Source organism: Rhinolophus sinicus, linkage group LG10 (assembly GCF_036562045.2).
Source record: "Rhinolophus sinicus isolate RSC01 linkage group LG10, ASM3656204v1, whole genome shotgun sequence".
In the NCBI taxonomy this organism is placed as follows: Eukaryota; Metazoa; Chordata; class Mammalia; order Chiroptera; family Rhinolophidae; genus Rhinolophus; species Rhinolophus sinicus.
In genome coordinates this window covers 58674545-59827977 of record NC_133759.1, presented here as the reverse complement: position 1 = coordinate 59827977, position 1153433 = coordinate 58674545, and the positions used below count along the sequence as shown (strand labels likewise).

At 41.2% G+C, this 1153433-nt stretch overlaps 3 protein-coding genes, 1 long non-coding RNA gene and 2 pseudogenes across 27 annotated transcripts; 5 read left to right on the top strand and 1 right to left on the bottom strand.

Moving 5' to 3' along the window:
- The first annotated feature begins 60315 nt into the window (after nt 1-60315).
- Nucleotides 60316-176651, top strand: LRIG1 (leucine rich repeats and immunoglobulin like domains 1). 3 transcript variants are annotated; one of them, XM_019757172.2, is made up of 19 exons: nt 60318-61206; nt 99170-99241; nt 108553-108627; nt 138828-138965; nt 141300-141443; nt 142990-143133; nt 145460-145603; nt 148553-148696; nt 150816-150896; nt 156688-156759; nt 157553-157624; nt 161584-161747; nt 169795-170115; nt 171399-171680; nt 172209-172628; nt 173191-173316; nt 173830-173976; nt 174571-174855; nt 174953-176651. In XM_019757172.2, the coding sequence occupies exons 1-19, from the start codon at nt 60986-60988 to the stop codon at nt 175210-175212; spliced, it is 3312 nt and encodes a 1103-aa protein (XP_019612731.2). In that variant the 5' UTR covers nt 60318-60985; the 3' UTR covers nt 175213-176651. The 3 variants fall into 3 exon arrangements, with proteins under 3 accessions (XP_019612733.2, XP_019612731.2, XP_019612732.2); XM_019757174.2 differs by lacking the exon at nt 173830-173976 and having other exon boundaries at nt 60316-61206; XM_019757173.2 differs by lacking the exon at nt 99170-99241.
- Nucleotides 176652-177412: 761 nt separating this feature from the next.
- Nucleotides 177413-330600, bottom strand: SLC25A26 (solute carrier family 25 member 26). 3 transcript variants are annotated; one of them, XM_019757175.2, is made up of 10 exons: nt 330339-330600; nt 316312-316468; nt 310866-310975; nt 282482-282586; nt 281026-281073; nt 206418-206462; nt 190031-190100; nt 183850-183914; nt 182651-182724; nt 177413-177808 (listed from the first exon to the last, which is right to left on the bottom strand). In XM_019757175.2, the coding sequence occupies exons 1-10, from the start codon at nt 330369-330371 to the stop codon at nt 177691-177693; spliced, it is 825 nt and encodes a 274-aa protein (XP_019612734.1). In that variant the 5' UTR covers nt 330372-330600; the 3' UTR covers nt 177413-177690. The 3 variants fall into 3 exon arrangements, with proteins under 3 accessions (XP_019612734.1, XP_019612737.1, XP_019612738.1); XM_019757178.2 differs by lacking the exon at nt 316312-316468 and having other exon boundaries at nt 330339-330566; XM_019757179.2 differs by lacking the exons at nt 310866-310975; nt 316312-316468 and having other exon boundaries at nt 330339-330568.
- A 28535-nt stretch (nt 330601-359135) lies between these two features.
- Nucleotides 359136-391297, top strand: LOC141567243 (uncharacterized). 2 transcript variants are annotated; one of them, XR_012489738.1, is made up of 3 exons: nt 359136-359419; nt 361951-361992; nt 391092-391297. It is a non-coding gene; the product is annotated as an uncharacterized LOC141567243 (long non-coding RNA). The 2 variants fall into 2 exon arrangements; XR_012489739.1 differs by lacking the exon at nt 391092-391297 and adding an exon at nt 369933-370683.
- A 21345-nt stretch (nt 391298-412642) lies between these two features.
- On the top strand, nt 412643-414470 carry LOC109461177 (protein CNPPD1; annotated as a pseudogene).
- Nucleotides 414471-418975: 4505 nt separating this feature from the next.
- Nucleotides 418976-419958, top strand: LOC109461174 (nucleoporin NUP35; annotated as a pseudogene).
- Nucleotides 419959-498675: 78717 nt separating this feature from the next.
- On the top strand, nt 498676-1090707 carry MAGI1 (membrane associated guanylate kinase, WW and PDZ domain containing 1). Of its 19 annotated transcripts, none has more exons than XM_019757195.2 (25): nt 498676-499618; nt 855222-855338; nt 970755-970874; nt 984374-984580; nt 988622-988826; nt 997798-997880; nt 1003117-1003155; nt 1008651-1008708; nt 1011140-1011273; nt 1013006-1013098; nt 1018448-1018630; nt 1019193-1019813; nt 1047689-1047720; nt 1057021-1057237; nt 1061159-1061242; nt 1064119-1064210; nt 1065651-1065843; nt 1068363-1068656; nt 1071592-1071795; nt 1079185-1079278; nt 1079412-1079472; nt 1080326-1080469; nt 1083011-1083149; nt 1085202-1085290; nt 1087167-1087358. In XM_019757195.2, exons 1-25 carry the CDS (start codon nt 499306-499308, stop codon nt 1087221-1087223), a joined length of 3873 nt encoding a protein of 1290 aa, XP_019612754.2. In that variant the 5' UTR covers nt 498676-499305; the 3' UTR covers nt 1087224-1087358. The 19 variants fall into 19 exon arrangements, with proteins under 19 accessions (XP_019612754.2, XP_019612756.2, XP_019612755.2 ...); XM_019757197.2 differs by having other exon boundaries at nt 498677-499618; nt 988625-988826; nt 1003120-1003155; nt 1071595-1071795; XM_019757196.2 differs by having other exon boundaries at nt 498677-499618; nt 988625-988826; nt 1003120-1003155.
- The last annotated feature ends 62726 nt before the right edge of the window (nt 1090708-1153433 follow it).

Below are 1153433 nucleotides of genomic sequence, written 5' to 3'. Positions count from 1 at the left end.
TTTCATAAACACACTATCAGCCCCGAAGTGTTCTGCATGCTCACACCAGCATCACCAAGTCTTGGATTAGGCCCCTAGAATATGAAACATAGCAACCACCACTTTGGAGGGCTTGCCAGGGGCCATACTCTTGGCAAGCCCTTCCCAAGTGTTACCTTCATGAATCCTCACAAGTCTATAAAGCAGACCCATTTTACAAGTAAGGACAACTTAAGGCTCATTCATTTGTTCATTCCATAAATATTAATTGGGCACTTCCCATGTCAGGGACTCTGGAATACAGTGGTTAAAAATCAGGTGGGGAAAGAATTGCTAAGTGGAAGAAGCCAATCTGAAAAGGCTACATAGTGTATGATTCCACCTATATGACATTCTGGGAAAGGCAAACTCATGGAGAGAATAAAAATACCAGTGGTTGCCAGGTGTTCCAGGGAGGGAGGGATGAATAAGAAGAGAACAAGAGATTTTTAGGGCAGTGAAACTATTCTGTATGATACTGTAATGGTGGATACACGTCATTAAGCATTTAACAAAACCCATAGAATGTATAACACCAAGAGTGAATCCTCATGTAACTGTAAACTTTAGTTAATAATGTATTAACATTGGCTCACCATTGTAAAATATGTAACACACTAATGCAAGATGCTAATAATTGGGGGATTTAGAAGAGGGGGTGTGATGGGGTATATGACATATGGGAACTCTCTGTATTTCCACTCAATTTTTCTGCAAACCCAAAGCTGCTCAAGAAAATAAAGTCTATGATTGATTGATAGGTGACAGAGAGAGAGAGAGAGAGAAAGAGACAGGAGGGGAGGACGACAGCCATTATGAAGACTGGAAGAGAGTGAAACAGAGAAAACAAGGGGGAAAAGACATAGCAAGAGCTGATACTCTGTACAATGAAGGAAACAAAAAAGGCATGTGGCCATGCTTGCATCGATGGTGGTGTGGGGGGAGGAAGGCCTCTCTGAGGAAGATGACATCGAAGCAAAACAGGGGAAGGGTGTTGCATATGGAAGGAACAGCATGTGCAAAGACCCTGAGAATGAAGGGAAATCTAGGGACACAAAGATCACAAAGCTGAGCGAGAATAGTGGAGTCAGGATTTGATTCTCCTTCTGATCCCAGCGCCTTACCCCTGCCTCTTATTTAATCAGCCACTGTCTTGAATATTGAACTTAATCTTTTTCAAATTTCCCCTGTATTCTGTTCCTTGTGGTGTGGCTGGATAGTGTATAATTAGTTAAGACAGGAATAAACTCTTCCATCACCGATGGCAGTGTTCCACCCCAGTCTTCAGTCAGCAAAGAAAATTCCAGGCTTTGCTCTCCCAGCTATCTTTAAAATCTGGGGGGGGGGGGGCAGGAGGGGGAATCTTGTCATTTGGATAAAAGGTCATCTATTCTTCATTTTCCAAAAATGTCCAGCACATACTGATCAACTCTTATTAGGCGCATCTCTTTGCATTATGAGAGAGGTTCCTAGGGTCTTTATAAATATTTATGATACACAACTGACCATGTTATATATACTCTGCTTTGCTAATATTAGCCATGGCTGAAAGTCTTTCTGTGCACAGAGCACAGTGATTGTGGAAATGTGGAATGGCATCCTAACCAGGGAGAAACACACTCTTGCAGTTGTTCTGCAGATCTGCTTAAAGAATTTGCACACACCCAAATCAAAATGCAGGTACTTCTTTTCTTGAAGAATAAAAAGGAAAAAAAAAAATCTGTTTCAGTCCCTATGACAAAGCATTTCAAAACTGAAAACATGGCATGTAAAGAAGAAAGAGGTAAGTGTGTTATTTTAAATGGAAAAAACAGCTGCTTGAGTCAGATAGAAACCAGATGGGAGACAAAGAATCAGAAGAGTAAAGCTGAAATGCATTCAGGAAAAAGACATCAGAGGCAAAATGTGCTCACAAGTCACAGGATGGTGACTCCCAGAGTTTTCTTCCTGTGGTGCTGGACCACATGGCTCACAGGAACATGGAAGAAAAACTGAGGCAGGCACACCAAATTATCCAAGGAACTGGTCCAAAAAACAATCCAGTCACACCCCCCATGGCTGGGTCTCTTCATTAGGGAGGTGCAGAACTTGGCGTGTTCTTGGAGGGAACGGTTAGAAGCCCCAGAAGTAAAAGGATGTGTCTACGTGTCCTCATCCAGCTCCAGTGCTGGGGGAAAGAAAGCAGACAAGGAGAGTCAGGCCTCTTAAACTCGTGTTTAGAGGAGTTCCCCTTTGTCACAGCCCACCTGTCCTTTAACACGATTCTCCACGGCATATGCATTGCTGAACTCTGAGGCCTTGCTCCAATCCCGGCTACGGCAGCCCTCTTGCCCAGCAGACCTGAGGTAGAAAGTTCTGGTGGACTGTTTTCTCCGTGCTGGGTTGTGGCTTTCTCACACTGGTGGAGCATATTATTTGAGTTGCCACATGCTGACCACAGGCTTCCGGCTGCACCACATGCTGACCTCAAAGAGAATGGCTCATGGTTGTACTTCCCGCCGGGGCTTGCTGTGGTACTGGAGGGGGCGGCGGCCGCCTGGGCTGTGGGCACAGTGTGTGCCCACATAAAGCTGGACACCAGCCTGCCTCTGGCCGTTGAGGAAGCACACCATGCCCAGACTCTGTGATTCAAACAATCCACTTCATGTGGACAAGAGTAGTTTTCTTTTCTACTTAGCGTTACCTTCGCTGCTAATGATGCTTGAACACGCCAGGTTAGGAAGAAGAGTCAGCAAGGAGGACGTCTAGCCCCTCACCAGCCACAGAAGGAAAAGCTGGTGTCCAGGCCTCTCAGCCTAACCCTTGAAGAGTGAGGGTTTGTTTCACAGATAAAAACAAAGCATCGTATAAAGAGTAACACAGGCTGTATTCAAAAAGCTCTATAACCTAAGCCAATCACTAAACATCTCTGAGCCTCAATTTTCACATTCATAAAATGGTGATCATAATAATGTCTATCTCACGGGGTGCTTGAGAAAATCAAGTGGGATAATATATAAAAAGCTTATTATAAACAGGATCTTTACAGTTGAAACTATGAGAACCTCAACTTGAACTAGTTTAAACAGAAAAAATAAAACGTACTTACTGGCTCCCATAAAGTGAAAAGCCTTGGAGTGTATCTGGCTTCAGGCATAGCTGGATCCAGTTACTCAAATTATTTCTTCCAGATGCTTGTTTGCTCTTGTATTCTGTCTCAATCTCTTAATCTCTCTCTCAGTCTGTTTCACCATACCTTCCTCTCATTCTTACTCATGCTTTCTTCTTTTGTGTTCTGCCTTCTTGTGTGTTGGCCTCATACTCCGGCAGCCTTTCTCAAATGCCATGAGAAAGTTCCAGGCCAAATAGTTTTCACAGAATAAGTGAGACGTCTATATGTCCCATTTCATGGAGGGACTCCAGTTGGATCTGGAACCCACCTCTTGATCTTACCAATATCTATAAAATAGGCATGGGGAACTATAATTGACCTGGCTTAGTCATGTGCCTTCTCCTATACACACAGAGTGGGACAGTGGGGGTGATCTATCTAGGCTTTTTGACTGATGGTCCTGCCAGAATCACGTGGGGTAGAAAAAGGACAGTTCTCCACAGACACAACATATGCTCACAGAAATGGTTCAGGTCCCCATAAACAAGTCCATGTAATTACTATTGCTCTCTTCTCTCTCTTCGTATCAAAATATGCTCACCCTGGATCTCAACTTTCCTTTTATTTAGCTGTTACTTTAGAAAGGAATTGGATAGAAACTGGCCTCTATTCATGTGATATGGAAAGAGTTTCTACTAGAAGTCATAGACCTGCCTTCTAATGCAAGTTTTGCCACTAACTGGCTTAATGACTTTGGGCTGATTAGTTTACCTCCCCGTGGTTAAGGCTCCCCAGCTGCCACAAACATGAGGTTTGTTGTCGGTAACCTCCAAGCCCCCTTCCAGTTCCAAAGCCCATGTGTCTATTATTTCATCCTCATTGTATGACACCACTCAGGGGTACTCACATTGTGGCAGAGACTTCCTGAAATGGCAATGACTTGATACAATGAGTGAACCACCAACATTGGAAATGTAATAAAGATACTTAGACAAGAGAAAGCAGGAATCTCTTTCCAAGCCTGTTAAACATAATTCCACTGGGGCAGGCACCTATTTCATGGTATTGAGTTTGCTATTCAAGTCAGTCAAAAGGGTGGCTTGGTTGGACTGTGTCAACATTATGGGGTAGAACAGAAGGCTGAATGGCACACTGTAGCCTGCTTTCTTCGGACCAGATTCTGGACTTTCTGTTTCTCCTGTCAATGATTCTTGTCCTCCTTTGGGGTGATCTGAACAGACCTTCCATGGTCTCCCACTCAGGTTTGTCCTGGGGCTCCTTCACCAAGCTCTAGCCTCCAACGTGTCACTAGCCTCCAAGACGCCACCCAAACACCCCTGTCCTATTTCCCGTCCTTTCCAAGTCCTACACCCTGCTAAGTGGCAGACATTACATTCAATAAACTCATTGCTTCTGGCTTATGAATAAGGGCAGAAAAGTTATCCTCTAAAATAATATATGTACGTATGCTTCTCAAGGATCTTGTGAAGATGATGCCCTAACACAAAAGAATGTGTCCAATGGGGGAATTTCAGGACTTGTAACAGGTAAAGAAGGAGTCAGTTTAGAAGCTAGACCTGGTAACCTCATTTCCAGAGGAGCAATTCAAACTCATTATTTTATACACCTCTTCTTCCAAACAGTATTGGAGGCCACCTGTGACTATAAGAAAGACACATGTACACAATGATAGAAATTAAATTTTAAAAAGGGAAAACATAAGTCAAGCCCCTTGGCTAATATATTTACTATGAGTATAAAAATCCACCCTAAACTTCTCAAAAGCCAAGGCAAAAGTAAAACATGGTAGATTAAATCACATCCAGCCACCAGTTAAAAGGAAAAGCACCAGATCTTGGTTATAAATTAGCAGAGGAATTCACATGAGGGACTTTAAAAACAGAATAAAGAACAATGGCAAAGTCTGTAACATGGAGGTAATTATGTTCTTCTCACCAGCTTTGGCTGGGCCTTTGAGAAAAGATAACTTCACAGGGCAGAGAGCTCCCTGGTGTTCTCATGTGCAACTCTGTCTGCATCACACAAAGTGAAGTGGAGGGTTATCAATTATCCCAGGCAACCAAACTTAAGTCTCCTGCCTGATTTAAAGAATGGAGGTTTGAATTATCATCGAATCCCATAATTTCTATATCCTAAATGCTCTCCAGCTAATACATACACTACTCTTTTTCACCATTGCCCCCAGCCTCAAGTCAGATCATGATGACCTCTGCCCTGGAGCTAATTTGTCTCTCTACTTCCAACTCTCTAGTCCATTCTGTGCACAGAGCAGTCAGACATGACCTTTCCAAAAGGTGAAGCTGATGGTGCTACTTCAGGGCCCTCCCGTTACCACCAAGACACGAAGGTCTTAGCCTGGCTTCCCAGGCCCTTCACGATCCGTCCACCCTGCCAGACCCATCTCCCATTCTTCTCCGGTCCCACTGCTGCACATGTCTCCCATCTTCTCAATGCCCTGTAATCTTTGCCTGGTTCTTCTTTCTCCGCCTTCAGATCTCAGTTTAGACATCCCGTCTTGCACAAATTTTGCCTCATCCTCTCCCGCCAGCCCTTTCTCTGTGAATCTGATCTTATCCCTTCTCAAACCCTCTCAGAATCACCTATTCATTCACCTGTTCATTCACTGTGTAAGCTCAGCGTCCGCAGCCATCCCATTGCTCCACGGTCCAGCCGTATGATCCTGAACAACTCATTATAGTCCCTTGTGCCTCAGTTTCTCTGTCTCTAAAACTGGACTCATAATAGTGCCTGATTCATACCGATATTGTGAGGACTATATGAGAAAATTCATGAAAAGCACTTATGTTGATTGTGTCAAGCACATAGTAAGTATGAATAATGTTAGTATCATAAAGAGTACTATTGTATTACACAGGAATTCTATCTGTCTTATTCATTGTTTTATCCTCATGCCCAGCCCCAAATCTGGCACAGAATAGGTAATCAATAAACATTTGTTGGATGAAAGAATGAATGAATGAACATTGAATTATCGGGTTTCATCACGTACATAGTTCAGTCTTCACTTTATCTGGGTCTGCAGAGACCAAAAGTTCCCATTGTGTTAGCACCTCCTTCAGTTTGTTTGCTCTGGTGTCTTTTCCATTTACTCTCTTAGAAGAAGGATTGCATTTTACAGAAAAGGGAGGATGGGGCGCCTAGTTCCAAAAGCCTGTTTGTTCTCATTATTAATCTTCCTCTCGTCTTCCAAGTAGAGTTTGAATGATTTTGAGTGTGCACTCATCTGGAACGCACCCTCATTCTCTCGTTTCATGCCTGGCTGCAATGAAAGTCAAAAGCAAAATTTTAAACACAACTTTATTATATAGTGAAGAAATTGTTGATTCAGGGACTGGCCTATAATATGAGAACGTTACAAAAAAAAAAAAAGAAAGAAAGAAAGAAAGAAAGAAAGAAAGAAAGAAAGAAAGAAAGAAAGAAAGAAAGAAAGCAAGCTGCCAGTTTGTGGGTTTGGTCTTGCAGCAGAGATTCGAAACTCCAGAATCAATAACTTGGGTAACTTTGTTGGTTTCTAACACAATTACAAGAATTGGAAAATTGCCCAAATTCTCAAAAAGGAATTAAAGTTCTACTAGAACATCCCCGCACCCTTTTCTAAAGAAGTACTAGGAGATAAAGGCAAAATAACTGAATGGGGTGGGGCTCAGCGGTTTTCAAGGTCAGATCAGAGAGCTGTGGAATTTCAGAGTTGGAAGGAAGCTTAGAGGTCATCTCGAGGCCATTTCACAGATGAGACAACTGAGACCCAGAGAGGGAAGGAATTTACCCAGACTCACACAGTGGGCATAAATCTTGAAGGACCTCGATGTTTTTCATTTGTGCGAGAAATATTTACTGACAGTCTGGGAACGAACACTGTACTATAAGCATAAGTCAGCCAAACAACCATGTTCTCTGCCCTTAGAGAGCTTATATTCTCCTGGGAAGGCAGCCAACAAGTAAACCAACAAATGGGTATGTGATAATCGGCCAGAACTAAACAGAGTGCAGTGGCTGAGGGCTACTTCTCGGATGGTCAAGAAAGGTGACTCTGAGGAGGGGACATTCTCAGACAACACCTGGGAAAAGAGAGCTAGCTCAAAGTCCCTGAGACAAGGAAGAGCTTGACAAATTCAAGAAATCAAAGGCAGAAGAGTGAAGCTGGGGCACGGTGGATGATGGGACATTCTCATCCTGACAGCACTTGTTACACGCTCCTCCTAATAGAGATGCCATTGGCCTTTGGCAGAAAAAGAGGGGTTGGAACCCCACTTCTAACGCACTTCTCCCTGAGGGCTGGGAAACCTGAATTCACCACCACATACAACAGACCTGCTCATGTCACTTGTGAAAGTAGCTTTCCTTCACGGAGGAGGAAAAAGTTTGACTAGACATAATAGCCAGGCCTAGCAGTCAGCTTCCAAATCAGGGCAACTCCAGGCCGAGGAGAAGGTGGCTCTGGTGAGGAAGGTCAAGAGAGGAAGTTCCAGGATAGCGAAGTAGTCAAGAGCACAGACTCTGGAGCAGACACCCTGGGGAGAGGCCAGGCTCAACCATTACGGAGCTGGGCAAGTTGTCTAACTTCTCTGAGCTGTGCCTATGAAGTGCTTAGCACCAAGCAAGCCCAGCCCTCTCCCTGAGCTGCATACCAGCGTTAGCTGTCTGCAGCATGCACACTGACTAGCATTCTGCTTTCTCTGCCCAGCTCAGGCCCCGATTCCACAGCCCCACTTTATTAACCTGCCTTCAACAGTGACCCACCAGAGACCCACCAGAACAAGAAGCCAACACTTTGAGACCCAAGGACCATATGGCACATGACCCTGTAGACTGCCTGCCCACCCCCACCCTCCAAATCCCACACAGAAGACAACCTCAGCAGAACTAATAAGATGAATAGCACAGTTTTTGTTTAAACACCGATGAGGTGATGTCTGCTTTTTATTAAATATCGTAAGTAAATTATTAATTCATACCAGAAACAAAAGTATAAACGTGGCCATATTGTAAGCTCTGATGCTGACAAGTCTGTACATCACGCCAAGGGCCCCAAACGTCCACAGTGCAGGACCCACAGGCTTAGTGGACGTGAGGTCTCAGCAGCCCTGAAACCCAGCAAGCAGGCGCTCAGAAGGCCATCCCTCTGCTCTGCTCCACACAATCCCCTCCTGCAAAATAGCCATTGACCCCCTTCCTCAACACTGAATAATAATGATGATGATCATTTTAACAATAGTAATACTTACAAATATTTCTATGTGCAGCACCACACTCCACCAGATCAGCCACCAGCCACACATGGCAATTCAGTCCCTGAAATGTGGCTCATCAAAACTGAGATGTGTGATACTGGGGAGATCACTTCACAAGTTATATGAACGTCTAATCACTACGTTACACACCTGAAATAAATGTGATATTGTATGTCAACTGTAACTGAAAAATTAAAAATTGAGATGTGCTATAACTGTATACACTAGATTTCAAAGATATAATATGAAAAAGGTAATGTAAAATATCCCATTAATAATTTTATATGGATTACATATTGAAATGATATTATTTTAGATATATTGGGTTGGATAAAATACATTAAAATTAATTTCACCTGTTTTTACTTTTTTAAATGTGGCTACTAGACACTGTTAAATTATTTATGTGGTTTAGCAGCTAAGTGCAAAGCATAACACATGCATTATTCCTTTGGGCTTCACAGTAACCTCTTCTGGTAAAGACAGTTATTACCCCACCTAACAGGTACTAATACTGAGACTTAGTAGTTCTGATTTTAATCCCTCAAGGCCTGGAAACTGTTGGAGTGTTTTATAGATATGTCTTTCCCTAACGTTTTTTTCTCTAAATTCAACTTATTCTCAAGGCTTAGAACTATGTTTTGCTCCTCTCCTTGGAAGTCTTCAAGGATAATTGGAACCCTCACAGTTCTCTCCTCTCTCTCTCTCTCTCTCTCTCTCTCTCTCTCTCTCTCTCTCTTCCAAATGCTTGAACACAACACTTCTCGCCTGCTCCCAACAACTGAGTGCTTAAATTCCATCTGTCCTGTCTTAAATTCTTGCTGTCTCACATTGGTTGGCTTTTTCTTTGCAAAGTATGTTGTCATGCAGTGTTTTTCAAACTATGGATTTAACCTAATCATCAGTGGGGTGTAAAGTTAATTTACTGAGCCATTAACTAAAAACTCTCAAAGGATGAAATAGTGGAGCATACAGGAAAATAGAATAGAAAAAAAAATCAGAGTACATGACATGGTTAAATATTGTTTCCTAGCACTTTTTTATGTGTATCCTGGGTCATGATGTAATTTACATTTCTGACTGCAGCTCAGTCCAGAAAAGTTTGAGAAACAGTACTGTGGCAAAGAGAATGGGTTCCGGAGCTGGGCTGTCTGCATTTGAGTCCAGGTCTAACACTAGAAATGCATTTTGAAATCGTTTTCTGATTTGATTTGTTTGGCATTATAGGAGGCAAGCCGGTGCTAAGTAATTTTAAATGGTTACATATGCAAAGATGAACTGTAAATCTTCATTCAGGAATGTATATTAAGGTTGTGGAATGGGTGTAAGACTATTGGTAGAGAAAATAAAAGGGGGTATGACTAAATGAGTCTTTTATGGCCCTATGATCTGTTCTTTCCTTAAAAGTTTTTGAAAAAAAAGTACAAAGGTCATTTTGTTGAGTGCCTCTATACTTGTTAGACCAAAAGAACAAGTCCCAGGCCCTACAAATGCTTTTCACATTTGAACTAAATATTGTTAAACATGGGGGAAAAAAAAGAAGAAAGGCTGTGTAATATTCTCTAAGCTCACACCTCCTGGGGTTGTTAGAAGGATGAAATGAGAGCACGCATGGGAATTGCAGGTAGCACAGGAACTGACACAGAAAGTTACCAAATTGGTGTTATTGTGTTTTTTTCCTTCAAAATAATGCATTGTTAGGACTCCCTTGCTCCTTATTGTCTCCTAGATAAAGCGTTGGCGTCTGATCCTGGAATTCAGGCCCACCTCAGTCTGATCCTAAACTCCCTGTGCAGGCTTGTCGCCCATCTGCAAGAAAAGGCCCGCCTCTCCATACAGCCACACTGGCTTTCTGACTGTCCTATGTCATGCCTTGTCCCTTCCTCCCTCCACTAATGCCACGCTCCTCCGCCTCCTAAATGATCACCCTGTCTGCTCTCTACCAGGTCAGATTCTACCAGCTTTCAGTACCCAGCTAAGCCCCAACTCTGCAGTCTTCAGCGCTCTCTTTCCCAATTTCTTAACGAACTTACTTGTCTCAACTATTGTTTTAATTTCAGGAGCTAGTCAAGACATAGGGTTGTGGTTAAAGTAGAGAAAGGCAGAGAGGTGGGATGGTTGTCAAGCAATAGTTGTTAATGGATCAGAATCACCAGGAGATCTTGTGAAAACATGGATTGCCGGCCCCCCACCCACAGAGTTTACGATTCAGTGGGGGGGGGGGGGGGCAGGATTTGCGTGGTTAACAAGCTCCAGGGTGATGCTGATGCTCTTGGTCAGGGGATCACTCTTGGAGAACCACTGGTGAAGTGCTTGAGGATATGGGCTCAGTTAAGGTGGACCCAGGCTAATACGGGGATTCCCCACGGAGCAAAAGGCTCTACCAACTCAAATCTGGTCATATTTTTTTAAAGTTGATCTCTGCTTTAATAGCAGCATGTTCTATAGCATTCTTTGGAGGCATCTCTGCACATACACAAGACCAAGAACCCCAGAATCTTACTGAGTCTGAGAGGAAGTACTCTTCCACCAAAGGCGCGAATAACTACACTGATCCGGTTACTACCGCCATTGCTTCTCATGAGCACACGGTGGCGCTGTTGAAGACTGGTCCTGCACCACTGCTTGTGGATGGCCCGTTAGTTACTGAACTGGGCTGTCCCCATGGTCCAAGCGCCTGCAGAAGTGCACCTAAGTCTCATTTCGAGCTTTAATATTACAGCATTTTCCCGTTTACACTTTCAGATGCAGCACCCACTGTGCCAAGATGTCTGGCTCAGTTCATCAACCAAATACTGTGCCCAAACCAGCCCACCTCTGCATTCTCGGCCCTTTGAGTTTGTACTTAATCATTAGCATAATCTCCTCGAGGTAACTATTTTAGGGACTCAGTTGCCCTGTCCCACCATTGGTAGGGACCATCCTGAACAGCCCAGATCTCTCTAAAAGAGACTGGAGCTATGTACCTAAAACCGGTCAATTTTTCCCATGCACCAGCTTTTCATAACAAAGGGTGGGGTGGCTTTTGGTAAAGCACTCAAAAGAACAAAAAGATGTTCTTTATTCCCTTTTCCAAAGCAATCAAAGCCTATTTACGCTTTCATTTGCACACTAAGTAGGGCTTTTCAGGGGCCTTTTTCTGACCTGGTTGATCTGCTCCAGAGGCTTTGAGCCTGACCACTACCCATACAATTGTTGTTTTGTTGAGCACGAAACCCACCTTTGGTTTAGGCCTATAGCTGTCAATCTGCACAGAAATACTCTAGTGGCCACAACAATTTAGAGGATTGCAACCCTACCATTTTGTTTTTACTGAATTAAAATAGAAAGTAAAAGTATTTAGCAGCTTGTATTAAAGAAAGAATTGATATATGGAACTTTTGTTTCACTTACATACAAAAATGTGCCTATACTGACTCACGTCTTTTAATGAATTTAAAAAGGTTTGAGTCCACTGCTATCAGCAAAAGGTCTTTCTGGTACTGAGACATCTTTCTGTCTTTTTTGGCATTCTCTGCCTTCTTTAGGCTAAATTCTTGGAAACCTGTTTGGGTCCCCTCTTCCCATTTAAGAGCCTGGCCTTCAAGCTTCCAGAAGATCCCATGGGTGTCTCCAAGTACCATTGTCGAGTTGTTTTTGCAATGATCTAAGTACTCCAGGACCCCTCCCTCCTCACCCTTTCACCTTCTATAGACCTTGAGCTCCTTGAGGCCAAAGCCTGTGTCTTAATCTCCATTGTATCCCCAGTGTTTGTACACAGCACTTAGCACAGTAAATATTTGCTAAATGTCCCAACCTGCCCTCTTCAGTTGTTGCCTTTGGCACCTTTCAGATACCACCTTGTGTTGATGTTGATAGACAGTTTTCTCCAACCTTGCATTTGGTAACTGTGTACATTTTTATAGTTCATCTGTTTCCCATATTAGAATTTGAACCCCTTGAGAGCAGAGAACATTTCTTATTCTTTGTATCTTAAGTCATCAGAGAAAACTGAATGTAAAGGTGGTGACCTGTTCATCCCAGTTGACTCATGGAAGGTTGCGTTGAGCAGAGGACAAGAGATTAGGCCTATCTGACTTTCTCTTTAATTATATCTCAGCTTATTCCAGAAAGTAAGGGTGCTCAACAGGATACATTAAATAAAGTAAGATAACATAAATTAGAAGCCAATTACCACACTTGATAAATTAACAATAATTATCTAGTACTATTTACTAGCCAGTAGATACTCAAATGTCCCCAATTGTCTCAAAAGTATCTCTTCACAGTTTGGTTTACCCATGTATTGCACTTGATTGTTATGTCCATCCATAATCTAGAACAGTTTCCCGTTCCTTTTCTTTTTTCCATGACCTAGATTACTGGTTAAATCAGCTGTCCTATTTCCTGGATTTATTTGATTGCTTCCAAAGCCTGGAACTATTGAAATTTTTCCTCTCTACCCTGTGGTTGGTTCTGGGGGCTTGATCAGCCTTCACCTTTTCAGGCAATAATGTGTTATACTTTTTAATCATTACATGGATTATCTCATTTAATCTGCACAGCAAGTCAAAGATGTATGCTCCAAAATCAGTTCCATTTTGTAGTTGATAAAATGGAGGCCCAGAGCAGTTACATGCTTTGCCCGAGTATACATGTCTAGGAAGTAGCTCTCTGACTTCGAAGCCTTAGATGTGCCTCATAAATGGACAAGATGGTAGTTTCTACTATTTGCCACTCTCTATGGACCCTACATTTGAGGCAGTAGATCCTTCCTGACCTGTTTATCTTTCACAGCCTTGCAGGCAACGATTCTCATGCAGGCAAACAGTCCACCAGCTCCAAACCTGAGGCTTTTGTGTGAAGGCCTGATGGAGAGAACGCTTTCCTTCATTAATCTGTGGTAAACAGAGAACAGATACTTTATACCATCACACACGATACATGTGAATGCATCTATACAGACATATGTATATATACACACTCAGTCAATCCTCCTTATTCATACATTTCATATTTGGAACTTCACCTGCTCGTTAAAATTTGTTAACCACACATTCAGTACTTGGAGCACTTTGGCAATCATTTGCAGAAATATGCAGAGCAGTGAAAACTGTGAGTCACTGCCATGAACATTCCCAGCTGAGGTTAAGGAAAGTGACACTCCACCTTCTTGTTTCTGCTCTCATACTCTACAGAGGTGTCCTCATGTGCAGTCTATTTAGCACCAGGTTTTTCACATTTTTGTGCTTATCGCTGGTGATTTTGCTGTTCACAATGGCCCCCAAGCATAGTGTTAAAGTGCTATCTGATGTTCCTCAGTATAAGAAGGCTGCAATATGCCTTAGAGAGACACTGTGCGTTAGAGAAGCTTCCTTCAGACATGAGTTAGAGGGTGGTTGGCCACGATTTCAATTTAATGAATCAACAATATATATGAAATAAGATGTCTTTAAACAGAAACACACATGAAACAAAGTTGTGCATTGACCAGTTAACCAAACGTTATAGCCAAAGGTTGCAGGAACCTAACCCAGTATTTCCCCCTAGGGACAATGTTTCGTTACTCACTAATTCAGCGTTTGCTGCAACTTTATAGAACAAAACTGTTACAAATAGTGAAAATAACTGTGTATGCATACTCACTCACCTTAGGGTTTTTCTTTTGTCAATTCTACAGAATCTGACTAACATTGATTTCAAATTAAATATTTTGAATCCGATTTTTTAAAAAAGTGCAATGGGGGTGGAATGCACTGAGCACATGATGAGGAGTAGGAGTTTAAAAATATGTGTATCAGATTTTGCTTTCTCTGCTCCAATCAATTCAGGATAAACTTCTCTACCGAAGCATATCCTGACATTGCTGACTTTTCCGAGGCGAGCTGGCTTTGGGGAATTGGTTGAAGTCTGCTCCCAATTTAATGTTACTCAGGGCTGAAGTATTTATAACTTTGTTTTGCTGAATCATTATAAAATATCTGAGCAAAAGAAAATTAATCAATTCCTGAAGTTTTTCTGCCTCCAGACTTTTGGGGGAATTAAACTAACAGAATCCTCTTTTATTACAATTAACTTTCAGCCTTCATTGGAGTTTGGAGCCCTTAATGTAATTAATTTCATATTGATTCTGGATTTTCCCTTTTTTAGTGAAATTTAGGTTCCATTGAGAATTCTCAATATTCTTTCATACTTACTGCTAAAGGATAGTGAAAAAATAATTTTTTAGAAAGCAATAAAGAAGTGTCTGTCTCCCTTCCCTAAGATACACAGTACGGACTTTTTAATTTGTGTTTTCATAAGTGAGAGCCTTTAAAACATAACATTCATCCCAATGTTTCCATATTTAGAGCAATCCTTCATATTGTTTTTACTACGTAAATTTTTTCTTATTAAGCATGTTTAAAAAACGTAGAAAATGACTTTGATGAAAACCATGATCTGAAGAGCTGTTCTTTAAAACCCAGACAAGTCACACCTGTAACCCTTTACTTCCAAGCAGTGTTTCCTAGCTGCAAGTTCTGAATCCTACCTTCCATATAAAACTGATTGAAATTTTAAAAATAGATAGTGAAAGATTGAAATGATCTTGACAGAATTTACCAATGGTTTTCAAACAAACAATTTGAAAAGCTTAGGGTGATTTTTTGTTTGGGGTGTGTGTGTGTGTGTGTGTGTGTGTGTGTGTGTGTAATTGTAAAACAGTTTTTTGACATTAGCCTGACACAGTCATAACCTTCATTTTTGCAAATGGCTTTTAAACAATAAAGGGTGGTGTCATGTAAGCTCTCTGAATCCAGAGCTTAGCCCCTTCTCTTACTGACTGTGCAACTTGGGCAAGTCACTCATCTCCAGAGTCTCCTGCTCTGTAACGTAGAGTCCTGACAACTACCTCACAGCATTCTTCTATGTCCTGCAATTTATCCAAGCGCCCAGAACATAATGCTCAATACAAGGTGGCCGTTCTTAAAACTTGCACCTCCAATAATCAAATTTACAATGGGATAACTGTTCTCACATTAGGTAGAAAAAAGGCCAATTATACTTTAACCAGCATCTGTTTTTAAATGTCCAAATTATATAATGAAGGAATAAATAATAAGAATTTCCACTTGAAGTTTTGTTTACCAAATATCCCTGGACAAATACGGGGTTGTCTTTAAAAAGAAGAAAAGAAAGGAATGGTCCCAAAGAAAGGCAGCATGGTGCAGATTTTCTAATTAAAAAGAGGATTGGGGATTGGCTACGAACTGTTTCCTGTGGCCACCAAAGCTGTAGACTAGATATCATTGAGACTCCTGTTTCTATGACCTGATTCTTCCTCAGGATTCTTCCTGAATCATGCCCCATGAATGCTTCCTTGGATATGTGAAGAGAGAAAAGCTTCTTCTCAATTTTCCCTCTAAACTTCCAATAAGAGCATTTCTTTGAACAACAAAAAAGCAACATGGGGAATGATTGCCAAACCCACAACCACCACATTTCCTTTAAACAGAACTCTTTCCAGGCCACAAAGTGCAGAGCCTCAGGGTTGACCCATGACTGGTCTAAGCCAGTTTTGACTACCCCACTCCTCTTGGCCAGTCATTGGTCTAGGGCAATGGTTCTCAATGCAGGCAATTATACACATGCACACACACACACTCACACATTCACGCCCTCACACACATGCACAGGACATGGGCAATTTCTGAAGACATTTTTGTGTTGTCATAACTGGAAATATGTCCCTGGCATCTAGCGAGTAGAGGTCACGGATGCTGCTAAGTGTTCTGCCATGCCCAGGGCAGCCCCTACAGTGGAGAATTAGCTGGCCTGAAATGTCAACAAAGCTGAGCTTGAGAAACGCTGGTCTAGGAATTGACACATGGCACAGTCTGGACAATGAAATGTGACAGGAAGGAGGTGGGGGAAGCTGTGGAATATAATTTTCCTCCTGAAAAAAGGAAATACATTTTTGCTCCACCTTCTCCTTTTCTTTTTAGAATGCTGGGGTGTGAAGATGTGATGCTTGGAACCACTGCAACTATCTTGGGACGCCAACAGGAGATATCACCAACGTGACAAGGATCTTTGAGCCCCTGTATCAACCTAGAACTACTTGACTCCAAACTTCTTGAAAATTAATTGCTTTTACTTTTAAAACTACTGTTAGTTGTTTTTTGTCGTTGTTATTTGTTCTTTTTTTGTTTTTTTTTTACTTGAAAGTATCATAATTGTTACATCTACTGTGGTATATAATTTTCCCATAAAAGGTCCACATTAGGTTAACTAGAAACCAGCAAAACATTTCTGAAATTCAGATATTGCTCAGTGAGCTGGGTTTAGTCACTAGCTAAGTGTCTTGCTTCTTGCACAAAGCCCCTCACAGCAAGTGAATGTTAATTTATGCCCCTAAAGAATGACAAATGACTTTAAATCATGGCTCATGAAAACTGAAAACCATGAAGCCATCCTGTTTTAGTTAAAATTCAAGCTCTGCCACCTAGCAGATGTGTGATCCCAGGTAACTTTACTTCTCTGCTTCTTCATCTATATAATGGGGATAACAGCGGTGTCCTTAGAGGTTAAATTAGTTATTACATTTAAAAAAAATGCTTTGAATGAGTGTCTGGCACATGCTAAGCACTATGCTCATGTTATCGTTATTGCTGTTGTTATTATTAAATGTTGTATCTGAGCCGTGAGTCTGCTGAAGGATTTGCATATGTGAATCTTACCTGATCACATGGCCACCTGTCAAAAATTGAAATTGACAACCAAATGGGGATTTTGTGTGAGCTACTGATGGGGAAATGGATTCATAATACTCTGTCTAGTCTTGCCAAATTCCACCTTTGTGTAGGGGCACAGCCAGGTGGTTTGGGCAAACACGTCCCAGGACAACAGTGACGTGATGCTAGCAGATCCACTGCAGGTATGTCACTGGCTGGCAGAGGAGCTAATTTCAAGAGATGTGCCACTTTGTCATCCATGATCATTGACCCCTTCACTCTGCCAGGTGTGGACCCAGCTGGGTGGTTTAGCACTGTACATAGTTCAGCTTTAAATTTGCTCCTAACCCAGTCAAACCAACACCAGGACGGATATCATTAAATTCCCGGCTCCTACATGCTCTCTGCACAGAGTAGCCTCCCTTAGAGGGTTGCTGCCTTCCTCTCTGTCTTTAAAACCCTGTCTGCTGTCTGAACATCTGCATAATGGGGCTTTGGCTTGAGGCATGCTGGGATTTGCATCCAGCTCTGCAGTGAAGTTGCCCTGTGACCTTAGGCAAGTTACTGTATCTCCCTACATTTCCTCATCCTCAAATGGGGCTAGCGAGACCCCCTTTTATAGAATCACTGTGCATAAGCTAATAGTAAAAAGTCTCTAGCAAGGCTCTTAGCATAAGGCCAGCGCTTGATAAACGGTTGTGGCTGGTAGTAATTCTGTTTGGTTCTCTCCAATCCCTGTTCTCTTGTTTAATAACAAAATCAGTATTCTAGCATATTTGAGGGCTTGGTGCAAGTTGATTGCACTGAACTGTGCTGAACCTCAGCCAAATTTTATGTTCCCTTTTCATAAATACCTGAGTGATACTTTAACCCAAGAAGGCAGAGAAAAAGCAATAGGACCCAGGAGGAGTCAGCTGAGAATCCACTGCTTTGTGTACTCAAAGTGGTGCTCCTACTGTCCCAGAGAATAAATTGTAACCTCTGCAGATCTGTTCTTTTTTATAGACTCCAAGCCCCACAGCTTGACAAACACTTTAATTGGTTGCCAGGTCTCCCTGGGCAAAAGTAGTCCTATGCATGATGAGGTTTCCTATCTTGTGTAAATGTTCCAGAACTTGGCACCAACATGTCTATTTTCAGCCTTCCTGGAAGGAACCAGCCCCTTTCTCCATCTGTCCCAGGCCACAGGGTACACACTTGTCCCAGCCTTGAGACAAAAGCACCAGCAAGTATTCATTTACATCCCTCCTTCCAGTGCTTCTCCAAGTAAGTGGTACCCGTCGCACTGGGGAATCTGCAGGATGACTTTGGACAGTGCATAATCTTTTCAATATGAAATTCCTTTTAAACTGAACGTTGATTTTTTTTAAGTGTAAAAATACTCAACGTAATGCAAATGGATTTTATAGTGAGTTAATTTTAAGTACAAACAATGTAATTTTAAGCAACTTTCTTTGTAGCTGACATTGATGGAGTGTTTAGTACATTCCAGGTACAGCTGTGCAGGCACCATCCCCACTGCCCTCCATGGTAGGTGCTTCTGTTATTCTCACTTTACAGATGAGAAAAGTGAGGCTCAGAGAGGTTAGGTACCTTCTCACTTATTGTATTGGACCTGCCTTGATTTCTATGCTATTCTGTTCTGTTGATACATTCACTTTAAATTGTCAATTTTTGAAACGAGACGCCAATGCAACAGAAGGTCTGGTATTGGCCCCGCAATCTGTACATTTACCCCAACAAGTGTTCATGCAGCTCTCAAGGTTATCTCTGCGATCCTCAGAGCTGGATGATCTCTACAACCCCTTCCACCTGGAAAAGGTAGCAGCAAATGTCATTTCTTGAGCACAACGTGTGCTGGACACTAAACTAGGCATTTCTATTTGTACCTTTAGCCAGTCCTCTCTCCCGATAGTGTTATTTTCTCCATTGCAGAGACGGGAAAAGTGAGGTTGACTCTTACACAGAGTCCTGGCTCTCACGTGGCTGAGTCAGGACTCAAACCCAGTTCTGTTTTTCTCCAAAGCCTATGCTATTATTTTCTATGATGTAATGCTTTGAAAATGTGGCTAATAATACCTGTTTTTTCTACCTCTTAAGGTGGTTATAAAGATCAAAGATAATCATGTATGTTAAAGTAGTTTATAGTGTCTATGATGCCATATTTAATCATTCAACCAATATTTAGTTGAATCATGACATTCCCCAACTAAAACCTTACACTGGCTCCTTTCTCACTAGAGGTAAAGCCACAGGGAGTGGACCAGAAGTCCTGCCACCGGCTGGCTCTCATTCTTTGCTACTTTCACTCTCTGCTCACCAACCACTCCAGCCTCCTTGACCTCCTCAAACACACAAAGCATACTCTGGCCTCAGGGCCTTTGCACTTGCTCTGCCTGGAAGGCTTTTCCCTCACATATTCACATGGTTTACTCTCTTATCATCTAGGGTCTTTGCTTAAATTTTCAGTAAGGCCTTCCTTAACCTCCCCAGGTAAAACTGCAACCTTTATCAACCCTCCAACCTCCTACTCTTTCTCTCTGGTTTATTTTTCTCCAAAGTACTTATCACTATGGAACACACTATATATGTGATTGCTTGATCTCCCTCCACTTAGAACATAAGCTCCTTGAGGTGAGGGACTTCTGTCTGTTATGTCTCAACTACTTACAATGGTACTGAACCTAGAGTAAGTACTCAATAAATAGATGTGGAAAATGCATTGAACATTCTTATTTGCGAAGCATGGTGCCAGGTGCTGGGGAGTCACAGATGAAGCTCGTAGACTCAGTCTTGGCCTTCCTGTAGCTTATTAAAGGATTCATTCCTGACTTTTCTTTGACATTCAGTTTATTTCTGGATTCTTAAATGCAAAAGCACAATATGTAAATATATGTAACCTGAATAAATCTCTGTTTCAGCTTTCTCACACTGACAAAAACAAAGCCTAGAAGTGCAGCCCCCAAAATGTCTACAGTACTGGTCCTTCCCTGTCCCTACCTCAGTCCCAGAATTTCCCCTTTTTCCTTCCAGGAAAAGCCCCAGATTCTTTTGGCTTCTACCCAGCTCTCCTTCCCCCAGGGAAACCAGAATTCAGCTGAAATTCAACAACGGTAAACACTTGACTTTTTTCCTCTGGGGATATGGCGTCTTAGTCACCCCATAAACATTTAATTTTATTTAGCCATATTTTATAAACTGGCACATTATCAGAGCTGTCTCTGTTGCCTCAAGTGCCACTGTTTGAATGTACCCATAATGCCTCTTAATTTTATGTCACTCTTTGTCTCTAGTAAAATGTGGGATTATACAAGAGAATCTAGGAAAGGCAGATGCTGGATGTGTTAGGCAGGAGGGCCTGTAGAAATCCCTCAGTGGAGGAAATATATGCTTGTTCAAGTGCAGTGTCTTTCTCAAGGGGTGCTCCTCTAATGACATGCACCGGTGGCCTTGGCGACTTTGTTGACTACCCTCACCCCACCTCATCCCCATACAAGAGAGTGATTCTGTTAATCTGGGGTGGGGCCCTGGAGTTAGCATTTTAATTTTTCTTTGCGATATTAATGTATAGAAAAGTACAAATAAGTGTCCCCCACACACACCCATGCAACCAGCCATATTGCCCGCACCCCAGAAGTTCTTCGTGTTCCCATTGTCACGATCTCTCTCCAACAGTTACTATTAGCCTCACTTATAACCCATAGGTTAGTTTTGCTAGTTTTTGTGCTTATATAAATGGAAACATATACTACATACTCTTTGGTGTTTGGTCTCTTTTGCTCAACATTGTTATTTGTGAGATTCATCCACATTGTTGCAATTTATTCATTTTCATTGTTGTATAGAGTTTTAATGTTAACATACCACAATTTAAAAAATTTTATTCTGAGACTGATGATAGACATTTAGATAGATTTTAGTTTTCAGCTATTATGAATTGTGCTGCTATGACCATTTTAGTACATGTCTAGTACATGTGCCCACAATTCTGTTGGTGGTATTATCTAGGAGTGGAATTGCTGGGGCAAACCAGCATTTTTAGCAAGCAACTCAGGAGATGCTGAAATTTAAAAACTATGAATAGACAACCAAGCAAGTACTATTTCCCAATTTGGCTTGAATTGTGTACTTCAAAACAAAAGATGTGCACTGCCCTCAAAAACCTTACAGTCTCATTGAGAAAACAAAACAGACTCACAAAGCACATATTGAAGCAAACACTGTAGAGAAAATAACTCAGGGACTCAATCCAGATGTCTGTTCCAGTTTGGAGCAATATACACATACATAGAGCAGAGTTGCAAATTGGCTTCTTATTGGAAAGACTCTGGGTTTTGTTTGGCATAAACTATGTTTCAAAAATCAAGAAATGTCATAAAAAGTCTGTATTTCTGATTTCTGTTCAAAAATTAAACTCCAACAGCACTGGGTCCTCATTCCTACCTGGCAGCGTGTGGCTGGAGCTGAGCCACAGCTGTCCCCTTTGTGGGACATGTGGTCTGCCAGCCACCGGACTCCCCACCCATCCCTGTCCTCTCATTCTGGCCTGCTCCCCTCATTTACATTAGCTGCCTGACTCCCATGGGCATTTGGCGTCCCAGTAACTAATATAGAAAATGACATTTTCCCATACAATATTTGAATTAATCTTCACAAGAATCCATAAGATCATACCAATTTGGAAGCGGAGGGAAACTGAGGCTCCAAGGGTAATTGAACAAAACAGCCAACTAATTAGGCAAAAAAAAAAAAAAATGATTGAACAGTTGCAAAACTAGCAAGTGGTGGCCTTCTATTTTCTAACCAAGGGGATATTTTGAGTAGTATTTAAAAATTGAGTGTATTTTTTTAATGTTAAGTGATAAATAAATCAAGGCATGTGTAATAATATGTTCATAATAACGTTCAGGGAATTTTTTTTTTTTTTTTTTAAGTATCAGTGGTGAGAAAAAGTTCTGTGGACTAAAATGATCGCAGACGTGTTTGTGGGGGAAGACGTGTGATGTCATCTGGGCCTTGACCAATGACTGTGAGGACCGGGAGTGACGGCATTCTGAGCAGCGGCTGGGCTGGAGCGAAGGTCAGGAGTCACGAATGAGCAGATGGGGAGGAGGTAGGAATGGACTAGAGACAGGCTCAGAGGCGGATGGAGAATTAGCCTCCTTACACGGGTAGCTGTGTTGCCTTGGGCAAACGTCTTCACCTTGCTGAGGCTCTGGGGCCCCTTAAAGTTCTCTACCTCACCTGGTTTGGAGAGGACTAAAGGAAATTCTGTAAGCAGAGTTGGTTGAGGTTTATTCATCCTCATTAGGATGAATAGCACAGTCCTGACACTGGCAACCACACAAGAAGTAATAGCTAGTGTGCTATTTCCATCATGATGTTGATGGTGAGCACGCTAGAGTGGAGCTCAAAGGGGAGAACTGAGGGACTCCCCAGGGGTTTGATCTAGCAGCCAGGAAGACCTCCATCCTTACACCATGCCCCCTCAACCCAACCTTGTCCAAACCTCCCTTTTCCTCCCCTGCAGGGGCAGGGTTTGCTTTATCAGAACTATCTTCTTCAACTTTCCTCTTTAATTTACTCTTAAAGTCACTGCCAAGAAGCATCATCCATTTCACAGAAAATGTTCAGTAGCAAAGCCTTCCCTAGATGCCCCCACATCAGGTCTAGTCCTGTGGTTCGTGCGTGCGCTTTGATGCTTAGGAAGGAAGGTAGAGGTATTGTGGAATTTGTGTGAGTGGTAGGACCTGACATGGGTTTGATTCCATGTACGTCTTCCTACCATGTGGCCTTGGGCAAGCCAGTCCACCTCTCCCAGTTTCAAATTTCATTATCTGAAAAATGGGAGAAATAGTACCCACCACACAGTGTGACTGTAAAGGTTCAAGGTAAATATATAAAGTGACTGCCACGTAGTAGGTGCTCAGTTATTGTCTCTTGTTATTGTAGTGCAAGGTCTTTATTAGAAGAGCCTATGAATTCACATACTTAATTCTGGGGAGCCGGTCTGGGCACAGATCACAACACTATGAACACATTAGGATCTCAATCATATTAGTTGGTTTTCTAGTCTCAGCGCTGTTATTTAAAAAGCTGTGTGAACTTGAGCAAGTCCTTTAATTCTTTTAGGTCTCAATTTCTACATCTATAAAATAGGGGACTGCAGGAGGTGACCCTGAAAATCCACTCAAGAACTAAGGTTTAAAAAAAAAAAAATCTATGTCTGTGATTGACGGCTGACAATTTCACATCCTTCTACTTCTTGTGTCTGCCCTGTATACAGTTCCCACCCTCTTTCTGGTGGTGACAAACCAGACATCACTTCCACTGAACACAGAGGTGAGCACATGATTCATATGTCACCTCCTTGACTAATGATTGGCCCATGAGGTGGGGATGTAATTCAATTAGGTCAATCAGGGTTCTTCCCTAGGCTTTTTATAACTAAAGCAAAGTGAGAGAGACAGACAGATGGACAATCTTGGGTCGCTGATTTTTGTAAAATCAGACAGGGCTTTTTTCCGCATTCTGTGCTATGCGAAGAAAATCTTTCTGCTTTAGGAGACAAGGAGGTGACAGTCAGAGCAAAACAGAGCTGAGAGAGGGAAATGGAGCAGCCAGATGAACATCCGAGGTCAGCACCCGAGGCCTTGGACTCAGCCCTTTGGAGGCCTGCTCCTTCCTTGTCTTCCACGCACTGGACCAAATAACCCTTGTTTGTGCTTAAGCTGCGCGAAGAGTATTTGCCGTTGTAACACAAAGTACCCTTGTACTCTGTCACAATCATGTAAAAAATATAGATCTAGAATACTAGGAGTACCCAGGGATCACAATAAAGGGACATCTACAGTCAGAAAGTCTTTTCTTCACCCTGCTGTCCCCACAGTCACCCTCTACACACACGGAGTTGAGAGCTCAGTCTTGATCTTTTGAAAGAATGGGTACAGGTGCTCCTGAGATCTTCCCAAAGTTTATGGTTTTGAAAGCCAGTTGTCACATTCTGGCTTCCCACTCGCTGGAATCATTACCAAATGCTCAGAGACACAACGGCCAATTATAACACCTCAGTTAGTATCCAGCCCAATAAAGAAAGTGTGCAGAAAATGCTGTGGAAGCTGGCAGGAAGGGTAGCCAGGGCAGCACGGCTAGTGCTCTTCCCACTGGGTGCTGGCCTGAGGGGCACGGGGAGAGGCTGCCCAGCCCTCAGGATGAGCTTGTCTTAAGACTTCTCTTCAGAGCAAATTATCTGCCAGGAAGAGCTGTCAGTGGGGCAAGGCCAGGTAGTGTGATGGAGTCATCATTAGGCAAAACAGGAAAAGAACTAAGATAAACATAGCAAGCAAATTTTGAAATGAAATTATCTCACCAATAAGAAGTTAGGAACATTAAGGAGGTTTCAGGGTTGCTTCCAAGACTCAGCTGTCACTGAGAACCTAGGTGTTTTCATGTCTTATCTCTGTCATCCTCTTTGTATTAATGATACAAAGTGACTACAGCTCCAACCGTCACATCTTTCCCCGAGAATGTCCGAAGACCAGAAGGAAGGGCAGTGTCTCTTCACGCATTATTTGTTTATATCAGGGAAAAAGTTCTTTTCTCCCAGGCATCCTCTTGTGCCCACTGGCTCTAGTTTCACAATCTGGTAAAGGAAATAAATTACCATGTTTTATTTAGATCAAAGTTTCTCAATCAGGGTACTACAGTCGTACGCCGCATAACGACATGTCAGTTGACAGACAATACACAGCGGTGGCCTGATAAAGTTACAATGGAGATGAAAAGTTCCTGTCAGCTAGTGACGTCTTAGCACATGCTTTACCGTGGGGTTTGTGGTGATGCTGGCATAAACAAACCTACTGTGCTGCCAGTCGTAGAAAAGCACAGCACATCAGTTATCTATGTAATTAAGTATATAATACTTGCTAATGACAGTAAATGACTATGTTACTGGTTTATGTATTTATCACACTTTTTATGGCTATTTTAGAGTGTACTCTTTCTACTCATTAAAAAAAGGTTACTGTAAAACAGTATGCCGTGTTACACCGGTGGCAGCCCCATATATCTCGAGTTTACTGCGTCTCTTGAATATATCATTTTCTCTTGTGCTTGACTTAGTCTTGTGTTGTTTTATAAATCTAGTGTAGCCTAAGTGTACAGTGTTTATAGAGTCTCCAGTAGTGGACAGTCACGTCCTCGGCCTTCACCTTTACTCACAGCTCACTCACTGACTCATCCAGAGCAACTGCCAGTCCTGCAGGCTCCATTCATGGTAAGTGCTCTATGCACAGGTATGATTTTTTATTTCTCGTACTATATTTTGACTGTACCTTTTCTATGTTTAGCTATGTTTAGATACACAATACTTACCATTGTGATACAACTGCCTACAGTATTCAGTACAGTGACACACTGTACAGGCCTGCAGCCCAGGAGCAACCGGCTCCACCACAAGCCTGGGTGTGCAGGCGGCTGCACCGTCTGGGTTCGTGTAAGTGCACTCTGTGATGTTTGCACAGCATATTTTTCAGAATATATCCTGTCATTAAGCAGTATGTGACCATGTGGACATTTTGGACAAGATAATTCTTTGTTGTGGGGGCTATCTTACACATTATACAAAGTTTAGACACATCCCTGGCCTCTACCCACCAGAGGCCTGTAGCAGCCTACTTGTCTTGATAATAAAATGTCTTCAGACATCGCCAAATGTCCCTTATGGGGCAAAATGTCCCCAGTTGAAAAACCACTGATGTATACTAATCAGCACTCAATCCTTTCTGGAGATGGAGAAAGGTCACCTTCCCAAAACACCTAGCAAATTCAATACCTGACACTGTCAGGTCCCGCCAGCAAGGAACAAAGCAGAGGGCTTGAGAAAAGCAGAGAAGGTGATTCTTGGGTCTGATTCAAATAAAGAATTGGGGAAAGAGCTAGAGGTACCCATTCTGGAAGTGAGAGGATTTCAGAGAAGAGACCGGTAACTGATACCAATGTTGGTACATTGGCCTACAGAGGGAAAGGTGGGTGGAATGAACATTTACAGAGGATCGATCTCCAATTGCCAGTCCTATGCTGGACTTTACATAGATTTCACTTTTAAACCTGAGTGTTCTGAGGTAAAGAGACTAAACTTTGGTTATTTAACTCCAAGAGGGTTATCACCAAGACGAATGGGTGAAGACTATAGGACACAGATTAACTTTTTCTTGTTCCAGGGACCCCTTTGGCATTCTGGAGAAGCCTAATGGATCCCTTCTTAGGATAATGTTTTGAGCTGCACAAAGCAGAATGTCAGTACATGTACTTGTTTCAGGAGAGTAAAAGGATGCCAGCGAGTTTCTTCTCACTGAGGACTTAGCAGGAGTAGTTGGGAACATCTGAGGGGAAATATCTGCTCCATACGAGTTTGGACTTTTAAAGCTCCCTCCAGCTGATTCCTTTTAATTCTTATTTTTCTGGTTATAAAACTAATGTACCTTGATTTTTTAAAATAAGAGAATACAGAAAAGCATAAAGAAAAAAATATCATTCATATCCCCATCACCCAGAAAAAATCACTATTGACATTTTAGTAGGTCTTTCGCACTTGTATATTTATATACATACATATTTATGCACAGAGCCATACACAGAGATAGACTTTTTTCACCAAAATGGAATCCTGCGTAATTATTTATAACCTGCTCTTGCTCATTTAGCAATTCAGGAATATTTTTATATGTTAGAAAATAGTTCTCTCGATGAGGGACAGAAAATTAGGGCCCACAAGCCAAATCGGGCCCTCTGCCTGTTTGAGTAAAGTTTTATTGGAGCACAACCATACACATTTGTTTACATATTGTTTATGGCTGCTTTCTCACTACAGTGGCAGAACTGAGTGGTTGTGACTGAGAAAATACGGCTCACGAGACTAAAATACTTATTACCTGACCCTTTACAGGAAAAGTTTGGGGACCCATGAGCTAGATCATGGGTTTTAAACCTGATGATTTATACATTTAGGTTAGGAAACAGATTGCATCTTTATTTTCACTGATTCTAACTGAAATTTAACATTTCTTCCAATGATTGATATAGGCAACAAATCAGTCATGTTAGCAGTACCTATGAATTTTAAGCTGTTACAGATATATTGATTTGTTTATATTTACCGCTACCTCAAAAGTACAACTATTAGACCTACCACTAGATCTCTTTATTTTATGCCTTTAAAAAGAAAAATCACATTTACTAATATATTACATTTTAAAAATATTTTGATAACTTATTTCCATGCAATCTGTTTCCTTTGTAATCCTGTGTATTCTGTTTTATACAGTTGAAAACGTTATTCTGAGAAGGAATTCATTAAGCTCCTCCAGATTGCTACAGGGTCCCATGGAACAAAAAAAAAGGTAAGAATTCCTAATCTAGCTCACTTTTAATGGTTGAATATTATTCCACTGTTATTTCTGTTTAGTCAATATGTATGGCTATTTCACTCTTATTAAAAATAATTTAAATCCCATGATATACACAGATCCTTGCATTTTTGTCCAGTTGTTTTCTTATGATAAATTCCTTAAGCTGAATTATTGGATCAATAATGATACATATTTTGTAAATTCCCTAATACCTGTTGCCAAATGTTTAATAATGATGATGATGATGGCGGTGGTGGTGATTTTGATGATGTGAACATAGTGCTTACTATGTGCCAGATGTTATTCTAAGCACTTTTCGTATAAAAATTCATTCAATCCTCTGAGGACCCTTATTGTCCCCTTTTACAGATGAACCTGAAAGAAAGAAGTAAACTCTCCCAGAGTCACACGGCTGCCTGGTGACAGAGCTTGGATTTGAACTCAGGCAGGAGAGCTTCACAGTTTTCAGTCTTCATGAGACACTGGGAAAACCCACTGCCAAGGGAGCTGAGATATGGGTGACAAGGAGGAGCCAGCTGGACAAGACCAAGCTGGGAGAGTATCCCAGGAAGAAGGCAACAAGATAGGAGGTACAGCGTGGCCAGTGCCCAGGGAATAAAGCTGAGAGTGGAGGAAGATGAGGGAAGGGGAAAGCCCAGGTCATGTAAGGCCCCAGGAAGCCATGGATGAGTGCTGAGCAAGGAAGTGATGTAACCTAACCAGAGCTGTGGAAATACACCTCCGACTGGTATAGAGACTATTCTCTGGGGGAGGGCAAGAACAGCAACAAGGAAACCCATTGGGAGGCTGTTGTGATGGTCCAGACTAGGGTAGGTATAGGCAGGTGATGCCTCGTCGTCATAGTCATGATACCTTTGAACATGAAGCCACCCACTACTTCTATGATGTATCCTCAATCTGTGCCTGTGATGGATCTTTGTCTACTGCCTTTCAAAATAGTTTTCTTTCTGAGGGATTGTAGTGTCTTGAAATATATATTTTAAACTCATCAGATAAATCTGTACTGTCTCGAACATCACTGTCCTATATAATGCAAACCACATATGTGATTTTAAATGTCCTGGTAGCCAGTTTAAATAAAATAGACACGGGTAACATTCATTTTAATAACATATTTTATCCTTAAACTTTATTTAGATATTTGACCCAATATATTAGGTGGGTGTCAAAGTAATTGCGGTTTAAAAGGTTAAAAATAATTGCAAAAACCGCAATTACTTTTGCACCAGCCTAATAGTATCATTTCAATATGTAATCAATATTAAAAATTATCAATGGGATATTTTGCACTCTTTTTTCTTTTGTGTACTAACCTTTCAATATCTGGTGTATTTTTTTACCCTTACAGCACATCTCAATTCTCTCCAAGAGCTTTTCATATTTTCACTGCAAAATATAAAGTGAAATACACTTTAAACTCATTTGATAAATTTGTCCTGTCTAGAACAGCATTGTCCAATAGAAATATAATAAGAATATATACGTAATTTTAAATGTTCTAGTATCCACTTTAAACAAACAAAAAGGAACAGGACTAGCCACATAGCAAGTTCTCAAAAGCCACATGTAGTAACTGACTACTGTATTGGACAGTGAGACTGTAGCACCATAAATTCCATTCGAAATAACAACAAAACATAAACTATTTAGAAATAATTTCAAGAAGCAATGTTAGAAGTTAGACATATATTTTAAAAAGCATTAGTTGGAAAATCTCTAAGGACTTGAAATGATTAATGGCTGCCTGGGGCTGACTGGTGTGATGGAGGAATTGAGGTGCATCTCCCAAATAGTATGGAGTTTATTACCTGAAAAGAAACTTCATAAAAATCGGTTGTGGTAGTGACTGCTCAGCTCTGTGAATATACAAAAACCATTGAATTGCACAATTATATAAATGGACCAATTGTGTAGCATTTGAATTATATCTCAGTGAAGCTTTCCCCTCCCTAAAACACATTTATCTAACCATCTAAGACCAGAACATGAGTCACGAAGCATGTGATATATGATACTGGAGAGTGTAAGACGGGAACGCAAAGGTGCTTTCCTGTGACCATGTGAGCTTCTGATCCCTCATCTGTTAACAGCACCTCCACAAGAGTAATTGAGATCATGTGATAACTCATGCTTTCATGTAAGAACTTACTGATCATCTACTATGCGCCAGGTATTAGTCCATGCTCCGATACAACAGTGCACAAAACACATTCATTCTCTGCTCTCAGAAAGCCTTTTCTAATGGAGAAGATCGGCAATAACTAAATAAATATAGTGGATGATGCTAAATGTTCAAAAAATAAATAAAACCAGGTAATGAAATAGCAAGAGGGGACACTATTATACATGCATAACAACACATAATACAGAAGGGTGCTATTCAGAGAAGGCCTCAATGACAGGTGGCATTAGATTGATTGGAAAAATAATATAAATGCGCAAGTTTTATCAACTGCATGATATTAAAGAATATTTATTACTACTGCTGATGAGAACCATACATGTATGTACTCTGCAAGACATAACTATAAATTTCAGATACTTCTTTATATCCACTATCATGTCTGTTATGAACTGAATTGTGTCTCCCCAAAATTCATACGTTGAATCTTTAACCCTCAATGTGACTGTATTTGGACATAGGGCCTGTAGGGAGGTAATTGGGTTTAATGAGGTGATAAGGGTGTGGCCCTGATCCAATATGACTGATGTCCTTGTAAGAACAGGAAGAGACACCAGGAGTGTGGTGCCCAGAGGAAAGGCCAAGTGGGAGCCAGCAAGAAGGTGTACATTTGCAAGCCAGAGAAAGAGACCTCAGGAGGAACCAGCTCTCCTGATACCGTGATCTCCGACTTCCATCCTCCAGAACTGTTGGGAAATTATTTTCTGTTTTTCAAGCTACCCAGTCCATAATATTTTGTGATGGCAACCCTAATGTGTCTTACTCTGAAAAAGTTTATGTATTAAACATAGGAATTCTATTTTTTGAAGGGTAGAAAACCTCACTTGTTTGGCCTTAGAAGCTACTTTAGATAGATAGATAGATAGATAGATAGATAGATAGATAGATAGATAGATAGATAGATAAAGTAGCTTCTAAGGCCAAACAAGTGAGGTTTTCTACCCTTCAATATATATATATATATATATATATATATATATATATATATATATATATATATATATTGTAAATAGTTCAATTTTCTTTTAGGGTGATTTCATAGTTTATAGTCTCTCAGATAACCAGCCGTGTCTTTGACATCCCAAACATATCAATAGAGAAAAGGACATCGGTTTTTCCCTTGCTCTTTTTCATTTGAAATTTAATTTCCTGTGTTTTCTCTCTTTCTCTGGGTGAAGATTTCTGGAGATTTGTCTATTTTACTATTTTTTAAGCTCATAGAATTATGTATCAATTGTATGGTTATTCTTTCTCAAATCTACTAATTTTTGTTCAAATGTTTATTTTTTTCTTCTATTTTCAATATGTATATTTTGTCATTTTGATATGTTTTTGTGATGAACACTTATCTCATTTATTTCTATTCTTTCTTTAGGTTTTATTCTATTCTTTAGGCTTTTGACTGTTCTGTCTTTGCTGTGGATTCTAACTTCTATCAGTATAAAATTATCTCCCTTGTCCTGTTAATGCTTTTAGTCTCAGAGTCTAAATTGTCAGAAAATAATTGTGCCACCTCTGCGTTCTTTTTGTTTGCATCTGCTGAAAAAACCTTATTCATCCTTTCATGTCTATTTTTTATTTTTAATTCCTTTTAGGTGTATATTTTGTCTTTGCTCTTTTAACTTTTGTCCATTAGTTGTGAAGAAAGTGTATTTTACTTTTTCTTTTGAGGAAAAACGCTGCACTGTTTCATGAGAACCATAAGTTGCTTTTGTAATCCTGCACAATTTAACTTACAGTTGGTGCAAATTCCTCTGATGTTTTGCATTTGATCACTTATCAAGGCTGGTTTCTATCTTTCTCGTAATTTTCGTAAGTATTTGAGTGGAAGTTTGCAGATACCGTGCCAGGGCCTACATTCAGATGCCATTTTAAATTAGAGTCTGCATGGCCAAGTATTCATGCTTCATGAGATAATAATGTAATAACTTCATCCATAAATAACTTTATAACTTAACCTAGGAATCAAGTCACTGCCGGGCAGGCGTGAACTCTAATCACACGCTCACCTCCGCCTCTTTCACTCAAGTAAGCCTGATCATGACAGGCAGATGAGGTAGCTATTCTAGATGAGGTGATCAGGAAGTGACATCTGAGCAGTGACCTAAAAGAAGTAAAGGAGCAGCCAGGGAGAGCTAGAGCAAAACGAGTCAGGAGGAGGGAGCCGCATTAGCACCAGGGCCCTAAGATGTGAACACTCCGCTGCCAGGAATGCACATTAACATTCGTTCCTCTTGTGACACTCAGTCAAGAGTCAAAGCCCTGGGCAGAAGTAGTCGAGTAGCTGCTCCTGGCTCCCGTGCTTCCTCCTGGCATCTAAAGGGACAAAGGGGACAATCTGTCATCTCTCCCTGGCTTCTAGAGTAGGAGATGGAACACATACAACTGGCAATTGCCCAAATTAGAAAGGGAGTAAGCTGCTGAACAAATAACGGTATCTACTACAGTTCACTCCTTTAGCTGCCCAACATGCCTTTCCAAACTTACATTTAAAAATATATATATTCCCAGCTAACATTATGAATCCAAATCCCATAGAACCATGAACATCTTCGCCCATTTCCCAGAAGAACGCAACACAAAGTCTCTTCAGATCCTGTGTCCACAGCTCCAAGTCCAAGATTTGTGCACGATAACCATTTCTCTAATTCTTTGGATCCCATCTCAATATTATGAAATCTTTGAAGTCAATTGCAAAGCTAACCACCATCACACATCCTATATAAAAATAGTAATGGGAAGAAAGAGAAAGAAAATTAACGAATACAAGCATATATAAATAATCATACATTTTATTTTAAAAACATATTAAAGGATACCATTTTCCAAAGTAATTGAGCCAATTTACATTGTCACAGGCACTATCTGGGAGTTTCTCTACAACCTTGTCAATATGTATTATTGTCTGTCTGTTTTATTACAGCCACTCTAGTGAGTGTGAGGGGTATCTCATTGTGGTTTTACTAATGCCCAATGACATTAACATCATATATATTTATTGGTCATCAATATATCTTCTTTGGCAAAACATCTATTCAAATCTTCTGGCCATTATTTAATTGGATTATTTTTGAATTGTAAGGATACTCTATCAGATAGATAATTTACAAATATTTTTCTTTTAGTATTTGGCTCATCGGTTCACTTTCTTAATGGTGCCATTTGAAATGTATGAATTGTTCATTTCATTGAAGTCCAATTTACCAATTTTTTTTTCTAAATTGTACTTTTTTTTTTCTTACTCATCTCCTCACCACTTTTGAATAAGACGTATTATAGTGGTCCATTCTTCTAATCTAGTATCTGCTTTTCAGGGTGAAAAATGAAACATTTTCTAATTAGTGCAGCCTAAGCATGCAGGTCAGTTGAGTTTTCCCTATGTATCACTTATTGTCTCTCTATACCTTCTATCTGATTTCCTGGATAACTTTGTGCCATTGGCTTAGTTCTGTAACACAAGGAAAATGCTGCCTTTTGAAAGCAAAGGTCAGACTTTGCATATTCAGCCCCACTGAACCTAAAATAACACAATGGAAAATGAAAGCCAGTAATATTTCAGAGCCCACCTATACAGCCGATAGTGTTGGAGTTGCTGCTCTAACACTTACTAGCAATAAGACCTTGGGCAAATTCTTTAGTGTCTCTAAACCACAGGTGGTCCTTGTATAAGATGGTAACAGTTATAGTTAGACCATGCTGCCCCTGTCCATTCTCCATAAATGTCAGTCATCATTGCTATTATAATAATTGCTATCATGAATATTTAACTAGGACCAGCAAGAAAGAACCCCAAAGTGTCAACTTTTAGAAACTTTTTTTGAATCCAGGTTTCCAGGATCCTTAGGAAATCAAAGATATTCCTTGCTACTCAATGTGGCCCCAGGACCAGCAGAATCAACATCACCTGGAAGCTTGCTAGAAACGCAGAATCTCAGGCTTCACCCCTATTGGCTCAAATGGAATCTGCATTTTAACAAGGTGTCCAGGTGATTATGTGCACATTACAGCTTGAAAAGCACCAGATTCTTCCAGGCTTGAGGGGAAATGTGAGCACCCTGCCTACTCATTTACCTCCTTCAACTCCACCATCATTTGACTACTGAACAGTCCTTCCTTATTTTAACAGGTGCTCTTCAAGGAGACCATGTTTTGGTCATGGCTTTCTTTACCTGAGTGAAGGAGGCCAGGGAGAGTCCTGTCTTATCTTAGAGATACCATTACAGTTAGTCAGTGTTTCTAGGAGGCCCTGTCCTGAGGGAGCTTTCTGTACCCTTTGAAGGAAAAGATAAACAATTAGCATAGACAAGATATGGATAGATAAGAAGTAGGAGGGCTAGTTTCACCTCCCCAGGAACCAATTAACAGGCTAGCAAAACCAGCTATCAAAGCTCTCAGTTAATCTTTTAAAGAGTCAACATCTGCTTAAACTGCTTAAACATGAAATGAAGTATGGCCCCTCGGAAGGGTATTTGTGGATTAGGGCTCTTCACCAAATTAGAGACTTTTCACCAGAGAAGGTCTTCTTTTCCAGTATAAATTAATAGAAAAGATAACATTTGAACCTCACTTGGCTGCCAAACTCATCGGTCCCCAAATCTTTGAAAACGCAGTGCCTGTAACTGGATAACAGAGTCCCTTCTCTTACTTTTTTGATTTAGAAGCCCCAAGGAAAACTGTGGGAAAAGTCACATCAGAAAATCGCATTCGGGATTCTGTTTTGCTAAGTCAAACTAGGACTTGCCCCGGAACTTCTCAGATCAAGGGGGAGAGGTAGAGAAGAGGGAGCATGTTAAACGGTAAGTTCTACACGCAGTGGAGCAAGGTCTCTCGAAGTGTTTCTTTTTCTTAGCCCTCCTCCCCCATATAAACAAATATTTAAAACACAGACCGGAGAATTGTAGCAACTGAGGCAGCACGCACAAAGGATTTAGGCGGGGAGAAGGCATCTAAACTGAATCTTGCAGGACAAATGAGTAAGACAGAAGGAGAGGAAAAGTGGTCAAGAAGACAATTTTTAAACTTGAGCTATAATTCACATACCATAAAAGTAATGCTTTTAAAGCGTACAGTCCAGTGTTTTTAGTATATTTATAAAGTTGTGCAACCATCACCACTATCTAAGTCCACAACATTCATCACTCCTAAAAGAATCCTAGTCCCATTAGCAGCCACTCCCCGTGCCCTCCTCCCCCAGCCCCTGGCAACTAAACTACTTTCTATAACAGGACAATTTTTAAGACAGAGAAAGAGCCAGATTGCAGGGTGATGAGGTAAATGTTCTTCAAAACTAGTCAGAATAGACCAAAGGTATCCTTCTACCTTGTTTTAAAACGTACTGGGATTGTGTTTATTCAGGTATGGTGATACTACTGGTTGAAAGTCCGTGTGTGGGCCTGAGACTTCAAAAACTCAAAACATCAGAGTTTCCAGTAAGAAAAGGTTTATTGATTGAGAAGGTGCCAACCAAGATGATGGGAGACCTAATCCACAAATCCATCTTGAGAAAGTACGGAGTTCAGACTTCTTTTACGTCAAGGGAAGGGAAAATAGGAGGGGATGTTTTTGTTGCTGTTTGTTTGTTGCTGTTTGTTTTTTTGTTTTTTTATTTTTTTTAGTTTCAAGTGCACAAAACTATGTAATAGTTAGAGAGGAGCTGTTTTTATAAAACTCAAGCCACAGGCTGAAATCCTCTAATGATTGGCCTGTCTGTATGCAAGACAAAGCAGAAGCTATTAGCCTGAGGGCCGTGGCTACAATACAGGTGTGAACAAGATGGAGTCAGAGGGCCTGAGCATCTTACTGTTACACTGCGGTCAACAGGTCAGGAGCTAGATGCCACTGAAAAGATAGTTTGTTGCTGACAGTTCTCAAGAGGAGGGTACGCCATGCCTTGCAGGGTTACATGGGGAAGCACCAGGTCGGTCAGGAGGCAGGAAGTGAGGGAAAGAAGGGCCAGATCCTTTGTCTTGGTCTTCTCCGGAAGAAATGGGCCAGTCTGGGTAGGCAAGCTGTGTGAGTGTGGGATTAGATAGTTTGAATAATTTCAGTGGGCTCTGGGCTGTAAGGATGGTCCCTCATTGTCCAGTACTTGGTTCTGGGGTGACTGAGGGCAGGGGATAGTGTGCCAGACTGCAGGAGACTGATAAAAGGAGAACAAGGGATTTGGCCTCAGGATTGATTGGGTTGCATATCAAAGTGTGCTCTTAGGAGTTTTGCTATCTCTAGGAATTAGCTAACCCAGGGAGGGGCAGTTCCTCCCTGGATCTGCCAGGCCCCAAGATGTTAAAACATCATAAGATGTAGAAAATAACATGATTACTACACACCAGTCAAGGTCATCAGCTGGTATACGCACCTTAGGAAATCAGACCAGTGTCTAATATAAAATGTTATCATTTTTGGTTCTACTTTCTTATTCATTTATTTTTGGTTCTGCTCTCTAAACTGAAATATTTTTAGCCTCGCTTTAAGTAACGACACGTATGAAATCGTGGATTTGATATGCTTAGTATATTTCCCAAGTAAATATTAGACATAACAAAATTACTTAAACCATGTCACACCACCAGTGTTTTGTGTGTCCCAGAATGGGAAATACTGATCTATCTAGTTCAACTTCTTTATTTTACGGAAGAGAAATATGAAGCCCAGAAAGGGCAGATGATTCACGCAAGGTCACTTTACTACTGTGGCAAATAAGAATTAAAACCCATCACACTTGACTCCCTACCCCAATGGCTTTCTCCTCTGCAGGATTCAAGTTCTACAGGTGCTAACAGAAAGCAAAGCAACCACTTTGAGTCACTTCTACCAGGAACTCCTTGTGTTACTCTAATTATTTCCTGGCCTAATCATCTGTTTAGAACTACCAAAGTCATTTGCATGAAACCAGAAGCACGTCTCTGGTATATTTCTGTGTTGTTCTTTACTTGCTACCTCAGCTTACTATGGAGAGGGAAGGTCTTCTCACCTGAACACCTGAACGTTCCAAAGACAGACACATCCCGTGCCATGAGAATTGGGCCAGGAGTGCCCATTGTAACCCTGTCCTCAAAAAGACTGGTTTAGCTCAAACATTCCAAAGATCAAAATTCAAAAAGGAAATGACATGAAAGCAAAACTGAAGAGAATGCCAAAGATGTAGTATTTAAGAGCACAGATGCAGGGTTTGAAATTTTATGTATAAATGCCCTAATATTTCACAAAGCAGGCACAGAATTTCATTAATATAATGCAGGACAAGAAACAATCTAGTGCACTTGGCAGGTTTTTCCACGAGGTATCTGTGGTCTTTTTAACATTAGTGAGAGCTGCCATTGCATCCTTGGTTTCCATCAGTTACAGATGTAGAGCCGCAGAACATGTAGAAGGCACTATGGTTCTCATTTTACAGTGAGGCTACCACCGTGAGAGAGGTGAGTAACGTGCCCAAAGCCAGGCTCATTGTAACCAGCAGACTCGGATGTTCACACAAGGCTGTCTGACCCCAGAACGGCGATGGTAGCCACGCTATTACATTGCTCCTGGGAAAGGGCTTCTCCCCCACAACAACAATTTTCTAGGAACTCATGTGCTTTGTGTCAGGACCCCTAACTCAAATTAAACCGCCTTGAAAATATTGAAAGGGTCAGATTTAGAACGATTCCTGGCACAGCTGTTCGAAATGAAACTGCTCCTGGGTCATTAAATGGAATGAATGCAACTCAGGTGGACCGGTTGTCGATATTAATGGGTTTCCTGTTACCCATTTCGGCTCTTACTCAATAGGAAGTTCATTAAGAATTACTAGGAGATCCTTGGCCCTTCCGCCACAAAGTTAGGAGAGAGTTTTGGGTGTCATTTCTTAATGAAATAATTACAAGTATAAGAACACATTATCAAATTAAGCGTTTGTTAAGCCTGTGTGGTCAGGGAGTGGGGTCACAGGAGAGACTGGTTTTTTGTGTGTGTGTTTTTTTAAGGTTTAGAAAATTTTTTGCCCCTCACCTTCTTTCCCCCTTCTTTGCTGCAACTGGTTCACCCTCAACTACTTCAGGCCGTTCTCCAATTCTTAAAACTGCTCAACTTCAGTACTAGGAAGAATGTTACCCACATCTAGTTCATCGTTCCTACCACCATGAGTATTGTGACACTAATAGGAATAATTCACGGCTGATATTTATAAGATATGATATATTTCTTGGCATGCATTATGTTAATGAAATTCTGTGTCTCCTTTGTAAAATATTAGGACATATATACATAAATTTTCAAAGTCTGCATCTAAGCTCAATAAATTAGAGTAAAGATAAGGCTATCCCTGTCAAAATATCACTTATATTCTAAAATGATTTCTTGATGGGGAGAGATAAAATGCTATAGCTAGAACATTGGAAACTTCCACAAACCTAAATTATGCCCATCAATGCCTGGCAGATGGGAATATTCTCTGTAAAGCATGTCATGGTGAAAACAATACTAAAGTTTAGAACCACTGTTCTTGCTCAATCCCCTCATTTAATAGACGAGGAAACTAAAGCTCAGAGAAGTTAGGTAACTTGATCAAGGCCACCCAGCTGGGTAGGGTCCATACCAGGACAAACAGCCAATGTTTCCATGTAGCACTGTCATGCAGGGTGTCATGCGGGGTCTCAGCTCCCACTCCCCACATAAGAATACAGGACATGGTGAGGCCAAAAAGGAACACCCACGGAGCCATAGGTAGGGGAGTCATACCACTATAGTCTCACGGGCGGCTGGGTTGGAGTCACAGGAGGCAGGAGCCACACAATCCACAACTTGCCGTCCACTTGTCTCTGCCACCCAACCTCACTTGCTAGCTGCAATCCGCCTCTCTGCAATCCATAACCCACACTCCGCCATGCCACACCACACCATGCCATGGCAGTTATATTAGTGACCAATGGCTCACTGGTTACAGCTGATGGCCAACTAGCAACAGATAATGGCCATCCAATCACAGTTGATGGCCATTTACTACCCGAACCAGCACCTTTCCACGTGAGGCCGAGAGCCTGGAAACTGCACTCCTGGCTCTGTCTCCACAAGCATGAAAATAGAACCATGGCCCAAAGAAAGATGAAGCTCAGGAGAGACCTGTCCACCGTTGGTTTCTAACGCCCTGAGCAGTGCTGCTCAGTAAAACTCAGTCACTCACTGATCTCTGTACTCGTTTTCTATTGTTGCCGTAAGTTTAGCAGCTTATTAAAATAACACAAATTTATCATCTTGCAGTTCTAGAGATCAGAAGCCTGACATGAGTCTCACCAAGCTAAAACTATGGTGCTGGCAGAGCCGTATTCCTTCCTGGAGGTTCTAGGGGAGTATTTATTTCCTTGATCTTTCAGGGTTTGGGGAAATTCAGTTCTTCAGTTTTAGAACCAGAAGTTCCAGGTTTTTTTGTTGACTGTAAACAGAGGGCCTAACAACACTGCATTCCTTGGCTCATCACCCTCTTCCTCTATCTTCAAAGCAATGGCAGGTCAAGTCCTTGTCATGTTGCAGCTCTGATTTTTCTCTCGTGGTCACATCGCTCTCTGACCACAACTGGGAAAGGTTCTCCATGTTAAGGATGCATGCAATTAAGTTGTGCCCATCTGGATAATCCAGGATCAACTTCCCATCTCCAAGTCCATACAGTCAATGGATCTGCAAAGTCCTTTTTGCCACATAAAGTAGCATATTCACGGATTCCAGGGATTAGGATGTGGACATTGCTGGGGGCCATTATTCTGCCTGTCAGTCCAATTCTTCTAGTACTGCACCACTACCCCAGAGAGATGTCAGGATGACCCTCCAGCTCTCCAAGTGCTTGACCGCCTTCCTTACACTCACTCCCACTGGATTAATTTCCTTCAAGGCACAAGATTAACTATATAACTTCTCTGTTCAAAGTAATGGATGGCGCCTCTTTGCCCAGTTCATTGACTCTAACGCCTCCACTTGGCTTTCAAGGCCTCACTGATGTAGCACTTGGTTCCAGGCTTTCTTTTGTTCATGTCACCACCATTCTCTTTTGCAACCCATTTTCTTCCACCAAAACGGAGCTCTCAGTCTACCCCACATGCATGAGACACAGTCTCACCTCTGTACCTTTACCCACATTATTTTCTTTCCTGTAATGTTATCTCATCTCTGAATTTTGTAATCCTAAAGTTTTCCAAACTCAACTCAAATGTCACCACTTCCTTGAAACCTTGCCTGTTTCCTCCACCATCATTAAGGCTAGAAATCAATTTTCCTTCTGATTTTTCATGGCCCTTGCTTATCCCTGTCTATTAACACTAAGCATGCTCTAGTTATCTATTGCTATAGGACAAACTATGCCAAACCTTAGTTGCTTGAAGCTACAATTTATTATATTTCATGATTCTCCGGGTCAAAAATTTAGTCAGAGCACAGACGGGATGGCATTTCTTTATTGCATGATTTCTGGATCCTGGGCTAATTTGACTGGAGTATTTCTCTTGCTCACTCTTTCCACAGTTTTTCCACATGCCTAGCTGGGATCTCAGGATAGTCGAGTGTTTTACATGGCAGCCGAGGGCTACTGTACACTAAAGAGAAGCTGCCAGTCCCTTCAAAGGCAGGCCTGGACCTGGCATACCGTTATTTCTCCTGCTTACTTTATTGTGCAGAGCAGTAACGCACTAGATTCGAGGGAAGAAGTGGACCCCATTATTCCATGGGAAGAGGATCAAAGAATTTGACGACATCTTTTAAATAACACAAATCATTTCCTAGGTACTTTGATAGGTGCCCGATCTTTTCTCCAAGACTGTTGTGTTCTGGAGTATGACTCATTTTGTAGCTCTGTGTGCCTAGCACGGTGCTTGACCCATGACAGGAACTCAATAGTTTTTGTTATATTAATGAATAAACATGTTTAGTAGGTTCTTCTTGCCAAAGGTAACCACATTTAATTTTACATTCTCTAGAGTGAAACAATGTTCGCAGGGGGCCTAGAATTTTTTTTTTAAGGACATCTAAAATTTTTTGAAAATGTACATATGTAAAATCTATGAACGTGTTCCTTAGGAGGCAGACTGTGGGCATTACACTGTAGCATTTATGATAGGAATTATGAGTAATCAATTTGGGGCTGTAGTGAACCAATCTTTCTAATTGGATTCCAATAAAACACCTGTTTTCTGTCAAACTCCAGCTCATGAGCCCACGAGTCACACAGAAACCCACTTCACTTCGATTTTCATTGTGACTTAATAGTTTATTTTGCTGACTCAATCAAAATTTAAATCTGTAATAACCAAATAGTTAAAGAGCTTACCGTTAAATTGGTCTTTATCAGCTCTCTGCTCCAAGGTTACATAGTATCAGCTTTTAGAAATTAAAACCCCCTCTTTAAATATACAAATTTTCTTCCAAAATGCATTTAACAGCATCTCTTCCAATTTTAACCATTTTGTATCATAAAAAACAAACTACCTTTCTTTTTTATAAGAAGAGTGTTGAAAAGGCTTTTCAGGTATAAAAAATAAATTTAATAAGAGTAGAAGATAATACAACAATAAGGCAATTCTAGTTTTATAAAGAGAAAATTATTAGAAGGCACTGTGAAGAAAGCACGGACTTGAAAGAGTGCCCTCCTGGGTACAAATCCTGGCTCTTCCACTTTCTAGCAAATTGCCTAATTGCTCTGAGCTTTTTTCTAATCTGCAAACCAGAGCTAATAATATTTAACTCATAGGGTTGTTGAAAGGATTAAATGGGCAATGAACATTTCTGGCACCTTATGAGTACTCATGAGTACTCAGTAGATGTTAGCTATTATTATCATTTTTATTCTTTTTGATGGTTTCTTAGTAAGGGTACTGTCCCTAAAGAACTCACATTCTAGGAATAAAGAAAATACAAAAAGCATGAAGAAAAAGAAGGAGGAAGAGGAGGAGAAGGGGATAGAGTGAAAGAAGGGGGAGGAGAGAGAGTGGAGGAGGGAAAAGGCATAAAATTATGAAAGATTCAGAAGACACAGGAGGGTGAAAGACATCAGTGAGATGCCTTGGGGGTACTAGTGGGCATCAGTGATTCTTTTCAAAGGATGCTGGCCCTGAAGTGTTTTGACTGAGAGACAGAATATACAAACGGACAATGTCAAGACCATACATGTCAATCGAATTCTGACAGTGTCTGCAGCAGCCACCCTGGGAAGCCAAACCACAGCCTCTGCAGTCATTGGCCCAGAACAGTTAAGTTTCAGTCAATGATTACCTACAGCTCTATATTTTGCCCCCACTTCCAGCTAAGAACTATTAATAATATGAGAAAGCAAAATATGCCCCAATCCAATCACGTGAGACGCCCTGCCTCTAGCTAGCCAAACTCTAGCTTCCCATGCAATAGCCTCCAATCAGAGCATACCTGAAGCCTTCCCTTTTTCTCGCTACAAAGCTTTCCCATCCCTGACAGCCTGAGAGTCTCCACCAAATGGAAGTGATAGTGGCTGACTCCCTCATATATTAGTTTCCTGGGGCTGCCATAACAGAAGACCACCAACTTGGTGGCTCAAAACAACAAGCTTATTCTCTCACCATTTTGGAGGCTAAAAGCCTGGAATCAAGGTGCTGGCAGGACCATAGTCTCTTAACTTCTCTTAACTTCTGCTGTTGAGGCTAATCCTTGGTGCCACTTGGCTTGTAGATGCATCACTCCAATCTCTGTCCCTATTGTCACATGTTCTCCCTGTGTGTCTCTGTCAGCTCTCTTCTTGTAAGGACACTAGTCATTAAGGGTCCAACCTACCCTAGTATGACCTCACCTTAACTTAATTCCATCTGCAATGACCCTGTTTCTAAATAAGGTCACATTGTGAGGTTTGGGAAAGGACATGAATTTTGGGGGGTAGGGGGAACACAATCCAACCCAATCTGTCATGTTATAAATAACCATGTGTTTCCATATGGCTTACAACAATAGCAGCAAAAGGTTGGCAAGTTGAGGCAAAACAACAGGGAAAGCATAGAGCAGGTAGCAAGGTAAGCTATCTGATATAACAAATAAACAGACTTCAAAGCTTAGTGGCTTTGCATACTAAGTTTATCCTCGTTTATATCACAGTTTATTGTGGGTGGCGGTGACTTACTTAGGGACCCAACCTCCTCCATCTTAGGCTCATTCCATTTCTCATGTTCTTGGCCTGAACTCAGTGAGACCACACCAATTCTAAAGGAGGCAGAAATGTGGCATAGCTGCATGCCCAGGCAGAAGAGGAGAACACATATTGGTGGTGGCCTGAAGCCCAATTGTGAAGAAGGAAAAGGCTCATCTCCTCTGTTCACACTCCCCTCCCCTTTCCTACAGCCAGATGTACCAGAAACCCAAAGCTGCAAGCTTTATGAAGGACTCCTTTGAAGGGCATCTTAAACTGTGCCCACCTCCTGGACCATCCTTCCTATGCTCTCCTTTATCAATATGACACTGAACTGTTCATGAAGGATAAAGGCATATTGTTTCTCTGAGGAGGCATTTACAATTTATCAAGAAATCTATATTTCCCCCAAAGGAATGAATCTCTAATGGTAAAAAGTCACAGGCTCAGAAGTAAGACTGTGAGGTAAGGGTTAGGGAAAAAGATCCATCCGGGAAGGCCCTTCTAATCACAGTGAGTAAAGACCTTCATTCTGTCCCTAAGCAATAGGCCAACCTAAGAGGGCAGAAGAGGCCCTGTCAGAAGAGGGTTAGTGGGCAAGTATTTGGACTTTAGAGCAACTCCAATTTAATCCCCAGCTTTGCCATTTTTACCAGCCATATGAAGTAACACATATTTCTTTAACATCTCTGATCCTTGGCTGCCTTCTCTATGAAATGGGGCAAAATAGAACCCACTTTGTTGGTTGCCTGAGAGAATTAAATGAGGTAAGACCCAAATTACACACTCAGTAAGTAAGTCATTGGTAACCAGTAAAAGTAGCTTACTTTTTTTTCCCCCAATGATGATGGAAATTAAATTTTAAAAATCCCCAATTCAGAGTATCTAAAAATCAAAATACATTGTCCAACACACACATCCTTTTGCTCCAGCACAGTGGGACCCCGTGGAGTTTGGAAACTCCAGCACAATAGGACCCTGCGGTCTTCATCTTTGTATCCCACTTCCCACCCATTCCCCTCGTCCATCAGCCTATTGCCTTGTATGTAATAAATGCTCCGTAGGAGCTCAATTAAAGCTCCAGGTGCTGAAAAACAAGAAAGTGATCCTTGACTCATTTTAATGAGTTCAATTAATGTGATGGATGAAACAGAGTTAATGCTTTGAAGAAAGCTGTGCTCTCTGTCAGAGAGAGAAGCAGATCCTCACTTTGGAACCTTGCATTCAGGCATTGCTGCTTTTGCCCCAGTGCTCACAGGATCCTTTGGGACTTTGTTGTCTGAAATAGACACGCAAAGCACACAGCATCCGTCACTCTGCCTCAGGATTCAGGCCTCTAGGGTAAAACCATGGCTATCATTTTTCTTTACTAAACTCCCCTCAGCCTGAGAATTTGGTATGGTCAAGTCCACATGGGAATAACACCACCTGGGACGTCGTGACTGTTCAGGGAATCAATCAGGTGTTTAGTGTTCATGGGGCCACACATCTTCCAATACTGAGATCCAGTCTCATCCAACCTTCAATCTGCAAGTGGAGGACAGAAGCCCCTCCCAATGTCCCCAATGTCCTCAGTGGGAATGAAAGAGAATGCTGCTCTCTCTTCAGTGTGGTTTAAGGAAAGCTTCCTTCCATGAAGTAGGGGCCCCATCTGTGCCCTTGGCTGACCTGAGGGCTTGAGGGGGAACTTCTCCTGTGATTGTAGGGCCCGTGGCTACTGCTCACCAAGCTTTAACAGCCCAAGCTTGTCCTTTCATGTATACGAGTATGCTAGTGCCAGTCTGTTAGGAGTCAGTTTTCGTCACACCCTGACGTTGTACAGCATTTAAGAGCTGCTTTGATGTCTTATTTATTTACATAAGAGCACATAATGAGCCCTGGGTGTTTAAGCTTTTCATAAGGAAATGTAGAAACCCTCAGTTTAGCCCAAAATGAAATTTTTGCTATCTAAATAGTAATTATACCTAGCCCTAAGAATTCTCTACATTATTCGATTATGACCATATTAATTCATATTTCATCCAAGCCCTTGGTATTTAGGAAATTCTATTCTATTCTATTCTAGACAAGACAAGTCAGGTTGTTGTTGGGTTTTTTGTTTTGTTTCGTTTTGTTTTTTCCCTAAGACCTATAACTCTTGTGGGCTGTGGCTGGGTAATACTTCATCTTTGTAGGCCCTGAGCTAAATATAATGAAAGGCTTGCTAGAGACCAATCTATACAAGGAATTATAAGTTGTAGTACTGAAGAATTTTGTCTAGTCATTTACCCAAGTACTCAACCTCTGACACGACATTTACTGTTTAGGCTCTGAAGAAACAGCAAAGAAGAAAACTGACAAGCTCTCTGCTGTCGTGTGGAACCTATATTCTAACAGAGGAAGAAGATATGCAATACGCAAATAAACTAATGGATGAACAAGAAAATCTTAGAATAGTAATAAGCATTATTGAGTAATTTTAAAAGGTGATGGGAGAGAGAGGAACAGGAGGAGGAAAGGGGCAACTTCAGCTAGAGTCTGAAAAGGCCCCTGAGAAGCCAGAGCTGAGCCATGTTTGAGGCACAAGATAGCGCTCCCCTGAGAAGATCTAAGACAGACGGTGGCAATCGATGGCCCATCACCAATCCCACCTGACATCAGTTTTTGTGCGGCCTGCCAGCTAAGAATGGGTCTTACATTTTCAAATGGTTGAAATAAAATCTAAAGTAGAAAATAGTTTGTGGCCCATACAAACAATACGAAATTTAAGTTGTAGGGTCCATCAAGGTTTATTGGCACAACGCAATGCCCACTCGCTTTCACATTGCATGCTGCTCCTTTCGTGCTGCTGTGACAGAGAGGAGCAGCTGCAACAGGATCTTATTGTGCCCTGACTCTAAAATACTTGTTTTCTAGCCTGTGCTAGCTCCTGGTCTAAGAGAAGAGCATTCAGATAGAGGGAACAGCACATGCTAAGTCACAGTACAAAGACCTGGAGAAGGGCAGGGAAGCTAGAGTAAGGGGGAAAAATGACTTCTGAGGGACTGCTGGAACAGAGACTACATCGAATGGACACAGGATATTTTCCTCATCTAATCATGTACTACCATATGTTATGGGCAATATACTTTGGCCTAACTCTATGCTAAACATTTCACATTTCAAAAAGCAAGGTCAATGTTTGCTCATTGTAATGGACAGAATGCTACCCATCCTCCTTGACAGGGTTCGCCTGGGGCTCATGAATCTTCCTCTTGCCTGCCACCTGCTCAGAGCAGTGGTTTACCAACTAGAGCAGAGGATCAGAACCCCAGCTCTGCTGCTTCCTAGCTGTGTGACCTTAACTTCTCTGTGCTGCAGTTTCTTTGTTTATAAAGTAGGGCTACTACTACCCATTCTAAGGATTTCTGTGAAAATTAAATGAGACAATACCCATAAATCATAGTAAGTTCTGCGATTAGCTGCTGCCATTATTATTACTATTATTAAACAAAAATGTCACTTGGCAAACGTAGATCCCGGCCCCACCTCCAGAGATCAGATTCAGTAAGTCTGGGGTGGGGCACAGGGATCTGTCACAAGGTGTATGAGCCGCACATTGAGAAATACTGCCTCAGAAAGACAGGTGTGGGGCCATCTGGCCTGGCAGCCTGACCTGGCCTAAAGCATCAATAAATTGCAACTATGTGTCTTTGAATGGGTAGAGAGTCTGGGGGTGTTCTTTGTTGCTGTTTTTTTGCCTATGCAAACCAAGCCTTAGGTTGAACAAAGAAATGGAGGTGGAGGTAAGGATGAGCATGAGGTGGGCCTCAAACTTATACCACTCTTCAAGAATAATATTCAGTGCTCTCCCATTGTAGGCAGGAGCCTGTGCAGAAAGCCGGGTATGGAAAGAGAGTTTTCTTTCCTATTTTCCTGTGAATCCAGGAATCTGTGTGTGTTTATTTCCACCCTTATCCTGTGGATGACTGTTGTAGTCCTTGCTTTGCACTTCCTGGGGGAGATATCACAAAGGGAGGCAGGGTTTCTCCCCACTCCTTTGCCCCTCCCCCCGTTAGTCAGAGCCACATGGACTAGGAAGGTAAGGCAGGATTGGTGTGAGGACTGTGACATCCAGGGAGCATACCTGCCCCAAAAGGGACAGCTTCTCCTCTCCAGCCAATTGTGGTCACACAGGAATGCAGACAGACAACGACCAAATATTCCTATTTTCCAAAAGAAGCCAAATATCCAAAATTTTTATGTAATATATTCCCATTAATAAATGTTGGCAAGTAATTCAATTCTTTTAAAACTGTATGTGGGCCAAACAAAATACATCTGCTGTCCTGAGCTAGCATGTGGGTGGGCCTTCAATGTGCAAATTCTGGTGGAGACTAAAGGATTCAAGCTGTGGGACCTGCATCTCCACCCGAACCCAAACCTGTGGACTGACTGAGGGGTAGGATCCACCCTAGGACCGTGGTTCTCAACCTTACGTATGCATTAAAATCACCTGGGGAGAGAAAAACCCTATGTGCAGGCTGCATGCCCCCAGAGAATATGCACCAGAATTGAGCTCCTTTACAAGATCAAGACCAAAGGGCGTGTTTGGAGAAGGAGATGGTCTTAGGCAGAGGGTACCCGGAAATCTGACAAACAGGCCAGGCTAGAAACTTTTGTGAAGGTGTAACTTTCTGTGCTTCCACCTTATCTATGAGGAATGGTTGTGTAAACAGTTATGAAGAGTTTGACATTATAAGTTTTGTCTTCCAATTTCCATCAGACGCCTAATTTTCACAGCCTAGTACAGCTTTATGAGGTGGGAGCGGTGGTGATGGTCATGGTTTTGGTGGTGGAAACAAGGGACAAGGGAAAGACATCTTGCCCCTCGTGCTCCCCTCCACTCAGGCTCCCCACCACGCAGAGAAGCTGCAGCCCCTGATGGAGCGGAAGCCTGGAGCTCCACGTGACAGACAACAGCCCAGAGGGAAGATTCTGCAGCACAGAGCTGCTGAGTCAGGCGGCCTCAGCTGCAGTGTCCAGGCACACCACCTCCTTCCCAAACATCCCGGAGGAAAATGACCCTTACAGCTGGGGTGGCTATGTGAGCTGGAGTGATGAATTCTGTTTCAATCTTCGGTATTAACCCAGAGTTTGGCCCATGGTGGGCTATAAATGCGTGTTGACAGAACTGGAGGAAAGAAAGAGAGGGAGAATGGAGAGAGAGAGAGAGAGAGAGAGAGAGAGAGAGAGAGAGAGAGAGTCAATGGTTGTCTTTATTGCCTTTCTGCCTTTTGAGGGCAATTCTTACTCTTCTCCTTCCCTCTCTATGAGCAAATGGGGAGTCTGTATGAGAACTGGGTCGACTAAACTTTTTTTCCCATCAGCTGCTGGGCTTTCCAGCAAGTTCATGAGTTGCCAGGGTGTTTTGTACAAAGGCTTCACTCACATATATTAATTGGCCTTTAACACACAGGAAGACACCAGTGAGTTTTTATAGTGTGTGGATGATTTTTGAACCAGGAACCAGATTCCTAGTTTTCCCTGCACCCACTCTTTCCCCTTTGAAGTCAACAGGAGCCCTGCTCAGGGTTTCTAGAAAGAAACAAGGATCTGGTCTAAATGAATTGTTAGGAAAATGTATTAAAGCACTAACATAAGATTAAGTTACCCAGAGAAAATACACTGTGGCCTGAAGAAATGCCATCTGAGGGGGGTCCTATGGTCAAAGTAAAGAAGAAAACTCATTTTAAAAATGCAATTAATGTGTTCAGTTGCCTCAGAGGAAATAAAGACCCATTGTCTTTTACATATTTAAAATATGAATTGCCAATTAATGATGTGATTGGCAAATTGCTCTACAATTAAAAACATAGAAATGTTGTCTGAAGCAATTAGAATAATTGTCATATGTTAATTATGGGTTGATGGATTTTGCATGCTCCCAGTAATTACCTTTTGAGTCTGAGCTTTTCTGAACAGAATCCAAATCCATAAAGACATTGATATAATAAGAACCGTCTTCCTTGTTGGTGCGTCTGCCATATTTTTAGTGTCTTTTAAGGTATGTAATTATTTTTAATTAGGTCTCCAGAAGAAATTTTCTTCATACATGTTTTACTAGGTCATCATCATTAACGAACCTTGTAACCAATCTGAAAGGAGAGTGGAGTAGAAAGCATACAGACTTGGAAGTCAGGCAAACTTCGGTTTAGATATTTACTAGTTGGGTACTTTGGGCAAATTGCTTAGCTTTTCTGGACCTTAGAGTAAAAGCAGGAAATATATATACCTGACAGGGTTGCTAGGAGGGTTATATGAGATAATATTTATGTATTGCCAAGTATGATGCATGATGCATAGCAGAGGCTCAATAAAAGTAGTTATTGTTTTTCTAGAAATAGCGGGGATAGTCTCTCCAGCGGGGATCTCCTCTCCACTATTTCATCATAGTGCGATGGGCACTAATGGATATTAAATCCTTGCAGTTACTATTCTCTCATGGAGGACTGTCATACGTGGCCATCCAGACTGTGCCCTGCACAGCATCTGGGGCAGTTGTTGATGTTGTAGTTGATGCAAGTCATGCCCCCTGGGGTTGTGCAGTGTACAAACTTCATACCTGTACGTGGCTGCTCTGCTTGCAACCAGGATCCTAAATTTAAATCCTTTTTAATCTTTGGTCCTCGGATAAGCATGTCCTATTTTTGTTCATTAGACCTCCTAGTTGGGCTTTTCCATTGGTATTGATCAGGGGTTAGCAGATTCCTACCTGAAGATCTAATCTGGTCTGCCGCCTGTTTTTGTAAATAAGATTTTATTGGAATGCAGTTATACCTGTTCATTTATGTGTTATCTACAGCTACTTTTTGAGCTGCAAGGACAGAGTAGAGTAGGTGCGACAAAGACTTATGGCCCACAAAGCTGAAAATGTTTACTATCTGGCCTTTACTGAGAAAGTTTGTTGAACCCTGGTATTGATGATTGTCTAGTCAAATATCTGTTTATCTTAATTCCAGAAAAAGTTAATGGCTGATGCCTGTTTTTCGTTTGTTTGTTTGTTTATTTTTCCCTCACTCCTGTTATATTACTGGGCCAGGAGGTGGGGTAGATGTTTTTCCTGATTCTCACTGCCGCTTTCAGACTATTCTCCTCCCTTCTTCCCCCAAATCCCTAGAGCTCTGAATCTCATGATTTTAGTTTCTGCCATCCACTCTCTGCTCCTTGTGGCAGTCATGTACTGGTCCCTGAAAAGTTTAGCTCCTAGCTCACTATCACTCTTTCAATAATCTTCCCACCCTGATTCTTGGTAATTTCCATAACTGTTTTCATAAATGATCTTCCCGTAATCCTGGCCTTTCAGATCTTGAATCAGATCATCTCCAGTGATTTTGCTTTCATTCAACCTTCAACACGTATTGACTGAGTGCCAGACCTCCCCCTTCTATGCTCTCAGCTATATCCCCAGCCTGGTCTTCACTAACTGCAGCAGCCCTTGCCCACTGAGGCCTCCCTGCTCACTTCCCCCAGCTCTGACTTCAATGATGGCCAACACTCCTGGACCCATTCCACTACCTTTTCACTGACCTTCATTCACCCCTTTCTGTCTGCATACCCCTTGCTGCCTAGCTTAAACATCAGGGCCTTTTGTTATAATTACTCCCTACCATGTATTTTCAAGTCTTCTTCTCTCTTCATCGCTCCACAATGCTTTTCTGGCAAAACCTCAGTCCTGGTTTTGTCCTGGTCTGGTACTGGACCATATTTGCACGAGAACTTGACTGAAGAAAAACATATAACCCTACTGACTGGTCTCACTTTAATTCATGCCCTCTAATCTTGAGTGGACATTTATGTTCCCTGGTAATTGTACTGCATTCCTCTTTTTCCCACTCTCATAGATGATTATTTCATCCATTCTCTTGGCTCATTCAACCTCTAACACCTCCACCCTATTCTCTCTCTCAACGATCTTGCCTCCTATTTCACTAAGGAAAAGAAGCAGAGAGAACATCCACCAGCTCCCACCACCAGAGGTACCTGCTTCTTGGCCATATAATCTGCCTCCCAGCTCGTTTAAGGTTCTGTGGTTCCAGCTAAGACCAGCCTCTCCATTTGTCCGCTAAACTCTGTCTCTTCTTCCCTATTCAAGAATATGGCTCCCACATCTCTCCCCTTCCCTTAGTACAGTATTGATTTTTCCCATTTTGTACAAGAATATTACAAATACCATGTTATTTCTCCCATCTCAAAGCAAAATAAAACAAACTCTTTTGATTCCATTTTCCTCTCCAACTACCACCCCATTTCTCTGTTCCCCTTTACAGAACAACTCCTCAAAAGTGCTATCTATCCTTATTGTGCCGAATTTTTATCTTCAGTCCTTTCTTTAACACTAATCATGCTTTTGTTACCTTTACTTCACCCAAAGTGCTCTCATCACATCACAAATGAAATCTACATTGCTAAATCCAACAGTCAGTTCTTACTGCTCACCTTGACCTTCCAAAAGTGTTTGACATAGTGGACTGTTCCTTCCACTTAGCTTCCAGATCACTGTGTTCTTCTGGTGAGAGGGAGGTTTGAGTCCTGGGAAAGAATCTTCTAGGAGACCCTGGGATACATTTGGGTTGGTTGTACTACGTACAGGAGGAGACTCCTTTTCATAGGAGCCTCATCATTATATGGCACACACTTCAGCTGAGATGAGATGGTCCTCTCCTTCCCATGATGCCTCGAGAAAGCCAGTGGCTGAGGGGATGATTGGTTGGAGGGGTGGAGGCAGGGAGAAGAGTTAGCCCTGATTTCACTCTTGTTCCCTGACTTATGAGCTTGTGACCTTGGCCAGGTTGCCTGTATATTCCAAGCCTCAGGTTTTTTAAATTTACAAAGCATAGATGGGAATGTCTATTGCATAGGTTTGTTGTAAAGCATAAATGAATTCATGTTAGAGAAATCCTGTGACCATAGTTGTAAATTCAATTGGCTGCCAGAGTGGGCAGGTAGAAATATAAATTAAGACAGTCAAGAGATGGCTACCTCCTAAAGGTGGGTCAAATTCAATCTTTGAAAAATAAACGCACCAGACCAATGAATCCCACCTGAAGGCCAAGTCTGACCCACCTTTTACCTGGATGGTGGCTGAAACATGGTAGGTGTTTGGTTAATATTAGATTTCTTTTGGAAACCCACCTCAATCAGTTAGTCTTCAGTCAGCAGCTACTGCTTTCATGCCTATGTCATTCATTCAGCACATCTGTCCTGAGCCCCCTCCATTGGAGGTGCTGTGTGAGAGAGGTGGTGGTCCCGGCCTCAGGCTCCATTTCTACTGTTAGAGAGCAGGTGTGAAACAGGCTGACAGATTTTGAAAATAACTGTGAATTGTGAAAAGTGTTAAAGAAGACTAAAGGATGAGATGAAAGAAAAAGTGAAGGAGGAGTTGGGAATCCACTCTAATAAAAAGAAAGTATTTGAGAATGATGGTTAGGAACTCGGGTTCTGGGGTCTGATTTCCTGGCTGTGTGACCTTAGGCAGGTTACTCATCCTTTCTGTGCCTCAGTGTTCCATTTTATAAAATGAGGATAATGATTGCTCCTACCTCTTAAGGTTATTGAGAGGATGAAAGGAGCTAATGCATTGAAAGCACCCAAGTCGTTCTTCCCTGATACATAATGAGTACTCAGTGGAGTTAGCTAGAGTGCCGGCAAAGGTTCTAGACGAGAATTAGGTAACTAGGGTTCCAATTAAGGTGACCAACTTGTCCTGAGTTGCCCAGAACTTTCCCTGTATTGGTGCTGGAAGCTGCATGACCTGGGAAATGCCTCAGTTCTGGGCAAATCTAGATAGTTGGTCGCCCTAGTTCTACTTCCAGCTACTAACAAGCTTTGTGATTTTTGAGGCCATCTTATTCCTTCTCTGGATCTGTAAAACGAGGAGGACAGAATAGATGGGTGTTTCTGAAACAGGTGCATGAAACTCGTTGTTACCACTTGGAATGCTAGGCCTCACCCCAGGGTTTCTGATCCAGCAGGTCTGGGGTGGGGCCTGACCCACCGCACTAGATGAACACAAAGGTCCATTTGTCTTCTAACAGTCTGTGATTCTATGATTGCCTCCTGTGACCTGCTTATGGTCTTCACAGGAAAATGAGGTTCATATGTTCAGTTAATCTTTTTTTTGACACTATTCATTGAACACCTGCTATTTACCAGGCACCCTTCTAGATGCTGGGTATCTAACAGTGAACAGAAGCATAAGATTGTAAACTCCTTGACTGCAGTGACTCAGCTAACTTGGTTTGCTGGCCTGCACGGCCCTGCCCCCCCCCCCCCCCATATTATATACCATGAAGACTCTTAACAGATGAGAGCTGGAGAAGAGTGCAATATAATGCATGAGGAAGCAGTAAGCTGTGCCTTGCCTGTCTTACACCCAGATGGCTACTGGGGAGGTGAATTAGCCTGTGCCCCCAAAATACAACCCCTACCACCCTCCCTCCCTACTAAACATACACACCCAAACTCTATATCTCAATGTCAGTTTTATGGCTGGGATTCCATTTTCTGAGATTCGTCCATTTGTCTCTTATGAAAAATTAATGTAAATACTTGAAGTCTTATCTGATAATTTCAGGAAGAATATGATAGAACTTGAATTATTTTATCCTTTCAATGATTTTGTTTGACTGCCAGCTAGATGGGAGAATCTACCTTTTATAAATAAGCAGATGCCCTGCATTTCTCTCATACCTATTTCCATGAGAGGAGGAAGGGCGCTTGTTTTGTGGCTGAAGAACCAGAATATTTATTACGCAAGAACTTTTGTTCAACTGCATCAGCCAGTTGGCATGTTGCGTTCAGTCAAGGGTCTGACGAACGTGTCAGGAAGGTCAACTGATAACACTATTATTTTGACACTCCCAGTGACAGGTTTATGTGATTAGATTTTATTCCTCCCGAAATCTACTCATGTTTTATTGCATGTCCACTTAACCATGCTTGTTGTCTCAGGTGTCTATGGCTGCATAACAAATCACCCCAAAATACAGTGGTTTAAAACATTTTTATTGGTTACCATTTTGTGGTTAAGAAATTTGGTCAAGGCCCCAGGAGGATGGCTTATCTCTGCACACATGATACCAGCTCGTTCATCCATATAGTTGAACTTAGCTAGTGGCTGCACTGGGCTTACAGACCCCAAATGGTTTCATTTTTATGTTTGGGGTTATGGTGCTGGCTCTTGGCTGAAATGCCCAATTTTTTCCCACACACAGCCTCTCTCTCTTCATGGTCTCTTATCCTCCAGGGTCTGTATGTCTAGGAGGAGTGTCTCAACTTCTTTACATGGCAGGGCAGGGTAGGAAGAGCGTGAGAATGAAAGCTGCCAGGCTCAGAACTGGCACAATGTCATTCTTACCACATTCTACTGGTCCAAGCAAGTCACAAGGCCATCCCTGATTCAAGGAGTGAGGGCACATATACTCCACCTCTTGATGGGAGAAATTGTTGGTGGTCATCTTTACAGGCAATTAATCTACATACTTGCCTTCTCTGAATCTTTGTGAGTACACTTCAGATAGAAAGAATAGTGTTTTTTAGGTGGGGTGGTCTGGTGACAAGACAAAGACTTTGATTTACAGCATCTAAATCCAAGAAGAGTGTCAGAACTCCCTCAGGTAAATGAGGATATGTGAATAGTTATCTAAAGAATGTAGTTCGTGGATAAGAATGCCAGCAAAAAGCACATAATATGTGTATGTCTATGTGTTTATGGTAAATTTGAAATGTGTCAAAAACCCAACTGTCCTATTGGAAACAAATACGACAAGCCATAAAGTTCTCAAATGCTTCTTGTTAGTCTGAATACATGTCAAAGAAAAAGAGAGTTGAACAGCAAAAGAGGGTTTTACCAAAATCTCATAGGGAGCAGATGTTTTGAATGCTCTTCAGTTAAGGGGCAATATGCCAAACATATGCTTGCCTATATTTTTGAAATTATTCTATTAAACCCCTGTGAAAATATGGAAAATGTAAATACACACACACAAGCACATAAAAATACATAAAGTGCAAAGAGTATGGTCTGTCCTCATGGCAGTGATGAGGGGACAGTTACAGCAGGTGAGTATGTGGGGTACATGTGGTGACCCAGTGCCTCATAATCTCTTTAAATGTGCAAACAAATCACCCACAGACCTCATTAAGAGGCAGATCCTGACTCAGTGGGTGTGGGGTGGGGGCAGAGATTCACATGTCTGACCAGCTGCAGATGGCATTGATGCTGAGGGTGCCCAGATTCAAAGGGCAGCTTGTGTAAGATGGGGGAGGGGTGCTTGATAAGCCCCCTTCCTTGTGGAGCACACAGGGCTTGGGCAACAAATGTTGCCTCTGTGCCTACCATGGGGCATGGGGCTGAAACTGTGCCAACAATAGGAATACCAAGATAGGGCTAAGACTCGGGCTCTCAACTTAATGAACTGCCAGTCTAGAAGGAGAGAACACAAAAATAATTCAACTAGAGAATTTCTTATCACTCACTCTCTAGTTGAATTATTTTTCAACTAGATTGTGGTGGATCAACTGTCAGTATAGGCTTTGGGTTCCTGATTCAACCTGTAACTAGGACGTGGCTTGGATAAACTGGTCAACCAGAGTCTAAGCATCTTTATCTATGAAATAACTTTACAGTACCTACCTCATGGAATTCTTATGTGACTTCTGTGAAATTAAGCCATAATGTGAAATAATGCCTAGTGCATAGTTAGTGCTCAGTACTTATTAACCATTATTATTATACAAGTGCTACTGTGCATGGTGAGGGAAAAGGCTAACATATTTATCTCAATTTTTTTTAGCATGTTAATTATAGAGGAAATTCTAGAACGCCATTAGCAAGTATGGAAAAGGAAAAAACTATGTCCATTCTCACAATATCCTTGAGAAACAAGTATGACACATCTCATAAGATACACACTCTATATAAAGTGTGTGTGACAATGGTTGAGTTGGAAGTTTGATTTAAGGTTCTGTTTATTCTTCACCCTGTGTGACCTTGACACAATCATTTAACCTCAGCTTTCACATCTATAAAGTGGGAACAATAACAACTGTCATATTGAAAGTTTATGAGGCTCAGATGTCATAATTGATCTTTGGTATCCACAGAGCTGGCTTGGAATCTTGGCCTTGTCACTTATTAGCTTGTGTGGGCTTGGGCATTTTTCTCAACTTCTACCTCGATGGAAAAAGTATATAAAGTATTCAGCCAAGTGACAGGTATATAATAAGTGCTCAGTAAATGATACCTGTTGTTATGATGTGATGTTGTTTTGAAAAAATAAGGTATGTGACTTCATGAAGATTATTATTATAAGTTATGATACATGTGCTGTTCTTTACATGCACAGAAGTGTCCCTTCTCATTTGTTGGCAGTAAGGCATACACTTTGTTTCCCACCCCTGTCCTCTTTTGGGTGTTGCTCCGAGTGACAATTGGAAAGGCAGCAGAGTAGGGGTGAGAAGTGCAGTCTCTGGTGATGATGTAATTGGTCCATCTCTCCATCACTGGAGCTAAGAGTCTGCCTATTAAACTACCATCGCACCAGAATCTCAGAATTTTGAAACGCTCATAGCTTTCATAAAATTTTTCTTTATCCTTTCAGTGAACCAGTTAACATTGCAAATTCACAAAGCCAGGGCAAATGTGCAGGTCCTAGTTTGTATCAGAAGGTGGATTCCAACGGTTTTTGGCCACGGTTCATGATGCTCTCTCTGAAGGGGGTAGGGACATGCGCAGGGTTGCAGTTGAGCTGAAAGCATTAGCCATTCTTGCTGTGGAAATGCAGCAGCTGCAGCTTGGCACTGGTTGGGCTTTACCCAATATTCCAATAGCCAGAGCTTGCACAATAAAACACACCTCTCCCTACCTCCACCAAAGAAAACTCTGGGAGTGGGCAACAGAGAAATCTCAGAATTATCTCTTCTTATGTTCCATCCCCGGACTCACTAGCTTCCTCCCTTACCTTCTCCACCAATCCATCTCTCTGACAAGATTATTGCGAGGAAGGAGTTAATGAGTACACAGCTTTATTTTCCTTGGAAGAGAGATACAAAACAGGCTCAAAGCAAGGCTGTCATCACCCTACAAGTCTCCAGGGATTTTATAGGTAATTATTAACTCTTTGTGGCATTCCTGAAAAAAAGAAAAGAAAAGAAAACCTCTATGCTGAAAGCACCTACTAAGATTTTTCATCTATAGCGTGTATATGAACTCAGTTTTTCCAGAGTTCAAATTCAATAACACCTTAAAAATAAGCCTTAGTATGTATAGCCCTAAACAGTTTATGGTCCCTTGCATCCTATATCAAAATGATCCTTCCTTAACTGTCTTAGCACTCAGGTTAGAAGTACCATTACTCTTGTTTCCATTTGAGAAAACTGAGGCTTAAAGAAAGGAAACGAGTGGGCAAAGACTTCATGGATACTAAAGCCTGGCCAGAGTCCAAGTCTTAATACTGCCCTGGTGCTCTTCTAATGTGTTGAACCTAAGTGAAATCTCTTCTAACAATAAGAACGCACCTCTGAATTCCAGCACTCTGTAAAAGCACCAATTATCACCACCCAGAGCTGTAACAAATTGCCACAATTTAGTCCCCTGGAATTTGTGATTTAAAAAAAAAATCCCTGCACTCAACCTCCTTTCTTGTTATTTTGTCATTTGCTTCTCTCCCCACTTGGTGATTTGGGGCTATTTAAATGTTGGGTTCCTCTCTTGCAGTGAGTTGAAGATGATTATCTGCTAAGGCTTCTGCATTTAAGAGAGACCTACAGTCATTCTCATTGGGGATTTGATTCCATGCTGACCCTGGAGTTCGGTCTCTGGTAGATTAAAACAAACTGGAAAACCAAAGTCTCTGTATGACCCCTTCAAGAAATAAGTAACTGATCAAAATTAAGAAATTGGCAGTGAAGGAAAATGGGGACCTGGAGGGCCCCTATCAACCATTGCTCTGTGCTGAATGGACAAAGACTGGTTATTTTATAAGCCGGGACATGGCCTCACTTAGAAACTGGCCATCGTTGTTGGTCAGAACTCTCTGATTTCAGGTTGTTGCCACGGAGGAATTCTCTCCTGAGCTCAGCATTGCTGCGCTCCAGCCACACTCTCCTTTCAATCACAAGCAGGTTATATGTGGGCAAACTTCCATACATGGTATGGGGAGCAGACATGACTTCATGCTCTGCTGTAGACGAGAGGAACTGCCAAGGCTCAGGCGCCCAGTCCCCCCAAGAGTTCCTCAGTTTTGGAATCCTCCTCTCTGGCAGCAGCGTGGTAACCAGCCTACAGGGGATGCTTTAGATTTGTGGGCACACCCTTACCTTGCGAATTCTTACACCTATCCTCCAGAACTCTCCTGTCCCTAAAAAGCATCGCATGAGTACACCCACAAGCATTTGGAAAACATTTGACAAAAAATATCCATTTTACGATACAAATAATGGAACAAACCTGAAGAATAATTTTAGGTCAGCAGCTCAAGTTCGATTTCTTTTTGGTGCATATGCTGTTTCATTGGTGGCAGGTGGGGGCTGGTGGAGGCGGCAAGGAGAATCTGACAGTTTTGTTTAAGGAAATGTTCATGGGCATTCTGCTTTAAATTGCTCTTTGGTGTTCTTTGGTCTTGGAAATTTTAAGAAACTGACATAGAGGACTTCATAAATTTGAGGTCCTTTAAATTCAATTTATCTGCTTATTATAGAGGACTTCATAAATTTGGGGTCCTTTCAATTCGATTTCTCTATTATTATTATTTTACCAAAAGGCATTACAACAAAGAGATGTATTTCTTCCTGTCCAGATGGAAGGTGTGTGTTCATGTGGATTACAAATGAAACATAAAAGCTGGTTAAAGCCCTGGATGGATTGGGTCAGGCGCAGCATTTTTCTGATAACATTTCTTGGGAATCATATTTGGATTGATTTACACACATATTTCATCACGGCTTTGGGCATCACTGCTGAGATGATGCAAAAGAAGAGAAAGAGGGCTAGGGAGGAGGAAAGAGAGCTGGAGATACGAGGCACCATTATCTGATAGCATAATGAATCAGAAGAAGGCGGAGGAGGAAAAAGAGGGCAAGGAGGAATGCGAAGAATAATAGCAATCACTTGATTACCAAGCCCAAACCCAGGTTTGGTTAAAGAAAAGAGGTGCTCTCATGGCTGAGGGAAAGTTTAACGTCCCAATTAAAGCAAACTCCTTGAAATGTGTTAAAAATGGAACAAAACTCTTTAACCATTTTTGCTTTTTCTTCCTGAGGAACATCTCCTCCCTTACGTTTCATAAAACAGAAGTCAGATTTCATTTGCTGGAGCAAATGTTTTTCAACAGACTCGACTTGCTTAATTTTCCTGACAATGTGTGCAGTTATAGAAACTTGCATACTCTTGGGAAGGAACATGAGACACCAGTAAACCAAAATGCCCAGAGGGGCAGCTATATATTACTGTGTTAATCTTTTCCTTTTTCCACTGTGTGTGTGTGTGTGTGTGTGTGTGTGTGCCCGTGCACGTCCCTCTCCCCCCCACCGCCTACCCCCCCACCCCCCTCCGTGGGCGCCTGCCTTACTGTTTCAATGCACTGTCATAACACTTGGCTACTATGTTCCAACCTTACTATAAGCGTCAGTGTTAGAAGCTTTGCAACAATTATTTCTCTTTGTACTCTCTTAGGAGTACTCCATCCATGGCTTCTTGAAAACTGGCTTTAAAAAACTGATTTAAACAAACAAAGAAACCCCTTTGTGGAAGGCTGGAGTATTTCCTGCAGTACCATTCAACTCACTAGGGCATGAGGTGGGGATAAGACTGGGAGTGTGTGCACCTTTGAGACTTGGTTTTTGCCATACACATTCATTTTGGTAACCAAGGATATATTGCCGGATTTAAGAGGTCAAAACAAGTCAGGAGCAGAAAAGAGCTTTTGGTTGTGCGAGGAGGAAGGCTGCCACCCCTAATGAAATAACTAAAGATGTCCCAATCAATAGGACATTTTTGAAGTTTTAAATCTGTGTCTTTGCTCCTAGAGGGCACTGGAAAACGGTGCAGATATGCTCTAACTCTAGATCTCCGGCCCTATTTGCAGCCTGGGAAGGAGGAAAGGAACCTTGGGGCCAGATAGCTCCAAAGCAGGGGCTTTACCCTCCTAACCAATTTTCTCTCCTAGACCCAAAGGACATAATCTTTACTCCTCTCTCCAGTCGGCTTTTGCCTTCTCCGCCAAGTCTGCACGTCCCCTTTAAGAGCTGGAGGACGTCTTTCCCTTTCTCCTCCCAGTCCCCCTCCTCCCCTCCGCCCTTCACACCTTGGGTGGGAAAAGAGCGCGGGGCGGGGTAGAAGTAGAGGGGGCGGGATCGTGGTGAGCGGTCCAATGGCCGTCCAGGCTGGCCGCCGTGAGACTACGGTAGCCAATGAGTAGAAGGTGGGGGGCGTGGCGGGCCGCCCTTGCAAAGCATCCAACGTGGGCCAGCAGGAGGCCGCGGGGTGCGGAGCCCAGGGGGGTGTGTGAAGGCGAGCGGCCGGGGGCGGGGCCTCGGGGACCGGCCCGGGCTGGGCGGCGGAGAGGCGAGCTGCGAGCGGCTGGCTGATTGTTAGGCTGCTCGGTCGGCGGGGCTCTCGCTGCGCGGAGGAGCCGTGTATTGCCCGGAACTGCGCGCGGGCGCGCGCTCTGCCTTGGGTGTCTGCACAGTGAGGCGCACGGGGTCCTTGGAGCAGTGCGGGGGTGGCCGCGCCGTCCAGCCGCGGGTCTACTGCTGGGCGCGAGGAAGATGCCCACGGGCGCAGAGCTCAGGCTGCGAGGCTGAGCGCCGTCCTTGCAGCGGCGGCGGCACTTGGCGTGCGCGAGAGCTCAGAAGCCGGCCAGGATCGTGGCGGGAGGACACGGAGCGCCGGCCGAGCACCCTTTGCCCGGATCTGTGGGGTTCGCAGCAAGCACTGGCGGGTCGGCCCGGATGGGCGCGGGGATCGCGGCCCCCTCCGCGCGCTGCGGAGCAGCCCGGGCACTGGGGGCCCGCTGAGTGCCGGAGTCGTCGCGGTGGGGAGAACTTGTGGCAGTGGCCATGCCCCGGTGCGGAGCCTAGTACGAAGCTGAGTACCCGCGGGCCCGCTTGCGCCCGCGGTCGTCCCGGACCTCACAGCCCCAGCGCCCGGAGTTCGCAGCGCGCTCCAGACAAGATGGCGCGTCCGGTCCGGGGAGCGCTCGGGGCCCCGCGCCGCTTGCCTTGTCCTCTCCTCCTGGGGTTGCTGCTGCTGCTTCGGCTGGAGCCGGCAACGGCCGAGGCCGGCCCGCGAGCGCCCTGCGCCGCCGCCTGCACTTGCGCTGGGGACTCGCTGGACTGCGGCGGGCGCGGGCTGGCGGCGCTGCCTGGGGACCTGCCTGCCTGGACGCGGAGCCTGTGAGTGCCGCTCTCCCCGCTCCCTGCGCCCCGGGCGCTGTCATTGGGGAAGGGGCGGCGGGGGTTCTTATCTGGGAACGGGGTGCGGGCCGAGTCGTGTGCGAGTGAAGTTGTGTGGCCTGGAAAACTTAGCGTGGATTGTGGTGGTGAGATCGTTCGTGGGGTCCGGAGGAGAGAGGGCGTGCGTGAGAAGTCTGCAGGAGGGAAGTGTGTGCCTCTTGAGGGTTTTGCAGGTGAGCGAGCCTGGGTCTTGAGAGTCTGGAGGAGAGAAGAGTGCCTTGGGTGGGGGGGGGGGGGCTGGAAGTCAGCGAATGTGGGTCATTGAAACCTGGAGGTGAGTGACGTGTGTAGGTTGTGAGGGCGATCTGGGAGTGACTGAGTGAGTGGGTGTCTGGTGTCTGGAGGTGAGAGAATGTGAATGAAAGTCTGGAGGCGAGGTGTTTGTGTGTGGGTGGAGAGTGGGAAACATCTGGAGGGGAGAGTGTGAGGAAGTCTGGGGGTCTGTATGTATGTGTTCCGTTTTTCCTATCCTGTAACCCAACTCTTTGGTGTCTGAGCATCTTGGCCTTCCTTCCAGTGGGTAATGAATGAAGGTGACTCTTGGCTCCAGTCTTGCATTTTCATTATTTATTAGTGAGAGTGTGTGTGTAGCCGTCTTTTCATCCCCCAGGACCGTGGTGGCCTGACTTGGCTCTCGCTGGGGCAGAAGGCAGCCTTCCCTGGAGGACCCCTGAGTAAGGGGGCTTTGAGAGTTCCTGGAAATCTGTGACTGCTGAGAGTTTGGCCTTTTCTGCCTGGTTTTAAGGAACTGTGTTCCAGACCATTCCTGTCTATTCCCTAGGGGCCCTCTTGGGCTTGATGATCCGGTGGGGTGCCCCCCCCCCCCAGTATTACCCCCGCCTCTGGTATTTCTCCTCTGTAAATGGTGCAAATTAGTTTTGGAGTAGTGCTACTTCAGGAGAGGGTGCCAGGGACTTGGTTGATTTAAGAGTTTGCTTCACCCAAAAGAGACTGTTTTCTGTGTTGTCAGGATTTTGGCCTATAGAACTTAGTGGGACACTAAGGATTTGGCAGGAAAAAATACATTAGACTTTTCTAAGTGTGGTAGACTATAACAGCTTTTAAAAACTTTTAAACAGCCTGGTCCACGAGTCAAAATCCTTTCCAGTTATCAGTAATTAGTGTCTCTGCAGAACTTTTAGTGCCTTCCAGAAAAAGCCTAGCTTGAGTATGCCTTTTCAGTTGAATTACTGGGTCTCTTTCCTTGCACATAGAAGAGGCACAGTAGTAACTTCAGGCATGAAAATCACAGTTTAAAAAAGAGAAACAAAACTGGTGACACAAGTTTTAACCAACACCTGTGGCATGATCTAAGAAAATGTGGTCTGGATATCAGGATGCTGGGGTGGGGGTGGAAAGAAGAGAATTCCTTTCTAATTCGAAGGTCCTGTGCTTCTGAAAATGGGGCCCAGATCTCTAACGTGGACCACATTACACATTGTGTGATGATCAAGTACTACAGAGTTCTGAAGCTGGACCCTTTAGTTATGGTTAGTTTTTCTCTTCCACATTCTGCTGCTTCTGTAGAATTCACTGACTTAGTGACAATCAGTGGTCATAGTGTGTGTTTTAACACAGGCAGTGGCTGTGTCAAGTCGTGGGACATAGAGCCCAGCACTGCCATTAGGTAGTATTTTATTTAGTCAGGTAGCCTGAAGTATTGTGCTTTTTCCTTTACATACACTTAAGGTTGTTTTTTAAAAACATGAAGTCATGTGGGCAGAATCAAAATAACTTCTTCAGTGTTCACCTGTTGGAAGAGTGATTCCCAGTGCCACGTGTCAGTGGCATTGTGGGGAAGGCTTTTAGTTCAGAGGTGGTGACTTCCTGGAGAGGGCAGGGTGTCCTCTTATTTGCACTTTCCTCTGGTCACACGATCCACTTTACCTTGCCCTTTAATTTTTGGGAACAAAACTACTGGTCATTTTTTGAGCTTTCTGTTGTCTAGTAGTAACATTTCACATGGCGTAAATACCTTTGAAATTACAGTCTTTTCTCTCATAGTTTGAGGATCAGTAAATACCAAACTGGGTGTTTTGAGCTTCAGTAGACTTGATTATACTGATTTTGGTGTTAATTGTTTAGATTTTAAGATATGAAGAGTGTGACTTCTGGCTAGTATGTGGCAATAGAGTGCTCAGTTTAAAGTGAATATGCTTTGAAAAATATTCGTGAAGTGTTTTTCTGATTAAAGAAAAAGCAAGCTATTTTTTTTTCTCTCTAGACTTCAGATTTCCCATTTAAGTCATTAGTCTTACTCTGAATTTTCCATCAGGATATTTATACCATTTATATTCCTGGCTATGATTCAGCAAGACTGTAGGGAGAAAGTCTCTGTATATAATATAATAAAACATGTAGTTTCACCAAGTTTACACCCTCTGAGTCTATTGTATCTAGAAAATGCTTTGACCTAAATTATAACCCCATGAACAAGATTTACTGCAGTAGTTCAATCAAGTTCAGGCTATGGATTTGAGACAGAAAGGGACCTGTGGCTTTATGGAACTTTTTTTTTTTTTTTTTTTTTTGACTTTTGTAAACAGTGTGTCTAATTTTGGAGTTGTTCCTAGGGCTAGCATAAGGAAAGTAAAACTTTGTAATAGGGAATGTAAATGCAATTTGAATAAAAGAAATGGAGTGGCGCTGGTAGAGGGGAAAATACGTTCATTCCTGGGGCCTGAGAATAACTTCTTCGGCACAATAACTTATAGTTGTAGTAGTTGAGCCATAACTGAGCCTGCCATCCCATTACGTAGGTGAGATTGGCATAGTCCAACCAGCACATTCATAAATAGCAGCAAGTACTGCCAAGCCTTATTCCAACTTCCCAGAACCTCAGAAGAAGTTGAACTTCTTAGAACTCAGATGTTTGCTTTCTTTGAAATGATTCTGCGAGCACGGCTTCAGAAGCTGGACGTACTAAATGCCATTTGCCTCAGACTCTTTCTTACCTGTGGCATGAGTTGAGCCCAGTTTTGCGAGCTTACCTGCCCTGGAGCTAAATGATGACGGCGGGGGAGGGGGGGGTGTTGTAATAGGGAGGAAGGGAGGCCCTGGAGGAAGCACAACCCTGGGGCTTTTTCTTAGTGTGGATGGAAGACAGCATGGCATTCAGAAGCAAGGACACTCACGGAAGGGCCACATGTGGTTATCCTGTGCCACATGAAACTAAATGTGTTGATTTTGGCCTCTTGCTATTACGCCTCGTTTTGTGTTTGCAGTACCAGACCTAGGTGCCTTAAATCAAACCTTGTTGGTTTGGCACATCAGTGATGCTTGTTACATTATACAGTAAACAAAGTGTAGTTGCCATTGTAGTTGTGAAGAAAAGAGGGCCTTTGTCTTTCCAATTTTACACCTGTGCTGGGAGTCTGAGGTGTGCAGGGTGCTGTGAATTAAGGCTTTGGGACATACTTCCCATCCTGTTTATGCAAATAAGATTTAAAGTGCTGATGGCCAAACTGTTCCAGGACCAGGACTTGTGTGTTTTTTGTTTTTTGTTTTAAAGTAGGTTATTGTCCAGAGGTCTTCCCTTCTGCCATTTCCTCTTTGTCTCTCCATCACTTAGCAAGGACTCAGGACACACTGAACGTCTTCCCACTTGTGGGGAGGGGCAAAGGGGGGTTTGGAATAGTGAGCGGTGTACACACGGTCATGGCGGAGGGAAAAGGGGGAAGGTGCGAGGGCTTTCAGAGTTGAGGGAGCTTTAGCTGGAGCTCGAGAGTCCTTTGCTTTGCAACAAGTGGCAGAAGCCTGGCTTTGCTTCCCCTCTATGTTGGACCACTGGCCTGTAACTAGTTCTCTGACACCTTTTTTGAGTAAGGGGAGGCCTCTGGCAAATAAAATTGGTTGCCTTGAGAGAAAGTCCCCCTGATAGGAAATTATGGCCATACATCTAATTTTTGAGTGCCCAGAGACACCCCTCCTGGGGGCCCAGTATAAACGGTCTGTGTTGGCACAGTGTCCATCTTGCCTTTCGGACACGTCAGAGCTGTTCTTGCCCTCTTTTTCAAGGGACTGTTTTAAAAAGAAGTGTGTTCATCTCTTTCCATAATTCTGTTTGTTTACTAGAGTTCCCAAACTTTGGCTTTTGGGGTGTATTGTCGGCAGTCATTTTCCGTCTCCAGAAAGATGAGGAGGATGCAGTGTAGTGTAATGAGAGCTGGTTCCTAGTGGGTGTCGGCCACCCCACTTTGCTCCTGGGCCTGAAGGTTTCCCTCCCTGCAGTGCTAATTCCTTGGCCTGGGTTCCCCAGGCAGCCTTCCCTGAGCATGTTGGGATGGCCTCCGGCTGACCTTTCTCTCCCCCAGACCCCGTGCTCACAATGAAAGGGCCTCCCCCACTTCGCAGAGGTGTCTCCTTGGTGCGGAGTCTTTTCAGCATCCTCCCTTTCAATGTGGCCTGGAATGTGAGAGAGAGCAGGACGTTTGTGGGACTCAGCAATGCACCTGGCCCAGTGTGTGCACCTGCTGAAGCCCTCAAGCTCTGTTCGCTGTGGAGGGCCAGAAGGAGGCGAAAATAGCCGGTGGTTATTTAAAGGTGACATCCACGGGCAAGGGACATGGAGAAAAGGGATTCGCTGAAAGTCACTATAAGCACTAAATATTGTTGACTGCCCCAGGTTTTTTTCCTTCTTTTTCTTATTTAAAACTCAAAGGGATTCCTCCGACTTACACCATCGGTTGAAGGACTTTAAGTTTCATGAGCAAGCCTAACTTCCAACTCTTTGTGAATGAGCTTGGTGACATTTACTCACTGGGGACCTTCCTCCTCCTCAGCAACTGCAATTTGAAACCCTGGGGGTCCTTTAAAAGCCTACATGACTCGGGGCTGTGTTAATATTCAGAGCTGTTTACAATGGATGCAGTTTCAAAGGCTGAAGGCATTGTCTTGAGACCGGAGGGAGGAGGGGTAGAAGAAAAATTCCCAGGCATAGGAGGAGAAATATTGAAAAATCCCCAATGTTCCCTGGCCTCTGGGAAATTCAGGGACCGTTAGTGGTGTGTTTTTAAATTATTTACGCACGACATTGAGCCTATGGGGTCCATTCCATCTGCCTCGTGGCTTCAGTTCGTGTTATGTCAGTAATGTGCTTGTCTCCTGCTTTGTTTTCAAGTGAAAGTGTGGGAGTCAGAAGCTCAGATCTGGTCTTATCTCCCCATGCAAAGAAGTAGGACTTTGAAGACCAGTGGTTAACCTTTTCTCAATAGTTTATCCTCTTGGAACCTGCACTTATTTTTTTATGTAACTACAGAGTTTAGAATAGCAGTCCAGACCAATCAGTTAACTGGGCAATTACATGACTGGGGCTGAGAAATTTTCTACTGAAGAACTTGATTGTTGTCATTTAAGCAAAATGAGTGGATAAATAAAGATTGTAGACAAAAATGAAAATTGTGGTTTGTATATTATCCAGTTGGAAGTTGCCAGTTTGTATCCTGGTGGGGGGGAGAAGGTATGCTTATGAATTTTTCTTATCCCAAAGCTTTATGCTTTTCTGTACTATTATGTTTTATATAATTTAATACTTTACATGTGGTTTTTATCCACATGTAAACCCAGTCTGTTTATAAAAATCACTCCATTTTTAAAAAAGCTGTTTCTCCATTTCCCTGGTTTCACGCTTTTCATGTCCTGCCTTCAGTTCTTCTCTGTGTCCTCTAAATGGGCCTTCGCTGCCAAGCTGTACCCCAGGTCTTGGATTGGGTTACTATGGGAAAAACAGTTGTGAGGGCGAAGCTTTCTTCACTTTTATTCTGTTAAGTGTGCAGATGTTCTCATCCCTGGGTATCACGTCCAGTGCACACTTTTCCGTGGGGACAGTGTTGAAGAGGTTGAAAATTATTTCCAGGGTCCATTCCTGGCTCCTCTACCATCCTACAGCTCTACGGCCATATATGTGTAATCTGGGGCGAACCTCTTTCCTTCATTTCTTAAAAGGGAACGTAATATTCTGTCTTATTCCTGCTGTGAGGACAAAGTTAGATGACACACGTGTTTAGCCCAGTTACTTAGTGTGGGTCGATCTACTTGCTAATGATTCCAGAGCACGATTTAAAGGTTAGGGCACAAGCTCACGTTTTGTATCCTCTCTCATGTCCAATCTCTCCAACTCAGATTTCCTGGTGACAAAGGCTTTCCTGGGAAAAGTTTACTTTTCTGATATGAAGGCGTCTTTTGGAGTGGACAGGGTGGCAGGGCTCACAACCCAAGCAGCCTTCTCCTGTAGTCAAGTTTTTGGTGATACGTGTAGAGAGAAATGTGTAGAGAGAAACGAGTGAAACTTCATGTGCCCTTGGCAAGTTCAGAGAAACAGGAGGGAAGCTAGGAACAGTTGCAATAAATTATATAATTAGCAGGACTTATTGAGGTGGTTTATAAATGTATTTCAGTTGTGCAAATACTTCTGTCTATTTAGCATTATCCTTTTGGGAGATGGGGTGTGGGAAAGAGGCAGGGAAGTGAGAGGCCCTTAAACTAATAATTTTGTCCTGTTATTTCCCAGGGTTTCATTGAAACTGAGCCTCACTGAGATGCAAGTAACTCCTCTTGGTCAATAGCTTGGAAAAATGCAGGTGTGCTCCTCCAAACATGGGTTAGGTTACAGACTTTGGGGCGGGCTGAATCCTGCACTGTACCCACTTCTCTTTGGAAATATTTGAGGGAGGAGGAGGTGTGAGGGGAGGTGATTGTTGGATTGTATGCAGAGAGCTGGAGAGCGCTGACATTTTTCGTTTGTTTTGGTTTGTTTGCAGTCCTTTGTAGGGGACCATGGGCAGTGAGCACAGAGTCATCTGAGGAATCTGGCAAGGATGCCACCTGAAAAGCCTTTGGCTGTTGCTTCTTCTGCACCTGTAGCTGCGTCCCTTCCCCAGTGAAAGGCCGTGATTCACAGCCTTGCCCACATAAACGGCTATGATTGTTTGCGTCTTTATTACTATGTAATCTAGCACAACCAGTAAAGCCCATTGTGCGAACAACCAATCCGTTCATCTCTGAAAGTCTAATACATCTTGAGTTCCTTACGAACCAGGATGTAGGTTCCAATCACTGCGTTTTCAGTTTGTTTTGGCAAAAGGTGCCATGCAGAGAGTTTAAAGAAAGCATGGCCTGTCTCTTTTTAAGTATTGATTATTCTTTAAACTGTTGTGGTGCAACAGGTCTCCAGTCTTTTAAGATCTGCAGATTTCTTTTTTGTTGTTGTTAGGTCTCATATTATTAGGAAGAAATGAATGAAGTGAGTGGGGGTCTACTCCGCAAGCAGAATTAGCTGCATGTCGAGAAACAAGATGGAGATAATAGAGGGTTTTTTTTTGTGTGTGTGTTTTTCAGCTGATAAAAAAATTTCAGGACTTCACCTTTTAAGACTCCTTTATGCAGCATTTAGCAAGTGCCGCCACCACCACCACCACTTCCTGCCCTTTGCTCCTTCAGTGAGTTTATAATTTGCTGTTCAAATAGTTTGCCACTTAGTATCTTTGGTCAGAGCACACATTGCACTGATAAATTTGTTCTCACTTGAGGGTAGCCTGTTAGATACAATGAGAAGAATTGAGCACTTTTGAACTGGGGGACAGATAATCACACTTTAGTTCCAAACCTTGTGGTTGCAGAGCTCTTTGTTTGAAAGCATTTGTATCCTGAGACTTAGCACTTTGAGCTGGGTGAAAAGCAATGGACAGCTGGGCCCTGCCTAGGCAGTGACAACTACCAACTGATTGATTGGGAAGTAGATTGTTGCAGGTATAGCATCTTTTTCTTCTGAGAAGATCTTAAAAGTATGATTTAAAAAAGAAAAAATCTGAATTACGGAGACATTAGATATGCAGCCAAGTACTTTAAATAAATTAACCCACTTCTGTTGGTATGGGGTGTTTTTTTCTTACCTTTTACTATGGAGATAGCAGAAATTGACACAATGAACTCTATACCATCCCTCAGCTTCAGCGATTACCAACCCCTCTTATTGGATCAATGCCCCAATATACTTCTCCTCATCCATGTTTTTTGGGAAGCAAATCTAAGCATACCATTTAATCTGGAAATGTATATATTTTTTTAATTAACAGCTTTGAGATATAATTTACATATTATACAATTCACTAAAGGCTGGTTTTAAGAAATGTGAACTTGAACAACTTCTGAAAAAAAATCAACCTTTATTTTAAGTATTTTTTATGCAAAGGGAATTTCGGTAAGTTGTATATTTGCAGAATGTTTATTGAGCATATACGGTGTGCGCTCTTAATTTATGTTTTCAGAATACAGTTCTTTTTTTTCCTCTTTTGGGAGGGGCTTAGAAAGTCCTTTTGTCCTACAGTCCTTTGCCAGAAATGTGTAATTCTGATGAACTCTTCTCTCCCATTGTTGCTCTAATTTGGAGGTTTCTACTATGCTGTTTGTTAAGTGTTGATTGGAATCTATTAGTGAACAAACATAATTACCAATGGGTCATTTAAAAACTGATATTTCAGATATTGTTCCTTAATAGAGGCATAATTAGCCATTGGTTGTAGTTAGTAACTCTGAATTGAGTTAACTATTGTTTACTTTGCAAGGCCTGACCCTCCAGCTGTGGCTACTTGAGGCTTCTTTAAATAGTTAGAGGCACCCTGTAAGAAAATCCTCAAAAAGAAAAGAACTAGGTTCCTGGAACCCTCTGTGCTTGATTTAAACTTCACACAGATTTGAAAATGCTTTTCTCCAAGTAGCTGTAAAATGGTTTTGTTTTGTAAAAGTCCATCATTTTATTTCTCTACAGCCTGTTACTTGGTTAGGAGACCTTTTTAGAATAGATTTCAATAATGGCTGCAGCTTAGGAATCCAAATGGGAATTATGCAGGCATCCAAGTGCCATTCATTTGATCATAGTTTATGGAATGATTTCCATGTTATATTTGTGAAAACCTAATTTCCTATAGGTTATGGAGTGTTCAGTGCTTTTAAAAGCTTCCCAGCATGGTCAGGTTAAACTCATGGATATATTCAGCTTAATTAAATTTATATAATATCTAGTGGATTCTATGTTTAGGAAAGTGGAAGCACATGCCAAAGGTTTTAAGAAAAATGTATGGGCTAAAAACTTACCATGTGAGAAATTCCGCCTAGGAATTTGATTTCTATTTTGCAGATTGGGAGAACTTCATCCTTTGATCCTATTTCAGCAGTGTGGTACCTTGGTCCAGCACTATGCATTTTGCTTGCATTTTAGTTTACATTTTATTTTTAATTAAAAAAAAATTTTTTTTTTTTTTGGTCTGATTTCCTCCCTCCACCTGGGCTGGTGTGAGTTTCTGGCACAGAAGCTCCCAGTGCTTGCAAAACTTATAAACAGCCAGAAGAGCTCATTGCTTCCAGGAAGTTGGTTGTTGATGCAGCGAAGTGATGGATGCCTACGCTGCAGCTTGAATGGGATGGGGTTTCCTTTCTAGTTTGGAGAAGAGGAGATCCAAAAAGCAAACTAAAGTGATTTGCAGCTATGAAGATGTGCCTTCTCCCACATTCCTCTGAATGTTTCCTCAGATTTGGTGTCTGTAGTACTCTTGGCCACAGGTGGTTTGGCCTCATTGAGGGGTGTGCTTTGCCCAAGAGAAAAATCAGGAACTCTTCTATGGAGATTTTTGGATTCTTTTACAAGTTCATTTGAAACAGTACTTAGAAATGATTCAATTATATTGAATTCCAGACTGTCCTAAAATAAAGACAGGCAAATAATATTTTTTGGGGTGTCTAGGGAACTTTATTATATGTGAAGTCTTAGAATTCAGTTCACCTTTCTGGGAGAAAGGAGCCCATATTTTCATTAAGCTTCTTAAAGGGGTTCTCGACTAAAGAGGAATGCAAACTACTGACTGAAAAGGAAAAAAATAATTTTCTTAAAGCTGTGAAGGCAGGAATGTGGTAGGATGGGAAAATAGCCCATGGCTGGGTCGGAAGACCTTGGAGTTTTGTCCTGGCTCTGCCCCTGATTGGCAGGATGACCTTGGGCTAATCAGTTAATTTCCTTTCTATAAAGGGATGTATGACTTCTAAGACTCCTCATTTTCAGGTTTATGATTCTGTCCTAATTGAAGCAAAGAGGGAATAAACTTACTACTCATTGGATGGTAAGAATTAGTGAATCAACCCGTGTGTCTAGGATATTTCCTTAAAGGTATTTTTGCATGTTGGGTGCTTCTGAGTAGAATCTCAAATGCATACCCTGAGCTGCGAAGGGAAGGTAGGATGTGCGTGGGGGACTTTCAAAGACGGAACCTTTTGTGGGTCCTTTGGTGGTGTTGAAGGGGAGCAAATACTCCCCAGTATTTCTTTCTTTGGTCAGTGCCTTTTTCCCTCCAACCCCCCCAAAAAACAGTGGAAGCTGGTGCAGACCTACTTTAGATCCTTGATTTAGGTTTTAAGAACTTGGGTGAAAAACAGCAAATAAATTGAGCACATATTTTCCCAAAGTTGCTTATCCTTGCTTTTCTTAGGGCACTGCAGGCAGCGTCTCTCTCAGGTAGGCCTTATGTATACAGCTGGCATGAGTGCCGTGCAGGTGATGGTGATAAACTGCAGGAAGTGACAATATGGGCCACCTGTAGCAGATTCAATAGGAATCGCCAAAGGGAAGGCAGCTACACACCTCCCTGTGTGCCCCTTTTAAGCCGCTTGCCATTGACTATATGCTGAGGACATGGCAGAGACCAGAGGAGCTTTTTAGCCCCTTTACCGGGGAGATCTTTCATGGGCATCTTTCAAGGTGGAAACTCAGCAGCCTTGTGTGTACACAAGGCTTGATTTCTTCAATTTTGGTCTTTTTTGGGGGGTCACATTTATATCACGTCTATCCATCTGCCTGGGTTTTCATTGGTTTCCTCTTGGCCAAACACTGTTCTTGAAAATCATGATCCCTGTTGTCGTGCAGGGCGTCCGGTGGGGTCTCTGCTCCCACTCCCCATACAAGAACGCAGGATATGGTGAGGCCAAAAAGGAACACCCACGGAGCCATAGATGGGGGAGTCATACCACTATATTCTCTCTGGCGGCACTATACTCTCACTGGAGGCTGGATCCACACTGCCCGCAACCAGCCATCCTAACTGCAATCCGCGCTTGCCAGCCCAGCCACCATCTTCTTGCTAGCCCCCATTTTTTCTCTCTCCTCTCTCCTTCCTCTCCTTCTCTCTCCTAGCGTAGCCACAGCAGTTATATTGTGGCCAATGGCTCACTGGTTACAGCTGACGGCCAACTAGCCACAGCTGATGGCCATGCAATCACAGTTGGCCATTTACTACCTGAGCCAACACCTTTCTATGTGAGGCCGAGAGCCTGGAAACTACTTTTTTGGGGCTCTGCCCCCACACTCCACCCCTGCAGGCTCTCGCCTCACAATCTACGCGACAAGCGTCTTCCGCGAGGGGACCTGTGCGAGGAGCCTCGGGGTGAATGCAATATCCTGGACACAACTAGGCTCTCTGGGCACAGCCAGGGTTTCTCAGGGCACCACCAGTGCTTCTGGGCACGGCCAGACTTCCTGGACTTCTTAGGGTACCACCTGTCTTCCCGGACACAGCCAGGGATTCTCAGGGCACCACCAGTACTTCTGGGCACGGCCAGACTTCCTGGACTTCTTAGGGTACCACTAGTTTCCCCGGGCACAGCTAGGATTTCTCAGGGCACTGCCACTCTCTCTGGGAACAGCCCGACTTCCTGGGCACAGCCAGGGCTTTCAGGGCACTGCCACAGCCACACTTCCTGGACACAGCCAGGGCTCTCAGGGCACTGCCACTCTCTCTGGGAACAGCCCGACTTCCTGGGCACAGCCAGGGTATCTTCAGGGCTCAGCCAGACTTCCTGGACTCAGCCAGGGCTCTCAGGGCACTGCCACTCTCTCTGGGAACAGCCCGACTTCCTGGGCACAGCCAGGGTATCTTCAGGGCTCAGCCAGACTTCCTGGACTCAGCCAGGGCTCTTAGGGCACTGCCACTCTCTCTGTGCCTCTCAGGGTACCCTGCTGGAACAACAGCGACTCACAATCAAGGTGCTTACATATTCTCAATGGCGGCCAGTCAAGAGACAAAAGCAAATATCCCCCAGTTCCACTAACAACAGTTCCCAAACAAACAGTCAAGCAGTCCATTAAATTAGGGATGGAAGGCAATTCCCCATAGTCCATAGTCATTCACCAGGGCTGCCCTGGGGGTGAGGGACGACCTGGACCTCACCCTCATCTCCCATGGAGGACTCAGCAAGCGTTACCTCCTGGGACTACAAGTCCTGCATCCGGGCTGCCCGAGCAGGAACTTCCCAGCCCACAGGGCTGCAACGACCTTCGCTTTCTCCGGCCTGTGCTGGTTGGGGAACCGTCCACATCTTTCCACCTCTCCACGGGGCTCCATCTCTCCAGCAGCTGCATGGCTTTTCCTGTGCTGGTGGGAGAACCGTCCACGTCCTCCCACCCCTCCACGGGGGTCCAGCTCTCAGTCAGCTGCTCCTCCTGGTCTTCCTGAGACTGAGTGTTCATACACACAAACTGCTCCACTGTCCTTTGGAGAGCTTTGGCCAGCACCATACCCTGCTCGCTGCGCCATTTGTCGTGCGGGACGGCCTGCGGGGTCTCTGCTCCCGCTCCCCATACAAGAACGCAGGACATGGTGAGGCCAAAAAGGAACACCCACGGAGCCATAGATGGGGGAGTCATACCACTATATTCTCTCTGGCGGCACTATACTCTCACTGGAGGCTGGATCCACACTGCCCGCAACCAGCCATCCTAACTGCAATCCGCGCTTGCCAGCCCAGCCACCATCTTCTTGCTAGTCCCCATTTTTTCTCTCTCCTCTCTCCTTCCTCTCCTTCTCTCTCCTAGCGTAGCCACAGCAGTTATATTGTGGCCAATGGCTCACTGGTTACAGCTGACGGCCAACTAGCCACAGCTGATGGCCATGCAATCACAGTTGGCCATTTACTACCTGAGCCAACACCTTTCTATGTGAGGCCGAGAGCCTGGAAACTACTTTTTTGGGGCTCTGCCCCCACACCTGTCATAACTGGACGACTCCTTAAAAGACTTTATTTATCCTGCAGAATCGAGAATCTTTTATTTTCTGTGTTCTGAATATCCACCTTTGTTCCACTTGGAGTTTGTTAGTGCCTTCACTGGAAAGTCTTGGGCTTTTGACTTCCTGCCACTCATTCTTTGTCATGTAAATTTTCACGAGGCAGAACCTTTGGATTTTTTTTCTTTAGAACAAATTCTTGGAATTTGGAACCTTGTTTGGGGATACAGCTAAAATATAGTAAAGCTAGAGCCACACACAATTAATAGTTTGGAACTTCTTGACAGGAAGTTTAACAGGAATTAGGAACTAATTTAGGACTAAAGCAAATAGTCCAAAGAACTAGACTTCTTTTTTCTTTTTAAACATTCTTCCTTTAAGACCTAAAGATGGCCTTTTCCCACGTGCTTTCTGAGTTCAAAATAGGCCAAATAATCCCCCCACCGTCCCATGAGTCTCTCTTGTCAGTCTCAGACATTCCCTGTTATTCAGTTGACCTTTTTCTGGTGAATTTACTATTTTTTTATCTCGTTGTCTCCTAGAGGATTCTCAGTCTATCTACTTAGGTAAGTTTCCACACATCCGTGGCTTTTTTCTCTACTTAGACTTGAAAGCATCAGGGATTGTTCAATTTCATGTACCTAGGAGTCCCTCGATAATTATTTATTACCTTATAACTTTCCTTTTTCGGGCTTGGTACGTTTTTTTCTAGGCAGAAGTGATCTGCCCATGTTTTCATTGTTTTCTCAAAAGGGTTTACTCCTCAAGTGTGGTTACTTCTAATTGACCTGTGTGGAGGACTTAACAGAAGTGTTTTAGGAACTTAGACATAAGGAGTAAAAGACCATTTTCTTTGTGCTGAGGATCTGTGTTGCCGAGAAGAGCCAGCTGAAGGGTAGAGGGATAAATTCAGAGGCTTTCGTCTGGTCTGTCACGGGTGCTCCCTGCAGCAGTGCAGACAGACCTTTGGTGAGAAGTCATAGCTTGTAGGTTGTCTGTTATTATATGTCAGAGAGAACTTCTAGAGAGAATATTTGACCTAAAACAAAAGTTATGAATGTTCCTCCCTTCCTTTCTCCTTATTTTCTACTTTCTGCTTGAGAACCACTTCAAAGAATCAGATGTGTTGGTGCCAGACGCCATGCAGTTATTGTTAAAAGAATTTGGAAATATAATTGAAAACAAACTTTGTTGAGCAAAGCAGATCTAGGCGAGTTCTTACTTTGAGGGAGAAGGGGATTCCAAGTTTTTCCTCTATTTGGAGCTGATGTCTCCGAACACTTGTTCTGTGAGATGAATCATCTGTGAGTTCTACATCTGGGAGTTATATATTGGGAAATGGCATTCTTTTTAAATGTAGAAGAAACACAAAAGCTTAAAGTTACAGTGTAGTTGGAAAATTCTAGTCAGAGTTTTCAACAGTGAGCATTGAGGTGAAATTGGCCGGATAATCAGACATGAGATTGTGATACCTAAAATAGACATGTCCACATATGGAAAGCAATACAACAGCCACACTTATTTATTGGGACCCCTTCCCTTTGTTATGAGATAGATGACATTTAAAATTTTTCATAAATATCACATAATCATTAATTAAGGTGAATGTGACTTGCCAGTCTGAATTTATTTTAGCATTTGTCTTGAATTCTTTGAATAAGTTCAAGCCGTAGTAACCAGTGAAACGCCCAGAACAGTGCAGTGTTTCAGGGTCTACTAGGGAAGATAACGCTGTGTCCCCATCCTCTCCAAAGCCCTGCTTTGTTCCACAGGTGTGACTATGAGGGGCTGGTGGCTGTGGGGATGAAGCAGCCATGTTATTAGGTGGCACACTGGTGAGAGTGTGGTGGCCCTGGAGCCCAGCTTCCTGTGTACCTTTGGGCAGTTTAGTCAGCTTCCCTCTGACTCAGTTTCCTCTTCTGTTAAAAGGATAATTGTAGTGCCCACTTCATTAAACTTGTTATGACGACAAAGTTGAAATACTTTATGATTTTTAGAAGAGGGCCTAACACATAGCAGAAGCTTGAGGAAGGTTAGTTATTAGAACTATCACGATAGTAGCAGTTCATGCTTTTGCGGCAGGACACGTGCCCAGTGACTAATTTAATCATCCTCTGAACTCTGAAATACATTACCTCCATATCCTACTCAAGGCCCGGAGCGGCTGAAGGACTTACCCAGGGTCTAGCACTTGCCCGAGTTGGATCTCAAACCGGACTCTGCCTGACTATTTGGAAAGAATACTGTAAGACTTAGTACTGTCCACTTCCTTGGGTTTGTCTCCCGGCCCTTTCAGATCTGAATTCCTCGAGGCCGGTGATTGGGCCTTCAGCTCTTTGGTGGCCTGAACTACCTGGCACAGCTCTAGCCGTAGAGCTAGTGCTCCATAAATGGTGTCTTGACTGGGATTTGAAGAGCGTGGTTCCTCCTTGGGAGAGGCTGGTGTGTCAGAATCCATTTTTGGTGTGCCCCTTTGGTGAAGGGGGTGGTAGCACACACATATGTCTCGCCATCTGTTGTTTATTGTTTCTGTTAGGTTGCGGTTTGTGTTCCTGTTCCGTGTTTCTTTGGTTTCTGGAGCAACTGCGAATATTATATGCTTGGGGATCAAAAAAAGTCAACTATTTATAAACAGTAAAGTATCCCTGGGTTTGGAAAGTGTTTTTCTCAAATGCATGTATATTTGGTGGCTTTATTATAATCTCACTGATGTATCATTAGACAATTTGCAGATTGAGGTACATTCAAAAGACGGGCCAGTCATAAGCCGGCCTTGTGTAACCAGCGTACAAACAGCTTTGCTGATAAGGCGCTGGTGTTAACGCTGACCTGACTGGTGTATTTTTAACTCCAGAACATATAAACAGTTTAGCCCGCTGATGGAGTTTATGCGGTGCCTGAAATCCTTGGCATGCCTTGGGCTGTGTGGCCCTGTGGGATATCCGTGGTTCTGGGAGACTGCTCTGGCACCTGTGACCCACTGCCCGCTACCCTGCATTTTAAAAAAGGACTAGAGCAGAGAGATGAAAGGAAGAACCGTGGAGTTTGTCAGTGATCTTGAATGATAAATTTTTACATTCAACACTCTTCTGCACTATTTCTTTGTTTTATGAACACTTTTGGGCGATAGAGAGCTTTTTACTCACATCTGTTGTAACCCCCTTCCAGCCACTGTGGGTCTTTGCAGAGATGACAATTGGGGCACGTGACTCCCACTGCCTAAAGCTCTGGCTGTCCATCTACCTCTCCACCTTCACCATTCCTTCCTGCCGGGCTCCTTGTGCCCCGGCCACCCTGTGAGACTTTTCCCAGGCTCGTATGTGCCTTACATCCTGTTCCCTCTGCCTGAAGACGTTTTTCCCTCTGCCTTGCAAACTCCTACTCATCCCCTGGAAATCATTGCTAACCTTCCCTCTGAGTGGGACTCCCACCTGAGGACTTTGCAGTACTTCATACAGAAGTTTCATGTGGTATTTAGTTACTGTCTCACTTCCCGGTTTATCTGTAAGCTCCCTGAAAGCAGGGACTGGCTTTGTCTCTGATCTATTGCTGTATTCCCGGAACCTGGCACAAAGCCTGGGACACAGCAGTTGCCCAGTACAGATACTGTTGTCGCTAGAGCTTTTGGCATTCATTCTATGTAGTCCTGTAAGTCCTATAGAAATGCCTTTCCCAGACATTTGGATGAGCCCCTGTGAGGCCCGAATTATCCTAACTGCACATATCCTAAATAGGCCTCATGTGTGATAGTTTCCTCCATCCCTCACCAGATACTGGTGTGGAGAAACTTAGAGGAATGGAAAGGAAGAAGGAGCCGATGGAGCTGAAGTGGAAAGATCACAGGTAGCCAGTTTCCACGCCACACTAAGAGTTGATGGTCTTTTCAGTCCCTCTCTTGTGGGAAGGTGGCTTTTCAATCTGCATTGAAGTATTGTTACTGAAGCCCCTTGCAGTGGAAGCAGTGACCTGTATCCCATATGGGGTCCCGGGCATCGTGCCCCGTCTGGATCTCCGGTGGCTGTTCTTGGCAGGTGGGCAGCTCCTGCAGCTCTCCTTCATGTTGCGTTTGGCGAGGAAGCCCACAGTGTGTTTCCCAACTGTCGACATGGCCTCTCATCTGCTCTTTTGCTGGAGCTGATGTTGGGAGTCTGCGTTTTCAGAGTTGACACTGTAGGGGAGAGTTGCTTCTTACATAGACTGAGGCTGTCTAGACGTCCTTCCCTTGTGGTTATTCTGCTCAGTTTATGCTGAGCCCCGGCCAGGCAGCTGGTTTGGGCTGCTTGGCTCTTCGTTATTTTGCTAAGTACTCCACTTGGACAAAAAGCATTGACCAGGCCAAGGTTGTTTTTCTCCCTCTTTGCTGGCAGAGAGAAAGGCTGCTCTCCTTGACCAGAGCAAGCTATGAGAATACCAAGGGCAGGTTACCATGCCCTCGGTGGTTCAGTCCAAACTAGCAACTTAGATTTATAGAAGCTTCCATGCAGGAAACTTTGGGCAGATAGATTTCTAAATATAGCCCCTTTTGGCATTGACCAGAGACGGTACCGAGAGGCAGTGGGAAAGCTGGGTGCTGCCCACTGATCTCTGCCTCAAGTGTTTATTTTAACGGCATAGAGAGGTCTTGGGCTGTGATGCTGAAGGAAGGCCCTTTTGTACCCAGTGAGCTGTGATGGTTGGGGAGGGTGACTGTTAGAGGGGTTTTGTGCTATTGACCTGTTAGTCTAGTTACCTGCTTCTATTTTAATTACTTTGAATTTTCTGGTGACACATGGTAGGTATGTTTATTGAATAAAGAGGAATCTACAAAAGAAGAAAGAATAACTGATCTCATTAGCCAGTGATAAATATTATCACTTTGGTGTATAAATTTCTAGTAATAGCTGTCGTTGAATACCTGTATTGAGCTATAGTTTTAAAAGCAAAATTGGGGTTACTACTCATTCGTAATTCAGCTTTAAATTTTTTTAAATTGAGGTGTAATTTGATAAATTATATTGGTTTCAGGTGTACAACATAATGTCCACTTTTTTAGAAAGACTCAATAACATGAATACTTTTCTCCAACTGTAAACATTTTTTAAAAATACAGTTGAAGTCATAGTGAAACTTGCCCTGATACCGGGCGTTCAGGTTTTTCCTTTGTCAGTGGTACACGTCCTTATAAATATATGTCTATGTATTTCTTATTTCCTTAGGATCAGTTACTGACTTCAAATTGCTCTGGATATGCAAATTCTTAAGACTTGGCACCAGTCCTCGTTAGAGGCCCCCAATTTATGTGTGAAATTGTGCCCTTTGTCCCTGTACCCTCACAAAGATTAGATACTTTTTGTCTGCAACCATATACCAGTTTAATACATGCAAATTGCACTGAATTATTTTAATCTGCATTTCCTTTTTAAATTTTTCTGATGCTCATTTAGGCAAATAAATGATCTTAGTGTCCTAAGCTGTGAACTTTGGGCTGAAACACAAATTTGTATCCTTAATACAAGAGATGCTGTGTTTCTGAGAGTATGAAAGGCTTCTTCCCCCCAGGTGTCATTGCACAGACAACTGCTCTGTGTGGGCGTGTCACAGAGTTTGACTCTGGACTAGGAAATGTTTTGTGTTCTTCTAAACCCAAGTGTTCCCTGTTCTGGAGGGGAATGCTGCGGTGGCTCTGTGATGCCCAGGTGTCGCCCCAGCCCGCTGCCGCCCCTGTAGAGCCAGCCTGCCTGTACCCGAGCCCGGCCCTGTCTGTGGCCGGCTTGCCTGCTGCCTACAGCTGGTAGGAATCAGAGCAGATTAGTGTGGCAGAGAACCCTTCAGGAACAGCTTCCAGCAAATGGAAATTATTTTAAAACAAATTGATGTGGTTTTTCTGTCAAACCTACTTGGAGCATAAACAAGGTCGGACTGTAAGCTGCTTCCCTTCTACGAATGAGCCTGTGTTTAGAATGTGGCTTTCAGCAAAGTAAACATGGTCTTGAAAGTAAGTTGTCATTGTGTTTGTCTGATTTGAAAAGTAAAAGTAGTGCAGTATACAGCATTCTCATAGTTCATAGTCTGATGGCGCTCAAGACATTCCTTCATTTGTCTTCCTGCCACAAATATCACTACTTCCTGTAAAGGTTTTAAAGGTAAGGAATAACTTGGTGTTGAAAGGATTAAAGGGAAAGAAATGCCTGGTCAATTTCTGTGGTGAGATAAACACTTTAATTTTGACCTCTTTGCCATGTAGAAATATCAAAAACATCTTGTGAAATACTTAACTCTGTGTGAGTGTGTGTACGTGTACATACCCTCCTTTGATCTGGGCATCTTGGAGTTCTCTGCCAGTTGCAAGGTGGTTCCCCACCCTAGGGACAATGTCAGCTTTATTAAATTGTCTCAGCGTGCCCCCGCCCCTGCCCCAGGAAGGTGAAACAATGCTTTTAATGTTCTGATTGTATATTAATGAACAACCAGGCCAAGGGACACTTGCCAGCAAAGCTACAAAGTGAGAAAGCCACCAATATCAGAGTGAACTTTGCACTTGGAAAGTGTGAATGATGATGGGCGAAAGAAGTTTATGGCATAAGGGGAGCAACTGGAATCCCTTTGATGTTGGTTAGCATCCTGGGCCCATTAGACTTTTGGACTTCCCAGTTAACTGCCACTTTGCTGGCAAAGCAGCACATGGTGTGGTATGAAGTCTGGGGAGTCCTGCGCTGGTCCAGGAAGGACCAACATACCTGTGTGTGTGTGTGTGTTGGGAGGGGCAGGATGGGGAGGGGGAGTGGAAGAGCGTTGGTCATTTATATCTGCTTTCAGTCAAGTTCAGCAAATTTTAATCTAAAATGGAAATATATAGTCTCTCACCCCAACCCTCCCAACTTTTCCTCTGGAGGGACTTTTCCAGAAATAGCATGCTATTCTAAAATCTGCCTGCCCCAACCACAGAAAGGGGTTAGTTAGATCTTGATCAGTTAGACCTTAATCTAACTAATTAATTTTCTCCCCATTGTGGTGACATTTCTTCCTGCCTTCTGGCTTATTCTTAATTTTTGAATGGCTGGCCATTGGGAACCCTGCTTTCCTTAGCCTTATTAAATAATTACTTGAAGTAAAGAAAATGCTGTTTTGAAATCCTGAGAATTTTGTTTTCTGAAAGAGGATAAACTCCACTTGAGGTTTTTCACTTCTGATGGCTTAATGGGCAGAGCAGTGGTAGAGAGTGGAGTAGTTTAGGAAGGAGGAAGGAGTTGGTTGGGAGGGAGGGATTTTTGAAGGTGGTATCATGGCTTTAGCATCTGAAATGTGGATATCTTGCCTGCACCCCACTTCATTGATCTAGTAGCACTTAGAAGGAAAGGTTATTTCTACATTTTTGTGGTACAGAAGTAGCTATGTGGCATTTTCAATCTGGAATTTTGAAAGCTTGCTAAGACAGCAGGTTTCATCTGTTCGTTTGTTTGTTTTTAATAATACCAGCTTTATTGAAATGTGATTTAAATACCACAAAAGTCATCCTTTTAAACTATATGGTTCAGAGTTTTTAGTATATTCACAGAGTTGTACACCCATCACTACTAATTCCAGAACATTCCATCTCCCTAAAACAAAACCCTGTACCCATTAGCAGTCCCTCCCCACTCTTCCTCTCAGCCCCTGACAACATCCACTTCCTGTCTCTATGGATTTGCCTATTCTGGAATTTTATATAAATAGAATCATACAATACAGGGCCTTTTGTGTCTGGCTTCTTTCACTTAGCATAACGTTTTCAGGGTTCTTCCATGTTGTAGCATGAGTCAGCAATCCTTTCCTTTTTATGGCTGAATAATATTCCATTATATGGACATACCACATTTTGTTTATCCATTCATCAGTTGATAGACTTTGGAGCTATTTCCACTTTCTGCAATTATCAATAATGCTGCTATGAACTTTGGTGTACAAGTCTTTGTAGGAATGTATATTTTCCTTTCTCTCGGGTAGGAGTGGAATTGCTGGGTTATGTGGCAACTCTGTTTTATTTTTCGTTTTTTTAATTAAAGCTCATTGGGGTGACAGTTGTTAGTAAAGTTATGTAGATTTCAGGTGTACAATTCTGTATTACATCATCTTCTGTTTAACTTTTTGAGGAACTGCCAGACTGTTTTCCAAAGAAATCGCATGCACCCAGAGTTTATGGAGGTTCCCGTTACTTCACATGGAGTTTATGGAGGTTCCCGTTACTCCACAGTTTCCCCAATGCTTGTTATTGTCTGTCTTTTTAATTATAACCATCATAGTGGATGTGACGTGGTATCTCATTGTAGTTTTGATTTGAATTTCTTTAATGACTGTTGATGCTGAGTATCTTTAATGTGCTTGTTGTGCACTTTTATGTCTTCTTTGGAGAAACATCCATTCAGTTTCTTTGCTCTTTTTTAAATTGAGTCATTTGTGTTTTCATTGTTCAATTGTAAGCAGAGCATGTTTTAGTAAGAGACAGGCGGTACTGTTTTCAGTAGTTTGGGGTACTGCCCAGGTAGAGATGCTTTTCTCTGTGTTACCTTCCTTAGGTGAACAGAATTTTATTTTTAAGATTTTTAAGACTTTCAGGATCTTCAGGTAGAAATATAATAGACGGTACTTGCCTGGTTTATTTGGTTTACTTGTCTCCCTGTTTGTAATCCCAAGCAAGGGAGGAAATGTGGCACAAGTTATTCTTGCAGGGGATCCAGATTTGAGACTCTTTGGGGGAGTTCATCGCACAGTGTTCGCTGCTAGAATGGAAGAATTTTCCCTCTTGGAACTTCAGGAATATGCTGTGCCTACGCATTTATAGCCAGGTCTGACCGTTTTCTCTGCATTTCCTCTGTGCCAGTGCAAGCCTGCCTTTTCCGACAGAGCCTCGCAGCTGTAAATTAGACAGAAATGCAGACCTGTACCCCTTAGCAGTCCCAACGCAGGCAGGGTCATTGCTCTGGACAGGTTTACAACAGGGAGGTGTGAAGTGTTTGGTGGAGACCGGAAGCCACGGGGGAGGGAAGACATACTGAACTTGGGCAGCTTCGGGGTGGTAGGCTGACACAACTAATTGAAAAGTATGGCCCTGGTGGCTTTTAATGGAAAAGGAAGCTGAGGCCTTGCAATGGTTTTCTTTGTAGCAAGAAACCAGAGGGAGAGTGGCTCTCTGAGTTCCTCATGGGTTAGTACTGAAACTCTGCCAGCATTTCGAATCTGGGGACTGGGTGTAGAGGATCAGGTCTTCTGGTTTTGTTTTTAATTTCGTACTCTTTAGTCCCAGTCTGGGTGAGCTGAGTGGATGGAGGTGGGGATTCTGGTGGTGGTGCGGAGCTTGAGAGAAGGCCTGCAGGTACACGGTGGAGAAACACCACAGCCCGCCTTTGCGATCCGCCGGTTTAGGTAGACTGGTCAGTAGGCTGGTCTGTCTAAATAAATGAAATTGTCATTTCATGGTGGCGCCCTGTTAGTCTTCCTGGCAGCCAGGAGGCGTTTTCTACTGCCTCTGTTGACTGTGGAGTCTGAATTTGTGGCGGTAGGACCCAGGAATCTGCATGTTAACTAGCTCTACGTGGGATACTGTTTTGGAGGCTTAAGTGTGAGGCCCACGGCCCGAGATGGTGGGCTCCCTTAGGCTCAGCGACGAGAGCCTGTGGCTCCGTGGCCTCATTCCCCTCCCTCCTGCCGTCCTCTGTGGTCGCCTGTACTGGGGGCTTTCTGAGCTTGGGCCATCCAGACTAGGTCACTGCTTTGCCAGTGAGCCTTTCCCTCCCTCACAGGGCCTTTGCTGTGCTCTCCCCAATGTGCCTCTTCTGGGTGACTTTCTCCTTCTGGCCGCAGGTTAAACGTTTCCTCAGAGAGCTTTCCCCGGAGTGGCACAGTGAGGGTGGCCGCTGCCTTACGCAGGATAGTAGCCTTTGGGACACGGTTCTGGTGGCCTGCTCAGTGTGCCTTGCCCTCCTGATTGTAAACTTCATGAGGGCAAAGACTACTTACTGCAGTGGTCCTGGAGACCAGCGCCATTCCTGACACCCAGGAAGCGTTTGGTGTGAGGGACCACTGGCTTTTCTGCGGTGCTGTACTATCCCAGGCGCTGCTTCCCGTGTCCCTGAAACGTGTACACACATGACGGTAGGAATAACCACTTGTGGGCCATCCAAACATCTGCCCTCAGGGTTTGCTTACTTTCTGCCCCTCGGGAGTTAATTCGATGCCTTTTAAGGGCCAGCCTCACTCACTGATGTTAGGTGTTTATTAAAAACAAAAACTAACAGTGGGCCCATCTGCATTTATTTCCAACTCCATGGTAGCAACTTCCAGAAAGCCCTTTCAAAGGTAGGGTGTAAAAGGTATAGAATGGTGGAGGTGATGGATCTTCCTTGAGATGTGTGGTAGTTAATGTGTAACTTGTTTAACAAGGCCTGTGGCCTTGCAGCTCTTGGGTTCATAAACCCATGCCTTGCATCCTGTGTTTGTAGGAAGTCCATGGCTTTGCAGATAACTCAGATCCCCAGGGTTTAATTTCTTTTGGTGGAAAAACAACCACCATCTACAACTGGTAATCCTTCTGTCCTGCTGCAGGCGGGAGACACTCAAGTAGTGGCTGGAGAAGGCTTCCTTCAATTCCCTCTCTCTTCTCTGTTCTCAGCGTGCACATGTGTGCACGCGTGCACACACACGCACACACACACACATACAGACACACACAATTTTAGAGAGAGTGAAGTTAAGTGAGATTAAGAAGGAGAGCTGGAGAGCATAAGGTCGGAGGGAGAGGGAATCAGGCCCTCCTTTTTTGGGGGGTGACTGAGTTGGAGAGGTATGTCTTCCTCATGTAGATAAAACAGTCTGGTCTGAGATCCAGGCAGCTTGCCTCTTGCTGTTTCAACCATACTTACTGCTCCTTCGTGCATTGGTGTCTTTGGGGATTGTCCATTTGGAGAGGTAGGATTAAAAATGAGAGAGCATGATTACAGTAAAATCTTACCAGCAAACTAGGATAATTTTGTCTAACTGTTCCATATGAGAGGAAAATAATTGCTGGAGTTTGGATTAACATAAAAACCAGAGACTGGGGGCTAGATGACCTGGGTAGTGGTGTATCTGGCTTAATAAACAACATTTTGAAGTGCTACCTGCCCCTAACGGCAACAGAAACCATCAGTTAAATAAACCAGCTGTTAAGTAAGAGCAAGAACAGGAGTGTTTGCACAAACCACCTTTAAATTTTCTGATCCTTGATGAATGTCAGTTGGTTTGTGAATTATTAACTTCAATGTGCATGAGGAAATACTGGCTGCTTAAGTGTCGTGTATATTTCTATGTATGAAAAAATAAAACCGACTACACCCTCAGCTGCTACCATTTCGGGCTCAGAACTTGCCTGCTTTCACTCAGCAGGCGTATTTAGGGCAGAGGTAGGAATGTTGGCCCCTCGCAGACCACACGTGCATCATATATCATAGCTTATCACTTTGCAGTGCATTTTGCTTAAGAAGGAACCGAAGTGATTTGCAGCCTGTTGGCGGATATAAGCTTGATGATCCTTCCTGGGCTGCGTGGGGTATCCAGCATCCAAGTGAGGTGTTTGGTAGGGACACCTGTCTAGTTGGGAAGAATTGTGTGTGTGATCAGAAAAGTAGATTTAGTGGAGCATAGGAAGCTGGCTTAACAAGTCTGTTTAGTGTTGCTTCTCATCAACTTTGCAAGAGGGCTTTTAGATAGGTCCTTTAATTTGTTACTGGAGAAAGAGCCATCTCTCTCTACTGCCTTGATTTCCTTGGTATGAAAACCCGAAGTTGACCTCCACCAGGCCACCGCAGGGTGTCCCCTTAGAAGAAGCCAGCACAGCCGGTTGAGGGAGCTGCAGTTTAGCACCCATTGCAGAAAGGGGATTTGAGGACTTTGAGTGATGGCGGGAGACGTGGAGGAATCCATTTGTACACCTGGTTTCCACGAGGCACTGCTATTCTCAGAGGTCCCAAGGGCCTCCTAACGTTGATATTAATGGACTAGTTATCTCTTCTGACTTTTACATGGGGAGGGGAATTGAGTAGAGACCTTTATTTGGAAGGAGAAAGAGACTAAAGCAGGAAGACCCCATAAAGGATGTAGGAGGAGGGTGTTGGGAGAATTGGAGCTGACCACACAGGGCTGCTGAGTAGCAGCTCTTCCTTTGAGCCTCACATACCTACCTTTGGGTTTTGGCTGCTGGATGAATTCTGTAGTGTGAGTAAAGTCACACTTAGAAATGCCTGGGTTGGTTACGTTTCGGCAAGGTCTAAGCCTTGTTCATTTCCAGTGCAGAAAACATGCATGCCCCGGGAGTGGAGAAAGCAGGCGCCCGCACCCCCTTCCACCTCTTTGCTGTCCTCGAGTGCAGTGCCCTTTGATATTGCAGTTGTGCATTACACTGACCGCTTTATTCTCAAACTGCCGGGATTATTACTGACATGCACTGTGGGCCCTGCAGCCAACCTTCTGTATGGAAATGGAAGAGAAGAAATTCAAGCTGTAAACGAATCTGTTTCGGGGCTTTGTAGTGGCAAATTATGTGAATGAGTGAATTGAAAAAGTGCCTGGTTTTTACCATCGTGAATACCTAGACCTTAGATAAATATTGACACCAGCAGTGTGACGGGCCTACCATTTGTGTCATACTCCTAGGAATAAAAGATCTTGTCTGAGGTGCTTGTGACCTTATAAACCACTCTGACGAGTTTGTGCAGGTGCTTTCTGCAGTAGCTCTTTGGGTTTGAGAGTGGGTGGTTTTCTCTGTGCTTGTGCAAGCTTAAACCTTACCACATCCAAACCTGCTTTGGCTTATTGATCATGGCTGCGTTTGCTGTAACTGAATGTAGTTGCCAGCATGGTTTTGCAGAGTCATGCTTGTGTGGCCATGTGGACCGGACCTGGGATTGGAGCTCCTTGTTTTGCTTGGACAGTATTTCAGAACCGAGAGTGGGGGAGTGAAGAGAAAGGAAAGCCAGCCTGGGGAGTCTTAGCTGGAGGACAGGCTGGGTGTCATAGCTGAATGCCATATCGCGTAAACTGTGGCACACCCTGCACCATGCTTTGTTTGATCCCCTGCATCTCTGGGCTCGGAACCGATCTGCCCTCTAGTTGAGGCGGGCTTAGGGTGCCAGTTTTGTTAGAGTGAAGTATGCAGGAGGAAGTCACCCCCTTCACTCTCACCCCCAAGGTATACTGCTTATTAAAGAAAGTCACTTTGGAGTTACTTGACTCGAGTAAGCTGAACGGAGACTTTAATGAACTGGGACTTGATTACATCATCTCGAAAAAGGAGTGGTGGTGGGAGCTGGGGAGCGGTGTGTTTATCAGATAACAAGTGTTAGGTAAAGGAGCCCTAGCTGTTCATAGGAAAGCTGCCTTGATGTAGCTGATCTCATCGATGTCTGGCTTTGGTGTGACCCGTGGGCCTTGATTTCCTGCTGAGGTGGGAATTGAATGGCTCGTCTCTCCCTAGCACACAGAGAGGATATGGAGTATCCAGAAGTCCATGGGGGTGTTTCTGAGGTGTCTGCAGCCTGTTACTGGGACTCCGAAAGGAGTCACTTAGGATTTGTTTTGGTAGAACTTTTCATCACCCTTGCTGGTGATTTTCTTTAAAAATGGACTCACATCCCGCAGGTACCAGTATTCATTGTTTGGTGAACGTGTAGTTTAGCAAGTGCAATTTACTGCTAGGATCCATCCTTTAAGATGCATCTTTGGGAGTAAATTACTTGGAACTGCACACTGTGTGTGTGTGTGTGTGTGTGAGAGAGAGAGAGAGAGAGAGAGAGAGAATGAGAGGAGCTCTTGACTTAGGATGCACTGGGCCTTGGTGAGTGTAGACAGATAGACCATGTGGGGAGGTGCAGCATCACTGTTAGAGGACTTGGTGAGTGATTTTGTTTTCTAAAAAGGAAGAAATGAAAGTATATTAACATAGTAAAATTTTAATATGTTCAAGGATGGAGGTCACATGCATCATCTGATTGTTTATGCTTATAATTTCAGTGAAAAGGATGTTGCATATTTTAACAGCAGGAAGCAGTCTGTGTAAAATAGTGTGTGCTGAAATACTATGTGGGTGTTGCACTTGACTTAATATTTTCTGAGCGATTTCAACAACCAGAGCCAGAGAAGTTGCCATGGCCCCGAGAAAATGATGGAGACAAGCTTTTAAATTTACAATGTTTCATGATATCTTAATATCGTAGGAAGAAAAATGTTGCCTTTTGGCTTCAGCTAGACATTTCATGACACACATAAAACTTTAAAAAGCGCAATGGAAAAATTGACAGAACGAGATCCCAAGTCGATAAGCTAACTAATAAAGTCAGCGACATAACTGTTAGCCAGGAGGCTGACCTTTAAAACTGTACGTTTTCTTTAAAAGGTACTTAGCTAGAGACACTTGTGTGCCTCCCTATAATACAGCGGATGTATTCTTGAAAAGTTGTGGGTAAATTCAATTTTCAACTTCATACCAGGGGTCTGTTCTGTGTATTGAACCATCTTCATTTTTAAGTGTTGAGGTAGCCGGGAAAGGAAGGGAGGATAAACTTAGGCGATAATAATACTGAATATTTGAAACCTAGAAGATGATATTAAAAATGTAATAAGAGAAGATAGTATTGAGAATGTTTGATAATATTTGAAGGAACCTTGCACTTAATCCATTTGTAATGCAGAGTATCGTGGCAAATGCAGGTAAACCTGGATTTTTGTATTAGCTGTATAGATTTTGGATGCTTGGGCTATGCATAGGCACAAAGAGATGTTAGAGACATTAGTGAATAGTGGGTGTGATTTCAGTTGGAAAAATAAAAGATGCGTGTAACTTCCAGTGGAAGCTGACAGGGGACTCCAGCGTACACCCCGTAAGAATCTCCGGCTTCCCAAGGGATTTCCTTAAGAGCAGCCCTAGCCTGGGAAGGTAGTTATACCCACTTAGGAGGTGTGATCAAACAATATGGTGAATGCTTAAATTTTTAAAAATATGTATTACAGTAAAAGAGACATTGCCATTAATCCCCTCAAAATACTCCCCCTCGCTTTGAACACACTTATCCCATCATTCTTGCCACTTTCTGAAGCAGTTCTGGAAGTCCTCTCTCGTGAGTATCTTTAGTTGTGCTGTCATGGCTGCCTCGATGTCCTGAATCATTTTGACTTTGGGGCAGAGCCAGAAGTCGCATGGTGCCAGACCCAGTGAATAAGGTGGATGAAGACACACCGTAATGTTTTTATGCGACAGAAATTGCCGTACCAGAAGCCATGTGTGACATGGAGCATTGTCATGATGGAACATGATTTACGGCACACTTTAAAACACACCTTCCCTCAACCGTAGCTCACACCTGACTGACTGCACTGAGCAAGTTGAAACTTGTCACACACTGTTACTAAGGTTCCACATGCCGCTTCTCATATTAAAGATCCTTGTCTTTCCATTGGATGGCACTCGGCAGCAGCATTCACTGTATTTTTTAATCATTACAAGGAAGTCTCCGTGTCACCCATCACTTCTGGTACGGCAATTTCTGCCAAATAAAAGCATTACAGTGTGTCCTCATCCACCTTATTCACCACATCTGGCACCGTGCGACTTCTGGCTCTTCCCCAAAGTCAAAATTACCATGAAAGGTAAACATTTTGAATCAATTCAGGACATCGAGGCAGTCACAACAGCACAACTACAGACACTCATGAAAGAGGACTTCCAGAACTGCTTCAGAAAGTGGCAAGGACGATGGAATAAGTGTGTTCAAAACGGAGTATTTTGAGGGGGATTAATAGCAGTGTGTCTCTTACTGTAATACATTTCTTTTTAATTTAAACATTTACTGTATTGTTTGATGACACCTTGTATGTCATATGTCCCTTAAAATTTTTTGTGCGAGGAAGGAAAGAGATGCTGACAACACTAAGGTAAGCTGTTGTTTGTCCAGATGCATTTGCTTGGAAACAAACAAACCCAAAAACACTTTTATTTCCCTCTTTCTCCCCTTTAAGGGCCAAATAGGCAACTTACTATATATTGTTCTTTCGTAACCCAAAAGTGTATTTGCCTAAAATTGCCTTTCTAAACACGTTTTTAAAAAACAACAACCCTGATCATTACATGTCTAGAGGTAAGTTACCACAAAGTTTTATTTTTTTATCTTTTGGAGTACATTTCTGTAACTTGAGGTTTGTGTATTATTATTTTTGTTGATTGGATTTTATTAGAGAGTGCATTGTCAAAAATGAGGGTTAAAAATCCCACAAAATGTCTTGATCCTTCCCTGGTTACAGGAAACATCTAGACTAGAGTGTTTAGAATGGCCTGCAATGACTCAGAGGGAGGTGAGGGGTGTTTGTTTGTTTTTAATGTTTTAATGTGTGTCTGTTACACTCAGGGGAAGTAACAGGTTATTGGAGGTTTCATTTCTGAAGAATCCAGTGTCACTAGTATAGTTTCTTTATCCCTCTATCCCAGTGAAATCCTTGGTTGTACTTTCTGCCCGAAACACAGGTTTGGAATTTGTCCATGCTGTTCTTGTGACCAGGACTACTTTTCATGGGGTTGTGTTAAAATAGTTGTTTTCCTCTCAGGTGTTCCTCTCAGAGCTTGAGGTGTGGGCATGAAGTGCAGGAAATCACTCACTGTAAAGTGGAGAATCATTTCAGTGTTGGGAGAGGAAACTGATCACAGTGTCACTGATGATTGGTGGTTGCTTATACCACACTTTTACACAAATTTTGTTGGGTGACACATTCAATCAAAGAAATGTTCATAAGATGTAGCTAGTTTGCATCTTTCATATGTAAACCCAAAGTTAATGAATTTTAAAGCTACATCATGCTTTTAATAAACACCCTGTATTTTGTAATGGTTTCATAGGGAGCTAATCTCCTCAAAGTGGACATTTGTAGGGGCAGAGAGGTACAGGTGGCAGTGTTAGGAAAGCAAAAGAATTCATGACCAGAGGGGCATCGGTGGACTTTACAAAGCTCTTGGCAAACTGAGGATTCCAAATTTATCTACTGGATCACTTCCTGTCCCTTTTGCCCAACTTGTTTTAACTACTACAGAAGCAAGAGTCACCGTTTCTTGCCTCAACAGAGCAAGGTTTTCATTTAGGAGAATCCTCCGTCTTTTCACTGAAAAAACTCCAGTCTCTGAGTGTGTCGCCAGAGGTGAGCACAGGTTTTTGCTGCACTTTCTGTCCCTTCTGGGTCATGATTAGTAAGCCTCTGCTCTCACTGGAGCAGCTGGTGCCCTAGGAGGTGAGGGCCTCGGTGGCGAGGAGATTGATGGGGAGGGAGTGCCTGGCTCCCTGTTTCATAGAATGGCCGGGCTTCCAAGTCAAGATTAAACTTTGTGCTAGACGGGTCCAGCAAGGGTGAAAGGGTCCTGTTGTGGAGGTGATGAGTTTGGAAAGTCCTGTAGAGCTTGAGGACTCTCTGAAAGGGCGAATTTGTGATCCCTTTTTGGAGATGATAAATAGGGAATAGTGGCCAAACCCCTGTCCCCTCTCCTCCCCCTGCTCATTTCCAAGTCTGCAAAGCCCCTTCTCCAATAGTAAAACCAGTGGTAGCTGTAGGCACCTCTTCCCTGCCTACATGGGAGCACGTTCCCTTTGTGGCCAGCAGCTATTCCCTGTGCAAATTCCCTTTGTGAAATGCCCACCAACTGCAGAGGTAATGCTGCTGGATGCCTCCTCTTGATTAAATTAATTAATCTTTAGGGGTTAATGATGCATGTATCATATTTCATGAGAGACTGTTATGGGAAATTTGTGGGCTTCCCCCCAGTGCCACCCCACAACCAAGCATGAGTGTGCTTAAATAACAAAATCACATCACACCCAATTACCTTGTCTCTCTTTAGCCGAATCTCAGTTTGATAAGAAAAACAGATCCTAGAATCTCTTGTTTTAATGGATATTCTAGGAAGCTTTCAGTGGTGGTAGGCCTCTGGGCTGTTTTAATTAAAACTTTAAATAGTTGAACAAGGAGGTATTCTGCTCCTGTGGAAATCAATTTTAATGGCCCCATCAATTGACGTTCACGGGGGGGGGGGGGGGGGGGGACCTGGCACTGAGATTTGTTAAGGTTTGTATAACCCTTGACTTACCTGCCTGGTAGGTTGTGGATCTGCCAACTCTTCTCGACTTTGCCCTACAACACGTGTCTCTTGCCCGTCTCCTTTCTAGGAGGTCCTGACTTTTTTTTTTTTTTTTTTAAGTTTTACACCTTCTATACCTGATTTAACTTTTCTGACCCTGTTTCCTGGTACTCTTCCTCAGAAACCATGTTCTTCTACTTTTCTTCCTGGTTTAACTAAGGTCTTGTATTTTTCTGCTAAACCTTTCTTATGACAACTGATCTTTCCTGCTTGGAACCCACCTGGGCTCAGTGGCATCCATGCCAAGAATGCTGGCCCAGTGATTATTTTCAAGAGAAACTGAAACTTTTGTTTTTTTGGTGAAAACCTTAGGTTTCTCCAAACACTATTCAGTCAGAAACAAAGGTGTCTGCTGCCCAAGTTTGGCCAAAGAGCCACGAGTTTGCAACTCCTGGTCTACCGTTCACAAGATGCTTGCCATATCTGGCTAGAATTATTTGGTCTAGAGTCTTATCTGACCAGTGGGTTGTAAACTCCTTAAAGTCAAGGACTAAATCTTACCCTAATTTGTATCAGAACTTACCACAGCGCAGTAGACAGTGTAGGCAAACAATAAATGTTTGTTGAATTTGATACCTGTTGGGTGCTAAAGGACAAAAACTTAGACCTGTATTTAAATTAATCGTGGGCTGGGGTAATATGGGTGACCTGGGAAGGCAGGGGGCACAGCACATATAAGACATGTGGGATTATGGAAGCAGGCCTGGCGACTTCTCTCAGATAATGTCTTAAGCTTCAGAATTCAGAAGTTCCGCTAATTTCTATAGCTGATTTTAAAAAGTAGAAGTAGGCGGTCACTCTGGGGTCCTCCTATGGCTGGTGTCTATTAGCTCTTCTTTTGAGTTGCTTATAAGCCTTATTTGCATAGAGAATTATCTATGTAACATTTTCAAAAATTGAAGTAACTGTGATTCATTACTTTCTTAAATATAACTGACCCAAAGCTTACAAGATGAGCTGTGTATGTCGAGTTAATGATATCTGAGTGGTTTTGCTTAGCTTACTGAAGAAAGATGGTCGCACTGCGGGACGTTCTGCAGTGCAGAGTGCGGATTCTTGGATGAGGAGCCAGAGGAATGGTCCAGTTTAAGATGCAATTTTATTCTTAGTATAAGCCTTTAATATGTTTTATCAGGCTGTTGAGTGGTGGCGTTTGGTTAACGAGGGGGAAACAGCGCAATAGAAAAAAAGATAAGGACATCTGATAGTCTAGATTTTAAAGGAAATCTCTGATTCTCGTAAAACCTGATAATGTGGGTCTAGGGAACATAATGTGGAGATTTCATTGGAACTTGGTGTGTACTACACATAATTCCTCAGAAGGTAAAAATGCAGCAGAAACAACCTTCAAAGCTGAAGGGATTAGATAACTTTAATAAAGTCGTATGTTCTTCCCTACTCATGCCCCTTGCAATTTGAAAGGACCAACCCTTTTTTTCCCAGCTAGTCCTAGGCAGGTAACCCCTTTTTAAATGGGGGGTGAACAGTGCAGTTTCTAGGGTTAAGAAGAGATGTCCAGCCGGAGCCCCCAATCTCCCGAGATTCCCGGGCTAGTCCTGGGCCCCCAGTAGCGCTCAATAATTGGGTCATTGGATTGCTTCACACTTTTCTTTCCGGCTGGATTATTCATTTAGCAAATATCTGATAGCTTAAAAAATGCAGAGTACAGTGACGTTCAGGAGTCCAGACAGGGCTGAGTAATGGGAAATAGCCTGGCCTGGAAACTAAACTGAATATGAAAACCTCTGTCCCCAGGGAGTGCTTGTCACAGACTTAGGGCTCATTCCTTCCACCTTGAATTATGATTCCTATTAATGTTGTAAAATACAGCGATGCGCTGTGCCGCCCTTCCCAGCAAGGGGTTTTGTCTGTGTTGTCCGTGGTCGGTGAGCAAAGCCTGATTTTGAGGATGAAGTGCTAATCACGTTGTCCGGCTAGTTGGGGTGATTTCCTCCTTACAGCTTACTCGAAAGCCAATGAACTTTTTATCCCTCAACTTCCAGGGGGTCAATGCATTATTGATTGCTAGCCTTGAATATTCTTTGCCAAGTTTATAATGTGGGGTTCTGGTTATAATCCAGGAAGATGCTGGTCAGATTATGTAAATACTGGTTAAGTCTATAGAATTTCACTCAGAGGGCATTTTTTATTATGAGTGTCTTCCCAGAGAATTGAGTTTTCTGAGGCCCTGCCCTCTTTTGGGATGGTTAAGAACTTTGTGTGCCTGAAAGATGTGGACTGATACCCCTGTCCGTTCCCCCACCACGTTTTTAAACAAAGCTCTTGAATTATTGGGAAATTCATATGTATTGTTAAAATCCAGCTTCTCCTACAGATGCCATTTCACTTTCAATATTTGTTGATGATTGAGAAATATATGTTGGTTATTCCATGATACAGCACAGTTGAAGAGACATTTCAGAGATGATGGAAATGCCCTCTGTCTGTATGGTGCAGTGTGGTCGCTAGTCACATGTGGTGTTGACACTTCCACTATGGCAGATGTGACTGAGGACCTGAGTTTTTAATTCTATGTAATCGTAATTAGTTTCAATATAAACGCCAATAGCCCCCTGGCTAGTGGCTGCTGAATTGGACAGCACAGGTTTACATATGGTGGGGATTTCTCAGCTATTTAAAGCCTTAGCTCTTCTAAGTCTATGGGGTTGGGGAAGGAGCCTCTGAGGAAAAAGGCTCGGCAGGCAGATTGTTGCTATGTACTGTTAAATAGTTCGTTTTTCAGAGCAGATAAAACCTGGGTAAAACTTGAGCTGTTCTCGGCGGAGGTGCCTCTTGTGTGTTCTGCAAATGGTGGGCTGGACCTTCGTCTTTCAGCAGATTAGCTGAAAGAATATCTCTGGCTGGGCTCAATTGTTCAAAGATTCGCGCACCCTTTGTACAAGAATAAGGAAAATTTGTGTTATGACAATGGCTGACAAAATGTTTAATGAAAGCTGCAATTGGCAGTAACTAAATTCCCTGAGGTTTCTTGCCGCTTCTCTGTGCTACTGAAAGGTGCAGAAATGCTTTTGACAGCATCTGTCCTGCTGACAGATGAATTGTTTTGACAGGAGAATCTGAAACCTTCAACTTAAGAAACATTCAGATGTCCGGCCGGGTAAGGGGTGATCATGTTTGTAGAAATAAGTGAGATGCTTTAGATTTGTGTGCATGTCAGCTGCCACCTGAAAGAAAGGCCTCATTAAAAGTTTTTCACTGATTAACCCTTTGATTGTTCCTGGGAACTGAGATGAGAATTCATACCCCACTCCTCATAGTTCTTGGGCTGAATAAATGTATTTCCTTAATCATTGAAAAACGAGTGTCAGTAAGCAATTGCAGTGAAAGGATTAAGATAAAACATTTTGTGTAAAAATAGTGCGGAAAAATTATACCAAAGTTGATACCAGCATTTTTCACCATAGCCAAGAGATAGAAAAACCCAAATGCCCATCAACTAGTGAATGGATAAACAAAATGTGTACACACACACACACACACAGGAATTTTATTAAGCCCTGAAAAGGAAGGACATTCTGACATACATTACAACATGAATGAACCTTGTGGACGTTATGCTTAAGTGTAATGAGCCTGACACAAAAGGACAGACAATGTATGGTTCCCCTTACAGGAAGTACTTTGTCACATTGGAAAGACAGAAAGTAGAGCGGAGGGTGACAGGCCTGGGGTGGAGGGTAGCGGAGGATGGGGAGTTAGTATTTAAAGGTGGAGAAGATGAAAAAGTTCTAGGAATGGATGATGGTGATGGTTGCACAACAGTGCGAGTGTACTTAATGCCATTGAATCGTATACTTAAAAATGATTAAGATGGTAAATTTTACATTATATGTATTTTCCCATGATAAAAAAAAAAACTATTATGCTGGGAGTTTGCCTCCCTGAAATGAGCAAACAAGAAAACATCTCTGAGGATTTTATTTCAGATTACATTCGTCAGGGAGAATATAGTAAATATTTTCCCCATTTCTTGATAAAGCAATTGATGATCAACAGCTTGCCCCAGGTTGCAGGACTAGTCGCTTCTCAGACTGAAAAGCGAGGCTGCTCTGGTCCAAAAGTGGGAGGCATCCCAGGGGGCCTGCGCTTCCGCCTCTGTCTTCTCTCTGGTTGCTGATAGGTGCTCCGAGAGAATTACCTGTCACAGCCAGCCTGCTCGACTCTCATTTGTTGATAATGGCTTTTCTAGTTCATTGAAGGTCAAAATGTCACCGCATCCAGGCTGACCCAGTGAGGCTGAAGTGTCCACTTACACTTCTCTTCATCTTCATTGCTACTTACTGGGATCTCAGTGTTAGGTCTTCATACTATTTGGCTTCTTGCTAAGACTCGATTATGACAGACCCCTTTTCAAGTAGCCTTGAGGTGATTTCATTCCAGATAGCTCAAAATGGGACTGGCAGTTAGTTGCCAGGGACCCAGATCCTGTGAGCCCCAGCTCCACCCCTGGGTGTGTAAATAAGCCAGAAACAAATCATTTATTTCGACCCTCATAGCCTCCAGACTCAGTGGATTAGAAGAGAGGTTGACACTTGGTGGTCCTCAAGCCAAATGTGGCCTGCAGATAGGTGTTGTATGGCCCATCCAGGGTTACCTTTTTTTTTTTTTAAGACTTAAAACGATTTCACGTAATAATTCAGAGTTTGAGCTTCTCTTGAAAATGGAGAAGACTCGTCTGCACTGCCCTTGTTGCTGAAGACAGCAGCAAATGCCCCTTTAGATGGGCCGGCAGGTGGGCACTGCTGTGTTGGCCTCCTTCCAACCTGGCAGGGCCACCATGCCTTCCAAGCGCTTGCCTCTGTGGCTTCTGAGTTTTTCTGGCAGCTTCCATTACCTGAGATGATACAAATGTTACAGTCCTTATAAACTCAGTTATCTCTAGACCAGACACGATATTTCAGTCCCCCCTTTTTATGATAATGTGCTCAAAATGGAAGACACTTCCAGTCTGTCTAGCCCTTTTTCTGATGTGGGCGAATTCTCTCCATTGGTGGGTGTTCTTTTCCATGTCTAACCTGTTGATTTCTGTGTGCCCAATCATAAATACCCCAAAGTGCAGACAAGCTCACACTTGACTTTAATATGTGGTTTTAAAAATTAGCACCATCAATTTTTGTACAGTAACATAATCTCTGGACAAATTGCATTTAATTCCGGCTATGCCCCAAACACTGATGTACCATTAATTGCAAATGCAGTTTGACTTTTATTTAGATGAATGTCTTGAGTTGACAGAGAAATGGCTATCAGCTCTAGATTAGTATCGATTAGAATGTCTCTGGAGTAAAAGCTAGTTGCCACTTACGTGTCGCTGCGTACCCCTCCAGAGCTAGAGTTTAAACTCATTTCTAGGAGTACCATTAATTGGTAGTTCTGTCAATGGAGTTCATAGCTGAGATGAAAAATGTTCACCTCTTTGGCTTACAGAGGACTGGGTGTATTTTAGTGGCAGGGACCAAGGTACAGTGCGCAGTAAGAAGTTAGGGCCCAATTGGATCACATCTCTGTGGCTTCTAGTCCAGAAAGACTCATTAACCTAGTCTGGTTGTGGGTGTGATCTGAGAAGCTCACCTGACCACACATTTCCCAGCTTGTTGCATGTCTGCTTCTAAGGGTACAGCTGGGAGCGGGGAGGTGTCGAAGGGGAGAGAGAGATGTAATTCTGAATAATTGTGACAGATGCCGTCATCTTGAGAAGGCTGCTCACACGTGTGGCTTTCACTGCCTTTGATTAATAGCAGCCGTGAGTTTCCTGTGACTGTGGCTTCTCTCCTATGTGACTGATCACTCCCTGTGTGTATTCATTGATGGTACGGATGGGGTGTTTGTACATGTTAGGTTGTTGCAAAAGTAATTGTGGTTTTTGCAGTTATTTTTAACCTTTTAAACCACAGTTACTCTTGTGCCAACCTAACAGCTTTATGATTAGGCTCTTTCAGTGTTCACTTTCTAAACAGTCCCTTCGCCCTTGACTGTACATGTACGAGAATTTTAGTCTTAAGTTCTTGTTTAGAGCAGGGTTTCTCGACCTCTGCATGTTGCTGTTGACACTTAGGGCTGGATGGTTGTAGTTAAGGGCTGTCCTGCGCATTGTAAGATGTTTAGCAGTTTCCTTGGCTTCCACCCACCAGATGCCAGAAGCAAACCCCCCTTTCCCCGCAGTGGGGACAACTAAAAATGTCTCCAGAGATTGCCAAATGTCTTTCCAGATTGAGAACCACTAATTTTTAGACAGGGATGGGTTAGTACTTCACCCTCTCTTTTTCTTTACTTGATATTGTTTGATGCTTTAGAAAAATGTTAATAAAAAAGTGCCATTTAGAATAGCCTCGGACTTGACAGGTTACAAAGCATTTGGACCAGCACACTTCAATGTAGGTAGAGGACTAGTTTACCTTACAGTTTCTTTGAAAGTTGCCAAGTGGTGAAATGGTATTGATTAAAATTCATTTGAGGTTAGTCAACTTCAGGTGGTTGGAGATTTTCACAGCGACTTGTTTATGGATGCGAGTGTGGAGGAGGTGTATCTGTAAATCTCAGTATCAGTAGGTTACTTAAAATAATGCACGAGATGGGGCAATCATGAGGGAGAGGACTGTTTTTTTAGCAGGTAGAGTAGAAGATTCCTGAAGTTTGGGTGTAATGTAATGTTGATTCAATTACTTTCTTCTTTCTTTACCAGAAACCTGAGCTACAATAAACTTTCTGAGATTGACCCTGCTGGTTTTGAGGATTTGCCGAATCTACAGGAAGTGTGAGTGCTTTTCCCCAAACCTCTAGGGGCCTGGAGGGATGGAGAGCTCCTTGGGAAAACCCTGGGGTATTGCAGCATCGCTCTGTCTCCCACACCAGCAGTCTAAACTTGTCACGTGCGTTCAGGTTGTCAGTGTCTTAGCCCATCTCTTCTTCCGAGGCAGTCAGTGATGGGTGTGTTGCAGTCTGGTAGGTACGGACTTACAGAAATCACAGGAACATGGTGGGTGTATAGGAGAGTCCGCTGGGTTGACACACCTGGCCGGTACTTCTCCACAGTCCCCAGGCGGGTGGAGCAGCCCGCTCAGCAGGGGCATATGAGTCAACCCAGCTCTTCTGTTTCCCAGGAAGTGTGGACAAGTATTGAAGTATGGACAATGGAGGTGTACCTTTTCTCTCCCATCTCCAGAAAGAGCCAGGCGTTACTACCTTTGGAACGCTAGGCTTGCTGCCTCTTGCAGTGTCCTTTAAATCAGGCCTCAATCTCTTCTTTTTCTTCTTCTTCTTTTTAAATTGGATGTTAGGATTATCAGGAATTTTATTTCTACAGAGACTTCAGAGACACTTTCACATAGGTCATGCATACACACTGCAGAAAATTTGGGAACTGGAAATATGTAAAGACTAATTAAAATCACCAGTATTATTACCCAGATATAACAATCATTGTGAACACTTAGTGAAAAATATATATCTCTACACATAATTTTGGGATCAAACTGTATATCTATTATGGTTTTTATATCTGTTCCCTACATATATTTTTTAATACTTTATTGTGTAAATTAAAACTTTTTTAATATCCCATTTTAATTTTTATGTAAAACTACATACTATACACATGGCTATTCCATAAATTATTCACCCAATGCTTCTATTGTTAGACATTTTTATTAGATGTTATTAGGTAAGTGCTTTACACATTTTGGTTATTATATGTAACTGATAAAAGTCCTTATTTATTATTCAGTGATTCCATTGTTAATAATTTATCTAAAGGAAATTTAATTTCATCAGCTGGTACAATTGGCAAAATACTTGTATCGCCTACCCCATCTCTAAACTCTCCACATTGGCGTTTGTGATTTCTGTGTCTGTTTAAAAAAAGTTTAAACTTCCAAAGCTGGACGGGGCCCTTGGCAATAATGCTTTGTCCCAGGCCCTCCTTTTCCGATCGTGTCAACAGGCCAGTGGTGGGAGCAGGGAAGTTTGAATTGTGTCATCGTGTTAGTTTGCCGTAATAAAACATCACAGACTGGGTGCCTTAAACAACAGAAATTTTTTTCTTACGCCTCTGGAGGCTGAAAGCCCAAGATCAAGGGGTCAGCAGGGCTGCTTTTCTCTGAGACTCTCTCCTTGGCTTGCAGACGGCTGCCCTATTGCTGCCTCCTCACATGACCCTTCCTCTGTGTGTGCTCATCCCTCGTGTGGCTTGTGCTTGTCCAAATGTCCTCTTCTTAAAAGAACTGTAGTCATATTGGATGAGGGCCCATCCATATGACCTCATTTAACCTTAATGACCTCTTTAAGGACCCCATTTCCAAATACAGTCACATGCTGAGGTTTTGAGGGTTTAGGACTTCAACATGTACATTTCGAGAGGGCACATTTCAGCCTGTCACAGTCACCCAAGATGATAAATCAGTTCATAAAGGAGCAGTTGGGTCCCTGATCCAGGCTGCTTCCAATGCCTGTGGTTAGGATACCCAGCTTTTTGTGTTAAGTCTCGGCGCGTAGTGGTTTCTTTTAGAATTGGACAAAATTAAAATTGGGGTTATCATTCAAGCTTTCATTAACATTTATTTGAGTGCCTCCTATGTGCCCAGCCCTACTCTAGATGTGGGCGGTACAGGGATAAGTAGGACCGACACACGGATGGGACTAGGGTGAGGCAATGAGGCATTTGCCTCAGGTGCAGAATTTAAGGGGCACTCACAACTCAGCATTTGCAATAAAGGATATTTTAATGCAATATTTAAAAAATAACAGTGACTGCAAAGACATCCATGATGAGCAAAACAGAAAAAGTTTAAGTGAAGACCAGGTCAGTGTTACTGAGTCTTCCGTTTGCCTCAGGTTGCAGGGTGGCTTGCTGTGGCATTGTTGCTGATCCTGCCTTGATGTACAAGCATTGATATTTTGTTCATCATGGATTTTGTTGTACATTCATTTTGATATTTTAAAAATAATTGCTTTAAAATATTTTTTTTTTTCCTAGCCACTGGAAATGGTATGCCGCCCCTCAGCCAATACCAGCCCTACAGACAAACCTCTTAGAGTTTACATTATGATGGGGGAAGACATGCACGCACAAGGAAACCAGTGAGACTTACTAGTGATAAGTGTTAGGGGAGATAGAACAGCGGGATGTGAGGAGTTTGTCTTTCGTCATTTTGGAGGGGTGATGGCAGAGCCGGGGGTGGTCAGGAAGGTGATGACTGAGCAGATGTGTGATGTGGAGAAGGGGCTGTAGATGCAGGGCCTTAGGAAGGAGGAGGCTGAGGGCCTTGTGTCTGGCCTCCCGAGGGCAGGTGTGTGGCCAGGTCCTGGCATCGCCCATGGCCCAAAGCTGCAACCATCATGAACCCCCATCTGCTGGGGGCGTGCTAGATGCTCCTGTGCACATTTTCTGTGTTGTGTTCTCTAGATCTCTCGTTCCTTCCCCAAACAAGCTTTCAACTTTCGTTTGGTTCAGCTCCCTTCACCTACAGCCTTCAGTCCCTTCTCCTTGGTCCTTTTTAGAACTTATATCTCACCCAGGTCACGAGCCAAGAGCATCTGACTTCTGCTTGTTCTTCACTGGGGATGCTGGTTATGAGTTGTCTTTTTTGTTGTTGTTGCTATTTTATTTATTTTCAATTACAGTTGACATTCAACATTATATTAGTTTTAGGTGTACAGCATAGTGGTTGGACATTTATATATCTTATGAAGTGATGCCCCCAAAAAGGCTAATACCTATCTGACACCACATGTCGTTATTATAATATTAGTGACTATATTCCTTATGCTGTACTTTACATCCCTGTTGGTTATGTCTTACAAATAAATTTCCCACGTGACAACAGCCACAGCAGTCCCCACAGCACCATGCTAAGCCTTTGGTGAAGGCTACCTCATTGATCCTCACACTAGCACTGGGACATAAATTATTTTCTTTACAATCATTTTCTCCCCTTCACAGAACAGGAAAGAGGAGCTCAGACAAGTGAAATAAAGCTATGCAGTGTTACGTGGTTGGTAAACCTGTGAGTTGAACTTAAATCCATTTGATTCCAAATCTTAGGCATTTAACCCTGAAACTGCACTGCCCTCAATCCCCACGTCCCTCATCTTAACTTGCAACGTTCAACTGAAGAGTTTTCCAACACAGAACATTCAGTGTTTATCGACTTGTGTCTCTTTCTACACCAGTCTTGTCTTTCTAGGCACAGAGTGTTTCCTCCCACGCCTCCAGACCTCTTTTCCAAACCCACAGAATCCTCCGAGTCCAGCTCCCTTCACCGTCACAGCTTGGCTTTCCTCCCTCCCCTGCTTTCCTGCTGTGTCTATGGGCAGGACAGGACCCCTAACCCTGTCCTGTGTGTGACATCTCTCCTTCCTCCTGCCAATGCACTCGTGCAGGTCGACCATAGCTGGCCATTGCGCTAAGCACCGTACTCATACTGCCACTTGTACTTCTTTCAGACAGCTGAAGGGACCAAGGCACCGAGAATTGGCTGGAGTTGCACAGCTCGTAAGTGGAAGGACCGGGCCTGCGCACCCCCAGTCTAGTACCATGCTCTCTGTGGCAACACTACTTTCCTGAGTGTGGGAGTTGAAAAGGCAGAGATTGCATTGTATGGTGTAGTGGGAAAAACACACACTGGTAGCAGACAGACCTGGGTTGGAGTTCTAGTTGGTTCCTCACCTGAATGTGTCCCTGGACAAGCTACTTAGTGCCTCAGTGCTTCCTTCCCCTCGTCTGCAATGTGGACACAATAACACATTATTGTTATAATTATTAATTGGAGGTGACGTCCAGGGCCTTGTACATGCTAAATACTCACTGAATGTTATTTCTCTTCTGCTACTTTTCAATCACTCAGCCACCCAAGTTGGGTGCATTAAGAAACACCCAGGGTCGATAGGTTGACCCTTTCACCACAGAGCCTGACTCCTGTCCTGGTATCACACTGTCAATGGGTGAGACAAATTCCGTGAGCAGAGCAGCACAGCTTATCCCTGATTAAAGATCCAGGTCTTTCCTGAGGGAATTCCGATACATCGTGGAGGCAGAAAGAGGCTGTCAGGAGTGAGGGCTGGGAGGTAGGGAAGGATACTGAAGAAAAAAGAATCATATTTGAGACACAATTGCTTCTAAACTAACTGGGCTCAAGGGTTTCCCAGGAGCTGTCAGTTCTTCTCAACGCTGCAGAGCCATGTGAGTCTGGACACCTCAGTGCGAGGGGAACCACAGGCTGGCAGAGCCGCAGGCGGTGGTTTTCAGCAGTGGTTTTATTTTGGAGGCTGGAACCACAGAACACCGTGGGCTGGTTGGAGAGAGAAAGCGAGCCCATTGGAGGCCCCTGGAGGACATGAGGACACTTGTGCAGCTGCTGCCAAGCCACACAGTCTTCACTGCCCACAGCCTGAGGAAAGCCCACCAGGGAGGGCCCCCAGCCAGGGGTCCTGGACGGCAAGGCTCCTCTATTAATAAGAGGGGCTATTTATACCATTCTCTTTAAAAACTGCACTGGGATCATGTTACTGCTGCCTGGCTCGAGAAGGCTTCATGTGGGTGCTGTCGTGTGTGCTTTCCAGGGCCATTGACCTAAAATGTTCCTGCAGGCAGCGAGCGAGGAGGCCTGAGTGGGCCCTGCCTGTGGGTATTTATGGCTCACCCTCTTGTGTCTCAGACTTATGCTCCCCAGTGTGTGTGTGGTGTGCTAACAGAGGGGTGGAAGAACGAGGGGGTATCATTTTGAGTCACTGCTTTTTGGCTGTGAATTGCCACCACCTGTTAAGCATTTACTCTATATCTGGCTGTATCCTAAGCTGTTCGGTTTAATTCTTTCAGCTGGATCCTGCCAGAAACCTGTGAAGTTGGTACTTGTGTTAATCACATTTTTTAGAAGAGGAAACTAAGGCACAGTAAGGTTAAGTGACGTGGTAAAGGCCATTCAGTGGGTAAGTGGTAGGATTGGGGTTGAATGTACCTAGGGAGTCTGATTTAAAGACCTGAGCTATAAAATCCCCTCCTAATAATTCCTGCTGCTCTGTAACTGTGCCTCATTTTCTCCTGTTAGGGCAGGGCGATAATGTAGTACCTTCCTCAAAGGGTTCTATGCCATTTAGTGAGGCACTGCACATACAGCACTCAGCTCAGAGCCTGGCGCAGAGCAGACGTTAGCCCTTCTTGTTGTTGCTTACCACCCAACTATCGCTGTACTACAACATCTGTATGTGGCCATCTGGTACACAAACCACATATCATAAAGACTCGCCAGTTATTATTTAGTAAACCCTACTGTCAAGTAACTGAAAGCACTGATAATAACTGATGGATTAAATGGCCCCAACTCCAAAACCTGTGCTCCTGCTACTGTCAGCTTTCTCCCTTTTAAGAAGTAACAGTAACTGACGTTCCAAGCACTTGTTCCTCTCTGTTACTAATTGCAGCTCTCTTTGTGTTTGGAAACAATTGAAGTGTCTACAGACAGCGGGACGGCTAAATTTATGGGTCATTCATGCTGCTCATGACAGCAGAGGAGTACTCGGCAGCTGGTTAAAAGAGTTATGCAGAGCTCTGAGAGATACTACAGTGGGAGAAACTGGTACAGAACAGTCTGCATAGTACACAAGTATCGGTGCAAAAGAAAACGTGTGCATCTCTAGAGGCTGGCCGCAGGAGCTTCCTCTCGGAGGCTGACCAGAGGACCGAAGTGCGAGGAAGTTTTATGTTTCACTATATATTCCTGGTATTCTCTTGAAATGGCTTGAAAATTTTACTGTGTGCATATATCAGCTATTAAATAAATAAATAAATAAATAAGGCAAATAATAAGCAAAATATCCCCCAAAGCTCTATAACCCAAAATTACTCCTTGAGTTTGTTTTTCATTGTTGGTTGAAGCCTAATTTAATTGGGTAACAGTAAAGTACTCTGAACGGCCCTTTTTAACATTTTGCATCTTGGAGAATGGGAGGACTTCTTAACCAAACCAAGTAAATGGGAGTTTTGGAGCGAGCTGAGGGCCCTGAAGCCCGGGCTGGAAAGAAAGGCCCACCTCCAGGTGTGCACTGGGATCAGGCGGCCCATGCGGCCCTTGTCTTTCTCACACGTCTGCTAGTGCCCAGGGTGCACCACAGGCCCCAGTCATGCTGTGGGTGTCTGGGCACTTCCGGGTCTGGAATCATCAGGGAAAGAGTCAGTTAAAGACATGGTAGAGGATTTTTAGGGCCTTGCATGGAAGCACACTTGGGGGGAGTATGAAGGGCAGAAGACTGCACAACCCCAGATATTTAGGACATTTCATTAAACACAAGCCTAAATTCCTCCAATCTCCTTAGTGGTGGAGACTGCTCAACTTCCCCAGGGCCGTTTCCCTCTGGCTCCGGCTGCGCTATTTTTGACCAGTCTCCATTTCAGTCTGGCAACTTGCTCATGTCTCAGAGCCAGTTCAGCCTCCATTGCCTTCTGAGGATAGTATTCTTGTTTCAACAGGGGACAGAGCGAACAAAGAGAAAGTCATACTGTGGGAGCTGACAGACTTAGTAGTTATTGGTTCTTTTTTCATAGAAATGATCGAGAAGTAAGCTGGCCATGCAGCTCTTCTTTGGGCTCCAGCTGTCTTCCTCGAAAATCACGCTGCCCTGTTGAGATTGGAGCCTGCACTTCTGTCTCTGCCTATTGATTTGGGGCTGCTGACCCCAACATAAAATGCCCCATTTACTTTTAGCACTGATCTGCTGCACCTGTACATTCTGCTCCCAGCAGATTTTCAAGATTTGAACTCTTCTTATGATGGTTTTTTTCTTGTTCATTTATTTCTGTGAAATTGGGGAGAGCCGTTTGTCATGTGTGCAGCAGCACTCACCTGAGACAAAGCTCATTCAGCAAAAGTTCTGCTGCAGAGACGTCCATATTGTTTTGTTTCAGGTTTAAAGTCAAGTCAGAGCCTAAGCAGGCTGGAACACAAGTATACAGCTATGTTCCCTGAGGGATTAGGAGCTTTCCACGTGCTGGCCTTGTCGCTTGTTGGTCTCCTCTGACCTGCAGTTGTACTCGGGTTCAACTCTTATCTATGACCCTGGAGTAGTGACTTGAACTGAAACTTAAGTTAGAGAACTTCCCTATAAGGTAGGGAACAGTACCTGGTACCTAGCTGAGGGTTGTGGTAATGAAGATACGTAATGCATGTCAAGTTGTTGCTGTACTTATAATGAAATAGAGGTAATGATTAAGAATCTAGACTTTGGGGCTCAACTCCCAGGGCCACTGCCACTTACTGCTGGTGGCCTTCACCCAATTATTTAACATTTCTATTTTAGTGTCCTCATTGGTACCATGGAAATGTTCATGGGCTCTATCCCCTAGGGGGGTCAAAAGATGAGTTAATACACCAAAGAGCTCTGAGCCATGGCTGGCACATAGTAAACCCTCTATTTTACCAATAGTACCGCCATGGTCTGTGTTTTAGAATAAATCTCTAGGAAATGATGAGTTCTTCAGTGGGCAACAGACCCCTGACCTTTGTTTTTCTTGCTCTGTTAAGATCTGAGGGTGTTGTTTAGTCATAAGTACATTGACGGTACTATGAAAACTTATTAGTAGAGATTCAGGCTGATAGTTTTCAGTATCCCCATACCGAGAGAAGAGTTGGATCACGGCAGGGTTGGAGGAGAGAAAAGGTGAAGCAGAAACAATCTGATTTAGGGGGAGTCAGATAAGCGACTGTTAAAGTAGTTAATTGTCTACTTCAGCATACCAGCAAGGGCCCTTTAAGCGGAGGAAGGATTTGCCACATGATACAGATCTGCCAGATGCTTCAGTCATGAAGCTATTGAAACAGACATTCTGTGTCCCATGGCCCAGTAATTGCCAAGCTTCATCTCTAACTGGCTGTGGCACTGAAGAAGGCAAATGGGATAATTCAAGGCCTTTTCCTTTTTTTCTTTTCCTATTCATTTCTATAAAAGATGGCAGACAATAAGATTATTCTATTCAAGCAAATGCTAGCTGTATACTTGTCTGAACACAGCTGTCATTTCAGCGGTCTCGTCTTCAAACAGTAACAAGATGGTCTATGTAAGACATACTGACTTAAAAGAGAGAGAGAGAGAGACTAAGATAGCCCAGCTTCATCCCCTTGATTCTGCATCTCAGATTCAATTTTTCAGCCCATTACTGAGCAGAAAGCCTGATCACTGTGCTTTGGCTTTTTTAAGGATTCTTGGGCTCACTTCACAAGTCTGATTTTGGATTCTCTCCCCAGATTTGGAAATACATGTCCATGTAAGGAGGCCAGATTGCACAGCCTCTGGGGGCAGCCTGGGCGAGCCGTGTTTTGGTTTGCGGGCTTACCCTTCCATTAAGAGATGTGAACTCTGGATATACAGATGTAGAATGTTCCAGCAGTGGAGAGCATCTCTGATCTGTGGAGAGTTTTCAAAATGTCTACGTGCAAAAGTGTGTGTCTGTATGTGTGTACTCCTGGAAAACATGTCCGGAGGCTTCGTCAGAGTTCTGAAACGCTGGAATCTCAAATAGATGAGAGTCTCCAAGTTCAGCTCCCTTGTTATTACACAGAAGACACATCAGAATAATTGCCCCACACATCCAAGCCCCCAGGAATTCCACACACATGTCTGGGTCCCTGTGTGTGGGCAGAGCTGCAGTTCGCAGACCACCGTGTCACAGATGTGTAAAAACATCCATGAGGAGATGGTCTTTCTACTTCTAGCCCTCTTCCTGACTGGCTCCGCCCACAAGGAGTGCCCCTGGATGGTCTGGGGCACTTTCGCTCTGCATCGTGTTTCCTGACCTGCTGTCGCTGTTCCTTGTCTGTTAGTCTTGATTTCTGAGTTAGAGTGGACGCTCCCGGAAGACAAGAGACACCCCTTGAGGGATGTTTCTAAACCACAGGTGTGATCGTTTTTGTGATCTAACATGACTGCTCTCCCTTTCAGAACTCGCTTTTAAATTCTTCCTCTTTTGTTCAGCATTCCTGTGGCCAAGTCAGTACTGTTTTTGTAATTTCCTTGTATGTATATGATTTCAAACTACTAATGGAAACGATTTAAATGATTGATTTCTCTGTGTTGTTACAGGTACCTCGGTAACAATGAGTTGACAGCGATTCCGTCCCTGGGTACTGCTTCATCTCACATCGTCTCTCTCTTTCTGTAAGTGGTGCATTTGGGGGACCCTGGGCCGGTCGGTGAGGTTGTGGTATCATCTCGCTGACATTTGGTGGCAGGAAAACTGTTCCTGTCCTTGCTGGTGAAAAACGGCCTCGCTTCATGTAGTCCTAATGATTATGACATGCCTTGCTTGCTGTTTGGGGTTTGTAAGAATTAAAACCTGGAAGTTTGCCTCATCCCTAATTTGGGGAGGCAGTTGGCCCTTTTAATGCCTGGAGGTACCTAGACTTAAATTTCTTGGCCCTAGAGGTTAAGACGCAATTTGGGTGAATAAACTGGAGTTAAAGGAAGCTGTGTGAATTATAAGACAGCTCATCTTTGTGCCAATGAACTTGGTAACGTAAACCCATACTTATGGCTTTAAAAAAGAAAATACCTCCAGACCCCTGAAATCAACATAAAAGTAAGGAATTCGTTGTCATGATCAAGTGCAAGATGACAGGCAACCTGTTTATTATAGACACTGGAAATGCAAGGGGACTTAAGTGAAAAGGAAGGAAGGAAACTGGGGGGGATGTTGTTGTTGGAACTGCTGAGACCTTTTGCTCAAGAGTTACTGCTCCGCCAGCAGTCACCCAGAAGTCTTTCCAGATAAACCAGTCGTGAGTCCAGCAAGTTTCTTGACCAGATCTAACTGGCAGCTTCCTCAGCAGGGCTCCTCCCTCTCCACGACAAATTTCCTGTTTCCACTCCTGTCCTGCATATTTTTATTTGATTTAGTTGGCGTTATAACTCGTTTGCTCACCTGTATTTATCTTTTCTCAGCACCGAGGCTCGGCAGGCTGAGAGCAGGACAGCACCATCCCTTAGATTGTCGGTGTCGCTTGCAGATCTCAGGGTTATACTGGTATCAGGCCCTGTGTTCAGGAGGTGCTCCATCCTTGTGAAACAGCATCTGAGGCTTAACCCTTTTCAGCCTGAGGGGTTGTGGAACAGGGGGTTAGAATTTTAGCCCAGCTCTGTGTCCCAAACAGACAACTTCCTCTCTCTGAACCTCATCTTCCTTATTTAGAGAATATGTTCTGGACTCATTTGTCGTACGCGGAGGCCTTCTCGCCGCGCCATCTTTCAGGCGGGGCAGCCTGCAGGGTCTCTGGTCCCGCTCCCCACACAAGAACACAGGATATGGTGAGGCCGAAAAGGAACACCCACGGAGCCATAGGTAGGGGAGTCATACCACTATGGTCTCACTGGAGGCTGGGCCCACCGGACGCGTGACCTGCTGTCTGCCTTTCCGCCAACCAACCGACCGACGACTCTCCTCCACTCTCTCCACTGTTCCTCTCTCTCGGCCCTCCTCTTCCGCTCTCCTCGGCCCTCCTCTTCCGCTCTCTTCGGCTCTGCTCGGCTCTGCTCGGCTCCTTGGCAATCCTTCGTAGCCACAGCAGTTATACCAGCAGCCAATTGGCTAACCGGCCACAGCCGACGGCCAATCAGCCACAGCCGACGGCCATTCACCACCCGTGCCAGCACCCTTCCACGTGAGGCCGAGAGCCTGTAAACTACTTTCTGGGGCTCTGTCCCCACATCATTTTACAGATAGGGAAAGTAAGGCTGACATTTAAAGGGAGTGGACTGTCTGTGAATGTCCTGGCATCGTGCAAACACATAGTAGGTATTTGACACATGGTGGCTGCTGCTTCTGGCTGGTGGCCAGTTGACACATAGCCTCTTGTGCCTTGGCATGGTCTCAGGATATAGGGGCCACAGGATTTGTGAGTCAGTCCTTACTCCTTTGAAGTGCTGGAAGGAAGGTTGTAGCTCTTTGTCCCACGATGGACAGGCAAGGGTCTGACTTTCTTTCTGTACCCAGTTAACCTGTGTGCTCAGCATGTGGAAGGTGTTTCATTGCGGCTAAATTAAATGAGTTACCTCACCTGAAGCTAATTAGGGGCGTGCTATTCCCTGGTGCATTCATAGAGCAAAGCACTGGAAGATTATTTAACTCCGTGCCGCTTAAAGCATGGCTCCTGAATCAGCAGTGTCATATCAGTGCTGAGCTCCTTACAAATGCATAATCTCAGGCCTCCTCCCAGGCCCGCTGGGTCGGTACCTACTCTAACAAGGTCTCCTGGGCTTTTGCTCACTTACTCGGTGTGAGGAGCACTGTTTTCAGCCCCCTTGCTCCTGTCTTGGTTGGGAAGCCTGGGCCACAGAGAATATCTTTGTGTTACCAACAGGAAACGCGGGCTCCCTGAGTCCCTGTAAACTGACAGTGGAACTGAGACTGACACCAACGCCTGTGTCTTTATCCTCCATGCACTGGGTGCAGGAGTGTGGCAGGTGACACTGAACCACCCTGTGCCACAGATGGGCAGAGCCCCCAGCTTCCCCTGAGGGCCTCTGGCACTTTGAATCACGCCTTGGTCTACTGACTAAAAATACATTTCTGTTCCTTGGCCCCAGTGCCCAGGGCAGTGGGGCTGGTTGGCCTTCTTCCTGCTATTCCATTAGACAGCGTTAAAATATGTAAAGCAGGGGGGAAATCGCCTCCCTCCAGCTCCAACTTTGGAAAATGCAGGTTAGTGTTGGCAGCACCTCTTCGGCCTGAAGCTGGTCTCCATCTGACTTGGTCAGTGATTTCTCTGCAACTGCAGGCACTGAAGGGTCCTTTATCTTCCTTTTCTCTGAGAGTCCTTGTTCCCTGATCTTGGACTGGATGACTGGATGTAGTGCCTGCAAAGTTAGGTTAGCAGTGTGCCATCCGGGTGGCAGGATTAGAGATAATTTTGCTATCATCCTTCGTGCCTTTCTGTATTTCCCAAGTGCATTTTGCAAAGGACAGGGGAGGAAACTAACAGCGGGCAGGGCTGAGCATTACTTTCCCATCCTGTTGTGTGAAAGCAGAGTACTTAGCATCTGCTTGCATGTGACGATTCTAGCCACTCAGGCTTCGGAAAGCATGTTTTGCTGAGTGTCTGTGGCTTTGCAGAACCATAGAATTAAAAGGTGTTGTCACATGTTCAGCAAACATTTAGTGGGTACCTTCTGTGTCCCTGAAGTTGGAGTCCAGAGGCCCTCTCAGGGTGACCTCCAGAGGATTTAATGCCATCACATGTGGGAAGCCCCTGACATGTCTAAAATGGGGTAGGTCAGTTAGCTCAGTCAGTGTTCACATTGGTAGTCCTTAGTCTCCAGATTCTATTCCTGTCTCATTCCCCCTTTGCGGTCAGGAAGAGGAACAGAAGAGTAATAAAAAGGGAGCAGAACAAAGGGATTAGATGGCTGAGGCCATCAAGAGTCAGCGGAACCACGGCAACTTATTAGGGCGAGCGTACAGTTGGCTCTGGAGCAACATGGGTTTGAACTGTGCTGGGCCACTTACATGTGGATTTTTTTAATAAACACATAGCCAGCCTTCTGTTTCTGCAGGTTTCACATCCATGGATTCCACCAACTGCAGATTGAAAACAGTATTTCCGATCCACAGTTGGGAATCCGCGAATGCATTGCTCTCTGCCATTGTCTGTGATGGACTTAAGCACATTTGGATTTTGGTGTCTGTGGGGAGTCCTGGACCCAATCCCCTGTGGATCCCGAGGGACGGCTGTTGTTAAGTTTTGGGGGAGGCAGAAGTTATACATGGCTTTTTGACTACACAGCGGGGTTGGGGAGTGGGGTTTGATGCCTCTGACCTGGAGTTGTTCAGGGGTCAGCTGCACGAGCAGCTGCGTGAGGGAGAAGGGCAGACTCAGGGACATCCAGCTCTGTCTCATGGTGGTGTCACCTGAGACAAATAGCTTTTGTCTCATTTGTTGAATGGAGGGTGAAACACATGGTAAAAGTACTCGCGAAGCTTTCATCTTCCTTCTATGACTCAGAAACTGAGAGTCGGGCAGTAGCGTCACAAAAGAAACAGTACTGACCCTGCTGCCATGTACCCATGATTGCTGCTCTATGTCACTTGCAGAAGTAGCAGGTTTGTGGTTTTCAGCTCAGACACCTGTAATTATAGACTTTTGTCTCTGGAAGTTGCCTCTTCGTCTCTGTTCGGTTTCCTGTCCCCTGAGTCTGTGCCAGTGCCCTGGCTCCGTGCTCACGAGACAATGCTCTGAGCCCCAGACACCGGGGCCTCCTTTGCTGGGGTCACAGTTGGGAGGGCCTCATGGGAAAAGGGTTTGTTTTGCATCTGGCTGTACTATCAGGGCTTCAAAACAGTTTTCCACTATTTGGGGGAACTGGAGTCATCGAGTAAAATTTCAATTGGTTAATACTTTCAGATTAAGGAAATCTAATTCAATTAAAGTATTTGTCAAAAAGCAGATTTATTTGCATCGTGTTCTGAGGATAATGCCAAAGCCATTTGTCCTTAATAACAAAAAAGCATTAAAACTCAAGGAAAGCTTTTAATAGGATTGGGTTGGAGCAAGGACACCAATTTCATAAAATAGTTCTCAGAAAAAGCAACAGACTTTTGTTAAATATGGACAAAATCTGCCCTTCGATTTTCACGTTTGAGAGTTTTGTTGTTGTTTTTTTAATTTGAAATCCAGGAAACTCAAGTTACAATTCCCAAGGCAACAGTAATTTTGTGTGATGCGTAAGTGACATTTCTGGTGAAGAAAAATTTCCGCTTTTCCTATGGTGTTACTGCACTTGTATCATTGAGAAGATTGGTTACAGTGGAAATTGTTGGATATTTTTCAGTCCTAGGAGTAAAAAGCTTGCTGTGATATCAACTTTAGTTTTAAAGCAGGCAGCTCTTTGTCTCCTGCATATTGGTGGCAGCGTTTTTCCCATATGGCGCTTGGCTTTGTCCACATAACTTCTTTTCCAGTTGGTGGTATATGTTAGACCTTGTCTTAACCATGCCTGTTTAGTTCCCCGCCCCCTCCCGCCTTTGGCCTAGATCAGGTAGGACAATGAGATAAAAATTAGTTGCACACAAATACTTGTGTCTCTGTAATAGTACTATTATATAATCCCTTAGGTTTATGTTGTATATGAAAACACATTGAAATACCTTTCACTTCTAATCTTGAAAAAAAATTTTTTGAAAACTATTTTTTTATTGAAATAAAACTAACATACCATAAAACTCACCATTTTAAACATTTTAAAGTGTGTAGTTCAGCAGCTTCTAGTATGTTCTCAAGGTTGTGCAACCATCACCACTATTGAATCCCAGAACTTTGCCGTCACCCCAGAACAGTCACTTCCCCTGTCCCCTTCCCCCCAGCCCCCTGGCAACACTAATCTGAAAACTATTTTTTTGTTTGTTTTAGGAAAGTATTTCTCTTGTGTTAGCAAATGGAGCTGGAAGACATAGAATATTAATTGTTTTAATTTAAATGAAAATATCAGAAGTGGATTTGACCACACGGTTATATTTTGCTGTAACCTCTTAGCTAAAGAAAAACTGATTAAACAAAAGTAATGGAATATTTAACACCTCTTTATTATTACTTCCGGAGAATAAAACATGGAAGGAATGAAACCTGGTGGCTTGTCTGTGACTCCATTCGAGGGAGTTAAGTGGCAGGAGCCCCAGGTGGGGCTGGTGGAGCCTGGGGCTTTGAAGGACGAGGCTCTTCTGCTTGGATCTGCCGGGGAAGTGAAATGAACCACAAGACTTAGCTCTCCGTGTGCCTAGCAGGCCCTCTGAAAAAGAGGGGCCAGTCAGTCTTCTTTGCAGGCTCATTAATGTGAAGATCAGTCTACATTGAAGCATACTGGAAGAGCAAGCCTTTGAGGACAACGGGAAGCAGTGATGAGCTGGCTGCTGCCCAGGCTGGGGAGAGGAATCAGCATCGCAGAGGGCCCATGGGAAGCAGAGGAAAGGGAGGGACCCAGAGCGCAACTTGCGACAGTTACGGCGGCTTGGGGACCTGAGCTGGGGCTGTTAATAATCAGGCGTAAAGCACAGGTGAAGTTACACTGAGTAGTAAGCAAGTCAGCTGGCACTCCTAAAACTGCGTTTGTGTTGGGAGGCATGGAGGGTGGAGGTTTTAAAGAGTTGTGTTGAGGCCTTTTACCTTTCTCTTCAATTAGCTGCCCTTGACTCTTTCTCTATATCACCTCACCTGAAAGAAGCTCGTCATTTGCAGACATAATAGAGAATTGATGTTGAAACCTTTTTCTTTTTAAACACAATGTTTATCCCCAGGAGTATGAAATAATTTGTCTTAAAACGTTGAGTGGTAATCTTGGACTACGAAGCTCTTCGCATATTGATAACATAGCTACACCTGTGGGGAATGTAGGTGTGTGTCCTCGGTGAGGTGGACGTAGCGATTCTCCCCAAGGTGAAGGATCATTCGTCCGTCCTGTGGAGGAATTTGCTGGACCTTCCACAGGTCGTCAGTTGAGGAGTGGACGTGGTAAAAAATGAGGCAATGGGTAGCTCTTATCCCATTCTGCTTCAGAGAGGCATCCTCCACCTCAGAACCCAGTTTCACCTTGCTGGTGAATGCAGGCCAGCTGTTTGGATGTGGCTGTAAAAGTGAACGCTCCCAGGGCCGTTCTGCACTCTAACTCCAGGAGTGTGGAGTTAATAGTGACGGAACACTTTAGGAAGAAACTGTGAACAAAGTTGTGTTTTAAAAACCCCAACTCAAGTTTAAGTGAATGTCCTTGTTCCCTGAGCATCCTGTGACCTATTTGGTTCCCAGACACTAAAGGGACGCTCTGGCCCTCGTCAAAAAACAGCACAACTGGAGAAAATGTAGAAAATGGGGCTGCAGTTTCTCTTCTTGTTTTCAGAGATGTGCTCACTTTCTGCCTCATTTGCGCAGATTTTTGTTGGTGTTAATGGATTCTTTCCCCTGGATGAAACATCACGCCCATGCCCGTGGGAGGTGGTGTCTGCTCCATCACCTGTGTGGTTCTCAAACTGGACCATCCATCAGAGTCACCTGGAAGGCTCACTGAGCTGCAGATGGCTCGGCCCCAGCCCCAGGTTTTGACCCAGAGTGTCTGGAGTGTGACGAGAGAATTTTCTTTGCTCACAAGTTCCCAAGTGATGCTGAGGCTGCTGGCCTGGGAACCCCCATTTGAGAACCACTGCCTGGACCTGTAGAAGGGGTGGGGCGTGGGAGGCAAGGTTCAGTGCCAGGTTCTTACCAAGCTGCTTAGTGTATGGGGGGCAGTCAATTATTGAGACGCATTCCTAATATCACAGGTGTGGCAACAGGTGTTTGGGCCCGTGGGGCTCAAAAGCACTGAGTGAGTGTGGAGAGAACAGATCTGGCTGTGGCTGTGGGTTTGAGGCTCAAGATTGTTATAAATTTGTCTCTGCTTAATTTGCTATTTATTGGTGATCATGCAAGTCACCCCAACAGCCCTTCGTGAGCAGCCACGCCTGGAGAGGGCCGTTGTTACCTCAGTGGGGTATTCTAGGCTCTCCTTACAGCCCAGCCTACCTGGGCAGCGGGAGCCAGCACAGGGAGTCACTTAGCAGCACTTACCTTACTGCTGATTATCAGTTCCTATCGTCAGATACATCTTTGCCCTACCTGAGACTTGAAGGGCACCGCTTTGTTGCAGGTGGAAGTTAAAAGGAGTGTCTGAAAGGTGGGCAATTCTCCCTTGCCCTAATGGAGGAATCAAAACTCAGGGCCCACACCAGGCCCCCAACCCTCATTGTGTATGACCCGGTTACTCACCTCCTGTTTTCCTGGCCATCTGCCACTGGGAGGCTGTCGCCTGGTCGTCAGAGGACAAAGGGGTGAAAGGAAAGCAGTGGAGCCCAGGTTGGTTCACGATGGAGACCAGGGGCTCATCTGCAGGGCAGCTTAGGCCACTGTGAGTTGTGCCGGCACGTTCCCCACATGAAACCCATATGAACATGCCCCACGGACCGGAAGTTCCTGTCGTCCAGGAACTCGGAATCTAGCTGCAGGGAAAGTTGGACAAACAGGCAGTGGGAATACAAGCACTGGCTGGGAATGTCTGAGGCGCTCCTCACTGCTGTCACTGATGGCGTGCAAGACAGGGAAAGTTCCCAGATGAAGTGACATTTTAGCTGAGGCTCCCCCTTATGTGGACCTCCTGTGTCTGCCCCCTACAAGTGAGTGTAAGTTGCAGGCAGAGGTGGAGCCCGCTGCGTGCTCGCCAGCACATTGGGTGCTGGGACGAGTACTGCGAGGGGCCATGGCTAGTTCCAGGTTCTGTCCGGTTTGCCCCCTCCCCACGTTTTCCTTTGTCAGTGAGAGGCTGTTCAGGAGAGCCAGAGAGCAGAGCAGGACCCTGGTCCTTAGAACGCATCGCAACCTCGTGGCCTGCTGGATACCACCAGCGAGCCTCATAGAGAACGTTGAATGCCCACTTGACAAAGAAAGCAGGTCTGTCCCTGAAACTTCGCAGGGTTCCTGTAATGCAGACGGCCTCAGTGAGGTTTTCGCTGGGAAAGGAGCTGGCGCTGTGGCCGCCTCAAGCCTGCCAAATTACACAGTCATGACTTGTCATTTTCCTTCCCTTTTTTTCTTTCTTTGAGAGTGGGGGTGGTGAGGCAGCCAGATGAGCGGTACATCTGCAAGTCATTTGCTGAGAAAGTGAAACGAACACCAGCTGTGGGGTCTCGGGAGCCGAGGAAGGGGAGTGCCGGTGGGATAGGAGCTTGGTCATGGAGGCCACTGCCTTTTGAGGGGAACTTGGAGCTCAGGTTCTGTTGTTGAGAGCTGGCTTTTGTCGTGTGTTTGCCCGCCCCCCCCACCTCATTTCTTCTGACAACTGTGTAAGCTTTAAATGTAGTTGAAGATCGAAAGATCCGGTGGGAATAGATGCTGGTGAAGCATGCACGGTCTGGAGGGCAGTGCCTCCTGGAATGGGTGCTGAAAGCCTCCCGGGCTAAACCTTCCTGGTTACTTGAACTGGAGCCTAGAAGCAGAGCTGCTCTGTGGTTGCACAATGTCCCCTGTGAAAGGGGCTGGCCCTCGCCCATATCAACAGTCTCCTTCCAACTGGGACCATTTCCTCCTCCTCCTCCCTCTCGCCCACTTCCTGCAGGTGGCTTCTCTAATCCACTTACCTCTGGGGAAGCCTGGGGAGCCTGTGCACCTAATCCGAAAATGGCTGGCTTGACTTTGACCTGTGTGGTGACCTTGCAAAGAAGGCAGGGCCTATTGTGTCTGCTCACACCTGGGAGCCATTTTCTGCTTTTATAGCCCAAGTGGAAGAAATGTGTTTGCGTTTATGCCGGGCCTTCCTTTCATAAGGTCTGTCATTATTGGGCGATAAGAAAGGAATATTCGTTTCACCCTGCTTGTTCAAAGGCAAGGGTCTTTAAAGATAGAATAGTCTACCCAGTGTATTAAGTCATACAAAATTGCCATTTTTTTGTAGTTCAAAAAGGGTCACAATGTTGGCAATCTCATATGATTCAGTCTTTTGAGATGAAAAATCTCAGTGGTTGGCATATGTGATACACTGACGTTGGCAGACATTGCTCCTTTGGCCTTCCCAGGCCTTATTTCATTGTATTGCCTCTGCAGTCCTAGGAGACACAGGGTCTGTTGTGAACATATGTTACAGATGAGGCATGTGAGGCACAGAGAAACTTGCTAGGGGGTCACACAGGAAGTGGCAGAAGTGGGTCTTGATCTCATTTCTCTCCATCTCTGGGGTTTGTGCTCACTGCATACTTGGAAGTATATGGTCTGGGAGCATCTAGTCATTTCGAATGTTGACGTCAAATTGTATTTGGAGGGGGGACCGTCAGGACTGGGGCCAAAAGACTGCCTGTTGCTCTGGGGCAGGGCTGAGAGTCTCCTCCCCAGGCAAGGGCACATCGCAGGCCTCTGTAAGACTGGCCTCAGGGGAGCTGTGGGCAGCTCTCGGGATGATTTTCATTAACTGATGCAGTGACAGGAAGTGCTGCTCTGCCCTGAAGATGAGGTGACCACTGCTCCGCTGGCCTCCTGATCCACCCACCGAGTTAGTGCTTCTGGGCTGGCAGTGATCTCCCGTTAAGAGCACAGGGAGGAGAAACGGTCTCGCCGCGGGTCTCTGCAGAGCCCAGACTTGTTCCAGTGTGTCGGCAGCTTCTCGCATCGTGGCTGTATGCCCTCGAAGACATCACTTCAAGGTGAATTCCTCCACCGTTTCCTCACTTCCTGCATGCCTTTCAAACCCAAACAGCTGAGATAAAGGTGCCAATTTCTCAGGGCTTTTTTTTTTTCCCTCTCAATTTCTTCACTCAGAAGATGGAAGTGTGTGCTACGAAGGATGGCAGGGGCATAGGACGCACCTGTGTGGCATTCATGGGGTATCCTCTCCGGGGCCTGGTGTCTGCCCAGCTGTCTCTTTATAGAGTCTCCAGGGCTAAGAAACATGCTATGGTTGGGGAAGGCTGCTGTGAAATGAGTTTGTAAAGACCAAGTAGCTGTAGGAAAAAGGGAGGTACAACGGGATATCTTCCCCTTGCTGATTTGTGTGTCACAGGGCTGTTTTACAGAGAGCGGGGAGTTCTGCAGAGCGGTTAACTGAAGGTTTGGATCAGACGGATCTGGGTTTGAGTCCTGCCTTCCTCAACCTTGCTGTGCTTTCTTGAGCCTCAGTTTGCTCGTGATGTTTGCCCAGGTAGTGAGTGTCAGGATTCACTACATACTCCATGTCCTCAGTACAGTATCTGCGGTCTAGTGAACTGGCACCATGTGCTGGACACGGGCCACGACCATGTTCTACCCAGCACTTCCGGTGTAGGCGGGGCTGGCCCTGCTTTTGCTGCTGTGTTGTGAGGGAGTTTGGTTTCTTCCACAGGGAACCGAGAGCCCTGATGCAGGAGATGGGGGCAGAAGTTATTTACACCCCCTAGAAACTGATCTTGTAAACCCTTTGAAGTTCATAGATACTCCCCATATTTGTGTGTGAGTATGAGTGTACAGCCTCCTCTGTCTTGTATATTATTCCTGTCGTGGGCCCGTTAAGTACAACGGTGAAGTTGATTTCCCTATTTTCTCACGGCCCCTACCTCGAGTAGTTGCAGCGAGCAGCAAACACTGAGCAAATAGTAAGCAGTGGCTTGCCTCATAGTAGAATGACCTGGGGAGCTTTACAAAAACCCACATGCCCAGGCCACATCCCAGGCCATTAAATCAAAACCTTGGGCTGGGGTCTTTTGCCAGGAGTGGCAGTGGGCACAGGCATTGGTGTTATTTATTTACTTTTAAAGCTCTCCAGTTCATTTCAACGTGCAATAGAAAGCTGTAATGAGCCACAGCTGGGTGATCGCAAGTGGAAGGCATTGTCCTTCTTTTCCCATCTCCTCTCCTACCTGTCACTTAAAATGCCCCGGCTCACCTCCCCTTCCTTTTTTTTCTTTTTCTCTCTGGGTGGAAGGGAAATCAATTTACTGATGATTATGGGGGTCCCAATTACACGTTTTAGTTACCTCTTTTCACCACTGATTTAATTGGAAGATACTCTGAAGTTAGCCACTCTAAGTGACCAGCAAACCGCTTGCCGTTGTAGTGTTGGGCTCATTAGACACGGCCACCTCATTTGGTGATCACAGAACGTCACTGTAGATTTGTTGTCTAATCTGGGTCATTCATTTCCCCTGAAAGCCAGCCCACCCAGCTCTCATTTGCAGTCTACCTGTAAATCAGAGAAGTCTCATTATGATGGTGAAACAACAATACAAAACAACAAACCCTCTTTATAGTAGAACGATAGGCAAAACCTACCAATTGCAGGCTCTTTAAAATGCTTTCTCTTTATAATTCCAAAAGTAAGACTTAGCTCTTAAAAAAAAAAAAAAAAGAAAAAGAAAAAGAATATGTGAGTATGTGCTGTGGAAGTACCCTCTGATCCCCCCCAAAGTTGTATTGCGATGGAGCAAAAGTCTAGTGCTAACATTGAGTTTAGATAATTTTATGAGGCTTGTATTTGGAATTGGACCCTTAGATTAGTCGCAAAGAGTAACTAGAATTTTGGAAATGAGAAAAAAAATCCCTTTGGACTTTTCGGAAAGTGATGTTTTCTCCGAGTTAAGTGTCTTTGTTATAAGTGGAAAGGAGTGGTTATCAACGTGTGTGGAGAAGTTTTTCTGGCTGGTGATTGTTGCGTGGTTCTGGGGGTCACTGTGAGGACCACCCCTCAGCCCCCACCCCCTTTCCTGGCCTTGCCAACGGCACTGATAAACCCTTGTCACCACTGGCTCCTTAGAGGTCAGGCTGGCCCCTGCCCCCTCCTCATTCTCTAGTGTGTGTTAACAAGAGCCCTGATTTGGTGGTTCTCCGGCAATTACGTGGTTCCAAGTGAGAGTCTCATCCTGTCTTCCCTTTCCCCTGTTCCCTGACAACGAGCTCCTGCTCCTGAGAGATTCAGTGAATTGTCCAGGGAAATGGATGCAGGAAACGGAGCCCTGCTGTGCACTGTGGGTATCATCAGATCCGTCTCCTCCATGAGCTCAAGGTTCACCCTCTCCCTGCCTCTGTGGCATGGCCTCGTGGGTCACCTCTGGCAAGAGGAAGCACCTCTCAGGTGGCCGCTCCTTTGTGGGTGTTTCTGCAGACAGCCCTGGGCCGTTCTTGACCCACCTCGCCCCGGATGTTGGATGTCGGGGTGTGTGGGGTGACTTCTCTGCTGTCAGGGGAAGCCCCTCTCACCGCCCTCTTGTCAGGATATGACCCAACAAGTGCATCGTACCTGTGGATCCCAGCATGCCAGTCATCATACAGTGGGGGTGGGGGGGGTGCCTGTGCCCGGGAATGGGGAGAAGCAGCTGTCCTCAGGGCACATGCCCACCACCCCCAGCAGCAGCAGCAGTGCTCAGAAAGGAATCAGCGTCGGCCCTTCAGTTTCTAGTCCTGACTCTTTCAACGCCTCACTGTAGGACCTTTCACAAATCACATCTACTCTTTGGCTTCCGTTCTCTCAGCTGTAAGAAAAGGGCCTGGTTCCCTTCCAGCCACACTTAACCAAGGTCAAGGATATACATGGCTGCTGCCCCTCCTGTAGACATGGTGAGGCCTGGGGGGTTGGGGGGGTGGGTGTCCTGTGGAGTCAATGTCCTCTCTAGTTGAGAATGGCTGACCTACTAGCTGAGACCCTGGCTTCCTGGTAGAGGCTCAGATGCCTGTGAGGTCTGCCTTGTGGGCCAGTGCGCTGTGTGCACCGGTGTTGAGAGGTCTGCTTAAATGATGCCGATGCCGGGAGTTAGCACCTGGCCAGCGCTTCCGCTCCTCTGCCAAACCTGACACGTGTACCTCGTCTCTAAAGGGGGTGCTCATGGCCTTGCTCCAAAGGAGCCCAGACTGGGCCCTTCTCTTCCTCCCCTCGCTCTCTCCCCATGTGACCCCCAGAGAGCTCTAACTTCTTCCCTCCCCACTCCACACCTCTCACCCAGTGGAGTGCCTGCCTGTTGGTTGCCTCACAGTCAGTGTTTTGTGAAGAAATGAATGAAGTACCCCTTTGAGGCTTCCCCATCACCTATGAGATAAAAATCTTAGCTCTTTCAGAATTGGGCCCTAGGTCCACTTCTTCCTGGCCTCTCTTCACTTCCTGCCTTGAACTTGACCTCAAGCTGCACAGAATGAAAACTCACACCAACCATGTCTCTTGATTCCATGCCTTCGTCATGTTGTCACCTTGTCTGGAGTGGCTGTTCTTCTCCTAACCCCTCCCCCACGATACTGTGCCCCATCTTTCAGTGTGTCCGTCATATGTATATTTTTCTGTCTCCTCAACTCCAATGTGAGTTTTGGGGCGTTGGAGGAATGGGGTGAGGGGGACGACCATACTCTAGTCAAATACGCCTTTTTCTCTTAGCAGCTGCACACAACAGGCACCCCATACATGTTTGAATGAATAAATAAATTCACTAAATGAGTGCTTGAGGCCAAGAATAAGTGATTGTAGAGTGTAGGGCAGATATTGGATAGTTTTAAACATCTGTCAGCGAGGTGAAGGGGCAGCTTGGGGCAGGTAATAGCAGGCATGGCTTGTTGGGTGTTCCTAGAGGGCATGACTCTTCTCAACCAAGAGAGGGGTCTTGCTTTCCTTGGTTGATTGAAAAGCCGGGCAGAATGTTACAGGAGAGGAAGCAGTAGAAACTGCTCCGTGGAAGGCAGTGTGGCTCCGAGGGAGGAGTATGGGCCCCGGGCTCCCATCATCCAGGTTTGAATCCTTAGCCTGCCATCTTCTCAGAGCAGCTTTCCAGTCTTCGGTTGGCTCAGGGCTGAATTTGCCCTTCCCCTGGCATGGGTGTCAGGAGAAGGGCTCTCCTGGTCTCTGCTCGCCTGTGAGGGGCCAGTAGGTGGTTTGGGGAAAGGTTTTCTCCAAAGCGAAGATGGATAATCATGGTTGGTTGTCTGTGTGTGCAGCCCATCCCAGAATTAAAGGTAAGCCTTAGCCCTCTTTGCTACAGGACATGACAGAGCCTTTAGTGATGAGGGAGTGAAATGTGGTGTTTCCCACATGAAATGAGCCACCTGGAGCTCTTGTTCTGTGAGGTGTCATAATTCATGAAAAAGGGGTCCTGTGGTTATGTAAGGATAGCAGATACAGAAGTGAGCAGAATGGAAGGTATCTTTATTAGAGCCCTCATCAACACTTTTCTCTGGCTGACTTGCCTTGGAACTCTGCATGGCCCCAGAAGGGAGGACATATGTTCCAAAACCTTTTCATGGAACTCTGCCCAAGGCTAGTGTCCCAGGCATGGCACTTTGGGACTCTCATGTCTGGCAGTGCAGGCCTGCCCTGTGTCTGCCACCATCTAGGCATGGATGCCCCGTGAGCCCTCCTGCTTGGCCAGGCACTGCTGGGCTCAGCTGAATCGCAGGGCACAGAACTGAATGGTAACTCCTGACATACCAGGCGGGGGCCACACCTGTCTTCTAATAAGTGTTATCAGCAACACCTTTCTCACTAGGAGTCCAGCCCAACCCACCGTCCTTTCCCAAATGGTGGAAGTAATTCAACAGGGCACGATATCCCTAGATTTCAGGAATCCTGCAGAGCCCAGGCAGTATTTAGTGCTTGGCCCTGAGAACTGGTTCATACTGGGTACGTTTCTGCAGGTTTGAAGGAAATGCTGGAAACCAAATGAGGTGGCCGGCTGGCTGCTTCCGCCTCCAGGTCCCCTGTCTGATTCCACTGTAAATGTCATGACATGCTTTTTTTGTTGTTTTCATTACACTTTTTGTTCTGCGAGAACTGTAGATTCCCGTGCAATTGTAAAAAGTAATGCAGAGCGATCCCTCACGTGCCCTTAGTTTCCCACAGTGTCAGCATCTGGCAGAAGTTCCCATCACCAGGGTACTGACATTGACACAGTCAAGATACAGAACATTTCCATCCGCAAGGAGCCCTCCCGTTGCCGTTTCATGGCCGCACCCATTTCCTTCCTGCCCCCACACCCTTGGCAATCTCTAATATGTTCTCCATATTTGTAATTTTTCATTTCGAGAATGTTAAATAAATGGAGTCATACAGCATGTAACCTTTTGGGACTGGCGTTGACTGTTGGCTTTTGGGATTGTGGTATGTATATACCGCACTTGGTGTAATCATTCACCTGTTGATGGACATCTGGGGTGTTTCCAGATCGGGGCTATTACGAAGAAAGCTGCTGTGAGCATTCATGGATGGGCTTTTGTCTGAACATACATTTTCAGTTCTCTAGGATAAATGCCCTAGAGTATAATTGCTGCATTGTGTGGTAGTTGTGTGTGTAGTTTTTTAAGAAACGGTCAAACTTTTCCAAGGGGCTGTCCTGTTGTCCATTTCCACCAGGGATGTGTGAGCGGTCTGCTTCTCTGCATCCTCCCCAGCATCTGGTGATGTCAGTTTTTTTGTTTTTTGGTTTTCATTTTAATCTTAGCCTTTCCGGTAGGTGTGTATTGATAGCTCATTGTGGTTTTAATTTGTATTTTCTTAATGGCTGATGATGTTGAACAGCTCTTTTCATGTGCTTATTTGCCCTTTGCCAATTCCTTTTGTTAAAATGTCTGTTCATGTCTTTTACCTATTTTCTGATTGGATTGTTCACTTCCAGGTACATTTTGAGAGACTAGTTCTTTGATGGACGAGTAATTTGAAAATATTTTCTCCCAGTCTGTAGCTTGCCTTTTCATCTTAACAGGGTCTTTCACAGAGGAAGTGCTTTTAATTTTCCTGAAGTCCAGTGTATTAGTTTTTCTTTTTATGGATTGTGTGCTTAGTGCCAAGTCTAAGAACTTTGCCCAGCTTTAGATCACAAAGGTTTTCTTCTGTTTTTTCCTAAAAGTCTGTAGTGTACATTTTACATTTAGGTCCATGATAGTATGTTTTTTAAAACCTAAAGCCAAGAAGAAAATCGAAGCTTGTGGTTTCAAGAAAGAAACAGAGCAAGCGGTGGCTCCTATAGGAACCCTGACTGGGCAGGAGAGTGGTGGTGTGGTTCTGGGTGGAGCAGCGGTGCTGGGGACGGTGCCATTTGATGTTGTGGGAGTCTTATCTTCAGGGTGGATAAGAAGGACTGCATTAAAGGGCCGGCTCCTTAATCCCAACCATTCACATCCTTCACCCCCCACCCCGCCCAAAAGTGCAGTCAGATCCTATGCTGAAGGCTTGGGAAATTGCGCGATGAGAGATATCCTAAATCATATGATCAGGAGATCAAAAGTCTTCCAGATGGGGAGGGAAGAGGCCTGGTTTTATTTTTAAAGGCACATCAGTCGTATCACTCCCCAGAGAGGGAGGGAGGGCTCTTTCCTTGCAGCCAAGTACTGAAGCAGCTTCCTCCTTTGCTGGAACTGGAGAGCTGCTGAGAAGCTGGCATGGGAAGTGCAGGGAATGTACCAGTGGCCGGCAGAGGGGAGGCTTCCTTCTGTGGCCCCGAGAGGATATCAGGGGAGCCCTGGCACCCACTGTCCCATCTCTGTCATCATAGCCCCAGGCCCTCTGATATAAATTCTTATGTCTCTCGCCTTCCAGAGAGTGCACAGCCTGGGCTCAGGATACCTGGGCTCACCAGTTGGGTGACCTCAGCCTGGGGCCTTCGCCTCTGACTCTGTCTGGGTTAGCAGGCGCCTTCTCTGGCGTGATAGAGAGTGATGGGTGAACAGTTGTCTTCCGCTCCCTGGAGGAAGCCTACTTCTGCTCTGTCATACTTACTGCCTGAGGAAATAACAGCCACTCTCACTCACCTACTTAGAGACCATAGCGGTATCTTAAAGATGAATAAGGGAGGTCTGCCTGTGCTCTGAAGCAACTTATGTGTGACATACTGAGGGCCTGTGAGGCTCCTGTGTGCATGCGTATGCGTGTGTGTATATGTAAGTCGGGGGGAGGGCAGGGGCCATGAACAGTGGCCCGAGGCAGGATGTGTGCCCTCCACATCTGCAGGGTTGGGTCTTGCCTTTGTTAGGTCATAGATTGATGGGGTGGCCCCAGTGGGTGCCGAGAAGAGGTGGGAGGGACAGGGTGCTGTCCAGAGAAGCCCTCTTCCCTGGGGTTCTTCCGCCCACTTCCATTATGAGGCCGTTCCATGGACCAAGTAGGAGTGTGGCATAAGGATTCATGTGTGAGCGCCAGTCCCAACTGTGCTGCGTGCTTCCTGCTGCATTAACTGTCCTACGCCTTAGCATCCCCATCTGTGAAATGGGGATGGGAATAATGTCCTCCTCTCAGCTTGTCATGCAGACTACATGAGCGAAGCCAGAGCCTGGGTCCTGGTGGGAAGAAACAACATGTTAGATTTGAGGCCTCTATTCCCGCTATTACAGCTGCTACCACTCCAGCTACTGTTTCTGCTGAGAAGGACGTGTAGTGTGCCTCCTGGGTGCTCAGTGGCAAGGGGGAGCTTCTTGGGAGGTTCCACTGCCCAGCGCAGCCGAATGTAGCGTTGGAACCATTTCTGAGCTGCTGCAGCTGGAAAGGTCCTTTGACGTTTCCATCACATCGAACAGGCTGTGTGCATGGGAAGCCTAGGATTGGGGTGGTGGGGTTCAGGAGGCACCTCTGGGACCCAGCATGTCCCTGCCTGGTGAGTGAGGAACGCTGTGGTGGCCCTGGGGCCCCACCTGCTTGCACCCCTTGAAGGAAGTCCTCTGGGCTGGCTCGCCCGGAAGGCCCTCTGCCTCGCCACTGTCATGCAAGCCAGCCATTCCTGAACTGCAGGATCACATCCCAAAGTTCAGTGTTCAAAGTCACATTCACTGCTTTGGCAAATATCAATTTAATTTCTTTACTTAATTGATAAACACATTAAAATAATATGCAAAAGAAAAGGGGGAAAATTCTGTTGTCATCATACCCTGTTTCCCCAAAAATAAGACCTAGCCAGACCATCAGCTCTAATGCGTCTTTTGGAGCAAAACTTAATATAAGACCCGGTCTTATTGTAAAATAAGAGGTCTTATAGTAAAACAGGACCAGGTCTCATACTAATTTTTGCTCCAAAAGACGCATTAGAGCTGATGGTCCGGCTACGTCATATTTTCGAGGAAGCACGGTACTATGTCTGAGAGCAGTGTATGTATTATAGTGGTGCCGGCTTTTTGTCTGCCAGCATCTGAGAGAGGGTGGCAAGCATGTGACTTGATCAGCTCTACATCCTTGTGGTGTGGACAGTCTCCTGAGTGCGTGAGTACTGCAGGCACTTGATGCCCAAGGCTGAAATGGGAGGGTGGCCATGAGAAGAAGGAAGTTAGGTTTCATTTGGAAATTTTGAGTACGATCACCATGTTGTTTCTCATTGGTGGTTCCATTTATTCAGTTCCTGGTTGGTGAAGTCTACAAGGAGCAGAAACCCTGCAGCTGATGACAAAGCCTGCTGGTCTTAGATTCCTGGTGACCCTCTGTGCCACCGCACCCCTACCCCAGTTGCTGATAGCATTTATGGAACTGGGAGAGAGGTGTTTGCTGTCATCACATGGTGGGGCATGGGACTCCCCCTCCCCCTCATTTGTGCAGAACTGTCAGTGTGAGGAAAACCACCCGTTGCAGCTCCTTCACGCTCTCCACGAGGGGCTGTGTGGCCACTCCTTGGTGAGAATTTCTGGGGTTTGAGCCTAGTCTTAAGAGACACTCTTACCACTGTTTTCCTGATTGCTGCCATCCCTCCACCGGGCCCACCTTCCTTGGCCGGGGCCTTGCGTGCTGGTTCTCCTCCCTGCTCCCCTCGAGGGTAGAGCCCATTGGGCGCAGACACATGTAACTGTAACCGAGAAGGAAGCAGGTGAGTTCCTTTCAGCCGTGGAGCACGCACGGGCCCCGGGGTTGATTCCACATACAGCCTGGCAGCCTGGTACCCGGACTCTCATGCTCTGGGAGCTCCAGGGCGTCCAGAGGACCAGCACCTGTGTGCTGGGCGTGCAGGCCAGCAGGCGCCCGGAAATGGGAGAAAAGGAGACAACGGGAGGTACTGACTCCCTTGAGAGAAGACAAAGCCAAGAGGAAGAAGGGGCCGTCCACGTTGGCCTTGACGAGGAGACAGAAATACGGCTTTTCTGACCCAGCATGCTCATACGTGGATGCAAATCCAGGTGGAAGTGGTTCATTGCTCTGGCTTTCCATCTCTTGGCACGCCTGGTGCCACTCTGTCCTGCCCAGATGCCAGGACAGCTGACCTCCCCACAGTCACATAACTGACTGCCCCCAAGCATGGGCCAGGCCTTGGAAGTCCCTGCCAGTGTTAACACAGCACAGCCTTTCTCCTGGGGGCTCCAGTCCAGATCAGGCTCGGAGGGCGTCCTCGGGTCAGCAGTGTGTGACCAGAACTCCCTAGTGGGATTCCTCCTTACCTTTCTCTGCGGGGGCTGAGGCAGGAGTCGGAGGTGTGTGTGTACCTCCCGACTCCTGCCTCAGCATAGCTGTGATGATGGCTGTGATGTTTGCAATCACCTAATGAGGGCTGAGCTGCTCTTCCCTGAGGAGGGGTGGTCTGCGGGAAGGAGGCATTGTTGCTCCTGCATGACAAGTAGAGCTGCCACACCTTCGCCAACCCTGGGAATCAGTGAATGTCTGTGTTTGGGGTTCAGTTGAATTTGGGCAAAGCACAGTTAACCAGAAAATCCATTCTATTTGACATTTTCTTTCAACTATGTCTGCCAGCTTCTCTACCTAAAAAAGTTAATTCTATGTTACATCTTTAAAAAAAAAATTAATAGGATGGTTGGTCTTGCCTCAGACTGGTTTTTTCTGAATAGCATTCCTTTGTCCTGGTTTGTGGTGGTTAATGTAGGAGACTAAGCTAAAATTGTAATTCATTTGTTTATTTAGCAAATATTTTACTGAGCGCCTTTTATGTTTGAAGCATCGTCCTCAGTGCTAAGAATATAACAGTAAAGAAGATGGGCTAAAAATCCCAGCCCTTGGACAGCTCACATTCTAATGATGTAATGACCTTGGGACTACTTAGTACCTTAGGAGGTTGTGTTTTGTTCTGTTTATAATTAATAGACTTTTAGAGCAGTTTGGGGTTTATAGAAAAATGGAGCAGGAGGTACGGAGACTTCCCATATACTCCCCTTCTCTAGTTTGCACTGTTGTTACCATTATGCATTAGTGTGGTACATTGTCACAATGGATGGGCCAGTATTACATTATCATGAGCTAAGCCCACAGTTTACATCAGGGTTCACTGTTTGCGCTGGACATTCTATGCGCGTCTGCAAATGTTTAATGACATGTGTCCGCCGTTGGAGTGTCATACAGAATAGTTTCACTGCCCTGAGGGTCCCGTGTCCCTCCCACTCATCCTTCCCCTCCCTCTCCACCCCCCACCCCCGGCAACCACTGATGTTTTTACTGTCCCTGTAGTTTTGTCTCTTCCAGAATTTCATATATTTGGAATCATGCAGTAGGTAACTTTTTCTGATTAGCTTTTTTCACTCAACAGTGCATTTCCTTAGGAGGTTTTGTTTCTGTTTTTTTGTTTGCACATCTTAACATGGAATGCAGAACCTTGTAGTTTGGATCGGCTCCTGGTGACCTGTAGTCATTCCTGGGTCGGGTCACTGCAGACCTCACAGGACCGTTGTGGCAGACTCCTCACCTTGCCTGGGTTTCTTCCTCCCGGTCCTGGGCTTCCAGCTTGACGTGTATAAGTCAATGGGTGGGAGAACCCAGCTGCCTGCGTCCCTGCATTCCCATGGGGGTGCGATGTCAGGTTCCCTTTGCAGGGAGTTATTGGAACAGTTTATTGAAGACTCCAAGGGGAGAGTGAGTCTAAAGGAAGTGACCGGGTTGGGAGGTTGGTGGACACAGCCCAGTCCTGCCCTCCAAGGGGGTGACCTCGCCTGGCGGAGGCTGCTGATCCCGCCACTGGCTGCTCTTGTGTTTTATCCCATCTCCACCTGAATAAACAGATCTGGAACAGCATCTGCCGCCAGGCTGAGAATCTGCCAACATTCCCCAGGGAGCTAGTGATTCACCAGCAGTGGGGGGAAAGGCAGAGAGAGTGAGCAAGAGAGAGAGCAAGAGACCTGCTTATTCTGATTCTCATTTCCTGTTAGCAAATAACCCAGGCTGGGCCGTTCCTATGAGGCACCGGTTTCTTGGAGCAAATTATCGATTTATGCAATAGAACAGATGGTTTTGGTTTTAATTTTTTTTTAAGAAGATGAATGTAAAGCAAGCTAGTGAGAGGGTGATGCTTTCGATTGTCATTCTGAGAAGGGAAACTTTTCTTCAAGTTGGCCTAGGCAAGCCCTTCTGGGCTTATTCTTTTTAAAACCTTATCTTCATGTCCAAGTTGCATATGAGCATTGACACTGGGTATGTTCACACTATTTCTTGCCAATTTGGGATTTAGAATTATTCTAATTTTGTTCCATTTTGGATGCTCATTAGGCCCCCCAATTATCATAAAATAATTCTGTTTGACACCTGAACAAGATTAGATTGAGCTTGGCTATGCTCTGTGGCCCCAGGCTGTATTCCTAATGCTTTTTTGTGGGGGAGGGGTGACACCAGAGGGCAGTGGCATCTGAGAATGTGGTTGAATGAAGTTGTATGAAACATGGCACTTGGATGAAATGGCCTTTCGGATTCATTTCAACTCTGGGGAATTTGGTTTAAAAGTAAACTCCCAGTGCTAAGACATGCCTGCTCTGTGCCTGTCACAGGCCACACTACACCCTGACACCTGCCAGAAATGCGTGGAAATATGTCCTTTGCTGTGTGCAAAGGACATGTCTGTATTGATAGCTGTGATGTTTGCAATAACCCAAACGGGAAATAACTCAGTGACCGTCAAGAGTAAAATGAAAACCAAATTGCTGTGTATTCCCTCCATAGAAATATTACAGAACGATGAAAAAGAATTAATTATTGCAAATGTGACAACCTGGATAGTCTCATAAACATATGTTGAGTGAAAGTAGCCAGGTTCAGAGGAGTATATATATACACACAGAATGATTCCTTCGTATAAAGCACAAAGCTAGTCATTGGTGGTAGAAATGAGAGGTTCCCTTTAAGAATAACAACCATCAAAATGGCAGGAGGAAGGCTGGTGGGATGCAGAAAACGCTCTGTATCTTGATCTGTGTGGTGGCTGCATGGATGCGGCATTTTGTAAAAGTGCATTGAGCTCTGCACTTGCAGTTTATGCACGTCTCTGCTCCTGTGCTATTGCAGTAAAAACATTTACACACAGAACAGCTGCCACCACTGGACCATGTGGCCTGTTTGGTAGCACTGTATTTTTCAACAAGGAGAAATCATTGTGTTCATGTGTGCTCTTGAAATGATTAACATCTTTTGGCACTTGCAATAGTACAGAAACCCCCTGAGGTAGGCTTCCGGGCCACTCTGCCCTGTACTGCACTTCACACTAAATCAGTAATACTGGGGTCACAGATTGTCTCGCATTGTATGGAGGCCACACTTGGGATGTCACATTACCCTGTAGCCCCAAGTGGCACTTACGGATGCGTGCGTACCTACCTCCATCCTTTCTGAGCAGACCTGGGAGTGCCTGCTGGGGGGGACAGGAGGGGTAGGTGCTGTGATGCACAGCCGCAGTCAGAATTCTGGGGCCGCACCGTGACAGGCCGGGGCAGAGTGCCGCTGCTGCACTGAGGCTGCCCGGCCTGGAGTTTGATTAGCCGTGTCTGCCAGGGGCACCGTGGGAAACGGGAGGGTGGCAGGTGCATACCAGTTTCTCCACATTTCATGGCTAGATTGCGTGAAACTATTTCTTAGCTGAGGTTCAAGCAAGGAAAGAGCTGTAATTTGAATTTTGTTGATTTGTTAAGTAAGATGTTTAAAAAGTTTGATGTTGAGGTAACAGTACGGAAAATTTGTTGTTTCTAGTAAGAGTCAACACTCCAGGAGTTGACAGTGTGACTTCTGAGGCACCACATCATCGGGAAGGGCTGATGCCTGCTTGGAGGTTAGGCCTGGGCCATTGGCTGGCTCCGGTGTGTTTCTGCCTAATGGGAAGAACTAAAAACAGAATATCTGTTCTCAGGAAGACCGTGCTGTGTTCCCGCCTGACCCCACTGGCTCCGGTACAGAACCTGGGTCATTGATGGTCTGAGGAGCGTAAGGATGGAGACTTATATTTCATTTCACTTCTTGAAGCGGGAAGAAAAGACGTCAGTGGGAAAACTTGCACTTAGTGACACGGGCACCGAGGGAGGGTGGGAAGGCTCTGTCTGCTGTAGAAAGGCCTTTAGCTCCATTTCGCAAGGGGTTAAACCAGATACAGAAAGAGTGATTTGTACACCGTTCCAAAGCTGCATCAGAGCCAGAATTAGAATCTGGGTCCCTGCCCCCCAAAAACCCAAGTGACTGCTATAGTAAACTACAGGCAGTGGGCCGAATCTGGCCCACAGCTTGTTCTTATAAATAAAGTTTTATTGGAACACAGCCACACTAATTCATTTACACATTGTCAGTGGCGCTTTTATACTCCAACATCAGAGTTGAGTAGTTGTGACAGATACCGTAAAGACCCACAAAGCCCAAACAATTACCATCTCGCCCGTTATAGAGCACGTTTGCTGATCCCTGATGTAGACAATCGGTGCATAATTTCAGGAACCAGCTCTAATCCGTTTGACCCACCTTGACCCTGATTCCTTTGATCCCCTCACCCTTTCTTCCTGGCTGTTATCTGTGACATGAGATCTTTTCCACCACCAAAGGGAATACCTTGTAAACCAGGCTTTCACAGAACTGTAGTGGAACAATCACTTATGATAAAAAGTTTTAAATGCCTCTGTCTGTTTTACTGTCTAATTTAACATCGGCTAAGAAAATGTAGCCAAGTGGCAAGAGCTTATCTTACCCGCTCCCCGCCTTTGAAGACTGATTTTATTTTTGAAGCCTTTAACAGGTGTTGGTTTAATAGACTTCTGCTGTATTAAGTTCTCCTCTCCCCAGAGGACAGCCTGAGGGGGAAACCGACACTGGATGGAGGCGAATGCCATGTGACCACACGTTTCCTGCATCCCGTCACTAAGAATTTGTTCTAATTTTGTTTGGTGGCAGAGAAAGGCTGGAGTGCTCCTTTGATGCAGCCAGTTGGAAGTACGCCCACAATACTGAGCTGCCCCCTCCCCGCTCCTCACTTTCTTTTTGTAAGCTTAAGGGCATCCCTTTGTGGCTTTCTGACTACCTAAGAATAAAGGTAGTCGTTCCTCCTTCCAATATAGGTCCATAAAGGTGCAATCTCAAAGGAACCCATAGTATCCGCGGGTAAGACCTTCGGCTTCACCTGCCTTCTTTGCTGAGATTAGCTGCACAAAGCTCTGCAAGTTTGCTGCTCATGGGGGACTCTTGGCAGCTGGTATGAAAGCTAGGCCTGGCTGAGGCCAGTTACTCAGGCCAGTCTGAGCCACCCAGGAAGTAGTCAGCTAGCAGTCAGATCTAGGCAAGGTTGCTGAAGGGTTGAATCTAAGGCACTGCTTTTAAAATTCTGCCTCCAGAGTCTCTTGGATGGGCTGGTGGATAGTCCTGTTCCCTTGGGGTTGCGTGCTGGCTCCTCCACTTCCCAGCTGTGTGACCTCGGGAGAATTCCAGCAGACCTCTGAGCCTCAATTTCTCTAACTATAAAGTTAGGGTTAAGTATAGTACCTGTCTCATTGTGATTTCACTGAGACTTCACCCAGGGCCTGCTCCATGTAGGTGTTCAGTAATTGGTCAGCTATTGTTAAAAAGAACTGGGACAAGGCTTCAGAGGTTATAAAGATGAGTGTGGATCTTCTTCTGAACTGAGCAGTTAGTCACGTTAGAGGAGTGACATCATGACCACATTGTTGCACATGATGATAAAAAAGAAGACAGTTTTATGAAAGTGGAACACTGGTTTGAATCGGGGCAGCAAACACATTTTCACAGCCATCCGCTCTTAAGGAGGAAGTGGGAGGCTTCCCCCGAACACTGGCTCTAACCCTGGTGGATGGCTATCTGGAGGGGCTGTCTCGGGCAGGCCTGCTACCCCTGGTGGGGTTGGTTTTAGCGGGCCAGGAGCAGGGCCCCGAGACCCACTTGCTGCAGGAGTGAGAAGGGGAACAGAATCCAGCTGGTTGGGGATCCATCAGATCTCTAGCCACCCTGAGTCCTACAGACGTTTTGGTCTGGGATTTGCTTTGAAGCCCGGCTCCCTGTGGCTGGGTTTGATACTCTCCAGCTGGAGCAGGCTTGTTTCCTGCACAAAGCTAAGAGTGAGAGCTCTGAGTCAGTCCTTTGTTCCTGAGAGAGGACCCAGGCCTGCCTGTTTGCATTGAAATGTGGCAGAGGAATAGACAAGGGCCAGATATGCATTTCTTCATTCTTTTTCCAGAGTACCTCTTGCAAACTAGATCCTGAGCCTGACTGAATTATGACTAATAAAAACAAGGACTCATTTTATTGAGCAACTGCCACATGTTAGGTCACATCAGCTCATAGGGTATAGGAACTTCCCACCCCACTTTACAGACACGGCTCGTCTGAAGTTCACCGCTTGCTATAAGTGGTATAACCGGGATTTGAACTTAGGGTATTGCTCCTGGCATGTTCTTCAGTGCTATGCCATGTTCCAGGAAGAACTCCTGGCCTTGGGAATTGCCAGGGTCTACAGAGATACCTATCACAGTGTGATTCTTGCTCTGCGAGAGATGGGAGACACAATTCTGCAGGAGCACAGAGTCATGTGCTCAGCTTTCCTGAGCCCACGGAGTTCAGGAAGAGTTTGATCAGGGCTCCAGGCTAGAGTCTAGAGCAGAGAGACCAGCTATAAGGGAGGAGATTGGCATGCACATGCTCAGCAGCTGGGAACAGCTATGTTTGAGCCCCAAGGACCTCTAAAGCCACTCTGGGCTAGGTTGTTTGCATCTGGGCAGTGCTGCCACAGGGCAGTTGACAGACTCTTCCCTTCATGTTTCCTGATTGGATTCATCTGCTTGCATGGTTTTCTACTTAAATGCTGGTGAGTCCCAAATCTGTGTTTGGCCTCAGCCTTGCTGAGTTCACCCCTATTCATTCTTTGTGATTCAGTCAACAAATATTTATTGAGCACCTATTTTGTGCCTCATACTGTTCCAGTAGTTGGAAACACAGTAGTGGACAAAACACACAGATATGTCTGCCTTCATGGAGCCACATCCTGGTGGCAGAGAAGATGTTAAACTAGAAATAAGCAGTCCTGGATATCTTAGATGCTAATTAGAGCTATTGAGAAAAATAAAGCATGCAAAGGAGTGGAAAGTGTGTGTGTGGGGAGGGTTGAGGGGGTGGGGAGGACTTGTGGTTTTAGAGAGCATGGCCAGGAAGTCTCAATGAGAAAGTGACATTTGAATAAAGATGTGAAGGAGTAAGGGCATAAGACCTGTGGATCTCTGGGGGAAAAGCATTCCAAGCAGTGGCAAAGGCAGATGCAAAGGTCCTGAGGCAGGAGTCTGCCTGCCACGTCTGAGGGCCAGTGTGGGCAGAGCGAGCCAGGTGGAGGAGTCAGGTGGGTATGAGGCAGATCATCTGGGCCTTGGAAAACATTGTAAGGATTCGGTTCTAGTGAGACACCAGGGCAATTGTTTGAGTTGCAGCCAAAGCAGTCCTGTCAACTGACTTGTTTTTTGCTTTGTTTTTAAATGGTGGTAAAATACACATAACATAAAATTTACCATCTTAAATCATTTTTTAAGCATGTAGTTCAGTAATGTTAAGTATACTCGTGTTGTGCAATCTCCAGAGCTCTTTCCAGTTTGCAGAACTAAAACTCCATGCCATTAAACAGCTTCCCATTGCTGCCTCCCTGCAGCCCCTGGCAGCCACTGCTCTACTTTCTGTTTCAATGAATTCGACTATTCTATAGGTACCTCATAGAAGTGGAACCACACAGGATTTGTCTTTTTGTGACTGGCTTTGTTTCACTTAGCATAAATGCCCTCAAGATTCGTCCATATTGTAGCTTGTATCAGAATTTCCTTTTTAAGGCTGAATGATAGTTTGTTGTACGTGTTTGTTATACCGCATTGTGTTCGTCCGTCCATCCATCCATCCATCCATCCATCCATCCATCCATCCATCGATGCATACTTTGTTGTTTCATCTTTTGCCTGTTGTCAAAATAATGCTGTTATAAATATGAGTGTACAAATATCTCTTTCTGATCTGCTTTTAATCTTTCTCGATATATACCCAGACATAGAATTGCTAGATCTTGCTAATTCTGTTTGAGTTTTTGAGGACCCACTATTTTCTTCAGCAGCGCACCAGGGTTTTATAATAATGTCTCCACATCCTGGCCCATACCTATTACATCTCTTTTTTTGATAGTAGCTGTCCTGTGGGGTGAGTGGGGATCTCATTGCATTTCCGTAGGATCAGTGATGTTGATCATGTTTTCATATGCTTTTTAGCCATTTGTATATCTTCTTTGGAGAAACGTCTATTCAAATCCTTTGCACATTTTTCAATTGGGTTGTGTGTTTTTGTTGTTGTTGAGTTGCAGGGATTCTTTATATAGTCTACATGTGAACCGCTTAAGAGATGCATGATTTGCTCAGGTTTTCTCCCACTCTGTGGGATGCCTTATCAGGATCTCTTCGGCTGCTGGGTTGGGGATAGACTCTAAGTGGGCAAGGATGGATGGTGTAGCCTTGTTCCCTGCTAACCTGGTTGTCTTAATATTTCCGAACTAGAATATATAGGCTCACCATTCGATGCATCTCCAGCTGTCACCTCCAGATCCTTTGGGTCCCTCTGGCTCTCGGGTGTCTGTGTGCCGGTGCCTGTGCCCTGGACCTCTGTGACACGATTCCCTGCTCCTTAGCCTGGCCTGTGAGGCGTTGCCTGACAGGGCCCTGCATACCCTCCCAGCTCCAGGTGCAGCCCTGCCTCTGCCCCAGCATCACCATCCTGCCCTCTGGAGCTGGCCTGCCAGATTTCAGCACTGCTCGTCTCTTGTTCCCAGCACGTTCATCCGTCCTGCCTCTGTGCCCTCACTGCACGAGCCCTTGTTTCACATCTCCATGGCTGCCTCTTCTGCTAAGTGGGGAATTCTTTCCAGCGTGTGAAAGAGACCCGTCTTCATCACAGCTCTTCCTCCAGAGCAGGCCTGGCACAGAGCAGGGGCCCAGAATGTGTTGGATTTTTTCAGTGACTGACTAGACTGATGAGAAAGAAGAAGAAAGGTGCAAGGTAGACGACAGAGGAGAGAGACAAGGGGGCCGTGGGAGAAGTGTCGGGGGCTTACAGCAGCCGCCCTGTGGCCCTGTCTGTGTGTGGGGGCACTTTGTGTGACTGTGGGCCTAGGGCGCCCCTTCCTCTTGTCTCAGCCCCTCTTTCCCCGGCTCCGGCACTGCATTCAATTCCTGGATAAGGCTCAGCCCTGTCGCCTTTACTTCTTGTTCTTTTTTTCCCCATACTTTACATAATAAAGGTTTTCTTTTATTTTCTTTTTGAGTCAGAAAACCGAAGAGACTATCTTTATAAAGAACTTAATAAAGAAATCAAAGGAAATAGCTTTGGGCGGGGGTAGTACAGGAGGGGACATGAAGGGAAAAAGTGGTCTTTCATTCTAGGGAGATTTCACTGTGTGTTGAGTTTTGCCCTCGTAAATGGAGTTGTGGGTTCAGGGCCTGGGAGAGTTGTGAGAAAAACAAAAGAGTCGACGAGAATCCCCAGAGCTTCTGGGAAAGAGGGCCTTGTTTATGCCTGTTGGAACTGATTTGGTCAAGTGTTTGTTTAAAAGAGATGCCACTTGGTAAGCGTTGCCTGGCTTACTTGTGTTGTGTTCAAGAATGCTTTGATTGGCCAGGGACCCTGACACTGTTTACTCAGAAACTGGCCGAGTGAGTGCCTGGAACCCAGAGGCCCAGCGTACCACCCGACAGATGCTTATGTGTCGGAAGGTTGGCAGTACGGCTGCGGTGGTTCGAGTCTGCCAGGCAGAGCCAAACCCACGAGGGGCTCTTCCTCAGTTAGCATTTGTTGTCTTTCTCCTGATTAATAAATACTGATTAGTTGGTTAGAGTGCATTTGTCAGCAGGAGGATTAAGGTACAAGTGAATCCTGGTGGTAAAATGCCTTTCTTGGAGGGAACTAAACACATTTATGCTGACATCAGCCATGCGCTTTAGTGTGGCTTCAGGGTGGATCTTCTGTATCCCTAAAATAAAGGGTTGTGGCCCATCTTCCAGATGAGGAAACTGAGGAACAGAGTTACCAAGGGCTAGAGTGAGGAGCTTCAAGGGATTCGATTCCCGTCAGACCCAGTGCTGAATTCCTGGTTTCCCTGTTGTCAGGATTTTGTCTTCTTCTTGTTCTTCTGTTTTCCTCCTTGTACTTGTCTCCATGCCTGGTGCGTGGTAGGTGTCGGTGCAATGTGAGGAGTGCAGTGACTGTGAGGATGGATGAAACTGAACCGTGGGCTCCGCTGCCTGCAGTCTTGTACATGATGGGCTGCACGGGGTCCCGAATGTTGGAGACCAGAGCCGCGCTCAGAGCTGGCTGGTTGCACCCAGCATACCCCCCATGGGAAGAGCCCCATGAGTTTTGAGTTCTGGTCAGGCTATGCTGCTGTCTGCACTGTCTGAAATATCAGCCCTGTGTTCTTGCCCCTGAGGAGAGCAACGTAGGCTTGAAACTTGGACAGACTTGTCACAGAGAACTTGGTATTCTGTCTAGCACCCATCATCCAGTGGGTGATAACTTGATGGAAAGAAGAATGGGAAATCGCATTTAAAGAGTGTCACTGCATTTATAATTATCTGAAAGAGAAAAACAGCTAGGAAAAAAGTGTGTCTAAAAGTAGTGGTGGTGGGGGGAATAATAGTTTCTTTGCAAAAAGACATGCTCAAGTCAGCTCCCTTTGTGTGTTTTAGGCAACACAATAAGATTCGCAGTGTGGAGGGGAGTCAGCTGAAGGCTTACCTGTCCTTGGAAGTGCTGGATCTGAGCTGGAACAACGTCACGGAGATCCGGAGAGCCTGCTTTCCGCACGGGCTGCCCATAAAGGAGCTGTAAGTACCTCCGCTCTGCCATTGGCACCCCGGTCTGGATGCAGGGTGGGCAGTGCCGTCTCCTCTCAGCCTCAGCCTGGCTTAGGCCATGGGGACGGCCACAGAGCTCCTTGGCTGTCCTCAGCAGGGGAAGGCAGGGGAACCAGGTTGTGTCTTCTCTTTGCCCATTTATAGAGCATCCCAAACCCTGCAGCATTATTCTCACCTGACGGATGAGGCTGCTGAGACACGAAGAGATTGAGTACCGTGTTTCCCCGAAAATAAGATCTAGCGGGACAATCAGCTCGAATGCGTCTTTTGGAGCAAACATTAATATAAGACCCGGTCTTACTTTACTATAAGACCGTGTCTGATGTGATATGATGTGATGCAATGTGATACCAGGTCTTGTATTAATTTTTGCTCCAAAAGACGCATTCGAGCTGATTGTCCAGCTAGGTCTTATTTTCGGGGAAATACAGTATTAGCTTAACAGACCCGCCACTTAAGAGGAGATTCTAGCCCTCAAATACAGGTGTATCCTGGCTCTAAAGCCTGTTTTCTTTCCCATTTACTGGGCTGCCTCGCTGGAAAGCAGAGAGGAGAGAATCAGGGTAGTTAGAGGAATGGCAGTGGGAGTCCTCTTTGCAGAGGCTTAACCTGTCGGTGCTTATCTTTCTAGAATCACGCACTGTTGAAACACATCATTTGGTTTATTTGAGGGAGCAGTTACTCCCTTCTGTCGGTTCTCAGAACCTTCTAAATTTCCTTGTGGGTCTCTTTTGCTTTTACCCACCTTAGCGCCCCCTTGTATACCCAACAGATGGTGGACAGGAGGAAAAAAGTTAAATCCTATTTAACCCACAGCCTGTTGGTAGGAAAAGGTTGCTTTGGGGAAGAAACTGAAAACCCAGGCTAAAGAGATGTTCAGAATGACATGTGAGTTTTTATTCCTTGCGTTATTACTGTTCCTGACTAATTTTGGAGATTATTTGCAAGGGTAGTTTAGGGGTCATTGTGACCCATTTGTTCAGGGAAAGCAAGACGTGGCACATGGATTTTCCCAGAGCCCCAAGGAGGGGAGTGACTTCCTTCTTAGGCTGCACCAGGGCACCAGGATTGGAAAGGGGAGGCGTTGGCCTTTGGTGAGCCCTGCGGCCGTGCTTTGCCCCCCGGTGAGGGCTTCCCAAAGGTGTCCAGCTGCCACCTGGTGCTTCGTGCTTGAAACAAAGAAACCACCAACTGCCAAACGGAGTTGCGGTGACCTTCTCTCTCTGCATGAGAGCAGGAGAGAACTTCTCTTTTGGCAGATCCTGGCCGGTATACCTTCATCACACAGACTGCTCTTCATTAATCTGGCATGTTAAGAACAAACAGTCCAGCTCCATTTGGGAAGAATCCTCATGTGCCCTGTCCTGGGCTACTGCCTGATGGAGAGACCAGAAATACCACATTTCCCTTCCCCTTTCTGTTGAAGAAAATTCTCTCTATTTTTTCTCCTTTTTGCTTACACTTCCAAAGACAGCATTTATTTGAGGAAGGAAGGAGAGGTGTTGGAGGTGCCTTCTCAGAGGATCATCAGAGTGTTCCTCCCTTTTTTGTCTTTTCTGCCCTTTATTCTTATTTGATGTCACTTACGCACAACAGACGGCACAGGTCTGAGCTGTGGGCTGCAGCACATTTTGAGCGGAGGGTCTCATACTTACATAATCCTGTATGCGGAGGTCCCCGTGAAGTATGGCCTGTTTCCTAAGGGACTCTGTGTAAAGCCTCTTTAACTAGAGTGTTTCTTTGAGACATTTAAAAGTAATACAATGAATTGGTTTGTGCACTTTTATGGCATAAGTAGTACAACGAGACCCACTTCAAAATTCAAGGCTATTTCCCCAAATTGTGAAATCCATCCTGACCTTGCCTTGCAGTTCACTTTCTGCTTCCTGGGGCTTTCTCACTAACCCTTGGGTAGTGGCGTGTTGTGGAAGGTACCCTGCAGGTGGCCCCCACCGGCAGGGAAGGTGTGTGGGAATGGCCCGCGGTGGAGGTAACTGACTTTCATGCCCCCCACCCCCACCCCGGGCTTGCCAAGCACCACAAGCACAGTGTGCTCCGCGCTGAATCAAGGCTTCCGTCCAGGTCTCAAGTGGACGGTCATGACATGGCCCTGCGTTTCCCTGGCCCCCACGTTGGGGAGTGAAGATGGGCTTTGCAGCCTTGGGATGACAAAGATCTCATGGGAAGTGTGTTTCTCTGGGTGTGTTGTAGCTCATTTTCCCAGCTTGGCCGGGTCTGGTGTGTGTAACAGAACGAGGAAGGCCTCCTCCTGACCACTGCATTTTCTCTCCCGAATCATTCCAGCAACCTGGCAGGCAACCGGATCGGCACCCTGGAGTCGGGAGCATTTGATGGTCTGTCACAGTCGTTGCTGACGCTCCGCCTGAGCAAAAACAGGATCACACAGCTTCCTGTGAAAGCATTCAAGTTACCTAGGTTGACACAACTGTGAGTATAGAAACCTGCACTTTAATTAAGGTCAGCCAAACTTTATGGAGGCCAGATTTCCCCAGGGACCCCATGCCAAATGCAGCTCCTTCCTCACCCCCGCTTGGTCAAGCTCTGCATAAACTATCATTAATGACTGTATGGCAGCACCTAATAAAAGCAAATTAGAAGCTGGGTCTGGTGCCTGCGGGCTGCCTCAGGTTGCTGAGGAAAAGATCCACTGCAGGTCTACCTGCTTGTCTTTGTTGGAACTTTCCAGAATGACATGAGGAATCCTGCTGGTCCTGGCGAGGGCTTAGGCTCTTTGGGTTAGGTTCCTTATTGATCTTAGAAGTTTTGGGGTATGTGTGCGTGTTTAAGGAACCCAGAAAATCTGTGCCATGGGCATTAGGGTATCCAGTGCTTCTTGAGCAGTTTGAGGGGAAGTTAGGTGTAGCCAGAGGTAGTAGTCAGCAAGAGATGGGCCATCGTCTCCATCTCCTGAGTCATATAAGGTCGCTGATTTATTTATTTCTTGTTGAAACAAAGGATTTATTTGTTTAGTTTTTTGATGACCAAGGACGAGTGCCCTCCAGGAATGGCACAGGGTTCGGATTCAAGAAAACCTCCATTTACTAGAACCTGATGGATATTCTTTACATTTTTTTCTGTCATCTTTGTACCAAAGAGTGTCTCTCAGGAAAATAAGCCAATCCTGGAGAACTGGTTTAAACAGAACGAAACAATTGTTCATGGCCAGTGTGGCAGCAAGAGGGAGTGTGCTCAATGATCTCTCTGCCTGTGCCCCCGGTCCCCCTGCTGCAGCCATGACAGACCCTGGGCTCTGCCCTCTTCCTCCTGGTGCTCAGGAGGTTTTTTGTAGGGCAGGGTCATGGGGCACTACAGAAGAATTTGGGGGAAAACCAAGGGCTTTCTGGTCAGCCCTGTGTTCCCCGCCCCTTTCCCCGGTGTTCTTGATGGATGCAGCCCACCCAGATTCCCAAAAGCTTTGGGTTATCTGAGGTTTGCCCACACTGGGACTAGAAGCCAAATGTGTGTGCTTCATGGTGTGTCTAGATCCCCCACAGGCAGTAACTTCTCTGTCAGTAGAGATCCTATTAATGCCCGAGTGAAAGTATCATTGCCATTTGATACCCAGCGGTTAGCTCTTTCCTGGGTGGAGGCAACTCGTGTGGGTTTCTGTTGCTGAGCTAAGAGACAGCTCACCCAAACTTCGTATCCTGAGTCATACATACCTACCTCCTGTCTGCAGAGTCGTGGACATGCTGGGAGGAGATGGGAGCGCTGGCTCATTCAGGAGCACAGGGAACCAGCTTCTGGAGAGCCCCACACCTCCTGTCTCATTCATTAGCAGGGTCAGCGCCTGCACGTGGGCAGGAGCTGCCATGAGATGCCAGGAGGCTCCCGCTGCACAGAGGCTGCACTGGGACCTCTTCACTGCGATTTTCCCTGCTGCCTGGGAAACCCAGCGGGACTGCGTGGGAACGGTTGTAGGGGGGTGCATGGTGGGGGAGCTGCTCTGAACGCACCCGTTTCATCTCTTTAGGGACCTCAATCGGAATCGGATTCGGCTGATCGAGGGCCTGACGTTCCAGGGCCTGGACAGTTTAGAGGTTCTGAGGCTTCAGCGGAACAACATCAGCAAGCTGACCGACGGGGCCTTCTGGGGCCTCTCCAGGATGCACGCGCTGTAAGTGTGGGCGGGTGCTCGGGCAGGGCCCTGGCTGTGCTTGGGCACCGGGACTCGCGTGTGGTCCGCCTTCGTCACACACCCATGTGTCCACTCAGGCCCCTGCCCCGAGGATCGTCTAGGACTCAGCCGGTGCCAGCCCCTCCCTTCGGGACTTCAGCCGGGCCTAACTCAGTGTCTTTGGGAACTTTGCCAAATCTAAGGGTGTTTTCCTCCCAGGTTAGGAAAGTCCGCTGGGGGCAGGCGCGGGGGTGGGGTGGGGTGGGGGGGTGGTGGTGGGCGCTTAGTGGATTTGGTCAAGTTAGTTGCTTAGTGAAGATGGAAGAGGGAGCCTATTTGCTGGGGCTGTTCTCCCCTCCCCGTTTCTGCTCCCTCACGCCCGCCCCCTTCGCTGACTAGAGCAGGCTGCCTTCCCACATCCTCTCCCCTCTCCCACGCGCTACAGGAAGTTCCTTCTCTCCCGCTTTGGGTTTGACAGTCTTCCTTGATGTGCAGGTGGGCCAAAAATGTATAGTTCTTCCTGGACATTTATTTATGTTTAGTGAGCTAATCAGGCCACTTGGTACAGATGTTCCGCTTTTATCAGGGGACCATTCTTCCCTCCAGATGTGTCCAATCGCAGAGCTTGCTTTTCTGCCAGATTAACGTAAAACAACAAAAAAGCATGCCAAGAAGGGCAGAAAAGGCAGTTACTGATCTTTTACTTTTAAACATTTGAATTTGTTTATTGTTAATCAGAAGTAACATATACTCATAGTTGAATAAAATCAGATTGTAAAGAAAAGCAGTTGTTGCCCACCCCTCCCATCCACCATTGCCTCTTTCCCTCAGTTCTGCTCCCAAGAGGCAGTCCCTTCTCATTTCTCTTTCTGTGTTTTTCTGTTTGTAGTTTTGCTGGTGCTTACTTCCACTTACACCACTGTCTCCATTTGTCAGCTTGAGATTTCTTGCTGTATGGTCAGTGATTTAACTTGTCCGACACATCCCCCCACTCCCTTCCAGTCTCTACAAGTTATGTCAGGATGTTCTTGTCTTTTATTAGTTATCTTTGCAACTGAAACAGAAAACAAAAGTTGTATGTCCATTCCATCAACTCTATTCTGTGTTTCACCGATCCACGCCCCTCTCTCTCTGCCCCTCCCCCCTCTCTCTCTGTGCAGCGAGGGCATTAGCCCCTGGTTTTGCTTTTTACTCTCTTCCTTGTCCACTTTTGGTTGGCTGTGCCTCTGTTTTTACATATTCAAGAACACTTTTACTAAACGGCCTTAAAACTATCATTTTGGACTTTGAAATCTAGGTGGTCATGTGCTGGGTGGACTGAGATTAAAAGAGAATTCTCAGAAAAAAATGGAGTTAGCACATACCATATGGTGTTATGTTAAACAAATTCACACAAATTGGGGGCGATGAGTTGCCTTCGAGGTTATTGATAAATTTAATGCTTACTTTTTGAGCAGAGGCAGAAAGTGAGGTGGGTAACAGTAAGAAACACATGTTGCCCAAAGCAGTCATGCTGAACACAGGTGACATTTGAATGAGTAACTTGTATTGAAGTGGTCAGTTGTGTGGGGTGGAGCCATCCTTGGCCAGGATGTGCAGTGTCGAGAAGGGGGTGACAGTGCCCTTAACCAGTAAACTTGGTGGGAGCTGAGGTTCACAGCACGGTGCTGAGATTTGACATGCATTTTCTTATTTCCTTCTCGTAACAGTCCTATGAAGAAGATACCCTTGGATGTCTCCGTTTTCTAGATGTTCAGGCTCATTCAACCCACAAAGTGGCAAAATTGGGGTTTAGATCCAAGTACTCTGACCCCAGAGCCTAAGCTGTGTCTCTTGGCACAGTGGTCCCAGTGTCCACACTTAGTTAGCCAAACCTGGATTTGGATTCTGGTCCCTCATTACATGCCAACCTGTGGAATCTTAGACAAGTTACCTAGCTTCTCCCAGCCTCAGTTTCCTCATCTATAAAGTGGGGATGATAATGAAAACTACCTTCTTTTCTCTCTTCTTTCTCTTCCTTTCATGGACTCTGCCCTCTGCTTGGAACTCCTCTGCCCATCTGTGTGCCTGGTTTACCTATGCTCAGCCACAAATGTCGCTTCTGGGAAGCTTCCTTTCGCCCTCTGAACTCTGTCCATCTGTTTGATTTGCCTGTCTCGCTGCTCCCACCCACGCACCCTCCACGGTTCCCTCATGCAATGTTGTTACACCCTTAGTGCTGACCAGTGTCTGCTTCCCAGTGGCTGCTCACTTGCTGTGTGTGCAGTGGATGAAGGAGTGGCTCGGGGACGTGCCATCGTCATCCTGCGTGTGCTTGTCATTGCAGGCATCTGGAGTATAACAGCCTGGTGGAAGTGAACAGCGGCTCGCTCTACGGCCTCACGGCCCTGCACCAGCTCCACCTCAGCAACAACTCCATCTCCCGTATCAGCCGTGACGGCTGGAGCTTCTGCCAGAAGCTGCATGAGTTGTGAGTGGCCCCTGGCTTTGCTGTGTGCCATTTAGAGACACTGCCTGTGGGTGACACTCCAGTGCCCAGGAAGCGCTAGGCCTGGCACATCTCAAAGTGGACGTTGGGCGGCTCAGGTGGGGAGGGGCTCAGAGCCCTGCAGTGGCCTGTTTGAGGGAAGACAGAGCCCAGTGACCAGGCGCAGAGCAGGACCCCGAAGCCCAGTCCCTCAGTGATCTCACCGTGACTCCTTCCTAATCCCCTCTGCATCCCCGATTCCAGGTCAGCGAGGGCTCCAGGGGCAGCCCTAGGACCCTGCGGAGCTTAGGCCCCAAGCCTCCCTGGGCGGGTGAAAGGCCCTGCTTGGAGTGCTCTGCTCTGCTCTGCTCGGCTTGGCCTGCGAAGGGAGGGCAGCCACAGAAGTGTTCCCCTTGCAGCCGTGAGAGCTGTTGTACACCAATAGCTACAACGAGTAACACAGACTTCTTTAGTGAAGGGTCATTTGGGCTCAAGCATAGAAAGGACAGTGAACCTGAGAGCTGACGACGCCCCGAAACCCTGACACCGGGAGAATTGACCATGCTCTGCTCTGCTCGGCTTGAATTTGCCCCCAAATACGACCTAACTGGAAAATAAGCCCTAGCCTGGATTTTTAGGATGACATCCCCTGAACATAAACCCTAATGTGTCTTTTGGGGCAAAAATTAATATAAGACCCGGTCTCATTTTCGGGGAAACACAGTACGTGCCTGGCAGTGTCTGCGTCCCTGCCTGAGACCCATGGCCCTGGCACTTGCTCCTCCCCTCCCCCTTAGCATTCCCTGACCCACGGGGAGACTCCTGTGCTGATGTGACTGTGTGATTACACTTCACTTAAGGATGGACAGTTCCCTCATTCCTTCGGGAGACTCCCAGATGGAGCTCCCAGGCTGGGGCTGGGATCTAAGCTGGTGCCCAAGGTGGCTAATAAGGTAGGACAGACTCTCTGGGAGGGGCTGGCTTGGGCTGTCTGCACTTTAGGGGGGGAGTGTTAATGACAGCAGCCAGGGACTCGATGGACATACCCACGTCCCCGTGTTTCTGTCCCATGTCTACAAGATTCGTTGTTTGGAGGAAACAAGTGTATTCTCAGTGTGTATGTTATTTCAGTTTAATATGTTCAAGGTTTCTGAATTCTACTTTAGTCCACTATGTTTCTTCCCTTCCCTTCCTTCCTTCCTTCCTTCCTTCCTTCCTTCCTTCCTTCCTTCCTTTCTTCCTTCCTTCCGTTTGGATGGGTTTTCTTTTTTCTAGGCTTGACTGTAGGAAGAGATTCACCCACGGAAGCAAACAGTTGTTCTGAGTGCCAGGCTTCTGTCCGTCTCGAGTCTTTTTCTCTCTTGACCTCACCAGGCAAACTTAGGGGGATGTTTAAAGTTAATGTTGAGTCTTGCAGCTGGTGTTTTTATCTGTGCTTCCGTGTTTTCCCCCTTGCGCCTCTCCTCCCCCCATATACCCCACACTGATTGGAGTTTATATTTCAGGGAATCCATCATTCCCTAAAGCACAAATCAATAGACCTACCTCTTTCCTTTTGCTCACTTTCCTTGGATTTTGTGAATGTATACGTGTTAGTGTTAACCTTTTGGGTTTAGCTTCCGGACCCTTCAGGGCAGAGCAGTTGCACAATATTCTCACGTGGTACTTGGTGGCTTCTGACAGGCTCTTTGCTTTGCTCGGGCTGTGACCCACTAGGGAACTCCCAGGACCCATGGTTTTCTGTTGTCCAGGCCTGGGAGCAGCGGGGAAGCAGGAGGGGTCTTCTCTAAGTCCCCCAAACCCAAGCCAGTCCAACTACTAAGGTGAGGGGTGGTCCTCTGAATCACTGGAGGTGTGCAAGCCCTTGCTGTTGAGGTGGTGGTGGTGAAAGGCATGCTTCCTGGGCCCCTTCCAGCTGGTGGGCACTGCGGCGCGGTCCTCTGCCCTCTAGACAGGCAGAGAGGGTCACCGAGTGTGCCCTCAGCAGCTTAGCAGTTTGCCCGACATCTAGGTAACCTCAGAGCCAGGCTTAGGACTGCTTTCCAGCATGTTTCCCGCCCCTCCTTTAAGCTAAATTCTTTAATTGCAGGTGAGGATGTAATTTTGATCCCCTGCCAGGTCTTTGCGACTGACAGACACAAGGACTTATTTCTCCAGGAGGGAACGAATGTTACTCCCTGCTGCCTTTAAAAACTCATTAATCTTCTCCAAATTTATTTTCCATATTCCTACCCCAGACCAAATTTCCCATTTTTCAATGATGGATGACTGACATGCCAAGTAAGCAGCCCAGGGCCGTGTCAGGGGCAGGAGGCATGCTGGGAAGAGGAAGGTTTGATACGCTCAGGGAAGGTGTATGATTTGGGGGCACATTCCCTGCCCTGCTTGCAGTGGGGGGGGGGGTCATGCTTAGAGACTGTCTGTCTTGGATGGGGGCGAGTCTGGATGGGAGACTGGTCAGGTGGGCACTGCCCAGGTGAGGCGTGAAGTTCTGTGAGGAAGGCTTGTTCCAGGTGGTGGCTAGTGGTGCCCTCTGCTGGCCAATGTCAGGAGTCTAACTGGGCCGCCCTGCTCACTGAGCACCCGCTGGGGTCCTGTCCAGAGTTGCAGGCCATGGCCGTGAGAAGCCCTTCATCACATGGATCAGAACTGGCCACAAGCACCGGCATGAAGGGCTGGAGCTTGGAGACTTCTTGAGCTGTGTGGCCCCGTGCAGTCCTCCCAGTTTCTCATACCTCCTGGTCTCCGTGACCCCCATGAACATTCCAGAGTCAAACTGGGTGTTGGGCCCTGATGGGTGACGAGCTGCCCGACCACTGTTGCCTTGGGGTTTTGTGGGTGTGTCCCTTCCCACTGAGACCGGCTTAGCGTGCCTTGCTGTTTAGGAAAGGACAGGGGAGGGCAGTCCCTGTGACCTGATGGTGACATTTGCTTCCTCTGCCCCTTCCTCAGGATTCTGTCCTTCAACAACCTCACCCGGCTGGATGAGGAGAGCCTGGCCGACCTGAGCAGCTTGAGCACCCTGCGCCTCAGCCACAATTCCATCAGCCACATCGCAGAAGGCGCCTTCCGGGGGCTCAGAAACCTGCGTGTCTTGTATGTCTGTCGCTGTGGCGTTGACAGAATGAAGGGGTCCCCAGCTAAGAGGGCGGGAGGGAGCAAACCAGCTGCTTTGTTGAATTGCTGAAGTCCCGTCTCATTGGCTGTGAGTCAAAATTGGATCCAAGGCTGACTGTTACGTGTGCAGGGTCTCAAACTTTTATATTATCAACTGAAAAAAACTGGTTGAGCAGAAAAATGTCCCTCACTCTCCCAAGATGGTGCCTGTAGAGTGACGATGACTCAAAAACAACTTGTTGTCAAGTGTTAATTCCCACTTGTCAAACGCTTGCAGGATGCTGGGCCCTGTTGTTGGGGAAAGCTGCCCAGGCGAGTGCTGGAGCAGCCTCCAGACAGCAGCCGTGGGGTCAGCCTTTCCAGGCTTGAGTCTTCTCTCTGCAACTTCCATTTTTAAGCCCCAAATATTTTCCGTCCAACGGAAGGGAATGCTGAGCTCGTCTCTTGGGGTACCATTTACACATCTTCAGCATACCGTGTCCACGATGCCCCTTTTCCAAGACAGGTGGTTAGAGAACCCTCTGTTTTTCCTTGAGCCTCAGTAGGGGTCATTTAGCAGAATGAACAAAATGGAGTCGATAATGTCATTTTCCTTTAAGTCCCTAATTAGCTGGAGTTGCCAGAAATTGCTGCAGGATGCTTTTGGGGACTTAAAATTTTTCAGTTGTTGGCTTCAGAGAACTTCAAAGCAACTATTGGAATAAAGTCTCTAAAGAGAAGCGTTTGGTTTTCAGCAGTGGCGGGGTTTTACAGCCTCCTTTCCAGGGGTGCCCCTCTGCGGAGACTGGGCCTGTCCCTGTACTGGAGGGAGGAAGGCCTTTGCACTTGCACCTGGTGGAGAGGGCAGGGGAGGCTTTGATCCCCAGCTATTGTTGGGGAGTGTGAAAGAGCCGGACGCAGGCTATTCAAGCTGAGGTCAGCCTTCCAGCCCTTGCAAGGCCAAAATAACAAGGCTGGGAACATTCAGGCTGAGCAGGCCAGAAAGAAGAGAAAAGCTCAGCAGCCAGGGCTGGAAGCAGGGAGACAGGCACACAAAGCCACAGCCCTGAGTCCCCAGTTTTTCAGTTTGAAGATAATAGGGAGGAACCCGTTGAAAGAAGTCCCTTCCAGCAGCAGAGTCTGGGCCCTTTGAGCTTCTTGCTGTAAAGTAAAGGTCAGAGCAAGCGTTTCACTTGGCGGTCAGAGCTCCCTGCCTGCTTCCTGGCAGCGTCGATTCCTTCCAACGGCTCTCATGGGAGCCAGTGCAGCGTCCCTGTCTGCTCCTGGCCCATGTCTGCAAGGGCTCGGAGAGGAAAGTATAGGAACCGAGAACCTAGGAGAGGGCTGACCGTGGCAGAATGGGGGCCTGGTCCCAGGCAGGACCTGCCCTTAGAAGCTGAGGGAGGAAGCTGAGCCACTGGCTTGTGATTTGCATTATTGAGGAGACTTGGCTGAAGCGCTGGCCTCATCCTCTCATTCTGGCAAATGGGTCACAAGTCTGACTCGGCACCCACATGTCGTTCCTGGCTCAGATTGAAAAGGTGGGGGCTCCAGGCTCCAAACCCACTCCAGTTACCAGCATGGAACTGGCCCCTGGGAAGGCCCCAGGCCGGAGCCTCTTTCTTCACCATCCTTTTTCTCCACGTGCCCTTTGCAGGTTCTCAGTCAAGTCCAGGAATGGGACTCTAGTTGATGTGAGAGCAGATGCGAGCTTGTGGAACCTTTCTGGCTGATTCTCAGTGCCAGTGGCCAGATGTCCACTCTTTAGGGGTGGAATACAAACAAGGCTTTTCCCACGTGCTATTTGCACACTCTCTATCCCCTGGGGCTCAGTCTTGGCCGACAGGAACAGCAAGGTGGAGCTGGGCTAGCTGCTTGCTCGTAGCATGTGTCAGCTTTGTGGGCAGGCTGAGGAAACCAGGCCGCACTGCAGCGTGTGCAGCCCTGAGCTCCCCGTGGCTCAGTGGGCGCAATTCTGTGATCGTATGTCACAGCTGGACGCCTAGATGTTTGAGCTTCACAGTGGCAGACAGGTGTCCGTCTGTCCCTCCAATTCATGTTGAAGAATGAGTTGAGAACTCACACTGGATGGTGAGCTTTCTGTCTGTCTTCTCCCCAGGGATCTGGACCACAACGAGATTTCAGGCACTATAGAAGACACCAGTGGCGCTTTTTCGGGGCTCGACAACCTTAGCAAGCTGTAAGTATCTCACATTTGAAGTTCTGGGGAGCTCGTTTTATCTTCTTTTATTTGGGAAGAAAAATCTGGATCAGAGAGCAGGAGAGACACCCAGCCACCTGCTGGTCAGTGGCATGACCACGGCCATGGGCATTGGTTTCTTTAGGGCTGAAGACCGGGTGTCTGGAGGCCTGTCGGGTCTTCTCCCATTTAGTTCATGACCGACATGAAGACAGACAATTTTTTTGTTGTTCTTTGCACAAAGGAGTCTTACACAATTTCTAGAAATTGTATGAAATGTCTAAAGCCGAGTAACTCTTGAAGGTTTTGAGTCTTCGGTCAGTATTTTTGTTGTTGATCATAATCTTAAACAGAAACAGTCGTTTACCAAGGGTAGTATAGTAGCTATTTTTTATTCAAGGCTTCTGGTGTTTTTGTTTTGCTTTTCTAAAGCTCCTAGAACTTGACAGTTATTCTCTGAGGTGCACGCACATGCTCGTGTGTGTTGTCTCTGACAGTCTCGTGAGGGCAGGCTCCACTATGCAGCCTCATTGCAGTGGAGGAAGCAGAGCTGAAGGGATTATGCCCAAGACCACACATCTGGGAGGCAGCAGGGTCAGGATTTGCCCGTGTGGCCCCAAAGCCTGGGTTGTATGTCCCTTGCCCCACCCTCTTTCTCTCTGCGTCTCCCCAGTACTTCGTGCAGATGCCACCCAAGGAACATACAGGAATGGGGATTGGAGCAATTATTACTGCTTAGCAGCCTCTCAGAGGGAGGGTTTGAAGGAGACCAGACAGAGAAGGCAGTCACCAGTGGCTCCATCTCCCCGAGTCTGTCCCTGACAGCAAGCTGCGGAGAGGGTAAAGTAAATATTTTGAAAGCAGCAGTGCAGCGTGAGGTGTAGGAAAGCCTGTGGTGGGGAGAGTCTTTCTGTACAGTTAATGTTTTTGATTTGTGTTGCAAAGGGAGGTTCTTCACACCTTTTATACTCTGAGAGTTCTGAGTAAGAAGCAGCTATTTGGGCTTTCTGAGGATTGTCTCTTCTCGAGCATCCTGTATTCTGGCGGCGTGTCAGTCAGAAACGCCTGTCAGTCTTTCCTCTTCTTCCCTAAAAACATGCTCCCTCCTCCCTCACCTCCTGGCCCCTTTAGCCAGGTCAGAGGCCTACCCTGCCCCGAGGAGCCTTGAACTGGGTGGGCATTGGGCTGCTGGGGCGTGGGGACCCTGGGCAGCCATTTGGCACACTCTGCACTGCGATTCCTCAGCCATGACTAATGGATGGAGGGGTGGGGACAGTGGATGGTGCCACCGAGTCCTTTGCAGGGCATGTCCCTCCAGTGGAACCTGGAGCTGCTCTTGGGTGTCATGGCTTCCAGGAGGCTCTTCCTCCCCCTGTGAGGGATGGCTGGCCCTGGCGCAGTGCCAGGGCTTTTGGTTCTGCATAAACCATGCTCATGCTTAGCCTGGGGCAATTACTTCTAAAGTCCCAAGAAATTAGCACAAGCCCCTGCATTCCTTGTTTGCACTGTGCTGTGCCAACGGGCACCCCAAAAGCAGTGGCTTCCTACCGACTGGGTGCTGAGACTCAAGAGAGCTTGTTAAAATACAGTCTCCAGCCACCACCGTCCCTGCTCCCCCCTCCCTCTTGACCCCTCCACTGATCAGAATCTTGGGGCTGGAGGCTTTGTACCTGTTTCAAAAAAATGGAGAGATGCACGTAATTGGGCGAAATTGGAGCAATAATAATTCCTTCAGATGATGAAATGTCTGCAGTCAGTTATTAGGTGTGATGGTACGGTGGTTATGTTGCCAAGATGAAGAAGAAGAATCCTCTTCTTCTTGGATTAAAAAAAAGGGTGTGATGCCTATGGTTTGGTTCCCAGTCGTCTGCTGGGCTGGGGAATGGGAAGTGGGTAGACGGGCACGACTGAGTGGTGATTGCAGCTGTGTGACGGGCACGTGGGGCTCGTGACATTCTTCCGTCGGCCTGTGAAGGTGTGAAATCTTCCACGTTAAAAGGGAGAAAGAAAAGCAAGTGCTTTCCTGTGATTCTGGTGCACAGTTCTGGAAGGTGTTGAGTAAACATTGTAGGGGGGGGGAGGAAGGAAGGGGCTCCTCCCCACTCGGTCTCCTCAGAGCACTGCCTGGGGACTCCTTGGCATGGTCGTGGCTGAGAGACACGGCCATGCACCACATTGCCTCATCTGAGTGGCCTGGTGGCAAGTCTGTTGGGATTCGTTAGAAGTGGGCAGCGTGTTAGCATAGAGAAGGGTTGCCCCTCTAGAGCTGTCGTGTCACAGGAACATTCATCATGTGGTGCTGCCATCAGTGCTCTGAGTCCCTGTGACCTGCCACGGGCTTGCCTTTGACGCACTCTACGGGTGGTGTTCAGGGATCCCCTTAGAACGGGAGGGGAGGGACTCTCTGGCCTTCACTCAGTTACTCAGAACCCAGGGTCCTTCTCGCCATTCAAGAAGCCAGACCTTAAATATTGTCTAAGAAAGGAATGAGTAAGTGGCAGAGCCGTAAAAGGTTTCCACTATAAAGATTGGATTGGTGTTGCCCTGCCCTTAATTTTGTGGTTTTGAACACAAGTATCTTCAAACTGGAGCTTCGTGGCAAGGCCAGAATGTTCCTGACTCTTGCGAGTGCCTTTCTCCCTAGTTTGCCTGTGATTATTATACTCACCCACCATGACCCCCTTCTTGAATATTTATGGGCCCCTGCTGGGGGCCTGCACGGTATCATCGCATGTGAGGGGGGTAGAGAGAACTTCTGGAGCACAGACTAGCGGCAGAGAGGAGATGTAGTCTCTTATGTACAGTGGGTGACGCACGTTCTTCCCCCAGGGTTCCAGCTCTCTCCATGACATTCCTCGGAAAGGGGGGTTGAATGGCACGGGGGCATGCGTGAACGGGGGCATAGGCAGAATTGGATTATGGGGCCAAGCCTCTGGCTTTCTGTGGCGTGGAGTGGGCCCAGGTGGGTGCTGCCCCCAGCAGGGAATGACTGCCCCACCATTCTCAGCGATACTCACTGTGGGGGGGTCGGGGGGGCTGCAGCCCCCAGCGGGGAATGACTGCCCCACCATTCTCAGCGATACTCACTGTGGGGGGTCGGGGGGGCTGCAGCCCCCAGCGGGGAATGACTGCCCCACCATTCTCAGCGATACTCACTGTGGGTGGGTGGGTGGGGGGGCTGCTCCTAGTCAGACGAGCACTCCCCAGGTCTGCAGGATGGCTTCAGCAAGATCCCAAAGACCTTTGGGAGCCTTTGGCTGGGCTGGCCGGGGGATTCATGAGAGGATTTGCTCCGAGTGGGTGGTGTGGCAAGATCAGGCCAGCTGTCCCTTCTCCGGGAGCCGTGGATCAGATACGGGCAAGTCTCAGTTGCCCCTGTGGGACAGAATGAGCACCCTTCTGGCCGGCAGTTTAGCTCTGCTTTCTCTGCACAGCAGCCTTTTATTGGAACTGTCTCTGTCCCCCAGCCCCGGCCCTAGATGTCTGCTGCAGGAATATAAGGACCGATTTTAATCACAAACACGGTGACGAGCCCCCACGTAATTGAGAATTTGAGAATCTGTTTTATTGCTATTGTCACCATTAGAAATAACAGTCTGCTCTCCTTGTAAAAGGGGTCAGTGTGATTAATATTTAATGGATGAAATAAAGCATAGCTTTTTGCTAGATCTAGTTCACGGGAGATCGCGCTACACAGTTGGATACGTTTTACTAGGACCTAGAGGATGCAGGGCCCCGGCCTGGGGAGCTGAGTAAGTGAGAAGTTTGCAGCATTCTGGAAGCTTTGAGTCTCAGTGCCCCATGTGCCGTTATTTGTTCAGCCCGTTCTGTGGTTGGGGAGCCTAAGCTAGCATGGTGTCTGTGTGTCTGGTTTATTTGTTTTCAAATAAAAGCTTCAGATTGAGAGAGGCTGTGGAAACCCTTTCAGGATGAGATTGTTTTCACATCCATGCAGACTGCCTACAAGAGAAAGAAAAGGCAAGGGGTCTCTGGCCTCTGTGCCCCTTCAGCCTCCCGAGGCAGGAAACAGAGCTGGCTTTGTCTGGAGGCTGAACTCAGAGTTACTGGTGGGGGCTGCTGCATTGGAGGACCCGAGAGAAGGAGCCTGTTCCTGATGAAGTGGGGGCATCGGGAGGCCCTCTGGTGTGGTTGCCCCAGAAGTGGCCATGCGGGCTTGGGGTACCCCAGGAGCAGGTTGAGAGAGCACCTCCTTCTGCGGCTCCTGGCGTTGACTGGGTCAGGCCCACATTTGACCCGTCTTCCTGAAGCTGGGAATTTGTGGAGGTTGCCCAGGGGCCCTTTGCAGCTAACATTTAAGCTGGGCTTTGCCATCGTTGAAATTCTCCAAAGCTCACATTTCCCTTCAGCAGGGAGGCGGGTCTGGTGCTCACTGTTTTGTTCTCATGGGCCCTAATCTTAATGTAGGTCTGAAGGTAGAGCTGGCCATTACTTGAAATCTTTCTCTTGATTCTCAGATGAGGAGTCCTCCCCGCTCCCCATCCTTGCTCTGAGGGGCTGGACCAGGCTGGCTTTCTCCAAAGGCTTCTGCCATAACGTCTTGCACCTGTTGCCCAGGAGTCCCTGTCCCAGACCTGGCCATTCTGAGATTCCCCAGGAGTTGGCTCCCAGCAGTCCACGTTTTGAACAAGCCCTGCAGAGAACCCTGGTGGGCGCCGGAGCCCCCGGAGCTGACTGACAGCATTTTCTCTGGGTGCTCGTTGGAGGTTTCCTGTGCTCATGGGACTTGGAGGCAGCACCCTGGCGGCCTCTCCTCAGAGTACCTGCTGAGGAGGGAAAACTGAAACCTGGATTCTTTTCATTCCCAATGTCCAGCATACTTTACGTGCCACTCCTTGCCCCCACCTGGTCCAGAAACAAACGTTGCTTTGGATCACACAGCCCCGAGGAAGAAGCACTGCTTTCTTGTGTATTGCAGGGGGGTGATGGCGGTGGGGGTGGGGCCGATTTTGGTTCCTAAGGAAACTCCACAGTTACTGCTCAGGTTGGGATTAGAATTGCCTAAAGCAGGACCTTCATGGGTAGGCGGCCCAGGGGTACAGGCAGTAGCTAACCCAGGAGGGTTGAGAACATGTCTGTCTGGGATTTAGTGAGCCTGGACCCATGGCGTCATCGACAGACAATCGGGGTTCTTGCGAAAGAGGCCGAAGCACTGTGGCCTGCAGGCCATAAGGGGTCTTCCCGTGGGTGGGGGTTGCAGTCCCCTGTGGAGCTACCTCAGGTGTAAGAGCCAGGGAGCCATCTCCCTGGATCCCCGTGTCCCTGCCCTCTGCTTGCCGCCTTTAAACCTTTATGCCCAGAATACAGTTTCCAGAAGTGGGGGGTAGTTTTTGGTTCTGGAATTTCCATTACCTCCTCTAAGTCTGCTTCCTCGCGCTGACACAGTGATCGTTCCCTCTCCTACGAGGCCATGGCTAAATGTCAACCCCCCCCCCACCTTGGGTGGTCCTTGGAGAGAGACGGCCGGGGCTGGACAAGGTGATTTCCACTTAAAATCGCAAGGGGCCTTTTTTAGGCGAGACAGTGCCTGCAATTCCAACCTGTCATCACTGTTAAATTCTAATAAAGATAAAAGTATTTCATTTCAGAAAGGGGAAGGCCTGCATACTTCAGCCCCGTAAGCTCAGCGCAGGTCAGATTTCCACCTGCCTCTCACTGGACAGACTTATCAGATAGCACTCCCCTAATTGTGTGTTCTCTTTCTCCCAACCCTCCCTGTCTCTCCCCGCCCTCCCCAACGCCCCTCCCGTTTTTGGATGTTGGGAACCTGCAGGACGCTATTTGGAAACAAGATCAAGTCTGTGGCTAAGAGAGCGTTCTCAGGGCTGGAAGGCCTGGAGCACCTGTGAGTATCTTGTCAGACCTTCCCTGAGCCTAGGCCTGCCAAACGCGGCTGCGGGGAAGTCTGCTAGCAATTTAATCACATCTTTGTAAACCGAGAAACAGGCGATTTGGAAACGCCAGCTGCTTCCTTCTCATTATAAGGCGGCTTCAACTTTGGCCTTTATTTCGCCTATGCCAGGAACAGTTACAGAACATATGGCCAGTTGGTGAGCTCCCAATTAGTGCAGTTGGTGTTTGGATAAAGCCCTGCCACCCATCCGGCCTCACCATGGCACTGGCCCCTGGTTACCTTCCCATCCCGAGCCGATGCGTTATTTTGGGCCAGACTAGTCCCTTCTCTCAAGCAGCTTAAATTTGTTGGGCTTCGCTGGGAGGTTTTCTCCTGCTGTGGTCGCTCAGAGCCTGGATGGAGAAGGAGGGAACAGCACTGAGCTGTTTGCGTTGTCACCATCTGAGGTGGATGCCTCTCATACTTGATTCTTCCTTTATCTTGTCCTTGAAGCAAGTTTGACTTGGATTCTGTGGGTAAAGGTTTGCATGTTGACTTGCTAAAGCGGCCTTAGCCCAGCTTTGATGCGGCCGTTCAGTCTGGCTTGCTTCCAGAGTCACGCCGTGTGCTGTGTCAGCCTGTGTGAGACGGTGCCCTTTACAGTGGCATTTGGGGGTCAGCCTAGTACCTGGGGTTCCCTGGGTAAGACCAGGGCTGTCCTGAAAAGACCCTGAGCCTCAGCTCACACGTGCTGACTGCAAGGGTACTGGCCTGCTCCGCGTAAGTAAAGAGTGTTCTTTTGCAGGAACCTTGGAGAGAATGCTATCAGGTCTGTCCAGTTCGATGCCTTTGTGAAGATGAAGAATCTCAAAGAGCTGTAAGTACCTGGGATTCAGGGCCCAGTTTACACGAGTAGAAAATTTCAGAGTAAGAAGCACCTTACTTGCATTATGCCTTGTTTTATGTAATAGTTGTGATTGTTTATAGTTGTAAGTTAAATTGTCTTTTTTTAAAAAATGCCCTGTGGGGGCTTATTATGAATCAGGGGTAAGCACACTTTTTCTTAAGGGGCCACATTATAAATATTTTTAACTTTGTGAGCCATAGGGTCTCTGTCATGGCAACTCAACTCGGTTGTTGTAGCAGGAAGCAGCCATAAATAATACATAAGCGAACGTGTGTGGCTGTGTGCCAGTAAACTCTCATTTACAAAAACAGGCCATAGGCCTGCGGGCTGTAGTTTACTTACTACTGTTCTGCATGATGTGAAATAAACTCTCTATGACGTATAGAACCATCCCTTTAATTATGCCAAGGGCAAGTTTTCATCTTTTGGGTTTGCTTGAAATGAAGGGCCTATATTGAGAGGGGCTTCTTTAAAGAACTTGGTGGGCTGTGAGCAGGGCAGAGATACCTGTGGGATGGTCACAGATAATTGTGGGGTACTGAGGTGGTGCCCAGCCCACATCTGTCTCCAAGGCCCCCTTCATAGTTCATGGCGGTGGTGGTGCCACTGCAGACTGTCACCGTGGGCCCTTGGGTAAATGAAGAGGGTTAGAAGAGTTGACCCATGTCCTCGTCTGAGGCAGAGGAGCTAGTGTAGGTATTCAGGTAGCAATACCCAAGTTTCCTTTCTTCTTCCTACACATAATCTGATTCTGGAGTCAACAAGTCCTACCATAATATTAGTTCCCTAAAGGTGTAGCTTTTGGTTCTTACAAGTGTTGACAAAGTGGCAGATGCCAAAGGATGGCCATCTTTGCACCCTGACCTCATCCTTGCTCCTGAGGCCACTCCCGGTGAACCCTAGATTCTGGGGGAAGGGGGTGGCATGGGAAAATAGGGAGGTGCAGCCCCCGTGGTTGGAAACCAAAGCAGGAAGCAGGCCCCTGGTGACACTCCAGGGTAAGTGAGGGGAGGAGAGGGGACCCGGTATGGGCTTACCTCCTCTCACCTGTGACCTTCAGTTTGCTGGGAGATTCAAGTCTGCCAGGTAGATGCTCTTTTTCAGAAGGGTCATGACCTTAGAATGGGAGCCCACAGAAGGCTGGGTACACGGGTAGATATGTGATAAGCACACAAAGCAAAGCAAGTATTGTAAGTGGTGAGTGAGTGTTCACAGTGCATTTCTTTCAACGTTTCCGTTTTGAAACTTTTCAAATATAATGTTGGAAGTAAAAAAGATCTGATTAAATGGGAAGAGGATATTTTGAGAGAAAGAGGGAAGGACAGGGAGAGGAGTTTCCTTTTGGTCTCCTAAAAATTCCTGAGGCAGTTTTCTAGTTGGGATTAACTGGACCCTTCCATGTGTTTGGACACCCGCAGCCTCCCCGCCCCAGATGCTTCTGTGAGGTTCTGGAGGCTCCGCTGGGCCCTCTGCCTGGGTTTCCCATCAGTCACTGCCTGTGCCCAGCTGTGGCTGGCCCTGGGCTCAGCCCTCTGATGGGAGAAATGGTTAATTCTGCTTGGCTGTTTTCTTCCCTCATCGGATCCAGGCAGGTTGTGCTGTGCACTTAGTCACCCTCTGGGTGAATTTCCACCAGCGATGATTAGAAACACACTTTGAGTTGGAATCATGAAAATGCATGATGTGAGCCAGCAGTGTCAGGATGGCTGGAGGCGGGAGCCGTGGAGCCTGTGCCTGTTAGCAGTTGACAGGGCTGCACGTTCAGCTGGTGGAGGAAGTGGTGGGAGTCTGCAGAGCGCTGGGGCTGCCGGCGATCGCCTTCCCCAGTCTCTTGGCCTAGCCTTTGTCTTTACAGTCATGTGTGTGTGCATGCGTACACGCGTGCATGTGCATGTGTGTCTGTGTACATGTGTGTGCAAGGCAGCTCAGGGGCCAGTGTCCTCACTGTCTGGCTCCATTTCCTCTCCATCTGTCCTGTTGGGCCTAACTCTTCAGGAAGCTTTCTTTCCACCCTGAGTGCCCACTAGCTTGTGAGGTCTGGACACTGGTTTGAGATGAGTTTCATCGTAGAGGAAGAAGGAAATCCTCAGGGGACCTAGGCCTAACAAATACACTAAGTGTGTGGCATGAGTCTTAACCCTTTCCACATATGTTTCTGATCAAGGACAAATTGTCAGTTTTCCCCCCCAGTTTGTTCCTATGGCTCCAGTGCAATATGTCCCTGTCCCCGTGTAAGTGCCTAAAGTCTCACAGTGATGGCCCAGTATCTTCCTCTAGACTCATGTGCAGTAGCTCCAGGCTTTCCTGCTGACTACACAGAAAGGGGCCTCCGGGATGGGGAGCTGGAGGTGCTTCTGGCAGGAGGAGAGTCCTGCCCGCTCCTCACCTAGGCTGATGAGTTGCCCAGGGCCAGGCGGCAGCCTTCCCATGCTGCGAAGCTCCCAGAGGCTGAGCAGGAATCAGCCATGTCCCTGTGGTCAGCTGTGAGAGCCCCGCTGCCCCTACAATAACTACGTGATAGAACAGCCCTCCAGTTAGCTCTAAGCACAGAGCGACCTGACCATCAAATAAAAGTACAGAATCTAATGCTGATTCTAAGGTCTAACATGGGCAAGCATCCCAGTTATAATGGCTTTGAGATCAATTATTTCAGTCTTTGAAAAAGCACTTCCCAAAATGATTTTGATAAGTTAAGACGCCTAACTAATCTGGGACCGATGAGGACCAGGAGGGAAGAAATTTTACTTACTTTAGTTAGCCTTGGGTTCTCAGGCTTCAATTTCATTCTTCCTTGCTGTTCACTAGGTTTATAGCTTCTCTGCTCATTAGAAGGCCAGCGTGAAATAGAAGAAAATGAAAAAGCGGCCCGTTTGCTTGTTTTTTTTGACAAGTTAGGAAAATGGTGGGTGGAGAAGGAGGCTATTGCCATAATACTGGCCCATGTGACACTGTGGAATTCCTAAGCACACTCGCACCCCTTTCTGTCCCCATGTACTGGAGATAGATTTTTTAGGGGAAGCCCCGTCTTCATCCGTGCTGTGGGCTGGCCGCCACTCTTTAGCTCATGGCCTTGCGGTCCTCCAGGAACAGGGCAGCTAGACTCCTTGGCTGACTTATCTTCAAGTGACTCCACAGGAAGGAATGTCCACTGAGATGGCAATTCCGATTTCTGTTTAAAAAGCTGATCCTCAGTTGCTGAGAAATGAAAAAGAAAATATTCTCTGTTTGGGTTGGAACCTCACAAAACCAAAGTTGTGCGTTCTCATGCTCCCCGGGCATTGGCAATTAACTAACGAGTGCTATTTAGGGAGTGGGGCCGAGATCTCGTCTCCTGAGTAGCTGGTGTGGAGATAAATACACAAACAAGAGCGAAGCGCCTTGGCCAGGCTTACACTTGGGAGAACACATGCAGCTTTGCCAAATAAAAAAATAACAGTCCTAGAGAAATAGAGCCTTTCTCAGGACTTGTTTCGGAATTTAGATCAAAGTCTCAGATAGAATTTAGAAGCTCCTGGTGGCTTACCAGGAGAGTGGGAACAAGCAGAGAGGGGACAGTGCCACTCCTCTCTGTTGGATGGTCAGAGGCCCGATAAGTTAGCCAGCGGTCACATAGGAGCAGTGTCTGTCTTAGAACATGTATCAACTCCAGTGGTGTCAGCATGACCTGGGAGCTTATTAGCGATACAGAATCTTGGGTTCCACCCCTGACCGACTGAGCCAAAAAGCTGCATTTTACCAAAATGTCCAGGTAGATGATTTGTACTGCTCTGCGTCATTGGAGAGGAACTGTAAGAAAAATCACTTCCCATTACAGCTTGCAGCAGTGAATGACAGAAGCTGCTGGGAGATGCTCGATCGTTCTGTATTCTGAGAGAGTATTCCTTTTTTGTCCAGTCACACCTCAAACGTCCCTTGTGTTTTTCTTTCAGCCGTATCAGCAGTGACAGCTTCCTGTGCGACTGCCAGCTGAAGTGGCTGCCCCCGTGGTTACTGGGCAGGATGCTGCAGGCCTTCGTGACAGCCACCTGTGCCCACCCAGAGTCACTCAAGGGCCAGAGCATCTTCTCTGTGCCACCAGAGAGTTTCGTGTGTGGTGAGAATGTCTTCGTGATTTTGTTTATGAAGGGAAGGAGGCCAGGAGGAACTAACTGTTCATTGTGGCAGTGATTCCTACGATCAGGGTTAAACCCCAACCCATGGTTACCAATCAGCTGCTGGATGCAACTCATTTTCCACTGAAACCGCACACAGCGCTTACTGTACAGTCACCTCGTTATGTGGTTCCTGGAGTACACACATTCAATCAGAAGGGAGCATGAGCTGCTTCAACTACACATCAGAATCTTCACTTACAGGAAGATAGCTGTGTTGTTTCTAGAGGGCTGTGGTGCCCGGATTTAGCTGTGAATTTCCTCAGCGTAAGAGGCTGGGGTTTTAATGTGTGTTTCTTTCCAACCCCAAAAATGAAAGGTTAAATACAGGAAGAACAAGTCTCAGGAGAACAGTTGCTGCAGTAAAAATAATTCCTTGACGTTGACTTGCATGGTTGCTGTTCTCCAAACCACTGAAATCTGCACTTGGAGCTTAACATTCCATTTTCCTTCTGATTGTTGGAATGGAGCTCTTGCCATCTTTTTGAACCAGGGATGGTTGGGATCCAGTGCACTAGCTCAGATAGAAATAATGCAGCCTCATGGTCCGTAAGATGTTGTCAAAGAATGTGATGAATTTTGGGTTGTCCCTGGTTTCTGCTCTGAGCAGCAGCGTGGGTGGAATTTCGAGGCCCAACTGGAATTGCTGGGCAGGTGAGTCCCTGCCGCCCTCCGTCCCCAGTCTGCCCTGAAGACCCTAACCAGTACACCCTAGCAGCATGGGGACCCCTGTGGCCCACTTTTCTTCCTACTTTCTTGGGCATAGCCATAGCTAGTGTGTCTGCTGAAGTCAAGATACAAGTGCCCCACTTCCACACATCCACCTACCACCACCAGCACCACCAGTTCTGAGAGCAGGCTTGACCACCATCCTCCTGATCCAGTCCAGCAAAAAGCCTTACAAACACCTTCAACGTGGTAGCAGCTTTTCTTACTGATCAGTCTTATGGTAACATCTGTAGACTTGAAGGGACATATAGCTGCCATTCCCTAGGACAAAAGGGCTGTGCAGCCATTGTGCATCAAGTATTTGGTGGTCCTTGACCACTGAAATTGTTTATGGAGCTCTTGGAGATTTACTTTTCTGCCCCTTACTCCTTCTTTCCTGCCATAGGGCATGATCTTTCCCTTTGGGTGAGCCAGGGTAGGACCTGACATGCCACATGCAGCATCCAGCCTATGGCCCTGGCATATTCTGGATTACAGCAATTGTTGATTCCACATCTCTTCCCCCACCTCTGCATGTTAACTCAGGCTCCCACCAAAACAATCGTCAAGTGTTAATGGGAATCATGACTGCACCTGGCAGGAGATCAAGGTTCAAGCTCTGTGGGAGACCCTCACTCCTTTTTTTATAAAATTGAAATAAAACCACTTCATACCCACTAGAGAGATAGCTAGCCTGAAAATTCAGATAACAAGTTTTGGTGAGGATGGGGGAAAATCTGAACCTTCCTGCACTGCTGGACAGTTGCTAGTTTCTCAAACAATCAAACATAGTTACAGTATGATTCTACTCTTCCATGCAAGTCGAAGAGAAACGTAAGTATATGTCCACGTAAAAACATGTACCTGAATGTGCATAGCAATATTATTCGTAATAGCCAAACAGTGGAAATCACCCAAATGCCCACTAAGTTGTGAATGGGTAAATACGATGTGGTGTAGCCATACAATGGAATATCATTTGGTTATAAAAAAGGAGTCAGTCATACAACACAGATGACCTTGAAATATTATGCTAAGTGAAAGAGGTCAGTCACAAAAGGTCACATGCTGTAGGATCCCAGTCACATGAAATGCTCAGAATAGGGAAACCGATTCAGGTGGGAGGTAAAAGTAGTGGCTACTTAGGGCTGGGCAGGGATGGAAGAGAAGGGACGATCACCAAAACGTATGGGGTTTCTTTCTGCGGTGATGGAAATGTTTTTAAAATTGACTGTAGTGGTGGTTGCACATACTTGTGAATATACTAAAAGCCATGGACTTGTATACTTTAAATAGGTGAATTGTATTTCTATTAAGTTGTTTTAAAAAGAGAAATATAACTTATATACCTTGAAATTCACTCCTTTAAAGTGTACAGCTTGGTGGATTTTACAATATTGAAAATTGTGCGACTCTCACTACACTCTAATTTTAAAAGATTTTCATCACCCCTCAAAGAAAGCCCAGCGCCATTAGCAATCACTGCCTTGTCCCCAGGCCCTGCAGCCACTACTCGACAGCAGGTCTCTATCAGTTATGTATTCTTGATGCTTCACAGAAGTGGAATCCTACAATATGTGGTCTGTTGTGACTGTCTTTTTTCACTTAGCATAATTTTTTAGCATGTATCAACACTTCATTCTTTTTTAAATGGCAGAATAATATTCCATTGTCTGGATATGCGTTTTATTTATTCATCAGATGGTGGACATTTGGGTTGTTTCTACTTTTTGGGTATCATAAATAATGCTGCTGTGAACATTTGTGTTCAAGTTTTTGTGTGAATTTGCTTGGGAACATACCTAGGAGTGGAATTGCTGTGTCCATATGGTAACTTGATGTTTAACTTTTTGAGGACCTGCCAGACTGTTTTCAAAGGTGGCTGCACCATTTTACATAACCACCAGCAGTGTGTGAAGATTTTGATTTCTCCACATCTCTGCATTTGTTACAGTCTTTTTTATTTTACCTACATACTAGTTGATGTGAAGTGGAATCTCATTACAGTTTGGATTTAAATTTCCCAAATGACTGATGGCATTAACTATATTTTCACATGCTTATCGGACATATGTGTATCTGCTTTGGAATAATAGCTGTTCAGATCCTTTGCCCATGTTTTAATTAGGTCTTTTGTTTCTTTATTGAGTTGTAAGTGTTCTTTATATAACGTGTTTCCCCGAAAATAAGACCTAGCCAGACCATCAGCTGTAGTGCATCTTTTGGAGCAAAAATTAACATAAGACCCAGTCTTATTTTAATATAAGACCGGGTATAATATAATATAATATAATATAATATAATATAATATAATATACCAGGTCTTATATTAATTTTTCCTTCAAAAGACGCATTAGAGCTGATGGTCCAGCTAGGTCTTATTTTTGGGGAAAGAAGGTCTTAGGGATACAAGACCCTCATCAGACATATGACTTGCCAATATGTTCTCTCAATCTGTGCATTATAATTTTTTCTTTCTTTCTTTCTTTCTTTTTGATGGTCGAAGCACGAAAGTTTTAAATTTTGATGAAGTAAATTTCTCTTTTTTTCCTTTGTCATTTGTCCTCTTGATCTACGAAACTCTTGCCCGAGATAGGGTCACAAAGATGTGCACTTGTTTTCTTCTAAGAGTTTTATGATTTTAGTTCTTATGTAGTTCTAAAGTTTTGTTCTTTTTGAAGTGTTTTGACTATTGTGGTTTCTTTCCATTTCCTCATTAATTTTTGGACCAGCTTGTAATCTCTGCATAAAGAACAACTGGGATTTTGAAATAGGGATTGCATTGAACCTCTAGATTAATTTGGGGAGTATCACTATACTAAATCATTCCAATCTATGAACATGGGATTGTCTTTCCATTTTTTTATAGCTTTTTTGTAATTTCTTCAGTGATGTTTTGTAGTTTTCAATGTACACTGAATATTTTAAAATTCTTTTTGGTGTTATTTTAAATGGTTTTCTTAATTTTTATTTCCAAATTTTCATTGCTAGTTTATAAAAATACAATTAAATTTTATATGTTAATCTTATATCCTGCAGCTATGTTGAAATCGTTTATTCTAATAGTTTTTCAGTAAATTCCTTAGGATTCTCTTTTTATGTGATCATCATGTCATTTGCAAAAATATAGTTTTACTTCTTTTTTTTCCAGTCTGCATGCCTTTTATTTATTTTTCTTGCCTAATTGCCCTTGCCAGAAGCTCTAGTACATTGTTGGAGATGGTGAGGGCAGGCATCCTTGCCTTTTTCCTGATCTTGTGGAGAAAACATTCAGTCTTTCACCATTAAGTAGGTTAGCTGTGGGTTTTTTCATAGATGACCTTCATCAAGTTGCAGAATTTCCTTCTATTTCTAATTTGTTGAGGTGTTGTTGTTTTTTAATCATGAAAGGGTGTTGGATTTTGTCAAATGCTTTTAAAATTTTTACTAAATTTATTGGGGTGACATTGGTTAATAAAATTATATAGGTTTTAAGTATACAATTCTATGATACGTCGTCTATGTATTGCATTGTGTATTCACCACCCAGAGTCAGTTCTCCTTCCATCACCATATATTTAATCCCTTTTCCCCTTCTGCCATCTCTCTCCCCCCTTACCCTCTGGTAACCACTAAACTGTTGTCTGTGTCTATGAGTTTCTGTTTCTTGTTTGTTTGTCTTGTTTTCCGTTTCTTGTTTGTCTTGTTCATTTGTTGCTTTCAATTTTATATCCCATATATCAGTGAAGTCATATGGTTCTCATCTTTTTCTGTCTGACTTACTTCACTTAGCATGATAATCTCAAGATCCACCTACGTTGTTGCAAATGGCAGTATTTCATCTTTTCTTATGACCGAGGAATATTCCATTGTATACATGTATGTACCACATCTTTATCCAATCACCTATTGAAGGACACTTGGATTGTTTCTATGTCTTGGCCACCATAAATAATGCTGCAATGAACATAAGGGTACATATATCTGTACGGATAAATGTTTTCAAATTTTTTAGGTAGCTACTCAGAAGAGGGATTGCTGGGTCATATGGTGGTTCTAGTTTTAAATTTCTTTTTTTTTTTGAGAATTTTTGTAAGAGTTTATTTGATAACATATGCCAGGGAGCAAGAGCTCAAATGCTCCCTCTAGTCTTAATTTTTTGAGGAACCTCTATGCTGTTTTCCATAGCGGCTGTGCCAGTCTGCATTCCCACCAACAGTGTATGAGGGTTCCTTTTTCTCCACAGCCTCTCCAATACTTATTACTTGTCTTCTTGATAATAGCCATTCTAACAGGTGTGGGGTGCTATCTCATTGTGATTTTGATTTGCCTTTCCTTACTAGCTAGTGAAGTTGAGCATCTTCATATATCTGTTGGCCATTTGTCACCTAAATATAAGATCTGAAACAAAATACATAAAAGAAAGTATAGGTAATAGACTTATGGACCTTGGTCTTAGGATTTTATGAATTTGACCTCAAAGGCAAGGGAAGTAAAAGCAAAAATAAATGAGTGGGACTATATCAAATTAAAAAGTTTCTGCACAGCAAAAGAAATCATCAAACATAGAGGCATCCAATCGAATGGGAGAAGACATTTGCCACCAATGCCTCCAATAAGGGGCTAATATCCAAAATATATAAAGAACTTATACAACTCAACAACAAAATAACAATCCAATTGAAAAATGGGCAGAGAACCTGGATAGATACTTTTTCCTTTAGTATTTCTTGTAAAGCAGGTCTGGTAGCAATGAACTAGCTCAAATTTTTTTGTTTTTAAATCAGAGAATGTTTTAATTCTCCTTCATTTTTGAAAGTTTTGCCAGATATAGGATTCCTAATTGACAGTCTAGTGAATTTTTCTTTCAATGCTTTCAATATGTCTTCCTCCTGCCTCTGACCTCCATGGTTTTTGATGAGAGATTATCTGTTACTGAGGATCTCTTGTATGTGATGAGTTGCTGTTCTCTTGCTGCTTTCAAGATTCGCGGTCTTTCTCTTTTGACAGATTGACTATGACATGCCTAGGTGTGCATCTTTGTGTTTATTCTATTTGGAGTTTGTGCTTCTTGGATGTGTAAATGCACGTTTTCAATTTGGGTAGTTTGGGGCTATTATTTCTTAAAATACTCTTTCTGTGCCTTTTTCTTTTTCGTGGACTCCCATTATTTGTATGTTATTATGCTTAATGCTATCCCACAAGTCTCTGTGGCTCTCTTCATTGTTTTGTCTTTATGTTTCTCAGGCAGGATAATCTCAGTTGACCTGTCTCCAGTTTACAGACCCATTCTTCTGCCAGCTCAGTTCCTCTATTGAGCCCTTCCAGTGAACTTTTCATTTCAGTTATACTTTTGAACTCTAAAACTCATATTTGGTTCGTTTTTACAACTTATATCTCTCTATTGGTATTATTTGGTGGTAAAGGATTCACCTACTTTAATTTTCTTGGACATGGTTCCTTCAGTTCTTTGAAATGTTTGTAGAGCCAGTTTACAGTCCTTAACAAGTCTAAGGTCTGGGCTTGCTCAAGGACCGTTTTCTATTGGCTGCTGTTTTCCCATTTCTTTGCATATTTTGTAGGTTTTTTGTGTTGAAAACTGGGCATTTAAAATAAAACACTGTGGCCCCTCTGGAAATCAGATTCTCCCTGTGCCTTCCCACAGGGTTGGTTTACTACAATTTGTTTGTTTAGTGACTTTGCTGGACAAATGTCGAGTCTGTTCTGGGTAGCCATGAAGCCTGTCCCTGGGTAGTAAGTCCTTAAATCATTTCAACTAAGAAGTCTGCCATCCTTTTCCCAGTGTCTCTGTTGTATGTTGGGGGTGTGCCATCATTTCTTGTTGGCACTGATCGTCCATGGGGATCAGTTACAGGGAAGAAATTAGGACTCTCTGGGTGTGCACATAGCCCTGTGCATGCATGTGGCCTTCTAGACCCTCAGGAATATGTTGGGCCTTTTCAAAACCCACTTTCAATATCTCAGTGACCTGATTTTCCATTTTCATTTTTTGGCCCGCCTCTCTTTGGCCCCAATTGATAGTACTGCCTCAGCCGTGGCTGCTGAGTGTTTTCATTAAATGCCCTGGGAATAGGGCTTCTCTTGTTGAGCAAACTGTATCAGGTCCAGTAAATACACGCCCTGAGGATGGGGTTTTGGGGGAAGCTCCCAAACCATTCTGTGCCCCTCAGGAATTGCTAGGCTGCTGGGTTTCAAGGATACCATAGAGTTGGGAAGAGAGGGGTGGGACTTAGGGTAAGTTAAAATGCCACACAGCTCCCTTTTCCTCCCGAGATTCAGACGTTACCTTGATCAACACTCCATGGGTTGCTGTAGCCTTCAATTATTTTACAGAATTCTGAAAAGGCTGATTATGATCATTTTGCTAGTGTTTTCATTGCTTTATTGGAGGTGCGGATTTTCAGAAGTTCTTATTCTGACATTCCTGAAGTACCCACTCTTTTGGAGGAAAGTTTATGGGTCAGGTCTGTGCAGTCATGACTGCTACCGTGTTTCCCCGAAAATAAGACCTAACCGGACAATCAGCTCTAATGCGTCTTTTGGAGCAAAAATTAATACAAGACCCGGTCTTTTTTTTTATTTTTTTATTTTTTTAATTTATTGGGGTGACAATTGTTAGTGAAATTACATAGATTTCAGGTGTACAATTCTGTATTACATCATCTATAAATCCCATTGTGTGTTCACCGCCCAGTCAGTTCTCCTTCCATCACCATATATTTGATCCCCCTTACCCTCATCTCCCACCCCCCACCACCCTTACCCTCTGGTAACCACTAAACTGTTGTGTGTAAGACCCGGTCTTATTTTACTATAACCCGGTCTTATATTTACTATATTTACTATAAGACCGGGTCTTATATTAATTTTTGCTCCAAAAGATGCATTAGAGCTGACTGTCCAGCTAGGTCTTATTTTCGGGGAACCACGGTAGTTCCTGACTCTGTGTTAAGTGTTTTGTCTTAAAATTAGCAAGTAAAGCTGATTGTAGTTTTATCATGGAAACTGCTGATTTCTTTGATAATTGAGTCCTGGTGAATTTATTTGTAATCAGAGTGTGTGTGATTTTAGAGGCCATCAGTGCTCATGAATTTCCAAATAAGGCTAGATATCCATGTTGTGAGTCCCTCAGAGTATTCGGTGGAGCTGTGGTTGTGCAGGTTTCCTGAAAAAGCTGGTCCCTGCTCAGTGTCTGACTCCATTTTCCGTCTGCTTGGACAGCAGCTGGTCCCTGTACATCCTAAGAGCCTGGGGACTGAGAGTTGGCTCTTTTCTCCCCAGACGATTTACCAAAGCCACAGATCATCACCCAACCGGAGACGACCATGGCCGTGGTGGGCAAGGACATCCGGTTCACGTGCTCAGCCGCCAGCAGCAGCAGCTCCCCTATGACCTTTGCCTGGAAGAAGGATAACGAGGCCCTAGCCAACGCCGACATGGAGAACTCAGCCCACGTCCGCGCACGGGATGGGACGGTGATGGAGTACACCACCGTCCTGCACCTGCGCCGTGTCACTTTCGGGCACGAGGGCCGCTACCAGTGTGTCATCACCAACCACTTCGGCTCCACCTACTCACACAAGGCCAGGCTCACTGTGAACGGTATGGAGGTGCCATTGTTTTTGTTCTGTGCTGGGTTCTGACGAATCCACACGCGTAATCCTTCTCTCAGTTACCCATCCGTGTAGGGCCAGGAGACACACTGTAACACTGCCTGGCTTGTGCCCAGGGCAGATTTTGAAGATTGAAGCATTATTCTCAGTGGATTGTGTTTGGTGACTTTATCCAGTTATTAAGTGAAATTGTGGGCCCAAGCCTTGTATTTTTATGCATTTATTACCGTCTATAAACCAAGATGTCTAGTATCCAGATCCAAGCATAGCCTGATCCCGGGGAAGCTGCTGCCCTCTGAGTAGATGGCACAGCGTTGGAGCCAGAGGCCAGCCTGGGTGGAGCCAGGTCCGTCAGTGGTGGGGGCTGCCAGGCGCCCACCTCTCCGGACGCCGTGGAGTGCAAGGCTGGTGTGAGTGCTGGCCTGACAGCGGTGGTCCTGCAGGTGTCAGACAAGGATTCTTGAGTTGGTAACAGCTTTCAAACCTGCTGAGGTGGCTTTCTTCTTCAGGACTATTTGTTGTAGTGAGTTTAGGGTAGAAGGAGAGGTAAATAGCTTGAGTAGTTAACCTCCCCAGCCCCATAACCTAAAGAGATTTTCCTGATTATTAAACCTCTAATTGAAAAATGCTGGAACCGAAGTGTTCTTGAAGCCCTCACAGACCACAGAAAAACACATTCTTTACCACATTCTGGCTGGTTGTCTTGGCTGTTCAGAGGGAGTCCTCCGTGTTTCTCAAAAAACTCAGTGAACTGTTAGACTCTCCACCAAAGCAACCTTGATGGGAACTATAATGGTTCCTGACATGTGGCTGGATAGATAGTTGGGATAAATGCTTCAAGAGGGAAGAGCCATCCCACTGCTTTCCCCAGGGTGAAGGCATGTCCTCCTTCCCTCTGTAACTGCATCTTGCTGCAGCAGATATTGTTTCCCAGGCTCCCGCCTGCTGGCAAGCGTCCCGTCCTCACCCTGATGGGGTATAACCTGATGGCCATATGAGGAAGAATAGGGGAGAGGTTTCGTTCACAGCCTTCATGTGAGGAGGTTGTAGCCAGCCTCGGGGTGAGGATGCCCCGGGGAAGCTGGGCGCCCTTGGAAACCTGCTGCTCCTCATTCAGAGGTGGCAGTAGTGGCCCTGGGCAGAGACTGGCATGAGGGGTGCTGAGGTGGTGAACTGACGCCAGACAGAGTGTGGGTCTGTTTCCCAGAGGATTTTCCTGGCTTTTGCATCAAGCTTTCCTGTAACCCGACCCTGACTGGATGTATTTTACAGTGTTGCCATCATTCACCAAAATGCCCCACGACATTGCCATCCGGACTGGCACCATGGCCCGCCTCGAATGTGCTGCCACCGGCCACCCGAACCCGCAGATTGCCTGGCAGAAGGACGGGGGCACAGATTTCCCCGCTGCCCGTGAGAGACGCATGCACGTCATGCCGGACGACGACGTGTTTTTCATCACCGATGTGAAAGTGGATGACATGGGGGTTTACAGCTGTACTGCCCAGAACTCAGCCGGCTCCATTTCAGCGAACGCCACCCTGACCGTCTTAGGTGCGCCTCTTGCTACACGAGTGTGTCCGTGTGTGTGTGTTTTCCTTAAATATCACAGGTACCCAGAGGCAAGGTTCTGAGACTGTCCTGTGGGGCCTGAGGTGGGGGGATGTGGTCAGCTGCTGCTACTTGAACACTTTAGGCTGCTTTCTGAGATTTTCTTGAACAAGTGGTTCTATGTCTTAAAAAGATAGGGCTTAGGTAGAAAATACTGTAGGTAAGAACTGCTCTGTGAATCGGGAAGCATAGGTGTGGTCTTGGCAAAAAGGAGACACAGGCCCATCGCAGGACAGCTGGGGGACGGCAGGGGCTTCTGTGGCTACAGGTTCATTCAGTCTCCCCGTAGGCGCGAGCCCCAGCATGGCGCTGATCTGGTCGTTGTGTTAGAAGGGCTTCTGAAAATCTTGGCACCCTGGTGACAGACGTCATGGACCTCACTGATGTGTGGGGTTGTCCTTTGTCCAGATGACAAAGCAGATCTCCAGCAGCTGAAGCCCATGTACTAATCGTAAGGCCTCTGACTTGCAGAAACCCCGTCCTTATTGGCGCCCTTGGAAGACCGCGTGGTGTCCGCCGGAGAAACGGTGGCTCTGCAGTGCAAAGCAACCGGGAGCCCCCCGCCCCGCATCACCTGGCTCAAGGGGAACCGCCCCCTGAGCCTCACGGAGCGGCACCACTTCACCCCCGGCAACCAGCTGCTGGTTGTGCAGAACGTGGTGGCGGAGGACGCAGGCCGGTACACCTGCGAGATGTCCAACGCGCTGGGCACTGAGCGAGCGCACAGCCAGCTGAGCGTCGTGCCCGGCCCTGGCTGCCGGCGGGACGGCACCACCGTGGGCATCTTCACCATCGCCGTGGTTTGCAGCATCGTGCTGACGTCCCTGGTCTGGGTGTGCATCATCTACCAGACGCGGAAGAAGAGTGAGGAGTACAGTGTCACCAACACAGGTCAGCCCCGCCGCTCTTTTGCAGGGGAGGAGTAGGCGGTGACATCTGCGAAGGAGGCCAGCTAGTGCAGCGGCTTTCGGAAGAATTTCAGTATGTTTAAAAGCCTAGAACTTGGGGAATGTGGAGCCATTCTGGATGCTGGCACTATGTAAACTTTCAGGAACTTAACAGTAAAGGGAGTTCTCTGAGGTATAAGTACGTTACGAACTCTGCTTTTCTTTGCAAGTTCAGAGGCGTCCCTGGCACAGGCGTGGCTGCCACGCAGTGGGTTACCGCTGCAGTGACCTCGGTGTTGTGCTTCTGTCCCTTCTCTCCCTTCCCATAACTTTCCTGCCTTTTGTGGACTCAGACGTCTGATGTACACTCCCGCACTGGGTGTACGGCTAAGGGGGCCCTGGGAGGCCCTGTGAGTGCAGGACCCCAGTGTCTGCACTGCCTGGGCAGCTACCATTGGGCGTGGGCGGGGGGCATCCTGCATCTGGGCCCGACATTGAATGTGTGTCTGCATTTCTTGTCACCACAAAGGATTGGGACATATGGTGTTTGTCCTGTCTCCTTACAGATGAAACCATCGTGCCACCAGATGTTCCGAGCTACCTCTCTTCTCAGGGGACCCTTTCTGACCGACAGGAAGCTGTGGTCAGGACCGAGAGTGGCCATCAGGCCAACGGGCACATCGAGACCAATGGTAAGGCCTCAGTCTGAAGCAACTGTGCCCACGAGCCGGAGCAGCCCCTGGACCCTCCCCAGGGCAGGTTCAGAGCGTTCCTTCAAGCACATCTGAACTAGAAGGCTGGGTGACTCAAGCTTTCTATTGGGATTTTGGGACTTGGCCTGTGCCACCTAGACAAGGGTTAAAAACCCATCCCCCAGGGAGTCACTCGATTGGGCTTAGCTTCTCTTACTCGAGTTTTAGCTCCTCTCATGCTAGGAAGCACTCCCGGGCTGAGCTCCTCCAGTGGGGGACTGAGCCCTGGGGCAGGGCAGGTGTGTCTTCCCCAGAACTCGGTCACATGGCTCTGATTGCCGAAAGGCCTGCCTGCTGGGAAGGCTGGCAGAAAGTGTTCCTTGCTGGACCAGTGATCTACCCTTATAAGGAACATTTTCAAAATGACTGTTCCAGCAGCTTTGCCCGTTCTTTCATTAGGCGTACTGTGGCATGCTAAGCCCAGCGTTTGTAACAGGCGGTACTCTACTGCAGGTGTCTGTCCGAGAGACGCCAGCCCCTTTCCAGAGGCGGACACTCACGGCATCGCGTGCAGGCCACCTAAGCCCTGTGTGGGGTATAATAAGGAGCCGTGGAAAGGGCTGGAGAGAGGCGACGGGATACCTGGGCCACAGAAGATGGGTATGAGGCGCTTCGTCAGGAATTTTGTTCTTGAAGTCAGAACTTGGGTTGACCTCATTAATGAAAGGGGGAGACGTATTATTGGTCTGAGACTATCTTGGAATTTGGTATTCCATATCTAAACAGGAAGCTGTGTGTGGCCGGGCTCTTCTAGTTCCAGAGTAGGCTGTCTCTTAAACCTATGGTGCAGTGAACCTGAGCATGAACTTTCCAGATTTATAAGCAAATTAAATAAAAAGGCGAGTCCCAAACACAAGTACCTTTCACGAGGGCTCTTTGGAGGCTGCATTTCTGATGGTTCAGAGACTTCTAACACTGCCTGGTATCTCATTCAAATGGGATTTTTTTTTTCTGTGATCAAAGTAGTATGACTGCATTGTCTGATGAAGAAATTCCCCTGAAATGGTTAAACATGGAAGACCCTGTTCTTCATGAATGGCTTGGTGTTTGTTTGCCCAGTCCTTTTTCTGTGAACATACGGGAGTCAGGGGGGTTCTGGTGGAGCTGATGTAAGTGGGGTGAAGCAGCCTGCTCCTTGTGTGGGGTGGACACCTCAGGGGCGATGGCTCTGATCCGTCCATCTGTGTCCTGTAGAGCACAGCGGCCCAGCTGAGTGCAGCGATGGCAACACTGAGATGGACAGTTACTCTGAGGAGCAAGCCTTCTGTCCCCAGCCCGTGTCCAGGGACAGTGCACAGCCAGGCCCACCAAGCAGCCAGGACCCTGGTCAGGGGAACCGAGAACGTTCCCCCCGGGCTCTGCACAGTGGGACTGCAGACGGTGCTCACTCTGACCGCGTGCAGTCCCTCTACCCCAGCAACCATGACAGAATGCCGGCATGCTCGAAGGACAAGCCGGCCGCCCCTCACGATGCGAAAGGTAATTGTTTCCTGTCCTCCCAGGAGCCCCCAGAAGCTGCAGGGAGCACGCAGACAGCCAGGTGAGAGGGTCTGACATGCCTTCTTCTTTCTCGTAGGGGCTTCTTCTTGGACGTTAGCAAGGTTGTGTGAGCCAGACTCCAGAGACCTCCAGCCTTCCTCTGTGGTACCTGCAGGCAACCCTGAGCTCACACCGGCCTCCTTGGGCTTTCCTGACGTCCCCAGCGAGGGCCAGCACTTGCTTCTTTCCAATGGACACCTCCCCAAAGCATGTGACTGCCGTCCTGAGTCCACACCACTGACAGGACAGCTCCCCGGGAAACGGAGTGTGCCACTGCTGTTTGCACCGCATGTCTAGCTTTGTCTACCTCAGCTCTTGTTGTGTCAATCTCTACAGGAAAGAGAGGTAGGAGAGGCAGCTTGCTTCAAGCGTCACTGATTTGTACAGTTGTAACTTCCATGTGGAGTACCCGTAGTTTAAAGAACTTGCAGCTGAAGCGCACAGATGCAAGAGGCTATTGTGTACAAAAGGCAGAAATGTGTTTGATACCATTGTATATAAGAGTTTTCAGAGATTTCATATATATTATATATCTTTTACAGAGGATATTTTAATCTTTAGTGCATGGTGAACAGAAAACAATTGTACAATTTTGACAATATTATTTTTCATATCAGGTTGCTGTTTAATTTTGGAAGGGGGGATAGTTCTGGTGCCTTAATGCATGAATGGAATTTATACAAGGACAAACCACATTTGTTCCCAGGAGGTTTGGTGGGGAGGAAGGCTGGAAAGACCTTGGACTTATACTGCACTTCATAGGACAGACCCCGGGGGTGCTTTACAGGCAGAGACTTTGTTTGCGTTGTAAGTGGCTTCATGTCAGCATTGCCCCGCGGGGATGTTCCTGCCGCAGACCTCCCGTGGGACCAGAGGTGCCGCGCAGGTACCTCTGCAGCGAGTGACTTCGCGAAGGTTTCAGTCCTGTCCTTACCAAGCACGATGAGGGTTGTTTATAATCCACCACAAGCATTTGGTCCAAACAATTAAGCACTGCCTTTCTTCCTTCTATGATGAAAGCAAATGTGGGCTTGTCAGCATCACTCGATTGTCATTTGAGGCTTTTTAATACGATAGAGGCTGCTGCTGTTGGTACCTGTGGATTTTTCAATAGTGATGTTTTAGTTCTGCCAATATACTTAACATTACATTGGTCTTAGGGGAAGAGAAGGGCTGAGTCCTCGCGTTCAGGGCTAGCGTATCTCTACTGAGGAGCCGGAGCCGGCCTGTCCATGTCCTTCCCTCGCACACAGACCCAGGCTCGGACGGTAGAAGGGTTGGTTAGCCCTTGCCCGGGCCTCTGGGTATATTTGCACTTTGGAGACCTGTAGCTGACCATCTTGTGAGTGCCAATGTAGATTTCAGGAAAAATTACATTGAAACTAACAAGGTCCTTAAACACTCAAGACAGCGAGGTCCTTTAGCCCAAAGCTGAAGGTAGATATTGACAAAATGGTTACCTATGTTAAATTTTACTGTCAAATGTCATCACTGTTTCAAAAGGTAAGCACATTTAGAGTTTTGTTCTCAACAGCTAACTGATTAATGTTACTTCCACGACATATGTGAATTTGCTGCTTCTGAGAGGCAATGTGAAAGAGGAAGTATTACTTTTATGTACAAAGTTATTTATTTATAGAAATTTTGGTACAATGTACATTGAAACATGTAAAATATTGAAGTGTCTAACAAATGGAATTGAAGTGTCTTTAATAAAGGTTCATTTATAAATGTTATGTGTGTGGCTCGAGTCACTCTTCTACGTTAACCAGCATTGTTTCGTCCCATTTAATTCCAGAGATTCCCCAACAAATGCAATCATTCTGCCTTTAATTACCTTTTTGCTCAAAAAGAAAAACAACTGTAGGGAAAGCGGAATTGTATACTGTGGCTCCAGAGGAGACACAACACCACCAAAATCCTGAAAGTCTGAATTTTTCTAAAACCTGGAGCATATGAGTCAAGCTCTAAAATGGTGACCTTCCCGTTTCAGCCCTTCTATTTCCAGCGTTGCACTTGCAATCCAGACAATAAACCTTACTGACTAGGAACCAAGAAACAACAGTTTGCAAAGCCGGCCCCAGCCCTCCTGTGAGCTGATGTGGAGAAGAGAGGGGTTCAGCTCCTTGTCACAAGCTGAGTCTGCCTTCTTTCTCTTACACATGGGCCACGGGGCACGGCCCTGCAAAATGATATGTGTGTGTTTTTATAGGTTAAATCAGAGGGTAATTCAGAACAGCCTGGTTACCAGCAAAAATGGTCTTTGTGCACCTGTAGATCGTTCTCTTTAAACAAAACTGTAAGCTTACACAACAGTAATTAACCCAGGGGAGAAACCCACCCACTTATACAACTTTTCCCCAAGGCTCCTTCCTTTTCCCAGCCTAGCCATTCTTTGTAAATTAGAACCATCCCTGCCTTCCGCTGACGCTGCTGTCAGGTGGCAAGAAATAAAAGAGCACATGCACATCAAATGAACATTCTGGAGGGCCTGGACTCAGCATTACCAAACTCATTTATTAAGGGTTCTGAGAAAATGGTTCAAAGTACCGCTGTGGACATCATTTTCTCTTAACTGTCTGGCAAATAGGCTGCCAACATCATTTCGGCCAGCCTGTAGCACGGAAGACGCATTCTCCATGTTGTAATCTTAGCAGAACTGGGTTTGAGCGCTGTGTTCTGTTGTTCAGATGGCCGAACAGCTGCTCCCCGGAAGGGAGGCAGTTCTCACAGCAGCCCCCTTTCGTGAAAGAAGTGGATGCGGGGCCGTCTGATTCATGGGCTCTCGCCGCCAAGTTCCAACAGCAAAGTGCGAGTTTGGTCATAAGCACCAAGGAAGATGAAACCTCCCAGACTGATTGCTGCCATTCGAGGAAAGACACCTGCAAATAATCTAGGGGGTAAAAAAGGAAAAGTAGAGATTTTTATAAACTGTGTGTGTAAAAGTTAAATTCCAACACCCACAGCCTGCTCAACTCCACACACCATGCTCATTAAACCCCATAGAGCATTTAAAAATGCTTTTTTTTTTTTTTTTCGCTTTTAGAATGGCACTAAATTACACTCCCAAGTAGACTTGTTGAAGTCTGAGCCCAGCTGTTCATTGGCTAAAGTGGCTACATACCAAACGGCTTACTTGTGAGGGCTGACAATTAAGTCAAATAATTAATTAGGAAACAGTAACCCTGTCCCCACAACAGTCCTGTTTAAAATTTCCAGACCCCTTTTGTCTGTTGGAGATGATGAAATTGACATGTATAAAGGAGTTGAGGGGCTGAACCCTCGGGCAGGCTGGAGGGCACGGCCGCCCTGGAAACGTAAGGAGGTCTGTGGGCGTGAGAAGGGGTTTGGACAGCTCTGCCACCCCTCCTGGTGACTCAGTCGCATTTGTCCTTAGAGACCCACAAATACAATGCCACCGGGAGCTACATCTCCGTGGATCCTTGTTTTCTTTCCCCTCTGACGAAGGGCAGGAAAGGTGGCCAGGCCGCGGCTGGGAACGGAGCACCTCCTTCCGCAGGTTTTGTCCCCACGCACTACAGACAGGCGCTGCCAAGGCCAGTCACTGTCAAGGTGCAACTTTGGAATAACCGAGGAAATGCCAAGTAAAAGAACAATGTTACTGGGGCCGTCAACGGGTTCGTTCTTTAAAATCGCTCCCATAGCTACGCACAGGTGTTTGTTCAGTGGTCATCGTGGCAATGCTGATAAAAAAACTAGACAAACTGCGAAGAACTGGTTACATAAACCGGTACAACATCCACACGGGGAGACTACGCAGCTGCTAAGACTGAGGGAGGCCACAGGTACCAGCACAGAAATACGCACATGTTCTGAGGACGTCAAGCCCCAAAAGCTGCGTATGTGACAAACAAGGTAGGGACAAGTCCTCAGCCTCCTCTGGAGGGTCGGATTACAGGAAACATCCCCTGCCTGTATTTTTGTAGTAACTGAATGTTAGTTTTGCCAAGAGTATTACTTTTGTAAGCAGAAAACCAAAATGACAAAAAATCAGAGCTAGTGGATTTTCTAGTGAGAAAAACTGACTAGTCAAAAGATCAGGTGTAGGGAAGAAAACTGAAACTGGTCAGGTTATGCCAACAGTAGTTTGTGTATCTTTTAAGATAAGGGGCAAACCTCTGTGATAAGCTACCCTGTGGCCCCGCCAAGGAACGGACAGGAAGGAAACCCCTGCTGCCTAGGTCACAGCGGCCCTGCCCACATCCTCTCTGCAGGACTTAGAGGCAGGGCAGCTTGGCTCCCGTCCGTACACAGCACCTAGTACTTCTGAGGAAAACGGACTTAGAGACGTTCTAGGGGGTTCTTTAACTAGCTACCTAAGAATTTAAATTATTAAACAAAATACTGCAAGTAAAATTAGAACCTTTTTCTTGTCTGGAAATAGCCATGAAAATTCTACAGAAGACCAAAATACACTTGTAAGAAACGAAGTTGTTCGGCTCGGCATCATGCAAATTGTTTTCGCATGAGGTGGTTGGTGAGGACAGAAACTCATAAATTATTGCTTTGAGGCCACTGTGTCCTTCTGGCCTGAGAAACAGATTCAGCCCCTGCCCCTACCCTACAAAAGGCGGGAGGCGGGGGGCTGCTGGAGGGGAGGCCAGTGGAGCTGGTAGGTGGGAGACCCACTGTCAACGGAATCCTCCCGCCCTCACTCCTTTCCTACCTCACTCAGTTCTCAAGCCAGTGTCTCGGTTCAGCTTTTGCTTCTAATGAGCTCAGCTGCTCCTGGCTCGAGGCAGATGGAAGTAGTTTATGGTTTCACTAGATGACAGTTGAATCTATTAACATAATTACAGCCTTAAAGTAGAATGATTTGTATAGTGAGCGCCCCAACCAAACTAGGAGGCAACGACCTGAGTAGAGCAGAGCTGTGTTCTGGTGACCACGGGTCAAACGAGAGAACAAATGTAAAGCATTTGGCACAGAGCGGGCACAAGGAAGGCGCACATGGCAGCAGCAGTTAACACAGTCAAGAAAAACAAAAAGCCAGTTGATTCACAGAAGAAAAGCAGGATGGGACAATGCAGGATGGCAGGCTTCCCATCTGCTTTCCGCCACTGGACTGATGAACATTTCAGAGTTCCCATTTTGCCCTAGAGCACAGGCCCCAAACAAGTGCCAGAACATGGCGCTCCCCTGTGTGAACCAACATGGGCCGATGAGTGTCGCCACTTTACCCTGAGGTGAGCACTATTACGCTGCAGGATCGAGACTGTACCTGCTGGGCAACCTGAGTATTCGGTCAAGGGGGCAGGTTTGCTCGGGGTGATGGAAGGTGCCAGAAGGGACTGTGTGTGGAAACCGGGCAGAGGAAGCCGACTGAGACCCCTGCAGGACTAGCCATCAGAACATCTGCACACATTTCTAGGGTTGTGTTTTGCTTGCTTTTGGTTACAGTTCTTTTGTCAAATTATGTGTTGTCTTCTGTCACTTTACTAGGAAGCTGTCACTTCTTAGGCGACGAGCTTCGCTGCCTGGAATACTCCGCTAAGAACCATACTGTGCACACAGGCACACCTCGTTTTATTGCGCTCCCCAGCGGTGGCATTTTTACAAATTGAAGGCAGGACCCTCCACCAGCAAAAAGATGATTAACTCACTATTGCAGGTCTGGAACCAAACCCACAACATCTCCGAGGTATGCCTGTACTTAGGAGAGCCTGAGACTTAAGAAGCTTCCAGAATACAGGCAAAACTCCAAATTACCTTTTCAGGGCTGACAGAGATAAGCCCTTGGCACGTTTCTGACACCCATCCTGTGCCTGTAATTCTGGCACTGCCTATTTACATAGTATCAAGTACACATCACAACTGGGACAAAAAAGATTTAGTTTCAATCATCCACTCAAGGAAATTCCTTCTCTACAAGCTTTCAATGGCTACGGTCTTGCCAGTCATGCCACACATCACACACACATCTCACCACTTTCTCAAGAAAGGCAGGTGGGCTGCAGCCCAACACCAAATCCGCAGAGCTAAGGTCAAGAGCAGTGGTGTGGGGACAGAGCCCCAGAAATTAGTTTACAGGCTCTCGGCCTCACGTGGAGGAGTGCTGGCTCGGGTGGTGAATGGCCGTCAGCTGTGGCTGATTGGCCGTCGGCTGTGGCCGGTTAGCCGATTGGCCGCTGGTATAACTGCTGCGGCTACGAAGGATTGCCGAGGATTGCCGAGGAGCCGAGCAGAGCCGAAGAGAGCGGAAGAGGAGAGTCGAGAGAGTGGAACAGAGTCGAGAGAGTGGAGGAGAGTCGTTGGTCGGTTGGTTGGCGGAAAGGCGGACGGCAGGTCACGTGTCCGGTGGGCCCAGCCTCCAGTGAGACCATAGTGGTATGACTCCCCTACCTATGGCTCCGTGGGTGTTCCTTTTCAGCCTCACCGTATCCTGCGTTCTTGTGTGGGGAGCGGGACCAGAGACCCCGCAGGCCGCCCCGCACGGTACGACAAGTGGTCTGACCAAGAGTTGCCACAGAATCTAATATGAAATATACTGAAATAAATAAGAGTGACATTTGGCAGTTTGACTTTAGGATCTATTGCCCGCAACATCTCTGTGTGGCCTAAAATTATCTGAAAACTAAGACATTTACCTGCTACTAAATAAGCTGCTTCAGACCTTTTTCTTCTCACGCCTTTTCTTTGTTCAATGTGGAGCTGGTGTCAGAGTCAGTGTGGTCAGCTGTGAGCAGATCCCCATTTCCTCCCAATATATTAGCCCTAAATGGTCGACCACAGCACAGAAGCCCCCTTCCCATGCTCCGTTCCTCCTTTCTGTTAAAACCTATTCTTGTCTCAAAATCTTCAAGTCCCTCAGGCAACCAGCATCAATCCACCAGAGTTGTCACATTCACTACAACCACCCAACACTACCTATGGCTCAAATGTGCAGCTGGAAATTCTGAGTAGAGGATGGGGCTATTCTCCTGCAAAACCTAACCCAGGGCCTAAGCAACATGCTTCTCGGTCCCCTACCAACTAGGTGAAATAAAAACCCGCCCAATGCCTAAAAACTACAGTCAGACACACCATAGACAGGCTCACAGCACTGCTGTCCACACGTCACTGGGTGCACTCCCGACCCTCCCAAAACGAGGCTGCTTCTTGGCTCCCAGGAAAATGCTGGCAGACGATAGCAAAGAGAAAATCATAATTTCACACACCTGTACAGATCCCAACATTCAGACCGGTTTACAAGTTTATGTCGTAAAAGCACTGCTGAAATAACATTTTGAAGAGAGCTTTAGGATCCGATGCTAGACATCTGAGGTGCTCAGATGATAATATAGAGCCAGTGGGTTTCAAGTGGTGACATGCACTAAGGTATGTTGAAAGTAATTTGTTGCTAATAATAGTTAAAAGTACCCCAAACCACAAATGCTTTCTTCTAACAAAGTTACCCTCGCTCACTTGCATTCCTGCTTTATAGAAGCAGAAGCCTGCCTGTCTTCTCAATGCTGCAGCTGGGAAGCCAGCAAGCGCTACCTGCATGTCATCTAACATCCAGACAGACGAGGCTGGGAATCACCTGGACAGACTAGGTGCGCAGTTGATTGCACAGTTATGTCACATAAGCAAAATCAAACATGTTTTGTACAGTATAAGTAGAGATCCCAATCAGGACACAAGCAGAAGAAAGGAAAGGAAAGCCTCATGTCAGGCTCAAGGAGGACGAGCTGGTGGACAGAGGAAGACGGCGGAGCGTTGCGACTGCTCTTACCCTGACAGCCCCTGCGTCCGCCAGACCCCGTGCAGGGCAGAGAGGACATTCCCACTGGCAGTGCTGGAACCAGCCTGCATGAAAACACAAGAGAAAGCCATTATCTTATGAAACTCCCCGTGCACAGCTGGCCCTCAGATCTCCTCAGATGCATGGCTTCCTACCTACCACCCTCATCTAGGACAGTTTCAAACAGATGGGAGTGTTTCCCGGGAATCAGAGGCCCTTACATTCAAACCCACAGGCAAGCACTGATTTGGCCCATGCCCATGGAAAGCTGCTTTTCTAGGTGTTTCATTATCAAACTAGGAGCACCGCTCACCCACATAATTTACGTACAACTACTGAATAGGAAAAAGACTGAAAGCAGTAGTAATTGTTCTGAGAAGAATGGGGAATAATCAGTATATATAGTACAATTATGAATCTAACTTAAGTAGCTAACAAACATTTAATAAAGAGTCCTATGTTCAATTTATTTCTTAATGTTTTATTTTTCAATTACAGTTGACATACAGTATTATATTAGTTTCAGGTGTACAGCATAGTGATTAGACATTTATAGGACTTACGAAGTGCTCACATCATTACGTCTAGTACCCACCTGGCACCACAAATAGTTATTACAATATTATGGACCATATTCCCTATTCTGTACTTTCCATCCCCAGGACTATTTTGCAGCTACCAATTTGTATTCCAGATATGTTGTATGTGTGGAATTCTCCAAAGTCTCGGTCTAGCTTTTTTAAAAACAAATTTTCTTTGTAATGAAACACTTTTAACAATTCTGACTCTGTCCTCATTCACCCAGCTGAGACCAAGTACAACCTAAGGTGATCTAAGTGCAGAGCCTCTGGTATAAAACAAGTGACCTCTCCGAGCCTCGGCCTTGTCACCAGGGAAAACAGATGATGTGAACGTGGTCTGAGCAGGCAGGGGCCCTACCAGCCCTGCTAGCTTACATAAGGCAGTTGAAAATGAGGACGAAGAGGTCAAAGGCCTTGCAGAAACTGGTCGCTGCGGTAACTATGGATATTGTTTGTTCCAAGTCCATCTCATTAGTGGTTCAGCAAGCAGCACACGGTGCTAGGACAGGGAAGTGTTCTCCATTTTTATTTCCTTTCTCTGCAGATAAGCCCCGGTGCTAACAGACAAAAGTGTCTGTCATGTCTACATTGCGCCCTCTTCCCACTTACCTTTGCTAACATGATTCTTGTTTTCGCGACATCCAGAGGCGTGGTGACAGCAGCAGCAAATCCACCTGTGTGTATAAAAATACCCAAGACACAGCGAGGTATTGTTTACTGTATTACATGGTATTTCATAATTTTCATTTTCTAATTCCTCGTAACTCTGCCAACATCACTTTATCATTATGTCCACCTGACTGATTCAAGAATAGGACGCACATGCTCCACTGCTTCTGTAGTGACCTCGAACTGTACAGAAAAGAGGTAACAAGAGAATGCTTTACCTCCTCGGGTAAAAACAAGGCCCCACACATATCTTGCTCTTATGGAGCAGTGAACAAGCCCGAGTGGGTATCCACCGTGGGTGTGTGTCCACGGGCAGACCCCTCCTTTCAGCAGGAGGCTGGGGGCTACCCTGCCTTCTAGGGGCCCCTGTACTTTAATCACAACTCCAGAATGCTTTTATCATTCTGCTCAGAGGCAAAATGGGCAGACAAACGTGTGTCACCGGGGAGATTTTGGTGTAAATGGCTGGACTCTCCAAGGTAAAAACGTGAAAAGAATAAAGCTTTCTAAATTTCCAGGCTTCTGACAACAAAGCCAGTTAGAGTAACAACATTTCTCAGCTCCTTTCTGCATCTTGTTAGAGTCGGTCTTGATTTAACAGGCATTCTTCCTTATGGCTTCCTTCCTACCTCATCTCCCATGCAGGACTGTAACTGCCAAACTGATTTTTAAAAACTCCACGCATTTTAAAGGGGTCCATATCTATGGACACAGGAATCAGAAGACTTTTTTTGTTTTAAACAGAAACCACAGTATATGGTGCCAATATTTTATTTAATATGATACAAAAATGTATTTTACACCTCAAGAGGCCCAAAGGAGGTAGAAATAATAAACCCAAAAGGGCTTTCTCAAGATTCCACATCCATGAGCTAGGGTGAGACAGGCAGCTTTGGAAGTGGGCTGAACAGAACACACGTGTGCGAAGGATGCTCCAGAAATAGCTCTGCGCTCCATCCAAGTTTCGTGGCACGTGCACAAGGTCACTTGAGCTCCGCCAAACATCTTTCTAACGATGTTGCTGAAATAAGATCATTACACTGAACCTCCTCCATTTGGTAACGTTATGACACTGACTTTTTGAAAGATGTACCCATTTATGCTGCTTTGTTCCATTTTTAGTGACCCACAAATGATACCCGCCTTAGGACTACAGAGTATCAACTAACATGAATGTTAGTCTCTTTTGTTTTAGCCACTTTTGTGTTATGAATATGTGAAACGTTTTCTCCAGATCCAAACATTGCCTGACTTGCTAAACTTCCAAGTATTTTAAAAATTTGTGGACCCAGTCCCAAAATCCTACTCTTTTAATTTTTTTTTAACCACGTAGTCTATACGAAAGCGGTAAATATGCTTTTAATTATAGAAAAGGGTCCAGGAAGGCTTCACATCCATAAACATACATATAATATGTATAATTATATTATATATATTTTATATATATATATTAGATGTATGTATGTACATATATATATACACACACATATATATTATATATACATATATATATATATAATATATATGTATGTTTATGGGTTAAGGTATGAAGAAAAAGGACAAAGGAAACAAAGGCAGTGAACCTGTACCATCCCAAACCTCCCACCCCAAATCTTATATTCGGTTTTGTTTCCCTTGCTGGCTGCAGGGTCTGGCCGAAAGAACGCTTCTTTTGGTTCAGAAAGACCAAGGCTTACCTCCCTGCTCTACTGGTTGACTGGCCTTAGGTAAACTACTTATTCTCCAGGTGAAGACCCCCGTGAGACAGGTGTTCTTGTTACCTCACGCTCCGGGTGGGGAAACCGCAGCTCCGAGAGCTGAAAGAACTCATAGGTTTTATGTGGTTTCGCACTGAGACTCGAACTTTTCTGTCTGACTCCACAACCTGAGCTCCTGGCCACTGCGTCTTTGTGGCCTCAGTGTTTCATCTATAAAATGCAGATGGCAACACGACACAGGGATTACATGAGTCTGTGCGAAGCGTCTAGGAGAGCGCCTGGCTCATACTAGTTTTCAAAGTAATTAGCTCTTTTCTGGGTGGGCAGAGGTTATGTGTGATTTTTTGTCATGTCTCCAGCCCAGCGCACACAGTAGGTACTCAAAAATGCTTACTAGGTGCCCTGGACAAGTGTCTGCAGTTTTTACAAACTGAAGATTTCAACTTGTCCTCTAAAAGGGATGGGGGAAGTGAAGCTCGAAGCTAATATTTGTGCTTAGTTTGTGTCTGGAACACTGAGACTATGCTAGTACTTTCATTGGTTATTTTATCTCATTTGCATAGGTATTATTGTTGCACTTTTCAGACAACCTGCCCAGGGACACATAGATAGTGTGGAGCGGGGCCTCAAAGTCACGTGTAGCTGGGCTCCAATAGCGCTCTTTTCCTACATAATCACTGTGCTATGTTAAGACATTAAAATTTGTCCGACTATCAAAACTCAGAAGTGCACACACCATTTTTCCTATTTGAAAATGTTCATAATCTGTCCTAAACCAACTTAAAAAGACTTAAAAGTTGGCTGTCTGACCACTCAAGCTTTTATGAGTCATCTATGTTGAAAAGCACTTGCCTTCTAATCAATCTGCAAATCAAATTTAGTTTGGCTATTAGCAAAAGTGCCCCATTCCTTTACTGTGGATGCCTGCCCATGTCCTCTTAGAGATTTGCTTCATCTAAGTGACAAGAAGAAACATTAAAGACAGAAACACAGATGCTTCAATAGGTCCTAATTTTACTACGATGGAAACTGCATTTTATGAACGTTACTAATAAATCAATTTAAATATCTTCAAATAGCAAAGATTGCTTTGATTCACAGACCTCACAATGTTTTTTTACAAGTCTGCAAGAAGCACTTGTGAAGATCATGTAATAGAATAACGGGTCATAATGAGATGGGGGCAGAGCACCTGTACTTTCAGTTAAAATGTCATTCTTTTCTACATTTTACTTAAGGGAACTGTAAACTGCTGGTGATAAACACAGGGAACATGCTAAGCTATTAGCCAAGAAACATGATTTGGTACAGCAACTACAGACGCTTCAGTGTTCAAATCACATGAAACCATTTTCTATGGGCTCCACTGCAGTTAGGCTTTTACTGAATGTTCGGTTAACCGCTTTCAAGGACCAGATTCAGGGGAAACTAGATGTCATACGTGTCCTTGAGAAGCAAACGCTGATTTTTTATCTTCTTTAGACAGAGGGCCACCTTCCTACTACGGGTCTGGAGCTGTCACCTCCCTTGTGCGGGGACATCCGTGGGCGGCCCCACACTGCCGCTCCCTGTCTCTCAGGGTCTCCCTCCTCTGACAGGCCTGGGACGAAGAGCACCTCCGTGTACCTCTTTTGCAAGATCTCCAAACAAGTGTCCGGACGGGTAGGGCTTCAGCAACAACAAATGTGGTTTTGTTTGTGTTTTAAAGATTGTTAGGCCTTCTCATTTGTACCCAGATAATCCTTTGCCCTATTCTAGAATTCCATAGGAAGATCTATCTATCTACCGATCTGTCCATATCTGTCCCTCTCCTCTCTTAGAGAATGCAAAGTCGTGTGTTAATTATTGCAAGAAACAGATCGAAGAACATTAGAATAGCAATCATCACTCTCATAGCAAACGTCATAATTACTTAGACTGAATTATGGTTTTGTGTTTAGAAGTTAACTTGGAAGTGAGGAAAATGGCAAAGTCCTTTTTCCCCTACTTTAACCCCTGACCAGATGCTAAAGAAATTTCTGAGCAGGACAAGCCATCAACACCTCGGATCTCAAGGGCCATTTTTGGGTATTTGTACTAAGTAGTTTATAAAACAAGCATGGGCACAGAAGAGTCTTCATCCACGATGACTGAACCCATTTAGAAACTGGAAAAGCACGCAGGGACGAGAAATTGGGTTTCTAATGTAAGGGCCGGCTTTCTGGCCATGCAAGGCGAGCGTCTGACAGAGCAGCGAGTAAGCATCAGATCCAGGGGCCGCCCCAATGGCAGGTCATTATTCTCTATAGTGTGTAACCCGCAGTGTTGCAGAATATCACTTTTCCACAATCTGGAATATTTTCAAATAATGTTTATCTTTCAGAAAGATTTTAAAGTAGTAGCCTAGTTCCTGAGGATCGACATTTGTACCAACTACAATTTCAAACCAAGAGGGACATAAACAAGGAATGTATTTATCTTTTGCTAGATACATGTGGATCTACTGACAATGGATTCTTGGACAAACTCCTTCACTTATCAGAACCTCAGCTGAAAAAACATGATTGTCGCAGAGACGATTGTGTATAGTAACTTTATTAATATTCTTTCAATGCAACTGAAATTACTGTGATGATAACAGCTTTTCATTTTTGAAAGAGTAATAATTCCTTTTTTATTGAAATAGTAATAATTCCTTACATCTGTTCCGTTTTATCAATGTAATAGGACTGTTACATACATTGTCTCACCTATCCCAGAAGTACTGTGAGCCCTTAAAGTAGGGGGGTTGCTTCTGAGTTACAGGTAAGGTGCTGGTACCCAAGAAAGACCCCAAGTCTCATTCCTTAGCTGGAGGCAGAACTGAGACTTGACAGCTCTGTAAGTCCAACCAGCTGGGCTGCACGAGATGCGTAACTCAGGGCAAAGCCCTTCCCTGCTCACATCCCAACTTCTCCACGGGCCCTGGAGCACGTGCCGTGTGCTGCACGCCTCAGTGGGCCACTTACTGACAGGGCCCGCGATCCAGTGGATGTCTGATAAAGAGTTTCTTTCTTTCCCCACTTCTGACAAATCTAAGTGCTTAATGCCTATTACAAAGCATTATTCAGAAAAAGGAATGATAATGAATGCAAATTTCCTTAATAGAAGCCATGCATTTGTAAGCAAATCTTTGAGGAATAGGACCAGAGACTATATACTTATTTGAACACATGGCAGTTTTTTGGTATTGTTAACTTTAAAAAGTGGCCTTTCCTTACCCAAGATGACCACATGTCCCCAGGGCCCAGGAAGGAGTCAACAAGAATGCACATTTCATTTAGGGGTTGGGGGGTAAAGATGCCTGACCTCTGGAAAATGAATCAAGACCACCTACTCATTTAACACAGCTAATGACCATGTCATGTGGAAACAATTACCTGTCATAATCAATCTGAGCAGGTTTTGTGTCTAGAGGCAAGATTCTTATTTCTGATGATCAGTTCCACAGGTCAAATGGGTCCAATTATTAATAAAGAATCCTGCAAAATGTATGTTTTCTGGTTTCCTAATCACTGCAACAAAATACCCAACCCAACAACCATTAAACAAATTGGAACATAATTCCTTTCTAATAAAGTTAACATCTAAACCTACATATCTATCGATTTACTGGCTTCCCATCTAAACTAGCATTTCACAACTTTCTGGCAAACCTCCACTTCGATTTATTTCCACTGTAATTCTAACTCACCTTGATTCGCAACAATAAAATGTGTTTCTCTTTCACACTACTAAACCTATCATTTATTAAATTCCGTAAAGCATCTGAGTTCTCATTGAAACCTCCCTGGAAAATTCCTATGACTTAGTGATGGATGACACAATATTGCATATTGTCACTTTGCTCTGGGTTGAATGTCTAGAAAATGCCCAGATGTTTAGATCCCCATCCTTTCTACACAGACCCGTTTAGCCTCCAGTAAGCTGGGGAGCAGCTCTGTTCTCCTGACACTAGTTAATCTACGGTGCTGTCAAACATGTCACACGAGCCGTGAATCACCGCCGGCTGCAGAAATCGCTTAAACCCCCAAAGCTCAGCTCACGGCAGACAGCTGCTCAGTCGGCCCTGCACCCACAACAAGTCTCTTCCCACAGAGGACTTTATAAATCATCTTTAAGATAATCCACGGGCCTGAGTGAAGGCTTTAATAAAGATAAAAAGAAAACAAAAAATTTGTCAAAAACAAATTGGTTGTCTTTCAAGCAGACACCTTTATAGCAGTTTCTTTTTTTCTAAGACACTTTCTTTTCTCAAACAACTGGTGGAACTCTCTTCATCTAAACAATCTGGAATTTCTAAAGAATGTTGTTTTTGCATAGTTAATATTTTCACATTTTTCTCCCCCTCTTGGTCTTTCCCAGTATCATATAATCCTTTGCACCTGCAAAAGCTCCACAGACTGCTGACTGCCAAGAATCCACCACGTGACGCTGCCTCCAGGACCAGAGGGCCTGTGTGGAAGGAGAAAGAAAAATACGAGTTATTAAATATTTGAATTTATCGGAACCTCCTGTGGCTTAGCTCTAGGGATGGGAACTTAAGTGAGAAGCTATTTTGGTGGCATTCCTCACTGATGACATAACTGATTTTCCCAAGGACTTCGCTGCATTCTAAAGTAAGTCAAAGGAAGAAGGGTGATAGCTGCATTAGAGTGCTCAAAGGAAACACTTTCCAGGAAGTATGTATGACATACACATACAAACACACACATTTGTGTGTGTAATATGTGTGTAAATAAAAATAAAAATAAAGCTACACCTTTAAGACAATGTAACATTTTAAATATTTCCCATATAATTCTGAACATATAAATACCACAGTTCACAGATTAATCCAGAGCAGTGTATGCCAAATTCTTCAGTTCTGTTTTCAATTTTTACCACCCAGGTTGCATGTTTGAAGGATGCTAACTCTGTTAGTTAACTATCAATTTAAAATTTGTCCAAACATTTTTTTTGTACTGTCATGAAGTTAAAGATTATACAAATAAATACCCATGAAGTAGGCAAAATGATGGCAGGGGCTTGGTGGCTTGCTCACCAAGAGTTTATGATCTAAGAGAAGACAGATACAGTCACATCCAATGGGGGGCAGTGCTCTGGTCAGGCCCTGGTCCAGTCTCAGAACATATACTAAAACCCACCATCCTCACAACAACTCTAAGAGCTGGGTACTGTTATTACCACCTTTTACCCAGGCTTTCTAACAGCAGAGCCTGTAGTCTTCTTTTTTTTTTTTCTTTAGCTTTACTGAGGTATAAGTGATGTCCAATAAATTACACATACTAAAGTATGCCAGTTAAGTTTTGACATACACATGACATATACATACACGACATATACACACATGACATACACACGACATAGACATACACATGGCATATACATACACATGGCATATACATACACATGACATACACATACACATCACATACACATACACATCACATACACATACACATGAAATCATTGCACAATTAAGACAGTGAACAGATCCATCACCCCAAAAAGTTTTCTGTGTCCCTTTGTCATCTCTTTCCTGCCCTTCCTCGCCACCCCCTAAACCATCTGATCTGTCAACTCTAAATTAGTTTGCTTTATTTAGAATTTTATATAAATGAATTATACATTCATTTTTTAAAACCTGGATTCTTTCCTTCAGAATTTTTATATGATTCATCCATGTTATTGTGGATGTCAATGGTTCATTCATTTTTAATTGGTAAGTAATATGCCACTGTGTAGATATGACATCTATGTATTCACCTTTTGATGGACATTTGGGATTTTTCCAGTTTGGGGCTATTACAAATAAAGCTGCTATGAACATTTCTATACATGTCTTTATATGGACACATGACTTCATTTCTCTTGGGGAAATATCTAGGTACGAAATAGCTGGATTGCACTGTAGGTATATGTTTAACTTTTTAAGAAACTATGAAACTTTTCCAAAGCAGTTCTACCATTTTACATTCTAACCAGTCCTCATTTATCCACATCCTTTATTTTCAAATTTCAATCATTCTAATAGGTGTGCAGTATTTCATTGTGCTTTACATTTGTATTTCCCTAAGGACTAACGATGTTGAGCTTTTTTTCATGTACTTTTTTCCATCTATGTATTTTCTTTGGTGAAGTGTCTGTCCAAATGTTACATTGATATTGGGTTATCTGTTTTCTTAATTATTGAGTTTTGAGAGTTATTTATATATTCAAGGTAAAAGTCATTTGAAATATTTTTTTCCTAGTCTGTGGCTTGTCTTTTCATTCTCTTAATAGTATCTATCAAAGAACAAAGTATTTAATTTTGATGAAGTGCAAATTATTATTTTATGGATCTTGCTTTTGGTGACATATCCAAGAAATCTTTGCCTAACTCAGGCCACAAAGATTATTCACCTATGTTTTGTTCTAGAAATTTTATGTTCTTAGGTTTTACATTTAGGTCCATCATACATTTTGTGTTGATTTTTACATATACCACAAGGTATGGATTGATGCTCTTTTGTTTTGTTTCTACATATGGATATTTAATTATTCCAGCAATGGGAAAAGTCTATCCTTTCTCCAATGAACTGCCTTCTCACTTTTGTCAAAAATCAGTTGTCCATATATATGTGGGTCTATTTCTGGATTCTCTATTCTGTTCTAATTTACATATCTATCTTGATACCAGTTCAATACTTTCTTTTTTTCTTTGTTTTTTTGTTGGGGAGGGGGAACAGGACTTTTATTGGGGAACAGTGTGCACTTCCAGGACTTTTTTTTTTCCAAGTCAAGTTGTTGTCCTTTCAATCTTAGTTGTGAGGGTGCCGTTCAGCTTCAAGTTGTTGTCCTTCCAGTCTTAGTTGTGGAGGGTGCAACTCAGCTCCAGGTCCAGTTGCCGTTGCTAGTTGCAGGGGGCACAGCCCACCATCCCTTGCGGGAGTCGAACTGGCAACCTTGTGGTTCCAACCAACTGAGCCATCCGTGAGCTCAGCAGCAGCTCAGCTCAAGGTGCCGTGTTCAATCTTAGTTGCAGGGGGCAGAGCCCACTATCCCTTGCAGGACTCGAGAAATCGAACTGGCAACCTTGTGGTTGAGAGCCCACTGGCCCATGTGGGAATCGAACCGGCAGCCTTCGGAGTTAGGAGCACAGAGCTCCAACCCCCTGAGCCACCGGGCCGGCCCCCAATATTTTCTTGACTACTGTAGTACTATAATAAATCTTGAGATGAGGTAGTACAAGTATATTAGTTCTCCAACGTTGTTCTTTTTCAAAGTTGTTCTGACAATATTCTAGGTTCTTAGCACTTCCTTCTGAATTTTAGAATCAGCTTATCAATTTCTACAAAACAGCCTACTCAGATTTTCATCTGAATTGCACTGAATCTATAGATCATTTTGGAGAGAATGAAGGTGTTAACAATATTGAGTTTCTGACCCATAAACAGTGTAATTCTCCATTTACTTAAGCCTCCATTATTTTCTCTCAAAAGTGTTTCATAGTTTTTAGTACATAGGTCTTGCAGTTATAATATCAGATGTATCTCTAAGTACATCTTTGCTTTGATACTATTGTAAATAGTACTGCTTGTTTTTTAATTTCAGTTTCTGTATGTTGCTACTATGTAGAAATACAGTTAATTTTTATATACTGATCTTGTTTCCTACAACCTTACTAAACTTTCTATCTCTAATAGCTTCTTTGTAGATTCCATCAAATTTTCTATACCAATGATCACATCATCTATAAATAAAGATAGTTTTATTTCTTCCTTTCCAATTTGGATTACCGCCTTTTATTTCTTTTTCTTGCCTTACTGCACTGCGTAGGACCTCTAGCATAATGGTATGCACTGCAGTAATGATGACAAGTCTTAGAAAAAAGACCTCTTGAATATATTAATTAAAGTGGTTAGAATAGTGTAATGACCTACTGATGGCGGCATGACATTGTTAGGTATGATCAACTATATCACAACTGAAAGAAGAACAGTAAAGTTAGTAGTAATTCCTACCCTCCATATTTCCCCACTGAAAATATACCTACAAGGTTGAGAGGGTTGCTAGAGAAATGGAGATGTCATATTAATAAATCAAGACATACATAGGGCCCTGTTTGTCAACTTTAACAACTTTTTAACGTTAATTTACTGGGTTTTTTCTTAAATTGTATTTTTACCTTTTGACCCCCTTAACCCAATACTCCAATGCTCCAGCCCTGCCTCTGGCAGCCATCAATCTCTTCTCTGTTTATGAACTTGATTTTTTTTTTTAAGAGTCCATATATAAGAGAGATCATGCAGTATTTGTCCTTCTCTGACTTATTTCACTTAGCATAATACCCTCGAGGTCCATCCATGTTGTCACAGATGGCAAGATTTTGTTCTTTTTAATGGGTGAATAATATTCCATTGTGTATATATGAGGTCTGACAATGAAGTTTGAGAACTCATTCTAGAAAAAGTGCTAAATACCTCGTTGCTGAATATCACTATGGTCACCTTCGAAGTACTCCCCTTGGGAAGCTGTGCACTGATACCAGTGCCTAGTCCACCTTTCAAAGCAATTTTGGAACTCTTTTTCTGCAATGACCATCAGAGCTGTCATTGTATTACCCTTGATTTCCTGAATGTCATCAAAATGTCTTCCTTTCAATATTTCCTTTATCTTCGAGTAAAGAAAGAAGTCATTGGGGTCCATATCAGGTGAGTAGGGAGGGTGTTTCAATACAGTTATTTGTTTACTGGCTAAAAACTCCCTTGCAGACAGTACTGTGTGAGCTTGCGCATTGTCGTGATGCAAGAGCCATGAATTGTTGGTGAAAACTTCAGGTCGTCTAACTTTTTCAAGCAGCCTTTTCAGCACTTCCAAATAGTAAACTTGGTTAACTGTCCAGTTTCTCCAAATTCATAATTAATAATCCCTCCCTCTGATATCAAAAAAGGTTAGCAACATCGGTGCAACAAGTTCTCGAACTTAATTGTCCGACCTTGTATACCACAATTTCTTTATCCATTCATCCACTGATGAACACTTAGGTTGTTTCCCTATCTTAGATATTGTAAATAATGCCGCAACAACATAGAGGTGCAGATATCCTTTAGAGTTAGTTTGTTTTTGTTTCCTTTGTATAAGTACCCAGAAGTGGAATTACTGGGTCATGAGGTAGTTCTATTTTGAAGTTTTTGAGGACGCTCCATACTGTTTTCCTCAGCGGCTGCACCAATTTATGTTCTCACCAACAGTGCACAGGGTTCCCTTTTCTTTATATACTTACCAACACTTGTTATTTCTTGTCTTTTTGATAATAACCATTCTAACAGGTGTGAGATGATACCTCATTGTGGTTTTGTGATTTCCCTAATGATTAATGATGTTGAGCATCTTTTCATGGACATGTTGGCCATCTGTATGTCTTCTTTGGAAATATGTCTATTCATTTATTTTGCTCATTTTTTAATTGGATTATTTGGGATTTTGTTGTGGCTATTGAGTTGTATAAGTTACGTATTTTGAATATTAGCCCCTTATCAGATAAGATTTTCAAATATTTTCTCCCACTTAGTAGGTTACCTTTTCATTTTGTTGATGGCTTCCTGTGCTGTGCAGAAGGTTTTTAGTCTAGTGTAGTCTTGTTTATTTTTACTTTTGTTGCTTTTGCTTTTTGTGTCAGATTCAAAAAATCATCACCAAGACCTAGGTCAAGGAGCTTACCACCTATGTTTTCTCTGGGAGTGTTACGGTTTTAGTTCTTACTTCAAGTCTTTTAATCAATTTTGAGTTAATTTTTGTATATGGTGTAAAATAGTGGTCAAATTTCATTCTTTTGCATGTGCTGTCCAATTTTCCCAACACCATTTATTGAAAAGACTGTCCTTTCCCCATTGTATATTCTTGGTTCCTTTGTCATAAATTAATTAACAATGTATCTGTGAGTTTATTTCTGGGCACTCTATTCTGTTCCATCGATCTATGTGCCTGCTTGTATACCCATACCATACTGTTTTATTTACTACAGCTTTGTAATATAGTTTGAAATCAGGGAACACCTTTTCTTAAGAAGACACCTAGTTATGTAAACTTTAGATATATATAAGCTAACGAAATGTTTTTTTTTAAAGAACAGCTTTCTAAAGACAGTCTTGTCATTAAGTGTAGTATGTGGTATTTCTTTAGTAAATGCACTAAAGGGTGTATATTATCAGGCTAATGCCAGTTTTAACACTATTACTTACTTTGCTGACCCTTTAGAAAAGAAATGTGAAACATAAACTGAACTTTTGATGATGACTGAAGGTCATCCTCAGTCAATCTACTAATATCGTCAAGGGTTCCAAAGAGCAAAAGTTTGCTCAAATAGACTTAAAATATTAATAATGCTGAGTTTATAAGCAACCATAAAGAACAAATAACAAGATGTGAACGACATGTCATACAAGAGGAAACAATCAATGATGTTATGTAATTCATAATTTCAATATTTACTGAGTACCTACTAGGCGTCAGGCACTGTAGAGTCAGGGGGAAAAAAACCAGTAGCCCCAAGGTCTAATATTTGATGGGGGTACAGTGGGAACAGAAGAGGATTATAACAGAGAGAAGGGAGGTGATGGAGAAAGCTTCACAGAGGTGCCTGATGCAATCCAGGAGAAAAAAAATTTGGTTGCCAGGGGAAAAACAACACTTAATCAAAACAGACTCCATGGCTGAAGACACAGTTTAAAAATGGAATCTCCATAGATAAGCATAACTTTCCATGTTAACCTGGCCAGGATAATTTAGTCTAAGAACATATAAAGAAATCATTTTCTATTTGAAAAGGATAATAATAAATATCTTAAAACAAACGAAAAAGACTCTAGAACCAAAAGGTTTAGAATCAAGTGAGAAACCTCACTGGCAAACACAGAGCATGATTAAAAAAAAAGCGATTATATCAGCAACCACAATAAACACATCCAGAACTTACTACGTTTAGGCACTAAACACTTTATATACATTGACTTGTGTAATCCTAACCCTGATCTTCTGAGTTATGTGCGTGCCATCTTACTCTCATTTCATAGACAAGGAAGTTGAGGCTCAGAGAAGTTAAGTAACCGACCAAAGTTTGAGCAGGTAGTTAATAGCAGAACTGGGAGCTGAATAAGACCGTCTGGTACAGAGTATAAATACACTTAGATTTGGATCTACAGGTTATAGTGGCCTCCATAGCAAATAGAATGGAATTTATAAGACACTTTACTTCTACATACAGATCATAATGTTTAATGGAATATTATTAAAATACCCAAGTGAATGAATAAACTATGTCAATGCCCAAAACAACTTGCTTTAAATAATATGAGTTTGTAATTTTTTTTCTTTTAAATGAGGAATTTTCTGAACATAGACACTTTGGGGAAAAAAATATTGAGACCAAGCAAAAAAGATGAGTGTTCTTTACAAATTATTCATTTGGGAGCAACTTTAAATCCATTAGAACACCACCACCAATAACAACAAGAGTCTGACTGGTGAAAAGCACTGATCTGAGCGATGCACGTGTTTTGAAATCACACATCTGCTTATGTCTGTGGAGGGACTCAGGGATTGAGATCAACAAGAAACCGGCTGGAAAGGCAGGGAAACTTCCTCACTAGAACTGTCAATATTATTGTGTATGACTTTCAAATAATTTAAGAATAGACTGGAAAATGGAATAAAAATACAGTGCAGGCAACAGTATAAGTGATTACTATTGACAATAGTAGTTACCACTTGCTAAGTAGCTAGCAGGTTCCAGGCACTATGCTAAAGATTTTACATTTCTCATTTAATGTGGGGACGTGTGTATTCTCCTCCACAAACACAGGTGTGGGCAGATGCTAAGAGATGTGAAGTAACTCGCCTGAGGACACACCGAGTGACTTGGGAGAGCTGAAGCTGGTTGTTCGGTTCCCCAAAGCCGTGTGTCTTGTAGACAGAACAGTACGTACGCAACATTGTAAGACTGCTCACTACCATACACAGCTCAGTTTCCACTGGAGTTACATTATAATATGCATGTTATTAAAGAAAATATTTTGATGTCAATAAAAGTTGTTTAAATAATGTGGGTTTGTAATGGAGGATTTTTTAAGGGCCTATCTGAACACCAGAAAATTTTAAATTACCATAATTTCTCAAATAACCATTTCCACTGCCAAAGAGGTCTAATGATCATTCCTGTAAAATGCAGATAAATGACTCGGGGGCATGGAGGCGAGGGGCAGAAAGTGAGTCCAAATGTGAAGAATCATATGGTGGAGGCTGTGCACCAAAATAAGTAAGAATAAAAAGCAGGTGGTCATTTTTACTTATTTATTCCAATTCAATGTTCTGCGTCCTTTCTACTTTCAAATAAAAAATGAAATTTCCAGATGAATCCATGCATGGGTGTTTATATCTAAGGTTAACAAGAAATTTCAAGTTGAAGTAATGAGACTGGCAGTCAGACATGTTCTTAATTTCACCTCTGTGGGTTTTTTTTTCTGTTTTTCTTTTGATTAGGAATATCAACTAATAAGTGACAAGAGACCAGGACAAGCATGGCAGAACTGCAAGATTCAAACATGGCAGGAGCAGTCATGGGGCTCACTGCCCTATCCTCGGCCCCTGCCTGCCTGGTGTCTGGTTCATAGCTTAGTCTCTAGGGCTTTTCTTCAGTTTTCTTAACATAGGTTGATTGGAAAATATTTCTGAGAACTTATTAGAAAATTTCATTTCGAAATAATGTTAGACTTACAGAAAAGTTGCAAAAATAGTACAGTCCCCATATACCTTTATCCAGCTTTCCCTAATGCTGACATGTTCTAGAACCATAATACAATTACCAAAACAGGAGATTAAAATAGGTACAATATTACTAAGATACAGACCTTAATTGAATTTCAACATACACATTCTTTTAAACCTTTAAGGTATGTAATTTTTAATCATTCGCCTGTTGTTTTTTTTCAATTATGATATTTCTACTGTCCATGAGACTATTCTGAGAAATCGTGAATATTTAGCGGTATCACCACAAACACAATCAGAATGTTCTAGTTTCCCAAGTGATTCTTCACTCATCCTTCAGGCCTGTCCAAGGAAGAACAGCATGATGCAATCTGGCTGTCCCCGCCCCCCGCCCCGGGGGGACAGCAATTAGCTCCAGGATTCACTCACAGGCTACGGCAAACACCTGGCAAGATGCTATGAAACAGAACAGCTAGAAGTCAGAGTCTGGATCAGGCATTTCTATTAAAGTAAAGCACAAAGAAAAGGCTTTGCTTTTGGTTCTTACTTCAAAAACCCCACCCAAATATCCACTATTGCCTTATGAATGAATAACAAATTGAAAACAAGTGTTCTGGCTTTAGTTCAGGAAAACTTAAAATCGGGACTTCTTCAGCTGTTGTATTCAAAAGTAGTTATGTGTTTCCCATTTTGCAAGATTATGAGATACCAAATGCTTTTTTTGGTACAAGGATAGGTATGTGTACAGAATCATCTACTCAATTCCAAATTAATAACATCAGATGATAATTTATTTGAGACAACAGAAAGAAATCCCCCATGTAGGTGTCACTGCTGTCAACCTACCGACATAATTTTATAACACATCAAAGACAGCAGACAATTTCATGCAAATGCTCTCCAGACTAGTAGATCCAGCTCCTGTGTAGCTTCTGCACATATACTGTAAAAACAAAGCTTCATCTCCCTAATGTTTTATAGTCAATTAAATGAACGATCTCTCTGTAAAGTACTCATATACTAACATGTCTGAAAAAAAGATTTCCGAAGCAAAGTTTTAAACCAAAAAGAATATAAAATATAATTCGGAACCACAATTAAGCTTTTACCTTTGACATACAGTGGTTCTTGCAATATAGTCAAGTGGCTAAAATAGATTTCTACTATAGAATTAGTTTCCATAATTAAAATTGGATATACCTAACTGATAACTACAGATCATTTAAAATACACAGGCTAATTTCTATTACAAAGCTATAATTTTATCTTAGAACATCATCAGCACAAGGCCATAGTCTTAGCTAACCAAACTCGTTTTATTTTCATTTTGCTTCAAAGTTGCATCTGAGCTCAAAGCTTGCATTTCTACTAGCTATTGCTTTGCAGCTTTGTAACACCTTGTTACAAAAGTTAGAAGCAAAGCTATTTAGACCTAGCAGCTCCTTAGCAATCCTTTACACTGTACTTTTACACTGATGTTGAATATTCAGACAATAAAAAAGTGACATTCTTATAAGAAATATTATCTTTATCATGTCTTTCAAAATATGCTTATTGTTTAAGCTGAGTAAATCTGCTACAGCTGTGAACATACTTTTAAAAGAAACTAATTAGAAACAAAACAATTAAGGTATAGTTAGCCAACTTTGCATTGAACTTGAGAAAGAATGTTAACCTTCAAACAATTAGTAAGTAGTTATAAACACCTACTGTGTAAAAGACAGAACTATAAGGAATGTAAACATAAACACAAACGAGCAGAAGACAAAGTCCCTTCCTCCAATAAGCAAAGCCTGTGAGGAATTAAACAAAAGCCGTGGGAAACCGTGGTCTCCTCCACTCATCACCATAAACTCTCCGTGCCCATGGTGGCTGGTCACTGGGCACTGACTTGTGAGGTCAACACTGTTCAGCATGGGCAGCAGGACCAGGGCTGTTTGGGAGAGCTGGTCTGGGAAACACTAACCAGGGTTTTTAAGCTTTACGTCATCAACTGAAGGAATCAACACTATTTGCAGAAATGCCTTAAATAAGCTGATGTGATATAATAGGACCTCGACTTTTTAGCAACTTTTGAGCATGTGAAACAGCGAAAACATTATGAAAGATATCGTGCGCTATGTGCAGAGTTATGAGTAAAATCATTAAGAACATCAACTCTGCAGTCAGACTGCCTGGTTCAAATCCCACCTGTCCTACTTAATAAGTAAATCCCCCCAGCACTGGGCAAGACACCATCTACAAAATGAAGACCATACAGCACCCAGCTCACAGAAGTGTCCTGAAGATTAATTTAAGGAGATAATCCATGGAAAGTGGTTATCACAGTACCTGGCACGTTGTGACTGAGAAACGTTAGGTATTATGATGGTTTTTGTTATTACAGGTATCATTAACGATGTTAACACAGTAAAAGGGTGCTGGACAGGAAACCAGGGACTTGGGGAACTAGATGAAGACAACTCTCTGAGCCCCGGTTTCCTTGTTTAGCAGGGAGAACAAGGCTGACTTCCCTGGGTTTTGTAATGAAATGCTACTAAATATCCAGTTGACCCTCAAACAACAGCGTTTGGACTGTGCGGGTCCACCTCCACACGGAGTTTTTTCAGTAAATATGCAGTCACCCTTTGTACTCCTGGGTTTCCCATTCGTGGATTCAACCAACTGCAGATCAAAAACAGTATTTCCGATCCATGCATGCGGAGGGTCACCTTCAGTCACGCGCAGGTGTCCGGCGGCATGGGGTCGGTGTCCTTCCCCGTGCTGTTCAGGGGCCACCTGTGTGCTGCTCAGCCTGCACCCGGCACCTAGTATCTGCTCAAGACACCGGGGGTCTTCCAAGGACATAGTCAGGTGACAACAAGTGCATGACTAAATAAAGTGTTATTAAAACGCTAGGAAGGAAAGAACCAGGTGTTGTGATTACTGAGGAGGGAAGAAGGGAAGGTCCCACTCTAAGAGGGGTGGATAAGAAATGCCTCTCTGAGGTGACACGTGAGCGAGGACACATGATTGGGGAACGAGGAGGAGCTGGACGTGAGAAACGCCCAGGGAAAGCGTGCGCAGAAGTTCGACGAGGGACAGGTTTTGGTCACTCCTCTTTGTCACTGTATCGCCAGACCCTAGAAAATGCCTGGCACATGGCAGGCACTCAGTCATGGGATACTTGGTGAAGAAAGAATATTTCTGACAGAGGGCACGACAAATGCAAATGCCCTGGGTAAGTACAAGCTTGGCATGTTCAAACAGCACAGAGAGGAGGCCAGCAGGGCCGTAACGCATACGCAGACACACTGCGGCTGGAGTGCAGAAGGGGAGGCATGGGATGGGACACGGTCAGTGAGCAGGTAGGGGCCAGGTGAAGAGGCCACTCTCAGCCACAGTTAAAACTTCTTTCAAAGAGATGTCACTGAAGGGTTTTAGCAGACAATAGTATGACCTGGTTTATTTCTTTATTTCTTTAAAAGCTCACTCTGGCTGTTGTGAAGAAAAGACACTTTAGAGAAGCAAGAATGGAATCAAGGCGGCCATGTGACAGGCCAACGCAGCAATCCAAGCAAGAGACGAGGAAGGAACAGGTTGACGAGAAGGAGAATAAACACCAAGAGCTCTGTTCTGAACAGGTTACCCTACGACATCTGAGTGAGGGTGTCAGCTGGGAAGTAGTCATATGAGGCTGTAACTCAGCGGCTGGGCCCACAGCGAGCTGCACATGTGCAAGTGATCCACATAGAGATGGCATCCAAAGCCAAGGGACAATATCAAATAATAAGCTCTGGGTCTTTATCAGTAAGAAGAACCAGGTAATCTCTCATGTTCTTCTTTCTGTTGGGCTGTCAGAAAGTTCCAAACTCACATAAATCCTAAAGAAAAATTATCTCAGAAGTTCTGGATATGATAATCTACTCCTTTTACTTCCCTCCTCTTTATGGTATCTAGTCTTCTTTCATCTAAAATCTTTTTTATAAGCATATGTATTATAAATACACACACACACACACACACACACACACACACACACACAGAGGGTGCCAAAAAATGTATACACATTTTAAGAAAGGAAAAAACTGTATTGAAGTTATGCTGATGGTACCACTTGGAGCACCTCTTGTAATTGTAGAAGTCAAACGTGATGTATTCATCTTTTGTTATCGGTGCATATTGAGTATTACAATTTCAATACAGTCTTTTCCTTTCTTAAAATGTATATACATGTTTTTGGCACCCGTCTCTATATATAAGAAATGAGAGAATACAGTGACATGATTTGGGGAGGCAGGGGGACTGGCTCCCACATTACCTGAAGAGTCTTCAGTTACAGGCACTTTACCGTGACATTACCTGTGGGTGTGTACCTCTCTGATAAGCTCTAAGTTCCCAGGGGCATTAACTATGCCCTACTCGGCTCTGCAGTGCTGAGAAACGGAACAATGTGCAGCTCAGAGTGGGCGGGCAGCACATGTGTCCCAACCACACGTGTCACTTAGGTATAAATGAAAGGGGATGAGGCCTTGTTCAAATACGCTAAGGCTTAACTGCTTAGTTCTGAGATGTTTTAAACATAATATAGGGCACGATTAAATCAAAATCAGCAATACAGCCAAATGCTAGGTAATAAGGGAAATCTTCAGAGCCTGGATTAAAAGACTTCAAACAAAAGAAAGAGGAGAAAAAAACAACAACTGAATTGGCTGTAAAAGACGCATAGTATTTGGACCCGCGCAGGCACATTTCAGAAAGGAGCCAAAGAACAGGGGCAGTGAAGAACCTATTCTGCTGGGGGAAATGATTTTGCAAAAAAATATGTAAGTGGAGGGGAGCTGGGAAAACCAGAAAGAACACAGTGTAGACATCCCTCAGCGCTAACAATGTCCTGTGTTAGTTTTAGAAAGTTATACATTTCTGAGAACTTCAAAGAGATGTTTAAGAAAGGTCACACAAATTGAAGGTGTAGAACAGATGAGAAGATAGAGGAACTGTTAACTTAGTCCAGAGATAGTAAGTTAATAAGAATCTGGTAAAAGGAGGCCACAGGCTCCACACAGTTACAGTCAACCAACTTGGTGAATGACATGACATGACATGACATGACATGACATGACATGACATGACATGACATGACATGGAGAAAGACAAAGAAGAGAATCAGATTGTAATTTGGGTTTTGAGACTTCAAGGAATCAGGGGAATACCATTAGATTGGTGCAAAAGTAATTGCGGTTTAAAAGGTTAAAAATAATTGCAAAAACCACAATTACTTTTGCACCAACCTAATCCTACGATTACCAGAAATCAGGGAGACAACAGCAGAGTGATTTTAGAAGAAAGGGGATACCTTTGATTTTAGGCAGAGTAAGGCTAGGATGAAAGTGGCAGTCCCCACCTCCCGATTCCCACTCCTCATAGCACAACGTGCACACAATCTGCTAACGTCCTTGCTGAGAAAATTTTTCTGAGTTGAATTTCCACATGAACATAATAGAGATACCCTTCCATATAATACAATCTCTCTGTAGTGGCAAAAGCAAATTTAAATGGGAAAATCATAAATACAAAAATAAAAGAAATGCCAAAAATTGTATACTTCTAAAAGGCACTACGATTTCACATTTGGATATCTTTTTTAAACAAAAAACTATTATATGAAAAGATATTCAACATTATTTAGCCATGACAGAACTGCAAATTAAAACCACTATGAGATACAAGTACACAACTATTAGAATGGCTAAAATCTGTTTTAGAATCTAATAATAACAAGTAATGGCATGGATGCAAAGCAACTGGAACTCTGATACATTGTTGCAAAATGGCACAGCCACTTTGGAAAACACTTTCACAGTTTCTTACAAAATTAGACTTACACTTTCCCTATGACCCAGCAACCCCACTCCTAGGTACTTATCCAAGAGGAACAAAAGTATACAGTCCATATAAATACCTTTATGCAAATATTTATAGCAGCTGTATTCACAATCATCAAAATCAGGAAACAACTTAAATGTGCATTAACTAGTAAATGGATAAACAAATTGTAGGACATCCATACATTGAAACGCTACTTAGTGACAAAAAGGAAGAGACTACTGGTATAAGCAAAAAAATGAATCTCAACAGAATCATATTAAGTGAAGCAAGCCAGGCACAAAATACTAAATAGTGTGTGGTTCTATTTATGTGATATTATGGAAAAGAGAATGCTACAAATATTCTATATTTTGGTTATGGTGGCAGTCATAAACATAAAAATGCACACTTATAAAGGGTGAATTTTCCTGAATGGGAGTTATTCCTCAATAACCCTGACTTAAGCGTGTGTACCGTATATATTTTAACATTTGCTCAAAGAAAATGGTTAAAGCTTAACATTTTATCTATGATTACTCTGAAAAAGTCTAGATATTTCTTAACTAGCTAGAATACTACAAATGTCCTTGATACTGAAAAGAAACCCCAGACTTTCCCCTTTTTGGGCCTCAAAACATTGCTATGCATAGATAGGGCATGGACGTGAGAGAGTGTGCAGGAGCTGCGTGAATGCCGCTTATTGAGACACTAATAAAGTGAGTCTTGTTTGGGGACAGCTGTTGGCTCCACTGTCCTTTTGTCGCACACAAAAGAGGAGAGCTGTTATGCTCAGGGACTGTGACCTTCTCATTGGATAGCTGTTACATCATGCCCGGAAACCCTGCCGGAGAAATCCATTCTCGCCACGCACCACAGAGAAAATGGTAAAAACAAAAACAAACAAAACAACAACCATGAATGATCCCAGAAACTACATTAAACAAACTGTATTACGCCTTAAAATCTGATAAATTATAAGATCTATTTCTCAACAGTTAACAGGCCAGAGTTTTTATGAGTAATGTTTTGTCATTTTATCCTCAGTATAGAATCTCAAAAGCATATTTTTTAGAGTCCAAATAATTTTTGTTATTCTTCAGAACACGTTCTGCACGAGCACTCTATGATGCCCAATCCCACATGCCTATGGGAGTAATTCCTTTACTTTCTGTATTACCAAATGCCTACCTAGATACTTTGCCATTTTATAGTTTGGTCATTTATAAACCATTTCACTTGAACAAAGGCTTTCAAATTCTTTTGATCATTATCCAGTGAGAAATAATTTTACATTGTAACCCAGTACAGAGATGTGTATGTACAAGAGCATACAACACTGAAGTTTTGCAAAATAAGCCTTATCCTTACTACACAGATGTTCTCTATTAATAATTTTCTTTTTTACTCATCTTTAAATTGTTGACAAACACCCATACAATTCATATCATGACCCACAAGTTTTAAAATCATCGCATCAGAAGATAAAAAAACAAACACATCTCTGCATATCTGAACACAGGTTTTTAAAAATTCATTTGTTTGTTTTTAAACATGAGTGACCTGCTGAGGCTTACTCACAATTCACCACACTCTGTGCCTTCTCACTGGGGGCTCGTAGCCCTAGAAGAGTGAGCAGCAAAGACGGAAGGGGCTGGCAGGCAGGCAGAGCAGCACGCCCCCTGCACTCCTTTCTGCCCACCAGTAGGTGTGGGGCGGGAGGTCTGGCCTAGGACTACAAATACTTAGGGCCTTGCTTTCTTTCATTTTCCACTTACCCTCATTGTTATTCCTTAACTTCTACACACACACACACACACACACACACACACACACACACGGGTGAGGGCAGGAAGAGACAGAAAGACAGAGACAGAATGAAGCGAAATAAATTCAACTGGGTGGAAAAAGAGCAGCAATACAGAAGAAAGAAAAGCAGTTTTTCCTTAACATCTGAGGATTTCCGCTGCACCCATATGCTTATTTCTCAGTGCCGCAGACACCTGAACAAGTTTAGAAGACTGAATTGGCGTGTAAATCATACACAAAAAACATTTTCAACTCTTAATAATTTTGAGTTTTTAAACAGTTAGTCAATATTATATTCTACCATTCCACACTGAAACGATTGGTTATTTATGATAATTAGAAATTTTATATGAAGATTGGAAAACTTACTTTTAAGGACTCCCACAGGGGAAACTGGACCAACGAGAAAGGAATCTGAAGAGAGAAAAAATTGAATAAATTAGGCAGAAAAGATTAGACTTTGCCTAGCATTACTATATGAACCCATAATTATTATTTAGAAACATTATTTCATTTTAACTTTATATAATAAAGCTAACATTAAACAAATGTATAGGTTTAGTATATACAGATTTTAGAAAACAAGTTAACTGTAACTGCGTTTAGAGTTCTACTGGAGCCCAAGTCACATAAAATGATGCTGTGACATCCTTTTGAAATGGAAAGAGAAGCACAATATGGAGTGCTTCTGAAATGACAAAATAAATATTTCCCATCACAAGTAATAAAGACTTTAAGGACTTGACATTTTTCTGCTTAAGAGCTAGAGCTGTCTACTCCTTGGCATGACATGTGTTAAGGATCAAAAGGGAAATGGGATGAGAAGAGAGATGGAGGGGAAGAGAGAGGGTGAGAGAGAAAGAGTTGGGAGTGGGTGGAGAGAGGGAAAGGACCAGAAAGGGGAGAGAGAAAAGGAGAAGGGAAAGAAATAAGAAAGGGCAGAGAGGAAAAGAGGAGAGGTGAAAAAGAGAAGGAAAGAGGGGCAGAAAGAAAGAAAGAGAGGGCAAGAGAGAAGAAGAGGATAAGGAAAGGGGGGGTAGATGAAGGGGAGATAGAAAGAGGAAAAAGAAGTTGGAGAGAGAGAAGAGTGTGGAAGAAAGGAAGAAAGAAAGAAGGAAAGGAGAGAGACAAGGGGGAGATGAGTGAGGAAAGGGTAGAGAGGGCAAAGCAGGGGGATGGAGTGAGGAGGTGGGGAAGAGAGAAGACAGACAGAGCCACTGGCAGGAGGAAGCTGAGAACAGGACTAGAGGAACAGAACACTGAGGTTGGAAGTCTGCACCGCTCAAGGAAAGAGCAGCTATCACTGTTGGAGGGGTGGAGGGCCCCAAACAGACGGGAAGTAGAACAGGGCCTGAAAGCCTGAGATACGTATGAGAGCGGTACGTAGGAGAGAAGATTAACGTGTAGTAATGAAGTATGAGTGGGGGAGATAATCAACAACACACTTACATAACAAGCATTAACAATTAGTTGTATGACAATAACAGCTAGAATTACCAAGCACTTTTCATGTGTTGGGCACTGAGCTAACAAGCACTTTCTTAGGTTTTATTTCACTAAATCCTCACAACCCTAAAAGACGTTTAGGTATTATTACCATCCCCATTTTACAGATGAGGAGAGGGAGATTCAGAAAAGCTGTATAATTTGCCTAAAGGCACACAGTTAGGAAGTAAGAAGTCCAGACAACCTGACTCCAGAGCCCTGACTAGTATTCTATCTAAAATACAACTAAGTAAATTTATCTGCATATAGTAAATTCACCCTCAGTATAATCTACTTGTTTTTAATTGAACTTTCTAAAATTCTAAAATAGAAGCCACCTCCATATTTCTTAAAGTAAAAATACCTTAACTCCAGGGCACCCTACACACCAGCCAACGGGCTCGTGCTAGGGATGCTGCTGTCACAAGCCATGGCTCCAGGGTTGTTATTCTGCATTCAGCTCATTTCCAAGTGAAAAGTAAACGTGGACTGTGAACATTGACAATATGGGTATGTGAGGAGTAGGTAAACGCTGCGCTTGCCTGCTCTCACGACCACACTAAAATTACAACTAGCCTGACGTCTAGCTGAGCAGAAGTCTTAAACAGAAGTCACATCGAGACTGGTAGGAGTGGTGGTGATGCAGAATGGGCTGGTCCCCACACACATGGGTGGCAGTTAAAAATCAGAAGGATATCTTGGCTGCAGCGGTCCCCCCTGAGGAGCAAGAAGTCCCAGCCCCACACCAGGCTCCTCAGCCCAGGGTTCCAGTACCAAGAAGGGAAAACTCCACAACTTCTGGTTGTGAAAAACAGCAGAGATTGTAGCTGAGTGAGACGGAGTGTGGCGGGAGTCCCAGGCGTTTCTCTTAAAGGGTCCATGCACGGACTTACTCTCTGACACACTCATTCACGCTGAACTCCAGCACTGGGGCAGCCGCTGAAAAGGCACCAGGGACGTAAGGGGAGGAACCAAGTTGTCTGGCTTCAGAGCAAAGGCTGGAAGGGCAGCTTTCTCCCAGACAGAAGTGCTGGCAGAAGCCATTGTTCCTTTGTTGAGCCCACCTCCCTCCAAGCGTGTAGACACAGGCAGACATCATTTCTGAGTCTCCATCAACGTGGCTAACACTATTTGCCTGGCCCTGGTGATTCCCAGAGACCCTGCCCCTCCCAACTTTTAGGCACATCAACTATGCTTCCAGTGGCTTTTCCACACAAACAGACTGACTTGGCTCATGCCACAGACTTTCCTAATACCTCTCAAAGGCTCACAAACTCCAAACAAGCAGCTTCTGGCCTCAGCATACCCCATACCTCTTGCTAAGCAGCCCTAAACCCGGAATTGGTGGCAACTGGCCTCAGTTTGCAACTTAGCCTCTCCCAGGTACCTCTAAGCCCAGCATAGAATCATTTGTTGATTCATGCCAGGTGGCCTCAGGCAGGGCACAGGCTTTAGCTGAATGTGGCCTGTGGCAGAGCCCCTCCCAGGAGTTCCCAGGGCCAACACGCCCAGTGGCCACCTTCAGACTGAGCCAGAGCACCACCTGACTGCTTCTGCAGATGACACACCCAAAGGGCAGATTGGGCAGGTATGAGAGACCCACTAAATAGAACCCTGCTCCACAGGGTCAGCCCCTGCACACAGCTCCTCCACTGCAGTCACAGCCAGTCCTCACAACCAATCAGTCTGAGGGTCAATCCTCCCACTGATGTGTCAATATCAAGGCTCAACTACAATAGGAGGCACATACAACCCCCACAAGGGACACACATGCAGCACCCAGCTCAGGTGACCAGGAGACTGTGCCACTGGGCCCCACAGGACACCTACTACTACATAAGGCCACTCTACTAATACCAGGAGATATGGCAGCCCTACCTAATACCCAGAAACAAACATAGTCAGGCAGCCAAAATGGGAGGGCAAGGAAACATGTCCCAAATTAAAGAATAGAAAAAAGTTCCAAAAAAGAACTAAACAAAATGGAGACAAGCAATCTACCAGATGCAGAGTTCAAAACACTGGTTATAAGGATGCTCAGTAACCTCAGGGGGAACTTCACCAAAGAGATAGGAAACATAAAAATGGAGATAGAAAACATAAAAAAGAACCAGTCAGAAATGAAGACTACAAAAGTGGAATATATTAGAGGGAATGAACAATAGATTGGATAAAGCAGAGGTTTGAATCAGCAATTTGGAACATAAGGTAGCAGAAAACATCCACTCAGAACAGCAAAAAGAAAAAAAGAATCCCCCCAAATGAGGAGACTTTAAGGAGCCTCTATGACAACATCAAGAGTACCAACGTTCACATCATAGGGGTACGTGAAGGAGAAGAGAGAAGACAAGTAACTGAAAACCTATTTGAAGAAATAATGACAGAAAACTTACCTAACCTGGTGAAGGAAAGACATAAAAGCCCAGGAAGTGCAGAGTCCCAAACAAGATGAACCCAAAGAGGCCCACACCAAGACACATCATAATTAAAATGCCAAAGGTTCAACTCAAAGAGAGAATCTTAAAAACAGCAAGAGAAAGCAGTTAGTAAACTACAAGGGAGCTCCCATTAGACTGTCAGCTGATTTGTCAACAGAAACTTTGCAGGCCAGAAAGGATTAGCATGAAACATTCAGGGTTATGAAAAGTGAGGACCAACAACCAAGGGTAATCTACCCAGCAAGGTTATCATTTCAAATCTAAGTTCAGATAAAGAGCTTCCCAGACAAGAGAAAGCTAAGGAAGTTCATAACCACCAAACCAGTATTACAAGAAATGTTAAAGGGACTTCTTTAAGAAGAAAAAAAGATCAAAAATATGAATAATATTAATAAAATGGCTATAACTACACATCTATCAACAATTACTTTCAATGAATTAAATGCTCTAATCAAAAGACATAAGGGGGCTGAATGGATAAGAAAACAAGACCCTTACATATGTTGCCTAGAAGAAACTCACTTTAGATCAAAATACACACATAGACCAAAAGTAAAGGGATGGAAAAAAAAATATTTCATGAAAATGGAAACAAACAAAAGAAATCTGGAGTAGCAATACTTGTACCAGACAAAATAGACTTTAAAACAAAGGCTATAACAAGAGACAAAGAAGGACCCAGTTATCCCACTTCTGGGCGTTTATCTGAAGAAACCCAAAAGAGTACGTCAAAGGGACACGTGCATCCATGTGTTCACTGCAGCATTATTTACAATAGCCAGGATATGGAGGCAACTTGGGTGTCCCTGAATGGATGAATGGATAAAGAAAGGGTGGCACATAAATACTATGGAATAGTACTTGGCCATAAAAAAGAGTGAAATCTTGCCATCTGCAACAACATGGAAAGACCTACATGGGATTTTGCTGAGTGGAGTAAGGCAGACAGAGAAAGATAAAAACCATATGATTTAACTTATATGTGGAATCTAAAGAACATGATAAACTAACAAACATAACAGCAACAGACTAATAAATACAGAAATACTTTGATGGTTGCCAGATGTTAGGGGAGTTGGGGTGGGTGAAAAGGGGGAAGGAATTAAGAAGTACAAATTGGTTGTTACACAGTAGTCATGGGGATGTAGGGTATAACATAAGGATTATAGTCAATAATATTTTAATAACTGTATGGTATCACATGGGTACTAGATTTATTGGGGTGGCTACTTCATTAGTTATATAGATGTCTGATCATTATGTTGTACCCCTAAAAGTAATATAATATTGTATGTCAACTGTAATTGAAAAATTAAAAAATATATATTTAAAAAATATAGGTATTTGAGTGTGTGTGTTTGTGTGTGTGTTTGTTTGTTAGAGACCACAATTTTGAAGGAATTAATGGCATTAAATTAACGGCATTAAACCTTCCCATGAATTAAGGGCATTAAATTACTTCTAAAATATTTATTATACTTAATCAGAAATTAAGAGTCTAACATCATTTCTCTTACTCTGCTGGAAGAAATGATGGTCCTGGGCCGGACAGTGGCCACAGAAAGAAAATCTGTCTTCCATGCAGACAGGAAACGGCAGTGAGGGGGAGCGGGGGGGGGGGGGAATCAATGTCAATAGATTAGTTTAAGCTGACAAACTAGAAACTAGAATCTTAGAGAAGTTTGTCACCTTCATAAGCAATACCCCACCCCATATGTTAAAGTTCTACAATAGGAGTCAAATTTAGTTTAGTATTTTTGTCACCAAACCATGAAAGGATCTGACACTGTCCATTCTGAAACTAACGTGCTCAATTTCCAATTAATTATCAAAACCCAAAAAACTGTATAATAGTTTTCTAAAAGCTTTACTAAATTTTTAAAAATACACAATATGTAATAAAATACCCAAGAAGATGAACAGGCAGATGATTTTAATGTTCTTCTTTATACTGGTTCTTCCCAAATGTATCACATTTTAACAAGAATGTAAATATTTCACATTTACAAGATGAAAAAGGCCTTATAACTTATCATCGTCCATGCTAGCATTTTTCATTTCTTGATTAAAATAACCCATAAAACTGCATTGTATGTTATGTGCACTTTTCTGGTAGTTAATAAATAATATTAGCTTTTGAATCCTATAGATGAACATTTTACCCGTTTTACTCTATTTAAAGTTATTCGTTAAATGGTTCCTTTAATTTAAAGAACTAATTTAAAAATCACACATTTGAAATGGCCAAACTATCTCATTGGGTATTTATTTTTAAAAATTAGCTGACAGTAAATCCTGACTTTATTCTCTAAAACAAGACTAACTGACAGTCTAAGGTAATTAAATGTGCTATAAATGTTTAAATAATTAAATTTATTTTTGGTTCCTGGTAGTAAAATATCCCTCTAACTATCCCTCTGAATGTGTGAAAATTTTTCAAATATTCTTCACGTCAAAGTCTTATTGAATGCGTCTTGTCATTTATTATACGAAGAAACAATAATGAAAATGTGTTCCCCACATGTGAAAAAGTACTGCCAGCAAATATGGCTCCACAGCTAAAACAAATACTTCTCCCAAGTTCTACAGTCCCCAACATGGCCTGTCAGAAAGCTAGCTCCCTCCCCATGTCTGGTTTGGAATTACATAACAGTGATGTTTCTTCAAAATGTGGAATTTTAAACCCCAAACAGATGTAAGCTGTTATTCTAAAATGTTTTATAGATGAAGAAAATGAATAGCTGCACTCAGAGGTCTTATATTCCAAAACACAACATACCCATTTTATTGCACCAAAAGTTACAAAATGGCTCACTGTTGTGACCTTTTTAATGCCTCAATTTAAGATGGTTTTGTTTGAATAAGGTTGTTAAGACCCAGGGCACTAATAAGTGAGCGGCAGTAAACCCAGCTACCATCAAAGAGCAGATGTAGAGGGGAAAAAACCTGCTAAAATTTAACATGGATTCCTCTAGTAATTAACATAGTAGTAATTCTATACAAGAGTGCATCTGAGGATTCCACATGAAGTAGATAAAAAGGGTGTGGTAAACAGGGGAAGGAAGTGCAGGGCATTATTTAAAAAATAAAGAACGTATAAAATTACATTATGAGCATGCTTTTCCTATCACCAAGTACTGGCCTAGAATCATCCCTGAAGCCAATAAATGTCTATAACCTTATAAGTCCCTTAACAAATCATGTGATTTACAATGCAACTGAGGGGATATGAAGAGACTTCTCAGATATCATTTAACTCTAAAATTCTGTTTGTCAATGGAAAGATCAAATTAGAAAACAAATGCATTTTTTTTTAAATAAGCCTTGATTGTAAGCTGGAATGAACATAGTACCACTACAAGTGATCAAGGAAGCCTAAGGAACAAGAAAGTACATGTAAAAAGCTGTGAAAGCTATCATACTTTCAGAAACAACCAACCCCAAAATTCTCTCGCAATAAAACCAAAACACAATAGAATCACTGAAACTGTTTGCTAAGCCCTCAAATCAGAAGTGGCTTGAAAAATAATAGCGTGGAGATCGGGGTGGGTCCAATGACGGGCCCATTTCAATTTTCAAGGGATCCTGTAAGTGAACCACAGGGTAGTTCCTCTTTGTTGTGTGACAGTGTCCAAATTTCTGTGCTTGATTTAGTATTTTCCATTCTAGTATCACACAATGACAAAGCCATTTCTCCTTTTAAATACTCTGTGCCTTTTCCCATTCAATCCCAGCAGTAACCAAGGACAAATAAAGGTGAAGACCTGAAAGGCTGTGACCTCAAAGTGACCTGTTACTAAATTTCAAAAGTGAGACCTTTACAAAGCTGGTCTGCTAGCACGTGACATACCAAGAAAAAAATTCTAACAATAAATATATAGTGTTTTTTAAATTTAACAACTATAATCCATTTATGTGCTCTGCACAGAGAAAAGAATGCAAACCTAATAAAGGAAATTAACTGAAAAGTTGGAAAAATTGAAAGTGAATTACTCCCCACATTTCTAAAACATACTAAAATTCCTGAAGCATCTTTCCAACGAAAGTGCACAATGGACATAAGGATATGAAAATCTAATACAGAAAAGGAGTGTGAGCAGTGTGATTCTGAAGCAAACCTATTAGATCTCAAAGGCAGGAGCACTGAGAGTATTAACACTTACTACAAAGCTATAGTAAGCAAAACAGTGTGGTAGTGGCATCGACACAGGCATACAGACCAATGGAATAGAACAGAACAGAGTGCCCAGAAATAAACCCTTGCATAAACGATCAAATGATCTTTGACAAGAGTGCCAAAACCACTCACTGTGGAAAAGACAATGGGTGCTAGGCAAACTGGATATTCACATGCAAACGAATGAAGCTGGACCCTATGCAAAAATCATACCTTATGCAAAAATTAACTCAAAATCGATCAAATATTTAAATGTAAGACCTAAAACAATAAAACTCTTAGAGGAAAATATTCATGACATTGGGTTTGGCACTGGTGTCTTGGATCTCACACCAATCCACATGCAACAAAAGCAAAATTAGACAAACGGAACTACATCAAAATTTCAAACTTCTATGTCTTAAAGGACACCACAAACAAATGGGAGAAAATAAACTTCAAATTAAATATCTTATATAAGGGATTCATGTTCAGAATATATAAAGAACTCCTACACCTCAACAACAACAACAAAATAAACAACCCAATATTTTAAATGGGCAAAGAATTTGAATAGACATTTTTCCAAAAAAGATATACAAATAGTCAGCAAGCATATGAGAAGATACTCAACATTACTAATCATTAGGGAAATACAAACCAAAACCACAATGAGATATCACTCATTAGGAAATTACTATCAAAAAACCCCCCAGAAAATAACAAGTATGGAGAAGGATGTGAAAAAAATTGGAACCCTTATGCTCTATTTGTGGGAATGCACAGTGGTGCAGCTACTTGGAAAACAGTATGGAGGTTCCTCAAAAATTAAAATAGAACTACCATATGATCCAGCAATTCTACTTCTGGGTATATACACTAAAGAACTGAAAGTAAGATCTCAGAGAGATATTTGTACATTCATGTTCATAGTAGCAGTATTCACAATAGCCAAAAGGTGGAAGTAACCCAAGTATTCACTGATGGATGGAAGGATACACAAAATATGGTATATACATACAATGGAATATTAGCCCTAAAAAGAAGGAAATTCTGACATGCTACAGAATGGATGAACCTCGAGTACATTACAGTAAGTGAAATATGCCAGTCACAAAAAGACAAATACTGTGTGACTCCACTTATGCGACGTATTTCATATGAGTCAAATTCATAGAAACAGAAAGTAAAATAGAGGCTGCCAGTAGAATGGTGGCTGGGAGAAGAGGGAGTATGGAGTTACTGCTTAATGGGTATTGAGTTTCAGTTCTGCAAAATGAAAAGAGTTTGGAGGCGGGTTTCACAACAATGTGAAAACGCTTAATACAACTGAATTGTACACTTAAAAATAGTTAAGATGGTAAGTGTTATGTGTATCTTGCCACCATTTATTTGTTTAATTTTTAAAAAGATACTGTTAATAGAAAGGCAAGCTACGGACTGGAAGAAAATATCTGCAAAACATATCTGACAAAGGATTTCTATTCAAAATATAAAAAGAAATTTCAATACTTAATAGAAAAACTAATAACCCATTTTTTTAAATGCACAAGACTTCAACAAATATTTCACAAAAAATGATATACAAATCACTAATATAAACACATGAATATATATTCAACATCATTAGTCATCAGAGAAACGTTACTAAAAACACACTGAGAAAACAGTCAGGTGGTAGGTACCTCAAAAAGTTAAACATAGAATTATCATATAGCCCAGCAACTCCACTCCTAGTTATAGACCCCAAATAATTGAAAACAGGGACTCAAACAGATACTTGTACATAAATCTTCATTGCATCATTATTCACAATAACCGAACAACCCAAGTGTCCTAAACAAATAAATGGATACACAAAATGTAGGATGCCCATACAGTGGAATATTATTCAGGCATAAAAAGGAATGAAGTTCTGACATGTGCTAAAATATAGATGAACCCTGAAAATATTGAGCCAGATACAAAAGGACAAATATTGTATGATTCTACTTATATGAAATAGCTAGAATAGGCAAACTCATAGAGACAGAAAGCAGATTAAAGGTTGCTGGGGCTCCAGGGAGAGGGGAGAGGAGGTGGGGTTACTGCTTGAGGAGCACAGTTTCTGTTTGAGGTGATGAACAGTAGTGATGGTTGCACTACACTGTGAATGATGTGTACACTTAAAGTGATTAAAATGGCAGATTTCATGTTATATCTAATTACCACAATTAAAAAAATATTTTTTAAAAGCACACATTGAAGTACCATTATACAACCGCTACGATGACTAAAATGAAAAAGACTGACAAAACCAAACAATAGTACTCTCATATTTTGCTGATAGGGATTTAAAACAGAAGAATCACTTTCCAAAGGGGTTTTCTAAGTTTTTATTTGATCCAGAAATTCCACTCCTAGGTATGTATTCAAGAGCAATGACGATATATACCAACAATAAGATTTGTGCATGAATGCCACAGCAGCTTGAATCACAATAGTTAGTATCCATCAACAGGGGAAAGGCTCTACAATTTGTGGTATATTCATAGAGTAGACTATTAGGAGTAAAATGGAAAGAACTACTGATACATTCTACAACACTGATGATTCTCACACACATTATGTCAAGCAAAAAAAAAAAATCAGACACAAACAGTTCATACTGTATAATTCAATTTATATAAAGTTCTAAGAAGAGGCAGAACAACCTGAGTGGGCAGACTGACTGGGATGGGATACCAGAGAATGTTCTAGGGATATGGGAACATTCAATATCATAGTCGGGGTGTGGAGTACATGAGCATATCCGTTCAAAAGTATATATGATTTGTGATTTCAACGTATACAAATTTTACCTACAAATATACCTATAAAAAATTCAATAGTAATCAAGGTGAAGAGTAGATGAAGATACATAAATAAAATATTCAGAATATTGATAACTGTTGAAGCTTGGTGGTGGGTACTCTGGGGTTCCTTATACTCTTCTGTTTATCCTATGTTTTAACTTTTCCTTAATAAAAAGTAAATGTACAAGTAAAGCATGACTGTTCTCATCGTTACATGACTGTTCTCATTCACATACAGAAGCCTGGAAATAAAGGTGAAAGTGAGCTCCCTATCTCCAATTAACCAAAGTTAACTGACATTAACAGTTTGGGTTATGCCTTCTCATTTATCTGAATATACTTAGGGTTTTTTCAAATTAGACATTAGTGTGTATATAGTTCCAAAATTTGATTTTTCCCCCTAAACAACATCATAGAGATATTTCCTTGTTGGTTAATATAGATCAGTCATTTCTGACCACTGCATAGTATTTCATGATATTTAACTATTCCCTTGATGGTTTATTTCTAATTTTTTCCAGATAAAACACTATTTTTTGTTTAATTGATAATTTCTAATACATAGGAGATTATAGATATAGCATAGATTGTAAACATATAATTTCTGAGCATATCTAATAACATAGAAGGCTAAGGGCCAACATTAGCCCTGCATTAGAATAACTGTCCTTAAAAATGCCTGGTGTTAATATTCAGGAATATCAGAGCGCACAGATCCTCTTTTAGGTATCAAGTTTAAGAAATCAATCAAAATGAAAATCTGAAAGTCACAATGGCTTTCTCATACCAAGTGAGTGATTCTAACACACCATTCAACATTAACTGACTCCTAGTAAATGTTCAGTACTTGCATTAAGATTTAATCCTGTTTCCACAGGTCTGTAAACATTACTTCTGCAGTGGAATTATGGTGTCAAGAATTACTAACCTATGCCTGACTTAGGAGAATGTAAATACGAGGTCACAAGTTGATGCAAGTTGTGCACTTACACACACTTCCCCCCCACCAAAAGAAACTATTTTTGGTCGTTGGGAATTCTTAAGAATAAAATTAGAAATACTTTAAAAAGTTTTCCTACCTTTATATACATATACACACATATACACCGATTCCTTCAGTGATCTATTTATTTTCATTGGCTTCTTTAATGAAGTGTGGATTGTCCCACAATTCTTATAATAATCAGCAATTAGAAAGATTCTTGCTAATGAAACCTGAAATTTTCTTTTTGTGTATAAGCAGCAAAGGAAGAAGTTCCTTTTCAGTTCTTCACAGAGTCATTTCCAATATGTTAAGCAGTGTTGATTTAAGCCTTCTAAGAAAACATCCACAGAGTAGTTGAGGGAGGTACTTGAGACTCAGAAATTTCAAAACCAGAATTCCTGTCAAGATGTTAGAACTCTTGCACAGGGTCAGGAAACAGATGTTTTCAGTTGGAATTTGCATGCAAATTTAATCCCTTACAAAATATAATCAGGTTGTTCTTAAGATGTTTTTCTGCAGCTGAGAATGGCATTAGCTTGTATAGTTCAGTTGTCTTTCCCACCAACTACTCCTTCCTTCCCTTGCAGCCGGCACATTTAGCTCTTTACTCAGGAAGCAAAAACGGGGCTAGGAAAAATGAGTAACCACCCCCTCAATAAGTCCTACAAGAGAAAGTAGATTCTTTTACTTATTATTCTACCAAGTGTCCTTGTAAACTAAGACACATGCTTATTTATCCAGGTTTTCCCCATTTCTAAAGCAACCATTTTTTTGGTAATAAAGATGTTCTCTTTCCCAAACTCTTAACAAATAAAAATAAAATTAATTAATTAAATTTAGAAGACTAACCAGGAGCAATAAACATCTCACCTAATATTCAAATCATCTGTATAGGGCCAGCCTGCTGGCTCAGGCAGTTGGAACTCCGTCCTCCTAATGCCGAAGGCTGCCGGTTCGATTCCCACATGGGACAGTGGTCTCAACCACAAGGTTGCAGGTTCGACTCCTCAAATCCTGCAAGGGATGGTGGGCTCTGCCCCTGCAACTAAGGTTGAACACGGCACCTTAAGCTGAGCTGCCGCTGAGCTCCCGGATGGCTCCGTTGGTTGGAGCGCGTCCTCTCAACCACAAGGTTGCCGGTTTGACTCCCGCAAGGGATGGTGGGCTGTGCCCCTGCAACTAGCAAGGGCAACTGGACCTGGAGCTGAGCTGCGCCCTCCACAACTAAGATTGAAAGGACAACTTGTCTTGGAAAAAATCCTGGAAGTACACACTGTTCCCCACTAAAGTCCTGTTACCCTTCCCCAATAAAATCTGTAAAAACAAAAAAAACAAATCATCTGTATAGATACTATGGATACATTCTTTGGGTGTTTACCCAAAACAAAATAAGTCATAATTAAAAACGAATCATGAAAAACAAAAATAGGTTGTATAGTGGTTTAGGCTATGTGAGTAGCTCACTCGTTCCCTCTCTCCCTCCCTCCCTCCCTACTTACCTCTCTCTCTCTCAGCACCACCACCCAACGTCCCCAAATAATCCAGTGCTAGTAAAAATGTATTTGAAACCAGCCCCACTAACATAACATGACAAGAAGGAGGCTGAGCAGTAATGTGGCACTGACCAATTTATAGTACGGTCAGAAGAAACAAGGGGCTGAGTGAGCAGAAGAAAATACAGTAAGCTTATGTGGGGACAGAGCCAGGATTGCAGTTTCCAGGCTCTCAGCCTCACGTGGAAAGGTGTTCACTCGGTAAATGGCCATCAACTGTGATTGGATGGCCATCAGCTGTGGCTAGTTGGCCGTCAGCTGTAACCAGTGAGCCATTGGCCACTAATATAACTGCCGTGGCTACGCTAGCAGCAAATGGGGGCTAGCAAGAAGATGGTGGCTGAGCTAGCAAGAGCGGATTGCAGTTAGCAGGGCGGATTGCAGTTAGCAAGTGAGGTTGGTTGGCAGAGAGAAGTGGACGGCGGGTTGCGGATAGTGTGGCTCCTGCTTCTTGTGTCTCCAACCCATTCGCCAGCGAGACTATAGTGGTATGACTCCCCTACCTATGGCTCCGTGGGTGTTTCTTTTTGGCCTTGCCATATCTTGTGTTCCTATGTGGGAAGCGGGACCAGAGACCCCACATGACACCCCACATGACAGCTTGGTAAGGGCAGGAAGTTAGCGGTGTCTGGCTTACATCTGATTATATCCCAGTGCTTGGCATAAATGAGTGCTCAGTAACAGTAGTACCTCGGTTCTCGAATGTCTCCTTTGATGAACATTTTGGTTTAGGAACGCCGTAAACCCTAAATTAATACTTCAGTTTTTGTAAACGCCTCGGAAACTGAACGTGTCACGTGGCATTCGCTGAATGCAAGATCCTGAGGCCTAGCTGTCGGCTGTTTTTGAACGTTTCAGAACTTGAACGGTCTTCCGGAACAGATTACGTTAAAAAACCGAGGTACCACTGTATTTCTTACGTGAACGAATGGAGGAAAAGAAAAGGAAAGAAGATAGGGAAAATAAGGTTGAGGGCAGAATTAGGGGAGAACCCAGGTCTCCTGGCTCACAGTCCAATGAATACTCTTTCTACTCAACTATTGATTCACAAATACTAGTTAGAACAATGTTCTGAGAGCTTAATAATAAGCAAAGTGAATACTGATTATATAGAAAAGGTATAAAATATAAAAATAAATCTCATTTGTTATATTTGTTAGTTAAGTCAACAAATCAGAATATATATATATATATATATATATATATATATATATACACACACACACACACACACACACACACACACACACAAACACACATACATATCTGTATCTCCCAGGAAATAGAAGCTAGAAGCTTTGGAAAGCCACTCTAGAAATGCTTCTCCAAGTAGTCAACTCTTATTTATTTATGATAATAGAAAAAAGCATTAAAGCCCAGAGGTTGAGAACTACAAGTAATCTACTCTGTACAATTATAGAAGAGGACTGATGGAAACTTGTTATACCTCTTAAAGCTCTGCTCAGAACGAGAACACTGTCACTTCTACAGACATTCCACTTACCAAAACAAATCATAATTCCAAGCCTGACTATGGGACAGGGACGAACTGCAAATCCTTTAAGACGGTAGGGCATATAATAAATCCTCTTACAGAAAAAGAAGCAGAGTTGAGAATTATAATTTATCCCACAGATTGTACAACTTCCATGCCTAATGCTTTTCTCTCCACTGTTGATAAGTCTAGGTAAAAGCATACATCCACAACCATTAAAGGAATGAAAAATCCAGGCCTCAAAAAGATGCCGGAAGATGATGAGATGAACTCACCCCCCTTTATCTCCACTATCATTTTCAATCTGTCTGCCGCAACAGACATAGGCCTGGAGCCTACAGATAGCTAAATGGAATTGAAGGCTTAGGCTCTTTGGAGTGTAAAGGAGAGGACTGGAATGTGCGTGGTTTTTTTTTATTTTATTTATTTTTTTTTTATTTCCTAGGAGCTGGGCAAGTGCCTGGAGACTAGCTTCTTGGAACCCTGGAAAAGGGACGATAAATGGTTCTAGAAAAGGTCTATAAGGGACTTTAAATGGTTCTAGAAAAGGCCTGGCATGTGAGATCTGATGACCCTTGGGGAGGGAGGGGTTTGTCTCCTTGAATCATTACAGGCCAAGACCACAAGTGAGCCCTAATGAGCTAATAAGGAAACTATGACAACATATAAGGAGGCTAAGCATCCATAAAGACAGTGACCAGTCAGAACAAAGGAGCAAACCCACAAGCAAACGGAGCTGCTTGAAAAGAGAGAGGTCAATAAGGGTCAGAAAAATAACAAGGGAACTTATGGAGATTTAAGTACAGCAGAGAGAATTCTTCCTGCATCTACAACCATGATTTTCCCAAGAAAACCATACAGTAGGATAACTGAAGAAAAGAAAGGATCATGGGAAAGATCCAAATTTGTGGTCTGTGAGAGCAAATGGAAAAAATAGCTCAAAGCAGCCAAACAGAAATCATGAAAGAGAAGATAAGAGATTTGGAGGACATATCTCATGAGATGAACAGTGGTTCCAGCAGAAGAAAGATAAACAGATAGAAGAAAGGCAATAACAAAACACACACCGGTAACAGAAGAAAATATACTTGGACCAAAGAAAGACCTCAATCTGCAGATTAAAAGAGTTTACTTTATTCTCGACACAGAGCTATGCATAACCTAGTAAATTCCTGAACTCTGTAAGAAAAAAATTTACAAGCTTGCAGGTAAAAAGAACACATTACTTACAGAGGGGAAAAGTTCAGAGAGGCACTGGACTAGTCATCTGCAACATGTGAAGCAATAGCAATGGTTCTAACAGACTACTGAGAGAAAAGGGGTGGCCAAATACCACACCTGGCAACTATCAGAAAAGAAAAAAAAAAGATGTGTGGATTCTCACAAAATCTATCACCCACATACCTCACACAACAAAATATCTGTGAAAGAACTGTGACTAAAGAGCAAATTAGAACAGAGACCCTCTGGGGGAAGGATGGAAGAGGGAATAGTAGCAAGAAACAGACTTTGTACTTGCACTTGCTTCTTCCTTATATATACAGTTTCAGGTATCTGTATCAATTCCACTGACTCTACTAACTATAAGAACAAGTGCTGCCAATTTAATTGTAAATCTAATTCTAAGAAACAATCAATTATAAGCCACATCTCAATCTCAGAAGTGCTAAAATGCAAAAACAAAACAAAAAAACAACAAAAACCCCTGCCTTTTAGAATTATGACACATGATAGTTTTATACACAGTTTAATCTAAATGAGTAATGATTAAGGGTCTGGCAGCATGTAATAAATTCTAAATCAGACCTGTTGAAACAAAACAGATGTACAGCAAAGCAATATTTACTAAGAGTTGAACTAAAAGTATTAGACTGTCTCGGCAAAATCTAGGAGTTAAGAGAGGGGCTAAAGGTAGTAGGAATAAAAGTATCCTAAAGTTCTCAGCTGAGCATGGGAGAGACAGGAAAAGAGGGAAGTGAAATATTCTAAAGTTCTCAATCTTACTGAGGAGGGGTGGAAGTAGAAGATATAAAAATGAACCAACCATCATAAAGTTAAGTCAGTGGAGAAAAAGCATGAGTATCTTACAATCAAATAATGGTAAACAAATATTTCTAATTAAAAGTACAGGGAAAGAAAAGGTAATCATTAATGGAATAGAAATGTTTAATAGAATTTCCAAAGTAAGAAGATTGAAACAAAAGAAAGGAACCCAAAATAATTTGATCAAACAGAAAAATAAGGGATAAGAAATCACAAGTAAAAATGTAGCAAACAAAGCAAGTTAAAAGAAAATCTATTTATACAACAGGTGAAGTAAATTATTACATTAAAAGATCTAACTATATTATGTTTAAAATAAAACAAAATGATAAAGAAATGCTTAAAATAAAAGGGTCAGCACAGAAATTAGGTTTAAAAGGTTAATAATGACTAAATGGGATTTCTTTTAAAAGAATATTAAAAGCCCTGATGAAAAAGATATGTTATAGTTAAAAATGGCCATATTACCCAAAGCAATATACAGAATTTAATGCAAGCCCTGTCAAAATCCCAATGGCAAAGAAATAGAACAGGTTTGTTCTATTTCTTTATCATCAGATTTGTATAGAATCACAAAAGACTCTGAATAGCCAAAGCAATTCTAAGGGGGGGGGGGAGGGGAAGGCTGGAGGTATCATATTCCCTGACTTCAATTTACACTACAAGCAACAATAATCAAAACTGCATGGTATTGGCAGAAAAACAAACACAGAGACCAATGGAATAGAACTGAGAACCCCAGAAATAAACCCACATATATATGGACAGATAATTTTCAACAAAGGAGCCGAAAACATACAATGGAGAAAAGAAAGCCTCTTCAATGAATGATGCTGGGAAAATTGGAAAGCCACATGCAGAACAATGAAACTAGACTGCTGCCATTTGCTATCTGTCACCATATACCAAAATTAATTCAAAATGGATCAAAGACCTAAACATAAGACCTGAAATAGTAAATTGCATAGAAAAAAACATAGGTACTCAACTTATGGACCTTGGGTTCAGAGAGGATTTTATGAATTTTAGCTCAAAGGTGAAGGAAGTAAAAGCAAAAATAAATGAATGGAACTGAATCAAACTATAAAGCACAGCAAAATAAATCAACAACAAAATAACAAGGCAACCGACCGAATGGGAGAAGATATTTGCAAACAATGCCTCCAATAAGGGGCTAATCTAATATCCAAAACAACTCAACAACAACAACAAAAAAATCCAATTGAAAATTGGGCAGAGGACCTGAACAGACACTGCTGCTAAGAAGACATACAACTGACCAACAGATACACAAAAAAATGCTCAACTTCACTAGCTATTAGGGAAATGCACATCAAAACCACAATGAGGTATTACCTCACACATGTTAGAACGGCTATCATCAACAAGACAAATAATACCAAGTGTTGGAGAGGCTGTGGCGAAAAAGGAACCCTCATACACTGTTGGTGGGAATGTAAATTGGTGCAGCCACTATGGAAAGCAGTATGGAGGTTCCTCAAAAAAATTATGAATAGAATTACCATATGACCCAGCAATCCCTCTTCTGGTTATCTACCCCAAAAATCTGAAAACATTTATCTGTAAGGATATATGTACCCCTGTGTTCATTACAGCTTTATTCACTGTGGCCAAGACATGGAAACAACCTAAGTGTCCTTCAATAGGTGATTGGATAAAGAAGATGTGATATATACTGGAATATTACTTGGCCATAAGAAAAGATGAAATGCTGCCATTTGCAACAACATGGATGGATTTTGACATTATTATGCGAAGTGAAATAGATAAGTCAGATAGAAAAAGTAGAGAACCATATGACTTCACTGATATGTGGGATATAAAACTGAAAGCAACACATGAACAAGACAAACAAACAAACAAACAAAATCTCACAGACGCAGAGAATAGTTTAGTGATTACCAGGTGGAAGAGGGTAAAGGGGATCAAATATATGGTGATGGAAAGAGAACTGACTCTGGGTGGTGAACACACAATGTGATATACAGATGACGTATTACGGAAATGTACACTTGAAACCTATATAATTTTACTAACCAATGTCACCCAAAAAAATTCAATTAAAAAAAAGGTATATTATAAACCTATACTCAACCAAACACGTAGCAGTTAAACGAATTAAAAACTAAAACTAGATAGGGATGCTGCTGTCAGCATATTAATCAACATTCCTTAAAGGTTCTGATGAACATAGTAAGACAAGAAAATGAACTAACTGGTGGTAACACAGGAAAAGAAGTGAGGAAGGAGAATGGAAAAGAACCCTTCTTATTCTCATACATGACTTTTGCCTTAGAAAACCCCAGAGTTTCTAGTAAAACAGTTCTAGATTTAATCAGAAAATTGAGTAATGTGGCTGGTTAGAGAGAAATTTAAAAGTCAGTACCTTTTGAAACCTATTCTATCAATAAGCTCCTAAAAAGAAAATCGGGGGAGCGAGTGAGTTCACAATAGTTAACAAAAACTAGAAATAAATACAAGAGGGGCATATGACCTATAATGTATAAACAAACTATAAAATTATATCAAAAGACATCAGAAAGGTCTGAAAAATGTAGAAACTATACTACATTCTTGTCAGTTCTCCCAAGCTTAACATACACATTTCATATTCTTTCAGTTATAAAGCTGTCTTTTTAAAAATTGTATATTACTCTAAACATTTACATGAAAGAATAAATGCCCACGCAGAGCCAAGAATATTTTGAAAAAGAAGAACAAAGGATGGGTTGGGGAAGGGGCAGAATTCAGGTTCAGATATCGGAATATATTATAAAGTTGCTTTCATCAAACGAATTCATTATTAGTCTAAAAGTAGATAAAACTATTAACATAACAATAGTGAACCAAGTAATAAATTTCAATATATATGGAGATTTAACTTATATAAAAAGTGGGGAAAGGTGCTAGCTAATACACTAAGGGCACCTAGAAGAAAAAAAGGACCCATCTTACTCCAGGCACAAAAAATAAACACTAGACAGATTAAATGTGAAAAAGACTGTTTTGATAAGAACCCTGCAAAAAAAAGTCTAAGAGAACATATGTACATTATGCAAAGGAGACCTTTAACCCAGAAGCTGTAATTGAGAAGACAGGCACATAAAAGAAATAAAAATTTACTACATAAAAGAATTAAAAATTTCTATAGCAAACAATGAAAAAGCAAAAAGCACAGACATCTTTGGGGGAAATATTTCCAATACAGAGGACACAGGCTTAATATTTATAAATACAAAGAGTTCTTACCAACTGAGAAGATTGTAAGACAAACATGGCAGAGGACAGAAAAGGGGCAAAATCACAGAAGAGCAATTCCCAGCGGTCACTGTTACCAACAAATGAACAAGAAGATACTCAAACTCAGGGAAATGCAAACTGAACTACCAAGGAGGTACCACTTAACACCAATGAGAATGGCAAGACTGGCGAGACCTGGTGTTCTCCCTACCGCAGGCAGGACACAGAATCCTCTGGTACACTGCTGGGAGATGTGTACATTGCTGGTTTTTAAAGCGTGTTCTAAACTAGAAACATCTATTTAAAAAAACATATCTTTAGATATGGCAAACCCACTCTCAGAAATTTATCCCACAAAAATAAAGCATTTCTGTAAAGGAGTCTTTACTGCTGTTCATAGTGGCGAACACCAGAAGGAAAATATATGAATGTCATTAATAGGGAAATGGTTGGACACATAATAATCCCCTACCACCGAACAGTAAACAGTCATTTAAAAGAATGAATTAGAACTATAACAGTTGACATGAAGAGCTTCTATCGGTATTGTTAAGACAGAAAACCAAAATATAAAAAAAATATATGTATCATGTAAGCCATCTTTTACAAAGCATAAAAACAAAAACTGTATTTGGATATTATTATGATATAAATAGTATGGAAGCAAATATAAAAGGATACACACAAACATTCATACACATATATTAAGTTATGAATATGGGTTATGGAGGGTGGATGGGGAGGGAAGTTAAGCAAAGGGAAAAGGGAAAAAAAAACTCATAGCAGGTATAACAGAATCATCCTCAGGCATTTTAAAAAATTTACATATATAAATATATGAAAAATTATAAAATTTAAAAAGAAAAGGGAAAAACTAGAAAGATACACCAAGAGAGGATTTTAGGAAATCTGAGATGTCAGAAAAATAGTATTGAATTTATCCTGTGTCACCTTGGAGCCCCAGTGCCTACCAGAAATGGTGAGCACATTACAAACATTCAAAAAAAAATGTATTTATACTAACAGAATAAAAAGCAAAAAAAAAAAAAGGCAGGGTGTGGAGAACCTTGGAGAAATGGCTGATTCTAGTACCAGGGCAGGAAATCTACAAGATGAGACTAGAGTGTCTTGTAAGGCCAGAAATTAAGGAAATACTCAAAATCAAAAAAACCAACACTCATATTGATGCGGATTTGTCACAGGGACACAGGAGCCAACTAAAGAGAGTACCCAATGGCCCAAACTGGAACAATTCAAGCAACAAAATTTAAAAATGTAGTATTGGATTACAACCCCCAAAATAAAATAAATATCCATGAATCATATTAATATAAGTGATTGAATCAATGAGTCTATTAGTGAGAAGAGACAAATCTGCACAAAAGAATTCCATGTAATTCATGTAGATAAACTGCCCTCAAGAAAGTGGAGCTTCACTGCCCTCTCCTTAAGGGAGGGCTGCACACAGTGACTTCCTTCTAAAGAGGACAGTGTGGAAAGGGGGTGGGGGGAGTAACTGCACAGGGGAGAAAACGGACAAGTACTACCTCAGCCAGGTGATCCAGCTCAGCACCTACAGGAGGAAGCCACGTTGGAACTATGTACCCTCACATCAGTCTCGTCAGGAGAAAAATGTTAGACAAATCTCAACAGAGAGGCATCCTATAACCAGGGGAGTTGGCCAGAACTCCTCAAAACTGTCAAAGTCACCCAAAACAAAGAAAGTCTGAGAAACTGTCATAACCTAGAAGATGCTGTGGAGACATAGTAACTAAATGTAATGTGATATCCTGGATGGGATTCTAGAAGAGAAAGAAGACATTAGGTAAAAACTAAGGAAATCTGAATACAGAAAGTATAGACTTTAGTTAATAATAACGTATCGAAACTGGCTCTCTAATTATTAACAAATGTATCATACTGATGTAAGATATTAATAATGGGGGAAACTGAGTACAGGGTATCTGGTGATTCTGTATTATGTAGGTAATAATTATGTAAAGTTCTATTAAAAAACAGACAAGTACTCTAAGTAAAAAAAAATCGCTGGAGCGCAACTATAAATGGGCATAATATTGGGATGATAAAAATTAGATTGTGTTATATAATTCCAACTCTGTAATTATACTAAAAATCATTGAATTCTACACTTAAAACAAGCAAATATAATGGTAAATAAATTATATCTTGATAAAGCTGCTAATAAAAATATCCTTGTATAAAAGGAGAAAGGTGTTTATATGAAGATATAATTTTATTTGCATTTTGGAGCACATTCATGACTGGAAAAAAATCTACATTTTCTCATCTCAAATAATAAAGACGAAGCCTCTCGAATACATTAAAACCCATAAGCCTGGAAATCATCATTTGATTGCCCCCCATGGAAAATATTCATAAATGAGAAAGTATGCTATTTGATAATTCGATTTCATATTATAACTACGGTAACATTTTAATTAAGTAGCTTCCTTATTTAAAAATTAGGGACATGTGATAAACCTACACAGCTATAAAATGAGTGAAAAAAGTGACTAATATTTTAAACATTTAAAAGCTATTTATAATATGCTCAGAATGAGAAACTTTGAGACTGAAGTTATAGAATAATAAAATACCACTGAATTGTCTATAGATATAAAAACTGAAATCATAATTAATAAGCATTTTAAATGACGCTCTTCTCTTAAAACAATCCATATATTTAAACTATATCTAAATTATAATATAGTAAATCTAAGACTTAAAAATTGATTGAGATAACAGTCTAACAAAAACTGTCACTCACAAAATCTGACTGCTCTTTTGCCCTCGCAAACCACATCCTATCTGTCAGGAACTTACTGGGAACTCCTGAAGTCAAGAGTGGCTGGAAGAGTAAAAGAAGTTAAGGACCAAGTAGAGGTGAGATGTCTTAATGAATTCAAGCCCCTAGAACAGCATCTGGCATATAGTTGGTTTTTGTTTTGTGTTATCTACCCCAAAAAAGATCCAACCAAAAAGGTCTTCTGATGGGTTCTGTTCTTGAAGGACTAATTGTTATAGGCCAGTGGTTATATCTTGGATCTGATTCCTCATGTGAATTTGGTTATTCCAATATCAAAAGGATTTTCTTATAAGGTAATTTCATATTTGAGGAAGGCTTGCTGAAAAAAAGGTATAAATAGAATCATCCATGGCATTCATTTAACTTATTGAATGAGTAGGAGTTTGTGTGAATGTACCAGTGGGCTGCAAGTTTTGATTGTATATTCTGCTGATTAAAACAACAATAACAAACCCCACTCCATGTCTATATATTTGAGGATCTCTTATATAGTTATATATACAACATACTATCATCATTAGCTAATACTAATACCGCACATTGTCTTCCACAGAAGTAGTATATATATAAATATATAGATGTACATATAGATAAATGTATAAAATGTTATATATATATGCTTTTATTATAGACAATGTATGTGACATTTAAAACACACACATATATAACATTTAAACACTATGATAATTTTGAAAAATTCTGGCTGACATCTTGTCGCACCTGATTAGAACATCAATGTTCCTCTCCGTTGTGTAAGAAAAACACTAGTGTTCCTCTTTTAAGCTCACACTACTATCACACTCACAACACTGACACCAGATGTGTGAGGTGTTTTCCTACACCAAGCAGTTCTCTGGGACACCAGCTGGGTATCCTGTAACTCAATGCAATTCTGATACTAACTGGAGTTAAAGCAGACCCCACAGGTTGAGGGCTCAGTCCCACAAGACTGCCGCCCACTTTAGATGCCAATTGCAAATAGAGTCCCCAGGTTACCTACAACCGCTGTCCAACTTGGCAAATGGAGGTTCCATGAACCTCCGCCTTGGATTCAATCATTTGCTAGAACAGCTCACAGACCTTAGGAAAACACTTTTGTTTATACAGATGAACAGCCAAATGAAGGGGTATGTAGGGTGGGGTCTGAAGAGTCTCTAGCTTCTGGTCCCCTGAAGTTGGGTGTACGACACTCCTCGTATCCCAGTGGATGAGTCCATCAACCTGACAACTCCTCAAACCCTATACCTTGAGATTTTTTATGGAGGTTTCATCACGTAGGCATGATTGAGCACTAACTCAAGTCTCCAGTTTTTCTCCACTCCCCAGAAGATGGAGGGTTAGGTGGAAATTTCCAAGCTTTTAATTATGGTTTGGTCTTTCTAGTGACCAGGTCCCATCCTCAAGCTATCCAGGAGCCCATCAAGAGTCACCTCATTATAACAAAAGACACTCTTTCAACCCAGGAAATTCCAAGGGATTTAGGAGCTCTGTGTCAGGAACCAGAGTCAAAGACAAAATATTAGAACAAAAGATGCTCTTACTACTTAGGAATTCATAAACGTTTTAAAAGCTCTGTGCCAGGAACCAGCAACAGAGACCAACATATATATTTCTTATTATTTTGCACCTGCCTACTCAACATTTCTATTTGGATGTCTAATAGACATCTTAAATTGAACATGTCCAAACTGAACTCCTGTTCTTCCTCCCAAACCTACACTATCTATAGTTTCTCCCATCTTACTTAAGGGCAACCATGTAAGTCCAATTCTATAGGCCAACTAGACCCTGGAGTCATCTTTGACTGTTTTTTCTCTTATAAACCACATCCTATGTGTAAGGCCAACTTATTGAAAACTCCTGAAGTCAGGAGTGGACTAGAAGATTGGGAAAAAGTAGGGAAGTTAAAGATGGTATGGGGGTGAGGTATCTTAATGAATCAAAGTCCCTGGAAGAACATCTAGCATATACCAGGTTCTTAGTAAATATTTCTCAAATGAATAAATAAATCTCAGAAAAAAAAAACAAAACATTGTAAAAGAATAAAATACCACAGCTATTAATTCCAGAAGCTGACATAATCTCCATCTAAATCAATATTAAAATAAAGTGGAGAAAAAAGAATGGAAAAACCTGCCACAAAATATTAAAATGAATTGTCTTCTAGTAGTTTTATTCATTCCATTTATTTATATTTTTAAATGTAATAAATATTCAATTCCTTTATAATGAAAAATTCCTTTAAAAACCCTAATGGAAACTCAATTCAATTTTGTTTAACACAGTCTTAGGAGGGGAAAAATGGGAAAGGGGGAGATGGATTTTTAAAAGCAAATTTACTGCAATATTCTTAATTATTAAATAGATATGAGGTGTGAAAAAAAATATGGTGAATAAAAAAAAAAAATATTTATTTAAAAAAAAACACATTGCCATCCCCCCCCAAAAAATCCCCCCCCTTTGAACACACACATATCATCATTCTTGCTTTTTTCTGAAGCAGTTCTGGAAGTCCTCTTTCGTGAGTGTCTTTAGTTGCACTGTCATGGCTGCCTCGATGTCCTGAATCATTTTTTTTTTGGGGAAGAGCCAGAAGTCACACACACAGATCCAGTGAATAAGGTGGATGAGGACACACACTAATGCTTTTTTTTTTGAGAGAAATATATACCAGAAATGGTGTGTGTGTGGGATCGTTGTCATGATGATGGATGATGATTGGCACACACACAAAAACACACACTCTCTCTCTCACACCACACACACTGCTGACTGCATGGAAACAAGTGAAACACACACACACAGTGTACTGAGATTTGATGTGGGCACTTCCCAAAAAAAAAATCTCTGCTGGTGGGGGGGGGGCAGCAGGCAGCAGCATTCACCATTTTTTGTGATCACAATGGAAAGCCTCTGTGTACACATCACTTCTGGTACAGCAAAAAAAAAAAAAAAAAAACATTGTTGTGTGTTTTCATACACACCTCACACGGATCTGGCACAAACTTCTGGCTCTTCCTCAGAGAGTGACCATGAAAGAAAAACATTTTGAATCAACTCAGGACGTCAAGGCAGCCACGACAGCACAACTAAAGACACTCACGAAAGAGGACTTCCAGAACTGCTACAGAAAGTGGCAAGAATGATGGGATAAGTATGTTTGGAGTGAGGGGGAGTATTTTGAGGGGAATTAATCGCAATGTGTCTTTTACTATAATAATTTATTTTTTTAATTTAAACATTCATCATATTTTTTTATCACATCTCATACAATACAGCTTCCTTGTGGGAAAACAATCCTTTGCTTTTCCAGTTTAGTACCATTTAGATGCATAAAATTTGAATGGCTTTCTAAGTTATTTGGTTAACAGAAGGATGCAGAATTTTAAGAAAATAAGTATGACATGTTAAAAAAAATAATCTATCTGAAACCCCAAAAGGAGGAAATGTAGAAAAACAAGTTATTATGGCATACATGCAAATTAAATATAGAGATAGAAAATCTTTTGTACAGAACTTTGGAGTAACCTATAATTTTATCATAATGACCACTAACAATAGGGAATTTCAATGTAAAAAATCAAAAAAGGCATTTTGTTCCCATCTGTAAGATCAAGATAATAATGGAAAACCCGTATTGCTCATGTGCCAGGTACTGTTTGAAATACTTTACATACTTTGCAAATAGGTTATAATACATATCTAATGCTAATGAAACTTACAAAAAAATAACTGCATATATTTTAGTTTTTAACAAAGATTAGCCAAGAGAAAACAATATTGTAAATCACCTGTTCATGGATTTCTGGTCAAGATGGTAGAGTAGGTAAACACTGTGATTACATCCTCTCATGACCACATCAAAATTACAACTAAATTACAGAACAACCATCACTGAGAATCTCCTGAAGTCTAGCTGGTCAAGGCTCTACAACTAAGAACATACAGAAGAAGCCACCTCGAGACTCATAGGAGGGGCAGAGAGACTGAACAGGCTGGTCCCATACCCACGTGTGACCATTAAAAATTGGGAGGGATATCTTGACTGTGGAGGTCTCCCCTAGAGAAGTGAGGGGTGCCAGCCCCACATAAGGCTCTCAAGCCCAGGGTTTCAGGGTTGGGGAGAGAAGTCCTCAGTAACTTGTTGTGAAAACCAGAGGAGATTGTGGCTGAGTAAGATGGAATGAAGCTGCAGACCTAGGCGCTCCTCTTAAACAGCCTGTGCACAAACTTACTCACTGATGGAATCACTCACTCTGAGCTCCAGGGCTGAGGCAGCAGCTCAAACAGAACCAAGGACACACAGGGAGGAACTGAGTTTTCTGGCTTCAGGATGAGGGTCAGAGGGTCAGCTTTCTCCCAGGCATAAATGCTGGAAGAAGCCATTGTTTCTTTGTTAAGCCCTCACCACTCCTGGCCTGCAGATGTGGCCGTCATATCTGAATCTCCATCAACCTGGCTAAGACCATTCATTTGCCCCACCCTGGTGATTCTGGGACTGCACCCCACCAACTGTTGAGCAGACCCAAACTACTTCCAGTGGCTTTTCCATACAAATGGCCTGCCTTCACTCATGCTGCAGACTTTCCTAAAATCTCTCACAGGGTCACAAAATCCAAACCAGCATCAGGCTTTGGTATATCCCGTCCCTCTGGCCGAACAGCCCTAAGTTGACACGAATGACAGCCACCCTTGCTTCGCAGCTTGGCTTCTCCAGGTACCTCCAAGTGCAGCGTGGGTAGCAGCCATCTGTGGATTGCTTTGTAGCTCATTCCAGATGGCCTTGAGCAGGACACAGGCTGCGGCTAAACTTGGCCTGCAGTGGGTCACCTCCCAGGAGGCCCAGGGCTGGCATATCAAGTAGTCAGCTTCAAACCCAGCCACAGCACCACCCAGCTGCCTCCATGGGTGACACATCCAAAGGTCAGATTTGGCAGGCCCCAGAGCACTGCCAGAGTGAATCCTGCTCTATATGGTTAGTTCCTGCACCACAACTCTTCCACTGTAGTCATGGCCACTCCTCACAACCAATCAGCCCAAGGATCAATCCTTCCCACTGATGTGCAAACAGCAACCAAGGCTCAACTATAACAGGAGGAAACACACAACCCACATAAGGGACATACATATAGCACTTAGTTCTGGTAACCAGAAAGACAACACCACTGGGCCCCACAGGACACCTGCTACATAAGGCCACTCTACTGAGACCAGGAGACATAGTGGCCCTACCCAATACTAGAAAAAACAAACAAACAAACCAAAAAAAACACAGAGAGGCAGCCAAATGGGGAGACAAAAAGAAAAAGTCCCAAATGAAAGAACAGAACAAAGCTCCAGAAAAACAACTAAACAAAATGGAGACAAGCAATCTACCAGATGCAGAGTTCAAAATACTGGTTATAAGGATGCTCAGCGATCTCAGGGAGAACTTCAACAAAGACATAGAAAACATAAAAATGGAGACAGAAAACATAAAAAAGAACCAGTAAGAAATAAAAAATACAACAACTGAAATGAAGAATATATTAGAGGGAATCAACAGATTAGATGAAGCAGAGGATTGAATCAGTGATTTAGAAGATAAAGTAGCAGAAAACACCCAATTAGAACAGAAAAAAAAATCCCCCCACCCATAAAAAAAAGAGGACAGTTTAAGGGGCCTCTGGGACAACACTGAGTGTACCAACATTCACATCACAGGGGTACCAGAAGGAAAACAGAGAGCACAAGTAATTGAAAACCTATTTGAAGACATAATGACAGAAACTTCCCTAACCTGGCAAAGGAAATGAATATTCAAGCTCAGGGAGTGCAAAAAAGATTTACCCAAAGAGGCCCACATTGAGACATATCATAATTAAAATGCCAAAAGTTAAAGACAAAGGGAATCTTAAAAGCAGCAAGAGAAAAGCAGTTATTTACCTACAAGGGAGCTCCCATAACACTGTCAGCTGATTTCTCAACAGAAACTTTGTAGGCCAGAAGGGAATAGCATGAAATACTGAAAGTGATAAAAAGCTAGGACCTAAACCTATATTACTCTACCTAGCAAAGCTATCATTTAAAATCGAAGGAGAGATAAAGAGCTTCCCAGATGAGAAAAGGCTAAAAGAGTTCATAACCACCAAACCAGTACTACAAGAAATGTTAAAAGGACTTCTTTAAGGAGAAGATGAAAAAAAAGATTAAAAATATTAGCAATAAGATGGCAAAAACTATGTATCTATCAACAATTACTTTCAATGGATTAAATGCTCCAATCAAAAGGCAAAGGGTAGCTAAGTGGATAAGAAAAGAAGACCCATACATATGCTCCCTAGAAGAGACTGACTACAGATTGAAAGACAGACACAGACTGAAAGTAAAGGGATGGAAAAAGATATTTCATGAAAATGGAAACAAACAAACAAAAAGCTGGAGTAGTAATACTTATACCAGACAAAATAGACTTTAAAACAAAGGCTATAACAGAGACAAAGAAGGAACTAGTATTCCCACTTATGGGTAGCTATCTGAAGAAACCGAAAATGCTACATCAAGGAGCTGTGTGCCCATATGTTCATTGTAGCATTATTTACAAAAGCCAAGATATGGAGGCAACCTGAGTTTCCCTGAATGGATGAATGGCTAAAGAAGAGGGGTACATATATACCATGAAATACTACTCGGCCATTAAAAAAAGAATGAAATCTTGCCATCTGCGATAACATGGACCTAAAAGGTACGGTGCTGAGGTGGAATAAATCAGACAAAGACAACTGTCATATGATTTCACTTATAAGTGGAATCTAAAGAACAAAATAAACAAATGAAACAGAAATAAGCTCATAGGTACAGAGAACATTTTGATAGTTGCCAGATGGAAGGAGGGTTGGGAGTGAGAAAAGGGAAGGGATTAAGAAGTACAAATTGGTTGTTACATAGAAGTCACAGGGATACAGGGCATAACATAGGGAATATAGTGAATAATATTGTAATAAGTATGTATGGTGTCAGATGGGTACTGGATTTATCGAGGTGATAGATAGGAGCGGTGTTAGGGAGCAGGGTGAAAAAGGTAAAGGGATTAAGAAATACAAATTGATAATTACAAAACAGTCATGGGGATGTAAAGGAAAGCATAGGGAATATAGTCAATGATATGGTAATAACTATATATAGTGCGAGGTGAGTACTAGACTAGGCAGGGGAATCACCTCTTAAATTATATAAATGTCTAACCACTATGCTGTACATCTGAAATTAATATAAAATAATACTGAATGTCATCTGTAATTGAAACATTTTAAAAGGGGGAAAAAGGTGAAGGAATAAAAGGTTCAGATTTCCAGATATAAAACAAAATAAGTCATGGGGGTGTAATGTACAGCATGGGGAATATAGTCAGTAATATTGTGATAACGTGGTACAGTGTCAGATGGTTGCTAGACTTATTATGGTGATCACTTCTTTAGGTATATGAATGTTGAATGACCATGGTGTATATCTGAAACTAATACACTGTATATTAGCTATGTTTTACAGATTTTTTTTTATTGGGGAAGGGGTACAGGACTTTATTGGGGAACAGTGTGTACTTCCAGGACTTTTTTCCAAGTCAAGTTGTTTTCCTTTCAATCTTAGTTGTGGAGGGCGCAGCTCAGCTTCAAGTTGTTGTCCTTTCAGTCTTAGATGTGGAGGGTGCAGCTCAGCTCCAGGTCCAGTTGCCCTTGCTAGTTGCAGGGGGCGCAGCCCACCATCCCTTGTGGGAGTCGAACCAGCAACCTTGTGGTTGAGAGGATGTGCTCCAACCGAGCCATCCAGGAGCTCAGAGGCAGCTCAGCTCAAGGTGCCGTGTTCAATCTTAGTTGCAGGGGGCGCTGCCCACCATCCCTTGTGGGACTCAAGGAACTGAACTGGCAACCTTGTGGTTGAGAGCCTACTGGCCAATGTGGGACTTGAACCGGCAGCCTTCGGAGTTAGGAGCATGGAGCTCTAACCGCCTGAGCCACCGGGCCGGCCATAGCTATGTTTTAATAAAAATCTTTTTAAAAAAATCATCTGCTCATAAGGTAATTTTTCATTACTCTTTTCTCTGAATCCAGTAAGAAAATGTTAATATTTTCTTAAAATATTTTAAATGATGGCATTTAGAAAACAAATGGAAAATTAGGAATTCAAATCTAAATGCAAACAATTGTATTAAAAAATAAAGAAAAGGAAAGGAAAAAAGAATGAAAAGAATGCATACTCTTATAAGCCATTTCTTGAAGACAGTTTAAGATAAAAATTTTGTAATATAGATGACTTGAGCAGCTCTAGATGAATGGAGGTATTATTAAATAGGAAAAAGAAGTGTGTCAGGTGGCAAATCCTTTAGTCCCATCATTAAAGGAAAGAGAAAAACAATGAACCATATGAAAATATGTGAGCTGTTCAGAAATATATCTATCTATCACAGATGATCCACTTATTGGTAGGTAATGTGTTAGACCAAAGCATTGTGTTTAAGTCCATGACAGTGTAACACTGATTCACGTGGGGAGAGCCTCATAAAAGCAGTTTTTCATATTAAATAAAACTTCAGAGGAAAAGGGTTGAAGTCTAAGTACAAAGAAAAACCTTTTCTATGAAGTAATTCATCTTTTTTTTTGAAGATTTTTTTTTTCAATTATTGGGGAAGGGGAACAGGACTTTATTGGGGAACAGTGTGCACTTCCAGGACTTTTCTCCAAGTCAAGTTGTTGTCCTTTCAATCTTAGTTGTGGAGGGTTCTGTTCAGATTCAAGTTGTTGTTCTTTCAGTCTTAGTTGTGGAGAGCGCAGTTCAGCTCCAGGTCCAGTTGCTGTTGCTAGTTGCAGGGGGCACAGCCCACCATCCCTTGCAGGACTCAAAGGATTGAACTGGCAACCTTGTGGTTGAGAGCCCACTGGCCCATGTGGGAATAGAACCGGCAGCCTTAAGCACGGAGCTCTAACCGCCTGAGCCACCGGTCCGGCCCAAGTAATTCATCTTTGAATTGCATCTTAATAGGACTTTTACTTTTTCATACCATTATGAAAAGATTGCAACATCATCACAACACTAAGAAAGATCAACATAATTAAAATAGTATGTGAAGAACTTTTCTTCCTAATTAGAATTGTTAATAAGACACAAGGAATGAGTAAATACTCATTCATGAGAAAAACATATATTTTCATAAAATATTTAAGTGTTTCAAATTCCTAATAAAACACAGTACATTTATTAATATAAATCCAAGGCATGGTACCTTTATATTTTTTCAAGTTGATACAGCAAAAGATTTTATTACATGTTAATACTTTTACTTTCTTGATGACTAAATTATTACTTGTCTTTCTCTCATTAAATTAGAAAAGAAAGAAATGAGTGGAAAGAATAGTCATGACAGAATGAACTAAAAAACACTGAGTCCTTTACAAAGTACAATTTTTTTGTGGAAAAAAATTTTAAGTAAAGCACAATATGAAAGTTCAAAAAGACTTATGTAGTTTAGTTCAATCTCCATTAACACCCTGAACATTTACTGAAGGCCCACTAAGCATCCAGTGCTAAGGTAAACCCTGGGGATAAAGGATATTTACAATAAGGTCTTTGGCCTCAAGGAGCCTATAATCTAATGGTATTTTAAATTTTTCTAAGAACTAACTTCAACAGATGTTCTCCACTAAATAAAAGTGACTGGCTCCATATCCCACAAGAATCACTTCGTAAATGATCACTGAAGCAGCTGAACTGAATTACAGCATAGCTGGAAGTGGCACTGAAAAAGTTCAATAGCATATAGGTCGAGGCCGACTGACTATCCTTTCTTAAGCATTGATCCATCTCAAATTCCAAGGCTCAGAAAACAATGAGACGGATGTTGGTGTTTTGTGCACACCCTTCTCCCCTCTCCCCTCCCCCACAGCTGCAGAAGCAACTCCTTGTTTCAAGGTTCTTCTCTGCATACCAGTTTTGTGGTACCCCTTGATAAGAAGAGTCAGATTCCAAACCATGGGAAAGATAACCAGCCTTTTTCATCTACTAGTTTAATACCAAAGATGAGAACTGGTTTTCCCTCCATGTTTGCAATTGTTACCTATACATTAGGAAAATAAGAAAGTTTGGGCAGATGGCATTGTAGGTTTGCCAAGTAACTCCATTTCAATTTTGGTCCAAAAAATAGGAAGGAATTTGCAAACAAGGAACTTTACAAAAAATTTTATGGCAACAGGGAAACGGGATGAATGTGTGCGTGTGTGGAGGGGGCGGAGTATATATACACATTGGTTAGTGTGTGCTTACACATGTATACATGAGTATACACACATACATATAAAATATCTGTATATATCTGTACATATGTATGTGTATATACACATATAAAAACATATACACCAAAGACATATAATTATTTATATAATAACAACAGTATCAATTGCCAAAAGTTGAAAACGCCTTAAGACACAATGCTGTGAGGTAAGCACGATGATATATCCATTTTCTACTTGTATAAGCTACAAAGCTGTGCTGAATCTACAGCACATGAAACTACTAACCATGGATCTGCTTGTTTTATTTATGAAATTGAGGAAAATATTGATCTTTTCAATGTAAAGCATAAAAATAAAATAAAAATCCCTGATAGTTAGAAAACAAACAAGGGAGTAAACCCAAGGGTCCACATAATACAGGCAGGAACTCTGTACTACGTGACATGGTAAAGCTGAGCTGGAGAAGCGAGAAGCTCCAAACTTGTATTCTAGAATGTCAGGCTACCTGACCTGCCCCAGACATCACAGCTTGGGCTGGGCGTTGGGGGTGAGAAAGGAGAGAGGTTTATTAGTGGGAACCGGACCATTTGTCCACTCTTGTGATGGGATCAAGACAGGCTGACGAGGTTGGTTGGTTGGTTGGTTGGTTGGTTGGTTGGTTGGTTGGTTGGTTGGTTGAAATACTGGCAGAACCAACAAAGGTGAAGTAGGCAAAGGGTAAGGGGCCTAGGTCTCCTTCCCAACAACCTCCTTATCAGGTGAGATTTACAATGAAAAGACATCTCTGATAGAATTCACAAAACAGGTATTAGCCATCTGTGACTTACGAGAGGTTGAAGAAACCTGATTTTTAAGCTTAGTAAAGCCTCCACTCTATTGCTTTGTGTAGTTCAGTATGTTCCATCCAAGGAGAAAGCAACGGTCTCCATGGCTACCTTCAGGCAACAGAACCCTCGGCTAAGTGTGAGAAACAGAGCAAGGAAGGGTTCTTTCTATGAATTAAGGAATCCTCTAGTACAGGTTTAGACCTTGCTATATGTACTTTTGTAACGTAGACACTCGGCCAGGGTCCTTCAAATGAAAACTATTATTGTCAGGTATTTCATAAGTTAACCAACCTGCAATGTGATTACGGCTAACTTGTACATATATGCATTATACTTTATTTAGAAGTACTTTTCAATAAATTATAGATAATACAAACTGAAGTAATCATTTTTGCAGAATAACTTAAATAGAATATAGACATACCAGTCCCTCCAAAATAATAAATTCCCAAATGATTCCAGTTTTCAAATCAGACCCACTTCCAAGCCCTTGTGACTCTAGCTACCGTCATTTATCATTCCCTCCCTTAGGAACCAGGGACAGTGTCGAAAGAGATGAGAAAACCAGAAACCAGATACAAATGGCACAGTGAACACGTGTGAATGTTGAAAAAAATTATCAGAAATCCAAAAACATGTACAGTCTTAAAATCCAAATGACTGAAACAAATGTAATGTTCTCTTAAGAAAATGCAGCTTTGAAGAAAAAGAGCGACACAGTATTTATCTCACAAACAGCCCTCCTCCAAGCTTCAAAGCCTCATGACCGAAGTACAGATGCGTGAGTAGGGGCACAATACTGCAAGGGCAAGAGGAGAACTTGGGCAGGAGTGACCGTCTGTACCAGCTGACAGGAGAGGCGGCTGGCTGTGAACACCGCAGAGTGTGCTGCCGGGTGAAGGTGGAGAGTGGGCCCCTCTGGTGGAAGGCACAAATGAGTAGGAAAGTGCAGGTAAGGAAACGGCACAGAGGAGCAGTAACTCATGTGGGTTAGCTGGTGTGGGACCTCAGGGCTAGCGGGGCCTACAGAGGGGAATGCGTGGGCTGAGGCCCTACTGCCTCACCATGGAGGCCAGTGTGAAGGGCTCTTGGAGGACAGGAGGCTCTAGGAGAATTCAGGTGGGGTGAGCTGAAGAGGGACTTACGCACAGTGGTGCTTTAGGAAAAGACCAGTTAGGTTACTGCAACAGTGTGGAAGTGAAGGGAGACTGAACTAGGCTAGAATGAGTAAGACGCGGAGACAGGAACAGGGTAAAGGTGTTACAGAAGAACAGCTGATGGAGCTCTGGCAGTTGGACGTGATGCTGGAAGAGAAGTCAAGATGAGAACAGCAGTGCACTCCAGGAAAAGGAGGGACCAGGAAGGTGATGCCTGGTCTACATCTGCTTTGCTCACGAACAGGACCTGTGACCTTAATGTCTCTGTTTCTTTATCTATGAAGTAAGACGATTGGCCAAGATTTCACAAGTCCTTTCCCACATTAAAGTTTTAGAACTTCAGGTTCCAAGGTTGTAAGTGTTGCTGAGAGAACTCTGGGACAGGGACACAGGGAAAGCAACAGGTGCTACTGAAACAGAGGACACTCCATGCATCTGTGGGACCATGGTGGGGATACTTCAGAAATGATTTTCAAATGACTACAGATTATTATTTTAGTTTAACTGTTTTCTGGATGGCAACAGAGTTATTGGAAAGAGTAAAAGCTATGAAGCCAAAGAGACTTGTGTTAAAATCCAGATCTGCCAAATGAATTTGAGCAACTTACTTAATGTCCCAGAATCTCGGTATTTAACCCACATAAAAGAGAGGCTAACTGAGAGGGTTAGAGACAGAAAGAGCTGTTTGACTGACAGCAGACCTTCAGTGAATGGTCGCTTTCCTACAGATGACCTTATTTTAAGGTTATCTTTCCATTCCTTCTCTGCTGTCATGTAAGATGATTAAATAGAAAAGATTTTATTAGCATAATCTGTGACATTTGCAAATTTCTGTAATGTTGGGCATCCCAATAACAATTACAGGACTCAACAAGCTGCTGGTCAACCCAAGCAGATGTTTTCTTTAAAAACCCATCTGAAATTTCTCTCTCTAGCCCAGACAGCTCCTCTAGGTGCTGACCCATATGTTCAACTGCCCACTCAGTATCTCCACCTGACTACCTCACAAGCAATTCACTGAACTTCGGTATGTCCTGCAATCGATCTCAGTCTAACGCCCCAACCTCCAAAGCCCATCCTGCTCTTGGGTTCACAATATACACATCCAGGTGATTGTGTCAGAGACCTGTGGCTCGTTCTTGGCACCTCCTCTGCCGTCAGTGCTAGTGGCCAAGCCTATCCTGCCAACTTGTTCTCCTAAATACCTCGTTCACATGTTTCCCTCTGCTGCACCCCCAGTCCACGCTACCATTAACTTTCTCCTGGACAACTGCAATCGTCTGACTCATCTCTGCCTTACCTCCTTCTCGTTCCCTCCACCCCACCCACCACGATCCACTCTCCAGGAGAGCCCGAGGCAGCATCAGCAAACAAAAAAAGCAGGCCAACAAACAAAAGTGATCTGCTTCTGTGTAAAGCTTTGATGATTTTCTATTATGTTTAGGATACAGTAAAACATCATTCCATGGTTTCCAAGGCTCTGCATGAAAGCCACTTGCCCCTCCTGCACGCTCTCAGCTACCCTGAGAGCCTTCACCCGATTCCCTCTGCCTCCACTGTTCAGCCTTACCTGAACCCCTTGTCACCTACCTAATTACTATTCATTCCTTGGAACTCAGACCCAATGGCATTACTTCCCGGAAAATGCTATTACTGATCCCAGATTAGAGAAGTGTTCCCCTCTTCTAGCACTCACAGCACCCGTGCTTCTCCTTTGAAACACTCATTATATTCAAAGTAAACAGTATCTGTTTCACTTGCCAGACCATGAGCAAGGCCAGAGCAAAGAGGAGCAGGAACCACACTTCGCTTGTTAATAGGTGTCCCCCATGCACAGTGCCTGTACGGTTGAAGGCTGAGTGCACACTGGTAAACAAATCAATGAACTAACCAGCCACTGGCCCATCGATCTGCAAAACCTCGTGTCGCTGGACTTGGCTCTTGGTCTACAAACCAGGTAGTGCCCATCACCTCACCTTTCCTTCGAGTTTTTATCTTTTATTTTGATTATCTTCTCTTTTTCCTTGAATATATATGCCTTAATCTCCCACAAACTAGAACTGTATGAGTGTTCTGAAAGGAATGCTTATACTGGAATTGTGGAAACATCAAACGAGACCAAAATAAAGCAGGGGATTAGGGCAACCCTCCAGCATAAAGAAAGAAAATCCAAATGTAAGGGGAGGGGGAGGTAGAAATCAAACTGTTAAGCTGAGTTGTGATACGTAGCAAAGGAAGAAAGTACTCGAGCCAACTCAACCTTTCCATAAGTTTCTCTTAATTTGCTCTTAAAACTTAGGATGCCTAGTTTTAGGTAAGCAACCTTACAGAGTAATGGATGCACACTCAAGTTTGACAACCGCTGAGCTAAAGCATAGAAAACAATAAAGCAATGTGCAGATCTCTGAGCATTCAAACCCTTCTCCTTTAAGCTGCTATCAAGTTCCTAGGTGAAAGGAAGCTGGAACAGTAGTCTAAAGTGGCCAGCTTGCCTCTGGGTTTTATCCATTTTGTCTTATCATTAAACCTCTTTAACCTTAATATAGGCTCATAGGTAGATGTGTTGGCTGTAATTCAGCAGGTTTCTATTTGTGGATTGTACTAGCATAGGGGCTGGCACACAGTAGGTGTTGGATTTGAATCAATGGTTTGCCAGATCAAAACATAAATGCTATTCCTCGGAAAGCTGTAGAAAAGAACACAGTTAACTACTTCCTGTGTGTCCTGGTTGGCGTTTCTTACTACAGGCCCAGTAAACAGCCATGCCTCTCATGCCTTTGGAATGCTCTGAGTAGAGTCTCACTTTACACGGGGTCCGCTCTACAGGTCTGTGGGTGAGTTAAAGGGCCACATGATGTTACTGTACATACTAGGACTTCCTGCCAGAAACCAACGCAACTAAGATCAGAAGAGAACGGGCAACGTCGGACGTGCGGTCGGGAGCCCTGGCACACCATGGCGTCAGTTTACAGGCCAGGCCAGGTGGCTGCGCGGACACTGTGAAGCAGTAATAAGAGAATTTCTCCTTCTTTCTGTTCCTGCCACTTCACCTGATAGGTGGTCAATGCCAGCATGTCCACGAGCAAGAAAGGGGAACTGAGAGATTCCCACACTAAATGTGTTTAGGAATCCAGGGGTAAAAGCACAGGAGCCCTGAGCAAAAGGAGGGACTGAGGATTGGTCCCCTGGTGGCGCTAGTTATTGACACAGTGTAAGCCAGTGTGAAAATACCCACATGTTAGTGAGTAACAGAAACAGCAGTCCCATCTTTGCAGAATCCTATGCTTTCTATGATATTTGATGTTGAAGACATTCTAAGCACTGTAGCTTTTCTACAAATGATAACGTCCAAATCCCTTTCCCTGTGGTAATGCCATTTTCTAAACAATTCTCTGCAATCATACCATTTCGCTTATCAAGCTAAGTACAAATGATGTGAGCACAAGAACAGCTGTCTTTAGGGCGGTCAGTAGAAGACGCAAATATCTTAAGGGTCTCAAATACCCTCAAGGATGTGATTTCCAGATTTGCGTGTAAAAAAGAAACTTAGAGACAATAGATCACTATTCTCCCACATTCTTGAAGAAAGGGTAAACTTGTTGTTTTTCATTTAAATATAACCAACTAAATTAAGACACACAAAAAGTCCCTTCTATGTCAGGACACTTAAATAAAACCACGACAAAATTTTACCTGACAATACCCTCTACCTACCTAAAGAGTTTACATGAGCTAAAATGAAGTTGTTAAAGGAATGCACTGATCTGGGAATAGAATAATTGCTTTCCCTAAACAATAATATGTTTAGATACTGGGATATGCTAGGCATACTAGGCCTTGACCTACTGTCATATTTCCCAGAGCTGTGTTTTGTCACTCAATTACACAAAATGATATTGCTCACACTGGATGTTACGGTTTGAAAATGAAGTAAAATAGAATTTTTGCTAAAAATATGTAAAACAAAAAGGATCTTTCCAATAAGGGAAGACTAATGACTGCATGCTCCTCATGAGAGTTTTACATTGGTTTAACCATCTTGGATAAGAGTTTGGCAGTATCTATTCAGTTAAACATACATTTTACCCTGTGACATAGCATTTTGACCCATATGTATTCACCCAAGAAAAACGAGTACCTAAACACACAAAAAAGTCATGTACAAGAGTGTTCGTAGAGCTTTATTCATAATAGCCCCAAACTGCCAGCACCCCAAATATTTATCAATAGGAGAGGTAATATACAAATTGTGGTATATATTCATGCAATGGAATACTACAAAATAAAACGATGAAAAAGAACTACCATAAATATAACATGCCTGAATCTCAGAGTGAAAGAAGACTGACAGAGAAGAACACATAGTGTGTGATTCTACTTATATGAAGGCCAGGAATAGATTAAAACATCTATGATGATGGAAGTCCAAACAGTGGTGAACTCTTGAGGACAAGAGGTGTGAATGTGAAAAGGTGAGGGGCCCTGAGAGAGCATCTGGGTGATGAAAAGTTTTATAACTTGATCTCGGTGGTGGTTAAGTCAATATACACGTAAATGCAACACACTAAGCTGTACCCTTACGGTCTGTACACTTTGGAATATGTAAATTATTCCTCAGGAAAAAAAAAATCACAAGCCTTTTCATAAAAGCAAAGGAAGAAATGATGACAGAGGGGAAAACTGTCTACATTAAAATGTAAAGCTTCCGTATGGAACATAAAAGTCTTGTGGAAAATTAAAAGACAACTGACACACTTGGCAGATATTTACAATGTACACGATACAAGACTGATATCCTGAATTCTAGTACCTCACATTCTACGTACATGTAAGTACACACAAGAGTAAGTACATCTCAAATATAAAAGGAAACAAGGACATCAACAGGCAAGTTAAAAGGAACAGGAATACTCCGACGTGACCCCGGAGCAATTGTCTCAGACGCAGGCAGTGTACCAAGTGAACACGTCCTCGACGAGGCTGACGTGACAGCCAGTCCACCGCTCTGCCCCAGGGCATCAGCCATTGCCCTGTAACAACTAGGGTACCTCAGCGTTTCCTGGTCCTCTCCTGGGGGCAGATGGCATTTTCCTAGAATAATTATAAGACTGAGGTAGTATATCCTTCCTCCAGCAGGAGCCAACCTCGGCCTAGGACTGAGACTGGGGAGGAGGGGACAGGGTTATTTGCCCTCCGCAGCAGGTGACTTTCCCTATATCTCAGCTGTGGGTGACTTTTGTGCCTGTTTCCCAGTGACAGCTGATCAACACCTTACACTCAGGCAGGTCCCTGGGCACAGACGGGTTCTTCTGGGTAACCCTGGTCTACCCTTAAACTCAGTACCTCGAGGGGACTCTCTCGGGTCTCCTGCCCTGCCCCCAAATCCTCCTTATAAGTACCTGGTAAGAGGAACATGAAAATGAGTGAAGGAATGGGGACCGATTCTCCTGGTTGCTGAGACGGCCAGGAATCCTAAACGACCATGCTAGGCAACACTGAACCTTTAAGAACGTGTAATATTTCAGTTATTTCCTTTTTACCCTTCTTCGGGCTGCCACCCACCTCTTCCTGTGTACCAAAGGTGACAGTCTGTGTGTCCAGTCTCTTCTTGGAAACGCTTATGACCCTTTTGTAACTCAGTCTGCCTGGTTGCCTTGCAATCTTAACCCTATGATAGGCTCAAGAAAAAGAACTTTTTTATACTACCTTTATATGTTATCTTTTATATATTATCTTTTTTTTCCCTTGCGGCTTCACACATCCTATGTGAAAGGGATTTCAGAAAACACTGTGAAATGAAAGAAAATTAAAATACAACATATCAGGATTTGGGAGATATAGCTAATTTGGTGCTTAGAGGAAAATTTATGAATTTAAACATTTACATGAGGGGGAAAAAAGGAAGATCTACAAATCAAAGATCCAAGCTTCCAACTTAAGAAGTTGGAAAAAGAACAGCAAAGTAAACTCAAGGTAGTAGAAAAAGGAAATGATAAAGATAAAAGCAGAAATTCGTGAAATAGAAAACACACCAAAATAGATTAAATCAATTTTTAAAAAATGTTTCTTGGAATAGATCAATAAATTCACAAACCTCTAGCTATATTGACCATGAAGAAAAGAGACAAGATACAAATTACCAATACTGGAAATGAAAGACAGGACATCACATTAAAAGGATAAGACACACAACAACTTAGATGAAATGGACAAATTCCTTGAAAAAGTACAGTTTAACAAAACTGATACAAGATAAATAGAATATCTTAATAGCCCTCTATCTGTTAAATATTTTGAAATTATCAAAAGCTTTGTCACAAAGAAAACCTGAGCCCAGATGGGTTCACTGGTGAACTCTACCAAACAATAAGGAAGAATTATTACCAATCATACACAAACGCTTTTAGAAAATAAGAAAGAAGAATATTTTCTAATACATTTTATAAGGCTCGCATTACTCTGAGACCTAAACCAATATGTTACAAGAAAAAAAAATCTACAGATCAATATTCCTCATGAACATAGATATAAAAAACCTTAACAAAATATAGTAAGTTGAATAAAAAAATATATAAAAATGATAATACATCAGAAAAAAGTGAGGTTTATTCCAGGAATATTAGGTTGTTGCATCATTCTAAAATCAATATAATTTGAGTTTAACAAAATAAAGAAGAAAAGCCACATGATCATTTCAATAGATGCTAGAAAAGCATTTCAAAAAATTAAACACCGATTATAATAAACTAGGAATAGCAGGGAACTTTTCCAACCTCATAAATAATATCTATAAGAAGCATACAGCTGATACGCCACATTTAGTGGCAAAAGACTGCAAACTTTCCCCCATGAGACTGGGAAAATGGCAAGGATGTCCACTGCTGGGCCCTCCATTTAGCAGTTTATTATACTGGTGTAGCCAGTATGGTAAGGCAAGAAAAAGAAACAAGAAGAATACATATTGGAACAGAAAAGCAATAAAGTAAAAAGACTCACTCGACCAAGTGTTGGAAGGATACAGAGCATCTAGAACTCACATATAGCTAGCTGGGAGAAGTATATTAATTGTACAATCACTTTGGGAAAAGTTTGGCAGTTTCTTAAAAAGTTAAAGACGCAACATATGGCCCATCAAAGTGGGCCCACTTTTAGGTATGACCCACAAAGTCTAAAATATTTACTACCTGGCCCTTTATGTAAAAAGTTTGCTAGCACCTGTTCTTTATCTTACTTGGGGATGGGGTTACAAAGTTGTATGAATATGTCAAAACCTACTGACCTTATATTTAAAATATATATATTGTATGTAAAGTATACCTCAATAAAACTGGTCTAAAAGGAAGAAATACTTTGAAGAAGATGAATCATGATATAAAGACAAGTAGTCCAATTAATTTTTTAAAAAAACAAAGACAAACTATAAAGCAAAAGAAACATGTGGGGACAGAGCCCCAGAGAGTAGTTTACAGGCTCTCGGCCTCACGTGGAGAGGTGCTGGCTCGGCTGTGGCTGATTGGCTGTCGGCTGTGGCCGGTTAGCCGATTGGCAGCCGGTATAACTGCTGCGGCTCGGCTACGGAGGAGAGCCGAGGACTGACGAGGATTGCCGAAGGAGCCGAGCAGAGCCGAGGAGAGTGGAAGAGAGGAGAGGAACAGAGTCGAGAGAGTGGAGGAGAGTCGCAGGTCGGTCGGTTGGCGGAAAGGCGGACGGCAGGTCGCATATCCAGTGACTCCAGCCTCCAGTGAGACCATAGTGGTATGGCTCCCCTACCTATGGCTCCGTGGGTGTTCCTTTTCGGCCTCACCATAACCTGCGATCTTGTGTGGGGAGCGGGAGCAGAGACCCCGCAGGCCGCCCCACCTGAAAAATGGCGCAGCCAGCAGGGTCTCCCGCACAACAAAATATAACTGGGCTTATAAATGAACATTAACAACTGAAAATACCTTTAGTACAGGGGTGTCCAAACTTTTCTCAACGTTTTTTACCAAGGGCCATATGCGGTAAAATACACAAACAGCCGGGCCACTCACTTGAGGTGAAGTACGTATTGCCTCACCTGGTTTATTTAAGTAAACTAAATATATTTTTGGAATTTGCTGCGGGCCAATTAACATTGGATCATGGGCTGCAGTTGGCCCGCGGGCCACAGTTTGGACACCCCTGGTTTAGAACATACAAAGCATTATTTCTTTATTTTTAAATTAGAATATCATTTTTATTGTTGTAAAGCTGATTGGAAAATATTGGTTCAGATTAGGCAGACCCTGTAAGGCGAGTGGACTCCACGGGCCTCTGTGAACTGTCTCTCTCATTTCCCCACCCATCCCCCCTCACGTGCCATCCCAAGAACCACCTGAGGGAACAGACCCATTTACACTGCCTCATGCTGGACCGCCACTGAGGGAAGACAGAAGAGAGACTCTCCCCCAAGCCTAATCCTAATGCTCAGAGCAGCTACTAGAGTAAGTTCCTGCTTCAAAAGCTTTATTTGCAATAGAAACTTTGTAAAGAAGTAAGTTTTATGATATCAAAATTATCTTGAAACTGTCGTTTTTATGCAAAATAAACTATAATATTTAAAAATCAAGAAAGTAAGAAAGAACTCTAACCTTCCTACTTTAATCATAAAACCTGACTAGAAATGTACTATTAAAAACATGCATAAAATTGTTTATTGACAAATGTATGATTTTCAATCATTAATAGATACCCCAAATAACTGACCCACGGAATGAAAAATTTCATATAGTAACTGTGGGGACAGAGCCAGGAGAGCAGTTTCCAGGCTCTTGCCCTCCCGTGGAAAGGTGCTGGCTCACGTAGTAAATGGCCATCAACTGTGATTGGATGGCCATCAGCTGTGGCTAGTTGGCCGTCAGCTGTAACCAGTGAGCCATTGGCCACTAATATAACTGCCGTGGCTACACTAGCAGCAAATGGGGTCTGGCAAGGGCAGATTGTGGATTGCGGATTGCAGAGGGGCGGAGGCCGCCAGCGAGACTGTAGTGGTATGACTCCCCTATGTATGGCTCTGTGGGTGTTCCTTTTTGGCCTCACCATGTCCTGCGTTCTTTTGTGGGGAGCGGGAGCCGAGACCACGCATGACACCCTGCATGACAGTAACTGCTAAATTGTTTGACACTGGCTGAGTGCTGAGCTATCAACTGACTTAGAAGTTAAAGTCATGGTATATGTATAAAACTTCAAATTCTAATTCAACATTCATTTGCCCATGCTTATTTCTTATTAAAACCACATGTTGGCATTGAATCATTTTATGGTTCATTTGAGACAAACATGCAGAAAATTGTGGGAAACAAACAGAGTACTGGAAGTCTGTTAAAGGCAAGACACTCCACTCCAATGCAACACATTGTGAGGCTTTATGAAGCCAAAGCCAAAATGTGTATCTGTGGTTGAAAAGAGGTTTCTTTTAATAAGAAAACTCCACTGCAGCTGTAATGAGATTGTAACTGTAGCAACCACTGACTAAGTTTTTATTTTTATCCCAGAAATTGGAAAACATGGATCTGAAAGGGTTCAGAACAAGTCTCCCCAGAACATGCCACTTTGGCATGCAGACTATTTTGAGCTCAAGACAATCAAGGCCCAACAAGACATAGGAGGAGCTCATTACCTCCCCTTTAACTGCCTAAAATAATTTAGATAGAGGGTCTGGCCCAGAAAGAAAACTATCAGCAGAGATAATATGGGCTGGGCATGGTGGGCTGGGGGTCCTAGGCACGTCTGAGCTCACAGTTCTCTCATGTCCCACTGCCTCTGCATGGCATGGCAAGTGTTTCTTTACCAAACGTTTGCTCTTTCCAACTTGTTGTGAATTGTCTTTCTTCCCTTTGAAGCCCCAAACCCCTATACCCTTCTCCTTAGATCACAGTGGCATATAAGCCTTTTGTGGCCTGATTCCTGTGGGGCTCATATTCTTATGGGGCCCCAGGACATACATAAATTTGTTTTTTTATCTCACCTGTTAATATGCGAAATATTAATTTGATCATTAGACCAGCCAAAGAACCGAGAGGGTAGAAGGAAAATTTTTCCTCCCAACAGATCCCATTACTTGTTTAATGACAGAATGTGTGCCAAACGTAGATGGTATTTAAAATTTGCAGGGTAAAAATGTCCTATTAAAAAAAAAAATCTAAAGCAGGTATTGAATTAGTGAATAGTGAAATACTGATGCAAAGGACTACTTCTTCCATGAGAGACATTTTGTTAGATCTTAAAGAGAAACACTGAATCCCACACAACTATCTTCAAAGTTCATTTCAGACAATCTTGTATCTTTGATTCTGAATTCTTGATAGCAACATATCACTGTTAAAGTAAGAGGAAAAGCAATGAAGTAGAGAGGAAGCTAAGTAACAAGAAAGTGTATATAAAATCCCACAAGAAAAATAATTTTACTTTAAAACTACCTTTTGCCATGGCCTCTCTCCCCTACCCCAGAGGTTAACTAACAACTGGCTTCCTCTCTCCTGCCCTGTAATTATTCTGTCCACACCCACTGGGGAACACAATTCAATTAACAAACCTTTAAAGAATCTCTACAATTTGTTAAGCATTATGACAGATGAAGACGTGAAAGAGATGCAAATCCCTACACTGAAGGGCTTCTCAAACTGGAGGGGACACACAATGAACTATCAGCACTCCTGCCAGGGCACGCTGGGAGTCTGGGCGGACGGTGGCCGGGGCTCCAGAGGGAAGCCTTCCTGGAAGGGGTGGCACAAGCTGCCACACGATGCAGGGCCTCTGACAGTGCTGGGGGATGACGGAAGCACTCCCAATGGAGAGAACGGATCACCTTTGGTATGCATCCTGTGGAGGGCTTGTTAAGACACAGACTCTGGCTCCTATCCCGAGATTTCTGACTTAGGTAGGGCCTGAGAATTTGCATTTATATGAAATCCCAAGTGATGCTGACGCTCTTGGTCCATGGACCACACTCTGGTAGAAGCAGAAGAGCGTGACTATTTGGAGAATCACAACTAGTTTACCATGGTTGGACACAGGTCGGCGTTAATTTATCAAAAGTTCCTTTTTTCCCCCAAACAAGTCTTTCTATTTCATTAGTTTACTTTTTTTTTAAGGTGGGCTACACACACTTTAAAGATCATGATGATTGGGATAAAAATGACCAATGTTAACATATAAAAGAATTGGAGCATCTAACAATATTTTATGTAAAATATTTTAAAATACAACAATTTTTAAAAATTTTTGAACTCGGGGCGTTTTTAAACAAAGTTTAAAGCTTTCCTAAACTATCTTAAATTTACTTTTAAACATTCAAGTGGTTTACCACTTCACCTCCTAAAATGGCTATAATCAAAAATGGAAAGAAACAAGTATTGGAGAAAAATCAGAACCCACATATGGGGTTGGTGGGAATGTAAAATGGTACAGCCGCTGGGGAAAAGTCTGAGAATTCCTCAAAAAGCTAAACATAGAATTACTACTACATGACTCAGCAATTCCACTTCTAGGTATAAACCCCAAAGAATAGAAAGCAGGGTCTCAGACACTTCTACACCTCTGCTCACTACATGCTCCAGTCAGAATGCTTGTGTCCCCTCAAAATTCCCATGTTGGAATTGTAATGCTCAGTGTGATGGTGTCAGAAGGTGGAGCCACTAGGAGATGAGTAAGTCATGAGAGTGGAGCCCTCATGCATGGGATTACTGCTTTTATAAAAAAGACCCACAGAGCTCCCCAGCTACTTCTGCCAGGTAATGATAGAATGAGTGTCTGCAACCCAGAATAGGGCCCTTACCTGACCATGCCTGTCTCCTGATCTTGGATTTCCAGCCTCCAGACTGTGAGCAGTAATTCTCTGCTATTTATAATCCACCCAGTCTGTGGTATTTGTTATGCAGCCCAAAGGGACCAAGACACTGCAGCATTATTCATAACAGTCAAAAGGTAGAAGCACCTCAGTGTCCATCAGCAGATGACTGGATAAACAAAATGTGGTGTATCCATACAATGGAATGTTATTCAGCCATAAAAAGGAATGAAGTTCTGATACACACTGCAACATGGATAAACTTTGGAAATATTGTACTAAGTGAAATAAGCCAGACACAAAAGGACAAATATTTTATAATCCACTTATATGAAACATCTAGAACATCCCCAGACAGAAAGAAGTCGATTAGAGGTTACTAGAGGTTGGAATGAGGAGAATGGGAAGTTACTGCTTAATGGTTAGAGTTTATGTTTGGGAGGATGAAAAAGTTTTTGAAATAGATAGTGGTGATGGATCCACAACGCTAAGAATGGAATTAATGCTATTGAATTATAGACTTAAAAACGGTTAAAATGGCAAATTTTGTATTACATAGATTTTACCACCAAAGAAAAGTTCGAATGGTTTAATCTCAATTATTTGTTCTAAAAGCCCACTGGAGATTACATTACTGATATTAATATTTTTATTTCAGTTTAACTGAGCCCTTAAATTATAAAGACATGTCATATTGGTCCTATTTTGTCTGGATTTATATGCTCACAAAGAAAACCCACTTGTGGGGAACTAGGCAACAGTTTTAACCCAATTTTGCTGTGAAAGACAAAAATAGTTACAAGAACTAGCTCACTAATCAGAGACCAGAAAGGTACAAGAATGCTAGATAAGTAGAGTCTTGTTTCAAAGAAAAATTATCTAATTTCATTTTCTCCAAATATATGAAAAGTAAACTGCCTAGTGCAAGCACATGCAGTGTTTTGATAAACAGACTGGCAGGGTGCATCATATATCAGAATGGTATCACTGCCCATAGTTTTTATTTCCTTAGCCATAATATGAATTTCCAGTTGTATGTGGTCTCACTTGCTTCTGGCACCGCTCAACTTTCAATACTTTTGGTACTTGAAAAAAAATTCTATTAGACTCAAATTATATAACGAGGTTCCTGCTATATAGAAAATTTGTGATAAGCTGCGCACTTTCCTACTTCACTAACTTTGATTCTATAAGCTCTAACCTACTTTAAATGATGCTGACTCTTGATTTTCTACCTCAGAACTGTAAGCTCCTTGAGGGTGGCTGGGACGCTCCCTTCACACTTTGTGTTCACAGGCTCTGACATACACAGAATTCATCAGTGTTAAGTGAAAGCTTATAAGCAATGTATAAGTCACATGAGGGGGAGGTTAAGGGTCACTCAAATTTATTAATCTAAAAATCCTTCTGTCTTTCATATATAACGTTGGTACCTGTTAATATAATCTTAAAATCCTAATCAGGAGTTCCCGTTTTCACATAACTGATTAAATTATCCAATCATGTTACTCTTAGTCAACCATCTTGGAAGAAAAATAAGCAGATCCACTTGAGAAAAAAGACAAGTTTTCATATGTCTTCAAATTACATTAATACACCTAACTGTGGAAAAGGACTCCATTCCCAAAGTCTAGACACTGGTTCTCTAAACTTCTTGCAGCCATGAGAACACCAAAGATAGGCATGAGAACTCAAGAAACTTAATGAGCTTATGAATTATTATTTGAGCGAAGGGGGATTAAGATCATTTACAAATAGCTGTGGCTTTTGACAGGTGTAAGTGTAAAATTTTAGCTCCTAGGAAATTGTTAATTGCGTTAATAAAAATCCCAGGATTCTAACTGATACCTCTGTGACATATACCACAAGATGTACTTTTCAGTGACAATATCTCTCATGTTTCTTAACACTATGCAGTAAAATGTTGGTGAGTTTGTCAGGTCTTTTTGACCCTAAAAATCATAATATATGTCATAAATCATCTTCCTGATATTAATATATCAATACAACCACAGGAAAGAAATACGCCAATGGCCACGTGAGCTTAGCAGAGGGCCAAGCCCCAGATGAGATCATGGCCCTGGCTGACACCTCAACTACTGCCTTGTGCACTTCTGTGCAGAAATCCAGCCAAACCGTACCCAGACTGCTGGTCCAGAGAACTGAGATAATAAATATCTGCTGTTACAAGCCACTAAGTTTGTGGTAATTCATTACACAGCTATAGAAACTAACACAGTCATCTAACGCACCTCTAGATGGTCCCCTAAATGAATGTGACATTACATGACACCTTATTGAGATCATTCATTTTAATAGGGTGAAAAATATGTGCTACTCTGGCTATATGATCGTGACTATTAAATGTTTGACCTCAAACCAGGGACTAGCCAAAAGTGTGTGTGGGGGTGTGTGTGTGTGTATGTGTGTGTGTGCGTGTGTGCACATGCTGTTAAAGCTTCGGAAATCTACAGCATTTTCTGACTTAGAGTCTAAATTTTACCTAGAAGGCACCTTGACCATTGTCTAATGCAACCAGCTCATTTTCTAGACAAGCTGCAGAGAGGGTGCTGACATGCCCGGGCTCCGCGAGCTAATGAGCAGTGGAGGAAGAGAAGAGCCCGGGTCGGCACCACATGGAACTGTCCCCTCAGAAGTCTGACTGGGGGCCTCTTCTTAAAGACATTAGTCGTGGGGTTTGACTGTAGAGAGGGAAAAAGAATAGTTCGTCTTTCTCTTAATGCATTAAGATGCCTACAAAATAGATACTGCACACTTTAGAAAAGTCGGTTTTAAAGCAGCTATTGGAAAAGATTCAAAGACTAAAAGGAGCACAACCACTGTGTTATAACGTCTTCCATTCCTTTAAAGCAATGGTTCTCAACCAAGGAGAATTCTGCCACCCAGGGGACATTTGGCTGTCACGACCGGGAGAAGAAAGGAAGAGTCTGTGGCATCTAGTGAGTCGAGGGCAGGATGCTGCTAAACGTCCTGTGACACACAGGACAGTCCCCACAGCACAGAACATCCGGCCCAACGTGCTGACAGCGCGGAAGCTGAGAAAGCCAGCTTCAAGGCATCACAGCTGTCCCTCGTGAACCCCGGTGACCACTTAGCACTGTGATGTTAGCCTGTGACTTACCCAACTGTGTTCTTATACACTTGGAAAGCAAAGCTCTCCCACGCCCCAATTTTCTGTGGCGTGGGCTTTAATCCTTTTTTCTTAGCTTCAGCTTAAACCAAGGTTAAATTTTTCACCTCTTATTTTCAGCAAATTGTACCCTGCTGATAGCACAAGGCATCTGCAGAGCGCACGCTTCCTTCTGACAGACAAAACTGAACTACTACGACGTGTACTGGATTTTAACAATGGCTTTTATACACTGATCAAAATCTGGCTACCTACCAGGAAAGGACTAGTGGGACGTGAGTGTGTGTAACACACACTCACTGAGAACCATTGCTTTGTCTAAACTGCTGGCAGCAAATAAATATGACATGGCCCAAGCCAATGATATAAATGGCTGAAGCGAGGAAGGTGTCAAACACAGGAAATGGCAGAGATTCTGGTGATCTGGAGAGCACAGCTTCTGTCTAAAGAGCAGCTAGAACTCAGTTCAAATCAACTGCTGCCACACAGCAATATTGACTCAATATTGCCTGACATTCTGATTTTCCAAGAAAATTTGAATATCTGGAGTTGTGTTGCAACCACTTAATTTTAACATTTTGGCTCATAGTTTTAAAAAAGTTTATGGGTCCAACATTTTGGACCACCTCTTTGAAATTTATGGTCTAGAAATTATAATAAAGGCAAATGAAGAGGCACCAAATAGACCGAGTTCAGGGCTTATTCAGGGACTCCTCAGTACATTAGATGGAGTACAAGGGACCCTGAGAATGAAGCAAACGATGAGGGTCTTGGATGAGGCCAGCGCGCGAGTTTCCGGACGGCTCCAGCAACGAGGATGATCTCATCGTAACAACAATAAATCATAACAAACACCCCTACGGGACTATGTTTCAGGCACTGTCCTAGCCACTGTGTCTGTATGAACAGACCGTCTCAATACCCTTATGAAATAGGTAGTATTTTCAGCCTCATGACACAAATGAAGAAAATGGGATAAGGGAGATTAAAGGACTTGCCTGGGGACACAGACCCAGAAGCACTGGAGCTGCATCTGACCCAGAGTCCACGCTCCTGGCCACCTATCCCAGTTCTCCGTTTATGTCTGCAGGCATTAAGTTTCCTATCTCTAACCATCTGGAATATAGATAAAACGTGCTTCATCAAACTAAGTTCTTACTGGCAATGCTTAGATAAGAAAAGGCTGAAACAATACTCAGTGCACTCTGTCCTAACATGCATGGAATTGGAAGCATTTGAACAAATGAAAATGTTAACCCTCTGATCTCTAGAAATCACGTTGGCCTGGCAGGATTCAGTCCTTCTGGTTAGTTGAAGTTTTACTTTCCTAATGGTAATCTGGGCTCTGCTAACATAAGAATACTGACAGTTGGAGTTGTCACACTCTCTTGCATTTGTCAAAAGGCATATAAGAATTGGCCATGCCGTCTGGCCACTGTGGGAAGCACCATGGCACACAATGCTAAAATCCACCAAACATTTATGGCGTGAAGTTGTCCTACACATGGCAATTGCACAGACACTGCCCGTGACAGCGTCGTTACTAAAATTCCTTTAAATGTACGTATTCGAAATTCATAACAACTTAGCAAGCAAAATTAAACTTCAAAGCAGCTAGTACATAAATTAACTTTACATTTCACTTCACTTTAAAACAAGAGCCTTTGCTGTAATAAATTCAGGGAAACTGGCAGTTTTGAGTTGAATTTAAAAAAGAAAATACAATTTTCACCTTTAACAGGAGTTCTGCTATTTGCTCTTCTTTGTGAACCCTGCTTTCCACTTCAGAATCAAAGTTCCGAAAAAGGAGTTCTGCATTTCATTCTTGCAACCCAAAACTTGGTCCAATATTATAAAAATGTTTAGACTTTATTTAGAGATGAAAAGGAATTTTAAGTATTTTAAATGTCATTACTCTCAAATCTGTTTAGAAATCCAAACAAAATCTCATTTAAAAATAGAAATTTAAACTAAATTTTAAAAAAACTCTGTACATACAGACAAGTGAATTTAACAAGATGCTAACATATACTTGTGTTAGCAAATATTTTGAAGAAAATGCTAAAAATACCAGTATAGTCCACCTTCCCTTAATACATGCTGCAATCTAAAACATTTATATTTCCTATTTTCTCCCAAGTAAATAATACTGTTAAAACATTTTTCTTTAATGAAGCAAAAAGGAAAAGAACAATCTCAGAACAACAGGAGAATATGCATCAACCATAGCGATGCTAACAGGAGGATGTATTTTAAGTCCCTGCTCAGTTTTGGATCTCAAAACAAACAAACAAAAAGCAAGCATCAGCCACAACAAAACTGAGGACTTCTTTAAGAAAGTATTTAGGATTTAATTGTTCAAACTGTTAAAAATGAATAGGAAAACATCCCCTGAGATATATGCAAATAAGGAGAAATTTGACTCGAGATTAACTCAATATATCCTTTAGAAAAGAAGAAAGTTCAAATCATATTTACCAATATCAACAGGAGAAAAATCTCTGCATTACAAAGATCTCCCTCCCAAACTGCAGTCAATAGCACACTCGTGTCAGTAACGTCGAGAATGGCTGAGCTCCAGTATAACAAAAAAATTACAACTTAGCCTAGAAGTCTACTGGAGATCACTGTAACGGGATTTGAGCTATAATTAAATTTGATTAGTTTGGTTCAAACCTCAAGTTCAAAAGAATTATCAGCATGAATGGATGAAAAGCTCTTTTACACGGGCATTTTGAAAATATGAAAAGGGCTGACACAGCAAGCATCAAAGACTTTAAAAGCAATTGACCCTTCCCAGAGCAAAGGAGAAATGCTAACAGCTGAAACTCAGATGCTGCGTGCAAAGAAAATAAAATTCCAGATGGTTTAAAAAGCCTGGTAGTTTATTAAATATTAAATACTATTATTTTTAACTGGGTTTTGCCCAGGGATAGCCAAATGTGTCATCTATAAAATGTGAAAAACTGAAGCAAATAAATACCCCCTGACAAACTGAAGCAAATAAATATTCCCTTTCTCAAAAACTGCTAGCATGACGAAGATTGCCAAGGAGGGCTATGACATTCAAAGAATCATGATGTTTAATATAATAAAAAATAAAAACAAAAAACACCTATAATCTAAAAAGCCAAACCTGTTTATCTGAAGAAAAGAAGACTTCACAGAACTTACCATGTTATTTGGAGATATTTAACTCTTACTTTATAATAAAGGATGCATATTTTGTCCCTCTTAAATTACATTATATTTTTGGTGCATTTAAAAAGGAGAAATACTTTTAAAAATTAAAGAGGAGAAAGTAGAAGCAACCAGCAAAATAAATTTGGTCTATAGAATTCTGTTAGTGACTGATGGGTACCACAGCTTTCAGAAGAAGTTAAAAAAATAGTATTAGAAGATTATATATATGAAAGTTTGTTGTATGCATTTTTTAAAAATATACATACATATATTGAAATGTGTCTATACACATTCACACACATATCAAATGAGCTGTATATATAAATGTATAAGTGTATGTATAACAATATAAGTGTGTATGTGTATGTTGTATGTGTATATACACACACACACACACACACACACACACACCCTACCCCACCCCCAAAGGTTCCTTTTCAACAAAACGAAGTTAGTTTGGTTTTATGCCCTGCATTTTCAGATGGCACCTCTAAGTGAGTTTTTATGTTAAAAGTTTTCTCTTATTACCATGCTATATTTATATACTTTGGGATTCGGGGAATGGCAAAGAGTGTTTTTCCAGAGATGGAAACAGTCAATGCCAAATGAAGCAGGTGTGAGATATCTCAAAGATGAAAGCAATTCTCCAAATAACAACGTCATCCTGTAATGTCTGCTTGACATGTACAACTTTGCTATTCCTCTCTCTGAGATTTACTACAAAGCACTGTGCTTACGATCTGTCCTAACAGATGAGTTGTCTGACTGCTGCTCATTTCTCGTGGTTGTTAGCATTGAAAAAAAAAGTCAATTCAACATTGATCTCACTTAAAATGGGTAAGAAAGGCAGCCACGGCAGACAAGTTATGGTATCTCCCTAAGCGATCTTTTTTTAAAGCATTTACTTTATAAGAAAAATAAGTGTTGATATAATTATTTTCTTCTGAAATTTTTTTATTTCAAATCATTAGTTTTAAAATAACTCAAAGTAATCCCAAACCATGAAAAGAAAAACATCACATGAAAAAAATTAATCATATTGTTTTCTTTTTGACCAAAAAAAAAAAAATTATGCTGAAGGTGACATAAATGTATCTTTCAGTAATTTCTCATTATAGTAAAAAAAATTTGTAAAATTTATGACAAAACATTTTACTGGAGAAGGAAAAAATGTTAATTTCTCTGGTTTCTGTAATAATATCTATCCCGTACTTCATTTTTGTCTTGATTTACCCAACAGTTGTAGAATTTAAGTTTCTTCATTATTTCAAAATAAAACAAAAAAATCTTTTAACCGAACTTGATCTCTAGACCAGTTGTTCTCACACTTCAGTGTGTATCAGAACCACCTGGAAGGACTGGAAAGCACAGGTTCTGGGCCCCACTCCCAGTGTTTCATATTCAGAAGGTCTGGGGTAGGGACTGCAAATTTGCATTTCTAAACAGTTCTCAGGTGACGCTGCTGCTCTTGTCCAGGGACCACACTTGGAGAACCAATGATCTAGTCAATATTTTCTTTCTCTTTATAATGATCAAAGTTGGAATTGGGGGAAAACAAACACTGAAACATGGTAATATGATATACTATATCCTTAACAGAAATAGAAACTTCTGATCCTTAAAATTAAAAGAAAAAAAAGAAAAAAGAAGAAGCTGACATAAAGAAAATCTACAACAGGAAAAGTGCAAGACTTACAGATGATCTAGTCCAAGATTCAGCAAACTTCTTCTGCGAAGAGCCAGAAAATAAATATTTTAGACTTTGTGGCCCATAGTGTCTGTCGCAACTATTCAACTCTGCCACTGTGGTGTGAAGGCAGCCACAGATAAGACACAAATGAGTGTGGCTGTGTGCCAATAAAACTTTATTATAAAAACACGCTGTGGTCTACTGTAGCCCACATGTTTACCAACGATTTTAAAAGTGAGAAAACCAAAGCCCAGAAGATTAAGCAATGCTAAAAAGCACAGTATAGTGACATAATCACAATTACAAATTTGGTATCCTAATGCATGCTGTAGTAAAGAAGCTTCTGTTATGGTACTATTTTGATAAATGAACACCACAAAATGCAATGTGGTGTAAAACCTCATGTAGTTTAATGACAAAAAAAAGGGGGCTTCACTAAAAGAGTATGGTTAGTGCTCTCTAATTAGTGCAAGGCACTATTATTTGGATTTCTCATACTATTTCTAAGGAGGAGGCTTACACATAAAGGACGCTCGCTGCCCGGACTCTTGTCACATGATGGCTTTGCACCTTACTCTGGGAGAAGCAGGGCCTGAGATCAAGCCTTCTGCTCAGGGACTGTGGAAAACGGGGATTCAAGGGTTTCTTGGTTCTTACCCTCTTGGTCTTTTCTTCATCCTTCCCTCCATTCATTCGATACCATTCCTTCCAAAAATTAGCCCAGTGATACTAAAGTTTTCCCACACGAAAACCAGAAGAGGTAGTAAACTGTGACAAATTAAAAACAATGTTTTATGCAGACTACCAGGTTTGCTCTTAATTCTAGTTACTATTAAAGTGAAACAGAATATTTAGTTAATAAAAATAAAGCAAAAATGGTCTCTTTACCACACAGATAGCTAAAAGTATGCAATTATATGTATACAAGTATATACACATAAGCAATGTGTATCTGTATGTCTATATACACACATATAAACACATATTCTTTATGCTTTCATAGTTGCCTAAGCTTTTACCCTTAAAACTGACATTTGAATAAGTGAATATATTTTAGCAACTGATAAATTCAATTTTATGCAGCACCTTATAACTATTTATTCCAGTTTATAAAAAATAATAATCCTCTGCATACATACTATGAAAAATATAATATCCTAGCTTTAACTATCAAACACAAACTCAAAAAAGTTTCTGTTCTAAAATGGCTGTACAGTTACAAATGTGTATATCCAATTCAGGATAAGAATGATGGGTCCTAAATCTCAGACAAAATTTTAGACATGTTTGATGTATCCTGAACCATGCATGAAAAAACATCTGTTATTTACAGATCAAAGTAACCCTGAGTATCCTAAAACAACTAGAGTGAAAAATGCCCAAATCTAATTTCATCCCTGTCCACAGGCTTCTTTGAACTAATAATTCAGAGAATTGGTCAGTATGTTGAACTAATTAGCATGCTTAACGCATGCCAACTTTGATGACTCCAATTCTTTATTTTAAGAAACAGAATTAAAAAATAGTTTTAAAACACACACACAATCAAATTTGAGAAAATGCAAAAATTAGTCCAAGTTAACAGTCACATATATTGAATAATGCCTCAAAAAGCTCCAGAATATGAGTGACACCTATTTAATACTTTCTAAGCTATGAAATGGGTTGTAAATGTTTTGGGGTGTTTGCTTTGCATAAAATGAATTCAACATTTTTTTCTATCCAGTCTTTTTTTTTTTTTTTTTTTTTTGAGATTATATCGAACTTTACTTCAACATCAGGAATCAAAGTAAAGTGCTACAGATAAGAGGCTAACACTTTGTTTTTATAGTTGCAATGAGAGTAAGCTCATTCAAGATCTTTTAGGTGAAATCCCACATGAGAGCCAAGAGCAAAGTGTATGCCTTTCCTCTTCACACATTTGAGCCTCATGCACACCTTTACTACAAAAAGCCTCCTAACATTTACTTGCAGTCATCAATGAAAAACCCACTGTAAATAGGTTACTAAGTATTAAACGGAGAATGTTCATTAGCTAACATCTCCATAGTTTGTTTTTGGTTTTTTGTTTGTTTTTGTTGTTGTTGTTGTTGTTTTTTGCCTTGTAGCACATGGAGTTTTTAAATGTTGATATTCTAAGAAGATCCATTCCTATAATTTACATGAGAACATTATACAGAGCCTTCTAAGCAAATTTCACCTGTGTTTGCAATTCTATTCTTCCCTTCTAATTTAAGGCAAGAGCTAGGCATTTAATAATAATAATTTTTTAAAAAGTTAGCATAGGCCCACCCCCAAAGGGGGTTTGGTACATGAGAGTGTAAGCAGGAAGTCCAAGCTTAGTGTTTCAGTACCGCCGGAAGTATAAGGTAAAAAATAGTCTTTAAAAAGCAGTTAGCATGCTTTTTTAAAGAATGTTTCCCAAGATTGACACATCAATTCCATTACTCTCCTCTACCTTTTTCTGCTTTGTAAAAGGGTTACCCAAAATTCACCTCATCCAGAGACAAGGATTTACTCCCAGACTGACTACTTACACTTGCCAGCATTTGAGCACTTTGCTATTATTTTCAACTATTGATAAACCGCTTTACAAATGCATATGTGTGCCCTTCCACGCACAAATTACAGAAGCTCTCTGAGGGTAAAATCTGTCTTATCATTATACATTGCTAACTCCAACTGGATTACCATCTCAGTAACAATATTTTTCTCACAACCACAGTCAACTACTTTTGAGCTGTAGGAAGAAAAGAAAATTCCATAATCTGTCTTTTGCATTAAGAGCTTCACTTAATTCCATGGTTTGTAGACTTTCCATTCTAGGATGCAGTGCTGGATTAAGAGTCAAATAATCTGAGTTCTCGATTTATCTTCACCACAATCTAGCAGAGTAAGTAAGTCATCTTGGTAACTCATTTCAGATCTTGTGTTTTATAGAATATTGTGAAGAGGATAACTCTCAAAGCAAACATGCTTCATGCCTGGATAAAATAAAATATACATAGCACCTTTTCCGTCTTCAAATATGTGAACGTCAAGATCATTTATACTGGCAATGAAACAGCAATAACAACAATAAAAAAATGAGTGGCCCAATCTGAATAAGGAAATAATATTAACTACATGTTTAATCAAAGGTAGATAAAGAACTTAGCTTTTAACCCACTGATGTATACGTATTAAAGGTAGAGTAATTTAAGAAAAAACAGGTCATTCTCAGAAAAATGGAAGGAAAAACAGGTACAAGATACATAATTTGGGGGGGGAGAAAAGATGGAAGAGATAAGTTTTAGGGTCTTATTAGACAGCCCTTCCTATCAACGAAAAAAAAGGAACAAAGGGAAATGTCTTAGAAAATCAAAACAACATCCTGCAATACTGGGCTATTCAAAAATAGGAATACATATGAAGTATGACAAGGAAAAGAAAAACAAACACATTACTTGGCACATAACAAGGAGCCAATACAAGTTTGTTAAAGATACAGACCCACACAAATATGGCCAACTGATTTGTAACAAAGGTGCAAAAGCATTTCAATGGAGAAAAGATAGGCTTGTCAACAAATGCTGTTGGAACAACTGCACATCCATATTTAAAAAAAGAAAGAAAGAAAGAAAGAAAGAAAGAAAGAAAGAAAGAAAGAAAGAAAGAAAGAAAGATCCTTGACCTAAACCTCACCCCTTAAAAAAATGTCAATTCAAAAGGGATCATAGAGGTAAACGTCAAACATAAAACTATAAAACTCTTCGGAAAAAACATAAGCTAAAACCTTAATGACCTGGAAGTGAAGTAGAGTTTTTAGACATAAAAGTATAATTCATTTAAAAAAAAAAAGTTGATAAATTGGACTCTGTCAAAATTTAATTTTTTATTTTACAATACTGTTCAAAGAACAAACATACAAACTACAGATTATCAGAAATTATCTGCAAATCAAAAAAGTGACAAAGGACTAGTATCTCAAACATAAAGAACTTTCAAAAACACTACAGTGAGAAACAAACAACCTAACTGAAAAATCAGCAAAAGACACTTCACCAAAGAACATCCTGGGATGGCAAAAAAGCACATGAAAAAATGTTCAATATCATTAGCCATTAGGGAAATAAAAATTAAATCTACTACGGGATATCATCACATACCTATTAGAATGGCTGAAATAAAATATCCTGCCAAAAACAAGTGCTGATGAGCATTCAGAGAATACACTGCTGGTGAGAATGAAAAACTGCACAGCCACTAGAGAAAAGAGTCTGGCAGTTTCTTACAAAGTTACCATACGCTTACCATGTGACCCAGCAATCCCATTCCTGAGTATCTACCTGGAGAAATGAAAATTTATGTTCATGAAAAAACTTGTACATGAATATTTGTAACAATTCTCTTCACAATGGACCCAAACTGGAAAGAATCAATTGTCCTTCAATACGTGTATAAACAAGCTTTGGTATATCCAAAATTGGACATGATGAATTTCAAAGGCATTACAGTGATAGAAACGAGTCTCAAAAGGTTGTATATTGTATGATTCCATTTAAATGACATTCTCAAAGAGGAAAAACTATAGTGATGAAGAACTGATCAGTCATTGCCAGGGGTTAGAAGTAGGAAAACGGATGTGACTACAAAGGGATAGCACAAGGGAGTTAGGGGGTGATGGAAATTTTTTTGTACCCTGATTGTGCTGCAGGTTATAAAATCTGCACATTTGTTAAAATTTATAGCTCTGTAAAAGAAGTCAATTTTACAGTATCATACCTTAAAAAAGAAAATAAACTAATTATTTGTTGTTCTTGCTTGAGATAAAGAAATGGAAAGGAGGAATAAAACAATGTATTTAATAGTTAAAACCTTTTCTACCCAATACAAGAGCCTAGATGCAATAATACACCTAGACTCCAGATCTTAGTTTCTATCACCATTCCCCAAAAAAGGAATCAAGGGTTCGTTGGAGAGGCGGCTGATTACAGGACTGGGGAGGGAAGTACAAAGTAAGACTGGGACATCTTGTTTTATCAGTAAGGAAGTTCTCAAAGACTAATGGGGAAATGTAAGAAGATAATAGGCTTGAAAAGGCTCCCACTGGCCAAATGAGGGGCACAATGAGCATCAAAAAGAATAATAAGGTAACGTATTATAATTATTGAATGAAAAAGAGTACACAATTGTAGTGACAGTTGCACAGGAGGTCTGACAATTAAGTTCATGAACTTGTTGCAGCAATGTTGCTAACTTTTTTTTTATATCAGAAGGATTATTCATTATGAATTTGTACCAACTGGACAAACAGTTAAGCAAGTTTACTGTTTGGAAGTGCTGAAAATGCTGTATGACAATGTTAGACGGCCTGAACTTTTCGCCAATAATTCATGGCTCTTGCATCAGGACAATGCACCAGCTCACACGGCACTGTCTGTGAGGGAGTTTTTAGCCAGTAATCAAATAACTGTATTGGAACACCCTCCCTACTCACCTGATCTGGCCCCCAGTGACTTTTTTCTTTACCTCAAGAAAAAGGAAATATTGAAAGGAAGACATGTTGACGACATACAGGACACCAAGGGTAATACGACAACAGCTCTGATGGCCATTCCAGAAAAAGAGTTCCAAAATTACTTTGAAGGGTGGACTAGGTGCTGGCGTCAGTGCACAGCTTCCCAAGGGGAGTACTGCGATAGTGATATTCAGCAATGGGGTATGTAGCATTTTTTCTAGGATGAGTTTGCAAATTTAATTGTACAACCTTTGTATATATGTGAATATACTAAAACCCACTGAATTGTCACTTTAAATGAGTGAATTGTATGATACATGAATTATATCTCAATGAAACTGTGAAAAAAGAAAAAAAAGAACCCATGAGTCCATAGAGATACTAAAAACAGAAGCTGGCGATGGTGGAAGAGGAAAGCTCTTTTTTTACCAAAGAATGCCAACTAATAAATTCAGAGCAAAATGACAGTATTAGGAAAATCAATGTTTTGTAATCACCAATGTAATAAATATTTCAAGCAAGAAGCATCCACAGATGTTAAAACTATTGGGTGAAAGATTATTGGGAAACAGGATAATCACATGGTCTCAGGATATTACCCCATAGATTGCTTCTTAGTAACAAAGGAGAACTGAACCGTTAGAATACAGAAAATTAGAGAACACCAGCTTAATCAAGTGATTAAACTGAGCTTCACCAAGTATGGGATATCATGTGCCTCCTGGTAAATGCAATACAAAGTACCCAACATCATACGTAGATCCATGGAGTATTCCTGCACACACACACACAAATTTAATCAGAATATAATCATAACGAAATCAGATATTCCAGGTTATGGGACAATTTACAGAACTGCTCTGGACTCTACAACGAAGTTAATATCATGGGGGGGAAAAGTTGGGGACAAGTAAAAACCAAATGCAATAAGTAATCCTTGACTGAACATTGCAGAGAGAAAAAAGTTATAAAGCTTTTATTATTGGGACAATAGCAAAAATGATAAAACTGAACACATATTAGGTAATATTAATGGGTCAAGTTCTTAGGTATGGTAATGGTATCGTAGTTATGAGAAGCAAGACTATTCTTAGGGCACATATGCCGAATATTTAGTGATGAAGTGTCAACATGTCTGCTACCTACTTAAATATTTTAGGAAAAAAAAATAGAGCAAAAAAGATGAAGCAGATAAGGCTAAATGTGAATCAGTGAATCTTGGGGAAAATATACACTTCAACTTATCTGTAAGTCATAATTTTTCAGAAAGTTGGTGAGGTAGAAGAAAGAAAAAGTAGGTGCTACTATTCATTTTAAAACCTACTCACATTTTAAAACCTACTCACACCCCCAACAGAGAAAAGGAAATATGCACATAGTTATGAAAAGAACTTAAGATTTCAAAGAATTCAACTCTGCCCTCTATTAGCTGTATTATTATATGTAGATCAAGTTACTTACACCACTGATTATCAATTTTCTCATTGGTATTAAATAGGCAAATATCTGTTATTTCGTAAAATGGTTTACTAGATAGACAAATATAGATTGGTTGGGAATCATGACTGGATATGTAAGAGGTATGTATTAGGTTGCTGCAAAAGTAACTGCGGTTTAAAAGGTTAAAATTTGCAAAAACCGCAATTACTTTTGTACCAACCTAATACTTTCCAAGCACTCAGTTGGCAATAGTAATTCTTTGTACAATTACTATAAATATTAAATGAAAAACACATGAAAAGTACCTGGTCTGGCAAATGGCAGATGCTGGATAAATTCTATCTACTTCCTCCTTCAAATACAGAAAAATATATGTGATGAGAACTTACCAAGAGGATACTACCCTTTGGTGTTTTCATTTAGTCAAAACTAGTCCAAAACTTAATGATTAAGATGTGTTATCCATACAACACACAATTAACAACTGTGTGAACCAACAGATAAATCAGCGACGTAACTACCACAACATCTTGGTTGCTCAATACAAGACATATCACAGTCTCCTCTATACATAGATCTTATTGATGTTTTCTATCAGGCAAAAGACAGACCTGATTTACCCTATGAAGAAAATAAACTTGATCCCAAAGTGATTTTTAACTTGGTCATCATCCCATTTCCCAAACAGAATTATGGAATAACTCATGGATAAACAATTGGGAAAACTGGGAAGACGCATAACGTGTGGGTCAAGGTACAGGAGAGCTTGATTAGAAAACTTGGTACCAGTTTACAAGACTAAACACAAATTTAATAACTTGTTTCCCAAATATAATCAGGATGCACACTAAACTGGTAAGATTAAAGTGCTTCTCTAAGAACCATAATTTATTAAGATAATTCCTTCCTACTTAAAAAAAAAAATCAATGAAACACATTTGAGGCTAAAGAATCATTATGAATGGTTATCATCAAGTGTCATTAATAAGAATCTTTGTAAATTATACACTCATATATTAGCCCCTAGAGAAAGATAATTACCTGGCCAAAATATCATGATAAAATACAGATCTTCAAACAAATCAGCTATATCCTTATATTTATTATGCCTTAAAATGTTTTTGTTAGATGAGGACAGTAAGGCACCAGAGCTGTAAACCTGTCGGAGGCACAGCGGTGGGGAAACCCAGGCAGTGTGGCTGCAAAGCCACAGTCTGAACCACTAAGGCCTCCAGGACACAGCAAACTCAGCCCAGAAAGGCAGGAAGGAGGGCCCAGACACACTGAGCGATCACTCCAGATTAGAACAGGAGGATAGAAGGAAAAAGAAACTCAGTACAAAAAAACACATGATTTTGAGATTATCACACTTAAATGAATAAAAAAGGCAAATAATGCACCCCAAAAAGGGCATTAGAAACTCCAAGAAAAAAAAAAATATAAGCAAGTTCATTCCCTCTGTGTTCAGCAAATTAAATCATTGGATAAGTTTTAGGAACTAATGGAGTGCAAGAAGACAGTCTATTTGATTCTGATGTTGGAAACATCTCTTTCGGGGAGACACAAGACCAATACAAAAGGCAGCATAACTCTACACACACACTACCTGGACCATTCATGAAGTCTCAAATGATACAAACACTAGTTCACTAGTGTTTCACTTTTAGAATCAATCCAGAAAAATCATGGAAGAAGTGATTGTGGGTGATAGACATGATGAAACTGTCAGCCATCTTGACAATCCAGGACAAAAGCACAGCTGTGAAAGTCATTCCACAAAGTGGGATTTGAAAGTTAAGGAGGGTAAGGTGGCATAAAGGACCTAACAAAAAGAAGATGCTGAAAGTTTGTGGGATGAGAAATAAAAACACAAATATAAGACTAGAAGTTTCTAAAACAATCAGAGGTATGAAACGCTAGGATGAGATAAGGTTGGGGAGGAGCATAATGTGAGCTAAATCGTATCTTCCATCCCAAGGCTTAATAGATTGTATCTAAAATTAATAAGTTAAAAAACAGATGTTTATATTATCCCGAAATATGGACGTAGTAAGAACTAAAAATAGAAAGTTAAAAGAGGTTACCTCTAGAGAGTGGGACTAAATGGAGAAGAACGGGTCAAAAAAATTGCTTTTCATCATAAATTCTGTATTATTTGAATTGTTACTGATTGCATGTATTACTCTGATAAAAAATCTTTTTAAAGAAATTAAGTTGTACATTTAAATTGTCATTATTTTAGAAGATCGTTTTCAAAATAAATATATCATATAATGTCCAAATCTGGCACCTTTTTTCAGATTTTCAATTTTTGAAACAATTTATAGACTTTCATAAAAGTTGCTATATAGGGAGTCCCCATATACCCTACACCTAACTTTCCTAATGTCAATAACTTAAATAACTAGCTATTAATATTGCTACAATACTAACAGCTAAATTGTAAACCTTATTTGAATTTATCCTTTTCTGTTCCAGGATCCAACCAACCCAGGATCCCACATGGCATTTATGTGCTGTGTCTCCTTAGTCTCCTCCTATATGTGACTACTTTTATCTTCGTCTTTCAGGACCTTGGTTGTTCTGTAGAATGTCTCTCAAGGTGGATTTGTCTGATGTCTTCCCATGATCAGACTAAGCTTATGCACTTTTTGGCAAGAAGACCAAAGAAGTGACATTGTATCCTTCTTAGTGCATCCTACCAGGGGTGTACGATGTCAACAGATCTTATTATTGGTGATGTTAACCTTTATCACTTGAATACGGTCGTATCTGCCAGTTTTTCTGACTGTAAAATTATTGTTTTCCTTTGTAATTGAAAAATAGCTTGGGGAAAATACTTTGAGACTGTGACATTCGTTATTTTTCATAAGTTAAATAAACTTAGTTCTTATCTTTTAGAGATGCATAATGAAGTATTTCAGGATTAACTAAAATAATATTATTCAGGAATCTTGGATTGGAAAACACCATTTATTAGGCATGGATTTTCATTTTTTAATTTGAACCACTTGTAAAGGTGCCGAGCAATCAACTCAAGAGCCTCCAGATTCTGGTACACTGAAGTTTCTGCCACCAACACTTAAAACACAGGCATTGTGTGCCCTCTAGTGTGTGATTCTGTAACACAACTTTTGCATCAAGTTCAATAACAAAAGGCAGAGTGTTTTCACAAGACAAAAGAAACATCCTTCTCTCTCCCCAATTTCTGCTTCTACTCTAGCCAATAAATTACTTGTTAATTACTCGGCTAAGCACCAACACCATTTCAATGCCAAAGATGATCAACTTTTTCCCACCTATTGTGCTGCTGTTTCTCAGAACACATGCTGAAGCCCAGGCAAGAAAGGGGGACAGAAGGCTCAAATCAGTCAAAGCATTTTTAAGCAGCCTTGACAAAGGCTAGATGAAGGAGGATGTTGAACTCAATGATTATTGCCCAATTTCGAAGCATCTCTTTGTGTTCTGCCTCGCAGATGGCTCCACTTCCATCTTTTAGAATTCTCCACTGCTCTGAAATTGTGGTCCATTTCATCAAGTTCACGGATTCAGTCCAAGCCTTACAGACATACTACCACTTTATTTTCCTATGATTTCCTGAAAAAGCCTGCGAGGAATGAACAGTGCATTGACCTGCGGGACATGAGCAGGAAGCCAAGTGTGATAAGAAACACAGACTTTGGAAACACACCGCTTAGTCTCTGCTCCCAGTCCTGCCACATACTAGCTTAACTTTGCTTGACTTTTACAAGCCTCAGCCTACTGATCTGTGAAAAAAAGGTTAATATATTACAGTTGTATCTAAAGATTAGAAAAATAAATGCAAAGTACATGATCAGAATTCAAATTGTAATTATTATCATCATATGATGCCAAGGTAATATGCAAACAGGTAGTCAAAACCACAGGTAAACATTTTCAATAATTCCCTTCAACCACAATCCTTGAATTACACATAAAAATTCTAGATTTTGCCTTTATACTTGGTTTTCTTAATACAGAAATATAGTGTCTTGTTAATACTCCTTGTAAGATGTTGTTCAGTCAATAAGAGAGTACATAGTACTGAGAATCTCAAGAGTAATTTTGACCCACATAGTATTTATTGTACATAATTTGCACATACCTGATGAAGGATTTTCTTCGTGAATAACTTGTTTACTACTGTCCTATGTCATTTCAAAAAGTGTTTTACATACATAAAATATTCATAGGAGCAACCCTTAACTAGAAATGACAAAATTAAAATAAGGGCTGTTTGTGGAAGGCACAAGAATACCAGGAAATATTCTAAGACAAGGAGAAAATTAACCTCACTGGAAGTGGAGAAAGTTTATAAGGCAGAAAACCACTAACTAGCCTGGGAATTAAGTGAGGCTGCCACAATTCTTGCCAATGCTTCTTAGCCTGAGCACGTGTTAGAGATTTGAAATATCTAAATATGTAAAACTAGTCTACTTTTGAGACGCATGTATGATTAAGTCATTGGTTTGTTCGTCAAATACTTTCTGAGCGTGCTGCAGGACATACTGAGCACTCGTCAGGTACTGGATTAAGAGCAGGGAACAAAAGACCGTAGGTAGCTCATGGTGTGGTGTATACTCTAGTGGGGGGAGGGAGGCAGGTAATAAATCTGTAAACCAGAAATGAAGATAATTTCTGATAGTGGTTCATGCCAGGGTCCCACATGAGTGACCGGGGTTGGACAGGTCGATTTGGGCTAGAGGGGTCACAGGAGACCCCCTCAGAGAAGCGAAGCGAGAACTAACACCTGAACATGTAGAGCGAACCACGCCGACGTCGGGATGCCGTGCGCGTGCGCGTGCACGCCACTGTTCTTCATGGACGTCTCCATCAAAGCAAGACTCTGCTTGTTTACGGCCTGATGACTTTCGTTTTCACGTCAGGTAGACTTCCAGGTGCTGAGAACTTATTTTCCTAACTTCTGGCATTAATGCCTACCCAAAGGTTTAACGACTGAAGAAAAAAATACATATGGGCTATTAATTTTAAATATCTACTTTCCTCCCCAGAAAAACGTATCAGCACATGAAGTGCAAAATTCACAGCTCACTGCAGGCATTAAGATCATAGGCTCTGGAGCCCTAGGTGCTCTCCCTGCTCCATGTGAGACAGGTGACCCACAATCTTACTCAGCCTCCGTCTCTATAAAGCAGGGATCATGCTTCCGTTATTGTGAGTTTTGAAATGATGCTTGCAGAGAACTTAGTAAGCATAACCTAGTATTTCAGTTGTGATTTACATATTTTGCAAGGGAAGAGGTAACATATGACTATATCAATACAGGTATTCTGAGGTTTTAATTTTAAAATCAAAACTGTATAAAAAAATAAGTAACTGTAATGCAGGGTCTCAGCTCCCGCTCCCCGCACAAGAACGCAGGACATGGTGAAGCCAAAAAGGAACAACAACGGAGCCATAGATAGAGGAGTCATACTACTATATTCTTGCTGGCAGCTGGTCGAGACACAAAAGCAAACATCTGCCAGTACCCCAAATGAGGTACCCCAGTCTCGCTGGCAGCCGGGCAAGACACAGGAAGTACGAGCAACACGATCTGCAATCCACAACCCACTTGCTAACTGCACTTGCCAGCCCCCATTCGCTGCTAGTGTAGCCATGGCAGTTATATTAGTGGCCAATGGCTAACTGGTTACAGCTGATGGCCAACTAGTTACAGTTGATGGCCATCTGATCACAGCTGACGACCATCTACTACCCGAGCCAGCACCTTTCCACATGAGGTCGAGAGCCTGGAAACTGCTTTCAGGGACTCCATCCCTACAGTAACTTTGAAGTAAACTCCTGTTTTCAGAATAATAATTCAGAGAGAACACCAAATGATTTTTAAAGAAGAGCTTCCCATGTGCCCAAAAGAACAAAAGTGGCAGAAAAAGAATAAAAATGGACATCAGTTTATGGAGTATGATTAAATGTCTAAACATTGTGATCTAGACAAATGTTCTGGATGTGAACAACAGGGTACCAAAGTATGGGGCTGAAACCAGAGGTACAAGAAAGGGTGCTAGGCCTTGAATGGACAGAATATGGTAGACACAGTGGGGTGACTCAGCGACAGTGGTGTCCACTACGTCTTAGACGGCCTTTACCCACTACCCTGAAAAACTACACACATACTCAGCTTCCCAATCCCATGCAACTCAGGGAGGCCCTAAGCACCTCACCCAAAAAAACTTCTATCTTCCAGGTAAACAGATTGACAGGTAAGGCTAGTATTGCTTCCTGCCCTTCCCACTTTGTGCTTGGAAAGGGACCACAACGCCTAAAAGTGGAGCTGTCATTTTGTAACGATGAGTAAGTTACCAGGCTTTTAAGGTTGACCAAGCAGAAGGAAAGAGCCTGGATCCTCAATGCCCTCATTTAACCAGCACACCCGCCTTAGAGTATTCTTGTTATAGAAGGGGGGAAAAAACCCTTATTTGGTGCAGCCACTGAAGTGAGATTTTCTATTATCAACAGCTTAAGTGCAATCTAAACTGACACACAAGATGAAGGAAGAGGATATTTCACATGGATGAAAAACACAAATAAAGGAACACCACAGACAGACCTACTTGAACAGTATGGTTTATGATACTAACATTTAAAATGAAGAATTAACTTCCACCTTTATCTAATAGCTTCTTAGGTGTTTACACTGAAGAGTCACATTACTGCACTTACATGGCAGCAAACCCTATACTGGGGACTGGTATGCCTTCAGGGTGACATGGCCAATGGAAACATGCAGCCTTTTCCTACTGCACAGTGCAAATGAAATGCGTCCCAGGAATGAGAAAAGTAAATAGCAGCTGGTTTCATATAAACAAAACATGAGAAAATATGCACTGAAGGGCTAAAGTAATTTTTCTGCATTAAAATAATTTTACTAAATTGCTCATTCTAAATATGTGTGTTTAGGAGATGATGAAACACTGCAGGCTACAATCTATATTTGAGGAGCAATAATTTAGGTTCTTGAATTAAAGAATGAACTATCGTTCATTCTTCATAGAACATCTCTACAGAAAAGTTATAAGAATGTAAATGCAATTAAGTGACTCATTTTATAAACTTCTGTGATTAAAGAGAATATTTCATTTTTATTTGTTTAATATTCGTATTAATAAGAATGTCTCATTACACATTTACTGAAACCCTGAACAATAAAACAGTGGACAAATTCCAAGAACAAACAGATTTTTTTCTTTTCCCATGAAGCTAACATTATGGAATTTTAACAGATGTTCTATTTGGTCATAGTTAATAAAATGAATTATGTAGGATTAAAATAAGGTTCAATATGTTTGCATTGGATTTTAACTGAAAAACAATTTCACATTAAAAGTTTGGAAAGGTTTATAGTCACTTTTTTCCCTTTTCCTTAGCGGAATTACTAAGATGTGGAAAATAAGTGAATTAATTATAGCACTTATTACTTTTCTAATGAAACCAAGTTTATAAAGACTACTTTTTCAAGGTTTAAGAAGACTGAAATCTTAGAAAATTATATACTCTTTGGTATTTCATCCCTTATCTAAAGCAAGAACCTGACAGTGTGGTGTACCCAAAGGCGGAACCACCAGCCTGCACCATTCCAAGCCCCCTCAGAGCTCCTGAGCATTCGGAAATAGTCATGGTGTCTAGTAGCATCTGAACAAAAAAGAATCAAACCTAAAGGAATAAAAGCAACAACAAATATCTCCTGAGTGCTGACTTACGCTACAGCCTGTGCACGCTACAAAGAGGTGAAAATCCAGCTGCGGTTTTCAAGAGGAATTTATACGCAATCTGAGAAGACAAGGCATAATTATATGTAGCCAGACAAAACTGAAACGTAAAGACAATCAAAAACAAAAGGAAGAGGTAAATCAAAGAAAACAATTTCATACAAACGCACAGGGAAATAGATACACAGCACTCTGATACAATGGGGAAAAGTTCTTAACAGATAGCATAACCTTTTTACTATCATAAAAGCAGGAACTAGTACACAGGCTTAAGGATATTAAATAAGTAATAAAAGTTCTAGCTATAGATGCTTCAAAACATTTTTCAACAGAAAACATTCAAGTGTTGCAATCCCAGTAAAAAAGCCTTCCTCTAAATAGGTAATCTTATTTGGGAAATAAATCCCAGTAAATAATCAAACTGACCCAAATAAGAATCATCATAAAAATTTTCCAGCCCATTTATATTAGTAATTTTGATTAGCACAACCATCAACACACTTCAATTGCAGCTGAGAAGCTTTCCAGGTAATGACAGTTAGCTGACCTCTGGTTCAAACACGGCTATTGTTACCCATTATCATGAAACGGCATTCACATGTTTAAATGCAGACAGATCAAGGTCCCATCCCTGTTCAAGAACCGACCAAACTAGAGGCGGGTTTCTCCATTTCTGAACCTCCGGGCAGACCCTATTGCTGTCATACCTCCTTCCTGAGACTGCTGTGAGATTTCAACAAGAGAAATCTATGCCAAGTCCCTAGCGCAGATAGGCAAACTCGGGCTCAGAGAGGTTCAGTAACTTGCCAAAAGCAGACAGCTGGTAAGAGCGAGTTGCATTTCACACTGAGCTGTCATTTCCTGTCAAAAGCCTTTTCAGTGACCAAGAATACTAATAAGCACAGTTAACATTTCCTGAACACCTACTATGTGACACCTACTAGGCTCTACAGAAAGTACTTCATATGACTCTTCCTCTCTGCTTACAATAACTTTAGCATAATTTAAATAATTAGTAAAGGAATAATATAGTTCTCAGATATGTGTTAACAGGCCCAGTCTCACTTAAAATTAAAACTACAGCACCTCTTAGGTTGCTAGTACTGTTAGCGAGTCAAAAGAAAAGAGAGCTCCTGCACTGTTGGCACAAGTGCCTACTGGCACTTCCATGAAGGGCAATTTGATGATAGGTATCAGAATGACAAATGCCTATGCACCTTTAACCAAGCAAGTCCGCTTCTGGCATATAACCTGCAAGCATCCTCGACCATGTACAAAATGACGTGGGAACAATACTACCCATTGTAGCATGTTTGCAATACCCACCAACGAGGACCTGGTGAAATAAACAGTGGCTCATTTATACATCGGAGCACTACCCACTCAAAAAAAGAGAGGGTGCTCTTTATGAAGTGATGTAAAGTGAACTCCAAAATATTTTGGGTAAGAAAACAAACAAGGTACAGAACACCTAGGATAGAGTGGCTCTGGAAAAACACACAAGAGACTTACATAACTCTTACACGAAGAGTTGGGGAAAAGGAACTTAGTGGGCAGACAACAGAACTGGGAAAGAGACTTTGAAGAGCAGTCCCTGAGGCTTTACTCCCAAAGGTTTCTGTTTCCAGCCACTAGATTAGGGGAAATTTCCACCACCTGAAATAGACAATAAAGTAAGTGACTTTGGAAAGCTGCCATATCTACTTGCAAGTGAACTTTCCAATCAGAAAGGTAATTTCTGCACCTAAGGGACAGTCTGAGCGTCTCAATGAACTTACAGAACAGGCTGAATGACTTATTTTGGCCTGCTTGATTGCCTGATTTTGACTGCATGTGTAATAGCATTTCGTGGGAGACCTGCTTTCATTGCAGCTTGGTAGCAAAACTGGGGAGAGAGGGGGAGATAACCCTCACTGATCTCAAACCTCTTTAGTGGCCACTCCTATCTATCAAAAAGAAGCCAGGAGTTATTCATCACCAAAATGGCAAAATCCTGACATCGAGGCAGGTACAACCAGCATCTCACTGTCAGATTTGTGCAGATAAGAGTCAAACACCAGTAATTCGTCCTCCTAACTCCAGGAGACATATGTCAGACTCTTCCAAGGGCTTTTCCACGTGCTCCACTCCAGTCCCCTGTAAACATCCCTCTGGGGAGAGATGTTCAACCTCTCCTCCTGGCAAGTACCCCACTTGGTTGAGTGCTTTCTTGAAGTGCCCTCACGAGGCTTCAGGTAGTGGGAAATCACGTTTGCCTCTTCCATAGCTGTGAAAGACCCAATTCTGCTTAGATAAGCAAGGTATATGTGTTCTTTCACACTCTGTGCCTTTGCTCGTGTTGTCGCCTCTGCCCGTCTCCTGGAATACTTCTAATTGCCATTCCTTCAAGAAATAAGTCAAAACTAATTGTCTAATGCAGCAAGTACTAACCGGTACCACTCAAGCACTGCATCCTCTATCACCCCAGCTGCAACTTGCTTGTACACACACCATTTCATTACAGCACTATTACACTGCGCTGGAGTGTCTACTCCCCATGTTTTCCCACCAGAATGTGAATCCTTCAGGGCACAAACGTTGTATGTGGTGCCCAACACACAGGAGACACTCTTCAAATGATCGCTGAATAGAATTTTTGGATAAAACACATTTGCTGAGCTTAATTTATTCCTACTGCTTTTGAAATAACTTGCCTTCCTCCGCTTTCTTCCTTTATAGAAATCCTTCTAATTCACATCCAAGCTCATGAGGCGGCTCTCCACAGAACTCTCAGGACAATGGACCCTTTGAAACAAGCCTGGCTATGAAAGCAGCTGTGATTTTGCTGCCCATTTCCATCTTACTGCAGTAACACCACCGCAGCACGACGCTTGGCCACATCTAATGCGGCCAAGATCATGAGAAAAATGAACACTGAAAGGGTGAGATAAATAGTATAATCTGTTGACCTTGCTTAGACTCAGTCTAAAATTCACAGTAACTAAAATAATTTAGGAGAACATCAGGGATAAGCATGCAATCTCCACAAACATCAAACGTAGTAAAAAACATGTGACAGCATTCATAAAAATCAAAAGAACACACAATCTATTTTATAATGCATGAATTCAAACTTCAATCTCTTTCTAATGGGCTACTGCTAGGGAGATAAAACTATTTTAAAGAAAACAGTGTACACAGAATAAATATATAAATTTCCTGGTGATTCTCACTAAGGCTTCAATATACTTTCTTACTGAAACAATCAAACAAGCTCTTGGCAAAAAGATTTGATATTGGTGTCAGAACAATGCAAGAATTGAAACTATTTATAATGCAAAAATTTTGTTTAAAGCAGATATATCACTTCTTATTTTTCTCATTTTGAAAAGTAGCTATGTATCACTCGGCAATAAAATTCTTCTCTCATTCTATCAGAGAATCTGTACAAAAGCAATATTTCAACTAAAATCAGTTCTGAAAGATCTTTTATGAATACGGATAATGCAAAAGACCCCAATTAAATTTCCAACAAAGCACTGCCATTTTGAGTAAACAAAGTCATTTCAGTAAGGTCACATTATTTGTAAGAATTGCAGCTTAGAAATTAATTACTAGTGTGACATATGTCAAACCAAATTTTTAAAAGAATAGAATGCAGTTGTAACCATGTGTTTCATCTACTTATTTGTATGCAAAACCAGTATTCGCTGGAATGTAAATAAATTCATTTATTCAGCATCTCCCAGAAAAATAAAAAAGTTCACTGCCCCAACCGCCCTTGCATTTTTCTAGCACCCAGGTGAAATCTGAGTAAATAACACGTGTTTAGTAAGTCAGAAAATAAGTACAGAATGAAGATATAATGCAGGTGACGTTTTTGAAAGGCAGAAGTCATCTTCACACAAATGACTAATTTTACTAACAATTGTCACCCCAATAAATTTAAAAAATAAATTAAAAAAAAAAAAAAGAAACATTCAGTTTGCCTTCAAGAGAAAGTTTTCAAAGACAAACATCACCCACACCACACCACACTAAAAGTCGTTACCATGTGCAAATAAAAGCTTTAAATAACAGTTCTGGTGTTTCATAAAGAATACTATAATCTATAGTAGAAAACAAACAAACAAACAAACAAAAAACACCTGGGACTAAAACTAGGGATTTCAAAGAATTTCAATGTCCTGCTACTTATGACAATATTTATTTAAATTAAAAACATTTTCATAAATGAAAACGTTTTAGCATCCAAAGAACTACAAATAGAAAATAAACATATACAGATGCTCTTTTGCATTTTAATAGAAATTATATCCCAATCCTTTTCACAAAGTATACATATGCCAAATTATGTTTTATACTTTAAACACCTGACAAATTTATTTGTCAATTCTATTGCAATAAAGCTGGAAAAAAAAAAAAAGAAATCCTTAGGATTTAAACTCATTAAAAAATAAAAAGAAAATTATGTCCCAAACTAAAGACTTCTCTTATATCTCACATATATATAAATCAACTTTTGAACTTCAAATTAGCCTTTTCTATTAAGGCAAAAATGAAAACATGCTTCCTGCAGTACTATACTGAAATTCCTTTGCTTTTTCAACCAAAGGAAAAAGAAACTTACTACATATTAAACCACAGAATTTGGGAGTTGGAAGGCTCAGGAGGTGAAATGGCTGCTCTGGGCAGGCGGCCCTGCAGGCCACCTGCAATGCCAGGACTCGGCCGGGCGGAACTGCCCAGTTCCCCATAATCTGTTACCAGGAAAACAAAGCTGAGTGCATGGCACAGACTTTTGAGACACTTGTCTCTTAGGCTGCTTCTTTCATTACCAATTTTTCACTAACTCTGTGTATTACAGTAATTAAGTTGGTATCTTTTGTAGTTATTTTCTAATATTTCAGCTACAACAGCCACTCTCTAATTACAGTGAAGCTACATAGAGGATGGGCCTTTCTGACTACTGGACTGATCATTCAGCAAAGCCATACCCATTTGTTAGAGGTAAGAACCAACGTAAGACTTAACAGCGTTTTAAAAAGTGATCATAATTTCCCTTTTTAATTTTTAAACCAGTTTCTCCAAATAAATTCACTGAACAAAGCATATCATTTTTTGTACTTCAGTGTTGGAAATTAAGTGAGTTACCTCTCTTAAAACTGTGCTTTTGTAGCCTCGATACAATCCTTGGATGCCCTGAAACAAACAAAAGGCCGAAAGCTCAGAAAGTTAGAATAGCAGAGATTCTGAATGACATCCTGAATAAATCAGGTTTACCTTTTCTAAAGTTTCAGTTTTAAAATGTTGACAATGGCCACAGTTCTGTAAGAGGTTAAAAGATTTCAACTGACCTAAGGTACATAAAGCTCAGGTCAGCTCCTTTAAAAGGGGAACATCTCTGATAATAAAACTGACTACATATTAATTGAGCTTTAGTTGCTTTCAACATTTCTTCTCCTGAAAATAGTACTTGAGATGTTTTAATATACAGAGGGTACCAAAAAAATGTATACACATTTTAAGAAAGGAAAACTGTAAATTGTAATACTTATATATACCGATAACAAAAGATGAATACAAGCCACATTTGACTTCCACAATTACAAGAGGTGCTCAAAGTGGTTACCATCAGTGTCCAGACACTTCTGATTACGGCAAACTACTGCTTGAGCAACGTCAACCAAAGTATCCATTTGTATACATTTTTTGGCATTCCCCTCCGCCCCGTATTTCCAAAAGCAAATGCACACAGAATGCTGATTATCTTGTCATATAAAAACAGAATTGTATTTCATAGTTTCAATCAGAAGACATCAGAAATTCATTAATAATTTCTCAATAGTGATAAATAGCTCTGGACAAGCCTTGGCTTATTATCTATTTAACTGTCCACATGATTCAATAGGAACCCTCTATTGGTCTGATCTCATTCATATACTTAATACTCAATATCTCCTCACCTTGGTGACAGAGGGACCATTAAGAAAAATTTTTCTAAAACCAAGGTTCATTGAAATTTTCATATGATTTATTTTTGTAAAAAAAATAAATTTTTTTAAGGTTTCTGTAAAAACTATAAAAGAAAGCAGCTCAATGGTCCCTAGTCACATGGCCAGCAAGGTGAGTTCTAACCCACTGCTTAACACTAACTAGTAAAAGAGCAATCACACTTTGATACAAACATTATGACATTGGTAACAATATGAGTCTGTTACTACATTTCTCTTCCACAGGCCCTCAAATTCTGTAGTGATGTTTTAATATATCTTCACTGATTTTACATATTTACTATTTGTTCCATGTCTGATTCCAAAAGAACTATTGGATGATTACAATGTAGGACACACATAGGGTGGTGGCACTCAGTATGTGTTTGTTTAGAAATTTGAAAAAGAAATAAAAATTAAAATAAAAATTCAAAAACAAAGGAAAAACAACGATAATCTTAGCATAAGAAGTTACTATAACTGGAGTAAACTTATTACATTTAGCTTTAAGGTCTCTTCTAGAACTCCTGATACGAGACTCAGTGTTCTTATTAGCAATAATACTATAAAATCTTTCTCAATAAAGAAAAAAGAGCGAGCTTAAAAACACATCTTACCTCTTGATATAAGATGTTAGAGAAAATTTGAAATGTTCTTGAAGAAGCAGAAACCTGTGCCCTCTGCTTAACTACTTCAGAAGGAACTCGAATCAGGCAGGCAACCTAAAATATATAAATTTAATTACATCCTAATAAAGTAGTAACTGTATGAAAACTGAAAATTCTCATAAGCAAAAATTATAGTATAAAAAAGTATAACGTACAGGCTTAGTGCAAGACATCAAAAGGTTCTGTGTTTTTAACCTAAAACACTTAGAACACTAATGGACATGTGCTATTTTATCAGCCCCAAAACCTTTCCTTACCTTGTTCTGTATAGATCTTCCCACCTCCACCATGTTGTTGCAAGCATATCTGTCTATAAGCCCCAGGAGAGCAAGAAGCACATTTACTCATGTTGAACCCCCAACACCTATGGATCAGCATCTGGTCTTTAAACAACAGCCGTTTCAAACATGTCTGATAAAAAGAATGAACCAAAGGGCTTTTGCTTTACTGGCAGTAATGCACCTATTGGTGGAGGCAGAACTGATCATCAGCTGGTTACCCCCAACCTCCCCTGTCACCCGCCGGCAGCCTCAGCCAGCTCCCGGCCCTAGCACCCCAGATCTCCCCACCACCTAACAACTGAGGAGTAACTCCAGCCACTCTCAGACCTTGTTCCAACATTCAAATTGACACAGGTCCTGGGTGGTCCATACTCACATCCTACCCGTCAGCAAATCATTTTAACATCATCCTTCGTGGTATGCCAGGGAGAGGTATATGCCACCTCAAACTCATGCTTCCAGGACTCTGCCTTCAGTAAGCTACTTATTTGCAGATATTAGAACAATTAAAAAATTGGTCAATTACTCACACCTGTCATCAAAACGACAAACGATAACAAGTGTCGGCAAGAATGTGGAGAAAATGGCACTCTTGTGCACTGCTTGAGAGAATGTAAATTGGAACAGCCACTATGGAAAACATTAAAAATAGAACTACCATATGATCCAGCAATTCCCCTCCTGGGTATATAGCCAAAGTAAATGAAATCACTATCTCAAAGAGGTATCTGCACCCCCATGTTCATTGCAGCATTATTTCTAATAGCCAAGACATGAAAATAGTACGTGTCTGTCAATAAATTAACAGATAAAGAAAATGTGGTATACATATACAATGGAATATTATTTAGTTATAGAAAGGAAATAAATCCTGCCATTTGTGACAACATGGATGGATCTTGAAGGCATTATAAGTAAAATAACTCAGATGGTAAAAGACAAATACCATATGATCTCACTTATATCTGAAATCTAAAAAAACAAAAACAAAAAGTCAAAGTCATAGAAACAGAGAACAGACTGGTGTTTGTCAGAGGCTGGGCAGGGGTGGCGTGTACAAAATGGGTGAAGGTGGTCAAAAGGTACAAACTTCCAATTATAAGACAAGTTCTGGGAACGTAATGTGCCTAGGTGACTATAGATAACAATACTATATTGTATATTTGAAATAGCTAAGAGAAGTAGCTCTTAAAAGCTGTCATTAAGAAAACACTTCTTGGGCCGGCCCGGTGGCTCAGGCGGTTAGAGCTCCGTGCTCCTAACTCCGAAGGCTGTCGGTTCAATTCCCACATGGGCCAGTGGGCTCTCAACCACAAGGTTGCAGTTCAATTCCTCGAGTCCCGCAAGGGATGGTGGGCTCTGCCCCCTGCAACTAAGATTGAACACGGCACCTTGAGCTGAGCTGCCTCCCGGACGGCTCAGTTGTTGGTTGGAGTGTGGGCTCTCAATCACAAGGTTGCCAGTTCAGTTCCTCGACTCCCGCAAGGGATGGTGGGCAGCGCTCCCTGCAACTAAAATTGAACATGGCACCTTGAGCTGAGCTGCCGCTGAGCTCCCGGATGGCTCAGTTGGTTGGAGCATGTCCTCTCAACCACAAGGTTGCTGGTTCGACTCCCGCAAGGGAATGGTGGCTGTGCCCCCTGCAACTAGCAACGGCAACTGGACCTGGAGCTGAGCTGCGCCCTCCACAACTAAGACTGAAAGAACAACAACTTGAAGCTGAACAGAACCCTCCACAACTAAGATTGAAAGGACAACAAACTTGAAGCTGAACAGAACGTTCTCCTCCACAACTAAGATTGAAAGGACAACAACTTGACTTGGAGAAAAAGTCCTGAAAGTGCACACGGTTCCCCAATAAAGTCCTGTTCCCCTTCCCCCCCAAAAAAAAAAAAAACAAAAAAAAAAAACACACTTCTTTAAGAGGTGATGGATGTTAACTTATTATGGTGATCACTTCTATATATATATATATAGAGTGTATCTCAACTCATTATGTCATACAACTTAAATTCATACAATATGTCAGCTATATCTCAATAAACTGGAAAAAAAAGAATTTGTCAAAGCAAAGGAACTGGCTACAGAAGGACAGGAGGCAGGGGTGGAGAAAGGACCTCAGGCTACAGGGAGGGAAACATATGATCTGATCTTTTAAAACGCTTTAATGGAAGACCTGCCCTTACGACTCTCCACACGAGGCAGTCTGCCAAAGACACAAATGTTTTCTGCAACTTAGATTTCATGCACCTGACTCTGGTGTTCAATCTTTTGCATATGGTTGAGGCAAGTCATTTTAAAACTTTGAGACTTTAAAAAATATAGACAGATAGATGTTTATAGATACATATGTTTATATGGGCACACACATGTATAAACATATAACACATATAAACACATATATATTTGAGTCACAGTAAGAAATATGGGCAATCTTTCTTCAGTGACATGTAATAGAATGGAAAAAGCAACAAGAAATTTAACAAAACCATCCCACCAAACAGAGTACACAAATTCAAAGAGGTTTGTCCTTTTCAATCTGTAGTCTCCTGATTCCTAAACTGAAATTGCTGCCCAAATGTATATTACTTAAGGTTTTGTCTTTCCAACACTAAGTGGCTTTAAGGTGTAGATCAGTAAGCTTTTTATGTAAAAGATCAAACAGTAAATATTTTAGACTTTGCAAACCACATGGTCTGTCAAAACAGAGACCACAGCAGTGCTGCAGGAACACAATAGCAGCCACAGAAAATTATATATAAATGAATAGTGCAGCTGCGTTCCAATGAAACAACAAAAACAGGTGTCGGTTTGCCAACCATTGATCTAGGTATTAACACCGGCAAATTCTTCTTTGGTATTAGCCTTGGCAGGAGCCTAAGCACAGAACAGACGCAGGTCTCAGCACCCCAGGATACAAGGGACAGAGACGGCTGATGTGACGTGACGCCATGGTGTCAGGTAACATGGGCATATGACTATAAAGCACAGCTCAAAAGTAACGATGCTTTACGTTAAGGCACTACAACGCATAAGATTAGAACAAAGAATTCATTCCCTGAAGTCACTTTTCTCCCAAAACTTATAAAACAATATAACCTGATTTCGATTTCTTCATACATCAAACACTTGAATGCTTTTCATTTGCAAAGGTATCTACAATTTGGGCCAACACATCTTCCCACCCACAGTCTCCCTAATTCAGGCCAACAGAAACACACTGCGCCCGATACTGCTGCGTGGTAAAGACGAGTAAGACGGTGCCCTGGCCTCAAAGCACCCTCAGCTACATGCAGGCAACTTCAATCAATTCAGTAATATACGGCCAAAACAAGAGGCATAAACAAGCATGGCAAATGGAGAAGAGAGGATTTAGTGAGGCCACAAGACCCAGGGAAAATACCAGAGGTTATGCCTTCACAGAACCTTCAAATGAGCCAGAATTAGCTGGCAAGAAGGGTGAAAGGGGCATGATGGGGAGAGGAAACAATAAAAAGAAAAGCGCACAAATACAAAAGCAGGTGTTCAGGGTAACAGAGCCATCCCATTTCAAGAAAGCATTCCAGTTTGTATCCAACCATGCCACTCCATATTACCAAAACATCAAGTTTAAGGCCAGGAGTCAGGGAAAGTAAGACTGGACCAACAGACAAAGAGGCCCTATATGCCACGCTAAGAAGCTTGGACTTGACTCCGTAGACAATGGGATAAACTAAAAAAAATGTAGGCAAAGGAATGACAACCTGCACTTTAGGGAAACCACTGTGGCTACAGTGGGTAGAATAGTTGGAGGATGGGGGACAAAAGAAAGGTAAGAAGCAAAGAGGAAAGATACAAAGAAGGCAGGAGACAAGTGATGAGGCTGTTGCAACAGTTCTACAGAGAAGCCAGGAAATGAAAATGGCTTAGAAAAGAAAAAGAGTCAAATCTGAGGGAAAAGTGAAGAGTCAAATGAAAGGACCCGGTGACTAACAGGAGATTAGAAGGAAGTGAGGAGCGGATACGATGCTCGTACAATCCAGTGGCGCCAGTAACCGAGATCAGGGGTCAGAGGAGGAACAGCGGTTTTAGAGGGAAGAGGATGAGTTCAGACTGGGAATGCTGAGCAGAGTCTGTGGGACAAGGAAGGGGCTGCGTCTAGCCAAGAATGAATATGCAGCTACAAAGCTAGAAATTAACAGGGCTAGAAATACAGATATGTAAGTCACCAGCATACAGGTGATGGCTAAAACCAAGAGTAGGTTAGATTACCCAAAGAAAGAGCAAAACGGGAGACCGCAGGGCCACGAATGAAACCCTGAGGAACACCCCTTTTTAAAGGACAAACAGAAAACCTGATCAGAGACACACAAGTAGGACCAGGAGGAAAGCACCACTGTAGTGAACAGCTGTCTCTTCGACTGCCCAGTTTTCTTTTCTCCATGTTCTTCCCAGCTCAGGAACCAGAGTGTCAGTGCCTCCGCCCTGGGCCTGGCAGGGGGCGCACCGTGTCACATAACGTGGTCCAAGGCAAGAACAGTCAGCCCGTCAGGTTGGGCTCCTCAGTTGGGTCCACCCAGGAATCTGACTCTGAGCCATGCTGACCAATGCACAGGCTGCTGGCCACAGGGGGCTACAGAGCACTGGCAAAGGGGCTAACAGATGAGACGTGCTGTAGCTATAAAATACACATCGGATTTCAAAAATTTATATGCAAAAATAATGTAAATATCCTATCAGTATAGCGTTTATATTGATTACATGTTGAAATATTAATACTCTATGTATGGTTTAAAATGTTATTAAAATGTCATCCAGCTGGTGCTTTCACTTTTTTTAATGTCGCCACTAGAAAATGTGTCTATGGGACAGTGCTGTTCTAACATCCATTACAGCAGCGCCGCAGGGCCCAGGACGCAGTCCAGTGGGCAGTGACAGGCCAGCGCCCCAACCCCACTGCTCCTAAGTTCTTGCCACAGCCTCCTTCCCTTTCATTCCCCCACCTTATTCTCCGCTCTTCCATGTATTCTAAGAGCCATCAAACAGTGTTCTAAGTCAATTACAGAAGTAACAGCATTTTGGGATACAAGTGGCAGGGCACCAACGAGTGCCTCCGACAACGAATGACACATAATGACGTCAGCTAGCAGGTACTGGGTGCGAGGCAGCTCAGCATTTAGCGCAGACCCTCAGCAAAGAGAGGCGAACCCAGGCTCTCCTGTCCTGCCATCACACTTGGCAGATTGGGTTCTCCTTCTCAGGCTTGTCGCCTCATGAGTAGCACGGGTCTTACAGCCTCCAGCATCACCTTGTCACACAACGTGGTCCAAGGCAAGAAGAACAGTCCTCCTCTTTTTTCTTTGATGCCCCCAGCAGTGTCCACTTGTATGTGTTGGCCAGAATTGTATGACATGGCCACCCCCTAGTATGAAGACGGAGAACATGTCGATCTAACAAAGGGTTGGTGACATTGCCATCCAAACCAAATGAGTATTCTGTTAGCAGTGAGAGAGGGAAAGGCAACTAGAATTGTCTGCCAACCTTCCAAAAAATCCTTTTTCCATAAGTTACCCAAGATCAATTTCAACAGCAAGCAACCAAGAACTTGCCTGATATTCAAGAGGGAGGGAAGTCTCAAGTGGAATTTTGCAGAGCAAAGGGTCAAGAGTCTCAAGCAGTGTACACATGAGGATTAACAAAGTTCCCCGATTGTTTCAACAGAGGGCTGAGGCAGGAGACCCGTTACAGAGAATTCATAAGGAACTTCAGCAGAGAGACGGGCAGATGTAGACAACTACTACAGGAAGAGGGCTAAGACACTGGCAGATGGCTTCATAGCTAAAGGTGGTTCCTTGTCTTGTTTTATGTAGGATGGCAAATATCTGCACATACGATGGGGAAAGTGGTAACAGCAAGGCAGAAGCTCACAACCTAGGAAAGAGATGGGGTGATAGATGAAGACCCCAGAGGCTACGAGAAGAGGCCATCAGGAGCCCCAGCACGTGACCACACTGCTGTCACTACCTCCCTTTGCCAGACTGCCTGCCTCTCGCCCAGGGCACCATTCCCCGGTCAACACTGCGACTTTCCTTCAGGGCTCAAGTCCAGGAGGGACTTCAGACCAGGCTGGTCCCGGCTCTGTCAGTGAACTTGGAGGCATTCCCTTTGCCTTCCTCGGTCTAATTTTTCTTATTAGACTTGGTCCAGAAATCTTTACAGTATCCTTTCAAGTGTTGATTTCTATAATTCTTAATTTTCCCACAATCATACCTTCTGTTCTTTACCTCAAAAGAGTCCTTTATTTTCCATATAAACTATTTCTTCCTTATTCTTATTGCCCAAAATAAACTCTCTTACCTGATACTTTTTACTTATTAACTTACAGCACATAGTTTTTCAAATATATTACTTTATCTTCTACTAAACCATAAACACTGTGAGGGCAAGAAGAAAACATGCGTCAAACTTACTAATCAACTGGGGAATGGAGCAAACTCTCTACTGTACTTTTTCCCCCAGCTTTATTTAGGTATAATTGACAAATAAAATTCTATCTACTTTTTTTTGGTATTATTTTATGTAGAAAGCAAATGAAACTACCCAAGAGGAGGAATAAGACCAAAAATCAATCATTTCCACAAAAATGTCCTTACCAATACTCCAGAGTTTTAAAAATATATATATTTTTCTTTGTATCGAACAGACTGCATATATATACATATGTGTGTATATATATATATATATATACACACATATATATATATATACACACATATATATATATATATATATATACACACACACACACACATATATACACACACACACATATATATATATATATATATATATATATATATATATATATATATATACACACACATACATGTATATATTTACATAAAGGCAAGAAACAATAGAGTGGGATTACAGGTGATGTTCCTCCTTCTTTTCTGCCTTCCTATATTTTCTAAATTCTCTAGAATGAAGATGTATTATTACTTCCTAAGTTTTTTTTTTAACATAATTTCAAAGGGCAAAAATATTTGCTATGGACCAAAGATTGAGTAAGCAAATAAAAATGAAAGGGCTACTTTAAAATGTGTTTTTAGATGCAATCCTACTTATTGGCCTTGACAAAAAACAATATTTGTTTTTAATTTAGTGACAATAACATACATAAAAACATATTAAACAGCTTATCCAAAGGCCTAAAATTGGGTCTAAGTTATGTTACTCCTGACAAGAGTGAACTTTTAAATCCATCCTTATAAAACCAGGACAGAATATTAATAAAGTCTTGTGAAACTTACATGAACCTAACAGGACAGCTCCCCGCATCTAAAACTCATTAAAGAAATGAAAATAAATAAATAAAAAAGAAGATAAAAGAAAGAAAAGGGTACACTAACTCCTTGTACTTTTCAATTCGAGAGGTCAAGAGAGAAATATGACCCCAATATGTCAAGAAAATAGGAAGTGTCTCCTTTTGTGACTCGGCATAAATATTTATGGAACTTCATGCTTCGTAACCCTTCATGTTGTTACATCATGTTTTTATTTCTTAAAAATACAGAAACAAAAGAAAAACTTTGAAAAGGTTCTCAGATGAAAACCAATCTAACTAACAGAAGGGGTACAAAGCACGCAGCACGGCTCCTTGACTTCTGTGGTGTGGCACTTCTGGCATGACAGAAAGGCCACAAAGCGATGCCTCTACTTCCTCCAATAACTCCGTTGCCTTCCATTTGGTTTTCTATTAACTCTGATCTTTCTTAGATTTGAATTTCAGCTACAGCATAGTATTTCGCTACACAAGAACAAAAACCTGTTACAGGACTGTGGTTCTATGAAAGAAAATAAAGGCAATGTCATCTGTGCGTCTCTTGGTAAATCCATTCATTAGCAAATTCTTTCCTCCTAAATCTGGGGTTCAGTTCATTCCATGACACAGGAATGGCAGCATTTTCATTAAACCCAAGAATGTTTCACATGTTCAAGTTCTATCAAAGGACAAGAAAACTAAGGTTTTCCATAAAGAAATCACACATCCCCATCTTTTATCAACACATTTAATACTGGCTTCATCATGTTTAAGCATACCAAAAATTTGATGAACTTCAGATTAAAAAATTGCTTGTAATCATGAAGCTGCTACTAAGATTTTTCTTTCTTTGACATAAAAACTTTTCTGATGTGATTTTATTTATTTTTGCAATGGAGAGCTGAATATCTCCTTGAGTATTTATTAAACACCAAAATGCAAAACTACAAGTCATGAGCCTAAGTGTGTGAAAGGGGAAATGTTACAGTAAACTTCATCTTCACATTGGAAAACATGAGTGAAGGCAGGGAGAAACAGGGTAGGGAGAAAGAGACAGATGCTGCTAAACTCTCTAGTTCTTGCACTGCCACAGCCAAACCCCACTCCACACGTCACGTGCCAGCATTCCACAGCCGTGCTTCCAGCCGATCGCTCTCGAAACTCTCTTCAAAGCCAGTAGGCATCACGAACAGCACTTACATTAACATCATATCTTGTCTCCCAACTATTTCAACATAGTTCACAAAAAATCAGCTGATTTAAGTTTTTTTTCTAAGAAACTTAATCAACAACCTGTGAATATTCTTCTGATATTAGAAGCTACTTATGTCAGCATTTTACACATAAATCAATCTGAGACAGAAGTTACTGAACGTCAGAGAGCTACTTGGCTTAAGGAGCAAAGATGAAACCCAAAGCTTTTGATTATCATCCCAGAATTATTTTTCATAAAAGGTATATCATATTTACACACATCTAAAGGACGTAAGTTTCAAGGTTTAATATTAGCCAATTGTTAATGTTTAAAAAGGAAAATCTATACTAGGTTCTATAGAAACTTAAACTGAATAGACCAATCAAAGTAAAAAGCAAAAAAAAGAAAAAACTGCTTTGAACTTTGCAGAGTTAACTCAATGTGGCAAATTAATAAGAGAGATTTTTGAAATGCAGTTTACTTATTTGTATTAATATTTTATTCCACATTCTTTGTGTAATTTCTAAAATTCTTTCTTGAAGACAGGTGCCCAAATTAAGAATACCTAATATATCTTTCTATAAAATTGAAGCCCTATAACTGAACAGTTCATCTGTGTGTAGATTCTGCCATCTTCTGGTTACAAATGGAATCTCGTCTGTTGATAAAAATCCAAACAATTTATCAATCCTAATGCACCCTCCTTAGGGTTTACATTTTACCTACTGATACTAGGGCACCTTTATCACACCTTTCTTCCTTTTAAGACCCTTTCCATGTATACAAATAACCAATATGTAGAAGAAAAAACTTTTAATATCCAAATAGTCTTCTCAACAAAAATAATTACATTGTCTATTAGGCCCTTTATCTGAAGGTCGTTCACATCATTTTAAACATCCCAAGAGGTAAGTTTCAACAAAGTAAACATTTTTGCACCTTTCCTTAACAGAAATGAACCATGACTTCACATTTGGCAACAAAAGCTTCATGGATAGAGTTCTACCAATATAAAATCTGAAAACGGAGAAGGTCGTAAAGATAATTTTATTAGTTTCCTATTGCTGCTATAACAAATTACCACCTAATTAGCGGCTTAAAACAACACAAATTTAGTCTCATAATTCTGGAGGTGAAAAGTCCAAAATGAATCTTACTGAAATAAACCTGAGGTGTCCGCCAGGTGGCATTCCTTCTGGAGGCTCCGAGGGAATGTCTATTTCCGCGTTTCCAGGAGCCACCTGCATTCCGTGGCTGGAGGTACCTTGCTCCATCTGCTAGCCAGCAGCGTGGCACCTTAAAACCGCTCTCTCTGACACTCCTGCTTCACTCTTATAACGACCCTTGTGATTAACTCGGCCACGTGGATAACACAGGAAAACTCTTCCCAGTTCAAAATCCTTAACTTAGTCATATCTGCATGTTCCTTTTGCCATGTGAGGTAACATACTCACAGGTTTTGGGGACTGGGACATATCTGGGGGGAAGGGGGTATTATTTTGCCTATCGTAGTAACCAAGAGCAAATTTTAGAGCCTGACCTTTTCTTATTTTAAGAAACCCAAAGTGATCTGAATTTGTCCTATTATCCAAGTAACACGCTCCTCATCTCCAGTTCTATATCAGTTCTGCCATTTTAAAAATATTATATAAAAAGTAGAAGACAAAGGTGCTCCTGGAAGTACACAGAGAAATATTTGTCTGACTACTAATTCTGCAATGGTATTTACTGTCCACGGCTGCTGGGTAACCTCAAATGAGTCACTACACTTCTTTGAATTTCAACTTCATCTTCTGAACTGATAGCCCTCCCAAAACTATGAAACTCCAAAAATGTGCTACATACAGCAATCTGTGTGACATAGGACTAGAACTGACATTTACTGGGCACTTTTTGTATCGGATGCTAGGCTGAGCACTTTGTAAGGGTTGTATCATGTAATCCTTATAAGACTATGACAGGGTAGCATTAACGCTGTTTTTCAAGACCAGGAGAATATCAGATAGCTACAAAAGTAACTGCGGTGTTTGCAATTGTTTTTAATCTTTTAAACTGCAATTACTTTTGCACAAACCTAATAGCAGTTCAGTGAGGTTAAGTAAATGGCCTACACAGAGGTCACACCAAATACACGTACAAGTCACAATTCCGACCCTGACCTGTGCAACCTGACAGCACAGGATGCATACACTGATTCCTTACAGAGGCCCTCAAAATATTCTCCAGTTATTTAAAAAAAAAGCATATCCAACTCATTTATACAATCCTCAAGAACAATGATCATAATTTTTATTTAGTCTATGTTTCTTAGCATCAATCAGTGTTAGATTTACAACAGGCACTCAAGTATTGAAAAGGATTGTAAAACTGAATCAAGAAACCTCATTCAAGATGGAATTGGGAACCCATGAAGGGAGAGCTCTCACACACTACCACTCGTAGCAGCTTACATAACCACCAAGAAGGAAGAGGTCTTCCTTCCTTGTCTCAGCAACAACAACTGCCCTCCACTTCCACCAATAAAAAAACGACACAAGCTCAAACTCTCAATCCCCACCAAGGGACTACTGATCAAAACAACCTTCCCTGGTATTAAATTCCCTGACTTCAGATTATACTACAAAGCTACAATAATCAAAACAGCATGGTATTGCCATAAAAATAGACACACAGACCAATGGAATACAGAGACCAGAAATAAACTCACATATATATGGCAACTAATTTTCAAAAAAGGAGTCAAAAATATACAATGGAGGAAGGAAAGCCTCTTCAATAAATGGTGCTGGGAAAATTGGAAAGCCACATGCAAAAGAATGAAACTAGATATACTGTTGGTAGCAATGAAAAATGGTGCATGTACTGGAGATCCAGTCAAGATGGCAGAGTAGCTAAACACTGTCCTTGCCTCCTTTCATGACCACATCAAAACTACAACTAAACTACAGAACAACCGTAATTGAGAACTGCCTTAAGTCTAGCTGAACCAAAGCCCTAAAACTAAGGACATACAGAAGAAGCCACCTGGAGACTGATAGGAGGGGCAGAGGGATGGAAAGAGCTGATCCCACATCCACATTTGACCATTAAAAATTGGGAGGGATAGCTCAGATGTGGAGGTCCCCACCAGAGAAGTGAGGGGTCCCAGCCCCACACCAGGCTTACCAGCTCAGGGTCTTATGCCAGGTAGAGAAATCCCCATAACTTCTGGCTGTGAAAACCAGCAAAGATAGTAGCTAAGTAGGACAGAGGGTGGCTGGAGTCCCAGGAGCTCCTCTGAACGGGCCAGCACATGGATTTACTCACTGATGGACTCACTCACTCTGAGCTCTAGTTCTGAGGCAGCAGCTCAAAAGGGGCCAGGGACATGTGGGTTAGAACTGAATTGTCTGGCTTCAACGGAAGGGCTGGAGGGGCAGCTTTCTTCCAGACAGAGGAGCTGGTAGAAGCCATTGTTTCCTTGTTGAGGCTTGCCCCTTCTGGGCATGCAAACAGTGGCAGCCACAATATCTGAGTCTCTATCAACCTGGCTAACACATTTCATTCACCCTGATTCCATGAGATCCCACCCAATCCAACTTTCAGGCCTACCTAAACTGTTACCAGTGGCTTTTCCATAGAAACAGCTTGGCTTGGCTTATACTGCAGACTTCCCTAAAATTTCTCAAAGGTTCACAAAACCCAAACAAACAGCACCTGGCTTTGGCATGTCCCAGATCTCTGGCTGAGCAGCCCTAAGTCCAGCACCAGCAACAGCCAGCCTCGATTCACTGCTTGGCCTCTCAAGGCACCTCAAGCCCAACGTCGGTGGTGGCTATCTGTGGATTGCTTCGTCGCTCATGCCAGGTGGCCCCAGGCAGGTCGTCACAGGCTGTGGCTTCACTTGGCCTGCAGCAAGTCCCTTCCCAGGAGGCCCCAAGGATGACATGCCAAGTGGCCAGCTTTGGTCCCCGCCAGAGCATCACTCGGCTGCATCCAGGAACAACACACCCAAAGGGCAGACTGGGCAGGCACCACAGCCCTGCTGAAGCGAATCCTGCTCCACAGGGTCAGACCATGAGAACAGCTCCTCCACTGTAGTCATGGCCAGTCCTCACAACCAATCAGCCTGAGGGCCAATCCTTCCCATTGATGTGCCAAAAGCAGCCAAAAATTAACTACAACAAAAGGGCACACAAAACCCACACAAGGAATACACCTGGAGTACCGGCTCAGGTGACCGGAAAGACTATGCCGGTGAGTCCCACAGGACACCTGCTACATAAGGCCACTCTACTAAAACTGGAAGACACAGCAGCCCTACTTAATACACACAAGGTCTGACAATTAAATTTGCAAACTTGTTGCAAAGATGTTGCTAACTTTTTTTTATATCAGAGGGATTATTCATTATGAATTTGTACCAACTGGACAGTTAACAAAGTTTACTATTTGGAAGTGCTGAAAAGGGTGCATGAAAAAGCCAGATGACCTGAACTTTTCGCCAACAATTCATGGCTCTTGCATCACAACAATGCACCAACTCACATGGCACTGTCTGTAAGGGAGTTTTTAGCCAGTAAACAAATAACTGTATTGGAACACCCTCTCTACTCACCTGATCTGGCCCCCAGTGACTTCTTTCTTTACCCAAAGAGAAAGGAAATATTGAAAGGAAGACATTTTGATGACATTCAGGACATCAAGGGTAATACGACAACAGCTCTGATGGCCATTCCAGAAAAAGTTCCAGAATTTTTTGAAGGGTGAACTAGGCACTGGTGTTGGTGTATAGCTTCGCAAGGGGAGTACTTCGAAGGTGACTGTAGTGATATTCAGCAATGAGTTATGTAGCACTTTTCCTAGGATGAGTTCACAAACTTAATTGTCTGACCTTGTAGAAACAAACACAGGGAGGGCAGCCAAAATGGGGAGAAAAAGAAACATGTCCCAAATAAAAGAACAGAACAAAGTTACTAAACAAAATGAACTAAAGAAGTTCCAGAAAAAAAGTTCCAGAAAAAGAACTAAACAAAATGAAGACAAGCAATCTCCCAGACACTGGGTTCCAGACACTGGTTATAAGGAGACTCAATGATCTCTGTGAGAACATCAACAAAGAGATAGGAAACATAAAAATGAACATAGAAAACATATAAAAGAACCAGTCAGAAATAAAGAATATAATAACTGAAATGAAGAATACTTTAGGGGGAATCAACAGCAGATTAGACGATGAAGCAGAGGATCGAATCAGTGATTTAGAAGATAAAGAAGCAGAAAATACCCAATTATAGCAGGAAAAAAATGAGGACAGTTTAAGGGGCCTCTGGGACAATCTCAAGCATACCAACATTGTATCATAGGGATATCCAAAGGAGAAAAGAGAGAGCAAGGAATTGAAAATCTATTTGAAGAAATAATGATGGAAAACTTCCCTAACCTGGTGAAGGAAATAAATACACAAGCTCAGGAAGCACAGAAAGTCCCAAACAAGATGAACCCAAAGAGGCCCACACCAAGACACATTATAATTAAAATGGCAAAAACAAATTAAAGACAAAGAGGAAGCTTAAAAGCAGCAACAGAAAAGCAGTTAGTTACATACAAGAGAGCTCCCATAAGACCAACAGCTCATTTCTCAACAGAAACTTTGCAGGCCAGAAGGGACTGGCATGAAATATTCAAAGTGATGAAAAGCAAGGACCTACAACCAACTCTATGCAGCAAAGCTATCATTTAAAATCAAAGGACAGATAAAGAGCTTCCCAGATAAGAAAAAACTAAAGGAGTTCATTAACACCAAATCAGAATCACAAGGAATCTTAGAATGACTTCTTTAAGAAGAAATAAAAAAAAAATCAAAATTATGAATAAAATGGCAATAACTACATATCGTTAACAATTACTTTGAATGTAAATGAGTAAATGCTCCTATCAAAAAACAGGGTGATTGTATGGATAAGAAAACAAGACCCTTACATATGCAGCCTACAAGAGACTCACTTCAGATCGAAAAACACACAAAGACTGAAAATAAAGGGATGGGAAAAGAGATTTCATGAAAATGGAAACAAACATACAAAAATAGTTGGTATAGCAATACTTATACCAGAAAAAATACACTTTAAAACAAAGGCTATACCAAGAGACAAAGAAGGACCCAGTGATCCCACTTAAGGGTATTTATCTGAAGAAAACCCAAAACGCTACTTCAAGGGGAATGTGCATCCATATGTTCATTGCAGCATTGTTTACAATGGTCAAGGTGTGGAGGCAGTCAACGGATGAGTGGATAAAGAGAAGGTTGTACAGATATACATAATGGAATATTGCTTGGCTATGGACAAGAATGGGTTTTTGCCATCTGCAGTGGCATGGATGGACCTGGGGGGTACTGTACTGAGTGGAGTGTCAGAGAAACACAGATGCAATATGATTTCACTTATATGTGGAATCTGAAGAACAAAATAAACAAACAAAATGGAAACAAACTCATAGATACATAGAACATTTTGATGGTTGCCAGAAGGGAGGGGGGTTGAAGGTGAGTGGAAAAGGGGAAGGGATTAAGAACTACAAATTGATTTTTACAAAGCAGTCATGGGGATGTATTGTATAGCATAAGGAGTATAGTCAATAATATTGTGATAACTGACAAACGGGATGGAGGGTGAAAAAGGTGAAAGGATTAAGTACAAATTGGTAGTTACAAAACAGTCATGCGCATATAAAATAAAGCATAGAAAATACAGTCAATGACATGGTCATAACTATGTATAGTGCCAGGTGGGTACCAGACTAGTCAGGGGGATCATTTTTAACTTATACAAATATCTAACCACTATGCTATACACCTGAAATTAATATAAAATAATACTGAATGTCAACTGTAACTGAAAATTTACAAAGGGGGGGAAGGTGAAAGGGATTAAGAGGTCCAAATTTCCAGGTATAACACTAATAAGTCATGGGGATGTAATGTACAGCATGCGGAATATAGTCAATAAGATTTTGATAGCATAGTATGGTGTCAGATGGTTGCTGAACTTATCATGGTGATCACTTCTTTAGGCATATAAATGTTGAATAACTATGGTGTACACCTAAAACTAATATACTATATGTTGGTTAAATTTTAATAAAAATCTTTAAAAATGAATGAAACTAGACTGCTGCTGACACCATATGCAAAATTTAATTCAAAATGGATTAAATACTTGAATATAAGACCTGAAACAATAAAATACATAGAGGAAAACATAGGCATTAACCTTTGGACCTTGGTCTCAAAGGGGTTTTTGTCAACTTAACCCCAAATGCATGAGAAATAAAAGCAAAAATAAATGAATGGGACTAAATCAAACTAAAAAGCTTCTGCACAGCCAAAGAAACCATCAACAATACAAAAAGGCAACGAACCAAATGGGAAAAGGTTATTTGTAAACGATACCTCTGATAAGGGGCTAATACCCGAAATATATAGAGAACTCATGCAACTCAACAACAACAAAACAATCCAATTAAAAAAGGGGCAGAGGACTTGAACAGACATTTTTCCCAAGAAGACATAGAGATGGCCAACAGATATATGAAAAGATGCTCAACCTCACTAGCTATAAGGGAAATGCAAATCAACACCACAATGAGATACCATCTCACACATGTTAGAATAGCGGATATCAATAAGACAAGAAATAACAAGTGTTGGAGAGGATGTGGAGAAAAGGGAACCCTCACACACTGCTGGTGGGAATGTAAATTGGTACAGCCTCTATGGAAAATGGTATGGAGTTTCCTCAAAAAATTAAGGACAGAGCTACCATGTGACACAGCAATCTTTCCTCTGGGTATCTACCCCAAAAATTTGAAAACACTTATTCATAAAGATATATACACCCCTATGTTCACTGCAGCATTATTTGCAATAGCCAAGACATAGAAACAACCTAAGCATCCCTCAACAGGTGATCAGACAAAAAAGATGTGGCATACATATGCAATGGGATACTACTTAGTCATAAAAAATGAATATCGCTATTTGTGACAACATGGATAGATCTTGAGAGTATTATGCTAAACGAAATAAGTCAGACAGAAAAGAAAAGAAGCAGTTGATTTCACTCATCTGTGGAATATAAAACAGAACACAAATGAACAAATAAAACAATAAACTCAGTCACAGACAATAGTACTGTGGTTACCAGAGGGGAATTGCGTCGGGGGAGGATGAAGAGGGTGGGGAGGTCAAATATATGGTGACAGAAGACTAGACTTCAGGTGGTGAGCACACAATGGAATATACAGATGATGTATTACAGAATTGTACCCCTGAAACTTACAGAATGTTATTAACCAATATTACCCCAATAAATTTAATTAAATAAATTCTAAAAAGAAATTTTAAAGTAAAAAATAAAAACCCAACCCTCCCCAAACTCCTCCTGCGACCACTAAAAGCTGAGCTCCCTTTAATCTCTTCAGACTTGCCAATGGTTCACCATAGGTTGCATGTCCCGAATAACAATCCCTCTGCTATTCCCAAACAAATTCATTTATTGCTCGATACCCTTTGTTGTTTAATTTTAAGGTTGACAGTATATAATCACAAATCAAAGCAAACTTGGGACCATGGCATTTAATTCATTATGTTATCAAAACCCTAATCTTAACACAGCAGTATCTTAAAAAATGAAGATTTGTCACTGACCAAGTGCAGACGCACAGAGTGGCTAACCCTAACTTCAGTAGTTTGGTCCTGGGAGAGATGTGGTCAGTTCTGTCACTTACAAGGTAGTGGCAATAACTGACCAGGTAACACTCTTGTGGCTTGAAATGGTTTCTTCAACCTCATCATCCTATGTGAAAATTAATTCATTGTTTTCATAAAGCTGAAGGTAATTTCATTGTTTTCCATACACTGACACTGCTCTTAAATAAAAAGCCAACGCGAAGCTTCCTTTCCCTCTTGTCCACTAACTAAATAAGATAATCAATGAAATGCACTGTCTTAAGATCATGAATCAATACCATCTGAAGTAATGTTGCATACTACATTAAGGAAAGAAAACAAAGCCCATAAAACAGAAACAATGTGAAATGTGTTAGAGAAGGTCATCCAGAAACTGGAAGGTCAGGGTGGTCAATGTTCCTTTATGAGAGCCTCCCTGAAAAATCTCTCAGCACACTCATGCTTGCACTTTAAAGGAAATGGGCCATCACCCACGCCGGTCATGCCAAGCCCTGACCCTCTCCCCAGCACTACCTTCTCTCTTTCCTCTTCTGCCACTTTGTGAATATTCGCTCAGAATAGCTGGAAAGCTGGGGTGTGCTTATTGAACTTGGCTCAGTGAACTCCATTGGAGAGTTGAATCATGTGCACAACCCACAAAGACACAACACACTAATGGCATCCACGATGACAGAGGTACTGAAGGGATGCTGCGGCAGGGCTTCGGAAAGAACTACCATCTTTTTGCCAGTTCCACCTCTTTAACATCTTCTGAGCTTACCTTCTCCCTCTGCTTTGCCCCGCCCCTGCCTTCCTGCAGGCCTGCCATCTATCTCTCAGGGGACTTCTGGAGTAGTCGCCTCCCCTCCATTCACACACCACGCCCATCTCCACACAGCTGCCAGCAGACATTCTTAACATACCTACACATGGTGCTCTTCTGCTCAGCTGCTCAAAGGATAACAGCCAAACTCCTTACCATAGCCAGCAAGAACCTCCAGCTGTCCCCAACCATCACCTCGCCACCTCATTTCATAATGACCCAGTCACAGCTATGCTCCATGTGGAACTTGAAAATGTCTAACAAAGGCTTTCCATCAATACCCCTCTGCACCAACACAGGTAACAAATAGTCATATTCTAAAATACAGTTTAAGGATTAGCGGCTCTATGCCCCTTCCCTGAAACAACACCCATCTGCCCACTCCAACCCAGAAAAAACTGACCATTCCTTTCCCTTCGGGCTCTCACTGTACCTTGTAATTACTTTTCTAAAAATACCTGTAACATTTTACTGCACTTACACAGTTACGTATCCATCTCCACCTGTAGACCGCAAGCCTCTGAAGGGCAGTATCTTGTCATTTTATCCTCAATGCCTAGAACATATTAAGGATTTAGGATCGAATTCCACACTGCCAGTTAAGGGCAACAGAAGAGGCAGAGGAAACCACGAAGGGCTGAACTAACGCAGCCTGTACAGCAGGAACCGAAGAGGTCACGTGAGAAAAGGATGTAAAAAGTGAAAGCTCTGAAGATGGCAACAGAAACCTGGTTATTTTTTTATATTTTTGAGATAATATTTTGTATCATTCTTATAGCTTGGGGTTTCCAAGAAGAAATTTAGAAGTCTGTCTGAATTATGTACTTCATGTCCTGAAGTGAAAACAGGCTCCTAGGCACCCTGAAAAATGAACAGGAGAACAGGGGAAAGGCCCCTGAGCAAGGCACGTGCTCAGATGCATCAAAAAGTGCTTCTGTGAGTGTGGTTAGGAACCTGACAGTTCGGTTTCCAGCAGCTAACTGTACAACAAACTTCCTAGCAATACCTGTGCATTCTGCTTCCATTCCACCTGCAGGACTGCCGTGAGCTTCCGGCTGATGCAGTAACGACACTGCACTTCACAGACAGCCGGCTCAGTTCCTTCTCAGCCAACCTCCCATGACACTGTCATACAACTGCCCACGAGCTTGGCAAACTACTACCACAATTGCAAATGAAAGTTAATCTATATTAATTGAGGCATGTTTCAAAACTACCATGATTATTTCAAAAGATACAACACATTTCGAAAGTTCTCAACCTTTCTTCTATTATTTTGCTCAGTGGTTCTTCTTAGAAAAAGCCAGTAAAGATCATGAAAAACACTATAAATACACCTTAAAAACGATATGAACAGCATAATAAAAAGAGCTCCGATCCCCACGAGGGACTGTGCACCGCGTTTTGCAGCTGACAAACACTCCTGACAGCATCAATGCAGCAAACGCTCCAAGCAGCCAGTACCATGAGGAAAGTGAATTACAACGATGGACTTCACTGATATGCTGATATGCCACAGGCCCCGGACAGACTGTAGGACAGAGGTCCACTGGCCTTGTTAGCTGCTAAAGGAGCGAACCTGTAGCAGAAGTTGCCTTCACTTCCACGGCTCTCCAATGGCACGGGCCTTGAAGAGACCATCAGAGCTGCATGCACATGCACTCTACCTCCAAAATCCAAAACTACGTGTCTCCATATACTGCCACCCTCAAAACCAACCGGTTTATTAAACTGGGAATCTCAGTAGGTCTAAAAGAATCAGAACGTGGCCGTCTTCATGTTCTGTACCTAGTAAAATATTTTTATGCATGGGACTGCCAAGCCCATTCTGTAAAAATATTTACTACTGGGGTATAAATTACATTTTTGATAGTCCTAATTCAGTGGTACTTAGGTACCAGCAGCACCAGAACCATCTAGGAATCTTGTTTGACATGCAGGGTCCCTGGGACCATCTCCCAAAATCTGCACGTGTAACCAGCTGCCCAGGCAATGGATTCCCAAGTAGGTGCTGCTTGGTCTACACTTGCGGAAGTTCTATTAGAAGCTGTGAGAAAAGCATTTACAAAGCATTATATTTATTTCCTAGCTTTCTCATACCCAAGTTAGAATGAGAACGAAAAGGATAATCTACCAGCATCTATGTGTGTGAGGACATCCACACGTGGTCACCCATGGACACTAAATTCCCAGTGGCTGCTTTTGGCTACAAAGAAATTTCAACATTCTTTCATGTCTGAAAACAACATGAACTATCGTGTTTCCCCGAAAATAAGACCTAACCAGAAAATAAGCCCCAGCATGATTTTTCAGGATGCTCATAATATAAAATAAGCCTTATTGTATTTCCCTGAAAATAAGACCGGGTCTTATATTAATTTTTGCTCCAAAAGACGCAGTAGGGTTTATTTTATATTATGAGCAGCCTGAAAAATCATGCTAGGGCTTATTTTCTGATTTGGTCTTATTTTCGGGGAAACACGGTAAGAACAAAAGTTGGATAAGAGTGGGGAAAAATCTAATCTTAAGGCCTTAGAAAACAAATCACTACCACTGTAATGTTACAGCATCTTTTTGTTAAAGTAAACCTGCCCCAACCTTTCTGATCTAATTACAGATTCTACTTCTCACAGGGCTTTTCCTGTGTCTGATGAAAACTGAGCTGTAAAATAATTGAGGTAGGGATTTAGGGATTTGGTATAGCAAACTTGCTAATAAAAATGGCACAGACGGGACCCTTCTTACTGTTGTTACATATTAAATCTTATTTGATCAATATTACTGTATTCCAAATTACAAACATAAGGTAGAAGGTTGTAATTATAGTTTTATTGATTCATCATTAAGTTTTAATCAAGCTGCTGCTACAGGGATTGGTTATTATGGCAGGTTTCTTTTGTTTCTAAATTTCTTTCATACACTTATAGTTGCTGCCACAAAGTAATTGTGGGCACATTCATAAGTTATTGTTTCTAAGAAATCTGTCTGCAACATAACCTTATGTCAAAACCAATGTGTACAGAACAGTGACTGCATTAAACTATTTCTGATTTTCTCTGACCATTGACAGCTATATGTTTTTGTTTTCTATTCCTTTTTATTTTACCTATGAAAATTTGTTTCTTCTAAATTCACCCATTTCTTTCTTTCTCTTACTTTAAGCAACCACACTTATATGAATCTGAAACCAAAAGTTTATGCTCCACTAAACTGAAAGAAGTTACTAAAACAGGAATATGGTACAAACACTTCTCAAGCATTTACTGAGAAAAATGATATTAAATGGTTTGGGGAAGTTTTTAAAGAAAGATCAAATATAATTGGAGCATCAGAACCAACATTTCCACAAACTTCCTAAACTTGACAATCTTTTCAGCATACTAAACTACAACTGAGTTTAAAATCAATTAAAAGTCAACATCGAGAGATGTTTCACCTTTGAAGTCAATCTATGTACTTGATAAATTCTCCTTTTAAAGTTCTCCAGGCACCACAGAAACTATATTACAATAAAAAGTCTCCCATATTTTAAATGTCAGTTATCAATATTAAAGTACAGAATATACAGTATTTTCCACAAATGAAAAGATATATCATTAATATGAGTAATCTCAAAGCTCTCATTTGCCCTGTCTCATTATATCACATTATATACTCTGGGTAAGTCTAAGAGACAGTTTATAAATTGAAGAAAGCCGGTCTTTCAACAAGGCCAACTTGCTTGCAGGCAAGATGGCCCTATGTGAAATGAAGTAAGTAACCAAGTTTTATTTGCTGCTTGTTCTCAGCAACATACTAAAAAACATAAACCAAATATTGAACTTATGAGAATATATTGAAACTTAAAGCAACATGTAATTCTAAAACAGAGGCAAGGGCAGATTTTTCACAACCTGAGAGACACTGAAACTCATACAATTTGTCATGCTTTAGTAATATACTCAAAACCAACTGCATGTAATGAGATTCTAATTTCAGAACAATATCACAAAAAAATAATCTAAACCAAGGATAAATGGTTAAAATATTTTTTTAATTAAGTGTAAATTGCTTTCAAACTGCAGTTTAAGCTAATTTTCAGATAGAATTCAAACACTGGAGCTCTTATTTTGGGTAAGAGTTAACATGTTGCGTACGGATCACGAGAATCTTCACGAGGGATTTAAAGCCCGCCGTACGCAACGTGTTAAGAAGAATGAAAATCCTCAGAAATTGTACGCAAATGTCCATATATGTTCACTTTACTGGAGAGACAGCAATAGTTTTCATTATATTCCTAAAGGGGTCTATAAAGGTCATAAAAGGAACTACTACTTTATGTTCTTTGCTACTCAAAAGTTAATATATCGTTAGTCCCGTTACTTATATAACTTTAGTAAATTATGAAGGCAATTTTTTTTAAAATCCAGAGTTAACTTGGGTTATGCAAAATCATTTTTAAAACCAATGGTAAAAGGAAATTTTATTAAAAACACTTCAGTGATTTAGTCTCTCAGGCTAATTTCTTTCAATATTCCCCCCGAGGAATTATACAACTGATTTCTTAGCTCAAGAAATTCATTTTACAGCTATTAACACAAAGACAAGAAACAAGTGTTGGAGAGGATGTGGAGAAAAGAGAACCCTTGTGCACTATTGGTAGAATGTAAACTGGTACAGCCACTATGGAAAACAGTATGAAGGTTTCTCAAAAAATTTAAAATAGAGTTATCCCAGGAATGCAAGAGTGATTTACATTTAAAAATCAATTAATACACTATACCGTATCAGTAAAATTAAGAAGACCCATGATTATCTCAATACAGGAAAAAAGAGTACTAACAAAACCCTTCAAAATTAAAAAATAAAATTCACTCAACAAACTAGGAATAGAAGACAACTTCTTCAACTTGGAAAAGGACATCTACGAGAAGCTCACAGCTAACATCAGATTAATGGTGAAACACTACTTTCTCCCTGAGATCAGAAACAAGATAGGGCTGTCCACTCTCACCACTCCTACTCAGTGTTGTACTAGAGCTTCTAGCCAGGGCGATTAGGCAAGAAAATTAAATAAAAGGCACATAGGTTAGAAAAAAGTAAAACTATCCCTACTTGCAGATATCTTGCATATAGAAAATCCTAAGGAATCCACTAAACAACTTTAAAACTAATTAATTAGTTCATCAACATTGCAGGATACAAGATACAAAAATCAATTTATTTCAGCACAGCAGCAATGAACTAAATGAAAATGGAATTAAGAAAAATCCCGGAAGAATTAATATAGTTAAAATGTCCATACTGCCTAAGGCAATATACATATTCAACGCAATTCCTATCAAACTACCAATGACATTTTTCACAGAAATAGAACATATAATCCTAAAATTTATATGGGATAACAAAAGACCCCGGATATCCTCAACAATCTTGAGAAATAAGAACAAAGTGGGAGGTATAACAATACCTGACTTCAAATTATACTACAAGGCTACAGTAATCAAAACAGCATGGTACTGGCATAAAAACAGACCCATAGATCAATGGAACAGAATAGAGAGTCCAGAAATAAATCCATGCCTATATGGCCATTTAATCTATGACAATGGAAGCAAGAATGTACGGTGGGGTAAAGACAGTCTATTCAATAAATGGTGCTGGGAAACTTGGACAGACACATGCAAAAAGATGAAGCTGGATCACCTCCTTACACCACATACAAAAATAAATTCAAAATGGCTTAAAGATTTAAATGTAAGATCTGAAACCATAAAATTCCTAGAAGAAAATATAGGAAGAAACTTCACAGACATTACCCGGAGTAAGATTTTTACTGATATATCCCTACGAGGGAAGTAAGAGAAAAAATAAACATGTGGGATTACATCAAACTAAAAAGCTTTTTCACAGCAAAGGAAACCATCAATAAAACAAAAAGGGATCCTACTGAATGGGAAAAGATATTTGCCAATGATATATCTGATAAGGGGTTAATATCACAAATTTATAAAAAACTCACTCAACTCAACTCCAAAAAAACAAACAACCCAATTAAAAAATGGGCAGAGGACATGAAGAGACATTTTTCTAAAAAGGACATACAGATGGCAAACAGACATATGAAGAAATGTTCAACCTCACTAACCATCAGAGAAATGCAAATAAAAACCACAATGAGATACCACCTCACCCCAGTCAAGATGGCTATCATCAATAAATCAACAAACAACAAGTGCTGGCGTGGATGTGGAGAAAAGGGAACGCTGGTGCACTGTTGGTGGGAATGCAGATTGGTGCAGCCACTATGGAAAACAGTTTGGAGGTATCTCAAAAATCTGAAAATGGAACTACCTTATGATCCAGCAATCCCACTCCTAGGTATCTATCCGGAGAAATCCAAAACTCCAATTCAAAAATCTTTATGCACTCCTATGTTTATTGCAGCACTATACACAATAGCCAAGACCTGGAAACAACCGAAATGCCCATCAGTAGATGACTGGATTAAGAAACTGTGGTACATTTATACAATGGAGTATTACGCAGCCATAAAGAAGAAAGAAATCTTACCATTTGCAACAACATGGATGGACCTAGAGAACATTATGTTAAGTGAAATAAGTCAGAAAGAGAAAGACAAATACCATATGATCTCACTTATATGCGGAATCTAAAGAAAAGAATAAGTGAATGAACTAATCAGAGACAGTTTTGGAAACATGGAGGAAAAACAGAGGGTTGCTAGAGGGGCGGGGGGGTGGGGATAAGGGGAAGGTGAGAGGTTTTGAAAAATAGGCAGTAACCACAAGATGGTCATGGGGGTTTGAAAATTAATTTGGGGAACGTACAGAGGGATAGTGGATGAGGGGAGGGGGGTTCACACAGTGTGAGGGATATAAATGATAAACGTCTAAGTTTTGCTTTGTCTTGTGCACCTGAAACTAATAAAAAAAAAAAAGAAAAGAAAAGAAAAAGAATTGTTAGCAGAGAAGCCATGTATAGAATTAAATAATTTCTGCTTTTTACTAACTATGGTTTAATATCACAAGTACTTCATATTTCTGAATATACATTAATAATTTTGTTGTTCTTTCATTCTTTGGAATCTAAATTTTACTGTACTTGGTAATCAGATAAAAATTTAAATTTTTGATTAAAAAAAAAAAAAAAGATGATCATGTAGGGTTTTCCCCTTAATTAATATTCAAATAGTTAAGCCAAACTTTCATTCATGGAATAAATCCTAGAATAAAACCCAGGTGTATAATTCCTTTACATGTTGCTGTATTTGGTTAGTTAATGTCTTCTTAATGATTTTTGTAGCTATGTCCATGGAAAAAAGATGTTGCTATGTAAAAAAAAAAAGAAAGAAAAATCCCATTTACAATAGCATCCAAAAGAATAAATTAGGGATAAAATTTTAAAAAGAAGTATAAAACTTATACTTTGAAACTACAAAACATTGTTGAAAGAAATTAAGATCTAAATAAATGGAAATACATCTCAAATATGGATTAGAAAATCTAATGTTGTTAAAATGGCAATACTCTCCAGATTAACTTGCAGATTCATTGCAATCCCTATCAAAATCTCAGTTGCCTTTTTTGCAGAAATTGACAAGCTAATTCTAAAATTCACATGGAAATGCAAGGGACCCAGAATAGGCAAAACAGTATTGATAGAGAATAAGCTGGAGGACTCACACTTCTGATTTCAAAACTTACTACTAAACTGCTTTAATCAAGGCAGTGTCACACTGACATAGGGACAGACATACAGATCCACTGAACAGACTCAACAGTCCACAAATAAACCCTCACATTTATAGTCAATTAGTTTTTGACAAAGGTGCAAGGCCGTTTAGTGGAGGAAAAACAGTCTTTTCAACAAATGTTACAGGGTCAACTGGATATCCACATGCAAAAGAATGAAATTAGACCACTACCTCACACCAGATACAAAAGTTAACTCAAAATGGATCAAAGCCCTAAATGCAAGAGTTAAAACTATGAAACTCTTGGAAGAAACCATAGGTATAAATCTTCATGATCTCAGATTTGGCAATGGTTTCTTAGGTATGACACCAATGCACAAGCAATGTGAGATAAAATGGATAAATTAGACATCATCAAAATTAAAAACTTGTGCTTCAAAGGACACAATTAAGAAAGTGAAAAAGAAGGCGGGTGGCCGGTTAGCTTAGCTGATGGCACCAAGGTTGCTGGTTCGATCCCTGCTTGGGCCACATGAGCTGCACCCTCCTTAAAAAAAAGAAAAAAAAAAGTGAAAAAGAATGGGAGAAAATTTTTGGAAATCCCATGTCTGATAAGAGGCTTATATCTGGAATATTTAAAGAACTCCTACAACTCAATAACAAAAAGACAACCCAGTTAAAGAATAAGCAAAGAAATCTGATTACCCATTTTGCAAAGAAGATATGTAAATATCAATAAGCACATGAAAAGAGGCTCACAATCACTTAGGTAGTATTAGGTGAGGCGAGTGGGGAAACTTTTACTGGTACCCTTCTCCTCTGTTAGTTTAGGGAATAAAGAATAACCCTGTATTATTTTTTAATTACAAATAATTTATCGCTTATATTATGATTTCTTTTTTGGCTCATGATTTACAAGAGAGGGTTAGACAGTTTTTTAAACACACAGTAGGGATGAACTGGTTATGTTTTTGTCATTACTTTCCAATTTTGCTTCGTTATAATCAGAAACAAAATTATCTATGTGCCATTGTCTCCACACTATTTAAGTTGCTTTGTGGACTACTGGATCATACATTTTTATTAATATTCCAAGTAAACTTCATAAAATGAATAATCTGTAACTGTTAGTTGCAGAGATCTATACATATTCATTAGATCAATCTTGCTATTGTGTTGTTCAAATCTTCTATGGTCTTAAGTTTATGCCTGTCTGGTTTTAAAGACTTTCACAGATAGATGCAAGTATCTTCAATGAAGATTATATTTTTATTCATTTTTCCTTATAATTCTGGGAATTTTTGTTTTGTATTTTGAGACTATATTATTTAGTCCAGATTCAGGTTTATTACATCTCTCAGGAGAATCATTCCTTGTAGCATTATACAATGGTCTCCTTGTTATTTGCTTTAAGTCTTTTTTTGTCTGATATTAACATTATTCTATCAGGTCTTCCAGTTAGTATTTCTGTATCAGAGTTGATCAGAGAAGTAAAACCACCGTGAATGATAAGAATAAGAGGTTATCATAGGGATGTGAGCAGTAACTGTGGGAGCTGGTTGAGCAGTATATGTAGATCTGTTGCCTCCGAATCTAGTGCTGGGACAGAAATCGAAGGGCAGGCAATCGGGAAGGAAATACCGATGTGATACAAGGAAAGCAAGGACTGACTGGAACTCCCATTCTCTCTCACCAATCTCAACGATACGGGTGACCTGCAAGGTAAGAGGATACCCTTCACCACAGCACCCACACATCTGGACTCAGAATTCAGAGAAGCTACAGGAGAAGACCCTGTGAGGACTCAGAGGAGCTGGAAGCCCGGCGGTTGCCTGAGGCCAACAGATCAGCCATGAGGTGTGTAAACTGCAACAGTGCCTGATTCTACACCAGCCTTCTGAGCATAAACGCATGTGCTTCACTTCCACCTTACAAATCTTGTGCAGATGTCCCTTGTGGCCAGCCCAACCTGGAAAGGGAATTCTAGGAAAGGGAGTTCCACTCGGGTATGCTGACATAATACAAAACCACCACAATTGGCATGGATATTTTCTTCCACCTCTTTAATTTTATTCTTTCTGTATAATTATTTTTTAGGTCTGTCTCTTATAAATAGCACATAGCTGGATTTTTCTTTCATCCTATCTAGACTCTGTCTTTTAATTATCATGTTAAATCCATTTGCATTTATTGGAATTTGTGATTCTCATAACTTAAAAAAAACTTTTATTTATTTAAAAGAATGAAATAAAGTAATCTCTGTACTGAATATATGCGCATGATTTGCATTTGTGAATTATTTTATACACATAACTTGTTACTTACCACTTCTCCAGCAGAGGCAGCCAACATATGCTTCACAGGCATCAAATACGAAGATGGATCAGTGTGCAAAAACCATTTCACGTATTCGTAAGTGATAAAAAAAGCAGCAGCTGAAATTTGAAACAAACCAGTCTTTCACAAAGTTTAAATATATATTCAAGCTGTTAAGAAAGACGTTTCTCAAAAAAGTTACAATTCTAATAAATTATGAGATAACGAATAAAGATAATAAAGACATACTCTTCCCCCACACCCCTCACTCTTGCAGAATTTATTGAGCCCATGTTATATGCCTAACCCTGGACTTACGAAAATGCTGAAGACATGATATCTGCCCCAAGGCAAACTAACAGCTAACCTAGCATTTACCATTTTGTATTAACAAGTCATTTAACATTTTTTAGTAAGCTTTCTAGAAAGGGATATAAATTTCTGTGATCCAAAATATCTTTGTGTCGTGCAGGAGACCCTGCTCACTGCGCCATTTGTTGTGTGAGGCGGCCTGCGGAGTCTCTGGTCCTGCTCCCCACATAAGAACACAGGATATGGCTAGGCCAAAAAGGAACACCCACAGAGCCATAGGTAGGGGAGTCATACCACTATAGTCTCACTGGAGGCTGGATTCACACGACCTGCAACCTGCTATCCGCTTCTCTGCCTGCCACCCAACTGACTCCCCAACCAGCGCAGCCACAGCAGTTATATCAGTGGCCGATGGCTAACTGGTTACAGCTGATGGTCAATTAGTCACAGCTGACGGCCATCTACTACCCGAGCCAGCACCTTTCCACGTGAGGCCGAGAGACTGGAAACTGCTCTCTGGGACTCTGTCCCCACACTTCGTATACAGTCATAAAATAATCAATTTCATTGATTTATGCAAACATATACATTAACTAAGTAAAACATCGAATGATAATATTTTATTGCTGCTTACTCAGAATAACCATGGATACTTTTACTACATCAACTTACTTTTACATCAAGGAAACAATCAACTATTTAATTAAAACTGGAACTCAAAAAGGCTACCTCTATTACCATGAATTAATCTTAGCTACACAAGAGGTCTTGAAGACTTAACTGTTAATCAAAAGATGTTTATCACTTCCATAAAGGATAAGGCATGAAAGATAAATGAATGACCAATTCATCTTTTGAAGGACACTTGAACATGTCACATTGAAGTCTGAAACACTTAGGAAAAGAGTTCAATAGTACAAATCAGTTCTCCACAGTTAAAGGAAGTCAACAAGCTTGTAAACACTCCTCGGGCTGCTAACAAACAAACATCGGGACAAGTGAAGAAGCACATTGTCACCCAGGAGTAATAACCAATGCAGGTAGTTCTGTGTGGTTAATATAGGGCCTTATTCCCATTTGTGGTTCTTTTCTGACTTTGCCCCACTCACTAAAATGTACAGCTAGAATATCTCCAATTGCATTACGTTCCACCTGCTACAAAATCCACCCTCCCACCACCACCCACAAGGAGAAGGGAGAAAGACAGTGTTCAAAGGACTATGATATACAAAGTCCTTTGGAAATGTGAGTCCCAAACGCTCCTAGGTGCCACCCAAGAAAACCCTTGCTAATTGGAAATGATGGCACAATCAGATTCCAAAGGAGGCTCTAGGCAAGTTATTATATAACAAAGAAGGGGGTTGGGCTATCTGATACCTACAGTCTCTTCCAGCTCCTCTAAAAAACAAAAACAAAAACCAACTACTATGGTTTTTCATATACCTTTCTAAATAGGGAGTAAGGTTTCTGAATATAGGTCTTTCTGTCTCCTCTTTCGACCTTGGTTCCCTTCCATCCCCAACTCCTCACCCCTGCAGAATACTTTCTCAAAAAAGTCTACAGCCACTGAATGTTACACTGGTATACTGTACTCAGACTAGAACCTTAACCAATAAGAAAAGAAAAAAAGTTCCATGGAAAGTTTCAATTCACCGAAAATTTACAGAAAAACAAAAAAATCATTTCTGAAATCCTGGCACTCTGACTATGTATCCAGCATTTCACATTCACTGATGGTCCATGGATGGCAAAAACGAAAAGCCTGGCAAGAACACTACTTACACACAATAAAGTTCAAAATCACATTCTGTATGTAATCCCTGCTGGCAAGAATCTAAACTAGTCCTGCGAGCTTAAGGTAGCAGCACGTACCCTACAGACCATTGCTAATACTACATCTACCAACAGCACTTCCTAGGTGCAACACGCAAGAATAAAAGATCTTTAGAGCAGTGAGGGAGACACCATAAAAACTGATGACCAAAAGAGAGGGACCTAGTAACATATTCCGTTGCAATTCCCAAATTTGTCTGCATATTAAAACCACCTGGGAATTATTTTTTAAACTTCCAACCACAAAGCCATACCACAGACCAAAAAAATCTCTTCAGGAGACCAGGTAACTGCAATGTGGTCAAATTTAGGATCCACGGTCCCTCTCCCACATAGAGAACTATACTTGGCATTGAGTGGGTGCTCGACATGCTGTAATCAATTATTGAAACTATTAACACAAATGAAAATCCAAGAAGAACCTCAAAACAGTTTGCTGCTCTAAGGACTACTAGAGAAGGAGGAAGAGGAGAAAGAAACAACGGAACCAAAACATGATTTTTCCCTTTGCACTACAAAGCTTTATGTGAATGCTGTTGTGGGGGCAGAGCCCCAGAAAGCAGTTTCCAGGCTCTCGGCCTCACATAGACGGGTGCTGGCTCAGGTAGTAAATGGCCATCAACTGTGATTGCATGGCCATCAGCTGTGGCTATTGGCCGTCAGCTGTAACCAGTGAGCCATTGGCCACTAATATAACTGCTGTGGCTGTGCTAGAAAAGAGAGAGAGAAAGAATGGGGACTAGCAAGAGGATGGCGGCTGGGCTGGCAAGTGTGGATGGCGGTTTGCGGACAGTGTGGATCCAGCCTCCAGTGAGAGTATAGTGCCGCCAGAGAGAATATAGTGGTATGACTCCCCTACCTATGGCTCCGTGGGTGTTCCTTTTTGGCCTCACCATATCCTGCATTCTTGTATGGGGAGCGGGAGCAGAGACCCAGCAGGGTCTCCCGCCTGACAAATGGCGCAGCGAGCAGGGTATGGTGCCGGCCAAAGCTCTCCAAAGGACGGTGGAGCAGTCTGTGTATATGAACACTCAGTCTCAGGAAGACCAGGAGGAGCAGCTGCCGGAGAGCTGGACCCCCGTGGAGGGGTGGGACGACATGGACAGTTCTCCCACCAGCACAGGAAAAGCCATGCAGCTGCTGGAGAGATGGAGCCCCGTGGAGAGGTGGAAAGATGTGGACGGTTCCCCAACCAGCACAGGCCGGAGAAAGCGAAGGTCGTTGCAGCCCTGTGGGCCGGGGAAGTTCCTGCTCAGGCAGCCCGGATGCAGGACTTATAGTCCCAGGAGGTAACGCTTGCTGAGTCCTCCATGGGAGATGAGGGTGAGGTCACGGTCGTCCCTCACCCCAGGACAGCCCTGGTGAATGACTATGGACTATGGGGAATTGCCTTCCATCCCTAATTTAATGGACCGCTTGACTGTTTGTTTGGGAACTGTTGTTAGTGGAACTGGGGGATATTTGCTTTTGTGTCTTGACTGGCCGCCATTGAGAATATGTAAGCACCTTGATTGTGAGTCGCTGTTGTTCCAGCAGGGTACCCTGAGAGGCACAGAGAGAGTGGCAGTGCCCTGAAAGCCCTGGCTGAGTCCAGGAAGTGTGGCTGTGCCCACAGAGAGTGGCAGTGCCCTGAGAGCCCTGGCTGTGTCCAGGAAGTGTGGCTGTGCCCACAGAGAGTGGCAGTGCCCTGAGAAATCCTAGCTGTGCCCGGGGAAACTAGTGGTACCCTAAGAAGTCCAGGAAGTCTGGCCGTGCCCAGAAGTACTGGTGGTGCCCTGAGAAACCCTGGCTGTGTCCGGGAAGACAGGTGGTACCCTAAGAAGTCCAGGAAGTCTGGCCGTGCCCAGAAGCACTGGTGGTGCCCTGAGAAACCCTGGCTGTGCCCAGAGAGCCTGGCTGTGTCCAGGATATTGCATTCACCTTCAGGCTCCTCGCACAGGGCCCCTTGCGGAAGACGCTTGTCGCGTAGATTGTGAGGCGAGAGCCTGTAGGGGTGGAGTGTGGGGGCAGAGCCCCAGAAAGTAGTTTCCAGGCTCTCGGCCTCACATAGAAAGGTGCTGGCTCAGGTAGTAAATGGCCATCAACTGTGATTGCATGGCCATCAGCTGTGGCTAGTTGGCCGTCAGCTGTAACCAGTGAGCCATTGGCCACTAATATAACTGCTGTGGCTGTGCTAGAAAAGAGAGAGAGAAAGAATGGGGGCTAGTAAGAAGATGGTGGCTGGGCTGGCAAGTGTGGATGGCGGTTTGCGGACAGTGTGGATCCAGCCTCCAGCGAGAGTATAGTGCCACCAGAGAGAATATAGTGGTATGACTCCCCTACCTATGGCTCCGTGGGTGTTCCTTTTTGGCCTCACCATATCCTGCGTTCTTGTATGGGGAGCGGGAGCAGAGACCCAGCAGGGTCTCCCGCCTGACAAATGGCGCAGCGAGCAGGGTCTCCCGCCTGACAGCTGTGCTCACAGATGGACATAGATGGACACTTAAATGTCAAAGTAACATGAAAGAATTTCTCATGAATCATCCTAGAGCAGAGGTTCTATCAGTGAGTGAGTGTGTGTGTGTGTGTGTGTGTGTGTGTGTTTTGTTTGCTTGGTTTGCTTTCAAATGCCACTCAAAGCATCAGTAAACAATTAAAATGAAAAAAGTATACTAACAAGTGGATTAAGTAAAACAGATGATACTGATTCTAGAATAAGGCCATACATCATATAACGTGACTTCAAATCCCAAACAAAAGCAAGAAAGGAGGGTATCCAGGAGGTTAGCAGGAATCAGCTGCATCATCAAAGAGCAATTCAGTTACGAAAGGAAGGTTTAATGCCTCTTAGATTCCTCTGCTCCAGAAGACTCTGAGGCAGTAGTTATTAAACTCAGCTTTACACTGAAATCACCTGGGAAGCTACTAAAACCCCTGATACTCAGGCAAAGCCCAGGCCAATTAAACTTCTGGGAGTAACACGGGCACCAGTAATTTTTAAAGCTTCCCAAGAGATTCTAATGTGCAGGCGAGGTTGAGAAACTCAGCTCTAGGCATTACAATCAATGTTAGAAGAATACTTTAAGGATTCTAACTGGGGATTTTAACAAAAACCATTTTTAAAAGATTGCTCTTATTTTTTTCTATTACAAATACAATGGAATGGGTTCTACATCTGATTCAAAAGTAATGGGGTTAATGAATAAAAAACAAATTCGTAAGATAAGCCACAACACATGAAATTCTATCTGGGGTAACACCACATACCATTCTGAAAATAAATTCTATTGTCTTAGCTTTATAGCAGAGAAAATATCAATATAATTTTTACCATTAGGAAAGGATCCAATAGCAGCAGAAGGAACGCCAGCATATATTCCACGAAAACCACCAGCCTTATTAAATCCTTGGGGACTCTGCAGCCTCGTTTTAATGGTATCCAGAGGAAATAATATCAAGTCAACAGAGACACCTGCTACCCCACCAGCCTTTAAAAAAAGAAGGGGAGAGGTAAGAAAGGAAAAATAAGGTTACAATAAAATAAACTCTCTGCCATTTGGGGGTAGGGATAAGAAGGGAGTCTTTAAAGCATATTTCTCATACCTATCAGTCTCCAGGCTATTTGGCATAGTCAAAGGACCTTCTACCTAAATCTAAAGATTTTCCTGGGAAAATAACCATTATAGTGCTATATTTCCAAATTGTAAATTTTTAAATACATTTTTAAACGAATGTTTTAATAAATTTACTTTAAAATACATTTTAAATTCATTTTTAATACTCTCACATGGTTCAAAGAAGTAAAGAAGCAAACAAATTCAGAAAGGTAAAGAGTTCAATCTCCTTCCATGTTCCTACTGTTTCCTCGAAAATAAGACCTAGCCAGACAATCAGCTCTAATGCGTCTTTTGGAGCAAAAATATAAGACCCGGTCTTATATTATATAAGATCAGGTATTATATTATATTATATTATATTATATTATATTATATTATATCATATTATATAAGACCCTGTCTCATATTATAGTAAAATAAGACCGGGTCTTATATTAATTTTTGCTCCAAGGGACGCATTAGAGCTGATTGTCCGGCTAGGTCTTATTTTCGGGGAAACACGGTAGTAACTCAGGTAACCACTTTTATTGGTTTCTTATTGTATCCTTCCAAAGTTACTTTAGGCATACACAAGTAAATATGAATATGTATTTTATTTTCCTTTTCAAAAAAATAAAAGGTGTATACAATATACATAGTGCTGAACTTTATTTTTTTCACTTAATTTATCTTGGTGACCTTTCTATATCAGACCAAATGTTATATTTTTGCCTTTTTAACTAATGAGTAGTGAATCTGTAGTAAGACTTTTGGGGGCAGGGACAGATGGGGAGAGAGGGATATTTCTATTTTGAAACAGGTAATGATCCTTCTGAATCTAGATCTGTATTTTAAGATTCACGTATCTAATTATTAGTATTGTATTCTATTTTGTGTATATTTGAAAATTCCTTGATAATTTTTTTTTAATTACGTGAATAAATGGAGAAAAAATAAGAGCCAAATTCCTAGAGGACGTTAAAACCTGGCCCAAACCAGTCATCTCCCAAGAGACACCATGTTGCTTTGGAAAGCTGCACTTTAAAAACTAAGTTTGAACCTCATAATTACGTGGAGCATATGTAGACTATTTCAAAACTGATTACACCTAAGTCGAAGCAAAAAAAATATTCAGAAAAATATGAACAAAAAGAAAGTGTCAAAGAAAGGTCAATACCCAGGTCTACAAGTGTCATTTAAAGATGTGAATCAAAACCAGTTTACTGCAAGCTGACGGAAGAATTTCAAAGAAATAACTCTCAGTATGGTTCTTATACAGTAATTTTTAAACTGAATTGTTAACTTTTCTTGTCTTCTGAATTTTGAACCATGTGAATATATTACTTATTCAAAAAGTTAAAATATACATTATAAATATACATGTATATTCCAAAACATAGAAAAATTCATATTATTCAAACATAGGCTAAATTCTAAATGATCAGCTGTTTCCACCCTCTGGGTTTACAACATGCTCAGGGGGCACAAAGCTTAGTACCTAGCAAACACTCCCTAGGTACTAAGGACTTACCACTCACCATAAAATCACTGGAAAAATGAAATTACTCCGATGAGAAATCCAATAATTAACTAGCAGAGGTAAGTTATTAAAAATTAGTTTATACGAGAAAAGTACATTACCATAAGCATTAATACTATACGATATGATCAGCCTGAAAGACACGACAGGACCTCAAAGACCATGGAGGTCTACTCTGCGAAGGACCTACAAAGATATCACCAAATAACACAGATGTGCCAGGAACGCACCGCAACTGGGAGTAAAAGAATGACAGTGTGGGATTTCTCTGTGGATATAAAGGAGGCCTTTTCCTAGTCATGGGGAAAGGGGGGGGGGGGGAAGCCAACCTTTTCCAACGTTTTTCTCACTTATTTTTAAGGATTTTCTAAAATTCAGTATGTAAAGAAAATATTTTGCCTGCCTCTTCATTTTCTCAAAACACGAAAACTAAAATCCTGCTGAGAATGTCTAATAATGATTGGATTCATTAAAAACAGGCTGCACTTCATTCTAATTTTCTCTTTAATCTTAGGAGAGGGTTCAGAGAGATGCTTACTATCTACTCCTAAATTTTAATCAATAAGGTAATTACTCTTTCAATCTATTTGGCTACTTTGCATGCATTGATTCTCTCACGCTTCTTTCTTCAGAATTCTTATCTTCTGAGAATAAAATGACCAGATTGAATCTACTTATCTAGTAAACATAAATCAAAAGTTACTAATTGCTTCTGCAGATTTTAAACTTCTGTAATTCAAATGTCATTTAAATTCATGAGACTGAAAAAAAAAACAGCTAATAGAGAGCAGGAAGAAGAATAAGAAATACCTATATTTTTATTCACACAGCAACATATTTAAGATTTAAACAAAATCTTTAAGGATTGCCTATCATTTTGAATCAATGTTGTTTTGTACATAATTATGTACAAAATAGACAAGCCAACATCAGCTGAATTACAAGGAACTTTACCAAATTCTTTTATTTTTTTAGCCTGAGAAATTTGTTTTATTTACGATCATTTATCAAAAGGGTTATCAGACAAACGATTAGTTTCAAGATTTATGGTAGCTGACACTGAAAATGGTTATGAACTAGACAACATCCAAAGATATAGAACATAACCCAGACAACCAGCAAGCCTAACTACAGTGTAACAATTTATTGCAACCTTGATATAGTATAGATAAAATACACATCTCTACCTGAAGTTAATAAATATAAAAAGTACTGGCAGTTTGTAGAGAGGAAGTGTCTAATTAGTGCTTTCACATTACTCTGGGAGTTGAAAAAAAGTCAAGATTACATGCTATAAAACCTTTATTCTGCAAAAGGAGGCTGGCACCATAGAAAAAAATCATTGCTGCTCAACCACAGGAAAAACTCAAACCACCTGTCTAACTAAGCAGAGCCATTTCAGGCCACTGGCCTAAACGGCAGCTAAGAAGAACCAGAGGAAACATTAACATGGGTTCGGGGGGCGGGGGGGGGGGGGGAAGGGGGGGGACATGCCTCCTGACACTCCCAGTTTTCTCCACCAGGAAGTGGCCACCAGACTTTAAGCACCTCCTCCTTACAGACCTGCTGCCTCTACTTCCTGTTACTCTGGTCATCTTTCCCATTCACCACTCGTCCTCCCTGCAATGCTCTTTGCCACTTTTATACTAATGGCAGAGACAGTTTGTAAAATGCAAATTTCAATTTCATTTTGCCCCTCTCCAGTTTATATTTCCTCCAAACTTTCCAACAACCCTTGGGATGAAGTTTGGGACCCCATCTGCCTGTCCACCCTCAGCTCCCCCATTTGCCCTTTGCTGAGTACCCCTTGCCACTTTGAGCTCTCTTTTCCTCATCTGAGCTTCCTCATTTCTAGGACCTTGTACAGCTCTTCTCTAATCCCCCAGTCTAGGAGTAGACTCTCTCGTTTCCACACGCTGATCACAATTTTAATTCTACAACTGAGCATCTAACCATTGCCTGTATGTCCCACTAGACTGTAAGATCCATACCTGCTTTGATCACCAGTATGTTCTCAGCTCCAGTACAGTGCAGATACCCAACTATCTGAAGAATGAATGAATAACTGTAACGAAGGGCTGCTACCCATATTGTAGAGGGCACTACAAGTCAACCTAAAAAAAGGGGCTGCTACCCATATTTAGAGGGTCAACCTAAAAAAAGTACATCCAATTTTTTGAAAATTGCAAAACACGGGACGAAGCAATTCCCAAAAGGAAAATGTAAATGGCCAACAAAATTATGAAAATATGCTTCCCCATCATTAATGGTCAAATAAAAACAAATTAAAACATTTTCCCAATAAAATTTTAAAAGGTTAAAAATATGAAGACTAGTAATGGGCACTATGAAGGAAAACAAATTATTATAATTTATTGAAGGGCAATGTGGCAAAATGAAAATGTTAAATTAAAAAACCCTGATCCAGCTATTTCTAAACATTTCTCCCACAGAAATAAATGCATAAATATATAAGAATGTTTACTACCTCATTGTTTGTAACAGTAAAAAACTGGAAATAACCTAAAAGTCTATCCTAAGGGTCTTGCTGGAAAAATTCTTATATCCAAGTGATGAATTGGTATACAGTCTTTAAAAGAAAGAAGGCATCTGAACTCACTGGTACAGAAACGTGTTACAGTAGTAAATTAACCAAATAAGCTATAGAGCACTGCAGGCTTTGTAATCCCACCTTTCAAAGAAATATGTATCTATTTATATACGCATACTTAGAATTCTGGAAGCATACACACTAAATTGCTAAAAGTGATTACCTTTGTGGGAAGATTCAAGATGAGTATTTTTACTATCTTGTTAATTTTTGTATTGTTCAAGATTTGTAATGAGTATTACAAACATAAAAAAACAAAAGCTATTCAAAATATCTCCCATCAAAAAAAGCTCCAAATTCACTGGTTGCAACTGGAATGTAGGACGCACTCAGTAAGGGGTAACTACGGAGAACCTGGACCCGACGATTCTGAACTACCTGTCCAGCTTCATTTCACAATCTAACGAACCTTGAGCATCACCCAATCTGACTATTCTGATTTCCCAACATGTCGGAAACTTCTCATTTCCGTGCTCCTGCTTAGGCTTTCTCTCAACAGAATGCCGTTCCTATACCCTTGTCTCCTGTCTACACAGCCAGCAGACCACTTGCTCCCCTGCCACCCACGCCGCCATGCACGCACGCACGCCAAAATCCTCCTCATTGTTAAGGCTGTGACCAAATGCCACGTCCTTCCTAATGCCCTTCTCAATCTCCCCGAGTTCAATGCTACTTCCTTGACTCCCCCATTTAACTTTGTTTGTATTTCCCTTTGGGTACTAACGATGATATCAACATCAAGATCCTTCAGAGTGGAAGCCAGGACGTTTGCCGTCCTAAATATCTAATCCAGCACCTCGTGTACAGCAGGGCTTCTGCCTTGTTTATTGGTTTGAATCAAATGGAACTGAGTGATGAGCAAACACTTTATAAAAAAAAATTAAGTGTTCAGAAGAAAAACTGCATTAAGTCACTGTTTAGTTGTCTGTGTTGTGGTTTGCCACTGCACTGTGACAGTGAAAGCTAGTGTTATCTGTCTGCTGCTGTACTTAGTAACATTCCACAACTATACCCACAGCTTTGTGGTATATTCACAGTAATTTCTCCAGAAATCCTCTGCTTATCATCACCTCCCAATGGAAAAGACTGTAGGTTCAGTTTTGTTCAGTGAGGCTGTTCTCAAGAATCCAATGGTTCTAGAATCTAACTTGAGTATTCTTCCATTTCTCCAGAAACTCTTTCCGATTAAATATTGCCTAAGACCACAGCTTTGGCATCAGACAGACACACCTGGCTTCGGTCTCAACTAGGTCTCCTTAGGAAAGCTATTTAACCTCCCTCAGCCTATATTTCTTCATGTATGAAATGGGAAAAATGGTACCTATACTTCACAGCATGTTTGAGAATTCAGTGACATCAAATGAGAAATACAATTACATGAGCCTGCTATACGCTTAGCAAAATGTCCATCCTTAATCAATTATCAACAAATATGAGTTATTTTTAGTATTATGTAACTAGAAATATCCTTCAAAGCCTGCCATATTTCTGACATGTCAATATTAAAAACCATGCAAAACTGACATGTAGTTCACCAAATACTAAAGATTACATTCATATATTAAACTTAATCAAGTCACATATAAAATCTGTAAGTTCCAGTCTTTCATTAGCAATAATGAATTAAAAGCTCTCCTCAGATTCTGCTCCCTGAATAAGAATCACCCACAGACATAACAGAAGCCAAATACATAGCAGGAACAAGTCAGCGTTGACTTCAAAAACTCGAGAAATACTAGTGCTCAAATTTATTTATGACCCTTGGATTTGAATTTATGGGTTAATTTTTAAAAACAATACCAAAAAACACTGACTACAAAATTGTAACCATATGACCGGATAAGAAAAATTTGCATAAGTACATGTTAAAATGGTCAGTAAATGGTTAGTTTTTATCACCATTTGCAATCACATAGTTAATTTTTATTTCTGTTTAGCATCTGCTCCTACATGACTGTAAACCCATGAGGACAGCGACCATAGCTTTGAGGCACTCTTCCCAGGTACAAAAGCCAAAGCTAACAAAAGTCTGGTTTAAACAGGTTAAAAGATACCAGATTTGTGGAGGTGGAAAAACTGTGGGTACACTTTTGCCTTTCTTCTACTTGGCATTCCATTAACATTACTGAAATTATGTCTGTATCATAAAAAAATTAGTATTTAAAATTTATATTTGCACATATAGCATTTGTTTTGGAAGTGGAAACAAAAGCATATTCACAAGTGATCTCCTTCTAAATTATCACATACTAAAACTTTCCCAATACCCCCCTCTTATACTGAAAGAAAAATAAGAAAGGAAAGGTAGTCCCATCTTCTGGTACTTGAGATGCAAAAGAGATGACTTCATCACAGCAGCGGCTCTCAACTGTGGTCCTAGATGACTGGTGGTCTCCAAGGGTGCACCACATGCTCCACTGAGTGATCAAAATTCAGAATTCGTATACGTGTGTCTAGCTGACTGCCAGCTCAACACGAAAGCAAGCCAAAAAAAAGTCCTGCTCATTTTGACTTTAATGCCAAAAGGAAACAAATTACACAAAGCAACCTTGAGAACATGAAGTATCATTCCCAACTCCTTACAGATTTGGAGATAACGCTTCATTATCAGACACTAACTTCTCTTTACTCCAGATTGAAGACTAGGAGGCTACCTTCCAGAAAGAAAGATTTGGGGCAAAGAACGCCGAAAATTTCCCTTAAAGGAGGTCCAACACTTCGTTCTTATCTTTTCTTCTATTTTCTCAACCCATCTAAGAAGCCCTAGCAACTACCCATGCCCTTCCCTTCAAGTCCCCTTCTTCAGCATAAGGGGAGATCCAGTGGCAAGGCACGGCATGAGTATTATGAAAAAGCTTTTTCAGAACCACCTCAAAAGAGAAAAAAGAAACCACAAGACAAACAGTCCTTGAACCTTGCACAGTACTCACACAGGAATTTCAGTTACCTACCACAAGTAACATAAGCCCTCCAACACCACGGTTCAAATTACAGTTATCATAAGGACATTTTACAAAACGGCAATCAAGAGAGGGAATTGGCCAACAAAGATAAAAGTGCAGCAAATAAATGAAAAGTGATAACAATGAAAGTGAAATTCAAGTCAAACATAAATGGCGTTATAGAATAGCTGGCTATGGGATATTGACACTTCTGTCATGTGAGAGACTAGATATGCAGCCAGAGGAAATTAGTGAAGGCAACCTTATCAACATAAGGAGGAAAGTGGTTGTGACAAAAAGGATGAAGTCGTCCCAGAGGAAGTTCTGCCAGCAAAAATCTTCACATTAAAGGGACTCTTGGAGCTATTTCACAACATTGAAAGTACATAGGATAAAATGTTGGAAGTTGATCCAAAGTTACAAAGCAGTATACAAGTTCCGACAATTAAGTTTGCGAACTCATCCCAGAAAATGTACTACATACCTCACTGCTGAATATCACTAGGGTCAACTTCAAAGTACTCCCCTTAGGAAGCTATGCACCGACGCCAGTGCCTAGTCCACCCTTCAAAGTAATTTTGGAACTCTTTTTCTGGAATGGCCATCAGAGCTGTCGTAGTATTACCTTGATGTCCTGAATGTCATCAAAATATCTTCCTTTCAATATTTCCTTTATCTTCAGGTAAAAAAGAAGTCATTGGGGGCCAGATCAGGTGAGTAGGGAGGGTGTTTCAACACAGATATTTGTTTACTGCCTAAAAACTCCCTCACAGACGGTGCCGTGTGAGCTGGTACATTTTCATGATGCAAGAGCCATGAATTACTGGCGAAAGGTCCAGGTCGTCTAACTTTTTCACGCAGCCTTTTCAGCACTTCCAAATAGTAAACTTGGTAAACTGTCCAGTAGGTACAACTTCATAATGAATAATCCCTGATATCAAAAAAGGTTAGCAACGTCGTTGCAACAAGTTCACAAACTTAATTGTTATACCTCGTATGACATTTGCCAAGGCCTAAAAAAGATACTTATTCTGTAAATTATAGGACTAGAAAACAAGTACTGTTCAAATTATTTTTGATACATTTTTTACAAAGAAATACATTCTTAATGTTTCCAATGTTTTAAATTACAATGTACTAAATATTAGTTTTACTATTTTTTCATTTCCCTATACCTTTTTACAATCAACAATGATTTTACTTTTTAACACCGACAAGAATTTTTAAAGCTCATTAAATTATCATAATTTTTCTCATCATTAAGACCACTGCATGTGTCATGCAGAGTCTCAGCGCCCACTCCCCTCACAAGAACACAGGATATGGTGAGGCCAAAAAGGAACTACAACAGAGCCATACATAGGGGAGTCATACCACTATATTCTCGCTGGTGGCTGGGTTGGAGACATAGGAAGCAGGAGCCACACGATCTGCAATCTTGCTGTCCGCTTCTCTGCCAACCAACCAACCAACCAACCAACCCCCTTGCCAGCGAAGCCACGGCAGTTATATTAGCGGCTAATGGCTAACCAGTAACAGCTTATGGCTATCCAGCCACAGAGGATGGCCATCTGATTACAGCTGATGGCCATCTACTACCTGAGCCAACACCTTTCCACGAGGCCAAGAGCCTGGAAACTGCTCTCTGCGACTGTCCCCACACTCCACCCCTCCAGGGTCTTGCCTCACAATCTACATGTCAAGTGTCATCCGCGAGGGTCTGTGTGAGGAACCCAGCTCATGAGAAAAAGTTTCAGTCCAGTTCAAGTAATGTCCCAGGGGGTGTCCCTCGATGTTCACCTACTTTCTGGGCACAGCCAGGGTTCTCAGGGTACCTCCAGTCTTTCTGGGTACAGCCAGACTTCCTGGACACAGCCTGGGTTCCTCAGGGTACTGTGCTGGAACAATAGGGGCTCACAGCTAAGGTTCTTATATATTCTCGATGGCCAGTCGAGACACAGGAAGCAAACATCTGCCTGCACCCCAACAAGGGGTCCTCCTGCACCAACCAGTCTCGCTGGTGGCCGGGCAAGACACAGGAAGTAAACTTCTGCCAATTCCACTACATGGTGGTACGTTCCCAAGCAAACAGTCAAGCGGTCCACCAAATCAGAGATGGAAGGCAATTCCCCACAGTCCATAGTCATTTGCCAGGACTGTGTGTTAGTCTCACAATGTGTGCCCTCTCTGCAGGGCGAGGGATCCAAGTTCTCCCCAAACTGGGAGTGAGGGACGACCTTGACCTCACCAGCATCCTCCACCGAGGACTCAGCAAGTGCTTCCTCCTGGGACCACAAGTCCTGCACCTGGACTGCTTCATCAAGCACTTCCCAGCCCACAGGGCCGCAACGACCTTCGCTTTTTCCAGCCTATGCTGGTTGGAGAACTGTCCATGTCCTCCCACCCCTCCTCGGGGGTCCAACTCCTGAGAAGAGTGGCCACCAGGCACCAAACACTGTGTGGGGGCCACATGTCCTCCTGCCCAGGGGCAGACGACTCCGTTACCTGACCAGGAGAACCCTGCTTGCTGTGCCATGTGTCATGCAGGGTCTCAGCTCCTGCTCCCCGCACAAGAACGTAGGACATGGTGAGGCCAAAAAGGAACACCAATAGAGCCATAGATAGGGGAGTCATACCACTATAGTCTCGCTGGAGGCTGGGTTGGAGACATAGGAAGCAGGAGCCACACGATCCGCAATCTGCCATCCCCTTCTCTGCCAACAAACCCCACTTGCTAGCTGCAATCCGCCATCCGCTTCTCTGCCAACCAACCAACCCCCTTGCCAGCGAAGCCACAGCAGTTATATTAGTGGCTAATGGCTAACCGGTAACAGCTGATGGTCACCTAGCCACAGCTGATGGCCATCTGATCACAGCTGATGGCCATCTAATAACCGAGCCAGAACCTTTCCACGTGAGGCCAAGCCTGGAAACTGCTCTCTGGGACTCTGTCCCACAGCATGATTTCCACTTGCACATTCATTTGTACAGCCCCACACTACCATGCAAAGGATTGCCCGTACTTTACACTGCATAGCACCCCCACGTGCCCAAGTTCTTTCACCTGTAATTTAAGTCTGGTTACAAGTAACTGCAGCAGGGATGTTTTTGGTTTCATTCAGAACAAGCCAGGTGAATACATGAACTACGAAGTCAGTGAAATAGTTAAGTACTGAAAGTGAGAGAGAGAAGAGTCAGGCATGTGATAAAAGATGTGCTATTTTTTAAAATGTAAAGTACTTTTTTGTATTAAAAGAACCAGAAGGAAAAAGGTACAGGCATATCTCATTTTATTGAACTTTGCTTTATTGCACTTCACAGATGTTGCATTTTTTTATAAACGGACGGCAAGACCCTCCACCAGCAAAAATTAAGACTCGTTTTATTGCGATACCCACTTGACTACAGTGGTCTGGAAATGAAACCACAATTATCTCCACGGTGTGCCTGCACTCGCAATATTGCAGCAGTTGGAACTACTATCTGCAACGCTACTATCAAAATTATTTCATATCAATGCTTTTTTTTAAATGAATGGAACAGTATTTTTACACTTTTAATTAGGCATGAACAGATGTACACATGTCCTGTGTTCTATTTTTTTTTTATACTCTCATAAGCATTCTCCATGTTGTTAAAGCACATGCTCTTCACAAGCACTATTTGAAGGTTCGCTGAATAGTCCATGAAATGCATCATCTATCATCGCTTATCTCACCATTCCTCTTATTTTATATTTAAGTGGCTTCCGATTATCTTCACTGCGTTAAATGTTATGGACATCTTTAGGTTGCTAATAGTTATTCCAAACTACATTCCTAAAAGCATGCACCAGTCAATGTACTCTTTGAGGTTTGTTTTGTTTTGCTTTGTTTCCTAAATAGCCCACTCTACGAAAAGGTCTGGCAATTAAGTTTGCAAACTTTCCACCATGTAAGCGTAAGGTCCAAATGAAAACTAACAATATCCCAGAGGCTCTCCCCTTCTTCAAACCTGTAGCCCTTCAATGACCCTCATGAAGATTTAGGAGGGGAACATTTAAATATCTGCTACGTGCCAGGCTCTGCACTGCATATTTGAGGTTATTTCCTTTAACCCTTAGAATACTATTTCCAAGACTTCAGCAATCATCTAGGCCTACCTTTCATTCATTCACTCAACAATTAGTGTTGAATGCCTACCAAGGGTCAGGCTCTACTAACACGGTAGTAAGCAAAACAGTACTTCCTCAGGTGTGCTCAGCCTGTCTCAAAGATGCTGCCAACCTTGAAAAGTGGCCACTCCATTTCTACTCTTTGATAATAAAACCTTCTAACGGCTTCCGTTATGCTTCAAAAAGAATCCACATTCCTTCCCATGACCCCCAAAGACTCACGTCAGCTGGTCTTGTCTACCTCTCCAATACCATCCCCTGCCATATTACTCTTACCCAGTAGGCCTCAGCCCCCACTTAAACATTCTACACTTTTCCATCTAAGGGTTTTCTCATGTGCTGCTTGCTCTAAACTTTCCCCTCTTCACATCAAAATGTCTTGCCCCTTCCTGTCTTTTAGGTCTTAGCTTACATGTTACCTCCTCAGTTTCCTTGGTTACTCCCTCTAAAGTAGGTCCTCCGAGATTATTCTCTCTATCCCACCTCAGTTCATTTCTTTCAGAGTACTTATCTTTTGGGTTCGGCTTGTTTGCCACCGCATCTCCAAGGGTAATCACAGTACCCAGTGGGCAGAATTCATGGCAGATAAACTGTGTGCTGAATTAATAAAATGATTTGGTTTTAGCTGGAATGAAATCTAACTTCCTTGAAACTTATACCCACTGATCCCAATTTTACCCTTGGTAACTACACTGAAAACAAGTATACCTTCCTGCATGTTAACCACACTTTAAAAATTTTTTAAAACCATTATTATTTTATTAATTTGGCTCTCACATGTTTTTAGCAACTGCTACTGACTTCAGATACAGTATCCGGGAGCAGTTAAGAGCATGGAATCCCATGTTACAATGTCTGGGTTGGAATCTGACCTCCGACACGTACACACATAAAATGGATCTCACCTGTGTGATTCTGGACAGGTTATCTAACCTCTTTGTGCCTCAGTTATCTCACCTGGAAAACCAGAATACGACTTCAATTGTCTGACAGAATGAAATGAGATGATGTATGTAAAAAGCTTATCCCAGTTCCCAGCACAACAAAGTTAATTGTCAAAACTACTACTGCTATCTCACCAGCTAGACAGGAAAACTTGTAAGTGGTACCCTAGTTCTTTGCATGCATCTCTAAAACCTAGGTTACACAAGTCTCAAGAAATCTAGATTGAAAACCATCATCCCACAAGTCTGGCTAAGGCGCCCCTTTTCCATACACAAGTCTCAAGAAATCTAGATTGAAAACCATCATCCCACAAGTCTGGCTAAGGCGCCCCTTCCCTAACACTTTCCATAACACTCATGCCATTTATTTTAACAGTCATTTTACTATTCTGTCTGCACCACCTGACTCATGTGGGCAGGTCTATTTTGTTCACCATGCTATCTCCAATGCCTACAACAATAAACATTTGATAATTAAATGAAGAAATTCCTCTGGGCCTCCATTTTTGGTAAGAAGCTTTTTAAAAGTTAGTCTGCTTCTGTCCACTCCCCCACAGCAAGCCAATCCCTGTCTTATCCCGTGCCTATCTAGTATCCCCTCCCTGGCCTACCATAAGAGAGGTTTCAAAATATTTGTTGAAGGATTTTTTTTTCTTTTTTATGTTAAAAAGTGTTGATTTTTGTGGTTTTCTAAGGAATTAAGCACTCCTGTCTTATGGTTCTATAGCACAGCTTTTTCTGCTCATCAGTTGTTCCCACTGAGTCCAAGTTGTTCCAAGATTTGTACCTGAAAGCCCACAAGCCCAAAGAACACACCAGGTGGCTGAATGTGGGACATGGGTTTATTAAGACTTAACAGACGGGCGAGAGTCTCTGGTGGCGGCTGGCCAGAGCCCTTTGCACTCAGGCAGAGAAGCAGCAGGATCATATAGGTACAGCAAACAAAGCACACTCGGGGAGGAAAAACGATCTGGCAGGCCCTGCCGGCCCGCACGCAGCGTCCCAAGAAGCGAGGAGACCTTGACTGCCTGCTAGCTCATCTGACTGTGGGCCAGGTCCCTACATCAATATACCCAAAACCTAGCAGAATGCCTGACAGCAGAACAAGTAGATTAATTACATACTGAAGGAATGAATGGATGTCATTTTCCGAAACTGAAAAAAAGATACAGCAAAATGACAACCACAGTCTGGGACAGGAGGGCTCTGAGTAATTTAAGTAAGCATCTCTTGCTTTGTTACATATATTTTCTTAATTCCCAAGTTCTCCAGATTGTAGTTATATTAATTGAAGCTTTTTTTTTCTTTATGGAGAAACTGTCTTCGTGCGGAAGACAATGAGTCAAGTACTCCCGAGTCCCCCGACTCTTTCTGGTCTCAACATACGGCCTTGAGAGGAGACCCGAAGGCATCCCAGGAGCCCCGCGCTGGAGTCCCAGACCGGGTGACCAGGTGACCTGATACAGTCCAGCGCGCAAAACCGGAAGAAACTGCTAGTGCAGAGACGTTCCCACAGGCACCAGTGCCGGACTCCGGCACTCCGAGCGCCGCGCTCTACCGCCCCGCACTCACCACCAGCGAGGCCGTAAACCCAGGTCCGTCCATGGCCCAGCAGACACCTTCAAGGTTACAATTCGAAACTGAACCGAGGAGGGTCGTGGACCCATGCACTGGGCGCCGCCATTTTTGAGGCGGGGCCTGAGGTGCCTACACTTCCGTGGTCACGTGAGGGCGAACTACAACAACTACACGTGCAACCAAGAAAACTGGGCCAGGAGCTCCGAGGAGGGGCGGGGTCTGGGGGGGGTGTGATCCAGCGAAATCTCGTGAGTCTTCTCTGCCTCCGTTTGCTGCAGCAGCGTGTGATTCCGCTGGAAGGAGGAACTCTCGCGAGCAAATAAGCCTCGGCTGAGATCCAGGAGCCTGGAGCCCTTGACTGAGAGCCGGGTGGAGATAAAGTGTAAACCGAGGAGGCGTGGCGATAGTGGAGGGCGGGGCATGGAGGAGTAGGACTAGTTTCAGGGGGCGGGGTTTGTGGTTTCTAATCAATTGTTTCTTTTTGGTGTATCTCTTGGTTTTAGCTGTAAAAATTTTATCTCAATTACTATAAAACAGACTCAATATCAGAAGATTATTGAAGATATAGAAAACACTTTAAAAATTTCCATACTGGAGCTGAAAATTAGCATCCTCCTCTTCTCCTTACTGGCAGTTATTGCACTTTAAATTATTTATTCAATTATTTATTCGCTCGTCTTCTTCACTGTGGTACCAGTATACACCTCAAATACCACTTTATTAAGTACTTAATAAAAGTTCCTGGAGTGGACCTACCTTTACATGTATTAAATACCTTCTGTGTTTCCATACATTAAGAGACAACTACATTTCAGACATGGTGATAGATGATAAACACAGTTTCTCATTTAATACAACCATTTTGTAAGGTCAGCACCATTGCCATCCTCCTTTTACAGAGGGTCCTGATGCTCCAAGAGGTTCAGTAGCCAACCCAAAGCCACAGAGAACATAGGAAAGCCAGGCTTGCAATTTTACTATGTGCCTTCGTCATCTTTCCTGAAAACCCTTTCAATAGCCCTAGCAGGTTCCTTGTCTGCCCTTCTTCAATCTGTCTTTCATGACACTGCTGGAATCTTTACTCTCTTCTAGATGAGATGATCTAGAAATGATTAGCAGAATACTTTAGTGTTTTAAATTCTGAGCTATCACCTACTACGTTAGGGCATAACTTCTCTAAGATTGAGTTTCCTCCCTTGTAAAGAGGGGATAATGATAGTAACTTCTTTGGAACTATTATGGATTGAGACAATGCATGCATGTTAACTTAGCACCTGGCTCATAGGAAGTGCTCTCTAGAGATGATGGTAATGTCACTTCCCTGTTGTAAATGACACCTTTTTGATGCCCATGTGAGACAGTCCAGCTCCTTAGCATGGTATTCAACCTCTCAGATGGTGTCTCTTGTCACTCTTCCCACTGGCTGGACTACTCACAGACTGTACACTTTCAAGCCTCCTCATTTTACCCATGTTCCTTCTACCAAGAATGCCTTTCCCTGTGCTGCCTGCAAGACACAGATTCTCTCCTGTTTGTCATATGGCACCCTCCAAAGGCCATCTCAAAACATGCTAGTTCACTCCCTCAAACCCAGAAGGAGAATCTGTTATGCCGTTGTTTGCTACTTGTAAGGGCTAGCTCAGGCCCACCCAGGATAGCACTCCTTTTGATTAACTCAAGTCAAATGATTAGATACCTTAATTAAATCTGCAAAATATCTTTTGCCATGTAATACACATAATCATGGCATTAATATCATACTAACAGGTTCTGGTCACACACAAGTGAAGCAATTATGCAAAACATAAACATTAGGGTGCAGGAATCTTGAGAGCCATCTTAGAATTCTGCCTACCATACTTTCTCATAAGACCTTGCTGGTAACCTCCACAAAGGTCATCAAGGTTCTATCAATAGGCTTTCACTAAAACTCCCTTCAAAGTCCTTCCATTTTTCATCCACTACCTGATGTCAAAGCCACTCCCACAGGTTAGATGTTTGTTACAGTAACACCCCATTTCCAAGTACCAAAATCTGTATTGGTTATCTATTGCTGAGTAACAAACTACACCAAAATTTACAACAACAATAAGCTTTTATTACCTCACACAAGTTCTGTGGGTCAGCAATCTGAGAGTGGCTAAGCTGAATGGTGTAGTCTCAGGGTCTCTCTCATGAAGTTGCAGTCACAGCATTGGCTAGGACTGTATCCAAAGACTTGGTTGAGACTGGAAGATCCACTTACAAAATGCTCACTCCCATGACTGGGAAATTAGTGCTAGCTATTGGCAGGTGGCTTCAGTTCCTCACCATACAGACCTCTCCATAGGGTTGCTTGAGTGCCCTCATGATATGGCAGCTAGTTTTCCCCAGAGTGAGTGATCTAAGAAAGAACAAGACAAAAACTACAATGTCTTTTATGACCTGACCTCAGATGTTACTCAGTTGTCATTCCTGCAATAGCCTATTGGTTATACAGATCATCCCTATTCATTATGGGATTGGACTATACAAAGCATGAATACCAGGAGATAAGGATCGCTGGGTGCCATATTGGAAACTGGCTCCCACATCACAGAAATGCAGGCAAAAGCCACAGTGAGTTATGAGGTGTGATCAAAAGATACGGCGAATGTTTAAATTAAAAAAATTATTACAGTAAAAGACACATTGCCATTAATCCCCCTCAAAACTCTCCCCCTCACTTCAAACAAACTTATCCCATCATTCTTGCCACTTTCTGAAGCAGTTCTGGAAGTCCTCTTTTGTGAATGTCTTTACTTCGTCCTCCATCATGACAACGCTCCATGTCACACATCACTTCTGGTATACGGCAATTTCTGTCAAATAAAAACATTACAGTGTGTCCTCATCCACCTTATTCACCAGATCTGGCACGGTGCGACTTCTGGCTCTTCTCCAAAGTCAAAATGATTCAGGACATCGAGGCAGCCATGACAGCTCAACTATAGACACTCACGAAAGAGGACTTCCAGAACTGCTTCAGAAAGTGGCAAGAACAATGGGAGAAGTGTGTTTGAAGTGAGGGAGAGTATTTTGAGGGGGATTAATGACAATGTGTCTTTTACTGTAATAACTTTTTTATTTAAACATTCACCATATTTTTTTATTATACCTCGTACAACTATGTACTCACTAGAATGGCTACAATAAAAAGATAAAAAAGACCAGTGTTGTTGGCAAAGATGAAGAGCAACTGGAACTCTCAGGCATTGCTGTTGGGAATGTAATACAGTACAACCACTATAGAAACCAATGACCCTCTTATATTTTTATATGTGTTTTTATTATCTTTTAATTTTCCCCTATCATTAAATCTTCTCCAAATGCTTCTTTTTTTATCCCCAGCTTTCCTATGCTCCTCTTAGGTATTTGTCCAAGGGAAATGAAAAGGTGTCCACACAAACACTTTTACATTATTGTTAAAAATAGCTTTATCCATGATTGGCAAAAACTGAAAACCAACTACATGTTCCATCAACTGGTGAATAGATAAATATCTGTGGTGTATCCATACAATGGAATATTACTCAGCAATAAAAAGAAATTAATTACTGACACATGCAACAACATGGATTGATCTGAGCCTTATGCTAAAAGTGAAAAAACAGACTAAAAAAGAAAAAACTACATACTCTGTGATTCCACTTATATCAACTTCTAGAAAAGACAAAACTATAGTGACAAATCATGTCAGTGGTTTCCAGGGGTCTGGGGTGGGGGCAAAGTACTGATTGCAAAGGGAGCACAAAAGAAGTGGTATCATTATTGTGGTGGCAGTTGCTTCGGTATATACATTTACCAAACTTCTTTGAATTGCACAATTTAAATGGACGCATTTTCCTATATTGAAATTATGCTTCAATAAAGTTGATTAAAATTTTATAATCGTATTTATCCTACAGGATGGTCATGATTCAATAATATATGCATGGAAAGCACTTAGCCCAGTGCCTGGTATGTAGAAAATATTTCATTTGTTCAGTTTTTTCCTACTGATGTTATAGATTCTGAATGTGATGAATGAGAGATACATTATTAAGGAGCATTAGCACATTGTGATACATACTACTATGCCATCCTAAGAAAAAAACAGATCTTATTTCCAGCAAGTAATGATCTTAGAAGTTTTAGATACAACTCTTCCCTTACATAAAATTTAACCCAGACTATTGATTTTAATTTTGAGATACTTCCTCTGATCTAAAATTAAGGAAAAACTGGGCTGCCGGATGGCTCAGTTGCTTAGAGCGCCAGCTCTCAACAACAGGGTTGCAGGTTCAATTCCCGCATGAAATGGTGCGCTGCACCCCCTGCAACTAAAGAATGAAAACAGAAACTGGACTTGGAGCTGAGCTGCACCCTCCACAACTAGATTGAAGGACATCTACGTGGAGCTGATGGGCCCTGGAGAAACACACTGTTCCCCAATATTCCCCAATTGAAAAAAAAAGTAAAAGCACTTCTATAAAAATATTTCTTTAAAAATTAAGGAGAAACTCTTTTCCCCTTCAAGTCAATGATTGTCTTTAACTCTGTAAGGAGAAATTGTGTTGATGCCATTTTCTAGTAATGTGAAGGATAATACCAGTCATCAAGAGCTGTTCAGAATAAAGAAGAAATGTTATATTCTCTCCTGTACAAAGGTAAAACCTTCATCAGGTATTCCATGATGTCATGCCACTGGAAGCCCTTTAGATATTACAAACGTGACCTGGGGCCTCCTTTTCATGAAATACTAACAGGAAGATTATTACTATTTGTGCATGACTTTTAAATGGAATATTTCAATGCATTGTCATTGTTACCACATTGCAGGCAAAGTCATGTCCTCAAACGTTTGATTTTTTAAAGATATAGGAAATGAGGCAAGCAATGACTTGCATTAAACATGTAAAATCATACTAATAATATTGTGTTCCTCAGTTAAATTTACCACTGTAAGCCAAGTTTACTTTTAAACAAGTTCTAAAATCTTAATAGTATTTATGAAAATTAGCAGGAGGTCAAAAACATACATCAAAAAACAAGTTAGGCCTAGTTTAGGGGAAATGAAGGACATAATCTTCACCCAGGACTAGGCCCAGTTCCAAGCTCCTGTTATTGAACTTTACTGGAAATAAAAGTAACAGAATCATTTTTAATAATGATATTCATGAAAGTATTTTTTTTGGCATTTCTTTTTTTTTTAAATTTATTGGGGTGACAATTGTTAGTAAAATTACATAGATTTCAGGTGTACAATTCTGTATTACATCATTTATAAATCCCATTATGTTCACCACCCAGAGTCAGTTCTCCTTCCATCACCATATATTTGATCCCCCGTACCCTCTTCTCCCACCCCCCACCCTCCTTATTCTTGAAAGTATTTTAACCCATCTGCAAAGGATAGCAATATATATAATGGGAAGGAAGTCAAATGAAACATGTAAAAAGCTTGTTCTAAAGAACAGTTTTTCTTTAAGTAATAGGATCAAGGGTATACTTGTCATGTGATTCCATTCAAAGCAGTGAGGAAAAAAGATAGTCCTTTCAATAAACAGTTTTGGGATATAACCATTTAGAAGCAATTAATGTGTCAATCCTGTTTTCACTTTACCTGAAAAATAATTCCAAATGGATTAAAATCCTTACTTGACACAAACTATTAAAATACTAGAAGGAAAAGGCAAACATTTTAATATTCTTGAAGTAAAGAAATAGGCTCTGTGCATAAATTTTTTTCTGAAAACTGGAAAAAATATTTTCAGTATATGCCATTGAATTCTTAATACTGAATAGCCCTTATGAATCAATAAGAAATAATACCAATAAAAAATGGGCAAAGCTCACAAAGAAATATAAGAAGCTAATGAGCATGTGAAAAATATTTTAAATTCATTAGTAACACCAAAATGAAATTAAAACAACAATAAAGCATATTTTTTTAAACCAAATAGGCAGACTTTTTTTCTGGTGGGAGGGTCAATTTTTCTGAGTAATATGGCAAGATGGTTCAAAATCCTAAAAAGTGCCCTTTGTCCTCAACCATGCTACTTCTTACATTGTTCTAAGGAATTATTTTGATTTTGATTTGATTTTTTAAAAATTTTTATTGGGGAATAGTGTGTTTCTCTAGGGCCCATCAGCTCCAAGTCGTTGTCCTTCAATTTAGTTGTGGAGGGCGCAGCTCGGCTCCAAGTCCAGTTTCTGTTTTCAATCTTTAGTTGCAGGGGGCGCAGCCCACCATCCCATAGGGGAATTGAACCAGCAACCTTGTTGTTGAGAGCCCACACTCTAACCTACTGAGCCAACTGGCCGCCCCTCTAAGGAACTATTTTTAAAAGTCCATGGAAATATGACTTTAAGGATATTCATTTCACTGTGTATGATAGCAAAAGAAGGATTTTTATACAACTAAAAATGTTCATTGGTGTGTGATTGAGATAATTTGACTATATTACCTATATATAGCTATTTAAAACCATGATGTGGAAGACTCTTTTATGATATAGAAAGATAGTAAACATAAAAACAGCTGCATAAGAGCATAAGCATATGCTGGTTTTTCACTTTCTATACTTCAGCAGATCCGTTCTCTACTTTCTCTCCTTTGTTCTCTGTCCTAGGGAGCAGACCCCTGGGAACTGTCCTCTGGTTTCCAGTTGGGTTTGGCCTGTAAAAGTCCTGGGCAAATCTGAGGATGGCAGGAGAAAAAGGTCAGGGCATTTCTTCTCTGCCCTCCTTGCTTGGACCCAATTCAGGCTGGTGTTTTGTCCCTCTACAACACTTCTATAAGACAGCCAGCCCTCTGTGGCTCCCTCTCTCCTTGGCCTCTGACAACATCTCTTCTTTCCCTTTCTCCTTCAAATCTAGGGGTGATAATGGCTTTCCACTGTTGTAAGTCCTGGCTACCTCTTTATACCTCATTCATTTTCTTAACATTGCCCACAGTTCTCTTTAAAAGCCCAGCTAATGTGCTCGCTTCAGCAGCACATATACTAAAAGCCAGCTGAGTGTCCTCTATTTGCTAACAAAAGATACTGCTATCCAACTTTAGTAAATATGTATATTTATATGTTATTTATTGCAGTATAGCAAACTACCTCAACTCTTGGCAGCTTAAAACAACATACATTTACCATGTCAGAGTTTCTGTGCATCTGAAATCTGGATGTGGCCTAGATAGGCAGGGGTGGCTCAAAACTTCTCGTGAGACTGCAGTCATGCTGTCACCAGGGCTGCAGTTCCATCTGAGGGCTCAGATGGGGGGAGATCCACTTCTAAGATCATTCACATAGTTGTTGGCAGGTTTCAGTTCCTCACAGGATGTTGACTGAGGCGCTCAATTCTTCACAGTCCACTGACTGCAGGCCTCCTTCCATTCCTTGCCACAAGGGCCTCTCCACACGGGAGCTTGCAACATGGCTTTCACCAGAGTGAGCAAGCAAGAAAGAGTGAGAGAGAACAGCAAAGATGGAAGCCACAGATATTTGTAACGTGTTCTCTGAGATGACATCCCATCCTTTTTGCCAGCCCACACTCAAGGGTAGAGAATGACACAAAGGCATAAATATAAGGCAGCAAGGATCAGTGGAAGACAATCTTAGAGGCCATATATAATTTATAAGTGCACAGAAAAAAATCTGTATGATGATTGGTTATTTTGATGCACAGTAAAAATGATCTTTCTGTTTTCTGTTTGCATGATTGGCCATTTCTAACAAATAATTACGACTGCTATGGCAGTATCATCATATGATACTTTTGTTGCTGATCTATCTCTAGCTGAGCAAGTTGATATAAACCTGCCCAGATTTGACAAGCAGTGAATCAATTATCTGCCATAATTGGGTTTTGACCCATGATAAAGCTCTAACTTGATTTCTAAGACATACATAAAAATAATTGGGATGAAATTTGCTCAGCTACCACAGTTTTTACATTCTCTGACAAATATCTCTGCTCTATTGCATGTAGAAATTATGCCAAAACGTTGTGTATTGTGTATTTACTGCCCGTCAGTTTGGCAAGCCTCTCACATTGAAATACAACACAGAGATGCCCTTGCTATAATTGTTCTCATCTGTTAAAGTGGCAATAGATAATTATAGGTCACCCTTGTGACACTTACCTGACACAGATGATGACAACAAATGATTTGTCTCAGCCACTGACTATTGCTATATTCAAGGGCAAATTGAGTTATTTTTACTTTGTGGTACAGGAAATAACGGGAAGATATAAATGGGGTTCATGATCTTCTCATTATAGGAAATGAAAACAAAAATGTCCACTACTAAACCACATCTTCTGGATACGCACAAATAAGAACTTTTATTCTTCTTCAAATTAATCCCATCAGCCAATGGGGAGCACCAACTACATGTCCGTATGGTCTTTTTTCTTTATAAACATCTTACCCTCCTAACTTTATTTTTTATCGTGGTTCCATGTTTCTTCCAACCTGCCAGGTTAACAAGCCTGCCTCTGGTACAATTTCTTATTTATCCTTGATACTAAACCATTACCTGACCCTTCAGAGATACCTCTCTCCTTCTCTCCTTTCTCTCTGTAAAAACTATGGTTTAGGCCTTCAAAAACTCATAATTTAATAGTTATGATTAAGTCATTAAAAACCTTCTCCTGATTCCATATCCTCATTTCCAGTTCACCTGACCAGTTATACTGAGTAAAGAAATTACAAACATTTTATGTCAGGCCCCATGTAGATGACTGACGATTTCCCTGTTTACTTTCTCACTTGATCCAAACTGCTACCCTGTGACTTAAGTTTTCTAATGAAGCCTAGACTCCTGGTTTCTGAAGAGAAAACAATAAAACCCAAAAAGAAGTCCTTGCCACTTCGGAAGACAGCTTGGCAGTTTTTTTTACAAAGGTAAAGATAGTTTTAGCACATGATCTAGGAATTATACTCCCTTGTAGCCACGCACCACCTTAACCTTTTGTTTCCTTGAACCTGCCCCCAAAGAAAGGAGAGTCTGTAAGACGGCTCCTTTCAGGGACTTTGCTAAACCTTTGTGCTTGCACCTTATGCCTCCCTGTTTGGTCCCAGAAAGATGACTGGACAGTCAATGACGAGTAAGATTCCTCACGGAAGGAACAACTCAAGCCAGATGCAGTCGAGTGGGGACCAACAGGAGAACCCATGGGGTTCACAGAGGTGGGCACAGCCTCCCACCTTCCCCAGGCTAAGGAAAGCCTCAGCCTCTGTGGCTGCATTTCTTCCCAAAACCTGCAAGGGAAGTGATTCAATGAGGTGCTCTCCATCTATTCATATGCATAAAGGTTTTGTCCCTTGGGGAAGTTGAGACTTAAGGTCCAGCTGTCTGCAGGCAAGGGTGATTGACTGGAATCATTTTCTATTAAGATGTATGGGATTCACAGACCGTGGAATAAATAACGCTAATGCCTTATGTGAATATCAATAAAAGTCACCGGTTGGCCTGAGTCGAGGCTCCAGACTTCCATGACTGCCAGGCCCCCTGGCCTTCTGAGATTTATCTGCATCAAGTCTCTGCTTCTTTCTTTTTCAAAAAACTTAACCTAAAGCCTCCCTTTTTCGGTCCCTCACTGCCCGTGTTGCGCTGGACGTAACACTCCCTGGTACTGAAATGAGTTGAAAACTATGTCCACACAAAAACCTGCACATGGATGTTTATAGCATCTTTAGCCATAATTGCCAACACTTGGAAGCAACCAAGACGTCCTTCAGTAGGTGATGGATAAATAATCTGTAGTCCATCCAGACAATGGAAGAGTATTCAGTGTTAAAAAGAAATGAGCTCTCAAACCATGAAAAGACATGAAGAAACCTTAAAAAGACATTACTAAGTGGAGGAAGCTAACATGAAAAGGCTACACACTGTACTATTCCAACTATATGACTTTCTAGAAAAGGGAGAACTATGGAGACAGTAAAATGATCAGTGGTTTCCAAAGGTTCAGGAAGTCAGAGGCGAGGAGAGATGAACAGGCGAAGCACGGAGGATTTTTAGGGCAGCGAAACTATTTTTTATGATGCTATAATGGTGGATGCGTGTCATTATACGTTTGTCAAAACCCATAGAACGCACAATACCAAGTGATTGACCTAAATTATGGATTTTGAATGACAATTATGTTTCAGTGTAGGTTTGTCAATTGTAACAAATGCACCACTCGGGTTGAGGATGTTAATAGTAGAGGAGGGTGTGTGTGTGTGTGTCTGTGTCAGGGGGCAGGGGGGTGTCAAGGAGTTTATGGGAACTGTCTGTAGTTTCTGCTCAATTTTGTTGTGAACCTAAAACTGCTGTAAAAAAATTAAAGTCTATTAGAATAAAAAAGGAAGTCATTGTTCTATTCCTTACGATTCCCAATGATAACATCCTTTAGTCAAATTATAATCTTCTTCTACCCAGGGAGAAAGAAAAGGAGGGAGGGGGAAGAAAGAAAAAGTAAGATAATGTAAGAAAAGAAGATCATGTATTGCTCCATGTTTAAAAGACCCCTTTTCTCCAACCCAAATGTTCATCAGCAGATGCCTGGATAAACAAAATGAGGTGTATCCATATAATGGAATGTTATTCAGCCATAAAAAGGAAGGAAATTCTCACATGCTACAATATGGATAAACCTTAAAGACATTATGCCAAGTGAACTAAGCCAGACACAAAAGGACAAATACTGTATGATTCTGCTCTTCAGAAGTACCTAGAGTAGTCAAATTTGCAGAGAGAAAGTAGAATGGTGGTCACCAGGGTCTGGGGGTGTGGGGTGTGGTTAGTGTTTAAGGGTACAGAGTTCAGCTGGGGAAAATGAGAAAGTTCTGGGGATGGATGGTGGTGATGGTTGCACAACAACATGATTGTACGAATGCCACTGAACTGTACACTTAAAATGGTCAGTTTTATGTTATGCATATTTTACCACCATGAACAAACGACACTTTTTCTTCATAGGAGGTGGAACACATTTAATGCATTTCATTTCAAAGATGAAATGTTTCTTAGTCTCACAAAAAAGCTGACACACAATATTCTTTAATCAACTTTAATCAAAGTTCTCCCTACCCCTGCAATGTCATTTTGCTTCATAAATCAGAGTTGCTGGAGGGAAGGAGAGAGGGAGACAGCAATCAGTGAAGCTATACTACGTGCCCCAGGTAATTGACCGATATGGAAAAGTTTAAAAGAAAGATAGGTATTACTTAGAATTTCCACTCACCAACTCCCTCATTACGTGCCTCTCCCAGCTCAGTGTGCCATTTTATTCCTTCCTCATTGCAAACCTTCCGAACAGCTCTGTGGCACTGTGGTCTTTTTATTCATTACCTTCTGTCAAACAAACAGCAGTCCTCCACTGCAAAGGGCACGACCTTTTCTTCTTCTAGGCTCCCAGCATGTGTCCTAAGTGAACACTCTAGGCGCCATGCTGCAGACCAGACATTCATCTTCTTGATCTTTCCCGAGGTGGCTGCCCTTAGAATTCAAAGAATCACTTGAAAAATGTGAGTTAATACCTTCATGTTGTCATTTCTCAGATTCAATGCTGCTGATATTGCAAAATGGCCACTATTCCCCCAAATAATTACAAGACAATACATCACCACTATAGGTGATGTGTCAGTCAGGTTCAATTCCACATTCTCTGTTAGTTTTCAGTTTAGTTCCTTCTGCAGGTGTCTTTCAGGGTGTCAGCTCCCACTCCCCACATAAGAACGCAGTACATATTGAAGCCAAAAAGGAACACCCATGGAGCCATAGATAGGGTAGTCACACCACTATAGTCTCGCTAGAGGCGGGGTTGGAGACACAGGAAGCAGGAGCCACACGATCTGCAACCTGCCATATGATTTTCTACCAGCCAACCAACCCGACTTGCTAGCTGCAATCCGCCCTGCTAAGAGCAATCTGCGTTTGCTAGCTCAGCCATCATCTTCTTGCTAGCCCCCATTTTCTGCTAGCGTAGCCATGTGACTTATATTAGTGGCCAATGGCTAACTGGTTACAGTTGACAGCCAACTAGCCACAGCTGATGGCCATCCAAACATAGTTGATGGCCATTTACTACCTGAGCCAGCACCTTTCCACATGAGGGCAAGAGCCTAGAAACTGCACTTCTGGCTCTGTCCCCACACTATGTTTCTGCACTTGTGTGTGTTTTTTTTTAACATCTGTCTCTTGATTATAAAATCCATGAAGATGGGGACAATGTCTATCAAGTTCAACACTGTATACTCAGCACCAGACACATAACATGGGCTCAGTGTTAGACTGAAGGACAGAAGGGAAAGGCGAGAGGAAGGGAGGAAGGAAATAGAGGAGACCATATGACACGGTTGCATCTTTGGTTCCAAATCCAAGCTGATATACATTCATTAAAAAGGTTCAATAGGCCTCCAGACTCCTAGAAGCCAGCACCCGAGGATTTGTAATGCTACTTAAATCTTCAGGGTGTCTTTTCTCCAGAAAATCATCCTTCCGATATTTTTGACCAATGGAAAACAAAGGATGTCAGTTCGCAGCATGTGTTCCCGGCAAAACAGCATGTGGAATCCATACAGCAATCCCTGTCCTATGCCTCTGACCCTCCTCCTCTCCCAGAATTCACTGCCAGTGGCCTGCCATGATCTCATTTCAAGAAATGAGCTGTCTCAGAATCACAGCTGAATCTAACCAGAGCAATGAGAAATCAGTTCTGTTGAGACCCTGTTGACAATAGATTGGCCATTTCACAAGAGCAGGTTATCATCTCTCTTTCTGAAAGTCATTATGATGATCAATGAGACTATATGTTGCTTGCAGAAATAAAATGAGAAAATCAAAGAAGAACCTAGATTTTTATCTTCGTAAACATGGGGAAAGAATGATTAAAATAAGTTTCAAGAAAGTGAGAATACAGTTGACTACTCCCGCAGAAACAAAGTAATTTTTCTATACTGTTCTAAATACAGTCTTTTCTCACGCAGTAGGTAAGTTACCCTCAGTAAGTACTTAGAGAGTACTGTGCTTGCATAAGTACTCACCGTAAGTTCACTTTATGCTTGCATATAATGAGTTGTAATTCAAGGCAGAACTACTTCTGTCATGTTGATAAACTATGTTTCAACAATTGATCAATAGCAATAGTAAATGATCTATTATGCCACCTTTCTTTTCCACCTCTATTTCTCAACTTCTAAAATAGTTCTCTAAAAGAAAACTTAAACAAGAAAATTGGGACAGGACTTACAATCAAGATTTAAAATTAAGTTGAGAAATATATCTCTAAAATATGTATTGTGTGCCTATAGCTTCTATTCCAAATATTCTGTAACTAATAATGAGACTAATTTATAATTTTTTTAAAAATTGGTTTTAACGATGCGTTTTTTACATGAAAGTTTACAGTATTGTCAATTGCTTTGGGTAGGAATTTGGAGATGAGGGCCACAATATGCATTGTGTTCTTATTCATCAAAAAATCATTCAGACTATTGTGAGTAAAATGTTATTAACATCAAGCTCTGGACTGAAGCACAATCTGCCTTTGAAACAAATTCAGAGTTTGTCATCTTATAATACTGTCTCATTGGAAAGGACAACTTAAGGTACATGTGGAAGGTTGTGTCTGGCTTGTTTGCTGTAAAACCTCTCATTATTGTGACCATGCTGAGAATGGAAGAGGCTTAAACTGGATAGATCTACAGAATTGGTGGGAAACTGAGGTTGCAGCCTCTCTGTGCTAAGGTGACACACCTATACCAGGTATGTGTGGCAGCTATACGTGTCCTGTGTAGGTGAAGAAAGCTGAAAAGCTGGAAATTCAGGTAGCAGTTGGGCCTCCCAATGAGACACAGATGCTGTGCATGTGGTCCTGTATCCATCTAAAAAGCTAAGAAAAGATAGAGTAAGGTTAAAGCCTGTGGGGTCTCCCGAGTCCAATTGCCATTTAGAACTTGTAACTATTGCTGGGCTGAAGCAAATATATTAACTGAACTCTCTTTTATTCTAAAATGTTCTCTAATGCTTTATAATAATTTATTCACTCTTCCAAAAATAATATCTGCTCTTCATAGGAGGATTTTCTTATAAAGAGAAAGTGTGTATACTTTGCAGATTGCGCATGGCTCCGAGGAATGCCAATTATAATGTAGTTCATGTGAAATGTTTCACAGATTGTTTATTATACAGCTGTGGGGACAACAGTTACTTTCAGTCTCTATAAGTGTCAGTCCCTGGAGTTATACAGTGCACAACCTACACGGCCATACATGGCAGCCAGGATCTAGCTCAGTCTGGGGTTTCCTAGCTCCAAAATGAACCCTGCTTTGGAGTAGAGAAAGCAAAAATTTTGCTTTCAAAATGCTATTGTCACCCATAACACTCACTTTCCACTGTATACTCATCTGTACATTTATATCATGGGCATGTATTACCAATTTAAAGCAGATTTTTTTAAATCAAGGGATTAATTTATACATTTACAGAATATGCTTTCAACTATCTACAAGTGGTTCTACTGTATCTTAGAAATGGTAAATTACTGAGGAAAAAAGCTACAAAATCCAAAACTTACATCTGTGTGTCAACATATTCATCAATGTAAATAAATTCATCTATTGTTGTTGTTGGAACAAAGTAAAAATAAATAAATAAAAGATGCTATTGATGCACTGCCCAATATCTCCGTGGCTCACCTGAGTTCACCTGTAGCTATGGTAGACAGTCCCTGGCACACTGACAATATCTCAACTCAGGACTCAGGGTCTCTCATCCTCTACCTGAATGTTCTCTCCTGCACCATGGGAGCTTTGCAGGTACAGTCTAGGTATTTGCGTAAATAAATGCCCCAACCTTTGTTCTGACATAGTTGGAGATGCCACATAGTTTCTCGGAGGATCCCCAGGAGAATTGAGCCTCGTTGCCTACAGCACTAATCTGCTGTAAAAGCTTTATGCATGCTTTATCACCTTTTCCCCTCTCCTGTCTCACTTTTTCCACTTTCTTATTTGTGCTTCCAGGGATTGTCTTCTCTCACAAAATAAAACTGCCTGCACCCAAGTCTTTGTCTCGGGGTCTATTTTAGAAGAAACCCAAATAAAAACAGACACCATGAGAAACAAATGACCTTAGTTGGTTCTGTAATTTGAGTGCTGGCCCAAGTCTAAATGTTTATTAAATGAATGAACAAATCATTCTTCAACAGGAATGTTGGGTTGCCTCCACTTATTAGGATGGTGGGAAGCAAGAAGAAAGGGTTAAGCAGTATGTTCCATACCTCAAACTGCATGTGTGACAACGTGACAGAAAACTCAATTGCCCCTCATGTGTGCAATAAAGCATGCTCAATTCCAGATGCAAATGAATGCTGCTTTGTGCAGCACTGACATAGTTCACGTAATTTTTGACTTGGGAGAAGTATAAACTCTTTGTATTTATGCTATGAAATGTCTCCCTCCAGCCCTTAAATTTTCTTCAAGCTCTTAATAAAATACATGCAAACACTTTCAATCTGATCTTGAACGCAAAGCCTTGAAATTCTCTAGTTTTGGAATGAATATGAGTGCATCTGCGTCCTAACCAGAGAAAGATGTAAGACTCTGGGGACAGGGAATTATAAATCCATTTCTTTGTTCTTTAAAATCATTCCTTTATCTCTTAGCCTTAACACTGCTTTTTCTCTTTCTCTCTAATTGGAGGAGGAATACATGTGCAAAGAGTATAAAATTAATAACACAGTACATGCACAATCGCAATAAATAAACGTGAAAACCTTTTCATTGTCCATCAGTCCCTTCATTCAATTATGAAATGTTAAAACACTACAGCATTCCACAACCTAACATTTTAATTTTTGGAAAAACAAAATAAACAAACAAAAAAGCCTAGCAAATAATAAAGCTAGAGTGGATGGAAAAGGGCCCCGCACTACACCTGATAAGCTCAGAGGAGGCCAGCATGGTGGGCCCTATAAACTCAGAGACCAAAATTAACCACATAGAAATTCCTAACTAAAAGCAGGTGGGTAGTCACATCCTAGGCCTGTAGCTTCTGTGACAAAGGTCAATCTTTACCTTAAGTCAGCCTATCTATTGTCTTTTTGCATCTAAAATAATCTACCCTTAGAATGTCAGCGCAATCTCCTTTTCCAGACCCTTCAGGACACAACCCACGGCACCAGAGCAGGAGAGCACAGAACACCTTGTTGTTCCCTGAATACCATCTCCATGAGCTGCAAATGTTAATTATTAACTATCACCAATAGTTAATAATTATAGCCACCAATGTAAAAGAAGTATGTGTCTCTCCATTTTACTTTTTATCCAATTCCAGAGATTTTCCCACTTTTCTTTCTCTCTTTAATCTATCACTAATGAATTTCATGTGACGTTCCTTATGTCTCCTCCTTTGATTCTAATGTATAAAATAAGCTGCAAAACTCATTTTCCGGAGCATTTTCTCAATCCGTTGAGATTTTGCTTCCCAGCAATTGTCGTCAGTTTGGCTCAAATAAACTCATTAAAATTCTCTACAGGTTTGGATGTTTCTTCCATTGACACTTGAAATTCTTCCTTTTCCACCGAGATACTCAGCCAAAAATACAGGCAGCTGAATCTGCTTTCCAGAATTCTCATTTCCACCTCCGAGCCACTTTAGTCTTCCTAGTCAATACTCTTCCTCACCCCACCCCCAGTATCATAGTCTTCCTGTTAGCAGTCAACTAACTGTCTAAAATGTTAGCAAGAGGAGTGCTTTAACACATTCATGGCAAACATGTTACAACGTATTCACTTTGCATTATTGTGGCCATGGCAGACATTGCTAATCTATTGCTGAAATAGCATCGCACTCCTCAACAAAGTGCAGCCAGCAGCCAGCAGCAATCAATCAGAGTTGGTACAAGAAAGTTATCCTTTCCGCTAACATTTACTGAATTCTTACTATGTTCTAGTCACTGCTCTGACTCTAGGAAAATAGTGATGAAAAAACAGACAGAGTCCTCGATGACACGATATAGTGTTGAACAAAACAGACAATATCTTTGCTTTTCCTGTGGCCTCAGCTTTTTAATAAGTGCTTTTGAAAACAAAAACCTGAAAACCCAAAAGAATAAACCTCCAGAAGTGAGTGGTATAGGTATTTTTTGCTGCACACTCCATCAAATAGCTATTCTTAATATTTTATGTAAACTTTCAGCTATCAGGCCAGCAATTCTAGCATTGCATTATTAGGTCAATTATCTCTTTACTGATAACAATTCAGATATAGGGGAAAAAGATAAAGAAACTGGGTAGAGTATTTCTTTCCCCTCTTTACTTCTTTCCAACACATTGCCTGCCTACCACGTGCCAGGTGCTAAATTACGTATAGGGATGCAAAAATGATTAAGTTTCATTCTCTGCCATTGTAATGCTCACAATGTAATGAGGGATATGGGATAAGAAACTGGTGAACTCATAATAACACTGTGGAGTACTAGGGCCCGGGCTCACTGTGCCAGCTCAATAAGCTGACCCTAGAATGTAATCAATCCACTGTAGAACTGCTGTTGTAAATGCTCTGTAAATAATACAATACTTTTATGAATTACACCACAAATAATTACCATCTTTAAAGTAATCCATCTTTTTTTCTCTAGACACCCAGATGACAGAAAGTTAAAAACCATTCTGGTGATTTTGGGGGAGCATTTATCTCTTATCATTTAAAAGAAAAACCAAAGATATATGTATTATCATCCAAAGGTATTTTCACTTTTTATTAATCTACTGACATTTTAAGAAGCAAGGGTAAATTAAAATTATCTTTAGTCAGCAGTTTTAGTATTTTTCTTTTAGAAATTATAGGCATTTAAAAATAATTTATTAAATTAGTTTTAAAAGTTAGTTAAGAATCTGGAAATTACAATTTGATTAACGTATTAGATCTTTATGAATTGTATTACTGTTGGAATTTTATAAAACTAAACCATCTAAGAAGACATCCACTATTATGTTATTTAGTTAAATACAATTTTATATATACAGGGGGTGCTACAAATTTTAAGAAAGAAAAAAACTGTATTAAAATTGTAATACTCAATATATACCAATAACGAAAGATTAATACAAGTCATGTTTGACTTCTGCAATTACAAGAGGTGCTCAAAGTGGCTACTATCAGTGTAATTTTTTTATTTATTTTAATTAAAGTTTATTGGGATGATAATTGTTAGTAAAGTTACATAGATTTCAGGTATATAATTCTGTAGTACATCATCTATAAATCACGTTGTGTGTTCACCACCCAGAGTCAGTTCTCCTTTCATCACCATATATTTGATCCCCTTTACCCTCATCTACCACCCCATTACCCTCGCCATCAGTGTAATTTTAATACCTTTTTTTTATTTCTTAAAATGTGTATACATTTTTTTGGCACCCTCTGTGTGTGTGTGTGTGTGTGTGTGTGTGTGTGTGTGTGTTCTATATATTATAAATATGAAATTATATATATACATATATAATTTTTAATTGTAAATTTAACCTTGGTCTTGAACAAAGCACAATCTTGTGCTAACTTTTTTTACAGTAAACTATTTGTTAGAGACTGAATGATGTCTGAAGCTTCAGGGTTGCCACTCAAATACCACTAGAGTTATTTAAATGGAAAATCCAGGTAATTTAGCAGAATTCCCTCTTTTTTTGTGTGTCTTCTTTCTTTTTAAAACGGGATTTCTTAATGGCTTTTCTTAAGCCTGCCGATGTGTGCGATCACATGGGGGTGAAATTCGAACTGCCCAAAGGGTGTGAGAGTCCTGACTGTTGAACAAGTTTCTCAGGTGATTCCTACGATACAGCACATTTAAGACACTTAAATATCCGTATTAAAATGAACTTGGCAATAAGATTTTTTTTTCTTTCTTAAATGAGCTTTTATAGGAAGCTCATCTACTTTCATAGTTTTACAGCAGTTATCATTTGCTTCTGCTTTTCCTCTCCTGTCCTATGTAGTGTAAAATACTCTATATTGGGCCTGTGTTTCTTAGGTTTTTATAATTTAATAGTGCAGCTATCTGCCTTGTCCATTCAGGGCTATGGAACCTGTGGCTACATAAGAAATACTCATTGATGATGTTGGTGATGAGGCTTACAAGCAAGTCAGAAATGACATGACAAGATCAGTTCCTTCTGTGCACTATTTATAGTGAAAGGATGAAAACCAATTAACTCATTTGGCAAGCTGAAAACAGATTCTATTTGATCAAGAACAGGCTCCATTATTATTATTATTATTATTATTTTAGTAAGTCATGTCCATTTCTTCCTCTTTTTTCTAATATCTGGACTTTTTATTTTTCTTACTGGTTTTGATTTTCCTCTGGTAAGAAGAAAACAGTAATGCAGTCAAGAAAATCTGATTATAATCATGAACAATCAGTTGTCTTTTTTCCACCCTGACCATTGTCTGCGCTAGTGATCTGCTGAGTTATTGTCTAACACAGAAATATCAGTCTTCTCATTAATGATATGCTAAACTAACCCTTTTGTAGCCAAAGCACCCTGGGCTGGCTCTGGTATGCAGGAAGCATTCTGAACTCTTAAGATATTTTTTTCACTTCGTCAATTGCTCTAAATTAGTTGAGTGGCATTTTCTTCTAAGAAAGTTCTCAGTGGAAACCTTTTCCAGTATGAACTTTCTGAAGTTTACGTCACCTCTAAAAGTAATTTCTGATTTTGATTTTGTAAGATGCATAGGTTTGTGGCCTGTAAAGCCATTTTATTTTTCAATTTTTAAAAATAACTTGTATAAAAATAGCTCCTGAAAACATAAGCAAAGGTTTGTTTGTGTTTTCTTCTGCGAGAGATCATGAAACTGCACTGAGTGTTGACCTCCTTTGCTCCTGTTAGGCACGACTGATGTGTGTATTATCATTCTCTATGGCAATGCATTTGTCAAGTACCCACTGTAATACCTTTTATTTAGTAAAATGATGCTAAAGAATCCATTGCAGTGCCTACAGCACTTAGGTCCACAGCCGCAAGCCACGATCCAGGAACCGAGTCCTGGTGTCCTGTTCTCTCCTCTCTCCCTTGCTGCCTGGATTGTACGAGCTGATCTGCCCCGCCCACACTTGCCAGGGGAAAGGTATTGAACCATGTGCCATGGATGGGGCCAAGCATGACCATGGTCTCCCTAGCCAGCCCGGTGAGCTTCTTAGGGGGCTTGAATTAGTGTGGAACCCGGGAAAAAGTTTGGAACCATTTTTTGCCCTCTCACCCTTAAGCCTCCTGAGGGATAATTTACCATAATAGCAAATAGAAATAGTAACAGCCACTGTATATTTTCTTTTTTAAACCTCATTGTATGAAACCTTATTAACCTGAACTGAAGCAGTATATTTGAAAATAAGCAGTACAAGCATAAGCAAGTTGTTACATATACATAGTTCTCAAAAGTATATTTTTATTTCAAGTTACAAGAAACCTAGATAAAACTAGAGGGTGAAGGCATGCCAGAAAGTGTCATGCTCAAACTCAATTTTGAGATGATGGCTCACATCAGGGTCCAGCTGTGGTTGAAGGAAGGTCAGGATTAGGGTCACTGTGAGGGTCCAGTCAGGGTTAAGATCAACTTCAGGATGATAGCGAAGGCAAGGTGTAGGGTGAAGGTAAAGTTAAAGTCAGGGTCATGATGAAGATCAGGGTCAGGCTCATGACAGGGTGAGGGTGGGGGTCAGAGTCAATGACATCGTGAGGGTGAGATTCAGGCGCAGGGTAAGAATCAGGATAAGATCAGTATCAGGGTTAGGATCTGGGTCAGTAAAGGGTTCAGTATCAAGAGGCAAGGTGAGGGTGAGTATACATTTCAGGGTCAGTGTTGGTATAATGGTGACAGGGACAGCAGGGTCAGGCTGAGGACCAAGGTCACTGTCAGGGTCATAGTGAGAGTCAGGGTCAGAATAAGGGTCCAGTAAGAGTCAAAGTCAGCTTCAGAGTCAGGTTAGGGTTAGGCTCAGAGTCAAAGTGAGAGTGAAGGTCTGGTTTGGTATAGGGGTCATTGTTCAAGACAGGTAGGACTAAGAGTGAAAGTCAGAGTATGGGTCAAGGTCAAGTTCAGAGTTAGCGTCAAGAAAGAATTAATGTATGATTTAGTTCACACTTAGGGTCATCATAAGGATCAGGGTAAAGGTAGGTTTAGGATGAAAGTAGTGACAAGTTCAGAGTGAGAGTTATGGTTAAAGTCAGGGTGTTGGTCAGGTTTGGGGTATTGGTCAGGGGTAAAGTTCAGTGTCAAGGATAGGGTAGGAGGAATAGGGGAGTCAGAAACAGTGTCAGGCTGACATCAAGGTCAGAATCAGATTTGAGGATATGGGTTATGAAAAGAGTGAGGATGAATATAAAGATCAGATGAGGTTCAGGGTCTGATTCAAGGTCATCATCAAGGTGAAGGTCAGAGTCATGGTAAGGATGAGAGTCACATTGAGGGTCAGTTTCAAGCCAGCTCCAGGGTCAGGGTCAAAATCAAGGTGATGATCAGGTTCAAGTGAGGGTCAAGGTAAGATCACAGTCAGGGAGAGGGTCAGGATCAGAATGAGTTTAAGGATCAAAATAAGTTTAAGGGTCAGAGTGAAAAGAGAATTAAGGTAAGGATCAGTGTCAAAGTGTGCTATTGTGAAAGGGTAAGTGTTAATGTCAGATTCAGGATAAAGGTCCAGTAATGATAAAGGTTCGGGTCAGGGTCAGCAACAGGATGTGGGTCAGGATCAAGTGAAGTATCAGGGACACAGTGAAGGTGAGGTCTGGGTCAGAAAGAGGTTAGGGGTGTGGGTGAGGGTCAGCATCAGGATCGTGTTGAGGAATAGAGCCAGAATGAGGGTTAGCATTAGTGTCAGGTGAATTTCAGGGTCAAGTGCAGGGTCAGGATGAGGTGGAGGGTAAAGTTCTAGGTCAAAGGCAAAGTCATGGTAATGAGGGTCTCTATGAAAGTCAGGTACACCTCAGGGTCAGAGTCAGATTCAGGGTAAAGTTCAGTGTCAGGTTCAGTGTGAAGGTATATATCAGGGACATAGTGAGGAATAGGGTAGGGTCTGGATGAGCAGGAGGGTGAGTGTCAGGGTTTGGTCATGGTGGTTTAAAGTCAGGTTCAGATTTAAAGTCAGGATCAACTTGAGTGTGAGAGTGAGATCACATTAAAGGTCAGGGTCTATGTGAATGTCAGTATCAGGCCAACATCAAGGTCAGGGTCAGTATCAGGGCAAACGTCAAATGTCAGAGTCAGAAAGGATCTGGGTCAGGGTCAAGGTAAGGGTCAGGATCAGAGTGAGTATCAGGTGACTGTCACAGTGGCAGGTAAACTTCAGGGTCTGTGTCAGCTTGAGGTTAAGGGTGAGGGTTGGAATCAGTGTCAAGAAGAATATTAGAGTCAGAGTCATGTCCACAAGAGGATGAGATTCAGACTATGGTGAGGGTCAGACTCAAATGCAGGGTGAAGGAGATGGTCTGGATAAGAGTCAGGATAAGGGTGAGGGTTAACATCAGGTTCATGATGGTAGGTAAGTTTAGTATGAGGTGGAAGGTCAGGGTCAAGTGCCAGATGCATCATCAATTTGAGATGGGGTGGTTCGAGATTAGTGTAAATTTGTGGGTGAAGATCAAAAATGTAGACATGATGAGGGTAAGGTGAGAGTGAAGTTCAGAAGAACGTCAAGTAAGGTGATGGTCAAACAGGGTCAGAGTCAGAGAGAAATGATGGTCAGTGTCAACGTAAGGGTAAATGTACATTTCAGAGAAAGGTCAGGTTGATGGTCAGGGCCAGTGTCAGGATGAGTATCAAGGTAAGAGTCAGGGTTGTGCTGAAGATCAGAATGAGTGTTAGAGTTAGGTCAGGTTCAGGGTCAATTCCAGAATTCAGATCAGTATAAGGGTAGTATACAGAGAAAATCATGGCAGGGTAGGGTGAGTGTCAGGTACAGGCCAGGTTCAAGGTGAGGGTCAGAATCAGGGGAAAGGTAAAAGTCTGGATCAGTGTGAGAGTCAGCGTGATTGTAAGCTTTGAGGTGAGGACCAAGGTCACAGTCAGATGAGAGTCAGGGTAACTATCAGATTCAGGCTAAAATTCAGGGTGAGAGTCAGATCGGGTGAAGGGTAAGGGTGAGAAGCCTAATGTGCGTCAAGGTAGTTTAAGGTTTCAGGGTAAGGATTAGGTGAAGGCTCAGGGTCAGGGTGAAGGTAAGTTTCAGGAACAGGGTGAAAGTGAGAGAAGTGTAAAGGTTAAGGGCAACTTTCGGGTCAAATTCAGGGTGTCAATCTGGGTGACAGGTTAGATCAGGGTCAGAGTTAAGGTCAGGTTGAAGGTCAATTTCAGGGTAACTTCTGATGAGTGGGAAATTAGAGATGGTGTCAGGGTGACATCAGAGTCAGTTTGTGGGGCAGGTTCTTTAATAGGGTGAACATGAGGACAGGGTAGGGTCAGTTTTGGAAACTGATCCAGGCTCAGGATCAGGACGATAGTCAAAGTCAGTGTCATTATGAGGATAGTGTCAGGGGAAGGAGAAAATCAGAGTCAGGGTCAGGCTCAGTGCCAGGTTCTAGGTCTATTTTATGAACAGGGTCAGTATAAGAGTAAGACTAAGAGTCAGGATAAGTGTGAGCATGAAGGACAGAGTCAGTGTGTCAGGATCAGTGTCAGGATCAGGGTAGGAATAGGGTTAACATTTAGATTCTGTGTTGTGTGAATGTGAGAATCAGGGTCTAACTCAGGCTTAGTGTCAGGGTCAGTTGAGGGTCAGAGTTAGATTTACAGTCAGTGTGAATGTACATGTTAGTGATGTTTAGAGTCAGGGTCATGGTGAGAATTAGCATGAGGGTCATCATAGAGTGAAGGAGGGAAGGTGAGTGTTAGAAAGAGGATAAGGCATAGGGTAATGGGTCAGAAAAAATGTGAGAGTGAGGGTCAGATTCAAGGTCAATCAACATAAATGTCAGAGTCTAGGTGAGGGTCATAGTCAGTGTTAGGTGAAGGTCAGCCAAGAACAAGAGTCCAATTGAGGTTAAGTGTCAGAGTTGGGGTGAGAATGAAGGTTAGGGCAGGGTCAAAGTAAGGATCATGTCAGGATTAGTATCAGTATGAGGGTCAGGTCAGGGTGAGAGTGAGGGTAAGAGTGAGTCTAATGGTCAAGTCAAGGTGAGGGTTAACGTGAATTGAAGTATCTTAATGAGGATGAGAATCACAATTAGAGTCAGCATTGTGTCATAGACATGGTGAGGTTAAGACTCAAAGTCAGGCTGAGTTTCAGGTCCAGTTTTAGAATTAACCTGACCCTGACCTTGATTTTCACCTTATCCTGAAAACACCCTGACCTCAACCTTGATCCTGAAGCCGACCCTGACCCAGATACTACCCTGTTCCTCACACTGACCGTGTTCCTGAAATTGACTCTGAACCTTACTTGATCACTCTTTCATCATGACACTGACTCTGACCTTGACGCTCAACCTGACTATCATGATGACACTTTCCCTGAAACATACACTTACCTTTATCTCAATGCTAAAAATTACCCTCTCTCTGAACCTAACTCTGTCCTTGACTGTTATCTGACCTTGACCGTTATTCTGACTTTGACTTAACCTTCACCCTGAATCTGACCCTCATCTTCTCCCTGAACTTCACTCTCCAACTCCCCATTTCTATAACCTTAACTTTTACCCTCACATGTACACTGACTCAGAATCTCCCCCTCATCTCACAGTAACCCTATCCTATACTTGACCCTGATCTTCAACCTTACACTAACCTTATCTCTGACCATGAACCTAACATTGACTCTGGCTCCTCTTGCCCTTTCCCTCACCCAGACACATACCTTCACTCTGCATCTGACTCTGACCCTCATCCAAGTTCAAAACCTACCCTCACATGGACCTTGATTCTGTCACTCACTCTGACAATGATTCTAACCCTCACCCTTATCCTTAACCTAACATAACCCTGATCCTCCCAATATTGATTCTGACGCTCAATCTGATGTTGACCGGATCCTGAAGGTGACCCTCACACTTATCCTGCCCCTGACCCTACATTGATCCTTACACTCACAATAACCCTGACTCTCATTATAACACTCAACTTGATGCTGACAGTTATATTAAACTTGATCCTGAACTTCACCATGAGTTAACCCTGATATCCTCACTCTCACCCTAAGCTTATCCTCCATTATGTTCCTAACCTTCACATTGACCTGACACTGACGTTCGCCCTGAGTCTGATTCTGACACTATGCACCCGACCTTCACACTGACCCTCACCATTACCATGACCTTGACGCTAACCTTGAACTTTACTATCACATTTGTCCTGACCTTGCACTTGACCTTAAAATTCACCTGACCCTCACCTTCATCCAGACCCTATTCCTTACCATTACTTTGACACTACCATCATCCACACCCTCAACCCTGCATTTGACCCTAACTCTCACACTCATCTTGACCCTTTACTTGTCCTAGTCCTTCATCCTGATCCTGACCCTCATTTTTCCCGTGTTGCTAACCCTGAAGCTGAACCTGAGCATGACCCTCCCTCTGACACTAAGACCCGTACTTTCACAATGGGACATTTTTCAAACCAACCTTGCCTTGACTTTCTTTTCACTCTGACCCTCACACTCATTTTGACCCTGACTCTTTCCCTGACTATGATCCTTACTTTGATCCTCACCTGAACCTGATCATCACCCTGAGCTGACTTGACACTGACCCTCAGTATGACCATTACCCTTGTCATGATCTGACCTTCCCCCTGACCATGACTGTGCATCAGGCTGTCACCCTAATCCTGATCCCCATCCTCACCCTCTCCCTGACCCTTATCCTTAATCTCACTCTGACCCTGATACTATCTCTGATCTCCCCACCCTTTTTACCTTACTTGACACTTAACCTGACTATGACCCTGACCAATTCCCAAATCATAACCCTGACTGACCCTGACCCTGGTCATACCTTGACTCTTATCTCACACTGATAGCGAACCTGACCTTCAACCAGACTCTGACCCTCACTCTGACTATCCCCTAATCAATGAGCCCACATTCTCATCTTTCCTTGATCTTAACCCTCACCTGCTTCTGAAACTGACATTAAGCCTCATCTATAATTTGACCCTTATTTGGCCCTCACTCTGACCCTGACTCTCACAGTGATCCTAAAAGTAACCTTGATTCTCACCCTGACCCTGACTATCACTTTGACACTGACTGTAATAGTACACTCACCGTCATCCTGACTCTGTCCTCTACCTTCACTCTGACACTAACCTGGACACCGTACCTGACGGTCCCTTGACTCTCACTCTGACAATAAACACTTCACTGACTGTGAGACCCTTATGTGGACCCTGAGATACACTTTGACCCTGATCCTTATCCTTACTGTCACCCTAAAGCTCACCCTCACCATGACATTGACCCTCACTCTCACTCTCCCTGACACAAATCTTGGTTCTGATCCTGACCTGAATTCTACCCTTATCCTGAGCTTGACACTACCTAACATCATGAAATACCTTATCAATACCCTGACACTGAGCCTGACCCCTATCATGACCCTGGCCCTGAAGTGAGCCTTGCCATCACCAAGTCGAGTTTGAAATTTTGTACATATACATTCTAGTGTTATCTATATTCCTCATAACTCACAATATGAATGTCCTTTTGAGGGCAATGCATAATTCTGCACTTGCTTATACTTACATCACATATTTTCAAATACGCTGCTTTGATTTGTATTAATGTGGTCTACTTCAAAGTAAAAAGGTGCAGTTAAGAAGAATATGTGGTTCTCACTGATTTGGCTCAGATAAAGCATGGGTTCAACTCCATTAATTCTAATAGTCATTAAGAATTCTCTTGGCAAATGCCTGATTCAGAGCTTGATTTATTCTTTACAGCTTGTCTGTACACCTCCATACAATTTTCAATGATATTTGCTTTAACTCCTAATAAGAAGTTACTATGGAGAACACTGTGTAAATACGAGCTCATTTTTACATGTATGGCTTAGATTACCGTTACCTTGTTCTACCTCATAGGAGGAAAGAACAGTTGAGATAAAGTGCATTTCTGAGTTTTGTTTTGTTTTTTTCTTACATAAATCTTACATATGTCTCCATTTAGGCAAACAAGAAGCAGTATTGAAAACAATTCATACTGCTGCAAACCAGCTCAGCCTCCGTCATTCCTTTCACAAGAAAGTCCTTATTGCTCCTTAGGGTAAATTAAGATAAGATAAACATAAGGGAGCAAAACACATGCATTTCAAAGGCACATCTTACTTAAACAAAAAAATATATATAAAACATATTTATAAACCATAATTTTAATTGATCTTATTTCTTAAGATATCAGTGAATTAAAATATGCAAGCTTTTGCATTATATACATACACGTTTGTATTTGCCTCCTCAAATTTTTAAATTAATATGAAATAATGCTCATAAAATATTACTTGGACAGTTTTTAACTTTCTGTCCTCTAGGTGTCACTTATGTCTACAGAAAAAGAAAGAAAAGAATACTTCAATTAAAGATAGTAATTAATGTAGATAGTTTATAGTCTATAGATAGATTATACTTGGTACAAGAATTACACAGAGAGTTTCTATTTGTTTTTCTATTTGTTCATTTTTTAAACTTATTGCAGTTCACACATAACAAATTCAAAATGATGTATGTTGTTTTATTTAATATACTGACAAATTATATTTTAAAGCTGCAGTGAAAAACTTTAAATTATTACCTAATTATGTGTTTGTGTATCCAAAAAGTGCCCAATCATAGAATTGGCCCCACTTTCTAACACCAAAAATAGAGCAAACCTTCACTTCCTTAGTCCTTCCCCAAATTACCCAACAAAAACCCAGTTCTGTAATAGGTACTTTTTAAACACTCTCTTACCGCACCATATGGTTCCCAGTGTACATTCTCCTTCAATGCAACCAGTAGTAAGCCAAATTTATTCAAGTACAGGTAGGTCTTTGGGGGGATCTTTGGCTTAATGATGTTGACTAGTTGAACAAACACATGGGCACAGGAGCTGTGGTGTCAGTGGTCAGGGTTAGAATACTGTTTTAGTTTTTGCCTTTTCAAATTTTTAAATAATGGGAGATAAATGTTTATTTCAAAAAAAAAGCTGGGTGTTTTTAAACTGTCTGTCCTCTGGGTGTACTTTATGTCTAGAGGGAAAAAAAGAAAGGATTGATTACTGTAATTGAAGATACTAATATAAATGTTGATTAGATTAGGTATAAGGATTGTAGAGATATACAGGTCTATGTATAGGATAATTGTATTTTAAAACTACAATCGGAAAGTTTAAATTACCACCATCATATGTTTATATATCTATGCATTATGTTTTTGTATCTACAGATGCCTAAATCCATACAAATAGATGTATACAATATCAGTATATAGCAATAGATTCTTTCTTACAATTTATTACATAAGTAATGTGCCAAAGGAATAAATTAGGATTTAGGTCTTTCATGTAAAAATTACTGAGTTATTTTATGCCCAAATCAATAGTTTCCTTTTGTCACCAAATTATTGTTAATTCTCAATGTTTTTTTGCATGCTCTGAGACCATCAGTTTGAGGCTCTCTTGGCTAGTCCTGTACTAATTATATTTGTTCATATTCAAAATGCCATCGCAGACTTAATTCACCCCTGAAAATACAAACCACACTACCAGCAGGTGGTGACGCCGAGCGCATGCGCTCCGGGCTGCTCAGCACCACCCCTTCAGACGTGCGCCCTTGGACCTGCCCAGCGCAAGCGCATTTTCTTGAAGGAACAGGTGGTCGGAAACCGATGTTTATCTGAGACCCCACCTTCCCTACTGTGTGGTTCTATCTTTTTGAGGAAAAGCGGGGCGGGGGGGATGCAATAGATCTCCCGGTAACCCCATCCTCGCCCAGCCGCCACAGCGGGCGCTCTTGGGGCTGCCGAGGGCTCGCCCCTCGCGAACAACTAACTATTGGCCATCAACGCACCTGGAATGGTCCCAGCGTGGTCAGTAGTCAGGCAGGGGGCTTCTCCCCGAAGGTCAGTAGTATTTTGGGGCGGGGAGGGAGGGTCAGAGGGATCGCAGCCGGCGTTTCCCAGCAACAGTGATTCCTGACTGTCCCAGGTTCTCGGTAGAGTGTACAGGGGCGGGGCTCCTCTCTACGGACTTTGCGGACAGTGGCAGTACCGCCTGCCGGCGAGCGTGCATTGAGGAGCAGTGCAAGGGTGACTTATGCCCAAAGAATCAAATTGCAGAAGGATGCTGGGTAGTGTAAAACGTGTAATCCGTCACTGGGTCACGGGTAAAGGAGGTGGGGTTGGGGTAAACCCAGCGATCTGTTGCCCCCCTGCCCTCTCCACAGCGGGGAATGGAGAAGAGTCAGGGTGGGGACCCAGGTGGACGATGGGGTCTAACCACTTGTCCTTTTAAGAAAGTTTCAGGCCAGCCGGGTGGCTCAGGTGGTTAGTGCTCTGTTCTCCTAACTCCGAAGGCTGCCGGTTTGATTCCCACATGGGCCAGTGGGCTCTCAACCACAAGGTTGCCAGTTCAATTCCTGGAGTCCCGCAAGGGATGGTGGGCAGTGCCCCCTGCAGCTAAGATTGAACACTGGCACCTTGAGCTGAGCTGCCACTGAGCTCCCGGATGGCTCAGTTGGAGCACATCCTCTCAACCGCAAGGTTGCCGGTTCGACTCCCGCAAGGATGGTGGGCTGTGCCCCCTGCAACTAACAACGGCAACTGGACCTGGAGCTGAGCTGCGCCCTCCACAACTAAGACTGAAAGGACAACTTGAAGCTGAACGGCACCCTCCACAACTAAGACTGAAAGGACAACAACTTGACTTGGAAAAAAAGGCCTGGAAGTACACACTGTTCCCCAATAAAGTCCTGTTCCCCTTCCCCAATACAATCTTTAAAAAAAGAAAAGAAAGTTTTACCCTGCAGAACAAGGAGAAATCGTGTACCGCCCAGAAGGGGTTGATCAAACACATTTGAAAGCTAATGGTAGTTTCAGTTGTGGGAGAACAAGGATTTTGGAGAAGTTTGTTAATTTTAGTTTTAGAACTCATCTGTTCTCTCTATTGTTCTTGAGGACTTGTAGATGGTGAGGACAGTGAAGCTTTTATGTAACAGTACAACTTACAGTACTAGTAAAATAAATGTCTCTGTCATTAGAGAGGTAAGTGGGAATTTCCCAGGTGGGAAAACAACACCAAGCCACCTTCTCCTCCCCCCAGGTAATGGGCATAGCTCCCTGGTAAGGAAAACCTTCAATGCGCCCTGAGAATAAATGCATAATAAATGGAACATATTTCTAATTCAATGCAAAATGTATTTGTATGAAGTGCATTTGGAGGTGTTTAAATGGTCCTAGGGCCCTTGGTTCCTGTCCATGACCTACCTTGAAGGTTTTCAGGATTGTGTGGTTGGCAGATAAGACTTGACTGGAAAACGTCCTTGGCATCTACATCTAAAGTTAAGCCACCGTTGTTGGCTTAATATTGTTGCTGACTTATCTTTGCTTTTCAGGTAATATGAAGAATTTTTGTTAAACTCTATTTTCAAGTGTTTTGGCTTGATCAGTTGGCCATCCCCTGATGTAATGAGCATCCTAAGTTAAATAAGGAATTTATTTCTGATAGTTAACAGCCTCTTTGAATTTATCCAAGGCATTTTTTGCATGTGTGACTCTAAGAGTATTTATCTAGGTTAACATTATTTGTTTAACATAGTGGTCAGCTGAAGCATTGTGAGATTCTAGGTCTCTTTCTTTGACCTTTTATTTTTATTATAGCTATTTTCTTAGGTAATAGCAAAACATCTAAAAGTTCTTTAATGTGTTGTCCAGTATGTATAGGTTTTTTTCAAGGTTAGAAACACCTTTGTTTCTAAATGATTCTGAATTTGTGGACTACCCCAAAATCACATTTACTATTGGTATAAATATTTCCACTTTGATTTTTTGTGAGTTGGCAAGTCCGTGTGAAGACAATTATGCTAGTCACCTGAACTGATTTAGTTTCTAGAAGTTGTCCATATCTAAGGGTGAATTGAAGTGTGTGATAGCATTTTCAACATGGAACAAATAAAATTAGGTCAAGGCTGTCCTTGGAATAGCTAAGAATGTGGTTGAAGTGTATGCAAAAAGCATGAGAGTTAATAGTTAACCAACTGTTAACTGACAAAACAGGGCTTTTATTGATGTGGGCATAAAATAACATGTCATTTTACACAAAAGGCCCAAATTCTAATTTTATTCTTTTGGTACATACATAATAAATTGTAGTAAAGGACATAATACCATTTTTGTATGCGCCAAGACATACATAGATATGTATAGGTAATAATTTAAAAATTTAAACTATAGCTTTAAAATATAATTGTCAGTAGACTAAATAAAACAATATGTCATCTTAAATAAATTTACTATGTGAATGGACAACTTTTAAAAATAAACAAACAGGAAAATCACATTCTATACACAAACCTATATCTCGTTGCCATGCTTGTACCCAGTATAATCAACTATATAAATGCTATCTTTAATTATTTTTTCTTTTTTTCCTCTAGACATAGGAGACACCTAGAAGACAGAAAGTTAAAATTGCCCAGGTAATTTTTTATGAGTATTTACCTCATATTAATTAAAAGTTTTGATAAGGCAAATACAAACATACATGTATTACTATCCAAAGGCATTTACATATTTTGTTAACTTATGAACATTTTAAAGAACTAAGGGTCATTTTTAAAATTATGTTTAGTAAACAATATAATTTACCTGCTTTTTTTGTTTTGTCAAGAATATGCCTTTGAAATGTGTTTTTCTGTCTTCATGTTTATCTTGTTTTACTCCAAGAAATAATAAGAAGTTATTTTTGAGAGGAATGTCGAGACTGAACTCACTTATACTAATACAGACTATTTTCACTGTTGTTTAGACTCTTCCTCATTTGCTGTACCTCGCAGTAAGAATGTGCCTTTGAGATGAATGACACATATTCATCCATGCTTGTGTTCATACTTAGTTTACTCTAAGAAGCACTAAGGACTGACCTTTAAGACAAATGTCTGAGACTGCACTTCTTTGCACTAATATGAATTTTTTCAATTCTACTTTTGTTTGCCCACACTGAGATATAAGTAAGATTTATATGACCACAAAACCCTCAGAAATGCTCATTCATCCCCACTGCATTTTCTTCTTGTGAGAACAAGATAAGAGGAATCCAAGTCATATATGTGAAAATGAGCTCTGATTTACACATTGTTCTCCACAGTAACTTCTTATTGTGAGTTAAAGCAAATATCGTTGAAAATCATATTTGTGTGAACAGACTAGAAGTAAAGAAGAAATCAGACATTAGTCTCTAAAGAAAATTTTTATTGACTGCTAGAATTAACCCATGCTCTATCTGAGGCAAATCAATGGGAACCACATATTTTTCTCGACTGCACTTTCTTCCGTTGAATAAGAAATTTATTAACACAAATCAAAGCAGCATATTTGAAAACATGCAATATAAGTGTATATGTAGTTCTCAAAAGTATGTTCTTATTGCTAGTTATAAGAAATCTAGATAAAACTAGTATGTAAGAGTACAAGGTTTCATGTTCAAATTCAACTTGGTGAGTGTCAGGTTGAGGATCAAGGCCACTGTTAGGGTAAAGGTCAGTGTGAGGGATGGAATAAGTATGAGGGTAAACATAAGAAAGAAGTTCATGGTCAGGGTGAGGGTTAGAATCAGGGTCAAGGTGAAAGTGAAGACGAGGCTCAGGGCAATAGCCATTGTTCAGGGTAGGGACAGGATGAGGATTCTAATCAGTTTCATTGTCAGTGTGAGGTAAGAATCAAAGTATGATCAGAATTAGGATTATGTTGAAGATCAGGGTCACAATAGGGAGAGGGTCAGGTTCAATGTGAGAGGAATATAAGGGTTAAGGTCATGGTATTGGTCATGTTCAGAATGATGAACAGGGTCATGGTCAAGTTGTTCATCAAGGAGAGTAATGTTTGAGGAGTAAGGAAGTCAGAAACAGTGTCAGGGTGGCATCAAAGGCAGAGTCACATTGAAGACAAGTGTCACGAAGAGGGTACATATGAGCATTAGGATCAGAGTGAGGATCAGGTGCAGGGTTTGATTCAGGGTCATGGTCACAATGAAGGTCATGGTGAGGGTCAGTGTCAAGTCAGCTTCAAGGTTAGGATCAAGAATAGGGTGAGAGTAAAGGTCAGGGTCAGAATGTATCATGGTAAAAGGGTCAGGTGCAGCCTCAGGAACAGGGCAAAAGTGAAGGTCACTATTAGGGGAAGTGTCAAAGTAGGAGTGAGAGCCAGATTCAGTGTCAAGGTGAGCAGCAGGGTCAGAATCAGGTTGATGGTGATGTTGAAATTGAGGTTCAAATTCCCAGTGGGGGTCAAGGTCAAGTGAAGGGTCAGTTACATGGTCAGTATGAGAGTCTGTGTCCCTTAAGTAAGGTTAAGGTTGCAGATGAGGGCTAGTATCAGGATCATGATGAGGGACAGAGTCAGGAGGAGAGTGAGAGGCAGGTCAAGTGAAGAGTCAGGGACATAGTAAGGGTCAGAGTAGGGTTGAAGGTGCAGGTTAGGGTCAGCATCAAGGTTATGATAAAGGATAGGATCACGCAGATGGTGATATTTGGGGTCAGCTGAGTTTTAGAGTCAAATTCAGAGTCAGAATAAACCTGAGAGTAAGGTTCTAGTTCGAGGTCAAAGTGAGGATGAGAGTTAGAATCTGGGTTGGGTCATGGTGATGTTCAGCTACAGAATCAGCTCATTCTCAAGATGAGGATTCAGATTAGGGTGATGGTTAAAGTAAGTGTCAGGGTAAAAGTCACAGTCAGAATGAGTCTCAGAGACTTGTCAACATCCAGTTCATAGTCAAGGTAAAAGTCAATTTCAGGGTCAGGGAGGTTAGGGTTGTGTCATGTGAGCATCAGGGTGACAGTCTTGGTCAGATTAATCTTCACGGCTATACTGAGATTTAAGATAAGGATAAAGGTGAGATTGGAATTAATGTCAGGCAAGGCATCAGGCTCAGAGTGAGGAGAATGTAAGGATGAGGTTCAGACTAAAGTGAGGGTTAAAGTCAAGTGCAGAGTCAGGGTGAGGGTCTGGATCAGGTAAGTGTGACAGTTAAAGTCAGTATTAGGCTGAAGTTCAGGGTCAAGTGCAGAATCAGCATCACTATATGATGGAGGGAGGTTTTGTATACATGTATGGTTAAGGGTCAAGGTTGTAGACATGGTGAGAATAAAGGTGAAGTTCAGGGAAAGGGTTATGGTCAGAGTCAGCATGAGTGTCAGAGTAAGGGTTAAGGTCAAGTTACAGTCAAAGAGAGATGAATGGTCAGAGTAATTAAGGATTAGTTTTATGGTCATGGTCAGTGTCAACTTGAGGAACATGATGAAAGTCAGGGTAAAGGTTAGGATCAGGTAAGGTTCAGGGTCAAGCTAAGGATCTGTGTCAGTGTAATAGTGTCTGGGTCCGGGACTGCTTCAGGATCAGGGTGAAAGTTTTCAAGGTAGGGTGATAATCAGGGTCAGGTTAAAAGTAGAGGCAAGTTGAGAATCAAATTCATGTAAGGCTCAGGAGTAGGAAAGTCAGATCCCATGTTAGAGTAATATCAGCATTTGTTTGGGGAGATGGTCATGGAGAATATGAGGGTAAGGGTCAGGCTGAGGGTCAGTATGAGAACAGCTTTTGGGACAAGGTCATTGTGAGACTTAGAATTAGGGTGAGGGTAAGATAAAGGTATAGGGGGCGGCCGGTTTGCTCAGTGGTTAGAGCGCAGTTCTCATAACACTTAGGTCACCGGTTCGATTTCCACATGGGCCAGTGAGCTGCGCCCTCTACAACTAGATTAAAAACAATGACTTGACCCGGAGCTGAGCTGCAACTCCCACAGCTAGATTGAAAAGAATGACTTGACATGGAGCTGATGGGTCCTGGAAAAACACTGTTCCCCAATATTCCCCAATAAAAATTAAAAAAAAAAAAAAAGATGTTTAGTATGGGTTCAGAAAAGGATAAGGCTAGGGGTCAGGGTACTGGGAATGTGAGGAAAGGGAACAGGGTAAAGGTCAGGTTCAGTGTGTGTGTAAGTGTGAAGATTATGGTCATGGTCAAGTTAAGTGAAAGGATAAGGGTCAGTGATAATATCATTTTTATAGGGGTCAGGGTTAGGGAGAGATTCAGGGTGAGGTTTTCAGAGTAAAGATTAAGTTGATGGTCAGAGTCAGTTAAAGTTTCAGGATGAAGTTCAAGGCCCTGGTGAGGGTAGAGTCAGGATAATAATGTGACTCTCAGTGGCTTCACATGGGTCATCACCAGGGTCTGGGTGAGGTTTACTGTAGGATGTAGGTCAGGATGTAGGTCAGACTCAGAGTGATGGTCAAATAAGGGTTAAGGTAAAGATGAGAGATATGGTCAGGTTCAGGGTGAGAGTTAGAGTCAGCATAAAGGTCCAGTTCAGGGTTAGGGTCAGGGTGAGTATAAGGTTTGGGGTCAAGGTCAGAATTCCATTCAGGTGAAGGTCAGGGTAAAGGTGAGTCACACTCAAGATCAAATTCAGGGCCAGGGTCAGGGTGAAAATTCCAGGGTAAGTGTCAGAGAAGTATCAGGTTGAAGATCAGGGTCAGTGTCAAGGTTAAGATTCAGTAAGTCGGTGTTTAGGGTAAAGTTGAAGATCAGGGTCACTGCAGGAATAGTGTCCATAGCATGGTCAACTTCAGTGTCAGGATCAAGGTCAGGGTGATAATCAGGGCCAGGATCATGGTAGTCAGGGTCAGGTAGAAGGTGAAGATCAGGGTGAGGTTAAAGTTTCCAGGAAAGATCAGTCAAGGTTAAGGTCAGAGTGTATATCAGAGTCTTATTGAAGGTCACAGTTAAAGTCAGGGTCAGGCTCAGAGACATACTGACAGTCAAGGTCAAAATCAGGCTGAGTGTGAGGTTCAGTGTGAAGGTCAGGATAAGAATAAGGGTGAAGGTGTGGGTCAGGGTTATGGTTAGCATTAGCATCAAGTGAAGTCAGCATCAGGTTCAGGGACAAGGTGAGGGTCCCAGTTGTTTTCATTTATATGGTCAGGGTCAGGTTGATGATAAAGTTCAAATTAACGGTCCGGTTAGGGGAAGGATCACATTAGAGGTCAATGTCAGGGTGATGTTCAGGGTCAGGTAAGTTTCAGGATCAATGTTAGGCTATTGGTCAGGATGACAATCAGTATGAAAATCAGGATCAGGGTAACAATGGGTGAAAATCAGGATCAGGTTGAAGGTCAAATTCAGGACTAGGGTTAATTAGTAGTAGAGTCAGTTTCAAGGTGTCATCACAGTCAGATTTGTTTGAAGGTTAATCGAGAGGATGAAGATAATGGCCAGAGACGAGTTGAGGGTCGGATTCAGAGTCCAGTTGAGAGTCAGGTTCAGGATAATAGCAACATGATGGTGTGCGTCAGTGTGAATGTTCGGGTCTTGATGTGGGTGAAATGTGGGATAAATGTGAGCCTCAAGGTCGGGATCAAGGGCATGTGAGATACAGGGTCAATGTCTTAACTAGGGTCAGGGTCATGGTGAGGTTCAGGTTCAGGTGAAAGATCAGTGTCAGTATCAGGTTGATGGGGTGAAGGATAGTGTCAGGTAAGCATCAGGGTCTTGGTCAGTATTAGGGTTACTGTGTGGGTGAAAATCAGTGTTAGGCTAAGTATCAGAATCAGAGTCATGTACCGGGTCATGGTCATGTTCTATGTTCTATGTGAGAATCAGGGTCAGCTTTAGAGTCAGTTTAGGTTTAGGGTTAGAGTGAGGGTAAGTGTCAAGGTGAATGTGAAGTTGAAACTCATGTTCAGGGTGAAGGTCAAGTCAGGTTCAGGGTGGGTGTCTGTGTCTGAAGAGGGTCAAAGTAAAAGTCTGGTTCAAGTTTAGGCATAGGGTGAAGGTAAACTTGAGTGTCTAAGTCATGGTCCAAGGCAGGTGAAAGTCAGGGTGACCCAGAGTCAGAGTCAGGATCAATGTGAGGTTGATGGTAAGGGTCGTGGTCAGGCTCTGGGTACAGTTGAGGGACACGGTGGAAGTCAGTGACACTTTCACGGTTAGGGTCAGCACGATGGTCAGAGTCAGGGTGAAGTTCAGGCTAAGGACCAGGTTAAGGATCAAGATCTGAGTCTCTGTGAGTATCAGGGAGGATTCAGAGGGAGTGTGAGGAAACTGTTTAGGGTCATCATCAAGATAAGGGTCAGTGTCAATATGAGCTTCATTGTCAGGTTCAGGGGCACAGTGAGGGTCAGAGTGAGAGTCAGACTCAGAATCATGGTCAGGGTGAAAGTTGGGGTCAGGTAAGTGTCAGCATCAAGATTAGGAGCATATTCAGGGTGAGGGTGGGTAGGGTCACGGTCAGTGTATGGGACAAGTTCAAAGTGAGGGTAAAGGTAAGAATCCGACAGTGTCAGGGTCAGGGTCAGAGTCTACATGAGGGTCAGGCTACGAGTCATGGTAGTTCCGGAACAGTGTTAAGGACTAGGGCAAGCTCTATCTCAGAATAAAAATCAGAGTCAAAGTTAGGCTAAGTGTCTGGTTCAATATGAAGCTGAACATCAGGGTCAAGGTCTTGATGAGGGTTAGGGTGTCAGGCTCAGGGTTATGGTAAGGATTCGAGGCAGGTTTAGAATAAGTGTCAGAGAAAGGATTAGGTTTAGCTTCAGGCTAAAGGCCAGGTTAAGTTCAGGGTAGGGGTCAGAGTCAAGGTAAGCATGAGGGTGAGGGGCTGTTTGTTGTGCAGGATAACTAAACCCTATTCCTTAGAGGGGCATTATTTATCTGCAGCTGCTCCCCAGTCCTCCACATCCCTTCCTGTCCAACCCACTCCTTCAGGTCCCTGGAAAGACCTGCCTGAAGAACCATGGACTCTTAGAACCCACCTAGAGCAGTAGGAGTAATCCACTTTTGTGTTCAGCAGCCCTCCCACTCTCTTCTTTGGGGCCTGTTGTTCCCAGCCTCCTAAAGGCACCTCCTCATTCTCTGTATTAGGAGAAGAAGATACCGTCTCAGAGATTCCCTGGTCTTTCATGATATCCTGTCACCTTCAGGGTGAAGCAAGCACTGGGCAAGGCATTTCTGGCTGGAACTATTCGCCCTCCTGCCAGTGACCTCTCTGCCTGCCCGTTGCCTAATCTGTAAAATAGGGGAGTTAGATTTCATGGTCTTTTCACACCCTATAGGAACCTTTCAGTCACTGACTCCTTCCAACTTTCAGGTCCTGCTTCTCTTCTGTAGTCTGCAGAGTAGTGTTTCTTAGCTTTTAAACTTGATGTCCCAAATTGCCAAAAATGCAGGGTCATGATCTCATTTCACTATTCAGAACCCACCTCCTGTCCCATTGGGACCCACTTCAACTCCTACACAGCTTCCAGGGTCAAGGAAATTCTGCAGAGCTTTATTTTCTGTAGTTTGTGCTATGAAAATAAGAGAGATTTTTGACATTTTTCCAAATATAAAAATTATAATATGAAATCTGCTTTTTCAAACAACACCTTACCACTCACTCCCTGGAAGAGCCCAGCAAGCTTTCTCAGGCTGTCATTTTCAAGTCTCCTCTCACTTCTCTTGGGAATCTCTTGTCATTTAAAGATATTGATTATCTGCTCTACCACTGACCCCGTCCTCTTTTCTTTTTGTCCTGGTTGCCTGTGCTTGGTGTCAGTTTTCAGATAAGGAAAGAGAGTTGCTGCTAAGGCTCTATTTATAATATGTCCTTGAAAGCTGAGTGCTGACTTCTTTGAGATAAAAAACTGACGGGTGAGGAGAAGAGACACAAGGCAGAGGGTCATCCTTAGTGACAATGACAGCACAGGCTGCATGAGCGTGGGCATGCAGGAACATGGGAACGCAGGAACAGGCGTGTGCACACACGCATGCACACACACACATGCACGCACACATGCATGCACACACATGCACACACACACATGCACACACACGTATGCACACACACATAGCATCCAGGTCAAAACAAATAAAGAGAAAAGAAACACAGAGGTCCAGGGAAGAAGGGGAAAAGCCTGGAATATAATAGAAACTTGACACGTGTTTGGTGAAAAGAAAAGAAGACAGAAAGGGAGGGAACAAGGTGGGAAAGGGGGGAATTCAGAAAGACAGCAAATTTAATGAGCAAAGCACTGTACTTGGTGTTAGGAACCTTAATTTGAAGGCCTGACTTTGCTTGGTTTATTTGGTTTAGTAGAAATTTGAGCTTGGGCTAGTTTCCTGACTTCTCCGAATTTTGGTTTCCTCTTTCCTCAAGTGGGTGTAATATTTTCTTCCCACCTAATCTCATAAGATTGTTATAAAAACCCAGTGAGATGATGGTTATGGCAGGACTGAAAACACTCTAAACAGTGAGGCCCAGCATCCCTGTGAGCGCTGGCTTTTGTAGAATGCTGTTTACCAGCCACGATGACATGCTCTGCTTGCTTACATTCAAGCATTTCACCTCACAACAATCTTGCCAGTATAAACTGTTATTCCACTTCTTTAGATGAAGAAACATGCAGAGGCATGGTCATTTGCTGAAGGTCACACATCTAGTAAGTGGTCAACTTGGATTTGAACAAGGCTTGCTGGAGTCCAACAGCCAATTTCCTTAACCACTCTGCCACTCTTGGACCTTAGTAAGTAGCCAGTGCCTTTTCACACACCCAAATGAAATGAAGTCTTCTTCCCAGTATTAAGTGACATTGTATTCGTCGGCTTGGGCTGCCGTAACTGAATACTACCACAGACTGGGAGGCTTAAACAGCAGAAATTTATTTTCCCACAGTTGTGGAAGCTGGAAGTTTGGGGTCCAGGTGCCTGCAAGGGTGGTTTCTGGGGAGGCCTCTCTTCCTGGCTTGCAGACGGCTGCCTTCTCACATGGCTTTTGCTCTGTGCATGTGCACTCCTGGCTTCTCTTCCTCTTCTTAGAAGGACACAAGTCCTGTCGATTAGGGACCCACCCTTATGACCTCATTTAACTTTACTTGCCTCCCTAATGGCCATACCTCCAAATACAGTCACATTGCGGGTTAGGGTTTCAACATATGGATTTGGGGGTTGGGGAAGGGACACAATTCAGTGCATAATAGACATGTAATCAACAAATACTCCAAAAAAAATAACAAGTTTATCTACTTTTTTTCCACAAAGAGAGATTTTTCTAAAATTCCATCAGCCCCTGCCACAAAATTCTTCAGATCTGAATCCTGCCCAGATAACTGTTCTCCCATAATGCCAAGCAGTTCTGCCGTAAAGGAATGAAGTGGGTTTTGCACACAATATTTAAAGTGTTACTGCTCTCTCCCTCCTGCTTAGGCGCATTCTGAAGAAGTGAAAGGTCTTTCCCTTCTCCCCCTCTTGCCAAGCATTCCTATTTATAGTTTCTGGCGCTGGCAGGTCTGAGAAGTCAAGAGATTTCAAATCACTTCCACGGTTTTGCAGCATGTTCCCCTACCCCCACCCCCACAGCCATTAGAAACTATTATTGCTGGTTCCCATGGGGTAAGGGAGTGAGGAGGAGAGAAACAAAGAGAAAGATTTGAGCATGCAAAGCTACAGGTTTGTTTGTTTTTTTCTTAAAGCCTCAGAAGAAAATAAATTGTGCTTTTACGCCTGTAGTGTATTTTGCTTAGGTCTGCTCATAACCAAGCCTTCCTTGTTTGTTCCTGAAAACTTAGAGAAAAAGTTTCATGCTGACTCCATCCTTGAACCCTACTTCACAGAGATGCTGATGAGTCCGGGGGCAAAGAGAGAAAGGCTGGAAAGGTTTGTTGCCTGGATGCCAGAAACCGTTAAAGGGTTTTACAATTCATCTCTTTACTCCTAGCGGCACATGATAAATTACCAGCATCAATCTATCTAATGCTATCAGGCTTCAGAACTTGTGAGCCATATGTTCACGTCATTGCTTTGTGCAAATAGATACTCTAAATATGCACTGATCTGGCACATTTCATGTGTATTTATCAAAATGGTCTTTTATCTCCCAACACATATATTAATAAAAATAATACTGAATAATACCAAGTTTCATCCATGCACAAGATTCAAAACTCTAGGTTTCCGAATTTAATGAAGGCTATTTGTAATAATAAAAAGAAAAGACAAAAACTAGCCCAGTAACCAGAAGTTCTTAGAGAAGATAGAATAAAGTTTGTATCTTATAGTTTTTATAGATGGATGGTAGAGGAAAGGTAGAAATATGGTTGAATTTGATTTATTCCTGATAAAAATTCTGGATTGGGTGTTCAGCCATCTGAGGCAAGAACAAACATTGTTTACTCTGAGTACCGAGTCTGTGTGATGGTGAAATAAGTCACACCCCATATTTACTCGTAGTACTAATCGCACATTTTCTGGAAAATAAATTAATATATTTTTAAATTTTATTTATTACTAATACTTCCTCCCTGGTTACCATAGGCAACAATAGAAGCTATGAGCTTCTATTAATGCAGCAATACTAATAGTTGCATTTCAAGTCAACAAATACTAAGTTAGAAAAAAAGAGCGGGACTTCCGGAAAAATGGCGGCGTGAGGTGAGCCTCTGTAAAGCTCCCCTGGAATTTACAACGAATCGAACAACAAAAACTCCACAAAGGACTCCCTGCACAGCACACAGGCAACACGAAGAGGCCCACTACCGACTGAAATCACCTACAGGTGGGAGATTCGCGCGAGTGGAGGGAGGAGGAAACGGAGAAGTGCGCGGAGACGGAGACGCGCGGGCGGAGGACGCAGACCTAGCTCAGTGCGCCGAGCTCGCTGCTTCCCAGAACCACCGCAGCTGCGAGTGAGGGAAGAACTCGGACTGCTAGGGCTCCGCCAGGGCTCCACAGGGCTGAGGGGACAGCATATAACACGGCTGAACCCAACGCTCACGGCAGAGACCTCGGAGAAAAGACTGAGGGAAAAAGGCTGAAAACGGTGGTTTAAGCCCGCACTGCCGAGCAGAGAACGGAGCCTTAGGCACTGAGACTAGCCGCCCCCTCCCAGAGCTCGCCCCGCCCCCACCTGCCCGGTGCTAAAAGCGAAACAGTAGCAGTGTCAGATCAAAACAACAGAAAATTTGCTGTTTTGAGAACTGTGGACTGCAAACACAATTTCACAGCCCAACTAGTTCCAGCAAAGGGGAGAGAGCTGTGGAAGCAGGACGGGCTGTGGTGGTGGTTGCCGCCATTGCTCTGGGCCACCTCTCACAACTCACCCCGCCTCTGACCCCACCTATCTGGGCGGATCCCTGCAGGAGTAAACAGAACTGCTGAAACATACGGGCTCTGAATCAGGAGCTGGAAGAGCTTTGGAACATCAAAAGCTCTCCGCATACCCACCGGGACACTGCGCCCTGTGACCTAGACGAACTATTAACAGAGGAGAAGCCCGTCTCTCAGGGAATCCCCCCATTGTGTGAGAAATTGGAATAGTGCAGAGAAAACATAGCACTACCGTGTGGGAGAAGACAAATAAGTTGCAGTTGGAGAAATAATAAAACATTCTACCAACAAGTACTGGCAAACAAAAGAAAGACCGCTTTCTATCAACCTGTTGCAGAAGCCACTCCTGTAGATGTCTAGGAAGAGAAATAGTAAACCAGTAATCGCCATGAATAACCAAGGCAACAAGATAGCTCAGAAAGAAAGTGAAAAATCTCCAGAGAAGGCACTTAAAGATACAGAAATATGTGACTTAAATGACAGAGAATTCAAGATTGCAGTTCTGAAAAAACTCAACGAGATACAAGAAAACACAGATAGGCAGTTAAAGGAACTCAGAAACTCAATCAAAGAACAGCATGAGCATTTTACGAAAGAGATTGAAATCTTAATAAAGAACCAAATAGAATTTCTGGAGATTAAGAACTCAATAGAAGAAATTAAGAATGAAATAACCAGCTTAGGTAGTAGAGTTGACCAGATGGAGGAAAGAATCAGTGACATCGAAGATAGAAACCTGGAAATGACACAGAGAGAAGAAGAAAGAGACTTGAGACTTAAAAGAAATGAAAGAACTCTACAAGAACTTTCTGACTCCATCAGAAAGAGCAATATAAGAATAATGGGCATACCAGAAGGAGAAGAAAGAGAGAAGGAACAGAGAATATATTCAAACAAATTGTCGATGAGAACTTCCCAAATTTGTGGACAGAACTGGACCCTCGAATCCAAGAAGCAAATAGAACACCTAGTTACCTCAATCCCAACAGGCCTTCTCCAAGGCACATTGTATTGAAGCTGTCTAAAATCAACGACAAAGAAAGAATCCTCAAGGCAGCCAGGGAAAAGAAGACGGTAACTTACAAAGGAAAGCCCATTAGATTATCATCAGATTTTTCAGCAGAAACTCTACAAGCCAGGAGGAGTGGAACCAAATATTCAAACTATTGAAAGAGAGAAATCATGAGCCAAGAATAATATATCCAGCAAAGATATCCTTTAGATATGAAGGAGGAATAAAGACCTTTCCAGACATACAGAAGCTGAGGGAATTTTCTAATACACGACCTGCACTACAAGAAATACTAAAGGAGGCTATTCGACCACCATCAACAGGGACAATTTGTGGCAACCAAAACTCAAAAAGGGGAGAGTAAAGGCCTGAACCGAATATGGGAATGGAGAAAGTAAGCGTGCTGAAGAAAATGGAATACTCTAAATATCAAACTTTCTTTTACATAAACTTAAGGGTAACCACTCAAAATAAATCCAGAATTGAAATATATACTGAAATAAAAGAAGAAACAGAGGGAAACATCATAGAATACCACCACACAGAAATAATAGACAACAACAAAAAGGCAAAGAAACAATGGAGACACAGCCTTACCAGAAAACTAAAGATAGAATGACAGGAAATCCTCACATATCAATAATCACCCTAAATGTAAATGGACTGAACTCACCAATAAAAAGGCACAGAGTAGCAGATTGGATCAAAAAACTAAACCCAACCATATGCTGTCTCCAAGAGACACATCTCAGCTACAAGGACAAGCATAGACTCAAAGTGAAAGGGTGGAAATTGACACTCCAAGCAAATGGTACCCAGAGAAAATCAGGTGTAGCCATAATGATATCAGATGAAACAGACTTCAAGGTGAAAAAGATAACAAGAGATAAAGATGGACATTTCATAATGGTGAGGGGACTGTACAACAAGAAGACATAACAGTCATCAATATTTATGCCCCCAATCAGGGAGCACAAATACACCAAGCAACTACTAACAGAACTAAAGGGAGAAATTGACCAAAACACAATTATACTAGGGGACTTAAATACATCATTGACAGCTATGGATAGATCATCCAAACAGAAAATAAATAACGAAATAGTAGCCCTAAATGACACATTAGATGAAATGGACATAATTGACATTTATAGAGCACTTCATCCTAAAACATCAGACTATACATTCTTTTCTAGTGTACATGGAACATTCTCAAGGATAGACCATATATTGGGACATAAAATCAGTCTCAACAAATTTAAGAAGATTGAAATCATACCATGCATATTCTCTGATCACAAGGCTTTGAAATTGGATATCAACTGTAAAAAGAAAGCAGGGAAAAATACAAATACATGGAGATTAAACAACATACTTTTAAAGAAGGACTGGGTCAAAGAAGAAATTAGAGGAGAGATCAAAAGATACATAGAAACAAATGACAATGAAAATACATCCTACCAAAATTTTTGGGATGCAGCGAAAGCAGTTTTAAGAGGGAAATTTATCTCATTACAGGCCTATCTCAAGAAACAAGAAAACTCCCAAATAAATAACCTCATGTTACACCTTAAAGAACTAGAAAAAGAAGAACAAGTAAAACCCAAGGTCAGCAGAAGAAAGGAAATAATAAAATTAGAGCAGAACTAAATGAAATAGAGAACAAAAAGACAATAGAAAAAATTAATGTGACAAAGAGCTGGTTCTTTGAAAAGATTAACAAAATTGACAAACCCTTGGCTAGACTTACTAAGATTAAAAGAGAGAAGACACTGATTAACAAAATCAGAAACGTAAAAGGGGAAGTTATCACGGACACCACAGAAATACAAAGGATCATCCAAGAATACTATGAAGGACTATATGTCACCAAATTCAACAACCTAGAACAAATGGACAAGTTCTTAGAAACATATAGCCTTCCAAGGCTGAACCATGAAGAACTGGCAAATCTAAACAGACCGATCACCAGTAACGAAATTGAATCAGTCATCCAAAACCTTCCCAAAAGCAAAAGTCCGGGACCAGATGGCTTCACTAGTGAATTCTACCAAACCTTCAAAGAGGATCTAATACCAATTCTGCACAAACTCTTCCAAAAATTGAAGAAGAGACAGTACTCCCTAACTCATTTTATGAGGCCAACATTACCCTGATACCAAAACCTGGTAAGGACAGCACAAAAAAGAAAACTACAGACCAATATCTCTAATGAATACCGATGCAAAAATCCTAAATAAAATTCTAGCAAATCGAATACAACAATGCATTAAAAAGATTATTCATCACGACCAAGTGGGGTTCATCCCGGGGCACAAGGATGGTTCAACATCCAAGAATCCATCAATGTGATACATCACATAAACAAAATAAAGGACAAAAATCATATGATTATATCAATTGATGCAGAAAAAGCATTTGACAAGATACAACATCCATTTATGATTAAAACACTTAATAAAATGGGTATAGAAGGAAAATACCTTAACATAATAAAGGCCATATATGACAAGCCCTCTGCTAATCTCATAATTAATGGAGAAAAGCTGAAGCCCTTTGCTCTACGTTCAGGAACACGACAAGGATGTCCCCTATCACCTCTGCTTTTCAACATAGTGTTGGAAGTCCTTGCCAGAGCAATCAGGCAAGAGAAAGAAATAAAAGGCATCCAAATTGGGAATGAAGAAGTTAAATTATCACTCTTTGCAGATGACATGATGCTATATATAGAAAACCCTAAAGACTCCACCAAAAAGCTACTAGAAACAATCAACGAATACAGTAAAGTTGCCGGCTACAAAATCAACGCACAAAAGTCCATTGCCTTCCTATATACTAACAATGAAATCTCAGAAAAGAAATAAAAAAACAATTCCTTTTGCAATTGCAGCAAAAAGAATAAAATACCTAGGAATAAACTTAACCAAGGATGTGAAAGACCTATATGCTGAAAACTATAAGACATTTTTGAAAGAAATTGAAGAAGACACAAAGAAATGGAAAGACATTCCATGCTCATGGATTGGAAGAATCAACATAGTTAAAATGGCCATATTACCCAAAGCAATATACAGATTCAATGCAATCCCCATCAAAATCCCAATGGCATATTTTAAAGAAATAGAACGAAAAATCATCAGATTTGTTTGGAACCACAAAAGACCCCGAATAGCCAAAGCAATCTTAAGAAAAAGAACTATAATGGAGGTATCACACTTCCTGACTTTGGCTTGTACTACAGGGCCACAATAATCAAAACAGCATGGTATTGGCAGAAAAACAGACACATAGACCAATGGAATAGAATTGAGAACCCAGAAATAAAACCACATAAATATGGACAGATAATTTTTGACAAAGAAGCTAAAACATACAATGGAGCAAAGACAGCCTCTTCAATAAATGGTGCTGGGAGAATTGGATAGCCACGTGCAAAAGAATGAAACTGGACTGCTATTTGTCACCATGTACCAAAGTTAATTCAAAATGGATCAAAGACTTAAGCATAAGACCTGACACAATAAACTGCATAGAAGAAAACATAGGTACTAAACTTATGGACCTTGGGTTCAAAGAGCATTTTATGAACTTGACTCCAAAGGCAATGGAAGTAAAAGCTAAAATAAACGAATGGGACTATATGAAACTTAAAAGCTTCTGCACAGCAAAAGAAACCATTGACAAAATAAAGAGGCCACCAACTGAATGGGAGAAGATTTTTGCAAACAGTGCCTCCGATAAGGGGCTAGTATCCAGAATATACAAGGAACTCATGCAACTCAACAACAAAAAAACAAACAACCCAATTGAAAAATGGGCAGAGGACTTGAAGAGACATTTCTCCAAAGAGGACATACAAATGGCAAATAAACATATGAAAAATGCTCAACATCACTAATCATCAGAGAAATGCAAATCAAAACCACAATGAGATATCACCTCACCCCAGTCAGAATGGCTATCATCAACAAGACAAATAGTAACAAATGTTGGAGAGGTTGTGGAGAAAAGGAACCCTCATACACTGTTGGTGGGAATGCAGACTGGTGCAGCCGTTATGGAAGGCAGTGTGGAGGTTCCTCAAAGAATTACGAATAGAATTGCCATTTGACCCAGCAATCCCTCTCCTGGGTATCTACCCATAAAATCTGAAAACATTTAGAGATAAAGACACGTGTGCTCCAATGTTCATTGCAGCTTTGTTTACGGTGGCCAAGACATGGAAACAACCAAAATGTCCTTCGATAGATGAATGGATAAAGAAGTTGTGGTACATATACACAATGGAATACTATTCGCAGTGAGAAAAGATGATATAGGAACATTTGTGACAACATGGATGGATCTTGAGAGAGTAATGCTGAGCGAAACAAGTCAGACAGAAAAGCAGAGAACCATGTGATTTCACTGATATGTGGTATATAAACCAAAAACAACAAAAGAACAAGACAAACAAATGAGAAACAGAAACTCATAGACACGGACAATAGTTTAGTGGTTGCCAGAGGGTAAGGGGGGTGGGGGGTGGTGGGGGGGGTGAGGGTAAGGGGGATCGAATATATGGTGATGGAAGAACTGACTCTGGGTGATGAACATACAATGGGATTTATAGATGATGTAATACAGAATTGTACACCTGAAATCTATGTAATTTTACTAACAATTGTCACCCCAATAAATTTAATTAAAAAAAAAAAAAAAAAAAAAAAGAGCGGAAGGAATATATGTCAAATTGGCAACACTGATTATTGCTTAGGCCTAATTTCTATAGGTCATTATAATTCCTTTTCAAAGATTTGAATTCATAGAATTTTATTAGAAAACACTTAAAACTGCTTTAATTTTTTAATTTGGGGAAAATTTTAAATAATAGAGAAAAATGTAACGTGCATGCATACTTTTCAACCAAAATGAACAAATGTTAACATTTTATCAACTTTTCTTTAAGTCTTTCCTATAAAATGGATGACAAAAGTTACAGATAAAGTTGAAATGCCCTCTCTATGTCTTGCAAGTCTGCCTCCCAGAGGTGACCACCATTAGGCATTTGGAATGTATCCTTCAGCCACACAAATATGTAGCCATCAATTATGTAAGATGTTGCTTTGTATATCTTTAAACAGGTACATAAACATCTTAGCCCACCATTCTTCAACTTAATTTTTCATTCTTATTGTGCTTTCTGGAAGGCTTTCCTCCTGTGTAACTCTGGCATTTTAAAAGTGTGTATTTTTTAACAATTTACATTTTTACTTTAATTAGCAGGATAAGACATTAAATAACCTTTGTAAGTCAGAATCACTGAGAGACACCTATAGTCCAGACACTTTACAGAATATTATCAGAGAAAGCCACCCCCTTGATGTCTCTGTTTGGGACCCCCTAAAACAAGGACTAGGCTATAATCATTCTTCCAGGAGAATCCCAGGAAGCAAGAGTGAGGAAGTGGGGCGTGAGGAAGCCAGTATAAATGTGCATTACCGGAACTACCATTGGGTGGGGGCAACGGGGACTCAATTCCGCTAGGATCTCTTGAAAAGCACATGAAACACTACCCAGAATTGTCTGGCTGAAGCAAGCGCCTCTTCCCCACTCGTTGAAGATGGCAGTTGGGACATTAGTCCCTCACTCATTTGGGCTGCACCTTCAGTGGGCCATGCGAGCATCGGGAAAGGCTCTGAAGCAGAGCAGGAAGGATACACAGAATCCTCTTTAGTAAGATGCAGCCAGCCAGGGTGGATCTGAACTCACCCAGAACTGCTGGGCCATCAGAACCTGGCTTCCAGCTAGGACCACAAAGACTGGGCAACAGATAATGGCAGGCCTCTTTCTTCCTTACAAATGAATCCGATTTGACTACACAAAGTAGGCCTGCCCTGCTTCCTCAAATTCAACAAATGATGGGAAAAGCAAGTTTTCCAATTCTTGAGAGCTGTCTCAGTCGGAAAATTCCAAATAAAGAGTCACCATCTTTGAAATCACTCATCTCTTATGGCCCAAATGCCAACCAAAAAAATCAGTTCATTTAGTCCACTTATTTTACCACTTTCTTTCCTATAAGTAGAATGAAAGAACAGCTACCCAGTAGTGTGAGAAAGTCAACAGTATCTTACTCACTGGCCTATACTAGACTACAGTTAAAGGGAATGAGACACAGCTATTTCTAAACTCCAGCACATAATAGATGCTCAGTAAATATATTGTGAACTGTTAACTCCACTTTGTGCCTAAAATGCCAGCTTTACTTAACATTACTCTTCAAGAGATGAGTCCATAACCTGAGAGGGTTTCATGCACCATCCGAGTCACCCATTGCTCTCATTCCCATTTCCTGGGCAATCATAGGGCAGTGGATGGGTACGTCGTGAAAAATAAAGGGGTCCATAACAAAGGTTCTATGCCAGGCAAAGGGCAACAGTGGGGATTCAGCATGGAGGGGAGAAGAGACGTTGGCAATGAAGGGTAGTAGCTCAAAGGACGAGAGGGTGAGCTTAGGAAGTTTTGTGAGCTGTTACTGACAAAAGTTTCTGTATCTTCACAATTTTACTTGAGGGTCCACTGTGATCTTCCTTATGTGCAAAGGTAGTTTAGTCCAGTGGTCTTTGGGATATGATACCTTCTTTGTTCAGAGCCTTTTTGTTATTTGTCATTATCACGAAGATGGCCTAAACCTATGAGACAATCTGTGCTCAGTCCAGCTATGTCAGCCCTTCCAAAATTCTGCAGGGCAGTGATCACATCAGCTGACATTCACTGTGGTACCCAGCATATTTGCAGTTCTCAATGAACCCAGGAAACTGTCCTTTCACTCAATCAAGAGGGCATTTCTTTTGATTAAACATGCCAGGCTTCCAAAGCCAAAGGGAAACACAAGATTATAGTAATTATCCGGACAACTCTGGGGTAATCTCACTTTTGCCTAAGTGTGATCCTTACATTAATTACCTTGATAGCTAGAGAGAGACCTTATTCTTGGAAGTGCAACATTATAGGACTAAAAAGAGATCTAAGAAGGTCATTTATCATCAGGATAATAGGCTCAATTATCTGGTACTAAAAGAGACCTCTAACCTTTCATGCTTTGTGGGTAGAAAAGTAGGTTTCTCAGCATCTTCCCCCTCAGTCCATCTTACCGCTAAGGATCAAGTGCACTTACGGTTTTCTAGTTATTAACTTCTTCCCCAACTAAGGCATCCAAAAATGAAATCCTCATCAGATCCTACAAAACCATGAGGCGTCCCTTAAGAAGAAAGACAATATAAAGTGCCCTTTGATTCCTGTCTATAATACTACCACTTATTTTATTTAGGTATAATCTGATATTAGACTTTGAAATGGTGAGTCAAGTAATACAAAAGTCTGAGCTCTTCTAAACTCTAACACCTGTTTTCAGCTGGCAGTTTTTCCTCAATACTCTTAAAATTTCAGGTAATAGTCTGTAACTGCAATATTTTGTAACTGAAATATTCTGTAAGATTCAGGAGAAGACTGATTTGATTTTTTTTATTTAATCAATAAGGTTCAAATGTATTTTTGATTTACTGGGCTCCAAGGAATCCTCTGAATTTATATTAGAGCAGCGTATTATAGGAAACAAGGACTGTCACTGATAAAGGATACCACCATCCACAGAATCCCTCCATGTTTCCCCCTTCTGGCTGTAAAAAGCGTCCATCATGCCTAGTCAGTTATCCTTATATAACATCTCAACACTTTTCTCAGGTTCAAAGAAAGATGCCAGAATATTTGTTTAAAGTTTTTTTTTCTTGAAGAACTAACTCTATACTGTATGTACGCATAGATGGCTTAGAGGTATAACTACTTTTTATACTAAAGACTAAATACACAATGAAACATTCCCTTTGCAACTTGGTAGGTATCTTTTTCAAGATTCAAAAAATTTTCCAGGTATGGGTTTTCACAGATTCCATTTATCTAAACATGATGTTCAAGCAAAAGGACCAAGTGCACTTATGGTTTGCTAGTTATTAAAGGAAAATGTTTGTTTTTTTAACTTCACAATGTTGCCATTTCGCAGAACACTTTCTATAGACAGGTACTATGCCACATAATTTCATAGGTTAACCTATTTAATTCTCAACTATCTTGTGAGCCAGGTATATTTATTTCTATATTGTAGATGAGCAAACTGATGCTTGGAGCAATTCAGTTACTTGCCCAGAGAGTAAAAGGGCTGGGGCTGGGATCAGAACCAGGTCTATTATTATTCAAAAGCCAGGTTTGCAAATAACCTTTGTGTTCAGTGTATCAGTTGTGCTTCCTTTAACATATAAACCCACATGCAAATCTACTCACTTTCTAGATTAACTGTAGGGTAGTGCTAGGTAGACTGACATAAGTGCCGTCCTCTGCATAGCAATATTTAGTGACTTTTCATAATGCATTTTCATACGCCTGACAACATCATCTTATTTTGGACTTCATTTAGAAATAATGATGAATATTAATAAGTGCTCAAGGCACAGTGTCTTTTCTTATGAGAGCCTTGTCACATAAGTGAGTGAACTTCTACAACGTTGGTTCAAAATGGAAATGTGCACATAAATACATAAGTGGGGAGATGTGAGTTCCCAGGGCTCTGTAATTTCAGTGCAACTTCCCGAACTACCCCTTATCTCTGATGAGAGTTTGGGGAAACCCTATATTTTCTGGGGAGAGCCATTCATCAGCCAGGAACTTTCTATCATAGAAGAATTAACTAAGTCTCATTCTGTGAATTGGGACATCCTATCTGTTCTCTGCTACTTAATATTTTAAGGAGACTCATTCCAAGGAATGCCAAAGATTGTCAGCAAACCACCAAAAGTAGGAGAGAAGCCTGGAACAAAGTCTCCTTCACAGCCTCAGAAGGGACAAACCGTGCCCACACCTGATCTTGGACTTCTAGCCTCTGAAACTAAGAAAATACCGTGTTTCCCCGAAAATAAGACCTAGCCGGACAATCAGCTCTAATTTGTCCTTTGGAGCAAAAATTAATATAAGACCTGGTATTGTATTGTATTGTATTGTATTGTATTGTATTGTATTGTATTGTATTGTATTGTATTGTATTGTATTGTATTATAATTATATTAGACCCAGTTTTATATTATAGTAAAATAAGACCGGATCTTATATTAATTTTTGCTCCAAAAGACGCATTAGAGCTGATTGTCCGGCCAGGTCTTATTTTCGGGGAAACATGGTAAGCATCTGTTGTTTAAGCCACCCCACCCCACCCCCTCACCCCGCCATGTAGTACTGTGTTATGAGAGCCCTAGCACACTAATACAGAGCCATGGCCAGTCTTGCCTGAAGTTAACTCAGCTTAGAATTTTCAACTTCCTGAACCAATAATTTTTTTATACTTAATCCAATTTGATTGAGTTTCTAGTACTTGCTATGTAACATACCTCACAAATACCCCCATCATCAACATACAGAGCATCAGAGGAAGGGGACAAAATGTAATGGGAATAAAACCTAGGATAGGTTGAAGGAGCTGGGGCTGTTTAACCAGCTGAATGACAACTTATAGGAAGGAAGTAAAGCAGGAGTGGGGCTATTTTCACATAAACTCCAGGAGAGCAGGAGCATGTTCCATGGGGTTCCCTGCTGTATCTCCAGTGCCTTCACATAGTAGATGCTCTGTACATATTTGATGAACAATGAAATGAAAATCTCAGAGTCCTGGAGACAACCAAGATGGCGCAATAGGTAAACGCTGTGTTTACCTTCTCACAACCATATCAAAATTACAACTAATCTACAAAACAACCACTATTGAGAATCACCTAAAATCAAGCTGAACTGAAGCCTTTCAACTAAGGACGTGCAGATGAAGCCACCTCCAGACTGGTAGGAGGGGCAGAGATGTAGAACAGGCTGGTCCCACACCTGCATGTGACCATTAAAGATCGGGAGGGCTATTTCAGCTGTTTAGGTCCCCCCATACCCTAAAGGAGCGGGAGATACCAGCCCCACCCCAGCCCAGGGTTCCAGTGCCTGGGAGAGAAGTCCCCATAATTTCTGGTTGTGAAAACCAGTGGAGATTGTGACTGAGTGAGACTGAGTGCGGCTGCACTCCCAGGTTTTCCTCATAAAGGGAATGTGCACGGACTTACCCACCAACCAAATCACTCACTCTGAGATCCAGCGCTGGGGCAGCAGCTGTAAAGGCAGCGGGGATAAATGGTGGGGAATTGAGTCGTCTGGCTTGAGACGGGGCTGGAGAGGTGGCTTTCTCCTGAACAGGGGAGCTGGTGGAAGCCATTGTTTCTTTGTTGAGCCCTCCCCCTTCCCAGCATGCAAACACAGGCAGCTGCCATATCTGAGTCTCCACAGTTCGTTTCCCCTGCCCTGGTGATTCAAGACCCTGCCGCGCTTTCAGGCACACTCAGGCTGCTTCCAGTGGCTTTTTTGTGCAGACTGCCTACCTTAACTCAAGCTGCAGACTTTCCTAGGGTCTCTCAAAGGTTCACAGAACACAGACAAGCAGCATCTGGCTTGAGCATGCCCTGTACCTCTGGCTGAGCAGCCCTAATCTGGCACTAGCGGCAGCTGGCCTTGGCTCGTGGCCTGGCCAATCTGCACTGCATGGATGGCAGCCATCTGCAGATTTCTTTCTGGCTCCCACTGGGTGGCTCCAGGTGGGGCACGGGCTGTGGCTGAAGTAGATCTACAGCAGATCCCCTCCAAGGTTGTCCTGGGATTGGTGCCCCCAGTGACCAGCTTCAAAACGAGCTGGAGCATCACCCAGCCACCTGCAAGATGACACATGGATTGAGCAGGCACCAGAGTACTGCTGAGGCAGATCCTTCTTTGTAGGATCAGTCCCTGCACAACAACTCTTCCACTGTAGTCAAGGCCAGTCCTCACAACCAGTGAGCCCAAGGGTCAGTCCCTCACATTGATGTGCAATTATCAACCAAGGCTTAACTACCGAAGGAGGGCACACACAACCCACACAAAGGACACATCTGGAGCGCATGGCTCAGGTGACCAGAAAGATTGTGCCACTAAACCCCACAGCACACCTACTACTTAAGGCCACTCTACTAAGACTGGAAGACATAGCAACCCTACCTAATACACTGAAACAAACACAGGGAGGCGGCCAAAATGGGGAGACAAATATGTCCCAAATAAAAGAACAGAACAAAGCTCCAGAAGAAGAACTAAGCAAAACAAAGATAAACAATCTGTCAGACGCAGAGTTCCAAACACTGGTTATAAGAATGCTCAATTATCTCAAGGAGAACTTCAGCAGAGAGATAGGAAGCATAAAAATGGAGAAGGAAACCATAAAAAAAAACAGTCAGAAATAAAGGATACAATAATGGAAATGAAGACTATATTACAGGGAATCAACAGTAGATTAGATGAAGCAGAGGATCTAATCAGTGATGTAGACGATAAAGTAGCAGAAAACACACCCAACCAGAATAGCAAAAAGAAAAAACAATCCTCAGCCAGCCTGGTGGTTCAGGCAGTTGGAGCTCCACGCTCCTAACGCCAAAGGCTGCCGGTTCGATTCCCACATGGACCAGTGGGCTCTCAACCACAAGGCTGCTGGTTCGACTCCTCAGCACCCACAAGGGATGGTGGGCTCCACCCACTACAACTAAGATTGAACACAGCACCTTGAGCTGAGCTGCCGCTGAGCTCCCAGATGGTTCAGTTGTTTGGAGCCTGTCCTCACCACCACAAGGTTGCCGGTTCAACTCCACAAGAGATGGTGGGCTGCACCCCCTGCAACTAACAATGGCAATTGGACCTGGAGCTGAACTGCGCCCTCCACAACTACGATTGAAAGGACAACAACTTTACTTGGAAAAAATCCTGGAAGTACACACTGTTCCCCAATAAAGTCCCGTTCCCCTTTCCCAATAAAATCTTTTAAAAAGAAAGAAAGAAAGAAAGAAAGAAAGAAAGAAAGAAAGAAAGAAAGAAAGAAAGAAAGAAAAAGAAAAGAGTCCAAAAAATTGAGGAGAGTTCAAGGGGCCTCTGGGACAATATCAAGAATACAACATTCGCATTATAGGGGTACCAAAAGGAGAAGCGAGAGAGCAGGAACTGAAAACCTATTTGGAGAAATGACAGAAAACGTCCCTAACCTGGTGAAGGAAATGGACATACAAGCCCAGGAAACACAGAGAGCCCCAAACAAGATAAACCCAAAGAGGCCATCACCAAGACACATCATAATTAAAATGCTAAAAGTTAAATGCTTAAAAGCAGCAAGAGAAAAGCAGTTAGTTACTACAAGGGCACCCTCATAAGACTGTCAGCTGATTTTTCAACAGAAACTTTCTGAATACTGCACATCAGTTTGGGCTGGATTTGTCACTGTCACCGAGGATGGAGAACAGTGTTTTACAAACACTTTGTAGCCCAAGCTTGATTTACCCGTTACTACATTGTGGTCCACAAAAATAAAATTTCATGCAGGCAAGAAAACAGTGACAGGAAGTATTCCAAGTGATGAAAAGCAATGACATACAAGCAAGATTGCTCTACGCAGCAAGGCTGTCATTTAGAATTGAAGAACAAGTAAGGAGCTTCCCAGACAAGAAAAAGCTGAAGGAGTTCATCACCACCAAACCAGTATTACAAGGACTCTTAGAGGGACTTCTTTAAGATGGGAGGGGGGTTGAGGGTGGCTGAAAGGGGAAGGGATTAATAAGTACAAATTGGTTGTTACACAGTCATGGGGATGTAGGGTATCGCATAAGGAATATAGTCAATAATATTGTAATAACTATGTATGGTGCCAGATAGGTACTAGATCTATCTGGGTGATAGAAGGGAATGGGGTTGGGGTCATGGTAAAAAAGGTGAAGGCATTAAGAAATACAAATTGGCAGTTAATACAATATGGGGAATATAATCAACAATGTTGTAAAGAGCATGTAAGGTGCCAGATGGGCACTGGACTTATCAGGGAGATCACGTCATAAACTGTCTAGATGCCTCACCAATGTGCTATACACCTGAAGCTGAAGTAGAATAATGCTGAATGTCAACTATAACTAAATACATGGTATACATAGTCACAGGATGTGAAGTACAACATAAGGAAGGTAGTCAATGGTATTGTAACAGCTATATAAGATGTCAGTGGGGTAGTAGCTTGGTGGGTGGGTTATCACTTATGAGGGGTTTAAATGTCTAACTATTACATTACTTTGTACACCTGAAACTAATAAAAATAAATAAATGTTTAAAAAAAGAAATGCTAGAAAAAAGAGAAAGAATCTCAGAGTCCTTAGTTGCAAGCAATAGAACATGTTTAACAGAAGTAAGGTGGGGGAGGGTTTATTAAAAAGATATTGAGTAAACCAAATAATTGGTGGGATGACTGGGGACTTGATTAGAACACGCAACCACGGTGATGATCAAATCATGCCACAAAACCAGTTGCCAGGACTTCACTGCTGCTGTCCCTGAATACTGCACATCACAATTTGGGCTGCATTTGTCACTGTCACCGAGGACGGAGAGCAGTGTTTTACAAACACTTTGTAGCCCAAGCTTGATTTACCCATTACCACATTCTGGTCCACAAAAATAAAATATTCATGTCTTCAGGGATTGAGCTACATTTGGGGTAGCTCTGCTGCCAACTATTCCAACATGAAGGACTGCTTCCAGTGGAACAGTCACATCTATTAAATGCTTGCTCTGTCCCGGGCTCCCCATACCATATTCATCTTCCCACTTAGTCATTCCAACAACTCCAGAGGCCATGCGATATGCACGCTATGTGTCAGGAACTGTGCAATTGTTTATGTATGGAGAAGCAATTGGAATTCTGCAGGGACGTTTGATAGCTATGTGTCCTTGGTTGAGTTATTTAATTCCTCTGTGTCTTAGTTTTCCAGTCTGTAGAATAGCAATGATTTATAAATGACCTACCTCCTAGAGTCTTATGAGGATTATATTATACGACTGAGTTAATATATTCCAAGGAGCTAGAACAGTGCTTGGCATGTAGTACCACGTGCTCCCCTGACATGGCTAGTGCACCGTTCTGCAAGGCTGAGACTGAGGTCCAGGGAGAGACTCCATTTTACTCCAGAGCCTGAAATCCTGGACATCCACAAGCTTGACAGTCGAAGCAAATTGGGTTGAAATGCTTCAGTCATACCTGAGGTGCAAAAACCATAGAGAGTTTTGGGCAACAAATTGTCAAAGTTTTCAAAATATTTTTCTGCTTTACTTTTATATATCCTTACCCAAATTTCTTAGGAACTTCAGTAGTTTTAAATATTTCTTTCATATATCATCAATTAAAAACCACAAAGGCAAGTAAAACCACTTGACGTACAACTTGCTCGGAGCTTGAATGCAGGGTGCCCAGTCTGGAAAGGCTGAAATTCTGGTTGCCTAGGTGTGTGCTTTAGGGGAATTGCGATGGACTCAGTTTAGATTGGCAGCAAGTTGGCCCATCCCACTGGAAACATAAGGAAAACTACTGCCCTTCTCCCCCCCAAAATATGCATAAAATTTCAGAGGGTTCATGGGCCTTTAGAACCAATTTATGAATTTCTGGTGAAGAACCCTTCTTGATTAGTAACTAAAACATTTTAAAAGCCCACAATCATTTTTTTTTTTCAGTGCAGCAGAAACACCATCATCCACTTATGCCACTTACTCCCTGTCCAAGAAGAATCCAATATCTGCAGGCCAGAATGTAAAGGCGCATGGAAGCCAGATTTTTTTTCCCATCCAGCTAATATTTATGGAGTGTACACGACGCGTTTGGCATAGGTTCTAGAAGCTGGTGATACAGATGTGAATGAGATGGACAAGGCCCTTGCTCTTATGGAGCCGAAATTCCAGGAGCAAGACTGTTAATAAACACAAAAAACAATGTGCAAAACAAAATAGGATAAGGTCACTAAGGGTGACTGGTGGGTGGCTATTTTAATGAGGTGGGCAGGGAAGGTATCCCTGAGGAGTCATTTGAGCTGCTACCTAAGTGGCAAGATGGAGCCAAATGTGTGAAGAACTAAGAAACTGCATTCCAAGGCAGAGGAAACAGCAAGTGCAAAGGTCCTCAGTAGGTAATGAACATGGTCTGACTGAGGAATAGAGAAGGACCCACATAGCTGGCACATAGTAAATTAATATTGAGTTGGAAGACTTAGAAACTCTAATAGTGCACTAAGTTTAGTTTCTGGGTGTCAAATTTGAATAAACATTCGTAACTACTTAGTAACTAATAGGATTTTAGAAATAGACTCTGTGTGTAATTATTAAAATCTAAGAAACCAAGTCCTTGTGAAAATTCAAGAAAGGACCAGCATTTTTTCAATTATTAAGTAGCTTATCAAGAAGACTTGTGGGCTATAGATCAATTTTTAGGAGTTACTGACCTGATGGCTTCTTCGGGTCTCAAAACCACTTCTAGTATCAACTGGAAGCTCAGATCCACCAAACTTTTAGACCCCACTTCAGCCTCTGCTTTCACTTCAACCATCAGAATTTTGACATCTCTAATTTATTCCAAGCACGTGCCTACTTTGGGAGAAAAGGCAAAATCCCATGTTTCCCAAAGAGTTATTTCAAGTTTGGGGGGAAAAAAAATAAAACTAATTATAGTTTTGACTGTAAGTCAAAGCTCCAAAAAAGACTGCCTAAAAATGCTTAGAAAGGTAAGGTTTTCTAAAGACACCCCCCCACAACAAAAAAAGAGAGAAATAGAGAAGAATTAATTTGAGAAAACATCTGCAAAGTTTTTGCCCCACCTCAGAATTTCAGGAATGTCACTGTAATGGATTCACCTTAGTACAGATAAAATCAAGGGCAGTAAATGGTGGAGTGTTCTATCACCCAAAAACGACAGCCATTTCACTGCAATTTAAGCAAAACATCAAGAGAGCAGTGGTTCCTTTAAGGCTTTTATGATAAAGTAATGCAAAAAGCTGGTTGCACTTAACTTTGAGTAGCTATGCATTTTTAACCCATACTGAAAGAACACAGAGATCTTTAGGGTTATTATTTAGTTCACCGAGAAATTTAATAAGTGAAACACATTAGCGTAGATATCAAAGGAAGGAAAATTGAAGGGTTTTTTTTCCCCCATCATCAGGGCATCAAGGCTGCAAGACAGAATTGAATGGAATAATATTTATTATGCAGTTAGAGACGTATGGGGAGATTAAAGGGTTAGCTCCAGAGAACATTAGAGCAGTTTTTATATTGTGTGTTTGACAAAGGGATTTCAAATATTTTACCGTGTTTCCCTGAAAATAAAATCTAGCCAGACCATCAGCTCTAATTAATATAAGCAAAATGGAGCAAAAATTAATATAAGACCCAGTCTTATTTTAATATAATACCAGGTCTTTATAATATGATGATATGATATATGATATGATATAATATAATACCTGGTCTTATATAAGACCGGGTCTTATGTTAATTTTTGCTCCAAAAGATGTATTGAGCTGATGGTCCATCTAGGTCTTATTTTCGGGGAAACACAGTACTTGGTCCTCATACTAACTGTTATAGTTAGCATGTTAGTCAGGAATTTTTTAGGTTGTAAGTGTGAGATATGTAAACATATCTTAAGCATTTATAAGTATAGAAGGAAAAGGGCTGGCTTATATAAACTATGCTGCTTTCAGGCCTGGCTAGATCCAGAGGCCAAACTACCTCCCCCTCTGTCTACCTCTCTCTCATTATTTCCTCTCATTCTCTCTTTCTCCTTCCGTCTCTGTATCTTGGCTTCCTTCTTTAAAACGTGTCATCTTCTATTATAGATAGCTTGCTACAGGCAGCTAAGCTTACGTCCTTGTAGATTTCAGTTTCAGATAAAGCTGAAATCAGACTGTGTGGAGAGATTCTAAGTGGCCCTGCTGTGGCCATGTACCCATCCCCTGAACTAATCTGCATGAACAATGGAAGAGTTTACCGTCACTGGCCAGGCTCAAGTCTATGGCCACATCAGTGGCCAGGCAATGGATGTGACTGACAGTCTAACGAGAGCCATGTGGAATTAAGGTTGAGGGCACTAGTTCAGCAATGGAAAGAGGAGTGCTGAGGTGACGAAAGCTACAAATAGGCAATGTCAACACTGTTATCTCCATTTTTCAGGTGAAGAAATTATAACAGTTAACCAAATTTAAAAAATGTCTGTTAATGATGGCCTCAAATTTCTTTTAACAGAAGATTAAAACTTCCATTCCATAAGATAGATAAGCAGTAAAGTGTGCCTTAACATGGTGAATTAAACTTACCTCAAAGTGAAAATGTCTGTTATAAGATCTGGGAGTCAGTCTTATTTAGGGAGACAAGGAGAGTGTATATGAACAGGAGGAGGGAGAAGCGCAGTAAGGAAAGTTATTTGAATCCTTGTCGTTTCCCCTCTAGACTGCAGACTTTTTTAAGAAAGAATCTATGACGTCCCTCCTCTACCCCCTGCAGAGCTTGGCAATGATAGCAAACAGCAGTCACTGTGAGCTGAATAAAGTGAAGAAGAACGTCAACAGCCTCTGCTTGTCCGCTTTTCCTTGGTAAATTGATGCAAGTTCAGGGTATCACCACCTTCAGTGCTGTGTCCATTGACAGACAAGACTGACCTTCGGCATTGGCAGAAACTGAAGGTATTTGACGGGGATTTGTGAGCAGTGCAAATAACCTGGAATCATGAATTTACAGATTAGAGCTGAGTTGTAAATAGCATATGATTCAACTCCCCTAATTTTATATATCAGAGAATGGATGCCAGAAAATGCATAGCAAATGCACATTTTCTGTGGGGGGAAGCGGGAGAAGTATGTAGGCTACTGTCCTTGGTTCTGAACCACTACTCCATGCAGAGTGGCTTTTCCTGATGTTGGACACTTGTACCCCTGCCCAACCTCTCCTGGTGCTATAGGTTTTTCTGTATTTTTGCGTTCAAGATGGATGGGTGTGGGGAGAGAAGTACAAGTTACTTACTACCTTTGAGAAAATAGAATTGAGCCATGTGTCATAATATATAGGTCATTCCACAAACTTTTGATAGTTCCTGATTTTTTTGACAATTATTCACCCTTTCCTTCCTATATTTGCTTATGTCATCCAAAGAAGTGAATCAATTTGCCCTGAGTTCAGAAATGAACTAGAGGTCCCAGGATTCCTGCGTCTTCTGTTGGGTTCCCTCCCACCCACTACCACACCTTACTGTCTCAATAATACCTGAATATTCCATTGCAAAAGTCTTAAGACTAGGGCATTGCCATCCCTCTTAGACACCTGGATATTAGATAACTAGGCCTGCATGACAAGTCACCCCAAAAATAAGGGATTTAAGACAATAAATATATAGTATCTTACAGTTTCTGCGGGTCAGTAATTCAGAAGCATTTTAGCTGTGACTTTCTGGCTGAAGGTCTCTCATGACATTGCAGTCAGGATATCAGCCTGAGCTTTAGTCAACTGAAAGCTTGTTGTGGAGCTGGAAGAGCTGCTTCCAAGTTGTTTCATTCTCATGGTGGGCAAGGGGGTGCTGGTTGTGGGTGTAAAGCCTCAGCTCATCACTATGGCCTCTCAACAATTTACTTGTGTTCTCACAATATAGCAGCTGGCTTCCCCCAAAATGGGTACTTCAAGAGCCTGAGGTAGAACTGACAATGTCCTTTATGACCTAGCCTCTAAAGTCATATATTGTCACTTCCATTAGCCCATTACAAACCAACCTGATACAAGGGTATGAATTGTAGGAGGCATGGGTCATTGGTGGCCATCTTGGAGGCTGGCTACCACAGCCTCTTTATATATATATATGTAAATTTTATTGGGGAATGTTAGGGAGCAGTGTGTTTCTCCAGGATCCATCAACTCCAAGTTGTTGTCCTTTAATTTGGTTGTGGAGGGCGCAGTTCAGCTCCAACTCCAGTTGCCATTTTCTCTCTTTAGTTGCAGGGGCACAGCCCACCATCCCATGCGGGAATTGAACCGGCAGCCTTGTTGTTGAGAGCTCGCGCTCTAACCAACTGAGCCATCCGGCTTCTCCTCAGCTGCAGCTCATTGTCTTCAATCTAGTTGTGGGAGGCAGAGCTCACTGGCCCATGTGGGAATCGAACTGGCAACCCTGTTGTTCAGAGCCCATGCTCTAACCAACTGAGCCATCCAGCCACCCCCACAGCCTCTTTTATGCATTTTGATCATAGCAGTTATCCCACTGTATTATAATTACCTTTACTTGCACACCCTTCTGTGGCAGACAGTTGTCTGCTTACCAACAGCTGTTCTCCCCATTCTCCTTGCTAACAGAACCCTGACTTTGCTCAGGTATTAGAAAGCACTTTCTCCATGGATCAGCAAACTGGTGCATGGCTAAGTATAGTTTTAACATTTAGAAAGGTTGTAAAAATTAAAAAAAGAGGAAGAATGTACAACACAGACATATATTGCACACAAAGCCTAAAATGTTTGCTACCTGTCCCTTTATAGAAAAAGCTTGCTATAGAAAAATTCCTGGTCAAGTCACTGATGATAATCCCATCCCCAACTTTCCCTGAAGGGTTTAAGAATAGGCAGGTGTTCCAATTTTGGTATGAAGGATACAAGAGAAGGTCTACTGGGCATTGGATTGCTTCTGGAAAGGATTTTTCTCCCTCGTAAGGAAAAAAAAAATGGATGCTCAGAGGATATCCCCTATGCCTTTTTTCCATCCTACCATGGGGGGTGTCTGGTGAGAATGGAGCTGTGACAGCTGTTTTGCAACCATGAGGGGAAAGCCAGAAATATTCTGGAGAAGCTGACACAGATAACTGACGTTGGGAAATTGCTCAGTTAACCAATCCTAAAACAACCTACTTCCAGATTTTTATTGTATGAGAAAACTAAAACTATCTTTAAGCCATTCTTTCAGAATTGTGTTACTTGCAGCTGAAAACATTCTAAATAACATATACTCCCCTGTATATGGGAGGATTTTCCATTATTGGTGGATTTTCCATTATTTATTTATCTTGGTTCTGTATCTCGCCATTTCTATATTGCATTTCCCATAAGAGTCAGGGTCAATGATGGTGAGAGGGGAAGATGGACTTTAAAGTCCCTTTAAAGAAGTAGACTTTAAAGGGTAAAAATGTAAGTTTATCACAGAGTCCCTTGTTTCTAGAATAAGTCCTGGCATAGAATACAGTTGTAAGTATTAGTTGTCTAAATCACGGTTTCTCAGCCTCAGCACTATTGATGTTGGGGCTGGATAATCCTCGGTTGTGGGGCTGTGCTGAGCACCGCGGGGGGGAGCAGCATCTCTGGCACCACTAGATGCCACTAACACCACTTCCACCAAGTTGTGACAAACAAAATGTTCCCAGACATTTCCAACTCTCCCCTGGTGGGGGGTGTGGGGTGGGCGGAAACACTCCTCATTGAGAACCACTGGTCTAAATGAATGATTCTTAGGATATTAATTTCTAACATAAATTATTATGTAAATCTTCAGATTAAACACAGGGTTCAGTCAGACTCTGGTGAAGACATAGAGACAATGGGTACATCGAGAGGGCAAGATGCGACCATAAAGACAAAGGAAGAGATGGGAGGTAGAAATCTCAGCTGTATCTGAGGCTGACAGGGCTCAGAGATAACTATTACTATCTCCTCTTCTGGTCCTTTCTGGTATGTAGAAGTTACTGGAGCATAATGAGAAAAGTTTCTTGGTCTGTGTCTTAGACAAAACAGTCCTGGGGCCCACAAAGGGCCAGACAAAAAAGATGAAAAGAAAGAAATGAAATATTGCTAATGGTACCCAGAGAGTTCAGGGATGCTATAGCCTTTTGAGACAACAGTTTTGATAAAGGATGGGTGGGACAGAGGAAGATTAGAAGATAGTACATAAAAATGGCTAAAAAACACACAACCCAATAATGAGAAAAATAGATCAATAATCAGTGTGGTTCCCTGCAACATGCCTGTCTCTTTTGAAAATACAACACAAAAGTTTCCATCAAACTGTTTTCTGTCAAATACTGGCCCCTGACAGATTGTGGCACATGGAGTGTGGTTTATTTAAGTCACTGGGGTTTTCTCACTCAACTTCACCAAATGGTGGCTGCAATTATGGCAGTAAATGCCTCTCAAATGACAGCTTTTTTTTCCTCCTTAAAGGAGTGAACATTTTAACAAGGATGTAGAGTAGACCACAAAGAAATATGTGCTGTAGGGCTTTTTGGAAGAGAAGCTAGAGAATGCAGTTCACCACTTGGGAGCCTGATTTCCTAGAAAGAGCCTGGAGCAAAAAGGTAAAAGGCTGGAGTTCCAATCCAGGCTCACTGGGTGCAAACTCTGTAAACTTCGTTAAGCAAATCCCTCCATTTCTCTGAGCCTTGGTGTTCTCAGCTGTGAATTGGGAGGATTAAACAAGAATGTCTACATGAAAAGCTTTCTTAACTGCACCTACAAGGAAGATTCTTATCCTCATCGCTTCCACAACTTACCTCTCTCTGTGAAAGGTGAACAGCCTACCAACTGCTTATGCAAGGCTCATGCTATGTGTACTTGCACCATCAGCGGCCTATACATATTGGACTAATATATATCTAATCATCAGTCTTCTTCCTGGTGCCCCAAAGAAACCACCTTAACTTGGATGGCAAGGGCCTCCACAGTCCAGCCCTTCTCATGCTCCAGCCTCAAATCTTGTTGCTTTCTGTCACATCTAAGCTCCAGCCATCCCAATGTACTTGCACTTTGCAGTATATGCCACTTTCTGTCACTTTCAGCCCTTGATGCATGGCACAAAACGTTCTCCCTTGTCAACCTAAAATTATCAGGAGGCAATAATCTAGCAAACTTGTGTGTTTGGGATCAAAGAATTGCAACTCTGGATACACAGATTTAGGTAGCAACCCAAATAGTGTCCCATTAGGAAGCAGCAGTCAGAGGTTTTTAAAGGAATAAAAAAAAAGCAATGTTTGCATAAGTTGTTTACAAAGAGTTTTCATTGGGGTTGGTGGCAGAAAGCTAAACTTGGCAAAATATGAGTGGTTTACCTGTCGAAGCAAAGGTCTGTTACTTTAGCAAGTTACAGGTGTTCTTTGCAGAGTCTTTGGAATATTTGCGATTTGGCCCAGTTCAAATGTCATGGTTCCACCCAGTGAGGCTGTGCATAAGGTCCACCTCCCTAATAGCCTCCTGGCTCCATTTTAAAACCTTTGACATAAGTGACTCCATTTTATTTCACCTTTCACACCCTATTCCCTAACTCTTGACCTGACTAAATTCTACTTTTTCTTCAAGGCTTAGTTCAAAACTTAGTTCCCCTGTGTTATAGGCTGAATTTTGTCCCCATCATTCATATGTTCAAGACCTAAGCCCCAGTACCTCAAATGTGTTTGGTGATAGAACCTTTAAAATAGTAATTAAGGTGAAATGAGGTCATATGGGCGGACCCTAATCCAATGACTGGCATCCTTATAAGAAGAGAGTAGGACACAAACATACACAGAGGAGAGACCATGTGAAAATAGCTGTCTTCGAGATAAAGAGAGAGGCCCCAGAAGAAATCAGCCCTGCCAACACCTTGATCTTGGACTTCCAGCCTCCAGAACTATGAGGAAATGAATTTCTGTTCTTTAAACCACCCAGTCTGTGGTACTTTGTTATGGCAGCCCGAGCAAAGTAATACACCCTAGGAAGCCTTGCATGAATTCCTGAAGACCAGCCGTGACCTTCACACACCATTCTCTGTTTTTCTTTTCAAAACACGTCTCATATGGAAATCTCTCCTCCTTATGTTCTGTCTTCTTCTTAGTGTGTGGGTGTATGTGAGTTGATGGAATGGCTTGAGGGGTGGATGATTGAAGGTCTCGAAGTCAAGGATTGTATGTCTTTGCATCATCAAGACCTACCGGAATGCCTACAGGCATATAGAAGGAGGCAGTATGTTTTCCATAGATGGATGGATGGATGAATGTGAATGAAAAAATATTATGTCAGTTATCCAGGTAATTTAGACAAATACAAATTCATTGGAGAAAATACAATGATTTGAAGCAGCATTTTCCTAGTTAGTTTACCTAAATCCACTAACTTCTAATAAAACTATCTATACCTCACTAGACCTATGAAGTTACAGATTTTGAATGTTCCCCAAATTTGGTCCTAGAATTGTTAGTAGTCAAAGAAAAATTTCTGGTGGGTTTTCCATTATTTATTTATCTTGGTTCTGTATCTCGCCATTTCTATATTACATTTCCCATAGGAGTCAAGGTCAATGATGGTGAGAGGGGAAGATAGAAAAGAAAAGAAAGATTCTTTGTGTATTTAGGACTCCACGATCAGGAAATTGTCAAATATCTAAACTTGGTGCGTTTTGCTACAGCTCAAATCCATTTATGCTGATTGCATAGGAAAGCAATTGGTAACCATTTTTCATGTAACCATTAATCTTAGTGCAAATTGACAGAGTTTAGAGGAATAAGTCCAAGATTAGAGAAGTTCTTTTAAAAAATGGAATCCCAATTTATGCTTTTAGTAATTGAAATCACCCAATAGTACCCAGATTAAATCAGCTTTTTTATATTTGGGTAACAATTGAAAGCCATGACAGTGAGAGGGAGCAATTGGGGGAAAAGAAAATTAAGAGTTTGCAAATACATTCAGTTCTATCAACTTTGTCAGCTAAATGTTCTCTTTAATTACTATTGATTTTCATAATAGTTTATTAACCCAATATGTCAGTTCAATTTTGTCATAGATTACAGTGCACACAGAATTCATTTTGTGGTATTGGAGGAGAGGAGAAGCCAGTGTACTGGGAATAAATGTATCCCCTTACACATTCATGTCGGATTTTTTCAATTGTTTAGCTTGGGCAGAATTTTATTTTATTTTAACTGAATTGATCAGTCATCCTGCCAGTGTTTCGGCTTCAAGCACCTTGGTTTTTGGGGTGCTGGAGAAACAGGAAACAGAACCGATTTGACAAATCAAGTCAATAAAACCACCTTTACAAGTTTCATTATTAACATTTTATAAATGCATCACAGGACTTGTGTAGAATTGAGAGACTATCAGGGTCAAGACTCAATTTTTGCCTCTTATGACCCTTTTCAAGCCTCAGTCTCCTCATAAGTTAAAATGAGGCTTCGTGAGATACTACCTATCTCATCATACCTTTCTGATCTGGCCTGGAGCTCAAACGAGATCGTGGAAGGGCTTTTTAAAATTTAAAGTGGACAAAAAAGTTAAGACATTACAGGCTTCCTTGCTTATCAAAAGGTATCATTAAATTAAAAAACAATAAAGGACACAGAAGACTCTTAGAATAAATGCCTAGACCAGAATCTTCCAAAATTTGCCAATCCTGGCTAATAAATAGAAATTAAACACCAATTACCACAGGAGGGAGATGAGATGAATGTGATGGTGCTTTACCTGAATATTAATTATGAATTAGGGGATCCCATTGCAGGGCTCAGGCAGGGCATGCTTTATTGATTCCTCAGTAAGGAGCTCATGCTAATGCACTGGCGTAAAACATCCTCTGAGGAATCAGCACTGCTTTTCACCGGAGACCATAAACTCAAAATAATGTACATGGCACAAAATCTATTTTCTTCCAGTCTGTAAAACAGTAATGAGAAACACTAGGCTGGGTAGCAAAATGAGGATTTGAAAGGCCACGGATGCCCCTATCTTCTGTTTCTTCATTAGGGTCAAACCTACTTAAACTCGTCAAGCCTAGAATTCTCTAGAAGGCAAAAAATAAAAGAACTCAGGTTTGCACGGGTCTTTGAGGTAGGGCCATGTGCACATGGTCCCAGCATTTGTTGGCCTGTGGGTCAAAGGTTCGCTCCCAAATTGTGTCAACTTTTAGCTCCTAAAGCTGGACTTGCATCTCACCATGTCATAGTACATTCTCGCACCCTGACCTGCCTGTGGCAAGCCACTGCCCACCAGCCATTTGAGGAGGGCTCCCAGACTGTGTTTTCTCCCCAGTGCCCTTGAACATGTGGCAGTTGTGTCACTACTGTGCTCTTGTCCCTCAGCGCCCCCTGTATGCTGTCCCCCATTCCAGCATCAATATGGGGAGAGGGTACCCACCCTGTTGAACCTCATCCTTCGGGTCCCAAAGCATCCTGCTGATGCCCAGGTCTTACCAGGTCTTTCCAGAATTTCTTGGGTTCTTACCTACCTCCTCCCTTCCCTGAGATTCAAAATAAATTCATTAGGCAAGTTTGGGTGACAAAACTCTTTATTGTCCCTACCTCTCCCTTCTCCTCTCCCTCTCCACATAGAAACAGATAAATAAATCCTTACTTTCCTTTAGCCAATGAAACAAAAGCCACCTTAGAGAACAACATGCAAAACAAATACCTACAAGAATCAACAGCCTGTAACCAAAAAGAGGAACAGTACCACCGAGGTATGTACTTAAGGGAATGAAAAACATCCACACAAAACCTTGTACACGCATGTTGAGAGCAATATCATTCATAATAGCCAAAAAAGAAAAGAAAAGAAAGCAGCCCCAATGTCCAACAATTGATGAAAGGATAAATAAAATGGTATGTCCACACAATAGAATATTATTAAGCAATACAAAGGAATGAAGTACAGATACATGCTACAACACGGGCGAACCTTAAACATACTGTGCTCAGTGAAAGAAGCCACACACAAAGACCACATACTACCTGATTCCATGTATATAAAATGTCCAGGATAAGTACATACATAGAGACAGGAAGGATACTGGTAGTTTGTCAGGGGTCCAGGGAAGGGGGAACAGGGAATGACTGCTAATGGGTATTGGGTATCTTTTGGAGTGAAAAAAAAGTTCTGGGATTAATAGTGGTAATGGTTGTACAACTCTGTGAATATACTAGACAACCTTAAAAGGTTAATTTCATGGTATGTGAATTTGATCTCAATTAAAAAAAAAAATTAAGTGAGAAATGGGGAAAAAGAATCACTGGCTCTCCAATTCCTTCGAGCAACATTAGACTTGGGCTCAGCTGATCCATTCCACTCCACTTCCTGAGGACTGCAGTTATGTTGCAAGCATCAAACAGGCTGCCCTGCCCCCAAATGCTTCCCTACCTACTTGCTGATGCCTGAAACTCTACTGTGGAGTTGCATTCTAGTCTAAGTGGTGTAATACTTTGCTCTTACTCAACACATTTGTGGAGCAATTTCTGGGACCAATCTTGTCTCTAAATAAAGACAAATGTAATCCAACACTTTCTCCCCTTAGTGGGTGTCAGACTTAAATGCTTTAATGGAAGGGTTGCAAACAAAGAGTCGTCTTCATTTGATCTGACATTCAAGGTTTTGCACTTTTTTTTTTCCTGTATTTGAATAGGAGCTTTGAAAGATACTGGACATGCATACGGCATTCATTTAGTAGAAAATTCAATGGAAATAGAAATCATGATGTCACTTAGTTGTTTAATACTTACTTTGAGGGAAGCCAGCGACAGGGGTCTGAGTCAGCTGGAACCAGGCATTATTCATAAAAACCATGCATTTTGGAGCTGGAATACCTAGATGTGAAGTTTAATTCTATTTTATGACTGTAAGCAAGTTATAGAAACTTCTGTGCCTTGATTTCCTCACCTGTAAAATAGGGATAATAACAGTACCTACCTCATAATGTAATTGGAGAAATTAAATAAGTTAATCCATGGTATAATTGTATGTGTTAATACATGTAGAGAGTTTAGAACATTGCCTAGCCTGTGTGAAGCATTCAGTAAGCCTTAGCTGCTGTTGTTTCTGAGGATGAGTAGAGAAGAGCCTGCCCTTTGTCGCACCCTTTCTATGGAAGACTGTTGGGGAAAGTCGGTGAGGCCTGAATTGAGGTGAACAGGTGACCTCCCCTCTCTCGCTGTAATTTCTCTACTTTCCCTGAATCCTGCCTACATTAGACAGGTCCCCAAATCAAGCAGAGGTAGCTGGTTCTTGGAATGTGGTATGCCTCAGAGCTTCTTTAATTGGTTCCGAAAGAGGGTTAGAGAGGGTGGCTCCAGGGTCTGGTGATCTCCAGTCCAGCCCAAAGTAGATGCTTTGCCCCAATTGTTCCCCACATCATGAAAAGCAAAGGGAGAACTGCAAAAAATAATCTGAACTCTACTTTTACTATCTTTTTTATACATAGAACATCCAGATCACGGCACTACTTTTGGCAGTCTGACAGAATAGGACGCTGTAAGTGGCAACTGAAAATACCCTTGCCATCCCTTGCCCATCATCTAGTACCACGTTGTCGATTTCTCCTTGCGCTTAGCAGTACTACTATCTGCAGTTGCTTTGCTCATGCTCTTCTTTGCTGTGAGGTAGAACTGTTGGCTTTGCAGAACGAGGACTCCAGGAGGCCATGGTTGTTAGTCTGCCTTATCACGTCTGTATCCCCAGCACCGGGAACAGGGCCTGGCACAAAGTAGGCACCCGGTGACTATTTCTGGAATTAATGCATGTGCTCACCCCAGTGGCCAGCACAGTGTCTGTGTTCTGCATCTAGTGATGATCACCTCTCAGAACCCATCTGTGTCCTCCCTTGAGCTTCTGCAAAGCAGGGGCCGACCAGAGGCCCTCCCGCCCTCCCCCACACCACCTCCTCATGAAGTCCTAGCTGGGACCTGGGAGAGACTCCTTCCCTCAGCTAAGATGTTCATAATTTCTTGGGAGTTGAGATTTGGTACTCAGAGACTGGTTAATAAGAGTTGGTGTTTAAAATAAGAGGCTGCAGTGATCTGCTCTCAAGTATGATCAAAGTAGAAAGAACCAGTATGCAGCTAAAGAGAATAAACCTAATTGCAAAGCAGAAGGAAGATGAGAGAGGAGGGAGGGAAGGAGAGAGTGAGAGACAAATCCAGGCAAGTGAACTTGCTGATTTTGCAGTTCTTCACCTAGTCTTTCAAGACCTGCCTGTATTTCCAGCCTTGGTTATTTCTTTCAGTTCACATTAGTTTGGTGGGGTTCCTGTTTCTTGTACACAAGTAATTTCTGACTACTCAATCCTAGCACAGAGGACACATCCACAAAACCTCTGTTGACTTGAATTCATTTTTCATTCATTAATTTGTTCACTTATTCGGCAAATATTTATTGAGTCAGGCACTGAGCTAGAAGGTATAGGCGAACAGGTATGCAAAGTAGACACCATCCCTGCCATTGTGGAATTCTGGTAGGGAGACAGCCATGAATCAAATACAGACAAGAAGAGGAATACTGGATATAACTTGGCATCGCACACTGCCTGGTAAGTATCGGGAATGGTGGTGGGCTATACAAAGGTACGTAAGTCGTCGTCAGTATTAAGGGAGCCACAGTCTGCTCAGAATGGACAACCCTCATCGTGATCTTTACCAAAGAACTGATACATATTTTATCTGATACGACCCTCAGACTGATTCCGTGAGAATGGCCTTAGAAGATGCCCGTTGTGTGGGCAAGTTAGTAAAACTGAGCCGCACAAGGGTTAAGTGACTTAACTACAGTCAATGAGGCTGATCAGAGGCAGAATTCAGCTGCTGTCTTCTGACTCCAAAGCCCATGGTGTTTCCTTTTCCTCCTCCTATAAAATGTTGCCTCTTCTGTGAGACAAGTGTGCAAGAACCATACACGCTATACAACCCTGCAAACCTCGAGGCGGAAGACATCCAGGCAGGACTTGGCTATGCTATTTGTAGGATAAACTGCCAAACAAGGCAAGCAGCAAAGGGAAAAACGTCAGCTCTCTCTGCTGAAGCCACTACAGAGCGGGTCTCAGCGGGTCTGTTTGAGAGCTGGAGCGCTGCTAGAGGCCCAGGGTCTCCCTGGGAGGCAGAGCGCATGGCTGAAGTTTGCCAGGCCTGCTGTTCCTTCCCCAAATCTCCCAGGCAGCCCAGCTCTGGTATGCAGGTTTCATACCCAGGCACCACAGTGAGACAATAAACAACCTGGTCACAGAGCTTCAGAGAGGCTCAGACCAGGCTCATCACAATTACATTACAATGCTCAGCAGAACTGTATACTCCTGGGGGATCTCATTTTCCTCCCTATTTATCTCACACTGCTGACAGAAACGATAGACATAACCTCCTCAGAGCTATTAAAACAAATGTCAATAAAACTCCCAGGGCTCTGTCAGTGTATTGGAAGCTGTATCCCCACCTTTAATCTTTGCTCAAAGGAAGGGGAGATCATGAATGAGCTCGGGTTTTCACCTGACTTGACAAGACCAAGCCCAGCAATGAGAAATGAGAGGTGCTGCCAGGGCTGCTGAGGGAGACCCCACAGACCTTCCCACCCACTACAGGTCCCTGAAATTCCACTGGAGACTTGCATTCCAGCTCCAGATGCTGCCTTTCCTGAGGCTATTTCTAGGCTCAGCCTGGGTGCACACCTGAGAGCACAACGTGAAACATAAGCCCGCGCATTCTGTAACGGTTTCTGAAAGCGTGGTCCGTGGAACACCTGTATTCAAATCAACTTTATCAGAATAAATGCTCAGATGACTGGGCCCCACTCCAGACTGGATGAATCAATACTTCAGGGCACAGGGCACAGGAACCTTCATTTTAAACATGCACTGCTGCTAGTTCTTAAGTAAAGCTTGAAAACCACTAATCTGTACTGTATGTTCCCCTCCCTACCAGTGTGCCCGAATATGCTGCACATAAATTATTGGTTCTAACATCTAGCCCCCCTAAATCACTTGTTCTCAACCTGATACTATCAACAATTGGGCCAGATAATTTTTGTTTGAGGGAAGGGAGCTGCCCTGTGCATCATAAGATGTTTAGCATCTTCCCACCAGGTACCAGTAATAACCACACCCTAGTTGTGGCAACCAAAAAGGCTCCAAGCATTGACCAATGTCCCCTGGGGGCAAAATCCTCCCCCACTGAGAAGTACTGCTCTAGATAAGTGGTTTCCAGCTCTGGCTGCACATTAGAATCACTCAGGGATCTTTGTAGAACTTGGATTATTGGACTTTTCCCCAAGAGCTTACTTGTTTGGAAGGAAGCTAGGCACCTATCTTTTTAAGGTTTCTCAAGTAATGCTAATGTGCTCAAGTTGAGAACCACTGCTCTACGTAGACACTTTGAGGCAAGGGTTCACATGTTTATGACTTCACGGAAGGCATAAACCCTCAAGCCATGTGGATGGAATTATTTGAGCACCTATGTATCATCAGGACCACGGATGCAGATAGGACAAGATGAACCATCTCTTCTGAAGCTAGCAAATGGACAACTTCAACTAAATACATTATAAATTCCCTCTACCTTAACCTGTATATAGCCAAAATTGGTCAAATCAGAGTTAAGAATGGGATTTTTCTTGATGGCTAGGGAACAGATAACTTCTTTTCTACTAGATGGTACAGTACAGAGCTCTGACAGCTGAGAGAGCTGCAGTCATTTCGCCACCGTCAGGTAAGTCAAACAAAAAATGGAAAGGGCACTCAGAAGAGGGCAGCACCTAGAGAATCACAGAGAAAAAGAAGGCCTTGATTCAATTGTGCCCCAGTTTCACCCTGTCACTGGCCTCTTCAGTTAGTGACAAAATAAAAGATCTTTATTTTTTAAGGAAGCCAGTTTGAGCTGGGTTCTCTGCTGCTTCCCCCAGAAGCGCCCTAACTGATACACCACTCTAAGCCAATATCCTGCTACTCGAAATGTGGTCCTTGTTAGAAATGCAGAATCTCAGGCTCCTCTCCAGATCTACTGAATCAGAAGCTGCACTGTAACAAGATCCCTGAGTGGCTCAGAAGCAGCAGCTTAGATAACTGGTCTCTGAAGCACTGGGCTAGGTGATAGGGACACAGTGATAAGCGAAAAACAGACATGGTTACTTGGCTCCTCTGACTTGGTTAGGTGCCCTGTTTTACACTTGGCAACACCCATCTTCATTGATTCATTCATTCTTTCACTCACTCAACAAATATGTATTTACTACTACATTTATAAATTCAACAAAATTAGCAAAAATATTAAAAAGTGAGCAACGAAGAGAGAGGGGGCAGTGTTTGCCCTTAAGAAACTCACTGTCTATTTGAGAAAACAAACATTACTTAATCACGAACAAATGCTGAGGTGCCAATGATAGAGGTGCTACCCTGGAGAGGTACACAGGGCCTTGGGGGGGGGGGGGAGGAGTCCATCTGATCAGGGTGGTCAGGCAAGCCTGCCCTGCAGAGATCTGAAGGGTGGGACAGGTAAAGAGGAAAGCACCAAAGGCAGAAGAAGGAAAGGACAACACACAAGCCCTTCCACTCAGGAGGAAGCAGGTGAACTCAACAAGTGCGAGACGACAGGGAGCCCAGATGCAGAGAGCTGAGCTGGGAGTGGGGAGGTTCACGATGAGTTGGGGTGCTGGGGGGTGGCCAAGGGCCAGGCTTTAGAACACTCTAAAATTCATGTCAGGGAGTTTTCCCCTTTAATCCTCAAACTATCAGAAAGCTACTGATGCATTTTGTTTTATTTTATTTTAAATGTGGCTATCCTCCTAACAAATGTTTAAGTGTACACTGCATCCTGTTGACTCCAGGGTGAGAGTGTTGCACAACAGATCCCTAGGGCTTACTCATTGTGACTGAAACTTTATGCCTGTTGATTAGAAACTCCCCATTTCCCCTCCCTCCCACCCTGGCAACTACCATTCCACTCTTTGATCTATGAATTTGATTAATTTAGATACCTCAAATAAGCAGAATCAGGTAGTATGTGTCTTTCTGTAACTGGCTTATTTCACTCAGCCTAATGTCCTCAAGATTCATCCTTGTTGCTGCATATGGCAGGATTTTTCTTTTTTAAGGCCAAAGAGTATTCCATTGTTGTGTGTATTCCACATTCTCTTCATCTGTCAAGGACACTTAGGTTGCTTCCACAAATTGGCTATTGCGAATAATGCTGCAATGAACATGGGAGTGCTAATATCTCCCGAAATCCTAACTGAAATTCGTTTGATTAAATCTCTAGAAGTGGCTTGTTAGATCATATGGTAGTTCTATTTTTAATTTTTTGCGGAACCTCCATAATGTTTTCCATAGTAGTTTCACTATTTTGCATCTCTACCAACAGTATGCAAGGGTTCCAATTTCTCCACATCCTCACTAACACTTGATGTCTTTTTTGATAATAGCCATCTTCACAGGTGTGAAGTGCTATCTCACTGTGGTTTTGATTTGCGTTTTCCTGATGATTGGTAATGTTGAACATTTTTCCATATACCTGTTGGCCATTTTTATGTCTTTGGAGAAATGTCTATTCAAGTCTTTAGCCGATTTAATCAGGTTATTTGTTTTTCTTGCTATTGAGTTGTAGGAGTTCTTTATATATTTTGCAGATCAACCTCTTATAAGATATATAGTTTGCAAGTATTTTCTCCCTTTCCATAGGATACATTTCCATTTTGTTGATTGTTTCCTTTGCTGTGCAGAAAGTCACTGATGCATTTCAAATATAGTGCATGACACACCCTATAGACTGAGAATTGTGCACAACCTGAGCCCTTCCTCCAACTCCTTTGCTCTTGCCTTTCCCCTCTTTGCCCAGTCCAGCAGAGCAGACCAGCATAGCTTAGCATGTCCACACCATGCTTCTTATTTGTAACTGACAGGCAGAATGGGGCAGTGGCCCAGGCTGACCTGTACTGAACCAGTTTCTACATCTTTGCTATGAGTGCTACTGCAGGTGACATCACCAGTACTTCACTCTCAGCACTGTGGGCCACACACCCACAGGGTGTGAATGGGGCCCAAGGAAGGTCATAATAAATATTTGTTGGACGAATGGCCTAGCCCAGGTTCCTTAAACACAGTAAGCCTCAGTTTCCTCGTCTGCAAAATAAGATAATGATAGCACCTGCTCCCTAAGGTTGTGTTAGAGAGGTGACTGTGTGAGTACACAGCACAGCACTAGGCACGTGCCCCGTTTCCTTTACGCCATAAACACATTCATGCACGTACTCATGTGCATACATACATACACATGCACACACACACAAGGGATCCCAAAGGAAAGGTAGTATGAGTAGGTGGTTCCCAACACCAGCTACTGCAGTCTAAAACAGAGAGTCTGTTAAATATTATTCAGTGACTCCTAAATAACCCAGGTGGTTTGTGAGTCAATGGAGAGAAAGAGATGTCCTCATTTATACTATCTCATAGTTCCTGACACAGCCTCAAATTCACCCTGTTGATAGCTGCTCTTCTAGGTGCCATATCACACATTTTTTTAAAGGTCAGACTTTTGGGGCAGCAGGATGGCAGTTGGTTAGAGTGCGAGCTCTGAACAACAGGGTTGCTGATTCAATTCCCACATGGGTCCTCCAAAACAAGCTGCCACTGAGCACAGCGACTCGACTTGGAGCTGAGCTGTGCCCTCCACAACTAGATTGAAGGACAACTACTTGTAGCTGATGGGCCCTGGAGAAACACACTGTCCCCCAATATTCCCCAATAAAATGTATTTTTTTAAAAAGTCATACTTTTGTTGTTCTAGCAGCTCAAAAAATGCCCCTTAATAAATTCACCCTTGTACTTCAAGTTCCTCTGGCTGGAGATTTGGAGATAAGCCTTTGTTGTAGCCTGAACTTTGATCTCCTGTGCCTTTGTATTGATCTGTGAATAAGGAAGCTACAAACCTTGAAAAGCCTCACGTAGGGTCATAGACTAGATACAGTTGTGGCTGTTTGTCACTTTCCCTAATTCTTCTCTTCCCCAGCCATGGAGCTCTGATATGTGCTAGGATATGTGCTATCCTGTGACCGTGGATAAATTACAAAGTGATTGAACTCAATTCGACTCTCCTTGCTTAAACTCTTGAGTATGCCATCGGTTTATGGTCAAGATTCTGACCCATAGTTTGCCTATGTTAGTTTTCTCTCCCCCCCCACCCATATTATACAAATAATACGTATCATTGTAGAAAAAAATGAAAATACAAAACAAAAAAGAAAAATCACACCTAATCATGTGTGATGATTACTTACGTTGCGTGATATACCCACCTGTATTTTATCTTTGCGTGTAAATACACACACACACACACACACACACACACACACACACAGAGAGAGAGAGAGAGAGAGAGAGAGAGAGAGAGATTATTTTTAAAACAAAAGTGGAATGATTATCAGGTTTTGAAATGGAAAATTCTCAAAAGTAAAAAATGTGTAAAAAGTCTACCTTTCCTTTTCAGATTCAACTTCGATCATATAAAAATTAGCTTTATGTTTGTAGAACATTGCTATTAAGATTATTATAACTTCACCTTCAAAACAATTAAAAAATAATTATTTTCACAGTTCTCACATAAAGAAGTGACTTAACTTCCAAATTTCTCTCAGGCCAGGAAAAATAACTGTGGGGATTATTCTTTGACTTGACTGGTTTTCAGTGAATTTCTTTTACTCTCATAGTAGAGAAGAAAATAGAATGGAAATGTGATGGAACGTTTCTAATTTCTATTTCCATCTGGAGGTGTTATATTTAGCTCTAAATGAGAACATAACATTTTCCCTAGGTATTTCACTTTGAAAGAATAAAAAAAACTTGCCAAGTTTTTCTAGTCAAGATGGCGGAGTAGGAAACGCTGTGTTTGCATTCTCTCACAACCACATCAAAATTACAACTAAACTACAGAACAGCCATCATTGAGAATCACCTGAAGTCTAGCTGAACAAAAGTTCTACAACTAAAGACATGCAGAAGAAGCCACCTTGAGACTGATAGGAGAGTGGATATGCAGCATATCCTAGTCCCACACCTACATGTGGTGGTTAAAAATCAGTAGGGATATTTTGACTGTGGAAATCCCTCCTGAGGAGCGACAGCACCCAGCCCCACACCGGGCTCCCCAGCCCAGGGTTCCAGGGCTGAGAAAAGAAGTCCCGAGAACTTCTTATTGTGAAAACCAGTGAAGATTGTGGCTGAGTGAGATGGAGAGCTGCTGAGTCCCAAGCATTCATTTTAAAGAGCTCATGCACAGACTTACTCACTGATGGAATCACTCACTCTGAGCTCCAGTGCTGGGGCAGCAGCTCAAAAGTTGCCTGAGACATACAAGGAGGAACTGAATTGTCCGGCTTGCAGGCAAGAGCTGGAGGAGCAACTTTCTCCAAGACAGAAGTGCTGACAGAAGGCATTGTTTCTTTGTTTAGCCTTCCCTCCCCCAATGTGCAGACTTAGGCGGGTGCTGTATGTGAGTCTCCATAACTCGGCTAGCACACTTCTCCTGCCCTGATGATTCCCTGAGACCCCACCCAAATTGCAGGCCCACCCAAGCTGCTTCCAGTGCTTTTTCCATACAACCAGCCTGTTAAGGCTCATGCTGTGGACATTCATAAAATCTCTCAAAAATTCACAAAACCCAATCAGCATCTGGCTTCAGTGTGCTCTGTACCTCTTACTAAGCAGTCCCAAGCCTAGCACAAGCAGCAGCCAACCTCAGTTTGCAGCTAATCCTCTCCCAGGCACCTTCAAGCCGAGTGCATGTGGCATCTATCTAAGAATTGCTTTGTGGCTCATTTCAGCTGGCCCCAGGCAAGGCACAGGTTGCAGCTGAAGTTGGCCGTTGGCGGGGTCCCTCCCAGGAATCTCTGGGACTGGCAGGCCTGGTGGCCAGCTTTGGACTGAGCTGGAGCACCACGAGGCTGCCTCTGTGGACGACACACCCGAAGGGCAGAGTGGGCAGGCACCAGAGCCTCGGTGACGTAAATTCTGCTCCATATGGTCAGACCCTGCACAACAGCTCTTCCACTGTAGTTAGTCATAGTGAGTCTTCAAAACAAATCAGCCTGAGGATCAATCCCTCTCATTGATGTGCAAAGAACAACCAAGGTTAAACTACAACAGAAAGACACACACAACCTACACATGGGACACACCTGCAGCACTTAGTTCAGGTGACCAGGGAGACTGTGCCACTGGGCTCCACAGCACACCTACTACATAAGGCCACTCTACTAAGACTGGGAGACATAGCAACTCTACCTAATGTATAGAAACAAACACAGGGAGGGAGCCAAAATGGTTAGACAAAGAAACATGTCCCAAATAAAAGAATAGAACAAAGCTCCAGAGAAAGAACTAAACAAAATGAGGACACCAATCCACCAGATGCAGAGTTCCAAACACTGGTTGTAAGGATGGTCGATGATCTCAGGGAGAACTTCAACAAAGAGATAGGATATATAAAAAACAAAACAGAAACAAATTCCTAGGTACAGAGAACATTTTTATGGTTGCCAGCTGGGAGAAGAGTTGGAGGTGTGAATGAAAAGGGGAAGAGATTAAGAAGTACAGGTTGGCCATTACAAAATAGTCATGGGGACGTAAAGTGTAGCATAAATAGTCAATAATGTTGTAATAACTATGTATGGTGTCTAATGGGTACTAGATTTATCAGGTGAAATACTCATAAGTGATATAAATGTCTAATCAGTATGCTGTATACCCGAAAATAATATAATATTGTATGTCAACTGTAATTGAAAAATAAAAAACTTATTTAAAACCTTGCCAAGTGATGATGCATATTTTAAAAAACACAAAAGTTATGTATTGCATTGAATGGAATGCTGATTCAGCACTGCCTGTTAACAAGACAAAAGGATTTGGGATTCTGTATCCTGCCAAGAACAGTCTTATAACTGGACCCCAAGCATGGCTGAAACCACTCACAGATATTCTCACCATCAGTAGCTCCACAAATGAAGTAAATATGAAGGCCACTTCAGAACCTGATATGGACTGAGTGCTTGTGTCTCCCCAGATTTTATATAGTGAAGTTTTTACCCTCAGTGTGATGGTATTGGGGGGGTGGATTTGGGGAGTTAATTCTTTCATTAGGGTGGAGCACTGAGCAATGGTATCAGTGCCCTTATAAAAGGGACCTCAGAGAACTCTCTCATTCTGTCACGTGGGGACACAGTGAGAAGTTGGCAGTCTGCAACCTGGAAGAGCATCCTCACCAGAGCCCGACTCTGTGGCACTCTGATCTCAGCCTCCAGAACTGGGAGAAAGAAATGTTTGTCATGTAAGCCACCCAGTCTCTGGTCGTTCGTTACAGCAGCCCCAGGTGACCGAGACAGTGTCCTTTAAAATGAGTATGATCGCATTTATAAATCCAAGTTATTCAGAGGGACCTAAGATAAAGTGTTTATCCACCGCAAAGAACTGGGAAATATTTACTCATGCAAACTCTATGGAGCATTCAGACTTCCACTGAATTATGTCTGTGATCTGATGGCTTTACTTTCTCTTTTCGAATATTCATTGCTCCTTTCTCATGGTTTCTAAGGCTGTTTAGGAAACACATGGCAAATATAGATTTTTCCCTTGCTAATAGACAGTCTCCAGTCCATTAGTTCAGTTTTCTAAACCATTGATTTTACAGTAATTCCTAAGAGATTCCTTCTGGACTGTACCATCTATCTCCCTGACTCATCCACCACAGGCCTCGTGGCTGCAGAAAGTCTTGGCCTGGGTGTAAACCCTACTTCTGGGGTAGGGCCTTGCCCAGTTGCAAAGAGAGTTGCTAGGCCAGCCAGACAGCTGCCTCTTTCACCTTATACAGTCCTTGTAAATATTGTCTGGACTCGTGTTACACATTTTCCCAGATCCCAGCACTTGATGAATATTAGAGCTCGTGAAGGTATGCTGAGGGGTGAGGACACTAAGCAGACATCAATGATTACAATGCTGTGTCTTTTCCAGTTTAACCGTGTCTGGTGTGCACGAGCGTGTGCACAAAAATTACTATATTCTCTTGGCCTCAGTTCAACCTCCTTTACTTCCAGGACTGTGCACTCAGAAACCCACATTCTCCATACATCCCAGTAGACAGCCATTGGCATTGTGTTGACATCATGGTATGCGCCTTCTCATTTACTAGCGTCAAATTCTATTCTCCACACACCACATCCAGTCATTCCTCAGCTTAGCATTCCTGAGATACTAGGTATTCTCAGTGGAAGTAGGATACATTTTACACATTAAGCAAAGTCTGAGGCCATCTGGGAAGTACCTGGGAACACCAGTGTACCATGTCCTGCTCATTGAGAAGCACGGGTCCACAGCCTGAGGTCACCAGGGCAGCTTCTCTGGCTTCAGTCCAAAGAACAGGCCCAATTGTGTATTGGTTAGAAATGTAAAAACTTGGGTGACTTCTTCAAGGACAGTATGTTAGAAATCATGCTTAGACCCAGGCTAAAGACAGCCAAGTGCTAGAGACAGTGGCTTTGTTTTGTTGTTTTCGTTCCTCAACCATACCTGGCGGGGGTTTGGGGTGGGGGTGGCGGGGCTTTGCTCAAACTGTTCACTCTTTGGATACTCTGCCCCTAGATTTTGATAAAGCTGGTTCCTTTTTATCATCCAGCTCTCAGCTTGAACGTGAGCTTCTCTGAGCGCCCTTTCCCAACCGCCTATCCAAAGCAGCTCCCCCAGTCCCAGTTGTTCTGTCAGGTTACCCCATTTCATGGACTTGCAGGTACTTGGCAGCCGAACTTAGCATGTTTGTTCTTATTGTCAGGGTGGGTTTCGGGGTGGGTGACATGCAGTCTCTCGGGGATTTGTTACTTAGAAGCGTTCTCCATGTGATTTAATGCTCTGCTATTGCCATCTTAAAATTCTGTATAATAATGTTCTTCCAAGGAGACCTGCATTTTCATTGCACCATGAGTTATGTACCACTCCCGCCTACTGTTTGTTGTCTCTTTGCTATTAGAGTATATGCCCCAGGAGAGCATGGATTTTATCTCTGGTCTACTTTTGTGTTGTCACCACTCAGACACCGCAGGGAATATTGTAGGTGTCAATAAATATTTGGTAAGTTAAACATAGGACTATCATATGACCCAGCAATTTCGCTCCTAGGTATATTCCCCCTAAAAGTGAAAACAGAATACAACACATGAGGAGGGGTGGCGAGGGTGGCGGCCCACGCTGGGGAGGCCTGCGGCAGGTGGACCAGCGGGCAGGGACGGCTCCTCGGCCACTCACAATTTCTTTGCTTCCCTCCCCACTTCGCAGGGTGCTGGCTGGCAACGTGATGGACTTAGCCTGGCTCCTGCTAGACAAAGAAGGCGCCTTCTCCCTCACCGACTTCCAGGACTTCTCATTCCTCCCAGGACATCAGAAGCTGAGTGCCCAGACCAGGAGAAGACTCGACTATGGCTGGGACTGGGAATCTGACTATAGCCTGGAGCAGCGGTTCAGCCTCGTGGCAGACATGGCTGTGGAGCTGCTCCTGAAGGCAGCCCCCAGCCCTATTCACCGATTCCAGAAGGAAAATGTAGCCACGCATCCAGGGAGGCATGCATCTCCTCGTGTGTTGTGATACTAGCTCTGGTGCATATTACCAGCTCTGGCACCGAAACCCAGACTACCACAGCATGTGTAGTCTATGTGAAGGGGCAAGGAAGGTCTTCAAGGATGAATGGGGAGCTGCAGGGGTGTGGCTGTGCCTACTCTCAAAGCCCTGGGGAGTGACTTCCTGAGTGTCATGGATGGGCATCTCTACACGGACCCTCGGCAGATCTTTAAGTTGCTGAGCTGGCTAGAGAGCTGTGTGGCTGAGCAGCAGGGATGGCGATGGGGCCGGTACACCTACTCAGACCTGTGTGTGCTGCTGGAGCAGCCAGCTCGGCAGCGGGCCCTGGGCTCCCTCTGCCAGTGGCTGGCAGAGCTGCCCTGCCTGTGGGCTATGGCATATGTGAGCAGTGTGGCCCTGGCCGTGGCATCAATGGCTGAAATACACCAGTCCTTAGGGCTCTTCTGCATCCTTGCGGCTCTTCTGGCCCCCTGGACCTTGCACTGGCCTCCAGGTGCCTCATGGAACCCTGAATACCTTCTCCCATGCCACAATGCCTGCCATCTCTGCTAATGTCTCCAGTTGTCTGAACGTTGATGCAGGGCTGCCTTCACTCTGGGGCAGTCTTCTGGCCTCACTGACTCCCCCACCATTGCCTCTCCCAGATCCTCCTGCCCCTCCCATTCTTCTCCATAACTGTCCCCTCTGCCAGAAGCTCCAGAAAGACTCCCCAACTTGCCGTGCCTGCCATCACCCCAACTACACTGTCCCCACTGTGCCCCCAGCCCTGGTACCCCTCCCATGGCTTGGCTGTACCCTGGCCCTGGAGCCCGATGACCCTCTGCTCTCACAGCCCCAGCAATGTTCCCTTTTCAGCATCATGGAGCTGGCCCGCCTCAAGTCTTTCATTTTCCCAGGCTAGGCAGGGCTCCAGGGAACACGTTAACAGGACTTAGGAGGCCCTGAGAACCTGGAGGTGCAATGCATGATTTACATCCTCTCTACCTCTCCAGGCCCTGGGTGGTCCCTGTGCTTCTGGCTGAGGGAGCTGAGATGTCGTGCGGCAGGAGGACTGAAGGTCCTTGCTCTCCTAGACCTCAGTGTCTGGCTGCTTGGCCAGGGCAGTGATGGTGCCAGGGGAAGCTCAACTCAGTGACCAGGGGCTCGTCACAGATGGACAGAGAAGCCCCTGTCCCTTCACCTCCCCTGGGCTCTTCTATACTTTTGCTTTGGGCTTCCCTGGGATGGAAGTGTGAAGGTAAGAGATGGAGAAGTGGGGAGAGGGAGGGAGGAAATGTTGACCAGGGTCTGTGTTGTGTCCCTGAAGCAGGAGAGCCAGGGATGGATAGGGCCAGGGTGGGAGCTGCCGAGGTAGGGGGGCTGAGGTGGGAAGCCCTCTCCACACCCATCCCTTGGTTGTAGTCTAGAGGGTCCAGGAGCTGCTAGGGCCCTCCACCTTGCCCTTTGTCTTCCAACCTTCTCTTAGTACCTGGCTCCTAGGCTTTCCTCTCTTCTGGTTCCTTTTCTGGGTATTCTCTTCACAGGCCTGTCTGGACACCACTAAAAGAAAGAGGGAGGGAGGGAGGGAAGGAGGAAAAAAGGGAAGGAGGGGAAAGAAGGAAGGAAGAAAACAGAAAACAACAAATACTTGTATACAAATGTTATAGCAACCTTAGTCACAATAACCGAAAGATGGAAACAAACCAAATGTCCCATCAACTTGACAAATGGATCAACAAAATGTGCTATATCCGGACAACAGTATCATTCAGCAATGAAAAGGAATGAAGTAATGACACATGCATGCTACAACATGGATGAACATTTTCCTTAGCAAAATATTATGCTAAGTAAAAATAAATAAATAAAAGCCAGACATAAAAGGTCATGTGTTGTATGATTCCATTTATGTTAATATCCAGAATAGGTAAATCTACAGAGATAAGAAACAGATTGGTGCTTGCCAGAGGGAACGAGGTGGGGAGGGGGAAATGGCAAGAAGCTGCTTAATGAGTATACGGTTTTATTTTCAGGTGATGAAAATGATTGGAACTGGACAGAGATGGTGGTTGCACAACATTACGAATGTACTAAATGCTGCTGAATTGTTCACTTTAAATAGTTAATTTTATGTTTTAAAATGATCAATTTAATGTTATGTGAATTTTATTTAAAAAAAGTAAATATTTGTTGAATATGTACTTTTAGAACTTGTTTCAGAACTCTTTCCACAATTAAGTCCAGAGTATTCTTAACCTAGTCTAGGGCTTCAATAACTCCAGTCCAAAGTTTTTGAGTCTGTGTGAGAATAAAAACACATTCAAACCATTATTTGGAAAAACATTTCAAATATTTACTTCCATGAAGATGACACAAGACATTGTTATCATCATAATGCCAACTCTATAATTAATTTTTTTGGTTTTTTTTTTGCTTGTTGGTCTTATGCTATTTTATAATATATTTGAGATTATTTTAGATGAATATGCAGTTGTAAAAAATTATACACAGAGCTCCTGTGTCCCCTTCACCCAGTTACCCCAATGGTAACATTTTGAAAAACTACAGAATAATATCACAACCGGGAAATTGACGCTGATTACAGTCCATTATCTCATTCAGATTTCAGTGATTTTATATGTACTCATTTGTGTGTTTGTGTGTGTCCTGTTTCTATACTGAAGTGTAACAATAGTTCCTTTTAGTATTATAGTCTGTTGACTAGTAAGAAATTCCAGAGAGACTGTGGCACCACCAGAGTAACCACAAGTTCAAAGAAACATTTCTAAAGCAGTGACAGGAGTTTAGCAGTCTGGAACCAGTTAGTTCAACCATGCCTTCTACATTCACTTGACCCTTTCAGCACAATTCCTAGATTGGCTGCCACACATTTTGTTTAATTCAATAGACTGAGGGATGTGATACAGTAAGACTTTCTTCTGTCATTTGAGAAACTGGGAACCTTAAAATTTGGCAAACATTGAGTAGTAGCATAAAAAATGTACTAATATGATGGTTTTTACTCAGGAAGAACACTTGCTAGTTCAGCATCCTAATAAATTTAACTTAGAACTGGAACCTCAGATGAATAAACAGACTTGAGGACATTTTCCAGTGTTTACTGTAGGGTCCAACCTGTGTGTTAAATGAATCAATTTGAAGGTTCCAGTGACTGCTCCTTTCCAAATTGTGTTGGCTAAAGGATTAGACATGTCTTCCCTGTTCGGCATCCATCTCACCATCTTCTGCTAATAGCATGTAGATATTAGTCTTAGTCTAGTTGTTTTGGGGGTGCTGTCCACAAACCCCCTCACCACCCCCCACCCTCCCCCCCCACACACACTCTCAGTGACTCACAGAATGGGCACATGACCAATCAACACATTCCATTCTTCTGGGCATAATGATTGTTTCCAAAAATGCATATATCTAAAACTGGTCAAAGAGATGTCATCACTTTTGCTAGAAGGACTAGGAAAAAGAATCTCTTTCATTGGATTTAATGCATTAATATAGAGGCATGGAGCATCAGGGAACACCAACAGTGACAGCATGCTGTAAATAAAGCCAACATGGAAGAAAGCAGACCTGACAACCATCCCTGAGCATTGTTAAAAAAGAGACAATAGGACCCAAAATGGAGTCGCTTGTGCTAAGCACATGTCACAAAACCAAGACTTAATATCTAAGCTAACTGCAGCTTCAGCCTCTCCCAGGAATGTAACCTGTAACCAGTCGATCAGGAATTACCTGGTCAGCACTAGGAGGTCATCTGCCTGACAGACCACTGTCGTCTCCCATTGGAAGGTGACCTTGCCTGAAACAATCCACTCTTTGCAAGAAACTTCCTTTTCATACCTCCACTGCCTCTAAAAGCCTTTTATTTTGTACAGCTCCTGGAGGTCTTTTCTATTTGCTAGACAGAATGCTGCCTAATTCATGGATTATTGAATAAAACCAATTTGATCTTTAAATTCACCCAGGTGAAACTTGTTTTTCAACAGCATCTAGAAACAGCTCTACCTGAAGCTCTGAACTTCTGTTACATGAAGCAATAAAATAATACATTACATTTTTGTGTGTGCTTCAATGAAAATGATGTGTGCTTTTTTGTTTGTTTGTTTTTGTCACTTACAATAAATACAGTGAGAAGGATCTGTGGCAGGTAACATTCATTAGGTTAAGCTTGGGACCATAAATCTTTAAGTTAAATTAGTATTTGTCCTCTAATCATTCAACAATTCCCTTATCTTCTCATCTGTCTGCATGAGTGCCAGCAATAATGTGCCTGACCCATGGCTTTGGTGCTTCACATAAAAGAAGCACTCAAGTAGAGTAAATGTGAGTACATTGATGCTTCTGACCCTCTACTGTCAACTTTTAAATACGCTATGCATGTGTAACACAGCAGCTGACCATCTGTACTGCTTACTTAAGTTCTGTAATGAAATGGCCAGGGCCCTCATTATTTATTTATGGATGCAGGCAGCCTCTCTCTAAATCCTAATTCAATCTTCAGTAACTTTTTTGTAGGCTAGGAGCACTAATGACTGCAAAAGAAATGTTTGCTGCTTCAGATGGTTCTATTAAAAGAAAATTGTTGCCAAAAAAAATTCTTATCTCCTGATGAGGGGGAGCTAAATCACTATAAATTATGGAAAAGGAATTTGCAAATGTGTCTTGCTTTCTCTTTATTGGAGGCATTGTTTTATCACAACTGTCAAGTTGAGCATATACCTATTTTGAAAAGCTTTTTATAGCTTTGAATTAAACACAAATGGAAAAATAAGAGGCTGCATAATTAGAGGAGCTCAGGAGCTCTTCTTTACAAGGCAAAGGCAGGGTTTTACCATTACTTTTTAATTCACAAATGGCACCAGCAAAGGGACAGGGCATGGCAAAAATGGTGAAAAAGGAGAGAAAAGCAACAGTAAAATAGAGTTAAGAGAAACAACCAACAAGATCACCAGAGACCTGGCAGGAAAATAAGAATCTTGAAAAGAAAAGCTGAGACCTTTAGAATTTCATTCCCCTGGGACAGGGGAGGGATGGGAGGTTCACATTCTAGTTTGTTTCAACTGAATAAGCACACTCATCAATCCATCACTGTTGATGTAAACTTTGATATTAGGAAAATTGCATAAGGGTGGCTGTTTCTCTTTCCTCTCCACTAAGGGTTCTTTTGATGGACTCAGCTCCGTGCACTCATGGTTTACACTGATCCCCAGTGGAAATGCTCAGCAAGGCCAGCAGAGGGAGTGCAAGGTTAATGGGTGGGTTCCAAGCTTTGCTCAAGCAACCATCTTCCCTTTCCGGGACCTCCCAATCTAGATTATGAAGGTGAAACCCTTTCTCCATGTCTCCTTCCCTACCCATCTTCCTTCCTCTCTCTCTCTTGCCCTAGCCTGCCCCCAAAACAGCGATGCTCCCCAAATTGAAATAGTCTGATTGGTCATTTGGGAACCTTTTACCAAAGAGTTCACAGGTTGACATTGGTAGATCCCATGATGGATGGGAAAGAAAGGCCCCAGTGTGGGTCGAACACTAAAATCATGTTGAATGAAATAACTTTACATGCCAAGTCAAAAAGCCTATGACCTAATGTTAAGTAAAATAACAAAACTGCACATATGGTTGCATCTCAAGTACATAAAGATTTTTTTCTACCATAGAAAAAAATTGAAAGTTTGTCAAGTTAAGAGTGGTTGACTTTGATGAGGGGCTGGGTGAAAAAGGTGAAGGGATTAAGAAGTACAAATTGGTAATTATGAAATAGTCACGGGGATATAAATTAAAGATAGGGAACATAGTCAATAATATTGTAATAACTATGTATGGTGCCAGGTGGGTGTCCACTTATTGGGGGGATCACTTGGTAAGTTATATAAATGTCTAAATATTATTCTGTACACCTGAAACTAATGTAATGTTGAATGTCAATTGTAATTGAAAAATTAAAAAGAAATTTTTAATTTAAAATAGTTAAAAAGGCTACCCACAGGGAGAGTTTCTGCCATTTTTGAAAATTGGGAAGGTCCCACTCTAAGTGTAGTTGCTGCCGTGATGGCAGCCTTTGCCATGGAACCCCAGGCACTCACACTGGGATCTGAACCAATGATGCTGGGTTCGCCCATATCTCCAAAGCCAGGGATTAATGCTCAGTTCTGACCTGCATTTCTAATGGGGGATTTGCCAGCTCCAGTGACTCCACAACCTCCATCAATCAGTGGCCCTTCAGTACAAGTAATGGAAATGAGATCACCTTTACTCGGAGGTGGGTCACCACCACAACCAGTTGTACCAGCTTATAAAGATAAAAGTGGAGCTCCACCAGTTAGAAGTATATATGATGACATTTCCAGCCCAGGACTTGGATCAACACTTTTAACTCCAAGAAGATAGCCAAACATGTCAGTAATGCAGAGTTCTCCTGTTGGAGTTACAACAACTACTCCTGGAACAGGAAAAATTATGTTTGGTCCAGCAAACATTGGTCGACCACAAAAGACAATGTTATCTCCTGCCCAGTTGAATCCTTTTTATACTCAAGGAGATTCTCTGACTTCTGAAGACCACCTCGATGACACATGGGTAAATATGTTCGGGTTTCCTCAAGTATCTGCTTCCTATATATTCTTACAATTTGTACAATATGGGAATATCTTAATACATGTGATGTCTAACACAGGAAATTGGATGCATATTCTTTATCAATCTAAACTGCAGGCCCGGAAAGCCTTAAGCAAAGATGGGAGGATTTTTGGAGAGTCCATCATGATTGGTGTAAAACTATATATAGATAAAAGTGTTACAGAAAACAGTGACAGGCGTGCTTTATCATCTTCATCTCTAGTTTTATACCACCAATCAAAACCTCAGGTATACCAACCCAACCTGGAAATACTCCTAGAATTTCTACCATGAGACCTATTGCTACAGCATACAAAGCTTCTACTAGTGACTGTCAGGTCATTTCTGACAGGCAAATGCCAAAAAAAGATAAAAGTCTTGTATCCAATGCAATGGATTATGTGTTCGGCTGGTAGTATAATGACAGCTGAAAACTCAACTACAAAGGAGGAGGCTGCCACATTCAAACAGTTAGCAGAGTACTGCCGGTTTTGCTTGGGTTAGTTATATAATTTCTCCTGGCAGTATTGGATAGCTATCTCATACTTCCTTTAGAAGGATTCTTCTTTTAAGGAGACAGCATATTTGTAGCTCGCACTTTAAAAGATGCTTGAGATACCTTTTAAAGAAAGAAAAAGTCCCAGAAATTAGGATTTTATGCTTTCTGTGGTAGTGCACGCTTAAGCACAAAAAACTCAGCACTGATTACTGTAAATCATATAATTGAGTTTTCAGTGAGGCTGTGTTGTCTTCATGAGTTGGTAGGGTGAATTTCATGAAGGTAGCTTGTACAACTGCTTCTAACAAGACACAAAGAACATAATTAGCAATTTGAATTATGGCCTTTTAATTTAGATAGTATTTAAATTTTCAGTTATCCTTGTTTGTATATGTCCTATCATGGATTGTCATCTTTCAGTAGTCTTATGTCAAAACAATCTTTTTAAAAACCTACTAAAGTTCTTCATAATAAACTTTGTCAATTATTTTAAAAAAAATTAAAAAGAGTGATTGACTTTGAGGTGTGATGTGTGTGTACAGAGGTGTGGGATTTGAGAGATTTTTTTTTTCTTTCTTCATTATGTAGTTTAAATTTCAAATATATATACTGTGTGTGGTCAATATATACATTGTATACATTGACAGTATACAGCTTTGATAATCACAGGGGAAAAGTAAAGATTGCAAATGCTTGTGCATGTTTTATGTGTTCATATGCAATACTCTCTGTTTTATAATACCATAAGAAATGTTCATGTGAACATACCAAGTAGCACCACAGAAGGAAAAAAAGAAAATGAGCTCTTATTGAGTCTTATATGCTAAGGACCATATTAGAAGTCAAGGGATAAGAAGATTCATTAGATACACATTGTGACCTCAGAAGCTTATAGTTACCTGTATCGTTTTACTTCCTTGTCACAAAGACTATGAAGTAGATAGTACAGTCACGCACCACTTAATGATGTGGACACGTTCTGAGAAAGGCATCATTAGGCAACTTTGCCATTGAGTGAACATCTGAATGTCCACTTACGTAAACCTAAATGGTGTCGCCTACTACTGTAATTGTATGTGCTGTACCTTCATACGATGGCAGCACACAAGGCTGCTTATTTACACCAGCATCACCACAAACACATGAGGAATGAATTGCACTATGACAGCTACTATGTTACTAGGTGATAGTTATTTTTCAGTTCCATTATAATCTTATGGGACCACTGTCGTGTATACAGTTCCTCATTAACCAAAATGTTGTTATGCAGTGCATGACATTAATATCCTCAGTGTGACAGATAGGTTCCTATAGTTAAGTGACCCTTATACGTGTTCCCTGGGTCTGACTGAAATATTCCTGGATTTTCATCTCCAAAGCCTCTCTTCCTTCCCAAATCATAAGAGTCATAATTTTTGTCATCTCTTAGCTCATAACTGTATAATTGCATGATTTAATTAATGCTTTTCTTCATCTCAACCTATTTTTAGTTAATACTTATTTTTAAAGGAGCTTTATGGTACTAATGTGAATGCAATACAGAATTACTTTCCATAAATAAAAGATAACCATTAAATCAGCACAATAAAATCAAAAAAGTATATACCAATCCTTCAGGGGAGGCTTTGATGTTCTCTCTTTGGTATAAAAAGGAGAGTAACAAGTATGAGAGAGATGTTAAAGACTCACTGCAGCTCTCTTCCTGACACCATCAGAAGGGCTGCACAAGTCCTGGAAGGGAGTAGCTTTGCATGCAATTTAATGCATACCTTAAAGGATACCAACCAGGGCTTTGAGAAATATGATGTTTGATGCAAAGCCAAAACAACATCCCAGCCAAAGGCAGATAGAGAAACCTAACAGTTAGGAAAGCAAGGCTGCAGTCAAAAACTATATAAATCAAATTTCACTATCATGAACCTTAAGATTATGGGAGCATTGTTTTTTGTTTTTTTTTGGTTTTTTATAATAAGTAATTACTTTGAAACATCAGCATTAACTGGAACATGAAACTGAAAACAATTTTTTAAAGAAAAATGTTTTGCTTATTTTTGAGAAGGCATTCAATGAGAAAGCAGTGTATTGAGAGAGAAAGAACATCAATTTAGGACCCAAACAGATGTGGATTCAAATCCAGCTCAGCAATTTATTACATAAATATGCTGAGTTTCTCTGAGCTTCCATGTCTTCATCTATAAGCCTGGGGAGAGGGGTGAGTGGTTTTCCTATCATGCAATGGTCATTTGCATAATATCTTAGGTTAAAGGATAATTTTCTCAAAAAAGTAAAATCATGACTCTCATATAAATAAAAATGAATACCTGGTAAATATTTTACTTAACTCACTATCAATGAAAAATAGTGAAATGTTACAGCTCATTCAAAGGAGAAGTCAAAGAACAGAGACATAGATAGATTGAAACAAATTTACAAATGGAGAAAAAAACTGTCTTCTTTGACAATGGGAAAGGGAAATCAACTGATCACCCATAAGACAGATTTCTTTGCATGTCCATAGACAAGCATTATTTGCTTGACTGCAGTTTCCCATCAACTTCCAAAGTATTCTGGTCGATACAGAAATTTATAGTAAAACAGTTTGCAAGTTAACTTTTATCTCAACAGACTGGTAAAATGGCTTATTCAATGACAAAGATAAATATTCCTAGAGGATTATGTGCTCCCCAGAGAGAAAGAACATCCAGTCATCCCTTTTGTTTATTCCAGTCTTACATTTTGACTTACACTGATGTCCAGACCTGATCTATAGAAGTTAAACCATTTTTGAAAATAGTAGATTTATAATACATAATAAATCAAACAGAAAAAATAGTTCCCATTTAAAATATCACCACATTAATGACTCTGTAGTGATCACCTTACTAATGGGAAAGATAAAACAGAAACGGCCCCTTCCAATTCTAAAATTGTAGAATTCTATCACCTAGCAAATTACAATGTTTATTTCTATTTTACTAAAGCTAAGTTTCAAAAGGTTAGGAGTAAATTGAAAATCCATTTGAAATACAAATAAGTAATTTCTGAAATTAAAATGTACGGGGGGAAAAATGAGTAGATAATAAAAAAAAATTAAAACAATTTTCAGCAAAATTTGAATTATATAATCCCAGGCTTTTCCTTCTTTAAGAAATACTGACAAAGAATGACACTATCAAAGATGAAAGATGGCAAAAGCTCAAAGTCAATGTCCTGATCAATACAGAAATTTATGGCGAAGCAATTTGTACAGTAAATAAGGTAACTCAAGGTGCATTTTCTAAGCAATTTAGGTAGCTTGGGAGTGTTTGGAAGTTGATTTCTTGATTTCATTCATTTCTTCATTGTGCACTTAATTTTCCAATGAAGCTCTGTAAGTCTTAACATATAAGCACTGCCCCCAAATTGGCTGGTTCTTATTGTCAATGTAGGGGCAGTTCTCAGTGACAGACCAATGACTCAATGATTCTGTCTTAGCTATTTAAACCACCCAAATCCTCCAAGAACTCTAGCGAACAAAGCACAGAAATCCAAACGACATTTCCTTCTATTCACAAAAACTTCAACTTTTATGTTCAGTAATTAATGATACTGTTTAACCAGGAATGACATTTGAAATGGGGCAGTTGTTATTTACCACAGCCATGTATGAAGTGTCAAAGGTTATCACAACAGGATATCTGTGTTTAAATGGGAAGAGATAAAAAGACAAAGTCAAGCTCGTTATGCTTGTTTTGTTTTCCAACTGGAGGGAAGTCTGCTAAAATAGACTTCTAAATATCTACAGCAGCAATCTCAGCACAAATGGTCATTTTAATGTTCTAGCCCTTCATTCTTTCAGATTGTGGGTGACGGAAGCGAACATTAGAATATGGTCATTTGAAATGAGTACGTGCAGTGTGTAATATTTTACTGGCATCTTCTTTCCCGTCTTATAACAGGACGGTCGCTAAGTTCTAGAAGCAGTCTGGAAACAGGGATGGTGAGGCTGTGTTGATGGTTGTTTGGGGAGCACGGACGTCATCAAGGCTTCACTTGGACTGCTTTCTCTGTGTGTCTCATCTCATGACCTTGCTTTCTCACAGATTCCTCTATGATCTTTTCATCATGATTCTAACACTGTCATTTCAATCCTTCATCTTTTTATTTATTGAAAGAGGCATGGACTTGGAGAACCACTCATCCCATCTCCCTTGCAGATGAAAGACACTGAAGCTTAAGGAGGTTTAGGTTACATATGTAATAAGTGGTCCATTGAATTTGAACACACATCTATTCAGTTCCTAAGCCAGTGTTCTTTCTCCCTCATGCATTGCCTCCTCACCAAATAATAAATTTGTATTCCTTTAAAAATTGATTTTATATGTTATGTTTGTTGTAAAAATTATTCAAAGTCTGCAGGAAAATGCAAAATAAGAATATAGAAACTACTCAAATTTCCACCTACTGTGGTTAATACTTAGGGACATCGTTTCCAGGTTTGTTTTTTTAATACATCTTACAAAATTGGAACCATCCAGTAATTATGTTACCGTATGAAGGAAAAATAGGGTCTTGAGGGAGAGGGAAGAAAAGGGAGGAGAGGCAAGATCAGCTTTAAGGAAAATGCCAGGTCAGCAGTTACGGAGAAAGCGCCTCTACAATCTGGCCAGAACTGGATTTCGGTGGCTGAAAGAGGATTCAGGACGCCATCTTGCCACTTTAGGTGACTTTAGCTGATTATATACATCATAGATTAGTATGGCAGCCAAGAAAAATCTCCACTCCTTGTGTTGCCATGACAGTTCTGAGAGCCAAATAAGGACAAAAAACACTCCCCCCCACACCACGGGAAGAAGCAGTCAACAAAGACCCGCCTAGGAATGCCTAGGTCACCACCCTTAAGTCCTGAATATTCCACCCTCTCATCTTCAGTGTAATAAATTCCCAGACCCTACTTCTCTTTGGGCAGCTGTTCTTCTCCAAGCCTGCCTGCATCTTGAGAACATACTGTCCTTTCTAACAAATCTACTGTTCACTTGGCCTACTTGGTGGGTCCTGAAATTCTTTCCTGCAATGAACACCAAGAACCTGTTCTCCAGCAACAATTACATTATTCTATACATATTTTTATTCAACATGATATTAACACAATTTTCTTATTGAACATTTTAAGAACATGATTGCTAATCATTTAATTCCTTCGCAATAATGTACCAGTTTCTTTAAACCACTCAAGTAACATTTTAAAACAATTTTGGTTATCAAAATCTTTCATCTGAAATGTTTATACCATTGTTACCGGAGAACAGGTGCTTGGGGTTCATTGCAAGAAAGAATTTGAGGAGCACCGAGTTAGCCAAACAAGCAGTAGATTTATTAGAAAGGACAGCACACTCTCAAGATGGGGAGAGCCCAGCTTATAGAAGAGCAGCTGCCCGAAGAGAAGTGAGCGTTGGCACTTTGTTACACTAAAAATGAAATGGTGGAATATTCAGAACTTAAGGGTGGCACCTGGGTGTTCCTAGGTGGGTCTTTGTCGACCACTCCTTCCCGTGGGAGGTGGGGGGGGGGGTTGTCCATATTTGGCTCTCAGAACTGTCATGGCGACACAAGGGGTGGAGATTTTTCATGGCTGCCATACTAAATGCATTATAATCTATATAATCAGCTAAAGTTCACCTAAAGTGGCAAGATGGCGTCCTGAAACCTCTTTCAGCCCCTGAAATCCAGTTCAGGCCAGATTGTAGAGGCACTTTCTCCTTAACCGTTGACCTGGCCTCTTCCTTCCTTTGCTCTCCTCTTCCCTGCACCCAGCCCTATTCTTCCTGCCTACGGTAACATCATAAGTGGAATTATAATGTAAACAAGTTATTGAAATTCAGAAATTAACAATATAAGGTTTTATTATCAGCAGTTGCAAGTGGCAACAGGATAAACAACAGGGACTGCCTCCATAGAGAAGATCACTACAAGAACAGTTATATGTAACAAAGACAGTAACATGTCTGAGTCTATTAGAATACAAATTTCTTACAATTAAAAATAATTCTTTTCCACTTAGGCAACATTTACACGGTACCAGCACATCCAGAGAAAGAATTAAAAATCGGAGTGACATCATCAAAATGGCGGTGTGAGGTTAGCCTCTGTAAAGCTCCCCTGGAATTTACAACTAATCGAACAACAATAACTCCACAAAGGACTCCCTGCAAGCAGACAGGGAACACGAAGAGGCCCACTACTGAATTCACTTAAAGGTGGGCGAATCGCGCGAGGGGGTGGGGGGAGGAGGGAAGGGAGAAGTGTGGAGACGGAGACATGCAGGCGCAGGACGCAGACCTAGCTCAGTGCTCCGAACTCGCTGCTCCCCGGAACTACCGCAGCTGCAGGAGAGGGAAGAACTCGGACTGCTAGGGCTTCGCTTATGGCCCACAGGGCTGAGGGGGCAGCATATAACACGGCTGAACCCAACGCTTACGGTGAAGACCTCGGAGAAAAGACTGAGGGAAGAAGGCTGAAAATGGTGGTTTAAGCCCTCACTGCTGAGCAGAGAACGGAGCCTTAGGCACTAAGACTAGCGGCCCCTCCCTACCCTCCCAGAGCTCGCCCCGCCCCCACCTGCCCAGTTCTAGAAGCGGAACAATAGCAGTGTCAGAGCAAAAGAACAGAATATTTGCGGTTCTGAGAACTATGGACCACAGACACAGATTCACAGTCCAACTAGTTTCGGCAAAGGGGAGGGAGCTGTGGAAGCAGGACCGGCTGTGGTGGTGGTCGCCGCCATTGCTCTGGGCCACCTCTCACAACTCACCCCGCTCCTGGCCCCACCTATCTGGGAGGATCCCTGCAGGAGTGAACTGAACTGCTGAAACATACGGGCTCTGAATCAGGAGCTGGAAGAGCTTTGGAACATCAAAAGCTCTCTGCATACCCACCGGGACACTGCGCCCTGTGACCCAGGTGAACTATTAACAGAAGAGAAGCCTGTCTCCCAGGGAATCCCCCTGTCGTGCGGGGTATCAGGCGGGGTCTCTGCTCCCTCTCCCCTCATAAGAATGCAGGATATGGTGAGGCCAAAAAGGAACACCCACAGAGCCATAGTAGGGAAGTCATATCACTATATTCTCTCTGGCGGCATCCGCCTCTCTGCAATCTGCTCTTGTTAGCTCAGCCACCATCATCTTGCTAGCCCCCATTTTCTGCTAGCATAGCCACAGCAGTTATATTAGTGGCCAATGGCTCACTGGTTACAACTGATGACCAACTAGCCATAGCTGATGGCCATCCAATCACAGCTGATGGCCATTTACTAACTGAGCCAGCACCTTTCTATGTGAGGCCGAGATTCTGGAAACTGCTTTCTGGGTCTCTGTCCCCCCCCCCCCCCATTGTGTGAGAAGTTGGAATAGTGCAGAGAAAACATAGCACTACCGTGTGAGAGAGAAAAAACACTGCAGTTGGAGAGAAAATAAAACATTCTACCAACAAGTACTGGAAAACAAAAGAAAGACCTCTTCCTATAAACCTCTTCCAGAAGCCACTCCTGTAGATGTCGAGGAAGAGAAATAATAAATCAGTAATTGCCATGAATAACCAAGGCAACAAGACAGCTCAGAAAGAAAGTGAAAAGTCTCCAGAAAAGGAACTTAGAGATATGGAAATATGTGACTTAAATGACAGAGAATTCAAGATTACAGTTCTGAAAAAACTCAACGAGATGCAAGAAAACACAGAAAGGCAGTTTAATGAACTCAGAAACACAATCAAAGAACAACATGAGCATTTTACGAAAGAGATTGAAATTTTAAAAGAACCAAATAGAATTTCTGGAGATTAAGAACTCAATAGAAGAAATTAATAATGAAATAGCCAGTTTAGGTAGTAGAGTTGACCAGATGGAGGAAAGAATCAGTGACATCAAAAATAGAAACCTGGAAATTACATGGCTGGAAGAAAAAAGAGACTTGAGACTTAAAAGAAATGAAAGAACTCTACAAGAACTTTCTGACTCCATCAAAAAGAGCAATATAAGAATAATGGGTATACCAGAAGGAAAAGAAAGAGAGAAGGGAACAGAGAATATATTCAAACAAATTGTCGATGAGAACTTCCCAAACTTGTGGACAGAACTGGATCCTCGAATCCAAGAAGCAAATAGAACACCTAATTACCTCAATCCCAACAGGCCTTCTCCAAGGCACATTGTATTGAAGCTGTCTAAAATCAACAACAAAGAAAGAATCCTCAAGGCAGCCAGGGAAAAGAAGACGGTAACCTACAAAGGAAAGCCCATTAGATTATCATCAGATTTTTCAGCAGAAACTCTACAAGCCAGGAGGGAGTGGAACCAAATATTCAAACTATTGAAAGAGAGAAATTATGAGCCAAGAATAATATATCCAGCAAAGATATCCTTTAGATATGAAGGAGGAATAAAGACCTTTCCAGACATACAGAAGCTGAGGGAATTTTCTAATACACGACCTGCACTACAAGAAATACTAAAGGAGGCTATTCGACCACCATCAACAGGGACAATTTGTGGCAACCAAAACATAAAAAGGGGGAGAGTAAAGGCCTGACCCGAATATGGGAATGGAGAAAGTAAGCGTGCTGAAGAAAATGGAATACTCTAAATATCAAACTTTCTTTTACATAAACTTAAGGGTAACCACTCAAAAAAATCCAGAACTGAAATATATACTGTAATAAAAGAAGAAACAGAGGGAAACATCATAGAATACCACCACACAGAAATAATAGACAACAACAAAAAGGCAAAGAAACAATGGAGACACAGCCTTACCAGAAAACTAAAGATAGAATGACAGGAAATCCTCACATATCAATAATCACCCTAAATGTAAATGGACTGAACTCACAGATAAAAAGGCACAGAGTAGCAGATTGGATCAAAAAACTAAACCCAACATATGCTATCTCCAAGAGACAAGGACAAGCATAGACTCAAAGTGAAAGGGTGGAATTTGATACTCCAAGCAAATGGTACCCAGAGAAAATCAGGTGTAGCCATAATGATATCAGATGAAACAGACTTCAGGGTGAAAAAGATAACAAGAGACAAAGATGGACATTTCATAATGGTAAAGGGGACTATACAACAAGAAGACATAACAGTCATCAATATTTATGCCCCCAATCAGGGAGCACCGAAATATACCAAGCAACTACTAACAGAACTAAAGGGAGAAATTGACCAAAACACAATTATACTAGGGGACTTAAATACATCATTGACAGCTATGGATAGATCATCCAAACAGAAAATAAATAACGAAATAGCAGCCCTAAATGACACATTAGATGAAATGGACATAATTGACATTTATAGAGCACTTCATCCTAAAACATCAGACTATACATTCTTTTCTAGTGTACATGGAACATTCTCAAGGATAGACCATATATTGGGACATAAAATCAGCCTCAGCAAATTTAAGAAGATTGAAATCATACCAAGCATATTCTCTGATCACAAGGCTTTGAAATTGGATATCAACTGCAAAAAGAAAGCAGGAAAAAACACAAATACATGGAGATTAAACAACATACTTTTAAAGAACGACTGGGTCAAAGAAGAAATTAGAGGAGAGATCAAAAGATACATAGAAACAAATGACAATGAAAATACATCCTACCAAAATTCTTGGGATGCAGCGAAAGCAGTTTTAAGAGGGAAATTTATATCATTACAGGCCTATCTCAAGAAACAAGAAAAATCCCAAATAAATAACCTCATGTTACACCTTAAAGAACTAGAAAAAGAAGAACAAGTAAAACCCAAGGTCAGCAGAAGAAAGGAAATAACAAAAATTAGAGCAGAAATAAATGAAATAGAGAACAAAAAGACAATAGAAAAAATTAATGTGACAAAGAGCTGGTTCTTTGAAAAGATTAACAAAATTGACAAACCCTTGGCTAGACTTACTAAGATAAAAAGAGAAGACACTGATTAACAAAATCAGAAACGTAAAAGGGGAAGTTATCACGGACACCACAGAAATACAAAGGATCATCCAAGAATACTATGAAGGACTATATGCCACCAAATTCAACAACCTAGAAGAAATGGACAAGTTCTTAGAAACATATAGCCTTCCAAGGCTGAACCATGAAGAACTGGAAAATCTAAACAGACCGATCACCAGTAACGAAATTGAGTCAGTCATCCAAAACCTTCCCGAAAGCAAAAGTCCGGGACCAGATGGCTTCACTAGTGAATTCTACCAAACCTTCACAAAGGATCTAATACAAATCCTGCTCAAACTCTTCCAAAAAATTGAAGAAGAGACAGTACTCCCTAACTCATTTTATGAGGCCAACATTACCCTGATACCAAAACCTGGTAAGGACAACACAAAAAAAGAAAACTACAGACCAATATCTCTGATGAATACAGATGCAAAAATCCTACGTAAAATTCTAGCAAATCGAATACAACAATGCATTAAAAAGATTATTCATCACGACCAAGTGGGGTTCATCCCCGGGGCACAAGGATGGTTCAACATATGCAAATCCATCAATGTGATACATCACATAAACAAAATAAAGGACAAAAATCATATGATTATATCAATTGATGCAGAAAAAGCATTTGACAAGATACAACATCCATTTATGATTAAAACACTTAATAAAATAGGTATAGAAGGAAAATACCTTAACATAATAAAGGCCATATATGACAAGCCCTCAGCTAATCTCATAATTAATGGTGAAAAACTGAAGCCCTTTGCTCTACATTCAGGAACACAACAGGGCTGTCCCCTATCACCTCTGCTTTTCAACATAGTGTTGGAAGTCCTTGCCAGAGCAATCAGGCAAGAGAAAGAAATAAAAGGCATCCAAATTGGGAATGAAGAAGTTAAATTATCACTCTTTGCAGATGACATGATGCTATATATAGAAAACCCTAAAGACTCCACCAAAAAGCTATTAGAAACAATCAACGAATACAGTAAAGTTGCTGGCTACAAAATCAACGTACAAATGTCCATTGCATTCCTATATACTAACAATGAAATCTCAGAAAAAGAAATACAACAATTCTTTTGCAATTGCAGCAATAAGAATAAAATACCCAGGAATAAACTTAACCAAGGATGTGAAGGACCTATATGCTGAAAACTATAAGACATTTTTGAAAAAATTGAAGAAGACACAAAGAAATGGAAAGACATCCGTGCTCACGGATTGGAAGAATCAACATAGTTAAAATGGCCATATTACCCAAAGCAATATACGGATTTAATGCAATCCCCATCAACATCCCAATGGCATATTTTAAAGAAATAGAACAAAAAACCATCAGATTTGTTTGGAACCACAAAAGACCCCAAATAGCCAAAGCAATCTTAAGAAAAAAGAACAATACTGGAGGTATCACAGTCCCTGATTTTAGCTTGTACTACAGGGCTACAGTAATCAAAACAGCATGGTATTGGCAGAAAAACAGACACATAGATCAATGGAATAGAATTGAGGACCCAGAAATAAAACCACATAAATATGGACAGATAATTTTTGACAAAGAAGCTAAAAACATACAATGGAGGAAAGACAGCCTCTTCAATAAATGGTGCTGGGAGAATTGGATAGCCACGTGCAAAAGAATGAAACTGGACTGCTATCTGTCACCATGTACCAAAATTAATTCAAAATGGATCAAAGACTTATGCATAAGACCTGACACAATAAACTGCATAGAAAAAAACATAGATACTATACTTATGGACCTTGGGTTCAAAGAGCATTTTATGAATTTGACCCCAAAGGCAATGGAAGTAAAAGCTAAAATAAACGAATGGGACTATATGAAACTGAAAAGCTTCTGCACAGCAAAAGAAACCATCGACAAAATAAAGAGGCAATCAACTGAATGGTTTTTTTGCAAACAGTGCCTCCGATAAGGGGCTAATATCCAAAATATACAAGGAACTCATGAAACTCAACAACAAAAACACAAACAACCCAATTGAAAAATGGGCAGGCAACCTGAAGAGACATTTCTCCAAAGAGGACATACAAATGGCAAATAGACATATGAAAAATGCTCAACATCACTAATCATCAGAGAAATGCAAATAAAAACCACAATGAGATATCACCTCACCCCAGTCAGAATGGCTATCATCAACAAGACAAATAGTAACAAGTGTTGGAGAGGCTGTGGAGAAAAAGGAACCCTCATACACTGTTGGTGGGAATGCAGACTGGTGCAGCCATTATGGAAGGCAGTGTGGAGGTTCCTCAAAAAATTACGAATAGAATTACCATATGACCCAGCAATCCCTCTCCTGGGTATCTATCCAAAAAATCTGAAAACATTTATACATAAAGACACGTGTGCTCCAATGTTCATTGCAGCTTTGTTTACGGTGGCCAAGACATGGAAACAACCAAAATGTCCTTCGATAGATGAATGGATAAAAAAGTTGTTGTATATATACACAATGGAATACTATTCGGCGGTAAGAAAAGATGATATAGGAACATTTGTGACAACATGGATGGATCTTGAGAGTGTAATGCTAAGCGAAATAAGTCAGACAGAAAAAGCATAGAACCATATGATTTCACTGATATGTGGTATATAAACCAAAAACAACAAAAGAACAAGACAAACAAATGAGAAACAAAAACTCATAGACACAGACAATAGTTTAGTGGTTACCAGAAGGTAAGGGGGGGTGGGGAGGGTGGGAGATGAGGGTAAAGGGGATCAAATATATGGTGATGGAAGGAGAACTGACTCTGGGTGGTGAACACACAATGGGATTTATAGATGATGTAATACAGAATTGTACACCTGATATCTATGTAATTTTACTAACAATTGTCACCGCAATAAATTAAAAAAGAAAAAAAAATCACCTCATCGAGAAGTGCAGTCTTGTAGAAGTGCTGAGTCATCTGTGCAAGCTATGATAATACCTGGGGTCAAAGAATGTTTCATTTTTAAAGTAAAAGGGGAGAAACAGGGCAACAATGCAACCTAAAAATGATATGTGATGGGAGATGTTTTAAACATGTCTATCCGAAGCATAGAAAGTCACTGGTAAATGGAACACGAGGCAGTATGTCACAGCCACATTGTATGCATAACATTCTCCGACATTTTCTCCCCCTCTTCCCTGTTGATTCTCTTCAAAGGGGATCTGCGCACACTTGCTGATTTAGGTCTCGCCCCGGATTTTCGGGAACTATAGTTGTTAACTTGCACAAAGGTATTTCTGTCTGTAGCACATATTACATAAAAAATAACTAACTGTAGCATAAAAGTGTTGGGAGAAAAGAACATCAGCAGTCTCAAGAAAAAAATAAATCCAATCACATTTGAATCTCTTATTGTGACCAGCAAAACTTCTAGATGTAAAAATTGCATTTCTACATAACAACTGACAGACAGTACATGAGTACTTGAGAGCCACTCTAAAGCTGTGTATGAATTAGAGTTTCGCCCAATGCCACAGGTAGTCTCTTGAAGCCAGAACATCGAGCTCTCACAATGCATCTTCTTTAATTAAAACCTGCGTTCATCAGACTGGTTTATGTGGTGAACAGAATTTCTCTAGAATTTCTCCCTCTTTGTACATTGCTCTCTCTGGCATATTTCCCTGGAAAAAGAAAAAATTGTTTAAAGCCTGGTATTGCCAGGCTTTAGAAAAACTGCTAGGGGCGGCCGGTTAGCTCAGTTGGTTAGAGTGCGGTGCCCTTAACAACAGGTTGCCTGTTCGATCCCCACGTGGGCCACTGTGAGCTGCACCCTCCACAACTAGACTGAAACAACCACTTGACTTGGAGCTGATGGGTCCTGGAAAAACACACTTAAATATTTTTTTTTTTAAGTTAAAAAAAGAGACCTTCTAAATGCCCTCCCACCCATTTGCCATTAATTTCAGGAACAACATCAACTTTTGCTCTGTGTGTGAGGGAGAGGAATGAAAAGAAGAAAATAAAAGAGAAGCAGGAGAAGGAGAAAACGCCCCCGTCGCAGCTTTGAGAGAATGTTTAATGATTTATCCCATGTCCTGACAGCTGGATTTTATAAAACTAGACAGACATGGTTACACTGCTTTCTTGTCCCATATAAAATTATAACCAACACAGAATCAGTAAAGTTGCCATTGATTTTGGCAAGGTTGCCTGTTTCATCGTTCAGAATTCAGCAGCAATGTCATTTCTTTGAGAGCTGCCTCCCTGTTTTCTCTGTGTAACATAGAGTCTCATTTACTCTCACTTCTCCCGTCCTTTTACTACTGTGCACAGCTCTCTTGGCTAGTTGGCATTTTTTGCAAGTGGCTATTTGTGTATAAGTGGCTGTGCACTCGCTTTCTGGTTCTGTTTGCCTGCACTATCGTGACAGCTTCGGGAGAGCGTGGTTCTTACGAGCCTCATGGCAACAGGTCTTGCTAGGGGCTTAGTCAAGGATGCATTTCATTGTGTTCTTCTTCCCAATTCTGTTTCCAGAAGCAAGTGGCCCACCAAAGAAAACACACTGACCACAAAAATGCTACATTTCTTAGCTCTCTACTGCTAGATGGCCAAAAGATGAGTAAGAAGATAGAAGCAGGAATTGTCAGGTAGAGTTTTCAGGAAAGTATAAGGAATCCTCTGGAACACGCATTTTCCATTTGTCCTTCCCCCTTCCTCCCTGGAATGCAGACACTGCTGGAGTGGGAGCAGCAAGCGTGGGACCACCAGGAGAAGGTAGAAGCAGACAGGGTCCTTGATGTCCCCTTGGAGCCTCTGTATGAGCCCAGGACGGCCTATGTCTAGACTTCTAATTACATGAGAAAAATAAAACCCTTACTTGGTTTCATTGCTTTTGGCATTTCTGTCACTTCCTGCCAAAAGTCATTCCTAGCCGATATATAGCAGTATTCCTGGTACTTCGAACACTTCCTGGCACATAGTAGATGTTTAACATTACAAGGGAGAAAGGGGGAGGGCCATCTAAGGCTATTCATGTTCAAGGTCTAATAGGTACATGGAGATGCCAATCAGATTTTTTATCTCTAAGGATTGTAAATCAATTGACAAAGACACAGGAGACACACAGAAAGGTATAGTTTTAAAATGACCTTTTATTCATTCATATACTGTGTGTTGAACTCCTACTGTGTACCAGACACCTTGCTAGGTATTGGAGATAAAGCCACACACAAAACAGACCAAAATTCCTGCCCTCGAGATGCCTCTATTCAGCGCGGGAAGAAAAACAATAAACAAGACATGTGTGTGTTCGATGTTGGGTGGCAACTGAAAGAAGGTGCTTAGCAAAGGCCTCTCCAAGGAGTCATTTGAGCATAGACTTGAAAGGGTAATATGCGGGTATCAGAGGGAAGAGAGTTCCAGGCAGAGGAACTAGCAAACACATGGCCTGTGGTGGACACTTCTAGGGTCTTGCCTCAAGTTTTACCATTTCAGTGCCAAATTATCAGCATCAAATTATCAGCATCCACATCCTTTTTGCCTGAGAGCTTTGTCTGGGCACTGGAGCCTGCTTTGCCTCCACACACACGGGCCAGGGAAAAGAGAGTGGAGGGTAAAGCTGAGGTGCATATTTTGTACTGGCTCCTAGACTTTGTATGTGGAGTGAGGTCAGTGCCCACAGTAGAAGTTGGCTTGGTAACTTTCCTTTTTCTAGATGAGTTCCCTTTCCCATCTCCCTGCGCAATGTCCTAGGGGCATTTACTTCACTTGCCAAATAAACAATTTACACTCAAATCCTTGTCTCCAAGTCTGCTCCTGGGGGGACACAAACTGAGAAAGGCCCTGAGTTTGGGCAGTAAGGAGGCCAGCATTGCTGTAGTGGAGGGAGGCCGATGGGAGAGGAGCGATGTGGGAGGAAGTCCGAGACTAGCATAAAGTCACGGGCACAAGGCTTATAGGACGCTAGGATTTTACACCAAGTGAGATGGGAGCCATTGCAGGTTTGCAATAGAGGAGTGAAATGTTCTGACAGGTTTTAAATGCTCACTCCAGCTGCTGTGTTGAGAACAGTTTGTAAAGGATGATAATGTTGCAGGAAGACTTACAAGGAAATTGTGACAACTAATGCAGGTAATAGAGGAGAGCTTGGACCTGAATGGTAGCTGTATGGCTAATAAAGCTGAAGAGAAGAACACTGCCTAGACATGAAGCCAAAATGATCCTCCTGTCCCTCCTCAGCTCAGATGAGTTTCTCCTCCAAGCAGAGCAGCTGGAAAACCTCAGCCCTCCCAGCACCGGGAGAGTCAGCATCCAGTAAGTTACACTTGCCTGGGTAGAGTCCTGGCTCCATCGCGTACTATCAGTGTAGCTTTGTACCAGGGACCTAATTTCCCCAGGACTAAAATATTACCTACCACATAAGGCTGTGAAGATCAAATTAAATAAGCGAGTGTAAATTGCTGAGTACAATGCTTGGATCATAAATTACAGCTTTAATATTATCATTCTAATTACCATATTTCATCAAATATAAGACCATTGCTAGTAAATGCATTGTTATTTACCTCCAAGAAGACTGAAAATGCTGCCAATGAAACTACAACTCAAGACCTTAATGGCAGTCCTGCATGACACATAATGAGACACATCGGCTTCTCATTGTTTCATGTTTCTTTCATCTATTTCAGGGAATGTGGCCATTTCTCATTCCTTCAGCTACATGGCTTGGTGTGTGATGGGAAATGCTTTTGCACATATCTGAGAAACAGCATGAACTCAAGTATGATTGGCAGATTTTTCTCCTTGAGGGTATCTGTCTTCTTAGGTTCCTCCCTTGATGAATACTTGTTTCGATAACACCATTTGCATCCTACTACTCTGTTTCTGTAGCCGCAAAACCTGTGAATACAGTAATTTTTCTTTTTCTTTTTTAATTTTATTTTATTAAATTTATTGGGGTGACAATTGTTAGTAAAATTACATAGATTTCAGGTGTACAATTCTGTATTACATCATCTATAAATCCCATTGTGTGTTCATCACCCAGAGTCAGTTCTCCTCCCATCACCATATATTCGATCCCCCTTACCCTCATCTCCCACCCCCCACCCCCCGCCCCCCTTACCCTCTGAGTAATTTTTCTTTTAATGCTGAGCCATTGTGTACTCTTATAAAGTACATCAAACTTCAATTGAATTCAATACATATAGTTCCAACAATGTGCAAAATGTCGCGGAAGCTACAATTTTGAACAGATCTGACCAAGTAAACAGATTTACAAGGCGGGAACAACTGCATTGTGACCCAACAGAAATGCAAACATGTGCAATTTCTCATGTACTAAAATGTTCATAGGAACCCTATTCCTAAGAGTCTCAAACTGCAAACCTCCCAAATGTCCATCGGTGGTGGAATGGATAAATTTTAGTATGTGCGTACTATGGAATACACAGCAATGAGAATGAGTAAGCCACTATAAGCAATAACATATGTAAATCTTACAGACATAACATGGAGAAAAAGAAGCCAGATACAAAATATAATTCCACCTGTATGACATTTAAGAATAAGCAAAACCCATCTATGCTTTAGAAGTCAGGAGAGTTTTTTCTTGGGTGGGGGTGGATAATAACTGGATTTGGGCAAGAAAGGAGCACATAGGGTGTTAGTGAGGTCCTCCTCCTGGGGCTCGGTGCTGACTGCCTGGGTGTGAACGGATTATGAAAATAAAAATTCACTGAGCTGTCCATTTTTGAGTTGTGGGCTTTTCTCTAACTATAGTATATATCAAAAAGGTTTAAAATATTGAAGGTCTAGAATATCTATACACACACACACATACACACACACACACACACAGGTGTGTGTATATAAATGCAAAACTGATCTATTTTTATTAGGCCAAAAAAGTGATACATGAATGCCATTTATCATATATATTTATTAAAACTTTATGTCAAGCAAAACAATAAACATTTGATTTATTCTCCGCCTCTTGCATGTAGTTGCAATCAGAAATAAGATTTTATTGAGTAAGAAATAATATTTTTGTAATTTTACTGACATTTTCTTTCAAAGTTAATTCCATTAAATCTGCGCTCACCCCAAATACACACCCACCTATGCACTGAAGCGTGCTCCTCGTTTGAAGGCTCTATCGAGGGCCAGTTTTCCTCAGATGAGGAGGACCTCCTGTGGTTGCAAAACACTGCAGGAACACAGTAGAAGAAACCACCACTTCTACCCGGAGAAGTCTGGAAAGTGTTCCCGGTGGAGGGTGTACAAGAGTGGCTTCCAGGGCAAGGATCCATAGTTCAGGAGGTCAATTATTAGATGAAATGATAGTGATGAGCTAGAGGGAAGGTCATGCTCCAATGGGATTCTGTAGCCTCTGAACACTAGTAAAGTTGTCTCTTCTTATTTATGCTGCATTTTACCAAACTTCTGGTCATCCCCCCCCCCGCCCCCCCGCCCCCCCGGCTCTGTAACAGCCCCAGGGGCTGAGAAGACTGACGTCTTCTCTCTAGGAATGCCCAGCCCTCTCTTCCTGCGTGATGTAGAACTTCTCTTCCTCTGCTCTTACATGTGTGGCTTACATGTAACTTACAAGAGTCAGCTTACAAAAGGCAACTTACAAGAGTCAGTTTACATCTCTCCTCAATGACTATATCAATTCATCCCCACTGTATAACATCAGCAGAACTCCAGCTACTCAAAATGGATCTGAAAAATCACACAGCCCGGCCCACATTCTGTACCCACAAAATCATGAGACATAATGTTGATGTTTTATGTCACTAAGTTTTGGTGAAGCTTGTTACACAGCAATATATAACTAGAACAATAACAATTTGATTCAAATGATGAATAACTAAAAGGACATACATTGAATTTGTAGAAATTATAAAGAGACAGGAGAAACATAGAAAGGTCTATTTTTAAAACGACCTTTTATTCATTCATTTAATATTTATTGAACTCCTACTATGTCACACACCATGGTACACAATTTCGGGGAAAAACTTGAGAACTTAGTAGCTTCATGAAGATTACAGAATCAAATAATGGAAATAAACCTTAGAAAACCCTTGGGACAAACATTTAGCATTCAAGTTTAGTGATCTTGGAACTTAGTCCTTGGGCCTCTGCTCTTCCTTAATACTCACCCCCTTAGTGATTTCTTTCAATTTCATGGCTTTAAAAATCATCCATATGCCAATAACTTCCAATTTATATCTCTAGTCCAGACCTTTGTCCTGAAGTTCAGACTCACTTATTCAACTACCTACTCAATTGCTTCGGTTGGATATCTACTAGAAACATTAACAAGACCAAACTCCATTCTGTTCCTCCACCCCCACCCTTGACTGGTTTCACAGGCAGCCCTCCATATCTCAGCAAATTTCAACTTCCTCTCTCCAGTTGCTCAAGCCAATACCTTGGATTCATCCTTGTCTGTTCTCTTTGTCTCACTTTCTATATCCTATAAACCAGGAAGTCCTGTTGGCTCTCCCATCAAAAGGTATCCATGGTCTGTGTTCTTCTTTTAGGTGACGGTCAATCAGGGGTGGCCACAAGAAGAGACAGAGGAGAGGCTTAGAAAAACAAAGTTGAATAAGCTCACAGGTCCTAGAAGCATGAGGCATGGCATCACACACTGGACCTGGGCAGCAGGCTGAAGACAAGAGGGGAAATTTTAGGCCAGAACCTTTATTAGGGCTTCTGCGGGAGATGAAAGGCAGGAAAGGGTAAACAGTTGGAATAATATCTCCAGGCTTTAAACCATAATGGTGGTCCCTAGTTGCCTGGTTCCTTGCCTTGGGATGATTAAGGTAGAGGAATATTACCTCCTGAGGTGCAAAGTCCAGCCAGGTGTGGAGGAGGTATGGCTCTGGATAGTTGATTTGCATATCAAAGGCATGCTGAGCCCTTTACTATCTCTATGAATTGGCTAGCCCTAGAAAGAGCAGTCTGTCCCCAGCCAGAAGGCTTTTTTTTAAAGATGTCAAAACAGCATAACCTACAGAAAATAAAACATATAAACAACACAATCCAGACTCCAATCACTTCTACTGACAAAACTCTGGTCCAAGTCACCATCACCTCTCACCTGGATGAAGCCAACACTTGGAACTACTGGAGAATGGACGCCCCTCTAGGTAAACGGGAATTGGGCAGGGCATGCACAGCACCAAATGCAGTGATATCACACAGACTGCACCTGTCACCCAAGCCATCTGGCTCGCCATGTTAAAGTGCTTTGCCTGGCAGCACAGATAGACATTCATTCAACAAATGTATCAGTGCACTTTTCCAGGCACTGTGGACACAGGGGTGTGTGAGAAAGACAGACGAGCTTCACAGAACTAATGAATATGACCCTTGTATCCTAGAGGGGGCAGTGTCAAGCCTGGACTTGGCAGTGATCACATCAACCCTTTGCCTTTTCCAAGTGTGACTCAGAATTATTTTAAATTCTTCCTTCTTCCTTTAAAATATTCAGTCAGTCTCCAAGTGAATAGGAAAATACATACATAGAGAGTATAGGTTCTGGTACCAATTCCGGTGTCTGGGGGGTGGGGTGGGTTCCTCACACTAAGCGATTCTCTGCGATACCAATGGGTGTCCTACAATTCCAGTCAATTCTGACCCTATCTACCTGGAGAGAGCATCAGGTTCACAGGTGAAGAACTCCGTCTCATAAGACTGCCTCTCGCTTCCCATCCCCTTCAGATGCCAATCGCAAGCCCACGCTGTGCTTCTGACTGACTGACTACAAAGGGGAGGTTCCAACCACCCTCTCCAACTCAGGACGCCAAGTGCAAGCCCAGGCTGTTATCTGTACTTCTGACCCACTGACTGGAAATCAGAGGTTCCCATGATACCCTCCTTGGGTTTGATCCATTTGCTAGAGTGACTCACAGAACTCAGAGAAACATTTTACTTACTAGATCACTGGTTTATTATAAAAGGATATGATGAAGGACACAGTCGAACATCCAGATGGAAGAGATACTTAGGGCAAGTTATGCGGGAAGGGGCACAGAGCCCTCCTGTTCTGCCTGGGCTTGCCACTCTCCCAGCATCTCCACATGTTCGCCAGCATGGAAACTCTCGAAACACCGTAATTTGGGGATTTGTATGGGGGCTTCATCATGTAGGCATGATCGATCATCAACTCCATTTCTAGCCCTTCTCCCTTCTCAAGACAAAGGGGGGAAGGAGGGCCTGGAAATTCCAAGCTTCTAATTTGTTTTTCCTGGTGACCTGCCCTCCTCCGGGAGCCCACCCAGACTTGCTTCACTGGAACAAATGACACCCCTATAACCCAGGAAACTACAAGGGTTTCAGGAGCTGTGTGTCAGGAACCAGGGTCAAAAACCAATATTAGAACAAAAGATGTTTCTAGTGTTCTTCTGACTTAGGAAATTACAAGGGTTTTAGGTGCTTTGGGCCAGGAATCGGAGGCAGAGACTAATATATATTTTCTATTACCTCACATATATATAAATATATACATATATGTATATATACATACATTTCTCTATATGTATTTGTATATATGTGTGTGCATGTATGTGTATATGTATGTATATGGATGTATATGTTTACAAATATACATAAAGATTTTTCTGGTTTTCTTTCTTTTCTACCCCACCTCTAAATGTTAAAGGGACTCGGGGTGAGTCCTGGCCTGACCACCATATTTTCTTCTTTCTTCATTTGCCTATTTCTCTAGCTGATTTCACCTGGTCCCACGGCTTTAAAATCCACTCACTCATTTGTGGACAACTTTTGGTAAAAGGAAAAATAGTAATGAAATTGCTTAGCATTATGTACTGGCAGTGAAGGAGGATGCTAGTTCAGATTTTACTTGCGGGCACAATCTTAAAAGTGCGCCTTGGTGAACTTAGAGCAAACATTTAAAAGCCTTTATCCAAAGTGAAGGCTCCACATAGAACAAGTGGCCCAGGGTATAAAATTGATTATCCTGTCTTTTTCTATTACATAGAGACATTTCCCACTGGAAGAATTTAAGAATACAAATGTGCTCCACTGGCCCACGTGTGAGATCAGGCTCTCCATCCCAGCTCGGCTTCTGTGCAGGAACAAAACCTCTAAGGCTAGGGCTGTTGTTCCCAATTGGGGCTCTTTTGTCTCCAAGAGACATTTGGTAATGTCTGGAGACATGTTTCGTCATTACAACTGGAGGGGAAGTGCTACTAGCACTTACTGGTGAAGCGAGGGAAGCTGCTAAACATCCTACAATATACAGAACAGCCCCAGCAACAAAGAATTGTCTGGCCCCAAATGTCAAGAGTGCTAAGGTAAAAACCCGTGGGCCAGGGATAAGTATATTCTCTCCTTCCACAGCCCCTCCCTCCCACGATGGAGCTCTCAGTCCTGCAGGGATCTTCTAAGTCACATACTCACAACTCTAGGAGCCTAACAACTAGCTTTCATTGTCTGGGTCTCAGTTTCTATAGTAGCCAATCTGCAAAGATTCTCCCCAATAAAGCATACCATCAGGTATTCACACCTTTGGGTAGGGAATCTATTCTTAAATCTAAATGGCCCCATGATTCACTTTAGTCAGTAGAATGCCACAAATGTGACACTATGCCAGATCCAGGCCTAAGCCTTAGGGAAGGCCTGATGGTTCTGCTTTTCTGGCTTGAGGTGCCATGTAAGAAGTCCAGCTACCTGGCTAAGGAGACCAAATGGAAAGGCACACATGGAGAGGTCCTGTGGACAGGGAAAGGCTCTGAAACTGCGAGGGGAGGGGAGTGGAGAGAAAGAGAGACCCAGCTGACCCAGGAACTTCCTGTTCCTGTCAAGCCATTAGACAAGATATCCTGTTGAGCACCCAAATAACTAGCCCCAGAGGATGTCACAGGAAGCAGAAGAACTGACCAGCTGAGCCAAGTGAGCTCCCAGAATTGTAAGAGCTAAGACAAGGATGTTGTCTAAGCGACTAAGTTTTGAGGGCGTTTGTTATGCTCAATAGACAATGCAAATTGTTTCTTTATCTTTGAAATGAGAAGATGGAACAAGATCGTGATGGCTCAAGTTCTTTTTAGCCTCAGAATCCGTTGTCTAAACAAACTCTTATCTGGAAGCACAGTATGTGTATATCTGTTAGAATGCTCTTGGATGCAAGTGACAAAAACTCAATTGAAGTAGCTTAGACAATGGGGGGTTCCTTTCCTCACATGGCAAGAAATTTGGAGCCAGATGGTTGCTGGAATTGGTTTTGTGGCTCATTTAGGTCAGATTCCATGTTTCTGTGATTCTGAAAACGAAGGTCCTTATGACTTGAATCAATTTGTCTTTAAATCCTCACTCTAGAAATTATATCTCCCTCTCTTTCTTATTTTACTATAAGACCGGGTCTTATATTAATTTTTGCTCCAAAAGACACATTAGAGCTGATTGTCTGGCTAGGTCTTATTTCCGGGGAAACACGGTATATACCTCTCAGAGCCCTAGCATTTCCCCCAAGATAATCAGCATCCCCCCTTCCCCAGGTAGCAGAAGACCGTTGCCCGCACCTGACTAATAGTCACACAGTCCCGACCTCCGGCAGCTAAAGGTAACATCTTGCCCTAAGTTATGTTTCAGCTCCTCAGCCCTAAGGTGGAATGGCCCCCTGGCCATGTTCCCATCAGACCAGACAGAGGGACAGCAGAACAGACCAGAGAACTGTCCTCAAGATGTAATGAAGTGATTTATTACCCTTACCTCACCTCTGACCAAACCAGCGCCCAACACGACCCCAAACCCCCTAACACATGGTGTCTTGTGATATTGCCCTAGATAATTCATAACCTACATGCCATCTGGGAGTTTGGGCTTTTGAGCATTAACTTTCCATTCTCTGGGTGGCACCGTTCATAATAAAACAGCCAATCTTTCTCCATTGCAATTCTCATTGTTTAGTATTTGGGTCTGCTAGCGCTGGGTGGATGAACACTTTCTGTTCAATAACAATTCCAAGCATTCATATCATGCTTCTGGCCATCTGGTCACAAGCTTACTGATGTACAGTAGGGCAGACATGATGTTGGCATTGAAGGAAGGAGGAAGGAAGAAAGAGGTCAGTATCAGCCACTCCCCTTTTTAATAAGGAAGTTAACTTTCACAAAGTCTTTAGCTTCAAGGACTGCTCACGCTTCCTGGGCCAACACTGGGTCATATTCAATCCATAGCTGCCAGCAAGACTGAGAAACTGAGGGACAGAATTGTTGTGAATGACTGAGCTAACTCCATAGCTTGAAGGTGGGCCCATTGCTACTGCACACAAAATCAGAGTGCAGGAAGGAAGAAGTGGGGGATGAATACTCAGCAATAAATAACTCACTTCGGAAAAAATGTAAAAAGCACAAAATGGAGCTGATCAGACTGACTTAGAGGAGGAGGGGCATGATTCCTGTTAGATTCCCCTTTCCTCGCTATTGGCCCCTCCCACAATGACACTCCAAGGGGGCTTCTAAGAAGACCCCAGGATTTCAGAAAGCCAAGTCTAAAAAAAAAAAAATCACTTAATTATATAACTTGAGAGCTCTTCCTGCTCTAACTTTCTAGAATCAGTACAGTCAATTGATATAATTTATTGAGATATTAAGTTCCATTCTTTTTTGGTGAGGGGTATAGGCGGAGGGTAGAGAATGAGCATCTTAAATTTTCTCTGTGTGAAATGGTAAAAGTCCCCCTTCCAAGTACCATAAAATTTCATTCATTCATTCACTTATCAAGGTCCTTTAGGAAACCTAGGCAGCTCTCTCATATGTAATAACAGGTAAAAAAATATTTTCAGGATAATTGTTCCAATAACCTTCACAAATACTCTGTGAGGTAGGTATATTGCTCCCATTTTACAGATGAGGGAATAAGGCTCAGAAGATGGGTGAATGAGCCAAGGTCACATAGTGCTGGAAATGCCACCCAAATCATCTTACCCCTTGTCAAGTTTTCTTTGCACCTGCTAAGTACTAGAGTCTCTTCCAGGAGCTGAGAATAAAGTGGTGAACAAGCCAAGTGAGGTTCTTGCTTTCATGGGCCTTATGTTTTTTCTATATGTTAATCTACTTGAGGAATCACAAGGAGACCGGCGTGGTTGGACTGGAGGGAAGGAAAGGAACTGAGTCAAGAGAAGTGGTCAGAAAGGTAATTTGGTCATTTGTCCACAAATACCTACTTCTCAAACCTCACATTCCCCATGATATTTTTCACAGAACCTACTCTGGTTTCACTTGTATCTTCTTTGAGAGTCAAGAGCTAGAAAGATCAAACACAGTGACACTGATTCCGGAACCCAATGGTTTTACACAAGTAGGCTTGTTGCACAAATGGTAAGAAAGCCTATTGATGAATCTTCCTAATGCTGCTTTTTGGGTGTTTTTCTTCTCATTTGGAAGCTGGCATTGAGCATATGACTCATTGTCTTTGCAGCTAAGAATTGCTGAGTCAAGAAAATATGATGCTTTACTTTATGGGACATCCACTCCATCTGCAGTACATCTATCCTGAGGTGGAGGGGAAGGGAGCCACTGCGGTGATACGTGTGCCAAAATATGAAGGGAAAGCCCTAATGTTCTCAGTTCCACAGCTGCAGAATTTATGGTATAAGCCTTGGTTTCTGTTAAAACCAATGAACAGATTTTATAACTGCCAAATCCCCCTGGGCCAAGTTAAACAAACTGATTAATGATGTCTTCCAGCAATTAGCAATTGCACAGGATTATTGACCTAACAAACTCTGTTAATGTGAGGTAGGAGGTCTCTTTGTTTGTTTGTTTTTGTTTTAAGTGAAATAAAAGGTGGAATTTGGATGTGATCCTTTGGAGCCTGAACATCAGAAAGCTTCAGTGGACAAGGATAATATTTCCGTGTGCAGGTGAGACCTGGGCTCTGCACAGGGTTTTCAACAATTCCCAAACACTTTATAAGGCTTTCTAACAAGACATTGGGAAATACACTTGAGGTAAACACATTTGCTCTTTGCTGTAAGAGTCCAAATGACTTGTAAAGGATGTATAACATGATGGTTGTATAATCTGTGACAAACCAAGAATTGAAGGATTGACACTGCAAGCACCACCCTTGCATGACCTCATACTTTAGATTGCCATTCTCCCTTACCGAGATGAAGGGTCACTAAAAGCCCCAATGTCAACAATATGGAACAATATGTCAACAAAAAGAACCATTCAGTAAAATAATGATGATGATGAAAACAACGGCAATGGCTTCTGCCATTTATTGAGAGCATGTTATGAGCCAGGAGCTTGGTACGTTTTATCTCATTGAGCTCTCACAACATCCCTGTGAGGCAGATATTAGTATAGTAAGGAACACTGTTATAATACTAGACGAGTCTAGATGCTGGGTAACATGCTCAAGGTCGCTGAGATGCCTAATTCTAGGCCTTCTGATTCTAGAGGAAGTGAGCTTAACCACTAAGCATTCTGCCCCTTCCACAGCATGTGTGTCAATATGACCACATGTCTGTTTTTAAACATTGTTTGAAAACAGAGTTAGAAGTTTCCAAATCCACTGAGCCTGTTTCTCATTGTAGATGAGTCTGTTGGTTATGTCTTGATTTGGTTGTATTTCTAAATTCACAGATTCACAGTAAACAAACATGTCAAGCTCAGTCAAAGACAACCTAATTATACACTAATTTGGTTGCCTAGCAGTCCATGTTCTATGTCATTTGGAACAGTCAGTTTGCACATTGCTTGTTTTTTTAAAAAAATGCCATGGCGGAGTTTAACTTAAAAAACAAAAATAATCACACATAAATCTCCCTTTTGGAAGGAGGAAGGGAGGGAAGGAAGAAAAAAAGGAAGGAAGGAAGGAAGGAAGGAAGGAAGGAAGGAAGGAAGGAAGGAAGGACAGGAGAAGGGACAACCTCTCCTAGCATCCTAATTGACATCCAATGGGGAGAGAGCACAGAGAGGAAATCATCCTTTAGGTTTCTGAGATGCCTGACAAGAACATCCTTATGTTAGGAGAGTTCTCGGCCAAAGATGACGGGAGCCTCCCTTCTCCCTACCAGCTTCTGATCAATCAGTTCATTTCGTGAGGTACAGACTCAAAAGCCCAAGAGATCGACTTCAGTTAGAACAGTTTCCGACAAGGTCTCTTTTATTTTCCACTCAAAATGACATTAAATAATGTACTGAAACACAGATCTTATATACCATCTCAGATTCCCCTAACTGCCCCTTCCTGTCTCCTGGCTAGTGCCTCATTCACATGGGGTCATTCTTCCACATCTGGGGCAGGGCATCTTCTTCCTGAGCCATTGCCAAGGGGTTGCATTATACAACAGGAAGACAAGACAACTGAATTAGCTCCCCATGAGGGTAAACCTTGACCAATGGGAAATGGGAGCTAGGAGGGAAAGGAACAAATAAATCCCCCTTCCTTTCCCTCTGTCATGGACGACTTCCAGGCACACTGCCTCCTGGTAACCCTTGTAGCACAGCATGGTGTGCAAAGCCTACAAGCCTGATGGATGAGTGGCCCACAGAACTCTTCATGACTGGCTTATAGTGCAAAGCATCACATTGCTTACTTCTGTCCATGCCTGGCTTCACTTTTTCTCTCAGCTATAAGCTCCCTGGGTTTGAACCTCCTAAATAAAAGTTTTAGTGCTTTCCACATGGCTGCACAGCTAGAGACCAAACCCTTGGAGCTAGGTATAGCTATCTGACTAAGTTCTTGCCAGTGAATATAAGCAGAGTGGTATATACAAATTCTAGGTCTTGTCCTTAAAAACAATTTAGTATACAACTCCTTTCCACCCTCCTGCCTCCCTTCCTCTTTCTTTCTCTCTCTCTCCATCACCCACTCCCCATTGGCTGGGAAGTAGCAACAATTCAAACCATTTGGGAGGCTACAAACCAATGAGAGCTGAGCAGCCATGCCAGTACTGAACCATTCATCACTGGGTTTTTAAGTGAGAGAGAAATAAAGTTCTATATTTAAAATGAAAAGGGTATTAGGTGCCTCAATTTTTGCCTCAAGCTCTACTTTCTAAAGAATTCAAGCCAAGACCAGTAATAATCAGGTACCATCTGCATTTCATTTGTCAGCTTTATTCTTCCCTTAAATTATACTAAGTGTCGTGGCTATACGGAAGACGCTACACTGACTGAGGAGGGCAGATGCATCTGAAAATCAGTTTCCGTGGTCAAGCATCACAACTATAACTTGGACCCCGCTTTTCCTCTTCTGGGTGACCTTCTTTGATATCTGAGATGATGGACAGATGATGCAAATGCAAGCATGCATCTCTGGAGCACCGAGAAGTCGGTTTCCTTTATTTTCAAATAACAAATGACAAAGATAGAAAGCATGTACGAATTCGCATGTTACAGAGGAAGACAGACTTAAGAAGCTCTCAGGCTTCCATTCCCTTCCCTTAGTAAAAATTACTAAATTAACTCTAGGAATGGAATGGCCTGTGCCTGGCAGTGCCATGGTCTTTTGTGTTTAACTCTTTTGACATGAAAGGAGGAGGATGCAAGACAAATAGCCAAGGTCTTGGCCTGCTGAGGCAGGCTCAACCAAAAGCCCTCTGGCAAAATTCCTAAACCTAAGCATAACGTATCTGGAAGGAGAGATTAGAGGGATTATGAAGATGACAAGAGAAGGAAAAAATGCAAGTATCACCCTTTGATCAGCAAATCTACTGCTAGGAATTTACCTTAGGGTAATAACTAAAGAGTTAGTTGGGTTTACTATGATAATTACGGCAGGATTGTTAATATTAATGTAACAACACAAACCCCCAAAATAACAGAAGTATCTATTATTGTTAGTTAGCAAATTCTGATACATTCACATAATATACTAGTAGGTAGTCATTCAAAATGATGATAAAGATTTGTAGTCACTGACATGCAAAAGAAAGTCTGTGAAAAATTTGAGTTTTTTAATAGCATGTTGCTAAACACAGGTAAGATGTTGTCTATGTTTAGAGCACTGGGTCTCAAGACATCATCCCTGGACCAGCAGCATCAGCCTCACTTGGGAAAATGCAAATCCTCGGCCATGACCCAGACCCACTGAATCAGAAACTCTTGCAGTAGATGCCACTAACCTCTTCTCCTAACCCTTCCAGGTGATTCCAATGCCAAAGATTGAGAACCACTAGTCTAGAACGAGGAGGTTGCTATAAATATTTACAAGGCATGAGTAAGAGCACTCTTTCCCCTTTTTATTCTAACATAGTCCAGGGTTATTAGTTACAAGGGCCGTGATGGAAAAACCCAGCCCAAACGGTCTTAAACAATTAGTAATTATTACTTCATGTAGGTTCCATGTCTTGTGATTCTTTCATATATGTGCCTCATTTTCAGCCTGGCAGTCAGATGGCTGTTGCAGTTCCTTGTATCATATACCACATCTAGAGGCAAAAAGAACCATTTCTTCTGGAATCTCATTCTTAACAGTAAGGAAACCTTTTCTAAGAGCTCTCCTCTCCCCCAGCAGTCCTTCCCTCATTTCTCACTGGCTAGACCTGAGTCACATGCCCGTTCCTCAGCTAATTACTTGTGACAGAAACAGGAAAACCATGATTATCTTAAATTAGTCAGGATTCCCCCAAATTGAAGATCGATTCAGCTTCCCTGAAGGATGGGTGCTGAACAAAATTGAGGTCCTGCTAGTAAAGAAGAAGACAGGAAATGGTCTATGACTAGGCAACAAACTGCTACACTGAGTCTAGGCTGATAACCACTTTTTTATACTGTTTTATAAAACTGAATTATTCATCATGAGTAACTTGTTATGTGTGTTGGAAATGGGGCATACTGTGTATTGTATGCATACTGTGTTTGTTCCTCTTTCTTTTTAGGGTATTCCTTGCTTTAGAAATGGCTCCCGAGTCTCAAGAGGAAGAAGAATTTATGTCATGCAAAGTTTTTCTTTTCTTTTCTTTTAAAGCAACTTAAAAAACAGATAACATCTAGTGTTGACAAGGCTGTGAACAACAGGAAATCTCATGCATTGCTGGCAGGAGCATAAATTGGTACAAACACTTTGAAACACACTTTAGTAGTATCTACTAAAACTAAGCATGCACTTACCCTATGACCGGCCCAAACTGAAAAGAACCCATATGTGTATCAACAGAAGAATGGGTAAAGAAATTGTGGTGTAAGCACACAAAGGAATAGTACACAGCAATGAAAATAAACAAGCCACTGATTCTTCAGACTACATGGATGCACCTCCCAGATAAAAGAGTAAATGAAAGAAGTTAGACACAACATAATACATACTGTAGAATTCCATTTATATGAAGAGCAAAAACATCCAAAATTAATCCACAGTGATAGAAGTTATAATAGCTGTTATCAACACTGAAAAAGAAAAACTTTTTTGGGGTCTTGTTCTACCAGACAAATAGCCTTTATAATTAAAACTGTGTAATACTTGTAAACGAAAAGACAAATAGACCTAAAGGATTGAATAGAAGTCTAAAAATAGACTTCAGTACACATGAAAATTTAGCATATGACAAAGGTGGCATCTTAAGACACTAGAACACAAGATTTTTAATAAATGGTGCTGAGATAACTGGGTGGCAATTGTAAAAGATAAAATTAAGTGCATACTTCACACCATACACAAGAATAAGCTCCAGATGGATTAGGGAGCCACATGGAAATTGGAAAAATGAAACTAGAAGAAAGTACTATAAGAAAACATGGTTGAATTCTTCATTAACCTTAGTGTAAGGAACAGCTTTCTAACAACAACTCAAAAATCCAGCAGCAATAAAAGCAAAGATTGATAAATTTGACTACATAAACATTTTTAAATTTTCATGACCAAAAAAAACCACTATAAACAAAGTCAAAAGGCAACTGACAAACTGGGAGAAAGTATTTGCAGCATACATCAGAAAGATGAATACCACCAAGACATGAAGAACATTCAAAAATTGGCTTAAGGGGTGGCCGGATGGCTCCATTGGTTAGAGCGCAAGCTCTGAACTACATAAGTTCAATCCCCACATGGGTCAGTGAGCTGTGCCCTCCACAACTAGATTGAAGACAATGAGCTGCTGCTAAGCTGCCAGAGGAGTGGCCGGATGGCTCAGTTGGTTAGAGCACGAGATCTCAACAAAAACGTTGCTGGTTCAATTCCTGCATGGGATGGTGGGCTGTGCCCCCTGCGACTAGATTGAAAACGACTGGACTTGGAGCTGAGCTGCACCCTCCACAACTAGATGGAAGGACAACGACTTGGAGCTGATGGGTCCTGGAGTGGCACACTGCTCCCCAATAAAAAATAATAATAAATAATAAAAATAAATAAATAATAAATAAAAATTAACTTAAAAATCTAACAAAAGAAGGGAAAAGACACATGAACAGCCCACACGCGCAAGCGCACACACTCATGGCCCTTAAACTTATGAAAAGATATTCAAACTCCCTCCTAATTAAGTAATTAGATAAATGCAAATTAAAGCAACATTGAAGTACTATTTGATGACAACTCATTCTGTTAGTGAGACTGTGGGGAAATAAGTATTCCCATACATTGCTGGTCGGAAGGCACACTGCTGCAAGCCTTATGGAGGAGAACTTGGAAATATCTAACACTACAACATGTGCACTTACCTTCTGTTTTTTTTTTTTAACTTTTATGTTTTAAGTGTATTTTTTCAGGATCCATCAGGTCCAAGTCAAGTAGTTGTTTCAACCTAGTTGTGGAGGACGCAGCTCACAATGGCCCAAGCGGAAATCGGACCGGCAACCTTGTTGTTAAGAGCACCACTGCTCTAACCAACTGAGCTAACCAGCCGCCCCTGCACTTACCTTTTGACCCAGCAATCCCCTTTCTAGGAATTTATACTGAAGATACATTGAAGATACATCTCCAACAATACAAACATACATACACACGAGTTACTTAGTACAACACTGTTTGTAGTTGCAAAATAGTGGAAATAACCTACATGCCCACACATAGGAGAATGGTTGAGTAACAAGGGTATATCACACAATGGAGTGCTGTGTTGCTGTTAAAAAAAGAAAGAAAAAAGAATGAGGAAAGTCTTAATGAACTGAAAAAAGTGATTTACAGAATGTGTTTTCAGTGAATAAAGCAAAGTGCAAAACAGTATCTGTAGTATGCCACCTTTCATGTAAGAAAGGAGATAGAAGAAAATATACATGTGTCTGCTCACTTGTACCAAAAAAAGGAGAAAAAAAAAAGAAAAAACAAGGAAGGGCAAAATGGAAACTAAGGAAAATGGCTCCCTACAGGAGATGGGTGGGGATGGGGTGGAAAGAATAGGGAAATGGGAATGGGGTGGAAGAGAATACAAGGGGAGTGACACTTCTGAGCACACGGCTGGATTTCAGAACCATGTTAATATTTTGCATTCTCAAAACATAAATACATAATTGAGATCAACCAAGATGTGGGGGAAACCCAAATAGAATACAAACAGTAACAAATGAACATATGTTACAACTGAATAACACATGACAGAGGATGGGGGGTAAGGGAGTGTGCACCAGAGTGACGTATTAGAGCTGATTGTCCGACTAGGTCTTATTTTCGGGGAAACACAATATGTATGATGTCAGATGGACTTATGGGTGAACACTTCATAAGTTATATAAATGTCTAACCACTATGCTGTACACCGGAAACTAATATAGTATTATATGTCAACTGTAATTGAAAAAAAAAAACAATGACATCCTAGTGACAATGAGCACACGTAACTCCCCAATCATGGTCTCTATGTGGTTCCCCAATAAAAGGAATCAGGACTTCTTAAAAAAATTGATTGATCTCAGGTCTGGAGCAGGGAAAGCACAGGATGAGCTTGAAACGCATAATGGTTACAGAAAGCAGGACACTGCTCAAAAGCATGATGGGGCACATTTAATGGACTCAGGAGCCAACATGAGGGGCTGCCCATGGCCAAAGCCGGGGCAATTTGAGGGGTAAAATTAACACTGACAGTGATGAATTCAAACACATAAAATGAAATAAATCTCCATGAATATACAAACTAATATTAAGAAAGGAAGGAAGGAAGGAAGGAAGGAAGGAAGGAAGGAAGGAAGGAAGGAAGGAAAGAAAGAAAGAAAGAAAGAAAGAAAGAAAGAAAGAAAGAAAGAAAGAAAGAAAGAAAGAAAGAAAGAAGGAAAGAAAGAAAGAAAGAAAAAGAAATGGAGAAGGGGTACTTCTTCCTTATAGCAGAATTCCAATTCATAAATGGAGAAGGAATGATAAAAATAGAAAAACACTATTTGGCAAACAGCAATAATGGATGCTAAAATTAGCAGGTAAATGTATGATGCATAACAAGACATTTGCCTGGTCTCAAAATATCTCCCAACAAGATATTTATTAACTAGAAAGGAGAAAATAATAACTTTATAGTTGAGAGATCTGCAGACACTACCTCCATCACGTGATCAAGGCTAATTTCACCAATTATCACGTATTATCATATATTTCCTGATAGATAGCATGAAGAGTGGCACAATATTATTTCTGTGGCATTCTTGCCAAAAATGCATAACCTGAATTTAATCACGAAGGAACATCACACGAACCAAAATTGAGGGACATTATACAAAATAATGGACCAGTCTCTTAAAATGTCATGACAGACAGGAAAGAAGGAGGAACTGTCCCAGAGTGGGGTAAAGAGATTTGACAACAGGATACAATATGTAAACCCGGCTTGGACACTGGACTAGAAAAAGAACATTAGTGAAAAATTGAGATAAGGTCTGTACAACAGTTAACAGTATTGTATCAATGTTAATTTCTAGGTTTTGATAATTGTCCTGTGATTAGGAAATATGTTGACGCTTGGGAAAAGTGGGTGATGGGTAAGTAGGAATTCTTTGTCTGCTTTTTGCAAGTTTTTGTAAGGCTGAGATTATTTCAAAATGATAAGTTACAAAAAACATAAAAGAATACTGGCTCCACTTGTGGGCAGTACCGACTGTGAGGGGGATGAGGAAACCTGGGGTACTGAAAATATTCTCTACCTTGATCTTGGGGTACGAAGGTGCACACATATTTAAATTTCACTGAGTGCTATGGTTAAGATGTATGCCCTTTGCTGTAGGTATGTTATTCTTCAATTTTATTTTTTAAGTATTAAAAAAAGAACCACATAAATTTTGACCAAGTAACGCTGATGAACCAGCTGAGTAATTTGCACTGGGCTAGGCGCCTAGTAGAAGTCCAGAAATGTACTATTTATCGTCATGGAGCTGCCAATGAATAGAGCAAGTCCCCAGGAGAGACATCAGATGTTGCCTTGAAAGCCCGATTCAGCATTTCAAGGGTGCTTGTAATTGGCAGACACTGTGTGAAATGACAGTTTTATTTCCTTGAGTTTTCATGACAGAACAGTAAAGGAGATTTTGGTACCCACCTACCTCCTTTTTTTAAGATGAGGAAACCAGCTCTCAGAGATGTGAGGAGACATTGACCACCCAGGCGGAAATTGGTAAAGCCAGTGTTTCACAATTGGATGGGTTGGCTTCTAGGTCCTGGATGTTTCCTGTTATTCCACACTGCCGCAAACAGCCCCAGTCATTTTATGGTTACATGTAATTGTTAAGCCTGTATCATGGTCATGATTTTTAGCTGCACTCTATCAAAAAAAAAAGGGGGCCTAATTAAAGTTTGGGCACTTAGCTCTTTATAAAGAAGTGTGACTTTAAAAGTTTGGAAAAAGTCTTTAAGTTTAGCTTTTTATCAACTTGATTTATTTTTCACCTTTTGCTAACGTTTGAACATCACTTCATTAACTTTCCCTTGAATTTAAGTCGAATGCCTATCACTAATCGTAATAAAATAATAGAACAAGTTTAGACAGACTCACTGTCAAGTCAATGGGCAATGACTAAGTAATTCCTTTGCAAAGTGCTTCTTTGTATCACTTTGCCACACATACTAGACACTGGTCTATTGTACCTCAAACATCTTATTCCAGTTAGTCCAAGAACCCTCGAATCATCTCGATCTATCCACAGAGTTTAGCAGTCTCCTATTTGTAACTTCAGGGCACTCCCTCTGTGGGCAATACAACCTGGTGTTTAAGACTACAGACCTTTCAATCTGATACATCTGGGTCAAGCCCTAGCTTTACCTTTTATTTTTTTCTCCAGTGGTATGACCTTGGGCAAGTTATTTAAGTTCCCTGAAGTCTAGTATCCTTATCATTAAAACGAGATAACTGCTGTTTTTGCTGCTACTACTACCACTAGTACTGTCCCTACTACTCTCTGTTGTCCTTGGGTTGTAGGAGCGGTAAAGCTAAAGCACGTAGAACACTGCACATTCTTCAGCATGGAATCCTAGTTAACTAGTACTATTTTCTGGCACTAATCCAAGCTGACTGCTATTCTGCTCATTGCTTAAGTGTTCACCCAAGTATTTGTACTGAGAACCTACTGTGCACACAGGATTGTGAGGGTTACAAAGATTAAAGCTGTCATATATCACAGTGAAACCATTTTACTCTGGAATTCATTCTAAAGATATTTGATGTGCATCTACAACATGCCAGCCATTGTATCGGGTTTGGGGGAAACAGTGGCAAAGAAAACATAGTCCCCAACTCCTGAAGCTTACATTGGGAGGAAACAGACAACAAACAAGCAAACAAAGACAGAAGAAGATTGTAGATAGTACAGAAAGTAAAGCATGTTTACATGATGGAGGGCATCTGAAGGAGCCACGGGCTGATTCTGCACGGCCTCCTGCTCCTGCGCTCTCTGCCCTGACCCTCTGACGGCAGCCCGAGCAGCTGTACTGGACGATAACACAGAAGTGGGAGACGCAAAGTAGAAGGGACCTGGGTCCCAGGCGCCCGCTGCACCAGCTTCTCCTGTCTGAGCCACTGTTATTTTGTGTACTTGTCACTCACAGCCAAGCTCAATAGTACCCAAGACAATTATGTGTTCTCTTCAGAAGACATTTCTGCTTCCAACCTTATCAAATATGGAAGACTGGAAAGAATTCAGAAGTTGATTCATAAAAATAGAGAGAACGCCAGAGATTGCAGACTAGTAACAATTTAGACTTATTTTTGTATAGTTTTTAGTACTTATTGAGTACTAATTTGTGAAGCTTCACTCCTACTCAAAACATCACAGCAACTTTGTGGATTATCTACCTCAAGCCTCATTCAAAAGGTGAATAAACACTATTCCAGTAGTCAAGCAGCGTCTTAAATAAGTGACTGAGCCAAGATGGAAGCCAGGTGTGAGCGAGCCTCGAGCCTGAACTCCTACCCCCTCCCCGACACTGTCGCAGGCTCAGCAGGAAAGCAGAGAAAGTGAACTGAAAAGATAAGAGGCACATGACACATGATAAAGTATTAAGTAAATGGCTTATGAATAAGAGAAAACAGGAGCAAGACGAATGATGAAAATAAAGAATTGAGGAAAGACTTGCCCACCTCCTTGGTCCTTTTGGTGGCATTCAGTTCTCATTTTGTGGCTGAAGGTAATCATACTTGCAAACTTTTGTAACTTGAGGGCACTGCCCAGAGCAGGATTCCCTACCTAGGGAAGAAGGCACTCATACTTTGCTCTATGGCTGTCTGGCCAAGCCCTGCCCACTGCCTGTTTTTTTTTTTTTTTTTTTTTTTTAAATAGAGTTTTATTGGCACAAAGCCACTCCCATTCATTTATGTGTTGGCTGTGGCTGCTTTTGCACTGCAATGGCAGAGGTGAGCAGTTGTGACAGAGAGCTTAAAAGCCTTAAATATTTACTATCTGGCCTTTTACAGTAAAGTTTGCCAACCTCTGCTCTATGGGGTGGGTACAGCTCAAAAATCTTCCTAGTTATACTATATTGGCTCTCCTGTGAGGTCAAGCTGAAGCGTTTGGGGGCAACACTAAAACTCCATATCCAGGTTTTTTCCACTTCAGGTTTTTTCCAGAATATACACTCAGGGGACATGCTGAACCTCTGTATCCTAATGAACTCTTGCATTAAATGCTCAGCAGAACCAGACCCGTGTGGACACCCCTCCTGTGTGTGAGTGATCAGTCTGCACACCTAGACACCTCCTGAATCCTGTCAGCACATGCACCTTGAACACGCTTGCTGCCTTGCTTAAAATATGACTGTAGCTTTAATTAAGTTTAAATCCACTGGATTCATACTTTACTGAGTCACCATAAACGAGCATGAAAGAAAATGGGGAAACTTGCTGTAAGGAAGATGGCTTTCAGAACACAATTAGTAAATAGGCTGAAAAAGGACATCTTAGCTGTATTTTTGAACTGGCAGAAAACTGCAGTGATTACATTATTCAGTGAGTGATGTAATGTTCTCACACTTATTCTCGGAGGGGAGAATCCAAGGTTTTAATCATTTGGTAATGCACTTGCATCAAGTCTTGCAGATTTGTCAAATGCCATAAATGAACGACAGTTTTATCTCTTTTTCTCTTTGGGGGTCAGCTCTCTTTTCCATCCACAGCAGAAGCAACTTTAAACAGAGAGGACAGCTGAGAGGGAAAACCATCCTTCCCAAGAAGTCCTGAGCTCTAGGTGCTCGCCCCAAACTGAGAAAGAATGAGGTGAGGGGCTGACCACAGCCATCACCTGTAACCAAGACTTCCTTGAAGCTCCTTTAAGACAGCAGAGGCAGAAGGAGCAGCAGGATCTAAAATTTGTCTGGGCTCCTAATGGAAGCTGGTCTTGGGTAAAGTTTGGTTTCTGTGTTGGTTTGCAGGGGCCACACATGCTCTTTGATGCCTGACTCGGGGTAATCCTTTTCCTGTGTAATTTCAGCCACTTGTCATTTCTGTTTCCTCTTGGCTTCAGTTACATCGTGCTGAGGCTTACCTGGAGGGGGGTGGGGGGGTGGGGGGGAGGGTGTTGTACAATCAATCTCCCTGTGGATTATTCACTGGGTGGATTGTACAAGTCATGTTCCTAATCCCAGCTGGGCTTCCACATGCCACCCAGCATGATCTCAGTAAAACCCTCCTCTGTCATCTCCTGTGCTCAGGAAATGAAAGTCAGTTTGAATTAGTAAACTCTGGTCTCCATTTAAGAAAGACAGTACTATTGGCTGATTAAGAGGAAAGACATTAGGAGTAGGACCACTTGGATCTGAACATCTGTTTTGCCTCTTCCTGGTTGTGTGGCCTGCAGTCAGGTCCTTAACTGCTTTGGGCCTCAGTCTTCTCACTTGTAAAATAGGGAGGCGACATGCAACTCCCAGACTTGCCGTAGGGTTTGAAGGAGCGTACATGCAAAAGGACTTAGCTGACATCCTTAGAATACATGTTCATAAATGAGAGTAAAGTTTCTGCCTAGAAATTGCGGAGAAAAAAATATCAATAAAGCAATAGAAATATGAGCAGGGAACATTAACAGACAGGTGTCATGGGTGGCATGCAGGGTCTCTGGTCCTGCTCCCCACAAAAGAACGCAGGACATGGTGAGGCCAAAAAGGAACACCCACGGAGCCATAGATAGGGGAGTCATACCACTATATTCTCTCTGGCGGCTGAGTTGGCGACACAGGAAGCAGGAGCCACATGATCCGCAACCTGTGGTCCACTTGTCTCTGCCAACCAACCTCACTTGCTAACTGCAATCGCCTCTCTGCAATCCACAATCCACACTCCACCCTTGCTAGCTCACTCACCATCTTCTTGCCAGCCCCTATTTCCCGCTAGCATAGCCACGGCTGTTATATTAGTGGCCAATGGCTCACTGGTTATAGCTGACAGTCAACTAGCCACAGCTGATGGCCATTCAGTCATACTCGGTGGCCATTTACTACCCGAGTGAGCACCTTTCCACGGGAGGACGAGAGCCTGGTGTCATGCAGGAGACCCTGCTCGCTGCACCATTTGTCATGAAGGGAGTCACGCAGGGTCTCTGGTCCTGCTCCCCACATAAGAACGCAGGATATGGTGAAGCCAAAAAGGAACAGCCACAGAGCCATAAGTAGGGGAGTCATATCACTATACTCTCACTGGCGGCTGGCAGTGAGGCAGGAGCCACAGAATCCGCAATCCACACTCCACCACACTCCACCGTGCTAACTGTAATCCGCTCCTGCTCGCTCAGCCACCATCTTCTTGCTAGCCCCCATTTTCTGCTAGCGTAGCCACAGCAGTTATATCAGTGGCCTATGGCTCACTGATTACAGCTGATGGCCAACTAGCCACAGCTGATGGCCATCCAATCACAGTTGATGACCATTTACTACCTGAGCCAGCACCTTTCCATGTGAGGCCGAGAGCCTGGAAACTGCTCTCTGGGGTTCTGTCCCCACACCTGGAAACTGCATTCCTGGCTCTGTCCCTACAACAGGTCTCAAAGAAATAAATATAAATGTCTCTTACCCATATGAAAAAATGTTTGACCTCATTTCTCATAAGAAAAATGCAAGTCAAAACTATACAAGGATATCATTTTTCACCTATCATGTTGGCAAAAATCCAATTAAAAATTTGTACATGTTCTACAATAAAAAGTAGAATTAGGCACTTTTATGCATTGCTGGCAAGAATATCAAAATGGTACGACCCTTTGGGGAGCTCACAGGCAAATCCTATCAAAATTAAAAATGCATTTACTATTTTACTCAGCAATTTTGCTCGTGAGAATTTTTTCACAGCTATACGTAAACCAGCATGAAGTGACAGATAAATCCCATTATTGATTGTAGAGTTGTGTACATATGTGAACAAGAGTCTGGAAATACCCAAGTGTCCATCTAAAGAGAAGCAGATAAATAAACCAAAGCACTCTACACAATATTACACAGCTGCGGAAAAGAGACTGCAGTGCCCCATGCCCTACGAAAATATCTCAGGAAAATCATTAGTGAAGAAGGCAGGATGCCAAACAATCCATACTGTATACTAATTTCTGTGTTAAAAGGGGGAAATAAAAATATATTTATATTTGTTTATAGCTGTGTGGGGACAGAGCCAGGAGTGCAGTTTCCAGGCTCTCGGCCTCACATGGAAAGGTGCTGGCTCAAGTCGTAAACGGCCATCAACTGTGATTGCATGGCCATCAGCTGTGGCTAGTTGGCCGTCAGCTGTAACCAGTGAGCCACTGGCCACTAATATAACTGCGGTGGCTACGCTAGCAGAAAATGGGGGCTAGCAAGAAGATGGTGGCTGAGCTAGCAAGAGCGGACTGCAGTTAGCAGGGCGGATTGCAGTTAGCAAGTGAGGTTGGTTGGCAGAGAGACGTGGATGGCAGGTTGCGGATAGTGTGGCTCCTGCTTCCTGTGTCTCCAATCCAGTCACCAGCGAGAATATAGCGGTATGACTCCCCTACCTATGGCTCCATGGATGTTCCTTTTTGGCCTCACCATGTCCTGCGTTCTCATGTGGAGAGCGGGACCAGAAACCCTGCCTGATACCCTGCATGACAAGCTGCACAAAAATCAACACCAGAAACCTATGCAAAAAAATTCTTAAGACTGGTTACGTATAAGAAACTGAAGGTGGGAAATTAGGTAGGTGAGGTCAGGAGTTAGAATAAAACTCTTGATTTTATTTTCCTTTTTAAACATGTGAATATGTAACCAACTCAAATGATACAATCTAAATAAAGAAAATAAACATCTTGTAAAGTGAATAAGGATTTCCAAAATCAGTGAGAAGCCATATTTGAATTCCCTGTCATTTTGAATATATTTATGGCACCATGTGAGGTTGTAAACCTTGGAGACAGGGCAGGGCATGTCTTATGCAACATGTAATGTGGGTGGCTAGCTACTGTGCCTTACTCTCAATCAGGGAATTAAATGCATGCTTTTTACTGAACCAATGAATAAATGAATGAGCTTGCTGCTTTCAAGTACAAAGAGAGTGATCATTAACTGACTATCAAAAACTACCAAAGAACGAAGGAATGACATAAAAACAATGAAATTTTTGTTTTTAAAATGGGAAGTAGGAAGTAGGCCACTGAAGCAAGAGTTCAATGACCTAAAAAGGAAAACAGAAAACTATAAATGTATTCCTTCTCGGAACTCTATGGCGTACTTTAATCCAGCTTCCTTTTGGGGATTTACATGTGAAACCGAAACCCAAATGCAACAGCAGTGCTCTCTCAGCAGGATGGGAAAAGAGGCACTTACCTGCGCTGGTCATGTTAAACCTGAGGAGGGCCTTGTAAGGTCAAAGAACATGTTTCTCTACAGAACGTTCTACTCTTTCCTCAGGACCAACCCTCTAGGAGGAAGGGGGGAAGATCACACCAGACAGATGACTGATAAAATGACTTTTATGCCAAGAAGCCAATAAAAATGTGTTCAACCACTCTTTTACTTCCTGGATCCACAATAATTTATACAAAAATGTCATCTCCCTTACTGCAGGGTGTCTGATTTATACATTGGGCATCTGTTTCATATAAAGAGCCCCGAATGGAACAACAATCTATGTTCTAACAAAACAGAGGACTCATTTCATAAATCACTTTCAACCTATCAGATATCTCACACTGAATTTCTTTCAAATCCAGGTACATTTTTCTTATCCTCAGAGTTTGTCCTGCATGATGCCAACAAGAGCAGAAAAAACGCACATATACTTCAAGCTTTTAAAAGACTCCAAAATAGCAATAGTAAGCCTAGTAATCAGTCTATTTCTCTTTCATTTTATCCTATAAAACCCTTTTATAAATGTTCTCAAGAGGAAATATTTTAAAATGTTGATGTCCTCAGAGAACCTCTAGCCCAGGAATCGGCCAACACATGGAACTGACTGTGTCACTGCCTGTTCCCTTGTCCATAGCAGACATTACTAAATGATCAGTGCTTTCCCACTGAGCTCACTTGAGGTCCTGCTGTACTTCTGAGCCCAAAGTTCTGGTGACCTCTATTAAGGAGCAGCAATTAACATGTAAGAGGGACTCGGCCAATCTGATCACTTTTCAGGTAACAGAGTTGAATCGTAGGGGAAAGAGATGCTGCCACAGTAACACAGTGAGTCAGGGATGCACCTGAAGCATATTCCTAAGTATTGATGCTCAGGAGTGTCCTCCGTCTACACTAACATACGACTTACATTCAGAAGGTCAAGTATGAGTTTGTTGTGGATGTGTGGTCTTCTTTCGTTTGTCAACAGAGCTACCTCTCTTTTCTTCAAAAAGAAAAAAAAAAATCCTTACATACCAAAATGATCCCAATTCAAATAAAGAATTCACTAATCATTCCAAAATAAATGATTCAGAAGCTCCTGGCAGCCCATAGCTCTAAATATGCATATCATTTTGTTTTAGCAATAATCTTCTTTTCCTATTAAATATGCTTCCTCCTCAATGAAGACAGGATAATTATTACTAAACAGGAAATTACTTTTCATTTGGGCTAACAGAGGACTGTGCGATAAGCTTGGATACATGGACAATCCCTTTCATCACAGTTACACAATGACATAGTAAAGCTGCAGGGGTTCTTTAATCAATTTGTTGCAATGTTTATTAAATTTCAACTGGATTTTAGTTTTTTCTTCTGCTTCAACAAAATTTCTTAGAATTATAGAATGTCAGAGCCAGATGGGCCCTTACACTTCATCTAATTAAACAACTATGAGAAAACCAAAGGAGAATCCTAGAGATGGTTTGCCCAGGCTTGCACAGCTAGGGCCCAGGTCTCATAATTCTAAGTTTCTTCTAACTTAGCATCCCACAACTCAAATCAAAATGAGCAATTCTCTGTCTAGCAGATAATCCAAACACACTGAGTTCTCTAATCAGTGCTTCTCTGTTATGTGCATATGAAACAATTTGGGGATTTTGTTAAAATGTAGATGCATATTATGTAGGTCTGGGATGGAGCCAGCAATTGTGCATTTCTAACAGCTCCCCAGGTAACACCAGTGCTACTGACCTATGAACCGATCCACTGCTTAGTCAAATGTAACACCATCTGGTTCTAGTAGAGAATCTTCACTGGATCCCAAACTAATAAGTCACATAAAATCATGGTGTCAATCAGGTTATCTCAGGTTGTTAAAAACGGAGATACAATTTACACGATAATGAAGACTTATGGGAGAAAATGGCTAATTAAATAAATTGGACTTGATAAGATACAGAAGGAAAAAATTAATTTCCCCCATTGCTGTCTTCAAATCATCTCTACTGTGCTTTTCTTCCCTACCCCAGGTCAATATCCAGGGCAGATTCCATGGTTTGTTCAGGAATATTCAAGTATGAACAATCTCAGGTATTAAAATGTCCAGTGCAGTTTTAATATCAAAACTTCAGTCTCTCATCCAATTCAAGCTTTTCTCCCCAGTAGCTCAGACCTAACCCCAGATGCCAAAGCAGAATGATTTGTTGTTTCTCTTCTTCTTGTGCCTCCAATTCTAACCATTCTTGGCTACTTCTGGAGTAGAGTTGGGGTTGGGGCGGGGAGAGGGAATAAAAGCTTACAGAAGTGGACAATATGGTCTTACTAAACTGATAACATAAAATCTCAAATATTGGCTCCTTCCCTTTTGGGGCACTGTTAAGTTCTTTAGAGACTCATTGCCTCTCTCACCATCCCAAAACTAGGGATTTCAGACAGTTCCCTATTTCCTTAGTTAATACAATCTTTCACCAACAGCTTATGTATCCTCTGCTGGTCTGGTGATACAGCCCATCCTGCCACATTCAGAGACATTCGCTTCAGAGGGGGTTCCTTACAGAGATTCAAATAAGATTACCAATGCCAATGGTCATCCACACTCTCGGCTCATAGCCCCCACTATGTGCTTTGCCAGGAGGGATGGCCTTTCATTTTAAGGCTTTTCCATGTAAATCAAGTTCTGGGTCCCCCCAAATGCCAGAAGAAACTACTCAAGTCTCTCTAGGAATGTTTCCATTGTGCTCCAGTAGGTGGTATTGTGTTTTTTTTCATTTCATGAAAAACTATACATGGTCTGACAATTAAGTTCATGAACTCATTCTAAAAAAAGTGCTACATAACTAACTCATTGCTGAATGTCTCTACAGTCACCTTTGAAGTACTCCGCTTGGGAAGCTATGCCCTGATGCCAACACCTAGTCCACCCTTCAGAGAAATTTTGGAACTCTTTCTCTGGAATGGCCATCAGAGTTGTCATCGTATTACCCTTCATGTCCTGAATGTCATCAAAATGTCTTCCTTTCAATATTTTCTTTATCGTCAGGTAAAGAAAGAAGTCATTGGGGAACCAGATCAGGTGAGTAGGGAGGGTGTTCCAATATACAGTATTTGTTTACTGGCTAAAAACTCCCTCACAGACAGTTCCGTGTAAGCTGGTGCATTGTTGTGATGCAAGAGCCATGGATTGTTGGCGAGAAGTTCAGGTCGTCTAACTTTTTCACACAGCATTTTCAGCATTTCCAAATAGTAAACTTGGGTAACTGTTTGTCTAGTTGGTACAAATTCATAATGAATATTCCCTCTGATATCAAAAAAGATTAGTAACATTGTCGCGAATTTAATTGTCAGACCTCGTGTAGTATACAATGTTAATCTATGATTCTAAAATCCCTATAGGTGTACATTTTAGATGAAAGCATCTTTCCTTGAATACAGAACAGTTTTATATTTCTAAGAAATTGTTGCTAAGCCTACTAGCTTAGAAGTTGGATAGAAGGCATTAAATGTTTCTTCCAATTAAGTTAATAATAGCAATTGAGTACCTACAAGTTTCCAGCCACTCCTCGAAGAATTAACACCCTAAAATTGCTATGAATTAATGGTAAAAGTACTACTGGAATTCTAGTAGGTAACATTTTAATGTTTTTCCCATAAAAATATATCACATAGAACATATATGTTTGATTCCATGTATTAGTTATGTCTCCCAGTCTTAACAGAGTGGCCTTATGTAGTAGGTGTCCTGTGGGGCCCAGTGGGACCGTCTCCCTGCTCACCTGAGCTAGGTGCTCTAGGTGTCCCTTGTGTGAGTTGTGTGTGTTCTTCTGATGCAGTTGAGCCTTGCTTGCTAGTTGCAGGTCAATGGGTGGGACTGACCCTCATACTGATTGGTTATGAGGACTGGCCGTGACTACAGCAGAGGAGCTATTACACAGGGGCTGACACTATGGAGTAGAATTTACTTTAGCAGGGCTCTAGTGCCTGCCTTGTCTGCATCCCCCAAGAAGGCAGCTGAGTGGTGCTCTGGCTTGGTCCGAAGCTGGCCACTGGGCGTGCTGGCCCCAGGGCCTCCTGGGAGAGGCCCCACCACAGACCAAATTCAGCTGCAGCCTATGCCATTTCCAGGGCCACCTTGAATGAGCACCAAAGCAATCCCCAGATGGCAGCCACCCATTCTGGGCTTGGAGGTGCATGGGAGAGGTCAATCTGCAAACTGAGGCTGGCTGCCACTAACATCAGACTTGGGCCTGGCTGAAGCCAAATACTGCTTGTTTGGTTTTGTGACCTTTTGAGAGATTTTAGGAAAGTCCACAACATGAGTCATAACAGCCAATTTTTATGGAAAAGCCACTGGAAGTGGCTTGGATGGGTACACAAGGTCAGTGGGGCAGGATCGGGAGAATCACCAGAGCAGAGCAAACGCATTAGCCAAATTGATGGAGACTCAGATATGGTGGCTGCCTGATTCTGCACACTAGGAGTGGGGAAGGCTCAATCAAGAAATAATGGAGTCTGATGACACTTCCGTCTGGGAGAAAGCTGCCCCTCCAGGCCTCGCCCGGAAGCCAGACAATTTAGTTCCTCCCTGTATGTCCCTGGCACCTTTTGAACTGCTGCCCCAGCACTGAAGCTCAGAGCAAATGAGTCTGTAAGTCTATGTGTGGGCCCTTTAAGAGGAATGCTTGGGACTCCAGCCGCATTACCATCTCACTCAGACACAATCTCCACTGGTTCACACTCACAGCCAGAAATTGTGGGGACTTCTCTCCCCAGCACTGGAACCCTGGGCTGGGAGCCTGGTGTGGGGCTGGGACCCCTCGCTCCTCAGGGAGAACCTCCACAATGGAGATGTTCCTCCCAAATTTTAACTGCCACATGTGGGTGTGGGACCATTCTATTCTGTGTACCCATCCTTCCTACCAATCTCAAGGTGGCTTCTTCTGTATGTCTTTAGTTATAGGAGTTCTGTTCAGCTAGACTTCAGGCAATTTTCAGTGATGGTTGTTCTGTAGTTTAGTTGTAATTTTGATGTGGTCGTGAGAGGATGCAAGCACAGCATTTACCTGCATCTTGACCTGAAATCTCTGATTAGGAATCTTTAATTGCAGGAGCAACGTGCCATGAAACCACAGATTACACCTGTGTCAAGCAGCAGAAATCACATGAGAGTAACACTACTGGCAACAATCATGCAGCCACCTTAGAATTCTGCCTACCACATCATCCTCTAAGGGTAACCTCTATCTGATATCTAACACAGGAGTTTTACCTATTTTTGAACTTTGTAACAATGGAATCCTACAGTTTACCTCTTGTGTCTGCCTTCTTTGGTTCAACATTATGGTTGTGAAATGCACTCATTCTTGTATATGTAATTGCAGATGGTTCATTCATACTGCAGTAAATGTGAATATACCACACTTTACTTACCCATATAAAAGTTGATGGGCATTTAGATATTTCCTATTTGGGGACTATCACTAACAGTCCTGCTATGAACATTCTAGAACATGTCTTTTGGTAAACATACATACACATCTCTGTTGGCTACATATCAAGGAGTAGAATTGCTGGGTTATAGGGTATGAATATGTTTAGCTTAGGAGATACTGCCAGTTTTCCAAAGCCATATGCCCACCAACAGTGTTAGAATATTTCATAAGGCTGCTTTGAGGGTTATAAAATAAGATCATGATAAAGAACACAGGACAGGACTTGGGATATAGTAATGACTAAATAAAAGTTAGTATTTTCAATAGATATTAATTAATCCTTAGTGTTCTTTTCTACTACACTATTAAAGTTTTGAGGTGTGTATGTCCAACTTATTGATATACCCTTAGTACCTAGCCAAAATGTATTAAATGGCCCAAGGAACACATCAATAGCTTCCTGGTTGAGTAGCTTCCTGATAAAGAACAACTTCTTCAGACTTGCATGAACTTGCCTTTTTCCTGGTCCCTGCACCAAGGCATACAACAAGAGGATACTGAGGGATCTCCATTGGTCAGATCTGAAATTAGTTTGTATAGGCCTCACTGAGGAGGTAGCTTCTTTGAACCACAAGCAAGCTAGCAGGATTAAAACAAAGCACCATAGAATTTTTCCAGACAGCAGCTAATTCTAGAATAAAGAACACTCAGGTTGTCTTTGCAGGAGGAGATTTAAGAAAGGTAGTTCAGTCGGTGGGATCTCAAATCACAAGAAATACTTTGCTTTATAACCTTGCCTAGGGAAAGATTTTGTCTCCTTTTGTGGAGATTAAGATGTGAAACTCAGATCACTTAGCAACAAGAAAATGTTAATCTTCTATGCTTGATTATCTTTTCTTTTTTACTATTAGTTAATTTTTTTATTAATCCAATATTAATGTACATCATACACTGAATGTCAGTGAATAAATGCATAAAAGAGTGCTTACACTGATTTTTTTTATGTAGGAAAAATATGCTTCAAGAAAGCCAACCAAAATGAACAGTGATTTTTGGTACTAGTCACTAGAAATAAAATGATGAACAAAATGTACTTGCATAATGGAAAATATATTTAATGGTAGTTATCCAATTTGTAGCACGCCAGCTAAATAAACCAGATCAATAAACGCCTTATATCTAAACAGATAATCTATTTAAATATACAGCATATTGCACCGTCACGGCAAACAGCCTTGTTGCTATACCTTCACTCTAGAATGTTTTGCTTCTCATTTTCAGAGTAGTATTCACACAACTATACAGAGGGTGCCAAAAAAATGTATACACATTTTAAGAAGGGAAAAAGCTTTATTAAAATTGTAATACAACGAATGATGCTAGCATCATTTGATTAATGCCATCTTTTGAGCAAATATCATACTACGATATACATTGCTACCGTAATTCAACTTCGAAAAGTAATACATAGATAACATGTCTTAAAATGTGTATGTGTTTTTGACCCCCATGGTATAATTCCCATGGAATTCACTTTCTGGTTGTAAGACTATTTTTCAACCTTAGTACTAAGTGTTTCAAGCTTATTTAGTTTCGGTGGTAAATTGCTAATTTTTCAGCTTTATTAGCCTATTTTCATTTTTTAGATTCTTTTTTCCCAGTTTTACTGAGAAATAATTGACATACATCACTGTATAAGATTAAGGAGTACAGCATGATGGTTTGATTTACATACAGTGTAAAATGATTAACACAATAAGTTTAGCTAACATCCATCTTCCCATACAAATAAAATTTTAAAAAAGAAAACAAAGGGAAAAAAATTTTGTACTTGATTATCTTTTCATCCAAAGGCTCAGGCATGCTAATCCAACTCTCCCTAACTGTTTCTCATTATTCCTTACAGAAGTGATGAGTCGCCTGATTCAGCTGCTTGCTGCAAGGCCTGAGGAAGCCAAGTTAAATCAAAGGGAGTAGTAACAGGGCGCTCTGCAAAACCATCCTTTGGGTGAACTAAGGTTCTTGCCTACACAAAAAGTTCTTCAGAATATGGCCTGACTTGAATCACTTAGCTCCGCTAACCTTCCACTTCCTCCTTCGTAAAATAGGGCAAATAAAGTCATCTGCCTTATAGAGTATCAATCATTCATTAATTCAACAAGTATTTAATTCCCATTGTTTGCCAGCCTCTGCGTCAGGCAATTAATACATATTTAATAAATGTTAATCATGTAATGCCTATTATTATCATCAGCACTTAATTATTTACATATCAACTGTCAACTATCTGAAAACTGTTGGAGTCTTAGGCTGGCTTCCTTTTCCACCCCCCAAGCTCACACCCACCCACGTGCATAATCATACACCCACTATCCACTCCCGGTGTGACTCCAGCTCCTCAAGCCTGTGTCCTCCACTTTTGTGGTCAGAGAACGCAAGCTAATTTTATTACCAGCCTAAGTACTTCCTAATTAGAAAGGCAAATATGCCACATTTCAAAGTCACAGAGGAAAGTTTTGGGGATTAACTGTCACTTTGATTATCTGCTCCTCATTTCCTCTTACATTAACTAAGCACATTAGGGGCAGATCACTAGACATGTTTGAAAGTAGACAGGTTCATTTTTATAGCAAAGATGCTCATTCCCTCCTGTTCTCCTACTCCCCCTCGCCCCCTGCCCCCCAGCCCCTCATCTGCCCACCCTCAGATGCTAGGACTCTACATGGAACTACCAGTGACAAAACATTTCCAGAATGCTGTTTTTATTTTGATAGAGAAGTCTTCAAATTTGCCTTCAGTCTTATATATATGGTTAAGGAACAAATACTAAATCAACATTGACAGAAGTACAACAGGAAGTCACAGAAGCAAAAGAATGGTACTAACTAGAACATTTATCTCTGGAGCCAGTATACTGGGGTTCAAATCCTGACAGCTCCATTTTAGCGTTGACTGATGAAATACAGGACAGCCAGTTAAATTTAAATTTCGTATGAACAACGAATACATTTTTAGCAAAAATATGTCCAAAATCTGCATATGTGGTATTTTTATACTAAAAAATGATTAGTTGTTTGTCTGAAACTGATATTTAACTGGGTGTCCTGTATTTTTATTTGCCAAACCTGGTATTCCTACTCCATTTACTAGTTTCATGACCTAGGGCAAGTTACATAAACTCTGTGTTTCAGTTCCCTTGTCTGTAAAAAAAATAGGAATAGTAGAAGCACATTCTTCATCGAACAGTTGTAGTAACAGTTTGTATTGCTCAATAAAATGTGTCTGCTTCTTTTCCTTCCAGAAACAGGGTCGGATAGCCTTCCTTGTCCTCCTGCATTTAGGTGAGGCCTATACCTGGCTTTAGCCAATGAAAAGTGAGCAGGATCGATGTGTCACTTCTAGGTAGATAGATGTCTTTAAGAACTATGGCACAATTTGCTTCTCTCTCTTCCTCTGCCACAGTGGCCCGCTATGAGCCAGGTGCAGCCAGGGTACCTGAGAATGGACAACATGGAGAGGAACCTCCCTGCCCCACCCCCACACGGACCCAAAGAAAACGTTAACACGTTGCGAAAGGCGGGGTTTAAATCCTTCGTGAAGATTCTCGTGATCGTACGCAACGTGTTAAGTGTGAACAAGAAATAAATACCTGTAGTTTTAAACACTGAAACTTGGGTATTGTTTGTTACTGCAGCATCACTGAGCCCACTCTGATAGAAAGTTGTTATGAAGATTGCATGACTAATAATTATTAAGCCCTGAGAATCTGCCTGGCACAGAGTAGGCGTGGCATACATATTTATCAGGTTAAGAAAAAGTCAGCAATGCTCTTTTGGTACTAACAAGGGATCAAGAGAGGCCTTGCTTACTGTCCCAGTTTTGGTAATAAACATGTCCAGTTTTCTTTCTCTAGGCCTGAGAAATTAACTCTCCCCCTTCTCTACAGTGTTTGGTAATAAACTCTGTCAAGTCAGCAGCACTTAGCTCAGGGAGTTTCTTTAATCATTAGACAGAATTTTTATGTCTAAAACACTCCTGATATGGGGCCGCTCAAATTGCAGTGTGGGTTATAACAGAGCCGCGGACTCAACTGCAGATGCCCCGGGCTGCGCGATCTGGGGAAGCCAGCCGTGCGCACAGCAATGCAGAAAGGGCAGAGGAGCCGGATCCAGGGGGGACTCGCCGGCCGCTAATGAGAATCAGATGCGGCATAGTTCAGACCGCAGGGCTTGTCCTGATCTCTGGGCACAGGGAATTACATCCATAAACAGACCAGACTTGATTTTATGCAGCACTTTCATACCCCAAAGAATTCCAAAAGCGTTCCAAAAGAATGCTTTTACTGGTAGCTCGGTGATGTGGAAGGCAAACAGAATAATGTGTTCATAACTGAGACTCAAAAGCTTCGTTACAGTCTGTGCCATCCAGAATGGGCTAGCTTGATGAGGTGACCCTATTCTGTTACGAAAAAATGTATTTTTTCTGCCTTTGAGATGAAAACATGCTCATAAAAGAAATCCAAACATGCACTAAAGGGGCTTTCAAATGTCTTTTCAAAAGAAGTACAAAGTTTCTATCAGACTCACTACATTGATTGCTATGTATACAGGGATATATTTTCACATACACCTGAAATAAAACTTCACAAAATACTACTTACCCTTATTACTCGTGATGTAGTCTGATGTTTTCTATTCACTTTCACTTATTTTAAAAAGCTAATCACTACCCAGTACATTGATTTTACAATCCACGTATGTGTAGGATTTAGAATTTTTGAAATTCATTTCACTAAAAGATAATGAAAGAAAGGGGAAGACTCAGACACCATGTCACTTCAATTTTACCACAACTTATGATGTTGGGACAACCACTTCACAAATGTCGGAGTTTTCCAGTTTTAAGTTGCTGAGGTGTGATGTATGGTATTTGCGTAGAGAGAAAGCAAAAATATGCTGAAACTATCTTCATGTGTTGAGATTATTTTGCAATTTCAGTGTTGATTCAGAGTTGGGGTTAAAGGTAGGGAGAAAGTCCATTTTCTTTCAGCACTAAACATAGCTTTGGGGGGCCCCTAAATCAATCAGAATTTTTTAAAAACGCATGTAACAGAAACCTTCCACTCAAACACACACACAGAAGAAATTACTGGTTCAAATAGCGGACTGGTTCAGGGGCTATGTCAGCTTCAGCGTAGCTGGCTCCGGATGCTGAGATGATGCCATAGTAACCTTTCTTCCTCCATCTCTGGGCTCTACTTTCCTTTTTTGTGGCTTCATTCTCCTGTTACAGAGAGGATCCCTCCCTGCATCCAGAGGAGATATTCATCAGCAGCTCTAAACTGAAATGCATCCAGCCTAACTATCAAAAGGAAAGAAGCACCTCCTTCCTGATTGTTTCAGCAAAAGCTCCAGGTTTCTTGTTATCCCAGCTTGGGTCACATGTCTATTCCTGAACCAATCACAGTGACCAGAGAAATCCACAGCTCCAACTGGTCAAGTCTGGGTCATGTACTTACCCTCAGAGCATAGTAATAGTGTCAGATCAACCAGACTACAGGAATTTGAGAAAGGCAGTATTTCACAAAGGAAAATCAAAGGGGCAAGAATTTTAAGTACATGGTGAAAAAAATAATGGCCACTACTGACCTCTATCCACATATTCTGCCAATCTCTACCTCTTCCTCAATCTTAATACAGAGGCAAAGTTGGCTTTCTATTACTGTATGTGGAGAATGCTTTTCATCAAGAGAAATACTGACATTTTATCTCTCCGATCACTTTTAGAAGTTACAAGCTGTGGCAAGGGATTCATCTAGCTTTCAAATGGAAAAATTAATGTGCCATGAGCTTCTGGTCCTAGCCTAAGGAGTAAAAACTCTCTTCAGGCCTTTTAGAGATCATCTCTCTAGCTTTACGTCTATGGTTTGTAATGTTGTAATTTCCTTCACAGTTGTACTGTAGCTGCCTTTACAAACAAAGTTTAAACCTGCAGGTGACCTTGGATTAACCAATGTACTGTGTGCTCAACTGATTGGCTGAACTGCTGGAGTCATGAATATTTGCTCTGTCTTGCACTGAAAAGCACACAGAGAGAAAACACACATGCATGCAAAACAACTTTGACTAAATTTGACATCAAGGAAAAAAGCAGACTAGAAAAAAGATGGTTCGGGTATGATTATCTTCCTGCATTTTGCGGAATACCATCTGTCTTCTGGGAAGGGGTGCAAGTCTTCTAGACTCTGCAAAAAGTATTACTATACCTGTGAGGAGATTAATTTGCTGAAATACAGAAAAAGACAATATAAGAAGTAGCATAGATTCTTTTGGAATATGCCCTTCTTGCACCCAATCATCAGGGTCAGAGTTTTGTTATTTTGTTTGCTTGCTTTGTTTTGTTTTTAGTTTGCGTGTTTTTGTTTTTAGTGATTTCTCATAGAATAGTTCAATTCAAACTGAGAAAAGGCATCCCTGCTGTGATGCAGGGACATTTATCACCTTCAAGAAATTGACAGTTTTGATTTGATAACACTATTGTGCCTAGGGTTTAATATACAAAATACAATAATTATTACTTTATAGGTACCACATATGGTACAAAAATGGTGCTTTTCCTATTGCATAGAAATTTTCCCTTCTCTCTTCCTTGGCTCTTTCTTTTTTTTCTGCCTTCAGATCTGGGCTTAAATGTCAGGCCATTGTTTCTTAAAAATCAAACATAAGCAAAAGTAAACAAAGTTACCATACAACCAAGCAATTCTATTTCTAGGCACGTACCCAAGAGAAATGAAAACATGTCTACACAAAACCTTGAATGTTCATAGCAATATTATTCTTAGATTATTCAAAGATTTGTCAACTGGATGAACAAAATGTGGTATAGCCATATAATGGACTATTATTCATCCATAAAAAGGAAATAAGTATGGATGGATGCTACAACATGGATGAATGTAAAAAAAAGTATGTGAAATGAAAGACGCTAACATATAAGATCACATATTATGATTCCATTTTTATGAAATGTCCAGAAAAAGCAAATATATAGAGACAAAAAGTAGATTAGTGGTTGTATATGCCTGCAGGTAGAATTAGAAAGTAACTGTAAATGGGAATGGGAGATCTTATTAGGATGATAAAAATATTCTAAAATTGGATTTTGGTGCTAGTTATACAACTCAGTAAATTTAATAAAAATCACTGAATTAAATCATAATGCCCTGTTTCCCCAAAAATAAGACCTAGGCAGACCATCAGCTCTAATGTGTCTTTTGGAGCAAAAATTAATGTAAGACCTGGTCTTATTTTAAGACTCAGTCTTATATAATATAAGACAGGGTGTAATGTAATATAATGTAATGTAATGTAATGTAATGTAATGTAATGTAATGTAATGTAATGTAATGTAATATAATACTGGGTCTTGTATAGGACCGGGTCTTATATTAATTTTTGCTCCAAAAGACTCATTAGAGCTGATGGTCCGGCGAGGTCTTATTTGCAGGGAAACACACTAATAACAAAAACAATAATAATGCCAGGCCTTTCTCAGTCCAAGATGAAATAAAATGCCCTTGCTATGCCTTCCCTTGGCATCTACTTTAGAAAGCCTCATTACAGTTCAAAGTACTTGGATTTGGTCGCAGACACATGTGGATGGATTCTAGTCTCAGCTGTGCCATTTACTAGCACAATCTTGAACAAGTCACTAGGCCTCCTTAAGATGTCAAGGCTTCAGGGGACAAGCACATTTGTATTAAGTCATTTGTCCTAGTCTCAGAATGCTGTCTGGGTCCTTTCTACCTCACTGCACTATGCATTCAGGGCCGATCCTTCCATCTGTCTTGCCCCTTAACCAGTGACCCAGCACAGCTGTCAGGGCCGCGTAGCATGGTGGGTGAGAACTGGAGCCCGGGCACTCTGGTGTGAATTCCCTCCCTAGCTGTGTGACCATGGGCAAGTTATTTAGCCACACTGTTTTATCGCTGGAAATGTTTTTGCGCTTGCATGAGATATAAAGCTTCTTGTGGAAATTAAATAACACACATATATGCCAATTGATATACAGTGTTTAGAACAGTGCCTGACCTACAGTAAGTGCTATGTAGGTGTCAGCTATTAGCTGTGTACCCCATGTGCAAACAGATACAAATAACATACAGTTGCTTGGCTTTTCACTTCCCGGAAGTGTTTGGTCCACTCTAGACATGCATCACCACCAACCAGCAAATGCTCACCTTGACCTCTGTTTATGCTTCTCCCAACAGATCTTTTAATCTCTCACCTCAGATTCTCATCAAAGTAGGCTGTCTTTTAGAAAAAACTCAACAAATTCTTTTGTGCTAGCATTAATTCCATTAATTTATTCATTAATTCATTGAATCATTCATTTTGAACAATCTGGGTTTGAGCTACATGTGTCCACTTATGTGTGGGATTTTTTTTTTTTTTTTTAAGAAGGGCGCAGCTCACAGTGGCCCATGCGTGGATCAAATCAGCAATCCTGGTGTTATCAGCACCACGCTCTAACCAATGGAGCTAACCAGCCACCCCTTGTGGGATTTTTTGCAATAAATACTGTAAATGTATTTTCTCTTCCCTATGATTTTTCTCAATAATGTTTACTTTTCTCTAGCTAACTATTATAACAATACAGTATGCAATACATATAACATACAAAACATGTATTAATTGACTGTTTGTGCTCTCTTAAGGCTCTGGTCACCAGTAAGCTATTAGTAGTTAAGGTTTGGGGGAGTCAAAAGTTGTATATGGATTTTTGACTGCATGGGGGCTTGGTGCCCCTAACCTCCAATTGTTCAAGGCTCAACTGTGTATTAACTGAATGCTGACTGTGCCAGTGTCATAGGAGGTGGGGATTAAATACAGAACAAGCTACAGTCCTTGTTTTCCGGAAATTTATAGCCAGAATCAGAGGTTCCCAAACTCAGTGGGAATCAGAATGACCTGGAGTAGCAGTAGGGTGATAAGGTCTGGCATAGAGAAGGAAGGTTTTAGCATCACTCCCCCACCCTATAACTTCTATCAACACCATAAAGCTACTTCTAATTTAAAAATCAATTTTAAAAAAAGTAGTATAATATCTGCATACAAACAGCTTTAGAAAGCTTTGCTATTTTTATTGATCTGTAACACACAATCAATACAAAAGCAGTATGCTTGCTATGCAAACACAGTCTCAGGTAAGTCCACAGGAGAGCCAAAACAAGCTTCTATCCTTAGATTCCCCTACACAGAAAATTTGGAGCTGTCATGAAAGTACAAAACTTCGTTCATTTACGTATTTAAATCAGTATGGTGGTGGATTTATAAAGTATAGATCCACCAGACTCTCTGAATTAGAATCTCTAGGGGTAGAGCCCAGGCATCTGTATTTTTAACAACCTTCCCAGGGTTCAATTTATGGGAACCACTGCTCTAAGTCACGTGTGGCAGGGAGGGAGCATAGATTAAACTAAAGGCAGGGAGACACCTAGGAGCTAAGAGATGAGGACAGAGGGAACCAGGAGAGGAGTGGTGTAGGCGTCTGAAAGACAACCCCCAAGATGTCCATGTCCTAACCCCTGACCCTGTGAACGTTATCTGACATGGCAAAAGGGACTTCGCAGATGTGATTAAGGATCAAGAGGGAGAGATTGTCCTGGATTGTCTGGATGGGCCCTAATTGTGATCACAAGATTCTTGTAAGAGAGGAGGAGAGGGAGATTTAACTGAAGAGGAAGAGAGCATGTGTCTAGGGATGAGGGGAGAGAAAAGGTGATGTGTTTGGGGGAGGCAACTATAAACCACAGAATGCAGACAACTTTCAGAAACTATCAAAGATGGAGAAATGAATTCTGCCCTAGAGCCTACAGGAGGAACCAGCCCTGCTTACACCTTGATTTCAGACCTGTAAGGTTCATTTCAGATTTCTGGCTTCAGAATTGTAAGAAAATAAACTCGTGTTGTTTTAAGTCACTACGTTTGTGGTTATTTGTTATAGCAGCCATGAGAAACTCATATAGGGGATTGAAAAAAACTAATACAAAAATATGTAGGAATGACACTGCTATCGTAGGCAGAAAGAATAGGGCTGTGGGAAGAGAGTGAGGAGGAAAGGAAAAAGGATGTGAGGGGAAACAAAGAAAGGAAAGAAGTGAGATCATTCTTAAGAAAAGGTGAGGGAAGGGGGGTAGGGGGTGGGAGATGAGGATAAGGAGGATCGAATATATGGTGATGGAAGGAGAACTGACTCTGGGTGATGAACACACAATGGGATTTATAGATGATGTAATACAGAATTGTACACCTGAAATCTATGTAATTTTACTAACAATTGTCACCCCAATAAATTTAATAAAATAAAATTAAAAAAAAAAAAAAAAAGAAAAGGTGAGGCTACAGGTAATTGTAATGGATTATAATACTACCAGCATTTTGGACAGGGAAAAATCTCTACCGCCTGTTTTGCCATGATAGTTCCAACAAAGGCGGAAATAAGGAGAAGGGAATGAATCCCACCTCCTGATGGAAGGTCTGGTCAGCGAGGACCTGCCTGGGAACGCCCGAGACGCCCCCCCCTAAATCTTGAATATTTCGCACCCTCATTCTAATAAAATCCTAAGCCTCTTTGTTGTTCAGTGCAGTTGCCCTCCTCCTGGCCTGCTCACTCCCAGTATTTTGGGAGTGTACTCTTTGCCTTTCCTTTAATAAATCCACTGCTTGCTTGGTTTTGTTTGCGTGACTTAATTTGGTGTGTCCTTGAATTCTTTCCTGTGAGATACCAAGAACCTGTTCTCCAGTAACAAAACAATTAAGATTTAGCAATTGATAGGCTATACAAAGTAGAAAAAAAAAAGAGTAAGAGAGAAAAGGAGGAATCGAGAATGAGTTTAGATTTCTTATCCTGGATGGATACTGCCGACACCAACGGAAGGAGGGTGTCAGGAGTAGAATGAGTTGTTAGGGCCGTTATTAGTAGGATGTACAGGTAAAGGTGGTCAGCAGGCAACTGGAAACACAGGTTTAAGTTTTGGTTCTAACATTTGTAAAATGAACAGAATGAAATAATCCATGTCTGGTGGTTGTGAGGTCTAAAGAAGACGGTGTATGTGGAAACCTGGCATGTGTAGGTAGGTATTCAATACATATTAGAGGAAGTGGCTCTATCACTACGTAGTTCATGATCCAAGTTTGTTTTCTAGGCAAGGCAGGCTATGAGACTTTGCCCTTTACCCCACCCCTATCAGTCTACTTGGCAGAATGCAAAATAACTGGAACAGTCGTTAAAATAATCACTAACATCAGCTAACGTGTAAGTGCCTGGTGAAAAGTGCTGTATTGACCGCAGAGGAAGACATGGGCTAACGCAGGGGTCAATGTTTCCTAATTGAGTAAAGCCTCATTAACTGGGACAGAGGCTCAACTGAAGTTTATGTTTTCCTCGTTTGAAAGAGAAAGAGTTTGGGAAGCAAATGAAGAGTTTAACAAGATTTCTAGAGGGAATATTTAAACTGCTTAGAAAAACAAACTGCTTTTAACCACCTTCAAACTCTTGACAAGCACCATTTGCAGTCCAACTGATTTGTGAATTGTAAACCATTTCTAATTCTTTATTAAACAAGTGCTTGGGGCAGACTAGGGAATAATTTTATAGGCTGGTTCTATTTCCTGGAAATTATAAAACTGTTTCCTTTAAAATGTTTTATCATTCTGACCTTCCACTAATTCTGGCTGGCTTTCCTCTAACAAGGAGTCAGACAAATAAGCTTGGATGGATCTTTTCCTCTAGAGTTGCTCCTCCACCACCTATCCTTGCCACATATGTTGGGGTTCCTGAACCCAATTCCAATAAATGGGTGTTTTCAGGACACCAATTGGGTGTCCTACAATTTAACTCACTATCTACCTGGAGACAGCATCAGTTTCCACAGGTTAAAGGTTCAGTCCTGCAAGACTGCCCTCCCCCACTCTCTTTCGATGCCAGTTACAAACCCAGGTTGTTACCTGTGCTTCTGACTAACAGGCCGTAAGTCAAAGTTTCCCACAACATCCTCGTCGGGTTTCATTGATTTGTTAGCGGCTCACAGAACTCCAGACAGATGGAAGAGATGCATGGGGCCCCATGTCCTCTCCAGGCACATCACTTCCCTAAACTCAACATGCTCACTAACAGGACGCTCTCTGAACCCTGTCCTTCTTGGGTTTTTATGGAGGCTTCATTACATAGGCATGGTTGATTGAATCATTGGCTATTGGCAAATGATTCAACTTCCAGTCCCTCAACCCTCCCTTCCCAAGTTCCAACCCTCTAATCACATAGTTGGCTCAGCTGGCAACTAGCCCCCATCTCATTAACATAACAAAAGACACCTTTATTGCTTCATCACGTAGGAAGTTCCAAGAATTTTAGGAACTCCATACCAGAAACAAGGATGAAGGCCAAATGTGTGTGTCACACCATGGGAGGGGAAGACCCAGGGCTGATCCTCAGTGGTACCTGTTCCCTCATGTCCCTGTTGAATCCATCACCAAAACCTGGCCATCTCTATCCACTTTCCTCAAAATTCTAGTCCAAGCTACCACCACCTCTCACCTGGATAGGTAACAGGTGAAGGAGCTGCGTCTGCAAGAGTTCCTTCTCTGGTTTCCTGAATACATTCAGTGCCCTTCCAGGTCACCCTCCTGACAACTGCCAGTGAGGTCTATCCAAACAGATGTAATCCAGAGTTGACCTGAATGGGATCGCTAGCTGTGGGGGCTTTCACTCAGCCATAGTCTTTCTGGGCCTCACTGTCTTCATCTACGAAACTAATAATAACTGTTACTGTCTCTGAGATTTCAGGTGAGGATTAAGTGAAAGTGAAGTGCTTCCATTGATGCCTGCAAATAACGACTGCACAGTAAATATTAGGTGTGGTCAGTATTTCCACTTGGTCTGTCCACCAGCCAGCAAGTTAGGACAATCTCACCCCAGTTATTACAAAAATGCACATGTTTAGTACACAACACTCATCACGTGTCTATGTAGGTAAAGTGCAAAAGGAGGTTCATGTCTACTACTCTTTCCCATAATTTTTGAGGCCAGCATAAATACAAGAAAATGCACATAACTTAGATGAAACCTATCAAACTATGAATAGTTTAAATCACACATATAAAAGTAGCATTTCAAGTATGGGTTCATCGGCCATTTCAAGATTCTTCCTTAAAGGAAGTTAACAAAATTCCTTTCATACATCTAACAGACTCTTCCCACAACTTATCCCCCTATAGCCCCCAGTAAAAAAATATAAATAAATAAAATGTAAAGAAATAAAAATCAACTATAAATAGAGTGGCCTATTAAGTATTCAGAAGAGCACTTTACTGGAAGAATTTAATCCTTAGCTGACCAAATATAAACAATGAAAAGTCAAAAAGTAATGCTTCCCTAAAATCTCCACTGTAACTCTCTCTAAACACAAATGTGTGTGTTTTCTATCCGGTGATTCCTTTTATCTCAGGAGCTGTTCTAATTGCTCAAAATGTTTTCCAAGCTGAGTAATTCAACAGCAAAGTCTCTCACACTGTATTGTGCAGGAAAAGCTCATTAACTCAATGTGAGAGAAGCTTTCTCCAAAGTATATTTTTAAATGAAACGCCATTTTATTACTTTTAAAGGACCCAGGGCTAGAGTTAGAACTTTGAGAAGCTCAAAGGACTGGAGAGGTTATGATGGCTACTTTCCATACTCTATTTTGTATTTCAAAATAAAAACAGTCTTAAAGTAAAAAACGACCAAAGTTCTGTTTTTCCCACAATTACCACATTATTGATTTTTTTCAAATAGTATATACATTGACTTCTTTCTGTTTTTTGTTTTCGTTTTTGTTTTTAAGTGATACTGCTTTGCTTGTGTCTGAGCACATTTGATCTACCTACCAAGGATTCAGAACTGCAAGGACTTACACGACTAAAACAGGTCTGGCTCAGACTAGACAAGCCAGCATAAAATTTAAAGACCTAGATTCAAATCCCAGCTGAGCCATTTATGAGCTGTGTAACCCTGGGGTGGTTCCCAATCTCTGAGTATCAATCACCTTGTCTGTGGTTGAAATGTGGTTGTGTGAGGATTAGAACAAATAAACAGAAACATAGTAAATGTCGCAGAAATTTGGTAACTAGATAGTGTACAACCATTTGCAAATAACCTATCACCTGTATGTAAATGATGCCTAAACAAAGTACTATTGATTTCCGTAAGTAGACTAAACAGGCACACCTACAACTGTTTATTTTGTAAGAATTTGCTTAGCATGTTTAGATGACAGAGAACTTTTCAAAAACTTCACAGATTTCAATTTAGCAGAATTTTAGTTAATGAGTTTTTAGTATCCCAAAGTAGGGAGAAAAGGATGAACAAAGAAAAACTTATATGAAACAATCATTAAAGATAATGGTACACCATGTCAGTGGATTTTAAGCATTTGGGAAGTAAACAAAATATTGTTTGTAGGAGTATGTTTGATCCCTGCTAGGAAAACCTGCTTTCCTGAGAAGGTGAAGGCTTTCAACTTTCAATACCTGCTCAATTATTTCATGTCTCGTCACTATACTGAGGTGATTAAAAGAAAAAAAAAAAAAAGAAAAAGGAGATGCTGCCATTTCACACATCTGAGTACACTTCCTCGCACTTGTGGGTAAGTCATTCATTAACAACTCTGCTGAATCAACTGAATACCATCCCATTGTGTTAGAGGAGCATAAAACGACCAATAAGACTCAGATATGGCCTTCACTCATGGAACACTCATGATTAGAGGGGGGCAGAGAGGTACTGTTGAGGACATTTATTGGGCAGTAGCTATGTATGGGCACATTACATGTCAGTGGCCTTGTGTGGACTCATCAACAGTACTGAACTAGGAGCTAGGCAATTCTCATCTCCTTTTATTTTGGTTGCCATTAAAAGTTGTTAACTGGAAAACAATAACAACCACCATAAAAACTACATTTCTCAAAAAAAATTTTTCTATGTACTCTATTTAAAAATGGACCTATGGGTGGCTGGGTGGCTCAGTTGGTTAGAGAGCAAACTCTCATCAATGTTGCCGGTTCAATTCCCGCACGGCATGGTGGGCTGCGCCGCCTGCAAATAAAGATTGAAAATGGCGACTGGACTTGGAGACGAGCTGCGCCCTCCACAACTAGATTGAAGGACAACAACTTGGAGCTGATGAGCCCTGGAGAAACACACTGTCCCCCAATATTCCCCAATAAAATTTATTTTTAATAAAATGGATCTATTTTCTCCACAAATATCATTGTCATGGAAGATATCATGAAAGATAAAAGTTGAAGGATTGATCAAAATTAAAGGAGACATATAACAAAATGTAATATGCAATCTTGGTCTGAAACCCATACTGGAGGGAAAAAATGCAATAAAGGTCCTTATTGAATCAGTCGACAAAATTGGAACATGGACAGTATTAAAGTATTGATCAATGTTTAATTACCTGGCATAGGTAACTGCAGAAAAGTTATGTAAGAGGATGTCCTTGTTCTTAGAAAATACACACTGAAGAATTTAAGATAACATGATGAATGCAACTTAATTGCAAATGGTTTGAGAAAAAAATTTTATATATAACAAATGACAGGATAAATGGGGCAAGATGTTAACAATCGGTGAATCTAGGTAAAGGGTATATGGAGTTTTTTGTATTATCCTTGTGATTTTTCTTGATACTTGCAATTCTTTGAGAATGAAAGTTTTAAAATTTTGTGAATCTAAAATGTAGGGTCCCTAATAGCACAAAGGTAGGGATGAAAATTCCAAACACATACTCTCTGCAGCTGGGTATCATTAAGAATGATGTCCTGTTGTGACCAGATATTAAAAGTTTGATCTGCCATGATGAATTTCTATGGATTTGGGCAATAAAATGAAACATTCTTCCAGTCTAGGATTTTATTATCATTCCTCTGAGCATGTATGCTTGGTCAAATATTCTTTATTTTGGCTCAAGGTCACCTGCAATTTCAGAATGTGTTTTGAAGTCACTTCATCTCTTAGCCCATCCAAATATTGAAAGTGTCATCAAAATATGAAGAACTGAAAAGAGTTTTGTCTTGAAATTCTTTCAGTCCATTCCCATTTCCACTCATCTTTGGGGAATTATTACTTGAAATCTGAAATCCCAAATGAGCTTAGTCTCTTGACAGCTCAAACATAACTTTGCCCTGATTTAAAGTTTTTCTTCAACAATGTGATTTATGTGTTAACTTACACATATCTCAGCAGGTAAGGGATTCAAAGAGCATTCATGACTTGGGACTTTGGGAGAAATAATTTCATGGAGGCGCCATTATAAACGAGGAAAATAATTCTTACCTCAGAGGGGATGATGTAAGAAATAATTATCATTTACAAAACGCCTCAAGGTCTTGAGATGAAATGGGCCATTTTGGTATATCAGACTGTCATTTTTATAATGGACTTACATTTCTTTTATAGTATGTAGAGCACAGTCATTTTAAATGAATTGTTTCCTCAGAAGTCTGTGAAGATGGTTGCCTCATATCACTGATTAAGCAAATTAATTCGCTTGTCCTTGGTCACAGGTAGGTTTCCTATCAGGGAAAGAGGAAGGAAGAAATTCCTAGCCATGTTGCTTTTCCTTCCTACTCACTGGCTTACTAAATGAGCTACATTATTTTCACTTTATTATTCTACTTTTACTTTCATATTATTATTTTAATTTTATTATACAAACTTTTCTTGCTTTAGTACCTTTTAGTAATAAGAACATCGCCAGATAAATTCAATTCCACTGTCTTAGTTGGCTCAGGCTACTATAACAAAGTACCATAGATTGGATAGCTTATAAACAACAGAAAATTCTTTCTCATACTTCTGGAGCCTGGAAGTCTGAGACCAGGGTGACAGCATACCTAGGTTCTGGTGAGGGCTCCCTTGTGGCTGTGCTCTCATACGGGAAACAGGGGCAAGAGCTCTGTGGAGTCCTTTCTATAAGGTCACCAAACCCATTCATGAGGGCTCCACCTTCATGGCCTAATTACCTCCCCAAGGCTCCAAATTCCACAGAGGTTGGGATTTGAGAGGGGGGGACACATTTAGTCCGTAACCACCGCTAATATTTATTGAGCACCTGTTACGTGCTAGGCACTGAGAGGAAATTGGTTGACAAATAACCCAGTTGCTGATCTCATGAAACTTAGAGTTCAGTGGAGGAGAAAGACAAGAAATAATCATCTAATAAATATTCCATTTTAAAGTTTGACAAAAGACAAACAGAAAATAAAAGCTGAGACCTGCGATTATAAAGATGGGGCTTGATATAAATTAACTTCTAACATAAATTTCTAGTTCTGTTTGTAACAAATGTGATCACAGATTTCCTCATAGGTAAAATATTTTAACAACACACTCATTTGTCAGGAACAGTGTATATAGGCCACAGGAAGAGTTCAGTTTCATTTTGTTAGCAATTCTTATTTTCTCAGAGTTTTAGTATTTTTGAGGATATGATGGAATGGAACATTACAACTGTAGAAAAAAAATGCAAATGCTGAGCCAAAATTGGTTCTTATGTACTTGATTGGTAAGAATCAAGAGGAAATTAAACATTTTTCAAAAGAAAAATACAAAATAATCTTGCAGTAATGAATTTAAGGATAAAATATTTATAAGACTCATTGCAGCTCCTAAGAGAACATCTAGTTATCATTTAGGGAACCTGCATGGGCAACGATGCTTGATGAATGGCCTGGAGCCGTGTCTTGCAGTAAGGGATTGTGGAGAAGGATCTCTCTAGAAAGGGACTGTTGGCCCCTTGCTTTTTTCAGTTCCGACACTGAGTTGGTTTGTATTGAAATAAGTGTAAAGCTGTTACAGTCCTTTAAATGTTAATGTGTCCAAATAACCATAGAGGACTGAATAGTCATCAGACCTATTTTATTACCTTCTTCTCAAATGAACATATAATGTTAGGCCCACAAGGTAAGGATAGGCACACAAATATCCCCTGACACACAATGAGTGCCCAGTAAATATCTGTTGAATAAATGAGTGGGTGGATCAATGAATGAGAAAAAGGACTCCTACTAATTATAGGGGAAAGAGGGTTAAATGCCAAAGAAGACCAGAAAAACAAAACAAAACACACATACACACACACACACACACACACAATTTTTTAATTCTTTTTCAGGATCCCCAATTTAAAACTTTTAGTTCAATAGCCTATATTTATAGACTGTAATGCAGAACATTCTATATTGCCTTGAAACAAAGGGGCATACACAACAACATAAAGGTTACAACCTAAAGGACTTTCCATAGGAGCTTGATTAACTAAATCATAGAACCACAAAAATGGGATAATTTAGAGCCCTTTGATAATTTTAAATGAATTTTCTCAGAAGTCTGTAAAGAAATTTGCTGCTGTTGCTTCATTTCACTGATTAAACAAACAAATTTCCTTGTTTACCTGCCCCCTATTTGCAGGTAGCAATGAAATAAAGAATGAAAAATTTCTAGCCATGTTGTGATATATAAGAAGCAGCTTAAATATTTTTTGATATGGAACAACCTCTGTGATTTATTTCTAAGCAAAAAAAGCAAATGGTTAATAGCATATAGTACCATTTGCATAAAATAAAAGAGGGATCTATGTGTAGAATATCTTAGGAAAGTAGTTAAAATGTTGCCTTTGGGAGGGGACCCGAGAAGATTAGGATGGAGACCCCCTTTTCATTGTATACCCCTTTTTACTCCTGGCATTTAAAAAAAATGCATTTTTACTTACTCATAATTTCATTAATATATTTAAGGTGTTAACTCTTGGAAGATTTCACTTTAAAAAAATTAAAAGATGGATCTTGGAGCAATTCCACCCACCTTCTGATTTCCTATACATGACACTGTAGTTTTAGAGACTAGAAAATTGGTTCTGAATTTCCATCACCCTTATCATATAGGACAATTCGACCACCAATTATAGAAGTATCAATTTAAACAATGAACAGAATGTATGGACTTACCTAATGGAAGAGTCCAGAATCAGGGCAAGATTCAGGTGCGATTTGATTCTGAGGTTCACAGTGTTTTCGGGTTTTCACCGCTCTCTCCTTTTAATTCTCTCAACTCTGGCCTCTTCTGAATTAGCACTGGCTCCAGGCTAGCTCGCCCTATTGGTGGCAAAAATGGCTACCTCTGTTCCAGGTCCTGTAACTGCAACACCCCCACACAGTCCAGCATGAAGGGAGCCTTTGTCCTAGCATTCCAGGCACAATGCCTGAGGTTCACATTAGTGAACCAGCCGAGGTCACCTGTGCAGCACTGACTCGGTGACTGTGACCAGGTGAATGCAATGGTCCTATCAGCTGCACCTGGGTTACGTGTTCTTGTCCTGGGAGGATCGAGTCTGCTTCCCACAGGTGTCCTCAAATGGGAAGGAGGAAAGAGGGGAGTGGAGGCTGAGGAGACGAGCAGTAAGTCTGTTACACCAGCCCCAAAAGACAAATATGAGGAATTGTTCCCAAAGGGTTCATCTTCAGGCTTACAAAAATGAAGACTCAGTTAAATCTCTGCACTTTGTCCCAGAGTGATGTTACACTTTTTTTTCCCTCACAGTAAGATGCCTTGGCAATCAGTCTACGGGGCAGACAACAGGTATCTTAGGTAACACTGTATACGTTCTCGAAGCAAAAGAACAATATTGTTTTCATGGCTGGCAATTTTACTCCTCACTGCTGTGTAAACGAGGACCCATCCTGGAAGTGCCCCGTGGCCTTGTCAGGATCAGAAGGCAGCCCCATCCCAGTCTGACTCAGGTGTAAGGTGCTGTGTACTTTCTGCTTCTCTGTGGGAGGAGTTCTCCACGGTCACAGTCCGCTTTCATCTACGGTTTTGAAACAGAAATCACAGCTTTGAATACTGCCAAGTCTACTGGCCTTTTCTAAACCCAGAATCTGGCAGAGGCAACTACTCACAAAACACAAGCTGCAGTTTCATTATTGAGACTTTCAGATGGTTGTTAGGTTGCTTGAGATGTTAGCCAGCCGGCTGGCCAATAAATACAGACTGTGCCCTAGCTGCGGACCACACTCTGGGTAGGAGTTTGTAATACAGCAGTGAACAAGGCCCCAGCAGAGAAGACACACTTATGTCAAGTTAATGGCAGAGACCCTGTGTGATATGACCCTGCTCATTATCTTCCAGGTTATCAAGGAGGCCACCTCCTCATTCTGTGCGAGGCAGACGCCTGGGTCTTTTATTTCTTAGGACTAGCCCTGTCCTCTTCTACCCCTTTGAACACATGCTGTTCCCTTTACAGGAAATGCCCCCCTAATACCCCAGAGTCTCATACCCCTTCATCGGGTTAACCTCTCCTTCTTCGGATTTCAGTTTAGACTATGCATCCTAAGGGAATCCTTCCCTCAAATTTGATCAGGTATCCTTATCGGAGCTTCCAGCCCCATCTGTGTTTCTCTCCTGGCACCTAGACCCTTCAGAACTAGACATCTATTTGGGAGATATTTGATTACTATCGGGCTCTCCAACCAGACTCTATGGTTGGTCTGGGAAGGTGAGAGCCTTGTCTACTGTTTTCACCTTTGTGTTTCCATGCAACACCAAGCACACTCCCACCTCAGGGCCTGTCTTTGCTGTTCCCTCTGCATGGAGCACTGTCCGTCCCAGAGAGCCATTTGGTCCCCTCTCTCACTTCTGTCAGGTCTCTGCTGAAATATGAACTTACTCCCTACCTCCTTGTGCATAATAGCGATTCCCACTTTGGGCAGCACGAGTCTCCCTTTTCCCCTCCATAGCACCCATGCTATTCAAAGACTATTTTCTCATTTGGATATTGCTCCCCTAAAATGTAAGCTCTGTGAGAATGGACCTTAGTCAATTTACTTGACTGTTATTTTCCCTAGTAGCTCAAATGGCTCAGAAGTATTAGATGCTCAATAAATATTTATTCAGTGAAAGGCTGAATCAGAACTTAGTGCTTAGCAAATTGTTAGCACATAGTAGGCACTCAGTAAATATTTTTGAATGAATGAATGCCTGAAAGAAGAAGTATAAATATTACCAAAACAAATATAGGGCATTCAACCTAGTTGGAGGACTCATATGGTATATAGAAGAAGTCAGGGGAGTTCAGCCATTTTGATTGTGTTAATACAATACGCCAAACAGCAGTCAAACTTTGTTACAGTTGTGGTAACACTAGAATGCATGAGTGGGGATGGGAACTCTGTTAAACCCTTTACTCCCAGATAACCATCTGACCCACCCCGCTGCTCTTGGACATACATATACTCACCCAGCTGGCAGCTTTCGTCGTCCTGCAGTTTCTTGCCAAGAACAGATATTAAAAGTGTCCCATAGAGAAATTATCATCAGGATTGACCAACTGGAAGCCAAACCCAGAAGCTATTTTTCAGCATTCCTCAACTCCCAGGAGAGACACAGAGGAAAAGGAGCAGAGATTAGAGGCAGGGTTCTAGAAGTGTTCTAGAAGCCTTACGAAGGCTGAGTTGTGTGGGTAGAGGAATTATATATGGTATAGAGTGGGGAGTCCTGTGTGTGAACATTTTGGGAGATGAATTTCCTTTGTCTCTTTAAATGTTTAGCCTTTCAGTTACTAATAATACGAAAGGAGCTATATGCTTTCTTCTGGAGCTGTGTCAGGATTTGCTCCATAAATTACCTGGGAGGCTGCCATATGCAAATGCAAGAAGAAATAGCAGACTTGATATTCGTGGTGATAGCTTAGTTATCCTGGAGGGAAAGGGAAGGAGAAGTAGGTATCATTTTTCTTAGTAACATTTTTCTATCAACGCCCAGATTCCATAACTGTTCTTACTTGGTAACAGGTTGAGACTGGCCGAGAAATTTTAGTAATAGCAAGTTAACATAAATTTTATGATAATCCCACATAATAGTTATAGTGGATTGCTAGTCTCCTTTGGAAAGTATTTTAAAGACCTGTTCACAGTATTCTTTTCGATATAGAAAACCACATATGGAGATAAAAATATGATTATCTCCCCACACACAGATCACTTTGCTTTTAAAGTAATGATCACTGATTAGCAACACTCAGCTCACATACAAAGGGAAAAAAGAATGAGGTAAATATTAATCATCATTGTATGCCAATAACAACTAATATAAATATATTTCATTATAACTAACAACAATAATACAGTTTATGAATGAGGATAGTGAGTCTCTCAGACAGGTTGTAAAAGTTGCCTAAGGACACCTCACCATTATGTGACAACTCAGAGCTTTGGCTCTAGAGCTGCCAGATATGAAAGTTCATGCTCTAAATCAAGGTGCTATACTGGGCACTGATGCTTCATGTAATATATAAATTTCTTCATTTGTAAGTTGTATGGTATACCCCAGCACATTCTATGTTATTTTAGTATTCCACAATGTTTTAATGGGGTCAGAGTGCTTTTTGTTTTTTTTAATTTAGGTAAAACTCAATAACATAAAGTTTACCGTTTTAATTCATTTTAAAATACGCAGTGGAACTTAGTACATTCACAATGTTGTGCAACCATCACCACTATCTAGTTCCAGGACATTTTCATCACCCCAAAAGGAAATCTCATAACCATTAAGCAACACTCCCCTTCCCTCCTCCTCCCAGCTCCTGGTAACTACTAATTTATTTTCTCTCTCTATGGATTTGTGTATTCTAGACATTTCATATGAATGGGATCATAACCTGTGAGGTCTTTTGTATTTGGTTCTTCCACTTAGTGTCATGTTTTCAAGGTTCTTCATTATAATAGTATACATTACGACTTTATTCCTTTCTATAGCTGAATAATATTCCATTGTATGGATAATCACATTTTGTTCATCCATTCGTATGTTGGATATCAGACTGTTTCCATCTTTGGCTATTGTGAATATTTCTATTATGCACAGTCATGCACAAGTTTTTGTTTGTACACCTGTTTTCAATTCTTTTGAGTATTTATACCTAGGAGTAGAATTACTGGGTCATAAAGTAATTCTGTGTTTTGCTTATTGAGGAACAGTGTCTGCATCGTTTTACAGTCCCACCAGCAATGTATAAGGATCCCATTTTCTTCATATCTGCACCAACATTTGTAAATTTCCATTACAAAAAGTTATACCCACCATTCTAGTGGGTGTATAGTGGCATCTCATTATGGTTTTGATTTGCATTTCCCTAATGACTAATAATGTTCTATATCTTTTCATGTGCTTCAGAGTGTTTTTTCAAATAAACTTTGAATTTTAGATTTAGTTTTAGATTTAGTTTTTAGATTTAGATTTAGTTTTAGATTTACAGAAGACTAGCAAAGATTATATAACAACATTTGAGAACACAATCTCTATATCAAATGTCCTGGACGGCATCTCTATTCCTGCTCCACTTCTTCCACCTTAGGCTTGAACTTTTTGATAGAGAAATACGTCATCAGAAAACATTATAGTTATTAATGAAGGCTCTGATACACTGCTTACTTTGCCTACAAAATGGGGTAGATTGTATTACAGCGACATTAGAAATTCATATGAAGGTACATAGGACCGTGATTAAGGACATGGTCTTAATCACACAGGTCTGAATACTGGTTGTGTCATCTCAGACAAGGTACTTTACCTCTTTGGCCCTCAGTCTCTTCTTCTATAAAATAGGGATAGCATTAACCTCACAGTGTCGTTATAAGGATCAAATGAGAAAACTTATTGAAAGTCCTTACATGCAGTGTTTGGCACTCAATAAATGAGGCATATACTTCGTTTGTTTGCTTGCTTGCTTGTTAAAGCACAGAGCAATCACCTAATTTGTCTGTTTTCCCATGTTTTGTCAGGATCCATGAGAGACTGTCATTCTATCTCTGCGTCCTTCGTTCATTCATGCATGTATTCATTCATTTTTCAAATATGCATTGGGCCTATGCTGTGTGTCAAGTTGTGGGCAAGAAGCTGCAAACAGGTGAATAGTAGTCAAAACCATAGGTCTCGAAGCAGAGGAACCTAGGATTAAATCCCAGCTACCACTTCCTAGGTGTGTGATCCTGTGCAAGTTACATTGTCTTGTTATGTCTCTGTTTCCTCATCTATAAAATGGCAATACTAATACTCCTTGCCTCATAGAGAGGGTTAAATAAATGCATCATCTAAAACATTTACCGAAACATTTACCTGACACAGTGAGCACTCACTTAAAAAATGTTACCCACCGTTTGTTATAGTCCTGATTCTGATCAAGACAAAGACAAATTATTGTAAAGATTTAATGAGACAATAAATGCAAAGATGTGAGAGTGCATGACATATTGTAAAGATGTCTCAATATAAATGTTATTCTTTTGATTTTTTTTTTCCAAACATTTAAAAATGTAAAATCATTCTTAGCTCACTGGTCATAAAGAGGAAGGTTAAGGAATGGATTTGGCTGTGGGCCATGACCCCTGGTGTAGTGTACCACACACAGAAAGGATGACTATGGTTTCATGAAACTTTTGTTTCAACCATATGTATATATGTACGTATGTGTATGTGTGTATGTGAGCTGGGTAGTGAAGCAAAATGCATTGCTCATAGTGAACAGCAATTTAAAAAGTTTGAGAATGCTAACCTAGAGAAGGATTGCAGCTACCCAGAGAGCAGTGTCAGGAAACACCAGCTCGCTTTAGCAAGCTTTGATAGTTTTAGGCTTTAGTGGTGTCGATTCAAAAAGTAAAGTCATAACAGGTGATATGTTCAAATAAAATTAATAACTGAGGGGGAAATTGGGTCTAGTCTAAAACAGGATAACCTAGGATTTAAGTTTAAAAAAGAAAATAAGAAAAGAATTGCTACCTGTTTTGTTTTTGCTCCCATCACTCAGTTGTGAGTATTCCCAGCACTCTCAGGATTCTAGAGGAGAGGTCAAAAGATCAAGGTCAAATATCTGAAAAATGCAGATGCTGTGAGTTTGGAAGCAGAAACATTACCAAGCCTATGCCAGCTTGTGCACTCACTAAAGCAAAGGGCTAATTTAATAATTAAAACTGCAGTGTCTTCTAACTCTTAGCTTCATTCAGCAGTCTGGGCTGCAGGGGAAGTCCTCGGAGTACCCAAACTCAGGCATGCTGAATTTCTCAGCCAGGAGTGTCAGGAATGTTCGGAATACAAAGACGTTAAATTTGGACACTGACTTCCAAGGGGATGTTGCTCTTAACAACTCTGGCTTTGGGTAAGCCTCCCCTTAGCCGGCAAAGGTCCATAAAAACAAACTTAAAATTCTAGGAACATGGTAAATCTTGGAAGTATATAATATATATATATTTGGGGGGGGGGGGCAGGGGGCGGGTCCTCATTCATCTGGCTACAAGATTTTGTGGGGAACAATTTTCACAAATTGGCACAGTTCAAGGAGCAAGGTTGCTCAGATTATGGATTGCTTAATTATCCTGAGTCATTTCCCAAAACTGCACATAGCGTTTGCTGGATCAGCTTTGTGGCAAGACAGAATTGTGCTTTATGGAACCATATATTCATACCGTGGACAACTGTAACCATCTGAGAACCCTCTGAATGGTTCCAATAAAACACACCTTTGAGTACCATAATGGGATCATAAAACTGGACTTTGTCTTTCACTTCTTCAAATACTATTAAAATAAATTGGGGGGGGGGGAGGAGGCAAGAAGTTCCAACTATGGTACCTTTAATTTCTGAAGCCATGCTTGCAAATTACAATCCTCTCTAATGAGCTGTCCTCCAGGACCACCTTATGTTTCCTGTTGTTGAACTTACAGAATGTAATTGAACTGGTATGTGTTCTTGTGCAAGTAACCAGTTAGCATACTTCTTCCAGAGAAAAAAAAAAGTGTGTCTTTTAGTTTTGTACTATCATAGCCTAGTAGGACTTGACAAAATAAGTATTTAACCAACATTTGGTGAATTAACCAATGAATGAAAACAATCTACCACCATCATGGGACATCTTGGAATATTTAATTCTTTTTTTCAGTGTAGCCTCAGAGAAACTTAAGATTCATTTCAGAACATTTGAAATCAATCTTACGTATTTTAACAAGCCATCTGTATTAAAGTATAACAATTGATGGCTTCCTTTGTAAAGGGTTCAATCCTGCACTATTACCAGCTTCAGAATATCTTCAAAATATCTACCAAAATGTGGGCCAACCACTGCAGCTTTGATTGAAATCAAACTCTCACTACATTGGAATTCTTGGAATTCTTATAACTGTAGGAAAGGCGACCGTGATAAGAGCCTACAGATAACCATGCTGACGAGGTTCCCAGAGTCGTCCCAGGTCCACACACACTGCCAGGTTTGATCAGACAGCTGATGATGTTTGTGACTTACTTGTGTTTATTGTCAAAGCCACTGAAAAGTAGGCAAATTCTACCTTTACTCTCAACAATTGAAACTGAAAGCTGTAATAAAGACTGAATTTTCTCTGATTGCTTTGTTAATCTGGTAGTGAAAATCACCTTTCTTCTGGCATTGCTAGACCTGAATGAGGTAAGCTGCTTGGGGCTATCTTTCCTGGCTGTTTGGAAAAGGCCACTGTCTGTAGTAGGGCAGCATGAGGGCAACAGAGCAAAGCAGGAGAGAGATGGGTTGGGGTGGGAGAGAGAGAGCGAGAAATAGAGATAGAGAGAGACAGAGAGAGAGAGAGAGAGAGAGAGAGAGAGAGAGAGAGAGAGAGAGAGAGACATAGAGAGAGACAGAGAGAGAGAGAGAGAACTGAGGGCATCTCTTGAGCCTCTTCATCTAGCCAGGCTGAAATCCAGTTTCACCTCTAGTATTATCAGTTATATGGGGTAATACATTTCCTTTTTTGCTTAGGCTAGGTCAACTGGGTTTCTATCACTGGTAACCAAAAAACCCTAGTACAGATAATTACTTTAGCCCCATTCAGAATCCTAAATGATTATTAATAGGGCATTGGATAAACACATTTTGAAACATTCAAAGAATGGAATATTGTTAAGCTATTGAAAGTGATAAACATAGGTCCGTAATTACAGATAAGAAATTGATGATATATTTGGTGAGTGAAAAAGGATTATTTTATTTAATAAATTATCTATAAATCCCAAAAGGAGAGAAAGCGAGCGAGAGAGAGACTATATGCACTTAAGAGGTACTATGTGTGTATGTGTGTGTGTGTGTGTGTGTGTGTGTGTGTGTGTGTGTATTAGGCAAAGACCAGGAGGAGACACACCCAGTGTAAAAAATGGTTCTCTTGTTCTCTTGGTAATAGAATTTTGAATATCTTAATTTAATGCTGCCTTTTTACTTATCTGTTTTTTAAATTGTTCTGTAAAAACTTGTATCAGTAGAGTATTTTTTAAAATATAGACATTCCACCCTTGTTTCAATGTGTGTTTTCCTCCTCTTTCATTCAGTTCTGTTCTGGTGCAGTAAAGTTTTAAAGCTATACAATAAGGAAGAAAAGAGTGAACACCTTCAATAACAAAATCCTGTGTTATTTAAGCATCGACCATGTTCAGATTATTATATTTTCATAGAGTTGGTGGGAGATGGAATAAAAGATATAAATGTCTGTAATCAAGAAAATGCAAATATCCTGTTCTCAAGGAAATTAACAATATCAACAGATGTATTTTCAGTAAAATTATGCAGGATAATGTGCTAATTTGGGATATTTAGTGTTTTATACAGCTGAATCATTAGGAGAAATTTTAGGGGAGAAATTTTAGGAGAGGTTTTCATGATAAATTCTTCTCCAGGTTTCTGGAACTATCATCAAATATCAAATCTTCCAGTTACCCATCTCATTGTTCCCATAGACATGAACCAGAACATTAGCCAGGATTAAACTCTCCTTCTTGGAGCTCCTTCTCTGGGGTACTAAAATAGTTCACATGTGATGTCTTAAAAGGTCACCAGAATTAACATTTTATTTATTCTTGCTTAGCTGATAGTACTAAAAGGAGAACTACTACGGTCAGAGAAAATCACCCAAATGCCTCCCTGTAAGGAAAAGAGCAGGTTATCAAGTGAATCATAAAAATGCCACCAGGAAGAGATGACTAGGAAAATGGCCCTCACTGCCATTTACCTGCTACCTGAACTAATGGCTTCAACCTCCTTTGTTGCTCTAAATCATCAGTTACCTTACTGAATACGTACAAAGCATTTATACTAGTATTGATATCTATAACATATGCCTCTTGATGGTATTTTTCAGAAATTAAAAGATAACCAAGTTATATGTTCTTCTTTGCCCCACAGCTGACCACTTATTTCGCATCCTCACGTTTTCAGAAAAGTGATGTAAAATACCACTTGCACTGCAATTATAAATTTCTTTAATCACAACTGGAAAACTTTGGGAAGAAATCTATTTGGGAAAAAGAGAAGACATGAAGATTTTATATTCATGAGTTCCCCCCCCCCCTCCTTTAGTGGAACTAGGTATATGAAAATAAGATCTTACTTTGTATAGAGTTTATTGTGTTACAGTTTAGGTCTCATTTGAATCTACTGTGTTTATTAAGAGTTCGTTGTTGAAATGCTAACACAATAACAGTATAAGGATGTTTGGCACATCACCTGTACCACAGCCCACAGATCTCCAAACACTTTAGAAATGTTTACAAATTAATCCTCGTTACATTTCAGTAAATTATCCAATCTTCAGAGCCCACAGATGGGGAACTGGAGATTGGATTCCAGAATGGAACACTGTATTCCTTCAGATTAAAGGGAAGAAATGGGAGGGTGACTTAATTAGTGAGCCCACACTATGTGGCAGATGCAGGAGCCAAAAACAATGCTGTTACCCAACTATACTAAATGGCAGTTGGCCACATCCTACACTCTCTTAGTGCAGTGGTTCTGAGCATGGGTTTTTGGGGTTTGGGTCATGCCTCTGGGTTCACATCCTAGCTTTACCACTTCTAAGCTGTTGAGCAAGTTTCTGTACTTCCCTAACTTCACTTTCCTCGATTGTAAAATCAAGGTCATTTATGTAAAATCAGGTCACACCTACTTCACAAGGTTGTGATGATTAGATAAAATAATGCACATAGCTATCCAGGCACACATGGTAAATCTCAAAGTGAGGTATTTTATAGCATTATTTTTCCCTCTTGGAATGTATTATCAAAGTCATATTCTACGTGAAAGAAGCCAGAACACGAGGATCCCACTTTACATCTCTTCAAGAAAAATCTACTTCAAAATGAGATAATTATAAGCTCTTTCAAGAAATAAATACCTTGGCTCCAGCCACCAAATCTAAAAAGGCTTTGCAACAAAGGTCACATATTCTGCAGTTTAGTGTCACACTTCATCCATGTCTTCATTTAACAAATGTGTATGGTGCACACTCCACGAAAGGCATGGGTTTAGGTGCTGAGGATTCAAAGGTTGGATAGGATAGATAATTTCTGCCTTGAAGTTGCTTCCAGTCTGGGGTACAGGAACTGGACCAGGTGAAATACAGTAGACAAAAAAGGTCAGAGGAGGAGAGTTTGGGAACATCATAAACTTAGTTCCTGGAAATTGGTGGTCTTAGCTGCTTTAGAGGTTCAAAATACTTATGTTCTTGGAATACAATATCTCTCTACACGTCTCTCCATCCTGTGCACTCAGGTATCCCTTCTTTTCTTGGGGCTATTCCACATCTAAAATCTGAAGTGTGCTAAATTCCAAGTACTTTTCCCTTCCCAGCTGCGGGACACCTGGAATCCTGGAGAGGGGAGATGGTGCTGCTGCAGTGGGATGAAACACACAATACTTGGTTTTTCCCATCCTTCAGACTTCTCCAGGTGGGAGCAAGAGTTGAATGGGGAGGTAGGAAGAGGCCCCTGATTCTAGGCAGGTGGGGAAATTCTTGGCAAGCAATCAGACTACTAGAATATGGAGTGGGCAAGTGGGGTAACACACAAGGTAAAGCTTACTAGTGATTTGTAGGGGACTCAGTGACTCCATTTCTAACATGGTATGCAAAAATGTCCATTCAACAAATAGTTGTGCATTAACTAGGTAGCAGGCACTGTTCTAGGAACTGGGAATACATCAGCAAACCTAAATGCCAAAGTTCCCTACCCCCCTGGAACTTATACTCTATAGGAAGATATGGACTACAGGTTTATTCTCCAAAAGGGTCTGTGATGCTCAGGAATAGAGATGCTAGACCTGTGGTCCTCAATGTTATGTACCAGCACCACTTCAGGGGAAGCCTAAAAGTCCTGGGATTCTGATGGGCTGGATCATTGTTTGCGTTTGAAAAGGAACGTTTTGAAGCTCCCACTCGTTTTGATTCAGTCAAGTGTGAGATAAACTGATTGCTTCTGAGAAAAGAGAATGGAGATGAAGTTTCCCTCACCAAGAAGAGTCAAGGATAATTGGCTACTGTCTTCTTTCACAAATACTACAAGGCAAGGGGATTTTCAGTTCTGGATATCCCTAGAGAGAAGCATCAATATTCTCCTCTTATTTTTATTAGCTTAGATAGCACTCTCCAAAGAGTGCTTTAAAAATATTTAAACGTGTGCCTATGTATTTTAAGATTAGAAAGGAGAGCAGGAATTATCATCATCATCTAACTTGAAACCCCAAACGATTTCCTAATTCTCTTTCCAAATACTACTGCTACGACTACTACTACTACTAGTATAAGTTTTTATTATATGTCATTTTACAAGTATTCACTTGACAAGCTGGGCATTTTACAAGTGTTCACCTATGTAATACTCCCAAGTACATTGCGAGGTATTGTTATACTCAGGGGAGAAACTAAGGCTCTGAGGGTCACGGAGCTTATTCAAGTTAAACCCAGAGGCCAGATCTCAACCCTGGCCGCAGCTGGCATCCATCTTTCCTGAGTCCCTTCCACTCATCTTCCTTATTTAGCACTTGGAATCTCTCCTGTGACCAAAGCAGAACAAACAAGTTATAAATCACTAAGGAAAAAAAAATTGCTTGGGGGACTCTAGCGCCCAGGCTGATTTCGGGAGTATTCGGAGGGCAGCCTTCTGGGTGTAGGGTCTTCTTTCTGTCGGCATCTCCCGAGCTCCTTCCTAAACCTAGCCAGGACAAACGCTCGGCTATCCCCAGTCCCCGGAGGGTGCCGGAGGCAGCACCGGCTGTGGGGCTGCGAATTCCGAGAGGTGGCTGCCGCGCCCGCGCCCACGCCCTCGCCCTCGCCCTCGCGGGCGCCAGGACGCGGGTGCAGATCCCAGACGTGGGGGTGATCCTTATCTCCTGGCCCCGGGGCAGGTCCGCAGGCTTCCCGCTCAGCCAGGAACTTGAGCCCGGGATAGATGACTGACTCCAGAAGTCTTTGCTGGAAGGGTTGCTGGAAGGGCAGTTAAAAAGCCCTTCTATGTTGAAGCTCCGAAACCCCTGTAATTTGTTGGCTTCTTTCCCTCGCTTACAGTTTTCTGTGTCCTAAAACGTTGGCTCCACAGTTTAAGGGTACGGGTAAGTGTGTGTGGGAGCGTGTGACGCTCACAGGGATCCCAGATGGGGCATCAGGAGGCACCCACCGCCCCCCTCCCCAGGGTCCCAGAGACACTGGCCAGCTCCACTCCAGGACCCGAACCTGCCGGCTCACTGCCGGCGCGGGGCAGACATCAGTCTCGGGTCCCGCACAGGGGAATCAGAGGGAAATGCGGCGGAGTAGGGGTGGGGGCGGTAGACAAGCTGGGCTGAGTGACCGACAGCGTGGCCAGCCACTGGCCAAGGGCGATTAGGCGGCTTAGGCCGGCGTTGAGTGCGTGCGTGTGTGCGTGAGTGTGAGCGCGAGGGTGAGTGTGTGAGCCTCCCCAGCCCCTACCTGTTTAAAATGGTTTTAAAATGCCAAACCCAGATTGCCCATGTTTCAAAAGTTGCAAACAGTTGGAGTAAAACACGTGCGCTTTCCCCTAGCTCCAAAGGGATTTGCTGCGTCTAAGGCATTGAAAGAAAAGCAGGAATAAGAAGGGTGATTGAAAGGGAGTAACTTGTCTTCTCCATAAATGTCGGTTTTAGGACCCAACGGGAAGCACATTGGAATCTCTCCCTTTGGGAAGGAGGGACGGGGCGGGCCGGCCGACTGGAGACCAAGGGGCGCATGCGCGTGCGTTTTCTCTCGCCGGTCGCTGCGCTCCGCGGCGCGGAATAGAATGAACTGTAACAAAACAAGCTGAGCCTTTGTATCTGCTTAAAGGGGCCGCAGGCACTTCCCTCCTGTTACCCCCACCCCCGCTCCGCTACCGCGTCTCCAGGGCTCCCAGCAACTGGCTGGAAGGGCTTCCCTCACCCTCAGGAACAGCCCGCCAGCGGAGAGGCGAGCCAGGCGGGAGGTAAAGAGGAGATTCCGCATTTCTAAGAGGCAAGAAAGAAAGGAAGGAAGGAAAAAAAAACAACAAACCACCAAAACCCAAGCGGCGCAGAGTGGACTCTGGTCCGGGAGAGCACGGTCGGGCGCTGGAACGTGGACCCAGAAGCACCGGAATGCAAACAAAGCTCGTGGGCGCCAGTGCAGGGCTCGCGGGGAAGCCCAGAAAGTTTGTTTTATGATGGCTTGAGTGCGCGAGTGTGTGCAGGGGAGTGAGGCTACCAAGTTTCTCTCTCCCGTGGCGTTATTTTTGGGAAGATGTCTCTCCCATGAACCAGCGGGGACTGGGGGCTTGTGCTGCGGGGGGCACCTGTCTCATTTTATTTATTTTTTTTGGGGGTAGGAGGGGTGTAACTCGTCATGTCGAAAGTGATCCAGAAGAAGAACCACTGGACTAGCAAGGTTCACGAATGCACCGTGAAGCGGGGACCCCAGGGCGAGCTGGAGGTGACGGTGCTGGGGGGCGCGGAGAACGGGGAGTTTCCTTATGTCGGAGCCGTGGCAACGGCCGAGGCGACGGGGCTTCCCGGCGGCGGCGAGGGCCCTAGGCTGGGCGAGGGGCAGCTGCTTCTGGAGGTGCAGGGGATCCGGGTGTCGGGCTTGCCCCGCTATGACGTGCTGGGAGTCATCGACAGCTGCAAGGAGGCCGTCACCTTCAAAGCCGTCAGACAAGGTAAGACGGGACGCGCCTCCGGAGGCGCCCAGAAAAGGGGAGCGGCCTGCGGGTCGCCCCCACTCCCATCTCAATTTCCCGCTTTTCTCCCGCGAGCGCAGCTTAGAGGGGAAATTGAGACCGTGCGCCCTGTCGTGGTGAAATACACAAAGTTGTGGAGAGGTTGCGGGTTGTTTGCCCACCTGCGTTGGGAGGAGGGAATTGGATTTGCTCCGGGTAGCGGGGAGACTTTTTCCAGGCCTGATTTGCCAACCTGTTATCTCAGTCACCAAGTGCAGCGCAGCTTCGCCTGCTCCTGGAGGAGAGTTGGGAGGATTGAGGCTGAGGCCAAGTGGAGGCTCGCCTGGCTCCTTGGGGGAGTGATGCTGCAGACGCAGTGCTGTGTTGTTTTGCCACTGGTCTGTTTCCAGACCTGGAGAATGGGTATGAGTGAGGAGAGGGTTTATGGTTTTTGGACCTACTCCATCAGAAAATGGCCTTTAACCCCGTAACCCTCCAGGTGGGTTCGGACGTGACGGTTCCTAAGCCAGCCGCCTAAAGAGCCTGCATTCACCCCGCAAATGGATGATGCACGTCTCCACCGTGTGGCTCAGCCCCAGGCTTGGGAGGCGGGGAGGGGGTGGGGGGCGGAGGGAAAGGAAGTGTATTTCTCTTTTAGCCTGAATTAAGCCCAAGTTTATGCTGCCACCAACATCACTACCACCCGCATCGCCGTTTCATTATTGGTGATGATAGTTACTATTCATTGTTAGCTTACTACGTGCCAGACTATGTAAAATGCGTCCCTTGCACTACCTTGTTCTGATTCACAATTCTGAGAATGAGTTGTTTTTATAAAGCCCGTATTACAGATAAGGAAACTGGGTCTGACATTGGTTAAGTTACTTGGCCAAGGTCACATGATACTAAACTGAGGGTTCCAGCCCTTGCTGCAGAGCCTGAAGCACTGAGGAGGGAGAGGTGGGGGCACTGACCCTTGTGGGAGGAGGGAGTGGAAGCAAATGACTCACCAAAGTCTGTAGAGCAGTGATGGCCTCTCCTTTGGCTGCTGGTGGTGGGGAGTCCCTTTCATCGCAGGTGTAGGCAAGGAAGGGGGTGTCCCTGTATCAGTCCAACAGAAAAGGACTCCATTCCCTTAAAGGGAGGCCTTATACTACCAAGTGCCATGATGCAGTTTCTCTCCCAAGAAAGCACTGGAAGAGGTGGCAAAGTCCAGGGTGGTGAAAAGTTCCCATGTGTGCCTCCTGGTCTGGAAGGGCAACAGCAGTTGGAGGAATGGATCAAAGGAAAAAAGGGCTGGGCAGGGCTAGGCTGGTCCTGTCTTGGAAACAAGCCTGTTAGGGGACAGGGAGGAGGGAACCAGAGGGGAATATACAGGCCTTTTAGCTTTGGGAGCTGAGGGGCAGATGCACAGGTATAGAAAGCTCCTTCCATTTATGTCCTCATTGTTCACTTGGATACCTCCTCCAAGAAGCCCTCCAAGCATCCAGCTAGTGATCTAAATCTAACTGTGAGTTAGATCACTCCCCTCATTTCCATACCAGGTGGTAAACTAGTTAAGGGGAGAGACTGTGCTTCATTCATTGCATGTCTCCTCTGGCTTTGCTTAAGGCTCAATACCTAGCCTCACTGTGCGAATGTGTCCTCATCTGTAAACTGGCTTTCTTGAGGGTGTTACATAAGCTGATAAGTGGAAAGTATTCAGAACAGTGCCTGGCACATAGTAGTAAGTGCTCAATAAAGAGTAGCTATTGTTATATTTAAATTGAATTCGAGAATTAGTTATTTCTAGGTCTAGCTTTTAGTGTCAGGAAACTGGATTATGAATTTAATGCTGGTACCTGGATTATCAGGACTTGGTAGAACTGTAGAGAAAATACTACATTTGATGGGAGCAGCTTAAGGTCTCAGGTCAGGGGCATTTTGGAGAAAGGGCTGGAGGAAGGACAGCCAGGGGTATCATCTAGTGAGGGATCTGCTTGTGTTTAATGGGTCCTGTGTGGGGGCTTGTTTTGAGTGTGCAACACAAGGTGCTGTGTGGGGCTGAACCTCTTCCTCCTACCAGTTTTCGAAGATCTGGGAGGCATTGTCCCAGGGCCGCCTCATCGTGGAATTTAGGAGGGGTTGGTTAGATAATCAAGTGTGTTTGGAATCAGACACCTCTGGGTTGGAAGGAAACTGTAGTGTCTCCAAGTGTTATGTTATTTCTCTTCACCCAGAACGATTCTGTGTGCTGTACAGGAATGTTCATAGCAGGTGAGTGTGCGTGTGTGTAAATATACTTGTTCTACTTGTAGTGGGACAGAATAAAGACGTGGATGGGGACACTTGAATGGGCTGGAATACACTAAAAGTGAAAGCTACTATTTCATGTGATAATTACGGGCACTGTTAGCTCTTCTAACATCTTCATTACAGAAAGATGGCACTAGAAAGCATTTCACTGGTCTTCTGTTCCCTCTTTTATATCGAGAATATTATTTAAATTACATGACAGAACTGCTCTTACTGTGTCTTCATTTCTGTGTTTTACTCATGTTAGATAGGCTCGTACTTGGTACATGGTAAAGGAAAGTGTTACTTTTGTGTTGTCTGCACCCTGAGCTAGCCACTCCCAGGGACATGGGTCACTCTGGGTGCTGTCTGTATGGAAATGTCACGGTCTCCTTGTGGGAGAAAATTCTGCTGTTTCCATCTCATGGCAGCTCTCTGGAAAGATGCACAGACCAAAATAGTCTGTAGCAAATGGTATTATATGAAGCAGGACTGGACTGGGAAGGAATCAAGCTAAGTGGATCTACCAGGTTGGAGTTGGTTCATTTTAAATGGAGAACCATAGTCTTTTGCCACAAGGTGCCTGAAAAAATTTACATATACCTATGTAGGCTATATAAAGTATGTTATTTTATATATGTAATAAAGCATATATGCATACTTTATAAGCATATAAGTACCTATAGTGAAATGCACAGATCTTCAGTTATAGTTTGATGGGTTTGGACCAATGCATATGCTCATGCTACCTTCACCCAAATCAAGATATAGAACATTTCTATCACTTGAGAAATTCCCCTCGTGTCCCTTTCCAGTCAGTTCCCACCACCTTCTCCAGAAGCAAAGGCTGTTTGATTCCTTTCACCATGGATTAGTTTTGCCTATTATTGAAGTTCAAATAAATGAAATAATGCAGTATGTACTCTTTTGTGTCTGTCGTTTTTCACTCAACAAAATATTTTGGAGGTTTAATATTGTTGTGTTCCTCATTGTTCTTTCTTATTGTTGAATAGTACTCCATTGTATACATGTACCAGTTTGTTTATGTTTTGCTCATCAATGGATATTTGGACTGTTGATCGTTTTTTTGCTATTGAACAACAGCTGTATGAATAAAGCTGCTCCATATCTTTGCCAGTGTTAGATCTTGTCTGTCGTTTGAATTTTAGCCATTCTAGTGTATGTGGAAAAAGAAATAAAAGTAATTAAGGAAACTTTGCTATGGGATGTAGCTAGTATTTATTAAGCAGTTGCTTTAGAATGTGCCAGTCCCTTGGCTAAGGTAGTGTTTTGTGGGCAATTTCATTCTTTATTCCTCATACTGGGACTTGGATGTCAGAAAATGAGGTGCAGAGAGTTTGGGTGGCTTTTCCAAGGGTCATACAAGTGGCAGAAGTAGAACTGGAACTCAGCTGTGTTGGATTCCAAAACCCATACTCCTAATTCCTAGGTCAGTGGGTCTCAAAGTAGGGTCCTCAGATCAGTGGTGTTAGCCTCACCTGGGAACTGGTTTGGCATGCAAATCCCCAGGCCTCACCTTCCCGATTCTGAAACTCCTGGGGGTGCTTTTGCAGGTGACCTGGGTTCCATGTATGCCAGCTGGTACTGTTGTCACCTGCAGTCACCCTCTTTGGGCCTAGTTTCTTTATGCCCAAAATAAGTGGGTGTGCCCCTTCGGGTCTTTTGCACTCAAAATGCAGCGATTCCATGAATAACCCAGACTTCAAAAGTTTAAAATGGTGTGATTGTAGATTCCCAAACTGGTAATATTATAAGTCATGCTTACATATTTTAGTAGGTGTCTTTTGTGGTTTTGCAAATTACCCAGGAACCAAAAGTGTCCTTCCACTTTTTTTTTTGAGACAGAATGGAGACAATAAATAAGACACAATTAAAAAACCACACCACCACCAGGCCCTTCCCTCACTGTAGGAGGGAATTATGACCACAGACGATTGAATATAGTTCTTGTGCCTTTCTTTGTTTTGATGTTATGTGTTTATTTTGACGAATTGGAATATATGACAACAGTTCTGTAACAAAATAATTCTGTTGTCCGTTTTAAAACACTGTGCCTTGTCTTTCTTGGTTTCCCAGGAACTCTGCTTCAGGGTCTCTGGACTTGCTTTTCCTTCCCCCTAGATGGTCACAAGATTGACTCCTCTCCTCAGTGTCTATTCAGACAGACTGTCATTGAGCTCCTCACCTGGGGGTATGCTGGGTGGTGTGCTGCTAAGTGCTTAACAACCAGCTCTGGTGGGGGGGGGGGACCCTGATTTGTAGCGTAACTGAAGGTGGGAAGATTTGCATGTAATCAGTTCTCCAGAGCCAGTCTGAGGAGGCCCCAGCACTCCGCTGACCCCTGAACCCTTCTAAAATTGCTCCCTGAGCCATGTGCTGTCCCCTCGTCCAGTTTTGTGTCTTCCATAGTCTTGTCACAATTTCACATTACCTTCTTTTTGTTTTTTTAATAAGATTTTATTGGGAAAGGGGAACAGGACTTTATTGGGGAACAGTGTGTACTTCCAGGACTTTTTCCAAGTCAAGTTGTTGTCCTTTCAATCTTAGTTGTGGAGGGCGCAGCTCAGCTCCAGGTCCAGTTGCCATTGCTAGTCGCAGGGGGCGCTGCCCACCATCCCTTGCGGGAGTCCAGGAATTGAACTGGCAGCCTTGTGGTTGAGGGCCCACTGGCCCATGTGGGAATCGAACCAGCAGCCTTTGGAATTAAGAGCATGGAGCTCTAACCGCCTGAGCCACAGGGCCGGCCCCTCACATTACCTTTTGTTTCTTCTTTGTTGTCTGTCTCCCCTCCCACTAGAACGTAAGGGCCATGAAAACAGGCTTTCTTCACTTGTTCACCTCTCGATTTTCCAGTGCCTAAAATAGTACTTGGCAAATCCTAGGCACACGCTAAAATGTGTTGGATGCCTGAATGAATTTTGCAGTGTCACTTCTTCCTCAGATGATGAGCACATACCAGACCATCTGCAACCTCTCTTCCCCCTTTCACCCTATTCATTTTTCACTTCTTCTCATTTAGGATCATAATGTGTTCATTTTCTCATCACCAGATCTTCCATTCAGTTGATTCGCTGTGTCTAATTTATACTGAACTATAAATAAATAAATGACCAACAAGGCTTAATGAATTACATTTAAGTGTTTCTGCCTATTGACTGACTGGAGCTTAAGAAGTGAAATTTCAGACGTTTAGCAGGCAGGATGATAAGGGGTTTATCTTTTCTGTTGATGAGGGACCTGCTCTATGTTCAGATCCCTAAGAATGACATTTCACCCCCGTTTTCTTGTAGCATCGTCTCTCTGTGTTCAAAGCTAACCGCAAATCAGATGTTTGCTACAGAAAAGTCTGATTTTTGTCCTTTTATTTGCTCTTAAATTGTGTTTTGTGTTCATGTCTTTTTTTTTTTAACTTAAACTTTCAAAAATCAATCTGTTTTTGTTCTTGGTGCCAAAAGACCACTCTCCGAAGGCTATTTTTAGGTTATACTTTGGAACATTCCACAGCTTTTATAAAAATTAATGCAAGGACAGGCAACCCAACTTGTGCATTGTTTCCAGTGGCCAGTCTTTGCCAATGGCTGTGTTATTTAAAAATAGATTAACTTGACCTTATGATGCAACAGCATACAGTTGGCTCACTGCGTTTTTGGCATTTATTCTCCAGCTAGTTTTGGATGGTAGAATTGATGATATCCACCAAGGGGAATTAAGTGGTTTATAAGCGAAAACATTCTGACATCTCCTTACCACAAGGGTTTACATGAAGGATATTGCTTTATAAACGATGGTTATTTAATGCAGAACACTGGTATCTGATGTTAGTGGTCTCTTCCTTGAGTTTGTATATATGTGTAACAGGATATACTGATTTTGTATACACTGAAAATAAAGGCTGTCAAATTCGTTAAGGGCTGACATTCCCATCCTAAACAAGTAGGTTACTGCGTTCCTGTCTGTCTTCATGCAGCTCATACGGTGAGATCTGTATCCTTGAACAATCCCTGGTAACCACTGGAGCTTTGTGTTACTGCATCCCTATGGATGTCTGCTTCCACGAGCATTTCTTGTGAATTTGTTTTGGTTTTTCCATAGCTGAGCCCCCGTGGATGTCAAGGACACACCTATCATTGACTTCTGCTTTATAGTAAAATGTCCTAAGGAGGCTCCGATGTCTTCTGGATGTCAACTTTTCTGAAGGCATGTAGCAAAATTAGAAATGTAATTTGCCTGCTGCCTCCCAAGTGCTGAGAATAGTGCCTGGGGCATGGTCGTTGCTCAAGTATTTGTTGAACATCCACTGTCAAATTTAGAATTAGAATAAATCTCTCCTGAGCTTTGTTGCCTCTGAACATTCCGATATTTGAAAGTCTGACCATTTAGGTAATTTGTGATGGATCATGTTAAACTTGATAAGGGTTTGACGTTTGCAGTCTCTGACTGGGGCTAAGTAGAGTTTAGCTGATGAGTGTAGGAATGTTCTTGAAGACAATGAGCATTGCTAGCCTGCTGCAGTTGGTCTTCATATCACGGATTGAGGGCAGTACCGTGTTGAGTCATTCAGGGAACCTTGCAAACTCTCTCAGCCTCAGATGAGCTGTGAGAGGGTCTTCTGGGTACCGTCAGTTGTGTGCATAGACATTCTGTTACCATCTCCAGTGTCATGACAGTGAGTTACATAAGAGAATTACACTCACAGCTGAGGTGTCAACCCACCATTACTGCCTGCAGAGCACTTGGTGCACCTTTAATGGGATGCAGTTATGTTTTCCATGATCAGGCTAATCTTTCAGCCCATTATGAGACACGATTCGAAGCTCTTTATGGACAGTGGCTTGATGGTGCAATTAAAAGGCAATTATTCCCCGATTATAAGCCATGTTTCAGAATTATTGCAATATACAGTGTTAGCAGGAGTGCAGTGCTGCTTGTAAGGTGTTCCGTGAGTACCAGTTTCTTGATGTGTTGTGGATTCACAGGTTTTGGATTCAGGCCAGCCTGGGTTAGAAGGCAGGCTTTTTCGCTTGTTAGCTGCATGACCCAGGGTGAGAGGCTGCACCTCTTTGCGCCAGAATTTCTCCCTGTGAAAATGGGGATAATAATGGCACCTACTTCCTAGGGCGGATGGAGGAATAAAATGAGGAGATTTAAGGAAACCACATGGCACAGGGCCAAGCACATAGTGAGTGCTCAATAAATGTTGGCTTCTGTTATCATTTCAACGTTCCCTGTTTGAAAGCACTTGGAAGAGAAGAATCTCTTGAGAGATGGAGATTGTGGTACACAGTTCCCTGGAGAGTTTTCAAGTCTTGAAAAAGCCCTCATTTTTCTGCATGATTCAGATGCTGCTTTTTTAAAAGGCTGGGGCTGGATTAGTTCAGACAAGTAAGCAGGAAACTTCTAGACCTCACCATGCGTAGGTGGAGGCCTGAGCTTCCTGAACTTCTCCCACATTGTCACTGGTGACAGTTGATTCTAATGACTATCACCAGGCCCCAGGTTACAGACAGGCGTGGAGGAAGGACAGGTCCTCTCCCTATTTCCTGGGGGTCCTGGACAGGCCGGACCAGCAAGGATAATCCTTGAGAACGTGACACTGAGGTCCTCTGATCTTCCTGGCACCCTACCTGGGCTCCCAGATCAGGAATGGCTGGGGAGGTAGTGGAGCTTGGTGTTATGAGACTGGTTGGGTACAAATCCAGGCTCTGCCACTTCTCAGCTGAGTGACCATGGGCATGTTAACCTCCCAGAACCTTAATTCCTCCAGTTGAAAGTGAGAATAATACCTACCTCATAGTGTGGTTGTGAGGATTAAATGGGAACATGTATGCAAAACACTTAGTCCTTTGCTTGGCACCTAAGTAGTGCTTACTGAAATACCTACATAATAGCAGTTGTGATCATTTTCAGTTGAGAAATGGAAACCCAACAATGAGTTCATCTAAAGAAGTGGTTCTCAACGGGGGAGATTTTGCCCCCCAAGGGACAGGTGACAATGTCTGGAAACATTTTTTGGTTGTTATGACTGAGGATAGGGGAGTGATGCTGACATTTAGGGAATAGAGGCCAGGGATGCTGCTAAACATCCTACAATGCAGTGTACAGCCCTACACAGAGAATTATTAGCCCCAAATGGCAATAAGGCTGCGACTGAGAAACCCTGCTCTAAGGTCTAACTTTATGGTTGAGACTGGGAATCCAAGTTAGGAGTGGGAAACCAATAATTATACCTTAATTTGTTGATCTTCTCACATGTCAGACAGACCAGGTTTAGGGTTGTACCTGGGTAGGTGATGTCGTTCTCTTTTTAGCTATGAGGAAATTAGCTGGAGAGGTCAGGTATTTTATCCTGTCCTCCAGGCAGCTGACAGAGGTGAGATTCCAGCTTAGATCTGCCTGGTTCCAAAAGTCTTATCCTAAGCTTTGTGAAACAAAAACCTGCAAGATTGAAGGTTGTCCTGAAAGAAAGGGTCTATTGAGCCACATGCTGCCAGAAAGAGGACCAGGTCTTGTGGCGTGCAGTCTAAACCACCAGCGCCAGAGGACTAGATGGAAAAGACGTACAGGTCTGCCATCTTGCGATTGATGGGGTCTTGTGTACATTGAGTTTTGGAGAAGGAAGATGTAACTTGCTTCCAAAGAATTTACATTGGCTATAGGTAAAGGGGGTGGGAGAAGGGGAAGCAGAGGGAATTCTGGGGTAGGTGCAAGTCTGTAAAGAAGTATTTGATGCTTCTGGATTGGTGGGCAAGTCTGGAAAGTTCATGCCCAAGCAAGATGTGGTGGCCTCTGGTGGTCGGCTATTCCTGTTACATAAGAACTGAAATAGCTGCCAGTTGATTCTGTTTTAACATAACATTCAAGAATGGGAGCAGTCTTTTGTTGGTTTCCACCAGTAGCTGTTCACTGATTAATTCCCCTTATCTCTTCTTTCCACCCTCTGGTCTGCTATGATTTAATTTAGGACATCACAGACGTTTTGTCTTGTCAGTTTCCACACTAGAAATGTGTTGACTCCATAGCGGGGAGCCCCATGTCCTTTTACTGTGGGGGTCAGTGTGGGTGCACCTCTTTTAGGCTGTACCATTGCTACCTGAGACAGCGCAGCATGCCAGGCGGCCCCACCAGAGACAGTCCTAGAAATTAAATATGGACCCCCAGAGTGTTTATTGACCAGGACACAGTGTGCTGCCACATAGTTTCAAGTAGTTCTGCTTATTTGCCTCCTCCTGTTTTCCCTCACCTCCCTCATCGACACTCTGGATTCCTCCCTCTCTGTGCTCTCTCTTTTTCTCCCTACACGCACATCAGCATTTCAGGTCACAATAGTGTCTTGTAATTGTAGATTTTCCAGTCTTCTGTACTGGATTGTGTGTTTCTTGAATTCTTGCAGGCAGCATCCCTGTTTTTGAGCTCTTTGTGATCTCTGCCCTCTGTAGGTGCTGAACAAATATCTGTTGAATTGAATTCTTTTGAGGGTAACAAGTAGGCATAACTTTTACATAAATAAAAAAATCCTTGCCTAAGATCTTATTGGCTAGAAAATCCGTGGCTTATTTTTAAGGCATATTAAATATACTTAATCATATGTCTGACTTTTCCGTGATGATTTAAGGCGATTGTCTGCAGTTGTTGTAGCATTTTGAACTGTAGAGAAAATATTGAATTAATTGTGTTGAAGGTTGTGGAGGGTCTTTATTCTGACCAGATGTGTGCAGTGAGTGAACCTATTCTTGTGTAATGTGATCATGAAAGGCATCGCTTCGGCTTGATTTAAATAGTCAGTATTTTCCCACCTGGGTTCTTGGCCAAGTGTTAGAATTTACATCTGATAGGGAGAGCATTTTCATTTCCTCCTCCAGCTATCAGCCTGTTTAAGTCTGTGTGACTTGGTTGAAAATTCAAAAGTCAAGATCAAGTTTTTAAAAAAGAACTTTCGTTGGTGTTTGAGCATGTGGGTTTTTTATGTCTTTGGTTTCTAATCTTAAAATCTCAAATAGTATTGTACCTTGTATATGTGTTTATCACTATCCATAGTTGGTCTGTGCTTCCACAGCTTATTTCTTTTTTCCTGGTGAAATTTGATTTTTTTCCTCATTTAATTAACGCTAACAAAACAGAAAGATGTGAATGTAAAAGAAAAATGTATCCACGTTGCTCATTCATCTGAGAGAAATACATGTGTTAACCCTCTATTTTTATTCGGACATTTATATTTATAAATATATAACACACACGCACAAACGTATATTATTTGTGGGTTGTTTATTTTTTATGGATATACTTTTGGGAGGGCCTTTTTCTTATGAAAATTGGATCATGCAATATATGTTGTTTTAGTGGGCTTTTTCTTTGTGCCTAACAATATATCATGGACCTTTTTTTCTATACTATCTATATATCTACTTTACCATTTCAGTGGCTGGGGAATCAATTTTTGGTGGTATTGTAATATATTAAAGCATGCTTTGAGGGTGAACATTTAGATTGTTTTCATTCCTCTTATTTTTCATAACACATTGATGAATATGCTTCTACATATATTTTAGGGAGTTTCCTCAGATGTTTTCTTCAGATAGATGTCTAGAACTCTCAGCTCACATGAATTTTATCTTTTTAAGACTTAATACGTACCATTACGGTGCTCTTCAGAGGGCATACCCTGTTTCCCCAAAAATAAGACCTAGCTGGACAATCAACTCTAATGCGTCTTTTGGAGCAAAAATTAATATAAAAGCTGGTATTATATTATATTATATTATATTATATTATATTATATTATATTATACCTGGTCTTATAGTAAAATAAGACTGGGTCTTCAAAAGACGCATTAGAGCTGATTGTCTGGCTAGGTCTTATTTTTGGGGAAACACTTGTAACCTGGATGTGAGAGTATTGTATTTCTTCACTGATGTTAGTTACAACAGATACTACCTAGCCCTGGAGTTGTTCATTTATGATAGTCACCAAAAACTCAGACACTGAGTAGGTATTTTACCAGACTTTAGGCAGCCATGGGGGCTGGGGTAAGCTGGAAGGTCAGGTCTTGTTCAAAGGGAGTGCTCAGCTTCAGCCTGTTGCTGTCATGTGGGGACACTGGCCCAGTGTTGCCAGATTTTTTAAGTTTTCAAGGGAATCCAGAAGCTTGAATTTGCTAAAAAAATGAACTTAGTCAACTTAAAAATGTTGGTTCAAAGTGGTTTCAAAAGCATGGATGAACCAAAGAAAACACATCTGGGAACCATATTTGGTCCTCAGGCGACAAGCTTGCAACCTCTTCTTTATGTATTTGTCTCTCTCACTTGACGTCTCTCACACATCATCTCAAGAGCAGTAATCACATTTCTTACTTTTGTCTATATTCTCAGGGCCCAGGATAGCGACCGACTTGCAGTGAGGTAAATAAATGTGCGTCAAGGTGAATAATAAATTCCAGAAGTGGTCTCGTTTGTCGCTCTAGTCCATGTAAAGTTTATTTGGGGCCCACCTGGTGATAACTCCTCCATCCTAATTGTGAGGAACTGGGGAGAGGGTGTATTTTAACAGCTGATCAGAATTCTTGGAATATTTTGTCTCATCGTCCAGGTGTGCTGACTCTTAGAACTGGGTGCAAAATGGCATCTTGAAGATGACATTGATATGAATAAGTATTGGAAATATTATATAAAGCCTCTGCTCTGAGGTGATTTTTACTGTGAAATGTATGGCTTTACAAATAAAAATATGAATGAATTTTATGTAAATCTTTTCGCAAGTTTTTAAATATAGCAGGGAAGTTCCTAATAACATGACTTGTTTGGACATTCTATAGATAAATTAGGACCCTAACCTTTACTCCAAGAGTGGATGTTTTCAGAATACAATTCACCTTTCAGACTGAATTTGATTTTCAGGGACAGTGTTATATGGTAGAGTTTTGTTTTTTGAAAACCAATGCAGCCCTTCTCGCTTTGCTGCCTGCGTACTAGATGGTTCTGCTCTGACTAATTTGTGTTGGGTGCCAGGCTGGCAGCATTCGGATGGGGAAAGGGACTCAGGTAATTCAGACTAGAGGGACAGTCAGGGCAATTTTTCTGTCAAGGAGCCAAGCAAAGAAGGGCTTCTCTGAAAATGAAAACTATATGATTGGCCGCAGAAGCCCAACATGGAGTGCAGATTTTGCTATAGGTTTGGATTTGGACGGTTTCTGTTCTCTCCTTCCCTCGTCCCCTTTCCTCTTTCCATACCCACATCAGAATAAGAACATTCCAATAGGCTGTCTAGGAACTCAACTTTTTAGGTAGGAAATCCTACATGTAATTGAGGACTTCGTATCTGAGACAAAACTAAGGACTATTGTCAAGTTTAGCTGCTGTTTGCCCTGATCCACTTCCTTCATTACGATCGTCACTTTTGAGGCTCCCACAACTCCCCCAAGTCGGCATGAAATTTGGCTTCTGTTTGACACTTAGAAATGCTTCAGGATGCTTCAGGATCTAGCAGGAACATCTTATATCCCATGGTGTTTTAGGATGGGAGATCCTTAATAAAATTGCTGAGCTTTGGTCTTTGGTGAACGGAAGAGTCTAGCCATAGTGAGTCATGCCAGTGGTGAAAACCACAGTTAAGTACCGCTATACGGTGTGTAAAATGTCTCTTGAAAGCACAGGGTGTTCTCTTGGTATTGATACATTGTACATATAGCATTTATAAGAGAAAAGTCAGAGAGATAGGATGCCTAGCAAGGAAAAAATTCATGTAGCTGTTGTCTATTTCTGTCTCTCTAAAAAGTCTGTGGGAAAATACTGCCATACGGAAGGAGGGGCGTGGCTTTCGTAAACTATGTGAATCTGTTTCTGAGGTTCATTTTAGCAAAAAATGTAAGCCCAAGCAACTCCATGTGAAACAGTTATCTCAAAGGAAAATGACTGTGAGAAGAAGGCATTAACGGGAATGTGATAGCTGGTTACTACTGGATCCTTTCTTGATGGAAGGAGCTTATCCATGGGGGTTAATAAAACATGGTGAGTCGTCCTGTTGCCTGAATTCTGAAGGGAAGGAGATTCTGCACAGGTTGTGGGGGATCTTTTCGACCCTGTGCACCTGTCACCACACACTTGTATTCACCTGGTGGCTGCTAACAGATTGCTGGCAGAGCTGCTTGGAGAAATGATCAGCTTCAGGAACTGGCCCACAAACTAGGTTTGCATGAACGGAAAATGCATCAGAATTACCAGGCAGAGTTTTAAGCCGCGAGTGTCTGGGGCGACATCAACAGTGATTCTGACTCATGTCTCCCTACCTGGTGCAGCCTGATGCCCCAACTCCCAAGAATGGTCCACGAACACCACTGATTCAGAACCATCCAGGGTGTTTATTAAACTTGGGGATCCCTGGGCCCCAGCCCAGACCTATGGAGTCAGAATTCCGGGCCGTGGGCCCTTGGAATCCCACCGTGTTGAAAAAAGTTCTGGCTGATTGTGGGAAGTCAATTTGAGGTTCCAGGATGTAAAATACTGGCCTTTTCAATTCTAGTGACCTAATAAATAATGGTAACAGACCCCACTCTATACTCGAATGGACACTGTATTGGGGGAGGGAGTCAAGAATAGAAAGACTGATTGATTTGAGCAAGTAGTTCTTCTAGGGTGGCAAACACTAGTTGTGTGCATATGTGTATATGGACGGTCGATTTCTTGCTTTGGGATCCTGCCATCAGTCTGCTAATTTAGAGGGGCTTCTTCCTCAGCACAACCCTTGCCGTTTTAGACAGAAAAGGAACTCTGGAGGAAAGGCAGCACTACCCAAGAGAACATTCTGCAATGATGGAAATGTACTTCATATATGCCGTCCAATATTTTATCCACTAGCTACATGTGCAGACTATGTGCTTATAAGGTCACTTGAGTGGCCACATTTCATTAGCCACACCATGAAAATGAAAATTTTCATTTGTTTTCCATATCGTGAATTTAAATGTAATTTTAACTAGCCAGGTGTTGCAGTATCTACCGCAGTGAACAGCACTGGAGACAATGCCATCACAAAGGTGAAGACACTTACCGTTCTTTTACCTGATCCATGAAAAAGAGGCTGCAGTGATATTTTGGGTTGATGCTTGTTAAATGTAAAAGGTTGGGATAGGTCGTTTTTAAGTGTCCTTTTTACCTGGTTTATCATTGTGTTTACTAGTGATACGTTCTTGCAAATGAAGTAGTTTGTATGAAACAGGTATGTTCCATGAGGCAAGGGATGACGTTTTTCCTGTGGCCTGCTCTGTCTCCTCATCCGATATAATGGATGGTTGAATAAATGACTGCAATTTGAGTATTTTGTACAGAGAAGGAAACTCTAAGTTACCTTGTGTTGCATGAACCATTTTATCATCTTGATGCTTTTGGTCACAAATACTAAAAAAAACTCAAATTGCTTAACAACTAAGGGGATTAGCTGATGCACGTAACTCAGAATTTCAGAAGAAAGAGCCAAATACTGTTAACAAGATGTATAATCTGTGGAGGAAAATAGTTTGCTGTTGCATCCCCCAAGTTGTGGTAGCAGAAAGTTACCAATGTGGAAATATGCAGGTGGGGTGTGTGTGTGTGAGTGTGTGTGTGTGTGTGTGTATGTGTGGTGGTTACAAGTATTTTGTTCTAGGCTTGTAAAATATAAGAGCATCAAATGTGTACACACACACACCAGTGTCCTAACCTTGTCTTTGCTTCATGGTTATGTTTGTGAGAGAGAGAGAGAGAGAGAGTATAGACAACAATAATTAGGGACCCCAGCTCTGACCAAGATGAAAGAAGGAAAAATAAAGGAATCCAAGATGATACAGCAATTTATAAATATTAACTTCCAAAAAAGAGTAAAGATGTTCGCTTTTTCTTTTATCATGTTGGTTCCCAGCCTTTTCCCTATTTGACTATGCTCACTGACTTTCTCCTGCTCATTGTGTGTGCCTAAAAATCTTTCTTTCTTTCAAAGTTGGGAAACCTTCCAGCTCTTACCTTCTCACCTTGTCATATCATCTGCGTGTTGGGCTTCAAGTCTGGAAGTGAAAACTGAGGGGAGGAGACTAACACCACGAGTCCAGTGATGGTGGAACTCAGTGTAGTGCTTGTCAGGTCAGGCTTTGCTCTGAGGGTCACGCGAGCATGAATCTTTCCTCCTCAGCACGAGCTGTGATGTGTGTGTACCATCCTCCCGTTGTAGAGGGCAGGACACTGAGGCTTGAGGAGTTGTCACTTGTCCCAGGTCCTCAGCTGATGAAGTGACAGCGATGGGTCTCCTCTAGCTTGGAAACAGTCCAGGCTTTCACCAGGATGCTGCATTGTTGCCTCATGGCGTGTGGCAGGTCCTCTTCACATTGTGCTGCACCATTGTGTGAATTCAAGGTCCACAAACTCCTGGGGTGTAGTCTTCAGAAGCCGGGTACCTGTCCTTGCACTTGGGCAGGCCGCAGGCCTTGTGCCCTCCTTGGGGAGAGAGATGTCTGTACCTGGGGGGATAGGTTTGGGGCGAGACTGCCTGGCAGTTGCCCCTCAGAGCTTCTGTTTGTCCATCTGCAGCTGTGCCCTGAGCAGGTCCAGACACAGGTGCCTGCAGCTTTGACCTGAGCAACATTCCACCTTTCTAGGTTAAAGACCATATGTTCAGTAGTTATGCTCATAGGCGTTGCATTTCAAATAGTCCAGGCTCAAATCCAGTCCCACTGCTCATCTGTGTGACCTTGGGTGCATATGTCCTTCTGTGATGTAGTAGCTAAGAAGAACACACACCTTGTATGGTTGCTACAAGGGTTAAACAGATTGTTACAGTGAGGCTCTCAGCGTGGAACCTAGAGCAAAGGCAGTGTTGAATAAATGATAGTTATTATTGTATTAGATTTGTCAGTTTTCTTCTTTCAAATCTGGTAACTTTGATTTTAGGTTTGTAGAGGTGCTGAATTGATTTCGTAATTGACTCAAAACACTTCTGTTTGGCACTCTGGGTTTTTATCTTCTTTCCTGGCACTATTACCTCCTCTTAGATTTTATGGAGCTGAATTTGTTGGACCAAATGATATGGGGCAGATTTGATAGGAACATATTCTAAGTATACTGTCTTTATTGTCGTCGTGTCATTTCCCCAAGATCTCTTGTTTGAGGTCTGAATTTAGTCACCACTGTGTAGGAAGCTACAAATTATTCTTGAGTCTTTGGAATTCTAGAATGATTGGTATAAAGATAGAAGCGTAACAAATGCATATCGGCATTTTCCAATAAACTTTATGCCAGAATAGTTGCGTGGTTGGGTCTATTTTTCTTTCAGTGATTGTCCCAGCTGTGAATGGGATAAAAAGGCAGACACTAGACAGTTATTGCTTAGGAAATTTATGTATGCTTTTATCTTATTTAGTTCTTACAAATACTAGTTATAGCCTTTCCTGTGTGCTGTGCTTTGCTGTAAGTACTCTATATTATCTCATTTACTCCACAAACAACTCTGTGAAGTGTAGGTATTTAATCCTTCCCATTTGACAGAAGAAGAAATTGAGGTTCTGAGAAGTTAAGATATCTTCTGCCATGGCTGTTAGAAATGGCAGTGCCAGGATAGGAGTCGGTTCTCGGGTCCAGGAATGACAGATATCCTTTTCAGCACTGGGGGATGGTTGGCTGTGTCTTCACATATTGATGAGGAAATGGACTTTTCTGGCATCAGCAGAGCCAGAGCTTTATGTCCAGGTCTTTGATGCCATATCCGGAGCTGATTTTGATTTATCACAGCTGTCTTCATTTATCAATTAGCATACTTGTATGTACATTACGTCTTTCTTTTCACATTTTTCCAAATCAATAAAGACCCTCAAAATACGATAGAGCCAGTTAGGAGAAGTCCTACACATGGGGCCACAAATCAATGTGGCTGTTGTAGGGAAAATATTATACTTACTAGCGGTCCCGTTTTATTTCTGCTTTCAAGTAATCCAGGATACTGCTGCTTTGTGATGCCTGTGCCTCAGTTGCTTCATCTGTAGAAAGAGTAGCATGCCATGTTTAGAGGTGTGAAGGCAAACTGCCAGAATTCAGTGAAGTTACTAATTGCATGTCTGCCGAGCCCCAGCAGCCATCATGGGGAGTGGTCTCTCTGCTCACTAAGTGGCAGCAGTGGCCTCGTGGGCTGAGGATTTGCAGAAACCCACAGTGGGGCTAGAAGTTCCTGATGTGGTGGTGCAAGCCTCACTTTTGCATTGTTCCCCAAGCTGGTGGAATGCCCAGCCGTGTTTCCTGTCCCGGGCAGCATGCGGCAGTAGAACTGTATGATTATGTTCTTGAACCTGAAGACTGCAGTGTGGGTCAAATCCAGGAGCCACTGGGCTGGAAGAAACCTCGGTTGAGCCTTGCCTCAGAGACCTGGAATTTGCCCTCCATTGGATTGTTTTATCTGTCCTTGCCCTTGGTGCTCATTTTATTTTTAAAGTAAATATTTGGTTTCATTGGTGGGGACGTCTGGTGAGGGCTGGGTGAGCAAGGGGCAGGGATACCTGAGTAGTCATTGCACTAACCAGCAGGTTTTTTCCCCTTCTGAAAATCCAGTCCCCACACATATAAAGAGATTTATATTTTATGAAAGAATTTGTGTGTGAGTAAGACTGGGAGGTTTGGGGACTCGGTTGAGTCTCTCTCACGTGAGGTTTGACGCAGCGTGGAGCCCAGACTCTGGAATGTGTTAGGGATACAGACTCTGGAGTCAGGCAGCTGTGGGTGTGTATCTCCTCTTCACCTGACACGGGGTGAGATTTATAACCTCTTCAAGTCTCAGTTTTTTTATCTGTAAAGTTCCTACCTCATAGAATTGTTTGTGAGCATTAAACAAAATAATGCATGAGAAATAGTCATTAGAGTGCCTCATACATTAGAAGTGTTCAATACATATTAACTGCCATTAATATTATTATTATGGTTATTGCTATGATTAGTATTCGATCCAGTGAGCAATAGTTATTAAAGATTCCATTTAACAAACGCGAACAAAGGCCTAGAGGCAGGAAAATCCCAAGTTCACCCACGGCCCAGACTGTCTGGAGTTGAGGGAACATGTAAAGATGTAATGGAATCACACAGTGCGTGCCCTTTATCAGCTTGGCAGATTCAGACGTGTTCATTAACTGTTGGTCTTGATATGATTTGATAAAGCTCTTTTGGAGAGCATTTGGGAAGAATCCATCAAAAATGGTAACATTTTGACCTAGTATTCCCACCAGTAGAAGCCTATTCTCTGGAAATACTCAAACCCATAAAAGATGGATGTAGCATTGCTCATGACACAAATACAAAGTTGACTTATATGTGTTGTGGGTGATTGAAAAATTATGGCGTCTCCCTACAGTGGCATATTCTGTAGGCAGTTCAAAAGAATGAGGTGGTGCTTGGTGTCTGACGTGTAAACATATCACGACATACTAAATTAAAAAAGCAAGAGACCACAGCATTTATAGGATGATCCCATTCATGTAACTTGTTCACAACTGACCTGGGTGGGTGTGTTTATGTGTGCACTGAAAATAAAAAGGTCTGAGCAACAGGGGAACTGTTACCCTGGGCTTCTTCTGAGTAGCAGGGTGGCCATATGTTCCAGTTTGCTTGAGAAATACCTGGTGTACACCTGTTGTCCTGGCCTAATTATTAATAGTGCCCCTTTCAGTCTTCAGTGTCCCAGTTTGGACAATGAATTATATGGTTACCCTACCTTCCTCTGAGGATTGGAATTGGGGCAAGAGTAATGGGAAACTGGCTGTTACACATGTCACTTGTTGGTATAATTTACAGCAGGCACAAGTACATTTTTAGAAGGTAAATGGAGGATTATGGCCCTGATACATTAATTATTTAGTGGTTCACCACTGAGCCATCTTGCATGTTGTACTAAGGAAGAAGTTACCTTTTTTATTTTTGTCAGATGTCTGAGCATCTACATTGTTCTACTTAAATGATTCTTCAATTAAGTCACTGAAGATACTCATTGACTGAGAAGAGTGCTTAGCATTCATCACTAATATGCTTTTACAAAGACCTAGTGGGGATTTTTGTATTTCCTTGTTTCATTTGGCTTCTAAGTCATTGAACTGAAGTTCTTCTTTGGAAAAACAACACACCTTTTAAAAAAATGTAGACATTGTGACCTCCCCGACGGCCAGGTTCCTCAAACATAAATTTAGACACAATAGAAGTCAAAATTATTAAATGAGCTACATGCAAACTGTTGACTTCGAGTGGGCTTCAGAGTTGGCTGGGTTCCTCTTTTCTTTGCTTCCCAGTAAAATTCTAGAGGAAATGGGGATGGGTGGGAAATAGCTGCAGTTAAAAAATAGCAGTGATTCAGATTTACCAGACATCACAGCACCTTTGATGTGCCAGGCACTGTGAAGGTGATTTCTCATCTGTCACCTCATTGATTCTTTACCCAAACTCTGGAAGAGCATTACTAGTCCCATCCACGTATGGAAACCAAGGTACCTGCTAAGTACCTGCCCACGGTACTCAGTGTTCAGTCCCCTGCGCTAGAGATTCTCAACCTCCTCACTGTGGACATTCTGTACTGGGTAATTCTTTATTGTTAGGGGTTGTTGTAACATGTTCAGCCACATCCCCCAAGTTGTAGCAACCAAAAAATGTCTTTATACGTTGCTAAAAGTCCCGTGGTTGTGGGTGGGGGTAGAGGGTAGAGTAGTCCTTGGTTGAGAATGACTTTACTACACCCAAATTAAAGAACATCATAGAATCCAGACAAATCAAGATTTAAGGACAGTCAGGCAAAGGTAGAGAGAATCTTACACTTAGCAGCTTGTGTACTCTTCCAGGTCTAATTTTCTTTGCTTTTCATTTTTGTTTATTGCCTGGGGAAACAGGAAAACGTAGCTGAACATTCTATTAGTCAATTAATAGCTCTGGTCCAGATGTTGAAAAGGTTGAAAATCTTGAACTAAGAGGAGATTTCTTAGCTTATTAATCTAGTTTATCCTTTGTCAGATATCTGTTCCTCTTAGTCCTGGTCATTTAGGAATGTGCTGTAACCATGAAGGCACATATTACGAATTCCATTATGACTCCATTCAGAGTTATAGCAAGAGGTTTTAAATAATGCTGCTTAGAGCATTTGGTGAAGTATTCAGTGGTATTTGGCCTTTATGCCACGCTTTTCTCCTTAAAGACTATACAGGTCTATTTCTCAGCCTGCTAATGGCTCATTCCTGGGAAATCCCCTTTAAATGAGTTAAAGTGTCACCATCGACATTTTTCTCATCCATTTCCACCTCTGCCTTTCCTAGTTCGCTGGGTATTACTGAGCCTTCATATCTTTGTGTTTCAAGGCAAAGCTGGTGATGGGCCTTCTAATAGTATCTCTTCCCATATTTGTATTCGGAAGAACAACTTGGAATGAATGTTTACTAGATAAAGTATAGTTTGCATTCAAATTTAGTGGATCATGGTATAAATGCTTTCCTTGCCCTATGCTAGAAAATAAGTTCTAATATATTACTTAATTAGTTGTCCAAGAAAAGTTTTAGTTAAGTGTTTGAGAGATGAAAGCCTGTATGCATTTTAAAGTTGGGTGTTTCAGGTTGGCTGACTATATATAGATTGCTTTAGTAACTGTCATTCTTTTTAGTTTAAAAACTATAACTTTCAAATACCCACTTTGGTGTTCATCCTAATTAAAACAAAGAAAAGCAAATCTGATGTAGACCAGTTTGTATGACGTAGGGAGAGGTAGAGCTAAGGAAAAAGGAAATGACGAGTGTCTGTTGGATATCCTATCAGCCCTTTAAAAAGTTAACTCATTTTTTTTTGTTTTTTAAGATTTCCATTTTACTTAACCTTGGTAAAATGACGAATCGAATAGTGTGGTACTATCTTTCCTTCCAGTTTTTTGTGCAGGATATGGTTTTGCTCCCTGGAAAGCAAACTAAGATGGAGATTTCCATATAGGACATTTGTTAGGGATCAATCCTTAGGGAGAGATTGGTTGAAGGAGAAGTGATGAGGTGAGGTAGTCTCAGTGAAAGCCCGGGCTGACCCACAGAAAGCTCTGAAGTTGAGATGGTTCTTCAGCGTTGAGCTGAGAAGATAGGCTTGTCATGTCAAGTGGCCATTGGGTGTGGGCCCTTCTGGGAAGGGGCTGGGACCTTGGGGCAGGTGGCTCTCTGCAGTCATGACAGGTTCTGAAGGGGGATCCCGGAGGGAGGCAGAGCACAGTGTTCGCTGCATATGAGCACATGATGTCGGTGTGTGTGTACGTGTGTGTGGTAAGTGCCATTTTCCTCAGTGACTTCAGCAAGAACACACATCTGGGAAGTGTGTGTGTGTGGATATGAACTCATGTTTGACCGTTCCCAAACCTCTATCTTTGCTGCAGTATGAGTCGCTGCAACATTAGTTGCCACAGACAAGAATACTGCGGGCAGGCCCTTTCCTTTTCCTTGTGGTTCTACGTCTGCTGAGCTGCAGTGTGGGGACACCCTTGAAGTCTGCTGAATTGGCTTTCTCCAACGTATCTTTTGTCACAGAGTTTGAAAGGAAAGGTAAAATCATTTGTCCTAAATGAGTCGTCAGCTGGAATAAAAGTCTGAACTCTAGCCCTCTATTATGTTCCCCAGCCAGGGGTGACTTTGAGCAAATTGGGTCCCTCTAATCCCCTGCTGAAGCACTTGACTCCATAGGCCCCTTACCATTTAAATACCGCAGGTAACACTTGGCTTCCCCTGAGAAAGCTTTCAAGTCCTGGTCCTGTGCTTACAGTTGGCTGGCATTCTGCACACCCAGACAGCATAGAATAGGACCAGCCACAGACTATTTCCTTTGTGCTTTTATCACTGCCTGGAAAACCTGAGGGCAAAGGTGCTTTGCAAATACCAAGTTGGTGGTGTGCAAACAATTAGAAAATCAAGGTACTTACTAGTTCGTGGTTGACTAAAGCAGGGATTAGGCTGTTCCTCCAAATAACCAAAACAGGAAATTCTGAAGAGGAAGTTACATTTGTCACCAAAACTCAATCCTTAGGGATTCTCAGGTAACTGGCCTACTAAGGACACTGCAGTCCAGCTGAGCCAGAGAAAGCCTCTCTTCACCAGGAAGGTGTATGTGGGGGACTTTTGTGAAGTACACCTCTTTTCAGCCTTTCTTATCCCTCACCTGCTTCCACCCCTGTCTAAGGGTGGATTCTTTCAGGGGGCAGCTTCCTTCATCCCAGCTTTAACTCAGCGAGAGTGTGAGTGCACCAGGCCTTGTGGGGGCATCAGCATGGTGTCCCCATGATTCAAGGAGCTCACAGGTGAGTAGGACAGCCCTCTGTGAACTGCCCACTGCTGCATAGGGTGCCCACTGGGAAGCCTAAGGGGTCATGAAGGCTGCTTGGGCCGAGACTCACACTTACTGCCTGAGCAAGCCCGCTTTGTGCTTTGGTGTAAATTGGAGTTAATAGCTGTACCCACTTCATAGAGTTATTGTGACAACTTAGTGAAGTAATAATGTGAGGTAAGGGCTTAGCATCGTAACCTGCCAATGATTACCCTTTTTTAATAGCTTTTTTTTTCTTTAGCTTCCAGTGTTAATATGCTCATGAACATAGGTTAAGAATTACATGCTGTAGGAAGTTAATATGTTTTATTGAACATCTAGTAGCTTTGACAAGCTCCCAGGTGAGGCTGATGTCAGTCCTGGGACCACACTGAATAGTAAGAGTCTATGGATCCGTATGAGATCCAGAGAACAGGTGTGGCTGGGGTGCAGCCCCTCCTCCCCCACATTTTGTACTTTGCCTGCTTTGAGGAAAGTGTAGCGAATACACTGGAATGGTTACGACTGCTGCACGTGGCTTGTCATATTACCTCTTCATACTACCTCCTGCTTGTCTGCAGTGTATTTTCTCTTTTACATCAAGCTCATCCATATTACTGCCCCAGCACCCTTGATAAATGGTCCTGAAGTGTTTCCTCTGAAACAACACAACAACAGACCCTACTGACAACAGCTGCTTAGGAGGCAGTTAAGGAATTTCCCCTCAGCTCTTGCACGGTTGCTTTTATCCCTGCTCATTTGTGTAGTTGAGTTTCCTCTTCATCTCCTCCCTGTCGGGGTTGGACTGTGTTGGTGACATGCTGTGTCAGGGTTTGGAGGCAACTCCTGATTTCTCAGGCACCAATTAGGCTCTGAGTGTATGGCTCAGCTTTTCTGCTTTTTGTTTTCCTAATTCTCTTGTTTGCACTTGATTTTTGTCTGTTAAGTAATAATATAGAAAAGAGACAGTGAATCATTGGGAAGATGGGAATGCCACTGTGACGTGGGCCTAAAGAGATACTCAGATAGAACTGATAAGGTTCTGCCAGGGCAGGGCTCGCTGTCCTCCCCACGTGGCATTGCATCGTGGGACCTGGCCTCTGCACTGTGCCCTCCGTGTCCTCGAACCCAGTTTACATGAGGGTCAGGCTCTCTAAAGCTAAGACTGCTGAGCTGAAAAACAAATGAAAAGAAAACTTAAAAACAAATACTCTCATTCTCCAATAATATTTATGTCTTTGTATGCTCAGATGTTAGTATGTCATACTCTTAAAACAGCGTAATATGTGACATCATTAGAAACTTCCTTAAGTCCTTGTACCATAGGGTGGTTAGAGTCTAAACAAATAAAAAAGATTTATGTCAGCTTTGCCCAAGGTTTGGCATTTGCTGAAAATAAATCATTCTAATTTGACTTAGGCACATATACACACGTGCACATGCACACATATATACCCATATACATACGAATGTATGTAGCTATGTATAAACACTGCATATGTTTATAGATTTGTGTTGCAAGTTAAAAATTACTTGGACTTTATGTGAAGTTTTTAGGACTTTAAAATTCCAAATAAAATCCTTGGCAATTTTCTTTTTTAGAAAGTGAGAATTCCTTTTATTTCACATCCACCACTGGCAGTCATAATTTTTTCAGCCTCTGGTGAGTTAATTCTCATTTGCTAATGTTATTTGTATAGTCGCAACACAGTTGCTTTGATATGGGTTCCTGGTTTTGCCTGGTGAATAGCTAATTCTCATGATCAATTGATGATAAGGGCTAGGGCTAAATGAATCTGTGTAGTTTCCTGTTTATTGGGCAGTGTGATGTAGTGCTAAGTCTGAGGGACCCTAAGTGACTGACTCTTGGAGTAATGTCTGATTCAGAGAATGGAGTCCGGGACGGGAGTGGGGCATGCCATGACTGCTCATATTGGGTTGTGGTCCTTTCTTTTTCCTGAATAAATCCTTTCTGCTGACGAAAACAACAACAACAACAAACAACAAAGACATGAAGAACTAGAGTCTAGGAGCCAATAGTGATTCCAGTCTTCTGTCTCTTGAAGGACATTTCAAGGACCTTAGGTGATTCCCTACTGCAGTATTTTCCTTCTATGCCTGTCTGTCTTCTGTCCAATTCTTGGTACCTGGTTGATGCCTTGAGGTTTTCCTAACTGTATGTTCATTTTCTCTACCAGATCTCTCCCTGGAACCATGTTACCTTTCCTCTTTGTCTCTTTTTCTTTATCCTTCAGCTCTATTTTCTTATCTCCTTTGTTTTCCCCTCCTCCACTCACACCCACCGATTGCCTCAATATGCATAGTAAGACAGAAAGGAGTGAGTAGGAGATTTAGGGATGGGATTAGTGCTGAGTGCGCAGTGCTAAAGATTTTCTTACCAGGTGAGGAGAGGCACAGAGCCTATGAATACAGATTCTCGAACAACTGGGGTGGGGGAAACAGTTATTTACAAAATCAGGGTATTAGTTTAGTATCTGACAGTGATGGAGATCCTGGTTGGTGATGGAACTAGAAACCTAAAAGATGGCCTATTACATTCTTAAAATAGAAGATGAGGCGGCAACGTGGTTTATTTTAAGAAAGGGAAAAAAGATGCTAAAAACTAAAGTATGGGATGCTCAGTGTCGACCATCTCCTCTGCCTCCCCTGGCCTCTCCTCCCCTGCTGTCACCGAGAGCAGGGCTGCTGGGAGATGCTGCCTTATTGAAGACTGAGGTCTCCCTTGCAACATGTCCAAAGATCAGCTGCGAATTAAACCTATTCCATGGCTTTGCATATGGGGCTGCTTTATAAACAGCTGCTGTCTGTATTCCATTAAAAATAAAAAATCTGTTTAACATGATGAATTCATAGTTTCATAGATTTCATCTCAATGTCATCTGAACTTTGGAATTATAATTCAGCAGATGTTTTAATACTCTTGTACATTTAAATCAAATGTCAGTGGGACACAGAAGGAACCAAGCTGTAATAAAATAGCAAAGGTATGTATGTTGAGGGCCCTCCTAATTGTTACCAGCACTAGTGTTTGTAATCAGGCTTCAAAGGCAACTTGTTGGGCTTCTGTGGCTAAAATCCCATTCCTCAGGCTCTTGGCTGTCATCTTTTGCCTATCAAAGTGTTTGCTTTAAATCTGCAATAGTCAGAGATGCCCGAGACCCAGATTTTTGTATGTGTCTTGTTTATGGGACTCTTCTGTCAGTGGCGGTTCAGCATGGCAGATTGCATTTTGAAAAGATGGCTGCAAAACTCTCTCTTGTCCCACATGCTCATTTTACAACATGACCTTGACTGTCCTCCCCATAGACTGGGGAGGGGCCGTCTGTTATCCCTCTTCTTGACCTTCGGCAGACCTTTGTGCGTGTCTCACCCAACAGGGCATGACAGCAGTCAGTCACACTATATAACTTTTGAGGCAAAACCATAAAAGTGCCATGTGCTTCTGCGTTGCTCTCCGGGGTACTTCCTCTTGGAACCCAGCCACCATACTACGAGGAAGCCCAAAGGAGCCCATGCAGACACCACATGGAGAGGCCATATGTCGGTGTTCCAGCTGACAGCCAGTGTAAGTTGCCAGACGTGGGAGTGAACATGCCTTCAGGTATTCCAGCCCCCAGATGTCAAGTAACCCCCAGCGGAGGCCCTAGACATTGTAGAGTCCAGCCATTTCCACTATGCTCCCTCTGCATTCCGGAGCTCCAGAACATGTGAGCAGAATAAAATGGTGGTTTTGTACCACAGAGTTTGGGGGGATTTGTTTTGGAGCATTAGTAATGAGAAAGAGAGAGAGAAAGAGAATGTGAGAATGAGAATGAATAAGTATGGAAAAAGGCATTCCCTTCAAATGAAATGACTGACCCCCTGACCTCTCTTGTCCCCTCCCCGCCAACATTTGCTTTCTTGGGAACATGAAGCATGATTTTATGGCTTGTTTTAGCTTGTCTCCCAGGTATAAAGGAAGTGGCATTGTCAGCTTAAAAACAGGGTAGGGGTAGATTACTGTGATGTAATCACCTTCTCTTGGTACTGTTCTATTATTAAAAACAAACAAAAAAGTGGCAATTTGCTCCAAGTAGTTACTGGGTTATTGTTAACAACAGAAAGCATTTGCTTTCCTGACATCCCACAGGACCTGCTGTGTTCCGATTTTTAGTTACTATCTTCCTTCATAGCTTCCTACCCATGATGGATTTTCTGAAGCAGATTTGATGAATATTTGGTAGAACATTTTCTGGTAAAGAGTCTTGGGCTATAAGGGACCTTAGCAGTAACCTCATCTGTTACCTTTATCTTACAGAAACCCAGAAAGGAGTGAGTTGCTTGTGGTCACATAGCTAGGAGGTGACAGAGCTGAGCCTGAGGTTCCGGCCTTGGCCTTCCGGCCAGCACTTCTGGAACACTGCGCTGCCCTTCAGGAAGGAGTGGCCTGAAGCTGGGACACTTAAGGCTCTGTGCATTCACAGGAGATGCTCTGGGAACTAATACTTTCTTTCCTAATGCATACATAAGTAAATACAGTAGGAAAATTGTATCTGTCAGTGAGTGATAGAAACACAATATGACAATAGATTGACCCCTTTTCTGTAATGTAATAGTTTCTTTCATGCTTCCCCCCCTTTTAACCTTAGGGATCAACAAGGGAAATCTGTGCTTTCCGTTCACTGTGGCTGTTGGTGTAATGTGTGCTTGTCTTCTCACAGCGAACGGCTGGTGAGAAAGGAGAGGGAATGGAGGGAAGTACAAATTTGGATTTGAGTTTATGGCCCTCCTGTGATACTGCAGTTCAAAGGCAAAAGGGCTTTGCGACTGCACCAACTGTCTGGGGCTTCTTCACAATTTTACAGACATCACAGTTCTTGTTTCTTCTTCTTTCCTGTGTTCATGGCGGACAGGTCAAAGTAGTTCAAGTGGAAGTTGAGCCTAATATATGAATATATAGATCTAATGTTGCCTGTGTGTATGTGTGTGCGCGTGTGTATGTGGTTATTGCTAATTCTAGCCTTGTACTAATTCTGTTAGTGCCAATCATTAGATATAATTTACCTACTTGGGCCGATTGCCCTTCCCATGCCATGTAAGTATCAGAGAGGCCAGCCTTGCAGTGTGGTGGATCAGAAGCACCTCTTTTGGAAACTAGTCCATATTGGGACAGTCAAGTAGCAGCACCCAGTTTTCTGGAGAAGACACAGATCTTCCTCCCCTTCCAAAGGTCTTAAAAATAGACTCTAATTCTTGCTTAAGACCAATGTCCTTACAAGTAAAACTGGAGCTGTAGTGTTGTCTTCTGTATATTTACATAAAAAGGAAACAAAATGTCAAGTGATTAAAATTGGTAGCTTAGGGGATTTATTATAGAGACATGGCACTTAATGAGATCTCACCTCCCACGTCCAGCATATTTTTTTCTTCTGCACATTTGCCCTTTGTTTCAAAAAATGCTTGTTATAAATGTTTTATTTCTAAGTTAATTATTGAAGTTAATGTTTTGTCAAAGAAGAAGTAATATGAGTCCCTTTACTGGCAAGAAGTTTCTGTGCTGGCCATTGGTGTTTCTTTATGAGACTCACTCTAGGAAATCGAGGTGGCAAGCCTTCTCAGATGGCATCTGAGAGTCTGCGCACCCTGCGACGTACAGGACTCAGGCAGAAAGTTGTTTATCTTACCTGTGCTTTCTGTTGCGAACAAGTTCGGAGGCTAGGGGAAAGTTTGAACCTTGACAGTCATTACATAGGTAGCTTTTTTTTTTTATACAAAATTTGATCAGGCACACACATTATTATAAAATGGACAGGAAGCAAAATCTGACGGGCAGGTAGGAGCAGTCTTTTTTTTTTTCAATTTATTGGGGTGACAATTGTTAGTAAAATTACATAGATTTCAGGTGTATAATTCTGTATTACATCATCTATAAATCCCATTGTGTGTTCACCACCCAGAGTCAGTTCTCCTTCCATCACCATATATTTGATCCCCCTTACCCTCATCTCCCACCCCCCACCCCCTTACCCTCTGGTAACCACTAAACTATTGTCTGTGTCTATGAGTTTTTGTTTCTCATTTGTTTGTCTTGTTCTTTTGCTGTTTATGGTTTATATACCACATATCAGTGAAATCGTATGGTTCTATGCTTTTTCTGTCTGACTTATTTCGCTTAGCATCATACTCTCAAGATCCATCCATGTTGTCACACATGTTCCATTGTGTATATATACCACAACTTCTTTATCCATTCATCTATCGAAGGACATTTTGGTTGTTTCCATGTCTTGGCCACCGTAAACAAAGCTGCAGTGAACATTGGCGCACACGTGTCTTTATGTATAAGTGTTTTCAGATTTTTTGGGTAGATACCCAGGAGAGGGACTGCTGTGTCATATGGTAATTCTATTTGTAATTTTTTGAGGAACCTCCACACTGCCTTCCATAACGGCTGCACCAGTCTGCATTCCCACCAACAGTGTATGAGGGTTCCTTTTTCTCCACAGCCTCTCCAACACTTGTTACTATTTGTCTTGTTGATGATAGCCATTCTGACTGGGGTGAGGTGATATCTCATTGTGGTTTTTATTTGCATTTCTCTGATGATTAGTGATGTTGAGCATTTTTTCATATGTCTATTTGCCATTTGTATGTTCTCTTTGGAGAAATGTCTTTCCAGGTCCTCTGCCCATTTTTCAATTGGGTTGTTTGTTTTTTTTGTTGTTGAGTTGCATGAGTTCCTTGTATATTTTGGATATTAGCCCCTTATCGGAGGCACTGTTTGCAAAAATCTTCTCCCGTTCAGTTGGTTGCCTCTTTATTTTGTCGATGGTTTCTTTTGCTGTGCAGAAGCTTTTAAGTTTCATATAGTCCCATTTGTTTATTTCAGCTTTTACTTCCATTGCCTTTGGAGAGGAGCAATGTTTAAGACACTGATTAGACCAGTTTCTCCATCTCTAGCACCAGGACAAGGCATCCTCATAATGTCTTATGCATGCTGACTGCAACTCTAGGAGCCTCGGTTTGCTTCTTGCTCGCCAGATCACTGGCATGATTAAATGAAATAATGTGTGTGAAGCCCTTTGCAAGACAGGGCTGGGCATGTAGTGGAGTCTCATTGAGGTTGGTGGACGAAGAGAATAAACAGGTGCTGTCCTTTTATAAAAGCCTGATGTGGAACATTTAGCCCATCAGATAGGGTATGAAGTGCCTACTGCAGGCCAAGCCCCAGCAGAGCAGGCCTGGAAGGTAAGCCAGGTTCTCAGCCCACCTGCTTCCTTATTGAAATACTCCAGTTTGGAACACCTTTCATCTGTCTGGTGCCTTTGGATGGTCTTAGGTTTCTTTCCCCACAAGGCCCATCATGTACCATTGTTTACAAGCAGAGAGTGTGTGTTTTGGGGGTATGTTTGCCTTCATCATATTAGTTTTTTTTTTTTTTTTTTTAATCTTTTATTTCAGTAGGAACATTCAATTGGGATAGGAAGGAAGAGAAGGAGAAGTAGGGGTTAAAACTGAACATTACTTCCCAACGTGGTTTCCGGACTCTCTTTGGAATCCTTAGAAGACTTTTGGGCAAGGAATCATAAGCTACTTTCATGACTAAAAGAGAACAAAACCCACTGGACATTTTCTAAAGATGTGGTCACCTAGGTTAGCTGAAATGTCAGGTGTCTTTCCTTTTAGATGGAATGATCTCAGCTCTGCTGGTTACACTGGCCATTTTGGGGACAGATAAGTTACTCATTAGCTTGTAAGTGCAGAAGTGTGCAAGCACGTACTTCTCCCAACTGGGATGTATTTGTGAAACATGATGCAATTAGTTCCCGATGGCAGAAAGATTGTGGACCGCTGGCATATCCCATCATGCCTTAAAAGGGAACTTAAAAACTTGATAATAAAGAACAGAATAAGCCAACATTACTAAAAATATCAAAAAGTAATTTGAGCTTTCCATAGGAAAAAATGGCCTTTCCAAAGTGGCCTAGAAAGCATTTTGAATTAATCTGAATTTTAAATCATTAAAATATATATTAGAAGAGACTTGCTTTATTCCCCGAATACTTCACCATATCGTCACCACAAGGCTCTGGGTACTCTGTTAGGTGCTTCCTCCACTTTTTTTCACACTTGGAGGAGGGGAGGCATTATAACCATCTGTGCATATGAAATTTTGGTGTTTCATATGCTTGGCACATTCAAATTAAGCCTATCGTTACCATAGATGGGAAGCATATTGGTCTCAGATTTATTGGTCTGATTCCGTCTATCTATTCCCCACCGCCGACCCCTCAAGTTGTAATTTCATTAAAAAGGGATTCTTTTATAGCCATTGTCTTGAGTAATAAAGGGTCAGAATGAAAAGATATTTATGAACTGTAACGTGGTTTTACCCCCATTTAGATGTGATTCCATTCTCTGCTAAGAAATGAAGTAATTGTAAATACAATATGTAAGTGAACTGTAGAACCACTTCCATTAAATGTTTCAAGTAATGGAAACACAACAGTACCCTACGAAGAAGCTCTATGCCTTAAAAGTTTATGGCCTCAATTTTATGAGCATCAAGGCTTTTTGCACTAGATGAAAGGAGTACTATCCTATAAAAATTGGTTATCTTATGAGCTTAAAGCTTTCAACAGCATTTTAGGAAAGAAGGGGTAAAAAACCCTCCATCTACAAGTGAAAGAAGTGGTTATTACCTTTTGGCTCCAGTTAAATAAGGAAGTCCTAACAAATCAGCTTTGGTCTCTTAAGTCCGAATTTCTAAATATGTATTCTTTATTACACAATGGAGTATATTTGAAAGAAAAACCAGGCTTAAAACTTGACGTGTTGCAGAATTGTCACGATTAATGGATTTTGGAAGTATTGAGTATAGTGAAAATGTTTTTCACTGTTAATTCATTTGTTAATTTGTTAATAACAAATGGATTTGTTTCATTTGTTAAACATATTTATTGAGAGCCTTCTGTATCAGTCATCTATTGGCATGGAATGCTGTGTAACATACATCCGAAACTCTGTGGCATTAAGCATTAAGTATTTATTCTCATACTTGCAGGCCTGCAAATTGCCTGGGGAGCTCTGTCCTGTGGGTCTCATCTGGGCCTAGGGTGACGAAGCAGTGGCATCATAGCAAAAATCAAAGCTCCTGGAGGGGCAATCTGGAATAGGCGGAGACAGGGAAGCCATGTCTTGGAACTGACATGACACTGCCTTTTCAGTATATATCCAGAGCACATCAACCTTCCCTAGAGGTTGGAGGAGGAGGAAGGAGAGATTATTTGCCAAAAAATAAGCTAACCCACCACAACTATTATTTGCCGTTTATGGTGAGACTAGAGTAACAATGGTGAACAAGATTGATATTCCTTCCTTTAGATCTTATGTTCTTATTTTGGAGGGTAGGGGTAGGGGAAAAGACAGGAAACACTTTAGCAAAAACACATTAGTTGAACAAGAGAGTTTCAGTTAGTGGGTGGGGTATGGTGGTAGTACATGACTGGATGAAATGTAGTCATGTGTATCATATTTTGTCATTTTTACTGAGTTCTTTAGGGCGATATTCTTTCCTTGCTAGTATGATGGTGCTATAGTTTTATAATTTGGGCAAAACTGAATTTTCGTCTGTGGATAAGTTGGTGGAGGTTTTGGTGGTTTGGATCGTGTATGAAGTTTTACAACATGTTGGTTAGTGTAAGTGAGGAAGTCTGTTGCCAGAACATGTCTATCAAGGTGGAGGTACGTACACATACACATTTTTAAGTACTCTCTAGATGAGACGCTGTTGTCTAGGGAGTGTAAAGTGTTGGAGGCAACACAATCTGCAGAAGGAAACCTAAGGAACCATGTGTATATCCCAATTACATTTTTGCCTCCTCTAAGCAAATTGAGGAGCCAGCAGGCTAGTTGCTTTCAGCTGTGAGAAATTGGGAGTAGAACCCCTAACAAGGTGTATATTGGAGATGCTCTCCTGGCTTGCGGAGGTACAGACATGTTGGGCATTTGATAATTGAACCTCTCCAGCCATGGTTCAAGGTGCTGATACCATTGGAAATATCCCAGAAAGTACAGGAGAAAGCTGCCCGAGTCCTCAGCCTCCCTATGTCCCAGCTGTCCAGTGCAGGTTGCACTGTCTCTTGCTTTACCTGGCAGAGCACTCCGGCTCAGAACAGGAAATGTGGGTGTTCTCCACCCAACTTTGACAGATGGGAGGGGAAAGGAGCAAAGCTGGCGGAAGTCTAACTTCAGTTTTGGTTTTCAGACTGTCAGACTGGGAGGGTAACTTTAAGTTGGGGATGTTTTTCCCCTTAGTTTTTCATTTATAGTTATCACTAAATATATTCCAACTCTGGAAAATTACGGCTTTTTACTTGCCATTTGGCAGCTGTGCCCATATCTCTTTTTTAGTTTTTGGTGTGTATTTTAAATTCAGTTAGATTTGAATGGAGTGGAATTATGAGACTTAAAAAAAGTTGTCTCACTGTTAATTTAGGGTTAGGTGAAGTATAAAAAGACAACTTATAATCATAGCTAGCAATCATTGAGAGCTTATTGGGTGCCATGTCCTGGACAAAAGTGCTTGACAGACATGATATCATTTTGTGTTTTTTTATTCTTTAAACCAACCTATGGTTCTATTATTATTCCCATATTACAGATGAGGAAGCTGAGGCTCAGAGAAGTTCAGTAGTTGCTCAAGGTTGCCTACGTAGCTAATGAGTGGCATGTGCCTGGATTCCAAGCCACAGCTGTAAACTCTGGGGTCCAAAGTCTTAGAACTCTGATTATCATTATCATCATCATTATTATTATTATTATTTAGACAGAAGAAGAGCCTTTTGAACTGGTACACAAACTTTTGTCTGAAAGAATCTATTCCCAGGACTCCCAGAGCATGGCCTTAGGTAGACATTGAGTACTATGGAAGTGATCGCCCCTAAATAATTACAAATGGAGGTAGAAGGGCCCAGCTGAGCAGTGTGCTCTCAGCGGGAAGAAATTACGAGAGGTTGTTAAGTTTGCTGTTTCATGAATGTGCTTGCTGGTTCCTTTATTTTTCCTCCTCCCCTGACTGTAACTGGGGTACGAGTTGAATTAATTGGGTTGATATACTTCGGATCTGACCCCCATCTCCAAAAAATCCTTAAGGGAGCTATAAATCTGTACAGAGAAAATGGGTGAAAAGAATGTGTCCTCTTGTTTCTATCAGCTATATTGTTTAAAAAATATTTTAAATTTCTAATTAACTTGAGCTTTCAGTGGGACCAAATCTGTTTGGTTTTTTATTATTTCTTGGCTGCCCTGTGTTGGGACAGCTCTAGCCACTTACCAACTAATGACTTGTAATTATTAGTTATTGCTGAACTGCCCTGGACAGACACTGTTGGGTAGCAAATCCATCCTGAGACCGTATTGCATTTGTTACTTAAGTTGTTGGTTATCTCAGTGCCTTTATGGAAATGTGTTTCTTGTTGTCTGTCTGTAGCAGGGAGAAGCCAAAGCTGAGTGACTCATCAGAGGGGCATGGTTCCTTTTGTGTTTGCCTAGAGCCTGCAGTGTGTGAGCATTGGGGATCAGTGGGGAACCAGACAATGTTCTTGCCCCCAAGAAGCTTAGACAGTGGTCCTCCCTTATCTGCGGAGATGTGTTCCAAGACCCCCAGGGGATGCCTGAACCTGCACATAGTACCGAACCCTATACATGTACATACCTATTTTAAAGTTTAATTTATAGGTTAGGCACAGTAAGAGATTAATAACAATAACTAAGAATAAGATAGAACCATGATAATAATATACTGTAATGGAAGTTATGTGCATGTGGTCTCTCAAATCTTACTGTGCTGTACTCACTCTTCTTGTGGTGTGAGAAGATACAATGCTTACATGATGAGATGAAGTGAGATACTCAGAAAGGCATACTATTTAAAAAGTATGAATTGATTATTTCTGGAATTTTCCATTGAATGTTTTTGGATCACGGCTGACCATGAGTAGCTGCAACTGTGGATGGGGGGATGTCTGTATGTCTCTGAGGGAGCTTCCAGCCCCAGAACTGCATGCCCTTCACACTTAGCACCTGGTGTTGGTACACATGTGTAACCTCTGTAAACATTTCTAAGCAGCCTCCATGATTTAAGGCATTCTACGTGTAGAAAGCATCTCGGATGTTCCAGGTCCAGCAGATATCACAGGGAGCCAAGACACAACACCCCGCTGTTCACTGTCCAAATTCCAAATTGTCAGAATTGGGAGACATAATAAAATGGTTGTCATTTGTTCTAAGCCACTAAGCTCTGGATAGTTTGGTATAAAGAAGATAATTAAAACAAATGCGTCCAGGAGATGTTTAGTCAGCACCAAGCATGGGCCCATCACTGGGCTGGTCTCTCCACCTCAGTGTACGGGTTGGAAGAAAGATATTTGATAAGTTTTTTCTAAGATAAACGTGTTTTGAAAAGAGCGGTGGGTTTCTCACTGGTTGCTCAGTTATAGAGCATTTGTGTTTGAAGTGTTTACTATTTTACGTTTGTTTACCTGCACCCCAGATGTGGGTTGTTCTCTCTTTTCCAGGAGATGATAAACTTCTTGAGGACAGGCTGGGAATTGCTTTTTCCTTCTGAGGAGGGGGCACAAACTTGCAGTCAAGAGCATGAATCTTGCAACCAGGAAGGGTTTTGTTGGCATTTATGTGGGAGAATTTTACTGAATCACCTCAAGAGGGCTGTGTGTGTGTGTATGTGTGTGTGTGAGAGAGAGAGAGAGAGAGAGAGAGAGAGAGAGAGAGAGAGAACTCTTAACTGCAGATACTATTTACCTCGTGGAGTATGACAGTTATATAAAATGATGTGATGATGTGGCATAGTGTCTGATGACATAAAATTTGAACTGCCTAACTCAGAGGCTTTTTGTGATCAGATTTCATTCAAACTGATTAAAAAACAATCAAGTGTTTACCGAGGATGTAAAGGCTACAGTAGTGAACAAGTGTTGGGGTTCAGGCCATGGAACCCGAAAGAGTGCTTGACACATAGTTAATGCTCCAGAAGCATTTGTTGAATGAATGACTAATGCGTGAGGTCTATTTGGATGTAAGTTATTCTTGGTCAGTAGGTGTTCAGTAAGGGCTTGTTGGTTCTTCTAATTGCCTGTGGAGTCCGACAGCGACTCGCCAGCCTCTAGCTCCCTGGCTTCCTGCTGTCCCAATGCAGGGCCACACCCTAAGGAATGACAGGCAGAGCTGGCAGTTCTGTGTCAGTGGGGAAGCTGCCATCACATGGGTTGCCGGTAAAATTGTGTGAAGTAAGCAAATTAGTTATGTGTCGTTATAACCAACTCCATATGGCCTGTTGCTGGCGTTCTCCATGAAATGTCATGTTCTCCTAGACATTTCATTTCCCTTCTGGAACATCTGGAAATAAAGCTGAAATGATGGCCAGACTCTTGGAAAGAGCAGGGAATTTGTGAAAACTTGAAAGGACTGTGCCCTTCCTTTTGCTGTTCTCCTTGCTGGATCTGGAAGGCGTTGATGTCGTTTAGGATTTTGCTATTTAAAATGTGGTCCGTGGACTGACCAGCCGCTTCGGCATCTGAGAGCTTATTAAATACAGACTCTCAGTCTCCTTTCTAGACCTATTAGATGAGAATCTGCATTTTAACAAGATTGCCAGGTGAGGCCTTGACACATAAAGCCTGTGCTTGGGAAGGTTATTGGGAAGTTTTGGTTCTATGGTCCTGGTATTGGAGGGAAGCAAAGTGATGACTGTTAAAGAAAAAGTGTTACTTTAGGCAGGCAAAACACAACTACGACTACGTGATTAGCTGTAATCACAAGGCTGTTCACTATTTTTGGCTCAGGTTTTCTTCTGTACAAACTGCATTCAGTCCGTGTTATTTCATTACAGAACATGAAGGATAGTACTCAGGGGTCTGGGGAAGGAGAGCAAATACTTGTGCTAAATTATTTATGGAATGAATGTCTCTGTCAGGACACTGGTGAGGTAGTGTTTCCTTAACTGCTGAACCGGCTATGTTATTCAAGAAAGGGAGAGAGAGCTGACATTTATGAAGTGCTTGTTACACGTCAGTTAGTATATGAGGCACCCTCTGTGCATTATTTGATTTAATCCTTTTACAGCTTTGTGAGGACCTGGAGGATCTGTGAGGTTAACTTGCCCACAATCACACTGCACGTCCATGATCACACTGCACGTCCATTGTATGGCACGTAACCCCTTCTATGCCATCATCCTGTACATTTCTTTCTCTTTGGGATTTTTTCCTTTAAACTGATAGCAACATGCGATTTAGGGAGGAATCTAAGGAAGACAAGAGTCTACACCCAAACTCATATTTGGTCAGTTAGAGCAAAGTCTGAAAGGCAGTAGTTGGTAAATATTTGAATTTCATGGCATCAGAAGCAGGCCAGAAGAGAGTCTGCCAGGATTAGCTCATCCAAGCTCTTTCTTCAGTTTCCTGGGAACGAGAAGAAGTGATGTGGAGTTCTGCATTTCCAACACCTGCATTCCATAAATACACTGATGCTGGAGAGAAACACTTTTATAACACTATCGGGGAAGAACATTAAAACATGAGATCTGAAGCAGATCCTCCTATGTGAGTCACTCGGAAACCTCCTTCACGATTTTTGCCACCTTCATATATTATTACTGTACTGCTGACCTGTTTTTCTATAACTGATTTACTTATGTATTTTAAGAGCAAACTTTATACCACACTCGCAAGTGGAAAGCTGCACCCTTTGCCATGAATGTAACATACACATAAATACAAGCTTCTGGGCCTGAGTCCCATTGTCCCTTCATTAAAGAGTGCAAGGAACCAATCAGTGCTAGGTGGAAACATCCCCTGTAGTTCCATCCTGTGACCTTCTGAGATTGCAAATCTGAAGGGTTGAAAGAGAATTAGAAAGGATATGATTGTGTCAGAAGGTAATTTGGTGCTGTGTCTGTGTGTATACCCTCTGAAGTCTTCTGCACATTGGCCAATATGACTGAAGGTAAATAACTTATCATTGTTGGAATTTTCTGTCTAGAGCCATTTCTGCGCAAGTCATCCAGTTTATAACATGTGGGTTTCAGGAGAATTACACTGAGTTCATATTACCCTGTGGTGTTGGGAGGCAAACTGGCTCAAAGGAACATGGCGCCCTGGCAGGAACTGAATTTGAAGAATGAAACATGAAGCAAATACTCAAGAATGGCCTGACAGCTGGGCTTCTATGGGTTTAGAAGCTTCGATTAGATAAGGAAAGTCTCCCTTACCATGGGGCCATTCTTTGACAGGCAACCATGGTTGGTGGCACCATTTTCAAGGGACTGTAGATCTTTCTAAGGGAATAAGCCTGGGCAGTTGATTTTGATGTTGGTCTTCCCTCAGTACCTTCCTTAACCTTGAACTTTTCCATTTCTGCCCACGGTGGAATGCTTATTGCCCACCTCCCACGTACTGGTAGTACTTGGGGCAAGACGCAGCACGTGCTTCCTCCCTCCTGCACTTTGTCACGGTTGACTCTTGCTAACTCTTCTCTGCCTCAGATCACTGTGTGAGTCCTGTCCTTTCTTCCTACTGTATCTGCTTCTCTCTTCTCACTCACTTCTGAAGACCCCTGCAGCTTTCATCATGAGATGTCTAGACTTTGGTTGTTCTTGGACGACGTTCATACTCTTCATATCTGTGTACCACCTGCACTATTTTTCACTTGTATTTTTCTTTCAACCAAAAGCATTTTAAACTTTAGCCTGAAAAAATATGTAAAATCAATGATTTTATATGACAGCTAACTTTTTCCATATACTCATTAAAATGAACACAAAACTATTAACATTTTTTAAAAAAATTGTACCTGGTGTCACAAAACCATTTCACGTACCATCCCCTGCCCATGTACTATTGGTAGTAGCAACCTATGACTTACTGCATTGGTTCTCAGCTGAAGCATTATGTTAGATTCATGGGGGGAAGATACTTTAAAATAACCCTGTGTCCCAAGCTTTACCAATTAGGTCAAAATTTGTGGGGATGGGATACAGGTACAGAAAGTTTTTCTAAAATGTTTCTCAGGTGAGTCTAATGTGCTGCCCAAATTGACAAACACTAAGCCTAGAATGTGGTCAAATATTCCTGTCTTCAGTTTCTACCTGTTTTAATTTATATTTTACATTATTTCGATATTAATCCTCTTAAAGCTGCCATTTTCAAGGCTTACTGGTTATACAGAAATAATTACGGCACTCTGAACAGTGCCAGCGCAGGGAACACTCCAGACCTGTAATGTTGTGATACAGCTTTGGAGCGAGAGTGAGCAGACTTGGGTTCTAGGCTCGGTTCTGCCACTTATGAACTTGGGGGTTGCAGGCAACTGACTCCATCTTTTTGAACCTCAGTTAAATCAGTTGTCAAATGGAGAGACTGATCTTAATCTCTACCCTGCATATTTCCCAGGATTGAGTACAGGTCAAATGAGAAAATGTATTTTTAAAATTCTCAGTCAGCTTTCTTAGGGGATCATGGCATAAACCTATTGTGAGTTAACAAGTCTGGGGGAAGATACAAAATAGGAAGAATTTGAGGAGAATGTATTTCACGTCAGTGGTGATGATTTTAAAAAATGACTTCTTGCTAATTGTAATGATAGAACCTACCTCATATTTTCACTCTTGGACGAGTGCTCATGGTCCTCAGAGCGGGACGCTGGGGTTGTCGTAAGGCGTGAACTGAACAGCAGCTGCTAATTACAGCTCAAACAAAAAACACAGGCTGGCTTGATTGCGGTGTCTAGAGGTTAGATTCCCTTTCACTGTATCTCCATGTGTTTATTTTGTTTTGGCCAGTGTGGGTGAGCCATTTTCACCCACTTGGGGTGGATTTGCCCTCACTTGGGGTGGAGTCCTTGGAAGTTGTGCATTTGTACATTATTGGTGGAAACCTTGCTTTGCAGCAGACAGTGGCACAGATGGAGTGATGCGGGTGAAGAGAGACATCTGCCCTCTCCATCTCCCACTGGGTTTAGGGGTGCTGTCTGGATTCCCCCTTTACTACGTCCAGTTGCTGACATTGTCAAGAACACGATTAGGCCTTATTTAACCTTCAGCTCGAAAATAGCTGGCCTCTCTCACTTTGGGGATCCATAGGCTGAAGAAAAATGGAATCTCACAGACATAAATGGGTATCTTGGATTTCGGGATGAGTGTAGATTTGAGTGACTTGGAGAGGTGCCTGAATATGCCCATTCCTTATTGACTTAGGTTTCTTACTTGATTGGAATGTCACAAGTTCCTACTAAAAAACTGAGAAGTTGGGAGGTTTTTGGTTTTGTTTTGCAAACTTTTAAAATAGTGTTCAGGTAATACCTTATACCTGTCTTATGTCTTCAGTGAATTTTTAGATCCATGATCTCATTTCATCCTTGTAACAATATGAGGAAATTGGGAAAGGAATTTTTCCTCGTCTGACACAAGTAAATGGTGCTGGCAGTTAAGGTTCATCTTTAAGGAAGGGAGTCAGGAGGGAAGTGTTTTGAGTCCCGGCTTCTGCCACTTATTACCTGTGTGACATGAGCAAGTCACTTAGCCTCTTTGAGGCACATTTGCACAGACTGTGCTAATACAGTACGTGGGCACATAAAGAATACAGGATAATGTGGAAAACCTCGTGACTTAGTGCAAAGTTGCTAGTTAATAGCTGAGGTTCAGACTGGTTAAATGATGGGTGTAGCGAGTTAGTACACAGGACTCCTGGTGTTTGATGCTCTGGAATGAGCACTGGCCTGAGTGCCGCTGAGTGCTGGCTCACTTACCAGTGCCAGCCCTGCCATAGACCACCCATGTGCTCTGAAGCTCACCATGCCCTTGTGTATGGTGTTTAAGTTTAAATAATCACAATTCCATGAATTAAAATCAAGTGACCAATTTAGTTCCATAGCCACATTAGCCACATTTCAAGAGCTCAGTGGCCACACATGACTGATGGCTGCTGTATTGGGTAACTTCACTATAAAACATTTCATCATCACTGGAGGCACTGTTGGTTGGGGTTGCTCCAGTAGGCAGGTGAACCGTGTGGCCCAGTTTGCCTTTTGGGGGTTTGGTAAAATAGGGCCACAAAGAGGATGAGAGTTAGGCTGACTTCCGGTTCTAATCTTGGCTTCCCTGTTAATTATCCGAATGATATTGGGCAAACTACTTAGCCTCTGGAAGCTTCAGTTTGACTGTCTGTCGTGGGGGGCGTCTGGCGGGGTCTCTGCTCCCGCTCCCCACAAGAGAATGCAGGACATGGTAAGGCCAAAAAGGAACACCCACGGAGCCATAGATAGGGGAGTCATACCACTATATTCTCACTGGTGACTGGGTTGGAGAAACAGGAAACAGGAGCCACACAATTCTCAACCTCATTGCGCCGCTTGCAGGCTCAGCCACCATCTTCTTGCTAGCCCCCACTTTTTCTGCTAGCGTAGCCACAGCAGTTATATTAGTGGCCAATGGCTCACTGGTTACAGCTGATGGCCAACTAGCCACAGCTGATGGCCATGCAATCATAGTTGATGGCCATTTACTACCTGAGCCAGCACCTGTCTATGTGAGGCCGAGAGCCTGGAAACTGCTTTCTGGGGCTCTGTCCTCACACCATCTGTAAATCTGGGATAATCACGCCCCTTACAGACTCATTGTACATGTTAGATGAGCTATTGTCAGTACTAAGTGCTGAAGTGGGTATACGTGTATGTTAGGTATCACTTAGCCCTTGCTCCAGGTCTTGTAAGGGGGGGCCCCTGTCTGCCTCCAGAGCCAAGGCTCTTTGTACAGCTCTGCAGTACAGCACTTTGCCAGAGTGGAGACCTTTGTTATGTAATTTACATTAGTACATAAAGGCACATTTTTCCTGCAGTGCCGTTTTGGCTGGAGCTGGATTTAATCTGAAGACAAGTGCCTACACCTCTTGGCTAGTTTCCGGACACCTGGTCCTTTCCTAGAGGCTTTGGGAAGAGGTCTTGACTTAGGGAGAGGGTTTCTATGACCGCTTTCACCTGAGGCCAGCCGGGGAGTTAAGGCCCACTCTCTGCTTGTCTCTAGGCCTCACGTGGGAAGCCACATGCTCCTTGTCTCGTGCAAGGTCTGCATACGCAAGGTGCAGCTTCAAGAAAAAGGGCCCGTTCCGGCCTCGTCACTTTCTCCTCCTCACCAGCGAGACAGTTCATCCCCAGGCATGGGCAGAGTTTAAGAGACACTTGGGAAATTTCCCTGGTGCGTTCTTAAAGGGAAGAAATGCCAAAATACAGCTACAAAAGTGATGGTGTATTTTAAATATTTATGCATAATAAATTAGTGCTTTTCATGTATATATCATATGCCATGTGGAGTGACCGCTATTATCAGATAATTATGGTTTCATAAAAAATGTTAATTATCAATGTCTTAGAGTATGTGTGGTCTGGTAATGGGGCTCGTGTGTAAAGATGTAATGATTGTAGTGTCATTTCAATCCAATCAGTAGGTTATAGTCACTGTATCCCTAGGCTCAGTAGGAGACAACGCCAGGAATCTGAATTTGAAGCCCGCTGTGGCCGAGAGGCCTCGGGACTGCGAGCTCTCAGAAGCTCTTGTGATGGGCCCTGAGAGTAGTACAAGGTCCATCTTATACAAAAATTCAAAAAAAAATTTTAACAGCAAGGAACATGGATATTTTAATGCACTGGGTTTCATAGAGAAAAGGAAAAAATCCAGAATACAGCGTAAAGAAGAAGTTGCTTGCTTTCTGACATAAATATTTGCTTGTCTTTTCTTTATTATGTGCTCTTATGATTAATTTCTCTTGTCTTGCTTTCTGCTTCAGTAGTTACTGACGTACGGACCATTGTTTGCTTGGCTCTCCTTTGAAGTTGTGAAGATTAAACAGAAGTCTTTTTATCCAGAGAACGTAGAGTATAATGCAGTTCTCCAAGGGCTCTGTGAAATGACTTTAAAACCATTGCAAATCTGGACTTTTCTGTCTTTGAAAAATTTGGATGAAAAGAATTTGAACAGGCAACGAGATTTCTATAACATGATTCCAAATTTGAATGCTTTTCTCTAAATACATTTTCTTTTTAGATAAATATCGTATTTTAAAAAAAATCAAACTGAAGGGTTTGGTGTTCAGTTTTTTAAATCATTCATTTCTCTGTCCCCCCTATCCCGCTTTCCCCGTTACCCTCTCATTACTCTGGCACTCCCTCACGCCTGCAGTTACTCAGCACTCCTACAGGGCACGGAAGCGTTAGTTAGGAGCAGACACTTCCGTCGTGGGTCACTTTGCCAGATAACTTAACCTCTCTCTGTCTCAGTTTTCTGGATTTGTGAAATGGGAATAGTGATGGTACTAAGCCTTCAAGGTAAATACCTTGTTACAGTTTGTCAGGTGGTAGGAGCAGTTCATGCGTATAAAGTGCTTTGAGTAGTACCTGGTACTCAGGAAATATTCAGTGTGTTGTCATTACTATTATTATTTGTTGTTATTATTGTTATCAACCTTATTTTTTCATTCAGTTGCTCCCTCATTCATGAAATTGTAATTGAATGCCTTCTTAAAAGGCAGTGTGCTCAGGACTGGGAATCTAGTGGTTAATAGAAAGACCTGGTTTTGCATTCATGGATCCTGAAACCAGCATTTACTTATGTATTTTTAAAAGTTCTGTTCACTTGGATAGAAGTGCTTAATGAAACTGAGGGCCAATTTGCATGTTTATATGTCCCTACCCCATTTTTAAAAAGTTTTAAAATAGTTCTTTCAAAATGTAATACCTGTTTATTCTCAGATTAATGTTGTGCCATGGGGGGCTGGGGGGCGGGTTTCCTGTGTTTTGCAGGTGGAGCAGCTTGAGAACAGAGAGCTGAAATTCTCAGTCATGGTTAAGGATAGAGTAGGGTTGAGGCCCCACGCCTTCTGACTCTGTGTCTAGTTCTCTGCAGCTGCCCTGCCAACCCCACTTTTGGCAACCCCAGTGTTTCCTCACTTATCGACTAGTGTGACTTTCGAAAGGCTTTATGAGTCTCTTGAGTTCTGTGATGAATTAGATCACCATACTCTTACCCTGAGCATGTAACTAGAAGCATGCTGAGTATTGGATTGAGTTCAGAGTGTTTCAGAAACATATGATAGTTTGTTCTTAACATCATCTGCATGGGGGTGGCAGGCCAAGGAAGGTTTCCTGCATATTTAAGCTAAGACCTTGTTCATGAATTCAATCTCTTCTGACTAAGAATGACCAAAATGACCACACTGGACATTTGGTAGCCTGCTCATTTTGATCATATGCAGAGATATCTTCAATGGCTAGTTGGAGCTAATTCGTGTACAGGCATCTCCTTTTTGGAGATGTACATTATAAACAGCTGTTAAAAGTTGGAAATGTGTATCTTTCCTAAGTCTCATTGAAAATTCCTGTAGACATCACATTCCAAAGGGTTCAGTGGAATCAAAGATTATTGAAGTGAGTATAAGACTAACAAACTGTTAGTCTTTCCCCCACCCGGAACTTGGGAAGCTAAAATAAACTTCATTTCCAGTATTTGATCGTTTATTTACTAACTACCTGTTTGGAGGAAATGTCATATTGTTGCAGAACAATGGGGCTGTGGTCACAAAGGGCGGTGAGTTCAGACACTGAGTTGGTCTAGAACCATTTTGGCTCAAATTTTTGGCATCTCTGAGTTCAGGTGAAAAAGATAGTGGCACTATAGAAAAACCAAGAGAATGGGAAATGGAAAATTGAAACATTCAAACTAAAATAGTTATAGTAGTGCCCTTTGAACAAGTTCTATGACTTGATTCAGAACTGTTAGTCAAGAAGAATGTATTAAATGCTGCAGAGCTGCAGATATGTGTAAAGTTGTCTGCCTAGGTCAAAAATTCCTGTCCTTCATTGGCTTTTGCATAGTTAACTCAAGGGCAAGGGTTTAGGATGGGGGAGCAAATGGGTTAGATGTACATACATCATTGGTAATTGCCTCCTCAAGCCCATGGCAGATATAGCTGATCAATCACAGCACCTTTTCACCAAAGGTAGATTTGTTTGCAAAGTCATTCTCAATTTATTGGAATTGGCACATGAAATGCAACTTGTATGCTACTCATGATATATGACAGTGCTTCTTTTTTGTTATGGTAGTCCAGGTTTTACTTGTATTAAATTAACTAAAAATGATTGCCTTATCTTGGTAGAAGAGTTAATAATTGCAGAGATCCCTATGTTCAGATGAAGAAAGAGATTCTATAAATACGTTTGCAACCTGTACTAATTTTATCCCTAGGAGAGTTGGGGGTGCACCCGGATTTGTCTCTCGCCTCTGAATCAGGGCCCAGGGCTGGTCCCTGAACTCTGTTAGCAGAAGTATGTAATTAAGGTGCAAGGATGCGAGCAGGCCAGCCAGTCCTAAAATTAGCTCTTGCTTTGATGTCCCAGGTGCACATGCACACATCCTTGGTCCTTTCACCTTTGCTGCACTTGATTTCTTTCTCTGAGTGTGTGCATGCCTTACCAGGATTTCAGCAAGTTTGGTTCTGGCTCAGATTGGGAAATTGAGATCGTTTTCTCCTGTGGCTCATTAATCCTATTTGAAATGCCAATTGGAGCCTTAGAAGCTTGTTTGTTTACATATTCTTTTAAGGATAAGTGCTACGTTACTTATGTTGAGCTTATGAGAGCCCAACAAGCTGTTTCTTTTTTCAAGCTGTTTTTGGGTTCCTACTTTGAGTATTATGTTGTATTCATTGGATGCCCTTTCTTTAAGTGAAGGTAGGCAGTACAGTTAAGGAAGGGGGTTTAAGCTTAGCTGTCAAGGAAGACCAGTACAGCTACAAATTCCACTCTGGCTGCTTTGGGAGTGAAGCCCGTAGAGTCCCTGCTATTACTAGTGTGCAACCTTGGGCATGTTATGCAACCTGTTTTGTGCTTTCGTATCCTGAGTAAAATAGAGATGACAATAATACCTACCTCAGAAGGTTTTTATTGCGGATTCAATTGAATGACACAGCAGAGCTGAATAAATCAGCTGGCACATGAAGCTTAAGATGTAAGCAGTTACCCCAAAGAGATGGGATGTCAGGGCAGGGACAAGGGTAAGGCAGGTAAGACACTTGCCTTGGGCGCAGAATTTAAGGGACACCAACAACCCCAGTAATCAAGGTTGATGCAGTAGTTGGTTCTGGCTCAGATTGGGGAATTGAGATCATTTTCTCCTGTGGCTCATTAATCCTATTTGAAATGCCAAATAGTGGTACCTCGGTTTTCTAACGTAATCCGTTCCGGAAGAACGTGTGAGTTCTGAAACGTTCGAAAACAGCCGACAGCGAGGCCTCAGGATCTTGCACTCAGTGGAAGCTGTGTGACATGTTCGACTTCCGAGGCGTGTTCAAAAACCGAAGCATTTACTTCCGGGTTTACTGCGTTCGTAAACTGAAATGTTCATCAGTGGAGACCATCGAAAACCGAGATATGACTGTATTTTAAAAAAATCAGACTTTATGGAAACGTTTATGATGGATAAAATACTGGGTTTTTAATAAAATCAGGATCCAATCCTACTGTGGGGACAGAGCCCCAGAGAGTAGTTTACAGGCTCTCGGCCTCACGTGAAGGGGTGCTGGCTCGGGTGGTGAATGGCCGTTGGCTGTGGCTGATTGGCCGTCGGCTGTGGCCGGTTAGCCGATTGGCCGCTGGTATAACTGCTGCGGCTACGGAGGATTGCCGAGGAGCCGAGCAGAGCCAAAGAGGAGGGCCGAGGAGAGCGGAAGAGGAGAGAGTGGAGAAGAGTCGTCGGTCGGTCGGTTGGCGGAAAGGCAGACGGCAGGTCACGCGTCCGGTGGGCCCAGCCTCCAGTGAGACCGTGGTGGTATGGCTCCCCTACCTATGGCTCCGTGGGTGTTCCTTTTCGGCCTCACCATATCCTGCGTTCTTGTGTGGGAAGCGGGAGCAGAGACCCCGCAGGCCGCCCCGCCTGAAAGATGGCGCGGCGAGAAGGCCTCCGCGCACGACAAATGGCGCAGCGAGCAGGGTCTCCCGCACAACAAATGGCGCAGCGAGCAGGGTCTCCCGCACGACAAATGGCGCAGCGAGCAGGGTCTCCCGCACGACACCTACACTTGTGCACCCCTGCCTGGTGGTTGCTCAGGGAATGTCTTGCCCCGGGCCAAGGGCTCGGCAGCTATTTTAGGAATGATGATCAGTTTGGACTAACCCACTTTTTGGGCCACTTAATCTTGAGTCATCAACACATACTTTCAAAATGACTCTCTGGGACCAAGAGTGCCGTTGACTCCTGGAATATTGCTAAACTCACAGTTTACAAGGAGACTGATTCTTTATCCATGGTCTCATGTTCTTGTGCTGGAACCATCCAAGCTGCTCAGCTCCAGACATTGGAGTAATTGGCATGTCCTATTAACACATAAACGATTCACGTATTAAGAACTCCTTTGGACCCTATAGCATCAAGTTTATTCATGTAGTTATTCTTGAGAGGGATGAGGGATAGTTTCTAGTTCCTAAGCCAACCTGCATTCTGAAGGCAAAATGAACCAGGAAAATAGGAAGAATATATCAGAAGAGGCATCAATTTTTGCTCTCATTTTTCTGGGTATTTTAAGGTTGTCGTGAAACAGAGGTGTGCCATTAAAATTCCCTGAAGCGAAGAGAGCTATGAGTTTTACAAGCACATCCCCAAAGAAGTTACTCAGGTTTCCTTGGGGTTGCTGGGCTACATTGCTTTGAAGAAAAATAGCACTACCCTGAGAGTAAGAATAGCTGAAACCACATGTCCCAGGGAGCTTTCAGCCAACTGCTCCTGAAGGAAACCAAACTCAACCGCTAGAAAGGTTTTTGTTACACAGTGTTTGATTAAGCCACAGGCTACTTCCCAGATCTGAGAATGTGATCTCTTGAAGATAGAAATAGTAGGGCCCGCCATTGAAGCTGGAGTAGCAGGAAGGGCTTGTAGGCTGAGGTGGCACCTTGTTGGATAAATCACTTGTAAGGAAATTGGATTGGGGTTAATGTTCAGTTCTTATTTATTGTTCCAGAGATCTTGAGTTTTCTGTGTGTAGCTGTGGCAAAAAACAAAAACAAAACAAAAAAACTGGCTGTTCTCTCTTGACTCCTTTTTCTGGAATTAAAAAAATAATGAGTGAGTCAGTGAAATGGATATTTGGGCTCTTTGAATGAAGAAAGAGATGCTTTCTGGATCCTTAAAATCGTTGTGCTGTGAATGAAGTAATGTAGAGCTGAGTCACTCATGCTGTATGATTTCAGATTACTCTTGCAGTGAAGAAACTGAGTACATTGGTGGGGGTGGAGGACGGGATGGGATCTCTAAGTTGGAAGTATTGGAGCTGATAGGAGGGAAGGAAGTTGACCTGGTGTATGAGATGAGTGAGCTCCCTTTCTCTTATCTCTCTTTCAAGCCCTGAGCTCTGGGAGATTCATCAGTGAGCAGAACAGAGAAGGTCCCTGCTCTGATGGGAAGGCAGCAGGGTGTGATGGTTAAGAGCTTGGATTCTAGAGCCACACACTTCTGGATTTGCATCCCAGCTTTACTAGTACATAGCTGTGTGTTGGGCAGATTACTTAACCTCTTCATGCGGGAGACCCTGCTCGCTGCGCCATTTGTCATGTGAGGCGTCAGGTGGGGTCTCTGCTCCCGCTTCCCACATAAGAATGCAGGACATGGTGAGGCCAAAAAGGAACACCCATAGAGCCATAGGTAGGGGAGTCATACCACTATAGTTTCACTGGAGGCTGGATCCACACGACCTGCAACCTGCAGTCCGCTTCTCTGCCTGCCAACCGACCAACTGACTTGACCAACCAGCGCAGCCGCGGCAGTTGTATCAGTCACTAATTGGCTAACTGGTTACAGCTGATGGTCAATTAGCCACAGCTGACAGCCACCTACTACCTGAGCCAGCACCTTTCCACGTGAGGCCGAGAGCCTGGAAACTGCTCTCTGGGACTCTGTCCCCACAACTTCTATGTGCTTTAGTGTTCTCATTTGAAAAATGAGGATAATGCTATTACCTGTCTTACCTGGTTGTAGTGAGAACTAGTACTTAAAACTGTTCCTGGCGTCTCATAAGTCTTTTATACAATATAAGCCTTAGTTTTTACTAACTGCTATGACTATAGAGCTTACTTTCTCATGCGTACCCTATGACAGATAATAGGCATGTTAATGAATAAATGCAGACAAAATAAGGGGTAATGGGGGATGCAGCATTAGATAGGCTGGTCAGGGAAGGTCTCTCAGAGAAGTTCATATTTGAGTCAGAACCTGGGTTCCGACGAGTTGGCTTCCTGATGATCTGGGGGCAGAGAAAGCAGCACCGACAAAGGTCCTGAGGCAGGAAGGAACTCAGTGAGTTTGAGGAAGAGCTAGGAGACCAGTGTGGCACAAAAATGGGAGATGGCTCAAAGACAAGGCAGCAACCATATCATGTCAGGCTTTGTGGCTCTTAGAGATGAACTTGAACTTTACTGGAATGGTGGTATGTCTTCAGCTGAGCCTTGAGATGACCAAGTTTTGAAAAAGCTACTCTGGAACCTGTACCCAGGTGTTTTGTCAGGATGAGGGTGCCAACACTGGAAGCTGTGGTGTTAACATCCTTTCATGTATGCTGTTCGGAGTGGGGGTGTCAGGGCACTTCAGGGTTAGACTCTGTGTGATGACCTCTGATCTCCTTTCCAAGACTGAGGTGCCTAAAGCTCATATTAAATGGAAGCAAACCCTGTAATGCCACCATCATTTATAAATAGGTATTGGGCCCCATCACCATAAGGGACCAAGGTTAAGTGCTTTAATTGACAATTTGGTTTCCTGGAATTTGAAAGATTGCCTGTTGGAGTGACTTCCATTTCTTGTTAATTTGAAATATTCAGATGATTTTTGCTTGAAAATAACTAAGAAGTACCACGAAGAATGTTTGAGGATGCCCTCTGTCTGTTGTTTCCTTTGCACAAAACAAGTGTGAAAGTGTGTGATTTGTTTAGGGCAGGTAATAAAGCTTCTGCTCATTCATGACCATGCTGCTCAACTTCTAATGCCTCTTTGTGGTTTACTGTCCTTTAAGCTAAGTGTGTTTTGATTGATTTTTGTATGTAATTAAGTTTGGTTCAAAAGAGTAACAAAGTCAAGTGCAAGAGTAATTAACTCTAGATCATGATCAAAATTTTTTTTATCATCAATAAACTCACCAGTGAGATAGGTTTTTTGAATACATTTTGCATGGCTTACATTTTAACAAACCCCCCGCGCCCCATTCTGTTTAAAAAGTTATCATGTACAATAAATTCCATCATTGGAAGGCCTTAGTGATGGTTTGCTTTAACTGAAAATACCTTATGACTCAGCAGTTCTTATGGTGTCACCCGAGGGCTGACTGGTGGGGGCAGTAAGGGGTTGACAGACCACACAGAGAGATACAGTTGAGTCCATCAAATGCTTTTGGCTTCTTAGTGCTGAGAGCAGAACTATGATGAAACACTTGCAAAGGGCAGTTTTGAAGGAACCAGGATAGGAAGCAGCCATAAATAAAGTCTGCCCTTTGCAGCTGAGATGCTCTTCGTCATTCAGTGGCGACTGGGTTCAGTCTGGCATTTGTTTCTCCTCAATTCTACCTCAAAAATAGAATTTGAAGTACTTTGCATTAATATATGCTGGTCATGGCCACCATCCCCTGGAAACATTTAAAAGGAAAAAGAAAGTGCCAAGTAAGGTGACCCCTGGGCTTGATCCAGTCACAGAAAAGCTCAGACTCAGGAGTCAACATCTGTCGTTTATGACTTAATTTTAGTCCAAATCTGAGTGGTATTTGATTACAAATGAAGAAGCGGAAAGAAATCAGTGCAAAGAAATGTGTTTCCTTCCATTTTATGCCTTACATAAAATGTTATGTGCCTATACAAGGGCTAGAGGTGACAGACCATTTTGTGGTTGAAACTCTTTTTTTCATTTAGGTCCAGCCTGTGCTCCAGAAAGAGATGTGATTTTGGTAATTTACCTTCTGGGCACTGATATGTTTGTTGAGTCAAGTCCTGAATTTTCAGAATGGCAATGAAGATCACTGAGTTGAAATTTAGGCAGCAAGGCTATTTCAATCATTGTTGGTACAGGAAGAAAATCAAAGTTGATATTTCTTATGGACAGTTACATTTTTCTTCTTTGTAGATATTTTTCTCTTTTTATCTTTGTAACATGAATGATTTGTATAAGTTTTTGCAAATGTGCAAAACTAGCACATGATGCTGTGTTAATTTGTCACGGTCTAAGTTTGGCTCCAGGATTTAGAGGATCTGATGATTTCAAATTTTCCAGCCTCCAACATGTCCCCACTGATTCCTGTCTCCTGTTATTCACACCCTTGTACCGTCTTTCCCCCCACGTTAGGGTTGGTCTCTGTGAGCAGCAGCCTAGCGATGGCAGAAGTGGTGGTGTCACTTCTGAGGTTACGTTATGGAAGTCCGCCTTCTGTCCTGGGAGTCCTTTCTCTTCCCCCCTCTTGGATCCCTCACTCTGGGCGAAGCTGGCTGGTGAGCAGCCCTGTGGGGAGGCATCTGTAGTGAGGAACCCAAGCCCCTTTCCAACAGCTACTGAGTGAGCTTGGAAGAGTCACCTCCAGACCCTGTCAGGCAGGTGACCGCAGTCCCACTAACACCTTGCGAAGGTGTGACAAATCCTGACCCAGAATCACCCAGCTAAGCCTCTCTTGGATTCCTGACCCACAGACACTGTGAGATAATGTTTTTTTTAAACTTTTTGTTTTGTTTTTTGTTTTTTAAACTGTTTATAAATTGAGATAGATAACATTGACATACCGGTGCACAACCTAATGATTCGCTGTTTGTATATATTGCAAAATGATCACCACGTAAGTCTAGTTAATATCCATCACCACATAGTTATAATTTTTTTCTTGAGAACTTCTAAGATTTATTCTCTTAGCAAATTTCCAATACGCAATATAGTATGATTAACTATAGTCCCCATGTTGTACATTACATCCTCATGACTTATTTATTTTATAACTGGAAGTTTTTTACCTTTTGACTACCTTCGCCCATTTGCCCAGCCCCCTAAATGTTTGTTGTTTGAAGCCAATTAGTTTGGGACAATTTTTGCACAATAATAGCTAACTAATTCAAACTGATAGCATAAAGTTGGTCAGTTTATGCATCCGTCCGTCCATCCGTCCATCCATCCATCCATCCATCCATCCATCCATCCATCCATCCCACTTTCCATGCTTTCAACAAACTTGAGGACGTCCTCTGTCCCAGGAGCGGGCTTGGTGATTAGGACCCTAAAGTGCTGCCTGAGTCCGTGTTCTGAACGGCCAACATTCTTAGTTTTCTCCAAAAAACTATAGTTGGATTCTACCTTGCCACTTTTCCTTGGGTTAAATTTGAAGTTTAAAGGTAAATATTTAAAGAAAGTTCTTTTATGTATTTTATTTTTTATGTTCTTTACTCTAATTCAGGACAGGTAACAATAAACACCAATTGAAATCATATTTGGTTTATATTATAAAATGAATTTTAAATGAAATGAATGCAAAATATATTTTATGGCATCAGTATTTATAAGTTGTATAATGCTTCAAGTGGATTCTTTATTGTTGACATGTTTTCAATGATTATATGGATTGTTCCAAAAATAAAAAGATACTAGGGAATTTGAGAAAGAAAATCTGATTTCAGCCAAATCAATACATAGTAGTAAATATAAATATTGATGGAATGCTTTCTTTATGCCAGATTATGTGCTGAGCAATTTTTGTATATTCTGTTGATTCTCACAGGTATTATAATTATTATCTCTATTTTACTCATAATGAAACTAAGATTTAGAACAGTTCGTTAGCACAAAGTCCAAAAATCAGTAAGAGTTGGAGGTGAGTTTCATATACAGATATCTGGGTCTTAGGTACTCTGCTGGACATAAATGTCTATGCTTATGTATTGATACACAGTGTCATGCTGCATGTTTCAGGAGTTTATAGTTTTGCCAGGAGACACTTAGTTTTACTGCTTCCTATGTGTAAACTGAGCCCTGAAGCATGGTTTGGCCAAATTTGTATTAGAATATCATGGATGCTGCAGTAGTCAGAACTAGAACTGGGGTATCTTACCGTGTTTCCCCAAAAATAAGACCTAGCTGAACAATCAGCTCTAATGCATCTTTTGGAGCAAAAATTAATATAAGACCCTGTATTATATTATATTTGACCCGGTATTATATTATATTATGTACTATGTTATATTATATTAAAGAGCCTGTCATATATTATAGTAAAATAAGACTGGGTCTTATATTAATTTTTGCTCCAAAAGATGCATTAGAGCTGATTGTCCGGCTAGGTCTTATTTTCAGGGAAACCTGGTATCTAATCCTGTGCAATGCAAAGGAACTTTTGGGTACTTCTTTATAAAGGAGCTGAAGAGGGAAAATACCCAATTAGAGGTCTCATGAAAATTTACTTGATGTCATTAAATTTTGATCACTGTTAAGAGAGAGGGCTGAGGTGAGTGTACTAACGGCTCCTAGGAGGAGAACAAGTTCCCTTCCCTTTTTGTCTTAGAAAGCTGTTTTTGGCATCCACCTGGAGGGCAGGATACTGGTGAAGTTGTTCAGAGAACAGGACTGGAATTATATAATTGGCCCTGGTTTTCACCTGAGCACCATTGTTTACCAGATGTGTGAGCTTACTCAAGATGCCTGAGCACTTTTGAGTTTATTTCCCCAGGTATAAAGTTAGAATAAAATTAACATGCTTTTATGTTGTTCTGAGGATTAAATGAGTATATACATATAGTAGTTAATGCCTGTTGACTATTAACCTTGTTTTATTCCCCCTCTTCCTCTTCATCACCACCCTCATCATTAGCAGCCTGTCTTACCCAATCCTAACCCTCCAGAGGGCTCATAATTTTAGCAGGCATCCCTGAGATTTCAGGCCGAATAGAAACTTCAAATAAAAAGCAGGAACAAACTGGTTTCAGCCCAGTGAAGGTCAGACGTTCCCTTCCTCGGCCACTGGGTGCAGCGGGGAAGGGCTGCTGGGGTAGGCATGCCGCTGGTTAACTCCAGGAAGCCCCCCAGGCAGGAAGCCATGGGCCTCCCCCAGCAGGAGGCAGGAGGCCCCCCTTTCTGTGGAAGTGACAGTGCATCTAGTCAGCTGCACCCACCTTTGTGCTGATGACAGGGCTCCGGTGAGCCCTCCCATTGTTCTCTTCGTGGTTTGGTTTTTTCCAGTTGCATAAAAACATGTGCTTGACTTGGATGCAAATTTTATTTCCTTTCTGGGTGAAGGGTCTCAGATAGTAGAGTATGTTGGCTGCCAGCTCAGAGTGGTTGCCAGGGACTGATTGCTGAAAGGAGAAATTTTAAAAGGAGAATGTTGAGTGAGGCCTGAAGTGCTTCAGGGAGCACTGCAAGTTGTTGCGTCCTTTTACAGTCAGATGGTCCTCGGGGGTGATGAGGAGTTCTAGGAGGTACCAGGCTGTGTTTTCCTCAGGTTCAACGCCACTGAAACCCAAAACCGCAGGCCCTTAAGCAACGAGGCACGATTCTACGTGGGACCCACTTTCTTTAAAGCTCTTGAGGCCTAGCAGACCCCCTCTGAATAACAACTCCAATGAGTCGTTATTCAGATACATCTATAATTCTCGAATGCAGCTGATTCTTTTCTTTTCTTTTTTTAAAGATTTTATTGGGAAAGGGTACAGGACTTTATTGGGGAACAGTGTGTACTTCCAGGACTTTTTCCAAGTCAAGTTGTTGTTCTTTCAGTCTTAGTTGTGGAGGGCGCAGCTCAGCTCCAGGTCCAGTTGCCGTTGCTAGTTGCAGGGGGCGCAGCCCACCATCCCTTGCGGGAGTCGAACCGGCAACCTTGTGGTTGAGAGGACGCGCTCCAACCAACAGACACCCAGGAGCTCAGTGGCAGCTCAGCTCAAGGTGCTGTGTTCAATCTTAGTTGCAGGGGGTGCTGCCCACCATCCCTTGCGGGACTCGAGGAGTTGAACTGGCAACCTTGTGGTTGAGAGCCCACTGGCCCATGTGGGAATTGAACCAGCAGCCTTCGGAGTTAGGAGCACGGAGCTCCAACCGCCTGAGCCACCAGGCTGGCCCTGCAGCTGATTCTTAAGCATCATATTTATTATTCTTTGATGATTCTGTTGGTGGCAAAGTCATGACCATTGAAACTCATTGTATCAGGTAGCTCTCGCTATAAACCTGCTGTGTAACAAACTGCCCTGCAAACCCATAGCCTACAAAAACAAGCATGTCTTTCACTCAGTCATAGGTTTGTGGTGGCTTTATGTCAGGCTGGTCTTGGCTCCAGAGTATGGGGTTGGGTTTGGGTCTGTTCTATTAGTTCCTCTTTCTTCTCTGCCTAACAGCTACTCTGACATACTCTTCTCATGGTGAATCACCAGTGTGTAAGGAGGGAAAGGCAGACTGCAAAAGCACATTAGAAGCCTGTCTCTGCTTGTGTCAGGTCATGCTTGGGAACATTCCAGTGGCAAAACAGATTGTACAGTCAAACCCTACATTAATGATGCCGGGAAGTATATGCCATCCATGTCAGCAAGAACTGCAAACTTACACGGCAAAGGGCATGGATGCATAATTTTAATACAGGGATGGCATGAAGTGTCAAGAGCAATGGTTCAGTTCACCATACTGTATTAGACTTTCCTGGTTTGTTCCTTCCTCCCCCCCTTCTTTCTTTCATGGTATAATACTCATGTATATAACCTTAAAATTGCCATTTTAACCATTTTTAACACATTTTTTGCGGGAAACGAGTAAACTCGTCATATCGCTTTTTATACCAAAGCGCAGGAGACGAGAATAACACATATTTTGCACCTCTTTTTAAACTAAAACACTGAAAGTTTCATAGAAAAATATCAAATAGATCGAAAGATATGAATATTTTACGGAAAGTCTAATTTTGGCGAGAAAATGTCAAAAAAGCCCCGCGTTACGACGCGATTTGGCGGGAAAATGCCCGCTTACATTAAGTGTACAGTTCTTTCTGTGACATTACTTACATCATTGTTGTATAACCATCACCATTATCTATCTCCAGAACTTACTCCTTTTTCTACACTGATACTCTGTGTCCAAACACTAACTCCCTTTTCCCCCTCCCCTAGCCCCTAGCAATTGCCGTTCTGCTCTAGTCTCGGTGAATTTCACTACTCTCAATACTGTGTGTAAGTAGAATCATAAAATGTTTATCCTGTTGACTGGTTTATTTCACTTAACATAGTGCCTTTTCAAGATTCACCCATGTTGTAGCATGTGTCAAAATTTCCTTTTTAGGGCCAAATAATATTCCATTATATGTCTATGCCAAAATTTGTTTATCCATCTGTCAGTGGACACTTGGGTTACTTCTCCTTCCCTAATTCTTTGTGGCTGAGTTCCCGTTTTCCCTGGACTAGAGCCATCTGACTTTGTCTAATAATCTTTTCCACCCTGGATTCATTCTTGTTCACCCGGAGTCCAACCTTGTTCATTCATTTATTCAACAAATACTTAATCAAGCACCTGCTCTGTCCCAGCAGCTGTTCTAAAGGAGCCTGACATCTCCCAGTACTTGAGTCGTGCTGTCCTATTTGGTAGCCAGTACTTACATGTGGCTATTTAAATGTAAGTTAGTTAACGTGAAATAAAAATGTAGAATGCAGTTTTCCAGTTGCAGTAGCTGCGTTTCAAGTGATTAATAGGTCTGTGGGGCTGGTGCCTGCTGTATCGGATACTGCTGAATTAAAGGATTTAGGGAAAGCCTTCGGTAGCAATGGTAGAGGAACAATTCTCTCCTTCTGGAAACTCCTCTTCAACCACAAGCCTATATCGAGGTGTCATCTGTGAGTGCAAACTTGCAATAGTTTATTCATTCAGGTTTGAGCAACAAGCCAGCCAATCAGAGTCCTCCCTCAGCACTTAAGAGGGTAAACTGAACAAGGGATTTAGTTTCTTTGGGTCACTGGCAATTTTATTTTCTGGATGCTTTTGGCAATGTCTGGAGATAATTTGATTGTCACAGCTGGGGGAAGAGGGAGGTGCTACTGGCATCTCCTAGTGGGTAGAGGCCAAGGATGCTGCTAAACATCCTACAGTGCATGGGACAGTCCCCACAGCAAAGAAGTATATGGCCCCAAATGCTCATCGTTCCAAACATGAGCTATGTTCCTGCTCCTGGTGAAATGGTTGCAGGTAAGGAGTGGGGACTGAGAGCCATGTTTTCTGGCAGGTAGAGGAAGCTGGTGTGCAGTCAGAGAAAATGAAGCCATGGAGATGGAGAGACTCCTGATGGGTTTCCAGTCTCCACTGCCTTTTCCCTGAGACCAGCCTCCTTCCTTGGTTTGGGTTCTGTGAAAGACTTCAGTATTATAAAACTTTATTGACTCTATCACGTGAATGATTTTGAATTGGGTTTTAGCCTTTTGCTAACCGTTGCTAATACAGCAAGTTATTTAGCAGTTCTTTCCTTTAGTTCTATCCTTTGTAAATTGGGTATTATAGTAGTTAAGGGAGTCCTGTGCGATGTCTAACACACAGTAGGCATTCAGTGGCAGCAAGGTTGCAGAGATGTTTTCACTGCATTCCAAATAAACTGTTACGTTCCCTATGAATCAAAGATTATTTTAAACAGTGGGGCCTCATCGTATTTTACTAGTGACCTCTTGGCTGGTGCTGATCTTAGTTTTACTTGTTTTTACTGGCAGCCAAGGGCATCAGTAAAATGCCTTTTCTGAATCTTACCATCTCACATGCAGAGGCAGCAGATGAGGATTGTCGGCATTGCATCACCTGTATGACTGAAAGACCTATATGGACTCAAAGGCAGACCTATGGTTTTCAAGAAGGCTGTGTTTTAATAGTTTGGAAACTGTATGAATCAACTAGATTTCCAAAAATCAACAGCCTGAGACTCTGATTTTTATCACTCAAGAAGTCTTTGACAGAATGTGGATGGGAGTGACACATTTTTGTCCTGGAGGTTTTAGTCACAAGGAGGTAATACATATGAAAGTGAACTTTAAAGTCCTATACAAATGTACAGTATTTTAGGATCTGCCACTAATCGTCACAGTCCCTTAGGAAATAGTTTAGTACAAATTCACAAACAACACAATATATTGTGACACTATATAAAACTATTTCAGTGTGCTGACTTAGAATATCCATATGAATGTACTTTTATTTAAAGTGAAAAAAGAATATATGAGTAGATGTGGAATGAAAAACTCAAATGGTACAAAGGGTATAGAGTGAAAGCCTCTGATCGCTGACTTCTCCAGTTCTCCCAGATGGAACCACCTTTAATAGTTTCTAGAAATTGTTTATAATATTATAAGCACATTCTTTTTCCTCTTCTCTCCTTTGAAAACATACCCAGAAAAAAATATAGAAAAGAGTAGATGTATGTATGTGTGTATGTAGATATACACATAATATATGGAATGTGTGTATGTATGTAAATACTATATGCGTACACCCATACATACTGTATATACTTAGTTACGATATGTGTACATCAGTTTCTGCTCCTTATTGTTTTCAGTTAATATTTACAACTCTGTTTTGGAGCCCTTGTCCCTTAGCGCTGAGATTGGCTTCATTCTTTTCAACGGCTTGGAGTTTTCCTTCTTGTCACTGCTCCATCCATAGTTCATTTAACCAGTCCCCTGCTGCTGAGCACAGAGATTCTTTCCAGCCTTTTGTTTTTACGAACAATGTTGCAATGAGTAATATATCTTTGTCTTTTATCTTTATGCACATGTAATTTCATTTATAAAATAAAGTCCCAGTAGTAGACTTTCTGGTTCAAAAGGTAGGTACATTTTATGTTTTTATTACATTTTGCTAAATTACCCTTCTAAAAAGATGCACCGTTTTCTACTTTTACCAGCAGTACATGGACATGCTTAAAATTCTACCCTTTCATTCCTTCCCATCTTTTCCTTCCCACTTCTCTCCTTCCCTTCCTAGAAGCTGGGAGGCCTTCAGTTGCAGGGTTTATCTCACTGAAGTTTGTAGAACACAAATCACGGGCACATCCTTGAAAGACACAAACCTGTCCCCTTTCTGAGCACTGCCGGAATTTCCTTCCTGGCAGGGGTACGCAGTGCCACTGGACACCCTCCTCCCTCCCCCATTAATTGCTGGCTCAGCTGTATCTGGGTGAAACCCCCTTCCTCACCCTTTCCTCCCTTTCATTCCCTGGAAGGCTTTTAAGAGCTGGTCCTCATCTGTAGCGCCTGAGAAGTTGAAATCTTTTCACTTGTTTTGGGTGCTTGCCAGCACTTAAAGATAGGCATGGTTGGACCACTGCATTCTTTGCCATTTCAGAAGAAGCAGTGTCTGTTTGCATGCACAGTGTCAAGAAACGGTTTCCAGATGACTGCTGGGGCCTGGCATTTCCATTAACGCTTTCACTGGGGAGATGGTTTCTCTAGCTAAGCTGGCAGAGCACCCAGGTTTCCAGCCCACGTGCTTCTCTATCTTTCCTAGCCTTCCACACCAATTGGAGGGACCTGTAACTTGACTCTGTGGCCTATAGAGTTTAACTGGGACCCATATTTATTTATTTTTTTTTTCAATCCTTTCACCATGACATTATTGACAAATCCTCTCTTGAGTCGTCTTCCATTTTTGAGCAGGACTTGACATTCTGGGCTCTTCCTCCCTTTTCTCCCAACATTTTATTATGAAAAAATTTAAACATACCGCAAAGTTGAAAGAACTTTGTAGTGAACACCCATATGCCTGCTAATAGATTCTGCCTAAACATTTTGCTGGGCTTGTTTTATTTTGTAGCTATTCCTCTATTCATCAGTTTGGACTCTTTTAATGGTAAATCTCTGGCGTTTCAGAGGCATCATGGCACCGGTGGTTAGAAGCATGAGCTGTGCAGCCAGACTGTCTGGGTTTGAGTCCTGACTCTGCTGTTTACTAACCCTGGGACCTTGGACAAGTTACTAAACGTCTTTGTGCCTGCCTCAGTGTTCTCATCTGTTAAATGGTAATAATAATAGTGCCGACTTCATGGGGTTCTGTGAGATTAAAGAAATTGGTACATATACATACAGCATGTAGAACAGGAGGTACCAGTATTAGCCATTTAGTAATATGGTAAATTAAGTGCCAAGTTAATATTTTATGGATTTTTGTAGGGTTTTTTCACACTCGTAGTTTTCATGGATTTTAGGGGAGAAGCTACCGTGTGCCTCGTGCTGTGCCAGACATTTTAAGTGCATGACTTTACTTGATCTTCAAAACAACCTTATGCCGATTATCCCTGTTTGCAGATGAACAAGCTGAGGCCGACTAAGTGGCAGCAGTAAGATTTAATTACAAATCTGTGGTACTTCAGTGGTCATCCTCTCCAGGCTTTGCCCTTTCTCTTTTAATCACAAGATGGAGAAATTTCAGGATTGTATAAGGTGGCAGAGATTTCTGTGGTTGGGGAAAAAACCCTTCATCTGAACTCTGGGAAGCAGGTAGAAGCACCCAAGATTTTATCACATTGGTGTGACCTTGAGTTGTTGAGGTCAATCTTGCAGAAGTAAGACTACCTTGCTATTTTTTTGTATCTTGTTTAAATACTTTCCGTCTTATTAGCATTTCCAATTCCAGGTCCTCCTGCTGTCTGGAGTTCTGGCTGACCCAGCTGGATCGGAATTTCCTTGGGGTGTTTTGGCAATGCCATCATTTGTCAACTGTTTAGCATCTCAGTTGCTAGAAAATGACTGGTGATTTGCTGTCCAAAATCTTTTGTGGAAAGAAGGGCAGAAAATAGAAAAAAAATATGACTACTGACACTCTCATAGACCTGGATGTTTTGAGGAGAGGCCTTGCCCCAGGTGGTCACTTTAGGGTGAACCTGTGGCCTTGATAACATCTGTGTCACTGAGAAGCAGTCACAGTAGGCTATGTTATGTGCCTGTGTACCTTGGGCAGTAAAGAGGAGATTGAAATAAAGCCCTCAGTTTTGTCTTCTCACTGTAGTTGCTGCCTTCATTCAGATTCAGTCCCTTCTCCCTTTCCCATTAATTCTAGTGCTAGGGTGTTTAACACCCCTGAACATTTGCTAATCTCCCTTTATAATTGAGAGGCCATAGGTTTTCATGACATCATTTGGCTTACATTGTACTCACTTTTAGAGTTACCTTATTTTTATGGCCACTGATTCTGTATGACTCCTTATGGAGGTGATATAAAGTTTCCCTTTAAAATACATTTAATTATATTAAAAATAACTTTTTGTTTTTATTAAAGCTAAGATGGAATGGTAGAATGGTATTCAAAAGTCATGAAGATGGGATGCAAATGATGGAAGTTTTTTAAAACACTCACCGATCCTCAGGGTTGTCTGTCTGGTTTCCATTGACAGAGAATGCTTTGGGCAGAGGGACATTTATCAGACAGTCGCATCTGTTTTGAAGATGTTCAGTGGAAAATCATTTACACCCTACATCTGTTTCTTGGCCAAGAAAAATACCGGGGGTGCCAAAAAAATGTATACACATGACTTGTATTCATCTTTTGTTATTGGTATGTATTGAGTATTACAATGTTAATACAGTTTTTCCTTTCTTAAAATATGTATAAATTCTTTTTTGGCACCGTCTGTATATGCCATAGGTTCTGGCCTCTGGAAGATTTTAGAGCAGGGCTAATTATGCCTTGGGGCTTTGGCCAAGCATGCTTGTTTTCATGACACAGCCCTTGTATCATCGGCACCCAGATTGGGGGAGTTGGGTGCAGATGTTTCCACCTCCTCATTGAAATTCTTTGCATTTTTTATGTGGCTGTATAGCCAACAAATGGGTGCTGTAAATCTGTTAAACTTGAGGTGGCCTTGTAAGGCAGAGAACATCAAAAAGTGGCATCCTCAGCGAGTCCCCGGAAGAGAATCCAGGATAAGGCTGAGGATTTGCATGATTCTTAGGGATTCTGTGTAGGGAGATACAGGTGTGCAGCTGCTCAGAAAGTCTGCCTGGGCTGAGTTAGTGCTAAATAACCTGAAGTTGGAAAGGAGGGAAGGTATGGGCAAGATCCTTACCTTGAAAAGAGAACTAGATACTCACGGGTAAGAACGTGTTGACAATTCATGGAGCCTTAAGAACAAGAACAGATGGGAGTTGCAGGGTGGGCGAGACTGAGACTGATTGAGAAATTTTAGGTGTACACAGGAGACTCCTTTCTTTGTATCTCTTGGTATCACTGGCCCCTGCTCAGTGAAGAGTTGTCTCCCTTTGAGTGAATCCCTGGCCCAGGGATCTGAGGCCTGTTTGGAATGTCAAGGTGGTGCAGATGAGCCTCTCTCCCTTTTCCCTTCTTCCTGCTGCTGAGGTCTGATTGTGATATCAGTGCGAAAATGACTTCTTCCCACGCTGAGGGGCAGTGGTATTAGAAGGTTCACGGTTTGGCTTCTCTCGAGTCCTGAAGCTCTTTAGGTTCCCTGTGGATCTCTGACAGTAAGGTAGTTGCTGGGGACAGTTACATTGTAAAACAGACAGTGAAAGGACAGTGAAAGCCATGGGCAGGGCAGTTACTGGGTAAAAATTGTGTTTGTTCACAGTCTGCAGGCCGTGTCATGATCATAGCTGCCTTGCAGAGATGGCTGTGATAAGGGCTAATGTTAACACTCTTAAGAGTCATAGGAAGAGGACCAGACTCCCAGGGTGGTTACATGCCAGGGTTCGGGAATCCCGCTGATTTTCATTGGAAGCCTGGCTTAGTCTTGTGGTCTCAGGCAAATTGCTTAAGTTTTATGAACTGCATTTGTGTAACATGTGAAAAACATGTTGACCTTCAGTCAACAGAGTATTATTAAGTACCTACTGTATGCCTGGCACGGAGTCAGATCTTGAGATAAGTGGGTGAAAAAGGCAGGCAGAGCTCTTTGCCCTCATGGAATTATTTTCCCTCTCATTTAGGATTGTTGTGAGATTTAAATGAAATAGTGCCTATAAAAGGGCTTGGCATAATAATCTTAAAATTATAAAACAATTATTATGGAATAGTTATGAACTGACCATTCTACAGTGGGTTGTCATTATTTTAACAACAGGACTCTTGGAACAAATTACTTCATTATTTTATATACAGTATTAAGAAAACCTGATAATCTTTTAATGTTCTTTTTTTACCTGCTCACGAGATGAAACCTAATTTCTCTGCCCATTGTGTCATGATTCTTTAATTGGCACTTTTGAGATAACAAAGCTCATCTTCCTAAATAACTGAGTTGGAAAGTACATTTGTTGTGTGTGTGTGTGTGTGTGTGTGTGTGAGTGTGTGTGTGCGAGTGTGTGTGTGAGTGTGTGAGTGTGTGTGAGTGTGTGTGTATGTGTGTGCACAACTCCTGAAAAAGCTTGAATACACTTGAATAATGTAGTTCAGAGTAATCTCCATAAGAACAAACAAGCCAAATGTGCTTATTTCTTATTCTGAAACTATTGATATAAGAAAGGTGGAGGAAGAAAAACAACCTCTTGATGAATATTACGCCAAGTCAGAACATGGAAGCTGTCCCAATTGGAAGAATAACCTTCTCCAAGAAATGGAGCTGATTGCTCAGGTGGCTCCCTAGCTCTTAGCGCTAACTAAGCAATTTGAAGTAAGCTTCTCTCTTCTTGGCACAATGGCACATTCGTGATGTTTCTCTGGCAGAAACTCTATTAAAGGGCAGCCTGACAGGGAGGTCAGGGGGAAGAGGAACGGAGTGTGTCTTTATTGGAAGTTTTGTTTTTGAAACATGTGAAATAACATGACTGCATGTAGTTCTGGATTATCGTATCTGTTCAGCTCCCGACTGTATTGGCAGCGCGGATACCTGGTCTCTACAGATTGCCTTCTGAGGTACTCTCTCAGCACTTGACCTTCCTGATCTCATTGGTATCTCCAAATGGCCTCTGTTTTGTTATTCTTTCCCAAGATACCCGGCAGAGCACATACATAAAGATATTTCTGCTGGTACAGCCAGTTATGCAGAATGCACAAATTATTTTTCAGTGGATTTTTTGGTTTTGTATTTTTTTTCTTCATTTACCTCAGGAATCTTCAAGACCCTAGTCATTATTCAGTGCTGACAATACACGCTTCATGTATGGAAGTCCAGTGTTGCTGAAGAAACCTGACTTGAAAAGAACAATGCTAGCACTGAATTCAAAGAGGTAAGGGGAAATGCGTGCTGGGTAAATAGTACCAAGCTCAAGGTGACTTTTATTTCTACAGGTTTGTGTTGAATAATTTTTTGATTAGACAGAGACCAATGAGTTTCCTTTCTGTTTGTTCTTTCTGATGCAAGTGGAAATAGCCTGATGCTGGGGTACACTAGATGGAAACAGGAATAACCCCCCTCTTCTTAGCCCTAGAAGCATGGTGTCATGGAAATTCAAAAGGGGATTCTGGGATTTCATGTTACTTCAAAGCATAACAGGAACCTAATTCATCCATCTAGCCAGCCTTTCAATATTTGCATGCCTGCCGTGTCAGGCTCGTCTATTCTCTGTGCTGCCCACGGCATGGAAAAGACAGATGAGTCCCTGCCCACCAAGAGCTTACAGCGTAGAGATAAGGCACAGAAAGGCATCAAGAGTGATGGGTTATTAACAGAAAAGGAAGGAATGCATGTAAGTGGAGCATTTAAACTCATTTTGCAGAATTTATTTCCTGGCAGACGCGTAAGAGGACGGATAGGACATGGAAGTACATGAAACAAAGTGGAGAATTTAAGGGAGACGTGGGAGAATTGAAATAGGTGTAGAGTACCAAGGGCCACCTCCCTGCACACTTCTGCTCAAGGCAGTCTTGTGTGTATTTGTGTGGGCAAGGAGGCCCACAGCTCCAGCTTCAAACCTGGGGGATTTTCTCTCTGTGATTTCAGAAGAAAATACTGTAATTAAATCATGATTAGGCACTTTCTCACTCCTTTGGAATCATTCCATAGGACACTTATCTTTTGTGTGGCAGCTACAGAGTTGTTAATGGGACCAGTGACCAGTGACGTTCTAGTGGTCTTAGCTTTGTCTGTACTCATCACTCTGTTAGAAAACATTCTCAAGACAGATGTCTGCCCACCCTTCCCCCAGCTCTTTTCTCTGAATATGCCAAAACCCTCGTGAGGAATCTGTGAAATGTGAACTATGACTTGGTTATATGAGGTTCAGTGAAATAGCTGGAGGTTTTCCCAGCAGAAGGCTAAAGAATTGTCTAGACATCACTTTCTCCTTATCTAGGCAGGCCTTTCTCGGATCTTTTCCACATGGGAAATCAGGTTCACAGGAAAATGAACTTGACTGTCTGAAAGCCCATCTGGGCTGAGTTTAGATCACTCCTGAAACGTACTGGGCGGCTGTTGTTGGTGGAGAAGAACAAAAAGGCCTTTGCCTCTATTGTTTTTGTTGGTATTAAGAGAGAACTTATTCATTTGTCCATTAGGACATTGTCTAGCACCCACTATGCCCTTGGTCCTGGGGTATCAAAGATGGCAGAACAGTGATGTTCTTCATGGTGAGTCAAATAATTGTGCAGCTAGGACTAACGACAGCGTGTGTGAAGAGCTAATAGGAAAGAACATTCTAAGGAAGCAGAAGATGAAGGGACCCAACACAGGGGAGAGGGAGGTCAGGAAGCTTGGCCGTAGCACGGTTGAGGTGAGTCTGGAGTTTTTTGAGAGTTAATTAAATGAAAGGGCTGGAGAAGCAAGCTAGTTCAGGGTCCCAGGGTCTGTATGGTTGGAGCTACCATGCCCTCAGGGGCTTCTGGGTAGTTTATAACCTTATTTGTGCTTTGATTGATAGGAGGATCACTAGAATTCTTTGTACACTGACCAAGGAATGAAAGTCGTATTTTTACTCACTTGGACAATGGACCTTGGCTTTTTACCTTAAATATGTGTGCCATATGATGTAGAGCCTTGATTTCTGTATGACTATTGGAAGTAATGCTAAGAAGGACATTTAAGACCAGCTAGCCCGTTTTCTTAGTAGTTCCTGCATAGAATGCTGAATTTTTATACTGGTTTAGTGTATTTTGTGCTAAAATAATAAATGACTTCATCATTGCAATAAGTTATAATTTCAAACCCTAGGCACTATATGTATACGCCTCTTCTTGAGATGGATTGCATGTGTGACTCTTTGATACCACAATATGCAGCTGTTTGTTGAATACAAACATGTTTTAAATACTGTTGAATCAATTTCTCCATAGAATTGTTTCTGCATGTTAAGAATATTGAGCTAGTTTAAGAATGTCTTATATTGTACCTTTTTTTTTTCTTCTGCAAGTCTTAAAAACTTGGTTTAGATTTACAGGTTTCATGAATTTCCTTAATTTACTTTTTAGAGAAAATGGAGAGAGGTATAGTTGTCCCTCCCTTATCCATGGGGCATATGTTTCAAGACCCCCAGTGGATGCCTGAAACTGCTAATAATACCAAACCCTATAAATACTATGTTTTATCTTATACACAAATACCTATGATAAAGTTTAATTTATAAATTAGGCACAGCAAGAGAGTAACAATAATAACTAATAATAAAATCAAACTATTATAACAATCTACTGTAATAAAAGTTCTGTGAATGTGGTTTTACTCTGAAGTTTTAAGATTGATCATTATGGTATCTGGGTGTTGTGTTGAAAAGAAATGAGGCTGAAGTTTGGAGCCCAGAAACCTTGAATGAATTTCACTTAAACCCTGGTTGAAGAGCCCACTAGGGGAACTTTTGAGACCTTAACTGAATGAGGGGCAGTCTTCTTAGACCTCCACCTCCAGAATCTGACACACCAGGGTCTAAAAGCCAGTGGCAAACTATGTGAACCTACAAAATTATTTAACCTCTGTGAGCCTCAGTCTCCTCATCTGCAAAATGGGGATAATTTTAAATTCCTCACAGAGTTGGTATAAAGAGTGTGTAAGTCAGTCCACCAAAAAAACATGTAGTTCCTGTCCCTTAGTCATCATAAAAAAGAAATCATGAGGTCACCATGAGTCACAGGAAGAAGTGGCTGGCGACATTGCTTCGGAACACTCCTATATTTATTTTAGTTTATCTATTTTTAGGGGAAACAAAGTTATTTCAGTCAGAGCCTTAGACGTCAAAACCCAGTCTATCCTTTGTGAAACTACCTCGTTTGTTTGATGTTCGGGTGGCTCTGTGTGTTGTTTTGAAGGATGGCATGTTTATGGCTCAGCCGGACCATAAACACTCCTGGAGCCCAGGGCTGCTCTGGGTTTGTGTGCAGTTGACACAAGGGAAGCGGAGAAGGAAATCATCTTCAGCTTGTGTTTTGATACAGAGGAGCTTTGTTTTTCCTTTGTCAACTCTCTGCATCCTCCACTGAGAACAAACAAACATTCCAGCGCTGGTCAATATTGTGACTGGCACCCCAGTGTCATTTCTTCCTTTTCCACCATTACATGGTGACCGTGGGTGGCATTTTCAAAGATCAGTGGTTGTCATTCTGATATTCAGAAGAGACCTGTAGCAATTCCGGGAATGAAAAAGTTATGGCCAGAAAAATAAGAACCACAAGATAAATTTTTCTTTTGAGGGAAATTGTGAGGCATTTCAAGGAGGGCAAAGCAGAGAAGAATCACGTGGGTTGCTTGCATTTCCTCCCTGGAGTACCTAGATTTATCACGCCACCTCTCCTGAGCTTGAGAGAGACTCCTCAAGGACACCATTTCAGGTGGTTTATTTCATAGCTTCCCTCTGAGCATGGCCTCACTTACCTTCGAGTACTCTGCATGGAAGACACAGCTGGGATTGAGGTGCAGGCCAGGCCCAGAGATAGGAGAGGAGTAACCTCTCATTTTGCAGCATCCCAGAGTTTGACCTGGTGGAATTTCATTTGTATTCAGTTAAGGTTATTTTGAGTAGTTCAATAAAGTATATACCTAATAAATATGTTTACTTCTCCCTTGTCTTTCTTTTTTTTTTTTTTTTTTTAAGAGAAAGTAAGGAAAGAAAAGGCAGACAGGAGTTAAGAGAGGTTGATACTGCTGGGCTTTGAATTTCCACTTCAGGTGTGCGTCCCTCCACATCTCCCTTATTCGATGCATGATTTGGCGCATCTTTGATTGATTTCTCTAAGCCTCATTTGTTTCATCTCTCCATGGAGACAATAATTCTACCATTTGTTATGAAGGTTATGTGAAAAATGACAAATGTTAAGAAGAATTGCAAAAGTAATAACAGCTGCTCTTACCTAAAGCACCTGGCATATATTAATTCTTTTAATCCCCACAACAGCTCCATGGGTTGTGTGCGTCAGTGTACAGATGAGGAAACCGAGGCAGACATTGTTTAAGTAATTTGATGAAGATTACTCAGGTGGGAAGTGGCAGAGCTGGGATTTGAAGGGGAGGCAGTTTAGTTGTAGAATCTGTGTCCTTAATCACAATATTGCTCTTCTCCCACTGTCCCACCAAACAATGCCTACCCCCCACCCCCAACCATTGCTCAGTTTGCAGAACTCTGCCTATGCAATTTGAAGCAACAAGTCTGGGATACTACAATCCACTCTATATGTGTACCTTGCCGGTTTCATGATATGCTGTGTCACGAACATTTTTCCACATTGGTACCTATAACTTTACCAAGGTAAAAAATTAACCACGTTGGCAAGAGCTGGCCATTTGGCTCAGGCTTGGTGGGGGCTGGCTTTGTTTCAGAGTAACCCAGTTCTGGCTGGCTTGATGCCTAGGAACTGGCTTTCTTTCCCACAAAGTAGCTTCTGAGGAGAACTGTGGGAAACAAATGACTTCAGAGGTTTTTAGAAACAAAAGTGCAAACTCTAACAAATTTCATCTGGCCCAAAAATGTTATTACCCCAAATCTTGAAAATATTTTCTTATAGGATTATTCCCTCAAGGTTGTTAATCTGAGAACGATCCAGGCCTATTAGGCCTGACTTTTTGCCCCCTGATATTGGAGTTTTGTGTATTTGAGTGCTGTAGTGTGGGGGTTGAGATAAAAATATTTCTCTGGAGGAAATGAGGTCATTTTATTTAATATTATAGCTACCACTGGGACTCTATCATTTCAGAAAGGGGATGGCAGTTCACACAGCCAAGATGAAGCTTTTAAATTAGTCCAAGAGACCTTTTAAAAGGTAGCGGTAGGTTTTGGAGCCACAAATATTTATTGATTGTAGTTATTGCTGTAGTTAAATTTTACCTCAGGAGCATTGTCTTTCTAGATAAATGTTGTTGTAATATCATCTTCCTCTTTCTTTTAGTTGTTAGCATTTAAAGCCGTTTTACTTTCGGCGTTATAGAGTGTCAGCTGGCTAAAATGTTTCTGTGTTGAGATTATTGTGTGTGTGAGAGAGGCTTATCTAGCCCCGGGAGCCTGGGGCAGCATGGAGACAAACCTCCATTTGTTCACAGGAGGTAAGAATGTGGGTTGTACACCTGCCTCCCTGGATACACCTGTAGGGCTGGTTTCGCTGATGAAACCTCCCTGCTCAGAGCTTGACACAGGCAGTTTACTCGGCCCTGGCAACTGAGTGTCAACAGTGACTGGACCTGAGGAACTGAGGTTTCTGTGTCCTCTTGCTGGTTAAGTCCCCAGTATGTGTGTAATCTCTCTTAAGCCGGTGTGGTGAAGTCGAAACTGGCTTATCACTGGGCCTAGATTCTCCTGGAACATACTTTAGATAAGGGTGGAAAAATGCCAGGCCCAGCATTCGCTGCTCTAAGATACAGAGGAGCTTTAGTTTTCTTCACAGACAAAGAAAGTCTTTTGGTTGAAGTTTGAAAGCTGCTTGTGAACAGGCCAGAAGGTATAAAGGTAGCCTTCCTTACCTCATCTCAGCTAGGCTGAATTTTTTAGCAAATGATTTAGAAACAGGAAATGATATGTGCTAATAACCTTTGCTCACTTGTGCAGAGTTAGTCTTGAGGTTCTCTTGTTTGGTATTGCCCTCTCCTTGAAAACACCATAGGCAGCTAGTCTCTGATGGAAGCCCACCTTGACTTCGGGCAAGTTACCTAACTTTCTCTGAGCCTCAGTTTTCTCATCTGTAAAAAGGGGATAATACTGATAGTGGTGAATTTATAGGGTGATATTAAGGATTAAGATTGTAATATTTGTAGTTCTTAGAAGAGTGCCTAGCACACAATAAGTGTTGTAGAAGTGTTTGTAAATGAAAGTAAACTGGGAAATACCTGCCACTGAAATTATGTGATTTTTCTGGTTGCTGAATATTCTAACTCCCAGAAATTAATCATTACATCAAAAGAATTGTTTTTTTGGTATGTCGTTAAGGTTTTTTTCTTTTTAAATATACATTCCTTACTGCTCTTCCTGTTCCCTTTGGAGAGCAAAAGTATCGGGAAAAAACAAGTGCAAGCGCTTCCTCATAATATTGGTTTGGTTGTGGTGAAAAACAGGAATTGTGAGTCATGAACTCCAAATTAACAGGAATGAGCCAAGGTAAAATGACATCCGAAGGATGGGGTCATTTCTGACAAACAGACTCAGGAATTCAGGCATAAAATAGCCCTCTTAACCTGGAGTCCGTGGATCCGTGGGAGCCTACCTTTGGGTGGGGTAAAAATTACATCTCCGTTTTCCCTCACCCCTAACTGAACTTGACCATTTCCTTCAGTCAGGAATGCAGGCAACAAACCACAGCAGCATGCACTGCACCCAGAGCTTTGTCATTAATAGGATCTCAGCAATTTTAACATGGCGTCACCGTTCCGTGCATGTCACCACTTAGAAATCATGCGAGTTGTTAGACTCACCACTATTTATTGTTAATCACTGCCTTAATTTAGAAAAGCCATGGTTATATTACAAACACATTTTTCAGTGTTTTAAAAACTATATATCAGTATAATTGGATTCCTTTGTACTCCTACATATTGTATTTTATTCATTTATAAAGATCATTCTTGAGAAGGGTCCATAGATTTCATCCAACCGCCAAGGAGTCCAGGCACCAAAAAACAGTAAAGAAGGAGTTTTAAAGGTGAAAGTTTAAGCTAATTTGAATCTCTAGAGTGGTGCTGTCCAATATAAATATAATGTGAATCACATGTAATTAAAATATTTCTGGTAGTCACTTTAAAAACAGTAAGTGGAACACTTCTAATGAATATTAATAACAATTTTATTATTTTAGTAAATAAAATTTTAATTGATTAATTAATTAATTTGATAATCAGTTCAATAGAATCTATTCAAAATATTTCAACAGGTAGTCAATATTAAGTTGCTGATGAGATAATTTACATTTGTCTTCATAGCAAGCCTTTGACATGAGGTGTGTATTTTACACTTAGAGTGCATCTCATTACGAATGACACTCTTTCATTGGAAATACTTGATCTGTATTTAACTTTAAGAGAATTTAGTTGGAAAAGTAGATTCAAGTCCAAATACAATGAAAAGTTTTCCATTAACTCTATTGATCCATTTACATTTAAATCAGTGAAGATGAAAAACAACTTAAAATTCAGTTCTCAGTCACCCTGCCACCTTACAGGTACTCTGGCCTGCACGTGCCCCGCAGTTATGGCTTAGGCCGCTGAACAAGACAGTGTGACAGGATCCAGGACCTTTGGGGATAAGAGGAGAGGGGGCATCTGGAGAGAGATCATTAAGGCCTCAAATCCTCTTGTTACTTTGTTTAGTGAAGCAGGTGCTTGTTGAGAACACTCCTTAAGGTGTTCCCACACTCTGCCTGTCCCCTGTAAACCCTCATCAGTAGTGACAATACAGTGCACAGACTCTGGTGGGGCTTTGTGTGAGTCAGAAGGAGGCCTTTCCCTGTAAGTGGTGCCTTTTGCTGATCAGTAAGGGCTGGAATTTTGTAATTTCCATTTCAACCTTTGAAGAGGGATTTACAAATTCTTGGAGAGGAAAGATGCTAATTTTTTTCTTGTTTTCTTGAGCAGTCCTCTGTCATCACAGTGGAATTTAATTCACACATGAAGTTTTTAGTGCTTTGCTGTTAGCCCCACTACCCACCCCTTTGGTGTAACCTTTTACCAATAGTCCTTACTTCTGGATTCACAGTTCAGCTTCTTTCATGTCATTTACTACCTAGGGGAGGTGCTGCCCTGGTCTTTCAGTCTTTGGGGGACTGGAGAGGAACTGCAAATCCACGTGGGGGGCCTTTATCCCGAAGGTTCCCTGAGGCTTCATGCTTCCCTTCATTGGCTAAAGTTGTCAGAAATGTCTTTTCCCTTCCAGGGGTTAGTTTTCCAAGGTAAGCTAGGTCGTTTCAGCGAATATTAAGTTACCCGCTTGGGCAGTGTAACTATGCTTTCTTATCCTAACGTGTGTGTCTGATTTGGATACTGGATGTGGCATTTTCATTTCTTTGGATTAAAACTGACAAGCTTTCAAAAGAAATCAGGAACCAATAAAGTTGTTAGCCCTGATCCAGTATACTGTTTCCTAGATATGAAAGTTCAAAAACTTGGGGGTTAGATAGCTATGGAGGGCATTCTGATATTGTCAATAAGTGAATTCTGTCCCTGAGTAACTCCTGGTGTAGTTGGCAGTTTTGAGAGGATGTGGAACTCTTTTGGCCCTTAGAAGCCTGGAAGCATGTCTCCTACCGTGCTAGGGCTTCTGAAGGAGAATAGAATAAATGTCAGTTTCCCTGCGCTTGAGGAGTTGTAGTCTCAGCATAATGAACCAGTGAACTTGGACAAGTCTAAATGCTGATTGAGACAGAAATACATTGTCAGTGGATTCTTTTTTTGTTTTGTTTTTTAAAATTCTACACCTAACAGAAACTTAGCAATTTCCAGCCAAGTAGTAGTAATAACAACAGAAAGGGAATTTATGCATTCCTTCAACAGTTTAGTAGGTGCTTACTATGGTGTCAGGTACTATTCTAGAATATAGCAGCCAAGACAGTGGACCCAGAGTTTGCTGAAGTGTGTTCTGCAGGTGCCGGGACTGTATGGGATATGGCCCAGGTATACTTGCATTTCAGTGAGTTGAGTGAAAGACAATTTATAGCCTAATGTGATCATGGGCGCAGTGGGAACACAGGCAGTGATCAGTGCTCTGAAGAATACAGATAGGTCTGGTAAGGACGCACGTGAAGGAACGACAGTGCCTTCTTTGCGTATCTTTTTTTCTGTGCTTCATTCATTCTGCTCTTGTCATCTTCTTGGGATGGTTATTGGTCCATTGGAGGAGACTGTGGATGATTCAGTGCAGTCATTTTTCTTTGGGACATAAAATTCAGCTGCATGATTCATGGATAGTGTTATCTGTACCATCATGTTCATGCCCCATAGATTTTTATTTTAAATGACTGTTAAGAGATTTTATGATGCTTAAATCAAAACAGATTTTAAATTGTTAGAACAATTTAAAGCAATTTAAATTTTAAGCAGTTTATATAGTTATAAGTATTATTTCTAGGCATATAGCTTTTGAAGTCTGTTGGTTGAAGATAGATGTCTTGGCTTGAGACACAGTGCTTTTTTCTTTTTTCTTTTTCTTTTTTTTACAACTATATTGAGTAAGCCAATACAGTTTGAATTGTGTCCTTATTTTTTAAAAGAAAGATTTCCAGAATTCAAACATGGATTTTAATTTTTTTGAGTTAGCCCTACCAAGCTTTCAAGGAATTTTCAGGCTCTTGGGTCTAACAGAAAGTGTAGTTTATTAAGCCTGGCCAAGTAACGTTTAATCGCATTTCAAAGTTACCATAAACTCTCCTTGGACAGTTTGGATTCTGTTCTAATGAAAGGGCAAATGCACCGGGATTGTTCGCAGGCTGTTGCAATGGAGAGAACTTTCATTAATGAGGAAAATCTCATAGTAGAAAGAGAAAACTTGGGGTTTTATAAAACAAGGGAATTATTGGGAAAGCGTAGAAGTGGGTAGAAGAGTGGTCCTTTGCAGTCAGTCCTTTCTCTGAATACAAAAGTGTCACAAAAGGGTGGGGGCGCAATTGGAAGAGGCTCCTTTCCCAGACCACAGGGCTCAGATAAAGTTCAGCATGGCCAGAGCACAGATTGCCAAGTATTTCTAAAAAAGGTTTTGCTGATTAAAGCTTTCACTTAAAAGCTTCAACAGTTAATCAGAAATGTGCAATTTATAATTAGTGTAATTTAAGCATAATAATTTCATGATAGCATGTGTCAGTGTATTCATTTGATGATTTTAAGATATAAATATAGGACTTTTAATCCTTACAATTTATTTTACGCCAGAAGTTAGAGAAATGCTGTTGTTTATTCTCCCCATTACTCGATCTTAGTTGATCATATGACTTTTCTAGGTCCTTAATTAAATTAAGAGGGATAGTTATACTTTGCAACTCTGTTTGGGATTTTAGAAATTCTAATCCCAGAATTCCTATCGACACAACCATAAATATAAAAGGACAGAGGTCTTCTATCTTAGCATTTTGTTGGTCTGCTTTCAGGAACTGTTTGCTATGGCTTATAGATCCAATTCTCTTGCAACATTAGGATTCTGTTTCCTTTAGGGACTGGCGGAAGGCTGCACAAGCTGGGGGATTACTTTACATAACAATCAGGTTAAAGTGTTATTTATGGATAAATTACTTGGAGCCTAAAGGCCTTAGGGGCACCAAACACAATATAGAAATGAACCAATTTTCCTTGACATTTAGCTGTAAATTGAAATTAATTCATACAAAATACCTGAGAAAAAACACTTTTGCAGTGCTTAGCTTTCATGGTTTCGTCATTTTCGATTGAATTTCAAAAGTGTGTTATATAAACTCACTTTGTACATACAATTTTCTCCCTTTTTTTCCTGTGCTTTTTTTACTCTGTAGGTGGAAAAAATATTTTTGTATTTGAAATGCTTACGTGTTTTGTTCCATGTGGCTTGTATCTTTTCTGTGTTCATTCGCTTGTGCCTGGCCCTGTTTCTTCTCTCTGGAGTCAAAGTAGGCTGGGATGGAAGGTGGTGCACTGCCGTGTGTGTGTGTGTGTGTGTGTGTGTGTGTGTGTGTGTGTGTGTGTGTGTGTGGTGTCAGCATACCATTTGTGGGAGAAGGATGACTGCAAAACAGCAAGACCTGCCTACTTGTGGGCAAATGACATAACCAACAGCTTACTGAATGCCTTGCCAAGACAAATAGAATTGAGTTGTCCCCATTGGTGGCTGCTCACACCCATGCTGAATTTCATTCCACCCTTGGCTCTGCCTTTCTCCAACCTGGAGAGCTTGCTGAAATTTGTACCCAACAGAGAGAAAGAAACAAACAAAAAGACCAAAACAGGATGTACTGAAGTTTTAATATTCCAAATCAGGAAATAAATGATAAAAGGCAGAAAAGGCAGGGAACAAATTCTACTTGGCACAGAGTTCAGAGGTCAGTGTCAACAACCAGAAAGAGGCAGAGGAGGATAGGCAGTTTCTAAACGTCCTTTAACTTGTGCTTGAGATGTGAGGTAACACATTTTTTTGTTGTCTGTTACACCCTCTCTGATTTCCAGTTGTTGTCCATAGTTCCCTGGGAGACCATGCAGGATTGGGAGGAAATGCTAGAGCTGCATTTATAGAGCCCTGTGCAGGTGGCTGCTAGCCCTCTGTGGCCAGCTAATTCCATTCCCTTGCAGTGTACCCTCCGTAGGCTGACCTTAGAGTCAGCCCACAGAGCTGTCTCATGTGTTTTTCCTCTTATGTAAAAACTAAATTAGACAGCAGGGAAATTCTGGCTCTTGTATGATTTGTTTTGAATTTATGTGAGAAATACTATTTTCATTTAGAAGACTTTTTAGAATTATTGCCACCCTAATGCTCGTTTCTCCAGTGTGGCTTTATTTACTGTACCTAGAGCAAGAGTTGGCACATACTCGGTACCCAGTGAATTTTCAGTGAATGAATATATGGCTCACAGACAGTGGCCTCAGAAGTTCCTGCATGGTCATTACAAATGAAGATAGTTGGGCCTTCAGATCAGAATGTCTAGGAGAGAGGCCAGAGAATCTGCATTGTAAAATAGTCTTCCCCAGTTAGATTCATTTGTGCCTCCAAATTTGAGAGAACAGCTGCTCTAACATACCAACTATTTCCATATAGTGTGTGTGTGTGTGTGTGTGTGTGTATAATTTACATTGCTTTTCATATATAGAGGGTGCCAAAAAATGTATACACATTTTAAGAAAGGAAAAAACTGTATTAAAATTGTAATATATATACCAATAACAAAAGATGAATACAAGTCACATTTGACTTCTGCAGTTCTGAGAGGTGCTCAAAGTGGTTTCCATTAGCGTAATTTTAATACAGTTTTTTTCCTTTCTTAAAATGAATATACATTTTTTTGGCGCTCTCTGTATATTGTAACATGAAGATTTTAGTTTCCATTCCCTGTTCCTCATGCCCCACCTCACCCCAGTAATATTATGTAATAAACGAATGCCAGTACTGTGAATATTTACCCAATTTTTAAACACTTTGCTGTTATCCAACAATTGGGCATTTCCTGTATTTAACCAATTCCCTATTGTTGAATAACCTCCTGCCCCATTACCCCGAATGTTCTGTTATTATTTAATGCTGAAACGAGTAAGTACTTTACACATGAAGGTTTTCTTTTTGTGAACTGGGAGTTATTTCCAGAAGTTTCTTGCAGAAAGGAGATGTAATACCCAAAGGGCTCTATTCATGTTTTTAAAATTTATACTTATTTATTTAAAAGACTTTACGTATTAAGAAAAATTTCCAACTGTGTGAGGTAATGGAGGTTAACCAAACTTATCATGGTAATCATTTTGCAGTATATACATATAAAATCATTATGTTGTACACCTTAAACTAATACAATGTTATATGTCAATTAATTCTCAATAAAACTGGGGGGAAAAAAAAGCCAAACATCCTCCCACCCCCAAATTACACACACACACACACACACACACACACATATACACACATATGCAAAATACAAATATCTATGTCACCTGATGCAGTGCCTGGCACGTAGTAGTCAATAAATATTTATTGAATAGATCACTGAATAAAGGGGTGAGTGTGTCAAAAACACAAGACTTTAAAAACTATTAGCATTTACATGGCACTTTCCATGTCTGCTATCTTACTCGCTTAACTGGCACAGTGCTTTTTTAGGGGCCACTATTCGTTAACTTTTACTAAGAAATCAAAAAACTGCTTCATGGAGTTGAGCAGGGATTCCTACGCGCTTCCCTTGAGTTAGGCCCAGGGTTAGACTCTCTGAGACCAAGATAAGAAGCATGTTTCTCCCTGGCACTCAGGTTTTTGTTTGAGAAATAAAGCTTAGCTACCATTCCTCAAGCTAGGTGCTGCTAATCTGTTACAATGGAAAAAAAAAAAATAAGTTCCCAGTTCACAGATAAGTTTGGGTCCTTTGGAGTTCTACAGAATTCACAGATTTCTTAATTGCAGAATTTCTTTGGAAAAGTACTATTGTTGGGGTATAGGAAATAAACTGTTTCCCAAACGAATTTGACCACAGAACCCCTTTTTAATATGTCCAATGTCACTTCTCTACAGAACACTCTTTGGGTAATGCTAAAGTGGTGTTTTTTTACATTGTCGGACAAGATTCATGATTGTTGGTAGTGAGATCCATAATAGGTTACAACTGGAATTTACATTTACATATATATCAGCATACACATAATTAGTGCATCACATGTGGTAGGGTACTTTTTCCTGAAATGTGTTTTCTTTCTGGGCGTGTGAGTGTGTTCTGAGAGTTCAGAGACAGAAGAGGACATTTCCAAAGTCTGTTTCTGCCTCTCCCTCCACCAAAAGAGAAACAAAACGACATAAAAATGCAGGCAATGTGACATGAAGAATGCAAGTGTGAACATTATAATTTCTTCTTCAAATGACAGGGCAATGTTAATTGTATTTACTTAATAAATACTTGTGTAGTACTCACCATGTGTCAACACTACTGTGAGCATTTTACAAATATTAACTAATTTGATGCTCATGACAACCATGTAGGATTTAGGTGCTACTATTATTATTCCCATTTTATGGATGAGAAAAGTAGAGTACTTGCTAGCATTCTTTATGATATAATTCACTGTAAAATCAGAAAGTGACATCATAATTACTCTAGTATATATAACTTTGACCTCATATTTAATAATGGTAATTAAAAATAAAAAAGAGAAGCCCATATTATATTAGAATTGGGATCATGGGAAATGTTCTTTCTGGCCCCATAGTAATGGGGCTGGGGGACAAAGCAAATCATGTATAGGCCCTAGAACGATCAGCTTCGTAAGGGCTATTAAAAGAAGACATCTCTAGAACATCAATAAAATGTCTTCAAACATTGCTTGTGTTTCTGGCCACCACGTGTGATGGCCAGTTGTCCTCAGAAAGGAATGTTTTTGTTGTATAACCGAGTATTTCACTAGTGTCAGGAGTGTTCCTTTTGTTGATTTTGTACCTGTCTTTATTGCAGATGAAAGTAAAACTAACACTTCTCCAAAACTATAGGGTATATATAGTGTATGCTCCTGGCCATAGGAGAGAAGGAGGGTTTAGGACACACTACCCAAAAATGTGGCCCCTTGGCATATTGAGTATTTCAAGCTGAAGGACTCTGAGAAATGGCATTTGCAGGAAGGACTGTCGGTGTAATCTTGCCAGAAGCAGGTGTTCTGTCCTACACCTGGAGGAAAATAGCATCCTCATCTCCTAAGAGGACGGGCCCTGAGAGGAGTGAACATGCCTTGCCAGGTTCCCCCCCGTTTACTACCCTTTGCTCACAGCCTTCTGTCCTGTCACATTCTTCCAGGACTTTGCACTCACCAAACCTAGCATAAAAAAAGCTCAGGTTTAACTCCTTCTTGAGTTTATTATGGCTCCCAGGTCACTGAAAACTTCTGTTAAATAAATTTGTATGCTTTTCTCTTGTTAATGTTAGTCTGTCTGTTGGTATAGATCCCTAGCTGAGACCTGAGAAGGGTAGAAGGAAAAACATGTTTTCCTCCCCTACAAGAGAAAGTGGCATTATTTGAGAAAGTTAATGCTCTTACTTTAATGTCCCATAGTCACTAGGAAACACTTTTTATTCGGCAGAGGTTATTTTATTCACTTATGAGAGAAGCCATACCCAAGAGCGGCAGACTTTAGAGAGTGGTTCTCATTTTAGTGGTGTTAGAGTAGACTTTGTACCTGTCTTTATTGCAGATGGTCTGTGTTGTCCCCAGACATGTGGCGATGTCCCCAGACATTCTTGATTGTCACTACTAGGAGCGCGCTCCTGGTACCTGGGGAAAGGCCAGGATGCTGCCTAAACATCCTACAATGCACAGCAGCACAGCTCCCCACGACAAAGAGTTATCTAGCCGCAAATGTAGATCATGCGAAGGTTGAGAGATGAGAAAGCCGACTTTGGAGCAATCTGATGCAATTCTGTGTTAGCGAACTGTCCTGGTTCTAACTAGGAGCAATAATATTCCAATTCTTTGTTCCTTGATTCTATTAAAATAATTTTCTTGGACATTGTTTCATGTCCATTTGCCATTTTTTTTGGTGGGGGGGCGCGGGCTGCAATGGAGAGAAAAGGTAAAAGATGGTGTCAGTTGACAGGAAGATTGTGATACTTGGAGTTTCTCTAATTGTTGAACTTTGGAATAAAGGCGCCGTTTCAGGTTTGGAGTTGGTGAGGTGTTGAGCGATTTTCTGCTGAAACATTTGCTATGAACAAACTAAATCATGGTAAAGACATTTAAGGTTGTCCCCAGGTGGGGCAGTGTGATAAGTGCTTTGCATATATTTTGCTTATTTATGATATCCAATAAAATTCAAAATGTGAACTATTTTAAATATGAGGAAAGAATCTCATTAGACTTTTTTTTCTTTTAAGAGACTGTATTTTTTTAAAAAAACTTTTATTTATTTTAAGTGTGTTTTTCCAGGACCCATCAGCTCCAAGTCAAGTAGTGTTTGAATCTAGTTGTGGAGGGCGCAGCTCACAGTGGCCCATGTGGGAATCGAACTGGCTACTCTGGTGCTAACAGCACCACTCTAATCAACTGAACTCATCAGCCACCCCACAGACTTTCTAATTCTTTGTTGAAGCGTGGCATAAATAGATAACTCTTGAGAGGGCATTACTCTTGAGAGGACAGTCCTAGTGTCGCTTTCCTTGTGAGCTGTGCTTTGTTTGGGAGAAAGAGAAGTGAGTTTCCGAGAACTTCTGAGTATGACTGTCGTGCCCTAAGGCCTTCCTTCCCTGATGGCGGCCTCGCCCACCCTGCTGCTGGCCCTTGGTTGCCAATGATGGAGACATTCTGTTACTACAGGACAAAGAGGTTGGATGGACAGTAGGCAACCCAGAGCCTCTCCCACACTGCTATTCAAAGATTCTTCTCAGGTTGTTTTCATTTTAGTCACTTAAGATTGTTTCTTACCATTTTAGTCACGTAAGGTTATTCTTTCTTATTTTATTCTTCCTTTATGTGCAGAGACTATAAAATGATCCAGAAACTTAGTAGTATTACAAACAACTTTTTATCAAGTGGCCACGTTGTGCTTACTATGTTCAAAGAATATGAGGAATGTCAGCCTTGCTTCCAAATCCTCATTAGCTCCAAACTGCTGGATACCATCAGTGCTTTAGTCTTTTTACTCCCCAAATCAATCACCCCTTCCTTTCTTGTAGGGTCTTAGATGCAGATGACACATTCCAGGGAAGATCAGAGAGGCTGCTCTGATGATGGAGAAGCAGGAGTTGGTATTTTATATAGCTCATGTCACTCCTACTTAATAATTTAATGGGCTCATAATTTAACGTTCACCATTGAAATATTTTCTCTGAAGTTAGAAAATGAACCATCTTTAAGATCATTTGACAACGTTTCTTTGGAATATTTTGCATTATTCAGTCTGCCTGTGAGTAATTCAAGATCATCTGTAGTTGTCTACATTTAGCTGTTTGTAATTTGTCTAGAATTAACATTGGTGATCTTTCTGGTTATTGATTTTTTACCCCCTGATAGTGTAAACATGAAAGAGTATGAAATAATGATCTTGGTGGTAAAATGTAGTTGGCATTTTTTTTTAAATAATGACGATTATACATTTTTCTATTATATTGGTCTTCCTGCCCATAGTTATAGCAATGTGGAAATCTGCTGGACTTGCTAAAGGTAATTAAAAAAAGGGAAATAAAAAGACTCTTTATGTCCAACTGTAGGTCCATATGAAGTTCAAAAACAGTGTGTTTCGTTGATGATCTGAATAGCCCATTTGATGTGTGATCTTCAGTGTGTTAGTTTAAAGTATAGGTAGATGTTTAAAGTATGTTTTCCTCTTTAGCTACATAGTCATACTGAAACGATTTCACGGCTGGTCACAAAAGAATTCGTAACGCTCGTGTTTACTCCAGCAGCTTAGAGTCTTCTAAATTAATGAGTTAAACAGGACTGGATACAACCGCAGGAGAGATGTCTTGCTGTTTACCTATAACGGCTGCATCCTCAGTAAAAAACATACCCCACCCGACTGCAGGCAGAACTGTCTTTGAGGACTGGTATGCCTTTGTGCTCTGCCAGCCTTCCACAATAAAATGGTTTCAGGGACGTGGTCGCATTTCAGGAAATGTTTAATGATCTCAGGATGACTATAAATAAATCTTATGTCGCTATTGCACCAAAGAGCAAGTACATCTTGAGACCTTGGATCATTAGGATGTCCCACATACGTTCGTTATGAGCGGTCTACAGTCAAAGGGATGCATGTTTGCCACTTCATTTTAATTTATTTTAATCTGGGCTTTACATTGTCCTGTCCAAATACAGTAAGGCAAAAAGTATCAAGTCTCACTGAATGTGACTAGTGGGGAAGTTGTTGTTTTTAACAGGGTCATCATAAGAGCAAAGGACACATTAGAAGTTGGTCACCCCGTCCCAGCCTCCATGTGATACTGGAATCACCTTGAGCAGGTAAATGAGAATAGAGCCTTTGTGAAAGATTGGTAAAGAAGCATGTTTCTAAATACCCCCCACCTACTCCCCTGCACCAGTAATACTTTAGTTAACCAAGGTAAGTTGAAGGAAATTGTTCCTATCCATGGATCAAATTCTTTATTTCTCATGGCAGCTCTATTTTTATTTTTAACTTGGGTAATTGAGAAAAATTCTCAGTAGCTTCAAGTTTATCTTCCTTTTGCACATGTGAACTTGAGAGGGAAGGCTGATCATATTGACATTTAACATGGAATGTCATTGACCTTCTTAAGGTCAAGGTATATGGTTAAATATTTCATTTTTAGAAGAGTATATTTTGTTCATATTCTATTGATTCTGACAACTTCCCTATCTCTTAAAAAAAAGCTAAATACATAAATAAAAATAAAAGAATTGCCATATTTTGTTATTTATTAAATTGAGCTTGATTTCTCCTATTTGTAACTCTTTTGGGCTAAAGTAGCCGTCTAACCCAAGAATGTCCTTTAGGTAAAATTCTCACTTAACTTTGATTTAATTTCATTATCTGTCACTTCCCCCTTGAATAAAACATCACCTTTGGCAAGAACTCTCCTGTTTGTCAGAAGTTAAGTTGGAGTAAGTAAAAATACATAATAAAATAAAATAAAGTAAAAGGTATGGCTTAAAAATTCTGTTTATCCGGTGAGGGAAAGTGAGTTGTGATTGTCCAACGTCATAGAGCAAACACACAGGTACCCACAGGGGCCTCTTGCTGCCATGGCTGCCTCTGGCCAGGTGTGCAGCCGACCATTCACGCATCGGCCAGCCGCAGGGGTGTTCCTAGCTTCAGAGACAGCCTCCTTCTCTCCCTGTGGGCAATCAGGTCACCTCTAGAAAAAAGCTGACTTCCTGACAATTTCCTGATGAGCCAGCTGGAGAACGAGGGGATTTCCTTAGCTGAACACTGCGCACTGTCATTCAAAACAGACAAAACCATTCAGCCTTGGAAAGTTGAGGGCAAAGGGCCAGGGAGATGTGACCAGGAGGAGAAGACTGAGATCAGAAAATTGGTTGAAAGCGTATCTTAAGGAGTCATACCTTGCCATTGGAATTTAGATTTCAGAATATAGGCCTTTCTCTCTTTTGCTAGTTTACTTTCCTGATGAGATTGTCTCTCTGGTATAGGCACCTTGGTATAGGCTGTGCGTTTCCTAAGCTGTGCAAACTGGTTCATCGTCAGGATGGAAGATACTTATCCACAGAGAATATTAGGTAGAAAAGTTTTTAACAGCTGGAATCGATTTTTGCTGAGTTTTCTTTATTTTTGACTGGCAAGGTAAGTATAATTTCTTCTTTGCTCCATCGATGGCTCAGCCCCTCAGTTCGCTAAGCCTTTATGTCTCTTTGCTTTCTGCCCCTCACATCTGAGTCCTTCTCTCTGTTCCCATATTTGCCTTTAAAGACAAAGCCCTCCCTCTATGACTAATCAAATTAAGTGAAACGTACCTACTTCTCAAATGAAAAATACTATATGTATCTATGTAAGAATTGATTTACAGTTGACCCGCTATGGATTGCAAACTCTACTGAAACATGAGTGAATTCTGATTCTGCCATTTTCTTTCTCTATTTCGTAGTCAATCCCCTGCCGCCCACCGCCTTTCCAAGATCTCAGGTGCTGGGAAAGCTTGTTGGCCCAGTACTGAGTCTGTGTCCTAATGGATTATATTACTCCATTCTTAAAACCCTCCGTGGTTCTCCATTGATGAAGGGTGAAGAGCAATGGCTCTAACCTGGTTTTGTGTGATCTGCCCTCTTTCTATTTGCTGCCTAACAAAACCACCAAAGCTTAGTGGCCTTAAACCCCCAAAGCCAAAAAAACTACAACCCAATAATTTGTTATTTCTCATGATTTTTTGCGTTGGCTAAATAGTTCTTGGGGTTGTTTCATCTGGACTAACTCATCTTACATGTTCAACAGGAAAGGTAACTGAGCTACAAGGTCAAGGTAGTCTCCTGCACTAGCTGGCCTGTGGTCCTAGCTGTCCACTGGGGCATCTTTATTCTTTTCCACATGGTCTCTTTACCTCCATTAGGCTAGATGGGCTCTCTTGCCTGGTGCTTTCAGGGCAGCATTCCAAAAACAGTGACGGTAGAAGCTGCAAGGTCCCTTGATGCCCAAGCTATAGCAGTCACACAGTGTCACCTTCACCACATTCTATTGGTCAAAGCAAGTCCCAGGCTAGCCAGAATTCAAAGGGTGATGAAACAGACTCCACCTCTTAATGGGATTTGCTTCAGAGAATTCAATCTGCCAAACCATTCCTCTTTGCTCTTTCTGCTTGTCCCCTTTCAGTGTACATTTTAGCCACTAAACTACTCTCAGTTCCTTAAACTCACCTTGTTCTCCAGCTTTTGGTCTGCAAACATGTATTTCTCTCTACCTGGAATATTCTTTCTTGTGTGTTTTTTCCAGTGAACTTCTGCACACACTAGTTCAGCTTCGTTGTCATTTCAAAAAGAGTGCGTTTCGCTGCTGATACCATAGACTTAGGGAAATATGATCCCTCTTCTATGACCTAGTAATTTTCCCTTTCCTCTCTTTGCCACAGGGTCATTCATCATGCCTTTATAAGAATTTTTAGTTTTTGGTCTTTTTCTGATAAACTGAAAACTGTAGGAGGGCAGGACTGGTGTCTAGTATCTAGCTCGGTGACTGGCTTATAATAGCTGGTATTAAATAAGTACTTATGAATGCAGGTCAGACTGGTACAGGTTCCTTATTGGTGTTTGCTCACAAGATGATTTGGATGTTCCCTTTGGAATATCTTCCTCACCCCTCCATTTTAGAAGACCTTCTCTGTTCAGCTCAGGAATCTGGCCTCAAAGAAATAGAAGAGGGACTCGGTGTTGTAATTAGGTTTGAAGCCTTTTTCTTAGACTTATGGAGCCATTAGACATGTTAGTTAAGTCGCTCACATCAAATGAATGTTTGGAAAAAGCCTTCCCCGTTGTCTATAAAATAGGTGGTTACAGATGCTAACTTAAGAAAGACTTTCCCTTAGCTCATCCACCCTATTATTTCATCCTTTTCTGAACCTATATTGCATTTAGAATCAGTGTATCGCCCTAATTGCTCTCTAGTTATTCCATGTGCAAGTCTCAGCGTCTCACCTAGATTCAACTCTTTGAAGGAATAGTGTGTTTTCTTCCCCATTTATTTTCTTCTTCACAGGGCATAATTTCATAAATAATAAACCCTGGCTCATCCAAGATGTCTTCCTTCCTTTTCCTTTTACTCCAAACACTATATTTAGTATTTTAAATTTTGAGTTTCAATGATTAGAATATATTCTAATCTAGTCAGTTGTGGTAGCGAGCCTCCCAGACTCGCACACCCTCAACAAGCTCACTTCTTGTATTCATGCCTCGCGTAGCTCTCTCCAAACATTTGAGCCAATAAAATATGGTGGAAGGGACAGCATGTCACTCCCAAGGTTAGGTCATTAAAGATATTGTGGCTTTTGCTTTGCTTTTCTGGATTACTCTCTCTCAGGTAAGCCAGCTGCCATATCATGAGGATATGAAGGCAGCCTTTTTGAGGGTCCCCGTGGTGAGGAACCCAGGTCTCTTTCCAACTGCCATCTTAGCAGATCCTTCAGCCCTGATGAAGCCTTCAGATGTCTGTAGTCTGGCCAGCACCCGGAGTGCGACCACGTGAGAGCTCCTGAGCCAGAACCACCCAGCTAAACTCCCAAAGTCCTGACCCACAGACACTGTGTGAGATAATAAATGTTTACCGTGGTTGTAGGCTACTACACTTTGGAGTAATTTCTTACACAGCAATACAGAACGAATACGTTAGCTATTTTGCATTCTTTCTGGACTCTAAGGAAAAAACATGGCCTTTTCCAGCAGCTGGATAGGCTGAGTTTAGCCCTAGAAAAGGTCTTCCCAGCCATAATGAGTTATTGAGAGAAGTATAACTGTAACCTTTCCTGGATGCCCAGTTTTCAGCGGAACATTTTTTGTCAGGTGCTACTTAGATAGGTAGTGCTGCCTTATCTCTCATGTCATTCATAAGATTAAAACTTTGAAACGATAGAACTTTGAAACGATGAAGCAAATGAAGTCTACTATAGGATAATATAGCATAGTACTTTATCTGTCTTAATTTTGGTTGAATCAGCTTTGGTTGCAAGTAACAGCATAAGAAGGAAGGAGAATTTGTTATGTAGAAAAAGGAATGTCTCGTGAAACCCAAGGGTCAGGATGGAATAAAGCCTCACGAAGGGTCTGGAACTGGAATAGAAAGTTGCAAGGCCTTTACTTCATTTCTTCTTTGCTCTGGATATCTTTCTCTCTGGATGATCTTTCTCTGATTTTCCACCTACAAGGCAGAATTTGGAAGCCCTCCAGCTCCCTGATTTATTATGCCAGTTTTAGTCACACAGAGGCTCTGTGTTCTAGTTTTCCCAAAAGAGAGACTTTGGTAGGGCCTCAGCCAGAGGTTTATTCCTGAGCCAGTCAGCCGTGTGTGTGTGTGTGTGTGTGTGTATGTGTGTCTGTCTGTGGTGGGGTGAAGTGGGAAGTGGGGGGCAAACAGGACCATAGGGCTGCTGGGAGCTGGTCCTGGTGATGGTGTGTGTATGTTGAGGGGGAGATTAGTTTCTGAAGAGGGAGCCTGTTGGACAAATACATGAAAGGCATCTGCTACCAGAGGAGAGAACCGGTTTTAGAAAATAAGGTACTTTCTCAGCTTTATGAGGCAGCAAATTCTCAGCCTATTGTTTCCAAAGCAGTGATCAACAACAAAGCCCTGGATGCAGTATTCCTTCTCTTCCTCGTTCCCACTTATATCCTGGATTGTACTTCTTACAATCAAGAGCTTTAGTATTTGGGGTCAAATACTTAGTACACATTCTAAAAGCCAGAATCAAAAACGATATCTTATCTGCCACACATAACTTAGGGTCAGGACATCTGAAATACTTCCTCCATGAACAATGTTATGAAGTAATTTCAATAGAGCATAATCCATAGGTCTCCAACAAGGCCTTCTTTGCATTGTTTTAAGGAGAACAGAAGAGAAAATGAGCAAGAAAATGGTGTATAAATCAGATCCAAAAAGTGCACGTTTGAGGCGTTCTTCACTGAAAAGTAAAAATCCTAGAATCTTTTCAAATGTTTGTAAGCATTTGTGTCCACAAAAAGGTAGGTAATTTAATGAGGTTCTTTTTATTCCAAAATGCTTGGATTCTCAATATCTTGATTTATCTTTAGTTTATTTTCGGAATATTTGGCAACTCCAAGTTTCAGTGAAGTATTTTTGTATGTGATAGTATCCCAATGGAGAGGGTGTATTTTAAAACACATGGTTTAATTTGTGTCATAAGGCTTTTCTGTGAGTGTACATATACGTGAACTCTAATTATAGTACAATGAAAAGACAATTGTAAGAAAATATATGTGGAGATTTTTGCTGGGCTGTACCCAGAATTGAGTTCAAATTCACATATAATGGCAGGTTTTTGTGGTCTGGGGAATAATGCATAATTTTTCACCATGTGGTATAACTTGAAAAAAAGTTGAAGAGAACCCAAGAATGGAAATGGTCTTTTGATAAATACTTCAACTGATTAGGAGAAGCTAGTAATAAAGGCCAAAACACAATCGGAAGAACTCGATGTTACTTTCGATACAAGGATAGTTTTTTTGTTACACAGTTTGTTTTTAATGAACTTACTGTTACATACCCTTGTAGGAAAGGTGTAAGATACACAAAGGAAGTATTTTCCCTTTTTGCTGGTGAAGGAAAGTATAACTTGATCTAATTGCTTGCCCAGTCACATCAGTATTAGTGTGTCAGAGAATGGTCTAGCGCTCAGGATTTCTGATCCAGCCTATTTCCCACATACAACCCTTTGGTGTCCCTCAACTTCTTACCCTGTTACCCTGAACTGGTTTGCCCTGAGGCTCCCTTGTTTGTGTATCTTCTTTGTGGGATTTGTTTTAGTTTTTCACTTTTGCAGCATGAAGGGGTCTCAGTTATTTGAGGTAGAATTATCTAGTGTCTTATGTGGACTGCATTGAATTTTTGTTATAAATCTTTTTTTTTGTTTTTTTAAAGATTTGTTTTTTTAATTGGGGAAGGGAAACAGGACTTTATTGGGGAAGAGTGTGTACTTCCAGGACTTTTTTCCAGTCAAGTTGTTGTCCTTTCAATCTTAGCTGTGGAGGGCGCAGCTCAGTTCCAGGTCCAGTTGCCGTTGCTAGTTGCAGGGGGCACAGCCCACTATCCCTTGCGAGAGTCGAACCGGCAACCTTGTGGTTGAGAGCCCACTGGCCCATGTGGGAATCGAATCGGCAGCCTTCGGAGTTAGGAGCATGGAGCTCCAACTGTCTGAGCCACCAGGCCGGCCGTCTTGTTATAAATCTTTTGATTCCATCCTTGTTCTCTGTGTGATGGCTGAATGTTTATCAGTTGGGAAGAGGATACTATATGAAGTGAATTATGAGTCAGATTAAGGACAAAGGATGAACAAAGTGTGGACAGGTTGGAGGACAGATGCTCTACAAACAGGTTCCTTGTCACAGGCTTTTTTCATGGAATACATGGAAAGGCATCAGTGATAGCCTCTTGTGTCCTGGACATGCATTATCTTTGTATCCCTGAAAATTCATGCTAATTACACTGTTAATTAAAGCTGTTTCAGTCATTTTCAGGGTCCCTTTGGAGAGCAGAATGATGTCATTGTTTTGCCTGGAGGCTGGAATAAGAGCACACTTGCCAGGTGTGGTTTTCCTTAAGTAACAGCTCCCATTGTTACATTGTTATTGCATTTTTACCTGAAAGGTAGATTTTTAAAAGGAGAAATGGAACTTTTCATTCTAAAAGAAGGTATCAACCCATTTCTCTAGAGATTAGAACCCTGGAGATTAGACCTGATGTGTTTTGACTCATATCACAGAATGTTAGAATCCTGAGGTGGAGGAAACAAATGAATACAGCCACACTGCAGAATGCCTGCCACGATGCACTGATGAAATCTCATAGCCTCATGAAACAGGATGTCCAGTTTCTGTTTAAATAATGCTACTGGCTCCAATCTGCCATACTCACCTGTACATTTGTCCTTATATTGCTGTTGCCCCTAATTCTGTTCTCAGTTTGTGGTCCTTGGTGTGCTGGTTAATGGTTAACCTGCTCTGGGCAGGGAGTACTGATTTGTAGTGTTTGCCAATTCCCATTGTGTAAATACTCCCAATATTTGGCCAATATTAAGTGACTCATGGGAAGGCACTAAACACAGAATTGGGAAGAGTTGCATATAATTGGCTCTTTGGTGTTGATACAGGGGCTCCTGCCACTGCTGATAATATGTGACTTCATAGTATCAGTCATAAAGTATCATTCCTGATAATATAATAACTGTAAATGAAGACAGATAATGGTTTGTTGGGATTAGGAGTTTAAAATGCTGTTGGACATACATTTAAGCAACACAGTAGCAGTCTGAAATAAGGGCTGTTGCTCATCCCATTTTAATACAGCCTCTATTCCCAAATACTTGGAGTCTCATTCTCTGTAGTCATCTCAGTGAAATCTGAGGTTATCCAAAACCTCAGAGTGTGGTTGTTTCTAAGTGGCAGATCTGAGATTCAAACCTGAGTCTTTCTGATGCCAGAGTCTGCATTTGTAATCACTGTAAAATATAAAAAATTATTCGAATGTTTAAAAAGTTGATTGCATTTCCCCCAAGCTTTCTCTTTTCAGCTGTAAGCATCCACAATTCTTAGGAAATAATTCACTAATTTATTCGGTGTCATGAGCACCTGTTATGTGTTACGTACTGGGAGGTGCATCAGTGAACAAAATAGTAAAATATCCTTGTCCTCATAGAGCGGGATAGACAACACATTCATGTAAGAGCAGTGAATGTTACGTGTCAGGAGGTGAACGTGCTATGACAAAGGAAAAGATCGGAGTAAAGGGTATTATGGATACTGGGGGGACTTGGGTTGCAATTTTCAATAAGTGATACTATCCCTTTAGATCACTTGATTTTCAGACCTTACACCATTGCCTTCTCTGGAAGGGACATGCTGTGGTGAGTAGCTGTGTTTCTCGAGCACCAGGTGTGGTCTGCCTGCTCACTGTGCAGACAGGGCTCCCTTCCTTCCCTGATTTGTTCCCCAAGGGGCTAGGAATGCAGCTAAGAGGCTCGTCCCTCTCATGGACCAGGTCACGTTCTTGGCTGGTGCTGATGCTGTCGTCAGCCTCAACCGCAAACCCTGTTCCACAGGAGCACCTGCCAGCCAAGCCTGGTTTTACTCATCATATCATTTTACCACTGAGTGAGCGAGCCTAGAAGCAGTACTTTGTATTTATCTCTGTGGTTTCTCATTATGTACAAATCCTACAGGGGCAGCTTGATTTATTGGCAATAAATCTGCATTTGTGACATCTCTAGTTTTTAATGTTCCTCGAAGCAGTGTTTTCTAAAGTGTGGGACTGCCCATGGTACGTGAGGGGATTGGCATTAAATGTCACTGAATCTTGTCACTTCCCCGTGCAGTTCACCTCCTGTGGGGTGATTATGTTGAGACAGTCTCATTTGGTGCCTGTGAGTCTCTACTATCTTATCACTTGCGATGTACCTTTGAGAGAGAGAGAGAGAGAGAGAGAGAGAGAGAGAGAGAGAGAGAGAGGACTTCAATTTTGACCCCCCTGCGGATGACAGTGTTTAGCTAGAAATTAATAAAATTCTTTTATTTACATTGTATTTATTTTTAGGGCTACCTAAAGTTAGAGTAGATGATACTGATTTTTGAACTAAATCTATTCACATTAAAAATGTGTTCATTTAAAGAAATATGAAATAAATAAGAGGTGTTTTTCAAGTATGATACATGAAAGCAGCTCTCCAGTGTCTGAAGTTAGTTAATATTTGTCAGAATAATGCTGCAGAGTCAGGAGCAGACAGAAATCCTTTTAAGAGCCCAGGTTGTAAAATAAGGAACAACATTTCAGAACCTAAAAATACCTCACTATAACCATGTGGATAGTGGTTAAGAGCATGATCTTGGGTGGGGTACTTAATGCTTGGTGCCTCAGTTAGCTCATCTGAAAAATGGGGACAAAAGTATTTACCTCAAAGAGTAGTTGTGAGGATTAAGTGAGTTGCTGCATTAAGGATAGTTATGGCTAAGTGTGAGCGCTATTATTATTATTTTTTTCTTTTTAAGAGGATGGGGTTCTTAATTTTATCAGCCTAAACCACATGTTCTAGTTGTTAAAGGAGTATCACTTAGTGTTCTAGGTCATGAAAATAGAAAATAGGAGTAAACCATACTGTGTTAATATTATGAACAAAGTTCCCATTGTTTTTCTCCTAGCTTTGCATTGGGGAATTATGTTTTCCCTGGCCTTGGGTTGTTTATAATTGTTCTTGTTGGGTGAAGGTGGGCTTTTTTGCACTAATTCTGGGCAAGGCGCCCTTTATTGTCATTTCATTTGACCTTTCAGCCCATTTCTTATGTATAAATAATACATAAAAACACCACCTGGACTAAGGCCTTTTTTTACTTTGGAATTCCATTCCAAAGGAAATATCCAGGACGATTCAATAGATGAGGAACTGGAAATTTAAAGGTGGCTCACACTTAGATATGGATCTATTTTTCCTTCTGCCATCTCATGGCTTAAATGAAAACTAAAATCTCCTTCTAGATTATTGGATGAGGGATTGCTGGATGAGTAAAGAAGGCAGAGACACAGCTTGGAGCAGCATATCCCATGGTGAGCTCTGTAGGATTTGAGTTCCCCTCGTGATAGAATGTTTTCTGGGGCAATAAAAGGATCCAGTGGCCAGACAAGTTTGGGAAAGACTGAATACATAAAGCTCAATCGATTTATCTATTTGCATGTCTTCTCAGAGGGTTTTATGTATGCAAGTCTATAATAATGCTCTAAAATGGAATATAATAACAGTTAACTTTTTTTTTTTTAAGCATTTATTACCGTGTTTCCCGAAAATCAGACCTAGCCGGACAATCAGCTCTAATGTGTCTTGTGGAGCAAAAATTAATATAAGACCTGGTCTTACCGGGTATATAATATAATGTAATGTAATATAATATATAATAAGACCAGGTCTTATTTTACTATAAGACCGGGTCTTATATAATATAATATAAAACCGGGTCTTATATTAATTTTTGCTCCAAAAGACACATTAGAGCTGATTGTCCAGCTAGGTCTTATTTTTGGGGAGACATGGTATGTGCCAGGCATGGTTCTGAGCATTTTACACATATTAACTTGTTAGTCCTCACAACATCCCTGTGAGGGAGGTACGTCTATTTATTCTCATTTGATATATGAGGAAACTGAAGTGTGGAGTGTAGGATGTGGGGTTTCCTAACTGTACCTGACCAGAGACAGGCTTTGTGATGCACCTTGTGTGATTAGAGTGTAGAAACCTGCTCTAATGCTCTCAGTAAACCGACTCATGTTTAGATAATTTTGGACATAGAATGGCCTCACTCTGTCCTCATGTTACCAGGTCTCCTGGTTTCTGCATAGGAAAAGATGGCTTCCCTTAGAATCCCCATGTTGCAAAGACTTGTCTCCCAGTGATATTCTCGCTTGATTTGATGCTAGAAATTCTTGAAGCAGGACTCATAGATCTTAAAGTGACAGGTTTAATTTTTCAACTACAATTTCCTGGGCGGGGAGAAGAGATTCCATTTTTGTAGAGCAGCCCTTTTTCATTTGAGAACTTCAGTAGCATTTCTTGAAGGTGGGAACTTGCTGTGTGGAAAGGGAAGACAGGTTTGAACAGGGCATGTGGTCCTGCTTTAGTTCAGTGAAAGACCATTTGATTAATAAGCCATTTACATTTTCCTAAAGTTAAAAGAATAGAAAAAAGCTACGCTTTGCATCAGGGTTTTAAATGCATGTTAATTGGTCAAGAGCCAAAATGGCATTTTAACAGATGGTCTAGCTTCATTTATACATTTATACATTTCCTTGAATTATTTCAGTATTACACAAGTGATGAAATCATGTTGGGTAAATTAGTGCCTCTGCTCCCCTCGACAGCTGAGTCTAATACTTAAAAAAACCCCAGTTATTTCCTACTACTCTTAAATCCAAATTCATTAATGCTGCCTGCAAGATCTGGTGCCTTTCCTTTGTAGCCTCAGGGCTGATGCTAGTTTCAATGGCTTCTTTGTGGTAATGAGAAATAGCACTCTTCTGGGCAGACTGTGCACATGGAGAGCACTGCTCTTTAGCTCCTACATGTTCCTTTGCCAGGTGCCCTTGTGCAGTGCACAGCTTGCACAGCTGCACATGACTGACCAGCTCATCTCAGAGCCCTCCTAACCTCCTTCAGGTATCCTTGATAATTCTCTTCACACTTAAAATGACTTGCTGAATATCACCCATTCTTGCTAGAGGGTAAACTTCCTAAGGGATGGGCCTATTTGTCATCTTTACCACTGTATCTCTAAGAACAGGCAAAATGACAGGTACCGAGTAGGTTCTTTGTCATGTTTATTTATGATATGTATTGAATGCAGGCTTGACAGTTGCACGCATGAATGGGACAACGGATGCATACGGAATGGATAGAGCAAGCATAGGTCTTACATTGAGGAATCAAGGGTCTTTGCCTGAGGCACGTGAACCTGAGGTCTTAGAATCAGACTTGCAGGCTGGTGTGGAATAATCAAGTCTTACCTCAGTTCTTCTCAGCCCTTCGGGAGGCTACATTTTGCAAATCTCTTCTGTTGTGAATGTCTTGCATGTGTCATAACCAGATGTGCCTGCTATGAAGACAACCATGTTATGTTTTCCTACATGTGCATGCTACCGAGCTCATCCTGGACATATTTGCAAGTGGAGGCTTCCAATGACTGTTGGAAGGGGCTGGAAATAGACCAGTGGTTGTTATTTGACACAAACCTGGTGATCTTCTGACTTGCTGGTTCCTATTACTTTCTGTTCACAGCTTTTTCTCTGGGCTGTAATGCTTCATTGAACCATTACATTCTTTTCCCAGGTGTATTGGTTTCCTAGGGCTGCCATAACCAAGTACCACAAACTGGGTGGCTTAAAACAATATAAATTTATTCTTTCCCAGTTCTGGAGGCTGGAAGTCTGAGATCAAGGTGTTAGCAGAGCCATGCTTCCGCTGAAGGCTCTAGGGAAGAACCCTTCCTTGTCTCTTCCTGGGCTCTGTGTGTTGGTTGCTGGCAGTCCTTGGTTTGTGGCTTCATCATCCAATTTCTGCCTCCCTCTGAGTGTCTTCTCTCATCTTATAAGGACAACAGCCATATTGAATTTAGGGCTGACCCTAATCCAGTGTGAATTCATCTTAACGAATAATATCTGCAAAGATCCTATTTCTAAAACTAAGGTTCCAGGTGGACATGAATTTTGGCTGGATTGGGGACGCTATTCAACCCAGTACACCAGATTTCAATTCTTTCCTTAGTAACTAGTGCATGAGTTTAGGGTTAGGCTCTGCTGCTCATTGTGTGACCTTGTGCATGTTATGTCATCTCTTACAATCTCAGTTTCTGTAAAAGGTGACTAGTAATTGTACCTGTATTTTAAGAGGTTTTTGAGGATAAAATACGGTGATGCAGACTTACGATGTAATACATGGCCAGTACATGGGAAGAGCATTTAATATACTCTTACTGTTCCTTTTTCTTCATCCTAACCCGAACCTAAAGGTAATTTCTGAATTTCTTTTTACTGATTTTCCAAATAAATTCTGCTTTTCTTCTGTGCTCCTTTAATTTTTATTAGTAGGTTGTAGCAAATTATTAATCCTTTTGATTGATTTGATGGACTGATCACTCATTGAGGAAGATGACCAGAGAGGTAAGAGCCTCTGTGTAGATTGAGATTATTCCAATATGGTGGTAAAGTTTTTAAGAAAAGTAAGTTAATCCAAAAAAACAGATGGACTTAAGAAAATTGTCCTTTGACATCTAATTTTTCTGACAGTGCGTTGTCTTGAGCAAGATATAATGTGATAGGGTTTTTCCAATTTGGCAAAACCATGTTAAGTAATTCTTCAGTGGATTGAAATGGTAATAAAAGTCAAAGAAATATGTTTGCATTTCCTGTGCAATTATAATCTGAACTGAACATAGTTTGGCAATGGAGTAGATTATAAGTATAAAATTGCAGCTCAATTCCATTTTGTACTTAGGAAATGTTGTAATATAAATGAAAACCTGTGTATCATGGGGTGATAACTCAATTTAACATTAATTTTCATTTTCTTCTGAAATGTGAAATTGAATAAATGTTAAGAATCTCTTTCAGAAGGGGCAAAATGGGCCAAAATTAATTATACTGTATTGTTTTAAAAATATTTTTAAGTCCCAGAAGAGAATGAAGCTGGTAAATATGGAGTGACTGGACTGAATCTAGGAGAACAGAGATTAGGTTTTCCCCTGACCTGTGATTACAGCCTTAAGAAGAGGTGGTTCAAATTAGAAATTCATATGGTGTTTGTATATGACTGACAGAATATGATTGGAGAGCCAATAGATTTGGTTACACACGGCTTAAAACGACGCACAGTACATGTAGAACCATTTAGTCTTGAATATCTCTGTGTCTTTCATGACTGTCACAGAAGTCTTAGAGAAATTCAGGGCACAGTCTGAAGTGTTTAGTTAGAAGACAGTCATGCAGCCAGAATGTAGTTGGGTGGAAGGTCATCATTAAATGGGTGAACGTGTGAATGAAGCCCAGTTTGTTCTCGGCGGCCCTATGCGATGGGAACAGAATTATGGGGAGTAATTGGTGACGTGCCAAGTCCCCTAAAATGAGCTGTGTTCACCTAGGAAATTAATCCGTCCAAGCCCAGGCTGGTTTGTTCCAAGCAGAAGTTTAGAGTGGACTCAAACATTGGCTGAGGAATTGGGCCACTTAGGTCCTGAGTTTCCAAGGTGATGACCAATGAGATACGACTGAAAAAGTTAAAAGGGGCAAAATGATTGACGGTCTGGGATATGTGGCTAAGAAGTAGAGTTTTGAAATACAAAGCAGTAGCTGGGTATTAGGGCAGAAGCTAACGGTGTGTATGAGGAGAATTACTCCAGCAGTGTTTAACCATCACTGTGAACAAAGCCTCAAATGGGGGAATTGCCTTTTTTAATAATTTGGCAAAATGAGAGACAGACAGAGGGAGGGGAGAGAGAGAGAGGTAGAGAGAGAATGAATGAATGAATGAATGAATGAGAGTATATTCAAGTTACCTCCTGGATGCCTTCTCTTGTATAGGCATTTTGGGGGTTAAGAAATAGAAACTCAAATTGTTTTTTACATATATAATTTTAGAATGAGAAGTCAGCATTTTATCTCCGGGGATGAAAAAAATCTCTGTCAAATTCAATGAAATTAATTCAGTCTTCTCCAAAGGAAAAGGAAGTTCTGTTGAGCAAGGGTCATGAAAACGGATAGTCTCCCCAGTGTTCATGATACACCTGGTTTCATGTGCACTGAGGGCCCCAGTAGACACCCTAATGCTGTTGCCAGAATAATACGGGACTCAAGTTTTATACCCTTTCTGTTAGGTCTCATTTTGTTCTGTTTCATTTTTTTGGAAAATGAGGACTATTATCCTTCCTTCCTTAAGGAAAATAGATGTCCCTGGGATGCAATTGAACTCTTCAACACTCTTATAAGCATTCTCCTTATCTTGCATTCGTTTTGTTGGTGGGACAGTTGGAAGAGGAGAATGATATTTTAAATATTCTGATTTTAAGCAGTTAAGTTTAAACTGACATGTTTACCCATCAAGCCTTAGGATGAAAACAACTCATTTGTTGCCAAAAGAGATTTGTTGAAAAATGTTGAGGAGTTAGATATTTTTATAGATCCTCAAAAGGGTACCGTGTACCGTGTGCAGGTGAATGTTTTCAACCCCAGATTTTTAATCATGATGAGCAAAAGTAAAAGAGTGTAGAAAACTAACCTGATAATAATTATTTAAGTTCCTGGTTAAATTAAAAGGTGTCTTTCTGGACATTTAATAAAATGCTAAGTATAGGAATTTGTTTTTCATGATTCTGACGCTGCCTCAGTATGTAGCCATTCTCTTTATAACCGTAAAATGAATTCAAGCTTATTCCGACAATTTTCTGTGCAGTCTTTTTTTTTTTTTTTTTTTTTTTAAGTAGCTTTTATTTTTTTTAGAGCAGTTTTAGGTTCACAGCAAAATTGGGAGGAAGGTACAGAGTTTTCCTGTATACCCCCACATACATAACCTTCTCTGTTATAAAAAGTTCCCACCAGAGTGGTGTATTTGTTACAATTGATGAACCAAAATTTATAGTTTACATTAGGGTTTACTGTTGAATTGTACATTCTGTGGGTTTGAACAAATGTGTAATGACACGTATCCACCATTATGGTATCATACAGAGCAGTTTTACTGCCCTGAAATTTCTGTGTTCCTTCTATTCATTCCATTCCTCCCCCACCAAATCCTGGCACCACTGATTTTTTTACTGTCTCTATAATTTTATCTCTTCCAAATGTTATATAGTTGGAATCATACATATGAGCCTTTTCAGTTGGCTACTCTCACTTAGTCATATCATTTAGGTTTCCTCCATGGCTTTTCATGGCTTGATAATTCATTTCTTCTTAATGGTGAATAGTATTCAATTATTCCAATGGAATAGTATTCCAACAATATTATTCCAATTATCCAATATTCCAATGTAGTGCATTGTCTGATGGACCACAGTTTATTTATCCATAACCTACTGAAGCACATCTTGGTGGCTCCCAAGTGTTGACAATTGTGAGTAAAGCTGCTGTAAACTTCCTTTTGCAAGGTTTTGTGTGGATGTAACTTTTTCAACTCCTTTGGGTAAATACCAAGGAGTGCGATTATATGATGAGACCACTTCGTTCTGTAGGAAACTGCCACATGTCTTCCAAAGTGGCCACAGCATTTTTCATCCCACCGGAATGAGCGGGAGTCCCTGTCGCTCCACATCCCTGGCAGCGTTTGGTGGTGTCAGTGTTCTGGATTTTGGCCGTTCTAATCAGGGTGTAGTGGTTTCTCACTGTTGTTCCTCTATGTAGCTGTTTGTTTTATTTTTCAATTTTAAAAGAGATAATATTGCAGAAGGATAGAGAAAAAGCAAAACCTCTAGCCCCAGGTAACTCCTCATCCTTTGAGTTAATGGTCTGATGTATATCATTCTAGGTGCTTTTCTGTTTATATACAAAAAATATCACTGGATAAATTTAAGAAAGAAAAACAGATTAAATACTTTCAACATTAGGAATTTGAAATGTAAGAAAACGTTTGGCAGTCTTGATAAATTTTTAAAAAGTCAAAGGTAAATTTTTTAGGACCATTAATATATTCATTATGTATACAGTTTTCAAAAGATAGAAAGGGTATTATATAAAAAGATAAAAAGAGTAGTTCCTCCCTCAATCAGCTGGCTTCCCCTAACCTCCATCAGCGGGCTTGCCTAGAGACAGTGTGTGTGTGGGTGTGTGTGTGTGTGTGTGTGTGTGTGTGTAATATATATATTACCTCACATATATATATAACACAATTGTTAACATATTCATAATTTTGCATCTATCTTTTCCCCCCAGTGACAGTACACTTTGATTCAATATAAATCAAAGTTTGATTTACTAAGCTCTGAGCCTCTTGCTTCAAGGTTGCTTAATTATTTTTAGAATGAAGGAAACACAAATGAACTGGGGTGTCCATAGGGAGGAAAGACAGGAAGCAGAAAATACCATTAGTTACCTGATAGTCATCATTTTACCAAACTAAGAGAAGGCAGTTTTCAGGAAAGCATATGGAATATGGCTCTTGATGGAGCTACGTGCCACTTGAAGGATACACGTGGATAACCCATAGGGATGATTGACTATCAGTGCAGCTGTAAGCTTCTCTTTTAATTAGGTAGGAAGCACCTGTGTGTTATTACTTCATCATTTTTCCTCTTTCAGTCCAGTTTCTTCAGGGATTAAAAAGACCCAACAAGTTGGAATTTAAATTTTCTGTAGGGGAGAGCGTTTAGTGTCCAAAAAAAGGCAAATAAAAAGACCATTTGCTGGAAGACAAGTGTGAGTAGTAACATTAATGGGTGTGAATTGTGGAGGGCAAATGACTATGCACATTGCAGGGTGTGTGCAGGGAGCTATGTATTAGCATCCTGTGTATGTTTGGATTTGCTTTTTTGATTTGAGTATTCATTTTACAGAATCAGTGCTAAATGTTTACAAGCTGTTGTTCAAATTTGAACGGTACCAGTATTTTTTTTTTTTTTTTTACATCTCCTCTGGGCTCTGAGCATTTCCATGAGATGGCACCAGCATCTCTTCATGACTTCTGGAAAGTGGCTGAGCTTGGTCAACCAATTAGTAGCTCTTTCCAGGGGAGTGATCAGCATCCTTTACCTAACACTTTGCTTATGAAATTGACTCTGCCTTCACCTGAATTGTTCTAAACATCTCTTGTAATAGTAACTTTGTAAAAAGAAATGGTGACTGTTTAATGGAGTGCCTGCTACTATATGCTGAGAGTGTTACAAATGTATTTCTGTGTAACCCTCACTACTTCCCTGAGGAGCTGGTATTATCATCTTCCTTTTTTAGATGAGGAAACCGAGGCTTAGAGAGGTGACATGTACCTTGCTCAAAGTCACTCAGCAGGCGTTCAATGTTGTACATACACCTTGCAAATATTCATCCACCCTAATCCAGTTTATTTGACACATCTGATTTGACACTCTGTTCTCATCTTGGTGATTTGTAAATTTTTTGTGCTCATCAGGCATTTATAGACAAGTAGGTTCAAAGCCTCTTAAGGATGGTGGGCTCCCACAGGTCTGAGACTAGTAGCCCATGCGCAGAATTTGGACTGCACCTGTTCTGTTTTGTTGTTGTTGTGTTCTGGAGGGGGAAGGGAGGGAGGGAAGCTCTGTTTACATTGAGCTGAGCATGAATGTCTGAAGGCTTAGCTTGTACTTGCAAGTTCCCCCTTAGGCCCCATGAGCCCCTATTTTCTTAGGCCCTGCCTGCTTCACTCATTAAGGTTATCTGCATGACCCCTGATGGAATTTGAATTTGTGATGGCAGAAACCATTAAACCCGGAAGTCTACCAGTTAGGATGTGTTCATTTGTTGGTTCAGATTAACATTAACAAATAGATTTTTGGCCTGAAATAAACATTGCTGGTGTTTATATTACACAGTATAAAACGAGTTGACTTTATTATCAATTCACTTCTAACATTTTTCACAGAAGGCCCTTTGTTAGTAGAATTCTCCACCCTCTTTATGTTTGTTGAATATCTGTCTGCTGATCTATGGATAGAGTCATATGGTACATCTGCTGAAGACTGATGTTTAGTACTTTATAATAATATGCCCTGAGGTGATTTTTATCATAAGGCCAAATTTATTGAAGGAAAAAATTGAAAGCAAGTTAGTTGTTTGTTCATAAGTATTAGTAGAAAAAGGAGAGTCTATTATTCTTTTTTCTTTTCCCCTCCTTTCCTCCCTTACTAATTGACTGTTCAGCTTTAGATAAATTGCATTCTGGCCCCCATGTGAGTGTCTTCTAAAATATCAAGAATATTCGAGAACTTTCGGATTCCTTGAATAGAATGTAGAGAACCTGGGATACTGGGTCAGTAGAAGTACCCACACTTCTATTTATGTACATGCCTTCTCTAAGTGTGGTTATGTTCCGAAGGAATTTCTGTTCCATGAATTTTCATCTTTAAATATCTTCTGGTATGTTTTCAGTGTGTTTCCCATGAAATACTTGCCATAGGATGCTCTGTACAAATAAGTTTGGGAAATGCTTTTTAATCCAACACCTACTTAGGGATCTGAAATGCATGAATGTTAAAAGCTCTGAGCAGTACCATATTTAGGGAACATATTTTGTTTTCCCTAACACAGTATTTCACAAACTTACTTGATCATAGAACCCCCTCTAGTATATGCCCTTTCTGTACGTCACCTCCCTACACTTCAAATCTCCATACTTATTAGCTTTCTGCAGAACATACTTTGAGATTACTTGTATATAGAAATTGTTTAAAAGGATGAAACCATGTCTTGATATATTTTTTTTTTTTTGGGCGGGGGCGGAGGGTGATCCCAATTCCATTTCAGTGGATTTATTTTGTGAAATGCTGGTTTGTCACATTTGAACAACTTAATGAAGAATTGAATTTCATGTCGTGGTAGTATTTAAAATGTTTCTGCTAAATAACAGCTTATGCCATTCTTCATGATGCCTGGTGGGTGGATTGCTTGATGATAAGGGGACTGTATTTCTTTCCATTTTGGTGACTTGTAGCTGATACTCCAATTTATAGCATGTCGGACAAACTTGTCTGAATGTCAACTCAGATGGACCTTCCCTGCCTCCTCTGGGCATATTTGTTAATATTTTGTCTTGATTATAAATCTTTCCCACAAAAATTTTTTTCCTTTTGTTTCTCAAAATAACCTTGTGAGGTAACTGCAAAAAATGTTTCCCCATTTTATTAAGGAAACTGGTCCTTGGAGATTAAATCACTTGCTAAGGGGCTCATGGTGAGTTAGTTCAGTGAATTAGGTTTTCCAGCTGCAAGTCTCCATTACCCAAACCAACTCTACTTTGTGTGTGACTTGAAAAATACATTTATGTTACCTAATTTTTAAAAAACCAACAGTTAGGATTTCTTATTTTTTGGCACTTGTTTATTAGACAAAAAGGGAGCTTAACTAAAGCCAGATGTGAGTTATTTTTAACCATACCCAAACCCAAATGATCATATGTGAATCATACACTTGCAGGTAATTTTTAATTCCTGGCTGCTGAGTTCTTCCCTACCTCTTGACCTGTTGTTCTATCTCCCTGGCCCAGCTTTGACCTTGTCAGAACACTGTATAAACCAAACCCAAAGTTTGAAAACATGGTATGTATAATTTAGGCAGCAGAACTCTTTTTTTTTGTAAAGAAGACAGGATTTAATTTTATTTTACTTTATTTTATACTTTGTTTAGCTGAAGTAGTGTATTATTCCATTTAACTCTAAGTAGTTTTTAAGACAGGGTTTATGGACATTCAAATGGGTAGAATTTTATAACCAGACTCAAGAGAAGATATGGGTTTGGTCATTGGTAGCCAGTTAACAAAATAAAATTCCCAAGATATAATACTGTCACTTTCAAGTATTATCATCATTAGTGATTGGGAATTTAGGTGTTTGAAGGTACACTTGGATTTAATTCCTGATTAGTTCATTTATAGTTGTGTACGTATGCCCTTGGGCAAGATAATCTCTTTTCAGCCTTGGTGTGCTCATCTGTGAAGTGGGATAACTAGCTATTTTGTGTGCCACCTAGCACAGAGGTAGATAAAGAAATTTTATTGTCACCTAGGTGGCAGATGCAGTGCTGGAAAGTCACAAGTCAATGGACTATAAAACAAAATTATGCTTTTGTATTCTTTTTGGAAAAGAAGGGTAAATTAAAAATAAGAGTACGTGATGGGACTCATAAAAGTTTTGAGGAAAGTGGGTCATGGTGTTGGGGTAGTAGCACTGAGGGGCTTGAAAATAATCAGGGACTGGGTTTTTGTACCAAGGTACAAGAATGACCTTGGCAAACGTGAGCTTAGATATTTTGCCCGTAAGTAGCAGAAAAATCTACCCTAAACCCACTTTAAGCAAACAAAATAAATAAATAAATTTATTAAAAAACAAACAATAGGGACATGGGCCAGCTTATAGAAACTGAAGGACACGAGAGAAATTGGAACAGAAAGGTAGAGATTGAGCAGTTCTAGGGCTGCTGGATGGAGGGAACTAACTGCTCCACCATCTTTGTCAAGCGCCCCCTGGAGGATGAATCCGCTCCAAGCATTTTCAGTCTTTTTCTGCTTGAGATTCAGATTCCATTAACAAATGCTTGGGCAAAGTGCCCACATAGAGCGCTGTGAGGGGTGGTTTACTAAATGAGAGCCAGTGGAGAAAGGGTATTTTCTTCTAATAAAAGTTGGCTTGCTGCTGCCAGGAGAAGGGAAATGGATGTTGGATAGCAGAAATCCACCACATATGAAAGAGAGCTAAAGGTAGAAATTCATCCACGATGCTGGAGAGATGAGATTGACTTGATCAAGACCTTTATGTCAGGAGGATGTTGGGAAGGAAAGTTGGAGAGGTGGTTTGGGATTATGTCCTGAGAATACTGGGCCACCATTGTAGGATTTTGGGGGAGGTTGAAAGCCATTTCTTGTTTTCACAGCAAGATTTTCTAAATACATATTTATTTAAAAAGAAGTACTCTTTTCTTAGATGAGTTTTAGCATTTCTCCATTAGCTGCTTCATACCTCTATGCCCCCCATCATAATATTTTAATATTTTTTGGCATGGCATTGCCCTAGCAACCACTTTGATTAATATATAAACAAATGATGATTTACCTAATTGGTTGTTTTCCATGGATTTGTACTCAACACTGTTTGTTTTTACTCTGGGATGTGCATTTGACAGACTTGTATATAGTCAGCACAGTATTTATTGTCATTTTCTGTGTATTTGTTTTAAAATAACTTGTATGTTCTTTTCATAGGAATAAAAAGTCTCCTTCCAAATGTGATATTCCCAGTTCTCTCTCTTTACAGAGGTACTCAAGTCTTTAGATTAATAGCCAAAATGATTGAAAGTATTTACTGTTTTAGATTCAGTTGTTCAGTATAATTTAATCCAAACACAGTCATAGCATTATGAACTTGCATTGTGCAGGCATTATCTGGGTTTCCTGATCTTGTTTGTAACCCCCCAACCTCTGAAATAAAGCTGATGGCAGCTACTTTGAGAAGAGGTGGGCTGTGGAAAATAATTTTGACACTAGCACTTCGTTGATGCTGTCAGTACAGGGAGAGAGATTTTATTCATGTTAATACAATTTGAGGGTGGTCTCATGGGGAGGCGGGGAGGCACAGTGAGCAGAAAGCATCCCATAATAAGAATTCACACTCTCCTTGGAAATATTCTTACTTTAACTTGATTTCCAATTGTGCATGGGGTTGGCATTATAAAAGGCCATCTCTAGAGAATGGGTCATTTTATCATAGCTGGAAGTCAGCCTCTATATTTTAAAATCATACACTTACTACTTTTATTAAAAAATTGGTCTGCATCAGCATAACATCCTGGGGAATGACCAGGCTTTTGTATTTCAGCTCCAGTGTGTTGCAGATGAGGGGTCTTTATGGCTAAGGACCAATCCTGTCATGATAAGGCACATTGGCACGTTACCCTAAGGAGCCTGTTGGAAGGATTGATCCAAGTTGCCTGGAGGGGGCAGTTGGCCAGGGAGTCCTAATATACTTCAAATTAAACAGCATAGTTATCAGTTTGTTCTTAGCTGAGTTTTGTAACCTATTTCATAGAGGGAGCAATACAGGAGATAATTTGTAGCCACAGTTGAAAAGTTACTCCTGTGGGCCAGCCCGGTGGCTCAGATGGTTGGAGCACCGAGCTCCTAACACCTCCTAACACCAAGGTCGCAGGCTCAATTCCCAAGTGGGCCAGTGAGCTGCACCCTCTACAGCTAAGATTGTGAACAAGGGCTCTCCCTGGAGCTGGGCTGCTATGACGGCCAGCAGAGAGGCGGAAGAAGGGGGAAAAAGAAAAAGAAAAAGAAAAAGAAAAGTTACTCCTTTTAGATAAGATTTGTCCTGGACAATACAGTGAAGGAAAGTGTGTTGAACAGCAGGAAGAAGAGGTTGGTGTTTTGTAGGTGGACGTTTTCTGTGTATACTATCTTTGAGTGTTTCTTATTTTATGCTGTATGTGAGCTAGCAAAATATTCAATATTTGGTCTCTTCTGTTATTTTAAACTTAGTTGCAGGAACTTTCCTGGAGGGACTATTTGTGTATGATATGAGGGGTATCTGGTTTATTTGTTGTGGGTTAACTTTGATTCTTTCTCTCTCTTATTTTAAGTTGTGCTCTGTGGAGTTTGCCAGTCCAATGAGAAAGACTCTCAGGTCATGGTAAACACCAGAGAGAAAGTAAACCAGAGGGTGACAGGGTGGGGGGAACATGGGACACGGTATTCCCAGTAGGCCTCTTGGAGGAAGTGATTTTGAGTTGAGCCACAGATGCAGGGCTAAGCTAGGCACACGGATGTTGGGAAGAGGGTGTTCTCTGCAGAGAGAATTTGACAAGTGTCAAGGCCTTGAGGCAGGAACAAGTCTGAAAAAGCCACTGAGTTTTGAGGAAGGTAGTGGGTTCAGAAGGAACAGCTTGAAACAGGCTCAAAGAACAATAAGTGAAGTACATAGAAGGATTAATGGTGACACCAAATGTGGGGAATTCAGGGCTGGGTCACGTGAAACACCAGTTGTGCTGAAGACCTCAACCTGAAAAACGTCAAGCCTTTGGTTGGTCATTTCCGCAGAGGAGTATTCTAGATTTTAAAACAATATGTGCTTTTGCTTTTACTATGTCCTCTTCGCTTTCAAATTGGCTTATATTTCATTAGCCAAAGCTTGACTGGCTGAATTGTTATAAGACCTAGGAAGGCAGTGGGAGGGAAAGCACTTTGCAGGTGGTAATCTTCAAAGCATTTGGCACCGGAGACCTGAGGTGACATCTTACTTCTGTCACTGACAATCTGTAGGATTTTTGACAAGTAATTTTACGTCTCTAGGCCTCAGTCTGTAAAAAGGTAGTGATATCCACCTACTCGGGTCATTAGAAGGATCAGTGAGAATAACATATTTAAAGTGTTTATTATCAGTAATATTACATATCATGTCATTTGAAACCAAAGGGAGCTAAGCAGTCATATTCTTAGCGATTGGAAAAATCTGATTACGGGATCTCTGTAGGCAGTGGAGTGGAACTAATATTATGTGTAATCAAGCTGTTTCTTTTTAAAATCGTTAGCCTTCACCAAGTGGAGATTGTTCCAGAGGTTTTCTTTTGTTAAGTAAACAAGAAGCAAATTTTTCTCACTGGTTTTGTGGAGCAATGCTAGAGATAATAGGGAAATCTCATTCTTCTCACCATGGTTCAAGTACAGAAGTACAGTATCAAGTTCTCCTTTTTAAAACTTAACTAGGAAGACCCTGGACTTTGGCTTAGATCGTTTTGAAACTATTTTTGTTTTTGGTATTTCCCTTGAGAGCTTAATGAAAGCATTGACTTTTGTGGATGCTGAGTAGGGCAGGCATGGGCCTGGGAGCCTGGGGATTGGCTCCCTCCAGAAAAATGACATCTCCCCACCCTTTCTCTCTGTTGCTATGGCACAGCCCTTGTGTCCCAACCAGCCAGTCGTCTTGCTGTCCTTCAGACTGGGCTGCAATCCTCTTGGCTCCCATTTGCCTGTCTTACCCTAAAGCCTCTTGGAGCCTGTCCACACTGCTTCCTGCCTCAGTAAGCCTTCCCTAGGCCCGCTGACCCCCCTGGATTCCTCCCACCCTTGAATTCATTTGGGGCCGCGCACCTCCCTTTCCTCCTTAGTCCCACTTCAAGTCATATTTGCTCTGTATTGTTAGATGTTATGATTTTCAACATGTGCCTTCATGATAACAGCATATTTTCAGGGAGAAGAATGACACACCTCTGCATTAGTAGGTAACGCAAAACACATGTTTCAGTATAGAGATGTTAAAAAAAACCAATTGAACAAAAGTAATGCTATGTTTTTAATAAGGGAATACTTTAATTGTGCCTAAATCACTCCAGAAATTCTATTATACGAGCATTATAAAAACACTTGGAGAACTCTTCCTTGCACCTAGAAGCCGCAGTAGTTGTTAGACTACATTTTGTCCCTTTTCTGTGCCCTCTGCAGGGCTATTCTAGGTGTGCTCTGTAGACCTAGCTGTGGTGTGAAATGTGTATTTGTTACTGGTACACAATGGTATAAATACAGAAATTGAGTGTAAGCATTTATAAATCTAATAACAATCTTACAGAGCAATTGTACATCTGTTGAGTTAATGAAAAAAAGTTTGGAGTTTGTGTTTTGCGTGTTTTCATTTTTCTAGTTACTCATTTTTATTGTATTTTCCTACTTTTGGAAATAAGAAACAACTGGTCCTTCCCCACAAATACTTTGAGAAGCAGTGTTCTGAAGCAGTGTTTTTCAATCCTGGCTGCACAATAGACTCACATGGGGGAGCTTTTAAAGAAATCCCCACACCAGCGGACATACCACATATCAGTTAAATCAGAATCTTGGGGATATAACGCAGGCAGGCATCAGTAGTTTTTTTTCCTTAAAATTTTTTTTTTTTTTAAGATCCCCTTCTTATTGTAATATCGGGTCAAGTTTGAGATTCCCTGTACAGAGTACCTGACATTTTGCTGGGATGTTGTGAATTCTTGTTGATTTCCATAAAAGATGGAACATTTCCGAAGCAAGGCCTTTTCTTTCCGTTGCTTGCCTAAATTTTGTCTCAGAATGCTGTCCAAAGAGGAGATGGGCAGCCTGTGGAGGTGGTTGCCGCCTTACTTGCCTTCACCCTGATCATGTGCTTGGTGCTTCCTGTACCTGGGAATGAGCACGTGCCCTGCCTTATAGGACTTCCGGTCCAGAAGGGATAGGGAGACAGACTGTAAACAGGCTGCTAACTGTATGGGTAGGGGCTTGTGTGAGGCAGGGTGGTCTAAGACCTGCAGAATGAGGAAGAGCTGGGGATGGGAATAAGAGAGAAGGGACATTCAGGGGGATGGTGGGAACAAAGCTCCAGAGGTGGGTGAGGTTGGGCCGAGACAGAGCGATGGGACCTGGATTGGGAAGGGCAACAAGGTCGGGCAACAGGGCCTTGAAGACCACGAGAAGGGGTTTGCATTTGTTCTAAGGGCAGTGGCCAGCCGTTGGAGTGGGCAGTGAGTTTCCTGTCACCCAGGTTGACATCTCAGAGGCTGAATAACCCTTTGGAGACATGGTTGATGAGAAGGGCCTTGAGATTGGGTGGCCTTATTGGCCTTTTAATCCTGAGCATCTGATTTCAGGTCAAGCAGGCAAAATAAAAAATAAAGCAGGGTTGGCTGCCACCAGCTCTCTTCGCTGCTTGTAGAACATATTTTGTAGAGCTGTCCGTCATCAATGTGATGCTGTTTCCGCACTGCCTGCAATTAGCTGGACAGGTGAGAGCTGAGTGAAAAAGTTATTGCACAATCTAGATGACTTCCCAAAGATTAATCCTTAATCCAAAGACTAAGGATTCTGTCCTCCTTTCTAGTTTGCTAGATATATGTGGTTTCAAAGGATTTTAAATTATGTTCTGTGCCTGATTTTAGGCAAATTGAAAACTTGGCCATGAGGCATTTAGGAAGTTTGATTAAAGCAAACCAACTAGCAAGGAATAAAACTAAAAACCTTTCGGCAAGTATTAATACCTTCTTTCCTCTCAAGGAAACTGATCTCCAGGGAAGGGGTATGTGCGTTTGTGTGTGTGTGTGTGTGTGTGTAGACTCTCCTAGATTGTATTATATTCCATAATACCATTTCAGGACTACTTTCCGTGTGCTAAATTATTGCTCCACCCTATGAGGTAGGCACTGCTATTATCCCCTTTTTGTAGATGAGGAAACTGCACCCTACAGAGAAATGACTTGCCCAAGGTCACACCCAACTAGGAAATGGCATCGTCAGGATATAAACCCAAGCCTCACAGCCTGAACGCTTGTCCACTGCTCCTGCACTGCCGTAAGACTTCAAGCACAGAACCCCTGCCTGAATGTGGACAGATTCCATGGTCCTTTTACGGGACTGACCCTGTGACCTTGTTCAAGCCATTTAGTGACTCGCATGACTCCTTTTGCTCTCTTCTGTTCATTGAGCTTTAATTTCTGATTCTCTTAAAGCTCCTTAGGGCAATTTTAGTTTTCTCTCGTGTTTTCTTAGGTTAATAGTAATGTTGAAGGTGGACGCTGCTTACTTTTGACTTAGAGATGAGGGCAGGTGTCCTCGCTCAGTGCTTCACCCTGATTGGCGAGCTTGTTCAGCTTGCTGCACTTAGGTGCCAGCAGAACTCAGGTGGCCCCACCCCTCTCTCAGAGTTGCTGGAAGAGTCCCTGCCTCCTCTCCCAAATTGGAATAAGGGGGAGGGAGCCACAGGCTGGTACAGGTAAGAGAGCCAGAGCTCCAGCTTGGTCTGTTTCTTCACTGCTGCAACTCAGCCCTTCTGCTTGAGATTCCTGCAGGGCTCTGGGTGCTTCTGGCAGGAATGAATAACTCCACAGGGGATTTAATTTTACATATTCAAGGGGCCTGGGCTATCCCTGCCTTCTAATGTCTGCATCTGGGCTGCTGTCTTCCTGCATTGTTTAGAATTTCACTGTGAAAGAACCATCTTGGCTATTTTTGGTTTTCTTCCACTCTTTGAAGTTGGGTTTCCATTTAGTCTGTGGCTTCTCTCCTTAATAGACACCCTGCAGGCAGGAGCAGTGCTGGGGAGATCAGTTCAGAGATGTGGAGGATTCACCCCCTTCAACTTTGTTGATTTGCCTCTCTTCTGTTTATATAATGTTAATATTCCAACCTGTAACATTCTTCAATAACAGAAGAAAATCCAGATATTAATTCCCTACTATCGCTATATGAGATGTTATCATTCATTCGCACCAAAGAACTCTCACAAAGAGATTTATTGTTGTATTCCTTCGTGTTTAGTGTCATGGTGTAAAGTTAAGAAGTGTGTTTTCTTTTGGGGGAGGACAGTCTTGGTAGTTCTTTTTGTGTGGTAAAAGTGGTGTTTTTTTAGTAATAGTGAATTTTTAAACCCAGTGTGTGTCTTCTGAAGCTGAATGAGCCTGTGCTAGTAAAAGTGATAATTATTGGAACTCTGTGGGATAGCAGGCATTTGTGGGAGTTTTTAGGCATTTTTTGATATATAAATGCAATTTCATGGAGGTCGCTTAGGAAATGAGAACAGTAGAATTAGTCTATACAAAATTTGCCAGTTTTCCCAGAAATTAGAGATTGGACGGGAGCCCTGGTACAGCTTGAACAGGAGTTATTTGTGTATGTAGATAAATGATTTTCACCCTTCCGAAGCTTAACAGAAATATTTTTTCAATAGGAAAAAACCCTTGGCATTGCAGTTTTTTATTTTCCACAGCGGTAGCAAGTGGCGAGTAAAAGAATGGTTTTAATTGAAAGAACAGAACTTCATCTCAGCCAACTTTCAATTGCTTCCCATGTGCAGCATTTTGCCAGAGTTATAAACAAGACTGTGCAAGAAAGGAAAAGAATGTGGTATTCACAGATACTAAAGCATCATAGAAACAATGCCGATATCCTGGCCAATTTCCTCACTTTGTTGCTCTCACCATCCCACAGAGGATGAGCAGAGCTGTAATTCATACACTTCCTAGGAGGAGCTCCCACATCTCCATGCTGGCCCTGCAGGGGGGCTTCCTCCTCTGTTCAAGGGCAACCCTGGGTTATTTGCCCTTCTCTTCCTGTGGCCTAATTTGTTTCTTTCTTGTCTGTTGATTATTTTTGCCAGAGAATCTTTTGTGTAGGATTCTGATTTGCAGGTAGTATAGTGCTCTTGAGTCAAAATAGAAAGAGGGTGTATATTTTAAGGGTATAAGGTACCTGAGGGATACCCAAGGCAAGGGATGTACTCAAGCCTTAGAAACACCCTGGGTCTCCGGACTTTGAGCCTGTCTTTTCTCCCTTACTGTATTCTTGCTTCATTCTTCTATTCTTCTCTTAAAATAGACTAATCTACCTACCATACCAGAGCCTGGCTGCCACAGCTCCCAGCATATGTTTTTTTTTCCTATCAGGGTCTCAGCCAGAGGGAGGCTGGAATCTCTTAGTCCTTGATGTAAATTCCTGGGAGAAGAGTTCTGATTGGTCCATAAGGGCCTGGGTCAATTCAACTGGTCAATGCAGTGGAATTCCATGCAAATATGGCTGGAAATAAGTCTATTGTAATCAGTAGATAGGGGTGAACAATAGCTAGCAAATTAGGGGATGAGGGTAATTGCGAGGCAACCCAGTGGAGTTCCACTGTTGGGTTTTATACTTGTTTGTTGGACCGCTTATTAACTCCCTCCCCATCCCAACCCCAAATTCATTAGACTCTAGTGAAATAGTGGTGAATATTTATGGGCATGGTGTTAGATGCCAGATATAGCAAAGTGATTGTATCTAGTATACTATTTCTAAGTGAGCATGTATGGCGTGCCTACTGTATGGTAAGCTATGTCACAAGACTAAATATTAGACACCTAATATATGCCTCATTTTATTTTCATCCATCCCTTTGTTACCTCTTCCCAGTTATAGCCCTATGTTTTCTGTGTACCTCTCACCCATCATGTTCATTGTCGTGAGTGGGAATTCATTTTGCAGGTTGGTTGGTGATGTTTGATTTATACCTTTCATGTCCTGGCTGGTGGGCGTGATTTTAAATAGTTAATGATTTCACAGAGGCCTGATTAGATATGTAAGAAGCTGCATCTGTCCTTGCAGTGATATCCAAGGTATCATGACTGAATATATACTGCCCATCATTTGTCCCAAAGACACACAGAGAAGCATGGTTTCCCAGTAGGATAGAAAGCTCATTATGTTTTGGCCCAGGTAATTGTAATCATGGGACACATGATAATGTGAAAGCTGATTTGAAATTCTTTTGGAACTTTAATTATTCTCTTTGATCTAAGCATACAAATGATTAACTGCAAGATGTGTGAAAAACATTCCTTTCCCTTTTTCTTTGAAAGCAAGAAGATGGACTTAAGGGCATTTTAGTGCTCTCGCTTTGGACTTGACCACTTTATATGGTATCTGGAAAATTAATGCATCAGGGAGAGTTTGTTTTAATTTGCATTTCTTAATTCAGTTTTAACTTTAATACTCTCTTGCAAGTCTAATTCAAAATGTAAGCAAGTTAGCTGAAGTATACTATAAATTGTATTAAAAATCTCTGTGGGTCTTTGGTGTATGTATGGAGAATTAATATTGATGCCACGGTCCTTGCTATAATTTAATTTTCCATCATAAAAAATGAGGCCAGCCTGTAATTGTTTCTTCTCTTTCCAGCTCTCTTCATTTCATTACTCTGGTACTGTTGTCTATAAGGGGTTTTAACCCAGTCGTGTCAAAAGGGATGGTAGTTTGGGCAGGGATGACATTTCCATTATCTGTCACTGCCTCTGAAAGGATCTCATTTTTTCCTGAGGTGGACATTCCTCCTCTGCCTTCCTGTGATTTGTTTTTAGTTCCTGATAAGCGTGATTTCTTCAGATGAATGATCATAAAAGTACATGTTTGTAGAAAGAACTGCAGAAACAAAATGGGCATAAATCATTGTGAACTGAATCCTCTCAGTGTGGATTTCTCAGTGTGAATACATTTTCTGTTTCTGAAAGACGTCTGTTTACAATGTATTGCTTTGTCGTTGGCTGCTGTTCTTGATATTTGTTGTTCTAGGTCAGTATATATTGAGAGGCTATGTATAATAAGTTTTTCAGAATGGTAATAGGAACTTTTACTGAAATGAATTGTATAAAGGAAGCAGCCATCAACTTGCTCCCATTTTCTGTACTTACCAACAATTTGAATTTCAGAATTTTTTTTGTTTTTTGTTCTATGTGTGTATATAAGTATGTATAATTATGAGCCCATACACACGTACACATATGTATATATACGTACAAACATGTGTATTTAATTTTTACAAGTAAATACTTATGTCACACGAAACTCTTCTGTATTGTTGCTTTTCCTTAGGTATAGTAAAATAGTACTTTATCCTCACCTTTTCTCCCCACACCCTTTCTTTTGAAGTTTTCAGTGGGCTATTGGGAAGAATAAGGATTCGATTCTTTATGGCATGGTTAAGGTTGGATTTCTGGGTGAAAACACATGACAAAAAATAGATATATTGAGAAGTCCTTTTGAACAGGGATTCTATAGAAAGAATCACTGAACAGACTAGTATATCACATTCTGTGGCTCATGGTCAGTCTTATCTGAAGCATTCATTTTCTTAAGAGTTCTACAAAGAGGAAGAGCTGTTTATGGCTTTATCTTCAGTTAAGTTTCTGGATTTGGACTACAAGTTAATTTTAGGGAGCAAATATCTGTCTTCTCTGAAAACAGTATGGCTTTATAAGTGCCTCATGGGATAGAATGTTGATGAAGCTTAAATGCTTTACATTAATTTTCTAATGTAAAAGGGTGGTACATGTTTATTACAGAAATATTAGGAAGAATGCATTAAAAAATTGCCTGAAATTCCACCAATCAAATATAACCAGTATTATCCTTTGGGATGCGTTTTTCTAGATGAATACATTGTAGTATGTGTATAAAATTGAAATTTATATCAAACTATATACCTGTTGCTACTTGAATTTTCATTTCCTCGTATATCATGAACACTTTCCTTGTCAAAAAAACCCCACATGATTTTAGTCTGTTATTTTTAAGGTTTGCTTAGTATGCTATTGTATGGACATAGTATATAACTATTTCCTTAGTGTTGGGTATCTTAGCTATTTCCAGGTTTTCACATTTTAAAGCTAAATCTTTGCCCAATAGGTTAATAATTATCCTGGAAGAGCTTCCCAGATGTAAAATTGCTCAGTCCAACATTTTGATGATTCTAAGGCTTTTTTTTTTTTAAATCACATATAAACCAAAATTTCCTCTATCGATAACCTTCCCATCAGCATGGTTGTGCTCTTATTGTCGTGGCGACTGTTGTTGTTGTAATTATTATTATTAACATCCTGGTGCTTTCACTTTTGACTACAACCTCAGTTTTCTTCCATGTCCAAGTCTGTTACCTTTCTCTGAATTTGAGGGCTGTTGCAACATTTGCCTTTTGGCCACTGCCTTTAGGGAGAAAAATACCACAGCTGGTAAAGATGTGGTTTGTCTGGAGCTTCCTCGTATCAGCCAGGCTGTTCCTGATCTGGTCCTGTGAGCATCCCTTCACGAGTGCTGCAGTGGTCATGAGTCTGTCGTCCTAGCAACATCGGAGGAGTGCTGAGCAAGTGTTTCCATTGCCAAACAACCGGGTATCTCTGGGCTCTAGGCAGCTAGGAATGCTCAATAATTAGTTGGTTTTCAGAGACTTATTAAATACTATGGTTGAGAATTCTTTTCAGCTTAGTGCCGATTGTAGTTTGATTGCTGAAGAATCCTTTCAGAGGATAAAATTGTTTCGTGCATTGATGGCATAGATAGGCATTGTTTTTCAACATTAATATGGAGGGAGATTTGGCATAATTTTGGAAGAGGCTTCACCATCTTAGATGACTTTGTTTTGGCTTCAGTCATTAACTATGCACTTGGCACTTCAAACTATAATTAATTTAGGTTAAGTTATTCTCCTAAAGAAAGCTGCCAGATAGATGGTCACTAGTCATATCAAGATTCTTTACAGGGATTTGGAAAGAAAAATATTTGGTTACCGTTTGAAGACAAAGGTAGTGTGTACTGTGCTTTGCCTTCTGGAATGAATGATAGTAATTTTGAGAATTCTGCTCTCTGACTCTGAGGGGAAAGTTTGATTCTGAACCCTTAAGATGTCACTTGACCAAACCCAGCAAATGCTGTGTGTATGTCACATGTTGTGTTCTTTAACACCTTGGTCGAGGCATTGAATGGAGAGAAAAGGGATTGAAAAGAGGCATTGGTGTTTTAAATAGGCGACTCTGCCTATGGTACTTGCTGTGAACCCATCGAGGGAGCAAGTGCTGGCACTGCCCACTGGTAAGACATGCTTGCTGAAGTGGTACAGTCACTTCTATGCCTGACGTTTTACTCAGTCCTCGGTGAAGTAAAGGACTGATGGAGTCAATGTCAAGTTACGCAACAGCATGTACACACTGCTTAGTCCCCCATGAACATCATAGCTATCTAAAAGAGAGATGTCTTGACTTGTTGAAATAAATAAAATTATTAAGTGTCTCCATTACCCATCCTTGTTATTGTTCAGTCTTATTTGGAAATGTCACAAGGATGGGTGTGTGTTATTTTGACCTTATGTGAAGTGAGGGTTCCATAACAACAGTAAACATTCACACTGCAGGTTTTCATAAGGCAATAAATCTGGATGATGTAAGCGTCTGTGGCCTGCCATAAAGATGTGTTGTGAAATTTCCCATGCCGGAAGAGACACTCATAGCTGAGACTGGCATTTTCAAGGCGATCGATGGTGATAACTGAGAACGCCCCTTTTGGACTTGACATCGGATGGAATTTTGTGGTTCATCTGATGGGTTGTCCTATTTAGGCTTCATTAGATGGTGGCACCACTGTCTTAGGTGGTTCAAATTCTTTTCAAGCACTCTATTTGCAGAATACTCTTGGTATTTACTTCTCTTTTCTTGCTCTAATCCTCAATTAAAAACAAACCTAGTGTTCAACATCATTGATAAGGCTAAAAATATAGTAAGATTTCTAATTGCGATCTTTCCAAAATTTGATTATTCATATTTGGATATTCTTTTAGTGTGATTTTTGTGGGATGATTTACTTCTCCTTATTTTTTTTTTAAATACTTACATGTGTCCTGACTTTCACTGAAGCATAGCACTGTTTCAACTGCATGTTTTACAAGTATAGTGTAATGGAAGTTACACAGGATTTGGAGTCACGCAGGCCTGTTTTAGTATCTTTGTGTCATTGCTTTTTAATTGTGTGACCTTGGGCAAGTCACATAGCCTCTTTGAAACTCGTTTTTTCACTCTTAGTTATGAATCATGATATTCATTTTCTTTTAGGGATTATGGCAGAATTGACTGTGGTGACATCTCCCATTCCACATACTCTTCTTACAGAGTGACTTGGGCACTGCTTCTGGGGGATGTCAGGGGTGGTGGTGTCTGTGTTTTTTTCTCCTTGAATTAAGGAGAGGTTTGTGATTATGGTGGAAATGGTGCTCTGAGAATGCCAAGACAAGATCATAAAACGTGACATAGCTTCCACCTGCCAGTCTTGGGACTTTGGCTTTTGGAATGCAGCCAGCAGGCGATGAGGCAGCTCAAGCAGACACACGAAATACCTCACCACTCTAGGTGTTGTGTTAGATACCAGCCGAGGGCCCGAATGACTCTGGCCCGGGCTGTTGAGTCACTCTCTGTCTTCCCAGTGGAAGCTCCAGGATCAAGGAGCAGAAATAAAACATTTCCACTGTGCTCCGTACAAAATCCTGACTCTCAGAAATCGTGAAAGGTAAAATTATTGTTGTTGTCTTTTTGAAAAAATTGATGTATAATTGACACATAAAGTGAAGTTCTATGTGTACATTGTACTGATTCCATGTTTGAATTCCATATTTTAATCATATGATTCATACATCCTACATATGAGTGAGTAGAGGGATGGTTGATGGACCTTTCCTAAATTAAAGTCTCTTTTTCCTTTGCCTCCTGTTCCTTTTCTTGTACATTACAAAGTCTAGTCAGAGTATGGATATTTCATCTTGGGGTTTATAGTTCTCTTTCTTTGGGTTTATTTTCCTCAACTTGTTGGTTGAAATTCAGGGAGGTATTTCTCATACCCTTTCACTAAATTACCAGAAAATTTAAATGTGATGGTTTAAATTGTTCAAAATTATATTGTTTTATTGACAGTGTATTACAAGGAAAGTGAGTAATAAAATACTTTAATGTCAGTGTTAATTTAGTAAAGCCTCACACATTTCCTTTTACTTAGCCATTTCTGATCATCTTTTGGTGTAAGAACTGTAAATTTATTTTAATACTTGTGTGAGGTGAAATTCAGAAGGGTGATACTCCAGTAATTGCTGTCCAGTGACTTTTGAATAATCTACACCTTTGTTTCCCTCTGATTGCATGGGAGATGGAATATTGATTGATTCCAAGGCATGTGTTAAAAAAGATGGAGAGCCCAACAGTGGTTTCCCTGGTCTTTGGAGCCTATCAGCCTATTGGGTTAATATGTGTAAATTTATTCAATACCTTAGCTCTCAATAGATGGTGACGGCCATTATTATTTTTCTTTTTCTTATTATGGCTAATTTTTGCATTGTTGTTTTAGTTATTGTTGTTTTAAGGCCTCTCAAGTTAAACTCTTGTGTTGTCCTGACATTGAAATATGATGCTTGTATCAAGTTTCAGCTCCCTGGAGTGTCATTCCCCTGCATCACTTAGGTTAAACGTTGGTCGGCATAAGCTTAGAATTTGTTGAAAGTCACGAATGGTATTCAAGAATAGTCATCACTATGGCTTATTGTGTAGCTGAATAGCTGAGAGGACAAAGAATTACGACTCTGGACTGAAAGTGTTCAGTGTATTACTAAGCCTAGAAGAGAATGGTCTGTGCTGATCCAAAATCTGGAGCAGCAACTGCACCTCTACAAAGACTTACCTTTTTAAATAGAGAGATCTTTTCTCTTTTCCCACATTTTCCATTACCTATCAGATGATCATTTTCTATGCTTAGTTAATTCAGCCGTCTCACGCTGACCTAGGGCTAATTTAGTTACTCTCTCCATCTATCAGGCATCATATAATCTAGGTCATTTGAGAGATCAGTCTGGATAATAAGGGTGGTGGTTCCCAGTCTTTTGGAGTCTATGGAATGTATATTTCAAAAACATTTTAGACACTCACTTAATATTAGTTGTACTTTCAGAATCTGTTAGTTTTGTAAAACTACTATGAATCCAGTAATGCCTATTATATATTACATCCGTATATCTATTACATGTGTATATGTGTGTGATATTAATATTTTAATTACATTATTTAGCATACAGGTAATTCTTGATGTACATATAGAAGAATCCCATACCCCTTGGAATAACTTTTTTAAACTATCAGGTTTCATGATTCACAATTTATGGGAGCATTGCACTGTAATGTCTTGTGCATCTTGGGCAACTTTCTTTCTTTCTTTCTTTCTTTCTTTCTTTCTTTCAGAATGGGGGAATTAGAGGCTTTAGTTCTTTATAATAAGTATTTTATTTTTGTGTGTTTTTTATCATAAAGAATATTGTTTTAGTATTTAAAAATTTACTCTGTGTGTGTGTGTGTGTGTGTGTGTATTTAAGACTTGTAAATCAATTTTCCCATTTAGGTAGGTACTAAAATTGCTTTCATCGATATTAGAAATTTTATTCCATTTTCTGCTTGAATAATTTTATTTATTAACTTCTGCTAGTAGTAACTTGCAATGTACACGAACATTTTTTTCTTCTCTACTTAGCCTCTTATGAGTCCTTTGGACCTTGAGAGTTAATGGGCATCTTGAATTTTCTGTTTGCCAGTATTAGATGTATACTAAGTCCCCGCTATATGCTCAACACTTTCCTTGGTTCTAGCCCTGGAGATGAAAGATACAGTCCTTCCTTTCTCCATCTCTCTTTGAATACCCTTGGGCTTTTTGTGAGGTTGTTGAGATGGATTCTAGTTGCTTAATGACTCCTTAGATTGTAAGTCCCATAAAGATTGGGAACACTCTTTTCTAGGAATACTTCAAGTTGTGATTTCACACAGTTGTGTGGCTGCTCTCTTACCATGAGGCTAGGTAGTAGAAATTATTTTTATAGTAACGAGAATGTGATTTAGCTAATCAACTGGATGTACCTTTTATAAAGATTGGGTATTGCTAATCTAAAGAAGTGTTAGTTTGATGGTGTGTTCTTCATGCAATACAATATACTATACTGAATGGCAGCCTGAATGATATAATCAGTTACTCATACCGTATCGTGGAAGCTCTCACAGTTGCTACCATTCCGTGTATATGACGTTAATGAGGATTTGATGTGATTATTGTTCAGTGTAGTGTAGCTATGCTGTTCTTATGTGGGAATACGTCCTGTGTAATGAATATTATATCAATCCCTAAGTTTGGTAGTGGGCTGCCTACCACATCCTCATCAGGTCCTGATAGCCTGCAAACCCTGACTGAGGCTTGAAGATGGGCTGACTTAACATCCAAATTAGAAACACAGTCCTTAGATGCCAGTGGTGCCCTGTGATTGTGTCTTCAATGTCCTAACCAGGCAAGGGATGTTTATTTTTCTGTTCCTTTAATTTTTCATGAGGATTTTTTTTTTACTGTCTCTCAGAGAAGTTGTGGTATCGACTAAAGTCAAGGAAGTTAAAGAAATAAATTTAACTTTTATGGTGTGCTATAGTTTTTTATGTATAGTAAAAGTTTCAAGTTTATGAGTTTATTTCATTGAATTCAGAAGGCTGTGGTTTTATTTGCAGATGGAAATTTCATTGCCTCCCCCTGCCCCTGCCTTTTTTTGTTTCAGTGTAACTTACGGTTTTAAAATATGCTTTCTTGAGTAGTTTCTAAATATTAAAGTAATACATATTTATTACAAAAATTCTAACAAATTATAGGTATGTTACGAAGAAAACTACATTTTCCCTGTTACTTCCTCCTCTGTCCTCAACCAAAATTTCTAACCCGTCAGAGGTAAACTTTGTGAGATGCATTTTTTAATTTTTTCTATACATATAAAATTTACAAACGATCTTTGGAATGTTTTTCTAGATGGCAGATATCTTACTCTTGTCTAAAAATCTTTCTTTCAACTTAGACTATTCTTAATCAATATTTTATTATAACTACACCTAGTATTTTATGTATTTGCACAGAAGCTCTTGACAATAACTAGATACTCTATTAAATGACTAAGAAGTGACAAGTGGCATATACCCATTTTGAGATGTTTTTTGAGGAAGAGATATATAAGATCAGATTGGAGCAATTAAATACCTGATGGTTCCATTGTATCCAAGTTTTCTGCGTATCAGCCAAGATACAGGTTTGGCCGCATTGGCAGATGCCCTCAAATCTTAGTGGCTTCAATGTTATAGAAGTTCTTTCTGTCATATATAATGGACCAGCCCTGTAATAGTCCAGGGCTAATGGGATGGTTCTGTGGGGATGGGAACTTGGCCATTATCAGAGTATTCTTTTTTAGCGTTCATGCTAGAGGGAAGGGAAGAAGGGGAGGGCACAAATGTGTCTTGGAAATTGCACACTTCACTTCTACTCACATCCCCTAAGCCAGACCTCATTCATGTGGCCATAACCAGATGCGATGGAAGACTTTAATCAGGGCAGCCATATGCTCAGTTGAGAATTTTGAGGAAAGGGAGAATGTGTTTTTGTAGGCAACTCACAGTCTTTGCTGAAGAGTATGACTGTATCACTTTGTTTAAAAGGAATCTTGAGATACAAACACTTATTTGAGATTAAGTGAAAAATCCCACTGATGTACCAAATATGCATAAGTTAAAAAATTAATTTTCTATGTAAATTTTTTTCTGGTTGTCATCAATTTTTGTAGTCAACTGTCAAGAATGCTACATATAATTTTGCTAACAATGAGACCTTCACATACGAATATTCTCTGCAGAATAGGTGTGAAGCAAGATTTTATTAGGTAACAAAACTGTAAAATAGGGAGATTTGGAATATAACATTTTTCCCCCCTCAATCAAAGTAAAAGGTTGGCCCATTACTGTCCTAACCTTTAAGCTTTGCCAGAAAATGGGTTCTTCGTGTATGCCATAGGAAAGAATTCAAGGACATACCGAATAGGCCAAACTAGCAGCAGATTTATTAAAAGGAGGACAGTACAGTCTCAAGAAGGTGAGAACGGGCAAGCTTGAAGAACAGTAAGACTTGGGAATTTATTTCCAAAAAAATCCAGGAGCGAAAAATTCAAGATTTGAGGGGGGGCTTTTTTTTTTTTTTATAGGCATTCCCAGGTGGGTCTTTGCTGACCACTCCTTCCTGCTGGGAGGAGGGATTTTTGTCCTTATTTGGCTCAGTTGGAACTGTCATTGTAACACAAGGGGTGGAGATTTTTTCTAACCACAATGCTAATAATATTATAATCCATTATAATTAGCTGAAGTTCACCTTCAGAGACCAAATGGCGTCCTGGATCTGCTCCCCGGAACTGAAATCTAGTTCTGTCTGGTCTGGTAGCTACACTTTTTCTTAAGGATGCTCTCATCTCCTCCCTCTTTTGCCTCCCCTCACCTCCTCCTTCTCTTCTTCCACCTTTCTCCCTGTGGCCCTATCCTATCTGCTTCAGGTAATATATGTCTAGCACATTATCCTGGTAAAGTTATTTTTGCTTTAGTTTATCAAACTTGTTTGCTGTAGTTAGAAAATATAAATAAACAAAACAGTGATACCTCTACTCAGAGATAACTACCATATAGCATTTGGTTTTTAAATAGCATTATGGTATATATGAATGTGTGTGTGTGTGTGTGTGTGTGTGTGTGTGTGTGGTATGAATATGTATATGAGGTGTGACAATTAAGTTTGTGAACTCATCCTAGAGAAAGTGCTACATACCTCATTGCTGAATATCACCTTCAAAGTACACCCCTTGGGAAGCTATGCACCAAATCCAGCACCTAGTCCACCCTTCAAAGCCATTTTGGAACTCTTTTTCTGGAATGGCCATCAGAGCTGTCATTGTATTACCCTTGATGTCCTGAATGTCATCAAAATGTCTTCCTTTCACTATTTCCTTTATCTTCAGGCAAAGAAAGAAGTCATTGGGGGCCAGATCAGGTGAGTAGGGAGGGTGTTTCAATGCAGTTATTTGTTTGCTGGCTAAAAACTCCCTCACGGACAGTGCCCTGTGAGCTGGTGCATTGTTGTGATGCAAGAGCCATGAATTGTTGGTGAAAAGTTCAGGTCATCTAATTTTTCACGCAGCCTTTCAGCACTTCCAAATACTAAACTTAGTTAACTGTTTGTCCAGTTGGTATAAATTCATAATGAATAATCCCTTTGATATCAAAACAGGTTAGCAACATTGTTGCAACAAGTTCGCGAATTTACCGTGTTTCCCTGAAAATAAGACCTAACTGGACCATCAGCTCTCATGTGTCTTTTTGATCAAATATTAATATAAGACCTGGTCTTATTTTAATATAAAACCAGGTATAACATGATATGATATGATATGATATGGTATAATATAATATAATATAATATAATATAATATAATATAATAACGGTCCTTATACTAATTTTTGCTCCAAAAGACGCATTAGAGATGATTGTCCGGCTAGGACTTATTTTCGGGAAAACACGGTAATTGTCAGACCTCATATACAGAGGGTCCAGAAAAATGTATACACATTTTAAGAAAGGAAAAACTGTATTAAAATTGTAATACTCAATATATACATATAACAAAAGATGAATACAAGTCATGTGTATACATTTTTTTGGCACTCCTGGTATATATGTGTGTTTGTGTGTATACGACCTACAATTGCATGAACATTTGTCCCATAGATTTTAACTATTTCATAGCCTGAATTTTTTTACCACATGATGTATATTTGATAAGGAATGATGTTCACGATACATGTAAAACACCAGTTTGCATCTCTATTCAGATATTCCTTTTATGGATGTTTTATAATTAATTGAATGAGTTCAACTGCGGAATATTTAGGTTGTCTCTGAACTTCTGCTTTTATAAACAATGCTATGATGAATCTCTGTATATACAATGTTGTATATTTGAGTATTTTCTTGAGTCAACTGTTACATGCAGAATTGCTTGGTGATGGAATTTTGCTTTTGAAAGGTTTTTTATACACTTCATGATACACATACAGAATACAATTTTTTTAATATTCCGCCTAACCCTGGAGTTCTGTCTTTTACTTAAATTTGTGTTAACCTTGGTATCAAAATTATAGTTGTTTGATAGTTCACTATTTTCGGTCAGGAAACGGATGCAAATTGTCTTAAATTTGCTCTTCCTTAATTTTATCATGTACTTTGAAAATGTGTCCTTTTGTATTTGAGGGAAGTACTTTTGTTCCTTGTTTACCTATTGTGTGTGTTTCTAGGTAGTGGTGTAGTCAAGTTCTTCCTTTATTTGTTCACCCCATGTGGGACAATCGATCCTTTCATATTGGTAATGAGTCTGCGCCTAGAGACATCACGTTCTGTGTTGCCATCTGCTCCCTGTTGTATGTAAGGAGAGGGAAGTGGGGAGAGGAGGTTGGGAGGCTTTATTTGGGCCTGTATTTCTTTCTGTTACATTGTGAATGCAGGAATTGCATTAGTTTGCCATCAACTTTACATCCCTTTAATGTAGCCTGTGGTTGGTGTCTTCTCTGTTTATCTTCCTCTTTTCATTCTCATCCTTTTCCCTATCTACTTACTAGAATCTCATTTTGTTTCTTTCTGACTTTTTTTCCACCTGTTTGGGGAATGATTTTGAAAGAATTCCTTTCTTTCTCTCTTTCCTTCCTTCCTTCCTTCCTTCCTTCCTTCCTTCCTTCCTTCCTTCCTTCCTTCCTTCCTTCCTTCCTTCCTTCCTTCTTTCTTTCTTTCTTTCTTTCTTTCTTTCTTTCTTTCTTTCTTTTTTGGTTGAGTGGGGAATTAAGACTGAAAAGGTGATTTCTCCTCATGAATAGGCGATAATGTACTGGCCCCAGTAGTTTATTTGGGAGAGTCATATTTTACCAAACACCCATAGGCAATTCATGCATACAAAAAAAAACCCAAGATAACTGTTGTTATTATTGTAGCTGTCCTTTCTCCTTGTGTGGGAGGGTGGGAGATAGGGAAAATAAGATGTGGAGAAGGTTAGAGCAGTGGCAATCCTGGTGTGTGCCATCTGTTTTTCCACTTTGGATATTCTAATGCCAGTGTTTAAAGCAACACATCTCTTCCAAAGAATATCTTTTGAAAAATGGGAATATTAATAATTGACATAGTCCGTTTAATCTGGGTGGTCTTGCAGCAGTGAAATTTTAGCATAAATTGCCAGTTTCAGCAGAATTCCAGAAGTAAGTCTTTGTTATAATTGTTGCAAAGAATTATTTGTCTAACAAGTATTAAATTCTTCCTTGCTATGACCCACCCCACTTGTAAAAGAGATACTCTTGTTCATTCTTGAGAGTCTCATTTCAGAATTATTTGGTTTTACTTCTTTTAGACAAGAAGTTGCTAGTACAACTTCAGCATGGGTATTTTTTGAAAGATTTCCAACTTGTTTATGTAACACAAAATCCATCTTCAGTAAAGATTATGTAATGAAATACCTGAATCCTTTTTCATGACTTTCATTGACTTTTTGGCTCATTTTTAATATATGGATTTTAACTATGTTCTTCTCATGAGAGGCTACCTTTTTAGTGTAGTTCGAGCCACTAAATAACTAGAATGTTAAAGAAATTTGGAAGATAAACAGTTGTGGAAGTTGCTGTTGTTGGCCACCTGACTGCTTGTGACCTGAACTTGTGCATTTTCAGCAAGGGGGGGGTGTCAGCACACATATCTTCCCTTCCTCCCTCCTTCCTCCCTTCTTTCCTCTCTCCCTCGCCCCCCTTTCCTGTTCCCCCCACTCCCTTCCCTCCCTTTCTCTCCCTCTCTCTTCTTCCCCTCTCTTCCTTTCCTCCCCCTCTTATTTTTTTCTTTTTCAATTGGGGAAAATCTCTTTCAGTTTCAGTGGGATGATCACCCAAGGTTCTCTGCCTTGTGGTGGGAGAACATGTGAATTAAGTTGAGCCAATCAGTGAGGCACACTCTTCCTGAAATTGACTATGGAACGGAGTGATGTGAAAACTTCTGACGCAGAGGTGAGAAAAGACTGTTAGTTCCTGCTGCCTAGATCTTTAAAATTATTTTGGTTCCCGTCCTTCCTAAGGCTGTTTCTTCAGCTTTTTCTTTTATTTTGTGGCCACAGAGTAAACTTATTTTTCTTTTTTCTTTTAAGCTATAGTTGGTTTCTGTTGCTAACAAAAGAGGCCTTCCTGAAATGTACATACCATGATGGTTCAGGGGCAGCTTGTGCAGCAGCCAGGGGGCCTCATAGGTGTATTCACCCAGGTGCCAGGAGCAGACTCACGTCAGCTCACCTCAGAGAATGATACACAAGTCAGCATGATAGTCTGTGACTGTGCAAAAAGAAAACCAACCGGCAGGATAGAATGCCTATTGTAGCATTTTAATGTATTCGTTCCCTGTAGGCAAGCCCCTTGGCAAGTCAGGAGTGTCCCAAACAGAAGGTGACTTGGTGAACAGGATGAGTTAGTTGTATGATCCACAATTGAAGCCTGTTCTCTCGGTGGTTCTTGATGGGCACTGCTAATCTACGGCCCTTTCCTCTGCTAGATTTCCGGAGGCTCTCATGCCTTTTTGACCACCGCCTACTTAGGTGAGGAGAAGAAATTTGAGTGTTCTCTCCCCTTCAGTTCCCTTGCTGGGAAACGTACCTGGATGAATTCAGAAAGACACAAGGACTTGAGGCCCTCCACCATACATTTGAAAACACATTCTCCTGTATACTTAGAGTTTCTTAGGGGGTAAATATAACCATCTGATGACCTTACCACAACTGTGAGATCAGCTTATTATACCCACATGCAGATGTGCCAGGCATGGGAGGCTAGGCATGAACGGCAGAGGGGAGAGATCGGCCCAGCCATCCAGGTGCTTCTAGCCCAGAGGACAGGACAAGTGGTGAATGAGAAAGGTCTTTACACGATTGACTGAACGCAGGGTTCATTGGCAGATCAAGAAAAGGGCTGAGTTGATGACATAAACTAAGGAGAGATTGATCTCAACTGGGCTGGGGAAGACAAGGTAGACCTTACAGAGGAGATGACATGTAACTTGGCCTTGAACGACAAGCTGATTTAGTTTGTGGGAGGTGGGGAAGGTGCCAAGGCACGACACATTGCAGTTGTGTTTGTGCAGCCCTGGACCACTCATATGATCTCTCTGCAGTCGGGGTAGTAGAAAGAGCACAGGGTTGGGAATCAGGAGACCTGAGTTTGCTCCTGCCTATCTCCCTGCTCTGGACTTCAGTGTATGTGTGACAGGAAGGTGTTGCACGTGACTTCCAAGGACACTTTCTTCTCTAAAAGTCTAAAATTCTATGGATGCCTCTTTGTCTTTGATTAGTATCTGACTCACATGAGAAATGTGCCTTTCTATTGTTACCTTTCTTTCAATGAACCACAGAAAATGTCAGTGAGGAATTAGGGATGTGTCATTGTCCAACTTGTGGCCTGTGGACTGGGGATATATTTCAGGATCTCTCTGGTTTTAGTGTAATAGATGAGGTATGAGATTAGATCACACAGTGTGTAGTGGAACCACAGCCTCTTGGGCTCTTGGTGGGTAACCCCACTCATATAAGCCAGGGCTTCATCAGACTGGGTTGCGCCTCCTTGATTTGGGGGAGTACTGATAGCGAACAACCACATTTCCCCCACACATCTACACTCGAGGCTTTGGTCTTTATCTCTTCCTGTGTGTGGATTTGGGAACTGGGCCCGTTGACCTGCAGCTGCTGAAATCCCTTCTTGTCCATGAGTTCCTAGGAGAGTCAAGTTACAAAAGTAGAAGATGAGGGTATGCAGAAAGGAACAAGGACGAAATTGAGACAAAACTGCAGATATTTAGAGTGGTGTCAGTGGCCTTCATAGTTTGTGTTAATTATATTATGTACTTGAGAACATTAAGTGTCCTGAGTGTAATTTAGTTTTCTCATGACATTGCCACATCTCTGCTCTCTCCATTGGTAAAATGAGAAGTTTGGTCAATAGATGAAATCTTTGATTTTTCTTTTAGTTATAAAATGCTGTGAATTTTTAAATGAAAGTAGGAGTAGGGGTGAGTAGGTAACAGAAAAATTGGCATGGGGAAGCATCCCTTTTTGTTAAAACATTATTATTTGTCCCCTCAAAAGAAGTCTGAAGTACAATTTTGGATTTATCGCTTCACTTTTTGCCCTCAAGGAGTTTGCTTTCTGGTTGGAAGAGAGGAATCCACATTGATGAGCTTCCAAGTTACGAAAAGAATGTTGTTATTTGGTTCATTCAGTCCCTTTGCTGCTATGAATTGTGTTTATATGATTGTGGTTAAGTCCTCATTTGTGATGTCAGGGATCTGCTTTGTGGCAAATGTTCATCTTCTCTGTTGATTCATGAAGCACATTGGGTACGAACTTTGCATTTAAGGCTTGAAAATTGTGGGGATACAGAGAAATGTAATAGATTGATCTTTCTGTAGAGAAAAACAGAAAATAATGATAATGAGGTATTTTACTTGTTTACTGAGTTCTTTGTGTTTTTGCCTGTTAGGAGATTTAGATACATCATTTATGAGTTCAGCAAATATTTATTATCTGCTTACACGGTGCCAGGTACTGTTCTAGATGCGGGGTGTGTGGCAGTGAACACGACCCAGTCCATGCACTTGCAGAGATGAGGGTGCAGGAGAGCTCAAATCAGACCCAGAGATGATTCATTTCCCAAGAAGATGTACCTAGAAGAGGGTGAAAGAGATGCGGCATCGTGACGTGTGTCCCTGGCCAGGAGAACGACCTTGATCTTTTTCGTCTTTAATGCAGAAGGTTACAACTATTTGAATTTTACCCTCAGTGCCGTGGCGTCATTGTGCTTTTTCTCTAGTGGAGAAACATTCAGGCCATTTCTTCCCTGCCTTCGCTGCTGTGGTGGTTTAGTAGGGGCCTTCTCCCAGGGACCTGTGGTTGTCAGCTTGTCACCAGCTCCTCAGATGTGACGTGTGTGATGCCTGCTTTTGTGACGTGGGCGTTTCATATGCTGGTCCTGCTCCCACATCTGTCATACATCCTTGTTTTGGGGCCGATCAGCAGTATTTCTTACTTATAACTGTCCTGCCAGCGCATAGCTCTCCTTCTGTGCTCCCACTTCCAAATACCTGATGTTTTAGCTGAGTTGTGACACGTGGCGTGTCTCAAACGGGAGGTGAGATGGTGTATATACACACTCAGCCAGGGGTCACTGAGTATGACTACAATGACGACAACAACCACCGCTACTATTATTAGTACTACTGTCTGGGGTTTTAAGGGAATTTTAATTTTTCTTCTTCCAAGACTTTTTATCACACAGACAAACCAATAACTCCTCTCATGTATCCCTCAAGGATGATAACCAGAAGAGTAGAAAGGTGAGGAGACACTGTAATAAGAGTGGTCCCTGGAGTCCATCAGACCTAGTTCTGCCACTCGTCACCTGTGTAACTTTAGACAAATTTGTGATCCCTTCTAAGTCTGGATTCCTTATCTGTAAAATGGGAATAATGACAATAACAACAATAAAATGACGCTCACGCCTTAGTACGTACTAGGCATTTACCTAGACTGTCTACTTCAAACCTTTTAAATCCCTTTTGAGTTGTACGAATCACTATTCTTAATTTATAGATGATTCTGAGCACAGAGAGGTAAGAACTTCGCCTGTGGGCACACAGCCAGCGTGCAGGGGAGCTGGGATTGGTCTTTGTCCAAGGTTGTTATGACACGTGCAGTTCTGAGCCTGATGTCACTTAGCACGTTGTAAGTTTATTGAAAGTGTAGTAATAACATGATCACAAGCTAGTCTTTAATTGTCAAGGAAACCTGCTTCTTCCCTCATGAAGGCAGCTGTCGTGCGGGGAGGCCTGCGGGGTCTCTGCTCCCGCTCCCCATACAAGAACGCAGGATATGGTGAGGCCAAAAAGGAACACCCACGGAGACATAGGTAGGGGAGTCATACCACTATATTCTCTCTGGCGGCACTATACTCTCACTGGAGGCTGGATCCACACTGTCCGCAAACCGCCATCCACACTCGCCAGCCCAGCCGCCATCTTCTTGCTAGGCCCCATTCTTTCTCTTCTCCCTTCTCTCCCTCCTCGTAGCCACAGCAGTTATATTGTGGCCAATGGCTCACTGGTTACAGCTGACGGCCAACTAGCCACAGCTGATGGCCATGCAATCACAGTTGGCCATTTACTACCTGAGCCAACACCTTTCTATGTGAGGCCGAGAGCCTGGAAACTGCTTTTTGGGGCTCTGCCCCCACAGCAGCCCTGACTTCTCTCTGCACAGCCCTGCTCCCTTGTTGAGATTCTGTCTCCTGCAGGTTGAGGTGGGTCTGGTATTCCACAGTCCTTAAAGCGGATGTAAAATGATTGCTTTTAGGAGTATAACTGTTGGTCCTGGGACTCCCAGTGAACTTAAATTGCTTCTGTTCCCTTTCTGCTTCCACCTGAATATCTGACTTTGCATCCACAAGTTGAGAAATGTTTGAGGAGGCTTCAGCCAAAGTCTCATTGATGAGCTGACTCACCCCCAATTAGGCTGCCAGCCTGCCTCATGGGGATACTCTTGTTTACTGAGGAGCTGATTTGTTTTAAGGTGCATTGATGGCATGGAAGCCATTCCAGAGTGAGATCTGTATTGACTTTGATCACTCCCCCTCGCAGCTGGAGGAGCTCTGGGAACAGGGGCAGGTGAAAGCAGCGAGGGTAGGGTGAATGATGAAGCGTTGGAGGAAGAAACTGCCAAATGCAAAACAGTTCCCACCTTTAGCTCCTTCCTCCACCCCAACCAGTTGCTCAGATAAATTGGAGGCAGCTTCTTGTCAGAGCTGGTCGTTAAATCAATCCAGGCGGGCTGGGCTCAGGAGCATGCCGAGGGCTATTTGTAAACAGGCTGACAGCTCTGAAGCCAAGTGCAATATTTAAACTGTCACAAATGTAACATGAATCATATTGGGAACACTGTCCATTTTGTCTCTGGTGTCATTTGTTCTTCACTTTTATTTCTTCCTTCTAATCACGGGTATAATACATACTTGAGGAGTGGAGAGAATAATAATTTATTTTGTCTTTATTTGGGCAACGAAGAATACTTACATTCTCACATCCAAACTGTTGGCTGAAGCCTGAACACCCTGTCAGGTGAGGATTTCGCCCAGTCGGGTGGTTTCCTGATGTGCGATGGTTCTGTTTTGTTACAGGCTGTTCTGCTCTTGCAGGTGATCAGATTCGTTTCTCATGACCAGAAAGCTTCTCAGTGGTAGTTTACTGAAAACTCCAGGTGCTGTTATTTATATTTTCTACCTTCTTCTCACTTTTCTGAATCTGTGCCTGCGGGCTGCGACACTCGACCCTCTCCAAGGATGACGCCTGCACTCTGCAGCTCGCTCGATACAAGCTGAGGTCATCTCTGGGGAACCTGGCCCCATGGGTGGAAGTGGAGAAAAACACATTAAAGTATCTGGGGGCTTTTGAGAGCTGCTCTTACTTATAGGGAGGCTGCCAGTGTTTACAGCTCTGCCTTAATTACTGGTGTTACTCATGCCAGTTAAGTGTTGGTAGAGAGAGAGTTGAGCTGTGTAGGGTTTCAGCTCTTCTGTGGAATGAATTAACTCATAGTGGTGATTATGTCAAAAATGACTTAATTTATTTAAAGACGTTTTCTAAGACATCTACAAGAGCATTTTATATAAATCCCTCAGGGATAAAGTTTCCATAGATTTAGGCCACTGAGTGTGTTGATCATGGCATAGATTTTGGACTCAGACGTGCATTTGAATCCCAGCTCAAAATTGGATAGGGTTTTTTTGTTGTTGTTTAAACTTTATTTAAAAAATCAAAGTAGTACATGTAGATACTTTAAGAAGCTCAGAAAGTTTTTTAAGATTTATAACAAAAAATATGAGTCCCCAACATTACCCTTCCCCACCCTTCAATGGGACCTCTCAGAAGATATCGTCTTTAACTCTGTAAAGCTGTTTCTTCTGATATTTCCTTCCACATTTACAAACCATATATTTGTGTTTCTATTTCTTGCAGTTTCAAATGTAGGTATTATCTGTTGTTATCCTTAGTAAGAAGTTGAGGGTTCAGTTTTTCACTCCACCTAAAACTCGCACTTTCCTTCCTCTGCCCTCCTAATTTCTACATGTCGTTATCAGCATATCAGCATTTTTGGATAAACATCCACAGCCATATAGTTACTATAATTACACTGCTTTTCATGACACTAACACATGCTTTGCTTTTTCTGTTGCTTTATTTTCTTTGCGCGCATCTCGAATTTTCCCCTGTACTCTATAGCAGAACTGAAAAATGCTCCCAGCATAGCCAGGCCAATCAAAGAATCCGTCAATTTCCTTAAAAACAAAAAACTTCTTGGAATCTTCTCTTTTGTTATTTTCTGTCGTGCTCGACTCTGGACTGAGTCCTTTCTATGTCCATTCCATAGTTGTCATCCTAGAATTTCCCTTTGTAATGTCTTTGACAGGCAAAGGGTCTCAACCCTTCTCAGCCAGTTTCTCATCTGTGCTATGGGGATACTATTATCTGTCTCAGGAAGTTATTGTGAGAATGGAATGAGCTAATATATTTAAAGTAGTAACAAGAAGTAGCGCTCAATCAGTTGCTGTTACTCTTTTTCATCGTTTTCTTCTTCTCCATGTTATACTATGACCACTAATTTACAAGGCATCTTTCAGAATCAGGAAATATTAGAGCTGGGAGAACACTATGACATTTTACAGTGAGACCCGAGGAGATATGCATCTTTACTGAGGTCACAGGGCTAGTCTGGCATAGAGACGAGGTAGGTCCCCGCATCACTTACTTTTGTCCCAGTCATGTGTTCTTTCCATTTCCTGAGGCAGCCTCAGTAGCCTTTGGGGTGTTTTGTTTTTATTTTTTCAAATGTCATAGCCATTTCTCCTTTCCTTGTCTAATTTCTTTCTTTTAAAAAATAGAGAACAGCTTCATTGTTATATAATTGAAATACCATACAGTTCACTCATTTAAAGTTTATAACTCAGTATTTTTAATGTATCCACAGAGTTGTGCAGTCATCACAAAATCTAACTTAACATTTCATCATCCTAAAAAGTCTGTACCCTTTTGCTCTCACTCCTCTAACCCCCATCCCTAGGCAACTGCTAATCTACTTCTGTCTCAATGGGTGTGACTGTCATGGATATTTCTTATAAATGGAACCGACAATATGAGGTCTTTTGTGACTAGCTTATTTTTCTTAACGTGTTTGCAAGATTCATCCATGTTGTAACATGTATCAGTACTTCATTCCTTTTTATGACTAAATAATATTCCATGGTATAGATATACATTTTGTTCATTCGTCAGTAGATGCACATATTGTTTATTTCCACTTTCTAGCTGCTATGAATATTCATATGCAAGTTTTTTTGTGGATACATGTTTTCATTTCTCCTGGGGACACACCCAGGAGTGGCATTGCTTGTTCACATGGAAAATCTATGTTTAACTTTTTGAGGAACTGCCAGACTGTTTTCTGAAGCAGCTGCACTATTCCCACCAGCAGTGTGTGAAGGATCCGATTTCTTCAGATCATCACCAACACATATTATTATCTCAAGTATATTAAGTACACCAATTTCAAATGCATGAAGTAGTATATCATTGTGTTTTTGGCTTGTATTTCCCTGATGGCTCATGGTATTGAGTACTCTTGTTCCTGTGCTTATTGGCTATTCGTATACCTTCTTTGGAGAAACATTTATTCAGATGCTTTCCCCATTTTTAAATTGTGTCTTTTCTATTATTGAGTTGTGCAGTTTTTTATATATTATGGACAGAAGTCCCCTATCTGTTTTATGATTTGCAAATATTTTCTCACATTCTGTGGGGCATCTTTTTACTTACTTGGTGGTATCTTTTGCAGCACAAACATTTTATCTATTTTTTCTTTTGTGTTTGTGCATTTTGTTCATATCTAAGAAGGCTTTGTCTAACTTATAGTCATAAAGATTTACTCCTAAGAGTTTTATAGTTTTAGGTCTTATATTTATTTAGGTCTCTGATCCATTTTGAATTAATTTTTGTGTAAGGTATGAGGAAAGGGTCCCATCTTCATTCATTTGCATGTACATATGGAATTGTCTCAGTACCATTTGTTGAAAAGACTATTCTTTTCTCACTGAATTGTTGTGGCACCCTCGTTGAAAATCAAATCTACAGGAGTTTTGGCTTACTGCCACGCCATCCTTCTCTCCCTCGAAGTATGGGAGACCAATGTGATAATGTGCCTGATAATAAAATGAATGGGTTCTATCAATCTTGTTTGTGTGAAACCTTTGTGATCAGAAAGAATAAACATCTTGGTGGATGCATTCCAGGTCAGATAAGGGGAAGAGAGAGAACCAAAGCATCAAAATATGCCAAACTAAGAAACATTAAATGTGCCAGAAAATATGAAATAGGAATGAATTTTGAGGGGTGCCAAAAAAACACAGTGTAGAACATGCACAAGCAGTCCCGTTGTGGGTGAGCTGTGCATGAGCTTATGCTGCAGACCTGCACACCTGAGAGCTCACTTTGGGACTAAAAGATGCAGAGGGCAGCAGGTACACTTGGCTGTGACTCCGTTGGCTGTGTCCCGATCTACACTGTTTCCATGCCCGCATACAATGTCTCAGGTCTCAGCAAAGGGACAAGTCAGCACTTTGCCTATGGACAGCACCAAAGCCCGCCATCTTGTCTTCTGCTCCAGAACCCTGGAGATTGCAGAATGGAGTTAGATATTTTTATTATCTGTGTTCTTTTCTTTAACTGAAGGCTGGAATACATAAAGTACATAAAGTGCACTAATATTAAATGGAGCGTGGTGACCTTTTCACCTATGTGTTCTTCTGTTGCCATCAGGCAGATCAATGTACGCTGCACTACAAGCTCCCCTGAAGGTTCCCTTGTGTCTCTCCCTACACAAAGCTCCCTTCCCAAAGGGGTCACTGCTGTTTGGTCTTCTATTACCATGCATTTGTGTTGCCTGCTCTTGAATTTTAAATAAACACAAGCTGTAGTATGTGCTCTTTTATGCCTGGCTTAACTTGTTCAATATAATGTTTGTGAGACACATCCATTTTGTTGGACCTATCAGTAGTTCATTTATTATTGTTTTTATATTATATATACAGTGTAATATTCCAGTGTATGAATATAGCGTAATATACTAGTATTTTTCATTCCTTTATTCATAGGAATCTGGGTAGTTTGTGGTTTGGGGCTATTTTCAATTCAAATGCTGGGTTTAGTGTTGTCTGGGTATTTTGGTAGACACAGCGCTCATTTCTTTTATGTATTTACACAGGTGTGGAAGAACTGGGTTGGATGGTAGGTATGCATTTGGCTTTAGAAGTCACTGCTAAGTGAATTCTCATTTTTGATCCTCTTCTGTGTATCTCTCTCTCTCTATTCTGGCTCAGGGTATGAGTTTTTGGCCTCAGGCACGTATAGGTCAGGGATGGGAAAGAGGAAGAGAATTTGATAGAGGAAGAAAGGGGTGGAGGGATGGGGTAATGTTGAAGGAAGATAGTGAGTGTTAAAATGTTAAATGGGGGTGATATTAAGGGACGAAAGTGGAGACAATGACTTGGAGACAGTATAATTATGAGTTGGGAACACAAGCTTTCAATCTGGATTCAAATTCCAGCTCTGCCATTTACTAGTTATTTAACTTCAGGAAACGTACTTCACCTCTGAGGCACATTTTCCTCACCTGTAAAATGGAGCTAATAATAAGAACTTGTACCATAGGGTGACTCTGAGCAGTGTATGAAACATTGCCTAAAAGTCACAGCTTACATACGTTTATTGAGAGTTTCCTATGTGCTTGTCACTGCACTAATGGCATTATCTAATTTAATCTTTACAACAAGCCTCTGAGTTATATATACTCTTAATTTTCCCAATTTTACCGGTTGGGAGGTTGAAGGCCTGAGAGGTTCAGTAACATGCCCCCCAGGCCCCACAGCTGGTGAGTCAGGAGAGTGAGAACTTGGACAGGTTGGCACCAATGTATTGATTGCAGAGTGTGGGAGGCAGAGTGGCATGAAAGAGGATGTCCTTGCTTGTAGACATGAACAAGTGAAGACTATTGTCGGTACAGGCAGATAAATTACCAACAAGTGATTCATCCAGAGTTTTCTGGAGTAGACCAAGAAGGAACAGTGACTGTTGGGATGAAGGAGAAAGGAAGTGGGCAGACCTCTTCCCACAATATTTAGCTTCATCTCCAGGGCAAGGTTTTGAGTTTCTTTCCCAGCACTCACTAGGAAACTTTGTATTGAGGTGATGCTGAATAGTCCAGGGCCCTGCTCACCCCCACTCCTGCCTTAAGTCCTGCAGCCAGCTCTTTCTGAAATCTCGTCCCTGAGTCTGGTCCCAGATAAAAGCGCCCTTTTTGTTCCTTCCCCTTCACCTCACTCTGTCTGCCATGTTTCAGGCTGTGCTGGTCGTACACCACCCTTTTTGTCTGCTGCCTGCTTTGCTCCCCAAGATTAGTACTTGCCTCCCGGGAAGTACCCAGGATTTCATAATTATTTCTCTCTTCTCTTTCCCCTCAGCAGTTCCCCACTTCTCTTCTTTCAGTGCTGTTTTCTTGGATGGCTCTACTGCAGTTACACGTCCCGGTACCGGAGCAAGTCAAACAATTCATAGCTGCATGAAGAAAAAGTTAACCCATCCTCCTTTGCCCCTCCAATCTCAACGCTCCCGCAGTCCTGCCCCAGGCATCCAGTGTTACCAGGCTGACTCTCCTTTGAAATCTATAGGAAGATAAAAAAGCATAAAAACCATAGTCTGACTGCATTTCATTCAAATAAAACCCCTGTTTTTACGAAAATGGCAGTCTCATGATGTGCCCGGCCCTATGTTCCCTGCCCCTCCTGTCCTCCCTCTTTCTTGTCTCCCTTCCACCCTCCTTCACACTTGCCTTCCCTACTTGTTCTTACTTTCTCTTTCTGGTTCCCTTCCTTTCTCCCTCTTCCCCTCTTTTGTCCCTTCCTCATTTCAATGAGTTGCTACTTTGATCCAGTCATTGTGCTAGGGCCAGGGGATATAAAGATGCATTAAGACACTGCCCTTACCCCATAGGAGCAGGAGATCAGGGTCTTTTGGGGCGGTCAGATATGAATAGCTAATCGCTACAAAGTTTTTCTTTATCATTTGAACAGTTGTCATTCATTTTGAATGAAACTGAAGGGTCATTGGAGGCCCAGACCTGCTATTCTAGTATTGAATTGACCTTGGGTCCTGGGAAGTTTTTAAAAAATGTACTCCAGTGCTTGGGCAGCTTATTAAATTAAGTCCAGCCCCTACCCTTCCCATGTTTGTTTACTGATCATTACAGACATTTGTCAACATCATAGGTTCCTGTCTATGGAAGAAATAAATGCTCAGCATCCATGGGAGAACAAAGAGCTCCTTCTAAGAGGAATTGCATTTCATGAGAAATGGCTTCCCAGCCTCGGAAATGACTTGATCCGTGTGAGGGTAGCAGTCAATAGCTCAGTCTATGAAGCCAGATCCCGACTACAATGCAGATTTCGTTTTCTGGGCAACAGACGAGGGAAGATGTAGTGAACGCTTACTCCACACTGGGCTTTATACCACGCTGCACGTGTGTCTCTCACCCTGCGTCCTCATAACAGTGCATGGAATGGGCGCACTAGGACCGCTTCATTGCAAACAAGGAACACGAGACACCCAGCCACGAGTGTCTTCGTTTCAATGTAGTTCAGTTAGAAATATTGATGGTGTGCCAACCATTTACCAGTCTCTATTGTTGACACTTGGAATGCATCAGTGGAAAAAGAGTCTTGCCCTTGGGTAGTGGACATTCTAGTGGGGGTGGGCAGGTCGGGTAGGACAGATGATAAACTAGAAACATAATCAGTAAATGATGAAGTATATTAGACGTTTGTAAGGCATGTAGAATAAAGAAAAAGTAGAGCAGGGTCGGGATTGGAAATGTCCAGGCCTAGGCAGATGATAGTATTAAATGGAATAGCCAGTGTGGACTTCATGGGGAACTGAAGAATTCAGTAAAATATGCGAAACGTTAAAGAGACCACTCTGTCCTATAATCTAGCCAAAAGAACCCGTCTGACAAGCCTTTGTTGAGCTGGTTAATACTGGAATGGTTCAGCCTGTCATCCATGCTCCCTAGTGCTTTGTAGTTTTTCATGGGAGATCAGTGAGCCCCCAGGAAATAATTAGGTGCTCCAGGGAATTGTGCAGACCGCTTTCTGGTGGCAGCGGTCAGAGGAGGGACGCCTGGATGTCAGCGAGCACTCCCGCAGAGGTGTATGCTGAGCACAGGGCGTGTGCGAGACCCTGTGACAGACACACGGGGATCCTGACACGTTTCCCCAGCACGCGGAGACTCTCTCCCGGAGGTTTAGTGGTGAAGTGGTTAAGGGCCTTGTCTTCAGAGTCCAGCTACCTTTTGAGTCTGAGCTCTGCTATTCAAGTTCACCTGTTTGAGATTTGCTTCCTCTGTAAAATGGGAATATTATTATTTACCGCAAAAGGTGGTTATAATTCTGATGTAAGCATTGTTGACAGTGTTCAGTGTGGGGTCTGACACGTCGCAGCAGTGGTCATTATTATCTGTCCTCATCTGCAGGGTCATTTGAGGTTTGACTTGCTGGCAAGATGGCTGAGATGACAATTAGTCTCACAAGGGCTCCCGAACTGAGGCCAGGTGAGAGGCCTGTGGTCGGGAGGCCCTGGCACTTTTCACTTTCACTTCCCGACACAGGGCCAACTTTCCCGAGCAGCATATGGACCAGAAGAACTCATGGGGATTTTTCTCAGCAGGTGGATGTGTAAACAAATGACAGGGCCAGGAGGAGTGGCTTGTGGATTCCTGATAGATCAGCAGTTACAAGGAGTCACCCCTGGGACTGCCATCTGTTCCCCTCCTCCCCTTGACTTGTCACAACCCGGGTCTCCAACCCAGAGTGGAATTTAGAAAATACAAGTAAAAGGCAGAGGTCCTTGGGGCTGGGGTAAGGCCCAGTCTGACAGGGAGCCTACTTTCTGTGCAGCCCACTCACACCCTTTGAGGTTGAGTGGGTCTGGGCTGATGACACAAGGTCTTCGTGGACTTAACTGATTAGGAGTCATTCCATGATTGATTCATATATTCAGAAAACACTGCTGCCAACACTGTGCCAGCTACCATGCCAGTGGTCAGGTGAACAATGCTAGTGGAGGTACATGCCCTGTACTCAGGTTGCTATTAGTCAAGGGGTGGCCCGTGGAGCTCCTGGTTGGATGATGATAAGCACCCAGTGCTTCCCTACCTTGGGCCAGGTAACTTTCTAAGCACTTTGTATGGATTACGTCATTTTAACCTCACAGCAACTTGTGAGATAGATAGTGGTATTATCTTCCATTTACAGATGGGGGTACTAAGCCAGAGAGAGGTTAAGTAACTCACCAAAGGGCACAGCAATATAGTAATGGCCACTTAACATATCTGGACATTTCCCAGACATTGGGGCTTTCAATTTCTCTTTAAAATGATTGGAAGACGGATGGACATGGTTGGGCTCTTTTCCTGCCAATCCACAGCCAGTGGCAGCTGAGTGGCTCTCCTCCTACCAATTGGCCGCAGTCTCCAGGGCTCTGTAACACCTCATTCTCTTCTCTGTGCTGATTACCTGGACTCTTTCTTCAGATGTGGTGCATACCTTCATTTTATATGTTTTATATACAGAGGGGGACAAAAAATGTATACGCGTTTTTTAATAAGGAAAACTGTGTTAAAATTGTAATACTCAATATATACCGATAACAAAAGATGAGTAGAAGTCACATTTGCCTTCTGCAATGACAAGAGGTGCTCGAAGTGGTTCCCATCAGCGTCCAGACACTTCCTTCTTTTTTTTTTTTTTTTTTTTAAATTGGGGAAGGGGAACAGGACTTTATTGGAGAACAGTGTGTGCTTTCAGGACTTTTTTCCAAGTCAAGTTGTCCTTTCAATCTTAGTTGTGGAGGGTTCTGTTCAGCTTCAAGTTGTTGTCTTTCCAATCTTAGTTGTGGAGGGCGCAGCTCAGCTCCAGGTCCAGTTGCCGTTTTCTAGTTGCAGGGGGCACAGCCCACCATCCCTTGCGGGAGTCAAATCGGCAACCTTGTGGTTGAGAGGACACACTCCAACCAACTGAGCCATCGGGGAGCTCAGTGGCAGCTCAGCTCAAGGTGCCGTGTTCAATTTTAGTTGCAGGGGGCGCTGCCCACCATCCCTTGCGGGAGTCGAGGAATTGAACTGGCAACCTTGTGGTTGAGAGCCTGTGCTCCAACCAACAACTGAGCCATCCAGGAGGCAGCTCAGCCCAAGGTGCCGTGTTCAATCTTAGTTGCAGGGGGCAGAGCCCACCATCCCTTGCGGGACTCGAGGAATTGAACTGGGAACCTTGTGGTTGAGAGCCCACTGGCCCATGTGGGAATCGAACCGGCAGCCTTCGGAGTTAGGAGCACGGAGCTCTAACCGCCTGAGCCACTGGGCCGGCCAGACACTTCTGATAATGGGAACTACTACTTGAGCAACGGTGACCAAAGTGTCCACTTGGATACACGTTTTTGTCACCCCTGGTATTTTTATATTCTGGATACTATTCATAGTTTTAATAGACTTATGCTTACTTTATACATATAAGATATATGTTTATGTTACACAGTTTGAATCAAACACTATGTAGTGTTTTGGAACTTGTTTTTCTCTGAATAATGTATCATGAATAGTGTCAGCAACTGTATTTGTGGTTTTAAAAGTTTATAAAGTACTCTTTTTTTTGTATACCATAATTTCTTTAACGAATTGCTGCTTAATATGTTTCCAAATTTTCGTATTGGCATACATCCTAGGTTATGTATCTGATCAATTTCTTGGAGGGTAATTCATCAGAGGGTAAATAACAGGAGCCTGTGGTGGCTCATGTTCCCCAACTTCTGATTTTTGTAAACACTATCATATACTACACATACCTCCCGCGCGCGTGTGTGTGCGGTAAAATTGCAGATGCACTTATTTGAAGTACTGATGGGACGGGCTGCTTATGTTTGTCATTATGATAATGGAGGTAATTACCATGTGTCCCTTTATCCCTGCCAGCCTTGCCTATAAAAACCTTAATTTCCCTTTTTCTGCAGCCTCAACAAAATCTCTCTTTTGTGACTGTAGTTTGGATTGGAACAGTGACAGGGTGAGTAGGTAGGACTTTCACATCAGTCCAGCATTTCCAGTGCATCAGTGTGCAGAGCCACCTGGTTCTCCCTCACGCAGCCTGGGAGGCAGTGGCAGGGAAGGGGCACAGACCCTTTGTTCCTCTCGTTGTTCATCTTCTTCTCTTTATAGTGAACTGGCTCAAGCTTGGAAATTCGGATGCAAAGTGCTGTTTTCCCCAATTCTGATGTGTAGCTAGCGGTGTAGTGTCAGGGGTGGCCAGTTTAGCCACGTGGCACGTGCCATGGGCCCGCCGTCTTGCTGTGGCTGGTGCACAGCCTACACTTTTCCATCACAGCTGCTGTTCTGTAGTTGTTGAGCGAAGCAGGGAAGCAGGCCAACTTCTCCACCTGCTCACAGAAGTTGTCTGTTCCATCTAGTACTCGGGGAAAATGCCCTGGACTGTACCAGGGAGGAGGAAGAGTCTAGAATCTTCTGAATTGGGGTCATGAGCACCTCAACAAATACTTTTAACTTTGTGTAGAGAAGTGTATTGTTATTTTGGTAAAGTTCCTTCTAGAAGGGTGTGTGTGTGTATGTGCATGCGCGTGTGTGTGCAGGTGAATGTAACATTTTTCTATCACAAAATAGGATTATGTGGAACATGCTTTTATGTAATCTATTTTTTTTCAATTACAAGTGTATTATTTTCTCATGTCAGTATTCTGTTGAATGTTCATTCCTTGGTTCTTTCACTAACTTATTTAAAAATAAAAACGGAAATCCTCTTTCCATTATCATTGATTTAATATTAGTGGGAGAGACAGACATTAATCAAATAATCATCTTAAATCATAGCAACTCTGAAGGAAAGTCGCTCTGTGAGCGTATAGCAGAGGGGACTTGACTCCTGAGGAGGTGGCACTTCAGCTGTGATCTGAGGGGTAAGATGTGATTTCAAATTGGGTTGGGAAAAAAGGAGACTATGTCCATTTTCATAGTATAATATTCCATTTGTGGCTATGTCATGATTTTTTTTTAAAGGTACCGTTTTTAAAAATTTTTAAATTTATTTTAAGTGTGTTTTTCCAGGACCCATCAGCTCCAAGTCAAGTAGTTGTTTCAATCTAGTTGTGGAGGGCGCAGCTCACACTAGCCGTGCAGGGATCCTACCGGCAACCCTGGTGTTAGAGCATCGTGCTCTAACCAACTGAGCTAACCGGCTGCCCCTATGTCATGATTTTTGTAATAGGTTGTTTTGGGGACATATCCCCCCACCCTCACTGCCAGCCTTATTGAGGTGTAATTGTCTATGGGAACATTTAGATTATTGTTGATTTTTAATCTTATTCATCCATTTTAATGGATGAACTGGAGGCTTTGAGCTCTTGGTTTAGCAATGGAGACAATTTGCCTGGATTTACCAATATTCTCGTCTGGCTCTCTCATGTTTGGTGATGCTGATTTGCACATCTCAGACTGGGCTGTAGACAAAGGTAATTGACCTGGTAAGGAATTGCACTAAGGAAGTGGCCTTGTTTTGGGGATGTTGAGGCCAAATAGGCACACATGTGAGTACTACCTAATGGTAGCTGGCATATGACCTATTCCTTTATGCATCTATTAATGCATAACATTTACCAAGTTCCTAGTCGTGCCAGCTACTGTGTTAAAGGCTGAGAATGTGAGGTTGAAGAGCTCTTAGCCTCTGTCCTCCAAAAGCACATAGTAGGTGTGAAAACGCAGAGAAAATTCAGTATATAATACCCTAAGTAGTACATCTGTAGTAAAGGGGTGAGCCTAGTCTATTCTGTCCACTCTGGGTGCATTGCAGCCAAATCCACAGATGCTTCGCAGAGGACGTGGTGATTGACCTGATCCTTAAAGGTGATCACATATTACCATGTTTCCCCGAAAATAAGACCTAACCGGAAAATAAGCCCTAGCATGATTTTTCAGGATGACATCCCCTGAACATAAGCCCTAATGCGTCCTTTGGAGCGAACCTTAATATAAGACCCAGTCTTATTTTCGGGGAAACACGGTAAGGGGTTTGGGACCTTCTGATAGAAGGAACTCTAAGAGCAAAGATTTCAAGGATTGAGGAGGCCTGGTGATGACTGGTGCTTATGGAAAGTACTGGGACATGGCTGGCTTCTTGGTGGGAAATGGACTTGGAGAGCAGTTGGGGCTGGATTAGGAGAGACCTTGAATGCCTTGCTGGGCAGTTGGGTTTTATTTTGTATGCAGTGAGAGAATGATTTTGTCAGATTGAATATTTTAGGGTGATGCTAGATACTGTAACAGGCAAACTTCAGAACATCTGGGACTTCACATCATAGAAATTAATTTATTCTTCATATAATGTGCAAAGAGCGGGTTTCTGATTAGCAGGTGACTCTCCTCCAAGTGGTGATTCAGGGCCTCAGGCTCTCCCCCCCCCTTTTTTTTTTTTTGGCTCTACCATCTTCAACATGTGGCTTTTATGTCACTATGCATATCTGAAAGAAGCTGGTGGTAGAGGAAAGAATACAGAGTATCATGAAATTTTTTGTAAGCCATTTCTGGGAATGGTCTCCTGTCACTCTGTGCACATTTCATTGGCCAGAACTCAGGTATTGCTATAAGGCTCCACCAAGCTGCACCGGGCGCTGGGGAATGGCGTCTAGGTGTCTTGCATGGGACGAAGAGGAATAGAATAGCAGATTCTGGTCCATTGGTGTCTTTGACAAGTTAGTTGTGGTGGTGGTGATACTGAAAATGATCTGGAGGAGGCGAAGCAGGAAGATGGGGCGCGGGGGTGGGGGAAGGGTTCTTGTGAAGGGGTGAGTTATGAGGGCTAACAGGCTAACATTTCTCAAGTACTTACTGTGTGGAGGGAGCTGTTAAGCACTTCATAAGCATTGACCCTATGAGATAATTGCTGCAGTTTCCCCATTTGACAGAAAGAAAACCTGAGCCTAGGGGGTAATTGGCTGAGAACTGAAGAACCAGGATTCAGACCCAGGCTGGTTTTTGCCTGGCACCTGAGCTCTTAACCACTACTGACTGCCGCTTGCTAGCTAGCCATCCTGTCTTTTTGGGGATGCAGAAGGGAAGAGAAGGTGAACAAAAGAACCATGTCCGAAATGAGGTACACAGCGCCTCATTAGATGTGAGGAAAAGAGGAATCAAAGATGAGCAAGGTGTCATGCTTGGGAGCCTGGTGGTGCCAGTTAGAGAGACAGGGCACATTCTGTGTGACTTTCTGCCAGAGGCCTTACCAGTAACTCCAGACTAGCCCTCTCACAGCAACTGGCCCTGATTTAGCACATGGACTACTCACACCTGTTAACATCTTGGCAAGTTGCTTTATAAGGGTTTTCATTGGTTGCTCTGTATTGGTTGTTAAAGGAAAGTTAGCTGCACGTCTCAGATGGACAGTGGCAGCACAGTCCTGTGATTCAGCCATCGAGTCATTGTGCGAATGTCTTTGTCCCCTCTGCAAACTCCCACTCTCCTGAAGGCCAGGTCAAATGGTTCCTCACTCTGAAACTTGCCCTAACTTCTTGGGTGGAGATGGTTTCCCCTCTTCTCTGTTCATGCTGTGCAGTGAACTTGCTTTCTTTACTTACAGTGACCTATTCTGGGGTCTGTTTCCCCAAGTAGGGTTTTAACATCCCCAGTTTCTGGGGTTTATATACAAAAGGGGGTATAATTTCTGTGGAGATGAGTTATTTTGTCATTTTTTTCTCTGAATATACAAAATTGGGTTTGCAAACAGGGTGTTGTTTAAGGGCCAGGGAGGTGACATAAGAGTGACACTGGCCTGGCTGAGTCAGAATTGATCAGAATTGGTGGGGTGGTAGCAGGACAAAAGTTTCCATACACCTGGTCTGGGAAGCTGGTAACTCAATTTTTAAAAAAACCCATTGCGTCGGCAAACAAAATACTTACAAGGGCTGTGTTCAGCCCCCAAGTTTCCACTTGTGACCTCCGATAAGGATTATAGTACATGGAAAAATCTTTGCAAACCAGGAGCTGCATGAAGGGGATATAGGCAGGGCCCCTGTCCCCCCGCCCCCAACTAGAAAACCAGAATGAGGAGTGCTTGTTTTCTGTCGCTCTTAAATCTGAGGGTGATGCTGGCCCCATGGTCACATAACTGCGGCTGAAATGCTGCTGAAATAAGGACCTTCATTAAAGGACAACCTATGCCCCTCTGATTTGAATTCTGTCTGTTTGGAAGTAATGAGAAAGTGAGGGGAAAATAGTGATTATTGTTTGTTACTTTGAAATTGCTCAAACAGTATATTTGTCATGTCAAACCCAGTTTCAATCTATGAAGGACAGACAGCCCCTTCTCAAAGCAGCTGACGTTAATGGAAGAAGAGAGAAAATTAGCATACCACACACACATCCTGCTTTTCTCCCCGGAGCATTCCCTTTAATGGTACCAGCTGCCTTAGGGAGGGCCGGTCAGCTCCTAACACCCTCCTAGCGGGGGCCCTTCCCTGGGGCACCTGGCTGGGGATGCCATCACCATGGCAAATCCCCACAGCTCCCATTAGAGGTGTACCCAGGGATCCCTAAGGACTTCCTCTTTTGGGTGAGGGAGGGAAAGTATGGGGCCTGCAGAGCCAGCTACACCGGTATTCTTACTGCCCAGCTCTGTGCCTTCCTGCTCCTCCGTGGTCCACTGTTTGACCCCATCTGGAAAGACGGCCGTCGGTATGCTAGACTACAGTTCTGGCATAAGGACAAAATACAATCACATGTTGAAAGCACACAGCATAGTAGCTGGCACATAGCAGGCATTCAACATATAATTGTTCCCTCTTCTTACCCTTTGCTGCCCACGATCGGGATTTCTTGCTCTGTAAGTTTGATGGTTCCAATTGCATTTGTGGTAAACACAGAGAAACTTGGTGTTGGCCCATTCAGAAGCAAAGATGAATTAACTCAAATAATACAAGTCAATGAGAAAATAGGATTTAGTTTATTTCTATTTCTATTTAGATAGGTTGGAGGTTATATATTTGCATAAAATAATTCTTGAAAATTGCAGTGTTGTTTCACGCCATGTCATCACAGATGAGGAGTTTCTTGCAGAGATGAGAAGAGCAGGCCCTTGGTGGTTTTAAAAAGTAAAGGTTTAGGGTCAAATGTTATCCTCCTCTCCCTTTCCTCTTCTCCAAAGACAAAGATAGTCACAATTATATCCCATGAAGAGATAAGAGCAGAGTTAAAGGTAAATGAATTTTTTATTCCTCCTAGGAAGAAGCAATGATTTAGTTATATCTTATTAGAACTTTAAAAATCTTGGTTCTCAGTTTTACAAAATTTTTAATAGCATTACCCAGCCAAGCAGAGTCACAAATCTAGAAGATTAAAAATTAGCTAAATGCATCAGAGACCCATTGATATATTGTCTCTGTAATGACTGACTTGTGTCACAGATGTGAGGCAAGGCATTTTTCATAATCACACTGTTTAGCCTCGTAAATTATTATATCATGTCTGATTATGTCAACATGGAACAATGAGTTGTTTTTGAAGTTATCTGGAAACTTCTGTTTATCATGAATTTTTGTGTGATGGTAATGATCACATTTATGCTTAGTCCATTATTAAAATATTGTACTTGTTATCATTTTAGAATAAACACTGTAGAAAACACTAGGTTTTCATGAATCTTTATTTATTCACCAAAATGTATGTAGCTAGGGTAATTTGTTCCCTCCCGCCTTCCTTTTCTATCTCCTTTGAAATGCCTAAGGGACATTTTCCTTGTTTCCCTTCTTAAAAGAATCCAATCCAGGTAAGCCAGACCCAAGTGCATCTGTCCCATCCAGGTGGGTGGCAGACTATGGCACCACCTACCTAGATTCCTATAGCATAGCAGTTTTCAAGATCTCAAGTTTATGCCTTTTTAGGTTTGTAGGGGAAGAAAAATAATTTTCCCTCTACCCTTCTAGGTTCTTGGCTGAGACCCCGCCCCCCCCAATAAAAGACAGATTAATGGGAGAAAAGCAAACAAGTTTAATACTTCCATATACATGGGCGATACCCAGGAAGATTCCCTGAAATGGCCCAAGCCATCACCATACATACCATCTCCAGCTAAAGACAAAAGAAAGATGCTGGGATGGGGAAGGCCACTTATGAGAGGTGACCAGGAAAAACACAGTCATCAAGGTTGTGCAGATGTAAGTCCAGCGTTCTCCACTGACAAGAGTGTCTAGAGTTTTAGTCGTCCTCTTCTTCCTGGTAGAGAGAGGGAGAGGGAGACGACCTTACAAATGGAGACTTTCCTTATACATGTAAATGTCTCTTACAAAAGGGTAACGTTTACTCAGTTTTCAGAGCTTCTTGTGTGTCTGCCGTTTCTTAAAACCAGTTCAAGATAATCCTATGCCAAAGAGGTATATTTTGGGGTGGCATATACTGCTCCCCTTTGGGTTCTTCCTGAGGGAAATACTGGACAAAAGAGCTAAAATCCACAGCCTTGCTGATCAACTCCCTACTATATGATGCATCCACTAATCTTACTGCAAAGTCAGAGCCACTCTGCCCTGGACTGTGTGACCAGGCAGGACCCGCTTCTTGTGTTTCCTCCCGTGTGAATTGGGGGCGGTGACAGCTGCTTTAGCCGGAGTCATGCGAGGATTAGCAGGTGTAAATTAGAAAATACCTATGAAAGTGTTCTGATTTGTAAACAATCTTAGGGTGATAATTACACAATTCCATCAATTTTTAAGTTGCTAAGTATGAAAACTGGGATATATCTGAAATCATAGATTACTTGGCATCATTTCTGTTTTGATGGTTCATAAAATCTAAAGCAGCCTTAGATTCTGTGCAGTATTCTTGCTTCCTCCCGCCAGGAAACTTCTTGCCAGTCCTCAGAAAGACGAGCTCTTTCCTGTTCTGAATGCTGCTGACTGTGACTCCAGCAAGTGATCCCATGAACAAAGGCCAACTCCCATTGAGAAGTAAGGGCTGCCTTTCTGCCAGGTGTCCCTGGTGTGTGTGCAGTGGCTGTGAGCCCTGTTAAGCCCCATTACCTCCATTTGGGCTCCCTGATTCCTGTCAAGTGAACAGGGCAGTCAGGTTATATTGGTTTCCATGTGAGTTCTGTGTTTTTGGTTGAGTAGTTGACAGTTTTTAATATGCCACTCAGTTTCAAGGAAAGGAAGTCTGGCACTGTGGGCGATTTGAGTTCCCCTTCCATTAAGCATCCTGTAAACTCGAGCAAGCCCTGAAACTCCCCCGGACAGAGGTGCTGTTCCTTCAGGCTGCAGGCTGCCGTAAGAACCATCCCAGCTTTGCAGAGGGGGGTGGAAACTATCAGCTCCCTGCTCTGTTCCCCAGGCATCAATATAGTGGGAACAAGTTGACCTTTTAAAAACGTGCTATTGACATGAAAGTTCAGCACATGACATCCTCAGTTATTCAGCCGAAATATGTCAGAATGGAGAGGAGCAAAGCCTGTTTGTGTTCTCTTAGACTCCTTGTTTTTTATAGTACTGCAGCATTTGTGTCATGTGATGTGAAAGTGACCTTGTCACTCTCCTTGCAGGGATGTGTGGGAAGGGAACAGCATCAGGCAGCATGCAGTTTGCACTAAACTGGATTGGGCACCGGAGTTCATGGACTCAGTCCTCTGGTAGATGCTTTATCAATAGGAAGCCCTTTAGTGTTTGTCACCATTTGCCATTCATTTTTAACTTCTACCTGGGAAGGCATGTTACATGGTTGGAGGAGGTAGGAATGGAAAAGCTGTGCGCAGGAGGTATTTAATGGGAATAGAAAGTTATGAGTAACAGGGGTTGTTGAGGTAGGACCTGCATGCTATTCCTCTGTGGTCTCCGTTCTCCTTGCTCTTCCTTCTCTTCTCCCCAGCCTGAGGGCCACTTCCTACACATCCTACCTAGACCTGCACTGTCCAGCGTGGGAGCCATTAGCCACATGTGGTTATTTAAGTGAAAATATCAGTGAATGGAAATGAAATACAGCTTAAAAAACCTCAATCTCTCAGTTGCAACAGCCATATTTCAAATGCTCTTTAGCCACATGTGGCTACCATAAAGGACAATGCAGATCTAAAATATTTTTGTCATCACAGGAGTTCCGTTGTACTGCACTACACATAGACGTAAGCTCTGGGAAAGCAAAGGGCGTGTGCGTGCGTGTGCGTGCACACCACAAAGTCTTCAGTGCTGAACCGAACCATGGGTGCCTGGCCCACGAGAAGCTCCCAGTGACCATCTGTTGCGTGAGCGACTGAAAGAATGAGTGAGTGGATATTTATGAGGAAATGAACGATGGGCTTCACTCTACGTGTGTGTGGTTTAGCGCTGTCCTGCTTTTCCTTACCCAGGCTGATGTACCAGTGGGGGCAGTGGCTGTCCAGGCTTGGTTCTCATAAGTTTACCGGTGTATCTGCGTCCCTCTGACTTCATCTATTTGATAACATGTCCTCCCACTTCTTCAGTGTAGTTAATCTCTTGTCTGCAGACCTCACAGCGGACATTTCACAAGCCATTTCCCCTGTGGACTCACACAGGTTCCTCCTCCTGTTGGTACCTTTGATGGAGCACCTCCTGTATGCTGGCTGAGGTAGGACGTGCTGCACGTAGACATTCAGTACAATCCTTGCGATCCTCGTAGGAGCTAGGTAGGTCCTGCCAGACGCCCCAGTGGAAAGCTGAGACCTGTCTGGTTAACAAGCTCATCCAAGGCGAGCCAGCTCCCTAGAGCGTGGCCGAGCCAGTGGTCACATCCTTATCTAAGATTGCAGAGCCACTGGGCTGCACTGTCTGTGCCCTCATACTTCACATGTGTATTAATATTCTGATCGATCTTCGGAACACCTCTGGCTCTGTGTCGTTAGGAATTATACTGGAATGATAATGCAGAGACTCTGAAATTGTAGCCTAAGCAAGGTTGACTTTTCTCCCAGAAAATGAAAAGTCCAGATGAATGTGGTCCAGAATGTACCGTGCATGATAGTATTACCAGTTAGGTCATCGTCAGGTCAGGCTCTTGTCCTCACCTCATGAAGCTCCTGGATGGAGTTCAAGGCAGGAGGAAACAAGAAGTGGCATAAGCTCAAAGGACAGTTGTCTGTGCTCTTTTAAGGAGCTTCTCTGGAAATTCCACCCAACAGCTGTACTGACACCTTACTGTTAGCCCTCACTGCAAGGGAGGCTAGGACGCGTCGTCGTTTAGCAGGCACGTTGCCTCCCATGAAATTCGGCTTTCACCCACAAGCACTAAGAGAAGAATGAGTATTGGGTAGTGCTTTGCAGCCTGTCACAACGTCATGCTTATATTTTCATTTTAGCGGTTGTGAACTTACAGCCGCATAGATTTGAGCAGGTTTTGCTTGATCAGCTCAGAGTTTAACTATTAATTTTTATCCTTCAGGTCTGGCATACTCTGTTACCAGAACTCCACTGTTTTTTTTGTGTGTTTTGTTTTGTTTTTTCCCTGGAGTCTGCCTGCCTGCAGGCACCCGCCCAAAGAAATGCACGAGCAGGAGTTTGCAGTATAGAAAGAAAAAAATAGTTTACTATTGAATTGACCAATACGGAGGCAGGAAGCTAATGCCCATGCCCGTCCCCAGTGGTATTTAGGTTATAGATTATGTAGTGCAAACATCGTAAGACACCGTGGGTTAGCGGTTTGGAGTCGTGTTGGGAGCTGAACTATTTTTGTCCCAGGCATTTTGAGAGTTCTTGATTCCAAGATCATTTTCTCCCAGGAAGGTTTCCTCTTTGGTGGTAGGTACAAAATGCATCAGTCAAAGCATTTTAATACAATTTAATACAGTATGATCTTGTGTAGATAGAGACTGCGTTTGTTTCCTTGTCATCCAGCTGCCCTTTTTGGATGCATCTGAGGTTTATTTATTGACCCAGAAATTCATCCTGTTTCTCTAACATTAAGTTGATTGGGGAGGACAATGGACAGGTGAGGTAAGCGTAATGAATTGTTTCTTCAGGTCTGAGGACAGTTCTCAGGTCTGTTCTGCTGTCCCTCTGTCTGGTCTGATGGGAACATGGCCGGGGGGCCATTCCACCTTAGGGCTGAGGAGCTGAAACATAACTTAGGGCAACATGTTACCTTTAGCTGCAGGAGGTCGGGACCGTGTGACCATTAGTCAGGTCCGGCCTACGGTCTTCTGCTGCCTGGGAGAGGTGGGGTGCATATAGAGAGAAAGATATGATTTCTAAAGGTAGATTTAAAATAAAATTTAATCAAAGCCATAAGGACCCAAAATTTAATCAAAGTTAGCACCGTCCCCTCATGGGTGACCCCCCGCAGAAGGACCTATTTACGTGACCTTCCTGGTCCTATAGATGTTTGGTCTCCAGCTCCTAATCAGAGGATGCTGATCATACCTGTGAGGTGCCCCACTTTTCCCTGGTTGTGGGCTTTGCAGTGTGGTCCCGGCAGATGTGTGGCGACTGTGGGTCGTGGCAGGACCAGAAAAGCCCAGTGACAACACCCCATTTATTTCGTTGGCTGAGACTAGCTTTGCTTTTAGGTCCATGCCTCATTTGTAAAACCCACTTGACTAAGCACCCTCAGGTAGGATGTTTTATGCAAAGTTCCCAAGTGGGACTTCCTGGATTGGTGTTTGTCAGATTAGCTTTGAGTTTTTCTATGAATATATTTGAAAGTTACTCATTTTGCAGAAAGGGTGGTTCTTTTAAATTTGGCCTTTGAGACCACTTTTATTTGTCTGGTGGGCTCTTTATTTAAATTATATGGAAATTATGATTGTGGAACTGCTGGCATAGGAATTCCTGAGCTTTTGAAAGTACAGAAATAGATACATATTATTCATTCATTCATTTATTCATTCATTCATTCAAAAATTAGATGTTTTGTATGTATAAAGCGCTGAGTTACTGGGATCACAAAATTTTTGTGTGAAAAGAGAAAGTTGCATTTATTTTTATTTTTATTGTGGAATAGTGTGTTTCTCCAGGGCCCATCAGCGTCAAGTCATTGTCCTTCAATCTAGTTGTGGAGGGCGCAACTCAGCTCCGAGTCCAGTTGCCATTTTCAATCTTAGTTGCAGGGGGCGCAGCCCACCATCCCATGTGGGAATTGAACTAGCAACCTTGTTGTGGAGAGCTTGCGCTCTAACCAACTTAGCCATCCAGCTGCCCCTCCAGAAGCTCTTTGTCTTCAATCTAGTTGTGGTTGTGGAGGGCGCAGTTCACTGACCCATGTGAAAGTCGAACCGGCAACCCTGTTGTTCAGAGGTTGTGCTCTAACCAACTGAGCCATCCAGCAGCTCCAGAGTGTTGCATTTTTTGTTTATTTGTTTCTTTGTTTCTGTCTGCTTAAACACACACACACACACACACACACACACACACACACACACACACTCCCACACACGAAAGGTTAGAATTTTCATACACCCAAACAACATTTTTGTCAGGCATTTTGGAGGGTTCTTGATTCCAAGACCATTTTCTCCCAGGAAGGTTTCCTCTTTGGTGGTAGGTACAAAATACATCACTCAAAACATTTTAATACAATTTAATGAAATACGGTCCTGTGTAGATAGAGACTGCTTCTTTTCCTTGTCATCAGCTGCCCTTTTTGGACACATCTGAGGTTTAATTATTGACCCAGAAAGTCATCCTGTTTCTCTAACATTAAGTTGATCGGGGGGTACAAGGTGGGCAAAGCAGAGAAACGAATAAGGTTTTGATACATCAGAACTTTCCAGCTGCTGAGAAAATGTGGGGTGTGTTTTAGACTTTTGATAGTGAGGTATTTGAGGGATGTAACTTGTGTTAAAAATGTTATGAGCACAGGGCCTGTGCAGAAGGGTGAGCTGAGATCTTGACCCTGCCAGGAACTCACTTATCAATGCCGTAAACATGCATTTGTGAAACTATTTCTATCATTGCGAGCAAGGTAATGCTGACAGTTTCCATTGCGCTGTTGGCGGCATCCGAGTTAGGATGGGCCATCTAGCGAGTGTAATAAGTCTCAAAAGATTCCTTTCTGAATCTTGAGTTATGAATCAATGAAGGATACTGGTGGTGTTTCTCAGAGTAGGAACCACAACTATTTTCAAATGCTTTGCCAGTTACTTAAAACAGGTACGTTAGACATGTCTTCTAACATCTTTTTATGGTAATGGATGTGTGTATATACACACATCTGGTGTTTGTTTATTTTTCACCTCTTAGAGTTTCGCATTTGATCCACCATCCTGACTAAACACTATCGGGGAGGTGGTGAAACGTCAAATTTGTTTGCTCACTGTCCCCGTCTTCCCTTTCTGGGCAGACTCAAATCTGATTCTGACTCAGGCCAGGGAGTCCATCCAGATGTCCTGCTGTGTCACCTCAGGGAAGCCACCAGAAGAATAACCTTGGCCAGGACTTCTTCCTTATGCTAGGGCCAAAAAAGAGGGCAGAAGCAGGTAACAGCAATCCCTGAACACGTGGTGTTTCGACTGGTCCTAACCCCACCAGGTGGAGGAATGGCAGGCTTGCCTTGGGCTCTTGAGCCCTCCTACCCCAACTCAGTGTATTCTCTTGTATTCCTGCTTAAAAACCTTTCCTATGTCATCTTAGCTTTTGGCCTCGTAGGGGGCAATAAGTAGTTTTCCTCTCACAGTTCTAAATTCTTCTGGCTGAGTCAATCAGTAAATTAACATGAGACAGATTAACAGGAAAAAATGTCCACAATTTATGATGGGTATACACGCAGGGTGCCATAAGAATGTGAGACCTGACACTTCAATGAGCAGTTGGGGTTTATATGCAATTCTGCAGCTCAGGAGAAGGGGGTGGAGTGGGGGAGGGGCATTGTCGTCTGGGACGTCAAAAGGCAGGAAGGCAACTCACAGGGCTGTGGAAAAGCAAATGTTTGGTAAATAAGTGTCTGCTGGGCCACCTTTAAGGATGGGACACAGAGAAGACTGAACAAATGGGCTTTGCTAGGTTCCTCCTCGCCTATCACATGTGTTATGTTAAACTACAGTTATCTGTGGTGATAGCTCCCTGCCTGGAGCAGGTCCTCTACCTCAATTTCTTGGGACAGTTAGGGGAAAGGTTAAAGGTTCTTTCTGAGTCTTTTGTCTCCTAAAAATAACCAGCTGAAAATCCTCAATATCCCAAAAGGCATATTTTGGGGTGGCAAAACTTTGGTCCCCCTCCCCCTTCATCTACATTCCTCTCAAATTCTTCTCCTGTTCTCCCTTCTCTCATAAATCAAACTGTTCAACCTCTTCCTCCTCACAATCCATATATCTTTAAACTTCTTTAATTAAACATTTCTTGATATTTCTGAGTTTAAACGTTTGATTTCTGCCAATATATTTTAGAAAATATTCCAAAACATATGTGGTCACATAAGTTTATACAGTCCCCATTTATCTGCAGGGAATACGTTCCAAGACCCCCAGTGCATGCCTGAGACCTCAGATAGTACTGAACACATACCTGTTTTTTCCTATGCATACATTCCTATGATAAAGTTTAATTTATAAATTAGGCACAGTAAGAGATTAACAATATAATAAAATAGGACATTTATAACAATATAATATAAAAGATATGAGATGTGGTCTTTCTCTCCAAATATCTTGCTGTAGTGTGCTCACCTTTTCACTCAAAGGAAGCACTTCATGGCTTCTCGTTGGCTTATCTGAATTGCGAGCATCACTGCTCTTGTGCTTTGGGGCCATTATGAAGTCAAATAAGAGTTGCTTGAACACAAGCTCTGTGACACTGCAACAGTTGCTCTGATAACCTAGCTGGCTACTAAGTGACCAGCGGGTGGGGCGACCAGTGGGTGGGGAGTTTAAACAGTATGCAGAGTATAAGCAGCGTGGAGACGCTGGACAGAGGGATGGGCAGCATCTGGGTGGGATGGAGTGGGATGTCTGAGGTTCCATCACACTACTCAGAATGGCACGCAATTTAAAACTTACGGATGGTTTATTTCTGGAATTTTTCATCTAATATTTGTGGACCATGGTTGGCTTTAGGTAACTGAACCTGTGGAAAGTGAAACCGCAGATAACGAGAGATTACTGTATGTATAACTTAGTCTAACAGATTTTTCCCAACTTCAGTTTGCAAGTTTATACTCCATCACTACCACCCATCAAAATCCAAATAGAGCAATAACATCATAGCCATAAGGCACTGAGTGGGAAAAAATAAGATGATAAAGAGCTTTGTAAATATAATAGAAATCACTTTCGTACAACCCCTGTTAATATGCAAAGGCCTTTCACATATATGATCTTCTTTGAGCGTGTCACCCATCCTCACGCGGGTATTAGTTACATCCCTGGCTCAGAGAGTTAGCCACTCATTGAGTGACACCACAGAGTGAGCATCTGCTACGTGCCAGGCACAGTCCCAGGCACCGTCCCAGGTCCCTGGCGCACAGCAGTGAACAACACGAAGTCCCTGCCTTCTAGGCGGGAGTGTTGTTGTTTTTTTGTTTTAAATTTATTGGGGTGACAATTGTTAGTAAAATTACATAGATTTCAGGTGTACAATTCTGTATTACATCATCTATAAATCCCATTGTGTGTTCATCACTCAGAGTCAGTTCTCCTTCCATCACCATATATTTGATCCCCTTACCCTCATCTCCCACCCCCCACCTCCCTTACCCTCTGGTAACCACTAAACTATTGTCTGTGTCCATGAGTTTCTGTTTTAAAAGAACGGAAACGTGATTGAGGACTTGAGAGGTTAAATGACTGGTCTAAGGTCTCATAGCACGTGAGGGATGGAGTGAACATCACGCCCTAGCTGCTTCTATGTCTGTGGCTTTTCTTCTATAGCCTTATTGAGCAATCTTTTCCACCCATCTGCCCCTATAAAAGCAGAGTCCAGAAAGCTCAACGTTGTTAAAAGTTCACCTGGAATTTATAGAGTATTCTATTACATATCTTTATTTTAATGTAAAACCCTTTTAGATGATGTAATATATCTTACACTCCAGGAAGATGTGTCTTGCTTATTTTATGCTTGAAGCCTGTCTTTGCAATAAGGTTGACCAGCTATCCTGGTTGGTCCTGGGTTGAGGGTGCTCCTAAGATGTGGACTTTCTTAAAACTGAGACAGTCCTGGAGGGTCTGGTTTGCCTGGGACTGAGTGGTTTCCCAGGTTTGCAGGACTTTCATTGCTAAAACTGGGTAATTTGGGCAAAATGGGACTGGTTGTTCATCCTAGATTGCATACTAGAGTCTGTGTGTGTGTATGGGGGGGTCCTACATTTACTATAATTGAGAGTGTGACAAAATTATAGAACATTCTCCAAGTAGTTGATTTAAATTAGCAATGTTTTTTATAAAGAAACAGGGTATCCAAATGAGTTTGGCTGGTGATTCACTGCTAATATCAGTTGTTTGGTAGAAAACTATGATATGACCATCAATCGTAATAGAGCATAATTGATATTTAACTTTAGGTGTGTATTCATGCTTTGTACCAAACTGGTACAAAGTAACTTATTTATCTGCATTGCAGAGACGTTCTCTAGTTTGCAGTGGAATCCCGAGAGAGAGCTGGTTTCCTTGGAGTTAAATTTTTATAGTTCCCAAACATCAACATCAAATCTTCAGTAGAACCTGGAAAGAAGGAAAAGAGAAAATGTTGATTGATTGATATTGTAGTTCAGTTAAATTCCTTTTGTGTTAGTATTGAAAAAAAATAAACCTTCAGTGTACCCCCGGAGTACTAACCATGTACCTGTCCAGGAGAAATGATTGTTCTTTATCAAAAAGAACAAGGAAAAAGAAAAAGTCATTCATTGACTACTTACAGGTATCTTGACAGCATTATTTCATTTATTCCTTACAATCAGCTTAAAAGGGAAAAGAGGCCTCTGGATGGTCTTGAACCTGCAGTTACGTGTTTGGACTGTAAGTGACACACAGAACTAATCACACAACCAGGTCTAATCACACAGCCCCACCCACTTATCAAAGTGTCACCCTTCCATGTCTCCACAGGCAGAGTGCCAGAAATATTTGATGAGAGCACTGATGTCTCCATTTGAAGATGGGGAACCTGAGGCTAAGAAAGTTTAAGTAACTTGACCAAGAGCTTTCAGCTTGCAGCTGGCGGGGTTCCAACTCTGGACTATCTGGGTCCAGCATCCAAGCTTTTAACTACTAAGGTGTACCACTGCTGTTCCTCCACACCCACCTGTCCCTCCCCCCACAAATTATTTTCCTTTCTTAATAAGTTATAAGGTCAATTTCCTCCCTCCAATAAAACTATCTGCTTAGAAGGAAAACACACAAAAAAGAAAATTGGATAAAGCATAAATTTGGTATCTCAACCAAAAAAAGCAGTCATTTTCTTTGTGTAAACTGTGCCTCAAATTATTTTCAGTTGGTTTTAATTAAAGATGGCCTGTCAGTGTTGTATTATGGTAGCTGAGCAATACTGGCTCCATGGGGCCAGGAAATGTACAGAAGTGGATTCCCAGTCCATAGGATATCAATCTGACCATCTTCATTAAGATTGTCCAAAACCAATACACGGTACGAAACATTCTAGGTCACTTTGCTTCACTCAGACCACCTCTTTAACTCTCCCGTATGTTTCCTATTTGGTTTTCTTTTACTTGGAATTTCATTCAGGATTACACACAGTTCCCATATTCACTACACTTCCAGTAACCCAGAAACTTGTGGTAAGACAAAGCGGATTTCTTCTGACTTTTTTCTCCTTGCTGCTGATGGTCATAAATTTGACAGGTGTCCTTCCTATCCTTTGTGTAAGTCTTATCCTCTGGTTATCTCTTTTGTGCGTCTATAGGGGAAGAACGTTTAGTATGTCACAACTCCCCGAGGTCAGCTGAACTTTGAAACGAATAAATCAGCACACGTTTGAGCACCTGCTGTGTCCAGTGCAACTGTACATGACTTCTTAGGGTTGCCAGCAAAGGAGCTTTTTAGCATAACTGCCATTGGTTACTGGAGTTTAACACTTCCTAGAACTCTTGCATTTTCGTGCGGGTATGTTAGGATTATTGAGCGTCCTCCTGGACATGAAGGTGAAGCGAATCCTAGCATAGCAGTAAGGGCTATGGGAACAGACACAACTACATTCAAATCCCAGATCTGCTACTTACCACTTCTTACTAGTTCTCAGACAGGTTCCACATTCAGACTGAGTCTCAGATTCCTCATGTGAAGAGCTAAGGACCCAGGGGAGTTGCTTCATCAGAAGCACATTTATATGAAATCACTTTCCATCCTCAGCCTGAGAGAATGAATGATGTGGGGGGCTGCCCATGCTTGGTAAGTTCAGGAGTGTTTAACTGTGCTAGGTGTGAGTCGCAGGGATTTTGAACTCATATCTTTTGATATACCTTCTATATTTAAGAGAATTCTGTAGAGATGAGACTATCTCCATATAGATAAAAAATAAATTTGTTCAATGTTTTAGTTAGAATTACATGAATAAATTATAAATGAAAGAGTGTCTGCTTTCTTACATAAGGTCAGTTTCTTTGATTTGCGTGGCTATCTTTCAACGCTTAATGTTTTGGCCCGAGGGGACTTGGATTTTAGAAGAAAAAAGAACCACCAGGTGGTGCCAGCCATTTTCTGATCCAGAGAGAAGAAATATAAACCCAGTTAAGTAATTTCCATTCGGAATACCCTTAACAATTTAGGATTTCTTACGGCCTTCTGCCATCTGCCTCAGATTTAATGTTATTAACTACATTGAAATTCCTGAGCTTTAAATCCTCATGTCAAAAACTGTCTCTGATTTGTGATTTGTCATGCTACACTCTTTTAGCCGAGAGGATTTTTGTATTTGCAAAGAAAAAAATTGCCTGTAGTGATCAGCTGTTGCTTTTTGAACAGTCATTTCATTATGTGGCAGTATTTAAATAAGTCCCTACCCTCAGGATAGTAAAAATTTGGTTCAGGAAATAATTGTCTTAAAATCAGTATAAACAAATATGCTTGGTTTTTAGTAAACTCCTGCTACTCTGTAATCTGCAAAAAGAACAAATCAACATTTTCTTCCTTTGGAAAGAAAAAAGTGCCAGAGGATGAAACCACCAGATAGATAATTATATTCGTCAATTCATCCTCCCTTTCACAAATATGTATTAAACGCGTTCTCAGGGAGGCCGTGTGGTTGGTACAACCGCTAGGACCTCTGGCCCTGCATTCAGACGGCTTGGATTTGAATCGCAGCTCCACCATTTCCTGGCTGCCTTGAATAAACGTGCATAACCTCTCAGGCCTGCAGTTATTCCATCTGTTGTTGTGGGGATAATAAGAGAACCTGTTTGGGGTTGTTATGAAGCCAAAAGCATGACACGTGTGTTTTTACAGAATAAATGCTGTAAAAACTTGTTGGTGACCGTGATGTCGGCTTGGAGCTGGCTGCTACTTAGGACTAATTTCAGTCCCTCGTGGCGCTGGAGGCCCCATCCCAGATTTTCTGCCCTGCTCTGCGACTGGTGGCAGGGCATCATTTAGCTCTAACAGCCTAGAAGATCCAGACCGTGACCCCCGTTTTACAAATGAGGAAACGTTGCTTAGAAGGGTTCAATAACTTATTAAAGTCTCTCAAAGGCCAAGCTGCATCCAGTGTCTCAACCTTGCTCTAGGTTTGCTGTGTTGTAGAGTCAAGGGTGAAATTCCCTTTTCTAGCTGTTAGTCTCTTGTGACCACATGACATCATGGTTTACATTCCAGAATGACACTCATTTTCAGAGAGCCTTTAGTCAACTTTAGAGATTCTAGTGAGCATCTTGAAAATAATACTTTTACATAATCACTTCCTTCTGTTAGTGTTAGGATGGGGCTGGTGGATGCTGCACTTATAGCGAGCTGCCTGATCTCCCAGCCCTTTACTCTGTGTGCGCCCACACACCACATCCATTTCCACGCGTTGTAAACTGGCTAAATGCAGTGCTAAGTGTGGCGTCATTACTGCTGGTTTGTAGCTCTGATTCCTAGATTAATGGAAGGAAGAATTAAGCTTTTGTAGCCTGGCCTTCTACCTACATTTCATCTTTGATCTAGATAAGAAGGACAAAAAGATCTGATAGGCTTTGCAGGTTAGTTTGCTCCGACCGCACTAAAATATTGGGTGGCATTATGAATGATATCAGAAGCAAAACAGCAAAGCTTACCTTTTGTCAGGGACTGTGAAACTTCTAAAATTGAGGTGGTTCTCCTGGCACTGCCTGCAGTTTGGAACGAGAGAAGGCAGATTTGCCTGGAATAGGTGAGGGTGAAGAGCTCAGAGCTGCCCCGTGACAATGAAGTTAAAGCATCAGGTTCTTCAGCCTGGCAGTGCAAAGGCATAGTGACAACATGAAATGTGCAGCTGTGAGTGATGTGATGGAAACATGATGGCATGTAAACTGGTTACCGCAAGATCCGATGCATTGAATGATGGTAACAGTACCAAATAAGTGACATGTATTGAGTGCCTACTCTGTGAGAGACATTGTACCAACATGAAACATCACTTGTCTCATGTAATCCAATGAGGTAGGTCTTATTATCCCTATTTTATAAAGACGGTGAATCTTGGAAAGGTTAATTGACATATATAGTAAGTGATGGAATCAGAAATCAAATTCAAAGTTACTCCAAGGCCCATCATCTTAACTACTGCACTGTATGTTCCCAAGGATTCTGACCTGCAGAAGAAAGAAAGAAAGGGTTGAGCAAATTTATACGTGGCCACGTAGAATGCTGATGTCTCCTTAACCTTGAAATCTGAAGTGAGAGAGACTCATGGCCCCTTGGCATGCCCTTGCAAGGAAGATTAGTAAATGATAATCAGTATCATTTCATTCAGAAGTTGATTTTCATCCTTTTAGAATGGATTCTGATTTGCGTTGGGAAACACACTACGAAATAAGACCCAAGACCTATGTGAATTGGGTTTTCACTTTCTTTTCAAGCTGAGAACTGCTGCTCCAGGTCTCTGTTTCCCAAACTGTGCCACTCATACTAGTTCAGTATGGTTTTAATAGGAGAGACTTGTGTGTGTGTGGAGAGTGTATTAAAGTGCAGCCGAGCTCCTTTGCAGGATTCTCAGAGCTTTCAATATGCTAAGAAACCTTAGCATTCTCCAAGAAGAGCACACAGCTTGTCAAGGTATTTTTGACCCTGAAACTCTCTTTTATAGAGCTCCTCTGAGACAGGTGTTGAAAACATGAAGAATTTGAGCCTTACTTTTTCTTAACTTCCACTGTGTTTTGATTGCTTCCATGTGAAAAACATCCCACGCAGCTAAGTGGTAGTGATGTCTTATTTCTTCTACCTCAGGAGCCTAATGGGGAGAGCTGGAGTGAAGGGTTCTTTTTGGAAACAGAGGCTCTTTGAAAATAAGTGGGTTAAATGACAGTTGAGTAAATCTTATTTTGGCTGTAGAGGTCTCTAGCTGGGAAGGTGTATTAGTTATCTACTGCTGTATAACAAATTGCCCCCACAATTTTCAGCTTATAACAGCAGATATTTTGTATTTCATAGTTTCTATGGGTCCGTCATCTGGACATGGTTTAACTTGGTACCTTGGGCTTAAGGTTTCTGAGGAGATTGCAGTCAGACTATCAGCTGGGGTTGTAGTCTCATCTGAGGCTTGACTCGATGGTGGTTCCTCCCAACTTCACTCTTGTGAGTGGCAAGCCTTGCTTCCTCACCACGTGGACCCCTCACCACGTGGACCTCTCTACACAGTGGCCACATAATATGGCACTTGACTCTCCCAAGAAGGATCGGGAGAGAATGAGAGAGAGAACCTAGGGCAGAAGAGACAGTCTTCTAACCCTACCACAGAAATGAAAAGAGGGACGGTATTTTCTTGGTAGAGGAGGTATGTTTCAGTTTTCCTTTGTGGTGAGGAGACAGAACAGTTTAACCAAAAAAAAAAAAAAAAAAAAGCTACCATCTGCCATTGTGAGTATCATAGTTCATGATCCATGAGTAAGGAGGGAAGAGTAAGGCACGTATTGAAATCAATCATGAACAGTAAGTTGGTCAGCATGATTTTGCTCCCAGGAACCCTGTGGGCTGTGAAGCTTGCAAGAAGGAAGGAAGGAATTACAGAGAAGCATTTTGCTGTAGTCCAACTATTTCTTTCAGCAGGAAACGATATTAGGTTCAAACTATAAAGGGAGACAGAACTAAAAATGAAAAAGAGGGGAAAACAGGTGTGAATTTGTTTACTTGATTACATAACCTTTTCTCCCTCTCTCCCTTACTAGAGTACACATTGTGGTGTCACAAGAAGGTGGTTTGTTTGTTTGCCACCTCTTAAGATACCCAGGAGGGAAAACTCAAGCTTCTTCCTGCTCTCTAGGAAACAGCTCCGTAACTCAGGGCTGATGTTAGCGAAGTGGTAATAAAATGTGATTGAGGTGAAACACCTCTGTGGGGGGAGGTCTGGAGCAGGAGGTGGAAAGTTGGAATGATAAAAATGCTCACACTGATATTTAAATATTTAGTTACGTAAATCTTTCATTACTGGGATTGGCTTCCCCTGTGTCTGTATTATCAAACTAGATAATGTTCCTGTTTTTGAAATGAACCCCTGATGTCCCTCACGCTGTTTGCGTTGGCTCATTTCAGTCCAATAGCAATAGGGATCATTTGTTCTCCAAATGTGAAGACCCCTCCCCGCCCAGACACACACTTTCCCTCCCTCCTGGGTGTATGTTATATTATGGAGAGAAACATTTGATTGTCACAGCTGACAGTGTGGTGGGAGGGGCTGTTGGTAGAAGCCAGGGATGAACGTGGTATAGTACACAACAAAGCCAACACAGTAAAGAATCATTCAGCTCAAAATATCAATACATAGTAGTTTGAGTTTGAGAAACCCTAGAAAGCATGAGATTTGGGGTTCTACCTTCAAGGAACCAGATAATAATATCAGACAGGACGTGATAGGTGAGCACAGCAGACCAACATAGATTAGAATGCTGATAGAAACCCTCCTGTGAATTGAAAGGAGAAAAATGTATAGGATAAGATAAAGACAATGGCACAGTTGAATTAGCTGGTGCTTTACATTCACGTGTGGATTTTATAGCACGGGTGAAATGCTCACTGGTACCAGGCAACCGGAGCTTGGCTGGAGCGTGGGTGAGCAGCTGGTTGCAGCGGCTGTGTATTTTACACAAGCACAGGACAAAGCCACCTCCGGTTGTGGTGAGCCTTTGTGGTGAGCTGGAGGGATAGACGTGGTGGTGGTGTGACAGCAGGTGCGCGGGTGGTGGAGAATGTAGCCGGGAGAGCCCAGAAGCCTGTCCTAGCTCGGGGAGGTGCTTGTATTTCCCCCCTTCCTCCTCCGACATTGCGCTCTAGCTTTTCTTTAGCAGGCCCATCGCGGCAGCTGATGTTGACCTTGGGGACTGGCTGTTCAACCAGCTGCTGCCGACACAGCAGACAGGGCCTGGCATGGAGGTAGCAGGGCCAGGGACGCACACGTCTGCCTGGGAAACGACATTTGCCTGCAATCGTTTCCAGCAGTATGTGGCTCCCCTGTCCCACCTGCGTCACCATGGAGCTGAGACATCACAGCGCCCCAGGAGGAAATAGGTCTGATTCTGTGTCTGTCCTGCACTGCCTTTGTCCTTTCTTCGCCATCCCTGTCCCGAAGCCAGTGGTCCTCACCTCGGTGTGTTCTAGAGATCCTTTCAGAAACTAGCAAAACTGCAGGCGCATTACACATGCAGAATTAGATTAGTTTCTTTGTTACTCTTCAGCCTGTCACTGAGTAGAGCTGTTTACTCTCCTGATTGTAGTCTCTCGTGTGTTCATGAAGCAAAGTTTCCAGATTTTCCAATGAAAACATCATCTTTCTTTGACTTGGTGATGTGTGCTGTCTCTTTTACCTCTTACTCGGGAGTAGGTTTGGCCTCACTTCTATCTTGGGTCACACAACCTGCTTCAGGCAACACTGAGCGGGGCGACCACAGTAGTCTGTACCTGAGATAATGTGGGTAACGTGGCAGAAGCCACCAAACTGCAGTGCCCTGATACTGGGTGCTCAGATTGAGCAGGCGGCCCCAACTGTTTGCAGTGATGTGAACTTCCTTCCGCTTTCATCTTTTCTCCATTGAAGCAGAAAGAAACAAGACGCTTAATGTAATCTACAAGGGAGGAACAGGGCTGGTGAACAGAAGGGCTGCATTCCAGTTTCAAGCCCAGGATGGGAGAGTCTATACATGGTGCAGTGAGTGCTAAAATTGTAAAAACAAATCATTACAGCCGCCAAACAATGGACTGTAAGTACTTAGTGTAAAATAAGAATGGTCTTATTTACATTTAAATAGTTTAGAATTCTTAGATTTCACTATAAAAATGTAATATTAATGCAAATATTCTTTGACAATGAAAGTAAATACACCAGAGTTTTTAATTTCTTACACACAGTTATCTATTTTCAAATATTGGCTCACTGTGAATGGCTTTTATCATATTTATGAATTCTGTTTGTTAAAGTGGCAAGAATCAGAAAGTCAGCAAATTCAGATTCATGGATTTAGAAAATGCATTGGCTTTGGGTTGAAAGTGAATCTTTTCTCCAGTTGCTTGATATGAATTAACTTACTGGTACATTTGTCATTGCTATTAAGAGGCCCTTCTGACACTTTTTCTGCCAGACATGTCTGAACCAGTGAATTTTAAATATCCTTATGATATAACTGTTGTCTCTTGTTTCCTTGATGTGAGTGAAGTAATTACATAGTAGCTAGCACATAATAAGCCCCTGGATAAAAGTAAATAAATGTTGTACCAAAGAGATACACTCAAAAATATCAAAATGGAATTTGAAACAATGTTCAAGTAACCCACAGGAAGGCTGGAAAGGGAAAAGAGAAAACTCAGAAAATAAAAAATAAAATTATAGACTTAACCCTAACATATCAGTAGTTTCATTAAATGCAAATTGTCTAAGTATATCGATTAATCTAAAGACAGAAACTGGCAGGGTGGACTGAAAATATGACCTAACTTTATGCTATCTTCAAAAAACTTGCTTCAGGGGCGGCCGGATGGCTCAGTTGGTTACAGCGCAAGCTCTGACCAACAGGTTTATGAGTTCGATTCCCACATGGGCCAGTGAGCTGCGCCCTCCGCAACTAGATTAAAGACAACAACTTGAGCTGAGCTGCTGCTGAGCTGCTGAGGGGTGGCTGGATGGTTCAGTTGGTTAGTGCACGAGCTCTTAACAACAAGGTTGCTGGTTCGACTCCTGGATGGGTTGGTGAGCTGTAGCCCCTGCAACTAGATTGAAAACAGTGACTGGACTTGGAGCTGAACTGTGCCCTCCACAACTAAGACTGAAGGGCAATAACTTGACTTGAAGCTGATGGGTCCTGGGAAAAGCACACTGTTCCCCAATAAAGTCCTGGAAATGCACATTGTTCCCCTTCCCCAATACAAAAATCTTAAAAAAAAAAAGAAAAAAGAAAAAGAAACTTGCTTCAAATAAAATGACACAGGGCAGATCCAATATAAAGGGATGGAAAAAAGGTATGTCATGGAAATACAATTAAAAGAAAGCAAAGGTGGCTATATTAATATCAGTAGACTTCAGAACAAATAAAACATCCAGAGACAGAGAGGGACATCTTATAAAGATGAAAAAGAGCCATTTCATGACATTGACATAGCAATTCTATTATAAATGTGTATGCACCAAACAACAGACCTGCAAACTATGTGATGCAAAAACTCAGACGAAAGGAGAAATAGACAAACCACAATTATAGGTGGATAGTTCAACACCCCTCTCCCAACAATTGATAGAAGAATGAGAGAGACGATTTCAAAGATATTGAAGAATTTAACACCATCCGCCATCAGGCTTTATAGAACACTCCACACAACAAAAGTAGAATACACTTTCTTTTCAAGCACTCACAGATCATATACCATGATAGGATATCCTGAGCCATAAAGCAAACCTCACCAAATTTAAGAGAATTGCATCATACAGAATATGTTCTCCAGTCACAGTGTAATCAAAGTAGAAACTAGTAAAAGAAAAACAGGTCCAGCTACTTGGGCTTCCTGTAGTGTTTCTTGAATACAGTAAGCCTATTCACATCATTTGTAGTGTCTGTCTAGAATGTTCTTCCCTCAGGTATTTTCCTGGCTTTTTCATTCCGAGCTCTAAGTTCAATACCATCTCAGAAACTTCTGTAGTTACCTTATCTGAAGTAATCTCTGTGTAGCCCCCTCTCGCTCCCATCTTCCTGCCTTCACTCCCCCAACTTTTGTATCACATTGTCATTTTCTTCTCAGCACTTATTCACAGCTGAAGTTACTTTTTTTGTTTATTTCCTTATTTATCAGCCAGTATTATGCACAAGAATATTAGCCCCAGAAAAGTAGGAATTACATGCGGTGCACAGTATCCCAGCCCCGAGGGCCGTAGGTTCTGAGTGAGAATTTGTTGAATGGACAGTGGATTTCTATCACCCAGGTAGCCATGTAGACTAGTTACCTAATGATATTCTTGCTGCCACAGAAAGCCACTAGGGATGATTGTGTGAAAGTTAGTAAATAAACTCTTTCCTGCATGTAAACTAGCCTGTCTCTTCAGCTAACCTTTAGTGTCATGTATTTGTTTACATAGCTAAGGAAACTTGTGGGAGCTCGGATTAAAATCGGTTGAATATGCTCAAAAGCATTCAGAAGCCTGCAAACGTAACATGTGGAAAAAAGGCATGTGGTTCCCTAAAGTTAGTTGTAATAATGAAATAAAAATCAAAGCCAGTGAATCTTAAATTCACTGGAATTTAAAAATGAATATTCTTTATTTTAGATGGTATAGCAAAGGCTTGCAAGTAGGTAATTGAGTAACAATAGTGGTTACCCTATTAAATAGATACTTCAAAATATAAATGCACATCAAGTGAAAGGTCATCGTCAAAGTTTTTACTTTTTCTATTTTGAGTTGGAGTTGTACATACGCTGTTGGGTAAGTTGGAGAGGTCGTAAAACATGGGGGATGGAAGTATGACAGATCTAGGTGCTAGTAGTTCTTGCTCTGTTACTCATTTTCTCGCTGGGAGATGTGGAAAAGTGATTTACCCTACCAAGCCCTAGTTATCTCCTCCATAAAGGGGGCAATGATGAAAGCATATCAGTAGAGTTTGTGTGAGGACTTTAACAACAACAAAATAATGCATGTTTAACCTGTTTGCTTGACATAATCATATCCTGGGGGAAGCTGTGAGTAGGGGTCAAGCCTCCCCACAGTGGAGAATAATTGGACTTGAAAACTCAGCAATATTCATAACGGTATGCCATTTCCTTCAAAGTAGACAGAGACGCCAGGGTTACATTTAAGGTGGGCGCTTTGCCTGGTTGATAGTCATTGCAGTCAGCATTGAGACTGTCTGGTGTCTTTGGGCGAGGCCAAGCTGTGGAGGTGCAGACATCAACAGGAAGTCCTGGTCTTCTGAGAGAGGTGGCCCGAAAAATGAATACGGCAAAACCCACGGTAATTGCTGGAATAGGTGTTCTGAGCTGGCTGCTTTGTGGCACAGAGGGGGGCCTCTGGCTTCACCCAGGAGCCTCGGAGGCTGAGTGACTGTGGACCTGATAAAGGAGGAGCAGTTAGCAGAGAGTACTTGCAAAACAGATTGGCATTGGAGCTCACCCAATCACAGAGGGCTAGCAGTTTGGCTGTGAGGAATTGCTTGTATGCTTTTTATTGTTTTGTGACTTCCCCTCCCTAGCAGTTTCATTTTCAATGTGTCTAGTCTTATTACGTGTGCTAAAAGCACACTGAAATTCTCACTGTTGTTTTGAAGATTCTCTCAGCTCCTCCCGTGGCATAATTTTTAAAGGGCTTAACTAAAGGGTAAGGCACGAGGACCATACAGAACTAGCTGCATTTCTAAGTACTGATTTGGCAGATACCAGTTGTGCTAATAAAATGTGGTGGTCAGTGGGTCTGCAACGTGATGTATACCCACGGCTGAGCAGTTGCTCCCTTTCGGGCCACAATTAAATATTTGTCTACGGGTGCACAAGAGAGAGGTGCTTCCAAAAGGGGGCTTGGTTGGGAACATGAGAGACCAACAGGCACCCTGGCGTGGTGACAACAAGATGTGAAAGACCTCTTGATAAATGACAGTCTGAAGTCTCTCAAGAGAGTCTTGGCACAATCTTAAAAGCAAGGCCCCCACAATTACTACTCACCATTCACAAAGCCCAGGAGTGGATGAAGTATGTAAATTAGAAAATGATGGTGTGCTCCTCCCTGTAACCTTGTGTCCCCATATGTGGTGGCAAGTTTCAGATTTGCCTTGTTCAATTTTAAATATGCAGTAAACACTTTAAATACTTGTCACCTTTCTTTTTCTTTAAGTCAGTATAGTTCCAAGTGGGTGTTTTCTCTAAACTCCCATTCATACAAGTAGGTTTTCTCCAGTAGGTACTTTTCAAATTTTCTCTTGCCAAAAATCTTTCTGGAATTTTGTTTTGCTTTGCTTGGGTTTTCCTGCCAAAATCTGAAGACCAGGAGTCATTTAGTTTTTTGCTTTTTTTGTTCAAACACTTGACATTCTTTCAGTGGTTTCATGCCAGCTGTCAAGGGGAAGAGGCCAATCTTCAACTCTATTTTATAGAGTAAGTGTTCTATTTTGTGTACTTTGGAAGAAGAATGGTCAAATCCAACAGGGAGCATGGTTACAATGAGATGCCTTATCTCTATACTTCTTTCCTTCACACACCCCATTCTTAAAAGATAAGGGAAGGGGCCGGCCTGGTGGCTCAGGCGGTTAGAGCTCCATGCTCCTAACTCCGAAGGCTGCTGGTTCGATTCCCACATGGGCCAGTGGGTCTCCACCACAAGGTTGCCGGTTCAATTCCTTGAGTCCTGCAAGATTGAACACGGCACCTTGAGCTGAACTTCCGCTGAGCTCCCGGATGGCTCAGTTGGTTGGAGCACATCCTCTCACCCTCAAGGTTGCCAGTTTGACTCCCGCAAGGGATGGTGGGCTGCGCCCCCTGCAACTAGCAACGACAACTAGACCTGGAGCTGAGCTGTGCCCTCCACATCTAAGGACAACTTGAAGCTGAACGGCACCCTCCATAACTAAGATTGAAAGGACAACAACTTGACTTGGAAAAAAGTCCTGGAAGTACATACTGTTCCCCAATAAAGTCCTGTTGCCCTTCCCCAATAAAATCTTTAAAAAAAAAAGATAAAGGAAATCAAAATCACTAGTTTTGAGTGTTAGTCCGGACTTGTTTTAGTTTCTGTGAACAGTAATGCTACTTAGGTTATGTAAACCCTTCTCTCCAGGCTGCCCTACTCTCCCTCACAATTAGAAGGGGATGTTCTCAGCAAGGAGAAGGGGCGGCTGGGGAAGCCACCCTTCTCAAGGTTGTCCAGTAAGTTAGGGGAAGGGTTCCGAGCAGTGGGGAGCGCTGATTCCAGCTCGGTGTTAGAAGTGGGAACATCCTTGGGAATAAAGGTCACGGTGGGGACAATGCTGGCCCCCACAGCCTTCATGAATTTTAGAATGCAGCATCAGATGCAGACCTGCTCCTCATTTCACAAACGAGAGGGGAAATCATGTAAGTTCAGAGAGGCCCAATTACTCATGTAAGGATGCACAGCTGATGATTGGCCGAGTATAAATGCCAGGCTAGTGTTTACTTAAAAAATACCATATAACCTTCCTAAAACTATCCAGTGCCACCCCTCTCCAATTTTATGTGCTTGTTTGCTTCAATTTAATACTATAAACCTTTTCATTTGTTACCTCCAGATGTTACAAGTGGGATTCATGATAAATAATGGAGGTATCATCATTTCTTTATATTTTACTTACCCATAATATTGAATTGGAAGTGTTGCTACCTTGATAAACTTTGGACAAGTGTTCCAGTGCTTAATCACATGGACACATCTGATTATTTTTAGTGGGTTGCATAATATAATATTGCTAATCATAAACTATATTGGAAATTGATTGCAAATGTTAGCCAGCCTGTTGAATTGGTATTGATTGATAAGGTGTCTGACACAAAGTCTGGCTATGGGAGTCTGGTGGAAGTAATGTCTACTGGGAGAAAATGTGTGTGGTAGCATATTTCCCAAGTACTGGTTATCTGGGATTTAACATTTAGAAAATCGATTGAATCCATTTTCTTTTTTGAAACTTATTTCATGTTTTCCATGAGAGCTTTCACTCGAGTTATGGTCGAACCAATCATGGGTTGGTAATAAAATGAACCATGCCAGTGACAGCTACACCCCAATTTTTTTTGTTTCTTTTTTGGAAGCGGCTTTTTTTTTTCTTCTTTTTTTGATAGTCATTCCTTTTACAATATTTTTTCCAGGTGTGGCTTTAGCAGTACATAAATAGCTTCAGGTGGATTTGTGATTATTAAAAAATCAGACTCATCCTTAAGATAAAATTACAAGAGCTGCACTGCCCCAAACAGAGTTCCCCTCTGGCGCCGTGTGTGCCGAGACACTATTGGTGTGTTCAGTTCATGACACTTGTTTTTGTATTAGGGGTCTGAGCGGTGCTGGCAGTCAGGACGCGGAAGGACCCTTTGCATCCGTATGTGCACTGAGCTTTGTTTGCATCAACGATTATCTCATGAATGTCAGGAATACAATTTTCCACCTATGTAGATGCTGTTGTGATTAATAAGACACCGATTCATTTCTAAGCATTGATGAATGCAGACTAGATTTGGAAGATTATGTGTTTTATCAGTTCACACTTACTGAAAGCACTGCTTTCATGTAGGGGTCCATACCCCCCTGCCCCCCGGCTCCATACGCACGTTATAAATGCTCCTTATACTTGAAAAAACTTGGAATTACAGATCAAAGTTAATTCTCTTTGCCTTTCAGGGATCTGGGATGATTTCATATTTTTGGTGATCATCCCTCAGAGACTTTGCCCAACACCAACAGCTGGTTTTGCCATTGCAAATGTGGTTCCGCAGCAACTCTCTTATTACAGCGGGTTTGTAATAGTACAGTACTATGTAACTGGCTCCTTTTGATTTTAGAGTAGAGCCTAATATGCTCAGAAATAGGTTCATTTGCCCTGAGCCTGTATATTGCTTTTCTATTGCTGCCAGAACAAAAGTCAACAAATTTAGTGGCTTGAAACAATACAAATTTATTTTCTCTTGTAGAAGGTCAGAAGTCCGACATGGGTCTCACTGGGCTAATACCAAGGTGTCAGCAGGGCTGTGTTCCTTTCTGAATGCTCTAGGGGAAGATCTGTTTTCTTGCTCATTTGGGTTGGTGGCAAAATTCAGCTTGTTGTAATTGTGGTCGTGAGGTCCCATTTCCCTCCTGGCTGTCAACTGAGAGCTGTTCTTAGCTTCGCAAGGCAACCCATTTTCTTCAGCTTGCAGCCATCCTTCTTGCATCTTTATAGCCAGCAACAGCAGATTGAGTTCCTTTTGCTCTTGCAATCACTCCTCTTCCTCTGTCCTGTCTCTGTGACCTGGAAAGGTCCTCAGCTTTTAAGGACTCATGTGATTAGGTTGGGCCACCAGATAATCCAGGGTAATCTCCCCATTTTAAGGTCCATACCCTGTATTGTATCTACAAAGCCCTTTTGCAGTGTAAAGTAACATATTCACTTGGGATAGGGATATCTTTTGGGCACCATTATTCTGCCAAACACAGCTTGTCCACTATTGGACTTTAAAATTTGAAACCATGTTAATTTGCTTAGATTTCTGCCCTTGGAATTTGGAGAGCAGAGCATTAATCACTAAACATACAGCGTCATCAATAGTGCTTACTCCCTTTCTTCTAATCCCCCATCTTAGTGCTCGAAAAGAGCCATTTAAGGAGATCCAGCCATAGATTTGAGATGATACTGCCCCGTAGAACAAAAACAGTACAGAAACTGGGTCTAGCTGGAGAGAAGTGCTTACTTTCAGTTTCGGAGGTGAAGAGTCTTTTCATAGTTGGATGGGTCTTCGCCGTCCTCCTCGTTCAGCTCCAGAAGTTCAGCTCCAGAGTTAGCCTGTGATGCTGGCGCTTGATATTTACCCAGCTTGGGACAGAACCTGATGAATCCATGGCCCTCCTCTGGCCCTCTGTTAAGACGTGCTGAATTAATATTGAAAGGTAGAACTAGATAAGAACTTTCAGCTTACTGTGCAGATAGAAGCATTCCAGGCTCAGGTCTCCTTTTAGCTGACTTGAAATCTCTCTCTTCTGTGCTGCTCAGAAAGCCGATGGGCCCTTGTCACTGCAGAATGAAGCTATGTTAATTAATATATTATGAAAGCAACTGTAGTTGAACATGCACTTTGTATGAGTGAGTGGTTACTGGTTTATCTGGAAGAAAGTGCTCAGGGAATTTTTTGGATGGAGTTAAGTCTCACCGTTGTAATGGTAGATACAGAGATGCTGCTTATTTGTACACATGATTCATATTTGTTTTTTTAAAAAGTTGTATTACAGGCAATTGGAAGGATTTGGTGGGAAAATAACTCATATGTTCCATAAATGTGAGTAGAACTGTACTTTTGAATACTGAAATGATGCAGGAGAAAGCTTGTCCATCTCTGTAATAATTATCTCAGCAATCATAGCAATTTCCTCCATGCCAGGAATACATAGTTTGGGAATGAGAAATTTAGTGTGTCACAGAGCGAATGTAGATGAGTAAGCCTTGACATAACGATGCACCTGACACATCTGTGTTTGGCCCCCTTGATGCAACCTTCCTAGGTCAAACGCATTTTAAAGTTTAGACCAAGGGCTGCTTGGAGGCGGAAGAATATATATTAGGCTGGTGCAAAAGTAATTGCGATTTAAAAGGTTAAAAACAATTGCAAAAACCGCAATTACTTTTGCACCAACTTCCTCCTAAGAGGAAGGCCTTTGGAACAGGGTGATTTGACTCTACAGTTAACCAACTAGGTCTGTGTGACTTCGGCATTATCTCATTTTTCTGAGTAAGTTCCAGATGATAATACTGTATCCTACAGAGACTTTTGAGCATTGAGAGACTTAAAATAATATTGTTGACACTGTGCCTGGCATATAGTGAAGTGGTCAATACATGGAAGTACTTCTTTTCCCATCTCTTGCCCGCTTGCCGTCTTGCCTCCTAATTCAACATGAACTTTCCAGTATCTAATAAATCTTAGGCTTTTGGTCATAAGTGCTGCTGTTTTGCCCTTGTATCAGGGAGAAGAATGGAATATAGGAAGGAAAAAAAGGAGAACTACCCATAGTTAGTGATGAAGATTTAGGTCTATGAGCAGCACTGAGTTTCTTGGGACTGTAGAAAGAAAAATCCTTATTTTTAACTTTTTCTTTTTGGTAGTCAGTATCCCCTGGGACTATGCCATGTGGTGGCCCTGGAAGTGGCATGCATTTGTACAGCGACTCTCAGGATCCCAGAACTATGGGACAACCATTGAAGCTGAGAAAACACAAATTGAAGATGAATGAACTATTTCCGTCTAACAGAGCTGTTGAGAAAATCCTGGATCTCAATTTCTCAAAAAACTGTGCAGGCTGAAAATATAAGTATCAACAAAATAAATAATGACAGTATTGGAATATAGCCCAAAGAATAAAATGAAATATTATTGAATCTATAATGATAACAGTAAATGATGGGATAGATAAATACATGGGGAAGAAGCGACAAATCTTCCTTACAGGTTAATTCCAAATGCTATAGGTTGGTACTCTCACCTCCAGAACAGACAACTTAATTTGCCTCCTCTGAAGAGTGGTATGGACATAGTGACTTGCAAAGACAAGGACCTGGAATGAAAAATAGCGACTTTACAGTGGAGAAACCTGGCAGATCAAGGTCAACATCATCAGTGATGAGCTATGTTGACAGCATGAACCACTAATATGATGTGATGAGAAGGGCGTCTCACAGTTTGGTATTTTTTCCAAAACTTAACAAAACTTGCTAGTTTAATCATGAGAAAAACATCAGACAAACCCAAAGTGAGTGTCATTTTACAAAATACCTAGCCAGTACTCTTCAAAACTGTCAAAGTCATGAAAAGGAAGGCAAGTCTAAGTAATTTGAATGGGAATAAGCAAATCTTTATTTTAAATACTTTTTAACCAGGTGATTACCCTGGATTACAGAACCTGAACTGCCAAGGGTATGAAATGCTGGACCTCCTGGAGAAGTAGGAAGCCTTGCTGTGGAGTAGGATGCAGGGCGGTGTTACAAATTCCTGTCCTATCAGAGCAAGTCAGGCACTGTGAGATGAAGCTGTAGAATGTTCCTAAGGGTAGTACTCAGAGGATAAGTTAACTTCCTCTTATCTATTTTTAAAGCCTTTCTTACTTCTTTCACTAATGTTATCGTTGCTACTATGTTTAAAAGGTGTTGAGAAAAAGCTCATATTTGAAGTGTGAAGTTGGTCATGTGTCCCATCTTCAAAACCTACAGCAAAGAGTTTCTGGGATCAGATTGTTAGAGCATCCTAATGGCAAAACTGTCGACGTCTCAATATAATGCCCTTAGTGTAATTAGAGAGAGAGATAATTTAAAAAAATTTAAAAATCCACAGTGGTGGATGTCAGGTTGGTGTGGTCTTCTGACTTAGGAAAAGTCAGTAAGAAAAATATTTTTCTCAATTGTCTATTAATTTTTTTCCAAAGTTTTATTAGACTGAGTAGCCATACTTAATTAGCCCAGAAGCAGATGAAGGCTCTTTTAGGCAAAAACAACTTTTCAAATGTTACACAGAAGTCTGATGTCTAATCCATTTCAGTACGTTTTAAAAATAATACTCCTTTCTACTTTTTACCCCAATCATCTTCATATGTAAGTAGCTTATAATGCTAGCACTGAAATGCCTATACCTATTGCTGGTATAATAATATTACTATCTTTTTGTTTCGGTTTTGTTGTGTTCCCTTATCCATTATGAAATCATAGCTATTCATTCCAAAAACTTGAATATTCAGAAAAGTAAGATGAGGAAACTAGAACTCACTCTAAATCCTACCACTCATTGATAATGTGTTTTAACCATTTTGGTGTATATTTTTCCATATTTCTTTCTGTATGTGTGTTTGTGTGTGTGCAGTACTAAAATGGGATCGTACATATAAAATATCTATATGTGAATATATGTATATGATTTAAAAATTATATATAATTTTAACTTTAAAATACTGTGGACATGTTTCCTCATTGAGGAGTATGTACTTCTATATTACCTTTCGAAGTGTTTTAGAAGGCCATTGTATAATTGTGCCATAATTTATTTTTAAAATGTCCCTTTTTGATGGACATTTAGCTTCAGTAAGTGTGCTGGTAAGTGTTTAAAAACTGGTTCTCCTGGGGGGAAAGAGCCCTGATTTGAGGCAGTTGCTGATTTCCACCCACTGTGGCTGATTTCCCACTACCAGTATGAAGTCACTGGACGTGGAGTTAAGAAAGATGCTACTCGTGAGCCAGTACAAACTGGCTTCAGCAGCCTGCTGCTTAGGTTATAGTTGTAAACCACTGATTTTCAGGATAGTTCTTTAAGAGAAGTATTGTTTAGTGCTAGACAGAGTCTAAACATGATCAGAGACACTCTCAACTGGCGTGAAAAAGGATGTGCCTACCATTGGCCAACATATTTAGTTGATAAGCTGTCAAGTTTTTTTTTTTTCTTTTCACTACTTCTCTTAGGCTTTTCGTAACTAACCAGCTTCAATTTTCAAAGATAATATTTTAAAACATCTTAAACCAATATGGTCCTTAAAAGTGGTTAATGCATATTCTGTGTCGTTTTGCTTTTGAAGCTGTTACTTTCTCCTCTACTTCATGGATATCTTACCTTCGGCTGTTGGTGTGTGTATGTTTGGTGGCGTGGGGTAGGGATGCAGATCCTACTTCCCCCGGGGAACATCTGTAAATATGTAGTGTTCATTTAAACTTAAAATGTGTTTTAATATTCCCATGGGTGTTTTGGTGTTTGGGAGCTAAAGAGGTTAAGATGGAAAGAAACGTGGCATTTTTCAGCAAGCAGATGTTTCCTATAACTTACTAAGATGTTAAATTATTGATAACCAAGAAAAAGAAATGGCTTCTAGTAATATTACCTTCCTGATGAAAAACCCTAAGCTCTAAATGCTACATTAGATGTGGAAGGTATTTAGTTGGCCACTTTCAGGAGGAAATGGAGAGAGCTATTCTGTCCGTTTCTTTGTTCATGAATCCATTAATGGTGGAAAGAGGTTGGGTCAGCTAAGAGGAGATTTATCTTTGAAGATAATGAACCTTAGGCAAAACCCTTTCAACAATCCATTTCGCTTGTACATCTAGCTTTTGTAAGGTTTTCATCACCATTCATATGTTTTTTAACAGCACCAAGTTTGGGAATTGACTTTGGACGTCTAGGACTGCTGGGCCCCTTGTTTTTTCCATCCATGCAGTGGGGTGTGTTCAGTTACCTCCTATAGGAAGAGCACAAGCAGGCGAATTGCTTTGGAACTGGGAAGGGTTCTTGGACAGCAAGCACTTGGAAAGGAGTCCAGATGTGATGTGCACACAAGATCTGCTATTTGGGCATCTGCAGCTCTGATAGTTGGTTCCGTTTCTCCTTCGAGATCCCCCGAGGGCTTAGGATAAAGGCAGGGCCGGGATTCTCAAAATAATGTCAAGTTCCAAATTTGCAGGGGTGGTGGGTAGTCATGGGTGGCTTGACCAAATAACTTTTATTCCTCTTTCAATTAAAACAAATTAATTCTTAAACTTTTCTTAGGGGAAAAAATGGTATAATAATCAGTAACTTTTTGATTATTTTGTACTAGGCATGATGAAAGTAATTTTGTTTAATTCTAAAAACTCTAGGCAATACATTTTTAAATGTTCTCTGTTTTACCAGTGAAAATACTGAGGTGAAGAGTTTAAATAATTCATCTAATGTCCCACCATCTTGTAAGTGGCAAAACCAGGATTCATATGTGGTCCCTCAAATTCTAGAGCCCAGTATGCACTCCTGCCCCTCATGTGGTGGAATTGGAGAAGGCACGTGCCAAGTATGTGTCCACCATTAAAATGGAAGTGTTACACAAAGCCTCCTCAGTACCCAGATCAGTTCAGGCACGTAGTACAGGCTCAGCAAATATTCATTGTTCAAAAAGTATGTATGTCGATTGCTTAGGGTTGGGTTTTTCTCGCTTTTATTTCACTCCCATGATAATGGACATTATGTACTAAGCCACTGGTACTGCTGAAGAAGCCACCTGGAGGCAGAACAGAGAGGAGAAAAAAAGGTGTTATTGATAACAGCAGTGGATGCAGTGTGTATGTCAGTAGAAACAGGCTGGAGAAGGTTTTATTTAGCTTTGTGTGGCCCTCCATGTAACTGCCACTGTCCCTGCACTAGTGAAATGACTAAAATGAACTACATGAATAATAGGAACTAGTGGGAATATCTTCTCCTTCACTTAACAAACATTTATGGAGCCCCTTCTTTGTCAGGAATTGTGCCGGGCGGGGACGGGGAATATAACAGAGAGGAAGATGGCTAAGACCCCTGCTTTTTGGAACCCATTTTACTTCTGTTTCAGAAAATGAAATGGACCATAAAAAGAGGAGACAGGATAGTATCTGGACCCCTCCCTGTCTGCCACCGAGAGCGCTCCTCAATCATGTCCTGACAATAAGTAGACATTATCTCACTTCACATGTATTTCAATATGTGCTTCTAATAGAGAGATTGTTCTAAAAGTAATTTTAAAAATTTAAAGTTAAAAAATGAACTGTACTGCCTTAGTCATCAAATATCCATCCAATGTTCTAATTACTAATTATCAAATGTCAAAAATATTTGTGCTCTTTGATTGAATAAAGATCTAAATAAGGTTTACATTTTGAGATTGTCCTTTATGCTTTTTTAAAAAAATAATCTGTTAAGTTCCTTCTCCATTCACGCTGCTCTGCCCAAGTCTCCCTCTCTCTGCAGTTCATTTTTGAAGAAACTGGGTTGTTTGTCCTGTAGTTTCCCACAGGGTGGATTAGCTGATCCCATCCCTATGGTGTCAGTTTACATGCTTCTCTGTATTTCCTTGAAGTTGGTCGGTGCATATCTTCCTTCTTTGTGTGAATGAGAAACGGAGTGAGTTGGTCAGGTTGAGAGGATCACCTTGAAATGCAAAAATGAAATTCTAACAAAGTATAATTGTCTTAGAGTTTATTAGCTTACCTGAGCCATCGTCATTCCCCCGGAGCGTGCCTTGTTAGGATTGCATTCTCCTCATCGTTATTCACCGTCAGCTCTGTCCTCTGTTGCGTCTTAGCTGCCTGTCTTAAATTTTGTCCCAATCTGAATATGCTAAGACACAGGGGCACCAAGAAAGCCCTTTGACTGTGTGTCAGTTAATGACTGTATTATGATTATGTTGTTTCTTTTGGTTGGCATTTACTGTCGGTTGTGAATTATTGCCATTCGTTGTGGTGATAACTATTTGAACTCCATGTTGGTAGATAAGAATCAGGCCTCTTATTATACACCATCTTCTACCTCTGAGAAGGTCGGTGTGGGGTAAACAGTGGGGAATGGTACCGACATGGATATCACCTATATGGACCTTATATTCCATAAGAGGGCACCGTCATATAAACATATACACTGTGGCCAAAGTACAGGAGTCCTCAGTGCTGGAAACAGTACAGGGGATGATGCAGTCCTGGCGAGTCCACAGAAGGGCTCAGGTTTCCCGGGGACCCTGGTCCACACTTTGAGAACCACTGGTCTAGATTACTGTGTGTGTTTCCTGGAGTTCTGAGATATCTCTGATTCTAAGATTCTAATGCAAAAGTTTAGACTACTTACCTTCGATGTGTATGTGAAGAGTTTATAACCAGCACTCACAAGCCTCTTAGATTTACATTGAACCACCACTGCCCCTTCCTCTGACTTGACCCCCAGCTCCTGGGGTGGGCGTGTGGAACACACTGGGCAGAGAAACGTATCCCTTTGGCTGTAGTGATCGATTCAGAAGTGGGCGTGTGACCCAGTCAGAAACAATTAGAGCTAACACTGTGAGCTTTATTGGTGCAATAAGAAGAAAGGTACAGTCTCCTTTTTTTCAGACTTGAACCTGAGATGGTGTTCGCCTGGAGCATCTCTCTCCATGGTCCTACCACATAGATCCTGAGAATGAAGCCCACAGAGATGGAAGAAACACAGTCTCAATGATGCAAACTGTGCCTCCTGACTCAAGTCGTGCCATGTTATTATATAACATATTAGTTATGTTATTTGTAGAAGACAATATAGTCCCTGGGGGCGGGGTGACTTGAGTTAGTTTGACTTAGATTTCCTGTTTCTTGGAACCCAAAGAATCCTAACTGATCTAGATGCCTTTGGGGGTCCCTGCGTGGGCTTCAGAAATTGCGGTCAGGATATTGTGATTGTAGACAGGCTGGCCTCATAGGCTCCTGACCCCAAAAGGCTAAGGACCCCTGATGAAGATGTTTGTAAATTAGAGTGGAAGCTGTACTCTTGACTTAAAGGAAAGAGATCACGGCCCTGTCACTCCCCATTCTAAACTCCTTGACATGGACGATGACATCACTGATGTAACTGGAATGAGAGATGTGATCCTCACAGACTGGCTGTAAATTGCAAGAAAATCCTGGAGAAATCTCAGATGTTAATGAACAGGCTTCTAAAACTGTTCCCATTTGTGGCATAAGCATCAGGAACTCATCTATGGAGATTTCCCAGAAAATGGTAATTTTATGCAGTGCAAGCTGAAAGGCAGAAAAAAAAATTGCACGGTAAAAAACACTACTTTCAAGTGTGGTGATTTTTTTTTTTTTTCATTTTGAAATACTTGGTTGTACAGCAGAAAAGATTTGTTTCTGTTTGGGTGCTGACTGTTGGACATTCTGGTAAATCTGCTTAAAGGTTAGTCTACTGATGATTAATAAATTGCTGGGATGATGCCCAGGGTGGTGCAGTGGATGCTTCTCGAGCTGTATCCCTGTGTGTGTGCAATGCATATGCTTAAGGTACATGATTCTGCTCAGCAATTTCTGAATGGATACCCAGGCTACCTTTATTCCTCCACTTTGCTTTTTATTGTTGTTTTGCTGGAGTGGACTCCATCACATTGATGGAATCAACATTGTAAAAACAATGAGTTAACTCGGTTCAGGGGCTCTCTAATTCTCACCTGCCACTATGCAACTGTGTCCATTGATAACTAGGACGACGAACATGAGGGTGATGGGAAGGAGGCAGAATGAATAAAATTTAGGACAAGCTAGTTAGTAATTATAAATAACTCACATCCCACATTCTCTTGTTTGGGAGCACATGCTTTGTTAGTAAAGAATAATAGAAATGTTTTTTGAGTGAATTGGTAAATGGGTATGTTTTCCAGCATGAATTAAGTTGAATCAACCTTACTTACCTTGCGTTGAGCCTGTTAAACTGCATTCTGGGAGACAGTGCAGAAGTCTTCTGCCTTCTGGCGTTCTCCACACTCCAATCTCCTTTCCAAGGCTGCCAGAACAACTGTCCTATAAAACTCAAGTCTGGTTCTACCATGCTGTCAGAATAAAAGTAAAAACGCTGTAACAGGATGTACAAGACCGGCAGTCATTCCTCTGCTCGTTCTCATCTTGAACCCACGCTCTCCTCTCGCACTTCCTGAACACCACCTGCTGAACACGTCCACTCAGTGCTGTGTCCACGGCCCCGCTGGAGTACAGGTCATTTCCTGGGTCGGCGATATGCTTAACTTGCCTTACCCTCTGCTCCTCTGTTGCTTCTGTTGGCCGAGTTGGATTCGTACTTTGGGTCACATCTTCGGGAAGGCCGTTCCTCACTCCCACATCTAGGCTGAACCCTCCACTGTATGTTCTGACAGCATCCTGTTCTTACTCCTGTTATAGCATTTATCAGCCCTTATTCAGCCATAAATCTATGTATTGTTCCCATCAGACCATGAAACTTACCAAGTTCATTGTCAGATCTCCAGCATTTGGTATGGTGCTGATAAATGGACCCTCAATAAATATTTGTTGAACTAAATGTTAGAGATAGATGTACAAACTAACTACAAAATAATGCAGTGAATTATTTGGTAGAAAAATGTATACGAGAACCCATGGAGGATAAATTAACCAACATTTTCTACATCAAGGGCAGTGTTTGAATACTATAAAATATTGTTTTAAAAAATAATACTCCAGGTTTTTTTTTTCTATTTAGAAAAGGAGAGCGAGGGGGGGGGGAGAGAGAGAGAGAGAGAGAGTCATAATTTCACTTAGTTGTTCTTTGACTGCAGTTAGTTAATGCGTTATGTATTTTGGCTTTCACTATGTAAACAGAAAGGAACAATTAGGAGATATGGTCTCTTGTGTTGGGAATGACTGTTTCAGGCCATTATCACAGTCCAAATTTCTTTTAGGATTTGCTTTTTTCTTTTATTAGACCATTGTATCTTGTTCTAATACATTTGCTATGTCATTAGCTTAAAAGCACAGGCAAATGTTTCCTTTTTATTACTAGCATACAAGTGGTTCTTACCAAGGCCAGAACAGTAATTGTTACTTAGATGATGCCGAGTAGAACAGGTGTGGTCCAGAAGAGCCATGTCCTCAAAGCAACCGATGAGCTGAGCACATATGACACACGCTCAGTGTCCTTGATCACTCTCCCTCACTATTTTCTAATAGCTTCTCAGTGGTTAACCTGGCTTCATTTTGGAAAATGGGAGGAAGTTCAAGTATATTGTTGAGTTACTAAGAGGTATATCAATAAGTATTTTTGGTTTTTCTCTCCAAAGAACTTAATTTACCAGACGGAGCTCTTGTTTGGTTTTAGATGGGTGCCATGCCCAGATTTTAGCATGATTGCATTATAAGGTAAATATAGGGCCGTAGATGATATTTCTTTTTGAAAGTGCCATTCAGAATATAATAAATCATTTAAAATTCAGAATATAATAAATGATTTTAAATTATGGAGGCATTCTCGTATATAATTAGCTAAGTATAATTTACTGAAAGGCATTTCTAAATTAAATTCAGTTCAGATATGAAATAAGTCAACATCTGATATAAAATTCAATAAATCTGAGGCTTTTAAAAAAGCATGTCATTTATTGGCAAAACTTAGGGAAATATTCATATCTCTGGAATTAGTCCACTGACACGTGGTCTTGTCGCCCAGATTAGCTTGGCATGCAAAATGTAATACCCGAGAATGAAAAAAATTCTTATTAAAATAAAAGTGAGATGTATTGGTAATTTTTCTAGCCTGTAACTTATATCTGAGCCCTCATTATTCAAGTATGATTAGCTATAAGATTCAAGATATTGGATAAATGTATTCATAATTGCTCTATCAAGTTATTAATCTATTGAATACGTATTTAAAACATTGGAGTAGGTGCCAAAATAGGAAGATGCACAATTTCTCACATCCTTAATCCACTTCATTTCTTCGCATTATCATTATGATATGGGAGGTATGACGGCCAGGGCTAACAGTCGGTACTTGCTTTATACAGCAAAGTAAGAATGACCCTGAAGAGGGTGTCCTCAAAACATATTTGGCTGAACACGTTTGACATATATTTTCCTTTTTTTTTTTTTTTTGTATTATAGTGTTCAGATTTTCTTTTTTTTTTTTCATTAAATTTATTGGGGTGACAATTGTTAGTAAAATTACATAGATTTCAGGTGTACAATTCTGTATTACATCATCTATAAATCCCATTGTGTGTTCATCACCCAGAGTCAGTTCTCCTTCCATCACCATATATTCGATCCCCCTTACCCTCATCTCCCACCCCCCACCCCCCGCGCCCCTTACCCTCTGGCAACCACTAAACTATTGTCTGTGTCTATGAGTTTCTGTTTCTCATTTGTTTGTCTTGTTCTTTTGTTGTTTTTGGTTTATATACCACATATCAGTGAAATCACATGGTTCTCTGCTTTTTCTGTCTGACTTGTTTCGCTCAGCATTACTCTCTCAAGATCCATCCATGTTGTCACAAATGTTCCTATATCATCTTTTCTTACCACCGAATAGTATTCCATTGTGTATATATACCACAACTTCTTTATCCATTCATCTATTCAAGGACATTTTGGTTGTTTCCATGTCTTTGCCACCATAAACAAGCTGCAATGAACATTGGAGGACACGTGTCTTTATCTCTAAACATTTTCAGATTTTTGGGGTAGATACCCAGGAGAGGGATTGCTGGGTCATATGGCAATTCTATTTGTAATTCTTTGAGGAACCTCCAAATTGCCTTCCATAATGGCTGCAGCAGTCTGCATTCCCACCAACAGTGTATGAGGGTTCCTATTTCTCCACAGCCTCTCCAACATTTGTTACTATTTGTCTTGTTGATGATAGCCATTCTGACTGGGGTGAGGTGATATCTCATTGTGGTTTTGATTTGCATTTCTCTGATGATTAGTGATGTTGAGCATTTTTCATATGTCTATTTGCCATTTGTATGTCCTCTTTGGAGAAATGTCTCTTCAAGTCCTCTGCCCATTTTTCAATTGGGTTGTTTGTTTTTTGTTGTTGAGTTGCATGAGTTCCTTGTATATTCTGGATACTAGCCCCTTATCGGAGGCACTGTTTGCAAAAATCTTCTCCCATTCAGTTGGTGGCCTCTTTATTTTGTCAATGGTTTCTTTTGCTGTGCAGAAGCTTTTAAGTTTCATATAGTCCCATTCGTTTATTTTAGCTTTTACTTCCATTGCCTTTGGAGTCAAGTTCATAAAATGCTCTTTGAACCCAAGGTCCATAAGTTTAGTACCTATGTTTTCTTCTATGCAGTTTATTGTGTCAGGTCTTATGCTTAAGTCTTTGATCCATTTTGAATTAACTTTGGTACATGGTGACAAATAGCAGTCCAGTTTCATTCTTTTGCACGTGGCTATCCAATTCTCCCAGCACCATTTATTGAAGAGGCTGTCTTTGCTCCATTGTATGTTTTTAGCTTCTTTGTCAAAAATTATCTGTCCATATTTATGTGGTTTTATTTCTGGGTTCTCAATTCTATTCCATTGGTCTATGTGTCTGTTTTTCTGCCAATACCATGCTGTTTTGATTATTGTAGCCCTGTAGTACAAGCCAAAGTCAGGAAGTGTGATACCTCCATTATTGTTCTTTTTCTTAAGATTGCTTTGGCTATTCGGGGTCTTTTGTGGTTCCAAACAAATCTGATGATTTTTGTTCTATTTCTTTAAAATATGCCATTGGGATTTTGATGGGGATTGCATTGAATCTGTATATTGCTTTGGGTAATATGGCCATTTTAACTATGTTGATTCTTCCAATCCATGAGCACGGAATGTCTTTCCATTTCTTTGTGTCTTCTTCAATTTCTTTCAAAAATGTCTTATAGTTTTCAGCATATAGGTCTTTCACATCCTTGGTTAAGTTTATTCCTAGGTATTTTATTCTTTTTGCTGCAATTGCAAAAGGAATTGTTTTTTCTGAGATTTCATTGTTAGTATATAGGAAGGCAATGGACTTTTGTGCGTTGATTTTGTAGCCGGCAACTTTACTGTATTCGTTGATTGTTTCTAATAGCTTTTTGGTGGAGTCTTTAGGGTTTTCTATATATAGCATCATGTCATCTGCAAAGAGTGATAATTTAACTTCTTCATTCCCAATTTGGATGCCTTTTATTTCTTTCTCTTGCCTGATTGCTCTGGCAAGGACTTCCAACACTATGTTGAAAAGCAGAGGTGATAGGGGACATCCCTGTCGTGTTCCTGAACGTAGAGCAAAGGGCTTCAGTTTTCTCCATTAATTATGAGATTAGCAGAGGGCTTGTCATATATGGCCTTTATTATGTTAAGGTATTTTCCTTCTATACCCATTTTATTAAGTGTTTTAATCATAAATGGATGTTGTATCTTGTCAAATGCTTTTTCTGCATCAATTGATATAATCATATGATTTTTGTCCTTTATTTTGTTTATGTGATGTATCACATTGATGGATTTGATGTTGAACCATCCTTGTGCCCCGGGATGAACCCCACTTGGTCGTGATGAATAATCTTTTTAATGCATTGTTGTATTCGATTTGCTAGAATTTTATTTAGGATTTTTGCATCGGTATTCATTAGAGATATTGGTCTGTAGTTTTCTTTTTTGTGCTGTCCTTACCAGGTTTTGGTATCAGGGTAATGTTGGCCTCATAAAATGAGTTAGGGAGTACTGTCTCTTCTTCAATTTTTGGAAGAGTTTGTGCAGAATTGGTATTAGATCCTCTTTGAAGGTTTGGTAGAATTCACTAGTGAAGCCATCTGGTCCCGGACTTTTGCTTTTGGGAAGGTTTTGGATGACTGATTCAATTTAGTTACTGGTGATCGGTCTGTTTAGATTTTCCAGTTCTTCATGGTTCAGCCTTGGAAGGCTATATGTTTCTAAGAACTTGTCCATTTCTTCTAGGTTGTTGAATTTGGTGGCATATAGTCCTTCATAGTATTCTTGGATGATCCTTTGTATTTCTGTGGTGTCCGTGATAACTTCCCCTTTTACGTTTCTGATTTTGTTAATCAGTGTCTTCTCTCTTTTTATCTTAGTAAGTCTAGCCAAGGGTTTGTCAATTTTGTTAATCTTTTCAAAGAACCAGCTCTTTGTCACATTAATTTTTCTATTGTCTTTTTGTTCTCTATTTCATTTAGTTCTGCTCTAATTTTTGTTATTTCCTTTCTTCTGCTGACCTTGGGTTTTACTTGTTCTTCTTTTTCTAGTTCTTTAAGGTGTAACATGAGGTTATTTATTTGGGAGTTTTCTTGTTTCTTGAGATAGGCCTGTAATGAGATAAATTTCCCTCTTAAAACTGCTTTCGCTGCATCCCAAAAATTTTGGTAGGATGTATTTTCATTGTCATTTGTTTCTATGTATCTTTTGATCTCTCCTCTAATTTCTTCTTTGACCCAGTCCTTCTTTAAAAGTATGTTGTTTAATCTCCATGTATTTGTTTTTTTCCCCGCTTTCTTTTTACAGTTGATATCCAATTTCAAAGCCTTGTGATCAGAGAATATGCATGGTATGATTTCAATCTTCTTAAATTTGTTGAGACTGATTTTATGTCCCAATATATGGTCTATCCTTGAGAATGTTCCATGTACACTAGAAAAGAATGTATAGTCTGATGTTATAGGATGAAGTGCTCTATAAATGTCAATTATGTCCATTTCATCTAATGTGTCATTTAGGGCTACTATTTCGTTATTTATTTTCTGTTTGGATGATCTATCCATAGCTGTCAATGATGTATTTAAGTCCCCTAGTATAATTGTGTTTTGGTCAATTTCTCCCTTTAGTTCTGTTAGTAGTTGCTTGGTGTATTTCGGTGCTCCCTGATTGGGGGCATAAATATTGATGACTGTTATGTCTTCTTGTTGTACAGTCCCTTCACCATTATGAAATGTCCATCTTTGTCTCTTGTTATCTTTTTCACCTTGAAGTCTGTTTCATCTGATATCATTATGGCTACACCTGATTTTCTCTGGGTACCATTTGCTTGGAGTGTCAATTTCCACCCTTTCACTTTGAGTCTATGCTTGTCCTTGTAGCTGAGATGTGTCTCTTGGAGACAGCATATGGTTGGGTTTAGTTTTTTGATCCAATCTGCTACTCTGTGCCTTTTTATTGGTGAGTTCAGTCCATTTACATTTAGGGTGATTATTGATATGTGAGGATTTCCTGTCATTCTATCTTTAGTTTTCTGGTAAGGCTGTGTCTCCATTTTTTCTTTGCCTTTTGTTGTTGTCTATTATTTCTGTGTGGTGGTATTCTATGATGTTTCCCTCTGTTTCTTCTTTTATTTCAGTATATATTTCAATTCTGGATTTATTTTGAGTGGTTACCCTTAAGTTTATGGAAAAGAAAGTTTGATATTTAGAGTATTCCATTTTCTTCAGCACGCTTACTTTCTCCATTACCATATTCCGGTTCAGGCCTTTACTTTCCCCCTTTTTATGTTTTGGTTGCCACAAATTGTCCCTGTGATGGTGGTCGAATAGCCTCCTTTAGTATTTCTTGTAGTGCAGGTCGTGTATTAGAAAATTCCCTCAGCTTCTGTATGTCTGGAAAGGTCTTTATTCCTCCTTCATATCTAAAGGATATCTTTGCTGGATATATTATTCTTGGCTCATGGTTTCTCTCTTTCAATAGTTTGAATATTTGGTTCCACTCCTCCTGGCTTGTAGAGTTTCTGCTGAAAAATCTGATGATAATCTAATGGGCTTTCCTTTGTAAGTTACCGTCTTCTTTTCCCTGGCTGCCTTGAGGATTCTTTCTTTGTCGTTGATTTTAGACAGCTTCAATACAATGTGCCTTGGAGAAGGCCTGTTGGGATTGAGGTAACTAGGTGTTCTATTTGCTTCTTGGATTCGAGGGTCCAGTTCTGTCCACAAATTTGGGAAGTTCTCATCGACAATTTGTTTGAATATATTCTCTGTTCCTTCTCTCTTTCTTCTCCTTCTGGTATGCCCATTATTCTTATATTGCTCTTTCTGATGGAGTCAGAAAGTTCTTGTAAGTTCTTTCATTTCTTTTAAGTCTCAAGTCTCTTTCTTCTTCTATTTGTGTCATTTCCAGGTTTCTATCTTCGATGTCACTGATTCTTTGCTCCATCTGGTCAACTCTACTACCTAAGCTGGTTATTTCATTCTTAATTTCTTCTATTGAGTTCTTAATCTCCAGAAATTCTATTTGGTTCTTTTTAAGATTTCAATCTCTTTCGTAAAATGCTCATGCTGTTCTTTGATTGAGTTTCTGAGTTCATTTAACTGCCTATCTGTGTTTTCTTGTATCTCGTTGAGTTTTTCAGAACTGCAATCTTGAATTCTCTGTCATTTAAGTCACATATTTCTGTATCTTTAAGTGCCTTCTCTGGAGATTTTTCACTTTCTTTCTGAGCTATCTTGTTGCCTTGGTTATTCATGGCGATTACTGGTTTACTATTTCTCTTCCTAGACATCTACAGGAGTGACTTCTGCAACAGGTTGATAGAAAGCGGTCTGTCTTTTGTTTGCCAGTACTTGTTGGTAGAATGTTTTATTATTTCTCCAACTGCAACTTATTTTTCTTCTCCCACACGGTAGTGCTATGTTTTCTCTGCACTATTCCAACTTCTCACACAATGGGGGGATTCCCTGGGAGACGGGCTTCTCCTCTGTTAATAGTTCGTCTAGGTCACAGGGCGCAGTGTCCCGGTGGGTATGCGGAGAGCTTTTGATGTTCCAAAGCTCTTCCAGCTCCTGATTCAGAGCCCGTATATTTCAGCAGTTCTGTTTACTCCTGCAGGGATCAGCCCAGATAGGTGGGGTCAGGGGCGGAGTGAGTTGTGAGAGGTGGCCCAGAGCAATGGCGGCGACCACCACCACAGCCGGTCCTGCTTCCACAGCTCCCTCCCCTTTGCTGGAACTAGTTGGGCTGTGTATTTGTGTTTGCGGCCCACAGTTCTCAAAACAGCAAATTTTCTGTTGTTTTGATCTGAAACTGCTACTGTTTCGCTTCTAGCACCAGGCAGGTGGGGGCGGGGCGAGCTCTGGGAGGGGAGGGAGGGGGCGGCTGGTCTCAGTGCCTAAGGCTCCATTCTCTGCTCGGCAGTGCGGGCTTAAATCACCGTTTTCGGCCTTTTCCCCTCAGTCTTTTCTCCGAGGTCTCTGCCGTGAGCGTTGGGTTCAGCTGTGTTATATGCTGTCCCCTCAGCCCTGTGGAGCCCTGGCGGAGCCCTAGCAATCCGATCTCCCTCTCCCGCAGCTGCGGTAGTTCCGGGAAGCAGCGAGCTCGGCGCACTGAGCTAGGTCTGCGTCCTCCGCCCGCGGGGCTCCGTCTCTGCGCGCTTCTCCCTTTCCTCCTCCCTCCACTCGCGCGAATCTCCCACCTGTAGGTGATTTCAGTCGGTAGTGGGCCTCTTCGTGTTGCCTGTCTGCTGTGCAGGGAGTCCTTTGTGGAGTTTTTGTTGTTCGATTCTTTGTAAATTCCAGGGGAGCTTTACAGAGGCTCACCTCACTCCGCCATTTTTCCGGAAGTCCTTGACATATATTTTCAATGGCATTGATCACTTTTTTCCTGTTAGCTACTCAGAGCATTTGAATTGTTGCCACAGGTCCATTGTGGATAATTGGTCCTGTCAAATAACGGATTGAACAGTTAGAGCTCATCTGCTTTGCCTCTTTGCGTATAGTCAATGTCCCTCTGCACCATTTTCAAACCAATGAAGCTGAGGCAGATTAATGTCCAATATAATAGCCACCCTTCTCATGTGGCTATTTAAGTAAAATTTAAAATTCACTTCCACTGTAGCTGGTGACCACCATTCTGACAGCACAGATTATAGAATATTTTCATCACTGAAGGAAGTTTTTTCGGACAGTGCTGCTCTAGAGATTTCAAAAACCTCATTCGGTCACTTAGCTTCTTCTATGAACATTTAAGTTCTATACCAAATTCTTCCACGTGGTGATTTCTAACCGTGACTCTACATAAAAATCACCAGGGGAATGTTTAAAAACTACTGTGCTCAAACCAATTGGAATCAGAATGGTAGAGGGGGCTGGGTGTGTGTGGGGCAGGTGCGTTTGTTGGGGGTGAAGCCCAGGCACCTACATTTTAAAAAATTCCCTCGGTGATTCCAGTCAGCTGCTAACATTTGGCGCTGCCATTCTAAATAATAACATTTTATTTTTTAATGTACAAGTCAGTGTCTGTTGAACTTGGTACACTTGTCTTTCTGTGACCACCTCCTTTAGAATCTGCTTAAAGAAAGAAAGTAGAATGTAATGTTAGGGCTCAACTGTGGGAGTCATGTGAACATGGGTTCTGCCCCTTACTAGCTGAGTGACTTTTAGCCAGTTACTTAAGCAATCTGAGGTTTTGTCACTTCATGTGTAAAATGTAGATAATAGTAGTTAGTACTTGCCTCAAAACCTGTGAAGATTAATTCAGATAAGGTATATAAAACAGTTGTGACAATCCCTGGCACATGAGCCCTTGATAAATATTTAAAAATTTTATAATAAAATGTGTGTTATCTATAAAATAAAATATTTAAAATATATGATAATATATTTCATAATATAATTTTATAGTATAAAATTGTTGCTAAGATAATACTACCTGATTTGTCTTCATGGATTGTGCCTTTCCCTGTCGGAAGTTTTAAATATTCTCCTTACTGTATTCAATGGCAAATCAAGGTGGACACTTAAGCACCATTGTCATATGAGTGGGGAGATATTTGGGAGCTGGAAGGCCTCAGTAGTCTGCTATATCTACCACAAGTTGCTTGCTCTGCTTTCTTGGATAACAAGGTAAAATTGCTAAGCAGGATTAAATTTGAATGCTCTTAGCAGGGATTCTTTCTTGAGAAATGACCCGGGCTGGTAGTTCCTGGCCCTGGCCTGGATTAGGCAAGACTGTCTTCTTTCAGCCCACTGGGCCCAGCCTTGTCAGACTTCGAAGACAAATTCCTTTCCCGTTCCTGGAATCATGGAGACCTCCATGAGGTTGGACAGAGAGATTGTGAAGGAGGGGTAGAAATCAACTCTACTGCTGGCTCATTGAACCCTTTAGACCAGGGGTGTGCAAATTGTGGCCCACGGGTCAACTGTGGCCCACAATCCATTTTTAATTGGCCCGCAGCAAATTCCAAAAATATATTTAGTTTACTTAAATAAACCAGGTAAGGCAATACGTACTTCACCTTGAGTGAGTGGCCCGGCTGTTTGTGTATTTTACCACATATGGCCCTTGGTGAAAAATGTTGAAAAAAGTTTGGACACCCCTGCTTTAGACAGGGGGCTCTCTTGGAAGCCATTGGCTGGGAACTATACGAGGTAGGACTTAGCAATATGTCAGTGGATCTATGGAGTGATTTCCTCCAAATGGATGATCTTGCAGCTTTCCCAAGTCAAAACTAAAATGTAGTTAAATTTTATGAGCTTCATCCATCCTTTTCCTCTCTGCAGACATTAGTATTTTCTTTCAAAAGGTATGTTTTCATAAGCTGCCTATTAAAATGCCAAGACTCTTAGCAACTGGTTATAAAAATGAACCATTTTATATCTGTGTTTTAAAACGATCACATCAAATTACTATAGAAATTAAACCTGAATTATCACCATTTCTCAAAGACATAAAAACAAAGCAGCCGTCCTTTTCTCCATAAAGCCTTCTGTAACATTCTGTGATGAGGCTCTGAGTATTCTCTGAGTAGTCCTGTGGTTGTGGGGAAAGGTGACCTGTTGGGGTTGTTAACGAGAATATGCAGTTGCTTAAGAAATGAAGTGCTTGCTTCCTTAGCTGCAAAAACAAAACAAAACAACAAAACAAAAAATCTGCACAGTTCTAAGACTAGAGTCCTTTGGACAAGAGAAGTAATTTTTGATTCTATAAAACACTTGGTTTCATGGATGCCTTCTAGGATGTCTGAGCTGATGATGGTTTGATGGTTTCAATTGCTACAGTAATGGGAAATGAGGGATAAATGCTGGATAAGTGTGAAATGCTAAGCTTTAGGCTGATATGTATCAAAAGAGCTTCCATTATGGAGTATTGTGTGCCAGACATTGAGGTAAACACTTTCACGTGCAGCATCTTAATTAAGTTTCATCACCATCTGAAGAGTGAAATTTTATCATTATTGCCCTATGCAGATGAAATTAAAGAAGGTTATACCATATGTAAGAGTTTATTAAAGATGAAAACCCTGGTGTATGTCGGGAAAATCTGTGCCTTTACCTAATAGGTACTAAAGACCCAGACTTCATTGGAACCTACTAGATATTTGGGGAGCTGAACACCCTTTTTAGTCTGTATATGTTTATCTTTATATTGCATGCTTTATAAGAGTTGCATAATAGTCCTTAGTAACCAACCATTTTTTTGTTTCTTAAGCAGTAGAAACAAATCTTCATTACACGTAATTTTAGGATGCCTAATATGCCATACAGGGTAAGTCTGGGATGAATGGGGAAGAGAGCCACCCACTGGAATTCCCCAGTCACTGCTGCATGGAACCTGTAGCTACATCAGCAACTCCTTGAGCTTTTCAAAACAAATTTTGAAGAACCCTGGACTTATATATATGTGTATATTTCTGGGAACCACTCCACCATTATGGGACCACTTAGATTGGTGCCATTTTCTTCCTAAAGATTATTTCATGGTCTTCGTTGTTCGGAACACTTGTGTTCCCTAAGCACTCTGCGTCTCTTTGATTGTTTCTGTATGGTAAATTTCTAGAAGTGGAATTGCTGGGTTAAAGAGGACATATATTTTAAAGAAGGGCACTGGAAAGTTTAAAACAAGTCACCCTTCCACGAGTAAAGTCAGGCTGCATGCTCATTATTAGTATGTAGTATATATTGTATCTGAATAACTGCCTATCTATAGACCCCAAATACAATTTCATTGTTTCCATTTGATTTGTTTGATTACTAGTGAAGGTGATCATGAAATCCCATCACCTTCCTATTTCCCTTTTTTTCTCTCCTAGCCTCCCAAATTGCCTTCTGCCAGTCTTTGAGGTTGGTCATGCTGTATTGTGGTGTTTCTTGGGGTGGGTTGGTATTGAACAGTACAGGACACTCAGCTGTTACAGGGCTCGTGCAGCCCATGTTGGATCCATAAGAAAGCAGAGAGGAATGGGCGCGTGAGGTTTGGTGAGATAAAGAGAGCGTAGCTTGGAAAGCAGTCCCCAAATGCCATGCTGACCTCTCACTCCTGGATTCTTTCAGAAGAACAAAGATACTTTCATTTCCTCAATTTCCATTGTGACTTTGTAATTTGTCTCTTTAATAAATATAAATTTACATCTTTTTCTTTTAAAAAATGTAAACCAATTTTAACCAGCCATTTTGTGTCAATAATTTTATATCATCTAAAATTGTTTTGGAGCATAGAATGCCAGGTGTCATTGTTAACTCTAATTATCCTGTAATTTTTTTCAACCTTCACTCAGAGAAGATGTTTTTGTAGATTTAGGTCACAGCTGAGGGGAAAAGTGACCATAATGTATACCCCACCTTGCCAGCCCTACTGGGGATCACTTTGTCAGAAGCAGGTAAATGGTAATAATAGCAACAGTCTAACAGTGATTGTGTTTCTGGAATACTCACTCTGTGTTAAAGTTTATATTGCACCAATGGTGAGTCAGAAATGTGATAAGATTGGCCAGGTTGGTGGTGCATTACTATATTCCCCCTGCACTTAAAAAAATTATCGTTTGTCTAGGAAAATGTGTTTCCCAAAACCTCTTTAGATAGCTTGGCTTCAAGTTACAGAGATACACAGATGAGTTTCAGCTTGGATTAACTCAGAGATCATGAGATACCTCCCCTCCTCCAGCATTTCTGTGGGAGTTTGCACGAAAAGAAATAGTTTTGTGTTTATAGCTTTCTCTCTGTCTCTGTGTACAAGCATGCATATGTAAATATACAAAAGATTTTCATATTCTCAGGAAATTAGAACATACGTATTAGGTTACAATGAATGAACTTGCTAGCAATGAAGCTAGCTTAAGAAAAAGAGGGGGGATCTTTATCGTACAGGGGTATCTCATGCCACAGGGTTGGGAATGAGCTCGTACTTGGGAATGGATTGGAATCTGACCCTGCAAAGCCAATCAGGATTTTTCTCTCTCCCTCTTGTCTCTGCTTTTTTGTTTTTGCTACATGTTTTCATTCTCTGCAGAGCAGCTTTCATGTGGAAGAAAACATGAATAACCCTTCACTCCTTCTACAGTTCCAGCCACCCACGGAGACTGACGAGCTGGCTCTCAGTCACCGTCCGCAGTCCCTGGAAAGAGATGCTGCTCTGCCAAGCTTGGTCAGGTGACTGCCTTTGGCCAATGAGGGAGCTTGGATTCCCAGTCCAAACATGGCTGCTGTGGGCTCCCCATGGAGATCTGGCAGGAAGCTTCCTGAGAAGAGGGTTGGCTTCTGGGCTTTGCAGACAATTCAAATGAGTCTGATATAATAAGAAAAAAGCATCCCAGGATTTAGACACTAATATCCTAGACTCTAAGCAGGAAATGTTAGGAAATGCAGCCTTCATTGTTCATGTCAGTAGAAGCTGAATGATTAGACTGAGGGGAAAAGTGACCATAACAATAGATGCTCAACAAGTATTAAGGGGTGAAGACGCGAAGGTTATTTTGTGAGGCTGCGTGGAGGTAAATAATGAAGTATCTATAGTAACTTTCTGCTTTCCTGTATACATACTGGGTATCGTAGAACATTTTCTATAGTTAAGTTTCCAGAAGCTAAGAATCAGTTATCTATTGAGAAGAAAGGCTTCCTTTTCTTTGTCCATATGGTGTGGACAGAATGTTTATGTCTTGCCAAATTCATATGTTGAAGCCCTCACCTCCAGTGTGATGGTATTTGGAGGCGGGGCCTCTGGGAGGCAGTTAGATTTAAATGAGGCCCTGAGCATGGGGCCCCTTGATGAGATTAGAGTCCTTATAAGAAAAGAGGTACCAGAGCTCTCTTTATTCTCACCGTGTGAGGACGCAGTGAGAAGGCAGCTGTCCTCAAGCCAGGAAAAGCGCTCTCACCGGAAACCAAATCAGTCAGCACCTTGATCTTGGACTTCTTAGCATCCAGAGCAATAAATTCCTGTTTAGGACACCTGGTCTATGGTATTTCTTTATGACAGGTATAACTGACTAAGACAAGATGTAGCTGTTCACTCATGTTTAATCTTTTGTTTAAAACCAGTGGATTAATTATCCCAACAAGTATATGTTAAGTGCCTACTCTGTGCCTGCTATTTGCAAGGTAATAAGGATATTGCCTGGAACCGTCCTGAAATAGTCTCATGGAGGAGAAAGGAGAGAAAGCCTACACACATACACAAAGAACAAAAACGGAATCAATAGAAAGAAGTGTGGATGCCGGAAAGAACATAAATAGGTTACTGGATTTGAGAATCGGTGGACCTGGAGAAGGAATAGGGCTGTTTTCCATGCCACTGTTTTCAGATAATGAAAAACACGTCTCTGACCTGGAGACACTTACGATTGAGACTGGAAGAATGGAAAGAATTGGGCAAAGCTCTTTCCAGGTAGAAGGAATGGCAGTCATATCGCTGAGTCGTAACGAGCAAAGCAGACCGTGGTGCAAATGAGCCTGGGTCATGAGAGCCTGGCAGATGGTGAGTTGTTATTTTTTAGGAAAACCACATGATTCGTAGTCCATTTTCACATACAAGACAGATATGACAACAAGCGTGTGCATCTGGGAATTAGAGGTACAGGGTCCTGTAGGGTCACAGTGAAGGTAGCTTCTAACCCTTCTGGAGGGAGGGTACACACCAAGGATGACTTATGACCGTCACAGGCCAGCTGAGCCAGGTGACAGTGGAAGGTCTGGAGGCCTGAGGTTTCACTTTCATCTAAAGCTTCTGGGAACATGGGGCGTCTTGTCACTACCTTCAGAGGTGTGGGTTGAGAAAGTCATGCACAGGACATACACTGAAACTGGAAGATAGCTCCCAAGGCTGACATTAAGACAAACTGCTCACTATAATAAATAACTTCAGCAAATATTTGGTGAAATTCCTAAGGATTGAATTTAAGGAGGCAAACACGTACTTCCAATGGTAACATTATTTGTGTTATTCCGCAGTTTGATTAACCCCTTTGTCCAGTGCTAATGTCCATGTGGGTGTACGTGTGTATGTTGTGTAAGGAACAGAGCAGCGGAACTTGAACTTGTATTGCCCCTATTTCATGGAAGTGGAGAAGTCTACTCCTTGCCATATGTTGAGATTGGGCTATTCCCCCTTGGCTGATTGAGCAATGCTAGAGCTCCAGCAGAGGGCTGCTGTCACCTTCTCTGAAACCGACTCCTTAATGTCACCGACAGAGATGGAACCTATGCTGGATCCTCGGAAATTGGAGAAGGAAAATACCCATCAGTTCATTTGATTCTCTCCAGGGAGCCAAGTTGGAGTTCATTTTCCATTTGTTGTGGTTACTAGTTTCTTGTCTGGAGCAGTTTCTGACTTGAGTTCCTAATCAACACTCTAATGGAATTACTCATGTTTCATTTAACAGTCTGTCTTGAAATAACCTTTTGGAAGTATTACTTCTCTGGGTAGAGGCATTACTGGCATGCTAATTGGCCTTTTAGGTGTATGGGGTAGAGAGTGGATAAAAGAGAGAGGCCTCCTGCTGGCTAGACTTCAGAGGTAGACTATCTCCACGGCATGATTTCAAAGCCATCAGAAAGAAAGGTCCTCTTGGTCTCCCCCAAAGTGCCACAGCATCTGAAGGTCCCACCATTAGCACCATGCCTTCCAGTTAAAACCACTTTGCCTATGGTGTGACATTACAGGCAAGGATTATTCTGGTAGAAACTTTTGATGATGAAGTCATGTACTGACTCGTGGTTCTAGCAGAGATGAAATCATAAGGTACTTGGGAAAAGAGGAGATAACTGAAATGAAGGAGAATGATAGATGATAGAGAGGGGTGTATGTGTGGGGGGGACTCAGCTATGCACACAGAACAAGTGAGAGGAGAGTTGGGGGGGGGCATGCAAGATGAGGGTGTACAGTAGGGCAGTAGAGAGGAAAGGAACTCGGGTGAGTCTGAAGACCGACTGAGCTTATCTAGAAAGCTGGCCTGTGTAATACCCACCATTACGTGTACACGACAAGACTGACCTCATGTGCAGTGTGTGTACATTTTTCTGCACGGCCTCCATTCCCCCTGACTTTGGTAACTGGGTACCACTTTGCCTCAGCCTGTTCTGTGCTAGCCCCTCCCCTGGCTTTTGGGCCCCAGGCTGGGCCTGTGACCAGGGCAGCAGATGCGAGTGTCCCATTGTCAGTTTGAGGTGGGTCTTCCATTATAACTGAAGGTTTTTTTTTTATTGTTTGGGATTTCTGCAGGATGGTAGGATTAAGCAGGACAAAGTGAACAGCCGAGTGCACTACCCCTGATTTAATTGTTCGTTCCCACCCCACTGATATCTCTTCTCGGCCACCATTATTGCCTCCAGTTGTCTGACTTGCATAAGCTCTGTTTTCATATTGCAAGGGAACTTCAAATGGATGACATTCTGAGAACTGAATTTCTGTGATGCTGGTAAAGGTTTATATAAAATTCTTTCACCTACTTATTTAACCTCCCCTTAGAAATGGTGACAATTGTTACTATGTCCTAATGGCCTTGAATTTAAATTTATCTTGTACATTTGAGCTGCTGAAGTGTCAGGAAAGAAGCTGAGTGTCCCAGCGTGGTCAATTATCCCAGCTATTAGAGCATATCATCACTATCTGTGATGGGAATGCTGTGTGAAACCTCAAATAGCATTTTTACACCACTCTGGTGTGTGTATGTGTGTATGTAGCATAGTATTTCAATGTAAATGCATTTCTTAATAACAGCCTATGGGCCCTTCTGGACCATAATCATGGGCTCCATTCTCCTTTGGAATTCCCAATATCCAAATATTTCTCTCAGATTAAATATCTGTACTTTAGCGTATTCCCACCCTGGGTATTGCTCTCGTTTTCCCACCATAAATCTCCCTTTGTTTCCTTCCTTTCCCCCTTTGGGTCATCCGTGAGACACATTGTTCCTATACTTCACATGTCCCAGATGAGCTTCAGCTGTGAAGTTAATATTTTTGTAAAGGGAGAAATCACTCCCCCATCTCCCCCCAAATCTGGTTCTACTTAAAATGAGATTTAAAAGCCAAGAACCATACAGGACCTGAATAAGCCCAGAGTGACAGGAGACCGGAACAGTCCCCAATTAGTGAGGTGGTGGGAGCAGGAGGCTGGGGTTCTGTTGGTCTTATGAAGGTCTCACCACAAAGCGGGACCCAAGGGCATTTAACCCGCGTCAGTTAGCGCCGATGGTATGTCGGCTGTTTATATTGTTATTGTTCCTCCACCCATAAAATCATTGCGTCCAAAGCAGTAGAGGCTCAGTTGTCAGAGCAATCTCATTTTAAATCTTGGCTCCATCAGGAAAGCCAATTGTGTGACCTCAAATAATTTGCTCAATCTCTCTGGACACAGTTTTCTTACCTGTTACATGGGAATACTGGTATCGGTCTTGAAAGGTTGCTCTGAGGATTATTGAGATCTATGAGAATATGGAGCATCTGTTACTAATAGAAGCTGCTCGAGGGTTCCTTGTCCAGTGGTGGCCTGCTTCAGCTGCCTAGGCATCTTCTGTGGATGCTTGGGTACCATGTTCTACATTTACCTGTTTGGAATAGTCTGATGCTGTGTTCAAAGAGCACTCTTGTAGTTCTCTGTGTGGCGATGGCAATGTATGGCATGGCAGTTAAACTTACAGATTTAAAAGTTGGGCCTAGATTTGAACCCATGGTCAGCCTCTTACTGTGAATCTTGAATAGGGCATTTAACTTTTCTGAACCTTTGTTCCTTTATCAATAAAATATGGGAAATTTTAGTAACTATGTGTTAGGGTTGTTTTACAGAATAAAGCATGTCTGAAGTCCTCAGCACAACTTGTGATGTGGCATTCTGGATAGGTGGAAATTGTTCTGTTTATTCTTATTGCAGCTATTATGTTGTCATCATCGTCATCATTGTCATATCATCTCTGTGATTATAAACCAGTGGTTCTCAATCAAGGACTGTTTTATCCTCTAGGGGACATTCCAGATGTCTGGAGATGGTTTTTGGTTGTCACGACTTGGGAGGCTGCTGGCTTCTAGTAGGCAGAGACCAAGGATGCTGTTAAATATCCTACCACAGACAGGACAGCCTCCCATGAAAAAAAAAAAATGGTCTGGTTCCAAGTGTCAGTGGTGTTGAGGTTGAGAAACTCTGATATGAATACATTGTCCACACCAATCAGTGATGTCATCTGGAAATCTTGTCTTCGTTTGGATGTTCTGGCATTGCTGTATTCCTTTTACTAAGCCATCTAAAAAATGCTGTTTTGCAAAGTCATGAATTCTTTAGAACTCTCCTATTTGTGTTCTGTGCCAAGCAGAGTCTGTGTCAAGCTGTGTTGAGGAGCTAATGGGGTGATATTTCTCTGGGCTTCTACATCGTTAAGACAGATGTTTTGTTTTCAAATTTCTTGAACGTTATAAATGAGACTTGAATGTTCTTGCTGTTGTCGCAGGGTGAGATGGAGAGTGGATTTTAGAGATGCTCCAAACAGTTTCTGCTAGATTCTTATTAATTTAGCATTATGATCTTAAAGTTTTAACTTGTCTTTAGGGACCTTAGTTAAACATTGTATTTGAAGCACTCGTGTTATCATTCCAGTATAAAAAGAGGTCTGAAGTCTCTTGTCCTTTGCAAAATCTATTTAACAGATTATTTTACCTTCCAACATTCTCAAGTGATGGATTGAACAAGGTTTCATAAATGGAACAATTTTAAGATGAGAATTTTGAGGTTGTGTACATGGTGTCTCATCTGAATATTTCCTTAGTGTATCTTCTATTTATAGTGAATAAACATGTACATAAAATTATTTAAGCATTGACTATTGAGAATAAAGGGATTACGATTAGAAATCTTTGATACATTTTCACGTGTCTGATGCCCTTTACAATAAATGTCACTTACATCATTTTATACCAGTGTTAAATTTTAGAGTCCTCCTGATAGACTACTGTTAGATTTCTCATACTGTTGTTAGTTTATATCACTTTACCAGATTAGAGATGTTTGCTCTCTGTAATTAAAAAACAAATCTGCTTATATAATCTTTGTCTTATTCGAAACCTCTTTCACATTGCAAGTAGCAGAAAACAAAGGAACAAACAAACAAAAAAGGATGAAGATGTTATTAAGACTAAAAGTAGGTGATATTGAGGGAGTCTGTTGGGAGTACTGAAAATGTTGCGTCTGTTTTCACCTGCATGGTGGTGTACGTGGGTGTATCCAACAACAAAACATCCAGGTGTGGATTTGAAATTTGTGTTCTGCACTATGGGGAAGTTAGATGTCAACAAAAGACACACACAGAGAAGGCGGTGCTTTAAGGGGAGACTTGGAGAGTGTGTTGGAGTCACCAAGGAAGAAAACATGGTTGAGCACTCAGGACTAGGTCTTCAGTTACCCATTCTTTGAGTCACCATTCAGTAATAACTTAATTGAGTGTTGGTTATATGCAGACATTGTGTACTCGATGGAGGTTACAGGGATGAACGAAAGAAAGATGGTCCTTGCCTGAGCATTGTCACCAGTTGACTAATTCGCATTGATACGAACAGTTGAGTAGAGGCACTGGTTTCTAATCCCAGTATGCAGTGTGTGGTTGAGTAGTATCTCATTCTTAGTAGGCCTTAATGTAATTGCAAAGGGCTTTTTTATTTTCCTACATATCTGTCACACAACTGCTTTAGTTCCCTCCCTTAATTTGACATAGTTACGTGAGTAATTCATTAATGCATTCATATGGTCAAAAATTAAAACCCAAAAGACCAAAGGAAAACTGTCTCCACCTCCTTCTCTTGCCTCTTTCCCTCAATCAAATAGAATTTAGAATTCCCCTGTCAAAAGTAATCATTTTGTTCAGACATCTTCTGAGAGAGAGGGAAGGGGTAAGAGAGGGAAGGAGGATAGAAAGTTTTTCAGGGCAGAATGTGTATCTCAAGTTCTGTGAGCAATGCCTAGCACACAGTAGGAGCTCAAATAAATTTGAATTGACTCCACTTTTAACTTACTGGAGATGCTTTGAGGGTTAATAAAATAGGAACTCAGTACATTTCTTGATGGTTTTAATTTATATGTATTTTCTTAACCAACTGATATTAAAATATAATTACTGTCATATTAGGTTCCACTAATTTTTTTTTAATGAAATTCCTCTGCAAACTCAAATAAGCAGAATTTTTTTTTTTTAATAGGGGAATATTGGGGAACAGTGTGTTTTTCCAGGACCCATCAGCTCCATGTCAAGTCGTTTTTTTCAATGTAGTTGTGGAGGGCGCAGCTCACTGGCCCATATGGGAATCGAACCTGTGACCTTGGTGTTATGAGCAGTGCGGTCTAACCACTGAGCAACTGGCTGCCCTCCACTAAACTTTAAAATGTATCTGCATATTTGGAAAAGTTGGGAGCTACTGAGCTGGAGTGCAGGACAAGTGGTGGAAGGGGGAGTTGTTGGAAAGTGAGGCGGGCTGCAGGGAGATGGAAAGCAGGGGGGCTTAGGGCAGGCCACCCCAAAACATGCCACTTTGGCATTTGATTATTTTGTATTAAAGTAACTTGAGAAACAGCTGATGCAAGAACACTCTGGTCTCCCCTGCCTTTCCCCCGAAAGCAGGAATGAAATCACCTGTGTGAAAGTATCCTCTTATACCAGGAGTCGAGAAATGATCCTTATCACTAGTTAGGGAATTCAAGGCTGAGGATGCTGTAGAAACACGTTTCTTCTTCATTAATTTGCTACCCTAAGCAAAACCTGCATTGTTGTGTCATAACTTCACAAATAATTGCTTCTTTGCCTAAAAAAGCATATACACAGCCTGCCTTGGTCACTTCTTAGATCCCATTTGTATGAGAACTTCGTAAGTATAAATAAACATTTTTTTTTCTCGATCAATCTGTCTTGTGTCAATTTAATTGTTAGACCAGCCATTAAGAAGTGAAAAGGTATGGGGGAACTTCCCCCGCTGTCCGACGATACCCAGATTTGTGGAGATCTTCCTCTGACCTTGATAATGTAGACCTTTCTCCAGCCAAGTTTGTCTAAGATGCTACTTCTGCTATGTGAGCCAACTGCAAAGATTTTTCTCCAAATTTGATGGGCATCTTTATGGAATCTAAGATCTAAGCAACCTGGCATTTTTCTAGGATATTATGACTTTGCATCTGATCTCAAAACCTAGCTACTTTTATCTGTGCAAAGCTTCGTATTTTGTTTTTTGTTTTTTTTTGAAACTAGTCCTATGAATGTACAGTGTTAGATCTGGGAAAACTCGAGCCGCTGGTATTGTCTACATCCATCGTTTTGTATAACTGGAAGCTAAACACTTGCTGTTTTTGAAATCTGTAGTTTCCCCCTTGAATTTCTGTGGTGGTTTCTTGCCATTTCAAAAATGAATTGTTCATAGATCTATGGTGTTAGCCCAAGAGCTTTACCCAGAGTTGTTATTTATGTCTTATTTTCATAAGCAGAAATCAGTGTTTCGTGGCAACTTGCAAATAGATGTAAGGTGACTGAGAAGAAGAGTTTAGCAAGTACTTCCAGATCTTCTGGCTATGGCTTTCATCTCGTCTTTTACCATTATTGGTATCTTCTAGCCTTAGTTTGTGATCCAGGAAAGGAAGGGCTTGGGGCCCAAGTCATGTTTTATATTGTGGAGATACAATACACCTCAGATTCTGTGCCATTTTGATCCAAGGAGGAAGGAAGGGAATGGGTTTGACTGCAGTCTGCAGGTTCACGGAAGTACATCGTCAGCCTGAGGAGAAGGTTGGATAACTTCTCAGCCACCAGAAACTTTAAGTACCATCTGTGTCCGCAAGAGCCAGCATCAAATAGCAGAAAATGGAATGGCTTTTGTCTATGTGGTATAGGTAGAGAAATATATCCACGTAAGATATTGTCTTTATTTTTCCATGGCTAGATTCTCCTTTAGCGTGTAGAGAAGACAAACTCTACAGAGGGGAGGAACCAGGGACAGACTGCCCTGGAAGTTCACCCAGACAGACGCAGGTCTCCAGCTGCTTCACCCAGGCTGGTGGTTGATTAGGTATTTACTTCAGTGTTTTCATTGTTACCGCGTTGAGATAGCATCCCAGATTCTTAGGCTAACACCAAGAAGTTAGCTCAGTGGTTACTGTAATTCTCTAACCTGTCCATAATCTCCTTTCCCTGCAGAGAAATACTTTGAACAGGGCAGCTCAGAGTAATGCCTCGGTAATACTGCTTTTCTTGTCAGTCAGAGGTAGAGGTTTAGATAATTTCTAAGTTCTGCCCGCTCTCTAGCATTTGGAGGTTCTAGGATTCGCAGTGGAAGGCAACTGGTTTAAAATTACCCAAGGTTCTGTTGGTGAGACGTCATTTCATTAGCTAATTGTATAATTAACCAGTTTATAAAGCAGTGCTTTTGTCCTTTGCCAGGGCCTGAGGCATTTTATTAAAGATGGTCACAGATAGCTTCATCCCATATTGCATCTGTCCTCACTGAACTGGCTTCTTTCCTTCACTACGTCCACAGGGTGCCTACATGGTATATACCCGCTTGGATATAATCAAACCCTGCTGGCAATTGCCACTTTGAGTCCCTGGCCCTCCCTGCCCTCCAGAGCCCCTGTCATCCCAAACTTGGCTTCACTAGAGACAGTCTTCAGAGGGTTTCTTAGTAAGAAAAGACACCCATTCCACTTAGGTTGTTGCCTGAACCAATCATTAGGCCCAAAATTTAGCCTTATAATTAACCAATGTTTCAGACTCAAATGTAGCAGTTCCCCTACTTTGGTGTGCTTGAGAATCACTGAGAGAGTCTTAGAATACAAATTCCAGGGCCTCAGCTCAGAGGTTCTTGTTTAAAAGAATTGTAGTGGAGCTAAACACACCCATAGACAGTTGTATTGGTTATGGTCCCAGCTTAAACTGCGTCTAATTGCAAAGGCTTTAAAGAAACACCAAGGGCGAGAGGGGGAGGGATATGACTCTCTCTCTCTCTCTCTCTCTCTCTCTCTCTCTCTCTCTCTCCATATATATGTATATATAGTAAACACACACAAATTACATACACACACACATACACACAAAGGTCAAACAATTAAGTTCACAAACTTTCCAGTGTGTAAGCGTGTGTGTGTGTGTGTGTGTGTGTGTGTGTGTGTGTGTGTGTATGTGTGTGTGCATATATACCGGAGGTGCCAAAAAATGTATACAAATGGACACTTTGGTCAACGTTGCTCTAGCAGTAGTTTGCCATAGACGAAAGTGTCTGGACACTGCTGGTAACCACTTTGAGCACCTCTTGTAATTGCAGAAGTCAAATGTGACTTGTATTCATCTTTTGTTATCGGTATATATTGAGTAATAAAATTTTAATAGTTTTTTCCTTTCATAAAATGTGTATAATTTTTTGGGGACTCTGTGTGTGTGTGTGTGTGTGTGTATAAATAAATAAATAGTTCTCTTACTATGAAAGTCATATATTTTCCAAATAGAAAACTTGGCAAGTGGAAAAGTGTGAAGAGTAAACTACCAATAAAAACGTTCACCTTGTTAATTTAATTTTGGGGGAAGGATGGTAAATCTTCCATCTCTTTCGTTCCCCTTTCCCATTTTCTCCTTCCTCTTCTTTTCTTCTCCCCCTCTCCCTTTTATGTTTAAAATATGTACTTATGTATATCTACTGATAATTTTTAGAAATTCTCATTTGTAAGCTTCTTCCACTCAGTGTCCCTCATATATTGTCTAATGTGAATATTTTTAACAATGCACTTTCTAATTGCTGTCTATCATATATCACTAGGATGTAGGCTCCACGAAGGCAGACAACTTGTTTTGTTCCCAGCTGAGCACAGTGCCTGCAACAAAGCCCATAGTAGATGGAAAATTAATATCTGTTGAAAAGGTTCAGAATATATGAATCACAACTGACTTAACCGATCCTATATAGCTTGTCATTTGTTTCCGCCCAATTTTTGACATTGTAACTCCTCAGTATACAAGTATATATGTATACTAGTATACATATATATTAGTATATTTATCCAACCATTTTCTTGAGAAAATTATACCTCAAGGTGGAATTCTACATCGAAGTGGAAATATCAGACCAAAGGTTTTAACATGAAAAGAAGCCTATTCAAATTAGCTGAAGCACAAAAGGAGATTTATGGAAGGATACAAGGACAGCTTTCAGAACCCAAGAACAAGGAAAAGAACTGGCCTCATGGGGACTTGATCTGATTGATAGAAATTCAGTAACCAGAGTCCCACTTTGTCTTTCCTTATTATTTCCTTTCATCATTTTTTATATCTACTCCATTTTCCATCCCCTCCAAACCAACTTTTCTCTGTTTTTACACGTACATGGTGGACGAATGGCTATCGCAGCATGGCTTTTTGGGATGTTTCAGCAACAAGGTTACAACCGATACCTAGAGTTTGTGTTTCATTTCTGAATCCTGGTGGAGACTGTGTGATGGGCCCAGCTTGGGTTCCTCACATGGAGGCTAAGTCTGCTCCAATCACGTGGGACTCAGAGTGAGAAGCTGACAGTGGTGGGGAATGGACGGCCAGCTCTGGGAAGGGTGTCTGCTGCGAACCGAGTGCGTATATAAAGCATGTTGATTTGAACAATCTCTATTACACCATTCTCTTTCCACTGTGGAATTCAAAGGCTATCCCATGTTCCCCCAGGAAGCTGAGATTGTTAGCTTGATGAGTCAAGATTCTTTGAGTCCAGTCTACCATTTTTTTCCACTTTATTAGTTTAAGTTTAACATTTTTTTTATTATTTAGCCAATTGAAACAGGACTAGTAAACTGTCATCCTATCAAGTTCTAAATCTATGTGTTTTGGGAAAAATAAGTATTTTTGTCTGACAGTCATGTCTTCTGTTTGACCAATAAAATGACTACCCAATTTGGCTTTTAGTCAAAAGAAGGACTATTAGTAGATTTCAATGGGGTTGGATTAAAAACTGAGTCTGGGTTAATAAAAGACTAATTTAGGCAGAGCTGTTCTGGGCAAATATTTTGAAAGGAGGCCTCAGTGGGCTTCCTTGACCTTTTTCTTCTTTTCCTCCCCAATTAGGTGAACTGCTGTGATTAAGAAGGCAGTAAGATCAAAAGGTCAAGCAAAGCATTTTATCTTTTGTTTTCCTTTTGCTTTATGATGGCGCCGAGGCCTTATAGTTATTATTAATTTTGAATATTGCATCTTGATTTTTAATGTTGGGTTTATTTGGTGAAATTGGGGTAAGTGTACGCCTGCTTTGGCTCTTGGGAAAGTTAGAACTACTAGTCTGGAATAAAAAAGACCAGAGTTCAAGTCCAAGTCCTGTTACTCAGTTCATGACCTTGGCTGGTCCATTCCCCTTTTTGAACCTCAGTAATATTATTTGTAAGATTGGGGTGGGAACACTTAATGTCGCTTGCGGGTTGGTTGTGTGATTGCTAGGACAGACTGCATTTGAAAACTCTTTGTAAAACTTTAAAGTGCTTTTAACATACATATGACTTTTGAGTCCTGCCCAAATGGGCTTTTGGAGAATTTCTTGCCATTGTTTCCTGTGAACTTACTTGGGCACAGTTGAGTGACGACAACACGTGTTAATGGGTTTCTGGTTTGACTTTAAGGACATTTAGAAGGTTCTAGAAAATATGAGGGGAAAGGGAAAATGCAGCCTCTAACCTTGCAGGCCCTGGCAGGGATGACTCCCTAAGGATCAAAATGTTTATTACGTTTTTCCCGACTGGCCTCTGCTTCCCTCCTTAACCCATTAGTATTTGTTCCATACTCAGTTTCAACCATACCGGACCCTCTTATTTCTTGAATTTGCTAAGCTCTCCTGCTTCCAGGCTTTTGCGCGGGCCAACTGCGGCCCGCGATCCATTGTTAATTGGCCTGCAGCAAATTCCAAAAGTATATTTTGTTTACTTAAATAAACCTGGTGAGGCAATACGTACTTCACCTCGAGTGAGTGACCCGGCTGTTTGTGTATTTTGCCGTGTATGGCCCTTGGTGCAAACCGTTGAAAAAAGTTTGGACACCCCTGGCCTAGGGTGCTTTTCCTAATTATTGTAAAGGCTAGCTCCTTCTCATAACTTTCAGCTGTATTATCATATTTATTTATAGTTATTACTAACCACCCAAGGTTAAATTAGGAGTTCAGCCTCTGTGTTTCCACAGCACGATGTGCCTACCCTGACATAACACTCCCTTCTGTTATTGTCTGTTTGTTTGTCTGCCTGGTCTGTCAGGCTGTGAGCTCCTAGAAGACAGGGACTATATTTCCTACTTAGATGGAATAATTTTTAGGCCTATAGATGAATGATGTGTGAGCGTTAGTTCCCTTGTCATTCAAGTACAATGTGTTTAGGCATTCTATTTAAAGTTTCTGGGCTGCCTAGAACTGCTAAACATGACATCTTTGTTTTGACAGTAGACTGCTCACTAAAAAATGATAGAGGAAGACTTTTCAAGTGGTAGAGGAAGACTTTTATCATTCAGTGATCCGGTTTCTTACAGAGAGTGTTGCGGTGGCAGTGTTCCAGTGCCTGATATACTCACGGTGCCTCAAAGGTGACTGGGGCCTGTGCCTGCAACAGCTCATCCTTCACCTGTCTGTTGATCTCAGACAAAAACATCTCCAAAAATTCTGCCTAATTTTTATTGTGACCAAGCTTAGAGTCTAATAGAGTTTTTGCAATTGAACATGGCTTCTGGGGAGGAAATAAGGCCAGTGTTGTTCTTGCTCCAGACATTATTCTGATGTCAGACCGTTTGAAATATGAGATGGATGTAGAGGGATCTGGTTTCCCCTAATGAAATGCTGTGTGCTTGTGGTTTATTAAGAGGTGCATTGATTGAAGAACTTTAAATAGGAAGACCAAAGATAACTCATTGAGAGAGGTGTGTCGGTCAATATTAAAGGATACCTCAGCCAAACAAATTATATTTAACACCACAGAATGTCTCTGTGAACTCGTTTGAGAGATGCGTATTCAGTGACATGACTGTGATGTTTTATTCATTTGTTGTATGGATGAAGGGAAATATTTTGATCTGGTCTCCAAGGCATAGTAGATAAAATTTTGTTTCTGAAATTTAAGAAATGTGGATAGCACTCATTTTTTGTTTATCTCATTCATTTCATAAATATTTATTGAGTGCCAATTATACCAGGCATTGTTCCAGGGGCTGAAAATAGAGAGCAGAGAACCAGAGACCAAGTATTTATAACATGTTTCATTTCTTGTAATGATTTGTATTATCTTAATGAGTTTTATACTAAATAAATACCTTTGTATAATCTGTTGTATGACTGGAAGGGAAAGAAATGAGCCCAATGCAATGCTATCTGTAGTTTATTATTAGTTTAAACATTTTTTTTTAATCTCTAAGTCATTACTTTTCAACTTATCACCAACTTGGGTCACACTGTTGCTTTAACATTAATAACACACACACACACACACACACACACACACACACACACACACACACACACACACACACATGGGAATGATATCAAACTGGTAAATACTACCCTGGTAATGTAGACTCTCCTCATTCAGTAGCTATGAAGAAAGCGCCCTCTTGTGGTTTGACAATTCTTTCGCCAATATCTGCTTCCTTATGTGAAAAGTATACAGGAATTCATGGATACTTATGGAGTAAAGAATTAAATCACATTTTAAACAGCTTTATTGAGATGTAACTAATATACTATACAATTCAGCCATGTGGCATGCACAATTCAGTGTTTTTAATAGATTCACAGGGTTATGCAACCATTGCCACAAACAAGTTTTAGAATGTTTTGTCCCCTCCAAAAGGAATACTTTACTCATTAGTAATCACTCCTTGCTCATCTCTCCCCCTGGCCCCAGCCCTAGGAGACCACAAATCTACTTTCTGTATTAGTGTGCCTGTTCTGGACAAATCGATACAAATGGAATCATACAATATGGGATCTTTTGTGGCTGTCTACTTTCCCTTCTTAGTTTCAGGTTCGTTCATGTTGTAACGTGCATCAGTACTTAATTCCTTTTCGTTGCAAAATAATATTCCACTGTATGGATATACCACATTTTATCTGTCCATTCATCAGTTGACGGACATTTGAGTAGTTTCTAGGTTTTGAATATTAGGACTAATGTTGCTATGAACATTCATGAGTGGATATATGTTTTCGTTTCTCTTGGCTATATACCTAGGAGTGAATAGCTGAGTTATATGATAAATCTATGTTTAACTTTTTGAAGAACTGTCAGACTGTTTTCCAAAGTGGCTGACCCATGAGGGTTCTGATTTTGCTACATCCCCATCAACACTTGTTATTGTGCCGGTTTGATTTTAGGCATCCTAGTGAGTACTCATGTTGAGCATCTTTTGTGCTCCTTGATCGCTTCTTTGAAGAAATGTCTGTTAAAATTCTTGACCCATTTTTTAATTGGGCTGTCTTTTTATTGTTGAGTTGTGAGATGTTTATATATATTCTGGACAGTGGACCCTTATCAGATATACGATGTGCAAATATTTATCTCATCCTGCGGGTTGTCTTTTCACTTTCTTGATAGTATCGTTTACAGCACAAAAGTTTTAAATTCTGATGTAGTACAATTTATCTGGTTTTTCTATAGTTGCTTATATTTTTGGTCATATTCAGGGAACCACTCAAGGTCATGAAAGTTACCTCTGTGTTTTCTTTTAAGAGTTTTATAGTTTTAGTGCTTACATTTAAGCTTATAATCCATTAAATCACTTTTCACCAATGTTCCCCTAGTAACAATATGTGCCTCATAAGTTGTGAGGACTTAAAGAGATGATACTTATATCTGGAACATAGTAAACACTCAAGGATTGCTTACTGTTGTGGTTATTGAACCAGGAAACAGATCAACTCTACTAAAACAGAGCCCTTCAAACTATCAAGATTATTATACCCTAAACTACAATCGTAAACATCACTTACTTTGGAAGGCAGATATTTTGAGGAAAACAATCATCATAAAGTGAAGCTTTCAAATTTGTGATTTTTTTTTTTTGCTAAAAAAAAAAATCCATGTAATTCCTTTTAAAAGAGTTTATATTCTTTCTGTTGCAAGAGGTTTAGACAAAGACTCAGATGTTTCTTACTGTGCTAGTTTCCTTTTCACTGCTGTAACCAATGTCCACAAACTTACTTGGTATCCTCAGACATACAAATTTATTATCTTACAGTTCTGTAGGTTAGAAGTCCTATAGGGGTTTTACTGAATCAAGTTGTCGGCAGGGCTGCGTTCCTTTCTGGAGGCTCTCTGGGAGAATCCATTTCCTTGGCTTTTCCAATTCTAGAGGCTTCTTCCTTCCGTTTTCAAAGCCACCAATGTTGCATCTTTCTGTGCCTTTCTCCTATAGTCCCATTTTCCTTTGATTCTTCTTTCGGGCTTTCGTCTTCTTTTTTTAAGGGCCCTTGTGATGAGACTTGACCCGCCTGGATAATCCAGGATATCTCACTATTTTAGGGTCATCATAATTAGCAACTTCATTCTCCTTTTCCATGTAACATAGTCACAGATTTTGGGGATTAGGATGTGGACATCTCCGGGGACCATTATTCTGCCTCCCACACTTCTTAATGATAATTTCTGCCAGCTATTATTGCTGTTTTGATGTTCATGGGTTATTTAGACTAGACGTGATGAACTGACATGAAAAGCATTTCATTCCAAACTCTGTGAGACAGTGAAATCTACCAATCTACCCACAAGAATGCTCTTTTCATGTGTCTCTATTTTAATAGAACAGTGTCACGTTTGCAGGAAGGGGTTTTCTAGTCAAATAGTTCAGCCTCCCACTGACCCTGTGACTTTGAGAAAGCTGCGTAAACTGTGTTTCTGCAGCCTCAGAGGGGCAGGGTGATAGAGATTAACCAGAATTGAGCTCAAGCCGTTACAAGTCTTTGTCGTGGTAGTTGTCGTTATTAGGGATAATTCCAATATCGCCTGAAGCTGTAATGATCTTGTAACAGCTTCTCAGTCATGAGATGAAACTGAATTATCTATAATATGAGTTTAATGTCAAGTCAATTTCTTTATATCCTTGGTCTTTGAAAAGCTGCAATTGCTATATAATTTGTATAATAATTCTTTTAATGAACCTATTTCTGTAAAACAAGCTTTTTAGTTAAAAAAAAAAAAAAAAGTCTCCATTCCCTGATCAGGGTAGATAAGGCAGTAGTGAAGAAGAAACAGTCAAATGCTCAGATGGTCAAATGATCCCCTCAACCCTGGGCCTGGCACTTAGAAGCCTCAGTGAATGCTAGGAAATATTTTAAGATGTACCAACATTTGTTTTTGAGGATGCTGTTCGCAGGCACTATTCTGTTCTCCTTCTAAAGTTTTTTTGTTGTTTGTTTTTAGTTGAAGTTCTAAAACGTAAAAGCGAAAAAATACTGAAAAAATAAAAATCACCCAGCATCACAGCCTTTAAAAAAGTAAAAAAATAAGCAGTGTTTCTACTACCTTCGGCCCTATTTGGGCTAGATTCTTTTCCTCCTATCTTCTGTGAACCACTGTTAACAATTTGGTACCCATCCTTGCTTAATTTTTCTAAGTTTTACAAACAAATCCACACATGCTCTTAAAATATACAGTGGGTTTTTTCATCTAATTGATCAAAGTAGTGATTTCTTTTAAATGTTTAAATCTTTCAGTCAAAGGGGAAACTTTAATTCAGCTGTTAACACTTTCTGACCCTGTGTAATCTGGAGTATGAGTACTTAACTTTCTGTGACTAGATGTGCAAATTAATCATCCAAGTCTCTTTCATTAGTTTCAGATCTGGTTGTTTATTCTTTCAATGTCTTTAATATTGTGATTGTAAAGCTTGTGCTTTAAATCATCTTTAGTGCTTTTGCAAGTTGTTAGGGCAAATTAGTCATTTTAGAATTAGTATTGATTTAAATTAATCTGTACGTTTGATAGGGAAAATATTTTTGCCTTGCTGCTTGCCTACTGTATTTCCCCGAAAATAAGACCGGGTCTTATATTACTTTGTGCTCCAAAAGACACATTAGGGCTTATGTTCAGGGGATGTCATCCTGAAAAATCATGCAAGGGTTTATTTTCTGGTTAGGTCTTATTTTCGGGGAAACATAGTATTTGGTGGTGAAAACAATACACTGCCTTTACTTCTCCCTGCCGCTTCTTAGTACGCATTAAGATGACAGCATAGCCTCAAACAGCGCCACCCCTTTTTCAAGTTTGTCAAATGCGTTACAGCTGTCATTCCCACCCCACCCCCACCTCTTAAACGCTGTGATTTGCATGAAAATTCATGCTCCCTTCACTTGTAATCAATAACAGATCTAGGCTGGTAAGAAAAAGGTTAGGGTTACTTGTTACTGCCTTGGCTTAACAAGGTATACTTGTCACTTTCAAAAGATAGATCGTTTTTGGAGACCTTAAGGAATCAAAATCTTTTCCTCCATGGTGTGAGTAAAATTCATTAGATGTGACTCTAAAAAAGGCTTGCGTTCCCACAGGAGAACTAGTTATCCAAGCAGATTCATAAATCTTAAGGTGAGATTTTCTGGGAAGGGGCAGAGGCTATCAAATTAGGGGATAAATCTATCAAGGGACTGCAATTTCTGTTCTTAGTAGGTTCAACTTTACCTTTCCAAAGTGTAATTTGAAATTGCCTCACAGTTCTATATGCCAGGAACGCGAGCAAAGAAGATCTTGTTGCTGGGTTGAAGATATATTACATCTGGCAAAATGCTGAATGAAACAATGTATGGCGTTGTGGAGAGCCCCCTCCGGCCTGTCCTTACCTCGGGCGGGGCCCTTTCCGAAGCTAACTGGGGACCTTCTGTGTCAACCTGAAACCATTATCGGTCCATTTGTTCACATATATGTGGAGAAGAGGGCCGTTGACGTGAATGCTGGCCAGGCCCAAGGTGTGATGGAAGAGGTCGCTGTGTGATGAAGCATAAACGTAATACGGGGCGAGGGGAGAAATCAGTGCCGTGAGTTACTATTCCCGTGGAATTCTAGAGATTGGCCCAGTACTGCCAACTTTTTGGAAAGTCAAAGATTTTCATTTCATTGGTGAACATAGGGTTTGTCAGCATCGGTGCTATTGACATTTTGGGCTGGATGATCATTGTGGCGGGGGCTGTGGTGTGCATTGTAGGGCATTTAAATGCATCCCTGGCCTCTGCCCCAGATGCGAGTAGCTCCTTCTCCTTGTGACAACCATTTGTGTCTCTGAACATTGACAGTGTCCCCTGGGGCATAATCACCCCTCCTTGAAAATCTTTGGAATACACTGGAATCTTTGGAAACTTGTTATAGCTACTTGAGCTGACATGCAAGTTTGTCTTTTGAAAGGTTACTAAAAGTAAAGATAAATTTGGACTGGCTCTATTCATCTTTACATTTTTCTGCCTAGTAAATTTGAAAGAGATGGGCATAAAGTTGGGTAGATCTGAGTTTGAGTTCTGTCTCTGTGACTTGTGTGGTCTTGCAGGTGGCTTAACTGTTGTGTGTCCTCACCTGTGCAGGGGAAGTAATAGTATCAAATTCGGTGTCCTCTGAGGATGAAGTGAGATCCTATATGTAAAGGGGCCCCATATGGGGCCTGGAATATGTTGGCTATTCAATAAGTATTTCTTTTTATCCTTTCCTCCATTTCTCAAAAGGTTTTTCTTTGAAAATTAATGTTTTTGTTTGTTTGTTTTTAAATGAAGTTAGTTGCGTCACGTGGTCTTGTGAGGCTTTGCAGAATATGGTATCAAAAATTTCCTAACATGATGTAAGTGCTCTCTAAATATTGGGTGTAGGAATAAAAGATGTACAACATAAATGATTATGCAATAGCTGTTTAATTGTGATGTTACCAGATCCTCAAATAACACTACAGCAGTGTTGGCTAAGATTGTTAACTATGCCAGGCATCTTGCTAAGTTCTTCAAGTATACATGCTATTTAATATAATCTTCACAAAAACCCTGTGGGAGGGGAAGTGTCATGATCATTTCCATTTAAAAATGGTTCACACACAGGCTCAGAGGTTAGACAACATTCCAGTCAAACTCCCCATCTTTTAGGATACTGAACACGTTTTTCAGGTCCGTCTGGTACTGAGGCTAAGTACAGCCCCTGTGTTTTAATAAAATAGTGATCATGAACTTGATGTTTACTTGCTTTTACTTATTTTTCTTGACATGTAACATTTATTCTGTTCCCATCACTCTGTCACATATTTGACAAACAGTAAATAATTTAAGCCTCCGGGCAGCCCCCTGAGGCAGGTACTGGTGCTACCTATCTCTATTTTAGAGATGAGGGCACTGAAGCACCGAGGGGAAGGAATATCCCTGAAGTCACACAGCTATGGAGCATATCATCTATATGTTTGCTTTGGAAAGTAGAATATTTGCTTTTAGAAACGAAATCATTTGAGAATCAGGAAAATCTTTTCGTTTTTGACAGTTGCTCTTTGTTCACAAGTTCTTGACCCATGGACACACTCCTTCACCCTCTAGTCTGTCTCAGCCTTTGGCTGAGCACTTACTCTGATCCAGGCCCTAGCCTGGGGGCTGGATGCCCTTCCAGGACTTTGGGGAGATGAAAAACGAGGAGAAGCGAAAGGCCTTGTGGGAACCAGTGGTAGAAATCTGGAGCACACACAGCTCCTCCCAGACATAACCAGGGTATGAATGAAGCAGCCAGTGCTGGGCGTAAACAAAAGTGGCTGAAATGCAGAAAAGTTCTGATGGAAGAGATCGAATGACTCTTTGTTCATGAATCACACAAATGCCTTTCAGCTGCTCTAGGCTAGAGGCCGTGTAGATTCATGTTTTACATTAAACCCCGTGGTTATTGGGGGGGGGGGGGCGATACCGTTTTCTTCTTGCTGTCATGAATTTTTTTTTTTTTTTCATTATGAAGGCTGAAAGCTGGCATTAATTACTGTAGTGGTATGTCTGCCCAGAGATTTCCTGTAGCTGCCAAGAAAACCAAATATTCGAGGAGAGTCAGAAAATCACCCCAGATGTGTTCTATTATGATTTAGAAATCAGCCTTTACAAAACTGATGTCCAATTTATAATTTAATATGTTTGACAAGGAGATCGTGTGTGTGTGTCTGTGTGTGTTTTAAATAAGGGTTACATTTTTTAAAATTGTGTAGAGAACTTGGAAAATTTTTGGAAATATATCTTCCATTCTTTCACCTCATCACTTTTTTTTTGACATTAATGTTTGTGTAGCTTTTAAAAAAAAAAAAGTAAGTAGGATTTAATTAATGGAAGGTAAAACATTCAGAAGCCATAAAACCCCAGCTGTCTAAGGCCTATAAGTGTTTCATGCTGCAAGTAGTAAAGAATGCTGCGTTGATTTCTTGTATTCTTGTGTACCACCTATGGAGAAGGCAGAGGCATGTTTAAGGGACTAGTAAAAGTTGCAAACTGTATAGTAAGGGTGACAAAAAATTGCATTCATGTAATTTATTCTAGATTTTGGGCACAATGTAAGTTGGGGGGTTATGTTTTACTTCTGTTATGGAAACAGATTTTGTTTAATTTCTTTATTTCAGAAGTAATATATGTTCATCAAAGAACAACTAGAAAATGCTGTTACCAAAAGACCTAATAGTCTTACCCATCATTACAGCCACAGTGAACACTTGGGTGTATATTATTGTAGATTTGTTCTATGTATAACCATTCATATATAGACCATGTGGTCTTTATTATAAGGTACTATCTATTGTAATGTTTATCATTGTTCACCAAAGTAAGCACCAGGTCTTTGGTAGGGTGGAGGAGTAGGGGAAAGAGAGAAATTTTATTATTTCACAGATTTTTAGCAAAGTTAGAATGAAAATAATGCACTTGAGATCAATAAATTTATTCTTTTGAATCTTTTGGGTGACAATACGAATGATAATGATAATAAAAATTACAGCTAATATTATTGAGCTCCTACTATATTCCAGGCACTGTGAACTTCATGTACATTGTCTCACTACATTTTCACTGCTCTCCAATGTTGATAATATTTTTAATCCCGTCTTTATAGAAGAGGAAAATGAAGCTTAGAAAGCCTAAGTAATGGACTCACATAGGTAATCAGCAGCAGAGGCAGAAATCAGACCCAGGCTTTTCTGTTTTCAATGGCTGTCTTCTTATTGTCTCCCTGCTGCCTAAGCCAGAGAGTGTATCATAGGACCTTGGGAGGCAAGAACTTACGCTCAGTACCAGTTGGCTCCTTGGTTGAATTTCTTGGCTATCTCATATGGGTACTTAACATCACTTGTGATCTTTAAGTTCGATGCACCGTGTTTCCCCAAAAATAAGACCTAGCCGGACCATCAGCTCTCATGCGTCTTTTGGAGCAAAAATTAATATAAGACCCAGTATTTTATATTATATTATATTATATTATATTATATTATATTATATTATATTATATTATATTATATTATATTATACTGGGTCTTATATTATATTAAAATAAGACTGGGTCTTATATTAATTTTTGCTCCAAAAGACGCATGAGAGCTGATCGTCCAGCTAGGTCTTATTTTTGGGGGAACATGGTAGTTGTTTATCAACGAATGGGAGAATATTTTAAGCATGCTGTTTCTCTTAGTGGAGCAGATGAATGTCAAGGTAAAGAATGGGTATACAGTGTATCCACAGACCATGTGAACAAAAGCTTGATGGGCTCTGGGTGCTTAGGGGACACATGCCAGCGGGGTTCTGTGGAAAGTATGTGAGCACTTACTATGCCTCCTCTTCCACCAAAACCTGGGTATTCAATATAAAAGGAAACTCTTTGCCTCAAGAAGATTTTAAATTCAGAACAGATTTGTACTTCAGAAACTAAGTATCCCTGAAGTGATGCAGGGCAAAAATGGTGCTCATTTCAGACATGTTTTCAATAAATTCATGAGTGAGAAAATCACAGGGAGATCCTAGAGGCAACAATGATATTGTGATAGATATATTCCATGCCTTTGAAAACTACATCAAAGATGATAACCACTATTTCACCCTGCTCAGGACTTCTGTGTTTGTCAAAAACAGAATTTTGGCTCAGCCAGAATTATATGTCATAAGTAGATATTCATAACAATGAAGTTTCCTCTAGTCGTAGAATAAATCAATTTTTTACTTTTGTGCATTAGCTGGAGAATCTGGAGCTATGAAAACAAATGTCCACGTGCCGCTTAATAATCAGGCTGGTTACATTATGGGATTCTGTAGTGTGTAATTTCTGCAACAGAGCTATTTATCCTTTGGAGTTTTCTCTCTTCCTGTGAGTTCTATTTCCTCTTTGTTCTTTGGAAGAAATTATTCTAATTTGTAAGTCATTCAGCAACCGCAAGTAATCTGTATTAAACAGAAAGTATAATGGGATATAAAAATTCTAATCTTTGTATCTAATTACAAAAATGTCATTAAAATTAATGACTTAAATATAATTAAGGCTAACTAGCCTAATCCAGACAATCTGAGACCTGAGAAGGTCACATTAGAACACAGTTACATTTTCCTTCTGCATTTACCATATTCTCCAGAAGGCAGTCTTGTTAACTTTTAGATCACAGAGCAAATTCAAAGCCGATTGCAACTTAGAATTCCAAGGGCTGTCTGTCTACCAGCTCCACAACCCGTGGAACGTTCCAAGCCAGTGCCTGACTTTTAACAATCAGAACGACGTTGGTAGACCTGCGGCCAGAGTTTATCTGCCAGCCATCCCCCTCCTACTCCTTTAGGTCATTAATCTTTTGGAGGTCTTGGTTGCTGTTTGAATATATTATTCCTTGGTCATATTGATACAGGGTTGGTGAGAACTTGGTAATTTATCTTTAACTTTACATTTTATGGGGGTAAAAGTAATCATAGCTAACATTTATGGAGAACTATTCTACGCCAGGTACTTTTCTAAAATCCTCATACATATGATTTCATTTATTTCTTCCAACAGCTCAGCCAGTCTGGTAGTTTCCACATTAACTTATAAGTAAACTAGGGCCTGAAAGATCCAATAATTTTCCACACTAAGGAGGCAGTGTCTGCTGTGAGAAATCTGGATGTTGATCTAGTCCGCAGACCTCATAACCCTCCCTGTCCTAACTCCTCACATCGTTTCCGCTCCCCAAGTTCTCAGGGCATTAGCTGCATCTTTTCTGTCATCCTGGAAGGTAGGACATCCTCACCAGCCTGTTCAGTAATCAGGGCATGGGCCACAAAATCAGGTCCCTGAAACATGTTTTGTCCCAAACATGGGCTAACTTACAAAAAACACCCCTAGTTTCTCTGACATTTTCTATTTTCCTGGTTTGTGAGGCTTTATTCTTTTCTCTGCTCCCTGTTCACTTCCTCTGTTTGCTTCAATGTCACGAATGTATTCTCCACATGACAGCTCCTAGCTTACTTCGGTCTCACACCTAGTGATCCCCAGGAAGGAGGTACCTCTCCCTTCTAGCATCATTATCGTTCTCTGAATACAACTCAGTTGGCTGTCAGGTCCCATGCTTACATCAGGGTTGATTGGCCACCCTGGTTCCCTGCCAGGAGTGGCAAGGTCCCATGATGGATGGTTGTACCCAAGTTCCACGGAGTCCCATGAAATCTGGTGAGAAGAGACAAGCAAGGAATAGGTTTTCCACACAGTCTGACATTGCTAATGGATAGACCTTTGCGTATAGAATCATAAAGTAGTATCATAAAGTCTCATTTTGTTGAAGGGAGAGGAAATTGACCCCCACAAGGGAGGGGTCCAGTGTATAACATTCTTTTAAAATATTCACAACCATAGATGAAGATCTTATGTAATATGGAGTCATACAATGGACTTCAGACACCACTTGCCTCCTGGTTCTCAGTATGTTCCAGGCAGCGTTGGGGATTCATGACTAAGGCTGAAATAGAGTAAAACACTCATAGTCTTATTGAATAAAAATTTAAATCTATTAAGCTTTTTCTTTTACCAAAGTTTAAGGAAGTTTTTCCACTTTGAGGAAGACTTGAGGCAAATAGGTGTCATTTACACGAGAGTGGACTGAGGCCCTTGGAGGGACTTGCTTGTGTTAAGGGCTACTGGGAATGGTAAAAAAAAAGGAATGATCAACAGACTTTCCTCCCGTTCTGTTTCTTTGCATACCTGGCAAGATGGGTTGGAGATTAAATTTATCAGGTGATGTCCTATGTTAACTAAACGGCAGAGATGAATGTATATCAGCATTTTATATACTTCTAATTAATTAGTTTGACCAATTTTGATACAAAGACTGGGGATCCCAATTACAGTTTTCCAGGAGGTAGTCTTCTCTGGAACTGGGAGGAGGTATAGAGGCCCTGGGAAAGGTTGAATGGTCTCAAAGGTCTTGTCCCAGTGGTTGCATTTCTGCAGGCAGGAGTTTAGAACAAACTCGTGGTGAGCACAGAGAGCAGTCTGCCCTGTGATATACTCGGTGTGATAAAATCTACGGTGAATGTTTAAATTTAAAAATTATTACAGTAGAAGACACATTGCCATTAATCCTCCTCAAAATACTCCCCCTCACTTTGAACACACTTATCCCATCATTCTTGCCACTTTCTGAAGCAGTTCAGGAAGTCCTCTTTTGTGAGTGTCTTTAGTTGCATTGTCATGGCTGCCTCGATGTCCTGAATCATTTTGACTTTGGGGAAGAGCCAGGAGTCACACAGTGCCAGATCCAGTGAATAAGACAGATGAGGACAAACCATAATGTTTTTATTTGACAGAAATTACCGTACCAGAAATGATGTGTGATAAGGAGCATTGTCATGATGGAGGAGGATTTACAATACACTTTAAAACACACCTTCCCTCAACCGTAGCTCACACCTGACTGCACTGAACAAGTTGAAACTTGTCACACACTATTACTAAGATTTGATGTGCCACTTCCCATATTGAAGATCCCTGACTTTCTGTTGGATGACACTCGGCAGCAGCATTCACCGTATTTTGTGATCACAACGGAAAGGCTCCGTGTCACACATCACTTCTGGTATGGCAATTTCTGTCACATAAAAATATTATGGTGTGTCCTCATCTATCTGGCACTGTGTTACTTCTGGCTCTTCCCCAAAGTCAAAATGATTCAGGACATCGAGGCAGCCACGACAGCGCAACTAAAGATACTCACGAAAGAGGACTTCCAGAACTGCTTCAGAAAGTGCCAGGAACGATGGGAGAAGTGTGTTCAAAGTGAAGGGGAGTATTTTGAGGGGGGTTAATGGCAACGTGTCTTTTACTGTAATATGTTTTTTTTTAATTTAAACATTCACCGTATTGTTTGATCACACCTCTTATATACATCTAGGCAATCATTTGGCTTTGCTTAGTTATATTACTTTTGTCATCAGAACCAAAGATTGACAACTTTCAAAAGAATTTTTAAAATTTCTTTTCTTCAACAATAAAGCAAATATTGAGTTCAAGTTTTGCAAAATTTTTTTCTCAAGGCACTCCTTCTAGTTAAGGAGTTGTTTGGCTTTAAAAGTGAATTACATTGATTTAAGTTACCAAGAGCTGCTTGCTGGTTTTAAGTCAAGGTGTTCTGAGTTTGGATGGACAGGATTTCTCAGAATCTCAGTGGCTCCAGTAAGACGGCATCAGAAAACTTGCTTTGTCCTTACAGTTTCAAGGAGAAAATTTTATTTTCTATGCAGCACGGTTTTTATCTTTTAAAAACATATTTCTCACTGTTTCCAAAAGGTAATGATTTCTGTAAAGTAATGCCACTGTAGAGTGGTCTAACTCAAAGATATTAAAAGTTAAACTTTAGAAAGGTTCAAACCCACACTCCTGTGTGCACCACCTTAACTGGAATAATGGGCCTCCATTGTTGCATTTCATCTCTGTCATTTGTTTAATAGATGTGGGTAAAGTCATCCAACCCCACAGCTGGCTTTATTATGTGAGCCCTGCAGGAGTGACTAGCTTTTCAGGTAGCATTCTAACTTTCTTCTGTTTGATTTCAATACTTTTTTTTTCTTTTGGTGTGTGTGTGTTGCATGCACTTTAGTAAAGCAAAACTAAAAGGACTAAAAATCTTGACTGAGGCAAGTGATTTTGTTTTACCACTTCTTGAATTTGTTAAGGTGGAACCAATGTTCTTAAGTAATTTTTTCTGCAGTTTGTTTAAAGGATTTCTAGTAGGAAGACGACGCTTGCCTCATTCTGTCATTAGAGCTTCATTTTATCGTATACTTTACTTGGTGGAAGGCTTGGAGCTTTCTAAGTGTTATAAAAATATTATCCAATTTATAATGATGAGAATTTTGAAAATGCTCTTTGGTAAGTCTTTTTTTAAAAAAACCAAAACTACCCGTGATTCAGAAAGAAAAAGTACACATATTCTTGGATCTGGAAGAAATATTATAGAACTTAGGGATCACAGAGGGGTCAGGCTGGAAGTTAAATGTGTGAGTAGGTGATTGCAGGTCATGATTCTGCCACCCTTGGTAGATAATCTAGACCAAACACTCAGAGAAGAGACCAGAGACTAACTGAAACTCACAGAGGGGCATGTGACTTGCCCAAGAGGGTGGTCTGTTACCACCTGAGGTTGGACTGGAGCCCAGGCATCTTGTTCCCCAGGCTGGTGTATTTTCTGTCACTTCATCACAATAATGGTGGTGATGAAGATTTTTCTTTCACTTCAGAAGGCCACATTCCCTATACTTTCCACTTTATCAAGGGATCTCGTTTGTCGTTCTCTGGTATCTTAAAGCTCTTGCTGGTGATTAGTAGTTGCCAACTACAGTGTAACTGGGATTAGATCGTAGATGTCTAGGCCATGTAACAAAAAAAACAACAAAAAATGATAGTATTTATTCCCTAAACATATTCATTAGACTATTAGTATTTTTTTAAACTTTAAGAGGAAGAGACGATGTATAATATATCATTTCCAACTATTTGACTATAAGACTTGCCCACCATTATTTTTGATGTATCTCATTAAACTTACATTTTGAGCTAATTTAAGGAACATTGTTTTAAATACATACCTAACACTACTGTTTGAGGCAACTGTTGAATACCTTTCAACCTGGTTTCAAATCTGTCACCCACATCTCCTTTGCAAGCAGTTCAGTTTGTGTCCCTCTTCAAATGTGGCACCCAGGATGGATTGCAATAGCTTTGGTATATTCTAACTATTGCCCACCAGAGATAATATCTGAATACTACATTGAATGCAAGCAAAGCTTATTAAAATCTCTTCTGAGTTGAAGCAGGTATCCCCCATTTACCCAGATGAAGTTTTCTGAGGATTAATTTGTTAACTTGTGCTGTGCTTTGTAGAAAGAGCTGTGCTAAATCTGTGAGGTTTAATTCATACTAAATATGTTAGGAAGGCAAATGCAAATATCCTTAGCTGTTAATTATACAAGCAGGATAATGTTAGTCATAGTTCAGCCAGACCTATTCATCTCAATTTAATAAGTAGCTATAATAAAGACACAGATGGGACCGAGGGTTGGGATGGTCAAATCAAATTACTTAGTTAATGGAAGCAAATATCTTGGTTATAGTATCAGGATCATGTGCATATTAACAATTCAGGCATATATTGTAGAAATGTGAATATTATCTAGGAATCACCTTGCTTAGAAGCAAGGTTGTGAAGGACAGAAATCCTGAAAATGTTGAAGATTGCCCATTGACTTGCATATGGAAAGATTGAATTGATATCTGTGGGGACAGAGCCCCAGAGAGCAGTTTCCAGACTCTCGGCCTCATGTGGAAAGGTGCTGGCTCGGGTAGTAGATGGCCATCAGCTGTGGCTAGTTGGCTGTCAGCTGTAACCATTGAGCCATTGGCCACTAATATAACTGCCGTGGCTGCGCTGGGGAGTCAAGTCGAGGGGAGTCGAGGAGAGTTGGTTGGTTGGCAGAAAAGCAGGACAGCAGGTCGCACGTCGTGTGAATCCAGCCTCCAATGAGACCATAGTAGTATCACTCCCCTACCTATGGCTCCGTGGGTGTTCCTTTTTGGCCTCACCATATCTTGCGTTCTTATGTGGGGAGCGGGAGCTGAGACCCCGCAGGCCGTCCCGCATGACAATATCAGAGAGAAGGAATCACTGGCATTCCCTAGCCAGTGATTAAATTCTCTACAAAATTAATTCCAAAAGACTATGCAGCCTCTGATTGAGTATGTCTGAAGACCAATCTCAATACTTCTGCAGGCAGCTTTTCAAGGCATCTTAAAGATGGAGTAAAGGTACTAAAGCTTAACGGATTTGGCATTAGGCTGGCCTGGGCTTGAATCCTGACTCTTTCCTCTTTCAACTCTCTAGCCAAATGACTTTGGGTAAATTACTTAAGTATTTTAAAATCCAATTTACTTTATTATATAAAATGAGTATATATATATATATATATATATATATATATATATATATATATATATGTATATATATAACACACACACACACTTTCTAAGTTTGTTCAGAGTACTAATGAGACTCTTGAGCTTAATGAGCACTCAAATATTGGTAAATTTACAGTTGTCACCACCACCAGTTGTGATAAAGCCAAATCGTTGGCATTATCGCAAATGAGAGTCAGGCCCCCTAATAGCAATTTTGTTATGGGCTGGGCAGCGTTGCCTTCGGAGGTCAGTCCTTTCCCTAACACCAGAGCTATAAATGGGATTCATAGTATTTGCCAAAGATTTTTGTTCGACTGGAGTTGATCTCATATATTATACTTTTTAAAGGGAACAGATAAGTCAGATAATGTTAGCTAATAAATTCTGTAGGACTTAGAACACCACATTGAGGGCTATCTGTTGGCCTCCATTATGGAAAGTATACATTGTGTACCTAAGGATACAGCCCTTTATGGAAATCAATCTGCTGGTTGATTGACTTAATTAAGTTCCTATAATTTTTCGATGATTAAGTATCCATTTTTTTCTGCCATATTTTTGGCTCATTTGTGGAACCCCAAAGAAATAGTACATAATCTGTTGCCATGTCACTTTGTGAGCCACGTGAAAAAAAAAGACATGAAAATGGACAAATCAAGAGGTGCTATTTTCAAATGTCTAGAAGAAATCAGCAAACCCCAGACATATACTGAAGCCATGTGTGCACATCTCTGCTTATCCCAAAAACAAATTAATTTCTGAAGTTCCTTTTAAAAAGTCATGCTAGATGATACTATTTTTTCCTCACCATGTCCTAAAGAGGATGCTTTTAAAAAAAGAAAGCTGATTTATGGTTGCTGTCTGCAAAATGTAGGGCTTTTGATGAATTTTTTGTCTAAGCATTCTGTCAAGTTAGGTGATCTTTCCAAAAGGCCTCAGTTGTCCGGCCTTCTTTAAAACTTTAAGGTAAACTGACCTTGGATTTAGCATGTTGACCTTAAACAGATAGATAGCCAGATTGTTCTCCAGCAAAATTTGTTTATTTGGGAACACAAAGAATTGCAATTCAGGACATGAGGCCTAATGGTGAACCAGGAGCCAAGTCTAGAGAAACAAAGCAGAGGACTGCTCTTTTATGGACTTGGCAGGAGACTGTTGTAAACAAAGAGTCCATTGGAGGAAACCAAGAGTTCTAAGTATAGTGACTTTTTAATGGCTGAGTTATGGCAGCCTCCCATTGGCTGAATTGTTACTGGGCAAGGAGGCATCTTTTCTTCCTCCTGCTTTGGTGGTGAAGTATTATCACTTCCTGTCGGAGATGCAAGTAAGTCTCTTCCTGTTGAGGTCAGTAGTGTGCATTGAGGTTTCTGTTCATTTTCACAAGAATAAAAAGTGAAGAAATTAAATAAAACTGACAGTCCCTTTCTTCTTTAAAAATGTTTGTTTGAAAACATAGCAAATGTAGTAAACGCATGCACTGTCAGAGCTAGACGTTCAGATTTTCCTTTCCTTTTTGAGTAATGAGGGAGGGAGGAAGGGAGAGGGAGAGAGGCAGAGAGAGAATGAAGCACAACAGCAACACTGTACCAGCTTACATTAAACGTTTAGCTGAGAAGCTCTTGATAATTCAGTATCAGACCATTGTGACATCTGCATCCCATTTTAGGGGGAGGGAGTTAGACATTCTGCTGTGTTTAAGTGTGCCATGTTCATTATAACTGGAAAGAGAAAGACCCAGCTATAACCCTTGTTAATAATCATGGTACTTTTTGTTTTCCTTAAAAAAACACATTAAAAATATGGAATAAGCATATACTCCCGACAAGGAGACTGCTGTTTTATTACTGTTAGTGTAAGGTAATGCTCGTGAGCATAGACTCTGAATCCGTAAAGCCAGGGTTGGAATCCCAGCTATTGCATTTAGCAGCTATATGACTGAGAAAGTTACTTTGTTTCTCTGTGCCTCAGTGTTCTGAAGATTAAATGAGCTAATAATACATGGAAAGTGCATGACGAGTAGTGAGTACTATGCAAATGTTGTCAACATCATCACTGCATATATTCCATCGTATGGCTCTACCATCATTTACTGACCCACCCCCTAATCTGGGGAATAGATGTTTTGGTACCAAATTGTGCTGCAGTAAATATTCTTTTAGTGCATATTTTGCATACACTTGTGCCTGCCTGCATTGAGACCACATGCGGGAGGTGGCAGAGTGATGCTGACAATAATGCTGCACAAAGAGCGCTGCTGTTTCTTTTTCCAAGTGCAGAAAGAGCTTACGTACTGTCTCAGCGACTTAACTAGCTGTGAGACCTTGGGTAAGATAAGTCTGCATTTGCAGACTACATTGTCATGTTGTGAAAGTTTGTGTGTTTTTAATTTTCTCCCTTTTTTTTCTTTCCTTTTATTACATTATTTATTTATTTATTGACTTTCCTTTTTCTTTTTTGGTTTTGTATGAGAGAGAGGTTAAAAAGCTTCTCAGGACCACAGTTTCCTCTTCTGTAAAATGGGAGGAACAATGTTACCTGCTTCAGTGGGTGGTTAAGTGCACTAAATGAGAAAAGCACTTAGCACAGCGCCTGACATATAATAAACATACCAGACATGACGCAACCAAAGAAACAAATGGAAACAAAGTCATCATTATTATTGCTGCCATTATCGCTTCCCCAGAGCCCTGCTCATGATTATCCAGTGAATGGATAAATGAGCAATGAATAAATGAGTGGTTCACTCTTTTCTAGGAATTATTATAAAGTGAAATAATAATGGTGTCATTCTGACATCTGCACATTTGTGCTTCCTGGTTTTTTTCCCTCCCACTCTCTGTACCTCACTTGTCCTACTGCCGTGCAGTGACGAGATTCCTAAGGGAGGCTAGATTTGGAGAATGAATAGGTGCCCTGGGAGTCACCTCTGCTGCTTGTGTCTCTTTTCCATCATTAGAGGTCTGCAGCCACTGTACAGATTTTCCAATTTGGAGAAAAGTGAAATGGATATTCAAGAAGCTGCCAATGGAAACCCCCTCCCAGGACACATTCGTAGTTCTTGTTGGAGAGGGAGAATTCTAGTGGGGCCTCCTGAGCTCTGATTGTGGATTGCCTGTACGGAAGGACCTGGGTATTTGAAGTGGTTTTTACCTGTTGAGATGCAGTCATTCGGGGATATTATGAGCACTGGGTAAATGATAGTGAGTTACCCTAAGGAAAAAGGGGGCAGTTCCCACCACTGCCCTGTTGACCTCCTGAAACTTTCGGGGCTCACATTCCCATCTGCTCTATGGAGGCGTGGGTCCTGGAGGGTTAAGCTGCCCTCAATTTGTGTCCATCTAGGCCCATTTAAAACAAGATGGAAAGTGCAGCTCTTTGTCATGTCAAGACCATTTTTCATTTCTGCAGCACCGTCCCCCACACCTGACTTGTTTCCACAAACACTTGGAAGCCTAGCAATCCTTGAAGGAATGAGTGGAGATGAAACAGATCACATTCCCTACCAAGTGGGACCGAGAGGCAAAAACAATTAGCTTTACCTGCAGCCATCATGGGCATCTGTTTTCTGTGATTACTATGAAATTGTGCATTCCAGCCTCATTCTCGCTGGTTAATGAGGAGCAGGCTGGCTGACAGAATAAAGACTTCTTTTGCAGCATTGTGTACTTGGTGTTGGCTTGTTTGAAACAAAATGGCTCTCTCCTCTTAACCTCTGTCGCTTTGCCACTAGAAAAGAGACATAAAAGCATTTTGAGAGGTTAGAAATGAAACCTCATGTAATTACTATAGGAAATGGCTTAACAGTGGGAGGATTTGGTATTTTGCTATAGTTCTGCAGAGTTCTTACTTGACAAGACTACTCCTAGGTTTATTGGAAATACGATTTAGCCTTCATAAAAATGTCTGTTTTTAATTTGACTCCAGTTGCCTTCTCGGGCTGTATAGGAGTCTCTGTTTTCATCGCGCATCTAATACCATATTTTGCCGTGTATAATGCACACTTTTTTGCCCAAATTTGTGAGGGAAAAATAAGGATGCTCATTATACGTGGGTTGTACTAATTCCGTGTCTATAAAAATTTTTTAATTCTTTTATTTATGCTGTGAGTTAAATGTGTAACTCTAGAAATCAATAACGATATCCGTGTGCAAAATAATACCCTGGAATATGATCATCAGTTTTGTTGAACTTATGACAAACTTGCAACATCGAATTGTTCTTGGCCTTCTATGATGGGTAAATATTGTAAATTGGTTACCGGTGCATAAAATTTCTTGTGCCTTGTATCTATTCTTGTGTTTCGTAATTATTTGTTACATAAAATGTACCATAATATGTTTAAAAATAAATGCTAAACTTTCTTTATAATACAAAAAACAAGTACTAAATGTAAACAAATAAAAATCTGAATTAAAAAATTAAGTCGAAAGATTTTTTTCCCCTGAAAATTTGGGCCAAAAACGTGGGTGTGTGTTATGCACGGGAACACATTATACATTGCAAAATATGGTAATTATTCCTCTGACTCTAGTCTGTGATCAGATGTTAAAGTTGTATGGCTGTGAAGTTGTGATGTCTGAAAGCTGTTTTTTCATAGGTGTACCATCTTTTGCCTTCTGTATCTCTGGAAATTGATAAGGTGAAGGTTTCAAATCACATTTATTTTGCTTCATCTGTTCTGTGGAAAGGCTCTGTCTTTTCATCCTCAAATACCTGCCTATTTCAGTAATTGGGATCCAAGATTACAAGAAATTTTGCAACCTCTCTCTCTCTTTTACTTTTTCTCCATTATAAGGCAGCATTGCGTGGTAGCCCAGCCTCACAGCCTGGGCTCAAGTATCAGCGCTGCTACTTTCTGGCTGTGTGACCTTGGGCAAGTTTCTTAACCTCTCTGGTGTCCAGTTTCTTCTTAATATAAGTAGTAGATACCTCATAGAACCGTGCCTGGGACACAGTAAACAATTATTGAATGTTGACAGTTATTCATCAGCAGACATTTATTGTGATCCTACTGTGAGCGAGGCATAGAGCTGGGCCTGATGGATGACGATGAAGATACTGATGACAACAGCGAGAGTGGTGCCATCTCACAGTCACTCTACATGTACAGTCTGCTGTACCCTGTGTTAAGAAGTGGATGTGCATTATATCATTTGACTCTCAAAACATTTCTACGAAAGAGGTACTGCTGAAATCTCAAATTTGCCAAGGAAGCTGAAGGTTAGAAAGGTTAGGTAACTTTCTGCTGGTCAGAGCTAGTAAGTGGTAGAGCCAGGATTTGAATCCAGGCTGTCTATTTCTAGAACCTTGAGTTTTATTTCAGTGCCATATCACTCACATAAAAACGATCTCCATATGAGTCTTTTCCACCTGTTCACTATCCCCTTAAGTAGGGAGACAGAGGCTCAGTTTTATTGGAATAAAGAGCTCCACACATTTGTTAGCCACAGCTTTGCCCCTTGACTCTGTGTTTTCAGTAGCAGAAATGCAAATAAAGATGAATGCCAAAGGCTGCCATGTGTCTTCCCTGTGCCCCACGTGACCGGAAAGCAGCCTGCCCCTGCCCCTTCTACTGCCTGCTCTGATCGTGTTTTGCAATACATGTTTCTTGCATTGGCTTTCTTCTCCCAACATTTTGCTTCCTTGCTCAAACATATATCTGCTGTAATTACACACGTGGGGCCCCATCTCACTAACAAGAATTTCCACAGCATCTGTTTGTTCTTCTTGAAAGCTCATTTTGTGCTAAGTACAGAACTAAGGAGCATTACTATCTCATTTACTCCTCACAACATATCTCTATTTTACAGGTAACGAAACTGAGACTTGCATAGGTTAAGTGACGTCTGGGAATGTCTGACATTGATGAGGATGGCTACAATTTTAGCAGTTCAGTTCCCTAGTTACAAAACTATCCTGGAGGATAGCATCATTGTAGCAGGAGGAACAGCACCCAGATTAGGGACAAGATTCAATGCCTTGCTCTCCTTTGCACCCTCTGGGAAAATCCAGGCACATTGCTCTGCTCCTCTCCAGCTCAGTTTCCTTTTTTTCCACAATAAATGTAATATTTCTCCTTTGTGGGGCTGTGGTAAGGTGTGTGTGTGTGTGTGTAGTAACACATAAGAAAATTTGCAAGTGTTTGATGGGTTTAAAAGGTGAATTCTGCTAACATTCACAACGTATATGTTTATTGAGTGTCTTTTCAATGGGAGGAATAAGTAAAAGTTTGCCTATTTTTCAGACTTCTTGAAGGACGTGTTGGAATCCATGAAAAGTCTGAGTTAGAAAGTTTACCTTTTGGAGAAGTACTGCCCTCAGTGAGTGAAGGCACCACAAATTCTGTTGACTTCTGTAGGACGGGCTTTTTCACCCTTGACACTGTAGACATTTCAGGCCGGGTCCTTCCTGTCGTGGGAGGTCTGTGCATTGCAGGATGCTGAGCAATAGCCTTGGCCTCTATCCATTAGATGTCAGCAACATCCCCTTGGTTCTGACAACCAAAAATGTTTCCAGACATTGCCAAATGTCCCCTGGGGGGCGATGTCAACCCAGTTGCTCTGGGATTATATATTGGCAAGGAATTTACTTAAAAATAAATATACTGCAGCCTGGGTAAATGTGATAATGGGCACATGTGGGCAGTTTGCAAAATCTCGTCCACTACAGACAAAAGGGCATTTTTTCCCCCCAGGTATGAGCTCCATATGGTTAAAAGTAAAAAGCAGTGGGACAGACTGGCTAATGTGTGGAAAATTTTGAATATAATAAAATCATTAGAAGGAAGCATCTCTGAACAGAATGACTAACCTTTCTTTCTTAGTTTTGTTTCTTACTCTGCCGGCTCCCCTAATGCTCCGCCTTGTTTTCTTAACATGGGAAGGTGATTGGTTCAACACTTCCATTTTAGGAGGTGGTTTCTGTGCCTCACTGAGAGCTAGGACTGGGAGGGAGATCTATCTCCTTGAGAATCAGTACACTCTTGAAGTCAGCAAGTGTCGTTTTTGGGGTCAGAACCCACTTAATCAGGCTCTAGGATTTCAGAGCTATGTGTGTAAGGTGCTGAGAAGTCACAGAAAAGGGGTCTCTTAAGCTACTTCTTCCTGAAAGAAGTTTCTGGCAAGAGAAGAAATGCTCTGAAGCATCTCCCTGGAACAGAATGTTTATCTCCTATTTTTCAAAGGAAATTAGGTGATTCATTTAGTTAAAATTCAAGTGTATCTTGCTTTCTATATCAACAATGAAAACCTCAACTTACAAACCAGAGAAAGTAGAAATGAGTATTTTTTAAATCTTATTTCCCTCTTTTTAATTTCTAAAATAATTTATTCTATAATTCCTTTTATGGATCAGGTGGCAGAGAAACTGGCAGAGAAACCCAAAACTGGAGTAGTTAGTTGTCCCGGCGTAAATTGAAGCACTTCTGAAAAGATGGTTTAAGTCATTAGGATGCTATGGTTTTAGTTATAGAAATGTAATTTACGCTACATTTAAAAATAATCAACTGGTTATATAGCTACAGTGGAGTCTCTTTGTTTTCATTTTTCAGAGAATCTCTTTTCTGTAAAAGCCCTCTCTCTCACCCCCAGCACTGGTACTCTCACATGGTTATAAATCAGTGCTTGTGAATGCAAACTCAGTGAAGAGTCTACATAGACTATCAAATATGTTATTATCTCTAAGTTACTGTTAAAAAACAGCAAATGGAAAGCTACGTAAGGGCTTTTCAATGATTTTATAAACTTTGCATTCAAAAAGGTAACAACCCAAAGCTATGATACAGTACAGGATTTGAAGTATATGTTCTTAAGTGTCTGTAATAGAATTAGTTCATTTAATTAAGAGTTATTTTCTTGAACTGAAATGCTTTCAAATTTGGCTTTCCAGGTACAGGTTCAGATATAAGTTCCTCATTAGGAAAGGAATTCTTTCCATCCAGGGTAGATAATAGAGTTAAGTATCTTATTTGTATGATTGTGGTTGTGGGTATTATTTTGTTTCAGTTAAGGCTGAAGTGCAGACATTGTATATAGCTTTCATTTTAGCTCTGTCCTCTGAGTACTCTGTGTTGAATATAATAACTACCAGCGACCTCAGAATGTGTCACTTGGGAATGTGATGATAATTTTTCATAAATGTAGTTTATAGGAAGAGACTGTGCCACCATCATTCACTGTGGAGTGTGTGCTGTGGGCAAATGACGTATCTCATGCTGCACAGAGATACTTCTGACAGGCTTGACAGCAGGTACCTGAGGCTGGGATGGGCATGTAGTGTTGATAAGGCTGTGCTCCTGCTGTCCATTCTCAGATGAGTGTTGCATTTAAAGAAACATGATCCCAACAAGAATTTTGACCTTCACTCATGTTTTTATGAGATGTTAAAGGTGGTCCACAATGACTGGCTCCATGACAAGTCTTACTGAAATTTTCTGGCCTCTATTTTCTCTGGCTTCTCAACACTTGAGAACTTGATCATGAACTACCCTTTCAGTTCCTTAGTTGTGCTGCACAAAATGTACACAGTTTCTTCCCGACGGGTCATATTATCCCCCCGGGGAATACAGCCTCCATTCTAACTCCTTTTTTCCCTCAAAGATCCAATATTGGAAAATGACACCAGACTGTACTTTTTCTTTTCAGCTAGTGTGTGTGTGTATGTATGTGGGGGGATCAGGGATAAAATGCAGTTGAGAAAGAGAGAGGAAGAAGTCCATAAGCCTCCCCGTATTAATAGTCTCACCACATGAGTATTGTGTAGTTGTTCCCAGATTTAGATTACCTTTCATTGTGCAAGTTGAAAGTGTTTTAAAGATTTAAGGGGAGAGCTTATTCATAAGTGGAGAAGTGATAATGGCAAAACTATATACATTTTAAATGTAAGAGATTAGAAATGACAGATTTTGAATTATCCATGCTCAGATTATTCATTATTTGTATTACAGTATAAAAGTGCATAAAGTTGCGTTGGGGTAACAGTTTTCTCAAATTGGTACTATCTGAAGTAAGTTGGCTCAGGGTTAATGAGATTTTATTTTACTAATTATGATAACTTTAAAGAATAGCTATTGCCTTAATTTTTATTTTTTTTAAGACTTGATTGTGGTAAGTTAATTTCATTATTCACCTGAGAAAATATTAAAGCATTGCTAACCTTCCTGGAGGCCATAAATAAATACAGTTATATCCTTGTGTCTCGTTTACATTTTCATAGAAGACATTGATTTTATGTGCCTGTGTGTAAATTCCTACCACCTCAAGCTGAATCCCGTCACAGACTGGAAGAAATTAATTCTAATACCACCCACACTCTTTCCCTGCCTTCTGTATGATTCTACACAAAGTAGTGGTTTTTATTTCAAATGAACTCCCACATGCTTGTGCAAATATGCCAGTATCAGAGACCACAAGTATCGTGGAAAGAATATGGGCTGGACCTGGTCAGAAATGACCACAAACCTGGCCAAGTTACTTAACCTTTCTAAGCTCTTTCTTTTTAATTGTCTAAAGGAGATAACTACTTCATTGGTGGAATTGTTGTAAGCATTAATTGAGATTATGTGTAAATTGGTGCAGCCTCTATGGAAAACAGTATGGAGGTTCCTCAAAAAGTTGAAAAAAGAAGTACCATGTGATCCAGCAATTCCACTTCTGGGTATTTATCTGAAGGAAGTGAAATCACTATCTTGAAGAGATACCCGTACCCCTATGTTCACTGCAGCATTATTCACAATAGCAAAGACATGGAAACAATATAAGTGTCCATTGATGAATCAATGGATAAAAATAATGTAGTACACACACACATATATACACTCACACACACAGTGGAATATTACTCAGCCCTAAAAAGAAGGAAATCCTGTCATTTGTGACAATATAGATGGACCTTGAGGGTATTATGCTAAGTAAAATAAGTCAGAGAAAGACAAATGCTGTGTGATCTCATTTATATATGGAATCTAAAAAACAACAGAATTAATAGAGACAGAGTACAATTTGGTGGTTGCCAGAGGCTGAGGATGGGGGTAGAGGAAATAGGTAATAGAAAAATTGAGATAATGTAAATGCACTGTATTTTGGTGTTCAATAGGTGTTTGGTCTCTTTCCCCTCTTTTTATATGGAAGATACTCTCTTTTAAACATGGACATGACAACCATCAATCAACTGATACGTGCTCCAAATAGGTTTAGCCTCCGAAATACTGTCCACATTGGTTGGCTAGGAATTTGCCATCTGTACCTTGGCATAGTTGGTTTCAAATAATGAGAATAAAGAATTTGAAACCTAGTGGGGCTTCTCCAAAATTTTGCTTCTTTCAGATGCTTGGAACTAACGCAGCCTTTTTTTGGGGGGGGGGCGGGCATTGGTTTACACAAGGCGTGGCTGTTCACAATGGCACTGATAAGAAGGTAGATGCAACAACATTTAAGAGTGTGTCACGAACTACATCTAATAATAAAATGCTTGTTTCGGAAGCTTGTGAAATAACTTTCTTGCTCTTGAAAAAGGATGATGAGGGTTGACATCTGAAGACTAGCACAAGTGATTGAGCATAAAATTGGGTGAATATGTTTTCGTGTGCCTTGAATATTAGTAAGTCTTGGATAGATGCTTTAAATAGTTATTTTTTTTTCCATTTCATCACAAATTAGCTCCTTATTTTTTTTCCCTCTTGCAACTGTCACTTTAATGGAGATGGGCATTATTTTTAAACGTGCCCTTGTTTTTACATCAGATCTTGGCATATTTGCTTGATTCACTCTTTGTTGTGACGATCAAAATTGTATTTCAACCATAAGTAGGAAATGTGACTGTTGCTTTTATGCTCTAAAATAATTGATTAAAAATTTACTGTGTTATAGCAATAGCCATCATGTGATATATTTCAAGTGAATAGTAAATGGGATAGGGAGGAAAAGAAAGTTCTCTTGGTTTTTCTCATTGGGTGATGATGGTGGTATGTCTGGGCCACCACAAATTTCTGTGACCCCAGACAATTTAGGCCTCGCACACTCCATTGAGAGAGAGAGAGAGAGAGAGAGAGAGATTGTGTGTGTGTGTGTTTGCATTTGCAAATGTTTCACTATAGTTCTCAGACACTCAATTTAAATTCAGGATATATGGGCTTTTCTTGATTTTCTTATATCTGTTTCTGTCATCTTTGTCACTGCCCTATAGCATAAACTCATGCCTTTTCTCCCTATTTCTCTTTAACATAATGTTAAAGAAAAAGTTATTCTGACACTTGTTAAAATGGTTTGGAAGACTATTCAGGACTATTACAATGAGGGTTTACAATAGGGGAGAGAGATGGGGCTCAACTCTGAATGTTGGAAGGACAAATAGGAATTTATAACAAATGAGCAGAGTGAGGGGGTCAGGGGATGGAAAATTACTAAGACAAAATATCCAGGGTAGGGTGCTTCATGCTAAACTAACGTAACAGTATTCTGTCTGAAGGCAGGTCAAGGTGATCAGTATCAGTGGTAGGGGGATGACTCAGTAGGATTCTTTGGTGAAATGGGGCGAGACAAGCCAAAGACCAGATGGGAGCCAAGTCAAAGAGGGGGTTCAGTGGAGCCCAGCTGAAGTTTGCTCAAGGAGGGATCTTTGTCGGTACACAGGCATGCCTCCAGGTCTTGTACTCAGCCATAACTAGATGTCTGCCTGGCGTCAGGCCCTGCGGAGCTCGTCATGCATGCTGGACAACCACACTGCTGGGCTTGCAGTTGTAACTGTGCAAGATCATTCCTAAATTCTGTGGAGAGCAACCATTTGTATTAATTACGTAATTTAATTTTGACTCTCAATTACATTGATGTGATTGGTTACCATTTGTGAAGCACTTTACACCATACATTATTTCACTTACTCCTTACTGGAAACCTAAGTGGGCATTTCCCCATCTTAGAGAAGAAAATTGAAGCTTAGAGAGGTTAAGTGACTTGCCTAAAACATCATATTGAAGTAACTGAGTTTTAAATCTAGGTCTTAAAGATACCTTTAAGATCTTTAAAGATGTATTTAAAGATAAATACCTTTAATAAAACTAAACATCTTTAAAGATACTTAAAAATTCTTCCGTAAGGAATTCTGTATTGGTAAAAGACGGAACAGAATAAAAAAGGAAGTAAAAAAAATGGTTAGTGATTGAGTCTTTTGACTCTAAATATTACACATCTTATTTTAAACTGTAAAAGCGTTCCATAAACTTGAGTGGAGAATTTTTGTGTATTTCAACTAGGGACAGAAAAAATATGTCCTATGCACATGCATATGCAAACGCACACGTACACATACATCCTTACACGCAAACTGTCCACATGGGACTCAGTGATCCTTGCAAAAACCATTTTCAGTGACATTTGGAAACAGCCTTTGTCATCTGTCTCTCTTTCCTAAGGCCACTATTAAATGACATGATCATCGTATTCTCTGGGTAAGAGGTCCTACTAGCATCTAGGAAGTGTTTTTCAGAAAGCAGCTTATCAGAACCGTGTAGAACAGTGCCCTTTTCTCTGAAGGTCGGTGGAACATCATAATCTTGTAGTGAAAAGGGACATCAAAGTAGACAAAGGCAGGCACTGTTTGTTCTTTGAAGCTGACCCTGACACACAATGAAACTCTGCAGCCTGGCTCTGATGCTACAAACATTTCTCTTTTCTCTTTCTCTGTTAATTCTTCATTGCCCAGCAGGGGGCAGGACAGTTTGTTTCTTCAGGAGCCGATGCCAGCTGAAGATCCTTACTTTTATTTCAGAGTCTCTGGGCTAGTTAGGGTAAACGTAAAGGCAGAGATGTAATCGACACTTTTGAATGCGGGACTCGTTACACCATTGTAATCAGATGTCTTATCTTCATAATGATAACTTGTGCTGTATAGTTCATAGCTTATACACTTTCTGTGTGCCTGCCACTGTGCACATAGTAAATGTATTAGCTGGGTCAATTCTATAACAGATTTATGATGTTATTTTTAATCTCTGTTATGAAGATGAGGAAACAGGTTCAGAAAGGTTAAATGACTTGTCCACTGCATCTTATATAAAGAAAAGTTCAGAGATTTTTGTAAGCATTTTTGGTAACTCATTTCAGTGTTCAGTGATACCTCCTGTTGTAAAATTCTTCCTTCGGCTACAAAAATTCCAAGTCATACTTTATTTCTCTGTTGATTGAGAACAGTTGAGTAGGTAAGAGCCCTTCTTTCAAGGTCTACTTGCTTTACCCTGGGGACTTCCAAATTTCAGTGTATGTAAAATACCTTCGGGAGCTTGTGAAAAATGCACATTCCTGTGACCCAAAGAGTCTAATGGAATGGATCTGAAGTTGAGCCTGAAAGTATGTATTTTTCACAGATACCTCAAGTGAAAAAGATATGGGCTGTCCATTGACCACATTTGGAGAAATTCTGATCTACACAGCAAATTTGGGACTAATTGTGATTCTCAGAGTCACTAATTACATTGCATAGGTTTCTAAAATGTGTATTAACCAGTATTTGTTAAATAAATCACGACTTAGAGGACCCATGTTTTGAGGTCTTTTATAAACTTTATGAACTCATTCTCTCATTCATCTAGTTTGTTAATTTGATTGTTAACACCAGATTTGTGTTGGAGATGCACTGTATGTGAGAAGCAGCATTAAAGATTTCTTTCTCGCCTCGTTATTTCTAAATCTCAGTTCCTCAGTCCCCTCTGTAAAAGTCTCTTTTCCCAGCCCCTTTGTTACATGTGTACCTCCCTTTTGAACTCCTCTCAGCTTATGCGGATTTCTGGCCCTGCCTCCGTCAGCACCCTTTGCAGAATTACAGGATGGCTGCTTTGCGGTATCCGACCATCGTACCTGACCATCGTTTTGCTGATTACCTACTCATCTTGTTTTAGCATTTGCCTGTGGGCATCAGCCTTCTGATTTTAATTTGTGGCATGTGTCCCAGCTTCAGCAAGCCCTGGACCCCTTCCTGTTCTGTCTGCGCCTTACTGGAGCCTTGGCTCCGGGAGGCTGGATTTTCCTCCCGTGTGCTGCAGCCCTCCTGACCCGCTCTGCCTTCACATCATCATGTTGACTTGAAATGCTCCCCCCAAGGTTATGGAACAGGTGGAAAGACTATGCTCTGTCTGAATCACCGGGACCTTGACTGAGGAGGCCCAGAAAACACTTGTAACCCGAGGCCTCCCCTTTGTTTGCTTGGCCACATTTGATTCTGTAATATCAGCTCTTCCTGGATATAACCTTCCACCTCACTTACATAATAGATGATTAGCCTGTAGCACAGTTTTACAGCTGATTTTGGTCATATTTTACATAGGACAGAATCAAAGTCATCTCATTTACTTGGCCTGATTCTCAGTTATAAGGATAGCTATGATAATAGTAGTAACAACAACTATTATTTATTGCATTTATCAGGCACTTAAGGCCTTGGGTATTCTTTCATTTAATCATCACCACTACCTTTGCTAGGGTTTGCTGGCTGTCACCGAGCACCTTCCACTCTGACCTGACCAAGTTGTGGAAGCCCATCAGCTCTTTCGCTATTGAGAACTATATGTTGTGTTTCTCTCTTTCATTCCATGCATCCAGTTATTTCCAAAGCCCCATCAGTGCTATTCCAAAATATCTCTGACCCCATCTACTTCTCGGAACCCGCTGCTGTTGGCATAGTTGAGGATGCCATCTGGACTGCTGCCACGACTCCCATCTAATCTCCTGCCTCTGGTTTAGTCCTCCCACCCCTTCCCAGGGCTGCTTTGAGATACTGTGTTGCTTCTGCCCCTTTGTACATGTGGTTCCCCCATCTCATCACTGTTGTGCATTCCATCCTTCTACTCATAATCTGCGAAAATAAGACCTAGCCGGACAATCAGCTCTAATGAGTCTTTTGGAGCAAAAGTTAATATAAGACCCGGTATAATATAATATAATATAATATAATATAATATAATATAATATAATATAATATAATATAATATAAACCAGGTCGAATATAATATAATATAGTATAAGACCGAGTCTTATATTAATTTTTGCTCCAAAAGACACATTAGACCTGATTGTCTGGGTCGGTCTTATTTTTAGGGAAACACTGTATTGTCAACCAGCCCTCAATTTTGGTAGTATCTCCTCCAGAAATATATGTTTCTCATGTTCTTCCTTTGGGCGCCTATAGCATCCTTTCTTTATCTCTCATAACATATCAAATTCTGTAATTGTGGTCTCTCTTTTTTAAATCAGCTCCTCGAACTTGATCACCATGTCCTTAATGTCAGGTCTGGCACACAGTAGGGGTTTAATAAATATCATTTGGAAGAATGAATGGCCAGCTGAGCCTAGCCTGCCCTGTACTGTGTAGCAGTACAAAGCAGCAGGTAGAAATTTATCTCATCCTGTGTCTGAAATAATACATAATTGCATTTCCCTTGCGTCCTGCACTCTCTGGGGATTGCTGTTCGGTTTTAAAAAACCCTAATCCAGAAAAGAGCCAGAAGATCTAAAGGCTCATATCCTGCTCTGGGCTTTGCATGAATCATCTTGAGAAGACTTGAACTTGAAAATTGGAATGTCTCTGCACTCGTGGCTTTAGTTTCCTTCTCTTTGCTACAGGAGAGAGTAACTTTAGTGGATGTGGGCTGGCGTAGGGTTGCTCCTCCCTATATCTTTGAGGACCCTTTTGAGCTACCTGGTATATATTAAAACATCAACAATAACCTCATTCTCCTAATCTTGATAAGAGCAAACCTGAAAAGTCTGAATGTCTAAATTCTGCTGCTAAGGCGCATGCTGCCCTTGATGGTAGCTGGATTGTCTCTGAGACTTTGATGTTTTCTTTGTCCCTCTTAGCTGTCATTATTTTAGGAAAGAGGAGACCTGCTGAAAGCTTTCTTTAGATCCACACTTTAGCTCCAATGGTCATCACCTCTCATCTTGGTTAGACGACACTCCGCTCACTGGTTTTTCTGCCCTCCTCCCTCACTAGCTTCAATTCTGCTTTTCTATAGGTCAGGGGTTCTCAAACATTTTGGTTTCAGCTCTCTTTTGTACTTGTCTCCCTTTTAAAGACTTTAGTTTTTAAAGCAGTTTCAGGTTTATAGAAAAATTGCATAAAGTACATAGAGTTCCCACATATCTTTCTCCCCACACCTAACCGTTATTATTACTCTATTGTGTTAGTATATACATTTGTTACAATTGATAAACCCATTTCAATATATTATTTAAAGTCCATAGTTTATTCCTTTACACTCATAAATATATTTGAGAATATGAAGGGGCTTTTGTTTCTTGTATATTTACCTTTTTAGAAATTAACCCGGAGAAATTAAAAAACTATAAATGGCATTTCTTTACATTTTTGCCAGTCTCTTTATGGTCTGGTTTACTAGAAGACAGCTGGATTCTCCTAATTGCTCTGCCTTCAATCTGTTGTGATGTCACTCATCACATAGCCTCCGGAAAATACGACATATAGTTGTGAGACAATGAGAGTGAACCAGGACACATGCATGTTAGTATTATTGGGAAATGGCTTTGAGCTTGAGTATCTTTGGAAGGGATCTTGGGAGCCCCCAACCACACTTTGAGAACTTCTATACACTTAAATGACACTTCCTTGAACCCCTATTCATCTTTTGGGTCACAGTTTAGATGTTTGTCATCAAGGAGGCCTTCTCTTACCCCAGACTAGGTCTCCCTGTTCTGCATTTCCATCACACACACTTACATTAGAATATCTGTGTTTGCTCCTAGACTATAAGTTCCCCAAGGGCAGGGATCGGGGTTCTGTTCACTGCTGTATGGCATATTCTTAGCACAGAAGTTCTGCACATACTTACTGAATCAATGATTGACAGAAGAAGTAGAAACTAATATAATTATCGTTCAGGAATTTACTAGTAAAGAGGGAAGAGGTTTGAACATAATTTATTTCTGCATTAGATTGTGACGTCCTTAATGGCTGGAATCATACTTTTTCTTTGTGTATCATCAACAGACATAATTTGTGCTCAATAGATGTCGTGCTGATTGAATGGATGGATATTCAACTATTGAATGGGTGGATTCAGAGGTTAGATGGAATTTCAAGTGGTAGTTGAGGGTCCATTTGATTATGTGATTATCGTGTCCTGGAAATGACTAATTATACCGTTAATAATTGCTGTTGACTATGAGTTATGTTTGACACAGTGACTTCATGTACTTGCATTAGGACCACTTACCAACTATACCTCCTAGATGGGAATGTTTACATGAAAATAGTCTTGACTCGGGAATAAATGTGTATTGGATTAAGAACTGAATATCCACATGCCACTGCCAGCCTGCCATGAGAAGAAGAAATAGTTGATTAAACATGTAGCTTAAACTACTTAGAAAGTCATAAAATTATGCCAGTTGAATTTTAATATGTGTTATGTGTTTATGTTTTTCAGGTAAGGAATTACATTTGCTTCTGCCTGCTTTTCTAAGGAACTTAACAGATGCTGTCTTCTTGTGTTCGTTTGTAACCTACCAAATCATGCAAAGTATACTCGCCTGCAAAATTAGGGCTCCGATTGTAAGTACCATGCTCTGTGCTTTTGTCAGTGGAGTGGATCTGGACGTAAGAGTTATGGAAGATACTCAAGTTCTATTATCTGTTGGGCTGATTGCAGAGTAGCAGTCTGATATACTGACCACTCATCATTAGCTCTAGTCCCCACATCATTGTGGAGGCTCTGGGCTATGCACCGTCTACCTATTCTTCCTGCAGCGATGCCTTCCTTTGTATCTTACTCATTATTTCAAACATAAAGCCTAATGACTTGCTATATATATAACATTGGCATTGTAAAAAAAAAAAAATCAAATACACAAAAATAAATTTTTAAAAAATATCAGTTGTAGATGAACCTTGAAAACATTATACTAATTAAAATAAGCCACACGCCACACACAGGGGACAAATATTATATGATTCCATTTATATAAAATCTCTAGAGTGGACAAATACATAGAGATAGAAAGTAGGCAAGAGGTTACCAGGGGATGGGAGGACAGAGGGAATGTGGCATTAATTGCTTAATAATTACAGAATTTCTGTTTGATGTGATGAAAGAAAGCTCCCCCACATTTTATTGTGATATAATTTTAAAAGTTTGGGAAATAGATAGTGGCAATGGTTGCACAACATTGTGAATGTAACTACCGCCACTCAATTGTATACTTAAATTGTTAAAATGGTTAATTTTAGATTATATGTATTTTATCACAACTTAAAAAAATTAAAAAATAAATCAACCATAATCCCACCCCTCAAAGATTTCACTGTTAATACTAGGGTAAAATTTTCTTACTTTTTAAGTCTTTAACGTATTGCGTAGTCTTTCTTATTATTGAAGTTAGGATTCTATGGCACAGGTTTCCAGTGCAGATGGTGGAGTAGGTAAATGCTGTGCTTGCCTGTCTCACAACCACATCAAAATTACAACTAAACCACAGAACAACCATCTTTGAGAATTGCCTGAAGTGTAGCTGAACAGAAATCCTACAACTCGTATATACAGAAGAAGCTACCTTGAGACTGGTAGGAGGGGCAGAGATGCGGATATGTTGGCTGCAGAGGTTCCTGAGGAGAGAGGGGTACCAGCCCCATAGCTGACTCCCAGTGCAGGGAAGAGAAGTCCCCCCAACTTCTGGCTGTGAAAACCAGTGAAGATTGAAGCTGAGTAAGACAGAGGGTGACTGGAGTCCCAGGCATTCCTCTTAAAGGGCCCATGCACAGATTTACTCACTGATGGACTCACTCGCTCTGAGCTCCAGTGCTGGGGCAGTAGCTCGAAAGACAGTAGGGACATATAGGGAGGAACTGAATTGTCTGGCCTCCGGGTAAGGGCTAGAGGGGCAGCTTTATCCTGGACAGAAATACTGGAAGAAACCATTGTTCCTTTTTTCATCCCTCTGCCCATTCAGTGTGCAGATGCAGGCAGCTGCCATATCTGAGTCTACCATCAATCTGGCTAATACTGTCCACACAGCCCTGGTGATTCCCTGAGACCCTGCCCCACCCAAATTGTGGGCACACCCATGCTGCTTTTAGTGGCTTTTCCATACAAATTGCCTATGTAAAGTGCAGGTTGGGCAGGCACCTGAGTCCTGCTAAAGCGAATCCTGCTATGCCAGGTCTCCCCCTGCACAACAGCTCCTCCACTACAGTCACGGCCAGTCTACACAACCAGTCAGTCTGAGTCAATCCCTTCCATTGATGTGCCAAAAGCAACCAAGCTCAACAGCAACAGGAGGGCATACACAACCCACACAAGGGACATACGTCGAGCACCTGGCTTAGATGAGCAGGTAGACTGTGCCACTGGGCCTCATAGGACACCTACTACATAAGACCATTCTACTAAGATTGGGAAATATAGCAGCTCTGCCTAATACATAAAAACAAACACAGGGAGGCAGCCAAAATGGGGAGACAAAGAAACATGTCCCAAATGAAAGAGCAGAACAAAGCTCCAGAAAAAGAACTAAACAAAATGGAGACAAGCAATTTACCAGATGCAGAGTTCAAAACACTGGTTATAAGGATGGCCGATGATCTCAACAAAGAACTTCAACAAAGATATAGGAAACATTAAAATGGAAATAGAAAACAAAAAAGAACCAAGGAGAAATGAAGAATACAATAATGGAAATGAAGAATACATTAGAGAGAATCAACAGATTAGATGAAGCAGAGGATATTTGGAAAATAAGGTAGCATAAAACACCCAATCAGAACAGCAAAAAGAAAAAAGAATCCAAAAAAAATTAGGATAGTTTAAGGGGTCTCTGGGACAAGATCAAGCATACCAGCATTTGCATTTTGGGGTACCAGAAGGAAAAGAGAGAGAGCAAGGAATTGAAAACCTATTTGAAGAAATAATGACCGAAAACTTCCCTAACCAGGCAAAAGAAATAGGCATACAAGCTGAGGAAACATAGAGTCCTAAACAAGATGAACCTAAAGAGGCCCACACCAAGACACATCATAATTAAAATGGCAAAGCTTAAAGACAAAGAAAGAATCTTAAAAGCAGCAAGAGAAGAAGCAGTTAGCTATCTACAAGGGAGCCCCCGTAAGACTGTCAGCTGATTTCTTAACACAAACTTTGCAGGCCAGAAGGGATTGGCAGGAAATATTCCAAGTGATGGAAAGGACCTACAACCAAGACTACTCTACCCACCTGGGCTGTCATTTAAAATTGAAGGAGAGATAAAGAGCTTCCCAGACAAGAAACAGGTAAAAGTGTTCATCACCACCAAACCAGTATTACAAGGAATCTTAGGGTGACTTCCTTAAGACAAAAACAAAACAAAACAAAACAAAACAAACAAACAAAAAACCCCAAAATATGAGTAATAAAACGGTAATAACTGCATATCTGTCAACAGTTATTTTCAACGTAAATGGATTAACTGCTCCAATCAAAAGCTAAGATGGCTGAATGGATAAGAAAAGAAGACCCTTACATATGCTGCCTACAAGACACTCACTTCAGATTGAAAGACACACACAGACTGAAAGTAAAGGAATAGAAAAAGTTATTTCATGAAAATGGAAACAGACAAACAAAAAAGGCTGGTTTAGCAGTACTCATACCAAACAAAATAGACTTTAAAGCAAAGACTATAACAGGAGACTAAGAAAGACCCAGTGATTTCGTTTCTAGGTATTTATCCGAAGAAATCCACAACACTACTTTGAGGGGTCGTGTGTATACATATATTCATTGCAGCATTATTTACAATGGCCAAGATGTGGTGCCAGCCTGCGTGTCCGTGGATGGATAAAGTAGAGGTGGTACCCACTAGTATATACAATAAAAAAGAATGAAATGTCATCTGTAACAACATGGATGTACCTAGAGGGTATTATGCTGAGTGGAGTCAGACAGAGAAAGACAAATGCCATACGATTTCAAGGACAACATAAGGAACAAACAAAACAGAAACTCATAGATAACTAGAACATTTTGTTGGTTACCAGATAGGAGGTGCATTGGGGTATGGGTGAAAAGGGGAAAGGATTAAGAAGTACAAATTGGTAGGTACGCAACAGTCATGGGGATGTAGGGTACAGCATAAGGAATATAGTCAGAAATATTGTGATATCTGTGTGTGGTGTCAGATGGGTACTAGATTTATTGGGTGATATCCTTGTAAGTTATATAAATGTCTAATCACTATGTTGTACACCTGAAACTAATATAATATTCTATGTCAACTATGATTGAAATATGAAAAAGATTCTATAGTATAATATTCTACATCTTACTTTCTTTAATACAACCTTCTTTCATAAGTATTTTTTCATATCATAGAAACCTTTGCATAAATATTGTCAGCTACATAAGATTTCGTTCTAATCAGACACATTCATTAAAGACCAATTGCCATGATGATCTTTCTCGGCCTGTTTGTGTTTATGCTGACTTCTCCATTTCATTCATTAGCAGACAGTTCTTGAGTAATTCTTGAGCACTCACTCTGTGCCACTCACCCTTCTGGACCCTCTTGAGTGAGCAGGAAGCCAGGACTTGAGCAGTGGAGTCACATCATCTGATCTATGCAAACTAGTTCTGTGGGATGTATGTATTTTGGGAGATATGGGGCTGGATGACCTATGATTCTATACCATTCCTCTAAATTATCTGGTATAGAGAGTGCATCCCCTTACTAGAATTCTGGTGAAGAAGTGTGAGGTCTCATTTTTCTAAGAAGTAGAGGGACAAAGCCTACACACAGTAACAGTGTCTTGTGAATGAGTATCTTTCTTATGTATAAATGAGTGTCCCTAGACTTTCTTTTCTTACATTAAAATATAGCCAACTTAAGATTTGAGAATCAACATAAGAAAACAATATACTAAATATAGATACAGAAAAGGATCACTTTAACAAAAGCCTTAACTAGTGGAAATGCTCTCTAGACTTTTAAAATACTGGCAGAAATGGTATTAGGCGTGCTTCTGAAATATTTTTCTTGGTTGATTAGAAAAGGGATGGTGGAATATGAAAAACTGGATGGCCAGACTCTTAGGAATCTTCCAGACTATCCCCTCCTTGTATAGTTCCAGGCACGTAGTAGGAACTCGATATGCAGTTGAATGAATGAATAGATTTTGAAAGGAGAGAACTTTTACACTAGGATATGAATATTATCACCATTCCAATAAAGATATATTACTTATTTTAACACGTGACCTCAAGAGAATTGGAAAGGTAGTAATGGGATGGTGTGAATCATGTTTGTACGCCTATGTGTATCAAGCATCCAGAAACATGTACAGAAACCTTTGTATATAGGAAACACATAGGATTCTTCTTTTTTAGTGGTTGATAAATTGGGCTTATTTTACCCGACCTCCCATTTATCCCTACCCCCTTTAAAAAAAGCTAATTTTCATATCTGTTTTCAGATGTTTATGTGGGCAGATGTTTCAGAGTTTGTTTGCAAACATTTTCCAGACATGTTGTTGACCAGCAGGTTTCCTCAATTAACGTCAGCTTCTGAAGCCTGTTTTCTGCATTCTGATTGTGTGACAAATGCTACAGGTTTTCAGAGGTGCAGAGACAGAGAAGTGTACCAAGTCAGCGGAATCCAAGGGAAATCAGATAATGAATCTTAGGACAATTCCTATAGAATGGAATTCATTAACAGGGTGAGAGCACATGAAACAATTCGGTTGTCCGTCTTGTCTTGAATAAGGTACTGCTCAGCTATCACGCGCTTCCCGGTGCCCGGTGCGGTGCCCGGTGCTGAGCCGGGCACACACGTTCACTCGCACGTGGTATCTGATGTCATCCTCTGAAGAGTTCTGGGGAAAACTGGAATCTTCATTGCATGGGTGAGAATAGAGAGTCTCAGAGACCATAGAACATGCCAGATTCCACTTGAAAAATTCATGGTGCCGTCACAGTTCACCCTCTGAAGTGCTGTGCTGTGATGTCTACTCGCTCTCTGTAGAAAAAAGATTTATTGAAATGAGAAGCATGTTCTGGGGTGTGTGAGATTTTTCTGAAAGGAACAAAATACATGCATTGTCTCAAAACATGGGCATAAAAAAATCTGAGAATCATCTCTTCAAATGAAATGAGATGATGTAGAATATTTGACATGGTACTTGATGTATCAGAAGTCCTCCATATGTAATGCCTGCTGTTAATATTGTTTTTGTTATTGATACATAACAACAGAAGCCTTTGAAGAACAACTTTTGTTGTTCTTGCACTCGATAAAGTGGGTGTGTCACTTAGAAACACAGGGGTTGGAGTCAGGCTCTCCAGGGTCAGATTTTATGTCTTAGTTTACTGGGTGTGTGACCTTGGCAAGCTGTTAACCAGTCAAAGCATTGCTCTCTGTACCTGCACAGTGGGGACAGTGGTACTAACTTTCTAGGAGTCACGTGAGGATTAAATTAAATATTAGGGTAATGTACATAATTTACCTTGCACAATATCTGGCCCTTGGAATATATTTTTAGCATCATTATCAGTCATTAGTGTCATTATCAGTTGATTGTCATAAAAATCAACTAAAAGGCACGAGGATCAGTGGAAGCTGATTCGTGGTGTTTCCTGGCACAAGTGTGAATGTGGGTTGCTGGGTGGTTGTGTGTGCGTGCAGGTGCGAGCACCTCTGTGTACTGGTTGTATATTAGAATCAGAGGCTGCAGACAAACATAAAAACCATTAGAAGTCTTCTCGGAGGATATTGATAGGATGAGTGCCACTTTCAGCATAAATCTGTGAATAAACACTTTGGTACTATAGTGAGAAGATGTGGCCTAAAGCCATTGGCACAAAGAAGAAAGAAAACTGGAGAGCTTTCGAAAGCACTATTACTTGCAGTGAGTTTTTAACTTAGAAGATTATGAGGGAATGCAGAAGCTAATCTAATGAGGCTGGTTTCATGGGCTAATGGTATATGTGCGTGGGTGTGGGTGTTGTCGGTAATTGAAGTAAAACTTCAGACTTCTACCTTTACTCTTTGCAACCATTTGTGACATAGCTAGAGTGATTGTGGGGACAGAGCCCCAGAGAGTAGTTTACAGGCTCTCGGCCTCACGTGAAGGGGTGCTGGCTCAGGTGGTGAATGGCCGTCGGCTGTGGCTGATTGGCCGTCGGCTGTGGCCGGTTAGCCAATTGGCTGCTGGTATAACTGCTGCAACTATGGAGGGCCGAGGAGAGCGGAAGAGGAGAGCCGAGAGAGAGGAACAGAGGAGAGAGTGGAGAAGAGTTGTCGGTCGGTCGGTTGGCGGAAAGGCAGACAGCAGGTCACGCATCCGGTGGGCCCAGCCTCCAGTGAGACTGTGGTGGTATGACTCCCCTACCTATGGCTCCGTGGGTGTTCCTTTTCGGCCTCACCATATCCTGCGTTCTTGTGTGGGGAGCGGGAGCAGAGACCCCGCAGGCCGCCCCGCCTGAAAGATGGTGCGGCGAGAAGGCCTCCGCGCACAACAGTGATGATCTTAGTGGAATCTGATGCCCTCACTTCCTTGATTGAAATTTTTGATTGGTTCTAATTTGACATGACTTACCTGGGCCTTTGTCATCTGACCCCGGCCATCTACTCCCCTAAAATTTTCATTTCCTGCCTGTCACAAGAGTTGGAAAGCTTAGCCATATGTGGCAGCAAGTGGTTGTGAGTGAGAGGTGGCTGAAGCCTTAGACCAGGTGTGCAAGTCCCACAGCTTATCCGTGTCACCCACATCGTGGACATTGGCCTCTTGTGATGGAACGTGCCCTTGGTGTCTTCAGGACGGGGTTACAGCTCCCTGCTGCTACACTCCCACAATGCTCTCTGCTCACCCCTATTGGAGTGGTCATACAGCTGGAGGCATAGTACAAAGTTGTCTTGCGCCCTTTTGGGTCCCCAGTGCCTCCGAGCACATTGCTAGGTTCTAACTCAAGGCATGCTTGGTGAATAAATGGATTAATTCCAAAGATTGACTTGTCTCTGACCTGAAGAATTTGCTTTTATTATAATTTTGGAGCCGATCTGTCCGTCTGTCCATTCACCCATCCACCCACTCATCAATCCATTTCAAAAGGCTTGAAGTAAATAGTATTAAGAATCAGGTCTGGCTGGTGGAAACACAGGTGTTTGTAATATTTGGTAAATGACGTCTTTGAAATTAATAGTATTCTATTAAACGGGAGCCCTGTTTTCTCACCTGGGGCTCTGTTAATCTAAAAATCACCACCTGCAAATCCCACACAGGTGAGGCTGCTGCTGATTCTGGGAGCTTTTCTTATGGGTTTGAGACAGAATGATAGCAATGAATGTCCTCCTGTGGTGAGATCCATGTAAAACCATAGGAGAGTCCCATGATGGGAATAGAATCGAAGGATGGGTAGATAGCCAACCATTTCCTCTCTGAAGTCGCTTAAAAAAATGTCAATGTTATTCTTGAAAATTCTGTATATGGCAGTTCTAATTGTTGGAGCATCTTATGTGAAAGTTGAAAGTTGTGGCTTTGGGGTACAGACGTGGGTTCACTTGCAGCGTGGGTACTCACTGTGGTGTGATGTTGATCAGGCCATCTCGTTGCCACCAGCCTCCATGGAATCTGACTCTGGGGATGAGAGCAGCAGCCCCACAGAGGCGTCCTGAGGATTTATTGACATGGTGCCTGTAAGTGCTTGACACAGTGCCTTCCATTCTAAATATTTAATCGATGGTGGCATTTATCATTGATAAACTATTTATTTGTATCGAAACGTCTTAATTGCTTTTGTTGTAAATGAGAGCTAGCAGAGGAGGGATCTTTAATTGTAGAGCCTCCTCGTGTAGTCGGCGTGTTCTTGGTCTTCAGTGGGCTGTTGACCATAATCAGCATTGATTTGCTGCTCTGGGGCCTGGGGGTTGCTGTTTGCACCAGCTCAGGGGGTGTCCGCTGAGTCAGAAGGATCCCTAGCAAGAGCTGCGGATACCAAGTTCAGTGCTGTCTGAGCGTCAGTGGTCTTCCGATTGCCCTTGACCCTTTGATGACATTACTGATTATTCTGATTTATAATGCCACACAAATCCATGGAATCCCACCGCTCCCACCCTTCCTTTAGGCCCCTGTTTTGTTCTCACTGCCTTACATAACCTTAGGTATTACCTGAAACATTTATATTTTCTATAGACCTCCTTAAAGCAATCAAACACAACTTCAAAAAATGGGCTTTATCCACTTTTAAAATGAGAGACCAAAATGGTACATAAATTCTGCTTTTGTTTGCCTAGAACACTTGCAGACAGCAATCAATAAAACGAAATTTTATTTATTTTTATTTATTATTATTATTATTTTTAAAGATTTTATTGGGGAAGGGGAACAGGACTTTTATTGGGGAACAGTGTAAATTTTAAACAAAGCAGTTGTTTGCCTTTCGTTCATTCATTTTCGGGGTGGGAAATGAAATGCTCTAATTACAGCACAATTCCAATAGGGATTTCAAGAAACCTTTGGAGGTGAAATGATATTCGTAGGTCGTTAAATTTAACTTTGTATCTCCTTCAGGAATAATTTATTATTGAATAATCAGTAAAGGTTTGGCCAGATTTTCACATAAATTATATGCACATGTACATACTTTCTTTAATCTATAGAGAGGAACTCTCATGTGAATTGCAATGTTCAGTAGAGGATAATTTTAGGACGTGTTCTCTCTCTTTCACTTGCTCTCTCTGTCTCTTTTTCAGAGCTGTTAATCAAGATATGCTACTGGATTTAGCACCCCATGAATTTCTAATAAATGAACAAATATACCGAAAGGGATTAGGTCCTTTTATTAGATTTTAGGAACTCTGCTTCCTTCAGGTATCTTCAAAGGTCATGTATTTGAGTTGGGAATAGTCACTAAGGAGTTTTTAATGCTGCTGAAATAGAGATTTGACTAATGATAGGAAAGGTTACATAGATAAGATAATCTGTTTAACCTGCAGATGGAAATGAGTTGGCAAATTGTCAGTTGTCCTAATTTACTGAATCCATCCTATATCCCTTGGTCTGTCAGCTATGGAGAAAATGGACTGAGAGTATATACTTATTTTTGGAAAGATAAATGGATGTGAGGAAGGGCCATTATGCTGATTGGAAGAGTAGATTGGTGTTGAAATCTGACTCAAGGTGAGGAAAAGTAACAGTAAGAATTAAGGCTGAGACTTCTATGTTTAGCCAGACCTAGACCTGCACTGATTGGCCTTCCCTGGGAGAGGGTTACTAACAGCAGTGATGTGGTGTCCTACAAACGTGAGTGTCTCCCATTGCCTCCATTTCCTTCTTGGGGGTGTCCATTTGACTATCTGTCTCCTGAGACTTTGGACTGAGCCAACAGGGGAAGAAATAGCCCAGACTATAGGAGTGATTTATTTATGCTTGACTATGCCATAGAAAGCCACTTTGTTTCAAAATTAAGATGGAATACTCAAGGATGGGACTGGTTGAAGATTTAAGCAGTCTTCAAATTACCACATCTGCTACATCTGTCCCCATTAACCAGATGGTTTTTTGATAGGATGAATCTCGTTGTAGGAGAGATGAATGAGTTTTCCTTCTCGGGTTTTTCTCTTGGTTTACCGTTGCCATTGATAGATGATCTTACAGCAGAGATGTCTGCTCTGATGGACTAAATTCAACCTATTGTCATGATTTCTTTTTCCCAATAAAGTGTCTTGAGGTAATTTAAATATCTAAAATATGGAGATTTTATGAAAAAATTTTTTTTACTTAAAAAAAAAATCAGGTAATATAGCATCACTGGGCCCACATAATCAGCAAGAACTAAGTAGATCCTCACCTCTTAGTGGGTGTGAAATCTTCAGTTTGCCACAGTCCTCACCATTCCTTAATGTATTATACTCAGTTTATTTCTCTCATTTGACTTTCTAATCAACGACTTTAAGAATCATTGAGTCATAGTTTTTTAGAACTTAGAGACATTCTTTAGAGAGTAGATAGTCTGTTGCCTTCAAATAGTGGATGTGTAAACTCTAGGAAGTGGCCCAGACCTGGGGGGATGGGGTAATGGGTTAATTTTGCTTAACTGTGATGTACAATCTGTGGCAAGATTTTTGCATGATTTCCTCATGATATGTAAAAACTTAAGTCTCAGGAGTTCTGAATGTTATATAAAATAATTCCTCATTTTAAATCAATTTCACATTCTTGTTTTCTAAGTCATTAGAAGTAAGTGAATAATAAGTGCTCAGTAATGGGAAAGTTTAGCAGTTCGATGTCTTCTTTTCCTGCTGTAATATTGAGATCCTCTGGAGGGCAATAGAGAGCATCTTGAGGTTGGAGTGGGACAGGGATACTGGTTTGGAATAATTCAGAAACCTTTTCTTCCTGTCATCTCATGGCAAATCCTGGGAGTACAGAGAGGTCGTGGAAGATGTGGGTAGAGGGATGAAAGTTGTCTTCTCTGCTAGGTATTGTTTATTAGTGTCCCTAGGAATCAATCAAATAAGAAGTGTGTGTGGGGGGGTATACAAAGTGTTGGCAAGTCTTTGTGTCTTTTAAATCAGAGTAGCCAAATACAGCCTACACATGTGCTTTGTTTGGCTGCTGAGTGCCAGACAACTGGACTGTGATCCTAGCATAGAGACATGGGCAGAGAGGCAGGCTGTCCTCTCTAGAGTCTGTTGTCTCTCTTAGGTTTGTGGCTTCTTCTTGAAGCCAAGTCCGAATTAATTTTATTGCTGAACATGTTAGCAAGAGCTGCTTTGCTTAATTGATTTACATGGTTATTTTCTACTAAGAAGCAATGTAAAGTTTTCACAAGATTTAGAATTGTGAAACTTTATTGTGACATTTTATTATCGTCTTAACATTACATCTGAACCCGCAAATAATCACTGCTGATAATATTACATTTGACAGTTTCTAAAATTTGGAGACTTATTCTACCCTGTGCTTGTAAACTTAGCAAGAATGGAGATCACACGTTACGTTCAAATTTTGGCTACCGTCAACATTTAATGTTCATCTTAGTATCAGCTTTGATTTCTGGGGGTAAATATGTAACTTAATGCCTGAGTTACAAGAAGTACCATTTATTAGTTAAAGTACTATAAATTGCTAATTTATGTGTGATCATGTAAATTTCTTTATATGCTGCTAGAATTCAATTGTAGCCAGACTGCAGCCAAATGTCAAGTTGGATGTTTGATGGTGTTTTAGCTGTAACATGGAAATTACTTGTATGTGCGTCTGACTTGGCAAACAGACATCCTCATAATTTGTTTGGAGCTATACCACTCTGAGGACAGATTTCTTTCATGAGAGTATTTGTGAATTTTACCTTTCTTCATATACTGCTCATATCATTGGGGTATATGCTGTACATTCAAAATGGACATTTAAATCACCCTCCAGGAACACTGGATGATGTACCCTATTGCTGTTTGATTATCTTTTGAGTTTTCCAATGAGTGCATTTTGGGGTTGGAAGATATTTTCAGTGGTGATTTGATTCATCCTGCTCTTTTGCGGTGAATATGATAAAGTTTGCTTTGGAGATGCCCATCTCTCTTGTTAAAAACAATGAATAAAAACCCAAAGAGGAGCATTGACTTGAATTCATTCTACTTGACAGCTCTGACAATTAAGCTTTCCACAGATTCAGGCTTTAGAGGGAACAGAAGATGTGAGATTACTTTTCTCCTTTAATGGCCATTTGTTCATTTATTCATAGATATTCTGTTCTATGAAACATTTGTGGGGTACACTGTTGTTCTTGCCTCCGCAGCAGCTATCTCCCCCATGTTCCTACTAACAGAACCCTGGTTTTCTGTTTAGTCATCCCAGTTACTTGGCTTCAGGCAGAGCAGGTCTGTCCCCAGCCATGCTTGATGAATCATGATTGGTCTCAGCCAGTCTGGTAGCTCATTCTATTTCAACAGTGACTTCTAGAGCTGTACGTGGGAGCAGCTCTGGCCACTGACACACAAAGGGAAGTAGGAGAGCTGCCCCTCCTGAATAAAAATGGCAGCCACCCATGCATGTAGATTCTTTTGACTCTTGTTGTTTTTTTGTTTGTTTTGAATGAGGATATGTTGCTTTGCAATAAAGCAGCCATCTTGTAAGAGTGAGGTGACAGGCTTGCGGAAGAAAAGGAGCGTGCCTAGGGCGATGGAACAGAAGGAGAGAGCTGTGTCTTTGTTGAATTCCTGAATCAACCCCAGGGACCACCTCCCTCCAGATGTCTATGAGAAAACCAAACCACTAATAATTATTCAGGGATTCTCTTACTTGCAACCAAACACATTCCTAACTGATACACCCCCTAAAAGGCAAATCATGTAATGGAGATATTCACCAATTCAACAAGATGAAAAGACAGCAGTATATTTTGTCTCAATCTGCTGTTCTGTAAATATTATTTTCTTTTGGCCTGGAATGAAAGACAGATGTTGAGAAATGTAATTAGACTATTAGTATATGTGGCCAAGTTTTAATTTTTAATTGAATAGAAGGCCCTAAAATGTTTGGCAACAGAAGAAAATAACCCAGCATTTCTTCCTCAATTAAATCATCCCGTACTACTATGTAACTGAAGATCAGAGCTAGTATGATCGCAGTACATGGGGATTTTAGTGTTGCTGTCTTTTGTTGCTTGCCACTTGTTTTAAAGTCTGGTCCAGTCTGCTGATTAGACTGCAGTACTGTATTTACAGTAAACTGATTCAGAGGTTCTCTCAGGAGACTCTGGTTACGGCTGGATTCCCAGAGCAGCTGCAAAGGTCAGGAGGTGGAGTCACTTGTGTTAGTGATGCTGAGCCTCCACGATGGTTCCAGAGACGGCAGGCACAGGTTTGCTCAGGGAATTTGGCCTTGCTGGGCAGTTGCTGTAATGTTTAGATAAAACAAGGTTAGCAGTGGCTCCTCTCTCTGCCCTAGAGGCAGCATCCTTTCTAAACCTGAATGGCTGGGGCTTAATCCACTTATAAGTTCAGGAAAAAAACGAATCTACAAGTGGCTGGATAAAATACCCTGTTTCTCTGAAAATAAGACGTAGCAGGACAATCAGCTCTAATGCGTCTTTTGGATCAAAAATTAATATAAGACCCGGTCTTAATTTACTATAATGTAAGACCAGGTCTAATATAATATAATATAATGTAATGTAATGTAATGTAATGTAATATAATATAATATATAATATAATACCTGGTCTTATGTCATATAAGACCAGGTATAATAATATAATTAATATAATATAATATAATATAATACTGGGTATAATATAATATAATACCGGGTATTATATTATATTTTGCTCAAAAAGGCGCATTAGAGCTGATTGTCAGGCTAGGTCTTATTTTCGGGGAAACATGGTATATTATCTGGTGTGCATAGTATTATACCCAAAATGTGAAAACACACTGATTTCGTGTGATTTGAGCCAACCTCAAACTTTTGAGCTCACTGTGTTATAAGGCTCGCTAGAATTACTGAGAAGTGTGGATTAGGAAATATTTTTAAGTGAATACACTCATTTGCTAAGATATAGGTCTCAGCAACCTCGAGGTGATGGAGATCTTGTGGGGCCTGCTCTAATGGATAGATAAGCGCTTTGTAATCAGTGTGTTTGTTCTATGTAAAGAGATTTCTGTATAGTTTGTTCTCTTCAGATGGAATCTGTCCCTCCCCCTTTGTCTGTTAATTGCTAAAGTGTAGACCAGAATTTTTTTACTGGGTAAAGCAGAATTAGATTTAGATTACCCAGATCCAAATTTTTAGAAACTCTGATTTAATAGGGTCAAAATTAATGAGGTTTTACTGTGTGTCATTTCTTTCTAATCTCAAGAGTTTTTCAACATGATGAATTATCATTTTGTGAGGAGCTGTCATATGGTTATTGATTAGGAATCAAGGTAAAGTCTTCCTATTTTAAAAAATAATTGGCTTCGATACACACTTGAGTTCTACTAGAGGAATAGTGCTTATGTTGTTAAAAATTTTAAGTTTTATCCTCAAGTTCTGTTTTGTTTTTTTTTCTTTAAGATTCACAAGAAGGTTGTTAAGAATAATGGTACCCTAGACAAAATATGTAGTTAAAGCACATGTGTTTTTCCTTTGCATCATTTCTTTGGGAGGACTGTGTCTCTTCTGACAATACTGTTTGGGAGGTAAAGTGCAACTGTAAAGTGGAAGAACATCTGTCTCTTCCTTAGCTGGGGGAATATCTGGTTTGGCTCATTCTTCCAGGGTTTAGAATTCTAGGGCCCTGAGGTTTGAGGAGGTGGCCTCCCATGTGTAGGTGGGAATGACTCCGCTTCATTTCTGGAGCCTTCCTCCCATTTTTTACACAGCAGCACCCGTTTTTAACAACAGAAATCATGCCATGGCATTTGTGGGCTAAAACCTGCGCAGTAGCTTCTTTCAATGAACATCCGCATTTCTTCCCCTGGGCTCTGCTGGCCTCTCCTCGAGTCTCCAGACTCATCGTTTGCCACTTTCGTTAATGCGGTGCTCAAGGTACAGTTCTGTTCCTCGTCTCCCCGTGCTCATTTCTGCCTCAGAAGTGTTTGCATCTGTTGCTGGGGAAGGAAATCTCTTCCCCAGATCTTTGCTTCGCTGACTCCTCAGAGCCTCAGACCCAGCTCCTGTGTCAGTCGCCTCCTTGGAGCAGCCATACCCAGTCTTTCTCCCTCATCTCACCCAGGTTGATATAGCGCACTTAACAGCACAACATCATTTTACTTCTGAACTTATGTTATATATCAACATTCCTCTCTCTCTGTGAAAATGGAAAATGGTCTGCCTCTCCCTGTGAAAATGGAAGTTCCATCTGTCCTACTGTGTGTCTTCATCTTGTCTGTCTCTGAAAGGGAGACTGGATTCCCCAGTGCCCAAAGCACAGTGGCCACTCATACATACTCCTTGAATGAAAGAAAAGGCAGGGAAACAATGTACAAATATACGTGGAGTATTTTAGAAGTAAACTGGCAGAACAAATATAGGCCATCCAAATAAACTACTACTCACTTCTCCCCAATCACATTTGGTCCTTTTATTTTTTTATTGGGGAAGGGGAACAGGACTTTATTGGGGTACAGTATGTACTTCCAGGACTCTTTTCCAAATCAAGTTGTTGTCCTTTCAATCTTTAGTTGTGGAGGGCGCAGCTCAGCTCCAGGTCCAGTTGCCGTTGTTAGTTGCAGGGGGCGGAGCCCACCATCCCTTGCGGGAGTTGAACCAGCAACTTTGTGGTTGAGAGCCCGCGCTCCAACCAACTGAGCCATCTGGGAGGCAGCTCAGCTCCAGGTGCCGTGTTCAATCTTAGTTGCACCATCCCTTGCGGGACTCGAGGAATTGAACCTGCAACCTTGTGGCCGAGAGCCCACTGGCCCATGTGGGAATCGAACTGGCAGCCTTCGGAGTTAGGAGCATGGAGCTCTAACTGCCTGAGCCACGGGGCTGGCCCACATTTGGTCCTTTTAATCACAAAACATCTACCTCATTAGGAGCTCCATCTGGAATAATGCCCCCTTTCTTTTTTTATTTATTAACAAAAATAATTCAGACTTAACTCAAGTGCTTATCGAAGCCCCTTCACCAGGTAACATAACATAAGTGCTGAAAGCAGCTCTTTCTAAACTGTGTTCTGTGCGTCCTTAACCCTGATGGAGCACCATTAAAATGATTGTGCTGTCCAAGAAGTTGGTGAAATACAGCAGGATCAGATTCCTTTAGCATGTGCCCTTAGTATATTAAAGAATTTCCCAAGTCCTGCAGTGAGGAAATCTCTATTTGTCACACTATTTACTATGCTTATTTGGCCACAGAATCTCTATCCCCATGTGTTTTGTTTTCTTCCAAATTCCTGTTAACATTGTGTGGAACTATCTCCGCTCCATCTGCCTCCAACCTTTGCATGTCATGGCTGAAGTAGACAATGGTGTTATTTGCATGACCTTTTGGAGGGAATTTAGAGCCCCGGCAAGAGACAAGTAGGATGCGAGCATCCTGTGGCCATACGGCCGTCGGCTGCCCAAGTCCCCATCTAGGACCCCAAGGACCGAGGGCATCAGTCTCTCTGGGAACCCTGGTTGAGAAGCTGTGCCATGTAGCCCACTTATGGAGATGGTCTTTTAGGGCAATTGTTTATGGCCTTCTTTCATATTGGTGCGTATAGAAGACCATAATTCTCTCTGTTTTCAAGATATCACCTGTGACCTGAGAATGGCATTATTCAGAGATTTCTAGGCTTTGTGAATGTGGTAGCAACTTTGTGCCCCTACAAGAAAACATGGCAGTTTATGCCTGCCTAGTGATAGGATTAGCAAAGATTTGGTAGTTTCTAAATCCACTTCTCAACTGGGGGAAAATGCACATTGCAGTATATGCATATATTCAATGCCAGAGAATCAATGTCTTTACCAGATTGAATGGTTAGCATCCTCCACAGTGCATATTCTTTTCTCCTAGACTCCCATTTTGGCATAATTTAATGCAAAAGCAAGGTTTCTCACTGTGAAATATTAAGCTAAGGTGCTTTATATGAAAGGCATTGAATTATTTTATTCTCCAGGTGGCATAGTTTAATAAGATGGAAGTGTAAATCTAATCAACTACAAAACTAAGTCTATTTTATACTGTGTAGTTTCTTTTTAAAAGACTGATTCATGTGCAGCAGTAATTCATTTAATTTCAACAAGTCTTTGCATAATTTTATATTTCTCTACTATCCTCTCTTTGCCAAGAATATGTTCATATAAATCACTTTTCCTCTGCTAAACTGACTTCAGAAAATATTTGAAAAGCAACTAGACTATTAACCCTTCAAATAATTGTTTCTCTTTCCCTCCCCTTCACCCCCCACCCATCTTTTTATATTATTGATGAAATCACCTGGAATGTGATTTTTTTGAGAAGATGAATTTCTACATTTCCCCCAATAGGCACAGACTTTTCTAATGTTGGAGCAAGCATCTGGGAGGGTCTTGGAACCCTAGTCTGCAGGTCATTTGATCACTGGCTGAGGCTGTGCTGCTCCCATTGTTAAGTTAGAGTGAGGTGTGCTACTCCTCATTCCAGGGTTTGGGCAGGGAGGAAAGATTCACTAATTCCTGTCTTTCTGCTCTTTTAGCTTGGTCTCACTGAGGGCTCTTGTATTCCTTCTTTTCTATCCTATGCAGAGGATCAAAAAGCTAGCCCACATGTTTGCTTTCCAGGCTTTGTTTCTGAATATGTAATGAAGGTATAAATGTGATTATCGTGATATGATCTTTACAGATTTGGTAGCTTTAAAATCCACTTCCCAACTGTAGGAAAATTTATACCAGCTTTTGCTGACTTGAAACAATGGAAAGCATACAGCAAGATATATAATACCACGTGGGTGGTATTGTAATAAGAACTTTGGATGTTTTATTCATCTTTTTATCTAGAGTGCATGCTCAATTATAATAGCTAACATTAGAGGTAGATCCTATTACTCTCTCTGTTTCTCAGATGGAGACACTGGGGCACATAGAAGTTAAGTGATCCCTTTAAGGTCACACAGTGACAGAGCCAGGATTCAAACCCAGGCATTATGGTTCCAGAGTTCATGCACTTAACCATTGTACTATTCTGTCTCAGTTGAATGACTTACTGATAATTGGAAGGGATACAGTATTGAACTATGTAGCATTGGAATCTTATTTGGAGTTCTTTTGAGCAGATTGAAAAACTGAGTTCTTTTGACCCAAATCCTGGGCCTTGAGACTTTAAAATAAAGAATGGCGATTTGAGCTGAGGTTTTCATTAGTGCTATGTTTTTCATAGTGATCATTCATTTATTTAACAAATATTTATTGAGTACCTAGTATGTGCCAGGCATTATCCTAGATAATGGAGATTCATCAAAGAACAAAAACGGGGAAAAATCCCTTCTCTCAGGTAGAGTACACTCTAGTAGGGAGTATGATTGCTCTTCTGAGCCAGGATGCGGTCAGTTCCCTAACCAAACACTGTGGTTGTGACCACACTCAGGAGGCTCAGGACAATCAAGGCCTTCCCCTGAAGGCCCTTCCTCTGGACCACTGAAGAATAACTTGAGCAAGTCATTCTGGGAAGAACCTCAGAGATGAGACAGGGCCACTCAGATGTCTCCAGTGTGGTGGCAATTTTTCATTGCTATGGTAACCACTTTTCTTAGCATTCCTCTCCACTGCTGCATCAGAACTTTAACAGGACAGTGTGAGTTTATGTACAAACACATGCGCTTTTCTAAAGCCTGGTTGGAGTGGAAGAAAACTCTAGTATGTGTCTTGTCTTTTTTAAGACACACAGTGTTCAGGCTAATAATTAAACCTATCTGTATAGGCTTATAATTGTCAGTGCTTTACTTGGCTTATTAAATTGCTTTGTTTGAAATGTTAATGTGTCTGCAAGCGATGGGATTTTTAAAATATAAATGTTCACAGGTACAGCTAGCAAATTCACACTTTTTCTAATCTAGAAACACACTAATTTTTACACAGTTCCCTGACATACTGCATCTCAGTGGAGAGGAAATAGCTGCTCGAGGCTCTAATGAGACCCTCCCAGGTGATTAAGATGCCATTTCTCTCACTTAAGCACAAAGTCTCCACCAAAACTGTGATTATGACGGGCATTTTTTATGTCAGAATTACTAGTCTTGTCTTCTTGTTGTTGTTGTTAACTTCCTAACCTTAATGAGAAGTTACTGCCTAAAGAGGAAGTGTGTATCGGAGAGCCACAAATCCCTGTTTATTACGTGACTGAAGGGATTGGGTGTGTTACAAGTGTCGTATCTATAGCATCCAGCCCCCTTCGTGAGCAACACTGTGAGCAGGGGAGAGGGCTTGCTGGAATAATTTTGAAGAGTGTAAAGGGGCTCTGAAACTTTGAGAACTGCCGTGCCAGGAATTTCCACAGCCAGAGGTGCCAGGCCATGCACCTTGCTGTCATTTCTGCCACCTGCAGGTTCTCAGCATCCTTTTGGTGCCACCTTGGGGACGGGGCATCAGGTGCTGGATGCTGTGCACGGAAGTTCTTGGTGGTGTAACTGTTGCACACACGCACGCACAGTTCCTCCCGGGGTGTATTCCCAATGCCACAGGGGGTTTCACTACTAGCCATATTGTACTCCCTTCTCTCAGTCCACCTCAGTTTAGTTGAGCACTGGTCACTGGTGCAAACCCTAAGGTGGTTTTCCACTTGGTCGTCCCTGACGGCCTTTTCTGATTGGTGACCACAGTGCAGACAAGCTTAGTCCATCAGAGGTTTCCGAATACTCAGTACTTACTGTTCCTGCTCAGGGATTTTTGAGCTTCAGATTCTCATTTATAACCTTCCTTCAGAACAGTGGATACCTACTTCCTGTATCTATAAAAGTCAAAGATACCATTCAAGTATCTCCCCTTCCCCCCACCAAGTATCCAATTCTAGAAACAGAACTGACGGGAAACTCACATGGTGATGCCTTGTTTCTTTCCAGAAATGTGGCATATATGGAGGGCTAAATTATGTTTGCTCATGTGAGACTTCTGCTAACATTTATTAGGAATTTCTGGAGGCTTTTCATGTCATTCTATCATTTTGGAATTCAGATAAAATTTAGTCTTTCTTATCAAAGAGTTTAAAATCTAGGTAGAAAGAAGATGGGCCCAAAGTAGGTAATTTGCTGTATTTGCTCAGCTTCTCAACTGTTTCCAAGAGCTTTCACATTCAATAGGTCATTTAATCCTTAAAAACCAAAAGCAAATAATGACAAAAAGACCAGAGAAGGTGGGCAATGTTGAGTAAACCTTGTTTAGAATGTTAAATTGTAGCACAGTTTACTAACTTCAGTTTCCTAATCTGCAAAATGGGGATACTGTACGTACCTCTCAGTGTGTTGCACAGATTTGTTGACTCAGTTCTTAACCTGTGGAAAGTCCTCTCGTTGTGTAGTAAGTAACACAGGAGAGGGCTATGGAGGGAGCAATGACCTTGAGGGGGAAAACAGGGGAGGGGGGGACAGGGGGAGGCAGTCAGTAAAGGCTCCCCCATGGAGAGCAAGAGTTTTCAGGGTGGAGTGAGATGGGAGGAGTGCATTCCAGGAAGAAGAAACAGCAGCCAGGAGTTGAGAAACACTATGGTGAGTAGGAAATGACAAGTCGCTTACCAGGCTTCCAGCATGTTGTTTCCCCCACAAGCCTCTTTAGTTATTATCAAGTCTTTGTAAGCCCACTTCCTTACAAAAAGGCATAAGAAAGTCACTGAGCAAGTGTACAATGATTTAATTCCTTGAGTGTCCTTTGCTGTATTGTTCAGAATCACATAAACAAGAGGGCCAATCATTCTGAGAATATTAATACGCTTTCCTCCTCCATATTTCTGTGTATGAGATCACCTTTCTCATCACTCAGATGTGTCCATTTGCCTCCGGAGATTAGCATTCTTAGAGCAGAAAGGCAAGAAAGAATCAATGTTCAACCTTTGTCCCAAAGTAAGATTTCCTGAATTCCTCGAGCCTCCATGACCGTATCGAGAACTAGGAGTTGAGTGTCAGGGTAAGCACAACGAGAGTGAGCACACATAGCAGCTCGCCTAGGTCAGCTCCAGTGCAGGTACGTTGTCCTGGCCTAAGCATCAGTAGCATCGTTTTATTCACAAACGTGTTCTGGTTTGGATGACAAATGATAGGTAAGGACAGTCCGTGCCCCAGAAGGTAGAGTGAGGTAGAGCTCAGTCCCCCAGTCCCAGTGAACTATGGGAAAGAAGGAAGGTACAAGGGGAGGGCAGTCAATGTGTATATGTATGTTGCCCTGTCTCCAAAGTCAGAATTCAGTGACTGTGTTTTTGGGGTGATGGTTGACATCTTAGCTAAGACCAGTAGTGTTTTTGGACTCAGTGCCCTTGGAATCCTAGGAAGCCTACAGGGCAGGGTTGCCCTGTGATAAGACAGGTTGGCAGCAGCATAATAAGAACAGCAGCTCAGTGGCTTAGGCAGAGAGAAGGCCTGAGAGATCCTGGGCTCCCACCTGATGGGGAAGGAGAGTTTTTACATGTTCCTTGGGGGGATGTATTGGTCTTGAGGAGAAAACCAGAGGACTTGTCATGGGGGAGACTTAGTGAGCATTCGATAATATCCTAGAGGGTACAGCCTAACATGACTAAGTCAGGGCTTGGCTGGGAGACACAACCAAGGCCCAGATAGGTCATCAGCATTTGAAAGCATTGAGGTAGGATGGATCTGGGAAAGGAGACCACAGGTCTCCATCTGAGATTGGAGAGCAGAGCCAGGTCTCCCGGGGTCGTCTTCAGTGTCCGACACTGGGTAACCTGGGTAGGAAGGTGCAGCACAGCAGAGAGCAGAGGACCCAGCGACCAGCACAGGTCCCCACTTCCCACTGCCACAAGGTTGTGTACGCCTGCCGTACAACTGGGTTAGCAGGGACAGGAGGAAAATTGAGGGGGTCGAGTTTGCATTCTCACGCATGGGGTGGATTCTTTCATTTAAAACATATTTACTGAGCACTTACCCTGTGCCAGGCACTGCTCTACATACTGGGGATACATCAGTAAATAAAACTGGCAAAAATCCCTGCCTTTGTGGAACTTATATTTTGATGGATTACACAAGGACCTCATTTAGACTATAAAAAATTGAACTACTGTTAAATTAATGCTACTTAGTGGATGGGGGGTATGAGAATTCTTACCTAAAAGGGAGGCTAAATAAACTCTATAAAGTTAAGAAGTTGCAGTTAGTTTTACTATCTGAATAGTAACATTAACAAATTTGACACTACAATCATAAAATTAGCAAAAAAACTCTAAGAATAAGGGATTGAGTGAATGAATTGCAGTACATCTTTAATAAAATGCTATGTATTAACAATGGTATCATAGGTTAATATTACTTGGTATAGAACATTATTTACAATGTAGTGTAAGTTATAAAAAGCTAGTTATGTTAACACATAATATCCGATTGCTTATTAAAATATTTAATGTATATTACTTACAGTATAATATCTGTTATATACAAATGGAGTTATATAGTAAGTCCAGATATAGGTATATGTGTGTTTATATTATATTTATTTTATATAATAAATAATAAAATCCACACATGCATACAGGCGCAGTTTGAACAAATCTATAGCACTGTGTTTACAGAGGCTGCCTTGATGTGGATGCACTGCTCTTTGCAGATCTCTTTGTATCTGTCTGTGTCTTCTGATGTTTCTCTTATGAATATATAGTATTTTGGTTTAAAGTTATTTTTCAGAGGATTTTTTAAAAGCATTTTTAGTATCCAACAGCTCAGGGCATTTCCGTTGTGTCCTTTCTTTGTAGGGCGGTGTGCGCTTGAATGGAAATTCTGGGAGGGAGCATGTAGGATGGGGTGAGGAACAGAGAGGGGCAGGGAGGAGGCGTTGCCAATATCTCCTAGTGGTTTTTGGAAGGAAGGAAAGAAAGAGGGAAAAAGAAAGAAACAGGAGGGCCCAGCTTAAGAGAACAGATGGAAATCTGTGCAGGATGCCTAGTGATACCTGACCTGGGAAACTTGAATCCCCAATGACCAACATATTGTTTCTGGGAGAGTCAAAACAAAAGGATTTTATTCATTTCAAATTTTATTTTGTCCTCCTTAGTGCTATATCAATTTCCTGGTTCATCTACCATGTTTATATGTGAATCTACTATGTTTATATGTTGATCTCAGATGTACCCAGAAATGTATGTCTTCTTTGATCACAGGCTACTTTGACTATATCTACCAGAGTTATGAAAACGTGAAGAAATGTGAAGTCAAGGCACATTGCTAGTGCTTAACTAAAGTGAACTGCCTGTGCTTTGCAGAGAGATGAAGTGTGATAGGAAAAGTGATTTGAAAAGGTAAAGCAAATACTCAACACTGCAACTGGTCAACGGTTGGGTCATCTCCCTCTCGTTGTAGAAACGTGTATTGTTCAGAGAATTGAATTAAGTTCTCATAGGAATCTTGTTTTTCATCATTTTAGGAAGCTATCTTTTAGATCCAGCCACAATGCTGCTGGCAGCGCTGCAGCGCTTGCTTCTGCTGCTACAGTGACTGGTCGCAGCGTTCTTAAAAGGAAGGCTGCATTGACCAAAGTCATGTCACACTTACCTCAGACAACACTGTCTTATCAGTTGTATGTCATTGTGACCTCTTAAAACACTCCTTGATGGGGAGTGAGATTCATAGACCCATCAATTCAGAGTCCCAAGTAGAGACGTGGAGATACAGGGACCTGTGCTTGAAAGGTGCTGTTATACAGTGCTTAGAAAGCCCTCCAGAATAACTTTGCCCACTTGGTTAGACAGAATCTACTGCTAGAGCGGACACTTAAAAAAAAAATCTTTCTTACTTTGTTTCCTTTTGGTGACTACCTTCCGCTGTTGCATTTTGGTATATGCGGAGCTGGAGCTGACTCAGCTCTTTTACCCTGGGTGGGGCATGTGACCAAGCTCAGCCAATCAGGACAAACTGCGATTAGTTTAGGAATCAGGGAGTGATCTAAGCTGGGCCAATCAGCATCAGCACAAGGACTTTTGCCAGGCCTATCAAGGAAGGGATTTCTCAGACTGAAAGTTGTAGGCTTGAAGCGGTGTGCAGCCACATTGCTACCATGTAGGGGGAATCTTAACTGGACAATAAAGCCAAGCAAAGCCAAGACATGTAGAGAAAAGGTGTCAATATTACATTGTTTAAGACAGAGCAGAACTGACATTTGGGGCTGCATAGTTCTTTGTTGTAGGGGGTGTCTAATACAGTGTAGGATGTTTAACAGCATCCCTGGCCTCTACCCACTAGGTGCCAATGGCACCATTCCCATAGCACCAGTTGTTTCCAGGCATTGCCAAATGTCTTTTGAGGGACGAAATTTTCTCCAGTTGCAAACACCTAGGTCTAACTGGGTTTGAAGGCATCTCTTTGACATTTGGTTATTTGTACTATATTAGCTTTCTATTGCTGCTATCTGTATAACTGCTACTGTCATCATGTCTGCAACTAAAGCCAGGAAAAGGTACTTCTCTTTTAAGGATTCATGTGATTAGATTGGTCCACCCAGCTAACCCAGAATAGTCTCCTTACCTCAAGCTTCTTCGCTTAATCACACCTGCAAAGTCCCTTTCACCATGGGAGGTGACATATCTACAAGTTCGGGGAATAGGTCATGGACATCTTTGAGGGGCCGTTATTCTGCTTGCCACATGAGCTGATAAATTTATGTTTCGCTTGAACTGGTTTGATTTGACTTTCAGTTACTGCAACTGAGAGTTAACAGTAAAATGTTTGAAACCTAGTATCCAAAACCTCTTTTGAAGTCATGCTACAGTGTATAGAAACATGTTTTCTTACTCCCAGCCCCTCACATGGAGCCTGTGTAGACAGTGTATGCAGTGGGTTCTCTATGTGGACTCATTGAATGTGGGTTTATCCTTTCCATTTGTCTTGGGTCCCATGAGAAGAATTATTAGAAACTCTACCACATGAATTGTTAGGCAGGGTTTTGGGAGAGAGAATGCAGAGAAAGGAAGTAAACATTCCCTGCAAAGATAAGCAATTAAGTGATTTTAAAGAGCTGGGGATTTCCGAGTCAGGTAGCAGGGAACAAATTGCAGTTCCCCACTGTTCCTACCATTCTGTGAAATCAGATAGTCTGTCTTTGTGTCGGCCTAATTGCTGCTCTCCTGTCCCTTTGTTTTTTGTGCATTGCACATCGAGGTAAATGACTGATAAATCAATCTGGGTGGGGATAATTTATTACTTTTTATTTTCCTTCTCAGAGCAGTTTCTCAAGATGAAATATTTTTGTGTGTCTCAACCTTGTGTGTTCTGGAGCGTCTGGGTTTTCTAACCTGGAGATGACACAAATCCCTTTGGGATTACAGTTCACTGGCGTCCCTCCTATGCCTTCTGTGTCCTCCGAAACTCCCAGATTCTCAGGCTGGCCCTGCATCTGATGTAGTGCCTCACTCCTGGGTACATCAGCCCCCAAAGATGAGGACCAGGGGATGCCTTTAATGTAAAACAATCCAAGGGAGCCTGAATGGTTTAGTTCAGCAAATGCTCTCTTGGAATTCAGTCTTTTGTTTTCAAAGGTATTAGACAACAGGGAGACCTGAATCTCACATACCTTTAATTGGAACATGGAACTTTTTGAAAGCTGTATTCCCACAAACTGCTTCCAGCACCTCTGGTTGCCCAAAGGACATCTCAGCTGATAGGATAGCTGCCCTGGCTTTAGTTTATTAAATTTACAAATCCAAACCAGAGTGATTTCTACAACCTAAACTCTTCCTGCTTTTGTATTTATAAGCAGCACAAAATCTTGGTTATAAAATGGAGTGTTTTCCTATAATGAGTGCACATAAATATTCCATCGATGCAATTATCTTTGGTGTGATATGATTCCATAGCATGGTTAGTGCCTGGGAGAAGTGATAAATCTGTTTCCTTTCTCCAGGTGGTTTCTTTTTTGAAACAAATAAAATGTGTGCCTGAAACTGTGGTTCATGTATGTTCTTGTCACTTTGTACCTGCCATTTCCCTCCCTGGAATGTGCATGTTACTGTTAGGAGTAAGTGGTCATGAGAAGGGAAAGCAGTGTTGCTTTTGCAGTCAAGATGAAATAGACAAATGCTGGTCCAGTTGGAATTTCCAAACTCCCAGCACTACACTTAATTAAAAATGCATTACAAATTCTGAGCCTTTGCCATATATAACAAGAGTTAGCAAATTCAACTTACACCTTGCTCTTAAAAAAAAAAAAGAAAAATGGCCTGGAGAGAAGAAAGAAAATGCTGCAAGGGGACCAAGAAAACCTTTAGGACCCTGCAAAAATTATAACTGCTTCCTGTGCGTTTTCTACTTTACTTGGGCTACATAAGATTGTTATACATCATTTTTATCACCTGATAAAAGTGATATGCCCTTGACAAGTGCCTTTTTGCAAAGCATTGCTGATTAAAACTTGCCTGAGATCATTTTTCTTTCTGGATAAGTCTCCATTTTGAGAGCAGATCTATGTACTATACCATATTTGCAAATTTTCATCCTCTTTGTTTTTGTGATCCTTCAGCTCTCCTCTCTCTCTCTCTCTCTCTCTCTCTCTCTCTCTCTCTCTCTCTCTCTCTCTCTCTGTCACCATATTTTCTGATGATTCTAAAGCTGTGTCTATGGTCACTGCTCTTTCTGACTTTGTGGGAGAACAAAACACCATCGTTAATCCCTATAACAGGTCTCCAGTGGTGATGAACAAAAGAAACTTCCAGCCTCAGTGGTAATGATGAACAGAAATTTAGGATGATTTAGACTGGTGTTGTGTGTGTGTGTGTGTGTGTGTGTGTGTGTGAGTGTATATCTCATGACGGTGGTACCTAAGAACTGCCATTACAAGAGACGACTCTGTCAGAGAGGAAGTGACTGAAAACTTTTCTGTAGAAGACTAAGCTAAGGGTCACTGGTGGTTCTTGAGGGACACTCTGGATCTGGAATTTACTCTCCTTACAAGCTAATAGGTTCACCTTTTATGGTTTCATGCATGCTGACAGAAAAACATGAGAGATGAAGGACCTAATCACTACTCGCACAGGAAGCAGGATGTGCGTCATTTTATGCCAACTCCCAAGCTCCCCTGATCCCAAGGGGGTGATGCAAAGGGGTTCAGGGGGATATCCTGCACACTGGGTTTGCTAGGAAGCCTGGGGACCCTGAGCTTGGGGAATGCACGTCTTTTACGGCAAACCTGCTCTTTGCCCTTTAGGGCGGCTTGACCTTATCCCTCAAGATTGCTCACTGCAGACACGATTCTGGGTGATGACCCATGGAAAGAGCAGTCAGGGCTTAGCATTCTTTGCAGAGACACGGGCTCAGGGCCCATGGTGGGTTACCACTCCCAAGAGTTCCCCAGATATTTTCATGTGTCACATCAGTAATACCTCCTGCCATTTACTGGGCATCACGCAAGCCAAGCACAGTGTGCACCCCCTGTGCGGGTTCATTTGCAACAACCCAGTGTCATAGCATGCCTGTTTATAGATACGCAGAGTGAGACTCTTGAAACAACGTTGCCTGTTCTGACCCACTCCCCAAGGTGAGACTCTTTCTGTTGTTTAGCCCCTTACATCTCTTTCATGGCTCCTCTAATGATGGCATGTTATTTAAATTTTTTCCTTTCTCTCCACCACTAAAATGGAAGCTCTTTAAAGACAAGGACCTTATTTTGTTCACCTTTGTTTTCTCGATAGCTAGATTGGTGCCTGCTGGTGAGTGGAGGCATGGGTAAATATTTCGGGGCTGTGTCTGTTTTGTACTCAAGGGTTTTCTCAGTGTTTAGCCAAGTGCTTGTGACCGAGTAGGTGCGTGAAAAGAATTTGATGAATGAATGTATAAATGAATGAATGGGTTTGACTAGATCCGGAATAATGGAGTCAGGACCGGAGTTGAGATCTGTCTGGCTCTGAAGCCTCATGCTTAACTATTATTACTCTCTGTCCTTCTCAGTTAGTGGTGGAATCGGCCCAATGCTCAAAACTCTTTAGGGCAGAGGGTATTTTATGGATTGTTTTAGTAGTTCCCATAATGTTGGAAGTCAGTTAGAAATAAAAGAGCTTCATTTATTTTTATTGTTTATTTTTCATCTCTCTTGTAGGTTCATAGGGAGAAAACAATGAGAGAAAGCAATGGTGCCTCTCAGAACAAAAAATACTTAAATACTTAAATACAAGCCTCTCTTTCTGGAGCTCTCTGTGGGTGACAACATAAAGGGTTTGACCAAAGATGTTGAGTTTCTTCCCAGGCTAGTTTCCATGGTGATGGTTGCAGCTTTGATAATGCTGGTGTGGCAGGGAGAGGAAGCATTAGACAAAGTAACCAAAATCCTTTATGACCACAAACAGTAGCGTCTTCAGCCTATGACAGTGGATAGAAAGTGGCCCATGAGGTGAGGGAATGGGTCCTGAAAAGCTGTTTTGGTCTGTGAAACTTGCTTTCCTTATTGCATGTTTGAGAGATTTGCCTATATTATATTAGGGGTCAAGAGTTAACGGTTGCATTGCTCTAACCTTGACCTGACTGAATGCACATTTAGTTGGAGAGTCTGCCAAAGAGAGAATCGAGGCAGAACGCTGCTTCCCTGCTAAGGTCCCCAGAGACATCCCGAAGCACTTATGTACAAAATCATAGAGCTATCCCAGAAAGAATTTCACTGAGCAAATATTTTTAGAGTGCTATTCAGATAATACATTGCTACATAACAAACAATCCCCAAACATAATGGCTGAAAACAGCAATTTTATTGTTATCACTCATGGTTTGGAGGTGGGCCTTGCTTGTGGTCTCCCATGCGGGTGCATTTCAGATGGCAGCATCGCTGGGTTCATCCTGAGGGATTCCTAACTCATACGGATGGCAGTGGATGCTGGCTGTTTGGACTTCAGCTGGGACTGTCAGCCAGGACACATGCTCGTGGCCTTGTCACATGGCCTGACTTCCTCACAGCGTGCTGCTGGGTTCCAAGAGGGAGTGTCCAGGTGAGAGGAACTGCAAGTCTTTTAAGCCCTCAGCCTAGAAACTGGCACCACATCACTTCTGCCATGTTCTGGTGGTCATGGTGCCCACGAGCCCACAGTAAAGGAGGGGCAACATATGAGTAGGTCCTAGCTTTCAACGGAAGGAATGCCGACCAATTTCTAGGTTGGGTTTTGAAACCAGCACAGATGCTAACAATGTGCTGGACACTTTGTCTTTCTCTCCTCATGGAGTTTATAGCCTGGGAGATAGACGTCCATCTAAAATCACCCAAATGGTAAGTTGCATTATGGGAAGGGCCATGTGGGGACATACTTGGAATATCTACAATATAGGGACCAGATTAGCTTGCTCAAACTGCTGTAACAAAATACCACAGACTGGGGGGCTTAAGCAACGGAAATGTATTTTCACAAAGTTCCAGGCTGGCATTCCAAGATCACAGTGTTGGCAGGTTTGGTTCCTTCTGAGGCCTTTCCCCTTGGCTTGCAAATGGCTGCTTTCTCACTGTGTCCTCACGTGGTCTGTATTCTGTACACGCATGTCTGTATCCTAGTCTCCTCTTTTTATAACGACATCAGTTAGATTAAGGCCCACCTGTATGACCTCATTTTACTCTAATCACCTTTTTGAAGACCCCATCTCCACATACAGCCGCATTCTGAGGTGCTGAGAATGAAGACCTCAACAAATGAATTTTGGAGGAACATAGTTAAGCTCATAATAAGGATTTGACTATTTAAAGTGTTTTGCAGGTCTTTTTGTCTGTAGATATATCTTGCTATGAATAGAAACTCAAATTACCAAGTTTTAAATCAGTCTCTGTTTTTAGGCTTGCTTTTTAACATAGTTTTGTTTTACTGTTAAATAAAATGTTTACATAGTTTCAAAGTAAAATCTACTAAGTATATTCAAAGAAGTCTAGCTTCCAGACTTTACCCTTATTTTCTCTGGAAGTCAATTATGTGATTTATTTCATCTGTACATTCATAAAGAATTGCTTACATCCAATGATCATGGCATTGTGGGGTCTGTAGGAATTGTTTCCCACTAAGAATTGTTTCTTCTCTGTTAGATGGCAAGCTCCATGATGTCAGGAACTTTTATCCTCTCATTCATAGCATCATCCCTGAAACCTATTACTATACTAAGAACGTAGTTGGCATTTGTTGAATGAATGTGTGGTCCTGGGATGCAGGGTATAAAGTAGAACCAACAGGTTTGAAAATCATTTACATAGAGCTTATGAAAATGTATGGGAACATCAGGTGGAATGAGTATAAAAAGAAAGAGCAAATGATCCACTTGTATAAATCAGGAAGGGAGGGAGGGAGGGAGGGAGGCAGAGGGGCAGAGGGGCAGAGGGGCAGAGGGGCAGAGGCAGAGGCAGAGGCAGAGGGAGAATATAGGAGTTCGCTCACATTGTTATGGAGGCCGAGAAGTCCCATGATTTGCCATCTGCAAACTGGAGATTCAGGAAAGCTGGAGGAAATTCAGCCTGAGTCCAAAGGTCTGAGAACTAGGGGTCCCCTTGGTGTAACACCCAGTCTGAGGCTGTAGGCCTGAGGACCACTGATGTACGTCCTGGAGTCCAAAGGATCAAGGCTGGAGTGCGGATGCCCAAGGGTGGGAGGTGGATGTCTCAGCTCAGGAAGAGAGGGGGGGGATTTGCCCTTCCATTGCCTTTTTGTTCCGTTTGGGCCCTCAGTGGATTGAAAGAATCCTGCCTGCATTGGGGAGGGCAGATCCTCCTTACTCAGTCACTGAATTAAATGGCAGTATCCTCCAGTGCACCCTCAGAGATACACTCAGAAATAATGTTTTACCAGCTCTTTGGGCGTCCCTTAGCCCAGTTCAACTGACACGTAAAATTAACCATCACACCATACTTAGGGGGTAGATCAAGGAGAGTGAGCAAAGAGGAAACGCCACAGTTAGAGAGATGGCAGGGCTTCAGGAAAGTCCTTGTCGTTGGACATTTAGGAAGGACACATTCACGGTGGGACTGTTAGTCGGGAAGCACGTAATTGAAAGACGTGAATGGTTGGAAATGAGAAAACGGTAGTTCAACTTTTGCTTTTACTCTTGATTAGTTGTGTGATCTTGGGCAAATTAGTCTTTAAAAATAAGTTTCTTAAAAAAAATCAGTTTCTTTATATTTGAAATGAGGGTAAATATCTTTCTGCAACTGTCTCCCTACTAGGGTACGGGGCTTCAAAGGAGGTAATGGTGTCGAGATAAATCTGAAAACTACTAGTGGTCTAGGCATGTAAGGGGAAAAATGATGCTCAAAATCCAGAATCTTCTGAACATACCCAAGTTAAGCCTGTGTCTTTTAAATTATACCTTAAATGCCTCCCTCCTGTCCTGCCATATAGTAATACTTTGCTCTTCTAAAACCGAGACTCAAAAGGCTTGAGAAATCTTGGGGAATAACTTCTTAACATACTTTCTTTAATGACAAGGTGATCTACAAAGAGAACTTTCAGAAGTTAAAAATGTACGCTTTTATGTGCCACAGTTTACTATTTTTCTGTCAGGTAGGCTTTTTGGAGGAGCTTTAATCATAACATCACTAGTTTGGTACACAGTTCCTCCTCAGAACTTAAAGCACCAGATACTTCTAGGCAAGTACATCAAGCATGACCTGATATATATCAATTACAGGTTTGTGTTTCAATTAACATAGAGGCCAGAGCCATTCAAATTCTCTTTGAATCACTTGACAAAAGCAGATCTTGAATTTTGAACCCGTGCAACACAAGAAACGAACACTTTCCTTATATGCTGATTGAAGTGGCGAAATTGGGTGTCAGCTTGCTTACAAACATCTCTAATGGATAAGATACGGACGGGCGGGTATTAAATGCATCTGGTCTTGCTAAAAGCTTACATTGGCACAAAAATGCAGGAAGACTGCTGATGTTTTTCCTTTGTCTCTAATTTGGCTTCTTTATTGTCCTAAAACTCACTTATGATGTTTCTAAAAGAGACTTATTATATATTTTGTCCTCCAATCTGGCTCTTTGAGTGGCCCTTCAATGTGGAGAGAGACCTCTGAAGTATTAATAGAGGTGGGTGAATCAACTCACTTTTAACGATAGAGACTTGGCAAAAGACGCAGCTTCAAAAATAAGTTTCCTTAAAACTTCTGTGGGCTCTGTAATCCAGTGTGCTAAGCATTGGACTGGAAACAAAGAGATAGAAGGTTTTCATTTTCTGGTATGTGACTAAAAGGTTTTCATTTTCTGGTATGTCACTAACCGCCTCCGCCTCAGAGATTGGTTTAAGAAATATGTCAGGCTGCACATTTTTTTTCTTCATCCCTTTTTTATAGTTGGAAACAACTGAGAGATAGTAATGTGACTAGAGAGCAAATTTCTGTCACAAAAAGAAACAGAGATCTATTATATACATAACATATTTAATATATATTATATATACACATCTTAATTTGAAAATGATTGACTAGTTTTAAATTTAATTTCTGTCATGCCAAAGCTGGGATGTATGGGTCTGACTGATCTTCTGGGTTCTGGTTAAATTAGAACAATTTGTTAACTCATGAAACCTCTGATTTCCCTTTCTAAGGTCACAGAGTCTGTAGAGCAGAGCGATAGGCTGAGAAAGTTGGAAATTATTCTTCCCTGCTTGGCTGGAGTTACCCTTGCTCCTTACTTTCACATCCTTTCTAGACCTTGGCATTTGGTGGGAAAGAAGAGGAAATAAGGGACGTGCTAATTGAGAAGAACGGCAAGGTCTCTTTGGAAGCTGTCAGAAGAAATGGAATGCTGTCTCCTATCTAGTCTTTCTCTTTCCTTCCTCTTCTCTTTCTCTCTTTTCTTTCCTGTTTTTTCTTCTTCTCTACTCCCATCCTTTTACTCTTCTCCCTCCCTATTTTTTTCCCCAATTTATCTTCCTCCTTTGTTTTCTCTTCTCCCCACTCCCAATATCCCACTTGCCAACCTCACTGTTTACTTCAACTCTAATTAGAAGAAATAATTGAACATTTCTTCCCACATTCATTTTTTAAGAAGGTAAAGCTTTTCTGGATTAATGACAAGATGGCGCCTCTCAGCCAGTCTCTCTTTGTTCCAGCTATGAAGCGCCCTTTTCTCCCTCAGTGAGCAGCCATGCGGCTCCTCTGAGCACATTCTCTCTCTTCCCACAAGAACAGAAGAGCTCTGCTCAGACTCCTCACTTCTAATTGCAAGTGGACAGAGGATACTTATGTCAATGAAAGCTGGTCTTTCTTCCCTCCTGACCATCGTTATTTTCTCTTTGTTGGCTTTGTCATTTTTAAACCATTTCCATATTTAATTGGGATTGATTTTTTTTTTTTAAAGGAGAAAAAGTTAGACTGAGTCTCATCTATAAATGGTTGGAGCAATGTTGAACCGCAGGTTGCTGGAAGGTTGGTTGTGGGAGAAACATCGATTTTATCCGGCTGCTTCTAAAGATTATTTTTCCAGTATAAAAAGTGGATTACGTTTATAGGGTTGGTTATTTTGGTCAATAGGAAAATATGCAGAACTATACTCTATTCCATACTCTTTGCTAATGAAATGCCTTTTTTTTTGGTATGTATATATTGATGCTCTATAGCTGATTCTTAACTCTTTGTACTGATTTGGCTTTACATTCTTCACACAATCAGAGCCTATGTTGGACTGGCATGACGGTAACCTTAGGCTTTTACGGGTCCTCTAATTGTCAATATTTTATTGACTTGCTTTCCTCTGGTTCAGCTATTGATGTAGTTAGTTTAAAGGCGTTACTGAGAAAGAAACTTGAGAGAGAAGTTGGAAATCCATGGCTGGTGAAATGTCTTTTATCTCTGTGGCTTAATAACTCTCTCTTCTCCAGGGATGCTTTTGTCATCTTGATTGCATATTTTGATTATTTACAAAGTCCTTCCAAGTGGCATACCATCAACCCTGAAGCATATGAGTACTGAAATATTTAATTTGGAAGTGAAATGACAGGTTTAGTTTGAAAGTTACACCTTAGGAGCCCTGCCAGTCAGCAACGAAGAAAAGTTTCCTACATCTAAGATTCAGTCAGACTTTGAATGTAGAAGTTCCTGCACCATCTATAGTAACTACAGCAAACACATTCACGTTTGATCAATGAGCTGTCATCTCCCAAAATCCTTTGCCAAGTCTTTAGTTTATCCTGCTGCCATGCTAAAACAGTGGTTCACTTGAAATGATGAATGAAACCCACAAGTGGTTTTGGTATGGAAATTCTTTGTTTATGCTTTGCGAAGATGGAATTATAGCACTGGATTTAAAGCAAATTGAGCATCCTAAATAAAGACCTTCAGTGTCTTCCAGTTGAAATTACAGTAACATGCAGAAACTTATTACCCTGGCCAACAAAGCCCTGTGCTATCTGCCCCCTTCTTGCTTTTTCAGTTTCTTCTCATGCTGTGACCCACTTCCCCACCCCACCCCCCACCTTCCTTACACCAGAGTCAACAGAAGCACAGTGGTGCTGTCAGAGTGTCTTAGAATCTCTGCATGTCCATTTGCCTCTTCTTCAGTATCTGCCTTCTCCCCACATGACTGGCTCCTTCCCCCCTCTCACGCCACCCAAATCTATACCAGGTTCCCTTCTAACACTGCAGGCTTTGCTGTGTGCTTATCACCTGGCAGATTGTACTGTAATGAACACTGTTTTCCCTCTAATTGAAATGGACCTGAAATGAGACATTGGCTCACTTTTGACAGTTTCTCCATTTGTAGCACTCTCCTTGGCATGTAGACCATGCTCAGTGCATGTTTGTGGAGTCAGTGAGTGGAGCCAGGGTAAACTGAGGGAAGACAGAGGTTTAGTGTGGCTCCTTATTCTGGAATAGGCACTAAATATTGCAATGCTGCTTTTAAAAATTCTGCTCAGATTTTGCTCATTCATGTCAGCAGTTGTCATGGTTTGCTATTTCAGAGCTTTTTTTTTTTGAAAACAAAGTTTTCTTTCAGTCATAGGCATTAATTTGATATAAAGTTAAGATTGTTTTGTTTTAAATTCTACCTGCAAAGCAAGGTGTAATTTAGACTTGCCTGTGTACCATCTATTAGTGGTTTTCCCAACAAAATACCAAAAGTGCAAATATTTTCATTACATCTATTAGAAAAAAATTGATTGGAGAAATAAGTTTGGAACTACTGAACTGTTTGTTGAATAGAAAGTACTGAAAGGCATATCCTTACAAACACAATTAGAGTTTGTACTTTTAGAGAAGAATTTGTTAACTCATGAACTTGGGATACGTTTGATAGTAAAACTACAATTCAAGTGGAAATATGCTACAATGAGGAAATAATCTTTCCACTATAAGGACTTTCCTTTGGTAATTAATAAAAATATCAGTGCTAACCTCCCATTAGATTTTATATGTTAAACCTGTTTGAACAGGAAAGTTGTCATTTGATTTTGAAATTCCTTTTTCACACTCAAGCAATCTTTGGAATGGGAGGAGCTAAGGTCTAATCATTTAGGAAGGTGTGAATATGTCCAAGATCTATTATGATTTAGCTTTGGAGAATTAGTCACAGCTATAAATTGGAGGTTCTGCAATTGAATATGACAATCATAGGTTGTTCCCACGTGAAGGAAGAAGCATCATCATCAGACGTTGTTTAGACTGACTTAGAACTTTACACAATTGCTTTTTTTAAAAAAATGAGCGAAAATTCATGTAACATAAAATTAACCATTTTAAAGTGTATGCACACAGTTGCTTTTTAAGGGGTTAAGGATAGAGTTGGTTTTGGTCCTTTTAGGTGGTTACCGAGGCACTCTCTAATTAGAATTTTGGTAAATTCCTAAAGTATCTCATAGCTGATCTTAGTATGCCACTGAATGCTAACTGCTTTGTGAAATTTCATAGAGCGGAAACATACCCAGTTATGCTAACATACTATACAAACATTAAGTTACTTAAAACAATATTTTATTATCCAAATGTAAGCTTAGAAATCCTTTCTCTTACTTTAGATAGACCTTGATAAGAACATAGCTTCACATAACACCAAGAGAATGAGAGTTTTCTAAAATCCCCTGAAATTCTCTCCATCAGTGTCCTACCCAATATTTGTGTGAAAGTAATATGACATGAATCGTGACTTATCCTTAACCCCAGCAAAGGTCTCCAAAAATTCAGCCAGGCAGAGCCATTTTTAATTGATCGGGGATTTGGGAGAGCCACTGAGGAATTTGTGCAGCCAGAGAAAGCCGTGTTTTGAGTTTAGAAGGAAAATAATAGGAATTATGGGGAAGAGTAGCTAAATCTGAGAAGTAGCGCACAGTGCACATCTGCAGAACGGAATGAGGTGAGGTCTGTAGTGCATGACTAAAATGGAGGAGAAATACTCAGCTCACCATATTGGTGCCACTCTATAAGAGTGTTAACACTCTAATGCTCCTAGTGTCATTAAAAAAATGAATCATTATGTGGTCATGCATTCAGATGCACAGAAATTCCCAGGACCTGATTAAAATAACTCTTAAAAAAAGAAAACGGACCTACAATAGCATTCCTAAATTTACAAACCACATAAGCCCCATTGACTCATTTGTCAAATGTGCAAGTTTTTGGTGCCAAGTAAGAGGAGAAAAAAAAAATCCCAATCAAAATAACCTGTCTGGACAAAGATAATTGGAAATAGAGAAGATAAAGGGCAGGAGAAACCTGGCAAGTAGTAATGTCCCAAAAATCCTGAGGAAGCATGTGGAAATGAGGCAATATAGGACAGCCCATCAGATCTGAGCCGCCCACTGGGGAAGGATGGATGGTTGTCTCTGGGTAGGTCGGCGGCATGGATACTGGGGTGGTGCTTGTTTGGTGACAGCGGTGTCTAAGAAAATTGGAAAGAGTTGAAGCTTGGAAGCAAACTGCAAATGAACTGTGTCTCTGAAGGGTGACCAAGTTCCATTCAGGAATGGGACGAACTAAGCCTATTCGTGTTGCTGAACTAAAACATAAAGGAAATGAGGCAGAACACATCGCCAGCTGGACTTGTAGAATGTTGCTCAAGAAATGCTATTTGCCTATGAGGATTATTAAAAGAGAACAGTGAGTTGGCAACCCTGCACGGGGAGGTACTTCATTAACTGAGACTCTTAAAAAGCAAAGTAAGCAATAAAAGATCAGATTGTACCAGCTTTCCCAAAAAAACCCCACTGAATTCTAGGCAAGTGAGTTTCTTGAAAGAACTCTAAGCTCATCAATGTATAAGAAATCCCCAGCTACCACTGAAGTTACATTAACAATTCCCGCGTTTGGGAGGTTGGGTAGCATTGTATTGACAGCCTTCACTGCCATTACCAATCAAGAACCCAGTTCCCTGAGTCTCGTTTACCCGAGCAAATCAGCACAGTCAGACCCTGCCTCCCACTGTCCTACCGGCGTCCCCATCAGTGAGGCAGAAAGACTATGTATTTTCTTTGGTGTCCTCTAAACCTGAAATTAACCTGCCGTTCTCTATCAGTCTGACCTAAGGTAAGTTTTGCACAATTTCGAGTTGGAGATGCCTGCAAAAAATCCAAGTGGCAGTGTCCAAATGGCGGTTGGACCTGTGAGAGTCACTTAGAAGAAAGGTCCAGCCCGGAAGACTCACCATCAGCGCAGAGACCGTAGTGGAAGCCTGGGGCTTGGATAGAATCGCTTAAAGACAGTGCATCTAATGAAACGAGAAAGGGCACTGGGAGTGTTTTTAAATCTTCTTGGACAAGTTTTTATTGGGCCTTTATTTTAATCAGTGAGAAAAGTTGTCCAGGGCAGTCTTGCTAGCATTTGAATAGATAATTGACTCACCAGTCATGGGTCCTCACTTACGCACCCTACTCCCAGGTTCAGGGAATGTCTTCCTGGAGTTCATTACTCTAGTTAAACTCACTCAGCATTAGAGCAGCTGTCAGACTTGTTCATCTTCTGGTTCAGGAGTGCAGCAGCAAAACCCGAAAGCCAGCCATCCTCTGCCTGAACAGCAGGAGAAGTACATCATGCCTTGAAGCCCGAGTGAGACAGATTGTCAAGTGCATGGAGCTCCTGAACTTGGAGAGTGGGCTCCCTCTCCGAGGCCCCTCCTCTCAGTTCTGTGCTCCAGATTCTGCTTGAAAGCATTCTGTGAAGGCAAGTACTTTCCATCATTTTTAGCAGGGAAGCAACCCTGCATCTCAGATCTAAGGAAGAAAGTTTCTCACCACCATATGTTGAGCCCAAGCTTTTAGGAGTGGAAAGAAAAAAGAAAAAAAGGAGCTCCTAATTTATTCATTAATTTGACAAGCATGCATTAAAGACCAAGACATTAGAGACACCCTCGTTGCCAAGACAGACAAGTCCTTGCTTTCAAGGAGTTCAGATCTGGAATTCATATATTTATAAAATAATTACAAGCGGTTGAAGTATTATGATAGAAAATAATTGGATAGTCTTTAGCCAGAAAAGGCCTCTCAAGGAGGGGCATTCAAGCTGAGTCCTGAAGGATGCAAAGGGGATAGATGTAGGAGAATCAAGAAGAGTTAAAGAACAAGTGCAAAGGCCAAGGAGGAGAGGGCTTGGTGATTCTAGAAAGTGAGAAGAGTGTGCCATATGACAGATGTCTCCTGGGGTAACCTGCATATTGCTCTATGATAAATTACAAGAGCGACCCAAAAGGCTATGGTGGCATTGGACTTTCCTTTGGTTCCATTTTGGTCCTCATTTCAAAAGCATTGGGTTCAACTGTGAAAACCCTTTCTGCCTAATGAGTACTCCCCAAAAGTTGTTTGTCATGTGTTGTGCTTTGATTTTTATAAAGGAGGGTGGCAAAAGTCTGCCTGTAATGGGACTGAGGCCTTTTAAACTGACAGTTAAAACATATTTGTATACAGATTCTTCTTGACATTTGGATTTAATGTTGCCATTGTAGGAGACCAATGGGCTCGTTCATGAACATATGTCCCGTGTACTGATCAAAAATCCGCCTCAGATTTGTCATCTCCAGCACAGCAAATGTTCCACCCACAGCACTGAGCCAAGAGGGTGATCAGAGCTCTGTTGTTTCTACTTGGATTTCCTGAGGACCATATCCTGGGGAGAGGGGGGGAAAAACAAACAAACAAACAAACACCAGGCATGGGGAATATATGCACGCATTGTGTTTCATTTGCATATGATTTGCATAGCACTTCATAAGCTGAATTATGGTCTCCGAAAATGTTCAAATTAAAATTTTGTCATGGCTACCCATGCAGCCATTTCGTAATATTCCCCCTCTATTTTATTCTTTTCGCATGTTGACTGTGATTCATACATTTCTTTCTGTTAGAAATTTACAGCTGTGATTCGGAGCACTGATGAAGAAAAAAGGGGAATGCCTAGGTCCACACACACAAAAAAAGGCCATTTCTTGACAAATGAAGTTGGTATTCAAGTTCTTCCTAGTCCCATCTTTTTTAGCCTTACAGTAAAAGTGCCTTTATTTGGGACTTGTCTTGAAAGCTCAAGGGAGCCATATATGTAATTAAAAAAAAAAAAAAAAAAAAAAAAGTGATTCCTGCATTGAAGTCACTTGGATTCAAGTTCAGGCTTTATTCTTATGAATTGTGCATTTTTAGGTAAGTTACTTTGTCTATTGGGACCTCAGTTTTTTCATTCGTAACTGCAAATAAATATAAACTTCATAGGCTATTGTGAAAATTAAATAGATATATATTATTTAGAAATAATATATATCTAAAATCTGACATCTTCCGTCAGGGCAGTGGTGCTTAGTACATGGCCAGCAGTTCATATTGCTAATTTGTTTATGTAAACTGTCCTCAAGCCATATTGTGGGCATACTTTTTGTCTCTGAGATTTGGTAATGATGGTGGCCACAGGGCATTAAGAAGGGGCCATTGACTAAGTGATTGAGGACCCCAGTTCTCCCTGTTCTTTAGACGTGGGGAATGGGTAGAGCACTTTGATGATCTGAAGAGCTGTGCTACATGTTGTAAGTACTCACATTTGCACTTAATGTTTAATTAACACATGCACTGACTTCATTAAAAGCAATTAAAGAAACAGCTTCAGGTACAGACTTTTTTGACATTTCTGTACTTCGGGCTGTTAGACATTCACGTTTTCTATCCTTTGAGGGTATGTTATATGATGTTTCATAGTGATTTTTTAATTTGCTGGTTCCTGCTAATTATCAGAACTGCTGTCTGCAATAGTCACAACATTAGGGTGAAATTCGATGTGGTTGTTCAGTTTTATTTATAAGTAGACTCAAGGCAGACACGGAATACAAAGCTTTATTTTCAAAAATATTTAAAACATTAGATCCATTTGTGTATAGTTACTAGGCAAAATGACTCTTCCATTAAGATGATAGGATAAAATTTGCTGTTTATTATTTAAGGGCTCTCTCACCCACCTTATAATCGTGTTTTTAATTTACAAGTCAAAAGAGTAAAACTGTGCCTAGTTAAAATAAACTTCTAAAATCTCACATCTTCTGTCAGGGCAGTGGTTCTCAAACTTGAGAATCCTTTGGAGGATTTCTGAAAACACAGATTTCTGGGCTCCCACCTTCGAAGATTTTGATTCAGAGGGACTGGAGTAGGGCCCAAGAATCTGCATTTCTAGCAAGTTCCCAGAAGGTTCTGATGCTGAGTCCAGGGACCACATTAGGAAATCACTGCTTTAGGGAACATTTATAAGGGGTTACACAGGAGAGCTTTTCCCTTTGTCTGGTTTCTTTATTACACGTGTTTCACAGTGAGATGCACTGCTTTTTGCTGAGACTCCAAATGCGTGTTTCTATTTGGCTTTTCACCACAATTGTTTCAAATTGGGAAATTTGGCTTATGGTATCTGGCAGGAGGGTAGGTAGCAAGGTATGCAGCTCACTTAGACATGTTTTGATGGGTGGATAAGCTGTTCTTTAGATAAAAATAGGCCTCAATCATTGTAATTATCAGTGGGGAACTCATTTATTCATTCATTCAACACATTTATTGGGAATCCTGTGTACTAAGAATTGTTCTACGTGTTCTGGATACTCCATGAATAAAGATGACAAAATTCCTTCCCTAATGGAGTTTAGGTATTGGATGGGGCATGGGAAGGGGTGGAGGGAAGCAGCAGACAATAAATGTAAATACATGTCAAGTAGAAAATGTTATAAAGAAGAATAAAGCTGAGTGAAATAACAGAAACTGATGCTGAGGGAGGGCTATTTTACATCCGGTGAGCAAGGGAGAGCGCATGGATACACTGATAGTTGCTGCAGGAAGTAAGGCATCTGTGCTTATGGATATTTGGGGAAGGAGGATGTTTCTGATGGAGGAAAATGCTTCTAGGACAGGGAGGCAGGAATGTCCTTGCTGTACGAGGTGTGATCAAACAAGACAGTGAATGTTTAAATAAAAAAATTTATTACAGTAAAAGACTCATTGCCATTAATCCCCCTCAAAATACTCCCCATGCTTCCAACACACTTATCCCATCATTCTTGCCACTTTCTGAAGCAGTTCTGGAAGTCCTCTTTCATGACTGTCTTTAGTTGCGCTGTCATGGCTGCCTCGATGTCCTGAATAATTTTGACATTGGGAAAGAGCCAGAAGTCACATGATTCCAGCTCTAGTAAGTAAGGTGGATCAGGACACAATGTCATATTTTTATTTGACAGAAATTGCCATACCAGAAGCGATGTTTGATACGGAGCATTGTCATGATGGAGGATGATTTACAGCACAAAACACATCTTCCCTCAACCATATTTCACACTCGACTGACCGCATCGAACAAGTTGAAACTTGTCCCACACTAGTACTAAGGTTTGACACACCACTTCCCGTATTGAAGATCCCTGCCTTTCTAATGGATGGCCCTCGGCAGCAGCATTCACTGTATTTTGTGATCACAACGGAAAGGCTCCACGTCACATATCGCTCTGGTTATGGCAATTTCTGTCAAATAAAAACATTACAGTGCATCCTCATCCACCTTATTCACTGGATCTGGCACTGTGTGACTTCTGGCTGTTTCCCAATGTCAAAATGACCACGAAAGTTAAACGTTTTGAATCGATTCAGGACATCGAAGCAGCCACAACACCACAACTACAGACACTCATGAAAGAGGACTTCTAGAACTGCTTCAGAAAGTGGCAAGAATGATGGGATAAGTGTGTCTGAAGCAAAGGGGAGTATTTTGAGAGGCATTAATGGCAATGTGTTTTTTACCGTAATACATTTTAAAAAATTCAAGCATTCACTGTATTTTGTGTTCACACCTTGTACTTGAAGAAGATCTAGGAGTCCAGTGAAGTTGGAACCCATTGCGTGAGAGGGGAATTGGATGATAAATGGCCACTGGATTTTATTCTGAGTGAAAAATGGTGTCACTGGAAGGTTTTGAGATGTGCAGTGATGGGACCTGCCTTACCTTCAGAAGGAGGAGCAGTCTGGCTGCTTGTGGAGAGGGGAAACAAGGAAAGCATCTTAGGATGAGTGATGTAGGATGAGTAAAGCATGAGTAAAACACTGGCATACTTGTTGCCACACACATGGCAGACATCACAAATCAATGACAGAGTCCTTTCCCAGTGGTTTGGATATTGATTGGGATGACTTTCCAACACATTATTCAGCAGAACTGAGTTCTTGGAGTCTGCACCTGAAATGAGATCTCTGTGTCTGTTCCAACATTTCATGTATGGAATGCATTATTTATCCTTAGAAGAGGTCTAGGCATCTAGGCTCTAGGTTCATTCAAGTGATCAACAATATATATTGAGCATTGTGAAGCAGACAGTAAAAAAAATAAATAAAAATAAATCTATGAATGAATGAACTTGGTTAATTTCAGATCATAAGTGTTGTGAAGAAAAACGTGATTGAGACCTGAAAAATAAGGAGTTGGCTATTTAAATAATAGCTTTTGGCACAGGAGAGCAGCAGGTACACGGTCCCCATGGCAAGATGGACTGAAGAGGAGTGTGTCCAGGGCACGTTCCCTGTTTTCTCTTAGTTCACTTGTATCCATGCAGAGTGTGAGTTCTGCAGTGTTCTCCCTGAGACATGGCTGGCAAGTCTGCGTTGATTGGGTGGTGCCTAAATCAGTTCTGGGCTGCCTCTTAACACTCTTGTGCCCCCAATCATCTCTCTTCTGCATTCATTTCCACTTTCTTTTCCTTTAATTTAGTTATCTCTCACCCTCCTTTTTTCATCTTACCAGTTACCTGTGTTGAAAAGGTTTGTCTGGGGGAATATATGAGAATGGATTTCACATGGCATTTAAGTATTAATAAGCTTATTAGTTTGGTGACCTTTTTCCCTCCCCCTTTCCCTTTAAATTTTTTTTCATAATAAATACCCATCTAATTTACTAAATTTTCCCTTGAGCGCAAGCAACCTTATATACAAAAGAAAATTCTCATTTTGTACCCTGACATAGTAGTTGCTAAAATGTATGCACAGAAATAGTCATTCAATAGGAAAAATAAAATATAAAGGAAACAAATTATTTCATCTGTTCAGAGAGTCATGCAGCCAGAGTAGTAAGTAGTAATTGCAGTATTGTATCATGCAAGTCTTTGGTTGTAAATAATGGATTTCTGCATTTTAATACACATTTTCTTGCCCATTAGAGGACCTTGCTTTGAGAAATGCAGCTGAGGGGTTAATCATAGGAGCAGGAGGCAGGGGAAGGTGTCAGGGCGCCTGCTGTTTGCAGGGAAGAGCCTCCCGTGAGGTTGCAAAGAGCAGAAAAGTCAGCCAGAAACAATTGTTGGTGTTGTCAGCAACTGTCTGCATTGAAGTTACTTTCTGGTGAGTCCTTTCTGTTCTCCATCCCCTGAGGATGGCTTACCACACTTCCGTTTACTCATCTGTGAAGTGGAGTTGATTGAATCTGCCTTATTGGGTTGCTGTAAGGATGAGCCCCGGGTGGTGGTGATGAGAACAGCTCATGTTTGAGCACTTACTACGTGCCGGGCATTTTCCGAAGCACTTTAAAGATACCATTTCAGTTCATCCCTGAACAACCTGGTGAGGAGACACTGGCCGTGTTCCTACTCAGGGAACCATGACACAGAAAAGTTACGTGAGTTGCTCAGGGACGCCCTGCTGAGTCCAATGCCTGACACACATTAAGCTTTTGTGTAAAGGAAATAACTGCAGTTGCTGCTGTTTAGATTAACTAAACAACATCATTTGAATATATTACAGAGTGTAGGAGGTCAGATTCTTATACCTCTTGTTTTGTTTGTTTAGTTATCTGGCTCCATTTCACAGCACTAATTTCCATCTTTATTGTTTTTCTGCTGATAAAAAGCATTTTTTAAATATTTTGTCCCCTTCTGTAAGTGCTCTGCATGTGGCATCCTGTTAGAGTACAACATCTGCTGGGCCTCTGGGATCAGGCCTTCTTTGTTCCCTCCGGGAAGACTCACCTGGACTCTCCCTTTGGTGATAGGGGAGTAGACATTTCAAATAAACTAAGAAAGATCCTCCAGGAAATTATGATTATGGGCATTCCCTCCATTTCTTCTCATTTTCAGTGTTCTCAGAATCTCCCTGGGCATTTTTGAAAGCATGGCCAATGTATGTGTCATTTTTCATGCTCCAGGTGTGTTGGAACCCAGGAGTGTGGGGCGGTGAAGACAAGGGTCCAAGTTTCAGCTCTGCATTTAAAGGTTGCTGATCTGAGGACGTTCTCTCAGTGTTTTAGAGTCTTAGCCCCCATGTCTACAAAATGGGGGTGGTGGTGGTGAAGATATTGATTGTATTATAGTGTTATATGGATCTCATTATCTCACATAATCTCAGAGGGTTATACAGATTATATGAAATTATGTAGGGTAAGTCAAAGCCACTGTAGGCTTTTTTTCCTCCTTTCAAATGATAGCCTTCATTTTCTATGTTCTAGTTTTCCCTCAATATCTAGTTTTCCTCACGATGTACCTTCCTACACCCCTCTTCTTCCATTCTTTCCTTTCTTCCATCTGTTCAGTCGTCCACCCACCCATCCATCCACCTGTCTTTCCATATGCCCGTCTGTCCATCCATCCATCCTTCTCCTCAAGTGAGTACCACTTTTATGAAATGCCCTTTGGAGCCCTGGGCATATAACAGTAATGAAATGGATGCAGTCCCCGTCTTTATAGAGCTTACTTTCTTTCCCACTCAATCCCCTTGTACCAGTAATTTAAATAAGATTTTATCCTGTAAAGGGGGATCAGAGTTTGGGGAAATGACCCATTGGATGGTTTTCCAAGAACACTGCAGCTGGCTTGAAAATGGAGCTGTCTGCCATGCCACTTCAGCAGGAGGTACCGAGCTCCTTGCTTGGCCAGGAGGTTGAAAACAGAGGAGGAATTTGTCCAAAGAATTGCAAGCATCCAAAACATATTAGGAGAAGAGGGAAGATGGAAGAAATAGAGATTAAGCATCACTGCCAGAGGGCATTCAAAATGAAGATAGGATAGACAAATGGGAATGTACATTGAGGAATTAAAAAGCAATGGATGTTATGATAGAACATTAGCCGTAAGAACTTCAAGGAGCTGGTCTAGAATGTCATCAATATTAGGCTGTGATGCCAAGAAGTAAGGTATGCTTGTCACCATTTCCAATGTTATGGCCCTATAGATATTAATCTATATTATAATGATATATAAATATATACTGGGGGTGCCAAAAATGTATACAAGTGGACACTTTGGTCAGCGTTGCTCAAGCAGTAGTTCACCATCATCAGAATTGTCTGGACGCTGATGGCAACCACTTTGAGCACGTGTTGTAATTGCGGACGTCAAACGTGACTTGTATTCATCTTTTGTTGTTGGTATATGAATATATTGAGTATTACAATTTTAATACAGTTTTCTTTTCTCAAAATGTATATACATTTTTTCGGCATTTTCTGTATATCATCTACATATACGTTTCTCTTATTGTATTGTGTTTATTTTCTGTCTCACCTGCCCTCTAGATTTTTCACTTAATGCTGTAAGTGCAGCTGTATCCCCAGTGCCTAGGTTGGTGTCTGGCACTGAGTAGCACTCAACAAATACTTTTGAATAAATGAATGAATCTCTACTGAAACTTAACATGTAGGCAAATCAAGAAATGGATGATCCTGAAGTTTGTAAGTTTCAGAATTGTCCTGTCAGAAGATAACTGTGAACAGTTTTCAAATTGCGGTCTTTGTAGATTTGGGAGTTTCTTATAAATGTGTTGGAATTGATTTTCTGGGAGAAGAGAAATGCTGAGCCGATGTGACTCTGGCTCCCATACCCAACTTCAATCAGAGTGGCACTGCTTTTATCTGATTTATGTATCTGGCCTCTGCTTAAGATCTGATTTGAAGAATGGTTTCCTCTACTAAAAAGTTTAGTATTAGATTAGAAAATCCTTCAAATGCAGCGCTGCTCTACTAGTCTATTCTGGTCTCCTCTCTGACCCCTTTTAGGCATTCTCTATAGCCAGAATGATCTTTCAAAGTATAAACCTGACCATCACATCCCGCCTCTGCTCCAAACACCACAACGGATTCTCATCAATCATAAAAACAATATCTGTCATTTATTAAGCATTACTAAATCCTAGCAGCATTCTAAGCATTTTATGTGTATTAACTCATTTGATCCCCCGTATTGGATAGAGGGTGTTATAAATCTCCATTTTACTGATGAGAGAACTGAGGCTGAGATGTTAAAAAACTTGCCCAAGTGATAGAGCTAGTAATTAATCTTAGAAAAAAAAACAAGGATCTGAAGGGTTCCTAAACTATTTGTTCCTGGAACCCTCTGGCATTCTGGTAAAACCTGTGGAAACCATCTCAGAATACTATTTTGAGCTGCATATAGATAACATAATACTACAAAGAAAATAATTACATTTAAATACAGGTAGCAAAATATTTTAAATACATTTGTAGCACATGGAGTGTAGAAATCATTATGAGCTTCTTTAAATGCATTAAGTAACCAGATCTAGAGCCAGGCATAATAACTCCGTAACTTCAAAGTAGTGATGAACACAGATGAATGTCAAGGTATCTGCAAGAAGCCCAACATGATATGAAAATACTAATTTCTATTGGTAAAAAAATAGCAGATATTGCTATAATACTACTATGACTTGCCTACGTTCATAATGGAAAGGAATGCTGACTTTTAGTTAAAGGTTAATGACAATAAGAATGTGATTTTTTTCTTTTTTCTATCCAAGTTCTCAGACCCTTGGTACATGATCTTAATAATAATTCCTTCCTTGTTTTGAACACTGTAGCTTGGCTTCTGCTCACCTTGCCAGCCACATACCTCCCACCTCACCCTCTTGCTTTCTGCTCCACAGCCACACAGCTTACCCCTGGTCCTTCGTGTTCTTTCCCATAGGGCCTTTGCACGTTCTGGTTCCTCTGCCTGGAATATACATCCATCCCTTCTCACTTCCCATCTCAGTGCCAGTGTCACTCTCACAGCGAAGCCCTGCTTCATCTCCACCACCAGCTCACTGCCCTCTGTTACAGCGCCTGTTGTTGCATCTCTTGCACCAAGTCAGAGCTACAGGTCTGACTGGGTTTATCTGTGCGATTACTTGATCAAGGTCTGTCTCTCCAAATAGCGTTTAATCTCTATGAGTGCAAGCGTTGTCATAACAAAGATCACAGACTGGGTGGCTTTAACAACAGAAATGTATTTTCTCATAATTCTGGAGGCTAGAGGTCCAAAATCATGGTCTCAGCAAGGATGATTTCTTCTGAGTCTTCATTCCTTGGCTTGAAAATGACCGCCTTCGTTTTGAGTTTTCACATGGTCTTGGCTCTGTGTGTCTCTCTGTCCTAATTTCCTCTTCTTATAAGGACATCAGTCCTATTTGGTCAGGGCCCACCCTAATGATCTCATTTTAACCTAATTACCTCTCTAAAGGCAAATCCCCAAATACAGTCACATTTTGACAGAGTGAGGATAAGATTTCAACATATGGATTTGGTAGGGGTGGGGCCATATTCAGTCAATAGCACGAGGGAGGGAAGAAGTCAGATTTTCTCACTCTGTCCCCATCATCTAACATAGCACTTAGCGCAGAGTAGACATCAATAAACATCTATTAAATGAATGAATATGTGTGCAAGCATGAATGAATGATACCATACTTTGTTGACAATTGAAACATTTAAAACATGCGTTTGTATCACATGTTCTAAAATTGAGCTTATTCTTTGAGTTCTGTTTTTCACTGTTCCTAAATTATCTGATCTAGGAATGTCCAGGTCACATTAAGAAAAAGAAATCTCATGGCCCTACACTTGTTTACTTGATTCAGCTCAAGTAGTGTGAGAATCATGTAATTAAATCACAAATACAGAGTATTTAAATCTCTACTCTGGAGTGACTAGTTACAATCTGAATTTTATTCTGTTCTGAAATGCAGCACTTTGACTTTGATTTAATAATAGCTATGGTTCTATAAAGCAGATTTTTAGTGTCTGGGAGAAACTAATTACATTGGAATTGGTTTGAGCACCTGTTTTCTGGGTTGATTTCAGTCTAGTTAGGCATACTTTTTTCTTTTTGCTCACATGTCAGCACAGGTAGCCATAGCAGTTCCAAGTTCAAAATTGAGAAATATAACACGTTGCTGACAGCATAACTTCTCGAAGTATATTATCTTGGGATAGGCTGTGATAGTGGGATTTAAATTCTGTTAGATTTTTGAAAACCAAGGTGCTTCCATTTTTATCAATACACTAGCAAGCTGGGCAGAACAAGAATATGTATGTGCTTCAGCTGGAGCTGGTAGGCCCTTGAGTGCAGTGTTTTCCCTGGTGAAATGTTACTGGGTGTTGCTAAAAATAAATAAATAAAAATGGTAATAATAACAAGAAAGTAATGTGGTCAAAGAGCACTGGAGAGCGGGTTTCTTAAACACAGAGCTTGATGTGCTTGTGTATGAGTGATTCTGCCCGTAGGGAACACAGTATTCAGACTTGCACACATATTTGCCCCCACACTTTTTTTGTGAGGGACTAGTGTCTTGAGAAACACTCTTTGAGAGTGGTCTCTCTAGACAACCTAAAATAGCTCGCACATTTTGTTGGTTTGGTAAGTGGGGTATTTTTACCGGAAGTTTGTCTTTTACCGTTCAGGAGATCATAGTATTGTGTCTCAGTATTTAACAGGCATCATTTCAATGATCAATTTGTAATATAGACCATTCTAGTGGTTAAAGTTTTATAGATCTACCTATGAGGTTTTTTTGTATTTTTTTTTTTTTCTTTTCTGAAATCAGCAATTGAAAAATAACGCAAAGCGTCTGTATTTTTTGTTACAAGGGTCAGAAAGCCAACTCCAACTGCTTTAGCAAAAAAATAGTGTGAAAGTATCAGGAGAGGGATTTAGTAACTCAGAGTGTGTCATCAGAATTCAGCCCCACTCCATCTGCTAGATTTTCTCTTTCTTCAGAGTCATTTGATTCTCGAGGAAGAGCTTTGCCTGTGTAAGCAAATGGACTCCAGCAGGTCTACTCACAAAGCATTTGCAGTACAAATTGAACTTTTCTTGGACTCCTTGGTCTGGTTTGGGTCCTGTCACTCCTTCCTCCCATACCCCCCAGCCCTGTGAAGGGCAAGGCTGGGTTGTGTGTTCTCTCTCACTCCAAGGAGAAGCGTCATCCCCCTTGAAACCCCATGTACTGAGCCAGGGAAGGGACATGGAAGATGGACCTGCAGAAGAAAATGGAGGTGCTGTGGCCCAACGAAGCAGAAATGTATGCCTGGCAGGTAAAAATAACAGGTATTCCATTCGCCTGCCTTTAGCTTGTTGACTTGTGAATACCTCTTTTCTCTAAGTTGAATGAAAAGGATTTCAATTAATCGAGCTTCTAGGTAGTTAAGCTGCAGCTAATTAAGTTTGTTAGATTAGGTGCCGAGTGAGTAAACAAATGGAAGAGATGGCACAGAAACAAAAGCAACAGGTCCTGACAATGGATTCAATGTGGGAACAAGTGAGAAGGAGGATTCAAGATGACTTAAAATGTTCCAGATGGTACGACAAGACTGTGAGCTCTCCTTGTCTGGGGCTTCTCCACCAGGGGGACTATGTCTCTTTCACTGTGGTGTCACCGAGGCCTGGCATAGTTCAGTCTCAGGGATGTTTTTCATTGTTATAGAATTAGGAGATTGGGATTTGGGGGAAGGGGTATCTGAAATAAGGGCGCAAAGAAGAAAAAACATTTAGGAGAGAAGATGCTGAGTATGAATTTGAAAGTGAAATACATTGGAGCTGCTGGTGTGATTGTATCGTAGGAAAACCCAATCTTGTCTTTACTTCAGTGCAAAACAAAACTTTCTCTGATAAAAGTGTAGGCATGTTTCCCCATGAGAAGCATTCGGTGGAATGCTTTATCCCATAGTACACTGTTCAAGGGAAGTATTTATGGAGCATTTTTTTCTCTTAAAGTCACTGATGTCTTGGTCTCAGTGGAATGATATGTTTTCAAATGTTTCCATTTGTGAGTGGCAAATTGCATTTGATGCCACATTTTAGTGACATAACATCACATTGCCTCAACGAGGACAATTTGGGGCACAAAAATCATAGTTACGGGAAATTCACATTTGTTTCTCTTGTCGTCAGCTGCAGTTCAACTATTTTTCCAAGGCTAGAGATCATGCAGAAAAATAAAACTGCAAATAGAGCTGGCAATGTGTCAATAGTTTCTTACTCAGTAGTTCTCTACTCAATGATTCTCTGTTTTACGTGTATAATACATATTTTTGGTGTTTCCTTTATTATCCTAAAATAAAATAAATAGGTAATAATACATCCTTTAATAAACCTAACTCTTAAAATCATATCGAGACTTAACTAACAATAGAAAATATATATAAAAGGCAAGTGATTTATAGTAAATGATACATATGTAATAAATACTTTGGCTCAAGTTCACAAGAGCAGTGCCTGTCTTGGGAATCTTGGTAAAATGCAGGGTATGATTCAGCAGCTCTGGTGTAGCCTGAAATTCTGCATTTCTAGCAAACTCCCAGGTGATACCAGTCCCACAGGTCTTGGACCTCACTTTGAAGAGCAAGGCTCTAGAAGACATCATGAAATACCAGCTGTTTGCACTTCTACAGAGGATGCCAAAAAAATGTATTCACATTTTAAGAAAGGAAAAAGCTGTATTAATTGTAATAATCCATATATACTGATAGCAGAAGATGAATACAAGTCACGTTTGACTTCTGCAATTACAAGAGGTGCTCAAAGTGGTTACCATCAGCGTCCAGATACTTCTGATGACAGAGAACTACTGCTTGAGCTAGATAACGTCTCTTAAAATGTGTATACATTTTTTTGGCACCCCCGGTACATAGATAGCCCTGCAAATACTTCAGCTCTAAAACCCACTGCTTCAGATGCAATGAATAGGCTACTGAAAACTAGAAGCAGTGTTGCTATAGGGAATGCAATTTTCTGAAATGGTAAAGAATCTTAGTAAAGCTTCTAACAAAGTGTCAATTTCCTCTCACGTGACACAATTTTGCATGCATTGTATATTAAAACTGTAAAACACATTCTCTGCATTTATGTGAGCCAGAGGAAGGTTCTAGGCTCGGGGTCTTGGCATTTCACTTACTGCCATTAGGGCAGTGCTGAGTAACACATGCCATAGTTCCCCTGCCCACCAAATGCCCGTTTTGCCTCCCAGTTGCTGAGACAGCCCCCTTCCTCTCTGTATTTAGAAAACACTGCCATGGATTTCCAAGATGCCTCGGAGGAGGAACTACCATCTCTTGAGAACCTCTGAACCCAAAGACCAGTAAATGGGAATAGGCCCCAGGGAGGTTCAGAGGTGTGACGTGACTACCTGTCATTTATTTAGGCAAACTGTCTCACAAGCCAGGGCCCAAACAAAAGAGTCACAGTCATTCCGCCGCCTGTCACAGAGTGGTGCATGCTTTTCGAGGTGTTTTCTCTGCTGTTCACTTTGTTACCCCAGTAATTGGGGGAGAAGTTGCTATGGCCATATTTGCAGCTGACAGATTTGTTTTGCACTGTTGTGAGAGGGTGTTAAATGGAGGCCTGTGAAGCAAATGGAGACCGTTTTGGGAAGAAGAAAAAAAAAGAGAGAGAATGTTAACTTCCTAGTAACCACAGACTAATTTGTGTTTTTCCAGCGTAGTTTCCCCCTCTCCCAGTGGCCCTGCATTTCCAGTGTCAGAGACCATTGGTGTTCTCCTCACATCAGAAAGGGAGAGAGTAGTTACTCAGGGCTACATAATTCTCTAAAGATCTGCATTTGTACCGTATAGTTCTACTGAAAGCCTTACTTCTAAAGTAGAAGAGATGATGGGATTGACAGCATGAAAATAGGAATATGTAGAGTGGGTTTTATTAGTTGCCTCACGAGGGCTGTTTATATTCAAAGGATTATTGCTTCTACATTCAACATTACTGCCTCAAATAGTTTCTTAACTTAAAATATTTTAACCCTTAGACAAGCTGCATTCTTTGACATTGTGCTTGATAAGAATTATATATGATGATTTTTCCCTTTTTGATATTAAGCATTTTTAATACCACTGGAATATAAAGGCAATCTATTCATTATAGACTATTTGAAAAATAAATTAAAAATTTGAAAAAAAAATTAAAAAGCAAGTAACATTATGTATAATCTCACTACCCGGAAATGATAGCCCCTCACAAGTAGAGTATTTCCTCCTAATCTTTTTTTCTTAATGCATAGATATACGAGCACATGCTTACACTTTAACAAAATTAGCATAGTCCCACTAATTTTGTATGGTAGTATTTTTTTACCTAATATTATAAAGTATATATCTTAGTGATGCTTTATTTTTAGCAATTATTTTTTATTAAAAGAAAATTTTCGAGGTAATTGTAGATTCACTTTTAGTTTCACGAAGTAGTACAGCAAGATCCCTTATATATTTTGCCCAGTTTCCACCAATGTACCATTTTCCAAACTGTTGACATAGATACAATCTACCAGTATTCTTCAGATTTCTTCAGTTTTACCGGCACTCATCTCTGTGGATGTCTGTGTATAGTTTCACGCAGTTTTATCACCTGTGTATGTTCATGTGTCCCTCTCAGATCACAGTGAAGATACTGAGCAGTTCCGACACCACAAGGATGTCTCCTGTTGCCCCTTCTCCACCACACCCACCTCCCTCTGCCTCTACTTCCAACCCCTGACAACTGAATCTGTCCTCAATTTGTAAAATTTTGTCATTTCAAAAATTTTATTAATGGAGTAATACATAGTAACCTTTTGTGATTGTTCCCCCCCCCCCCGTAATTATCTGACAATTCATCCAAGTTGTGAGAATCAATAGTCTGTCCCTTTTAATTTCTTTTATATACATTTTTTATATGTACCACAGTTTGCTGAACCACTCACCTGTTGAAAGACATCTTGGCTGATTCCAGTTTGGGGCTATTACAAATAAAGTTGCTGTGAACATTCGTGCACGGAGTTTTTTCTTTGTTTTTTTTTCCCTTTTTTGCATAAATGTTTTCCTTTTTTTCTGAGATAAATACATAAGAGTGCAGTTGCTGGTCAATGATAATGACAGCTTATGATAAACCGACAAACTGTTTTCCAAGGTGGCTGTACCATTTTGCCTTCTCACCAGCAATGTATGAGTGTAACTAAGTTTTTTCCCATCCTCACCAGCATATGGTAGTGTCACTCTTTTCATTTTATCCATTTTCATAGGTGTGAAGTGATCTCATATTTTAAATTTTTATTTCCCAAACACCTAATAACGTTGAACATCTTTTCATGTGCTTGCCATCCACATATTCTCTGCACTCAGACGTCTGTTCGGATCTTTTGCCCATTTTCAAATGGGATTTTTTTTTTAAATGTTGAAGTTTGAAAGTTCTTTATATGTTCTAGATAACTAGTCTTTTGTCACGTGTGTCAAAAAATATATACATATAAATGGAGCCACTTTAAAATGGAGCTAGAGCTGTCCTGACAGAGGAAGTGCCTTGTACTTCTTATTTCCTCAAATGTTTGGAATGTTAAAACAGGGCAGAATATCCTTTGGACTGGGCCGAAAGCAATCTCATGTCCCAAAGAACTGTTTGCAAGAATAGCAAGAAAGCCGATATTGTGACTACCGGACTGATGGTTACTGGACTAAAAATTAAAAATATTGTTCAGAGTTAGCATCGCTATTTCATGTTATCTGCACCTACAGAAATGCCTTCCTTCTATTGATGTCATTGTTCACCTTCCCTTTCTCATAAATATCCCTTGCCTTTGTCTCCTAATTGGAACATTATTTGTGCTTCTGCCAGAATCATTGCTTCCTGAATGGCTATTCTTTGACCTCAAATAAATGCTTGTTACATCTCACTTTCAAAGGCCTTTTTATTTTTAGGTTAAAATGTGATTTGCAAATATTTTCTCCCAGTCTATAGGTTGTCTTTTTTTTTTTTTTTTAATTTATTGGAGTGACAATTGTTAGTAAAATTACGTAGATTTCAGGTGTACAATTCTGTATTACATCATCTATAAATCCCATTGTGTGTTCACCACCCAGAGTCAGTTCTCCTTCCATCACCATGTATTTGATCCCCTTTACCCTCATCTCCCACCCTCTCTCCCGTTACCCTCTGGTAACCACTAAACTATTGTCTGTGTCTATGAGTTTTTGTTTCTCATTTGTTTGTCTTGTTCTTTTGTTGTTTTGGTTTATATACCACATATCAGTGAAATCACATGGTTCTCTGCTTTTTCTGTCTGACTTATTTCGCTTAGCATCATACTCTCAAGATCCATCCATGTTGTCACAAATGTTCCTATATCATCTTTTCTTACCGCCGAATAGTATTCCATTGTGTATATATACCACAACTTCTTTATCCATTCATCTATCGAAGGACATTTTGGTTGTTTCCATGTCTTGGCCACCGTAAACAAAGCTGCAATGAACATTGGACCATACATGTCTTTATGTATAAATGGTTTCAGATTTTTTGGGTAGATACCCAGGAGAGGGATTGCTGGGTCATATGGTAATTCTATTCGTAATTTTTTGAGGAACCTCCACACTGCCTTCCATAACGGCTGCACCAGTCTGCATTCCCACCAACAGTGTATGAGGGTTCCTTTTTCTCCACAGCCTCTCCAACACTTGTTACTATTTGTCTTGTTGATGATAGCCATTCTGACTGGGGTGAGGTGATATCTCATTGTGGTTTTTATTTGCATTTCTCTGATGATTAGTGCTGTTGAGCATTTTTTCTTATGTCTATTTGCCATGTGTATGTCCTCTTTGGAGAAATGACTCTTCAGGTCGTCTGCCCATTTTTCAATTGGGTTGTTTGTGTTTTTGTTGTTGACTTTCATGAGTTCCTTGTGTATTTTGGATATCAGGCCCTTATCGGAGGCACTGTTGGCAAAAATCTTCTCCCGTTCAGTTGGTTGCCTCTTTATTTTGTCGATGGTTTCTTTTGCTGTGCAGAAGCTTTTACGTTTCATATAGTCTCATTTGTTTATTTTAGCTTTTACTTCCATTGCCTTTGGAGTCAAATTCATAAAATGCTCTTTGAACCCAAGGTCCATAAGTTTAGTACCTATGTTTTCTTCTATGCAGTTTATTGTGTCAGGTCTTATGCTTAAGCCTTTGATCCATTTTGAATTAATTTTGGTACATGGTGACAGATAGCAGTCCAGTTTCATTCTTTTGCACGTGGCTATCCAATTCTCCCAGCACCATTTATTGAAGAGGCTGTCTTTGCTCCATTGTATGTTTTTTGCTTCTTTGTCAAAAATTATCTGTCCATATTTATGTGGTTTTATTTCTGGGTTCTCAATTCTATTCCATTGGTCTATGTGTCTGTTTTTCTGCCAATACCATGCTGTTGTGATTATTGTAGCCCTGTAGTACAAGCTAAAGTCAGGGAATGTGATACCTCCAGTATTGTTCTTTTTTCTTAAGATTGCTTTGGCTATTCGGGGTCTTTTGTGGTTCCAAACAAATCTGATGATTTTTGTTCTATTTCTTTAAAAAATGCCATTGGGATTTTGATGGGGATTGCATTAAATCTGTATATTGCTTTGGGTAATATGGCCATTTTAACTATGTTGATTCTTCCAATCCATGAGCATGGAATGTCTTTCCATTTCTTTGTATCTTCTTCAATTTCTTTCAAAAATGTCTTACAGTTTTCAGCATATAGGTCCTTCACATCTTTGGTTAAGTTTATTCCTAGGTATTTTATTCTTTTTCCTGCAATTGCAAAAGGAATTGTTTTTGTATTTCTTTTTCTGAGATTTCATTGTTAGTATATAGTAATGCAATGGACTTTTGTACGTTGATTTTGTAGCCGGAAACTTGACAGTATTCGTTGATTGTTTCTAATAGCTTTTTGGTGGAGTCTTTAGGGTTTTCTATATATAGCATCCTGTCATCTGCAAAGAATGACAATTTAACTTCTTCATTCCCAATTTGGATGCCTTTTATTTCTCTTGCCTGATTGCTCTGGCAAGGACTTCCAACACTATGTTGAAAAGCAGAGGTGATAGGGGACAGCCCTGTCGTGTTCCTGAACATAGAGCAAAGGGCTTCAGTTTTTCACCGTTAATTAGGAGATTAGCTAAGGTTTGTCATATATGGCCTTTATTATGTTAAGGTATTGTCCTTCTATACCTATTTTATTAAGTGTTTTAATCATAAATTGATGTTGTATCTTGTCAAATGCATTTTCTGCATCAATTGATATAATCATATGATTTTTGTCCTTTATTTTGTTTATGTGATGTATCACATTGATGGATTTGCATATGTTGAACCATCCTTGTGCCCCGGGGATGAACCCCACTTGGTCGTGATGAATAATCTTTTTAATACATTGTTGTATTCGATTTGCTAGAATTTTGTTTAGGATTTTGGCATCTGTATGCGTCAGAGATATTGGTCTGTAGTTTTCTTTTTTTATGTTGTCCTTACCAGGTTTTGGTATCAGGGTAATGTTGGCCTCATAAAATGAGTTAGGGAGTACTGTCTCTTCTTCAATGTTTTGGAAGAGTTTGAGCAGGATTGGTAGTAGATCTTCTTTGAAGGTTTGATAGAATTCACTAGTGAAGCCATCTGGTCCTGGACTTTTGCTTTTGGGAAGGTTTTGGATGATTGATTCAATTTAGTTACTGGTGATCGGTCTGTTTAGATTTTCCAGTTCTTCATGGTTCAGCCTTGGAAGGCTATATGTTTCTAAGCACTTGTCCATTTGTTCTAGGTTATTGAATTTGATGGCATATAGTCCTTCATAGTGTTCTTGGATGATCCTTTGTGTTTCTATGGTGTCCGTGATAACTTCCCCTTTTTCATTTCTGATTTTGTTAATTAGTGTCTTCTCTCTTTTTATCTTAGTGAGTCTAGCCAAGGGTTTGTCAATTTTGTTAATCTTTTCATAAGAACCAGCTCTTTGTCACATTAATTTTTCTATTGTCTTTTTGTTCTCTATTTCATTTAGTTCTGCTCTGATTTTTGTTATTTCCTTTCTTCTGCTGACCTTGGGTTTCACTTGTTCTTCTTTTTCTAGTTCTTTAAGGTGTAACATGAGGTTATTTATTTGGGATTTTTCTTGTTTCTTGAGATAGGTCTGTAATGATATAAATTTCCCTCTTAAAACTGCTTTCGCTGCATCCCAAAAATTTTGGTAGGATGTATTTTCATTGTCATTTGTTTCTATGTATCTTTTGATCTCTCCTCTAACTTCTTCTTTGACCCAGTCGTTCTTTAAAAGTATGTTGTTTAATCTCCATGTATTTGTGTTTTTTCCTGCTTTCTTTTTGCAGTTGATATCCAATTTCAAAGCCTTGTGATCAGAGAATATGCTTGGTATGATTTCAATCTTCTTAAATTTGCTGAGGCTGATTTTATGTCCCAATATATGGTCTATCCTTGAGAATGTTCCATGTACACTAGAAAAGAATGTATAGTCTGATGTTTTAGGATGAAGTGCTCTATATATGTCAATTATGTCCATTTCATCTAATGTGTCATTTAGGGCTGCTATTTCGTTATTTATTTTCTGTTTGGATGATCTATCCATAGCTGTCAATGATGTATTTAAGTCCCCTAGTATAATTGTGTTTTGGTCAATTTCTCCCTTTAGTTCTGTTAGTAGTTGCTTGGTATATTTCGGTGCTCCCTGATTGGGGGCATAAATATTGATGACTGTTATGTCTTCTTGTTGTATAGTCCCCTTTACCATTATGAAATGTCCATCTTTGTCTCTTGTTATCTTTTTCACCTGAAGTCTGTTTCATCTGATATCATTATGGCTACACCTGATTTTCTCTGGGTACCATTTGCTTGGAGTGTCAATTTCCACCCTTTCACTTTGAGTCTATGCTTGTCCTTGTAGCTGAGATGTGTCTCTTGGAGACAGCATATGGTTGGGTTTAGTTTTTTGATCCAATCTGCTACTCTGTGCCTTTTTATTGGTGAGTTCAGTCCATTTACATTTAGGGTGATTATTGATATGTGAGGATTTCCTGTCATTCTATCTTTAGTTTTCTGGTAAGGCTGTGTCTCCATTGTTTCTTTGCCTTTTTGTTGTTGTCTATTATTTCTGTGTGGTGGTATTCTATGATGTTTCCCTCTGTTTCTTCTTTTATTACAGTATATATTTCAGTTCTGGATTTTTTTTGAGTGGTTACCCTTAAGTTTATGTAAAAGAAAGTTTGATATTTAGAGTATTCCATTTTTTCAGCACGCTTACTTTCTCCTTTCCCATATTGCGGTCCAGGCCTTACTCTCCCCCTTTTTATGTTTTGGTTGCCACAAATTGTCCCTGTTGATGGTGGTCGAATAGCATCCTTTAGTATTTCTTGTAGTGCAGGTCGTGTATTAGAAAATTCCCTCAGCTTCTGTATGTCTGGAAAGGTCTTTATTCCTCCTTCATATCTAAAGGATATCTTTGCTGGATATATGATTCTTGGCTCATAATTTCTCTCTTTCAATAGTTTGAATATTTGGTTCCACTCCCTCCTGGCTTGTAGAGTTTCTGCTGAAAAATCTGATGATAATCTAATGGGCTTTCCTTTGTAGGTTACCGTCTTCTTTTCCTTGGCTGCCTTGAGGATCCTTTCTTTGTTGTTGATTTTAGACAGCTTCAATACAATGTGCCTTGGAGAAGGCCTGTTGGGATTGAGGTAATTAGGTGTTCTATTTGCTTCTTGGATTCGAGGATCCAGTTCTGTCCACAAATTTGGGAAGTTCTCGTAAACAATTTGTTTGAATATATTCTCTGTTCCCTTCTCTCTTTCTTCTCCTTCTGGTATGCCTATTATTCTTATATTGCTCTTTGTGATGAAGTCAGAAAGTTCTTGTAGAGTTCTTTCATTTCTTTTAAGTCTCAAGTGTCTTCTTCCATCGGTGTAATTTCCAGGTTTCTGTCTTTGATGTCACTGATTCTGTCCTCCATCTGGTCAACTCTACTACCTAAGCTGGTTATTTCATACTTAATTTCTTCTATTGAGTTCTTAATCTCCAGGATTCTATTTGGTTCTTTTTAAAATTTCAATCTCTTTCGTAAAATGCTCATGTTGTTCTTTGATTGTGTTTCTGAGTTCATTAAACTACCTTTCTGTGTTTTCTTGCATCTCATTGAGTTTTTTCAGAACTGCAATCTTGAATTCTGTCTTTTAAGTCACATATTTCCAAATCTTTAAGTTCCTTTTCTGGAGACTTTTCACTTTCTTTCTGAGCTGTCTTGTTCCCTTGGTTATTCATGGCAATTACTGATTTATTATTTTTCTTCCTAGACATCTACAGGAGTGGCTTCTGCAACAGGTAGCTAGGAAGAGGTCTTTCTTTTGTTTTCCAGTAATTGTTGGTAGAATGTTTTATTTTCTCTCCGACTGCAGCCTTTTTCTTCTCTCTCACAAAGTAGTGCTATGTTTTCTTGGCACTATTCCAGCTTCTCACACAATGGGGTGATTCCCTGGAAGATGGGCTTCTCCTCTGTTAATAGTTCACCTGGGTCACAGGGCGCAGTGTCCGTGTGGGTATGCGGAGAGCTTTTGAAGTTCCAAAGCTCTTCCTGCACCAGATTCAGAGCCCGTATGTTTCAGCTGTTCTATTTCCTCCTGCAGAGATCTGCCCAGATAGGTGGGGCCAGGGGTGGGGTGAGTTGTGAGAGGTGGCCCAGTGCAATGGTGGCGACCACCACCACAGCCGGTCCTGCTTCACAGCTCCCTCCCCTTTGCCGGAACTAGTTGGCTGTGAATCTGTGTCTGCGGGCCACAGTTCTCAGAACAGCAAATATTCTGTTGTTTTGATCTGACACTGCTACTGTTCCACTTCTAGCACCAGGCAGGTGGGGGCGGGGCGAGCTCTGGGAGGGGAGGGAGGGGGCGGCTAGTCTCAGTGCCTAAGGCTCCGTTCTCTGCTCGGCAGTGCGGGCGTAAACCACCATTTTCAGCCTTCTTCCCTCAGTCTTTTCTCCGAGGTCTCTGCCGTGAGCGTTGGGTTCAGCCGTGTTATATGCTGCCCCCTCAGCCCTGTGGGCCACAAGCGGAGCCCTAGCAGCCCGTGTTCTTCCCTCTCCGGCAGCTGCAGTAGTTCCGGGAAGCAGCGAGCTCGGAGCACTGAGCTAGTTCTGCGTCCTGCGCCCACGCGGCTCCGTCTCCGCACTTCTCCTTTCCCCCCTCCCCCGCTCGCCCGATTCGCCCACCTTTAGGTGAATTCAGTAGTGGGCCTCTTCATCTTGCCTGTCCGCTGTGCAGGGAGTCCTTTGTGGAGTTATTGTTGTTCGATTAGTTGTAAATTCCAGGGGAGCTTTACAGAGGCTCACCTCACGCCACCATTTTGATGACAGGTTGTCATTTTTTATTCTCTTTACATGGGCTTGCACAGAGTAGAAGTTTTTAATTTTGATAATGTTCAAATGATCAATGATGCCTTTGGTGTCAAATCTAATATTATGTTTTACATTTAAGTCTATGATCCATCTTGAATAAATTTTTGTATGCGGTGTGAGATTTAGGTCGACATTCATTTTTCTGCATATGGATATCCACCTGCTCTCTAGCACCATTTGTTGCAAAGACTGTCGTCCTTCTTTCATTGAATATTTATTGTACCTTTGTCAAAAATCAGGTAGGCATACCTGTGTAGGTCTATTTCTGTGTTCTATATTATGTTCCATTGGTTTATGTTTCTATCCCTCTGCCAATACCACACTGTCTTGATTATTGTAGATTATAGTAAACCTTAATATTGGATAGAGTATTCTTCTTTCTTCTTTGTCAGGATTGTCTTAGTTAGTCTAGGACTTTTGGTGCTTTGGTCCTCTTTTCTGGTATTGCATGTCTGTTCATGATGTTCATTTCAACCCTGGATTCATTTTCCAGTTTTCCATTGAGAGGGATTTTGTTTTACTGAAGGAACATTTTCCCTTTCCCAGGGAATTCTCTCTTTGCTTTTTTTCTCTGAGTGTCCTAAAAATTAAAATTGTGAATGATTTTTTTGTTTTTTAATACCCACCTACACCTGCCAATCTCTTAAACAACTTGCCATGGAGTTGTTCCGCTTTTGCATCATCTACTCCCTTGGGCATGCGATTCTTTAGTTCTTTTCATTTTGTTTAAGTTTATCTATGTGACTGGGATTAGAGATGAAGACACAGAAATTACTCACTGGCCATGTAACAGTGTTCTTTCTGTTCAAAAAGCAAGATGCTTTTGCATTGGAGTCTCCGTGAACTTGAGCGTAAATATAAGTGCAGAGGGTCTGCCAGTGTTTATTTAAACAGAAAGTTTTTTGGAGTTATCTCTTTAGAAAATGTTTCCAAACAATGTGACAGGAAAATTATAGTGTAAATTGTAATGTCTGTCCCAGTTGGGTATATAAACATATGAACTCTTTTTCTTAAAAATGTTTGGGTTGTTCATTTAGATTGAAAATGATATAACTCATATTAAAAAATAATGGCAGAATAAAATAATGATTTTATCTTTCAGTGTCATATAAATCTTTTGTTACTTTTCAGGGACTCTGAGAAAATAGCTCGTCTGGAGCAGATATTTCTAGATTGTGGACTGTGAGTGAGACCCAGGCCTTTGGAACAGAGAGGGGATAAATTCAGCAAGAATGATTACTTGTGTTGCAAATAATGGAATGGATGCTCTTAAGTTTCTGTGATGGGGTTTTAGCCAGTAGACCAAGGAGTACCTACATTTTCTTCTCAACGTCCCTAGGACGCTTATTCATAGATCATTAATCAAAGTCCACGAACACAGATGCTTTGCCCCCAAGCCCCACTGTAGATCGTGAGAACATCTGGACCTATGGACTTGTGAACTCCTTTCCTGAGCCCTGCTGCCAGTGCCCCAGAATGGCTTAAAAACTGAAGTAGGTCAAATCCAGTCCTTCATTCTCCCCAAAGCCCAAACTCGAATATTCAGTCTTTCGACTCCATAAAGACAAAAATTCATACCATAATTCCCTGGTTTGCCTGAAACAATTCTAGTATGTATCTCTGGTTGTCCCAGTTTAATTATTAAAAGATGTCTTTTCAGTGTCAAGAGTGTCCCTATTTGGATGATAAACAAATGTGGTCACTAGTCTTAGCTCACTGAATCAGAGACACCTCAGAAGGAAGGAAGGAATGACAAGAGGCTACCTTAATGTTTGGGGGACAGCTATTAGGTTGGTGCAAAAGTAATTACGGCTTTTGCAGTTATTTTTAGCCTTTTAAACTTCAAATACTTTTGCACCAGCCTAATGGTTCTCCCAGGCTGCTGTCTACTGGTACCTATTGACTGAGGTGAGTTTGGCGTAGAGCATGGGAATACAAAGGACATACCTGCAGACCTGTTCTACCTAATTTCATGGAAGATTAGAACGTATACCAAGAAAAAGTGTGAGATATAAGGCATTTTCCTCTGGGATGCCTTCTTGCTTTCTTCCCCACATTTAGGAGAAAGCTTTGGGATTAAGGGGGAACTGGGTTCTGTCTGCCTCCTTCCCACTTCAACAAGACAATAAGAAGGCCAGAAGGTCAGAGTCTGACCACGTCCTTGTCCTTATGGCAGCCTTAGCCCAGCCACTGCCTCTTGAAAACTAGGGAAATGGGAAAGATTCTGCAGTTTCATGCTTTCATATTCCTGACGAGTAGAATGAAACCCCACCCAGTTTGGAGACCACTAAACTGCCCTTTACCCTCCCCAACCATTGCAGTAGTCTCTTTCGGGAGGGTAGTGTGAAGAGGGGAGAAGTGAAAGCTTTTCTTAAAAGCCACACCTGTCTCCTGGTCATGATGTATATAGCATTGGGCCTGGTCATTCTTCTGCCTCTAAAGATGTGTGACATGATGATACGTTTCCAGGGCAAAGAAAGGTGAGGTGGCATCATTGCCTCCACCCTGATTTGGTATAGAACTTTTAGCAGTATTTTTTAAGCACCTAAGTAATGATATGGCATTTCATATCTCAAAAAGTGTCATTTTAGAAGAAAATTAAATTGAGAAATATTTATTACTATTGGTTCCAGCTTAAAAATGGACACTGCAACATTTCACATTGTAGTTATAAATTCACATAATTCTCATTTAACTCAGGAAGACATATTAGAATGCAGAACTGAAAGTACCTTTTTTTATAAACATGCCCCCAATTCATTTTAGCATATATGAACAATAAACAATAATTTGCAAGCCTGAACATTGGATGATTAAAAGTTTCTTGTGACATTCTTCCTACTGTTGTGGGCAGAGAGTGAGGTCTGAGAACTATTGACCGAGAATGGAGACAGTACCCAGTGTGGGGCTCGAGCCGTCCGTGTAGCTGACACGCAGAACCTTCTGAAGGAAGCTTCCTCCTAAACACGCAGAACCTTCAGAAGGAAGCTTCCTCCTAAACACGCAGAACCTTCAGAAGGAAGCTTGCTCCTAAACACGCAGAAGGAAGCTTGCTCCGTATGCTCCTGTGCTTTGGACTTGTTCTCCCTTCTTTTTGATGAGTTTAGCCCAGGAGAGGTTTTCATTAGGCTGCGGGAATGCTGTTAAGGAGATGGTAAGGTTTATCAAAGAATCCCCAGGGAAACCTCAACTACAGTTTTTAACACCATGGATACCTGTAAAAAGATGATCCGAAGACGAAGTAATCACTACACATTAGATTTTAAGACATGGCTCACTCTGTGGAATTCATGTATCAAACACAATGCAAGTGTGGAATATTTGAGACAGTTACGTATAGTTCACTCATGTTTTTGAGCACAAGCATGTCGGCAGATAAACAGAAAAACTTCACTGCAGAAATGACACACCGGGGGATAAATTGCTTTATTAGTCCAAAGATATGCTTAGCTGATGAGAAATTAAACAATATGATTGAGGAGGAAAGGCTGAGCAAATGGAACATGGGAATAAAAAAGAATTCTGTCCCCACTTAGGCCATTATTCATGTTGAAAGATTGGATGGCTCTTAATTACTCATTTGGGTGTCAATGAGGATAGAAGATAACTCTCTCAGTAGTAAAATGGTAAGTTGAAATGAATAAGAGAATTGTTAAAATTCCTAGGATAAGTATGTGTGGAATTTTGCAGGTTTTCAGAAGCCTGTTGTGTGTTACAATTGGAGAGAAATGTTACACCAATGGACAATTTTCTTGTTCACAGCACAACAGGCTGGCAAAACCTGAAAAGAATAGCGCTGATGAGCAAAAGAAAAAAAGATGACTCTCAGCTTCCTGCGTTTGGTTCCTGTGGGTTAGTGTCAGCGTAACCAATATGACTGCGCTTCCCCACGTCTTCATCAAGTCTGAGAACACAGAGGGGATGTGAGGAAGGGTCAATTATCCATTCCCTCCACTTAGGGCCAAAGGAGGGCTGCATGTCTCCCTTAATCCCGTTATGTTCTGACTTGATATTAAGTAGCACTCACGTTAGCGAGGATGTTTGATTTAATTTCGCATCCCCAATATGGGTACGTTAAAAACAAATGCAAAAATACCACCACTTTGCAGTATGAGTAGCTGTGTTTTTTTAATAGGAAGGGAAACATACACAGCCTACCAATGATTGATTATAACAGTGTTGAATTTTTGTCCTCATATGCCCTGAAATCTTTTCTTTAGTGCATTCCTTTATGGATTTGGATTAGGCAGAAGTGGGTTGCTTGGCGAATGAAGTTTTACGTTTTGATGTGGATACAAAAGAGTGAGAGAAATTGGAGTTGCCACCAAACTTTCATGCGAACTGCCAAAAGCTGTAAGGTGTAGAAAGTGAAGAGGCAACAAACGCTAAGTGGTGATTCCGTCTCCTAAGTGATAAATGTGGGTCCAATTTCAACTTTTTAAACTGCCTTCCTGTTTTCACGTACTGATAGTTTCTTCTGTGTTACCTTAAGCACCCTTCTCAAATTCAACATTTTTTTTTCACTTTTCTGTCAGTGACAGAAACAGCCCTTTTGTGCTTGAGGCCCAAACCCTGATAAGTCTGTCATCAAGCCAGGTCCAGCCTTCTTCTGTATGTTTAGATCACTACCCTCAACCTCCAGCTGTCATCACTGGGTGCCTTAGCGACCCAGGAAGCCTCCGTTTGCCTTCCTGCCCCCGCTTTTCTGTATTCTCTGTCCTGACTTTCAGAGCTCTCCTTTCCAGAGCTTATCTTGCTGGCAAATATAATAGTAAATATCAAACAATTTTTAAAAAGGAAGACAAAATAAAATAGCAAATGTAAAAAAGGTCATAAAAGTTCTCTGTCCTGATCCTGTTTAGCCTAGTCTCAACTCTAGAGATCTTGTGTGTGTTTTAATAATAATAATAACAGCAATAAATGAGTGCATTCTCCTAGTTAACCTTAAACTTCCCTCAATTGTTTATGTCCTTTTTATAATTTTTCCTTCCCCACCATGAAATTTTAAAGTCCTAATGGACCTTCCACAGGTCATAATAAAATGTTAAGTATACATGGGAGACAGTGAATTAATATTTGGGGAATTAAATACATTTGGTAAAATCCCTTTCAATAGCTGATTAGTAATGACATCTGGTAAGTTTCTGTGTGGGCAGTAAATTGGGATATGTCATTCTGTGTTGTCGAACACAAACAATATTGTCCCTGCAGAAAAACACTGTTGGTTGTGTGTGAGTCATTGATGAATTCAAAGGATGGTGTGACCATCTGTTTTTTATAGCTCCTGAGGAAAGAACTAAAGGATTAGCCTTTGAGCTGAGAATAAGAAGTGGGTAGACAAAAGGAAGGATTTTTTTTTTTTTTTCTACTGCTCAGGTTGTATAACAATTAACTGGATTGTCCAGGAACTCTACCATCTCCTTCCCTAGAATCTTTATAAAAGGAGTGTCTTCTTTGATGGAAATGCAGACATAGCCTTTCCTAGATGACCCCTCCGGACTGGTTCCATTTCTGTGTTTTTAATTCACATTTGTTTTTTCTTTTTCTTCTTATCCTCCAGATTTTTTTTTTTTAATTATAAAAGAAATATGGTGTTTAAAAAAAAAATCTCAGTTTTCAGAAAGTTATAAAGTAAGAAGTGAAAGCCTCTGCTCCAATATCTTTCCCCAGAGGTAACCGCTATTAATGATTTGATGAATATCTTTTCATGCTTTTTACTTTAAATATGGAAACATATACATGTGCGTGTCATGGTTTCTATAAAAATGCAATAATAGTTTCCGTTTTCCTCTTACTATTCTGTGGGAGTGTATGTCTCATTATTTTTGGTGGTTACTCAGAATTTGTATAGATATACGATGATTTTGCTCTCATATAGATATATATATTTTAGTCGTTTTCAAAATTTACTATTAAATGTAATGCTACACATAGCCATGTGCTTTACTACAAGTGTGTCAAGAATATGTGCTCAATTTTATCAAATGCTTTCTTCACTATATGCTGAGGTAACCATATGTTTTTTTCCCCTTCTAAACTATTGATATCTAGAGGGTATTAAGGTTTAGAATCATCAAACAAGGTGAAATTGAGTACTGCTATAATTACCTTTGAAAACCCATTAAATCACCCGCATTTCTGCTCTAGCATTTCTTAGTGAGATAGCTCAGCCAAATTTTCTTCCTGTATTGGAATAGATTATTATCTCTTTGAACCCTACGGAACGGTTGGCTTGTGTTATAGAACCATCTTTTATCAAAGACAGTTGTTCTTGGTTATGTTGTTGTTTTATTTTGTTTTTAGCTCAGTTATACAGTTGAAATTCATAAGTTAGTGATACCCATGATGCCCTATCACTGTAATGAAAGTTTTGGATTACGCCCTCCTTGGTCCATGGTGGATTTGCTGTTGTTTGTAACATACTTTTGAATTCACTATGCTACATTTTTATATGAGTTCATATGAGTTTCCCTGTATTTTTCCCATGTTACTTAACACATAACTTTTATATGTGTTCTATAATCTATTAATAAATTTTCAAGTAATATTTTTCTCACACTATTTTTACTGTATTTAAATTGTCATTTATGCTTTGGCAGAAATTACGTTGAGACTGATGAGTGCAGCTTTCCAAACTGATTTATTCTAAGCAAGCATCCTCCATTATCCTTGAAGTTTAGAGGCCATGGGGGTTCCGTTTTTAAGGCTGCTACGTTGCTGTTTTAAATTATACTGAAAACTCTAAACATGTGGAGCTTTTCATCTACCCTTCCACCACACACATCAGTGACTATCATAATTTTATTTTTATTTGGCCTCATGAATCTCAGTGCCCACACCATGTGATTGAGAATGATGGTGTGGTTGAAGGTTTATTAGGGAGATCAGAGAGTATCGGGTCAGAATGTTTCTCCCCTTCTAGTGTCTGATTCTTTTATCTTAGGAGGTACAGCAGGGCTGGCTGCTCGAGTACTTGGGTAGTGCAGCCTTAGAATATCAATGCGGCTCGCCCCCCTCTCTCCGTTAGGACCCAGGCACAAAAGCAAATTGGGAATGTACTCCACAGTGTCTGCAGGAAGTTCCAAGTTTATTTATTAACACTAAACACATCTGTCGGGCTTCTAGGATGAGATTAATCTTCATTTTTAATATTTGATTTGCAACTGATTAATTGCTTGAAGCTTTCGTTGTAGCACTAATTTAGACTGCCGATGTGATTGGGAAGTATACCAGATTCTGAATTATACAGCAGGCTGTGCGGTAGGCAGGGGCGGGAGTGGGGATATTGAAAAGGTGAAGGGCATACTAGAAATGTATTATTATTATTATTATTATTATTATTATTATTATTATTAATTTGTTTTTGATGGTGACTCTAGGGGAAAGGCAGCTTTGAAACTTGTCTGAGAATGTGTGTGAGCCTTGGAAATAGCTGCTATAGAAACTAGAGAAAGCTGAATTGAGTCAGTAAAAGAGAAGGGGTTATTTTTGTGACACACAGCCTCTGACACTTGGGCCTTTTTCCTGAAAATAGAGTTCCTATATGTGGAGTTTTATATGCACCTCAATGGATTGGGAATGTCTGTGATCATAGGGAAGAAACAAAACGACTGGTCTCGCTCTTGAAAATTCATGTGAAGGCTTTGCATTCTTCAGTGTTTGCAAAATGGTCACAGAGAGCCTCATGCTGATCGGGCTGTGGTGGCCTCTGTGCCGGTGCGGTAAGGTACCTCATTGGTCTTGTCAGAGGGTAAAGATCCACAGGCCACCAAGTAGGGAAACCTAAGCTCCTTAACATCCCTTTTCTTTATATATGTAAATTTGGAAAGCTGCACTCATCAGTCTCAAAGTAATTTCTGCCAAAGCATAAATGCAGTTTAAACACAGGGGAAAAAATAGTGCCAAAAATGCTACTTGAAAGGTTATTAATAGTACATTATAGATACTTTCTTTATACATGTGTATGTGTGAATATAGAAGTACTTATTTTTTTTTAGAACAGTTTTAACTTCACAGCAAAATGGACAGGAAGATACAGTTCCTGTATACCCCCTGCCCCCACACATGCATAAACTCCCTCATTATAAACTTTTCCCACCAGAGTGGAACATTTGTTACAACTGGTGAACCTACATTGACATGTCATAATCACCCAACGTCTGTCTGTAGTTTACATTAGGGTTCCTTCTTGGTGTTTTACATTCTATGGGTTTGAACAAATGAATAATGGCATGTATTCATCATGATAGTAGCATATAGAGTTTCACGTCCCTAAAAACCCTCTGTGCTCTGCCTGTTCATCTCTCCCCCTGCTCCAACCCTGATCTTTTCACTGTCTCCACAGTTTTGCCTTTTCCAGAATGTCGTATAGTTGGAATCATACAGTATGTGGAGTTTTCAGATTGACCTTCACTTAGTCATGTGCTTGTAAGGTTCCTCCGTGTCTTTTCATGGCTTGATAGCTCATTTCTTTTTAGTGCTGAATAATTTTCCACTGTCTGGATGGACCACAGTTTATTTGTCCATCACCTTTTGAAGGACATCTTGGTGGCTTCCATGATTTGGCCATTATGATTAAAGCTGCTAGAAACATCCGTGTGCAGGTTTTGTGTGGACATAATTTTTTAGTTCCTTTGGGTAAATACCAAAGAGCATGCTTGCTGGATAGTATGGTAGAGAGTATGTTTAGTTTTGTTAAGAAACTGCCAAACTGTCTTTTAAAGTGGGCGTACCATTTTTCATTTCTATCTGCAATGAATGAGCGTTCCTGTTGGCGCACATCCTCACCAGCATTTGGTTTTGTCAGTGTTCAAGAATTGGCCATTCTAATTGGTGTGTAGTGGTATCTTGTTGTTTTAATTTGCATATCCCTAATGACATATGATGTGGAGCATCTTGTCATATACTTTTCTATCTGTATGTCATCTTTCATCAGGTGTCTCTTAAAGTCTTTGGCCCATTTTTAATTGGGCTGTTTTCTTATTGTTGAGTTTTAAGAATTCTTTGTATATTTTGGATCATAACATCATTTTTGAGACCTCTTTTGATATGGTCATTGCTTATGTCTTTAGCGTCCCCTTTTGCTCCACCCTTGAACTCTAAATCTGAGTTACTGTGTTTGCTGAAATATGAGGTGATCCTACATGTAAGGCATTTCCTCATTTTGCTAGTGAAAAGAATGGGGAGGAGCTTTTATATCCCAACTTGGATACTAAGCTTTTAGGAATGTAGATGAAATAGAAAATAATCTTTATTAATTGAATTACCTATTAAATAAAATAATAGAGTTATTACATTTTTCTGGGCTCACATCTTATAAGAATGTGCACCTATGGCTCACCAGTAAACAGAGAGGAGTGAGGCCTATGTCTGGAGGTCTGATGGTCATTGTCGCAGAGAATGCCTGAGCTGGAAGTACCCTTAGAGATCCTGTCCAAGGTTCTTACCTTATCGATAAGGAAACTGAGGCTCAGCGTGAGGGACGCAGCAGGCTGTGCCAGAGCTGAGCTTGAGTTCATGCTGATTCTTCCGAAACAGGGGCAAGGGTATTTCAGTATCCAGGGTTACATGAAACCAGGGGCTAAATATGGTACCCAAATGAATCATCAATTTCATCTGAATATTTGGTGATAACACATAAGCAAACTGTAAATAATCTTAACTATTCCTTAGTTGGAACTAGACATGGATTACTCTGGTGTACAGCACAAAATTCAGATGAAATTTTAAGATACAATATTAGACATTGGGAAATTTGAGGCAGTTACTTTAGACTTTACCTCCAGATCACTGTAGGGAATTAATTCATTTAGGGTTTGGCCACCTAAGGTGTACAAACATTAGGAGAAATGTTTAAGAATTTCTGCACTACATCATTAAGAGTAACATAAGCATGCCTCTCCTCATATAAAACTTCAACCAAGGCACCTTGATCCAACGTGTACAAAAAAACTTGCAAGCCCCAGTAAACATGCAACTCTGCCTATCACCAACAGATGGCGGTAGTGGTCATGTCACTGATGTCCCTTTGAGCTTGGGAACAAGTATATTTTAACATTCACCTTTTCAGAACCTGTCTAACACATCAGTTGAAAAGACGGGATAGAAGAAAACACTTTTTCATACTTGATGGCGGCAGGTCAACTGATGCTCTTCTTCTGTAATTCCATACTGACTAAGAAAGTTGGAATGATTTCTTTAACTCTTTAATATGGAGTAAGGCCTACCCTTGATAGAGTGTAATTGGTAGTACATATTTACAAGAATGGATTTGAAATTACAGCTACTAATCTATTTCCTGTGAGATCAGTTTCTAGTAACTTGACTTTGCAGTATCTGATCATCTCTTAATTGATAACAAGCAATTTCCAGACAGAAGACTGTATCATGGTGTTATAGTCCAGGAACTCTCCCCTTTTCTCTCTCCCCACTGAAAATTCCCTTCTAGTCAACATTCTTTTAGGGATTTTAACTTCTCTACTCAAAGAATGGTTGTTCTCATTTTTACTTTAGCAACCCCAGACACTTTGAAATGGAACCGTTTCATTCCATTTCTACACATGGGTGTATAAAGTAAAAGTGACCTAAACTGATGTAACCTGCATATTATCCATAAATTGGTAAAAGAAAAGAAAATGTCTTCTTTTAAACTGTTGGTATGGTCCCTCAGCTATTTTCTCATTTGGGCCTTAACTAGTACCATGTTTCCCCGAAAATAAGACCTAGCCGGACAATCAGCTCTAATGCGTCTTTTGGAGCAAAAATTAATGTGAGACCTGGTATTATATTATATTATATTATATTATATTATATTATATTATATTATATTATATTATATTATATTATATTATATTATATTATATTATAATATCCCAGTCTTATGTTATAGTAAACTAAAATTGGGTCTTATATTAATGTTTGCTCCAAAAGACGCATTATAGCCGATTGTCGGGCTAGGTCTTATTTTCGGGAAAACATGGTATATACAGATATAGCAGTGTTGCTTTGATTCTCTAAGGTAATCTCTTGTCATGGGATGAATTTTGTTGGGTTGGGGATAGGACCTGGGATTTTCAGACAACAGCCTGAAAATCTACAAAGGCCATGAACGCATCTCATGAATCTGAAAGCATGAGCACATTTCCCTGTGTCACTTCCAGTCAAAGGTTTCTAGTGAATACAGTTTATGATAATACTGATTTGGATATTTCCCCCCTCATGGATGCAGCAGACACTTTGCATAATGGAAAGATGCATTTTTAATTTGGGATTAAATTTTTACCTCTCTCAGATTTGAAGTGGAAACCAGCCTTTTTCTAGTAATGATTCTGCTCCGGTTTTGTATCTACGATAGAGATTGTATTTCTATCAAGGAATCTGTCTTTGGCCACATTGTCTCATAGTTATGTGAAGATTGGAGTTGTACAAACTTTTTTCCTTTGGGGATTTGACCCACTGTGTGCAGTATGGAGTGGAAGCCTGTCTAGGAGGAAAGTGAGGGATATCAGGTGATTTCACAGATTGGATTGTAAACTGTGGAGACAATCCATTAGCTGTGGATTAGCTAGCTGCTTACAGTCTAGCTCTGTCCATTCAACTTATAGGTAAGGGTTTGAGGCACAGAGAAGGCAAGTAATTTCCCAAGATAGCATAACTAATTGGTGGCAGGCGTCTCCTCAAATAGTTTACCTGGACTATTGTGCTGGAACCCTAGAAATTCTGATTCCTTGAGCCAGTGGCAGGGCGTGGCGTCTCCATTTTTAACCTTATTTTCAAGAGTACCCCCTAGCCATTTCTAACATACAGCCAGGTTTAGGAATTCCTCTACTGTACTTCATTTACAGCAGTGGTTCTCAAGCAGGGGCACTTTTGGTCCAGAAGGGACATTTGGCATACTCATTTGGGTGAGTTTGTTTCTTATTGGAGAGACTATGAATTGTCCCAAATGGGGAATTGCTCCTGTCTCTATTCAGTAGAGGCCAGAGGTGCTGTTAAGTGCCCACAGTGCAGAGCAGTGCACAGTAAGGACCTGTCCAGCCCTGCGTGCCAAAAGTGCCAAGACTGAGAAGCACATGATTTAATCTGCCAAACTCCAGACTGAATTTTAGTTCCTACCATCTCTGTGACCCCAGGCAAGTTATTTAATCTCGTGAAGCTTTCCCATCTGTAAAGTGGGGACATTTACAGGATACTTCACAGGGTGTGGGGAGTTAGGTAAAGTGCTTAGAAGAATGTATGGCTGCTAGGAAATTCTCCATAAACATTAGGTGTTGTAATTGACTATGATCACAGTGCGTGTATTTTAGTTTTGATACAACATCATAGCTAAAAACAGTAAAGAATAGCCCCCAAGCCTGAAAAGTAACAAAAAGCACTCTGACACATTTCAAGGGCTTAATACAGGCTTGTTGATTTAAATTGAAAAAGGTGAATGTGAGTGTGTGTGTGTGTGTGTGTGTGTGGCATATAACTAGTAAAAGGGATGAGTAGCAAATATGCACAGCCTCAGGGCAATGGCTGTGTTTATTTTCCACAGTAACTGTGGCGATAGCTAAGATTCTTGGGGGAAGGAGTAAAAGCAGTTTAAGCCCCACTGATACTCAAAATGATCCCAGGGAAAACATTGCTCTCCAGTGACCTGGTGCCAGATTCCCACGTGATCTTCCTTTAATCCTGTGAGAGATGAATAAGGGGTGAGGGGGCAGGGGAGGTGTGGGGTGAGTTTGGGTCTTATATATTTGCAGAAAATCTTAGCTACCGTGTTTCCCCGAAAATGAGACCTAGCCGGACAATCAGCTCTAATGCATCTTTTGGAGCAAAAATTAATATAAGACCCAGTCTTAGTTTACTGTAATATAAGACCGGGTATGATATAACATAACATAACATAACATAACATAACATAACATAACATAACATAACATAACACATAACACATAACACATAACACATAACACATAACACAATATAATATAATATACCGGGTCTTTATAATATAATATAATATAACATAATATAATAATGTAATATGATACCGGGTCTTATATTAGTTTGCTCCAAAAGACGCGTTAGAGCTGATTTTCCGGCTAGGTCTTATTTTCGGGGAAACACAGTAGCTAAGATTTTCTGCAAAGATGTAAGACCCAAACTAAGCACTGGGCTAGGAGGAGAACGAGCTTTGCGAGGCTTCATCTGTAGTCCCTGATTACTAGGCTGTGCCACTCATGTGCTGCACTCCATAAACATTTGTTGTTGGGTTGAGGATTTGGGGACCTCAGAATTTTCATGTAACCTGTATAAAAGCCAGAAATGGCTTTGTACCTGCCTCAAGCTGCATACCTCAGCATTATACTATTTTTGCTCAGAAAGCTCTAATGTTATTTATTTAAATTTTCCTTAAGAGCCTGGAGTTACTTCTGAAAAGACACTCATGCTCCAGCTCTCTCTTTTCTTCCACACATGCGGTCCTTCCTTCCTCAGCCAGTGCCAAGCACACATCACACTCTTCACGCAGGAATGTCTCCAGTGGCCTTGGGAAGTATAATTAAGTTTTACCTTCTGGCTGCTTTTCTCACAGGAGTTGGCCACTGTGGAATTCTGATGAATCAAACTCTTCTCTGCATCACATTTGTTCCTTCTATTTAAACCACTTTGAAATCTCCCCCTGCTCCCAGCCCAGCGTGTCACATACTCTAGTCCCACTTACCATGTTGAGCTGCCCCTCCAGGGACAATAGCTCATTGCTCCCTCCTTCATGGGATCTCTTCTGATGTAACTAAATAATTTGGATAAAGACCTTTTGAAACTGAAAATGTCTTAATTTGAAGACTTTTCTCCTCCGTTCTTATTCTAGGCAGAGGAACCCGTTTTCACTCACTGTGAACAAATAGTCCACCGCCATTTTTCTTGTATGAGAACATTCATGCTTATGCTTGTCTAGCCCAGGGGGGCAGTCGTCGGTATCCTAAAAGGCTGAACCTGGGTCATGTTGTCTAGCTTTTGTCATGGAAGAAAGAGTAGTGAAGCCCAGTGTTCAGCTTCTAATGGCAGCCCTGAACTGGTAATGCAGCAAATGGTGCAGCTTGGATTTCTGCAGGGGTCCAAAACTGTGTAGTGCTGGGTCTGCACTGAATCCTTACATGGAGGAAAGGAGAGAGAGGAGTAATAAGTGGATCCATGAGAGCATTGAGGGGCCATCAGTGGTGGATTGTTTTATCTTTCTCTGTGGCCTCTACCCCCAATATATTCAAACAACATTTCTCAACATTGTTCCCTGGAATTTATAAGCGTTTAAAAGAAATGCATCGTCAAATAATTCTGGGAACTGCTCATTGAGACATATTATAGACATGTTTTATTCCCATCTTCCCTTCTGGGCTTCTCAGAGCTTCTATTACACAAATATGTGATTGAGTGTGTACAAGGCTTTATCCAGCATTTTCCAGACTTGCCCGCTGTAGAATTCTTTCTTCTCGAAGTCCTTTCCGTGACTTGTGTTCAGCACAACAGCCTCTGGGGAATTCTGTACTGGAGAGACGTTGCTGGATGCTTGGAGGTGCCCGTAAGATCCGCCTGAGCAGGAGTCAGTCTGGTCCTCCTAAGAGGGTACATTTCCAACTCACTGTTGACAGTCGCATCAGTGTCTCTGATTATCTTCCAATGCCATTTGTACATTGCTCTGGTTACTAATGTGATAGTACATGGTAAACAAACACACAAATTGGAAGCTTTAAATAGGTGGGAAATTAAGACTTGCTGCGAGTGACAGGAGTCCATGATGAACCCATGTTGTGCGCTGATTGACACGAGTCAGTGTAACACTGGTTACACTGCCTCAGCAGGGAGACTTCTGGCTAGAATTCTGGGCGGGGTTACTTTTCTGATGACCATATAGAAGGTGTTTGCATTTTTTTTCCCTAGTGGTTTAAGGAAATTGTTGCCTGGAAGCAAAGATATTATCCACATAATTTCGAAGCGTGAGCCTTGTATGACTGTAGGCAACTCTGTATGTGATACAAACCCCATTTACGGTGATACCAAAAGCCCGGATGGATAGTTAAGTTTTGTTAGTGTCATGCATCACAGTGACTCATAAACACAGGTCTGTGGATGAAGAGCTTTAAAACATTCCGATTTCGGAGCCCGACTGCTGACAATTTTAATTCATGATCTGTGAGGTGAAGCCCAGAAATACGTAATTTCTAAGTGGTCCAGGTCCAGTCGATTCTTGTTTTTTTCAGTAGTTACGGTAGAGTTGCCACGAACCTTGAATTGGTGACAACTGAGCTATTCCTTCTCAGGAAAATATGGGGTTAGATCCTGTGAGCTTCTGATCACAACATTTTCATCAGTCGCTCAATACATATCCTTGCTTTCTTTGTGTTTCTGTTTAACTATATTTGATGTAATATATATTTCTTAACAAATCATATGTACAGTATTTCTTTATAATAAAACAGTAGATGAGAAAGATTTAACATTTTCCTGGCCCTGGGTAATGTGATTAAATGTCTTTGGCTTTCAGGCTGACAATGCTCTCTACTATGCTTTTTTTTCATTGCTTATCATCTCAAGAATCTACAAAGTTACCCACTTCATTTTTATCCATATCTTCGTCACACACTACAGATATTACATTTAGTACCTTATGGAGCAGATTGGCAAATGTTCTTATCCTTTTTCTGGATGTACCTTACTCTTGATAACACAGAATTTACGGCCAACAGTACTGGAATCTGTGTCTGAATGTGTATTTTCTCTGTAAGGCACATCACAGCTTTGTCACACTCAGGAACAATAGACAGACCTTAGCATTGCCCCTCAAATAGGGAAATCACAAACGAAACGCACAAAAATGTGAAAACATGCCCCTAAATAGATGATGAAAAAGGTACTCGTTTATACTCTGAAAGTAGAAAGAAGAAGGCAAAGCATCGTTTTATTTGATTTCACCGATAACATGCACATTGGTGGACTAAAATTTCAAACCGATCTGTGCATGTCTGCGAATGACTTTCAAAGTCCACAAGTGTTGATTTTGGGGTTATAAATACGTACTCTGTGAATAACTAGGATTGACTATATTTTTCCGTGTGAAGCTAGATTGGGGAACCCTTTCGTGGTAGAATTGAAACCCCTCTTCCACCACTTAAGAGTTGTGTGACCTTGTACATGTTTTTCATGTGTAAAATGTGGCAATATCAGATGCTAGGATTCTCATAGGATTGTGGTGAGCATTACATGAGATATGGTGTTAGAACAGTAGTTTGCAGATATACATACTCACTGAATAAATATTACCTTTTGTGTTACTGGTGGCAATGGTAATATTAGACTTGGAGACAGTAAACCTGGGTACGATGTCTGCTTCATTTTTCTGGATCTCTATTCTCTTCCATGCAATCAATGCATGCTGTAATAATTACTTAGCAGGGCTGTACTGAGCATTCCATGACATACCATAGCTGACAGCTTTTCGTCAGATCTGAAGCCCAACACAGGAACTGTTGCAATGTCGTGGAGCCGCAGTACAAACGCAGCCTACCGTTTTCCTAATGATCGGAACTATCACTTAGTCGGGTTTGACATTTTACAATGGACATTATTTTTCTGGGAGGATTGAACAGTTTGGGGTTAAAACCTCTTTTGCCCCATTTGTTATATTATAGTTCTTGTTAACTGTAATTATCATTCCTTTGCTTAAACGGAAGTGATTTTGATGCTCGGTGCATTTGGCAATGTCTGGGAGACACTTTTTGTCAGAACTGGAGGGGGTGCTACTGGCATCTAGTGGGTGGAGCCTGGGATGCTATTAAACATCCTATTAGGTTGGAGCAAAAATAATTGCAGTTTAAAAGGTTAAAAATAATTGCAAAAACCTCAATTACTTTTGCACCAACCTAATACAATGTACAGGACAGCTGTCTACAGCAAATAACTATCGGGCTTAAAATGTCAGTAGTGCCCAGGGTGAAAAACCCTGAACTAAAGTGCAGGCTCCTGGAAGACAGGCTCTGTGACTCCCTCATCCCCTGCAGCCTGGCACAGGAGTGGATACCCAGGTGGCCCCCAGTAGATAAACTTCTTGCAGGAAGGAATTTGCAACACACTTACCCTTTGGTTTGGCACGTCTGCAGGCTGGCTTCGTGACCTCCACGTTTTAAGATTCAGTCTTTGACTCATCTCCTTCTTTCTGGTTTTATTTTTAAAATCTCAATTGTGCCATATTTCCTACGTAAGGAGAACGTAGAAAATAGTATAAGCAGTGTTCTAAGTGTGACCTGTGGCCTGGTGCCAGTGTACAAACTGCTTTCAGTCCACAAGGAGGCCAGCAAAGAAAGTGGGAGTAACAGCATACGAGACGTTTTTATAGCAGTTAGTTGGCTTTCACCCTTTTTTCTTGGCCTTTTTTTTTTTTTTTTTTTTTTTTAAGAACTAAAACATTATGGATATATTTATTGAGCTCTCAGTGTGTGCGAGGGAGAGGAGGTGCCCTCCTTTGGTCCAGGTTCTTCAGTGCCTTGCCCAGCACACCACATTTCTGCTCCACCCTCCATTTCCTGCCCTTCACCTGCGGTGGAATCTCAGGAAGTGGACAGAAGCAACTGCTAGAAAAACCACAAACAAGAACATAGCTACCATACTGACCTCGCAAATTTTCATTTCGACCAGGGTAAACTGCCTTCGTTTTAGTCAGCTCTCCTTGGAACCCAGCCATGCCTATAGGTCTGCACAGCGTCCCTGGCTGCTTTCAAGCTGAGCGGCTGACTTGGGGAGTTGCGAGAGAGCCCGGATGGTCTGCAAATTAACTGTTGCCTAACCTTTTACAGGAAACATTGGTTGATCCCTAATTTAGAAGAATTTTTTTTCATAGACAGCCAGCTAAGCTGCTCATTTGCATCTCAGATATAAACAATTTGGTTTCTTCTCAGATTGAATAGGTCCTACTTTTTAAGGCTGGAGGGTGCAGGGTTGGAGTTGGGGCGGAAGACCCAAGCTTTTGATTTGAAATTTTTTTTTTCTCCTTTTAGTTTGAGCAGACTGAGCTTCTATCCTGAACTTGTTAGTAAAATTTTTGTATCTCCTGTTTTTTCAGTATGTCAGTGTCCCTGCTGTTTTGGTGTCAATAATTAAAAAATACAAGGATGATTATAAGAATAAAAATAACAGGTAATAATTATAAGTACCAAGTGCCAGGCTATGGACTTTTTATGTTTCATGTCATAGCAAGTCTATTGTCCCCTGTTTTCCAATGAGGAAACAGGCTCAGAGAGAAGCTGCAGCTTGCCAAGGTCTCCCAGCTTAGAAGGATCAGAGTTGGAATTCTGACTCAAATGTTGTGACCTGAGTCCAGTTTTAACCCTTAGACAGAAGGGCCTGCTGATTATTGATGTGTTGATGTGGCTTCGGTTTCACCATATATTTTAAAATGTTAATATTCAGACTTTTTCCCCTGAAAAACCAAGATGTCATTTTAAAGGGCTGTTTTCTGCTAAATGCATCCTTGTTTAATTATGAAAATGACTTGTGTATTTAATAAGATGCAACACCCACAACACATACAGAATTTTCATTTTGTTGACAGGAAATCATTTATTCTGTAATTTACATATGATAATGGAGGTATCTTTGACATTTGCTTTTCTCCGTTCTCATTCCAGATTCTAGACCTGGGATCCAAAAAGGCTATTTCTGTTCCCTTGGGATATATACCCACAATTAATCTAGTTGCAAACCATCCAGTGAGCAAATGTGCCTCAAACAATGCATTCGGGCTTTTCAATTTGTTGTTTTATTTTCTCGAGCTCTAAACAATGTCAGGAAAGATGGTTGAGTGTCCTGAAGGGGACGTGATTGACTTCAGAAAATGAGAATGCATGCTGGTATCCTGGGGTGTCATTTAGTGTTTTGTTTGATGTCCCTGTGAGGTGCCAGTGTGATGAGTGTATTTTTGTTGGAACTTGATGCCTTTCTCCCTACTAATCTTATTCCCAGAATTAAATTCTAGTAATAATTGGTCCTTTGACATTGTATAGATGATTCCAACGTAATAGCTTATTATGGAAGACTAGACATTGTGGCCGCCCGTCGAGATGATGCTCCCCTCTCTCTTGTTTCATTATAGCAACATTTGTTTAATCTGAAAGGGAAAAGAATCGTTAGGAGACAGATGGCAAAAACTTTTTGACACTTTGGCTTTCTGTGATTTGAAGCATGGTTTGAAGTAATCCTGTGGTAAGAGCAGAAATCTGGTCCATTTTCCTCCCTTCCTTCCTTCCTTCCTCCCTTCCTTCCTTCCTTCCTTCCTTCCTTCCTTCCTTCCTTCCTTCTTTAAGTTTATTTTAAAACTATGGTTGACATACAATATTATATTAGTTTCAGGTGTTCAACATAATGGTTAGATATTTATATACCTTACGAAGCGATCACCACAAGTCTAGTAACCATTTGTCACTATACATAGTTATTATGATATTATTGTGTATACTCCCTATGCTGTACCTTACATCCCTGTGACTTCCTTTATAACTGGAGATTTGTACTTGTTATTCCCCTTCACCTTTTCACCTATTTCCTTACCCCCACGCCCCATCTGGCAACCATCAGTTTGTTTATTCTGTGTATGAGTTTGTTGTTCGTTTATTGTGCTTTTCAGATTCCACATATAAAGTGAAATCATAAAGTATTTGTCTTTTCCTGTCTGACCGCCTTCTCTTTCTTGTATTTACATCACAAGACAGCATAGAGGAGTCATTTTATAAACACCAGTTAAATTGGATAGCTGAATGATTAATATGTGGTCAACTTACAATTGGCGTCTTTTCAGTATTATTCTGGGCAGGCTATAAACCACATGCTCCATCCAGCACATGGAGAGACAGCAATCAGACTCTGGGAACCTGCTTCCTTCCTTCCTTCACCCTGCCATTGCTCAGAGATTCGGGGGATGAGAAATGTAGAACCTGGGATCGAAACCAGTATGACATGGGGAGTGGTTTGCTGCACTTTTACTCCAGAAGCAGCATTGAAAGTTCTGGGATAAATGTACATCATAACAGATGTTAGAAGTATGGATTTTGGAGTCAGACAGACTCTGTGCTTCCCATCCGGATGACACTGGGCAAGTTATTTAATCTCGCTGAGCCTCACTTTCCTCTTTTCCTGGAAAGTTTTCTGAGAAAACCCTCCAATTTAGACCCAGCACAATTTTGTGTTTTCTAGGGTTTGTTTTTTTATTTTTGGTATGAATAATATTGTAATTTTCATTGCTAATTCAATTTTAACATATCATGTTAAAATAATAGACTATAATGGAAATGGTATGGAAGTAGACATAATAAAATGTGATAATTTATAATGTAAGTGAAGGCAGTGAGTGACATACACAGTGGGCCAAACTGTGCTCTCGGACGAACACACAAGGGTCCTATTGACATTAGAATTAGCTGTGTACATTTATATGAGTAAGATGACTCTTTTTTAAATTAGTTTTAGGTGTGCAAAACAACATAATGATTAGATATTTACACCCCTCACAAAGTGATAACCCCCCCAATCTATTACCCCTCTGACATCGTACAATACCGCTGTTACAATACCATTGACTATCTTCCCTATGCTGTACTTTACATCCCATGACCATGTTTTTATATATATATGTATATATATATAATTATAGTTGACATTCAATATTATTTTATATTAGTTTCAGGTGTACAGCACAGTGATTAGATATTTGTATAATCTATGAAGTGTTCCCCCCAATAAATCCCGTACCTATCTGACACCCTACATAGTTGTTTTGTAGGTATTTTATTTGGTTTCTCATTGGACAGAAACATCCTCTGAGGTAGGAGGACAAAAAGTTGCTTCTGACCTGATTACAAAATGTAAAGCTAGATGAGAGAGATCGAGATAGATAGGTAGATGATAGATAGATAGATACATAGATAGGTAGATAGGTAGACAGACAGATATGGATGACTGTGTCTCACGTCCTTGCTGCTCCAGGTGTGTGTGGTCCATGGACCAGCAGCACGGGCATCCCTGGGAGCCATTAGATATCCAGAGAAGACTCGTCTTACAGAACTCATTTGTTCATTATATTAATTTGGTTACTATCATGCTGAATCTCAGTGCTTATGCTCATAGATAGTATTGGAGGATAGATAAAGTAAAAATCTTTTAAAAATTAATCTTGATTGGTCAAATAGTAGCATTTCACCTGACTACTGGTTTTTAACTGAATACAAACTGGAGCTTTCAGTCCTGCACTGACACATTGATATTTGCTCCATCATGTCCTTATTAAAATCAGCAATGATATCTATAAAGAGAGCTGTACAATTCTTTAGAACCCAACAGAAAGGTTTTATAAGTGGTTTTGAGCCAAAAAACAGAATCAGCTCGTTTTAATGAACCATCACCTCATTCTACCTTCTTAATACATATATTGTTCTTCTCAACATTAAATCTCTTTCCCCAGGGAATTTGTGATAAAGTCGGTGAATTTCCTTGATGTAGCTTCCCGTCATTTTAAAGTCCTAGCATATTGAATTAATGTTAAACTCCAAATTATTTTCTATGTGTATGCATAATGATTCACTGATAAAGACATCTTTTATGGTGCTAAGTGTTTTACATGCATTATCTCAATCAGCAATGACCCTCTACAGAAGGTAGTGTCATGTTGGTTTGATAGAGGGAGAAATTCCACTCAGAACACAGGTGACTTCCCAATAGCAGGTAGCTGCTCCTCTATGGCAGACTCGAGATTTAAACCAAGATCTTAGATCACTTCTGCTGGGGGGGTTGTGCAAGTTTGTTATTTGACTTTGCTCCAGACTTGGAAGCAAGTTTCCTCGCTACCAGATTTGGGCTGCGCAAAGCTCAGGCTAATTAGGATGCTGCCAAGTAGACGTTAACAGGAACCAAACTTCAGCCTGGCTCTTGAAGCCGGTGGGTTTCACTGCACTGCACTATCACCCCACAATGCGCGGGAATCCAACTCACTCTTCCCTTTAGCAAAGTGTTCAATTGGGAAATTAGTTCATTTTGCTCCCGAAATAAATATTAATAGCAGCGTCTGGCTTTCCACATTGCCTGCTCTTTTATATACCTACAGAATAGAGGGCATTTTCCCCCACCTCTGTGAACTGAAAGGTATCTTTTCTGTCTGTTCTGCCTGGAGGCAGTGCCAGCACAAGCCCTGGAGTTCAAATCCCAGCCACACACTTATTGTTCACCTTGGGCAAGAGACTTAGCCTGCCTCAGCCTCTGTTTCCTTCTCTTTAAATTAGGGATAACTGATACTGTGTTTCCCCAAAAATAAGACCTAGCCAGACCATTAGCTCTAATGCATCTTTTGGAGCAAAAATTAATATAAGACCCGGTGTTATATTATATTATATTATATTATATTATATTATATTATATTATATTATATTATATTATACCCGGTCTTATATTACATTAAAATAAGACCGGGTCTTATATTAATTTTTGCTCCAAAAGACACATTAGAGCTGACGGTCCAGCTAGGTCTTGTTTTCGGGGAAACACAGTGTTTACCTCCTGGTAACGCCTTGAGGCTTGAAAGCAGTGATGCATATAAAGTTCTCACCCCGATGCTTGGCAGGTCATCGGCATCCCATAATATTAGCTGTGACGTCATTGTCCTCATCCTCATTATCTTCATGTTTGGTATTATGTCACTTTTTTGATACTTCCTGATGTACCCTATGTTTGTTGTGGGACACAATAGATATTCTTTGATTTATTCCCATCTTTTATTAGATAGCCCTGCTTCATTTTTTTGCCCGGGAATAAGAAGTTTGTACTAAAAGATTCCGGTGTTCTTTCACCTTTGATGGTTATCTTAATTCCATTAGCCGCTTTTACATTCCATAATATTTTATATGCATGAGATTTGGAATTGAAAATTGCAGAAAAGATGCATATTGTTCCATGTCTAATGATGGCTTAGCATATAGAATTTGACTCCTTTGAAAACTGACACCAGACTGCACCTCATTTCCAATATTTAGCCTTCTGGGAGGCCACCTAGAAAACACAAACAAAGCAGACACTTTCCACAGTGCCACACGTAGTTTAAGAGAGTAAAATGCATCAGGGGCTTTGAGATGATGCAAGTTTTCTAACTTTTGATAAAGAAGAATGAATTTTCTCAATGTGTGGCCTTGAATTTCCATGGTAGTGTTGAGGGAAACTTTTTTTTTTTTTTTTTAATTTAGCACCCCTTAAACCTCTCTCTCCCCCGATGCAGACTTGATGACATTAGAGGATTATATTTTCATTACAAAACTGAAATCTGGAATAGTTAGCTGGGAGACCCACACCTTTGTGCATAGATGGTTCAAAAGTCTTTGACACAAAAACTTTCTGCGTTGTCAGTGAACTTAAGGTATAGCTAAGCTTTGAGAAGAGACAAAAGAGACAAAAAAAATAAACAAAAAATCTCTAAGAAGATTATTTTATTGTTAAATTGTTTCTTTTTACACGGAGTGTGAAAGAGGCAAAACACTAGAATTCAACTGCCTAAATTCAAATACAGTTTCTCCCTCTTACTAGCTGTGTGAACTGGGGCAACTTTCTCAACTTGTCGGTGCCTTAGTGTCTCATTTCTATAATGATAGTTCCCATTTCAAAGAGTGGGGAGGATTGAATTAAATCATGTATGTACATCAGTGCTTAGCACAGCCTCGTAATAACTTTAAGTCATTGTGGTGATACATGATGGCCACTTAAAATCCTTTTCTACATATCAAAGTGAGCAAAATGGAAAAACTATTTGAATTCATAAATCTGTATGAATTCCATTGTTCCATCAGTGGAAGGAGTAACAAAAGAGTTCTTCATTTTCTCATCTGTGTTTTGCTGGAGTTTGACTCCGTTCTATTTCAGAAGTCACAGTTGACTGTGCATATACCGTGTTTCCCCGAAAATAAGACCTAGCTGGACCATCAGCTCTAATGCATCTTTTGGAGAAAAATTAATATAAGACCCAGTCTTATTTTAATATAATATAAGATCGGGTAAAATTAATATAATATAATATAATATAATATAATATAATATAATATAATATAATATAATATAATATATAATGCCGGGTATAATATAATATAATACCGGATCTTATGTTAATTTTTGCTCCAAAAAATACACTAGAGCTGATGGTCCGACTAGGTCTTATTTTCAGGGAAACACGGTAATAATCTGTGCCGTAACTGTATGGCTGGATGTAAATTTTGCCTTTTAGTTAGCGAATTGCTTTATGTATTTTTCAAGGCTTTATGGGTTTGCAGTGAAGTGTCTTTCAGTGCAAGCTGGGACTACAGGTGGTGAGATGCTTCCTACCCCCCTTCTCTCTGTGTCTGTACTCCCAGAATGCCAGGGAATGGAATGAGACACCCTCCCTCCCCCCACACTGGCTTTCACAGGGGTAGGAGAACGCATGTACATAACAAAGGGAAGTTATAAAGGCCCCTGAGATGATTGCAGCTGGGCTTGCTGTTCTAAGGCAGGAGACAATTTTCACTTTTTGAAATTGATATGAAAGAAATGGAGTAAAATAGCAAGAAGCATTTTCATGTTTAAATTTAAGTTATTTGACAATTGCAAAATAGATATAATCACTTCGCATGCAATCTATGCTTAAGATTTTACATTTCTAAAGCAACTTGGCAGGAAAGTCAACGTAGTTTATATTTTACACTTGAAGTCCAGCACTAAAAAAATTAGGAAAAGAAATGCAGTGGGCAAAACGAGATAGAGCCTTTGGTGGTCCCTATACAAATAGTCATTTCATTCCCCAACCAAGATTCATGCTGTGGCTTTGGAGTAAGTAGAGGTAAGAATAGGTAACATTTGGTAAATGGATATATCACCATCCCATAGTGAAAAAGACATTCTTCAGGACAAAAAAATTGCCACTACTTCTGTCACTAGCACCCAGAAAAAGTCTTGATTGTGTGTGTTGAATGAACCTGTGAATTTGAAGCTTTTAATATTCATGGACCCTTTGATTTGAAAGTGGTAGGGTACCCTGTTGCGGAAAACAGCGGAGACCAAGAGACGCAAGCGACACGCAGAGATCAGGGAGAACACAGCTTTATTATGCTGGCAGGCTCAACGGGATTGTTCCCAAAAGACTGAGTACTTACTGGGGTCGGGCGCTTTGTTTTTTAGGGTTAGGCCTTCAGGTTTTGGGGGGGACTCACGCCATTGCTATTGTGGCGCTAGGGATTGGTTAAATCTGGCAGGGGTGCCGGGGAGGTCCGTCCCTAACAGCTGTGATCGCTCAATACCATTTTGACAGGAAAGCCTCTGACTAATGTGCTTGCAGGACACTGCTCCGATAAGAGATCGGAGGAGGAGGGGGACGGAAAGCTCCCAAGGCTGTGCTCACAGAGAAACTGCCCGATAAGATATCGGAGGAGGAGGGGGACGGAAAGCTCCTAGCGGCTGTGCTCGCAGGGAAAAACCTTCCCAACACCCTTTTCACTGATTATTACAAGGCCGCTGTGCTTCAGAACTGTACTTCTATGTTCATTTATATTCAAGATGGGTCAGCATTCCACACCTCTCTCCACACCTTTAACACATGTGCTAATATTCTGCTGCAACCATGAACAATTTTACTGGAAATTTCTATGGTCTCAATTTTGTGTATCTTTGTGTGGGTGTTAAAAAACTTAGGGATGATTGATTTGGGGAGATAACTTGTGAAAGCACCAAATGACAGCAGTTTCCATTTCGTGCCCTGTTATCTAGACACAAATATCTATAGCTTAGGAAAACAAAGGTAAGTGATAAATCTTTCCATTCTAAAACAATTTGATGCTACCTTCGCCATCTGTTCGGTATAAGTCTACACATAAAGACTTTTTTTAAAAGTAACCTTTCAGAGTTTTTAATCTGTTTTTATTTCATTATTGATAGTGGAAACTACATGAAATTATTGAGAATCAAATTAATCATCTCTAATCTCGCCATCCAGAGATATTCCTGTTAACATATGTTTTTTCTTTCTAGCTCATTTCCCTTGCAGGTAACTCTATGTGTAATAGCCCCCCCCCTCCCCCCCACACACACACCATAGAACTATAATGCGTATGTGTGTGTATATTTTGAACATAGTTGGATTTGTGTTTTATATATTGGAGTCATATTGTAAATGAAGTTCGTGTAACTTCTTCATCTCCACTCCTGGCAGATTTAAACTAACCTTGGCCTAGTTCCTTCTCACTGTCTCAGGGAGAGGAAAGGCACAAGAGAAATTCAGAGAGAAACTAGAGAGGTTGTTTCTTGGCCTTTCTGCTTCCAAAAGTCCAGATCCTGGCAGTGTAGAGTGAGTTTTAGGTGTAATTTGGATTATCAGTGATTCTGGCTTCTTACACTCTTTTAGTGCCAAACTCTGTATGAGATGTGATTCCATTGCACTTGACACTGTTTTCTGTGTCTCTTTCTACCCCCATCTTACATTAAATCATGGTCCAGATCACACAGAAGCTGGAAAGTGTTGGGATCTCATTTCAGCACGTTGGGAAGTCCATGAAGGAATTCAAGCTGGAGAAAGCCAATCAGATTTGTGCTTCTGAAAGATTACTTCCTGTCCCATGGAAAGGGCTAAAATGGACTATTTAAGAGGCTTTTATAATAGTCCAGCAATGAAAGTGGTGATGGGAAGCAGTGGGCCTGTTCAAGAGAAACACAGGAGGTGGGATTGGGAGAACGGGGCAATTGATGTGATGTAAGGACTAGAAAAGATGTAGGGAGTCCAAGATGACTTTCAGGTACAAGCAGGTCCTTTTTTCTCCTGCCCAAGTTGTAAGCTCCATGCAAATTTACATTGGGCAAGAAAGAAAAATAATAATATACAGAGTTGCTTACCCAGTTGAGATTATTTTGAAACCACTGCTGGATGAGTTAGCTTACCTGGTGGACTTCTCCTGAATACTCAACGTTCATGGATTCCACCAATTCAGGCTAATTCTGGGCCATATTTTCAATGATGACTTAGGCCGTGGCTTCAACATTTCTCACATTTTGGGGCAGAGTGATGTTCTCAGGTACGCCTCATGGTAACTCTGGTCGTTGGCTTTACACTTCACAATTATACTTCAGTCTCTAAAAAAACCAATGACCAGTTATTATATCAGGGGCCTGTAAAGCTGAGGCCCCTGTGTGCACGGCCTTGCATTGCATGAAATGTGCTAATACTTGGATGATTGCTAAAATATAGTCATAGGAAGCTGTATGGCAATTGTCATTCTATGGGGTTGGCCAAACACTAAACCTACAGAAGCCAAGGGAGAGTTCGATTACATCTCAGAATTCAACTAGGCTGCCCTTTTGTTTAAATTAAAAGAGGTGGTTCTCAGCTGAGGATAATTTATTCTCCAGGAGATGTTTGGCAATGTCGGGAGATGTTTTTGGTTTTCTCAACTGGCGGGAAATGAGTATTGGCATCTGGCATCTAGAGCATAGAGACCAAAAATTCTGCTAAATATCCTACAATGCACAGCATGGCCTCCCACAACAAAGAATCACCTGGCCCCATATGTCAGTAGTGCTCAGGTGGAGAGCCCTGAATTAAAGAAATATGTTAATTTTTCCAGGTATTAATGCTCCCCTCTATTATTCACTTTGAATGACGATGAATCCTAGTTTCTTCTTGAGATGTTTAAGTAATGGCAAGTGACTTCATATTTAAAAGTGAAAACAAATTTTCTTAGAAGAATGTTTAATTATCTACCCTTTGATAGTCAGAGTTTAAAATTATTTAAATAATGACTTTATAGCATGAGTGTAACTAGTATAAAAACAATAATAAAACTAATTTATTTTTCTTTTTGGATGGCATGTATATAAATAAATGTTGAAGTTTGGAAGTAGATATTGTTTGGTTCAGCCAACTTAGCATTATCCCTTTAATTAAATGTTTTTTTCCCCTTCAGTGTAATAGTTAAAGAAGATAGGTTTTTAGATGTTTATATATAAATATTCTCAGAACATGTTTGAACTGGAGCACTGCATTCTCTCAAGATGAGCTGAAAAGCTCATCTAAAATGTAGTCATTTTAAGACTGGGGGTGGGGGAGTTGGCTTTTAGTACAAATCATTTGAAAAATTAACTTTGGGGTTGAGTGAAGCATATTGTTGCATTCAAATATGTGAAAAAGATTATGTCTTGGATCCTCTGAAAATCTGGTGGTGTTTTCTTGGTGCCATTTGCAAGGTTGGCAAGCCTGGGATGTCTGTCTGCACTGAGAAAAAGAAGGAAGCAAAGAATTTAAAAGTTGACTCTCACTGGTAAACAGTGTCTGATGTGGCTGATTCCATGTGGCTGGAAATATGGGTTTAATGTACAGGTATGAGGCCATGGTGTCCAGGCACACGACTAACCTCGGTCAGTCAGAGCACCCAGCATTTCCATGGGCTCTCGAGGCCAGATCTGTGTCCTGCAGCCAATGTCAGCCTCCAGACTTCGACATGCAGGGACTCTGACTATGCTGGATGCTTGGACCTTCCCGCCAGAGCGTGTTGGAGCTGCTGTGGGTGTTTCTTCAAATGAGAATCCTCTGGACTACTAGTTTTGTCTTGTTCTCGCTGGCAGTTGAACTGACTAAAGCAAGGCCAGGGCCCTTGTAGACCTGTCATTAACGAGCCTGGAGAAGCCCATGGTGTGGGATTTTATTCCACCAGGTCATCATGACCCTAGGAGAACATTAGGTGGTGTTATTTTAGCCATTCTGATAGGTGTATAGTGATAGCTAGAGGTTTCCATTTGCAGTTCCCTAGTCACTAATGACATTTATTATCTTTTCATATGCTAATTTTTCATCTGTATTATCTTCTTCAGTAAAATGTTCTTACTGGCTATCTCGTTATCTGTTCATGTCTTTTGCCTCCTTTCCGCTTGGGTTATTTGTTATTGTTGTGTTTACTGTTGAGTATTGAGAGTTAAATAACTTTCTAGATACTGGCCTTTTGTCAGATACATGGTTTGCAAATATTTTCTTCTAGTCTTTTCATCCCCTTAATTGTCTTTTGCAGAGAAAAAAAAGTTGTTAATTTTGTTGAAGCCCAGTTTATTAAGTTTTCCTTTTGTGGATCGTGGTTTTGGTGTCAAGTCTAAGAATTCCTTGCCTAACTCTCAATACCAAAGATTTTCTTCATTTTTTTCTCCCACAAACATTTTATAGTTTCATGAATATATTTTACATTTAAGTCTGTCATCTGTTTTGAGTTAATTTTTGTGTAAGTTTTGATGTTTAAGTTGCGGTTCACCCCCCCACCCCCATGGCTGTTCAATTGTTTCAGCACCATTTGTTGAAAGGTTATCCTTTCTCCACTGCATTGATTCTGTTCCTTTGTGAAAAATCACTTGGGCATATTTGTGTGCGTGTATTTCAGTGATACTGTACAGTCTTGAATAGTTAGCTATATAATAAATCTTGAAATTAAGTAAACTGACTCCTTTATTCATTTTCAAAAAAAAAAATTGTTATTCTATTTTCTTTGCCTTTCCATATGAATTTTAGAATTATCTTGTATATGTCTACAAAAAACTTTATGGAATTTTGATAAGAATTTCAGGAGAATTGATATCTTTGCTATGTTGACTTTCAATCCATGAATATGGCACATATCTACATTTATTTAGGTCTTCTTTGATTTGTTTCATTTATTTTACTATTTTCTAATTTTCAGCAAACAAGTCTTGTACATGATTTGTTAGATTTACACCTGAGGGTTCCATCTTTTTTGAGCAATTATAAAATATATTATATTTTAAATTTAGATTTCATCTTGTTCATTTTTAATATATAGAAATACAATTGATTTTTGGATGTGTTTCTTGTATTCTGTGATCTTTCTGAAGTCACTTGTTAGTACGAGGAGGTTATTTTTATTTTTAATTTTTAATGGTTCCTTGGGATTTTCTATGCAGATAATCATGTCATCTGCAGATAAGGACAGCTTCATTTCTTCCTTTCTGATCTGTATGCCTTCTGTTTCCTGTTTTGGTCTTTTCTGTAGCACTTTTGCGAGAACTCCCAGCACTTTATTGAATGAGAAGTGTGGAAGCCTTGTGCTGTTTACAGTCTTAGGAGGGAAAGTTATTTAGGCTTTCACCATTGAGTATAAAGTAGCTACGGGTTTTTATAGGTTTGTTTTGTTTTTTTTTTAGATCAATTTGAAGAAGTTCCTCTCTATTCCTGATTTTCTGAGAGTTTTTGTCATGAATGGGTACTGAATTTTATCAAATATTCTGAATCAGTTTATAAGATCATGTGAGTTTTCTTCTTTAGCGTGTTAACATTGTTGATTATACTGATTGATTTTCGAATATGTAACCAAGCCTTGCGTGCCTGAAGTAAACCTCACTTGCTCATGATCTATAATTCTTTTTATATATTGCTGGATTCGGTTTGCTGAAGTGCTTTTTAAGGATTTTTACATCTCTAAGTTCATGAGAGATATTAGTCTTAAGTTATTCTTTTTCTGTTTTTTTTAACGTTGCCTTTGTTGTGTTTTGGTATTAGGGTAATACGAGCCTCATAAAATAAATTGTGAAATGTTCTTTATTTTTCATTTTTCTGGAAGAAATTGTGTAGAATTTGGTGTTAATTTTTAAACACTTGGTAGAATTATCCAGCAAATAAGTGTGGGCTGGGAGATTTCCTTTTCCGGTATTTAATTTGCAAATTTAAATTCCTTAAAAAGTCTAGGGTTTTCCAAACTACATATTTCATATTGAGTGTTTTTCAAGGTATTTGTCCACTTAATCTATGTTGTCAAATATTCCTCTGTAGATTTGTTCATAGTATTTCCCTATACTTTTGATTTATGCAGGGTCTTTAGTGAAATCTTGTTTATTTTCTGTATTGGCAATTTGTCTTATGTCCTTTTTTCCCTTGTCAGTCTTGCTAGAAATATGTCAGTTGTTTGATCTTTGCAAAGAACTAGCTTTCTGTTTCATTGATTTTTCACCATTATTTTTCTATTTTTATTTCATTGATTTCTGTTCTTATCTCTGTATTTTCCATTTGTTTATTTGGGCTTATTTTGCTCTTTTTGTAGGTTCTTGAGGTACTTACTGAGGCTTTTGATTTGAAAATACGTTTTATTTTCTAATATAATCCTTTAGTACTATACATTTTCCTCTAAGCACTGCTTTGCCTGTGTCTCAGAAATTTTGATATGTTGTATTTTTATTTTTCATTCAGCTCACTATATTTTATTTCCCTTGAGATTTCTTTGCTTTGACCCATTTATTTTCTTTTTTTAAAGAAGTGTATCGTTGGTTTTAGTGTTTAGAGGTTTTCTTCCTATCTTTCTTTTATTGATTTCAAGTTTGGTTCCTTTGTGCTCAGAGAATGTACTCTGTATGATTTAAATTCTTTAAAAATTGTTTATGTTTGTTTTATCATCCACAATATGGTCTGTTATGGTATATGTTTGATGGACACTTGAAAAGAATTTGCATTCTGCTGTTTCTTGGTGGATTGTTTTATAAATGTCCACTTGATCCTGTTGCTTGAAGGTGAGTTTTTCTACATCTTGCTGATTTATGTTTAATTCTGTCCATTGTTGAGAGAGGGAGGTTGAAGTCTCCAATTATAATTGTGGATTTGTTTCTTTTTCCTTTCAGTTCCATCATTTTTGCTTTGTATGTTTTGCAACAGTCTTATGTGGTGCATACACATTTAGGATTGCTATGTGTTCTTGGTGGTTTGACCCTTTTATCATTACACAATGCTTTTTCTGTCTGTGTTAATTTGACTTGCTCTTAAGTCTGTTTTATCTGATATTAATATAGCAGTCCTGATTTCTTTTGATTAATGTTTGCATGATATATCTTTCCATCCTTTTACTTTCAACATACCTATAGCATTATGTTTGAAGTGAGTTTCTTATAGGCAGAATACAGTTAGGTTATGTTTAATAATGTACTGTGCTAACATCTGTCTTTTAAATTGAGATATTTGGACCATTTGCATTTAGTGTAATTCTTGACAATTTAGAGTTTAAGTCTGACATTTTGCTTTTCTTTTGAGTTGGGTCTCTCTCTTATTCATTTTTTTCTTTCTTGCCTTCCTGTGTGTTATTGTAACACTTTTTAGCATTCTATTTTGATTTATCTATAATGTTTTTGAGTATATCTCTTTTTATAGCCTTTGGTTGCTTTAGATGCAGATTTTTTTCACAGTCTACTGTTATTGTCATTTTCCCAGTTCAAGTGAGTGAACCATTAAAACTTTATATCCTGTTTATGACATCATTGTCTTAAATATTTTTTTATGTACACTTAGAACCACCTCAGACAGTGTTATACATCTTGTTTTGACCATCAAATCCAACTTAGAAAACTCAAGGGGAGTATGAAAATACATCATATTTATGCATATTTTTGCTCTTTCCATTGTTATTTCTTCTTTCCTCTTATTCCAAAATTCTTAATTTTATAACATCTTTTTCATTTAGAGAACTTCTTTATAATTTTCCTTCATCTGAGAATGTCTTGATTTCCACCTCATTTCTGACATAGAATTCATGCTTGGCAGTTCCTTTTATCCAGCACTTGAAAAATGTTATACCCCTTTCTTTCTGGTCTCCACAGATTCTTATTAAAAATCCACTGTTATTCGAATTATTTTTCTCCTCTAAGTAAGGTATTATTTATTTCATTGCTTTCGAGATTTTTCTTTTTCTTTAGTTTTCAAAAATTTAATTATGATGTGTTTTGATGTGTATTTTTAAAACTTTACTCTGTTTTGGGAGTTGGCTCACCTTCTTGAATCTGTATATTTGTGTCTTTTTCTAAATTTGAGAAGTTTTCAGTCATTCTTTCTTCAAGTAAGTATTTAACACTGCCTTCTTTCTCCTTTCCTTCAGGACTTCAGTGACACAAATGTTAGGGATTTTTTTTTTTTTTTTTTTTTTTGTATTCCTACAGGTACCTGAGGCCCTGTTTATTTTTTTCCAGTCATTGTCTCACTTTTTAAGGTTGGATAATTTCTAAGGTTTTACCTTCAAGTTCACTGATCGTTTCCTCCATCCCCCCTCCATTATCCATTGTTTTTTTTAAATTTAATTGATTGTAATTTATAGTTCTAAAATCTCTATTTGTTTTACCTTTTGTATTGTTTTGTTGAGACTTTATGTGTTTTCATTTGTTTCTTTTCAAGTGTGCTCCTTGAATCGTTTTTATAATGAATGTTTTTAAATCTTTGTCAGATATTTCCAAGATTTCGATCACCTCAGTGTTGGCATCTATTGGTTGTCTTCATTCTGGTTGAGATTTTTCTGGATCTTGTTATGATGAGTCATTTTCAGTTAAAATCTGGACATTTTGGATATTATGTAATGAGACTCTCAAACTTATTTAATCTTTCTGTTTTATGTGGTTTGGTTTGACACTGCTTTGGCAGAGGAAGGGGGGAAATACTTTGTTACTGCCAGGGCTGGGGAGAAGGTGAGGATCTTCATTCTTCTTCCACTGACACTTGATGGGGGGGAAGTGGCTTCCAGGTGGGGCAGGAGTTGTGACTTCCTATGGGATACATATGGGGAGGGAGGCAGTGGAGAGGAGAAAGGGTTCATTTTAGCCCAGTGGGCTTGAAAATTCTGTTTCTCTGCTCAGTGTTCTCTGACTCTCCCTGACATGGGGAGGGGAGATTGGGATACCCCATTGCAGCCTGCAGAGGGTGAAGGTCTAGGCTCCCCTACTTTGTCATTTCTGGGTTGGGTAGTGGTTGGCCCATAGTTTGTTTTCCTACAGTATTTGGCTGGAGTAGAGCAGCTATTTTTTAAACGTTTTCTTTCTTGTCAGTCTGCCTCTTTTCTGGTTCTTTAGCCAGAGAGAGCAGGCTTTTGTTGCATTGCTTTTTGTCAGCATCCGTTGACATTTACCACTTGCTGGCTATTCAGCTGCAATTCTGGGATTTATGAGGCATAGAGAAAACCCATGGAACTCATCTTAATGCTGAGGTCTGTCCTGAGATGCCTAGCTTCTCTGAGTTCATCTGTTTACGTTTCAGACTTCTTTTTGTTTTATAGATGACATCCAAGGTCTGATGTTGCACTTAGTGGGAGGAATAGAGAAATGTACATCTGCCCCATCTTCCAGGATGGGAAAGTGCTACCCCTTTACTTTTTATTGTCGGCAGGTGAGACATGGACTTGGTTCTGTAATCCAGAACGTGTAATAATGAGAGCTGTTGAGTTGGCATGAGATGCGTGCTATCAGCATGGTTTTAAAGGAGATGTTAATTACTAAGGAAATTGGTTATGTGCATTTATTCAGTTCTTTTCTTTCCAGCCCTTCTAAGAAACCCTGAACTGGGAAGTCACTAACGGAAAGGCACGGAAGGTGAGGAGCTGGTAAACGAATAACCTACCTCACCATCTGGCCTGCTGCAGTTCTCAAAGTCACATGGCATCTCCAAGTTTGTTCTTCTCTGTGTTTACTGGAGGTGCCAAATGCTATATTTAAGCCAAGAGCTGATTTTGAAAATATTTTTCTACTTCTGTTTTGTCAAACGTGTTCTTTGGCATATTATGTTAGGGCTTGTTCTGCTAAAGCTTAGCAGCGCCTTCTGTTTCGTCAAGCTGATTTGGCTTGCACAATTCAAACATTAGACCCTTGTTTTGGAACAGAAGTCTTCTCTAGAGATGGCACAAAGTATGTTCTAATTTCCAGACAGGTAATACTTATGAAATGAGAGATGGAGGTTTTATTTTTTAGTTGTTATTTTTTATATATAGGACTTCTTTTTTTATCTATTTTCTGCCCAAGCCTGTTTGACTACATTTTCTCTTTTTTGGAATCTTTGTAATTATGGGTAAGAAAGCAAATGTTAAGCTACTCTTCTTTTAATAAGAAAAAGGAAGGGATGTGCAACTGCTTTATTTTCATTATTTGATTTTGTTTGCACTTTTAATATACCAGTGTGCTTTCAGTGTATACATCATACATATCAAGATTATAGATAGAGTAGATGTCTAGTGCAGCCAGTGTAGAAACACTTTATGGAGAATATTGGTGTCTGGATGAAGAAAGCGTTTTATGTGGGGCTTAAATATTTTTAGTTGCTGATGGAAAATTTTTGCAGCCTGTTCACTCATTCCTTGGGAGCCTTTTGGAGAGAGGGCATGGCTGTAATAGCTCCTAGATGCATGACCAGTGGTGGAATCATAGCTCATTAAAGGAACTTGATGTTCCTGTGAGCACTGGAAGTATTGATCAGGATCTGGGAGTGGCTGAAGCACCAGTTGCTGTTGGTACTGGAAGAAACCTTCTGACGGAGCACACGGCTCTGTGTTAGCTGGAGTGTAGAATCCATCAACAGAATAATTACTCCATTCACAGCAAGCACCTTTGAGTTGTCTTTCATTTGGGGGAGTCTTCTCTTTGCTCTTTTATCTTCTCTAGCACTTTCCAAATGTGTTGGCGCTTTATTTAGCTTCAGAATTCAGCCTGTGCCACTGTAAGACATCAGTAGTATTATTTCAGCGTGGGAAAGCCCTACATTTGTGCTCTCAGCAGGCCCCTTTACACCTTGCTCTTTGTCATCGATTATAGCCAGGCGGAAACCTTGTCCCCCCGGCCCTTCTCCCACCCTTTACATTTGATGTGTGTTCTTCAAACTAAATATAAGTAACATAACTTTTGTGAGGAAGTGGAGTGAAAGCGAAAGTGTGGCTGAGCGGCAGTGAGAGACGTCAAAGTACAGGTCACCCGCATCCCCCTAAGCCTTTGAGATAAAATTTCTACCCAGCTAATTTGATTTTTCTTCCTTGGTCAGCACAAGCAGAAACCCAGCTTAAGTCCCCAGGGCTGTGATTCTAAGAGGGTGTTAGGATTTTTTTTTGCTCTCCTCCCCCTTAATGTTCTTCACTGCCATCCATCTCTCTCTGCTCCTGGTTCTGAGTCTTGTATTTCCACTTTGAAGCTCAGGGCACTTTATCTGAGGAGATCTTACAGGATGCTGTATAAACAGAAGGTTCTTTATAGATATTCTCACGTTAAGTGAATCCTCTGAGAAGTCAGGATCAGAGAAGGAGCTCGGCTACACACTGGAATCACTGCCGAAAAGAACAAAAAAACAAAAACAAAAAAATGCCTAGTCCCTGCTCTAGGTTCTTACTTAATTGGCCTGAGATGGGGGCCTAGGTACTGGTATTATTTTAGATGTGTCCCAGGTGATTCTAACATCCAGCAAGGATCAGACCCCTCCCTTGGAGGTAACACCCAGTTACCACTTAAATTCTGAATAGGCCTGGCTGGTTTCCTGCTATTAGAATGTTCCAGGACCCAAGGAGAGAGCAGTTCTTTGCTTTTGTTAGAGCCACGTGTGGGAACCCAGTGACCTGAATTCCTTCCGATTCTCACTATAACGCTCAATCCCCATCACCTAATTTTCTTTGTTAATATAGATTTATTAGACAGCAAGAATTCTCAGTTGTGGTTTGGCATGTCACTAAGGTACAGGCTGGTCTCAAAAGGCATTGCAAAAATTTATTTAAAGACACTTTAATTTCTAAAGATAAATTTCTTTCTCATAAGGACTGGTCTGAAATCGAGCAATGAAAAAGGGTGTCAGAGGTTCCCACAGGCTAAGGTGTTGACATGGTTCAGTTTGTTCCTCTGATAAATGCTGCGTCCCCTTCTATGTTTTGGTAACGCTGGAGTATCAGGGACTTGCTTGCCCAATTCTGGGGCAGGAATGGGGCTTGTCGGCTCACCTGGCATCTTTGTTGCAGTTTTTAAATTGTTCTTTTCGAAGTGGGGTGTGTATGTCTATACTGCTATATAAGCACTGTAGTTAGAGGAAAAACTTGAGAGAATTCAGCAGCTACCACCCCCATTGTGAGAAAAGTCTCAAAGACTGTGAACTGTTTGCAGTCTTTAGCATCACATTCCCAGTGTGGGACGAGCAGGCCAGTGCAGGTCTCTGTGGAGCAGGGGCCTGTCAGAATGACTGCTAAGTTGATTAGCGGGGAGGATGCTTTCTCACTTTTTCTGAGAGGCACAGCTGAGTGAATGTTGGAAGAGGACACTTGAGGGAGAAGGCATTGCTGGAATGGAAAGATGAGAGACCAAGGTATGTGTCATATTGTTAGAATGGGAGAGACCTCTGGGAGTATGGAATCCAGCCCATTTGATTACAGATATGTGAGCTAGGTCAGTTTATGAGAGATTCCAGCAACATTCATTAAGTACCTATTAGAATGATACATACTGTGCTGGAGCTGGAAGACATAGATGATGTGTTACTCAGGGTTCTCCAGAAAAACAGAGCCAATAGCATGCACGTGTGTGTGAAGAAATTTAGTGTAAGAAGTTTGCTTGTGCAATTACGGAGGCTGACAAGTCCCAAGATGTGCAATTGGCCCTAAAGGCCCAGGAGAGCCGATGGGATAGTTCTAGTCTGGGTGTGAAGGCCTGAGAACCAGGAGAACTGACGGCGTAAGTTCCAGTCCAAAAGCTGGCAGGCTTGAGACCAAGGAAGGGCCAGTGTTTCAGTTCGAGTTTAAAGGCAAGAGAAAGCCAATGTTGCAGCTCAGTGGCTGAAGCAGGAGGGATTAGCTCTTTTGTTCTTTTCAGGCCTTCAGCTGATTGGGTGAGGCCCACGCACAGTGGGGAAAGCAATCTGCTTTCCCAGTATATCAGTTTAAATGTTAAACTTACCCAAAAGCATTCTCACAGAAACATGCAGAGTAATATTTGATTAAATATCTGGGAGCCCCATGGCCCAGTCAAGTTGACCATAAAATTAACCCTCACAGATGATTTCCCCAAACAAAAATATGACACAGATTTAGGTCTTAAATCCAGCTATCCTACCCCTTGCCCAGAATTCTTCTATCTACTTCATTATGCTGTTTCCTGACTCATCTGTCATAAATGAATAATATCGATAAAACTGAGAAATTAAGACTTTAGCAATCAAAACTTTCATTCATCAAAAGACATCATCAAGAAAGTGAATAGATAAGTGTGTGGACAGAGTCCCAGAGAGCGGTTTCCAGGCTCTCGGCCTCATGTGGAAAGGTGCTGGCTCAGGTAGTAGATGGCCGTCAGCTGTGGCTAATTGGCCATTAGCTGTAACCAGTTAGCCAACTAGCCACTGATATAACTGCTGCAGCTGTGTTGGTTGGTCAGTTGGTTGGTTGGCAGGCAGAGAAGTGGACAGCAGGTTGCAGGTCGTGTGGCTCCAGCCTCCAGTGAGACTATAGTGGTATGACTCCCCTATCTATGGCTCCATGGGTGTTCCTTTTTGGCCTCACCATATCCTGTGTTCTTGTGATGGGAGCGGGACCAGAGGCCTCGCCTGACTCCTCGCATGACAAATGGCGCAGCAAGCAGGGTCTCCCACACGACAATAAGACACAGACTAGGAGAAGATATTTGCAAAATATATTTCTTATAAAGGACTGGTATCCAGGATGCATAAGAAACTCTTTTTTTAAAAAAAAATTTTTTTATCGGGGAATATTGGGGAACAGTGTGTTTATTGGGGAATATTGGGGAACAGTGTGTTTCTCCAGGACCCATAAGCTCCAAGTCGTTGTCCTTCAATCTAGTTGTGGAGGGCGCAGCTCAGCTCCAAGTCCAGTCACTGTTTTCAATCTTAGTTGTAGTGGGCACAGCCCACCATCCCATGCGGGTATTGAACCAGCAACCCTGTTGTTAAGAGCTCGCTCTCTAACCAACTGAGCAATCCGGCCGCCCACGTAAGGAACTCTTACAAGTCAATATTAAGAAGACAACCTAATAGAAAATCAGCAAACGATTTGAATAGAAGCTTCACAAATGAACAGCGACATTCCATTATTAGTGCACGGCAGGATGCCTGGCATCAAGAGTCACAGGTAATCCAAATTACAATAATGAAGAAACAATATAATACATATATGAAGAACACATAAATAATTGGTGAAATAAAAAGTAAATGCCAGGTGCCCTGACACCTGATCTAAAGAGAGGAGGGCAATTGTTGGAAACTTTGCACTGTTGTCATAGTTCACACGAACCTGGAAATCCATCTCTTTGCTTGCACACCTTCAGCCATACAGTGTCCTATGAACAGAAGTGGGTGTGTGAAAGCAATCTGCTGATAACATACAGGTTTTAATCGGTTTGCAGTCTAGTGATATGGAAAGGCTGGCTTGTTTAACTTGTTTGTTTTGTACATTTCGTTGTAGTTGCAAATCTTAAAAAATGTAGCTCTCCTTGAGAACAAACAGAATTCCACGAAAAGTGTTTTTGAAATTCATTACATTCAAGTCAGATGATGAGGGGGAGAGCAGCTAACATTTACTGAGCATTTCATTGTGTGTTCTTATTTCTTCCTTATGACAGCCCTGCCAGGTATATACTATCATTATCCCCATTTTACTGATTGAGACTCAGAGTGATTAAGGAACTTGCCTAAGAAAACAGAGGTAGCAAATGACAAAAGCAGGATGAGAACACAAATCTACCTGGTTTTGCTTTAGGCACTGCTTATATTTTTTAAATTAGTGTTATCGTTCTTTACTCATTTAGTCATTCATTAACTCTGTGCTAACTTCTCCTCTAATCTGAGAGGGTCTTAGCTCTCCTACGAAACCCTCCTGGTGGGGGAGGCCACAGATCATAAACAAATCAGAAAAAGGAAAAGACATTATTTCAAAGACTAATACTGGCTATGAACATAATAAACCAGAGCAATGGGCCAGACACTGGTGGAGGGGCCTCCTTAGCAGGCCTTGTCAGAGACGGCCTCTGCTGGGTCAATTGAAGGTCAGCTTAGCTCTGATCCCAGTGCTGAGCTCTGCAGGCTCAGGCAGGAGCCCTGTACAGGAGACGTGTGTTTACATACGCCCGTGTACAGCAAATAAAATCTGAGCAGTTGGCATCATCCCCATATGGGCCCTTTTGCAATATCTGTTTCTAATGTGCGCTTGGATCTAAATGAATAAAAACATCGACAGCTGAACAGTAACTGTCCCTGACTACCATCTACTCACTGACCTCCTGGGAGGAATGGCCCCCCTAGGGTGGTCGCAGTGACTGGGGAGTACTGCAGGCATTTCCTTGAAGGCTGCCAAGCATGGGAGTGCTGGTGGCCAGAGGGCAAACCGACAGCCACAGAGCACTGCCCTGCCGGGATGCCAGTGGGCCTCTGATGAGAAGCCCGTGGCTGACACTTGTGTGCTGAAGGCTCAGGCCCTCAGGGATGAGCCTGGCTCAGTGGTGTCTGAGTTCTTTTGTCCTTGAATTTCACTTAAGTCTCTCCCATTCTGTGACAAGAGCCAGGATGTTGACTTGATTGAATTTTGTATGTGCTGTGCTTTCCCCCTGTTCTCTGGATATGTGAAAAGGCAAGACAGAAAATGGTTTATTGAGTTTGTTTTTCTTTCCTTGTATATACAATTTTAAAAACTTCAGCACTTGGGCTTGCCAGCCTGCTCTCTTGTCCAGAAAACGGCGCCCTTAAGAGCAATGTTAACGTGAGACAGTGGAGACCAGGCTCGCAGATGTGGAGTTGCTTCACGTAAATCACCTTCCATTGTCGAGGGGGGCATATGGCCAGTGAGTGTCCTCGTTATTGAATGGCTTTTATAGCCCCATAATTTATAATCACTTTTGAATAGCAGCTGAAAGACTACAATGAGACAGGATGAAAATAGAATGTGAAAATGATCACCGCTTATGGAATTACTGAGATTAGAAATATCCGATGATCAGTCTGTGAGGTAAGAACTCTCTCCCACGTATTTTTTAACCACGCATCTGTGTACCACACTCTCTAAAAAAGAGAGTTGTGGTCAATCCAGAGAGATGAATCTCTGTAAGAAATCTTACCTTAGCGGGTGTGCAACATACAACATATCCCAAGAACCCTGCAGACAGCGACATTCACATAATTGGTGCACTGCATGCATTTTTTAAGTCGATGAACTCTATTTTGGAATATTTAAGATGCAAAAAAAGTTGTAAAGATAGTACAGAGTTCCTGAATGTCCTTCACCTAATTTTCCCTAAAGCTGATGTCTTGCATAATCATGGCACATTTGTCAAAAGTAAGAAGTTAACGTGGGTACATTGCTTTTAACCCCAGTCTTAACTCAGATTTCACCAGCACCCCCCCCCAACACACACACACACATACACACTTGTGTGTGTTTTTTTTCCCCTGGATCCAGTGCAGGACTCTACCTTGCATTTAGTTGCCATGTCTTCTTAGACTCCTCGAGTCCGTGCCAGGTTCTTAATCTTTCCTTATGTTTCCATGACCTTGATAGTTTTGAAGAATAGCAGTATGTGGTTTTAACAAAACAGGGTTTCACTCTTCACTGCTGGGTGAACACCTTGTTTGGAGTCACACAGGTTGAGAGGGAAAAGCGTCACCTTCTGCGTTCTAATCCTGCGTCTGGTCGCTTCAGAACTGGGGGCCTCACTTTGCTCATCTGTTTGAAGATGGGACTAATGCCATCTTCCTCACTGGGTTCTGTAAGGCTGAAGTGAGATAATGTTCATGAAAGCAATTTATGGTTAAGCATCACATTTATAATCATCTAGAGGAAATTTGTAATGTATGAGTTCTTCTGTCCTGCATGCTTGTGGAAACTGGAGGTTGACACCAGGAACAGGTTTCATTCCAAGAATCTTTTGATATGTTTCTCTGAAGGCTATCCAAGTCTTTAAAAACCTACATTATTCTGCTTTCTAGAGAATGTGGGCAGGGGTATTTTTAACCCGTTCACTATTTCTGTGAAAGCCCCATCTAAGGGGGTGGTTTGCACATCCAGAACTACCTGCGTACACACACGTATGCATAAACATGCAATGGCAACATTAGCATATTTTTGAGAGAGACACGGTCCTCTCTAATAGGAAGTAGCAAAATACAGCTTGTGGCCCAAATATACCCCACCTCCTGTTTTTGTAATAAAGTTTTATTAGAATACAGCCATGCATTCATTTACATACTGTTCATGGCTGATTTCCTCCTAAGAAAGCAGAGTTCAGTAGTTGGAACATAGATCTTCCAGCCTGCAAAGCCTAAAATACTTACAATCTGACCTTTCAGAAATTTCTGCCTGTCTCTGCCCTAGAAGCCTACTGATGCTGAGATGTTTTTCTTTCCATTCTTGCCTGTCTGGGAGCATGGGATTCGCTCTTTTGTTTCCTGCTTTGAAAGATATTTAAAGAGGGGCGCTGTGCAAGAATCGATTCCTGAGGATACTCTGCTACTGGTAAATGGGCTCATCTTTCTCAGACCCATCAAATGATGTGGCTAAGGCTGGTGGTCTCTGTTTTCATAGTCCAGCAGGAATCGGAGCGGCGTACTCGGGTGTAACCCTGTTTGTATGAGATTCCCCAGTGTGTGTCAGAGTGTCTGGAATTCTGGCCCCAGCCTACTGTTGTGTGAATAATACCATATTAAAATACAGTTTGTAGCCCAGATTATCCATTTCTGAATGAGGCTAAATTAGGGTGAAGCTGGGAGGGGAGGGTAACAGCTGTTTTAATTACTGTGGATGTTCCAGGCTACAGAATGTCAATGGGATCTCAGTTTGCATTTGCATAAAAGCATTTAAACATCTTTTTTGTCAGCACTGTCCTAACACCTAATAGAACAGGTGCTGGTTCCTGGGAAGGAACCTTGTTTAAGTATCCCTGGCTGAGTGTTCTCTGGAAGCCAATGCCATTCAGATGTTACTTTCTCGGTTTCTACAAATGTTGGGCGTTGAGAAGGATATCAGGACAACTTTACAATGTGTCGGTTTAGATGGGAAGTCAGTCTTTGTTTTTGTATTGAGAGTCAATTCACATCGATCTTTTTTAGTGGCATGGCTTTAGAAAAATTATTTTACTTTTTTTTTTTTTAAAGATTTTATTGGGGAAGGGGAACAGGACTTTATTGGGGAACAGTGTGTACTTCCAGGACTTTTTTCCAAGTCAAGTTGTTGTCCTTTCAATCTTAGTTGCAGAGGGCACAGCTCAGCTCCAGGTCCAGTTGCTGTTGCTAGTTGCAGGGGGCGCAGCCCACCATCCCTTGTGGGAGTCGAACCAGCAACCTTGTTGTTGAGAGCCCCGCTCCAACCAACTGAGCCCTCCGGGAGGCAGCTCAGCTCAAGGTGTCATGTTCAATCTTAGTTGCAGGGGGCGCTGCCCACCATCCCTTGCGGGACTCGAGGAGTTGAACCAGCAACCTTGTGGTTGAGAGCCCACTGTCCCATGTGGGAATCGAACCGGCAGCCTTTGGAGTTAGGAGCATGGACTGTAACCGCCTGAGCCACTGGGCCGGCCCCTATTTTACTTTTTCATTTTGAAAAATTTCAAGCCCATGCTGCCATTGGAAGAATGGCATAATGTAAATGCCCATCACCGAGACTGACATCTTGGTATTAATATTAACATCTTGACGTACCCACCCCATCTCTCTTTATTTAGACATATTAGTAGTTCCATTTTGCCACATTATCTGTGTGTGTGAGGGGGCACTCTGTGAGCATTGGTTTATTCTTCTGTAAAATGAGACTGGAAATTAAACGAACCTCATTGGGTTGGAGTGAAGAATGTAAAGAGTCTGGTCTGTCAAAAGTGCTCAAGAAGTGTTCACTGTCATCACTGGAGTCCACTAGGTTACCTGAGCAGAGTTCTTTTAGATCCTGGTGGAGCGTCTTTTTAAAAGTTTAGTGTGTTCTTAAAGGGTGCATGTACACACACACACACACACACACACACACACACACACACACACACCCTTCAGATTCCAGTCAAGATTCTAAGTGTAGGGACACCAGACTTCAGCTTTGCATGAGGTCACTCAGCTCTTTGTTGATTAGGGCTGGACATAAACTCATTTTCAGCCATGTTACTTCACCAATGAGAACATTGGCCTCTGCTTTCTCTGTGTAAATCTGTTATTTATTTATTTTTGAAGAGATATTATTCTACCCTAGTTTAACTGGAATAAATATAAATTATTTCTAGCCATTATTTCTAAGGCTAGAAATAATGGAAAAAAAATAGAGATGATGGAATTTAAACCTTGCTGTTCTGGCTGTGCTTAATTCAAGTTTCTTCTCACTGTGGGATGAAATTTGTCATAAAAAGATTCACCGAGAGAAAAAGAACAGGGAAGGCAGTCAGGATATAATATAAAGTGACCGTGTTGAAGTGCTAGCAATATGTTTTGTGCTTGTCCACGTGGGGAGTGATATGTAAACAGTTAGTTTCTAGAATTTCATCAGTATATATAAATCTGTCCCGCAGCCTCTACTGCACATCTCAGACGCACTTCACATTTTTCCTTTTCATTTTATTTAAGTGCTACAGAAACATGACTGAAAGAACAACTGTTCTTGTACCACTAGGGGAACAGAGTCAAACTCTGCATGTCTGATGAGGGACCCCTTGCCTGAATCATTTCTGCTGCGCCTTTTATTATTATAAGGTGTTGTTATGAGCCCAGTAGTGGAATGGCAGTACCTAAGGTTTGCCAGAGATGGGGAACACTTGTGAGAAATTGGGAAATAGGTTTATTCTCAGAGCCTAGCACCCACATTTTGTCTGGGGACTTTGCAGTGGCTTAGACAGTTGGTTCACAACTTCAGCATGTATTAGAATCACCTAAAAGGCTTGTTAAAACAAATTGCTGAACCCGGCCCTCACAGGTTCTATTTCAGTAAGTCTGGGATGGATCCCCAAAATTTGCATTTAACAAGTTTCTGGGTAATACCTCTCAGGCTAACCTTAGAGAAATGAGTACCCTCCACCTCTGCCCCAAGAATTACTTAAGGAGAATTGCTCATGTGGAGATGTAGGGCCAACACCTAGGCCAGGAATTTAACAAACTAGGGCCCAGGGGCCAGACCTGCCTATTATTGTAAATAAAGTTTTATTGGAAAACAGCCTTTTTTACATACAACTACAGCTGCTTTCATACTACAAAGGCAGAGTTTAGTAGTTGGACAGAGTCCGGATGTGCTCCCAAAGCTGGAAAATATGTATCTGGCCCTTGGCCCTTTACAGAAAAATTTTGCTGACTTCTAATCTACCAGTGCTTGCATGTCATTTGGGAGAAGGGGCCTGGAAGTAATTTTATAAGGAACTGGCTCAGAGTGTTCCCAATTTGTGTGTTTTTTAGAAGAAGGACTTTTTTGTTTGTCTTTATTTTTTTCACTTAAATATATACGATAATGGAATTCATTCATTACTTCTCAACAGGCTATTCTCCAAATTAATTTTCTTATTGGAGTCAGCAGTTTCTCAAAATGAATAGACACAATTTCACCATCCATTTTGCCTCACTATTACACTGTTGGCATCTATTTGAATTATTGGTGGAAAATTTTTAAAATCACCGAATTAAAAGGGGAAAATCGTCATTTTTGACACTGTAATTGTCAGATTAGTGATATTGTACCTCTTTGAGGCTTTAGTAGAAACTGGTGTAACCTTTCTGAAAGCAGTTCGTCATTACGTATCAAGAATCTTTAAAATCGTGTTCATACTTATTACTCTAATAACTCCTCTTTTAGGAAATTTCATATTCAAGATTTTTCATTACGGCAATGTTTACGGTAGTTTTTTTTTAAAAAAAGGAAAGACATCTAAATTAACACAAAACTGATAATATTATGATGAATACACACTGCTACTTTGGAGCCATTTAAAATCAAGCTGACTGAAGGGGAGCTGATAAGTCTTTTTGGAAGGAATTTGTATCAAAAACCTTAATCCCATTTCAAGGATCACAAGAAAATAATCAGAAATACAGATATATTTTATATAAAGAAGATAATCACAGTGAAAACAGTGCATACGCTTATTCGTTGGTAATGGTTAAATAGGTTATGATGGAATAAGATAAAATACTATGCAGCTGTTAAAATTATATTTTCGAGCAGCAGTAGTATACTGGAAATGTTATGAATTATGCGTTAGAATATTTGGATATAAATCTACATATGTGACATGATCCTACACATCTCCAATTTAATAGGAACTCTGTATTCCACTTAAACCTACTCATCACCAGTTAAGCCCCAACATTGGATTCATTTGGACTCCTCCCTCGTGTTTCGTATCTTCCTCCATCATGTCAGCAAGCCCTGTCAGTTCTAACTTTGAATTGCATCTCCTGTCTACCCCTTTCTCCCCCTCTTCCTGGCATTTCCTCAATCCAGGCCGCCTCAGGTCTCCTGTGGTCAGCTCCGCTGGCTGCATCCTGTCACCTGCCTCTGCTCCTGACCCCACTGCAAAGCTGCAAAAGTAACCTCAAAATCTAGACGAGGCCTTCCCACTCCCTGACTAAAATCCCTTCAGTGAATTCCTACTGAGTTTAGGATAAAATGCAAACTCTTTATCACGGCCTGTGAGGCTCAGAATGACCTGGCCTCTGCTTCTCTTCTGAACCTTAGTCTGTGCCACCCGTGTCTGACCTTCATGCTGTTTCACTAACACTAACAGCCTCCTTTCTACTTGGCACCATTTGCACATGCTGTTCTCTCTGCCTCAAATGCTCTTTCCCCCGCCGTTTGCAGAGCCTGCTGGCCTCTTGTCGTCCTTCTGTTCGCACCTTAACAATTATCTCTGTCTGGAGGCTAGCCCGTTCTCCCCTTCCTAAAACATGCACATCAGTCCCTGCTCAGGAATTCTGTGTTGTCATGTTGGATCGTAAGGGCCCATACAGTATCTGGCTGCAGGCACTTAATAAATATTTGTTGAATGAGTGAATGTATCTCCTCAAATATCTAAGTGTATTATAAGTGTGTATAAGTGTATGCACACACAGTGAGAATGCTAATGGTAATGCAAATCTAGTTACAGTTGATGTTTGACTTTCCTTGTACTTTTGTATATTTTTCAAATATTGTATTTAATTTGTATTACCTTTTTATTGTGGTAAAATATATATAATATGAAATTTATCATTTTAACCATTTTAAAACGTACAGCTCTGTGACATTAAGTATATTCACATTGCTGTACAGCCATCACCACCATCCATCCCAGACCTTTCTTATCTTTTCCAAGTGAAACTCTGTACCCATTAAACACTAACATCTCAGTAATTTATATGAGTTTTATGGTAAAGAAAAAAAGGTATTAGAAAGAAACAAATACGTAGAAAACATCTTTTTCAGGCAAAGCTCATTTCAATGTATTTTGGATTGTAAGTTTGAGTGACTTTAAAACTAGTTAATTCATATTTCAATTTGTAATTTTGATTTAGAAAAAAGTATCCTTTATAAATCTAAACTGTTGAACTGACAGATTTTTTTTTTTTTTGCTACAATAGCTCCACTGCAGTGCAAATCATTTGTGTCACCTTAATAAATGTATCTTTCCTACAACTCTAATCATTTCTTGAAGACATTGTGTGCTAAAGCAGAATCACCTGAAAGTGTGGTTAGTTTAATATCCTTATACACGTTTTCCTCAGCATTGACAACTTGAAATGCATTAAAGTCTAGATTCTAATTGTAATAAAACACTACTCTTTGACCTTCTAGAAGTGGCTGTTCTGGAGCTCATATGACACAGGGAGAGCTGTGTTTTGCCTTTGTGGTCCGAAACGGATGTGACTTCAGAGGGCTCAGAAAGGTTCTCCCTGGAAAGCTAGTTTCTTGACCATGAAGATGATTTGTGCTGACTGGCATTCTCCCTTAGGATCTGTGCCTAAGGAGACAGAGAGATCAGGTCAAGCAGAGTCCCCCCATAATCCATCACCTTGAAAATGATGCTTCTGGTTGAGTTGGCAGAAAACTGTTTAGCATGGGAGGAGAAAAGTTGGAGAAACTACACCATTCAATTATGTTTGGGGAGCATTTCATGTTTAAATAATGACAAGCAAAATGTGCAATATAAATAATTGATAGAAGGATCATATCCAGAATATATAAAGAGCATCTTATCAAGAATAACAAGACAGCCCATTGGGAAAATGCACAAAGAATATGAACAGGAAGTTAAAAGAGAGAAAATGTAAAAGACAAAAAAAGGAATAGAATGGTCAATTTGACTAGTAATCTGTAATTGTAAATTAGTAAAATACCAAAATATCATTTTACCTTTATTAGAATAGGAAGATTTTTAAAAGATGGACTGTGCAGAAAAGAGTTAATGACTGTTAGTCTGAAGGCCTGCTTGCCAGGTTGGCTCTTGACTGGGATCTGGGCCCTTGGATTTCAGAAGGTTTCTATCCATTCCTTGGTAAGAGTGGCTCATGTCGTGCGGGAGACCCTGCTTCCTGCGCCATTTGTCATGCGGGGCGGCCTGCGGGGTCTCTGGTCCTGCTCCCCATACAAGAATGCAGGATATGGTGAGGCCAAAAAGGAACACCCACGGAGCCATAGGTAGGGGAGTCATACCACTATATTCTCTCTGGCGGCACTATACTCTCACTGGAGGCTGGATCCACACTGTCCGCAAACCGCCATCCACGCTTGCCAGCCCAGCCACCATCTTCTTGCTAGCCCCCATTCTTTCTCTCTCTCTGCTAGCGTAGCCACAGCAGTTATATTAGTGGCCAATGGCTCACTGGTTACAGCTGACGGCCAACTAGCCACAGCTGATGGCCATGCAATCACAGATGGCCATTTACTACCTGAGCCAGCACCTGTCTATGTGAGGCTGAGAGCCTGGAAACTTCTCTCTGGGGCTCTGCCCCCACACTCCACCCCTACAGGCTCTCGCCTCACAATCTACGCGACAAGCGTCTTCCGCGAGGGGCCCTGTGCGAGGAGCCTGAAGGTGAATGCAATATCCTGGACACAGCCAGGCTCTCTGGGCACAGCCAGGATTTCTCAGGGCACCACCAGTACTCCTGGGCACAGCCAGACTTCCTGGACTTCTTAGGGTACCACCTGTCTTCCCGGACACAGCCAGGGTTTCTCAGGGCACCACCAGTACTTCTGGGCACGGCCAGACTTCCTGGACTTCTTAGGGTACCACTAGTTTCCCTGGGCACAGCTAGGATTTCTCAGGGCACTGCCACTCTCTCTGGGAACAGCCCGACTTCCTGGGCACAGCCAGGGCTTTCAGGGCTCAGCCAGACTTCCTGGACTCAGCCAGGGCTCTCAGGGCACTGCCACTCTCTCTGGGAACAGCCCGACTTCCTGGGCACAGCCAGGGTATCTTCAGGGCTCAGCCAGACTTCCTGGACACAGCCAGGGCTCTCAGGGCACTGCCACTCTCTCTGTGCCTCTCAGGGTACCCTGCTGGAACAATAGCGACTCACAATCAAGGTGCTTACATATTCTCAATGGCGGCCAGTCAAGACACAAAAGCAAATATCCCCCAGTTCCACTAACAACAGTTCCCAAACAAACAGTCAAGCGGTCCATTAAATTAGGGATGGAAGGCAATTCCCCATAGTCCATAGTCATTCACCAGGGCTGTCCTGGGGGTGAGGGACGACCTTGACCTCACCCTCATCTCCCACGGAGGACTCAGCAAGCGTTACCTCCTGGGACTATAAGTCCTGCATCCGGGCTGCCTGAGCAGGAACTTCCCGGCCCACAGGGCTGCAACGACCTTCGCTTTCTCCGGCCTGTGCTGGTTGGGGAACCGTCCACATCTTTCCACCTCTCCACGGGGCTCCATCTCTCCAGCAGCTGCATGGCTTTTCCTGTGCTGGTGGGAGAACCGTCCACGTCCTCCCACCCCTCCACGGGGGTCCAGCTCTCCGGCAGCTGCTCCTCCTGGTCTTCCAGAGACTGAGTGTTCATACACACAAACTGCTCCACCGTCCTTTGGAGAGCTTTGGCCGGCACCATACCCTGCTCGCTGCGCCATTTGTCATGCGGGAGACCCTGCTCGCTGCGCCATTTGTCGTGCGGGAGACCCTGCTTCCTGCGCCATTTGTCATGCGGGGCGGCCTGCGGGGTCTCTGGTCCCGCTCCCCACACAAGAATGCAGGATATGGTGAGGCCAAAAAGGAACACCCACGGGGCCATAGGTAGGGGAGTCATACCACTATATTCTCTCTGGCGGCACTATACTCTCACTGGAGGCTGGATCCACACTGTCCGCAAACCGCCATCCACGCTTGCCAGCCCAGCCGCCATCTTCTTGCTAGCCGCCATTCTTTCTCTCTCTGCTAGCGTAGCCACAGCAGTTATATTAGTGGCCAATGGCTCACTGGTTACAGCTGACGGCCAACTAGCACAGCTGATGGCCATGCAATCACAGATGGCCATTTACTACCTGAGCCAGCACCTGTCTATGTGAGGCCGAGAGCCTGGAAACGTCTCTCTGGGGCTCTGCCCCCACACTCACTATGCCTTAACTGTGCAAAAGATATGGTTTATGCTTTCCTTCTGCGAGTCTAGAGTTTTGTTTCATACCAGGCAGAGGCTGCTGACACAACCAGTTCCTAATAAAAGCTCTGGGTCCCCAAGTGTCTAATGGACAGCATTTCACAAATGTTGTCAAACTCATGGCCCTGGGAATTAAGTGTGTGACTCCAGTGGGAGAGGACTCTTGGAGGCTTGTACCCGATTTCCTCTGGACTTTGTGGCCCCATCAGCCTTTCCCTTTGTTGGTTTTGCTTTGTATGTACTCTTTTGCTCTAATAAGTCATAGTTATGAGTTCAACTGTTTACTGAGTCCTGGAATCCTGCTAGTGAATCATCAAATCTGGGCGTGGTCTAGGGGACCCCTGATACACTAATGATAACAAGTGTCGGTGTGAGTGTGGGGGACACAGGACCTCCAAGGCTGTTGGAGGGAAGGTAAATTGGCACCACCATTTTGGAGAAGAACTTAGCAACATCAAAGTAAGTTGAAGATGTCTATTCCCATCTTAAAACTTAACACATTTGATTACAGAAAGGCATTACAGTAACATTGCAGCATTGTTGTATTGTTAGAACAACAGAGATAGCCTAATTAGTCTAACAGTCTATGAAGGAGAAATATATTTTGATGTATTTTTTGAGTGGAAAATTATAAACTATTTAAAATAATTAACAAAAATTATGTCAATCGACATAGTTAAATTTCTGTAAACTAAAGTGAATTTAAAAAAACAGTAAATGTTTTAATGTTAAAGACAGTTCCAGATACATAGATAAAATATGAAAATATAAAATAATGGCAAATCTAGGGCCGTTTAAGCCCCGTTTTCCCCATTTGTATTGTAAAATTGTCTTAAAATAAGCTCTGAATCCTTTTCTTGGGAAAAGTTTCACATATTCCTGACCTATGTTTTCTTTTCCATTTGCACAACAAACGTTGAATTTCAAAGGAAGTGCAGATGCTATGACAAACTCTCTCTTGCAATTTATTATTTCATTGGCTCACTGCCCTGGACAATTAGGAGAAGATTTATTGACATGTCCCCTAAATAATTGGCAATTAATTTGCGATTAGATGCCAAAAAGTACAGTATTCTTAATGTAATGCGAAGGTTGAAGTGTTTCACTTACCCACGTCATGGAACACAGAATAAATGTTACCCAGCATCATAGTGAATCCTGCCCGCGCACTCGAGAGCATTTTTAGTTTGAGGATCACCAACTGTAGCTAGCTTGGCTCGTTTTAACATAAAGCATGAGTGTAAACCATGATGTCTATGTCTTAATGCCTTCCAATGTATAAGTCCGTGGTTTATCTTGATAGGTACCGCATATGATCCGTAAGGATGTGTGAACCTCTGTTATATATGGAATGAAAAGACATTGTATCCTGAATCTTCTTTGGAATTTTGCTGTTGACTCAAGCAGTATATTTGGATCCCATAGACATCTTTGATACTCATGGTTCATATGATAACTGTCAGTGTCTTTTTTTAAAAAAATTTCAATTACAGTTGACATTCAATATTGTATTAATTTGAGGTGTGTATCATAGTGGTTAGACATTTATATAATTTATGATGTGACCCCCCCCACTAAGTCTAGTACCCACCTGGCAGTATCTTTTTAATGTCTAGAACTGTGGTCTCCTAGGGGGAATATAAAACCCTAGATTCTAGGTAATAGAGATTTTGCTGGTAAATACTGTTATCATTTGGTCAAATTCCAGAGTGCTTTGTACCTGGAGGTAGAGTTGGCAGGTGTGACTGTCAAATATCAGTGATTTACCAGTGGGTTTCATTTCCTGAACTTCAGCTCCAGCACAGTGTCTGGAATATATTACATATGTACTAAATGTTTATTGACCAGTTTGCATATGTCCAGACCATTTGAGCACAAGTAGAATTTTATTACCTTTCAGAAAGTCTAGAAATATCCTGTAATCCAAGTTTCCCCAGGTCTGTATTTTGTTTCTATTTCTAAGTCCATAGGCTGGGTTTTAAGTTTATATGCATTTTTTTTTTTAAACGTATCAGTCCATTTTCGGACTGATCGGAATTCTTTTGCCACTTGCCTCAAACAGTTGTCCAGTCTACCTTCTCCTAATGGGAATTTCCATCATTCCTCGAGTGCTTTCTCTTTGCCAAGCATTGTCTGAATCTCGTTTAGTCCTCACAACAATCCTGGGATGGACCTACTGACACATCAGTGCTCTGTGTTTACAGATGAGACAAGCGCGGTTCTGAGATGAAGCCACGCGCTTGGGCTTTCCAGCTAATAAATAGTGGAGCCAGGATTTCAATCCAGCCTGTGTGTCTTAGCTACTGTGGGGACAGAGCCCCAGAAAGTAGTTTACAGGCTCTCAGCCTCACGTGGAAAGGTGCTGGCAAGGGTGGTAGATGGCCGTCAGCTGTGGCTGATTGGCCATCAGCTGTGGCCAGTTAGCCAATTGGCTGCTAATATAACTGCTGCGGCTACGGAGGAGAGCTGAGGAGAGCCGAGGAGAGTAGAGGAACAGAGCTGAGGAGAGTGCAGGAGCGTCGTCGGTCAGTTGGCAGAAAAACGGACAGCAGGTCGCACGCCCAGTGAACCCAGCCTCCAGTGAGACCATAGTGGTATGACTCCCCTACCTATGGCTCCGTGGGTGTTCCTTTTTGACCTCACCATATCCTGTGTTCTTGTGTGGGGAGCGGGAGCAGAGACCCCGCAGGCCTCCCTGCACGACAGCTACCAACATTTATTCTGTTATTCTCAGTTCAGTTTTCTAATGAGAATTTCAGAACTAAGCATTGAGAACAGGGCCAACCACATAGTCATTCAATACTTATGTATACTTTAAACTTTTGAAATAGATTTTATTACAGTATAATTTGCATACTATAAAAGACACCCATTTATACATACAGTGCTGTCAGTTTTGACAGATGTATAAACCTGTGATATCACTCACTATTATCATCAAGATATATTCTATTGCCATCACCCCCAAAAAGTTTCCTTGTTCTCCCTCCTTTTAAAACATTTTATTTTGGAATCATTTTACATGCCCAGGAAGTTGTAAAAAATAGTACGGTGGTCCCACGTACGTTTCACCCAGTTTCCCCAGTGGTAACATCTTCCATAGCTACAGTACAACTGCAAAGCCAAGAAACTGACGTTGGTACACTCCACAGATCTTAAAGCCTTATGCTCATTTGCAGTCGGTCTTTGTCTGCTCTCAGGTAACCACTGACCTGCTTTCTGTCACTATAAATTTGTTTAGCCTGTACTAAAACTTTTTATAACGATAGAATTGTATAACACGTTCTCTTTTGTGTCTAGCTTATTTTGCCTAGCGTTATTTGCCTGAGATTTATCAATATTATGTATGTGCTCCATTTAATTGAGGGGTTGCATCCTGTTGTTTGAATACAATACAGCTTGCTTATCCATTCACCTGTTGATGGACATTTGGGTTATTTCCAATTTGGGGCTATTATATCATGAATAAAGTTGCTATGAAGATTCATCTACAAGTTTCTGTGTGTGTGTGTGGACTTGTTTTCATTTTGCTTGCATAAATAAAGAGTGCAATTACTAAGTCATTTGGTTATTGAAGGTATAACTTTATAAGATGGTGCCACATTGTTTTCCCGAAAGAATGAACCATTTTATATACCTACTAGCAGTGTACAAAAGTTCCTGTTGCACCACAATCTTGCTAACGCTTGATATTGTCAGTCTTTTTGCCATGGTAGTGGGTATGAAGTGAGATACTATGGTTTTTAATTTGCCTTTCTCTGATAATTAATAATATTGAATATCTTTTCATGTGCTTCATGGCCAATCATATATATTCCTTTGTGAAATGTCAGTTCAAACCTTGTGCCCATTTTAGGGGCGGGTGAGTGGGGTGTGTGGGTGTTTGTCTTCTTCACTCAATAAATATTTGATGAGTAATTGAATATTTATTGAATGACTTGAATATATGGATTTTCCTTTCAGCCACTTGAGACCGTAGGTATAATACAACTCAAATAAAATAGTTCAAATTGGGGTTTCATTAGTATATTCTAAAATGATCAACCATAGCAGAGAATCTTGTTTTGAACATGATATTGAGCTAAAGATCAGTAGTTTCCTGCCCCAGGTATGACAGTCGCTATCTTAACTATTCCTGTCATCCTCGTGATTTATTCTTTTTGACCATGGGGAAGTTCTCGTCATTGCTGCATTGTTTCTCTAAGGCTAGAAATGCTCTTACCTAATTTTTATCTTGTCTAAAAATGGAAGGACAATCTCAGCCTTGTTATTTTTAGCTGTCACTGAAGCGTCTTTCTCCATTAAGAAGGAAGGTGAGCTAGATTTAGCTACAAGTCTGTTCATCCTATAGACTACAATTTCTGTTTATAATTAGAAAAATATTTCGTTACCTTCTTTCTATGATACATATTTGTAACGTTATGATTTTTAAGCTTTTTTTTGTTCTGTTACATGTAGAGAATTGCAAAGAAATAAACTCATAGCTCCATCCAGTTAACTATTGCTTAAACAACAATAATAAAAAAGAAATGTGTATCGAGTGTGTGTGAATGGACACGGGATAGTAAGATCTATCTATTTATAGAATTAAGAGTGATGTCTCTTCCTTTATTTCCTATGCTCAAGTCCTTCTCCGTAAACTGTTGTTAAAACTTTCTTATGATTCCTTCCATTAATACGTGGTCTCTCCTTTTCTTTATTCCTTTCTACACAAAAGGGACCTGACAGCATGCATTATTCCACATATTTTCCTGCAATATCCACACATGAAGATCTAGCTTTTGCAGATTAATTACTGTTTGGATGAACTCTGCTTTCCTTAGTTGATCCCTGGTGGCTGTTTCAGGGTTTAGTTTTTATTTTTTTTATTTGCTGTTATAAAATGCTGCAGTAAACAATACTGAAGATTTTGGCAGGCTTTTGCAAGTATATCCATAGGGTAAATTTCTACCAATTGGATCCCTGGTTAAAGAACATTTTCTAATTTGTCAGCTATTGCTAGATTGTCCTTTTTAAGGTTTCAGCCATTTGTTCTCCCTCTAATAGTGTCTGCAAGTGTGTGTGGCATATATTTTTAGCATAATAGCCTAGTTTAAGTTCTTTGTTATTTCAGCCTCTAGTATTATGTGAAATGGGACCCCCAAATTAATGCTATTTCAGTGCTTTTTTATCTTGTTAAGTTCTTGCTTGCTTTCTCCCCTGCAGAGGAAAACCTAAAGTAATACTGAGAGCGGCTGAGTAGAATGGCTTTCTGTGACTTTCCCACACACCGTCCTTAGGCTGCTCAGTCTCTACGAAGCCGTTGTTGATGTGTTCTTCTGTTTCCTATATTTCCTGCAGGAGGAAAGCTTACCAAGGACCTGCGACATTTTCTCAGTCAGCGGTTCCAGAAAGGGTCTCCTGATCACGAGCTCCAGCAGATCATAAGGGATAACCTTTACCGCCATGCTGTGCCTTGTAAGTAGCCAGTTTTGCGCATCTTACTGCTGAGTGGGTATGTGAAAAGTTGAGAGGAGAAAGAAGAGCTCAACAGCTGGTTCTGGAACCCTTGGCAGCCTGCTCACTTAATGACTCTGCCAGCCCGGGAAATCCTAATTGACAATGGGACACACAGCACAGCACAATGTGAATTACTTGGCTTTTGCGTTCCGGCTCTGCCACTTACTAGCTTATATTGCAGGGCAAATTATTTGTCCTTTGTAAGGTTCAGTTTTCACATCGGTGAAAAGGACATCGCAATCATACTAATGACTTCATAGAATTGTTCTGAGGAGTAAATGGGCTGAGGCACTTCATTGCGTTTTGTGTAGTGAGGGCGTGGTGTAAGCCTCCCTGAATGGTAACCATCATTAATGGGTGGACCGGGCCACAGGCCTGCAGACACACTGTGGAGACCACTGGGGTCCTAGTGGCCCTTAGTGAAGAGAACGCCTCAGAGGACTCTCTTCTTCCCCAACTTTGTCAGATTCAGAAACCAGGATTCCATGTATAATTTTGTTTGAAGAATTGGTTTCCACAAATTAAAAAGCACCAAGCCCAAACCCATTAGATCACACCAAATCTGAGAAAGCGAGACATAGGACATAGGGACTACGAAAGCAGGGTTTTTGTATTAAGGGAAGCAAAGGAAAAGGGGAGGCAGGGAGTTTGTGAGGCAAATATATCGGCACCTCATTGTAGTGAAGTGTTCTCACGCTCTACCAAACTACATCCCTACGGAGGGAATCATAAGGCAGGAGTCCTGGGAAGGCAGAATTATTTAATTCCTTCAAAATCAGAAGGAAGAATGAGTCTGGTTTTATTACTTGGAAGTTTTCTTACCTCCTCTGTTAACTTGTCCCTCAAAGTTTGAAATACCTTTTTAGAGATGTCATATTTTAACCAGCAGAGGAAAGAAGGGATGGAGTTCAGGGTACCCTGCTTATTGCTGTGACTTGTTTGCTATAAATGGTTTTCTTTAAAAAATAATACTTTCCAAGTAATGTGCTAGAGTGCCAATGTTTCCCGATGTTACTGCAGAATAATAAATAGACCTGGCCTAAGGCATGCCATACCAAGGGCTTAGACCAGAAATCTAGACTGGGACCTTTAGAGAGCAGATCCTAGCCCTCTGCCCTCCATTTTATGTATTAACCAGGCTCCTAGAGGAAAAGAGGGTGACTGCAAGTAACTTGGGTCCAGGCCCCAAAGTTGCCTCTTTCTGCTGAGTGGCAGAGCTGCATTTGACAGAGAAAATGTTGCAATAATGTATTAATGGGAACTGTCAGCCTTCAGGTCTGTTAGTCTTTCAGCATTGGAATTAAAAACTATAATCTTAATAATATCCTAATAATAATTCCTTACATTTGGATTAATAATAATTTAATGTTAATCACATGGGTGAGGCAGGGATGATCATTCTATTTTGATAGACGAGGAAACCAAAGCAATAAGGTAAGCCAATAAAAACAGGCTTAAAGGTGACCAGGGCTTTGGGTCTTCTGAGTCTGCCATTGTCTTGCCTCTGATATACCATCCAGTTTTACTCTTAGAAAAACCCCTTGGGGTTGGGATTTTTAATACCCATTTTACAGATGAGGAAACAGAGTCGCAGAGAAATTAAGTAACTGATAAGTGGCATCCCTTAAGCCCTCCAGGGCTGTTTCTGTTGCCATACCATAGTCCTAGTACAGCAGGTTGAATGCAGTATTGCAGAATTTAGTAATTGCAGAATCATGATTGTTCTCTGTGTAATTTTTCCCCTACTTAGATTCCAATTTAAGAAATGGGGAATGAAGCAAATGAGCACACCACTTCTTGATGCATCTGTGGTGTTACTATGGTTACATTTTGGCATGCTTTCCCATTTATTTTTTCCGCTGATTTATTGGACCTGACTGTGAGCTAAATGGCTTGATTTTAAGCTTACCACTGTGTAGGAACTGGAGCAAGAAAATGACCTCAGCCTTTTAAAAACAGTGGAGAATCATGTTTTATCTTTGCTTGTGTAAAGCCCTTAGTATTGATGTTTCATTTCTGTGAAACCAGTAAATCAGGAATTTGGAACATGGAAATGGTCTTCCTACTGAAAGAGAAAACAAGTAACATTTCATTTTACATTTCCTTCATAAAATGGGAAGGAAATTCAGAAGTCTGTTTCCAAGTCTGGCGCAATGTGTTTGCCTTTGAACATGAGTAGACCAGGCATGACTGGGGATTCTGTTATAGGCTTTGATAACTCCGGCCATATTTGTGTTTATTTTGATTCCTTGACCCATGTAAGTGGCAAAGCTGAACCTCTCTACCAACCCGTTGTGCTAATGAATTAGGAAACCCTTGGTTGGAGAATATATCCTCCTGATTATGTCATAACTGTGTCATAGGGAAACAAGCCCATGTAATCTGTATTTTCCAGAACTTCCTGCTGCTGCTATTTCAGTGACTTCAGTATTTTGAGAAAGGGTGACCTCATGAACAGGTGCTTGCAAGCCGGGCTAGCCTTCTTTTCCTGTACCTTTTAGGAGGCATCCATGTCATTAGAAATGAATGAATAAAGTTCCCCTTTTTCTCAAGTTCTTGTTAATGTCGTCCTAGTGTAGTAGAGCCTTCTGTGCACAGTGCTGGGTTGTACGGTGAGGGTCCCGTTTTCTCCTGATCCCTAAGCAAACCCAGTGCAGGTCATAGCAGCCCCCATCTCACAGGTAAGAAAATGAAGCAACAAATGTAACTTCCTCAACATCAAACCCCTTCTAAGTGCCACATTACTCACTTCTCAGCTAGTGCTATTTTGATTTTTAACAGCTTTATTGAGATATAATTCACATACCATAAAATCCACCCATTTTAAGTGTTCATCCAGTACTATTTTTTGCTAGTTAGTATTATTCTCCACTCCCCTTTTATTTTTCCTTTATTCAAATACTTTTATTCTTTCCACAGTATGAAAAAAGGTCATCATAGTTGAAATTTATACTTACCATGGAAAATCACCACCAAAAACAAAAAAAAAAAAACAAAAAAAAAATTAGGACAGCAAAGAGAAGGACCCAGAATGAGTTGGAGTCCTGGTGTGAGGTCTGAGGTCTATGGCATCGCTGGGTGGCCTGGTGCAAGGCACGGAACCTCTCTGAGTCCCATTTACCCTTCAGTAACATGGAAATAGAAATACCTCCCTCCAGCATTGTCTCCCCAAATATTGACAGAAACTCTCAAGGATTGGTCCATGTAGGAAACCAAAGCTCAGAGAGGTGAACAGCTTATGTAGAGTCACACAGTTAGCAAGTCGCATGGTCGGGGCTAAACCGGTTCTAACTCCCATGTGAGGTATAATTCATAATCGTGTGATTAAAGCAGTATAATGTGGACCATTAAGACAGAAAGAAAAAAGAAGCTTCTCGTTGCTGAATTTTGTAAGTTTTAGCTGTTTAAAATCGTGGGGTTTTATGTCTTGGGGATGGGGATGATGTACCTTAAAAACAAGCATCTAATCTCTGATTTTCAAGTATTCACTGGTATGTACTATAGGATTTTAATAATTGCTTAATGATTGTTCAGCTTTTAAAAAATCATTACAGGGTTCTCTGGGGATATCTAGGTTTGTTTGTTTGTTTATTTATTTATTTATTTTCCCCCTGGGAATTAGGTTTATCTTATTTTCCATTAGATCTCTTCTGAGCATACCTATGAAAAACCACCTTTCAATAAATGGATATGAAATGCATGTAAATGTCATCCATGCTGCTAACTTCTCTCATTCCTCAGAACCATCTGGGTAACATTCCTGTCACCTGCTCCTCAAGTTATGTTTAAATTCCCAGCCCGATGCCCCGCCCGCACCCCACCCCTGCCTCATCCCGCACAAACTTCATCCATTTCCCGAACATACCTGGTCTTTGTGTAACTGGGTACACCTTGTTTCCTCCTCTTTCCCTACCTTTCGATGTGACCAGTTCACAGCCTTCTTTTAAGCTTTAACCTAGATGCCTCTTCCTCCATGCAGGCCTCCATAGATTACACCTACTGCCCTCCTCACTGTTCCCAGAGTCACCCCTGTGACTCTCTTCAAGCACATACTGTGCTGGTTGCCTATCTGTCCTATGAGAATCTAACTCTTCTCAGGCTGGGCACTGTATCCACCTCAGTGACCAGCCCACACCTAGCTTAGTGCCTGGAACAGAAGGTAAATATTTGTTGAATGAATGAACAAATGAAAAGATGGATAAAGACACTCTTTGTTTTTCTTGTTTTATTTTTTTTTCTTGGTTACTTAGAATTTAGGAGAAACAGCAAGAGCTGCTTTTGCCATAAATGTTTTAGAATAAAAGGCAGCTCAGAGGCTTGAGCTCCTAGATGGCTGATAAGGACTCCACTGATTATTGGCTGTTAAGCCAGGCCCAGAGGGGGAAAAGTTAAGGTTCCTGTGAGCTTGGAGGGGGAGCCCATCTACGTATCTCTCTAACTCCTGCATTGCTAGCCTTGCTGCTTTATGACTTCTTATCCTCGCTGATGTGACAACATCTGAGATTCTTGCTTTGGAACGGCTGCTTTTCCTGTGAAGATAGATGAGTTACCTGACAGGGCTTGTCATTTACTACACTGCTGCTGTCAAAACGAGATGCAACTCATCCAGTAGTACTGGTTCTCTGGAATGCTCAACAACACCCGCCCTTCGCCTCTCTTTGGGCTCAACTCTAAAGAACTCCTCTTTTCAAGCAGAGGTCATCTGAAAGAGGAAAGGATAGGTCACTTTTGTTCTGTAGCTTAACACTTTGTTGATCAAGGCTCTGCCTGATACTGAGACCATCGAAACTGTTTTAAGAAGCAAGGACCATTGACTGAGAGGAGTTTACAAAGGGATTAAGTTTCTTTGACCTACAAGACAAATGTAAATTTGATGTGGTGGTAAACATAGGTGATCCTGGTCTTTATTTGTAAATGTGCCATTTTCAAACATATTTGAACCTCCTGGTTTCTCTTAAATATAGCTCTTTCCAGTACTGTTTGCCAAGGACCAACCCTTTCCGTAATTACAGCTGATGGTACGTACTAGACCAGTTTATCAGCAGGAGGCCAGGATAAAGAACAGGGTGTTGGAGCATTACTGCTGTCCTGGAATGTGCATCCCTGTGTGCAGGTTGTGTGTGACACAAGTAGAAAGCATCAGGTCGTAAGTCATGAACTTGACAGTTCTACAGGCATCCTTGGGACTGATGAGATAAAAGTCGCTGGAAACTTTCTCACCGTGGTTATTGCCCTCGTCCTCTAACAAACGTAAGTGCTGCTAAGACAGAGGATCGCTTTAGCCTTTACAAAGCGTAGCCCGGCTGAGACTGTGACTCGTAACAATAATAATAGCGCTTCAGTTTTTGCCTCTCCTGTGTACTAGGAGGCCTGCCGTGATCCTTGTACGATCCTTAAATATGTGTCATCTCTAACTCTGGCTTCATTGAGGACACACCGACTACTAAGGATCTGAACTCAAGCCCATTAGGCTCTTAAATCCTTCCTCTTTTCTGTTCAGTCACAAATGTTTGTTGCCTTTAATACTCATACAATCAGTATTTGTCTTCATTAATTCTCCATCAGTTCCCAACTCTATTTCTCCCCCTCCCTTTACCCATCAATACTATAGTTTCTCATGTGCCCTTGGCTGGTCTGTGATCTGGAGACTCCTCTTACCCTCTTACTACCTACACTTAACCTTTCTTTCCTTCTCCATCAAGACTTATTTTTTCTACATTGGTTTCCTATCAGCTGGTCCTCAAAAAAGCCAAGGATGTGCCTGACCACTGCACTGTACACTGGAAGCTGAAGCTGAATAATATTGTAGGTCAACTAAAATTTAATATATGTATCTAGTCATGGGATATGGAGTGCAGCATAGGGAATAGAGTCAATGGAATTGTAATAGATATATACGATGTCAGAGGGGTAATAGATTAGGGGAGGGGGTTGTCACTTTGTGAGTGGTGAAATGTCTGATTATTACATTGTTTTGTACACCTGAAACTAATAAAAATAAAAAAAGCCAAGAATTGGAACAAAGAAATGAATCATTCATATTGTGGCATAGGGTTCTCCATCCTACATAAGGTATCTATTTTAACAGGTGGCTTAAATGTGGTGCTTCTAGAAGCACCCTATATAATAGCATGTTCTGCCATCTCAGTTTCATGAGTAGGGACGCATTTATATGCTTTGGATTTGTTCTTGTACTTTTGATAGTGCTTAGCCTGGCACTGCATCCATAGAAAATGCTTTAAAACGAGTGTCTGTGCCAAGGGGATTTTCCCCTATGCTTGCTATATCACTTCTCATATACAGTTTCCTTTTCCAGCAAGTCTAAGCTGAGACATTTCCTGAATTGGACATGTTCTCTTCTCCTCAGGGCTAGAACATTCAGGTGTGATGGGCTTTCACATATGGTGGACTGGAAAGGCTGGCAGGCTCTACCACTTACCAGTTTTGTTGACTTGGGCAGATGCCCTACGTGTTCTGGGACTCCATTTTCTCATCACCATATTGATGTTTATGAGCCGTGAGCACGGCCCTTCAGTTACGCTCCTCTTTCTTCATGCCACCTTTCCTTCCGCTTTCTAACATGACTTCTCAAGCCCCACCTTCTCCCTTCTCTCTTTTCAGGTTCTCTTTAGGTTTTGGTCCTTATTTATATGATTCTCTCTCTTTTTAAATGATTTTTTTAATGATTTATAGGATTCTTTTGGGTGGGGGGGATAAGGTAAGTTAAAAATTGATTTTCAAACATTTGTTGAGTAACAACCCAACACTGTAGGCGAGAACATGGTAAAGGCTAATAATTGGACCATCTAGCCAATCACAGGCAGGCTTGAAACAGCACATTCTCTGCCTAGTCCCAGCACTAGCTAATTCCCCAATGTTATTTTTCTTTGTGTTTTTTATTATATGTTATTACCCTAATTGCCACTGTATATTTGCTGAGTAGATGCAGTCACTGGAGAAAAAAAAAAAAGAAAAACTACCAACTTAAAAGCTCGTAACACTGGATTTGATTCATATGTGTCTGTTAATAGACTCATATACATGGTTTGGCTGGTGTTCTTTACTCCAAGGTTCTCAGGAGTGTAGAAAAAGAGAAAGCCATAGGAGTTTAAATTTAAATTTAATTAGAGTTGATGTAATTTATAACCTTCTTATGAAAACATGTTAGACCAACCTCACTGCTTCATACTGACATCTATCATTAATCGAATGGTTACTATATGTACCAGGCACTGTGCTAAGTGATTTACAAGTTTTGTCTTTTTAAACCTTCTCCAATCCCCAAGAGTCACAGTGTTATCATCCCTGTCTTATGAGTGTGGCAGTTGAGGTGTGGAGAGCTTAGGTAAGTGGCTTGTTCAAGCATGCGCAGTTTAATATGATGGAACCCGGATTCAAACCCACTTCTAACTGCCTCCAAGAGTCCAAGCTCTTGCTTCATTTCTCTGGGTGCAGTCACCTTACAGACCATTTTAAAAATTAACATACTGAATGTAAAAAGAGTCTTTTCTTAATAACGTATGGATTAGTCCTTGGCTGGGTGTAGAATACTAAAATATCTATTTGGCAGCATGTTAATTTATTTAATTGCTTTATAATTTTAGCTGACATTTTTCATCAAGATTTGTTGCAATTATAAGGCAATTCCACAGCAATTTCTGTAGGGACATGGAAGTTTTCACATTATCCTCATCCGCTATTATTTATTTTAAGAGATGGTTTTACCAAATTGTAGTTTCCCAAGAATCATTCAAGTCAAGAGAGTGGAGTACAACATGTTTTTAAAGAAACCTTCTAGATCAAATGTATCCCATAAAAATATGTATAAATAAATTTTCCAACTTCTGTAATGGATTATGTGCATTTATGATAAGATCCAAATAAGGTTACTTCACCAGTTACACTCTTGATGGACATACCTGAAGTCCATGTGAAATTAGCTATCCTAAATGATTACCTTAAATTTAAACAATGAAATGTCAGTGTTATTTCAGCCAAAATATGAGTAGACTTATTAACCACCCAATGATATACCTTCCTATTGCATTTAAGATTAACCAATTACATATCCCTATGACAAATGAAACTTGTTCTCGAATGGCTGCAAAACATTAAAAATGGTTAAAAATATATTATGTGTGGGGAGAGAGAAAGAGAACAAATGACAAGCCAGTAGGTTAAAATATTAGGTGAACATGGATTCTTTGTACTGTTCTTATTTTTGCAACTTTATGTAAGTTAAAATTATTTCCAAATAAAGTATTTTCAAAATAAATCCATACCAAAAAAATGTTAAAAAGCAACCAGTATAATTTGGGGAGAGAGGATTATATGCGAGTGTTATGTTTTTGTTTCCCCTCCCTTATTAATATTGGTGTTTTTAGCCTATAATTGAAATGTTTGTTAGTGCTTTGATAGATTTTATCTATTAAAGTATAGAATACTAGCCTGGAAGACATTGTGCATATATTAAAACAAAAATCTAACACTTATGGAATCCCAAGTGTATGCTAAGTGTTTTAATTATAGTTCTTTCTCATTTAATCCATATAGAAATCCTACTTAGTAAGTACTATTATTCTCATTTCCAGATGAGGAAACTGAGGCATAGTAAGATCAAGTGACTTGCCTTACAGCTGTGGTGTGGGACTGGAACCTGGGCAGTGACGATGGATACTAGAGCTCCCACTAGTAATCACGTTTTATTTGCTCAGGCTGTGTACATCTACTTGTATGTAGGCTTTTTTTATAAAATAAATTAGGAGAAATGATTTTAAGTGGATCCTAAATATCTGCTCATGAGATTCTAGGTGAATATAAAAGTATAATAATAATAGTTATTATTATTACTAACATACTGAGTACTTGCCCTGTGCTAGGTTTTATTCTGTATTAGCATAATAACACCTTTGATCCTCACAACAATCCTGTAATATAGATGCTGTTACTCACCACGTTTAAGAAACAAAAAGGTTAAATAACTTGCTCAAGGTGTCACAGTTAATAAGTGGTAAAGCAGTGCTGTGTTGTTCAAGTATAGCTCTAGAAAAGATGAAAAACCAACAACAAAGAAAAAGAATCAGTAACTAAACATATTTCCTTTTTTGGGGGGTGGGGTGTCTTCTGTTATTCTTTCTATGATCACATCAAAGCCATTACATTGCACAACTTTAGGGGGCACTGTGTAGTTTGTAATCTATGTGAATGGTGGCTTCGACTAACTGTGTCGCTTTGTGCAGTGACTGAGTTCTAACAGTAGATACTCAGCTAGACATAAAGCCTGAGAGACAGAATCAAATCGCCATTCATTTGGGAGGTACAGCCTCAACCATGCTCTCCAAATATGGAGAAGTGGGTGCCTGATTCCAGTAAGGGTAATATCCACGGGATCCTTGAAGACTAGAAGCCCAATCCAATCCAGTTACGAAATTTCTCCATTCTTAGTGCATCTAATTAAAGGCTGGGGACAGTATTACCGTGTTTCCCTGAAAATAAGACTGGGTCTTATATTAATTTTTGCTCCAAAAAGTACATTAGGCCATATGTTCAGGGGATGTCATCCTGAAAAATCATGCTAGGGTTTATTTTCCGGTTCGGTCTTATTTTCAGAGAAACACGGTAGAATTGGATCTTATTGGGTAGTAACTATTATTTCTTTTCATTTTTTTTCCATCAGTCAGTTGATCCCTCTACTCACCCAGCCATTCTGCATGTATTCTATTTATCTGTCCATTTAACAAGCGTGTATTGAATACTACACCCTATGAGCAGGTCACATTCCAGCCCTCGGAGAGTTTACAGTAGCGTGGGGAAGAGAAACAAGAAGCAGCCACAATGGAGTAGGGTAAATCCCATGGTGGGGCAGGCCCGGGACTGTATGACATACAAGGACAGGTACCAACCGCCGTCTTGAGACCAGCAAAACAGGGTGATCGGGAAGTGAAATAGATGCCAAAGGAGAGGCAAGATAAAGCAGTGGAACCTCTTTCCCGGGGAAAATCAGGAAAGGTCTACCCATGTGACCATGGGCAGGTGACTCCCCTTAACATGTCTAGGCTTGCTTCATCTTGGAAAAGGACTCTATTTATTAGCGGCATAATATCATAGCTGCATTAAGCATGCTCACCTCCAGGCCCAGTCTCCAGTCTTCTTAGGACCTCCGAAGGGTTGAGAGACCACTTACATTTTTGAGTCTCTTGAAATGTTTAAAAACAGTAACAACAAAGCCCAATGCAGCAGCAAAAGTTAGGACATGGTTTTAATGCTTACATGTAAAGCTTTTAACATACACATAGCAATGCGTTATAATTGTGCTATTCACTAATGGTAAGATGTACGAAACATTAACTCAAGGTACACTGAAGTCAGTATAGTTTGGTAATAGACCCCAAGTTTAAATATCTTTCATGCCTTTTAGTATATCTTTATAAGTGTAGACATAACTGTAGGCGTCACTTTATTTGAAAAGAACAAAAGTCTAAATTTGAGGCCCTTCGTGATGAGGAGACCTGGGTCAAATGACCTTGCCCCTTCCTGCCCTTGGCAACCTCAGCAGCTATGGGGTGCTGTGGGGAGACACCTGTGCAGCAAGGCTTGGCTATTTCAGATCCAGCTTCATTTGCTTGTTAATGGAAGAAACCTTTTAGCAAGGGTAAGTGGTAGATAGACTAGACTACCTGAAAAAACAAGGTGGGCCCAACCAGAACCCGTTTTCCCAGGGCCCAGCCTTGTTGGTGCATTTCTCGTCACTTCTGTCATCAGAAGGAAAACTCTTTATTCCTTGGACCGTTTCTTCTGAGGTTGCCATAGTTCTAGTTGGGGTTTCCCTATTGTCATGATCTGCCTGTTAGAAGTGGGGCCATACTATTGTCTTAAATGCTTTGCTTTGAAAAGTGAGACAAAATTTTGTTGTACTAGAAATGAAGTCATTTTCAAGGTCAACAAGCTGCTGACCTATGAAAGATTTATTCCTTTGGCTTTCTAATTGTACTTGCTGTACATAAATGAACTTGACATTTTTCTCCTTCCCAATCTCATGTGATAAAATCATTACAAACAGTCCTTATAGGATTGCCAGGAGTTACAACATCTGTATTCTCTGTTTTCATCGTCAATTGATTTGAGGGATGCACATTTCTTATTTCCATCTCTATATGTTTTTGCAGCCTCAACTTCACTTAATTAGTGATTTGAGGCCGGGGGTGAAGAACACCACATCTATTTCAATGGAATTGTGGGGAAAAATTGTTGCCTGAGTTGTAGATAAAATATTCTTTGCATGTATGCTATGACTTGAAAATGAGACATCGCATAAAAGCATCAGGTGGACTGAAATTCGGTAAGTTCTGACGCTGTTGCCTGCTTGACTATAGCTGATTCTGGGAATCTACAGGAAGGTCATTTGACCCAGCTCTCTTAGGTGTTTCTCTAGGAGATAGAAACTTGTGGCTAATATGAGTCTGATTGAGTTTCACGTTTGCTGCTCAGTCTAGCCCTCTCATAGGCCACCTGCTGAAAGGTGGGCATCCAGCCTCCTTCATTATGCTGGAGTTAGATACCTCATGCACACCCTGTGGTCTGGGGTCCTGTGGGGGAATTCTGTGTCTTCTCAGTTCACAGTAGATGTGGATCATATGCAAACTGAGAAGCACATGGTCGGATATAACTAAAAAAATATGTTATCTCTAAGGAACATTGAGTAGTTGAAAAAAACCCAACTTGTTGATATAACACTCATTGTTTTGTTATGAATTCATATTATATGCTTTAGGGGACTGGCCTGGCACATCATCTTTCTCTCTCCCTTCCTCTGTTCTTTCCTCCCTCCCACTCTCCTCCCCTCCCTTCATTTCCTTCTCCCTGTCTCTCCCTCTCCTTCCACCACAAACTGGTCCGTTCCTTCCCCTTGTCTGGCAGTATAGCATGACAGTTACTGGAGCTAGGCATATTTGGGTTCTAACAGAGTTTTTAAAGCAACATTTAAGGTATAAAACGTATATAATAAGTTATATAAATCTTAAGCGCAGTGTTTGATGCATTTATATACACACATACACATGTGAACCCACATTTACATGCATGCATGCATCCATCCATCCCTCCATCATCCATCCGTCCATCCATCCATCCATCCATCCATCCATCCATCCATCCATCCATCCATGTGACCATTACCCAGAAAACTGTGAGCCTTTTAGCTGGCATCCTCCTGTCTTCTCCCATAAAACACTTCTCCTCCCTCTCAGAGGTAACCATTGTTTTGCCTTAGCACCCTAGGTTAATTTTGCCTGTTCTTGAACTTCATATAAACGGAATCATGCAACATGTATTCTTTTGTTCTAACTCCTTTAACTGGTAGTACTTCTGTGAGCTCCATCCGTATTGTTTGCATGTAGTGGCAGTTTGATTTTTTTATTGCTGTGTAGTCTTGCATCGTATGAATTATGAATATACCATGACCTGTTTATCCATTCTTCTGCTGATTTGAATTGTCTCCAGTTTTCAGCTCCTACTGGCTGCATTCTTACACAAGTAGACACATACTCAATCCCCACCTAGGAGCAGGAACGCCGGATCACAATGTAGGCATGTGTTAAGCTGCAACAGATATTTCCAAACTGTTTCCAAAGTGATTGTACTCATTGTACTCACGTTACACTGCGTGAGAGGTCCAGTTGCTCCTCATCCTCACCAACATTTGCTATTGATTTTCTGTTGTCCTGGTGGACAGTGGAATCGTGTTGTGATTTTCCTGATGTACAGTGATATTGAGCACCTTTTCAAATGCTTATTGTCTATTTGGATATCCTCTTTTGTGAAGTTCTTGTTCAAATCTCCCCCCCCCCCTTTTTTAAATTGGGTTGTTTGTCTTTTTCTTGCTGATTAATAGAAAGAGCTAGGTTTTAAATTCCAACTCTGTTTCTTATTCGCTGTGTTGGGACAGGTTGCCTAAACTTTTTGAGCTTCACCTATAGGATGGGTCGGTAATACCTGCTTTATAGATTGTGGTAAGAATGATATGAGGAAATGCATGTTAATCACTAAGCGTAGTTCTAAGCACAAAGAAGGCATGGATGACTGGTATCTAAATTGAAAAATAAATGTATTCTGACATTAGATGCACAGCCCGTTAAGGTATTCTAATATTGTTTTCTTCCTTCTCTTTCGTCTATGCCATCTTCTTTTTACAGAAGGAAAGGCAGTGGCCATGTACATAATACACAGTAGGTGAGAGTGATGGATTTCTTACAAGGGAACACTAGAAGTCAGATCTATTCTCCTAAGAAATTTGTCTTTGCAACAGGGACAAATGAGAACCAGAAGAGAATTTTTGAAAAGGAGAGAATAAGATAAAATGTAGACGTAGGATCCTAAGTAGTGGTGAGGAGCATGCCTTTTTAAATTTTCTCTTCTGCCCTTGTCAGTTAGCTTCTTGGAGACTTAGTTTCCTCATGTGCAAAATCGGGGTAACGACACCTCCCATAAAAGGGCTGTGGTGAGGCCTCACAGGCACTGCATCCCTGGGGTGACCGTGGTCGTGGTGCTAGTGCTGGCGGTGATGGCGATGCTGGTGATGGTGCTGAATGTGCCGCTTCTGTTAGCCCACATGTTGCCAGTCCAGTGAAAAGCTGCTTCAGGGGCAGAGGCAGTGGCAGTTTCAGAGAGTAATGTGACTGCCCCAGGAGGTGCATAGGTCGGAGAGGAGCACCGAGTCCTCTGCCCTGGGAGGACCCAGTGTAGGACGTCCATTTGTACACTAGATTTGTGTATGCTGGAGATGACCTGGACATCCCAAACCGTGTTACAGTGAGTTCTGTTACTCATCGAGTATGTATCTCCAACGTACATAGAAGTCAGAATGGAAAACAAATCATAGTGGCACAGGCGGTTATGGACACTTGACTTAAAGCACCCATATCGGCATTGACCAGAAGCTGGGTTTCAAGGGGCCTGCCTGGAGCACTGCTTTCAGGGCACTGAGAAGCACGGGGTCTGGTCACTGAGTAAGCGCAGGCTTTGGAGAGGGACACACCGGGTTTCACTCACTGCCCCTCCTTTCTCTGGCTTTGTGATCTTGGAGAAGTTACTTCCCTGAGGTTTCCTAACTCATAACATCGGGACAATAGTATCATCCCCATAGAATTGTTGTGAGAGTTACATGACATAATGCATGAGAAGCACCAGGTGAGGTCCTCGCACACAGTAGGTGTTAGAGCTGCAGAAATAGATCCATGCATCTGATGAATAGAACTGCACACTCTGTGTCTATTTCCATGACAACTATTTAGCGAGCAGAATGGAGTGTTGCAGAGCAGGAGGAAGGGAACTTTTCAGTGTGACCATCTTCTACGGGGTAGGGCTTGCTACACCTCGTCTCTGTCATGGGTAAAAATAGGCTTTATTGCAGACGTTGGTCTCTGTAATTCTGCTGCCCAAATGCGTGGTGTTTATCAGAGTGATTCCAACTGAGATCAGCCTACTGTATAACAAACAGGAGGCTGAGTTGGGCAATTTATCATTTACTGACACAGCACACTGATGGGCACATTCAAATGGTAAGTGCATATGGTGGGCTTATTTGTTCTTTCCCCCTCATTAACGCTGATCTGCTAAAAGCCCGTTAGCATACTCTTTAGGTAGGACAGGCTCCCTGGAAGCATCTCATTGGAATGCAAGGGCTAGTTTTTCTTTTATTGCCAACTCCTGTGCTCTTCATCACTGGGACTTTGTGTGTCTGCAAGAAGACGAGCACCCCTCAGGTGGTGATGGCCTCTAAGAAGCGCAGGTGCCTTTCACATCACACGTCCTGGCAAGGATCAAATCTGTATTTCATGCCCCCTTCACTTATTCATTGTGACCAATTTATTCAGAAGTTCAGTTGGCTAGTAAATGAGTGTCGTGAAAAGTTCTAACGTGCACATGGTGACCATACTATTGGGAATCCCAATTTGTGTCCCGACGCCAGTGAGAGTCAAATACCAAAAGATGATACGGTGGGCTCCATGTAGGTTGCACAGTTTTAAGGACAGAGGGATGTGGTCTTTTGTAAAACAGGCCATTTGTAGAGAGAGCTAGTCACTATAAATATAAAGGGTCAGTTTTGACAATGTCCCTTTTGCAATAAAAGTTTAAAGTTCTTGGAACTTTCATCTTTGACGTTGTCATTGCAGAATCATTCTTCTCTCATTACCTATCTTAAATTGCATATTTGCATTTCATGAGCCATTTTCAGGCATAACAGCTGGAGGCTTGCTTTTTCTGCATTTTCTTGGGAAACCCATAAAAAAACTGATTTGAGTACCATTCATGAGGATGGTCATCTTTCACACCTTGGAGAGAAGTAATGCTAGAATTGTGACACCTTAAGGTATATGTTTCATGTCTGTTCTATTTCCATTTCTTGTTGAAATTTATAGCCATGGGAATTCTTTTACTTCGTGTTTACTGTTTGGTTCCCCAACTGACTAAGAAAAGCCAGAGAATTGTCCATGGAGTTATTTTTTTCATAAAGGAGTAGTTATTTCCTCACACGTTCACTGCAAATCAAGTTAAATTCCACCTGAAAAACAGCATCTCAAGCTGTTGTTGTTGTTTTTAATGGTGGAAATCAAAGGTTATTATAAGGAAAATACCCAACTCTTAAATACCCAGTGCAGTAACTTATCATTTATCTTTGACAGATGAAAGTCATCATATTCCATAAACCATGAAAATAAACATCAGCAATAGCAACTCCCTGTATCATTCTTCTGTCATATGTTAATCTTATATTTAGGCCCCTCGGTCAATTTAAAAAGCATTAGCTATATTTAGGCACTTTTGTTTTCCTTCCTAACCAACAATATTTCCCTTAATAATCAAAAATATTTGTTATTTCTTAAATAATCCCTAGAAACTAATGTGACTATCTAAACATTTCCTAGGTAGAACTTTGCTGCAGAATCTAAACAACACAGCTTAAAATGTTATCATTGGAAGAGTGTTTTTCGTTTTTATCATTGTCTCTTTTGATCATATAAAACCACTATTTCTTGATTCTCTGATATATATTTTTTTCTGAATTTGAATTTAGATATATATATATATATTTTTTTTTTTAATGTGTTAGTTTCCCCCTCCCCGAAAATCTGTTAATCAAAGACGTATCTTATAATTAATGACATCTTAAAACAAAATTTATAAATATTGCAAGGCTATTGATACTATTTGTTAGTTCTGCTTTGACTTTATATTTAGGCTTTCAAATTAATCGTTTAGGAAACTTTAGTTCCTTAGGGATTTTGCCTCCAATTAGAATAATTTGCCACTAGGTGGTAATATTGCCTCCCTCTTAACTACCCTCCATGGTTCAGTCAATCAGACAGAAAATTTAATCCAAGCCTCAAGTGAGTACCTTAATTTTTTCATTTTAAATAATTGTTAAATTATTTTTTCTATTATGTAAGCAACATACACTTTTAAAATTAAGAATAAAAGCATCACAGTGAATTTCAACATCCTCTTTGACCATCCTACCCTAAAGCTGTTTTCTTGTGTCTTCCTCAGAGGTAACCATAGATCATCATTTTAAAATATTCCTCTGAGATCTTTTTGAATCATTCATAAATATGTATGAACTCATAGAAAATAGGTAATATATAGTAGGGAGAGAGTGTGTGTTTGGATTAACATAAAGGGTACTACACTCTTCTTTGAAGTCTTGTTCATAAAACATCCTGGCCTAGGACTTTTTTGTTGTTGTTTTGTTTTGTTTTGTTTTTTTCTCCCTTAAAGAAGCTGGGAAAAGGGAGGGGGAGATAATTTTCTAACTTTCTTTTACTTTAGTTATAGTCATTACCCTACTGAGGATTTCTGCTTCTTAAGATAGTATCATTAATTTATCCTAGAAAATGATCCATTTGTTCTAAATTTTGAAGTTAATCAGTGTAAAGTTGTACATGGCATTCCCTTATAAATGAAAATAAATGCCTTCTATATTTGTAATGATTTCTTTTTGTTCCTAAAATTCATTATTTGTGATTTTTTTTTTCTCCCTCCACTCAGGGTCATATTTGCCAAAGGTTTTCCAAATTTATTAGTTCTTTCATAAAAACAACTTTTTCTCTTGCTTTTTTATCTTTACTGCCTACAGTTTCCTATCTATATATCTACCTTAATTTCATTATGCTTTCTTTCTACATTTGAAAAACAGTTTTATTGAAATATAATTCACATCCAATATAATTCACACATTTAAAAGAAAACAACAGTGTTTTTTAGTATATTCAAAAGGTTGTACAACTGTCATTTAATTTTAGAATATTTTCATCACCTCAAAAAGAAACCCTGTCCCTATTAACTATTATACCATGTGTACCACCAACTCCCACAGCTCTAGGTAATCACGAATCTACTTTTTGTTTTTATAAATTTGCCTATTCTGGTCACTTCATATAGATGGAATCGTGCAATATGTTACATTTTGTGTCTGGCTTCTTTTACTTAGCATAAGACTTTCAAGGTTCATCCATGTTATAGCAGGTATCAGTACTTCATTCTTTTTTATGACTGAATAATAGTCCATTGCATTGGATATACCACATTTTGTTTATTCATTTGGCAGTTGATGGACATTGGTTTTTTTCCCCCCAGTTTTGGGCTGTTATGAATAATGTTGCTATGAACATTTGTGCACAATTTTTTATGTAGATGTATGTTTATATTTCTCATGGGTATATACTACAGAGTAAACTGCTGGGTTATATTGTAACTCTGTTTAACTTTCTGAGGAATTGCCAAACTATTTTCCATTACATTCCTATGTATGAGAGTTCCAATTTTCTATGCTCACCAATACTTGACTTTTTAATGACAGCCATCCTACTGGATATGAAGTATCTCATTGTGGTTTTGATTTGCATTTCCTTAATGACTAATGATATTGTGTATCTTTTCATATGCCTGTTGTCCACCTGTGTGTCATATTTGGAGAAATGTCTATTCATTTGCCCATATTTAAATTGGGTTATTTGTCCTTTTATTGTTAAATTGTAGGGGTTCTTTATATTAATATATTCTAGACACAAGTCACTTGTCAGATATATGATTCACATTTTCTTCCATTCTGTGGATTGACTGTTCACTTTATTGGAAATATTGTTTTCAGCACAAAACTTTCTAATTTTGAAGTAGTATAATTTATCTGGTTTTTCTTTTGTTGCTTATACTTTTGATGTCATTGTCTAGCCCAAGGTCATAAAGACTTGCTCCTGGTTTCACCTAAGAGTTTTATAGTTTTAGGTCTTACATTTGGGTTTATGATCCTTTTTGTGTATGGTGTGAGGTTGGGGTCCAATTTCATTCTTTTGCATGTGGATATCTAGTTGTCCCAGCTCTGTGTTGAATTTTCTACCGTTTTAAAAGTTTATTTCATTTTTATTTGTATAGCTTCATGAGTAGAAAGAATAATTCATTGATTTTCACTGTCTTCTCTACTAAACACATTTAATGCTATAATTTTATTCTGTGTAGGAATTTAGTTGACATCCCAAAGATTTTATTTCATTATTTCTGTTAACGTTTGCCTTCTTTTTTCTGTTAACGTTTGCCTTCTTTTTTCTGTTAATGTCTATTTTTATTCCATTTTACTTTGTGAGTATGGCCTGCATTATGTCAGTTCAACATAACTTTATTCAAAGGACATTTCTATCAGCAAATAACAGTAAAGCCAGCTACGTAGATATACCATACTTCTTTGTTACATCTAACAGTGCTAGGTACTTGGTGTGTGTTCAATACACATTTGTGGAAAGACATATGCTGAGCAACCTGTTAGAAGAAATCCACACCTAAGTGTTAGAAGTGATTGACATGGCACTTTTCTCTGTGCCAGGTACTTATCTCAGTGCTTTGCCCTGTATTCACTCAGTCTTCATAACAATCCTATGAGGAAGGAGCTCTTTATTCCCATTTTCCAGGTGAGAAAGTAGAGGTGTTGCATGGTAAAGTCTCTTACTCCACGATTCCTACCGAGAAAGAGACAGGGGTGGCTTTTGAAACAGCCTCATGAGTGGTCACATTTCCACAACATTTAAGTGGTCTGAGTTGTAATCATTTCTCTGGATGTCGTAAGCATTCACATTGCTTTGGATGTGTTCAATGAGGGAAATTCTTGGCAGTTTTCTCGCAGTTGTTTGTTAAAAATTGTTAGTAAAGAAGTGTGGACACTTCCCTGCCACTCTACACTGTGCCATCCACACACTGCATAGTTTGACCTTCAGGGTTCTAGGTCAGGCAGCCCTGGAGGAAAGCTAGCCCAAGACCTATTGGGTTTAATTTTGTGTGTGTAACAGCAGAACCTTCAGAAGTGCAGTTAAGCATGTCTCCTGGCTTATGCTAGAGACCACACAAGCTCAGAGAGGCTCTGCTTTTGAGAGCAAGTGCGTACTCTGATAAGAACACAGTAGATTTTCAGGAAGTCTTTTACTTGTGCTTTAGTTATGCAGAGAGAAACCTGGTCTTTGGAGCTCTGATAGAAAATAAGTTGTTATTGTTAGGGATATTTCCAAACCAAATGAGGGCTATTTTTTCTCCCCCTATTGAAGATTGGAAAGCTGCATTCTTAAATACTTACTGAAGAAAAGTTTCCTTCTTTCTTTCATAAAGAAAATGGCTTTTGTATTTTTGTTCTTTTCAGTGCAGTCTCTAAGCAGCTTCCTTGCAAAAAAACAATTTAATTTATACTGCACAATCATTTTCTTGTGGAAAACTAATAAAATACAAATTCTTCTTTTTAGCATTAGGTTGTGGCTAAAGATTTTCGAAAGTTTTAAGTAGAACTGCTTTTATTTTCTTTTTTGATGATGACTGAGAAGGGAAATGATGTAAATGTTCTCATGTATGATGTACATGGTTGATAAGACACTGTTCCCTTAAGTTTATTATTTCTCTCAAACAAAACAAAAATACAAGCAAATACTTCATGCTCAGATCTCAAGGCTTTTCCTCCTTCTTACAAGTAGATGTGAACCAAGAATGAAGCAAAGGAATCTGTTTTTTCTTCCAAGGCTTCTCCTTTCCTTTTTGTGGCAGGTCGAGTAACGTGTGGGGTGCTGGTGTCTCATTTTGCTAACCAAAGCCCTGGGAGCTGTTGCAGTTTGCAGGTCCCACAGAAGTACAGGATGGGGGCTTTCATTGTGTGCAGACACTTTACGCAGAGATAGTCATAATAATAATGATAGTAACAGCAGGTGACATTTAGTGAACACCTTTTTTGTATGATGAGCTGTGCCAGGCACTTGGTATATGTTATCCTCACAACAAGTAGTCCTTTCTGTTCCATCTTTTATACATGGAGAAACAGGTGCAGACCTGGCACGTAACTTACCCACAGTCACACAACAGGAAAGTGGATAGATGGGGCTGGAACTCAGTGAGTCTGACTACGGAATTGAGTCATGAATGATCAGAAGGACAAGTGGCATTAGGAATGCAGTCCTTCCACTACCTGGGTTGTTCAGGGAATAGACAGATGGACAGACAGACATATACACAGTGACTGTTCACTGAGTAACAAATGTGTAGGAACACATTTTATTTTCTCATCTGCTGTAAAATCCAGCTGATGCTGCATTGGAGGGAAAGATCTGTTACCTTGTTGTTTGAATGGCTCTGCTGTCCTATCACCTTTTTCTGCTCTCATTCTTAAGACTGTTTTCCCATCAGATGAAAGCAGGACCATCACCTATTTTGAATATAGGGTTCGCATTGCCCTTCCCCTCCCCACCCCCCATGAGGAGAAATGTCCCTTACTTCTGGCTTCCTCCTTTGCTATTTTCTTATTATTCTTCACCTCAGAGCCTCTTCCAGCCCCTTTGTTTTCTTCTGTTCAAACTGCAGTAGTGAATTCCTGGAGGCTGGTTGCACGTGAGTCTGTAACACCTGGGTTAGAGAAAGGCAGACAGTGGACTGACTTCCTCCCTGACAGCCGTGGGCATTCTCTGCCTTATGACAAGGAGTGGCTTCCGCAGCTACCACGGACTGACCACTGGACCGTAGAGAGCTTACCTGTCCAAAGCCAGAGGTCTCTGAATAAAGTTTTCTCACTAGGGAGGGTGAGTAGGGGAGAGATGTCTCATCAGAAACAGAATGGAAACAATACGACTGGGCTCGCACAGATTCTTTTAAAGAGTGGGCTTAGATGACATAGGGATACCCAGTAAGGGAAAAGCTTGATTCTGTACCACTCTATCCTTAATTCCTGAAGGGTCTGTTCCTTGAAAGTGGGTTCTTCAAATTAATATTCTAAGCCTCTCCTTCACCTTTATCTTAATTCCAAGGAAAACCATATCAAACCAGAGAGTTATAGTATTATCTTTGAAATCCCCTCCAGAGTTGGAGAAGAAGCAGCAGGGTAGAAGTGGGTCCCACAGGACGGCACCCGGAACCCTTCTGCCCCGGCTCTTGTGGAGTCAGGGTTGCACCCCTAACCAGGAGCGTTCCCACCTTCATCCATCCAGCCTCCTGCACCTTGCTAGTAGAGCAGCCCCATTTCCCACCTGTCCTTGGCCCGAGGACTCCCCCCAGGACCATGCGGGCGATGGGGACCTGACCTGCCCGGGCAGCGAAGCAGTGCCGCCCGCTCAGCCCCGGCCTGCCCTGCAGGTGCGGCCCTAATTCCCCCGGCCTAGATATCCGGCAGCCTCTAGGAGCCCGGGCTCTGTGATGTAATGCTCTTTTTTCACACTCGCGGCTTAAATACAGATGGAAATTGTTGTCATGTGTTAGAAATGTCGCCAGTAAAATAAAAGGCGCAGGCTTGGGCATCTTCTCTCCCTTCTCGCACCGTCAGCTGCTCCTGCCACCATCGCCTTCTTCCCTCGCAAAATCGCGCTGTGGTCAGGTGGCCGAGGCACCCCCAGCTCGCCTAGGAAGGGGTTCGGATCCCACCCCCACCCCACCCCCTCTCTTTACAGCCGCTGCGGAGCCGAGGACCAGCGTGGTGGGAGGCTCTTTCAGGCTCACAAAGGGAAGGATTAATCTTGGCGATTGGGCTGGGGTTCGCAGGCAAGTACGGTGGTCCACGGTCGCCTTTTGCCGTCACCCGCCGCCCCCTGCCCATCTCTGGATTCGAACGCTCCGCCGCTGGAGGAAGGCTGGGGACAGGCAGACAGCGGCAGACGCGCCCTGCCGCCCCAGGTTTGCGCTTGGGTTGTGGGGACATCCATGGAGGTGAAGATGCCGTGCGCGGTGTGTGGACCAGGGAGGAGGGCGGGAAGAAACCGGGCCAGCTTGGAGGGCCAGATGGCTGCGGCTGTGTTTTAATTCACCGGGCAGGCCCGTTTGGCCGGGCAGGGTGGGAGGGGGAGGGGGAGAAAAAAATCAGGGGTCAGTGGGTAGGGAGAGGCCGGGCTCTGGAGCAGATGCCTGGCGAACAATGGGGCTTTTGAAGGGGATGCTGGAGGAAGTGTGGCGTGCGCTTTGTATTGCCTCCTCCGCATTGCAGGTTGGAATCGGGCAGCTAAATTTTAATGAAGTGCATTCCAAAGTGTGCTCGTCAGCCTGGGCTTTCAGAGTGAGGGGCTCGGCTGAATGGGGACTGGGGGTGGGAGGGAAAGGGGGCCGGTGAAATGAGTTCCTGATGGATGGTAAAGGAGGAGATGAAAGCCTGCTCAGTGTGGAGGGCAGGGGAAGAGAGGGGGGGAAATCAATACATCCCCTTGCATATTAATAGGCTCCAGCAGGTGTTGGTAAATGTATGTTGCTGCATTGTTCAGGCGCCCAGGCTGGGGAAGGCGGGTAAAGGGAAAGCTGCCTCTCCCGGTTGCAATGGGCAAATGCCTTTGCACTTTGGAGGGCTTTGCAAGCTCCGGGGAATTAATAAAGGAAGAAGGAACAGCGATCCTCACGCCCCTTCCCACTTCCCCCATTTTTAAAAGAGAGAATGTACTTGCAGAAGGCTTTTTAAGTTTGCTTCCTGGAAATTAACATGTGTCTATGAGACCACTGTCTCGTGTAGGTAAGATATGCATGTCTGTGAGCATCCAGAAAATAGAGAGCCTAAGCTAGAGTCCGACTTGCTGAGCTGAGAGGCTAGTCTCCCTGTGGCTCCTTTAAGGGAATGGGCCAAGCCAAGAAGGCTGGGGGATTTGTAAGTCCTAATTCTAACTGCCCTGGGTACCTGAGTGTGAGGAAGCTGTCATGTCCGTGGTGGTGGTACATTCACTTTGTCTCACACAAAGGGGGTGGGTTTATGCCGGAGCCAAATCATTTGAGGGCATGTGCAGCATTATTTATAAGGATTAGGTATTTTTCTCTTTCCTAGAGTTTACCATGCTTAGGGCTCTGTCAACTGAGAATCATTTACGAGACTACTTAGGAGTGTGTGCTGGCCAAATCACCCTCACTGGGTTTTGTTGTTTGTTTGTTTGACAGTGCCTCTGGAAGAAGTATTCAGTGCTTTCAAGTGGTTCAGACATTTTTGTTGGGGGTTCAGATAGAACTGGAAGCTTTTGCAGAGGGCATTATGACTTTTTATATTAAAAATATTTCAGTTTGAGTGTATATACGATGTACATGAACCCATGTATATGCACTTGGTAACCCACAGAATAACATATTGTCTTTCTGGCTCTGGGAAAATAAATGCATTTCTTAGTTGAGAATAGCTTGTCTTTCATCATCTGTAAGGCTATATTACCTTCTGAAAATTGGTGTTTTATGATAACTTTGGAAGCTCTCAAGTATTGATTGGATATGCTCTTAGGTCCTTTTCATGATTTAACTTGTACTGTAACTCGTCAACAAGACGCAACTCATCACTTGCCAGTGAATTTTAATGCTGTTGAAAGCTTTAGCAGAGTAATGGTTATCAACAGAGCCTGGATCCCTCCATTTCTCAATTGAGCAAACAGAAGCCGTCTGCTATTGACTCCCAAAGCCTTTCCTCTGTGGGTTTTGGGTGAGGGGATGGGGCCCAGGGAAAGGATCCCTGCTGAGGACACTGGTCTCTAACCCCCCTACCCCACACCCCACCAACTTAAATCATGTAGGTTACCATTTGCATTGCTGTGTGGTTTCTTTCTTAGGCTGCATATTTCAAGCTGTATTTCTGTGGCAGCATTTAAAAAACAATGTTTGGGTTTTCATGATTGGATTTGTTGTGTTTGTAATAAAGAGGTGTAGGGTCCGCTTATTGTTCTTTTCACTTAATTATGGTTCTTGAATGGTCTGTTATTACCTTTAGCTTGAGTCTTACCTGCCAGTCCTCCCTGAGTCAAAGAGCCTTGGCAGTTGTGTTTATTATGAGACCTACCCCAGGGGAGACCAGAGCCTCACTGCCTTTTAAATTAACTGTGGCCAGAAGAAGCAATTTGTAATGTGCCCCATGTGTGTCCGCTGGACCCAGGTTCTCTACAAATTTGCAGATGACATCTTCATTAACAAAAAGAATCTCCTTGAGTCACTATACTTTCCCCCAGTACCTAGGACAGTTTTGTGTTACACGGCTGTAGATCTTTGACATTCTTATGTATAAGAACAAACTATACCCATGTCTTAAAGGCACCATAAGTCATTACTATTGCTGCTATTACTAAGACACGTCTCGCAGAGGCTTCTGCCCGGGCGCTCCTCCTCTCCCATTCAACTCTTGGCATATGGATGTGAGTAGAGGAAAAAGAAGAGAGGAAAAGGAGATCTCCATAGCCACAAAGGAGCCAACCATCATGATTAGTTGACACCAGTTATTGCAAAATTGAATTGTAATTTCTGTTTGACCCTATGCCATGTCATATAAAACAGCTGATGTGATACCAACTGTGATTGCCTATTTCATGATGCCAGTCACGATGTAGACCCATGTGTTTTTCTGAGGTTGGCTTATTAGAGTCGCTCTAGGGAAAAGAATTAGGGAGACACCTATAGCTAAAGGTAAAAGGATTTTTAAAGTTGAAAGTAAATATAAAAATGATACGCAGTAATAGAAAAACTAAATCCAAACAGTCCCTCCACCCTGGTCAAAGCACTCCACATTTTTTTCTTTGCAACTCTGTTTTTATGGCAGAATCCAGTTTGGTAATCAACAATGTGTCAGCATGTTTGTTTTTTCTTTTAAAAAAATGTTTCTTATGTTGATAATCAGACCCCAAACATTTGAATGTAAGCACATCTCTTGCAGTCATACTGACACCCTCTGGCACCAGAAAGGCTGTCATAGCATTTCTGAGAAGTCTGGTGGGAAGAAAAGGCAGTAATGCCAACCATTAATTCAGTAACTCTGCCGATGCCTGGGTCTGCGAGCAAGCGGCTCTGGATGACTTTTTAGGCTTTTGAATGTTACAATAAACACCAAGTACAAAGATCTTGCTGGCCTTCCTTTCCTTACTAGGTCTTGATGACAAGTTTCTGCCATTGTCGGCTTTTAAATTATGCCTGTGGGTAGGGTGATGTGCCATTTTTCATTGGTAAACCTGTTTGACGCGTAGTTCCATACTGATAACAATGGTACTAAATCTGTTCAGTCCCCAGTAGTCCCGTGAGTTGATAACTGAATGCTATCTAAACTCTTCTCTTTTCCTGATACAGTCCTTGAGCTGCTGTTGCTGATTTTAATTCCTTCTTCTAATGTGGTTGACATCTCTTAAAGTTTCAATAGGCTGTCAGATTCAAGAGTAAACAGAATGGGGAAAATATTACCTAATTTTTACTGAGATGTTCGAGAAGATCTTAAACATGAGAGTAAAGGGCTAGAAAAATGAATCAGTAGGCTGAACGTTCTTGCATGAAAAGATTTTTAAAGTTTTAATGTTTGTGGTACCTGACCTGAAAGGGCAGCATAAAAGCACCGTCACTTTTAACTCTGTTTTGTGAGTCTTAACACTTTCGTCTGTAGGGTTTTTGTTCTTTTTCTTTCTATTTCCCAGTTCTAAGCACAATGCTTAGCACATAACATGTGTTCAATAAATACTTGAATGAGTGGATGTATCCAGAACTTTGACCAGTCATAAAGAAGTTTGAGCTATTTCCTAGCATGGAGTTGTCATTACCTAAACAAGGCAAAAAGTCCAACTCCATGAAAGGTTGTTTTAAAAATAGAAAAAGGAAACAGAGCTTTCCCTTGTATTTAATAACACATGTTCTTTCCCAGAAATTAGGTAGTTTATCCTGTAGTTCTATTGGCAATAAAAAAGCATTTAGATTTCCACTCACTGTTTAATTGATCTTTAAAATTGCTGCTGTCCTCCTGATTAAAGCATTTCCTTTTTTCACTACCTTTCCTACTTTAGTAGGTCATGGGTCTGAATTATCACATCGGTATATTTCTTTGCTGCAAGAAAGATTAGGTCAGTGGGAATCTACAAATTTAACAACAACCATACGAAATAACTTTCCTGTAAGACAGTAAGTGCCATAATTTTCTAATTAATTGTGGCTCAGTGCCAAAGAGAGTTGCTTTAAAAAAAAAAAAACTTAGTGATTGTGGATAAAGACCTGAAAGGAAGCAGGGAAGTCTAAAATGCTTAACTCCCTTTTATGAGGCTCAATACTCCAGTTCATGGAGGCCTTTGCTACTTCTTTTTGTAGCTTTTTGAACCCCTTAATTCACTACTTATATTTTTACCTGGAGGTGATCTCATATCAAAACTAACTTACCTTCTAAATATTTGAGTGCCTACCATGTGTCAGGCACATTTTAGGTCTTGGGATAGTGCAGGGAACAAAACAGACAAAACTCCCCGACCCTCCTGGATCTTGTATTAGAATCCATGTTAATTTGGTCCTAATAAGATCAGGGAATGGGGAACAAGGTGGAAATGATCAGTTAAAATGAAATCTTTCAGCTGTGAGACATTTTTTCCTAAAAATCACTGTGGTTGGCAAAACTGGCGTTTGCTTCATTACTTGCAAAGAGGTCGAGCACGATGGAACTCTAGAGTATAAAATTATGCACTAGCTCTCACTTCTTAAAAGTAACCATTAAGTATATATTTAATTTGGTTTCCCTCCAAAACTTTCATCATTAACATATACGCACAGTTTTCTTTTTCTTTCAAATAAAATGGTATCACACTCAACATCCTGTTTAGTCAATAAGTCATTTTTTCCCCCACCTGAAACTTACATCTTCATATGAGAATACAAATATTCCTACCTAATTCTTGGTGACAACTACCTGGTGTGTGAGGGTTTGTATAATCTAAGTCATCATTGCCTGGATGAAGAGGTTGCAGATTAGATGATTTTCATTATTTTCAGTTTTACTAGCAATGCTATCTTTGCACACTCGTCCAGCTTGTTTCTTTTTTATTGCCATTACATGTGGGCAGCTTTCCACATTAGTACACGTATGCCTGCTTCATTCTTTCTAGTAATAATTGGAACCTACATTGATTAGTTGGGTGTTTGCTAGGGCTGGTTCATTTTGTTCTCACAAAAACTCTAAGATAGACTTACTCGGTCAGCAAATATTGTTTAGCAACCTTTATGTGCTAGGAACTGTTGCAGGTGCTTGGGATAGTATTAACCAAAACAGATAAAGATCCCTCCTGGGGTTTATGCTCTCACCGTGGAAATAGATAATAAGCAGTAGATGTACTAAATAAGTACACTGTTTTCTTTATTAGAAGGTGGTAAGTGATGAGGTGGTGGGGTGGGGGAAACAGAGCAGACTAAGGTGGCCAAGACTGTGGAGATGGGTATGTTGCGATTTTCAATAGGGTTGTCAGGGTAGATCTCACAGGGAAAGCAGCATTGAAGCAGAGACGTGAACGGGTAAAGAAAGGAGCCACCTGTGTACCTGGATGAAATACAAATGCCCTGTGGCGGAAGCACACAGGCCTTGTGCAAAGGCCCTGTGGAGAAGTGGTGCCTGCATTGTCTGCAGAACCACAGGGAGGCCAGAGTGGCTGGAGTAGAGAGAACTATGCAAGGTGGTCAGAGTGGAAGAGAGAGCGGACAAATTATGCCACGCATTTGAGGCCATTTTAACCACTGTACTCAGAGTGAGATGGGAGCCATTGCAAGGTCTTGATTGAGATAGTGACATGCCTCAATTAACGTTTGTAAAGTCTCACGTTAGGTAATGCATTAAGGATATATGGAGTGGTGGATACACAGAACACAGGAAGCTGTGATTGAAGTTCTGGTGCAAGATGATGGTGGCTAGACCAGAGTAGTTATGGTAGCGGTGATGGATATATTTTCAAAGTATACCCGCAAAAATTGTCTGATGGATTAGATGAGGGGTGTGAAAAAGAGAGGAGTTACGAATCACTCCAGGTGTTTTTAAATCTGAACAGCTGGAAGGATGGAACTGCCATTTGATGAATGGGGAAAGCTGGGGCTGTGTCATCTTTTGGTTGACGCTCTGGAGTTTCGTTTTGGGTTTAGTGAGTCTGAGATGTCTACTAGACTGGTGTGGGGACAGAGCCCCAGAGAGTAGTTTACAGGCTCTCAGCCTCACGTGAAGGGGTGCTGGCTCGGGTGGTGAATGGCCATCCTCTGTGGCTGATTGGCCATTGGCTGTGGCCGGTTAGCCAATTGGCCGCTGGTATAACTGCTGTGACTACGGAGGATTGCCGAGGATTGCCGAGGAGCCGAGCAGAGCCGAAGAGAGCGGAAGAGGAGAGTCGAGAGAGAGGAACAGAGTTGAGAGAGTGGAGGAGAGTCGTCGGTCGGTCGGTTGGCAGAAAAGCGGACGGCAGGTCGGCGTCCGGTGGGCCCAGCCTCCAGTGAGACAGCGGTGGTATGGCTCCCCTACCTATGGCTCCGTGGGTGTTCCTTGTTGGCCTCACCGTATCCTGCGTTCTTGTGTGGGGAGCGGGAGCAGAGACCCCGCAGGCCGCCCCGCCTGAAAGATGGTGCGGCGAGAAGGCCTCCGCGCACGACAAATGGCGCAGCGAGCAGGGTCTCCCGCACGACAACTGGGCTGTTAGGAAGGCAGTGGGCATAGAGTGTGGAGTTTGCGGAGAACATCGCTGTACCATGATTTTGGTCATCATTTGCCAGTTTGGGGATGCTAGGAGCAAGGCTGGATGGGGCATTCCCGTACATCGAGCTGGGAGCCCAATTGTGAATCTTTCTGTAGGTTAAGCTCCTGAAAGTGATCACTGAGTTTAAGAGGGTGTGCATTTTAGGATTACAAAGTACTTCCAAATCACTCTCCCAAAAGAGTGGTATAATTTACATTCCCATCAGTGTGTACAAGTATTCATTTCCCTTCGTCTTTGCCAAAAAAATGAATATCATCTTTTCAAGTTTTGCCAGCTTGATAAGTGAAAGGTTTTTTTTATAGTCTTTACTTACAAGCTCATGTATCCTCTGGCCTCAGGCTGTATTCAGCTTCTGGGAAGCAGGAGTTTTTCCTGCTCTGTGAAGGTGTGCCTGACGTGGCACAGTGGGACTGAGATCACACAGGTAGACCTTAGAGAGATTGTGGGTTCGGTTCCGGAACGCTGCAATAAAACCGGTAAAGCGAGTCACATGAAATTTTTGGTTTCCCAGTGCATATAAAAGTTATGTTTGTACTATACTATAGTCTGTTAAGTGTGCAATAGCATTGTTTCTAAAAAATAATACCTGAATTTAAAAATACTGTTACTAAATAATGCAAACCATCATCCGAGCCTTCAGCGAGTTGTGATCGTTTTGCTGGTGGAGGGTCTTCCCTTTACTTTATAAAAAGTACGGTAAAGTGACATGGAATAAGGTGACACACAATAAAAATGAGGTGTGCCTGTATTCGGTAGGACAGACTAATTGCTTGAGGACCTAAGATTTCTGCAAGAGCATGTAACATATTCAGCATTGTTCAAGCAGCAACTTAAAGACTAATGGGGAGACAGCTAAGTAGCAGTTTTAAAGTAGAGCTCCTTCAAAAGAGGAAATCTTGAATTATAACATCCCGGGGAAGAGCAGTGCATTCTGGTATTTGGACAACTTTTGATACCACATGTTGAATTTAAATCATTGGTATAACCACAGTAGTTAGAATGTTGAGAGAATTCAGATTTCTTTTAAGTTATACAAGGTCAAATGAGCACCAAGTAGGAATGTTTGTGATTTTTATAGTAATGAATGAAACAAGTCGTTGCTATGACCCAGCTGTGTACTAGATATTTTGCTAGATCTAGAGGATACAAAGATGTACAAAACACAGCCATTACCCTCAGAGAGGGTCCAGGGGGGTTGGTGGCAGTGGGAGATACATACATGGCAATGACAATCCAATGTCACATGGGCAGTAAAAGAATGTAAAGGGCCTTGGGGAATAGAGAGACTGGTCCAACTTTGTTCAGAATTCGGGTCAGGGAGGGTTTCAGGGAAGAGACATTGGTTGTGGGTTTGTAGGATAGACAAGAGTTTGCCAGATGGACAGTGGAGACATTCCAGGAAGAGGACCCAACCATGTGCAAATCACGGCATGAGAGGCTGGTGTTTCTGAGAAGCATCAAGTCACTGACTATTGGATGTGCAAGTGCTAAGAGTTGGAGGAACTGGCATGGGGAGATACACAGAGGTCCTTGTATGTTCTGCCGAGGATCCTGCAACTTATCCTGGGGGGCAATGGGAGTCTTGGAAAGTCTAGGCAGAAGACTGGCATGCTCCTATTTGCATTTTTTGTAAACCACTTTGGCAGTAATCTAAGGCGGAGGTCATCCAGCGATGGTCCTCGGGCAACAGTCAGCTCGCTGCCTGTTTCTGTTTAAAACATTCTATTGAAACAGTCATGTGTTTACGTATTGTCTATGGCTGCTTTTGTGCTACAATGCCAGTGTTGAGTAGTTGAGACAGAGACTGTATGGCCTCCAAAGCCTAAACTATTTATCTGGCCCTTTACAGAAAAAGTGTGTTGGCCCATGATGCAGGGGATGATATTCATGCGGGAGGGGCAGCAGGGAAGCTGTGGTCCAAGTGAAAGCCCACGTTAAGGCACAAGAGGAAGGCAGATACCCATGAGGTACTCAGGAGAGGGAACTTAGTGAGTGATGGACTGGGAGATGGAAGGGAGAGATTGGGGTCTAAGATGGCAGGCACACGGGGTCCTGGGAAAGGAGTGACCAGGTGCTGGAAGGTCACAAAGGACTCCAAATGGAGATGTGCACCGGAGTGTGGGATAGGTGAGCCCGAAGTGGTCTAAGTGCTGCTCAAAATGGAAAGTTTAAGTTTGGACCTGTCTTCATAGTATCATGTTAATACGTAAAAGTCCAGAAGCACTGTATCCCAATGCCCCATCTAATAGCCTGTTCTTGAAATGAACCCCCATCTTTGTTATTTTTAATATTTTGTGACCAGTCAAGTAAGGCTTGGCTTCACGTGTACACACTCTGCAGATGACACGCTTGGGGACCTACCTCTGCTCTGAACCATTGTGTACGTGGTATCAGTGGCAACTCTTTACTGCCTCGTTGGCTCTTTACTCAAGGAAACATTTCTGATTTCCCTATCTAGAACATAACTTCAAAGAGAAGTTCAGCATCTCGTATATTTTTCTGTGCCTACCATTGTACCGTGAAATCAAAATTTAGGTGTATAAGTATTTATTTCTTAATTACAGAAGCTGATAGTTAAATGATGGCATAAAGCAGTTATCCTACCTCTCATTCATTCTGTCATTCAACAAAAACCTTTTTGATCATATTGTATATGCCAGGTTCTCTGCTAGGTACCAAGGGTGCAAGGATTGCCCTCGTGGAGCTTATGTTTTAATAGAGGACAGATAATACCATGCCCTCTATGCTCCTTCTAATTTCTAAAACTGTAGAGCATAATATTGTAAAAGAACTCTGAGATTTTATTCTTAATCGACCTACTTATTTTACAGAAGTTTACACTGAATAGAGCTAGAACTAGAACTGCCCGTCTCACCAAGAGTGGTGAGGCTTTCATCTGTGTTGTGCAGATTGAACGATGTGGTTTGATTCCCATTTAAGAACATAGAATTCATTGTTCTAATGCGCCTTTATATACAGGGCATTGCTTGTCATCTCGACTCTGGTGAGTGTCTATTCTGAAGTTTGTCTTTTTGCTATCAGTGCAACCCTACCAGACTTGTCTTATACTGCAAAAGCTCTGCCTTAATGGGGTCATGTTTAGGGAAGGAGGCTGCGCCCCAGTCCATGTTCTCATGGTGCTGGGATCTGTATTCTTGAAAACTGACACAGAAAATGAAGGCACACAGAATCTCTGGCAGCTTCCCGTTTTCATTTTTACAGGAGTTGAAAGCATCAATTTTCATTTCATGCTATGAATTGCTTGTAATATGGGTTTTAGCGAGTCTTTCGTAGGCAGATGAGCCAGAGCTTTTGGGCTGTTCACGAAAGGAGCCTGTGAGGAAAGCAAACAAGAGAAGAGGCTCTGGAGCCTCAGGGAGAGAACACCTGTGTGCCAGAGAATGGAGATGCTGGATGTTCCTCTCCCAGCACTGCCAAGGCGAGCTTCTCTCTGGCTTACCAGATACTTCGTAAAGTTATTCACTGACTCAAAGCTTCTGTCTGGTGTCCTTGTGTTATATGTCATGCAAATATGTGGGATGGAGAGTGTAGTTGAAAGTCCCAATCACAGTGAAAAAGGAACCAGGTAAGGAAAGATTTTGGGGCCCAAGGATGTTTTGTTGGGGAATTAGAAAATACTTCAAAGGAGTTTAACCAGCAGTCTGATAGCAAAGCTCTTACCAGCAGTAGATTAGGATAGAAACTTCCAGGGCAATTGACCAGGTTATGCTTCTGGTGTGTCTTCCTTACTGGAAAATTAGCAAGCCTTTGGAAAATTCCAGCTTCTTGGCAATTTCTCCTCCGTGAAGACACACATTAGCTACAGCAGATTTTGTGACTTATTACAGGCTGAGGAGAAACCTGCATCCCCATTCCAGAAGCCGTCCTGCACAGTGTTTGCACCTTCCAATGTGAAGGTGTTGGGGCAAGCTATTCTGCTTGCCAACCTCAGAGGTGTTAAAAAAAAATGGGTTACTTGCCAGTTTGAAAATATGTAGGTTCCAACATTTTGTCGTTAAGAAAACTTGTAGTTTGTTTGAGATGGCTTTAATCTAAATGAGTTTTAATGTATTTATGAGACATGTTTAATTTCTCATGTTCAAATCACAATTTTTGGAGTCAATTTTATTCACGTTTTGAATTTACCTACGATAAAATTCGCTCCTTTTTGCTCTATGGTTCTCTGAGTTTTGACAAATGCATATAGTCATGTAACCACCACTTCAGAGAACACAAAGCATAGTTTTGTCACTCCCCCTCCCCCCAAAAAAAATTCTTTCCTGTAGTCTTTTTGTTGTCAAGTCACCCTCTACCCTCAGGCAACCACATCTCTATTGTCTGCTGCTAATAATTTTACCTTTTTCTGAATGCCATATAATTGAAATTACACAGTATGAAGTTTTTGGATTTAGCTTCTTTTCATTTAATAAAATGGATTTCAGATTTATCCATGTTTTTGCCTGTATCGTTAGTTTGTTCCTTTGTATCGCTGCATAGTATCCCATTGTATGAATGAAACCCAATATGTTTATCCATTCAGGACAGTTGAATTGTTTGCATGTTGGGGGGATTGCGAATAAAGTTACTGAAGGAGCTCCCAAAGAAAGCAAGAGAATCGCTCAGAGCCCCAGGGAAAGAGTCAAATGTATACTGAAGAGGTGGTGCGCAAACATAGGTTTTCATTTTGCTTGGGTAAATACCCAGGAGAGCAGAGGTTGCTGGGTTGTCTGGTATATTTAACTTTTTAAGAAACTGACAAACTCTTCCAAACCGATTACCATTTTGTTTTCTCCTTTCGCAATGGATAAGAGTTCCAGTTGCTGTGCCTGTTCATTAGCACTTGGTGTCAAATTTTAAAAAAAAAGTTCTTTTCCCGTAGATTTTTTAATAATGTGGTGGTATTTCATTGTGATTTTAAATTGCATTTTCCAAATTATTAAAGATGTTGAACATGTTTTCGTGGGCTTATTTGCCATCTGTATGTCTTCGTTGGAGAAGTGTCTGTTCAAACTCTTTATGTGTGTTTTAAATTGGTTTTTCTTCAATGAAGAATTTTAATGGCATGCACAAATATCACTCAATCCTGCTAACCATTGATTTGCTTAATTTGTTTAAAATATCAAGGTGATATTTTCAAACATGATTTACAAACATGAAACTTAAATGATAGCAGTCAGACAAATCTGGGTTTACAGCCTGACTCTGTCATTGACAATCTGGTTGACCTTGGCAAGTCATTAGACCTCTGTAAGCCTCAGTTACCTCATCTGTGAAATGGTCTTAATGCCTAATTGCTGATGGTTGTTAGATTTACATGAGTACCTTGCATAGAACCCAGCGCATATTAGGCATTCAGTAAGTGACAATTCTCATTACAATTATTGTCAGTATTACTGACTCAGGTGAATTTATGGAGCCATGTCTGCCTTCCCCACAGCCAATAAGTAGGGTCCCTGAGGCAGGTCCTTGTCATGTTGACTTCACCTTGGTAATACCAGTGTCTGGCATAGTACCCAGTGGATGAAAGGCTCGGATGAACTGGTTGAATAAATACATGAATGAAGAAAAGAGTGAGTACAGTTTACGCTTGACTCACCAAGAATGTCACAAATATATCGTTGTGAGGCACTATTCTGAATCTAGTATTTGTACCTTTATTACATTTTCCATTGTTTGAGTGCTGTTGTCGTCATTGATATCTTTTTACCCACACACTTCAAATTTATTTTTAGGAAGGTTCAGGCATAAGAATTTTGGATGCTACATGTTTTCCTTCTTCTCTCTGCTTTTTATGCATTTTCAAAGGCCAAATGGGCCATGACCCATGAGGGATTTCTCTTCCACTTCAGTGTGATATCTGCAAGTAATTGCAGAATAAATCAATTGCTTCCCAGCTCTGTGCCAACCGCTGCTTATCACTCAGTTCTACTGGAGGTTGCTGCCAATTATTTCTTGACTGTTTTTTGGATAGTGGGTGTGTTACAGGCTGGTCTTTCCTGTCTCCAAGAAACTGGGCCTGTAGCTATAGCATCTGGGTTTCTGTAATGTGACTCCATTTTTAAGAAATCGCTGACTTTGGCAGTGTACTTTCAGAGCCTCACCCATTCCATCATTGGTCTCCTGAAAACCATTGTTGCAGCTGGTCTCTGCTGAGTCAGCTATTAGAACTGGGCCAGAATATCTCATTCTGTAGGCTGAGCAATACTTGAAACCAACCTTACACTGAAAGAGAGAAAGTTAACTGTAATCTACTTTGCCGCTTTTTTTTTTTTTTTTTTTTTTTTCAAAAGTAGCTGTTTGAGGCCGTGCATGGGAAATGGAAATAGGGGTTGAGAATGTCAGAGTCTGGATGCTCTGTGACATGTTAATTATTTATCTGCCATCTAGCTGCAAACTTCACACCACTGTCACTGTGGAAAGTTCTCCAAATTGAACTGCCTTCATATTCTGGTAATCCATTTCACCTTTGAGAGGCTGGTAGAAGCAACAGTCGCATCTTCAAGGAGAAAATGACAGTTCTTTTTGGTATAGATTTTCAAAGCAACTTTCTCACCTGGTGAATTACCACCTAATCTGAATGTGTTTTTAGTTCCTCTTCATTAAAAACTCAGTTAGGCCATTACATTGAATCCTTAAAAAGCGCTGTTCTTTAGCTTCGTCTTAGTTGTGCCTCTTAGAACACTGAGAGCTGGCCTATGGTGGTGTAATTATAATGAGACGCTAAATGTACCTGAACTTGCTCCTGCTTCCAGGAAGTCTGCGTTTTGTGGCTGTTTAGTTTATCTTTCGTCGTTGTTGTTGGCATAGCTGTTTAAAACAACCTTGCAGTCAGCACACACTTGCCGTTATCAAGGAGAAACGCCACTGTTAAAAAACTTACGGAATTCATTGGAATTCAATGAAATGGGCTCTCGTTAGACTACAGAGAAACACACATATTCTCTGTGAACAACAGAGACAGGCTGACTAGCTCTGCTGCACTTAGCAGCCCTTTTCCACTGTGACGCTGCCATGTTTCGCTGCCTTACAAGAAGCGTGTTCTGAAGCTGTGAGTAAGGAAAGTGATGTCATTATAGGTTAGAAGTCATTTTAAAATCAGTTATAAGTCTTTGCATGGCCTGAGTCTGAGAGGAACAACAGCATCCCAAAAAAGAAGGAGCTTACATTAACATCTATACTTGTGCTGTACAATACGGGAGCCGCTAGCCACACGTGACATGGAGCAATTCTAATGTGGTCATTGTGAATTGACATTTACTGTCAGTATAAAATAAATATACACCAGATTTTGAAAAGTCAGTATGAGAAAAGAAGGTAAAATATATCACTGATAATTTTTTATCGATTTCCTATTGAAATTATAGTAGTTTGGGTATATTGGGTTAGAGTAGATATATTATCGAATTAATTTCACTTGTTCCTTTTGACTTCTTTTCAATGTTATATGTGTAATTTAAAATTACGTCTGTGGCTCACATTATGTCCCTGTTGACAGTGCTGAGTGACTCTGTGAGACAATGGTTGTAGGGGTTGAAGTCATATTTCATGGCAGTGTTCATTTGCTAATGAGAATTCACATTCATGGAAGCAAAGCCTTTGAGCACTTTGGCAGATCACAGGGGCTCTGGGTAGGTGATGGCTGAGGTTTCTTTCCTGGATGTTGGGCTTATCACAACTTTGGTGTGAAGTTCAAGATAAAGGAATGAGGTAACAAGGTCAGAATACAAAGGAAAACCCAGCAATTTCTCTGGAGGCGCTTGCTTTCCATGGGCTTCTTATTTGACCTAATTTTCACTCTCAGAATCCTCAAGTATGTCAATGTCAGCGAGTCTCTGATGTCATGCGCCTCGTAGAAATTACAAAGGGCGAGGCCTGCAGTTAAATGCCTCTATGGCTGCTTAAAATTGTCCCTCTCTCTACTGTTCCCAAGAATATTGAGGGAGGCCTGTGTATATTGGTGTCAACTGGATGTTTTTGATCTGGCCATGAGGAGACCGGGCAGAGCATAACCATGGCTGAGCCCCTCCCCCTGCCTGGTTTTCCTTCTCTGTGCTGACAGAATCAAAAACGTGGAGCAAACAGGAGCTGTTATTTCTTGTCCACAAGGAGGTTACTCGTCCAGCAAATATGGAGCACTTTGGGCGGTGAACTGTCCTTGGGCAACAGCAAGAAAGCAGACTAAAATCCCTGCCTCTGGGGAGTTACATTCCAGTGTAGCCTATAGTGTAATTTTAAAAACTCATTTGGAATGAATTTGTGAGCTAGAGGGGACCTTGGAGGTTATGTAGTCCAATCCATTTATTTAAAAAGAATAAGCGTCATTTTACATTTTGAATCTACACAGGGGCTAGTGAAGTGCCTCCCACATGATAGGCATGAATTGTGTCTGCTCATTTAGTCAACAGATATTTATTAAACACCTACTATGTCCTGAGCACTTTCCTAAGTGTCGGAGATATGTTGGTGAACAGAAGAAAGGTTGTTGTTCTCAGTGAGCTGAGATTCCACCTGGGGATGGGTAGTGGGGTGTCAGACAACGGCCACAAAAGGTAAGTAAGTTAGTTATATGGTATGTATGAAATTGATAAAAGCTATGAAAGGAAAAGGACACTCAGAGCAAGGTGAGTGGTGTTGGGAATGCTGATGGGAGATGGATGGCAACTTTAAATACAGCCTCATTGGGAAGGTGACATTTGTTCAAGAGGTGGAGGGTGTTAACCTTCCAAATATCCGGAAGGCGGGGCAGGGGGCACAGTCCAGGGAAAGGGAACAGCCTGTGTGAAATCGCTAAGGCTGGAGCGTGCCTAACTTGTTTGAGGAGCAGCAATGGGGCCAGCATGCCTGGGCCAAAATAGACCAAGAGGAGAAAGGGTATTAGAAGATGAAGTCAAGACATAATAGGGAATTAGATTGTGTGTAAACTTCGCTTTTATAATACAGGTTTTGTGCAGAAAACTTCTGTGGTCTGACTTATATTTTTGCTTTAATTTTTTTTAACATACAGTAGAATTTCCCTTTATTGGTGTACAGTTCTGTGAACCTTAACACATGCACAGTCATGTAAGCACTGCCCTAGGCAGCATACAGGCAGTCATCCCATTGCTCTCAAAACTCCTCCTTCCTGCCCCTGCATTATCTTAACATTTTCAAGCTCAGTTCTGGATGTTAGGTGGTCTGTGGACAGGAGACTGTAGGAAGGCGAGCTTGGATGAGGCAGGACCAGGGGCGGTTCTTGCCACCATCAAAGTGAGTGATGATGGACGTTTGCCCAGGGTGCCTAGGAAGTGGTCAGACTCTGGGTTGATTCTGAAAGTATAGGTTTGGGGGGAGGTGGACAAAAAGGATGACATCATGGTTTTTGCCCTGAGCTAAAACGAGAGCAGGAGTCATCCTTTACTGAGATGGGACGGGTTGCAGGTTTGAAGAAAGAGATGGCTGTTCAACTTCGGCATTTGGGGTCTCACTGTCTGTTCGGTGTCTGATCAGCGATGCTGACAGAGAAGCTGCTGAGGCAAAGTGCACAGTTTATGTTTGGAAACCAATGTGCACAGCATGAAACAGTCGTATAGGAGCCACTTGTCAGTGTTTAGGATTCAGAGGTGCTTGATTACTCTTGCACCCAGGTCGCTGTCTGCCCCATTTTCAGGATTGTCTTTCACTTCTCTTCTTCATCCATTCTTTCGTAGAAAGATATATGTCCTTTCTGTGCAGAGAATACTACAAAGTTCAGAACGACTGTAGTGGGCCTGGTGTTTGCTTGACATGTTAACGGGGAAAATGACCTGTGTCCGCAGAGAGGAAAAACTGGTTCAGAAGGACCCTTTTTACTCCACCAAAGCTGTTGAGCCCCAGGAGGATCTTTTGGTGTTTGACTTTGAGTCACTATGTATTGATTTAGTCATTCTTGGTGCCTTTAGCTGCCAATGCACTTGAGTTGAAGAAGAGAGAAGGGAAGGGTAAGCTAAAATTAAAAGCAAGGTATGATGTTAGTTGGCAAAAAACGATACAAAATTCTACATATGGTTTAATCTCAAATTAGATTGAAAAGTTGTATATATATATGTACAGAGTATGTGCTGAACAGAGTATCCTAAAATGTAACTAAGTGTAATTCAAATGTAAATCTCTGTGCTGAGAAATGGTGGGAGAGTTTTGCTTCATTTAAAATATTTCTCCATGTTTTGGGGATTTTCTCAGTCTGTGCGTGTGTGTGTGTGTGTGTGTATAGCTAATAGCCTTGTGATATCATTATAGTTTTATAATTAAAAAGAAGATTCATTAATTAATGAAGAAAGAAGGCAAGTGAACTTGTCTGTTTCATTGGCTTTTTTGTGTACCAGTACTGAGTGTTTTTCTTGTTTGTTTGTTTTTATCAATCTCTCTCCGTCCATGTTTCTCCCTGTTATGATCTCAGAGGAGTCAGCATTTATGATTACGTGATTTCTGGCTGCATTTCTGATGCCCTTGCTTATAAGTTCTGATAATTAAGTTTGTGAACTTGTTGCACTGATGTTGCTAATCTTTTTTGGTATCTGAGGGATTATTCATTATGATTTTGTACCAACCGGACGAACAGTTAACCAAGTTTACTATTTGGAAGTGCTGAAAATGCTGCGTGAAAAAGTTAGACGACCTGAACTTTTCACCAACAACTCATGGCTCTTGCATCACGACAATGCACCAGCTCACACGGCACTGTCTGGGAGGGAGTTTTTAGGCAGTAAACAAATAACTGTATTGGAACACCCTCCCTGCTCACCTGATCTGTCCCTCAGTGATTTCTTTCTTTACTGGAAGAGAAAGGAAATGTTGAAAGGAAGATATTTTGATGACATTCAGAACATCAAGGGTAATCCGGTGACAGCTCTGAAGGCCATTCCAGAAAAAGAGTTCCAACCTTGCTTTGAAGGGTGGATTAGGCACTGGCATTGGTGCATAGCTTCCCAAGGGGAGTACTTCAAAGGTGACCGTAGTGATATTCAGCAATGAGGTATGTAGCACTTTTTCTAGGATGAGTTCATGAACTTAATTGTCTGACTTTGTATGTTGTATATCTTGTTGCAGTGGGGAGAGGGGCCTCACTCCCCTCACCATGGGGAGGGACTGTATAAGGAACATGAGCTACCCTTGGGTTCAAATGGTCCTACCACAGGGCAGCAGAGCCCATGATGGTTCCTTGGCAGAGGCTTTGATGGAGGGTTGCACCTGCTGTCAGTATGACCTAAGACAAGTCACTTGGTCTTGCTAAGCCTGTTACCTCACCTGGAAAGTACCTGGGTCAAACTTGTGGAATGACTCCAGAATTTGCACCACGAGGGTTTTGGACAGTGCCTGATTTGAACTTCAAGAACTGTTACCTAATAGATATTTGCATGAATAGAATTATCGAACCTCCCTTCTGCAATGGGAGTCCCAGTGCCACGGCGATATTTTGTATCAGTGACCCCCAAGATGGAGCTGATTTTTGAGAGCTTGCAGTGCATGTCTGTTCTCACTGAGAGACTTGGACCAGAGAGATTTCATTTTCCCCCAGGACTGTCTCTCCATTTAGGTGTAAATACATTTAATGGAATTGGCATCCAGCTCTTATATTAGTTGGTGACTGGCTAGATGCCATAAGTGGGAACAAAAAGAAATAGGAGAGAATATTTAATACCTCACTATTTGGAACCTATAAGAAACGTTCCAGTATCTTCTCTGTACTGGATCTCATAGCTAATTGAATTTTACTTTCTTCTCTTTTTCTCTTTCTTCTTGTGTGAACATGTTGATATGGTGACTTCCTTCTAATTTTATCAAATACAGTATGTCCAGAAGCAAAACGAAACCAGGTTTCCATGTGCGATTCCTGGCAGAAATGGTACAATTTCATCTCAGGATAAAACTGTGAATTTGTACGAAGCAACATGATATGGGTACTTAGGGAAAGCAAAAGGAATACATAGCCTGTCTTGCCAGAGTCGCCTTTGTCTTGGTGGCTGGAGGAAATTACTAGCCATTCGTGGGCACTAAGGACACAGTCGGTCAACAAGGAGGCATGCTGGGTAGAGCCATGGGACAGGCAGCATGGCCTTTCCAGTAGTCATATTATTTATGCATTCAAATTGCACAAGTCGTGTGTGTGTGTGTGTGTGTGTGTGTGTGTGTGTGTGTGAGAGAGAGAGAGAGAGAGAGAGAGAGAGAGAAACAGAGGAGGAGAGTAATAACACAAATAGAATGAACATAGACAAATAAAGTAGTGTAGTTGTACCTGGCGTAAGGGTGTGACGCGGGAAAAGTGATTCTGCTCTTTTCAGTTCCCAGGAGACTCTCATAGCACCTGCACCTCCCTGAGCTGATGTGACGCCACTGGTTAAAAACACATGTTGTGTGTAGCATGGCTCCATGAATGTAAGCCAGCCTCTTCATCCAGGGGTCCCCTGGAGAAACCGTGAGCTGTTCCAACATGGAGACAAACTAAGTTGAATTTATTAAGTGTGGCATGCTGTATTTTGTGGACAATCTAAGGGATTTTTCAAGGGCCATTTCGACTATTGTGCCAGGCTAGGATGAGGTGAAGCAAGTGAGACACTCACCTGGGGCACAAAACTTAAGGGGGTGCTAAAAAACTTAGTAATCAAGAGAAATAATATTTTCATGCAATTTTTAAAAATCAAAATTATCAGTGTTACAGATATTTTACCCTCTTGCCTCAGGCTTCAAAATGGCTCAGACGGCACTGTTAACCGATCTTGTCTTTATTTAAAACTGATTTTATTCATCGTGGATTTTTTGCATTAATTTTAATTTTTAAAAATATTGTGTACTGGGGCCGGCCCGGTGGCTCAGGCGGTTGGAGCTCCGTGCTCCTAACTCCAAAGACTGCTCCTTCGATTCCTACGTGGGCCAGTGGGCTCTCAACCACAAGGTTGCCAGTTCGATTCCTCGACTCCTGCAAGGGATGGTGGGCAGCGCCCCCTGCAACTAAGATTGAATACAGCACCTTGAGCTGAGCTGCCACTGAGCTCCCGGATGGCTCAGTTGGTTGGAGCCTGTCCTCTCAACCACAAGGTTGCTGGTTCGACTCCCGCAAGGGATGGTGGGCTGTGCGCCCTGCAACTAGCAATGGCAACTGGACCTGGAGCTGAGCTGCTCCCTCCCTAACTAAGACTGAAGGGACAGAAACTTGAAGCTGAACGGCACTCTCCACAACTGAGATTGAAAGGACAACAACTTGACTTGGAAAAAAGTCCTGAAAGTGCACACTGTTCCCCAATAAAGTTCTGTTCCCCTTCCCCAATAAAATCTTTTAAAAAAAGAGACACATTTAAAAATATATATATTGTGTACTATTTCTCTTGATCACTGAGTTTTTCTGGCACTTCTTTAAAATTTGCACACCAAGACTGTGCTTCATTTGTTTCACTCTTATCTGGTTCTGTTTGTGATATTTGCCTTAATTTCTAATTTTAGAAGTCCTGAGTAAAATACGGTTCCAGGGAACAAAGAAAGCACCCAGGGTGACTGCCTTCAAGCAGCACAATTCTTATAGAATATTAACTGTGTGCATGAATTGAACTCCTTTTCATGTGCCATATTGTGGGGAAGGCTATGTACATATTCATTTATTTAATAGCTATTTATTGAACACGTACTATATGTTTAGCACTAGTCTAGGTGCTGCGGTTATAGTGATGCACAAATTAGACTAAATTCCAGTATTTGTAGAGCTACTAACATCCCAGTGGTAACCGTACATCATCTCTAGTCCTCACAACAGCTCTGCAATACAGATGTCAGTTTCACCATTTTACAGGTGAGAAAGGTGAGGCTCAGAGAGTGACCATGGCAGCAGATAACTGAGGATGGCATTTTCTAGGATAGAATAGGGTGTGGAAAGGATTCGGAGAAAGTCAAACTTATTGTGTGACATAGGCTTAGTCAATAGGAAGCTTCCAGCAATATATGAGTCCTACTGCTCTTAAAGAACAATATGTAAACATATTTAAATGCAAGACCAAATACAGACAGCCATATAGAATCCATTTTCCCTGATTTTGGCGAAGCTATGAAATGGCACAGAGAAGGCCAGGCAAAACAAATGAAGATAGGAAAGTATTCACCTACCTCGATCAGCAACATCCCCTAGACCTCTGGAATAGCAAAGAGAGTCCACCTTTTGTACTGGCTCCAAGCTATTTTAACTGGGACCTTTAAACCAGGCTCATCGAGGAGGAACGCAGTGATCAGTGATCAGGAGCAATGTCTGCATGGGATTCCCATGGAGCACCACTAGTTTCATGCTAATACGTTGCATACATCATAGTATTGGTGTCACTGCCGTGTTTCCCCGAAAATAAGACCCAGCTGGACCGTCAGCTCTGATGCACCTTTTGGAGCAAAAATTAATATAAGACCCGGTCTTATGTTAAAATAAGATATAATGTAATACAATATAATACAATATAATACCAGGTCTTATGTAATATAATAATATATAATATAATACAATACAATATAAGACCAGGTCTTACCTAATATAAGACCGGGTCTTATATTAATTTTTGCTCCAAAAGACGCATTAGAGCTGATGGTCTGGCTAGGTCTTATTTTCAGGCAAACACGGTATGTTGATTGTTCTAGTGCTCCGAACAGAATTTCCAGAGAGCCAGTGTCAGGATGTGTAAAAATTATTGCTGAATGGGTTGTTAATACTTGTTACTTAATTCATGGGAGAATTTGCCCATTTCTACAAAGCAGTATAGTGGGATTTTGATTAGGATTACATTGATACATATAGAGAAATCAATTTGGAGAGAATTGAATTTTAAAAATATTGACCATGAACAGGGTACATCTTTAAACTTCAGTAAAGTTTTATAGTTTTCATGCAGTTTATTCATGTCTCTAGTCAGAATTTCTCTGAGAGTTTTAAAAATTTTATTGGTATTATCAATGGTAATTAAAATTTCAATTTCTGTACAAATTGTAGTATATAGAAATATAATTGATTTGGGTATATTGATCTTGTATTCTGAAATATTGCTAACCTTGTCTATTACTTCTCATAGTTTTATTGTAGGTTTTATCAGATTTTCTATGTAGATCAGAAGTCAGCAAGCTTTTTTCTTGAAAAGCCAGATAATATTTTATGTTTGTAAGTCAAATGGTCTTTGTGGCAACTCTTCAGCTTTTCCCCATTGTTGGAGGAGAGCAGCCGTAGGTAATACATAGGTGAATTGGGCGTGACTGTTCCAATAAAAATCGATTTACAAAAACTGCCTTAGTTTGCCAACCCCTGACATAAATAAACATGCCTTCTGAGAAAAAATACAGTTTTATACCTTTCTTTTTCAATCTGATTTTTTATTTCCTTTCCTTGCTTTATTGCACTGGCTAGAATTTCTAGAAAATGTTGAATGAAAGTGGAAAGAGTAGATATTCTTGTCTGGTTTGCTCTTTCACCGTTAAATATGATGTTAGCTGTAGGTTTTCATAGATTTCCTTTATCAGGTTGAAGAAGTTCCCTGCTATTTAGTTTGCCAAGGTGTTTTCTTTCTTTTTTTAAAAATCAGGAATCATCAATGACAGAGTTTGTCAAATGCTTTCTCTGTGTCTATTTAGATGATCATATTGATTTTATTTTTAAGTCTATTACTGTGGCAAATTATATTGATAGTTCTTTGTTTTTTTTTTGTTTGTTTTTTTATGTTAAACCAATCTTGCATTCCTGGGATTAACCCCATTTTGACTTGATTTATTATCTTTCTTATTTATTGTTGGATTTGATTTATTAATATTTTATTTAGACTTTTCCTATCAGTGTTCATGTGAGGTATTGTTTTGTGATATGTACAGTTTGATTCTATTTTGATGAAAAGAAACCCCTTAGATATATGTGTATATATGTTTATCTACTTTTGTGTGAAATGAGTGAATATGAACACCAGAATATTCACATGGTTATTTTTAGCATGTGATTGGGGAATAGGGATAAGATAGTTAATTTTGCCTTCATATGTCTGTAATTTTTTTTTTCCATTTGTAAAAGATGTGCAAGCCTAAATTGAAATTCATGGGTAGGCTAAAACTCTGGGAACTGTGTAAGTTGGAGAGAAGCAGTGTGGTTTTGGGCCACAGTTTGATCCTTCCTAAAACTGTTGAACAAACCAAATATTCTAGCGGTTCTCCTTTGGGAAGGAAAGTAGTGTAGTGGGCATGGATTTTTGTAACAAAACACATCTATCCTTGAATCCTGATCCTGTTAACTGACTTGCTATGAGCATTTGATTTTCCTGTGTTTAACGTGGACATAACAAGACTTAATGGATAATACTGTTATAAGGATAAAGGATAATGTAAGGAGACTAGCATGTGACATTTCCGATAATGGGTAATCTCTGCTACTACCACTACTACTTCTGCTACTATTGATAGAATCGAAGAAACTCCAGTTTTCTGGTTCACCTCTGCATTCAATGCTGAAGTTCAGTCTCCATGTTTGCCAGGTGATCTCTTACCTCTGCTTAAGCACTTGGAAGGACAGATGTTTATGACCTTATAGTGTTCACTCTTCCACTGGAGTGGTCAGCAATAACTCCCCAGCTGGTCACCCAGTGTCCCCTCAGGTTGTCCGACATACCACGTGTTAGTAACATTGGTGTTCTCTCTGCCCCTCTCTAACACCTTTAGCTTTTTCTTAGTTTCTTGTGTTTTCATTAAGGCCTCTCTCAGCCTGGGAAGCAAATCCAGCTCTTCTCACTTAAATTCATGTAACCTTAGGCCATCCTTTAACCCCTTTGAGTCTTAATTTACTTATCCATAAAAATGTGATAATACTGGTACCCTCCTTGTTGGGTGGAATTGATGAGATATTATTTATAAAGTATTTAGGATGGTGCCGGGCACATAATAAGTACTCAGTATTATAAAGCGGTCTGACCTGCCTCATTCTCATTAGTCAAAATTAAATAGGATTAATGCCTTCCTTGTTTCTTAAACATTATTTCTCTGTTAGAGAATAATTTCCTGTCCCCTTTTATTACTAGTTTTTTGTTTTTTCAGGTTATTCATAGGTGCTATATTTTTTATGTTTACCTACCCAAAGAATAGGACTTTTATTTTTTCATCTTGTGAGGTTGGATGTATTTATCTAAACTAATAAAATTATTTTAAATGCTCCTTTTATGGATCAAATTACCAGCACTGTCTTAGAGCTATGTTTGATCAGCATGCCATTTGCGTTTGCATTGAAAATGTGTACACTGAGTGAGACAAAGTCAAATGTGGGGATTCGTGACATATCTCAAAATTGATCCATCAATCAATACCGTTCGGGTGTGGTTGTCCAGTCACCCATGGCTCCTCCCTTATCGAGGAAAACCCTACCAAATGTCTTTTGAGATCCAGATAACCCCTTTGCTGTATTCTTTGACCTATGATCTGTAATGAAGAAACCTAATAATTACTTAAAGAAGTTAGTTGGTTATAGTTTTTTTCCCTGATATTCCCAGGATATCAGGATATATCCTAATAATCATTACTTGCTTTTGAAGGGTACATTTCATAACTTATTAAGTGGAGCGTTTTATTTAATAAAGTCGTCTGAAATGTTAGCTACAGAGTCAATTCAAGATCATATGGATACCCTTATAAATAACACTATACAATTTTCTCTGAGTGATAGGCCTTCATTATATGTATTCATGATTTAAAGAGCACTTATTTGCTTCAACGTTCTCCAAAACACAACATTTGAAGAAAATTCCTATTTTATATTTTTATTGCCTTGATAGAAAGTTATATGAAATAATTTCCAGACACTAGAGTAAAGGGGGAAAATATGCTCCTTAGTTTCAACCACTGTGATTTTTAAAGTGGAATTTTCCAAGCAGTTAATCCCTAATGTGGGCAGGTGCATTTGGGTTTTTCATTTGCTGCAATATATTTCATACTTAAAATTTTAATGAAAAACAATAAAAAGCAAACTGCTTTATAAGTCTCTGGAAAAAGAGATGACCTTCCAGTCTGCTCTCTTCAACGAAACAAAAATAGTAAACGCATCTGATATTTAAAAACAATTAAACCACTTTTGTACAGACACAATTGACACAATTGAATTTCTCATTGAGTACTTAACAGTTTGGTTTGCATGTGTGTGTTTTTTTCTTTTTCTTTTTTGGTAGTCGTTCTGTAGCACTGAGTCTAAAAGATATGCCCAAACGAGACGAACAGCTAGAACTGGAGTGAGATAGTGGGATAAATTTGTTAGTCCCTATTCATTGCTTATTGTGTTCTCTATTTTTAACTTGATGTGTGCTTGATGTGTGCACACTCCCCCAATCCCCACTCCCCCACCCCCACCCCCACCCCCACCCCGCCATCAAAGTAGAAAGAATGGTGTAATCTAGACACACCTATCACCTATATTAGCGGGTAATAGGCTGCTCTTGTTTCATCTTACATGCGCTCCAGTTTGCTGTCTTGGCCACTGGATCATTTTGAAGCAAATCCTAGACATCATATAATTTCATTATAAATATCTCAGTGTGTTTGAACATCTTTAATCTTAAAAGGATCTTAAAAGAAAATATCCTGGTATAATATAAACCAAAATAATGAGTGTGGTTATTTCTGAATTGTGGAAGGATTTATGCTTTCTTTTACTCATCTGCATTTTCTGATTCCATATAAATGCACATATATTCATTTTTATAAACGAGGAAAGTTATTTTTAAACATTTTTATTGCGGTTACATATAAATAACACAATTTACCACTTTAATAATTTTGAAGTGTACAATTCAGTTACATTAAGTACATTCACACTGTTGTGCAACCATTAGCAGCATTTATCTATACTTAGAACTTTTACGTCTTCCCAAACTGAAACTATGTACCCAGTAAACAATAATTCCCTATTCCCTCCTCCCCTCGGCTGTTCCTAACCGCTGTTCTCCTTTCTGTCTCTGTGAACTTGACTATTCAAGGTACCTTAAGTAAGTGGAATTATACAATATTTGTCCTTTGTAGAGGCTTATATCACTTAGCATAATGTCTTCGAGGTAAATCCTTTGTAGCATGTGTCAGTCTCTTTTTGGGACTGAGTCACATTCCAATATATACATATGTTACCACATTTTTTATCCATTCATTCACTGATGGACATTTGGGATATTTCCACAGGTTTTTTGTTTTGTTTTGTTTTGTTTTTGTAAGTACTCTTTTAAATGTGTCCTTCGCTTTATAGTTAAAAAACTCTTTTATATCCATGTTTTATCTGAACCTCCAGAAAACTTTGAAGGTGGTCAGGGATCACTGGCCTCATTTTCCCAGCTCTGGAAGCTGAGATTCAGGAAGGTTATAGGTTGGGAAGAGGTGTAAGGTATTCATACTTGTATCCAGTCCTTGAGACTTTGGCTCCAGGATTTTGACGTTGTCAAACTAGTTCTGTACCCTGGGTCACACGCTGGAGGTCTGCAGATGCCTGCATGTTTGTCTCTTTCTTTAACTTGAAGATCGTATGGATCATTTGGGTGGGACAGTTCCATTGTGTGACTGTTGTAAGGACTGCAGATCGTTTATCATGTGACAACAAAAATCTTATCCACATATTTTCTGTATGTTTTCTGGCTTGAGAAGTGGGGAGAGCGGGGTAGGCAGGGTGGATAGGCGTTACCTTTGCATCAAATCTGTAGAGTCTGAGATCTGCAAACTGCTTTATAGTCACTTCCTGCAATTAGACATAAAATAATACAGAAACTGACCAGAAGTAGCCTTTTAAGCAATTTCTATTATTGTAGAATTATCCAATACGACAAATGATTTCTAGCAAAAAGAATCTATCTAAACTAAACCTTCCTATTAAGACACACCACACACACAATCCTCAGAGGGTGAGGGTAAGCAGGCTATGGGACATTATTTCTAGATGGGTGTCTGCAGTGGTCCTTTCATCACCATGGAGAAGGAGAAGGATCCTGTGTTGCCAGTGGCCTCTGAGATCATCACTGTGAATTGACTCTGATTTGAGGGCTCTGGACAGAGCGAGGCCCAGCACCTCTGCTCAGAGACTGGTGCTTCCAGTGTTAGGAGGGTGGAGGGCTGCATCCACCCCCGCAGTGAGAGCGAGTATCATTGAACGCGGAAAGCTCTGGGCTTTTCATCTTTAGTGAGTCCCAATATACTGGCCTTACTTATAGTTATTGCAGATACTGGCTCTCTTCCTTCCATCTACCTAGTGCTAGGCTTCATGTGTTCATAAATCAGACAACCCTAATATCCTGGTCCTAATAAGATGTGGTGTCCTTCTCTGGGCACACAGCTTTTATTTATGGGTATTGATAAGGTGCTCTGGCAAGAACTGGCCCTACGAGCCATGATTCACACAAGCACTGTACACACTCCCTGTTGGGGAGTCCTGACAGAAATAATGAAATGTGCCGTGCAGAGCTGACAGCAGGAATGGCAGGGGCTCAGGAGAACGGGGGACAGAAATGGAGCCTCCTGCTTCTCTCCAGCCTTCACACCTAGGAGCTGTGCAGGCCCTGCCTTGTCAGATCTGCTCTGTGTTTTTAATGCCAAGCTGCAAATCTCTTGTTTTATTTTTTCTCTGTGACTTATCCCAGTTTTTAAATATTGATGACTAATTATTTTTAATTGAATTAAAATACATATAAAACTTACCCTGTTAATCATTTTTAAGTGTACAATTCTGTCACATTTTATTCACACGGAATGTACAACAGTTTGAAATACATTTACACTATTTTACCACCCATCTTCAGAACTCTTTTCATCTTGTAAAACTGAAAGTCTCTACCCGTTATACAATTCTCCATTTCCTCTCCCACCCAGCCCTGGTGACCACCATTCTATGATCTGTCTCAGTGAATTTGACTACTCTTGGTAAGTCACATAAGTGGAATCATTCGAAGTTTGTCTTTTTGTGACTGGTATTTTTCACTTAGGAGAGCATTCTCAAGGTTCATCCATATTTTTAGTATGTATCAGAATCTCCTTCCTTTTTAGGCTGAATAATATTCCATTGTATGAATATTCAACATTTTATTTATCCAATCGTCCGCTGATGGATACTTCGGTTGACAACTAATTTTCTAAAAGAGCTGAAAGCACTGTGTGAGATACACAAAAAGTTTCTCAGGTGGCTGAATTTAGCACATGGGCTGCCATTTTGTGTCAGCCACCCTATATGGATGATACAATTACACATGGACAGTATTATTAAGTCATTGCTTTAGGTCATAGAAACCTTGGAGGCACAGAGGATAAAATAACCCTGGAAATCACACTAATGGGACAGTCCTCCTTCTACTTAAAGGGTTGGCTAATTCTGTAAGTGAAATTTATGGAATGCCATCAGAGACTTTTCAAGACACTGAGCGCTTATATTTCCTACTCAATGTGGTTAAAATTTTAAAGTAAACTTGGCAGCAGTCCTCCTCCTTTGGGATCAACATACAGCACCTTGCACAGAGCTTTGTCCAAAACAGGCACTAAACAGGTGTAGAATGAATGGGTGCATTGCACACCTGAGCTGTGCAGTCCCTAGGTCCCAACACCGGCTGGCGCATCACCAGCCTGAGCGGTAATCATGTTAAAGCTCCCGCTCCTGTGCCCTGGCTCTCTGACTCGGGTCACAAGGTTGACTCCATTCTGTGCCCCACTTTCATCACTGTTAAGGATTGACCTGAGAAACCACAGCAAGGCATTACTAAAATTGCTTAGACGTCTATAACAAGGGTTGTTAAGCTCTTGTGAATGACCAAAGAGGAAAAATAATGCATTTTTACATAGTCAAAACTTATTTTATTTTCTGTAAACCAAACTTGGGATCTGAACTGGGGAGAAGAGAGGGAAGGAGGTGGAGAAATCATTCCTGCTTCATTACCTGCAGAACACTACCTGTTGCTTACCCAGGTGAATGAAGAATTTATGAAGAGTTAGTCTTAGGTGGGTGTTTGGCCCTTCAGTAATCTTTCATGTTAATTGCCCCTCTGGTCATGTCCCTTTCCTGGTAAGTGGGTTCCCTTAGGATGGTGCTTTTAAAGATTTCTGTGCAGATGCTGATTTGGAAGCCAATGTCAGGATTTGTATCCTGACACCCCTCTGAAGGAAACAGTTGCTGCAGAGACTTGCTAGAGTCATGTTCAGCCTAAGTGTAAGTGTAACGTGCCAGTGGGATGTGCTACAGTGATGCATGAGGCGTGCTTGCTGGCCCCCTCCTCTTCTTTCTTTAATTAGTCACTTAGATTTGATGAAACGGTCAAGGACACAATTAGAGGGTTTTCCATGAAATGCTTTGAGTACCAAGACATGCAAAATTCCTTTTTTTTATTTTAACAGCTGGCCTTCTGTCGAGGCATTTTCTTTTGAGGGGGGCAGGCATTCCTTTTCACAGAATCAGGGTGACTGACTGTGGAGGGAGCAAGAATGGGCTCAAATTCAGACTTTTGATGTTATCTCCAAATGAAAGTGGACATAGAGCCACATAAATATATTCACAATATTTTAATTAATATATCTAAAGATAAACCATAATTATTACAACTATTTCTGGACATTTTATACTGAAGGTCTCAAAAATCCTAAGCATCTTGGGCCTCCTCAGACATCTCAGAGACCCTGTCAATTTTGTCTGCTTTCAGAGAAGCACTGCTAATTAAAACTATATCATACTGTAGGTTGCTTTTTGCTAAATGCTTAAACGCTTGTATACAAGCATATGATCCACATCCCACAACAAACAAACAAAACGCAGTGACGTTAACTTGGGAAAATGGACGTCTGACTTCACAGGTCACGTTAGCCAAAACCCTAAGAAACTTTGGAAACAAATTCCCCCAGGTTTTTAGTGTGAACGGTTTACTTTTTGCCTTTGCCACCATTTGCAGTTAATGTGACGATCACAGAGATCATTTGTGTTACTTATGGAAAGAATTACAGGTGAGCAACATGGGGGAAAGAAATACCACCTTGAATCCCACTACTTCGTAACTGTTGATTGAGTTGCCTTCCTGTCTTTCTTCTGTGGAGATATAGGTGACATATGTAGATATCTAACATGTGTACCAATATTAACCAAAATTGCTTTTTGTTCTTTTTTACGTAAAATGTGACATTTTTCTCTTCTGGTTCCTGTAACTGCCACATAATTGGGAAGGGCTCCCTCTCAATCCATTGTGTGATAGATTTTCACATTGAGGCCATGCTCTGCTGGAGGGCATGTAGGTTCTTCCATAAACGTGCCTCAGTGAGTGGTATTGCTCAAACCAAACCACACCTCCAGCCGAACAACGTGAGGCTCTGAGATGTTAACTCAAACGCTTTGGCCTAACTACTGTGAATGCAATTGGGCACTGCGTGCTTTTTCTTTTCTAAACTACTCCTAAAGTCTTGTGAAATATTTGGTGTCCTTGCATGTTCCTAAATATTTTCCAATTAGCACTGGCATGCTAGATTTGGCTACGTACTGTGGATTAACAGCAAGGAATATGATAGGCCATTGATAAAACTGTTTATGTCCTCTTAGAGTTAGCTCGTATCTGATATAGGTCACAGCATCTGATAATGAGAAAAAAGGTGTGTTAAATCATGTACAGTTTTCGTCTTGCTCGTTTGTCACGGGAGATGTGTTTAACCCTTTAATTAATAGCTTGTGCACACACGTGTCTATTTGTGTGCATAACTGCATATGGGTTTCTGTTGGTGCCTGTTGGTGGGTATCTAGACTTAGGAAGAAACGGATAATCACCACAATACCTTAGCAGTTCTGCTGACCTTGACTGAGGGTCTGTTGTTTTTATGTTCTGTCGGGAACCAGTCCTCTGCGTGTGCAGCCTGCTGGCTCATCTCTAGTTTTAAGTTGTTGTCCCACTTGGTCTGAAGCCTTTGGAAACATATTGTGTTTCTGCCATTGATGAGTTGGTTGGCACTGAGGGACCAGTAAACTTATTCTCTCACAAGCATTTAATGATGATAAAACATTAGTGATGCCATTTAAGAGCATTTTTGACAAGTAGTCTCTCAGTTAAAAACCGTGGCTGCAGGTTGGAATACTGTGAGGCCATCAAAATATTAAGCAAATAAATCTTTAGGTTGCTATTGAACATGAGATGTGGCTGTGCCGATTGTTAATTTCCCAGGGGATTCAGGAATAGTCATTACATGGCCCACTTTTTTTTTTTTTTTTTTTTTTGGTCTTCCTGTTAGTATTGTAAATTGGATGACAATTCTTGTCCACAGTTATTTCAAGATTTCTGCTGGGAGTTATTTATAAGGTTTTTTTAAAAAAAACAACAACACACACACACAAGAAAAACTGAATCCCATTCATTCTTACGCCATCTAGTTTTCTCTTTGCCTTGGCTAGATCTATTCAGTGAACAAGAAAAATCAGAATTAGATGTGGAAACAAGCCAATTGCAGAGGCAGAGGATGTCAGTTGAAATATCAAAAGGCACTTGCAAAGCACATTGTGATTGTAAAAGGAAGGAACGAATCTTTAAAATAGATTTGTTCTGCCCTTTTCCCCCCCATAAAGATTTCTTATCTATTTTTGTAGTCTTGTCTAAGGCAGGGGAGCTGGTCCAGGATTCCTGAGGTCACTTGCCAGCCCTGCACTCCATTCCAATTGGTTTTTAATGACCTAGTCAGGAGGGTGGCTTGGGTAGGAGAGAAGGAATAGAAAAGGAAAATGCAAGCGCTTGTGTGGTCCACTTGGCCAGTCAGGACCAGGGTCTCGCTCCCTAGCAGCCCCGCCTCCAGTTGCAGGCATGCTTACTTATCATATGTGCTGTTGCTAGAAGCTGTATTTATCAAGCACTTCCCAAGGGCCGTGCCCTACTACCTACCCTAGTAGCTAAGAAGCTAGGTCTGTGAAGGCTTAGCACCATGATAATGATTATGAATATAAAGGCTTGGCATAGTGGTCTGAGATAAGTAAGCATTCAGTAACAGTTTCCTGTTAGCTATTAGGTTGGTGCCAAAGTAATTGAGATCAATGGAATTATAATAGGTATACATGATGTCAGAGGGGCAATAGATTGGGGGAGGGGGTATCACATTGTGAGGGGTGAAATGTCTAGAGCATTGTTTTGTACACCTGAATCTAATTTTTTAAAAGTGATTGCAGTTTAAAACGTTAAAAATAATTGCAAAAACTGCAGTTACTTTTGCACCAACATAATATGTTTGAATTTTAACAATTTGTGACAATCCAATGAGCGGGCACAATTGCCACCCCCATTTTACTGATGAGAATGTTGATTCTTAGGGAAGTAGAGACCTCACCCAAAGTTATCCAGCTAATAAGTGGCTGAGTCCAACCCAGGCTGGAATGATCACAAAATGTATGCCCATAAGCACTGATGATATTAATGATCCATACCACTTGTGTCATGGGTGCTTGCTGTTTGCAACTACTTTATAGATATTCTCGTTTAATCTTTATGACATCCTAGCGATGTCGGTCTTATCTGACTTACCCAATATCACACAACTCACAAGAGTTGGGGTTGAGTTTTGAATTCAATTCTTGATTTTACCTTCAGTGCTGTCAGTCATTTCAGTCACAGAGGCCCAGAAATTGAATTATCTGTATTTTTACCAAAATCAGCCTCCTAATTATGAGCTGGTTTTCAACTCTGATTTCCCTGTTCAGTTCTCCCTGTGACCTTTCTATCCTTCTTATGCCTGGAGAAGTTGGTAGATAGTTCAAGGGAAACCCTCACCATCCCAGACAGTGAGCAGCTCGAATGCCCCTGCTGTGTTCAGTGCCCAAGCGGAAGGGACCAGGACAAAGAATCTGGGCATTAGATGCCCCTTCTTAGTGTATAGCAGACAAAATGGGTGTGCTGAAGTCAAGCTGACTGTGATTTGGGGTACATTCTTAATCTCCATGACCTGTTTGCTTATCTATAAAATTGGGCTGATAATATTGCCTTTACCAGGTAAGAAATAAAGAATATTCAGAACACCTGAGAACCATAACGTTTCTGTTATTGTCAATCAAAACCCACCCTTGTCCTCCTGTGAATTTTGAGGTCTAAAAAGCCTGCTTCACCTGACACATGCTCATAAAACACGTTAGCCTACTTTTGTATTTCACGAAACAGATTTATTTAGCTCAGTCTTGACTATGGGATTTGAATAGGATGACAGTAGTTTCTCCTAATTGATTTTCTTTGCATGCAAAGATAGACTGGATAGGATATTTGGAAATGTAGGTATTTTCTTAATCACTTTTCTCTTGTTTCTTCTACTCTTGATTTTGTTTTGTTAACGAAACATATTTGTATGTGGGCTTTAGAAACCCACTCTTTCGAGCCTGACAATTCCGAGGTCCAGGCTCTCCCTGATGTAGACCTTCGGAGGTGTAATGCCGTCAGTGCAAGAAGAGAGGAAAGCCAATGGAATTGAAGTTCTTGGCTGGAACCCATTTGCAGGTGTTGAGGTGGGATATCTGGCTGTGGGCACTGGGTTGCCATCACAAAGACTGCAGGTACAGGGAGGGTTTGGTTTTCTGGCATCCTTTTTACTTCCCCATTTCCATTTGTGTACGTGGCTCATTCATCTTTAACCCAACCCTGTTGCTTGGGGTGCCATTATCACTCTTCCTTAATTTTTTAAACTCATATTTGCTTTAGCACCTTGCTGAGGAATTAGGAAAGGAGATAAGAGCCCCACATATAAAGGGATGTTTGGTAGCCTCCTGTAGTCCAGAAATCCAGAGAACCTCACTTAAGAAACTTGCACGTAACCAACTTGCTGTTCATTCTAAAAAGGTGCCCATGGCTGGTTGCCTGCCCATATTGTCTAGCAGACTGCTGTCTTACTCATCACTTCTAAGTGGCAAACTCTCCCCAAACTTAGTGGCTGAAAACAATAAGCATGTTACTTCATACAGCTTCTGTAGATCTGGAATCTGGGAATGGCTTAACTGTGTGGGTCTGAGCCAGGGTGTCTCATGAGATTGCAGTCGGGATGTCAGCCTAGGTAGCTGTGCTGTTCGAAGGGTGTGACTGGGGCTGGACCTCCAAGGTGTCTCACTCGTGTGCCTGGTGAGCTTATGCTGGTTGTTGGCAGGAGTCCACATGGACTTTTCTACACAGGGTTGTTTGAGCGACCTCATGACATGACAGCTGGCTTCGCTCCAGTGAGCGAGCAAAGAGAGTGCAAGTTGCAAATTGTAATGTCTTTTATGACCTAACCTCAGAAATCACACTCCATCATTTCTGCAATATCAGGTTAACCCCGTTCATTGTGGAAGGAGACTACGTAGGAGCTTGACTACCTGGAAGAAAGAGTCAATGGATGCCACCTCAAAAACTGGTGTTGGTTTGCACACTTCTCTTCCAAATATGAGTTGCATGCTTTCTAGTAGTCCCTCATTTATTCTCAAACATGCTTATATCTATTATATTATTATAATAATGTAACTTAACTAAATATTACATAAATGAATGAAATATAAGTGGGGGAAAAAGAGAACTCTTTCTTCCTTGAAAACTTACCTGAATCCTTTACGGAGACTTGACAAAGGTTGGTTGCTTAAAAATTGTTAAATTACATATAGGAAGGATTGTAAAATACAGAGAAGTCATAAAAAAAAGCCTTCAAATTGCTTTGCAAGTGTCTTTACATTATCACTTCATTTCCAAACAGCCCAAGTTGGAAATCATAGGCTCTAAATTATAAGTATACTAGTTTATGTCAAGAAAGAGTCTATAAAATCCTGAACAGGGAATGTAGGTTCAAAAAAAGTTCTCAATCTGATTTAAAAGATAGGTGAAAGAGTGAACACTGTGTGTGTTAAAATAAGATACTTTATGTATAGATGAGTAATTTGGTATGATTTCTTCTTTTGTGGAACTCCTTTGATTAACTCATTATATGCTGGTCTCAAACCTGCTGGAAACAGGGCTTTCAGTGTGAGATGTTCCACACGCTCTTACCTATTATTGCAAAAGGAAGTTTACCATATTCTTTTCTTTTAAGAGCCATGTAAATAAAGACATTACTTTTTTTTTTAAATTAGTTTCAAGAGCACAAACAATGCAATAGCTAGACATTCACACCCCTCCCAAAGTGATAACCCTTCTCCCCTAAGGCATTACTTTTTTGCAGTATTATATTTCATCAATTCTAAGATCCATCATTTTCTTCATTTTAATGTTTTAGAAACTGAAATGCATGCATTGTGGCATGTTCTCATTCAATTGGCAATATTTTTTTGTCTGTCGTCTTTATAAATTATAACTTAGACTTGATTGAATATGGTGTGTTTTATGATTTTATTTTCTAGAAAATATATTAAATACATGTGAATTGCTCATTAGAGTTGAGGTGGGCATATCTGCCCAGATATGGTTTGGGCAGTCTGTCTAAATTTATTAATAAAATTTTCTAAAGCGTGGCCTGATTTAAAAAGTGAGAAACTCATATTTTATCTTTTAAGTGAAGGCAGTAAACATCACATGTCTGTGTCTCAATTTTCTGGTGTGTAAAATAAGTTGACATAGATTATGTCTAAACGCCCTGTCACCTTGATCATCCTAAGATTCCGGGTCTAGAATCTTCTAGAAGAAACCAGAACTTAATTCTTAATCAATTGGGGGCTGTCAGCTGTCTTTTATAATAGGATAAAATCCATTACTCCTCCCCAACCACCAGCAGAGCCCAGAGTGCGTGTCCCCAAAGCCTGCCTGTGATTTCAGGGGTCACTGGGCAATCCGGAGCTTGTTCCTGCCCATCTCAGGGTCCTTGGGCATCAAGCTAAGCACGTCCTTGGATTTTGCTTCTTAAGTTTGGATTTTTCTGTGTTGTGGTTTTTCTCTTTGTGAAAATATGTAAAGTAGGACTTTTTGACTTCTTCTGAATCTATGGATTGTTCCTTAAGGCTCAAACTTCTGCTAGCATCCTTCACCTTAGTCCAGCTAGAGATCTGACTTTTCATTCGCGCCAGTCATAGATATTCCAACCAGGTGCTAATACAACTCTGGAGGGAAAGAAGCTCTCAAAATGCTTTAATAAAATAATCTCTATAACTCAGAGCTCTGCCACATAGGGAAGAGTTATTGATAGAAAAAGATCATTGTTATACTTTGAGTTTTCGTAGTAGTGTTTGAAGATTTATAAAAGCTTTTTCTACCTGGAAGTATAAATGCTCGATAAAACCCCCAGTTAGAGTCCATTAAAGAAATAGGAAAAGCACTAGGTCTAACATTTAAATGGCTTGAACAGCTTGTTTTTCATCTTTGCTGTATGTATCTGCCATTCTGCTTGGGTTGTGCTGATAAGAATTGCGGAAGGAAGGATGTACTGGCATGAACACTTTTAAAAGTGGGCTTGCTGTGTCGTGATGCAAACATTTATCTCCGTGGATCACCTTAATGCTCAAGTCAGCGATTGTAGCATTTCCCACCTGGATTGATCACCAAGCAGCCCTCATCCCACACTTCTCAGTGTTTGGAGACCGGCCACATCTCTCACCATCTTTAGGGCACCACAGCAGGAAACCCTCCCACTGGGGCAAACATCCGCATTGTGGCTTTGTCCTTGGTGGCTTTGCTTTTTCCTTAGTGCCATTTCTTTTATATCTGGTAACATAGGGGATAGGGAACAGTTCACATTTCCTCTACACATATTAAATTAATGGCAGGTGGCTGTTTGGGTTTTTTTTTTGGTTTTTAATCCAAAACTATCTTTAGAATTTGGTCTAGCAGTTGCAGTCTTTCCTTGTTAAAGGATAGAATAAGTGATAGGGGTCATTTTTCATTGTACCATCCTAATGAACCATTTTAATTTAAAAGAGACTGATTTAATGGCAATGTTGTGTCACTTTCTCTGAAGTGATAGAAAACCAACACTGATATGTGCTATGCAATCCCCTATGCACTTGTCTCAAACCAATGTTTTTAATGTCACAATGAGACAATATTAATTATTTTTATTCTTATATATGTGGAGTTTGGTATTTCGCCAAGCAAACAAACTTTGAAGTCAGACTGGTTTTATTTTAATTTTCCAGATTTATTGAGGTATAATTGATAAATAAAAATTACATATACTTAAGGTATACAATATGATGATATAGTATACAATTGTGAAATGATTACCATAATCAAGTTAATTAACATACCCATCACCTCACATACTTACCTTTGTGTGTGTGTGGTGAGAATACTAAAAAAAATCTACTCTCTTACAAATTTCAAATATGCAATACAGTATTTTTAACTATAGTTATCTGGTGATACATTAGATCCCCAGGGCTTATTTATTTTATAACTTAAAGCTTGTACCCTTTGACCAGCATCCCCTCATCTCCTCCAACCCTCAACTCCTGGCAACCACTGTTCTACTCTCTGGTTCTGTAAATTCTGGTTTTTTAGATTCACATCCAAGTGATCATACAATATTTGTCTTTCTGTATCTAACTTGTTTGACAGCATAATGTCCTCCATGTTTGTCATAATTGGGAGGATTTCTTTCTTTTTTTTAATGACTGCATAATATTTATATAATAGCAATAACTATGTATTATACATACGTACATATAAATATATGTGTTTCACATCTTCTTTACCCATTCAACCTAAGATACTTACTTAGATTGTTTCCATATCTTGGCTATTGTGAATAATGCTGCAGTGAACATGGGAGTGAGTACAGATATCCCTTTGGAATACTGATTTCATTTTCTTTGGATATATACCCAGAAATGGGATTGTGGAATAATTCAGATTTGTTTTAAACCTGTTCACCACCCGTGAGCCATGTGAACTTAGACAAGTTTTGTAGCCCCTCTGAGTCTCCATTTTCTCATCTGTAAAAAAGGAAACAATCTCTTATAAGGGTTTGGGGCAGATTAAATAAGGAATGGATTAAAAATCATAGCGTAGCACGTAGCACATACTTAGCAAGGACCACAAGAGTATTAGAGATATTTCAACAGAGAGCAAAGGACGAAAAATGAAAGAAAACTTAAAAATTTAAAGTAGTATATAGACAAATTTTCAAATAAATCATTGGTATTTTGGAAACTGAAAATATTGCAAAATCAGCCAAACTCATGGAAATGTCCCTCAGATTTTTAGGTAGGTTTATTTAAAGTAGGTTGGAAGATGGGGTCAAATACAGCTTCTTCTTCTTCCTGATAAGATTAGAAAGAGTGGCTAAGAAAAGTGTAGATGATTAAGTCCTCTGCTTTGGAACACAATTTATGTTTATGGTGAAACGTGACATGACACAATCTTTCTGGTCGTCTCCGTCAAATGGTCACCTGAGGGAGATATTCTCAAGAAGACGTAAAGTTGGCCTCTTATTTGTGAGTTCATTAAGGAAAGTAAACTCCAAGACGAGCACTGTTATTTTCATTGTTGTATGACTTTTTTTTCATTCCCACCTATGAGAAGGATTTGAGCTATGGAGCGTGCCACGTGTGTGTATAACCCGATCCTTTCAGTTCCTTAGTGAGAAGCTTGACTCAGAAGAATAGTAGTCCTTGAGAATGAAGTTCCTAAAGTGTTTTGCTGGAGAAGGGTCATTGTTCTGTGCAGTTTTCTGTCATTTGCATTAGAGCAAATATGTGCATTTGGGAGATTATAGCCCCTTATAGTAGAAGTGATTTTAGGTCACATAGAGCTTTTATGCCTGGTGATATAGCCCATTTCTTGAGTTACTGGTTAAAAATGCAGATTCCTAGGCTCTTCCTCTGGAAATTCTGACTGAATAGATCAGGGTGGGGTCTAAATCTCCATTTTTTAAAAAAATTTTTTGTTGAAGCAAGAAACCCAGTTGAAAATGTACATTCAAGCAAGTTTGGGCAATCCTGGCCTCTACAGTTAATCCAGTGGAAGCACTGACTAAACCCCTGTGTTTTTTAGAAGTGAAAGGTGGGCTTTCTCGAACCACAAGACCTGAATTTGGGGTAGTGGCTGAGAGGGATTGGTGCAAGGAAAAAATAAAATCTATCACTAACTTTGATTAAACATCGTGTAGCGGTATATTACTTAGAAAATGATTCCGCTTATGACCAACAATCTCACTGTTACAGAGGGGAGGCCAAAAAAGTGGTTGTCATCTGTTAGGAATGAAAGTCAGTCATTTAAAAATGGAACTTTTAGGTGCTGGGTGAGTGTTGATAGTGTCTGCCTAGACATTGTACTTAACATGGAGAACGATGATAATCTTTCAAAGGTGAGAAAGCCTGAACTCCCATAGATCTGCAAGACAATAACAGAGACAGACTGCAATATGGCCAGATCTGGATCAGATGCCATTTTATCATTACTAACAGACTCTTGGGTTTGGAGCAGGGTGTTCCCTATTGAAGGCATGCTGCAGAGTGACATTAATGGAGGATTGGGCCGTGGTTGGGGGACTCGTCTCCATGGATATCACACATTAATTACTGACTAATTTTAAGCCTCATGTAATATGGTGACTCCCTACCAAGAGCAGATTGAACAAGGTGATTATGTTATTGAAGGAATGTCTTCCAGGTGTCAGACTAGGAAAATTGAACCACCTAATGTTTTTGAGGGTCCACTTTGTGCCTGGCACAAAGTTCTGTAAATACCATGGTAAGATGGAGAGTCAACACTGATGAGGAGACAAGCACTGATCAATTTACTTCAGTAAATAAGTAATTACTAAATAGGATATGCACGAGCAAGGGGAGGGATAAGGTTCTGTGACAGGATATGACAGTGGCATCTAACAAAGTGTATTCATTATCTCTTTCTGTGTAAGAAATCACTCCCAAATTTCCCTAAAACTTAGCCATTTAAAACAACAAATGTGTAATCTCACCCAGTTTCTGGGGGTCAGGAACCCAGGAATGGTATAACTCGGTGGTCCTAGCTGAAGGATTCTCATGAGGATGAAGTCATGCTATTGGCTGGGGCTACAGTCATCCGAAGTCTTGGCTGGGTTGAAGGCTGGACTTTGAAGATCTCTTACATGGCTCTGGCAAGAGGCTTCGGTTATGGGCTGCTCACACACAACGGCTGGCTTTCCCCCAGAGCAAATGGTCCAAAAGGGGTCAGAAAGAGTGTGTGCACATCACCAAGATGGAAGTAGTAGTGTCTGTATAACCTAACCTTGGAAGTGACATATACCATTACTTCTCCTACATTCTACTGGTCACACAGACCTGGTACACTGATGGTGGAGAATACACAAAAGTCTTAATACCAGAAAATTGGCACCATTAAGGGCTATCGTGGAGATCACCAACTCACTGAGTCTAGGGAAGTGTTCGCAGGCTTTTCTGAGAAGGTGTTGTTCAAGCGGAGATACAATGGATGAGTACATGGTATGGGGAGTGTGGTGGAGAGCCTTTCCTGGGTGGTCAGCATGGTATGTTTTGATACTGAATGAAAACTGGTGTGGATAGAGCAGAAATAGCTGGGAATCGTGCTGAGAGGTGAAGAGGTTGGTAGGGACCAGACTGTACATGTCCTTTTAAGTCAAATTAAAGACCTCATTCTTTGGAGACTTAAATTGGTGAATGACACAATCAGATTCACCCACCCCACCCCCCATTTTTTTAACCGCTCTGGCTACTGTGAGCAGAATGGATTATAGGTATGGAAGCCAGTTTAGAAGCTATTATAGTTGTCCAGCCTAGAGATCATGGTGGACGAGAAGAATATTGGCAGTGGAGAAAGTACTAGATGGACGTGAAATATATTTAGAAGGAAAATTTGTCAGATCTTAGAGATGCACGGAAAGTATTATTCAGGATGATTGCAGAGTTCCGACTTATAGAATGGGATGGATGGAGTTAACATTCACCAATGGAGTAAACGCTGGAAGCAGAACTGGTATATGAAATACATGAGAGAACTGACCCTGAACTTAGAGATGTCATTACATGCATTGAGTAAATGTATTAGGTTATTCAGCTATGGAGACAAGCAGGGAGGTCTTTGCCAGGAAAAATGTAATTCCATTCTGATTCACAAAAGCATGCTAAGTTTTTAGAACCATATGACAGGTTTTGTTTTCTGTTTTAATTTATGTGTGAGTTGCTAAAGTCTGGCAATGTATGGCAGGAAATTCTTGGTGTTTCTCTTTTGATTATCATTCTTGTTCTTTAAAGCACGTTGTTGAACTCTTTTAAATCCCAGTTTAGGGTGGCCGGATGGCTCTTTTAAATCCCAGTTTAGGGTGGCTGGATGGCTCAGTTGGTTAGAGCACGAGCTCTTAACAGGGTTGCTGGTTTGATTCCCACATGGGCCAGTGAACTGTGCCCTCCACAACAGGATTGAAGACAACAAGCTGCCACTGAGCTTCTGGAGGGGCAGCCGGATGGCTCAGTTGGTTAGAGCACAAGCTCTCAACAACAAGGTTGCAGGTTCAATTCCCACATGGGATGGTGGGCTGTGCCCCCTGCAACTAAGATTGAAAACGGCAACTGGACTTGGAGCTGAGCTGTGCCCTCCACAACTAGATTGAAGGACAACGACTTGACTTGGAGCTGATGGATCCTGGAAAAACACACTATCCCCAATTTAAAAAAAAAAATCCCAGCTTAATTTATTTTTTGAAGTAATTTTTAGGGTCATTGGGCTATATTAGTTCAGACCTCTATTCCTCTTTCCCTCTATCTCCAAAAGAAATTCACTAATGAACTCTCTCTCACATACAAACACACATACACTCTTAATTCATCAAAGAATTATGACACATGTTATAAAATTATAACATTTGAGAGTCTAAAGGAACTAGCAGCTGATCATTTTTGTATTCTTGGCAAGAAATATGTTGAACACCTACTTTGTGCCAGGCTCTGTCAAGGGTTTTCATATTTTTAAAAATGGCACCTTCTCTCACCCATCAAAGATTTACTCTGTAGCTAGCATGGTTCTAGGAACGTGTTGCCTGCCACGCAATGGACTTCAGAGCTCTCATCTCCCATCCATTCCCTTGAGTGGCAGAGAACAACAACCATATGCTGACCATGAGCAATTTACACCCCCACCATAGGGCATGAATGTGGCATGGCAACAATAGATAAGGCCCAGACGTGTTGCCCCATAGCTATTCTGAGGAGAGGCGAAATCCCTAGAGTATAATGATATCCGTGATGTTAGAGATTGTTGTCTTGTTTGGTTCACTGAGTCCCAAGCCTCGGAAAGGATCTAACACTGAGTTGACCCTCAGGATACATTTGTTGAAAGAATGAAGAAATCGTGAGTGTGTGTGTGTGTGTGTGTGTGTGTGTTTAAATAATTTAGACTTGGAGAAAAGTTGCAAAAATAGTATGGGGAGCTCCTATATCCTCTCCCCAGCTTCCCCTGATACTAACATCTCACGAATCCATGGCACAATGATCGAAACCAGGAAATTAACATTGGTGCACCACTATTAACTAAACTAAAGACTATTTGGATTTCACCATTTGTTCCACTACTGTTCTTCTGTTTCAGGATCCAATCTAGGACCTACATTGCGTTCAGTTGTCATGTCGCCTCCAATCTGGGCTACTTCTCAGTCTTTCTTTGTCTTCCATGACCTTGACACTTGAGGAAGAGCTGTAGTCAGTTATTTTGTAGAATGTCCACTAATTTAGGGTTTGCCGATGACTGAAGGCTGGCAAAGACTTTGTGCTGGAAGAGACTTCGTGAAGAAAGTGGGACTTTTGGTCGGCTTGATGCAAGGGTGAGACTTGGACTGACAGAGGCCTTTTCAGGCAAGGAGAATGGATTATATCTGTCCTGGAGCATTTTGGTGTTGTCTTGGTTCTTCTTTGCATGTGCACGTAATGGGGAGCCTTAGCTGACTGGTTAAGTTGTAACCACTCCTTGTCCCGTTACCCTGCTGCTCTGGGTCGTGCACTTCTCCCATCAGCAAGAAGGTCTTCGTGACTGGAGCTCAACCCCAGCCTCCAGATACTGCCTGCTGTGCTATTGGATTCAGACTTTAGCTTCCTGGGTGTCACAGCTGATGTGCTTCTGGTACCCTTTTTACCAGACTTACACCCTTCTCCAGTCTGGGGACACAGGGTCTCCTATTTATTATTATCATTTTTGTTACGACTATTATATTTGCTAAGATTTAGTAAGTACTACCTGCCAGACTCTAGGCTATGCCTTCTCAATAGGGAGCAATATTATCCCTAAAGGGACAAACATTGGTTCTTGGGGGAGATGTGAAAAAAATCTTACTCTTCTTATACGTAAGTACATGTAGGCCTACAATACCTAAACAGGCATGCGAGATATCTGTATTATTAAAATTTCACTGGGAGGTGGTGTAGGCACATTGATTAGGGGACAAATAACCTAAGAAAGCCTATTAATTGGCTTGATAATGAAATAAGGTTTTAAAACATTGATCTAGGCCTAATGATATATTATCTCATTTAATTTTACATTACCTCAAGGGAAGTATTCTTATTATACCCATCAAAAAAATACAAATGAGGAAACTGAGGATTAGTGGAATTGAGTAATTTGCCCAAGGTCACACAGCCCAGGGTAGACTGGGGATATCCCCCCAGACTCCAAAGGCCAAGGTCTAAACACTGATCATTCCTGTCAATTTGTAGCCTTCCTTATTCATGTTAAAAAGTAGTTAGAAAGTCAATAAAAAAAGTACGTTGTGTATCTTAAAACCAAGGAAAACTTTTCTAGGCTTAGTTATTCATTGGAATTTCCTGTTATATTACCCTATGATTAGGGTTAATAATTGTGGGTCAGCTCTGTATACATTTGCAATACTGATGTTAGGATTCTAGTTAGGTACAGGTATATAATTACATGAAGCAGGGCCTTTTGTCTTGTTTCCTGTGGTATCTCCAGTGTCCAGAACAATGCAACACATAGGAAGCGCTCAAAAAATATGTGTTGAATGAATAAAGGGGAAAGGGTGATATATTTTAAGAAAAAAATTTCAAAACCAAACTGAATTAATTCTCTTTGATGTTAGGGATATGATGTTTGCACTTAAAAAAATAAGCACCAACCACTAAAATGTAGGACAAGACTCATACCTACCACAGAGAAAATAAGTTCTGGGTGGCCAGTTGAGTTTAATGTAGAAACCACCTCCAGCCACTCAAACTCTAAACGTATGACTTCATATCGTTATACCATGTAGAGCTGACAGATTAAATCAGACTTTATTTTTCCATCCATTTTGAGGGGCTCGAATAAAACCCATAATATTATTGTTTGAGATAGAATGGCGATAATACAATTGAGTGAAATATAAAGCATCTTCTTTTCTTTTTCAGTTGAGCATTAAAGACAGCTATTTATGTTTGAGGTGGGGAGTAAACCTACCTGGGATGTTTCATTGCACTGGACAGACGAGCAGAAACCCCAATATGGATGAAGATATACAAGAAATTTTGAAATTTCCTCCCCTTAAGAAAATTTACATTTACCATCTGCAAACAGGAAACATAGATTAATCAGCATATTACACAAAACTTAAATTCATCTTAGAATCCTTCCTGAGGCGTAACACACGTATCGTCTTAAACTAGGTTGAAGGTTCAGGAGTGGCTACAGAATTAAGCTGGATTTGCCAAACTACCCCCTCCAGGCAAATGAAAATTTCAGTTTACGTAGGCCCTTGCCCAAAAGTAAGTAATTCAAAGGACCAGAGCCCAAGAAGGCTAGAGTGGCTCAAAAGAAGCCCATTTTAATATACCAGGGTGCCAAAAAAATGTATATAGGTGGACACTTTGGTCAACGTTGCTCAAGCAGTAGTTTGCTGTAATCAGAAGTGTCTGGATGCTGATGGTAACCACTTTGAGCACCTCTTGTAATTGCAGAAGCCAAATGTGATGTGTGTTTATCTTCAGTTATCGGTATATATTGAGTATTACAATTTTAATACAGTTTTTTCCTTTCTTAAAATGTGTGTACATTTTTTGGCACCATTTGTATGAGTAGAGATAGACAAAGGGATGGTGACATCACCATCACGTCCTCATTTTTTTGTTCCTGGTGGCAGTTACCAGCAGCACTGAGAGGGCCTCTAAGAAAATCTACCGCAAGTACAAATGAAACCAGAGTTGTATAGCTCAGCATGTGAGAGCGGTTAGGAATTTTGCCGGCTGCTTCAAAGGATAAGCCACTCTTCCACCCCTGTGTTAGACTCAAGCTTCTTTTGGATGTGGGTTCAAATATTTCTTTCTCAAAATCTCCTTTTTTAGAGTCTTGTAAAGTGGCTTTTTTGTTTCCCTTTGTTTTTAATTCTTCTTTTCCCACCCCCTTGAAGCTTATAAGACTTGGCATAGTTCGAGGGTAGTGTTGGGAAATAGGGACACACACGATCAGATCCTAAGTACCAGCACAGGTTGTACTACAGTCCTCTTCAGGAAGAGGTGATGTTTCCCTGCTTCTAGTACAGGCTTTCTGCCACCTAACACTCACTCTTTGAGAACTCTCCCAGCAGGAACAACCTGTACTACAGGTGCTCCATTCCACACACTGAATGACCTAATCTAATTATTCAAAATTGAAAAATCACTTTCACTTCAACAGGAGTAGCTCAACCCCACCCCCCTCTTTTGGAGTTACTAACTTAGACATTCGTTTTCTGCATCTTACCAGAATCATGCTTATCTAGTCCCCTGATGAGCTCCACTTAGGAAAATGTACCAGCTTTGCTTTGGGGAACCCCTCATGTCAAATCCTTCCCCTGTGGCTGCTTAAAAAATAAAAAAGACACAAGCAAATATGATATTACTCACTCATCGGCTAATTCATTTTCATACCCCTTGGGGGAGGCCTGCTTCAATGTGTATTGTGGATTTTATTGTCCTCTTCTATAATTCACATGGAAAATTATTTTAACATTATATAAAGTATATCAAATAATTGCTTTTTGGCTTCTGCCTTGGTGAATGTTTTGCTGTCTCAGGCAGGGATGTGAGCACGTGGGGGCCAATCCCAGTGTAGTCAAATCAGTTATTTCCCGTGAATGCCCACTCACATTTACGATGGTCCACCTGAAATGAGAACTAAAATTCTGTATGAATAAAAAGGATAAGCTGGCTTGAGGTGACAGGTTCAAAGATGCGCTTTGAGGGTTCTTTTTCTTGGCCCAGGGAGTCCTTTTTTTTCCCCCCAGGTTTTATCCTTGCCCAAGAAGAGGTGAAATATCTTCCAAAATTCAAAGGCATGCTCTTTGGCCTTAAAGTTTACAAAAGGCAGTAGCTTGGGGGGACTAAGACACAGGACTTTGACCTTGGACTGATTTGGGACTTTGCTCCAAGCCCTTAACTTCTTAGTTGAGTCAACTTTGGCAGTTACTTAACCTCTCTGAACCCATCTTTCTCATCTTTCAAAGAGAAGACAAATAGTTACCCGTTTCTAGGGTTGCAGGAGGCTGAGAGGCATTTGTATTTGGGATGGAAAGTAGCGCCAAGATAGATTTTGAAGGGACCTTGAATGTTTTGTTAAGGTGGTTAGCCTGTATTTCATGGATTAGGGCCAATACAAGTTTCCAGAAGAGTGAAAATATGATTGGATTTGTATTAACCAAAGTGGGGGTGGTAGAGGGGAATACCAGAACAGTGCTTTAAAAATGGTCTGCACCAGTAGAGAATATTTTTGGCTCATAATAACTACTTAATAAAACGACAGGTGCCATTTAATAATTGTTATTATAAGTAAAATGATGATGGTGATGATGATGGAAGGTTCAACTTTATTCTTGCTTCAATTTAAGGTAAATCCAGCAGTCCTGTTTGATCCACACCTCCAAATCCATTTCCAAGTTTGCAGCAACTCTTAGTGGGCCCACATTTCCATGGCTAACCTGGACTGGGACCACGTGACCCCCTCCGCTGCTGGGTGCCCTGAAAACCATGTTTACACCCCACCCCCACCCAGACCATGTGGACGGGGACCCGTGGGAGGCCTCGCACTCCGAGGGGGATCCCGCGGCGGCCCCGAGTGTGAATAGCGCGCATTGACGCCGCTGCGGCCCGAGCGAGCTGGCAGGAGACGCCCGGGCAGTGCCTCTGCCTGCGGGCCCCATAAAAGGAGCAGCTGCCGCCGGGCCGCTCAGACTCGCGGGAATGAGGCGGGCGGCGGCTGAGTGCGCGCCTGGGCTCCGGCAGTGACCGAGGCGAACCTAGGGGCCGCTCGGGGCCCGCAGGTAACCACGCGCGGGCGGGTTTTGTCCTTGGGCTTGGAAGTGACAACAGGAGGGGAGGGGCGGGGGGCAGGAAGGCAGGAAGGAGGCTGGGCAGGAATGAGAAAGAGGGGAAGCAGGGAATGAAATAAGGAGGAAAGGGAAGGAAGGAAAAGGGGAGGGAAGAAGGAAGGAAGGAGCCACGCCAGGGAGGCGCTGGGACGCGCTGCACTTGCCTCCAGCCCTGGCGTTCAAGTTCCCCACCTCCGACCTTGCCCCGCCGGCGGGCGCCATCCACATCCCTCCCCGAAACGCTCCCGCGCATCGCGCGCGCTTCGCGGATGCTCCAGCCAGCCATGTTTTCTGGGCAAGCATCCCGGCCCGCCCCGCGGAACAGTGAGGCCCGCTGGCCGGGACAGCCTTGGCTGCGGCGTGGGGACAGGTGGAAGGAGATGGGAGTGGCCAGTCTCCTCCAGGCTTTCACTGCTTAAGGGTTGTGGTCCGTGGGAGGATGCTTTGCTTTGCCCCCAGTGGGTTGAGAGCCACGCTGCCTTCCTCCTTGCTGCCTCCCATTCCTGCCGTCCCCACTTCACTGGCCCGCTGCCACTTAATGAATTGTTGGCTTACCCACCCCCACACCCACCCCCAGTAGCCTGTAGTTTGAGCTTCTTTAAGAGTGTTGTTTGCATAAAACGACTCAGCTGGAGAAAATGGAGAGGCTCTGAAAAGGAGGAGGCCCTTTTGTGCAGAGCCCCATTGTAAAGCCGACTTTCTCCCTGCCACCAGTGGGCCTGTGGTGGTCCCCAACACAGAAGGAAGGATGGTAGGGCACCCCAGACCGCCTTGGCTTGCAGTCTGGCAGCTGCCCCTTCTCCTCTACTGGGATTCTTCCTCTGTGAGTAAAAGGTTGCCCTGAAGCTGTGAGGACCCCATTTTACCTGGAATGCCCCCCAAAACCTCTAGTTTCCATGGCGTCCCTGTGCACTGACAGGAAATGCAACTCTTGGCAATCATGCCTGTCTGCCATGAGCAGTTTCTTCCTCCAGACCAAAGCGGGCCCACATTAGTGGACTGGATGCATTCTCCTCTGAGTTGGGGATTATTAGAGACCTTTGCTTGGAGCTGTTGGACAGTAGTTTGGGAGTTCCTCAGTTACTCTTACTACGCAGTTGAGCATTGTCCTTAATTCTCACCTGATCATGGAGCTTCCTAGTTGGCCTTTTCTACAACGTGTGGTGTGTCCCAAGCCCAGGGTCTGCCCTAAAGTGGCCCTGTGTTGGTTTATATGTGCGATAGAACATGTGTGATTGTAGTTCTATGGCAGAATGAATACGGACAGTATAACCACAGCAGTGAGTTATATGGAGTCTCCGAGCAGGGGTCAGACTGTTCTCGGCTCTCTACACCTGTTATGCTTGTCGATACACACACAGCCACCATGAATCCCCAGCTAGCAGACCAACAGAAGCACAGGGAGATTAATTTGTCCAGTGTCCACAGCAACCACATGGTTGTGCTGGGATTTGAATCTAGGCAGTACCACTCCAGAGCTCATGCTCTTAACTGTGGAGTCAGATTTAGGTTGCATCGTGGATGCAACATTTACAGAATGTGTGAGTTAACGTGTATAAATCCTAGATGATACATCATACAATAATGAATATAAAATTACTAGCACATAATTTATAAAGTTATTATTTTTTAGATGTATGTTGTAGTTGCAAGAGCACAGTGCCATAACCAGTTATAGATTTTAAAGCAGAGGCTGTCTGCGTTTATGTTCCACTCTCACTTAGGGGCTAAATGAACTTGAAAATAAGCGTATCTCAATGTCTCAGAAACCTCAGTTTTTCGCATCTGTAATGCAGGTTGTTCTGCAACCAAATTAGAAGATATACTTAAAACAGCACAGGGCTTGACATACATAGTGCTCAGGAGACATTGCTCTTTTTTTGTTTTGTTTTGTTTTATAAATCAGCATAGGCTACTGTATTGCGTTTGTTTTGGTTTTGTAATATCTGGGTTAGTATGGTTCAGTATTACTCTTTGGTCTGTAGTGTGTCATGAACCCTCTACAAATCTTAGCTTAAAGAGTTTGCTTGTACACATGTACACCCACACATGTTCTTGCATGTGTGTGCCTCTGTGTGTGTGCAGGCGCATACACACAGGCGCGTGCGCACACACACACACACACACACACACACCCAGAACATCTACATTTGAACTTATAAGAACTTAGTGAATTCTGACTCGTTCAGTAAGAGTTCTGTTGGTCTTGGCAAAGCAATGACTGACTTTTCAGGGCTCGGGGAAACTTCAAAGTTAATTTTAAAGCTGAAAACCAGCTGGAAGAATTAACACCACAGCTAATAGTTGCAAGGAAAAAAATGGATTGACTGGCGTTTACTTTCTACCTTAAATATTGCACATTCTGTTAAACTGTTAGGAATAATCAATTGGATTCTTCACTTAGTTGAACAATTCTAGAATGAGTACCTTTTCAGATATGGTTCTGTAGATGTTAGTAAGTGAAAAGAAATTGTTGAATGAAACAGTTTTAAAATACAATGCTGACATAGATTAATGTGTTTTAAACATCTGTTGGGATTTGGCTAAGATAATTCTTTATAAAAGGAAGAGGATGCTGTAAGATCAGTGTTTATAAAAAATAATGTATTGACTGGAAAACAAATGCCCATCAATAAGCGACATTAAAGAAATTGTCTCATACGTACGAGGTGAGTACACCCCACTGAGAGAATGAGGTGTTGTTTATATGATGATATGGAATGGACCATTGCAATATCAACTTCATGAGGTCAAGAATTTTTGTCCATTTTGATCACCTCTTTAGCACCGCCTAGAACAGTGCTTGCTACCTAATAGTTGTTCAATAAATAATTCAATGAGTGAGTGAGTATTACTCAGTGAGACAAAACAAGGTATTGAACAGTGTGTAGGTCACTGCCAGGTATGTTTTTAAATGAGTGAATTTATTTGTGTGTGCATGTGGTTTTGTCCAAGGAGGGGCTGGAGGGTTGAAGATGGGGGGAGTTTGTGTTGATTGGTTGGTGGGTTGGCTTTTTGTAACATACCGCACTATGTGCATGTACTAATTAAAACATTTATAGATTTTAAATATTAAAACATTCCAGAGGACCTGATTTTCCTGAGTTTGGTCTTAATTTTTAGTCTATGTAATCCACCCTTCTTGTTGCTCCTTTACTACAGGCTGCATAATTTCTGTGCCTCGTTGGAATACCTGCAGCCCTTTGATAGGATGCAGAGCATGGATTTTGGGGTGGAGGGGAGTGTGCACAAGGTGGAAGTCCTGTGTAATAAGTGGTGCATCGTCCTGCCTGTGAGATTGCTCATGAGGCACACCGACTGTTGTCCTTTGGAACCGTCTGCATAGACCTCACGCCTTACACAGAGCATGGTCTCTCTCAAACTCCACAGATATTTTAAAGTGAATGGATGGCTAGAGTATGAGTCACCTAAGAATTTATAATTGCATAGCAGGAAGGGCAAGTCTCAATTGTTGCTTCAAGATGAGTACTTCCTAGTCTTTGAGAAGCACCTTACACGCACTTTTAGAATTCCAACCTCTATATAGGTCTATTAGGGAGATGGTCTCCAAAGTGCAAGATGACCTATAAGAATACGGGAAGAAACTATCGAGAGTTCTGTGTACATTTAAAAAATGTTATCTTTTTGACTATCATATATAGAGGGTGCCAAAAATATGTATACACATTTTAATAAAGGAAAACTGTATTAATTGTAATATTCAATATATATTGATAACAAAAGATGAATACAAGTCACGTTTGACTTCTACAATTACAAGAGGTGCTCAAAGTTGTTACCATCAGCGTCCAGACACTTCTCATGATGGCAAACTACTGCTTGAGCAACGTTGACCAAAGTGTCCACTTGTAGACATTTTTTGGCACCCCTGGTATATATCCCGAGTGTTTATAGTATTTGGTATTTATTTTCTCTTCGTTGTTTTGATTTGTTTTGGCTGAACCATTGAAAGTTAGTTGCCCACATTTTGCCACGTCACCTTTGCCAACTATTTTTTTTTTTTTTTTTTTTACGTTACTGTATTTTGGGACAAGTGCTACACTCCTATGGATTTCTGGAGTGATGTTAGAGTCTGGAAGAAATACGAGTATATATTTTTAGTTGTTAGTATGAGTTAGTATGTCAAATTTTTAGTATGAATCCATTTATAAGATTTGGGTCTTAATTTCCCTTAACCTGAACTCTCTTGATAAACTGAAACTAACGCACAAGAGTCTACTGCAGACCTCCAAACAAAGATACTGATCCTTAATGTCCAAAAAGAGATCGATACAGGTGACAATGATATAGGTGACAGTGAAGGTGTTAGCAACATATTAACATGTCATGGCAGTTTCAAATTTATAATCACATGTATTACTTAATCCACACAATAAGCTCATCATACTTGCATTATGTTTGTTATCACAGATAACACTAATCCCACTGTAATATTTTCCTCAGTATTTTTTAATATTCTGGAGCTGCCCTGCTACTTTCTGTTAGGCTTTGGTGATGGAACAGGCAAGACCACTCCTAATGATGCCTTAACACAGACAGAAACATAAAAATTGTCTAGACCACAAAACTGACCAAACATCCTTCCTTCCTAACTAACATGGCTGACTTCTGCTTCTTTTATTTGGTGATTATAGTTGTAGTGTTTCTTCCTTCCTCCTGCATTCTAGGTAAGATTTATCAGGATAGTCAAGCATAGCATTACCTCCCCTTCTTAACAGCATCCAGTCAAAATCGAAGCCTTGTTTCCTTGAACCATCTCTCAAATCACCTGATGTCACCTGACACATGCCCAACTCCTGTAAAAGCCATTTGCAGTACCCTCTTACTGCCCACCGCTCCGTTCCCCATTAGTGTACATTCTTCCTGTTGCAATGAGTAATAAGCCGAGTTGTTCGATTACCAGTACGTTCCTGCTGGTCTTTGAAGCATTTGCTATTTAGTTGTCTAGAAACAGAAGAACTTTTCAGAAGTATTTGAGTAATATTTTAAAGTGAAATACAGCGTTTTGTCTGTAAAATAGTAATAATGCATTCTAGAGAATGTGAAAAGTTCCAAAAGATTCCAAGAATAAAAGGAAAATTTATATTAATTCTATAATCCAGGAATAATCATTAGGAACATTCAGTTACTGCATCCCTCTCTCCATATATACACGCACACAAACATATGCTACATATAAACTATACACACATACTCTCAAATTATTCTATCTAAAATGATCAGTTTCTTTTTTAACTACTGTGATGACATCTTCATGATTTAATGTATTTAGATTACTGTTTTTTTTTAGGATATCTTTCCTTAGAGAAGTGAATACTTTTTAGAAGTTCATATGTATTGTCCAATTATTTTTGCAAAACAATATTGGTACTTTTATCATCCAGAGATTTGGTAACAGTGGAGAATCTGGCTTCCCGCCCCCTGGAGAGCCCTGGAGTCTCAGCCTGCTGCTCCTCTGCACACACGCTCCCTCCTCCTTCTGTCTCACGGCTGACTGGGTTTTATGTTTTACCAACATGGCTGCATTTGCTGTCACGATGTGGAAAAAGGGAGGGGGCAGTTCCGGTGAGGGGGGAGTTAATGTGCCCTGATGCCCCCAGTGTGGATGCACTGTATTCTTCTAATACTGCTTTAAGGCAGACTCTGATTAATCATTACTTCTTCCTCAGCGCCTAGCAGGCAGGTTGTAAAATACACTGTCTAGTAAATATTTGTTGCCGAAGTAGATGATAATCCTGTTTCAGACGTAAAGCAACCTGTGATATTTAAAATCTCTTTAATAAAATACAGCTCCCTTCCCAAACCAAATATAAAAGATATAACCCCCTACATTTTTGGACTTATATTCATTCCTCCTGTCATCCTGCGAATACTTTTTCAGGGGCTTCCTTTTTCGCTAGTAAGGGACCTGGGGATATAGCAGTGAACTCAACCAAGCATACTTTATGGAGCATGGATACAGAAAATAAACCCCAAGTAATGTAAAGTGCCAGGGAATGATACATGCTGTCAGGTAGAAAAGTAAAGCTGGATGAGGAGATAGAGAGTCAGGGGCTGGTGCTTATTTGGATAGAGTGGTCCAGGAGGGCACCTGAGGATTACAGTCTCTACCGTTTGTTGGTTGTGCTTATTGATCCAGAGTATTCGTCGGAGCTTAGATGTTAGTGCACATCTGACTGCCAGTTGTCACTGTGTGTGGTTGTGACTTGCCTTTTGAGCCCATCTCGGTGACAAGTACTTTCCATATACTATTTAATCTCATATTCCCACTGCTCTTATGAGACAGCTGTTACGCCTCTTCTGTAGAAGTAAGTGTATGGGAGTGAGTGAGGTTAAGTTACCGGCCTAAGTTCACGCAGCTTCTAAAGAGCAGAGTTGATACTCAAATCCAGAATTTTTTTTTTTTTTTAAGCTTCTTAAAACGCATCCTTGACCAAAACTAAGAAGTCTCGAGTTAGTCTTTCCCTAGGTTCCTGAGGCTAAGAAGGAGAAGGCACTTGTGGTCAAAACTACTGCTGATAGGTTAATTAGAAACTGTTGCTATGTAAACTATATTTATATTGATGACAGTCTGCTTTTGTTTCCAAAAAGTGGATACTGGCACAGGCCTCTCTTCATATGCTAACTAGCCGTGTGTACAAAGTCTGCTAACGTGTGGAGGAAGCCACCTCCCTTTGTGTCTAGGAATAGCAGGAAAAGCTTGCTCTGCCTTTGATCCGAGTTGGGCTGTAGTGAGTTATTTAACATATGTTTCCTTACACCCCCGTTATTGAGCACAAATGCTTTGGCCGGGGATCACAAATGTGGATGCAGGTTAAAAGGACACAGCATCTTTTTTTGTTGTTGTGCTTGTTCCCTAGAGAGTGAGGATATCCACTTCAGATGGCCCCTTGGCAACATGGTGGGGAACAGCGTTTTTCTGTTTGACAGTAGTTGGTATGTGTGTCTTTTTTCATAAAAGAAAAATACTGAAGATCAAATCGAGAGACAGTGGTTGTTTTGGGTCAGACTGCAGCCCTTCACGTCCGTCTGGTTCTGACATGAATCTTTCTCTTACTCGAGTTAGATCTAGCAGATCGAACCAGTTGAAGAGAATTACAGAGTCTGTAATTAATTTTCCAGCTCAATTACATGCATCTTTTGATTTTCCTAATATTGTATTTTCCAGTTTTTAAAGAGCTTTGGTAATATTAGAGTTAAACCTAGCTAACCTGGTAAGAACCTGTCTGTAGGGGATTTTTAGATATGGGTATTTCAGAAAAATGCTTAGCATACGACAGATAGTTTTGGATGAGAGAGAGAGAGATTGGTGTTTCATCACTACACTGAAAAGTGTAGTCTGTCCCAGTTAAAGCATTTATTTCTAGCTGAGGCATTTTGGTGATTATCTTAGAATTTGGAGGTCTGAGTCCATTGCTTTCCTGATTCCTGTAATTCTGCCTCCTGGTTTTATCTTTATGCTCCAACCTGTAGGTTAGGGAAAATGGCAGGGAGAGAAAAACAATTGTGATTACATTTAAAAGATCAGTAACTTCATTCTCTGTCTCTTTAAATGTATACTTTTCAAAGATTTTTGGGGAAGACATGGACTCCTAATTTGACTATTAGTTAAACAGTGATTGTTTCCTTTGTATTTACTTAATAACCTAGTGTTAAGTCAAGAGATGGGAAGGTTATTGTGGAAATATTTGAATCCAATACTCGTCTCATGGTTTTTGCTTGTATTTCAAGGTATATTCAGGTCTTAGACACTCTTATTCAGGGAATATCTTTTTCTCTGCCCTCCCTTTCCTTCCATTTTTATTGATGATAAGAAGACAAAAATGAATAAGTTATCGTTTTGGACTGTTGAGCAGGGTAGAGACAAATGAACAAATAACAATAATCTAATGTGGCAGAAGTCATAGGATGCCATAAATCATGGGGAAAATGCTAAGGAAACATGGAGAAAGGAGTATTTTTTTTTGCTTTTGAGTGTTGGGAATGGCTACCACAGAAAAGTGGGCTTTGTAGCATCAATAGGAGTTTGCCAGGCAGAGAAAGGGGGAAGGATCTCATAGGAAGAGGTAACATAATGAACAGAGGCATGTTGGCATGAATGTGCATGGTCTGTTCATTGGCAATATATAGTGGAGTGCATCTACCCAGTTTCCCCGAAAATAAGACCTAGCCGGACAATCAGCTCTAATGAGTTTTTTGGAGAAAAAATTAATATAAAACCTAGTATTATATTATATTACATTACATTATGTAAGACCCGGTCTTACAGTAAAATAAGACCGGGATTATATTAATTTTTGCTCCAAAAGACGCATTAGAGCTGATTGTCCGGCTAGGTCTTATTTTTGGGGAAACACAGCAGTATTTAAGTGTGTGGAATGGATGATGGCAGATGAGGTTAGGGTAGGGTGGGGTATATTGTGAAGGATCTGAGTGTTGTGACCCTATGCTAATCTCAGTAACACCCATTTGTCACTTGGAACCATTTGCATTACCATAGTCAGAATCTGAACTCAAATTCACTCAAACAAAAAAGAGAATTTATTGGCTTTTATGTAATGAAAAATCCAAAGATCTGTAACTGCCTTCAGATTGGCCGGATCCAGGTACCCAAAGGTTGTTGTCATGAATCTGTCCCTATGACTCAACTCTGCCCTCTGCTGTGTTGCTTTTATTCACATCTCTGGTAGGATTTAGATTTTTCCTGGAAGCTTTAGACTCCCATCCGGGCAGCTTAGCACCCTCTATGAAAAGGAGTTCTTTTTCTTAATGGTTATGACCAAAGTCCCGAGATTGAATCCATTTAGATTCATTTGGGTCCTATGACCACTCCTGAACACCTCAGCTGGAGAAAAGCGATCAGGCTGAAAGCTAGGTCAGGTTCCCGGGCTGCTCTCTGGAGCTGGGAGCTGGTTGCAGTAAAATGGGAATGGAGACTACTTACACCAATACAGTACATTTCCAATACTGTAAATTCTGCTCCATACAAACAAAAGGATTGGCTCCTTTGAAAATGCCCTGGAATCCTTTCTGATTTATTTTACCTTCATAACTGTTGTAAGGGGGGCTGGGCAGAGCCTCATCATGCTTTTTGTAGAAATCCCTAGAAAGGATAAGCTGTAGCAGTATTTTCACAGCCTTTTCTTTAAAAAAACTCATATTGCATTAATAGGTCACTTTTTTCCCCATTCATATTATCCAATACAGGGTTCCTGAGAACCGAGTATGTGGGAAGCGCTTGAAGCTAGTGACTTACATTGTGCTAGGAATTCTTATAAAAAGATGAATCCTGCATTCACAGAACTTACAGCTTGGTAGGGGAGATAAGATTAGAACAAAAATAATAATATATAGTGAAATGTGAGTATATGTGAAAAGCAACAGTCTATGAGGAAAAACATAAATATTACAGTCAATGCCAGCTGCTTTTCAAAACAATGGGTGAAGATGTCAGAGTGAGCATGATTTAGGCATGAATCGGTCTGTTTCATTTATTTTCAGTTTCTGTGTACTCATGGTGTGAGCGTCTCATCAAGTGGGTGTGACTCTAGTGCTTGTTATGTATATATATATATATTTTAATTCATCATGGCCCTTGAATCCAGTCCATCTTCCTCAGCTGCTGTTTGATCAGAGAAGCAGCGATCAATGGTGATTTGGGCTATAAGCTGTCAAGACAAAAATACTGAGGTGTCATAATTAAGATCAAGATTACTTCACTGATTTCTACTTTAAGAAATATTAATTTTCAGTTTGCCAGATTCGGGCCTTAGCTGCTTTTTTTTTGTTTTTTGATTCATTCCTCGAGGTCAAATGCATGAAATACCTTTCAACTAAATGGATGATAGTATTTGAATGGCCTTGATAGTTTTTTATTCTCTTAAAAAATAAAGAATCTGGATATTTGGGTTGCTTTCTGGGTTTAAAAGACCACTGTGTTTGCTGTTCTCCTGGTGTGAAACAAACCTGTATGCTGACAAAAGTACAGGCGAGGTCTGGAACACATCCTTATGGATGCGATTTCATGTTCCCTGCCCTTTGCCTTGGAATGTAAACTTCATCCATAGGCACTGGTAGTGTGAGTCTGTACAGCTTCCTTCCTCCTCTCCCGATTGCCAACATATTGACTGCATTCGGAAGCTTATGTCAGAGCTGCAGGGGACAAGGCATCTCATCTGGTTCTTTTACAGGAGAGGAGAGTGAGGTTGCTAAGCTTCCTCAAAGTTCCCAGTGATCTTCTCTTGAAGTAGATTTCCCCTTTGAAGAGTTGTTCATGCACCAGCCTTTCAGGAAGGGGAAAATTATTTTAATGAACTGGCCCTAGAAATATCCACTGTCATCAGACTTCCTTTTCATCTTTCAAATCCTTTTCAAATTCGTGGTAAGGAGTGACAGTAAAATCTCTTGGGGAACAAGGACAACACCAAGAAAGAGCGGACCTGGGCTGACATCTCCTACCAGCCGTACTAGATTTTGCCAGGGTTATTTTTGCCTTTGGCAGTCTTCTTCCTCCCTAATTGCAGGGCCATATGGTGCCTTGTCCCCCACATGGAGAGTTGGCACTCTTTCTCCATTCAGTCTCTGTTCTTTCTGCTGCACAAATTATCTGCCATGGTGAGGGGGTTGAACAAACTCCCCAGAGGCTTTGCAGCCTCTGTGCCTTAAAAATCAGAGCTGAGGCCTCCTTTAGATGCTCTAGATTAACAACCAGCAATGAAAAAACTGAACAAAAAATGGTGAAATGAGATTGAGTTTTGGAGGCAGTCAGACCTGGGTTCAAATCCTGGCTCCCTCTTGCTGTGACTGTCACTGTTCTGACTGACAGAACACAGTGAGCAGTTATGCCAGGCTTGGGCACTGTGATCTCATTCTGATTTGATTTATTGATCACATCAGCTCTCGTGGAACTGACACTGGGGATGTTTATTAAGACGCTTGCCCACGTCACATGGCTCAGGCCCCTTTCAAACTCTGGTCTTTTTCTTTCCAAATCCCATACTCTTAACCCGTAGCATCTTTTAACTCTAAAATATCATCTAATATTAAATTGTGCTTTTATACTGTAGTCTATGTCATGACATAATTTGGAAGGAGGACCATTACTCATGTTACTTTTTATAAAACATCCCAAATTTACAGAAGTGATCTTAGAAAGTAGTGGGGAGTTTTGGATTGGATGGATACAATATGTGGGATGGTTTCAGAAGACTTTGCAGGTTTAATTTTCAAGGCTTCTACCAAGTAGAATTAGACCAACAAACCTTCTTAACCATGTGAATAATTCCTTATTCAAACGCATGGAAAATGTTTTGATGGAGGAGATCTATGAGAAGTTGCCTCTTGTGGGAATATTTGGTCTCATTAAAAGGTTTTGGTAGAATTCTACTTGTTGCTATTCTCAGTGTGTAGTCAGTCTTTGAATTCTGGAAAGTGATTTTGAAGGGAGAATGGTGCAGTGACAGAATTTCTCAATAATTGGGTGTTTAGTGACATTTTGAAACTGTATTTTGAAAGATGTTCATACTTTGTGATAGTCAAAACACTAAAGCAGTGATTGCAGTATGTTTCAAAACTAGATCCAAAAATAAAAATAATGGGTAAAGTCTAAGCTTCTTTCTATGTATACACAGAGCAAAAGTTACCATCAGCTTACTCTTTACTTCTTGAATATTTAATGGTATGCTAAGAAATGTTGAATACATTATTGTCACATTAGAACATTCTTGAGGACAGTGACTGCCTCATTTATCTTTGTTTCTCCAGTGTCTCCACCAAGTAGGTGCTCAATAAATATTAAACTGAATTAAATCCACTAATTTGAACTGAGCAAGTCACCCAGTATTTGGAGGAAACATATACCAGGCCATTCACACATACCATAAATCAGTCAGTTACAAAGAGAAGTATTTCACTCGTTTTGTGAACCAGGAGCTGTTCTAAATGCTGGGGGATACAGAGGATCCCCAAAATGCTTACCTGTGGTGAAAGGAGACAGATATACATGAAAGACGTAAATAAGTAATTCCTTGTGCTATCCAATGCTACGAAGAAAAAAGCATAAGACATGTGCTGGAAACACTAGGAGGCAGAGAAGGGGCCTGCTGAACCAGGGTGGTCAGACAGTCTACTTCCCTAAGGTCGTGACATCTGAGATGAGAAAGAGGCAGCCTGCCATGCGGGGATCAGCCGGGAAGTTGTTCTGCAACAAAATGGCAAGAGAGCTCATTAAAGTGGCTGAAGCAGGCTAGGAATGCATTGTGTGTTTCTCACATTAGCAATATGGAGGTAAGTAACCCAGACCTGAGAATGCAGCTTGGTGATCCCCAGGACCCAGATTTCTTCTGTGTTCTTGCTTTGCCTTCCATAGCTTTGGGCTGCTTCTACCTTGTTGCTTTGCATTTTCCCAACCTCATGCTCCAAAATGGCTCTCCAAGCCTGAGCTGCCATATTTGCCCCACAGCCTGTCTGACCAAGGAAGCACTGAAAGGAGATGTGCTTTCTCAATTTCAGGTCTTTTCCTGAAAGTCACACATAATATTTCTGCTTAGGTTTCATTGCTAGAATGTAATCCCCTATGTGTATCTGTATCTGGTCTCTATTCTAGGACACCATGTCGCCATGAAAAGTGGAAGGTTCCCTTACTGAGGCAGAACAGGAGGGAGGATGTTGGAGGTCGAGTAGCAGTCCCTGCCGCAATCAGCAAGTGCAGAAGCTTTCCCATGTTCAAGGCCATTGTGGCTGGAGATTAGTGAAAAGAATAGAGACAGACGAGATCTGAGGGGAAAGTAGGAGTGAAACATATAGGGCTTTTTAGTTTATTGTTAGGAATTTTTTAAAAATTTGTTCTCGATGGAAAACCATTGGAGTATTAAAATGAAAGTAGTATTGTAGAAGATAAGATGGTTTGATTCAGGTTTTAGAAAGTTTGCTCTGACTAGTATGGAAAATAAATTGTAGAAGGGCGAGAGTGGGAACAAAGACATGTAATAGGAGAAGATGCAGACTTATACGAATTGATGAGATTGGTGGTTTCTACTGAGTTGTTGGCAGTTGAGAGAGCTGGACGAGGTCAGGTGTAGAATACATGTTGAATATGGGTGTCAGGCAAAAGGGAAATAATACTACTGATTATTGACAACTTGCAATGCACTGTGCACCATTCGAAGTACTTTAGTATATCGACTAATCCTCGTAACTCTGCTATAGGTCCTGTTTATTCTCATTTTACAGATGAGGAAACAGAAGTATGGGGAGGTCAGGTAATTTGCTCAAGGTCACTTGGCTGGAAACTGGAGGAGCCATTTTTCAAACCCAGCAATCTGATTCCTGGACGTCTGCTCTTAATGCTGTTCTCTCTGTAGACCTTGAGGGTGATTCCTAGGTGCTTCACCTGAGTGCTTGCGAGCTCTGTGGTTCACTACTGGGACAGATGGCGAAATTGGGGCTGGAGAGCAAATCTGGAGTAGATCAGTTTGGGCCATGTGAATTTTAGTATTATTAATAACTTAATTTTGAAATAATTTAACATGCAAATTTGCGAATATAATACGGAGAATTCCTGTGTAAACTTCCCCCCAAGATAATATCTTAGGCTGGCACTATATTAATTCTAAGACGTCTCTTAGAGATCTAAATAGAGATTTCATGTAGGCAGTTGGATAATAGACAAGTCTGCAGCTCAGACAGCAACTCTAGCTCTAAATTTGAAGTATAATTTTGAGATTCATGAGTATATGGATGTAGAACTATAGGCCTGGATTAGAGAAACTGGCATCAATTTTCCCAGAGATTTTGATGTGCCCTGAGAGAGATTTAGTTCATGTTTAGAACCTACTTAATTAATGGTAAGAGGTACCTGTAATTGCACTTCCTGTGTGCCAGGTACTGCACATGGATTATGTCATTCAATTCCCACAGCAATTCAAAGGCATAGGGATTATTGTCCTTATTTTTAGACAAGCAAATAGAAACGATGGAAACTGCAAAGTAACATGACCAGTTGAAAGTCTAACACTGGGCTGTCTCCACACTTACATTTTTCACCACTCTGGAGGAGTTTTGTGATAAAGAGAGAAATCAAAGTCAGTCCTAGCACTTGCCTAATTCGACGACACGGTGACACTGGTGACAGGCATTCAGTGACATTCCTGGTAGCACTCTGAACACCAAAGGATGCCCTTCTTTGTTTTAACCTTGGATGATTGTGGGGCTGATTTTCCTTCAGGTGCTCAGTTGATCTTTGCTGTATACAAGGTACTGCTTCATGCATTAATTGATCCAGCAAACATTTAGTGAACACCTAATATGAGCCAGGCACTCTCCTGGATACATGGGTAACATAAGTAGGTGGGGAATGGAGAGGACATAAAGTCATTTAAGAGATTACAAATGTGAAGGTGGGAGGGAGTCAAAATCAGCTAACAGTGGAGAAAGGAAGAGGAGAAGCCTTAGCCAAACAAGTATAGGGAAGGCTTACTGCAGACGTTACCTGCTGTGTGTGTTTAGTGTAAATGCCTATTATATCTGTGTAAAGTCAGCCCTTGAACAATGCAGGGATTAGGGATGCCGACCCCCCAATCCCTATGCAGTCCAAAACCCACATGTAACTTTTGACTCCGAAAAACTTAACTACTAATGGCCTTACTGATAACATAAATAGTCAATTAACACACATTTTGTATGTTATAGGTATTACTATTTTTTTTGCAATAAAGTGAGCTAGAGAAAAGACAATATTAAGAAAATCATAAGGAAGAATAAATACATTTATAGTACTGAACTGTATCAATAGTATAGGTTTACATCATGTGATTATAAAATGAATTGTCTTTCTCAGTACCTACATTAATATTGATTTATGTGATACAAAACTGTAGATATGATATGTATTACTAATACTAGACATCAAAAATGAAAAGATAATATGAAAAAAATTTATATTTACTTACAGGTATAAAGATTCATGCACTGATAACGGAGAAGCAGAAATATGATTGCTTTATGGTAGCCAGCCTAGTGTAATAGATACAATTGGTTCACAGTAATAAGGAAATCTCTATAAACAATTTTTAACAAATCTATGTATTTATGGACCTGTGCAATTCAAACCTGTGCTGTTCAAGGGTCAACTGTATATATTATCTATGTAGATCTTATACTTATGCATATGTATATGTTATATGTGTTTGTATATGTGTTTATATGTTTTATGAATGTGTGTGTATATATATATATAATACATGTGAGTGTAAGTTTAAAATATTTAAAACCTATTCCACTCATAGATATATACTCAAAATAATTGAAAACAGATGTTTGAACAAAAGCTTGTACATGAATGTTCATGCAGCACACTAGTCACAATAGCCAAAAAGTGGAAGCAACCCAGAAGTTTATCAACTGATGAATGAATAAACAAAATTGATATTCACACAAAAGAATGTTACTCAGTCATGAAAAGGAATTTCTACATACTACAAGAAGAAACATGCTACCACATGAATGACCCTTAGAAATACCATGCTAAGTGAAAGAAGCCAGACACAAAAGGCCACATATTGTGTGGTTCCATTTATATAATGGAACTCACTCTAATCTAGAGTAGGCACATCCGTAGTAGTTGCCAGGAGTTGTGGGGAGATGAGAATATGAGTGAATGTTTAATGGTTATGAGATTCCCTTTTGGGGTGATGAAAATATTCTGGAACTAGATAGTGATGATTGTTACACAACATTGTAAATGTACTAAATGCCACCGAATCGTACAGTTCAAAATGGTTCAAATGGTGAAATTTATGTTTTTATATGTTACCAATATAACAATAGGTTGTTATAAAGTGGGACATTCCTGAATTTCTTCTTTATTTTTAGAAAAGAGAGTATTCTAATGAGACATTAATTAATGGCAATATTTTGAATACCAAAAGTAATATATTGGCACGTGGTGAATTTTTACCTTGGGAAGAAGGAAAAGAAAAGTGAGTTGATGTTTGCTCTCTTCAGGCCCTGTGTGAAGTGCTTAACTAGGTTATCCAATTTAAATAATCACAACAGCCTTTTGTTCAGGGAGGTACTTTCTCCATAGTAGAGATTGCAAAGTGGAGGTGCAGGTGGTCCTGGCCCATCCAGGGTCTCTCAGAGAGGGGCAGTCTCTCTGAGCACCAGTTTGCTTGGTTGTTTGCTCCATGGGACAGGCACCCCTTCTTGTTCATCCTGGTGACCGCAGGCCTTGGCTCCGCCATGGTGGATGGTTGACTCTGCTCAGTGAGTGGACAGAGACCTTCGGCTATGCTAAGTAGCACAGTGTGTGATGGCAGTTGGGCCCCTTGGAAAAAAGTCAGTTCTGAATTTTGTGCCATTAGATGAATCTGTATCAACTGACAGAGTACAAGGAAAGTGAGAAGAAAATACACATTTCTGATAGTTTAAAACAGTCTAAGTTTCAGGCCACCTTTTATAAGGTGTTTCAGTTTTTCTGTGATGTAAATGATAGAGGTGGCGCTAGGAGGAATTAATTACCAGTTTTTTATTAATGTACGGTCCTCTTAAAGCCTTTATATTCTTTTAGTCAGCCAGAAAAGGCAATCTATAAAAATAACTTTATGTGAGCATCAGTCCTCCCCACTTTTTGTAAAATTGCCAGATGCTACTTATAATCTCTCTGAAATATAGTTAACTTTGAAAACAGTAGTGCAGATATCCAGGTGTGAGACTCTGAGTGTCTCCCTGGGAACGTTCTGAGCGAGCGCAGCAGGCTGTGGGTGCCGGGCGTCTGCCTGGGACTCCGCTTTCTGGAACCAGGGCTGCCCGTGGGACTGAGCAGTGGTTACTCTCCCTCTGCGCGCTCAGCCTAAAAGCAATGAGTTAGGACAGCTGTTTGAAACATCTAGAAAATCACCAGAGAACGAGAATATACGTGAATATTAGCTCTTCTAAAATATAATGATGATTCTAAACGGTTTAAAGCCTGCATTCTTAGCTTTATGCCTGTTTTAGGCCTGGAATTAAGACCTTGACATTCTTTTTTTCTTCTCTTACTCCTGCCTGCTGGTGGCCTTTGAAAGTCCCAGGACTTAATGTTAATGATTGATGGCAGAGCTGGGAGCCAACAGCTGTGAGTTTGATGGCCATTTAATTTTTTAACCTTTAGAGGATTGTGGGAATATTTAATCACCCAATTACCCATATTGTCAGTTGAGGGAGCACTCCCATCACAGCGTTAGAGTCCAATCTGTAAAAGGCAGCCTAGAAATGCCCCTCTTGGCTATTCTTGTATTTATTCAAAGCAGTGAGGAGGTGGGTCAGGTACAGGGTTCTGCCTGTGAGGAGGGCAATACACTCTCCGGTTGGTGAATGACTGCAGGTATATGCAATGTGTTATTAGAGTAATTGACTCTGTTTTCATAAAGAGGATAGTTTCATTATCAAATTCTTTTAATACTGTCATAATAGCAGCTGGAGCACATCGGAACTAATTTGCATGCAGATAAGGAATTCTGGACAGCTTGGTAGCATAATTACTGCATAACATACGTTGCAGTAAAAGCTGGAGCTTTTACCCGAGGTATGCTCCTGGGACACATCTCCCTGACTTTGTTAAGTTTCAAATGATATACAAGCAAAAAGTAGCCATTTCAGTGACACCTCATTTGTTTTCCAGGCAATAACTTCCCAAGTTACCTTCATTTGAGCAGCCATTTTGGCAAAACGTGGCAACAGTGTCAACAGCACCCTCACAGGGAACTGAACAGCATGGGGGCAGGAAGCAAACAAAAGAAACAATCAGATATCCCTTGCTGTTGTTGGGGTGCAAAAGCACAATAGACACTTTTAACTTGCAGGTCTACTTAATTAGATTAATGTTAATTATGGACATAGAGGATGTAAGATTAGTTCTTCGAAAAGCTGATTATATGTAACAAAAAAGTCTTTGTTGCTTTGCAAAGATTAGACGCCTTTTTGGATACACATTTTTTAGAAACCTGTTGTCTCCTCCTGGCTGTGATTTGCTAAAGTCACTGAGGTCCCCAGGGAAGTGAGTGTGGTGAGGACAGGAGACTGTGTCACTTTGTGTCACTTTTATGAGGCCCAGTGATTGAACGTAGTAGGTGCTCAGTAAATATTTGTATAATGAAGAGGAGGAGTCTCATCATTGACTCTGAGGATATTAAGGATTAGGCACATGCTATATTAGTAACAAGATAATTGTTTTGTCCTTTTGCTTTTTGATACATTTTTTACAAATCACAGGTTCTTTGCATGTGTGATTGGAATGCTCCACGACATTATCTTAAAAGATAATACAGTGGAGCATATAGATTTATTCCTGACAGTAGTCCATGTTTTAAGCTATTTTACTTCCTAGGAGCTACTTTAGTGGATTTGAAACCTCACTAATTTAAACTCAGTATTTATATTTCTCAGATTACTGTTGGTCCTTTAGTGACAAATCTTTGGGTATCATGAGTTACTGGATTTTTTATATTTTTTTTGTTTTTCAATTACAGTTGGCATGCAATGTTATATTAGTGTCCGGTGTACAACATAGTGATTAGACATTTATATAACTTATGAGATAATCACCCTGGTAAATCTAGTGCCCATCTGACATCATATACAGTTATTACCATATCATTGACTATATTCCTTGTGCTATACATTACATCCCCATGACTATTTTGTAACTACCAATTGGTATTTTTTAATCCCTTCCCCCTTTTTACCTACACCCCAAACCCCCTCCCATCTGGCACCCATTAAAATGTTCCCTATACCTATGAGTTTGTTTCTGTTTTGTTTTGCTTATTTTGTTTTTTGGATTCCACTTTTAAGTGAAATCATATGGTATCTGTCTTTCTCTCTCTGACTCATTTCACTTAACAAAATAACCTCTAGGTCCATCCATGTTGTTTCACATGGCAAGATTTTATTCTTTGTTGTGGCTGAGTAATATTCCATTGTATATATGTACCATGTCTTCTTTATCCATTCATACATTGATGGGCATTTAGGTTGCTTCCGTATCTCTGTAAACAATGCTGCAGTGAACGTATGGATGCATATGCTTTTTCCAGTTAGTATTTTGGGTTTCTTTGGATGAGTATCCAGAAGTGGAATTACTGGGTTAGTCTTTGTCTGTTGTTATATGCTTTGATTTAAAGTCTATTTTGTGTGGTGTAAGTATTGCTACCCCAGCTCTTTTGTTTGTTTGTTTCATGAAATATGTTTTTCCATCCCTTTACTTTCAATCTGTGTGTGTTTTTTGATCTGAAGTATCTCGTAGGCAGCAGCATATCTAAGGGTCTCGTTTTCTTACCCATTCAGCCGTCCTGTCTGTTGATTTGAGGATTGAATCTATTTACATGTAAAGTAATTGTTGATAGATATGGGCCTCGAAGGACACCTACTACATAGGCCACTCTCCCAAAACTGGGAGACATAGCAGCTCTACTTACTATGTAGAAACAAACGGGGGGGGGGGGGGACGGGACAGCCAAAATGAGGATACAAAACATGTCCCAAATGAAAGAACAGAACAGAGATACAGAAAAAGTACTAAACAAAGTAGAGACACGCAATCTGTCTGATACAGACTTCAAAACACTGGTTATAAGGATGCTCAGTGAAAACTTCAACAAAGAGGTAGGAAACATAAAAATGGAGATAGAAAACATAAAAAAGAACCAGTCAGAAATGATTCTTTTTATAGAGTATAATAACTGAAATTAAAAATACTTTAAATGGAATCACCAGCAGACTAGATGAAGCAGAGGATCAAATCAGCAATTTGGAAGACAAGGTAGCAGAAAACACCCAATCAGAACAGCAGAAAGAGAAAAGAATTAAAAAAAAAAAAAGGATAATTTAAGGGGCCTCTGGGATAACATCAAGCATATCGACATTTGCATTATAGAGGTAGCAAGAGGAGAAGAAAGACAGCAAGGAATTGAAAACCTGTTTGAAGAAATAATGATGGAAAACTTCCCTATCCTGGCAAAGGAAATAGACATACAAGTCCAGGAAGTGCAGACAGTCCCAAACAAGATGAACCCAAACAGGCCCACACCAAGACGCATCATAATTAAAATGCCAGAGGTTAAAAAGACAAAGAGAGAATCTTAAAAGCAGCAAGAGAAAAGCAGTTAGTTACCTACAAGGGGGCTCCCGTGAGACTGTCTGCTGATTGCTCAACAGAAACTTTGCAGGCTGGAAGGGACTGGCACAAAATATTCAAACTGATGAAAAGCAAGGACCTACAACCAAGACTACTCTACCCAGCAAAGCTATAATTTAGAATTGAATGATTGATAAAGAGCTTCCCGGACAAGAAAATGCTAAAAGAATTCATCGCCACCAAACCAGTATTCAAGAAACATTTAAGGGACTTCTTTAAGAAGAAGAAGTAGAAAAAAAGATCAAAAATATGAATAATAAAATGGCAATAACTATAGTTCTACAAATTTTCAAAGCATTCCTAAAGTTGACTGATAGTTCTCTGCAGACAACCTCAGTACAATACACTAAGGGAGAAGAGGGGACAGAAATGATTAGAGTTGATGGAGTTTGTGAGGATATGGATTGGAGGTGCCAGTTTGAGGAAAAGATTCTTTTCAGCACATGTTGGAATTTTTCCAGACAATTCACAATTGAGGCATCTGTGATGTCAGGATAAAGGGATGGCTGCGTCTTGGGAACTTGCTGACTGATGGTGGTGACCTGGAAAGGAACCATGGACTCGTTACAGGGAGATGAGAATGTTTAAATTTGAGTCTACAGACGCAGCTCCAAGTAAATGTTCCCAATGATGACTGAGGGGGGTTGGAGCTGAGGAGAGAGGAGAACCATTTCTAGCAAACAGCACGAATGCACCTCTATTTAAAGTAAGTTTTTCTGGAAGCCTTATGTGAGGCTGCACCTCCAAGGCCTGTGGTTGTGAGTGCTTGAGCTGAAGGGCATGGTTTGCAGATTGTCAGTGGGCTGGGCGGGAGTCTCGCCAGTGTTCCTGTTGCAGTTTTTTCTGGATCATGGCCACAACCCTGTGGTCTTGAATGATGCTCTGAAATGTGTCAACATTTGCCCTGGAAATTGGACAAAACACAGCTACCTGCCTATCACTTTTCTATAAGCAAAAACTGAGCAATAGAGCTAGAGGCAAACATTCATTAAGTCCCATGAAGTGGCAAGCCCTTTGCCAAAGAAACTTTCTATGCATTATGTCTTAGACTTCTCAGAACAATTATGAGCTGCTGCTTAGAAATTAGCATTTCTGCCTTACCTGTGGCACTTTTCTTCTTATGGAATCTGTAAGAGACTCCACTGTTTCCAAATAGAACACATCAGATATTTTCCACTGGGTAGTAGTACCTATTTCCATTGTATACCGTACTTTGTGGTTTGAGAGTATAGATTAAAATTTTAATTATAAAAGTTTGCTATGGAATAATAAAACCTTTCCCAAAGACCAAAACCAGTGTTCCTTCTTTACCTTTCTTTTACCTTTTATTCCTCTCTTTCCCTTCTTCCCTTTTTCTTCATTCTCTATTCTTTGTCTTTCCTTTCTTTCTCATTTCCTTCCTTTCTTTCTCAAAGTTTCATTGAGCATTTACCTTGTAATAGCTGCTGTAGTGACTGGAGGGCTGTGTTTTATGTGATCTTTACATTTGAATTTCTGTTGGTGTCAGGAATAAGATGATATCATCGACTCTTCTGAAATGAGATTTCCCAGGACGTGCACGCTAGAAATATTTGTGCTTGATATCTTGAATGACACAAAATAATGAAAGGGATAGTTTAGCCCCTGTGGCTAATTTATGTTTGCATTTCGTCTACTCATTATTTCCATTTCTTGCCGGCACTGAAAGAATTCTTTCTTAGAGTGCTTATGCAGTTGAGTCCTAACTTGCAAATGAGTCCATTTTCAAGCATATAAGGCAAACAAAATTGCTTCTGGTCAAGGTTCCCCTTGAAATTCTCCTAGGTTGTGCAGTATCTGACACACTAGGGCGAGATGCTCACGTAGAGATGCACATGGAACAGAGGCCAGTGGGAGAGCAACCTGTCATCTCCCGGTCACTCAGGACACAGGTCACTTAAATGAGAAACAGCAGCACTTTTTAGCTTGCGTTTCTACCTCCCTCCCCTTTTTTCCCTCACTCCCTTTTATTTTTTTACTTCACCCACTAAGTTTGCACAAATTAAATGGCATTTATAGTGATTGCACTTTTGCAGCAATAGAACTAGAGTATGGTCTCATTAAATATCAGAGCACCTGAAGTGGAATTCCCTACTCTGGAGATACAGTGGCAGGCATGCTCTGGGTCAACAGTAGTCTGTTTAGTGACTGCTATGGGCTATCATATAGTCTAAGTGACTACATGTACATTAATGATTGTTTGTGCTGTAAAGGATTCTTTACTAAAATGATATACGTGCCTGGGCCCCATAGTTAGCCCCCAAAGAATGTACATGCTGGTTGAAGCAAGTAAATAGGTCATTTCCATGGCAAGTGGTGAGTCCTGTGGTGTGGGGAAGGGGTGAACGCTGTGAGAACCCACAGTAATGATACCCAGTTCAGCCTTGCATCAGGAAAGGTTTACTGGGGGGAAGTAATGTCTAAGCTGAGCCTCATGCCAACAGAACAATAGGAGTCCAGCCGGAATTGGTGGCAGAATTGTTACTCTGATAGCGGAATAACAGGTGTAACGTCTCCATGTGTAGACATCGTGGTACGTGCCACATTCAGCTAAATTAGCCCAGACTTCTCTGATTTTGGAGCTTTTTGGAGGCGGGGTGCAGGGAGCCAGGAATACCAGAACTGGGGTCCTAATTGCCGACAGATATGACTGGGGAAGAAGCAGGTCATGAAAATCTTTCAAGAACTACAGAATTTGGGTTTTCTCTTGTAGACTTTAGAAAGCCATTGGAGGACTTCAAACAGGGGAATGATGTAATTAGATTTGTGTTTCCTGTTGTCTCCAGGGTCTAGAAAGTGTGCCCTATCTCATAAATCATTGCAAGAGTTCATCCTAATGTTGGCTTTATGTGGGGGAGAAAATAAGAACAGGAATCTTTTCTTGATACTGAGTCCCTCTAAAAGCATGAGTAAATTGCCTGTAGGATTAAGGAAAGTGGTACTCAAACTTCCCAGCCAGCGTTGGTGTTTCCCAAAGTGTACGCCAGGGAACGCTAGTCCTTGAAATGCCCCATGAAGAAAAAGTTGGGTAAATGCAGCATAGTTTATCCTTTTTGCAAACTCTCAATGAGTATCTGCACATTAACGACTTTGAAGAAGTCTTGCAGTAAACAATTGTGTTTAATTGGATTAAATTATGTTAACATTTGCAGCCCGTGCTGTAGGACAAATCAGAATTTTTGGTGAAGACCTGTGAGAGTGAAGGAGGAATGAAACTCTTTTCTGTGATAGTATATTCTCTTTATAATTAACCTCTCTAGCAATAGAGTTTGGGGAACTCATTGCTGTCTTAAGCTTATGTAGCTCTAAAGGAGACTAATGGAAATGAAATGATAGAGAAATACATCCCAGATACACTAAATTCTATTGAATGTTTCATAGCCAATATAAGTTTTTTTTAAAAAAAAAAAAAATTGGTGTATGCGTCAGCAGATGAATGGTGCCTTTTTTGTAAAAATAAGAAGTTTCATGATTGCTGTTTTGTAATGACTTTGTAGTGCATTTCAACATTTTGTAGTTTAAGATGAAAACTTGATTGTTCATAAAGCTCTCGTGCTTTAAATTACTCATTAACATGTGGTTAAGGCATATAACATTTGTTATAATCTAACAACTGCCAAACAGGAAGCCAAATCACTCAGGAACTCAGGTATGCATATTTACATTAAAATAGTGAATTTTCATTGTTCATGAATATTCATTGTACTTTGTATTTACTCAGTAAGTAATGCAGGCCTCAAGTCAATATTTTCTGAAATATCTATTTCACAAACTAATGGCATGTCGGCATACATATTTAAATATTTATTAAACCAATTCTGCACATCTGTTGTACTTGCTCCTAAATTGTAGGCTATTGACATTTTTAAGCAACATTCCTTTCCAGTGTCCTCCCAACAATGTATCTTGAAGACTGGTTGTTTAATATAGAGATGTAGGTATGACAGTAGGTTTTTCTGTTTTGTTATAGTTATTAGGTCAGAATTTTACTGCTTCTGGCGAAATGCCAGAGAAAGACTTTTACGGGTAAAATCAGCTCTCTATTCAGTGTGATCTCTGTGATAAAGTACAAGTGGGTGAGTATCTCAGCTATCTGTTATCTAGCCCAGCTTAATAAAGGGATAAAGTCATCCTTCTGTTTGAATCTCTAACACTCTCTGTGGTAGATGTTCCGTCTCATGTCTCAGGCTTTTTAACGGAATTTACACTAATCTTCTGCAGCAAGATTTGGATGGAATGATAAAACCATGCTCCTTCTCTTATAAATTTACAAAGTCTCATAAATCAGTGTCATTATAGTTTGCTTTCCACTGAGTTGGCTAAAATCTTTGCCAAAATAGATGTGATGGTCTTTAAATTTGGGGACGTTATTGTGCTAGTTGGGACTATTTAGTTAGCTCCTTTCATTGCCACCGTGCTTCGTGAGTCACCACACGCTTCTGAAAGGGAGTTTGGCAGATCATCATACAGCATCTCAAACACTGTTCTTACTTAGAGGTGGGCAGTCAGCTGTGCTTGTTGATACCCCTGGGATTAATTTTTTTTGCATCTGGGTTCTTAATGTAATGGAAATCGGGGTCACACCACAGAAGCTTCCATTTTGAAGATATTCAGTGGTATATGCCATTTTTAAAAAGGTGAAAAATCAGTCCTTTCGCTAGCTTACTTTTTAAAGAGTACTCATTATGTGTCACGCATTAGCAAAGCATTCTACACACATTATCTCAGGTAACCTTGCAGTGTCTCAAGGAAGCAGGTCCTATTGTTAATCCCATTTACAGATGAGCGAACTGAAGTTCAGAAAGATTGATTAACATACCTAAGGTCACCTGTTTGGCGTAACTGGGTTCAAGTACAAGTCCCTCTGACTCCAAAGCCCCAGTTCTTAACCATATTAATATCTCCCAAAGCAGTGCTTAGGAGCTTGTCCTTTATGGCTGGTGCTGGCCCCCGTGAATTCTGCTTTGATTATCTATTGCTGTGTCACAAACCACTCCAGCACTTAATGAGTTAAAACAATAACAAGCATTTGTTTTATTCAAGACTCTGCACTTAAGCTAGGGCTCCGGAGGACAGCTTGTGTCTGTTCCACCAAGAGTAGACTGGGTGGTTCAGGTGGAACTAGAGGGCCCACTTCTACGGCGGTCAACTCCTGTGTCTGCAGAATTGTGTTTGCTGTTGTCTGGAGCTCAGCTGGGACTGCTGGGTGGAAGCTTCAGGTCCTGTGTCCGTGGGTCTCTCGTGCTTCTTCCTAGCATGGCTGTTTTAATCCAAGAGCAAGTGTTCTAAGAGGCCAAAACAGAAGCTGCAAGAATTCTCCTGACCAGCCTGGGAACTAACACAGTGTCACTTCTTCCATATTCGCTTGGTCAAGCAAGTCACTAAACAGATTTAGATTCAATGGGAGGAGAACTGGACACTTCGTGGGAGGGATTGGTAGCCCATTTCCCCTATCACAATCCCTTACTTCAATGACTGTAATATTGTTCCCCTTTCTCTAGTACATTATGGAGCTTATTTTCAATCCACAGTCAGAGTAACCTCTTTAAAATCAGTCTGTAAAATCTCATGACGTTCCTCTGGTAAAAACCCTCCAATGTCTTTCCATCTTGTTCAGAGTAAGAACTGAAGACCTTATGGTGGCCTATATCTCCCTTTCTTATCAAGTCTACACTAACTCAGATCTAAAATCTTACTCTTCCCCCACCCAGTCTGCTTCTTCCTGTGCCCTACAAACCAAGCCCGTCCTGCCACAGGCCATTTGCGTTTGGCTCTCCCTGCTGTGCCTGGAACACGCGTCTGGGTCTTCTAGGTTTTTGTCATCGCTCCCACTCTCAGTTCCCATAGACCTCTGTCATATTTTACCTTCTCTGTGAGACATTCCCCGACCATAGGAAATCCGCTTCCATCACCCAAGTGATTCCCGGTCACTCTTACTCTGCTTTTTCTCCTTTACACTAGGTTACATGTTACATATTTATTAGCTTATTCATCGTGTATTTCCACCCACTCAAATATAATGTCCATGAGGACAGATACCTTGAAGTTTTGTTTGTTGTTTGTTTGTTTTATAATTTTTTGCTGTTTCCCAACGGCACCTTGAACACTACCTGGCACATAGTAGGTGTTTAGTAAATATTTGTTGAATGTATGGAGGAACTTGATTTCAACACAGATTTTAATTTTTCATGGAACTGATGTTTATGAAGAACTTCAGTTTATGACCATCACTCAATGTCTCATCATGCTATAGGACATCATATGTGGCTTAACAAACAGCCATTTGGGATTCAAAGTCATAGCGAGGAGCTCCAGGGTGAAAGCTCTATTAATTCCCAACACCTCCTGCTCTCTTTCTGGAAACATTAAAAGGGAGTATTATTTTGTGAGCTTATCTAAACCCCAACATACCTTCCTTTCAACAAATAATTGTGCAACTGCTACATACCTGGGCCGTGCTGGTCACTGAGGACGCAGTGGGATGGACATAACCCAAGTCCTTATGGTGTGAATCTCATGGTGAAAGAGAAAGATGACAAGTAGGTGTGCAGGTACATAAAGTCCTTAGAGATTGTGAAAATGCCATAAAAGAAACCGACAGTGGTCTGCAAAGGAAAGCTGGGAAGGCAACCTTAGATAGGGTCACAGGAAGGCTTCAGGTACCAGGTGGTCTTTAGGCTGAAACGAGACAGTGGCTTCCGGTTAAACTACTAACTAGAGGGGTACATTCATTCCGCTCTTGTTTATTCAGCCCCTGCCATGTGCCAGATGCTATTATTCCAGGTTCTAGGGTTTCTGCAGTAAATAACGAGACAGACAAACCCCTGTTCTCATGAAGCTTACAGTCAAGCATGAGAAGATACGTTCTAAATGTTGTTTATAATCTAAAATTAAAATATAGTGTAATGTTTTATAACATACCAGTCAGGGTTCGGTCAGGGAAACAGAACTCTAGGTATTTCAACAGAGGGGTTCTGTAATGTCACAGGGAATAGGTGCTGGAAGTCTGAAAGAGCCACAGGGGAGCGGAGGCTACACAAGAGAAGACACCATGAAGCCACTTGCGCTCGTAGGGTGGGAGGACCAAAAGAAAGCAGTTGGGGTTGTTTAACTGGGGTGTAGGGGGGGTGGAGAGTTCAGACCTCTGAGGAGGCAGCGCTGCCCTCCCGCCCCCAGTGCTGGGACCTCGGGTGAGATGAGGCTGATTCTGGGGAGCTGTGGCCTGGAACCAGGTGCAGGGTCTCTGCTGGGCTTGCACTGACGGAAACAGAAACAAGCAGGAAGAAGCAGGTCCCTCCTCTCCTCCTGCCTTCTGAGCTTCCTCAGTTGGCCTCTTGCACAAGAATCCTGGGAAATAGTTTGCAGACTCCTAATGCAGAGCAGGGTTTGGAAGGGTAGATTTGGAACTAAGAGACTCCTTTAATAACCAGCAAAACTGGTGATATGTACTACGGAGAAAGATAAAGCAAGAGCGGCAGTACAGGGATAGAGGGAAGTGGGAGGCTTGCAATTTAAAATAAGGCATCAGGGATCTCCTTACTGAGAGGGTGACGAGTCTGCTTGGGCTGCCGTAACAGAATACCATAAACTGGTGTCTTCAATAGCAGAAATATATGTTCTCGTTGTCTGAGAGGCTAGATATTCAAGGTCAGTGTGCCAGCATGATTGGGTTGTGCTAAGGACCCTCTTCCTGGCTTGCAGACGGCTCAACTTTCTTGCTGTGTCCTCACAAGGCAGGAGAGGGGAGGGGAGGGAGAGAGAGAAAAGGAGAAGGGGAGAAGGGGAGAGAGAGAATACAAGGGAGGGAGGCAAGAGCTTTGTGGTGTCTCTTCTCATAAGGACACTCATCCCATCATGGGGGCCCCACCCTTATGACCTTATTTAAACCTAATTACCTCTCAAAATCTCCACCTACAAATACCATTACATTGGGGGTTAGGGCTTCAACATGTGAATTTGGGGCAGGGGACACAGCTCATTTGAGCAAATACTTGAAGGAGGTGTGGGAGCAGCCATGGGGCTGTCTGGTGAAAGAGTAGCCCCCTGGCAAGAGTGTAGTAGGGATGAGTTACAGCAAGTACAAAGGCCCTGAGGCAGGGGCCTGCTTATAGTGTCCTAGGAACAAGGACGAACGTGGCTGACAGAGTGACATGTGAATCTATATAGTATCAAACTTTAGATTTTAGGCCCCGAGTCAGGAAATACAGGGTTTTAATCCCAGTTCACCCCCTATTTAACTATATGATGGCCTTAGGCAAGTTAATACTGTGTTTCCCTGAAAATAAGACCTAGCCGGACCATCAGCTCTAATGTGTCTTTTGGAGCAAACATTAATATAAGACCTGGTCTTGTTTTACTGTAATATAAGACCGGTTCTAATATAATATAATATAATATAATATAATATAATATAATATAATATAATATAATATAATATAATATAATATAATATAATATATAATATAATATAATATAATATAATATGACTGGTTCTTAAATTAATTTTTGCTCCAAAAGACGCATTAGAGCTGATGGTCCGGCTAGGTCTTATTTTCGGGGAAACCCAGTTCTCAGTTTGCTCATTTAAGAAGTGAGGATATTAAAACTATGCTCATGGTTGTGATGAGATTTCAGGGGACAAAGAATTTTAAAGTCCTTACACAGTGCCTGGCTCTTAATATTTGGTTGTGGTGGTGACAATAATAGACCTGTGTTACTAATTCAGCACCTGCTGTTCCTGCTACTGCTGCTTTTTATTATTATTATTATTATTATTATTACTGCTACTGCTAATACTAACACTAATATTAATACTAACACTAATACTCATACTAATGTACTTATTTAATGACCCAGGGTTTGAAACCTACAACAAGAAATTACTTTTGATAAGTTCTGGTGTGTTTGTAATTCCAGCCCCTTGACCCCATGTAAAGGTTTCTGAATTGTGCATCTGTCAGCACTACGCTTTCCAGTAAATTTTGTGATGTGCCCTGACTCTCATTTTCAGTATTTGTGTAACGTGAAGCGCATGAGCTGCTGTGTTAATGTGGTCATGAAAAACAACAGTGTTCTTTCTTTGCAAAGTATTGGTTGAAGCTTGTTGAGTGTTGATTGTAACGATTGATCTATGTTGATTGTGACAAGCCTATGGTGGTTGGTGACAATTCTGAGGTCTGAGAATTCACCTGAAGACTGCAGACTTCATCTCTGGGACTGGAATGGGGACGGTGGTGGGGGGTGGGGTTTGATAGTGTTCATTTCTGGCTGTTGCGGAGCTTGTCTTCTTTGTGTTCTTTTGTGGGTTCTAAATTTTCCACAGCATGCACTTTTTATATCTGAAGAGAAATTTGAGAGATTTAATGTTACTGGTTTTAAATTCGGCCACTTTTACCCAAAATTTGATCATGTCCTATTTTGTGAATTTTTTATTTTTCCGTTGTCATTTAATTTGTTATAAAATCGAGAAATGAAGTAAAAATAAATAAATTGACATTATTTGGTTCTTCCTTTAAAGGCTTAGAAAACCAATTATTTTCTCCTCAATGTCTCATTTCCTGTTTTACCTATGTAAAACCAAAAATTTCTACAAACCTTTGTGAAGTCGCTAACTTTAAAAGTGAATAGCTTTAATCTCTTATTACTCTTTTAAAACGTAACATGTATTATTACATATTGAGATTGGAAGAAGCTTTCTGGATTTCCAAGCTGACTCATTTAAATATCCTTTTGTTTTTGTTTTTGTTTCTTTTTTGTTTTGTTTTGTTTTGAGAAGCCAAGCCTGTGGAAGGCCTTGGTGGTAGCTCTTAGTTTATGAAAGACTTTGATTCTTTTTTCCCTTCTGGGCAAAAATGTGGGTTTCGCAGAAGATGAGCGTGCTAACTGCCAGGTAAATAGGTTAAGAGGTAGGTGCCTGGTGAAAACTCCTTGCAAGCGCTCCAGGGTGTCTATCACCTCACCAGGTCTTCACCTGCTGACAGGAAGCTAATGGCAGTCATAGCCTGCTGCCATTTCAGGAAATAAAGATTGTCTCTACCCTCCCTTTGCCCTTGATCAGCAGACGCTGTCTTCAGCGATGATGAATTAGATGAAACCCAAGGGAGAGAACCAGTAAGCATTTTGTGATAGGATAGGACATTCAATTAATACATATATAAAATAAAGCAAAACAAAAACAAAACCACTCAATTTTTTCCTTTTAAAAATAGATTGTTCACAGCTAAGATGTCATTATCTTTTGATTGATCGATCTTTAAATTTCTGTGTCTAATACAGAGTCATTGATTTGATCCTTGATTCGATTTTATCTGGACTCACATTAGGTCCAGTTCGTATAGATGACAAGGCATAATTTTCATTCTTGGGTTAACGAGAATCCTGTAAGCTTAAAATGGTGTGGTCGTCTCAGGAGGCTATGCACTCACTCCCTGACACGTCTGAAGTAAGGCTTGTTTGAAAGGGCCAATTTCTATTAGTGGAAGGCATAGATCAGGGGTGTCCAAACTTTTTTCAATGTTTTTCACCAAGGGCCATAGGCGGTAAAATACCCAAACAGCCGGGCCACTCACTCAAGATGAAGTACGTATTGCCTCACCTGGTTTCTTTAAGTAAACTAAGTATATTTTTGGAATTTGCTGCGGGCCAATAAAAAATGGATCGCTGGCCGCAGTTGGCCTGTGGGCTGCAGTTTGGACACCCCTGGCATAGAGTAATGTTTGTTTTATGTAATAATTATTCTTAGTAACTTCTAGTAATAAAGATTTTCACTTGAGTTTGCTTTTTAAAACCTGGCCACTTGTTTTCTAATAATACCTTTGATACCTCATGTAGTATTCTAATGAAATAATTTTTTAAAAAGTGAGTGTGGGTGAAGACGAGATTTTTAATTTATCATATCAGTGCAGGCTTATTCATTTCTGCCTACATTTTCTAAGCAAATGTTCTTCAAGCATTAGTAATTTTTTTTTAATTTCACCACTAAAAGCTACCTAATTTGGCTTAACAGAGTGAATAATAATAATTTATAGGTGTCATCTATCAGGAAAGTGTAGTCTATAACAAAATGAACCAGAGTTGTGGCAAGGGAAATACTACATAATGTGAGAATATCGTTGCTCATTGAGAAATGAACTAATTGAAATAGGGCAATAACAGTAAATCACTGGAGTCTAGATCATCCTGCAGTTGCTCGAAGTCCATGCTTCCTTGGATCCTGACTATAGCTACAGAGGTAGTTGGCAAGCATTAGATAAGGTAATGGATGGTCCTAGGGTGGGAGGGGGGAGTCAAGGAGGTGATTCAGTTTTCTGGGAATCTGGTGATGTCACCGTTTATGGGGGTAAAGATAAGCGCCTTATGAACAATAGTCTCAAGAGTGAATTCAGATGCCTGGGACCCAACCCACCCTTAAGTGATGTTCAAGTGCTAATGTTTCTGTCTTCACTCGTAAGACACTTTTTGAATGGTAGAGTTTTGGGTGCCAGTAAAGCTTTTTCAGGATGAATGTTGGTATTAAAAAAAAAAAAAAGACCAGAAAAAAGGAAAAAAGCAACTATTTAAAAATGGAATGAAATGCCCAGTTTTTAAACTCTTCACTAAGTAACCCTTCAGCACTGTGCTGAAATATAATCCTAGAAATGTTACTGTTCCCACTGTGTTTTCTTTTACACTGTGAAGGCAGTACTCAGTAAGGAAACACGTAAGTAGTACAGCACTGTATCTTTCATTGGTGTAGGCTTAATATACCCCATCACACAATATTCCCTTTTGTTTGCTTTGACATGCAGTATATATACTTGATGGGAGCCAAAATGAAATCTGTACAGTGCTGAGTATTTGGCTGTATGCTTGGGAAGGCTTCAAGAAGTTGTGTGCCTAAGTCAACTGAGAACCAGTGTGTTAAATCAACACACACTCCTTTTTTCCCTCTATTTGTCTGGAATTGCTCTTGTAATTGCATTGTCTTAGTACTCGATATGCATTGATTTCTGTCTTTATATACAGTCACATAGTATTTGTTGAATAAGCATGTGTCGCATCTGTTCAGTTAGAAGTTGATCATATGAAGAAGAGAATAATAACATGGAATTAGGGGACTTGAGGTCCTCAAGTTGAGACATTGTATTCCAACAAATAAAAGCATTTTCTCGTCGATAGATGCTAGTGCTTAATAACAAATGGTCAGCTAAAATTACGGTATGTACAGGAACGTGTTGACTTTGTGATTTCTCATCAAAAGATAATCCAAGGAGTTTTAGTTGGGAGTTGTGTACATATTTTGTGAAAAGCTTTGAAAAATGTTGAGGGTAGAAAATTTTGTGCAGGTAATGGGGAACAATGCCCCTCTTGGGAGCACTGAATTAGGCATTACTTACAAAAAAAACCTGTGTTTCATGTTAACAGTATAATAAATGATCAATAACCAGCTTCTTTTCCTTCTTTCACAACTGTTCCCCTTCAGAAGCAGAGTGTGTGGTGGTGGTGATGGTAATGACGCTCTGTTGTTACAGCCCATGTTTACTGAACTCACCTTCTGACGAGGCCAAGCATTGTATATGTGTTGCTGTTTTGTAATCCTCACGCAGCCTTATGAGGCAGGTATTATTATTACTATATTCCCATTTTAGAGATGAGTAATCAATGCCCCAAATATTTAGCTTGGCTGTGGTTGCACAGTTTGTAAATATCAGAGCTGGAATTTGAACTCACCAAGTCTGATTTTAGATTTTATAACAATATCTCTAGGCTGTCATTCTGGGAGAATTCCAGATCCCTGCAGTTTTTAGGAAGATGACATAGCGTGATCAGTAATTTCTGATCTCACACTTGTTCTTGGTTCATACATTGGGAGAACTAATGGGAGCAGATAATAAATTGTTGAAGAATGAATTATAGCAGGCACACATTGTTCATGGCAAATGTAGCAATTCTCCTAAAGTATCATTGCATACAGACTGTTTTCTATTTATCTCTGCGTCTCTGTGGTTTAATGTTATTTTAAGAAGTTTCATTGATATACAATGCACATTCCATAAAATTTACCCCTTTGTTAATAAACGTACAATTCCTTATTTTTATTATATTCCTAGAACTGTGCAACCATTGCAACAATCTAATTTTAGAACATACTCATAACCCCCAAAGAAACCATGTACCCATTTGCAGTCGCTCTTGATTTTTTTTTTTTAAGCTGAAGAAAGAAAGCTGCCAAATATTAGAAATATTCACCAATGGGTTTACAAAGTCACCAACTTTGTGGAAACTTGGTTTTCTTAATTAATTATAGCTTTTCACCAAAATAATCATGCCCTTTCACATGCTTTTGAAATTACCTGGTTGAAATCCTTGGAATTAGTTTGTTACATTTTATATAAACAATTGCTGTCATTAATTCAGAGAAAGTAAAAAGTGTTACCTGTTAATGGCAAAAGTCTGTATGATCTAACGGTGTTGATCATAGGTAGCCTTTACTAGAGGATGGGGCATTACAGATTTCCAGAATTCCTTTCTGCACAAAAATTCCTCAAGATAATCCTCAGAGATTGATTTTAGACAAGCATGTATCTAGTGTTGGAGATTCTTACCCTTTATTTCTTGAATGCTGAATGTTTGGAATCAATCAATGACAGCTTGAGAGTTTTCACTTTCCTGTTTTTAATGAATGCAGTGTTTCCATGAGTTTAGGTGTGCCAAAGTTCCCTCCCCCACATAAAAGAGGAAGAGTGGTTAATACTCAGGTTCAAGTCATTACTTGACTTTCCTGTTCAATGGATTCTGCCGTAATTTACCTCATCATTGTGGTTAAGAGGTAGTAAGATACAGTCCCTGAAAGTGTGGGTTTCAGATCAAGGAAGTCGTGGGGGAGGGACATTTCTCCCACAAGCCAACTCCATCGGTGCCCCTTTCTTCAATGAGGACAGGTGATGATTTATTCACCCTTAGGTGACAAGCTGTGTAGACTCAGCTGTCACCAGTTTGTTCCCCTATTCCAGTGTCATCTTTGTGTACAGGAGCTTTAAATACTATGTGGCAATAAAGTCCGGGGTTCAAATCCTAGCTCTGTCACTTACTAGCTGGTAATTTTTGGCAAGTCCCCTAATCTCTCTGCACGTTTTTTCATCTGTGAAGTGGGGATAATGTGCCTACTATACAGGGTTGTCGCAAGGATTAAATGAGATACAAGTATAAAGTATAAACGCTGGCCTAAATACAAATTTTTATTATAAATACAATTTTTAAATACCTTAAATTTGCCAAGGACTTTGTGTCATTGCACAGGAGCTGATTTGCTACCTCATAATGATTCTGTGATATCATCAGGGCAATGGTGACCCTTCCTGTTTCATAAGTAAGGACACTGAGTGCATAGAAAAGAACTGTTCAGGTCAGCGACATGCATTGAGGGGCAGAGCTGAAACTTGAAGCTGAATCTTCCTATACCCGTTTCTTCCTCTTGAGTTGCTGCCTTTGTTTATTTTGGGGAGCCATTTGCTCACCAAAGTCTTGCATAGGTAAACACCCTCTTCTTGTATCATCATGTGATTCATTCAGCAGTCATTGGGTGGATCTCCTTGAAAGGTAACATGTTCAAACTTCTAATAACAGAGGACGCCTGGTGTCCAAGAAAAGGACGTAGGGGCAATTTGAATGGTTCCTATTGAGCTGCCTTCAACTTGGTAGTTCCCTTGGGTCTGGCACTCACAACGTCTTCTTGCTCTTTATCCTAAGTCAGAGTTGTAGGGAGAAAAGCTAGAAGTAGGACCATGAAAACCAGATCAGATGCTTGCCATCTCTGGTAGGTAGGGCACGTTTCCAAATCATGAACACAGTGGAATACATGCCAGGTCCTTGCTTATTTCAAGCATTTTAGGTGTGATCCGTTAATGAGATTCCTGTGCCTCCATCGCACAGTTCCTACATGCACGATGGAACCCTAACAGGTCCTCGGATCCCAAGCACGCGAGTTGTAGGTGGCATGAAATAATGACCTTCACGCGCTGTTGAGCAACTTGGCAGTGTTCCATTCAAGACGTAATTACTGAGTATTCTGTGTTACAATCCAGGAAGGAAAGGTAAGGGTACTGCTTCAGACCTTTGTTACGATGTTTGGAGAGAGCCGATGCCCGATCAATCAAAGCGGTGATTCTTGAAAGGATCAATTTACATTGTGCTGTGCACTACTCGTGGTTCTCCAGAGAAACAGGACCAATAGGGGTGTGTGTGGAGAGAGAGAGGTTGATTGAGATCGGCTGATTATAGGAATTGGCTCACAGAGTTATGCAGACCTAGGAGTTGTACAGTCCGCCCTCTGCCTGTTGGAGAACCAGGAAAGCTGGCGGTGTAACTCAGTTTGAGTCCAAGGTCTAAGAACCAGGGGAGCTGATGGTATTAGTGCTGGTCTGAGACTGAAAACCCGAGAAGCAGCAGCCCTGCAGTCTGAGGGCAGGAAGGTGGATGTGTCAGCTCAAACAGAGAGGACATTCGCCCTTCTTCTGTCCCTTGTTCTGTTTAGGCCCCCAGTGCATTGGTGGCTGCACCCTCCCTAGTGAGGGCATTCTTTACTCCATCCCCTTCATGCTGATCTCTTCAGGAATCTCTCACAGACATACCCAGAAATCATGTTTTACCACGTGACCGGGCATCTTTTAACCCCGTCGTGTTGACACATGAAATTAACGTCATCCCCTGTGTGACCTTCCTTCCTCATGGGACCCCCTTGTGAAGTGAAGGAGTGAGTGGTGATTTGTAAATCACCATGTCTGGAGCATTAAAGAACACATCAACAGCCTCAAAACTTTGGTTCTGGTGCCCCTAGGATTAGGCTATTCTTTATTTCTCTTTATCTTAATCAGTCAAGTCTCTTTTAGTTGCTTTACCATTTATAATGAGGCATCAATTTTGAGTGGACACAGGCCCAATAGATTCAGAGCTCTTGGAACACAAGGACCTTACCCTCTCAGCTTTGTTCTGCTGGAAACACAGCAGAGGTGTGTGTGTATGTTGCTCCCTGAGCTGGTGTGTGTGTGTGTGTGTGTGTGTGTGTGTGTGTTGTTCCCTGCGTGTGTGTGTTGTTCCCTGCGTGCGTGCGTGTGTTGTTCCCTGCTTGTGTGTGCATGTGTGTTGCTCCCTGAGCCTGTGTGTGTGTGTTGTTCCCTGCGTGTGTGTGTTGTCCCCTGTGTGTGTGTGTGTTCCCTGTGTGCGTCTGTGTTGTTCCCTGCGCGTGTGTTGTTCCCTGCACATGTGTGTTGTTCCCTGCGTGCGTGCGTGTTGCTCCCTGCGTGCGTCTGTGTTGTTCCCTGAGCGTGTGGGTGTTGTTCCCTGCGCGCGTGTGTGTTGTTCCCTGCGCGTGTGTGTTGTTCCCTGCGTGCGTGTGTGTTGTTCCCTGCGCGTGTGTGTTGTTCCCTGCGCGTGTGCGTTGTTCCCTGCACATGTGTGTTGTTCCCTGTGTGCGTCTGTGTTGTTCCCTGCGCGTGTGTTGTTCCCTGCACATGTGTGTTGTTCCCTGCGTGCGTGCGTGTTGCTCCCTGCGTGCGTCTGTGTTGTTCCCTGCGCGTGTGTGTGTTGTTCCCTGCGCGTGTGTGTTGTTCCCTGCGCGTGTGCGTTGTTCCCTGCACATGTGTGTTGTTCCCTGTGTGCGTCTGTGTTGTTCCCTGCGCGTGTGTGTTGTTCCCTGCGCGTGTGCGTTGTTCCCTGAGCATGTGGGTGTTGTTCCCTGCGTGTGTGTGTTGTTCCCTGCACATGTGTGTTGTTCCCTGTGTGTGTGTGTGTTCCCTGCGCGTGCGTGTTGCTCCCTGCGCGTGTGCGTTGTTCCCTGCGTGCGTGCGTGTTGCTCCCTGACACACAGTTGGAGGCACAGTCATTCCTGTGACCGTTCTGAGTGGCAGCTGTCACGTCCGAGACCATCAGTGCTATGGGTTCTTATCCTTTCCGCTGTTTGGTTTTCTACCCCTGCCCCCCACATACACCAAGTATGAGCCCCATGTGTTTTCAGCACTTTCCGTGCTCCGTGACCACCTTGTCCAATTCTCTCAATACTGGAATTTTTTTTTACACGCTTTAACACACCCTTCCTTGTCTTATCTTTGGATCTTCTCACATTTAGATTCCTCTGAGAGGAGCACTCAGAACCTTCTCTAGCTTCTCCTTCATATCACTTATTGTTCATTAATGTGAATACTTGGTTTTATCCTCCCCACCAACTTTAAGCTCTCACAGGGTAGGGCCTGCACTTGACTTGCTGACCCCCATCACTTTACACAGTATGTGGCACATACATAGTAGGCACTTCAGAAATAATTGTTGGCAGAATAAAAGAGAACAAGCATGCATTAGAAAGTGGTAACTAGAAGGGTAGTTCTAAAGACTTTTCCTCTTGCCAAGCATCGGGCTCCTGTCATCTGTGAATTACTTAGCAATTCCCAGGCACATAATAAGTGCTCAATAAATAGTAGCTAGTAATAATATTGTTCTGTATCCTTAATGAGATACTTTCAACAGTCATGTATTATGTCCTAGCCTTGTGTTTTTTCTGTCTTTAGCTCTTCTTAACCTTTCCTTTAATGCTTTCTGGTTGATTCTGTTATGCCTCCCAGTTACAGAAAATCAGTTTCAATCCACTTTTCCAGGGAATGTAGATTTGAAAGGACAGAAGCAAGTAGCCACGTGGACTTGTATTAAACATAGGCACGTTCTCGTAGGAGAGAAGATCTGTTGGTCTTCCATTCTCAGTTCTCTGTAGATACTGCATGTTAACTAGCAGTATTAGTGATACAAAAGCTTCACTGAAAGTTAGTGGTTTTTATTCAAAAAGAACAGGAAAATAATACACAGTGTAATTCTAGTGGCTCCACTTTTGGACGCCTGCTGCCTGTGTTTCAGGCACCATAGAAAAGTTACTAGTGTTTTGAGTCCATAAAATGCAGACGGCTGTGTTCAATAATGAGGATATTTTGTTTCCAAATCTCTGTTTTGGGAATAAGGACATTTGTATCCCTCCTTGTGTCTGATCAGGCTCCATATGAAAAAGGTATCTATTCATAGGAGAAAGTTTGCAATGGCCTGTGCTATGAGATTTGCATTTCTGGGGTGGTGAAAAGAGGGCAAGATCACTCATGAATCAGAGCCAACAACTCAGGGCTTTTCAGGGTGAAACCATAAAGATGGCTTAGCTGTAAGATATACGTTTCTTCCATTTTTATTTTGAAACAGAGAGGGTTGAAATAATACCTAGGCAGGTAAACTCCTAGCCAGAGTAAAGAAGCTTGCATTAACTGAGGGCCAGAATCCAAAGAATGATGCGGGTTTGACTTTGATGATATTTTGTATGAATACAAAGTAATATGTAATGTATCTAAGTCATAAGCATACAGGTTTTTCTCCGGGAGCCTATCATCTCCAAGAGTGTTGTTGAAATTCAATCCCAGTTTCCAAGCCAGCCAAAGCAGCCAGCCGAATATCAACCACTTGTTTGTTTCAGATGTACACTGTATGCTGGCCATTGTGATACGATCTCACACAGAACCTTGAGGTGAAGATATTTTTATTATTTTCATTAAAGCATTTCTAAATTTTTATTTATTTGTTCCATATTCACCTGTAGGTGAGGAAACTGAGACCTAGAGTGATTTAGCAACCTAAATTCTTTAGAGAGTAAAGTGATGGAATTGGACTTTGAAAGCAGGTTTTTTCAGCATCACGTGGAAGCCCTCACTCAGTGCTGACCTACCAAATGTCAGAGGCTTAGCTTGGGGGTCTCAGAACAACTTCAGGATGATGTGGTGAGTTTAGGCAGTGTTTCAGATGCTCCTTGAACATTTAATCCAATAGTGAGCAGCTGATTTTCTTTATAATTTTTAAAAATCCTTATAATTATGTTAAGGAGAAAGGCTCAATTTGGTACTTGAGAGGTATGCAATACCTTTCTAACGTTTGTCAATTTCTCTTTGTAATAAGATTGCAGGCCTCAGGCTCAGATTTTAGGCTCTAGATAAAATGAAATCGTTTTATTTTTAGTTACTATTTATGGCAGGGTGAAACTGATTTTTCATTTGAGGTAATGCGAAATGTTTTCTTTTAAAAAATTATAAGCAGTAAAATTCCCCCTTTGAGGTGTGCAGTTCTGTAGGTTTTGAGAAATACATAGTCCTTCAGCCTCCGCTGTAATAGGGATACAGAACAACTCATCCTCCTGATTCACCTGTAGTCAACTCCAACCCCACACCTGGAAATCACTGGTCTAGTCCCCATCCCTGCTATAAGGTTACCTTTTATAGGATGTCATTTGAATGGTCCCACACAGTATGTATGTAGCCTTTTCTTTCACTTAGCACAATGTGTTTGAGATTCCTCCACATTGTACACATCCGTGGTTTCACTGAGTGGTGTTTATCGCACGGACGTACCCCATTTATCCAGTCACCAATTGAAGGACTGTTGTGCGTAGGTTTCTGTGTAGAAAATAAGTTTGTACTTCTCTGGGATAAATATCTAGGAGTGTGGTTGTTGGGTCATTATGGTAAATATATATTTTTAACTTTTTACCAAACTACCAAATTATTTTCCCAGCAACTGTACCATTTTGTGTCTTGCCAACAACGTGTGTATGGGAGTTCCCGTTACCCCATATTTTTGCCAGCATTTGATGTTGTAAGGCTTTTTTTTTTAATTCTAATAGGTCTGTAGCAGTTAAGTATTTCCTTTGTACATGAATGTATTTTTTTTAAAAGCAGTTTGTCTTGAAAGGAAAATATTGAGTAAATACCGTTGCAGCTCCTGAGATACTGCAAAAATTGTGTGAGTGGCAGGTAACAGTGAATTTGGGGGGAAAACAACATGTTCTCTAACTAAGGAATGAGTATCATGAGGCTGTCCTGGATGTTGAACCAATTTCAAGTAATGCAAAGAATTGTTTCGTTATAGGAAGTGACGGTCTTTTCTTAACATGGCGACAATTGAGGTAACTAGAATTTTTGGTCTTGTTGGATTTTGATAAGCAGGGCCCAGATTAATTTAACATTGGGTGATATGATTGAGTGTTAGTAATTTAATCTTAGTGGGCTCGTGATTCCTCTATTAGCATTCTGGCCTTGAGACAGTTTGGACAGGTGTTTGCCTGGAAACCTGGTGCTGTTGGGACCCGTAGCAGGCAGAATGGCATATCAGTGTCTCACTTCTAGGATTTTCCTGCTGCCTCAACTTGGTATTTCAAGAGAATTTCTAGAATAAGAAGAGAAGTGAGTGAGCTCCGAATGGGGTTTCCTTTCTGTAGCCATGGCTTGTGGAGTTTGATGATAAGGAAGGTCCCTTTCTGATTTCCTCAGCAAGGGTCACTCAAGCCAGGTACTCTGAAAGCTGATGAACCATAAAATGTGTATAAGAAGCAAGCCACCACTCAAGCTTTAAGGGGCAAACCTTTGTGGGCATTGCTAATTCCTACTGAGATACTCAGAAGGGCAGAGCTGAAATTAATTTGTGATCTGGTTGGGGAAAGAAAGGGTTGATAATGTTCACTACTCTGGTGCAATTCCTGTAGGGATTTAAACATTTACAAAGGATTTTGTTTACGTGAGTTTGAGGTTTATAAAACAAAACCAGGCAGAAAAGCAGTACCACCTTCTCTCAACTTTCTTTGTAGTATGTTCCTATTAATAGATACTGGCAAGTGCACAGTGGTGCTGGCTGCTAGGAGATGGGAGAATTAGAACATACTGTTTGTTTGGTTCAGTTGGAGCCTGTATTCTTTCGCACCCTTGAGGCAATATCCAAGGACTATGCTAGAGTAGGATGCCCAAGATTCAAGTCTTTCAAGATTCCTTAAATAATTATTTCATCCAATTTATAAAATGCCAAAACAATTATTACATACATATTGGTACAATTCAGAGTGTGAGAGGAACTTAAATAAACAATCATTTCGTCTTTTCCCATTTCTGAACCTTCCTTCCCGAGGTTGCCACTGTGAAAGGTGTACTATTATTCCACGCTTTTTAACTTTTGTTTAACTCACAACACTTGCAGCATCATAAAAAGGGCAGCATTTGTATTTTTCAATAAAATGCAGTGGTATTTTGCATTTTATTCTATGAATTGTTTTATTACTCACCTGCATAGCACAGACATTCCTTCTGGTAACTGCGTGTACATCCAACCTTTATGTAGTGAAAAAAAAATTTCAGGGTGAAAATACCATATTTCATTCAATCATCCTGTATTCACGGGCACTCAGTTTTTTTTTGTTTTGGAGGGCAGCTTTTGTTTTGGTCTTGTTGTTTTTGTTTTGCTACAAGCCATGCTATCACAAATATCTATGGAGGCTTTTTCTAAAAGACCATAGCCCATAGGAACCAAATATAATTTTTAGTATGAAACAGAGTTAGACTTGATCATTTTTCAAAGCATGTGAGTTTTTTAAAAGAAAGGTTGTCCTGGGTCAGTACAGGGTGTCTGCTGTTTAGTGTAAGGATGTGTCTTGTTATTATTTTGAGAGCCCAAGTGCTTTGGAGGCATTGTGCAGACACAGTGCAATGTGGGCAAGCCACCCAAATAGAACATGGTTGAGAGCTGTACTGGCCAATCTGGTTGCTCCCAGCCACGTGTGATTATTTAAAGTTCTTAGAATTTAAAATTCAGCTCCTCAGTCATGCTAGCCACTTATCAATACCACAGGTGGCTCGCGGCTACCACGTTAGCACAGGTACAGAACACTTCCCTCATGGAGAAAGTTCTGTTGGACAGTGATGGTTTAGAAAGCAGGATGCTAAAGTCAGAATGTCTGCGTTCACATCAGCGCTGCCCAGTTTCCTCGTTACGTGGCCTTGGGCAGGTTACTTGACTCTGACTCTCGGCTTCTCATCCATAAGACGAGTAGCCGAGCCACCCTTACTTCTACATTTCTTGTGAAGATGAAATCCAACAGTCTCGATTAAGTGCTTGACACCCTGATATATAAGTACGCATCCAATAAATGGAAGTTACTATTCTTTTCCTAGTGTTTCATACCTCTTTTTGTTTCCTTTTTGAAAGTAGTGGGTGGGCACCGTGTTTATTCATTTAAAGCTAATAGCGACAAGATATTTTTGGCCCGATTTGCAGCTAGACAAGCCGAAGGCAGTGTTGCAGGCTGTAGAAAACCCCAGTTTATCAGCCTGGTGATTTTCTTTTTTTTTCCTTAATATAACATGCTGTCCCTGAGAAACATGATAGAATTTGTTTTACTTCTCTTCTGCCAGGAAGTAACCCTTCTGGCTTTGTTAGAAGCATGGTTTGTAATAATTGTACCCACCCCAGATGGCTCCTGAAAACCCTTTGAAATGCCATCTGCCAGGCGTGTGTCCAGCCGGCAGCCCGTCATTCTGCTTGGAAGCAAAGAGGAGGCGGAGCCCCTCCCAGCCCTGCTCTCCCTCACACCACTGAATGGAGCCCGGGCGCCCTGGCCCAGACCCAGGCCGAGCTGCTCAGAGGAGAACTGGGAGTAAACCTCCTGCCAGCCTGCAGAGTGGAGAGGTTTTGTCTGGATAATAAACCCTGAAGCTTTTGTGGGGGGAGACTTACCCACCCCCACTCCTTTCCCCTGCAGCTCGAAGGCCATCTTAAGCATATTTATTTTCATGGGAAGATGGTGTCTGCTGGTTTCATTTTTCCTCTCAAATGTTGCATTTTTTGAAGTTCATCATTATTTTTGAATCCTTTCAGGAAATTAAGACCCAGGGGTGATTGTTGTTGTCTTTAGAGTAAATCTGACAAATTGGTTCTGAAAACATGGTTGAAAGAAGTGGCAACGATAAGATGACTCCAGGGGGAGGAAAACAACATTGTCTGGTTTGGGAAGACTTTACAAACCTAGCAGATTCTTTGTTTGGTTTTGTTTATCCTCGTTTTGTGTGGGGATGGAGTGGGGGGATGGATTAAGTTCATGGAATTGGGTACGGAGGCCGGTTGCCACACAGAACGTCTTTGGGACAGATCTTTTAACAGCAAGTTTCAAAAAGATTCTTTTCTTGCCCTACCCTGACCTTTCCCAATATGATGTCAGCTGTTTGTGTTTTCCAAGCAGCTGGCTGAACAGTCTTTTCACTTGGCTCCAAGACGTCACAGCCTCGTCCTTTGCTCCTGCCCTGTGACTGCTGCCCTTGCTCTCCATGGAGGCGCCTCCTTCTCCCAGCTTCTACATATTACAGGGTTTTAGTGTTCAACCAAAGTTCTCGGCTTCTTTTTCTATACACGCTCTCCCTGGATTATCTTTCTGTCTCTTGCCTTTAAATACCAGGGGTTTACTAATCACTCCCAAGTTCATGTCCCAACCTTCACTCTGATCTTCAGATTGAATATATCCAACTGTCCACAGCCCTCTACACCTAGGTGTCTAAAAGGCATCTCAAACTTTACATGAACTCTTCCCTTTGTTTCCCTAAAAATCATATCTCCCATCTTCTCGATCTCTATAAATGGCACCACCCATTTGCCCAGCTCAAAAATTAGATGTCAGTCTTTATTCTTCTGATTTTCTTACACACTCCATCCACTCCATCAGCAAGTTCTATCTTTAAAATATAGATCTAGCAAGGCCCGATGAGATGACATACGTCTATCTTGTGTATTCATGTTACAGCTATTTACGATACTTATAATTCGTGATAGAAATCTGACTGCTTCTTACCACCTTCTTCCTACCCTTCCTGTCTGTGCCCTGATTTTCTCTCACCTGGACACTGTCATAGCTGCCTACTTGGTCTTCTTGCTTCTTCTGTTCTTGCCCACCTCCCGCTACTACTCTGCCCATAGCCTATTCTCTGTAAAGCCAAATGATCTTTTAAAAATGAATCATGGCCTCACCCTACTCCAAACCTTATAGTGGCTTCCCATCATCCTTAGAATAAAATCTCTAGTTTTTCTGTGGCCTACATAACCTGGCCTCTTGCTTTCAATTCTGACCTCTTTGCTATCGCTCCCTGCAATTTCTCTGACCTTTCTGCCCTTGCCCGACATGCCAAGCCTATTCCCACACCAGAGCTCTAGCACCTAACCCCTTCCTGGAATGCTTTTCCCATCACCTTTGCAGCGTTCTCAATTTAGATGGCACCTCCTTAGCCAGGCTTTTCCTAATCACCTATCTAAAATAACTTCCCAACTCTCCTCTCCACCTTCCTTCTTTTCTCCAGACACGTTTAAGCCTTTTAACCGACATTGTTCTGAGATACTTTGTAGCCCTTTAACCTCTGTTTCCTACAGAAGAATTATTTATACCTGAAATTAAATGCTGTATCTATTTACATACATGTTTATTTTCTGTCTTTCGGAGTAAATATAAATTCTGTTAGGGTTGCGGCTTTGTCTTATTCACCAGTATTACCCCAGTGCCTGGCATATATTGAGACCTCAGTAAATATTAAGTAAATGGAACATAAGGATCTATGCAATTATGAATATATAAATCATATGAACTATGAGATTCTATCACCTCATTTAATTCTAACAATAACACAAACTATAATATCTGCTAATGATTATTGAGCTGAGTCTTCTAAAAGGATTATTTCATGCAATATGCACAGCAAACCTACGTTGTAGGTACTATTGTGATCCCTATTTTGCAGATGAAGAAACTGAGAAATAAGAGAAGCTAAGGAACATGCCCAAGGCCACAAATTGTGGAATCAGACCACACACCCATCATTCCCACTCCAGACCCCTGCTCGTCAACAGTACATTATGCTCTTTATGTTTCTGGAGTGCCTACTGTGTGCCTGACACTGGAGATACAAATGTAAAAGCTGTGAGCTACCTCAAGGGACTTGTCATTGTCTTCCAGGGGTGCCAGAAATGGGAACAAATTAGAAAACAGTACAAGACTACACTTCTAGCTACAACACAAGCAGGCGGCTTTACCAGAAAGCCCTAGCACGCTCGGCATGATAAACAGACATTTGTGATATAACCAATCTAGGGACAATTTGCAACCATTTCACGCCCTCAAATTTCAGATATTACTTCTGGAAGCAACTGTAGGTAAGTGGATGTGGTCCCTCACACAGGGAAGTGAGCAGAGTCTGCACCGTGCTAGGAACATCGGAGCCAGTAGGTACGACCGTTGGCATTGCTTTCAGGTTCCTAGGAATAGGGGGAAATCCCTGCTTGCTATGTAAGAAAACATTGAACTTAAAGCACTATATAGAGGTGATGGTGCCTTTCAAAATCAGTCATGTCAATTATGTCCCCTAAATGGAACAGGAGTAGAAATCAAGCAATTTTTTTTTTTTTTTTGGTCTTTCATAATATGCAATCTAGGGTCCCAGTGTGCACTACGTAATTGTTTCTTGGTTTATTTTCTGAGTTCTATTTATTAGTCACTGAGAATAACCAGCTTAATTCAGGGGGAGTATTTTCTAGCAAATGCAGGGTCCTTTCTCTTCAGTCAGAACTTGAGGGTGGCCTCTTTTTACCCAACATATTAATTACATGGAGAGCAGCAACGTTGTTTAGTCCCTGGGAGATATCCATCCATAGATCCTGGGCAATCACATTTCTCTAGTGATGTGTTTATGCAGTGGGTGTCATTTTCTCCAAAAGGCTTGTTACACTGGAGCTCGCCGGATGTACTGAGGAACACAGAAATCGCAAGGCCTATGATAAAAATATAAACCCCTTAGGCTCTGAGCTTAAGGTGGATAACGTTTTAGTATTTACCAGAGTCCTCAAAGCTGCTGATTATGAATGTTTTCTATATAAAATCCCGTTCAGCTTTCTCATTCGGTGCATTTTTAAAAAGGTAAAACGCTCCCTGGGTTTCCTCGCTGTGCGTGGTTTTCCTTTTCCTCTTTAGAGTCCCAGGTAGTGGAGGGCGGAAGTGAGGATGCTATTCTGTTAGGAAGAGTTGCCTTTACCAGGTCCCTGTCCAGGCAGATCGGTCGCAGAGTCTCAGTGCTCCAGCTTACTGAACAGGTTATTTTAATTACACCTGGATTGGAGCTTCCTGTTTCAGCTGACTGATGGTGTCTTCTGCCTTTGTCTTGTCTGGTGCAGGCACAACCCGATCTCCGAGAGAAGGAGAAGTGCCCGGCGTGGACTATAACTTTCTGAGCGTCAAGGAGTTCTTAGACCTCGAGCGGAGCGGGACTCTTCTGGAAGTCGGCACCTATGAAGGTGAGATGATCAGGCAGCAGCGCGGGGGACGCCTCTCTGCTCAGCACTTCAGAGCATCCAGGGCTGTCCAGGCAGAAGTGCTGTGTGGACTAGTGAGGTCTCGACAACCACAGGGGCCTGCAGTTCACCTTAATATGAACGATAAGATCTGTGTGGAATAAGGCCTTCAGAGGCTCTGTGAACGGCGTTTTTGGGGTTTTTTCCCTCTAGGAGTTTTCTGATTTATTAGTTTAAATATGTGTGTATATGTGTTGTTTTTTAATATGTGCATGTATTGTATTAGAAGGTGACCTTATAGGTTCTATTGTTTTCATCTTAAAGGAATGGAATGTCATTTTTACCACCAATTGATTTTTAATGTACTTTGGAGTCCATAATACGTTTCCATGGCTCATGAAGCAAAATGTCTCAAAAATATTCAGTAAGTTCTCTCTTTCATGTACCCATGGTCCACCTGCCTAATTTCCAGTTCTTTTTTTCCCCTCCAATATTATAACCAGTGTTATTAGTTTCTGGTTACTGTTCTGATATTTCTTTATGTAAATACAAATGTACGCATGTGTGTACGTGTGTGTGTGTTTATGTGTTTACTTCTTCCCTGTTTCACACAAAGGTAGTATACAATATATGCTATTTGGTACCTTGCTCTTTTATTCAACAGTATGTCTTACAGGTTTTTGGAATTCAGTAATAGAGCACTTCGTGTTTTCTAAGTGGCTGTATCATCTTTTTGTGTGGGCATACCGTAATTTATTTAATTAGTTCCCTTTGGATAAATATTTTTCATATTTTAAAATACTACTACAATGAATAACATGGACATAAATAATTTCACACAGGTGAAAATATATCTATAGGATGAGATCCCACAATTGAGATTATAAGGTCAGCCAAATGTGGGGAAAACATTAAACTTTAATTTTCTGAAAACAATATTATTTGTTTGCTCTTTTGAGTGTTATTATTTGAGACAGAAGGCCATAATATGATACTGTTATTAACTAGGTCAGATTATTAACTTGGCCAAGTTATTATGGTATCTCTTATAAACTCTGAAAATTAGGATTTATTGGACAATGACGGGGCATTTTCAAGCTTAGACTTAAAAACAAAGGGTAAATGCAAAGTTGACTATTATTGTATTAGGGACATTATATCTTTGATGTGAGAATAGCCCCTGTTCCTGGCAGTGGGTGAGAGTTAACACTTTGTAAGCGGGCATTTTCCCACCAAATCGCGTCGTACCGCTGGGCTTTTTTGACATTTTCTCGCCAAAATTACACTTTCCGTAAAATATTCGTATCTTCAATATTTGATATTTTTCTATGAAACTTTCAGTGTTTTAGTTTAAAAAGAGGTCTCTATTTATTTACTTTGCAAAATTTTTGCTGGTTCCAACTAGAGGCGATATGACGAGTTTACTCGTTTCCCGCTTAATTGACCATGAATCTTCTGTGTGTTGATTCTGATTTGACATTCTTTGGAGGGGAAAAGGGAAGAGAATTATCTCTGTACCTACTTACTGTTCATTTCCACATTGTGAATATATGCTGGACTGTGTTTAGATGTTAATCAAACTTCTGATTGTGAACTCAGGAATATTTCTTTTGTGTGTTGCTAATTATCACTTTTCTTAGTTTCCTGGTGGTTGGGAGCCTGGGAGGGGATCTGACAATGCCTGAAGCAAGAATGGTTCATTGTAATAGGCCTAGGATTGAGGTGAGGGAAGGGAGGAGCACCGGCAGCTTCTTCAACGTGTAGTCTTATAGATGTGAATCCAGTTGAAAATTAAAAATTCAAGTGCCTGAGAACAGAGCAAATGTGAATCCTCTTTGGTTAGCAGAAAGCGAGTAGTCCTTATCTGAAATCACTTAGTATGCCCATCTGGGGAGCTTGAGTCCCCTAATAAAAAAAAAACAAAAAAACCCTCCATTTACACTTTTGGAGAGGTTAAGGGTAAGAGTGGCTGTGCAAAGCCAAAGAACATTGGGTTGAAAAGGAAAAGCATGCGGCTCAGACAGCAACTGGTCTGGGGAAAAAGGAAAATAAACTCATTTTTTTGAGGTGTTTATGTTACAAGTGATATATAGGTCGAATCTCTTTGTTTTCCCATTTAATTTTATTACTTTGACAGAGGTAGCTATTACCACCAATTTACAGATTGGGATGCGGAAGCCAAGCAGCACTTAGGAACTTTTTCAAGGTGGTACAGGTGGTTCTGGAATGCCCGAGCCAGGAACCAAACCCAGCCCAGTTTGACTTTCATACCTCACACTGTTTCCCGAAAACCCAGGAGGAATATCCTAAATGTAACCAAAATGTTGTAGAACTAACCCATTAGGTGCCTTAACCTTACTTCCTGCTATATAGCAACAGGGAAACATTTTTCAGAAAATGTCTGATCATCTTACATAAAACTGACTTTCTGTGAATGTTGCTTAGTTATTTTGGAGTTGAAATTTTCTTATGCCCGGGATTAATCCATTCCATTTTTTAAGGCGTTTGTGCAGTGTTTTTCAGTCTTTGACCTTTTAGCTGTATAATTTGCCTGCCATGTGAGATGGCTCATCATTTTTTGGAACTGACTGGAGTGTATTATGTTGACTCTTATAAGCTGAAAGCAAAGTGGGATTTTTATTAAATGCCAGATGCTGTGACAAGAATAGGGCTGGATAGATTTTCGGAGAGCTTCCTCGGTCTTTGTCTCCCCTGGACTAGCCCCTCAAGGGCGGCTGCTGTCTGTGGGACACTGAGGACCGTGCAGGCTGGGCTCCGTTCGGCACCACCTGAGTTTGAGTCTCAGCCGCTCTGCTGTGGAGCTGTGTGCCCTCCAGCAAGTTGCTTAATGCTCTCTGTCTCCATTTTCCCTTCGGTAAAATGAGGATAATAATAGTGCTTCCTCATAGGTGGGATTAAATGAGACAATAATTGGAAAGGGCTGAGCACACTGTCTGACACATATAAGCCCTCAATCAGCATTAGCTTATATTTACACACAGGGCCGGTCGGTCCACAGTTGCCACCTGAGTGGATTCCCTCCCCCTTCTATTAGTCAGTAAACCAGATTTGCCAGTAAAATATCTTATTTACATTCCAGGTATGTACTCATCCTCTATTTACCCTGCTCAAATTCTTTTTCTCTCAGCTTGTCCTGCTTCTGGAGAGGAAAAGTATGCCACCACAACACAAAACACTCTCTACAGCTAGGCACCTTAAACATTTGTTAGTAATAAATGGACGGGATGGAATATTCCTATAGTAAAGAACTTAAAAATATCTAAGTCCAAGTTGCTTCCTTCTTCTCTGCCCTGTAGGTAACCACTGTGAAAGGATCTAATGCAAAGATTCAGAAAACGTGTACATAAATGGCATATATATTCTTGTTTATTTCACTCTGTTCTTGCCTTTCACATATATCTTAGAGGTCTTTCCACATAACCCCACATAGTTCCACCTCATTCTTTATAAATGTTGCAGTACCCCATTACCTGTATTAATGTACGTAATTTATTTAACCAGTGGTCCTGTAGTAGGTGGAGAGTTAGGGTGGACCCCATCCCACCCCCTCTCTTTTTGGTGTTTGGTGAAAATGCTGCAGTGAGAATCCCTGTATAAATATCTCACTATCATGTTCTGAATATATCTATAGGCTAAGTCGCTGGCAGTGCAGTTTTAAAGCAAGGCTTTTATACAAATACAATTTGTTTCAACAAGTATTGGATGAGCATTTACTTTGGGTCAGACATTTTCCGAACCACAGGGAGTGATGTCCAGGGCAGAAGACTAAAGAAGCTCTACCTTTAAAGTGCTTATGCTTTTTAGTTACTTATTGTTACCAACACTTGTCCAGTGTGTACTAGGTGCTGAGTGCTCTCCAAAGTGCATTATATTCACTAACTCAATTACCCAAGAGTCCCATGAGGTAGTTATCATTTATCCCCATTTTACAGAAAAGGAGTCTGAAGCCGGGAGATGCCAGTTACCGTTTTTAAGTTCACGTGCTGAGCCAGAGCTAAAGCTGGGACTCAAACCCAGGCCATCTGGCTCTAGGGTGTACACTCCGCAGCCTGTCAGGCTTGTGAGGCAATTACATTGGAACAATTTCCAGACAAGTGATGAGTGTGCTGTGAAGGGAACTACAGCGAGCTCCAGAAGCATATAGAAAGAGCACTGCATCTAATGCCGCACCAGAGTAAGGCCCCTTGAGGAAGCGACATTTGAACTGAAGCGTGTCAGAGGATTTCATGAGTTTAAGTGAGAGGCTCATGACTGTTTCAGTTCAGAAGTCAGCACCGGCCATAATCCCGAATCCAGAGAGAGCAAGATGATGAACAAAGAGAAGGGTAGGATGATGGGTCCTCAGAAAGGGTGGGCAGGGGACCACGCCTGCTTCCTTCAGCACCCGTGCTATCCAACAGAACTTTCTTTAGTGATAGAAACAAATGTTCAGATAGAAATAAAAGTGACTAGTGGAAAAACCACTAGTCACATGCGGCTATGCAGCTGAGAAACTGAATTTTAAATTTAGTTTAATTTAGGCAAATTTAACCTTAAATAGTCACACGTGGCTGGTGGCTGCCATATTTTACAGTGTAATTCGAGAATAAAAGCTTCTGCAAGAAAGGGTGAGGACCTCTTCAAAAAGATCTTTCCCTTCTCACCCAGCTGACTTCAGAAAGCTAAAGCACCTCTTTAAGAGTTAAATTCCTTTTCAAAAAATGTATAATTTTAAATCCTCCCAAGAAGGATGTCACTACAGAGGAGTGGTGGTCATTTTTTGTGGATACATTCAGTGACCTGTGACATGGCAGGCAAGTAGAGTGAACCAATAAAGCCTCAAGGCCTGATCACCTCCAGAATATTTTTTTCAGGCCCAATATTTGTTTGGGTTTTAGAATAAAGTTATAGGATTTTAAAAGTGGGAATGCAGTAGAGCTCATTTCGTCTCACTGTAGAGCTCCAGACAGAGAGACGGATCAAGACACTGAAGGGAATTGGGGACAAAGCCTGGCCAAACGCCCGTCACCCAGGTCATGTCACAGGCAGGACGAGAATGCCAGTATTTCCTGTGTTTGCCGCCTGGAAATTGACACTTCTTTTGTAGACTCTAGTCCTCGTTTGCTCATTCATTAAAGATGAAACACTGAGCAACAGCAGATAGGATCCTTGTTCTTATGGGTCTTCCAGTCTAGTGCACAAGACACATTTTTCAAATAATCACAGAAATACATATATAATTGTAAGTGTGTTGGGATCAATAAAGGAGACCATAGAATGGGGAGATTTGATCCCTGTGGAGTTGGGAAAACGTTCCCTGCAGAAACACAAATTGAGGTGAGCTCTGTGGACCTGGAGTTAGGTTGCTAGATTGGGCAAATAAAAATGCAGAATAGTCAATCTTGCATTTTATCTGGCAACCCTAATTGGAGTTAGTTTTGGATTCCATTGGCAGTGGTGATGAATCTCGAGATGTTTATGTGATTGAAAAAAGCTGGGCTTGGTAATGTATTTGTTACAATAAGGAGCTAAAGAAGCTGGTGATGATGACTGTCCGAGGAAGACTCCTAGTTTCTGTTTTACGTAGCTAGCGAGATGCTGCTGCCATTTGTTGAAATGAGAAACTAGAAAAATCTCAGGTTTGGTGGGGGTGGGGGGCATGCCTCCTTGACGAAACTTTCCACCCCACCAGCTCTAATTCAGAGGGTTGTGTATACCCCACAGAGCAGAGGCCCTTTCTGGCTATACAAGGAACCCAAGTATCACCCCTCAGATGGCATCGAAGTTTTAGTTGAGCTCATAATTGATGTCTGCTTTGCAATTTGAACCAACTTCTCTTTCTGTCACTAGACAGAATCAATATCAAGGCAAGTCAAGCCAAGAAGTCAAGGATAAACATGTCTTTTCTCCTTGGCCCAACTTCCTAATTGTGGCACTGAGCTAATTTATTTGATATGGTGCCTGAAATCAATCAATTACACCATCTCCTCTCTCTCTCTCTCTCTCTCTCTCTCTCTCTCTCTCTCTCTCTCTCTCTCTCTCTCTCTCTCTCTCTCCCCCTCCCCCCTCCCGCTCTCCCTCCCTCTCTCCTGCTCTCCCTCCCTCTCTCCTGCTCTCCCTCCCTCTCTCCCTCTCCCTCTCTCCCCACCCCTTTTTGACGTTTTCACCAGCAAGACAGGGTGCTGCCTCAGCCAGCTCTTGGATCTTCTCTAGGAGTCAGTTTACAAGGGATGACTGTTCAGTGGGGGTGGTTCCAAACATGCCTGTTTTACAAATGCCTCTGGGTAGAAGAGACTGAGTATTCACTTTGAGCCTTGCAGAGGTTTTTCCTCAACATTGGAGTGCAGTACCAGTGTGACATTTCAAATTGGAATTGAGGGTTGCATGTTTCTGTGTGTTAATTAGGAGGGGGATGTCAGCATTCAATAATACTATTGTTTTGCTTCCTAGAAGGCCTGCAAAAAAAGCTACTGCCATGGGTATACTTCGGGGGGACACAGAGATAAAGCAGGGGTGAAGAGAGTTCTTGTTTGTCATTAACGAAAATGAGACCGGCTGGAGTCGTGCTTTTGGCAAGCCTTGGAAGCCTTCTGTGTGATAAGCTCTGGTGGCAAACCCCACCATGGAATGATCTCTGTTGATAATGACAGTAGCCAAAGGGAGTCTGTTGACTGTTGCTCTGCATATGAGGACAGGAGGCCCGGGGCAGGGAAGTTTCTCTTAGTTCCCTGCTCAGAGATCCCCGAGATTCCTGGAGTTGAGAGCACAGGTGCTGGTGACAGAGAAATCTGTGTGTAAATGCCAGCCATCACATAGGCATTGTGGGGATCTCGGTTTCTTTACATGGAAGTGGAAATGTCGATGCCTCTTTTGCTGTAGGATTGTTAATAAAGATTAGAGTAAGTGAATACATGGGTAGTGACAAATGGGAGATACAATAAAGGTAACTTTTGTTAATGTTCTTTGAATATGTATTTTGATAACAATACCCTGTGCTACCTTTTGAAGCTTTTATCTGCCCACAACATCTGGCACAATTTAAGACTGCTAGGGTTTATTATGTGCTAGTGTTGTGCCTAGCACAATGCTGAGTACTTTATATACATTATTTAATTTAATTTTCACAAAAGGCCTATTAGATGGGTACGAGTCCTACCTTAGTTTGTACCGTGGGAACTGAAACTGGAAAGAGAGAGGGCCCTTACCTGCCTGGGGTAACAAAACTATTATGTTGCCCTCTTTGGTCTTATATTTAAAGCCAAATGGCACTGGCAAGAGCAAACACCTAATTATAGGATGTTGGCTTATTGCCCTTCTGCACGTACAAATGATAGTTCTGTAGGGTGGAGCAGGTAGGAAGAGTGAAAAGAAAGTGATGGGAGTCATGAATGATACCATCGGGCGTTGGGCAAGCGAGTGGCAAAGTGAAGTGACGCGGATCTGAGGTAATTCACTTATAATTGACGGACTGCAGTAAAACTGCCCTGAGTCATGCTATTAAACAAGCACACCCACCTATAGCTATTCATGGCTGCAGTTCATGGATACTGTCTCCATTGGTTCATTTACTCATTCTGCAAAGAATCACTGAGTGACAGTGCATGTCTGGCACCGTGTTAGGTGTGGGATGTAGTGTACGTGAAAACAGATGTGGTCCCTGCCCTCATGAAGCTTTTACTCTAGAGGTAAAGACAGGCATCAATTAATTAAGCAGTCTGATAAATACAGCAAAGGGTGTTGGGAAGGAAAGGTACATGGTTTCCTGAGAACATGTAAGAACCTCGAAGGGCGGCTTTGGTCTAGTTTGTGGGGTCAGTTACTGTCCCTGAGGATGAAGAGTGACCATGGGGCAAGAAGCAGAGGGAAGAGTGGGTGCAAGAGCTGTGAGATGAGGGGAACTCCGTTTGTATGTGAGGGCTGAAAGAAAACCAGTGGGATTAGAGCGGACAGAGCAGAGAGGAGCGGCAGCAATGTGCCTGCGTTGCTGACAGGGGCTCGTCATGCACTGCTTTGGGGCTGAGGCAAACATAGATATGCTGGATGGTTATGTCTTCATGTACAAATATGTGTCTCTGCTTTACACGTCAGGAGCATAAGGTGTTTTTTAACACCGCCCCCCCCCCGCCCAAAAAAAATCCTGTTTGCCCCCTTGGGTCTGACATTGTCCCACTGAAAATGTGTGCTCTAGATTCCCAGCTATTAATGGTCACCACTATCCTGTTCTACTTATTTTGAACAAGTTTCTTTCATAGGAGAACACAGACAAGTCTCTCTCCCCAACCCCACACAAAACGTGGGACCCGGGGACAGAGGGCCTGAGTGCTGTTTCCCCAGGACCAGCCAAGTTGACCCTAAGAAAGACATTTCTGCTGCTTTGGGCCTTGGCATTGCTCATCTGCCGAAGAGGAATCGTTTCTCTGTCCTGGTGACGTCTGCTGTGCAGAGGATGCTCAGTGGCCCAACGGCACAGGCATCCCGAGTGCTTGTTAGAAGTGAGGACTCAACAGGCCCCTCCCTGACCCACGGAATTAGAATCTGCATTTAGGGTGGGACTTTATTGTTTGCACAAAGTTTAAGAAAACTGATGTATACCATATAGAGCAACTGTGAAGATCATGTTTTAGTCCCATTTTTACATTTTATTTCTAGTGCCTAGCATGGTGCTGGGCATAAAAGTTTCTCTGTAAGGAAATACATGAGTGAATACTAAATTTGTACAAAGTGAGCAGCAGTATAGATTTGATTCATTCTGGCTTAAAACTCAGGGTTACCGTCCTTCTTAAATATTTTATCAAGCTCTAAAAATTGATTTGCAGTCCCCATTAATTTTTAAATGCATGTCAGAAAATATTTTCTTTGGCTTAATGGTGGCCAAAGATCATGCCTGTTAATTAAGGGCAGCAGTGGCTGCTTCTTCCATCGTCCCCTGCCCTCCCCTCTCTCCCCAGCCACTATCCCCGTTGAGTTTTATTGTAGAGCCAGTTCTGGAAATAGCAACGCACACACACATTTCCACTTGGGAGGAAGCCCAGCCACCTCAGGAAGAGTGTGTTTGCTAATGTGGAGACTGGGGGACAGTCAACCTTGTGTCTCCTAGAAACTGTGCAGCCTGCCAAGTGGTAACCCAAATTAATTTTCTAATCATTTATAATTCTTCACATGAGTTTTATCTCTAATACCATTAAGGGATCTGTATATTCTTTACAGGCAGTCTCTCGTGCATACTCGCTGTGAGGTTTGTGTTTCTGCCATGGCGGCTAGGCTTGACCTTATTATTTACTACCAGAGTGCAAACTATTGATAAGGTGGAGCGTTTCCTGGAAGGGAGGAGTTGTGAACTCAAATACCTGGGAGGACCAACAGATAGAGTGAGAGTGAATACGGTGGGGCGAGGCAGCAGAGACCCCAGTAACTGTGGCCAGTGGGGGCAGTGAGGGCATAATCTGACCGTTTTTAAATGTTGGTCATGAATTCAAATTATTATTTTTTTTATTGGGGAAGGGGAACAGGACTTTATTGGGGAACAGTGTGTACTTCCAGGACTTTTTTTCCAACTCAAGTTTTTGTCCTTTCAATCTTAGTTGTGGAGGGTGCCATTCATCTTCAAGTTGTTGTCCTTTTCAGTCTTAGTTGTGGAGGGCGCAGCTCAGCTCCAGGTCCAGTTGCCCTTGCTAGTTGCAGGGGGCACAGCCCACCATCCCTTGCGGGAGTCAAACCGGCAACTTTGTGGTTGAGAGAACGCACTCCAACCAACTGAGCCATCGGGAGCTCAGCAGCAGCTCAGCTCAAGGTGCTGTGTTCAATTTTAGTTACGGGGGCGGAGCCCACCATCCCTTGCGGGACTCGAGGAATTGAACTGGCAACCTTGTGGTTGAGAGCCCACTGGCCCATGTGGGAATCGAACCGGCAGCCTTCGGAGTTAGGAGCATGGAGCTCTAACCGCCTGAGCCACCGGGCCGGCCCCTTAAATTGTTTTTTAAATACCGTGTTTCCCCAAAAATAAGACCTAGCCGGACAATCAGCTCCAATGAATTTTTTGGAGCAAAAATTAATATAAGACCCGGTATTATATTATATTATATTGTATTATATTATGATATATTATATAAAACCCGATCTTATAGTAAAATAAGACCGGGTGTTACATTAATTTTTTGCTCCAAAAGACGCATTAGAGCTGATTGTCCGGCTAGGTCCTATTTTCGGGAAACACGGTATGTAAAAATAAAATATCTGCAAAGGAAAGTTGAACCCTCTGCAATTAGGAAACCACTACATAGAAGCTTTTCTGTCAAGGTTGTGGACAATATGGAAAACGAGAAATGCTGGAGTAATTTGAATAAGAACACCATCTCATATTTATAACACTTTCTAGTTTACAGGGTACCTTCAACAAAGGTACATTATTTGATCGTCAAAATAATCCTGTGAGGACGCTAGCTAGCGCAGGTGCTGTTTCAGAGAAGTTTCGCATTTCATAGAGAAAGTATTAGAGTGAGTGTGAAAAAAAACTTGCCCAAGGTTATTTGGTCATTGGCAGGTTTGCTTGCGTCTTCCTTTATATCAAGGAACAACATTCAGTTACCAAGTGGCAAGCACTTCAGACGCAGTGTCTCATTAATCCTCTTAACAAGGTGTAATGAGCCTCATTTTAAAGATTAGAAACATACACTGTCAACAGGAATAAGCTTTTATCAAACCTCACTCTAGTGGCAGACTTGAGCATGGGCTACATACAGGCTTTAAATGCACCATCTCATTTTATCCCACTGACAGGTATTCTAGGTAGAAACTAGGTACTCGTAGAATCCCAGTTTTACAGACAAGGACAAGACTTTTTACAGAATGGTGAGATAAACTGGCGCAGGGTCACACAGCCAGTTAGTGGCTGGTGACGCTGGAATTTGAACCATGGGATGTCTCTTCTACGTCCTTTACCACTGCAGTGTGCTGAGTGCTAATGCCTATATTTCAGATTAACCCAAATGAAACTGCTGATGTCTGACCGTTTGTTTTCTGGAACAGCAATTTCATGTGTTTCAACCTAATAATAGGTGCTTTATCTGTCTTCTATCAATCTTGAACTAATTTCCAGAAACAGGAAACAACTATAAATAACTAGATTGTTTGGGGAGTTTCAGTTGCGTTTAGAAATCTGCTAATCATTTATTAATTTAAGAAAGACCCTGAGCTTGAAAACTTGACAAAATCCATACATATTTGTCAAATATAGGTAGAACTTTTATTTCCCAAACATTTATTTCTGTCATGAACTGAGGATGTCTTAAGTTTTAATTGATTCTTAATTGACAATAGTTTTATGAGTGTTTCATGGCACTGAAAAAAGAGTGATACGATTATAAAATTGTAAGTATAAAATTACAAATTAAGGGTCCCATTGTTTAGTCACATCTTTCAGTGGAAGATTCTTAGTTGTAGACGTTGACCTTATTTTAACCTGTAACTCAAAATTATACATCATGTTTTTGTGTAATAGTGATCGGAAGGAATTATTATACAATTAATATCAGTACAGCTTTGTCTCTATTTTTTGTTTACTGTAAAGATTTTTTTTAACAATTAGCTGCTTTACTTTCCTAAACCTCACTAATAGTCTTCGGCTAATGAAAAAGTCAACACTGTGGCCAAGTTCGAACTTCAAGAAGGCATGGGACATCCTTTGATGCAAGCTCTGTAGCAGTGCAAGATAAGGCTTGTTCCTTAGGTGTGCTCATTCTTCCGTAGGCATGTGTTAGCCCCTGAAAGCATAAATGGGCTGCCTTTCTTCAGGCTGATTCTGCTCAGTTTCGGTACCTTTAGGTTGGAAACCTGAAAGAACCTTTTTGAAGAGTTGATATGCCTATCACCTCCTGTGAAATAACTATGAAGATTGAGGGCAAGTCACCATAATATGTTTATTGGGTTTCTGTCCAGTATCCTTCAAATGCAAACATGGTACCCTGTAGTCTACTGCACTTTTAAGTTGTGTGTTCAGAGCTCCCCGCTGACACGCCATTATAACACTCTCAAAGAAAGTGGATGTATATGTTCATACATTTGGTGATTTAAAAAAAATTTTAAAGAAATAATAAAAAAGAAAACTTAATTATATAGCTTAATGGAAGCAAATTCTTCATCACCTGTGTCTCATACAGAGACATATATTACTGTCTCATTTTGCCTTTGTGCTTGTATAATAAAAATGTATATTTTATGTAATTATGTTCTGAGGTTATACAGTGGGATGAGATCCTTGGAAAGAAACAGCATGTACAGGCTTCCTTGTGATTTACAAATTCTACTTAACTAAGCACAGAATTACAAATCTTGCTTATGATATATTGAAGAGCTCAATATAATTTATCTTCCTGGGCTTACTCTAAAAGATGCGAGATGCTGAATGGATCAATGGCATTCTAATGCTGACTTTTTTTATCATGTAGTCACGGAGTATTATTGATTATAAGCTATACTTTTCAAACTTGGGCCATTTATGAATTACCTTCATGATTTTGTCCATATCTGAACATAATATCTGTTATTTACTTAAAAATTTATTTTAAAAGCTTACTTTCTAACATTTCAAAAGGAACTCATCACTACCATTGCTATTCTCTATTCAGTTGAATAATTTCTTATTCTTCATACTTACCTTTTCAAACTTCAAGTTAAAAAAGTCAATTTAAAAAAATATTGTTTTTTCATTTAATTTTTTAAAGTCAACTTTATGTTAGTACCATAATTTGCTAGTTAGAATTTTTTCTAGTGCACATTAAAAATATGCAAAACTCTATCCGTGTACCAAAGAATCAGTAAGCACATTATGGTTGGACCTGAACCAAACTTAGGAGAAAAGTGGCTGAAAGAAGATGGGCATTACTAAGAGTGACCCCTAAGGGGTCCCACCGTTGACACAGAGTTTTCTATTAAAACTTGGCAAGGTTGTTCCCACCCCAGTGACCCTGAAAGTCAAGCCTGCCATTCAGTGAAAGAGGTGCCACGTGGGGCTCACTGTCCTCCTTTTTAAGTATTACCCTGGTTCCCTCTTGAGGAGTTCCCTTATTAAGGGAAAGTGACCTCCGCTTGGTAGGCATGTAAGGGTGCTGGCGGTAATGAATTTTTTATTTTCTGTGAGGCTCTCTCTAAATCGGATTCAGCATTATGCTAGTGCGCGTATGTAAAAAGGTGACCAATTGAAATCCCAGTGTAATGAGGGTGAAGCTTTGCTATTCAGCACGACTGCCTTTGTTTTTAGCCCTCCTAGTAAGTTCTTTGCAAGAACTTTCCTCCTTGCTTCTGAAATCGTCTCGTCTAGCTGGGTAGCAAAGACATCTTTTCTCACCAGTTTCAGATATGAAATACAGTTTGTTCTGTGTTGTTGTTGTTGTTTTTCCAGCTTAAATACATAGTTTTAAATATGCTGAGAGATTTGGATGTGAAGTCTTGAAAAAAACAAAGTCTTCTTTCTGAAACATGCAAATGTGTGTCTCTCCATCTCCTAGGAAACTATTATGGGACACCCAAACCTCCTAGCCAGCCAGTCAGTGGGAAAGTGATCACAACGGAAGCCTTGCAAAGCCTGCAGTCTGGCTCCAAGCAGGCGACCCCGAAGAGAAGCAAGTCCTACAATGATATGCAAAATGCTGGCATAGTCCATGCGGAGAATGAGGAGGATGATGACGTTCCTGAAATGAACAGTAGCTTTACAGGTAAAGAGCAGACCTTGTTCCCCTCAGTGGACTTGGCAAAGCGGGCAGTGGGAGGCGTTTGCAAAGGATGTTGAGAAGGTTTCTCTTCTCATGAGGAATTCAGAAAGGTGGCCAAAATTCAAACTCTGACCACACAATGCTTGGAAGAGGGGGTCTTTCTCCTGGCCTATTTTTCATACTTCTTCACCAGACTATTTTAACTTCAACGAAATAGCTTAAAGGGGCTGGAGGGAAATGTCTGTAGAAGGGAGTCAAGAATAATCAGCATTGTTTCTTTCTCTTCAAAATTATATGTATACATATATATGTATATACTCGTATGTGTGTGTGTGTGTGTGTGTGTGTGTGTATGAATATTTACTTTTTGTTCATTTATTTCTTGGCCTTAACACTGCTCTATAGTTATGGCTGATTGCTTATAAAGAGAAATAAGAGAATTTGTTTTATGGTTTAGTAACAAATGATGCTGTATAGAAGACTAGCACATCCTTTTATATCCTACCTTTGTAAATAGAGATTCAGTGGAAACATGTCATGTGTTCAGTTTACTATATACCCTATATGAGAGAAAGATGGAAAAATACTAAACACTCTAAGATTGTATCTTGCATATGCATTCTGTATTATACAACATATGTTACTCATTGCATTATGTATTTATGTATATTGAGGGTTACCTACCCCCAGTCTTAGGTATGTTCCCTGGGTTAATGAAATGACCTAGAACTGTTCAAAAATATGTTTCACTGTGTGGGGGTTTAACCTTATGTAGTTACTCAGAATGTAGCAACTGCATGAGTCGTGAGTTACTCCGCTCTACATAATGTTTTGACTTTGAAGAATATCTTGTACCTTCTATTTTTCCTATACTTAAATGTTTTCTTTAATACTTTAGGGTTATAGTTTTTGAGGACTTTCCATTTGCAATGTATGAGTTCTTTCTCTCTCATAAGGGCTTTTCTGGCTTCACCACACTTTACTCATTACTTAGTGAGACCTAACTCCAATAAAGGGGAAATTAGTTAAATTCTGTATTTCCCTCCTTGTGCTACCAAGCCTAAGAGAATATTTAGGGAAAACTTTGTATTAGTTGAATACTTTCTATAGACTGTACAGGTCTTTCTGAGGTTTTCTCATTCATTGAGCTCAAAAACCTAAAATTCTCCAAGATGGCCATTAAAATCATGTTTTGATGACTTTTTTTGTCATGGCAGTAGCCCAAGCCTCCTGCAAGAAGCCTTGGTAAAAGGAGGAAGGGGCCTGGTTTGGTTCTTGGTAGTTGTCTTATTATGAACATAATAAATATCTAATCTTTCCTATCCGTAAAAAGACTCGTCAGGATTAAATCATGTCTCAGTTCCCCGTTCCAGCTCTAAGAATTTGATTCCACGAAAATTTCCGTTTTCTCATTTAGAATGGATTAGGCCGATGGCTATATCCTGTAGTTGGAATAGCTAGGAGAAAGTTCCCATCTGTTACATATGCCTTTATTGAAATCAGCTGATTTCATCCACTCGGACATAAATATTTTATCCATTTATAGTAGCACTCGTTGATCCGAAAGCAGATTGTTAAAAAAGTCAATATTTCTTTTTAAAAATAGCTAATATTTTAATGTCTTAGTCTTTCAACAAGTAAGGACAGCAAATCATGATGTAACCCAAAACATAGATGTGGGCTCAGAAACTGAAGACCTTAGGAGTAACCTGCAGTGCAAAAGTCCTGCTAGGCCAGGTGCATGGCCCCTAAGAAGCATATGTGCCTTTGTCCTGTGTTTATTAAGTAGGGTTCTTGAGAGAAAGCAAGTAGGGGTAGTTTACTCTAGGTCTTGGTGCTTTTCCTGTTTCCTATCTCTGTCTATAGAAGCCATGCCTCAGAAAATCTGTCCCCATAAAATCCCCATTGAAATCCTAGAATCAAAGAAAAGCTTCTGGGCCCAGGTCATCATTGCTAAAGTCAGTCTGATCACTCGTTTCTACACAAAAAAGAAAGCCAGGTGGCACCTGATTGCCTTATTCAGGTGTCTTCGCACCAAGAAACCGATTGGATGCACAGAGAGAACTGGTCTCAAAATATACATTCGATGGGACACCCTCAGTATATACGAAATGTGTTGAATATATGCCCCCTGCCTTAACCAAACTACAGCTGTGACAGCTGACAACCTGCCATACACTAACTCACATCAATTCTTTCAAATGATTGACGCTACCCAGCCTATGGCATGGGTATCAAACTAGCTGTGTCAGAGCATTTTGCACTCTGAACCACTTTGTGTAACAATCCGCCAGCCGCTTGGAGCATAGAGTGACAGCAGCATAATGAAGTCTTGCCTTTTTAACAATCTCTCCGGGTGATTATTATGTACAGTGAAGTGAGAAAGGTAGACCTTCCAAAGATATACCCAAAATGAATATGGGTAAATCTTTCAATTCTTGCCAAGTTTTGAATTTATTATTTATTGATTAGTAATTTCAAAATATTTCTTCTCTGTTGTCCTAGTTTCCCTTTTTCCCTCAAACTTACAGTTATTTTATTAATCTGTACCCCTGGATGCAAATTATAAAACCAACTCAAATTGGTTTAAGCAGGAAAGGGAATTCAGGGGACTAAGCAGTTAAATAGGCCAGAGGCAGCCTTGATTTCAGTCATGAAATCAGAGGCTCAGTGGGGGTACCGGGTGACTGACCTCCTGTTCCTCTGTGTAGGCTTAGTCTCAGGCAGATCTTACCAAGCACCTACAACGTGAGAACCTACTCACTTAGTAACGTCAGCATCAGGAGGCCACCTTTTGCTTGATAGAACAAAACTTCCACATTTGACATTCGTTGGTTTGCTTTGGATCATGTGCTGGTAAGAGTGTGACTTGGGCTCATCACATGAGCTAGGAGTGCATTAGTCAGGCCTCACCTGGAGCTGGCATAGAGGGGGTGATTGTTAAAGGGAGATCTAAGTGGTGCGACCAGAAGAAGAGGGGATAGATGCAGAGTAAGGGAAGACCACAGGCAGCCTGCTCAATGGTGGGTGCATTTTTGGTGGAGGTGATTTTTTAATAGGCTCAACATATCTTCTATCCAACCGTTGCATTACCCTTGTTCTCATGTGTGTCATTGGGAGCTTCTCATCCGAGAAAGATGTGAATTATAGCCTTTTATTATTCCTCAATCTGCTTTCAGTAAATCAGAAATAGCTACAGGAAAATTACTGTGGGAGATAGAAAGTAACTCCACCCCTGATTATTATGTTTTAAAACCCCGTAGAGAGTGACATTTAATATCATCAGCCTCTATAAAAATTCAACCAGAATGTCAACATTGCCCTTTGCAGAAATTTGATGACATCACCTCTTGATGTTTCTAGTTCATAAAAAGGAGAAGACTCATGTACTTACAGCCTTCTTTTAAGACCCAAGTCAAATGAGTCCACCCACACAATACTGTTCTGGGGATAACCATCTTGGTTTTCACAGGAACATTTTCTTCAGTTTGGCAAAAGAGACTCAAATCTGACTCAGTGGTATAGCTGTCTCTATATTCTAAACTCTTGTCGACTTTCCAGCTTTATTTGTGTCTTTGGTCTCTGCCAAAAATGTTTTCAATAATTTATACAGAATGGACAACAGTGTTACTATATATCTGTTTTTAGCCTGGACTTTTTCTTACTTTCAAAAGTCCGCTAAGTCATGAAAGCAAATGATACTTCTGGAATGAGAATGCAGCTCAGTCTGTGTTTGGATGGTCTTCTTAGTTTAAGATACTTAAAGGTTTGAGGCAAGAATTTGTTTCTTCTCTTACATTTCCAAGATTGTGAGCAGTGCATGATTTGAGCGTTTTCTCTTTAGGTAAAATAAATTTGGTCCATCATTCTGATGTTTTCATTAAGAGAACTTTGATCTAAATAAAACAGAATATAGTCAATGGTCAGAAATTAGGAAAGGATGAGGGCTTTTAAGAGTAGAGGTGCATACTGTGCTTGGGCTGGTACCCCACTTTGGGGTATGATTGCTGATATTTTCTTTCTCTCTCTCTGCCCATGATTAAGCAGCCGATTCTGGTGACCAAGAAGAGCACACTCTCCAAGAGACAGCGCTACCGCCTGTGAATAGTAGCATCACCGCTGCTCCCATCACGGACCCTTCTCAGAAGTTCCCTCAATACCTACCTCTTTCTGCAGAGGATAATTTAGGTCCTCTACCTGAAAACTGGGAGATGGCCTATACCGAAAATGGAGAAGTCTATTTTATAGAGTAAAGTATACCATTATTTCTACCTGAACCTCTCCCTTCCTTTTATTCCCCTTCCTTTCATCTCTCCAGCAGCTATAGATGTAGATCAAATCTAGAAGGAGTGATCACACACTGATGGTATTCACTTATACATTTTAACAAGCTTTGTACAAAAAAGCAATTAGCGTATCATCCTAATCGTTGCGCCTGAATAGCTTGAGGAAACATAAGGTTAACAATTTCCCTAAAGAGTTTGTCAGCTAAATTATGGTGTATATATAAATTATGGTATAATCTATAAAGAATATGTTTAGCCATTAAAAATAGGTACATCCTTTGCATATTTTTTTTAATTGGGTTTTCTTTTTGTCGAGTTTTAGGAGGTCTTTATATATTCTGGATACAATTCTCTTATCATATTTATAATTAGCAAACATTTTCTCTAAGTCAGGGTGTTTTTCATTGTTTTAACTTTGCCTTGTGAAGAGCCAGGATTCTTAATTTTGATGGAGTCTAATTTACCAGTTTTTTTCTATTGTGGATTGTGCTTTTAGTGTAATAGCTAAGAGATCTTTGTTTAACTCAGTAATAAAGCAGTCTGCTCTATTTCTTTTAGAAGTTTTATAGTTTCCATAATACATTTAGATCTATGATTCATTTTAAGTTAATTTTTTATATGGTGCAAGGCATGTTGATTGAAGTTTGAGAATATATAGATATGAAGTCTTTCAAAATTATAACAGATAATACTATATAGTTAAACATTTAATAAATAACCTTTACTGAAAAGGATAAAAATACATATGATTGAAACCATACTAAGAAATCTAAGATTGTAATTTCCTAACCAACAATAGTAAATTTTAAAAATGCTATTCTTCGGCTGTATTATTAAGATTGTCTATTAAGATTCACCATCGTTTTATGTACCACTGAAAAGGAAAAAACAAAATGGCCAAATTAAACTACAAAATAAATAAAAGTATAGGTAAATCTGTTATATTCAAACAGATTGAAATCGAAATTCCTCTGTTCAGTGAACAATAACAAAAGGGGGAATTGCAGAACGATACATGAAGTTTCTCACTTTTGTAAAATATATGGGTATTATGCTAGGTGTATATATGTGTACATTTGTTTGTGAATATGTAGATATAGTTCTATGTATAGAAAAACTCTAGAAATATCTTAATGCTTGAATTTGAATAAGGAATTTAAGTAACCTTTATAACCCCATTATACGTTTCTCTTTGGCTTGAATATGTATTTCCATTCAAATGTATTTTTGAGCATATGTTTTGTAATTGAAAAATCACTGAGGGTAAGAAAGTATAATTTTTCCTAAAGAGGTGGGAGAGATGGAAAAGGCTTAGGTCTCAGAACACCCTCTTTCAGAACCTACCTAGGAAATCTGAGATTTCTAATGAACGAGAGCTCCTTTGTTATTTTCCATCTAGCAGGAGGGGACAGTCCTCATTTCCGTCTTCATGTTAATGGCAAATGCTTATTAAAGACAGGGATGGAAGATGGAGTTCTTTTCCTGGGAGTCAGGGAAGTATAGCGGTTAAGAGCTCACCTAAAAAGTCATATTGTTCCCACCACTTACTAGTTGTGCTTACTTCTTTCACTCTCAATTTTCCATATCTGTGAAAGGACTGAACATTATGAATGAGATTTGCCATGTCACTGTCGTGAGAATCAGATTGACGTAGGATATTTTTTTTGTGCTGGGATCGCGTCTTGTCAAACCAAGAATGGAAGCACAGACCAAGGAGAGGCGAGGAGTTGTAAAAGAGGATAGTTTATTAAAAGTACAGAGTAAAGAGTTGCAGCTCTCGGAACGAGATGGGGTCCCGACTGGGTTGCCCAACGTGGGGCAAAGGCTCTGTGTTTTATGCCTTCCTTTGCCTGCTTGGAGAAGGGGGCTGGTGCCTTCTAATAGAACTTGTCTATCAGATTTGTCCTGTTTGCCCACCCTAAAGGGATTAACGAGCCCATTCCTATCTATCAGATCTGCTCCCTTGTGGGCCAAAAGGGATTTGTGAGATAATTTATTAACCTCAAGGCGCATCCTCCTATCTTTGTCCTGGAGTGAAGGAGACATTCCAAACCTGGAGTTTCAGGATATGGCTGCCTTTTGTTTATGTCACCAGGGACCTCTCTGTCTACCTAACGACATGCTAACTAACCTGTCTCAAGATGAGATAGTGGATGTAAAGTACTTGGGCTAGTACTAATTAGTGAGCATTATTGTCACTGTTACCATTTTCGTCATCAAAATTTGGTTATTACAGAGGAGTTTAAATGTTTTAAGGTTGGATGTCAACTCTAGGTTTAGGATTTTGTACTTATCCTTTTGCCATAAATTGCCTTCGATATTATGTCCATTAGTAATGAAACATTGTATTGAGCGAAGGAAAGTATAACAGAGGAATTCCTGAAACAGAATAATATGTGAAACTCTAATTCTTGGGAAAGAATGTACCAATAATTTTGCTAAATAGTGACTTGATAAATTTGAAAAAAGAAAGTTGGTTATTTTGATGGTTACTAAAGACCCACGACTCTGGTTTACTTACAGGAAAGTGCAGTGATTTCCTTACTTTTCATAACCTAATTTAGCTTTTAACTGATGCTAATGTTTTCTATTAAACATGGGCCTAATATTTATTAGACAAATTATGCAAAAGTGTGGCTTATGACAACTGTGGCATTCGGTCCACTGCTATCAAATTATATAGATATTAAGTTATTAGATAAGCACCATTTATATTTTAGCCTAAATTATATATCCAGGTTAATTCGTTTTCAGGTGTTCTTCATTCTGAAGAACTTAATCTTTGAGTATCTTACACTGAATAGCAAAATTAAATTTCTATGAAATCAGAAGTACCTTGTTTTATGTATGTGTGTGAATATTTACTTTATGAGAAATCTAAGAAATGCTGGAATTTTAAAAGAACCTTAAAAATCAAGCATGGACTGGCATATAAACCTTGAACATTAAATAGAAAACATATATAAGACTTTGAAAGGAAGAAAAACTAAGGCAGACTGGCTAAGGATTTTAGGATCAAAGGAATACAGGTGGTGAGTTCCCTGAGTTTTCTTTTTACCTCTTATACCCCAGATGTGGAGCTGAAGAAACCAAACCAGTAACCCAGAAATACCAACAGGTGGAGACACACACACACAGACAAAAATAAGCCCTAATAAAGGCCTACTCTCTCTAGCAAAAGGACCAGGGAAAGGGCATCCTACAAGACAGTACACTTGTATTCAATAACTGCTGGACTCCAGCCAACAGCCCATAAAATCCTGTGTTCCCGCAGCCCTGCCAGCAAAGGTCAGGTGGAAAGCCTAGTCATCTACCCTCTACGGGCTATAACTAGGAGCCCAAACCTCTCTGCTGTGATACTATCAAAAAGAGCTGAGAAAGAGCTGGGACTTGGATTGTGGCCAGGCAGTAATGAGCACTCCTCCTTTCCCCTGTGGACTCAGTGGAGGCCATGGCAGGTAAAGCTGGGACTCTCACCCTGAACTGGCTGTGTGAGGCCGCCTCCCCCTATCCACCAGGGTGGCATCAGAGGAGGTGTGACAGAACATCGGGGCTTTTACCACCATTCAGTGGTGAAGAGCCCCAGCCATGGAGTCAGTAGCAACAAGCTGGGAGCAGTAATGAGACACTCCTTCCCCTCCCAGCTAAGCTGGTATCAGTGGAGATCTAGTGGGAAGCTGGAATTCCCATCTCCACCCAGCCGTAACCAGAAGCTCCTCACCCCCTTGGGTGTCAATGAAGACCAAACTGGGGCACTGGACTTGAGCCCCAACTGAGAAGTAAGAGGTGGCACCAACCCTCCCCCTGTTTGAGCAGTGTCAGGGAAGGACACCTAAAATGGAAGGTTTAAATAAGCTCTAGAATGCTATGCATAAATATCCAGGTTTTAATAAAAATCCCCGTTATATCAAAAATCAGAAAATATCTCAAATTGAGTGAATAAAGATAATCAGTAGATGCCAACACCAAGATGACAGATGTTACAATGATCTGACAAAGATTTCAAAGCAGCCATCATGAAAGTCTTTAATGAGCAATTATAAACATGCTTGAAAACAATACAAAGTTTCAGCAAAAAATGTCTCAGAAAAGAAACAGAAGACATAAAAAATGGAAATTATGGACAGAAAAATACAATAACCAAAATAAAAGACTCAGTAGGTGGCGTCAACAACAGACTGGAGGGGAAAGAGGAAAGAATCAGTAAACTTGAAGGCAGAAAATAGAAATAACCCAATATGAACAACAGAGAGAATACACTACATAAAAATTGAACAGAGCTTCAGGAGCCTTTGAAGCAATAACAGAAGATCTAATATTTGTCCCAGAAGAGTCCCAGGAGAACTGAAAATGGGTGGGGCTGACAAAGTACTTGAAAAACAAAACCCTCCAAATTTGGCCAAAGAAATAAACCTACAGAGAAGCTTAGTGGTCTCAAACGGGATAACCCCTGTCCCCCCTCAAAAAACTATACCAAGACACATCATTGTCAAACTTGTGAAAATAAAGAAAAATCTTAAAAACAGAGAAATGACACATTCCTTGTGTTAGTGAAACAATTCAAATGACAGCATATATTTCATCAGAAGGAAGCAGCGCAGCATTTTTCAGGTGCTGAAGAATGAAGAAAAAAAGCAACCCACAATTGTATATCCAGTGAAAATAATATCCAGTGAAAATGAGGGGGAAACCAAGACATTCTTAGATGAAGGAAAATTGAAAGAATTTGTCGCCAGCAAGCTTGTATTAAATGAATGGCTTAACGATATTCTGTAAACAAAAAATTATAAAAAAATAATCTTAGAACATCAGAAAGAAAGAAAGAACAAAAGAAAGTTAAAATATAGGTAAATAAAATACACTTCTCTTAAGTTTTCTAATTAGGTTTAGGGTTGAAGCAAAAATTATAACATCATCTAATACATTTTTAAATGTATGTAGAGAAAATATTTAAGACAATTTTATTATAAATGCAAAAGGGTTAAAAGATATATATATATATGTGTGTGTGTGTGTGTGTTACATATAGTTATATTATATGTGACTATATGTAGTGAGAGATGATATAGTTAGTGTGTTTGGGCTGCTATAACAAAAACAGCATAGACCAGGTGGCTTAAACTACAAACATTTATTTCTCACAGTTCTAGACATTGGGAAATTCAAGATCAACACAGTGTCTTCTCACTGTGTTCTCACATGGTGGGAAAAAGAGAACAAATAGAAAACAGAAAACAAAATAGAAGACTTATGTGCTTACGTATCAATAATTATATTAAATAAATTTAAATACAGCAATTAAAAGATAGAGAATGGCAGAGAGATTAACAAATATGACCAAACAATATACTTTTAACCAAAACGTATTTCAAATAAAATAATATTGTTAAGTTGAAAGTAAAAGTCTGGAAAAATACATCTTGAAACATTAATCAGAAGAAATAGCGTTGCATATTAATGACAGGTAAAGTAGGGAAATCTCTAAACACTTAGAAACTAAATAATACACTTCTAAATAATCTATGGGTCAAACAGGAAGTCTCAGGGGAAATTTAAAAAGTACATTGACCTGAATAAAAATGAAAAACAGCATATCAAAATAGGTGGGGCACAGCCAAAGCAGTGATAAAAGGTAAATTTATAGCTTTGAACCAATGGAAAAGAAGAAAAATCTCTAATAAACAATCTAAGCACTCAACTCAAGAACCCAGAAAAACAATAGCAAATTAAACATGAAATAAGTAAAAGGAAGGAAATAATAAAAAGCAGAGCTCAATGAAATCTAAAACAAAAACAGTAGAGAAAATCAATAAAACAAACAGCTGATTCTTGTAAAAGATTAATGAAATTGAAGAACCGCTGGCAAAACTGACAAAGGAAAAAAATTAGAGAGGGCACAAGTTACCATTATTAGGAACTAAATAAGGAATTGCCTCAGACCTTGAAGACATAAAGAAGATAAGAGGATGCTGCCCATAAGTCTGCATACATAAATTTGACAACTTACATGAAATAGACCATTTCCTCAGGAAGTGTGAACTACCACAACTCATCCAATAAGGAACAGATAATACAAATAGCCCTGTAACTATTAAGGAAAATGAATTTGTAATTTAAATGCTCATGAAAAAGAAATCTCCAGGCCAAGATGGCTTCACTAGAGAAACAGTCAAAGAAGAATTCGATTTCTACACAATCTCTTCCTGAAAAAAGAAGAGATTCTATTTTCTAAAAGAGATTCTAGATTCTAAAATATGTTCATGAAGCTAGTGTTACCTTGTTACGAAAAACAAACAAGGACTGTGCAAGAAAAAAGAAAACTGCCAAGCAATATCCTCATGAATATAGATGCAAAAATCTGTAACAAAATTTTAACAAATAATATTCAATAATTCAGAAAAAGAATTATACACCATAACCAAGTGGGTATTATTCCACAGAAGCAAGACTAGTTCAATATTTGAAATTATTATCAATGTGATCCACCATATTAAGAGACTAAAGAAGAAAATCACGCAATCATAATCATGAATGCAGTAAAAGTTTTTAACAAAATACAGTACTCATGAAAAAAATTATTAGAAAAATAAGAATGGGGTAATTTTCTTGACTTGATAAATAGCATCTACAAAAAACCTACAGCTGACATTATACTTAACGGTGAAAGACAAAATATTTTTTTCTGCAAGATTGAGAATAAGCCAAGGATATTAGCTCTCACCACTCTTAATTCAACATCATACTGTAAGTTCTAGCCAGGATAATAAATCAATAAAAGGAAATAAAAGACAAAGGTTGGAAGGGAAGGAATAGAACTATCCCTCTTTGCAGATTATATGATTATGTAGAAAATTTCAAGAATTGTACAGAAAATTCTAGAATACAAGGTATGATCAAAAAATACGGTGAATGTTTACATTTTTAAAAATATATTACAGAAAAAGACATATTGCCATTAATCCCCCTCAAAATATTCCCCCTCACTTGGAACACACTTATCCCATCATTTTTGCCACTTTCTGAAACAGTTCTGGAAGTCTTCTTTTGTGAGTGTCTGTAGTTGTGCTGTCGTGGCTGCCTCGATGTCCTGAATCGATTCAAAACATTTACCTTTCATGGTCATTTTGATTTGGGGGAAGAGCTAGAAGTGACAAGGTGCCAGGGCCAGTGAATAAGGTGGATGAGAACACACTGTAATGTTCTTATTTGACGGACATTGCCATACCAGAAGCGATATGTGACACGGAGTTTATCTGGTGTGATCACAAAATACGGTGAATGCTGCTGCCAAGTGCCATCCAACAGAAAGGCAGGGATCTTCAATACAGGGAGCAGTACATAGAATCTTAGTAACAATGTGTGACAAGCTTCAACTTGTTTGGTGCCGTCAGTTAGGTGTGAGCTACGGTTGAGAGGTGTGTTTTGAAGTGTGCCATAAATCATCCTCCATTATGACAACGTTCCGTGTCACACATCGCTTCTGGTATGGCAATTTCTGTCAAATAAAACATAACGGTGTGTCCTCATTCACCTTATTCACCGGATCTGGCACCATGTGACTTTTGGCTCTTCCCCAAAGTCGAAATAATTCAGGACATTGAGGCAGCCACGACAGCCAACTAAAGACACTCACGAAAGAGGACTTCCAGAACTGCTTCTGAAAATGGCCAGAACAATGGGACAAGTTTGCTCAAAGTGAGGGGGGAGTATTTTGAGAGGGATTTAATGGCAATGTGTCTTTTACTGTAATAAATTTTTTTTGTTGTTTAAACATTCACTGTATTGGTTTGATCACACCTCGTAAGTGAGCAAATAAGTAGTATTGATGGTGATAGTTGTTACTATATTACCTTTCTATTTTTCCTTTTAATTCAGTTTTTTCTTTTAACTCGGTGTATACATTTGCACATTCTGTTTTTTCACTTAAGGCATATTATTTTTCAATACTTAATAAGATTTAAATCTAAGATAAAGAACTGGCGATTTTTCAACATGTTCACAACCTAAACTTCAGATTTCCAAAAAAATTATTTTTAATGTCTTGCTTTCATTTCTGGTTTGCAGTATAAACTACTGGATTTACAGTCCTTTGCCCCTCCTATTTAGCTTGCATGCAGTGGCTGGGAGCTCAGGCAAAACTTTGACCCAGTGTATTGCTCTGCTTCAGATCAAGTGTTTCCATCCTTCTCGTGACATTTCTAACAGGAAGAAGGGCAGTATTCTTGGGAATGTTCCTGCTCTTTCAGACCTTCAAGGGCTCAGTCAGTGTCGGTTGAAACACTTCATCTAGAGTTGGGCTATAGCCTTCAGAAGGCGGTTTGGTGACATGTTTAACTTCGCCAAAGATTTTCTTGGCCCATAAATAGAAATTTATGATAGATAATTTGGGGTTGCCTCCACTATATCTGAAGCACAGTTTAGGGTGCTGTGATTAATGATACGTGTTAGCAGCTGTGAGCCACTTGCATGAATTGAGGTAATTTCACACTGTCATGAGAATCCTTATATAAAAGAATGAGTGAAGGAGCAGCCTTCTTTGTGAATTCCAGCATTCAAGATTTAAGTGATAGCAAATTGAAAATAAATTGAAGTTTGCTCTTCAGCAGATGTGAAGACTAAAATAAGTAGACAGCAGTAGACAGTGTAGACAAGGGGTGTCATTTGGAACTCATTTTTCAAAACTAAACTGGTGTTCCAATTTCAGCTTTCAATAATGGAATGATTATATCTTAGATAAGTTAAAAGCCTGCCTGAGATCTTTCCTAAGCCATTTTATAATTCCAAAATCAGGCTCTCTTCTGGTGTGGGTTTGCTGTTGGAAAGTACCTTTGATTGGTTGAAGAGCAAATGTTCAAGGGTATGTAATTCTTTTGTCATTGAGCTTTTTCCTTTTTCTTTTCAAACATATTTCTTGTTTTTGTTTCTGGATTTCAGCCATAACACAAAAACAACATCCTGGTTAGACCCTCGGTGCCTGAACAAGCAGCAGAAGCCTCTGGAAGAGTGTGAAGATGATGGTAAGGGGCTCGGAAGGTCTTGGTTTAAGTGAGTTGGGTGTTTGTTCACACATGCAAATTTTAAAGAGTTGTAGCAAAGGTCAACCAGGTTTCAACAAAGAGTTTTCAAAAGGTAATCTGGACCTGTGCTAGGTCAGCTGCCCAAAAATATCATCAGTCTAACTTTCAGTTTCAAAATTCTTGGCCATATGCAAGGCAGGTGTAAGGGAACGGTTGAAGAGCTTTCTTTGGGTAGGGTTGAGGTTGTTTTTCCTTTGGTTTTTCTAAGATGAAAGCCTCAGTTTCACCCCGTAGACATCTTCCAAATAAGCAGAAATAGTCTCTGCCTATTTCTTTTCTGTTTTCTCATATCTGTTTACACTCATTGCGATTGGGGACTCAATGCAATGGGACTATGATTGCTCCCAATGACTTGATCTAAACATGTACACCCTATGCCTTCTTACGTGATGTTGCCTCTAATTGGAACATCACGCATCACATTTGTTTCTTCCTTTCAGTCTGAGCATAGATAGTACCTTTCTCTGGAAATCTTCCCTGACCACCCTTCCCACTCCTGACTGGATTAGGCACCGTAATGAGTCTCCTCTCTCCGTTCCTACAATTCCCCAAGAGCAGGGACAGTGCCGTTCATTTTCACTGTCGCATACCTACTGTTTGCAGACTCTACTCTCTCATTATTCTGCTACCTCTTTGAGAACGATTTCTGAATTCCTTCCATTGTATGCCCTTTTAAAATTTGGTAATTATCATGTATTTGTTTTTTGAGTTCATTTCTGTTTCTATGTAAAATGCAGTCTCTGGGGAAAATCTCATTCATTTCCCTGAATCCCAAATATCAACCTTATTTGAACAATTTCGAGATCTATTTGAACTCTCAGAGTACTATAAACAACAAAAGAGATGCTTATAGTGGATAGCCTTCTTTCTACTTTGTGGTACAAGAGTCCCATGGTCTATGAAAGGAAAAACAGTTTTCTGTCAACTTCCAGAATCCTTCACTTCTGACGCCATATGTGTGGGGGTTTCCCACACCGGGCAGTCCTCCTGTTCTCTGTGGATACCACCTGCGTGTCCTACAGTCGTGACACTATTTACCTGGGTTTAGCATAGATCCTGCAGGCTTAGAGCTCAGTGAAACATAAATAAATGAAAATAAATTAACTACAGGGTAATCCAATTCCTACTAAATGCACTCTGGTTTCCAAAAGCAGAAGGGAAATCAGTAGAATTGTTATAAAAGAATGATTTATTTACACATAAAGGCAGATGTATAGTCATATCTCCATTGGCAATGGAACTATACACAGCCAGAAATTATTCAAATGAAGATACAACCTCTGCCTTCAGGACCTTGGAGAAAACTCTAGAATGTCTCTAAAAATAGACATCTACCTATTGGACTCTACTCCTGTATTATGAAAGTCTTAGAGGAAAAGATTAGTAGCTTTTTTAAAACTCTTCATGTTTCATAACTATTACTTCCCAAGTCTTGATGTAGGGAAAGCAGATCTTGACTTGTTTGAGAATCGCTGTGTAACTTAGAGTATATCTTAAGTACCTGGAAAGTGTGTTCTTCCAAGAAAGAGTCTCAGGTGTTACCCTACCCCCACTCTCCTTGTTAATCTTGAAAAAGAATCAACTGGCTATAAAAGTTACTATTTTAAAAAGTTTATTTCAAGGCTTTGGGATTTTTAATTACTCTTCCAAAATGAAAAACAATTGAGACTGAACAAATGCGTTCCTTTTAAGTACACTGAAGTCTATCCCATGTTCTACCAAAATTACTTTTTGGTATGCACGAAATAAAAGAGAAATGGTTTGCTTTGCTGCTCATTATTCATTTCTGGCATTTGAATTAGTATAATTATAGAATACATGTTTTACTGTAAGATACTGGATCTTTATTAATTTATCCTCAGGCAGAATTGTGTGTGTGCAAGTATGTATCTACACATGTGTGTGTTGTATGTGTGTGTGTGTGTGTGTGTGTGTGTGTGTGTGTAGTTAAAGTTTATTTGAAAATGTGAGCCAGTAAATTACAATACTGTCAAAACCTTGTACTCTAAGATCCATCATTGTATCTGGATCACAGATTACATAAAATGAACATAGACTTTCATGTTTACATTTATATGACTGACTTCAAGTGGAAATATAAAGCCTTTTCACTGAGGGGGCATGATTAAGATACTCATCTTATTCTGGTTGCTTAGTCCTGGTCCTGAAGAAGGAATGGAACAGGTGTGTTGTCACCTGCGTTATTTTGCATGCTTACGGGATGGATAATGGACTATCCCGATTAGTCAAATGTGACCAATTTTCAAAGATCAGAACATAAAATACATTCAACTGTAAAACTTCATGGAACAAAATTTAAACTTTACTTGATGACCTGATGATTTTGAAGGCACTTTAGACACTCTCATTGCCGTAAGATCTTCAGTGTCAGTGTCCATTATAATTATATGTATGGAAATGCCTGTTAATATAATTTTATAGGTGGTAGAAAACTCTAATAACTTTTACCGAGAAAAACTGTTAATGCAGTAGAAGAGTTACTGAATGGTTTTGTTACCAAATCTAGTAATTTTTCATTCTTCGGATTCTTATCATTGATGTTAATGTTACTTCCTTTAGAACAAGTATGTATTCATACCAAATGCACTTAGTTTGGTAATTATCCCTTCAACATTAGGATTTATATATTCTTTTCATAGTAGAAATTATGTGTATGTCTGTCTGCCTGTATACACCAACAGTATAAATATATAACCAGATTGCCAGATTGTTCCACAATGACAAATACACGTCCCATATTTGCATCTTCTATTGCCAGTTAACGCAAAGCTGCCTTGTGTTGTTGTTTATATCATGTCACAAAGAAGAATAACATTTGTTGGTTGCAAAATTGTTCCTGTGTTTCTTTCTCCTCTGTGTAGGTAATAAAAACATGGAAGGTGACAGTACAGCATCATACTTATTTTTTAAAAATTTTATTTTCAATTTCCTATCTCAAAAATTGAGAAACTAGTTTGGGATTTTGATTTTCAGTGTATAACTCCTTTTGTCATTTCTATGTATTTCATTCAATTAAGAAGCCTTTGAACTTGACTATGAGCTCCAGGCCAATATTTTAATCTGCCTGATCGATCACACCAACTGTCCCAAAGAGACTTTAAACTCAATATGATTAAAACCCAACTAATGATCTTTCCCTCCGAAACCTGGTCCTCTGTGTTTCGTATTTCAGTTGAGGGTAAAGTCATGCATACTCAGAAGTCCCCCTTAACCTGTTACTTTTCTTCACACCCATTTTTAACCCCTCTACGAGCTGAGTTCACTTGGCCTCCAAGATACCTCTGCAGTCCATTCCCTAATTTCTTTGCCACCGCTACCATCCTCATCCAGGTCACGCTCCTCTTCTGCCCAGACTCTTGCCCACTCTCCTCCTTACACTGTACTAAGAGCAGTCTTGTAGATTGTGTCATCACTGAGCACCCCCTCAAGCCCTGTCCAGTGGCTGTCTGGTCTGCTCAGTACATGCCCAGTCCTTAGCTGGCCTCTCCAAGCTTGATGTGGTTCGGCCTCTATAGCTCATCTCATCCTCGCTGCTGTCCACTCTCTGCCCTTCACTCCCACTAGTCCTCATCAAGTTCCTGCTCCAGGCCAGTTAGATGTACACTTTGCTCTTGTTAAAATACTTTTAAATTCCACATCTGTTTATATGTGAAGTGTGTTTTAGGAACTTCAGATTACCAGTGATCCCAGTAAACGAAAAGCCCTGCTCTGGGAGAGCTTAAATTCTAGTCATTTTGTACTCTAAGTCTTTTTGTGAAATTTTTTACATCCTTCAGATTATAACTCAGGGACTATTTCTATGCCCTTGTCCCCAGATATGATTAGTCACTCTATTATGTGTTTTACTCTAGAAGAGATTGCAGTTTTAGTTTAATTTTTTTTATGTGACTTTGGATTTGTCTCCTCCAAAAGGATAGAGATATGTCTGATTGTGCTCATTTTGAATATCTGTCCCCTAGCATAGCGACTGGCACATAGTAGTTCTCATTAAATAATTATTGAGGAAATGAATGAATGCTCCCAACGACATTATTAGATAATACCCAAGTGGGCATTTTCATGAAAGATTTTATATAAATCATATTCCCTTTTTAAGAAACGATGCCTGTGTCAAAACTTACTGCCAGTTGTAGAGTTTTTAAATCAAGAGTTTACAAGGTGTGTAGGACCATGTTGGTTACTAAAGTCAATAATCGATTCATTCGTGTATTCATTCATCGATTTGAGAAATGTTTAGTCCCTATCATGTACCCAAACTACACTGGGCACTGAGCAACTTACAGTGTAAAAACAGGCACAGTCCCTGGTTTTGTGGTGCTTCCAGTGAAGGGGACAGTCACCTGCTCTGTCGCTGGAGAAGCTTTAAATGTGAAATGATTTGTTGTGTGCTGTCCCGTGTTCTCTCCTTAGCAGTAACAAAACCTTTTACTGACAGCAGGAAGGGGATGTAATGGAAAGGATCTTGACTTGTTTTGCTCACTGAAATTATTGAGAACATTTTCATTCTAATATGTCTGAGCTGTTTGACTTGGAAATCTTATATAAAGTAAACTCTGCCTCCTTTGGGGCAGCCTTCAAGCTTTCCTTCCCTAATGCACATCATCATGAAATAATTCATCTTTCTATCCCCCTTTTAAAGAGATTGAAGTGTAGCTCATTTTACAATCTGCATTCTCAATTAGACCTCACCTCCTATTTTTCAGGCAGCAGTATTACTTATAAGTTAAGTAATGCTCTAATTGTGAGTATAATTGTCTTGCTGATTAGAGGCTTATTGAAGGATTAAAAGGACTAATATTGAAAGGTCTAACAGCTTTGTTTGCTTGAAATAAGGTCTGTAATAAGTGACTCTTCACTTAAGAACAGTGAAACCGCAAAGGTATTTATCATCTTTTACAACCAATCAAACCCGATTTTGACATGCAAGGAAATGAGCCCTATAATTATGTTACCAATATCAGCTCTTACCGTTTTGTGATTTACACTGAGGTCTCGAGTTTATTAGCCAAGCCAATGAAATAAGCCACAATGCAGGTAAGGACAAAATTACGTGATGTGTTTGCTGCTATTTTTCTGAGGGGAATTCCTTTCTTGGTGCTGGTGTCTGAATTTTTCTTTCTTTCTTTTCTGTCTCATTCCTGCTATTCCTTTGGAGAAGAAGGTGTCCACACGGAGGAGCTGGACAGTGAACTAGGTAATGCCTGCCCACCTGCTGCTGCTGCTGCTGCATGATTTGCCCTGAATGCTTTTGTCTCCAGTGAATTGCTTAATCTCTCCGTTTCTTTAGTTTGCACTTCTCCAATTATGATTTTCATTCCAGCTTGTCCATGAAAGGTCGTTCTTACCACCCATGTGTCCGACTGCAGGCATCACGCAGTTGTAATAAATTGTGTCTACAAAGAAAAGGTCTGAGTGAATTGAGACTAGAACGAGAATTAGCCAATCAGTGCAAGGCATTCTTGTAATTTGAAGATTAAGAAAAAACTGAGGGCATAGATGCTGGTCAAGTCCTTTGGACTCTCATATAACAGATCTCAGCCTCATTTTTTTGTTTTGTTTTGTTTTGTTTTGTTTGGTGTGGGTAGTAATCTACGTGGGTAATACAAAAAAAAGCACAGCAAAAGAAACAAAAACCTACCAGACTAATTTAAGGATCTTTATGCGAGTGACAGCAATATAGTAATTTAAATGATTAACTGAGTAGTTAATATCTTTAGTGTTGTGTTGTGATTAAGTCATTTGTAACTGTAGTGAATGGCTTGAAAGCCAGATGCTGGGTTCATATATACCATTTTCCTTAGAGTGTATATATCAATGTAAATCATGTCTTGACTACACTAGCTGTTGTAGTTTAGAAATAATTTACATTAGCAGATAATGCCAACTCTTTTATCTTGGCTATTGGAATATATTGAATTATGTCTCCTGCTAAGTTTAATGTTTTATGTTCCACTTTGAACAATGTTAATAATAGTTTGCATTCCGTCTGATGCCTCCACAGATGGGAAAGTACAGGTTTTGGCTGAATTGCACCAGAAAGCCTACATGATTGAAAATTGACCATAGTACATTTTTTAAATAGAAAATTATTTAATATCAATATGAATGGAATTGTACTGAGATTATTGAATCAACCTAGCATTTTTAAGATTGTCTTAAGAACTGGAAATATAAATATTTAATACAGATTATTGTTTTCATTCAATTTTGGTTTTGTTATATAGGTAAAGATAATCATATAACAAAAGAGTTATGATAGAATTCACCTCTTTTTTTCTTAATGTTTGGAACATATCCTATTGTAATTGGTGGCTATGCCAGCGATACTCAATAACTATTGATAGATCTATTTTTAAACATGTTCGCTAAGTTGTCTCTTTGTGGTCATTGCAGTAGGGATGATGTGAGATTTAGCCTGTGTAGTAGAACAATTGGAAACTAATTTTATTTTTTAAAAAGGCATCAGTCTAGTGATATTAGATAAAGTAATTGAAAAAGATCGAAGGAGGTTTTGCAGACATAAGTGCCTTAATCGTTTGCTGAACCAGTTGAAACCAGTCTTGCTACCTGCCTAACATGTGAGTGACCAGGGCAGCTGGGGGACATAATGCGGCCATGTGCAGGGGCACGGATTTATTTGCTTCTGTAGAAGTTGAAATGTTGAAATTTTTAGGGAACAAGTGTCTGTTTTCTTTTTCCCCATGTAACTGTAATATTGTGGGAACTTTCCTATGCTGTTAGACTCTAAAAAATAAGTTATAATGGCGCACAGCATCCCTTCTCATGAGGGTCATGGCAACAGTCAGGGAGGTGGTTTGGTGAAGTGGAGGAGCTGTCTGTCTCTGGTGTCAGACAGGGCGGCCTGGCCTCCTACCCGCTCCCCCACCTCCTGGCTTCATTGCCTTGGGCAAGTCGTTCACCTTCTCTTAGCTTCCCTTTCCTTATCTGTAAAGAGGGGCTGAAAGAGGAGCTCCCGTGGTGCTCGTCAAGGAAACTTCATGTTTGTGCCTTAACATTTGTCCCTGTGATCAGCTCATATGGTTGTTTTTACCAGTTTTCTTCTTTATTTCCTAATTCCCTCTTGTTGGACTTTTCAGTACTTGTTTGTGGTACTTTTTACCTTTAATATGAGACAGGAGAGAAACACGTACACTGTAGAAATGACCTAAATGTGTCCCTGTGGGTGTAGTAGAGATAGACTCTGGTTTTTGTTTGCACGTGTCCACTGTGTAAAGAGTGGTGTACGTGCATATGAACGCACACACACACACACATTGACTTTTCTTTTGCATTCACTCCAGATTCTATTGACCAGCTCATTGCCCGTTTTCTTAATAAGAGGGTCTTAATTTCAAACAACAGCAACTGTCAGGTTTTCAGAGAACAATAATACAATTCCAGATGTGACAGGGAAACCCTCTCTATAATCTGCCTCTGAGAGGTGGGGGCTGTTGGCAGGAGTGTTAGACCCAGATCATTTGATTATAGAGTTGTCATTTCTGAATTCTGTTATTTGAGCTGGGTCAGTAGCTCCATTATGCACTTTGGGTTTGCAGAATTCCTCACATCCTCTGTAGACATCTCCGCAGAATTGAAAAGCATTCACAGTACCTTCCTTAGGAATTACAAGGTATTTGTGTGCTGAAACCAACTACGAGAGGTAGAGATGAGGAAATAAGGTTTCCTCCCAACCAAAACTAAGTCACAGCTTTGAAATTTATCTCTGATTATGAACATGACTTTCAATCTGTGTGCTGACAAATCCCTTTTGAAAAGAACTTAGAACATCTGACTGCTTCATATTTGCTTCTGTGGTAAAAATCAGTACAGCATGAGGTTTTCAGAGGCAGGAATAGCAAGCAGATAGACCATACAAATCTGTCCCATTCCTTTTCTGCTTTCCTAGAACAGTTGCCATTTTTGGAGCCTGTGTGCCAGCCAGGTGCTGTGCAAAATGTTTTACAAGCATCCTCATTTAATCTGCAGTCGATCTTTGAGGTAAATCGAAGATATAGATGTTGTTCCAAGATGTTAAGTAACTAGCCCAACTCCCGACTTAAGAGGTGGTTCAGTCTCAGGTCTGGGCTTCCCCATAAGGGTCTTAGCTGCCTGAGATCTCTGACAGGTTGTACAGTCTGGTTTGATGTCCAGCAGTTGTTAAACGAGGTGGGAGAGGAGTATGGTTCTTCAGGCATCTTCAGAGTGTTTAGTTAAAAAAAAAAAAAAATGTAACGTCATCTTTTTCTGAGCTTCAACATTTTCTTCCATTTTCAGTTTTTTAGAACCAAATGGCAAATTCGAGGACAAACAGCTTCCTTTTTTAAATGGATGACCCATTTCTATTTTAAGCATTAGGAGACTAATTCCTGTAAAATTAATCACCACTTTGGAAGTAAGATATCTGTCTTTTCAATTTTAAATGAGTTTTAGGATGAAAAACTAGAAAATTTTTGGAGTTTGCTAATCGGTACCAGATGTGTTTACATTTCCAAATGTGCAGAAATACTAGTTAAACGACCTCGTTCTCTGACTGGGTGACAGGGCAAAGTCAGAAGTGGCTTCTTATACCCTTCTCAGATCTCCATCGGAGCACTTACTGTGTGGCGTTTGAATTGTCTGCTCAGACGGTGCTCTTGTAATTATCCGTTTGTCCTGGTGCCTAGCACACTGTCAGGCAGTCAGCACTCAATAAATGTTTCGCAAATTAATAATGGAATGAAGTGAATTCTTAATGTTTTTCCTATTTTATCTAAATAGAGCCAAATATTTAAGGTTGCAGGTTTTGAAAACAGGCTTGGTTCATTAAACATAATGTGGTCGATCCCCTCACACTCACGGGTTCTGCTGCCATGCCAGAACAAATATACAACTGTGCACCAATTTGCATTTTTTTAATCTTCGCTTTCCCAACTCTTTGGAAATATTTTCTTGGTTCGTTTTAATTTAAATGGTAATTTCCAGCTTTGTAAGGGGAAACCATTTCCCTGTCATTTGATTTGCATTAGTCTGCGAGACTGCATATAAAAAGGCCAGGTTGTATCAACATCTGCAAATGGGACCTGTCTTGCATTTTATTTAGTAGCTTATGTCTCCCAGAATTCAAAAACTTCTTTCAAACCTGCTGTTTAAAATAAAAGAAATAATTAGAAAAAAGGGGAAAACCTTGTCTTTTTGTTTGCAAACATATAACATGGAGCAAAAACCATGAAATTAATGTGCCTTGATGTGCAGCCAAATTTGAGCAAAACATAAACTTTAAGCAATTAGCCTGTGTATGTTTGGGTGCACGTGCATGACTCCGTTTTAGTATGGAACTGTTTGTGGCATTTGTAAGCCCCGTGCACTGATGAAATGGTCACTATTTGAAAGTAGTGACCACATGATTTCTGGAATTTAAAAAAAAAATCTAGTATTTCAAAATAAGTGATATCTCAAGCGTTTGTAATATTCCATTCAGGTTGATCTTAATAGCTGTTTCTACACATAATGAGTTGCTTTGGAGCACTGTATTATACGAGCTTGCTTTACTTATGTCTATATCTGGGTGGCTTTCAAATTGAGTGATTATTCTCTGCCTGACAGAATTGTTTAATGACACAAAACACAACCTACCGTGTTTCCCCAAAAATAGTCAGACAATCAGCTATAATGCATCTTTTGGAGCAAAAATTAATATAAGACCAGGTCTTATTTTACTATAAGACCTGGTATAATAATAATATAATATAATATAATATAATACAATATAATACCAGGTCTTATATTACTTTTTGCTCCAAAAGATGCACTAGAGCTCATTGTCCAGCTAGGTCTTATTTTTGGGGAAACAGGGTCATTGCTTCTTTCACCATGTCAAATTATCTGGTGCGATAGGCTTTTTCACAATAGATTCTTGCTGTAACAGAACTCACTGTAACCTTGTTAGTAAAGTTCAAACCTTTGATATGAAGCCTTACAAAGTCAAGTCCAGTAGAGCACAGTTGAGTTTTCAGAAAGGCACATACGCCCCCCAATGCCATTTTACCACCACATTTAAAGGAATAAAATCTAGTGAGTTCTTGGAGAGTAAGACCTGTCTTTCTGTTTTCATAGGTAAACGCTGGTGAAGTAGGATAGGCACGCCCACACATAGCAGTTGAGTGATAGATGCATGTAATTTGAAAACCCAAGTCCATCTGGGCATTTTTACTTACTCAGTAGCATTTTAATTAGGAACAGGGAGAAAATAAGATGTAAATTTTATTTTATTCCAGGAAGAGCAACAACAGCACTATTGTATTGAAAATGAAAAGAAGCATTAATTTTTATCCTATTTTGCTTTTGTGATGTTAGTCTAGAAGCAAAATGAGAAAACTATAAATATTTAAGATAGGAGCTAGGCGTTCAAAGGCAAATTTTAACTATATTTTTATTAAAATCGAATTTAATAGTTGATTTAGAATGAACACACCCGGGAATGTATTTTATTAGTTTCATTTGCTTGTGTAACATATCAGTAAAGAATTGTTCATCATGTAGAAAAATACACTGATAAAAGAAAAATAATGCTTGCTTTTCTTTTAGGACACACAGTTTTAATTGGATTTAAGGCATTTTTATGAGTCTTTCTCTTTTAGCCTAACTTGTTGACAATCCCTAGGTTCTTTAAGCATATGCTCTTCTTGTTCTAAGTGTTCTTCTATTTTTCAGAACTGCCTGCTGGTTGGGAAAAGATTGAAGACCCTGTCTATGGTGTCTACTATGTAGAGTAAGTGCCTGTTAATCCACACTTTTGTTTGTATCCTACGTAATTATGTGCATTTATGCTGAACAGCGTTCACCATCATTATAAGGTATAAATTAAATAATAAGAACAATTTTATAATGAAAATATATATGTATATTTTAATGCATGAGAAAATATTCAGAGAATCTGAAGACAGCAAATTATAAAATACATGAGGGCTAGAGCTGCGTCTTTTGTTTACTACTGTACTATCAAGGCCCAACCTAGTCCTGGTGAATGGCAGGTACTTGGTAAGTAGTAGTAGAATGAATGAATGAATGAATGAATGAATGAATGAATGAGAAAAACAAGGATTCAATCGACCAAATGAGTAGGCGCTCTCTTCAAGAGGAGGACGTTTTTGCCTTCTTTTTGCCCTGCCCAGGTCTGAACTTCTTCATAATCATTTATTCATTCAGACTTTCTAAAAAGGTCAGACAAATCTTGATAACGCATGAAATGTTGCCAAGATTAAGAAAGAAATTGAGAACTAGCCTAACCTGCAAGATCTTGTATGTCTGTGTCTCTCCCTTGCCTGGGGACTATACACTTGGCTCTTGATTTCCATTTTTAAGTGTCTCAAACCCTTATCGTCCTCTTTACTGTGTATCTTATTTTAGCATTGGACATACATTTTGTCCTTTTTAAAATTTTTTTTAAAAACTCAAGCAATTAAACATTGAATAAATATGCCTCGTATCATTTCCTCTGAAAAAGATGCGGAATAATTAATAAAAGATCCTTCGAAGGAAACAAATGTCATATAAATGTTCTGTCATAATTCTAGCTGCCACAGTGAAGATCACAGCCAAGGGTTCTGTCCCTCACACTGCTGGCAATGAGAAGTGATCTGTATAATAGAGACCCTCGTGATAAGAACATATGATGAAAACTGCCAGGTCGTAAAATGCTCAGTGTCTTATTGTAAAAAGTTACAAGTTCAATATAGCAAGTGTCACATTGCCACCTCTTTATGTAGCAAGAAGGATGAGTGAGGGGGAGCATCAGGGAGGTCAGCTCAGTGGTTTCTCTGACCTTCACAAAATAAAATTCCTTTGTTTGCCCCTCAGATCATCTTTCTTGCAGATGAACAGTGGGGTTCTTGCCTATTTGGGGCTCATGTTGAGTTCTCCCTCAGCTAATGTGTGTGTTAAGAGAAAAGGTACAGGTAAGGGCAGCTTTAATGGGTGAAGAAACTTGGTTTGAGGGCCCTGCTGTTACCTTGCTATACAGTTCTCCCTTTGTTTTTACAGACCCAGGTGCCTTTCACATTAGACTATTCCTTAGCATGAAATTGCCCACAGAATTAGGAAATACACTAGTAATCCTGCAATAGGAATCAAGGGGAATCAGACTATCCACCTATTTGACGAGCTTGCCTTTAGAAAATAAAGCCTGGCTTTAAAAAGCATTTTGATTGTAAATAATCACAATAGGTATGATCCCAAACTTCTGGTGAAGTATGATTTTGATGAAGAAAGAAAAAAATACTATTATGTTTATGGCTGTTTATATAACGTGTGTATGTACATACACGCACAATAAATAAGGCCGTGACCAAAAACTCTATATGTGTTCCTATGTATGTATGTGCATGTACGTGTGTGGGGTGGGGCGGAGGAGGATGTGTTTGTTTTGCCGTGGCCTTGAGTTTTGGAGCCACCTGAAGTATCTGGGTCTTTGTCATTTTGAGCATGTCGTATTTGCTTAGCTTAGTTGCATTTGGAGTCCTTTTGCCCAAGGCTTATACTTTTAATCCTAACTCCATGTCTGTTGATCAGAATAGTTGACAGATATTGGTAGATTCCTTCTTTAACTTTACCATTGGGGTGAATGTTTAAGCTTCAGTGAACTCTACCATAGAGTTTATATCTATTATACAGCAGTTTTAGCATTATATGTTAGAGACAACAGCACATTTCCACTGTAATCTCATTTTTTAACAATTCTATAATCTGTTTCTTGTTGAATTAAAGCAACTTGCCCTGTCAGGTGATTCCTTAAACATTTGGGCACCCTGGGATTTGAAAGCAGACAGACCTGAGCTTGCATGCCTCTTTACTGTTTGCTAGCTATATTATGTTAGGTGAGTTATTACTTAACTGCTCAGAAATTTACTTTTTTTAGCCCATAAATATAAATAAAAATAGGACCTAACTCCTGGCATTTATTGTAGATTTTAAAATAACAAGCATGTAAAAGTCACAGTGCAATGCTTGGTACATTGAGCAGTCAGTATTGGAAATCAATCATTCATTTTTATTTCTTCTTCCTAACTGTACATTTTGTCACAAGATGGTCAACATCTCAGACCACCTGCTTTGCTCAGTTCTAACCGTGGTACTTGGCCTGATGGGCATTTTGCTTGTGGGATGAAATGTTTCCTAACCATACTGTGTGCCTTCTGCTCCAGCCACATCAACAGGAAGACACAGTATGAGAACCCAGTTCTAGAAGCCAAACGGAAGAAGCAGCTTGAGCAACAGCAGCAGCAGCAGCAGCAGCAGCCGCCGCAGCCCCAGCAGCCGCAGCCCCAGCAGCCAGAAGGTGGGCTTCATCTCCCTCTATGGGCAGAGCAGCGCAGGGTGAAGCCTGGGCACTGACACCCCCGTGTGGTCAGAATCGGCTTGGGTGATCCCGTCATTTTGCCGTCTGAGGATGTGATGTCCTGGGGGCCCAGTGCAGAGCAACTAGAGTTCCCTGCCCTGGGACCCAGACAGCTCAAGTGGGGGCCCAATTCAAAGGCACCAAAATCTTCACTGTAATTTAGAAAGGAACTGTCTTTAGAGTGGAGAACTTTCTGGTGGTGAAAGAATTCCCTGGCCCCAGCAGCATTTGCACACCACTTTTAGGACTTGAAGAAGAGTTATCGGGTGTGAAACTGACTTTTAATTTTAGGAGTATTTACCTGTAAGCATCACAGAAAAAATGATAACTTGAGTGCTCTGTAAAAAATTACAAGTTAATTCATGCTTTTTGTAAAAATAAGAACAATTCAGGAGAGTAGAACATTCAGTTCTCCCCTGTGCACTCCCAACCCATTCTCAGCGATAATCACTGAGCAGACATTTTCTAGAAATGTACAAATGTGCTTATTTTAACAAAAATCGAAGTTACATATATGTTTTGTGACCTGTTTCTCTCACTTGTATAGATTTCTTGCACATATTTCAAAGTTGGTTGTATCACTATTTTTCTTTCCCTAAAGGTCTTAGAAGGCAAACGTTTTCTACAAATGGGCAGATAGTAAACTTGGGGGCTTTGTGGTTTACACAGTCTCTATTACAGCTACTTATCTCTTCCCTTGTCATGTGAAAGCAGCTCTAGACAGTATGTGAACAGTGGGCGTGGGTGTGTTCGATACAACATCAGATATGGACACTGAAGTGTAAACTTCATGTAATTTTCATGTGTCATGAAATATTTTTTTCATTTGTTTCAACCATTTAAGAGTCTAAAAGCCATTTTTAGCTCACATGCTGTATACAAACAGGTATTGGGCCCAGTTTGGCCTTTTGGCCGTAATTTATTTGCCAACCACTGCCATAGACTATATTTGAGGGAGGGATGGAGCTGGGGGGGGGGAAGAATTCACCTATTTAGAAGTTCTCCTTTCTACCTTAATCTCTGTTCAATTTTAAAAATTGTCCTTTCATATTCTTTCTGAGCTGGTGAAACTGGGTGGTGTTAGTGCAGTTGGGGAACGGGAGTGTACAGTTTCATATGAGTGTGCAGTTGACTGTGTTACCTGAGCTGGAAAGAACTCTACGGTACATGTCAGAGCCACTCACTGTGAGTTATTTCTGGGCCTCCAAGGGGAACAGGCCTATAGTAGGACCCAGGAGCATTGGTCATGGTCCCGTTTGGGTTCAAAGATGATAGGAGCTTAGCAAACTACTGAGATTCACCATCACCATCACAGACAAGCAGGCGGAGCAGCCCCGTGTGTCTCAGTGGCATTTGAGAAATGTCTCCCTTATTGGGCTAGCTTTAGTTGACTCTGTCTTTCCTGGTGTTTTCCACTTGGTCTCACTTTGGACTCTCCAGCCAGAGATAACTGGAGATTTATTGGTTATATCACAATACTTCTTTCTCCAAAGATCTTAGAAAAGAGAGATATCCTAAACATAAAGTGGGCTCAAATACCAAATTCTTTTTAAGTTCTCTGCTCCTGGTTTTGTTTTGGGCAGTATTATAATGAAGAAGAAGGTGACTCTTAAGGAATTTGACCAGCCATTTGAAGGGAAAACCAGTAAACAATTGCTTCTCTTTCTTGTAGAATGGACAGAAGACCATTCATCGCTTGTGCCTCCTGTTGTTCCAAACCACCCCTCAAGCAACCCAGAGCCGGCCAGAGAAGCTCCACTTCAGGGTAAAGCGTTTTTCCAGTGACATCATAGTTTTAGCTCAGAACTCTAATTTTCCACTTTAAAAAGTGGAATATTGATAAAGAAATAGTACAACTATACAATGGAATATTACTCAGCCATAAAAAAGAAATGAAATCTTCCCTCTGCAACACCTTAGGTGGACCTAGAGAATTTTGCTGTGAGTGGAGTAATTCAGAGAAAGACAAATGTCATGTGATTCCACTTATATGTGGAATCTGAAGAACAAAATAAATGAACAAACAAAACAGAAACTCATACCGTAGATACAGAGAACATTTTGATGGTTGTCAGAGGGGAGGGGCATGGCAGGGACAGGATGAAAAAGTGAAGAGATTAAGTACAAACTGGTTGTTACAAACAGTCTTGGGGATGTAAAGTACAGCACAGGGAATATAGTCAATGATGTTGTAATGACTGTGTATGACTGGTATCAGATGGTACTAGATTTATCAGGTGATAGCCTCATAAGTTGTATAAATGTCTAATCACTATGTTGTGCACTTAAAACTAATATAATATTGCATGTCAACTGTAATTGAAAAATAAAAAAATATTTAAAGGAGTGGAATCTTGTAACTCCCAACTTATTGCCTTGATAATAAAAACCTCAATAATTGAAATTCTAAATATATTGTTAATCAGAATTGTCAAAAACATTAGAAACTTTTCTGTATGAAGTTCTAAAACTATTTGTAATGCTCTAAAGGTAATGACTACTTGTCATTAAGGATCAATTAAGCCTGGGTTTATCAACCTTGGCACAATGAACATTTTTGGCGAGATCCCGTTCTGTTGTGGCAGCCGTCCTGTACACAGTGGATGACCAGCAGCATCCTGGCCTCTGCCCAGCTGGTGCCAGTAAAATCCCTCCCCCTGTTGTGACAGTCAAAAAACTCCCTGCTGGGGCAAAATGATCCCAGAGGTGTGAACCACTGATCTAGAGACCACAGAAAGTATTGTGTTAAATAAGATAAATTGAAAACTCAGCATTGGCTGTTTCAAGATTCCAGTCAACATATTTGCTTTTAACTAACATTTTCCTGTAAATGTAAAATGATTTGCTATTACTGTTTCAAATTCTCATCTCCAGATTCTTGCTGCAGTTTTGGCCTTTATGCATGTTGTACAGTGTTTCACTGGGTCTCACTTATTTATAGTCAAATAGTTATGAACCCCCCAGAGAGGTCCATTTTGAAAATTGAAAGCTCCCAAATCTTGCTACTTTCAGGCCTCATTACTCTTAAATGATAGAAGAGGTTTTGGTGTTTTTTGTTTTTTTTTTAATTTGTTTAGTTTTTTTCTTTTAAATAAGAAAAATAGAGCAAACACCATATTTGATAGACTTAGGGAATGTGGCACAGAACTATTAAAATGACTATAAAATTTGTGCTCTCTCCATTTTCAAAGAGATATAGTTGTGTTAGGTGTAAAAAGATAAATAGAATACTTATTTTCTCTAATTTGATTCCTCCATTATAATTTTCATAAGAAAAAGTTTCCCTGCCAACTGATATTGGCATGAGATTAGTATTAATATCAATTTATGTAAATTCTGCTGGCTTGGATATACTTTTTTATGGTGATAATGGCTTTGTTAAAGATAGAACAGAGTAGGAAATAACATGATTGTGGCTTCCTCTGTATTTCTTAAATATAAAGTTCCCTCTGCAGCCTTGTGTTGTCTTATTTCCCTGTCCTTTGATACCTTAGCTACACTAACTTTTCAGTTCCTTAGCTAGAAAAACTTGGACATGTCTGCGCCTTTGCATAGGCTGTTCCCTCTGTTTGCAGCTGTCTTTCCCTCCCACTGTTTGCTTTGCTAACTCCCTCTCATCTCTGGTTATTGCTGGGTTCCTCTGTTAGAGTTACTCTTCCCATCTTATTCTTTTCATTTATAGACTTTAACAGTTTATAATTAGTATTTATGTGTGTTCAGCTATTTGACAAGTTTCCTGTTTAGACTTTAGATCCCACAGAGTCAGGAGACTGGGTTTTTTTCACTATAAGATCCTCCAAATGGCAGAATCCCTTTGATCTGTAGTTTCGACTGAAATTCATTGAGTGAAACAGTTATGTATGTGCACATAACATATGCACGTACATACATACATGATAAGCAGACCAGCTTCCTTAAAGGATTGTCTTAGAGATTGAATAAATTAAAGCTTTAAAGGTTCAGGTTCTGAGTGCCAAATGCTTAGTGCTGCAACTGAGGGAAGGGGCCAGATGGTGGTATCTGTGTTAGAAGCTTCATCTCAGATTCCTTCTTTTTCTAGGCCTTTTTATTGGTGTTTTCTTTTCTTCTTTGACCCTCTTCGGTCCTGTAGTGGTTTGAGATTTGGGAGAGGCTCACTGAACTCTCCCTGGAAACCATTCATGATTCTTACAACCTTTCTACTGTATAGTCTCCATGCTGATCCTTGCCTTTCAAACAGTTATAACTTTGCCTCAGAAAGTACCATTGGACAGCACTGGTCTACGGTTTCACACAGTCATGCCCAGAACAGTACCAGTCTGCAGGGAAGCAGGCACCTCCGGATTATTCAAACGCAGATTTGAGGGCCCAGACCCAAGAGGTCCTGATTTGGTAAATCTAGGGCAGGCCCTAAAAATGAGCACATTTTTACAAAGTTGCGCAGGTGATTCTCATACAGAATCAGATCTTACAGCCGGCAACTAGTCAGCAGACTAAGATCTCTTAGGAAGTTACGTGCACAGGGCTGCAGCAGAGAGCTCCAAATTTCACTGCTTACGGGTAGGAAAGCATTTCTTTTCCAAAGCTGCATTAACTGATGCCCCACCCATACTTAAAACATCATAAAATGTGCCTAAATGTGAAACCCTCTGATCTTTGCTCCCCAGTTAAGTGTTGCAACAGGACGTCAGTGGTGTAATTTCAAAGCTCTGCTCATGTCTGTATTAAGTTGAAAGCATTCTAAGCTCAAAATATGCTAATGGTTTTTTAAAAATTCATTCAGATAAACTCCCAGACACATGTTCATGTTTTCTAACTGCCTATAATGAGGGTGAAAAGCTTAAGCACCCACCCACCTCTTTCAGCCTTCTCAAAGACATATTAAATCTCATTTCTGTGTTCTGTTGTGCATTCATTCATTAATTCACTCAACACATATTTTTGGAGCACATAAAATGAAACGGGTGGTATTCAACACACTGGATATACAAGCAGAAATCCTCATGGAGTTGACATTCCAGTAGTTTTATGTATGTGCACGTGCAGTGCCCTCATGCAAGGGGGTGGAGGGGAGTGAGAAAACACACCAAACCAACAAGTGAGAGGTAAATTGTGTTGGTGTAATAAATGCTAAAGGCAAAAATAAAGCAGGAAAGCAGGATGTTGGAGGATTGCAATTTTTAATGCAGTGGTTAGGGAAAACCTCACTGAGAAGGTAACGGCTGTTGGTACCTCTACATAAGTGCAATGTGTTTCCCTTCAAGCTCTCCGAACTCCCTAGCAGCCTCTGCTTCAAGAATGTAGGCTATTGACATACACCTCAAAGTAAAATCTGGGTGTTTTATCTCATTTGTCCTCACTTTTGCATCTGATAATTGCCATGGCCGTTGTCTCCCCACAAGCCCTGACTGCAGCTGGCATCACCTTCCCGGTGCGTTGGCAGATGACCTTACATGGTGAACCCTGCTACGGTTTTACTTTCTTTAGCCATGGTGACAAGGCTGCAGTTTGTCAAGCTTCCAACCAGCCTTGAGATTGCACTGGAGAGGGGGAGGTTGGTGAGCAGACCTATGACTCGAGGCAATTTAAAAGAGCCTTTTTAGGAGTCAGAAACTTTTGAAATACGCAATTAGAAATTGTATGTGTGCCCAGAGACCTTTTTAAAAAGGTGTTTTAGAATATAGCTAACCAAAAATAACTTTTCCTTCCTGGGTGCCAGGTTCTAGTTTGGGGTTATAGGGACTTTTTCTCCTGTTTGTTTTTTGTTCATTTGTTTTGTTTTTTAATATTTTTGATAGAAAAGAAATAGGGCACAAATGAAAGCTGTGGCAAGGACAGGAGATAGGAAGTATGATTAATTAGGAGAGTTGAAGAGTCTAAGCATTGAATTATGTCTACTATTTGAGATAACCAGAGAAATTTCAGTGAGTTTCTCCATTACAGTGAACTCCATTACAATGAAAATAAGGTTTTTGGTTTCTGTATAGAATGTTATTTATGAATATTACCAAGAAAATTCAATAAAACATTAGGTAGCATTTTTGGAAGTTATTTAGCCACATATACATATTTTTTAAATAAGACAACTGAATTTGGAGCTATATGGCTCTTGTTAGTAACTATTTCATTTAGGTTTCTATATTTGTGTGTGTGTGTGTGTGTGTTTAATATTCTAAGCCACATGTTCTAAAGTATTTTTAAAACAATAAATTTTAGCAGTGGACATGTCCAAGCTATTTAAGAAATTATTAAAAGATGGAAATTAACAGGAAAAATCAGTTGAATTCAGAATTCAATTCAAAGTACAGTGGTATCTATGTTTTCGAACATAATCCATTCCGGAAGACTGTTCAAGTTCTGAAACGTTCGAAAACAGAGGCATGGTTTCGCCATAGAAAGTAATGGATTAATCCATTCCAGATCTTTAAAATCAATCCCTAAAATTGCAAATTTAGCATGAATTTTACTATCTAATGATACCATAGATCCATCAAATTTACGGCGTTCATAAACCAAAATGTTCGTCAACTGAGATGTTCGAAAACCGAGGTACTGCTGTAAAACCTCTTCATTTTGAAAGCAGTGATTCTACACTTTTATCAAATTAGTTTTTGTGACTATTTATAATATGTTTCTTAGTATTATCTATGTGTTTTCAGAATGAGTTTTCTGTTTGATTAACAGCTGAAAATTTTGTTGAGTTGGTTTTACAAATGGAAGCCAAGCCCAAGGCGACACATTAGAGGCAGGATTGCAAAATATAAAGTATAACAAAACCAAAGACAGAAAGACCCACTCCATTTTCTGGAAGGACCTGATGGCAGCTCAGTTGCTGCCAATTACCTGAACTGAAACCATGGGAGCATGTCAGATGATGCACATCAATTTCATTCTTCTCTTATATTTTCTTTTGGATCATGCTGACATGCGATATGTACCATATCCCCCTCCTTAAACAAAGGAGCCCGGGATCACCCTTATTACTGAAATCAAGAGAGGACTTTCTTAAAACAGCTTTGTGCAAAAATGCCCCAACGCAGGAGCTTGGAGAGTTCTCTATAAGTTGCATAATTTCTTACTTAAATCACCTTTTCACTTGTGATAACATTCCTATATTTTTCTTGTTTTAATCTAGGCAAACCCTTTTTTACACGAAACCCTTCTGAGTTGAAAGGCAAGTTTATTCACACGAAGCTGCGGAAAAGCAGTCGTGGCTTTGGCTTCACAGTCGTTGGAGGGGATGAACCCGACGAGTTTCTGCAGATCAAGAGCTTGGTCCTAGACGGTCCTGCTGCATTGGACGGCAAGATGGAAACAGGTAGAGATGCTACATGGTCCAGTGGCATTTCCTGTGTGGTGGGAAAGAATTCTACCCTGGCACCCGAACACAACCAAGCAACAGCATGATTTCATGAATTCAAGAAAGTTCTTTAAAAACTTTACGAATGAGCAGGATTCCTCCACAACATAAATGCATGGCCTGGTACAGATGAAAGCCTTTGAAGCCATTTAACTTTGGGGGAGCTGTTAGGGTGCTATTGAGTATAGTAAAGCAGTCCTTTACTAAAAATGTGGATCTGTTTGAGTAAATGAATTCTGAACTTGGAATTCCGCAGTGAGAATTTTTTTTGGAAAAAAGTTCCAACGTGCTTTCAATTCTCATTATATTCTCACTGGCAGGGAAGACATTAGATGCTAAAAGAATGCCTTATTAGCATTTAAAATAAGTAATAGAAACAGTCTTTTTGTGCCCTATGGGACCACCCCCAAATCCAGTTTCAGTTCAGCTTCCTATTGGTAGGATTTTATAAAACAATATTGATATAATTTTCTGGGTACTGTTGTTTTTCTTTTAACTCCCAAACTCTTACCTTTTGCAGGAGATGTAATTGTCAGCGTGAACGACACCTGTGTTTTGGGACACACACATGCGCAAGTTGTGAAAATCTTCCAGTCCATTCCCATTGGTGCCAGCGTGGACCTTGAACTCTGCCGAGGTTATCCACTGCCTTTTGACCCAGATGACCCCAATACGAGTTTGGTGACCTCGGTGGCCATTTTGGATAAAGAACCAATTATCGTGAATGGGCAAGAGACCTACGATTCACCAGCTAGTCACAGTAGTAAAACAGGCAAAGTGAATGGCATGAAGGACGCCAGGCCAAGCAGCCCTGCTGATGTGGCTTCAAACGGTTCCCATGGTTACCCCAATGATACTGTCTCTTTGGCTTCCTCCATAGCCACTCAGCCGGAACTCATAACTGTTCATATAGTCAAAGGGCCAATGGGCTTTGGTTTTACTATTGCGGACAGTCCTGGCGGTGGTGGCCAAAGAGTGAAACAGATTGTTGACAGTCCAAGGTGCCGAGGCCTGAAAGAAGGAGATCTCATAGTGGAAGTGAATAAGAAGAACGTGCAGGCTCTGACTCACAACCAGGTCGTGGATATGCTGATCGAATGTCCAAAGGGAAGTGAGGTCACATTGCTGGTGCAGCGAGGAGGTACGTAGATTTATTTTGTTCTTTGGTTTTGTTTTTTTAAAACTCAATCCGTTGTTTAACTTACTGGTCTTCAGGTGGCTATTCGGGGCTTTTTAAAATGTCTACTTTTTAAAGATCATTTTTATTTAAATGTTTGGAAATACATTCAAAATGCTGTCTGATTTCTTCAAATGCTAGCATCTTTGGAATAAAGGCTGTGTTTATACATTGTGTTACATGTGTGCAGCTAGACTGATACTCTTAAATGTAAATCAGATTGTGTTTTTAATAACCATTAAGATTTTAACACCTGTGTGCAAAATGTGGCTTGTGGCCACTCCTCTCACTCCTCTCCCTATGCTTTAGCCCCTGGCTTTTTTTTCTAAAGTACCTTTAGTGCTCCAAGCCCTTTCTGTCTCAGGGCCTTTGCACCTCCTGTCCCCTCTGCGTGGCATGCTGTATTCCCAGCTCTTCCCTTGGTCTGCTCAGTCTCATTCAGGTCTCCCTCAGAGAAGGCTTCAGTGATCGCTTACCTACCGTCGTCCCCCAACACCTCCGTGTAATCTCTATTTCACCCTATTTCTTCAGAGCCTCTGTTGTGGTTATCACACGTAATTGATTTGTTTATTTGTTTGTTTATTTTTGCTGCTTTCTCTTTTCCACTAGAATATAAGATCCGTAAAGCTAAGGCCATGTCTACATGTTGACAGCTATATCCCCAGCATTTAACATAATACCTGACTCCTGCTAGGTATTCATGAATGAATAGGTATTGAATGAATGAATGAATGAATGAATGAATATGTGATTATTTATACTTGTCAGGAATAACAGCTCCACTGATCATGTTAAAACATACCTCAACATACCCACAATTCAATGAAGTAGCTAAGGATCTCAAAGACGTGAGGTATTTATTCTAAATCTTGAGATGTTAACGAGTTCCTTCTTTCTCCTGCCTTCATCCGTGACCTTTGCTCTCCCGAACTCCCAGCACCTCACACTGAGAAATATTTTCCACTTTTCTGAAATGTCTTGCTTCTGGATATGTATTTGTGACTAGTCCTGACTGATCACCTCACACAGTGGGCCTGAGATTGGTTGTCCCCTGATCCTTGCCAACATGATTTGTTTTCTACAGGGTATATTCTGGCCCTCTGGAAAGAGATCAGGAACCAGACTTGTATTTCCTCCTGGTTCTGTTGCAACAGAAGCAAGCGCTCATTTATGTCACAGCAGCCACGTTCTCATGCTCTCATGAAGCTCTGTGTTCTGTGATCTAACCGATTGGGGTCACTGGAAGGAAATTTAAAATTCAGAGCATTTATCTGTGTGAATTGAAACCTGAATTGAAATACTCAACCCTTCTTGAACAGTTATAAAAGCCATTGTGCAGATTTTATTCTTAAAAAATGTTGCCACTGATAAAATTTTGAAGTCTCTTCTTGTACCTAGATCACTTGACTGCATAGATTGTTGTTTAAAGTGACCAAGGTATAGTTGGGAGTTACTTGAGTATAAGGATGATGGTGACGATGATGATGATGAAGAGGATGATGATGATACCTGGCACTTCTAGATAAGTTGGCAATTTACAAAGCACTTTTCATATGGTCACATGCCTCACATCTCATTTTTACCATGTTCCTGAAAGGTAGGAAGGTGCCAGCCCACAATATGACTGAGAAGTTTACCTGCAATCCATAGTTTCCAGTCCAGTGCTCTGCCCTACTTAGCTCTGAATGACACTGATTTTGGCATAATTGCTGATTTCTGTAGCCAACAACTTGGGAACTTTTCAGTAGTTCTTAGTTCATCAGGGACATCTCTGATTTAGCCACTGCTCATTTGACAGTCACACACCATCCTGCTCTCCTACCTAAGTTATTGGCGCCATCATTTCTTTTGTCACTATGTTCAGTTTTTCTTTTTTATTAGATTAACTTTTAAGGGGACCAAAAAATAAAATCTTATTGCAATCTACTAACTTACAGTGGTTTCGAGAACCATGTTATAATGAATGTGCCCAAACTGGCAAACAACTGACTTGTAAACATACCCTTTAATTTCAAATATGTTTGCATTCTCTCTTCTTAATTTCTGAGACCTTCTTTTTGTTAATGCCATTAAATTTTATAACATTAAATTAATATGGAAATACCCAGAGTATATATTGCCACATTAGTTAACATCTACATAGTTTATTCCAGAACCTGAGTAATTTAAAATCACTGTAACATCAGCAGTCTTTAAAATACACCATATGTCTTGTGTTTGATTTACATATCAGATAGAAAGTTTGTACATCTGCAGTTGGCAGACTAGCTGTAGCTACTATTAATCTTTCTAGAAGCATATACATATATTTTTTTCTGCCATACATTTGTTATTTGAATCAGTGCTGACATTTTAATCATGTCTCCTGTATGGTGGGGGTGAGAAGGTTTGATGAAACAACAAATACAGCAGCTGGGTTAAATGAGAAAGTTAATGGCCACGTCACTGATTCTTTCTAATGAATCTCATCTGTCATAACTTCTAGTAAGCAGATTGATAAACTCATTAAATCCACAGTTTGTGATTCTCAGGAATTCAGATCTCTAGGATGAGGTTTTCTGTGCTTTAAAGAACTGTCTTTTTCTGCATTGGGGCATAACTGTCTTAATTTTTAATTTCCCGACCTCATTTTTGATATTTAGTCTTTTCAGTTATGTTTTGGTTTTTAGTATTTTTCACACCCCCTCCCTCCCCGCCCCCCTACCTGGAACTCAAGCAGAGGTTGAAATACCGTTTGTTAATTTCTGGGGTCAGACAGTTTCCTGGGTCAGACTTGGAGTGGCTGGCAGTGTCCACCAGATGCACAGATGCTGGGACCATTACTGATTTGTTTACAAGTCTCTTCTCTGTAAACATGACCCTGCCTGCTGGTCGTTGGTTAAGGGGCAGTGCCTTCTCCCTGTGCCTGGCTCCCTGGCTCCCATGAGCGGTCCTTTCCTCCTTCTCCCTCTGCTGTCCAGTCAGGAGAATGCTATTTATTTATTTATTTATTTATTTATTTATTTATGTTTACATAGCATTTGATTTCAGACAGCCTGTCATCTGATACCAGTCTGAGTCTAGAGACAGTTTTTGAGGTATTTGGAAATCATGCTAGAAGGTCATTACTATTTTTTTAAGTTGTATTTTTAATGTACAAAAGATATAGAATTTGTCACATAAAGGCTTTTTACTTTTTAAAAGAAAGGAATTATGTGTAATATATAACTACCTGTGTCCCTCTGTGTAAAATATTTTGTATATTTGGCTAATTCAGCATCAATTAGTAGGTGGGACATTTTAAGATATAATTTTTGGGTTGAATCAGAATGCTTTGTTTCAAGAGAAGATGTGACAATGCTTTATGAAAGTGGAGAATTACATTTTGCTTTTGAGAGAAAGTGTGCATTGAAAAGAAAGCTGAGCTGGAGGTATCAGGAGCCAGTCTCTGGTTCAACTCTGCTCTTAGCTGCTTCATTTCTTTGACCAGGTTTCCACTCCTGCCCTGAGACTCATTTCTTTATTTAAAAAACAACAAAAAAATGATGATTCGCAGTAGATCATCTTTAAGGTAACCCCTTTTGGCTCTAATTTCATGCAAAAAATGACCTCATGAGGTGTTTAAAAAAAAATTCAACTGAGTAAATTTTAAAGATCTTATTGGCTTTATTCAGTGATTTGTGAATCGGGCAGCATCCCATCTAGCAGATAGAAAGGAACTCCAAGTTGCTGCACAAAATGGAAGACTTTTATAGGTAGAAGGGAATAGTACAGGAAGTTTTACTAATAAAAAGCGGAGTGGTTGTATTAAGTCACCTTCCTTTAGGGGACAGCAGGGGTCTCTCAGGCAGATGACTTCACTAGTACAGATCAGGTAATTTCAAATTGACTGGTTTCAGATTCCATTCCTGGGAGAGGCCAAAAGTGTTAAGTCTGGGTTTGGTGACATGGGGCTTAGCAGAAGTGACTTTATTTTGGGCCTGTTGTCTTGTTTTTAACAGAGGTGTAGAGAAATGAGCACACGACTCTAGAGCCAGGTGATGTGAGTTTAAATCCCAGCTGCTACCTTTACTGGCTTTATGACCTTAGGCAAGTCATTGGGCAAAATGGGAATGGTAATACTTACTTTGCACATGCCATTGCATGATGGAGATAAGATAAGATAGCATTTGTGCTAATTTCTGACATAGAAGTTGTCACACAGTCAGTCAGTGGTATTTTACTGTTACCCGATAGAAAAAAACAACTGGGTAGGGGTGGCTTTTAATTTATTTAATAAAAAAAAAAAAAGAAAGAAAGAAAGAACGAAAGCTCCTGCCTGGATGCGCAATATCTTAATCTCAGTGCGTGACTGCCAGGCACCTGTACTTTTTCAGAAGTTCCACTAGCAGTTCTGATGTTACAGCCAGAGTTTTAACCAATGTCAGGCTCCTGCCCTCCTGGATCCTTCTAGTTTTGATTCTATGGCATATAACTTGGGAAAATACGTTTTCTAAAACTAAAAAATTATTCTTATTTCTGAGTAATAATCTTCCTTTAAAGTCCACTTTATAAGCAACAGACTTCTCAATCTTCCCTGAGATCCTTTTCAGCTCCCAAATTCTACATGTTTCTACGTCGGAGGAGAATCCATAGGGAGGGCATGGTCTTGGTGCTTGTTTTGAGCTCAGTCTCCCCATGGCTTTTGCTGATCACAACAATAATACAAGTGAGGTTTTGTTTTCCACTTTGCACACACTGTATGCTGAATGCTTTTGTCAGGCCACTCAGCAACTTTTAGGATCTGAATGTAAAATAATGAAATGTTAGGATGTCCACCTTTGACTCTACGTCCCTGGTACCTCATAGGGAAATGGCATGTGGTAAAGTCTCAATAAACACCAGCTGAATAAATTAAACTTGCTCCACAAGTCACAGAAGAAAATTAGTCATATAGCTTTATAGTCATGCCTCATAGCTTTAGAAAGATGATAAAGAGATGCTAAAAGGCAAAAATTAGACATGAAAATGATGGTGGTGATGGTAATGATAATGTTACCACAAGCACTGATTGAGTACTTACTATGTGCCGGGCTTATTACCATGTTACAGGCAATGCACACACATAAATAAAATCTCACAACACCCCACTGTTGTGATCACATTGGAACTGCTACCAATTTTCAGTGTGAGTCTGAGGAGGATCCTCTGGGAAATGAAAGCCGTGATTGTTAGCCTCTATGCTAGTGGGGAGAAATGGAAGGGATTGTTTTCTCTTCCATGTTCAAACTCCACAGCTAAATTTGCTTAGTATATAGCAAAGGGGGAATTTCTGGTTTGGTTGGGAAAGCATATGTGACTCCTCCTTGCTTAAACCACCTGTAGTAAAAATAATAAACACTTCCACAATGTGCCAAGCATCGTGGGTTGTAAACATTTTATGTATCATAATCCAAAAGAGCCTTCTGAGGTAAGAAAAAATCTTAGCTCCATATTAGAGAGGACAATGAGACTACAGCGGCTGAGGGATTTACCCAGAATCATCCTCGTGTAGCTGACTATTGGCAAAGCCAAGTATCTGAGCCCAGGAATTTTGGTTCTGGAGACTGGGCTCTTAACCACTGTGCTAAGCAGCCTTTGGCTTATCGAGAAGACACTCCAATGCCATAACTGTTGAGGACTGTATCTTATCCATAAAGGAATGGGTATGATCTGAAGTCCATGGGCAAGTTGATGCCACTTATTTTTCATCAAAATTTACTGATGGTGTTTAGCTAATTAAATCATCATCAATCCAGATAGGGCCAGTATTATCTAATCTCATCATCTAAGCACATCACTGGCATTATATCTTCTTGTGTGTGTTTTTTTCCTTCTGAAATTATGCAAACCTATTATAATTAGAACCACAGTGAGTCCTGTGCCAGAGAGTTAAACCCCGGTGATCTGACGCCTCTCCTGTCTTTGCCCTCTGGTCTTGGACTGGAGAATGAATTGAAGATTGCACCAGTTAAGTGTCTGAATGCCAGAATCGCTCAAATTGAGCTGCAGGGCCTCTGAAAGGCAATTCAGGTTACTTGCAGAGTGATATCCTAATAGTTCTGTGTATTCACATCTGCAAATCCTGCCAGCGCCCCCTCAGTATGTCCAGGCTCCATCCACCACCCAGCTCTTCCCTGGCTTCCACCATCCACCCTATGGGACCTGGCCTTGCAACAGGTCCCAGGGTTTCCTACAGCCCATTGTCCTGCAGGAGTGATTTAGAGTCAATTGGATCAAGTCACTCCTCATGTCAGAATGGCTTCCCATCATTCAGAGTAAACTCCAAAGGCCCTAGCGCTTGCTCTTTTCCCTCTGTCTATATTTTCCTTCTCCCAGATAGCCACAGGGCTCTCTCACCGACATCCTTCAGGCTTCTGCTCCAAGGTCTTTTCTTCTGAGAAGCCTGCTCTGACCACTCCATAAAAAAGAAAGTAGCGTCCACTGCCATCACTACCTGCTCTATCTTTCTCCCTCTTGGCACTTACTTCCTTGTGATCTTCCTGAGAGCAGGGCTTGGTCTCAACCATTTCTTCACCCCCACCACCTTCAACCGTGCCTGGCACATTGTAGGTATTCAGAAAATTATATATATTGAACGAAAATACGAATTAATATCAGGTCCTTTGTTTTCATAAACACTAATCCTCCAGAGAACTTTTCTGAGTTGAGCACTATCATGATAGCCGAGGAAATGAGCACCAACCGAGAGATTCGCACAGAATCGCACAGTGAAAATGGGACAGACCCTAAATCCCAACCCAGGCCTGCTTACCTACAAAGCCTATGCTCTCTGTTTCAGGCTGTTCTCCATGACAAGGAAACGCATTGACTGGCGTGTGTGACGCCAGGATACTGGAGAATGACATCAGTGGACCATGTTCTGGTCCAATTAAGCATGTTCTCCAGCATCCAGTACAGTAGTCACCAGCTACGTGTGGCTATTTAATTAATTAAAGTTGAATGCAGTGTAAAATTCAGTTCTTCAGTCCAGCTGGCCACATTTCAGGAGCCCAATAGCCACACGTGGCTTGTGGCCGCCGTATTGGACAGCGAAGTTAATAGAACATTTCCATTCTGATAGGAAGTGCTGTTAGTGCTGCTGTAGAGATTTTGATTATTTTACCCTCAGAGGTGAGATGTTGAATATCTATTTTATCCTTTCTCTTATTTTTATACATTTGAATAGAAGAAACATAAGGGATGGACAGCAACTTGATGGTGAATGGATTTTTTTTTTTAATACAGATAATAATAATAGGTCCTATTTATTCAGTTCTTTCCATGTGTAGGCACTGCTGTAAGCTCTTTATATGTGTTAACTAGATGTTAGAGGATCACAAGGAATTGAGACTCAGAGAACTTAAAAGACTTGTAAAGCATTAGCACTTGGGGCGATCTGCTGTATCCCAGGTAGACAGCTCATCAAGTTTTAATGGGAATTACAGGGTCGCCACCTAACCAGGAAGTGTATACATCGTCTTTTTATACTGGACTGACATTGTTTAAGAAGCATAATTTAAATTATCTTATTATGTAAAGTATCTTAAATCCCAAAAGGGGAAGAAACTTTAAAACTGAAGGAAAATTCACCTTATGTCCTTCCATGTAAAATAATGTATAATCTGCTGCATGAACAATCGACAACTTAGTTTGTCAGAACTGTCTTTTAAAAAGATGTTGACATGTCCCTGGTGTATTTCTCTTATTTGATATCTCAAACTAGTTGACCTCCCTGCTTACCTGCCGTGCTGAAGTAAGTTTTCTAATAATTGTGGTAGTCAAGTCCTCTAGTCAGATCTACTCTGCTGCCTAATACCTTTTTAGGTTTTATGATAGACGTTGTTGAAGTCAAATTAGCAAACTTCCCAACACTGCCACGGCCCACAGGTTGACCAGGATGGCAGTCTCATTTGCTAGCAAGGAGCCTTCTGGCCTTTATTTCTAACACAGCTTTAAGTTGCTATTTTTGTTTATTGTCATGCTTTAAAGTTATCAAGGATTTTATTTGATAATTTTTTTATAGACTGCTGGGTCATATTTATATTTGAGATGATGACTTGTAGCAGGAGATGAGATAAATATAAAAATGTCTCTATTTCGGATCTGTCTTTCATTATATAACATAAAAATTACCCCTTACTTTCAGCATCTTAAGGAGCTCTGGTTTTGGTTTTAAAATTTTTTAACGGATTTTTGTTCTTATAATTTTTAAACATAAGCAGGCTTCACTATTTGTTCTAACATTTATATGCAGTTTTAGACTTGATTGGATGCTTTGAGTGTTATTTCTATTATATTCATAATGCAGAGTGGTTGGCACACATAAAACTTCAGCTTTTCTTCCTGTAAAGTAATGTCTCATCTTCCTTGAAGTTAAACTTAATGCACTGAGTTATTTGCTTTTGTGCATTATTTATTATAAATGTGTGTGTGACTCATAATTCTCATTAATGAGTGGTGACATACCCTCCCCTTTCTGAAAGAGTGTAGGAATTTCAAGGTAGAATTATTGGCATGGCTCGCAGGCTGTAGAATTGTCATTCTGTGCTTCTACTTACAGGGCTGAATTTGAATATAAAGAAGTTGTTTTGTTTTCCCTTTTGGGTACAAATTCATTAACATCATGTGCCAGGAATTGTCTAGGCACCGGCCTGAGAATAGAACCATCTGCAAACAAAACAAACAAGTGTCTAATTTCATGAAGCTTTTATTCGAGAGGAAGGAGAGAAAGGGCAGAAATAAACAGAAGAATAAAAAATGTCAGCCAGAAAGAAGTGCTGTGAAGAAAATAAAATTGGGTGAAGTAAGCAGGAGTGAAAGGGGTTGAAGTGAGAAGGCTGCTTTAGATGAGGTGGTGAAATGTGAATGATCACAGGGAGGGAATGGCATTCCAGGAAGAAGGGACAGTTGGTGCAAAGGCACCAAGAAATAGAATGGACGCCCATGTGACTAAAGAAAGGTGAACACAGGAAGTGGTGATGCAGTTCAGAGACTGGAGACCAGGATCAGGAGCTCAAAGTTCATTTTCAGTGTGGGTCCAGTTCCACACAGTGAAAGGGTGAGAGCTCGTTTATATTTTAGACACTCCCTCTGGTGTATGTGTGAGGAATATATTTTAGAGGAGAAGGCGTGGACGGGGAGAGACCTATTAGGGCCATTGCAGTGGTTTCAGAAAGGTGTTGGCAGCTTGGTCTAGAATAATTACAGTGGAGACAGAGGTAAGTGGGGGATTTAGGAGAGTCAGTGGGACATGTTAGGTGGACTAAGGAATAGAGGTCAGCAAACTCTTTCTGTAAAGGGCCAGATGGTAAATATTTTAGTTTTGTAGGCTGTATGGTCTTAGTCGCCTGTACTCTACTCTGCCTTTGTAGCAGACAACATGTAAGCAAATGGATTGGTTGTGTTCCAAGAAAACAGTAATTGGCCCACAGGTTATAGTTTGCCAACCACTGCTGAAGAAGGAAAGGAAAGGGGAGCAGCCAAAATGACCCCTAGGTTTTTGGCCTAGGCAGTTGGATAGACAGAGGGGCCATTTGTGAAGATTTGGATACCGAGATAGCAGTGGGTGGGTCTTGAACTCTGGAATCAGGGGCTCCGTCTCAGGCATGTTCATTGTGAAATGTCCATTTGACATCTAAATGGAGCAGAAATGTAGGCAGTTGTGTGCCTGGGGTTCAGTGTTGGCAAGGTTAGGGCAGGAGAGATATACATGTATGGGCCATTATTTTATCAATGAGTGTGCTACAAGCTGTGAGCTGTGACCCATTACTAGGCTGTGAAACGAATCTATTGGGCTATAGTCACAGTTTATCTTGAAAGTCAAATAGAATAGAAACAATCAGAGTACATTATAGTTAGTAAAGGTAAGTACTTTTTCATGAAACATTTACTTGTATGTGCATATACATATATACACACATACAAACACGTGTATATGTGGATGAATGTATTATAAAGTATATTTCTCATTGTGGACCATATTCACAAAAGTTTGTAAAATATTCATGTAGACAGGAACCATGGGGCTGAATGCGATTACTTACGGAAAGAGCAGAATGAGAATAGGCTCCAAGATGGAACCCTCAGGCTTATCACGTCTCGGGTCACGCTGCGCAGAAGGGACCAGTAAGCGAGATCAAGATGGAAAAGCCAGTGCATACAGGAAATACGCTATTACAAATCCAAGACAAGAAAGTGTCTCGAGATTTGAGCTACAGGGATGGCATCAAGGAGTGGAAGCATATGAGAATGGAAACATCGCTTGTGTCTGAGAGCCGGGTCGTGAAGTGTGCAAATGCAGCAGATGGGAGTGGGGATGAGAGGAGGAAGTGGAATGGGGGTTCCGACAAGCTGTTCAGCAAGTTTCCCTGTCAAGTGGAATGGAGAATAGTGGTACTAGGTGGAGAGAGCTACTACCAGCTAGTGCAGAGGGTTTGGTTTGGTTTTTAAGATGGAGATCCTGCAGCATTCATATATGCTGATAGAAATAATTTAGAAGACAGAGAAACTGGAGATGCCGAGGAGAAAGGGGAAACATTGCAGGAGTGAGGTCTTTAAGAAGGGGGAATAAGGCCTTTAGGAAGAGCCCAGCATGTGAGAGGAGGGGCTGGCCTTCGGGACAGTATTTGTAAACTGCAGAAAATGGGACTAGATTCATTCACTCTTTTTTTTTTCCCCTCATAAAAGTAAACTATTGAAATTTCTATATCTGAGGTTTCCTGATGGTAGAATCAATTGAGGTTATACTGTAGCTGTTTTTCTTTTCTGTTTAATTTCATAGTTCTAATAATATTTGTGGCAAGTCTTTTCCCGGTTGACCCATTCCTGGTCTTAATCAAGGACTGAACACTTCCTTTGTGCACAGCTCTAGGATAAGGGAAGAGAAACAGGGTACTCACAGGTTAGTGAGACAAGACTAACATAGGAATTTTACCAGCAGTAACATGTAGTTTGAACCTGTGTGGTACAGATTTGGACAAGAGGTGAATCAGGGAGGACGAGGGCTTCCAATGGAGTCTTTTTAAATGACATGAGGCTAGAGTGGGCTGTCTCAACCTCAGCACTATTGACATTGGGGAGAGATAATTCTTTGTTGCAGGAGTCAGTCCTATGCGTTGTAGGATGTTTAACAGCGTCCCTGCCTCCACACCTCGTCCCCACCTTCTTCCCCTCCAAATTGTGGCAACGAAAAATGTCTCCAGACACTGACAAATGTCCACTGACAGGCAAGATTGCTCTCTGCTGAGACCTACTAGACTACAACTTTGACGTACAGAAGGAGTTAGCGTTGTGAACTGATGGCCCATGGCTGGTACTGGGCATGAGCCTTTCATGTATTTTTTTTTAGTAGACAGTTTAAAAAATAGTCTTAAATCTGAATGCATTTCGTTGGCACCAACAATTCCAATTTGCCACAGGCCTGCCATTCCCTTTGATCTGTGCCAGCACACTCTTACATGAGACCTGCCATTGCCTACTTGCAGCTGAGCGTGAGACCCAAAGCTAGTATGCGGACGGCACTGAGAGAGGTGTGTAGACCTGCTGTAGACCCTTGTCCTAGGAAGTTCTTTTTACCACCATGGTCTCAAAATTCCAGGAACTGGCTATTTCTCCTTTCTTTTTGGTTTAATTTTTATACATTTTTTTCAAACAGTGGAAACAAGATATCTTCAGATGTTTTTTTCTTAACTTTGGAGTTCATTGTCTACCTTTTCTTCGGTTCCATCTGAAAATTAATTTAGTAATCATCGCCCTCTTTGGATGGTGTCTCCTATGTGAAAAGCCTCTGCTATGAGGGGCACTGTTGTCATGGCTTCTTCCTTCTCTGATACTAATTTTGCAGCCTTATTTCATTGAGTTTCTCTGTATCGCCAAGAGGTAGCTTCCTATTCTCTGTTCTAAGTTTTTCCCAGTTCTGAACATTTTCAAACCTGTTATCTGAGGCAGATAGTTTACACTATGTAATTTATTTCTACCTTCCTTCCCTGCCCTCAAATTATATCTTTACCACCATCTGGAGTTAAGTACTTGCCATGCTTTTTATTGAATCTTTCATTGGCTCTTGCAGATTTTTAAAATGTTCCCCAACTTACACCTGGCCTGGTATTTCCCGTTTGTATTCCTGCTCAGATATTAATCACGTCCCCTATTTGTGAACATAATCCTTTTTTTGGTTCAGAAACCTCCTTGGTAGAATCTTACTATCTTCGAAAATAGCGTTGAATCTGTAGGAGTGTTTATCCTGGCAACATGCAGCGTGGTTTGTGTGTGTGCTCCAAGTTGTTGCCTAGGTTTATTTCAAACTCCTGTTTCTTTCTGTGTTTCTCATGTTCTAAATGTTTTTTGTTTCTCACCATATGCAGTAAACAACATTCATTGTTTCTTTCATTTAATGAGTTCCAGCGCTGTGCTTATCTGTCACGGTAGATGAATGACATGCAAGCAAACATCTAAAATAGTGTGGTTAACACATCTTCCCCATGTTCTCCTGCTTAATTCTTTTTCTGGAAGTCTCACCTGGTATGTTACCTCTGCAATGAAAACTTCTAGTGTACTAATTTTGTAATTGTCATATTTGAGGCAGAGTTGTTTAAATGATCCTTTGCGCTGTGTCATAGAGTAGCAGTCATAATAGCTAGGAAACTGCAATGTGGACCAATGATAAGACTGTGTAATCGAGGGAATCCCTTTCTATCCCTGGTGTTGGCTATCAGCTCGCCTCATTCAGCAACTTGTGTTTTTATTAGACTTTTATTTTGGCCATTGGTATGTTCAGGGGGCTTAGCATAAAGTACCCATCTAAAAGCTATATTTTGAAAAGCTTTCTTAGAGTTGCATAAACACTTACCAGGCTTTTTTTTTTAATCATTTCGAGATAGTTGGAATTAGGCTCTGCTTCCTTAATGTCTATGTTGTTTCTAAATTTTAAAATGTTCTCTATGGTTACTTTTGCCATAGATGCCATTTACCTAAGTGGGAAATGACTGCATTAAAAACATGATAGCACTGCCGATGCATTAATGGGACTCTGCTTATGTAGTTTGCCCCTGCAAAGCAATTTTCACTTAGACTTTGGCAATTGGAGGAGGAAGAGGCAGCTGCTTTTTATCACAGTTTCTTAAACTAGGCACTATTGATATCACGGACTGGATGATTCTTTGCTGTGGGGGGCTGTCCTGCACATCATAGCGTGTTTCGCAGCTTCCCTGGCCTCCCCACATTAGGTGCCAGTAGCACCCTCTCCTCCTTTCCAGGGGTAATATCCTACAGCAGCATCAGACAGGGCAGTGTCCCCTGATTCAGACAGGGCAGTGTCCCCTCATTCAGACAGAGGAGTTGTCGCCTCATTCAGACAGGACAAGTGTCCCCTCATTCAGATAGGGCAGTGTCCCCCCATTCAGACAGGGCAGTGTCCCCCCATTCAGACAGGGCAGGTGTCCCCCCATTCAGACAGGGCAGGTGTCCCCCCATTCAGACAGGGCAGGTGTCCCCTGAAGAGCAATGTCAACCTTGACTCAGAACCACTGCTTTAACTCTTTTGACAGCCATCTTGATTTTGATTGTTGGAAATGCTGTGTTCTATTTTTTTAGGTGCAAATGAAATCAGTTTATGAATTATTTTTGTAGAAATTGGATGGAAGAAATTTCATGTGAAAATTTCCCTATTCTCAGTCGTTGCTTCTGCATCGGCTCAGTAATAGAAGTAGCAGCTTGGCCAGTGGTCACGGTCTCCCTTCAGACCCCCTCTCTGCCACTAGCTAGCAGTGCAGCCCGGGTCAGCATGGGCAATGTCCCTGAGCTTCTGCATTGTCATCTGAAATATGGGTGCCACTGTACCTTCCTCAGCCCTGTAGTGAGGCTGGAGCAAGATGAGGACTCATCACACCCACAGTGCCACCATGTCCCAATGGAGGGTTTATTGGTCTGTCAGATCGGATGGGGCTTAAGAGAAAGGAGGTGGAGATACTCAGGTGGTGCTACTGTTTTCAGTACTTGAGTGTCATTTTCCAGCTTCGAGAAGAGATAAGGGAAGGCAAAAGGAGGAGCCTCAAGGGAAAAGATAGTGGAGATGTGCTCCTTCTAGTCCGAGATGACATGATTTCCAACAAATGGTAAAATGAGAAAAACCATGACAGAATAGTAGAAGTTAAGTTTTTCCAAAGTGAAGAACACTCCTTTATAGATTGTATCCTTCCTGTCTTTTTCTGCTGAAATAGGCTTTTACTTATGGAACAGTAGTTCAGTATTTGTCTCTCCCTCTTCAATGTTCCTTGTTTGCAAAATAAGGAATTGGCAAATTGTGATCAGTTGCTTAAATCTATTTTACACAAATATGCTGTTCCATGAATTCTAAAATCTAGGAATGTCTGCTGCAGGGAAGGAGGCCCTCAGGAGGCTGGGAAGACAGGATAGGAGGGAGGATGCACAGAAGTAACGCGAGAGTCGGGGTCTGGAATCCAAACTCGGAGAAAGGCAGTGGGAACTCCCCCCTTTCTCTGACTGTTGCTTCCAGGGCCTCTTAAATTAGGCAGAAGCTGAGTCTGGGTTCACATCCGGGGGTAGAGTCATCACTCTCCTATGTGTTGCCTGTATGTAATGTTACCTTTATTGGTCAGACTCTTCCATGAATTCTTTTGTCTTGAGAAGGAAGAAAAATGGGGTGAGCTGTGCACATTCGCTGTGCACAGGGTACCCCAAAATATCCATGTCTGATTTCTTATATATGCAAGCAATCTCAAAAACTTTGACAGCTCGTAAAAATCCATTTCAAGTTTATTTGCTTGCATTAACTTCTCCATCTGCGTTGACTCTGAGGTTGATTAGAGCCTCATTTACCAGGAAAACAGGCAACAGCCAAAATCAGACAGGAGAGAAAGCAAAAGGATCCTGGCATTTGATCTCCACTGTGAGAAACTTGCTGAGCACCTTCCTCGGTAAATGCTCACCGAGTGAGCATGTATCTCATTTCCAGTGTGAATTTCTGTTACTCTTCCCTGCCCCAAATGCAAGGTACTCCTCTAAGGCAGTGCCCTGTGATACATCTTGTTCCCAGATCAAATATTTCATTATAAAGCCTTATAGTTCTTGAATTTTTCCCTCCATCTTAAATGTACTTGACTTATAAAAGTTATTGTTCATTGAGATTTATTTTGAGTGGGACATTGTGTATGCTGGGGTGTGTGGGGACGAAACGGATTCCTATATTCTGCCTTTAAGCAAATTCAGTTGGCAAAATGAGTATTGACTCACTGGAACCTGAAATCTAACAGTTGAACAAAGCATAAGCTTCTGCTGCTTCCCATGGCTATCTGGGGCAGCAATTCATTAGGAATTGACAAAGTCAAGGAAAAAGCTCTTTTTCCCCTCTATAATTCACATAATCACTTAGACCAGTTCAGATATTGTTTCAGCAAGAGGTTTTTGAAGACATTGAATGTCTCCATGGGAGATGAAAGGGGCTGCTCATCATATGTCCTTTGCTCTTTGCAAAAACCTGATTCTTCTTCAGTAAGTGGATCTTTAGGTCTGACTTCCAGACGCTGAATAGTGCAGAGCTGCAGCATTCCCACGTCGATCGTCTTGCCTCAGTTAACCATGACCAGTGTCTCCTAAGGCTAATGTGATTTCCTAAATTTAAGAGATTGGAGTAAAGTCTTATATGGTGCCAGGGGTGGCTTCAGTCACAATTAAGCAGTTTGGTAATAAAGTTAATTGAAATGGCTAAATAATAGACACCCTTACAGAGCAAACGGGAAAATTTTGCTCCTATTTTGCAAAATTACATTGCAACAGAAAAGTGATTGTCACACCAATGAGGTTGTAAAACTACTCAAGAGATTCATGAATTTGGCTGGAGAAAATGACCTGAAATATTCCTTTTCATCAGTGTTTGTTTGCTTTTTGTGGGAAAGTGTGAGGCATTGGAGCGTTTTAACTCACTTTTGTCATAAATGTTGCTTTTCTAAGGAAAGACATAAAGGTATCCATAACTGAAGAATTATTTAGACTTTCATAGAATCCCTGAGAACATATCCATTGGCTGGGGCTGAGAGCTCTAGGGTCTGGGGTTTCTTTGTGAGCATTCAGTGAATTCTGGACTTGAGCCATCTGTTGTGATGGGAATTTAGAACACAAGGTGGCACAGTGGAACCTTGCTCGCCATGTGGGGGGAGGCCGTTGGTGAGTTGAGCTGAGTACGGCAGCTCACTCATCAATCAAGGAGGCCAGGGATCAGAGCTGTGCGGTAGGCGCAGCGGCGTGGTGGTGATCAAGAGAGGCCGCACCGCCCCTCCCCTCCCCCGCACCCTCCACATACACACTCACCTCAGAAGGGCCACACAGTCACACATTTATTCAAAAGATACCAGCGGTGCCAAAAAATCTGTACAAGTGGACAGTTTGGTCGACGTTGCTCAAGCAGTAGTTCGCCATAAACGGAAATGTCTGGATGCTGATGGTCACCACTTTGAGTACCTCTTGTCACTGCAGAAGTCAAATGGGACTTGTATTCATCTCTTGTTATCGGTATACAGTGAGTACTACAATTTTAATAGTTTTTTGCTTAAAATGTGTTGACAGTTTTTTTTGCACCCTCTGTATTTATTGAACTGGAGACCAGACACAGTTCTAGGGCTGGATCAGCCCTAAAATAAGACACTAGGTCACTGACATGGAGATAATAAGCAAGTAAATGATAACAGTCAGCAAACAAAATAATTGTAGAGTCACAGGGTCTATGAAAACAAACTGTGCTGTGTGACTAAAGTGTGACAACAAGGATCACTTCAGATCTCCTGATGGCCTGTGCCCCTGGATGGCTTTTCTGAATAAGTGACATTGAGGAGAGCCCTGAGTGACGAGGAACCACCCAGACTTCGATCTGCAGGCACAGTGTTCCGGGCAGAGGGAACAGCCAGTGGAAATGTCCAAAGGAATCGAAGGAATTAGCCCAGAAGTGGAGGGTGCCAGCCTGGCTGGCGCGAATGGCAAGGAGAAGAGTAGTAGGAAATAACAGGAAAGAGGTAGGCAGGGTCAGATTAAGGGGGGCTTTGTGGGGCCGGAAAAGGAGTTTGTGTTTCACTGAAACTGTTGGGAGCCACAGGGGCACATAACCCGGAGGCCGTGTAATCTGCTTTGTGCTGTAGAAAGATGTCTCTGACCTCTGTGTAGATAATGGATTAGAAGGATGAAGAATAAAGCAGAGACCAGTTTTCAGGCTCTTGCAGCCATTTAAGAAAGAAAAGTCTGTGGCAGTGGAGATGAAACGACATGGTGAATTCAGGATACACTTTGGAGAAGGACCGTGTATTTCAGGGGTTTGTCTTTCCATAAGGATGAAATTTGGGATACTATCCTGGGTCTCTTTCTTGGTCCTATGCCTAACTTACATTGCTAAAAATAAGCAGGCAGGATAAGAATCATTCTAAAAGTCCATAGTCCTGAAATAAAGGATCCTGGCATGTACTCTTTTTTTTTTTTTTAACCTAGAACCATCTCAGCACCAATTACAGTGATAGGTTTCCCTTTGGGGCCAGTGACCTTAAAATCAGGGCTCACACAGCATCCTGCTTTTCCAACCCAGAAAAGGAATCATTATGGGTTTTTTTTCTTTCAATGAGCTATTTTGAGCTATTGTTTCATATCCCCCCATACATCCAATACAGCTAAAAGTCAAATTTTTGACCTCGGGAGAACTTCCTTGGAGCTTCCAGGCTACATGTAGTCTTTCCCAGGGAGACCTTGAGGGACTGTTGAGAAGCGAATGGGTAACAGGGCCCACCCGTAAGCATGTGCACAGAAAGTGATTCAGATTTGAGGTATACATGGTAGAAAAGTCAAGCTGTCAGTCTGGCTGCTGGGGACTGTTTCTCAGAGTAGAAGCATTTATTGACTGAGGTAACACCCTATGCCTAAACACCCTACTTACAAATATTTTCAACCCACATAGAGTTAGAGAGCTTTTCTGGAACCATTTGAGAAACTGGCTTAAATCCACCCATAAAAAGTAGATCTTGGGGTTGGCCTGGGTGGCTCAGTTGGTAAGAGCACGAGCTCTTAACAATGAGGTTTCTGGTTCGATTCCCACGTGGGCCAGTGAACTGCGCCCTCCACAACTAGATTGCAAACAACGGCTTGAGCTTGGAGCTGAGCCGCCAGTGGGCCGCCAGTTGGCTCAGTGGGTAGAATGAGGTGCTCATAACACCAACGTCACGCGTTCGAGTCCCACGTGAGCCAGTGAGCTGCACCCTCCACAATTAGATTGAAAACAACTTGGAGCTGAGCTGTGCCCCCCACAACTGGATTGAAAAACAATGACTTGACATCCTGCTAAAACACACTGTTCCCCAGTATTCCCCAATAATTAAAAAAAAAAGTAGATCTTGGTAGGACTATTCCCTGGAGAAGACAAGACAGATTGACCTTGTGGTAGGTACATCACAACAAATTAGTGGTCTTTTTACGTTGACGGTGCTTTTCCTTTCCCCCTCTGGACAGAAGAGGCCATAACTCACTCTCTTGACCCACTCCATCTTTTGCCTACTCCTAATTTAAATTTAAAAAGTCCTGTTGTCAGGTACTGTCAGAATACATTTGCAAGCTAGCTAAAGTTCCTACCACTTTTGAAACTACTTCATAGGGATTAAAGACTTGCTTCATTGTCCCCAAATCAGAGTCCCATCTTGTTATATTTTAGCATATGTAGCGCCTGAATAGACAATGATTTAGGTACTGTGACGTGGAGTAAATTATCAGAGACATCTGAAGAACTTGATTGGCTATGCATAGACTTCCATGCTAGCTGTAGAAAGGAAACTCTCCCTAAATCTACATCACAGTTATGGGTCCAAGATTCCTGGATTCACTGACCTACAGGCTGATATCCATGTAGTCCACGAAGCTGTATGCAAAATTTTCTGTGAATGTATTTTGCATGTATGAACACTGTTGTTTTATTTCCTTGATAGTGGGTTATGATCCAAAAATAGATTAAGCACCTTTGAATAAGACTGTACAGTTCAATGTTAAAAGCACAGACTTGGCATTAGACCAAGCCTCCTCTGAGGTGCTCACCTGACGATGTGACCTTGGCCATGTTATTTAATTATCAGTATCTCAATTTTCTCATCTGTAAAATAGGGATGTTACTAGTATTTCACTCACAGCAGTTATGAAGAGTACATGTGTCAAAGGCAAGCTCCCAGTTCTTGCTAGTTATTTTTGCACTCAGCCCTTACTTTCGAAGATCAATTTTTTTAGAAATGAAAAGAGAAGCTGCATTTTCAACCCTTCAAGATGTACTTCACATGTTTTTGAGAGCCACCAACCTTAGGACTATCTATGTTATTTCAATGACACCTTTTCTAAGTGACCATTTATCTCTCAGGAATTGCATGATGACAATTCATCCGTCTTAGCTAGATTTTTTGAGCAGCCCAAAGTATTAATGACTTTGGGTCTCTCCTCACCTGTGCCAGTTCAAGCTTATGACTTTGAGGTGAAAGGCTCTGTAAGCCATTAGCAATCACCAGCTTCGCAGACCATTTATTTCTCTTCAGGACATATTTATTAGGCTATACGTACTATGTAATTGAAGCAGACTTCTCCGTAGCTGTAAAGCTGTACAACTGTATTCTTAATCTTCTTAACAAAATGCCAACTGACACAGCATTGGGAGCTGCGTATTGCGGACATCTGAAATCCAACCATCTCTCTGTAAATTATGATGGCCATAATATATCATAATGACCATGAGAGGCCCCCAAAGGAAAGAATGTCTTCATCTTTTTGAAGACATCAGGTCTGATGCTCCTGTTCTTGGCAGCTGGTATCATATTTACATTGAAAAATTATACCGCAGGGTTGATGATGATATTTGGCCAGAGGAAGGAGGAAAAAATCAAATTTAAACTAGATCCATTTTTCATTTTGTTTTATGGGTTCAGTTTTGTGATACATAGTGTTTGTAAGGTCCTTCAGTGAAAATGTACTCTAGTTTAAACTTGGCCTTGAGTTTATGTTGGCACACTGATTTAGCTCAAAAGAAAACAAAAAATAAAACCCAACCACTTAAAGCACAGTCGTCATCATTATTCCATCAAGCATCGATGACGGCAGTTGCTGCCGGTCAGTCCCCAGCCCATGCATGAGTCAGTGCTGGCCCTCCTTCAGCGTTCAGATCATCCCCTCCGACCCTTCTGCGCGTTGGATTTCGCTTTCAGTTCTCGTGCTCCCAGGAGCAATAGGCTTCCTTCTATCATGGCACTTATCACCAACCACACTGAATTATAAGTGTTACTTTGCTTCTTTCTCTTTGAAGGCCGACTATGAACTCGTCCAGGTCAGGGCGCTGTCTGATTTACCTTCATCTCTTCGGTAGTACTTCACTTGGCATATGGCAGAGCTCACTAAATCTTGTATGGATGAATAGTCACATGGTTGTTTCTTTCTCATGATTTCCGTCTTACCTCAAATACTGTGTCTTCCAGAAAGACGTGCTTACACCCAGTACAGGTAGCTGTGCCGCCCACACACAGCCTGTTCCTTATCCTGCTTCACCTTCCTCACCCAGCTTATCACTCTGAAGCTATTGGCCAAGGTGTTTATTCTCTGCGCACAGAATATGAGCACTGTGAAAATAGGCCTTCGTAGGTCTTTTTCGTGGCTTTATTTCGTGCCAACCCTTGGCACACAGTAGGAGCTTAGGACAGTTTAGTTGAGTGAGTGAATTTTCCCCATTTTCCTTCCTGCCCTCAGTGGAAAAGGTTGGGGCTGACTGGGCCTATGGTTTCCAGCTTTCTGGACTGTCCTTAAGCATTTCGTTGGTAAGGCGAGGGCAGTGCAAATTTACTTCATGATTTATATAGTATGTATTAAACACAGAAAACAAGCAAAAAACTTGTTGGCAATGAATGGTGCAGGTGGTTTTCTTTAGAAGGGTTACTGGTCATTAATATTAACTGTTTTGATCCACTGGTTTGCAGTTAAATAATCATTAATTCTGCATTTCTGGAGAAATCATAGATTTTCTCACACAATTTTTCCTGCACCCCTCTACGTATGTATCTCATTGATCTCTTAGTGTTTTGCTCCATCATCATACTACTCCCCCTCCCCAGTAAAAGCATTACCTATAAGGTCCATTATTTTTCATGCAGCAGCATTTTCAGCGATAAATAATAGTGTTCTGGTATGTTCTTTAATGTAATTTCTCTCCTCATTTTTTTTTTAAGATATGCTCTTTAGATCTTAAAAGAAAGAAGAAGGAGAAGCAAGCAATGAAACTATTCCCTTTCTGCTTCTTCCTTCTCATTGTCCCTTCTACTTGCAGACGCCATATTTTACATACGCTGCCCTTATCAGAGGCACACAGGTAGCTGATGTGAATCTCACCCTAAGAACTGCATCTAACACCATAACGATGTGCTTGGACAAGGGTGATTTAACCTAAGGCTTACAGACCCCAACACACTGGGATTCTCAAGGTCACTGGTCAAGGTTCCAGAGACCCCTTGCGAGTATATGCACAATTGCGTGCTTCAGTGCAGCTTTGCTTGAGAGAAGTTCTAACAGCTTTTTATCCCATTTTCAATCAAGGCCGTGGACCAGTAATTTTGTAGCGCAGACACTTGAGTAGAAATGGCAGTCAGTGAATCAAGAAAGAGCTAGAACAAACTCCAGTTATTTAATCTAGCACTGCACTAAAGCCAGTAAGTACCTCCATTGTCCAAGCACATTCAATATGGCTGCAACTTTCCATAATGCTTAGCTGTTTATGATTGTAGCTCTATTATTTGTAAAATTTAGAAAACAAGGAAAATACTGAGAAGAACACGAATCACCTATTCTGTCTGGCATTCAGAAAAAATATTTTAATACATTTCCTTCTAGGCTGCGGATTTATGATGTATGCGTGTGATATATACGTATGTCTGTTTTTAACAGAGCTTATATTATAGCAGTTTTGGTCCTGTTTTCATGTCTCATATCCTTACCATTTTGCCACAGCATTAAATGTTCTTCACTGTACTCATTTTTAATGGATTTATAATTTTTCATCTTATTGATATCACAGTTTGCTCAGTCCTCTGTTCATGGACGTTCATATTGTTTCCAATTTGTATCTTCTTTAAGTACTGTGTTAAACATCTTTTATGTAACTCTTTGAGACACACTGATCATTTCCTTAATATAAACTCCTAGTGAGGAGTTTACTGAGTTGAAGTCAGCTATAATTTTAGGTCCTGCCTTTAGCGTGACGTGTAGAGTAAGAGAGAAGGGGACTAGGGTCTGAGGTGAAAAGTGCTCAGGAGTAGCCGCATCCTCTTTGGTATCTAAGACTAGCCCCCAATCAAGTTCTCACAGTCTTCTGCTTCCCGTGGCATCTCAGATCTCCATGAACTGCCCGTCTGTCTCTCACTCTCTGTGTCTCTGACGATATATAACAGTTCCCTGCCCCTTGCACACTGCATTACCTGATTCAGCTGCAGTACAGTTTTTAATGCAACATTTGCTGTGCAAAACACAAAAGTACCCCATGGGCTTCACAACATGTAGATTAGCGACATAGACATAGACATAGCGTGTTAGAAAGCTTAGGAGGAAACCAAAATGACAAAGTACATTTTCATAATTTTTTGATCTACTTTGCATATGGCAGTGACTTCAGGATTCACGTTTCACAGCCCTTTGTGGGATTTTTCTTGATTTTTTTCAGTGAGTGAGGTTGGTTGACATTCCCATTTCCTTTAAACTTAGAGGATATTAGGCCCAGAGAAGTCACATCTCTTTCTCAGCAACTCGGGTTTTGTTCATCTCTGTGCCAAAATGGCCATGCGTGGCTTCTGTTTGGCTTCCCCAGTAGCCGAGCTGAGCTACCACACATCTTCCCTATTTCCATCTAGGCAGTAGGACAAACCCAAGTCTTAATCTCAATAGGGTGCGTAAACTCTATATGTATATGGGGTCTGACAGTTAAGTTCGCGAACTCAGAAAACGTGCTGTATACCTCACTGCTGAATATCACTCTCATCACCTTCGAAGTACTCCCCTTGGGAAGCTATGCACCGACACCAGCACCTTTGGAACTCAAAGGAATTTTGGAACTCTTCTGGAATGGCCATCAGAGCTGTCGTCATATTACCCTTGATGTCCTGAATGTCATCAAAATGTCTTCCTTTCAATATTTCCTTTATCTTCGGGTAAAGAAAAGCCATTTGGGGCCAGATTAGGTGAGTAGGGAGAGTGTTCCAATACAGTCATTTATTTACTTGCTAAAAACACTCTCACAGACAGTGCCGTGTGAGCTGGTGCATTGTTGTGATGCAAAAGCCATGAATTAATTGTTGGCAAAAAGTTCAGGTCACCTAACTTTTTCACGCAGCCTTTTCAGCACTTCCAAATAGTAAACTTGGTTAATTGTTTGTCCAGTTGGTACAAATTCGTAATGAATAATCCCTCTGATATCAAAAAAGGTTAGCCAAGTCTTTACAACAAGTTCGGGAACTTAATTGTCTGACCTTTGTATATATCACTGGGAAGATGTGAGCAATTCTTGGAGGATGTAGACAGGTCAGTAATGGCTCTAGGATTTCAAAGTGCCATAAAACGTTCTGAAATTTGCTGCATTTGTTTTACTTAAAAAGGCAGTATGGAGTTTTATTTATTGTGGTATCTGGGTATATATGTATGTATGTATGTATGTATGTATGTATAAAGAAATAAATAAAACTGTTCATATTGTAGAAAATACTAAAATTGGTAACAAAGCCATCCATGACCTCGTGAACCAGAGAACATGCTGTTTCAATGTATAACCTTCTAGTCTTTGTTTCCAAATGCAAATGTATTATGTTGTATTTTTCTTTTTTCATATAAATTATGTACAACCGTTACTCCATTTCACCAAGAATAACATTTGACATTTAATTGTATGAGAACATGTTCAACAGCATAGTTTATGGCCTTGATATTTAAAAGGAATGAGATTTCTCCACTTCGAGTTAATTGGTCAGGTCCCAACCACTAGCCAAGAATCTGCCATTTGTTTCCTCCAAAGGGACATCTTTTTTCCTAGGGGACTTCAGAAATTTAGTTCTTCAGCTTTTCTCACTTCTGTAGATCACACCTAGACTCACACTTTGAATATACATTTACCCATAAGTTTGCTGGGATCCTTTTGAAGTGGCATTTGCCACATTGTAGGCTCTCAGAGCAGATGGTGCTATCGGTAAACTCTTTCTTCTGCCTCTTCGCAAAATTCCCCTTCCTTTCTCTCAAGAGAGCAGATGAGTCCAGTAAGATGGGTACTGTTTCTACCAGTATTTCTCCGATGTAACATGGGACATGATTGATGCAGGACAAGCTCCCTGCTGCTGCTGGGAACGCGGAGTGCCTTTGTCCTGAGGAAACCACTACGTGCCATGAACTGGGACTGTCACGCAGCCGGGGGGGTGGGGGGGGGGTCAGGGGGGTCCTGCTGTCAACTCTAGCTAGATAAGAGCCACATCCTGTGATTTCTGGGGCTTGGAGAAGTCTGCCAAACAGTGACCTTTTTTGAGTGTTTTCTTGAGGTCTCCCAGCTGTTTTCAATCCATCTGAATAATTTTGGCTAAAATAAATTATAAATTGTAATGAGGGGCTTTGTTCCGGCATTCATACTCATTAGATTTTAAGATTTAATGACTATATGGACCTAAAACATGTGTGTGTGTGTGTGTGTGTGTGTGTGTGTGTGTGTGTGTGTGTGTGTGTGTTTAAGCAGTCAAGTGGAGTCTTTTGATTTTTTACTTTTTAAATACTAATTTTTGGCCACTTTGGGCTACTATAAAAGGTGCTGCTTGTTAAAAAGAAGGTTTATAACAATTAGCTTGCAAAGAGGAACAAATCCCTCTGTAGGTTAAAAGAAATTTTTATTATTACTACTATTATTATCTGTTGTAAAATACAACTTACTCCAATTGAGCTGGAACCATTGGAATGTTCCATGGACCGCTTCCTCAGAGGAAACAGACTATCACCAGTTACCCCAATATGCTTCAGACTGGTTGGTTTTTTACAATTAATGGAAGGGCCATTAATTAATTAATGTTGATTTTTAAATTAGTATTTTGTTACCTCAGCAAGATATGAATATGGTCTTCTTGGGAAAGAATTCTAGATTAAGACGAAGTAAGTTCTGTCTACACTCGTCCCTCTGATCCCTGCCCTTCCTTGTCCTGCCAGAAATACCCCCCTTCTCAGTTCAGTGGGGACAGTCACGGAAGGCCAGTGCCACGTGTCTGAGTGTGATTAACACCTGTCTCTCCCTGCACGGGCCATTCTACAGCCTGCTCTTCTCACTCAGCCTTATGTTTCGGAGACCATCCATGTCGTTTCCCTTAGAGACAGCTCATTTTTTTAAAAATTTCTGCAGACTGCTCGGATAGGTTGGCTATCCCACCATTTATTTAGAACTTCCAGTCCTTTCCAGGTTTCCTTTGTACCAATGATGCTGCAGTGAGCATCTTTATACAGGCACCTTTGAACTTGTGTGCGAGTGTTTCTTTATGATTGACAATGGAAAGTGCCCTGTATCTTATATGTGAAAATCTTAAGATACAGGGGATTTACGATGGTTGTAGTCTTATCAATGACTAGCAGAGTGCGGATTGAAGCCTTTTTCCCCGACTCCTCTTACCCCATTAGACATTCTTTATAAATTTTTGTAGAGACTCATAAGGATTCTGGGTAAAGCCAAGTCTAGGAAAAGCTAACTATGGTAAAACTTTGTTCATCCAATTAACTAAAGGTCAGTGTGAACTGGGGAAAAGTCTGAACTTTAAGATGTAATATTATATAATTTTGAAGTATATATAGTGACCCACACTAATACAACTTGATAAAATTCCTTAAGGGAATGATATTAATGAAGAAATAACAGCAGCTAATAATTATTGTTAAGAATAATGACATCTAAATATTCTCATCCATAGGTAAAATATTTGCCTACATATTTTTAATATGCCAGGCAAATTATTTTCCCTAGTTAAAGTAAGCTAACCAGAACCACCTCCTTCCTGAATGGTGTAAATTAGCAAAGGAAGGTGAGAGGGGTGGACATTTGAGGGCCTAGTCAGTGCCAGGTACAAGGCTTTTAAACATTTTGTCTGTTTAGTTACCATAACAGTCTTGTGAAGTCTGTCTTATTAGCTCCATACATTGAGAAGCTGAGGCATAGAGGGCTCTAGAGTGACTCACTGAAAGTTGCCTCTCTGAATTGGTCTGACTCGAAAGAGAAATAAGCTTTATACTGTGTCATAGTATCCTTAATGTGATCCTCAGACCCCCTGCATCACAATCTCCTGCACTATTTGTTCATACTGCAGAGTCCTGGGCCCCTGCCTGGTAAGGCCCAGGGATTCTGCGTTTTTAAAAAGCTGTCAGGTGCTCCTGAAGCACTCTGAAGTCAGAGCGCCACTCTGCCAGGCCATGGTGACCTCATTTTGGTGATGTGCCGAGCCTGCCAGAAGAGCACCCCCTCGCCTTTGAGGACCAGTGACCCCTCTCATGCCTCACTTGCCCAGGCACTTTCTCAGTGCCCCTCTGGCCACTTCCACCTACTCACCCACTTACGTGGCCTCGCGTCACTTGCACTGAACTTTAGCGTCTTGTGGTTTGACAAATCACCTCCAAAAGAATAGAAATCATCACGCTATATAGGGATCATTTTCTACGGAAGGGTGGAATTTCCAGTGCAAAAATCATCAGATCCCAAGTGTATCTTTGGTGTCTAATACGGATATAATCTCCCTTTTGCTTTCGAGCCCTTGCTCAAACCAGAACAAGAAAAAATGAGAGGGCAGCTTACAGAAATGATTACTTTAGAAACACTGTTATATGCTTTAATTTCCCTTCCTAGCCCTCCTTTGTTACACTCCCAGATTTCCCATAGTCTACCCCTAATCCCTTCTGACTTTCCTAGAAATGAGATCGAAGGTCCCTTCCAGCTCTCTTCCTCCCCACTAAAAACAGGGTTTCAGAAGAGCCAGCCTGGTTCCCTGACTCGCTGTCTCCTTTACCTTCCTCTTCCTTCATTATTATTTTTTCTCTCAGCTCTGTGAAATTCCTCATTTTAACACCCCAGTGATCTCCTTTCCCTCTGAGGGGCCAGTCCCAGCTGAGTCGTCCCAGCAGGCTGAGCAGGAGTTTGCTTGGATGGTGGTGACATATGGAGACGTATCCTTGATCCGTAGGGGGTCCTAGACCAACTTGGATTTGGGTTCTGTGCTGGCAATGGAGCATCCGTCTTTGTTTTGGTATTCAGCTCATCCAAAGAAAAAGGGCATTTCCTCTCCTGAAAGGCAGAGGAACAAAAGAAAAAGAAGACAAAAAGGAAAAAATTAAATTTTAACCATGTACTCCTCAGAAACTCAATATACACCCCTTCCTCTATCCTGATTGGTCTGCTTCAATTGACAAGTGGATCGTGTAGAAAGGAAATATCCTGGACTTAATTGTAAGTTAAGTCTGTCTTAATCCAGAAGAGCATTAGAGATTCTGTCCAAGTGTTCAATTTCCCAGGCCGCTGAGGTCTGTGAATTTCTTTTCCCAGCCTCCAGGCTGCTGCAGTACAAGTCAGCATAGCTAATGCAGATAGATCTCCTGCCTCTCGCTCTCCTCCTCCCTCTGCTTTGATTCGATATGAACAGCCTGGTAACTCCGATGCTAGGGAGAAATCTGACATAACTCTGCAGATGGCTAGGTTGCCATGAAACACCTGGGGATGGTTCTTTAAGGAAAAGGTAACATTTATATGCTAATGATTTCTTCCCCCCTCCCCTCCTTGTTGCATTTTTTTCTAGGGCTGCCAGTTCCCAAGAAGAGCCCAAAGTCGGTAAGGACTTGTCAGTCACTTGGTGTTTCTTTGGGGTGAGGGGTGGGGTGGGCGGTGGATGGTGGGAGGGGGTACTGTCTGGCTTGACTTCACTAAATGTGTTTTAGAGTGGATGGGGAATTCAGGAGCCTGGGCTCGTTATGTTAAGTTCTGGGGATGTGTTTGGTTTAGAAGGTATTTGGATTTGTCTTCAACTGTCTAGTGATTTGTGGGCAGGCTGCAGGAGCCAGGATAAAGAATGCATGATTGGAAGCTTCTCTATAAATGCATTACAACTCTCATTCAAATGGCTGAGTTTCTTAGATGTTTTAACTTGATACAAATGCTATTGTTTCTTTTGGGAGGAGGCAAAAAAAAAAAAAAAAAAAAAGCTCCACCGGCTTTCTGGGTAGCCTTGCTCTCAACTGGTGTTTCCAGCCTAGCCGTTCACTTGGGTAGATTCTCTCCTCGAGCTTTCTTGTGCACTGAATAAATGATGAATTACAAAATTAAAAAGCCTGTAGGTTTGAGGAGGCACTGCTCTGCCCTGTACATCTGTCCATGCTCACGTGGAGCAATGCTCACTGCCCCAGCACTAAGAAGAAGACATTTCCTTGCTGTGGAAATGCCCTTTGTTGTTTGGCTAGCTTTAGCAGCGTTATGCTGCAGGTAGAGGATTCTTTTAAAAAAAAAGAAAAAGAAAGGAAAATCAATGTTTTGCTGTCCGTTCTAATCTGGTTTCCCTGAAGATGCATTACCTAGTTGACATGTTAGCTAATAGCTTGGAGGCTGGAGTGTTTTGCTCGGTGGTGTGAGCTTTTGCTCCCAGGGCACTGACAACAAATTAAAATGCTACTTAAAAACTCAAAATCTGGAACTCCGATGCCTATGAAATTGATCAGAGTGGAAGAGGCTTCCCAATTCATTAACATTAGGATAAAGAGGAGTACTTCCATGTGGCTTAGAATATCAGGGGGAAGGAAATTTTACCACTTTCTGCCACCCGGGAAAAGGAGAACCTTTAAAACTTTGCAGCTCATGGCGCTGCAGCCGAATTCTTTCCACCTGTCTCCATGCCTGGCCGCAAGAAGTTTGTTAAGGAGACGAGAGAGGGAGCTTCTTCCTGCGTGTTGAAGTCCAACTCCTGAGTTCTCCAAAGAGAAAAATCTGCAGTAATTGATGTGATCCCACTGGCGTCATGCCATGGTGATGGGAACACGTGACTTCAGGGCTATGTCCCTTGTCAGTGTGTGTTAATGTCCAGGCAGAAAAGTGCTGGTAGGTGCCCACATTGGAAACACCCAGATGCCAACGTGTGTGTGTGTGTGTGTGTGTGTGTGTGTGTGTGTGTCCCCATCCCTTCCTGGTTCATAGTCAGAAACCTATTCAGCCTTCAAAGAAACAAGCCGGTCTGGAAGATGTGTCATGTGAGCTCGAGTTAGTGGGACCCATCCTTTCTTCTGCCCCCACCCCCAACCATCCTGCGTGATACATGGACTTATTTTACACGCCCCACATAAATGAATCTTGAGAAGGAGCGTGCTGGGGGAGATACAGTAGTTTTGCACGGGCAGCATGACTTCGCGTAGCATGGGGTTCTTTTCTGTTTTGCATCCTATTTAAATTTACTGTGCAAGAGGATTTTTGTAGATTCGGTTACATCTCTTCTTCCCCTAAGTGTTCTGGAATTCCCTGTTGGACTCAAAGGTATCAGACAGGTACAGAGCGTGCGTTCACCGAGTCAGTTGAAAGAATGCCCGGTGACAGTTTATTTTTGTAGAAGCCGTGTCATTAGCAAGCAGCAAGCCAATTACTCGGGCTGTGTTCCTAGGAAAAAAGCTCTCTTAACTGCTTTGCCCACAGTCTGCTGGCTCCTAATTACCACAAGCCAAGAGACTGGTGTGTTGCTAGGTTAGAGAAAAATGAGCCCCCAGCTTGAGGCTTGTCCTTCCCCGAGTTCTGTGCCAGGACAGGGATGATGGTTTGCACAGCACTGCTGGCACACTCTGGCAGCTGCTGTACAAAATTTGGGGGATACCAGCCAAGGTCTGCTGTTGCCAGTAGCGTATTGCTCACATCTGTGCTCAGTGGGAGCTCTGTACAGGTGGGTTGAAAGCTGTTTCCCTTTCCCCGTTTGAATTTTGATGATGTCCTGCCAGAGAAACAGATGATTGTGGGATTTTTCTGGTGGGGTCTGAGGGAACCCAGGGGGAAGCTGCATGTCATGGTTCCAGAAAGCCATTCACGTAATGACAGGCAGGTCACTTATGCAGGCCGTGTAATGAAATGCCTGCGTGGTGATGCTTAGATTTACCATCAGCTCTGTGAATACACCGTCTTAACCCAGGACTGTGTATTTTCTTTTCTCTTAGAGGCTCCTGACATTGTCAGCTTGCTCATATGACTGACAGCTTCCTTTTGCCCTCGTACCTTTAAAAAACAATGTTTTCAATAATTGAGTAGTTGAGTTTTTATTAGAACAGAAGGACTTATCTTTTTGATCAATTTCTCCTTCTGGGTAGCCTCTACAGCGTACTTTTTATAAGCAATTTCACCTACAAGATTTAGTTTAAATGTTGAATTTATGGTTCATATACTCACTGGGGGCAGCGGCAGTGTCTTAATGAAATTTTATTAATTTAATACCAGGACATCCGTAACATCAGAGATTTTCCTACCAAATGGCGGAGACAAAAATAAGACATATTTGCTGTCAGGTTTTAGACCTTACTGGGAAGCTCATTACGTGGCCTGATTTAATCGTCCTGACTGGAACCTTCTTTAGCTGAGATTCTCAATCTAGATCACTCTCAAGGATTTTGTGTCTGAGAATTTAAAACTCTAGCTGTAATACCAAACCCTGAATATTAAGTTCTTATTCACTTATGTTTTCTCACTAGTTCATTTCCCACTAATGCTTTTGTTCCTCCCTTCTTCCCTCTGTCCATCTGTTCATTTATCTATCTGTCCATCCATTATCCATTTATCCATCAATGCACTTATCTTTTATTCCTTAATCCATCCATCTATTATCTATTTATTCATCAAACTAGTATGGAGAACTTAATAAGTGTCAGGATTTGTGGACACTGGAAATACTATAATAAGTAAGTTGTCATGGCACCTTTCTTTTTGGAGCTTCCAAATAAACAATTTATTGATTGCTACTTTCAACAAAAAAAAGATTCGTTGTCACAAGTCACCAAAGTTATTTTATGCATTTTTTTTCCAACAATAAGAGTTTCTTGAGTATCTTCTATGTGTCAGGCCCAGTGCCAGTATACAACAGGGACTGAAACAGAAAACACTCCTGCTCTTGCAACTGAGGAGAGACAATTGACGACACAAACAAGCAGATCTGTACAGACCCTCCTTGTGGGGCTTAACGTCTGATGATCATATACTTCCAAAAGTTAAAGCAGAACCAAGTACACACTTAATGAAAATCGTTCAGCTATAAATTACAATGACCTAAATTAAGTAGTCATACAAAACCATAGAAAAGGCCCAAGATTGAGCTGTGGAATTCTTCACAGCTATTGCTGTGATTGAGCTATGGAATTCTTCCGAGTTCCCCAGCAGCCTGAGCAATGTGGGAAACCACCTCATTTACTGAGTCAGACCAAAGAAAACATACCATATTCACTAGGGAGACACAACGCTCCCAGTTACAAAACAGCTTCTCACACAAAGTTTTCCTGTGGGGAAAACTGAATGGTGGGCTAGGTAGTCTCTTCAGCAACCTCTTTGTAGCATAGGCAGCCAGATAAAAGGTAGCAATAGTGGCAGGTTTCTGTTCCGCTGTCTTCTGTTCTTTGCCCCAGGAAGGGATGCTAAGGACGTCACTGACCACTAGTCGCTAAGAGTTGTGAGGGAGAGGTCTCAGGTAACGTGCACAGTGAGCGAGCCTGGCCTGGGTCACCCAGCTCAGTGTTTCCTGAAACTCCTTGGCGGCTCAGCACCCGATACCACTTGTCTTTAGGCAGGGAAATAACACAATCTGTCAACGCTCCTACAGACTGCAGAGAGGGGTAGATGGGAGGAGCATTAGGGTTACTTACAAGAAGTCTCCTTGCCTCTCCTCTCCTACAGCACCTCATACCCTCATACCTTTGGAGCCCTTGAAAATAGACTTCGCTGTTGGGTTAGATTTCTTTAAAACATTCAGTGTGGACTAAAATTCATTTTCATATCCAATCGATACCTCCCTTTTCTTCTCCATTAACTCCTCTTGTCTGCCTTTTGGGAAGAAATCATTTGACTTAGAGCCATAAGTGATGGAAGAAAGAGACAAAAGCAAGGGCCACCCTCTGCCTTGCCTGGAATTTGCACCTGTGATTCTCACACCACCTTTCATGACATTGGCCTAATACCTCATCAGCACTTGCAGTTTTTCCTGTTGCCCATGTAAATCACTGCAGTGGCCTTCAATCTTGGCAGATAAGTGAACTGTAAATAATTTTGCTTTAAAATGGATCGATTTGTCATTTTTAAGCCACGTGCATTCTTCTCATCATTAAAGCTACTAAGTGCTGTCTGCATTCGTTTGCTCTTCCAGGCAAATATTTTCAGCTCACTTTAGAAGAACCTTCATTTTGAAATGATTCTGTGAAATACTGATGAGCTGATTTCCCCCCCCCCCCCATTTCAGTTTATGAAAACCACCGCATCTTCCCGATTTCCCTGGCCTGTCATTCGTTCTAGGGAGGTTGGTACGGTTTTATTTTAAAAGGTCTCATGGCACAAGTTCACAGCTAGTGTGTAGCCAAGGATTTCTATGGGGTTTTCAAAATTAAGCCCATTTCTTTCTTCCTAATTGGCTCTGATTTGATATTCAAAAATAAAAATATTAGTACAGTGACAACACCTAGCATTGGAAATACCCATCTTAATATATGGCACCCCTTTCCAACCAGTTACTCAAGCTGGAGACCTGGGAGGTGTATGTCCATGTTTCTAAGCTCTCTACTTCCTCCTCTTTCCTCCATTCAGTCTGTCAGCAATGCCTATTGACTCTGGCACCAAAATGCCTTTTAACTTCACTTGTCCTCTCCTTCGTCATTACTGCTCCCCTAGTATAAACCACCTTGGGTCCCTCACGTGGACAGCCTGGTAGTTTCCTGACTGGCTCTCTGTTTCACTCCTATCCCCACTAACTTTTTCACCACCCAGTAGCCAGACCATACTTTCTGGAAGTAAGTCGGCTCCTGGTGCATACCTGCTTTAACTTCATTAGTGGATTCCCCCACCCCTGAACTAAGCTCCTTAGAGTGACCCACGAGTCCCCTGCATTATTTAGTCCCAAGTTCATCTCAGATCGCCCAGTCCCTCTGTGCCACACTAGTCTTCTCTCTGTTCTTCAAACTGTCTGCACTCATTTTTGTTTTGAAGATTTAGCACACGGTGCTTCCATTACTGGAATGTTCTTCCAGAGGCCTCTCCTTACTGTCTATCTAAAGGACATTGCTGTGTGTTGTTATCACACAGCAATGGTTATATGATTATTTGATTCATAGCCATCTACACACACACACACACACACACACACACACACACCCCTAGATACACACTGAGATATAAATTCTAAGAGCTTAGCTACCATCTCTTTCTTATTTACACATTGTATCCCTTAGAATCTAGCTCACAGTAGGTGATCAGTATGTATTTATTAGATGAGTGGATACATGTATTGCAGGTAGTTACTCAAGAGGACATAAGCTGTCACTGGTGTACTAGGTGCTTCCTTTATCCATGTTCTTAGTAAGCATGGAATTACTTTAGCAGACTTGAAAATGTATCTTTTACTAAACACTTGTCTTTGGGCCAGTGTTTTACCTAGAAAATAAGGTTACAAACAATCACATTACATGCACATCTGGTCTTATGTTATAACAGTTCAGTAGTGAATTTGTTCTCATGTCCCATGTCTTCCAGGATGTAATGCAGACTGCTGAAGAGGCATGCAAGTTGACTGTAATTTGAGAGATATATAAACATGGCTTTTCTCCTGAACAATCTGGGCTCTAACCAGATAAAAGACAATGTCATAGCTAATTAGCATGGTCACAGAAAATAAAAAGGCCTATTTTGACGTTTTCCACATAGAGAGAGCATATCTTCAGAAAGCTCAGAGTGCCAACAAGGTATTAAATACAGAATGCATCTTCAAATTAATAATTTTTATAATTGAACTTGACAAGAAATACAAAGTGAAGCTAAATCTTATCTGGGGGAAAATCTAAAAAGCTTCCAGATTATTGTGTATTCAACCCATTAATGTGGGTTAGAATATGCCATTTAGTGAAAGTTTAGTGATGGCACAGTTTTTAGAGCACATTCTCAGGATGCTACTTTTTATTTTCCAAATTTAGGAACAAAGTTTATGGCATTTCAAAGGATTGCAGAAGTGCAGTTTGATTGAGAGGCAGTTTTGCAAACTTGTTCCAGACCTTATCTGTCATTTTGTGTTAAATTGGACCTAAGTGACTCGTTTATTAGGGAGGCGAAAGGGGGTATTAAAATTTGAAAAATGGCTCAAGCCATTTCCAGTAGACTTCATTTGCATTCTGTGACAAAGCCATCTCTTCAGTTAAATTCCAGAGATTTGTTACACTGGGACAGTCATTGAAGGGCCTTGGACACCCCTAAGGTGCAAACTCTATGTGTGCATTTGTGGGTACACATGTAAAAGCACGTGTGCCTTCTCTTCGGGAGAAATGCCCACGCCATCTTTTCTCAGACTCCCTCAGTGAGGCAGAGTTGCCAGGAAGATACTTTTCTCCAGTTCAGGAGTGGAAGAGGTTACAGTGAGGTGTCCAGGGAACATAGAGTATCACCGGGAAAGGACGTGTGGCATTGCCCTCCGGTAACCCTGCGACCCTGGTGAGGCTTCATGAACTGTGGTCTCAACGCGAAGAAGACTAGAGCTTCAAGGCTCAGAGACTTAACTGTGGAACGAATTTAGTGTCAGTGGACAGACCACAGTCCAGCAGTTGCTACTCATTTGAGGGACTGAGAGGGGGTAGGCATTTGAAGGGAGGGATGCAACTCTCAGGGTAAACTCAGAGGTCCTTTATCTATTTGCTTTTACTTTTGCTCCCAAGAGGTGAACAAAAGCAAAGTACTACCAAAATGTAAAAAGCAGAATCTCCATTAATTCTCTTTACCAGGTTTTTTTCAAGATGAAAATAGCTTTAAATTTTGTCTTGATAATAAAAAGCATTCTCTGTGCATTATAAGAAAAAGTAAGCAGTCCAGGAAAGTGTAAAGAGGGGGAAACCCACCCTGAACCCCACCTTTTTCTACTCATGCGAGTGTGTGTACACACCACAAATGAGCTGATGCTGCACGGACTCATTTATAATACAGACCTTTGTAAAGACCGCAGAAGAGAATGGAGATTCTATCTGTCATTCATCTTTTCTGACTGAAAATTCTCAGCATGTCTTCAGGGAAAGTGAGAAGGCAGGTCTTGACCTTCTGGGGGCAGGAACTGGAAAGCTGGCCCTGAGAACCGAATTCCCTATTGAAGAGAACACTGTTGGAAGTGGGCAGCCAGGTTCTCTTCCAGATCTTTGGAATGCTGCTCCATCCAGGTCGGAGAGAACACTTTCTCCTCAAAAGAGAACGGTGATAACGTGGGGTTAGGATGGTGTTTGTCAGTGTGTTTTCCTGGCATCTTCTCCAGCGCGTGCTGTCCCCCTGAGTCTAAGTGAATTAAACCCCTAATACAGTTTTACCAAGACCCCTGTGTTAATTTAGAATAAACTCAAATTTCCCCCATAGGCACACCAAATAAAAGTTTAAATCTTACTCCCTTCGTTAAAGACATGCCCAATTTTCCTCAACTCTGACTCCTTGCCAGAACCTCTCGTCAGATTGTAATCTGTAATAGTCGGCACATGAAACCTTTGTCCTCCCAGAGCTTTCTTCAGATACTTATTTCAAATCAAGGACTGGAAGGAGAGGGGGCAGAGAGACCTGGGATTTAGATGAAAGTGACCTTGGAAATTTCCATTGATACAGGGAATAAAAGATGGGAGCTACCTGGAGAGAAAGCAAAGAAGAACTGTTTTGATAAGATTCATTGTTAAGACCTAGGGGAAATTTTTGATTCTATGAAGAATGTTAGAGACCTAGAATGCTCTGAGTCAAAGATCTTATAAACTACTTCAAAAGCACAAGCTATACAGAATCTTTACGAGCATACAGGTGCCCCTTCCTTTCCTCTGTTCCTTTCCAGTGCCCTTAAACAGGTAAGTGTAGGGACGTAGCAGGTCTCCAGGATTTTACGTGATGTTATGTGACAGGCAGGTCTCCAGGATTTTGTTCTGAATGGGGCAGACAAAACCTGGGCTCACCACAGTCTTATGCTGGAGAAAACAACAACTGAAATTATTTTATTTCCCACCTGGTATTTTTTCTCCTACTAGTTTTTTTTCTCCATTCAAACAACATTTCATAAAATGGGAAAGGTCTTTTGCTAGGCAGGCTTTAAGGAACAGGAACCTGCTTCTTTTATTGAAATTTAAACGAAATTCTTTCCCGTTGAATACTACTTGGACTTTGGACAAGTTGCAAATCTAAGCAGGCTGACCTTCTGAGGTCAGCCTATATACAAAGTTTGATCTTAGTTTTCAACCAACAGCAGTGTCAGGAGATCAAGAGGTGAAATGTGAGGACTGCACAATTGATTCGCTAAGAGTTCTGAAAGCTCTTCATATAATACTTACTTATATACATACACATTCAAGTGCACACAAAATGCTAGGCATGATTTTTAAAAGATCTGATCCCTTTTTCCTATGGTCTTGAAGAACTGATGGCAAACCCTTAGATAGGAGTTGGGTATTTTATTATTGAAAGTGCAAGACATGAAATCCCAAAATGCATGTTTAGCCTTGATTGTATTTCTTTTGGATATCACAGGCTTACATTTAAACCACTTGTGGTATTTTGTGTCACACATTTTCTTTCAAAAAATGAGGATGTTAAAACTAATACATCTTGTCATAGATGAGCCCAGTGTCTTAGCCAAGAACCTATGATGAAAATTGGATTTGTTTTCTGCCACAGCCCAGAGAGCAGTATGGTTTGTGATTATGTCTTTCCATCTGGCCCACCCCTCTCTCTGTCTGCCAGTCACCTGGGGATTTATCTGCATTCAGCATTAGCTGGAGGAAGGTAGAAGCCAAAATGTTGTTGATACATTTATATATGTGTGTGCACGAGTGCTGAACAGAGACAAGCTGATGGGAGACACCCACTCAGAGAACCAATAATCATCTTCTCTTCTTGCCCCTCTCACTCGTTTACTTGCAGCAACCACTGGAAAGAAAAGACAGCCAGAATAGTTCTCAGCACAGTGTTTCCAGCCGCCGGAGCCTGCACACGGCGTCCCCAAGCCACAGCACACAGGTGCTCCCCGAGTACCCACCTGCAGAGGCCCCAGCTCCAGAACAGACCGACAGCTCTGGGCAGAAAAAACCAGATCCTTTTAAAATCTGGGCCCAGTCCAGGAGCATGTATGAAAACCGACGTGAGTAGCACCCTAGCTGCTATCTGCTATCTTTCCATGACCCCACCTCAGGGCTTCAACTTTCTTTTGAGGCTTATTAAAAGTAGATTTTCCGGTGTGTAGACTGGATAGAGGTGAATCAAGGTGAGAGGCAAAAACTTATGAGAGCAGCGACGGAATCTGTTGGCTATTCTTGGATGCTCCCTTACGTCTTCAGTCTGGGGAGGGGTAGATATGGACGGTCATCACATAAAGGACCTGGATAGAAATGGACTTATTTTTCCTTTCAGTTCAAAGAAGTGGTAGATCAGAGCTGCCGTCTCATTAATTCTTCCCCCGTGTGGAGGTTGCGGCATGGTGTGCTCTTGTGAAGGAGCTCGGATATACAATGGAACATAAATATGATTGGTTTGGATTGCAGGAGGAATGAGAAGAAATTAAATGCTTTCTTAGTAGTCTCTTAGTTTTTAAGAATACTGGTAATTTTTTTTTTTTTTTTTTTTTTTTACTGTTATCATCAGTCTTTTTAAATATTCCCCTTTAAAAAACATGGTGAGTGGTTGGTGCTTTAATTATTTACACCGTGATTAAATGCATTCCTCTTCCTCTGGCTTTACCTTTTCGAGAAATATGAACTAGTGATGGCATACATTATAACTTTTTGGCTCTTATAAACTTAATATTGCCTTCATGTTTAATTTCTTACCTTTTATTATGAAATGAGTTCCAAAGACTTCACTATAAGTAATACTCATTTTCCGCTCAGGGCATACCAATGGTCCCTTTTTGGCTGTAGCTATCACTGACATTTTCTCATGAGTCTGATTGGTCAGGGTGAAGCAACCAGGAAGTACACGGGCTTCATTTTCTCTTTCTGGCATGGGATGGGAGAGAATGTTTAATGACGGAGAAGGCCACATTTGGTGAAAGGTCTGATTTAAACTGGAGGAGAGAAGGGAATCATTTCGCCCACCCTCTTTGTGCCCGTCCCCCCTCAGCACAGGTGTGTTTCATGGCCTCAGCTGTGGTTGTCTCTCAGGCAAAGCCCCTGGGAGTCGTGGCACAGAGGTGGTGGACGCTTGGGAGGTGGTCCGGCCTCTCGCCCACCCACTCAGGCTTGGCTGTGAAGCATTTCCTTTGCTGGCTAAAGCAACTCCTCTGTGACCCAAACAAAATAGGGGTGGGGGTGAGGCCAGAATCCCTGTCTGAGGAGGAATGTCGGCCACACTACTGGGTGCGACTCAGCAGTTTGGGGCACAAGGCAAGTCTGGAGTTTGGAAGATGGTCAAATTTTAGAAGTCACTGAAGGGTCCCTCCATGGTTTTCTTTCTTGGGGGAGAATATCATTGCCTTCTTATTAGAATAGTGCATGGAATTAAATAGGCTGTTTTGGCTAAGGGTTCAGTATGCTAACAGAAGCCAGATAATTCAAGAAGGGATTGATTTAGTCCCTGGTCTAGAAAGACCCCTGGAGTCACCCTGACACCAGGACACAGGAAATGGAGTTCCATTTGGAACATGTCTCGTAAGCAGTAGTTCCTGAGAATGAGCCTAGAGTCTGCTCTCACTGTCTTCTTGTTAACTACAGTGATTTCTTTGAAGAAATGTTTTCCAAAAAGGAATATTTTCACATTCTGTTCACATTTCTCTTTAACCATGCAGCTTCTCCAATCAATGACCCCACTTCCGTTGATGTTGAGATATTGCTTTATTGACCATGCCCCTGCTTTTCTCAATACAGTACACATTTATGACTGAGTTTCCCATGTATGAATCTTTTTGTGATCAAATAAATGGTATTCTGAAGGGCTGGCAGGGGCATCACGGATTGACAGACAATTCTGATGCATCCACTTAATAGGAGGCTCCAGCTCAAATGCCATTTTCACCTTGATGGAAGCAAAATTTCTTCAGAATTTGATATTTAATCCAATTTTTTAATGTTTCTACCCCTCCCCCACCCAAAAAGGGAAAATTTGTAATTTTGCTACAACCAGCTGCTTTAAGAATCAAAATTGTTCAGGAGGCAGTCAGACTGAAATATTTGAAAGGGTGCCAGTTTTGTGCCTTCCTTTTTTTTTTTTTTAAACTTCTAAGGAACAGGATCTAGCAGCACAAATGAGAATCAATTTCTTTTTGGTGATCGGAGACTCTAATTGAGTGATTGTAGCAACCTAATTGATGTTAAGATTCTCTTGGATTCTTCCTCACTACTAAGTAAGGATAATGATGACAGTTTTTCCCCCAATAGTAATTATTCAGAATCCGACATAGATTTCCTTCCTTACACAGTACCTGTGAGTGAACCTGCAGCAGTCTTGTCTTGTCTTTTAATTAGTATTTTGCTGTATCCCAGATTGTTTTATGCCATGCCTTTAGGTTGTTTTTTACCTTGTCTTAAAACACACACATGCGCATCACACACACACACACACACACACACACACACACACACGGTGTGCAGCAGTATTAGATGTGATTTGCTGTCCCTACCCCAAGACATTAAAATGAGCAAAGTTCTCCAGGAAAATTGAAGTCAGCAATAGCACCTTAATTGTACCCTTAAGTTATGCCCCCCTTTCTGGGAAAACATACAGGGGGTGCAAAAAAAATGTATACACATTTTAAGAAAGGAAAACTGTATTAAAATTGTAACACTCAATATATACCAATAACAAACGATGAATACAAATCACGTTCGACTTCTGCAATTGCAAAAGGTGCTCAAAGAGGTTACTATCAGCGTCCAGACACTTCCAATTATGGCGAACTACTGCTTGAGCCGCGTTGGCCAAAGTGTCCACTTGTATACATTTTTTTGGCACCCCTGGTATTTCCCCGATATACTTTTTTTTGTGTGAAAGGCAATGTGAAGACTCGTATAGCCTCTGATCTTCACGTGATCTAAATGCTGAGCAAAATACCACATTCTTGATATGGCCATCTGTCAAAACAGTAGTGTCAAATGAATCAATCTGAATTGCAGATGTGTTAATAAATCCTTTTGCAAGGCTTAAATGTTTAATTTAAAACAAAGGCAAACATGGAAGTCCTTTAAAGCCATGTTGTCTGTTTTGTGTTTTCTCTAGGTAACATACCAGTTGTACACGTGATTTTAAAAATGACATTGATGCAATCTTATTAGTTAGTGTTCAGGAAGACCAACTAGTATCCACTAGTGTTTACTATAAAGGAAAATCTAAAACTTTGGTTGAAATTTTGCCTGTTCACAAAATAGTTTGGAAAGAAAAAAATGTCAAAATTGTCATATTAACCACATAAACCTATCCTGCTCCGGGGAGACACACTTACAAGTTTGGAACTGGTGAATGGGTTCCTTTATCATAATGAGTTTAAGGAGCTTGGTGCACTTGTAGATTTTAAGAGCTGTTTATGACAGCTCTTGCATGTGTGTGTGTTCAGAACTTGGCCAGATCTGATGATTTGTGTCTCTAAATAAAAGGCTGTTCTGGCCGAACTGCCTAGAATTCATCTGAGCAGGTATTAGCACAAGCATGAATTCCATCAGGAACTTGATACTCTTTTAAATAAATGCTGTAGTGTGGCAGTAACAAAAGTATACTTAATTTTTTTCAAAAGGAAATAAGGGTTTAGTCAAATCTATAGTTCGTGACATGATTCAAACAAGGTCATACAAGAATGTGTACTTTAGGGTATAATTAAATTTGAAGAGTCTCAGATGGTAATGGGAGTTCTATGAAATTTCCAACAGTACAATTGTAAATTCTAGCTTTTTGACAAGAAAAGCACCATGCAAAAAGGAAAACAGAATCAAACTATAGTCTTTTAAAATCCACAGCAGCCATGACCTTTACTGTGAAAGCTTAACTGTACGTTCTTTATCAATCAAAACTAAATTGAAATAAACTAAGAGAAAGCACATACATTAAGCATTGCAAAATTGTGAAATTAATATTCCAGCTATGTCACCTTCGCCTGCATCGGGATTGAGCAAGGGTGAAAGAGAGAGAGAAATCAATTCCACGAATTTTGGAGAATGTCAGAGTAAGAATGCACTGAAAACTTTTATTTCTCCATTATTGTTCATCCTGTTTGATGTTCCCATTGGTCTGGGGGCTGGGGAGACACTCAGAGAGAGAACTGCCATGAACAGAAGTGCACCGGTGCTCGTGTTGACCAGGCATAGACCAAAGACAAGATGAAATGAAAAGTGCTGGGCATGTGTTAGCTACGTCTGGAAAAGTGTAGCAAACCTAGTGATGCCATTCTTTCTAATTATCAAAGGAAGTCTTTTGACCACTTTACTGAGCTGTCACTGGTGTTACCAAAGGAGAGTATCTGCTGAGATTGTCTCCTGTGTTAGGGCTTAAAAATAAAGAAAGTTGGACAAGATTTTCTTAGCTCTTTTTGATTTAGCCTTACTCAAAAGAAAAACAAAGTAATATAAACAGAAAGATGGCTCTACCTAAAAATTTAATTACAATAGAATCTGCCTGAAATAAAGAAGAGGACAAACCATTTGGGGGGAGTAGTTTAGAAACTTCACTGTCCCTGGTAGGGAGTGGCAGCAGAGGACACAGAAGAGAGAAATTCTGTAATTCTAGACTATGTTGCAGACTGACTTATCACCCGTCATGTACTTGTGTTGGTAGAAGAGCTAAATGTTAAAATGCCAACGTAAAGGTGCCAAAAGACTTTCCTTGTAACATGTCTCTGTGTTGGTGTATCATGTTTGTGTCTGTGTTTTCCCGCTCGTCCCTGGAGTCTTACACATCCTTGGTGTCATTAGGCATCTTGGTTTTCAACCGGAAGCTCTTTAAATAAATGTGCCACTTTCCCATTGAGTCTCAGAAACAAATGCTTTTTTCCTATGGACTAAACTGTGTGATAAGCCTAAGTCTGCTGGCCACAACCACCCATACGCACCACGCTAGCTCACAGCAAATGAGCAACGTAGGACTCGGTACATTTCATGTCACTGCAGAGTGGGCAAGTGTTCCTGTGTCAAATGATGCTGAGAAAAACGGGTCTGGGCTGCAGATCTCTGCAAAGGCCCTTTCCTGGTTCACAGAAAGCTCGGCAGACATAAAGCAGACTCTGCCAGGAATCTCGTGCTGGTTGGAACGCACCCGTGGTCTGTTTCGGTAATAATCCTCCTGCTTGGGTGAACAGAAGACGGAGACCCAACTTGATTTAATTTGTTGTTTCCATTAGGTTATTACGGTAAATACCCTTTAGCCAGCTACTCAAACAGAAAGGAAATATTGTTACCCTTAGCGTGCTCAAGAAAATACCATTCTCAAATTGTGTTTATGGGAGTACTGTGATGTGGCGTAACTCCTTGTTTCTTGGCGTCTTGAAGCTCAGCCTCAGCAATTACAATTTTAAAAGAAGCATTGGATAAAAAGCACCATTTAAGTCCATGGCATTAACATAGCTCAAGCAAAAATACCAGATGCAAACTCCTCTGACTTGTACTTACCTATTTATTTAGCTTCTTCTCTCTCGGCATATTAATTCACTATACACTGTAAGCTTGTGGGTGAGTCACTAAGAAAGGACACCTCTCTCCAACTTGAAATCTAAACAACCACCTTCTTCTTCCGTAGCCCATTGTACAAAATTGGAGAAGGCAAGAAGTAAATTCTCAGGCCGCCACAGTCCTTCAGCCTAAAATCCAATTAACTAAATAAGCCAGAAAATCTGCAGAACAGTATTTGAAAATTTCCGTTTTAAAGATTCACTACCACTAAACTGTATTTTATCTCTTTAAATAAAAGACATGTCATTTTACAGACTGTAAAACACTATACATTAAAGCAGTAAATAAGAATTGAATAGAAATAACCCTTTTTTATTATCTTATTTAAGTAACAGACTGGTAAATAGAACAATTTCATGTACAATAAGCATGTTTATATGGAAATTCTCTTTTAAAAAAGTAGATTTTTCATTGTAAAACCCTGAACTATTACTGAGTTTTAAAAGTAAAATCAAGTTACTGGATAATAAATTAATACTTAAAATGTTGAAATGTTATAGGCAAATTCTGCAGTAAAACGGTCATTTTAACGATGAAATATGGTTGATTGATGTGGAACAATTTCATCACCGGTAATCTTTTTTTTTTTTTTTATTAAATTTATTGGGGTGACAATTGTTAGTAAAATTACATAGATTTCAGGTGTACAATTCTGTATTACATCATCTATAAATCCCATTGTGTGTTCATCACCCAATCACCAGTAATCTTAAAGATATGGGAGGCTACTACTTTTGGTAACAGTGTTGAAATCATAGTAAACTTTGTATATTTGGATATACAAGGATGTTCCTGAGTAACCTTTTTTGGTAAATATGATGTACCAAATCAAATTCTGGCATTGCTGGTCTGCGTTACGTTAAGAGAGAAAGAAGTGATTTTTTCTTTTTTTTTTTTTAAGTAGAAAAGTCTTTACCCCAAGCTCTCCTCTTTCTTGTCATTGATATAACATCAGGTGACTTAATCAGCCTGCTAAGTCCTCAGAGCAGCCTTGGCTTCAGAGGTCACTCTGACTCAGCATCAGCTCTCTTCTGGGACATGGGCCCATTGTGGTGCCCCACGTGATGATTTTAATTCCCCTGCAACAGCACCACGGAGAGCAGCCAGTGCTGATTTCCGGCTCAGTGAGGGATAATGACTTGGGCTTCATTAGGAATTATCAAACAGTGATTAGTCCTTTGGAAAAACTCAGAGCTCAATGACTCCTCCCACTGTTTCCTTTCGCCCAGCGTCCTCTTGTTCCACCTGTCCGGATGGTTTGCTTCCTTGTCTGTGTTGGAAAGCTGTCATCTGCTCAAGCACCATCAGTACTCGTCCAGTAACTGTGTCATGCCTTTTATCGGAGAAATAATCTCCCTCTTTGTTCTCCCCTCTGCAGTTCCAGATTACCAAGAACAGGACATCTTCCTCTGGAGGAAAGAGACTGGATTTGGATTTAGGATTCTGGGTGGAAATGAACCAGGGGAACCTGTGAGTCCTTTGTCTACTTCTCCCCATCAGTGCTATTTTCTAAGACTTCGAGGCAGACCAGCAGCAGTGAGAAATCATCAAGATTTGAGTCCAGCTTAGGTGCAATACTGGATGTTTCGTGTCAAGCAGTGGAGGTTACTCATTATAGTTTGTGGAGCTTTTTTATCTCGAAGAAGGGACTAGGTCCTTTCTAAAAAGTTTGAGTTCGTATTTGTGGAAAGTGGCAGCTAGAGCATCTGGAGATCCCCATCAAAGAAAATGAAACCAAAAAGCAAAAAAGGAATCTGTATCAACTAAGAAAACAATAGCCTGATTGCTCTATCTAGTTCTGTTAAATCTGCCACAGGTGGTTGGCTTTGTATATTGAGTAGCTAGTACATTGAGAGCACTTCACAAGGCATCATGGGAGATTAGAGAAAGTAGGACCACTGTCTTTACAAAAGGAGAGAACCCTAAACAAGGGTCAGGAGATGTTTACCCTCTCTGGGCCTCATCTCTAGAATAAATTTAGTATTACATCACAGAATCCTTTGGAAGGGGAAAAGAGAACTAAAGATGAGTATTGTTAATTCCCTCCTCATAATAAAAATGGCTATTTATTTACTGAGCTCTTACTACGTGCCAGATGCTATTCCTAAGGCTTTTAACGTACATTCTGTCATTAATCCATTGAATCCATGACTTTATCCCCATTTTTCAAATCATAAAGACACAGAAAGTTTATGAACTTACCCAAGATCACAGAGTTAGCAAATGGAGGGACTGGAAAAGTTCTGGTTCCAGAGTCCATATTCTTAACCACTGATTTCAAAGTTCTTTTTAAACAATAAATGTCATGTAAAGGTAGCTACAGTGTTATTATATAGTGAGATGGTAAAGAAAACAAAAATATGTTAACTAAACGTTAGTGGGTGGTAACTATAACAGCAAGGCGTGAAATATCAAGACTGCTCGTACGCAGGTGCTTTAAAAGAGTACAGGTCTGGGGGTGTCGAACCAGACTTTGCCTGACTCTTAGTATTTATTGTGCATTTGCTATTGCTAGGCATGGTGTTGGACCTTTAAAGAAAAGTGGTATTAGTAGTATAATTAGCAGAGTGTTCTGAAAGGAGGGTTCTTAGGTAGATAGAAAAGGAGAAAGGGTTTTGCAAATGAAAGGAATGAAGTGATTTATTTCTGCAAAGGAGAAAAAGTGAATCATCACCAGACCATAGGTAAGTGTCAAGGAACCAAACAAGAAAAAGTTATTTTTTCCACCATTTAAGAATTGTTGTAGCATGTAGCACACATAATGTTTGGTACCCAGTGGGCACTCAGTGAATGTTTGTGGTATGAATGCAGACATGAATGAAGGGATTGAAATGTCGGAGACGTGAAGGCCATCAGTATAATAGTAAAGCAAAAGGTCAGTGTTTCATCCATCGTCCAATTATTCAACAGATTTATATCGGTCACATCGTACCGCTGGGGGCTGCTGATACGGACGGCCGCCTGAGGTCTGGGGACGAATTAATCTGTGTGGATGGGACACCAGTAATTGGAAAATCACACCAGCTTGTGGTCCAGCTTATGCAACAAGCCGCCAAGCAAGGCCATGTCAACCTCACAGTGCGGCGTAAAGTGGTATTTTCGGGTATGCTTCTTATTCCTTCCTTCAGACAGCACAGTGTCACTTTATGCACAGAAAAGGACCCCTTCCTGTGTCTGCCTCCTCAAGCATCTATTTTAGCAAATGTCTGCAAATGTGATTAAGCTCAGAATTTCCAGATGGTTTGCTTCTCTCCAACCCTGCAAAACTACTGTCTTTCAAAAGTACTTTAATGTGCCGTCCGCCCATATTCAGCAAAGGCTTCTAGAAGAAGGGTAGTTGAATGTATATTACCTCCCCCCAACTCCTTGCCAACCAGAACTCAGGTGTCTCTTCATTTGATGATAACTCTCAGTGAAAATAGCCATTATGACAGTCAGGAGAATTGTAACTTCAAATTAAGAGAACAAAAAGTAGGCTCGTGCTGCAAAATAAGCTCATAAAAAAGCTACTCTGTTGTTGACAGACATATTTTTTCCCCCTGTACAAGAAAGTTGTAGAACTGGCCAGTTTTAGGTCATACTTGATTCCTTCCTCCTGCAAGCTTTGAAGTACTTGAGTTCTCAAGTACTTCTACATACATAATAAGACTACATACATACTGAGTACTACATACCCTTCCAGGCCCAACTCAAGTATAATCTCTGTGAAACCCTTGGAAATTCCGTCCTTCCTACAGTTGGCTCCAGATTTTAGCATTCCCTTCTTGCCATTCTTGTGAGTCAGGGTTTACTTCTGTATCAGAATCCGCCATTTAAAGACAGCTAGCTCACTGTGTGTGTCCTTTCCACTCACTCACCAGCTGCCTGAGAGCACATGTGTTGGTGGTTCATCTTTGTCTGCAGCCCCCACTTCCAAATATTCAAGACAGAACCCAGAATTCAGTAGAAGCAGATTTAGTGGTATCAGTTGAGTTACTGAAGAAATGTGATGTGAAATATTAGATTAGTGCAAAAATAATTGTGGTTTTTGCAATTATTTTTAACCTTTTAAAGCACAATTGCCTTTGTACCAACCTAATAGTATGAATTCTCTATAGCTTTATTATTAGTGAAATATTACTTAACCAGATAAAATCAACTGGCACCTTGTTTAAAAAAAGAAACTAGCAAAACTAATTTTAATGGTATATAATTAATTACATTAAGATATCAGATTCTAGTGGAGAGACTTACCTCCTGTAGCTATAGAAGACAGTATGAATTGGTTAGGAGCCCAGAGCTCACTATTGGCCTCAGAAGCTTTCCTAACATATCACATGCATCCAGTAGCGGCCAGTTAGAAATGGCTTTTGAAATGCCATGAAAACTTTTTTACTTCATTGGACCAAATAAAAATAGTAGAATAATGTGATTTTTGTTTGCTTCAGAATTATTTTTAAAATCTTAAATACTTCGGGTTTTTAGCTCTGGGTCAAAGGTATGCTGAATCTCTGAAGAGACATTAGGCTAAGTGAAATGAGCCAGTCATAAAAGGACAAATGTTATATGATTCCACTTTCATGAGGTACCTAGAGCAGTCAAATTTTTAGAGACAGAAAGTAGAATGGTGGTTACCAGGGTCTGGGGGCGGGGGGAAATGGTTAGTTAGCGTTTCGTGGGGACAGTTTCAATTCTGGAAGGTGAGAAAGTTGGGGAGATGGACGGTGGTGATCGTTGCACAACAGTGTAACCATACTTAATGGCACTGAACTATACACTTAAAAATGGTTAAAAGGATAAATTTTATGTTCTCCAATATTTTACTACAATAAAAAGAAGTCTCTGAAAGGAGAAGCTTTTGGTAATAAATATAGTCGTATCCAAAACCCGAACATACGTTTTGCTTTGGGCATGAAACGTAAGTGGGTTCCGCCAACTGTTGTAGCCACTGAGGAGTGCTTCCCGCTGTCACCTGACTAAGCAATTCAGTAAAAGCGGAAGTTAATAAAAGGAACTCAGAGGGAGGCTAATGTGTCCAGTTGTGGGAGCAGAGTAGATAATTGACATCTGGAAGCTGGGAAGAGAAACTAAGTCTGCCTCTGCCAGGTTTTGTCAGGAATCCCACAGTATGGCGACATGAATGGTGTTCCCAATGTACAATCACTTGCCTGATGGAAAAAGCAAAAACTGGAACGCTGCATAGAACGGTGACTTGAGGGTAATGGAAATATGAATGTGCGGCCAGCGTCGTATGTGAGGCAGACACGTGGTCGTCGTCGGCGTGGCCGCCCTGTGCTGCGGGTACTTGGCCTTTGTTTTGTGCGCAGGAGGTATTTCAGAGCGGCTGGCCGGGCCGCAAAGCCCAGTCTGAGCGGGTAGTGATGCATAGTGCGCTGCAGAGGACACACGATTGGGGTGTCCATCGGGGCGCTTTCCTGTGAGGTCGGTGTCAGTAGATACTGAAAAGGAAATGCTTTCTCGAGAAGCTGTTTTCAATCCTCGCTTCTCAGGTCTGTAAGCCCCGGTGCTGCCTTACCCGGTTCCTCTCCTGATTTCTTGCTCGCTGTGGAGCTGGGGGAAGGAGGAGGGGTGTCGGGGCGCGTTTCTGGCCACGTCAGGTAACTGAGGTGCATCGCTGTGCAGCCCCCAAAGCAGAGACCGAGGTGCCGTCGCCAGCGTCGTCTCAGCACAGCAGCAACCAGCCGGCGTCCCTGACGGAGGAGAAGCGCACCCCGCAGGGCAGCCAGAACTCGTTGAACACGGTGAGCTCGGGCAGCGGCAGCACCAGCGGCATCGGCAGCGGCGGCGGCGGCGGCAGCGGCCTGGGGGGCGCGGCGGTGCAGCCCTACGACGTGGACATCCGGCGCGGGGACAACGAGGGCTTTGGCTTCGTCATTGTGTCGTCAGTGAGCCGGCCCGAGGCAGGCACGACTTTCGGTGAGTGTGGGCCGTGTTGCCGGCAGTGTTTCCGAGGTGCCCGGGGAAGGGGGCCACAGTCTCATTAGCAGAAGTGCCCCCGTGCTTTGCGCGTCAGGCAATTCAAGTCTTCCTTGGGATGCAGTGTGTTGGGTAGCGTTTCCCGTCCTGAAGGTTGGGTTTTTGGTGCTTTTTTTAAACCACTCAGCTTCCATCCTGAATGTGTGTTCACATGCACACACTTAATGCGTATGTGAAACTTGCAGAGCAACCCCTGACCATAGAGCATCAGACATTGTTGCCAGGGAAAGCCTTCTGCGAGGTCCTGAGTAGGAAATCACTAACAGCAGTAGCATCAGAAGGCCTAAGGGTTTTCAAAAGAAACATGTGGTTGTAAAAATGTTTAGGAAAAAATAGAGGCGTGAAGAGTTAAAAGTATTACCTGAAAGGCCCTTTCCACCTTCCCTGTGTCCTTTTTCTACTCTATCCCCATCTGAAGTTTTTTAAATTTTAAATAATAGTTTTACTGTTGCCTGGTTAAGAATCTAATTAAAATCTGAGTTAAGAGTCATTTGCCTTCATTGCCCTTGAATTCTAGCAGGGGTGATTTCCCCATCTCACCCAGATGTTGGGGGTTTTGGCAGAGTATGGAGAAACGCAATTGTCACCCAGTCAGAAGGTTAACTCTCTGCTGGGTGCACAAGCAGAGACAAATAGGAACCCAGGGGATCCCAGGAACTAGTAATTTATGAATCTGTTCCCAGTTCAATGGATTGTAAATATATACTCCAAAAACGATCCACCTTCTTCATTAGATAAAGTCATTTGTTATTCCCCAAGCACATTTGTTGGTTAATATGGAATACGATGGAAGGCAGGAAAGGCTGTGCACTTTGAAATTTCCCTCAGCTCTATCCACAAACGACTTATTCACAAGGAATCTGATGACCAGTTGCCCAGGTCCCCTGCTGCCCAGGATCAGTGAGGTGTCCGTGCCTTTACCTTTCTCCTCCTGGGAACTCCCTTGCCTCCACTTAGTGTTGTCCCTTGCTGCCTGCTAAACCCATTTTCCCTACCGTCTGTCCATGAAGGGACAGTGAGTCAGCAGGTCTGTGCATGTGTGGCTGCAGTAACAAACACCCATTACTAACCATGCTTGTGTGAGATGCTTTAATAAAGTTATCACAGCACGTCATGGATGGGTGACATGATATTAAGGCAAGATTTTTTTTGTTTTTAAAATTAATTTTGGAGACTTTTCCCAAAAAAGAAAAGCAGAGGGGGGAAAAAAAGACCCCAAGTTATTTTCTTCAGCTCTACATTTTGATTGTCCCCATGCACCATGGATATTCTCGGGATTTCAGAATTCTCAGCTTCACTGTCTAGAACAAAGCAGATATGTCAGGTGGGAGGCTATGTGTTGTTTAATGAATATTGAATGTCTTCACTCAATTTGGTCTTTGATTCTTTTCCTCTGGCTCTTACAATGATCATATTAAACTTTCCCAAATACCTTGCATGAGACTTCTGTTCTGAGCTATGCAGAGCTTTCTTCATACCTGCTGTTAGATACTTTTCTGATGCGAGTTGTCCTGGGAATGGGCTAAACTTAATCAAGACCTTGAATTTGAGTATGGAAGCTTTCCACCACACCTACCTGTTGAATCCCAAAAGACTGTTTAACTTCTTTTTAAAAAATTCTTTGTCCATGACGTTACATCCAGTGAATTACATCAGGCAAATATGCTAAAATTCAAATGAATTATAGCTCCTGTTCCCACACATTTTATCCTCAAGGGCCAAATTATGATGGAAAAGCCTACTCCGTTTCAATGTCTCCCGTGTTAATTTTGTCACTCTTTCCAAAAGACGGCTCAACTGCGTAACTATCTTCACAGTCCCCAGAAAGACAAATTCCAAAAATACGTGACTATGCATAGGAAACTTTGAAACAAAATGTATGATTCACGGAAATCCCTATGTCAGGCTTCAAAGGCAATTTTCCACCTCTCTCTAGAAGTGAGCTCATGGTTGTGACATGGGGTCCCTCAAAGTGCATTGTATCCTTCCCTCTTGGATGCACTCTTCCTGGTTTCTCATATTGTAGACGTGTAGTGACTGATAATGAGAAAGGAAATGATCAAAGGAAAGGGTTGAAGAATGATTTGAACTCAGCTTTGGGTCACTGTCCTCAGCCTGAGTAGGTACAAGCTTTTCATGTTCCTGTGAGGGGTTTCTGTGAGCTTGGAGGGTTTCAGAGCTCTGAGCCATTTGGGCCCCACCCTGAAAGCACACGACACAGGCTAATTGAGCAAGGGTCATAAACGCAAAAGCAGGTGTCACGGTTGGGGGCTTTCTCAGCTCATCTTTTGTAATTATGCCCTTTTTCTAAAGCTTTCATCATTCTGGATAAAAGGCAGGAAGTCTAAGTGTTTGTCCATTAGGTGTTTTCAGATTGAATTTTTGGTGCTAGCAGACTCTCATGCCTCACCAGACGCCCAGTGATTATTTTTCTAAATGGAGAAAGAACAAAACATTGGCAGAAGCTTAAACAACAGCTGGCAAAAGTGAAGTGACATGAACACAGAATGCGTAAAAGCATCCATTCCAACTCTGGGTTTCATATTTGCAGTCCCCAAATAAGCCAATGGCAGCTATTTTGGGGCTCTTGAGAATCTTTGAAGTTACTAAATATCCCACATTTTGTAGTTGATTTAAAGGGAATCTGGGGTTGTCCCCTCCTTCTGAATCAGGAAAGGACTGCAACAGTGAGCTGCCTACCGTGTGAGGGCTAGAGCTTCTAACAGGCAGGCACCGAGCTCTCCTTTAATAACATTTGCTTAATGCTTTAATTAATTAACACTTAACCTTCTCTTTCCCTTTTCAACCCTTTTTCTCCTCCCTTTACTACATTCCCACGTAACTTAAAAAAAAAAATTAAAACTCAATATCAAAGCAGGCAATGCATGTGTGGCTATGCCTCACAAAATAGGTCGGATTATTGAGGGGAGCCCTGCTGACCGATGTGGCAAGCTGAAAGTAGGAGACCGGATCTTGGCAGTAAATGGATGTTCCATCACCAACAAGTCCCATTCAGACATTGTCAACCTAATCAAGGAAGCGGGAAACACAGTTACCCTCCGCATCATTCCCGGGGATGGTAAAGTATACCTGTTGTGTCTCTCTCTCTCTCTCTCTCTCTCTCTCTCTCTCTCTCTCTAGAAGATCTCTTTATCATTAGTGTTCATGTAATTGAATAATGTTGACTTAGAGGCAGCCTTATCCATCCCTAACTGAACACACCCATCAAACAAACGTGAGCCACTGTTACTAAACCTTACCTCACCCTCTTTACTTAACCCTCTCGCCCTTAATACTTGTCTTGCTGCAGATAGAAACATTTCAGAAAATCTTCAGATGTCCCCCAATTTATTTTGGTTTTGGTACCGTTGGCTTTAAAACAATAGAATAGTTTGAATACAGGTAGTAAAGATCTGATGTTCTATCTGAAATCACTGAGGATATTTTTTAAACAATCACTAAAATTAACTATATAATGCGGTGACATCACAAAATCTACATTATGACAGTGCAGAGTCAGTATTATGTTTTTTTTCAGAATAAATTTTGTATTTAATTGGGAGAGTCTTAGGGTTTATGCCTCCTTGATTGTTCGTAATTTTTACATGTGCATAAAGAAAAAATTAAATCTCTGTATTTTTATTTAATTGTAGTTTGTATCTACATTAAACTGGGCCTATTCCTGGTCGGTTGGTTGGTTGGTTGGTTGGTTGGTTGGTTGGTTGGTTGGTTGGTTAAATTCAAATCTTAGGTTGTTTCATACCAGTGGTGATTCTGTCCCCCAGGGGACATTTGCCATTGTTTAGAGTGGGTGCTAACGGCATATAAGGGGCCGACCCAGGGATGCTTCTGAACATCCTACCCCCGCAATAAAGTTATCCAGCAAAAATATCAATACTAACTGTATTATTCATATTTAATAAAAATGAAGTTGATACACTAATGTTACTAAGTATAGATTCTTCAGAGAACTAAGTCCTGAATATTGACTTCATTCTAAGCAGATTTTGCCCATGGGAGAAAACTGATACATGTTCAAGAATGTTGCAAATGTCTTTTTTTTATTTTGCTATACATGTTATAAAATAAAATATATATTCTAAAAGTCAGTGAGTATTTCTCAAGAGGAAATGTGGTTTATGGAACTAGTGTGATAAGAATTCTGTGCCATTGATGTGTAAAATAAGAAAATCAGAGATTTTTATCTAAACATAATTCACCAAATGAATATTTGTGTATACGAATGGTTAGCAAGTGAGCCTTTTAGTTTAAAATTTGAGTAGTATGCACTGTGCCTTTCAGAAAAAGTAAATCCAAAACCAAACAATAAATATTGAAAATTGTTGGTTCCAAGAAAAGAGAATTTTCTCTGCACCAAAAATACCCCATACCAAATGTTAAGGAAAAATAGCTCCTTGACTGATGTTCTCCTTCAGCCTCAAATGCAGGCTAGTAATTTACCATCTGGTCTGGAGTCCATTCTACCAGTTCACCACTCTGGAAAGCTATTACAATTTAGGAAAGTAATCACATGGTGATAGAACATAGGTTCCTAATGGAAAGGATGGAGAAAGCCAGAAAAATTGAGTGAGAAATGGTTGAGAGAGCCAAATGTACCATATAAATTTAGACACAATTATCTACATGTCATGGACAGATTTCAAAAAACTAATCCGAAAGAAGACACAGGGCTTGACTTGCTGGATCTATATGATTCCATCTTAATGTGGAATGAGAATGTCCAAAAAAGGAAGGAAGAAGAGAAAGCACTCCTTGAGGGAAGGGCTTAGAAAAAGAGTTTGAAATCAGAAAAGACAGAAGTATGCAGAAGCAACTTATACTACTGTGCACATACTAGGTGTTGATTAATTTTTAAAAAGTGCAATGGAGGGCAGCTGGTTAGCTTAGTTGGTTAGAGCACGGTGCTCTTAACACGGTTGCTGATTTGATCCCCACATGGGCCACTGTGAGCTGCGCCTTCCATAACTAGATTGAAACAACTACTTGGAGCAATGGAAAATATTTTTTGGAAAACCTGAACCCACAAAAATATAATGCAAGGTAAATTATTCAGTAACAATTGTCAATAAAAAAAAAGTTTTTCAACATGAATACTTCAAAAATGTAACTAAGATAGACATCCACAGGCTACCTTGGTTAGAAGACAGTAAACATTAAAGTTGATACACTATAGTTAAGGATTGATACATTGCTGAGGATGTGATCTCATCCCAGGATACTGCAGGAGTGTGTTGCCATGATAATAAAACTTCCTCGGTTCCTTTTTAAGTTTTGGTGGCCAGGAGAAGGCAGGCACGTCTGATAGAGGGTGGATTTTTTGATACTCATCTTTTAAATGGGGCCGAAAATTGCCATCTTGGAAATTAGAGTTGAGACAGGGGAGTTAGATTCCTGGAGAGATGCTGGAGCAACCTGGGAAGGTTTTGCAAACACCTAGAAGACAGAGTAACCGTTATACTTTGATGAAGGGGATTCATGATGGATCCACTTCCTCTCTGGGAAAGTGTGCTGGACACTGTAGATTGTAGGGTAAAAGGGAGGTGCTCTTTCTGTTACTGACCTCTGGTCTCATTCAGATCCTTCACTCTAATGTTTAATTCCTCCGGGAGCCCAAAGACAGTTTGTCTTGTGATCCTCACGAGGAGATGGAAGTTCTTATTCAGAATGGTTTCTAAGCTCTTAGAAATCCATCTTGTGCAGAGTACTGTTCTCAGAAACCCTAGGAGCCACTCCAGGAGGATGCATTCTTGGTTGTGCAGTGCTTGGAACCCACTCCGAATCCACTTTACCTTATTCATGCTGCCTAATTGTTTTTTCCTGTCATTGTTCACCTCATTCTTTCTCCAACTTCACTTATCTGGGTTAGCTATAGTTTTCCTCTCTCTGCTGCTCCCATTTTTCTCATACCTCTCTCTCTCTCTCTCTCTCTCTCTCTCTCTCACACGCGCGCACACACACACACACACACACACACACACACTCACTCTCACTCACTCTCTCCTCTCTCACTGCCAGCCCCCTCCAACAAAAGCTCTGGAACAGGGCTCCCCTTTACTCGGCACTGTTGCATTGGTAGAAGGCTGGCTTTCACAGACCTTGGACAGGCCTAGATCAGGGGTGTCCTACCTTCTCTGCTTTTACTATCTTTGGGACCAGGGTGGGAGGAAGAGTGGGGGCAGAATCTTTTCTCCTATGACATATGGGTAAGGAATAGGAGAGCCATAATGGCAGCACAGAAAGGCCCAGAGAATAGCTCCACCTACTAAATCTGAACTTGAAATCTGACAAATCAGATCACACATGCTTTCTTCCACCTGTGTTGTATAGAAATACCCTGTGAAGTCTGGGTGCGAATGAGACTCTAATCAGAAAGGCAGACCCTGAGTGAGCCAGGCTAACATAGAACCATCAGAGTGAATCAAGTTCATGATAGTGACTATATCTGTGAGCTTAAAAATATATTAATTTTGTTCCTAAGTTTGTACTTTTGATCACTCTGATTCACAGTATTTGCTTAAATAGGAGGTAGGGCTCGGCAACACAGATATTACTATCTCCTTAGCAAAGGCACAGAATAGAATATAGGTTTATCTTAATACAAGGCTCTGTGGATATGATGCTAGCAGATCCTCGGACTAAAGGAGCAGGGGTCCAGCTATACACATTTCAAGTGTCCCAAAACTTTCCAAATATTTATGGGATTCAAATTTCAAACACTTCCTTCAGATATCACATGCATGTTTATGCACTGAAATATTTATGAAAGGAATGATTGTATCCTTTGTTGATTTGCTTGGCTCCATAATGTGAATTCCATCGGGGAGGCTAAGGATATTACCGAGGAAGCGAGGTTAGAATTGTAATCTCTTGTCACAGCGATACGTTGATACTGAAGCTGGAAGCTCCTGTCAGCAGTTAGGGCCCTGATTTAGTGCAGCGCCGTGACTGTGGCTTGGGAGCTAGGATATGCTTTTCTTGATACACAATTGCTCTGGAAAGTGTGGTAATATCCATTTCCATTTTTCTGCGAGAGCTAAAGTAGGTGTGAACACTGCTTAATAAAAGATGTAGAGTACTTTCTGGACTGTATCATAAAAACAGCCAATCTGTCCACCTGCCTTGGAGTTTTAAAAGTCCAATACAATGATACCCATTTGTAATACTGCTGCTGATTCCATGCCCGTCTTTGATAGTTTTTCTCTTACAGGGAGCAAATTTTGCTTTGGGATAGAGCTATACATTTATGATAATGGGTTTCATCTCTGTATTTTAAAAGCCAGAGAGAATTTCAGCCCTGAAAGTCTGGGTTTAATTCTAAATGAAGACTTAAAAAGTTGCTTCCACTTGCTCTCTGCATAACCTTGGACATGTTACCTGCCTTTTCTAAGCCTCAGTGTCTCTCTCTGCAAAATGGGGATACTAATTGCACCTATTTCATTGAGTTGTAAGAAGTAAATGAAATAATAATGCATGTGATAATGCACTTGGCACAGTTCTTGGCACACTGTGAATGATGAGGAAATAGTGGTGGTTCAGAGTAAGAAAAACAAGAAAATTCAGGGAGCTCAAATAGGCATTTGCATATTAAATGTTAATTTTTTAAATGCTTAAAGTTAAGCTTGAACCCAAAACAGATTTGCATGTAAACGGAGAAAATAACAAATGAAGGCTAGGAAGAAAATTAATAAAATAGTTTTTTGCTTATATGTGTATTGAGTAATTATCTGTTAATCTCAGCGATCATGAAAGCAGCAGAAATAAAAATCTGATCTGAGAATGGGATCTAATCTGCCTGGAAAACTCTGGCTACCAAAAACACACAAGAATTACAAAGGGGAACCACCGCACAATTCAGTAATTAGAATCACTTTAATTACCAGGAAACATTATTTTTGGTATCCTGATTATGATTTCCCCATGGCCTGAACAATCTTGTGATTTCCCAGAGAGTCCCCGTAAAATTAATTACAATGAGCAATAACAAGTATTTTTAATGGACCAATACATGTATTTATGAAACTTCTGGTGAATTATAATGGCAGGCTGTGCAGACTCAGTCCTTTGTACTGACACAGTGGGTATACTTTGTGAAATATCTTTATCACCTTGGTTGTACTAGTTAACTGCAATCATACAAATGTACTAATATGCTTTTAATATTATGATAACAGTAATAAACACATGCTACCAATAAAAAATATGCCAATCACTTGGAGGGCAGTTTTTATGTGCCAGGAACTATCCCACGCACTTTTATCTCAGATAATCTTTGCACCACTTCTCTTAGATAGCTCTGTTATCCCACACGTGCAGTGGAGGAAACTGAGGCATAGAATGTTGAAGTAACTTTGCTTATGTCTCAGCCAGTAAATGGCAAACCTTGGGAGGCAAAGCCAGATAGTGTGACTAGAGAATCTGACATCATAACCATTACAATAAACTGCCTCCCCATGAATTTGAGAAGCACCTCCTCCCTGACTCGGAGGGTTGCAGGGTAGGCTGGCATGGTTATGGCTCTGAGTCCACAGGAAAAGCAAACCGCAAAGACATTTCTATTCTACCCATTATTTCTCACCCTTAATTGACCAGAGGTTCCTTTTCCCTCAGAATCTATGAAAACTTTGGGTATCAGAAACATTGTCCTAACACGTGAACCGGATTCACTTCTCAGTTCCCTTGATCTAGTTACATTTTTTTACTAATCTTGTACCTTAACTATAAGAATCATGGGCTTGATGACTGGACTGCAAACTGTTAAAGTCATAGTTCCACTTTCTCATTTTGCAGAGAATTTAAATAACTTATACAAGTTCCACAGTAACAAATACGAAATAGAACTAGTAGCAAGAGCCATCGCTGCAGTAAACGTGTATTGAGTGTGTATTGCATGTCAGATACTGTACTAAACATTTCACATACTTTTATCCCAGAGAAGGGAATTAATGTCATCTCTTTCTATCCGATGAGGAAACTAAGGCAGACAGCTAATGAGCAGGTAAAGGAGGATTTGAACCAGGGTTTGAATCTCAAGCCCATGCTTTTAACAACTGTAATGAAAACAACAAGCTGAGTGATAGCCTTAGGAAATTAAAATGGAAGATAGAGCACAAGCGATTGGGATCTGAGGGATGTCTGGTCACCCAGGACTGCAGTAAAGAGAGGTACGGTCCAGGTAACCCAGTGCAGGTACTTAACTTAGTTTCCCATAGAAACTTTGCTGTACGTGACAGGTAGACACACTTATTCGACAAACATTAGAGTGCCTCCAATGAACCATAGGACTCCTAGAAACTTCTGGACTTCTTGGCACTCTGTGAATTAAATGGGCATTTATAGGCCAATCTTAGAACCTAACCACCATATTTAGCATTTTGTTAAATAGCAAATTTATTCCATGTTCCCAACAGTCAACCTAAAAATATTTAAAGTGCAATTTGCTCATAGTTGCTTGCTATTTCCCTTGATCATAATGGAGCAATAATTTGTAAAAGAACATATAACCATTACTATATAAATGATCACATTTCAATATATGCATGTTGGTGTGCAGTCTGTAGGCCTGCTCATGAATGTTTTCAAGATCTGGATCTCCAGTCTTCTAGAGATGAATGAGGTTGCTTACGAATGTGGGCAGTGGAGAAGAAAGTCAATTTACATAAGAATATAGTCATATTCATTATGTTAGGGTGGCTTCATGATTTATACAACTTGTATTTACAAACTCTGGCTCTAACAAATGCAAGTTTTAAAATTAATTTCTCATGAGTGATATTAGATGAAACTGTCAAGAACTCCACGTTTTCAATTGTGCTTCATGAAAAGCAGTGGGGAAGAAAGTAGATGGTGTGTGTGTGTGTGTGTGTGTGTGTGTGTGTGTGTGTAACAAGATGTTAGCCCACTTCTAATTTTAATATTCACATGAGGAAATCAAGCAGACTCACTAAATATTGCTGATAAACTGCAGGAAATGTTAGCAAATATATTTATTATCAGCCTGTGACATTCTGGGAGAGAATTCTGGTGTGGTACAGTGTTTTGATGGGCCTGCTGTTTCTATGTGGTGGGAGAGGAGTGAGAGACACCTATCTTGGCTACAGTGTTAGAGGACCATTTTCTTGGGCAGACTCTATTTCATCTGTGGGGATGTCTGGCTGGGAGGAGGGTAATGGAGGTATTATACATGGCTCACATCATAGAATAGCTTAGAATCATTCTTTAAACTCTTATTAGGTTGATGCAAAAGTAATTGTGGTCTAAGAGGTTAAAAACAACTGCAAAAACCGCAATAACTTTTGCACCAACCTAATAGAAACTCAAGTCAGAACTGCTTGGAATGGTGCTAGAGAAGCCAGACTTGTCATTCAGATATGGGGCTTCTGCACACCTCCTGGTGTGACGATGCCTTCTCGAGGGGCCTCATTTTATGACGTTCTGTCTCATCCTGCAGAGTCTTCGAATGCCACTTTGCTGACCAACGCAGAGAAGATTGCTACCATCACTACCACACACACCCCTGCTCAGCAAGGGGCCCAGGAGACCAGGTCAGACATGGCTTTGGTTTTTTTCTGTTAGTTAAAGGAAAAAAAGTACCTCCTGGCAGGATGGCACTGGTCCTTGGGTCTTTCTCAGTTTCCCCAGGGGTTGTTCTCATGTTTCTTTCTCTCACTTTGGCAGGAATTCCACCAAACCAAAGCTGGAATCTCAGTTTGAGTTCAAAGCACCCCAGGCAACACAGGTGAGGCCCGTTTCTCTTTTTTCTCTGTTGGCTTTGAATGTTTCCTTCCAGCTTTCTGAAGCTATTTTTATGAGATATCCTTTACAAGTTACCTTCAATTAAAAGAAATAACCTTTTGTGAGGGGATGTACTAAATATGTACTCACATTTGGTTGTCTAGGAAATGACCTTTTACTACCTTTGAAAAACATTCCTAGATATTCTTTTCTAGGGAGAAGAAACAAAATAAAAGCCATAATTGGGGATCAATAGAAGAGCAAAACAGCTGATTTCTATCTACTTGTGGTATTCATAAATATATTTATGTCAAAATGTTTTTCTTAAGGTGTTTCTCAGACTTGTGAATTTCAGGTGGGATCCATAGAACTAAATACCTGTCCTATATGGCGGTAAGGGAGGGTGCATAAATAACAGCAAGTGAAGTAAATTTGGGAAACATTGGGTAGAAGTTAATCGGTTCCTTTTTTGCTGGCCTTCTCAGAGCCTTTTGCTATCCTAATGCTGGATGCTGCTGGCATGTTTCTGCATGAGACAGGGAGGCTGAACATCTAGCAGTGTGCAGCGCAGTATCATGGAATGAATTTTCCTACCACACATGTAAATCGCAGCCTCACTGATTAAGTTTTAATGCGGTCTGCAGTCTATAGGCACACTTATGAATGTTTTCAAATTCTGGATCTCCAAACTTCTAAGGTTAATGGATGTTAATAAACAATTGAGGCTCACCAAGAGGGGGATAGCGATTGTGCCTTTTTGTCAAATCAGCACAATACAAACGTTTGGGAAGAGATGGAGAGAAATAGGTGTGGCGATAAGTTCTCCCAGAATGATTACATTTCATTTCTTGAAATAGGAACAAGATTTTTACACTGTGGAACTGGAAAGAGGAGCCAAGGGATTTGGCTTTAGTCTTCGAGGAGGCCGAGAGTATAACATGGACCTCTATGTCCTGCGCTTAGCAGAGGATGGTCCGGCAGAAAGATGTGGAAAGATGAGGGTAAGTAGTAAGAGGAGTCCAGAGTAGATGTAAACATGTCATCTGCAGTGACTTGGACGTTATGTGGCTGGAACCTTCTTGATCATGAGAATTATATTTTCTATAGTGTTCAATACACTTTCAATGCATGACTCCCACCCTAGGGTAAATTTCTTCCAAATCATAGTTAGCTGTAGCTGCTGAAGTTAGATGAGCCCTTCCAACTCTTTGGAGTTGAATGAAGGATTAAAATTACTTACAAACTTATTAAAGTAGGTATTTTCTGAATCCCATTACCACAGTTGTTATACTTAATCTCCTGTGGCAGACACATCACTTCATAAGAACCCTCAGTGTACCCAGATGCTTAGAAAGCAGGGAAGCCCTGTAGTCGTACCGTGTTTCCCCAAAAATAAGACCTAGCCAGACCATCAGCTCTAATGCTTTTTTTGGAGCAAAAATTAATATAAGACCCGGAATTATATTATAATTACATATATTATATTCCTGGTCTTATATATAATATGTTATATAAGACCTGGTATTATATTATATTATATTCCCAGTGTTATGTTATATTAGACCCGGTATTACTTTATGTTATGTTATGTTATGTTGTTATATACAACCCGGTCTTTATTATATTATATTGTATTATATTATAATTATATCATATCATATCATATTATATACCCGGTATTATATTATACCCAGTATTATGTTATGTTATGATATAAGACCCGGTCTTATAGTAAAATAAGACCAGTTATCTTATATTAAGTTTTGCTCCAAAAGACGCGTTACAGCTGACGGTTCAGCTAGGTCTTATTTTCGGGGAAACATGGTATAAGTTTTCGGTGGGGAGCTCCATTTCTTCTCTAGCTAGTCACCAACCATCTTACCCCAGCCTCAGGAGCATGTTGACTCTGCCTCTGCAAAGGGTCAGTTACTCCATGGCAAGAATATTCAAGGTTGCTCTGAGGTAGTCAAAGCTGCAAATTTTAAATACACACATGCCAAGAGTCTACTCTGTTCTGTTTAGATATCTAATATCTGTTATTGTGTATGAATGTGTTATTCTCCTAGGCAGATAATTTTTTTAGAAAAGGAAAATCATCTGTTCATTATAGATAGGTCACATGGATTGAGACATGCGCATAGGGAGCAATTTGCAAGGGTCAGGTCAGGAAAGGCAAAAAGTGACCAAGGGTAGGGAACTTAATACTTAAGACACAATCTTGATTTTTAAATTTCTTCAGATTGAATTTTTTAATGAGTTTTTGTTTTTTCAATTGGGAAAGTAGACATGTAGGTGGTTTTAAAACATCAAACTGGTAAAAATGGTATATAGTAAAAATATAGTTTCTAGTGTCAAACAGTCTGCCAGTTTCTTATATATCCTTCCTTTATGCATAAACATGCACAATTCGTACATATACTAGACAAAATATAGTGGAATGTATTCCTTTTATTTAAATTTCAAAGACATGCTTTTCTATATCTTTACTCACCTAAGAGTTTCTGACTGAATGAAATACCATTATCATGATATTTTGTACAATGCTGTAGTGATCGCAAGACACATCTGACATCCTTAGCTTGGTAGGCATAGGGTATTATCACCTCCTTCTACAGATGAGGAAGTGAACTCCAAGAAGTTAAAAAGACTTGAGCAAGATCACTTAGCTAATAAGTGATAGAATTCAGATTCACGGCTTCAAAGTCCAAAGCTAGTGCTTCTTTTCTCCCTTTTAGAATATAAGTTTCATGAAAGTATGGGTCTGACCTGTCTCGTTCACTCCTTTATCTCCAGTGCCTACAACAGCAGCTGACACATAGTGAATGCAGCAGTCCATGTATCAGTCAGGATTGTGGTCTCATCTGAAGGTTCAGCTAGGGAAGGATTTGCCTCTAAGCTTAGTCACAGGGTGGCTGGCAGGATGCAGTGCTCTTGGGCTGCTGGCCTGAGCCCTCCTTTGTTTCCTTACCATGGACTCCATATGGCAGCTCATAGCATGCATCAGAGTGAACAAGTGAGAGACAAAAGAGGGCAAGTAAAACAGAAACCAAAATAATATTGTAACCTTTTCTTTGAATTGACCTCTCATCACATGTGCCATATTCTGTGTGTTAGAAGCAAGTCACTAATTTCAACCCACATTCAAAGGGAAGGAGATTACACAGGATGTGAATACAAGGAGGTGGGGATCATCGGGGGCCCCCCTAGAAACTGCTTACCATATCCTCCTTCCTTCAACAATGAATAATCCCCATACTGCTTTATTTTTTTTTTTTCCTTGGCACTTACACTATCTGACATACATGTATTTTTCTGATGTTCTTGTTAATTATCTTTCTCCCATTAGAATGTCATCTACATGACAGCAGGAATTTTGGGGTTTTTTAAACTGCTGAATCCTAAGCAACAGAAGATTTCCTGGCATATACTCAATAAATATTTAATAAATCAATCGATAAAAGAATATTAAATCATAAAGCACCTCAGTAGCTGGTGAAACCCTTTTGTAATTATCTCACTTTGTTCCCTCTTGCTTTGGGCAGATTGGTGATGAAATTTTAGAGATCAATGGTGAAACTACCAAAAACATGAAGCATTCTCGGGCTATAGAACTGATTAAGAATGGTGGCCGCAGAGTGCGTCTTTTTCTGAAGCGGGGAGACGGCTCGGTACCAGAATATGGTGGGTCAAACTATGAAAACATTCCTTCCTTCCCTGGCATGACTCCATGAATTTGTCTCCAGAACTGCAGCAGGACAGTCTTTTTGTTCCCCCCATTCACCAGTGTCTTACCAGCTTTTCGCACCGTGTGATTATTTGCCTCGCTTGTTCTGAAATCTCTGCACATTTCATCCTTTTGCTTGCTTACGTGGACTGGGGCCTGGCCTAGGACAAGATCTGTATAGCCCCCTTTCTGATAATCAGAGAGAACATTTTGTCTAGTCCGACCAAGAGCGAAGGAATGATTGTTTGAACTGTGCCAAACTGTTTCTCAGATCCAATTGTTAGCACAAAATGACTCTACTCCTTTTCAGAAGCAGGAAAGCAGGTTTCCTGAGTGAGATGTTGAGGCACAAATCTTCCTTTTTTTTTCCTTGTTTGGTTACTTGCTGTCTTATTTGAGAGACGTGAAGTTTTCAGATGATTTGGGGGCCTCGCTCACCTCCTTTATACTCTGTGTACAACACTTCTGCATCTACCCCACCGGTCCCTACCCCAAATCAGACCACCTGAGCCCAGTGCTATAAAACAAACAGAACTGTTGATATGTTAGCCATATGTTTTTACATGATAAAGGATGAAATAGATTCCCAGTGCTCATGAGGGAAACACATTACTATACCTTTCCTATGGGGAAAGCCAGGTTATACATAGAGTTCCTTTGTCATATCTTTAGACATGGTTTGAGTAAACAACAATGATCTTTACATAGCTTAGTGTCCTGATGGCAAAATCTTGTATATTATAATAATTATGTCCTATTTATTTATTTGAGATTCTTGTTTAAAATTAAAAAAGAAAAAAGCTATGCCCTAGATGTAGGGCTTTTCTTCCCAACCAAAGGTCTACAAAAGTTTCTATAGAAACTGTGATTGAATGGTCCCTATATACGTCAGTCCCCTTTATTAGGGATTTTATCTGTCACCCTCTTTTCTGAAAGTCATTCTGCACACTTCCCAGTTGCATTTTGGACTTGATAAGATCTTTAATTCAGATGCAAGGACAAGCTCTTTAATCCTCAAGGACAAGGATAACTCCTTCCAAGGACAGCCTTTCCAGGTGTTAGACATTAATACAGGTGCAAAATATGAGGGGCCCAGGGTGGGGGTTGGGTGGGTGTCAGATGAGGCCCCCTTAGGCATGGCCAACCACAGGGGAGGTATTCTGACAACAGTAAGATGTTACAGCTGTGCACTGTACTGAACCGCTGATAGGTGTATGGCTGCCACTGAAATGTGTAACATTGTCTCCCTTTTCTGTCTTCCCTATGCTTCTGTTGGATGTGATATTTCATTTGAGAGTCACTGTCAGTAACCTGTGTACCTTCTCAAAACCTATGTCTGTTGCACTGAGGATGAAAATCCAACACTAACAAATGTTCTTTGGGCTGAAAATAAAGATCATTTAAATACTCGGTTTTCCAAGAAGGGTTGAACATGCCAGGGTTGTGCTGCTGTAATGTCTCCATGTGTCATTTGGACTAAATCTAATTCTATTGATTAGAGTCACAAATGGGTTATAATATGTTAAGTTCCAATATTTTTCTGACTTGATTGGAACCTGCTTCTCTGTGAGGCTATTTTTGTAATGAGTTTTTTGTACTTAATTTAACTGCCGCGGTCTTCTGGGGTGGGGGTGGGAGGGAACTTTGTTCTTTTGTTGTTTATTGTTAATGCTCTCCTATGCCAGCCTGTCATTGTTCCAGTTGTTTGAAAAAAAAAAAAAAGAAAAAGAAAAAGAAAGAAAAAAGGATGCATCTATTGTCTGGGTCCTTGAGTCACCTTATATGGCTGTCTAAAAACTTCACTGTTCTGATTGCGGTCTCTGCAGCCTTATTTGAGTGTTGCCTTAGACTGTCTGACTGGACAAATAAACTCTCTTTGCCCTATGTTAACAAATGCAGATTTTTTTTCTTTCCTCTTTGTTATAGGGAATCTAAATGTTCAACTTTTTCTCTTTCTCTCTTTCTCTTTCTCTCTGACTGTTCTTGGTGCTGGGCCCTCCCTCCTACAGCGATGATACCTCCTAATATCGCTGCATGTATGAGAAATGAAAAGCTCGGGGAGGCTTGCTTCTACCTTATGGGCCATAATCAAACTACGGTTTGTAGCTCAATCAATACTAGGTGTTTCTGTGCTGTGGCCTAATTTCCTCATTGCTTCTGCTTAGCTCTATTTTGATATGTTTGGCAATTCATTCTGAGCACCCTGCGTTCTTTGAATTGTAAGTACATCACTGACCCTGTTGAAGTCTTGCTCTCCCTTATCTTAAAATAACCTAAGGTTAGATTTATGATAGTGATCTAAGCAACCTTCCCTCACCCAAATCTTAAAATGACTTTGTGTTCATTCTGGTAGCGTACCCAGCATTTAGAAAGAACAAACCTCTTATCACAGAGCTCTCACCTAGGTAGATAGGACTTTGCTAGATGGGAAGATGCAATTTCCGGCTTGATCATTATCCCACGGGCCAGATCCTGTCCACAGCCTGTTTTTTGTAAGTAAAGTTTTAGTAAGTAGCACATAGGCACGTCCATTTCTTTTATATGTTGTCTAAGGCTGCTTTTACAGTGCCAGGGTTGAGTAGTTGTAACACACTGTGTGGCCCACAAAGCCAAAAATAATGCATTCCTTGGGCCTTTACTAAAAACCTTGCCAAGCCCTCCCTGCTCAAAGCTATATTCCTGCTTTTGTTCACACCCACCCAAGGTTCTGGGAGATCATTCATGAAATGGATTGCTCAATGTTTACCTTTTTGCCTCATGAAAGATCCTTTCAGAGAATCCACTTCATCTCTGGCTCCCTGGTTTGCCCTCCACACTGCAGCACACCACTGCTGGTGCCTTGCCTAAAATGGTATAATGCATATGACTTGTTGGGTTTAGTAGTAGCAAAACATCCCTGCTTTGAAAAGAGCGCTCATGAATTCAGGATGCTACCTAAAACATTTCCAGTGTTATTTCAGATAGTGTAGTGTATAATAAATAGCAGCCCGTGTATGTTGCCCTGCTTTTCAATCTGTAAAGAGCTCGATGTGGTAGGAAGCACTCCGGTGACTCCACGGCTCACAGATATAATTATAGCTGCTTCCTATAGCAGAATGAGAAATGCCTCTAACCTTAGAGGCTTTATCTGAACGCCATCTCATGTCAACTGATGACCTCCTTTCCATTCTCTATTATCTGTCAAAAGACTCCACATTTTAAAAACAGTTCCTTAAATTTACATAAAAGTAGAGAAAATAGTTGAGTAAGATGCACAAAAACAGAGAGAATGTTTAATGGACACTCAAATTCCTGTCACATTTGCCAGTCGTCAACATCGGGCGGTGTTGCCTCGGTAATCCCCTTTGCCCACCAGCCTGGATCACTTTTTTTCAATAGAAGTATACTTTGCATACAGTAACACGCATAAAGCCTGCGTGTACAGTGCAGTGAATAGTTTGCTTCTATGTGCACCTAATGAATCACTACCCAGACCAAAACACAGACTATTTCCATTCCCCCAGAAAGTTCCCTCATGCCCCTCCAGGTCAATCGCCCAAATTATTTTCAAGCAAATTAAAACAAATATTCTTTAAAAGAAAATATTTTCTTTCATGGGGGCAGGGGAGGGGTGGGCAAGGGAGAAGGGTTGGTGGGTGGAAAAGAGGACAAGGGAGTTAAAGTGGGGAAGTTTTGATACTTCTAGACAGACTACTTAGGTTGTGCCTTTCTAGAGTAAAATTATGACTGTTACAAGTTCTACACTGATCAGTGTCTTGAGTATAGAGAACAGTAGACTAGACCCTGAAAGCCACAAGCACTAGTTGTTAACCCGAACTAGTTGCAGTCGTACTTATCCAAGACTCCGTTGGCTTTGATTCTGAGGGCTTTAACAGTTGTGTGCTTGTTGTGACTAATGAGATCTCAAGAGTGGGAGTGGGGCCAGGACCAAGGCCCTCGTTACCAACCCGCTGCTGTCGTTCCTTCTCTTGCAGACCCCAGCAGCGACCGGAACGGCCCCTGCGCCGGCGCACAAGGTGTTCCGGAAGTGAGGGCGGGGCCCGCCGACCGCCGGCAGCTCCCGTCGCTGGAGTCCAGTTACCCACCCGACCTTCACAAATCATCACCACACGGGGAAAAGCGGGCACACGCGAAAGATTCCAAAGGCAGCAGAGAGTATAGCAGACAACCCAATGAGCATCACACCTGGAACGGAACTTCTAGAAAACCCGACAGCGGGGCTTGCCGGCCCAAGGACCGGGCGCCGGAGGGACGCCGAGAAGCGCCAGCCGAGAGGATGGTGACCAACGGCCCCAAGAGGAGATCTCCCGAGAAGCGGAGGGAAGGCACGCGCAGCGCGGACAACACTTTGGAGAGGAGGGAGAAGCATGAGAAGAAGCGAGAAGTGTCTCCTGAGAGGAGGCGAGAGCGGTCACCGACCCGCCGGCGCGACAGCTCCCCCAGCCGTCGCAGGAGGTCTCTGGAACGACTCTTGGATCAGAGAAGATCTCCGGAGCGGAGGAGAGGGAGCTCCCCGGAAAGGAGAGCAAAATCGACCGACCGGAGGCGAGCCAGGTCCCCCGAGCGGAGGAGAGAGCGGTCACTGGAGAAAAGGAACAGAGAGGACAAAGTCGGCCACCGAGAAAGGGAAGACACAAGTGTGAAGCAGGATGGCAGCAGAAGTTCCAGACATCCCCCGGAGCAGAGGAGGCGACCTTACAAAGAGTGTAGCACGGACCTCAGTATCTGAGCTCTGAGTCACATTCCAACCTTTACCGTGTCAAAGGTTCTAAGAGGAAGGTCACAAACCTGAAATAATTTAGTTTCTTACTTAGATGAAGCATCTGACACCTGATGATCCTATAAATAGCAACAAACATTTTATGCATTTGAAATCTTATAAGAGAAAAATATATATGAAAAGTGTTGTGCCTGATGTATAATATTAAAAAAAAGTATTTTTAAATGCATACTTTTTTGGAAATTATTTGCCAAATGCTGCCCCAAAGGGTTATAAATTTTGTTTCTACGTAAACTAGAATTGTCAAGAATTGTTCCCCTTTTTTGGGCAATCTTTTTCTCTCCTGGTTAAATAGGGCTGTTGATCATTTTCTCTTAAGTAAGGGAAATTATTGATTAAGTTTAATTTGATACAAACTGTTATGTAATGATGTAGTGCTATACTGTAGTTAGGAGTTTTTCTTTAAAAAAAAAAGGTGAAAGTTATATTTGTAAAAGCTGAGGACTCTTTGGGATGGGTTAGGATTGCTGCTGATCCTAAAATCAAGCAAACTATATGAAGAGACTACTATTGCAAATGAAGGATATTTATAGCTAACCTACACAGCACAAAGAAATGTTACATTCTCAAGTCATAGTTGGTTCAGAAAACAGTTTGTATTCTCCCTGGCCATAGAAAGGCATCGAGAGGAGAAGGTTGGCCGCCATTACCCAAATGCAGCCCAAGCACAGATGGTCGGTTCATTAGCATTACCAACATCTAATAAGATCTCATTAAGGCAGTTCCATCACAGCTTTGCTCAACTACTAGAAGGAGTGGACAACCAACACCTTCTGTGTTGTCTGATTTGAGGCTGAGTAGTAGATGGGGAGTGGGAGACGATGTGCCCAGTGTGAAGGAGCCATAAAAATCCTCAATATAGAAAATATGTTCCTCTCTTTCAGCATAAGCCCAGGATTGCCCTTTGCAAAATTGGTGGGGAGGGCATGGGGTTGGTGGAAAGTTGATATTTAAAGAAGTAAGGGTTGGAGGTGCTTATTCTGAGAAATGCTGATTTCCCTTTGAAACCCTACTAGTCTTCAGGATGATTGAAGGGGAAAGAAGGATTCAATCCCGGTGATTCTAGATCTAGTTGGCAAACTTCCACCCTGGTGACCCTGTCCCTTGAATTTTTGGACAGCAGAACAAAACAGTTTTTCTTTAAACAAAAGCATTCTTTTGCTATTCCACAGCAGGTGTGGTTGGATCGTCTGTAGCCCCAAGATGTGGTTGAAATGGATTACTGCCTAGCTGAGCCAAAATGTTTGCTTATATCTGTTGGACCACGACAGCAAACCGCTGCTTACAATGCATTGTATATTTCCGTAGTAATGTTGTGCATTTTCCATACAGACACGAAACTTTGAAAGTCAATCACTGTTGTTCTCATGGTACTGTTAAAAAAAAAAAAAAGAAAACCAGCCAATCATTGTGTGTACAGAGTTAAAAATTGTAATTAATAGAGCCTGTTTAAAAGAAAACAAACAAAAAGCTGTTGCCTTTTTTTCTTGTATAAAAGAGAATTTATGACAAAAAAAATTTAGCAGTGAGGAATGTGATATGTGTTTATATTTCTGAATATGGAACAAATTGATTCATTGGGATATATTTTAATGTAAACTAAATCAGGTATGTAAAGCTGTTTTAAAATGGGAGGCTATATAAGTAATTCTCTAAAGCTTTAGTTGGTTTGAATATCATCATTTCCTCCATGGTGAGCCTGCTTGTGATTTTTTAAGCACTTGTTTGCATTCTGTTCTTCACTCATTTCTTGCAGTGTGCTGTGGACATAATGCTGTTTCTGTATCGATGAAAAGCAGTATGTGGGCCAATCTTTTTATAAAACACTATGCATATATAAATATTACATTGTTCATAGCTTTATTTGACTTATGGGTTTATACACAACATTAGAATGAGTAGCTATAGTTGTGTGGACATTCAAAACACAAATTCCTCTCATGGAATAGACACAATGAACATTCAATAGCTAAAGAGAAGGGGGAAAGTCTGACTGCTATTTTTATTATTGAAGTTTTTCATACAAAGCATACATTAAGCTGTAGTAGTAATGGTGAGGGAGAATACAACTGAATAATGATGTTCTTTTTCATCCATTTCCTAAGAGCTAACTTCGGGATTTTATTCCTAAGGTTCCCCTGCTAGGAATTTTCTCTTTCTAGCAAAATCTGTGATGTTAAATGATGCTCTCGACTGTGGTCCACAGTTTTAAATAAATGAAATCGAGGTGGATTTTTGAAGTACATCCTGAAGTTAATATCTTGATGTCTTTTTGTTGTCAGAGATGACATTTGACATTTTAAAATCTGTGTGCTACCCACCTGGGCTTGTCTCAGTCTGTGAAGACTTTCGGTGTGGCAGTTTCATCGGAATTCCACACATCAGATTTGCTTTGGAACTATTGTACTGTACAGGGACTATGCATTAAGCAGAAAGATATAGTTTTCTCTGAACTACTGTAACCTTAAATTGGAGACTGATTATTGTGAGCCTACTTTCCCTAGTCCCCCTGCTTCATGTAATTGTCTTGATGAGAGAAGGCGGATGAGTATTTTGTGTGATTAAATCAAACCATTTAGGAATGTCCCTCCCACCCATTACACAGTGGATGCCTGGAAGAATGTTGACAGGAGAACTCAACACCCTACCTGTATTTTTTAAGTTTCTTTTGTGAAAGATTTTTTAATGCATTTTTACTGTAAAAATACATGGAAATGTATGCATTCCATAACCACTATTGCTTCTGGATTGGTATCTTTCTTGTCTCCTTGTCTCAAATGTATCAAGGTCAAGTAATCAACTAAGAGTGTCTGGCTCCAGCTCGATGAATATACCGTTCTGTTGAAAGAGAAGGACTCGTGCCTTGGCATAGTGTAGTGCCCTGCTACTGTCTGCCTCATCATCACTGCAGAGCCTGTTAGAAATGCAATCTGAGGCCCTACCCTAGACCTACTGAGTCAAAATGTGCATTTAACAAGATCCCCAGCTGATTCATGTGCTCATGAAAGTTTGAGCAGCATGGTAGCGCATGGAACCCTGGTGATGAACCAAAACCTGCCAAACAAAGAGCTTCATCACTTCCTGACTTTGATCTTGGACAAGGTCCTTAACCTCTCTTTAAGGCCATCTTTAAAAGGCCACACCTCATAGACTTGGTAAGAATACATGCAAAGCACTTAGCACACCTCTGAAAATCGGGAAAATCCTAAGTAAAAGATGCTAATTTTTTTTTTTTTTTTTTGGCAGGGGGCAGGATTTTCTGAATGGTCATCGGTATTCTACTATTTTTATTGTTCTGGTTTATTTTCCAATCAAAATGAAGAAATAATTCATTTCCTAAAATGGGGAAGAAGGCCTTCTGTTTTAATTATAAATGAACAATGTGGTTAGGGTTTCCAGGTGGGAATTCCCACCTGTTCTCGGGAATTTTTTTCGCTTTCCCATTCCCAAATCCCGAGATATAAACTGTTTTCTGTTCTCCATGATGAATCGTTTCCACAAAGTGACGGCTGATACTACCAACCACCTGGGTTCAAGGAGCCGATTTTCCTGATTTCCCGACCAACTTTTCTCAGGATTCAGGCACAGAAAAGCGAAAAAAATTCCCGAGAATGAGCGGGAATTCCCACCGGGAAACCCTAGCGATAAATAAGAAAAATGTCTAAGATACATTGTGAGTAATACGTTGATTTCCCATTGTGGGTATTACTGGGTTCAAGGAGCCGATTTTCCCCATTTTCCGACCAACTTTTCTCAGGATTGGGGAACAGAAAAGCGAAAAAAAATTACTGAGAGTGGGCGGGAATTCCCGCCTAGAAACCCTAAATATGGCTCATGCCAGTTCACAAGTATAATTACGCTTACCAGTGTTTTGAAATATGAAACCAAAAGGCTGTGCTGTGAAAGTTAAGACAAAAATAGTCTCCAAGTGTGACTCTTGGAGATAGAGATGTATGTGGAGTTAAACATACTCCAGCTAGTCATACAAGGGTAACCCATTAGTGAGTGATTTAATATCTGTCCCAGTTGATCATGTACTTTATAATGACCTTCTAATTTCCCTTACACAGTTATTGGGTTGTTCAGTATGACTTAGTAGTTAGGGTTTTCCTACAGAACCTATGTTCCTGGGCATTCAAAAAGGTACTGAGTTTAATAGTAGGTGTTCTCCTGTATTTTGCTTTATTTTGTCACCAACATGGTAATTACAGATACTGCTCATTTCCCTGGTATGTTTTTTTTTGTTTTGTTTTGTTTTGTTTTGTTTTTTTTTGGGGGCAAAGACGGTATCTGGAAATGGTCCCTGGCTTAACTGACAACTGAAGCTATTTGTAAAGCCCTTATGTCACACAAGTTATGTGCCATAAATAGCCACACTCAAAAGCATGCACTCAATTCCAGCTTTCGGGGATTTTTCCTGATGTGGACAGTCTGACACCACATTTGATGATCTGCATTAATCATTAAAGGATGAACCCTTTCAAGTTCTTCCAGGTGATTTTTCTTATAATCAGGCAGCCTCGTCAGCATTGGGGGCAGCGTGTTCAGGACAATAAGATTCTAGTGCTTTTGGAATACACATCCTTACAAGTTTTGAAGAAGGAAAATGGCAAAGCTGGGCCCTCACCAACACAATTATTGGGGAGGTTTTTGTAGGAGGGCTTTCTGTAAACATTTTTCCCAGTTCCACCCAGTGGTGTCTTCATGCATTGTGCTCGTTGGCAGGAACAGGGGCACTGTGGTGTCACTTCTCTGATGTAAGCGCTAGGTGATCACGGATCCAAAGCATGGATCGTTCTGACAGTAAATGGATTTAAGCAAGGTGGTATTAACAGTAAATACTCAAGTACTGCATGTGACTGCTACCCTCTATCACCTTTCCACTTAACTGAAAAGTTGTCATTGTCCTGGTCATAGCCCTCGAGGACAACTTGGTCTGCACAGCCTGGGACTAAACACCACACCAATAAGCACAGTCTGTTTAAGTGTGTTCATCCCTCAGGGAACAGGCTCCAACCTCAGAGGATCGTAGAGTTGAAGGGAAAATAGCCCAGAAAGGCTGCCAATCCTGACATGCATAATAGGCAAGGTCTTTGTTAATACGTGCTATGTCTTTGTTAATACGTGCAGAACACCTTGTATTGGACTCTTTGTGTTACACAGAATCAATCATTTACTGCTCTCCCTGGTTTTCTCTAGGTTTACAAATCACCTCACTACCTTTTTCTTTTATTTCAGATCCTGCTTTCAAACCTTGCAATCTTGTGTTTTCACATTTTTTTAGATTTAACCACATTTTTCTCAAGCTATAGTAAGCCCAATTAAGTGTTATCTATTCTTTGTCAGCTATTCCCCATGTTTGAGTGAAAGAGGAACCGCTCCTATGATATCCTACTTTGAAAAACAGTGTTTTTTAATTTACAAAACTAAATTATACTTAAAGAAAAATATTCAAGCATGCCAGGAAGAGTATAAAATAAAAGGAGACTCTATTCCTTTCAATCCCAAGCCACAGAAGTAACTATTGTTAGCAGTTTGGTTCATGACATTTATGATCTTTTTCTGCTTATATATAAATGTATGCAAAGTAGCCCCTCTTTAGTCACAATTTCACTTTCAGCAGTTTCAGTTACTCATGGTCAACTGCAGTCAGAATACATTAAATGGAAAATCCAGAAATAAGCAATTCATAAGTTTTAAATGACATGCCATTCTGAGTAGCGTGATGAAATCTCTTGTGAACCATCTCGTGTGAACCATCCCTTTGTCCAGTGTCTCTATGCTGTAGATGCTTCCTGCCCGTTAGTCACTTAGTAGCCATCTGTCTTGGTGATGAGGTTGACTCTCAGAGTACCTTGTGTTCAACTAACCTTTACTTTATCACAGGAGTCATATTGCTGACAATTTGAATGTGCCAAAGAAAAACTATAAAGTGCTCCCTTTCAGTGAAAAGGTGAAAGTTCACAACTTAAGGAAAGAAAAAAATCATATGCTGAGGTTGCTAAGATCTGTGGTAAGTATGAGTCTTTTATATGTGAAATTGTGAAGAAGGAAAAAAATTCATGCAAGTTTTGCTGTCACACCTCAAATCACAAAAGTTAGGACCACAGTGTATGATGTAAGTGCTTAGTTGAGATGGAAAAGACATAAAATTTGTGGGTGGAAGACATGAATGGAGAGAGACAACATTCACATAACTTATTACAGTGTATCATTATAATTTTTCTGTTTTACTATTATTATCATTAATCTCTTACTATGCCTAATTTATAATTAAACTTTATCATAGGTATGACAATTATGTTCGTGAACTTGTTGCAACAATGTTGCTAACCTTTTTTGATATCAGAGGGATTATTCATTATGAATTTGTACCCACTGTTAACCAAGTTTACTATTCGGAAGTGCTGAAAAGGTTGTGTGAAAAAGTTAGACGACCTGAACTTTTCATCAACAATTCATGGCTCTTGCATCACAACAATTCACCAGCTCACATGGCACTGTCTGTGAGGGAGTTTTTAGCCCGTAAACAAATAACTGTATTGGAATACCCTCCCTACTCACCTGATCTGGCCCCCAATGACTTATTTCTTTACCCAAACATAAAGGAAATATTGAAAGGAAAACATTTTGATGACATTCAGGACATCAAGTGTAATATGACAACAGCTCCGATGGCCATTCCAGAAAAAGTGCCAAAATTCTCTGAGGGGTGGACTAGGCGCTGGCATCGGTGCATAGCTTCCCAAGGGGAGTAGTTCAAAGGTGACCATACTGATATTCAGCAATGAGGTATGTAGCACTTTTTCTAGGGTGAGATCACGAACTTAATTATCTGACCTCATATATCGGAAAAAACAGGGTTCGGTACTATCTGTGCTTTTAGGCATCCCCTGGGGGTCTTGGCACATATCGGCCACATTGTATATAGTTTGGGGTTTTGTTTTTACACAAAAAGAATGCACCACTAAGTACATACTATTTTATGCACTGCACCTTTATTTTATATATTGTGGATAATTTTCCATGCTACAATATGTATATGTGTGAATATATATGTATATGTGTGAATATATATATATATATATATATATATATATATATATATATATATGTATATATATGTAGTCTCATATACCAAATTTATTCTCATTCTCTAGCTGTGCTTCTTTCTCCCCTCTCTCCTGGATCACCACAGAGGCTTCCTTACTGTTTTCCCTTCCTTTACCATTGCCCATCCACCTGCAGACTGTTCACGCAGCAGCCAGAGCGATTCTTTTAAAATGTCAAGTGGAAGTTCAGAGTCCTTACAACAGGCTATAAAGCCCATGTGATCCAGCCTCTCATTTCCTTTTTGACCCTCCCTCACCAGTTCTGCTCCAGCCATACTCCTGGCATGCTCACAGCCTTACTTAGGGTCTTTGCTTTAGCCAGTCAACTGCCTGGAAAGCTCTTTCCCCAAATATTCATGGCTGACTCCCTCACTTCTTTCAGATCTTTCTCAAATCTCATTCTTACAATGTGGCCCACTCGGACCACCCTATTTAAAATTGCAACTTGATTTTCCTCCTTTGTTCTACTCTTTCCCCTCCATAGCACCTACCACCTTCTTACATGCTGATAATTTATGTACTTATTATCTTTATTTTTTATCACCTGTCTCTCCCATCTAGAATCTGGGCTGGCTTTATAGGCATGCAAGCTGTGCAGTCACACAAGGCCTGCACTCAGAAGGGCCCCGGACTTGGTTTAACGCTCTACTGTCACCATTGTGAAGTTTTAGTAATTGTTGAACAAGTAAATTTTGAATAAAAATCACCTTTTCAATTTGCACTTAGTCACACAAATTGTGCAGCTGATCTTGTCTAAAGCATAAGCTTCACAGGGACAAGGGTCTTTAAAGTCCTGGTCTCTGATGAATCCCAAGTTCCTGGAACAAGGTCATACTTATAGTAGGTGCACATAGTAGGCACTCAGTTAATACACATAGTCTGCTCTCTTAATAGTTTCATATTCTGAAATTGATCACCATTTATTTAACTAGTCCCTTATGGGTAATAAAAACATGTGGCAGTGAATAACCTTATACATAAAACTTGGTACCCTTGAGTGGTTTGGTTTAAATATTTTTGAAGGGATATGTTGTGACTCCTAGTTCTTTTTTATTTCTGATGACACTGATATTATTGAGATTTTGCATGCTTTCATTGGAAACAGCTGTTTTTAGCAAAGTGCTTGCAGGCTACAGACTATATCTCATCAGATAAGAGTTACTAAGTGGAGCAAAGCCACTGAACCAACAGTTCATAGCCTTGGCTACACATTGGAATCCCCCGGGAGCTTTAAAAATGCTGATGCCTGGGCCCACCCCCCAGAGATCCTGATGTAATTAGTTTGGGATGTGGCCTGGGTTTTTTTTTAAGGTCACATGTGATTGTAATAGGCAGCCATTACATTTTTCATCATAGACTGTGTGGGATTGAATGGGTCTGCTTAGCTTCTTTCTTTCTTCTTTATATTGTCGACTGTTGCCTTTTTTAGTTTGCAATATAGTAGCAGCTCAAAGGAAAGATGGTTAGAGATTATTTTCCCAAAGTAAACTAGACAGTCTCCTGGTTACAGGAAGTTATTACCCAGATATAAACAATGGGCACAAGTGTGTCAATTGTGAATTCTGTGTCATATTCCTGTCACTGCTAACCTATTCATTAATAAGAATTATTGAGAGACTTCTGCATTTTCAACAAGAAGAGATCAAAGCATTATCAGTTATCCAAGATTTAGCCAGAGTCCTTTCACTTAAACTCATTGAGAAATATTTTAGTGCTCTTATTAAATGGGACATGTTAAAATCAAATGAGAAAGAGAATATTGAATAATTAGCAATTAGCAGTCATGAGGATGAAAGATTCTTTTCTGATAAATTCTTCTGAAGTATATGTGATACTACTCCGCCTTCTCCAACCACTTTTAGCAGACAGTTTGGGGGCTGAAAAGTAATTGTGTCATGCTGAATAGAGAAATGTGACATTCCTATTACCAAAACAACATACATGCCTTAAAATTTAAGGGGAACAAAATTTGGGGGGAAACATTGCTGGGAATAAATGCAACTCACCTAGAAACTCCTGTGTTAACATAAGAGACTCTAACATGGATCCAGGCCAGTGGTGCAGAATACACCATTGATATGACTAGCCCTAACTCTGGACCAAAGGCAAACTCAAGAATAAGTTTGAAATAGTCCTGAAATACAGACTTACTAGTATCCATCTCTCATTGGCTGCTGACTGTGGCAAGACCAGTGAAAATTTCATGTCTCTCCAACCATCAATTTGACAACCTTCCTTATAACCATCCATTCTAGAAGGAACTTTTTTGAGACACATTCTTCACTTATCTTTTGAAATTATACCTTAGTTGGCTTTAATTCCTTCTATTATCTCCTGAAAATATAGCTTCGTTCAAAGAAGTTTGTTAGCAAATATATACTGCGAATGAGAGGGATCCCCGAGGATGAGGGGGTAGATAAATGCTGTGCTTGCCTCCTCCCGTGACCACACTAAAATTACAACTAAGTTATAGAACAGTCGAACTGGAGAACCATCTGTTGTCTGGCTGAACAGAAGTTTTATAATCAAGGATATAAAGAAGAAGCCATGTCGAGACAGGGAGGAGGGATACAGACACGAAAATTTCCAGCCCCGCACCTGTGCATGGCAGTTGAGAATTGGAAGGGATATCTTGGCAGCAGAAGTCCCCCCACCCCCAAGAAGCAAGGGGTTCCCAGCACCACACCAGCCTCCCTTGCCCAGAGTACAGGTTCCAGGAATAGGAGACCCCACAACATCTGGATGTGAAAAACAGTGGTGATCCTCTTAAAGGGCCTGCTTACAGACCCACTCAAGTGAAGGAACTCACCCTGAGCTCTGGCAGAGGGACGGTGACTCGGGAGGTGTCAGAGACATACAGGGAGAGACTGACTGTGTGGTTTCAGGGCAAGGACAAGAGGAACAGTCTCCATGTAAAATTCTCCTCCCATTTAGCCAGTAGGTGGATACCATCTTCCTTTGTTAAGCCCTCCCTGACATGGCCAAATCTGAATCTGCATTGGCCTGGTAAACTCCACTCGCTCCACCCTGGTGACTCCCGGGGACCAAGCCCCACCCAACTCACACTACTCCAGAGGCACTTTCTTGGCCAACAGCCAGCCCAGTCTTTCTTGGACAACTCTCAGGGGCTGGCAGGCCCCAGGTGGGTGGTGGCTGGCCTCAGAGACTTTTTCTGAGTAGCTCCAGGCTCAGCACTGGCACCAAACCAGAATTTACCTTAACCTGGTGAACACCACTTGTTCCGGCCTGGTGACCCCCTAGATACTGCTCTATCAGGGTTCAGATACTGCTGAATCTTATAAGAGCTGGCAGGCAGCAGCAGACCTTGGGGTGTCCTGGGCTTTTGTGGATCTACCTGAGGCCTGGTACTGATGGTAGCCATCCTCAGTTTATAGTGTGGCATCTCTCACACACCTTGAGGTCCAGCATAGTAAGCAACCAACTGAGGATCACTTTGTAGCTCCTACTAGGTAATCCCAGTTTGTCACAGGCACTGGCTGAACTGACCCTGCACTGGAGCCCTTCCCAAGAGGCCCTAGAACCAACATACCCAGAAGTCAGCTTCAGACCACAGCAGAGCACCACCCAATTAGCCCATGAGTGGCACACCTAAAGGGTAGGCACTACAGTCTGTGGGGACAAATATTGCTCCACATACAGCAGCCCATAAGATGCAGATGTGGCCAAACCCACAGCCAATCATCATGAGCGTCAATCGCAGCCACTGATGTGCCAACAACAAACAAGACTCAACTATAATGGGAGGGCACACAAGGAGCACTCCTGGGGTACCCAACTCAGTTGACGAGGGAGACTGTACCACTGGGCCCCACAGTGTACCTACTACGTAAGGCCACTTGACTGAGACTGGGAGACATAGCAGACCTTCCTAATATATAAAAGCAAATACAGAGAGGCAGACAAAATGAGGAAACAAAGAACTATATTCCCAAATAAAAGAATAGGAGAAAACTGCAGAAAAAGAATTAAACAAAATGGAAGCAAGTAACCTACCAGAGACAGAGTTCAAAACAATGCGTATAAGGATGCTCAAGGAACTTAGTGAAAGGAATTTCAACAAAGAAGCATCAAGTATAAGAAAGGACATAAAACCATAAAAAAAAAAAAAAAGAACCAGTCAGAAGGGAAGAATATAATAATGAAATGAAGAATGCAGTAGAAGAAATCCACACAGACGAGATGAAGCAGAGGATCAAATCAGTGATTTGGAAGACAAGGTAGCATAAAACACCCAGTCAGAACAGCAAAAAGAGAAAAGAATTTTTAAAAATGAGGCTAGTTTAAGGGGCCTCTGGAACAACATCAAGCATAACAACATTTGCATCACAGAGTTACCAGAAATAAAGAGAAAGTAAGGGATTGAGAACCCATTTGAAGATATAATGACTGAAAACTTTTCTAACCTGGTGAAGGAAATAGAGATACAACTCCAGGAAGTGCAGAGAGTCCCCAAAAAAGATGAACCCAAACAGTCCCACATCATAATAAAAAAATGCCAGAGGTTAAAGACAAAGAGAGAATTCTAAAAGCAACTAGCTAATTATAAGGGAGCTCCCGTAAGATTGTCAGCTGATTTCTCAATAGAAACTTTGCAGACGAGAAGGGATTGGCATGAAAAATTTAAAGTGATGAAAAGCAAGGACCTACAACCAAGACTACTCTACCAACAATGCTATCATCTGAAATTATAGGAGAGATTAAGAGCTTACCAGACAAAAAGCTAAAGGAGTCCATCACCACCAAACCAGTATTACAAGAAATGATAAGGGGACTTCTTGAAGAAGAAGAAGAAGAAGGGGGAAAAAGAACATAAATATGAACAACAAAATGACAGTAACTACATACCTATCAATAATCACTTTAAATGTAACTGAACTAAATGCTCCAATCAAAAGATCTAGGGTGGCTGAATGGGTAAGAAAACGAGACCCTTACACATGCTGCCTACAAGAGACCCACTTCAGATCAAAAGACACACAGAGACTGAAAGTAAAAGGATGGAAAACACATTTCATGCTAATGGAAATGAAAAAAACACTGGGATAGCAATACTTATATTAGACAAAATAGACTTAAAATAATGGCTATTTTAACAGACAAAGAGGGACATTACATAATGATAAAGGGATCAATCCAATAGAATATAACCCTTGTAAACATCTATGCACCTGACATAGCAGTGCCTAAATATATAAAGCAAATATTGACATAGAAGTGCCTAAATATATAAAGGAGAGATCAACAGTCATACAAACTAGAGAACTTTAACAACCCATTGTTATCAGTGGATAGATCTTCCAGAAAGAAAATCAACAAGAAAACAGCAGCCTCAAATGACACACTAGACCAGATGGATTTAATTGATATTTTGAGGGTATTTCATCCTAAAACAGCAGAATATACATTATTTTCAGAGGGGAGAAGGATTGAGGAGCTGGGTGGAAAAGGTAAAGGGATTAAGAAGTACAGATTGGTGGTTAACAAAATAGTTAGAGGGATGTAAAATACAGCATAGAGAATATTGTCAATAATGTTGCAACAACTATATATAGTGCCAGGTGAGTATTAAATTAATCGGGAGAATCACTGCATGAATTATATAAATGTCTAACCACTATGCTGTATACCGGAAACTAATGTAAAATAATATTGAATGTCAACTATAACTGAAAAACACAAATAAATAATTAAATATATATACTGAGGAGTGTTTTCCAGGCATGATGCTGGACACTCCTTGTCAAACAAAGGCAGTAAACCCCCCAACCTTTCTGAAGTTTAAAGGCTAGCAGTACAGGCAGACATTAAATAATTGAGTTAAATTGTGGTAAGAGCTATGGAGGTGTACGTGGTGCCCATGATTGTCTATAAGAGGGGACTTAGTCTGGATGGTGCAAAGAAAGGAGGCAAGGAGGGGAAGGAGAAAACGAAACCTTGGCAAAGGCCTCATGGTTTATTCCAGGAGTGAAGCAAAGACCCATGGGACTAAAGATTTAGCATAGCAAGGCAGGAAGAGATAAAAGCAAGACCTGGAATGTGTATGTGGGTCTTAGGAGAGACGCCCACTGCCTATTTCCATTGGGAGAGAAAAGAGAGACAAGAGGAGCAATTCACCTGTAAATTGACCCCACCACCTCATGATAAAACGACTCCAACAACGGAAAGCACTGAGAAGGGCCCACATTCTACATCTCTAAAATCCTAAAATCTACTAGAATAACCACAGATTATGAAGGGAAAATCATGTGTTGGTCTCCTTTTCACAAAGAAGCAAATATTTTATTTTTTCTTCCTGCATGAGCCAACATGTGGGTAATAGAAACACCCTTAGGCTGGGACTACCTTTGCTGCCCATCACTTTCTTTTACCAGGCAGGTCTTATTGTAGACTTGTAACAAACACAAGGAAACATTTTCTGTAGATAGATGGGCAAAATTATTGAGCAATGTCATGAATCCCATGATATCACCAGGCTGGCTTCTGATGTCTGTTCCTGTCAACCGATTTCAGTTTTAGTAATCTATTTCATGGGAGTTTGTTTTTATTACTTTGGTGTATTTTGTCTGGATTGTTTTTGTTTCATTCTTCATATTTATTAAAAATTTGTTTTCTCTCTCATCCTGAATTCCATTAAAAAGAAAGAGAGAATCCCAAAGACACATGCCTAGAGAATGAAAACGTCTTTTTCTTTCCTATTAATTTCTTTTCCTGTTAAGGAACTTTAATTTGTATTTTCAGGAAGGGGCTATTCCTTTGTGCCCCTCCCCTATGGCATCGTGGAAAGTTACACTTAAATGTTGGGAAATTGTCTGGTTCATTTATAGGATTTAGATCCAAAAATTTCCATACTCTCTATGGTCTTATGCTACTTTTAGGAGGGGCGAGGTGTGAGCATCACTGAAAACATGATTCAGGCTTTGAAAAGACTAGAAAGGACAGTGAGACCAAAAAAACGCTTAATTTTAAATTTTTTTTAATGAGACAATTAATACACCACCTTAGCTTTGTTTAAAGCAATCTAAATAGTATGAGATAAAAGCCCTTCATGACCACACACCTCCCAATTCCCCAGAGTTGCTGTTGTGAAATTGGGGCTCTTCTCCCAGACATGCCACTACATCTGTGCAAATGCATAAAAGTATATATACATAGATACTTAGATGGTAGGTAGATGGATGGATGAATAGACAGGTAGATAGATAGAGATAGATGGTAGTTTTTATCTGTGGGATCTGCAGATGGCAAGTGCATGACAATGTACATTTTGTTGGGTGGTGTTATTTGTTTTCTCCCACTTAATACATCTTGTAGATCTTACCAGGTTAGTGAGTATTCTCATGCCTTTCCCCCTCTTTTTTAAAAAAGCCATCTGCATAGAATTCTATCATGCCTTGGTCTGCTCAGGCCACCATACCAGAATAGGGAGGCTTCCACAACAGCGATTTATTTTCTCATAGTTGTGGAGGCTGGAAGTCCAAGATCAAGCTGTCAGGCTTGGTTCTTGGTGAAGGCTCTTTTCCTGGCTGGCAGATGGCTGCCTTCCTACTGTGTCCTCACGTGGCCTCCCCTGAGTGTGAGGTCTCCTCTTATCTCTTCCTCTTCTTTAACGACACCGGTTCTTTTTTATTAAGGCCCCACTCTTATGACCTCCTTTAACTTTACCTCTTTCAAGGCCCTATCTCCAAAAACAGGTTTCAACACAAGAATTTTGGAGGTACACAATTCCATCCATCACACGTAATATGGATAGACTACACTTTATTTAACCCCTTTATCTGCCATGGGATAAATTTCTTTACATTTTTTAAGCTTAACTACAGCATGGTTTTGTCCAATTGGTCTAAAAGGCACCAAGATTTCCTTCACCTTTGGGGGGTGTGGAAAGGCAAGAGATAGGGAATGGAGATGGGGAGGGATAAGGAAGTGAGAGATTGATTTCTAAAAGGCTGTATCCAGTTACTCATTCTCACTAGCCCACTGAGTTTTCAGCTTCTTCTCTCCCTGCTAAGAAAGCGGGAGAATCTGGCATTTGAGGATGCAAAGTTGGAGGAGGCAGGCAGAAATGTCCTGTGTGGGCCGCCATGCCTTCTTTGAAAATTAGCATCACCAATGGGGAACCTGGGAATACTGAAAAAGCTCCAGGCCACAGGCAGACATTCCCAGCTCAGTTTCTAGCCACTACCCAGAGTTGTCCAGGGGGATTTGCATCTAGTTACCAAATGCAACATTCACAATTCTGTGCCTTTTAGGAACCCTCTGTGTGCATATTCCTGTCACTTTATTTTATGCCATAGGAAAATCTGGAATTCTTTGTTCATTGAGATCAGAGAACAAGACCCAGGGAAGAAAAAAATTTTTTTTTTTTGTAAACCAAGAGATTTCTGGATGTGTGCAATCCTGGAGATAAGTACTTTGACTTCTCCTCTAAGCCAGTGGCTCTCACCCAGGGAAAATTTTGCCCCTCAGGGCATAGTTAGTAATGTCTGGAGACATTTTGATTGTCAAAACTGGGGGAGTGGGGGGAGGTGATGTGCTACTGGTATCTAATAAGCAGAGACCAGGGATGCTGCTAAACATCCTACAATACACAGGACAGTCCCCACAACAAAGAATTATCTGGCCCAAAATAGCAGTAGTGCCAAGGTTGAAACACACTGCTCTAAGCCAAATGATAGAGGTTTGTTGGGCCCTTGCAGATAGGGAAATACTTTCAAAGAATATTGATGTCTTAATTTTGCAGAAGATGTAATTCCCGGATAAGCCTGCATTTCTCCAAAATTGCTGATTTGAATGTTTCTTTGAAATGGGTAGTTCAGTAAACAACTTCCTTTTGTTTTTTTTTCAGACGGCTAAAGAAGTAATCTGTTAAATTTCTTTGTCATAACACACGAGATCCTTGGAGTACAGTTTGTGACATCTACAGCCAATTTAATTGGTTGAATATTGTTGTATTAATTGTCACTATCAAGTGGCCGTGATTTAAATTTCAGCCACCAACGGAAACTTCACATTGAGTTAAAAAATAATACATGTGTCAGAAGTTGTTGTGGGGATTAATTTGTTAAGTTTTTTAGGGTGCTTTAAAGATTAAAAAATTTTGCTTTAAGTTCTAACTATGATAATTAGGCACTTTTTAGCCATCACGAATGGCTTTGATCCTGCCTGCCTTCTCACTTGCCTGAACAGTTAGTTCACTGGGAGGAAAGATATTGGAACATGCAATAGTGCCAACAGTGGAAAAATGCAAACTTCATTAGTGATGGCTATTTTCAGATTCTCTTTTAGAGGTGAGATGAGATGAAAAACATCCCTGAAAGAAATTAAAATCCTTTAGGGGTGATGGGAGACTTTGGGGTATTACCTCTGAATACCCCAAAGCAAATACCGATAAGCAAATTAGAGAAATGGTGTATTCTTTCATTCCTAATCTCTCATGCATTGTCTCTTCCCTCCCCCTCTCTACTCACCTCCACCCCTACCCCCACCAAGAGGAAAGTGTGATTGTGAGACTCTGCTAAAAATGTCTCAAGTAAACCACACCTGTGTTAGAGAAATCTTTATTTTCTGTGTATATGCTATCTTTTAACCCCTTTGGATTTTGCTTCCTTCTTCCCTTATAACCATCACTATTGTCACTATCATCACAGATTATATTTGCATAGCCTTTTGTAGTATGGGAAATAAATTGAAGCCAAAATGTGCCAGGCACACCAGCTGTTTGGGGGCTGAATACCCCATCTAATCCTCACACCTACTGAGATAGGTACGATTATCCCCAATTTCTAGTTGCAGTAACGGTATCTCACAGAGACTGCTATTCAACCATGGTCACAGAGCTGGGAAGTGGCACTGGGCCAAATTGTTTCAAAGTAAATGTTTATTCTTTCTAGAACCTCAAGCTGAAAGAAATTTCACTGTACCTTTTTTTCATGCAGCTTTTGTCCTGCTGGGAGTCTATAGGAAAGGTGGACTTTTGTCTGTTCTTTAGATAAAGAGACCATAGATAATGGATTTGCCATTGGTTAATTCACCTTGCTATTCTCTCATACACTCCTCAACCCCTGCAGTTTGGTTGACACATTGACCCCTTGTGACCCTGAGCCCACAAAGGCCACCTGTCCTAATTGACAGGTCCAGTGGTACTTCCCGCTCCCCTCGCTTCCCTCCTACAGCACTGCACACAGCTGACCACACCCTTGATTCTCCCCTTTACCTTTGCTCTTTCCTCCCTCCCCGCTGACCTGTGCTCTGACCCCCTTTGTTGTCTCCTTGTCCCTATGTACCTTCAGATACAGATGGCTCCCCCAGGGAACCACCTTGTGCATTCTTTTCCACTTTGGTGATTTTATCTATTTCCATGGCTTAGATCAGCGGTTCCTTACCTTGCTGCATATTAGAATCATCTGGGAGGAGCCTTAAACCATCCCAGTGCCCAGATTGCACCCTAGACTAATTAAATCAGAATTCTGGTCATCAGTGTTTTTTAAAAAATTTCTCTAGATGATTCCAGAATGCAGCCAAATGTTAGAACCAGAGGCATGAGTCGTCCGCTATGTGATGCTCAGATGTGTAGTGCTAGCCGAGCCCTCTCCCATCAGTCTGAGGCTTATGTGGGACACCTGCGCCCTGTGGCCCGTGGACGCCTCAAACTCGGCACCTCCAAAGAGTAGGGTTGCCAAGTTTGGCAAGTAAAAATACAGAAACCTCCGTTAGATTTGTATTTCACGTAAACAATGAATAACTTTTTTAGTATAAGTATGTTCTAAGTATTATATGGGACATACTTCTCCTAAAAATTCAAACACAACTGGGCCCCCTGCATTTCATCTGGCAACCCTGCAGAAGAGAAAGTGATTTCTCTTTGAATTGTCCCTTTGCCTGTACGTCCTTGAGCTCAGGGAAGAGCTTCACCATCCATCCAATCACCCAGGGGTGAACCTCAGATCCTTCCTTGACCTTCTTTCTCTTCCAGCCCCACAAACACCAACTCTTTTGACACTTCTTTTGCAATCCTAAAATGCTTCTCGAAGCTTTCCTCTCATTTCTTTAGCGATATTTCTGCTTCCAAGTCTGCCCTCATCTCTGTACTTTCAGGATTATATTAGTTTTGTAACTGGACTCCTTTGCCTCTACACTCTTTCCCCTGATAATTTGATACTTATGATTTGCCAAAATACGTTTATAAAACACAGATCTGGTCATTTCACTCTACCCTGTAAAAGATTCTGATGGCCACTCATTGACAAAGACAAGCAGGGTATACTTTTCAGAATCAGAGCCCAACCTAACCTTCCAGCAGCTCCCCACCCCAGAGGTCCTGGGCACCCAGTCTGAAAGAAATGATGTTATGGTACTTGCCTGTGCCATGGCTAGTGCCAGGCCTCGAATGCCTTCCCCTTCCTAACAAAAAAATTCAAACCCACCTTTAACTCATCTTTGTCACTTTCTAACCCATTAGCAGCTCCTCTAGACTTCCTTATAACTCTTTGCAGCTGTCAAACACTTTTCCCCATCCTTACCACCAATGCTCTTTCAAGGTACCAGCATCTTGAGCCTGGAATCATGTAACAGCTTTCTAATTGTTCTTACTACTTCCACAACTGCCCTCCTTCTAGTGTGACTCTTTTTGTTTCTTTTAAGATTTTTATTAAAATGTAGTTAACTTAACAACATTATATCAGTTTCAGGGGTATGCTATAGTTATGCAACATTTCTATACCTAAAGAAGTGATCACTATGATAATTCCAGGAACGAGCTGACACTGTACCACACCATCACAGTATTACTGACTATACTCCTCATGCTGTATGTTACATCCCCATGACTTATTTGTTTTATACCTGGAGTTTGAACCTCTATTCCCCTTTACCTGTTCCCCTCTTTTTAAATTTTTCAATTACAGTTGATATTCAATATTATTTCACATTAATTTCAGGTGTACAGCATAATGGTTAGATATTTATATAATTTAAGAAGTAATCCCCCTGACTAGTCTAGTATCCACCTGGCACTATACATAGTTACACTTTTGACTATATTCCGTATGTTTTACTTTACATCCCATGACTATTTTGTAACTACCAATTTGTACTTCTCAATCCCTTCACCTTTTTCACTCTGTCCCCCAAGCCCCCTCCCATCTATCACCTCAACAAATCTAGTACAAATGTAATACCATACATAGTTATTACAGTATTATTGACTATATGCCTTATGTTATACCCTATATCTGCATGACTACTTTGTAACAACCCATTTGTGCTTCTTAATCTCTTCCCCTTTTCCACTCATCCCCAGCCTCCCTTCCATCTGGTACCATGAATATATTCTCTGTATCTATGAGTTTGTTTTGTGCCAGTGCTGAGCCTGAAGGTACTCAGCAAACATCTCAGAACACACTGGCCAGTCGCCGCCAGACTGAGGTCTGTGAGACTGATAGTTTTCCAAGAAAGAGTGCAACGTGGGAGGGGCTGGCTATTTATGGAGAGAGGGCCTCCAGCAATGGGGGCGTTCGGTGGGCGGGGTCCCAGGTCCCAGTGAGTCAGCAGGGCAGAGCAGCAGAGCTCACCAGACCAATCAAATTTGGATGTGGCCGCGTGGGGGAGGGCTCAACACAGGAAAGATGGCACCAGCCTGCCAGCTGCACAGGAGGAGGCCCCTCACAGAGAAAGTGCCAACTGTCCTCCAGCCCTCATCCCGAAGCCACGCAACTCATTCTGCCCCTCGTATGTCTCCGACACCCCCCGAGTTACTGCCCCTCTGCTGGAACCCAAGGTGAGTGCCTGGACGTGAGAAAGTCTGTTCATGGGCCCTTTAAGAAGATGTCTGGGTTTCCCACTGCCTCCCATCCCACCTGGATGGTCAGAATCTCCACTGTTTTTCATAGCCGTATGTTGTGGGGACCAGTACTCTTTCCGGCACCTATACTCCAGGCTGGGGAGACTCGTTTGTGGCCGGGGTTCCTTGCTCCTCCAGGAGGAAGCTCCTTGGCCAAGATATCCCTCCCAATTCTCAACCACCACATGGAGGTTTGGGACCAGCCCATTTCACCTCTCTGCCCCTCCTACGAGTCTCGACATGGTTCCTTCTTTATATCCTTAGTTATAAAATTTCTGTTCAGCCAGACTTCAGATGGTTCTCCAGGTTGATTGTTCTATAATTTAGTTGAAATTTTAATTTTTTCATGGAAGGAAGCAGGCACAGTATTCATCCACTACCATCTTGGATCTCCCTAGCGTGGATCTTTCTAGAAGTGGGTCAGATCTTGTTCCTTATCAGCCTGGGTAGCCCCTCCCTAATTCACCACATCCACTCCCCTTGCTGACAACCATTTCAGTGCACAGCAGCTGGAATTCCAATGGTCAGAACTTGAATTTCAATGCCTGTGAGCTTTCTCTGGCTAGTGGAGCCAATTCTTACCATGTAAGCAGTAGGCTTGCAGTGCCAGAGAATTAAACATCCCAACCCCAGCAGGCCCTCAACCAATGCTTGACAAGCCTTACGTGTATGGCCTGCACTGTTTCTCAGAGTTCCCCAGCAGGATTAAGTGTCAGTTGCTTACAGTGGTACTTTGCTTGTTAACTCAAAATTGACTGGTTCCTTCTGGTCTCTGTCTAGTTTTCTCACCCCTGCATTGGTGTTTCCTGGGATCACCTCCTGAATAAGCTATTTGCCCTCAAATCCATGATTCAGGATCTGTTGCTCAGGGGTCCCCAAACCATGACAGTAGTAAGCTCTTAGTTTTTTCCCAGTGTGTTAGATCATTAATAGCCATTTATGCTTGATGAATAGGAGAACATAAAGAATTGAAGGACTGCACAGAATCAAGAAAGTTTGAATGACGCCTTTTTATAATATCACAAGACTGACTGCTTTCCTTTTCCTTTTTGAAACTCATCCATAAAGCTGGGGAGAATTACTATCATAAGCACTTTTGGCCTATGCCTAAACAACTTCCAACAACTACTTAAGTGCTCCCTTCACCCACAAAACTCGGGGCTCTGAGAACCATGGTTATAGTTTTTAATTCTGGTCATAGGTGATTGGATCCGAGTGGCCCAGTGACCCAAGCTGGACCAAAATCCACTCTTTAAGGAATAGAGTTTGGATTCAGACATTCTAGTTCAGATGAGAAAAATAAAATGTAGAAATAATGGGATAGCCATTCCATATTTTCTACCACATGGGCTAAGTAGCAAAAAACACTAGTCTACAGAGAGAAGAAAATAAAGCAGGGAGTGATGAGAAAACTCGACAACTGTCTTGGCTCCTGGCAAATTTTCCAGTCTCTTCCTGAAGCTCAGTGGCATTTCTGCTCAAGGGTTCTGAGAGACAACTTGTATCCTTATAAAGCTTAAAAAATGCATTAGCTGGCTCAAATTGTTTCTGTTACTTGCAACCAAAGGGTTTGAATGGATAGTGTTCCTATGGAGCTTTCTACAAAAGAAGTGAAACATCTTTGATGTTCTTTCCTGGTGGTAGATTTTTGTTTAAACCACGTAGGTGGCCTAACAATAAGCCTTCTGTGTCCACAGCACTGTCTGAACAAAGGTGGTGAGCACCATGCTTTGTGCTTTTGTTTTCTAAGAGGCTTTGGTTTTTGAATTATTTTTTTTTCCTTTAGTTTGCCCATCCAACTAGATTATTTTGGTGCCATTTTACTTCTTAAGATTTCTTGTCTCTGTTAAGTCCCAACTTTGGGGGAAAACTATATTTTATGGCAACCACCCTTGAAATGATAAAGTACTTCTCTTAAGCATGGTTAGATAAAGGAAATAAGCAATGGCATCTTTCAGCTATTCTAAAAACTTGATATATTGGAACACATGCTTTCAAAGGCTCTGAATGAATGAATTGGTTTCTTTCACCTTTCCCCTGCTTAAGTGATACCATGAAGTGTTCCAATCCTGAGAAAGCACGCCAGTAATAAGCTGGTATTGGAATGACCACAGTGGTAGCTGCATTGATGATCTCAGTTACTGGTCTCTCTCTGTTCATTCCTCTGCTCTGAAACTTTATGGTTCCATTTCAGTGTGATTCTGGGCTCATTTTGTGACTTGCTTTAGCCTAAGGAATGTAGTAGAAATGACAAGGTGACAGTTTAAGGCCTAAGTCTCAAGAGGCCTTGCACACTTCACTTGCTGTCTTGCACACGTGGTCCTGCTCATGCTTGGACTCCAGCCCTCGCCTTGCTCAATTCTGGAGGATGAGAGACTATGTGGAGCAGACCCATGTCATCCTCGTCAGGGCCATCTGAAGTCAGCCAGTCCCAGCAACTCGGCAGCTGACTACAGACACACCAGCAAGTCCAGCCAAGGTCAGCACACAGAGCCCGATTAGCAGAGCCATCCAAGTGATCCATAGAATTTGGAGAAATGGTAGCTGGCTATTGTTGTAAGCTACTAAGTTTTACAGTGATCTGTTACATGACCTCATTGTAGCAATACAGCTGATATGCTAGCAAAATTTCTTCTATTGGAATTTTAAATGCTTAAGTCTGGAACATAAAACTTGAAAGGAAAGGATATTATAGTTTTGTCTTTATATGTCACTACAGATTTTAGACAGTGTTGCAGGCTATATTCCAAATGACTGTCTTAACACAGGCTATCTTGTGAACATGGGAAATTACTCTACAGATGACTTGGGTGTTTCTGAAAGAGATTAATCCTACAGAGCAGAGCTTGGCAAACTATAGTCCATGGGCCAAATCACACCCTTGGCTAGTTTTTGGAAATAAAATTGTATTAGAACACACACATATTTGTTTACATGTTATTTATGGTTGCTTTTGTGTCACAATGGTAGAGTTGTAAAATTTTGACAGAGACTATGTAGCCTGCAATATCTAAAGTAAATACTGTCTGGCCCTTATAGAAAAAGTTTGCCAATCCAGCTTTAGAGAATCTAAAATGAAGTTTCCATGGGGTGGCCAGATGGCTCAGTTGGTTACAGCGCGAGCTCTGAGCAAGAGGGCTGCTGGTTCGATTCCCACATGGGCCAGTGAGCTGTGCCCTCCACAACTAGATTGAAAGACAATGACTTGGAAGTGATGGGCCCTGGAGAAACACACTGTTCCCCAATATTTCTCCAATTATAAAAAACCCCACAATAATTACTCCCCAGAATTTAAAAATAAAATAAAGTGAAATTTCCATGTGCTATAATAATTAGAAGAGATGTGCCATATGGATGACGAAGGCAAGGGCAGAGATAACAGCAATTTCAAATAACAAGCAAAAACCTGAAGCTGCAGAGGGAGCTGGTTCAAATGGCAGCCACCCACCTGGGGTAGAGGTGCTTTTTGCACGGACACATGCATGCAGCATGCTCGTGGAGAGGAACAGCAGGGCTTTATTTAATTAATGACCGATTGCAATTTCTCTATTCAGCAACAGGGAGCCCAGCTTGTTCTAAATATAAACATCATCCTTAAGCTCCTTCAAAAATCACTTTTCTCTGTAGTCAACATTGCAGAGTCTGTAATCCTTCTCTCTGGAGTGCAACTTTTTTTGGAATATAAGAAACCATAAAGAAAATTATTGTAAAGAGATTGGTTCCAATTAACTCTGCCACTGATTTACTGTCTAATAAATAAATAGAGGGAGAGTCATGAAGATTAACCAAGCTTTTCACGGATGACAGATCGCAGATGCTCAAATAACTCCTCCTATCAACTACCCCCATGTCAGTATAAAAATATTGGGGACAAAAAGGTTTGGGTGAATGACATGGATACAATTTTCTTCCCAAAGTTGTCTTAATTGAAATGTATGTGGGAAATGCAAAATTTAAATGAACAGTTCATACACCTTTGTAAAGTAAATAATTCTATGCTGTGAGTGTCCAGGGGTGTCTGCTCCCCCATCGTCTCTTGCTCCATTGACTGAACTCTTGCTACGTGCCAAGCATTGTGCAAACCCCGCACCTGAATGCGGGAGAAGCCTGCAGTCAGCATGTGCTGCTTGGCACTATTGGCTCCACCAGCCCAGGCTGCTTCTGCCCAGTCTGCCCCACCCTGAATAATGGCAGCAGCCCCACCCAGTTGTTGACATCTCAAAAGAGGCACTCCTTTGGCTTCTGTTCACCTTATTTCTCTTGTCCTGTATATCATCAAATTCTGTGAGTTCTTCCATTGAAACGCAACCTAAGCCTGACAGCTTCTCCACGTCCCTGTTGCCATCACCACCGTCTTCAGCACAACCTCTCTCCTTAGATGCCTGAGCATCTATAAGAGGTCCCATTGCTTCTGTTCTACCCTCTAGGGTCAGTTTTCTGCACAGCAGCCAGAGTGATCTTTTCAAGATGCAAATCAGGTCAAATCCTTTCCCTGATCAAACTTCCCAATAACTTTTCTTGCCACTCATATTCTAAACCTCTTCCTGCAGTCTCTGTGGCCCTGAGTGGTCCAGCCCCTCACTGCCCTGACTTCCGCAGTCACGCCATCTAGACTTCCTGTTCCTCCAAACCACTGGCTTATTCCACCCCATGCCTTTACACTTGACCTTCCTTTAGCCTGGAAGACTCTACCCTTCAACAACTGCTTTGCTGTCTCCCTGCTTCTTCTCCAGTGGTTCTCAACTGGGGAATTTTTTACCACAGAGGACATCTGGCAAATTCCAGAGAAATACTTGATTGTCACAGCTGAGGAGGGGTGCTACTGGCATCTAGTGGGTAGAAGTCAGAGATGCTACTCACCATTCTGTACTACCCAGGACAGCCCTCCTGACAAGGAATGATCTGGTCCGCAAAGGTCAGTGGTACCGAGGATGAGAAACTCTGCCTTGAGTCGTTCTCTGCTCAGTTGTTTTCTCTTCATAGAAACTTATGCCACATTCATTAGGAAACAGCTTTCCCCCTCTTCTAACCCTACTCATTCCTTATTCTTTTATCCAGCTTACCTCTATCTAGAATTAAAGTATACATTTATGTTTTTTGTCCTTCATCCCCACTTGCATGTAAGATTCCTGAGCTCTGTCTGGCTTACCACTGGTTCTTCAGTGTCTAGGGCGAGGCCTGTACATGGTTGGCCTTCAGTAAACGTTGATAGATCACTGAAGTTTGGAAAGGTTAAGTAATTTGCCCAACATCACATGTGGTTAGTAAGAAGCAAAGCCACCCACGTGTCCATCAGCCCCTTTCAACTGCAGAGATGCATACAGTCCAAGGAACAGCTTTGTGCTGGTTCTGCAATTGCAGCTTTAAGACAATTTTCTCAGCTTTCCTCTTCTAATTTTCCACATTCTCCCCATGCTTTATTGCAAGTCCCTTCTATGTAGAAATTTTAGATCCATTAAAACCCAGATCCTTCGACCCCTTGACAAATGCTTATTTCTTGTTTCTCTCTGACGTCCTTCCTAATCCAAAAATGGCTAATACAAGTGAGGTGGAAATGCTAGGCAGCCAGGAGACAGATCACACATGAGCTGTCAGTCTGTCAGCAAATCCCACTGTCAATATTGGATTAATTGCTTGCTTAACCTCGAGTTCTCTGTAGCTTTTCCCTCCCAGACAAAATTGCTAGTCTCCTTCAGCACCAACTTGGCAATAACAGAAGAAGACTTGAAATGATTATCCTAATTTACAGATAGCATGAATTCCTGGCTCTTTTTTATGAACAGAAAAGAGTGAGTGTTCTCTGTTCTTGCAAAAGCCATGAGCTTTAAAAAAAGTCGCTTACTTTTCCTTCTTGACTTTATATTTTGTTTTTCAAAGACTTGGCATTTCTATATTTTAACATTGGACATTTTCACTTTGGGCTTTCCCCATTTCTCTAGACTATTTTTGATTCCACCTCTGCTCTCACAGTACACACACACACACACACACACACTCACGCACACTGACTACTCATTGCTGATGCTGAATAAATAGCCACTGTAATCATGAGAATGGTTTTGACCAGGGAGAAAGGGTAGGCAAATGAGCCCTTAGCTGGATACCACGAAGGCTGCAAATGGAGGAAGCCACTTCCTCCTTGAAAGGAGGTTCCCAGAGTTTTGGCCATGGGCTTGCCTTTTTGCCCTTATCAAAAGCAGTGTGCTTTTCATGGCACTGAAGCCTGTTCTTTAATGAATTAATTTCTTGGCAAGCTTCTTGTGGCTGAGTATTTCAATTTCTCATTTGGGATTTCCAATCAACCTTGACCTTGCATGGCTCTGGCTGGGAAAGTAGCCTGCGGTCTAGCCTGACTCCAGCCTTGCTTAGTCCAAATTACCTTTTCCTTAGGAGACAATCTGCATTTGTTTCCTCTCCATAATCCCCCTGTGGTATTCAACTTGAGAGAAGCCCCGAAGCTCTTTAAATCACTTTCCAGCAGCTGTTGTGTTAGCTGCAAAATTTAAATTAGCCAAGGCCAGGAGAAAGAAACTAAGACAATTAACATTTCAAGGAGCTATATATTGAACATGAGGCAGGATGTTACAGGGTGAAAGAATTCCAGCTTTGGAGGAAGGTATTGGTTTACATTTTATTCCACTTTGTACAAGCTGCATGACCCAGGCTAAATCACTGCACCTCTCTAGGCTTCAATTTCCCCCACAAAATGGGATTTATAATACCTACTATTTTAGAATTTGGGAAAGAATGAGAATTGAATATGTGCAGTGCCTAATAAAGTGACTGACACATAGTAGGGGCAGTTTGTATTTTTACTGAGAATCTTAACTATGGAATATTTGTTTTCTGTGAAAACCCCAGTGCCTATGTTTTCATCTAGAGACAGTCCATGATTGGGTTTTAACAAGTTTCTTTCACTACCTACCTGTGACCCTAGGTCACAATCTTTCCTTCCCTGGGCTCTGAAATGCACATATTTAAGGAATCTAAAGTGCCTTTTTAGTGTGTGGACTAATGTATATCCCATCAGCCTTGTGGCGCTGTGTGTGCTAAATCATTTGAGTCGTAGACCAAGTTTCTAGCCTGATTCTCTGAGCACTGTGGTCCTGCAGGTGGTTGAATTCCCTCAGCCCAGCCCATTCTGCTGGACACCTGATGAAGAACAATTACAACTTACTTTGAAAAACTTTAGCCCTACATTTGTACTGAATTCTAAAGCTTTGCAAGTGATATGACAACAAAATGTCTCATTTATAGTTACCCATAGCACTGGCAGGTGTATATAATTTTGTGCCCATTTTATAGATGAGGAAACTGAGACCTGAAATAAATTTGTCCAAAGTTTTCTTTTTTGAGTTTTTAAATAAAATATTTATTGATATTTGGGATAAGAGAAATGACAGAAAACCGAACAATATCAACAGCAACAATTAATATGTTTTTAAAAAGATTTTTCTTACAAATTATAGCTAACATCTAATATTATATTAGTTTCAGGTGTACGCTATAGTTGTTCAACGTTTATACCTAAGGAAGTGATCACCATGGTAAGTCCAGCAACCATCTGACACGGTACCACGCTATCACAATGTTATTGACTATATTCCCCATGCTGTACATACATCCCCCTGACTTATTTGTTTATACCTGGAAATTTGGACCTCTTATTCACCTTCACATCCTCCCCCTTTTTTAATTTTTCAATTACTGTTAACATTTAATATAATTTTGCATTAATTTCAGGTGTACAGCATAGTGGTTAGACATTTATATAATTTAGTCTAACCCTGGTCAGTCTAGTACTCACCTGGCACTATACATAGTTATTACCATGTTTTTGACTATGCCTTACTTTACATCCCCATGACAATTTTGTAACTACCAATTTGTACTTGTTAATCCCTTCACTTTTTTCACCCTGTCCCCCAAGCCCCGCCCATCTACCATCCCAAAAATCTAGTTCCCATAAGACACTATATATAGTTACTACAATATCATTGACTGTAATTCTTATGCTATACCCTACATCCCCGTGACCACTTTGGAACTACCAATTTGTATTTAATCCCTTCCCCTTTTTCACCCATTCCTAATCCACCTCCCATCTGGCAACCATCCAAATGTTATCTGTATCTATGAGTTTGTTTCTGTTTTGTTTGTCTGTTTATTTTGTTCTTTAGTTTCCACATATAAGCAAAATCACATTTCATCTGTCTTTTGCTGTCTGACATACTTCACTCAGCATGGTACCCTTCAGGTCCACCCATGTCTCCGCAGGTCGGGAGAACCCATTCCCTTCCATGGCCAAGCACTATTCCATCGTATATATGTACTGCCTCCTCTTTATCTACAGACACGCAGGCTGCCTCCAAATCTTGGCTATTGTAAACAATGTTGTAATGAACATAGGAATGCAAACCTCCCCTCAAAGTAGTATTTTGGGTTTCTTCGAATAATTACCCAGAAGTGGGATTACTGGGTCCTTCTTTGTCTCTTGTTATAGCCTTTGTTTTTAAGTCTATTTTGTCTGGTATAGTATTACTACCCCAGCTTTTGTTTTGTTTTGTTTTGTTTTGTTTTGTTTTGTTTCATTTACATTTTCATGAAATATCTTTTTTCCAATCCCTTTAATTTCAGTCTGTGTGTGTCTTTTGATCTGAAGTGAGTCTCTTATAGGCAGCATATGTAAAGGTCTTGTTTTCTTATCCATTTAGCTACCCTATCTTTTGGTTGGAGCATTTAATCCATTTACATTGAAAGCAGTTGTTGATAGATATGTAGTTATTGTCATTTTATTATTCATATTTTCAAATACATGTTTTTTTCATCTTAAAGAAGTCCCTCTAACATTCCTTGTAATACTGCTTTGGTGGTGATGAATTCTTTTAGCTTTTTCTTGTCTAGGAAGCTCTTTATCTGTCCTTCGGTTTTAAATGATAGCCTTGCTGGGCAGAGTACCCTTTGTTGTAGGTCCTTGTTTTTCATCACTTTGATTATTTCCTGCAAATCCCTTCTGGCCTGCAAAGTTTCTTTTGAGAAATCAGTTGACAATCTTATGGGAGCTCCCTTGTAAGTAACTAACTGCTTTTGTCTTGCTGCTTTTATGATTCTCTCTTTGTCTTTCACCTTTGCCACTTTAATTATAATATGTCTTGGTGTGGGCCTGTTTGGGTTCATCTTATTTGGGACTCTGTGCTTCTTGGGCTTGTATGTCTGTTTCCTTCACCAGGTTAGAAAAGTTTTCAGTGATTATTTCTTTAAATAGGTTCTCAATTCCTTGCTCTCTCTCTCCCTCTTCTGGTACCCCTATGATGCGAATGTTTTCATGCTTGATGTTGTCCCAGAGGGCTTTTAAACTATCCTCATTTCGTGAAATTCTTTTTTCCTTTTGTTGTTCTGATTGTTTTCTGTTACCTTGTCTTCCAAATCACTCATTTGATCCTCTGCTTCATCTTGTCTGCTGGCGATTCCTTCTGGTGCATTCTTCATTTCAGTTATTGTGTTCTTCATTTCTGACTGGTTCTTATTTAATGGTTTCTATGTCCTCTTTTGTGCTTGCTATCTCTTTGTTGAAGTTCTCATTTAAGTTCCTTGAGCATCCTTATAACTAGTGTTTTGAACTCTGTCTCTGGGATGTTTCTTGCCTCCATTTCTTTTTGTTCTTTTTCTAGAGTTTTCACCTGTTCTCTTAATCGGATGTATTTCTTTCTGTCCTTATTTTGGCTGTCGCTCTGTGTTTGTTTCTATGTATTTGGTAGATCTGCTACATCTCCAGACTTGCCAGTGGCCTTATACAGTAGGTCCCCTGTGGGGCCCCATGACACAATCTTCCTGGTCACCTGCGCTGGGTGCTCCAGGAGTGTTCTTTTTGTGGGCTGTGTGTGCCCTCCTGTTAGAGTTGAGCCTTGATTGCTATTAGCATGTCAGTGGTTGGAATTGACCCTCAGGCTGATTGACTGTGGAGTTTAGCCATGTCCACAGCTTATGGGCTGCTATGCAGGGGTGCTTACCACATGGAGTGAGATTTGCCCCAGTGCCACCTATGGGGCTAATTGGGCAGTGCTCTGCTGTGGTCGGAAGCCAACCTCCGAGTATGTTGGTTCTGGAGCCTCTTGGGCAGAGTTTTGGTGCAGGCCCAGGTCAGCCATTGCCTATGACGGGCCGGGGACGACCTGGTAGGAGCTACAAAGCATCCATGGTTTGTTGCTGCCTGTGTTAATCCTGGAGGGGTGTGGGAGAGACCTCGCTGTGAGTGGAGGATGGCTGCCACCAGTACTGGGTCTGGGGTAGCTCAGGACACACAAAGGCTTGCTGCTGGTAACTGCCTCCTGTAAGGTTCAGCTGCTGATAAAGCCTTGTGCGGTATGTAGCTGGGTGAAGTGGGATCTGAGTGAGTCACCAGGGTGGAGCAAGCAGAGCTCACCAGACCAATAAGATTCAGATTGGCTGTGTGGAGGAGGACTCAACACAGGAAAGATGACACCTGCCTGCTGGCTGCAGGGGAGGAGGTCACCATGCAGGAGAAATGCCAACTGTCCTCCATCCCTAATCTGAAACCACACACCTCAGCTTTCCCCCTATATATCTTGGAGGCCCCCTGTATGTCTCTGAGGTCCCCCAAGTCACCATCCCTCCACTGGAGCCCAGGGTGAATGCCTGTGAGCGAATCTGTGTGGGCCCTTTAAGAGGATGTCTGGGTTTCCCGCAGCCTTCCATCTCACCCATATGGTCGGAATCCCCACTGTTTGTCACAGCCAGATTTTGTGGGGGCTCCTCTTCCCTGCACTAGTACTCCAGCTGGGAGCCTGGAGTGGGGATGGGGTCCTTTGCTCCTCTGGGGGGAAACTCTACAGCCGAGGTATCCCTCCCAATTTTCTTTTGCCACATACAGGTTTGGGACCAGCCTACTTCGTGTCTCTGCTCCTCTTACCAGTCGCGATGTGGCTTCTTCTTCATGTCCTTAGTTATAGGAGTTCTGTTCAGCCAGATCAAATTTGCCCGGAGTTTTATGGGTGGAGCATTAAAGCCAGATTTCTCATCCTCATGTGCTTCCTCACTATGGTATGAGGGATGCCCCATTGTCTTCAGCCTCAGAACAGTCTGACATTATGCTGATGTTCAGCCTTATTAAAGCACTGTCTGCACAGCTTGTGTTGGATAATGTCACCAGGCCACGTCCCTCCAAATATAAGTAGTTGTTCCTGGCTCTCTTCCAAGTTATAGTCAGTAATGGCTTTTCAACAGAGGACCTGGATGCCTTTTGTCAGAGTATGAATGGATAATAATGATGGTGATGGTGAAATTAATAGCAGCTAATGTTTATTCAGGGCTTGCAAAGGCACTGTGTGAGTATTTAATGGAAGTGACCTTATTTAACTTCCATTTAACGAGTTTCATAGCAATCCTATGCAGAACTTGGTCTGTCTATCCCTATGTGACAGATGAGAAAACTGAGGTAGAAAAGCAGGGTAACTTGTTCAGTACCACAGAGCAGGTGTGTGGAAGAGCCATGATGGGAACTTGGCTCTTTTTGATTCCGGAGCCCATACACTTAACAATTTTATACTGCTCTTGCAATAACCGCCTTAAACTTTCAATAGACAAGCCCATTTAGCACAACTTTTCTGTGTGTCTGCTAGATGCCCAGTATTCCATTAGATGCTGGAGAGATGTTACCACTGACTAGAGAAGCTATGAATTTGTGGAGAAGACAGAGAGATAAGCAGGTTTGTCCAACTCTGCTAATAAGTGTAATGGTAGACAGGGCACGAAGCATTGCAAACCCACAGAGAAGGGAACAGGTAACTCTTTCTGTGAATGTTAGGGACAGTGTCCTAGAGACTCGTTAGAATGAGAAGTTTAGTTGGAGGAGAAGCAAAATATGTTCCAAAGAAGAACAATAGTATGTATAAAGGCATGGCAAAAGAATGACATATCTTCGGAAACACTGATTTGTGTGTGTGTGTGTGTGTGTGTGTGTGTGTGTTATGGCTGAAACACAAGGAATAGGGAAGGAAGAGGAAAGGAATATAAAATGGAGAAAAATAAGCTGAGGCAAGACAGGGAATAACATTATATACCAATTTAGAAATTTGAATAGGTCACTTTAAAGAATTAAGAGCATGCGATGTTTTGGGAAGAATGAGGTACAATTCTGGGGAGATCATCCTGCTGACTGGAAGATGGACAGTGAAGGGAAGTGATGATAGAGAACCAGGTCAGCAGGCTACTGTCAAAGTGCAGCAAAATATAATGTGGGCTGGATCTAAGGCTGTGGGTACTAGAGTACAAAGAAAAGAGGATTATGAAGCACACTGGGCAGAGTTTGTTGGCATGGAAGTCAGCTGGGAGAGATGAAGAAGCAGAGGTGAGCATCACAGGCCAGCTTGGAGAGAATGGGTAAACGGTTTTACTGTTCTTCAAGATAACAAACACGGCCCACTTCTGGATATCCTAGGCTGGTGCAAAAGTAATTGCGATTTTTCCAATTATTTTTAACCTTTTAAACAACAATTACTTTTGCACCAATCTAATATCTGAAGAATACAAAAGCACTAATTCAAAAAGGTATCCACACCCCCATGTTCATTGCAGCATTATGAACAGTAGCCAGGATATGGAAACACTCTAAACATTCATTGATGGATAATTGGATAAAGAAGATGTGGTACATATATACAATGGATTATGGCTCAGCTACGAGTATAAAAAAATCATGAAATCTTGTTATTTGCAACAACATGGATGAAACTTGAGGGTATTATGCTAAGTGAAATAAGTCAGAGAGAAAAAGACATATGATTTCACTCATATTTAGAAAACAAATGAATAAAAGAAATGAAACAAAAACAAACTCATGGATACAGAGAATAGATTAGTCATTACCAGAGGGGAAGGAGTGGGTGAAATGCATTACGAGGGTCAACTGTATGGTGATGAATGGTAACTAGACTTGTAGGGGTGATCATTTTGTAGCGCATACAGATGTCGAATGATAATGTTGTACACCTGAAACTTATGTAATAAAACAAATGTGGGAAAAGAATATGAGGAGAGTTCATATCAAATTATAGGGATTTATTTTCTATTCAGGAGGAAAAAAGTTCTGATGTCAAGTTAAAACTTAATTTTCCCAAACATTATCATTCATCTTTCCAAGTGATTCTAATGAAAATTCTATTAGATAGTTAATCAGAACAGTGGCATGTTAATTTCACACTTCTTTGTGGAAAGTATTAATTACAATAAAAATATCATTATGATGATATATATATATATATATATATATATATATATATATATATATATATTTATTTATTTAAAGATAGAAAATACAAAATAAAAAGGGAATAGTTTCAAGAGGAAATACTACATTTAAAAAATTTTTTCTTACATCAAGATGTCCAGAAGGTATCTGAGGGTAAGAGTTTGAAGTTCAAGGGAGAAATCTTTTTAGTAGACACAAACTGGGCTAGCTTACCCCAATTCTCCCAGTGACTGTATTGGTATTAACTGTTCCCGGTCATAGCTGTTCAGTCTAAGGCAGTGGTTCTCAGCCAAGGGTGATTTTGCCCTACAGTGGACATGGGTCAATGTCTAGAGTGGGTGTTACTAGCATTTAGTGGGTAGTGGCTGGATGCTGATATACGTCCTTCAATGCACAGGACAGTTCCCACAGTGAAGACTTATCTTGACCAAAAGGTCAATATTGCTGAGGTTGAGAAACTCTTGTGATAGTGTAGCGGCATCTTTCCCAAGCAGGGTCAGTTAGATTATTTTCTCCAAGGAATTTGAAAATCCAAATGGTGGTTCTTATAGATGGAAGGCTGCTAGAGCCAAGTCGTATTTCAATGATAACCTAGAAAGGTGGTCAGTGAGCATCTGATAATGCTGTTCCCTAAGCTTCTCTGATTGTTTTATTCTTCCTTTGCTTCTGTGTAGTATTCCTAAGACCCTTTCAATATATTTATTTTATGTTCAGTTTACCTTAATTTTCTGTGTATAATGCACCCTGTTTTGCCCAAATTTGTGAGGGAAAAATAAGGATGCACGTTATACATGGGCAGTACTAATTTTGTATCTATATAAATGTTTTTAGTTCTTTTATTTATGCTTACGAGTTAAAAGTGTAACTAGAAATCAATAACGATATCTGTATGCAAAATAGTACTCTGGAATATGATCATTGGTTTTGTTAACTTACGATGAACTTGCCATGATGAAAAGTTGTTGGTCACCTATGATACTAAATATTGTAAATTTGTTACCGATACATAAAATTTCCTGTACCTTATATCTGTTCTTGTGTTTTGTAATTATTTGTTACATAAATTTTTTTTGTACCATAATACGTTAAAACATAAATGCTAAAATTCCTTTATAATACAAAAAACAAATATGTAAATGTAAACTAATAAAAATTTGCATTAAAAAATTAAAATGAAAGTTTTTTTTTCCTGAAAGTTTGGGCCAAAAACGTGGGTGCGCATTATACATGGCAAAATACAGTATGCTTTTGTTAGTCCAAATTTGCTAATAACCAAAGAACTTGTATTAGTTTGCTAATGACAGAAAACCAATTCAAGATAATATAGTAAAACAAAAATGATTATCTTGTGATCCTGGGAAGTTGGGACATTTGCTGCATTCACATTCAAAACCAGGATCTCAAATCATGAGGACAGGGATCTTTCTCTCTCTTTTCTCACCTAGCTTCCGCTTGCAGTCAGTGTTGGCTTCTGGTCTCTGTGTTTGTGACCAGAAGACAGAGGGAAGAACATGCTGGATTAGCACAGACTATAGCTTCTACTCTGGTCTATAAAAACTGATATCTTGTTGTGGGAATAACTACTACTTTGTTGTTACATGTATAAGTATTAACAGTTAAAAGTGAGAGCCGGAAACAACCTTAGGGTTCTACTCCTGCCAGATAATTTCATCCTCAGCAACCTATGATGCCACACACTGCCGTCAGTGTGCCCAGTGCCAGCGATTCTCAACCAGCGCCAGAACCCTGTGGAGCCATATTAGCATTTCACATTGTGCACAGGGCTGGAGAAGCCATACGGGAATCTCGCTGTGTAGTTTGAGAAATTCACCCAGGTGATTTTCATACACTTTCCATCCATGTTGAAAAAACAGTCTCAGCTGCTCATTTTGACTCAGAGATGTTGAGTTACTTTTTCACTGCTAGTTAATAGCTAGGTCTAGGAAGTCACGGCTCTTGAATCAAAATCTGGGGTTCTGTGGAGTAGATGGTTGACTACACACCAATATTTATATCTTCTTCCCTTTGAGTACTGTGAGACCATGACACCAAGTTCTAGTCAGTGGACTGTGAGCAGAAGCCACGAACACCACTTCAGCACTGGCCCATAAACCTCCCAACACATTTCTCTAGGCTCCTTCCCCGCCAACTGGGTCAGATGGAGATAGCTCCCAGGCATCCGAGTAAGTCATGTGTTGATGATGGAAAAGTCTCCACCAGCCTGAGTCCCCAGATGACTGCATGGTAAACATGTCCTGCACCCTGTTTACCTACTGTGGGGACAGAGCCCAGAGAGCAGTTTTCAGGCTCTCGACCTCACGTGGAAAGGCGCTGGCTCGGGTAGTAGATGGCCGTCAGCTGTTACCGGTTAGCCATTAGCCACTGATATAACTGCTGTGGCTACGTTGGTGGGTTGGTTGGCAGAGAAAAAGACAGCAGATTCGGATCGGGTGGCTCATACTTCCAGTGTTGCCAACCCAGCCGCCAGTGAGAACATAGTGGTATGACTCCCCTATCTATGGCTCCATTGGTGTTCCTTTTTGGCCTAGCCATAGCCTGCGTTCTTGTGCAGGGAGCAGGATCAGAGACCCTGCATGCCACCTATGCAGACCTGTTATACAACCAAGAAATAAACCTCATAAGTTTTAGGGTCTATTTGTTACAGCAGTTAGCCTACCTCAGACTGAAGTTGTTTGTTAGTTTGTTTTGCTATACCATGCTCGTTGTGTTAGGTAGGCTTCTGTGGGATTACAAATAACACTTCCTTCTCTCCGTGCAAAACAGAGGAATTCTAACTCCACGATGGTCGTATTTTGAAACAGATATCATGCTGTTTATCTCTTTGTTGAATTTCCTGTGTGAGTTTGACTTGTCCTGATTACAAAGACAATGAAGGAGAAATGACATCGTTTCTTCAAGATCTCCAGTACTCTATAGTGAAACTTAAATTAGAAGCAGAAGGCCATGCATCACTTTTGCAAGGAAGCTTTAAACTTCATCACAGTAGCATCTTTCTTTCTTTTTTTTTTTTTTTTTTTTTTTTTTGTGGCCCTTGGTTCCCAAGGCCTCTTCCCTTCAGGTTTGTTAGCATGCTGTCTCTATTTTTAGAGGACTCGCTATTTCTCGCTTCCCTCAGTGGCTAAAAGACTCCAAATGAGTCTTTCATGATGAAAGGTGAGGAAGCCCGATTCTGTAAGCCCTCACTGAAGAACGCCTGCCACCCAGAAAAGTCTTGGGAGGCCATGACAAATGAAGCCATTATATAACAATAACAACACAGCCACAGCTTCATTCCTGCTGCTCGTGGAACATTTTCCATATGCCAGCATGTATGTTACAGACATTGTATTGTTTAATCACGTTATTTGAAGCAGGCAATACTACTTATTTCCACAGGTGAGAAAACGGACGCTCATAATGATGAAATAGCTTATGCTGTTTAGCAGTGGCCCTGAAGCCTGGAGTTGAACCTGCTTTCATGGCTCTAAAGCTTGAGCCCAGAACCAGTCTGAAAGATTTCCCTTACCACTCATGTGTTCAGGAAAGCAAGTGAGAGACTGAGTTTACCGAGGTTAGGAATTTATGTTTGAAGAGTCTGAGGGGAGAAAGGTTTCTGCGGGGAGACGGAAAACATAGAGGATATTTTATAGGTTGGCAGATTTATGCGTACTTGATGGAGAGAGGTGCTGTGTTTTGCTGTATGACTGTCCATAGAGGGATACAGTGACTTTTCCATTGACTAAAGCTCTAACCCAGAGCCATGCCAGGGTACTTGAACCTGAGGTTATCTAGTCTGTGTGGCTCCCAAGGACCAGTTTGTACTTTCTGATTCAATTCTACATGATGCCCAGATTGTATCTGTATATTCTGCAAGCAACATGTTTTATTCTGTGTTATTTTTTCCTATTATTTGATTCCTCCACTTTCCCCCCTCTTCAAGCAACCATCCTATTTTCAAGTGTCTTAGGTTGTATTTTCCAGTGCGTGTCCACGAGGTAAGCCACTGAGTTCAAGTAGTGTATTTGGAAGGTGATCCCAGGAAGCCCTGGGAAGGTAATGAGGAAGTGAGGCAGGGAGAAGAAGGAAGCCAACACAAGGTACATTAGTGAACAGGCACCTCTGAGGCAACGTGGGCCCAGTCCTGGGGGGAATCCCCAAGAACTGCGTAGCATCCCCAGAGATGTTCCCCCGCAGCGGATGCTACAAGCTGGGCAACGAGTGCTGAGGGACGATGGAGTGGCAGTAATAGCACCTGCTGCAGTGGGACGTGGTGAAGAAAAGAGTCTGAGAACGAGGAAGGCTGTGTTCATGCAGGGGTCAGCTGAAAGAGCCCCAGACCAGGAACTCAGTTCTAACTTCACCCAGATGGGGAAGCTTGGGCAAGTGACTTTCCTTCTCTGGGCCTCTGATTTTGTCATCTGTAAAGAAAGGAGATGGGGCGAATGATCCTGGAGGCCCCTTCCAGCTCAAAAGTTGAGGGTTCTTTGAATCAAAGCTTTGGGATGGACTCAAAGAGACAGATCCATGTTTGCCACCAGGCCCTTAAGCAAAAGGATAAATTATGATAGCTACCTTCTATTGAACACGTCCTCTGCACCAAAGAGGAAACACAGTATTGCATTTCATCTTCATGGCAGAACTAGGAAAACAGGTGCTGCTTTTATCTCTAAGAGAGGAAAGGAGCGAGGTTGACTTATTTGTCCATGCTACGTGGATAAGTGATATAGCTGAGGTTTGAGCTCATGCCAGCCTGACTCATAAATACTACATTCTTTTGCCTCCCACTTTTGTGGTAGTGGTCCAACACATGTGTGCTATAGGATCCTCTCACATGTGGGTGCATATGTGGATGGACAGTGGAACCCTTGACCTGTAATGTGTAATAGGACATATGGATTGTGAACGCAATCCAGATATGTCCATGTTATAAGCTGTGTCCTAGATTGAGAATCTGAAACTAAAATACTCCTTTCCCAATATGATCATCATTGCCATTACTGTCATAACATCAATAACTGTTTGATAACATGCTACATGCCTGGCATTATTCTCAATGCTTTGCATTTTCTCAACTTGTTCCATCAGTACAACAAACCCATGAGGTAGGTACAATTCCTGTCCCCATTTTGCATGTGAGAAAACTGGAACACAGAAGTGTTAGGTAACTTGGCTGGGTCTCGTGGCCAAGTATGATCTGGCTTCCGAGACCATACTCGTTCCTCCACCACTAGTTCATCTTTCCAGAGTCGCTGATCCTCAGCCACTTTGGCATTTGCAGTTGCATGGTGACCTGCTAAATTAGAGTTCCGACTGCATTTCACTGTGCCACTCTAGAGACCAACAGAGGAGTGACTGAGAGCCAGTTCAGACAAGTCACCCAGGTGCCAGTATGTGGCTTAAAAGGGAACATTCAGGTTGTCTTTCTTCCCTGGTACAGTCCACTTATTGCAAATGTTCTTTGCCTTTTTTTTTTTTACCCAATCAGAAACATGCCGTATGTCTGCGTCTTTATTACTGTTTAAATGCTGTGTTGCATCCCAGTGTTCTTGTGGTATCTCTCCTTCATCTGCTCCCAATTATTCTAGAGCTGGATTATCCCACACATAACCAAGTCCCATTGGTAAAGGTGTTTCTGGCTGCAGGATCTGAGTGCATTCTTGAAGTGAAGACACACAGGTAAGACTGGCCATTTGATAGGCACCTGTGATGAGTCTTCACCTAGTTACTCTGTATTTACTCATTCATTCTTTCATTCATACATTTATTCAAGAATTGCACACCAATTCACGGTTAGACTCTCAAGGCACCCTGGGGCACACAAAAGGTGAACAATTCAGAATTCTCAAAGATGCACTGGCCAGCTTTCTAAAATATAGAATTGAGGCATAGATAAGGGAAGAACCAATAAATCATGAAATGAAATTAGGACACGATTCTGTTAGTTATGAAACAAACATTAAATGGTGGAAAGTCACTGTGTTAAAATTTTGGCCTTTAGAAAACGATAAGAATATTTTGGCTGTGAAATAGCAAAAGTATTCCTCAGACTAGAAAAAAGAGGTGGATAAAACGTGGCCCATTTTTAAAATAAATAACTTTTCACTGTAAACTAAAAGACCATCTTGAGTTTTTAAAAGAAATTAGCTTAATTTTTTTCCTTTAGTTATTTAGCAGGGTTAAAATTAGGTCAGATTGTACTGGTAGCTCATTCAAACACAACCTCTGATCTTAGCCTTGAGGGTCCTCAAGGCTTACTGTGAATCAGGGATAAGTACAGTTCCTTGGATGGATCTGAAAGCAGTTTGTAATTAAGTAAGAAGTGACAGAGAAACTGAGGTTGTTTCTGAAGGTGACACAAGTGTTGAAGGGCAGACTTCCCTCAGCAGTGACAGATCTGTTTGTCCTTAGGAGAGGAGAAAGCTGACAGCAGGCAGAGTAACATACTTCCTTTCCAGAGAGGTCTGCCCACCCTGATCTCTGCAAGTGGCTTGGCTAGATTATTTAATACTCTTTAAATAGACAGGCTTCCAAGAGGGTGCATTCTTTGACTAATATAGATACTTCTGGAAAAACATTTCCCCAACATGGAAGGCAAGATTTACTGCATGAATAAAAGAAGGAATGCTATTATAATGTTTTGTTTCACTCAGTCAAATTGAATGGAAGCAACCTTGGATTAAAGTTGATCTGTTCCTGGTGTACTGTACTCTATGCAATGTATATACTGCAAAGCTGCAAGCCAATTGAACTTTAGCAATCGAACCATCTTTCCATTGACTTCCATTATATCATCAAAGTTGTTTCATCTCTTTCTGATTGATCATCAAATAGCAGTGGCTTCCAGCCCTATCCTTTCTATTAAATAGGTAATGATCTATAAACTGACACTTAAATGAAGAATGAGCACTCCTATCTAAATAAAATTTTCTTGAATATTTTGGAAAGTACTCAAGAAATCTTGAAAGAATCTGACCATGAATTGGTGTGCAATTTTTTAATGATTGTATGAATGAAAGAAAGAATGAATGAATGCAGAATCACTAGGTGATGAGACTCATCACATGCCAATCAAATGGCCAGGTAACATATATGAGAGGGATCAATGATGAAGCAGCATGTGGGTCCCCTGATCTACTGAAAAAAAAAAATTGATGACAGACATTCAAATGTTTGTGCCTTTTCTTCCTGTGTGCCAAGGATCCTCAAGCTGTAAATAGTAAAGTTACACCATATTCCTCTACTTGTTTATCTCACATTCTGAACGTCAACTACCATTGATGGTATAAGTTCTGTCCACGTATCTTCATAATTAGTCCACTTCCTATCTTCCTATTCGCTTACTCCTCTTCTGATCTCCAGACACAAAGAGAATATTATCCCGCTCCTGTCTTTACTTCTGACAGTTGTGTCATGTGTCCTTCATCTTCTGATTGACAAAATAGAGTTCTGAGTTAAGGAGGCAATTTTTATGTGGTAGAGGTGACAATGTAGCAACTCACTTAACTACAGGCCATCTACCCAGCGAATGCATCACTTTGGAACAGCAATGAAAAGCCATAAGGAAGAAAGAAAGACCCTAAGGGATAAAGTATGGATCAGCCCAGGCATACAATCTCACGGGAGAATTCTTTAGGCCTTCATGATATTCAATTTCCTCTTGTATGTAGTTTTAATAAGCTGGTTTAGTTAGTCTTTTAAATGAGCAGATTAATTATAGTAATTACTTTTGGGTAGTCAGAGGAGATGTTTCAGAAAGGTGCTGGCCAATAGAACTTCCTGCAGTGATGAAAATGTCCTATATCTGTGCTGTCCAATATGGCAGCTGCCAGCCACACATAGCTGTTGAGCACTTGAAATATGGCTAATGTGACTGAGGAACTGGATTTTTTATTTTACTTAATTTTCATTAGTGTAAATTTAAATCTAAAAAGCTGTGTGTTGCTAATAGCTATTCTATTGGATGGTACAGTTCTAAACAGACTCACTGGCAATAGTGAAGTAAACAAAGAAATTATTGTATTGGGTTGGTTATCTAACAGAGGGACGAAGAGATTCCTAAAGTACCAACAATCCCTGAGTATCATTGAATTATAGCCTTAATCATTCACTTGTTTATCTACTTTTCATTTGATCAATATTTATTAATTAGACACCACATACTTGCATTTTTCTAGGTGCTGGAGGTATAATAGTGAACAGAATAGAGAGAAATCTTTGTTTTCATGCAGTTTGTATTTTAGTGAAGAGATGTCTCCACTAAATAAATAATAAAAATATAGAGAGGGTACCAAAAAAATATGTACACAGTTTAATAAAGGAAAAAACTGTATTAAAATTGTAATAATACATACCGATAACAAAAGATGAATACAAGTCATGTGTGTACATTTTTTTCGCACCCCCAGTATAGGTTTCAACTGATGACGAGTGATACCTACAAGTCAGGGCAAAGGGATAGGGAGAAGGCGGGGGTGGGGGTGGGGGGTGGGAGTTGCAGTTGTAAATAGGAAGGCCAGGGAAAACCTCATTGAAAAAGTGGAGGAGGTGAGGGATCAACAGCATGCCCCCTAGAGGGAACTAGAGGCTCAAAAGTCCTGAGTTGGGAGATTCCCTGGTAGGTTCACAGAACAGCTATTGAGTGAGTTTGGTGGAAAGGACAGTAGTTGGAGATAGAAACAGATAAAGGTGACTCATACCAAGGTGGAAGCAGTGGAGGTGGATATATGTTGCTGATTGAGCTATTAATATTTGTTGACAATTTAGATGTGGCTTGTAAGAGTGAAAATGGAATCTGGGATGATTCCAAGGGTTTTGGCCCAGGTAACTCAAATGATGGAGTTGTCATTTACTAAGATGGTGGACCATATTTAGAATGCAATCTTGACTTACAAGAAGAGGTTAAAACAGAGATGGTCAATACCTAGAAGTTAGCTACCATTTCTTCGTGCTGGGTCCATGACAGACATTGAGAATGAGCTTGATTGTGGCCTCAGCATCATTCTTAATACAGTTCTTGTGGAAACGCATAGGTTGTAAAGTTGGCACTCAACATGCAGCCATCACTGGGTTCAATTACAATGTGATTCAGTTAGGAAGGTGGGGACATGTGTGATCCAACTCATGAAGAGTTCTAACCAAGAAATGACCTAATTTCTATAAAATATAGTTGATTCTATTAATATGCCCCAATTCTCTGCAATTCTTTAGTCTGGGGATCCATGCAAAGAAAGGCTTGGCAGAACTATGCAGAGTTATCTGTGGAACCCTCTGCCATCTTTCCTGTAGAGTGGAATCTCTTATGCTGTGCAGGTGACTTATAACACTGTAGCATGATTCTCTGAAGGGGAGCAGCCATGTTCCATTTTATATCTATCTTTCCAGCACTTGGATCATTCAGTGACCAATAAAGTTGGTTAACTTGCACATTTTTGAATTAACATAGGACCTTATTTTAAGGTGACTTCACCACATTAAGTAACACTGTTAAGCATTTATTAAGCACCTACTGTGTACTGGGAACAGGAGGTCTAGTAGTCCCAATCATGAGTAGAACCGTATGGTAATATTTAACCATAATTAAGCCAACATTTATTGAGAACCTAATGAATGTATGTCACACAATGCGCTAGACGCTGGTATAGAGAGCTGCATAAGATTTTATTCTGGCCCTCAAGTAGCTCAGAGTATCACAGGGTTGCTCTCAATTGAATGTAATGGTTTCATTGAGTATCACAGATTCACGTAAGCATGAAACTTGAACTGAGCTCTCAGAGAATCATATTGTCTAACCTCCTATCCTTAGGCACATAGAATAACATGCTTCTCATTGTCTAAGAAAACACGTGAGGGCCACAAAAGGGGAATAACTTCCCCCAAGGCCGCATACCTGAGCCATTATGGAATTATATTCTCAAATGGGGCAATTTTACCCTCGAAGGGACATTTGGCACTGTCTAGAGACATTTTGGCTGTCACACTGGGAGGTGTTGCTGGCTTCTAGTGATCAGAGGCCAGGCATACTATTAAACTTCCAGCAGTGCACAGGTTGGCCTCACGGCAACGAATTGCGCAGGTCAAAATGTCCACAGTGCAGAGGCCGGGAACCCCAGTTTTACTCTTGCCATGTAGGGCATCAGAGCTTAGATCTACTTTAGATCTGAAGCAAGAAATGCAGTTCTAGAAACATACATAATACAAAGCCTCTTTAAACTGGAGGGACGCCCTATGTGTGCACTGGACGGTGTGGGAGTAATTGCTTACACAGGTGCTCTGGGTGGTTTAGCTTTGTTTTTATCGTATGGGGCTTTGGACTTCATTTTGGCTAGTGTTTGTGTTCTTAGTCAAACTGGATGGTGTTTGTTTAGGGAAAAATCAAGAGGTTTGCTTAGAAAAAGAAAGAGGAAAAACTATGTCTTTGCTGTTTAGTTGGCAACTTGCTGTTGACCTCCCAAATGAAGCCAAAAAGAGAAAAGAAGAAAAGCCTTCAGTGTAAGATGAGGTTGCTGATGGTGAACCTGCCACATGGGTGTGTCTGGGCTGATGATTTGTAAATTCTCCTTCCTTTGAAACAGATAAAGGAAAAACTGCCAAAGTCAGGATGACAGTGAGGGTCAGAAAGAGGCTCAGAAAATGCTTTGGTCTCTCACTATGTGACTGGGTCTTGAAAAGAAGTCTTTTAACCCTCCAATGGCTTCCCGGCACGTTTAAAGTAAAACACCACAGTTCTTACCATGGTCTGCAAGGCCCTGCGAACCCCTCAGCCCTTCTCTCTCTCCGTTCCTGGAGCACCTCAGCATAGCTCCAACTGAGGGGCTTTGCATCTGCTGTTCCCTCTGCTGGGAACTCCCTTCCGTATGTTTCCACTGGGCTTGCTCCATCACTGCCTTCGTGTCTCTGCCCTGAGAGGCCGTATTCAACCATTACCTAATCTTGGAGGCCATTTCCATCAGGTGGGCCACATTTTATTTGTTGAAGTGAGACACTTGGTCCCATCCTCACTTAAGGTCATGAATAGCAGGAGGCAGGGGCCATGGGGCGCAGTTTGTGTTACACAGCTGCCAAGGGGCATAACATTTCCCGTGTTCTACACTGATCTGCAGCTTCTTCTATCTGCCTGGGCATGTGGTTTGTGTTCTGTAGCTTGCTACACACATCCTTTTAACAAATATTGTTGGATGTCTAGGGTGTGCCAGGCGTTGTCCTGGGTGCTGAGGGACAGCAGGGAACAAACACACAAACCGAAAAGTGTAAATTATATCAGGTGATAAAAAAAAGGTAAGCGAATAAAGAGAGATGTTGAGAGAGGTAACGGCCAAAGACGGCCTCTTTGAGCAGAGATGGAAGGAAGTGAGGCAGCAAGGCTGTGGGGATGTAGGGAAGAGAGTTCTAAGCAGAGGTTTTAGGAGACTGTGGCTCCTTGCTTGCCCTTTCTCTCTCTGACTCCTCTCGCTCGCTCCCCCTGATAAAGCAACCTGCCATGCTGTGGGCTTCCCTGTGAAGAGGCCCATGTGGCAAGGTACCAAACCTATCTTTCGGCTGACAGTCAGAGGAGAACTGAGGCTGAGCCCAAGAGCTTGCTGGGAACCTACTCCTGCAAACAACTGCAAACAACAAGCATTGAGATGAGACTGCAGCCCCAGGGAACACTGATTACAGCCTTGTGAGAGAATGTGGGCCAGGATTCAGTGGGGCCCAGATTTCTGATGCACAGAACCTATGACAGATAAATGCTGTTTTACATTGTTAGCCCTTGAGGGAATTTGTTATGCAGCAATATATCTATATACTAATACATCTTGAATAAGTTCTTAAGTTTCCTTCCCTGTAAAATGTGGATAATAAATGACCCGCTCATGGAGGGTTGCTGTGAGGACTAAACGAGAAAAAGATGAGTAAGAAGTGGTTCTTCTTATCAAGGAGCGTACAGGCGAGTGGGAGGTGTTCTGTCAGCCGAGGAGCACGAGTGTGGACATGAGCTGGAAAAGGCTTTCCCAGGACAGGAAGTGGCACGAATGAAGGCATGGTTACATGACAGCACACGGTGGGTAGTCTGAGGCACAGGACTTTGTGGAAGGAGGGCAGGAATTGAGACTGGCACCAGGTGGAGGCCAAAACCTTGTGGGAATTTGTGTGTCCTGAGAAGGGGACTGTGAGAGTTTCTTGGGAGGAATGGCTGCACTGAAGTACTCTGAGCTCTACAATATGTTGGAAGGGGCTGTGCTCCTAAAGGATTGTAAATTCTAAGCCAACAGGATACACCCTTAGATTGCTTTTATTTTGTATTTTTAAAATGCATGAGCAATGTATGTATTCTCATTGTGAGCAGTTCTTTCATACACAGTAAAAATCACCCTTTGTATTTTTTACCCCTCCTTTCCTCTCCCCAGGCCATCGCACTTTGGTTTGTTGTAACACACAGGACTCAACGAATGGTGACATGCTAGACCTGGCTTCTACCAGCCCTCAGTTTAAGGGCATCACATTAGTAGCTTGAAACTGGGCATGTCTGTACTATGGAAACTGGCACTGGCTCCAAGTCAGAGCTCGTCCCTTGCAAAGATTGTTCACAAGGATGCCACTGGTCATGTGTACCTATTAAGACCCTTTTCTACTTATTTACATGTAAAAGGTCATTTCAGATGCAGTAAATACAAAAACACAAAATAAAAACAATTTAAGGGTGTATCCTGTTGGCTTAGAATTTAAAATCCTTTATGAGCACCTTGGAGTCAGGCAGCTCGAATTCCAATCCTATGCTAAGTGATGTTGGCTGAGCTACCTAACCTCTCTGAGCTGAGCCTCCGTTTCCTGTGTGGAATGAAGATGATAGTAGTACTTACATCCTAGAGATATAGTGAGGACAAAATGAGTGAATGTATGTAAAGGGCTTGGAACAGCCCTGCCACCCAGTAAGTCTCTATAAATTTTAGTTAATATTGTTAAAATAAATGGGGTCACACTGTAGATAATGTTCTACAACTTACTTTTTTTGAAAATATCTCGTGGGGAGATTAGAGACTAGATTTCCTTTTTAAAAAAATTCAACTTTTTATTTTGAGATAATCGTGCATTCATATGCAGAAAAAATACAGAGATCCTGTGTACCCTTTTACAGGTGTCACCCAATGGTAACATCTTGTAGAACTAAAGTACAATATCAAAACCAAAATATTGACACTGTCAAAGATACAGAATATTTCCATCACCACAAGGACCCCTAATGTTGTCCTCTTATAGCTGCACCTACTTCTCTCCTGTCCCCACCCCTCCTTAAATCCCACAATTACTAATCTGTTCTCCATTTCTATAAGTTTGTCATTTCAAGAATGTTCTATAAACATTACCATTTGTAACCTTTTGGGGTTGGCTCTTTTCTCTCAGCATAATTCTCTGAATATTCTTTCAGGTTGTTGCATGTATTAATAGTTCCTTTTTAGCGTCCTATAGTATGGTGTACCACTGCTTGTTTACCTTTTTCGCCCACTGAAGGACACCTTGATTTTTTCCAATTTGAGGCCATTAAGAATGTTACAAACATTCGTGTACAGGTTGGTTTGCTGACTCCCTCAGCTCCAGGTCTGGGATATGTGAGGCTGAAAGAAAACCTGCCCTTCATTCCTAGCTAATCTATCTTTTTCATTCCTTTTGGAGTTTCCTTATGTTTGTTTTATACATAATGTCCAGAGTTCTTAGTTATAGTTAACAGGAGGAATAGGAAAAAGGATGTCTATTTAGTTTTCCTAGAAGCACAAGTCCCACCATTCTTTTTAACTGCTGAATATGATCTAATAGTATGAATGTATGGATAGATCGTAATTATTTCATCCACCTTCCACTTTTTCCAAATTTTTACTCTAAAAACCATGCTCCGTTGAATGGCCTTGTACATGTCTTTTTGCACCTGTGAGAATATTTTTTCTATGATATTAGTCAGAGGGGAGTTGCTTGGAAAATGGTTATAGACTCTTATATTTAGGTTGATATTCCAGAATGTCCTCCAAAAAGGCATTCTCAGTTTACACTCCCATCCATCCTGATGTACACTGGATAATATCTTGTGGGCATCAAAGGCCAGCTCTACACTCACCTGATGTTTAGTGAGTACAGGTGGAGTAAAGTGAGGTGTATCTAGTGTGACCTGGATGTGGACCAAAACATGGGCTCATCTTTGCTGCATCTGGATGCTGAGTGTTTAAAAGGCGGACGGGGCCTGATGAGGGGCTGGTGTCAGCTGTTTTTCCAGTGGTGAAGGACTTGATTTGATTAGAGAGCTGTGCTCACTGATGGAGAGATTCAAAGTCAAGTCCTCACAGCTTTCAAACTTGTGCCAGAGGGTTTGGTCAGCTGGGGCAATCAGCCTAGGTTCAGAGCCAAGAAGAAACAATTTTAAAGCTGGGGTCACACAAAAGTTCAGGGAGATGGTAGGGATTGCTTTTGTTGTGAGAAAGGAAGAGAATTGAGTTGTAGGGAAAGGAGGAGTGATGGTCCCAAGGAAGCAGGACTGGAAAAGCCAGGAAGAACTTAGCAGGTAGAGAGAGTGGATTATATAGATGTGTATTTCAAGTCATGTCGATCCACATGGAAATATGCAGAGCTGTCTCTACAAGACAACAAGGCCCAGAGTCTCCCATGTGGGAAAGGGATATTGAGAAGAGGCTGGAAATCAAACTGCTAAGAAGGCCTAGGGTAAATTGTCAGCTTTTCTGGTGAGAAAAAGACGAAGGAGAAATTTTGGATCTGATTCAAAGGAGGAGTGAGAACATTCTAGAAAGACAGTGCAGTAATGATTGTACTCATTTTCTTTGCTGCGTAACAAACGTAGCAACTTAAAACAACACACATTTATTACCTCACAGTTTCTGTGGGTCAAAACTTTGGGGACAACTTGATAGGGTTCTCTGCTCAGGATCTCACAAGGCTTCAATCAAGGTTTGACATGGGCTGGGTAGGATACACTTCATAATTTCATTAAGTTGTTGGCAGAATTCATTTCCTTGGGGATGGGGTTCATGGCAGATTGCTTTTTAAAAGTGAATAACGGAGAGAGACAGAGAGAGAGAGAGAGATTTCAGAATGAATTGGCTAGCAATACAGAGTCTTACATAACATAATATAATCATGGAAGTGACATCCCATCCCCTTTGTCATATTCTGCTGGTTGGAAGCACACACTCAAGCATAGGATGATGCAAAGATGTGAACACAAGGCACATTGGAGATCTTGGTGGCCACCTTATAGTCTGTCTGCCACAGTATCAAAGATACGGAAGGATATTAGAATATTGGGTTCAAAAGGGAAGGGAAGAGAGAAATTGGCTTTGGAAGAATATTGGAGGTCAGGATGGATCTGAAGATTGGTGCTCCATTCTAGGGAGCCTTGAAGTCCAGTATGAGAGATCTGCCCCTTTGGCACTGTGGAACTTACAAAGAACATTTCAATCCTTGGTCTCATGTTGCTTCCTGAATCCAGCATGCTTACTAAGAAACTCGATTTTGTTTTCAATTCTCTGCTCAGATACTCATTTTCCAAGCAATCATTTCTTTTTAGAAATGTTTTAGAAATGAAATGACAATTGCGTTTAAAGTCAGGTATCTACATTGAATTAACCTTGACCATTTTCTAAGGTTTTGTCATTTGGGAAGTTGCTGAAGCCAAACACACAATCTCATCCTGCCTTGAGAAGCAAGACAATATGTAACCTTTTCAACCTTTCTTCTAGCACAACTCCTCTGTGGGACAAACTGTAGAGAATAGAATGCCCTACTTGATAATTGCATCATGTCTGTATCCTCTCCTATGAGTATCTGCTTAAGGAGCTGTGTTAGGAAAGATTCTTGTGGAAATATTCAGGAAGGTAAACATTTATGGAGATGGAGATCATTGGTCTATGTCATGAATAGTTCTCAAATATTATAGAAAAGATTGCAAAATAACAGCAGTGCAAAATGAAACAGTTCCCTGTGGGCTGAACTTATAAGCCTCTGGAACAATTATTTGCACTGTTTTTTTTCACTGTTTTAAATGTCAAAATGTTTTTGTGAACTTCCGTATGATGGTGGGTGTGTGCCTATTATTATCCTTGGTTGATTAAGGTGTATTTTGACCAAAAGCGAAACCTTTACAAAAAATTTATAATTTATTGAAAATGATAGCCACATTGGTGATTAAACTGGGTTTTTTTTCTGTGTAATGAGGACTCCTTTGGGAGTCTTGTTGAAAGCTACAGACTTTTCTCCTGAAAAATGCTTATAGGCATAAAATTATAGGCATCCATTGTGGACGTCTGTGGATTCTACATTAAGAAGCCTTGAATTATATCTACTTGCAAAAAATATATGATGGTAGGTATGTAACTATTAGATTGAAAAATAACACGTATGAAAAAGACAGAGACAGAGAGACAGAAAGAGACAGAAAAGCTCACACACTGGCACACACAGAGATAGAGAAACAGAGGAAGACACACAGAGAGGAAGAGAGAGAGACAGAGACAGAGTGAGATACATATAGAGAGGAACTTAAAGAGAGAGGCATGCAAACAGGGAGAGACACACATAGTGACAGAGAAATAGGAAGGGATGAAGAATCAGATATAGAGACAGAAACAGACACGAGTCAATCGGTCAGGTTGTTGTGGAGACTGACAGACAAGCACGAGACAGGCAAAGTGAGAGGCAGAGACTTCCCCACCTGTGAGCACGCAGGGGGCGCCTGCCTGCTGACCGGTGGGCGGGCACCGGTGATGCGCGTTGTCATCGCGACAGGGCTGGTGGATGATTAAACAAAGAGGCCAGGCCCTGCTCGGTGAGCTACTTCCTGGGTATAAATTAGGTGATTCAAAAAGGACGTCAATATAGACCCTGAGTCGCCATTTGTTAAACACTTGTCTGGGACAATGCTGCTGGGCTGGAAGGAATCGATACCTCTCAGCTTTCCAGGAGGTTTTTATTGAGCTTCTGAAAAAGTTTTGCTGAACTTTTGGAAATGTGTTTACCTCATCTCTCCATGAACGAGAGGATGAATATCTAAAACAAAAACATGCTTTCAACTCTTCCTACAAATTTGCTAAGGTTTTTCTGAGTATTTGGTCCGTGAATGTTACATAAGACAAAAAAGGCCATTTAAAAAGACATTATATTAGTCTTTCATGGGGGATCAGCCAAGGCCGACGTGAAGGTCAAGCGAGATGGAAAATTTGGTGGCAATAGCTTTTGATGTGCACAGAAATACTCGCTGGTTCCCTGCACGGGGAATGGCTATAATTCACGCAGGGAATGTTCAGGGCCTTTAATGTCTTGTAACATGAAAGTACTTGGAGTTTAAAATCTTGCTTGGAAAAATGATAGCTCACATCTTAGTGCATATGTCGCTGATAAACATATGCTTTGAGCAGACATTCAATCTCTCCTACCTGCTGAGTTGATGAAAACTCTGAAGAATTTACCGGAAAGTCTCCTTTTCATGTGTCATCATCACATTGCATTTTGTGTCAGAAGAATGACCTATTATTCAATCAAACCTACCCAAACAGTTTTCCAATCACAAAATTAGGCCTCGATGCTTCTGTCTATCCTGGGACCCACTAACTTGAGAAACTGTGGATTAGATAATAGAAGCCGAAATAAAAATAAGCATGATCAATTGTATCCTATACATAAAGATGGGAGTTTAGTGGATACTTATGTAATGAACCATCTTTAAGGGATGAACCTTTATAATGATTGGCTGGGAAAGTGCATGATGTGAAAGGACCTGGGAGGCATTTTGGACCATGGACCTTGGCTGAGGGAGCTGGGATTAGGAGCTGTGTTTATCTGGTGATATTATATTATTTAACATGTTAAATTCAGAACAGTGCCTGGCTCTTTGTAGGTGCACAAAACATATTTTTAAGGAATAAGTGAACAAATGAATAAAAATAGTATGATGTCAAACAGAAATATGAATGCATTAAAAGGAGGGCCTAGAAAATAATGATTAGCAATATAAAATTGCTCATTTTCAGGGGAAGGTGAATTGACTGAAGGATTTCAGGAGACCAGTGGCTGATAATACAAAACAGACATAACTAATTCCATGACTGGCAAAGGCATTTGAAAGAATCACTTAATTTGGTTCCTTTTTATATTTCGAGCCCCTATACTGTTTGCTCAAATAAAACGTTTTGCCTTGATGAGAACTAAGTTTAGGGACCTTGACTCTTTGGTGGCAGAAAGGTAAGTCTGTGAAATTTAAATGTTCGTGTAGTATGTAAACCCTTTACTTTTCTAGTGAGATTAATATTGTTCAGAAAATTGTCATAATTGTAGGAGCAGCTATTGAAAGCCTTTTCCATTTCCTCTGTGATGGACACTGTGCTATATGTGTTATATATTTTATAAACTGTTATTTAATCATCTAAGAGTCTGCAATGCTAGATATTATCTCTGTTTTCTTTATGAGAATGAGGTTCATAGAGGCTCTGCAAATCGCCCAAGGTCATTCAACTAGACTGGGAATGGCAGTTTACGCAGAAACACATTTCGTTACGTTTCCAATTACTCTTATTTGCAAACATTAACTTCAATGCTAAACTAATTTGTCTGTGACATAAATACTTCACTGTCTGAGAATGTCCTGAATTAATTCTTTTATTCTGGGCCGTGGGGTATTTGCATGTACGTTAGTGTTAATATTAGGTTATTAACTTGAGAGGACAGAACTGCTTCCTTAAACCTCTTTACAAAGTGCTAGGCTTTGTGTTCCCAGAGCCTGACACAGAGAATGCACTCAAGTTTATCCGACAAGTGAATGAATGAGTGAGCAAGTGTCACATGTAAATTAGGACCTTTCCTTTGGCTCATGAAACCACTTTTAATGTAGAAATAAGTTTGTGCATCACATATTCATTATACACAAATTCAAAAGTATCAGGGAAAGTGATCAAAAAGAATGTTGGATTTCACACAAAAGCTTTTGTAATACTGATGAAGTACACGGTTCTGTTCTCTCTCTTGGGGACAGTGGTGGGACCTATGGCTCACATCTCACTTTCTGTGTTGAGCACTGAAGATTTCAAAATTCCTTTGGGAGCAGTTGCGAAGGACATCTTGGGGAACGGGCTGGGGTTTCTCTACCTGTTCCTAATGCTTTTGCTATAGCTATTCTTTGAGGGTTAGTTAACGTTTTAAGCTACAGTAGCCAATTTCCTTTACTGTTCTTAACTCCCTTAATATTTATGTTCATGTTTCACTCCCCTTCCCGTGCTATACCTTTCTAAATGTAAAATTGTAGAGGGTGAGGACACCACATAAAGAAGCTTATTCTTAAATGAAGCCTTGGATTTTCTTTTACAGATGCCCATGGGGAGGTCTGGACTGGTGTATCAGGATTATATCTGCGTGTGTGATGGTTAATTTTATGTGTCAACTTGACTGGGCTGCAAGGTGCCCAGATATTTGGTCAAAAACTTTATTCTGAGTGTACCTGTGTGTGTTTGGATGAGATTAGTATTGATCGGTAGACTGAGTAAAGCAGATTGCTCTACTTAATGTGGGTGGCCCTTATTTCATCACTTGAAGGCCTGAATAGAACAAAAAGGCTGACCTTTCCATGAATATGGAGAACTTCTCCTGCCTGACTACTTGAGTGGGGACATCAGTCTTTTCCTGCTTTTGGTCTTGAATTGAAACATTGGCTCTTAGGGCTCAAGGCTATTGGACTGGAGTTCACACTACTGGCTCTCCTTAGTCTCCAGCTTGCTGACTGCATATCTGGTGATATCTCAGTCTCCATAATCATGGGAGCCAATTCCTATAATAAATCTGTCCATCTTGCTTTATCTATCTATCATCTATCTATCCATCTATCTACATCTCTCTATATGTATGTATATGCATCCTGTTGGTTCTGTTTGTCTGGAGAACCATACTAATGCAGCTTGTAATGAAAAAAAAAACAAAAACCTGTAAAACTTAAATAACTAAGAGATCTATTTTTCTCACGTAGAAATAGTCTGGAGTTGGCAATACTGGATTGACATGGAAATCCACTGATCAAATATGTAGAATCCCCCTGTGATCCTTCCTTGCCTTTCTGTGTGGCTTTGTCCTCATGCTCACAAGGCTGCTGTTGCACATCCAGGAGTTTCATCTGCATTCCAGGCAGGAAGGCGATGGCGGGACAAAAGCCAAAGTGGCTTGTAGGTGCCCTTGTGTGGCAGCGTGGCTAATGCCTTATTGGCCAGAGTCATGCCACATGGACACCCCGGCTTCTGAGGATCGGGGAAGTAAACTATTAGCATTAGCTCAGCAGATTACTGCCACAAGTACATTTTGGGTTCTGTTAAGCAGATATTGTTAGGAAGATTTTGTTAGCTAGAAATTGGGTAGGGCAGTAGTAATAGTCTCCGCAAATTGTTAGATAACTGTCAAAATCAAAAGCTAGATTTCAGTACTTCACGGGCTTTGGAGATTATGAGGATTCACAATTAATTTGAAGTTAACTGTTATACGCAAGTTTCTCTAAGCCCAGTGCATCAAAAAATGATTTCACTTAATGATGCAAGATACTCACATTTACTGTGCGTCTACCAAATGCCCTGCACACTGCCATTGCTTTCTGTGTGTTCTCTTTTGATTCTATGGTCTGAATTTTACAAATAGAGCAAATGAGCCTCAGAGAGACTTTCTACATAAGTTGTTTAAATTGTGCAGCAAGCAAGTAGGAGAATCAAATTAGAACTCAGGTCCATCTTACCCTTACAAAATCCTTATGAAACTTTTGTTCTTATAAGAAAGAACGTCTATTTTATACGTGATAACATATTTACTTTTAATTTGGTTGCTTAGCCCAGGGTTTTGCAATTAGTAAGCTCTCAGTAAGTATCTGTTGATCATAGCAATTTTTCCAGTGGCAGCCACTGAAATTGAAAGACGTTTCCCAGGGTCCTCTTGAAGTACCAGTGTAGGAGAGCCAGCTCATATCCGAAGCCAGACAATAATCTCATCAGTGAAATTAGAGGGTCTTCATTTTCTTGTTTTTAATAATTTTTAGGAGTTTATTTGGGCCAAACTGGTGACATATGCAGGGGAGCAAGATCTCAAATGTTTGAATGTCCTCAGTTTTAAGGACATTCAACAAATATTTCTTGAGCATTAGTTATGAGCCAGGACTCTCCTAAGTCTCTCTTTCTTTTACAGTTATTTTTTTCTGTGTGTTACATTCTGGAAAAGTGTCTTCTACTCTCTCTTCTAGTTCACATACTCTCTTTTTATGTGATCTGTTGCCCAGTCTATACATTAAATTTTAAATTTTCGTTATTGTATTTTTTATTTATGCAAGTTCAGTTTGGTTCTTTACCAAATCTTCTGTAGGACTTTTTATAATTTCCTGGGCCCTTCATTTGTTTTCAAATTTATCTTTTATTTCGTTAAACATAGAAACATAGCTTTTTTTATCCATGTCTGATAATTACAGTATTTGAAATATTTCTGTGTCTGTTATTTCTGTTGGTTCTCATTTATGGTATATTATTTCCTATGTACTTGTTGTTTGTGTGTTGCTCACTGCCTGTAAACAACTGTTTGTGTGTGTGTGTGTGTGTGTGTGTGTGTGTATGGAGGGGGGCTGTGGTTCCTGAGGATTGAAGAACTATTTTAAGTTAAAATCATAGTTTATAGTTTTTGGATCACTTAGATGCTCCAAAATTGGAGCTGTAAATCCTTGAGAGAGCCTATCCATGGTTTATATCCTCTCAGGGACAATTCTCTTTGTTTCCTCCTTCCTTTCTTTTCTCCTGCTCTACTCAATGCCAAGAGACATTTCTCGAAACTACTAGGGTGGAAAAAAGGGGGTAGATATACTCCTGGTTTATCCTTTCCCTGATTCTGTAGGCTTGAGACCTCAGCTTAATGCATCTGGCAGGTGGTTTACAAGACACACAACACTGAATGGGCCCCGTGCTATAACTTTTGTTTCCTCATCCCACCAGGCCATAAAAACACAGCTAAGTTTCCGATTTGCAAATGGCTCCAGAGCTAAAGCAACTATCAAGTTTTCTACTTACCTTTTTCACTCCAGTACTTATTTAGTATTTCCTTTCTACTTTGTCAGCTCTTTGATGCTGTTAAAAGGATTGAAATTGTTTAATGCAGCAGTTTTGTTTCTTTTCATGGAAGAGATAGTCAAATAATCTGGTCTGTCATTGCCACTTCATCAATTATTTAATGAATCATCTTTAATAACTTTTCCTTTTTAATCAGAAAAAAACACTAAGAATTCAAAATTTTCTTTAATGTATACCCTATTCTCTTTCTTTGTCTTTTATACTTCGAGATAAATTTCTAACTTCTTGGGAGACAACCAAGCTGGCACAGTAGGCAAATGCCACATTTACCTTGTCTCACAATCACATCAGAATTACAACTAATCTACCAAACAACCATTATTGAGAATCTCCTAAAATCATGCTGATCTGAAGCCTTTCAACTAAGGATGTGCAGAAGAAGCCACCTCCAGACTGGTAGGAGGGGCAGAGACAGGGAATGGGCTCGTCCCACATCCATGTGTGACCATTAAAGACCAGGAGGTCTATTTCGGTGGTGGGGGTCCCCCCACCCACTAAAGGAGTAAGAGATACCAGCAACACCCAGCCCAGTGTTCCAGTGCCTGGGAGAGAAGTCCCCATAACTTCTGGTTGTGAAAAGCAGAGATTGTGACTGATTGAGACTGAGTGCGGTTGCACTCCCAGGTTCTCCTCTTAAAGGGACTGCACACGGACTTACCCACCAATAGAATCATTCGCTCTGAGCTCCAGCACTGGGACAGGAGCTGGAGAGGCAGCAGGGACAAATGATGGGGTATTGAGTTGTCTATCTTGGAGAGGCGACTTTCTCCTGGACAGAGGGGCTGGTAAAGGCCATTGTTTATTTGTTGAGCTTGGCATGGGAATACAGGTGGTCGCCATTTTTGAGTCTCCGCCATTAGTTTACCACGTCTTGGCAATTCGTGCCCCACCCAACTTTCAGGCACACCCAGGCTGCTTTCCGTGGCTTTTTTATGGAGACTGCTTGCCTTGGCTCAAGCTTCACTTTCCTAGAATCTTTCAAAGATTTGCAGAACCCAGACAAGCAGCATCTGGCTTGAGTGTGTCCTGTAACTCTAGCCCTAAGCCGGCACTAGTGGCATCTGCCCTTGGTTTGCAGCTTGGCCTCTCAAGGCACTTCCAAGCACAACATGGGCGGCAGCCATCTGTGGATTTCTTTCTGGTTCCTGCTAGGTGGCCCTGGTGGGGCACAGGCTGTGGCTGAAATAGACCTACAGTGGATACCCTCCAAGGTGGTCCTGGGGCTGGTGACCCCAGTGGTCAGCTTCAAAAACAGTAGGAGCATCACCTAGCCATCTCCAAGTATGACACACCCAAGGGGCAGATTGGGCAGGCACCAGAGTCATGCTGAAGCAGATCCTGCTCTGTAGGATCAGCCCCTGCACAACAACTTTCCCACTGTATTCAAGGCCAGTCCTCACAACCAGTGAGCCCAAGGATCAGTCACTCACATTGATGTACAATTATCAACCAAGGCTAAACTGCAATAGGAGGGCACACACAACCCACAAAAGGGACACACCTGGAGCGTGTGGCTCAGGTGACCAGGGAGACTGTGTCACTGGGCCCCACAGGACACCTACTACATAAGGCCACTCTACTAAGACCGGAAGACATAGCAGCCCTAACTAATACATAGAAACAAACACAGGGAGGCAGCCAGAATGGGGAGACAAAGAAACATGTCCCAAATGAAAGACCAGAACAAAGCTCCAGAAAAAGAACTAAGCGAAACGGAGATAAGCAATCTATCGGATGCAGAGTTCCAAACACTAGTTATAAAAATGCTCAATGATCTCATAAAAATGGAGATGGAAACCATAAAAAAGAACGAGTCAGAAATAAAGGATACAATAATGGAAATGAAGAATATATTACAGGGAATCAATAGAAGATTAAATGAAGCAGAGGATCCAACCAGTGATGTAGAAGATAAGGTAGCAGAAAACACCCAACCAGAACAGCAGAAAGAAAAAAGAATCCAAAAAATTGAGGCAAGTTTAAGGGGCTTCCGGGACTATATCAAGTGTACCAACATTCCCATTATAGGGGTACCAGCAGGAGAAGAGAGAGAGAGCAAGGAATTGAAAACCTATTTGTAGAAATGACACAAAACTTCCCTAACCTGGTGAAGGAAATGGACATAGAAGCCCGGGAAACACAAAGAATCCCAAATGAGAAAAACCCAAAGAGGCCCACACCAAGACACATCATAATTAAAACACCAAAAATTAAATACAAAGAGGGAATCTTAAAAGCAGTAAGACAAAAGCAGTTAGTTGCCTACAAGGGAGCTCCCAGGACTGTCAGCTGATTTCTCAAGAAACTTTGCAGGTCAAGAAGGAAGTGGCGGGAAATATTCCAAGTGATGAAAAGCAATGACATACAACCAAGATTGCTCTACCCAGCAAGGCTATCATTTAGAATTGAAGGACAGATAAAGAGGTTCTCAGACAAGAAAAAGCTGAAGGAGTGTATCACCACCAAACCAGTATTACAAGGACTCTTAGAGGGACTTCTTTAAGACGGGAGGGGGTTTAAGTACAGGTGAAAGGGGAAGGGATTAAAAAGTCAAATTGGGTGTTATACAGTCATGGGGATGTAGGGTATAGCATAAGGGATACAGTCAATAATATTGTAATAACTAGGTATGGTGCCAGATAGGTACTAGATCTATCGGAGGGATAGATGGGAATGGGGTTGGGGGCAGAGTGAAAAAAGTGAAGGCATTAAGAAATATAAATTGATAGTACAGTATGGAGAATATAATCAACATGTTGTAAAGATCATGTAAGGTGCCAGCTGGGCACTGGACTCGTTAGTGGGATCAATGTCATAAACGGTGTAGATGCCTGACCAGTGCACTATACACCTGAAGAGCTGAAGTAGAATAATATTGAGTGTCAATTATAACTAAATATATAGGTATATATAGTCATGAGACATGGAGTACAACATAGGGAAGATGGTCGATGGTATTGTAACAGCTATATAAGATGTCAGAGGGGTAGTAGCTTGGGGGTTGTGTTATCACTTTATGGGGGGTTTAAGTGTCTAACTCTTGCCTTGTTTTGTACATCTGAAACTAATTAAAAAATTTTTTTAACTTCTTGGAATCCATATTTTTTTCCAATGTTACCATCAACTTCAGAGTGCTAACGGGAAATGAAGTAAGCATATGGTAAGCATTGCAATGAAATTTGGGCCTTTACTCTTGTCTATACCAGATGTGGGATTGCATACATAATCACCATTTTTCTATAAAATCCTCCAAATTGACTAATTTACTTAACTTATTTAACATGTTTCCATTAAAAAAAGTGATCTAAGCTGTATTAATCTGGTAGAATAACCAGAGATATCCATAAAGAGGTAAATTGGGCAGGGAAGTATGAGCCATCCACTTCCTTAATATGAATGCAATTCCAGATTGCATAGATTTTGCAGGTCTTACAACAAACTTCCTTCATTTTAGCTTTTCATTAACCTTTATCTGTATTTTTTCATGCTGCATGAAATACACTTAGGACCTCTGTTTTGTTATTATGGGACTGTTACATAAGATATGTTATCTGTTTAATGAATTGTTTAAGATTGACTTCCTTCCTCTCTATTATAAATGTCTTTTTTTTTTTTGTTTTTTAAAAAATTCTCTGTGGTTCTATTTAGACATTTTATGTTTATTATTCATCTGACACATACTTAATTTACATTTTTTTTCTAAATGGAGATAGCTTTGCTTTTACTTTCTCATTACTTGTGTATATACCCCTGTAAAAATATAGAAAACCAAAGCACTTCTTTCATATCATTTTCCAGAGAAATCAACTATTACTCTATTCAGAGTTTTGGTAAATACTATTCCAAATTCTCTTTATCTGTCTCTATACATCTTTCTGTGTGCAATATATACAAGGTCTGACAATTAAGTTCACAAACTCATCCTAGAAAAAGCACTACATACCTCATTGCTGAATATCACTATGGTCACCTTTGAAGTACTCCCCTTGGGAAGCTATGCACTGATGCCAGTGCCTAGTCCACCCTTCCAAGCAATTTTGGAACTTTTTCTGGACTGATCATCAGAGCTGTCGTCCTATTACCCTTTTTGTCCTGAATGCCATCAAAATGTCTTTCTTTCAATATTTCCTGTATCTTTGGGTAAAGGAAGAAGTCATTGGGGGCCAGATCAGGTGAGTAGGGAGGGTCTTCCAATACAGTTATTTGTTTACAGGCTAAAAACTCCCTTACAGACAGTGCCATGTGAGCTGGTGCATTGTTGTGATGCAAGAGCAATGAATTGTTGATGAAAAGTTCAGGTCGTTTTCATCTAAATTTTTTTTTTTTTAAGATTTTATTGGGGAAGGGGAACAGGACTTTATTGGGGAACAGTGTGTACATCCACGATTTTTTTTTCCAAGTCACGTTGTTGTCCTTTCAATCATAGTTGTGGAGGGCACAGTTTAGCTCCAGGTCTAGTTGCCCGTTGTTAGTTTCAGGGGGTGCAGCCCTCCATCCCTTGCGGGGAGTTGAACCAGCAACCTTGTGGTTGAGAGGATGCGCTCCAACCAACTGAGCCATCTGGGAGCTCAGTGGCAGCTCAGCTCAAGGTGCCATGTTCAATCTTAGTTGCAGGAGGCAGAGCCCAACATCCCTTGTGGGAGTCGAGGAGTTTAACCAGCAACCTTGTGGTTGAGAGCCCACTGGCCCCCTCATCTAATTTTTTCACATAGTCTTTTCAGCACTTCCAAATAATAAACTTGGTTAACTGTCCAGTGGGTACAAATTCATAATAAATAATCCCTCTGATATCAAAACAGGTTAGCAACATCGTTTTGACTCTTGATTTGGACTGATGGAACATTTTTGGTCATGGAGAATTGGCTGACTTCCATTGTGCACTTTGATTCTTTGTTTCAGGGTCGTATTGGTATTCCCATGTTTCACCACCAGTGGTAACGTGGCCCAAAACATCATCTTGCTTCTCCAAAAGGTCTTGGCAAACTTTGACTTTCCTTTGCTTTTGTTCATCAGTGAGCTGCTTTGGGACCATTTTTGCACATACCTTTCTCATGCCAAGATTTTCAACTAAGATTTTCCTGTTTCCCTATCGATTTTATTTGGTCTGCTACGCTTCTTACAGTCAGCTGATGCTTTTGATGCACAATTCGATGAATTTTTGCAATGTTTTTGTCAGTTCTGCTTGTTACTGGCTGCCCTGACCTCTCTTCATCAGTGACATTCCCCTTAGTGACGTTCTCTCCCCTCAGAAAAATGTTTAATCCATTTGCACACTGCCATTTTCTTCATTGCATTATCCCCATAAACTTGGACTAACATGTCCCTGATTTCACTTCCACTCTTGCCAAGTTTAACAAGAAATTTAATGTTTGTTCATTGCTCTAATTCAAGCTCAGACGACACACAATAACACTCAACAACAATAAGTCATACCACTCAGGAAGACACCACCACACGTTGACACAAACACAGCTGTGAGACACTGATATACCATGGTTATTAATCCTTACCAAGCTGTCCGTACAGTGCTGCCAATGTAAGCGCACAGTGGCAAGTTCACAAACTTAATTGTCAGACCTCGTGTGTGTGTATGTGTGTGTGTGTGTGTGTGTGTATGTGTGTGTGTACACAGAGGTTACCAAAAAATGCATACATATTTTAAGAAAGGAAAAACTGTATTATTGTATTAAAATTGTAATACTCAATATATACTGATAAAAAGATGAATAAAAGTTATGTGTATACATTTTTTTGGCACCGTGGAATAGGTATATCTCATATACACGCATGCTGTATATATATATATATACACACACATATACATATGTATATATATGTATATGTACTGCATATATATATGAAGTCTGTATATGTGTATGGGAATACACACATATATACTTATAAAACTGTAACCACACTATATGACTATATGAAGGTATGAGAAAAACAAATTGTTCTTTATAATAAAACACATGTAGCCACATCTGTCTCTAAGGGATGGCAACATTTCTTTCTAGATCAGATAACCTTTTCTTAGTAAAGTACAATAACAGGTCATTTATCAACAAAATGATGGCCTGTGTACAGGTCCTTATGGTAGAAAATTGAAACAAAGAGAACTAAATTCTGTTCATAATAAAATATGAATCTGAGAGCTCTCAGGGGCCACTGTAGGAAGCGGTAGAAGAGGCTCTGGAGGACAAAGAGCTAGCAAGCAAATTAGCTAGAGACAAACTAAAAGACAGTGCAAGTGTTGAGGGTTTTAAAAAACAAAATAGAACATCATGGCCCAAGTCCAGTCTTTAGTCAATCTCTGTGAAAGTGCTGTGAGTACTTTCTTCACCACTGCCCCATCACACTTTTCTAAACCATCTGTAGAGCTCATATATTACCTCTTGTCTGGGGTACTCTGTGCCGTGAGGTCTCTAGGGTTGTGTCAAATGTGGCCTCACATTTTCCAGAAAAGAACAAGTGAGGAAGGGATGCAGCGCACTGTTGGAGAATTTAGCTTGAGATAGAAATTGGAGCTAGAGTTGCTGAGAAAATATGTCAGCCGGGACTTGAACTCAGATCCTTGTTCGTAACCGCTAGAATCCTGAGCATGGTAGACTTCATCCTTCCCACAGACACTCCCCATTGCCCTTAACTATCTATAGCCCAGTACCAATTTTATTTCCCAACTAGTATTGCATCCCTGGTCATTTAGGGATTTCTCAGCTCCATGTGTTAGTACTTCCTCAACTCATACCTATTCTAAAATTCCCCAATGCAGGCCGGATGGACTGTTAACAAATGCCATCTTTTTCTTTCACATCTCCTAAGGTCGGACCTATGAGTCATTCTTATCATCATTCAAAATGCAGCATTTGAGAAGATGTGTTGATGGTAGCCTCAAATGTTAGAATTGGATCTTTCTAAAATTGGCTAAAGTGCCCAGTACACTCTAAGATCTAAAAAATAGTTACTTCTTTTTTCACACAGTATTGATCCAACAAGCTATTACCAAGGTCAGGGTGATTGATAGATGGAGTTGAAGAAACAGTGAAAAAGATATATTTGGTGCTATTATAGCCCAGATTCCCTGTTCCACCCTCTCAGCCAGTAGACTACCCTTCCCTATCCACTCCTGATAAGAGACTGGATATTTATTTTATGGAGAAATTGAATTGAGAACTGGCTTATTGTGTCATCTTCCTGTAGTGCTACTCTTCCTACACACAGAGATTCCAATTTGCCCTTTTAGTGTCTCACATTTTTAGTAAGAACAGCAAAGGATCACCACACATTTAAGGAAAGCCTTCAAATTGACAGAGGCATTTTCATCTTCCTGGAAGAAATAGAGACAAAGCTTTAAAAACCATAACAATAGCAGAGGCAATAACTGCCAGCAATCAATATCCTCAGAGACATTAAAAGATATTTCATCCATGATATGAGGACAAGAAGCTATTGAAAAAGGAAAATCTAAGAAAGAGAAAAGACTTTGGGAAATTAAATGCTGAAGTGAAATGGAAACAAAAGCTGAAATTAAAAGTTTCACAGAAGGCTCAGGCAAGGGAAGTAAGAGAAAAAATAAACATGTAGGATTACATCAAACTAAAAAGTTTTTTCACAGCAAAGGAAACCATCAATAAAACAAAAAGGGATCAAAAGGGTATCCTACTGAATGGGAGAAGATATTTGCCAATGATATATCTGATAAGAGGTTAATATCTAAAATTTATAAAAAACTCACTCAATTCCAAAAAAGCAAACAATCCAATTAAAAAATAGGCTGAGGTCATGAAGAGATATTTTTCTAAAAAGGACATACAGATGGCAAATAGACACATGAAAAAATGTTCAACCTCACTAATCATCAGAGAAATGCAAATAAAAACCACGATGAGATACCACCTCACCCCAGTCAAAATGGCTGTCATCAATAAATCAACAAACAACAAGTGTGGGTGAGGATGTGGAGATAAAGGGAACCCTTGTGCACTGTTGGTGGGATTGCAGATTTTTGCAGCCTCTATGGAAAACAGTATGGAGGCATCTCAAAAATCTGAAAATGGAATTACCTTGTGACCCAGCAATTCCACTCCTAGGTATCTATCCAGAGAAATCCAAAACTCTAATTCAAAAAAATTTATGCACTCCTATGTCTACTGCAGCACTATACACAATAGCCAACATATGGAAATAAACAAAATGCCCATCGATAGATGAATGGATTAAGAGACTGTGATACATTTACACAATGGAGTGTTACACAGCCATAAAGAAGAATGAAATCTTACCATTTGCAATGATATGGATAGAGCTAGAGAACGTTATGCTAAGTGAAATAAGTCAGACAGAGAAAGACAAATACCATATGACCTCACTTATATGTGGAATCTAAAGAAAAGAATAAATGAACAAACTAATCAGAAACAGCTTCAGACATATAGAGGAAAAACTGAGGGTTGCTAGATGAGAGGGGGGTGGGGGTGAGGGAGAAGGTGAGGGGATTAGAAAGCACAGTCAGTAACCACAAAATGGCCATAGGGATGTGAAAGACAGTTTGGGAAATATAATCAATACGTTGTAAAGATTTTGTAGGGTGTCCGATGAACACTTGTCTTTTTAGGGAGACCACGTCAGGGAAGATGTAGATGCCTAATCACTGCACTGTACACCTGAAGCTGAAGCTGAACAATAATGAATGTCAACTATAATTATATATATATATATATATATATATATATATATATATATATATATATATATATATATATATATTTACAAGAAGTGGAGTACAGCATTAGGCATAGAGATAGTGGAAATGTAATGGCTGTGCATGATGTCAGAGGGATAGCAGATTGGGGGAGAGGGGTTATCACTTTGTGAGGGATGTAAATGTTAAATGTCTAACTATTACATTGTTTTGTACACCTGAAACTAATAAAAGAAATAAAAATTAAAAAAAGAAGTTTCAGGGGCCGGTCCGGTGGCTCAGGCGGTTAGAGCTCCATGCTCCTAACTCCGAAGGCTGCCGGTTCGATTCCCACATGGGCCAGTGGGCTCTCAACCACAAGGTTGCCAGTTCAACTCCTCGAGTCCTGCAAGGGATGGTGGGCTCTGCCCCCTGCAATTAACATTGAACACGGCACCTTGAGCTGAGCTGCCCTGAGCTCCCAGATGGCTCAGTTGGTTGGAGCACATCCTCTCAACCACAAGGTTGCCGGTTCGACTCCCGCAAGGGATGGTGGGCTGTGCCCCCTGCAACTAGCAACAGCAACTGGACCTGGAGCTGAGCTGTGCCCTCCACAACTAAGACTGAAAGAACAACAACTTGAAGCTGAACAGCACCCTCCACAACTGAGATTGAAAGGACAACAACTTGACTTGGAAAAAAGGCCTGGAAGTACACACTGTTCCCCAATTAAAAAAAAAGAAAAGAAAAGAAAAGAAAAAAACTTACATATCTGTTTAAAAAAAAAAAAAAGTTTCATAGAAGGGCATAACAGAAAAAAAAAAAGGAAAGAAATGGACAGATAAAAGTTGAGAAAATTAAAGGATGATTCCTGGAGGTCCAGGGTACAAATATCAATTCCAGACAGCAAAACTAGAGAAAAGAGAGGGAAGGAAAACATCAGTTAATTAAGGAAAATATCCGGAAGTACAGGTGGTAAGTTCCAGAATGAAAGCAACCCATGATCACTGTTGTGGTTTAAATAATGCCCCCCTCCCCAATTTATGCTCACCTGGAACATCAGAGTGTGACCTTATTTGGAAATACAGCATTGGAAGATGCAAGCTAAGATGAAGCCATACTGGGTTAGAGTGTGGTCCTAAATCTAATGACTGGAGTTGTAAGAAGGCCACGCAGAGACACAGAGGAGACACATAGGGAAGAGGGCCATATGACAACAGAGACAGATTTCAGTGATAACTGCTGTAAGTCAAGGAATGGCAAGGATTTCTAGCAACCACCAAAAGGTAGAAGTAAGGCGTGGAACAGATTCTCCCTCAAAGTCTCCAGAAGGAACCAAACTGTTTTGATACCTTCATTTTGGACTTCTAGCCTCCAGAAATGTGAGAGACTAAATTTCTGATGTTTAAGCCACCCAACTTATGGTAGTTTGTTACA

Excerpts from the sequence above, each read along its gene's own strand:
- LRIG1 (XM_019757172.2), top strand. The coding sequence starts at position 60,986 with ATGGCGCGTCCGGTCCGGGGAGCGCTCGGGGCCCCGCGCCGCTTGCCT. Across the intron at positions 141,444-142,989 it reads TTACCTAGGTTGACACAACT|GGACCTCAATCGGAATCGGA; the intron begins GTGAGTATAGAA and ends TCATCTCTTTAG. Across the intron at positions 171,681-172,208 it reads CGCCACCCTGACCGTCTTAG|AAACCCCGTCCTTATTGGCG; the intron begins GTGCGCCTCTTG and ends TCTGACTTGCAG.
- SLC25A26 (XM_019757175.2), bottom strand. The coding sequence starts at position 330,371 with ATGGACGGACCTGGGTTTACGGCCTCGCTGGTG. Across the intron at positions 310,976-316,311 it reads TATTGGATCCTTTCCTAATG|CTGCTGCTTTTTTTATCACT; the intron begins GTAAAAATTATA and ends TTCAAATTTCAG. Across the intron at positions 183,915-190,030 it reads AGTCTGTGGAGCTTTTGCAG|GTGGATTTGCTGCTGCTGTC; the intron begins GTGCAAAGGATT and ends TTATACACACAG.
- MAGI1 (XM_019757180.2), top strand. The coding sequence starts at position 499,306 with ATGTCGAAAGTGATCCAGAAGAAGAACCACTGGACTAGCAAGGTTCAC. Across the intron at positions 1,008,709-1,011,139 it reads TATGGTGTCTACTATGTAGA|CCACATCAACAGGAAGACAC; the intron begins GTAAGTGCCTGT and ends CTTCTGCTCCAG. Across the intron at positions 1,083,150-1,087,166 it reads CGGCTCGGTACCAGAATATG|ACCCCAGCAGCGACCGGAAC; the intron begins GTGGGTCAAACT and ends CTTCTCTTGCAG.